General features: G+C 35.8%; 7 protein-coding genes, 1 long non-coding RNA gene and 2 pseudogenes across 26 annotated transcripts; 3 read left to right on the top strand and 7 right to left on the bottom strand.

The window, feature by feature from the left end:
- Positions 1–78008: 78008 nt before the first annotated feature.
- Positions 78009–132666, bottom strand: IDO2 (indoleamine 2,3-dioxygenase 2). Of its 2 annotated transcripts, XM_082715854.1 has the most exons (10): positions 132445–132665; positions 118375–118470; positions 108941–109060; positions 106283–106401; positions 104077–104091; positions 102742–102841; positions 101260–101377; positions 87108–87159; positions 80372–80520; positions 78009–79178 (listed from the first exon to the last, which is right to left on the bottom strand). In XM_082715854.1, the coding sequence occupies exons 1-10, from the start codon at positions 132541–132543 to the stop codon at positions 78823–78825; spliced, it is 1224 nt and encodes a 407-aa protein (XP_082571980.1). In that variant the 5' UTR covers positions 132544–132665; the 3' UTR covers positions 78009–78822. The 2 variants fall into 2 exon arrangements, with proteins under 2 accessions (XP_082571980.1, XP_082571981.1); XM_082715855.1 differs by lacking the exon at positions 108941–109060 and having other exon boundaries at positions 132445–132666.
- An 18772-nt stretch (positions 132667–151438) lies between these two features.
- IDO1 (indoleamine 2,3-dioxygenase 1) lies at positions 151439–166541 on the bottom strand. Its single transcript, XM_082715344.1, has 10 exons — positions 166328–166541; positions 161978–162073; positions 161726–161845; positions 158707–158825; positions 157522–157536; positions 155687–155786; positions 154759–154876; positions 153635–153686; positions 153029–153177; positions 151439–152027 (listed from the first exon to the last, which is right to left on the bottom strand). Exons 1-10 carry the CDS (start codon positions 166424–166426, stop codon positions 151714–151716), a joined length of 1182 nt encoding a protein of 393 aa, XP_082571470.1. The 5' UTR covers positions 166427–166541; the 3' UTR covers positions 151439–151713.
- A 40774-nt stretch (positions 166542–207315) lies between these two features.
- Positions 207316–335969, top strand: LOC309855244 (A disintegrin and metallopeptidase domain 3-like). The gene is made up of 21 exons (XM_082715343.1): positions 207316–207460; positions 207987–208069; positions 214857–214912; positions 220754–220832; positions 236714–236790; positions 237291–237468; positions 247638–247700; positions 250359–250430; positions 250666–250832; positions 251558–251639; positions 255793–255932; positions 275606–275792; positions 287032–287133; positions 287590–287785; positions 294645–294735; positions 295015–295204; positions 301555–301641; positions 304720–304834; positions 330334–330496; positions 332564–332614; positions 335799–335969. The coding sequence occupies exons 1-20, from the start codon at positions 207403–207405 to the stop codon at positions 332604–332606; spliced, it is 2229 nt and encodes a 742-aa protein (XP_082571469.1). The 5' UTR covers positions 207316–207402; the 3' UTR covers positions 332607–332614; positions 335799–335969.
- LOC309855298 (programmed cell death protein 6 pseudogene) lies at positions 320756–321150 on the bottom strand (annotated as a pseudogene). Its single transcript has one exon. The product of its transcript is annotated as a programmed cell death protein 6 pseudogene (transcript).
- Positions 335970–337764: 1795 nt separating the features above from the next.
- Positions 337765–540711, top strand: ADAM18 (ADAM metallopeptidase domain 18). 5 transcript variants are annotated; one of them, XM_082715332.1, is made up of 20 exons: positions 337765–337855; positions 338429–338505; positions 346630–346685; positions 355625–355703; positions 356102–356178; positions 357349–357526; positions 365306–365371; positions 381323–381394; positions 381591–381757; positions 382701–382782; positions 399450–399586; positions 402701–402884; positions 409386–409481; positions 421775–421973; positions 429028–429133; positions 447454–447640; positions 464983–465063; positions 491128–491242; positions 513160–513319; positions 540541–540711. In XM_082715332.1, exons 1-20 carry the CDS (start codon positions 337801–337803, stop codon positions 540581–540583), a joined length of 2217 nt encoding a protein of 738 aa, XP_082571458.1. In that variant the 5' UTR covers positions 337765–337800; the 3' UTR covers positions 540584–540711. The 5 variants fall into 5 exon arrangements, with proteins under 5 accessions (XP_082571458.1, XP_082571459.1, XP_082571461.1 ...); XM_082715333.1 differs by lacking the exon at positions 365306–365371; XM_082715335.1 differs by lacking the exons at positions 399450–399586; positions 402701–402884.
- On the top strand, positions 362493–363422 carry LOC309855246 (glyceraldehyde-3-phosphate dehydrogenase pseudogene; annotated as a pseudogene). The gene has a single exon. The product of its transcript is annotated as a glyceraldehyde-3-phosphate dehydrogenase pseudogene (transcript).
- Positions 540712–550890: 10179 nt separating the features above from the next.
- On the bottom strand, positions 550891–693067 carry ADAM2 (ADAM metallopeptidase domain 2). 5 transcript variants are annotated; one of them, XM_082715328.1, is made up of 21 exons: positions 692874–693065; positions 692294–692370; positions 688203–688258; positions 673837–673915; positions 663239–663315; positions 662804–662825; positions 657746–657802; positions 634377–634448; positions 633741–633907; positions 632623–632704; positions 613067–613203; positions 600169–600349; positions 596197–596295; positions 595889–596084; positions 589120–589225; positions 581910–582093; positions 560379–560456; positions 560014–560149; positions 553110–553262; positions 551637–551698; positions 550891–551230 (listed from the first exon to the last, which is right to left on the bottom strand). In XM_082715328.1, exons 1-21 carry the CDS (start codon positions 692923–692925, stop codon positions 551111–551113), a joined length of 2193 nt encoding a protein of 730 aa, XP_082571454.1. In that variant the 5' UTR covers positions 692926–693065; the 3' UTR covers positions 550891–551110. The 5 variants fall into 5 exon arrangements, 3 of the variants coding, with proteins under 3 accessions (XP_082571454.1, XP_082571452.1, XP_082571453.1); XM_082715326.1 differs by having other exon boundaries at positions 662657–662825; XM_082715327.1 differs by having other exon boundaries at positions 551144–551230; positions 553103–553262; positions 662657–662825; positions 692874–693063.
- Positions 693068–708340: 15273 nt separating this feature from the next.
- Positions 708341–818570, bottom strand: LOC309855241 (A disintegrin and metallopeptidase domain 3-like). 3 transcript variants are annotated; one of them, XM_082715329.1, is made up of 21 exons: positions 818364–818570; positions 817978–818060; positions 812744–812799; positions 807965–808043; positions 782519–782595; positions 781864–782041; positions 771563–771628; positions 764490–764561; positions 764093–764259; positions 762923–763004; positions 760972–761108; positions 744415–744604; positions 731251–731349; positions 729419–729614; positions 728874–728964; positions 728199–728388; positions 722030–722116; positions 720257–720371; positions 715124–715286; positions 711672–711722; positions 708341–708508 (listed from the first exon to the last, which is right to left on the bottom strand). In XM_082715329.1, the coding sequence occupies exons 1-20, from the start codon at positions 818419–818421 to the stop codon at positions 711674–711676; spliced, it is 2235 nt and encodes a 744-aa protein (XP_082571455.1). In that variant the 5' UTR covers positions 818422–818570; the 3' UTR covers positions 708341–708508; positions 711672–711673. The 3 variants fall into 3 exon arrangements, with proteins under 3 accessions (XP_082571455.1, XP_082571456.1, XP_082571457.1); XM_082715330.1 differs by lacking the exon at positions 715124–715286; XM_082715331.1 differs by lacking the exons at positions 807965–808043; positions 817978–818060; positions 818364–818570 and having other exon boundaries at positions 812744–812797.
- Positions 818571–846958: 28388 nt separating this feature from the next.
- LOC309855249 (disintegrin and metalloproteinase domain-containing protein 5-like) lies at positions 846959–1001458 on the bottom strand. 6 transcript variants are annotated; one of them, XM_082715360.1, is made up of 22 exons: positions 1001324–1001458; positions 1000423–1000502; positions 989742–989797; positions 972444–972522; positions 972097–972173; positions 970795–970966; positions 969824–969889; positions 947133–947204; positions 946787–946950; positions 945938–946019; positions 938974–939110; positions 923041–923230; positions 918211–918306; positions 910532–910727; positions 875092–875182; positions 874374–874593; positions 864841–864924; positions 864047–864158; positions 857606–857713; positions 853442–853601; positions 851724–851774; positions 846959–847114 (listed from the first exon to the last, which is right to left on the bottom strand). In XM_082715360.1, the coding sequence occupies exons 1-22, from the start codon at positions 1001376–1001378 to the stop codon at positions 847102–847104; spliced, it is 2361 nt and encodes a 786-aa protein (XP_082571486.1). In that variant the 5' UTR covers positions 1001379–1001458; the 3' UTR covers positions 846959–847101. The 6 variants fall into 6 exon arrangements, with proteins under 6 accessions (XP_082571486.1, XP_082571488.1, XP_082571487.1 ...); XM_082715362.1 differs by lacking the exons at positions 1000423–1000502; positions 1001324–1001458 and adding exons at positions 1000115–1000236; positions 1000326–1000406; XM_082715361.1 differs by lacking the exon at positions 857606–857713.
- Positions 866967–868848, bottom strand: LOC309855257. The gene is made up of 2 exons (XR_014306699.1): positions 867691–868848; positions 866967–867594 (listed from the first exon to the last, which is right to left on the bottom strand). It is a non-coding gene; the product is annotated as an uncharacterized lncRNA (long non-coding RNA).
- Positions 1001459–1012456: the final 10998 nt, after the last annotated feature.

The raw sequence follows: 1012456 nt of genomic DNA on the forward strand, positions 1-1012456 counted from the left end.
CTATCAGTTTTACCCAGCTTCTGAAAGACAGCCTGAGTTCAAAGTTGCTGCCTCTTAGCCTTAGTTTTGGATGATAGCAGACCCCTCCCATTACTGAAAAGAATGTTGCAGATTTCCTGTTTAACAAATGATGGTGAGGATGGGCAGAGGAGGAGGCGTCAGTGATCCTACCTATGAAGATATGGTACATGCTTTGCTAAAAAAGGATAAAGAAGAAAGGTCTCTAAGTGGCCATGTATCCATCCATTGTTTAGTGCAGACAGCGCTGACTCACTGTCCTTATGGTGAGGGGAAATCCTGTATTTCCCTCTCTGGGGCTTTTGGTTTAATCTTGCTTAAGAGAAGCAGGCACTTTATTGTTCTACTGGAGCCTTGGTGTCACTATTCCAGACACAGTTGTGCCAAGTTTCAGGTGGCTTCTATAAATCACGTCATTGGAGCTGGGGGCATACTTTTTTTCTCCTCTCTTGTTTGAACACTGGTAGCATTGTTTTTGCTTGCATATCTGCCTCTTCCTACTCACTATAACAACTGGGCTAGGTCTTCATGGGAACATCCTTCCAGGTTCACCTGTCATTCTCAAGAAGAATTATTCTCAACTTTTTTTTTTTTTTTTTTTGCGATAGAGAGGCAAACACAGAGAGTGGAAGGAAGAGCAGAGGGAGAGGAACAGGTAGAATTCAGGCTGAGTCCAGAGCCCCAATGCAGGGCTCGATCCCAGGGCTGAGATCATGACCTGAGCCAAAGGCAGATGCCCAACTAACTGAGCCATCTAGGTGCTCCTTTTCAGCTTTTTTTTTTTTTTTTTTAATCATATTGGGAAAACTCCACACTGTGAAAATTCCAACTATTTATTTCATTGTATTAAGAAAATACTATATAAATTGTCTGTCATATACAATATCATGTACTCAACACTATTCTCATCAGAGTACAGAAAGGAATCCAAAAAAATTTAAGACATGGTGTCTGTCTTAAATGGATAAAATGAGTAAGTCAATCCACTTGAGAACAATATGGTCTAGAACTCACAAAATTCCTTAGTCATTAATCAGCAGCTAAAAACCATAAAGTATTTAATGAGAAGCCAAATGGACCATAGCCAGGGAAGAATTCTCCAAGAAGGTAAGTGGGCTTGAGGGGTTAAAATTTATTTAGGTTCTAAATTAAGAGGGAGGGGCACCTGGGTGTCTCAGTGGGTTAAAGCCTCTGCCTTCGGCTCAGGTCATGATCTCAGGGTCCTGTGATCAAGCCTCGCATCAGGCTCTCTGTTCCGCAAGCAAGGAGCCTGCTTCTCCATCTCTTTCTGCCTACTAATCTCTCGCTATCAAATAAATAAATAAATAATCTTTAAAAATAAAAAAAAAAAAAAAATTAAGAGGGGGAAAAAAAAAGGCAATTCCAGCAAGAATCAGGGAATGCAAAAGTTGAGGATCAAAACTGACTACATGTTGGCAGGGAACAGCAAATTAAAACCCTGTCTAAAAAAAAAGAGGTTTTGCAAAGAGCTAGCAGCATTTTAAATTGTTCAGAAGAGGCTACCTTGTGGAAAGTGTTCCAGCTTGATCTGTTAGGAAACAGAGAACCTTTATAGATGCTCTGGGACAAAATGAAACAGTGTTTAAGGAGAAATTTGGCAAGGGTTCATTAACTATTAATACAATGCTTACAAAGCAAATGAAAAATAAAATTAAAATTTAATATAGGGATGTTTAAAATTACTTAAAAGGATAAGCAGTTTACTTACATTAAAGGATCTATTTGTAGACAATTAAGAGGCTGTGTCCATATTACAGAATGATGAAATTGGTGGGACAAAAAAAGAATTTACTTCTTTCAACCTTCTAACATTTCTGATGAAGAATTTCCTCTCAGCTAGTCAGTACAGTATGCTGCCGAACATCAACAAAACAGAATAGAACAGAACAGAACTCCCACTGGAACACACAGCCTGATGCAAGGCACACAATCTAATTAAAACACACACACACACATACATTTTGTAATTTACACTTAAGCTAGATCCTTCCACCAGTTGCTCTAAATTAGTGAGTCACAGTAACCAAATTCTGGTTTTATGCTCTGAGCTGTAGTTGGTTGGCAAAGCTGCATAAATAAGGCCATTAAAAAGGCTGTGGTAAAAACTGAGCTTGCTGCCCAGGACCATCCCGTCATTTGTTTTCCAATTCAGCTGCTTCACACAACAATTGTGTGAAGTAATTGACAATTACTTTTGTCCAAAGTCCAGTTATTTGATAACTTTGAATTCATTTCACTTGTTACTGTTTTTCCTCCCACTACCTTTCCCATCAAGTTGATTTTTGTGCAGTGTGTTTCATGCTTATTTCTTCCAATTCAACGATCTCTCCTTTAACTCTTATAAAATCTGATGGACTTAATCTTTCTTATTTGGTATCTTCTATTCCCCATGGTGCTACCTTTGAAGAGCACCAGCTCTCTGGCTCTCATGGTTCATTTTGAGAGCAACCCAACATTACCAAACTCTTTCAGTGTTCATCTGTTGGAGATCATGGGTGTTACTCAGGGCATCTGTCAAAACTTCTGGCCTGCAAAGGAATGGCCAGTAGGTTTGACTACAGTAATTTCCAATAATTTCATCCCTTACTACATGAAATACTTTTATTCAAGGACTTTAAATGTAAAACACAGTCATCTGAGTAAGAGCCGAGTCAGTTTTCTGAATATATAACTTCTCTCAACCTGACAAAAGGTGATTTCATTCTCAATTTAGAGAGTGTTTTAGTGGTATATAACCTTTTAGTTTCCAAATTTTCAATTTGCATGTTCTCTTTATCACTTACATATAATTTATATATTGCAGAGTCTTGCTCTCACATCAAAGTAACTTTTGAAATTAAAAGGTTTTATTGTCAGGGCACCTGGGTGGCTCAGTGTGTTGAAGCCTCTGCCTTTGGCTCAGGTCATGATCTCAGGGTCCTGGGATTGAGCCCCACATTGGGCTCTCTGCTCAGCGATGAGACTGCTTCCTCCCCCCGCCCCCCCCACCTCTCTCTGCCTGGCTCTCTGCCTACTTGTGGTCTCTGTCAAATAAATAAAAATAAAATCTTAAAAAAAAATTTAAAAAAGGTTTTATTGTCATTAAGTCTCTCTCCCTGATAGATTTGAATTGCCAATGGTAAGACAGGGTGGGTCTCAGCTGAGGGAGAAGGATCTGGGAAAGATAGACAAGAATGAGCTAGTAATTGCCGGTGGGAATATGTAGCTTCTCCTAGTTCAAACTTCTCAGTGTGTTTGCTTTTTTTTTTATCTGCTTGAATTAGAGGAGCAATTTCTCTGTTGTACCATGGATTCTGATTCATTCAACCATCAGGAAATGCCATCAAGCATCAACAGTTAGAGCTTTTATTGGGTTTCATTACGTCAGAAAATTGGTTGAATCATTAGCCTTCTTTACGCTGTAGTTGGGAGGTTGGACTGACCCCACATGGCTGGAAGTCCCAACCCACTAATCACACAATTGACTTTTCCAGCATGGCCAGCCAGCCCTACACTGAAGCTATCTAGGGCCTCCCCAAGAGTCACCCAAATAGCATAAATTCATGTGTGGTCCCAGAGGTTTACTATGAGTAACAAAGACATTCCTATAACTTGGAAAATTCCAAGGATTTAGAGCCTTCCTCCCAGGAACCAAGGTCAAAGACCAGTCAAATCCTTTCTTCTAAAATAGGATTCAATGGGTTTACCTACATTTATTAATGTCATTGTACCATTGAGTATCATAATAACTAGGAGAGGGCAGGGAAAGTTTTTTATATAAATTTTTATGCTGTGATTTTTAGAGGTGAGAAAAGAAGGCAGATTGAGGGTCTGTTCAGTTCAAGATAAAACTTTTGAGACTCTTTGGGAAACCAAATACTTTAAGCCAGTAAAGAAGAATGCTAAGCACTTCACATTTTCACTTTTCACATTTGTGAACCAAAGAGTAAAAGGACTAATATCATAATAACTTTGTATCATGACAAATGTTAACTACACTTAACCATGGTGAGCATTTCATAATGTATATAATTACTGAATCACCATGTTGTACATCTGAAATTAATACTGTATTTCAACCATACTTCAATGAAAAAAGAATAAATAAAATAATATAAACTTTTAAGAAAGACTAAAATAAGACTAACAGTAACATATTTCTATAAATTAAGTCAAAATTTAAAAAAATGTGTACTTGAATTTCATGCTAATTATGTATAACAACTGTTAAAAAATCACTTCTGTGGGAAAGCTGATTAATTCATTTTTGGAAGAGAAAATAGAGATGGAAGGTAATCTAGACCTTCCAAAATTCAAGGTACAGATGTTTGGCATATGCTGTTTACAACCATTATCACTGGTGGCTACCAAGGAAAATGAACCCTTGTCAAAATGCTGTGGATTTTGCTGTATCACTATAGGTTTGATTTACCCCGTATTTTTCCCAGAGAAGCAATAACAGACTTATAAAGATTACATTAGCATTTTTATACCTTTGTAATGGTGGGTTTGATGATGGCTTTGCATCCTATTAAACAAAAATAAGGATATTTGAAAAGTATTCTGCTACGATTTTAAGATGTTCAGGAGTCTCATTGTCCACTTCTTTACCCAGATGGGTCCTGACTCAGCAGATGAGTGACACAAGAAACCAGATTTGCCTCACCAAAGAAGGTTGCAAAGTGGAGGGTTTTCAAGGGGAACCTGAACAGAGTATCTCTTCAGGCTTCTTTCCTTCAGACAGACAATTTTATAACGTTTTATATTTCAAACACCTGAGGACCCAAATTAGCTAATTTGATCAGAGTTATATGATATAATAGATCTTGTTTAAATAACAATGATATAAAAACAATTTAAGCCTGAAAGCCCGTGAGTTTGAAATATTTCTCAGCAATCCATCCACTTTATGTGAAAGTGTGTGATAGAAACTATTGGAACCTGTTTATTAGAAAACCACAGCTTCTCTAAAAAGAAAGAGTTTTTTCAGACATTCCAAGTTGCCTCTTTTGTAACAAGTAAATACTTCACTTGTTAGGTTGCTTGTATCAAATTAACATGATTTATTTGGATGCTTACCTTAAAGTTTTGAAAGAAACTGGTCCTTCTGTAGTGTTGGAAACTCTTTGTTAATATAATGTGTCAGAATCATAAACCACCAAAGGGGACTGTTTGGTTACTACGCAACTCCAAGGCAAATTATTTTCTTCTGTTGTTTCCTGGAGAAAAGACTAGAGAAAAACTGGACCTGGGGACAGAGGCAGATGCAAACCAGGACAAAAACACCAGATCATACCACTTCTGGGTAATGGGAAAGATGAGGTGAGGTCAAATTATAAGCAGTGTAATTTGTTGGCTTCATGGTATAAATAGAGTGTCTCTAAAAAGCCACTTTTGAGGTAAAATCTAGTTTCAGCAGAATTTTACCCTAAGGTTGACTGGTTATTTTATCCACAATAGTTGGGGAGATCTCTTTGTGACTCAGGTCCTTGTCTATAAGACCTCAGATTTTAAAATGGAGCATATAACTTGGAGCAATGATTCATAAGCAACTGTTATATAAAACAGGTGAATACCCAACAGATAAATAGGTAAATGGTATGTAACTGGCAACTTAAAAAAGGATAAATGTAAATAGACATTAAATGCTTTGAAAATGTGTTCAACCTTATTAGGAAACAAATTATCAAAATTATTAGTAATGATTATCAAAATCATTAGTGATTTTTATCTACCAAATTGGCAAGTATGCAAAAGTAATGAATGTTCAAATCTGTCTTAACTTTACTACAGTAATTGGAAAGCAAGATGATAATAAGGATGAGTCATCTTTGAAAGTTTTATATTTTGAAACAGAAAGTCCACAGTTAAGAGATTATATTATATGAGACATACAAAGATACTGTTTAAAATGAGCATTTGTTGCAGTGAGATTTGAAAACGATGTTACTTTCTAATATAGAGAAATTCTTAAATTATAGGACATTTTATGATGAAATATTTTTATATAGTTATTAACATCACATTCTCAAAGAATAATTAGTATGTGGGAATATGTTCATATATTAAGTGTAAAAGACAAATGTCAAAAGAGAAGTATGATTCTTATTTTGCTATAAAAGATGATATGTGTAGAAAAATACTGGAACATAAGCTGAAATTTTAACACCAAGTTCTCTAGGTCTGAAAATATGTTTTAATTTTTATATTTGTATTAATCCTTTATTTTTTAAAAATGAAATGTGGATTGCTTTTAGAGTCATAGAAGGCAAAGAATGTATTTTTCCAAAAGAAGCTGGAATGGGGCTCCTGGGTGGCTCAGTCAGTTAAATATCTCTCTTCAGCTCAGGTCAGGATTCCAGGGTCCTAGGATCTGCTCTTATATGGGGCTCCCTGCTCAGCAAGGTGTCTGCTTCTTCCTCTTCCTCTACCTCTCTCCCCTGCTTGTGCTTTCTCTTGCAAATAAATTAATAAAATCACAAAGAAAAAAAAAAAAAGAAGAAGAAGAAGCTGGAATGGAATAGAATGATCTCTAATAGTTCTCATTAACAAAACTTCATGTTTCTTTCTTTAGACTGAAAGAGCATGTTAACACATTTGTCACCCATCAATCAGTTGAAAGGGGTTTGTTTTGCATGTGAGCTAGTCCTACATGGCATGCCTGTAAAACAAATTAGAAGTGAGGAACTATACATCTTGAAATGGGAGAAAATGGAGTTCAAAATTTTAGGAAGCATTGCAGCTTTACTGGAGGCTCTGCAGTACAGGCTAAGGGCTGGTCTGGAGCTGGGTCTGTAGTGACAGATGTTATTTTCCTGTTGTTCTTTTCAAATTGTGAGTGCAAAGTTTTGACAGTTATAGTCTGGTGAAGCACTCCTCCAATTTTTAAAATAACATACATGGTAATAAATAAGTTTTACAAAGCAACTCAGTGTGCACGCGTGCACACACACACACACACACACACACGGAACAAAAGTTTCAGTCACACAAAAAACTTACCATTCTTATCACATACTGATACTGCTAGTCTATTTCATCATAGCAAAAGAGCTGGGTATCATAGCATTGAACTTTGCATTGTCAAGGGAGCTCAAAACATTATGAAGACACAAAAAAGCCCAGAATGGGCACTAAAGATAGGGAGAAGATACAGATTCTTCAAAGTGAAGCAAACTCATTGAGTGAAAAGAAAAGTTTGTGTTTTTATTCATATTTATTTATTATTTTGTTTTCTATTTGTGTATCTTATTTATAATGTATATATTAGTACTGAACACACATATAATTCATAATTAGACATATAAATTAGCATGGTCTGGAGAACTGTGCTCAGATTATTTTTTCTTTGATAGGGCTTTGATATGATCAAAACATTTGGAAAACGGGGTATGGTGTATACCCACAAAAAGAGTTGAGAGAAGAGATTTCTGGGAGTATGTAGTTAGGAAAGTTTCCCAGAAAAGAATATTATTTGATTTGAACCTTGAGAGATGAATTATATTTGGCCAGATGTGTTTGTAAAATATGTCATGTAGAAGTTTAGTGTTCAGAGGATTAAATTGCACGACAATGGACAGAGGGATCTTGGAGAATACCAAAAGAGATAGGAATCAAATCTTCAGAAAAACCGCACAGGAAAGTAAGGGCAGAGGGGAGATCAGAAAGTCCCCTTCCGTTTAAGGATACTAGGGCTTGAGCAGTATGGGTAGTTTCTGAAGCTTTTCTGCAAATGGCGCCTCAGCAGTTGTGCTGCATGCCTTCATTTACTCCTCCAGATTTGTTCTCCACCCATCTCTACCTGCATCATGACCTGCGAAGCCCACTTGGGGTATGTGGTCTATTTCTTGGGACCCAGATTTATAGAGGTGCAGAACAGGTGGGGGTGGATTTCTAGAAGGCAGAATGTGGAAGAACAGTAGTCTGAGCACTTGTAGGGTGGGTAGCACAAGAAGAGAGATGCAGGTTAGTCTGGGATGCAAATAACAGAGTAACTCACAACTTAAAAAAAAAGTAATCCCGTGCAGAAGGAAAGTGAGTGCACTCAGCGTAAGGTATCACTCTCCCTGCCTCCAGCCCAGGAAAAGAGCAATGAAGGAGAAGGACACTTGGAGCACTTCTAAGGTTCTGGCAGTGTTCAATTTCTTGGTCTGGTGGTTGATTCATAGGCATTCATTTTATTGTTTACTCTGTAACTTACATATAAATTTTATACAATCACCTGCATGTTGATATGTTTCCCAATTAAGTAAATGGAGGAAGAGCAAATAAGGGTCTGCTGAACAAAATCGCCCATGACTTCTGTCAACATCGTATTTTATATGCTTTACATACTATTTTCTGGTATTTAAACTTCCTGCTAGGCTTGGGAGGTAGAAATATTCATCTTTTATTTCAGATATTGTCAGGGGTGTGGGAGAATGGTATATATTAGCTGGCAGTATTCTATGAAATGATTTAACCAGAAAGAAAAATCGTGAAAGAATGCCCAGATTGTGATGTCTTGCTTTGCAAACCATCCTTACTCTCTATCTCAAATCGATTTGTGAGCCCAGAGTGTTTTTAATACGTAATTATTATCTTTTTAAAAGAGTCTTTAATCATTAACGGGAAATTGTAGAGTTCAATGAATGCAAACTCAAAACTATTGCCAACTTGTGAGACAACCTTAAAATATTTACCATATTTTTATCACTCTGGCTTTCAAAAGCAAAGAAAATTTCCAGTTTTTCTCAGTTATCAGGACAAAGTAGAATGCTTATAAAAAGCTAAGCAGGATGAAGTTTGGCATTATATTTGGTTTTTAAACAGAAAGTTCCCGGTACATATGTGCATAAAGTCCCCTTGAGAGTGACCTAGCAACAGTGAACAGTTTCAAGGATAAAAACAGAGAAGTGTTTATTATACTCATTCCCTACCAAGAATATAAATGAGTACAGACATTATTATTAAACCCTTTCAATTGGAGTTTTTCTCCAACAACTCGCATTTACTACTGTTAGTTTCATTTTAAAGTCAATGTGAATTCAGATGTGAGGAAGGAAATGTTTTATACATATGGAATTTCTGCAGTGATTTATACACAAGTGCTTCAGGCAAAAAGTGAGATGAAAGCATTTTATTCCCCGTTTAGAATTCTTTTCCAGTTCATAAGTAAAATTCCTTTTCACTGTGGTTATTGAGTTTAGACCCACTTAAGGACCTGAAAAAAAAAAAAATCATGGAAGAGGTACCCTTTACTTGGGCTCAGTCCCACCCTTCTACAGAAGTTGCTGAGACAGAAGGTTCCGGGAAGGGGATATAGGAAACTCACCAACGTGTCTAGACTATAATATGTAGTAACCTCACTTGATTTCCTTGATGAGACAAGGGGTTGGAGCCTTTCAAGAGCCTTGAAAACTTTACTGAAAATTTAGCATTTTCCATTCATTAATAGTAAATCATCAATATATTCTTGAGAAGTAGAATCGTCCAATACATGGAGTATTTTAAGAGATATAGTCCGATAGTATACCAGTTGAATCATGCACACAGAGCACAAATTTAGAGCAGTCTACAACTACAAAGATAAAATCCTGTGTAATTATGAGAGGGGATGGACAGGGTAATAAGTTTGAAAGGTAATTCAAAATTTCTAAGAAAGGAGAAGACTTGAATGGAAATATGGACAAATAAGGGGAGTAAGGGGAGGGAAGAATAGACCATAATTGCAAACTTCTGACCTTCCAGATTGGAAAAATAGTGGAGTGAGCAAGACTATTGAAAATATGTCTGTCATCTGCTCTAGGTTTGGGTGAGTTTGCTTTAGGTCTGTGGAGCTTGTGTTGGTCATGGCACATCCAATGAGATGCATTCAGAAGGTAGCAAGTAGCATGGGAGTCAAGTATGGAAAAATACTGATAGTGTCTCTACACAAGAGAATCAGAATGAGAGAGAAGAGCAGAGGGGGACACGAAAGACCCTCAGTCAAAAAGAAAAATGTGCCATGGAAGTAGAGTTGAAAGGATAGCAAGAGAAGTAGGAAAAGAAAGCAAACAGGGCAATGTCCTGGTAACAGAGAGAGAACTGTTTTAGGAAGTAGGTGGATAAAGGAGTCATACCTTTTACCAATGTCAAAGGCATGAGATTTCAGACTAAGTCACGTAGGACTGGGCACTTGGATTCAATGGAGTGGTTACAGTGAAAGCTAGAGGTAGAGCAGAAGACAGCTAAAGGAAGGTGTCAGATGTAGATCTCAGTAAGAAATGAGCAGGGGCAAGAAGAAACTAGAAGGTATGAAGTAGATTATAGCTACAGAAACAGCAGGGTCAACTGGAAGGGTTTATTTTAGGACTTGAGACCCTTGGGGCATGGGAATAGTTTTGAACCTGGGGTCAAGCAGTCACATATTTTGAATTACAGTACCGTAAAGTACAACAGTGAGCCTGATCATGGCTCCAGTACTATAACCTGATTGCTGGTTTTTGGTTTGTGACTTCAGTGGGTGAGTTTCAGAGATCAACTCACAAAACAAGAGGGAGAAAGAAGAAATGCTAAAATACCCTTTGCACTCAATATCACTGTAAAAGACAGCCTTAACATCTCCTTTCTAACTGGTTAGAAACCAGCATCTTCAGAGCCTACTTACTTCCTGCTCAAACTGTGAGGACAGACTCAAAGCAGATGTGTTGTGACCTTATCAAAACCTACTCACAGGCGGGAGGCCATAACATATTGTTTAAATACAGCCCACGTGTCCCTAATACAGGCCCCCATTTTCCATGATCTACGGCAGGCCTGAGCCCCAGCCAGCTGCAAGGGCCCCAGGCTAGAAGTTTTCAAAGAACACGTTCCCCTGAGAGGAAAGCCTGGGTCACAGACAGAGGAGGCATGGAGTGGCAGCTCGTCCACATTGAGATGTTTTACCTTAAAGCTTAAATGTGACATAGTTTTTTGACGCTTTTCAATTTTCTCATAATGAAAAGAAGAAACGAAGATGGGTCCCTGAAAGGTGAACTTTCAAAAACTAGAAAAGACAAACAAAATAGTGCTTCATTTTTTTGGTTGTTTTGTTGTTTTGTTTTCTTTTGTTTCGTTTTTTGGTGACCTGACTCAACGAACTCCTGCCACTTCCCTTGTGGTTCAGTTCTACCATCCCGTGTATCTCGCACTGGGACTTTTCTTTCTTTTCATTTCAGCGTTGACATTTTTCTTACTTTGTTTCCATTGCTTCTTTTAGACCACCCTGAAGATGCCTTTCTTTTATTTCTGTCTCGTCTCTCTCTCTCTCTCTCACACACACACACACACACACGTGCATGTGTACACACACCACAATTTCCCCCTCTCTCTCTGAGTTTAAAGGATTTCAGTAATGTTTCATTTCTCACCTTCAAGTTCCAATTCAATAAACATGTACTGACTGCCAACTGCATACTAATCAGCCATTTATCCTTCTTTTATCTTGAAAATGGCTGTCTTGCTTTTGCAGAAAAGAGTAAAGGGTCAATATTGAAAAATATAAAGAAGAAAAATATAAGAAAACCTTCCAGATCCCACTATTCAAATACAACCGAATTAACCACAGATTAGCTATTTCTTCAGGCATATTTATAATATTATATACATATACATTTACAATTTTGTAAAATGGAATCATATATATTTCCTATAAGGAGCTTCTTTTACTCAATATGCTGTGATTATCTTTCCTAGTCAAAATGATGATGCTGATCACTACATTATCGTTTTAATAGTTACACCATATTGCATGATACTCATTCCCTGGAGTTGCCTTTTCTTTTCCTTTTTAAGTTTTCTTTATTTATTAGCAAGACAGCAAAAGCAAGAGCAAGAGAGAGCAAGAGAGAGAGCACAAGCAAGGAGGAAGGATACAGAGGGAGAAGCAGGCTCCTTGCTGAACAAAGAACCTGATGCAGGACACAATCCCAGGACCCCGGGATCATGACCTGAGGCAAAGGCAAATGTTTAACAGACTGAGCTGCCCAGGTGTCTGTCCCTCACTGAAATTTTCTTAACTAAACTTCCAGTGTTGATCATTTAAGTACTTATAACTTTTTCCTATTTGAATTTCCAGAGGGAAACTTATACATACATAGTTTTTCCTTTTTTTTTTTTTTTTCTTCTAAGTGGTTAGTGTTTGTCAGTGAGTCAGCAAATCTTTTCCCTTGATGCTTCCTCTTCCTACCCCAGATTGCCTTATGAGGGCATGAGAGTGATTTTCAAGATGGAGGTCTTTGACGGAAGTCACACTTCATGTGCTGCTCTGAGCAGATGATATCACAAGATGGATGTGGCATGCAGACAGATTATAATTCCATACTCAGAAGTATGTCTAGAAGTAACTTGATTAAATGAATGAGATAGTATAGATTTAAAAGTATGCTGAAAGTTGATAGCCCAATAATTATTTGAACAAATGCCATTATTATGGTCCATTCTTAGGTCCTTGCTATGTTCGTACTAAAGCTGGATAAATGACTTTCAACAATTACAAGACATGTTCTTAGGGGGAAGTTTGAACAAGCTGACTTCCTATAGATCATTCCATGTTTCCCATCCAAGTACTAACCAGGCCCGACCCTGCTTAGCTTCCGAGATCAGACGAGATCAGGCGCGTTCAGGGTGGTATGGCCGTAGACTCATTCCATGTTTCTAAGATTCCTAGGTGGAGCTAATATTGAATTGATCTTTAACCTCACCACCATCTCCTTAAATCTCCTAAGGTATTTATGCTTTAATAAAGGATTTGGGAATATTTTAATTTTGCCAGACTCTTCATAGGTAGGTAGAGAGAGATCTGGAGTCAAAGAAGACTTATGGAATGTCTCTTTAAATCACATCTTTTTTGTTTTTGTTCCCAACTCAAATTTCCAGGGTCTCACATGGGACAAACTATCTTTCCAAGAAAAACATCCCTGCCCAGCACCTAAGAACCAGGACCAGCCAGCATGCACACATGGACTCTCAGCCACAATGTCTTAACCTTGCTCATGCAAATAAATTAATGGAAAGTAGGTTTACCCCATCAAACAAGAAAGTCCTCATTATTGCAGAATGAAGATTTGTACATGGAAATTTAATATTTCCCAAAGTAGAAACATTTTCAAATAAACTCTTGACTTTTTAATAAAAGTAATAGTGTCCTCAAGTAAGGAGGAAAGTGTACACATTTTCCCAGTGGTCAACTCTTCGTGACCTCGGAGTCATTTTATTTTTCTTTTTTCTCTCTTTCTTTCTTTCTTTCTTTCTTTTCTTATTTCTTTCCTATTTGTTTATAGTGTGGTCATAGGGTGTTTTTTTTTGTTGTTGTTGTTTAATTAATTTAAATTCCAGTGTAGTTAACATACAGTATTATATTAATTCAGGTGTACAATTTAGTGATTTAGCAAGTCCTTGCATTACTCAGCGCTCATCAAGATAAATGTGCTCTTAGTTCCCTTCACCTTGTCCCCCATCCCTCCCCACCAAAAGAATATGTTGAAATCAAAATTAAATCATGTATGTACTATTGCTTTGAAGATGTAAAGACTGCAGCTTATGAATGACAGTGACGGTCTTCATCTTCTCTGTCCTGTGAAGTCTTCACTGTGAGAGTAGAGTTTAGGAAAAGGACAGATCTCCTAGAACAGAAGGAGTTTGTATTTGCTTGTAGCTCTAGTTTCCTTTTAAAATGATGCCATGCCCTGAAATAGTGTGTGGTGCTCTTCTTTTCAAAATATTTGCAATGATATAGAGTAAGGCTGGTGCTTTTTAGCTAGAGTAGCTTACCTCTGGGGTTATTTGGCTGTAAGTACAGCTCTAAGATAAACCATTTGCCTACAGCTTAGATTTCCTGGATTTTTGATAAAAGAAAGTCATGATTGTTACAATCAAATTAAAATATTATGGAAGCGTAGAATACAACATTGATACACATTATTAGATTTTATTTTTAAAATTGTCTGTATAAATTATCATAAAACTTCAAAACTTTTCCCTTTGCAGTCAAATGAGCATTCATATATTCTTACCAGCCTTGGAGATACTTCTGTGGAAAATTTGGAGAGGTATTAACTTATGAGCAGAGCACAGACTCCCAGCCTGGTATTCAAAATCTTTCATAATGTGGTCTCAATATTCCTCTTTGAATTTTTTCCACTACCCTTCTATCTCAAATCTGAACTCCAGTTGGCAAGTCCACCCCCTCACTACCCTTCAGGCACGCCAAGCTCTACACTGCCTCAACCAGTTTCCCTTCTAGGATGTTCTTCATCTCTACTTCTCCCTCACTTCCAGTTTTCAAAGTTCAGCTCTTGTTAACTCTTTGGCAGCCCCCAATCCCTTAGTGGCCATCCTCTCCTCTACCCCACATCTGTACCCATTTTTTTCATGTTCTTTGCCAGTAGTGACATAATACATTGCTTGACCAAAACACAAACAACTTCTTGTTTTAAGTGTATTTATTGCCTTCCCAACTGAAACTGAATATTCCCAGAAGGGAGGACTTTGAATAGTCTATGTAAATCTGGACACAGTGTGAAGTACAGAGTAGATAGATTACAATACGTGGACAGAATTTTAGAAATCACTGAATATGAATTTCTCATATTATAGGTAAGAAGAAACAGACCAAAGTTAGGAAAGTGACCACTAACTGGATGAATGAGAGAAGAAAAATGAGGAAACCTGTGGGATAAGATACAAGAGTGAGGTTCATTGAGTCTCCCCTTTTAGTTTGATTAGAGGCTAGCTGTACATAAGGCCCTCTAGTAACTGAGAGAGAGAGAGAGAGAGAGAGAGAGAGAGACTGTTGCTTAGCTTACGGCAGGCAGATTAGGTCAGAAATATGGAATTTTGTCTGATAGAAAGGATTGTTCCATTTGTTTCATTCTGGTCTCTGGGGATCTTTCCTGCTGATCTGAGAGAGGTCTGGTATTTCCTGACAGGAGGAGGCACTGCATTCTTGTGATTTCCCTCATTTAGACTCAGCTCTGGTTTGGCCTTCATTTTTAGCATGGCTTTATTTTTGGAGTCCTACCCATTCACATGCAAAAACATAAATCCCACACCAATCCTCTGAAGGTTTCTTTACAGTCTTTGCATATCTTACATCACCACGACATTTGTTTGTTCAGGTGTGGCCAGCCTCCTTTGTTGAATATGATGTCATTTAAGAGGCTGGTGGAGGGTGAAAGTTGAAAGACAGGCAGATATTAAGGGGGAGGTCGGGCTTATGGCTACCAGTGTACAACCTGAGAGGGAAGGCAGTTATGAAGACTTCTTTATTCACTCTTCTTTCTCTCTGGAAGAATAGTAGCATTGGTCTATGCAACCTGTCTTTATTAACTCACTTAATTCTCACAACAATCCTGGGAGATAGGTACCACTATAATCAGAAACTGGGGCCCAAACGGTTGTAACTCACTCAAGGGAGCCAGCTTAACAGGCATCAGCACCAGTATTTGTATGCAGGGAGTCCATATCCAGAGCTAAGCTTCCATCTGTAATGGACCTCATCTCACACTGAGGACTTTTTATCCATTTTGAGTTTATCTTTGTGTATGGTGTAAGAGAATGGTTGAGTTTCATTCTTCTACATATAGCTGCCCAGTTTTCCCAGCACCATTTATTGAAGAGACTGTCTTTTTTCCACTGCATATTTTTTCCTGTTTTGTCAAAGATTATTTGACCACAGAGTTGAGGGTCCGTATCTGGGCTCTCTACTCTGTTCCACTGATCTATGTGTCCGTTTTTATGCCAGTACCATGCTGTCTTGGTGATCACAGCTTTGTAGTAAAGCTTGAAATCAGGTAATGTGAAGCCCCCTGTTTTATTTTTGTTTTTCAACATTTCCTTAGCGATTCGGGGTCTCTTCTGATTCCATACAAACTTTAGGATTATTTGCTCCAGCTCTTTGAAGAATACCGGTGGAATTTTGATCGGAATAGCATTAAAAGTATAGATTGCACTAGGCAGTATAGACATTTTAACAATGTTTATTCTTCCGATCCAAGAGCATGGAATGGTCTTCCATCTTTTTGTGTCTTCTTCAATTTCTTTCATGAGTGTTCTGTAGTTCCTCGAGTACAGATCCTTTACCTCTTTGGTTAGGTTTATTCCCAGGTATCTTATGGTTCTTGGTGCTATAGTAAATGGAATCGATTCTCTAATTTCCCTTTCTTTATTTTCATTATTAGTGTATAAGAAAGCCACTGATTTCTGTACTTTGACTTTGTATCCTGCCACGTTGCTGAATTGTTGTATGAGTTCTATTAGTTTGGGGGTGGAGTCTTTTGGGTTTTCCATATAAAGAATCATGTCATCTGCAAAGAGAGAGAGTTTGACTTCTTCATTGCCAATTTGGATAACTTTTATTTCTCTTTATTGTCTGATTGCTGTTGCTAGGACTTCTAATTCTATGTTGAACAAGAGTGGTGAGAGTGGGTATCCTTGTCGTGTTCCTGATCTCAACAGGAAGGCTGCGAGCTTTTTCCCTTTGAGGATGATATTTGCTGTGGGTCTTTCATAGATAGATTTTATGAAGTCCAGGAATGTTCCCTCTATCCCTATACTTTGAAGCATTTCAATCAGGAACGGATGCTGGGTAGACCTGGTCTACCCAAAGCCATTACGTTCAAGAGCAGAAGACGAAGCTGACCATCCTTGTACATAAAAACGAACACAAGGAGTTATATAAAATGAGGAGACAAAGGAAGTGTGGCTTTTTTTTTGCATAACCTGGCCCGTGCTGACCTCTCCTGGACAAGCCTGGCTTGTGGGCACTCTGTAGTGATTGTCCCACCTCATGGGCTTCTAATGTTCTGGGGATCTCAGCTCAGCTGTAATGCTGAAAGGGAGACTCACACAACACTGTCTTCTCTTAGTCATACCCTTTTAGAACCCCATGTTATTTGTCCATCATAGTCGTTACTGAATGTGGCTATTCGATTGGCATCTTGCAACTGCACAAGGCCGGAAGGTCCACGAGGGGCAGACATCCATCTTCTCTCCTGACATTCTGCAGCCAGTGTCTAGAACTGTGCTGAGCATGAACAGCCTTGGAATCAGTAGATATGGAATGGGTACATATATTTCTTTTTGACTTGCCTTTTCAACACACCAAGTTTATTTTTAGGTTTATTGGTTTTTAACAGCAAGCCAAATGATTTGGTGGAAAGATCACAGGCTGTGGAATTAAACACAACTGAATTTAAATTGAGCTGTTACATTTTAGTTGTCCGGATTCAGATGAAAGAGATATCAGTTGCTAACATTCAGTTCTCATTTTCTTTGATCTTTCCATCATACACTCACTTTTACTTAAAAGTGTTCCCTTTGCTTTGTGGTGCCACTCTTACAATTCTCTTACTAAATCTCTGAGAATGTCCTCACTTATCTTCCCTTTGGCCTCAAAGTTTTATTCTGCATTCTCTCCTCATTTTATATCATATATGCAGTACTCTTATTTTCTTTAGTAGTTTCAACAGTCCAAACCTGAATTTTTCTGCTACTTCATCAATATCGCCATGAAAATACAGTAAGGAGGTACTGTAGCTAACCCCGGAACCATGCTGTGTGATGTCCATCCATCATTTGTAATCTCTGTATAGATTAAAGTTTAAGGTAATATTTTAGTGAATTACTTATGATATGTGTCTAATTGCTGTGGGAAATGTATTGGCACAGTCCTAGCTCAGTTTCACTTCCTTTGTCATAAGGACAATTCCTGCTCTTGCACAATCTAAAATAGACATCTAGTGCGAGAAGGAACATCTCATGTTTCGCTGAGTGATCTCAGAGATCAGAAATCCCTTCTGGTCCATCCATAGAACTTCTTGAGTTTGAATACTCAGATACTTAGCTTCTCAGGCAATAAAATCCATATGAGGGAGAATACATACTCTAAAAATAATTTCCAAAAATGTTCAAATATCAGGATAAGAAATATGTCATCCAGATAAGTATCTGTGTAAAAGGAGGCATCCCCAAGCCTACTGTAACAATCTGAAATGGACTGGCCTTCTTTAAGAGGAAGGATAAAGGATAAAGATTTGACCGATAACTATCCAGCAAAAATTAAACCTGCTATTCATCAAAGAGAAATAGCTTCTCTTTGTGTTTAAATAGCCTTCGCTAAGTTAAGACATTTTCCTTAATTAAAAAAATGTGTTACATTTTTAGCTTCACATTATGAGCCTTTGAGTGATGCACAGGTTATAGATAAATATGGTTTTAAGTCACTCTGCAGCCTTACAGAGCAAGAAAGACAAAAACTAATGAGGTCACAGTTGTGGGAGGAGGACTTGGACAGACATTAGGCATTGAGCCTTGCTCTCCAAGCTCCTTTTGCTCATCAACTTTCTCATGCTCTCTCTGAAATCAGTGGCTGCTTGGAGACATCTGGAGACTAGGTAAATAAGATGATACAAGTTTCACTGTGGCTTTTCTAGACACCTACCCACCTAAAATCATAATAGAAAGGGGAGGAAAAGGAAAAAATAATACTGAAAACGTTTCCCACATTATTTCAAATCAGTAAACAGTTGTCCGACATGTTTATGGGCCCAGAACATGGGAGCAAAGCCTGTAAATAACTGTCTGTGGTGAGATGTAGTCACTTGACTTGTAGACATACTTTTCATTTATTCAAGCTCATTTATGGTTATTTTGTGCTATTTTAAATAAATGTTCATATTTGATAACAAAACCAATGGCAGCTTACAGTATAGACATTAGAATATAGAAATAGGCAGACCTTACTTTCAGCAATGATATAAATCACTAAAACTTACTCGATAGACAAAAGAAAGAAAAACTTAACTGATCAGACATGTCTCAAAGAACCCAGAACATGTGACATTGGGGGCACATAGGGAATCCTGCAGCGCACCATACATCCTGATTAAACAGCACATTATAAAACTAAAAACCCTTACTGATCCTAAGATACCAGGAAACATGAAATTTAGAATCTTCTGTGAAAGAGAGTGCAAAGTTTTATTTTTATTTAAAATAGATAAAATTGGAGTTTTGATGTTTAAAGAAATCTTTAGCTGTTTCTCAGTTTTACTGTGCTAATTATTTATTATTTTCCCTCATTTCCAAACCCATCCTTAGGATGGGCTGGACTGTCCCTGGTCTTCTTGCTGTGGGTCTCATTGACTCATTAACTCACAGTTAATGGAGACTGAAGGAAATGGAGGAAAGAAGTCAGAAGGCGCTCCTTCGTGTTTTCCTGTGCCCATTCTCTCTCCTCAAGCAGCAAAAAATAATTGGTTCCAGCTGTCAGCACCCCAGCACGTGCCTTAGCTGAGAACTTCCTCAATAATCCATCCACAAATTAGTAAGCACAATTACATGATTATTTTATACAACAAAGTTCTGAGATAATTTCTTTTACAAAAAGGGAAACCAGAACACTGGACTTTTTAAATGTGTCCCCATAGTAGGTGATCAGATAATCTTTACTGACTAAAAGGAAAGATGCAAAGAAAGTAGGTGGGACAAGGTGGTGGTGGGATGCCAACAGTATACTCGATTTACTCCCTAAGTTTGCATCAAATAGAATGAAGAAGCCACCCACAAACAGTTCAGAAAACACATCTCATGACAAAAGTAGTTGTTTTCCCTCTTGTTTTAGTGAAGAGAGGAAATCTGTTTTAACCTTATAATCGAAGAAGATTGCTTGTTGAATATTGACCAAAACAGTAATTTCCACATTTCCCATCCTATCACTTCAAATTCCCTTTTATTCTCATTGATTCATGAGACTAGACTAGATGTCCATGCTGTTTTAGGAATTCTAGAAATTGGGGTGAACAAAGTGTTTATACTATCTCATAATCCCAGCTTTGGTAGACTTCTGAAGAGATTATTAAGGAAGTTTTTATTCTTAATAGATTAGCATGGACCTTCCAGATGAAGTTCAGATTTTAAGTGTTTACAAGAGCATCACAGTAGCAGCAGGCACATCTAGCACCCAAATCTCGGTTTCTGATATAATTCTCCAACAGAAAGATGTGGGGCTCCTTGAGGCCGATTCTTTGATTGGGACAGGATATTATACAAGGTGAGTCCGGACAATACTTTAGTTCCAGAAAATAAGAAAATGCTCAACAAATAAGAAAGCCCACACTGGTGGGGGTGTGAAGGGTCATAGGTATCAACTAAAACAGCTCCCAATAGTCAAACCTAGAATAATTTGAGCAACAAAATAAATAATTATTGGATTATAATCCAAGGTCTAAAATAAATATCCATCAGTCCATAGTTAATACAAATAAATGGTTGTATAAACAAATGGAAAGAATTAGATACATTTCCTATGTGGAAGAATTCAAATAGTTAATGTAGGTATTCTACTTCTAGGGAGGTATATATTAACTCCTCCCTCCTTACATGTGAACTACTCAGAGTGACTTCTTTCCACTCTGAGTAGGGGGCGAGTTTAGAGTGGTGAAACTGACAATCACTACCTCAAGCCAGGTGATCAAGATTAACATCAACAGTCATAAGTCATATGATAGTATGTACTCTTGATATAATGTGATGAGAAGGGCATTTTACCTCTGTGGTCTTTTTTCCAAAACACATTACCCAAGTCTAATCACGAGAAAAACAGACAAATTTCAGTTGAGGGACATTCTACAAAATACTTGACCAGTACTCCTCAAAACTGTCAAGGTCATCAAAAACAAGGAAAGTTATAGAGACTTTCAAAACCAAATGCAGTCTAAGGAAAACATGACAACTTGATAGAATGTGTATCCTGGATGGAGTCCTGGAACATTAAAAGGACATTAGAGAAAAACTGAGGCTATCTAAATCAAATATTTAATTAGTAATAATGTATCAGTATTGTTTTATTAGTTATGACAAATGTAACATACTAATACAAATATAATAGTAACAAAAGAAACTGGGTTGGAGTGTATGGGATCTCTGTGTACTACCTTCACAATAATTAAATTTATTTAATTTATAAGTATTAAATAATATTTTAAAATGTTGACAAAACTCAACCAAGTAGCTTCACTATGTGCACAGCTGACAGCTATATATTTCAATGGCTAGGTTTACAAGTATAAGTCAAATCTATACATGTGGCAACACATAAAAGGCAGCATTAAAATCCTGCCAACTTTGGTGATTAATAGTCAGAATGCTGCCATAACAAAGCTGCTCCAAGTATTTAGAAAAAGCAGCTTAGTCATCTGCCCACTCTCTCCTTCATTAAGTTTAATTTATGGGCTGTGGATTTCTGTGTAGTGAAATCTTGAAAACAACAGCAAATTGTTCTCAGAAATGGAATACTATGGGGGCTGAGGCCTACAGACCTCAGAAACAAAGGGGAGATACAATTATTGGAAATGAATAATGGGGTCACATTGTTGAGGTGGTCCTAGGACAGAACTTTGTGAAACAATTAAAAATATGATTTTTAAAAAAATTTAAAACAGGGGGTGCCTGGGTGGCTCAGGGGGTTAATGCCTCTGCCTTCGGCTCAGGTCATGGTCCCAGGGTCCTGGGATCGAGCCCCACATTGGGCTCTCTGCTCAGTGGGGAGCCTGCTTTCCCTTCTTTCTCTCTCTGCCTGCCTCTCTGTCTACTTGTAATCTCTGTCAAATAAATAAATAAAATCTTCAAAAAAAAAAGTAAAACAGAATCATATCCCAACCTTATTTATTTATGTATTTGCAAGAGTTTAAATTATTTCTCAATTATAATACTTAAAACAAACTAAAAAAATATGGTACTGATGGGAGAAGTCTATGAACCTCTTCCAGAAGTGACTTTGAAGACATCGTCCATATCACTTGGGCAGTATAGTATGTCTGTCTTAGAGGACAGAAAAAATAAACCAAGACCTCATAACCACAGAGAGGTTAAAGCCATGATTTTAAATGGAGGAGGTGTTTTCATCATGGAGTCGTATGGTCTTCTATTGGCTCCAGGTCAACTTGCCTTAAAAGCAGGGTCCTAAAAATGAATCCAATTGATTCTACCTCTTACAACAGCTTTGCTTTGCACTTGCTTCTACTCCAGCCCATTGGTTTTTTTGATTTTTTTTTATGAAAATAGGTGGGTTTTCCTGTAAAAACTGGCACCGTAGGTATCATTTCTGATAAGCTCTTGGGCTAAAAGAGGTACAGAATTGAAATCCACAAAAATAAAGAAGAGACTAAAAAGCGTAGAAGGAAAGGCTACCATTTACCTACAGACTGGCAAGAATAGGAACGAGAGTAGAAGCAAGTGCTGGATAGGAGCTGAATAAAATCACAACTTTGAAAAATCTTCAATAATTTGGCAATTAGGGCTCTTCAAAAAAAATGGATCTGTTGGCAAGATGGCTTTTTGGAAATTGACTTACTTTTTTTTTTTTTGGCACTTCCTTTATCATAAAACTAAATTGGAATGTTCTGGGCTTTACCAGAATACATTAGAAATTATTTGGGAAATAAACTTTTAGTCATACCCATCACCCTCTTTCTGATTTTCTTCACCCGTTCACTGTGTGCCTGAAGTAAGAGCCCAGAACTGTCTGAGTTTCAACATGTCTATTTTAGAGAGGAGAGATGGGGGAGGAAGGAGAGAAAAACTTCTCCCTTTTTCTAACTTTTGTATAAAATCACTTTATGTATAACTAGGGGCTGCTATCTTGTTTGAAGTAAACCTATTCTGATCCCAGAAACCTCTTTAAAAGAATTCTGTGCTTTTCCTGTTTTGAAATCATTCAGGAACTGATAAAGACAGTGGAGGGTATGCCAGGGATTTGGGGCAGCACCAACCCTAATTTCTCTAAGTTAAATTCCCACAGCCTCAGAATAATATAAAGTTCCTACTAGTATTATTGTGTTCTACCCAGCAAACTTTTGGAATTAAGAAGGGACTGGAAGGAATAATGGAGAAGGAAAAGAAGTTGAGAAAGGACATTGATGTTAAACCCTGTTGATGAGGCCAACGTGGAACCCAGGGTTATGAAGATTACAAGAGAAATGTCCTTTTTCACGCTAGAAACAACCTCACCTCTGTTCTCCAAACACACTGCACATACCCTGACCTCCTCAGTCTTTACTTTTCCTTTTTGACTCTCCGAATCCCACCTATCTCTCACGATCCAGTTCAATGACCCCTTTCCTGCGCCTTTCTGAGCCACCCTGATCTACCTCTTCTTATCTACCTCTTCCCTAAATTTACAGTAGAGTTAGGGAAAAAACACATCTGAGTTTTGACTCCTTTTACTTTTTATAACTTGCTTAGAATGTAATGAGCAACAAATGAGTAGGATATTATTATTCCCTATGTGTATTGTATAATAAAAGTATGAGCAGGCCAACTAAAATTCACGGTCTTGCAGTTCTTTTTCCTTTCAATGTTTAAAGACTGCTTGGAGAACATATGGATTAACAAACAAATTGAAAAAATGAAAGGATGCTCTGACCTAACAGTTGCAGACATAAATGGAAGCAACATGAGGAAGGGACAAGGGACAAGCAATAGAGCAAAGAATCAGGTCAGAATAACATCATTGGCTCAGCCCTTCCTCTTTTCCACAGAGCTCATAGCTTTCTTCAGGGACTGAAACTCAGTTGTTTTGAAATGGTCATGGCAAAGAGAGTGAGGGGACTTCAAAAGAGAAATGAATGATTTCTTAAACATGGATCTCTATAGTAACAGCCCTTTATGGACAATAAAAAGTCATAGGAGGCAAACCTAAAATAAGTTTCCTTTCCCAGAGCCCAAGAGAAAAATAATCATTGAACATCTTTCTTTAATCAAGTCTACATTTCCAGTAATGGAGAAGCTCAAACAACTCTATTTCCTGTTTATGTAAAACTTTTTGCCACTGAATTCAGGGAAAAATATTCATGTTGTTGGCCTTCCCAAAAAGGTATCACCCACTCACCAATGCCCTGTTCTTTTAGAGTGTAATTTATTAACGTCAGTACTGGTACTCCAAAGACCATATTGAGGCAAAGACATATTTCTTTGTGTCTTGCCATTTCATAAGGGAAGAGATTCCACTTGTCCAATATTTCATTTGTTCCATGCCCAGAGGTTTTGGAAAACATACTTTAAAGTCCAACATGGGGTCTGTCTGAGCAATTTGGGCTGGTACAGTTTTCTATAGCAAGCCTGCCTGCGCTGGTGCCTTTCAGAGATTTTTTGTTGTTAATTGAATGTGGGTTAATACCTATTTGCATGGCATTTGCATGCCTTAAGAAAACAAATGCCAAAACTACACATTCGCTTAAACTACAGTCTTGTTGTGCCAACACATTGGAGAGATAACATCACCTAAAGCTGGTCATTGTTACTGCTGATTCCATCATTCAAAGGAAGGGGACAGCATGTAATTCTGCCTCTGGAAATCTTGTGGCAGAGATTTTATAGCCTGCATAATTTGGCTTACTGTGCCCTAATGTTGCATGATAGTTTACTAAAAATGCATATTTTAAGGAATTTCTATTAACTTTTGGAAATAATTTAATGCTTACGCCATGTTTGTTTTATCATTTGCTCTCTCCCTCTCTTTCTCTGTCAATGTATGTGTAATTATTTTCTCTGAATGATTTGCCCATAAATTGCAAAGATAATGCCCTTTACCTCAGTGTGTATTCCCTGAAAACAAGGGTATTCTCTTACAAATCCAGACAAATTTTCCAAAACAGGAAATTTACATTAGTGCCACTTTTCTATATAATCTACAGACTTTAGTCAAGTTTTATCATTTCTCTCACTAATTTCTTTGTAGCCTAGGATTCCGACCCACCCCCCCCGCCCCTGGTCTAGAATTCAATTCTTGAATTAGTGCTGCATCTGGTTTTCTTGTGTCTTTATTCTCCATTAATTCAAAACATTTCTTTGACTTTTGTGACCCTGTTATTTTTAAAGACTAATGTCTATTTATTTTCTAGACTAACCCTCTACTGGGAATTTTCTTTATAATTAGATTTGCAAAATACATTTTTGTCAGGAACACCCCAGAAACAATATTGTCCTATTCTCAGTGCATCCCATCAGGAGACACATGGTACCTGTCTGTCTCATTAATGGTGATGCTAATTTTGTTCACTTTGTCAAGGTTTCTTATCAAGGTTTCCTTTTACTCACTGGTTTTGGTAAGTACTATGAATTCTCTTTAATTAATTATTAGTATGGTGATTATCAAATGACAATTTTCTGAATACAACATGCTATCTATAATCCTTTGCCATTTTACTGTAAAGAACTTATCCCTTGTGTTTGTTTGTTTATTTGTTTGTTTACTACAGGCTTACAAATACTCCCCATCTATATTCAGCATGGATTTGTGGATTTTCACTTTATGGGTTAAAAGACAATTATTATTTATTTTGATATTCAACTTCCTTCAATTTGGACCAGTGGAGTTTGTTCAAGCTGGCTCCCATATCCCTTTAATGTAATCCATCATCCTTTGGACATTTCCTTACTTTTTGGTGTAAAAATATATTCCAGAATAACCTCATACTTTTTTTAGCCTCAACTTTATAATTGGTCTTTTCTATAAGGGTCCTTAATTCTTTTTACTGGAAAATAGTACTTAAAGTCCAAGATCTGAGGCTAGGTATACTAATTATTATTGACAATGTCATTGTTCCAAGAAATCCTCAATAGAATTGAGAAATTTATACCTGTGTATATAAATATATGAATATGTAAATTTATAATTATAATACTTAAAATCTATCTATATAAAAAACTCTTCTTTCAATTCCAATCCAAGATACTAGTTCCCTGAATGAAACTCTTACAGAACCTCAAGAAAGATAAAAACAAATGCCTTTTTAAAATCCCATTCAATTTGCATTTAGAAATCTATCAGCACATCACGTAGAAAGAGAAAGTCCAAAATGGGATTGATAGAATACCTGAAAAAAAATGGAAATCCAATGGGTCTAAAAAACCATGAAGCTATTGAAAACAAACTTCAGGTTTGTAAGTCTATACACAGAAAAAATATTAAATAGTTTAAGTTAATAATATGAATAAATCCTTGGCAACTGTGATCAAGAGAGAGAGACATAAATCATGAATAAAGGGAGATTTCTGTTTTTTTTTTAAAGGTTTTATTATTATTTTTTTTAATTTGTCAGTGAGAGAAAGAGAGAGAGAGAGAGAGAGAAAATGTACAAGCAGGAGGAGTGGTGGGCAAAGGGAGAAGCGGGCTCCCCACTAAGTGAGCAGACTGATGTGGGACTCGATCCCAGGAGGACTCCATCCCAGGACCCTAGAATCATGACCTGAGCCCAAGGTAGCCAGCTTAAACAACTGAACCACCCCGACTTCTTTGAGAAACTTGATAAGCCATTTCTAACATTCAAGTGAAAAAGAAATCTGTAAGAATAACCAGGGTAGTTATGTAAATGATTAAAAAAAGAGAGAGAGAGAGGAAGAGGGAGAATTCTTGCCCTAACAAATACCAAAACATATTACAAGTTTTAAATATCAACCAGCGTACTAGTAGCAAGAAATAAACACTATTAAGACAACAGACAGACCAGAGAGTCTGGAAATAGAACTTAGGTATACAAGGGAATTTCTTATATGGCTAAGTATTGTCTTTATATTGAAGAGAAATTCTAACACATTCTATGGCATTGGAAAAACTAATTACACATTTGGGAAAATATTAAATGAACCCATAGTTTTCAACATTCACAGAAAAATAATGTTATACAGATTTGAGATCTACATGTAAAAAAGTATACAAATGTAAGAAGAAATATGAGATAATATATTTATCAACATAGGGCATGGTTGTCCTTAAATTGAACACAGAAAGCAATTGATATAATGGAAAATATTGAGTTCAATAAACGATCAAATTTTGTAAGGTGAAACACACAAAAAAATAAAACTGTGATTCATACATTATAATATATATTGGTTGTAATGCTATAATAATAATTTGTTACAGATCAATAAAAAATAATGTGCAACAGATTAAAAAATGGGAAATAAATATTAAGAAGAAATTCAAGAGGAAAAAATGATCATAAAGGCCATTAAACATAATATAAAAGATAAAAAATGCTTAGCTTCTCTAATGATCAAAAAAATGCAAATAAAAATAAAAATAAACCAGTGTATTTTCACTCAACAGACTGACTATAAACTTAGAAGTTTGATAATGGAAATTATTGGCAGATATGTAAGAAATGCTTGCCATAGAAGGGAGTATAAATTGGTATGCTCATTTTTGTTTAAAATTTAACAGTATCTATTAAAAGGAAAAATGTCTCATGTCTCAGCAATTTTACTCTCAATATCTACTCTGGAGAACTATTTGCAATATTCAAGATAATGTATGAAGTGAGATTTATTGTTGTGAGAAAATATTGAAAAAATTCTAAGTGTCCATCTAAGTGTCCATCTCCCAGTATGAGAATGACTCATACTCATGAGAATGACTTAAATATTACTGAAAAGGCTAACATCTATCTCTAAGGTTTATCAGTTAGTGGGGGAAAAAACCAAATTTTAAAGCGAGATATATAATGCATTGTATATCATGAAAAATCCCCACAAATTCAAATTCTATGGTACAAACAGATATATGCAAAAACAAAGAGCATGTTTAGACCACATCTCATACAGTATTAAAACGTCCAAATGGATTAAGGTATCCCAGGGTGAAGGTTCATTTATGAATGTAGCACCCAGTGAATTGTTTCTACTGGCCAAAAAAAGCTCAGGTAAGAAGACGACTAAATTATGTGACTCTACCATTAAATCCAATGTAGGTTCAACTGAGAAAGAGAGAGACAGGAGATAAGAAATCAAAGGAAAAACTCAAAAGAATGTTTACAAAGTAATTGTGGCTACTGTTGCAGAAAAGAGTGTAGACTTTAGAATTTTTGAAATCCAGTCTTTGTCATTACTAAAGATCTATGTTCAAAAAAACAGGGACAAACTACAGAGCTAAGTGATGCTCCAACCTTAGTACTAGGGCATCAGTGATATAGGCTTTTTAAAAAAATGTATAAGTGCAACCCAAGATTCTTCTCAATACGACCAACTTTCAAGAAATTGTTTTGGAATCCATATGGCTTTTAAAATGTAAAAGCAACAAATAATGTGTATTTCCATATTTTCCTTATCTAGTTGTTTATCTGATCTTCAATCCAATTGTAAACTCCATATTGAAGATGGGGACTTCTTCGTTCTCACAAATCTATTCTCAAAGCCAAGAACAGAGTCATGTACCTTCCTACATAAAATTTTGACCCCTACTTAGGGATTTCAAGATTTTTTCCCAAATTATCAGTGATAGTCCATTTCTGAGGGATAGAAACATTTCCTTTATATCATTTTTCAGATGCTTTACCTTTTCAAAAGGACATGGAGATGCCAGTTCTCTCAAGAAATCAATGATAAATCTATGCCGTGGAAAAGAATTTTTTGCCAACTGTGTTTTAGCCTCTTTCCCTGCCCCTTGGTAGTGGGATGTCTATAGGGGATCAGGTAGAGCCCTACTGGGGTTATTGGTGATACAACAAAAATAGATAATATGGGGCGCTTGGGTGGCTCAGTCAATTGTGTCTGCCTTCTGCTCAGGTCATGATCCCAGGATCCTGGGATCAGAGTCCGAAGTTGGGCTCCCCACTCAGCAGGGAATCTGCTTCTTCCTCTCTCTCTGTCCCTCCCCTCTGTTTGTGCTGTCTTTCAAAATAAATGAATAAAATCTTTTAAAAATTATTTAAAAAGACTAGATAAATGTATTTGAAACCAATCTAAGTATACATTTTGAAAATGAGGAGTGGCAATAAATAAAACCAAATAAATACAATTTGAAAACATAGTGAATCAGGTGAATCAGGTAAAACACATACATGCAGAGAGACTTAGACATTTGAAAAAACATAGTTCCAATATAATATTCATTCAGAAAGACATGTAAGAATATGAAATTTAGATACAGGCATCATGACTTTGTTCAAGGATAAAACATTGCATGTTTTTATTAGTATCTTGTCTATTGATGGCCATCAGTTCCATATGCCAATAGCTTCATTTCAACAAAAGCAGACCCTCTATATTTAACAGAGCATTGTGTCAAATATTCTAAAAGTTAAAGAATTAACAAAAGTCTAAAATGGTTCTTTTCTGGAATTTTCTTGTCACAAGACTCACCGACCTAGATTAAAGAAGACTGTCTGTTCAAGTTTAAAATTAACTCTTGTGCCTCCCAACTGTTCCCGGGTCAGTAATAGAACTTTAAAAAGCCTCCTGGTCCCTATTCCCCAGTGCTCTTTCCATATGTTGTCAGAGAGGATAATGAAAAAAGAGCTTCTGGAAGGCTCTAGAGAACAGTGGACAAAGGAGTACAATCCGCTCCCTGGGAGTGACTGAGGACTTAATCAAGGAACATTACACACTCCCAAGATAGGAAGCCCTTTAAATATCTTCCCATGAAATTTAGGAATTTTTACAGACCTTTGTCAACTGTGTGTCTTCCATTCTTTCCCTGTCAAAAAAAGGCTTATTGGGATTTCCTATTCCTTTTCTACCCCTGCTTATTGACTGTGTATGTTGTAAGGGTTCAGTTAAGCTTGCTTCCTATGTCATAAAACCATGCATCAAAAACAAAAACCAAAGCAAAACAAAAAAAACATGTATCAAGAGATCCCGTATTTGGACCAGTAGTAGAGACTACCACACATTTTTCTTGGTGATAAGACTGCTCACCATCATTCAGAGATCCTGGCCCTTGGGCTTGTCATAACTGGATTTTTGGCCTGTTTCCTGATTGGGAGGGAAGTGGGCATTTTACATGTGAAAAGAGAATGGGCAAAATGTTTAGTGCTCAACAGAGTAAACCGTGATTGGTCATTAAGGCTAATCATAAATATTCAATTTATTCTTCTTCCTGGCACAGAGGAGAAGTGAATTCTATACTTTATTCCCACTCTTATAGTTAAGTGTGGCCAAATGTCCTGTATTGACCAACAAAATGTAAAACAGGAGTCAGTGCCTTGCCATGTGCAAGCTCTCAGGGTTGGCAGACTTATTGCTGTATGCTTTTCCTCTCTGCCATCGCACGGCCGATGCTCCAGACTGTGGCTGTTCCGTCAGCCTGAGACCTGGAGTGAGGAATGAGGTAAAACAGAATCCAAGATGGCTTTTACGGCCCATATTAGGAGGATGAAATAAACTTTGTTTTGCTAAGCCACTGAGATTTTAATAATGTTTGTTAACGCAGCATATCCTAACTTGTGCTAACTAGTTCAGTGATTCTATAATTTTAAATAAAAATACAATGAAATAGGGCGCCTGGGTGGCTCAGTTGGTTAAGCAACTGCCTTCAGCTCAGGTCACGGTCCCGGAGTCCCGGGATCGAGTCCCGCATCAGGCTCCCAGCTCCATGGGGAGTCTGCTTCTCCCTCTGACCTTCTCGCTTCTCATGCTCTCTCTCACTGTCTCTCTCTCAAATAAATAAATAAAAATCTTTAAAAACAAAATACAATGAAATAGTACCTAGATAGGGTTAAAAAGAAAATCATAGGCCCAAAATGACATGACTTCAGCCAGGTCAAGTCACCAAACTAGGGCTTAATACCTAACCTAGTTAATGTTTCAACTTATCCCACAAATGTAAGTCTTAACCTGTTATTCAGGAATTTTCGGATAAGCTTCAATGAGGTAATCTGCACATGGGTCCTCACCATTCCTCAAAGGAAGATAAAGAGAGGGGGTGTCACCTAATAAGACCCCCTGTCTTTCCACCTAAGGGAAGGTGACTTTTCTTTTTACTTTTTTTCTTCTTTTCTTTTCTTTTGCTTATAATGTCTTGACCCATCCTTCTTCCTATAAAAGCTTTCCCTGTTGTACAATTTCTCAGAGCTCTCCTCTGCTTGCTAGAAGGAATGCTGCCTGATTTATAAATCACTTGATAAAGCCAATTAGATCTTCAAACTTACTTGTGATTTTTTTCTTCAGCAATAGTAACATTTTTTTTTTATAAAAGTAAGAAAAGATCAGAGAGGTGTCCAAGATAAACATATTAAAAGAAGAAAATGCAGATGGTTACTTTCTGTGAGAGACTATTCTAGGAGGGAGCTGACAGTATGGCATTTAGCTCAAGTTGCTTTGTGAAATTTTCACGGTCATCCAAAAATAACCACTTTAGTCCTCAGTACAGCAGGTCACATGCAAAGGGAACTTACTATAACTCACTGAGCTGGGAAGATGGGAAAGCAAAGCAAAACACCGGTTAAGCCTCAAAATAACAAGGTTTAACTTCTTGGACTTTTTCTGACTTAGTTGCTGTTCGTGGTTAAAAATGAGAACAAAGAAAAATGGATATTCTCTCTTTTCTCACTATCAGTCAGCAAAAACTTCTGGGAGACAGGCATGCATGTCCATAAATAATTATTACATGAAAAAATAAATATGAAAGAATGGGTAATTGAATGAAATCTACATCAGTGGTTTGGGGAAAAGACACATGATTTGGGATATGTACAACTCATTCTTCAGTAGCCAAGTGAAGAGTATAATAAAATACCTCTTTTTACACAGGCGTACACAGGTATATTTAGTTCTTTCAAAAGGCTATTGATTCCATCATTTATATATCCCATATCTGCCTCCATTCTCCAATTTCAGTGGCTTAATTTGGAACCTCATTATCTCTTGCTCAGGCGATGGCCATAGGCTGCTAATTGGACTGAAAATCTTCTCCATCTTCACCCTGCAATTCCTCTCCACACAGCCGTCTGAATGTAAAGCAGATTATGCTACTTTCCTACTAAAAGAAAATTTTACGCTTAAGTTAGCACGGAATCAAATTCAACTCCTTAGCAAGTTAAAGGAACCCTCATCTTGGTCCACTGATATTCTCCAGTGAAGTGTTAACTCATTCTTGGCCAACAACGAAATTTCCTGAACTACTTACCTTTTTGCCTTTTCCTCAAAATGTTGTCTATGTGGCTGAACTCTTTCACTGGGCATGCTCTTCCTTTAGCAAAGACCTGTCCGTCGCCCAGAGATTTTTTTATACATAACACAACAAAACATCAGCTGACTACTACTATTTCTTAAGCAACTGCTATGTGCTGGGCACTGGGCTATCTCATTTACTGTACAGCAAGTATCATTGGGCAATTCAATGGTGAAAAAAACCTGAAGCCTCGAGATAAAAGAATCAACTGATGTTCACACAGCTAATAAACTTGGGAGCTGGACTAGACTGACTCCAAAGCCCAATCACTACTGTCACACCAAACTCAAATGTTACCTCCTGCCTCTATGTTGTTATTCCTGGCAACTTAAGGCAAATTACCCATATTTTTGTCCAAAATTCTCCCATAGTACATAATATATAGTAGTTACTTGTTACACTTCTCTCTCTCTTCAAGTAGGCTATAAGCTCTTGAAAGTCAAGTAATGTATCTTCTTGAACTTTGAATTTTCTTTCTGGACATCACTGCTGAGCAGAGTGTTTAGGCAAGAGAACCCAACAAATATTTGGGAAAAGAAAAGTAGGGAAAGTATGAGAACAAAAGTCTGTTCACAGTGTTGAGAGAGAGACAGAGACACAGAGACACAGGGACACAGAGAGAGAGAGATGGGGCAAAGAGGAAGGAATATGTACAATTTCAAAACAAAAATGGTACAGACTCTGTAATGCTGTATGGAAAAGATAATATTTTATGGAGATATTCCCTCCTCCCAAAGGAAGAAGACATACAGAGATTAGAAATGACAAGAAGACAGGGAGTCATAGAGTTGATGAAAACTGAAATAATTGGCTCTTTTTAAAAAAATTGATTTATTTTTATAAACACATTTCTGCATGTATCACAGCCTCCTTTGTGGCTGCCCCTGCAAAGGGATAGTGGCAGTCAAGGTGGCAAGTAGGCTCAAAATGGGAATAAGTGGAGGAGAGGGCCAATGCAATGAGCCAAAAAGAATATAAAATTAAAATTAAGAATTAAGAGTGCCAACGACTTGAGAGGGGAAAGTAATAATATACTGATTTTGAGCAAAGATTATTTGAATCAAAGCATTCATCAAGAGACCAATTCGAAGAACTTTAGGATGACATTAGGAGCCTCTCTGATACTTCAGGAACATTGACCAAAGAATATGTTTATTACCGAGAAGACTTTTAAACATCTAGGAGTTAGGCTGAAGAGAACATTAATTGAAATTAATGGGCTAGATAACAGTACAATTAAATCCCAAGGCAAACCTGACTTTGAACACTGGGGCAGACGTGCCCTTACACAATTTGCAGCAAAACAACCTCAAGGCCAGCACCGAAGTCTGCATCATCTGCATATCCACACAACCTGGCTCGAGGAATTAGCCAAATGTGACAGACACTGTTCAAATTGGGAGGCATCTAAAATCCAAATGTTTTCAACGCAGTTCCGTTTCACATAATCATAACTATAAAAGTAAATGAAGAGAAGCAGGAGAATACTCCTTTGTTTTGTGCACTCTGGCTTCAGGGGACTCTAGAATGCTCTGAAGGAGACCAAGGAAAACACAGGGAGGATGAGAAAACCGATGAGAACAATTTCAGAAGCAGTAGGTCTGCTTGAAATGGAAATTGAGCTTTGCAGAATTCTAACCAGGGGGAAAGGGCATCAGAGGTTAGCCAAAGCTGGCTGAGGAGAGATATCAGCAGAGTGTGTGAGTAGACACCCAAGTGCTCACACAGTAAACAAACATCCCAGACATTGGGAGGAAGCTTTTTTTTTTAAGCCCAACGTGCACTTTCTCATCTGTTTTGCTACCGAAAGGAGTGAATCAAGGCCAAAAGCTTTCTTTTCCTAATGCAATGCCCAAGGCTTTGATTTAATACCGAAGGAACACCTGTCAGGCATCTTCTGAATTAATATGGTTTAATTCGGTTTATTATGCTTTAATATCAGATTGCAAATGCTCCATCAAAAAGTATTTACTGAGGAAGTGCAATGCACAAAGCAGAAGATGCTCTCGGTAATAACCAGAGTTTGGACTGATTGTGGGTAATTTTAGAGAATGGACTGCCGTGGGTAATTTTATCACCTTAGGGGGCGCATCAGTGTTTATTTGGAAGAAGAAATATGAAAAAGTAAAATTCGTAAAGGTCTTTATCGTTTGCAACCTCCTGCAGGCTCATTAAAAAATACACAAGCTTATTTCTTAAAAGGAGTCTATACTCCCTGGCTTCCCTTCCTCATCTCCAACTTATCCTTTTACAGAATGTACTTCGCACCTAGTTTGTAAAATGCAGCCATTTAGGAAATGTTAAATACGTAGAAAAATAAACAGTCATATGCTTATGCACGAATCAGATTTAACAAGTACCCCCGTTTTCCATAGCTGTCATAGATTATTGTTTAAGAAAAGAAAATATCACAAAACACTTAAAAACCTCCCTTCTCCCTCCCAATCTCACTCTTCCCTCTTCCCATTTACTATATCCATTATTTTCAGCTGGTTAAATGAAATCATATGCCGGTGTTTATAAGTTTAATAAATAAATGTGTTGAATTTTTTTTTTCCTGACCTACTATACTATATCCTACAATTCCTTCTTAAAGTTTTAAGGTTTGTTTTTACTTTTAAGACCTTGTGATTGAGGGGCTCCTGGGTGGCTCAGTTGGTTAAAGCCTTTGCCTTCTGCTCAGATCATGATCCCAGGGTCCTGGGATGGAGCCCCGCACTGGGCTCTCCGCTCGGCAGTGAGCCTGCTTCCCTTCCTCTCTCTCTGCCTGCCTCTCTGCCTACTTGTGATCTCTGTCTGTCCAATAAATAATAAATAAAATATTAAAAAAAAAATAAAGACCTCGTGATTGCAACAGTGTGTGGTAGTTAAGAAGTGGGACTCCCCGCATCCCAGAAAGAAAGCACCGCTCTGCGTCAGCCACTAACTTGCTGTGTGACTCCCAGCAGATTCTGCCTCTTTTGGAGACTGGATTCGGTCATCTGTCAAATGCCGCCCCCCCCCCCCCGACATGTAAAAAGGATTAAATGAGCTAGCACATATACGGCATTTATTAGACCAGTGCTGAGCATGGGTATGTGAAGAGCACTCAACACAGCTTAATGATTACTGCTACTGTTGTTGCCGCTGTTATTATTACCATGTGAAGTAGAAATTTAATTGATAACGAATGGGTACCTACTTCAACCATATTTATCATGCAGTCAACGATTTTTTCACCGTTGATTTCTAAGCCACCTCATTGGTCCCTGTCTCTTTGCTGTGCTGTTCTTCTTAGGGTCCATCCCCGCATCTCTACCCTACTGCCCTAATTAGGAGCCTTGTAATGAATTTTGCATCTGGGATCGCTAGTCCATCCTCCTCTTCTCCCTCTTTCGTGTAGTTTTGGCACTTGGGGCCCTTTATTCTTGCATGTTAGTTTTAGTATCCATTAATTTCTTTAAAAACAACAAAGAACTAAAAACAACGTGCAAGTGGGGGGTTACAATTACAGACATTTAGTGTTTCCGTTCATGAACGTGACTTCTAACCAACTATTTTGATCTTTTTAGAATATCTCTCAGTAAAGTTTTATAATTTTTCCATAAAGTATATTCTCTAATTTTCTGAAATGTATTCCTATGTACTCTTGCTGTCGTCATGGATAAGATTTGTTCATATATATTTTCTTAAGTTTTATTGTCAGTATAAATACATTACTGTCGTATTCAGTAATGCTGATGCACTTCTGTTCATTCTAATTGTGCATTTTCTTTCTTTTCTGTGTAGATAACCATGCCACCTTTGAATGATGCTCATTTTGTTTCTTTCAAATTGCACATTTTGGGCATTTTCTTATCTTATTGGCCTGACTGAGGCAGAGGGTATAATTCCGAAGGAAACTGCTGAGAGCAAGCATCGTTATCTTATTCTTTACTTTAGAGGGAATGCTTTAAGGTTTAACTTTAAATACAATATTCAATTTTAGATGTTGATTGACAAGCCTCTTTTAGAAAGTTAATGCCACTTTTTATGCCTAGTTTGTTAAGAGATTTTTAAAAATCATGAATATTGAATTTTAATATATGTTATTTGCTTTTAAGATCATCACATCATATCTCCTTTAATTATTAATTTGTTTAAGTAGTGTATCATAGTAATTCATGTTTCGACGAATTATTGGGATGGATCTTACTTGCTCACTGAAAAAGCGGCTGAATTCAGTAGAGTCTACTAATATTTTATTTAGAATTACTGCATCTATACTCCTCTGTAAAATTGCCTTACAGTTTTTCCTTTTGATACTTTCTTGGTTTAATTTTAGAACTGGGATTATATTAATTTTGAATATATTATTACATGTTAAGAATGCTTTTATTTACTTTCTAGATAGGCTTTTTTTTTTTTTTTTAGGAGGGGAAGTAAAGAGAAAGAGGGATTGATTTTTATCATTAATTGAATAACTTTAGTGGCATAATTACTAACTAGATATCCATCTCTCTCTCTGTCTCTGTCTCTCTGTTTCTGTCTCTATCTCTCTATCTCTATTAAAGATTTGCCCATAATATTAATCTTTTCAAAGTAACGGCTTTGATTTTTGTTAATCCTCTTTAGCTTTTTTTGCTTTCATCTTTCTCCTCTTTATTAGTTATTTCTCCTTCTTTTCTTTATGTCCACTCTACTAGTCTTTCCACGATTCATAAATTGAACACATAGCTCACTAATTTTTTTTTTTAAATCTGTTTATTCTTAACTTGTGCATTTAAGGCTCCAGTCTTCTGTATCACTTTAATTGCAACTCAGGAGTTGTGATATGTGGATTTTCAGTTCTCTAGAGATTCTAAAATCATTCTGAATTGTCCTTTGACTTATGAAATACTCAAATATTAACATTTTAAAATTTTCAAACAAGTCATTTGGGTATTTGTGGAGATATTTTTGACATTTGTTTTTAATGTGGCCTATACCATATCAAATTTTGGCACATCTTAAGACATGGTAGATTTTTACCAGTATTTTACTTGTTATTAAAAAAAATATTATCTTAATTGTTAGATACAAGGTTTAACATAACAATTTAAGTGAATATGTTATGGTAATTTTTTATTTTTTTTTAACTTTTTACCATTTTTCCTAATTGGTTTCTCACAGGTGACAAGGAAGATCTTCTGCTATAATTTTATTTTACTGGTTTTCCTTGTTATTCTATTTTTTTGCTTTATATATTTGAGATTATACTGTTCAAGTAGATGGACTTAGTATTACTTTATTTTCCTGGGGAATTGTTTCTTTTGTAATCTTTATCATTATCTTTATCACCAATATTCCTTCATACCTTTAGATTTAATTGGTTGGCATTAATACTGGTATACAAATTAAAATATTTATTTAGGTTAAGATTTGTTTAGGTTTACATTTGCTTTATCTATCTTTTCTGGCTTTTTTTTAGTGTCTTTTCTGTATAATGCCTATAAATTGTATATAACTTAACTTCTAATTTCACCCAATTAGAGGGCCTTTGGTTTACCCCAATTAGAGGATCTAGAGTTGATGAGCATGCTTTATATTTGTTGGTATTGTGGATATGTTTGGAGTTATTTGCATAATCTTTTTGTGTGTTTTCCTGCCATTTCTTGATTCTTTTTTTTCTCCTTTTCTTAATCATCCTTCTTTAGATGATTCAGAACATTTTTCTGCTTTTCTGCTTTCTACCCAATTAAAAGACATTTAATATATTTTGTCTAATGGAATGATATAATGTTAAAATGCAGACCTGAATTAACAGGTTTTTCTCATGAGCAATAAAGAACAATCAAATGGCTGTATCTTCCAGATTGTGTTTGTGTGGCATTTTAACAACTTCCTGTGTTATCCCTCCTCCCTAATTAGGCATTATTTTAATTATAATTATTAACTATGACAGTTTTTATTGAGGTTTATTCCCATTGTTCTGATTTATTTCTTAACCATTCAATTTTGCTTCCTATTTCTTCCTTAGTTTCAGTTCCTATCTTTATGGGATACACTTTGTAACAGTTCTTTCAGCAAGTTATCTGGGGGGTTAAGTAAGTATCTGCGAATATATTTCTGTTTTACAGTTGGTCTTGAAGGAGAAATTTAACTGGGCATGGAAGTGTAAATTCACATTATATTCCTCAGCAACTTCAAGATATTATTCAATTATATCTACTCTTTCTATTTTTGTTGACCAAGCATCTATTTGACAATCTAATTGTTCATGTTTTGCAGGTAAAATATCTTTTCTATCTGGTTGCTTTGAAGTTATTATCTTTCTCCATTTGTTTGCAGTTCCACTATGATACATCCCACTGAATGTTTGTTTCTACTTATCCAGCTCAGAAATTCATATGCATCTTTATAATGAAAACCCAGTTTCTTATCAGGTCTGAAACTTCTTAGCTATTTATCATGTAGCACATCTTTTGACCAATTTTTCCCTTATTCTCTTCTTCTGGAGCTCTTCCTAGACAGATGTCAGTCATCTTCATTCCATTTGCCATGACACTCACTCTACAGGATCCATTCCTTTATTGCACTGGGTTATTGTTTCCTGTAGTTTTTACCACACTCTGATCTTTCAGCTCACTCATTCTTTATTCAGTTGTATTCAATGTGACGTCTAGCTAAATTTTTGAGTATTTAACTTCAGTGAATATATTTTTGTTTTTAAAAAATTTGTTTTCTTTCAAAAACATTTCTAAAATGTTACCTTTTATTGTAATTTTATTATATCTTTTAATTCTTCAGCCATTTTAAGCACATTTTATGATTTTTCTATCTTCTAGTCCTTGAGACCTTTTACTTCATGTTTATTATTAACCAGATTCTCTCCCTCAAGATAGATTATTTTCTTGTATGGTTTGTAATTTGTGTGTATGCCTTTTTATTTTGCTGAGATATGTTTGTGTGTATGTGTATGTATGTGCCTGAATGTGCATAAACACCGGGGGAAAAAAAAATCCAGGAAATGTTGTCTTTCTTTTTCCTTAAATCAGGTTCCCAGCATATTTTCACTTTGGGACCAATATTTATGCCAAGGTTTTTCTCCCCATTTGACTAAGTTTATAAAATGGGGGCTTCTGCTTCCCAATAAATATTTTTTTTCAACTTATAAATTTCCAGGAAGAAATAAAAATCTTTGTCTCTTCCTTGAGTTAATGGATGGATATATTTTAATTTTCCTTTTACTCAGTGAGCCACCATCATCAATTGTGGACTTTATGCAGAAGTCTTAATTAGATATGACTTTTCTAATGTGTCTGACATCATGAACCCCACTTCTTCTCAGGCACCATTGTCCTAGCCTTGGAAATTCAATGCTTGCCTGGGCTACCCTGACATCACTCAGGAACTTTCCTCTCACTTTACGATCTTCTTCATTTCTGGCATCTAGGAATTTTACCTTCTTTCTTTGTAGACCAAATATATATTAAAATATTTTTGTTTACAGATTACCAAACACTTCTATGTACCTGTGGCAAAAAAACATAGGCAAATATCTCAATATGTCACGTTGTAAGAGCTGAAAGTCCAATTACTCTCCAAAAAACAGTTATTGCAAAATAAATTTATGTGCTGAAAAATCCTGTGTGTGTGTGACTTTTATTAGCAGCACCTAAAGCCTGTGGGTCTCTCTCCCCCTGATGACACTTTTCTCCTTCATTCACAAGAATTACAAACTGACTTTTGTGATAAGCATTTTCTTGCTTTTCATTATAGTTTTATACTTACATTAATTATGAAACAAAAGATTTTCCTTTGTTTGATTTTGAACTTTGTAGGACTGGAATGATTCTCTATTCATTCTTAGGTCCTGCTTCTTTTGCTCAAGAGTACATTTTTAACACGCATCTATGTCAGGGGTTGACAAACTTTTCCTGTAAGGGGCCAAAGAGTAAATATTTTAGCCTTTCCAGGCTAGATACATTCTCCGACACATATTCCTTTTTGTTTGTCTGTTTTTAAGTCATAGAAATGTAAAACAACAACAACAGCATGCTTAGTTTGTGGGTCATGCAAAGGTATGTCAGAGTGGATTTGCTTGGCCCATGGGCTATAGTTTGTGGATCTTTGACCCATGTTTCTGCACACAATGATAGTTACTTGTTTATATCACTATACAGCAGGCTACATTTGTTCATTCTAATGTTGATGTGCATTTGAGGTTTTTTTTAAGTTTTTTGTCTGTATTATTATTATCCTGTCAGGAACATACCTGTACCTATTTCCTGTTGTGTGTGTGTGGATAGATACACATATATTCACATGAGTTTTTCTCAAGCATGGAATTTCTTAGTGTGCATATATTCAACTTTTGAAAATATTGTCAAACATTATCTAGTGATTATGCCAATTTATATTCCCACCAAATAATATCATATTTTCTACATTCTATATCTTTGCCAACATTAGTAGTAATGGGATGTTCAATTTTAGCCAGTTTGTTTGATAGACAGTAGTTTCTCATTATGGTTCTAATCAATGTTTTCTTGGTCATTAATGAGGTTGAATGCATTTGCAAATATTTATTGAGTATTTAGATTTCTATTGTTGTAAGCTACCTGTTCACTCTTTGTTTTCCTTGTCATTTTCCAGATTGGGATATCTGATTTTTTCTTCCAGTTCTTTTTTTTTTTTTTTCTTCTTGTAGTAATTCTTTACTTATTTTGGATTAAGTTTTTGAGCAGTTATGGGTTATAGGTGTTTTCTTATACTTTTTGTCTTACATTTTCTGTCTATGAATGCTCTCTTTTGTTTAGCAAAAGTCCTTAATTTCCAAGTGGTTTAATTTATCAATCATTTTTTGGAGTCTCATTTAATAAATATTTCCTCACTTCTAGATCATAAATATGTTCTTTTGTATATATAAAATGCTTATATTTTGTCTTTTATATTTAGTTTGTTAAACCACATGGAGCTGATTTCTTGTTTATCATAGGTGGTAGAGTTCAAATTCATTTTGTCCACATGGAAACCTAATTATTCTAAAACCACACTTCAAAAAAGTGATAATTCTTTCATAAATCAAATACTCACATTTTCATGGCCCAGCACAAATGTCCTTTATTCTGTCTCACTGCACTACCCCAGTGCAAATAGAAAGCTTTTTAACTATTATAGTTTTATAATAAGACTTGAAATCTCACAGAGCAAATTCTTCTGAAGGGTTTCTTCTTTTTTAAGAGTACTTTCTCTGTGCTTGAAAATTGCATTTCCATGTTACTTTTACAATAAACTCATTATATTCTAAAAGAGAACAACAATAACAACTACTGAGTTATTGATTGTGATTGCATTGAGTCCTTCAATCTTGGGTCTTCCAATACATCAGTAGGATCTATTCCTTCTCCTGTTTATAGTTTTCTTCTTTAATGTCTCTCAAAAACACTGAATGCCTCATAATTTCTTCATAGGAGTCTGTCACACATTTCATTAGATTTTTTCTTAAGTACTTCCTATTATTTGATGTTCTATAAATAATAAAATGTAAATTTTATAACTTCCACTTACTAAATGTTCACTTTTTGCTATCCTATAGGAATAAAATTGGTTGTGTTATGTTTGTTCAATATTCAGCTACTATTGAAAAACACTCATATCAGTTTTAATGATTTATCTATAGTTTTTAGTATGTATATGAAATCACATTATCTCTGTATAATGGCCATTTATTTTCTTTCATTATAACCCTTGTGCTTAATTTATCCTGTCTTCTTCTCCCAGGATAGTGTTGACTGGAGGCAGTGATAGCACACATGCAGTTTGCAAAAGGAAAGCTCTTATCATTTCACTATGAAGTAGGAGGGTGGTACAAGTTTTATGAAGGTTTCACAAAGGTTAATGAGATTTTCTTCTGCTCCTAGGATGAGAGTTATATCATAAATGAATATTGGATTTTATCAAAATTTTTGATAAGTGTCTTAAGAAAATCTTAGAATTTTCTCTTTTAATCTGCATGTATTGTGAATCAGGTAAAAATTTGAGGATAAAAATTTAGAAGTCATTGGTAGAGAACTAATTCTGGAAGCTAAAGGACTTATAAGGTAATACATGGGAAAGTATAGAGATGCAGGAAAAAAAGTCAAGGACGAAGCCTTGGGTAAATTCAGGTCTTGTAAAGTATAAGCAATTGAAAAATAATATCAAGAAGGAATATTTAGTGAAGTAGAAGAAATACCAGAGAGTTGAACACAGCCCAATAAAATATCTATTGATTAACAACAGGGAGATCTTGAAATAACTTTTGCCATAAACATCTTCACAGAATGGAGAAGAGTTGCAGAGTAGACATAGGAAGTCAGACTGGAAAGAATCCAAATTAGACTCTGGAAGAAAAAAAAAAAGTTTATGAGATCAGTGTTATCAGTAAAGCAGCTTCAAATCTAGACTACAATATTTTCAAAATCTCTTTAAAAGCACTAAACATCTCACCAGATAGTACAAACTTCCTGGAAAAGTTCTGCAGGAAATCTGGAATCCATAGATTTAAGCAGAATATGAGGTTGACCAAACCAATTTTCTCTGAGAGCATTTTGAGTATCATAATTAAGGGCAAAAATGCTGTCTGAGAATTATCCATTGGCTCAGTACTGTCTTCAGACCCAGAAAGTAAGATTCCAACCCTGAACTCCATGCTGCTGACCCTCCCTCATGCCACAAATCCAACAACAGCAAAGTTAAAATTATGAAGTTGGCTTGGGCACCTCTGTCATTTGGGAATCCCACACTCAGTGTTGGCCCAGCCCTACTCGTAACTGGTGACATCTGCTCTTTGACTAATCAGATTCAAGGAAGTATCTTCCACATCTCTTGTCTTATATATTTGAAATAAAAACCATTTTTCCTCACATTCTCCAAAGGTTTGGGAATTGTTCCACTGCTGACATAGAGGAGGCAGCTTTGAATTTCGTGGTAGGTTTGAGAGAAAGAAACACTTAGATACATTATTTCTTCTGTCAAGTCCTACCTCTTAGATAATATGAAAGCCATAGACCTTTATATTTTCCAGAAGTGTGTTGCACCCAATTTTGGTTTCCTTTTGGTTCCAATTTGGTTTGAGAGATATTTACAAACAAACATGGAATATGGTACTAATAAAAACTGTACATAGTGTCTGAGGAACAGTTGTTGTACTAAACAATTTGTATTGCTCTTAAATTTGTGTATATGTCATAGTAGATGTAAAATGCATGAAATGCAATGCCCGTTATTTACCCTTGCAGTGAAATCGATACTAAATGTTAAAAGTTCAAATAGCTTTACTTTTGCAAAGCTATATATGGCTGATTTATATTTGAAAGGAAACATTAAATTTTTACCTTTATTCAAGTTACATGCATTTCCTTGTAAAACTTAATATTTGGATATATGGTCTATGGCCTCCCTTTATACTTTTTGCCTGGGCCTTACAAACATTAGAGATAGGATTTCATGTGGGCTAAATCAATATGGCCTCATAGGTCATAGTTGGATAGGTTGGTTTTATTCTTTAAGTAATCAAAAACTTTAAGAGCATTTTAAAGCAGGATGATGTTAGCTAACTTAGAGTTTAAAAGGAATAGTTTTCATGTTATATGGAAAATTTACTGTGCGGGATAAGAGTAAATGCAAGACTAAACTAGGAGATTGTTATGGTCATCTAAGTGGTGTATAACAACAGTTGAGACCATAGTCTCTGGCAACCCTCAGGTTGCTGGAGGGGAGGGGAGTGGGAAGGTTGGGTGACTGGGTGATGGGCATTGGGAAGGGTATGTGCTTTGGTGACTGCTGTGAATTGTAGAAGACTAATGATTCACACACCTGTACCCCTGAAACAAGTAATACATTATATGTTAATAAATGTCAGTATTTACACTACGGGGGAAAAAAAAAGACCATGGTCTCTGGAGACAAACTTTTCACATTTGAAATTGTTCTTGGGTACAAGCTATCTCCATGACATTGTGAAATGATAACACCTGTCTTTCTACTTCCATGTAAGTAAAATGAAGGTAAAAATAAGTTAGTTCGGTCATTTTTTGTAAAGATTAAGTAAGGGATGCAAAGCACTTGTCACTGTACCTAGAACTCAGTAAATGCTATGTTTATTATTATTTTTACTGAATGGAGTAAGAGGGAAAAAAAAAAGAGTAAAATTGAAGGCAATTTTAATCCTTTGAGTTCAACCAAAAGATGAATGGTGGCAGCATGTACTGAGCTAAGAAGCACTGGGATATGGGCTAGTTTTGGTAAACAGAATGGAATCCAGTATTCAGCTTTATTCTTACCGACAGGATTTGCAATGTCTGCTCAACATTAAGTGGAGACTGGATGTTGAATAGGCAGTTGGATAAATCAGTCTTGTGAGAAGACACTTTATATAAACAGTGAGAATACTTTAAGAAGTGAGTGTATATTTAAAAGACAAGAGGTTCCAGGAAAGAGCCTTAGGACACTACAACATTGAAGATTTGGGAAGAGGAGAGGATCCAGCCAGCGAATCAGAGCAGTGTGGTAGAAAGGGAACCAGAGCAGTCAGATGACAGGGAAGCCACATATAAAAAGGATCTTAAGAATGAGTAAGTAGTGGGGCGCCTGAGTGGCTCAGTGGGTTAAAGCCTTTGCCTTCGGCTCGGGTCATGATACCAGGGTCCCGGGATCAAGCCCTGCATCAGGCTCTCTGCTCAGCGGGGAGCCTGCTTTCTCCTTTCTCTCTGCCTGCCTCTCTGCCTACTTGTGATCTCTGTCTGTCAAATAAATAAATAAAATGTTAAAAAAAAAAAAAAAGAATGAGTAAGTAGATATTTGTGCAACAATGTCCTGAGAGGTCAGGTAGGAATGCGAATGTGAACTGACCATCAGATTTGCTATTGTGGAGGAACTGTTGACCTAATGACAATGGTTTCAAAGGAGTGATGAAGAGGTAAATGTATTGAATAAATGTAAGAAAGAAAGGAAGAGAGAAACTTCAGACTGAATATAAACATATTTTTGAGGTGGTATCTGCTGTGATTTTCCACCATAGTTATACTCTTTTCCTGTTTAAAGTAAATAAGTAAGTTGTGGATAGTTTCTTTGATACTATGTAAATACTGCATTTCAAATCAAGCATTCAATTTATTCATTTATTTGTATCAGAATAAGACTCATGGTTTCCAATTTTTTAATTAGTTATAATCTGTGACTATAATTATTTATTTTGGTGCTAGAATTGTTTCCTATTTGGCCAGTGGGACCTGTTTAAGCCTCCATGCCCTCTTCATCCTGTTTGGTTTTGTCATCTCATGCCAGGCTCCCTCTTGCAGGGATCCCCTCCTTACTCTTTTTAGGATATGACACTTGTGTTTTTGCACACCTGAGACCATTGCCACAGATTCCCCACTTCCCCTGCCTGGGCTCTGACACACTGCTCTGAACCACGATGGCTCATAGTCTGAGCCCAGATACCTACCTTATCTGGCCCAGATACCTACCTTACTTGACTCTACCTAATGACTGGTGCACACAATTGTTCCAGAAGGGAAGGAAGTGGAAAGGAAATACTTTTATATAAAGTAAAAGAAAGGGAGTTGAGGAGGAAGAAACTGAAGGGAAAGAAAGAGGTAGGGAAGCAAGGGAAAGAAAAAGCAGGGAAGGAAGGCAAGGAAACAGGAAGGCATTGAGGAAAGGGCAGAGGAGGCACAAGAAGATCAGGAGTGAAAATAATTTCTTAGTTGGTCTTTCCATGTTCACTTATGGCCCCTTCCAATCCATTATCCATAGAGCAACTGTCATTTGCAAACTACATAAGATCATGTCAGTATGTAACATGATCGAAAAGGCCTTGAATCCTTGTCTTCTGTGGACTTCTCCATCTCCATGTCTTCTACTGTCCCCCTAATTTGCTGCAGTGCTATTATGCTTAAGTCGCTCAGAACTTCTTCCATGTTCTTACTCTGTTAAACCTTTTCCTTCTTTGAGGTCCTCAGCCTGTGCCTTCCTTTGCTCAGCAAATTTCCAGCTGTCCCTCTGATCTCAGCTTTACTGGAACTACACGAGCGATTCCATCTCCCACCTGCCAAACTATAAAACACCCCTCCCTGATGTTTTCTCTCACACTGCGTCCCACTCATTTTACTTAACACCCCACTCATTTTACTTAACACACTTAAATTATGTGTATTTATTCCTTAAATGTCACTCTCATTCATTAGGGATGAGGTCTACTTCGTCCATCTTCATATTTACAGTGCCCAATATATATTAGGTACTTTAGAAATACATGCGGCCAGATAAATGTCAAGATGAATGCGTGAATAAAGATAGTTGACTTCCAAACCAGACTGAGCCATTAAGCTACTGAGTATCTACCACTGCTTTCCTAGAAACCATGCTTTCTGTCTTGGCATGCTTACTTTTGAATATGCCACTTTGATCTTTAATGATGATCTGGGGTCTGCTCATCAGAAATAATTCCATGTGTTCTCTCACTGTATGTTATCCTAGAGACAGCCCCCAGTGGGGCCTTTTGGATTATTTCCTAATTCTGAGACTCTGCTGCTGACAAAGTGTACATCACATCACAAAATGGGAAAGATTTCCTTAGAGCAAGATCGCAATGAACTAAACTTTAGATCAGCAAACCCAGTAGGATGTACCGTCATTACTACTACTGCTACTACCACTACAGATGATGATGATGATATTTTCATGTATTTAGCACTTCCTATATGTCAATCATTATACATACGATTTCATTCATTTACTTCAGCTATAAGTTAAACACTAGGGTGGATGGTATTGTTTTCAATTGTCCATATCTGAAAAATGAGTAAAATAATGTGACCTTATTTACTTCCAGATGAAAAAAGCTGAACATCAGAGGAATGAGTTCCATGCTGAGATTCAAACCCAGAGTAATGACTCAAAACATCCTAACTCTTGACCTTAAGGCACATCCCAACATTTTGCTCCAGCTGCCTACATATTCACATATAATAAACATCCAAAAAATGCTAAAATAGGAAAAATAATAAGCCCTCTTTCATGATTTGCCACATCTGTTGCTAATAGAAGTCCCATCTAGAATTACTGGGTGGGACGGGGAGGGGGGGAGAAAAATAGTTTCTAAATGTTAACACTTTTTATTCTTCACCACCTTTCCCCTTCTCAGAGTCTGCAACTCTATTACCTTTCTACAGCAGCACCTCTTAAGACATTACCATTCTGTGCTCAATAAAAGGGAATCTTAACAGAAGGGGTCTTTGCCTATTTGAGACTCCTGAAACCCAACCTTGTTTTCCCTTTCTAAGTGCCTTCACTGATATCTGGGAATAAAAAGCACAAGTCCTCTCCAAACTCATGTCACAGTGTTAGGTGGCCCTTCCTGAAGTGAAAGGCACTCCATTATGAAGAGTCACCAGGCTGAGTCACCTGCTGATTAACACTTTCTAAAAGGAAGTGCCTGTAGACAGTGCCTTTATATGCAGAATCCGTTGGTGTTTGTTTTGGAGACGGCTTGCTCCAGAAACTTTGCAGAAAATATATCTTGGACAAAGAACTCCATAATGACCTGTTTCAGTTCCTGGTAGACTGAGTGCTGGACTTGGGGGCTGCGGTTTTTATTTTTATTTTTATTTTTTTTAATGTTGAAATCTGAGTGATGAAGTGACCAAATGATTCTGTCTTGGAGTTATTTCTCAGAAGTAGTACAATTTGATCCTTACCTTAGACACCGAGATTTGATAACTTTACAAAAATTTCATCATCCACACATTTGGGTTGTATTGTAATTTTTGGTTTCATCAAACACTGACAGAAGCTGGAAAATACTTTTTAAAGCCTGGACGTATTTTTTTTTTTTTTCAAGTACCATGGTATTGGTTTTGCAGGATGTCCACCTCCAATTAACATATTTCATATTCTGACATCCAAGTACTAAGGTAAGTACTAGTGTTTTATTCTACCTCATTCCATGAAAGACTTGAGTCAGCTTGCAGAATTGCAAGGGAACATTTCAATTGGAATAGAAGACGGAGTTTATGGGGAGAACTAGAAAATGGTCTCCTGGGTCATGGGGATGAGGAGTGTGTCTTGCCCCTCCCCCCCCCCCCGAAAAAGCCTGAGTAGAAATAAGGCAGCAGACCTGAGGAAAACCACTCCCCAGGCTCTACTGGCTTGTGACAGGACAATGGGAATGTTTTACCTTTGTAACTCTTCCTCTCCATCCTGGTTTTGTGTCAGAAGCTACAGAGTTGACTTTGGTAGTCCATGTGGAAAGGCATCCCGTGTTTCCTGAGCCTCCCAGACCTGGGGCTGTAACAGGGGTTGGGGGGGTGTTGGGAGACCCCATCCCAGTAGTGCTTTCTCTGTCAACTGGTTCAGGCCTGACATCCCAGCAACTTCACTCATCCTTGCTGATTCACACACTTGTAAATTCAAAGTAGCTTAGTAAGTGCCTACAAGACTAATAATCACTATTTTCTAAACATCACTTTGTATGTGCTGAGTTCCTAAACTATGTTGGTTATATAGTACATGACATGATTACTCTTTGAGTATTACCATATGTAAGATTAGTTATCTTCTCCTCCTTATAGAGAAGAGTAAATTGGTATAGGGGTGCATGGTTGACTCAGTTGGTAAAACATGCAACTCTTGATTTTGGGGTTGTGAGTTCAAGCCCCACACTGGGTGTGGAGGTTACTTAAAAAACAAATAAACTGGTATTAAACAGGTAAAATGATTTCTTTCACTTTATACCACTATTAAGTGGTATAAGGAACCCAGTTTTAATGCTTAGGTCTATACTCCATTACTCTACACTGCCTGCTTGGATTACAATAGTGACACAGAAACAAAAACAAAAACAAAAACAAAACAAAAAAAAAGAAAACAAAAAACAAAACAAACAAACAAACAAAAATAAAACAAACAAAAAAAAAAACCAATAGTGACAGAGGCTTTGATGAATGTCCCCAAAAGTAGAAGTGAATCTACTGTCATATTCTCCATAGTCGTTAATAAAGAAGGAAAGATATGCATATGTAAAACTGCCCCAAAATGACAAATGGCAATAGATAAAATGTTTCAGAATTGAAAGCAGGTACTGGAAGAGATATTTGTACACTTATCTTCATAGTAGCATTATTCTCGGTAGCTAAGTGTCCATGAACGGATGACTGGGTAAGGAAAATGTAGTATATACTTACAATGGAATATTATCCAGCCCTGAAAAGGAAGGGCATTTGGAGGCCCCTGGGTGGCTCATTAGATTAGGCATCGGACTCTTGGCCTCAAGTCTGGATCTCAGTGAGTTTGAGCCCACATTGGGCTTCATGCTGGGAGTGGAGCCTACTTAAAATAAATAAATAAATAAAAAGAAGGTCACTTTGACACGTTACAACATGGGTAAACCTTGACATGGTGCTATAAGTCACAGAAAAACAAACACTGTATGATTCTGCTTACATGACATATTTAGAGTAATTCACTTCCTAGAAACAGAAAGTAGAATGGTGATTGCCAGTTCTGGGGTTTGGGGGGCAGATAGGGCATTATTGTTTAATGGGTACAGAGTTTCAGTTTTATAAGTTCTGTGGAGGGATGGTGATTGTGGCAACAAAAGAATGTGAATGTACTTAATGTCACTGACCTGTGTAAAGATGATTACAATAATAAATTTAATGTTGAGTGTATTTTATCACAATTAAAAAAAAAGTATTTGAGATCATGCAGCAAAGACAAAGATCTTGGTTGGTGAATGGTCTGTGGGAGCTGCGGGGAAGGAAGCACAGGTCAAAAGAAACACTTTGAAGGGTGGGTTCTGTCTGTGCTTCTTCCCTGCCAGTAATGGTCTTGGTGCAAAACCATAGGACTAGAATAGCCAAATTCAGTCATTCTTTCCTTTTGTAGCAACCAGGGTGATTTTCCTGTAGTACAAACATGATCACCTCTCTTGTCTTTCTAAAACTATCATTGACTCCCTATTGGCTTCTACATAGAGTCTAAACTCCCTAATATAGTTCCAAGGCTTTTCGTGATCTGAACCCTGGGGACCTCTGGGTCCTCACGACTGTCTTTTCCAGTCCTCACTCCCTGAGCTCCAGGCCTCACTGAGCTGCTTTCAGACCCTTGGATGTACTACATTCTTTTAGAGCTCTGTACCTCCACATGCTTCAAGTTCTTTCTCTCCCAACACTTCCATAAGTTCTTGTTGAAACATTCTTCTCTCCTGTTTCCCCTCGCTATCTCTTTGTCAGTCTTCTGGACTGGTGTAGACATTACTCTCTCCAGGAAGCTCTTCCTGAGCATCCTTCTCAACCCAAGCCTGAATAATGTGCTCCAGCTGGCATTCCTATAGTACCTTGTACCTTCTCATCTTAGCACAGACTACACTTCATTGAAACTTCCCTGGTTTTGGTCTACATACCTCCAAAGACTATAGGCTCAGTGAAAGCAAGGACATTATTGATCTTACTTACTGTCACATCTTTAATGCTTAGTGTAGTGTCTGCCATGTAATAGGCAGTTATTGAATAATACTGGTTGAGTAAATAAATTCACTGTATAATAATGTGTAGTTTTATGCAAATATCTACACAAGCACTTTCTCTTTTTGTCCTCTTAAAATTTTGTCATCAAGATTGAGTAGATCCTATTGCTTTCAATTACACAGATGTGAAAATTGAGATCTAGAAATGTCAAGGCGACAAAGTAGCACCGCACAAATAGAAAGTGAAGTGATCTCTTATTAAATCCTGTTTACACCACAATTCCTCATGTCTTGGTTTCTTACTTCATATAAAGAAGATTCCTCCTTTCTGTGTATCTCTTCATTTGTTTCTCACCAGATGCAAATTTTCTAAAGATATATTCATTTATTTGAGGGGGTGGGCGGAGCGAGAGAGGAAGAATCTCCAGCAGCCTCCCCATTGAGTAAGGAATCTAACCTGGGGCTCTATCCCATGGACCTGAGATCATGACCTGAGCTGAAATCAAGGGTTGGACATTTAACCCACTGAGCCACCTGGGCACTATAGATGACAATTTTGAGTGTGTCTGCTGACTATAGCAAACACCATTGATGTGCTCTCTCTGTATTCAGTCTACCTCTGAGTAGATTATGGTGGTAGTACACAGTTTCCAGAATGTTGAGAACTTTTTACCTCAAGAGCCCACTTTTCTTTCCCTCTGCCTGAGAGTTTTCTTCAATACCACTCGGGCTTGCTCTCTGTATACCAGTGAAGCCTGGAAAGGTGTGCAGAGGCTTAATGCCCTTGGGAGGAATCCCCAGTGAATTCAGTTGGGGGTCTCTGGATCAATTTGCGGTCTCCACACTCTCTGGTGGAACAGCTCTGAGGGATGCTCTCTCCTTGTGGAATTTTACAGGGACTCTCTCGGGGTCAAGCTCCAGTTGCCTACAGAGCTTAGCTCACACTCCCTCTAATGGTAATTTTCTCCCATCATGACTTGCTGTCATCACTTTCTCAAATAAAGGTCACTTCACAAATAAACTAATGGCACCCAAGTCTTTGTCTAGGGGACTTGGGAAAAAAAAAAATCCAAGATATTGATAAATACATAACAAATAAGAAGGCCAGGGGTAAAACACAGCATTAGCTGCACTGTTCAGTGTCCTTGAAACGCATTCCCTTGCCTTATTCCTTACTTGCCTCCTCACCAAGTAACCTTTCAGTGGCTTTTTCATCTCTGAGAGGTCATTCATTCTACTCTAGGGTGTACTTGTTTATCAAATGTCGGATTTGGACATGGCTGTTCTTCCAATGTGGTGTTCCTATAGCTGCACAGGTGCCCTAAGGGCACTGACCTATGGCAGGCAGACAGTTGGCACAGAGCAAGCAATTTTCAACCACCGTGCCAGTTCACTCTGTCCTCTGTTTATCAGAACTGGCTGGAATTACTGACTCGAATCCCTAAGGGGAGGACAGAAGTTGCAAACAACCATGGCTATCTGCACTCCATTAGCTGAGGCAGACAGAGCCAGCAGCACAACAGAGCATTAACTCCCAGACATACACATTTAGTTTTAGACAGTCCGAGAAGAAGGGTGGAGATGATACAGAAGAAAACATACCCACGTAGCAAAATGCAAAGGAGCAGCTCACCAAATGCCCTTGGTCAACTATTGCACAACAGGTTTCTGAAACCAGTTTTCCCAGAGTTGCTGAAATGTTTGTTTGTGCAAGGGACATTTCTCTAAATTCCAAAGGTCAATTTAGCTGACTCATGTCAGCGCCACCTCAGTCACAAAATGTGCACTTCTGACTCGCGTCCTCTCTTCACCTCTCCTTGGGGAGAATGGTGGCTACCTGCTTAGCATGGCCTGGGTACCAACTTACTGTTTTCTTCACCCCAATTACCTTAACCTGATGAGTGTGCCACCACACACTCTACCCTAACAGGAAGAAATCACAGGTGCAAGGAGGCAATTGTGTCTCGTAGGCAGTGGTTGACACTTGATCAAACTTTAGGCACCTAAGTAACTTTTGTCTTATTTATCTTCATATGCCATTCCTAAGTAGTGTCTGGCACTTAGCAGATGCTCATTAAATAATTGTTGAATCCTTCAATACACGCATGAAGGGATTAATGAATATATGCATAATTCTTTCAATATGAAGGAGTGTGGTTTATGTTATGAATATATTTCCTGAATAATTAGCTCCATGCATAGTGGGTGCTCAATAAAAGCCAATTAATGGGTCCATAATGTGCCTGAAAGGGCTTTGCAGAGAATAAATCACTACGGAGGCCTGTGGATGTGCCCCCACCTGACTGTTGGTGGGTTTCAGGAAGTACTCACTGAGTGATTATAGTCTCACATAAGTGATTGTTTTGATAGCTTCACTGCTTAAACTGATAAGACATCATTTTAGTTGGGCTATTTTGGCATATGCCCTTTTCCCATATCCCATTTCGTATTAGTCTTTTGAGGCATCTAGGCAGGTTTAGATAGTGGGGAAAGACCAGGGTTATAATTAGGTTCTAAACAAATCCCTTAATTGGTAAGAGTTTGTAGCATTAAGTATAGACAATTAGTCCCCAAGAGGAAGTACTAGCTATGTTATCTATAGTACACTCTGGGCATGTAATGCATTTTATAAAGCCAAACAGAGTAATAGGTATAATCATTCATGGTTATCTTTATCCATTTAAATTTGTTTCAGAGTGCTCTATCAAATACAGCTTCCTTTTTTCATTTTATAATGCTATTGTAGAATTGAGATATGTTATTTTTCTATTCCTATATAGCACTAAATATTTTCAGAAAGTTGTATAAATAGTACACCTTGAGCCAACATTTCTTACATTTAATAATAATAATAATAGTGATAACAATTGCTGTTTTGGAGCATTTACTATGTCTTAGACTCTGTACTAAATGCTTTATCTGTTATCATCTGATTTATTCCATGAACTTTTAAATATATTTGATTTGGATAATTTTGAAGCATTTATTTTTTCTTTAGTTTATATATGAGGAAATGGATATTCCAAGAAGAAATTTGACCAGATATCATATCGCTGGTAAATAATAGTCTATTTGATTCAAAATTCTTTGCTCTTAACTATTTTACTAGCATGAATGCAGGACCACTTTACAGAAAGCCAAAATTAGGACCATCATTTTAAAAAATGGGACTTAGAATAGTAGCAACTATCATCAGATGCTGTGCTAAGCATATTATATAAGTTGTCTCATTTAATACTTAGGCCGTACACCTAATAAATCAAGTGTTACAACTGCTTTATATAGATGAGAAAATTTAAGTTGCTAAAAGTTATGTGATTTTCTATAGGCATCCAACAACTGGGTAGTACAACTGTGACCTAAACCACCTCTGTCTGACCTTGAAATCTTATTAGCGTCTCCATAACACTACTGCGTCTAATAAGGTAAATATTACCAAAATATCTGTAATGAACACTTGTCATTTTTTGTCTGCACAACATTCATTTCCCCTTCTTACTGACATCTTGATTTTGCATCTTTTGTTGTTGGGGAAGGGGGCAAAAACCTCTTCTTATTTATATAGAGTTATTAGGATAATGAATCCTTGTTTATACCTTTCACTAAAGAAGATGAAGGGACCATGTTTTAAATTTTAACTTCTATCAATTCACATGGGTGAGATGCAGACAGGTGACTTGAATTAGGTTCTTTTTAGCAATCTTCTTGAAAATTTCAAACAATGTTTCCATTATATCTCATCAACTAGAATTTAGTTACATGGCTATACTTAGGTACAAAGAGGCTAGGAAGTATACTTTTTTCTTTTAAGTGAGATAGTTTGATACTCTAAATAAAATCAACTTTTTTTTTTAAAGATTTTATTTATTTATCAGAAAGAGAGAGGAAGAGAGAGCGAGCACAGGCAGACAGAATGGCAGGCAGAGGCAGAGGGAGAAGCAGGCTCCCCGCCGAGCAAGGAGCCCGATGTGGGACTTGATCCCAAGACTCTGGGATCATGACCTGAGCTAAAGGCAGCTGCTTAACCAACTGAGCCACCCATGCGTCCCTAAAATCAACTTTTTATTTCATATAAATTATCACCCACAGTCTGTCACTGTAAAAGAGGATCTGAATAATCAGCTACAGACTTGCATTATACTAAGATCCTTTCCTGTCACCCCAGATTTGGTCAATATATTCACCAAAAAATGAGCCATTTTGGCAGGCACGGAAAATATTCATTGGAGCACCTACATCCCCTCATCAAGGCTGATGTGTAACTCACCACTGCTGAATATATCCAGGGGCCCTATAATTCTGAGCCTCCAGTTTAGCACAATTTGCTGATAAGAGCATCTTACATGATGATGCTAGATTGTTCATTTTAGGCCATCAAGAAGGAGGCAAGGATTTGATTTTACTGGCACAACCTTGTTCCCCCGGCCCACATTTAAATTTTCTTTCCATGCCTGTCTTGGCTTTGCCAGCACTATAATCCATGAGCTTGTAGAAATATTCATACACCATTATGGTATCTCATACTTTCCTGATATCAAAGCTATTGCCTCATTGTGAAAGTAGTAGGACAATAATTCGATGGTAATGGTATTCATTGATCCTATTCTGTATCTCATCACCCTGAAGAAACTGTTGTACCATGGCTAAGAGACAGAAGCTTGCCACGTTGTAATGCTGTGCTGGAGGAAGTAATTAGTATTATGAGGTAATACCTGATATATGATGGTGTTTTACCCACAGCCAGAATATATGGTTCTTAGTACTGAAAGATAGAAATGGATTTGGTGTTTCACAAGGCTACATATCTACTTGCTATCTACAACCACACTGCTTCCTTTTCTCAGGACTTGGAATTATGAGACTTTTTAAAAAAAATTATTTAAATTCAATTTAGTTAACATAGAGTATTTCATGGATGGTATTCAGAGATTCATTGGTTATGTATAACATCTAGTAATCATTATATCAAGTAGCCTCCTTAATGCTCATAACCCAATTATGCCACCCCTCCACCTCCTGTCCAGGAACCCTCAGTGTGCTCTCTATATAGTAAAGTTTCCTATGGTTTGCCTCTCTCTCTGTTTTTTTTTTTTTTTTTTTTTTAATCTCTCTGTATTTTTAAATTTTTCTTGTTTTATTTTTCCTTCCCTTCTATGTTCATTTGTTTTGTTTCTTAAATTCCACATATGAGTGAAATCATATGGTATTTGTCTGAATGACTTATTTCCCTTAGCATAATACCCTCTATTTCCATTCACATTGTTGCAAATGGTAAGTTCTCATTCTTTTTGATGGCTGAGTAATACTGTGGACATTGTTGCTATAAACATTGGGGTGCATGTACCCCTTTGAATCACTATTTTTGAATTCTTTGGGTAAATACCTAGTAGTGCAATTGCTGGGTGGTAAGGTAGTTCTATTTTTAACCTTTTGAGGATATCCATACTGTTTTCTACAGTGGCTGCACCAGTTTGCATTCTTACCAACAGTGTAAGAACTTTCATCTTTCTCTGCATCCTTGCCAACATCTGTTGCTTTCCTGAGTTGTTTATTTTAGCTATTCTGAGTGGTGCAAGGTGGTTTTCTCATTGTGGTTTTGATTTGTGTTTCCCTGATACTGAGCATTTTTTGTTGTGTCTATTGTCCATTTGTATGCCTTCTTTGGAGAAATGTTTATTCATGTCTTCTGCCCATTTTTTGACTAGAATATTTCTTTGTTGGGTGTTGAGTTTGAAAAGTTCTTTATAGATTTTGGATACTAGCCCTTTATCTGATAAAACATTTGCAGATATCTTCTTCTGTTTTGTAGGTTGATTTTAGTTTTGTTTACTGTTTTCTTTGCTGCACAAAAGCTTTTTATCTTGATGATGTCCCAATCGTTTATTTTTGGTTTGTTTCCCTTGCCTTTGAAGATCTGTCCAGTGTGTCTTCTTGTGGTTGACTTCAAGTTTTATAGCACTGTGGTCTGAAAACATTCATGGTATGTTGTACCAGTTGAGAACTAATTTGTTACCCAATATGTGATCTATTCTGGAAAATGTTAAATACGCACTCAAGAAGAATGTGTATTCTACTTTTTAGGATGAAATGCTCTAATATATCTGGTAAGTCCATCTGGTTCAGTGTCATTCAAAGCCTTGTTTCCTTGTTGATATTTTTGCTTGGGTGATCTGTCCATTGCTGTGAGGTGTTAAAATCTCCTGTTATTTTTGTATTATCAATATGTTTCTTTAATTTTGTTTTTAATTGGTTCATATATTTGGCTGCTTTCAAGTTAGGGGCATAAATATTTACAGTTGTTAGATCTTGTTGGATAGACCCTTTTATTACAATATAGTGTCCTTCTTCATCTCTTATTACAGTCTTTGGTCTAAAATCTAGTTGGTCTGATGTAAGGATGGCTACTCCAGCCTTCTTTTGATGTCCATTAGCATGATAAATTGTTCTCCTCACTTTCAATCAGGAAGTGTCTTTGAGTCCAAAATGAGTCTATTGTAAAGAATATATTGATGCATCTTGTTTAGTTTAGTTTTTTATTAGTAATTTTAATATTGATTGCATGAGGAAAACAAATTTTGAATCCATTAGATAAGTAAGTATATCATAAATATCAATTCAATCTGTTTATTTTTTTCTTTTTCAAAGTGGCCACTCAGAAATTAGAATTACATTTGATGCTATCATTATATTTCTATCACCTTGTCTAGAGATGTTTTCTGATTTCCTTTTATTTAATTCATTACAATGTGACCCTCATAGAAAATTAATAATATATTTCTTTAATTTAAAATTAGAAAAACTTCTTCACATATATTATATTTATTTTCATAGTCATTGTATAAGAATAATTATACATATTTTTTATATTACAAAAATAAACTTTGGTAAGGGGACTAAGTATTTGGATTTTTTTCATGGTCTTACAATTAGTACATAAAGAATAAGATGATCTAATTATTTATAATATGCTGCTTTAATACTTGAATAATCTTAAGAACAAGATTAGCCTTTCTCTTAAATGTTTGGTGGGTAGGTGTCTATATAAAGTGTCTATCTTCTCTTTTTTTTTTCCCTTTTTATTTTTTATTTATTTATTTATTTTTTCAATTTATTTATTTTCAGAAAAACAGTATTCATTATTTTTTCACCACACCCAGTGCTCCATGCAATCCGTGCCCTCTATAATACCCACCACCTGGTACCCCAACCTCCCACCCCCACCCCATCACTTCAAACCCCTCAGATTGTTACTGGAAGAGATTATGCTGAGTGAAATAAGTCAAGCAGAGAGAGTCAATTATCATATGGTTTCACTTATTTGTGGAGCATAACAAATATCATGGAGGACAAGGGGTGTTAGAGAGGAGAAGGGAGTTGGGGTAAAGTGGAAGGGGAGGTGAATCACGAGAGACTAGTTTTTTTTTTTTTTAATCAATTTTGATACCCTATGTCTTTTGATTGGAGCATTTATTCCATTTACATTCAGAGTAATTATTGAAAGGCATGTATTTAATATCATTTCATTACCTGTAAAATTACTATTTCTGTAGATTGTCTTTGCTCCATTCTGGTCTTTTTTTTTTTTTTTTTAAGGTTTTATTTATTAATTTGACAGACAGAGATCACAAGTAGGTAGAGAAGCAGGCAAAGAGAGGAGGAAGGAGGCTCTCTGCTGAGCAGAGAATTTGATGTGTGGTTTGATCCCAGGACCCTGGGATCATGACCTGAGCAGAAGGCAAAAGCTTTAACTCACTGAGCCACCCAGGTGCCCTTCCATTCGTTTTTTTGTTTTTTTGTTTTACTTTGGAGCTCTCTCTCTGCTCAAAGGATCCTCTTAATTAATATTGCTTGCAGGGCTCGTTTAATGTTCACAAATACCTTTAGTTTTGTCTTTATCTCTCCTTCTATATGACTGCCTTTCTTGGCTGCACATTTTTCCCATTTAGCACATTGAATCTATCATACCAGTATTTTCTGGTGTGCCAGGTTCCTTAAGCCAGATTTATTGCCAACCATATGTGTCTACCCTTGTAGGTTAAGGATCCCTTTTCCTGAGCTGCTTTCAGGATTTTCTCTTTATCTTTGAAATTTGCAATCTTCACTATATATGTCAAGGTATTGACCTATGTTTCATGATTTTGAGGGGGGTTTCTCTATGTCTCCTGGACTTTTTGGATAGGTTTTTTATAGAATAGGAAATCTAGAAGCCTAATTCAGCACTGAAAGCTGGAAAGGCCAAAGTGATCCTCCTGTTCACTTCTGTTATCATCAGGAATCACATAGTCTAAACTTGGCCAAAGCATATTTTTTCTCTCTATTTTGAATTTTAATAGTTAGAGATTATTTATCCTAATACTGTCAAATTGACCAGCTTGACAGAGATCTTACCTGGAGTTTTGTTCCTTAGTTCCCTGGTGAGATATTTGTTGTTTTGTGTGTTTTTTTTTCCCCAAAATCTGATTATAGGAATTTTAATCGTAGAAAAGTTAAAATGCATAATTTCACTCTTCCCACAGACCCAGCTAAATAGAACAAAAATCCCCTGATACAGTACGTAAAAGAACATAGGACACTGAAAGGCAGAGTTAAGAAAGCATGCAGACTAGGGACCTCAGGACCCATGTAATACCATGGTGATAAATTGACTAGGTTTTCTTTTTGTTTCCTATGTTCATGACTGGATATGAGAGGAGCCAGCAGCCCAGAAATGCTAATGGGTGCCAACATTAAAAAGCCAACAAAAGCCTGCTATCTTTACTGAGAGGATCAGCATAGGGGCAGCCTGCTGGACAGAAAACTTTTAGAAACTGGCACTCTACTCCAGTCAAATGCTAGAGAAAAACCATTGTCCCACCTCCACACCTACCAACAAAGACCAATGGAGAGTATATGCTGTAATGAAGCTCTCTAACCCCTTCACAAGTATATTGTCAGAAAAGGTACAGTACAGACCCAAGACATTCATCCTCACTAGGGAGTAATTAGCCTTCCTACCTACATGATGTCAGTGGAGACCATTTGGGGGCCTAGATTACCACCACCACCTGACAGTAATGAGGTGCCCTCCCTTTCTTCTCTTGCAGTGGTATCAGAGAACACTAATGGGGAATCCCCATCCAGTGACTTCACTGGGGAGCAAGGTCTCATTGGGAGGCAATGATAAGGCATCCACTACACCTCTCAACCAAGATAATATCAGCAGAGGTCTACTGCAGATACTGAATTCTCCTAGTCACAATGAATAACACCACCATTCCATAAGTGTTGATGGACACATAGGAGGAACTCAGACTTCCACACTATCCAGCAGTGATGAGAAGGTATCTCTCCTCTGTGATGAAATGATATCAGAGAAGCCTCACTGCACCAGAAAATGTAAGATCCAGAGTATCTTAATATAATACATAAAGTATCCAAGTTTACTCACAAATCATCTCTTATACAAGGACCTGGAAAACCTCAATTTGAATGAAGAAAGATAATCAATAGACACAAGGAGATGACAGATATACTGACAAAGATTGTAGAGCTGGCATCATAAAAGAATGCTTCAACGAACAATTACAAATACAGCTGAAACATATAGAGTATCAAGAAAGAAAGATAATACATAAAGAAGAACCAAATGGAAATTTTAGAAGTGAGAAAAAGAATAATCATATTTAAAAAACTTAATGAATTAGCTCAACGGTTGAATGAAGAGGAAAGAAGAATAAGGCAACTTAAAGTTAGAACATTAGAAATTATTCAAGCTAAAAAACACATAAAAATACATACATAAATACATACATACATACTTACATACATACATGCATACATAAATAAAATTTTGGCTGTCTATGGAACAATAAAAAAAAATTCAATGTTTGTCCTTTAAGAGTCCTAGAAGGGGAGGGAAGAAAGAGGCTGACACTGGAAAAGTACTTTAGAAAAAACTTGCCAAATTTATCAAAAGATACAGACTTATAGATTTAAGAACTCGAGCCAACACCAATAAGGATAGACCCACCAAAGTCAAACTTCTGAAAACTAAAGACAAAGAAAATTCATAAAAGCAGTAAAAACTAACACTTATTTATAGAAGAAAAACAACTTGAGAATCTTTAATATGAGGAAGGCCAGGGGAAAATAGCACACCATTTTCAAGTGTTCAGAAAAGAAAATATCAAGTCAGAATTCTATATCCAGTGAAAATGCTCTTCAGGAATAAAAGGGAAATGAAGACATTCTGAAATGAAAGAAAACTAAGAAGATTTACCAGCAAACTACACTAAGAGAATCGTTGAAGGAACTTCCTTAAGAAGAAGGGAGAGGATGCATATATTAAAAAATAAAAATCCTGGAACATCAGAAAGAAAAAGCAATAAATAGAGTAAAAATATATGTAAATGTAATAGGGTATTTTGAGTTGCATTTTAGAATTTTCTGTTATATTTTATATTTTTAACAAAAATCATAACAATGATGTGGATCTGAAAGTATGTGAAGAAATACTAAAAAAGTCACATTGTACATGGAAAATGGAAAAGATCTATAAAATATAGTGAGGTTTCTACACTTCACTTGAACTGATATAGTATTCATACCAGTAGACCTTATAGATTTATGCATTTATAATGTGGTATGTGTATATATAATATAAAGAAGCAAACACCAAAACTGCTATACAAGAAAAAAAAAACCCTGCTATAAAAAGAAATATAGTTAAAATACAGTAAACGAATAAAACTAAACTGTAAAAATGTTCTAATAACCTCCATAAAGATAAGAAAACAAACAACAACAAAATGACAGACATAAGCCCTACCATATCAATAATTACATTAAATGTAAATGTTCTAAATACACTAAAACCCAGAAATTAACACAGTGGATTAAAAAACAAAATAAGGGGCACCTGAGTGGCTCAGTCATTAAGCGTCTGCCTTCTGCTTAGGTCATGATCCCAGGGTCCTGGGATCAAACCCTACATTGTGCTCTCTGCTCAACAAAGAAGCCTACTTCTTCCTTTTCCACTACCCCTGCTTGTGTTCCCTCTCTCGCTGTGTCTCTCTCTGTCAAATAAATAAATAAAATCTTTAAAAAATTATAATAAAGATGAATTAAAAAAAAACAAAATAAAATCTATCACCTAACCATATGCTCTCTATAATAAATTCACTGCAAAATGACAGTATAGATAGGCTCAAAATGAAAGAATGAAAAAGTATATAACATAGAAATACTAATTAATAAAAGCAGGAGTGGCTATATAAAATTAGATAAAGTAAACTTCAGGCAAAAATATTATTGAAGACAGTTAGGGACATTATATGATAAAAGGATCAATCCATTTAGAAGATATAGCAATTCTAGGTGTACACCAACAAAAGAGCTGCAAAATATGTGATGAAAATGTTGATAGAACTGATATGAAATATAAATATTAATTCACAATTAGAGTTGCAGACTTCAATACCCCTCTCTCAACAATTGATAGAACAACTAGACAGAAAATCAGCAAGCATATAGAAGAATTTGACAACACAACTGATGTGATTTAATTGATATTTATAGAACACTTCATCCAGCAATGGTAGAATAAACATTTTTTTCAAAACTCACAGGATATAGATCAAATATATCTTAGGAAACAAGCCTCAGAAAACTAGCAAAAAAAAAAAAAAAAACAGAATCAAACTAGAGGAGAATCTCTAAAGACCTGGAAACAGATTTTCAAATAATCCATGAGTCAAAGAGGAATTTTTAAGGGGAAAAATATATGCATATATTGAACTTATTAAAAATGAAAATACAACATATTAAAATGTGTGGGACAGAGTGAACGCAGTGATTACAGGGATAATTCTTTGACTTAATACTTATATTAGTAAAGAAGAAAAGTCTGTGGGGCACCTGGATGGCTGTGGGTTAAAGCCTCTGCCTTCAGCTTGGGTCATGATCCCAGGGTCCTGGGATTGAGCCCTGCATCGGGCTCTCTACTCTGCAGGGAGCCTGCTTCCTCCTCTTTTCTCTGCTTGCCTCTCTGCCTCCTTGTGATATCTTTCTGTCAAATAAATAAATAAAATCTGAAAAAAAAAAAAGAAAAGAGGAAAAGTCTAAATCAATAATCTAAGCTCCTGATATAAAGAGAGAAGATCAATATTTCTCAAAACAAACATAAGGAAGGAAATAATGAAGACCAGAATTCAATGAAATTGAAAGCAGAAAATAATAGAGAAATCTAATGAAATAAAAAGCTGATTCTTTGGAAAGATCAATAAAATTAAAAGAAATCTCTTGAAAGACTGGCAAATGGAAAAAGAGAGTAGACATAAGTTGTCAACGATAGAAATAAAGGCTACCACGACAGACCTTACTTGAAAATATCAATTGAGAATACTACAAAAACTCCACTATAGATCAGTATTTTTTTATGAATATAGATGTAAAAATCCTTAACCAAATAATAGCAGATTATTTGAGTTCATAATTCAGCCATAGGGAAAAGGGAGGCACCATAACTAAGTTGGTTTTATTCCAGGGATGCAAGACATTTCCGTATTTGAGACTGAGGCACTGCCTACTGTGCTAAGGAGGCACCTTGTTTCAGTATTTGAAAATCAAATGATGTAACCCACTGTTTTAACAGGTAAGGGGAAAAAAATGATTATAAAAATTGTTCCAAAAAAAAGATTTAACAAAATTCAATATTTATTCATGGTTAAAACTCTCAGGAAGCTAGGAATAAAGCACTTACTAAATTTTATAAAGAACATCTGCAAAAAGACCTATGGCCAACATACTTAATGGTGAAAGACTTAATGCTTTTCTCCCAAAATAAGAAAAAATTAAAGATGTCCTCTACCATTCAATGTCATACCAGAAGTTCTAGCCAGTATAGTAAGATAGGAAAGAGAAATAAATACAACAAGGATTGAAAAGGAAGAACAAAAACTGTCTCTATCTGCAGATGACATGACTGTCTTTGTAGAAATCTCAGAGTCTACAAAGGAACACTTAGAACAAGGAAGTGAGTTTAGCAATTTCGGGATATGAGATCAACATAGGGAGATTAATTTTATTTGACTACATTAGCAATAAGATCATTGAAACTGAAATAAAAATACAATAACATTTATAATCACCTGATAATATGCAATATTTAGGTATAAATCTAACAAAACATGTACAAGATCTGTATACTAAAAACTGTAAACCATGGTTGAAAGAAATCAAAGAAAAGCTAAGTAAATGGAATGATAGACTGTTTTCATTGGTTCAAGGACCCAACTTAGTAAAGATGTCAGTTGTCCTAAATTGATATATAGGTTTAAAGCAATTCCTATTAATATTCCCACAAGACTATTTTGCAGATATTGACAAGATTATTCTAAAATTTACATGGAAATGGAAAAGAACTAGAATTGCTTAAAAATTGAGGGGGGATGGAAGTATAAAGTGGGAAGAATAACTACCTCTTTTTCAGAGTTATATATTATACAGCAATAGCAACCTAGAATGTGTAGTATCTGAGGAGCGATAAGCACATATGTCAACAGAAAATAACAGAGAATCCAGAAGTAACCACCACAGTGGAGCCAACTAACTTTTTTATCAAAATATAAAAGCAATTCAATGGAGGAGGGATAGTCCTTTTAATAAATGATGCTGGAATAATTATATATAAATAGACAAAAATAAAAAAAAATAAAAACTTTGACCTAAACTTCATACCTCACACAAAAATTAACTCAAAATGGATCATAAATTTAAATATAAAATGCAGGACACCTGCGTGTCTTAGTGGGTTAAGCCTCTGCCTTTGGCTCAGGTCATGATCTCAGGGTCCTGGGATTGAGCCCTGCATCAGGCTCTCTGCTCTGCAGGGAGCCTGCTTCCCCCTCTCCCTCTGCCTGCCTCTCTGACTACTTGTGATCTCTCTTTCTGTCAAAAAATAAATAAAATCTATAGAAAATATATATATAAAATGCAGAAACACAGATCTGTTTGAAGAAACCATAAGAGAAAATCTCTGCAACCTAAAGCTTGTTACTGAGTTTAGGAATGTGTAACACCAAAATCATAATCTGTAAAAGAAAAAAAAAGGACATAAATTGGACCTTATCAAAATTAAAATCTTTTATTCGATGAAATACATGGTAATGGTACAAAGAGACAAACCACAGACAGGGAGAAAATATTTTCAAACCACATGTCTGACAAAAGACTCATATCTAGAATATATAAAGGACTCTTATGACTCAATAATAAAAAAATAAACAATTCAACTGGAAAATGGGCACAGACACAAAGAGATATTTCACTCAAAAGGATATAAGGCAGGTGTATAAGCAAACTAAAAGCTGTTCAACATTGCTAGCCCTTAAGGAAACACAAATTAAGACCACAATGAGATGTCACTACAACTTTTCAGAATGGCTAAAATTAAAAATAATGACAATACCAAATCCTGGCAAGAATGCAGAGAAGCAGGATCTCTCATACATTGTTGGTGGAAATGTAAAATGATACAATCACTTTGGAAAATAGTTGGTAACTTCTCAAAAACAATAACAACAACAACAACAACATACATTTAACCTTAAGATTTAGCAATCACAGTCCTGGTCATTTTTTCTGGAGAATTGAAAATTGATGTTCACACAAAGACCAGTACAATGATTGTTTCTAGTAGGCTTATCTGTAATAGCCAAGAACAGGGAACAGGTCACATTCCCACAATAGGTAGAGGATTTAAAAAACTGTGCTCCCACAATATTATGGAAGACCACTCAGCAATCAAAAGAAATAAGCTATTGATACATCAAGAACTTCAATGCATGCCAAGGGCATTGTGTTGAATGAAAAAAAAAAAAAAGTCAGTCTGAAGAAGTGGCAAGCTGTGAAATTACATATATATAGCAGTTTGGGAAGGACAAAATTATAGATGTGAAGGACAGATACGTGGTTACTGGGGTTAGGAATGTGGGGGAGGAGACAATGATTTTATATCACCATAAAAAGGAATAAAAGGGGTTCCTTTGTGGAAATACTTCTGTACCATAATTACAAGTTGTAGTTACATGAATCTACACAGTTGTAACAATAACACAGAAACACACACGCACACCCCAATATCCAAACGTCAATTTTCTGTTTCAATACATAACACTATTAATTACCTAAGAGGTAACCATTGAAGAAAACTGGATGAAGATTACACAGAACCATTCTACATTATCTATGCAACTTTTTGTCAATCTGTAACTATATTAAATAAAGTTTTGAAAATAATTTGTTATATAGCCTTTCTTGAGTTCCATGAATTCCTAATATCTTTTTAATAAACCCCTCTCTTGCTTAATGTGGTATGCCTTGCTTTCAACCAAATTACACTAACTGATATGTAACATTTACATAAATAATTTATCTCATCCTCGGAACGTGAGTAAGAAAAAGACTTCTAGAAGATATGTAATGGAAAAAGGGATCAGAGATTAGAATTGTCCTTTTCTTCTCTTATGTCAAAATGAGATTATGTTAAAATTGACTTGTGTTGTCCTTTCTGCTGAACACAATCATGCATTTCACACACAAAACCTGACCCCCAAGTCCCTGCCCCAAGCATTCTGCCTTGGCTTAATCTATCAGGATGAGCAGAGCCATCCTTATATTTGGTAAAGGAGACACTATAATTCTATTAGATTTATTGGACTTAAATAATTTGTTGCAAGGGCAGGAAGTCACCTAGCTAAGTAACCACCAGGATCTCAAAAGGGGAACATTAATTTCTTTCATGTATAATGGTATGGGAAATCTTTTTTTTAAGTCAATATTTGTAGTTACTCATGGACCTTCTTTGAAGTCTTACAGTGTTTCTCCTTCAGTGTGAGTCAAATATTCGAAATGTAGTTGTTTCTCTCTGTCAATCTGCTGCTTGACGTGAATTCCAAGAGGACAGGGTTAACACAGTAGAAAACATGGCTGGCTAGGTAGCAGGGACTATAGATGGAGCAGATTTCCTTATAAGGGAGAAGGAGCAGAGCAGGAAACACCACACATCTTACGTGTGGCCCTGCTTGAAGAATGCTGGGAAAGCTCCTGACCTGTCCAGCTGCTTGAAATCAAACGTGTATTCCTTTTCACTTACAATGTCTCTGTTTTCAAAATGCGGAAGTAAGAGCTGCAGTCCTAGTGCGGACATATTCCCACACTTGGTGTATTTTCTTTTCAAGCACTACTTGATATTCTGAATAGGTGTCCAATATCAGCTGTGCAGGTTGGTAAGGTTGGTGTGTACTTTCAGGCCAAGGGGGAAGAGAAAACCAAGGGTAGGATGAAAAAGACGGGTGGGGTGTGGCATGCTTAAATGGGCTGATGTAGCTGGAAGTTCAGAGCCCAGACTAAAAGTTACCTAAAGCAAAAACAGAGGCAGAGGCACGGCCAGTATGAGAAACCCACTTAGCACTAGGGAGAATATAAAACCTCATCCAGGAATCTGTGAGCATGAAATTCTGCTGATAACTCTGAGGTCACATCTGGAGGAGTTAAACAAGGAAGCCAGGTGCAGATTCCAGGACAGGTACACAGTGAGGACAAAGAATTACAGACAGTAGCTCATTGTGTCCAAGCTTTTTTTTTTTTTTCTTTTTTAAATATAATGTATTGACTTAGGAAACTGGAAAGTCCAAGGACAGTGCCAGTCACGTTCAGTTACAGTGGCTTGGGACACGTCTTTAAACTCTCTCCTGTCTCTCTCTCTCTTTCTCCCTGCCCCCATCCCCCACCTTCCTCACTCCCATCCCTGTTTTGACTCTACTTCCTGTTTCTGTTGGTTTTATGCTCAGACAGGGTTTTACCTACATTTTCATGAACTTCTCTCAGCACCCAGATGTCCGAAGTCAGAGAAGAGTCTGACTGACCCTGTTTGAGTCACAAACCAACCCCACTGGCCTGGGTACTTGAGTACCCCATTCACATGTGATCAAGTCACCCACCCACATCTGTGGGCAGGAGAACTGGAATTGGCCCCACTGGTAATAGATGAAATGGAAAGCAGCCAACCTCACCTTGATCCTAAAGTACTCACAGGAGTGGGAAGTTGCTTTTGCAGGTAAAGTAGATCCAGGCCTGTGGGAAATTAGAACTTGGGTATAAATACACTAGAACATTTGAGAAGATTACATAAAAGGAAACAGAAGGGAAGGAGACCAAAAAAAAAAAAAAAAAAAAAATTACTTCAGCAAAGAGAAGTAAAGGTGTGTATAGAAAGAGGCCACACATGGAGCACTTTTGACATAGAGATATGACATTAAGATAGTCACACAGAAGGTCAAGGCAGGAAAAATAAGATATCTGAATGTCCCTGTGACTGCACCAGGCTATCTCTGAACACGGCGGTTAATCTCAGTGTGTGCTTACACGGAGTAAGAAGCCTTCTGCCTCAGAAAGAAATGAAAAACAGCGTGTGATCATCACGCCTATGTTATCTATCTTCCTCAGCTCAGTAATGAAGGAAACTGAAATCCTGCACTCTGGAATAGTCTGCAGCTGCCCTTCAAACCATGAGTGAAACATCATGGGGGTAGGTAGACCAGGAACAGAGCTCATAGAGCAAGTCCTATTAAAATACGTAATACTCATGGAGTGATAGATGTTTTGGAGCTTTTTGCCTGGTATAAACACTGAATGTTAATGCACCATTTTCTGCCCAAAGATTTAAGTATGAGCCAAGGAGCAGAGTCATTCTGGTGTTTTACAAAGTACTGCATAACACTGGTAGTGTGAACCTTACCCTTCATCTGAGTTTTTGGATAGACTAGCAACTTTTTGAGGACATGTCTTAAGATCATTCTATATGTATATTATTTATATATTTCTCTTGCCTGGCATGTATAATGTAAAGTGTGTTTCAAAAATTATCATTTATTTGATGGTCTAGAAATAAGTGCCCTGAAGATCAGGCCTTTAAAGTGTATCCTTGTTTTGAAAGCATACAATCCATTCCCTAATATTTTCATCCCTTTCTAAGATCACTAAGTTGTTTTAGCTTTGTTATTTTATTGTGCTGTACATAAATGCTTATATGCTGACCATGATTTGGCCCCTTAACCATAAGAAGTGCCCCCATTAGTGGCCCCATCAGAAAGTTCTTTGACAGTATTATTAAGAATTTGAGTCTAGGATCTTTTTTCTTATGCCTGGGGTAGCAAATCAAGCCTTTCTTTCCTCTTTGGACAGAGTAATCCCCGTCTGTAGCTTTATGGCTTCATTTGGGTTTCAGAGATGAGCACTGACGAAGCACCAAAACAAAGTTGTTCCGCTCTCTCCATCCAGGGAAGCCCCGTGGAACGCTGGAGAGGATATTTCAAGTCACACCTGTGGAGCTCCTCCCTCACTGCTGTCATACACGGCGATCCCTGTGTCTGGATTAATCCCACAACTCGGAGGCCAGACTGCAAATGCACTTTGGATTGTTCCCTCTTTCACCATTGAGGCACCCAGGAGGTGACCACGCAGAGCGGGGAGGGAGGGGGAGATGCCGTATTAGTGGGTATTTCTGCTGAGAAGGAAAAGGGACATCTGCTTTCATTTTCCACTCTCTTCTCTCTGGGAGAGGACTTCTTGCTATCGCTGCTCCCGTGGCCCTTAGCTCTTAAATTAAAGACGTCTGAAGTAAATGGAACTGTTTATGAAGTATGAATTTAAAATTAGAGTTAAATGGCCTGGCTCACTGGTGATTGAAGGGTGATTCACCGTAGGGGAAATCTCTGCCCAAAGCCATTAAATGTAGACTCGCCAATTAGGGCCATCACATTAGGATCCTGGATCTCTGGGGGTACTGCTGCCAGAGTGACAGAAGCTCGGAGCTGCAACCCTGGGACAGGACTCCAAGTGACTGATGCTGAGGCAAGAAAACCAAGTCCTCTGTGGAGAAACAGGAGAGGGACAAAGACGGGCTGACTGACATTCTCTTCCCACTGCCCCCCAGGACGACATGCACCCCACGGTTTAAAATCGCTTCTCCTTTGACAACCGTGTCATGAAAGAGCAGTACAAAGCCACTGCATCTGGAGCTAAACAATCTGGGTTGGGTTCTAGTTCCACCACTTACCGTGCTCTTGAGCTTGGGGAGACACCTAACTCCTTCGAGCTGTATTTTCTTTACTAGCTGAAGCAGGGCCACGATAGATAGTAACCCCCCTGACCCGGCCATGGTAAAAACCAAATGGAATAATATCTGTGAAAGCACTTCAGAAATTATACACATATTTTTATTATTACTGTTATTACTATGATTGTATGCCTTGAATGCTTCTATCCGAGCGACGCCTGATGCTTATGCTCTAAATCTGTCAGCACTTAAAATTTCGGTCCATGTAAATTTTAAGATTTTTCTAGTATAAAAGTTGGTGAAGGAAGGACCTGCGAGGTAATTTGCCCCAGGCTGCAGAATCTACAGGGATAAGTAGACTCCTGTTTCCTGCTAAGGCAGTTTTTTCCCCTTTTACCAGAAGTTCTGTGTTTGCATTGTTGGCTCTACCACAAATAGGTTCTCAGCAAACACTCTCTGAGCTTACTCATTCCTTCACTCTTGAGAGGTTATCTACTAAATACTCCTACGCTGGCATAAGACAAACAGCAGTGATTTCATGGAATTTATAGCTGCATGGAGGAAGCAGTTATAGAACAGGTGATTAGGACCACCCTATTAAACAAATCTGGAATGAGACGCAAGTTCAGGTTTCGGTCGCTGACAGGCTGCAGGCAGTGGGGGAGGGGTGGTTGTTCTGGGAAGGGGCCCTGGAGCTGATACCTGAACCGAATCTTCAGGGGTACCTGGGAGTTGATCATGAAGAGACAGAAGGGGAAGGTGCTGAGCAACTCCGGGCTCGCCCTGTGTGGAACTGAATGATTTAGTTAGCGATCATAAATGCTGAGGAGTTACGATAACATGCTATTTCATTTATTTCAAATAGCAATAGTCACTCAGATGTGTCGTGATACTGTTTGGGAGGAGCAGACGGCCACGCTGTAGGGAGGGCTTGTTCAGTGGAGCTGGTGGTGGTAGGGAGAAGACGGGTTTCTCTGGTGAATGTCGTTGTTCAACTATGATTAATCCGTCTATTATTTACCGCTCTATTTGTCATAAATGTTGCTTATATTTAATGCAAACAAGCAGAGTCCGGCCTAAGTGCCAATGAACCAACTAGGGCTTAGAATAATTCCCAATTAAGATCATAGACTGAACTAATTCCTCAGAGACCATGCCTTGCAGCCAGCTTGCTTCATAATCCGAGAGACCGAGAGATTCAGTGAGACAAGGCCCTGTTCCTAAGATCGCAGCCGACAGAGGAAATCCAATCATTTAGCTACACAAGGGTGTTCATTTGCATAAGAATACTGATCTGTATTAAACACTTCCAGCTCTGAGGTAGGGTTAACCTTTCAGATGTAAACTGCTGTAAACTTATGGAATGCAACTCATTGAAACCATTTACTCCTGACCTTGAGAACAGGTAGAATTTCTTCCAACCTGAGAGCAACTGTTTACACAGGCAGGAATTCTTCTGTATTGGTGTAGATACCTGCAAGTTGAAGATCATGTCAGGATTTTTAGTGTCAGGTGCCTGGCCTCAGGTGAGGTGGGGTTGTCTATGTGCAGGGAGTTCATACTCTTTCCTGCCAACATCGCCTCTACCCCCTTTATTCTCCTTCTCCCTCCCTTGAAAATTTACTAGCTAAATTTACTAGCTATGTTTAATAACCTTACTTGAGGGTTTCATCCTATGGTATTTCAAATTCCTTGGGCAAGGTTAATACTTTTGCCTTCTTTATCCATCTCTTCTGCAAGAGTGAATTTGAGATTCTCTTCTGAAGAAAAGTTTTGAGAAACATGAAGGCCCTGAGAAAATCTGACTAAGGAAGAAAGAATACAAATGGGTTTGGTTGCCCCCCTCAACATGCTTTCATTCCCTTCTTCCTTTTTTAACAGAACACTCTTTTTTTGCTAAGGTATGTGGTTGTTCTGCTTAAGGACTATGTTTGCCAGTCTCTACTGTAGTAGGAAGGCTGTGAGACTAAGACTTTCTTTTTCAATAGAAAAAGAAAAAAAAACCATAGAATTATCCTTTTTTTCCTTTCTTTTTATGACCTATAGGGAAGATAGAAAGGATAGAGCTCCAGCAGCCATCATGAACCAAGAGGTGGAAGAAACGTCCTGAAGACATCAAGACACAGAGAGAGCAACTTGAATCATTTAGGACCCTATGGAGCCACCATTCTATCCCTAGATATTTTAAAACATGAGAGAACAACAAACTTATCCTTGAGGTATTTTTGATTACATAAAATACAATATTGTCCTGAGAGGGGAGATGTCACCAAGATGTAGGCAGCACAGAGAGGCGAAGTTATAAGTGTGGAGGATAAACTTCCCATATTTTACAACTTAGCCAATCTCATCAGGTAGTAGGATACAGCATTCCTTCTCCCAGAAAATTAACTCCTTCTTGCCAATATGCTTAGGAGTCTTTAGCTCTGATCTTAGTTCTAGTTGTTTGTTTTTTAAACTTTCCCCATCTCCCCTTCTCCCACAACACTGACATGATTTTAGCTTGATTTTAAACTAAATATCTTATATTATTTAGAATTTAGAAGGAGTGTTGGAGAAGTTTTTGTATGATGAACATGACAGCCATCAAACAGTCTCAGAAAAATATTTCCCTTAAAAAAGATGAGAAAGCAATTTAATAGAAATTTCTCAATTTTTCCAAAGGCTTTCCTCTGGGGTTCTTAGATCATAAATTTCTCCTTTCAGGTGAAGCCTGAGAGGACAGAAATAAATGGAACTCTTCTAGGACTCTGTCTTGGGTTTATGAAAGCAGGCTTTCTGCCACACAGTTCAACAGTGTGTCTAATAGTCTCTGGCAGTTAATAATAATAATGGTAATAGAAGCAAGTAGTTAGATCATGTTCACTCTACACAGACGCTGGTGTAAGTGCATGTAATAACTTTACATGTAATAACTCATGTAATTATCGTACCCTGTAAGTGTGGTTATTACCCCAAAATGAACACATGAAGATGTTACAATTATATTCAATGGAGGAACTAAGATTTGTACCCAGGCAGGTGCCATAGAAAAAAAGACTGTTATGGGTAGATTTGTGTGGGCTTCTTACTCTGCATGGAGATCCCTAAACTCAAATTTATGTTTATTATGTGGCTACAGGGGATTGAGTGGTACATAGAGTAGATTTGTTGTTTTCATTAGTTTCATATGAGAATTTCAAGTTCTCTGCTCACTGGTGTTATTGGTCATTGGAAGTTAATGGACTAGGAAGATGATAAATAAGAGCATTCTGAGTTTGTTTTCTTTTATGCCTCTTGTTTTTTGAAAGCGGATTGGGCTTGGTAACTGGGAGCAGATCAGCTAGAGGCCACATTGCCTGTGCTCTCTGGTGCCTCAGGCCATCTGCATTTCCCTCTCCAGAGTTTGCATATCACTCCTGTGCCTGCCCTAATAGGACATCTTTAAGTGAACCGCCCACTTGCAGGTGCAGATTCTGTCAGGGAGCTATTATGATAGGAGGTGCTCCCCCCCAGTCACACATGGCTAAATGCCACGGAGTTGGGATGGGTGTGAGGGGGCCATGAGGAGAGAAATATTTCATGAATTACCATAGTTTTCTTTTCTTATAGACAAAACCCCGACTAACCTTTTTCTAAGCCTAAGGCAGTTATTTGGCTTTTCCTGTTTGCTGTGTCTATGTGATCTTTCTCTTCAGTGTTCAGTCCTATTTCTAATCTTCTCTTCACAATTTGGCAGCATTTAAGCTGCCCTGACAGTAAAGGTTCTCAGGTAACACTAGTCACCGAGGTAAGACAAAGAATTCCTCTCCAGCTTTAAAAGAAAGAAAGGAAAAAAAGATTTAATGTTTTTCTTTTTAATAAAGAAAAATATAAAAAATATAAAAAGAAATGCAATCCACAGTTCTAGCACCCAGAATATCCCTATGAAAATTTATAAAGGAATAGAATATCATTTGATTTTGGACCCAGACATCTATCTGGATTGATTTAGCGTAGTTCTGTCTGGAGGCAGGGTTCTGGGTGATAACCTCTCCAGATTCCTGGACCGAGTCCTGATATGGAGAAAGAGATATTTAAAAAAAACAAAAACAAAAAAAGGACAAACCTTTGGCTTATATCAGCTGAGAATCCATACCTTGCTTGGAGCTTTGGGTCTGAGCATTGCAGGTCAAGATTGCCCTCTGGTGGTCTCAGGCCAGACATACAAGCAAAGTTTAAAAATTTCACAAGCTTCATCCTGCACCAGGCAATCCTCATCCCTAATGCTTGCTAGGGGCAAACGGACATCCACGTACCATTTCTGCTCTACACATATGTAAAAGTCATAAATCAGGCCAGAAAAGAAATAAAAGGTGTTGGGGAGGGTATGTGCTTTGGTGAGTGCTGTGAAGTGTGTAAACCTGGCGATTCACAGACCTGTATCCCTGGGGATAAAAATACATGTCTATAAAAAAATAAAAAATAAAAAAAAAATTAAAAAAAGAAATAAAAGGTGTTCTATTATTCTACCTAGGAAAATAATCTTTTTAAATTTATTTTTTATATTTTCAAATTTTTGTTTAAATTCTAGTTACTTAACATATAGTCTATAATATTGGTTTCAGGGGTAAAATTTAGTGATATCATACCTGGTGGTCAACACAGCAAGTATCCTCCTAAATACCCACCACCCATTTAGCCCATCCTCCTGTGCACCTCCCTCCAACAGCCCTTAGTTTATTGTCTCTTATGAAGAGTCTCTTAGGGTTTGTTTCCCTTTTTCTTTTTTCTCCCTTCCCCTATGTTCATCTGTTTCATTTCTTAAATTCCACATATGAGTGAAATCATATGGTATTTGACTTTCTCTTGACCGAGTTCTCTTGGCACAACACAGCAGACTGTGTTATGTTGTTGAATGTATGTATGCGTATGTATGTCCATCCATGTTGTTGCATATGGCAAGATTTCATATTTTTGATGGCCAAGTAGTATTCCATTGTACATATGCACCCGCATCTTCTTTATCCATTCATCGCAGGGATGGGCATTTGAGCTCTTTCCATAATTTGGTTATTGTTGATAATGCTGCTATAAATGTCCTGGTACATGCTCTCCTTTGAATCAGTATTTTTGTATCTTTCGTGTAAATACCTAGTAGTGCAATTGCTGGGTCATAGGATAGTTATATCTTTAACTGAAAAACATGCTTGCAAAATAACCTGGAAGCCCATTCTGGTAAAAGTCTCTCAGTCCTTAGAATTTTTTATCAAACATGGAGACATGAGGACAGTCTCAGATCTAGCCTCACTCCAGACTGGCTCTACTGTAATTTCTAGGGACCACTCCATCATGCCTGTAGACACCCCAGCCTCCCGCCTGAGCCCCACCAACACACCTGCAAAGAGCCCTGACTTCCCTGTGAGGTACATGATTACCAATGGCACGGTGAGGAGCAAACCCAGAAGACAAGACTGTGCAGGTTCCAGAAGAATTCTTGAGGCCATTTGTGCATTCTGGAGCTCCAGGCCCCCAAAGCATGATCTGGAAAATGGTGGTTATGGAGGTGGCGTGGACTCTTAGAGGGCAGGCTTGGTGACCACACTGGGTTACCTGAATCTGACTTGCTTTTAGCACTGGAAGTCCCATGTCCTGTGAAGCCCTTCACTGGGATGTTAAAAGCCTCACTTTTCAATCTTGTGTCGGAAGATTAAGAGTGAAAAATCCGTATGATGGCAACCCTGTTTCAGTGTGAAATAAATATGGTGCAAATCATCTGTCTTCCATTGTCCTTGTACGTGGGCTGTCTCCTGATCATTTCTGTTGGCAAAGACAGTTTGTGGTCCACAAAGATGGATGGCCCCTGATGCTCCCTCTAAATGATGTGACCAAAGTCCGCATCCGAAGGAGGTCCTCATTCTGAGTAGGAACAGGAGGCAGCAGCTCTGCCTGTGGATTAACTCTTGTGTTTTGTATTGAGATAGTATGAGTGTGATTTTTCACATTGTGAGTATTATCATGTTTCCAGAACTCTTTTGAAAAGTTTAGATAATGAAAATGAAAGCAATTACAAAGTATCTGTTTAGTCTTACTAATTACTATTTACTGCCACTGTTAACTAGCCATTTTTGTTTAAATAATAGCATTTATGCAAAAGAGAAGTAAATAATGACGAACGTGGTAATATAATTTCAAATGGATGCTTACTTTTCATCTTTTAGTGACACATTAATAACACTTATGTCCATTTTTATATTTTATTATTAACTATTGTCATTATCATTATTTTGTCTACCATGGCTGTGCCCTTGACTGGTTCTTTAAGAAGCTGATCATCCTTAAGGCAAGTTCTACTTGCCCCAGGACTCCTTGTCTTGTGAAGAAAGATATGACCTATGACAGGTCAGAGTGGGGTGTAAGCCCCACTACAAATGGCTCCTAATGTACAGGGATGCCAAACTGATTGATACTTTAAAAAAAAAACAACACTATTTGTGGATAATTAAAGGTAAATACCATAATTGAGTATGGTTTGAATTCTATACAGCTGCCATAGAACCATGTGGACGAATAGATTTGTGAGTTTACGAAGGAAATTACTTTGCAAAAAAAAAAAAAATCATTTATTTTTGATGATGCTTACATTCAAGAACTCGTTTTTTAATGTTACTGGGAAGCAGATGCTAAACTGCAAAATTAACTAGCGATTGCATTTCAGAAAGCAATGATATCCGACTTCTTTATTAACTTTACCGCTACGTGAAGAAAGAGAAGAGCCTTTCTTCCATTAGCAAAGCAAATAGTACATCTGTGCATAAGAAAATGCGAGACAGAATTTGGTGGGCGAAAATCGTTGTTGTGGAAGGAATAATTGGCCTGTAGGTACTGCAAGTTTTATATCCCAGATCTTAAGTCAGATAGGATCTCACAGGTTTCAAGCATTTCTTACCCTTGGTGTTTAGTTTTATTTTGATTCTAAGCCTATATAGATTGCATTAGGACAACAAAAAGCAAGTTTCAGACTAACAATGAGGGAGGAGAAACTCAGTCTCTGAGCCTCAAGTTTTGTCTTGACGCTCTGTAAGCTGAGAGTTTAGGGGATCCCTTCCACCTGCATGCAACCTAGGAATGAGGAAAGTGTAGGGCCCGTGTGCCCCACAGAATGAACGTTGAATATTACCCATGCCATCTGACATTCCTTTATGGTTTTTGTTTGTTTCCTTTTGAAATCATCCCTGAGTCTTTACTAAAGTCTTCTAAAAATTACTAAACTAATCCTAGCTGTACGTGAGCACAGTATGAAGTCCCAAGCATGACTAGATCAAGGGGCAGCATAGGTGAAGGTGACCCTTATATACGAGGTTTAATACTTTAAGGCCTGTTCCCTTTCCGAGGTGAACATTAGCCCTATAGTATCAACCTCGAAACAGCAGGTTATTATTTTTATTAACAGAGACAATGGTTTCATTCTACATGGATCACCCAGCAGGGGAGCTTTAGTTGGCAACATGGTCAGATTCTTCTGGGCAGTATTCCGTGCTTTTCTCTTGGGGTTTCACTCCAATGCACTGTTATATCCCTTCCCAGCATCTCTTAGGGCAGAGCTAAACTCCACACCATTTTTTTACCTCCTCTCCATCATTACAAAGGATGATTCTTCTCTAACAGAGATATGGGGAGCATGTGTGTCAGATACCATAACTGTATCCTAATTCAGGTTCTTCTCAAGAAGACTTGTAATGACGGATTCTATGTCACCTTGGCTGGGCCATGGTGCCCAGATAGTTGGTCAAACATGATTCCGGATGTTTTTATGAGGGTGTTTTGTTTGGATGAGATGAACATGTAAATGAAAAGGCAGTTAGCCTTTCAACTTGGTGCTTCCCAGGTCTCTAGTCTGCTGGTCTACCCTGTAGATTTTGGAATTTCTGGCCTCTATAATCACATAAGCCAATTTCTTAAAATTGGTATCTATCATCTATCTATCTATCTATCTATCTATCTATCATCTATCATATATATAGTATACTATAGCATATGTATAGAAAATATTATATATGTATAGTCAGGGTGGGGATTAAGGGCCTAGGGGATGTGGAAAGTAGTCAGATGTTTTTCCAACTGGCATGACAGGACTTTGAGGGCTGAGTAATCTGAAAGGCCTCGTGGAAAGGATGAGACAACCTACAAGCTCCATTTGACCAGCATCCATCCTGGGGGGATGGGGGTCTGCTCAGCAGGTGCTAACTTGGGCAGAGGCTGCCCCCAGTCATCAGAGATCACTCCTTGAGGCCATGATACTAGATTGGCCCTCTGGAATGTAAATACTATCCCAGACACATGTATGTATGCAGGAGGATACACCCTCCTACATACACATGTATCCTCCTACACATAGTAGGAGACAAGACTAAGTTACTGAAGTTTACCCTAAATTGGCAAGACTTAAGTGTTCTAGCTTTCTACTGTTGGATGAAATGAGATCTTGAGACAGAAAATGAATCAATAAAAAGTTACATCTGTTTGTACACTAAACATGTGGATTTAATATTTATTCCCATTTTGATCACGGACTTCTAACGGGTCAATTTATTCATTTTACAAACACAGACTTTCAGTGTAAGAAGAAAGAATCATTCTCCTAAAAATAAAGAAGGAAACGAGAATAGAATTTGCAGATTGATGAACCACATGGAAGAGCCTCATCTGTTCCCACATCATTAACTAGTCATTGTTATACCGCGGACTTCCAAGATGCATGTGAGCCTGCTCTTTCCTCCACGTCACCACTGGAGCCTGTCCAACCTCCTGCCACAAACTCAGCACACACACGGAGAAGAAGGCTGGATTGGGGCCACCAAAAAATCTCTGCTCTAATCCTTAAACCAGTGCTCAGCAGGAACATAATACGTTGTTAACTGAATGAATGAATGCATGAATATTTAACTTGCTTTCTAAAGAAATCGATAAGGGGATCTGTCTACAGGCAGATTTTATTTGGTTTTTGAAATTTAGACTGATTTTTCTATCACTTTGCAAACAGGACAGGGGTACGCATGCTCCTCCGTGGAGTTCTGAATGAGAAAGTGTCCAGAGCTTTTCACTATGAACCGGTAATCAGGTAGGGAAAGGAAATTTTCTGGCCATGAAAATTCTTCTCTGTGAAGACTAACAGCTCTCAACAAAGGAGGAGATGGTGTTCTGTAGGGCAGGAGCATAACTAAGGCTGAGGTCCCCTTCAGATTATTCCAGACATTCTTATTTGCCGGGCTCACATGCCCTCCATTGGGGTAGAGGGTAAAGGAAAACCCGTGTTTGCTGGGTTTGCCTTTTTGGGCAGAGGGCAGTTTCTTAGTCACTCTGGTGGAGAACTGCCTCTAAGGTCTTGTCCCTGACACTCTTCAGGAAGCTCAGGACTATAGTCCCACCTGTGCCCCTCTCTTCTAAGGCTTGAGATGGCCCAGGGAGACGGTTTGGCCTCCTGCCCTTTGCTTTGGTGGCTGCTGTGATGAGGTATTTGGTCACCACAGCTATGTGGTAGCTGCGCAGGTCTGCCAGGGCTTCCACACACTGGTTATAGGCTGTCCGAAGCTGGACATTTGCAGAGGACAAGATGTGGTCTCTCAGTGACGGGCTTGAGTGGATTTCTTCTATAAAGGCTTTATGGGAAGGAGGCATGTACTCCCTCATCCTATGCAGAAAGTCAGCTGAAAGAAACAAACCAGAACAATATCACAGTTCCACATGGAAAGATAAGAGAGCTTGTCAGCTCTTCCAGTCATCAATGCAGCAAAAACTTGCTTTCGTCCTAACTGTCCAATCTGCATTGCTAGATCTTTTGCTCACAGACGTCAAATGCTATATTCTTGACCACTGATAGGAGATGGAGAAGGAAAAAAGAAATAAATACACCCCTGATCACTGCGTTGGAACTAGATCTATCATCCCATGTATAAATATTTATCCCATACACAAGATGGGGCAAAGTATCTTGCTAATCATCACGAGAAATATCTACAAATATAAGACATAAAACCCTTAAACTTATTTACTAAACACTCTGCCAAATTTTGCTTCCTACGTGCTTTTGTTTGGAGGGAGTGCTAAGGAGGAGGAAAGTAACAGAGTTTATAGGGGCAAGAAAATGAATGACTAACCGTTTTTTGCAATCACCTCTTGAAGTCAAGGTGTTTAAAAATAGAATAGATATTTATAGGAAATGTGGAAAGAGATCATTTATAGGATATCCATTAGGATATAGGATATCCATTAATACTGCCATGGTTCTTGTCAACTGACTTTTGTGGACGAGACTGGATCCTATGACACAAAGTTCTAGTCATTTCTTTTCCTGATCTAACTTGAAAACTCTGTAGTCTGCAGTGCCCTTTTGCAACTATTAAACAGTGGCTTGCTGCTGGCAGGTAAGGAAAAGAACAATTTCAAGCTTCTAAACTGGGAGACCCCCTCTTCTAGTCTAAATAGACTTGGCCTGTGGTTACAGCATTTTTTTCAGAGAAAGGCCTTGGTGGAGGAGCTCAGACCCATCCCTAGCTGTATCCAGACTTAGTAACTTAATGCCACAGCCTTCAAACTCCAGATCTCAATCCCGTTTTAGAGAAAAGAGGCTACTACCTAAGGATCCAGACAAAACTATAGAGAACAGCCATACACACAGCAGTGTTATAAGATTCGGACATGAAACCCAATCTCCTGCTGAGATTGAATATTCATTGACTTGACACAGTAACATCTGGCAGGCACACAGCCTCCTGGTTAACTTGGAGGAGTACAGACTTCATGGCATTTTAACTTACACTTGGTCTTATCAATTGTTAAAAACATCTCTGTCCTTCCTCCCTGTTAAGGAGCAGAAAGAGAAAGGAAGCGTCTCACTTACCACTTTCCTTGCTATGGCGAACGCCTAAGAACTCATCAAAGGCATGAAGCACTGAGCTCTGAGCTGCACTCCCCCCGGAGTACTGCAGGGGCGCTGTGGAGACTCCTTCATAGATCAGCCCCACCGGCATTGCTGGGTTATCCTTCCATCTAAGCCAGAGGAAGAGTCAAAGAGAAGGCGTGTTTTCTGATATGGAAACAGCAAGTAAGAAAGCAAAAACAATTCCAGTGGTAATTTTAGAGCACAAGGCTGGATATTTTTGTAGGATATGTAATTAAGCATACTTTGATTTCATAACAAGCCACGGAATACAGCTGTTCCTTTCCTCAGTTGAAGGATCATTGCAGAGAAGTGGAGGATATTTAGAGAGGAATCCTTAGCATGGGTCCTATGACATATTTATTAGAAAAATTCATTTATAAAGATGCTATCAGTGCTGATGAATAGGAGCAACTTAGAGGTTCTAGAAAAATCTTTACCTAATCTCAACCTGGATGGCCTGATACCTTTAACTCTGCAAATAGTGCTTTGAGAGCAAACACACACACTCACACACACACCCCTTTGCCCTTCCCTGAAATAGCTTTAACAGCTGTCATCCTGAACTATCAGTTTTAAATACTACCTTTGTGGGAACACCTTTGTCAAATATGTTCTTGATAGCAGGTATTGATAACAAGGGCAGCAATAAAGAGAACACAGTACAACCCTGCAGGTTACCAGAGGGACGTGGAGATGGACTGGAATTGAGGCTCTGAGTCTTGCTCTCACAAAATGGGTTTTCTTCCCTTCCTCTCTTCTGTCTCCCTGATTCCATTTCTTCCAAGGTGTTAGCCTATAAAGCCCCTGCACATTCCTGTTCTCATTTGACCTCTTTTGAGTAGATATAGGCAGGTTTTTTAAACCTCCTTTACAGATAAGCAAACAAAGACTCAAAGCTGTTAACGCTCCAGGGCCACATTGTTAGAAAATGGGGAAACCAGAACGGAAATCCCAAACTTGTAATATCTATTTTTTTTTAAAGATTTTCTCTATTTGACAGAAAGAAAGTGAGAAAGAGAGAGAGAGAGAAGAGTGCAGAAGCAGGAAAAGCTTCAGTGGAAGATGGAGAAGCAGGCTCCCTGCTTAACAGGGAGCCCGACTCAGGGCTTAATTCCAGAACCCTGGGATCATGTCCAGCCAAAGGCAGATGCTTAACAGACTGAGCCACCCAGGCACCCCAAATTTATAATTTTTCTATTTTCATTTTCTTGAGACCCCTGCATGAGGATTTGCACTTTTACTAAGAAATAGTCTTTTTTCCCTCTGATTGCCAGGAATGACCCACAGTCCCTGTGGTGAACAGTTTAAATAACAGGCTTAAACTGATGTCTCAGCTTCTTCCTGTAATTCTAAAAGTCATTTTGTTCAAAAGAAGGGAACCACATCACACACATAGAAAAGCCATAGCCAGCCTGTTCAGCTTGCTGTTCATGACTTTTTCCAATACTTCCTTGAGATAGGAAATGCTACAAGGAGTTTGGCTGTTTTCTTTGGAGGCTGGTTTGGTCAGCTGTAGTATGGTTTGCCACTGCATGAATGTCAGAGTGGTCTTTGCAGTGGGGACGCTATCACTCTGGAAACAGATGAGGCACAGAAAGCAGAGCCGGAGGACAGTAAAGGAAGGTTTTTGATCATAAGATTAGAGCACATTGTAGCTGTTGGGGGAAAGGGCTCTTTTTCAGGCAGATAGACAATGTAATCTCAGCTTTGATATTTATTAACTGTGACCCTTGGCTTAGTTAAACATCTCTGAGCCCCAGGTTCCCTAACCAAGTGATAGGATCTACCTTACTGGATTGTTGTGGGAGCTAATTAAAATACTACCCGCTCAGGGCCTGGAACATACTAAGCATTTGCTAAATATTAGCCATTTTATAGTATTCAGAGCAAGTTGGAATCCCTGCTCTCTTCGTTCATTATGTTGTTAACTTTGCACGCACCTTTATGAATCTTGGTCCTAATTTGCACCTACTTCCTAAAGCTGCTGCATTATTAAATAGGTTCTAGAGAAGTTTTATGACTTGTCATAGTTCAGGACACTGCTTCAATAAAATTTCTACATTTTATGGGGAAGGACTATGAAAAACATAAAAGGAGCAATGACAGCGGCCACGCGGGTTCAGAGTTGTCTTTGCCATCCTGTGGATGACCTTAGATGGTCATTTTGGTCTCTTTCAATAGTCCCTCCTCATCATAACCACTTCTGTGTGTTGGACTTTCTCAGGGCTCAGTCCTTGGACTTCTGCTACTTTCACTTCCCAAGCAGTCTTATTTAACTCCACTGATTTAGAAAGCAACTGTATTAGGACTACTGAAAAGCAAAGACGTATACCTGGGCTTCTCCCTTATGGTCCAGACTCATGTATTCAACTGCCTACTTATAGATATCTCTACCAGAAATAAACATGTCCCAAACTGAGCTCCCAATTTCCCTTCCTTTTGTCAAATTTGTTCCTCTGACAGCCTTCCACCTCAGAGAAAATGGCAGCTCCATTTTTTCAGGGGATCAGTCCAATACCTTAGAGTTGTCTTCAACTGATCCTATTCTCCTTCCGTAAGCAATCTGTAGATGTCCCGTCAAGTATACCGTCAGTCATGCCCCAAATGAACATTTCTCAGCACCTCTGCTGCTTCCACGTTAGTCCAATCACCATGCTCGATGGTGGGATAGGTTCTTAAATGCTTCCCTGTTCTATTCTTGTTCTCTAATCGTCTATTTTCCATTTAGAAGATAGAGCAATGATTTGAAACTTAAGACAGATCCTGTCATATGTCTCCAGACTTGCTACTGTGGCTCTTCTCTTGTAGAAAGGAGCCAATGAGCCCCAACACGATCATCACTTGTATCTTTCTCGTTCTTCCCCATGCATATTCCATTCCAGTGACACTGTCACTGAAATGATTCCTCCATGACAAACATGCTCCAACCTCAGAGTCCTTGCAATTTTTGTTTTTTGTTTTTTGTTTTTTTTTTTTTTTTTTGCTTGAAATAGGTGTCTAGATGGTTTAGGTCTCACTTCTTTCAGGTATCTCTACAATTGTCACCTAGAAGTGTGGCTTTCCCAGATAATAATAAATAAATAAGAAACTTCAGCCACCACCCCTACCTCTCCCTTGATGCCCTGTGTCTTACTTTACATTTCCCAATATTATTTACTGTTGTAACATGTATTTTATGATACGTTCTTTAATTATATTTGTTTATGCATATCTGTCTCCCATGATTAAAATGTAAGCTCCAGGATGCCTGGGTGGCTCAGTTAGTTAAGCATCTGCTTTAAGCTCAGGTCATGATCCCAGGGGTGTCCTCTGGCTCCTTGTTCAGTGCGGAGCCTGATTCTCCCTGTCCCTGCCGCTCTCCCTGCTTACGCTCACTCTTTTTCTTTCTCTGTCAAATAAATAAATAAAATATAAAAATAAAAAAATAAATTAATTAATTTATAAATAGATAAAATGTAGGCTCCATGGGAATGAAGTTGCTGTTTTGTTTTATTGCACCATTCCCAGAACCAGGAACTGTGCCTGGCGTATGGTAATCACTCACTAAATTGTGAATGAATGAATGAATGAATGAATGAAAAAATATCATTCTATAATTCCATATCTAGAATATGTGGATCCAAATATTTGTCTGGAAAGGACCTAACCAGCTTTAAAGAGCTATCAGATACTCAAATGGCCAAGAGACATTGATCAATCTCTTTTTGATGCCCCAACATGAAGAGGATGTATTAAAGCCACATTGAAAGCGATAGAGAAAATATCAGCATGTAAGGCAAAAAAGGTAAAACAAGGGGATCTACTTTCAAAACCCATGTTCTCTCCCCTGTGATGAGATTAGTCTCAGGAAAGGAAATGGTGTTTCTCTGACTAGTTCAAGGATTGCTCCCACGCACTCTCAGGCCCAAACTGCTGTCTGTAAAGCAAATGAATTAGTTTCCTTTCAAATCTCTGTAGACAATGTTATGTTTAGTCGTTCTGATAGCATATTTCTAGGAAACCCAAGAGGAAGTGTAAACAGAAAGAAAGAAAAATAAAAAAAGAAAGAAATGAGATGACATTTTTCCACAGTGGCTGATGACTTCCCTGTGAAATTTAATGTGATTGGGAAATAGAAAGAATATGTTTAAATCTACAGATGATGAAACTTTCCTAAATAAAAATATTTTTAAGAGGTAAATAAAAACAGTAAATCAAACATAGGACAAACCAAAAATATAGGAGTAGATTTCAATTTTTCAAGACAACTCTCTTGAGAATTCTTAACAATCCAGATGATTTCAGCCATCAACACATGTCAATACATTTAAGATTTGGTGCTGGCCACTTGGTTGTGCTATATGAAAAATATCTTTGAGGATCAGACAGAGGGGAAGAGGTAGATCACAGATAAGATGCATCACTGACCCTGAATTTATTTTAATGAAAACAGTATCACCCTGCAGTGACCATATCATCATGATGGGTAGAATTTTAAAAATATTGCCCCAAGATTTCCATCCTAATTCTTAGAACTCTTCATATTATGAGCTATAATACCTGTCAATATGATATATTATACAACAAGACCAAAGAGACTTCACAAATGTTATTAAGGTTACTAATCAGTTGACCTTAAGATAGGGAGTTTTCTGCATTGTTTCTGTGAGCTCAATCTAATCACATAAGACCTTCAAAGCAAAGATTTTCTCTGGCTAGTGGCAGGAGGAGAAATCAGAGGGATTTAAGTCTAGAAAAATTGGAAGCACCATGACTGTGTTGCAGGATACCATGTGACAAGAAAAGCAGGGGGGAGGCCTCTCTAAACAGAGAGCAGATCCTATCTAACAGCCAGCAAGGAAACAGACCTCAGTTCCAAAACCACAAAGAACTGAATTCTACCACAAACCTGAAGGAGTCTGGAAGCAAATGATTCCCCAGATTCTCCTGATAATAGCTCAGCCCAGCAGATAGCTTGACCTCAGTGCTTGGAGACCCTAACAGAAAACCAAGCTGAGTTTGCCTGGCCTTCTGACCTACAGAAATGTGAGTCAATGAATGTGTGTTGTTCTAAACTGCTGTTTTAATTTGTGGTGCTCTGGTATGCAATAGTGGAAGACTAATACCAACTTAGACCCCAAAGTGAAGCACAAAGAGATTTCCCAGATTTAAGTGCTTCCTAAATCCCTATTTAGGAATTTAGGAATGTTTATTTAAAATGTTTTTAGAAAATGACCTTTTATTCTCTAATTCTACCAAAACCTATCTGTAAGTTTTGGTTAATATTTGTTGCTAGGATAACTACTGTACAATCAGATCTTTTTTTTTTTTTTTTTTTTTTTAGATTTTATTTATTTATTTGTCAGAGAGAGCGAGCGAGAGCGAGCACAGGCAGACAGAGTGGAAGGCAGAGTCAGAGGGAGAAGCAGGCTCCCTGTGGAGCAAGGAGCCCGATGTGGGACTCGATCCCAGGACGCTGGGATCATGACCTGAGCCGAAGGCAGCTGCTTAACCAACTGAGCCACCCAGGCGTCCCTACAATCAGATCTTTGTCTGAACCCTGAACACGTGCAAAATGCACAGAGAACAAGAAGAGTTCTAACGACAGATAATCTCTTTAGGGGAGAATTTGGGGACTGAATGCGTACACAGCAAAAGTCTGAATTCTGAGAAACACTTCCAATTTCATTCTGTATCTCCTCCCCCTCTGTTTTTTCTTGTTTCCTCATCAATCAGGTACCTGTTTCTTTCAAGTTATTCTCTAGAAACCTTCCTGCTTCCACTCTCTGAGCCCTGCAGTGAGGAATGCCTACCCAGGCTGGTCTCTCCTTAGGCTGTCTCACACTCCGTCTGGAGGAAATACTGAGTTCACGCTGTCACCCCCTTCTTGCACCAATGTAATATACCACTCCATCTACTGACAAATCAATAAATCTGTTGATTTGGATGTTGGACTTGTCTCTTACTACTTCTAGGCACAGCTTCAGAGTCTTTCTGTCGTAGCATTCTTGCATCTCCTAGTTATCAAGACGGAACACTAGATGAGTTCTATTTCACATTTTTCACCTCATCCATTCACTACCTCTACTTTCCACTTCTCACCATTAAAATACAAACAAACAAACAAACAAACAAACAAACTTAATTGTCTTAGTTAACATGGGTAGGAAAGCAATTTGATTAAAACATGTCAAGGTATAACTAGTGTATTTAAAGGAAGAAATGTATCTAAGGGTAGAGTTCTCTATCTGGAGCAATTAACAGGCCATGTGACAAAAGGGACCTGCAAATATAGACAAATGACTTGGGGCAGCTCTTCCAGGATCTTTAGAAGAAAGCTTTAAGGCCACTTTCTATGCTCCCATCTGCCTTAGTAACGAGGGGGAGAGAATGGATATAAATGGTAGAGCTTTGTGGTTGCATACTGGGCTTTTTTTTTCTGCCATTGAGATGGGATTCTAAGTGAATACAAATGAATCTAACATGGTTAGATTCTAAGGAAAACTATTCTAAGCTTAAAAGTTCAACTCCAGTGTCATTTGTCATGTAGATGGTACCCATCTATACCTCTTTTACCCAGAGTGGATTCAAATGATCACTTTGCCAGCAAGGGTTTCTTGGTGCGTTTCTTGCTCTAGGACGCTTCTGTCTCCTCTCATAAATTTGGAATATGTTACAGAGGACTCGTGCAGGAAAATGGTTGAACTGTACTTACCCAGAGAGAAAGATCCGGATGACTGCATAAAATATGTCTGGATCAACATAATCTGGAGAAGCAATCAAAATGTGAACTTTACTACAGGCAAAAAAAGCAATTGGTTACATGTGCCTGGGTTCTGCTGCTCTCCTGGGGTCACCCCCTCTATCTGATCTTCATGGAAACCTGGAAGGAAGACAGCAGCAGGAGGGGGATGGAATGTTCTCTTCTGTGGCCCCTGCCTGGCACTTACAGAACTTTTAAACTCTTCCAAATGCTGCCCCTTTCTATTTGTGGCACTTCCCTTTTCTGAACTTCATAACAACAAAAGGAGAGGTCAAGACCATCTTTAAAAAATTAACATGTTTATAAAAAATAAAAAGTTAAAAAAAAAAATTAACATTTTGAAACAGACATGATATTTGAGAGAACGTAGGAAGTAGAAAGAAGAAAAGCAGAAAAAAAGAGTCATCTCTCCCAAGGCTTTCACAATAGAGGAAAACTAAAGTCATCGGTGCTCAAGCAAAGTTCTGCACAGGCAGGCAACCAAGGACAGAGCGGAGAGTGTCTTGCTGAGGGGCTGCTACCCCAGGTCCGGTATAGGTTCCTGGAGCTGCATTCCTTGGTCTGTGCAGCTAGTTTGCCTCTAAGCCAATGTGTGGGGTTAACTGATTCCACTAGTTTACTAACTTGGGTTTAAAGAAACACATCCTCGCATTTTTACCACATTTCTTTTCATTAACTTTTGAAGACTGTTCCTTCCTCTCCACATAGTAGGGCCCCTTTGTGACCTGGCATGTTTCTCTCACCTGGATTCCTATGTTCCCTCATTTCTCTTGAGGGGAAAAAAAAGAAAGAAAAACAAAACAAAACAAAAACAAACAAAACAAAACCCCCCCAAACCGAAACAGGGGTGCCTGGGTGGCTCAAGTGGCTGCCTTTGCCTCAGGTCATTATCCCGGGGTCCTGGGATCAAGCCCCACTTTGGGCTCCCTGCTCAGCGGGGAGTCTGCTTCTCCCTCTGCCACTACTCCTGCTTGTTCCATCTTGCTCTGTAAAATAAATAAAAAAATTTTTAATAAAACAAAACAAAACACCCTAAAAAACATCTTTTTTTTTTTGAGACCCAAGTAATGTCATCTCTATACATCAATTCCCTTTTCTACCGTCATACCTATTCTCTGTTCCTCCATCTCTATGTTCTCTGAAACCCCATAGGCCGAGGTCACTCATATCTTTTTTTAGCCTCAGCACTTCCTGGTGCTCCCGAGTGATGTCACAATCTCTCTGCTCTTCTGTGACAATGTCCCATGTGCTGGACTTTTATGTGGGCCCTGTTTCTATGTCTTCCCCATCTGGTGCTCTATTCCCACAAAAATGTTAACTATTACATACAAATTTCTGCTGAAGCAACAATGACCACCAACAATGACCATTATAGTCATAAAAGTAAAATGATTAGTCAATAGATATAAAATAATTTTAATGTAAAAAAATTGTCAAAAGATAGAAAAAAATCCATTTATGATCATAACAAATAGAAAAATTAGCCAATGAAGAATAGGGGGACCATTACTGAACTGATAAAAGAAATACATAGCCTATTGTACATTTTGTACTCGATATTGAAAGATTTAAAGTAAGTGTTTTAAAATGTGGAACAAAACAAGCATCATCACTTCCATTCAACACAGTGTTAGGAATCCTAGCCAGAAGAGTATGAAAAAATATATTTAAAGAAATCAAAGCTATGGGGTGCCTGGTTGGCTAAGTGGGTTAAAGCCTCTGCCTTCAGCTCAGGTCATGATCCTGGGGTCCTGGGATCAAGCCCCGCATTGGGCTCTCTGCTCAGCAGGGAGCCTGCTTCCTCCTCTCTCTCTCTGCCTGCCTCTCTGCCTACTTGTGATCTGTCCAATAAATAAATAAAATCTTTTAAAAAAAAGAAATAAAAGTTATAAGTATTATAAATGAAGGTACAAAACACGACTCTCAAATAACATCATTTTAACATTGGAAACCCAAGTAATCTGCAAATAATTATTAGAATTAGTAAGAGTTTTTATCAAGGTAGTAGGTTCAAGGTTAATAGTCAAATATCAATTTGATTCGTTCAATAGTTTCAATAGTTAGTTCAATAGTTTCATTAGTTAGGAGTTAGTTAAGTCAAAAGACACCATATTCGGGGCATCTGGGTGGCTCAGTGGGTTAAGCCTCTGCCTTTGGCCCAGGTCATAATCTCAGGGTCCTGAGATGGAGTCCCACATCAGGCTCTCTGCACAGGTGGTACCTGCATCCCACTCTCTCTCTGCCTGCCTCTCTGCCTACTTGTGTTCCCTCTCTCTGTCTAATAAATAAATAAAATCTTTTAAAATTCAAGAATTTAAGAAGAAATCTATGTTAATAGAGAAGAAAACTCAGTATCAATATCAAGGAGAAGAAATATATCTAAAAAAGAGTTCTCTATCTGGATAAATTTTAGCCAGTAGCCAACAATATGAAGGCAAGATTTGGAATGGCTTGTCCAACAACCCTAGTTGGTGTTTCTGTGGTATTCTCTGACTCTCCACTTTCTTGATCATAAGACAGAAAGACTGGACATAATATCAGAATCATGTCATTTTTCTCCAAATTAATGTATGGATTTAATGCAATGTGAGCAAAATTTTTAACAGATTTTTTTTCCCAATCAGTTTGAAAAGCTGATTCTAGCATTTTACATGAAAGGCAAAGGGTCAAAAATAGCACAGTTACCTCTGGAAAAGAAGGGCAAGATGAAAATGAGAAATGCTATAAAGCTATAGTTCTTAAAACAAATGATATTCCTGCTGGGAAAGACAGACAATGAAAAAAAGAGAGAGAGAGAGAAAAAAAAAAAAAAAGGGAACCTGGAAACAGAGCAAGTCATTTCAGAAAATCTGATATAAGACAGTGCCAATATTGCAGAGTAGGGATTATTAAAAAAATAAAAGGAAATTGAATTCATTTCTATGTCATGTTACGTAAAGATAATAATTACGTGAATTAAGGACAAAATGTGAAAGACAACAGTTTGAAAATGCAGGAAAATATACTTGTGATCTACGATCATGAAACAATATCTTAGGCAAGACCTTCTAAGAGACAGACTTCTGCAAAAGAAACGACAGATACTTTGATTATATCTAAATTAGAAAGTTCTGTTTTCAAAAGTCATGAGACAAACCACAGTATTTGCAACACATATAACTCATAAAGAGCAGACCACTAGGATGTATAAAAAAACTTACAAAGGGATCAAAGATTAAAGGCCGTTAAAAATCTAAGGAAACACATGCGTTTACAAAAGAGGCTTGAGGTGGTGGGACCCACCAGCACGCGCACGCGCACGCACACGCGCGTTAAATGGGAGACTGCTGCACTGACGTCATCATCATGGCAGAGTAGGAGTTTCCACTGTCTGCCCCGCAAAGAACACTGTTCAGACTATCACGCGTGGACCAGAGAGGCTTTGTGAGGGTCCGGGAAGTCATGCACACCGTCCGGCACGCCCCTGAACGGAACTGGCCGTCATGAGGAGTGTAAGATCGCTGCGCTTGGATCCCATCACCGTGTCCACAAGGCAGCACGGCTCGGTGCTAACAGACCCTTCCAGGGCTGGGATTCTTCCCGCGAGGGAAAGTGGGAGCCTGGGAGTGAGTGCTCGGGTCCCCCAGCTGAGTGGAATCCTGGCAAGCAGACCCACGTCCTTCTCACCGCAGCCAGAGCGCGAGGCGTGCTGCGCCGATGCGGACACGGCGTGGCGAGGAGCGAGGAGCATGCCACACAGGGCCCTGGGGGCATTCAAGGGACGCGGGTCACACTGGTCACCTCACACGTTCCATTCAGAATGGCCCCCATGAGATGCTACGAAAGCTTCACCGGCAGATCGCCCCAACACCCTCAGTGCTCAGGGGCCTCACCCAGCCCGTGGCCGGCTCCTTGCGTGCGCTCCCGAGGGCAGAGAGAGCGAGCCTGTGCGGAGATTCGTGAGCTCCTGCAGCGAGCTGGCTGACTGTGGACTGGGAGAAAGCACACGGACTCCTGCCTTGGACACTGCCCGAGGGAAGGCAAATGGAAGGCAGGCAGCTCCAGGATCAAAGGCACACACAGTTAAAGATTTTGCCACGAGGGGGAGCAAGAAGTATGGAGCGGGGATCGCCATAGAGGGTCTGAGAAAGCCTTGGAATCCCTCCCAGGGCCGCAGGAAGGTGTTTCTCTCCTGAAACCAGTGGGTAGATCCTGGAGGAAGTGAGTACTTCTTCAAATATGTCTTGAAGCAATGCAGAGCTTCGTGGAACGTTAAAAAAAAAAAAAAAAAAAAAGCAAGGAAACATGATACCACCAAAGGAACAAAATACCTTTCCAGCAACTGACCCAAAAGAAACGCAAACCTATGATTTGCCTGATAAAATTAATTCAAAGTATCGGTTTTAAGGAAGCTAGGTGAACTATAAGAAAACTGAGGGTTGCTAGAGGAGAGGGGGATGGAGGAATGGGGTAACTCGGTGATGGACTTTGGGGAGGGTCTGTGTTGGAATGAGTACTGGGTATTACATAACACAGACCCATACCTCAGAAACCAATAATACTTGATGTTAAGTAACTGAATTTAAATTTTAAAAAAGAAAACAGAAAGGCAATTCAGTGAAATCAAGAGAACCACACACGAACAAAATAACTTCAACAGAGAGTAAAAATCATAAAGAACAGACAACTAGGAAATATATTTTGGTGGCACACTCTGAACACTGCTCAGAAAATATCAAGTAGAAAACTTCCTGCTTTATTAACATGTAAGGTGGGAGAACCACATAAGCACTTTGGCTTCTGGGTCTGAGGTGTGCTAGGATGGTTCTTAAAAGCCAGTGTCACAGAGGATCTAAGAACACACCTGAGTTACACCTCCTCCTTTTCCTTCCACGTGGCTTGCCAGTAAAGTGGGAAAAAGGCACCAACGACTACACCTTCTGCCCAGATGGCTAATTGCAGGTCCATTTAGTGCCTGGCCAGACATCTTCCAGTGTTTCCTTGGTTGTGTTCAGCCAAATACAAAACTTGTGCATCAAGCATCCTTCTCTTTTAAATCCAAGTGAATCTCTAGAGAAATATAATGTCTGCTTTTGATTCATTTACACCGATAATTTTGTGTCATAAGCATTATTTCTGATTTGTTCGGAAAACCTAAGGAGACTTGCTGTTAAAGTTTTCAGGGGTAGAGATTTAGATTTTATACTGAGAAGTAGTCTTTACACAAAGCAAAGCTAGAAAACCTTTGCTTTGGATCAGTGCTGGAAAACCACACACATGGAATTACTAGTGTTTTCACATTACTTTAGTAACATTCATCTGGTCCCACTCAGGGAAGTAACACAGCAGGTACTCTGCCCCCTACGATAAAGCATTTTAGATGCATAACAGAACCATACATCTGATGCTCACGACCACCAAACTAAGTTTTTCATGTAATTCCCACTGTCAAAGCCGCATATTTCTGCTGGATGTCTTTTTTTTTTTTTTTTTTTTTGACAGAGAGTGCGATCACAAGTAGGCAGAGAGGCAGGCAGAGAGAGAAGAGGAAGCAGGCTCCCTGCTGGGCAGAGAGCTTGATGCAGGGCTCCATCCCAGGACCCTGGGATCATGACCTGAGCTGAAGGCAGAGGCTTAACCCACTGAGTCACCCACGCGCCCCTCTGCTGGATGTCTTGTCATCACCTTAAGCATGACCTATCTCAAAGCAAGTTCATCATCCTTCCTCTGTGTCCCTAGTTACTTTGAAAACCAGTCAACCCATCAAGCAGAACTTGATTCAATCTTCGAAGTGACAAGTCTTTGCCAGAGGCATTGTGATTATTTTTTTTAACAGTTTTGAAATCATATTTACTTCCTGGATTCCTCTTTCTGTCTCTGATCATACCTACACTCTGCCAGTCCTTCGTGCTTTTCCTTGATGTCTCTTCTGTGGCTGTGACTGCTCTAGCCCATTCCCCTTTGCCCAGACTTGGTAGCATTGTTGGCAGAGGGTAAGTGGCTGCATATGCCTAGATGACTCCAGGGCTTAACCCTGATGTTTATGGGAGCAGCAGTGAACCAGGCAGAGGGCAAATAGGAAAGAATGTACGAAGCAGAAGGAATACTGTGTAAACTAGCCTTGAAGTTGAAGAAAGTTGTGGAGAGCAAAATGGAGTCTCCCGCGTCAAGCAGGGGCCTGTGTCAAGCAATGATGGGAGCAGTTCAGGTACTGCAGCTAGGAGATAGCGCGGGCACCCACGTCAACTGATCCCCAGAACTGATCACCAAGAACCAGAGGAGGTCTGCAGAGACCCCAAACTGATTTACCCTTTCAAAAGGTAAGGAATTTCACCGCAAACCTTCAGACTCCTCAGATGTGACCCCATTCTGTCCAACCACTTCAGAAGTAACTGCCCCCAAGGCTCTGGCCCATTGATCTCAGCGATCTTGGAACAGAACCAAGATCCTTATCCCCTAGAGATGCCCTGTTCCTACGAATACTGCTGGAACCTGAGGAGCAGTTAAAAGCAGAGTGTGGACCCAGAGGAGACCAAGGCTTTATCTCAACCACACGCCCACAGACTGACTTTGGGTTTGGTACCTTCACTGCCTGCGCCCTTCTGTTATCTTGTTGGTTGTGTGACTTGTCTTCTCTCCTGCCCCGGGTGCTGAGTAAGAAGTCAGGTTTAATCACTTGGTGAATTGTCACTGAGTTTGGAATCCTGAACCTGATTTACAACCATGATTAACTTTGCTTTAGGACTGGATAAAGCTGACACTGTGGAAAGACACAATTCATCCATGTGTCTTCATAGCATGCTCTTGAGAAAAGTGCTTTTCAAGGGGTGCCTGGGTGGCTCATTCGTTAAGTGTCTGCCTTCAGCTCAGGTCATGATCCCAGTGTTGTGGAATCAAGCCCTGCATTGGACTCTCTGCTCATAGGGAAGCCAGCTTTCCATCTCCTATTCTCCCTGCTTGTGTTCCCTCTCTCACTGTGCCTCTCTCTGTGAAATTAATAAATAAATAAAACCTTTTTTTTTTTTTTAAAGTACTTTCCAGGAACTAAAAGCTAGTGTCAGAACAAGTGAAAGGAAACATGGTGTCAAATAAAGATAAATCGAAATTAAAATTCTGGGGTTAGATCATTCTGAGTCATGAAGAACAGATTAAGGATTTTGGGCTTATTCTTACAATAATGGATAAAGTAGTGCTGGCAATAGGAATGTAATGTGATAGGCATATGTAATTTAAAATTTTCTAGTATTCATATTTCAAAAGTTGGTAAAATTAATACAAATACTATATTTTATACTATATTTTAGTTAACCCACAATACCCCAAATATTTTAATTTCAAAAGATAATCAATATAAAAATTATTAATGTGTTTTTTGTAATAAGTTTTTAAAATTTTCTGTATATGCTTACAGACTTAAAATTTGTTTTACACATAGGGAGGCTGGACCCCACATGTAAGCCTGACTCTTGATTTCACCTCAGGTCATGATCTCGGGCTCCCTGCTCAGTGCAGAGTCTGCTTGTCCCATCTCCCTTTGCCTCCCCCCTTGCTCTCTCTCTCTCTCAAATAGTTAAATTAATAAAATCTTTTAAAAAAGTATTTTAAACTTATACTGCATTTCAACTTGGATGCTTAATTTTCAACAATTAAGTGAAATATGACCATTCAGTAATAAAGCTGTGTAACAAAAAACTATTTTACATTGATTCCGTTTTTAAATGTCAACTTCAATTGTTTAAAATAAATAAAATACAATTAAAATTCAGTTCCCCAGTCACACTGGTCACATTCCAAATGTTCAGTAGCCACAGATGGCTGGAGGCTACCTTCCTGCACCGTTCCAGGAGAGAAACTGAAGAGTTTTAGCAGTAAGAGTGGTGGAACCTGCACTTCCAGCTTGTGTGTAGAAAATGAATTAAACTAGGAAAAGGGCAGATGAGAGAAGAGTTCTGGAAGGTCGCTGCAGAGTCCTGGCAAGTGGTGAGGAGACCCAGGTCCAAAGCAAGTAATGGAAACAGCGAGAAAGGAAGGGACACAAGCGATTCTCCAGAAAGAGACTTCCATTTGGGGTAATGGAGTGCTGTGTCACTCAGACTGCTCCTTCCACTAAAAACAATCCAAAAAGAGGGATAAGAGATGCAAACGTCTTAAAGGCATCAAGGAGCTGAAGAAATAGCAAGGAACACACAAGCAAAAAACTAAGGGAAAGTGGGAACCCCCAGAAAGGGAGGCAGAAAACTACAGTGGCAAAACCACTTTTCCCTGAAAGCATTTGCCAATCCAGGTACACCGGGGCTTGGCTTTGGTAGCTTTGAGCGGTATGTGCCATAAGTAAGACCCTGATCCCAGCCATGATGAGACATTTTACAGGATACCCTGCTCATATTAAACTTGGGGTCCCAACTGCGTATATCTCAACATCAGTGTGTGTGAGAGCTCCCACCCTGCCACTGCTTGCCCTAGGAGATAAAATCAGAGCTACCTTGGCATTGAGCAAAACAGGAAGGCAACAAACAAACAAAACTTGTCCCTGCAAAGCTGTGACTTTTTTTTTTTTTTTTTGCACATTTTCAGCCTAAATTTAATTGCCTGATTGGTACTTGGGCCCTTGCTTGCTGAACTTGATTCAAGATAGTCCAGAATGTTAATGTCCCCAAGAACCAGGAAGAACTGGATTTCTTTACCCCAGTTCCAAAAGACTGCCTACAAACAAGGTTTCGAGGATGATGAGCAATATTTGGGAGAGCGGGGTAGGGGAAAGAAAAGCAAAAAAAGCAAGTACAGACATAAGAAAACATGACAGCCAGCAATGAGAACCAGTAGGAAAGAAGAAATAAGGAAGAAACAAGAATCAAGTTTCCAATATTAGAATCATCACATATAAATCTAAATCAGCCACACATACATAGTATGCTGAAGAGAACCAAAAGCAAGCTTGAAAATGTCTACAAAGAACAGAACACTGTAAAATAAGAATGGGTTAGAAAATAATAAAATACAACTTTGGGAACTGAGACAATAACCTATCGGATGTGTGTATTCAGCAACAGGTTGAAGATACAGTTGAAGTTGGAAGCAGCTGAGAATTAATTAGATCAGAAGAATTAATCCAGAATGCAGCACAGAGAAATGAAGAGATGGGACAAAACAGCAAGGCTTTAAGGCATGGAGGACGATGGAGCGGGATCCAACCTCCTGAGTCACAGCTGTGGTAGGAAGACAGAGGACAGCGAGGCACAACCACAAGGAGCTAGTTGAAGAGGACTTTCCAGGTTTTATTTCATTTTATTTTTTAAAATTTTATTTATTTACTTATTTGAGAGAGAGAGAGAGAAATCATAAGTAGGCAGAGAGGCAGGCAGAGCAGAGGGGAGGAAGCAGGCTCCCTGCTGAACAGAGAGCCCGATGCGGGACTCGATCCCATGACCCTGAGATCATGACCTGACCCGGAGGCAGAGGCTTTACCCACTGAGCCACCCAGGCACCCCAAAGAGGACTTTCCAGAATGACAAGTCGTATCAGTTAAAGAAGCACAGTGAAGCCCACGCATAGTAAATGGGACAATGGGAAAAAACAGACCCATAAAGAGAAACTCACAAGCAGTGGGGGTAAAGATAGGTTGCCCTAAACAAGTAACAGACTGACATCTAACTTCTCAATAGTGACCATGGAAACCAAAATTATAGTGATCTGCTCAACATCTGAAAGAATACAGCTGCTAGCAAAAATACTCTTCAGGAATGGGAGGGAATCCGGCAGCTGGTAGACGAGAGAGTTTGCCAGTAGCAGGCCCTCGCTAGAGGAAATCCTAGTGGCAAAAGAAATGAGTGTGATGGAGTGTAAAGTTGTTGTTGTTGTTGTTTTTTTTAAGAATCATTTATTTATTTGAGAGAGAGAAGACAAGCGCAAGCCAGGTAAGAGAGAGTCAGAGGGAGAAGCAAAAAAAAAAAAAAAAAAAAGTTATAAATATATAAGCAAATCTGAGTGAATCTTAACCATATGCAACAATAATCATCATTGTATATTTCTGGATATTTTTGACGTGTGACATACAATATATATTCTTCCTTTTAACTTCTGTGAAGACTTATGGTACTCTTCAGTATTTGGAGAACTGTTTTTGTGTCAGCATGCTTCTAGATTTGATGCAGTGACATACTAAATTGGATTTAAGATAAAATACAGTGGCTCAGGTGACCAGGGTATACCCAGATTACCGTGTGTAAATAATCCACGAGAGAAGCCAACTTTAGAAATATGCAAGTGGTTTTATTATCCCGTGGTATTTACTAGAGGAAGAATTATGGGTTAATTTATTTTCTGATTGGTTATTTATTATCTTTTTAAAAATTTTTTTGAATAAGCTGTTCTATTTATTTATTTATTTATTTATTTATTTGACAGATAGAGATCACAAATAGGCAGAGAGGCAGTCAGAGAGAGGGAAGGGGGAAGCAGGTTCCCTGCTGAGCAGAGAGCCCGATGCAGGGCTCGATCCCAGGACCCTGGGATCATGACCTGAGCTGAAGGCAGAGGCTTTAACCCACTAACCCACTCAGCCCCTCGAATAAGCAGTTCTTAGGCTGGACAGCTTTTATTGCCAGCAGAGGCTTGTCTCACCAGTACGTGGTTCTGACTGTAAAACCTTCTGCAGACAGCACAGGGAGCTCTGGCTCCAGAAGTCAGTTAATACCAGTAGGTTGTGAAGGGAAGGGGAGTAACTTTCATCAAGAAAGTCCTAAGACCTAAACATAAATCTAAGATACTGAATTTAGTGATTACAGATTACAGACCCAAAGCACAGAGCTGCCCCAACATCCAGACAGTCTTTCATACTGACTATAAATGCATGAAAACAGATCAGTTACAACAAAACAAATCAAAACAAAACTTAGTTGTTATGCGGCTCTCTGGTGAGCACCTGGATATGCAGCTTTATCATAAATTGTTTTATACAAATATCAAAAATGCTTTCAACAAATCTAATGTCCTAATTACACGCCACTTTTAAACTTCAATTTAAAATAAAACTGGAAACAAGAATTTTGTTTCCAATTGGTTTTAGACAAAGTGGGTTTTCAAATTAGGGGGGATAAAAAGCCCTCAGACAAAATTAAATGGACCAATCATATGGGGACAGTCGCTGAAGTTGCCACTACCATTTTGCACAAATTCACTGATTTAGGAACTGGATTTAAACGCATACCAAACTGTTAGAAGGAAACGTTTGACTCCTTGCTGTAGTATTAAAGAAAAAATTCTTAACAGCTACCAATCGGTCAGGGAGGCTAGAAATTGTGTTGATGCAGAAGGAAATATAAGGTAAAAATTTCCGTGGCTTTTTGGAACGCAATTTATCCCTCAGCTGTTCCAAGAAGGAAATTAATTCTTAAAAACAAGAGTTACTGAGAAACATGCCAAAAGACACGCCAGTGTAATCAGATATGCTTGGAAATCTGAACATATTTTAGCCTTCCAACAGAGCACAACACTGAGACCGGCTGAGATTTCTGCAAATCACCAATTAAAGCGGCACTAGGCCCAGATCCCCCAGGCGCCCAGTGTCGACTGGCAGCACAAACAACGCAGTGGGATGGGCACAGGCGATTAGTGTGGTGCCGGTACAGACTTCTGCCTTTAAAAGAGTCAGGCTGTGAAAACAGACTGAGGATTCCATAAGGCTGTGAGGTAGAAGTCACGTGTGGGGTGGGCTGGACAAAGGGTTCTCAGCAAAGAAAATTGCGGTCTTTTTTTTTTTCTTTTCTTTTTAAAATTAATTTATTTATTTTCAGCATAACAGTATCATTATTTTTTCACCACACCCAGTGCTCCATGCAAAGCCATGCCCTCTATAATACCCACCACCTGGTACCCCAACCTCCCCCCCACCCCCGCCACTTCAAACCCCTCAGATTGTTTTTCAGAGTCTATAGTCTCTCATGATTCACCTCCCCTTCCTCTCTAACTCCCCATGTCCTCCATGCTATTTGTTATGCTCCACAAATAAGTGAAACCATATGATAATTGACTCTCTCTGCTTGGCTTAAAGAGTACCTTCTCCTCTGCTTTGGGCGTGTTTTCAGGCTGTCCTGCCTGGCAGTGAGGTACGTATAGAGGAAGGGAATAGAGCCCACCGCTCTTGCCAAAGTTGAGCTCAGAAAGAAAGAAGTTTTGGGAGAGCTCCATTGGTGGGAAGGAAACAGAGGGAAGAAGGGCAGCTGAGCTCTGCTGATCGTGCAGGAAGACGTCATTAACCATAAACCAGACACAGTGACTAACACATCTGTGTGAGTCTGTCGATCCTGCAGTTTCTAGTATTTGTTATTTTTATAATTTCATTTCTCTGTTATTATGGCTGCATAAGAAACCACTCTGAAGCCAGTGGCATTAAACAGCCAGTATATGATGCTCATGGATTCTGTGGGTTGGAAATTTGGACAGGACACAGGGAATGACTTTCCTCTGCTTCACGGTGTTTGGGTCCTCGGGTGGAAGACTTGAAGACTGAGGATGATCTGAAGGTGGGAACCTAGAAAGATGCCAAGGCTCACTCGCTCCCCGGCCAGGGGCCAAGGGAATTATCGACATGTGGCCTCCCTGTGTGCTCCTACACCCTCATTCACAGCACCGTGGGCCCTGAGTGAGTGGCATTTTGGCGTGTTGGCTACCACATGGCAGTCACAGCCCCTCCTCTAGCTTGTTCTCAGCTCACATGGGGTCACTTCCGCTGCATGCTGTTGATGACAGGCATGTCCCGAGCTGGCCCACATCACATGCGAGGACACAGACCACAGGCATGTCAGAATCGCGTTGGAAAAATGCAGACTCATGCATTCATCTATTTCACCGCAGTGACCCCAGGTAAAACCTTTAAAAGAAATTGTCTGTGTGGGAAAAGTTGCCTTTTCGGGGAAACAAGGGAAGTGGCTCTGGTACTTCTAAGGGCCATCAAACCTCCTACAGATGATAGTTAAGAGAGCAGTGGGGCTGGCCCGGGCTGGAAAAGTAAGTGCCTCTGATAAGGGGCCCCAGGAAAGCCCGTGATGGACAGGGCTGTGCCATCTCACCACGGGCACTGTGATGGGGTGGAGGGCCTCACTTTGACTCATTCATACGATCTGAGTACACCTGCAAAATGCCTGCCCTGGTCTTGGTGTCCTGAGTAATAAACTCAGGGTCCCTTGGCAAGGCTTAAAGCCATGTCATTCAGGGTGGAGAGCTTGTTTGGCAGGAGACCTCCTGATGTGATCAGGAGGGCTTTGAAATTAAAATTCAGGGAAATGGAGGAAATGTGAATCTAAAATATAAAACAAGAAGTTGAAATTAATGTATCGTTTACATAATACGTCATGCGGTGATTTCAGATGAATTTCCACTTGTGCCGTGAACCTGAGATGGCAAATAAATTTACTCCTTTAATAGAAGGTAATAAAGCTGGGCACCACCCTATGTCCTCCCTCCCTCCTGCCTGTCCTGTTTCCCATAAACCTCTTCTTTCCTGGATTCCCTCCATCTGTCAGTGAAGAGTGATTGGGGAAAATGATACTTAGATCCTCACTCCTTGTTAAACAGATCACACCCCTCTCCCACACCTTCCTCAACACACACTAGTTACATTTTCTCAATTCTTCTTTCAGAGGCAGTTGAAGAGCTGCTGACATCAGAATAAGATATAATCAATCACAGGAAGGGTGGACCACTTAATTGTCCACACCCAGGATAACTCAACGCTAAGCTAGCCACAGAGGAGGAGCACTGCAAGGGCCCTCAGATAAGACCCAAAGCCAAGGTCAGTCATCTCAGATCCCACATCAGAACAAAGAATCAAAGAGGCTTTAGAGACTAGGCCCCAACTCCCTTGGACCAACCTAAGGTTGTTGAGTAGAGGCGTGTATAATCAATGCTTTGTGCTCAACCCCTCCCTCCCCAGTTTCATACAAGACCTTGACATGGAAAGAAATATGTGGTCAATTAGAAGAAGAAACCACAGAGATTGTTTCCCAGGAGCACGAACAATTGGTTGCCTTAAAACAAAGCTAATGCACCAACACTGTCTTGTGGACGTTGCCAAATCTCCAGGCCCTTTTGACCCAAGCAGAGCCCTCTCTCTTCAGGAGCCTCATACCATGCATTTGTCCTAAGGTTCTGCTGATATCCTGAATGGAGAGTCTCAGTTGCTGCAGAGCTTGGAGCAGGGAGTTCTGGCTGCGCTGCAAGATGGCATTCACTCCCTGAATGAGTGCCTAAAGAGGAGATTCATTCTCTTAATTCATTATCATTCCATCCATTGAGGGGGAGTGAGCTGCAGAGCTATGGGAATCCAAAGGAAGGGCACCCCTCCGATGGCTGGGTTCTTTGGCAGGGCTCCCTGGGGGCCATTCCTGATCTAAATGTGCTGTGAGGTCTTCCTGAGAGCCAGAATCTTTCTGGGCACCTCCCAGATAGATCCCTAGTTAAATCCTTCTGGACCTTTCCCATTGGCTGCTACTTCTTGTAACTCTCAAGGACATAACCCCATCAATTTTGTTCCTTCTTCTGGATTTATCTCACATTATGATCATTTCTACTTCTGCTTGCTTCTTCTGTGATCTTGGACTGAGGCACCTTCACTCTTGACCTCTTTTGTACGTAAAATCAGATTCTATAGATCCCTCAGCTTCGGAGTCCCCTCCATCAGGAAGCCTTCCTTGTCTCCAGCAGTCTCCACCTAATGTAAGCCACATCTAGAAGACCAATACTTCACTCCGCGTCTTTTAGTGAACAAAACACAGGAATGAGAAATAGAGTAACCATACAGTTTCACTTCTGAGAGGGCAAGAGAGGTGTCAAAATAACTGTACCACAATCTGCTCACTCCACTGAGGACACAGCAAGCACTCAGAGCATGCTCACCAGGGAAGGCAGCAAGCAAGGGAGAGGAAGGACACAAATCTCACTTAGGTGTCTTTAGGTAAGGCACAAAACATCTGCTGATCACCAGCCATTTCACCTTCTTTTGTTTTACACCTGACCTTTCCAGTATCTGCCTGACCCCTGAAGGAGTTCAAGTTTGCAAACCCCTGGGGCGAGGAGATCTCAGTGGTGATTCATTGACCTCTGAGGCTTTGCATAACCATTCTCTGGACCAGGAGGAACCCCCTATTCCCACCTCCTGCTTAATTCTGTATAGCACTTGAGTTTTAACTCCAGCTCTCATTTCCCTGTGCCTGACCCTACAAGTCTGGGTTAGGTTTTAGATGTCTTTTCATGAAACACTGACTTTTTTTCTTGTTACCCTGTGCATCGGTCCATCTTCCTCCCCTGGATGGTGAGCTTCTGTGGGCACCAGAACAGTGTCTCTCTGATTCCACGAGACATTCATTGCTTAGAACTAGACTTGTGTGCTGAATGGACAAATGACCATTCCAAGTTTTACCTTTGTTGATGAATGGCTTTGTTTCTTCGTGGGCTAGAACTCAGACCTCTTTTCTCAGACATAAACCAACTAGGACAAAGTCTGTGCTCATCTGTATTGATTGGTTCACCACAGGGAAAGGGATTTGGTAGGAAGTAAAGCTTGCACTAATTTCTCATTTAGAAGAAAAAAAAAGTTATGTGGAGAAAATACCTTAATCCCAGGTACTGCTGCTTTCTCCACCAAAACAGTCACCAGTATAAAGCCACGCAGACTCTCTCCCCCAGGAAATGAGACAATGATGTCCAAGTTCCTTGGGAAGGAAATAACCACGTGGTTAGCAAGGCTTGGAGACAGCGAGGTGCAGAGCCCCCAGGCCTCCTCAGAGTCAGACAACCGTGAGAGCAAATGGACTCTGAGAGAAATCCTCAGGGCTCCACAGGACAGCCCTGGAGAGGAGCATCCACCTCCAACTGCTGATTATCCACCGGGCCAACCTGGGGCTCATCACATCATTCCCATCAGAAGCAGAGAGTCCCAGAGCTGTAGTGACCACAGGACAGAGCTAATTCCCTGTGCCTGTTTTAGACCTGAAACTAAGGCCCAGAGAAGCATGATGGTTTCCCCAGAGTCATGTCGCTAATGAGTCACTGGACCAGGGCAGGAAGATCTCCTAATTCAGACTAGAGCTCTTTCTCATCAGTGATTCTTGCCCGCCCACCACCCCCCTCCGCAAGTGCTATATTATAGTGAAATGACAGAAAGACTGTTATACAGGGATCAATTTTAAATGAGCAGTCATCATATAGATTCAAATATCCCAGAGGTCAATCCAGTCTCTAAAACTGAAAACTTCATCCATTAATCATGTCTCCCTCTAACCTCTTATGCATGACAAGAGATGAAAAACAAACACTGAAGAAAAATAAGTCAGGAACTCCACCGTGCGGTCAGGGTCACTAGCATGGGAAGTGGCGTCTTTGCACTTCCAGCCTCCTTCTTCTGAGCTACAGCTTTTATACTGAACCCCCTCATGAGCTGAGGTTTGGCTCATTTAGAGGCTGATTTTGCTCTTTGGGTAAAGAGGAGACTGAGGATGTCTGGCCCACGAGCACCAGTCCGTGCAAAACAAGACATTTCAAAGGCATTCTTCTGAACGGCCTGCCATTTGGCCATTCACAGACTTTATGGCGAGACCAGAGATCTTTTTCAGATCCTCAAACTTCAAAGAATCACAGGAAATTAGAAAACTGGTAAGGTTTTTTTTTAATTGTTGTTGTTGTTGTTTTTTGCATTGCACTTTACTTGTTTCATTATACACAGATTAGAAAACATAGCAAAGAAAATTAATCCCCTAATCCTTACAAAGCTGAGGCACCACCATTAACTATGAACTGTTAATTTTTGGTACATGTCCTCCCAGTCTTTTTTCAGGCATTTTTAGATTACATACCCTACCTAAAAACTGGTATGCTTTCTTTTATGTTTATTTGTAAGCTATGAGTTTGTATGGATTCAAAAGTGAGTGAAGGACTTCTGAGAACTTACCCAATTTCCATGGGTCTTCAATATTGGCAACCACAAAGAGAAAAAGAAAATAAAAAGACAAATCAGTTTATAAGCTGTTTATACAGTTATACGCTGCTTATCAGTTTATACACAGGCATGCATGTCTGTGTGCAAATGCACTTACAGCATACACACACCCATGCACACTTTGGATGTCACAGGGAGTGACTACACTGTGAGCAGAACATGCCACCCCAAAATGCCCCCTTGGGCACATTATTTATTTGAACTAGCATTACTTCAGAAAGGGCTGGTCCAAGTACGACACTCTGACCTCCTTTGTTCCCCTGAGAGCAGGAAATAAATCTGTTACACGAAAGGTACCTTCCTGTACCAGGAGACTAGAAACTGTCCTTATCTCCTGCAGTAGGGAATTCAGGGCTGAGAAGTCTGAAGAAATACATCTTGTTACTCCTTCACTAATTTGCTGCCCTAAGTCCAAACCCCTTCATCTTTTCAAGTCTTCCCAACTGTATTGCTTTCTTGTCTAAAAGATATAGAAGCTGCTTGTTTGGGTTACTTGTTTGAGTCTCATATTTTTAGAGGCTTCCGTATGTACAAAACTAAATTCATTTTTCTCTTATTAACCTCTCTTATGTCAATTTAATGATCAGATCAGCCAAAGAACCTAAAAGGGAAGAAGGGAGAAGTTTTCCTCTCCCTCAAGTCACTGTGGGACAAAGAAGGAGCCAAATCTCAGCTCCTACAGGAGCCCCAGAACGTTTAGCCAGTGGCCAGCATTGTAAATTATCTCCTTCCTTTTATATGTTTGTTTTACCACAAACCCACATTTCTGTTATAACTCTTCTACTCTTACTCACCTTTAGCACGTACCTTAGATGAATTTCACCCCCTCACCAAGGTGCTTCCTGATTTTTTTTTTTAATAAGTCCAAACTTAGTTTTTATTAATGGGGTAATTCACTTGTGTGTGTGTGTGTGTGTGTGTTTTAATGAGGTTTTTCTTTTAATTTTAAAGATTTTGTTTATGTATTTGTCAGAGAGAGAAAGAGAGCTCACAAGTGAAGGGAGAGGCAGAAGCGGGTTCCTCACTGAGCAGGGAGCTTGGTGCAGGACTTGATCCCAAGACCCTGGGATCACGACATGAGCCAAAGGCAGACACTTAACCAACTAAGCCACCCAGGCGCCCTGGCCAGAATCATTTCTATATGTATATTTATTATTTTTTTTTCTGTCAAAACCCTGAGCCAGATTCAGCAGCTTTAATGAGAATATTGGTCATCAGTTTCATTATGAAAGCAGAATTGGTCAAAGATCATTATTAATACTTATGGAAAATGTATCCTCTCAGGGCTCTGAGCTACTTAGAGAGATGAGATGGCCTCGTGTCTTCCAAGGGGGACACAGATTAGTCAAGAAAGTTACATTGTTTGTTAAGTGTTTAATCCTCTAGAACAGATTCCCATCATCTCCTCTGAAATCCTGTTACCCAAAAACCTTATGCTGAGGAAGTACCTCCCTGCATTTGACCTAAATGTCCCTTTAGCTATTTTATTAAGTCACAAAGCACTATCTCTTGCATCTACAGCCTGAAATAAATTTGGCTGTGATAATAAAGTTCAAAGGGATATTAATACTTTCTCTCTTCCACCCACTCTAATGATTGCTAAAAACCCGTGCTACTTCTTCTTTAGACAGATGCCTACCTACTTCGCAGCCCAACTTTCAGAGGACTGATGCTGGATAGGTAGAAGAGGTAGTATTAGCCATCAAATTCTCAATCCAGTTTATCTGTTTCACCCTTATTCACCTATAATCATTCATTTATGATAACTACATCATGATCACTTACTGAAGGCACTGGTCCTAATTTGACAGGACTAGAGGGCATCTTAGAAAACAGGAGATAATTCAGTGAGAAAGTATGAGTGAAGCAGGAGCTTGAAGGTCAAGTTGAGAAATTCAGATGAGATATGGAAGCAAACAAGAAAAATGTAGCCTGTACCCATGTATTCAGAGTGAAACTGCTGGGACGTGTGATTTTTGAACTTGAGTTCAGGTTCATCCTTCTTTACAGCCATAAAGCAGACAATAAATATGAACATCTCTAATTGCAAGGGGCTGAAAAAGCCAGGGACTTGACTTCAGGGAGAGTCAAAGTCACAGGTCTGCCCTTTACTCAGTTTCAGTCTGTTTACATCCAAAGCACTCTCTCTGCATCTTACCTTTCTGGATTCCTAGGGGTCCAGTTTGTCAGTACCAGGTCTGAGTGGACCAGGATCGGAGGGAGCCCCAAGTTTCTGGAGACTTCGACAAGGGGAAGGGCAAGGTTTCTTGGCAGAACCTTTTAGATACGAATCCAGATAGATAAGATTACGTTATGATAGATGGAATATATGGCTGATAGATAAATCCAGATACATATGACTATGATATGATATGACAAAATATACAGTTAGTATATTCTAGGAAAAATGCAGCAGAGTAGTCATGGTTACCCTCTATTCCAGCAATCCTGTGGTGGAGAAAGGACCTGGTCAATAAAACTGGTATTATCTGAGTGATCTGTAAACGCACACTTTGCTCTCATATTTTTTCTGTTTACTCTAGTGGATCTATTGTTTATAAATACAAGCTGAAATTTATATGAATATTACAAAACTGAAGCACATACATACAGTTACAGTATAAAATAATCTCTGAAAGTTGACTGCAAAAAAGGGCATTACTAAATGTTTTGAGCATGAACTGGGGACTGAGTTGATAAGTAGCAGGACAAAAACCTCTGTATCTATCTACTTATCTATAGACATAGACGACTACATAAATATGTTGATGTTGATGTTGTAAACATATATGTTTATATGCTGTAGCATATACATATATGGTTATGTGTATAAGACGTCAAACACATATACACATGCGTGTATGCACACACACACGCACATGTGTGTGTTTTTGTGTCAATCGGGAAGAGTTATGGGGAGGATAGAACATTTCATCCTGTGTGGCAGCCAACTCTGTCCATCATTTCGTAAGTCAGACCCAATAATAACTTCAAGTAAGTAAGTCACCTCAAGACAGTTCCCTTTCAACCCCTAAGTTGTCTGAGGACTGCTCCAAGGAGACTTATCTGTCCACAAGTCCAGAATCTATGGGGGATCTGTGGGGGTTTTTTAACTGCAGACAAGGCTAAATTAGTTTAGATTCAAAAGAACATTCTCATGCTCCCTATCTCCCACTTCCATTTTTATTTCCTCCTAAGATAAAAGTTTCAATTAAAGGAGTCCCTCTTCTGCCTTTGCTTTTCCTTAAATTTTTATATTAGACTTGGGACAGAACTGTTTTTTAGGTAGAAAACAAAAAAGAACTTTATTTATTTATTTATTTCAAAAAAGAGCTTTAAAGAGTCCCTTGGGAATCAGGGAATGAGGAAGGCAGTGCAGAAGGGAGGTGTCTATTTCAGTGAAAAGTTAAAAGATGAGATGCAGAGAAAGAGATGATCTGAGACTGTGGACAGGGGCTCCCTGTTCATCTGGAACTACAAGAACAGACCTTGAAGTTAGAGACTCCTTCTTCTCCCAGAGCTCCGATCTACTTAGAGAGATGAGATGGCCCCGTTTCTTCCAATTCTTTAATATAATTATGGTTTGGAGAACACAAGAGGGGAGGGGAGCCTAGTGGAATGGTTGGTAGTGTGCCTAGATTTCAAACTTTCTTATATCAGACACACAATAAAAAAAAAAAATTAAGATGTCTTGACATTTAAAAACTCTGAAGCAGGGGCGCCTGGGTGGCTCAGTGGGTTAAAGCCTCTGCCTTCGGCTCAGGTCATGATCCCAGGGTCCTGGGATTGAGTCCCACATCGGGCTTTCTGCTCAGCCGGGAGCCTGCTTCCTCTCTCTGCCTGCCTCTCTGCCTACTTGTGACCTCTGTCAAATGAATAAATAAAATCTTTAAAGAAAAAAAACAAAACTCTGAAGCAGCTCTTCTCTCCTTTCTCAGCCTCCCTTCCTTTTCTCATGGGCAGTTTCTCATGTTTACTTGTAAGAAAGAGGCAAGATGGATCAAGCAAACCAAATAGGCCAGGGCTGCTCAGTGAACATGAAGTCCTAGAACAGGGCTAACTCTGATTCCTGGGAAAGGGACACTTCTGCAAAATGAAAGGGAGTCGTCTTTTCTACTGCTTCGTGGAACTCAGAGACGTCGCGTTACAATCTTCAGGTTGAAACCATAAAATGTGAAGTCAAGATTCAGAAGAGAATTAAATAAATTATTAAGAGACCAGTAATCAGTAGAAAGAAAGAAGAATTAAAAATTCAAATTAATCTTGTTCATGTCAATGAGTGCCTCTAGGAAAAGAAGGTTACACTGGTGAATCAGAAGTTCTGAACGTGGACTTGGATTTTACCCTCAATTACTCTCTGACCCTGGACAGGGACTTTACCTTCTGTAGTCCTCAGCTATCTATAAAATGGGCACAGTAGAATTTCACGTACCTTATGGGATTGTGAAAATCAAGAGATAATGTAGTGCAGAGGCAGACAAAATACCCTAAGAGGTAAGCTATCGTTAAGTACTTTGAGACCTCAGTTGTTGCCTTCAATGCATTGGGAAGCATTATTGCCAGAAAGAAAACAGATGTGAAAGCTAATGAAGGGGAGAAATGGCTACAAGTTCTAAAAAAGGAAAAAACACTTAGTTTCTTAAGGAAATAAATTCTTTCTTTGAAGTGGGCCACTTGTCCTTCTTCCAACGGATAGCCAGATAAAAGAACAAGAAGGGAACTGTCTTCGGAAAAACAGTGTGAGACCAAATGGGGAGTGTATTCCAGGAGCAGCAGAACAGGCAGAAGACAAGGTGGGCATCTGGTTGTCCTTTACCTCTTGGGGCTGTGTCTCTCCTCTTTGCCAGACGTAGCCCATGGTCATTAAGCTCAGAACCAAGTGGGCCAGGCGTTGTTCCCGGTAACTCTGGAGGAACTGGCAGTTCAAGAGGGGCATCTGTTAAAGGCAATACCCACACATTATCAGCTGCAGGGCTGGGGCTGGGCACAGGGGATCTCTGACTTAAAGGGTTCTTCGCATATAGGGAACAGCTTATATTTTTGTGGAGGGAGAAGGAGCCTCCGTGCACTCCCATTCTCCCCCTGATCTGAGGACGCCGCAGTATGGAGGGATTCCAGGCAACATTGTTTGGGAAGTACTGAACCACTCCATCCACACTCCCAAATGGCCCCCATGGTAGTGCCAGCCCCTGGTCACATCCACCAAGGAGCTCACAGATTGGTCAGGTGTTCTTGCATAACGAATTCCCCAGACCAGGATTGTTTCCTTCCTGGAGTGTAACTGTGGCAGCTCCCTTGGCATCATAAAAGACAGACGACAGACCTGCCCTGCAGGCCTTACTCTTTCAGCTTCATTCCCTCCTAAAAGGAGGCTCAGTGGACTTGGGAATTTGACCAAATCTCTAGAGGGCATTAGCTGAGCTGGGCCACAGGATTGGGCAGCCCTTGTTGGAACGCTTCCAGTGACCCTGGAGGAGTGTTTTCTCTTCTTCATGCCCTTTACCTGGTGGAAATGTGTCCCTTGGAAGTTTACAGATGGCGTCCTCATGAAAGTCACACCCTGCCCACAAGTTACCCTGCCTACACAAGGACCAGTTTCTCACTTTTGCTTGGAATAGCCTTGCCTGTCCTCGTTGGCACCGACCAACAAGGAGCTGCAGGTTCCTGGCACGCCCCCTCCCCACCTCTGCTCGCCTCTGCTCTCCCCACCTCTGCTCTTCCTCCCATGGCTGCCCCAGCTCTAGAAACCAAGCTCCAGCTCTTCCTGTCTCTGGGGTCCTTAACTGCCACAAAAGGTGGTGGCGAATGTCTTGTGTATCTTTTTTTAATTTTTTTTTTATTTTTTCAGTGTTCCAAGATTCATTGTTTATGCACCACACCCAGGGCTCCATGCAGTACATGCTGTCCTTAATACCCCCCACCAGGCTGACCCATCCCTCACGCCCCTCCCTTCCAAAACCCTCAGTTGGTTTCTCAGAGTCCACAGTCTCTCATGCTTCATCTTCCCCTGTAATTTCCCACAATTCGCTTTTCCTTTCCTTTTCCTAACGTTCTCCATGTTATTCCTTCTGCTTCACAAGTAAGTGAAACCATATTATTGACGTTCTCTGCTTGACTTATTTCACTCAGCAAAATCTCCTCCAGTCCTGTCCGTGTTGACACAAAAGTTGGGGATTCATCCTTTCTGATGGAGGCATAGTGTTCCATTGTGTATATGGACCATATCTTCTTTATCCATTCATCTGCTGAAGGGCATCTTGTAACCTTTTAAGCTCCAGGCATGGCAGAGCAGCCTCTGACCCGCTGCTCCTCCCGCCCGGGCTCCCTACCAGCAGCTCATGGAATCCTTCCTCTGCTCTCTGCTAGAGGGCAGCCCTTCCGTGTCTGTACTCCCCACTCAGCAGCATGTTTATTCTTTCTAAAAATTGGCTCTGAAAGAGTCCCAAAAGCAATGTGCTCTAGGTTCACGTGCTTGCCTGTGTGTATGGGGTTGGGGGTGGCTGCTGAGATGTTGCATTTCAATGGGAAGCAGCCAGAAAATACTAACAATAGTTATTTATTGAGTACTTGTTATAAGCCTCTTAACTAAAGTATTCCAGAGGCAGGATGCTAGAAACTTCCCAGGCCAGGTCAAGTTCCGCTTTCCCCCAAACGCACAGGCCAAAACTGAGTCAGAGAGGATAAGCACAGGGTCACAGAGTCGAGGGACTGAGCCAGGGTACTACTGTAGTTCCGTCCACTGTCCCGCTTTCTCAAGTTAGCCCTGCCTGGTAGAAATGAGAGCCACATGTGTAATTTCAAATTTTCTGCCAGGGACATTAAAAAAAATACTAAAAAGAAACATGAAATTTATTTTAATAATATATTTTTCTACATCAGTATATCCATAATATTATTAACACATGGTCAGTATAAAATATTGAAATACTTTGCTCTTTTTATAGTAAATCTTCAAAATCCAGTGAATACCTTACACATCAGTTTGTCTTAACCACATTTCAGATGTTCAATAGCCATAAGCCCCGTTGGTTACCTATAGTGCCATCTTAGGGTAAAGGAACAAAGTCTGATTTGAGAATGTGGCTCTTGGTTAGAGACGTTTTGGAAATTTCTTGCACATTCCAGAGTCCCTGGGCTCTCCTTTCCAATCAAACACAAATAATTTAAAAAAATGATTTAGAAAAAAATAAGCAGCGACAACAAATACTCTTTGCAACAGAAGTTTTTTTCTACAAAAAACAATGAAATGGTTAGGGAGAGAATGAGTCATAAACTTAATGTTTTTCTGAATTTAAAGTAATGAACTTGATTTCATATTTGTGTTTTATTATAAGATGGAATGTAAATACAGAAATTGTAAAATGCAATCTCATTACAGTTCGAATTTTCATTTTCCTGATTGTTAATAAATGTTGGCATCTTTCATATGTTACTTGGTCATTCATGTTTGCTATTTTGTAAAATGTTCATGTTTACAGCAGTTTTTTAACTTGGTTGTTTGTATTTCTATTTTATCTCCAAGACTTTGTATATCCAGGATACAATCTTTTTCTTGGCTATACATGTGATAACATCATCTTCCAGTTTATGGCTTGGCTTCTCATTTTCTTTATGGTCTATTTTGATGAATGGAGGGTCTATTTTTTTTTTTTTTAAATTTTGCAATTTATTTCACACACAGAGAGAGATCACAAGTAGGCAGAGAGGCAGTCAGAGAGAGAGGGGGAAGCAGACTTCCTGCTGAGCAGAGAGCCTATCATAAAAATATCCCAAAGTCATTAGGAAATCTTCCTTACTCCAAGTACATATTCTTTTAAATTTTCTTCTATAACATTTAAATTTTTGTCTTTTACATATAAATTCTTAATCTATCTGGAATGAACTTATTTTTATGATAAAATAGCCAATCCAGTGGTCCTCTCTTTTTATTGCTGCCCTCCCATATCATCTGATCTTAATTTTTGTAGTTTTATATTATGTCATGATAATTGATGAGGCAAATCTTCTCAACTTGCTGTTGTTAAATATACATATATTTGTTCATTTATTATGTTACATGCATGATGAACTAAGCAATATTTTACTTTCACAACTTCCACATTTTTTAACATCTTGTTTAAAATAAATATATAATTTCAACTCCATCATCATATTAATGCACTTTGGCCCAAAGACTATGTCCATACACACACACATGCATGCACAAACTATTTTAGAAATTCTTTCTTATTTCACAGACACATTAGCAGTGACTACTAAGAAGTAACTATTACCCGCCCCCAAGAAAATTGACCATATATTTCATTAATTTCATTATTTGGCAGTCTTTCTTAAATACTCTTTTTTTTTTTTTTTCTTTCCTGAGTCCTTTATTCTGATTTGGAGTCGTGATGCTAGAGTAATTTCTGAACATTTGAGACAAAGTGTTTGGATAGTGTATTTTCTTATTTCTTGATTTGATTGATACTTTTTTTAGTGCTCATGGATGATTAATAAAATCTGGATTCTAAACACCTTTTTCTAAAATCTTATTAATATTCATACAGTATCTTTTAAAAATACCAGTATAGACAGATACATATTTATTTTATACTTTGGATCATAACCCAATGCTACTTTGTTTACTTGCTTGTGATGCTGTTCCATATTGGCCACTGGGGGTTCTTTCAGGTTGGCTTTTGTGTCCCATTTGACATGCCCCAACTATTCCCTTTGTTAGCATTGCTTTACTTCCTGGCAGTGTAACATTGTTCACCTTGTGTTTGCCCTGTTCCAACTTTATAATCAGTCCTTTCTCCAAGGAGCCCTTGTTCCTTTTTTGGAGAACAGTGTCCCCACACGGGGCTTGCCCATTCCTCCTGGGTTCCACTGCTCCTAGGTCCCCACAGGACAAAGCTAAGACATGTGTGGGTGTGCATGGGTGTGCACACATATTATATTTATCCATATCCATATAATATTGATTTATCCACATACGTTTATCTGTTTACCCACATACGTAAGCTAAACGTGACTTTACACTCCTGTCTCCAACTCTAATCCAGTGCTGCAGGTTAATTCAAATTCCCCTTTGGCCAATTTGTAACTTTCATCTCTGACAGCAAAGCATTATCCATTTATTTATCTGCTCAATCTAGTATACATATAAAGCAGTTTCAGAATTGTGAAACCATACCCCCACAGGAAAACCAGTTTCCCAGCTGGAGTATAGTGATACTGTGCAGTTCCTCTTCCGTTTGGCCATACAGAGTCTAGCCACAGCATCATTTCCCACCATGGCTTAGGTCAGCTCCTTTCTCCCCAACTCCTCCCCATGAAATGATGTCACGCATCTGGAACACATGCTCATTTGTTGTAGTCTACATTCCACCCCAAGATTCCCCCCAGTTCTGGTTAATTGGTTTTTTAAATTTGCATACAATTCACTCTTCGTGATTTACAATTCTATGGGTTTCGCCAACCCGAATACCCCACAGAACAAAAACTCTTCCTGTAGTAGCCAACCACCCACTTCTTCCGCCTCAGTCCTTGGTAATCACTGATCTGTTTTCTGTCCTTACAGTTTCATCTTTTCCAGAATGTCATATGGACGGGATCTTACAATATACAGTCTTTTGGGTCTGACATATTTCATTTAGCAAGATACATTTGACACCTAGTAGCATACCGTCGTATGGCTCTAACTCAGTATCTCATCCAGTCAGGACAGCTATAACAAAAGTAGCACAGACTAGGTGGCTTATAACCATTGGACATTTAATTCTTACAATTTTTGAGGCTAGAAGCCCAAGATCAGGCTGGGGGCCCAGTGTGACTGGGTTCTGGGGAGGGTCCTCTTCTGGGTTGTGCACTGCTGTCTTTCTGGTGTATCTTCACATTGTAGCTGAAGAGGGCCAGAGAGCACTCAGGAACCACTTTAGCTACATTCTGTTGCTGGTCAGTTTAATGTGCTGACTTGACCAGGCTAAGGGATGCCCAGGTAACTGGTAAGACATTATTTCTGGGTGTGTCTTCGAGGGGGTGCTTTTGGAGGAGAGTAGCATTTAAACTGTAGGCTGAGTAAAGAACATCGTGCTCAGCAGTTCGGGTGGGTTTCATTCATTCCATCAGAGCTCAGATAAAATAAAAAAGTAGACGAAGGATGGATTTTCTGTCTGCTTACGCTGAGACAGCCATCTTCTCCTGGCTTGGAACATCAGTGCTCTCCGTGCTCGGACTTTCAGACTCAGGCTGGGACTTAACACTCTTGGCTTCCTTGGCCTTCAGCATTCCTAGGTCCCTGATTTGCAGGTTGCAGTCTCCATAGCCATGTGAGCCTGTCCCTGCTAATAAATCTTCTTCTCTATGTCTGTATCCTCTTGCTTCTGCTTCTCTGGAGAACCCTGACTAATTCATCTCCTCAAAGCCCCACCCTCTAATACCATCATATTGGGAACTAGGAGTTCAAAATCTACAATCAGTCCATGTACTCTGAGAATTTGACTATTCTCCTGTTCAGAAACAGGCTGATTATTTCCAGTTTGGGGGATTATGAATCAAGCTGCTATAAACAGTCACATGCAAGCTTTTCCACGCACATTAATTTTCACATGACTTGGGTAGATACTTAGGAATGTGACTGTTGGGTCATATGGAAAGTCTATATTCAACTTCCTGAGAATCTGCCAAACCATCTTCCAAAGTAGCTGTACTATTTTTTTGTATTCCCATCAGCAGAATGAAAGAGTGTCTCTTTTGGTGTATATCCTCATCAGCACTTGATAATGCTGAATTTTCTTTTTTAATTTTAGTTATTCAAAGGCATGTTAAATTGCCTCTTAATACTTATTATTATAAATAATCCTGTTACTCCATAAGTAAACCAGTTTTGTTTTTTATTGTTTCCTGATTAGAACTTGAAAATTTTTCTTCTTATTCTAAAAAATTTGAAATTTCACAGGGATATCTATATGTATCCCCCCAACCCCAATATCTTTCTGATAAAATACTCAAATCTTTCCTAAGATCTGAAAACGTTTTCTTATGTGCTTGAAGCTTTGCTTTTCCTCCACCTATGTCACTATGCTTTGGGGAACTCTACTTTGTAGAATTTGGGTCATCTATTTCTCCTTTTCCATACTTTATTTTTTTGAGAGTTGATGTTTCTTTAATTTTTGCTTTATACTTTATGAAAAGTGTGTCCTTTTTCTATAACCAATGCTTCTCTGATTTATTTGAGATTATATTGAGTTTTTTGCTTGTTTATTTCTTTGCTCCCCAATAGCTCCTTTTATGTACAACTTCACTTATTTTTACAAAGTAAATAAACTGGAGAGATTAATTAGAATTTCAAAAACATTGATCTCATCAGATTTATTAGTTGTGAATGTCCAATCCCTCCTACTGTGTTTTGACTTATTCCTTCTTTTCATAGGACATGGTAATTTGTTATTATCGATTCATGTTCAGGGACTGTGGTCAGTTCTATCATAACTAGTAGCTATTAAAGCGTTCCTTAATCATGTTTCCAGAATGCTGCTGAGTCTCCTCTTGTGTAGCTTCTGGGAGCAAGTCAGTTGTCTATAGTGTTTTGTGACAGTGGAGTGGAGAAAGGGGACTCTTTCTGGAATAAGAAGGATGTATGTAAACAAATAAACAAATTTTGTTTGTTTGTTGGTTGGTTGGTTTTTTACCAAAATACGGATAGGGGGGCACCTGGGTGGCTCAGTGGGTTAAGCCTCTGCTTTCGGCTCAGGTCATGATCCCAGGGTCCTGGGATCGAGCCCCGCATCAGGCTCTCTGCTTAGCAGGGAGCCTGCTTACCCTCTCTCTCTGTTTGCCTCTCTGCCTACTTGTGATCTCTGTCTGTCAAGTAAATAAATAAAATATTAAAAAAATACTGGGGCTTTCTAAGAGCAAGGTGGCTGGTCTGGAGGTACTTTAAGATAAAAAAATGTAAATCCAGTTATTGTGTTATCTGTGCCAAGTAAAGGGCTCAGGAGAACAATTTTTTAGTCTGAAGCTCAATGTATGGTCCTGGAAGCCATAATATTTGCTTTTTATGACTGATTTCCAATTGATTCAGTCTCAGCCTGTGCTGGTGACGTCTTTTTTTTTTTTAAGGTTATTTTTTTTTTTTTAATTTTTAAATAATTGCTACACCTAACGTGGGGCCTGAACCTATATCAAGATGAAGAGTTGCATGCTCTACTGAATGAGCCTGCCAGGGGACCCAGTGAAGTCTTAAAAGCGGATTCATGTAATTAGATGTTTTATACATAATTAGAAATGTAGAGACTGGCCACAAGTGTTGTAGTAGTTTCCTAGGGCCACCTCAACAATCAAACACCAACTCAGAAGCTTAAAACAGTAGAACTGTATTTTCTCACAATTCTGGGCAATAGATGTCTGAAATTAAGGTATTTATAAGATTCGTTCCTTCTGGAGTTTCTGAAGGACAGACAATCTGTTCCCTCTTCCCTTCCCAGTGTCTTTTGATTACCAGCAACTCTTGGCACACTTTGGCTTGTAGATGATGCATCTCTTCTCTCTCTCTGCCTCTATGTTCACATGGTCTTCTTCCCTGTGTATCTGTGGGTCTGTGTCCACATTTCCTTCTTCTTATAAGGACTCCAGTCACACTGGATTAGAGTACACCCTAATACAGTATGACCTCAGTTACCTTGATTCCATCTGCAAAGACCTTCTTTCCAAATAAGGTCACAGTCCTGAGTTCCAGGTGGACAATTTCTGGAGAAACACTATTCAACCCAGTAGAAGTGTCAGGGGATTATTTTCACAGCTGTACTAAACTCTTTTGCCAACTTCCATGTTTTCAGTAGCCAGAAGTCAGCTGTACTCCTGGCCTTTTCTCACTGATATTTCACATATGAGGAGCACCAATTCAATGAATCCTTCACTTCACTCTTGATAGTGTAATCAAATAAAGCCTAAGGAAAGCCTGGTGCAGAGAACTGTGTAGTTCACAAATAGAACCTTAATCTGTCCTTCTACAAATTGTTCTTGGATCCACCTTGCTTTTGTCTTGCTACTCTGAACTGGGAGAAGGAGGCTACAGAGGTTCAGTTTGCTTTGGTGGTATGCTTTGTGTGGGTACAATACACTCTGATAAAATTTGCTTAATATGAAACAAACATTCTTAAAGTTTCATCCATCTTTGGTACTTTCTCTTGTTCCCTGCACTTAAAGATATTTTCTTATTTTTCTTCTTCTTCTTTTTTTTATTTCTTTGGTCTTATTATTGACACTTCATGCAGCAGGAAAATAAATTCTTAGGTTTAGTTTGCTATCTTCATAAACACTCAAGTCAGTCTCTTATGTCTTTTACAGGATTTCCAACCTTGTGCCTGCACTTAACAGGCATCTAGTAAGTACTTTTAAATCCGTTAGTATTTATAGATATTAAATATGTTTAAGTCAGTGATGGAGAATTTGGGAGCATGGGAAAGCTTTCTTGTATCTCTGAAATCTCACAGCACTCCAAACTAGAGAAGAGACCAGAGGGAAGTATAAATATATACTCAATGCTGCTGAATGGCAGGGACAGAAGAAGTGATTTAGTCCCTATAACAATTCCATGAGACCAGAACTTCTCCCCTTCTGTAAAAAAGGAGGTAGAACTACAGGGATGAAATAATTTGTTTTCAAGTTGGATAGCTACTATATAATAAAGCCAAGATTCAAACTCAGGTCTTCCTGAATCAAAGTCATGTTTTCTTGTTACATCATCTTATTTATTACTGTGGGATACTGTCAGTGCTCCAGGGACCAAGAAGTTTCACTGTTTCTTACTCACTCTTGGGAAATAATGCTCTTCTTATCAACTGTTTCTGCAGAACCCAAGGGAGAGGAGTGCCAACCATGTGACATACAAGGAGGACACTGAGAATCTCAATGCTTACCCTTCTCCAGCTAGATCTTATCCATCAGCTTACCTATAATCCCAACCAGATGGCCTTCCTTCTGTAAACAAACATTTTTAAGTGATTAATGTGTTTCAGAAATTATTTTGTGCAGGTTGTAGAAATTTTAAGGAAATGCATGTGTAATATGAGGAACAAGTCATTCCACTCTTCAGAAAAGGTAAGGTAGCTTTCTTGGTAATCTCAATGGCAATTGTTGGCGTCCCTGGGTCCACTGACCCACTTTCATAATTCTGAGAAAGAAATGTAGTGTGGGGATGAAAATACGATGATGAGAAGAACTTAAACAGAAAAAAAGAACTTAAAGAGAAGAATGAAAAAGATATACCTTATTTACTCGAGCTTGAAGCTGCTGAGTCTCAATCAAATGAGGCAGTTCGTTGGCGATTTCCATCCAAGGCCTAAAATGATCTGGAAGTTCTTTCTGCATTCAAAATGGAAACATTGCAGTATTTTATTTTATTATTTTATTTTATTTTTTTAAAGATTTTATTCATTTATTTGACAGACAGAGATCACAAGTAGGCAGAGAGGCAGGCAGAGAGAGAGGAGGAGGAAGCAGGCTCCCTGCCGAGCAGAGAGCCCGATGCGGGGCTCAATCCCAGGGTCCTAGGATTTTGACCTGAATCAAAGGCAGAGGCTTTAATCTATGGATCCACCCAGGAGCCCCCATCTCAGTATTTTAGACCTTTCTGGGAAGCAGCTTGGGGGAGTAACTGCTTTCATATTTCAGTTTTAAATTAGAATTCAGGTCAGTTTAGTTCAACAAGTATTGAAAATTCACTCTGTGCTGGGCCCTGTGCTAAGCATTACAAACACACAGATGATTGAAATACAGTCCTTGGGTTTAAGAAGCATGTAATCTAGTAAGTCAGAAAAAAAAATGTAGTCAGATATATCCCAATGCAGTGTAATATTTTCAGTTACTGACTTGTGGGCAAGCTTAAGCACTTGCAAAGAAGAGGAAATTGTTAATTCTGTCAACAGTTGTGGGAAATAAAAGGGAAGTATTTGTAGAAATATGACAATGGGGGTCAGTGTTAGAGTCTGAAAGTGACTTTGCTGGGGGAAATTTGAAAATGGGAAGGAAGTAAAACAGAAGTGTTAGTGGATATAGGAGAAAGCTGTGCTTCCTGGGACTACAGGTGACTCCGTGTTACTGCAATATAAAGCTCAAGAGAAAAGGTGGTTGATGATGAGACCAGAAAATCAGATCAAATGTGCTTTTTATAAAGTGCATAAGAATTTTCTTTTCATGTAGTTGGTGACATGGTTTGATCTGAATTTTAGAACGATAATTTTCTTGATAAGACTTGAAGATATAAAATCAGATTAAGAAAGCTTTGAAGTACTACTTGAGGACTAAATTTGGACAATGACAATGAATTTAGAAAGGAGATATTCAAGAAATATTTGGAAAGGGGACCGAGGTGGCTCATTCGGTTGAGGGTCCAACTCTTGATTTAAGCTCAGGGTGATCTTAGGGTCATGATCTCAGGCTAGGGGAAGGATGCTTGTGTTTCTCTCGCTCTACCCCTCTCCCAGCTTGCACTCTCTTCTTCAAATTAATTAATTAATTAATTAATTAAAAATATATATTTGGAAAGTAAAATTAAAATGATGAGTGATTAAATTTAGAGAAAGGGACTGAAGGCAAGATGACTCCTAGTCTAATAGCATTGACTGTGCTGGACCCAGGGTTTAGCCAAGTAGAACATAGACTGAGTTTCAGCAATCCTAGCTCCATCCCAGGAATTTTTTTTTTTACCTTTTTTACCAAAAATTTACCTTTTGCTGTAAATAAACTTATATTGCAATACAGTTACACTCATATGTTTACATATTGTTTACGACTGCTGTCACATTACAGCAGCAGAGTCAGGGAGTTGCAACAAGAAAGCTATATGGTATGCAAAACTTCAGGTATTTACTATTTGACCCTTTATAGGAAAAATTTGTCAACTCCTGATCTATCCCTACGGTCTGGACCTTCTTTTTTCAGAGTATAAACTGCAACTGAATGTTGTGTCTGTGGGTTAAGAAGGAGAGGCCATGTAAGGATGATTTCCATGTTTAGGAAATAGATTACTGAATGTATCGATGGGAACACAGATTGAGACAGAAATGCAGGGGAGTCAAGGAGAAGGCATAAAAATAATGACTTTATTGTTCAGTATTTATAGCCTAGAATGTCAGGATATGGCCACATACTGGACAAGTGCATTTGCAGTTTGAGGTTCAGGAAAAAAATTAGTATTAGAAATGCACAGTTGGGAGGCATAACTGTGGTAAAAACTTCACATGAAGTTAAAACCACAAAATTGTATAAAGTCATTAAGGAGAAGTCTCCCAGTGAAAGGAGAAGGCTCAGATCAGCACACACTGGGGAACAGTGACAAAGCAGGCAGAGGAAGTGAATCCAGCAGCACAGATCAAAAAGAGGTTCAGTAGGCCAGAAGAGAATCCCCCTACAGAAGTCTAGACATTAGAAGACGTCAAAGAAGGGACTTATCAGAAGGTCAAGTGTTTCTGTGGAAAGTTAAAGGAAGACTGTCCACTTTGGAAAAAAAAATTAAGAAGGTACCCATGTATATATCAGTCTTTCTATCTATATCTATATCTATAGATACACACACACACACATATAAATTTATAAGTTTAGGTCAGGGTCATGGAAGCAGGGTTCAAATTTTAGTGTGTTGAGGAAGTGAGCCGATAGGGACCGAAAGAGTAAATTACTATGTTTAGGAGAGTCTTGGGCCTTAGCAAGAAGTCATGTGGGTTTGAGAGCTATCTCAATTTTAAAATGAGAACATTGAGCAGTTTAGTCTTGAAAGAGGAAGATTTTGAAGATAAAGGACAGACAAGAGTAATCACAGGCAAAATGTCAGGGAAGAAGGGGAAGAGGGGAGTAAAAGGCCAAATGAAGCACCTGGCTTTGAAGTGATAGAAGGTGAAAGTCTGGAGTTTGAGGGAATTTGCTCTTTATGCACTCAGTTTCTCATCAAAGGGGACTGAAGCCCAGGTTCTATGACTTGAAGAAAGGGGTTGGTGTTAAATTAATTATAGATGGGAGAAGGAATGGGAAATTAAACATAAAAATACGAACAGTACACTGTTTTATATTATATACATTATACTGTATTATAATACTAGATAAGACCCAGCACAGTTTGAAGACGTATGGAACTATAAGCTACCCATAAATTACTTGTTAGAGGCGGTCTTCTGTCTCTCAGAATGTAAGACAAATTGGGGTTCAAACTCCTAATTAATTCATAACGTGGGTGAATCTAATGTCCAATCCACAATCTCTGAAAATTTAGACTTTATTTAATCCTGTCTTTGCTATCTTTAAAACGGAATCAGTTCAAGACAAACTAAGAATCCCCTACTAGTTTTCACAACAAATTAGATTATACCGTCATCATCATGATGCTGTTTTTATTTAAAGATTTTATTTATTTATTTATTTGGCACAGAGAGAGAGAGAGGGGTGGGGGGACGGACGCAAACAGGCAGGGTGGGAGAGGGAGAGGCAGGCTTCCTACTGAGCTGGGAGCCTGATGCAGGGCTCGATCCAGGGACCCTGAGATCATGACCGGAGCTGAAGGCAGAGGCTTCACAATTGAGCCACCCAGGCACCCCAGCATCATATTAGTTTTATTTTTACTGTAGATTCAGATGTCATGGAAAGAAAATTCCATCACATTCTCCTCCGCAGGTGTTCTCTTTTTCTTTTTTTCCTTTAAAATTTTATTTATTTTTATTTTATTTATTGTTTTTTATTAATTTTTTATTTTTTATAAACATTTGGACGCCTCGGTGGCTCAGTGGGTTAATCCTCTGCCTTCGGCTCAGGTCATGATCTCAGGGTCCTGGGATCGAGTCCCGCGTCGGGCTCTCTGCTCGGTGGGGAGCCTGCTTCTTCCTCGCTCTCTGCCTGCCTCTCTGCCTACCTGTGATTTCTCTCTCTGTGTGTCAAATAAATAAAAATCTTTAAAAAAATTTTATTAATTTATTCGTCAGAAAGAGAGGGACAGAGAGGGAGAGAGCACAGTCAGAGGGAGTGCAAGGCAGAGTGAGAAGCAGGCTCCCTGCTGGAGCCAGATCTGAGACTTGATCCCACAACTCTGGGATCATGAGCTGAGCTATAGGCAGACGCTTAACCAACTGAGCCACCCAGGAACCCCATCCTTGCACATTCTTCACACAATACCCATGCTTCTGGGAAGGAATCTGTCTTGCTCTGTGCTCTTCTCCCTGGGAGAAAAAGTTTATAAGGATGGTAGTATAATCTTCCCCAGCATTGCTCAGCGATGGGTGCAGAGCCGAAGAGGGCTGATAATTACAGTGACGCAAGTTTGGGGGTTTACAGAGCGGACGCAGAGTTGACTATTAGCAGGAATCAAGGCAGAGACATTTGTGGTAAACGGACTCTGAACTGGCAACTTGTTTGTCATCTCATTTGTATAATACGTATGTTTTATGAACAAAAAGTGAATGCAATTTTACAGACAATGGAATATAATCTGCATAAAAGAAACAGATGCAGAGTTACAGCATTCAAGGGGCACTTGGATTGCTCAGTTGGTTGACTGTCTTGATTCTTGATTTCTGGCTCAGGTCTTGATCTCAGGGTCAAGGGATTGAGGCCCATGTGGGGCTCCGTGCTCTGCACAGAGTCTACTGGTCCCTCTCCCTCTGTTCCTGCCTCCCCCCTGCCACACACTCACTCTCTCTCAAATAAATAAATAAAATCTTTAAAATAAAATAAACTAGGTTTTAACAAGGAAAATTGTAACCAAATCATCACCTTCGGCCTTCCTTCTTTGATGCCTAGGCTAGTGATCCTATTCTGAAAATTAAATGGAGGCATCTGGATTTCTGCTTTTCTCACCTGCATGGAAATCCATACATACTACCTCCTGCCTTCAGCTAGGCTGTGGTGGAGTATTTACGTTTTCTTTTCCCTTAGATTCCTAGAGGAATCTCTGCCTTCCTCCTGATTTTTCCTCTCCCCTCTTTAGAGAGAGGGAAATGACGTACCATAAGAGATTTTTAAAAACACAGAAGAAGCCAAGGGGTGATGGAGGGAGGTGGGTCGGGGAGAGAGAGGCTAGGCAGTGATGAACATCGAGGAGAGCACTGGGTGTGATGAGCACTGAGTGTCGTACGCAAGTGATGAATCTTTGAATTCTGTTCCTGAAACCAGCAGTGCACGGTGTGTTCACTAAATAGAATTTCAATAAAAATTCGAAAAAAAGAAAAAATTAAAAGTTCTGATGTTTGTGATTCACACATCACACAAACACAAGAAAGCCATGCTTTCATGATGATCTGGGCTTTCAAATTGTGCTTCCCTAGTCCAACAGCATGGGAACTTGTTAGAAATGCATGTTCTCAGGCTTCACCCCAGACCTACTGAATCAGAGACTCTGGGATGGGACCCAGGGTTTCCTAAAACACACCCTGCAGGTGAAGCTGATGTGCTCCAATGTTTGAAAACCACTGCTGTGGGACCCTGAAAATGATCAAGAAGGGAAGAAAGGATTTTGAAGGTATTTCATCATCTGTTAAGAATGTAGCGTCTCTTTCTAGCTTTTCCTCTAAAGACAGAAGAAAGTATTGAATTGTTAATTATTTTTTGATTGCCAGATATTTTTTTTTTAATTACAAGGTAGGAGACAGGATTAGCTGATGGGTTTTTCATAAGCTAGCACTTTTTTTTCTGTCAGTTCACACATACCTAACACATCGGTTTAAAAAACCTGTATGGTATTCCAGTATTCTATTAACGAATACTACCAATTGTTTTTAATTTTTCACTATTAACAAATCTGAAACAGTAATCCTTATACATATATTTCTGGATATTTTCTTATTATTAGGACAAATCTCTGAAAGTGGATTTGCTAGATTAAAGATTCTTTACATGGAAAGGCTGAAAACCAGTTCTTGATTTTTTAACAGAAAAATTACATAAATTTATAATTGTCGTTGTAGTATGTGATATATAATGGGAGTGCTGCTTAGCGATGTTTCTCGATGTTTCTAGACAGGGGCATTACCAAACGTTTTTTCATTTTGTTATGTTTTGAAGATAGGATATGTATTGTATTATTGCATTAAAGTTCTATAGAGGTTTTAATGTTTAATAAACTTATTAAAATAACTTCACAAGAAATCTATAACTTTTGGAAATGATAATTAATGCAATCAATGTTTATAGCAAAACATTTCAAAAGCACAAAACTTACAAGATGAAAAGTAAAAGTACCCTGATTCTCATCCTCCTATCTAGTTATAACAACACTTTGCAAATTTCTTGAGTAGCTTTCCAGAAATTGTACATGCTATCATATTATCAGATACATTTGTAATTCAGTGGTTATTAACAAGACTGAAGATCTTTTCATATGCTTTGATCATTACATTTTGTATAGTGTGTGAAACCGCCGTTCACAACGGGATAGTCAAGTGAACTGATATTTTCATTTATGCCATTGGGTTTTTACATTATGCTTTAGAAACTTCTTCCCATCCCAACACTATTTCTTTTAGGCTATTTCTAGTTTAATTATTGATGCTTATGTCTGTAATCCATCTGCATTTGTGTTGAACATGTCATGGGTTAGAACGTATTATCTCAGGATGCCTGGGTGGCTTTGTCAAAGTGTCTGCCTCGGCTCAGGTCTTGATCCCAGGGTTCTGGGATGGAGCCCCACATAGGGTTCCCTGCTCCTCGGGGAGCCTGCTTTTCCCTCCCCTCATCACTTGTGCTCTCTATTGTCTTTCTCTCTCTCAAATAAATAAAATAATAACAAAAGAACATATTACCTCATTTTCATCTTGAAATAGAGCCCAGGGATGTTGGATGACTTTCTGCTTTCTTGAGATTACCCAACCTACTCTGACTCAGAGTTCAGTGCACTAACACCAACCACCCTGGAGTAAACACAGAGAGAATGGAGGACATAGGGGGAGGATGGGTGTAACTGGGTAGGAGACTGAAACTTGTGTGTTTTTCTTACTCTCATTCCAATAACTGGAAGATCCAGGCATGGGATGGGCAGAGATAATAAAATTTTTGGCTTTCTTTCCTTTATAAAAACCGATTTCCTATTACACCTCTGTCAAAGTATAATTTTCAAAAAGTTAAAGAAAATTGCTGACACAAATAGGGAATGTATGTCCAAAATACATTTGGTTCCTTAATGAGGAAATCAGCAAGATGAAAAGTTGGTTCAAAAGCACTTGTTAAACTGGGTATTTATAGAGTTTTTAAAAAAAGAATGTTGAAATCAAATTAGTAGGCTTAATGATAATGAGTCAGTGGCGCCTGGGTGACTCAGTTGTTAGGTGTCTGCCTTCGGCTCGGGTCATGATCCCCGGGACCTAGGATCCAGCCCTGTATTTGGCTCTCGGCTTGGCCGTGAACCTGCTTTGTTGTCTTACCGTCCCATGCGTGCATGGTGGAGATCTTAGGACAATCGTATTTCTGGTTGCTCAGGTCCCTCTCTCCCTGGAATGCTTTTATCTTTTCACCTCACTCCCAGGGTGGAGTGAATGTATGCCTCCACGAAGGAAGGAAGGTCGGAAGGAAAGAAGAGAGGGAGGAAGGAGAGAAAGAGAGAGAAAAGAGAGAGTAAGTAAGAGAGAAAGAGAGAGAAAGTTAGACCCACGTGGAAACTGCGAAAGTGACCTTATCTGGGAAAAGGTGTAGTTGAGTTAATGATTGCAAGATGAGATCATCTTGGATTAAGGTGGCTCCAAGGACAAGTGTCCTCAGAAGAGTGACAGTGAGGAGGAAGAAGATAGAGACACAAAGAAGGCCACACGGAGGTCGACACCGAGAATGGAGCTCTTCTGCCATGAAAGTGGAAAACCTGGAGCTACGGGAAGACAGAGGAGGCCAGTAGGGATTCTGCAGAGCTTCCGGAGGGAAACTAGTCTGGCCAACACCCTGACCTCAGACTTGCTCTCCAGCATTCTGTGAGCATACATTTCTGTTGCTTTAAGCCACCAGACTGTGATAACTTGGTCGCAGCAGTCCAGGGAAACAAATAAATGCCCTGAGCCTCCTTTTGAGTGAAAAGAGCATATTTGTATTTTCCTATGGCCAATTTTTTCATTCTTTCTTAGCATCTGTCAGCTTGTCTCCCCTTATCGTCACATGTTTCTCTGCAGCTGAGATTTCCTGCACCAGAAAACTTAAAGTGGCATCAGTGTTTAAAATTCCAGTGTTCAGAGGACTGTCTTAGCTACCCCTGCTTCTACTTGCTTATCTCTGTCTGCCAATTTCCCCTTTGGCTTGACTTACCTTTCTTGGTTCCTTTATTTTTTTTATTTTTTGATATTTTATTTATTTATTTGAAAGAGAAAGAGAAAGCATGAGAGTGGAGTGAGGGGCAGAGAGAGAAGCAGACTCCCTGCTGAGCAGGGAGTCTGATGTGGGGCTCAATCCCAGGATTCTGGGATTGTAACCTGAGCCGAAGGCAGCTGATTAACTGACTGAGCCACCCAGCCACCCCCCTGCCCCGACCTTTCTTGGTTCCTTAATTTTGGTACAGAATTGCACCCTCCAATCTTCCTTCTCCCAAACACATTTTTTCATATTGATCTACATTACCTATTATGAAATGTGATCTCTTGGTCTCTGCCTGTACTTTATTGCCATCAAACCTCAAATCCCCCTTCAACATGATCAGGCATGCCCCAGAAACTAGGGGAGGTGGCAATAATTTCTCAAGAAAATATTTGAATATTTCCTACCTACAACTTCTATCTGAAAACTATAGCCTCCAATGCTACAAAATAGTACTGAAGCAATTATTTTTCTATACCTCCTTCTAAGCATCTGGGGTTCCATCAAGGATTGTGAATTTCTACAGGGCAGTATATATGTGTCTCTTTTTCCCAAATAGTTATTTGATCCCCATAAAAGAATAAAGTTCATTGAACTACTGGGACTTCACAGTGAAGGAAACAACAAAACAAAAGGCAGTTTTTGAAATGAGAAGCACCCAGATGTTTATAGCAGTATTATCAACAAGAGACTAACTATGGAGAGAGCCCAAATGTCCATCAACTAATGAATGGATAAAGAAGATGTGGTATCTAAATACAATGGGATAGTACTGTTCCATCAAAAAATGAAATCTTATCATTTGCAATGACAAGGAGGGAGCTAGGATTTATTAAGCTAAATGAAATAGGTCGGTCAGAGAAAGACAAATATATGATTTCACTCATATCTGGAATTTAAGAAAGAAAGCAGATGAACACAGGTAAGGGGGGAAAGAGAAAAAGGAGAGAGGGAAACAAGCCATAAGAGGCTCTTAATGACAGAGAACAAACTGAGGGGAGCTGGAGGGAGGTGGGCAGGGGAATGGGCTAGACAGGTGATGGGTATTAAGGAGGGCACTTGTTATGATGAGCACTGGGTGTCCTTTGTAAGTGATGAATCACTGAATTCTATTCCAGAAACCAATATTGCACTGTATGTTAACTACCTAAATTTTAAATTAAAAAATGAAAAAAAAAAAGTCCAAAAAAAGAATAAAGTTCCCGACATCCCTAAGACTATTGGCACCAGTCCTTTTCTCCTGCTCCATGGCACACTTAAAATTCCCCTTTTCCTTTTTTTTTTTTAATTTTAAATTTAAATTCAATTTAGTTAACATATAGTGTATTATTAGTTTCAGGGGTAGAATTTAGTGATTCATCAGTTGCATGTAACAGCCAGTACTTATCACACCAAGTGACCTCCTCAATGCCCATCAACCAGTGACCCCATCTCCCCACCCATGTCCCCTCCGACAATCCTCAGTTTGTTTCCTGTGTGTGTGTGTGTGTGTGTGTGTACGCTAAAGGATCAGTTATGGGTTTATTGCCAAACAGTGAGAACTTCTGAGCCCTGGACAAAGATCATCTTTGAGAACGCTGAGCCATCAGAAGCACCGCCAGCCTCATCAGAATTTTTGTCCAGAATAGTTCACAGGCAGTGAGGAATGTGCACTTCTCTTAGGAGATGCATTGTGTCTGGTCCTGAGCCGCCATTGACAATTCTTTCCTCCGTCCATTATGTCACTGGTTTTAATAAGATGGTGATATTCCTTTTTTCCCCCCACATAAAATATGTTTAATAAATATTTTGATCAAAATTAAACTAAGAAAAAAACCCCAAATAAGTGGTTAGTAATGCTACCGAAGCAATCCGTAAGAAAATAAAATATGACAAACCAATAGAAAGAACATTAAAACTATGTCTAGGTAAGATGATGGGGACAGAGTCCCCTCTGTCTATCCAAACCGATCACTTAACCTTGCAAACTTGCTCCAAGTTCTGTCTTCTCCAGGAAGCTTTCCCCATCACTTCTGGTATGCACCAGGATCACCTCGAAACTCTTTAAAGCTTCTCTTCTCCAGAACAGCTTTAATCCTTTCTATCATTGCCCATATGTCATCCTGTAGACCCTTTAGCATTATAGTCCTCCTCCTTCAGCTAAATTCCCATTCAGCGCTAGAATCTTTTTGACAGAAAGCACCCTCCCACCCATTCCAGATGGAAGACCTCATGCTCCTGCCTCCTTTCCTTTGCTGCTGGTGCCTTTACCTCCAGGCTGTCACTGCTTCTCTAGTAGCTGCCACCGGCCAACTCCAGATGTGCCTCCCCCCCAACACCCCTGCTGCTGCCCTTCAGAACCTTCTTAATAAGGGCTGGTCAGATCACATCTTTTTCCTCCTCTGATACCTACAGCACAGCCCGCATTCCAAAGAGCATTAGAATGCAGGGACAACATCTGATTCACAAATGAATTTCTTGTCTTCTTCCCACTCTTAACCACCGCCCCGCTCCCAGTGCCCAGGGCTGCCTTTCTCCTTCAGGCTGGGCTCAGTAAAAAAATTTTTTTTTCATTTTATTTCTTTTCAGTGCTCCAGAATTCATTGTTTATGCACCACACCATGCCCTCCCTAATACCCACCACCAGGCTCACCCAACCCCCCATCCCCCTCCTCTCCAAAACCCTCAGTTTGTTTCTCAGAGCCCACAGTCTCTCATGGTTTGTCTCCCCATCCAATTTCCCCTAACTCACTCCTCAGCAAAGCTTTTCTCAGGAGGCTCCCCTAATGGCAGTCCTCCTGCATAGTCTGTGACTCCACTGACCATCCTGTCCTCCCCATTAGAGAAACACCCCCAGCAGACCAGAACTGCAGGAGCAGGACTGGACTTCTCTCACACCCACCAGCACCCACCACGGTACTCAAATGTTACTTGGAGCAGGAGTGTGTAGTGAAGAACGGGGCTGTCTGTGGCCTTTTGTGTGTGTGTGTGTGTGTGTGTGTGTGTGTGTGTGTGTGTGTGACAGCTATGCCTACATTTGATTTGGTACATTTGGAGAGATAGTGATATTCTAACTCCATCATTTCTTCTCCACTTGTGAGTTACTTTTGGATGAAGCCTGGGAACTAACGCTTTAGCTTGGAACTGTTTAAAAAAAAGAAAGGAAGGAAAGAATCAAGTGTTTTTCCTGCCCTTGTAAGAATAGTAAATCAAAGATAATAGTTGACAAGAAGCTTATGTTCACAGAAGCATCCTTTGGTTTTGTACTGAAATTACTTCTGAGCTCTACTCAGTGTTTCTTGTAGCCATGACAACTTTATTTCTATAGCCTTCATCTCCAGCCTGGACCTGCATTGTCCTCGACGCATTTTGTAGCTTTCAAGCACAAGCCATTTAGCCTGGAGATTCTGAATTAACTGTTGGGGTGGGGCTCTGGCGTCAGTATGTTTTAAAGCCCTCCAAATGATTTTGGTGTGCAGTCCAGGAACTGCTGCTCTAATTCACCCTGCACTTAACATCCTGCTGGGAAAATATTCAAACACCAGCTGGGTTATCTCAGTTGCCAGATGCGTGAAATACAGATTCCTGAGCCTAACATTGGAGATCTCTGCTCCGTACTCCTCTAATCTATGGCTGTAATCTACTGTAGGTCCCTCCTTTTCTGCCAGACTGGTTTCCTTGTATTCTTTATGTCTAAAGAAAAATGACTTCCCACCTCCCTCCACCCAAACACACATACAGAGGCACAGGACACATGATCTGGCAAATGATTTTTGCAACATAGTTATGGACAGGAACCTGACAGATGTACATTTCCCACACTGAAACATTAGCCCCAGGAAATATTTGAGAGTGGACAGAAACAGTGGGGTCGAGTATTCAACACTCTCGGAGCCAGCCCCCTTCCCTAAAGCCACAATATTTGCTTATTCGTTAGCTTGACTGTTTTCTTCAGAGTCTTGAAGTAAATATTCATAGTAAGCATCCAAGCTTGCCGAAAGAGTATCTTTGGGTTAGTTGACATGACAGAAAAGCTCTCCCATCACTTGCCTTTACACTAAAGGGAAGCAAGACCTGTTTGTGCCCTTAGAAAAGTCAGTGTTAGACATTTCCTAATTTGTGATCAATTTCAACACCTCTCTTGACACCAGCTGCCTCGTACCACTGATGACAAAAATCCCTTCTGATGGACGGAGCAACCTGGGGCAGATTCTGATTAGAACTTCTTCCTCAAACCTCTTCCCAGAAACAGAGATGTTTAAAATTTTCACACAAATCAAAGGAAACTAAAACTGAAACACAGAATCACATTTTCAGAAATCTGACATATGACTACCCTAAAGAAGGCCCAGTTTGCCAGGGAATTTTTTTTTTTTTTCTTATATAAACTCAGAAATGGAAATTTTTTTCTAAGGGGTTATCCATTAACCAAGTCACAAGATAAACACGATCTGGCTCCGGATATCACAAACACTGGATACCAGTTATTGTTTCTTATCTAGTTTTCTTATTTGTCAAGAAGGAAACACCGAGTGGAACTCAATCATTGTGGTGTTATGAAGTTACATACGTTATAAGATTATTTTTCCTCAGCTTAGTGTATACATTCAATCCCAATAAGAGTGTGTTAGCCTGTTGGCCTTTTCTTCCTTGTGAACCGGGGTTGGTGAGAATATTCCCGAATCAAGTTTTACACATAGAATGGAGTTCGTAATGAGCATTGGACTGAAGGGCAGGAGAACTGCTTCTAGATCGGATTTATTTAAAATGTTTCATTCCACAGCAGTCCAGTGGGAGGGGCACTAGATCTCCATCCACTCCATGTGAAAACAGGGTCAGGCAGTTCTTGTGATAAACACAGGATTGCAAGAGTTAGTAAATTCAAGTCAGGGCAACTGACCCCTTCTGGTTTGCCCGGGATTTTCCTGCTTTAGCCCTGAAAGACCCACATCTCGGAACTCCATTAAGTCCCTGGCAAAAGCAAATTCTTGGTCACCCCAGTGGCAGTCAGAGAATACAATCTGTACTCTGGGCTACAGCCCTACTCTCCACAGCATGCTGAAGTCATTACTTCTGATGTTCAAGTTACTTGTAGCTCTAAGACCTGTTCTCTCAACTAACAGCTCTACAGACAGCTTTCGAAACCAATGAATAGATATCTTCATCGGTATTCCTCAAATAACGGTTGAAAGTAAATGAGCATTAGAGTAGGTAGTCAATAAAAGCTCATTGAATTCTAGACCATTCTTTAATCGTAGTTAAATGACAAATTAGGCTTGTGGGGAGGAATTGGATCTATTAAGTTATTGCAATAGCTGCAATATTGGACCCCTTGTTCTCAACCAAGTAGTTTGGATCTTATCTATGATGTAGTAGGAAAAAAAGGTGTTAAGAGACTTGAGTACTAGTTCTGCTTTTGACACTACATGACTTTGGCAAGTCACTTCCTCTGAACTTTAGGTAACCCAAATGTAAAAGCAGGAAGTTAGGACAGGATGGTTTCTAGGCAGTCTTACAGCTTAGCATTCGAGAGAGTAAGCGGTGCTGTTAAAAGTTAAGTAATGAAAGAATTACATTACATTGTAACTTTAGTACAATTAAGAAATAAATATTGTTAGTTCTCAAGGATTACTTCCTCTTCTCATCAATGTCTGTGAATATCTGATTCCTCCCACCAATGCCCAAAGTACCCCGACCTGCAGAGTTCTTTTTGCACTCCCACTAGCAAGCCAAGAAAAACTGATTTGTTCTTTTAATTGATCTATAAGTTCTGACTTTTCCTTAGTAACTACAGATTTTCTCATAAGTTTATTGGACTGACTGACAATCTATTCAAAGCAGCTGGCCTTAAAACATTCTGTTTGAGCTGTGCTGCGCTGAGCCGGGACTGTCACTTTTCTTTTGTTTATAATTATATGTTAAGTCGTTGTGTCTTGTCCAGGGATTTAGATCACCTGTCTCCCAATGACCACATAAATTTAGCAAACAAAAGAAGGAACAAATAGACATCTTGAGAAACCTATTCTGCCCTGGTCCAGACTCTATACTTACCAGAGGATTAGGAAGAAGGAAGCCATATTCTTCAGAAATGTGAAATCTTCCTAAAGATAATAATGGTGTTGTCTTCACATTCTGACTTGGAGGCTCCATAATTTTGTTTGAAGTATCTACATTACAGCCTAAGTTCCTGAGCGCACTCTCCCCAACACATATCAAAGGTCTGGGGTAAGGGACCTTCAGAATAGCATCCTCCCTCTGAGGTTAATTGTGCAAATGCCTCAGCTACGGAGAAGGACCTTGGTCTGAGGTTGAATTCCAGACTGCCATGAACTTTCTCTGACACAAGGCTGAGTAAACAATTAGAGATGGTTGATTAAAACAAACAGGCAAACAAAGCCACAACAGAAAAAAGTATATATATTTTTTTTCCTCAAAGGTGTAGTATATGAGAATATTGGTTTTGAATTCAGACATAAGTATGTTTTCCTTTGGAAAAGGATAACTAAACTAGAACTTTGGTCATGACTGATCCCATATACCCTGACAGTAACCTTATCTGTATAGACTTTTGACACACTAGGTCTTTATCTCCAAGGAGTAAACTGTTAAAACTGGATGTTAGTTCCATTTAGACAGATAATTCAGTGGCTGGTGATGACTGGCATGGAGAGGAAGACTCTAAATGCATGTCAGAACCAAAGAGGGTTTCAAACAACAACATACTCTAACACACTGAACAACATACTCTAACATACAATTGCTTTGATTTTCTTTGAGAAATAATGTTTAATCATTTTTCAAAATCATTAAGCACAATAAGGAAGGCATATATATATATATTTTTGCATTTTATTTTATTTTTAAAAATTTTTTATTTTTTATAAACATATATTTTTATCCCCAGGGGTACAGGTCTGTGAATCACCAGGTTTACACACTTCACAGCACTCACCAAAGCACATACCCCTCCCCAATGTCCATAACCCCACCCCCCTTCTCCCAACCCCCCTCCCCCCGAGCAATCCTCAGCTTGTTTTGTGAGATTAAGAGTCACTTATGGTTTATCTCCCTCCCAATCCCATCTTGTTTCATTTATCCTTCTCCTACCCACTTAAGCCCCCATGTTGCATCACCACTTCCTCATATCAGGGAGATCATATGATAGTTATCTTTCTCCGTTTGAATTATTTCGCTAAGCATGATATGCTCTAGTTCCATCCATGTTGTCGCAAATGGCAAGATTTCATTTCTTTTGATGGCTGCATAGTATTCCATTGTGTATATATACCACTTCTTCTATATCCATTCATCTGTTGATGGACATCTAGGTTCTTTCCATAGTTTGGCTATTGTGGACATTGCTGCTATAAACATTCGGGTGCACGTGCCCCTTCGGATCACTACGTTTGTATCTTTAGGGTAAATACCAATTTACCCTAAATTGCTAGGTGCAATTGCTGGGTCAAAGGGCAGTTCTATTTTAAACATTTGGAGGAACTTCCATGTTTTCCAGAGTGGTTGCACAAGCTTGCATTCCCACCAACAGTGTAGGAGGGTTCCCCTTTCTCCGCATCCTCGCCAGCATCTGTCATTTCCTGACTTGTTGATTTTAGCCATTCTGACTGGTGTGAGGTGATATCTCATTGTGGTTTTGATTTGTATTTCCCTGATGCCGAGTGATATGGAGCACTTTTTCATGTGTCTGTTGGCCATCTGGATGTCTTCTTGGCAGAATGTCTGTTCATGTCCTCTACCCATTTCTTGATTGGATTATTTATTCTTTGGGTGTTGAGTTTGCTAACTTCTTTATAGATTTTGGACACTAGCCCTTTATCTGATATGCCGTTTGCAAATATCTTCTCCCATTCTGTCAGTTTTCTTTTGATTTTGTTAACTGTTTCCTTTGCTGTGCAAAAGCTTTTGATCTTGATGAAATCCCAATAGTTCATTTTTTCCCTTGCTTCCCTTGCCTTTGGCGATGTTCCTAGGAAGATGTTGCTGTGGCTGAGGTCAAAGAGGTTGCTGCCTGTGTTCTCCTCAAGGATTTTGATGGATTCCTTTCACACATTGAGGTCCTTCATCCATTTTGAGTCTATTTTTGTGTGTGGTGTAAGGAAATGGTCCAATTTCATTTTTCTGCATGTGGCTGTCCAATTTTCCCAACACCATTTATTGAAGAGGCTGTCTTTTTTCCATTGGACATTCTTTCCTGCTTTGTCAAAGATTAGTTGACCATAGATTTGAGGGTCTATTTCTGGGCTCTCTATTCTGTTCCATTGATCTATGTGTCTGCTTTTGTGCCAGTACCACGCTGTCTTGATGATGACAGCTTTGTAATTGAGCTTGAAGTCCAGAATTGTGATGCCACCAACTTTGGCTTTCTTTTTCAATATCCCTTTGGCTATTCGAGTTCTTTTTTGGTTCCATATAAATTTTAGGGTTATTTGTTCCATTTCTTTGAAAAAGATGGATGGTACTTTAATAGGAATTGCATTAAATGTGTAGATTGCTTTAGGTAGCATAGACATTTTCACAATATTTATTCTTCCAATCCAGGAGCATGGAACATTTTTCCATTTCTTTGTGTCTTCCTCAATTTCTTTCATGAGTACTTCATAGTTTTCCGAGTATAAATTCTTAGCCTCTTTGGTTAGGTTTATTCCTAGGTATCTTATGTTTTTGGGTGCAATTGTAAATGGGATTGACTCGTTAATTTCTCTTTCTTCTGTCTTGTTGTTGGTGTAGAGAAATGCCACTGATTTCTGTGCATTGATTTTATATCCTGACACTTTACTGAATTCCTGTACAAGTTCTAGAAGTTTTAGAGTGGAGTCTTTTGGGTTTTCCACATATAGTATCATATCATCTGCAAAGAGTGATAGTTTGACTTCTTCTTTGGAGATTTGGATGCTTTTAATTTCCTTTTGTTGTCTGATTGCTGAGGCTAGGACCTCTAGTACTATGTTGAATAGCAGTGGTGATAATGGACATCCCTGCTGTGTTCCTGACCTTAGCGGAAAAGCTTTCAGTTTTTCTCCATTGAGAATGATATTTGTGGTGGGTTTTTCATAAATGGCTTTGATAATATTGAGGTATGTGCCCTCTATCCCTACACTTTGAAGAGTTTTGATCAGGAAGGGATGCTGTACTTTGTCAAATGCTTTTTCAGCATCTATTGAGAGTATCATTTGGTTCTTGTGCTTCCTTTTATTGATGTGTTGTATCATATTGACTGATTTGCGGATGTTGAACCAACCTTGCAGCCCTGGAATAAATCCCACTTGGTCGCGGTGAATATCCTTTTAATGCACTGTTGAATCCTATTGGCTAGTATTTTGGTGAGAATTTTCACATCTGTGTTCATCAAGGATATTGGTCTATAGCTCTCTTTTTTGATGGGATCCTTGTCTGGTTTTGGGTTCAAGGTGATGCTGGCCTCATAAAATGGGTTTGGAAGTTTTCCTTCCATTTCTATTTTTTTGAACAGTTTCAGGAGAATAGGAATTAGTTCTTCTTTAAATGTTTGGTAGAATTCTCCTGGGAAGGCGTCTGGCCCTAGGCTTTAGTTTGTTTGGAGATTTTTAATGACTGTTTCAATCTCCTTACTGGTTATTTGTCTGTTAAGGCCTTCTATTTCTTCCTGGTTCAGTTGTAGTAGTTTATATGTTTCTAGAAATGCATCCATTTCTTCCAGATTGTCAAATTTGTTGGCGTAGCATTGCTCATAGTATGTTATTATAATAGTTTGTATTTCTTTGGTTTTAGTTGTGATCTCTCCTCTTTCATTCATGATTTTTTTATTTGGGTCCTTTCTCTTTTCTTTTTGATAAGTCTGGACAGGGGTTTATCAATTTTATTAATTCTTTCAAAGAACCAACTCTTAGTTTCATTGATTTGTTCTATTGTTTTTTTGGTTTATATTTCATTGATTTCTGCTCTGATCTTTATGGTTTCTCTTCTCCTGCTGGGCTTAGGGTATCTTTCTTGTTCTTTCTCCAGCTCCTTTAAGTGTAGGGTTAGGTTGTGTACCTGAGATCTTTCTTGTTTCTTGAGAAAGGCTTGTACTGCTATATATTTTCCTCTCAGGACTGCCTTTGTTGTGTCCCACAGATTTTGAACTGTTGTATTTTCATTATCATTTGTTTCCATGATTTTTTTCAATTCTTCTTTTATTTCCTGGTTGACCCATTCATTCTTTAGAAGGATGATGTTTAGTCTCCATGTATTTGGGTTCTTTCCAAACTTCCTCTTGTCGTTGAGTTCTAGTTTTAGAGCATTGTGGTCTGAAAATATGCAGGGAATGATCCCAATCTTTTGATACCGGTTGAGTCCTGATTTAGGACCGAGGATGTGATCTATTCTGGAGAATGTTCCATGTGCACTAGAGAATAATGTGTATTCTGTTGCTTTGGGATGAAATGTTCTGAATATATCTGTGATGTCCATCTGATCCAGTGTGTCGTTTAAGGCCTTTATCTCCTTGTTGATCTTTTACTTGGATGATCTGTCCATTTCAGTGAGAGGAGAGTTAAAGTCCCCTACTATTATTGTATTATTGTTGATGTGTTTTTTTGATTTTGTTATTAATTGGTTTGTATAGTTGACTGCTTCCACGTTGGGGGCATAGATATTTAAAATTGTTAGATCTTCTTGTTGGACAGACCCTTTGAGTATGATATAGTATCCTTCCTCATCTCTTATTTAGTCATTGACTTAAAATCTAATTGATCTGATATAAGGATTGCCACTCCTGCTTTCTTCTGATGTCCATTAGCATGGTAAATTCTTTTCCACCCCCTCACTTTAAATCTGGAGGTGTCTTCGGGCTTAAAATGAGTTTTTTGTAGGCAAAATATAGATGTGTTTTGTTTTTTTATCCATTCTTATACCCTGTGTCTTTTGATTGCTGCATTTAGCCCATTAACATTCAGGGTAACTATTGAGAGATATGAATTTAGTGCCATTGTATTGCCTGTGAGGTGACTGTTACTGTATATAGTCTCTGTTCCTTTCTGATCTACCACTTGTAGGCTCTCTCTTTGCTTAGAGGACCCCTTTCAAGATTTCCTGTAGAGCTGGTTTGGTGTTTGCAAATTCTTTCAGTTTTTGTTTGTCCTGGAAGCTTTTAATCTCTCCTTCTATTTTCAGTGATAGCCTAGCTGGATATAGTATTCTTGGCTGCATGGTTTTCTCATTTAGTGCTCTGAAAATATCATGCCAGCTTTTTCTGGCCTGCCAGGTCTCTGTGGATAAGTCATCTTCCAATCTAATATTTTTATCATTGTATGTTACAGACTTCTTTTCCCGGGCTGCTTTCAGGATTTTCTCTTTGTCACTGAGACTTGTAAATTTTACTATTAGGTGACGGGGTGTGGGCCTATTCTTATTGATTTTGAGGGGCATTCTCTGAACCTCCTGATTTTTGATGCTCATTCCCTTTGCCATATTGGGGAAATTCTCCCCAATAATTCTCTCCAGTATACCTTCTGCTCCCCTCTCTCTTTCTTCTTCTTCTGGAATCCCAATTATTCTAACATTGTTTTGTCTTATGGTGTCACTTATCTCTCAAATTCTCCCCTCGTGGTCCAGTAGCTGTTTGTCCCTCTTTTGCTCAGCTTCTTTATTCTCTGATATTTGGTCTTCTATATCACTAATTCTTTCTTCTGCCTCATTTATCCTAGCAGTGAGAGCCTCCATTTTTGATTGCACCTCATTAATAGCTTTTTTGATTTCAACTTGGTTAGATTTTAGTTCTTTTATTTCTCCAGAAAGGGCTTTTATATCTCCTGAGAGGGCTTCTCTAATATCTTCCATGCCTCCTTCGAGCCCGGCTAGAAACTTGAGAATTGTCTTCTGAACTCTAGATCTGACATATTACCAATGTCTGTATTGATTAGGTCCCTAGCCTTCGGTACTGCCTCTTGTTCTTTTTTTTGTGGTGAATTTTTCTGCCTTGTCATTTTGTCCAGATAAGAGTATATGAAGGAGCAAGTAAACTACCAAAATGGTGGCAACAGCCCCTGGAAAATATGCTTACCCAAATCACAGGAGATCCCAAATCGTGAGGGGGGAGAAAAAGGATAAAAAGAGGTGCAAAAAGAAAGGAAAAAAAAAAAGAAAAGAAAGAATTCAAAAAAGAAAACGAAGTAAGAAAAGTATAAAAAAAGAAATATATATATATATTAAACTAGTTAAAAAACGTTAAGAAAGAAAAGGGTAAAAGTTAAAGAAAAATTTAGCAGAAGAGAAAAAAAATGAAAAAGAAAAAAATTAAATTAACTGCAAGATTAAAAAATCCCAGGGAGAAAGCCACGAGTTCTGTGCTTTGCTTTCTCTTCCTCTGGAATTCTGCTGCTCTCCTTGGTATTGAAAACGCACTCTTTGGTAGGTGAACTTGGTCTTGGCTGGATTTCTTGTTGATCTTCTGGGGGAGGTGCCTGATGTAGTGATTCTCAAGTGTCTTTGCCCCAGGCGGAATTGCACGGCCCTTACCATGAGTAATCCCCCGGGTTTGCTTTCAGGAGCTTTTGTTCCCTGAGCGCTTTCCGTAGAGTTCCCGAGGACGGTGATACAAATGGCAGCCTCCTGGTCTCAGGCCTGAAGAAGCCAAGAGCCCGGGGCCCCACTCCTCAGTGCGCCCTCAGAGAACAGCACTCAGTCACTCCCGTCTGCCTGACCTCTGGCCGCGCTCCGAGCTCACCGAGCCTGCGACTGGTTCAAGGTAAGTCAGACTGTGAGCTCACTGTCGGCTCTGTCTCTGTAGCCAGCTTTCCCGTTCCAATACCCGCAAGCTCTGTGACACTCAGACACTCCTGATCCTTCTGTGACCCTGCAGGACCTGAGGCCATGCTGACCCTGCGTGGGCTTCGCCCCGGTTTAGCCTCTGGAGCGATGTCCCTCAGCGGAACAGACTTTTAAAAGTCCAGATTTTGTGCTCCGTTGCTCCGCTGCTTGCTGAGAGCCAGCCCCTCTCCCCGGGGTCTATCTTCCCGTTGCTTTGGATTCACTTCTCCGCCAGTCCTACCTTTCAGAAAGTGGTTGTTTTTCTGTTTCCAGAATTGCTCTTCTTCTCTTCTATCTGCCAATGGATTTGCAGGTGTTTGCAATCTTTAGATAAGCTATCTAGCTGATCTCCTGCTAGCTGAAGTAGTCTTAGCCTGCTACTTCTCTGCCCTCTTGACTCCTCCCCTCAAGTTCAAGTTTTCTTGATCTGGCATTCAATAATGTTCATTGTCTAACACCTTATAATCTTTCTAGCTGTGCAAAATTCAATAATCACTTTGGAATTCTTTCATATCCCATTCAAGTTCTTGAAGTTCTGGTTTGACAGTTACCAGCATATTTATCTCATCTTTTCTGTTTAGGACTGCAAGCTGCTTGAAGAATTCATACTAACTTTGCATCTTCCTTTAGCAGCATATGTCCAGTGTTTGGTGCTCAAGAAGTCTTTGTTGGGCACCTGGGTGGCTCAGTTGGTTAAGCGGCTGCCTTCGGCTCAGGTCGTGATCCCAGCATCCTGAGATCTAGTCCCGCATCGGACTCCTTGCTCCGCAGGGAGCCTACTTCTCCCTTTGCCTCTGCCTGACACTCTGTCTCTGTGTGCTTACTCTCTCTGACAAATAAATAAATAAAAATAAAATCTTAAAAAAAGAAGTCTTTGTTAAGTGAGTCGTCTCTCAGAGTCTCATGGTGGACCTCATATTTTTAGAACCGGTGTCTTGATGCCAGGTAGAAGTTTGTACTGGCCCTGCCCTGGAGACTTACTCTTCCCTAAGGGACACAGTGGCCACACAGTCCACGAAGCTCTGCCTGGCATCTTTCATATTTACTAAGGGGATGTTGGTGAAATATAATTGAGAACAAGAACTTCCTCTCCTAAGAGAAATGTTTGGAATTTTAGAGTCTTGGGTTCAATAATCAGCTTTCCCTCAGATTACAATAGAATCCGTGTGCAACAGGGTTCTTTTGTTCTACTGGGTATTAGGGCCTTTTGGAAATGGAATGAGGGATTTTCAGAGAAGGAAAATATTCAGAATTGAATTTTTTAAGACATCATTTATAAGTTTATTTTATTTTTTGATATTTTATTTATTTATTTGAGTGAGAGAGAGAAACCACAAGCAGAGGGAGGATCAGAGGAGAGGGACAAAGATACTGTGCTGAGCATGAGCTTGATGTGGGACTCAATCTCATGACTCTGAGATCATGACCTCAGCTGAAATGAAGAGTAGGTTTAACTGACTGAGCCACTCAGGCACCCCAAGGTATCATTTATATGTTTAATTGTGGAAATTTCAGATATACTTAGTCTCAGTTTCAAACTGATTAAGTTCATCTGACTTGTCGCCAACAATCAACCCAAATAGCGCTGGTACACTGTGGCTATTCCTGTATAGCTCATTAATCCCTTCTTTGTTTGTAATTTCAGTGGGACTTTTCATTCCTCTTTGATGAACCATGTGGGAATCTGGCATTTTGCCTTTTCTTCTTCTCTTTCCCCTCTATCCTTTTTTCTTTTTTTCTTTTTAACTCTCCTCTTCTTGACATTTTCTAGGACATCTATTATTTCTGGTTTGATTTTACTTAAAAATAATAAGGAAAAAAATAGTAATTAATACTCAGTGATTTATCTCCTATGACAAGTCTTCTTCAATGAATTATCTCATTTAATCCTCACACAGCCCTGAGACTTAGGTCCTATTATTCCCATAATTTAGTTGAAGAAACTGAAGCTTGTAAAACTTAAGTAAAAGTCTAAGGTCATACGTTTTATAAGTGGTGTCAGGACTGGGACATAAACAATCTGACTTTAAAGTCACCACTCCTGGGGTGCCTGGGTGGCTCAGTGGTTTAAAGCCTTTGCCTTCAGCTCAGGTCATGGTCCCAGGGTCCTGGGATGGAGCCCTACATCAGGCTCTCTGCTCAGCAGGGAGCCTGCTTCCTCCTCTCTCTCTCTGCCTGCCTCTCTGCCTACTTGTGATCTCTGTCTGCCAAATAAATAAATAAAATCTTAATAAAAAAAAAAAAGTCACCACTCCTAGGGGAGGTGGAGGGAAGAAAAAATTAAAAATAAATAAAAATAAAATAAAATAAACTCACCACTACTAACCACTAGGGGCAGGACTTCCCTGCTTTGGTTATTCTCTCCTGTTAATTCTAGTTACAGTTTACTGTTGGTGATCTCCAGAGTTCAGATCCCAACCTCCCTCTCCTTACTTTGCTCCCTCTTTGGTGACTTCATCCATTCAAAGACTTTGGCTGTCATCCCTAGACTGATGATTCTCAACATTTTGTTTCTAGTTGGATCTCTTCTGCCATCTATTAGAGGTCTTCGCTTGACTGTTCCATGGAAGCTCCATATGAAAATCTGAATGCATAGAACATATCCTAAGTTAACTTTCATGAAGGCAGGGGCAAATGCTCTCTCTGTTTGTATTTGCATAGCTTCCATCCCATTGTTTTGAATTATTTTATTGGTCCCTTTCCCCACTAGTGAGCTCCTTAAAGTAAGGTAAGTGTTCTTAATCTTTCTATCTCTACTATCTAGCTTAGGGACTAGCACACCATGTTTGCACACTAAATAGTTACTGAATAGATGAGTAATTAGGGTAGAAGTTCTGATGTGTATAGGGTAAGATTTAACACCATTAATGAAATTATGCTTGAGTCGATACACATTTGTGTATTTCTTCTCTTAGCAGCCAAAATTTTAAATGCATTGCTAAATGCTATGATGTAAGAATGAGAAAGCCATGGAGCTTATCTATAGAAAACTGGTAAATTAGCAGTTGAGATCACACACACACACACACACACGCACACCCCACAGAGAGTGCCATAATCACAATATAAGAGCAAAACTGGCATGTTCAAAAATAGAATTTTAAAACTCTATGGGAAGAAAGTTGAGAGAAACTTCCCTACAAGTTGAGTTTTCAGCTCAGTTTGGGTTTGGGCAATGGCCTAAAATAGTGGTTCTCAAATAGAAATGAATATGTGGGAGGTGGTGGTATCAGCATGATCACTGGAGCTCTTCTCAGGGTTCACAAGGCTTTACTCATCCTCAGAATTTTGGAGGGCCTGGTTTGCATATTCTTCAAAAGACACTCTCTTCCGAAGATAGGTTATTCTGGTACTGCTCTTTCCTCATTCATCCTGCCACCAACATTTTTGAAAACTGGCAAAAAATAGAGGTGTTTGGGTACCTCTGTTGGGAATCTTCCTTTGGCTCAGGTCATGGTCCCAGGGACCTGGAATCAAGTCTCATATCAGGCTCCCTGCTCAGTGGGGAGATTGTGTCTCCCTCTCCTTCTGCCTGCTGCTCCCCCTGCTTTCGTTCTCTCTCTCTCCAATAAATACATTTTTAAAAATTAACAAAAAGAAAATTAGCAAAAAATGAAAAGAATTTCCATAAAATCAGCAGCATGGTTTCCCATCAAGAACCCTGCCCGTAAATCACTACGGGCAGGGTTCTTGATGGGAAACCATGCTGTTGACTTTATAAGTTTGTAAAATATACAAATACATAAAAATATTTGTTACATCAAAATCATTATTTTTGTAATCTAGAAGAAATATCAGTGCTGTTCTAATATTGAACACATGTTGACTTTAGGTTGTTTAAAATTTCCATTAGATTGACCCAGACTGTCATTTGATTTTTTTTCATGGATGAATTTGCAGGTCACATATACAATTGAATCATAGTTGGAAATCACCTTAAGATGGTCTATTTATTTCTGATCTTTTCTGTACAAACAGACCAGTGAAGGTAAGTGAATTATTAAGCTCACATTGTTGTTTTCTTTTTAGTAACCTTATTTTTTAGATTAGTTTTAAATTCATAGCAAAATGGAGAAGAAAGTACAGAGAATTCCCATTAATCTGCCCCCACAAGCACAACTTTCCATACCAGAGAGGTACACTTGTTAAAAATCAGTGAACCTACATTGACACATCACTGTTATCCAAAGTCCATAATTTACATTAGGGTTCACTCCCAGAGTTGTTTGTTCTATGAGTTTTAGCAAATGTATAATGATATATATCCACCATTGTAGTGTCACACAGAATAATTGCACTGAACTAAAAATCCTGTTTTGCTTATTCACCTATCCCTCTTCCCTAACCCCTGAAAATCCTGATTCTTTTATTGTCTCTATGCTTTTGTCTTTTCTAGAATGTCATATAGTTGGAATCATGCAGTATGTAGCCTTTTCAGATTGACTTTTTAAACTTACTAATATGCATGGTGGTTTCCTCCACTTTTTTCTTTCTTTCTTTCTTTCTTTCTTTTTTTTTTTTTTTTTTTTTGCTTGATCACTCATTTTTTTAAAGTGCTGAATAAGGGGCACCTGGGTGGCTTAGTAGGTTAAGCATCCTACTTGTGATTTTGGCTCTGGTCATGATCTCAGGGTGGTGGGATTGAGCCCACACTCAGTGGGGAGTCTGCTTGGGATGCTATCTCTCCCTCTCCCTCTGCTCCTCCCCCAACTTGTGCTCTCTCTCTCTCTCCAAAGTGAATAAATAAATCTTTTTAAAAAATAAGGTGCTGAATAATATTACATTGCTATGGTGTAACTCAGTTTTTTTTTGCATTTCCCTGTTGCAGGATATCTTGCTCATTTCTAAGTTGTGCCAATTATGAATAAATAAATAAATATAAAACAATTTTTAAACATCCATATGCACATTTTTGTGTAGACATAAATTTTATTTTCCTTTCCTCAAATTATGGGTCCCAATGTGAAGCAAATGCAATGACTTTTGATGACATGGACCATATATATCTTTCACGTCCTCTTTCAAGCTATTAATTTTAAGCATCTGCTATGAAGGTGTAAGATTTCCCAGTTGTATCAACCACCTGACTTCAATATTCTCTTTGGGGTATTTTTGGCCCATCATAAAACCAAACCTCAAAGCCAACACAGGATACTTTTCCATCAAAGTGCATTTACACTACCTTGCATAGTAGGTGATTTTTAGAGTCTTAGATCTTTTAGAGTCTCAGATCTTTTAAGATCTGGTATGAACCTGGGTGTATATTCCTATTTCCTGCAATACTTCTGGTAATTTGTCAAGTCTGTACCTATGATGTTGTCTGCAGGTAAGCACGTTCTATGAACAAAAGAAAACCTTTTACATCATTTGGGTAGTAAATAATAATCACATTTCAAAGAGCAGATATATGAAGGTTTACAATGTACATTTCTGATAACACAACTGTGGCTCCACACCTCAGGTTTCGCTTTCTTCAGGAAAAAAAAATGTTAACATTTTATAATCTGCCAATACTACTTTATTTAATGAATTTTTTACTATGTCAGTGTGAAAGCTGTCCTCCAAATAAGTAATGTCTAAAGCTTACAGCCCATGGACCAAGTGTTCTCCAAGTCCATGTGCAATTTGAATTGCAATTTCTTGGGTAAATGAGTATCAAATAAAATATAGTGCTTTTTTATAATGTCATTTTCAATTAAGTTGCTAGTCTAAAATGGGCCATTTAATCTTCACATTTTACATAGAGGAGAGTTCCTAGGGTAGTATGTAATGAAAATGAGGATACAATATTATTGTGACCATCTGGTGCATAGCTTTGCTTTTTAAAAGGTTTTCATTCAGGTTTTTTTACATATTTCTTTTTTTTTATTATAATACATTTCATTTTTCATTTAAATTCAATTAGTTGACATATAATGTATTATTAGTTTCAGAGGTGGAGTTTAGTGATTCGTCAGTTGCATATAACACCCAGTGCTCATTACATCAAGTGCCCTTCCTAATACCCATCACCCAGTCATCCCATCCTCCAGCCCTTCCTTTCTAGCAACCTTCTGTTTGTTTCCTAGAGTTAAAAGTCTCTTATGGTTTGTATCCCTTTCTGATTTCATCTTATTTTATTTTTCCCTTCCCTTCTGCTATGATCCTCTGTGTTGTTTCTTAAATTCCACATATGAATGAAAGCATTTGGTAATTATCTTTCTCTGATTGACTTATTTTGTTTAGGATAATGCCTTCTAGTTCCATCCACATCATTGCAAATGGTAAGATTTCATTTTTTAATGACTGAGTAATATTCCATTGGGAAAAAAATATATATATATATACACTTCACCTTCTTTATTCATTCAACTGTCAATGGACATCTTGGCTCTTTCCATAGTTTGACTATTGTGACATTGGATAAATACCCAGTAGTGCAATTTCTGGGTCATAGGGTAGCTCTATTTTCAACTTTTTGAGGAAACTCCATACTGTTTTCCAGAGTGGCTATACCACCTTGCATTCCCATCAGCAGTGTAAGAGGATTCCCCTTTCTCCACAACTTCACCAACACCACAACACAACACCTGTTGTTTCCTGACTGGTTAATTTTAACCACTGGTATGAGGTGACATTTCATTGTGGTTTTGATTTGTATTTCCCCAAGGCAGAGTGATGTTGAGCATTTTTTCATGTATCTGTTGGCCATTTGTATGTCTTCTGCCCATTTCTTGACTGGATTATTTGTTTTTTGGGTGTTGAGTTTAATGAGTTCTTTATAGATTTGGGGTACCAACTCGTTATCTGATAAGACATTTGCAATTATCTTCTCCCATTCCATAGGTGGTCTTTTGGTTTTGTCAGCTGTTTCCTTTGCTGTGCTTTTTATCTTGAAGTCCAACAATTAATTTTTGCTTTTGTTTCCCTTGCCTTTGAAGATGTGTCTAGCAAGAAGCTGCTTCAACTGAGATCAACAGCTTGTTCCCTGTGTTCTCCTCTAGGATTCTGATGAATTTCTGTCTCACGTTTAGGTCTTTCAACCATTTTGAGTTTATCTTTGTGTATGGTGTAAGAAAATAGTCCAGTTTCATTCTTCTTCATGTGGCTGTCCAATGTTCTCAGCACCATTTGTTGAAGAGATTGTCTTTTTTCCATTGGATGTTCTTTCCTGTTTTGTTGAAGATTAGTTGACCATAAAGTTGAGGGTCCCTTTCTGGGTTCTTGCTTCTGTTCCATTGATCTATGTGTCTGTTTTTGTGCCAGCATACTGTCTTGATGATGACAGCTTTGTAATATAGCTTTAAAGTCTAGAATTGTGATGCCAGTAGCTTTGGTTTTTTTTTTTTTCAACATTCCTCTGGCTATTTGGAGCCTTTTCTTTTCCATACAAATTTTGGGATTATTTGTTCCAACTCTGTGAAAAATGTTGATGGTGTTTTTATAGGGATTGGATTGAATGTGTAGATTGCTCTGAGTAGCATAGACATTTTAATAATATATTTTCTTCCAATTCATGAGCATGGAATGTTTTTCCATTTCTTTGTGTCTTTCTCAGTTTCTTTCATAAGTATCCTATAATTTTCAGAGTAGAAATACTTTACCTCTTTGGTTAGGTTTATTCCTAGATATCTTATAGTTTTTGATGCAATAGTAAATGGGATCTATTCCTTAATTTCTCTTTCTTTTGTCTCATTGTTAGTGAATTGAAATGCAACTGATTTCTGGGCATTGGTTTTATATCCTGTCACTTTGATGAATTCCTGTATGAGTTCTAGCAATTTTGAGGTGCAGTCTTTTGAAGAGTGAAAGTTTGACCTCTTTGGGAATTTGGATACCTTTTGTTTCTTTTTGTTTAAATGCTGAGGCTAGGACTTTCAGTGTTATGGTGAACATCAGTGTTGAGAGTGGACATCCCTGTCATGTTCCTGACCTTAGGAGAAAAGTCCTCATTTTTTTCTCCTTGAAGATGATATTCGCGGTGACTTTTTCATATATGGCTTTTACAGCATTGAGTTATACTAAGTACACATACATTCTATCTTCAAAATAGTTATAAAGATCTAGAGTAGAAGGCTGATCCAATTTTCAGTGCCTTTCTACCTCCTTTTAGACTATTTTTTACCCACTCTTCTTTTCTTATCTGTTATTTTGACTGCAACCTCAAGGTCGGTATGAATGAATTCAGCTCTGTAGATAAGCAAATGATCCTTTACCAAGCAGATTTCCAGCTTTCAAATTTCCTACCTTTTCTCCCATAGAGGTCACATATTTCCAGACAGTGGCTTTGCTCCTATTAAGCTCAGTTCCCATTAGGCTATCCATGGCTACAGTTCTAATGGAAAAAACACAGCCACAAAAAGGTTTCCAAGACATCTTCCAAGTTAGGATTATGCCTCTGAACTTCCATTTTGGAAAACTAAGGCTGGCTGACAAAATAGAAGTCATGGGAACAATACTATCATCTGACCTCCATTACTCTCATTACTACAACATAATAAAAAATTCATGCATGCATTGGAAATTTGGGGGAATGCCCATGCAATCAAGTACCCAATACTTCTATTCAACGGTCAAAAGAAGTAGAGCTTCTGTGTACAGACAGCTTTTCTTTTAGTGGAGTTTTTACTCTGTAATAGTTTGACAATTCTGGAGTCACTTTGCCTGGGTTTAACCTTTCACTTTGCCATATACTAGCTATGTAGCTTTTAAAAGCCACTGAACTTGGGGCACCTGGGTGGCTCAGTAGGTTAAAGCCTCTGCCTTTGGCTCAGGTCATGATCCCAGGGTCCTGGGATCGAGCCCCGCGTCAGGCGTCAGGCTCTCTGCTCGGCGGGGAGCCTGCTTCCTCCTCTCTCTCTCTCTGCCTGCCTCTCTGCCTACTTGTGATTTCTGTCTGTCAAATAAATAAATAAAATCTTAAAAAAAAAAGCCACTGAACTTCATCAAGTCTCAATTTCCTTAAAAGTAGCTAGTATTTATCTCATTGGCCCATTGAAATAATTAAGTGATTTGACATACATAAGCTCCAAATAGTTTTCTATATTGTCAGAGGCATTGGAGAGGGATTCATGTGTTGTATTGGCCATCATATCTCATAGTTGGCAAGAACCTTAGAGACCACTAAGTGCATGTTTATATGCCAAATTTTTTAGCCTGTCTGAAATAATTTTTCAATTTTTTTTCAAGAATTTATTTATTTATTTATTGTCTGAGAGAGAGAGAGAGAAAACACAAGCAGGGGGAGCAGCAGGAAGAGAGAGAAGCAGGTTTGCTGCTGAGCAAGGAGCCCAATGTGGGATTCAATCCCAGGAGCCTGGGATCATAACCTTAGCTGAAGGTGGATGTTTAACTAAGCCACCCAGGCATTCCTGTTGTTTATTGTTATATAAAACAATTCTGTGAAAAATGAATAAATTCCTATCTTTAGTTCATGGCTCACCATAAGAACTGTATATCTCTGTGAGAGATAATTAATGGAACTCAAACAAGGGCACATTTTGCCAAGACAAAGATGTGTGTGTGTGTGTGTTTGACTGCTCATTTTATCGGACCCATGAATTGATAATACACTACTCTTTAATAGTACTTATAAAAAATTGCGAAATATTTTTCCAGTGTCTGTGCCTTCCTTGTATGAATGTAATAAAAATAAATTATTTTAGATGTATTATAATCTATATTATGTAATTAGAATATAATGATGAAATTCAATAAAAATTGATATAATAAAATGTCTTAAAATTGCTTTAGTAATAACAATAACATAACAATAATTATTACTAATAATTAAATATTAATTCCACTCTTGTGGAATGTATGAGGAATCCAGAGTATATGAATTGAGTAATATTCCCTCTCTATGATGTAATATTATATTTAATATATTAGAGTGAGAAAAATATGATATGAATTTTATGAAAGGAAATTCAATCATTTATTGTGCAGAAGATATTATAGAAGGAAGGGTGAAAGGGCTACTTACTTTTCTTAATATTTGATATGAAAAAGATACATATTATTAGGTAAGTTTTCCTTGAGGAATATGCCACTATACACTTTTAATTTTCCTAAGACATAGAGTGGGATGGAATTATTTTTAATTCTATTCAAATAGAACCCATGTTACTAAGAATCGACTGAATCTAGCTAAAAACCTTCTCTTATGGTAGTAGACTATCTTCTTCTTCCAGTGACTCAATGACCCCTCTTCCAGGAGCACTCACTGTGATGAGCAGAGCCCACGTGACATGGATGCAAGAATACCAGTCCTTCTTTAGAAACACATCTAGTATTTCATTGTATTCTAGTCTAGAGTTGAATGAGTGAGAAGTAAAGCAAGAATCATGATTTCTATTATTTGGACAGATAGAAGAGAGTAGCCTTTGAGGAATAAGCATGGAGGAGAACTTGTGGAGAACTTGAAGCCCAGTTTCAGTCTGTCTACTAATCTAACAACAGTGCTGTGTTGGGGACAATGCCCCCTGCTTCTCCCTCCCTCTCCCTACTTTTCAGCCCTCCAGCTCAGATATAAATGATGTTCTTAAAGGGAAGATGTGGGTGCAGGGTCTGGCTGAAGGAATCAAAGATGTTTTGCATGTCAAGGTGATTTATTACTAATTAGGTGAAACCAGCTCTGGAGGAGAAATTCCTAATGTGTAAGCTTTAGGTGTGTAGTTGTAAAGCCAGAGTGATTGGTGTAGAAGACAGGACAGGAAAAATTCTTAACTTGGAGCCAACAAATTTAGCAATTTATTTACTTATAATCTAGTAGTACTTTGTATTTTTCTAATATTTCAGCACTATATTTCAGTAGTAACCTTGTCAATGAGGCAGGACAGGAATCATGCTGCTCATTGTACAGAAATACAAAGTGACTTGCCTGAGGTCTCAAAGGTGATAGATATGAAAAATGGAACCCACATCTTGGTCTCCTGAGTCTCAGTTTAGTGCTTTCTGAACTACATCAAATCGTAAGACATGATGATCTTTCTGGCCAACACTTAAAAATTACAGACATATGTGTATTTAGTCTACATGCATATGTTCAGGCATGCGTGCATACTTTTTGTTTGAGAGAGAGAAAGAGAGAGGGAGATGATGTGTGCAGGGAGGGGGAAGGGGCAGTAGGAGAGTGGGAAAGAGTCTTAAGTGGAAAACACGCACATCATGGAGCCCAATGTGGGGCTTGATCTCATGACCTGGAAATAATGACCTGAGCTGAAATCATGAGTCTGATGCTTAACTGACTGAGCTACACAGGCAGCCCCATATTTTTAAATTATAATCTTATATATGCTCATTGCAGAAATAATGACAAGAGAATGAAGGAGAAAATGTGTCCCATGCACCTAAAAACTATTACCATTGACATTTAGTATATTTTCTCCAGAATCAAGAACATTGCTATGAGCAGGAAGATTTCATTAATTTTACTGGGTTAGGGTGTATTTGAAAAATAATGTTAAAATAGTTTTTAGATGTTTGACCTTAGAAATATGTGACTACATTTCCTTCCTTGAATCTGCTTGTGTACACCCAACCCATCTTTTCAACCCGGGCTTGAAAGTTCTTGCTAATTCTGCATCCAGGCAACTGTTGTGCTTTTTTTCTCTTTTCTTCTTTACTAGCACACCCAATCTCCAGCTAATCATATCCTACTACTTCATGAGATTCTGTCAAGTCATATCATTCCCTCCCTTTCTCCTTCCCAAGTTCCCTTCCTCTTGAACCTGGTCTACGTCAAGTCCCGTGAAAAAGATTAGAGCTGTCAAAAACTTAAGTTTTCCTCCCATTTATAAGTAACCGTGTGACCCTAAGTCAGCAACTTCACTCCTCTGAGCCTCAATTTTGTCACCTTTAAAATGAGTCTGGTTTATATAATTTTTAAGCTTTTCTCTAGCATTCCATTATTAAGTAAATTCATGCCAGACTGTGAGTGTCAAATAACCCTGACATCCCAGGAGAAATTATATTTCAAAAGTGCCCTCTTCTTGTTAGCCCAGATTAATTTACTCATGAGGTCACTCGATCTTTTATATATTTATTCAACAGATATTTGTGAAGTATTTTCTAAGGTCGGAGGATGCATGGGTCAGTATAGCTGATATCATAAAGCTTACTTAACATGTAATAAGAAAATAGAAAAGTACACAGGTATTTATAAATAAGTGTGATATTACTGTAGGAGAAGTATAGGAATTGATTAGGCATGCTTAAAAGATAACAGTGTAGATGAGGTCTTATCTGGAGGAGTATTTAATTATAGTTATGACTAAAGCAATTTTTAGACGTTTTATTATATCAATTTTTATTGAATTTCATCATTATGTTCTAATCCCATAATAGAGATTATAATCTAATCTAATTTATTTTTATTTCATTCATACAAGGATGGCACAGATACTGAAAAATCATTTTGAAAATTTTTACAAGTACTATTAAAGAGTTGTGTATTATCAATTCATGGGCCTGATATAATGAGAAATCACATACACACACACACACACACACACATCTTTGTCTTGGGAAAATGTGCCCTTGTTTGAGTTTCATTAATTATTTCTCAAGCTGGAAGCTCTTAGTAGTATCTCTCACACTCTTCAGGAAAGTCATGAGGTCAGTGCCTCCAGTTCCTTTATTGTCTTGCTGGCATGAAGGACGCACAATGTACTTAGATACTATTTCTAGGTGATAGTTTCTCAGGGAAACCATAGCTTTCACACACTCATTGTAATCTGCCTGCAGCTCAGTATCACCTTTTGAAAGAACAAATTCACGGACTGAGGGGCCTGACTCTAATGAGAGAAGAAATTCCCGGTGAGCTGGTGGCATATATTTTCGCATTTCCTGGAGGAATCTGGCAGCAGATTCTGAAAGAACAAGAGAGAGATTAGGTAGAAGAGAAGCCAAAGTGCTCCCCCAATCCATGTGAGAAGAGTGGGTAGGAGATCACACATGACCATTGCAGCTTGAGTTTACAACTATCCTATTAATGCTATTGGTCTTGCTATTAGTAATGATAATTATTGTAATATATACTTAATGCTGAAAACCACATGAGCTGAACTCATTCGTTCATAATAAAGTTTTTTGTGTGGCCTTTCTCACTTCCCTATTGTATTTGATCCTTCTAAAAAGCTGATGATATAGATAGGGTATATTTAATCTATACCTGACACAGATCATGGCACTGACTTCAAGAGAGTTTAAGGGACAATTTTTACATAAATGAATTAACTAAGAAAAAAAAAAGCATATTTTCACCTATGTCAATATCTTTCCCTTTGACAATTACATAGAAGTTTAGGAAAAGAGAGAAAAGTACAAAAGTTCTTACTGGAGCTTCTTCTGCCTGCTCTAAGCCCCTAGAAGGAATATAATGAATGTGGTTCATCTTTCACCTTTGGTTCATCTTTAAAATTTGAGCGAATGGGACAGTAAGCCGGCCAAGAGCACTGCCAAGCCTCCCCTTACCACTGAGGTCTCCACCTCCCCAACTTCAGTCCCATGGCATTTGCAGGTGACTTTCTTTTCCTGAAACTGATCTCATACATTTCCAGAACACGTGCTATGGGCTTCACCATTCGGACCTTATGTACATGCCCAAATCTCAAGATTGAGAGGGTGATGAACTTGGGTTTTGGTTCTGGCTTCACTACTTTCTAGCTGGTTAATAAGGAGCCTATCAGTTATCCTCTAAAGAAACTTAGAAGTTCCTGCTTGGCTGTCTGTGGAATGGGATGATGACAATATAGTCTTGCCTTACTAATTCTTCTACAAGTATCAGATAAGGTCAGATGAGATGCTGATTTTTTAGACATCAGAGCACTATTGTATATGAGATGATTATTATTTGTCATTGTCCACTCACCTTCACCAGATTTTTGCTGGATGCCCAGCAGAACATCAAAGCACTGAAAGATGCTGCTTTGGGCAGCACTGCCCCCTGCATACTCCCTTGGAGTGTCCGAGAAGCCTTCATACTTCAGACCCTTTGGCAGTTTGGAGCTGTTTTTCCACCTAGGCCAGGAAGGAAAAAAATAATCACTATTTGGATAATTGCCAAATTTTCTGGTATAAAATCTTATACTAGAGGATGAATGGAAAGTGACATAAGATCAACTTCATTATTCTTCTTCCACGTTCCCCTTCCAGTCATGTTCATGTTTGAGAAAGACAAATAACACGGTCTGAGCAAATTTGGCAAAAGTATTCTAAAAATGGAATTTTACCTTTGCACTAGCAAAGATCATTCTTTTTTTGGTTGTTTGTTTCTAAATGATTACCTTTCCTGTTCATACTCCAGTGCATGCTTGGCCAAGGAATAACAGAGAGACAGTCTATTCTTTCTTTATAACATGTATTTTATGATAGGAATTATGTCCTAAACCCAATGGATAATGGGGACTATCAGTGGGAATTTGATGTGTACTTTATGTGAATTGTTTAAAACAAATTCAAGCATAAGATTACCTACCCAGACAAGTATATGCGAAGAACATTGTAAAATGTGTTTGGGTCCACATATTCTGTAAAAAAGATGAGGTGTGTTTAGTTAAGCAGTTATCAGAATTTTCAGAGGAGATCAAGATATTGTAAACAACTGATAATGGGTTTTGGTTTAGGCTGCAGGAAAGGCATTATGTCAGCCTGTGCAGAACAAGTCCCTGAGAACAAGCTCTCATTCACCTGATTTTTTCGAGGGCAGCCCACATCTACTCAAAGGGTCTACCATCAGCTGACACACAGCTTGGGTCAAAGAACATAGGCCCACCCAAGACTCGTCTTCAGGAGAGCAATTAAACTGTCAACGTTTCCTTAAAGCTATTTCATCTGCTTACTGATATAACAGATAAACTACTTACATAAGGAAACAAAACTACACAAAATGAAAAGCAGAAACAAGAGCCTCAGGGGCTCTATGGACACCATCCCTGAGTCTCCCTCCCCAAACATTACTAACTTTTCTGATTTAAAGGTCAATCTTTCTGCCAAGGACGAATCAGTAGTAACTCAAAGCCCAGTGGTACACAATCACATATTGTTAAGGCTGTCCAGCAGGGCACAATTTGTGTGTGTGTGTGTGTGTGTGTGTGTATGTGTGTGTGTGTGTAAATCCTTGTTTACATACTTTTTAAATTATTGCTGTTTTTTGGTTCTTAATTTTGTAATAAATTTTGAGCTCAGTGGCTTTTCTATGTTGTTTCTTACTTAAATTGTGAAAAAGCAGAATTTTGGGGGAGTTCCTATAAAGTAGAAGCTAAGTACTTCAGAACTTAGAACAGCCTGAACCTTCCACAGGTTTCTCCATGATTTCAGTGAGAGGCAATGACATTATTTACAGTTAAGCAGACCTGGCTTCACAATTTATTACCTGTGTAACCTTGGGCCACTTATCTTATCTCTCCATTAGATTACCTTATCCATAAAATGCACATAATAAAACCTTCCACAGGAAAATATAGTCATTTAGGGAGATAAAGTGAAAACACACTCACTAAGTGAGAGTGTTTTTCTTCTGTTTTCTCAACAACTCTAGTCTCAGAAAATCAGAAGCACGTGACTGTGAGCTTTGCATGTTTTCGGGTATACAGTACTTACTATGCATTTTTTCAAACTCTTTACGGGCTTGCTTCAGAGAAGAAGCTATATAACGCAGTGCTTTTTGCAAAGCATTCTGGTCCTCTTTTTTAATTGCCTTGAATAAATCGGGAATTACCTTTAAAAAAAAAAAGATGAACATACAAGGTTTACTAGCATTAAATATTGGCATAGAATAAAATTCTCCTAATTCTTAATCCCTAAATTAAATGTAGGATTTCCACTTCATTTTTGGGCTGAGTATCCTTTTATTGTTTGACTAATCTCCTTATATTTAATTAAGTTTGGTTTTATTTTTATTTATTTATCACTTAGAGATAAATCTATATAGTTTTATATAGTTTCATTTCTATTTCTAATCATCAAAACTATTAGATTTATGTCACTATGTGATCTGGTTTCAGTGCCAACCTGCCTTAAAAATGCATCTCCCCTATGAAGGTTTTAAACTTAATTCTAAATATATGGGTCTTGGGGTGCCTGGGTGGCTTAGTGGGTTAAGCATCCAAATCTGGATTTCAGCTCAAGTCATGATCTCAGGGTCATGAGATCCAGCCCATCAGGCTCCATGCTAGGCACGGAGCCTGCTTAAGATTCTTTCTCTCCCTCTGCCCCTTCACGCTCGTGCTCTCTCTTTCTCTAAAATAAATAAATAAATAAATAAATAAATAAATAAATAGGTCTTACATTTTTTATTTAGGTGATACACAAAAATAAAATATTTCTACCAGATGTTCATTTACCAGCCAATTAAATAATCAAATGCAGTATTTATTTATTTATGTTATGATTTATATATTTATAAATCATAATACTTATGATATTAAATATATCAAGATATATTTCATGCATAATATAGTTCAGTTACTAAGTCATTGCTCTGCTTATGCAAATAGAGATAAAAATTTGCTTGTAGGGATGGACTCACTTTGATTGCAGAAGCAGCTGCTATCTCCACCAAGAGTGAAACCAGGAAAAATCCTTTACAGCAGTCTCCACCAGGAAACCAAAACAGAACATCCATGTTCCTAAGAAAATAAGTCAAGGAAGTCAAGAATTTAGCAGTAACACTGGTGTATTTGAGTGCTTTGTAGTTTTCAAGTATTTTTATTCCATTCTAGTTTCAAAAAAATCTTGTGAGGTTAAGTAGAAGTTTTACTATCTATGTTACATTGTTGGGAATATGAGTGTTAGGTCCATTGTCTAAGATCTAACAGTAGGGTAAGTTGGGACTTGAAATTCCATTTTAGAATTTAGGGCTAGAAATACCAAGACCATTTCTGTTTTTATTCTCTCATTAATTTCTCACATGCATATATATTACTGTATTTGTATGTTTATACATACTCAATGCTTATGGAGACAATTGTAAGGTATAATTTTAAGTAGTCTTTTGGCTTTAAATAAATATATCTATGTCCATATTTTTGTCTGTGAACCTGATTCAATTTTTCAGTGGTTTACCTGCTTTACATGAATTTGGGAAATGCAAATAACTGATTAGACCCTCATTTCTTTCTTTTTTTTTTTTTAAAGACTTATTTATTTGAAAGACAGATAAATAGAAAGAGACAGCTCGATCAGTGGTAGGAGCAGAGGGAAAGAGAAAATCTCAAGCAGGCTCTGCCCTGTGTGTGGAGCCCTATGTGGGGCTAGATCCCAGAACCCATAAGATCAAGACTTTAGCTAAAACCAGGAGTCAGACACGTAACCATCTGAGCCACCCAGGTGCCCCCTCGCCATTTTCTCTTTTATTGTAGTTTTGCACTAGAGCAAACAAGGTCTCAATATCTGTAGATCTATACATTCATGGTGGTTAAATTCACGGACTCTGAAGCCAGTCCATTTCTGCAACTTAACTTGCTGCGTGACACGTTTCTGCCTCCTTGTTCTCATCTTTAAAATGAGACTGATGATATCACCCTCTCATTTAAAAACCTTCCATAGATTACCATTGATTTTAAGATACTATTTAAACCCCTCATCATAGCCAAAAGTCCTATATAATCTTTCTGCTACATTTACTTCTCCCTTTTCTACTACGTCCATCAGTCACTACTTATCAGTGACATTAGCCTTCCTTCACTTCTGATAATGCAACACAATTTTCATGGCTTTGAGGCCCTCACTCTTGCTGTCTCTTCCACTATGAACACTCATCTTTTCCTTCTAGCTAATTCCTTCCTACTTACTCTTCCGAAATCAGCTTGAATAACTCGCTACAGGGATTCCTTATTCATCCCTTTCATTTAGTTGGAGTTCCCAGCACTTTATCCTCTTACTCTCCTCTTAATCATAAAGAAATTTACATAACTTTCCTATATCTGTTTTCTTCGCCAGGGCAGGATTATTCCTAGGTTATTTACCTTTGTATCCCTAACTTCTAGCCTCTGCCCGATACATAAACTCAAAATGGTAAGGATTGGGTCCAAAAGAACAGGTTTATGTATCTGGGCACTATGGTCATTAAGTCAAAGACACACAGATGTATATGCATTTTGCATTTATGCATATTAATTGCATTTTTATATATGCAAGTGCTATTTTTGTATCTATCTATAGCTATAATATCAAGCAGACACAGTCCTATCACAGTCATAGAGCTAGTTAAGGATTGGGATTATTTGCTCTTTAAACAATTACTCGAGTTATTTTTTGCCTGAATTCAATTGGTCTTTTAAAAAGTACATTTAGAGGATATTGATAAACCTATACTCACTTTGAATAACAATTCTTATAATAAAGTAAGAAGCAAATACTTACTCATAAGTCATGGGCCTTTTGAAAACATCCATGAAGCAATGGATCAATTAGAAGAGAAAGAGAAAATCAATTTAAAAATCAAATAGCTTTGAGTTATTCTTATACAATTTAATACTACTGAATTATCAAAGATATAAATAAAAGAGAAAAATATATACATGTGTGGTTTTTAAAAATATCAACTATGCATTGCAAACACTTAGGACTTTGTAAGTAAAAAAAATAAATATTCAAGGAACACACATGGTCAGTCAAAACTAGTTGCTACTAATAAACTTTTTTTAAAATTTAAATCCAATTAGCCAACATATAGTACATCATTAGTTTCAGATGTAGAATTCAGTAGTTCATCAGTTGCATATAACACCCAGTGCTCCTTATATCATGTGCCCTCCGTAATGTCCATTACCCCATCCCCTCATACTCCTCCCCTCCAGCAACTGTCAGTTTGTTTCCTATAGTTAAGAGTCTCTCCTGGTTTGTCTCCTTCTCTGATACCTTTCTATTCTTTTCTAGATCAAATCCTTTCGGTTTACACTTTGCTCTCTACAGTACTCCTCTGCAGATACGCACCCAGAGTCCTGGGACACCAGAAGTCTCAGGTCCCTTTATGGTAACAGATCGCATTGCTTAAAGGAGAGGAGGGGCCTAGAACCTCAGCAGATGGCACTGAAGGCCCAGGCATTGCCATCTCTACTGCTGAAAATGTGTCAACTCTTAACTTAACTGAATAGTTAAAAAACAAATTTGTAGGATCTCCAAAACATGTTAATTAAGGAAAGCCAGACACAAAAAGAGTACATACTCTATAATCTCATTAGTATGAAATCCAATAGCAGAAAAAATTAATTTTTAATATGACAAATCAGAATAGGTTTACTTGGATGTAGAGGAGAAAACTGAATGGAAAGAGCCACAGAGGTGATATTCTGTATCTTGCTTAGAGCTAACCTGTATATAGAACAGGCAAAGTCAACAAACTGAGCAGTTAGGATAGTGCAATTCACTGTATATTAATTACACAACTTTCTCTTATATATTTTTAGTTATATGCCAGCAAAAGAAATCATACCTCCAAAACAGAGAAGAAAGCTGTGCTGCCGAAAATTAAATCAATGGCTAGTGCCCTATTGATGAAAATAGCATGCGCTTCTTTAGTTCCTATTATAATCACAATTCACATACCCACTGGGATCCTTTTTCTTCCAGTTTGCCAAGACACAGTCTGCATAAACCAGAATAGGAGGCAGACCGAGCTTCTCAGAGAGTTCACAGTAAGGAACAGCAATATTCTTTGGCAGGACCTAATGAAAACACAAAATTTAGTATTAACCTTCGAGGTGTCTTACATTTTCTTCTGCTTCCTGCTACCATTCCAACTACTCTATTAGTGCCAAAACATGAGCTGTTCATCACGGCACTCTGAAGCCAAACAATCGTAATTTTCTCTTCCTCGTTTCATAACTTAGTCCTAGTAATCATTATATGTTTATGTTTTAGATGTGCGTTGTGTACATAATCTAGTCAGAGCAAAAGGACGTAGAGGGTACAAGGAACAAGGATGCATCCTTGACTTTCTAATGGCCTGGAGTTACTTGTAGTCATTTATTTACTCATGTATCCATCCCATAAATATTTGTTAGACGGTTTCTCTATGTGAGGAGCTCTTTATCAATAGGCAATATAAGAATAAAGTCAATTGTCTTCAAGAAACTCAAAATCACTTGTAATTAAGACTTTGGGATATTATACATAGTAAAAGGGCAAGTGGTTGGCTGCCCTTGAGCACAGCGCTAACAGAAACTCTCTCCTGGATGATTTTTTAGAGTGACGTTGGGGCTCATCCTTGAAGACTCGCTTGTGTCAGCCGAAGGAATCTCCTTTAGCCTTCTTTTCTGTTTCCATGCGGAGTACACCAACTGGACTGACACTGGGCTCTTTCACTCACCCTTCCTCAGAGGAGGTATAGAGGCTTATCTGACCATTGGCTGTGGGAGTGGGACTGCTGATCAGCAGACTTTGTTTTCAACACTTTTTCCCTGACCCTATTACTCTGGATCTGCTCTGTGCCTGGCCACACTCTAAAAGGCTCCTATCCCCATTGGCAATCCTGATGGCTATATGCTTTTCTAGCAGGCCCATTTTCACCACACATGCAAGCCATATTTTCTAACTGCTCTATTAATCATAATGCTGACCTTTTATTCTTTATCTCCCTGACTTCCTCATCTAACTATCATTTGGTTTATAACTAGATGGTCCCATATAATAATTAAGGTCACACTTGTCATCAGCAGCTGATGGTTGGAATGTGTGTATCCAACCAGGCAAAGGACAGGGATGTGTAGCTCATCTGGAGTTGTGGGCAGTGGGATTGCAATGGTAGAGGCGGTATGATGATGAGGTCCTCTCCACAGTTCTGCAAAACTTATGGGAGCTATAACCTAAGTGGCTTTATATTAACTTAATAGACCTTGAGATGATGGTTTAACAAAGAACAAAATGTTAGAAGGAAAAACATTGGCTATCAAAGTGACACCTGGATGTGTGCTTCCCGGTACAGAGCTTTGCCTCTGGGAATTGAAATATTTTGGTTTGCAACTGATTTACTTGTTTCAAAAGGAAATTTTTTGCTCTTTCTGAATTAAAGAAAAGATCAAAGGGAAACAAAAGGAAAGTTGCTTAATTAAAAAGTTAATTTGGAATGACTTAGGAAAAAGAAATGCTCAAACACATCTTAATCTATTAGAGACATGTAGTTACTAAGAAACTCAGACGCTAGTTTCTAGCCCATTGTAAAGAAAATTGTGCCTTATATTGATGTATCTTATTTTTTATCCATTTACTTTACTTTTCTACAATTTCCTCACTTAAATATATTTGTTGCTGGCTTCTAAAATCCTTTTTGGAATAATGTAGTATATAAAAACTAGATAAATTGAAAATATATTTTTATGTTTTATTTTAGAATTCTGACTTCACTCTCATAAATTTATTGTCTTTTGATTAATCCACATACATTCTGGTCTCCATATTTTTTGCTGGTCCTTTCTTTCTCTTTTCTGCTCCTCTCCTCTTTGGGTAAGCTCTACCAATCTTTCAAGAAGTAGTTCAGGTCCCGCTTCTTCCTTCCCACTTTATTATACCAACTACTCTTTAGCTATTCTGGGCTCTCATGCTTCTGCATCTAGCACAGGCTACCTTTGTTATTGATGATTTTTCTATACAATGCTTACACATTTAGCAAGACTCAGATTTTAGCAAGTCTAGTGAGGTTGGGTCCTTAAGTTGTCAGGCTATCTAATACCTTTGTATCATCAAAAATATAGACATGATAGTTTAATGATTATAAAGAAATATAAGATGATCCCATGATTATGCAGAGCAGCTTTTTCCTTTTGTTTAGATATCAGGGGATGACATATCACATAGGTGGACAATATGTGTTGTTGTATATTTAAACAGCATGTGGAAAGACAAACAAGATAACATTCCAATTACTTTTGTCAAGGAGGGAAAAAAATATTCTTTAAATGGCAGAAGGTGCTTCTGGAATCTATTTTATCTCTTTGTGGTTTAAAGAGTCAGTATTACAATCTGCACTGGTTTCATGAAATTAGAATTGTCAGATAAAATACAAGATGATATTTTAAATCTAAAGTTATCTACTATTCATGGGAGTAGAGTGAAACCCATATATTCTTCCATGTTGATGGATGTAAGATAGCACTTTAATATTAAGAAAAGCCATAATATGTTTACATCTCCCAAAACTCATTAATAGAAAAAACATTTCATATTCAAATATACTGATTATGGTGTCATTTACAATGGTAAAATGTTAAAAATAAGTACAGAATAAATGAAGTTCAGGAACTCATTAAAAAACTATAAAGTGATTTCAAATGACGATTAGAAGGACTGTGTACTAACTAAGAAATGCTTACAGTATATTTTCAGAGAAAGATAGAGAACATACACCTATATACACAGGATAGAGCAAGTGTGTTACATAAGTAAGAGATGAAAAATCCAATAATGATAGCAGTTGGATATTAAATCAGTGAATGATTGTTTTCCTTTTTATTTTTTTCCTGTTATCCAAGCATCACAAAATCTAGTTATAATAGTTTCAGAATGTTTTTATATTAAATTGGATGTCAATTGTCATGTACCATAAGAAATATCAAAAAAATCTCCAAACCTCTCGAACATCTTTATCACCTTGATTCCACACATATGCCATGGTGATATACCCCAGGGTCAGATGTGCAAGGCGCTGCGACTTGTGATCTTTGAGGCCATCAATACTGTGAATTTGTAACTGAAAATAAAAGAGAGGTTGATTCAAATCGATATGGGGGATAGCACAGCTTCAAAGCCAGGTTAAAAATGTTAAGAAGCTAACATAGGAGTAACGTCATGTAATGTAATGTAATGTAATGCTTTTCCAGACCTGGTCAACTCTTTCCCGTAGTTTATTTTTTTCAATCAGTTCCGGTAGATTCTTAGCGATGGAAATCCATTCATCATAAGGTGGAGGTAGCTCCTCCTTGAAAAAAAAGAAAGGGGACTTTTATGGAGTAGCAAAAGTTTTTATAAAATAGTTTTGCTTCTGACTGATAGTCTCTCTCGCCTCTAGATCTGTTCTGTGCAATGCTGTCCTGTCACACACTTCCCCGTCCAGTAACTCCAGTCCCTGCATTGCCACCCAGGGCTCACAACCTTCTTTTTCTCTTCTCAAGCACTTTCACCTGCCTGTCTCTCACAGTTCATCTCAAAAAGTCCACTGAAATCATCCTGATTATTCCAGTCTACCCTTATGTTATGCCTTTACACTATTAAGTAATTTATTGTTATCTGCTATTTATTTTTTCTTCCTGGCTAAATTAAAAATTTTTTTGAATGGGAGAAAAATGAGATTTTTTTTTAAAGATTTTATTTATTTATTTGACAGACAGAGATCACAAGTAGGCAGAGAGGCAGGCAGAGAGAGAGGTAGGGAAGCAGGCTCCCTGCTGAGCCGAGAGCCCGATGCGGGCCTCGATCCCAGGACCCTGGGATAATGACCTGAGCCGAAGGCAGAGGCTTTAACCCACCAAGCCACCCAGGCGCCCCAAATGAGATTTTTTTTTAGATGTCACCAATAGACTAGACATTTTGCTCAATAAATATTTAAATGTTATAATGACCAAAAATGTTTATTGTTATCTCCATTTCATAAATGAGGAAAACAAAGCTCAGTTTATGAAGTTGTTTCGAATATGTAGTTTATTGTCATTGAATATATAAGTGTTTCCTGCTTTGAAAAATCAATGCTCTTTTAAAATCCCACTATCTGAGGGCAAGGATTTTATCATTTTTTAATTTTCTATTTCTCGCAGAACCTGGGACAATACTGGACATGTAGGAAATGCTGTATATTTCCATATTGATTGTCTGCTTTGGTACTATAGGCTTATATTTCAACCAGTAAGTGCAAATAAAAGCGCAACAAAAGTTTCTCCTTGGTTCTTATTACATTTGTACTTTCATCTCAAAGGAAAACATGTAGCAAAGACCTAGACAACACCCTGAAATGAGATTCAGATCTCTGCACAACTTCCCATATGCTCTTTCCTATTCCTCCTTCATGTCCTTGAGGTCATCAATTCTGAACTATGGAGACATAGCAACATTAGATTAACTCAAACCAATGTAGATGAAGTTTTGAGCTACAAAACAAAGTTAATATTATAAGTAAGCTATAAAACAAAAAGGCAAATATAACATAAAATTCAAACATTTTCACGGGCTGCAGGTAACAGAACAGTCTTTGTCTCTGTTGGGGCAGATTTTTAACAATGAAAGATCCAAGCACTAGATAGTCACCTTTCTTGTTTCTCTGAACTTTTCTCCTTATCCACAAAAAATGCTATCGTCTAGTGTTTTTAGTAATACACATATCTTTTGTTTTGTTTTGTTTTGCCTTCTACCATGTAACATAACTTAATTTTTGGTTGTTACTATTTTCCCCAAAGAATAGATTTTTTTTTTTTTTGGTTATATATCATGATTAGCCTCCTGTTGGACAGAACTATCAACAGATGTAAAATTCAATCAATAATAACTTCTGGTTCAGGGATGCCTGGGTGGTTCATAAGTTAAACACCTGCAGTTCAGGTCATGATCCTAGGGTTCTGAGACTGAGTCCCACATTGGGCTCCTTGCTCAGTGAGGAACCTGCTTTTCTCTCTGCCTACTGCTCCCTCTGTTTGTGCTCTCTCTCTCCCTCTCTCTCTCAAATAAATAAATAAATAATATCTTTATATATATATATAAAGATATATAAGAAGTGTATACACACACACACACTTCTGGTTCGGAGGGTGCTTAAATGGTATAATATAAATCAGTGAAAAATAACGCAGCGGGTCATTCAACTACTGCTAGATTATATAATGTATTTTGTATTTATGTAGAATTAGAATACATATTATTTTCTTTTGGAATAGAAAGCTAATAGATTATATGAGGTGAAATGGACATTTTTTAGTTTATAATTTCAAGGAAATATCTTCAGTGAAGAAATAAAAATAGCTCCTAATTTATTTCTCTTGTTTCGGGACATGATCTAACTTCCTAAGCATCTTAAGTAGCAACATTATTTTTTTTTAAAGATTTTATTTATTTATTTGACAGACAGAGATCACAAGTAGGCAGAGAGAGAGGAAGGGAAAGAGGTTCCCCGCTGAGCAGAGAGCCCAAAGCAGGGCTTGATCCCAGGACTCTGCGATCATGACCTGAGCCAAAGGCAGAGGCCACCCAGGTGCCCCACAACATTATTTTTTAAACAGTTCAGGAAGGTTTTATTTTGCTTTGGTTTGGGGGTTTTGCTTTGCCCCTGGAAATCTGTTCTAGAGGTCTCCATAACTGTCATAATTGTCTTTTTTTTTTAAAAGATTTTATTTATTTATTTGACAGAGATCACAAGTAGACAGAGAAGCAGGCAAAGAGAGAGGGGGAAGCAGGCTCCCCGCTGAGCAGAGAGCCCAATGCAGGGCTTGATCCCAGGACCCTGGGATCATGACCTGAGCCAAAGGCAGAGGCTTTAACCCACTGAGCCACCCAGGCACCCCAATTGTCTTAATTTTAAGAGAACTTACTGTGGGGGAAAAGTGATATGAGGTTTCACAGTTCCTGAGAAAGATTTTTGTTCTTGTACCACTGTACATGTTCAAAATCATCTTATTCTCTCACTTTGGTGTTCTTGAATGAAACAGTAGCAAGTCTGAGTATTAACTGATTTGCAAATATAAGGCAAACTAGGTGCTTTTATCAATAACATTAAATTAAATTAATAATTTGAAGAGAAGAATAAGATTGGGAGGAAGAATTTGCTTTAGATTTGCCTTTATTTATACAAGATATTTATAGGATGTTATTTCTAAGTACAGTCAAATTGGATCTGCATTTAAAGATGCCCTATAGGGGAACTTGGATGTCACAGTCAGTTGACCGTCCGACCCTTGGTTTTAGCTCAGGTCATGATCTCAGCTTAGTGAGATTGAACCCTGTATCAGGCTCTGCACTCAGCAGGGAGTCTGCTTGAGATTCTCTCTCCCTCTGCCCATCCCTCACTCATTCTCTCTCTCTCTCTAAGATAAAAGATGTCTAGAATACAGAGTCTGAGCCACAATAAATAGATACATACTTGTACATAGAATTAACACAACATGAAGCTGGTTCTTAGAAATCGTTTGGAATCTCATGAACCTTATTAAACTCAGGAGTGGGGTAGGGAGAAAGTAATGCTTTATGATATCTTCTTCTCTTTTTTTTTTTTTTTTTTTACAACATACATAGCACTTTATTTTTTTATTTTTTTATTTTTTATAAACATATATTTTTATCCGCAAGGGTACAGGTCTGTGAATCACCAGGTTTGTAAACCTGGTGATATCTTCTTCTCTTAAGAGAAGCAGCATATTATAATAATTTTAATATCATTAACTCTGGAGCCAGATGAGTCAAGTTCACATTCCATCTCTGCCATTGTTAGCTGTATGAGTTTGGGTAATTACCTAAATTCTTCATGACTTAAATTTCTCATCAGGAAAATTTAAGATACCTTTTAGCATGTTTGTAAAGACGAAGTAAAAATATTTATAAATTGCTTAAAGATTCTATATGAATATTTGATAATTGAAATAGATAATAAGATGGTTTTCACAGCATTCTATGGAATATGACTTAGAAAAATGTAGTTTTAAAGTCAAACGTTTACATGTCTTACTACTTTTACTATTTTTAAGCAAAGCTTAAATTACCTCTTTTTAAAGGTAGTTTAGACTCACTTGAATCTTACACTTAGTGACAACAAGCATTATTAATACAACACAAAGTTGCTTGATAGATCAACTCAAAAACCTAATCAAAGCAGGCAGACATACTTCATTCAGTTTATTATATATCACCCAAGAAAGAGGGTTCCTTTGACTCATGGATCATTTATTACTTTGGCTTTTTCAAAATGCCCCCCCAAAATGCAGTTGTATTAAAACAAAAAACTTTGATAGTTTCCTTATCACATCACTTTCTTTATTTGTGTAAGGTAACTAAAAACTGCATTTAATACTAAATTTCTAAGCAGAAAATTTTAAGTTAAGTATGAACAGTTTATTAAAATCTGCCTCTAACTTTGGCACTGCTTTATCAATTGTTTAGTAAAAATTACTGAACCACATTTGTTCAATAGAAGTAGACTTGTCCAGGTTAGCAATGAAAATAAAACATTTTTGCCCATATCTCAGTAGCCCCATCTTACCAGTGGTTTTGGCAGAGCGAAGCCCAGCTCTTTATCTATATGGTATTTTTCAAAAATTTCCTGAGAATTTCCCATAAAATCTGTTGCATTATGTGCCATCCTTGCAGTCTTCTCCTGTGGCCCTTCTCAGTTTGATGGGGTTTCAGAGCATCTATTTATTATAAAGGTGGCCATAGCCAATGACCACAAACTTAACACGTAGGCAGTAAAAAATTACTTCCACTTTTGGAATAGTTTCATTTTCTTTCTTTGTAATTTGATAAACAATAAAACCACAAAAGCATCTCTATTCATCACATGAAGAAACTGAAAGCTTCTTTTCTTATGAAGTGTTTATTAATGAGAACATCATCTGTTTACTGCCATCAGGGAAGTCAGAAGGAAACTGAAATAATCAAAACCATGAAAATAGGTAAGCAGAAAAAAAAAAAAACATTTTTTATGGGACTATTTAAATCTTTGAATTAAGATAACAAATTTGACCTAGGCCAAAGTCCTAAACCATCACTTAGTCAGCACTGTCATTGGTTTTTCCTTAAAGTCTCCAGGGTTCTTTGAACGTTTTAGTGCCTTATTTTGCAGCCCTAAAAGGCAACCTGTGGTACACTGAACCAATTGATGACTCCAAACCAGAAAAAAATAGAAACACATGAGGAATTAAGATAGTATCTCCTACACCTCCATTTTCTTACCCAGTCTTTTATCTGTGCTCACAATGATACAGTTCTTTCTTCTTCCTATTCCTTATAAGTCCTTTTTAGGAAGATTTTTATGCATCTCCTCTATATTTAACTGCTCAGGACTGATGATGAGGCAATAGTCTTTCACATTTAGAGAGCTTGTAATGTGTTAGAAGTTTAAATAAAGGATGAAATGCTCTGAAAATGTCTCTTTCAAACTGTAAATTAAAACTGCATTTGGTAAAGGTTTTTGAGGCTGCAGGAAGTTCTGTGGTCCCTTACAGGTATTGTTCGATCTTATTAATGAAGCTGAAGCAAGAGCAGAAGCCATATCATTCTTTTCGATGATCAAAAGCAGAAATTAGTGTTCAGTACATTATAAAAATGCAGTTTTGTAATACAGCTTATCAGTACTTGAAGTAACTTTTGATGGTGCATGACTTTGCATTCTAGAATATCTCTCAGACTGTTCTTTCCTCTTGCATCATGGGTTTCCTCTACATCATAGTTTTTTAAGAATATGTTCTCCTGATAATAAAAGTAAGAGAAATTGAAACCAAAATTATACAGCAAAGAGAACACTTGGCTAAGCTTCTTGAAAATGAATGATTCATAAGGCTGATGTTCCTGAAACCAGGCCCAAGGCAAAAGAAACAAAAAATGTGTCATGTTGGGCTATCATATCTATATGAAAGCCAAAAATTCCAAAAAACTTTTAAGAATTAGAGAATGTGTTAGTCCTATGGTTTTTCACTTTTTCTACCTGAATTTGTTTTCATGGGTGAATCAAAAAAAGATACAAGGAATGGAGTTTCAGATAATTTTGTCTTTTTTTTTTTTTTTTTTTGGTCTTGAAAAAGTTTGAATTTTTTTAAGAAGCATAGCTTGATAAAAACTTTTCTTGACTCTGATTATCCAACTACTTCATTAAATTTGTCCTACTTTTTGAGGGGGGTGGTTGGGTTGCTCAGTAGGTTAAGCATCCAGCTCTTGACTTGACTTAGGTCATGATCTCATGGTCAAGAGATTGAGACCCACTTCAAGCCCTGTGCTGAATCTTCTTCCTGTACCCCTTCCCCTTCTCATGTATGCTTGTACACCCTCTCTCTAAAATAATTAAATAATAAATAATAAATCTATCTTTTAAAAAAATCCATCCTACCTTTGACTGAAGAAACAATAATACTTTAGTATCCTGCTTCATTCTTTACCTATTTATCTCTATTTACACACTTTTACCCTTTTCATATTTCAGAAACTACATTCTCAATTGATCCTCAGTCCTCATTTGTCTTACCTTTTCTTCAGCAATAATCACATCTCATTGAAAATATCTTTTCAGGAGCACCTGAGTGGCTCAGTGGGTTAAAGTCTCTGCCTTCAGCTCAGGTCATGATCTCAGGTCCTGGGATCGAGGCCCGCATCGGGGCTCTCTACTCAGCAGGGAGCCTGTTTCCTCCTCTCTTCCTCTCTGCCCGCCTCTCTGCCTACTTGTGATCTCTGTCAAATAAATAAATAAAATCTTAAAAAAAAAAGAAAAAGAAAAAAAGAAAATCCCTTTTCACGTGGTGTCCAAAAAACATTATTTATTTATTTATTTATTTATTTATTTTTTGACTTACAACCTTGCGGTCAAGACCTGAGTGGAGATCAAGAGTCAGATGCCTGACCCAGGCAACCCTTTGGAAAAACATCTTGATCTTAATAATATGTATAGATTCTTTATCTTTTTCTTTCACTTTTTACCTGTGGCCAACTCATTGTGAGAGAAGGCTCCTGAAAGTTGAAACTCAGCATTTTGCTCTACAGCCTCCCAACTCTGACAGATATGAATCTATCTTGTATATATCACCCGTTCTGATGACTAGGACTCTTCTCTATAATAATTGTACTGCCTGACTTATCTCCACAGCTATAAACTACATTCCAGTTGCCTGGTAAACATCTCCATCTGGAAATTCTGTTATCTTGTTTCATAGGGCACAATATCAGAACTATTGTGAGGAGACCTATAAATGGACTTTTATCCAGGACCATGATAAACACAAATATTTTCCCTGATAACATGGGATCACATATGATAATTCAAGTTTCTCTTTGCCATTAAGTTATGCTAGTTTATGTAGAGAGTAGCTTTGTTTTAAATAAAGGATTTTTCAGTTAAAAAATAAAGTGATCTAAAGCATACACGAAGAATGAAGAAAATCACTGAAATACTGATATCCACTGACATTCACCATTAATGTTTAGTGATTATGTTTTCTACTGTTTTTTGTTTACATTAATAATATTAAAAATTTTCTGAACCCTTATTTGTGTCAGGAATTTAAAAATTTTTTAATGCATTTATTATCTTATGAGGAAATCCTCATGATAATCCTAAGAAGAAATTAAGGTAGCTCAGGATATCCTGTGCCACTAGTTGCATGAACAAAATAAAATTAAATACTCCCTTGAAAGAAGTACCCCTAAGTATTTCTGTCACTTTTATAGATATCTGGCAGTTATTAGATAAATAATCAGGCACAACTTGTAGCATCATGGAAACAACAAATTATAGAAGAGACCCATAGGGAATTAGATAAAAGAAAAGGGAAACAGACTTTAAAAGTAATTTGTTTAATATATGCAAAAAATAAAAGACAAGATTGGGAAATTTTTCAGAAAATGTGAAAACCAAATGACTATTCTGGAATTGACATCACTGATAAGAGAATTAATGAATTTGTAGCTATAGCAGAAGAAAATATGGATTAAAGCCTGAAGAGGAAAAAAAAAGATGGGAAAGAGAGAGAGAAATAGAATGAAGAACACAGAGAGAGGGTAAAGTGAGGAAATCTTGCAGAGATGCAATCTCAGTCTCAAAGGAAGAAAAGATAGAAGGTAGAGAGAAGCAATAAGTCTGAGAAAATTTTAAACATGATAAAAGACTCTAAGTCACAAATAGACAAACACTATTTAAAAGGGCTAAATGAAAAGAAACCTATAGACATAATAGTAAAAGAGCAAAAAAAAAAAAAGTCTTTAAATTTTATTTTATTTTTCATTAAGATTGTATTTATTTATTTATTTGAGAGGGAGAGCATGATCCAGAAGGAGGGGCAAAGGGAGAGGGAGAAGATGACTTTCTAGTGAGCAAGGAGCCAGATGCTGGGCTGCATCCCAGGACTCCGAGATCATGACCTGACCTGAAGATGGATGCTCAACCAACTGAGCCACCCAGGCAGCCCCAAAATCTTTGAATTCTAAAATTAGAAAAAATATAACAAGTTATCTTCAAAGAAGCTAAAAGCCTGGAAGTTAAATTCTCAAAGAACAATTGGGACCTGAAGACAATGGAATAATATCTTAAAAGCATGCTGAGAAAAAAATCAAATCATAATTATATATTTACAAAAAATAATACTGAAGAACATAAATAAAATAAAAATATTTTCAGTTAAACAAACAAAAGATTAGAATGTATTACCAGCTAACCCACAATCAAGGAAAAATTAACGTTTTCTGTTTGTGTGTTTATTTTTACGAAGGAAAACTAATTTCAGGCATAACAAAAATGATAAATTATTATTCAGATAGATGGATTGAATTAAAAATATATATCAACAACAGTATAAATATGAGGAGGGATAGAAACATAATTAAATTCCTTGCATTTCCTGATAAGAACTAATTTATAAAGGTTTTGAAAACTTGCATACATTTGTATTAATCCCTAGGGCTACAACAGATAAATAATGTAATAATAAAAACCAACAAGCCAATAGATGGGAAAAATGATTAATAAGTAAATCTTAATCAATAAACATCAACATTAAAAAAAAAATAAAGATGCTGGGGTTCCTGGGTGGCTCAGGCAGTTAAGCATCTGACGCTTGATTTCTGCTCAGATCATGACCTCAGCATTATGAGATCAAGCCCAACATTGAACTCCATGCTTAATGAAGAGTCTGCTTTATATTCTTTCCCTCATTCTTTCCCTCCTTCTGAGCATCCCCCTGCTCACTCACTCACTCTCTCTCTCAAAACAAACAAATAAATGAATGAATGAATGGCTAAATAAATAAATAAATAAAATTTAAAAAAGAAAGCAAATAATTTAACATTGGATTTAAAATCATATATATCATTAATTATATTTTATATAAATGAGCCAAACCTTCTCATCTAAAATTACAAAGATTATCAGACTGCTCTTTTGAAAGCATAGTTATATGCTGTTTGAAATATAAAAATTGGAAATATAAGACTACAAAAAGTCCAATAAATAAAATAATAAAAATATATATTATATATTAGCAAACACTAATAAAAATATCTGTCATACCTATATAAATACTAAGTAGCATAGACTAAACAGTACTAGAGATTGTATCTGTTAGAGTTCTCCAGAGAAACAGGCCCAATAAGGAGATATTTTAGATGGACAGAGATGGAGGATAGATAGATGATTATAATGATGATAGATGATGATAGGAAGATAGACAGATAGGTAGTAATGTAGATTTATAGATAGATAAACAGATATCAAGAAATGGACTTACATGATTGTGGGGGCTAGGAAGTGTGAAACCTGGAAATCTGGAGGGAAATCCAGCAAACTGGAAACTCTTACAGGATCTAATGTTGCAGTTCATAGGCAGAATTTCTTTTTTTTTAGTGAAATTTAGGTTTTTGCTCTTAAGTCCTTTCAACAATTAGAGGAGGCCCACCAAAGTTATCACACCTGATCTCTATTACTTAAAGCCAACTAATTATAGATATTAGCTACCTCTACAAAATACCTTCAGAACAGTTTAACTTAGTGTTCACTTGAATATTGGGTGCTATAGCAAAGCCAAGTTGACATAAAACAAAGTATCACAGAGCTAAAAGGGGAGTACTTTATAATACAGTGTTTAATTTACAAAGATGATATAAATAACAATACTAAATTTTCTATACATTTAACAACATAATCTCAAGCCATGTAAAGCAAAAACTGATGGAGATGGAACACAAAAGACAGAGATATACCCATAATTAGACTTCAAATTTTTGTTTTTATTTAAATTCTCACTGGCAGCTAGTCAAAAATCATTAAATATGTAAGCAATTTTAAAAAACAGGATTAATGAGCTTGATCTAATTAAGATGTATAGATATCAAATTCATCAATTTCAGAATATGTATTATTTTCAAGTACAATGGAATATTTACAGAAAATGACTGTATTTGTACATGCAGGTGCATAGTCAAATTTCAAAAATTCCAGAAGATTAAATCCTACAAAATATATTTTTTAAGAAAGGTGAAATAAATAACAAAAAGTTAACATGAAAATCTGTTTGAAAATGAAGACATACATTTATATAATTCATAGGTCAAAAGACCCACCAAAACGGAAACTAGAAACTATTTTTATTTGAATAATGGTTAAAAAAAATTTCTGGGATGCAGCTAAAGTCATATTGAAAGGAAAATGCATAATCTATGATGCATAAATTATTTAAAAAGGACTCTGCATCTATTCTCATGATTTTGGGAAAATAATGTATTAATCTAAAAAATGTAAATAATGATGTGAAAGGAGGTAGATAAGTGAAGACATTAAAAAATAGAAAAATATAGGGGGAGGAGTCAAGATGGTGGAGAAGTAGCAGGATGAGACTACTTCAGCTAGCAGGAGATCAGCTAGATAGCTTATCTAAAGATTGCAAACACCTACAAATCCATCGGCATATCGAAGAGAAGAAGAACAGCAATTCTAGAAACAGAAAAACAACCACTTTCTGAAAGGTAGGACTGGTGGAGAAGTGAATCCAAAGCGATGGGAAGATAGACCGCCGGGGGAGGGGCCAGCTCCCGGCAAGCGGTGGAGCAACAACCACAAAATCAGGACTTTTAAAAGTCTGTTCCGCTGAGGGACATTGTTTTAGAGGCTAAACCGGGGTGAAGCCCACGCGGGGCCAGCGTGGCCTCAGATCCCGCAGGGTCACAGAAGAATCGGGGGTGTCTGAGTGTGGCAGAGCTTAAAGGTATTAGAATAGGGAAGCCGGCTACAGAGACAGAGCCGACAGTGAGCTCACAGCTCGGGGGTACCCTGAACCTGTCACAGGCTCAGTGAGCTCGAAGCACAGCCAGAGGTCAGGCAGACGGGAGTTACTGGGTGCTGTTCTCTGAGGGCACACTGAGGAGTGGGGCCCTGGGCTCTCAGCTCCTCCGGGCTGGAGACCAGAAGGCTGCCATTTGTATTCCTGTCATCCAGAACTCTATGGAAAGCGCTCAGGGAACAAAAGCTCCTGAAAGCAAACCCGAGCAGATTACTCAGCCCGGCCCCTGGTAAGGGTGGTGCAATTTTGCCTAGGGCAAAGACACTTGAGAATCACTGCAACAGGCCCCTCCCCCAGAAGATCAACAAGAAATCCAGCCAAGACCAAGTTCACCTACCAAGGAGTGTGGTTTCAATACCAAGGAGAGCAGCATAATTCCAGAGAAGGAGAAAGCAAAGCACCGAACTCATTGCATTCTCCCTATGATTCTTTAGTCTAGCAGTTAATTTAATTTTTTTTTTCTTTTTCAATTTTTTTTCTATTCTTCTGCTAAATATTTTTTTAACTTTAACCCTTTTCTTTATTAATGTTTTTTAACTAGTATATCTAATATAGATATTTTTTCTCTTTTTTATATTTTTCTTTATTCATTTTCTTTTTTAATTCTTTTCTTTTTTTTCTTTCTTTTTTTCTTTCTTTCTTTCTTTCTGAATCTCTTTTTAACCCCTTTCTCCCCCCTCACGATTTGGGATCTCTTCTGATTTGGTTAAAGCATATTTTCCTGGGGTTGTTGCCACCCTTTTAGTATTTTACTTGCTCCTTCATATACTCTTATCTGGATAAAATGACAAGGCAGAAAAATTCACCACAAAAAAAGAACATGAGGCAGTACCAAAGGCTAGGGACCTAATCAATACAGACATTGGTAATATGTCAGATCTAGAGTTCAGAATGACAATTCTCAAGGATCTAGCTGGGCTTGAAAAAGGCATGGAAGATATTAGAGAAACCCTCTCGGGAGATATAAAAGCCCTTTTTGGAGAAATAAAAGAACTAAAATCTAACCAAGTTGAAATAAAAAAAGCTATTAATGAGGTGCAATAAAAAATGGAGGCTATCACTGCTGGAATAATGAGGCAGAGGAAAGAATTAGTGAAATAGAAGACCACATGAAAGAGAATAAAGAAGCTGAGCAAAAGAGGGACAAACAGCTACTGGACCACGAGGGGAGAATTCGAGAGATAAGTGACACCATAAGACGAAACAACATTAGAATAATTGGGATTCCAGAAGAAGAAGAAAGAGAGAGGGGAGCAGAAGGTATGCTGGAGAGAATTATTGGAGAGAATTTCCCCAATATGACAAAGGGAACGAGGACCAAAATTCAGGAGGTGCAGAGAATGCCCCTCAAAATCAGTAAGAATAGGCCCACACACCGTCACCTAATAGTAAAATTTACAAGTCTTAGTGACAAAGAGAAAATCCTGAAAGCAGCCCAGGAAAAGAAGTCTGTAACATACAATGGTAAAAATATTAGATTGGCAGATGGCTTATCCACAGAGACCTGGCAGGCCAGAAAGCATTAAACAAGAAAAACATGCAGTGAAGAATACTATATCCAGCTAGGCTTTCATTGACAATAGAAGGAGAGATTAAAAGCTTCCAGGACAAACAAAAACTGAGAGAATTTGCAAACACCAAACAAGTTCTACAGGAAATATTGAAAGTGGGCCTCCAAGCAAAGAGAGAGCCTACAAGCGGTAGATCAGAAAGGAACAGAGACTATATACAGTAACAGTCACCTTACAAGCATTACAATGGCACTAAATTCATATCTCTCAATAGTTACCCTGAATGTTAATGGGCTAAATGCTCCAATCAAAAGACACAGGGTATCAGAATGGATAAAAAAACAAAACCCATCTATATGTTGCCTCCAAGAAACTCATTTTAAGCCCGAAGACACCTTCAGATTTAAAGTGAGGGGGTGGAAAAGAATTTACCATGCTAATGGACATCAGAAGAAAGCAGGAGTGGCAATCCTTATATCAGATCAATTAGATTTTAAGCCAAAGACGATAATAAGAGATGAGGAAGGACTCTATATCATACTCAAAGGGTCTGTCCAACAAGAAGATTTAACAATTTTAAATATCTATGCCCCCAACGTGGAAGCAGCCAACTATATAAACCAATTAATAACAAAATCAAAGAAACACATCAACAATAATACAATAATAGTAGGGGACTTTAACACTCCCATGACTGAAATGGACAGATCATCCAAGCAAAAGATAAACAAGGAAGTAACGGCCTTAAATGACACACTGGACAGATGGACATTACAGATATATTCAGAACATTTCATCCCAAAGCAACAGAATACACATTATTCTCTAGTGCACATGGAACATTCTCCAGAATAGATCACATTCTCGGTCCTAACAGGGCTCTACCGGTATCAAAAGATTGGGATCATACCCTGCATATTTTCAGACCAAATGCTCTGAAGCTAGAACTCAACTACAAGAGGAAGTTAGAAAAGAACCCAAATACATCGAGACTAAACAGCATCCTTCTAAAGAATGAATGGGTCAACCAGGAAATTAAAGAAGAATTGAAAAAAATCATGGAAACAAATGATAATGAAAACAAATTGGTTCAAAATTTGTGGGACACAACAAAGGCAGTCCTGAGAGAAAAATACATAGTGGTACAGCCTTTCTCAAGAAACAAGAAAGGTCTCAGGTACATAACCTAACCCTACACCTAAAACAGCTGGAGAAAGAAAAAGAAAGAAAACCTAAGCCCAGCAGGAGAAGAGAAATCATAAAGATCAGAGCAGAAATCAATGAAATAGAAACCAAAAAAATGATAGAACAAATCAACAAAACTAGGAGCTGGTTCTTTGAAAGAATTAATAATATTGATAAACCCCTGGCCAGGCTTATCAAAAAGAAAAGAGAAAGGACCCAAATAAATAAAATCATGAATGTAAGAGGAGAGATCACAACTAAAACCAACAAATTACAAACTATTATAAGAACATACTATGAGCAACTCTACACCAACAAATTTGACAATTTGGAAGAAATGGATGCATTTCTAGAAACATATAAACTACCACAACTGAACCAGGAAGAAATAGAAAGCCTTAACAGACCAATAACCAGTAAGGAGATTGAAACAGTCATTAAAAATCTCCAAACAAAGTAAAGCCTAGGTTCAGACGGCTTCCTGGGGGAATTCTACCAAACATTTAAAGAAGAACTAACTCCTATTCTCCTGAAACTGTTCCAAAAAATAGAAATGGAAGGAAAACTTCCAAACTCATTTTATGAGGCCAGCATCACCTTGAACCCAAAACCAGACAAGGATCCCATCAAAAAAGAGAGCTATAGACCAATATCCTTGATGAACACAGATGTGAAAATTCTCACCAAAATACTAGCCAATAGGATTCAACAGTACATTAAAAGGATAATCACCACGACCAAGTGGGATTTATTCCAGGGCTGCAAGGTTGGTTCAACATCTACAAATCAGTCAATGTGATACAACACATCAATAAAAGAAAGCACAAGAACAATATGATACTCTCAATAGATGCTGAAAAAGCATTTGACAAAGTACAGCATCCCTTCCTGATCAAAACTCTTCAAAGTGTAGGGATAGAGGGCACATACCTCAATATTATCAAAGCCATTTATGAAAATCCCACCACAAATATCGTTCTCAATGGAGAAAAACTGAAAGCTTTTCCGCTAAGGTCAGGAACACGGCAGGGATGTCCATTATCACCACTGCTATTCAACATAGTACTAGAAGTCCTAGCCTCAGCAATCAGACAACAAAAGGAAATTAAAGGCATCCAGATCGGCAAAGAAGAAGTCAAACTATCACTCTTCACAGATGATATGATACTATATGTGGAAAACCCAAAAGATTCCACTCCAGAACTTCTAGAACATTTACAGGAATTCAGTAAAGTGTCAGGATATAAAATCAATGCACAGTAATCAGTGGCATTTCTCTACACCAACAGCAAGACAGAAGAAAGAGAAATTAACGAGTCAATCCCATTTACAATTGCACCCAAAACCATAAGATACCTAGGAATAAACCTAACCAAAGAGGCTAAGAATCTATACTCGGAAAACTATAAAGTACTCATGAAAGAAATTGAGGAAGACACAAAGAAGTGGAAAAATGTTCCATGCTCCTGGATTGGAAGAAAAAATATTGTGAAAATGACTATGCTACCTAAAGCAATCTATGCATTTAATGCAATTTCTATCAAAGTACCATCCATCTTTTTCAAAGAAATGGAACAATCCTAAAATTTATATGGAACCAGAAAAGACCTCAAATAGCCAAAGGAATATTGAAAAAGAAAGCCAAAGTTGGTGGCATCACAATTCCAGACTCAAGCTCTATTACAAAGCTGTCATCATCAAGACAGCATGGTACTGGCACAAAAACAGACACCTAGATCAATGGAGCAGAGTAGAAAACCCAGAAATAGATCCTCAACCCTATGGTTAACTAATCTTTGACAAAGCAGGAAAGAATGTTCAATGGATAAAGGACAGCCTCTTCAATAATTGGTGTTGGGAAATTTGTACAGCCACTTGCAGAAAAATGAAATTGGACCATTTCCTTACACCCCACACGAAAATAGACTCAAAATGGATGAAGGACCTCAATGTGAGAAAGGAATCCATCAAAATCCTTGAGGAGAACACAGGCAGCAACGTCTTCGACCTCAGCCACAGCAACATCTTCCTAGGAACATCGCCAAAGGCAAGGGAAGCAAGGGCAAAAATGAACTATTGGGATTTCATCAAGATCAAAAGCTTTTGCACAGCAATGGAAACAGTTAACTAAACCAAAAGACAACTGACAGAATGGGAGAAGATATTTGCAAACGACATATCAGATAAAGGATTAGTGTCCTAAATCTATAAAGAATTTAGCAAACTCAACACCCAAAGAAGAAATAATCCAATCAAGAAATGGGTAGAGGACGTGAACAGACATTTCTGCAAAGAAGACATCCAGATGGCCAACAGACACATGAAAAAGTGCTCCATATCACTCGGCATCAGGGAAATACAAATCAAAACCACAATGAGATATCACCTCACACCAGTCAGAATGGCTAAAATCAACAAGTCAGAAAATGACAGATGCTGGCGAGGATGCGGAGAAAGGAGAACCCTCCTACACTGTTGGTGGGAATGCAAGCTGGTACAACCACTCTGGAAAACAGCATGAAGGTTCCTCAAAATGTTGAAAATAGAACTGCCCTATGACCCAGCAACTGCACTACTGGGTATTTACCCTAAAGATACAAACGTAGTGATCCGAAGGGGCACGTGCACCCGAATGTTTATAGCGGCAATGTCCACAATAGCCAAACTATGGAAAGAACCTAGATGTCCATCAACAGATGAATGGATAAAGAAGATGTGGTATATGTACACAATGGAATACGATGCAGCCATCAAAAGAAATGAAATCTTGCCATTTACCACAATGTGGTTGGAACTAGAGCATATCATGCTTAGCAAAATAAGTCAATGGAGAAAGACAACTATCATATGATCTCCCTGATATGAGGAAGTGGTGATGCAACATGGGGGCTTAAGTGGGTAGGAGAAGAATAAATGAAACAAGATGGGATTGGGCAGGAGCCAAACCATAAGTGACTCTTAATCTCACAAAACAAACTGAGGGTTGCTGAGGGGAGGGGCCTTGGGAAAAGGGGGTGTGGTTATGGACATTGGGGAGGGTATGTGCTTTGGTGAGTGCTGTGAAGTGTGAAAACCTGGCAATTCACAGACCTGTACCCCTGGGGATAAAAATATATGTTTATAAAAAATAAAAAATTAATTTAAAAAATTATAAAAAAAAAGAAAAGTAAAAGAAAAAAATATATATATATATTTGAAAAAAATGTGACCCCCGATAAGAATAATAAAGAAAAAAATAAAGGACCAAATATCTTAATGTCGGGAATGAAAAAAGAAACATCACTAGAATGCTGCAGTCAATTAAAACATTAATATTCAAGTGAGACTATGTGCCACTTTTTTTGTTGTTGCAAATTTTAACTAAAATGAAGTCCAAATTATATGGAATAAATATGAATTTTTTCTTATGAATTTTTGTAAGAATGCCCTGTAAATCAAATCGTCATCAATATTTTAATTATGAAATCCTTAAATAAGTTTTTTTCTGAACAATTTATAAATTCTAACTCATATCATCCTTGCAATTACCATAACAGGTATGTATGCTATTATTCTCATTTTCCTGGTGAGAAATATAAGAAATGCAGGATTTTTATTTTTTTATTTTATTTTATTTTATTTTATTTTATTTTATTTTATTTTATGACAGACAGAGATCACAAGTAGGCAGAAAGGGACGCAGGGAGAGAAAGAGGAAGAAGCAGGCTCCCCACTGAGCAGAGAGCCCGATTCGGGGCTCCATCCCAGGACTCTGGGATCATGACCTGAGCTGAAGGCAGAGGCTTTAACCCACTGAGCCACCCAGGCACCCCAGAAATGCAGGATTTAAGTAACTCTCCAAGTTCACAAAATAAGTGTGAAGAAACAAGATTAGAGTTTAAGCAGTCTGGTTCCAGAGTCCATGATTTTAAAACTGTTATGCTATGGAGCCTCCGGTAAGGGACTACAAAGCACTGGTTTTGTTTGATTGTTTTCTTTCACTTCTGGGTTTAACAAGTTACACAAGTTTCCAGGAGAGGCTTTCTACAAACTAATTACATGTTGTGATAATTCTGTGAAATTTATGCTAGTATACCTCTATTTGTTTATAGCTCAAACACCCCACAGTCAAGAGAGCACTTTTACATGGAAAAAACATATTTTTAGTCAGAGATCCCAACCTAACTGTACTTAGAAATCTCCATATATTAAATAATAAAAGGAAAAGTGAGAAGCAATTTTCAATGAGAATAAAACAGGGAAAGGGGAAAAGGAACCAAGGACAGAAGTTTAGTATAGAAAAAGTAGTTGTTAACATTCATAATAAATAGCAGAACTTATACAGCTATATAGAAAATTAGTGAATTAGAATTGTTATGAGTTTAGTTGAACATTATTCTCTGATTTGAGCTTCAACCAAAATTCTGAGACAATAGGAAATTATCATTTAATCTCCCTTTAAAGAAATTCATAAAAACATATGTGGAAGTATCTTTTTCAATTCATTACTTCATCCTAATGCCAAAGGGAATGCCAGGTTGCCAACCCAAACTTCTAAATATTCTACCAAATAGATCTTGTAATATTTTGCTTAGGGTCCAGTTATATAAAGTATTGTGAGGGGCAAATAGACAAAGACAGGTTTCAGGAACGTGTTCTTGAGGAAATTTCTTTTTATTTATCACTGTATCTTTCACCTAATATTTGGGTTTTTTTGTTTGTTTGTTTTCTTTTTTTACATTTTGAATATTTTTATCGTGAAATGTTGGTAAAGACCAGTGAACATATGAAGACTACATTTAAGTTATAAAGGATAATACTAAAACAAGCCTATAGAAATAGAATATCACCAAATACCCAAACTGGATGCTCCTTCTCAATCACATCCCCCAGACCCCCTTCCTATTTCAGGGAAACAGTATCCTGAATGCATGTGTGGGGATTTTTTTATTAAGTTTTTTTAGTGTAGTTGACACGCATGGTACATTAGTTTCAGATGACAACATAATGATTCAACAAGTTCATACATTTTGTTATGCTCACCACAAGTGTAGCTACCATCTGTCTGTTACACTGACTGTATTCCTTATGATGTGCCTTTTATTTCCATAACTTATTCCTTGCCTACCTGGAAGACTTTCACCCATTTTGCCCATTCCCCCACCATGCTCTCTTCTAGCAACCATCAGTTTGGTCTCTGTGTTTTCATGTTTAATTCTGCTTTTTGTTTGTTTTTCCATTTTTTAAAATTTCAAACATGTGAAATCATAGTATTTGTCTTTCTCAAGTCTGACTTATTTCACTTTAGCATAATAGCCTCTAGATCCATCCATGTTGTCATAAATGCCATGATCATGTCCTTTTTTATGGTTGTATGATATTCCTGTGAGAGAGAGTGTGTGTGTGTGTTTACCACCTCTTCCTTATCACAATTCAGATTTTTTTTTTTAAAACCATCAATTTTTATTTTATTTTTTTTTAACTTTTTATTTTTTATAAACATATATTTTTATCCCCAGGGGTACAGGTCTGTGAATCACCAGGTTTACACACTTCACAGCACTCACCAAAGCACATACCCTCCCCAATGTCCATAATCCCACCCCCTTCTCCAGATTTTAAGATAACCACGAAGCTATAGTAATCAAAATAGTATGGCACTGGCACAAAAATAGACACCTTTATTGAAGGAACAGAGAAGAGAGTGCAGAAATAAACCCACAATTATTATGGTCAATTAATCCATGGCAGAGGAAGAAAGAATATAAAATGGGGAAAAGACAGTCTCTTCAATAAAGGATTCTTTAAAAACGAGACAGCTACATGTAAAAGAATGAAACCATACCACTTTCTAATACCAAATGCAAAAATAAACTCAAAATGGATTAATAGATAAATGTGAGACCTGAAACCATAGAAATCCTAGGAGACAGCACAGGCAGTAATTTCTCTGACATTGGCCCTAGTAACATTTTTCTAGGTATGTCTTCTAAGGCAAGGAAAACAAAAGAAAAAATAAACTATTGAGACCACATTAATGTAAAAAACTCTGCACAGTGAGGGAAACCATAAACAAAACAAAAAGGCAACCTTCTGAATGGGAGATGATATTTGCAAATGATATATTTGAGAAGGTCTAAATATCCAAAATATATAAAAAACTTACACAACTGAACACCGAAAAAGGAAACAGTATGATTAATAAAATGGGCAGGGGACCTAAATAAATATGAATGCATTTTTTAAACATTATTTTTGCTTTTTTTTAGTTTTACAAGTTTTGCATGTAATCTTAAACTATATGTTGACTATTACTTGCTTTTAAAAATTTTGAAAATGATACTCCATTGGTTATGTCTTACAATTTCCTTTTTCAATGATCATTATCTTTGTAACAGTCATCCATATTGATACATTTAATTGTCATTAAATTTCACCACTTTATTGCATTCAATTTATAAATATGTTACATTTATCGATTTTCATGTTTCTGTACATAAATCTATTTCTGGGTTGTTTCTCTTTTATTATTTGTTTTCTTGTTTTTGCTATAAAGAACAGTGTTATAAAAATCTTCTGGTGAATCTATAAAAGAGTTTATTTAAAGCAAAATTTTTCAACCTTTGTCTCATTCACATTTGGGCCATGTCTCTTGATTAGGTGTGGGGCTGACATATGCACTTGAGGATGTCTAACAGCATCGCTAACCTCCACACACTTGATACCAGTAGTGCCTCTTTGTCCAATTCTAACAGCCAAAAATGTCTTCTAACTTGCCTAATGTCCCCTGAGGGCAGAAGTTGCATGTGATTGAGAGTGACTAAAGTAATACATGTAGAAAAGGAGAACTATTGAATAGAGAGGCAAAGATGTGCCACTTTTTACAAGGTACTTCTACCAAAACATTTTCCAACCAAGTGTGTAAGAATGTCTCATCATATATTTGTTGAGACATTCTTCAACCTCATCAAATATTTGTTAGTGTTTGTAATTTTAACTTTTGCTCATATGGCTAATGTAAAAATGCCATTTCTTTGTGTGCTTGTACTTTTTGAACTTATGTTTAATTTTTTTAGAACAGAGTTAGTTTAACAAACAATTGATTAAAAAAATGCAGAGTTCCCCTCTCACCAGTTCTACTCTGATTCCATACTGTTTATCTATTATTTATATCTTGTACTGGTCACTGCTTTTGTAACAGTTGATCAGGTTTTATTCTTTATGTTGTTCATTCCATAGGTTTCAATAAATATATAATCAAAGTGTCCATCATTACGGTATTGTATAGAGCACCTTCACTTCCTAGAAATTGCCATGCCTCATCAACTCAACCCTTCCAAACTTCTGTTAACCACTAATCTTCTATTGTCTTCATACTTTTGCCTTTTCCAGAATGCCACATACTTAGAATCATATAGTATGTAGACTTTTCAGAGTTTTTTTTTTCCTTTTTTTTTTAAACTTTGCATTTTATGATTACTGGTGAGATTAACCATCTATTCAGATGTTTAAGGCAAACTGTATTTTCTACTCTGTGAAATAATTGTGTCTTTTGGCTAATTTTGATTGGAGAGGTTTATAGTTATGTATTGATCTGTAATTTTTAATATTTTAATGTGCTAATTCTTATACAATTATGTGTTGTAGATAAGTACTTCTCAAATTATTTATGGTTAAGAACGAGATATTCTTTTTATTTTCAATCCTATTAAACTATTGCTTTTAAAAAATGCAATACAGAAAATGTCTCGGGGGAGGAGTCAAGATGGCGGAGAAGTAGCAAGCTGAGACTGCTTCAGCTAGCCGGAGATCAGCTAGATAGCTTATCTAAAGATTGCAAACACCTGAAAATCCATCGGCAGACCGAAGAGAAGAAGAACAGCAATTCTGGAAACAGAAAAACAACCACTTTCTGAAAGGTAGGACCTGCGGAGAAGTGAATCCAAAGCGACGGGAAGATAGACCCCGGGGGGAGGGGCCGGCTCCCGGCAAGCGGCGGAGCAACCGCGCACAAAATCAGGACTTTTAAAAGTCTGTTCCGCTGAGGGACATCAGTCCAGAGGCTAAACCGGGGCGAAGCCCACGCGGGGTCAGCGTGGCCTCAGGTCCCGCAGGGTCACAGAAGGATCGGGGGTGTCTGAGTGTCGCAGAGCTTGCGGGTATTGGAACGGGAAAGCCGGCTACAGAAACAGAGCCGACAGTAAGCTCACAGCTCGGTGTTACCTTGAACCGATCGCAGGCTCGGTGAGCTCGGAGCGCGGCCGGAGGTCAGGCAGACGGGAGTAACTGGGCGCTGTTCTCTGAGGGCGCACTGAGGAGTGGGGCCCTGGGCTCTCGGCTCCTCCGGGCCGGAGACCAGGAGGCCGCCATTTGTGTTCCCGTCCTCCGGAACTCTACGGAAAGCGCTCAGGGAACAAAAGCTCCTGAAAGCAAACCCGAGCGGATTACTCACCCCGGCCCCGGGTAAAAGCGGTGCAATTCCGCCTAGGGCAAAGACACTTGAGAATCACTACAACAGGCCCCTCCCCCAGAAGATCAACAGGAAATCCAGCCGAGATCAAGTTCACCTACCAAGGAGTGCGGTTTCAATACAAAGGAGAGCAGCAGAATTCCGGAGGAGGAGAAAGCCAAGCACGGAACTCATGGCTTTTTTCCTGTGATTTTTTTTTTTTGTCTTGCAGTTAATTTAATTTTTTCTTTTTCATTTTTTTTTCTTTTTTTCTTATTCTTCTCGCCTTCGGGTAAAATTTTTTTTTTAACTGTTACCTTTTTCTTTTTTAACGATTTTTTACTAGTTTATCTAATATATATATTTTTTCTTTTTTACATTTTTCTCAGGTGTTTTCTTTTTTAAAAAATTTTTTTTTCTTTTCTTTTTTTTCTTTCTTCCTTTTTGAACCTCTTTTTATCCCCTTTCTCCCCACTCACGATTTTGGATCTCTTCTAATTTAGTTAAAGCATATTTTCCTGGGGTTGTTGCCACCCTTTTAGTATTTTACTTGCCCCTTCATTTACTCTTATCTGGCCAAAATGACAAGACGTAAAAATTCAACGCAAAAAAAAGAACAAGAGGCAGTACCAAAGGCTAGGGACCTAATCAATACAGACATCGGTAATATGTCAGATCTAGAGTTCAGAATGACAATTCTCAAGGTTCTAGCCGGGCTCGAAAAAGGCATGGAAGATATTAGAGAAACCCTCTCGAGAGATATAAAAGCCCTTTCTGGAGAAATAAAAGAACTAAAATCTAACCAAGTTGAAATCAAAAAAGCTATTAATGAGGTGCAATAAAAAATGGAGGCTCTCACTGCTAGGATAAATGAGGCAGAAGAAAGAATTAGTGATATAGAAGACCAAATGACAGAGAATAAAGAAGCTGAGCAAAAGAGGGACAAACAGCTACTGGACCACGAGGGGAGAATTCGAGAATTAAGTGACACCATAAGACAAAACAACATTAGAATAATTGGGATTCCAGAAGAAGAAGAAAGAGAGAGGGGAGCAGAAGGTATACTGGAGAGAATTATTGGGGAGAATTTCCCCAATATGGCAAAGGGAACGAGCATCAAAATTCAGGAGGTTCAGAGAACGCCCCTCAAAATCAATAAGAATAGGCCCACACCCCGTCACCTAATAGTAAAATTTACAAGTCTCAGTGACAAAGAGAAAATCCTGAAAGCAGCCCGGGAAAAGAAGTCTGTAACATACAATGGTAAAAATATTAGATTGGCAGCTGACTTATCCACAGAGACCTGGCAGGCCAGAAAGAGCTGGCATGATATTTTTAGAGCACTAAACGAGAAAAACATGCAGCCCAGAATACTATATCCAGCTAGGCTATCATTGAAAATAGAAGGAGAGATTAAAAGCTTCCAGGACAAACAACAACTGAAAGAATTTGCAAACACCAAACCAGCTCTACAGGAAATCTTGAAAGGGGTCCTCTAAGCAAAGAGAGAGCCTACAAGTGGTAGATCAGAAAGGAACAGAGACCATATACAATAACAGTCACCTTACAGGCAATACAATGGCACTAAATTCATATCTCTCAATAGTTACCCTGAATGTGAATGGGCTAAATGCCCCTGTCAAAAGACACAGGGTATCAGAATGGATACAAAAACAAAACCCATCTATATGTTGCCTCCAAGAAACTCATTTTAAGCCCGAAGACACCTCCAGATTTAAAGTGAGGGGGTGGAAAAGAATTTACCATGCTAATGGACATCAGAAGAAAGCAGGAGTGGCAATCCTTATATCAGATCAATTAGATTTTAAGCCAAAGACTATAATAAGAGATGAGGAAGGACACTATATCATACTCAAAGGGTCTGTCCAACAAGAAGATTTAACAATTTTAAATATCTATGCCCCCAACGTGGGAGCAGCCAACTATATAAACCAATTAATAACAAAATCAAAGAAACACATCAACAACAATACAATAATAGTAGGGGACTTTAACACTCCCCTCACTGAAATGGACAGGTCATCCAAGCAAAAGATGAGCAAGGAAATAAAGGCCTTAAACGACACACTGGACCAGATGGACATCACAGATATATTCAGAACATTTCATCCCAAAGCAACAGAATACACATTCTTCTCTAGTGCACATGGAACATTCTCCAGAATAGATCACATCCTTGGTCCTAAATCAGGACTCAACCGGTATCAAAAGATTGGGATCATTCCCTGCATATTTTCAGACCACAATGCTCTAAAGCTAGAACTCAACCACAAAAGGAAGTTTGGAAAGAACCCAAATACATGGAGACTAAACAGTATCCTTCTAAAAAATGAATGGGTCAACCGGGAAATTAAAGAAGAATTGAAAAAAATCATGGAAACAAATGATAATGAAAATACAACGGTTCAAAATCTGTGGGACACAATAAAGGCAGTCCTGAGAGGAAAATATATAGCGGTACAAGCCTTTCTCAAGAAACAAGAAAGGTCTCAGGTACACAACCTAACCCTACACCTAAAGGAGCTGGAGAAAGAACAAGAAAGAAACCCTAAGCCCAGCAGGAGAAGAGAAATCATAAAGATCAGAGCAGAAATCAATGAAATAGAAACCAAAAAAACAATAGAAAAAATCAACGAAAGTAGGAGCTGGTTCTTTGAAAGAATTAATAAAATTGATAAACCCCTGGCCCGACTTATCAAAAAGAAAAGAGAAAGGACCCAAATAAATAAAATCATGAATGAAAGAGGAGAGATCACAACTAACACCAAAGAAATACAAACTATTATAAGAACATACTATGAGCAACTCTACGGCAATAAATTTGACAATCTGGAAGAAATGGATGCATTCCTAGAAACATATAAACTACCACAACTGAACCAGGAAGAAATAGAAAGCCTGAACAGACCCATAACCAGTAAGGAGATTGAAACAGTCATTAAAAATCTCCAAACAAACAAAAGCCCAGGGCCAGATGGCTTCCCGGGGGAATTCTACCAAACATTTAAAGAAGAACTAATTCCTATTCTCCTGAAACTGTTCCAAAAAATAGAAATGGAAGGAAAACTTCCAAACTCATTTTATGAGGCCAGCATCACCTTGATCCCAAAACCAGACAAGGATCCCACCAAAAAAGAGAGCTATAGACCGATATCCTTGATGAACACAGATGCAAAAATACTCAACAAAATACTAGCCAATAGGATTCAACAGTACATTAAAAAGATTATTCACCACGACCAAGTGGGATTTATTCCAGGGCTGCAAGGTTGGTTCAACATCCGCAAATCAGTCAATGTGATACAACACATCAATAAAAGAAAGAACAAGAACCATATGATACTTTCAATAGATGCTGAAAAAGCATTTGACAAAGTACAGCATCCCTTCCTGATCAAAACTCTTCAAAGTGTAGGGATAGAGGGCACATACCTCAATATCATCAAAGCCATCTATGAAAAACCCACCGCAAATATCATTCTCAATGGAGAAAAACTGAAAGCTTTTCCACTAAGGTCAGGAACACGGCAGGGATGTCCATTATCACCACTGCTATTCAACATAGTACTAGAGGTCCTAGCCTCAGCAATCAGACAACAAAAGGAAATTAAAAGCATCCAAATCGGCAAAGAAGAAGTCAAATTATCACTCTTCGCAGATGATATGATACTATATGCGGAAAACCCAAAAGACTCCACTCCAAAACTGCTAGAACTTATACAGGAATTCAGTAAAGTGTCAGGATATAAAATCAATGCACAGAAATCAGTTGCATTTCTCTACACCAACAGCAAGACAGAAGAAAGAGATATTAAGGAGTCAATCCCATTTACAATTGCATCCAAAACCATAAGATACCTAGGAATAAACCTAACCAAAGAGACACAGAATCTATACTCAGAAAACTATAAAGTACTCATGAAAGAAATTGAGGAAGACACAAAGAAATGGAAAAATGTTCCATGCTCCTGGATTGGAAGAATAAATATTGTGAAAATGTCTATGCTACCTAAAGCAATCTACACATTTAATGCAATTCCTATCAAAGTACCATCCATCTTTTTCAAAGAAATGGAACAAATAATGCTAAAATTTATATGGAACCAGAAAAGACCTCGAATAGTGAAAGGGATATTGAAAAAGAAAGCCAACGTTGGTGGCATCACAATTCCGGACTTCAAGCTCTATTACAAAGCTGTCATCATCAAGACAGCATGGTACTGGCACAAAAACAGACACATAGATCAATGGAACAGAATAGAGAGCCCAGAAATAGACCCTCAAATCTATGGTCAACTCATCTTCGACAAAGCAGGAAAGAATGTCCAATGGAAAAAAGACAGCCTCTTCAATAAATGGTGCTGGGAAAATTGGACAGCCACATGCAGAAAAACGAAATTGGACCATTTCCTTACACCACACACAAAAATAGACTCAAAATGGATGAAGGACCTCAATGTGCGAAAGGAATCCATCAAAATCCTTGAGGAGAACACAGGCAGCAACCTCTTCGACCTCTGCCGCAGCAACATCTTCCTAGGAACAACGCAAAAGGCAAGGGAAGCAAGGGAAAAAATGAACTATTGGGATTTCATCAAGATCAAAAGCTTTTGCACAGCAAAGGAAACAGTTAACAAAATCAAAAGACAACTGACAGAATGGGAGAAGATATTTGCAAACGACATATCAGATAAAGGACTAGTGTCCAGAATCTATAAAGAACTTAGCAAACTCAACACCCAAAGAACAAATAATCCAATCAAGAAATGGGCAGAGGACATGAACAGACATTTCTGCAAAGAAGACATCCAGATGGCCAACAGACACATGAAAAAGTGCTCCATATCACTCGGCATCAGGGAAATACAAATCAAAACCACAATGAGATATCACCTCACACCAGTCAGAATGGCTAAAATCAACAAGTCAGGAAATGACAGATGCTGGCGAGGATGTGGAGAAAGGGGAACCCTCCTACACTGTTGGTGGGAATGCAAGCTGGTGCAGCCACTCTGGAAAACAGCATGGAGGTTCCTCAGAATGTTGAAAATAGAACTGCCCTATGACCCAGCAATTGCACTATTGGGTATTTACCCTAAAGATACAAATGTAGTGATCCAAAGGGGCACATGCACCCGAATGTTTATAGCAGCAATGTCCACAATAACCAAACTATGGAAAGAACCTAGATGTCCATCAACAGATGAATGGATCAAGAAGATGTGGTATATATACACAATGGAATACTATGCAGCCATCAAAAGAAATGAAATCTTGCCATTTGCGACAACATGGATGGAACTAGAGCGTATCATGCTTAGCGAAATAAGTCAAGCAGAGAAAGACAACTATCATATGATCTCCCTGATATGAGGAAGTGGTGATGCAACATGGAGGCTTAAGTGGGTAGGAGAAGAATCAATGAAACAAGATGGGATTGGGAGGGAGACAAACCATAAGTGACTCTTAATCTCACAAAACAAACTGAGGGTTGCTGGAGGGAGGGGGTTTGGGAGAAGGGGGTGGGATTATGGACATTGGGGAGGGTATGTGCTTTGGTGAGTGCTGTGAAGTGTGTAAACCTGGTGATTCACAGACCTGTACCCCTGGGGATAAAAATATATGTTTATAAAAAAAAAAAAAAAAAAAAAAAAAAGAAAGGACAAATACCCAACTTTTGTAGCAACATGGACGGGACTGGAAGAGATTATTATGCTGAGTGAAATAAGTCAAGCAGAGAGAGTCAATTATCATATGGTTTCACTTATTTGTGGAGCATAACAAATAGCATGGAGGACATGGGGAGTTAGAGAGGAGAAGGGAGTTGGGGGAAATTGGAAGGGGAGGTGAACCATGAGAGACTATGGACTCTGAAAAACAATCTGAGGGTTTTGAAGGGGTGGGGGGTGGGAGGTTGGGGTACTAGGTGGTGGGTATTATAAAGGGCACGAATTGCATGGAGCACTGGGTGTGGTGAAAAATAATGAATACTGTTATGCTGAAAATAAAAAATAAATTTAAAAAAAAATGCAATACAAATTATTTACTAGAAAAATAAAATAAAAAGGGTAAAATATAAAATACCACGGTTTTATTACTAGAGTCAACAGATGCACATTTAATTTCCAATGCATTTATTTATTTTTAAGTACACAATATTTATAAAAAATTATAAAAATTATACACATTGTGTATGGGTGTGAATAAGTGATTAATGTATACAGAGAATCTCCATTATACTTACAACTTTTTGTTATTACATAATTTTTAATAAAGTTAGGAATGAAATAGCAGTTATTCACATTAAAAGTCTGTAAGAGCACTTGAACGCTATTTTTCCAGTATTTAATTTCATATGGAAACAGGACTTAATAGGTATATAATTCATATACAGGAAAGTACCTAAATTTTCAGTTAGGGATTTGTGTTGTAAATGGAAGAGTAACTCCCCCTTGTGGATTCTTTAAGGATCATTTCAGTGCGGTTGTGAAATTACACTCTGAAATGAGGATAAAATTAAAGGATTTATTACACTCACAGTTTCTAAAAAAGGAGGCAAAATAGACCCCGATGGCCACACAGTCTCCAAAAGCCCAAAGTTTGATCATAGTAGGCAAGTAGGCATATTGTCATGAGTGAGGTAGTTTGAAGTATCCTGGAAGCCTTCACATTGGATATTTGAATATGGAAAAGAGGAAAGGGATAAAATAGGGAGATCTTCATGAGACTTATTGCTTCAACACACATTGAGGATAGATACCCAGACATGGGAAATAGCTGGATAAAGTCAAAACATCCAGGGCAGGTGCTGGCACTCAAGGAGCCATTGACAGAATAAATAATAGTGTTACATTATAAGATTAATAAGATTTGCCATCACCTAGATTAGGATAGAGAAAATTTACATCATTTAGAATGTTCCCTTTGCCTCTTTTCAATCCCTTCTCACCCAGAGTCAACCACTATTTTGATTTTTATCACCAGAGATTAATTGTGTCTGGTCTTAAAGTTAATACAAATGTAATCATACAATACGTACACTTAGGATCTGGCTTCTTTCACCCAGCATAGTGTTTTGAGGATTCATTATTGAATTATTAATAACTTGTTATTCTTATTGCTCAGTCATTTTTCATTATATAAATATACTGATTTTGTTGTTTAACCATTCTCCTTATAAGTATTTAATTTGTTCCCAGCTTTTGACAGTTAAGAGTAAAGCTTCTGTGAACATTGGTCCATGTCTTTGTGTGTGTGAATTCATTTTTCTGAAGTGTTTGGCTAAGAGTGGAGTTATTATGTAATAACTTATTAGAAACGGCTACATAGTTTTCCAAGGTCGTTTTCCATTTTATATTCTCACTGTCATTATAAAATTTGTAGTTGCTTCACATTCTCACCAACATTTTCCTTGCTATTTTAGTAGATGTAAGTGGTATCACACTGTGGATTCCCTTTGGTAGTAATTGCTATTCAGATATCTTTTCTAATGTGCTGATTCATGACTTCCTAAAATTTTTAAAAATGTGATTTAATTTTTATTATTGACTTGTAAGAGTTGTTGATTCATTATGGATACAAATACTGTTCCAGGTACATGTCGTATTCTCCAGACTCTGGCCTTTTTACTTTCTTAATGGTGTACTTGGTGAAGGATTTTTAATTAAAGATCAATATATCAGCAGTGCCTGGGTGGCTCAGTCTGTTACGTGCCTTCAGCTCAGGTCATGATCCCAGAGTCCTGGGATAGAGGTCTACATTTCCCTCTGCCTGCTGCTCCCCTTGCCCGTACTCTCTCTCTGTAAAACAAATAAATAAAATCTTAAAAATAATCACTATATCAGTTTTTTTCATGTTTGGGACATTTCAGTATCGTATCTAAGAAAACGTCTACACCAAGTTCATAAAGACTAGTTTGTGTTCTGCTAGTAAATTTTATAGTTTTTTATTCACATTCAATTGATTTTTATATTGTTGAATAAAAATATTTTCTTTCTTTTTAATTATTCCTGTATATGAATATTCAGTTGTTCCAACACTACTCATTGAAATAATAATCTTTTAATGGATTTTTTGGCTATTCCAGATCCTCTGCATTTTATTTTTTGAAAGTAGTATAAAAAAACCTCTTTGGCTATTGATTGTCATTGCATTGAATCTTCATATCAATTTGAAGAGAATTTATATCTTATTTTGAGTCTTCTAATTTATGAATATAAATACAACTCCATCAATTTAGTTATCTGCTCAAGCTGTGTAAAAAAATGTGATTAACATTTACTGTGGAAGTCTTGAAAATTGTTTCTAGGTATGTTTTTATAGACAGTAATCTCCTATAAATTCATTTTCTAATAGTTTTTTTTTATTTCTGGTATATAAGTATAACTGATTTTTGCATATTGTCCCTTGACCTTTTCAGATTTTCTTAATTGTTCTAATAAGTGGTTTGATACTCTTTTAGATTCTCTGCATATACAATTATCATATGCAAATATCGACTATTTGATTTCCTGCTTTGATCTATTTATCTAACTTAGTGCATTTATTAGTTCCTCGATGACAACAATATATAGAATATATGGGGCCCATGTTCTTGCCTTATTTTAGACCTAGAGAAAAGCATTCAGTATTTGAATATCAGAATATATATATATATATATATATATATATATATATATATATAGTGTGAATGCTATTTACTTATTGAAGTTTTTTTTCTTTCATGAGAGGAATGAATATTTTTAATTGGTTTTGAACCTTATTGAACACATTTCGAAATCCATGAAGATTATGTAGTTTTTCTACTTATTACCTTTAATTATGACTGTTATAGCTATCTGTCATCCCCAGGTTAAATCTCTCTTGGTCATAATACATATTTTTTAAAATTTTCCCCTTTCTTTCTCTCATTTTTAAATTTTAATTTCATTGTAGTAAATGTACAGTGTAATATTCGCCTCATGTGTACAATATAGTGTTTAACAATTCCATATATCACTCATGCTCTTCAAGATAAGTGTACTCTCATAATATGTTATTCTTGTTATATATTGCTAGATTTCCTCTGCTAATATTTTGTTAATTATTAAAATTTTATGTTCTGGAGTTTCTTTCTATTTTTTTTGTTTGTTTTCTTTCTTTCTTTTTTTATTCTCATGTCCTTGCCAGATTTTGATATCAAGATTACACAGGTTTTAAAAAATAAGCATAGAAGTATTTATTTATTTTATAGTCTCTGAATGGATTTGGGTGAGATTGATACTATTTTGCTTTAACTTTTTCATAGAGTATAATAATGAAACAATGTGGGCCTAAGGGTTTATTTTATGGAGAAATTTCAAATTACGATTTTAATTTATTTAAAAAACATATGCTTATTCCAATTTTCCATATGTTGTTAGGTCAGTTTTGGAAGTTCTATTTTTCTCAAAGTTACTATATTTGAATCAGCAAGAGACAGAAAATGAAACCCTGGACCCTCCTTGCTCTCACAAACCTGCTGATTCAACAACATGGACCAATTCCTTTTGTTAGAAATCCACAAACCTGTTGAAAGGCTCTGAGATGGAGAGGGAGGCTGTGGAAAGCCAAAATGAAGACAATAAAAAAATTCATGGCATTTTGAAAACCAAAGTTGGTGGCATCAGAGAAGCAAAAAAAAAAAAAAAAAAAAAAAAGAAAACAACAATGAAAAAGTGAAGAAACCTTAAGAGACTTAAAGAGACTTCATGAAATAGATCAATATATGCATAGTAGGAGTCCCAAAAGGAAAGGAGAGAAAGGAGAAAAAAGCTTACTGAGAAAAATATTGTCTTTTGTCTTAAGATGATTATTATATGTTGTTTTCTTTCATTTGTTAATGTGTTGTATCACATCAGTTAATATGCAAACCTTGAAACATCTATGATTCTAAGGAATAAATACCATTTGGATGTGGTTTATAGTCCTTTTAATGTACTAATGAATTGAATTTGCCATCATTTTAATAAGAATTTTTGCATCTGTATTCATCAAGGATATTTGCTTATAGTGTTCTTTTCTTATGTTGTCTTTCTCTGGCTTTGGTATTAGGGTGATACTTGCCTTATAAAATGAGATTGAAATTGTTTTCATCTGTTTTGGTCATAGTGAGAAGAGTTGGTATTATTGCTTTTTTAAATGTTTGGTAGAATGCACCGATGAAACCCTCTGTTCCTGGGCTTTTCATTGTTAGGAGACTTTTGATTATTGATCCAAGCTCCTTATTTGTTATTAGTCTGTTCAGGTTTTCTATTTCTTTTTGGTCCAGTTTAACTTTTGACAAGTTCAACATCTATTCATGATAAGAACTTGCAACAAACTAGGTACAGAAAGAGCTTCCTTAACACATTGAAGGCCATATATGAAAAATCCCACAGATAATATAATCAGTGGGGTAAAATCTAAAAGCTTCACTTATAAGATACAGTTTAAGGCAAGAGTGCCCACTATCAGTACTATTCAATATAGTATAGGAACACCTAGCAAGAACAATTAGATTAAAAGAAAGAAGGAAAGAAAGAGAGAAAGAAAAAAGAAAGAAAGGAAAGCCATTCAAATTGAATAAAATTAACTCTGCAGATGATGAGATGATCACCTATGTGGAAAACCTTAGAAAGTCAAGAGAAAACTGTTAGAACTAATAAGTAAACTTGGCAAATTTGTAGCATACGGAAACTAGTTACATTTCTATATACAATGAACTATCTGAAAAGGAAAAGAAGAAAAAACAATGCCATTTACAACACTGACAAAAATATTTAAAGTTACATATTTAAAAATATTTTTATAAATACTTTTTATATTTTTATATTTATATTTTTATATTTATAAATATTTTATAAATATTTTAAGATATTTTAAAATAAAAAAATATTTAAAGTTAAGAACAAACTACCAAGAAGGTAAAAACAACAAAACACAAAAAATTGTACACTGAAAAATTACAAAACATTGATGAAGGAAATTACAAAAGCTACAAATAGAAATGCACCCCATGTTTTTGGATTGCAAGAATTAATATTGTTAAAATGTTCATACTATTCCAAGTAAACTACACAACCTACAAATTCATTGTAATCCCTATTAAATGATATTCTTCACAAAAATAGAAAAGACAATCATAAGATTCTTATGGAGGCACAAAAGACTCAAATAGCTAAAGTAATATTGAGAAAGAAAAACACAGCTGGAGGCATAATATTTCCTGATTTAAAATTATATTACAAAGCTACAGTATTCAAAACAGTGTGGTACTGGCACAAAAGGGCACATTACCTAATGGGATAGAATAGAATGCTTAAAAATAAATGCCTGGTCAGCTGATCTTCATAAAGGGTGCTAAGAACACAATATAGGGAAAAGATCATTTCTTCAACAAGTGGTTGGAGAAACTGAATATCCACAGAGAATGAAATTGGATCCTTAGTACCCATTATATAAAAAAATCAACTCAAATTAGATTAAACATTTAAACATCAGCCTGAAACTATAAACAGCTAGAAGAAAACACAAGCAAAATCTTCTTGACATTGGTCCTAGTAATGAGTTTTTGGATATGAAACCCAAAGCACAGGCCACAGACACAAAATTACACAAATGTGATTATATCAAACTAAAAGCTTCTGCACAGCAAAGAAAACAACGAACAGAATGAAGAGGTAACCTACTGAATGGGAGAGTGTACTTTTAAACCATATAGCTGATAAGGGGGGCTAATGTCAAAACCAAACAAGGAACTCAAACAGATAGATAAAAAACAAAAAAAATAAATGAGATAAGAGCCTGAACAGACATTTCTCTAAAAATGATACACAAATGGACAAAGATAGACGTCATTAATCATCAGGGAAAGGCAAATGACAACCACAGTGAAATATCACCTCATACCTCTTAAAATAGCAATTTAATAAAGCTATAAGATAACAAATGTTGGAAACAATGCAGAAAGGGTAAAATTTGCTCACTGTTGCTGGGAATGCAATTTGACACAACTATTATAGAAAACAGCATGAAGATTCCTCAAAAACTTAAAAATAGAAATACTAAATGATGATCCAGAGTTGTAATTCTTGGTATATATATATATCCAAAGAAAATTAAGTCAGTATCTTGAAGAAATATAATACTATTATGTTCATTGAAGCATTATTTATGATATGATTAAGATATGGAACTAATCGTAAATGTCAATTGGTGGATGAATGGATAGAAAAAATGTGAAAATATAATTCAGCCATAAAAAAGATGGAAATCCTGCCATTTGTGGTGACACTGTTAAGCTTTAAGGAAATTCGATTAAGTAAAATAAGCCAGGCATAGAAAGAGAAATGCTGCCTGGTATCACTTATATGTGGACGCTAATTAAATAAAATCCATAAAAACAGAGAGCAGAATGGAGTTTCCAGGGCTAGGGGTGTAGAAAATGGATAGATGTTAGTCAAAGAGTACAAATGTTCACTTATGTAGAATAAATAAATTTTGGAGAACTAACCTACAGAATGGTGACTATAGTTAATAATGCTCTCCTGTGTATGTGAATTTTATAAAGATAATTGATCTTGTGCTCCAACCACACACACACAAAGTTGTTATTATGTGAGGTGATGAACATGTTAATTAGTTAAATTGGTATAATCATTTCACAAGGTATATGATTATGAAAACATCATATTGCACCCCTTAAATATGTAACTCTTACTTGTCAAATATACTTCAGAGAACCTGGAGAAATATTTTTTTAAGTAAAGAAATATATAACAGGCAAAATTTTTCCAAATTTGGGGAACGAACATGTGGTCCAAGAAGCCCAAAAGTCTTAAAATTGGATAAATCAAAAGTGTCTCACAACAAAACACATTATAATCAAATTGTCAAAACGTAAAAACAAACGAATCATTTTGAAAGCAGAAAAAGTGATTTTTAACATAAATAAAACCCTTATAAAACAAACAAATAAACAAAGAAAAACAAAAAAGACTTGCCAGTGAAAAAGTGAAACTAAAGTGGCATGATATATGCAAAGTGCTGAAAGAAAAAAAAAACCTGCCAATAAAGAATAGTATATTGGACAAAAAAATGTCCTTCATATTTGAAAGAGATACGGACCTTCCCACATAAAAGCTGGTAAAGTCCATCACTACTAGGCCTGTCTTACAAAAATGTCAAAGGGAATCCTTCAAGTTGACATAACAGTGCTAAAAAGAACCCTAAAGCATATGAAAGTATAAAGCTCTGTGTTAAAGGCAAGTATACAGACAAATACAGGATATTGTACTATAGAAACAGCCATGCAAAAATCACTTTCAATTCTAACATATAAGATAAGGAGGTTAAAAATAATCTGACAATAAAAATATGTTAATGGATATACAATGTAAAAAGATGTTATGTGTCATCAATAACAAAGTTTGTGGTGGGGAGAAATAAAAGTGCAGAATTTTTGTATGTGATTGAAGTAAAGATGTTATAATCCCTAACTACATCATTTTGCTTTTGTTTTACCACAAGAGATAAATACATTATATTGTGATAAAATTGTCAATTCACTTGGAAGATATAATGATTATAAATATATATATAAAGAGCCAACATCAATACACCTAAGTATATGAAACAAATATTAACAAAACTAGAGAAAAAGCAATAAGAAATAAAACTTCCCAACAGCAGATTAATAAATAAATCAAGAAGGTGAACATTATAGGCCAAATGAACCTAACAGAAATATACAGAACATTCCCTCTGAAAGCAACAAAATACTCATTCAACTTAAGCATACATGGACCATTTTCCAGGATATATCACATGTCAGTTTACCATTCTTCACAAATTTAAGATTGAAATCACTTTAAGTACATTTTCTACCATAATAAAATGAAATTAGAAATTAATAACAGAAAATAAACTGGAAAATTAGCAAATGTGTGAAAATTAAATAACACATTCTTGACAATAAATGGGTCAAAAAGTAATTAAAAGAGAAATTAGAAAATATCTTGACACAAGAAAAAATAAAAACAAAAACATCAAAATATGGTATACAGCAAAAGGAGTCCCCAAAGGAAATTACAGCACTAATTACTTACATTAAAAAAATGAAAGGTAACTAAACAGTAGAATTTTATACCTCAAGAAATTAGAAAAAGAAGAATAATCCCAAATTAGCAGAAGAAAGGAAACAATAAAGATTTGAGCAGAAATACACAATACAGGAAATAGAATAGTCATTGACAAAAGTAAGAGTTGGTTTTTTGAAGACTGACAGACCTTTAGACTAAAATAAAAATATTCACAATTAAAAAGGCAGCATTACAACTGATACTACAGAAATACAAAGGATTATGAGACTACTATGAATGATTATTTGCCAACAAACTGGATACTCTAGAAGAAATGGATAAATTCCTAGAAACATAAACCCCCTACCTAGGTTGATTAATGAAGAAACAGAAAATCCGAACAGAACTAAAAGGGAACAGAACTAGTAGGGAGATTGAATTAGTGATCAAAAACCTCCCAATAAGAAAATCCCAGAACCAGGCAGCTTCACTGGTTAATTCTATTATACATTTAAAGCACAATTAACAATAATTCTTCTAATAATAATAATTCTCTCCCTAAAAACTGGATAGAAGGAAGCACTTCAAAACTCAATTTATAAGGCTAACATTAGACTTACCAAGGCAAAGAAACTACAGGAAAAGAGAACTACAGACTAATATCCCTGTTGAATCAGATTCAACAGCACATTAAAAATGTCATAAACTGTGATGAAGTGGGATTTATTCCTGGGATGCAAGGATGGTTCAATATATGAAGTAAATCAATATGACACATCACATTAAGGGAATGAAGGACAAAAATCAACCGATGCAGAAAAAGCATTTAACTAAATGCAACACATTTTCATTATGAAAAGACTCAACAAATTAGAAATAGAAGAGAATTACCTCAGTATAACAAAAGCTATACATGAAAAGACCACAGGAGACATATCAGTAAGTGGTATAAAACTGAAAGCTTTTCTTCTATGATCAAGAACAAGACAAAGATGCTCACTCTTGCCACTTCTATTCAACAATGTACTAGAAGACTGAACCAGAGTAATTAGTTAAGAAAAAGATAAAAGGCATTCAAATAGGATATGAAGTAAAATTATTTTTGTTCATATATGATGTGATCTTAAATGTAGAAAACCTAGAGATTCCACAAAAATTTGTTAAAAATAAAAAACACATTCACCAAAGTTACAGGATACAAAATCAACACACAAAAATCAGTTGCATTTTTATGCACTTGTGGAAAACAATCTAAAAATGGAAATTAAGAAAACAATTTTATTTATAATATACTGAAGGGAATAAAATACATAGAAATAAATTTAACCAAGGAGTTTAAAGTCTTGTACATTTGAAAATGTAAACATCGCTGAAAATAATTTTTAAAAGACACAATTAAATGAAAAGCTACTCCATGTTCATGGATTAGAAAATTTAGTACTGCTAAGTACTGCTAAGTTGTTCATACTATCCAAAAGTAATCTACAGATTCAATGCAATTCCCTTAAAAATTTCAATAGCACTTTTTAGAGAAATAGAAAAAAATAACTAACATTCATATAAAACCACAAAGGTCCTCAAATAGCCAAAACAATGTTGAGAAAGCAGAATAATGCTGGAGGTTTGACACTTCTTGATTCCAGAACATATCACAAATCTACAGTAATCAAACAGCATGGTCCTGGAATAAAGACAGACATGTAGGCAGAAGGAAATTAAGAGCATAGAAAAAAACACAAAAAAATGGCCGACTCATGGATCACGAATACACAATCAGGAAAGGAAAGCCTCTTCAGCAAGTGGTATTTTAATATTTTATTTATTCATTTTGAGAGAGAGAGAGAAAGAGATCACAAGCTAGGGGAAGGATAGAGGGAGATGACCAGGGAGTCAGATGCAGGAGTCCATCCCAGGACTCTGGGATCATAACCTGAGTTGAAGGCAGACACTTTACTGATTAAGCCATCCAGGCTCCCAACAAGCGGTATTTTTAAAAGCTGGACATCCACAGGCAAAATAATGAAATCGGATGCTTAGCTTACCTTTTTTTTTTTTTTTTTTTTTAATCTATTCATCCATCAGCAAATATTTAGGTTGTTTTCACCTCTTGCTATTGTGACTAATGCTGCAAAGAAAATGGGTGTGGGATAGCTTTTTTTTTTTTTTTTTTTTTTTAAGATTCTATTTATTTATTTGACAGAGGTTACAAGTGGGCAGGAGAGGCAGTCAGGAAGAGAGAGGAAGAAGCAGGCTCTCCAGGGAGCAGAAAGCCTGATGTGGGGCTCAATCCCAGGACCCCAAGATCATGACCTGGGCCGAAAGCAGAGGCTTTAACCCACTGAGCCACCCAGGTGCCCAGAAGTGGAATAGCTTTTTGAGGACTTGATTTCAATTTTTGTGGATAAATATCTGAAATTGGTCTTGTTGGATCATATGCTGGTTCTATTCTTATTTTGTGCAACCTTCATACTGTTTTCCGAAGTAACGATACCATTTTATATTCCCACCAATAGTTTACAAGCTTTCTAAGTTCTTTCCATCCTTGCCAACAGGTTATTTCCTTTTTTAATCTATCTTCTATCTATCTATCTATCATCTATCTATCACCTATCTAGCTATATATCATTGATTATCTATCTTTCTTATTAATTTTACTAATAGATTTGAGGTGATATTTCATTATTGTTTTGATTCAAATTTCCCTGATTATTAGTGATTGAAGATCTTTTTATATATCTGTTGGCTGTGTGTTTGTTTTCTTTGCAGAAACGTCTGTTCAAGACCTTTCCCCATTTAAAAATCAGACTCTCTGGTTTTGTTTTTTGTTTTACTAGTTGTAAGAGCTTTTTTTAATATGTTTTGGACATTAACTCATTATCAGATGTACAGTAGGCAAACATATTCTCCCAACCCATAGGTTGCCTTTCACTTTTTTTTTTTCTTTGCTGTGGAGGAACTTTTGGGTTTGATATATTCTCACTTACCTGTTCGTGCTTTTGTTGGTGTGTTTTTTTTGTCATTTCCAAGAAATCATTGCAAAATCCAATGTTGTGAAGCCTTTCATGTATGTTTTCTTTTAAGAACATTATACTTTTAGCTCTTACATTTAGGTTGCTGTTCTATTTTGAGTTAACTTTTATGTATGGTATAAAAATCCAGTTCATTCCTTTGCATGTGAATATCCACTTTTTCCAGAACCATTTGTTGAAAAGACTGTCTTTTCTTCATTGAATGGCCTTGGTACTTATGCCAAAAATCATTTGGTCATATAGATAAGGGTTTCTTTCTGAGCTCTCTATTGCAGTATTCTATATTATCTTTATGTCAGAATTATACTATTTTGATTTCTTCAGTTTTGTATTAAGAATAAATGAAACAAGATGGGATTGGGAGGGAGACAAGCCATAAGTGACTCTTAATCTCACAAAACAAACTGAGGGTTGCTGGGGGGAGGGGGTTTGGGAGAAGGGGGTGGGATTATGGACATTGGGGAGGGTATGTGCTTTGGTGAGTGCTGTGAAGTGTGTAAACCTGGTGATTCACAGACCTGTACCCCTGGGGATAAAAATATATGTTTATAAAAAAAAAATTTGAAATCAGAACTCATGAGTTTCCAAGTTTGCTCCCTCTAGATAGTTTTCTCTATTCAGGATCTCTTAAAATTCCATATGTGTTTTAGAATGCTTCTTCTTGGGGTGCCTGGGTGGCAGTCGATTAAACATCTGACTCTTGGTATCAGCTCAGGTTGTGATCTCAAGGTCTAGATCAAGACTGGCATTGGGAGTCTGCTTGACTTTTTCTTTCCCTCTTCCTCTGCCCCTCCTGCTTGTGCTTTCTTTTTCTCTCTCAAATAAATAATTAAATCTTATAAAAATTTGTTTTCTATTTTTTCCAAAAAATACCCCTTGGTTTTTAATAGGGATTACATTGAATTGACATCTTAATATTTAAAATCCAAATCTGTGAACACCAGTGTCTTTCCACTTGTTCATGTCTTTTAAAATCTCTTCAGCAATGTTCTGCAGTTTTCAGCATACAAGTCTTTTGCTTCCTTGGTTAATTTTATTTCTAATTATTTCATTATTTTTGATGCTATTGTTAAATAAATTGTCTTATTGATTTTCCTTTCATATTATTCAGTGTTATTGTACAGACATGCAATTGATTTTTTTTAAATTTTTTATTTTTTATAAACATATATTTTTATCCCCAGGGGTACAGGTCTGTGAATCACCAGGTTTACACACTTCACAGCACTCACCAAAGCACATACCCTCCCCAATGTCCATAATCCCACCCCCTTCTCCCAAACCCCCTCCCCCCAGCAACCCTCAGTTTGTTTTGTGAGATTAAGAGTCACTTATGGTTTGTCTCCCTCCCAATCCCATCTTGTTTCATTGATTCTTCTCCTACCCACTTAAGCCCCCATGTTGCATCACCAAAGACAACTATCATATGGCCTCAAATATTTAAATACCTTTGTATCTTTAACAATGTTTTCATTTATCATCCATTGAAGGTCACTGGTAAATTGCTATAGCATATGTCATGGCAGTATTCCACACTCTACTCTCTTATTATATATCTCAAATTTTGTTTTTCCTCCTTGCATGTAACATAGTTTAATGGACTGTCTAGCTGATTCATTAGGTTGTTCAACAAATATTTTTCCAGCATGTGGTTATGGTTATAGACATTGTTCTAGGCACAGTGAGAAAAATAAAAATTTAAAAAAAATAATGAAGATATCCTTGCCCTATGCAGCTTACATTCTAATTAGGAAAGCATTACATCATTACTATATTCTGTGTCCCACAGTAGACAATGCCTCTTAACATTTGAATTGCTACTTTTATCACCCTCTAAGTCTTATGTCTTTTGCATACATGTCTCTCCCTTCTTTATTTTTCCAAAAATAACAATATGTTATTAACTTAATGTTTTAATCACATCTCTTTCAAAGTGTGATTTCATTTTCTTTTCATTTGCATATTTTCTTTTCTTTCTTTTTTTTTTTTTAAACAGTTTATTATTTATTTGAAAGAGAGAGAGAGAGTGAGAGAGGGAGCACTGCAGGGGAGGTGGGAGAAGAGAAGTAGCCTCCCTGCCAAGCAGAGAGCCTGATGTGAGGCTTGATCCCAAGACTCTGGGATCATGACCTGAGCTGAAGGCAGACTCTTAAGGACTGAGCCACCCAGGCACCCCCATGTTTTGTTTTCTAATGATCCCTTCTTATCCACCTTCACCCTTGCTTCCTTCCTAGCCAGACTTCTCTGGAAAGTATAAGTTACCCCTTCTAACATCTGCAGCATCTCCTCTCCTTTTCCTTCCCAGCTTTCTGCATGATGGCTTCTGTCCCTGCTGTTCTGCCATCTTTTCACAAGGTCTTTTTGGCTAACAGAAAAATGCACCACTCAGATTCCCCTTGAAGAAAGGATTTGCTATCTGAGGAAGAGTGTGCCTACCCAACAGCCTCAAACCCTTAGTTCCTTTAAGGTCTGTTTCAGCTTTTGAGCAAAGGACATGACCTTTTGGGGGCGTATCAGTCCAATTGCTGAGTGAGTCACCTATATGAAGGCCTAAACTTGATGAGTAATCATCAGGTAATCCAAGTAGGAGTACTGTTTGCCCGGGAGCTTCCTGGCTCTGGAGCAACCCTTCTGGATTGGCAGAAATTCTGTCAGGTCTTTATTACGGTCCTATGCTCCCTTTCCCAATCTTGTTTCCTCTTTCACAACTGTTACTCCCTGAAAAACCTTTTGCTCTATAACTCTTCCTCAGCATCTGCTTCCTGGAGAACACAAATGGGAACGTTCATCACTGACTCATTACCACCAAAACAATAATCACCTTCTCGGTTCTCATTCTGCTTGACCTCTGAGTAGCATTTGAAATTTCTAATATTCGACTTCGAAATTCTATTTTATTTTATTTGTAGTCACCCTAATACCTTCTAATTCTTACTCACCTTAACATTTGTTAGTGTGACTTCAAATCTGGATTCTTTTCTTCTAATCCCCAAATCCTCTGTGTTGACCACAAGTCTATTTTGGACCTCCTCTTTCTTTCCTCTGATTTCTCTCAGATGATCTTAGTCACTCTTTCTCCTTCAAGTTCCTTTTTTTTTTTTTTTTTTAATGCGTTCGTAGGTTGATGTATTTCAGTTCAAGCTCTGGGAGATCAGGCACCATTTCCAACTGATCACCCAATGTCAATACCTGCTATTTCACAAGTATCTCCAAGTCAACTTCTTTAGCTGAATGTGTTATTTCTCTGTTTGAATCTGCAGCTTTCAGAACTGGTACCCCCCTCATCCAGTGGATTAGTCATCTTCACAATTTCATCAACCTCCATAAAAAAATATTCAATAAACTGACTTTCCTTCCAAAGTCTCTCTCTGATATTTCTACTACTTTTATTTTTCTACACACTCGAATCCTGAGGATGTAGACATTTTTGGCCTAAACTACTGAAAATACTCGTTAGCTACCCTTTGGTTTCTAGTCCTCATCTTTTCAATCCCAACATACCCAAACTATTACAAGTTATTCCAATACAAAAATCCACATTTATTTGCCCCCAAATTTTTGGATTGTTTAAATTATTTAATTACTTAATAATAAAGTCCTAAAATGCACTAATGTCCTTAAGAATCATTCACTCGCCTGAGTATTACTTACATCTCAAATGTCACAGCCACCTCTAAACTCACTTGATATCTGTAGAGGAAACAAAATTATCTTAGCTATATTCTGAGAGACTTTTGAACATCCCGGTAACAGAATTTTTCTTTCTAGTTGTGTCATAGTTTTCATGTTCAGTTTTCTGTTAGTTTCTGAGGTACTTGGAGACATGGATGTTGTCACATATATTTTGGTACCTATCTAGGTGGCCCAGGCTTGTAATAAGCATGTGAAAAACAACTGTATTACATGTAAATAATTTGAATGTCTATAAATTACACTCACTAAAAATGAGCAGTCAATACCAACAATGGAAATACAGTAATGAATTTAAATAACAAATATATATTTCTCCTTTTAAAACGATTTTTAATCAAGCCATGAACATTTTAATACTTATCATGCCTTATGTGATATATATATTAAACTTCAAAAATTTGGTCAGGTTATAGACAACCAGAAAGAAATTTTACTTTAAGAGCAACATAATTAATCCTGATATGCTAATTATATTGTTTCATATATTTTGGCAAAAAGATAAAAATAATAATATTAAGGTAGATAGAAATAATCAAATGAGTATTATACAATGTGCTTTCCAACAAGAATAAATGATTAGGCTATAAACACTTTAGTGAAATATGCAGAATTGCTATTTTGAAGTTGAATTTCTTCTGTTGTCATTGTTACTTGTAAAAATATTTTCTTGATAGACACCAAAGTTAGATTTTGGAAAAGCATGAAGAAGGAATATATATTTAAAGTTTTAAAAAGATTTTATTTACTTATTTCAGAGAGAGAGAGAGAGAGAGCCAGAGAGAAGAAGAGAGATCACAAGTGATGGAACAGAGGGAGAGGCAGAAGCAGACTCCCTGCTGAGCAAGGACAACCCCCAACCTCAGTGTCGGACTGGATGCCAGGATGCTGAGAGCATGACCTGAACCAAAGGCAGACATTTAACTGACTGAGCCACTCGAGCACCCCAAGAATATATATTTTTAAAAGGCTAGCTTTCTCCATTTAATTTTTTTTTCTTTTACAGACAGAAAAAACAATCATTTGGTTTTGTGGATAAATCTTATATGTAAGGAATGCAAGCTAAAGCATTCCATAGAGGGACAGCTCAAGAATTGTCTGGCAGGGACCCTTGGTGACTCAGCCAGTTGAACATCAGACTCTTGGCTTCCCTGATCTCAGGCTCCAGGAATGGAGTCCTACTCAAGCTCCACACTCAACCTGGAGTCTTCTTTCCGTCTCTGTCCCCCAGTGCTCCTCCCTAGGCTTGCTCTCTCTGAAATAAATAGATAAAGTCTCTAAAGAAAAAAAAAAATTGTCTGGGGAGAAAAGTCTTTGTAAAATGGAAATTACGCAAGTCATCAACTTACATAGTAAGCCAAAAAATGAATGTTCTTTCCAAATTATTCCCTTTGCAAGTGTGAATGTCATATTGATGGAAAAAAAGTTTACATTTAACCTTTCACCCCCCACAGATTTTCCTAGGAAGCCAAGTTATATACAATGGAATAAATAAATAATGGGAAAATAAAGTTGTTCTTACAGGATCATTTTACAATTGTGATTTGTGTTTTGGATTTTTTTATTTTTTTTTTAATTTTCGGCCTGGTATTTAAATTGCAATTTCATTAAAACACATACATACATCCATTACATATTCAGCTTTATATTTAGTTTTCTTAACAAAAGAATTTTTTTTTTAAAGATTTCATTTATTTATTTGACAGACAGAGATCACAAGCAGGCAGAGAGGCAGGCGGAGAGAGAGGAGAAAGGAGGAAGCAGTCTCCCTGCTGAGCAGAGAGCCCGATGCTGCGGGGCTCGATCCCAGGACTCTGGGATCATGACCTGAGCCAAAGGTAGAGGCTTTAATCCACTGAGCCACCCAGGCGCCCCCCAAAGAATTTTCTAAGAAACAAAGTTATTTACCACAGAACTGGTTCAGTACTATATGGTGAATTGCCATTTTCAGTTTTCCTTCCCCACAGTAATTTGGCTATTGCGCCAGACAACCATGACGTGGACTATTAACATTGCCAAGCACTTCACCAGCAAATGGCACATCTGCAGAAGAGAAAATGCACTTTAGGATCCTTACATCATCCCTTAATGCGTTTCCAGTGTCTGCGTTTTGGAAAATAAAAGCCCAAGCCCGTGAAGGCAGTGGCACCGAGTGGCGAGAGCCTCTCCGCGCGCCTCCCTCTCCAGCGCAACTGCGGCTGCGAGGGCTAGTCAGCCCAAGAGGGCGGGTGGGCACAGCGGCTGCTCCGCGGGAAACCGTGCGGACCCCAGCCCCACCCGCCGCGAGCGCAGGGCCCCGCGAGAGCGGCCGCCGTTAAGCAGCCAACAGCCACCACCGCGCCAAGACCAGCAGGCCCCGCAATGCTGTCTCTCCTGCTGATCCTCTCAGGCCTGGGCAGGCTGACCTCCCCGGGCCCTCGTGAGTGAAGGACCCTGCCCCATCGAGGGCCACCTGTCGCAGAGCCTCTCTCTGGGCGTGGCGGGCCCCAAAACCTTGCTCCAGAACCCCGGGTCCGGCTGAGGAGAGCCCGGTGTCTTGTCACAGCCCACTTAGAGTCAGCCTCCTCCTGGCCTGCTGCTTGGAGGGCTTGGAGCAGAACAGGGACAGTCGCCCCTCACTTGCCTGACCCTGAACTTGGAGGAGGGGGCTCCCATCTTCTGGGAGGTGGGGCCTTAAGAGCAGCACTTCTTCACCTGCTGGGGCTGAGGTCAAGTCCCAAAGTCTCTGGATGGTGGCAGGGTCCTGCCCCAAAGTGTATGGGTGGTGGAGGTAGCCTCTTCGTGTCATGTACAAGGTCTGATTTTGTGGCGGGTGAGTGCGTGCGTGCGTGCGTGTGTGTGTGTGTGTGCTTGGAAGTTCAAGGAGTGACGGGATGTGACGGGACACGGGAAGAAGGATGCTGCCAGGCACTAAGCAACGCTCACACGTGTTTTTCTTACTGTAGATCTTGAAACATCGCTTCTGCAAATTACAGTGCCACGGAAGATTGAGACAAATACCAGTGATGGTGAAGTTTCGGAAACGCGTGTAATTAAGAAGTCACTTTTTTTTTATATAAATGTTTTACTTTTACCGGACTAAACTGTATTTATTACTTATAAAACTTATTTTTACTGACCCAAATCAATTCATACATATATCTCTTAAAAATTTTGTGCTCTAATTACTGTGTTAGAGTCCTTTCGTCTGAATGAAAGTGATGGCTTTTTCATTCATTAAGTAATATATGAGCATTATGAAATTACTTTAAAACACAGACTCAGGGAAAAAAAAATGCCCCAAATTCCTATCACACAAAATGATATATGTAGTCACTGGACTATTTGTTTGGAAAATAGGGACATTTAAATATTCTTTGTAAGTGAGGTCACAATAAAATGCATCTTGTAACATGATTTTAAAATGATAATATATAAACTCTTTCATGCCCATATTTGAGTATATATATATATATATACATAATATAAAGATTTGTTAAAAGGAAAGCACTGATATTTTTAATCTGATTAAATAAAACATACATTGTCAAATCTAGATAGCACAGAATGTTTTTTAATGGTGAAGCTCTTTTCATATCAGAGTGATTTTTATGAAAGATTCATTAAATATAATTTCTGTGATATTTCTATGATGCATATAATTTGTGCCCATTAATTATATTTATTTATACTTTACATTTTTATTTAAATTCCAGTTAACATACAGCACAATATTAGTTTCAGGTGTTCAATGTAGCGTGTCAACCCTTCCATGCAGCACCTGGTGCTCTTTACAAAAGTGCCCTCCTTAATCCCCATCACCTATTTAACCCTACTGGTAACCATCAGTGCTCTACAACTGAGAGTCTGTTTCTTCCTTTGCCTCTCTGTTTTAAATCCCTTTGCTTTTTTTGTTTCTTAAATTCCACATATGAGTGAAATCATGTGGTATTTCTGTTTCTCCTATTGACTTATTTGCTTAGCTTAATAATCTCTAGCTCCATCCATGTCCTTGAAAATGCGAAGATGTCATTCTTTTTTACAGCTTTTACATTTTTTACATTCTTTTAACATTCTGTGTGTGTGTGTGTGTATACACACATATAATGGAATATTACTCAGTCATGTATTTTTTAAATTTATTCTTTAATTTCCTGGTTGGCCCATTCATTGCTTAGTAGCATGTTCTTTAATCTCCAGGTATTTGTGTTGTTTCCAGAATTTTTTCTGGTGATTGACTTATAATTTCATAGTGTTGTGCTTAGAAAAGGTGCATGATGTGATTTCAGTCTTTTTGTATTTGTTGTGACCTGACTTGTGACCTAGTGTGTGATCTATTCTGGAGAATGTTCCGGGGCACTTGAAAAAAATGTGTATTCTGTTGTTTTAGGATGGAATGTTCTGAATTTATCTGTTCAGTCCATCTTGTCCAGTGTGTCTTTGAAAGCCGTTGTTTCCTTGTTGATTTTCTTTTAGTTGATCTGTCCATTGGTGTGAGTGTGATGTTAAAGTTTTCCACTATTATTGCATTATTATTAGTTCCTTTATGTTTGTTATTTTATATATTTTTGTGTTCCCATCTTAAGTACAGAAATATCTGCGATTGTTAGATCTCCTGTCAGACTGTATCCTTTATGAGGATATGGTGCCCTTCTTTGTCTCTTGTTACAGTCTTTGTTTTAAAGTCTAGTTATCTGATATATGTGTAGCTACCCTGGTTTTTTTTTTGACATCTATTTGAGTGACAAAAATTTCTTCATCCCCTTTTCTTTTGCAGGTGTCTTAAAGGCTAAAAATGAGTCTCTTGAAGGTTCTGTATAGATGGTCTTGTTTTATTATCTATTCTGATATCAATTTAACATAATATTTGGTCTGTTTACATTCAAAGTAATTATTGATAGATGTGTATTTATCACCACTTCATTATTTTGTGTTGTTTCTGGTGATTTCTCTGATCCTTTCTTGTCTTTGTCACTTTTGGTCTCTCCTTTGCACTCAAAGAGTTCCTTTTACTATTTCTTGCAGGCCTGGTTTAGTGATCACAAATTCTGGGATAGTCTTTATCTCTGCTTCTATTCTGAATGTAACCTTACTGGATAGAGTATTCTTGGCTACAGACTATTCTCATTTAGAACTTTGAATAAATCATGCCACTTTCTTCTGGCTTGGCAAGTTTCTGTTAAGAAATTTCCTAGCTAGACTTATGGGCCTTCCCTTTTAAGTTAAGGACTTTTTTTTTGTCTTACTGTTTTTAATACTTTTTCTTTATCACTATATTTTGCAGATTTAATTACAATATATCTTGGTGTTGGCCTGCTTTTGTTGACTTTAATGGAAGTTCTCTGTGCCTCCTGGATCGGGATGTCTGTTTCCTTCCCCAGATTCGGGATGTCTTAAGTTATTATTTCTTCAAATAAATATTTTGCTTCCTTTTCTCTGTCTTCTTCTGATACTTATAAATAGCACAGAGAATTGTTAAGAACATGAATGCGCATCTCAGTTTCTAAAGATAGTAAATTTGAACAGTTATTTTTTAGATACATGCACACTCCTATTTTTAAGTTTTGCGATTATTTGTAGGTTTGATATAAGTCTGTAATCTTGACATATATATTTTTATCCAAATACATTTCTTTCGACTCAGGTAGAAATACAGTATCTGCTTATAGATTACACTGAAGTGATTTAAATTAGTAATTAAATAAATTGCCATAAAATCCTATTAGTCAAAGTTTTTATTATTTATTTAAGTTTATTTTTAATTTACTTTTATATATTTTAAAATAGAGAAGGAAAGAGGGGGAGGGAAAAAGACAGCAAGCACAGGGAGCGGCAGAGAGAGGAGGTAATTTAAGCAGGCTCCACACTCAGCCTGGAGCCTGACATGGAGGTCGATCCCAGAACCCAGAGATCATGACCTGAGCCAAAATAAAGAGTTCAACTCTTAACTGACTAAGCCACCCAGGTGACCTGGTTTTAAATTTTTAGACAAAATTCAAGAAAGGATGATGTGTCCTTTTCATAGACTGGAACACAGAATAGAGCATAAGTTAACTAAGCCTTCCGATCATTTAGTAATTTTTAAAAATATTAATGTACCTTTGACATGGAACAAATAAGGTATGAGAAAAGGAAATTATAGGTCCTTTCACTTAATTAAATATTTAAAAAGTGAAAGTAGCAAGTAATTGTAGAACATTATGACCAAGTAGATTTTCTCTTGTGTTGAAGGGTGTCTTAGTAGAAGAAAAATAAGCTGGTGGGGCGCCTGGGTGGCTCAGTGGGTTAAGCCTCTCCCTTTGGCTCAGGTCATGATCCCAGGGTCCTGGGATCGAGCCCCACATCAGGGTCTCTGCTCAGCAGGGAGCCTGCTTCCCCTTCCTCTCTCTCTGCCTGCCTCTCTGCCTACTTGTGATCTCTGTCTGTCAAATAAATAAATAAAATCTTTAAAAAAAGAGAGAGAGAAAGAAAAATAAGCTGGTGCAACTATAATAATATCAGATAAAGTTAAAGAAGCACTTCAAGAGAAGAAAGGTACCTTAATGACAATGCGATCAATCTATCCTGAAGATACCATACTAAATCTGTTTGTTTGTACCTGAAAACAGAGCTCTAAAATATGTAAGGCCAAAAGTTACAGATTAAAAAATTTAAAATTAAAAAATTATCACAATAATTTGGGGAGATATCAACTACCTTTTTAATATCTATAAGCTTACAGAAGACTGAACATGAGAAAGTTTAAAATGACTTTGGCAGAAAACGGTATCCGATGACAAAATTCACATTCTTTGCAAATGTGGAAAATTTACCTACATTGACCATGTGCTATGCCATGAAGAATGTCTTTGTTTTATGTCTTTGGGATGTCTTTTATGTCTTTGGGATGCAGGCTTTGAGAAGATTCCTATGAAGCCTTTTTTTTAGGTTATGGTCTTGTGATGAACCCCTGTGGAAGGGGAGGGGAAGAAGAGGGAAGGGTGACGGAGACTCAACCGAGTCTCAACTAAATGGGAAGCCAGCATGGCCCTTCAATATCGGGAGTTGGGATGCGGGGGTTCTCGTTAAATGTGGGCCGTCTCAGAACGTTGTGACTCGGTGTGAGGTGGCCCTCTGTAGCTGAGGCGATTCCTGAAGAAGACTGGGAGATGAAAAGTGTCCTTATACTTAGGGATACTTTCTTTAATCTGAAAGGGGGGCCTGCACTGCATTCTTTCCCTCTTCTTCTTTTTTTTTTTTTAATTAAGATTTTATTTATTTGACAGATCACAAGGAGAAGGAGGGGCGGGCAGAGAGAAAGGAGGAAGCAGGCTCCCCTCTGAGCAGAGAGCCCGATAGTGGGCTCAATCCCAGGACCCTGAGATCATGACCTGAGCTGAAGGCAGAGGCTTAACGCCCTGAGCCACCCAGGCGCCCCTTCTTTCCCTCTTCTTTTCAGCTTCATTATTCTCCATAATTTTATCTTCTGTACCACTTAATCATTCCTCTGCTTCTTCCATCCTGGTAGTCATCACATCCACTCAGTTTCAAATCTTGGTTTATTACATTTTTCATTTTGGCCTGACTAGCTTTTAGGTCTTTTATTTCTGTGGTAAAGGCCCCCCGGGTGTCTTCTATGCTTTTCTCAAGCCCAGCTAGTGCCCTTATGATTGTTGCTTTAAATTTTGGATCAGGTCGATTATTTATATCTGCTTTGATTAGATCCCTGGCTGTGACCTTTTCTAATTTTCTTCTTTGGGGATGAATTCTTCCTTCTTGGCATTTTCTCTAGGTCTCTGTCTTCTTCTGTGTGTTAGGAAAACCTGTCAGGTCTCCTGCATCCTAAAAGTAATGGTTTTATGAAGAAGAGGTCATACACTGTCCAGGGCCTGGTGCTTCAGGAAGTGTCTCTGGGGTTTGCTGTGTGCACTCTGCTGCTATTGTTGGGCTGCTCTTTCCCTCAGGTCAGTCTTCTTCTGCAGAGTTTCTCCTTGCCTGAGGTGGCTGTTCGGACCTTGGCCAGAGTGCGGCAAGTTTTAACCAGGTGTGCTCTTGTTTGCTTGTTAAACGAGATCTGAGAGCTAAAGTTTTACAGAACTCTATGGTCAGTAGACGTGGTGTGTGCAGGGGTTTGTGCTGGTCTTTTTGGGGAGGGACCTGTTGCTCTGGTTCTCAGGTACACTTGCCTGAGAAAAGCCGTACCTGCAGAGGGCAGGGGTATGGGGCTTGGTGTAAGAATTTTAGGTAGTCAGTGTTGATGGTATGCTGCTTGTGAAGCTAGTTTATGCAGGAGAGAGAAATAACACCAGCGAGCTCCCTTGTCCCCAGAGAGGGGAGTTCACACTTGCTGTTCCCTGGGAAGTCTTCCCAGAAGAGCAAACAGTCTCCCTTCCTGTGCCCCAGGCATCCCTCAGATTGTTGCCTTCATCCTGTCTGTGTTGGCCTCCTGTCCGACTGACAGCAGAGTGCAACTTGGGCTCTGTCCCAGGCAGGCTGCCTGAATTTTAAAACTCCAAACTTTAGGGACCTGGGCTGGTGTGGACCCATGCTGGTCCTCTGGGGGCAGGGTCTCACTGTCCTGGGACCGGTGCAGGTTCATCCCAGAAGGGCAGTCACAACAAAGCACAGGGGCATAGAATTTGGAGTAAAGTGCAGCAAAGGGCCGGTGTCCAGGATGGGTGCCTTCAGAGGGTGACTCTGCATAGATGAGGGGCAGGGGAAGGTAATAGTGCCCATTGGCAAGGGGTAATGCCGCCTCTGCCCAGTACACCCCCAAGAAGTGGGAATGGTCTCTTTCAGTGCAGCCCAGGGATCCTCAGATCATGCTGTGTTTTTCTGATCTATTTGGCCTCCTTCTTCACAGGAGCACTGCAGCACCCTCAGGGCTCCATACCTACCACACCGGTAACTCTAAAACTCTAGTCTTTGAGCCTCACTGGTTGTAAAACCTGAAAATCAACCATTCTCATTTTCCCATTCAGTGGCTTTGGGGAAATGTTTTCCTTGTGCTATCCCCCCTCTCTCTCTCCTCTCCTGTCTTGGCTCTCCTTGTGGCCAGGGCTCCCTCCCCTCCCTATTTCTCCCCTAAACCATGGCTTCCCACCTTGTACCTTCCACAATGTGGCCCCTTCTCTCTAGTGCAGTCCTTGGATTGATTTCGTGGGTATTCAAAATGATTTGATAGTTATTCCTCTGTGTTCAGGGGTCCTCCTACTCTGCCATCTTAGCTCCCCACGACCTGTGCTGTATTCTTTAATTTTCAATTTATTTGGGCTAGAAATTGGAAAGTACAAAAAAGATAATTCAAGTTTCTTCAAAGATTACTGAGTATATCAAAATGTAATCATTTTAAATTAAAATTTCACTATGGGGGTGCCTGGGTGGCTCAGTAGGTTAAGCCTCTGCCTTTGGCTCTGGTCATGATCTCAGGATCCTGGGATTGAGCCCGGCATCTGGCATCGGGCTATCTGCTCAGGAGGGAGCCTGCTTCCCCTTCTCTCTCTCTCTCTGCCTCTCTGCCTACTTGTGATCTCTCTCTATCTCTGTGTCAAATAAATAAATAAAATCTTTAAAGAAAAATAAAATAAAATTTCACTATGATAGTAAAGTCTAATGACTGATGCTTTTAGTTTAGAAATAGATTTAAACTCCTTGATTTTATTTACATTGAATTATGATTAATTCTGTCATATATTCCAAGATTGAAGAAAGATAGTAACATACATGTACATATAATTTTGAGATGTGTGATACCATCTGTTTACATGATTGAGTACTTAAATTTAAGAAATTATGGCTTTTGAATTAAGAACTTTAGATTTCTATTAATTATTTTCTCTCTGAATACTTTGCTGTAGGTCACTTATGTCATCCAAATTGACAGGAAAACATATACTTTCCATCTTAAAAAGCAGTAAGTGGCCAGTTTTCTTTTCATACACTTCTTTTTTGTTTGTTTGATTTTTACAATTACTACCCTACGTTGAGCCTAAACAAGAGCTTGGCTATTGTATTTATTTAACATGTATATCTTTGTGATTTATGACAGATTAAAATTAAAATTTTAAGTCTTTATCTTGAGATTTCAAGTCTAATATTGGAGCCAAATTCTAATTTAATGATATGGCTGTTAATGTATATTAGATAAATTAAAATTATTCTATGTAACTCCTTGAAATATAACCATAATAACATTAATTAAGGGAATAAATTTATTTGTACATGTACAATAAATTTATTTGTTCATTTTCATGTTATTTTACATACATATGTGACTTTAAGCATTTTACTTGATATTGGACCATTTTTTTCTCATCTTGGTATAAAATATAATTTAATCTCTTAAATTTTCTGCTCTTTACTTTTGCTCTTTGTGGAAACCAGCAATAATCTTGTATGTATATTTCCACCATTTTCTAAATTTCATCTTTCCCTTAGATCAAACATATAGAAATTGATCAAAAATGTTTGTTTTTACACAATTGGAAATACTGTTTTGCCACTGACAGGTCTTATTTAATAATTTTAGTCTTTATTTAATTTCTTGCCCTGTGTATATATTTTATATCATTTTTAATAGAAAATTAGTAGATTTAATAGATAACAATAATTTAATAGATAACACATAGTATGTAATTATTTTAAGATATGAGTTTAGTTCCAAGAATTATTACTATAGAGTCCCGCAATAAACATCTTGTTTGTATGTTCTTATGTAATAGAGATTTTGTTCTTTGGGCTCAATATCAAGAAATGGGTTTCTGAATTAAGAATTATGAGTAACAATAATAATAGTAATAGTAATAACAACAATAAAAAGAAAAACAAAAGTAACTGATATTTATATACCAATTGCCAGGCATATTTCTTTCTTTCTTTTTTTTTCTCTCTTTAGAGAGAGTGTGTACAAATGAGTAGTGGGGGCAGGGAGGGACAGAGGGAGAGGGAGAGAGAAAATCTTAAGTAGGCTCCATGCCTAGCTTGAAGCCCAACATGGGGCTTGACCTCATAACCCTGAGATCGAGACAAAATCAAGAATTGGTCACTTAACCAACTGAGTCACCCAGGCACTCCTTGTCAGGCATATTTCTAAACAATTTGCATGTAGTAACTGATTTTATTTCACAGCAACATTCTTAGAGCCTCTTCTGTTATCAACATGCCCACAAGAACAATACATTTGTTATAATTGATGACCCTTCATTAACACATCATTATCACCCAAAGTGCATAATTTATATTAGTCTCAAATTTTTATATTAACTTTTTTCCTTTTTATTAAAAATAAAAAAGGAACATTCTGAGAATCACATAAACTATTAGGTTTTCACCATGAGTGACACACATGTAAGCATTTTGTTTATATATTTTTCATTTTGATAGTGAAATCTATTATTCCCCTGCCCAGACATATTCAGTTCTTTCACTCCCCAGTGCTAATCACAATTATGATACTGACACATACTCTTCTGTCATATTTTCCCTTCATTCATCTGTATGCCTAGAGAGTGATAAGAATATGTTTTCAGTATTGCCCTAAATAGACTTAAATGGCATAATACTCCTCTATATAATTTATTTATCTTAGTATGGTGGACTACTAAAGTGACCCAATTCTTTATTTCTCCCTGTATCTTCACTCTTTGCCATATAATTTGAGTTCCTGTCATCAAGAGGTGGAAAATTTACATCTTCCCCAGCCTCCCCACTCCCTAGCTCTTGGATCTGAGTTTATCTATACAAGGCCAATTTCATGGGTACATGGATTCCTCAGAGTCCCATGGTTAGAAATGCCCTGTATGTTGCTGCCATGAGAGTCTTAGTACTTCTGGGAAAAACAAACACGCAAACAAGCAAACAAACCCCCCAAACCTCATATTTTCATTTCATCACAGGGCCTGCAAATCATGTAGCCCATTATTCTATGGGTATGTCACTTACTTTGGCCAAAAAAATGTTAGCTGACTTGATTCAAACACAGGTTTGAAAAAGCTCTCCTTTCTTGGTCTCCATCTTGTTTCTCTGCCATCCCCCTGAGTATATGCTTGGGCCATCTTCCTGGAAGATAGAGACAGGTGAAGCACAGCCAAGGTACCCTAATTATCCCTAGATCAGCCAAACATTCAGCTGAATGAATAAATCCAGAATCCAGATGAATGAATGAATCACTCAACATTCAACTGAATGAGTGAATGAATCCCAGACCATTGAGCAAGATGGGCCACCATTAGCAGAACAATTATTACTACTCACTCATGACCCAGAAAGGTGAGCAGTAGATATTCATTATGTTACTGTATGTGGTTCTGGCTTTGGGGTTGTGCTTTTTGTACAACACTTTGTATGTTTTGGATATTTTGTATATTTTGAAATTCATTCATATTGATGTGTACAAAATAAGTTCATATATTTTAAATACATATGTAACTATCAAGTATCTCTCATTTATTATTTATTCGCCCATATTTATGCCAGGAAAATGTGTATTGTGGGTATCCTGAGCATCAATGAAATTGATGGGTTATAAATGATGCAATTCTCAGGATGCTATATTCTACTCATTTTTACTTGAGGGTTTATACCAGTTTTCATTCACACCAGTCATTCAAAAACATTGCTTTTCTCTAGATTCTCAATAAAACTAATATCTTCAGTTATTTATTTTCACTAACAGATTAGAAATGGTATTGTATTGTGTTTTTTAAAAAATTTTTAAATTAACATATAATATATTATTTATTTCAGGGGTACAGATCTGTGATTCATCAGTCTACACACCACACTCACCATAGCACATACCCTCCCCAATATCCATCACCCAACTACCCCATCCTACCCATTCCCCTCCCATCCAGCAACCCTCAGTTTGTTTCCTGAGATTGAGTCTCTTATGGTTTGTCTCCCTCTCTGGTTTCATTTTCCCCTCCCTACTGTGTTTTAATATGTGCTAATGCTTTATTCCTGTTTATTTTTAATATCTTATTTATTTAAATGATTAATTAATTTATTTGAGGGGGGCAGACAGGGAGAGCGCACAAGCAGGGGACATAGCAAAGGGAGAAGGAGAAGCAGGCTCCCTGCTCAGCAGAGAGCTGATGTGGGTCTCAATCCCAGGACCCTGGGATCATGACCTGAGCAGAAGGTAGCCACTTAACCAGCTGACCCACCCATGTACCCCTTTATTCTGTGTTAAATAATGTTTTCAATATGTTTTAATTGTTTAAGAGTAATCTTTTCAAATGTTCACTGACTATTCTAACTGAATTTCTTCCCCTCCGTTTTGTGTTTTTTTTTTTCCCTTTGGGTTTTTAGTTTTAATTATTTCTTTTGAGTAATTTCAATCCACGGCTTATCTTTCTAAATTTTTTCTCCATGATAAGATTGTGGGAATTTTTATTTATCTTCTCTAAATATTGCACATATGCTCCCCAGCCTATTGGTTTCCTCCTCCCCGTGTTTGTGGGATTCATTGCTATAAAAATGAAATTTTTATGTATCATTATATTCATTATTTTTATAGGTTTTCAGATTTTTCTCTTGTATCTCTCATATTCTGAACATATGTCATAATACTCCTATAGTATTAAAAATTTATTTTATATTTAAGATATAAATCTGAGTTCAGTATTTTATAACTGTATGTGTTCTGTATTGTGTTTTCTAACTTTTATCACTATTTCTTTATTTGCAATTTTATGCTGACTCAGACATTGTTTATTTAATATACTTTCACATTGTTTTCTTCAGTTAGAATATGCAGATGGCATGTTTTCTGGATCTGTACCTATTTGCAAATGTCCCTTTTGTTCTCATAATTGAATAACATCTTGGCAGTAGATAGAATCTGTGAGTCCTATTCCTTTGCTATTAATTTTTATAACATGATATAGTTAATCTTACATCAGTTTTCCAGTATGTATGTGTGGTGTTACATTAATCCTCCCTGACATATGATAAATCCCTGAATTTTTCATTTTAGTTTTAAATCTCTACACATTTTTAAAAAAATTTTATGGAAATCTATGGTTTCGTTGGGTCTTATGAATCTGCCCTCTATAGCATAGTTTTCCTTAGCTATTTTCAAATCTTTATTTTGGCTGTGTTTTTTTACTAGCAAAATAGTAAATGTGTAGCAAAATGTGTTCCCTTTATTGACTAGGACTCTATTTCTATTCTTAGCAAACAAATTCTCTTTGACACATTTATTGAATTATTTCTTTTCATCTGTCATCATTTTAGTTTCAGGGTGTCTTTTTTATTTTTTCTTTCTTGAAATGATCTGCTCTGAAAGATTATTAACTTTTTAAACTTCTCTTGAAATAATGATTATTTTCTTTAACCAATTTCTTCATTCAACTTCATTAGGAACTTGCTTTTATGTTTTGCCTTCTGCCCTTTTGTTGGTCATTTTCCTTACATTGGATGCTGTTTTTTCCACTGAGTGGTCATATGTATTTCTACTAATTCACTGATTAAGGCAGACTTTTTTGTTGTTTTGTGTAGAAGCAGAAGTATACGTTTGAGGACCCAGGGTGAATGAACTTACAAACTAGAGTTTTATGCTTTTAAATATGCTTGTCAGAAATCTGTTGAATTTCCTTTTCCTGATAGATGCTTCTGGATTCCCATTTCCACCACCTCCGTTGTCTTGCTTAGTTACTAAAATGTGGTTCTGCCCTTGGGCCAGAATCCATGTTCCAGGTACTTGTACCTAAAGCAACATGGGCTGTTTGGCATTGCCCTTGAATATATGTGGAATATGAGCTGATAAATATCAGGGTTTTGTTGTTGTTGTCGTTTATTTGTTTGTTTGTTTGTTTGTCTGGGAACCTCTCTAGTTTTCTTATTTGAATTGAGAAAAGGAAGAGCTGTCAGGAATGAGAGAAGAGGAAGCAGGTCTGGGAAGAGAAGGTGAATGGGCGCACCCCATGAGTGCTCTATTCTCCCTTTGATTCTGTCTTTGAACTGCCCCTTGGTGTTGGGAATCCTTGAGAAAATGTAGTCTCCTGGCAATAAATACTATGGTCAGATTGTTCCATAACAATCACTATCTTCTCTGTGGGAAGATTACACTTTGGTAACCATTTAGATGAGGCTTGTCTATAGAATTCATGCAGTTTATGAAATCTGAGCAAAACACTAGCCTTCTGATTCTAAACAAAGGCTTTAAGAACTACTGTATGGTTCTACAATTTCTTTTCTCCTTCTGCTACAAGAAAGATAGGTTCCATGGGGAGGAGGTATGTCTTTTCCCAGGTTCCAGAATGAAGTCGGTGCAGAGCTGAGCCTGCAATAAACTTGTGAAGAACATTCATTGTTGTTTCAAAGCATTGAGAATTTGGGGGTTGTTTTCACCACAGTATAATTTCATTAAAAATAACGGGAAAGGCATATTTTTTTTGTTTATCAATTCATGGCTACTTGTTAGCAAATAGTAACAAATTAGTAAATATTTATGCTATGAGATTTATTGATTATTGAATCTAAAAGAAAATTTTGCCATGGGAATCCGGAAATCCTGGCTTCTAGTATACATAAATCTATGTCATTATGGTGTCCCTACTGCTCTCTGATTATACTGCTTATTATTTTTTCTTATACAAAATGTGTTATCAGAAAGCATGTAAGATAATGGAAAGATGAGTCCATTTAACTTTTGGATTGTGGAGTTTGCAAAATTGAGAGTAAATTATTTAATATCAGATTTAATTTTTGTTAATATTACAATGAACTATCATTACTTTGGTTGAATTAGGTCATTTTTAGACCCTCATTTCCTGGTGTATGCATACAACAAATCAGGAACATTGTATCCAGATTCTTCATTTATAAAGGTACGTTTTCCTTTATGCTTTGTAGATTTACATTTTTTATATCATCAAAGTGCCATTGGCAGGAAGAAAAAGAATGCTTTCTACCCCCACAGAATTATTGGGCAGTCAGAAGCCCAAATGTAATGTGGTAACTACTTTTCATATTTGGAACTCAGGAACCTCTTATCCAAAAAGGTCTTTTAATCCATCAGAAATATTGAGAGAGGTTTGAGAGAGAAAGAAAGTGGGTTACAGAGCTAAGAATAAGAAGCCCCTAAATACAGAGCCATTTTAATTGAGATGTCGTAGGACCTAAGCAGTGGAGGAAGTGGTGGAAATCACTTTGTGGAAAAACATTATAGAACGAACGAAGTGCCTTATAGAAAGGAAAGTGAGGATGCAAAAGCATAGTGGGTACAGAATCTGAATAGGTTCACTTGTGAAACATAGGAGTTTGCATTGTATCCCAAAATGCAGCTAGGGATCAAGAAACGGTTTTATAAAAATCTATTTATTTATCTATTTATTTATTTATTTATTTATTTATTTGAGAAAGAGAGATCATGAGCCGAGGGGAAGGGTAGAGGGAGAAGCAGACTCCCTGCTGAGCAGGGATTCCACTGAGGGATTCGATCCCAGGACCCTGGGATCATGACCTGAGCTGAAGGCTCAGCTAACTTAACTGATGGTGCCATCCAGGTGCCCAGGACTCAAAAAATAATTTTAAGTGTGTGAGAAAGTTAATTTTGATTTGTTTGGTATTTATTTGGTATTTTGTGAGAAGAGATTGGAAAGAAGTAAATGCAAGTGAAGGGTCAGAATCTATTGCTATATTGCAATTAAGAGATAATGAAATAAAAAATAAAGTAACTAGTACAACATTGTCAGCATCTGCAAGTAGAAAGCAGAACAAAATGCATGAGACACATGTTTGGAGACATTTGACAATAGTCAGGAAATTTTTTCCTGAAAGAAAAAAAAGCCCAGAAGGTGAGTCACATTCAACGTGGCCCTTCTGACTGAGGATAAAGTCTTAACCATAGCATAAGGAGTTGGAACCAAACAGAATGTGAAGAATTTGCAGTTCAGAGCTGCTGAAGCAGCTGGGACTGGCATGACATAGGGCCAGGGAAGAGGGGCCATCAGATGTATGATACTTTTTGCAGGGAGGGGAGTTGTCCTCTTTCCCTTGACTAAAGATTAGGCTGCCTGTGTGCTGACTAAGACTCTATGAAGAGCAGAGAGTAAAATGAAGGTAATACTAACTGTCAAACAGGGCTGGGCGATGTTGGATTTTCAGCCTGGGCAGAGTGGAGTGACATTGTTAAAACCCCAGACATTCAGCTGAGACCAGAAAGGCTAGGAAGAAGGCTCAAGCTCTAGGGTTAAGAGATCCTCTTACCACCTCTGTTCCCTACCCCAAAGCCTAAAACAGCAACAAGAGAATGAAGGAAGGTTGCTATTAAATTAATTGCCTTCCAATACAAAATGCAATATTCTGTAAAGGGTTAAAGCATAGTAGAGGAAGGAGCTAATGCAGATAAGGGTAGAAATCAATGAGATAGAAAAAAAAGATTTAAAAACTTAAAGTCCAGAATTTAGTTCTTTAAAAGAACTAATAACATTAATAATCCCTAGTAAAACTAATCTAGGACAAAAACTATTTACATCAATATTAGGGATGAAGGGAGATATGATTAGTCATACAGAATATAAAATGATATTTTGAAATATTATGAAACTTTATGTCAACAGATTTGGTAATTTAGGTGAAATGGACAATTTCCCTGAAGAGGGCAACTCAGCAAAATTGAGGGGAGTAATAATAGAAAATCTTCATCACTTGAAATCTGTTTAAGAAATTGAATTTCTAAACAACTTCATTCCCATGCCAGGTTTAGATATTTTCACACTTTACCTATTGAGAGATATTACGGTTGTTTCCGATTTAGCTATTAAAAATAAATAATGTTTCTATGAACATTCATATGCAGTTGTTATGTGGATATAATTTTTACTTTCTCTGGAATGCATGTCCAGGAATATGATTGCCAGGTCCTATGGTAAGTATGAGTTTATTTATTTATTATTTTTTTAATGTTATTGGCATTCAATTTAGTTAACATATACTGTATTACTAGTTACAGGAGTAGAGTTTAGTGATTCATCGGTTGCATGTAACACCCAGTGCTCATCACATCACGTGTCCTCCTTAGTGCCCATCCCCCCACCCACCTCCCCTCCAGCAGCCCTCAGTTTGTTTAATTACAAAACTGTTTTGGGGAGTAGCCTACCATTTTACTGTCATGTATGAGAAATAAAGAGGGCATTTTTGACACCACTTGGTGTTATCACAATTTCTTTTTTAAATTTTAGCCATTGTGATAGAAAGGGAATGATTTTCTTATGTAACTTTGATTTGCATTTTCCTCATGACCAGTGATGTTGAACATATTTTCTTGTGCTTGTCATCTTCTGTGAAAATTTTTTTAATATCTTTTACCCGTTTTCTAATTGGATTGATTGTGTTTCTATTGTTGCTTTTTTAGCAATCATATATTCTAAATACAAGTCCTTTGCTAGATATGTGATTTGCCAGTATTTATTTTGTCTATAATTTTTTTTATCCTCTTCTTAAGGTATGTCATTGATCAGAAGCTTTTAAATTTGATGAGGATTAATTTATCAACTTTCCCTTTTATGAATGTTGGTTTAATTATCAAATCTAAGAATTCTGTATATTTTTACTTCTTAAAGATTGTTTTTTTCCTAAAATTTATATCATTTTATTTATACTTGATTTTATGTTCACTTTGATATAACTTTGTATAGGGTTTGAGATTTGAATTCATTTTCATTGTTTTGACTGAGGATGTGTGTTTTTTTTCAACATCACTGATAGAAAAGGCTGTTCTACATTAAATTGCTCTTGCATCTTGGTTAGAAAGTCAGTGGGACATATTTTTGTGGTTTTATTTCTGGGTTCTTCATTCTGTTCAGTTCTTTTATGTGTCTATAATTCTGCCACTATCATGCTGTCTTCTCTAGTTTACTTGCATATTAAGCATTTATGTAAACAATAATGATTCCTCTAACTTTATTCTTATCTTCCAAGATTTTTAGATTATTGAAGATATTTTGTTTTCCATATAAATTTTATTCATTCATTTATTTATTTATTTATTGAAAATTTTATTTATTTATTTGACAGGGAGAGAGAGAGAGATCACAAGTAGGCAGAGAGGCAGGCAGAGGGAGAGGGGGAAGCAGGCTCCCTGCTGAGCAGAGATTCCCCCCCCAACATGGGGCTCAATCTGAGGGCCAAGAAATCATGACCTGAGCCGAAGGCAGAGGCTTTACCCACTGAGCCACCCAGGCACCCCTTCATATACATTTTAGACTAAACTGCTCTATGTCACACAAACAAACTTGCTAGGATTGTGGTAGACCTTATGTCAAACCTATGCATTGGTTTGGGGACAACTGACATCTTCACTATGTTGAGTCTTCCAATCCATGAATTCAGTGAGTCTCTCCATTTGTTTGGTCTTTCTTTATGTGTCTTTATTAACATTTTGTAATTTTAACATTTGGATTCTGTACATCTTTTTTAGGCTTATACCAATGTATTTCATTTTCTTTGACGCATTTGTAGATAGTATTGTATTTTAAGTTTTATATGCTTGTTATTATCTAGAAATGCATTTTGTTTTAATCTCATGTCCTACAAACTTGCTGAAGTTACATATTAATTCTATGATAACTTTTTTTTTTGTGTGTGTGTGTGTGTGTGTGTGTGTTTGGTAGAGTCTTTGAGATTTTCTACATAGACTTGTCATTTACAAATATGGATTTTTTTTTTTTTAATTTTCAATCTGTGTGCTTCTATTCTTTGCTTTGCCTTTCTATGCTTGCTACAACTTACAGTACTGTGTTGAATCACAATAGTGAGGACGGACACCCTCATTTCTTCCCAATTTTAAGGATAAATTATTTACTCTTTTACCATTTAGGACAATGTTAGTTGTAGGGTTGTTTTTAAACATACTTTTTATAAAGTTGAGGACAATCTCCATTTCTAGTTTGCTACTTTTTTAAAATATCAAAATGTGTGTGTTTAAGTATATCAAATGCTTTTTCTGTCTCAGTTGATAAGATCACATAAATCTTTTTCAGACTATTGATATGATGTATTGCACCTATTGATGTTCATATATTTAAAACAGTATTGCATATCTAATAAAGTTACAGCTTGGTCCTCATATATAATTCTTTTTATTCCTGACTGAGTTTATTTGCTAACAATTTTTTGGTTTTGTGGTTGTCATCAAATTTTGTGAGAAATTCTGTGAGTTTGTAGCTTTCTTTTTTTGTACTGACTTTGTCTAAGTTTTGTATAGGGCTAATAAATTAAGCTGAGAAGTATTACCTTCTCTTCTATTTTCTGGAAGAAGTTGTGTCAAGTACATGGTAATTCTTAAGATATTTGGTAAAATTCTTCCTTGAAGTCACTGGGGATTTATGTGTGTGGGGGAGGAGATTTTTAATTACCAGTTAAGTTTATTTCATAGTTATACGACTATCTTATTTATCTGTTTTATTGTTTTGGTGGTTTGTGGTTTTTAAGGAATTGGTCCATTCCATCTCAGGTGCGGAGTTTAGGGGTGTAATTTTATCATGGTCTATATTATCTTTCTAATGACTACGGGAGTATTCTTTTTCTGACATCAATGTTTGTTGTCTTCTCTCTTCTTAATCTTGTCAATCCAGATAGAGATTTTTTCAATGTATTGAATTTATAAAAAAACCAGCTTTTTCCATTCTGTTGTCTTATTTTTAATGTCATAGCATTGGCCCTTAGGTTTATTATTTTTTTCACTTATGCCTTACTTGGGGTTTATTTTTCCATTCTTTTCTAACTGTTGAGGGAAACACTTATATCATCAAGCTGTAGCCTTTCCTCTTTCCTGTTGTTAGTAAGCATTTTAGTGCTAAAATTTCCTGTTCAACACAGGTTGAGCTCAATCTGAAACAATATATTTTCATTTTAATACAGTTATGTATATTTTTAAATTTTCCTTCAAAGCTTCTTGTTTGACTTATGAATTTTAAAAAGTGTGTTGTTCAATTTCCAAGTGTTTGGAGATTTTTCTTGTTGTCTGCTGATTTCTAATTTGATTTCATTATGGTTAGCAAATATACTCTATATGATTTTAGCTCTTATAAATTGGTGAAGGTTTGCTTTATGATCCAGTATATTATATGTGTTAATGAATGCTCTTGGATAGTTGAAAAATATGTGTATTCTGCTGTTGGGTTGGAGTCCTCCATAAATGTCATGTAGATTATGTTGATTGATGCTGTTGTCCAATTCTGTATTTTTACTGATTTTCTGTCTAGTATATCAATAACTGAATGCAGTGTATCGAATCCATCATTTATTATTGTGTTTTTCTGTCTTTCTCTTTTAGCTCTATCAGTATTTGCTTCACATATTTTGAAGTTCTATTTTTTGATGCCCATGCATTTAGGATTGTTATGTCTTCTTGATGGATTTATGCTTTCATGAATATATAGTGAGTCTCTTTGTCCCTAGTAGATTTCTTTGCTAATAAGTCCACTTTATCTCTTTATTTTTTATAAATATTTTGATGGTATATATCTTCCATCCTTTTAATTTCAATCTACCTACCTTATTATGTTTGAAGTTAAGTTTCCTATAAAGAATAGTTGGGCCATGGTGATTTCTTTTCTCCTATCTATCCTAGCACTTAGTATTTTATTTGGTATTTTTAGACTTTTACATTTAATTATTTATATGTTAGGAATTTTGCTTGCCATAACACACATGTATTTCTCTCTTTTTTACCTGTGTTTCTCATTCTGTTGTTCCTCTCTTATTGCCTTCTTCTTTGTTACTTGAATATTTTTAGAATTGCATCACTTATTTATAGTGTTTTAATGTATTTTCCTTATAGTCTTCTTAACATTTGCTTTAGATATTATAGTATACATATATAACTTATAATAGCTGTACTGTTGTGGACTTTTTACTAGATCAACTGAAATACTAAAAATTATTTCTATGTGTTTCTTTATCCTCTGCATTTTTAAAATATAATTGCCAAAATATTCCTTTTCATATCTCAAACATCACATGATATTGTATGATTTTTCTTTCAACTACTAAATATGATTTTTAAAAATTCATGATGGAAAAGATAGTCCATTATATTTACCACTATTTTTACCTATTCTGTTTTCCCAAATCCTTGATGTTCCATATCTTCTTGTAATAGTCATTCTCATTTTTGGAATTTCTTTCTGATATTCTTTAGGGATATGTGTGCTGGTGATAAAATCTCCTGGTTTTCTTTTGTCTGAAAAAGTCTCTCTTTTTCCTCCATTCTTATTGGATAAATTTCCCAGATAATAGAGTTTATGTTTGTACATTTCGTTCAGTACTTGGAAATTGCTGTGGCATTTCTTTCTAGCCTTTCTAGCCTTAATTACTTTTGATGTGAAATCTGCTATCATTCAAATTGGTGTTCCTCTATAGGTTATGTAACACTGTTCTTAGGTTACTTTGAAGATATTTTTATTGCTTATTCTAATTCCTAATTAGCATTTTTGTTGTTGTGGGTTACTTTGGGTCCATTACCTTTTCAGTTCACACAGCTCATGGAATCCAAATGTTTATGTCATTCATTGATTTGTGAAATATTCAGCCATATTTCTTTTTCTTAATTTTTACTTATATTTTATTTTATGTGATAAAATACTTAGCATGAGTTCTACTCTCTTAACCAATCTTACATATACATAACATTATTACTGACTATAAGTATGATGTTTCATAGAAGATGCTAGAACTTATCTTTCTTGAATGGAACTTTGTACTCATTGGTTAGTAACTATCCATTTCCCCCTTTCCCCAACCCCTGGAAAAAACCATTCCAGTCTTTGGACGTATGAATTTGAACATTTTAAATATTTATATTTCCTATAAAAGGAATCATGCAATATTTGTCTCCTGTAACTGGCTTGTTTTGCTTAGCATAATGTCCTCAAGGTTCATACATGTCACATATTGCAGAGTTTACTTCTTTTTTAAGGCTGAATAGTATTCCATTGAATGTATATACCACATTTCTTTATCTACCTATCTATTGGTGGACCATTAGGTGGTATCCACATCTTGTCTATTTAAAATAGTGCTGCTGTCAACAAAAGAATACCAGTATCTCCTTGTGATCCTGATTTCAGTTCTTTTGAGTAACTGCACAGAAGTGACATCACTAGATCATATGGTAATTTATTTTTTTAGTTTTTAGAGGAACTTTCACTCAGTTTTCTGTAGTAATTACACCATATTTTACTCCCATTAACAGTGTACAACAGTTCCAATTTCTCTACATCATTGGCAATTCTCAGGTCTTTTTAAATATGATAATAATCATCCTAACAGGTGTGAGGTGATACCTCATTGTGCCATTGACTTGTATTTCCCTAATGACTAGTGATGTTGGGTATATTTCATATACCTGTTGGCCATTTGTGTATCTTCTTCGGGAAAATGCCTATTCAACAGTTTTAACAATGTTATGTCTTCCAATCCATGGACACAGAATGTCTTTCCCTTTGTGTCTTATTTAATTTCTTTCATCAGCACTTTTAGTTTTCAGAGTACAAGTCTTTAACTGCCGTGGTTAAATTTACTCCTAGATATTTTATTGGTTTTGTGTATGTGTTGGTGTGTGTGTGCATATGTGTGCACCATTGCAGATGGAGTTGTTTTCTTAATTTCCCTTATAGATAGTTGTTAGTAAAGAAATACAACTAATTGCATTTTTGTGTATTGATTTTGTATTCTGCAACTTTATTGAATTCTTGTGTGTGTGTGTGTGTGTGTGACATCACTAGATCATATGGTAATTTATGGGTAATTTTAGGGTTTTTTATATATGAGATCATGTCTTCTGCCAACAAAGACAATTTTACTTCTTCCTTTCTGATTTAGATGCCTTTTATTTCTTTTTCTTTTCTAATTGCTGTAACTTCCAGTCCTAGGTTGAATAGAACTGGTGAGATGGGCATCCTTGCTTTGTTTCTGATCTTAGAGGAAAAGCTTTCAGTTTTTCATTGTTGAATATAACATTAGTTTTATAATTAGCCTTTCATAAATAGGCTTTTTATTATATTGAGGTAATTTTCTTCTATTCCTAGTTTTTTGAGAGTTATTATGAAAGTATGTTGAATTTTGCTATTTTTTCTCTGTATTCAGATGATTGTGTGATTTTTATACTACGTACTATTAATATGGTTTATCATATTAATTGATTTTTGTGCATTAAACCATCCTTGCACTACAGGGATAATCTAGCTTGGTCTTGGTGTATAATCATTTTACATTTTTGGATGACATCATATTTGATTTACTTGTATTTTGTTGAGAATTTGTGTTTATATTCATGAAGGTTATTATAGTTTTCTTGTGGACTATGTGGGGTTTATACCAGGGTAATGGTGTTCTCATAAAATAGTTTTGAAGTTTTCCTTCCTGTTTAATGTTTTGGAAAAGTATGGGAAATGTTGTGATTTTTACTTAAATGTTTGGAAGAGTTCATTAGTTCATTTGGCTTGAGGCTTTTCTTTGTTATGAGATTTCTACTACTGATTTATCAAGACTCCATGCTTGTTTTAGGTTTGTTCAAATTTTCTATTCATGGGGGTGCCTGGGTGGCTCAGTGAGTTAAAGCCTCTGCCTTCGGCTCAGGTCATGATCCCAGCGTTCTGGGATGGAGCTCCGCATTGGGCTCTTTGCTCAGCAGAAAGCCTGCTTCCCTTCCTCTCTCTCTGCCTACCTGTAATCTCTGTCAAATAAATAAATAAAATCTTAAAAAAAATTCTATTCATGATTCAGTCTTGGTAGGTAACATGTTTCTAAGAACATGTCCATTTTCTATAATAATCAGTTGTTGGTGTATAATTATTAATAGTACTCTTTTTTGATCCTTTTTATTTTTATGACCTCAGTTTTAATTTCTTTGCTTCCATTTCTCCTTTTGTCTATTTGTGTTTTCTCTTTTTTTCTTGTTTTGGCTGGTGATTTGTCAGTTGTTGTTGTTGTTTTATTTTTTTTTTTAAGATTTTATTTATTTATTTGACAGAGAAAGACAGTGAGAGACAGAACACAAGCAGGGGGAGTGGGAGAGGGAGGAGCAGGCTTCCCACAGAGCCGGGAGCTCAATGTGGGGCTCAATCCCAGGATCCTGGGATCATGAACTGAGCAGAAGGCAGATGCTTAATGACTGAGCCACCCAGGTGCCCATTGTCAGTTTCATTTATTAAGTTCATAAAAGCGACTAAGTTTCATGATTTTTTTTCTGTTACTTTCTTCTTTCTTCTTCTTCCTCTTTGTCCACTCCCCCTCCTTTTTCCCCTTCTTCTTCTTTCCTCTTCTTCTTCTTGAGTGGTAATACAAAGCTCCCAAAGAAAGAGGGGACCTGAGAAGGTTGCCCTTTTTATTTACTTATTTCTGCTCTAATATTTGTTATTTCTTTATTTTTGCTACTTTGGCTTTAGTTTATTCTTTTGGTTTTAGCTTTTGTTTATTTCTAAGTAGGCTCCATGCCCAATTTGTGTGTGTGTGTGTGTGTGTGTATTTTTTCCTATTCAGCCACTGTATGTCTTTTGTTTATGGAGTTTACATTTAAACTATTGATGGTGAAGTTATTTAGTATTAAAATTTTATTAATTGTTTTGTGTTTGTTTTGTAGTTATTTTGTCTGTCTTTTCCTATCTTCCTGTCTTCTATTGTGTTTTATTGATTTTTTTTTTATCTTTTTATTTCCTAGTCTTTTCCTTTTGTGTAATTTCTATTGGTATTTTCATTTTGGTTACCATATGGCTTACATGAAATACTGTATAGCTATGACAGTGTATTTTAAACAAATAACTTCAATTACATAAAAAATTAGAAATTTATAACTCCCCCTCACACATATGTTATTAATGTCACAATTTATATTATTTTATATTTATGTATTTTTTAACATATTTTAGTTATAGTTTTAATATTTTGCCTTTTAACATTCGTATTAGAATTAAAAGTGATTTACCCACCAGTATCTCAGAAATAGAGTATTCAGAATTTTCTGTATATTTACCCTTACCAATGAGTTTCATTCATTTTTATGCCCTTATATCATTGTTTAGCACCCTTTCATTTCTACTTGAGAAACTCTAATTTGTATGTCTTGTCATGTAGGTATAGTGGTGAGAGCTACCCTGACTTGGGAAACATCCTTTACCATGTCTGATTCTGATGCTTACTCTTTCTCCTCAAATTGTTTTTTTGACTTTTTGTATGCCTTGTAACCTTTTTCTTGTTAGTTGGGTACAAGAAACTGCTACAAATATATTTAGTGTTGGTGAGATGTGGGGAGAGAGGAGGTATCCTAAAATCTTATGATTAAGTCTCAATTTTGTAGTGAACTTATGCCTTTGCATTCACAGGTGTTTCTCAGTTTTATTTCCCCTGAATGCAGGCCCTCTTATGAACAGAGTATCTGATGTATTTCAGAATGGTTTCTTTTCCCCTCCCATTGCTGATAATATGAGGGCTTTTTTTTTTCTGATATTTACTGTGGCACCTTTGTCAAGCTCCTGTAGGTAAATCTTGCAAAATTGTGGGGGCTTCCTCGTAAGTTCTCTGAAATTTTTTTTCCAGATTTGTCCATACTGATCTAACATTTCATCAGTTATAATCAGGATGACAGGGGCCAATGGGTGGCTCAGAGGGTTAAGTCCTTGCCTTCAGCTCAGGTCATGGTCCCAGGGTCCTGGGATCAAGCCCCACATTAAGCTCTCTGCTCAGCAGGGGGCCTGCTTTTCTCTCTCTCTCTGCCTGCCTCTCTGCCTACTTGTGATCTCTCTCTCTAGCAAATAATCTTAAAAATCTTAAAAAATAATAGTAATCTTAAATCTTAAAAATCTTAAAAAATAATAATAATCTTAAAAATAATCTTAAAAAAAAAAATAATCGGGATTACATGCCCTGGTACTGGTTCCAGCAGCACTTTTCACTACTGATTCTCTACTTTAGTAATCTGCAACTCTCTGTGTTCTCTCCAACCCTGGAGTATGTCATTTTTGCCTTGGGTCCTTGTCTCTCTTGCAAATCCAAGAAGACTTGTTGATTTTTCAGTCTGTTCAGGTTTTTGCATTCTGTTATGGTAGAGTGTTGACTTCCAAGCTCCTCACATGCAGAACCAGGAAACAGAAGTCTCTTATTCATTTCTTCAGATTTGTAGTGTATATTTTTGGTTGACTTTTTTTCTTCTCAGTACTTTGAATATATCATCTCACAGACTTTTGGCTTGCAAGGTTTCTGCTGAAAAATCTACTGAAAGTCTTAATGTTCTTCCATTATATATGATAAATCCCTTTTCTCTTGCTGCCTTCAAAATTTTCTCTTTATATTTCACTTTTGACAATTTAATTATAATATATCTCAATGTGAATTTCTTTAGGAACATTTTATTTGCTGTCTTTTGAACTTTTATATCTGGATATTAATTTTCTTCTATACATTTGGAGGGTTTCAAGCCATTATTTATTTGAATAAGCTTTCTGTTTTTTTCTTTGGAAAAAGAATATTTTTTAATTAATTTATGGGAGAAGGGGCAGAGTAGGAAGGAGAGAGAGAGTTAGAGAATTTTAAGCAGACTCCCTGCTGAGCCCAAAATTCCATGTGGGGCTTAATCTCAGGGCCATGAGATCATGATCTGAGCCAAAATCAAGAGTTGGATGCTTAACCAATTGAGCCACCCAGGTGCTCCAGGTAGTATAGACACATGCTGATCTGTTAGGGGTCTTGCCACACTCTGGTCAGTGCCAGTTTGTCCCCGAAACCAGTCATATGACCACACAGCAGTTCAGAGTTTATGGTAAAGTTAAGGTTTACTGCCCTCAGCTGGTGTCTCTGTCTCTGTGCTAGTGAACAAGGCAGCACAGTGTCGGGCAGGAGTCGGACACTACTAATTATTTCGTCCTTAGAAAGGCAATTCCAACACTCCCAAATGCACTCAAAGAAGGGGAACTGTTTTTCCCCATTCAACCCATGGGATTCTCAGACCGTGCTGCCTGTTCCTGGACTTTTGCCCACCTTCCCCACTTGCTAAGCCCACCAGGCACCACCCCAGTGATGTGTGGACTTCTAAAACTTCATCCTTTGAGCTCTGCTGCTTACAAAAACTTATAGTAATCAGCCTCTCTCCTTTTCTCAGTCAGTGGTTTTGGGACAGTTTTTCTTGTGCAATCCCTTGTGCACACTTTCACTCTTTTTCTCTCCCTCTCTTTCTCTCTCACTCCTCTCTCCGTAATCAGGGTTCCCTCCCCTTCACAGCACCCACAGTTCTCTTCTCCCCCAAATCAAATCTGTGCAGTTCCTACCTTCCACAATGTGGCTGTTTCTCTCTACCTGTAGATGTGCAGTTTGTTCTCTGTCCTCAGATTGATTTATTGGGTGTTCAGAATAATTTGATATTTACCTAGCAATGTTCAAGGGATAAGGCAAGTTCAGGGTCCCCTTCCCCTCCTCCATCTTAATTCTATCATCTGTTTCATACTTTAAGAAAATATTTTCTATCCTTTTTTGAAATTCCCACTTTGTTCAAGCATTGCTCCCTTGACCTCTTTGAGCATTTTTAATTCTCTGTGAAGTAAACTATTTAAATTAACTTCATTAGAATTGGTTTCCAGAGATATCTTCTTTTGTTTGAAACTTCTTTTCCTGATCCTTCATTTTACTTGACTCTGCTTTGGTTTCTGCTCTTTAGGCAAAACTAATTGCTTTGAACTAGCAATTGTCTTTACTGATGGGCCCTGCACATAAGAGGATCCTAACAAGTCATCCTGGCCAATGATTATGGGGGCCTCTACCAAATCTTTATCTCTCCAAAAGGAAACATGCATCTGTCTTTTTCTGGTCTGTGTCGGGCAGGAGAGAGAATCAGTAGCATCTGCCCTCACAAGCTTCTGCCTCTATTCTCACCCTGGCAATTCTACCATTCTTGGTCCATCTATACTGCAGGATTGGTGAGACAGATGCCAATTCTTTGGGAACTTTTGGTGAAGTAAGAAAACTGCATGCATGGATCAACTTTTTCTTCCCCAGGGAGAAGCAAAGCTGGCATCTTTTTGTCCATTTACTCTGTGTTTAGTGGGGAAACAGGGGGAGAAATCAATAGTGTCTACTAGCCTAAGTCACCATCTCCATTTTTGCCTGGATTTTGGCTAGATTTTGCTGAATCTATTAGAGCTCCAAGACAGATGAAACGGGTTCTAGTTCTTTGGATAACCCCTCCAGAAAAATTGGGGCACTAGACATGGACAAACCCTTCTCATGCTCCGGGTCAAGCTGGGAGCCAGAGTGTCTTTTTGTGATCATATTGCAGTGGACTGGGGCAGTGTCCTTGTTGAAAGGGTATGTCAAATCTTCAAATTGGCTGGGTGAGTCTGATTTTGCATTCTTCCAGAGTTTGCAGGGGCCTTTTATTAGTTTCTGTTTCATTATAAAGGAAATATGTCTGTGAATTGCTGCTGAATTAGTTTTTTGTTTTTTGTTTTTGTTTTTGTTTTGTTTTGCTTTGTTTTTGTTTTTGCTTTTGTTTTTTTTTAGGGATGGAGGGTTCAGGGCTTCCTGTTCCACCATCTTTCTGGTCAGAGTTTTAACCTTTATTTTGTTAAATACTTTTTAGCCCCAAATTCTTTCTGTTCTTCTTGTCAGATTCTGATATGTATTTTAGATCTTTTGTTATTGTTCCAAGTTCCTTGAGGCTCTATTCACTTTCTTAGTTCATTTTTCTCTGTTTTACATATTGATCAACTTCTATTATATACAGATCAACTTCTGTTGATCTGTTCTCAAATTCACTGATTCTGTCCTTGCCATCTCCACTCTACTTATGAGCCTATCAAATATTTTTTTGTAGGTTTGTTTATTATATTGTTTAGTTAAAATATTTTTCTTTCTTATGGCTTCTATTTATTTTCTGCTCTTTAATTTTTTCAACATTATTTGTAATTGGTTACAGAAGCAATATCTTTTTTTTTTTTTAAAGATTTTATTCATTTATTTGACAGACAGAGATCACAAATAGGCAGAGAGGCAAGAAGAAAGAGAGAGAGGAGGAAGCAGGCTCTCCATGGAGGAGAGAACCCGATGTGGGGCTCGATCCCAGGACCCTGGGATCATGACCTGAGCCAAAGGCAGAGGCTTTAACCCACTGAGCCACCCAGGCTCCCCACAGAAGCAATATCTTCACAGCTACTTTAAAATCTGTTAGTTCCAACATGTGACTCATCTCAATATTGTTATCAGTTTTGTTTTGTTTTGTTCCTTCATTCTTGTGATTTTCTTTGTTCTTGGTTTGGCATATGATTTTTGGTTGTATTCTTAGCATTCAAATCTAGTTTTTAGACAGTAACCCAGGTTAAGTTTAGATTTATTGTGGTTTGTTGTACTAATAAAAATTTCACTTTTGGGGGGGGTTAATACTATTGTGATTCATTCTTCTGGCTCTTCTCAAATGCCCGTTTGATCTTTGCTGCTGCAGCCTCTAGTGGTAAAATCTACTTTCCTGGGTCTTGGTATTGCTAGGTGGGGTTGGTTGATGAAGGTCCCATGGGATAGAGAACATTTATTCTGTCTCTTCTCTAACCTTGTCAGTTCACGTCTCACTCTCTCTGTTAGTGCCCCATGGGTGAGGAAAGTTCTTATCTGGGTCATTTTTTGTGCTTTGTGTTGGGAGTGTTGAGAATTATCTTATGAGGCTCATTTTCTCCCCTGGCACAAGGCCAGAAGCTACAGACTGAACTACTCTCTGCTGCTGGGTAGAAGGTTGGGACATGGTTTGCCTTATACCTTTTTGTGAAGGAATTGTAGCATAGTCTGCTGGAACTAGTGCAGGAAGAGGTAGTTGCTGCTGCTCCTTGGTCTGGGTCAGAGGATGCTCTGCCACTATTACTGGGTGGTGGATGGGAGGTAAGCCTAGTTTTAAGAAAAAATGAATGGTTCCTGATGGAGAGGTATGTCTGGGAGGAATAACATATAAACTAACTCATAGGCGAGAATGTGATAACACTGAAGTTTTTATAGCACAGCATTAAAGGAATAGGTTGGACTCTAGATATCAGCAAATTTTTAAGGCAGGAAAAGGGAATATTCACTGAATGAGAATATTAGGGGCAGGCCTGGATAAACTCATGCTGTGAAAGTTCATGGTACAGAGAGCTTGAACTAATGATGGTGAAATATTAAATAGATTGAATAATATGGTGAGATATTAAAGACAAATAAAAATGAGGAAATATCAGGATACTTTTGGGTAACTTAGAAAAAAAGTGAAATGTTAACATTGGAAGTCAAATTAATATTATTTATATTGAGTTAGGAGTTATAGATTATATATTCAAGAATGTCAACTATACTCAAATAAAAAAATTAACCTGATAGAAGAAAAAAATCTGAGTCATTAAACATAATACTGTAAAATAAACTAAGATCATAGAACAGAGTAAAGCAGAAAAAATGTTTACAAGTTAGAAAAAAAACAAGAAAATTGTGGCTGAGAAAGAAAAGATAAGAAAGTTATTCTTCAAAAACTTAGAATTATAGCAAGAATTATTTTGCAGAAGAAAAGCAAGAGTCATTACTTGTAGGTAAAAGTGGTTTAAGAGAAATAGGCTATGGGTAGGTAATAAGGAAGTGGGATATCTGGTGAATAATATATGGTAATGATTAAATCTGAATGTTTGATGATGACTAGGAAGTAACGGTAAACCAAAAACTTTATTTAAAATCATTCATAAATGTATCTTCATATACTCCCATTTAGGGCCATTGCTTTTATCAAGGATATGCCACAGAAGTTCCAAAATCAGCTGTGACGCTTAGCATCTGTTCTGGACTCAGGTAATGGCATATTCCAGAGGCGTACATGATTGAAAATTTTGCATGACTCTTTAATTTTTAGAAACATCTTGAAGGATAGAGTGAAAGCAAAGAAAATAGACTTTGGTTATTTCTTCTCATATACTTATCTCTTCCTCCTCTTATCATTTTTCTTATCTCTTTGTCTCCATCCCAGGCTTGCAGTCATAGAATTTATGCAGGAAAACTCCCCCTAGTATGAGGAATATTCACATTCCTCAGTCATACTAAAACCACAGTAATCCTAAATGACATAATAGACAGAAATTGGTAAAATTAAGTTTGAAAGTTTATCCATGTAAGAAGGGATGATTCTTAGACTTTAGACTACAAAGACCACTATTAAATTTCTATGAAATGTTCTTATTTAGTGGTGATTTATATTCTCAGTGGAAAATAATTATATTTAATATAATTAATATAGATAATTAATATAGATTAATTATCTTTTTATTTCTTTTTTTATGTGTTTAATTATCTAGGGGATCTTTGCAATTGGAGAATGTCAGTTATGGCATTGAGCCATTGGAATCTACAGCTGTATATGAGCACATGCTTTATCAAATAAATAATGATAAAAATGATTTTTCTCCCTCAAAAGAAAATTTTCTTATGCCACATTTGGTACGAAAGTCCTACAAGATCCTTGTGAAATCAAAAGTAAGTAACTCCTTTTATGAAATCTTTGTGTTACTTCTAATAAATGTATTCACATTGAGATGTGTTATATTTGGGAAAAAGATTTAACTGATATTGACTATACTATACTAAAACCTTCTGTTGTAAGATGCTTATTTTAAATATGTTTTTGTTTACTCATAGTATTTAGAAACTGTAATAGATAAAATCCCATATAATTTAAAAATCAAAGTACTCACATTTCCCTAATTGGAGGTGTTTTTATGCATATGAACACAGTTTCATTGTTACCAAATTTGCATAATACTAATATAATGATATCCAAATTTGCTTACTATTAGTTTGTCTATGTTTTCCTTGACAATACATGTTTTCTTTATTATTTGATAAAAAATTAAAAATAGAAAAGAGGGAAGAAATTATTCCAAAGATCATCATCTAGAAATAGTGCTTAGAATTTTGGATTATTTGTTCCAATTCTTTTTCTATATCTAGTTACAAATGTAGATTTACAAATATATTTTTTCAAACAAAAAATGAAACAACCACATATGCCTCTTTGAAATTTCCATTTTGCTATTAAGAGGATAATACACATCATGTTACACTTACTATTATTTACAATTAAATGATATGCATGTTAGCATCTATTAAAATATTAAACGTATGCATTTTTCAAGGAAAAAAGCATAGACCATAATGTTATTTTCTAAAGGTAAATGCACATTGCTGTGGCATCCACTGTGATCATTTTTTTTTAAAGATTTTATTTATTTATTTCAGAGAGAGAGATCACAAGTAGGCAGAGAGGCAGGCAGAGAGAGAGTAGGAAGCAGGCTCCCCGCTGAGCAGAAAGCCCCATGCGGGGCTCTATCCCAGGACCCTGGGACCATGACCTGAGCAGAAGGCAGAGGCTTTAACCCACTGAGCCACCCAGGCGCCCCTCCACTGTGATCATTTTGATGTATACTGCTCTATAGTTTTTCATATATATATATGCATAAACTTAAAATGTACATATTTTATACAATTATGTCATATTTGCATATTTATATTTTCACATTAAGTAACCAGTTTGCATGAATGTACCACAGTTTTGAAAAATTACACTTTGACTATAAATGCTTACATACAAAGGTAAGCATATTTCTCAAGGTTTTTTTGAGATATATATATGTATATACCTATATCTATATGTATCCTAACTTCCTCTTCATTTCTACAACTTTATATTTTATCATCGGTGGTTAAATAAATGAGTATCTGTCCACACACTGTCATCACAATTAGATATCACATTGAAGAGAAGTAAAACAAAATAATTATGAATGAAACCTGAATAGAATTTTTGATGAACTCCGTCTCCTTATTGCTTTAATTTGCTTTTATTTATTTTGATAATAAGTGGTATGAAAACAGATTAATAAAAATACACTTTCTGAAACTCAAAAAAATGATAAAGTGTAATTATATAGAGAGATGAAAATTTCATTTTTAATAAAACTCAAATGTGACCCCAAACTTTATGCCAACTCTGGAAATCACCTGCATATTGAGATACAATATGAGATACAATTGAAACAATTTTCACTTGTGAAATAGAGCACTATCACATAAGTAAATTGAAAAACTTTAAAAGAGGCATGAATACTCCTCTGTGGCAGAGGAAGAACCTGAAGGGATGGACATAACTTTGGAAAAGACAAATAACACAGCACTTGAAGTCATCCCCCTCCAGAATCAGCAAGATGTTAGAGATTAGACAACATACAGATAACATGCTGTCCCAATTGCCTTGGTTTGAATTCCAAGTCTGTCTGTTTTACCCACAAGAACCTGGGCAAATAACATAACCTTTCTCTGTTTAAATGTTCTTATCTATAAAATAATAATAATAAAAAAATAATAATAATGATATTACCTACCTAATTCATACAGTTATTTCAAAGATTTAAAAAGTTTATAAGTGTAAGAATAGCTAAGGCAATTCTGAAAAGGAATTATAGAGCTACGTCTTGCCAACAGCATGGCTAGAAAATAAAATAAAGTTGTATTAATCGAAAAAAAAAAAAAGTTTATAAGTAGAAATTACTTAGTATGTGAACAAATTAAAAAACTGATCAATAAAAATTACTACTATTAATAGTTGCTCACTATAGTTTCTAATGTAGTGGAGCAAGGTAATGATGGAAAATCTGAGTACAAAACAAAATGTAATAATGAAGTAAAATAGAGACAAAAATTTCAGAACGTAAGAAGAAACCAGAATTATCACTGCAGGAATGGAGATAAATAAGTATTGATATGTGTTTGTGAATTTTATTTTTCATGAAGTAACTCGATAATTGTTTTTCATCCTGAATTTAGTAGACTTATCTTTAAGTTTGGTTAGGCATTCTTTCATATATGACCAGTGCTTTTACAAGCACAGATATATAGAATTAATATCTTTACTATATCAGATTTTTAAAAGAAACAGAAAAAATAAAAGCTTAAACTTTAGATATATTGGTATAGTTTTTAAAGTAAACAGAAAGAGCTTATAAACGAGGTAAACAACTTCATCATAACCAGAGTTGAAAAGTAGGTAGAAACCAAACAAAATACAGTAAAGGGCTTATCTGTTGAAAGCATCTTGGTCACATGCATTTACTCATCCCTTCCTTAAACCCCCCTAAAATGAAAATGGATTTTTAAAATGGCAAAAACATACAGAAACAAACAAACAAACAAACAAACAACAACAGCAACAACAAAAAAAACAGAAAAGGAGTAGTAACAATGGACAACGAATAGCAGATAGCTGGTTTAAGAACCTGAATTCTAAACTAGTAATTGGGATAGACTATAGGAAACTTGAAATACTGCAGTACTATTCAGATGTTTCTGGAATTGCACGTCCAGTTTCCCTAGGGTTTTTAAAGGTGGACCTAAGAAGATAACTGGTTGAAAGTAAGTTGTGTAAGTAAGTAAGAAACCTTCATTTCCTTTCTTAACTAACTGTCTCTGATGTAGACTGACAGATTGTTGAAAGCTGTTTTCCTTGGGGAGTCAATGAAATGGGGACACCAGGCACGGATGTTCTATTGTATTTCCCAATAGAGGAGGAAAGCCATACTAAACTAGTGTGATTAAGTTAAACCTGGCACATTGAATATTGGGAACCAGTGTTACACATTCTAAGAAGTATATTGGAAGACCTCCTCTTCAGGAGGGAATGAAACCAGCCAAAATAAAAAACAAACAATAAGAACAAAAACTAACCACATTAACAGTAGGGTTTTCCCAACCAACAACCCAGACAAAATTACTCTGTGTAAAGACAAAAGTTCATAAACTCCATTTGTAGTCATAGAGATGTTGAAATAAGCTATTAAATGCTCAACTGCTAATATGAAGAGGCACTAAACATATGATGAAATAAGTTAGTATGAAAGGTAGAGGCATGAATAAATCAAAATTTTCAAGTTTGAAGTACCAAAGAATACAGAGGGTGAGGCAGACACATGGTAGAAAAAATATTTTATCCACAAAATAAGAATGAAGTGATATTTTAAAAATAACTTTGAGTAGATAAGTAACAGTTGTTGGAAATGAAAAGTAGGATAATAAAAATGTAAAAATTCAATAGAAATTTCAAAGGATAAAATTCCAGAAATTACACAAAAAGAAAGAACAAAGATAGATGACAGAAATTTGAGAGATAAGGAATGGAATTAAAATAATAACATGGCTGGCCCCCTGGGAGACTCAGTTGGTTAAGCATCTGGGTTTCCACTCAGGTGGTGATCTCAGGATCTTGGGATAGAACTCTACATAGGGGTCCCTGCTTAGCAGGAAGTTTGCTTCTCCCTTTTTCTCTGGCCCTCCCTCATACTCATTCTCTCTCAAGTAAATAAAACATTTTAAAAAATAAAGTAACAATATGGATGATAGAAGTCTCAGTATGAATAAATAGAGAAAATTAGACTGAATAACTCATAAAACAATTTAAGAAAAATTCTCAGAATTATTTAAGACTGGGACACCTGGGTGGCTCAGTTGGTTAAGACTCTGCCTTCAGCTCAGGTCATGATCTCAGGGTCTTGGGATTGAGCCCCACATTGTGCTCCCTGCTCAGTGGGGAGTCTGCTCCTTCTTCTCCCTCTTCCCCTGCTTGTGTGCTTTCTCGCTCTCTCTCTCCAATAAATAAATAAATAAATTAATTAATTAAAAAATCTTTTCAAAAAGAATTACTTAAGATGATTTCTAGATTGATATTTTAAAAATTGGTTTCTTATATATGACCAGAATGCAGAATGGCATGAAATTTTCCCACAGCAAAACTGGAAGTTGAAGGGCAATGGGGCAATTAGTGAAACAAAATAATTTCCAATCTGTAATTCTATACCAATCTAGAACTTCAGAATTGAGGGTTTTTTGTTTTTTGTTTTTACTAAAAACCATTTCTTCCTAATGTGAAATATTCTTCCCAATATATAAAACAAGCAAACCACAAAAGGAAGAAAGAGACTCTAATCTCATCCTAATTGAAGATAGTAGCCAGACACAATTACAACCAAGTCCAAAAACAATAGTTGTCAAATATTGTGAATTTTCAACCAAATGAAAAGATAGAAGAAGTGTGTAAACAGGCGTCCTCAATCTGTATTTTTCATGAGAATCACTATTACGTCAAATGCCACCAGATGTTGAAGTAAACAATTCTGTCAGTGGTTTAACCGGTTTATGTCTTGCTCATGAAAATACCAAAGTGGATGAAACTCTAATAGTTGATTCCCTTCCTAGCTCTGAATGGGGGCTCGTAAGGGCCCCATACTAATTTATTTGATTTTAGAGTAAGGGGGAAAGGGTATGCACATCCCCTTCCATGCAGTTGAGCCTGAGCAGGTGTCTCATTGACATCTTCTCTTAGAGAAGGATGCAAACATTTTTAGATAATTGGCCCTTCCTTCTTTCCCTCCTCCCTCCCTCCTGCCCTCTCTTTCTTTTTTCTTTCTTTACCTTCTTTCCTTCCTTTTTTCCTCCCTCCCTCCCTTCCTTCCCTCTCTCTCTCTCTTTCAAGATTTTATTTGTCAGAGAAAGAGAGAGCACACAAGCTGAGGAGCAGCAGGCAGAGGGAGAAGCAGACTCCCCACTGAGCAGGAAGCCTGACTTGGGACTTGCTCAGCAAGTAGCCCAATGCGGGACTTGATTCCAGGGCCCTGGAATTGTGACCTGAGCTGAAGCAGACACTTAACCAACTGAGCCATCCAGGCAACCCATTATTGGCAATTTCTTATAATAAAGCAAAAGTGTAATAAAAGTCATTAATCCCCACCCACTGTCCAAGAATCGTTTGGCTTGAAAGAACTATATATATTCTAAAATAATAATAATTTGAAAGGCATAAACATGGAGGATATGAAATATAGACATAAAATATAGGATAGAAAAACACAAAATCCAAATTGAATGAAAAGACTGTATATACTGCCTATAGGTGCCACATATTGTTCTAAGAGCTTTATATGTGTGTGTGTGTGTGTATAAATATATATGTACATATATATAAAAATTATACATATAGCCAATCTTTCCAGTTCTTTAAACCATTTTAATGTTACCATTATCTCCCTTTATATATCAGGAAATAGAGATTTAGAGTATTTAAATTATTATCTTGGGAAATTCTCTGGTAAATGTAGCATTAAAACTCAAACCCAGAGAATATGACCCCAGAGATATGTTCAGTAGTAGTTTAATGGTCTAGCTTCATACAGTCTGTTTAAAAATTCCTTGAAAGTGCTCAGGAAATAAATGTATGTGAAAAATAAAATGAAAGACATCGATAAAAGAACTACTGAATAATGGTAGACATTGTGGTAAAACCCCAACTTACAATTTATGTCAACTTGACAGGGCCACATGGCCCAGATAGTTATTTTTTCTGGGAATTCCTGTGAAGTCGTTTTGTTTGTTTGTGTGTTTGTTTGTTTTTAAAGATTTGACAGAGAGAGATCACAAGTAGGCAGAGCAGCAGGCAGAGAGAGAGGGGGAAGCCAGCTCCCCATAGAGCAGAAAGCCTGATGCAGGGCTCGATCCCAGGACTCTGGGATCATGACCTGAGCTGAAGGCAGAGGCTCTAAACCCCTGAGTCACCCATGTGCCCCTGTGAGGTCGTTTCTGAATAAGATTAATCTAAAACAGTGAACTTTGAATAAAGCAGAACGTCCTCCATAATGTGGATGGGCCTCGTGCAATCAGGTGAAGTCCTGAATTGAGCAAAAGGACTGACCACACCCTTAGTAAGAAAGTATTCTCCAGATGATTACCTTTGTACTGAAACTGTAGCGTCAGCTCACCCTGGATCTCTAAATTGATGATTTCTAGACCTAAAGTATAATGTCAGTTCTTACTAGGTTTCCAGCCTACTGGCCTTTTCTTTCTAGCTTTTGAACTTGCTAACCCTCCATAACATGTGATTCAATTCCTTACAATAAATCTAATTATAAGAAATAATCATATACATCTTACTGGTCCTGTTTTTCTGGGGAACCCTGAATAACTGAGTATGAAATGCTGATAATGGCAATTCAAGATAGTAAAAATATCATTAATGAATAAAGTAGCACCCAAGATATTTCTATTAAAGAATAAAATTTTTAAAAATACTCCTGAATTAAAAAAAAAATTCTTAAGAAACCTGTCAACTTGGGATACAATATGATTAATATATTAGACTTTATAAATAAATAATGAACAATCTCATAGGCATCTTGGCCTCAAAATCACCCATAAAAGTAGAGAAATAGACTGGCTTTAGCCTTTGACAAATGAAGTGCTTATAAGATAGTGTGTAATGTATATCTAGGGTATATAGAGTGGCTTCTCTGGAAGGCATAAAAATCCCAACAATTTTTTATCTAGTCAAGTTGCCATTATAGTTTAAAAACATTCATACTTTTTCAAGAATTTTGAGACTATAGTATCTATGGGACTTTGAGGCACTATTATTTAAATGAGTACAGCAGAACAGGAATGAAACAATTTAACAGATTTATGTAGAAAGACACATGACCATATTAATAGTTCCAGAAATGTCATTTGGTCAAATTCAACACCCATTCATGATAAAAACTAGAATGTAGAAAACATCCATTATCTGTCCGTGCCCCTCACGTGAGCGTATAAGAGGAAGATAGCCGTTTGCTGTCTTCACACCGCACCTGCTGGTGCCTTTATCTTGAACTTCCCAGCCTCCAGAACTGTGAGAAGTAAGGGTACATTGTTTAAGCCACCTAGTTTATGGCATATTTATAAGAGCCTGAACTGACTAAAATAGCCTGTAAGATTAGGAATAATGCAAGGCTGTCTGCCCTCACTGTTTCCAGCCAACTTTTTCCTAGAGTTTCAGTAGGAGAAAAAATAAAGGGTATACAGTGTTGAAAGAAAAATAATGTCTTTTTTTTTAAGTGACCTAACTCAGTACATAGAAAATATTATACAATTTCCACCAAAGTTATCAGAACTAAAAAGAGAGTCTAGCAGGGTCACAAGAAAGAAAGAAATTGATGTTACAATGTTTAGTTAACCCAAATGGATCTGTAGAGTCAGTGTAATCCCAGTCGAAATTCCAGAAAACATTTGTTGTGGAAATTGGTTCTCAATTTTATAAGGAGAGATGCAAAGATCATAGATTACTCACATGGTTTTAAAAAACAAGAACAAAATGAAGGACTTACATTGTTTTTTTCTTAACGGGTGACAGTGTAAATATTTAAGATTTGTGGGGCAGGTGGTCTGTTGCAGCTACTTCACCTAGCCTTTGTGGCATGAAAACAGCATAGAAGATGTATGTTTATAGCAGCAATGTCCACAATAGCCAAACTATGGAAAGAACCTAGATGTCCATCAACAGATGAATGGATCAAGAAGATGTGGTATATATACACAATGGAATACTATGCAGCCATCAAAAGAAATGAAATCTTGCCATTTGCGACAACATGGATGGAACTAGAGCATATCATGCTTAGCGAAATAAGTGAAGCAGAGAAAGACAACTATCATATGATCTCCCTGATATGAGGAAGTGGTGATGCAACATGGGGGCTTAAGTGGGTAGGAGAAGAATCAATGAAACAAGATGGGATTGGGAGGGAGACAAACCATAAGTGACTCTTAATCTCACAAAACAAACTGAGGGTTGCTGGGGGGAGGGGGTTTGGGAGAAGGGGGTGGGATTATGGACATTGGGGAGGGTATGTGCTTTGGTGAGTGCTGTGAAGTATGTAAACCTGGTGATTCACAGACCTGTACCCCTGGGGATAAAAATATATGTTTATAAAAAATAAAAAATTATATTAAAAAAAATGGGGGTGACTCTTTTCCAATAAAATTTTTTTATAAGGCAGGTGGCTATATCTCGGGGCATAGTTTGTGGACCTCTGCTATAGATATGCATATTGTTATTATTGTTATTTAGATTTTATTTATTTATCAGAGAGAGAGAGGGAGAGAGCGCAAGTGCAGGCAGACAGAATGGCAGGCAGAGGCAGAGGGAGAAGCAGGCTCTCTGCCGAGCAAAGAGCCCGATGTGGGACTCGATCCCAGGACGCTGGGACCATGACCTGAGCCGAAGGCAGCTGCTTAACCAACTGAGCCACCCAGGTGTCCCTAGATATGCATATTATTATTGATATAAATGTTGACATATAGATCAGTAGTAGATCAGAAATAGACCCACATGCTATTGGCTGATTGATTTTCCACAAAGGTACTAATAAGGACTTTGGAAGACTAGAAATGATCTATTGAATGAGTGGTGCTAAAAGACTGGATATTCACAGAAATAAAATCAATTCTGGCCCTTATTCAGGAAAATTGAATTAAAGCATTGACTTAAATGTTAAGGTTAAACATAAAATTTATAGGAAACTTAAGAGAAACCAAATTAATGAGACACAAGCCTGTAAAAGATGTTCATTGGGAAAGATGTTCAATATCATTCATTAATCATCAGGGAACTGCAAATTAAAATGTCAATGAGATAACTCTACAGACCAATAGGATTGGGTACAATGAGAAATACTGATAATACCAAATGCAGGAAAAAATGTAGAGTAATTGGCACTCTTTTTAGTTCTTGGTAAAAATGCAGAGTGATCAAACTGTTTTAGAAGGCAATCTGGCATTTTTGTCCTACTTTATACACAATTACTGTATGACTTAGGTATTCCATTTTTGAGGATATTCCAAGAAAAACTAAAGAACATAATTGCGAAAAGACTGCTACATGGATATGCATAGTCTTATTTATAATAGCTACAATTTCTTAATAATCCAAGTTATGATCAACAGGTAAATGTATAAACAAATTGGGATATATTTCTAAAATGGCACACTAAACAATAAACATTAGTGAATTATTAAAATCACAATGTAACAGATGAATGCTGAGTGAAAAAAGCCAGATATGAGTATGTAGCATATGATTCCAGTTTTAGAATAGATTATTCTAACCTATGGTGAGAGAAAGCAGATCATTGATTGCCTTGAGTCATGTGGGCTCTTGACTTGGAAGAGTGTGATGGAAACATTCTTAATTACAGAAATTATCTTAATTACAGAAACAGTTACTTGGGTGTACACATTAGTATCAATTAATATAACTGTTTTAGAGTTAAATAGTTAAAAGTATAAAAATAATGAGAAATTAAAAGCAATGTTTGGGGGAAAGATGATGGGAGTTAATTTAGCTTGAAGGCTGGAGGAAGGTCTAAGACAAAGGTTTTGAGAAAAAGTAAACATGGGTTCTCCCTCATTTCACCAACTTTTTTGAGGATTCTAACTATAAAGCATATAAGGTAAAAGCTTTGATTTATTCCCAAAATTTTAATTTGGAATCTCACCTACTAATTCTTTCAGGGGCCTCCATCCTCTTATTTTCCTATTACCTATATCTGTACCTTTATGTATCTGTAGCAAACTATCACATATATCTATCATCTACCTATTTGTCTATCATCATCTGTCTGTCTATCTCTTTCTCTGTGTGTGTGTGTGTGTGTGTGTGTATACACACACATATATATGTATATATATATATATATATACATATATAATGTGTGAGAGAAGCAATATAAGATTTTTTTCTTATAAAATGTTTTATTTTTAATTTTATTTAATTCATGTCCTCTGTTTTGCAGAAAGATTCAGATGAACTTTTGAAAAAAATTCTGAAAATACAAATCATTATGGATAAAGCTTTGGTATGCATTATTGATATTGATAATATCTTTGTTTTGTGTTTAAATTCAAAGGGAGTATGAAAATAAATATTCTACTTGTCTGAAATACAGATATATTTTACTCCATTCAAAATATGTGTCTGAGTGTAGTAGGGCATAAAGAAATGTCAATTACCTTTGCATTGGGGGGACTAGTATGTATAATATTGATTTCAAAATAAATATAGAATTCTAGCAAAAATGTATAATTTGTGGTATGGAAGTGTTCTACTACATTATAATCCAGTCAGTTATAATGAGCTGCATATATTTCTAGATCCACTCCAAATATTGAAGATTCAATATTCAATTGGAGATTCCTGTTGTTAAAATATTTTCTTTAGGATTATTTTATGCTTTATAATTTCTTGGATTCTCTTGGATTCTTTGATAGAAATTTTATATTTTAAAAATGGGAAGAAGTAGTCCTAGGGATATTCATTTAGTTATAGAACTTTTTTTTTTTTTAAAGAATTTATTTATTTATTTGAGAGAGAGAGCATGAGTGGGGTGAGGAGCAAAGGGAGAAGCCGATTCAAAGCCCAAAGTGAGTCTCCATCCTGGGACTTCGAGATTATGACCTGAGCCAAGGGCAGATGCTTAACCAATTGAACCACCCAGGAACCCCAGTTAGGGACGTTTCTGTTTATATAATCAGTTTTAGCAAAGTCATTATGGGTAGCAATGAACAAATCCTTTTCATTATCACTGGTATTTTTGTATAAGGTCTGTCAATATGTGCCATAATTTAATCAGACACTAAGCAAATGATAAAATTAAATGGAAACATTTCTTTAGCATGTGGGAAAACATAAAATAACTTGCAAAATAGCATATATATAAAACAAAAGTATAAGAATATATATATATATATATATATTTAAAAAACAGGAAATGTGTGCATAAAATTTATCTCCTGATAATAAAATTAAATTTTTTTCTTTATTATTTTGCCTATTTTTTTCTGTAGTTTTTATAAAAAATTATTTAAAGATGTAAATATTTCCTTTTATCCTTTGCCTCATGTTTACCATTTTCAAAGCTCTTCTTTCCTTCTTATAAGTCTGTGTTTCTGAAAATTCTGTTTAGCCTGATGAATTTGGTTCAGCTTTTGCTCATCTGAAATCATTTTTATTTTATCTTCACTTTATAAATATTTTATTTGGAAATATTTTCAAGCTTACAAAAAAGTTACAAGAATAAGAGTAAGACAAAAATACTTACACTCTCTTTACTCAGATTTATTAATACTCTATCCCATTATCACTTGTGCTCTATTTAAAAGTTGTAAATTGCATCATGGAGCTTTTTTCCCAGTATGAATTTACCTAGAATAAGATCATTATCTTATATAGCCACTATAGAGTTACCCATGTAAGGAGAAATAACATTGTTAAAATATTTTTTATCAGGTCTACCATAGCATGTATGCATTATAGTTGGACAATGTGATCTAAGTGACACTCAATGTTTTATATTCAAATAACTTTTCAAGATGGGTCAATTTATATAAAACTTCCATATATATTTGAAAATGTACATATATTTTAATACGTATATAGATATATATACAGATAATAAGGCTTCATTTATGCCACACATGCTGCATGGTGTAAATATACAATATGACTCCTCATATCAGGGAGATCATATGATAGTTGAGGAAGTGGTGATGCAACATGGGGGCTTAAGTGGGTAGGAGAAGAATCAATGAAACAAGATGGGATTGGGAGGGAGACAAACCATAAGTGACTCTTAATCTCACAAAACAAACTGAGGGTTGCTGGGGGGAGGGGGGTTGGGAGAAGGGGGTGGGATTATGGACATTGGGGAGGGTATGTGCTTTGGTGAGTGCCGTGAAGTGTGTAAACCTGGTGATTCACAGACCTGTACCCCTGGGGATAAAAATATATGTTTATAAAAAATAAAAAAATTTAAAAAAATATATACAATATGACTTATTGGGAAAGATTACATACAGAGAAATAGCAAAGTACAAATAGTTTCTAGAGACCCAGGAGTATAAAATCTCTTTTGTCTATATCAGACAACTCTATCCATTAAATTTTATTTTCTGTTAGTAATTCTCAGCAGACCTGCTGCAGGTTGTTGAAGATCTCATGTTGCCACTTTTTATGTTTTCAGCAAAAACTTAGAAATATGTGTACACATATAATTAAAGTATTTAAGAGAGAATATGTGATTTTTGTCTCCTTGAATGAGGACAATTGCTTGAATTTTCTTAATTATTATGGCACATTGTTTATCAAGGATATGTAGTCAAATTATCTTATTGCAATGAAGATAAATGGTGGCAGATAAAACAGATAAAAATGACTTAATACATTAGAGATTTGAGTCCCGATTCTTATATTTAGTAGTTTATAATCTTGGAAACTTACCTTTCAACCCTTCATTTTCATATGGGTGAAGAGGAAAATAATCACAACCTTCTCATTTTAATATTATTGATTAATACGTAAGCTCCACAGGTTGAAGCCTAAAACTTCCTAAGCAATTGATAACTCTTAATTCTGTTTTTTTCCTTTCACTGAGTACTACCTTATTCTAACATTTTATATCCATTTAAAATGTGGTAGTTTAGTAATTTTCAATAGTGAAATGAAATTTGTCTTTCAGTTTGATTATATGGGCTCTGAAGTGGCAGTTGCAGCTGAGAAAGTTGTCCATATCTTTGGTCTTATCAACATTGTAAGTATTTATGTTTAAATATTAAACATTCCTACTAATGCAATAACATTTATATTTATATTTATAAATAGCATTTGCAATTTTATTAAAAAGTTTACTCCTACCAACTAGTTTCAACCACCAATGGCTTCCATCTACAAAAATGAATAAATTGAATATATTAGCGTTATGTATAGAGAAGTAATATAATACTTATGAAGACCTAACCTGTATGCGGTGTATCTTCTATTTTTAGATGTTTTCCCAGCTTAAAGTGACTGTCAAGCTAACTTCTTTGGAGCTCTGGTCTGATCAAAATAAGATTTCAACTAAGGGGAATGCTGAGGAAGTACTACAAAGATTTGTGTCATGGAAAGAACGATTTTTGTTTCAAAGATCTCATGATATGGCATACTTATTAATGTAAGTGCATTTTTACATTGATATAGGGCTTATCAAATGATATGTGTTAGCTCTCAAAATTGTATATAAAATGTGTTATATATGATGACAAGAAACCTCAAAAATTGTATGTGTACTGTTAGCAAAATGCAAAGTATAAAAATCTGATAACAATGTAAGACACTAAATCATGACAGACCATTATTCTCAGAGTAAACTGTTTACCCATGGAAATGTAGTAAACTTGAAAATTTGGAAAGCCTGGGGAGAAATATGGGGCCTCAAGGATTTTAAAGATTTTCTCAGAGGTAAATAATTGAAAACATTGTTTTAACACTAAATAAAATATAAATTAGTTAACAGAATGCAGTAATTGCATATAAAGATAGTTAAAATGCAAAACATTTAAATAGTAATATGGTTACCTTCTGGTATTTATATACCGACCCAGTGTGTAGCTATATAACTATATGTATTGTAACTTTCAAAAGTTTTCTTTTTGCTTGACTAATTTGATTAAATGGAAAGAATAAAAACATAATTCTGAAGGTCTTAAGCAATATGGGATATATTTATACATCTATTAGAGTTTCCTGTGGTATTTAAGGTCAGGAGCAATATTAACAGGACTGAAATGCAAGTTTCAAAAAACACCTTTCTTTACTGAGGGATCCAATTTTTAAAAGGTCATTAAGTTATTAATAATTTAAAAAGTATTTATTTACAAGAAAAATTTTGTTGTTTAGTTATAGAGATCATCCTAATTATGTAGGAGCAACATATCATGGAATGGCATGCAATCCAAAGTTTGCTGCAGGAATTGCTCTGGTATGCATTTTATTCTCATCTATTCAGTAATTATATCACATTTTGCAAGTTAATATCCACTTCAAGGAGCCAAAGTACATATAGTATATTTACCATGCTGTTGTGACATATTTCTATAAAAAAAACTTTTATTTGGATTTTTAAACTAAAATATTATAATTTTTGAAAGTTTGTGTGTATGTGTGTGTGTGTGTGGTAAAATACACAGAACATGAAATTTACCATCTTATAGTAGTGTTAAGTATGTGCCATTGTTGTGTGTAATAGATCTCCAGAACCTTTCATCTTGCATATCTGTAGCTTTGTACCTTTTCACCAACATGGCCCCATTTTCCAAACCCTGGCATCCACCATTCTACTGTCTGTTTCTGTGAGTTTGACATTTTTGAATTCCACATACAATGATGATCATACAGTATTTGACTTCATATGCCTGGCTTATTTCTCTTGTATAGTACCATCTAAGTTCATCTGTGTCATTACAAATAGCAGGATTTCATTCTTTTTATGGCTTAATAATATTCCATTCTGTGTGTGTGTCAGTGACATTTTATTTTTCCATTCTTCTGTCAATAAACACTTAAGTGTTTTCAATGTCTTGGCTATCATAAATAATGCTGCAATGACCGTGGAGGTGCAGATATCTCTTTATGATACTGATTTCAGTTAATTTGGATAAAAATACAAAAGTGGGTTTGTTAGATCATATGGTAATCCTATCTTTAATATTTTGAACTATCATACTGATTTTGAGAGGGGTTGTGGAATTGTATAATTTCACCAGCAGTTCACATTATAGTCATCACATTCTCACCAACACCTATTATTTTCTGTGGTTGCTTTTTTTTTTTTTTTAAATGGTAGCCATTCTTTTGGGCATGTGGTGATATCTTAATGTGGTTTTGATTTGCATTTTTATGATTATCTTTTCATATACTTTTTAGACTTTTGTATATCCTCTCTGGAGAAATGTCTTTTCAAGTCTTTAGTCCATTTTTAAATTGGTTTATATGAATTTGATGTTTTTTATTCTTGGATTATAGGAGCTCTTTATATTTTGGATTTTAATATGTTATCAGGTATTTGATGTGCAAATTTTTTCCCTCATTTTTTAAGTTGCCTTTATGCTCTGTTAATCATGTTCTTTGAAGCACATAAGTTTTATGATTGATGTAGTCCCATTTGTCCATTTTTGCTCTCATTGCCTGTGCTTTTGGCATAATATCTAAGAAATCATTGTCAAACCTGATGTCATGAGGATTCCCCCCATGTTTCTCTTAGGAGTTTTATAGTTTGGGGTCTAACATTTAGATTTTTAAGCTATTTTGAATTAATTTTTGCATATGGTGATGGAGGTCTAATTTTATTCTTCTGTATGTGCATATCCAGTGTTCCCATCACCGTTTATTGAAAAAGCTATATTTTCTCCATTGAGTATACTTGTTGAAGAGACTGTCCTTTCTGCATTATGTTATCTTGGCACCCTTTTATAGATCACTTAACCATATATGCAAGGGTTTATTTCTAGGCTGTCTATTTCAGTGATATATATGTCTGTCTTTATGCCAGTACCATACTGTTTTGGTTACTTTGCTTTATAATATGTTTAAAATCAGGAAATGTGTATCCTTAAACTCTATTCTTCTTTTTTGAAATTAGCATGGTTATTTAGGGTCCCTTAAGATTCCATATTAATTTGGGGATTATTTTTTCTCAATTTCTATTAATAGCTTAACTTTGATTACATACAAAAGCACTAGTCACAATTCTACTCCACACTTTATGTTACACCATAGATTATAGGATTTATTTTGTTTTGGTATTTGTCCTTCCAATTCTATACAATATTTAAAAGTGAATTTATCCACCAAAATTACAATAATGCATGTTATTACATTTTTCCATGTATTTACCTATATTAGAGAACTTTATAATTTCTTTTTTGGCTTTAAGTTGCTGTCTAGCATTCTCTCTTCAACATGACAGTCTCCATTTAATATTTCTTATAGATCAGATTGAGTGGTAATTAACTTTTGTTCATTATCTCAGCTTTTATATTTTTGAAAAAGTGTTCATATCTGCATTATATTTTGAAATGCAGTTTTACCTGATACAATAATTTTCATTGACAGTTCCTTTCAGCACTTGAAAGTATTCATTCCAAACCCTTCTGTCCTATAGCGTTTCTCCTGAGAAATCTACTGATAATCTTATGAGAACTCCCTTATATGTGACAAGTCACTTCTGTCTTTCTGCTTTCAGGATTGTCTCCTTGTCTTTGGCTAATGGGAATCTTTGTGAGTCTCTCTGGATTTATCCTGGTTGGAATTTGTTGAGCTTCTTTTGTATGTTAACTCAGATTTCTGAAGTTTGTGGTCATTATTTCTCCAAATGAACTTCCTGTCTGTCCATTTCTTTCTCTCTTCTTTCTCTGAAACTCGTTATAGGAATAATGCATACATTGGTCTGCTTTTTGATGTAAATAGGTTCTTTTTACATCCTTCATTTTTTTTCTTTTATTTATCTCACTGGATGATTTCAAATGATCAGTCTTCAGGTCTGATTCCTTCTTCTGCCTGATCAAATTTGATTTTAAATAACTTCCTTAAATTTTTGAGTTCATTTATTGTCCTTTTCATCTCTAGAAATTTTTATAATAGTTTAAATCTCCTTGTTTATATATATATATCCAGAATTTATTCAGATACATAAGGCTAGTTCATCATTTGAAAATCTAGTAAATGTAACCAAGTCTATCAATAAGCTGTAATAGAAAAATTTCTTTGATCATATCAATAGATGCAGAAAAAGAATTTGACAAATCCAACACCATTTGTGATGAAATTTTGGAAAGGAGGTCTAGAAGGGAACTTCCTTAAAATATGAAAGAACATCTAGAAAAAAACCTACAGTTAACACCTCAATGGTGAGAAAATAAATGCTTTCCCAGTGAGATAAGAAACAAGGCAATAATGTAACTTACCAGTCCTTCTCGGCTTTGTGCTGGAAGTGCAAAACACTGGTAACACAAAATGTTGTGAGGATGTAGAGCAACAGAAACGCTCATTCACGAAGAATGAAGAAGACCATTTGGCAGTTTCCCCCACTTGTCCTCTTAACAGTCACTCAAATGAGTTGAAAACATATCCACACAAAATCATGTACATGAATATTTATAGCAACTTTATTCATAATTACCAAAAATCGGAAGGAAATAAGATGTCTTTTAATAAGTGAATGGATAAACACACTGGAATAAATACATATAAAGAAATATTATTCAGTGATTTAAGAAGTGTCTCATTAACCCACTAGAAGATATAGAGGAATCTAATATTTGTTAGTGAAAGAAGCCACTTGAAGAAAAGATTAAATACTGTTTATCCTTTATTATACTGTATATTTTACTGTATTATTATTCTGTGACATTCCATAAAAGGCATTATTTATGGAAATAATGCAAAGATCATTGATTACCAGAGGTTTCTATGTTTCTAATATCATTAATTCTCAAGTTTTAGTTTTTAAGATGAAAGAAATGCTACTTGCCAGATATTAATATTCTGCCTTTAGAAAAAAGTTAATTTGATTTTCTTCCCAAAAACTATTTCTGAAGTGAAAACTAATTGGTGAGTCAGCCCTTAAGAATCTCTGTGTTTTTTCTGAGGGTTCATTTGGAAAGTAATATAGTTACTGAAGCAATGCTTATTTTCTCAATTTAAAAAGAAATTAGGGGGACCTGGGTAGCTCAGTCAATTAAGTGTCCAACTCTTGATTTTGGCTCAGGTCATGATTTCAGAGTCATGAGATCAAGCCCCACATTGGTTGTCTCTTAAATAAATAAGTGAACAAACAAATAAATAATAAAAATAAATTAAAACCAAATTTAAAAAATAAAAAACAAGATTTATATCAATAAAGTCATAAAATCATGAGATTACATTAATCTTAATTATTATTTCTCAATGCTATTTGGACAAAAATGCTATTACTCAAAGATAATAACAAAATTTACCTATTTGTCCATATTTTTAAGCAAATAATTAATTTCGGTATACTGGTTCTTTTTTTAATTTGTATTTGCATTTACTTGACAAGATAAAATAGGTAATGAAACAATTTAGATAACAATTCTGATTTTTTTTCTTTTTAGTATCCACAGACAATAACTTTAGAAGCATTTTCAGTTGTTATGACACAGTTGCTTGGAGTTAGTCTGGGATTAACATATAATAATGACATCTTCACTTGTTACTGCCCAGGAACTACATGCATAATGAACAGCAAAGCAATGTAAGGTTTTATTTTTGTCAAATCTATATCTTCATATGGGAAATATTTACAGTATTTTTAATGTAAAATATCTTTCAGTATAACCTGATTAAGAATATATTTATTAAATAAACATGCACTTATTTAATGCTTAGTGAAGGAAGTGAGTATTTTATATTGTAGAAAATGTGCTCAATCATTCTGTATTCTGTGTAATAATGCATTTTTAATGAGTATCTACTATGTCCTGATTATTGTGTTTGATTTACAAGTGATTAACAAGGTAGATAAGTCCTATATATATTTGTCCATCAGGGACAGAAAATTAAAAAGTGGACATAAGAACATAAGAACATATAAACATAAGACATAAGAACAAACAAAATCTAAACAGTTAATGATAGCTGCTAAGAGGAAAATGAATAGGGAAAATATGGGGAGGAAAAAAATTCTGATAAAGTGGTCTAGGAATAATTATGGAAATAATTATGTTGGGATCTGAAAGGGAATGAATGAATCTGGTTATTAAAGAGCTCATTGAAAACTTTTCAGTCAAACGAAGTGAAGTAATATTTGGATAACAAGCTCAAAAACCTTGGCAGACTGAAATAAGAAGGTTGCAGGGAGAATAAAATTGAAAAAAATTACTAGTTAGGACTATAAACAAGAATGTTTTTAGACATAAGAAAAAGAAGTAATACAGAGTGAGGCTAAAGAATCAGTCAGAGGAAGAAGTCCAGGATATGATATAGGAATGTAGGAAAGAGCCTGCTCATGCATTCATGATGTGGGAATTGGGGTTTTATAATAACTGTAATTAAATATATTCTTAATTGGTTCCTTCAGTATGGATAATAAAAATTATAAAATTTTTAAAAAATAAATAAAATAAATATAAATATACAGAGAGTGTAGTGATGTTTGGGAAATGAAAAATTTTACAATAATCAATAGCAATTTCTTATGACTGAGCAAAAAGGAGATGTCAAGAATTATTTATTGTAGAGGTTCTGGATCAAGAAGGCAACATAGGAAGAATCTGAACTCATGTCCTCCCACAGACACAACAAATCCACAGCTATGTAGGGAACATTTTCCTCTAAAAAATATAAAAATTAGCTGAGGGCTCCTACATATTGGGCAAATGAGAAAAAGCCCATATTTGAGTGGGAAGGAGAGGCTAAGACACAATCTTACATCTTTCTGTAATTGCCACCCCTCCAATGCCAACCCATAACTGGGAGGGACCTGAAATCAGGAGTTTCTCCCTGAGGAATAAAGGGTTGAACTCTCATCGGACACCCCAACCTTTAAGATAGTAGGTGCTCATTTGGTTCTCTCCATCTGTTGTACTCTAGAATGTCAATCTCTTCCAAAGAGGAGCTTTAAAAGTTGTCTGAGATACCCCTTTTTAATGGCTGCTACCCAAAAGGCAACCCTTGATCACCTAGCTCTGTGTCCAGAAAGATGTGTAACAAATGGAGAGACAGTTCATGGCCAGCTACTGTGTTCTTGGTACTGCACAGATAAGTGATGAAAACACAACCCCAGACTTTCTGTGAAATGGCCCATTTGATCATGCTGGAGCATCTACATGAGAGTCAAGCTTCTGGTTTGGGACACCTGTTGAGTCTAACTAGGGTGGACTCTGGAAATGAAATCTTTTTTTTTTTAAATTTTTTTATTTTTTATAAACATATATTTTTATCCCCAGGGGTACAGGTCTGTGAATCACCAGGTTTACACACTTCACAGCACTCACCAAAGCACATACCCTCCCCAATGTCCATAATCCCAGCCCCTTCTCCCAAACCAGCTCCCCCCAACAACCCTCAGTTTGTTTTGTGAGATTAAGAGTCACTTATGGTTTGTCTCCCTCCCAATCCCATCTTGTTTCATTGATTCTTCTCCTACCCACTTAAGCCCCCATGTTGCATCACCACTTCCTCATATCAGGGAGATCATATGATAGTTGTCTTTCTCTGCTTGACTTATTTCGCTAAGCATGATACGCTCTAGTTCCATCCATGTTGTCGCAAATGGCAAGATTTCATTTCTTTTGATGGCTGCATAGTATTCCATTGTGTACATATACCACATCTTCTTGATCCATTCATCTGTTGATGGAGATCTAGGTTCTTTCCATAGTTTGGCTATTGTGCACATTGCTGCTATAAACATTCGGGTGCACGTGCCCCTTTGGATCACTACGTTTGTATCTTTAGGGTAAATACCCAATAGTGCAAATCCTGGGTCGTAGGGCAGTTCTATTTTCAGCATTTTGAGGAACCTCCATGCTGTTTTCCAGAGTGGCTGCACCAGCTTGCATTCCCACCAACAGTGTAGGAGGGTTCCCCTTTCTCCGCATCCTCGCCAGCATCTGTCATTTCCTGACTTGTTGATTTTAGCCATTCTGACTGGTGTGAGGTGAAATCTCATTGTGGTTTTGATTTGTATTTCCCTGATACCGAGTGATATGGAGCACTTTTCTCATGTGTCTGTTGGCCATCTGGATGTCTTCTTTGCAGAAATGTCTGTTCATGTCCTCTGCCCATTTCTTGATTGGATTATTTGTTCTTTGGGTGTTGAGTTTGCTAAGTTCTTTATAGATTCTGGACACTAGACCTTTATCTGATATGTCGTTTGCAAATATCTTCTCTCATTCTGTCAGTTGTCTTTTGATTTTGTTAACTGTTTCCTTTGCTGTGCAAAAGCTTTTGATCTTGATGAAATCCCAATAGTTCATTTTTGCCCTTGATTCCCTTGCCTTTGGCGTTGTTCCTAGGAAGATGTTGCTGTGGCTGAGGTCGAAGAAGTTGCTGCCTGTGTTCTCCTCAAGGATTTTGATGGATTCCTTTCACACACTGAGGTCCTTCATCCATTTTGAGTCTATTTTTGTTTGTGGTGTAAGTAAATGGTCCAATTTCATTTTTCTGCATGTGGCTGTCCAATTTTCCCAGCACCATTTATTGAAGAGGCTGTCTTTTTCCATTGGACATTCTTTCCTGCTTTGTCGAAGATTAGTTGACCATAGAGTTGAGGGTCTATTTCTGGGCTCTCTTTTCTGTTCCATTGATCTATGTGTCTGTTTTTGTGCCAGTACCATGCTGTCTTGATGATGACAGCTTTGTAATAGAGCTTGAAGTCCGGAATTGTGATGCCACCAACGTTGGCTTTCTTTTTCAATATCCCTTTCACTATTCGAGGTCTTTTCTGGTTCCATATAAATTTTAGAATTATTTGTTTCATTTCTTTGAAAAAGATGGATGGTACTTTGATAGGAATTGCATTAAATGTGTAGATTGCTTTAGGTAGCATAGACATTTTCACAATATTTATTCTTCCAATCCAGGAGCATGGAACATTTTTCCATTTTTTTGTGATTTCCTCAATTTCTTTCATGAGTACTTTATAGTTTTCTGAGTATAGATTCTGTGCCTCTTTAGTTAGGTTTATTCCTAGGTATCTTATGGTTTTGGGTGCAATTGTAAATGGGATTGACTCCTTAATTTCTCTTTCTTCTATCTTGCTGTTGGTGTAGAGAAATGCAACTGATTTCTGTGCATTGATTTTATATCCTGACACTTTACTGAATTCCTGTATAAGTTCTAGCAGTTTTGGAGTGGAGTCTTTTGGGTTTTCCACATATAGTATCATATCATCTGCGAAGAGTGATAATTTGATTTCTTCTTTGCCGATTTGGATGCCTTTAATTTCCTTTTGTTGTCTGATTGCTGAGGCTAGGACGTCTAGTACTATGTTGAATAGCAGTGGTAATAATGGACATCCCTGCCATGTTCCTGACCTAAGCGGAAAAGCTTTCAGTTTTTCTCCATTGAGAATGACATTTGCGGTGGGTTTCTCATAGATGGCTTTGATGATATTGAGGTATGTGCCCTCTATCCCTACACTTTGAAGAGTTTTGATCAGGAAGGGATGCTGTACTTTGTCAAATGCTTTTTCAGCATCTATTGAGAGTATCATATGCTTCTTGTGCTTTCTTTTATTGATGTGTTGTATCACATTGACTGATTTGTGGATGTTGAACCAAACTTGCAGCCCTGGAATAAATCCCACTTGGTCATGGTGAATAATCCTTTTAATGTACTGTTGAATCCTATTGGCTAGTATTTTGTTGAGTATTTTTGCATCTGTGTTCATCAAGGATATTGGTCTATAGCTCTCTTTTTTGGTGGGATCCTTGTCTGGTTTTGGGATCAAGGTGATGCTGGCCTCATAAAATGAGTTTGGAAGTTTTCCTTCCATTTCTATTTTTTGGAACAGTTTCAGGAGAATAGGAATTAGTTCTTTTTTAAATGTTTGGTAGAATTCCCCCAGGAAGCCGTCGCGTCCTGGGCATTTGTTTGTTTGGAGATTTTTAATGACTGTTTCAATCTCCTTACTGGTTATGGGTCTGTTCAGGCTTTTTACTTCTTCCTGGTTTAGTTGTGGTAGTTTATATGTTTCTAGGAATGCATCCATTTCTTCCAAATTGTCAAATTTGTTGGCGTAGAGTTGCTCATAGTATGTCCTTATAATAGTTTGTATTTCTTTGGTGTTAGTTGTGATCTCTCCTCTTTCATTCATGATTTTATTTATTTGGGTCCTTTCTCTTTTCTTTTTGATAAGTCTGGACAGGGGTTTATCAATTTTATTAATTTTTTCAAAGAACCAGCTCCTAGTTTCGTTGATTTGCTCTATTGTCTTTTTGGTTTCTATTTCATTGATTTCTGCTCTGATCTTTATGATTTCTCTTCTCCTGCTGGGCTTAGGGTTTCTTTCTTGTTCTTTCTCCAGCTCCTTTAGGTGTAGGGTTAGGTGGTGTACCTGAGACCTTTCTTGTTTCTTTAGAAAGGCTTGAACTGCTATATATTTTCCTCTCAGGACTGCCTTTGTTGTGTCCCACAGATTTTGAACCATTGTATTTTCATTGTCATTTGTTTCCATGATTTTTTTCAATCTTCTTTAATTTCCCAGTTGACCCATTCATTCTTTAGAAGGATACTGTTTAGTCTCCATGTTTGGGTTCTTTTCAAACTTCCTTTTGTGGTTGAGTTCTAGCTTTAGAGCATTGAGGTCTGAAAATATGCAGGAAATTATCCCAATCTTTTGATACTGGTTGAGTCCTGATTTAGGACTGAAGATGTGATCTATTCTGGAGAATGTTCCATGTGCACTAGAGAAGAATGTGTATTCTGTTGCTTTGGGATGAAATGTTCTGAATATATCTGTGATGTCCATCTGGTCCAGTGTGTCGTTTAAGGCCTTTATTTCCTTGCTGATCTTTTGCTTGGATGATCTGTCCATTTCAGTGAGAGGAGAGTTAAAGTCCCCTACTATTATTGTATTATTGTTGATGTGTTTCTTTGATTTTGTTATTAATTGGTTTATATAGTTGGCTGCTCCCACGTTGGGGGCATAGATATTTAAAATTGTTAGATCTTCTTGTTGGACAGACCCTTTGAGTATGATATAGTGTCCTTCCTCATCTCTTATTATAGTCTTTGGCTTAAAATCTAATTGATCTGATATAAGGATGGCCACTCCTGCTTTCTTCTGATGTCCATTAGCATGGTAAATTCTTTTCCACCCCCTCACTTTAAATCTGGAGGTGTCTTCGGTCTTAAAATGAGTTTCTTGGAGGCAACATATAGATGGGTTTTGTTTTTTTATCCATTCTGATACCCTGTGTCTTTTGACAGGGGCATTTAGCCCATTCACATTCAGGCTAACTATTGAGAGACATGAATTTAGTGCCATTGTATTGCCTGTAAGGTGACTGTTACTGTATATGGTCTCTGTTCCTTTCTGATCTACCACTTGTAGGCTCTCTCTTTGCTTAGAGGACCCCTTTCAATATTTCCTGTAGAGCTGGTTTGGTGTTTGCAAATTCTTTCAGTTTTTGTTTGTCCTGGAAGCTTTTTTTTTTTTTTTTAACTTTTTATTTTTTATAAACATATATTTTTATCCCCAGGGGTACAGGTCTGTGAATCACCAGGTTTACACACTTCACAGCACTCACCAAAGCACATAACCTCCCCAATGTCCATAATCCCACCCCCTTCTCCCAAACCCCCTCCCCCCAGCAACCCTCAGTTTGTTTTGTGAGATTAAGAGTCACTTATGGTTTGTCTCCCTCCCAATCCCATCTTGTTTCATTTATTCTTCTCCTACCCACTTAAGCCTCCATGATGCATCACCACTTCCTCATATCAGGGAGATCATATGATAGTTGTCTTTCTCTGCGTGACTTATTTCGCTAAGCATGATACGCTCTAGTTCCATCCATGTTGTCGCAAATGGCAAGATTTCATTTCTTTTGATGGCTGCATAGTATTCCATTGTGTATATATACCACATCTTCTTGATCCATTCATCTGTTGATGGAGATCTAGGTTCTTTCCATAGTTTGGCTATTGTGGACATTGCTGCTATAAACATTCGGGTGCATGTGCCCCTTTGGATCACTACATTTGTATCTTTAGGGTAAATACCCAATAGTGCAATTGCTGGGTCATAGGGCAGTTCTATTTTCAACATTCTGAGGAACCTCCATGCTGTTTTCCAGAGTGGCTGCACCAGCTTGCATTCCCACCAACAGTGTAGGAGGGTTCCCCTTTCTCCACATCCTCGCCAGCATCTGTCATTTCCTGACTTGTTGATTTTAGCCATTCTGACTGGTGTGAGGTGATATCTCATTGTGGTTTTGATTTGTATTTCCCTGATGCCGAGTGATATAGAGCACTTTTTCATGTGTCTGTTGGCCATCTGGATGTCTTCTTTGCAGAAATGTCTGTTCATGTCCTCTGCCCATTTCTTGATTGGATTATTTGTTCTTTGGGTGTTGAGTTTGCTAAGTTCTTTATAGATTCTGGACACTAGTCCTTTATCTGATATGTCGTTTGCAAATATCTTCTCCCATTCTGTCAGTTGTCTTTTGATTTTGTTAACTGTTTCCTTTGCTGTGCAAAAGCTTTTGATCTTGATGAAATCCCAATAGTTCATTTTTTCCCTTGCTTCCCTTGCCTTTTGCGTTGTTCCTAGGAAGATGTTGCTGCGGCAGAGGTCGAAGAGGTTGCTGCCTATGTTCTCCTCAAGGATTTTGATGGTTTCTTTTCGCACATTGAGGTCCTTCATCCATTTTGAGTCTATTTTTGTGTGTGGTGTAAGGAAATGGTCCAATTTCATTTTTCTGCATGTGGCTGTCCAGTTTTCCCAGCACCATTTATTGAAGAGGCTGTCTTTTTTCCATTGGACATTCTTTCCTGCTTTGTCGAAGATGAGCTGACCATAGAGTTGAGGGTCTATTTCTGGGCTCTCTATTCTGTTCCATTGATCTATGTGTCTGTTTTTGTGCCAGTACCATGCTGTCTTGATGATGACAGCTTTGTAATAGAGCTTGAAGTCCGGAATTGTGATGCCACCAACGTTGGCATTCTTTTTCAATATCCCTTTGGCTATTCGAGGTCTTTTCTGGTTCCATATAAATTTTAGCATTATTTGTTCCATTTCTTTGAAAAAGATGGATGGTACTATGATAGGAATTGCATTAAATGTGTAGATTGCTTTAGGTAGCATAGACATTTTCACAATATTTATTCTTCCAATCCAGGAGCATGGAACATTTTTCCATTTCTTTGTGTCTTCCTCAATTTCTTTCATGAGTACTTTATAGTTTTCTGAGTATAGATTCTGTGTCTCTTTGGTTAGGTTTATTCCTAGGTATCTTATGGATTTGGATGCAATTGTAAATGGGATTGACTCCTTAATATCTCTTTCTTCTGTCTTGCTGTTGGTGTAGAGAAATGCAACTGATTTCTGTGCATTGATTTTATATCCTGACACTTTACTGAATTCCTGTATAAGTTCTAGCAGTTTTGGAGTGGAGTCTTTTGGGTTTTCCACATATACTATCATATCATCTGCGAAGAGTTATAATTTGATTTCTTCTTTGCCGATTTGGATGCCTTTAATTTCCTTTTGTTGTCTGATTGCTGAGGCTAGGACCTCTAGTACTATGTTGAATAGCAGTGGTGATAATGGACATCCCTGCCGTGTTCCTGACCTTAGTGGAAAAGCTTTCAGTTTTTCTCCATTGAGAATGATATTTGCGATGGGTTTTTCATAGATGGTTTTGATGATATTGAGGTATGTGCCCTCTATCCCTACACTTTGAAGAGTTTTGATCAGGAAGGGATGCTGTACTTTGTCAAATGCTTTTTCAGCATCTATTGAAAGTATCATATGGTTCTTGTTCTTTCTTTTATTGATGTGTTGTATCACATTGACTGATTTGCGGATGTTGAACCAACCTTGCAGCCCTGGAATAAATCCCACTTGGTCGTGGTGAATAATCTTTTTAATGTACTGTTGAATCCTATTGGCTAGTATTTTGTTGAGTATTTTCGCATCTGTGTTCATCAAGGATATCGGTCTATAGCTCTCTTTTTTGGTGGGATCCTTGTCTGGTTTTGGGATCAAGGTGATGCTGGCCTCATAAAATGAGTTTGGAAGTTTTCCTTCCATTTCTATTTTTTGGAACAGTTTCAGGAGAATAGGAATTAGTTCTTCTTTAAATGTTTGGTAGAATTCCCCCGGGAAGCCATCTGGCCCTGGGCTTTTGTTTGTTTGGAGATTTTTAATGACTGTTTCAATCTCCTTACTGGTTATGGGTCTGTTCAGGCATTCTATTTCTTCCTGGTTCAGTTGTGGTAGTTTATATGTTTCTAGGAATGCATCCATTTCTTCCAGATTGTCAAATTTATTGCCGTAGAGTTGCTCATAGTATGTTCTTATAATAGTTTGTATTTCTTTGGTGTTAGTTGTGATCTCTCCTCTTTCATTCATGATTTTATTTATTTGGGTCCTTTCTCTTTTCTTTTTGATAAGTCGGGCCAGGGGTTTATCAATTTTATTAATTCTTTCAAAGAACCAGCTCCTACTTTCGTTGATTTTTTCTATTGTTTTTTTGGTTTCTATTTCATTGATTTCTGCTCTGATCTTTATGATTTCTCTTCTCCTGCTGGGCTTAGGGTTTCTTTCTTGTTCTTTCTCCAGCTCCTTTAGGTGTAGGGTTAGGTTGTGTACCTGAGACCTTTCTTGTTTCTTGAGAAAGGCTTGTACCGCTATATATTTTCCTCTCAGGACTGCCTTTATTGTGTCCCACAGATTTTGAACCGTTGTATTTTCATTATCATTTGTTTCCATGATTTTTTTCAATTCTTCTTTAATTTCCCGGTTGACCCATTCATTCTTTAGAAGGATACTGTTTAGTCTCCATGTATTTGGGTTCTTTCCAAACTTCCTTTTGTGGTTGAGTTCTAGCTTTAGAGCATTGTGGTCTGAAAATATGCAGGGAATGATCCCAATCTTTTGATACCGGTTGAGTCCTGATTTAGGACCGAGGATGTGATCTATTCTGGAGAATGTTCCATGTGCACTAGAGAAGAATGTGTATTCTGTTGCTTTGGGATGAAATGTTCTGATTATATCTGTGATGTCCATCTGGTCCAGTGTGTCGCTTAAGGCCTTTATTTCCTTGCTGATCTTTTGCTTGGATGACCTGTCCATTTCAGTGAGGGGAGTGTTAAAGTCCCCTACTATTATTGTATTGTTGTTGATGTGTTTCTTTGATTTTGTTATTAATTGGTTTATATAGTTGGCTGCTCCCACGTTGGGGGCATAGATATTTAAAATTGTTAAATCTTCTTGTTGGACAGACCCTTTGAGTAAGATATAGTGTCCTTCCTCATCTCTTATTATAGTCTTTGGCTTAAAATCTAATTGATCTGATATAAGGATTGCCACTCCTGCTTTCTTCTGATGTCCATTAGCATGGTAAATTCTTTTCCACCCCCTCACTTTAAATCTGGAGGTGTCTTCGGGCTTAAAATGAGTTTCTTGGAGGCAACATATAGATGGGTTTTGTTTTTTTATCCATTCTGATACTCAAAAGACACAGGGTATCAGAATGGATGTCCTGGAAGCTTTTAATCTCTCCTTCTATTTTCAATGATAGCCTAGCTGGATATAGTATTCTTGGCTGCATGGTTTTCTCGTTTAGTGCTGAAAATATCATGCCAGCTCTTTCTGGCCTGCCAGGTCTCTGTGGATAAGTCAGCTGCCAATCTAATATTTTTACCATTGTATGTTACAGACTTCTTTTCCCGGGCTGCTTTCAAGATTTCTTCTTTGTCACTGAGACTTGTAAATTTTACTATTAGGTGACGGTGTGTGGGCCTATTCTTACTGATTTTGAGGGGCATTCTTGAACCTCCTGAATTTTGATGCTTGTTCCCTTTGCCACATTGGGGAAATTCTCCCCAATAATTCTCTCCAGTATACCTTCTGCTCCCCTCTCTCTTTCTTCTTCTTCTGGAATCCCAATTATTCTAATGTTGTTTCATCTTATGTTGTCACTTATCTCTCAAATTCTCCCCTCGTGGTCCAGTAGCTGTTTGTCCCTGTCAACTTGGTTAGATTTTAATTCTTTTATTTCTCCAGAAAGGGCTTTTATATCTTTCGAGAGGGTTTCTCTCATATCTTCCATGCCTTTTTCGAGCCCGGCTAGAACCTTGAGAATTGTCATTCTGAACTCTAGATCTGACATATTACCAATGTCTGTATTGATTAGGTCCCTAGCCTTTGGTACTGTCTCTTGTTCTTTTTTTTTGTGTTGAATTTTTCCATCTTGTCATTTTGTCCAGATAGGAGTATATGAAGTAGCAAAGAAAATACTAAAAGGGTAGCAACAACCCCAGGAAAATATGCTTTAACCAAATTAGAAGAGATCCCAAATCGTGACGGGGGAGAAAGGGGATAAAAAGAGGTTCAAAAAGGAAGAAAGAAAAAAAAAAAGAAAAAATAATTAAAAAAAAGAAAACAAATAAGAAAAATATAAAAAAGAAAAATATACATATTGGATAAACTAGTTAAAATCATTAAAAAAGAAAAAGGTAAAAGTTAAAAAAAACAAAAAAACATTTACCAGAAGGCGAGAGAAAAAACAAAAAATGAAAAAGAAAAAATTAACTGCAAGACTAAAAAATATCACAGGGAAAAGCCATGAGTTCCGTGCTTTGCTTTCATCCTCCTCTGGAATTCTGCTGCTCTCCTTGGGTATTGAAACCGCACTCCTTGGTAGCTGAACTCGGTATTGGCTGGATTTCTTGTTGATCTTCTGGGGGAGGGGCCTGTTATAGTGTTTCTCAAGTGTCTTTGCCGCAGGTGGAATTGCACCGCTCTTAGCAGGGGCCGGGGTGAGTAATCCGCTTGGGTTTGCTTTTAGGAGCTTTTGTTCCCTGAGCGCTTTCCGTAGAGTTCTGGAGGACGGGAATACAAATGGAGGCCTCCTGGTCTCCGGCCCGGAGGAGCCGAGAGCCCAGGGCCCCACTCCTCAGTGCGCCCTCAGAGAACAGCGCCCAGTTACTCCCGTCTGCCTGACCTCCGGCCGCGCTCTGAGCTCACCGAGCCTGCGACCGGTTCAAGGTAACCCCGAGCTGCGAGCTTACTGTCGGCTCTCTGTAGCCGGCTTTCCCGTTCCAATACCCGCAAGCTCTGCGACACTCAGACACCCCTGATCCTTCTGTGACCCTGCGGGACCTGAGGCCACGCTGACCCTGCGTGGGCTTCGCCCTGGTTTAGCCTCTGGAGTGATGTCCCTCAGCGGAACAGACTTTTAAAAGTCCTGATTTTGTGCGCCGTTGCTCTGCCGCTTGCTGGGAGCCGGCCCCTCCCCCCGGGGTCTATCTTCCCGTCGCTTTGGATTCACTTCTCTGCCGGTCCTACCTTTTAGAAAGTGGTTGTTTTTCTGTTTCCAGAATTGCTGTTCTTCTTCTCTTCGATCTGCTGATGGATTTTCAGGTGTTTGCAATCTTTAGATAAGCTATCTAGCTGATCTACGGCTAGCTGAAGTAATCTCAGCCTGCTACTTCTTCACCATCTTGACTCCCTGGAAATGAAATCTTATGCCATTTTGTGCCCTCAGTATGCCTCACAACAGATCTCTGGGATGTCAGGGAAAGGAACTTTTATAATCACCTGGTGCCCCAACTTTTGAAAATGATGCCCAATGGACACCTCTATATCTCCTGGCTATGTTGGTCATTGGGATGTATGTTTGTGGTCCCTATCACTTGTATACATTTTCATACTTTAAAAATCTGTTGCTTGAGGGTCTGTCTTCCAATAACCCTGAACTTATGTGCTGATTGAGGTCCTCCTTTTGATTCAACGAAAGGCCTTGGTACATCCTTCAACTGTTGGAGCTAAAAACTAAAATATGCTGCTTGGACAATCATAAGAGTTTGAGACAACCAAGATTTAGGACAAGGTTGAAGTGCAAGATTCAAAGCAAGGGCACCCCTTCAAAACTGGAAGAGATGGCTGTTTAATCTAATACCTAGCAATGAACAGAGAATAAAACAGAATGAAAAGACAAAGGAATATGTTCTAAGCAAAAGAAGGTGGGAAAACCTCAGGGAAAGACTTCAGTGATACAGAGGCTAAGTAATCTACCTAATGAATGGGAAGTCATGGTGATAAAGATGCTCACCAAGTTTAAGAGGAGAAGAAAAGATCAAGGTGAGAATATCAACAAAGAGTTACAAAATATAAGAAAGCACCCAAAGAAGTCATGGAACCAAAGAAGACAATGACCATACTGAAAATTTATTAGAGGGATTCAACAGTAGACTAGATGAAGAACAAGAAAAGATCAGTGAACTCGAGAACAGGATAGTGGAACTCACAAGCAGAGCATCAAAAAGAAGAAGAGAATAATAAAAATGAAGATAAGTAAGGAGCTTACTGGACAAATTAAGCAAACCAATATTCACGTTATAGGGCTCCCAGAAGGAGAGGAAAGAGTCAAAGGGACGGAAAACTAGTTGACATTTGTCACCATAAAGAATAACATATGTGATTTTTTTTCTTGTGATAAGAACTTTTAAGATCTAATCTCTTAGCAGCTTGCAGATGTACAATACAGTGTTCCTCTGTCCTGCCACTCTTGCTACGCACACTTGGGCAATACAAGAGCCCCATCTAAGCAACCTACCCCCAGTCCTGCCATATCAAGTGGGTACCATCAGCTAGCACTAGAGCCCCTCCCAAAGGCCCCACATAATGGCCTGTAGGAGTCATGGCCAGGACTCTCAGGTGGGCCAAGGGCCTTCCCTGTTCGCTGGTGTGCCTGGAGCAGTTGTGGCTGCACCTCACAGGTGCCTTGAGAGACAGCCCCATTCAACAGAAAGTCTGTATCAGTCATAGCATCACCAGAACAGGAGATTGCACACAGCCCATACAGGGGGCAGGCCTGGAGCATGTGGCTTTGGTGTCTAGGTGGGTTTACATTACTGGGCTCTACAGGACCACCTTCTGCTTAAAGCCACTCTTGCAAGACATAACTACCCAGTACATAGAAACAAACAGAAGGAAGCAAAATAGGCACCAGATGTTGCAAATGAAAGAACAAGATAAAATCTGACAAAAAGAATGAAATGGAGGTAAAGTTCAAAGTAATGGTCATAAAGTTGGTCACCAAACCATAAGAAGACCAATCACAGTGCGAACTTCAACAAAGACATAGAAAATATAAAAAAAGAACCCATCAAGCTGAAGAATACGATAATGAAATTAAAAAAAAAAAACACACTAGAGGTAATCAACAGCAGATTAGATGATGCAGAAGCCTGGATAAGCAGTCTGGAAGACTCGATAATGAAAAGCACCCAGAGAAGCAAAAAGAAAAAAATAATTAAAAAAAGTCAAGGATATTTTAAGGGACTTCTAGGGTAACATCAGGCATACTGGCATTCATATCAGAGGTTCACCAGAAGGAGAAGAGAAAGAGGAAAGATCAGATAACCCATCTAAAGAAATAATGTCTGATACCTTACCTAATCTGGTGAAGGAGATCCAAGTTCTTAGGAAGCAGTGTCTGAAATAAGATGGGCCCAAAGAGAGCAAAGACACATTATAATCAAAGTGTCAACGTTTAAACATCAACAGAGAATCTTAAAAACAGCAAGAAAAAAAACAATTAGTTAGGTATAAGCGAATTTCCATAGGATTATCAGCTGTTTTTCAGCAAAAACTTTATAGGCCAGAATGTAGTAGCATGATATATTCAAATTAATGAAAGGAATACTTACATTTAAAAAAAAAAATGGTACCCATCAAGATTGTCCCTCAGATTTTAAGAAGAGTTGAGGAGTTTCTCAGACAAGCAAAGCTCAAGGAGTTCATCAAAACCAAACAGGTCACACAAGAAATGTTAAGGGAGTTCTATCAATGGAATAGAAGAGACCATAATTAGAAATAAGAAAATTATGAATGAAATTAATCTCACGGGTAAAGGTAAACATATAGTAAAGGCAGCAGGTCAATCACCTATGTAACTAGTGGACGGCTGAAAGACAAAAGTAGACAATCATCTATCTATAATAGTCAAGGTATACACAAAATAAGATGTCAAATATGATATTAAAAACAAAACATAGGGGAAGTATAAATGTAGCACTTTTGGAACACACTTAAGCAACCATCAACTTGAAATAGACTGCAATATTCATAGAATTTACATATGAAATTACATATTACATGGTAAACACAAAACAAATACGAATAGTTACACAAAAAATTAAGGAACTTAAACATAACACTAAGGGAGGTCGCCAAATACCAACAGATTACACCAAGAGAAGAAGGAAACAGAACCACAAAAACAATAAGAAAACAATCAAAAGACGGCAGTAGGTACATATCTTATCAATAATTTAAATATACAAATTGACTGAATTCCCCAGCCAAAAGACATACGGTGTTTAAGTGGACAGAAACAAGAGTATATGTGCTACCTACAATAGAATCAAATATAAAGACACACAGAATGAAAGTGAAGGGATGGACAAAAGATATCCCATGCAGATGGAAATGAAAAGAAAGTTGAGGTAGCAATACTTCTATCAGGCAAAACAGACTTTAAAACAGAGGCTGAAATAAGAGACCAAAAAAGGCCATTGCATGATGATAAAGGAATCACTCCAACAAGATTATGTAACACTTGTAAATATCTATACACTTAACATAGGGGCACCTAGGGGCACTGGGTGGCTCAGTGGGTTAAAGCCTCTGCCTTCAGCTCAGGTCATGATCCCAAGGTCCTGGGATTGAACCCCGCATCGACCTCTCTGCTTGGCAGGGAGCCTGCTTCCCCCTCTCTCTCTTGCCTGCCTCTCTGCCTACTTGGGATCTCTGTCTGTCAAATAAATAATAAATAAAATCTTAAAAAAATAGGGGCACATAAATACATGAAGTGTGTCTTAGCAGACACAAAGGGAGATATTGACAGTAATAAAATAATAAGAAGAAACTTCAATGCCCCACCTATATCAATGGATAGATCATCCAGACAGAAAATCAATAAAGAAACATTGACCTTAAATGACACATTATCCAGATTAATTTAATAGATATATACAGAGCTTTCCATCTAAAATTGGCAGAGTGCACATTCTTTTCAAGTACACATGGAATATTCTCCAGGATAGATCACATTAAGTCACAAAACAAGAATAAATACATTTAAGAAGATTTAAATTCTATCAAGCATCTTTTCCAACCACAAGAGTATGAAACTAGAAGTCAATTGCAAATCAATTTAAATTTAGTAGAAGAAAGTAAATAATAAAGATAAGTGGAAATAAATGAAATACACACTTAAAATTAGAAAAGAGGAACTTAAAGCAGATGTCTTGAAATGATAAAATCAATAATCCTGTAGCTATACTTTCAAGAAGAGAAACCTTGATGAAAGAAATTGAAAACAACACACAAAAAAAGGAAAGATATTCCATGCTCATTGATTGAGAGAATTAAAATTGTTAAAACGTCCATACAACTGCATTTACAGATTCAGTGCAATCCCTATCAAAATATCCATGACATTTTTCACAGAGCTAGAACAAATAATCCTAAATATATATAGAACCACAAAAGACCCTAAACAGTCAAAGAAATCTTGAGAATAAAACTGTATCATACTCCCTGATTTCAAACTCTATCACAAAGCCATAGTGATCAAAACAATGCAATGTTGGTAATTAGGACACCTGGTGCATTTTCTTTAGCATTATTTTTTATTGAGTTTCAATTTACATTAAAATAAGTGTTCATATTCTACCTGAGCATTTTGATGCATTTTGACAACATATACATCTTCACAAATACCATCCCAATCAGGATAAGAATACCTCCCAATACCTCTGAAATTCTTGGTGTATTTTTCAAGTCAACCCTCCCCCCAAAGCAAATGCTTCACCAATTTCTGTCACATTAGATTAGTCTCATATGTTCCAGGAATTTGTATACACAATAGGCAATGTTCACATCTGACTTCCTTTGCTCAACAGAATGTTATTGTATGCATCAGAAATTCATTCCTTTTTATTGCTGGCGAGTATTTTTTTTTTTTTAAGATTATTTATTTATTTATTTGACAGATATCACAAGTAGGCAGAGAGGCAGGCAGAGAGAGAGGAGGAAGCAGGCTCCCCGCTGAGCAGAGAGCCTGATGGGGCTGGATCCCTGAACACCAGGATCATGACATAAGCTGAAGGCAGAAGCTTTAATCCCTACTGAGCCACCCAGGTGCCCCACTGGCTAGTATTCCATTGTGTGGGAAAAAAAAAAAAAACCCACAATTTGTATAATTACTGTTTAGTGGATGGACATTGGAGTTGTTTCCAGTATTAAACCTTTATGAATAAATCTTGATGAAAATCCTTGCGCCTCAAACCAAACCAAACCAAACCAAAACAAGAGTTAGCACAAAAATGAACACAGAGATCAGTGGAATAGAGTTCAGAAATAAACTCACACTTAAATGGTCAATTAGCCTTCAACAAAGTAGGCAAAAAATTCGGTGAAGAAAGAGAGTCTCTTCAATAGATGATATTGGGAAGACTGGACAACTACATGCAAAACAATGAAACTTGAATTTCTTATTTCATCTACAAAAATAAAGTCAGTGTATTTAAAGACTTAATTGTAAGAATGGAAGTTATAAAACTCTCAGAGGAAAACGTAGGAGTAAACTTTGAACATTGGTCTGAGCAATATTTTTTGGATATGTCTGGTCATTAAAGGACAATAAAAGCAAAAATAAAGAAATGGGACTACATCAAACTAAAAAAAGCTTTTGCGCAGTGAAGGAAAACAATAAAACGAAAAGGTAACCTACTGAATGAAAGAAGGTATTTGCAAGTGATATACCTAATAAGGGGTTAATATCCAGAATATATAAAGAATTTACACAAAACTAAGAACACAAATAATTCCATTAAAAATTGACAGAGAACCCAAATAGACATTTCTCCAAAGAAGACTTACAAATGGCCAGCTGACTCATGAAATAGGCTCAACTTCATTAATCACCAGAGTAATGTAAATAAAAACCACAATAAAATATCACCTCATACTTGTCAGAATGGCTGTTATCAAAAATAAGAAGTAGCAAGTGATGGTGAGGATATGGAGTAAAGGGAACTCCATGTAGTGTTTGTGGGAATGAAAAATGGGGTAGCCATTATGGAATATAGTATGGGAGTTCCTCAAAAATTAAAAATGGAACTACCATACAATTCTGCAATTCCACTTCTGGGTATTTAATCTGAAGAAAATAAAAACACTAATTTGAAAAGATATATGCACCCCTACCTTCAATCGCAGTATTATTTACAATAGCCAAGATAAGGAAGCAAGCTAAATGTCCCCTGATAAATGTATAGGTTAGAAAATATTTTTTATATATATCATGTATATATATCATATATCAGCCATAAAAAACTATGAGATCTTGCCATTTGTGCAACATAGATGGACCTAGAAGGTAGTATGCTAAGTGAATAAATCAGAGAAAGACACAATACCCATGATTTCACTAATATGTGGAATCTAAAAAAAAAGTTAAAAAAAAAAAAAACCAAACCCAAACAGAAACATACTGTAAATACAGAAAGCAAACTGGTGTACTGGTGTTTGCCAGAGAGGATGGGAGAATGAAATTTTTAGAGGGGATGGGAGAAAGAAATTAAATGGTACAAACTGCCAGTTATCAAATAAATAAGACATGGGGATATAATGTACAGCATAGGAAATATAGTTAATAATGTGTAACAACTTTTTGTATGACAGATGGTTAGGGTCATTTCCTTGCAATGTATACAAATGTTGAGTCACACTATGTTACACAGGTGAAACTAATATAATATTATTGTCAACTACACTTCAATAAAAAGAAATTTAAAAAATACTATTCTTCACTAAAAGGAGCTGGGCTACCTTGGATAAATGATTGATTCTAGGCTAAGGCAGAAAAATCACATGAGTATGGAACATCTCATGTCAGAATATAAGGAGGCGTTCAAAGAACCATGGAGATTTGTCAAAGGGACACAAAACCAGTTTGAAATGGCTCCCAAAAGCCAAATCAAGGACAATTTGAATGCCATAAATAACAATGGTAGTAATTGGATTATAACCCAGTTAGTATAATTTGAAAACATGATTCAAAATTAAAATTGGAGTCATTAGTATGCAATGAAAACAGACTCAGTAATGATTCTGTAACAAAGTTGCGAAGATGGATAACCTCAGTGTAGTTATGAAAGAACAATTTATAACCTTAAATCCTAAATTGAGGAGAAGGTTTGTTTTAGCAAATAATCAGCCTATAATCATAAAACTTTTCAAGATCATGAAATGTAAGAACAAATGTAGATGATTAAACTAAGCAACAAACTTAGATATTGAGAACTAAATGATTGATTGTGAACTGGATCCTATTGCTATAAAGTGCCAATATTTTGATGAAAGGGAAATTTGAATAGAATTTGAGGATTAGATATTAGTAATGTATCACTATTTCCTGATTTTGAAGGGCCTGCCTGAGGAGAATTCATTTCTATGTAAGAATTATACATTAAAATACTTAAGAGTTATTAAGATTATTTTTGGCAATTATTCTTAACTGTTTCAGGAAACAAAATTTATTCTTTAAACCATGTTGTATCATTTCTCTGAGATTTATATTACTATAAAATTAAAGAAAACATTAAGCAGTACACTTAGAAATGTACAAATATAAGATAAGGATTTGTACTTACAGATTTTATATACTCTATGTTGATATATTTAAATTGATAGATTTTGATACCAAAGACTAAATAACTCTGATTTTTCATTAACACATTAGTCATCTTTTATTCCTTCAGTTTACATAAATTTCCTGATGTTTCATTTTAACTATTACTTATTATAATGCTAATAATTACATTGACAATAAAAATGAAAATAAGATGTATTTAAAGAGAGCTTTTTGTGTGTGAAGCACTGTTAAGATTGGTAATATATTCTGACTCATGTCATTTTAACTTCCTCTATGTACTAGATGTCTATTATATGAATTTACCACTTTTATTTTTGACTGGCATTAGGAAAAAAGCACATGATACTAATAATACTCTATATTAACTAACTGGTATTTAAAAAAAAAAAAACTTAAGGGGGGAAAAAGCATTCTCCCCACCTTCTTGTGCACCTGAAGTGCACAGAATTCATAGTATTCTATTGAAGGGGGGTTTCTTTGAAACTGATTTTATTCCATTTATCTGAAGAATGTAATTTATTTTTAGACGTTCCCATGGTGTAAAGTTTTTTAGCAGTTGCAGCATGGATGAATTTAAACGTATGATTTCACAGCCTGAATTTGAATGTCTTCAGAATCAAATAGCTTCAGAAGTAGTTTACCAAGGAAGACACTCACTTTGTGGCAATGGAATTTTGGAACCACCAGAACAATGTGATTGTGGTGGTACAGAGGTTAGTGATAAACATAATAGTTTATCTAAAGATTTTTCTTTGTGTTTCTTGTGTAGCCTTATAGATGTGATATAAAACGGAAATACCTCCCCCCCAAGTGATGCACCACTTATCAAATATCTAAGGGAGATATTGGGACATGCGATAGTGGGCTTGTCATGAATTTAAAGCATTTGAAGAGTAAATAAGAAGTAAATGTAGCATGGATTAAAGAGGTAGATTTTCTTCACTGTGTAACCGTTAATAGCAATATCCACTTTTCTGTATTATAAACATGGTTAAGGTCAATACTATTACCATCACCTCAGTCATCTCCTGAACTCCTCCAAAGCAACTGCATTGGTTCACTAAGTTAATACATGTTTATTGTTTACCTCCTCATCTCCTAATTTCCATTCTTGCAACTGTGGGATCTTTATTTATTTTACTTGACTTCAAAGAATTTGATTAATAATAAATCTTGATGTATTGTTTTTATATTTAGCTTTTTGCTATTACTTTTTTTTTATTTGTGCTCGGTAAGATGGCTAATCATTGAATTTTGTTATAACTGCTTTCTTATAATTTTTAAGTTAGTGACCCAAATATTTTGTATTTTTATTAGTTTCACTTGCTCGAGCTCTCAGTACTTAAGAAATAATACTGATACCTCCAACTATACAGTTGTACTTGCCTAATTCTCATTATAATTTACTCATTTCGTGCTTTGTATATTTGAAGATTTTTATAGAGTAAACATATTTACAATTTTTATATTTTCCTAGAAATTTAACGTTTACCTTTAAATGCTGAATCCGTTTTTCTCTCATGTTTATTTCTGTTTTAAATTCTATCTGGTCTGGCATACATCTGTATCTGTGCACTTGCTTTCTTTAATTTGTATTTCCCTGATATTTTTAGTTTTTCTGTACTATTAAGTTCAATATTTTCATTGGTTTTTTTTTATTTTTTATTAATTTTTTATTTTTTATAAACATATATTTTTATCCCCAGGGGTACAGGTCTGTGAATCACCAGGTTTACACACTTCACAGCACTCACCCAAGCACATACCCTCCCCAATGTCCATAATCCCACCCCCTTCTCCCAAACCCCCTCCCCCCAGCAACCCTCAGTTTGTTTTGTGAGATTAAGAGTCACTTATGGTTTGTCATTGGGTTTTAATTTATTATTCACTCTGTCTTTGATTTATAGGATTGTCCCTGTAAACATTATTATGATTTTTTTGCCTATTGTTTTAATTAACTAGAGTCCATAATTTATTTAGATTTCGTTTGTTTTTACCTAATGGCATCTTTCTGTCACCGGATCATCTCCAGGATACCTCATTATATTTACCTGTTATGTTATATTTACCTCATTATATTTACCTGTTATAATATAATGGTATATTTACCATTATATTTACCTGTTACTTTATTTATTTATTTATTTATTTGAGAATGTGGGAAAGAGTCAAGGGAGAGGAAGATAGAGAATCTTAAGCAGACTCCATGCCTATCTAACAGAGCCCATAACAGAGCTGATCTCACAACTGTGAGATCATGACCCCTGCTGAAACTGAGTTGGACACTTAAGTGACTAAGCCACCCAGGCACCCCTGACTATTATGATTTCTTATCGTTCTCTAGACTACATATTCTTCACAAGTTTAGTTGTCTCAAAATATGTATATTTTGTATGTTCACTTTGCCACATTTGTTTTTCTCTGTATGTTTTGTTTTTCTTCCACTATTTCTTTCAATGATTCAGTAGGTATGTACTTTCAGTCTCCCTTTAGTGATTATCCTTACATTTTTTTTTTTTTTACTATGCATACCTAAGGTTTAACCATATTTGGGCCACATTTCCCCCAAACTAACAGGATTTAAACCCAATTAACTTACATGACATTTTTATAAAATATTTAATTTCTGTTATTTGTATTCTTTGCATTAAAAAGTACTCCAGATATTTTATTCAGGAGATAGTTGTTTTATTTTGCCTACCATTCCTTTTGTTTATTAAAGGTTTTGTTTTTTTGCATGTATTTCATTTCATTATTCTGAAATAATGTCCTTTTGAATTATATTCTATTCCTTAAAATATACTTAAATATATACTTTATATATTCTCTTTATATATATTCTTTTTTTCAATTTTTTATTTTTTATAAACATATAATATATTTTTATCCCCAGGGGTACAGGTCTGTGAATCACCAGGTTTACACACTTCACAGCACTCACCATAGCACATACCCTCCCCAATGTCCATAACCCCACCCCCCTTCTCCCAACACCCCTCTCCCCAGCAACCCTCAGTTTGTTTTGTGAGATTAAGAGTCACTTATGGTTTGTCTCCCCCCCAATCCCATCTTGTATTTGCGACAACATGGATGGAACTAGAGGGTATCATGCTTAGCGAAATAAGTCAAGCGGAGAAAGACAACTATCATATGATCTCCCTGATATGAGAATAAATAAATATATATGTTCTTCTGATAGGGCAGTTCACTGCCCACTTTTGTTTATCAAAAAAAATTATCATACTCATCATTTCATTGTGATATATAATACACATGAAATATGAATGATGAATATAACAAATAGATACTTAGCAAGCACCTGAATAATTTACACTGAGGTCCAAACAAACCTGATATCTGCCAAAGGAGTTCCTTTTATGTCTCATCCCAATCACATGCTCCTTCCTTCCAACCATCATTCACAATTTAATGATGATCATTTCAGTGCTTTACTCTTCAACATAGTTTTACCTCTATTTTTTGGATCCTTATGCAATATCATTTGGTTGACTATTTTCTACCTTTATATTGCAATCATGATTTATATCATTTGGTAACTTGGCCTTTCACTCAATATTATGCTTGCAAAGTTCATCTATTTTTTAATGTAGTTATAGTCCAAATGTTTTCATTCCTTTTAGTGTTAATTTTATGAATAGTATAATCTATTTATTGATCTATGTCAGTGAAAACATAAGCTTTATTATTAAGACTCATGTGATTATGGCTTTTTTTTGCACATATTTCTTGCTGAACATGTGCCTGCATTGTTCTAAGCTGTACCCCAATAGGTGAATGTGCTATGTCCTGAGGTATGTGTATATATTTCTTTGAATTGAGGATATTTTACCTACTTTGGGTTTTTTTATTCTTGAATAGTCTGTACATGTCTTTAATACACTCTTTGGCTTATTTCATCAGCATTTACTTCTGTAAATTTTCAGCAATTTATCAGTAGTATGGTAGAAGGCTCAGAGATATGCTTTTTCTCCAGTAAAACAAGTTTTCTTGGCACGAGACCAGTCTTGTAGGGAGGATCCCAATGAGCTAGTAGTTCAGGTGAAGCAGTAGGTGGGCTGGTGATACCTGTTTCTTGTGGGTGAACAGCCTTCTGTTTGCAGAATTTACCAGTGCTGAAGGCCAGTCTGTTTATGATGGAACTTTTAGGGATTTTCCCACCCAATTAGATTGGATTGTTTCATAAAGAACTTCTAATGAGAATATCAGAATCATAACTTTACCTCACATAACTATGGAATAAAGTTCTTGGTTCCAATGAACCGGTGAATATCAAAGGAAATTCAGGGCCAGAGGATGAAATCAGCTGTGTGTGGCCACAGATACATGAAGTTTCATGAGATCATAATCAGATGTAGGGCCAACAGTATCTCTTTCTTCCCCCATTATCCTGGACTGCTTTCAGTGGTCTTGTGGCTGAACTCTGCCTACCCCCAATGAAACTTAGCTGCTTTTTTTGGTGACTCATATACTAGCATATCAAGAATATTATTTGGATTGTAAAGTCTGTCTTTAGTCGTTTGTATTTAAATTAAATAGCATTCAGCATAAAGCAATAAAGTTTTTCAGTGAAGGCTATTATAAAAATGTTATGATGGTGACAGAATATCTACACACTCAATAGTGTGTCACATTTTACAAGAATTAGTATAATCCAGAGAAGACACATCACTGTGGGGGTTAAGAACAGTAAAGCTATGCTCTAATTATTGCCTAATGAATTTAAAATGAATTTGGTCAACTTCCCATATGGTATACAAAATAGTAGCTATACACTTTGCTATATACCAAAGGTCATTAGTGGGAAAAAAATTATTTATTTTTAAAAAGATTATTTATTTATTTATTTGTCAGAGAAAGAGAGAGAGAGAGAGCATGTGTGCACACAAACAAGGGGGAACAGCAGGCAGAGGGAGTAGCAGGCTCCCTTCTGAGCTGGGAGCCTGTTGTAGGACTCTATCCTCAGACCCTGGGATCATGATGAGCCAAAGCAGACCCTTAACCAACTGAGCTATCCAGGCGTCCCGGAAAAAACAATATTTTAATTATTGATAATTTGCTATTCATTCTGGGAACGATCGTTTCTAATTCTTTTTTATATTTCAGATCCCTAGGTAACCCAGTGGAACCATCAGTTCCACAAAACACACAGAGTCAGCAATGCATGACCTGAGAGTGTGTACCTTCTTAAAATTTGTTATACTAGGTTGTTTACCTACTTTACCCAAGTCCCACCATTGGTAACCAATATCCATCATTGCCCCAGTGATCCTTTTCTGTGGATAATCCTGCCACACTGAGTAGAGCCCTCCTCAATGATCATTAGGATCTGTGGAAATGATGGTGTGCTACTGTTGTGGATAAGCCAAAACAAAGAGTTGTGATCTCTGCATTTTATAGCATATAGAGCAACACACAAATATTCACATGTATTCCTCAAAATATATTTGGAATTTTTTCTACAGTTTAGGTTTAGATATGCAATCCATCTTTAATTTTGCCTTACGTGGCAAAAGGGACTTTGAATATATGATCAAGCTAAGGACTTCAAGAGTGTTAATTATCCTCTATTATCTAAGCAGATCCAATGTAATAATGACAAGGGGCAGGTCAGAGTCAGAGGACATGAGAAAATGATATTTGGAGATATTGTACTACTGATTTTGAAAGTGAAGATTCCATGAGCCAAGGAATGCAGGTGGCCTCTAGAAGATTGAAAAGGTAGGGAAACAGATTTTCTCTAGAGCTTCCAGAGAATGAACAGCTTTCATTCTTAATTTTAGTCCAATAAGACCCCTTTTGGACTTTTATCTCCAGAGTTATAAAGTAATGCATGTACATAGCTTTAGGCCACTGAGTATGGTAATTTTTTCTTACAGCACAAATAGGAAATGAATACAAGACTGTCAACTCTGTGTTTCTTTTGATAGGCAAATTCCTTGAATGCATTTTAACTATTTCCTGCCAAACAGCCTGCAGTTTCTTGAAGAGAACAGTGATTTGGCTATCATAGAAAGCCTAGATCCAATACATTGGCCTATTTTGGGAGAAATCATTTTTAGTAGGTAATCTATATTCTATACCCCCTTATCCACCAACTGAGCCAGCTAGATGCCCTAGAAATTACCATATTTAAAGACTATACTGCCTGTCTTAAGTGTGTATTCCACTGGAGTTAACTCTTGGTTGTCTACTTACCTTTTTTAAAATTTATTTTTAAGAATACATTTCAGGACACCTGGGTGACTCAGTTGATTAAGTGTCTGACTCTTGATTCCAGCTCGAGTCATGATCTCAGGGTTGTGGGATGGAGCCACGTGTCAAGATCCATGCTCAGTGGGGGGCCTACTAGAGATTCTCTCTCTCTCTCTCAAATAAATAAATAAATATTTTTTAAAAAAGCATACATTTCATCTTTCTGAAGATGATCTTCTATTGCCCAGTAGTGAGAAAGAATTTCTCCCAATAACAGACCATCATATTCCTCATTAGATTTTCTCTGGCATAATATCTGAATCTTCATGGCCTAATGACTCAACTATTGGTTGGCTTCTTTTTCTGGCTCTTGGCTTGCAGGGAATTTTGTCTACCTTTTGCAAAAGTGTTTATTCAGAGTATTTCATTGCCCAGTTCCTGAATGGTTTTTCAGAGATTGTTCCTGGGACACAAGAGGAGATTCAGTTGTTCTGGTAGCCTGGTTGCACTGTTTGTGTGAACTGATTGATTTGACTTGCATGGCCTATTTCATCACCTGGACACTCTTAGTCTTCATTAAAAACCTAGGATGGAGTCACAGTGAACCAAAGGAAATGGTTGCTTCCCCACTGGATTTCAAGGGCATCTATTGGAAAACAGGAATTTATCTTGAGTAGACCATTGTTTTATTATAGCTGTAAAGACTGTTAAAAACAAGATAACAAGCCCACAAAGGAGTTAGTTGGCGTAAGCCCCATGTTGACCAAACCAAGACTTACTTGGTTTTAACTCTCCCAGAATAGAGTCTTAAACCAGCCAATCAGGAATCACCTGATCAGTACTAGGTATTCCCTGATAGATCCCTGATATCCCCTAAAGGAATATAACTTTGCAATAACAAACATGCCTTTTTGCCAGTATAACTTCCTGGTTCCCGCTCCCTTCTGCCTGTAAAAGTCTTTTATTTTGTATAGCTTCTCAGATCCTTCTTTGGCTAGACGGGATGCTGGCCAATTTGAATTGACTTTTGCTCAGTTAGTCTTTTAACAAGACCTACTGAAATAAGCTGCGATAAGTCTTTAAATTCTCTTCCTTAAATGTCTGTATCATTAACCAGAGTGGTCACTGACCAATGATGCTTAGAGCATGAGGTTGCTTCTTAAGTGACCAAGTGACTTCCTATCTTCAAATCTAGAAAAACATGCACTGATCCCTCGTATGTTAGTCAGACAAGCCTACGTTTTAGGATTTCATTAGGCTCTTGCCTAAATACATCTCTAATTTCTTCCCTTTCTCATATATTAAGAACATATCTCAGTAAATGTTACAGTGACTAACTGCTCTTGACCACCAGGGATTTTTCTATCTATAGTTACGGCTACTGGCAGAAGGAAAGTAGTTTTACTTTTTTGATGGAGTAGGTGAGTAAAATACCACCACAATAAGCTTTCCTTAATATTAGAAAACCACCAAGCCCACTGATGGAATTCATCAGGAATCTCATTATCACTGAAAACTTCAGCAAACAAGTTAGCTCCACAACTGGCCAGAAGATCCATAGAATCCATTTGTCTTTATAGGCATTGTGACTTTGCCTTTCTTTTGTTTCAGACAAAGGTTTAGGATATGTCTAGGTAGTCTTCATTATATTTATTTATATTTTCCTTCTGGCTTACTGAGTTTTGTTTTTTAATTTGACTTATGTTATACTTAATTAGATGTAAATAAAAGAAGTATTAGAATATTTACATTACCACAGACAGTTCTCCCATAACTCCATTGACAAGGAAGAGTCAATCCCATCAGCATCTGAAATTTCTAATCCAGTCACAACACATTATTTTTGCCCACTACTGAACTTCACATGAATGAATCATAGATTTTAGATCCTTTCTGATTCTAGATTTTTTTGCCTATATTTTTGATATTCGGTTTGCATGTTTGAACATATCTATAGTTCATTGATATTTATTGTGGAGTAGTATTTCTTTGTATGAATATAACATTGTTTGTTCATGCTATTATTAATGAACATTTAGGTTGTTTTTGGTTTCAAGTCTTATGAAATTGCTTCTAAAGAACATGCCTTTTTTTCCCTATCTTTAGGAATAGAATTGCTGGGTCATATGTTAATTGTACTATTAAATTTGTAACAAAGTATCACTCTGCATTTTTAAATTCTTATAATATTTTACATTGCAACCACCTATGTATGAGAGGGACAGTTTTTCCTTATTCTTAACAACTTTTGTTACTGCTAGTCTCTTACATTTTGGTAATTTCAATGTATGCTTGTATTTCACTGCAGTTTTAATTCATATTTTTCTGATAACTGATCATTCTAGACAGTGTTTCGTGTGATTGTGTGATATTCATGGGTCTTTGTCTCCTTTTTGAATGTTCATGTATTTTGCATAGTTTGATGGATTTTTTTTATTATATAGTTATAGTAATTCTTAACATAAGCTATATGCAAGTCCTTTGTCAGATTTTCTCCCAGTATGTGGCATGTTTTGTAAAGTTTTCTTCTAGAAGTTTACTGATTTTATCTTTGATGTGTATGCCTATGATACATTTTGAGTAGCTTTTGTTTTTAAGTATTAGGGCATATTTTTTCTCTATATGTATATCTTTAAAATCTCTAGCCCTATTTGTTGGAAAACTACCCTTTTCCCATTGAATTACCATGCTATCTTTATTGAAAAAACAGTTCACATACTTTGTGTTTTATATCTAGCCTTACATTAATACCAGCCCTTCTTACTCTGATTCACAAAATTAGGTAAATTGTGTCTTCATATTTTGTACTTTATTCTGAAGATAGATTTGGTGATTTTAGGTCTTTGTATTTCTGTGTAAAATTTGGAATCAACTTTTCCATTTCTACTCATAGCCCCCCAAAAATAAAAAAAAAAAACTTTGTGAAATTTTAATTGGAACTCTTTTGGATCTATATATGAATTTGTGGGGAATTAATGTATTCTTAATGTGATTTTCAAACTATGAACATAGTATATTGTTCTATTTATTTAGATGTCTCTAATTAAATTAAAACCTAAATATTTCATATTTCTGAATGTTATTATAAATTGTGTATCTTTTTAAAAAATCTATTTCCAGTGTCCTTTGCACGTATATAGAAACAGAATTAAATCATGAAAGTTGATTCCTCTGATCGCCAGTTTAAGATTTCTTTGAATGATTCATATTTTGGAAAATACCCACAAAATGGCTAAATTAAAATGATCAAATAATCCCAGTGAATATATGAAAAAAGAATATACTTTTGGAGTTTATTCCAGAAGTAGGAAAACATTTCAGTACTTTTCAACATATATCAAAATTAAAAGAGAGACAAAAATTATGATATTAAATATTGAAGAGATATTTTATAAAAGTTTGGACATCTAGAACTAAAAATTATATCCTTTTGATTTCTCTAATTTCTCAATGGCATACCACAGTTAACTATTTTTTTAAAGATTTTTATTTATTTATTTGAAAAATAGAGAGCTAGAGAGCACAAGCATGGGAGAAGGAAAAGCAGGCTTCCTGCAGAGCAGGGTGCCTGATGTGGAGCTCAGTCCCAGGGCTCTGGGATTATTACCTGAGCTGAAGGTGGCAGTTTAACTAATTGAGACACCCAGACTCCCCAACAGTTAACCTATTTTTTTTTATTTTAAATCTTTTTTTAAAATTTTTTATTTTTTTATTTTTATTTTTTTAACTTTTTATTTTTTATAAACATATATTTTTATCCCCAGGGGTACAGGTCTGTGAATCACCAGGTTTACACACTTCACAGCACTCACCAAATCACATACCCTCCCCAATGGATATTGAACAGTTAACCTATTTTAAAAAGTTCTCACATTTGGTCCCATTGTGGGATTCCATTTTTAAACCCCGATTCACTGAACATTAATTTCTAAGCTCAATGTTTATTGTAGGTTTCCATTATACACTGAGTATTGTCAAAAAATGCTCCTCACTATAGGCTCTCTCTTTGATTCTAGCCTTAGGAGGCTTTCCCTTTCATGTCATTGATTTTTGTCCACCCCCCCCAATATTAATATTTAGTGTGTGTTCAATCTTCTGTCTTTACTAAATACTTTTGATAAGTTTTATTAAAATCTTTATGTTATGGAGCATAATACATTCTTTCTCATAATGAAACAAAAATATCTGACTCTTATAAATATTAAAACTTATACAATAATAACTTTTTAAAATTTTATTTATTTTTGTATTTGACATAGAGAGATAGAGAGCTCGAACAGGGAGAGTGATAGGCAGAAGCAGAAGGAAAAGCAGGGTCCCCACTAAGCAGGATATCCCAATGCAGGGACTCTATCCCAGGACCCTGGGATCCGAGGACCTGAGCCAAAAGCAGACTTTAACTGACCAAGCCATCCAGGCACCCAATAATAACATTTTAAAATATACTTTAGTATATGCAGTTAATGCAATTGAAGACATTGACATTGTATCTAATTTTATATAGGATATTTATTATAACAATCCAGGTATTACAAAAGTTCAGAAATAAATTATTATTCTATAAAAGCAACTGATAAACTTCTGTTTGGGGAAAGAGATACATCATTATAGTTTCTTTCACACACTACTCAAACCATTCAACACAAAAATAAATAAATACATACATAGTATGTATAACACATTTTACACACATACGAAGACTCACATATTTCCTGGGGTTAGGGTGGAAGAAACTTCTATTCGTAAACTCAAGAACAAACCCCAAAAAGATGATAGCTCTCAGAGTTCTGAGATAGGTCTACTATTTCACACTCTCACAATACCAAAAATTTACCCAAACAAACAAACAAAAAAACCCAAAATGCACCAAAACAAAAGTCAGTTGTCAATGACAAATTATAAAATATAGCAAACATATATTGGTGGCCAAGGGTTAATATAATTACTACAAAAGTGCTTACAAATAAAGGAAATAAACAGAATGATTTGACAGAAATATATGCACAGAAATATAAAATAAACCAGAAATTTAAAAAATTTATAGCACATTAATAATGAAAATTATAAAATTGAAACAGATGTAAGCACTTAGTTATTTTTACCTAGAACACCTATTGCTTTACTAATTTTTAAATATTACTATCAGTCCTGTGAAACATCACTCTTGCACTTAATAAATATATAGAAAGAAGGAAATAAGCGTATTTTGTAGTCTTTAATAGTTTTATACTCTATGATCTACTTACTGCTAAAATCAATCTTTAATATAAAAACTTGGAGATAAAAATAATAAAAATAAAATTTTCATTGAAACATCCTTTGAATAAAAAAGTTATAATTTAGAAACTTCTATTTTATCACATTCATAAATTTTTATATAATCTCAATATGTTATCTTGAGGAGAATTGATGAGATGAAAAAGTACTTATAGTAAATGGAAAAAATACTTTTAAACTTATAGTGCGTCTATTTATGAACACAAAAAAGGTTGAAAAATTACATTAAATTTTTAATGGTTCAGTTTATTAAGCATAGAATCATAAATAATTTCATTACTATCTTTTTTCCCATACTGGAACTATATTTTAAATGAAATGTTGTTAAAAATAAACAGAAGTAAAATTCATATAGTGATTGTAATTAACTAAGAGACATACTAAAGTACATTTTGACAATAAATAAAATGATTTATTTGATTGAAAATTCCTATTATTGAACTTAATTATATGTACTTTTAGCATTGCAGAGGATTTAAAAAATGCTGTAATCCTGCAGATTGTACTCTGACTGAATTTGCAGATTGTGGCACTGGACCATGCTGTGATAGAGAAACTTGCCTGGTAAGCTTTCAAATTACTATAGTATTTTCTTTCATGATTTTTTTTCTGCTATTGTGCATTCACTTTTTTTTTTTTACTTCTTTTTTCATATTCTTCAAATATATAACTTTAAATACTTGATTCATACACGGTTGACTTCAGAATTCAGAAGATGTTCTTAGATTTTTTTCAATTTCTTTCTTATCTTTGCCTTCACTGTATTGTTTCAATCTCCACTCAAGATCCATCCAGTTATCCAATACCAATTCCAGATTATTTGGGCATATGAATTCTTCTTGGTCAGACCTGAGGCAATACCTGAATGTAGTTCTTCATGACCTAACAACTTATAACAAAATTACAAATAAGCCAAATATAATATTAATGGAAATGACAGAAATACTTTGCTCTTGTGTAAGTTGTTTTATAGTTTTGGTTTACTACCTTACAAAACTAAAGTTTTTCTTTGTCCCACAGATATCTATAAGAGGAACTGTATGTCGGGAAAGCAAAGATCCCTGTGATTTTCCAGAATTTTGTGATGGAAAAAGTGAATATTGTGTACCTGATACAAAATCTGCTGATTTAGAGCCATGCAATAATAAGACTGCCTATTGCTATAACGGAATATGCCAAGATACAGATAAACAGTGTGCAGACTTATTTGGAAAATGTAATCGTTGTACTTTTTTTTTTCTGGGGTTCATTTTCATTATTTTGTCTTATATTTTTTTCCCAGTAAAGTTAGTATACAGAATTATATTAGCTTCAGGTGTAAACTTCAGCAATATAACAATTCTATACATTACTCAGTGCTCATCATGATATGTGTACTGTTTAATCCCCTTCACCTATTTCATCCATCCCTCACCTATCTGGTGACCATTATCTGGTAACCATTGGTTTGTTCTCTAGAGTTAAGAGTCTGTTTCTTGGTTTGCATCTCTCTTTTTTCCCCTCTGTTTGTTTTGTGCCTTCAATTCTACATGTGAGTGAAATCATGTGATATTTGTCTTTCTAAGATTGACTTATTTTGCTTAGCATTGTTCCTGACTTCTTGTATCACTTCTAAAAATTTTTTTCTAGTGTCTTTTGGGTTCTCTAGATAGAGTATCATGTCTGGAGGTGTCTTTGGGTCTAAAATGAGTCTCTTGCAAATGACATATTAATGGATCTTGCTTTTTTATCCAGTCTGATACTCTGTGTCTTTTGATTGGAGCATTTAGCCCATTTAGATTCAGGGTAACTATTGAAAGATAGGAAATTAGGGCATTATCTGTATATTAGGGTATTATCTGTAAAATGACTTTCTGTATATTGTCTCTCTTCCTTTCTGGTCTTTTTAACTTTTGGGATCTATCTCTCCTTAATGGATTCCCTTTAATATTTCTTGTAGGGCTGTTTTAGTGATCACAAATTTCATTTTTCTGTTTGTCCTGGAATCTTTTTTATTTCTCCTTCTTCCCTAAATGACAGTCATATTGGATAAAGTATTCTTGGCTGCATATTTTTTCTCATTTAGCACCCTGAATATATCATGCCAGTCCTTTCTGGCCTGCAAGGTCTCTGTGGACAGGTCTTCTGCCAGTCTAATGTTTCTACCCTTATAGGTTACAAACCTCTTTTCCTGAGCTGCTTTCAGGATTTTCTCTTTGTCTCCGAAATTAGCAAGTTTCACTTTTATATATGGAGATACTGACCTATTTTTATTGATTTTGAGGGAGTGTCTCTGTGTCCCCTGGAATTGAATGCCTGTTTCTTTCCTCAGATTAGTGAAATTCTCCACTATAATTTGCTCCTATATACAGCTTCTCTTTCCTCTTCTTCTGGGATCCCAATTATTCTAATATTGTTTCACTTTATGGTATGACTTATCTCTCAAATCCTCACCTCACAATCCAGTAGTTGTCTTATTTCTCTTTTTCTCAGCTTCTTTAGTCTTAATCATTTTGTCTTCTATGTCACTAATTCTCTCTTCTGGCTCATTTATCCCAGCAGTTAGAGCCTCCATTTTTTTAAATTGCATCTCATTTAGCCTTTTTAGTTTCAACTCGATCAGATTTCATTTCTTTTATTTCTCCAGAAAGGGATTCTCTGGTGTCTTCTCTGTTTTTATCAAGCCCAGCTAGCATCTTTATTATAATTGTTATTCTGAACTCTTATTCTGAAATATTACTTATATCCACACTGATTAGGTCCATGTCAGTCACTACTCCCTCTTGTTCTCTTTTTGATGTGAATTTTTCCTTCTTGTCATTCTGCCCAGAGAGAGATGATGCAAGAATAGATGCATGTGAGAACAAAATACTAAAATGGCAACAATGACCCAGAGAAATGTACACTAAGCAAATAAGAAGAGACCTGAAACTGAAAAATAAAATTAAAAGGAAAAGAGAATATAATCAGACAGGGGAGCAGAACAGAACAAATTCCTGGATCCTGTGTGTATTTTGGTCTTTTTAATAGAAAAGTAGATCCCAAAACTAAATAAAAACATAACAGTAAAAAAATAAATTATTCAATATAAGGATAGAGTATAATTATAAAAATAAAATTAAAAGACAAAAAAACAAAAAGAAAGAATAGAAACAGGTGAACAGAACAAAACAGTACACTGTGTCCTGGGGATATTTTAGTATGTTTGTTAGAAGAAACTATATCCCAAAATGGCAAAGAAAGAAAAACTTTTTTATACACAAAAATAAAATTAAATACAGTGAAAGGATAGAATGTAATTGTGTTAATTGTGAAGGCAAAAATTAAAGACTTTTAAATGAGTTGATAAAATAAGAAATTGGTTGAGAAGGGAAGAGAGAAAAATTAAAATTGGAAGATTCAAGAATCATGGGAGAAAAACCATGAATTCTATATACAATTTTCCCTTAGCACTGGAGTTTTGCAGTTATTTGTGATCAGCAAACTTAGTCTTTTTTTTTTTTTCTTTTCTTTTTTTTTTTTTTTTTTTTTTGGTGCAAAATGATGGTTTATTAAAGCACGGGGACAGGACCCGTGGGCAGGAAGAGCTGCTCAGCAAACTTGGTCTTAACAAGATGTTCTTGCTGATCTTCTGGTGGAAGGGGCCTGTTCAACTTATTCTCACATGTCTTTGCACCTGGTAGAACTGCACCACCCTTGCCAGGGGTTTAGGCTAATCAAGTGACTCTGGGTTGCTCTAGGGCTTTTGTTCCCTGAAGGCTTTGAGTGCCTCTCTAGAGGATGAGAATGAAACTGGTGACCTCCCAATCTCCAGTCTCAGAGCTAAAAGCTTGCATCCCCAACTACTCAGTGCCCCCTCATGGATAAGCAATCAATCACTCCTGTCTCCTTGGTCTCTGTCCACCCTTCATGCTCACCCAGTCTGTGATCAAGCATTTCTGTCTCAGGCATGTGATCCTACTTCAAGTCTCCAAACGCTACAGACTCCTGCAACAGATACATGTGGTGTTCCTGGTTGGGGAGATGACTTGGCTTGGTTTTTCTCCTTGCTGGGACCCAGCTGAGAGAGTGGTAGCCTGATAATGTTGTGGTTTGGGCATTATGGCAACCCTGAGCCTAGTGTTCACTTCTGGACTTGCTGATTGCACCTGGCTTTCCAGCTCACATGCCTGGGGAACTCTGCCATGATCAAGCATCCTTGTTCTTTCTTAAGAAAGATTCTGAGACCATGCTGTCTCACCTAGGATTCTACCCTGCTTTGCCATCTTAGTGCCTTTCAGGCAGGGACATGTGGAGAAGACTTTTAAAAGTTCTTATTTTTTGCTCCATTGCCACATCACTTTCTGATAGCTGACTGATGGAGGCTCTCTTCCCCCATGATTTATCTTCCCATGTATTGCCTTGGATTCACTTCACACCTCCTACCTTGCAGAAAGTGGTGGCTTTTCTATTGTAGAGTTGTTGTTGTCCTTTCTTAGGTCTCCATTTGAGTTCAGACTAATTTGATAGCTTTCTAGCTGAATTCCTGGGACCAGATGAAACTAAGTTTTCCAAGTCCTCCACAGCAGCTTGGACTACTTCCTTACTTATTTGGATAATATGTATTTCTTTTTGTTGTCTGATTGCTGGGGATAGGACTTCTTTCTATTATAAATCTACTTTTGTGAGGGTTTTTATTATGAATGGATATTATACTTTGTCCAGTGCTTTTTCTGCATCTATTAAAATACTCATATGGTTCTTGCCTTTTTTCTTATTGATGTGATACTGATTTACTGATTTGTGAGTATTGAACTACCCTTACATCCCAGGAATAAATTCCATGTGTTCATGGTGAATGATTTGGATTGTTAGTATTTTGTTGAGGATTTTCGCCGCATGTTCATCAGATATATTGTCCCATAATTTTCTTTTTTTTTTTTCTTTTTTTTTTTTGGTGCCCTCATATGGTTTTGATATCAGGGCAATTATGGTCTCATAGAATGAAGTAGTATTTTTCTATTTTTTGAATAGTTTGAGAAGAATAGATATTAACTCCTCTTTACATGTTTTGTATCTTTTGCCTGTAAAGCCATTTGGTCCTGGACTCTTGTTTGTTGGGAATTTTTTTGATTAGTGATTCAATTTCATTTTGCTAGTAATAGATATTTTCAAATTTGGTTTTGGTAGTTTATATATTTCTAGGAATTTATCCATTCATTCTAGGTTGTCCAATTTGTTGGCATACAATTTTTCATAATCTCATAATTCTTTATGTTTCTGTGGTATTGTTTGTTTCTAATTGTTTTTGTTTTGTTTTTTTGTTTTTGTTTGTTTCTAATTGTTTTTTTTTGCGGAGGGAGGTCCTCTCTCTTTTCTTTTTCTCTTTCTCTCTCTCTCTCTTTTTTTGCTCTGGCTAGAGGTGTATTAATTTTGTTGATATTTTCAGAGAACCACCTCTTGGTTTTATTGATCTTTTTTTTTTAAAGATTTTATTTATTTATTTGACAGAGAGAGAGAGAGATCACAAGTAGGCAGAGAGAGGGGGAAGCAGGCTCACTGCTGAACAGAGAGCCCGATGCAGGGCTCGATCCCAGGACTCTGAGATCATGACCTGAGCTGAAGGCACAGGCTTAACCCACTGAGCCACCCAGGCGCCCCTTATTGAACTGTTTTATTGTTCCTTTAGTGTCTATATAACTTATTTCTGCTCTAATATTTGTTATTTCCTTCCTTATGCTGGTTTTGTTTGTTGTTCTTTGTGTAGTTCCTTCAGGTACCAGGTTAGGCTGTTTATATGATATTTTTCTTGCTTCTTGAGGTAGGCCTGCATTGCTCTAAACTTCCCTCTTAGAACTGCTTTTTTTTTCTGCATCCCAGAGGTTTTGGACTATAGTGTTTTTGCTTTTATTTGTTTCCATGTTCTTTCTGATGTCATCTTTGATTTCTTGATTAACCCTTTATTGTTTAGTAGCACATTCGTTAGCTTCCATGCATTTATGCTCTCTCCAGATTTTTTTCTTGTGGTTGATTTCCAGTTTTATAGCACTGTGGTCAAAAGAGATGCATGGTATGACTTTGATCTTCTTGATTTTGTTGAGGCTTGTTTTGTGGGCTGATTCTGGAGAATGTCCCATGTGCCTTTGAAAAGAATGTGTATTTTGCTCTTTTAGAATAGAATGTTCTGAATATATCTATTAAGTCCATCTGGTACACTGTGCCATTCAAAACCACTATCTCCTTGTTGTGTTTCTGTTTGGATGATCTGTCCATTGACATAAGTGGGTTGTTAAATTCCCCTATTGCTATTGTATTACTATCAATTATTTTCAGTTATTATTTCTTCAAAAAAATTTTCTGCTCCCTTTTCTTTCTCTTCTTCTAGGATCCCTTAATGCAAATATTTTAAGCTTGATGCAGCCACTAAGTTCTCTAAAACTATTCAAAATTTGCATAATTATTGTTATTCTTATTTGCTCAGCTTGATTACTTTCCAGGCCTCTGACTTCCAGGTTACTAGTTCTTTTCCTCTGCTTCATGTAGTCTACTATTTATTCTATTGGGTGTATTTTTAATTTCATTTATTGTGTTCTTCAGTTCTGGCTCTTTTTTATCTTTAAGAGTCCCATTGATGTCCTCCACTCTTTTTTCCAGTCCAGGGAGTATCTTATGATTACTACTTTAAATTCTCTATCAGGCATATTACCTGTATCAGTTTTGGTTAGGTCTCTTACTGTAGTTTGGTCTCATTCCTTCATTTGGGGCACGTTCCTCTGTCTCCTCATTTTGTCTAAATGTGTTTTTTTCTTTGTGTTAGGAAATTCAGCTATTTCTCTTGCTATTGAAAATAATGGCATTATGAAGAAGTGCTCCTTTAGTACCCTGCAGTACAGTGTCCCCTGTTCCCCAGGACCTGATACTTTCAGTGAGTGAGTGTGTTCCCTGAGCTCTCTTTTTCCTTCAGTAAGGTTGTCTGCAGAGACTATTCTTTGCTTGCTGTGCACAGTGTTTGGTTCATGGCTGGGTGCAGCACATTTTAACAAGGTGTGTGTTGGTCTTCTTGTGAAATGAGACCTGCTGCCATCATCATGCAGGACCTGAGGTCCCATAAAACATGAGAGTCTATTGACTGGGTATTGGTGGGTTTTGCACTGATTTTCTGGGGTGGGAGGCCCATGCATTGGAATTAGGGCAAGCATGACTGTGTAGGGCTGATCCACTAAAGCATGGGGAGTGGGGTTTGGTATAAACAAGTTAGGTAGCAACTGTTTGTGCCATGCTCTTTCCTGCAGGTGACTCTGTGTTTATACTGAGCAGTGGGGAGAAAAATGGCACCTGACAGCTTGTTTTTGGAGTCATTTCTCTATGATTCTGGCTTTTCTGAATGATGGTCTGAGATGAGTAAATCCCTTTCCTGCCTGTCTGCCCCTGGTATTTTTCAGACTGCTGTTTCCATGTTATATCTCTGCTGGCTGTTTGTTTTGCTACCTAAGAATGAGAACTCAGTTTCCTAATGACTTCTGGGCTCAACCATAGCCTACCTGCTGATTTTTAAAATTTCAAGCTTTAAATACCATTGGTTGTAAGAATTCATAAAATTTGTCTCTTCCTGCTTTCAAAACCAAATATGCAGGTTTATCTTTCCTGTGTGGGCTCCTGAGGGGTTCATTTTAAAACTACATTTTCCTAAAGTTAGTAATCTACCCTGTAGCCATGATAAAAGGTATTGTTTGTGTAAATCCAAACTTGAAAATAAGTTGCGAATCAAAACAACTTTGAATTACATCAAGAGATAGATCTAATAATTTTATAAGACAAAAAACAAGATATTAGTCAAATTTCAGGTAAGTAGTGGAAAAAAGTAGAATATTAGAATTGCAGGCAAGAGAGTAAGTGATTGATTTCTCAATAATTTCTGCACTACGATGGCAATTTTCTTATTCTCAAGTAGATAATTTTTAGTGTTTCTTCTTGTATAGCCAGTAGATAATACCAAAAAGTTACTGTAGCTGACACTGATTGGGCATTGCTGTCACCTAGATGTCTCTATGTTAATTTACCATACTTTAAGTTTTTAATCTTTTTAAAGATGAGTAATTGGAACTTTATATCTTCAGTTGCAAAGGGTTCTACTCTTCTGTGTACACAAGAAGTAAATATGCAGGAAGATGACTTTGGAAACTGTAAAAGAACCTTCTGTAATTTTAGGTATGTATTTAGAAAATTATACCTTTTCCAGTTGTGTTTGTGTGTTTATACTGAAAAGAGTCATTTAGTACAAAAGAGAAATGAATACATTATATACAGATAAATATTAATGTTGCACTTCCTTAGATTGTTTTGTTTTGAATAGCTTTGGTGCTATGATCTATAACATATTCAATAATCTTCATATTTTGAACTATTATTTCCCTTATATTTTTGTCCTTAAGTGAGATTTAGATAATTTTTTCTGCCTTTAGATAATTTTTTCTGCCTTATTGCCAGGGATATCCTTTGTGGAAAGATAGTTTGTCACTGGACACGTTTAGAAATAATACCATTTAAAAAATTTGATGTTCAGTATACTTACATGGAAGGCCATCTGTGTGTCTCTGCATATTTAAGAGTACCAACAAAATATGTAACAGAAGATTTTACCTATACTTCAGATGGCACTATGTGTGGTCCAAATAAGGTAAATAAAAATTTGACATGGTTAAGTATGTGGTGTGCGGGTGTCTGTGTGTGTGCACATGCACACATATGAGAGAGAAACAGAGAAGACCTTAACATCTGTTAATAAAGATTATAAATTTTGGTTACTGCATCATCATCTTAAGATTTAAATTTCAAAATTTCTGTTGGTCAAAAAACACTTGCTTCACTATCATTTGTTTATTATGAATTTTTCTATAGATATTTAAACTTGTTTTCTCAGACGTAAGAATATTAACCTCTTCATTAGGCCAGGATCTGGTCTGCAAAAATTTATAGAAAAAACAAAAAAGAATCAAGTAATACAGCAAAACTAAGTGAAAACTACCTGAATAATAAGAATGGCAATGAAAACAAAACAGCCAAATATTTAATCCTGCAATAATTGACAAAGAAGAATTAATTTGATTTTTGAAAATAAAACAGCTATTTGCTCATTAGTCAACTCCTCTAATTGTTCTTCCAAAAGCATACTATATAGTTGTTAAAAATTTGGCCATGACATGAGACACAATAATAAAATGGAGTTTAAGCTTTATTTATTTTTCTTTTCTGTAAATAGTTTAAGAAACAAAATAAAGGATCTTTAAGCTTACTACCATTGAAAAATTAGTTGGCTAATTTAAAACACTACTAAAGTATCTCATGTTTATTTTTAGATAATTTATATCAAGATAAAATATTTTAAGAAATGTAAAATAGAAGAAAATGGAAATGAGTAGTAAATTTATCTCGAAATGGGAAAATGTATCTCTGCATAAAAATACTGGAATAATCACAAAGGAACACATAGTGCTGACTACCTTATAAAAGTAATATGTCATCCCTTTAAAAATTTATTTCAGACAAATTGAAAAAATGTTTACTACAAATGTGAAAGATTAAATTCATAAATTTAATCAGCTAATTTATTCATTATTAGAAAAACAAAAGCACTCAAATGGTGCAAAAACAATTTGATCTTTGTCCTTGATTTTTGGCACAGAGCCCCTAAATGCCTTGGAATTTCCTGAGTAATAGGAATTTTGTTATTGTTGTTGTTATTCATAAAGAGCCTCTTCTAATCAAACTGAATTTATGCTAATGAAGTAACAGGATGAAGACTTTAGGTAACTTTATGATGGAGCTGATCACTAGTAAGACCAATTAAAGAGTTATTACTTTCAGCCTTCAAGAAGGGAAGTAGTATGGTTAGAGATTGAACAAGTTTTAAACAATGAGATATAGTATGCTTCTAGGTTGGTGAAATAAATACAGACTACATGAATATTCAGTTACTGTTTTTGTCTAATCAAATAGGAGTTGAACATAATAATTGATGATGAGAAGCATAGCTTATTATCATCCTAAAACAAATATAAATTAACACATAATTTCTGGGATGTGATTTAGAAATGTCTATGGAGTCAAATATATTGTTACATGTTTTTATTGATTTTTTAAAATTATTATTCGTTGCCAATTTTGATTGACATATAATTGAAATATAACATTACCTTAGTTTCAGGTGTACAACATAGTGACTCAATATTTGTATATATTGTGAAATAACAACTGTAAGAAATCTAGTTAACATCCATTACTATACATAGTTACAAAATTTTTTTATTATTTTAAAAATGTTGAAGTTTTACTCTTTTAGCAAGTTTCAAATAGGCAATGGTGTTATTAACTGTAGTCACCATACTGTACAATAATTCCCATTAGTTATTTATTTTATAACTGCAAGTTTGTAATTTTTTACCCCATTCGCCCATTTTATCTACTCCCCTAAAGCCCCACCATTGGCAACTACCAATCTGTTCTCTGCATCTAGGAACTTGGATTTTGTTGTTTAAAGTATACATACAACTAAGATAACACAGTATTTGTATTTCTCTGTCTGACTTATTTCAGTCAACTACCATTCTCAAGGTTCATTCATGTTGTGACAAATGGCAAGATTTAATTCTTTTTTATGGATGAGTAATATTCCATTGTGTATATTTGCTCCATTTGCTTTATTCATTCATTCCTCAGTGGACATATAGGTTGCTTATGTATCTTGTCTACTGTAAATAATGCTGCAGTGAATATGAAAGTGCATATTTATTTTTAAGTTACAAGTTTTTATTCATTTTGTATAAATACCCAGAAGTGAAATTGCTCTATCATATGATGTTTCTATCTTTAATTTTTTGTAAGAACCTCCATACTCTTCTATTTCTATCTATCTACTATTTCTACACTAATTTCTGATTTACATTTCTACGAATAGTGCACAAGGGTTCCATTTTCTCTACATTGTCACAAACATTTATTATTGCTTTGTGTTATTATAGAAGTCATTCTAAGATCCTAGAAGAATAGGAGAAAGAATTGAAGGATGGAAAAGTATTTCAGGGAATAATACTTGGAATGTTTCCACATTTGGCAAAAGGCACAAATACCCAGATGCAAAAAGCAAAGAACATCATATAAGATGAAGGCAGTGAAATCCACAGCAGAATACAGCATAATGAATTTCTGAAAATTAAAGACAAAGAAAAATAATCTTATCTTAAAAGTAGTGAGCGTGAAATAACATGTACAAGAAAAATACAATTTTAATAGTGACAATTAAAACATACATATGCCACAAACGATTTCCATGCTGGTCAGTCCCACTACTGCATATGACCACTAAAAACTCTAGAGATCACTCGTCTCTTCATCAGTGATTCTATGCCTGGGAAAGTCTGATCATTAGCCTCTGTCCACCTGGCCAACATCCCCATGGAGGGGAAATCAAAGAAAGAAGTGAGGGAGGAAGGAAACTGAAGGGAGGGGATGGGAAAGGAAAATGGAAGGAAGGAAAGAAAGAAGGAAGGGCAAGCCGGAAGAAGGCAAGCCAACTTTTCCTACTTGGTTCTGTAGAGGCTTTCAGCTGGGCTGACTTTATACTACCATACCATTTTAAAAAAATCTGAGAAACCAATGGCTGGCCCCTTGAAAAGAAACAAAATTGTTAAACCATTAGCCAGACTCATGTGTTGAATATAGCATAATGTATAGAGAAGTTGTACATCTGAAACTAAGGTAACACTTGTATCAACTATACTCAAAAGTTTTTTAAAAGTTAGTTCTTTAATAAAGGGTTGTAATTAAGATAAATAAAAATAATAATTTATAAATAAATAAACAAATAAAACAACTGGAGTAGAATTTAGTGATTCATCAGTTACCTATAACACCCAGTGCTCTACTCCAGAAACCAATATCGCATTGTATGTTAACTACTTAAAATTAAAAACAAAAATCCCCCAACTAACTGACAGGCTTCTACATGTAATAGGGACTTGTCACATGATAGTATGCATTAGGGAACTGGCCTGTAGGGCAAGGTACTTCCAGTAGTTTAATGGACTAACAACTCTTCTAGAGTACAGACCTCTTGAAAAACCCAAATGTTATAATCACCATTAATTCAATTGCTTTAGGAAACAAAATACCTTTCTAAATGTTCTCCCTTGGGATAAAAGTGTTGTGCTGGCTGAATTTTGTAATTGAGAGAACAGAGAGGTGAGTAGTGAATATGAGAGCTAACTGCTTCTGTGATTTTGTGGACACTTCCATGGATAATTGCGCATTTTGCCCCCCTGGCCAAACTGCACGTTTGGCTCTATCCTTTGCTTTTCCTTATTACTCTGAGGCTGCAGATCCTCCAAGCATCCCAAGCTGGTCAACCAGGCTCCCTCCTTGACCATTGTATATGATGTGGTTGCTTCCTCACTTCATTTTACCCATCGGTGGCTTCGTTTTATTTTGAAACGCAGAAAGTTCTTAAATCTCTCGTCTTCTAATTGCCTTGTTCTGATTCTCCTTTACTCAGTTTAATTGGGAAAGGGGAGCAATTGTGAGTGCCATGTCTGTGAATTTGAACTGGTATTATTCTGTAGTTATTTTAAAAATTCATCAGATATACTTTATTTTCATTGTTATTCTACATTGTTCAATTGATCTCAGAGTGGTTGGAAAGAAAAGATGTCTTTATCTTACTCTCATTAACTATGGCTCCTATGTAAAAGTTATCTTGGTAAGAGAAAGAGGGAGAGAGGGGAGACTATATGTCTTATTTATTAACATGAAGAAAAGTATGTCTCTTATGAATCATAACAAAATTTTAAACAAAACACATATATTAAATACTGAGAAAAAGTATACTACATAGAGATAAGCTTTATTTTAACAATGCAAGTTTGCTTAATATTGGATGCGATAGAAAGATTTTATGATTTTTTTTTAAATTTATAAGACTTAGAACAGGAGACTAGGTTATCATTTGATTTCTAGTTTGCTTAGGTAGGGTAGGGAAGATAATCACATCTCAACACATTCATTTCAAACTTGAAAAAGGTACATTTTTTTCACCACATCTGTATTTTTGGAGTAAATATCCAGTAGTACCATTGTAGAGTCATAGTGTAGCTCCATTTTTAATTTCTTTAAGGAATCTTCACACTGTTTTCCAAAGTGGCTGCACCAACTTGCATGAAGCAATGGGTGTGGTGCATAAACAGTGAATCTTGGAACACTGAAAAAAAAAAATAAAATCTAATTTAAAAAATAAAGAAAAAGAAAAAAAAAGAAAAAAAGTGCATTTTACTGTCCAAAATTAGGTAAGCTAATCAATGAATAAATAAATATAATTAACTGTCTTTTTCTTACTCATACCTGGGACTATAAGGAAATATGCTTAAATAATTTAGACATTTCTCCTTAGGAAATAGGTATTTACTTACATTGCTTCTTATTGTTTCTTTTTTTTTCTTTTTTTTTTCTTTGAACCATGATGTCCTGCATCTGGGACACTATTTGTGTCTCTTATTCTAAGAAGGAGGTCTTGTAGAGTAGTTTGTAGTGTAGTTTATATTCAGAACATCATATCAATCATTGCCCAAGGCTAAGTACTTTTATAGTGTCTCTAACTTTTTCTGTCATTACAAAAGAGCCAAATTGATCTGTTTACTTGAAAGTAACTGTATCAGGGGTGCCTGGGTGGCTCAGTGGGTTAAAGCCTCTGCTTTCAGCTCAGGTCATGATCCCAGGGTCTTGGGATCAAGCCCTACATTGGGCTCTCTGCTCAGCAGGGAGCCTGCTTCCTCCTCTCTCTCTACCTGCTTCTCTGCCTACTTGTGATCTTTATCTGTCAAATAAATAAATAAGATTAAAAAAAAATAACTATATCAGAAGTATAGGTTTTAACTTTCCTGGATTATTTTTCCCCTAAAGACAATGCAGTGAAGTATGACTAGTTTATTATTGCTTCAGTGATAATGTTTAAGGAGAACTAGAAAGAAGATGGTTCTTTGGACAGGTAATGCTGATTTGCCCAACATTTCATTATTCTTGCTAGTTTCATCAGAGCACTTACAGTAATGAACAAGTTGATATTCTTTCCTTTATGGTGACTGATTAATGGTGATAGAAAATAATGATTTTTAAGACTATTTATCATATATTGAATAGTCTATCAGATAACTTGAGAAAAGCCAACATAATTTTACAGACTCCCCTAAAGATATTCACATTAAATTAAAATTAGCATAAAGTTTACATACAAATCAGGTCATCAATAAATAATAATTAAAATGATATCTTGTATTTAGTAAAGATTTACTATGTGCCAGGCACTGCTTTTGTTCCTTTATGTCTAACAAATTATTTCATCTTCATAACCTACACTTTTAAAAAATTTGGGTATAATTGTTATTCCAAATTCAAAGGTGGATAAATGGAGGTATGGAAAGATTAAATAACTTGCTTTAGTGCAAATATGAAAGGTAAGAGACACTGTCATTAAAGCTGGAAAAATGTAAAATATAAAAATGACAAGAACACTAATTTAGCATTGATAAATATGTGGTTCTGTGACTAAGGGAGTTCTTCTACTGAATATTGGTCATTGATAACTTGTGCATGAATTTAAAAGAGTAGATTTATTATCATCAAATATAAAATGAGGATAAAAATATTTCCTTTGAGTATAATGAGCATGTCTCATAAAAATACATAGAAAGTGCAAAGACAGATCCAATCTCATTACAAATCACCAGTACAACTTGGCCATTTTTGTTCTTATATCAATTGGTATCAATATATCAAAATTCACAGCTGTGCTCCCTCATGGGAAAGAAATAGTATCTCATTTCAAAATTTTATATTTGGTAAAGCAATAACATGTCATTTTATATATTTTATATAAAATGTAAATATACAGTGTATTGTGCATTTAATTTTTGTACCAAGTACAATTGCTCAACTTTTGACTTTACATTTACAGTTTTTGTTGTTTGTTTTTTAACATTTTAGTATTGTGATCGGGGGCGTTGTGTTCCTAGGAGTTTGTACGCAAAGAGAACAAATTGTGATGCAAATATAAACTGCAGTGGACATGGGGTATGTAATGGTTATTTCATTTCAGTATAGCTATTTTAATTCATGTCAACAACATTGTCCAAGATAATGAGGTTTATAATTATTTGATATAGAAATTATTTTGAAAATTTTCAGTTAAAATAAGGAAAGTAGATTCCATCCATTATTTATACATATACATATGATTTGTGTGTTCAGTCACATTGTTATAGGCTTCATGAGCTTGGAAGTTTGTAAAAAAATACAATATGAAATAAATTCATTTCTAAATTGAATTTTTTAAGGATTACTCATACACATTTAACATACATGTAAATCTTGCTTGTGGTTGAGTGTATGTGTACCGATAAATATTTGAAAGCATACTCAATATATTTATATTACACATATTATAATCTAATATTTTTGTGAGAGCAGAGTTTCTTGTCTATTAAGATCTAATTCATCCTTCAGTGGTTTCAATTTATTTCCCTGTATGTCTCCTCAATGCTATATTTTAAGAATCATTCACTGATGGACTTTTGGAAAATGTTAACTCTTACTTAACTATTGTAAGTAGTGGGACAATGGACATTATGGTACAGTTACCTTTGCACATTTGCCTGACTTCTTTAATTATTAATGAAATACATGATTGGCTACATTTATGCAACATTTAAATTTTTATAAATATTATATTGTGTTTAAAGAATATTATACCAGTTTTTACTCCTACCTACCGGGCATAAAAATATGCATTTCCTTAAATTCTGACCAGACTAGCATCCCAGCTTTTTAAAATCACTTTCAACATGCTAAATCCATTGCTAATTTATATTTCCTTAATGATAGAGTTTTTAGGCACAATATATGTATGGTCATACTTGCCAATTGCATTTTTATTTGTCTATAAATTGTGAAATTATCTACTAAGGAATAGAAACTGTGTAAACTTTGTTTTCCTGAACATACATTTAGGCTTTAACTTTGTGGCTGGTGTCTCTTGCTATATTAATGCTTCATATTTTATAAAATAATCTGGGAATAAAGTGACCTACCTGCATGTCTTGTATTCAGATTTTCTCCCTAATCACTTACATGCCCTATTAAAAATTTCTTTATTTCTTTCTTATTTTAATTTAATTTAATTTCTTATTCAATTTTTGCATGACCTAGTTCTAGATTCCCTATTCTGCTTCCAATCCTTCTTTCAGTTCATCCACCAGATGACATTTGGAGATAATTTCTAACCCTCCTATCTAGCAAAATATGTTTTGGTATTTGGTATGTCATTAAACAAACTTCTGTTTGTTTTTCTCTCCCATTTTTGGTAAAAGATTTTATAACAGCTATTTTTTAACTTAACACAATTCAAGAATAACTTTAACTCCTACTATTTTATATTTTTTTTTATTGAAACATAGTTGGCACACAGTGTTACATTAGTTTCAGGTATAAAAGAGTAATTCAGCAACTCTGTACATTATGCTATGCTCACCACAAGTGTAGCTACCATCTGCTATTACAATATTATTGACTATGTTCCCTATGCTATATTTATTAGCCCCATGACTTACTTATTCCATAACCGATGCCTGCAACTCCCACTCCCTTTCACTAGTTTAGTCCTTCTCACCATTACTTCACTTTCTGGTAACCACAGTTTGTTCACTGTATTTATGGGTCTAATTCTGCTTTTTTGTTTGTTTATACATTTTATTTTTTATATTTCATATGAGTGAAATCATAATGACCATTTGTCTTTCTCTGTCTGACTTACTTCATTTAGCACAATACCTTCTAGGTCCATCCATATTGTCAAAAATGTCAAGATCTCTCTCTCTTTATGACTGAGTAACATTCCATTGTATATATATACATACCACGTCTTCATTCATCTACTGATAACCACTTAGGTTGCTTCCATATCTTTGCTAGTGTAAATAGTGCTGCAAGAAACATATGCCTTTCTAATTAGTGTTTTTATTTTCATTGGGTAAAAAGTAGTTTTAGAATTACTGGATTGTATATATTTTTATGTTTTGGAGGAACCTCCATAATGCTATTGACAGTGGCTGTACCAATTTACATTCCCACCAACAGTGTTCAATTGTTCCCTTTTCTCTAAATCCTGTTTTTCTTGTTTTGGTACCAGCCATTCTGAACGGTGTGAAGTGATACCTCATTGAGGTTTTTATTTACATTCTCCTGATAATTAGTATAATTTTTGGTTCATAATTTTATGCTTTTCTGGAATAAGACATTTCAGTTGTGTCAAGAAGGTTATCTACTTTTACTTAAAAAATACATGAGAAACAATCTCCCTATGACTCTGCAACTGCACTACTGGGTATTTACCCCAAAGATACAGATGTAGTGAAAAGAAGGGCCATCTGTACCCCAATGTTCATAGCAGCAATGGCCACGGTCGCCAAACTGTGGAAAGAACCAAGATGCCCTTCAACAGACGAATGGATAAGGAAGATGTGGTCCATACACTATTGGAGTATTATGCCTCCATCAGAAAGGATGAATATCCAACTTTTGTAGCAACATGGACGGGACTGGAAGAGATTATGCTGAGTGAAATAAGTCAAGCAGAGAGTCAATTATCATATGGTTTCACTTGTTTGTGGAGCATAAGAAATAACATGGAGGACATGGGGAGATGGAGAGGAGAAGGGAGTTGAGGGAAATTGGAGGGGGAGATGAACCATGAGAGACTATGGACTCTGAAAAACAATCTGAGAGTTTTGAAGGGGAGGGGGTGGGATGTTCGGTGAACCTGGTGATGGGTATTATGGAGGGCACGTATTGCATGGAACACTGGGTGTGATGCATAAACAATGAATTCTGTTACACTGAAAAGAAATTTAAAAATAATAATAATAAAAAAGAAAATCTCTATGATATTGGAAAGGTATAATTGTAATAAATTTCATGGGAATTTATTATATTACATTTTATTTTTTAAAATATTATTTTCCACATTAAGTAAAAACCATCGATAATACATAAATTACAATACTTCAATAATTTACATTGACTAACAATCAGCGTAATGCATTTAATTTTTATGTTGTATATAAAATGTTATTTTTTTATTGGCTTTGATTTCAGGTTTGCAATAATTTTCTTCATTGTCACTGTGATGTTGGATATTCTCCTCCACTTTGTATACCGTCACGAACATCAAAAGGAGGAAGTATTGATGACGGGTTTTGGAGTAAAGCATGTTAGTATCTAGATGAGTGTGCTTCAAGGAGCTTTCTGCCCGTACAGTAAGGGTCTACATCTCCAATGAATATGTGGCTACAGAGCACCCAACATATGGATAGTGCAACTAGAAAATGAAGATTTCCATTTTATTTTACTTTATTTAAATTTAAGTAGCCACCTGTGACTTAGTGGCAACTATATTAAACAGTACAGCTCTGTACCATATTGCCAATCAAAATTTTATATATACTTTTAATTCCAATTAAGACGTGAACATTTTAATAGACCTCTTTAATTTTAACCATGGTTATGAAAAACATTTCTACATATACAACAGAATTCTCTAGATAGGTGATAGGTATAGTTAAAATATACAATAGGTGATAGTTTTAATATATATTCTGCATATTCCCAGGAAGTTAACTATCATGATGTGCTAGTTCACAACCAAGTTGCTTTTTTTTTTACCAACATAAAATTTTTTTAACATATAATTATTTGCTTCAGGGGTCTGTGAATCATCAGTCTTACACAATTCACAGCAGCCACCATAGCACATACCCTCCCTATTTCCCATCACCCAGCCACCCGATCCCTCCCTCCCTCCCCAGCCCCCCAAACCCTCAGTTTGATTCCTGAGATTAACAGTCTCTTATGGTTTGTCTTCCTCCCTGATCCCATCATTTAAAATTTTTCCCTCCTCTCCCCCCATGACTCCCCATCCTTCCTCCCAAATTCCTCATATCAGAGAGATCATATGATAATTGTCTTTCTCCAACTAACTTATTGTTCTTAGCATAATACCCACTAGTTTCATCCATGTTGTTGCAAATGGCAAGATTTCGTTTTTTTCTGATGAATGCATAATATATATCACATCTTCTTTATACATTCATCTGTTGATGGATATCTAGGCTCTTCCCATAGCTTGGCTATTGTGGACATTGCTGATGTAACATTCAGGTGCATGTGCTCTTTTGGATCACGACATTTATATCTTTAGGGTAAATACCCAGTAGTGGGATTGCTAAGTCATAGAGTAGCTCTGCATTCAACTTTCTGAGGAACCTCCAAACTATTTTCCAGAGTGACTGCACCAGCTTGCATTCCCCTTTCTCCACATCCTCGCCAACATCTGTTCCTGACATGTTAATTTTAACCATTCTGAGTAATGTGAGGTGGTATTTCACTGTGATTTTGATATGTATTTCCCTGATGCCAAGGGACATTGAGCACTTTTTCATGTGTTTGTTGGCCATTTGGATGTCTTCTTTGCAAAAATGTCTGTTCTCATCTTCTGCCCATTTCTTGATTGGATTGTCTGTTACTATTTGGGTGTTGAGTTTGATAAGTTCTTTATAGATTTTGGAAAATAACCCTTTATCTGATATGTCATTTGAAAATATCTTCTCCCAGTTAATTGGTTGTCTTTTGGTTTTGTTGACTGTTTCATTTGCTGTGCAAAAGCTTTTTATCTAGATGATGTCCCAGTGTTAATTTTTGCCCTTTCTTCCCTTGCCTCTGGCAATGTTTCTAGGAAGAAGTTGCTGTGGCTGAGGTCGAAAAGGTTGCTCCCTGTGTTCTCTTCAAGGACTTTGATGGATTCATGTCTCACACTGAGGTCTTCCACCCATTTCGAGTCTATTTTTGAGTGTGGTTAAGGAAATTGTCCAGTTTCATTCTTTTGCATGTGGCTGTTCAATTTTCCCAACAGCATTTGTTGAAGAGACTGTCTTGCTTCCATTGGACATTCTTTCCTCCTTTGTCAAAGATTAGTTGAACACAGGGTTGAGGGTCCATTTCTGGGCACTCTAGTCTGTTCCATTGATCTACGTGTCTGTTTTTGTGCCAGTACCATACTGTCTTGAGAATTATAATTTTGTAATAGATCTTGAAGTCTGGAATTGTGATGCCAGAAACTTTGATTTTCTTTTTCAAAATTCCTCTGGCTATTTGGGGTCTTTTCTAGTTCCATATAAATTTTAGGATAATTTGTTCCATTTCTTTGAAAAAAAATCGATGATATTTTGATAGGGATTGCATTAAATGTGTATATTGCTTTAGGTAGCATAGACATTTTCACAATATTTGTTCTTCTAATCCATGAGTGTGGAACATTTTTCCATTTCTTTGTATCTTCCTCAGTTTCTTTCATGAGTACCTTATACTTTTTTGAGTACAGATTCTTTGCCTCTTTGGTTAGGTTTATGCCTAACCTTGTTATCTTATAAGGTATAAGATATACCTTGTTATCTTATGGTTTTGGGTGCAATTATAAATGGGATCAAGTCCTTACTTTCTCTTTCTTCTGTCTTGCTGTTGGTGTATAGAACTGCAACTGATTTCTGTGCATTGATTTTATATCCTGACACTTTACTGAATTCCTGTGTGAGTTCTAGCAGTTATGGAGTGGAATCTTTTGGGTTTTCCACAGAAAGTATCATATAATCTTCAAATCAAATCAAATAGTGAAAGTTTGACTTCTTCTTTGCCGATTTGGATGCCTTTAATTACTTTTTGCTGTCTGATTGCTGAGGCTGGGACCTCTAGTATTATCTTGAATAGCAGTGGTAATAATGGACAGCCCTGCCATGTTCCTGAACTTAGAGAAAAAAATCTCAGTATTTCCCCATTCAGAATGATATTCACTGTGGGTTTCTCATGGATGGCTTTGATGATATTCAGGTATGTACCCTGTATACTTACGCTATAAAGAGTTTTGATCAAGAAAGTATGTTGTAATTTGTCAAATGCTTTTTAAGCATCTACTGAAAATATCATATGGTTCTTGTTATTTCTTTTATTAATATATAGTATCATATTGATTGATTTGTGGGTGTTGAGCCAACTTTGAGCCCAGGAATAAATCCCACTTTGTCATGGTGAATAATCCTTTTAATGTTCTGTTGCAACCTATTGACTAAAATTCTGAGAAGTTTTGCATCTGTGTTCATCAAGGATATTGGTCTGTAATTCTCCTTTTTGATGGGGTTTTGAGATCAAGGTTTTAGGATCAAGGTAATGCTGGCCTCATAAAATAAATTTGGAAATTTTCCTTACATTTCTATTTTTTGGAACAGTTTCAAGAGAAAAGGTATTAATTCTTCTTTAAATATTTGGTAGAATTCCCCTAGGAAGCCGTCTGGCCCTGGGCTCTTGTTTCTTGGGAAATTTTTCATGACTGCTTCAATCTCTTTACTGGTTATGGGTCTTATTCAAGTTTTGTTTCTTCTTGGTTCAGTTTTTATAGTTTATATGTCTCTAAGATGCATCTATTTCTTCCAGATTGTCAAATTTGCTGGCGTACAGTTGCTCATAATATGTTCTTATAATAGTTTGTATTTATTTGGTGTTGGTTGTGATCCCCCCTCTTTCATCCATGATTTTATTAATTTGGGTCCTTTCTCTTTTCTTTCTGATTATTCTGTTCAGGGATTTATCAATCTTATTAATTCTTTCAAAGAACCAGCTCCTAGTTTCATTGATTTGTTCTATTGTTCTTTTGGTTTCTATTTAATTAGTTTCTGCTCTGATCTTTATTATTTCTCTTCTCCTGCTGGGTTTAGGCTTTCTTTGCTCTTCTTTCTCCAGCTCCTTTAGGTGTAGGGTTAGGTTGTGTACTTGAGACCTTTCTTTTTTCTTGAGAAAGGCTTGTATTGCCATATATTTTCTTCTCAGGAGCACCTTTACTGTGTCTCAAAGATTTTGAGTTGTGTTTTCATTTTTATTTATTTCATGAATTTTTTTTAAGTTCTTTAATTTACTGGTTGACCCATTTATTCTTTTGTAGAATGCTCTTTAGCTTCCATGTATCTGAGTTCTTTCCAACTTTCCTCTTGTGGTTGAGTTCTGGTTTCAAAGCACTGTGGTTGGAAAATATGCAGGGAATGAGCCCAATCTTTTGGTAGCAATTGAGACCTGATTTGTGATCCAGGATGTGGTCTATTCTGGAGAATGTTCCATATGCACCAGATAAGAATTTGTATTCTGTTGCTTTGGGATGGATGTTCTGGATGTATCTATGATGTCCATCTGGACCAGTGTGTCTTTTAAAGCCTTTATTTCCTTGTTGATCTTTTCCTTAGATGATCCATCCATTTTGGATGGACCAATTCTTAGAGGACCCTTTCAATATTTCCAAAAGGCCGCTTTGGTGTTTGCAGGAGGGTGTTAAAGTCCCCTGCTATAATTGTATTATTGTCAATGTGTTTATTTGATTTTGTTATTAATTGGTTTATATAATTGGCTCCTCATGTCAGGGGCATAGATATTTAAAATTGTTAGATCTTCTTGAATGACAGACCCTTTAAGTATGATATAGTATCCTTTTCCATCTCTTATTATCATCTTTGGATTGCCACCCCAGCTTTCTTCTGATGTCCATTAGCATGGTAAATTGTTTTTGACCTCCTCACTTTAAATCTGGAGGTGTCTTTGGGTCTTAAATCAGTCTCTTGCAAAAAGCATATTGATTTTTTTTTAATCCATTCTGATACCCTGTGTCTTTTGATTGGAGCATTTAGCCCATTTAGATTCAGGGTAACTATTGAAAGATACGAATTTAGTGCCATTATATTGTCCGTAAGGTGACTGTTACTGTATATTGTCTCTGTTCCTTTCTGGTCTACTACTTTTAGGCTCTCTCTTTGCTTAGAGGACCCTTTCAATATTTCCAAAAGGCTGCTTTGGTGTTTGCAAATTCTTTTAATTTTTGTTTGCCCTGGAAGCTTTTTATCTCTCCTATTTTCAAAGACAGCCTAGCTGGATATATTATTCTTGGATGCATATTTTTCTTTTTTATTGCTCTGGTTATATCATGAAAGTCCTTTCTAGCCTACCATGTCTTGGTGGATAGGTCTGCTGCCAATCTAATATTTCTACTATTGTGTTACATACCTCTTGCCCCAAGCTTCTTTCAGGATTATCTTTTTGTCACTTAGACCTGTAATGTTTACTATTAGATGACAGGGTGTTGACTTATTTTTATTGATTTTGAGGGAGTTCTCTGGGCCTTCTGGATTTTGATGCTTGTTTCATTCACCAAATTAGGGAAATTCTCTGCTATTATTTGCTCCAATATACCTTTTGCCCTCCTCTCTCTCTCTTCTTCATCTTCTGGGATCCCAATTATTCTAATACTGTTTCATCTTATGGTAACACTTATCCCTCAAAATCTCTGTTTGTGGTCCAGTAGTTGCTTATCTCTCTTTTTCTCAGCTTCATTATTCTCCATCATTTGATCTTCTATATCAATAATTCTCTCTTCTGCCTCATTTATCCTAGCAGAAGAGTATCCGTTTTTGCTTGTACTTCATTAATAGCTTTTTCAAATTTCAACTTTGTTAGATTTTAGTTCTTTTTTGTCTCCAGAAAGGAATTTTATTTCTCCAGAAAGGGATTTTTCTTGCTCTTTTTGAGCAGAGCTAGCACCTTGATAATTGTCATTCTGAACTGTAGTTCTGACATCTTAGTAATGTCTGTATTGATTTGGTCCCTAGCCTTCAATACTGCCTCCTTTTTTTTTTTTTAAGGTGAGTTTTTCCCCCTTGTCATTTTATCCAGATAAGAATAAATGAATAATAAAACAACATACTAAACAGGTAGCAAGAACCCCAAGAAAATATACATTAACTAAATTGGACGAGACCCAAAAACTGGAGCAGGGGAGAAGAAAGGAGAAAAAAGAAATATACATATATGCATATTATAATTTATATGATGTGTGTGTGTGTGTGTGTGTGTGTGTGTGTGTGTATGTGTGTGTGTATAGAGACTGGTGAATAGAGAAGCACACACTTCATTTGGGGTGTATTTTGGTCTTTTAGAAGAAACTGCCTCACAAAATTTTAAATTTTAAAGAAAGAAAAACATATTTACATAAAAATAAGGATAAACATGATGAAGGGATGGAATGTGACTGTAAAGATGAAAATTTAAAAAGATTCTGACAAAGGAATTGATAAGAAGTTTAAAAAAGAAAGAAAAAAAAAAGAAAGAAGGAGACTAGAACAAAGCCATGCACTAGATTTAGGGTATATTTTGATCTGTTAGGAGAAACTGTATCCCAAAATTTTAAGGAAAGAAAAACCTACCTGTGTATAAAAAAAATTAAAGCTAAATACCAACAAAGTGATAGAATATGACTATAAATGAAAATTTAAAAAGATTTTTAAAAAATTATTGATAGGGCACCTGGGTGGCTCAGTGGGTTAAAGCCTCTGCCTTCGGCTCAGGTCATGATCCCAGGGTCCTGGGATCAAGTCCCACATCAGGCTCTCTGCTCAGCAGGGAGCCTGCTTCCTCCTCTCTCTCTGCCTGCCTCTCTGCCTACCTGTGATCTCTGTCAAATAAATAAAAATCTTTAAAAAAATTATTGATAAAATTGTTTAAAAAGATTAAAATAAGAAAGAGGAAAATTTTTTTAAAAAATGGAATAAGAAAAAAATAAAATTAAAAAATTTTAACTTTGAAAGACTAAAGAATCATGGGGAAAAAGCCATAAATTCTATATGTTGCATTCCTTTAGCTCTGGAATTCTGTAGTTCTCATTGATTGGTGAACTTGGTCTTAGCTAGATGTGCTTGCTAATCTTCTGGAGGAGGGGTCTGTTGAAGTGATTCTCAAATGTCTCTGACCAAGGTGGAATAGCTCCATCCTTGCCAAGGGCCAGACTAGGTCATCTGCTTGGGTTTGCTCCTGGTCACTTTTGTTCTTTAAACACTTTCCATACAGCTTTGGAGAACAGAAATAAAAATGGTGGCCTCTCAATCTCCGGCCCTGTAGAAGCTGAGAGCACAAGGGCCCCCTCCTCAGTGCACTCTCAGAGAAAAGCAGTCAATCGCTGCTGTCTCCCTGGTCTCTGGCCACACTGCATGCTCACTTGGCCTGTGACCAAGCATTTCTATCTCTGGTGCACGGCCCCAGTTGGAGTCTCCAAACCTAGCAGATTCCTGTAGCATGGTCCCATGCCACTTTTCCTGGAGGAGGAAGGAGCAGGTCTTCTCCCTGGGTCTGCCACTTATGGGGTCCCTGCTTGAAGAGTAGTGGCCTCACTGTGCCTCGGATCATAGCTTTTGGTAAGCCCAAGCTGAGAGACCCCTCCTCAGCTCTGGTCTCTGCAGTCAGCTTCCCTGCACTGATACTTGACAACTCTGTCACATTCAGATACCCTTGCTCTTTTTGTGACCCCATGGTTGCTGAGATCACACTGTCCCCACAAGGGCTCCATTTCCCACTTAACCTATGGAGCAATGTCCCTCAGTGGAGAAGACTTCTAAAAGTTCTGATTTTGGCTCCATTGCTCTACCACTAGTCAGGAGCCAGCCCCTCCCCCCGTGGTCTATCTTCCTGTATATCTCCTTGAATTCCCTTCTCTGCATATCCTGCCCTCCAGAAACTGGTTGCTTTTCTATTCCTAGAATTGGTGCTCTTCTTTTTTGATTTCCTGTTGAGTTCGTAGGTGTTCAGAATGGTTTGATAACCATCTAGCTGAACTGAACTCCTGAGACCTGAGGATATTTAGGTCTTCTACTCCTCCACCATCTTGCTCCACCCCCCTCCAAGTTGCATCTTTTAAGTTTCCCTTTTCAAAAGGGAAAAGTAATCAGATCTTCCATATCCATTGCATATGGATAGTAGATGGTACAATTTTAAAATTTTATTTGATAAACATTCATGAACAAATATAACATACTTGTTTTTTTCTAAACTTCACAATTTATAAATCTTAATGGTATAATTTCATTAATGTCTTTACATCATTTGTATTTTTACTTTATATTATATTTTTATTGTTGTAAATCTGATAGTACATTATTAGATTTGCCTTAAATAGGCAATGGAATTTTAAAGTTTTTTAATATAAATATTTACACTTACCCATTTACTGTTTCCAAGGACTTTTCAATTCTTCAAGCATATTCAAATTCCATGTGGGCATTTTCTTTCTATCTGAAAAACTTCCTTTTGTACTTCTTTTTGTTTTACCTTGTGATGAGCAGTTGTCTCAGCTTTTGTTTTTAAAATGTTTTTTATAAAAATGTATTAATTTGTGAAGAATATTTTCACTGGAATTAGAACGCTATATTAAGAAATTTTTCTTTCAGCCATTCAAGGATATAATCTAGGTGTATCTAAGCTTTCATTTTCTGATGAGAATATAATGTCATTCTTATTATTCTATTCATCCCAATAATATAATGTTTCCTTTATTCTTTGAATTTCATAAATTTTATATGTTTTTATTTTATATGTTTATATTTCATATGTTTATATGATTTTCTGCAGTTTGGCTGACATTTATCAGGACACATTTCTTTTTTAATTTATCCTGCTTGCATTGACTGTGATTCTTGAGTCTATAGCTTACTGTGTTTGGGGAAATTTTAAGAAACCTTTTAGCTGTTGTCTCCTTTTAAATATTTTTTTATTGAATGTGTTTGCATTTAAAAAAATGATACACAGTGACATTCACTCTGTGGTATAGAACTCAATGAGTATTGAAAAAATACTTGTTCCCACTGCCAGTCATGATACACAATAGATCTATCACCTCAAAATTTCCCTCTGGCTGCCCCCTTCATATTCATCCCCCACTGCCAATTCCTGGCAACCAATTACCTGTTCTTGTTCCTATATATTTGTCTTTTCCAGAATGTCATATATAATACATAAGAATTTGAGACCCACTCCTGTTGCCATGTTTTAATAGGTCATGTGTTCTACCTACTAAGCCAGCTAGGTGCTGCTAAATAATTCATTCTTTTATTGTTAAGTAGGCTTTTTAAAAAAGTGTTTTATTTAAATTTTAGTAAGTTAACATACAGTGCAATATTGGTTTCAGGAGTAGAATTCAGTAATTTGGGGTACCTGGGTGGCACAGTCAGTTGAGTGCCTGACTCTTGGTTTCTGCTGCGTTTGTGATCTCAAGGTTGTGAGATAGAGTCCTGTGTCCAGGCTCCATGCTCTATGCAAAGACTGCTTAAGTCTCTTTCTCCCTATGCCCCTCTCTCATACCCTCTCTTTCTCAAATAAATAAATCTTTAAAAAAAAAAATCCAGTAATTCATCACTAACATGCAATACCCCGTGCTTATTACAAGTGCTCTCTTTAATGACGATCACCCACCTGGTCCATCCCCCACCATCTCTCTCCATCAACACTTTGTTTTCTATCCTTAGGAGTTGCTTATGGTTTATTTCCCTTTTTCCTTTTTTCCTATCTTCCCATATATGTATCTATTTTGTTTCTTAAGCTCCGTGCACGAGTAAAATCATATGTTATTTGTCTTTCTCTGGTTGACTTACTTCACTTAGCATAATGCATTCTAGCTCCTTCCACATTGCTGTAAATGGCAAGATTTCATTCTTTTTAATAACTAATATTCCACTATATCGATATATAGATATGTATAAATATTTATTTATTTATTTATTTATTTATATATCACATCTTTATCCATTCACCAGTTAATGAAACATATGCATATAGGCTTTTTTGTATATGTAAGTTCTCTCTTTTGGTTGATAAATACCTAGGGATACAATATAATTTTATAAGAAATAGCCAAACTATTGCTAAGGTGACTATGCTAGTACTCCTTCCCATTCATCTACAAGAGTCCCAGTTTCTCTGCACAGATGCTCCATACTTCACAAGCGTACTGTCATTTTTGTTCTGTTTTATTTGATTTTTTTTTTTTGCCAGTTGAAGATGTCTAATGATATCTCCTTGTGATTTTTATTTAACTTTTTATCTTGAAGTAAATGTAGATCACAAAGAGTTGCAAAGAAATGCAGATGGAAGACCTGTATATCCCTTACTCAGATTCTGTCAGTGTTAAAATAAAATATTAAAGTGTTAAAATAAAATAAATAAAATGTTAACATGTTTTATTACTATAGCACAGTAGTAAAACCAGGAAATAGGCATTATTAAAATGCATGGACCATATTCAGATTTCAACAGTATACATGCACTAATTTGTGTATATGTGTATAAGCACATATGTGTGTGTGTTTGTATTTAGTTTCATGCAGTTTTACATGTTCAAATTTATGTAACCACCACCACAATCAAGATACCGTAGTGTATTATCACTATATGGCTCCTAATATCACCCTTTTATATAGCCTTACTGATCCCCTTATCTGCCATTTCTAACTCTTGGCAATCACTACTATTTGCCTCTAATTATGTTATTTCATGAGTGTTATATATATGGAATCATACAGTTTGTATCTCTTGGAGATTCACTTTTTTCTTTTCCATAATTTCTACCAACTGTATTGAAATTCCTTGCATGGATAAGTACTTCATTTCTTTTTATTGATGACTAGTATTCCTTTGTGTGGATGTATCAAAACTATTGATGGACATTTGGGTGTTTTGCCAATTTTTAGGTATTGTGGAGAGTTCTGCAGTGAACAATTGTGTAGAAAACTCTGCATGAATGTAAAATTTTAATTCCCCAAGAAACATCCCCAAGAGTGCAATTGGGGGGTCAATGGGAACCCATTTATATTTTAAAAGTAACTACCAAACTATTTTTCAGAGTGACTGTAACATTTGGCATTCCCACCAATACTATATGAATGACCCAGTGTTTTGGCATTCTTTTTTTTTTTTTTTTAATTTTTATTTATTTGTCAGAGAGAGAGAGAGTGAGTGAGAGTGAGCACAGGCAGACAGAGTGGAAGGAAGAGTCAGAGGGAGAAGCAGGCTCCCTGCGGAGCAAGGAGCCCGATGTGGGACTCGATCCCAGGACGCTGGGATCATGACCTGAGCCGAAGGCAGCTGCTTAACCAACTGAGCCACCCAGGCGTCCCAGTGTTTTGGCATTCTTACTAACATTTGATGATAATGCTTTTTTCCCAGTCATTCTATTAGGTGTGTATTAATATTTAATTGTGGATTTAATTTATATTTCCCTAATGGATAATGATGTTGAATATCTTAAACATGTTTATTTGGCATCTGTATATTCTCTTCACTGTAAAATCTGTTCACATCTTTGTCCATTTTCTTATTTTTCTTATACCTGCTTTTTATATTTATTTATTTACTTTTTTTTATTTTGTTATGTTAGTCACCATACAGTACATCATTAGTTTTTTATATGTCCCATGATTCATTGTTTGTGTATAATACTTAGTGTTCCATACAATATGTGCCATCCTTAATACCCAGTCACTGGGTTAACCCATCCCCTGATGCCCCTGCATTCTAAAACCCTCAGTTAGTTTCCTGGAGTCCATAGTCACTCACAGTTTGTTTCCCACTCTGCTCCCCTCTTCATTTTCCCCTTCTTTCTCCATGCTATCCCTTATGTTCCACAAATAAGTGAAACTATATGATAATTGACTTTCTCTGCTTGACTTATTTCACTTAACAAAATCTCCTCCAGTTCCATCCATATTGATGCAAATCCTTTATGATGGCTGAGTAATATTCCATTGTATGTATGGACCACATCTTCTTTATCCATTCATCTGTTGAAAATCTTTGCCCACTTTCTAATTAGAATTTTTAAGTGTTGAATTGTCAGAGTTTTTCTTTTGTTTGTTTCCTAGATATATATGTTTTTGGATATGTGATTTAAACACATTTTTTTCCATTTATATAAATGGTTTTATCTCAGAACCCAACTTCCTTTAAATTCTTTTTCTGATAAAGTTTACTCCTTTTCCTTTTTGGATCATGCTTTCTGTATCAAGTGTATGAACTCTGTCAACCTTAAGTTTTGAAGATTTTCTATCATGATATCTCTAAAAGGTGTGGTTTTGTGTTTTACACATAAATACATAATCCATTTTGTGTCACTTTTTGTAAAGGGTGGGAGATTAAATTTTTGACTAATGTCACTTCAAATGTTCCACCATAATACTTTGAAAAAGATATCTCTCATTCTTTGAAATGTTTCTGCCCCTTTGTCAATAAGTAATTGGACATTTCTGTATTGGTGTATTTCTCACTTCTCTATTCTGTTCCATTGATCTGTGTGTCATTCTCTCCACCATTTCTATGCTGTTTTGATTACTGTAACTGTATGGTAATCATTGACATTAGGAAGATTGATTCATCCCAATTTATTCTTCTTTTTCAAAATTGTTTTTGCTATCCTAGCATATCCTTCCGCATGCACTTTAGAATAAGTTTATTTTTGTTTAAAAAATTTTGCTATTATCTTTATATAAACTATGCTAAAACCGTGGAATAATTTAGGAAGATTTCACACCTCTACTGTATATTATTGAACCTTCTAATCTATGAATATGGTATGTCACTTAATTTATTTAGAATTTGTATGATTTCCTGCATCAGAATTTTGTACTTTTCACCAGATATTGTACATGGGCTTTTAAGTGTTTATTTATTTATTTATTTTATTTAAATGAAATTAATTAACATTTAACATATTACTTGTTTCAGAGGTACAGTTCAGTGATCCATCATTTGTATATTACACCCAGGACTCATTACAACAGGTGCCCTCATTAATATCCATCACCAAGTTACCCCACTGCCCCTTCTAGTGACATTTGTTTCCTAGAGTTAAGAGTCTTCTGGTTTGCCTCCTCTCTGATTTTGTATTTTATTTTTCCCTCCCTTCCAGATGTGATCATCTGTTTTGTTTCTTAATCCCACATGTGAGTGAAATCATACGACAATTTGTCTTTCTCTGATTGACTTATTTCACTTAGCACAATACTCTCTAGCTCTAGCCATGTTGTTGTGAATGGTAAGATTTCATTTTTTGATGGCAGAGTAATATTCCATTGTGTATGTATACCACATCTTCTTTATCCATTCATCTGTCTATAGACATTAGGACCCTTTCCATGTTCTGGCTATTGTGGACATTGTTGCTATAAAGATTGGAATGCAGGCACCCCTTCAAATAACTATGTTTGTATTCTTTGGATAAAGACCCAGTACTGCAATTCCTGGGTCATAAGGTAGCTCTATTTTTCATTTTTTTCAGGAACGTCTATACTGTTTTTTTATGGAGTTTCTGCAGCAGCTTTTTTTCATTGGATATTTTTCCCTGCTTTGTCAAAGATTAGTTGACCATAGAGTTGAAAGGGTCCATTTATGGGTTCTCTATTCTGTTCCATTGGTCTATGTGTCTGTTTTTGTGCCAGTAATATACTGTCTTGATGGTAACAGTTTTGTAATAGAACTTGAAGTCCAGAATTGTGATTCCACCAGCTCTGTATTTCTTTTTCAACGTTCCTTTGGCTATTTTGGGTTTTTACTGTTTCCATACAAATGTTAAGATGATTTGTTCCAGCTCTGTGAAAAATGTTGATCATATTTGGATAAGGATTGCTTTAAAAATATAGATTGCTTTAGGTAGCACAGACATTTAACAATATCTTTTTCTTCCAATCCTTGAGCTCAGAATGCTTTTCCATTTCTTGTGTCTTCCTCAATTTCTTTCATGAGTGTTCTACAGTTTTTAGAGTACAGATCCTTTACCTCTTTGGTTAGGTTTATTCCTAAGTATCTTAAGGATTTTGCTGCAGTTGTAAATGGGATCAACTCCTTAATTTCTCTATTTTTCTGTCTCATTGTTAGTGTGCAGAAATGCAACTGATTTCTGTGCATTGATTTTTATATTCTGTCATGTTGCTGAATTCCTATATCATTTCTAGCAATTTTTTGCTGAGTCTTCTGGATTTTCTATGTAGAGTATCACATCATCTGTAAAGAGGAAAAGTTTGACTTCTTCTTTCTTGCTTGGGTTGCCTTTTACTTCTTTTTGTTGACTGGTTGTCAACACTAGGACTTCCAGTACTGTGTTATACAGCAGTGGTGAGAGTGGGCATCCCTGTCCTATTCCTGACCTTAGGGGAAAAGCTGTCCGATTTTCCCCATTCAGATTCATCTTTGGTGTTGGGTTTTTTGTATATGTCATTTATGTTATGGAGGTATGTTCCCTTTATCCCTACACTGTGGAGAGTATTTTTTTAATCAAGAAAAAGATGTATATTTTGTCAAATGCTTTTTCTGCATTTATTGAGAGGATTATATGGTTTCTGTCCTTTCTTACTAATGTGATGCCTCACATTGTTGGTTTGTGGATGTTGAACCATCCTTCCATCCCAGGAATAAATCCCATCTGGTTATGCTGAATAATGCTTCTAAATGTACTGTTGGATCCTATTGACTAGTATCTTGTTGAGATTTTTTCACCCCTTTTCATCAGGATATCGGTCTGCAATTTTCTTTTCTCATGGGGCCTTTGTCTGGTTTTGAGATCAAGATAATGGACCTGTACCCCTGGGGAAAAAATATATGTTTATAAAAAATAAAAAATTAATAAAAAAAAAGATAATGCTGGCCTCATAGAATGAGTTTGGAAGTTCTTTTTTTACATTTCTATTTTTTGAAAGAGTTTCAGAAGAATAGGTATTAATTTTTCTTTATTTTTTAAAATATGTTTTATAGAATTCTACTGGGAGATTACCTGGTCCTGGACTCTTGTTTTTTTGGGAGGTTTTTGATTACTAATTCAATTTCTTTGTTGATTATGGGTCTGTTCAGGTTTGTTTGTTTGTTTGTTTGTTTTCCCTGCTTCAGTTTTGGTAGATTATATGTTTCTAGGAATGCATCCATTTCTTCCACATTGTCTAACTTATTAGTTTTAATTTCTCATAATATTCTCATAAGTTGTTGTATTTCTTCAGTGTTTGTTGTGCTCTGTCCTCTTTCATTCATAATTTTATTTATTTGGGACATTTCTCCTTTCTTTTTGATAATCTGTCTGGTTTTTATTAATCTTATTAATTTTTTCAATGAACCAGCTCCTCATTTTGTTGATCTGTTCTACTATTTTTCTGATTTCTATATTATGGATTTCTGCTCTAATCCTTGTTATTTCTCTTCTCCTGCTGGATTTAGATTTTATTTGCTGTTCTTTTCCCATCTTACTGAGCAATAGGGTTAGGTTGTGTATTTGAGACTTTTCTTATTTCCTGAGATAGGCCTGTATAGCCATATACTCTCTCCAAGGACTGCCTTTGCTACATTCCAAATGTTCTAAACTGTCTGGTTTTCATTTTCATTTTCTCCATTTTTTTTTAATTCTCTAATTTCCTGGTTGACCTATTCATTCTTCAATGGGATGATTTTTAACCTCCACATATTTGTTTTGCTTCCAAATTTTCTATTGTGATTAGGTTCAAGTTATAAAGCAACATTGTTTGAAAATATGCAGGGAATAGTCCCAGTCTTTTGGTGTTAGTTGATACCTGATTTGTGACCTAGTATGTGATATTCTGGAGAATGTTCCATTTGCATTTGAGAAGAATGTGTCCTATTGCTTTAATAGTTCATCCTAATGTATATCTGTAAGTCCATCTGGTCCACTATGTCATTCAAAGCCCTTATTTCCTTGTTAATCTTCTGCTTAGATGGTCTATACATTGCTATGAGTGGAGTGTTATATTCTCCTACACTTTTTGGGGAAGGGTTAGGGACCCATTTGCTTTATTGCTTATGTTGCATATTCAAACAAATAAATAAACTCCACTTTAAAAATGTAAGGAACATAAAAGCCTCTGTGCAAGTTCTGTATTATTTTTAAACTTCTACTGGCTAATAAAAGTATTTCCACTATGGAATTGGAGCTATCTAGAAATGCACATGATGAATTTTTGTCATGCAGGATACCTGAAACATTATTATATCTTAACTCATGATACAATTGAACAGTTTCAAATCAAATGTCTCTATGTGAATAATGATTATAACTATTGTTACAGTTGCAAAAATCTAGTTTAGGAACATAGTAATAGGTCCCCAAATGTTAATTATATAAAATCTTAAGGAAGAAAAACAGTATCTAGTTGCAGCTGTGTCCCATTTCTTTAAAGGGATATTTGGCATTTTTCGTCTTCCTTCTTTAAGTCATGTTGATTTGCAAAGGTCAGTGTTATATGACACTGAAGACCGTGGACAGATACTGTTCATAGGACGCCTGAATCCAGATGTTCTGATCCATATCATAGCACCTGAATGTAATGGTCAACCTCTGCAAGATGACACAGCCCTGGATGAAATTGTCAAATGTGATCTACCCCCGTCATTGTTGTTCAAACTTGCAAATGAAGATGTTGTGAAACTGGTCAGAGAGCTGGTACCCAAAACCAGCTTTGTCTGAGCTAGTTCTTGAGCTTGTTTGAGTTAGTTCTTGTTGGTCATCCCAGAGTTATCCATGTCATAAGTACAGAATACATTCTGCCAGTCTGTGATGTACTTCCACATGCCAGTGAACTCATTGACCATGCCAGCCTTGTTCTCTTGGTCAAACTTAGATACAATTGACATGATAGTTACTGGATTAAATGGAGTCCATATGCTTCCAGAAAACATTCCACAAGAAGCTTTGGTCCAGCAGTGCCTTGCCTTCAGCCAAGACGGTGGGAGCTGGTTGGGGCTAGCAGGTAGGAGTAGGCAGCCATAGGCCTAGGGGACCACTGGATTGCAGAGGCCCAGGGCAGCTCCACTTCCACCAAATTCTCCTATATTTTATTATTGTATTATTTTCAATGTGTTTCTTTAATTTTGTTATCAATTGCTTTGTGTAATTGGCTTCTCCAATGTTAGGGACAAAAATATTTACAGTTTTTAGATCCTCTTTTTGAATAGGCCATTTTGTTATGATACAGTGTCCTTCCTCATTTCTTATTACAGTCTTTGGTCTAAAATCTACTTTGTGTGATATAAAGACAGCTACCTCTACTTTCTACTTAGCATGATAAATAGTTCTCCACTCTCTCACTTTCAATCTGGAGGTGTCTTTGGGTCTAAAATGAATTTCTTATAGACAGATATATAGGATGGGATCTTTGTCTAATCTGATGCCTGTGTCTTTTAATCGGAGCATTTAGTCCATTTATATTCAGAGTAACTATTGAAAGAAATGAATTTAATGTCATTGCATTATTTATAAAGGTCACTGTTTCTGTAAATCTAAAGGTCACTGTCCCTGTTTCTTTCTGGTCTATGTTAGTTTTGGGCTTCCTCTTTGCTCAAAAGATCCCCTTTAATATTTCTTGGAGGGTTGCTTTAGTGATCACAAGTTCTTTTAGTTTCTGTTTGTCCTGGATGCTCCTTTCCTTCTCTTCAAGATGACACCTTGCCAGATTCTTGGCTCCATATTTTCTTCATTTAGCACCTTGAATAAATGCTGGTTCTTTCTGGCCTGCCGGTCTCTGTGGATAGGGCTGCTGCCAGTCTTATGTTTTGACCTCTGTAGGTTAAGGACCTCTTGTCCTGATCTGCTTTTAAGATTTCTCTTTATCTCTGAAATTTGCAAGCTTCACTATAATAATATAATATAATATAAGTCAAGCCATTAACTTATTTTTTATTGATTTTGAGAGGTATTCTCTGTGTTTTCTGGACTTGAATACTTCCTTCTTTCCCCATATTAGAGTTCTCAGCTATAATTTGCTGCAATATACCTTCTACCACTCTACCCCTTTCCTCTTCCTCTGTGACTCCAATTATTCTAATACTGTTTTGTTTTATGGGATTGCTGATCTCTTGAATCCTCCCTTTCTGATTAGGTAGTTGTTTGTCTCTTTTTCTCAGTTTCCTCATTCTCCATCATTTTGTCTTCTATATTACTGACTCCTCTGCCTCATATAGCAGTTAGAGCCTTCAGTTTTTATCACCTCTCAGAACTCTTTTTTTATTTTGGCCTTTTTAGATATTAGAGGTTTCTTTTGTTGTTTATTTTATTTTATTTTATTTTTTTGGTTTCTCAATAAGGGATTCTCCAGTGTCTTCTCTGCTTTTTTCAAGTCCAGATAGTATCTATAGTCATTGTTTTGAATTCTCAGTATGTCATTCTTCTTATATCCATATTGATTGAATCCCTGCCAGTGAGTACTCCCTCCTGTTCTTTATTTTGGGGTGAGTTTTTCTGTCTTGCCATTATGTCCAGAAAAGATTAGATGAATGAGAGAGAAAATTCAAAATAGAAAAATAGCAAAACAAACTAAAATACACACTAAACACACTAAAATACACACTAAACATATGAGAAGAAAATAGGGGAAAAAAATGATAAAAAAATCAATCAAGAAGTAGAATAGAACACAAAAATAAACTAGATCCTAGATATATTTTTGTCTGTTTGTTAGAAGAAATTGATCCCACAGAAAGAAAGAAGTTATATATATACAAAAATATAATTGAATACAATGAAAGGAAACCAAAAAGTTAAAAACATACATATAACATAAATGTAACAATAAAAATTTTAAGATTTTTTTTCATTTTAAAAAAATGATATTTATTAACATATAATGTATTATTTGCCTCAAGAGTACAGGTCTGTGAATCATCAGGCTTACACATTTCACAGCATTCACCATATCACATACCTTCCCCAACGTCCCTAACCCAACCACCCTCTCCCTACCTCTCCTCCCCCAGCAACCCTCTGTTTTGTGAGATTAAGAATCTCTTATGGTTTATCTCCCTCTCAATCCCATCTTGTTTCATTAAAAAGATTTTTTAAAAGGATTGATAAAATAAGAAAAGAGCTGAAAGAGAAAAAGTAAATAAAACTGAAGGACTAAAGAATAGTAAGGAAAAAACATTAGTGCTATATACTGTTTTCTCCAGGAGCTGACATTTTGCATTTCTCTATGATCAGTAAACTTGGTATTAGCTGGATGTTACTGTTGGTCCTCTGGGAGAGGGACCTGTTGCACTGATTCTCAGGTACCTTTGCCTGGGGGAATTGCACCACCCCTTGCCAGGGGGTGGGCTCAGTGTAAGTGGTTCTGGATTGCACCACATGGCACTGGTTTGCTCCCTGAAGGATTCTAGTACCAATGGGGGCGGGGGGGGGGGGCTAAAGATGGTGATGTCCTGAGCTGAACGTTTGCTTCCCCCACTCTTCAGTGAACCTTCACAAAACAAAACAAAACAAAACAAAACAAAACAAAACAGTCAATCACTCTTGTCTCCCTAGTTTTCACCAGAACTCTGTTCAGAGTTGCCTGTGACCAAACATTTTTATTTCCGGCATCCTACCCTGCTTAAGTCCCCAAATTTTATAGACTTCTGTGGTGTGGATCCATGCCATTCTTCCCAGGGAAGGGTGGGGAGGGGACTCACTGTACTTCTGCGCTTTGCTGGACCCCTGCTCAGAGAGCAATTTCCCTACCATACAGTGGTTCATGGCTTATGGCAACACTGAGCAGCAACACTGCCTAGTTTTGCTGTTTGCAGTTAGCTTCCCTCCTTTGATGCTTGAAAACTTTGCCACATTTAGTTGCCCTGTTCTTTTTGTGGCCGTGGGTATCCTGAGACCATGCTGTCCAACCTGGGATTCTTGTTGGCTTTGCCACCTGAGCCTTTCAGGCAGTGAAGTCTCCTACAACAACTGACTTCTAAATGTGTTCTACTTCTTATAATACTTCTCAGTAGTCTGCTTCAGTCAGATCCCTCCTTTTCTACCCCCTACAGTTTATCTTTTGTTATATCTCCCTGGTTCATGTCTCCACACCTCCTACCTTGCAAAAAGTCATAGCTTTTCTATTTATGGAATGGCAGACTCTTTTCTCAGATAGTTCATTGGTTTTTCAAGTGTTCAGAATGATTTGATGACTATCTAGGTGAATATCAGGGACCAGATGATAATAGGGTTCCCTATTCCTCTGCCAACTTAACTCTATCCAGATACTGTACATGTTTTATTTCATATTTTGTTATTTAATTTTCTTTAGAGCAATTGCAAATTTGTGTTGTATGCATAGAACATATTTTTGTATTTATAAACATCAATCAAAATGTTAATCTTAATATTTATTGCTTCTACAACATCTAACTCTTTTCAGTCAACTTTGTATGGATATTTTTCCACTTGTGAACCATAGCAAATAAATGTTCATGTCCAAATGTTGTAAAAAGATGAAAGGATATTGTCCCAGATCTTCTTTACAATGCAGAATGTTCCGGATATTTGTGACAGAATATTGCCTGACAAAGTATGACTAACTGGATGAGCATATTTTATTTCTTTCTTATCATTAGAAATACTCTGTTTGGTCATTGATTCTTGAGTAGGAGAAAAATTATGAAAGCATCTGAACACTCATACTATGAGATTTCATTTTTATAATCCGTTTCAGTTTCACCATGATAGTCCAGATTTCTATTCTTTTTTATTTTCCATTTGTCTGATTAAAAATTATAAAATGTCTTCCTCCATTAAACTTCTTTGCTTTATCATTAAGGGTAGTAAAAGAAAATTTCTGAATTCTCAGTCATGGTCAATAGAAGCTAAAATAAAAAGACCCGAGGTTGACTCCAGGCCTCTTCTGTAACTTCTTGAAAGTTGACACATTACTTTGGGTAATATGTGGTTACATAGGAAAACCGAGATTTTTCAGTGAAATAAAATAGGGATCCAAGAAACAAACCAATAAGGTTGCCATGATCATTCAGTGAGAGAAAGAATTTTCTTTTCAACTAATGGTACTGGGATAATAGGTTATCAACATGCAAAAGCATGAAGTTAGACCCTTACATCATATACAAAATTTAACTTCCAAGAACTAAAGCTATAAAATTCTTAGAAGAAAACATGGGAAGTCTTTATTACATTGAATGTGGCAACGATTTCTTGGATATGAAGCCAAAGTACAGACAACAGAAGAAAAAATTGATAAATTGGAATTCATCATTAATTAATAAATGCTGTTCATCAAAAGACACTATCAACAAAAATATAACCCAATGTTTATAAATATTATATCTGAAGAAGGATTAATATCCAGAATTTATAAAGAATTGTTACAACTCAATAACAAAGAAATGGCTTAGTTAAAAAAAAATGAACAAAGGACTCTAATAGACATTTCTCCAATGAAGATACAATAATGGCCAATGAACACATGAAATAATTTAATTATTAATAATTATTTAATTATAATTAAATAATTTATAATATTTAATGATTATTTAATTATTAATTAATAATGAAAGGCTCATTAACCAACCTGAACCTAATCATTATTGGATTAATTTGGCAATAATTAAGTTAAATTATTATTAAATAATAATAATTAATTCTTAATAACTAAATAATTATTAAGAAATAATTAAATATGGTGATTCCATATTTAATTCCATGACGCACCACCATACTATTTTCCACAAAGGTGGCAGCATTTTATATTCCCACTACTACTCATTCAGTAGTTTGTCTTCTTGGTTGAGCATTCACAGTGCAGAAGTTCTTAATTTCAATGAAGTTCAATCAGTCTATTGTTACTTTACCCACTTATGCTTTGGTGTTTCCTAAAACATAGCCTATGCCAAGTCCCCCAAAATTTAGTTATGTGTGCTGTGTTTTTTAAGTTCAACTCTTACATATAGATCTATGATCCATTTTCTGCTAATTTTTATGAATGTTGTGATGTAGCAATCTAACTGCTTTCTTTTGCATGTGGTTATCTACTTCTCCAGTTTGTTGAAAAGACCATTCTTTCCTCCCATTAAATTGTCTTGGTATCTTTGTCAAAGATCTATGGCTACAAGCATGAGGTTTTATTTCCGGACTCTTTATTCTATTCCATTGAACTAATGTCTATCCTTATCCTTAAGACAGTACTACACCATATTGATTATTTTACCTTTGTATTATGTTTTGGAATTAAGAAGCATGTTCTTAAAAGAAGTTTTGAGGCTTCTTTTTATTTATTTTATTTTTTCAATGTTCCAAGATTGCTTATGCACCACACCCAGTGCTCCATGCAATGCATGCCCTTAATACCCATGACCCAGGTCACCTGTCTCCACACCACTCTCCCCTCCAAAACCCTCAGTTTGTTTCTCAGAGTCCACAGTCTCTCATGTTTCGTCTCCCCCTCCAATTTCCCCCAATTCATTTTTTCCTTTCATTCTCCTAATGTCCTCCATGTTCTTCCTTATGCTCCACAAATAAGTGAAGCCATATGATAATTGATTTTCTCTGCTTGACTTATTTCATTCAGAATAATCTCCTCTAGCCCCATCCATGTTGATACAAAAGTTGGATATTCATCCTTTCTGATGGAGGCAGAATTTTCCATTGTATATATGGACAATATCTTCTTTATCCATTTGTCTGTTGAAGGACATCTTAGCTCTTTCCCCAGTTTAGAGATTATGACCATTGCTGTGATGAACACTGGAGTACAGATGGCCCTTCTTTTCATTACATCTGTATCTTTGGGGTAAATACCCAGTAGTGCATTGAAGGGTCATAGAGTAACTCTATTTTTGATTTCTTAAGGAATCTCCACACTGTTTTCCAAAGTGGATGCACCAACTTGCATTCCCCCCAACAGTGTAAGAGGGTTCCCCTTCTCCACATCCTCTGCAACACTTGTTTACTGTCTTGTTAATTTTGGCCATTCTAACTGATGTAAGGTGTATCTCAATGTGTTTTTAATTCGAATGTCCCTGATGGCTAATGATGATGAACATTTTTTCATGTGTCTGATAGCCATTTGTATGTCTTCTTTGGAGAAGTGTCTGTTCATGTCTTCTGCCCATATTTTGACATGTGTTTTGAGTTTGAGGAGTTCTTTATAGATCTTGGATATCAGCCCATTGTCCATAGTGTCATTTGCAAATATCTTCTCCCATTCTGTGGGTTGAAAACTAATTTCAAGGTTGTTTTTAAAATTCCATGTATCTTGAATTTCTGTATGACTTTTATGGTCAGCTTGTCAATTTTTGCAGAAAAAAAAATACTGCTTGGGTTGGTTAAGAATTGTGTTGAATTTGTAGATTGATTTGGGAAGTATTTCTGTATTAACAATATTGAAACTTCTACTACATGAACATAACATGTCTACATTTTATGCAGATCTTTCTGTCAATATTGTATTTTTAGTTTTCATGGTTTATCTTCACAAAATTAATTTAAAATATTATGCTCCTTTTGGCAATATCATAAAGGGATTTTTCCCTAATTTATTGTGCTAAAATACATAATAGATAAAGTTTATAATTTTAAACATTTTTAAGTGTGCATCAGTACCGCCATCAGACACCAGAACTTTTTTACCCCCCAGATGGAACTTCTTAAATATTAATTTACCATTTCCAGTCCTCACCCAACCTCTGATAATTACCCTTCTATTTTTTTCTATAAATTTGACTATTCTAGGTACCTCATAAAAGCAGAATTATCCAATATTTTTTCTATTGTGACTGCCTTATTTTAATTAGTATAAGGTCTTTACATTCCATCCATGTTTAGCATGTGTCACAATTTCATTCCTTTTTAAAGCTGAATAATAGTGCATTATATGTGTATACTACATTATGTTTCTCCATTTATCTGTCCATGGACAATTGAATGTTGGTACTTTTTAGTTATTGTAAATAATGCTCTTAAAAGCATGGGTCTACAAATACCTGTTTAAATCCATGCTTCCAATACTATTAAGTATATAATTAGATGTGGAATTGCAGGATATGGTGATTCCATATTTAATTCCATGAGGCACCACCATACTATTTTCCACAGAGGTTGGAGCATTTTATATTCCCACAAGCAATGCACAAGGATTATAATTTCTCCACATCCTTATCAGCACTTGACATTTTTGAATTTTTTCACAATAGCCGTCCTAATAGGTGTGAATTGGAGTCTCATAGTTCTGACTTGCAATTTCTTAACAATTACTGATGCTGAGCACCTTTAAAAGTAAATATTATTTAAAAGTAAATATTTGTGAATCATATATCTCATATGGGACTTGTATCTAGAATATGTAAGCAATACAAGTTCATAATTTTAAAAAAGACTACTCAATTAAAAATGGGAAGATATTTAAATATATATAACTCCATAAAAATATACAAATGGCCAATAAGCCTATCTTTAAGATAATTGTAATAAAAATACAGGCAACGCATGTTAGTGAGAATGTGGGTAAATTGGGATCCCCTTGCTGCCCTTTGCTCAGCACCGCTCCAAATCTGGTGTCTCCTTTCCACTCTCTACCCAGTAAGAGCTGCTGTTGAATTAGCTTTAGGTTATCTCATAGTGTGTGTGTGTTTATATATCTTTCCCTTTCCCTTCAATGCTTCACCATGCAGATTCTAGCCATTAAAACTGTTGTGAATACTTTCTTCTGACTCCTTAACTCTGGGAATTCAGCACTTTCCCTAGGACTTCCAATTCTCTGTGCTGAGATCAGTAAATTGTCCATGGGTAAAATTGGATTTTTATAAAATCAATATAATGTTTCCTTCCTTCAGATATTATAGCTTTGCATTTTTTAATGCTTTCTAGAAACCATTTATTTCATGTATTTTGTCCTATTATATATTTTGTTATGAGGATTAGTTAATCACCATTTAATGAAAAAATAGTCATCATAGCCAAAGTAGAAGCTCTTTCTTCCTTAGAATAATGGATATTGCCAAATTAATCCAATAAAGATTAGGTTCAGGTTGGTTAATGAGCCTTTGGAGTAATTAAGCACATGAGAAGGAAGCTCCACTTCCAGTATGGTATAATTTTTAGTTATGGTGAATTGATGGAGAGTTGACCTTTTCTGGCAGATGAGGCAGGAAAGGATAGCTTAAAAGTATTGAGTTCTACCACATCCTAAGCCCTCTAAATATGTGCTTAATTTTAATATTTTGCATATATTTGTCCATTTATTTCCTTTAATACATGTAACATCCTGAGTCACTTTCTTTTAGGTAAATCACTTCTTATCAACATATAATTGGATTTTATGGATTTTATGTTTTAAAGTTACAGAATTTTTATCTTTTTTGGAGAGACACTAAATTCATTTGCATTTAGTATCATAATTATTTTGGTGGTGATTCTGATTGCTTAATTTAGTCTTTTATGTATTTACTTGTATAGTTTATTTTGTTTAATTGGAACAATGTTTCATAGGTTTTTCTAATTTTCTGTAACGTCTTTATAATGTCTAGAGAAATATTTATTTTTCTAAGTAATATAGTCAAAATTAGAATTATATTACCTTATATAGATAATATGTAAATTTAACTTAGTTTACAGTCATTTATGTTTTTTAAAAGTAGTCATCAATTACATCAGTACTTTTTTATTAAATTAGTTTTTTTATATTAAATTAGTTTTAAAATACGTTTTTGCTTTACTTCTTTAATGGAAGAAATATTAGGTAAGTATCAATTTAATGTATACTACCTAGCTCATAGAAGGGAATGTAATAGAATAAAATATGTATGATAAAGCACATAACTAAATATACTTATAAAGATTAAAAATAAATGTACATCAGTGATATAGATAGCTAGATATACATATACATATATACATATAATTATAAGGGACTTTAGGGAATAGTCACACAACACAGGAAAATGCTTTTAAATTTATTTCTTCTCTTACTGTGTTATTTGAATCCCTAACTTTTATATTTCAAATCACTAATATACTTTTAATATAATTCTTGAAAAAGTTAAAAGATACTCTCACATTTTCAGCTCAAGAGAAGTACCTGCCAATAAAACGACGCCCTCCTTCTCGAAAAAATAACTTCTTGTTTGGTTTCTACATTTTTCTGCCTCTCCTTGTTTTAACCGCCATCATTGCTTTTAAATACAATAAAATAAGGTTTGGGGACCGAGAGGGAACAGCAACAGAAGGGTAGGTAAACTTTTTATTATTTATATTTAACATTAAAATGCATTGCAAGAAGAATTCAAATGTAATTAAGAATGTTGCAAGTAGGGTTTCTTGGATGGAGTGTGTTAATTTTTTGAAATATTGAGCCTTAGTATATACCAACTTGTTTCTAAATTTCAGTCAGTCAGATATCCTTTATGTTCTTATAGGTCAGAAACAACTGAAGATACTTAGTAAGTTCATAGGACCTTTCAAGTAGAAAACCATGTTAACTATAATTTCTTCAGGAGTAATTTCTACTTCCCAAGCAACCCCACTTTCCTTGTCTTGACATTCAGTTGTGCCAAGGAGATTAGTAAAGATAGAGAAGGAAATTTTGTGACTAGAATATGTAGAAGGTGAGAAAAATATAAAAAGAATATAAGACATGAAGGAAAGAACACAGATCACAAAGTCACAAACCATTTACACTTAATATTGTTCATGTGTTTCTAAATTTAGCATTAAGGTACTTGCACAGCTATTTTTATATTTTTGTTAGAGCAGAGCTTGATTAGGTCTTTTATTTTAAATAAATATAATTTACATATGATATTATATTAGTTTCTGCTGTACAAAATAATGATTCAATATTTTTTATATATTACAAAACAAGCACCACAATGTCTCATTTAATGTCCATCACCATACATAGTTAACAAGTATTTTTCCCCTCTGATGCTGACTTTTAAGATCTACTCCCTTAGTAAGTTTCAAAGATGCAATACTGTATTGTTAGCTATAGTCACTATGCTGTATATTATATACCCACGATTTATTTATTTTTTTATCTGGAAGTTTGTATCTTTTGGCTCCCTGCACCCATTTTGTCCACTCTGTACACTCATCTCTGGCAACCACCAATCTGTTTTCTGTATCTAGGAGTTTGTTTGTTTATTTAGTTGTGGATTATACATATAAGTGAGAATATATCATAGTTGTCTTACTCTGAATTATTTCCTAAAACACAGCTTTTTTCTTTACCATTACACCAATACAAACCATAATTTTGCTTAGTGGATGTTTAGGAAATGAGAATGCAGAAGTAAAGATAAATAAGTGGATCTTGTTGTTCCATGCTAAAGGAAAATACCTTTTTTTCTTACTTGTGTAGATAGAGATAAAATAATATAAAATTTCCATTGACATCTCCATTTCTGAAGTTAGTTCATTTTATTTCTCAACAAGTTAGTAAGCAACCAGTTAAAGTCACCATAATTTGTACAGATATTTCCATAATAATTAAATTGTTATAATTTATTTGAATGAATGATGTCTGGCATAAGCCTTCCACTGCTCTTACTTAAGACATCCTGGAAAATCTGAATAGTTGCTAGAAACAAATGATACTAAGGGATCATTGGTCATAACTAACAAACTCTGGTTATAACAGCCCAAGTTTTAGATCAACAGTAAGTGGTTTTAGGGCCACAAATGTAAGTCATTATGTAGAGCTGAAGTCCAAAGGAATAGTAATGAATTAGATATTCAGGAAATAGATTATTCTTTCCATCACCCAAGGACTTTATGAATAAAAACATCTCTTCTTGTCTATCAATTCTCTCCAAAATGACTTCTCTGCTTGCACATAGTCCAGAATACCTATCTCAATCCTTTCTAGATTCATTTTCAAAGAAAATACAAATAGCTGTCCAGAGCCAATGCTTCTTAGTTCACATTTTCAAGAGATAAAGAAAATAGCTCTGCAAATGTATCTAAATTCAGCTAATGTTTTGTCTGGATTTATAGTTCTGAGTTAGATGTTCAAAACTGATCTCATCATCTGTGGCCAAGGAATTGTTGCCATGTAATATGAACCCGAACACAATAACACTCCTCTTCAACAGGAATTGAGTATGTATAGGAGCCAAAGGAAAATAAAAATGGAGGCTATATAAATTCCACAACATGTAATGTTGTAGCTGAGAGATATAGAGGACTCATTTAGGACCTCAAAAAAAGTGAATAGTTATTTACATAGTTAATTGATAGAACAATAAAATTGGAAATATGATAACCCTAAAAGTAACGCTATTTTTTTTAACACAGGTTTATATCAGAAGACAGCGATAGTAACAGCACCATGTCATAGAGTTAAAGGTGAATTGAAAGAGTCAAATTATTTAAAATGATGTCATTCATGAAAAGGTTTTTTAAAAGAAACTTAATAATGCTTCACTATAAGGAAGCTATTATTCCACATTTTATCATATTGATTCTTATTTATCAATATCATATACTAAAACAAAGACCAAAAGCATTTGATAATTTTGTTTTACATTAATTTAGAAATGTTAATATTAACTAATATTAGCTAGAGATTAGCTAGAGATTTATTAAACAACATATTTATAATGAAAAATTACATTAAAGAGAATTTAAATATATTCTTAAAATATTTATGAGCAATTATGCATCCTTCTCTGACATTTGAGATTCCTATTAGTAGATATACACAGATTAACTCCTGCTGTTTATATTTATTCTTCACTAAGATTCCATGGTTATTGTTATTCTCATACCAAAATGAGGAAACAGACATAAAGAATTTAAGTAATTCTCAGGTGTCTGGGTGGCTCAGTGGGTTAAAGCCTCTGTCTTCAGCTCAGGTCATGATCTCAGACTCCTGGGATCGAGCCCCACATCGGGCTCTCTGCAGAGCGGGGAGCCTGCTTCCTCCTCTCTCTCTGCCTGCCTCTCTGCCTACTTGTGATCTCTCTCTGTCAAATAAATAAATAAAAATCTTTTAAAAAAAAAGAATTTAAGTAATTCCCTGTAAATTTTAGCAAGTTTCAGTGAGTTTTGAACTGGAGTTTCAATTCAGACAACCAGACTCCAGGGTTAAACTCTTAAGAACTCTACAATTTTGACACATAGCCTGCTACATCTGGTGAAGGGGAATGGAATTTACATTTATTGAGGATCTATTAGATGCCAGGCAAAATGATAAATTAACTGTCCCTCAAGGGTAGAAAGATAATTCTTTGCTAAAAGAAGGAATAAGGTTGGCATCTGTATATATTCAATATACATACCTATATATTCTCTCTGTCTTTCTCTCTCTCTCTCTATCTATATATATTTATATGAATATGTCTGTATGTATTCAAATTTATGAAACATATACATAAATAATAATATTTGACATATTAGACATATCACTAGGAGTAAATGTAAAAACTCAACCATGAGTGAAAATAAGAGTTCATCCAATTACTAATGTGCCATTCCTCCATATTTTACTTTAATGGAAAGTTAAGTCAATGGATCTCTGTTTACCATCTGCCACCAGAGAAGACATTTACAAATACTACCCTACACATAAAATGGTCTTATTTCTGAGTAAGGATAAATGGGAGAATTGGTGGTGAGGAAGGACCTGGGTAGAGGTTTTGAATATGATTGAAAGAGTGAGCCCTATTCAGCAAGGGATTTGTAAGCAAAGAGTTGGAGGAGGTGCAACTATTTACCCAGTTCAGATGTCTGAAAGTAGGTACTTGACCTCCCAGGGTCAACTCACAGGAGGCTTTTATTGAAATGTAAAGGATACAGTGCAGCTAAGAGAAGGCAAGCAAGCACGAGACTCCCCAGAGACACCTCATGCACAAGGCCTCAGGTTTCCTTATTCTGAGCTGTAAACAGCCCATTACAAATCCCACTGCCATTGTCTTGGCAAAAAGTGACACCAGGCATCCAGGCTTTCCCAGAGAGAAAGAGTTTTTCCATTCCAGCTGTAAATCAAGTCTTTCTGACACAGGTGTAGAGCTGGCAGAGGTATGCATGCATACATCTGGGCAGGAGCTTTTCAAGCACGTGAATGATCCAATGAAAAAATAAGTCAGGAATATTTGATGAATAAAAGTGATGTTTAGTTGGAGTAGAGTTAGCAGGCGGCTGTGGTAGTAAGTCAGACAGTAAACACCTGTAGACTCTGGGAAGTCTTGGGGGCCACCTGTGTCTTATTCTCAGTGAAAGGGGGAAATCACTGGAGAATTAAAGTTTCAAGCCTATGACTTCCACCTTAAAAGGCTGGTTTGTTAAAAAATGAATAAAATGAAAGTCTGGTTTGTTGAAAATAGTCTGTATAATGACAAGAGTAGAAGTAGAGAAACCAGTTAGTGGTGAAACTACTGCTATGATCCAGGAGGGAAGGGGTGGTACCTCTGACCAGGGTTAGCAAAGATGGTCTTAGGAATAAATTTTGAAGGTGACCAACAGAATGAATTGACAGTTTGAATATAAAGTAAAAGGAAGAGTGCTTAAATAATGTTTATTGATAAAGCAACAAGATCATCGAAGTTAAATGCAAATGCAGACTTATTTTAAAATGTGTGCTCTTAATACATTAAAAAATTTACATTAAAATTTATGAACATTGTGAGAGAAAAATCTGGATGGGTAATGGTGAGCCAAGACAAGTGCCTGGTATGCTCTGGCAAGTAGTTTGTTTTCTCATCTGTGAGAAAGTATTTTTCCTATAAAGTATTTTTGAAGTGGTAAGGGAATGATTGAGCATGGCATGGTTTTCTTTTTACAAACTTTACTGGGATAAAGTAGGGAAAAAGTCAGTCAGACACAGTAAGAACCAGAGGCTAGTGAAACAGCTATGAGACTAACAAATACACAGAAATGCAGGAGGAGGCAGAATCAGGTAAGAGGAAAGGAACAGGAAAGTTTGGGGAGTTATAACAGAGGTAGACTCAATTGAAGGGGTGACTGGATGGGTATACTTTGAGAGAACTACAAAGACTTAAACATTTCTGACACAATGGATGACAACACCTTTTAGTCATGACATATTGTGTAGCTAGGTCAGCACCAGTTTGTGTTGGTATTGACGTGAAGGGGTGAACAATGAGTTTGGTTTTGAACATGTGTATGTATGTGAGATACCTGTTGGACATGCACAGAGGACTTCTGGAAGTATTCTTCCTCTGAAGATAAAAATACACTAATAGTTATTATTTCTTCACATATTTTCCTTTTCCTCTGTTTCCTTGTTGATGATTTTCTTTTGTCTGCATGAATTGTTAAAACTGTGTAAATGAAATGCATGTGACTACCACTTTATAGTATTTCCCTTTACTGGGGCTGTTGCAGATAATTCAGGACAAAGAAAGCTGGGTTTAAGAATTTCATGGAGCATAGGCATAGACTGTGGCACTAAAAGCAGTGCTCTATAGGTTAATTACTTGCCACACCTGTAGTTGCATCATAAAATTAGATATCTTTTATTAACAACTAAATTTTAATATTTCTTTTTTCTATACTTGTTTCACAATAGTGACTAAATGATGTCAAAAAGCCAAAGGTTGGAGAAAGAATATTAATTATCAAGACGCTCACTGTTAACAGCTTTGCTTTTGAGTGTGGAAAAAAAAAAAAAAAAGAATCTGCTATTCTCTCCTTTTGTTATGGCTTACAGTTTTGAATTTCACAAAAATAAATCCTGGGAGTGAAAATATATAGGCTTGTGTCTATTGATTCTCCTACCTGCTGTGATCCTCTAGGAAAAAATAAACATTGCCTCTTTTGAACCAGGGAAGCTTATACATCCCAAGCTGTAAGCATTCCATTGTTCACTGCTGCTGCCCACCCTCCGATGCCCAGGGCCATGCTCACTGCATGAAGACACCCACAGTCCACACCTTTCCAATAACTCATGGTTCCCTGCTTTATCCATTCCAGGCTTTGGGATGTTGAGAGGAACCCTTGGATAGTCATGGGTAAGATTTTCTTGCTTCAGTGCCTTCCACCCTATCTCCCTCTTACTGAGATAAGTGCATTTCTGCATACCTCAAAGCATTGTACATGGATAAGGGAACCCTCACCCTCGCTGGAGTCTAATGAGAACCTTCATAAAGAGTCTCCATCATAAAGAAGATGTTCCTGTTTCAGGGGTGGAAGTGCCTCACCACAGAGACCAAGAGATTGCTTTTCCAAAAATCCATCAACTAATAAATGGATAAACGTCGTATGAATAGTGATCTATGCACAATGAATATTATTCAGCCATAAGGAGGAAGGAAACCCTGACACAAATTGCATGAACATTTGAAACCATTATTCTAAGTGGATAAAGCCAGTCACAAACCCTGTATGTTATTCATTGGTATGAAATACCCAGAATGGAGATATCTAGAGAGACAAAGTTTAGTGATTGTGTAGGGCTGGGGTTGTTTAGGAGGATACTAAAGAGCTGGGGGTGAGGGGTGGTGATAGCACACATCTGTGACTATATGAAAAATCCTAAAATTATTCAATTATACACTTTACTGGGTGAATTGTGTGAAAAAAAAAGTACACATCAGGATCATTCAAACATAACTTTCCTTCATCTTCATTGCCATTAACCTATTTTAGGTCATTATGATCAGTAGGCTGCCTTATTTTGAAAAGAATTTTTGAGGATCCCAGATATACTACCAGCAGGTCCAAGTTTTAATCTTGACTGGAGTTTGACGTTGCAACTGTTCACACAATTCACCTGTGCAAAAGGCTGTACTGGGATAAAAGAAGGTATAGATGAGAGGTGGGCAGAAGTTGATTTAGGTTTTGGGTATGTGTGGTTTAAGATTTCTCTTAGAACATAGACATTCTCTTGTCCACTGGAGACATATTTCCTATTTGCCTTGTTGCCCTTCCCACCTCTATAGCTTCCCTGCTAGTGCTTAGAGTAACTGTTAACAAGACACTTAGGTTTCCTTTCCCTCTCTTCAGCTAATTACAATTTAATGCTATAAGCATAGGCACAGAGTTGAAGAAAAGTGTTTTGATTGCCTTGTCCAAGATCAAGTTCAATATTCTTGATTTTTCCTTATTTGCAAAGAGAAGTCAGCAGGAGCACCATTTAGAAAATTTCTCCCAAGAGTGGTTAACATTCCTATTTCCCTTTTTCTCCTCCATCACAGCAAATAAAAAACATATCAGAAAACCATGAAATGGAGAATTAAAAATTACCAAGACCTTCACCAGAAAAGCAAATCCCGCTCATTTGCCCCTTTGTCTCTATTGGAGGGTTTAATCAACGTAAACTTAGCCAGAACAAATCAGTTGTGTGCAAAGACATAAGCTTGTGTCCGGTGTATCCCGTCCTTAGAGCTCTGGAAGCCGCGGATCTACTCTGGAGCCCTTAGCGTGAGCCAGCGCGAGCTTAAAGCAAGCACAACGCTCACCCGCCCGAATGGGCCAGCCGTGCTGGACTTTCCGGAGTACTCCTGACCACGAGCCTCAGAGCTGCCCAACGGCCTTCAGCCTCGGAGGTGCTGGTAGCGCTCTGGACAGCCATGTTCCTTCTGTTTGCACTTCTCTCTATGTTTGGAGGGCTGCGTGCCCACCTGGGTAAGACTACTGGAGCCTCGACTTCCTTTTCCTTTTGCCTCCAAGCAGGGCCAGACTTCTGGGGGAGCAATTTCTTTTTCTCTGGGACCCCTACTGCCCCCACTCACGGATCCCCTTCTGGTGCCCCCCCATCTCCCCCTCCCGCAGGTTAGAATAGGTGACTGAGGATGTTATCCAAAGCATCCACACTCCGCATCAAAGGTGGAAGGTCCTAGTGGCTGAAATGCAGCCAGTCTTCCTGGGTCAACCCGTCTGTGGCCAGAGGTTCTGGAGGTGTGAGCACTGTCCTCAGTTTATTCCTCAGAGTCTCAAGGAAACGGGTCCTGATGTGGTTCTGGAAACAAACAAGATGGTCCTATAGAACTGTAATGTCTAATTTTTATTTATTTTTTGGATCTTAGCCATTTTAAGTGTGCCATTGAAAATCTAGTGAAAGCTGTACATCAAGGAAAGCGGGCACATCTACATAAATTCACTTACATTTTGAGACCCCACCATGTACTGAGGATTAAGAACCCAGGCTTGATTGAGAGAACTGTTCCAGAAGAAAAAAAAATTTTTTTTCTATTGCAGATTCTGAAGGAATATTACTGCATATCACAGTTCCATGGAAGATAAGGTCGAATGAGAGTGAAAATTCAGAGAAACAGGTAAATGACAAAAACGTATGTTTTATAATTTAATTTTTAAGTCTCTTTTTATTTACCTTTGTATTAAGTCAGATCCTACTGCTCTATAGTCACTTGCAAAGTACAGTATTTTCCCTGTGCTATTTTGTACATTCTGATCCTCCCTTCCTATACTTCTGCTAACTCTTGTGCCTTTCTCACTTCTCCATCTCTTCCAACATACTTGTACACAACTTCCAATAGATATTAAACTCGTTTCAGAAATCATACTGGTAGGAAAAATCAGTATGAAATATGTATAACAATGGACCAGCCTGTAATTTATATAAATTTGTAAATGGCCACCAAGTGACAGAAAAAATAGTCATGAGGAAAATTTGACCCAGGAACAAAAGGGTTCATGGAAGTAATGGCCAAAGAAAGAAAGAAGAAGAAGAAAAGAAAAAAAAAAATTCACATATACTTGCCTATAATGATATTATAATAAATAAATAATTTATTATTTATTTGAAAGAATGTTGAAAGTAGTTGAAAGAATGCTCACTTGTCATATAAAAAAAGTGATTAAATTGAAGGCATCCACTTTATTTTCTTGGTTAAAGTACTTCAAATTAGTATAGTTATAATGTTTTGCATTATAAACTGGAGGTTAAAGTGCTGTAGTCAATATATGGTAACTGAGAAAATTTTTCAGGTTGAAGGAAAAATTTTTGAAAAAAGGGTAAGTTAAAAAATTAAGAATTCATTAACTCATTTTGACACACAAAATTGGAACTTATCATGATTAAGTTCTACTATTGAACAATTACAATAAAAATAAAAATGTGAAAATGTACTTGAAAATCACAATAATTTCCTTTAGAATAGTTTCATATACTAATCTCATTTAGTTCTCAAATTAACCTTCTGAGGTAGGATATATATATTCATATATATATATATATATATATATATATATATGAATTTTTTAAAAAAAGAAGATTAAAAATGTTAACAGCATCAAACCTATGTTTCAGGACATGAAATATAATCTTTATGACTGCAATTCCATTACAAGTAAACTGTTTTCTGTTGAAAACTTTTACATGAAAAAAATTTCTTCTGTCCTACTTTAGTTTGTACATTGCCATTGTATGACAACTTAATTTTTAAAAAAGATTTTAAAGAATTTATTTATTTTAGAGAGAGAGAGAGTATGAACAGGGGGAGGGGCAGAAGTAGAGAGAGGGAATCCCAAGCAGACTCCACACGGAGTGAGGAGCCAGACAGGGGCTGGATCCCATGATCCTGAGATGATGACCTGAGCTGAAATTAAGAGTTAGATGGTTAACCAACTGAGTTACCAAGGTGCCCCTGAATGATCACTTTAAAATTCAAACTGTTGGGACGCCTGGGTGGCTCAGTTGGTTGAGCAGCTGCCTTTGGCGCAGGTCATGATCCCAGCGTTCTGGGATCGAGTCCCACATCGGGCTCCTTGCTCGGCGGGGAGTCTGCTTCTCCCTCTGCGTCTGCCTGTGTTCACTCTCTCTCCCTCTCTCTGACAAATAAATAAAATCTTAAAAAAAAAAAAAATTCAAACTGTTGGGGTGCCTGGGTGGCTCAGTCAGTTCAGCAGCTCCCTTTGGCTCAGGTCATGATCCAAGGGTCCTGGGATTGAACTCTGCGTCAGGCTCCCTGCTCAGTGGAGAGCCTGCTTTTCCCTTTCCCTCTGCCTGTCACTCTGCTTACTTGTGATCTCTATCTCTCTGTCAGAAAAACAAAATCTTTACAAAGAAACAAACCAAAAACTTCAAACTATTTACTTCAAATGCCCCTCACAAAGCATAAGGTGATATTGCAGGAAGTAGTTTTACATGATGTGTTCAGTACCTGTCTACATTTTTTGTATTCTATATATGGAATTCCATAAACTGTTTTTCCCTCTGGTAGAGTATGCTAATATGCTTTGGTTTCTGATAGTAGACCTCCTTTATCTCTCTTGTTTTCTTGTTTTCTTCCTTTAATACCTTATCATCATTTTAAAACATTTTTATTAGACATATAAAAGATTCTTTTTTTCCATAGATTTTTGTGATGTCATAACAACCATACATTCCACTAAAGCAGTGGCTTAGATTTGGGGCTATTAGAGGCTTTATGCAGCAGGTGTCCAACCTTCAAAAGTTTATCTAAGTATGTTTGTGAGTAACACTGAGAAGAATGTCCTCAGTTGAGGAAAGTAGATAGAGTGGGTTTATTTCCTTCTGTCAAGGTCTTCCTGCAAAAGACCATTGTGAACACACCTATAGACAAACAAGTTAGGTTTATTAGTCATTGTAGTAGAGAGTACACAGACCATAAGTACCGATGGGGCATCTCAGCAAGGTGTTAGAAAGGCATTATAAGATTTAGGCTTAACAGATTTGGGAGAGGTTTTAGGAAACAGGCCTTTGCTCTGGTTTGGATGGAGCCCAGGAAATAAACGTAAGTCTATGATTATGCATTTTAATAAATCTTATCTAGGACAAGGAAAGGGTAGAATAATCCTAAAGCTATGATTGTTAAGAAACAATAGCTCCTCAATAGCTCAATAAAGGCATACTTTGTCATTTTTTTCTGGCTTGGAAGATGTTTATATTTGATTCATATTTAGACACAATTGTGAAATTGCCTTGTATTTGTCTTGACCCATTATTGTCTCACTGTGACTATATGTGATGTTGATGTTTTATGAATATGTTTATGTTCAACAATAGAACACCAAGGCTAGCTGATAGGACCAAATCAACTATTCAGTACCAGGGATTGCTTTTTCCTTTTTTTCTCTTTTGTAATTAATATAAGTTAGATTATGTTAGACTTTAATCAAGGCTATACATTGAAGCAGGAATTGTAATCATAAATGGCAGAAGACAAGTGGCTTATAGATGCATATATTAAGTTTAAGCTGTCCTGGTAGGGAGCAATAGCTACAAAGAGGACTGGTTTTACTGAACCCATCCCCCTGACAGGGGGTGGGGCAATTCCATAAAGGTGGCATTACCTGAGAAACAGCACCACAGGCCCCTCCCCCAGAAGACAAGCTAGAAGAACAGGTGGATGACAATCCTTATGGATCCCATGAGAGTATAAAATCCCAATGCCAGGGGAAAATTGTATATTGAGTTTCAAATGTGGCCTCACAACCTGTTTATTTTCAGATAGAATTCTCCTTTTTTTTTTTCCTTATACTTTATACTTTATCTCTGTTTTTGTTTTTTAACCTTCTCACTTCAACTAGATGTTTATTATATCAACTTAACTTGTATTGTTTCACACCTATATTTTTACAGATATATGCTTTATTTTAGTCCTTTTTTTTTTAACTCTATTCAATTTTACCTATCTATGTACAAGTTTTACCAAAAATGCTGTTAATGAGATGCTGTCTAAACTGGATAAGAAAAATAGAGATAAGTTAGTAGTAACACATGAAAAAAGAATTGGAGAGATTAATAATGCCATGAAATGTTCCAATATCAGAATTATTGGTATCCCTTAGAGGGTGGAGGGTGGTGTCTAGAAGGTAGATTTGAGCAAACCATAGCTGAGAACTTCCCTAATGTGGGGAAAGAAACAAGCATTTTAGTCCAACAGGCAGAGAGGACTCCTTTCAAAATCAATAAAAATCGATCAACACCCCGACATAAAATAGTGAAGCTTGCAAATTTTACAGCCAAAGAAACTATCCTGAGAATAGCCAGGAAGAGGAGGTTCCTTACATATGGAGGGAGGAATATCAGAATAACATCAGAACTGTCACAGAAAACTGGCAAGCCAGAAAGGACTGGCAAGACATATTCAGGGTACTAAATGAAAAGAAGAGATTTGGGAGAGAATGAAATGAAATGAAAATGAAAATAACATGCAGCCAAAAATACTTTACCCAGGAAGGCTGTCATTCAGAATGGTTGGAAAGATAAAGAGCTTTCAGGACAGGCAGAAACTAAAAGAATAGTGACACTAAGCCAGCCATGGTAGAAATATTAATGGGGATTCAGAGTAGTATAATCCAGAAAGTAACAGAGACAATCTATAGAAACAGACTTTACAGACAATACAATAGCACTAAATTCACACCTTTCAATAATTACTCTGAATATAAATGGGCTGAATGTTCCCATGAAAAGGCACCGGGTTTCAGACTGGGTAAGAAAGCAGGACCCAGAGTGGGAGGAGCAAGATGGTGAACCAGTAGGAGACCTAAATTTCATCAGGTCCCAGGAATTCAGCTAGATAGTTATCAAACCTTTCTGAATGCCTACAAACTCAACAGGAGATCGAAGAGAATAGCAGCAATTCTATGAACAGAAAGGCAATAACTTTCTGGAAGATAGGATATGTGGAGAAGTGAATCTGAGGTGATATATTGGAAGACAGGCTGCTGGGGGAGGGGTTGGCTCCCGGCAAGTGATAGAGAAGCAGAGCACAAAATCAGAACTTTCAGAAGTCTGTTCTATGGAGGTACATCACTTCAGAGGCTAAGCAGGGAAGACGGAATCCTCACTGGGGCAGGGTGGTCTCAGGACCCTCAGGGGTCACAGAAAGACTAGGACAGAGTTCCCAGGTATTGGAGCAAGGAAGCTGGCTGCAGAGACAGAGCTAAGGAGAGGGTTCTCAGCTCAGGGTTGCCAAAAACCAGGATCTGAGGCACAGTCAGGTCATTAGTCTTCAGGCAAGGACCCCTCAAGTGGCAGATGTGGGGACACCTCCCCTCCTACCTTCATCCACCAGGAGGATCAGTGCTGTGGGCATCTGCTGGGTTTGGAGACTCCAAACGGGGCCATGTGCCAGAGATAGAAATTGATTTATTTTATACCATTGTGTGTGGAGGAGATGCTTGATATGGTTTCAATATTGATTTTTGAGTCTTGTTTTTTGGTATAACATGTGATCTGTCCTAGAGAGTGTTTTATGTGTATCTCAGAAGAATGCACATTCTTTTGTTTTGGTATAGAATATTCTGTGTAGAACTTTTAAATCCATCTGGTTTAATATTTTTTAAGACCAGTATTTCCTCATTGATTTTCTATCTGGTTGATCTACTGGGGTTTAATCTCCTACTATTTTATATAACCTTTTATTTTGGTGGTTGGGGGGGAGAGTGAGAGACAGCATGGTCCTGGGGAGAGGGGGAGAGGGGGAGAGAGAGCGAGAATCCCAAACCGGCTCAAGCAGGCATGGAGACTAACACAGGGCTCAAACTCAAGACCCTGAGATCAAGACCTGAACTGAAATCAAGAGTTCAATGTTAAACTGACTGACTGAGCCATCCAGGCCCCCCCATATAACTTCTAATTTCTCTATTTAGATACATCAATATTTGCTTTATGTATCTTGGTGCTCCTATTTTGGGTGCATATGTACTGATAAATGTTATATCTTCATATTAAATTGACCCTTTTATCATTATATAATATCTTTAACTATTATTACAGTCTTTATTTTAAAGTCTATTTTTTTGGTTATGAATATAATTATGCCAGCTTTTTTGTTTCCATCCCATGAACTATCTTTTTCCATCCCTTCAGTTTCAGGTTGTGTGTGTCCTTTCTTCTGAAATTCATTTCATGTGGGTAGAACATGGATAGGTCTTGGTTTTTTTAATCCATTCAGCCACGTTATGCCTTTTGATTGTAGAGTTCATTTACATTTAAAGTAATTATTGATAGGCATGTAGTTATTGCCATTTTGCTATTTGTTTTTTGGCTGTTTTTGTAGTTCTTCTCTGTTCTTTTCTTTCTCTCTTCCCTTGTGGTTTGATGTTTTTTGTTAGTGCTATCTTTAGATGTCTTTCACATTTTACTTTTGTGTAGTTAATTTTTTTATGTATTTGTGATTATTGTGAGGTTTACATATAACTTCCTATTTTATGTTTTGAGTTGACAGCAACTTAAATTGGAACACATTCCAAAACTTTACATTTTTCTCCTCCTCTCATGTGTTATATTCTTGTCACATGTTGCATCTTTTTATTACCCTCCAACTAATTCTTGTAGTTTTAGCTAATTGTATTATTCCTGTCTTTTAACCTTCATACTTGCTTTATAAGTCATTGACACACTACCTTCACTATGTGTTTACCTTTTCTAGTGATCCTTTTTAATTTTATAAGTCTTCCTATTATCAATTGATGTTATTTCTTTTCATTTTAGGGAAGGCTTTTTAACATTTCTTTTAAGGCCAGTTTAGTGGCGATAACTCCTTTAGGTTTTGCCTAACTTGAAATCTTAATCTCTTATTCGATTTGGAATAATAGCCTTTCCAGGAAGAGAATTATTGGTTGGAAGTTTTTTCCATTCAGACACTTGAATATGTCATATCACTCTCTTCTGGCTTGCATAGTTTCTACTGAAAGACTTATGAGCTCTCCTCCCATGTGGTAAGTTGTGCTTCTTTTACTGTTTTAAAAAAATCTCCCTGTCTTTAACTTTGACCATTTTAATTGTAATATATCTTGATGTGGATCTGTTTGAGTTTATTTTATTTAGGACTGTCAAGGCTTCCTGGACCTGTGTATCTGTTTCCTTCCTCACTTTAGGGAATATTTCAGTCACTAATTCTTCAAATAATTTTTCTGGCCCTTTCTCTGTCTCTCTGCTCCTTCTGGAATCACTATAATCTAAGTATTATTCAACTTGATGTTATAGCAATGGTTTCTTATTTATCTTCATTTTTTAATTCTTCTTTTTTTTCCCCTGGGTGAGTTCTCTTGCTTTTGTTTTCCAGCTCAATGATCCAATCTTCGGCTTCATTCAGTGATGTTGAACCCCACTAGTATATTTTTCATTTCAGTTACGGTATTCTTTAGCTCTTTAACTTCTATTTGGAGCTTTCTTATATTTACTGTCTCTTTGTTGAGGATATCACAGTGCTTATCACTATTCTTCCAAGTTTGGTGAACATCTATGGGACTGTTACTTTTAACTCTTTATCAGGTTGATTGTGCATCTGCATTTCATTAATGACTTTCTGATGTTTTGTCTTTTATTTGGAATATATTCTCCTATCTCTTCACTTTCCTGATTTTCTGTATTTGTTTTTACGTATTAGGCAAACCAACTACCTCTCCCAGTCTTGAAGGATCACCCTTTTGTAGTTGTCACAAGAAGCCTAAAAACACAGTCTCCTCTGACCGCTAGAGTTACATCCTCCAGGGGTGTCACTATAGAAGCTGTGAACACTCATCTGCCACACAGGGGTTGGCAGAGCTAACACACATGCCAGCCAGATACATCATAGAGCTGCACTGAGGCCCAGGGTGAGTGCGGGGTGGTGTCTGGCCTGGCTGTAAAGAATGGATACGCTGCCATAGTGTGGACAGGGTCCTTAGTTGGGTGTGCCCAAAAGCCCTCGCAAGTTAGAGAGATAGTTCCAAGATGACGCCCACCAACACTGACATTAGCAAAGTAGGATGATATTGCTGCTAGGGGACCCAATAGCTTCTCTGTCACCAGAGAGAGTTCCAGTGGTTTCCTACTTTTCTGGCAGGTGCTTTAAGTTGAGTAAATGGGTCACCTTTACATATGCTCTAGATGATTTTCAAATTCGTGTTTTTGCTCTCGGTCCCAGGGTCGGCAATCCTGCATGTGCTCTGTTTAACAGTGGGTTCTCCATGCTCTACAGTTCTGAGGTTTTCCTGGAGGTAATCTCTATTGGTTTTCAAAGCCTGGTATTTTGGGAACTCAGTCTCTTATCTAGGGTGTAACGTTTGAGGTGTCTACTGTATAGCACAAGCCTCTGACTCCTATGGGAAGTCTTTGTCTTCCCTCCCAATTATGTACCAGCCTTCTGGAGTGCTTTTTGTTTGTTTCGTTTTTGTTTTTGTTTTTGTTTTGTTTTGGGCAAGATTGTATCTCTGCCTCTCCTGACCATTGCAATGCTGTCCTTTTTGTTTTCTCCTGTAGAGTCCCTATTCATCCAGTTTTCCAGTTTTCTTCAGAGTAAATTACTTCATATGTAGCTATATATTGGTTGTATCCATGGGGAGGTGTGAATTCAGGATTTTCTTGTGTTGATATCTTGAACCCAGACCCCCCCAAGTGAGTCTTTTTTGTTAACATGAGAGAGAAGTATCAGTTCATATATTTCTGATTTAGTAAATCATCTTTATTTGCTTTATTTTAGGTGACTTATATCATTAAAATTGATGAAAAACCATACACTCTGCATCTCAGAAAACAGTAAGATATAATTTTTCATTAAAACTCGTATTTTAGTTTTTAAATATTTTGGTATACAATTTAAATTAAATAATGCAAAATAACGTAGAATGCTTGATCAATTTGTTTTTCAATTAGGATTAACTAAGTCTTGAATAATGGAAGAGTAGAATGTTGAATAATAGAATGCTGCATTTTAATTTTCTAGCTTGCTATTGTCACATTAAGAAATAAATTACTTATTTGTAAATCTTTAATTGAGTATAAAGTCATTAAACCCAAGAACTGCAAGTTATATGTTTAGTGTGCCTGATGTTGGGGGGGAGGCAAGATGGTGGAGAAGTGGGAGGTGCTGTTTCAACCAGTCCCCTAAAGTGAGCTGATTATCTACCAAAGAACTTTGATCCCCCATGACATCAGTCTGAGATTAAAATTATATCCTTCTGGATCTCTATGGGGGCAGAAGATGCCAGTGGACAGGTAAAGCAGAGTGGGAACATCAGACTGATATCGGAAGATAAACAAAAGGGGGAGGGAGCTACCAGAAGCGACATATTGGAAGGTAATAGCCCAATATGAGAGTGCCCTGTGATTGGGGACCAGCATTAACCTGGAATCAGGTTGAAAGCACTCAAAAAGAGCAAAAGATCTGAAGGGGAAATTGGTGGAATCAGGCGGTTAGGGACAAGGGCTTAAGCCCACGGACCCAGGACAGCCACTGCTGGCGCTGAGTCAGAGAGAGTGCAGCAAAGAAGTTAGGCATTGGTTCCTGAACTTCCAGTGTTCATAAGAGAGTCTGGTGTGGACACCATCCAGCGCTCTCTAGAACCACAGCCTTTTGCACTCTGCACTTGCACTGCACTACTGGGGTCTGAGTCATGCTCCACAGCCCCCCCTGAGAGAGTTCCATGCTAGCTGGTGCTCTCTAGGACCTGGAGAGTCTGAACACACCCAGTCCGGTCCCGCACAAAAATCTCAGTGTGCTATCTCTGGTCCCAACCTGCCCAGACAGTCACGGCAGAAGCAGCCGCTGGAAGCCAGCTCTCTGGACAAGTACTTCTCATAGTTTTGGTAACACTGGAGTACAAGAAGGAGCTCCTGCGACCCTGAGACTGTGACTGGGGTTGTGCTCTGCTGACAGCAGAGGGGGAGTTTATGTGCTCTGGAGCATCCAGAGGGGAACAGAGCTTCTCTCTGAGATGGAGGTCTGGGTTCAGTTTGCTTTCCTCTAAATCACCAAAGAACCGCCAAAAGATGCCAAGGGGAGAAAAACAAACAAAGAAACAAAAAACAAAACCTCCAGAAAACAAATGCCTAAAAAACCAGTTTCCTCAGAGCCCACCCCTTGATAGGGGACAGGAGGAATCAACTCTGAGAAACCAGAGGCAGGCCCCTCCTCCAGAAAGCCAACCAAAACAAAATAAAAGAAAACAAAAACAAGAGGACAACCACCACTACTTCATAGATACGACTTTTATTTTTAATTTGTTCCCACTATTCTCATTTTTTCAATTTTTTAAATAATTTTTTGACCTATTTACCATCACAGTGAGATGTTCAGCACAACAAATTCCATAATAACTTTTTAACTTTTTTGATACGTATACCTGTGTTTTTCTTTTGCTTTTCTACTTTTTTTTTTTTAATATTCTTATAGAGATAAGCTTTAAGGTAATCCTCTTCCCCAGTCAATACTACCCCTATATATAAACCAGTTTTAATCCCCCTTTATCTCAGGAAAGTTGAGTCCTTTAACAAAGACACCAAGATACAGCCAGGAAGAATCAAAATAACATTCCTTGGCCACACTGAGAATTTATAACCACCCTCCCATCTTTTTCTTATGTCAGTATTTCTGTGTATTTGTTTTTGTTCTGGTAGTATATAAATCTTATACTTCTGGTTCATTTTTGCTGGGTTCCTCTTTTTTTTGGGGGGGGGTCAGTTTTTGTTTATATGCTTTATAAATCTTACCTTTGTGGCCCATTCAGGCTGGGTTTTGTTTTGTTTTGTTTTGTTTTGTTCCCTCTCCTTCTCTCTCTCTTTTTCTTTTTGCTTTCTTTTTGGCGGTGAATCCCGATTGCTCAGAAAAATTCCAGGGTGCACCCTGCCTGCACCACAGTTGATACATTCAACTATACATGTCCTCAGCCATCTTTCACCAAAATGACTAGGAGGAAGAATGCCCAAAAGAGGAAAAATTCAGAGACTTTGCCCTCTCCATCAGAGCTGTTGGATATGGACATAAACTGTATATCTGAAAGGGAATTCAGGCTAACAATTATCTAGGCAATGGCTAGGTTGGAGAAAGCCTTTAATGACAAAATGGAATTGATTAGGGCAGAAATGAAAGCCACCAGGGAAGATGTTAATGATGCTCTCAATGAGATCCAATCAGGATTCTCTAACAGCTAGGGTAACTGAGGCAGAAGACAGAATTAGTGATCTAGAGGACAAACTGATAGAGAAAAAGGATCAGGAGGAGGGTGGGAACAAACAACTTAGAAGCCATGAAAACAATTAGGGAAATAAATGACGCTATGAAATGTTGCAAGGTCAGAATTATTGGAATCCCTGAGAGTGAGGAGAAAGAAAGAAGACTAAAGAATATAGTTGAATAAATTCTCCATGAAAATTTTGCCAATCTGGTGAATGGAACCAACGTTCGTGTCCTAGAGGCAGAAAGCTTCCCCCCAAGATCACGGAATATAGAAAGAACTCGAGACACCTGATTGCAAAAATGATAAATCATAATGTTAGACAGGAGCTCTTGAAAGCAGCTAGGGGAAGAGATTCCTTACATACAGAGCAGGATCCATCAGAATAAGGTCAGACATGTCCACAGAAAACCTGACAAGCCAGAAAGGGTTAGCAAGATGTATTCAGGGCACTAAATGAAAAGAGCATGCAACCAAGAATACTGACATTCAAAATGGATGGAGAGATAAAGAGCTTCCAAGACCAGCAAGGTTTAAAAGAGTATGTGGAGGGAGGAGTCAAGATGGCGGAGAAGTAGCAGGCTGAGACTACTTCAGCTAGCCGGGGATCAGCTAGATAGCTTATCTAAAGATTGCAAACACCTGAAAATCCATCAGCAGATCAAAGAGAAGAACAGCAATTCTGGAAACAGAAAAACAACCTCTTTCTGAAAGGTAGGACCGGCGAGAACTGAATCCAAAGCAAGGGGAAGATAGTCCCCGGGGGGAGGGGCCGGCTCCCGGCAAGCGGTGGAGCAACGGCGCACAAAATCTGGACTTTTAAAAGTCTGTTCTGCTGAGGGACATCGCTCCAGAGGCTAAACCGGGGCGAAGCCCACGCGGGGTCAGCGTGGCCTCAGGTCCCGCAGGGTCACAGAAGGATCAGGGGTGTCTGAGTGTCGCAGAGCTTGCGGGTATTGGAACGGGAAAGCCGGCTACAGAGACAGAGCCGACAGTAAGCTCACAGCTCGGTGTTACCTTGAACTGGTCGCAGGCTCGGTGAGCTCGGAGCGCGGCCGGAGGTCAGGCACACGGAAGTAACAGGGCGCTATTCTCTGAGGGCGCACTGAGGAGTGGGGCCCTGGGCTCTCGGCTCCTCCAGGCTGGAGACCAGGAGGCTGCCATATGTATTCCCGTCCTCCGGAACTCTACGGAAAGCATTCAGGGAACAAAAGCTCCTGAAAGCAAACCGGAGCAGATTACTCACCCCGGCCCCAGATAAGGGCGGTGCAATTCCGCCTGGAGCAAAGACACTTGAGAATCACTACACCAGGCCACTCCCCCAGAAGATCAACAAGAAATCCAGCCGAGACCAAGTTCACCTACCAAGGAGTGCGGTTTCAATACCAAGGAGAGCAGCAGAATTCCAGAGGAGGAGAAAGCAAAGCACAGAACTCATGGCTTTCTCCCTGTGATTTTTTTTAGTCTTGCAGTTAATTTAATTTTTTTCTTTTTCATTTTTTTTTTTCTCGCCTTCTGGTTAAATTTTTTTTTAACTTTTACCTTTTTCTTTTTTAACATGTTTTAATTAGTTTATCTAATATATATATATTTTCTTTTTTATATTTTTCTCATTTGTTTTCTTTTTTTTTAATTCTTTTCTTTTCTTTTTTTTTTCTTTCTTCCTTTTTGAACCTCTTTTTATCCCCTTTCTCCCCCCTCACGATTTGGGATCTCTTCTAATTTGGTTAAAGCATATTTTCCTGGGGTTGTTGCCACCCTTTTAGTATTTTACTTGCTCTTTCATATACTCTTATCTGGACAAAATGAAAAGGCAGAAAAATTCAACACAAAAAAAGAACATGAGGCAATACCGAAGGCTAGGGACCTAATCAATACAGACATTGGTAATATGTCAGATCTAGAGTTCAGAATGACAATTCTCAAGGTTCTAGCCAGGCTCGAAAAAGGCATGGAAGATATTAGAGAAACCCTCTCGAGAGATATAAAAGCCCTTTCTGGAGAAATAAAAGAACTAAAATCTAACCAAGTTGAAATCAAAAAAGCTATTAATGAGGTGCAATCAAAAATGGAGGCTCTCACTGCTAGGATAAATGAGGCAGAAGAAAGAATTAGTGATATAGAAGACCAAATGATAGAGAATAAAGAAGCTGAGCAAAAGAGGGACAAACAGCTACTGGACCACAAGGGGAGAATTTGAGAGATAAGTGACACCATAAGACGAAACAACATTAGAATAATTGGGATTCCAGAAGAAGAAGAAAGAGAGAGGGGAGCAGAGGTATACTGGAGAGAATTATTGGGGAGAATTTCCCCAATATGGCAAAGGGAATGAGCATCAAAATTCAGGAGGTTCAGAGAATGCCCCTCAAAATCATAAGAATAGGCCCACACCCCGTCACCTAATAGTAAAATTTACAAGTCTCAGTGACAAAGAGAAAATCCTGAAAGCACCCCGGGAAAAGAAGTCTGTAACATACAATGGTAAAAATATTAGATTGGCAGCTGACTTATCCACAGAGACCTGACAGGCGAGAAAGAGCTGGCATGATATTTTCAGAGCACGAAACGAGAAAAACATGCAGCCAAGAATACTATATCCAGCTAGGCTATTATTGAAAATAGAAGGAGAGATTAAAAGCTTCCAGGACAAACAAAAACTGAAAGAATTTGCAAACACCAAACCAGCTCTACAGGAAATATTGAAAGGTGTCCTCTCAGCAAAGAGAGAGCCTACAAGTGGTAGATCAGAAAGGAACAGAGACCATATACATTAACAGTCACCTTACAGGCAATACAATGGCACTAAATTCATATCTCTCAATAGTTACCCTGAATGTTAATGGGCCAGACGGCTTCCCTGGGGAATTCTACCAAACATTTAAAGAAGAACTAATTTTTACTAATTTTTAACTAATTTTTTTTGGACAGCTATGTGTGGAAGAATGAAACTCGACCATTCTCTTACACCATACACAAATATAAGCTTGAAATGGATAAAAGACCTCAATATGAGGCAGGAATCCATCAGAATCTTAGAGGAGAACATAGGCAGTAACCTTTCGACATCAGCCACAGCAACTTCTTTTAAGATGTCTCCAAAGGCAAGGGAAACAAAAGCAAAAATGAATTTTGGGGACTTCATCAAGATCAAAACTTTCTGCACAGCAAAGGAAACAGTCAACAAAACAAAGAGGCAACCCACGGAATGGGAGAGATATTCACAAATGACACTACAGACAAAGGGCTGATATCCAAGATCTATAAAGAACTCCTCAAACTCAACACACTCAAAACAGATAATCATGTCAAAAAAATGGGTAGAAGACATGAACAGACACTTCCCCACTGAAGACATACAAATGGCTAACAGACACATGAAAAAATGTTCATCGTCACTAGCCATCAGAGAGAGTCAAATCGAAACCAGATTGAGGTAACACCTTACATCTGTTAGAATGGCCAAAATTAACAAGACAGTAAACAACACGTGTTGGAGAGGATGTGGAGAAAGGGGAACCCTCTTACACTGTTGGGGGGAATGCAAGTTGGTGCAGACACTTTGGAAAACAGTGTGGATATTCTTTAAGAAATTATAAATAGAGTTACCCTATGACCCCCTAATTGCACTACTGGGTATTTACCCCAAAGATACAGATGTAGTGAAAAGAAGGGCCATCTGTACCCCAGTGTTCATAGCAGCAAGGGCCACAGTCCCCAAACTTTGGAAAGAACCAAGATGCCCTTCAATGGATGAATGAATAAGGAAGATGTGGTCCATATTTACAATGGAATATTATTCTCCATCAGAAAAGATGATATCCAACTTTTGTGTCAACATGGATGGGACTAGAAGAGATTATGCTGAGTGAAATAAGTCAAGCAGAATCGATTATCATATGGTTTCACTTATCTGCTGAGCATAAGGAATAACACAGAGCACATGGGGAGATGGAGAGTAGAAGGGAGTTGGGGGAAATCAGAGGGGGAGACGAAGCATGAGAGACTTTGGACTCTGAGAAAGAAACTGAGGGTTTTGGAGGGAGGGAATGGGACTGGGGTGAGCCTGGTGGTGGGTTTTATGGAGGGCACATATTGCATGGAGCACTGGGTGTGGGTGCATAAACAATGAATTCTGGAACACTGAAAATAAATTAAAAAAAAATAAAATATAAATAAAAAATTTAAATTTTAAAAAAGTTTTTAAAAGTGTGCCTGATGTAAAATCAATCTTAATTATGCATCAAGTGGTTATTGGTGGGAAATTCAACTAATGACATATTTTATGAATGTGTTAATTATATTTGCATTTATTTTTAACAACTTTATTGGGTACATTCATATATCATAAAACTCACTCAAGTGTATAATTCAATAATTTTTAATAACTATATACAGTATTGAAACCAGCTACCATAAATCAATTGTAGAACATTTCATATCCTATGTAAAATCCTCATGCCATTTCACATTTAATCCCTGTTTCCACCCACCACTCCAGGCAACACTCATGCAATCAACATACTTTCTGTCTCCTAATTTGCAGTTTCTCAAAATTTCATGCAAGTGGAGCCAAACAGCCTCTTCTTTGCCTGCATCTTTGAAAATATATATTTGTAACTACTGCAATTTGTCTGCTTTACATCTCCGTAGTTGAACAACATGGAAGAAAACTCCTCATTTATTACTATTCTCACCTAATTCATGATCATTAAACCTATGTTGGTCTTTAATGTCTGTAAAACTCGATTAAAATGCTTTCTGAGAAGAAAATCTTTTTTTTTTTTTAATAAGAAACTTCTTCATGTTTCTGAATGCCAGTTATTTTTTAGTCTTCATTTTTCTTGACCAAATGGCAGTATTTTGTCTAGCTGATCAGTATCTCCTCCAAAAATACTTTCTTTATTTGGCTTCCAGAACACTGCAGACTTCTGGTTTAATTCTTACCATTGTGTTTACTCTCTCAGTTTTCTTTGTTTCATCTTGTTTGTTTTTTAGATTCTTCCCCATCTCTCCAATCTTAGAATACTCCATGGTACTTTTCTTGGATCTTGTTTTCTCTCACTGCATTCAATCATCTGGTTATTTCATCCCCTCTTGCAGTTTTAAATACATTAATGTATTGATTACTCCCAAGTTATATCTCTACTTTCTTCCTCTCCAATGAACACCTACTTGTTTATCTGACTACTTATTTGACAATCTGGTGTTTGCTAGAATTCTCATACTTATCATATCCATACTGTACTTCTTTTTAAAAAAAAAAGATTTATTTATTTGACAGACAGAGATCACAAGTAGGCAGAGAGGCAGGCAGAGAGAGAGGGTGAAGCAGGCTTCCCGCTGAGCAGAGAGCCTAATGCCGGGCTTGATTCCAGGACCCTGAGATCATCACCCAAGCCAAAGGCAGAGGCTTTAACCCACTGAGCCATCCAGGTGCCTGCATAATGTACTTCTGATACTTTCCTAAGATTTATCCTTCCTACAGTCATCTCAGTAAATGGCAACTCTAGTTTCTCAAAACTAAACCTTGGAATCATCCTTGATATCAATTTTTTTCTTTTGTTTTCCCTCACAATGCATTATTTCCCACAATAGGTTATTAAATTCCATGTTCAATCTTCAAAATATACCTGCAATTGGGCCTCTACTATTGTTACTGTTTTAGTTCAAGTCACTATCATATCTTGCCTGGATAATAGCCTAATTGCTCTCTCTGCTTATTTACTCTACAGATAATTCTCAAGATAGCATTCAGTCTGATTCTATTAAAATGTTGGTCTGAGGGATGCCTGACTGGCTCAGTCAGAAGACTATGTGACTCTTGATATTAGGGTTGTGAGTCTGAGCCCCGGTAGGGTGTAAAGATGATGTAAATAAATAAAACTTTAAAAATAACATAAAATATTGGTCTGATCCTATCATATATCTGTATGAAATCTTCTAATGGCTTCTCATCTCTGTGACACTATCTCTTATTACTGTCTCTCATCTTCAATCAACATTTCATTCCAGTCACACCACCCCTTAGCTGTTCTTTATATACAGAAGGCATATTTTGGCCTCAGGGTCTTTTCATTTTATCCTGTGTCTCAAATAACATATCTGTACAAATCCATGTGGTTTGTTTTCAGGTTCAGTTTATTCAGTGAGGTTTTTCATGCCATCCTATCTACCTTTGTAACCAAATTCCCTCACCCAGGCCTTATTTATAACATATAACATCTAAAATGCTAGCAGTATTTTTCTCTCACTCTCATGAAGACCAGTGGTTTTGTCTTTTGTTTACTGCTGTATCCCAATGCCTAGAAGAGCATCTATCAGTAGTAGGCACCTAGTAAATGTTTGTTAGATAAAGACATACATAGGCTCATATGTTAATATCTGATACAGAGGAGTCAGTATGTTCTAATTAAAGCAAATTATTATACGAACTTTAGGTATTTCACATTTGTTTTTATTTTGATGTTTATATTAATATTAAATTCATGACTCAACCATTTTTATTTTTGTTTTTCTTAGCTCATTTTTATCCCAGGACTTTTTGATTTATACATATAATGAAACTGGATTTTTGCATTTAGAGTCTTCATATTTTAAGGTAAGCTCTAGATGTCACAGATATTTGTTTTCATATTTTTTTTTTATTGACGTGGCCTTATCACTACCATTGGGATATGTCTATCCCATGATGACAATTTAATACAAATATTTTATTTTGCATAATTATGACCTGTTATGTGGTTGATTGTTGTACATAAAAATAGTACATGATAGAGATAAAACCAGACCTGAAAGAATACTCATTGGCACCTTGGTGGTGCAAAATAAAGAGGATTATCAAATACCCTTTTTTCTTGAAAAGCTGCATTAACAAATCTATATGATATACAATCATTATTTTCAATTATTTTAACATTTTTAATCTACTGTAATGTTAGCAAATACATTTTTATTCATAAAGAATTTATTTATTTACTTTTCCATACTGTTTTTTAGATACATTGCCATTACCAAGGATATTTTGCAGATATTCCAAATTCCCTTGCAACACTCAGCATTTGTTCTGGACTCAGGTAATAGGATCTTACATGATACTTATACATGGAAAACTTTAAAATGAAACTTAGTGGCTAGCAGAAATAAATCTGGGAATGTTTAAGAATATAAATCTGAGAGGTTGCTTTATATCAATATTAGCAGCTGAACTCTAGTGTCCATTCAAATGAAATCACTCCAGGGATTCCTGACTGGAGTTATTTTTTTTTAAAGATACTGTGCCGAAGGGGATAGTTTCAGTAAAGGAAACTTTAGAACTAAATAATATTGTTGTTTTATCTTTCAACTATCTCAAATTGTTATGGAAAATGATATGAATTAATTATTTCAATACATACGTATCGTATGCTTTGAGTTTAGGTGCACTAAGTTTCAGACATAAATCAACTAATTAAGAAAGCCCCTGGGAGGTAAAAAGGCAGAAATAAGTTATTTTCATCAGTGGTGGTGGCAAGAGAAAGATACTAAGTTTATTAGAGGTAGACTGGTCCAGAGCAAAGGAAAAAAAAAAAAAAAAAAAGATTCTCCAGATTCTCCCTAACTTCCTTTTGGTTTTGGTTGCCTGACTTCTAGAATTTGCTCATGTCAACTCAGAAAAATTGGCATTCGTTTAATGTGGTTTTCATAGATATCCACTTCTTTAAATATACACTCAACATACCTGCTTTCCCTTATTCTAAACTCTGAGAACATGACCATGATTGGAATTCTCAATAAGTACTTGATTTTCAACAAATACCTGAACTTAACTAATATATCTTGAATAAATATGACTACTATACAGGTAATATAAATTAATTTGAAATATATTTTTTCTTTAATATATGAGCAAAAGTAAGGTAAATGTGATATCTCTGGTATACTAATGGTATACCAGAAAAATGGGAAAATAGAGTGTGTTCATAATGTGTTTCTTACTGTATTTCAAACTGGAGTTTCTATTGATTTCATCTTAATAATTTCCATGCCTTTGTTGATGTTCTTTATTTATTGAGACATCATTAAAATATTTTCCTTTAGTTGCTTATATATGGTTTCTTTCACCTCTTTGAAATTATTTAAATACCTAGTTTAAAGTTTTTAAATTTAATCCTTTAAATTTTTTAAGTTTTATTTTCACATTTCAGATTATAGCTTTGATGGGATCACTTGTAGGGTTTTTATATCATTGCTTTCTAAATATTCAGGGGATTCCTTCAGTTTGAAAACATCAGCTATGGAATTGAGCCATTGGAATCTTCAGCACAATTTCAGCATGTAATTTATCAAGTGAAAAATGAGAATCCAACTATACCACTGTTAGTAGAAAATTATAGCAATATTTGGCAGAAAGAACAACCCTATAAAGATAATTTAAGCTTACAGGTAACATGATGATTCTAATGTAATAACATACTGTGAAATTACTTATGTAGAATTTTTTTGATTGTGGAAAGGAACTATTTAGCTATGGAAATATCAAATTTGATATCTTCTTTCTGACTTTTAAATAAAATGCCCATATTCCATCTAAAATATATGAAAAATTACACAATAATGTATTTTAGGTTTATTATAATGTATTATGTAATATTTCTTGTTTTCTATCTTATTCCAGCAAAAATGGAGATTTTTGAGTAAAATTTAGAAATACAGGAAGAATGAAGTCACTATATAAATAAAGACAATAAAATAAGTCAAATTACCACTACCTTGCTTAAATTACTTTTAATATTTTTATTCAGTTTTGTGTACTGCTAGAACATATCTTTCTAAAATAGATAATCATTTATGTATTATTAAACTCTTAATTTATCTGTTAGTTGTATATAGAGTTCCTGTGTGACAAATGTTTTTCTTTCATCATTTGGAATATTTTAATTCACTGTTTTATGGCCTCCATGATCACTGATGAAAAATTAACTGTCATTAATCTTATTGAAGATTCCTTTTACATGATGAGTCCCTTCTCTGTTGCTTATTCCAAGTTTCTCTCTTTATCTTTGGCTTGCCTCTTTTTATAATGTATTTTTTGAGTGGTTCTTTTGAGTTTATCTAAGTTGGATTTGACTGAGCTTCTTTTTTGTGTACATTAATATTTTTCACCTGATTTGAGAAATCAGGGGCCACTAGTTCCTTGAATATTCTTTGTCCCTTCTACGTACCTTCTCACTTTCTGATACTCCCATTATGTGTATGTTAATATGCTTGATAGTGCCCCTTAGGTCTATTAGATATTGTTTATTTTGCTCCATTCTTGTTTCTTTCTCTTTTTTAGATGGTTTAATCTCAATAGATCAGTCTTCAAGTTCCTTGATTCTTTCTCCTGTCTGCCCATATCTGATGTGGAGCCACTTTAATGGATATTGTATTTCAATTGTGTTTTTCAATACCAGAAATTCTATTTATTTCTTTTTAACAATTTTATGCCTTTTTTGATAGTCCATATTTAGTGAGACTTATTATAATACCCTCCTTCAGTTATTTATACATAACTCCTTTTAGCTCTTTAAAATTATTCAAAATACCTGATTTAAAGTATTTTTCTAGTAAATCCAATATCTAATCATCCTCAAAGACAGTTTCTGTTGACATTTTTCCTGTATATGGGTCATACTTTATGTCTTTTTCATGTCTCATAATTTTTTGAAAACTGAAACTAGTCACTCCAAGTAATACATGTGGTAACTCTGGAAATCACATACCCCTCCATCAAATATTATTGCTATTCATTGCAGTTACTATTTGTTTTGCAAATTTTTGACTGTTTCCCTGAAGTGTGTATTCTGTGCTGTATGTAGCCACTGACGTTGTGTGTTAATGATCAGAGTTCTTTAAATGCTTGGAATCAATAAGTTTCCCAGTTCTTTTTTTTTTTTTAAGATTTTATTTATTTGACAGAGAGATCACAAGTAGGCAGAGAGGCAGGCAGAGAGAGAAAGGGAAGTAGACTCCCCATTGAGCAGAGAGCCTGATGTGGGGCTCAATCCCAGGACCCTGATATCATGATCTGAGCTGAAGGCAGAGGCTGAACCCACTGAGACACCCAGGTGCCCCAAATTTCCCAGTTCTTGCTGAGAGTCTCTCTCTACCTTTTAGAGCATGACTTTGTCACTCATTCAGGCAGTTAACAACTGCACCTTTCCTTCATTTCTGCTTGCACAGAGCCTCAAGATCAATCGGAGGTGAGAGTTTAGGTCTTTCCTGAGTATGTGTACAGACTTGGGGATGCACTTAGTCTGATACATGTGTGTGGTCTGCCAGATTCCCAGAAATTGATCATAGCTTTTCAAAGCTCTGTATGAATATCTTATTCCTCAGCTTTAAGTTTTTTTGTTGGTCTGCTGTTTGCCTCACAGTCATTCACTGCCCCAGACAACTCAAAATGCCTATAGTTTCTAAAAGCAAATGTCTTTAGAAAAACTATGTAAAATGTGACTTAGGTCAATATGGGCCTATTTCAGGAACAAAATAGGTCAGGTCACGACATTTCTTTGGAAATGAGATTTTGAAGATGTTCCAGCCACGTTTTTTCTTTTTCTGGAAGTTGTCAGTCTACTTGTATTCACTGAAAATTTGAGCTATTAGTTTTCAACTAATAGGAGAAAATACTGGAGTGAATTCAAGTTCCACAAAAATCATAATTTTTACCCAGATCAGTTATTTTTCTTGAATAAACACTCCCTCTAACACTGCAAGCCATTTGTTAATTTCTAGAGATCTGAAAAAAAGTTGATTCTAAATTTTGGCAGTTCTTTTGTTGGCCTTATGTAGGGGATAATTTTTGGTTCTTAATCTGATTTTAATTGATGTATTTTCATTTCTTGAGTTTTATATACCATGTATTTATAATCTTTTAATGTAACATTTAAAATTTTATCTTGCTATTCCTCCATTGACCCATGGGAATTTTAGAAGTATGCATACTTACACATTTTCTACATATCTTTCTTGGTACTTACATTTAATTGATTTTGATCATATTCAGGTAGTGCATTTGACTTTAGTATATGTGTTTGTCTATATATCTTGCAGTTTCGTGTAGTGTTTTATAGATGTTCATTAGGTCAATTTATTTGTATTCTTCAAAATTTATGTTTTCCACATTTTTTTTTCTTATAGGAATTCTATAGTTTGTGTCTGCTATCACAGCATCCTCCTGTGGGACATTTTGAGCTTTGTTCTGTACTTTTCATTTTCACATCATATTTCATTATTAATTCTTATTTAAAGTAATAGAAGATATGTTTGCCAAATAAAGATTACTAGGTAATCTTTATTTTTGCCTAAAAATTAGAAAATTTTAATATTTTTTTTTCTCTGAAAGACAAGCAGGCAACAATTTTCTCTTTTCCAGATCATTCTTAATTGCATTTACACACACAGGCTTATCAAGAAGACAATTCAAAGGTATTCAGTGTTAAAATAATGTGTGCATAGACACCTGTGGATAGGGGCAACCAACTACTTTCCATACATTGGATTTTCTTCTTGCCTGTCCTTATCCCTTCTCTCTCTCTCTCGTGAAAGCTGAACATGTTACATAACACAGTAGGCAGTCGATATTGAATTAAATATTAACTTTAGGTTTGGAGATGAACATATCTTGTTGCTGGGACTTTGGCTTAAAATTTTCTGTTAATATAGTCAGAATATACATCTGTTTATGTATGTTTTTGCTATTGCTACTCTTAGTGTACTTACAACAGCTTCACATTGTTTTTAGCAATTACTTTTTGTTAAATTTTGTTAATTTTTGAGAGGAATCCTGTTCTGTATAGCTTTGTATTTTTCCACTTGACTGTTTTGGGATTTTTAGATAAAATCTGTCCCCTCCAAATCTTCCTGCTGTCTTTCCTGTTTTGTTTTTGGTACATTTTAGCGCAGGTCATAGATTTGGCATGGAGCAGAGAACAGAGGGATTCTCTGATATTTGTTAGGAAGGCACTGTGAACCTGGATTTGGGAACGTAGTCTTCACAAATGTCACCAACATTCTTCTCCAGATGTAATACTGGGTCTAACAGGTATTCCTTACTGTTCTTCCAGAATTAGACCTTTTTATTCATTTTCCTCTCATGGCTGTAGTTTTTATCAGTGCCTTCAAGACATAAATCTCTTTCCACTTTTTCTGATAGATTAAGGCTTTTGTGTAATAAAGGAGATAGAGAAGTTTGTGTAGTTCCTTCAGTGTCTGATGTTCCTCTGCACCAGCCATATATTATTCAACATATGCTGTAATCTTTATTTTGAGTAACTGATGGAATTCCTGAAGAAAAAGCCTGTAAGAATCTGTGAAATCAAATATCTTTATGATTCCCAGAGACTTCATAGTTTAATGCTAGCCAAGCTTGGCCCTTAAAAAAGTTTAGCCAAAATTCCTAGTTGGATATTCTTATCAACTTACATGGCTTTTGGTGTCATCAGAACCAGCTAAGCAAATACTTGATTTCTCGCCCTCCCTGCAGGCACATTTCTCTCTCCAGATTTTGGTAAATGGCTTAATTTGCAGTCTTAGTTTTCTGATGAGTTAAGTAAAAATCATTAATATGTACTTTGTTCAGGTTACACTCTGTTGTGCAACACTCATTTCTGATCTCTGATCTTAAACCAGATCACTAATACTGCAAACAACTCTAACTACATACATTCGGCAATGTAAATAAAACGTGGCCATTATCTTAAAAACAATGCACTATCAAAACCCAACCAAGAGGGAATAGACAACCTAAACAGTCCTGTAACCATTAAAAACCACTGAATTTTCAGTGAAAAATCTCTCAAACACAAAATTTCTCTGGTGTAGATGGTTTTATGTATAATTTAGAATACCTGTTAAGAGAAGATAAAAGCCAATTCTGTACAATTTCTCCAACAAAAATGAGGAGGAGTGAGCACTTTACAACTAACTCTGTGAGGACAATATTGTCCTGATACTAAAACTCTATTCAGACAGTATAAAACAAACAAACCCATTAACCATATGAATATAGATGTAAAAATTCTGCATAAAATACTGGCAAAAGTAATTGAGTAATTTATTAGAAAGATTGCACACCATGATTAAGCATTGTTTATCTAGCAATGGAGGTCTGGTTCAATATCTGAAAATATACCAAAATAATCTACCATATTACTGGGTTAGAGAAGAAAAGGTACACAATCTTCTCAATACAGAAATATAGGACAAAATTCAATTCAAAATTCATTTATTATATAAGGTCTTGGTGATGTTGGCAACTTGTAATGATAAAAAACAATCCTATAAAAGCAGATATTGCTCTCTGGTTTACCCCATTCGACAAACAGCTGCATCTTCTGCTGTGCAGTGCCAGCCGTCATCAAGAGACATGATGGTGAAGGTCAGAGTGAATGGATTTGGCAATATCGGGTGCCTGGTCACCAGGGCTGCTTTTAACTCTGGAAAAGTGGATAGTGTGGCCATCAATGACCCCTTCATTGACCTCAGCTACCTGGTCTACATGTTCCAGTATGATTCCACCCATGGCAAATTCCACAACACAACCAAGGCAGAGAACAGGAAACTTGTCATCGATGCAAATTCCATCTCCCATCTTCCAGGAACAAGATCCTGCCAATGTCAAATGAGGTGATGCTGGTGCTGAGTATGTTGTGATCTTCACCACCATAGAAAAGGCTAGCACTCAATTGCAGGGTGGGGCCAAGAAGGTCATCATCTCTGCTTCTTCTGCTGATGCCATTTTCATGATGAATGTGAACCATGAGAAATATGACAACTTCCTCAAAATTCTCAGCAATGCTTCCTGGACCACCAGCTGTTTGGTTCCTCTGGCCAAGGTCATCTATGACAACATTGATATTGTGGAGAGACTCTGACCACCATCCATGCAATCACTGCCACCAAGAAGACCATGGATTGCCCCTCTGGGAAGCTGTGGAGTGACAGCCATGGAGCTGCCCAGAATATCATCCTTGCTTCCACTGACATTGCCAAGTCTGTAGGCAAGGTCATCTCTGAGCTGAATGGGAGGCTCACTGGCATGGCCTTCCATGTCCCCACCCACAACATGTCTCTCATGGATCTGACCTTGAAGGGCTCCTTCAAGGTTTTCCTGGGCTACAATGAGGGCCATATTGTCTCCTTCAACTTTAACAGTGACACTCACTCTTCCACCTTGGATGTTGGAGCTGACATTGCCCTCAAATACCATTTTGTTAAACTCATTTTCTGGTATGACAATGAATTTTGCTACTGCAACTGGCTGATGGACCTTATGGTCCACATGGCCTCCAAGGAGTAAGAGCCTGCTGGCCTATCAGCCCCAGTGACAGCAAGAAGAAAGAGAGGCCCTCAGTTGCCAGGGAGTCTCTGCCCCAACGTATCCCCCAAAACACTGAGACTCTCCCAACCTCCACAGTTTTCACCCCAGACTCTCAGAAGAAGTAGAGGGGACTGAGGAGCCCTTCTTGTCATGTATCATCAATAAATTATACTGTACTCAGCCAAAAAATTTAAAACACATATAGAAAATATAATACATAATGAAGAAAAACAGAGTACTTTTATGTTAAGATTTGGTATAAGGTAAGGATGTGCACTCTCTCCAACATTATTTAATGCTGTTGGATTTCTAGACAGAATAATAAAGCAATAAAAGGCATACAGATGAGAAAAGGAAACATAAGAATGCCTTTATGTGCAGATGACATAGTTATCTGCTTAGAAACTCATGAAAATACCTGCTGGAACTAAGTGAAATCAACAAAATTACAGAATACATTATCAAGATAAAAAATCAACCATTTCTACATATTAGCAATGAATATGTGGAAACTATAGGGAAAGTGTATGCCATTTTCAATCACTGAAAGAATAAAATGGTATCTTAGTTTAGGCTGTTACAACAAATTACTGTAGACTAGTGGCTTAAAAAACATATATTTATTTCTCACAGTTCTGGATACTGGAAGTCCAAAATCAGGATGTGAGTATGTTCAGATTTTTGGTGAACGTCCTCTTCCTGGTACCTAGAGGACTTCTTCTTGCTGTATGGTGGAGAGACAACTAGCTAGCTCTCAGTCCTTTCTTATAAGGGCACTAATCCCATTTGTGAGGGCTCTAGCCTCCTGACCTAAATACCTTCCAAAGCCACCACGTCCAAATGTAATTACATTGTGAGTGTAACATATGAATTTGTGGGATGGGAACACAGACACTGCAGATACATATATAGCAAAACATGTACAGGTTTTATATATTGAAAAGTATAAAATGCTGATGTAATAAATCAAAGAAGACATCAATAAATGAAGAGACATACTATAGATTGGAAGACTCAGCATAATAAATATTCCATTTTTCTCTAAATGAGTGTATAGGTTTAACATAATTCCTCCAAAATCTTAACAATAATTTTTATAGCTACATATAAACTTGGTCTAAAAGGTATATGGAAAGTCCAAGAAACTTGGATCAAGGAGGAAATACAGAAATTTTTTGAAATTTCTATAGGTAAAATGGAATTTCAGTATCTTAGAAATACAGCTCCTATAAAATTACCATTATAGTGTTGTGATGATATAATAAATTGATGATATATAGCTGACTGACTTGACACAATCAAGAATTATTACATCATACCAAATGGAACATACAGTCTATACTCTGAGAGTACAGAATTATTTCTGATATTGTGCATTTTGTTCTTTTTTGTGTACCCATGTATTTAATAGCACCAAGTATGCTATTTGCCCAAATTTCTGTGTAGACTGTGAATTCTCAAATATTTCTTATATTTTTCTGTGAATGAATTAAAGATTTCCAGTGCACCATGGTTGTTGTTGTTACCATAATCTTTAGGAGGACAGTGTGTGAAGTATTTTCCAATATGAACTGGTAATGTAGGTTTGTCATGAGATGAAGACGTCAGGATGGTGTCTTTATTTTCACTTTTTCATTCAGTATTAGTAGAGAGTACCTAAGCTCTTATATTACTCCAGCAAGCTCACTGGAACTCTTAAACCTGGAGTATGTTTTCAAATGAAATTTTCTGATTTGTAATAAATTTTTATATTTAATTTCTTATGAATTTTTTATGTGTTTCCTTTCTATATATGTTACTCTTGGTGCTTAACAAATTCAATACATACTAACATTTGATAAATCCTGTTTTTTTCCTTTCAGGAAATAACTCTTTCAAAACTATTACCCCAATACCTAGAAATGCACATTATAGTGGAAAAAGCTTTGGTAAGTCAAACTTTTCCTTCCTTTCTTCCCTCTCTCATTCCTTTTATCTCTCTTCTTTTTCTTTCCTTGAACTCAAATATTTTTTTCTTAACTTCAAAAACATAATGTAATTTTTAAACTATTTCCAAGTAAAGATATTTTATTTTAGTTGTTAGTTACGACTAAAAACCCAAACTAGCCTAGAATGCCTTACATTATCCTCCCAGCCCCCAAGCTCAACATAGCTCAAGTCTCTCTTTGACTTCACTTTCTAGCATCCCTGAGTTTCCCTTAATCTGCTCTAATCTCTCTGGTCACATCACTTTTTAAAGCATGCCAGATAATTACCATACCAATTTACTTAATGCTTTCTAACTTTATTGAGAAATAATTCACAAATATAATAGTGTAAATATAAAGTGTTAAATGTGATGATTTGATAACCATTGTGGATTGATTGCCAAGACAGATAATTAACACATCTGTTACTTACATAGTTAACTTTGGTTTTGCAAATAGGAATTGCAAATTTTTCTTATTTTTTATGACTAATATTCCATTTTGTGTGTGTGTCTTCCTGTGTGTGTGTACATACAATAATCATTTTTCTATCCATTCATCTATTGATGGACATTTAGGTAATTTCTATATTTAATCTGTTATGAATAATGCTACATTGAACATGAGAATGCAGATATCGCTGAGATACTGATTTTGTTTCCTCAGTATATATGTCCTGAAATGAAATTGCTGGATAAAATTGTAATTTTATTTATTTATCTTTATTTTTTATTTTTTGGTAGTTTTATTTTTAACTGTTAAGGAGCCATCATACCGCTTTCCATAATGGCTGTACCAATTTACATTCTCACCAACAGTGTAGAAGGATCTCCTATTCTTCACATCTTTGCCAACATTTGCAATCTCTTGACTTTTGGATAATAGATATTCCAACAGGTGTATGGTGCTATCTCATTGTGGTTTTGATTTGCATTACCTTGATAAATAGTGATGTTGAGCACCTTTTCATGTACCTGTTGATCATTTGTATGTTTTTAAAAAATATCTATTTGTTATACATAATTTCTTTTGAATATCTACCTAGGAGTGAAATCCTTTTGTCATAGTATTAGTATCTGTTATTTTAGGAGATATTGAGAGTTTTCAAAAAATACAATAATTTGTTATCAATGTATGAAAGATCCAAGTATTCCATATCCCCACAAAAAATGCTATTAATATTCTCTTTAAATTTTAACTATTCTGGTATATGTGTAATGAGATAATATTGTGGTTTTTATTAGTATTTACCTGATGATTAAAGAGTTGAAAAACATTTGATACTGTTCCTGACTATTTGGATACTCTCTTTAAGAGAATATACATGTGTTTTCCATTTTATTTATTTATTTATTTGAGAAAGAGAGGGCGTATATGAGCAGGGGAAGAAGCAGAGAGAGAGGCTCTTGAAATAGATTCCCTTTTGAATGTGGAGCCCAACATGGGTCTCTATCCCACAACCCATGACCTGAGCCAAAACCAATAGCTGGACACTTAACCAGCTGAGTGACCCAGGCACTCCTCATTTTAACATTTTTATTAATGTTTTGTGGGATTTTATATATTTTGAGTATGAATCTTTTGTCAGGTGGTATATCGGAGATATCTTCTTCCAGGTTGAGGCTTGTTTTTTTACTCTTGTAATGGTATCTTTTAATGGGCATATTTCTTAATTTTTATGAATTTAAGTTCAGTATATGATTTTTATCATTATCTTTTCCATTTAAGAAATATTTTCTTGGGGTGCCTGGGTGGCTCAGCGGGTTAAAGCCTCTGCTTTCTGCTCAGGTCATGATCCCAGAGTCCTGGGATCAAGCCCTTCATCAGGCTCTCTGCTCAGCAGGGAGTCTGCTTCCTCCTCTCTCTCTCTCTGCCTGCCTTTCTGCCTACTTGTGATCTGTCTGTCAAATAAATAAATGTTTAAAAATCTTTTAAAAAAAGAAATGTTTTCTTACTCCAAGGACATAAATATTTTTACCTTTTTTTGGAATTTATTTTTATTTACCTTTTCACATACAGCTTTATGGTCATCTCTAATTGACAAAATGTGTGGTGTGAAGTAGGGGTTAAAGTTTATCTTTTCCATATTCATTTGCCCCAACACTATTTCTAGAAAGACCTGTCTTATCTCATCCAATTGTGTTGGCAATTTTTAAAAAGTTAAGCAATGGTTACATGTGGCCTATTTCTCAAATCCCTGTCTTCTTTCCCCCCATTGGCTAATTTATATATTGTTGAATCAATACTTCACTGTATTGATTACTAGAGCTTTATTACCATTTAATCTATTTGTTTAAATCCTCTTATTATTCTTCACCATTGTTTTGACTATTCTGGGTCTTTTTCCTTTAAACATATTTTAGAATTATTCTAAATTTACACACACACACACACACATACAAACACAGAATACAACCAAGATTTTGATTTGGGAATTGCATTGAATGCTTATATCTCTTTGGAGAGAATTGTCATCTTAACAGTATTGAGTATTCCAATCTAATACACACAAATCTTTACATTTTTTTGTTATTGTTAATACCTTTCACCAGTATTCTCTCGTTGTCTGGAATACCCTTTTAATTTTTATTGTTATGCATTTGATGGTCTATAATAATTATTCTACATTAACATTTCAATTTTTCTTGCTAGCTTATGGAAATACCATTGATATGTATGTACTCACCTTATATTCTGTGATCATACTTAATTGTTAATTCTTTTGAATTTTTTTAGTTTCTTATATGAACAATAATACTTTTTTAAAAATTATTTTTATTAACATATATTATTTGTCCCAGGGGTACAAGTCTGTGAATCATCAGGCTTACACATTTCACAGCACTCACCATAGCCCACACCCTCCCCAATTTCCATAACTTAACCACCCTATTCATACCCCCCAACCCAGCAACCCTCAGTTTTGTTTTATGCGATTAAGAGTTATTTATGGTTTGTCTCCCTCCCAATCTCATTTTGTTTCATTTTTTCCTTCCCTACCCCTCACAACCCACTGCCCTGCCTCTCAAATTTCTCATATCAGAGAGATTGTATGATAATTGTCTTTCTCTGATTGAATTATTTTACTCAGCATAATATCTTCTAGTTCCATCCAGGTTGCAAATGGCAAGATTTCATTTTTTTTTTTAAGATTTTATTTATTTACTTGACAGAGACAGAGAGATCACAAGTAGGCAGAGAGGCAGGCAGAGAGAGAGGAGGAAGCAGGCTCCCTGCTGAGCAGAGAGCCCAATACGGGCTCAATCCCAGGACCCTGAGATCATGATCTGAGCCGAAGGCAGAGGCTTTAACCCACTGAGCCACGCAGTGCCCCAAGGTTTCATTTTTGATGGCTGCATAGTATTCCATTGTATATATATGTACCACTTCTTCTTTATCCATTCATCTGTTGATGGACATCAAGGTTCTTTCCATAGTTTAGCTAGTGGACATTGCTGCTATAAACATTTAGGTGTGTGTGCCCCTTATGATCACTACATTTGAACATTGATGCTTTTAATTTCTCTTTTCTGATCTTAGATTTCCTTTTCTAGTTTTTGGGTTTTATTTTTATTTATTTATTTATTTGCTTCTTTACTTGTACTTCCTTTTCTTGCTTTATTGTCTTAGCTTGGCTCTCTAATACATAATATATATGAATGTATTGTGTATATTCCTAACTCCTCCTCCACCTTATAGAGTAGCTATTTTATATACTCCTTAATCAGATTGTACTCATCTTTACAAATCATGGATTTTTTAAAACTTGATATTCTGTTTAGGATTTTAGGGTTCATGCTTAGGAAATAATAATATGTAATATCCTTCTTATAATGTTTTATTTCATTATATTAAGCTTATGCAAACCTCATAAAATGAGTTATAATATTTTATTCAGAATTTATACATTATAAGTTTGATCTCTTCCATATGTATTTGGAAATGTTCACATCTGAAGCCAAAGAGATCTTCAGCTTTCTTAAGGGAATATTTTTAAGTACTGATTTAATTGCTTTGGTGTGTATAAGGCAGTTTAGATTTCTTTATTTTGTTTCACTTTCTGTAAGTTAGGTTTTTAAAGAATTTTTTTTATCATTTAAGTTTTCTTTTTATCTTTAAAAAATTGGTAATGTAGTAGTGATATCACCATTTCTATTGCTCACCATTGCTATCAGTGATTTCTTATTGTTCTTAAGTTTTTTAATGAAATCATCAAATATAAAAACTAACATTCCTACAAAACTACTTACTAGTATATATAGATTTTGTTTGAATGTTGATAGTTACCCCATAAATGTTGTTTTTCTTGCCCATCCTCCAATCTAGGATCCTACACTCCATTGAGTTGTAATGTCTTTATTCTCTTCTGATATGTTACGGTATTATGGTCTTTCTGCGTGTTTCCTATACCTTGAAATCTTTCTTGTCTTTCCTGATACCTTTCTTGTATTGGAGAATACTATCCAGTTACCTTGCTGAACATACCTCAATATTTAAACAGAAAATCAAAAAGGAAACAATGGCTTTGAATGACCACACTGAACCAGGTGGACTTAGCAGATATCTTCAGAACAATTCATCCTCAAACAGCAGAGTACACATTCTTCTTCAGGGCACATGGAACATTCTCTAAAATAGACCATATACTGGGTCACAAATCAGGTTTCAAGTGGTACAAAACATCGAGATCATACAATGCATATTTTCAGACCATAGTGCTATAAAACTACTAGTCAACTACAAGAAAAAATTGGGGAAGACTACAAATAGACTACAAATAGATGGAGGTTAAAGAACATCCTACTGAAGAATGAGTGGGTTAACCAGGAAATTAAAGAAGAAATGAAGAAATACAATACAATACAATACAATACAATAAAGAAGAAATACATGGAAGCAAATGGAAATGAAAACACAACAGTCTGAAACTTTTAGGATACAGCAAAAGCAGTCAAAAGAGGGAGAAATGTAGCAATACAGGCTTTCCTTAAAAAAAGGAACAGTCTCAAATATATCATCGAACCTACACCTAAAGGAAAATGAAAAGAATAACAAATAAATCCAAAGTCAGCTGAAGGAGGGTAATAATAAAGATTAGAGCAGATATCAATGATATGTAAACAAACAAACAAACAAAAGTCCAGAATGGATCAGTAATCTAGGAGCTGGTTCTTGAAATAATTAATAAAATTGATAAACCTCTAATCAGATTTATAAAAAAGAAAATAGAAAGGAAGGACCCAAATAAATAAAATCATGAATAAAAGAGAAGAGATCACAACCCACAACAAAGAAATACAATCATAAGAGAATATTGTGAAAAATCTTCCAAAAATTGCATAATTGGAAAGAAATAGGTTAGTTATTATAAATATATAAATTACCAAAATTGAAAAAGGATGAAAAGAAAATTTGAACAGTTGCATAACCAGCAAAAAAATTGAAACAGTAATCAAAAATCTCCCAACAGGGGGCGCCTGGGTGGCTCAGTGGTTAAACTGCCTTCCACTCAGGTCATGATCTCAGGGTCCTGGGATCAAGGCCCGCATTGGGCTCTCGGCGGGGAGCCTGCTTCCCCTCTCTCTCTGCCCACTTGTGATCTCTCCGTCTCTCTCTGTCAAATAAATAAATAAAACTGTTTATAAAAAAAAAAATCTCCCAACAGGGTTCAGGGCCAGATGGCCTCCCAGCAGAATTCTGCCAAACATTTAAAGAAACAATAATACCTATTCTTCAGAAACTTTTTCAAAAGTGGATGGAAGGAAAACTTCCAAATTCACCCTATGATACCAGCATTTCCTTGATCCCCAAATCAGACAAAGACCTGCAACAAAAAGAATTACAGACCAATATCCCTGATGAACATAGATGCCAAAATTCTCCTCAAGATACTAGCTAATAAGCCAAAGTTGGTGGCATCACAATTCCGGACATCAAGCTCTATGACAAAGCTGTCATCATCAAGACAGCATGGTACTGGCACAAAAAAAGACACATAGATCAATGGAACAGAATAGAGAGCCCAGAAATAGCCCCTCAACTCTATGGTCAACTAATCTTCGACAAAGCAGGGAAGAATGTCCAATGGAAAAAAGACAGCCCCTTCAATAAATGGTGTTGGGAAAATTGGACAGCCACATGCAGAAAAATGAAATTGGACCATTTCCTTACACCACACACAAAAATAGACTCAAAATGGATGAAGGACCTCAATGTGCGAAAGGAATCCATTAAAATCCTTGAGGAGAACACAGACAGCAACCTCTTTGACCTCAGCCACAGCAAAATCTTCCTAGGAACATCGCCAAAGGCAAGGGAAGCAAGGGCAAAAATGAACTGTTGGGATTTCATCAAGATCAAAAGCTTTTGCACAGCAAAGGAAACAGTTAACAAAATCAAAAGACAACTGACAGAATGGGAGAAGATATTTGCAAACGACATATCAGATAAAGGACTAGTGTCCAGAATCTATAAAGAACTTAGCAAACTCAACACCCAAAGAACAAATAATCCAATCAAGAAATGGGCAGTGGACATGAACAGACATTTCTGCAAAGAAGACACCCAGATGGCCAACAGACACATGAAAAAGTGCTCCATATCACTCGGCATCAGGGAAATACAAATCAAAACCACAATGAGATATCACCTCACACCAGTCAGAATGGCTAAAATCAACAAGTCAGGAAATGACAGATGCTGGCGAGGATGCGGAGAAAGGGGAACCCTCCTACACTGTTGGTGGGAATGCAAGCTGGTGCAACCACTCTGGAAAACAGCATGGAGGTTCCTTAAAATGTTGAAAATATAACTGCCCTATGACCCAGCAATTGCACTATTGGGTATTTACCCTAAAGATACAAACGTAGTGATCCAAAGGGGCACATGCACCTGAATGTTTATAGCAGCAATGTCCACAATAGCCAAACTATGGAAAGAACCTAGATGTCCATCAACAGATGAATGGATCAAGAAGATGTGGTATATATACACAATGGAATACTATGCAGCCATCAAAAGAAATGAAATCTTGCCATTTGCGACAACATGGATGGAACTAGAGCGTATCATGCTTAGCGAAATAAGTCAAGCAGAGAAAGACAACTATCATATGATCTCCCTGATATGAGGAAGTGGTGATGCAACATGGGGGCTTAAGTGGGTAGGAGAAGAATAAATGAAACAAGATGGGATTGGGAGGGAGACACACCATAAGTGACTCTTAATCTCACAAAACAAACTGAGGGCTGCTGGGGGGAGGGGGGTTGGGAGAAGGGGGTGGGCTTATGGACATTAGGGAGGGTTTGTGCTTTGGTGAGTGCTGTGAAGTGTGTAAACCTGGCGATTCACAGACCAGTACCCCTGGGGATAAAAATATATGTTTATAAAAAATAAAAAATTAAAAAAAAAACTGCAAAAAAAAATCTATCCAAATCATCAAGGAAGAATTCACATTTCCACTCTTTGTAGATGACATGATACTCTGTAGACTCCACCAAAAGAATCTACCAAAAGAGAGGACTCCACCAAAAATTTGCTGGAACTGATACACAAATTCAGTAAAGTTACAGACTACAAAATTAACACAAGAAATATGTTGCATTTCTGTACACTAATAATGAAGCTACAGAAAGAGAAATCACGGAATCAATTCCATTTACAATAGCACCAAAAATCATAAAATAGCTTTGAATAAATGTAACTTTATTTACAGAGATAACTGTTCTAGAACAGTTATCTCTGTAAAAACAGAGAACTATTTATTTACAGAGAAAAGATCTGTGTTCTGAAAACTATAGAACACTTATGAAAGATAGTGAAGAGGAATGGGAAAACACTCCATGCTCATGGATTGGAAAAACAAATATTGTTAAAACTTCTATACTACCCAAAGCTATGTATACATTTATTACAATCAGCATCCCAACACCACCAGATCAAATAATCCTAAAATATGGGTGGAACCACAAAAGACCCTGAATAGACAAAGCAAACTTCAAAAAGAAAAGCAGAGCTGTAGGCATCACAATTCCTCATTTCAAAGTATAATAACAAAGCTCTAGTCATCAAGACAGTATGGTACTGCCACAGAAACAGACACATAGATGAATGGAACAGAATAGAAAACCCAGTAATGTATCCTCAATGCTATAGTGAACTAATCATAAACAAATCAGTAAAGAATATCCTATCAAAAAAAAGATGGTCTCTTCAACAAATCATGTTGGGCAAACTGGATAGCAAAACTCAAAAGAATGAGACTGGACCACTTTCTATACCATCCATAAAATTAAATTCAGAATTTGTGAAAGACCCAAATGTGAGACAGGAAACCATCAAAATCATAGAGGGGCACACAGGCAACAACCTATTTGACATTGGCTGTAGCAACTTTTTACTGGATACATCTCTGGAGGGAGGCAAGGGAAACAAAAGCAAAAATTAACCATTTGGACTTCACCAAGATAAAAAAAACCTTCTGTGTAGTAAAAGAAACATTAAAAAAACCTTAAAGGCAACCTATGGAATGGAAGATATTTTCAAGTAACATATCTGATAAAAAGTTAGTATCCAAAATATGTAAAAATATATCAAACTCAACAACCAAAAAACAAATAATCCTGTTAAGAAATGGTCAGGAGACATGAATAGACATCTTCCCAAAGAAGATCTGCAGATGGCTAACAAACAGATAAAAAGATGCTAAATATCACTCATCACCAGAGAAATAGAAATCAAAATCATGATATCACCTTACACCTGTCAGAATGCCTAAAATTAACAACACAGGAAGCAACAGGTATTGGTGAGGAAGTGGAGAAAAGACAAAACTCTCACACCATTGGTGGCAAACTGTAAGAGACTATTAACTTTAGAGAACAAACTCAATGTTGATGGGTGGGAGGATGGGCTATATTGGGGTTAGGTATTAAGAAGGAAACTTAACTGTGATGAGCACTGACTGCTATATATAATTGATGAATCACTAAATTCTACTCTTGAAACAAATATTACAGAGTATGTTAACCAACTAGAATTTAAACCAAAACTTGAAACTTACAGAGATAAAAAAAAATTTAAAAATATTGGCATACTGTCTTGCATGGAACACTGCGTGTTAAATGCAAACAATGAATCATGGAACACTACATCAAAAACTAATGACTAACATAACATAAAAATATATTGGCAAAAATGTTTTAATAGTCAATTATTAGCCTTTCATTATCTTGTAGGATATGTATTTTGGCCTCATTTATGCTTGATATTGGTAATTTATATCATCTCTCAATTTTCTTGATAGTACTTATAAGGGTATCAATTATACTCATCTTTTCAAAGAATCTTTATTTTTATTACTTTATTTTTATGTTTATTTCCTAATTTATTGCTTCCTTTTTTAAATTTTTTTTTTCAGTGATCCAAAATTCATTGTTTATGTGCCATACCTAGTGCTCCATGTAATATGTGCCCTCCATAATACCCACCACCAGGCTCACCCCACCTCCAACCCCTCCTTCCAAAACCCTTTTTGTTTCTCAGAGTCCACAGTCTCTCATGGCTGTCTCTCCCTCCGATTTCCCCCAACTCAATTCTCTCCATCTCCAAATGTCTTCTGTGTTATTCATTATGCTCCACAAGTAAGTGCAACCATTATGAGAATTGACTCTCTCTGCTTGACTTATTTCACTCAGCAAAATCTTTTCCAGTCCCATCCATGTTGATACAAAAGTTGGATATTCAACCTTTCTGCTGGAAGCATAATACTCCATTGTATACATGGACCATATCTTCTTTATTCATTTGTCTATTGAAGGGCATCTTGGCTCTTTCCACAGTTTGGTGACTGTGACCATTGCTACTATGAACATTAGGGTAGAGATGGCCCTTCTTTTAGCTATATCTGTATCTTTGGTGGTAAATACCCAGTAGTGCAATTTCAGGGTCATAGGGAAGCTCTATTTTTAATTTCTTTTTATTTTTTTTTAATATTTTATTTATTTATTTGAGAGAGAGACAGTGAGAGAGAGCATGAGCGAGGAGAAGGTCAGAGAGAGAAGCAGACTCCCCATGGAGCTGGGAGCCTGATGAGGGACTCGATCCCAGGAATCTAGGATCATGACCTGAGCCGAAGGCAGTTGTCCAACCAACTGAGCCACCCAGGCGTCCCTCTATTTTTAATTTCTTAAAGAATCTCCACACTGTTTTCCAAAGTGGCTGCACCAACTTGCACCCCCCCCCCACAACAGTGTAAGAGGATTCTCCTTCATCCACATCTTCTCCAACATGCTGTTTACTGTCTTGTTAATTTTGGCCATTCTAACTGATGTAAGGTGGTATCTCAATGTGGTTTTTATTTGAATCTCCCTGATGGCTAATGATGATGAACATATTTCCATGTGTTAGCCATTTGTATGTCTTCATTGGAGAAGTGTCTGTTCATGTCTTCTGCCCATTTTTTTGACATGATTATCTGTTCTGTGCTTTGAGTTTGAGGAATTCTTTATAGATCTTGGATATCAGCCCTTTGTCTGTAGTTTGACTTGTGAATATTTTCTCCCATTCTCTGGGTTGCCTCTTTGTTTTGTTGACTGTTTCCTTTGCTGTGCAGAAGCTTTTGATCTTGACAAAGTCCCAAAAGTTCATTTTTGCTTTTGTTTCCTTTGCCTTTGGAAACATATCTTGAAAGAAGTTACTGTAGCTAATGTCAAAGAAGTTACTGCCTATATTCTCTAGGACTCTGATGGATTCATGCCTCATGTTGAGGTCTTTTATCCATTTTGAGTTTATATTTGTGTAAGAGAATGGTTAAATTTTATTCTTCTATTCATAGCTATCCAATTTCCCCAGTACCATTTATTGAAGAGACTATCTTTTTTTCCCCAATGGATATGTTTTCCTGCTTTGTCAAACATTAGTTGACCATAGAGTTGTGGGTCCATATCTGGGCTCTCAACTCTATTCCACTGGTCTATGTGTCTGTTTTGTGCCAGTACCATGCTGTCTTGGTGATCACAGCTTTGTAGTGAAGCTTGAAATCCAGCAATGTGATGCTCCCAGCTTTTTCTTTTTCAACACTTCCTTAACAATTCAGGGTCTTTCCTGGTTCCATGCAAATTTTAGGATTGTTCCAGCACTTTGAAAAATGCTGGTGGAATTTTGATCAGGATGGCATTGAAAGTGTAGATTGCTTCTGGGCAGTATAGACATTTTAAGTGTTTATTCTTCTGACCCATGAGCATGGAATGCTTTTCTGTCTTTTTATGTCTTATTCAATTTCTTTAATGAATGTTCCATAGTTACTTGAGTACAGATCCTTTACCTTTTTGGTTAGGTTGTTCCCAGATGTTATGGTTCTTGGTGCTATAGTAAATGGAATCGATTCTCTCATTTACCTTTCTGTATTTTCAATCTTCATGTGTAAAAAAGCAACTGACTTCTGTACATTGATTTTGTACCCTGCCACATTACTGAATTACTGAATGAATTCTAGTAGTTTGGGGGTGGAGTCTTTTGGGCTTTCCATATTAAGTATCATGTCATCTGTAAAGAGAGAGAGTTTGACTTCTTCTTTGCCAATCTGAATACACTTTAGTTCTCTTTGTTGTCTAATTGCTGTTGCTAGGACTTCTAATACTATGTTGAACAACAGTGGTGAGAGTGGGCATCCTTGTGTTCCTGATCTCAGAAGGAAGGCTGTCAACTTTTTCCCATTGAGGATGATATTCAATGTCGTTTTTTCATAGATAGATTTTATGAAGTTGAGGAATGTTCCCTCTACCCCTATACTTTGAAGCATTTTAATCAGGAACAGATGCTGGATTTTGTCAGGTGCTTTTTCTGCATCAATTGAGAAGACCATCTGGTTCTTCTCTCTTCTCTTATTGATTTGTTCTATCACAAATTGTTCTATCACAAATTGATTGATTTGCAAATGTTGAACCACCCTTGCATCCTATAGATAAATCCCACCTGGTCAGGGTGTATAATCTTTTTAATGTACAGTTGGATCTTATTAACTAGGGTCTTGTTGAGAATCTTGGCATACATATTCATCAGGGATATTTGTCTAACATTCTCCTTTTTGGTGGGGTCTTTGCCTGGTTTGGGGATCAGGGTAATGCTGACTTCATAGAAAGAGTATGAAAGTTTTCCTTCTGTTTCAATGTTTTGAAATAGCTTCAGGAGAATAGGTATTATTTCTTCTTTTAATGTTTGGTAGATTTCCCCAGGGAATCCATCAGGTCCTGAGCTCTTGTATTTTGGGAGGTTTTTGATCACTGCTTCAATCTTGTTACTAGATATTGGTCTATTCAGGTTGTCAATTTCTTCCTGACTCAGTTTTGGAAGTTTGTAGGTTTTCAGGAATGCACCTCTTTTATCTAGGTTGCTTAACTTATTGGCATATAACTGTTGATAATAATTTCTGATGATTGTTTCTATTTCCTTGGTTCTGTGATCTCTCCCTTTTCATTCATAATTTTGTTAATTTGGGTCTTCTCTCCTTTTTTTGGATTAGTTTGGTCAGTGGTTTTTCAAACTTATTGATTCTTCAAAAAAAAAAAAAACAGCTTCTCATTTCGTTGATATGTTCTACTGTATCCCTAGTTTCTATCTCATTCATCTCTGCTCTAATCTTTATTAGATTCTTGTGTGGGGGTTGGCTTAGTTTGTTGTTTCTCCAGTTCTTTGAGGTCTATAGAGAGCTGCTGTATTCATAATTTTTCCATTTTTTTGAGAGAGGCTTGAATGGCTATATATTTCCCCCTTAGTACTGCCTTTGCTGTATCCCATAGGTTTGGGGCTGATGTGTTTTCATTCTCATTGGTTTTTATGAATTTTTTAAGTTCTTCCTTGATTTCCTGATTGACCCAAACATTCTTGAGTAGGACAGTCTTTAGCTTCCAAGTGTTTGTGTTCCGTCCAAACTTTGTCTTGTGATTGAGTTCCAGTTTCAAAGCATTGCAGTCTAAGAATAATCAGGGAATAATATCAATCTTTTGGTATCAGTTGAGTCCTTTTTGTGACCTAGTATGTGGCCTATTCTGGAGAAAGTTCCATGTGTGCTTGAGAAAAATGAGTATTCTGTTGTTTTAGGGTGGAATGTTCTGTATATATCTATGAGGCCCATCTGGTCCAATGTGTCATTCAGTGCTCTTGTTTCTTTATTGATTTCATGCTTGGATGATCTATTACTGAGAGTGGTGTGTTAAAATCCCCTAAAAGTAATGTATTCATATTGATATGACTCTTTTTCTTGGTTAACAGTTGTCTTATGTAGTTGGTTGCTCTTATATTGGGGGCATAAATATTTACAAACTGATAGAGGAAAAGGATCAGGAGGAGGCCTGGAACAAACAGCTTAGAAGCCATGAAAACAGAATCATGGAAATTAAATGATGACATGAAATGTTCCAATATCAGAATTACTTGGATCCCTGAAGGTGAGGAGAAAGAAAGAAGACTAGAGGATATAGTTGAACAAATTCTCCATGAAAGTTTTCCCAATCTGGGGAACAGAACAAGCATTCGTGTCCTAGAGGTAGAAAGAACACCCCCATGATGAATGAATCTAGAAAGACTTCAAGGCACTTGATTTAAGACTGTCAAATCATAATTTTAGACAAGAACTTTTGAGAGCAACTCTGAGGAAGAGATTCCTTACATACAGAGGAAGGTCCATCAGAATAATGTCAGACCTGCCCACAGAAACATGGAAAGCCAGAAAGGGCTGGCAAGACATGTTCAGGGCACTAAATGAGAAGAACATGCAGTCAAGAATACTTTATCCAGCAAGGCTGACATTCAAAATGGATACAGAGATAAAGAGCTTCCAAGAATGGCAAGGTTTAAAAGAGTATACAGCCACCAAGCCAGCACTACAAGAAATATTAAGGGGGGTTCTATAAGAAAGAGAAAAAAAAAGAGTATCATTGGACAGAAATTTACAGAGACCATCTATAGAAACAAAAACTTCACAGTCAACATGATGTCAATAAAAACGTATTTTTCAATAATCACTCTCAACGTGAATGGCCTAAATACTCCCATAAAATGGCACAGGGTTGCAGATTGGATAAAATGACAGGACCTGTCCATATGTTGTCTACAAGAGACCCATTTTGAACTTAAGGATACATCCAGACTGAAAGTGAAGGGATATAGGAGCATCTTTCATGCCAATAGGCCTCAAAAGAAAGCTGGAGTAGTGATTCTCATATCAGATAAATTAGATTTTAAACTAAAGACTGTAGTCAGACATAAAGTCTGTCCACTACCTCATTCCTAAAGGGTCTATCCACCAGGAAGATCTAACAATTTATTGCTTTCTCATCTTTTCTTTGTTATTTCATCCCTTTTAGTTTCTTTCATTTGAAGATCACTGATTTTATGCATTTTTAAAATTTTATAGTATATACACTGTTAAAATATATTTCTAGTCAATGAGTAACTGTCTAGTACAAGGGCTTTTGTTTGTTTTTAGCAACTCAAGCTTTGATAAGTCTGATTTGTATCATCATTTCAGTTTTTCTAAATCATTTTCTAATTTGTGTGTGTGTATGTCTGTGTCTGTGTCTGTGTATGTGACCCTTGGGTAATTTAGAATTGTACTGGTTAGATTAAAAATATTTGGGGATTTTCAAGTTATATTTTAGTTGCTCATATCTACGGTTTTTTTTTCCATATTGGTAAAAGAGCATAATCTGAATGATGTAAAATTTTGGAAATCTATTGTGACTTCCCTTGTGGCCCAGTATATGGTCAATTTTGTAAATGGTCCACATGCATTTGGAAAGGATTTATTACATTCTGCCCTTGTTAGATGCAGTACTCTTTGTATATTAATGAGTCAAATATTTTAACTGCATTGTTCAGATCTTCTATATTTATTACATTTCCTCTCATTGTATCAGTTGTTAAAAGAATTATCTTAATATCTGGAACTAGGATTGTGGGTTTCTTAAATTTTCCTTTTAATCATGTCCATTTTGTTTTCCATATTTTGGTGATGTGTATTTTTTCCTACTGTTTAAGCATTGTTATGTCTTACCTATATATTGAGAATTTTTAACTTGTGAAATAGAACATGTGTTAATTAAGTTCCCAAATAAGAATTTATGTCCTCTCACCTGGGTGGCTCAGTTGGTTAAGTATCTGCCTTTGGCTCAGGTCATGATTCCAGGATCATTGGGATCCATGATCCCAATGCAGGGCTCCTTGCTCAATGGGGAGCATGCTTCTCCTTCAGCCTGCAGCTCCCCTTGCTTGTATTCTCTCTCTTTCACTCTCTCTGACAAATAAATAAAATCTTAAGAAAAAAGATCTTAAGTCTTCTCAAGAATTTGCTAGTTTCAAAGGACTTTTTTTTCTCCTTGCTTTTACATAATTTCATCTTATTTATCAAAACTTTTAAATTCTTATGCCACATAATTTTTAATATTTTATAATTGGGATTTCTGGGTTTTGTTCTGTAGAAATATTTAAGCATTTTGACTTTTAAATATTTATTTATTTATTTGATTTTTTTTTTTAACCAACTATGTGACAAGAGGTTTTGTGATTCCCTCTGTGTCATAAAAAATGACTGCTATTTTCTCTGTTTCTGGCTGAAAAAAAAAATCCCATTATACTAAGGAGGAATCTATGAAGAAGTTATTTTAGGACTTTTTGATTTCAATTGTTTCTGCTTGAGAGTGTCTTTAAAGGATCAACAATTGAGAACCTATTTCAGAAACCTATGATTTTCATTGTTTCTTTTATTATAAATATTATTATCTTCATATTAATATGCTTTATATTGTCTGACAAATGCCGTGGTTTACCTACCTGGTGTAAGCAAGATATACGCACCATAAAAAATTGCTATCACTCACTCACATTTTTTTTAAATCACTTAAAATTATTTTTCAGTATGATTATATGGGATCAGAAGTGATGGCTGTAACACAGAAAATTATCCAAATTATTGGTCTTGTCAACACTGTAAGTCTTAAGTTTTTTACATTTATAGTTTTATGAAAAATCACTGAAACTTATTTCTATCATGACAAATTAATGACTTAAAAATCTTCAGTTATTAATATCCAGAATAATAAGCTGAACTTATTCTTTATTTTTATGTAATTTTGAACTAATGACTAATGTTATTTGAACAAGTATGCCATAAATCTTATTTTAGATGTTTACCCAGTTCAAACTGACTGTGATGCTGTCCTCCTTGGAATTGTGGTCAGATAAAAACAAAATTTCTACCAACGGGGATGCTGGTGATTTATTACAAAGACTTTTCATATGGAAACAGGACTATCTTATCCTACGGCCCCATGACATAACATTCTTACTTATGTAAGCACAATGTTCTACATTAAAAAAGAGATATCAAATAATTTCAATAATTTGATAATTTAATACATTTATTGTGTTCTTCAATTTCTGTAGGCCCCTCTGAAAATTTTAAATAAACATAGCTGTTGCCATGAGAGCAATAGTATAGTTGAGAATATGCTAAAAATAAAAACAACATAAAGAAATTATATAAAAATATATTTTAGAATATAATTTATGTAAGATTTGCCTTTCATAAACTTTCATGATGTTAACTATACTATAGAATACATATAAGCTTTAGCTTCTTAATAATGTCAAAATTGTCACTATTCAGTTACTATGACCTATATTATGTTAATAATTTTTTGTCTACTCTTTGACTAAAGAAGATATTTTTGGTAATAATTTAAGAAAATGCTTACATTTTAGATAGGCAAGACTTCTTATTACACAAGTTAAAAACTCCTTTGTTTAACTTTTAGTAACCAAAAGAATGCATGCAGTACAAAGAAAACTGAGGAAAATTCAAGATAGTAAAATTTTATCAAGTCTAGGAATTAGGTGAGGAGAGAAAATTGGATTTAAAATGAATTTTAGGAGTGCCTGGGTGGCTCAGTTGGTTACGTGTCCAACTTAGGATTCAGCTCTTGTCATGATCTCAGGGCTCTGATACGGAGGCCCCACAATGCACTCAGAGATGACTCTGCTTGAGATTCCCTTCTTCTCCCTCTCCCTCAGCTCCTCTCCACCCTCAAATAAATAAATAAATATTTAACTAAAAAAATAAATTATAGTTTTTAATGATTTGACCATTTTGTAAATATATTAGATAATATCCAGATCAAAAATTGGTTTGTTTGAAAAATCATTTTAAATATATAGGAGATTTAATTTAAAAGTAAGCTAGTAAATTGTTCTGAATAATTATGGCAATAAAAAAGGCTATACTATAATGATGTAGTTACAGGAAACATCCTGCATATTTGGGAACAACATTTCCTGGCACAATATGCAATAAAAGCTATGATGCAGATATTGCTATGGTATGTAATTTTTATCCTTCTTTACTATTTTTATTTATATTTTATATTTATATTTTTATAATATATATTTGTTATTTTATATTTAATTATTATATATATATTTATATTTTATATTATTATATATTATATAATTATAATTAGATATATTACATATATATTATATATATTATTTTCTATATTTTATTTTATATTCTTTTACATAGCTAAATAGTATAAAATAAAAGTAGTGAATATTAACCTGACATTTTCCTCTATATTATTTTGTTGGGACAGAATTATTTTAATCTCAGAAAGTTTATTTAATTATAAGTTATAACATAAAGCCAAAGTGTAACATACATTAATATACTTATTCACCAAGTAGGCAAAATGACTAACGTTTATATCAGATTTTCTAAGCCATAGAATAAAGAGCATGTCTACTTTAAAGAACAAAAATCATGAATTTGTGCTTCCATTTTATGTGTACTTTATGCAGTTGTTACAAATGTATGTATCCATTAACCATCATTGTTCTGCATTGTCCTTCTTATTTATGCATCATTTCAGTACTATTTTGAACAGCTTTTAAAAAGATGCATATATGTTGAATCATATAGCTCCACTTTTTCGTTTAAAATTTATATGTTACCAAGAAATACACATTCACTTATCATAAATATAAGTGGTTTTACAGGACTATTACTGAAAAACAAACAAACAAACAAACAAACTGAATCCCCCTTGCATAAACTACACTCCTTGAATTATTTTTTTTAATTTTTAAAATTGTTCTTCCTGGCTTATACTTTCACTTTTTTTTCCTTATAAATAAGTTTTACTGGAGTATATAATATATGAAGAACATGGAAAAGATCATAGATATATAGGAGAATAAATTTTGACTAAGTCAATATGTAGACATGAACCTCACAGAGACCAAGAAATAGAATATTTCAGCATTTCAGAAGACCACTGTGAATCATATATCTTGTTCCACTGACTATCCATACCAAAGAAAACCACTTTCCTGACACTTCACATCCTTGGTTAGTTTGGCCTCTTTTTGAACGTTATGTAACTTAAATAATGCAGTGTGTATTCTTATGTCTGCCATTTATTTGTTCAAAATTATGTCTGTGAAAATTATCCTGTTTATATGTGTAGGAATAGTTTATGCATTTTTTACTCCATATTTCTAAATAATATCCCCATGAAATTTCTTGCATTTTCAAATTTAGACATCTGTTGACTTCTTATCATTGAAATCAGAATTTAAGACCCTAATAGTTCATCATACTTACATGCCACTTCTTCCATTCTTCCTCTATAATCATATAACTTATTAGAATTTTGTTTTATTCTTTGATGGGCCAAATAATGAACTAAACTTAAATTGTCTTCATTGCATAACTTTTGTCTCTTCCCAAATTTGTAATTGTTATCATATTGCTTTTGCCCAATTTTTCTAATAAAATTAAAAATTTTCTCTACTTCTCTACATGTTTCAAAAAAATCCTCTTTTTAACCCTAGGGACGTATATTTATTCCCCAATCTCTATTAGACTTTTTGCATAGGTGTTTACAAATTTTCTATTGTGTCTTTTTTGGGACATGTGTATTCTTTTTTTCATGACTGGCTTACTCATTTTGGGAGTCTATATGCCTATATAATTTACTTAAAAAATAGATGTGTATTAAATTGTTTGAGAGTGACATGATTGAAAATATATTTAATTATTTCAAATATTGCTTGGTTAATTTTACTTTTAAAATAATTGTACTTTGGAATTTTAAAGGACTTTTCTTTTGTCTTTTATCATTTCTTTAGGAATTTAATGCTATTCTTATTCTCATTCATTTGTGTGTGTTTTATTTGTTTTCTCTATGGAAACATTTAAATCTTTTGATCCTTACATGGTGTTGTTTTTCACCATCCAGTATGGCAGTTGTACTGAAGACCTTTCAATCTGGATACTATTTATTTCTGATCTGAGAAATTTTACTATATTACATTTAATCATTTGCTTCCCTTTTCTCTCTGGAGCTTTGTTAATTAAAGCATGTTGACTCATCATCTAATTTATTTTATCTTATTTAATTTTTCTTTTATTTCTACATCTTCTAATATTTCTTTATATTTTCACTTTGGAGCAATCACCTAAATGTTCTCATATCCACTTCACACTAATCCTCTTCTCTGGTCTATCACACAAGGAACTATATACATTCCCTGGGCATCTTTGCTTTGATGCTTTTGAGTATATTCAGCAAATATGGATGATTGGATGGTGGCAGTGAAATATTTTAGTATCTCTACATACTGACCCTGCTTAGAACAATGTCTTAAAACTATTGCTTCCTGTTCCTGTGAAACTGCTCTCCCTTCTGTTATTTAGCTCTTGCTGAATAGCACAATCTAATAGTTTTTAATTCATTCATCCTGTTCTGGTGTTGTTAGCAACATTCTGCTTTTCTAATCTTAGAGTTGCCTCTCACTTCTCTGGTGTAAAGATCTTGTAATAATTTCATTTGAATTGGATGCCTTATGATGACACCTATTCACTTTAAGCTCTACCTTAAGGATTAGAAAACATTATAAAGAAAGAGGTAGTACATGTTTTAGGCTTTGTAGACCATGTGAACTACTATGTCACAGATACTCAATGGTACTAAAGTCTGCCATTGTAATGCAAAATCCAATATAGAAAAATATAAATTTATGAGCATGGTGATTTTACAATAAAAACTTATTCATGAATACTGAAATTTAAACCTCATATAATTTCATATGTCACAAAATATTATTTTTTTGTTTTTTTTCAACTATTAAAAAATACAGAACAATCCTTATTTGCAGACTATACAGGTCATACACCAGATTGGGTCTGTGGACCATAGATTACCCTGTCCTACTTTAATCCCAACAGCCCTTATCCTCACAGATTAATATTACAAATTGTAAGGGCTTTCTCAGAAAAGGATAATTTATAAACCAAAACAACTTATAAGATCTTGCTAATTTATGTTGACATTTTCCTGGAGAAACAAATAAAGGAATAGAAACTAAGGGTGCAGGACAAACAAGAACAGAAAAATCTTTATTTAGCAGTATATTTATTATCTAGGTAAATATATTTGAGTTTTTGAATTTAGTGTGCCAGCTCAAATATTTGAGAGTGTTTTTTTATTATTTTTTAAACAATTTTTTAAATTTTTAATAAAACATATAATGTATTTTTAGCCCAAGGAGTACAGGTCTGTGAATCACCAGGTTTACACATTTCACAGCACTCACCATAGCACATAACCTCCCCAGTGTCCATAACCCCATCACCCTCTCCCTCCCCACGTCCTACCCTCAGTTTGTTTTGTGAGATTAAGAGTCTCTTATGGTTTGTCTCCCTCCCGATCCCATTTTGTTTCATTTATTCTTCTCCTACCCCCAAAACCCCTCACGTTGCATCTCCACTTCCTCATATCAGGGAGATCATATGATAGTTGTCTTTTTCCAATTGACTTATTTCACTAAGAATAATACCCTCTAGTTCCATCCACGTCATCGCAAATGGCAAGATTTCATTTCTTTTGATGGCTGCATAGTATTCCCATTGTATATAAATATACCATCTCTTCTTTATCCATTCATCTGTTGATGGACATCTAGGTTCTTTCCATAGTTTGGCTATTGTGGACATTGCTGCTATAAACATTCGGGTGCATGTCACCCTTCAGTTCACTACATTTGTATCTTTAGGTTAAATACCCAGGAGTGCAATTGCTGGGTCATATGGTAGGTTTATTTTCAGCTTTTTGAGGAACCTCCATGCTGTTTTCGAGAGTGGTTGCACCAGCTTGCATTACCACCAACAGTGTAGGAGGGTTCTCCTTTCTCTGCATCCTTGCCAGCATCTGTCATTTCCTTACTTGTTAATTTTAGCCATTCTGACTGGTGTGAGGTGATATCTCATTGTGGTTTTGATTTGTATTTCCCTGTATTTGTAAAAGGTGGAGCACTTTTACATGTGTCCGTTGACTATCTGGATGTCTTCTTTGCAGAAATGTCTGTTCATGTCCTCTGCCCATTTCTTGATTGGATTATTTGTTCTTTGGGTGTTGAGTTTGCTAAGTTCTTTATAGATTTTGGACAATAGCCCTTTATCTGATATGTTGTTTGCAAATGTCTTCTCCAATTCTGTCAGTTGTCTTTTGGTTTTGTTAACTGTTTCTTTTGGTGTGCAAAAGCTTTTGATCTTGATGAAGTCCCAACAGTTCACTTTTGCCCTTGTGTCCCTTGCCTTTGGCGATGTTCCTAGGAAGAAGTTGCTGTGGCTGAGGTTGAAGAGGTTGCTGCCTGTGTTCTCCTCAAGGATTTTGATGGATTCGTTTCTCACACTGAGATTCTTCATCCATTTTGAGTCTATTTTCATGTGTGGTGTAAGGAAATGGCCCAGTTTCATTTTTCTGCATGCTTTCTGCATGTTTTCTGCACCATTTGTTGAAGACACTGTCTTTTTTTCATTGGACATTCTTTCCTGCTTTGTCGAAGATTAGTTGACTGTAGAGTTGAGGGTCTATTTCTGGGCTCTCTACTCTGTTCCATTGATCTATGTGTCTGTTTTTGTGCCAGTACCATACTGTCTTGATGAGGACAACTTTGCAATAGAACTTGAAGTCTGGAATTGCGATGCCACCAACTTTTGGCTTTCTTTCTCAATATTCCTCTGGCTATTCGAGGTCTTTTCTGGTTCCATATAAATTTTAGGATTATTTGTTCCATTTATTTGAAAAAAATGGATGGGATTTTGATAGGGATTGCATTAAATGTGTAGATGGCTTTAGGTAGCATAGACATTTTCACAATATTTTTTCTTCCAATTCATGAACATGGGACATTTTTCCATTTCTTTGTGTCTTCCTCAGTTTCTTTCATGAGTACTTTATAGCTTTCTGAGTATAGATTCTTTGCCTCTTTGGTTAGGTTTATTCCTAGGTATTTTATGGTTTTGTAAATGGGATTAACTCCTTAATTTCTCTATTTTTCTGTCTTGTTGTTGGTGTAAAGAAATGCAACTGATATCTGTGCATTGATTTATATCCTGACACTTTAATTAATTCCTATACAAGTTCTAGCAGATTTGGAGTGGAGTCTTTTGGGTTTTCCACATATAGTATCATATATGCGAAGAGTGAGAATTTGACTTCTTTGCTTATTTGGATGCCTTTAATTTATTTTTGTTGTCTGATTGCTAAGACGAGGACATCTAGTACTATGTTGAATAGCAGTGGTGATAATGGACATGCCTGTAAGAATGATATTCACAGTGGGTTTTTCATAGATGGCTTTGATGATATTGAGGTATGTACCCTCTATCCCTACACTTTGAAGAGTTCTTTTATTAATGTATTGTATCATATTGATTGATTTGCAGATGTTGAACCAACCTTGCAGCCCTGGAATACATCCCACTTGGTCGTTCTGAATAAACCTTTTAATGTACTGTTGGATCCTGTTGGCTAGATTTTTGGTGAGAATTTTTGCATCTGTGTTCATTAGAGATATTGGTCTATAATTCTCCTTTTTGATGGGATCCTTGTCTGGTTTTGGGATCAGGTGATGCTGGCCTCATAAAATGAGTGTGGAAGTTTTCCTTCCATTTCTATTTTTTGGAACAGTTTCAGGAGAATAGGAAATAGTTCTTCTTTAAATGTTTGGTAGAATTCCCCGGGGAAGCCGTCTGGCCCTGGGCTCTTGTTTGTTGGGAGATTTTTGATGACTGCTTCAATCTCCTTACTGGTTATGGGTCTGTTCAGGTTTTATATTTCTTCCTGGTTCAGTCGTGGTAGTTTATATGTCTTTAGGAATGCATCCATTTCTTCCAGATTGTCAAATTTGCTGGCGTATAGTTGCGTATAGTTATGTTCTTATAATTGTTTGTATTTTTTTGGTGTTGGTTGTGATCTCTCCTCTTTCATTCATGATTTTATTTATTTGGGTCCTTTCTCTTTTCTTTTTGAGAAGTCTGGCCAGGGGTTTATCAATCTTATTCTTTCAAAGAACCAGCTCCTATTTTCATTGATTTGTTTCTTTTCTTTTTTTTTTTAATTTTTTATTTTTCATAAACATATATTATTATCCCCAGGGGTACAGGTCTGTGAATCACCGGGTTTACACACTTCACAGCACTCACCAAAGCACATACCCTCCCTAATGTCCATAATCCCACCCCCTTCTCCCAAACCCCCTCCCCCCAGCAACCCTCAGTTTGTTTTGTGAGATTAAGAGTCACTTATGGTTTGTCTCCCTCCCAATCCCATCTTGTTTCATTGATTCTTCTCCTACCCACTTAAGCCCCCATGTTGCATCACCACTTCCTCATATCAGGGAGATCATATGATAGTTGTCTTTCTCTGCTTGACTTATTTCGCTAAGCATGATACGCTCTAGTTCCATCCATGTTGTCGCAAATGGCAAGATTTCATTTCTTTTGATGGCTGCATAGTATTCCATTGTGTATATATACCACATCTTCTTGATCCATTCATCTGTTGATGGACATCTAGGTTCTTTCCATATTTTGGCTATTGTGGACATTGCTGCTATAAACATTCGGGTGCACGTGCCCCTTTGGATCACTACGTTTGTATCTTTAGGGTAAATACCCAATAGTGCAATTGCTGGGTCATAGGGTAGTTCTATTTTCAAATTTTGAGGAACCTCCATGCTGTTTTCCAGAGTGGCTGCACCAGCTTGCATCTTCCTAGGAACAACGCAAAAGGCAAGGGAAGCAAGGGAAAAAATGAACTATTGGGATTTCATCAAGATCAAAAGCTTTTGCACAGCAAAAGAAACAGTTAACAAAATTAAAAGACAACTGACAGAATGGGAGAAGATATTTGCAAATGACGTATCAGATAAAGGACTAGTGTCCAAAATCTATAAAGAACTTAGCAAACTCAACACCCAGAGAACAAATAATCCAATCAAGAAATGGGCAGAGGACATGAACAGACATTTCTGCAAAGAAGACACCCAGATGGCCAACAGACACATGAAAAAGTGCTCCATATCACTCGGCATCAGGGAAATACAAATCAAAACCACAATGAGATATCACCTCACTCCAGTCAGAATGGCTAAAATCAACAAGTCAGGAAATGACAGATGCTGGCGAGGATGCGGAGAAAGGGGAACCTTCCTACACTGTTGGTGGTAATGCAAGCTGGTGCAGCCACTCTTTTCTTTTTCTTTTTCTTTTTGGTTTCTATTTCATTGATATCTGCTCCAATATTTATTATTTCTCTTCTCTTTCTGGGTTTAGGCTTTCTTTATTGTTCTTTCTCCAGCTCCTCTAGGTGTAGGGTTAGGTTGTGTCTTTGGGACCTTTCTTGTTTCTTTGGAAAGGCTTGTACCACTATATATTTTCCTCTCAAGACTGCCTTTTCTGTGTCCTACAGATTTTGAACCATTTTGCTTTCATTATCATTTGTTTCCTTGATTTTTATCAATTCTTCTATAATTTCCTGGTTGGCCCATTCATTCTTTAGAAGGATATTGTTTAGTCTCCATGTATTTGGGTTCTTTCCAAATTTCCTCTTGTAATTGAGTTCTAGCTTTAGAGCATTGTGTTCTGAAAAAAGCAGGGAATGATCCCAAGTTTTTGATACTGATTGAGACCTGATTTATGACCCAGGAGTGACCTATTCTAGAGAATGTTCCATGTGCACTCAAGAAGAATGTGTATTCTGTTGCTTTGGGATGGAATGTTCTGAATATATCTGTGATGACCATCAGGTCCAGTGTATCATTTAAGATCTTTATTTCCTTGTTGATCTTTTGCTTGGATGATCTGTCCATTTCAGTGAGGGGAGTGTTAAAGTCCGCTACTATTATTGTATTATTGTCAATAATTTCTTTGTTGAACATTTCATTGATTTTGTTATTAATTTGTTTATATAGTTGGCTGCTCCCATGTTAGGGGCTTAGATATTTAAAGTTGCTAGATCTTGTTGGACAGACCCTTTGAGTATGATATAGTGTCCTTCCTCATCTCTTATTATAGTCTTTGGCTTAAAATCTAATTGATCTGATATAAGAATTGCCATCCCAGCTTTCTTTTGATGTCTATTAGCATGGTAAATTGTTTTCCACTCCTTCACTTTAAATCTGGAGGTGTCTTTGGGTCCAAAATTATTTTTTGTAGACAGCATATTGATTTTTTGTTTGTTTGTTTTTTGTTTGTTTGTTTGTTTTTCCATTCTGATACCTTGTGTCTTTTGATTGGGCATTTAGCCCATTTACATTCAGGCTAACTATTGAGATATATGAATTTAGTGCCATTGTATTGCCTGTAAAGTGATTATTATTGTATATTGTTCCTTTCTGATCTACTACTTTTAGGCTCTATTTGCTTAGAGGACCTTTGCCATATTAGGGAAATTTTCTCCAATAATTCTCTCCAATATACCCTCTGATCCCCTCTCTCTTTCTTCTTCTGGAATCCCAATTATTCTAATATTGTTTCATCTTATAGTATCATTTATCTTTCAGATTCTACCCTCATGGTCCAGTAGTTGTTTGTCTCTCTTTTGCTCAGCTTCTTTATTCTCTGTCATTTGGCCTTCTATATCATTAATTCTCTCTTCTGCTTCATTTATCCTAGCAGTAAGAGCCTCCATTTTTTTTATTGCACCTCATTAATAGCTTTTAAAATTTCAACTGGGTTAGATTTTAGTTCATTTATTTCTCCATAAAGGACTTTTATTTCTCCAGATTTGTTTCTCTTATATCTTCCATGCCTTCTTTGAGCCTGAGAATCATCATTCTGAACTCTAGATCTGACATATTACCAATGTCCATATTGATTGGGTCCCTAGCCTTTGGTACTGCCTCTTGATTTTTTTTTTTTTTTTTTTTTGGTGGTGAGTTTTTCTACCTTGTCATTTTATCCAGATAAGAATATATGAAGGAGTGAATAAAATATTAAAAGAGTGGCATAGACCCCAGGAAAATGCTTTTACCAAATCAGAAGAGACCCCAAATTGAGGAAGGAAGAAAGAGGGTAAAAAGAAGTTCAGAAAAAAAATTTTAAAGAAAAAAATAAAGAAAAAACATAAAAAAGAAAATATACATATTAGACTGGTGAATAAAACAGGGTCATCCACTTAATTTGGGGAGTATTTTGGTCTCTTAGAAGAAAATACCTCCCAAAATCTTAAAGAATGAAAAACATATAAGGGTAAACACAATGAAGGCGTGGAATATGACATAAAGATGCAAAAAAATTTTTAATAAATTTCTAAGGAAGGAGTTGAAAGATAAGTTGGTTGGGAGAATAAAGAAAAAGAATGTGGAGAGAATTTGCTCAGGGTGGAGACTAAAACAAAGCCCTGTGCTAGATTTAAGGTATATTTTGATATTAGAAGAAGTTGTATCCCAAATTTTTTTAGAAGAAAAAACCCTATGTGTATACAAAAAATAATAAAGTTAGACACAATGAAGAAAAAAATATGACTATAATAATGAAGAGTCAAAAAAGATTTTTTTAATGAAAGGTGTTGTTAAGATATACTAGTTAAAAAACATTTAAAGAAGAAAAAAATAAAAGTTAAAAAGTTAGCAGAAGAAAAAAATGAAATTAAAAAAAATTTCTTAACTTTGCAAGACTAAAGAGTCATGGGGAGAAAGCATGAATTCCATGCTTTGCTTTCTCTTCCTCTGGAATTCCAGTGTTATTCTTGGTAAGTGAACTTGGTCTTGGCTGGATTTCTTGCTGATCTTCTTGGGGAGGGGCCAGTTGTTGTGATTCTCAAGTGTCTTTGCCTAAGTTGGAATTGCACCGCCCTTACCAGGGGCCAGGCTAAGCAATCCACTGGGGTTCGCTTTAGGGAGATTTTGCTCCCTGAATGCAGTCCATAGAGTTCCAGAGGACGGGAATGAAAATGGCTGCCTCCCAATCTCTGGCCTGGAGGATTCAAGAGCTTGAAGCCCCACTCATCAGTGCGCCCTTGGAGAAAAGCACCCAATCACTCCCATCTCCCTGGCCTCCAGTCATGCTCCAAGCTCACCCAGCCTGTGACCAAGCATCTCTGACTCTGCACACAGCCCTGCCTGGAGTCTTCAAATCCAGCAGATCCCTGCACTCTTCCAGGGGGTCTCCCCGGATCTTTTGGGGGTCTCTGCTCATAGAGTAGTGGTCTAACTGTGCCACGGATCACAGTTTAAGGTAACCCCAAGTTGAAAGTTCACTCCTCGGCTCCGTCTTTGTAGCTGGCTTCCCCACTCTAATTCCTGCAAGCTCTGCAACACTCAGACATCCCCGATCATTCTGTGACCCCATGGGACCTGAGACCATGCTGTCCCACATGGACTTCACCCTGGCTTAGCCTCTGGAGCAATGTCCTTCAGTGGAGCAGACTTTTAAAAGTTCTGATTTTGTGCTCCATTGTTCCCCCCCCCCCTTGCTGGGAGCTGGCCCCTCCCTCCATGGTCTATCTTCTTGCTGTAAGATTCACTTCTCCATAGGTCCTACCTTTCAGAAAGTGGTCAATTTTCTGTTTTAGAATTGCTACTCTTTTTTCTTTTATCTCCTTTTGGATTTGTAGGTGTTTGGAATGGTTTGATAAGCTATCTTATCTAGTTGATCTCCTGCTACCTGATGTTATCTCAGCCTCCTACTTCCCTGCCATCTTGACTCCTCCTCCCAAACTAGATTTTAAACCAAAGACTGTAATAAGACATGAAGAGGGACACTAAATTATAATAAAATGGTCTATCCAAAAAGAAGATCTAATAATCATAAATATTTATGTCCCTAACTTGGGAGCACCCATATATATAAATGAATTAATAACAAAATTAAATAAATACGTTAATAATAATACAAAACTAGTAGGGGACTTGAATAATCATGCAGTGGATAGATCATCTAAGCAGAAAATCAACAGGAAACAGGCTTTGAATGACATATTGGATCAGATGGAGTTCACAGGTATATTCAGAGCATTTCATCCTAAAGCAACAGAACACATACTTCTTAAGTGAATGTGGGACATTCTCCAGAAGAATAGGCCACAAACTGGCTCACAGATCAGGTCTCAATTTGTACTAAAAGATTGGGATTATTCCTTGCATATTTTCAGACCATAGTGCTTTAAAACTTGAACTCAATCACAAGAAAAAAAAATTAAGAACACAAATATATGGAAGTTAAAGAGCATTTTACCAAAGAATGAATGGGTCAACAAGGAAACTAAGGTATTTTAAAAATTCATGGATACAAATGAAAATTAAAATACAACTGGGGGATGCCTGGGTGGCTTAGTCAGTTAGGGGCTTGATCCCTCCCCGCTCAGTGGGGAGCCTGCTTCTCCCCCTCCTCCTCATTTCTGACCTCTTTCTATCTCTGTCAAATAAATAAAAACCTTTAATAAAAAAAATAAGGAAAATTAAAAGAAAAAGAAAATACAACTGTTCAGAACCTTTGGGATGCAGCTAAGGTGGTCTAGGAGGGAAGTATATAGCAATACAGGCCTTTCTCAAGAAACAATAAAAGCCTCAAATACACAAACTAAACTTACACCTAAATGATCTGGAAAAAGAACAGCAAATAAAACTTAAATCCAGCATGAGAAGGTACATAATAAAGATTAGAATGGAAATCAAGGATACAGATATTTTAAAAAAATAAAAGATCAATGATACTAGGAACTGATTCTTCAAAACAATTAATAAAATTGATAAGCTCCCAGCCAGATATTTAAAAAAAAAAGGAAAAAAAAGGAAAGAGAGAGAAAGATAAAGAGAGAAAGGGCCCAAATAAATAAAATAATGAATGAAAGAGGGAGATCACAACCAATACCAAGAAATGTCAACAATTATAAAATAATATTATGAGCAATATATCCCAACATATTAGGCAATCTGGAAGTAAGGGATGTGTTCCTAGAAACATAAACTACAAAAACTGAAACAGGAAGAATAGAGAACCTGAACACACTGATAACCAGCAAAGAAATTAAATCAGTATCAAAATCTCCCCCAAAATATGAGTCCAGAGCTGGATGGGTTCCCAGGGGAATTCTACCAAACATTTAAAGAAGGGTTACATTTGTAAAGTTCTTTATAGATTTTGTATTCTAGCCCTTGATCTGATGAGACATTTGCAAATATCTTCTCCCATTCTGTAGGTTATCTTTTGGTTTTGTTGAATATTTTCTTTGTTGTGCATTTTATCCTGATGAAGTCCCAATAGTTAATTTTTGCTTTTGTTTCCCTTGACATGGAGGCATGACTAGCTAGAATTTGCTGTGGCCTAGGTCAAAGATGTTGCTGCCTGTGTTCTACTCTAGGATTTTGATGGAGTCCTATCTTACTTACATTTCATCCATTTTGCGTTTATTTTTGTGTACGGTGTAAGAAAGTGGTCCAGTTTCATTCTGCATGTGGCTGTCCAATTTTCCCAACACCATTTGTTGAAGAAACTCTTTTTTCCATTGAATATTCTTTCCTGTTTTGTTCAAGACTACTCAACCATAGAGCTGAGGGTCCATTTCAGGGTTCTTTATCCTGTTACATTGATCTATGTGTCTATTTTTGTGCCAGTGCCATACAGTCTGGATGATTACATTTTTGTAATAGAGCTTGAGGTCCAGAATTGTGATACCACCAGACTTTCTTTGGAAAAGTCTTTTACTTTTTTATGTAGTGAGAGTGCAAACACAAATAGAGACATGCAAACACACACACAAATGTGTGTATAGAAAGTTTATCACTTCAAATAGAATGTAGAAATGTTAACACGATCTTTTAGGTCTCAAATCATATCATATAAACATAAAATGAGTAATTATGTAATTTACTTAAATATTACTTTTAAATACATTTAAAACTATATCACACAAATTAACATTTTATTTTCAACAACAAAACAATTTTTTTAAAAAAATCAGTGGAGAGAAAGTTTATTATATTTTTCCATTTTCTTCCTCTTCATTCATCCCTGATGTTACAATTTCTCCTTTATTATCAATTTCTTTTTAACTTCCAAAAATTCTTCAGTCATTTTTTTAAAAGCATAATATCTTAGTTTTCCATCATTCCAGATGTCTTCATTTCATCTTCATTGTTGAGGGATATATTTTCCAGATTAAAGTTGTGGATTGACATTTTTTTCTTTTAGCACTTGAAAAATATTGTGCTATATCCTCTGTGCATCATTATTTCTGATGAGAAATTCTCTGTTTATGAATCATTACTCTTCTATAAATAATGTGTTGGTTTTCATTGGCTGATTTCAAGATTTAAATATTTTCTCCAGCTATTTAATCATGATGTATCTGCCATGATTGTTTTAGTTTATCTTGTTAGAAATTGGGAACATTTTAGCCATTTTCCTTCAAATATTTTTCCGTTCTGCCCCCTTTCTCCTTTTCTGGGACACTAACAGCATTGATGTTTGATCTTTTGCCACTGTTCCACTGCTTCCTGTATCTCTAATTTTATAAAAAAAAAATTTCTCTATCTTGTTCAGATTAGATAATATATATGAATTAGTCCTTAAATTCACTCATTCTAACATCTCCATTTTGCAACTAAGTCCACCTACTCAGATTTTATTTATACCTGGCCTTAGGCTGAAAGTCACAAATACTGTCACTGTTTATAGGTATTTCCTTTGGGCATGGACTCCCAACTAGTAACTAGTAATGTTAGCTTCTGATGTTTGTTTGTTTGTTTGTTTGAAGTTTTTAGTAATATTCCGGTTAGTTACTATATGATGTAATACTAGTTTCAGGTGTATAATATAGTGAGTCAGCACTACCATAAAACACTCAATGCTATAACATTAAAAAAAGTCAAACTATGGAAACACAGAGTAGAAGTGTAGTTGTTAGCAGCTAGGGGAAGGGGGAAATGGGGAAATGTTGGCCAAAGCGTACAAACCTCCAGTTATAAGATGAATAAATTCTGAGGATCTAATATAACTATGGGAACTATAATTCATAATGTGAAAATTTGATATATTTATATTATGAAACAATTCCCATATCAAATTAATATATTCATCAACTCCCATAGTTACATTTTATGAGAATGCTTAAGACATGCTTTCTTAACAAATTTCAAGTATATAATACATAATGATGACTTATAGTTTAAAGTTATCATATGTATGTGATAGCAAATGTATTTGTCTTTCTCATTTTATTTAGAATAATGCACTCCTGGTCATCTATGTTGTTGCAAATGGAAGTATTATCTTCTTTTTTATGACTGAATAATACTTCATTGTATAGATACACTACATTTTCTTTATTCATTCATCTATTGATAGATACTGATGTTGCTTCCAAAACTTGGCTATTATGAATAATGTTGCTATTGACATTGGGTACAGATAGTGATTTCACTTATTTTGCTAATTTAGCCAGAAGTAGGATTGCTGGGTCATATGGTAATCCTATTTTGAATTTTTTGAGGAACCCCCACACTATTTTTCATAATGACCATACCAATTTACATTCCCATCAAGAGCTTTTCTCCACATCCTAACATTTGTTATCTCTTGTCCTTAAGATAATTAGCTATCTTACCTGCTCTGAGGTATTATCTCATGGTGGGTTTGATTTGCATTCCTCTGATGGCTAGTGATGTTTAGCATCTTTTCATAAACCTGACCATTTGTATGTATGATTTGGAAAAAATGTCTATTCAAGTCCTTTGCCTATTTTTCAGTTGAGTTATTTGGTGTTTTGCTATTGAGTTCTGAGTTCCTTATATATTTGTTATATAATTACTTATTGGATATATGGTTTGCAAATATTTTCTTCAATTCCATAGGTTGCTTTTTCATTGTGTTGATTTCTTTATCCTTTGCTATGAAGTAACATTTTAGTTTTATGTAGTCCCAATTTACATCTTTTTGTTTTTTGTTTGTGTTTACTTAAGTGTAATTAACATGCAGTGCTATGTTAGTTTCAGGTCTACACTATAATGATTCAACAATTTTGTACATTTCTCAGTGCTCATCAAGATATGTGTACTCTTAATCTTTTTTTTTAATCTGTTTTGTTCATCTTCCTCCATCCCACCAACCTGCCCTTATGTTGAGGTCTTTTATCCACTTTGAGTTTATCTTTGTGTATGGTGTAAGGGAATGGTCGAGTTTCATTCTTCTATACATAGCTGTCCAATTATCCTAGCACAATTTATTGAAGAGACTGTATTTTTCTCTACTGGGTATTTTTTTCTGCTTTCTCAAAGATTAGCTGACTATAGAGTTGAGGGTCCATATCTGGACCTCTACTCTATTCCATTAGTCTATGTGTCTGTTTTTGTGTCAGTACCAGCCTGTCTTGGTGATGAGAGCTTTGTAGTAAAGCTTGAAATCAGGCAACCTGATGCTCCCAGCTTTGTTTTTCTTTTTCAACATTTCCTTAGTGAATTGAGGTCTCTTCTGGTTCCATACAAATTTTAGGATTATTCCAGCACTTTGAAAAATACCAGTGGAATTTTGATCAGGATGACATTGAAAGTATAGATTGCTCTGGGCAGTATAGACATTTTAACAATGTTTATTCTTCTGATCCATGAGCATGGAACCCTTTTCCATTTTTTTGTGTCTTCTTCAATTTCTTTCATGAGTTTTCTGTAGTTCCTTGAACATAGATTCTTTACCTCTTTGGTTAGGTTTATTCCCAGGTATCTTATGGTTCTTGGAGCTATAGTGAATGGAATCAATTCTCTAATTTCCCTTTCTATATTTTCATTGTTCAAGTATAAGAAAGCAACTGATTTCTGTGCATTGATTTTGTATCCTTCCACATTACTGAATTGCTGTATGAGTTTTAAAAGTTTGGGGGTGGAGTCTTTTGGGTTTTCCATATAAAGTAACATGTCATCTGTGAAAAGAGAGTTTGATTTCTTCTTTGCCAATCTGAATACCTTTTATTTCTTTGTGTTTTCTGATTGTTGTTGCTTGGACTTCTAGTACTATGTTTAGCAACAGTGATGAGAGTTTATACTATAACATTTTAATGAGCTCCAATATAAGCATCTTACTCCTATTTATATTGCTGGGCCATTTCCTAAATGATACACCTCAGCTTAAATACTAATTCACAGATATTAAGTAGTTATACTCCTCAAAATTCTCTATTGGAGTACTTCATTTTCTTTAGAACACTTTTCATGATCTCTTTGTATTTGGGAAATTTGTTTCAAGTCACTAGTTTATTTTCTTTCTCCCCTTCTGTAATGGAAGTTACCAGTGTGAATAAAGTCCATTTTTTCATGCATGCCACTACATTTTCATTTTCTTTTAATGTGCTTGACACATGTGTATTCTGAATTAAGATTTGCTAATTGGGTAAATTTATTTAATGAGAATATTAAATAAATGTGTTTTGTTGATTGTATCAGAAATGCTATGGCTATACAATTTGAGTATGTTAAATATTAAACCAGAGAATACTTCTTGCTTGATCATTCTTTACACTGTTGCTTAGTTCTTAGTCAATTAGTCAGTATGGATAGTCTTATCAATGACCTATCAAAATAACATGTTGTAAAATACACTTAACATAAGCAGTGTTAAAATATAAAATTTTACAGAAACAAAATATTTTATTACTTTATTTGTTAACTACTTGTATGATGGTTTTCCTTTCAATCTTCTTTATTTTAGTATCCAGATGCAATAACTTTGGAGGGATTTTCCGTTATTATAGCTCAACTACTTGGGCTTAAAATGGGATTAACATATGATGATATTAATAACTGTTCTTGTCCAAGAGCTACATGCATAATGAATCCTAAAGCAGTGTAAGACTTTTTTCTTCTTAATTAATTTCACATATATGTTTGTGAAGTTGTTTACAAGATGTGTTTTTTTTTATTCTTTATATTCAACTCCATGTCAAAAATTGGAAAGTGTGTTGTGCCAAAAGAGATATCACACTAACAAATATGTCTAAGTGATATGACTCCAGGAAAGTGGTAAATGACATGATTAAGAAATGCTCACTTGAGAGAATTAGAGGGAAATTTTAAAGATTTATGAAGACTGTGAAATTTTAAATAAGCATGGTACTATTGTTTTGGTTGTTGTAGTATATTGCATTCAAAGCAAGCATATCTAAAATTACCCTTAGTAATATAGTATTGACAGTTTGGGTTAGAATTTTAAAGAGATAGTAGAAGGGGAAAAGGTTTGCAGAGGAAAAAAAATTGTCCCTATTTACAGATATTATGATGACTACCCACATATATCAACAGTATCAGTATACAATTAGAAAAAGAACATCGAAAATTTATTAGGATGGGAGAAACTACATATTATATATAGGCCAAAAGACATAAAAAGAGAAGGAAAAGACAATGATGTTGGATATAATGAAGACTTAAAAACAAAATCACTGAGTAAATTAGAGAGGATAGAATTTAGTGCATGAGTAGAGAGGCTGACTTTTATTGGAGCTGAGTATATTCAGTTATTGTGATAAGGTGTTAGCAGAGTAAAGAGATAAAGATTTAGGTAGTTTGGTTAATTGAATTATAAAGATGAGGACAATTTCTTCTAGTAAGGAATATATAAATTTGGATAAAATATGTGAAACACTTGTCTTGGAGAGAGACTGTGGACTCTGAGAAACAAACTGATGGTTTTGGAGGGGAGGGGGTTCAGGGAAGGGTGAGCCTGGTGGTGGGTATTAAGGAGTGCACATATTGCATGGAGCACTGGGTGTGGTGCATAAACAATGAATTTTGGGACACACACACAAAATAAAATAAAATTAATTTTTTTAAAAGTATGGTAGGATTGTAGGGCCTTTTGAAGATATACTTAATATTTGTAATTGCAAATGCAATGTGAATTCAAACAACATGTTATTTATTTTAGTCCATATAATTTCAGCCACCAAAGTGTATATATAAAGAAAGTAAATAGTTGAGGTTTTGTCAAGTTAATATCCATGGGATTCAAAGAGAGTTAGGATTGCAGGAAAAGCTATGTTCCCCTAAAATAATCATTTCAATTTTTCATAGACTGCTCTTGGAGTTTGGGATTAGAAATTAAAGGGAGTTGAGGGAAATTGGAAGGGTAGGTGAACCATGAGAGACTATGGACTCTGAAAAGCAACCTTGAAGGGGCCGGGGGTGGGAGGTTGGGGGAACAAGGTGATGGGTATTAGGGAGGGCATATTAGGAAGCACTGGGTGTGGTGCAAAAACAATGAATACTGTTACACTGAAAAGAAATTTAAAAAAAAGAAATTAAAATACTTTGAGGCTGCTGCCTTACCTTGACTTATTTTATAGTTGTCTTTAGACCTGGGCTTTAATCTTCTCCACAAAAAGCTAGTTAATTAATATTTACTTTGAAATGTCTTGGTCTATTAAAATTCTATATACTTAGGCTAATACATTAATTTCTTCCTTTTCATGGCCATCTTTTAAGCAAAGATTACAAAAATAAATTGCTTTGTACACAGTTATACAAATGTTCCAAATTCTAATTCATACTACCAATTTTTACTCAAAAACATGTGACCCAAGTAAAAGATAATGTTTCTATTTTTTATTTTTGAATTTTTATTTAAATTCTAGTTAATTAACATATAGTGCAATATTGGTTTCAGGATTAGAATTCAGTGATTCATCTAAGTCTCTACTTTTAAATTAATTTTGTATAAGAAATATCAGTGATCAAAATTTGTGACTTTTTGCCTGAGAATGGCCTTCAAAAGTGGAGTGACACTGATACCTATTGAAACAAAGTAGCTGTAAGTAATTGAAAATTGCTTAAATCATATTATTCCTTGTAGCATTCTTCCCATTTTCCCCCATTTATTCCATTACAAAAGGCTAAGTGAAAGCTAAAGCATTACTTTTTCCTCACTTTACTAACATCAGAATATTAGCAGCTGTACATTTGGAGGCTCAGCTATGGCTGTTTTGGAGTTATTGTTTCAGACATGATTGCTTAGACTGGCAATAGAAATAAAATGTGACCCACATATGTAATTTTAACTTTTTTAGTAGTTGCATTAAAAATTTTTAAAAATCATATGAAGTTAGCTGCAATAATGTATTTTAATATTTTATTTAACAATATATCAAAAATATTATCATTCCAACATTCAGTCAACATGAAAATTACTAACTGTATATGTTATGTTCATTTACATGCATGTGTATTAATAAAGGATGTATACAAGAGAAAAGAGTCCAGGGATTACACCAATGTTATCAGCTTGAGAAACAAGAAGAATAGAATTGCCTGGAACTGAGAATAGTGGATGGTACAGTCTTGGCTGAGAAGACCAGTAGTCAGTATTGTACATAGTATATTCAGAATGTCTAGTGAAGATCCATTAGAGATATTTTTTAGATATTCCACTAAAAACATAGCAGTGAACATGAAAATGAAGACCTTAATGGAACTTATATTATAGTGTTAAATTTAAGTTACATAAAAACAAATTTAAAAAATACAAATGAGCTTATTTTTACATGATGCAAAAGTACCATGTGGAATAATAAATATTGACAGTGGAAGTAGAATGGGGGGAGGGGACACAATTTTATATAATGTCAAGAAAGACTTTTTTGGATGATTACATTTGAGTAGACATCTAACTGAAATGAGGGAGGGAAGCTTTGGCTATATGAGAGAAGAACATATTAGGTAGACAGAAAGATAGATGATAGATAATAAATAGATGATAGATAGGTAGATATCTAACCATTTTACTTTATTGCTTTCCTGGAAAGATACATTTTTGATGGCATTTTAAATCATGCTTGTCTTCATCTCTGCTCAGGTAGAAGTTTTTCATTAGCCATCTTGCAATTTATGTCATTATATATAGGGGCATTGTTTAGGTGGAGTTCTATTAGCCTGAGGACTTACCTGAGGATTATTATTTCATTGTAGGGGTTCCAGTGGTATAAAGATTTTTAGCAACTGTAGCATGTATGACTATAGATATTTTGTTTCAAATTTTGAGGCTAAATGTCTTCAGAATTTTTCAAATTTGCAACCATTATATCAAAATCAATCAGTATGTGGTAATGGGATGTTGGAACCTAATGAAGAATGTGACTGTGGCAGCCAAGAGGTAAGCAATAAAAATTGGAATTTGAGCAAAATTTCTGTGTTTCTAATAAGTAGTTGTTATGGTATATAGGAGATAATATATGCAATTGTGTCTTTAATGTAAAACTTAGATATGAAAATGAGTGTAAGATAGGATGTATGAATTGCTTTTCCATCCCTTTTCAAATGAGAAAACAAATGACTCATGAAAACTTGGTTTGCATATACTGTTCCCAAGTATGCCAGCAGAGAGATTTTGCACATAAGGTTAATCCTCAATTTATTTCCTAACTCATGTGACCACCATCTGTTTTCTCTACAAACTTTTCCTGAATTTGGTTCAAATTTCCCCATTTCTTTTTGTTACAAGAATGGTGAAAAATGATGATAGATTTTTCTTAATCTTTAAGCATTCTTGCATTTCCATGTTTCAGGATGATCAAAACTTGTTCTGTTTCCTCACTTCTAAAAATAGATATCCATTCTACCACAGTCCTATTAACAAAACACTCTCTGTACACTATTCTTAACAGATAATACCACATATTTAATCTAATATCATTATTATATAACATTTTGCAATTCCTCTCTATTTAAATAAAATAAGATTTAGTGATTAGTCCCCCAGCCATTACATGAATTTCTTATCCACCTACAAAAAGAGCTGACCATTTGTTTATATAACATTAAATCTCTACAAGTTTTCTTAATCCCCACTATTCCCAAAAGTGTGTGTGTGTGTGTGTGTGTGTGTGTGTGTGTGTAGGTTTTCCATTTATCTCAGATCTTTCTTTCTTCTTTATTTTTATTTATTTTTTTAATTGCAAGAACTACCTTAATAGAGAAATATAGAAGGGGTCAAAAGCTCAGAATAGTGGTCATATTATAATTGAATATAAGAATACAAATCCAGCACCCAATTATTTGGATGGCTTACAGGATATTGCTTTCACTAAGGCAATGAAAAAATCCACTACTAAGGAGGTAATAATGTTGAAAATCTCAGTGGTAGCTTTCTTTTATAGACAACAGTTGGTGGCTGAAAGTGCCCTTATAGAACTGGGCACCCAGTGTCATTAGGAATCACTGAATACCAAATAGCAGAGGCCAAGAGACAGTGCTTAACAATAACAGCCAAAGTGGATGAAGTTAGCATAAAGGGAAGAAAAACATAGATGGCATCTACTGGTTTTGAACTGCATGGATTTATACTGATAGTTAAGAAGGATCTGGGTAGTTAATTACCATATTTCTTGGTGTAAAAGAAAAAGTGAACAGAGGATTGAGGCCAATTGCAACAAATCTCTTACTAATCTCTTGCTAGATTTTCAAACCCAAATCAGTCTTAGAGCTTGAGCTCATTGCTCAAGTAGAGGATGAAATCCTACAATGCTCCAGTAAGGACAGCAAGCAGCAATTTCCTCAGGCATTCCCCTCTCCCAACAGAGCGTCCTATAGTCTTTTACTGAAACAACTATCCACTGGGGAATGGAGAATACCCAGATCATTGTAGGATGATTCAATACAGAATCTTTGCTGTTATTCACATGAGAGGACCCAAAACATCATCATGAGTAGAGTGAGGGTATAGAGAATCCAGGTGATACCTGGAGTCCTTGAAAAAAATTTAAATAAATAAATAAATAAATAAACATAAAACAATCCAAAACCCAAAACAAACAAACAAACAAAGCCCAAACAAACAAAAAAAAGAAAATAAAAGAAAAAAGGAAAAGGCCATCTCACGGAAGGTTCAATGAACCCCAGGTTCTCACAGACTCTGCATCCAAGCATCCTGCAACCAAATGTAAGTTGTTTGAATAAATAGCTAGATAGCTAGAAATGCCCTTAATGACACTAATAAAAAAAAGCCAGCAATAACAGTAACTAAGACATTACTGTTAGGGATATCAATATAGATTTTATGTAATATGATTTTAAAATGGTAAGAAGATATTATGAACAACATTATATTAATAATTTAACAACCTAGATTAAATGGACAAATTCCTCGAAAAAATGCATTTGCAAAAACCAACATGATTAGATATCTAAAATGTGAATAGCATTATTAAGAAATAATGCTAAAGAAATGCTATATATATTTTCAAAACTTCTCATTAAGAAAAGCCCATACACATGGATGGAACTAGAGCGTATCATGCTTAGCGAAATAAGTCTAGCAGAGAAAGACAACTATCATATGATCTTCCTGATATGAGGAAGTGGTGATGCAACATGGGGGCTTAAGTGGGTAGAAGAAGAATCAATGAAACAAGATGGAATTGGGAGGGAGACAAACGGTAAGTAACTCTCAATCTCACAAAACAAACTGAGGATTGCTGGGGGGAGCTGGTTTGGGAGAAGGGGGTGGGATTATGGACATTGGGGAGGGTATGTGCTTTGGTGAGTGCTGTGAAGTGTGTAAACCTGGTGATTCACAGACCTGTACCCCTGGGGATAAAAATATATGTTTATAAAAAATAAAAAATTTAAAAAAAAAGAAAAGCCTATACCACATGGCTCTACTGGTGATTTTTTTTTTAATTAATAAAAGCACAGGATAGAGAATATAGTCAATGACACCATAATAGCATTGTATAGTGACAGATGGTAGCTACACTTGTGGTGAGCAGAGCATAATGTATAGAGAAACTGAGTCACTCTGCTGTGCATCTTAAACTAATGTAATGTTGTGTGTCAACTATATTCAATTTAAAAAAAGAAATTATGCTGATTTTATACAATATTTTCTAAATTATAGAAGAAAGACATTATGTTCTAACTTTTTCTTTCCATGTAGAAATAAAAATTAAGTCTATACATCCATTTTACTAATTTGGGACAATTACCATCCCTAGCAAATTAAATACAAATGTGCACACACAAACACAAACACATACTGTGATTAAAATGAGGTGGCATTGGCAAAAAAATAAAAAATAAAACCAGAAAATTTAAAATGAATATAGTCCATATCTTAATAATTGCTTGATTGCCAGTGCATAGACTAGCATCTGGTACTTACAAGGTACTCAACAAATACTTGTTAATTCAGTGAATGCGTGGATAGTGTAATTATCTTTATAATTATGTATCATTTCTAGAATACCCATTAGTCATAACAGTACTTGGAGAGTTTATTTGAAAGTTTTTCTTAACAAGAACTAAGAAAGAATGTAAGGAACTTTTTATAGAAAAAGTTGATTTGGAATAAATCTTGCCTTAAACATCAAACATACTTTGAGGCTGTTTAATTGCATTCATGTTGTATTGGACTATTGGCACAAGAAAAGAAAATTGATACCTATATATCTTTATCTATAATATCTACACTTATCCATCAGTGATTTAACTATCTATATATGTAAAAGTTATATAGATATATAACATTCATTTTCAGGATGGAAATATATAATGTCAGAATTGTTTATCTATAAATCCAGTGCATTCATTATGAGAAAGGGAGAAGCAGCCTCTGATGTGCAGGATCTGGGCCTTGGTGTTGCTAGGAGCTGGCCTGCCATAGATGGGTTGTGGGGTTCTCCTGTTAAATAATTTCAGAAAAACTCAACATCTGTGATCATAATAGATGAAGAGAAAAAGCAAGGCCACTCTCAATGTCTGAATACAAGTAAAACTTGGGAATTATTCAAGTCACAGAAATGACCAAATATCTTCCTATCCTGGCTAATGTGAGAAATTCCTGCTCCTTTATCAATTTCAGCTTTAGCATTAGTATAGTCCCTCCTCTTCTAGATAAGTATTATTAGAATACTTAGTCAGAGATATACCCCTTCTTTTCTGACAGCATCTAATCTGACAAAGCCCAGATTCCTTATATGCCTCAAATTACCCAACACAAGCCCAAATTCTGTAATTGTACCCTTTCACTGAGGAGTACCACAGTTTCTCAGAATGTGCATTCTCCTTGGCTGACACTAGTAATAAATCCAATTTGTTGAGCTACAGGTGTGTTCCAGGTGGTCTTTGGCAGAATGACATGGACATCTGTATCTTCATAAATATCCTTAATTTTACAAAATGAAGTTCTATTTTATAAACCCACCTATACATGTGGAGTATACATTTGTTCTTGTATAAACAAATATAATGACAAGTAATACATATTTGAACAAATATCCCACAAAATATAAACATACATTTCAGAAAAAATAAATCTGTAAGTTTTAAATAAAAACAAAGATACAATCAATTATTGATAATAGTCTTTGCATAATGGAGGTCTTGGTAAAGAGACATAAAACCCAATAATCATAAAGAAAGGACATTACAAATTTCACAATATGACAGGCACCATTAACAAGACAAACAATAGACTTCAAAGAAATGTCGTAAACATACAGAAGAGAGAAAGGATAACTGGATATTATATAAAAACTTTTCCCACTAGTTAGTGGGAAAAAGAAGGAAAAACAAAATACTCAAAGTGGTCAAAAGTAATGATCATTTAATTCATAATGTTGTACAAAATGAAAGTTCATGCTCACATTCACTAGTAATTAGAGAAATGATTTAAAAAATGAGACACAATTTTCCACTAACTCATTGTAAGTTAAACACATTTTGTCATAATTAGTATTGAAATATATAGTTGGGAGAGGATCTTCATTTACTGTCCGTGAAAGAGCACAGACACACACACACACACTAATAAGGATATTGAAGCTATGGATAATCTGGGAAGTATAGAAACAGCTTCAGCTTTTACTCTATATTTTCTGCATTATTTCTAGCATGTGAATATTTATAAATACATTCCTATTGACATTGATTTGATTGATTGACTGACTATTGATTTTTCATGTCTTTAGACATGAAAAAGCAGAAACAAATGGAATAGAAAGAATAGAAGAATCTTACCTTTATGTTAAAGGACCAGTTTTTTGAGTAAACAGAAAATGTTTGACTTTTTTAAAGTGTTAAGAATACAAAAATATTAAAAAATTATATAAATGCAATTTATTTACATGGAAACAATATTTAGTTTATTATTTAAATTATTACTCCTTTTGAATAACAATTGACTGTCATTTAATTTGTAAAAATACAGAGGGGCACCTGGATGGATTAGCCCCTTAAGTTCTGCTTTAAGCCCAGGTCATGATCCCAGAGTCCTGGGACCTAGCCCTGCAACACATTGGGCTACCCTGCTCAATAGGGAGCATGCTTCTCCCTCTCCCTCTGCCTCCTGCTTCCCCTGCTTGTGCTTTCTCTCTTGCTCACTATTTCTCTGTCAAATAAATCTTCAAAACAAGAAATATTAAATGCAAGTTGGTGCAGCCACTTTGGAGAATAGTGTGGAGATTCCTCAAGAAATTAAAAATAGAGCTTCCCTATGACCCTGCCATTGCACTACTGGGTATTTACCCCAAAGATACAGATGTAGTGAAAAGAAGGGCCATCTCTACCCCAATGTTTATAGCAGCAATGGCCACAGTCACCAAACTGTGGAAAGAACCAAGATGCCCTTCAACGGACGAATGGATAAGGAAGATGTGGTCCATATACACTATGGAGTATTATGCCTCCATCAGAAAGGGTGAATACCCAACTTTTGTAGCAATATGAACGTGACTGGAAGAGATTATGCTGAGTGAAATAAGTCAAACAGAGAGAGTCAATTGTCATATGGTTTCACTTATTTGCAGAGCATAACAAATAACATGGAGGACATGGGGAGATTGAGAGGAGAAGGGAGTTGAGGGAAATTGGAGGGGGAGATAAACCATGAGATACTATGGACTCTGGAAAACAACCTGAAGGTTTTGAAGGAGCAGGAGGTGGGAGGTTGGGGGAGCCAGGTGGTGGGCATTATGGAGGGTGTGCATTTCATGTAGCACTGGGTGTGGTGCAAAAACAATGAATTCTGTTACACTGAAAAGAAATTTTAAAAAAAGAATAAATTATAAGCATTTTTAAATAAAAAGCAAGAAATACTAAAAAATTAAAATTAAAATTTATTAACATATTATTATATGTTATATTATTATATAACTATAATTATATAACATGTAAATATATGTTAATATTTATTAACATATTAACATATTTATTAACATATATTTTTTGTTAATTTCATTATAGTAAAACATAACACATAATTATTAAATCAAATGTATTTTAGTTGTAACTATTGTCTAACTCTAACTTTATTTGCAAAATGAACCTGGAATAAACAAAACACGAAGACAATTGGGGAAGATTTTCTCTTGGAAACTCACATGTTCCTTCCTCGAAAATATATTTCCATTTTGGTAATTTATGAATTAGTCACCAATGATTATAAGTAATAAATGTCACCGATCAACTACTATTTTAGATGTTATTTAGTTCTTATATGTTCTTTTGGACATCCTAGAAGTAATAAAATAATAAAGCTTCATTGAATATATTGTATAATTGAAAAGTTGAACACAAAAATGTATAAATAGAAGCTAAGATTAATACATAAGAGCTGTTAAATTGTTGAACTACAATAATATTTCTTATGAAATTTTAGGAATGTCAGTTTAAGAAGTGCTGTGATTTTAATACATGTAAACTGAAAGGCTCAGCAATATGTGGTTCTGGACCATGCTGTACATCAAACTGTGAGGTAAGTTTCCAATGTTTACAAAAAGGAAATTAAATTGTGATCATAAAAGTCTATATTAATTAAATTATTGTGGAGTTGATAAAATGCATATAGAATAATGAAGAGTCCATAAACAACCACAAGTAAAAAGGAAAACTACCATGAATTAAAGAATGCATCACAGATAGGTACTGATTATTCTTTTGTGTTAAAACTACAGTTTACTGCCTTCTAAATTACCATATAAAGAAAGGGTAAACATAGGGGCACCTGGGTGGCTCAGTGGGTTAAAGCCTCTGCCTTCAGCTCAGGTCATGATCCCAGGGTCCTGGGATCGAGCCCCACATCGGGCTCTCTGCTCAGCAGGGAGTCTGTTTCCCCCTCTCTCTCTCTGCCTGCTTCTCTGCCTACTTGTGATCTCTGTCTGTCAAGTAAATAAATAAAATCATAAAAAAAATGAAAGGGTAAACATAGACATTACTATGTCAAGATATTATCAATTATACAGGAAATTGTGAAGTCAAATAAATGGTAAATGACCATGGAAAAATTGTAACACAAATAGACAAATTGTGTAGCAGAGAAAATGAATAGCATACAGAATATGTAAATAACTCTCATATTGATAAATAAAAGACAAATCACACACACAGGCAAAGGGGATGCTCAGGCAATTTATAACAATGAAAGTAAAATTGTTCAATATGTGTACTTCATGTGCAATAGTTAAGGTAAACACAAATAAAAATAATACAATATATAAAGTAGTCATCCAAATGGTAATCTTAAGAACAACAGTGTTAATATTAAACCAAAAAAAGGGATAAAGATCATTTTTTGAGAGTGTTTGTGGAAATTTGAATTGCTACAGTCCTTTTGGTGAGCAATATTTGAATATCTCTGAGCAGAGTATAGATTTCCAGTCAGTTTCTCTTATGTACATATGTTAGAAATATGCACATGTATGGAAAATTCAAAAAAGAATATTAATTGCAGAATTGTTCACAGTAGCAAATAAACAATATTTATTAGTATTTGAACAGTTACATAAATTATTGCATATTATAAAAGAATTAGTAACTGCAGGCTAAATATTGGTATACTAATATGCTATTATTATTATTATTTTTTTTAATTTTAATTTTAATTTATTTATTTATTTATTTTTTTTTATAAACATATATTTTTAACCCCAGGGGTACAGGTCTGTGAATCACCAGGTTTACACACTTCACAGCACTCACCAAAGCACATACCCTCCCCAATGTCCATAATCCCACCCCCTTCTCCCAAACCCCCTCCCCCCAGCAACCCTCAGTTTGTTTTGGGAGATTAAGAGTCACTTATGGTTGGTCTCCCTCCCAATCCCATCTTGTTTCATTTATTCTACTCCTACCCACTTAAGCCTCCATGTTGCATCACCACTTCCTCATATCAGGGAGATCATATGATAGTTGTCTTTCTCTGCTTGACTTATTTCGCTAAGCATGATGCGCTCTAGTTCCATCCATGTTGTCGCAAATGGCAAGATTTCATTTCTTTTGATGGCTGCATAGTATTCCATTGTGTATATATACCAACCTTCTTGATCCATTCATCTGTTGATGGACATCTAGGTTCTTTCCATAGTTTGGATATTGTGGACATTGTGCCCCTTTGGATCACTACGTATGTATCTTTAGGGTAAATACCCAATAGTGCAATTGCTGGGTCATAGGGCAGTTCTATTTTCAACATTCTGAGGAACCTCCATGCTGTTTTCCAGAGTGGCTGCACCAGCTTGCATTCCCACCAACAGTGTAGGAGGGTTCCCCTTTCTCCACATCCTCGCCAGCATCTGTCATTTCCTGACTTGTTGATTTTAGCCATTCTGACTGGTGTGAGGTGATATCTCATTGTGGTTTTGATTTGTATTTCCCTGATGCCGAGTGATATGGAGCACTTTTTCATGTGTCTGTTGGCCATCTGGATGTCTTCTTTGCAGAAATGTCTGTTCATGACTTCTGCCCATTTCTTGATTGGATTATTTGTTCTTTGGGTGTTGAGTTTGCTAAGTTCTTTATAGATTCTGGACACTAGTCCTTTATCTGATATGTCATTTGCAAATATCTTCTCCCATTCTGTCAGTTGTCTTTTGATTTTGTTAACTGTTTCCTTTGCTGTGCAAAAGCTTTTGATCTTGATGAAATCCCAATAATTCATTTTTTCCCTTGCTTCCCTTGCCTTTTGCATTGTTCTTAGGAAGATGTTGCTGCGGCAGAGGTCTAAGAGGTTCCTGCCTGTGTTCTCCTCAAGGATTTTGATGGATTCCTTTCGCACATTGAGGTCCTTCATCCATTTTGAGTCTATTTTTGTGTGTGGTGTAAGGAAATGGTCCAATTTCATTTTTCTGCATGTGGCTGTCCAATTTTCCCAGCACCATTTATTGAAGAGGCTGTCTTTTTTCCATTGGACATTCTTTCCTGCTTTGTCGAAGATGAGTTGACCATAGATTTGAGGGTCTATTTCTGGGCTCTCTATTCTGTTCCATTGATCTATGTGTCTGTTTTTGTGCCAGTACCATGCTGTCTTGATTATGACAGCTTTGTAATAGAGCTTGAAGTCCGGAATTGTGATGCCACCAACGTTGGCTTTCTTTTTCAATATCCCTTTGGCTATTCGAGGTCTTTTCTGGTTCCATATAAATTTTAGCATTATTTGTTCCATTTCTTTGAAAAAGATGGATGGTACTTTGATAGGAATTGCATTAAATGTGTAGATTGCTTTAGGTAGCATAGACATTTTCACAATATTTATTCTTCCAATCCAGGAGCATGGAACATTTTTCCATTTCTTTGTGTCTTCCTCAATTTCTTTCATGACTACTTTATAGTTTTCTGAGTATAGATTCTGTGTCTCTTTGGTTAGGTTTATTCCTAGGTATCTTATGGTTTTGGATGCAATTGTAAATGGGATTGACTCCTTAATTTCTCTTTCTTCTGTCTTGCTGTTGGTGTAGAGAAATGCAACTGATTTCTCTGCATTGATTTTATATCCTGACACTTTACTGAATTCCTGTATAAGTTCTAGCAGTTTTGGAGTGGAGTCTTTTGGGTTTTCCACATATAGTATCATATCATCTGCGAAGAGTGATAATTTGACTTCTTCTTTGCCGATTTGTATGCCTTTAATTTCCTTTTGTTGTCTGATTGCTGAGGCTAGTACTTCTAGTACTATGTTGAATAGCAGTGGTGATAATGGACATCCCTGCCGTGTTCCTGACCTTAGTGGAAAAGCTTTCAGTTTTTCTCCATTGAGAATGATATTTGCGGTGGGTTTTTCATAGATGGCTTTGATGATATTGAGGTATGTGCCCTCTATCCCTACACTTTGAAGAGTTTTGATCAGGAAGGGATGCTGTACTTTGTCAAATGCTTTTTCAGCATCTATTGAAAGTATCATATGGTTCTTGTACTTTCTTTTATTGATGTGTTGTATCACATTGACTGATTTGCGGATGTTGAACCAACCTTGCAGCCCTGGAATAAATCCCACTTGGTCGTGGTGAATAATCTTTTTAATGTACTGTTGAATCCTATTGACTAGTATTTTGTTGAGTATTTTCGCATCTGTGTTCATCAAGGATATCGGTCTATAGCTCTCTTTTTTGGTGGGATCCTTGTCTGGTTTTGGGATCAAGGTGATGCTGGCCTCATAAAATGAGTTTGGAAGTTTTCCTTCCATTTCTATTTTTTGGAACAGTTTCAGGAGAATAGGAATTAGTTCTTCTTTAAATGTTTGGTAGAATTCCCCCGGGAAGCCATCTGGCCCTGGGCTTTTGTTTGTTTGGAGATTTTTAATGACTGTTTCAATCTCCTTACTGGTTATGGGTCTGTTCAGGCTTTCTATTTCTTCCTGGTTCAGTTGTGGTAGTTTATATGTTTCTAGGAATGCATCCATTTCTTCCAGATTGTCAAATTTATTGCCGTAGAGTTGCTCATAGTATGTTCTTATAATAGTTTGTATTTCTTTGGTGTTAGTTGTGATCTCTCCTCTTTCATTCATGATTTTATTTATTTGGGTCCTTTCTCTTTTCTTTTTGATAAGTCGGGCCAGGGGTTTATCAATTTTATTAATTCTTTCAAAGAACCAGCTCCTAGTTTCGTTGATTTGTTCTATTGTTTTTTTGGTTTCTATTTCATTGATTTCTGCTCTGATCTTTATGATTTCTCTTCTCCTGCTGGGCTTAGGGTTTCTTTCTTGTTCTTTCTCCAGCTCCTTTAGGTGTAGGGTTAGGTTGTGTACCTGAGACCTTTCTTGTTTCTTGAGAAAGGCTTGTACCACTATATATTTTCCTCTCAGGACTGCCTTTGTTGTGTCCCACAGATTTTGAACTGTTGTATTTTCATTATCATTTGTTTCCATGATTTTTTTCAATTCTTCTTTAATTTCCCGGTTGACCCATTCATTCTTTAGAAGGATACTGTTTAGTCTCCATGTATTTGGGTTCTTTCCAAACTTCCTTTTGTGGTGGAGTTCTAGCTTTAGAGCATTGTGGTCTGAAAATATGCAGGGAATGATCCCAATCTTTTGATACCGGTTGAGTCCTGATTTAGGACCGAGGATGTGATCTATTCTGGAGAATGTTCCATGTGCACTAGAGAAGAATGTGTATTCTGTTGCTTTGGGATGAAATGTTCTGAATATATCTGTGATGTCCATCTGGTCCAGTGTGTTGTTTAAGGCCTTTATTTCCTTGCTGATCTTTTGCTTGGATGATCTGTCCATTTCAGTGAGGGGAGTGTTAAAGTCCCCTACTATTATTGTATTGTTGTTGATGTGTTTCTTTGATTTTGTTATTAATTGGTTTATATAGTTGGCTGCTCCCACGTTGGGGGCATAGATATTTAAAATTGTTAAATCTTCTTGTTGGACAGACCCTTTGAGTATGATATAGTGTCCTTCCTCATCTCTTATTATAGTCTTTGGCTTAAAATCTAATTGATCTGATATAAGGATTGCCACTCCTGCTTTCTTCTGATGTCCATTAGCATGGTAAATTCTTTTCCACCCCCTCACTTTAAATCTGGAGGTGTCTTCGGGCTTAAAATGAGTTTCTTGGAGGCAACATATAGATGGGTTTTGTTTTTTTATCCATTCTGATATCCTGTGTCTTTTGACAGGGGCATTTATCCCATTCACATTTAGGGTAACTATTGAGAGATATGAATTTAGTGCCATTGTATTGCCTGTAAGGTGACTGTTACTGTATATGGTCTCTGTTCCTTTCTGATCTACCACTTGTAGGCTCTCTCTTTGCTTAGAGGACCCCTTTCAATATTTCCTGTAGAGCTGGCTTGGTATTTGCAAATTCTTTCAGTTGTTGTTTGTCCTGGAAGCTTTTAATCTCTCCTTCTATTTTCAATGATAGCCTAGCTGGATATAGTATTCTGGGCTGCATGTTTTTCTCATTTAGTGCTCTAAAAATATCATGCCAGCTCTTTCTGGCCTGCCAGGTCTCTGTGGATAAGTCAGCTGCCAATCTAATATTTTTACCATTATATGTTACAGACTTCTTTTCCCGGGCTGCTTTCAGGATTTCCTCTTTGTCACTGAGACTTGTAAATTTTACTATTAGGTGACGGGGTGTGGGCCTATTCTTATTGATTTTGAGGGGCGTTCTCTGAACCTCCTGAATTTTGATGCTCGTTCCCTTTGCCATATTGGGGAAATTCTCCCCAATAATTCTCTCCAGTATACCTTCTGCTCCCCTCTCTCTTTCTTCTTCTTCTGGAATCCCAATTATTCTAATGTTGTTTTGTCTTATGGTGTCACTTATCTCTCGAATTCTCCCCTTATGGTCCAGTAGCTGTTTGTCCCTCTTTTGCTCAGCTTCTTTATTCTCTGTCATTTGGTCTTCTATATCACTAATTCTTTCTTCTGCCTCATTTATCCTAGCAGTGAGAGCCTCCATTTTTGATTGCACCTCATTAATAGCTTTTTTGATTTCAACTTGGTTAGATTTTAGTTCTTTTATTTCTCCAGAAAGGGCTTTTATATCTCTCGAGAGGGTTTCTCTAATATCTTCCATGCCTTTTTCGAGCCCGGCTAGAACCTTGAGAATTGTCATTCTGAACTCTAGATCTGACATATTACCGATGTCTGTATTGATTAGGTCCCTAGCCTTCGGTACTGCCTCTTGTTCTTTTTTTTGTGTTGAATTTTTACGTCTTGTCATTTTGTCCAGATAAGAGTAAATGAAGGGCAAGTAAAATACTAAAAAGGTGGCAACAACCCCAGGAAAATATGCTTTAACCAAATTAGAAGAGATCCAAAATCGTGAGTGGGGAGAAAGGGGATAAAAAGAGGTTCAAAAAGAAAGAAAGAAAAAAAAAGAAAAAAGAAAAGAGAAAAAGAAAAGAAAAGAAAAAAAATTTTTTTAAAAAAGAAAATACCTGAGAAAAATGTAAAAAAGAAAATATATATATATTAGATAAACTAGTAAAAAATCGTTAAAAAAGAAAAAGGTAACAGTAAAAAAAAAAATTTTACCCAAAGGCGAGAAGAAAAGAAAAAAAAAATTAATAGAAAAAATTAAATTAACTGCAAGACTAAAAAAAAAATCACAGGAAAAAAGCCATGAGTTCCGTGCTTGGCTTTCTCCTCCTCTGGAATTCTGCTGCTCTCCTTGGTATTGAAACCGCACTCCTTGGTAGGTGAACTTGGTCTCGGCTGGATTTCTTGTTGATCTTCTGGGGGAGGGGCCTGGTGTAGTGATTCTCAAGTGTCTTTGCCCCAGGCGGAATTGCACGGTCCTTACCCGGGGCCGGGGTGAGTAATCCGCTCGGGTTTGCTTTCAGGAGCTTTTGTTCCCTGAGCGCTTTCCGTAGAGTTCCGGAGGACGGGAATACAAATGGCGGCCTCCTGGTCTCCGGCCGGAGGAGCCGAGAGCCCAGGGCCGCACTCCTCAGTGCGCCCTCAGAAAACAGCGCCCAGTTACTCCCGTCTGCCTGACCTCCGGCCGCGCTCCGAGCTCACCGAGCCTGTGATCGGTTCAAGGTAACACCGAGCTGTGAGCTTACTGTCGGCTCCGTCTCTGCAGCCGGCTTTCCCGTTCCAATACCCGCAAGCTCTGCGACACTCAGACACCCCCGATCCTTCTGTGACCCTGCGGGACCTGAGGCCACGCTGACCCCGCGTGGGCTTCGCCCCGGTTTAGCCTCTGGAGCGATGTCCCTCAGCGGAACAGACTTTTAAAAGTCCTGATTTTGTGCGCGGTTGCTCCGCCGCTTGCCGGGAGCCGGCTCCTCCCCCGGGGTCTATCTTCCCGTCGCTTTGGATTCACTACTCCGCCGGTCCTACCTTTCAGAAAGTGGTTGTTTTTCTGTGTCCAGAATTGCTGTTCTTCTTCTCTTCGATCTGCCGATGGATTTTCAGGTGTTTGCAATCTTTAGATAAGCTATCTAGGTGATCTCCGGCCAGCTGAAGCAGTCTCAGCCTGCTACTTCTCCGCCATCTTGACTCCTCCCTATGATATTATTTTTAAGACATATGTTTGGGTGAGAACTCAAGTTCCGTAAAGCAAAATATTTTATAATTTTAATTTTGATATATTATATACACATAAATATTCCACATGTTCTTTTTGTTCAAATATTCCACAATATTCTTTTTGTTCAATTTTTCAATTAAGGTATAACTTACTAAACTATAACTTTATTATAGTAAAATTCTTTCAGTGAATAATTCTGAGCGTTTTAACAAACTTTCAGTCTTATAAATAGCACCACAATTAAGGGACAGTTGATTTTATCACCACTCCCAAAAAGTCACCATGTACCTCCTTGTATTCAACCCATTTCTACACCCACTGACCCTGGAAACTACAGATCTGTTTTCTGCATCTGCAATTTTCCTTTTGCTGAAATATAAATGGAGTCATATGTGTAAACATTGTAATTAGGCATGTTAGCATAATGCATTTGAAGTTCATTTATGTTGCAGTGCTTGTTAGTGGCTCATTCCCCTTTTTGTTTGTTTAGTTTGTTTTCAAAAAAAGTATTCATTATTTAAAAATTATACAAACTGCCTCTTTATTATTCACAAATTATGAAAATTTGTAAGCAATTTGTCTCAACCCTTCAAAAAAATGTACTCTCTCTTTACAGTCTTTAGTAGCAGTGCATTTTGATGGTGTGATAACTAACTCACAAACATTCCAAATAACTTGGTTGGAATGTACAAAGATATAGCAGAAGATAGAATTCCTACAATGATTTAAAAAATACAAGTTTAAATTGAAGTTATAGAGAAAGTGAGGATTACAGAATAGATGGTAAACAGACGCCTCTGTATAATTTTGCAAAGCAAAAATTATAAGTTTTGTATGTTTTCACTTTGTTTAAGCCTTTCCAAAACACTTTTAACCACAAAAGTTGAGGGCACTTTGATGGTTCAGTCAGTTAAGCATCTGCCTTGGGCTCAGATCATGATCCCAGGGTCCTGGGCTTGAGCCCTGCAATCAGGCTTCCTGCTCAGCAAGGAGTCTGCTTCTCCCTCTGCCCAGCTCCCCCAACTTGTTCTCACTCATTCTGCTCTCTCTCTATCTCAAATAAATAAATAAATAAATAGTCTTTTAAAAAAGTGCAAAAGCTTAAAATTTTCCAGTTACCTAAAACTTCAAAAATCTATTGTACTTTAGGAAAACTCTAAAAAGCAGCAGCATTCAAACAGTGGTTAACTCACAAATGTGTGTGCAACATCCACAACTAAACTCACTATTACTCAAGCATGTCAGAGTACAAGCCAAGTCAGAGCCAGTAGCAGCATCTCTGAGAGTAAAGAGGACTAGTGTGCGGCCCAGGGCATTAGGGTGCTTGCTTGTGGAAAAAAGGATAAAAACTAAAATGACTTTCTTTACAGAATCCGAGGTCCTAATTAAAAGCAGCTCCTTTAAACACCTAGGACAGTCTCATTTCTAGAAATGCAAAATATCTTGTTACTATTTTTGCTTTATATATATTTTTTTATCTTTTAGAGAAGTTAAATAAAGGAAAAATGAACTTAATAACTAAAAATAATTATTCCATCTTTTATTCTTAATTTCCTTTTGTATTTTAGATTTCTGTTTAGTATCATATTCTTTGTGCCTGACGACCTCCCTTAGGATTTCTGGTAATTTAGATCTGCTAAAAAAGAATTTTCTCAGTTATTACTTGCTTAAGAAAGTATTTCTCATTAATTTTTGAAATATAGATTTTGAAGGTATAGGATTTTAGGTTGAAATACTTTTTTTAAAAAAATTTCATCACTTTAAGACACCACTTCATTCATTTGTTACTCATCTTTGTCTCAGTCTATTATTAATTCAATTAAACAGAACTGTGGAGTGTGTGTGTTGGGGAAAGGAGATAAACCTCCCTATGAAAGGTAATAGATAAAGTACTTCACAGGCCCTATAAATTTGACAATAACTAAGCTATGCAAGGAGGCCATTCTACTTCCCGATAATAATCTATATAATGATGTTGATAACTATTATATACATTGTTTACTATGTGTTGTTCTAGCACTTTTTACTTTAACTCAGTTTTTTCTCAAATTTTTATTTAAATTCTAGTTAGTTAACATACAGTGCAATATTGATTTCAAGAGTAGTGTTGGTTCATCACTCACATACAATGCCCAGTGCTCATCATAGCAAATGCCTATTTAATTTATTTTTTTAATAACAAATGTCCTTCTTAATACCCATCACCCATCTAGCACATTCCCCACCCACATACCTCCATCAACCCTTAGTTTGTTCTCTATTATTAAAAGTATCTTATGGTTTATTCCCCCCCTCTTTTTTTCCCTTCTGATATGTTCATGTTTTATTTCTTAAATTCTACATATGAGTGAAATTATATAGCATTTTTCTTTCTCTGACTTATCTCCCTTAGTATAATACATTCTAGCTCCACCCATGTCATTGTAAATGACAAGTTTTCATTCTTTTTGATGGTTGAGTAATATTCTGTTGTATATAGGAACCACATCTTCTTTATCCATTCATCAGTTGATGGACATATAATTTGGCTATTGTTAATAATGCTGCTATAAATATTGAGAGGCTTGTACCCCTTCATATCTGTGAATCTTTTGGGTAAATATCTAGCAGTACAATTGTGGGATCATAGGGTAGTTCTATTTTTAACTTTTTGAGGAAACTCCATACTGTTTTCCAGAGTAGCTGCACCAGTTTGCATTCCTAACAGTACAAGAGATTTCCCCTATCCCCACATCCTCACCAAAACCTGTTGTTCCTGAATTGTTAATTTTAGCCATTCTGACAGCTGTGAGGTGATAGCTCATTCTGATTTTGATTTGTACTTCCCTGATGATGAGTGATGTTGAGCATCTTTTCATGTGTCTCTTACCCATCTGGATGTCTTTGAAAAAAAAAAAAAAAAGCCTATTCATGTCTTCTGCTCATTTCTTAACTAGATTATTTGGTGGAATATGCCTCAACAGCATAAAGGCCATGTACAAAAAACCTACAGCTAATATCATCCTCAATGGGGAAAAACTGAGAGCTTTTTCTCTATAGTAAGGAGTAAGACAGGAATGTCCATTGTCACCATTACTATTTAATACAGTACTGGAAATCTTAGCCTCAGCAATCAGACAACAAAAACAAATAAAAGCCATCTTAATAGACAAAGAAGAAGTACAGCTTTCAATATTTGCAGATGATATGATACTCTGTATAGAAAACCAAAAAGACTCCATCAAAAAATTGTTAAAACTAATACCTGAATTCAGCAGAGTCACAGGATATAAAATAAATGTACAGAAATTTGTTGCATTTCTATGCACCAATAATGAAGCAGCAGAAAGAAAAAACCAAGGGCTCAGTCCCATTTATAATTGCATTGAAAACCAAAAGATGTCTAGGAATAAACCTAACCAGATAGGTGGAAGATCCGCACCCTGAAATGTATAGAACACTGATGAAAGAAATTGAAGAGGACACAAAACAAATGGAAAGACATTCCATATGCATTGATTGGAAGAACAAACAATGTTAAAATGTCTATACTACCCAGAGCAGTCTATACATTTAACACTATCCCTATCAAAATACCAACAGTATTTTTTCACAGAGCCACATCAAGCAATCCTAAAATTTGTATGGATCCACAAAGACCCCAAATACCTAAAGCAACCCTGAGAAAGAAAAGCAAAACTGGAAGCATCTACAGTACAGAGCCATAGTCATCAAGACAGTTTGATACTGGTACAAACATATATTGATCAATGGAACAGAAAAGAAAAACCAGAAATGGACCCACAACTATATGGTCACTAATCTTTACAAAGCAGGAATTTACAAAAATTTACAAGAATATCCAATGGAAAAAAGTTTCTTCAACAAGTGATGTTGAGAAAACTGAAGAGTAACGTGTGATAGAATGAAACTGGACCACTTTCTTATACCATACACAAATATAAATTCAAAATGGATGAAAGACTTAAATGTGAGACAGGAAACCATCAAAATCCTAGACGAGAACACAGGCAGAAAGCTCTTCGACCTCAACCATAGTAAATTTTTACTAGACATGTTGCCAAAGGCAAGGGAAACAAAAGCAAAAATGAATTATTGGGACTTCATCAAAATAAAAAGCTTTGGTATAGCAAAGGAAACAGCAAAACTAAAAGGCAGCCTACTGAATGGGGAATATATTTGCAAATGACATAACTGATAAGGTGGTATCCAAAATTTATAACAAACATATTAAACTCCACACCCCAAAAAACAAATAATCCAGTTTAACTCAGTTTAATACTAACAAAAACTCTCTGAGAGTATGTTTATCATCCTGAGTTTACAAACTAGAAACAACTGCAAAAGAGAGATTATATATCTCACCACACAAATAAGCTAGTGAAAATCCAAACAAGATATTGAAACGAGGCAGTTTGGTTCTTGGTCACTTCAAGAACAAAAAAGTATGGGCATTTTTCCTTCAGTTTTGCGGAACAGGTATGTGTTACCTCTTTAGGCTCCCTCTAAATGTAGGTTGAGTTAGATGGCCTCCCAATGCGGAACACAGAAGAGTTGTAAACTCTCTGTCACAAAGAATTCTTTTATATCTGAGACACTTTCCTTCAGGCTTCATAATGAATAATGGATCTGACATTTCTTTCAGGGAACTCACAACCTTGGGAATTTTATGATTCCCCCAAATACCAATAATTAGGCATATTTTATTTGATAAATCTCTTCACTAAGTAAGGAAGAATAGTCATCCCCAAGAGCGTGATTTTCTTTTTCTGTTTCCTCCTAGATAGCAGTAGCAGGCGTTCCATGTAGAAAGAGCGTTGATCAAGAATGTGATTTTACAGAATATTGCAATGGAACATCCAGTAATTGCGTCCCTGACACTTATGCATCAGATGGCATGTTGTGCAGTTTGGGAACTGCATATTGTTATAAAGGACGATGCCAAACTACCGATAACCAATGTGCCCAGGTACTTGGAGAAGGTATTGTTCTTTCTTATGTATTTATATTACCTTAAATTTGGATTCCTCTATATGATGAAATACATATCACACCACTCTGAAGTAGAACTTGGATCTCAAGCTCAATAATGAACAAATTTGAATTAAGGAAGATTTTTTAGAGGACAGTAATATAGTATAGTATTGTATAGTATCTCCAGGATAGTATTGTACATCTCTCTTTTCATGGTTTGATTTTTGATTTTTATACTTAGCAACCTGTGCAAAAATCCATTTTTACCACTCATAATTACTTAGAGATTGGAACAGCAAGTTAGTAGATTCTAGAATTTTACTTAAATTTTTTTACTTCGTATCTTCACCATCTAACTTTAATGGCATAAAACAAGAAGTTCAGAGTGAATTTCATTCAAGGATAATCATATCTCTTGACTGAGGAACAGTTAGGAGAGCAGTATCCATAAGCCACTGACCCAAATTCATTTTTATATTTTCTTTTTAAATGATTTTTCCAAATAAGAGTTGTGCATCTATGCTTCCTTTTTAGGCAGTAAGTATTCATAATACCCCAATATGATTTTAGAAGGATTAAATGAAATTTGAATGGACAAAAATTACTCAATGAAATGTATTCAGATAAATCATTTACTAATTGAGTAAAAGTAGTGCAAGCACCACTTTTTAGTTATTTGCCCTGCAATAATAAGGTCTATAGTTTATACCAAAGGGCATGGAATGCAACTTATACTGTTTTCCTAATTATCTGAAACTTATCCTTAGTAACAAGTTTCAAATTAGGTGACTTAACCAACATTTAACCAGAGCTACAGAGCTATAATCTCCTAAATCAGAGCAGTGGTATTTTCTGTTGGCTGTATTTCAGGATTCCACTTTTTATTTGGTTATGTCTTTGCTGTTTTTCTTTTTCAGTGCTTATTTGCATTCAAAAAATATTATTTGTCATTGCCACAGTATCTTTATATCAAGATTTAATACATCATTTAAAAATAAAATTAAATAATGGGGCACCTGGGTGGCTCAGTGGGTTAAGCCGCTGCCTTTAGCTCAGGTCATGATCCCAGCATCCTGGGATCAAGCCCCCGCATCAGGCTTTCTGCTCAGCAGGGAGCCTGCTTCCCCTCTCTTTCTGCCTGCCTCTCTGCCTTCTTGTGATCTCTGTCAAATAAATAAATAAGTAAAATCTTTTAAAAAAATTAAATAATACTCCCTATAACATCCATTAAGAATTATCCAGGCCATGCTCTTCTTTTTTATTAAATAAATCTTTGATCCAGAATTGAACTACTTGTCATTTGACATCTTTTTGAGTTCTAATTAAAATGAGGATGTTTAAGTATGACTTAACCATTAGTATGTATTTCCTCTTTTAAGTTATGATCCGGTGTCCCACAAAAACTTACCCAACTGGGTCAAAATTTGATCTTTTGATGTAGTTCATACATTCATCCCCCCTTTCTTCATTTATTTGGCTCCTACCCGAAGGAGACACTTTTTTATTGTTCTTATGTTACCAAAAATTATAGGACAAAAGGCTGTACTTAAGGCAAGAGCACAGAGAACTGATAGTATTCAACAAGTTGAATATTGTCACATGGTTATTTTACTCATGGAGTTTATGATCAAGAGACAAAGATAGTAAAAACATAAATACAAAAGAAATATTAAAACTTTAATTGTGCTAAGTGCAGTTAAAGGAAAGAAAATAAAATGCTGGGAAAATTGTGTAGTGGACAAGGGAAATACCATCTGCTGTGATTATCAATTCTAGCTGTTAGCTCACTTCTCCAGAATTTGTCTTAACTACAGACACCTCACCCAAAAGTACATCTTTCCCAGGACAGCACAAATCCAATAATTAATTGAGGTGGGATATAAAGGCCTGAGCATTGTAGTCTAATCAGGCATAAATCAGGCACACTTTGTACTCTGGCAAACAGCGTAGGACTGGTCAAGTCTTTGTTGGGCTTGCATTTCTGTTTGACTTCTTATCTTTTCTATCCTGCTTTCTTCCTCTCACTTCCAGATGCTCTAATCACTGATAAATAGCTTTCACATTATACTTCATCTAGATGCTAGCTTCTGGAAGCTCTAAACATTAACAAACGATCCTTAGAGTGGTATGAAAAAATATTCTATAAGATCATTTTCTTTTCTTTTCCTTCTTCTAAAGATTTTATTTCATTTATTTGAAACAAATCACAAGTAGGCAGAGAGGCAGGTGGCGGGGGGCGGGGGAGGCAGGCTCCCTGCTGAGCAGAGAACCTAATGCTGAGCTCAATCCCAGGACCCTGGGATCATGACCTGAGCCGAAGGCAGAGGCTTTCACCCACTAAGCTACCCAGGCACCCCTATAAGATCATTTTCAAAACAAAGTTACTTACTTCCAAGCTGTGAATAAGCATACCATAACTGGTGAAAGTTGATAATACCCTCACTGAGTGAACTAAGAAGTCAAAGATAACCCATTAGCTGGTATAATTGAAATGTGTGGGGGAAATTGTAACTATAAGGATAGGGGTATTAGATGGTTATTACTAAACAACACTGAAATCTAAGAAAAGATAACAAAAAGGTGTTTGTTTGAAATCAAAGTGTATGTTGAATGAGCCCCCACTGTTAACTCATAGAAAGATTTTAATTTTTCAAAATAGAAGGTTAGAGCAAGTTAAAAACTTAATTATCAAGTTGAAGGAATTTCAGAGAAGTTTAAATTCTCAGTCAATTCTGCTTTACCATGATTAAGATTCTGGCTGGAAAAAGAAGAAGAACCACAATTGGGATGTGAACAGATGAAAACATGTTCCCTGCAATTTTAGCCTCTGAAACTACTCTATTTATAAAATGACACAACTCTGATCTCTTACACCACCACCTTTGTCCAATTAAGAATGGTAGAAGCATGTTCCCATTGTTTGAAGAAAATGTGGAAGCCTATCACTCATAACACAAATTTTATCTCCATTAGGATCTCTCTCCTACCTGTCCTGGACACTAAAGCTGAAAATTAAGTTAAGGCACAGCAAATAGAGACAGGATTTGCTGGAACTTATAAGGGAGTAAAGGAAATATACCTCAATGGATCTGTAGGTACTAGCCAGCATTTACTGCTAGAATCAAGAGACTTTACATGGAATTGGATTCTGAGAGTGTTTGATATAAGATTAGACAGAGGAACATAAGATCAGATACGAAAGTTCATTGTTTTTGGAGTACTCTCTTAGAATAATAGGGATTAACATCCTGGCTAGGATCCTAGAAGATGGTAAAAAAATTCTATTAGAAGTGTTTCCAGAGGCAGGGGAGAAAATGGGACGGCTCACTCTAAGTGAAATTTAAATGATGAAATTATCATGAAATAATGGAGGAAAGAAAGAAAAGTCTCGGGGAAATGAATATAATGTATATGCTATAAATACAAGGCCAAATAGTCCCAACAGGAAGACCCAATGTCACAGGGAATGTGGTGCTAACAGGTGTATCAAAATCACTTTAAGTCTTCATTGTGGCCTTCTTGTAGGCCAGTGGTGGCAGGAGGAGATGGTAATATAGAAGTAGGCTCACTAATAGCAATGGGCATGATTGATAAGGTCTTAAAAATATCAAGGCCAGAGAGCAGTACTTGGCTTCCAGAAACCAGATGGATAAAATTATTGTAATAAGCAGTAGCAGACAAGGACACCTATGCTACAGACAAAATTATTGTAATAAGCCATAGCAGATATGGACACCTAGACAACAGACAATCAGGAAGATAGATAATAGAATATTACTCAGTTTGTACCATCAAAGGAAATTTAAAAAATGGATGACTAGGGGACTCGGTAGAGTTCCATTAATAAATGCTATAATTTCATGTTCAAATTCTGAATGTAAGCCACTTTTCACAACCAAAACTCATTGACATAAGAGAGGGTTAGAGAGTTCCAGAAGGGAAACCACACAACACCTTGGCAAACATACATGTTAATAATTTCTCTAGCACATCCTTGAATGATTCTCAGTCACCTAATTAGGTTTCTATCTGTTCATGTGGGAAATGAAATAGCCAAGCACCTTGGAAACTAGTGTACAAAGAGTGTATGAATTAACATGAATTAACCAGAAACCCAGTGTCATCATTTTGTCTTTGTAAGAGTGGGGACTCATAGGGGCTAGGTAATAGAATCTTTGATAACTTTCAATGTACAATGGGTCCACTAGATCCACGAATCTATTTGCTAATTATTTTTCAGCCCTAGGGAATATCATCAGGTTTGACATGTTAATAGTTTTTGCAATCCTATCATTATATCCTTAGCCTAGTTGGCAAGGTCATGGAGAAAGCTTGTGTAAATGTCTCTTTCCAGAAATTAGTGCTATTTGTTTTAAAGCATCTTTGAGCTCATAAACCTGAGATCAAGATCTGACCTGAAACCACAGACAGATGCCCAACTGACTGAGATAACCAGGTGCCCCCAAATTAATGCCACTTTTTTTTAAAAGATCTAGAAAATGCAGAAATGGTTCTGTATATCTACATTTAATTACAGAAACCAGATGGCATCAGAAGATAATAAGAATCTATTGCAAATGCAGACAAGTAGTAGACTAAGTAATTATATCCACTATGCCAGATATGGTGTCTATGCTATAGCAGAATAACATGGCCTCAGATATGTGGTAGGAGTATAACCACTGATTTGGAAAATATATTCTTTTCTTTTCCTATTTGAAAAAAAAATAATTAGAAATGGTTTGCTTTCATGTGGAATGGATAATAGCATTAATGTTGAGTTTTGTTGCCGGGTTAGTTTTACTCTCCTGCCCTCAATCATAATGCAATTGTAGAGATATGTAATATCACATTGTCTACTCCATCAATGATTTTGTTCTAATCCAGCTAAATAAGCAAAGCCTCCTAGAATATTAGAACATTAAATAAAACACATGTAAATAAAAACACCAGAGACAGATTTTCAAAGTGTTTAGAAATTTGTCATCAGTAAAATTTTAGAGTTCAGTGATCAGAGGTATGACCTGACATCCCCTACAAAGTATAAGAAAACTTTATGTATCTTGCATCTTATTGAACTAAGAAGTACAATCGCTGGTAGTTCTTTTAGGGATCTAGAGGCAGTATATTCCACATGGGGAAGTACTGCTTAGTTTCATCTACTAGATGACATAAAATGTTGCTAATGTTGAGTGAGGCGAAAAGCAGAAAAGAGCTCTGCAGCATGTCCAAGCTGCAATGCAAGCAGCCATGCATTCTGAATTATAAAAACACAGTGGCCCCAATAATATCAGAAGTGTAGGTTGTGAGAGAGAAAAAAAAAAAATTCTGTGTGGGGTTTATACCAAGCTTCTTTGGGAGAATGACAGGGCAGTTCACTAGGCTTCTGGAGCAAGACTGTGCCATCTTAACTGGAGAACCATACCACTTTAACAAAACAATTCTGGTCACACTAGTGACCTCTGTAGAGATAAAGCATTTCGGACACCAAATAACCATGCATTCAGAACTGTACAGCCTAAACTCAGTTACGTCAGACATACTAAGTTAAATGGTCAGATAGATAGAATCATTCATTCACCTGGATTCAAGCACAGGCAAAAAGAGAGAGCAAAAGGAAAAAGTCCATAAGCAGGAAATCTAAAACAGTACACATTTTTCTTTACATCTCCTTCCACTCACATCTGTGGATACATGGGATTTCATCATGACCAAATTACGCAAGAAGAACAAACCAAGGCTTATTTTATACATATGATGGGTCAGTCACTGGTTATAAGTCAGCTGGGGGGAGCAGTAGCCATACTGCAAACTCACTATGGAGAATGCCTTGAAAGATACTGACCATTTAGTTATCCTTTTCATGTAGAAGGAGAAGCAGCCAGAGGCAGATTATAGATAAACTCATGAACAATGACAAAGGGCCTAGTTTCTTGGTGGGGAGCCTGAATATGAAAAGACTAGAAGATTAGAGGCAAGAGTTTTGGGATAGAAATATGTGCGTAGAACATGGAAATGAAAAATAATATGAAAACTTTCGTATTAATCTAACAGATTAACACCCATCAACAAGCACCACCACTGAAGAGACACAGAACAATCAAATAAGCATAATAATTTGGCTAGTTTACACCAGCCAGCAACCATCATTATCCATACCAATGCCAGTAGAATGGACACCTTTCTAGGCTTTATCAATTTTTTTTTATTACTGCCTCTGAAATAATTGATTCTATCCTGAGTTTAGTTTATCTTTTTCTTGAGTACTTTTGACTTCTGTTCAAATACAGCCAAAAGTAACAGACAGATTCTGTTTCCCTACTTCTTTGCCTAACACAACATGTTTATTAGGGCTATTATCACCCTTTCAATCATTGAGAAGAGAGTTTCTCCAAGTGTTTCACCCTCACATAGCATAAATTACTCTTCCTTATCCAATGATAATAATTTTCTTATCACCTACTATAAGGCTTCAATTGACAATGCCACATATTTTACAGGAAAATGCCACTTTTATGTACCAATTCATGTATTTAATGAAATGGAAACAATCCTAAAATATCTCAGATTTCCATATCCAATACAACTATTCTGCTACTCCATATTACTTTGACAATTATACCTAGACAGACAAATGAACCTTTACTTAAAAGATTGCTTATTTCCCATCAGAAAAAAAAAAAAAAAGGAGAATGTAACATTTTTGTTCTATTCACAAGTCCCACAATACTTTCTGCCCGTGAGATATTCAAATCTCTCATTTCATTGAAAAGGTCAAATCACAAGGTCAAGTCTAATATTCATTGGATGAGGCAGTGTGCATTCTCACAGAGGCAGCAAATTATTTTTAACAATAATTTAATTTTACTACAATAGATATAATTATTTTCTGTTTTTTGTTAGATAATTATTTCTTTCTACTTGCATTAACAGTATACACACAGGAAAAAAAGAATGACTTTTTTTCTTTATATTTTATTTATGAATTAAGTTTGTTTTTATGAACAAAAAATTTAATTTGGATTAAGAATAATAATTTGATAGACGTCTTTACATTTTTAGGTGCTCAAGGTGCTCCATTTGCCTGTTTCAAAGAAATTAATTCCCACATTGACAAATCTGGAAACTGTGGTTTTAAAAATTCACAACCATTACCTTGTGATCAGAAGTATGTATATAGAAATTAATTTTTATTGAGTCATAAAAATTATAGCTTTCTTGTCAATAGACACTAAGGAGTAATGGACAGTAAACTGTATATCAGGAGAAAATTTTTCAAGTAACATTATATATATTGTTCTTCAATATAATTCAGTTTTCTTTTTTGCTGTTTTTTTTTTCCCCAGATATAGTCTAATAATGAGACTAAACAAAAAAGGGGGGGGAGCTGATGCTTATCTTATTACCAGAGGTATGAAGTGGGCCAAAAACCAGAAACTTATACATTATCTTGAGATTTAAAACTGAGTTTTTTTTTAAATTTAGGTAATAATCCTAAGGCTTTGATTTTTAAAACATAAAATTATTGAGAGGAGTAAGTTTCCTTCTTTTGTTTTTGTTGTTTGTTTCCAAAATACTGATATGTAAAGTGTGGCAGTACCTATGAGGACTTAATTGGGAGTACTAGAATATTTTTAAGGGATTTATGAACTCCAATAAAGGACAGCTTAATCCATAACAAATACTTCCTGAATTTCATAAAAGTATTGAAAACAAAAGAATCAAAAAGAATAATAATAACAACAGAGAGGAAGTTGACCAAGATGGCAATATAGGAGGTTCTGGAATTTTACTCCTACCACAGAAACACTGCATGTTCATGTACACAGGGAACAATTACTTCTGAAAGAAATCCAGAAAATATCTGAGACTTCTACGCACTGAGCAATTGAGGAAATACACTGAAACGGGCAGATATATACTCTCTTCCTAAACCCCACAACTGGCCCAGCACCACGCAGTTGGAAGGGAACTCTCAACTGCAGCTTCTTCCTGAGGAGCAAAGGATTTGGACTCCGCAATATGTACAACACCTCCATGTCTTAAAAAGGAAAGAAAAAGAGTGAAGATTGCTTAAGGAACTCAAGGAACACCACTAAAGAGAGCATTATACCACTAAAGAGAGCATTATAACAGAATGGAAAGAGAGCAAGAAAAAGACAGAAAGGTTATTCAAAGCAATAATGGGTGGAAATTTCCCTAACCTGGGGGAAAGAAACGGATACTCTGATCCAGGAAACCCAGGGGAAGCAAAAAGAGGAATCAAAAATCCCCACAGCAAGATATGTTAAAATTAAACTGTCAAAGATTAAAAACAAAAGAATCTTAAAAGCATCAAGAGAAAAGTAACTTGATAGGTACAAGAGAACATGAAAAAATTATAAGTAGGTTTTCAGCAGAAATCTGCATGCCAGAAGAGAGTGAGATGTTAGAATTTTCCAGTCAAGCAAAAGCTGAAGTTCATCACAAGACCAGCCTTACAAAAAATGACAAAGGTGGTTCTTTAAGCCAAAATGAAAGGATACTAATTAGAAAGAGAAAACATATGAAAGAACAAAACCCACAAGAAATAGCAAATAAATAGTTTAAATCAGAATATCCTAATGTAATATAGTGGGGGGTAAATCACTCACACTCTAGTTTAAGGTTAAAGAACAAAAACATAAAAATAACTATAACTACCATAAATTGTTAATTCATAAATACTGTAAAAAAAAACACATTGTGAGCACAAAAATACAAATGTACAGGAGGAGTGTAAGAATGTAGAGCTTTTATATGTGTTCAGTTTTTATCAACTAAGATTGATTGTTACAAATATAAGCTGTTTTATGTAAACTTCTTGACAAACAGAAAGCAAAAACTTAAAGTAGATACACATAAAAAAGAATTGTATGGAATCAAAGCATAAAACTACAGAAAATAAAATCATAGAGGGAGACAATAAAAAAGGAGTAAAGGAACAAAGGAATTACAAAACAACCAAAAAACAATTTACAAAATTGAAATAGTAAGTCCCTATCTATCAGAAATATAAATCGACTATGTTCTCCAATCAAAATACATAAAGTGACTGAATGCATAATCAAACAAGAGCCAACAGGGGTGGCTGGTGGCTCAGTTGGTTAAGCACCTGCATTTAGCTCAGGTCATGATCCCAGGCTCCCTCCTCAACAAGGAATCCACTTCTCCCTCTGTGCCTCCTCCTGCTTTTGTTCTCTTTTTCTCTCAGATAAATAAATAAATAAAAATAAATAAAATAAATTTTAAAAAGACTTAGCAATATGTTGCTTTCAAGGAACTTCAGCTTTACAACACACAGAATGAAAGTGAAATTGGAAAAAGGTAATCCATGCAAAATGTGAATAAAAACAAAATAAATCAAACAAAAACAAACAAAACAACAACAATGAAAAGCCAAAAGAAAAAGCACAGATAGCTATACTTATATCAGACAAAATGACTTTAAGCCAAAGACTATATAATAAGAGACAAAAACGTCATTATATATAATGATAAAGGGATCAGTTCATCAAGGCAACGTACCAGTAAGTATTTTTGTACCAAACATAGGAGCACCAAAGTATATAAAGCAAATATCGATAGATTGAATGGAGAAACATAGAACAATACAATAATGGTTGGGACCTTCAATACTCCACTTTCAACAATGGATAGATAGATCATCCAGATGGAAAGTCAGTAAGGAAACATCAGCCTTAAACTACCTATTGGACCCAATGGACTTAACAGACATTTACAGAACATTCCATCCAGCAGCTAAGTACATTCTTCTTAAGTGCGCAGAGGCTTTCTTCAGGAGAGCATATGTTAGGCCAAAAAAAAAGTCAATAAATGTAAGAAGATGGAAACAATATCAAACATCTATTCCAACCGTAATAGTATGAAACTAGAAATTAATTCCCAGAAGAAAACTGGAAAATTCACAAGTTTGTGTGGAACAAACAACATGCTACTAAACAACCAATGAGTCATAAAAGAAATAAGAAGAGAAGTAAAAAAATAAAAAAATAAAAATAAATGGAAATGGATACACAACATACCAGATGTTTGATGTAGCAAAGCAGTTGTAAGAAGGAAGTTTATTGTGATAAATATCCACATTAAATAGAAGAAAGGTACAAAATACCTCAAATTCTAGAAAGAAGAATAACCTATGCATAACTTGAGTAGAAGAAAGAAAATAGCATAGAGTGGAAAGAAATGAGACAAAAAAGTCAATAGAAAAGATCAATGAGGTCTTTCATCCATTTAGAGTTTATCTTTGTGTATGGTGTAAGAGAATGCTCCAGTTTTATTCTTCTATATATAGCTGTCCAATTTCCCCAACACCATTTATTGAAGAGACTGTCTTTTTTTCCACTGGATATTTTTTCCTACTTTGTCAAAGATTAGTTGACCAGAGTTGAGGGTCCATATCTGGGCTCTCTATTCTGTTCCATTGGTCTATGTGTCTGTTTTTGTGCCAGTACCATGCTTTGTATGATCACAGCTTTGTAATACAGTATGAAATCAGGCAACGTGATGCACCCAGCTTTGTTTTTCTTTTTCAACATTTCCTTAGTGATTTGGGGTCTCTTCTGGTTTTGTACAAATTTTAAGATTGTTTGTTCCAGCATTTTGAACAATGGTATTGGTATTTTGATTGGGATGGTGTTGAAAGTATAGATACCTCTGGGCAACATATTCATTTTAATAACATTTATTCTTCCGATCCATGACCATCTAATGTTTTCCCATCTTCTTGCGTTTTCTTCAATTTCTCTTTTTTAAAAAAGATTTTATTTATTCATTTGACAGACAGAGATCACAAGTAGGCAGAGAGGCAGGCAGAGAGAGAGGAAGGGATGCAGGCTCCCTGCTGAGCAGAGAGCCCCGATGTGGGGCTCGATCCCAGGACACTGAGATCATGACCTGAGCCGAAGGCAGGGGCTTTAACCTACTGAGCCACCCAGGCACCTCTCTTCAATTTCTTTTATGAGTATTTTGTAGTTCCTAGTGTATAGATCCTTTACCTCTTTGGTTAGATTTATTCCTATATTTTGGATTTGGGTGCTATTGTAAATGGAATTGATTCTCTAATTTCTCTTTCTACAGTACAGGTTCATTGTTAGTGTATAAGAAAGCAACTGATTTTTGTATCCTGCCACATTACTGAATTGCTGTATGAGTTCTAGTAGTTTGGGGGTGGAGTTTTTGGGTTTTCCATATAAAATGTCATGTCATCTGCAAATAGAGTTTGAATTCTTTGCCAATTTGAATACCTTTTATTTCTTTTTGTTGTCTTATTTCTGTTGCTAGGACTTCTAGTACTATGTTGAACAACAGTAGTGAGACTGGACATCCTTGTCGTGTTCCTGATCTCAAAGGGAAGGCTGTCAGCTTTTCCCCATTGAGGATGATGTTTGCTGTGGGTTTTTCCAGATCGATTTTATGAAGTTGAGGAATGTTCCCTCTATCCCTATACTCTGAAGTGTTTTAATAAGGAACAGATGCTGTATCTTGTCAAATGCTTTTTCTGCATCAATTGAGAGGACCATATGGTTCTTCTCTCTTCTCTTAATGATTTGTTCTATCACATTGATTTGCAAATGTTGAACTACCCTTGCATCCCATGGATAAATCCCACCTGGTCATGGTGTATAATCTTTTTAATGTACTGTTAGATCTTGCTGAGAATCTTGCATCCATATTCATCAGGAATATTGGTCTGAAATCCTCCTTTTTGGTGGGGTCTTTGCCTGGTTTGGGGATCAAGGTAATGCTTGCCTCATAGAAGGAAGTTTTCCTTTTATTTCTATTTTATGAAACATCTTCAGGAAAATGGGTATTATTTCTTCTTTAGATTTTTGGTAGAATTCCCCAGGGAATCCATCAGCCCCTGGACTTTTGTTTTTTGGGGAGGTTTTTGATCACTGCTCCAATACCATTATTAGATGTTCATCTATCCAGGTTGCCAGTTTCTTCCTGATTCAGTTTTGGAAGCTTATAGGTTTCCAGGAATGCATCCATTTCTTTTAGGTTGCTTAACTTTTTGGCATATAGCTGTTGATAATAATTTCTGATGATTGTTTCTATTTCCTTACTCTTATTCATGGTCTCTCCCCTTTCATTCATAATTTTATTAGTTTGGACCTTTCTCTCTCTCTTTTTGTATAAGTCTCTCTCTTTCGGTCTCTTTTTGTATAAGTCTGGCCATTCTTTCAATGTACCAACTTCTTATTTTATTAATGCACTCTACTGTATTTCTGGTTTCTAATTCATTGATCTCTGCCCTAATCTTATTTCCCTTCTTATGCATGCATTAGGTTTGATTTGTTGTTGATTCTCACAGAATGGAAGAAGATATTTGCAAATGACTCTATAGACAAAGGGCCGATATCCAAGATGTATAAAGAACTTCTTCAGCTCAACACCTAAAAACAGATAATCATATCAAAAAATGGGCAGAAGACATGAGCAGACACTTCTCCAAAGAAGACATACAAATGACTCACAGACACATGAAATACTGTTTATCATCATTAGCCAGCAGGGAAATTCAAATCAAAACCACATTGAGATACCACCTTACACCAATTAGAATGGGAAAACTACACAAGGCAAGAAACAACACATGTTGGAGATGTTGTGGAGAGAGGGGAACCCTCTTACACTGTTGGTAGGGATGCAAATTGTTGCAACCACTTTGAAAAACAGTGTGGAGATTACTCCAAAAATTAAAAACAGAGCTATCCTATGACCCAGCAATTACACTACTGGGTATTTATCCCAAAGATATAGATGTAGTAAAAAGAATTGTCATATGCACCCTAACCTCCATAGCAGCAATGTCCACAATACAAAAAATGTGGAAAGAGCCAAGACACCCTTCAGCAGACAAATGATTAAAGAATATGTGGTCCATATACACAAAGTAATATTACTCAGCCATCAGAAAGGATGAATACCCAACTTTTGCATCAACATAGATGGGAATGGAGAAGATTATGCTAAGTGAAGTAAGTCAAACAGAGAAAGTCAATTTTCATATGGTTTAACTTATTTGTGGAACATAAGGAATAGCATGGAAAATTAGGAGAAGGAAAAAATGAGGGGGGAGAAATCAAAGTGAGAGATGAACCATGAGATAATATGGACTCTGGGAAACGAATGGAGGGTTTTAGAAGGGAAGGGGGTGACAGGATGGGTAAGCTTGGTGATAGGTATTAAGGAGGGCACAGGGTCCATGGAGTACTGGGTGTTATATGCAAACAATGAATCATGGAACACTACATCAAAAATTAATGATACACTATATGGTGCTAACAACACAATAAAAAATGACCATGATTGAAGTATTAAAAACAGGGGAAAAAAGAAAAGATCAATTATACTGAAAGTTGATAAAAACATCAATAAAATTGATCAACCACTAACTAGATCTACTGAGAAAAAAGAAATATGACTCAAATAGCTAAAATTGGAAATGAAAGAGAAGACATTATAAATGATATCACAGAAACAAAAAGGATCATAAGAAATAACTATGAATGGTTATCTATTCCAAAATTAGTCAAGGTAGAAGAAATGGATAATTAACCTAGACAAACACAATATACCAAGGGAATCATGAATGAATAAAAAATCTTAACTGACCAAATGAGAGTGAATAATTAGTCAAAAACCTCCTCAAAAACAAAATTCCAGATTCAGATGTCCCATTGGTGAGTTCTTTCTTTTTTTTTTTAAAGATTTTATTTATTTATTTGACATAGAGAGATCACAAGTAGGCAAAGAGGCAGGCAGAGAGAGAGGAAGGGAAGCAGGCCCCCTGCTGAGCAGAGAGCTCGATGTGGGACTCGATCCCAGGACCCTGAAATCATGACCTGAGCCAAAGGCAGTGGCTTAACCCACTGCGCCACCCAGGTGCCCCCCCATTGGTGAGTTCTGATAAGCATTTAAATGATCAATAGCAATCCTTGTCAAAATCTTGTAAAAACCTGAAGAGGAAAAAACACTTCTGAAGTCATTTTACAAAGCTAGTATTATTACTCTAATAACAAAGCTGGGCAAGCATATTACAAGAAGAGAAATAATAGGCCAATACAACACAGATGCAAAAATCCTCAACAAAATATTAGAAAATTAATTAAGGAGTACATTAAAAGGGGGATGCCTGGGTAGCTCAGTTGGTTGAGCACCCAACTCTTGATTTCAGCTCAGGTCATGATCTCAGGATTGTGAGATTGAATTGGGACTCAATCAGCATAGAGCCCTCTTAAGATTCTCTCTCTGCCCCTCCCCTCTTGCTCTCTCTTTCTCTCTCAAAAAGAAAAAGTACATTAAAACGATCACACATCATGATCAAGTGACATTTATTCCAGTGATGAAGGGATGGAGCACCCTCCACAAATCAATCACTATGTTATACCACATTAACAAAATGAAGTATAAAAATCACATGATTATCTCGACAGGTATGGAAAAAGCATTTGACAAAATTAAACATTTTATTATAAAAACATATTTGTATAGCAGGATTGTACCTCAACATGATAAAAGTCATATATGACAATTCTACAGATAACATTATATTAAAGGTGGCAGCTCAAAATTTTTCCTCCAAGACCAAGAAAAAGACAAGGATTCATTCTCTTGTTACTTCTATTTGAAATAATGCTACAAATACCAGTCATAACAATTAGGCAAGAAGAATAAGAGGCATCCAAATAAGAAAGAAAGAAGCCTGGTGGTGGGTAATAAAGAGAGCACATGTTGCACAGAGCACTGGGTATGGTGCATAAACAATAAATCTTGAAACACTGAGAAAATAAAATTAAATTTAAAATAAAGAAAGAAGTAAAATTGTCTGTTGTAGTCGATACAATCTTACATGTGGGAAACACATGTGGGAAACCACAAAAATGTTAGAGCTAGTATAAAAATTCAGTAAAGTTGCAGGACACAATTTCAATATACAAAAATTATTTGCATTTCTATAACACTAATAATGTAAAGAGAACTATTGGAAAAGGAAATTAATAATCCCACTTATAATAAAGAATAAAATACTTGGATATGAATTTGTCCAAGGAAGTGAAAGATATATGTATTGAAAACTATAAGAAATTGAAAAAAAAATTGAAGAACACACAATAAATATGAAGACATTCTATGCTGATGGATTGGAAGAATTAATATTGTTAAAATATCTCTGCTACCCAAGGTATGTACAGTCAATGCAATCCCTATCAAAATACCAGTGTCATTTTTTACAGAAATAGACAAAAGAATTTAAATTATATGAAACCACAAAAGACCCCAAAGATCCAGAGTGATATTGAGAAAGAAAAACAAAATGTCACACTTCTTGATTTGAAACTGTACCAAAAAACTATAGTTATTTAAAAAAAAAACTATAGTATTTAAAAGAGTATGATATTGGCACAAAAACTGGCATATATTAGTGGAATAGAATAGACAGTCTAAAAATAAATACATGCATATACAATTGATTAATTTTCAACAAAGACACCAAGATTATACAATGATAGTCTGTTTAATAAATCACGTTGAGAAATTGGGATATCAATCTCACAAATACACAAATATTAACTAAAGTGGAAAAAAGACTTGAATTTAATATATGAATATGTACAACTCCTAAAGGAAAATACACATGATAATTTCCATGACAGTGGTCTTGGCAATAATGTTTTATTGTCACTGAAAGCAAAAGCAAAAAAATAATTACACAAGTCGGAGTACAACAAACTAAAAATCTTTAACTTAGCAAATGAAATCATCCAGAAAATGAAAATTCAAACTATGGAATGGAAGAAAACCTTTGCAAACCAAATATCTTAAAAGGAGTGATATTTAAAATAGGCAAGATATCTTCCAACTCAACAATAAGAAAAAAAAATATTTTAATGGGCAAAGGACCAGAACAAACATTTTTCCAAGGATATGTGTATGGTCAACAAGTACATGAGAAAGTATTCAGCATCACTAATCATCAAGGAAATGCATGTCAAAACTACAAAAAGATATCAAATCACATCTGTTAGGATAGCTATTATAAAAATAGATAACAAAGGCTGGCAAAGTTGTATGAAAAAGGTAGCCTTCATATAGTGTTTATGGGAATGTAAACCATATAAACACTATGAAAAATAATTTGGAGTTTCCTCAAAAAATTAAAATAGAACCACCATGTGATCTATCAGTGTTACTTCTAACTGTAATGAAAAGAAATGAAATCAATATTTTTTAAAATTTTTTATTTTTTATAAACATATATTTTTATCCCCAGGGGTACAGGTCTGTGAATCACCAGGTTTACACACTTCTCAGCACTTGCCAAAGCACATACCCTCCCCAGTGTCCATAATCCCACCCCCTTCAACCAAACCCCCTCCCCCCAGCAACCCTCAGTTTGTTTTGTGAGATTAAGGGTCACTTATGGTTTGTCTCCCTCCCGATCCCATCTTGTTTCATTTATTCTTCTCCTACCCACTTAAGCCCCCATGTTGGATCACTACTTCCTCATATCAGGGAGATCATATGATAGTTGTCTTTCTCTGCTTGACTTATTTCGCTAAGCATGATACGCTCTAGTTCCATCCATGTTGTCGCAAATGGCAAGATTTCATTTCTTTTGATGGCTGCATAGTATTCCATTGTGTATATATACCAACCTTCTTGATACATTCATCTGTTGATGGACATCTAGGTTCTTTCCATAGTTTGGCTATTGTGGACATTGCTGCAATAAACATTCAGGTGCACGTGCCCCTAGGATCACTACGTTGGTATCTTTAGGGTAAATACTCAATAGTGCAATTGCTGGCTCATACGCAGCTCTATTTTCAACATTTTGAGGAACCTCCATGCTGTTTTCCAGAGTGGTTGCACCAGCTTGCATTCCCACTAACAGTGTAGGAGGGTTCCCCTTTCTCTGCATCCTCGCCAGCATTTGTCATTTCCTGACTTGTTGATTTTAGCCATTCTGACTGGTGTGAGGTGATATCGCATTGTGGTTTTGATTTGTATTTCCCTGATGCTGAGTGATATGCAGCACTTTTTCATGTGTCTGTTGGCCATCTGGATGTCTTCTTTGCAGAAATGTCTGTTCATGACTTCTGCCCATTTCTTGATTGGATTATTTGTTCTCTGGGTGTTGAGTTTGCAAAGTTCTTTATAGATTCTGGACACTAGTCCTTTATCTGATATGTCGTTTGCAAGTATCTTCTCCCATTCTGTCAGTTGTCTTTTGATTTTGTTAACTGTTTCCTTTGCTGTACAAAAGCTTTTGATCTTGATGAAATCCCAATAGTTCATTTTTGCCCTTGCTACCCTTGCTTTTGGCATTGTTCCTAGGAAGATGTTGCTGCGGCTGAGGTCGAAGAGGTTGCTGCCTGTGTTCTCCTCAAGGATATTGATGGATTCCTTTCTCACATTGAGGTCCTTTATCCATTTTGAATCTATTTTTGTGTGTGATGTAAGGAAATGGTCCAATTTCATTTTTCTGCATGTGGCTGTCCAATTTTCCCATCACCATTTATTGAAGAGGCTTTCGTTTTCCATTGGACATTCTTTCCTGCTTTGTCGAAGATTAGTTGACCATAGAGTTGAGGGTATATTTCTGGGCTCTCTATTCTGTTCCATTGATCTATGTGTCTGTTTTTGTGCCAGTACCATGCTGTCTTGATGATGACAGCTTTGTAATAGAGCTTGAAGTCCGGAATTGTGATGCCACCAACGTTGGCTTTCTTTTTCAATATCCCTTTGGCTATTCGAGGTCTTTTCTGGTTCCATATAAATTTTAGCATTATTTGTTCCATTTCTTTGAAAAAGATGGATGGTACTTTGATAGGAATTACATTAAATGTGTAGATTGCATTAGGTAGCAGAGACATTTTCACAATATTTATTCTTCCAATCCAGGAGCATGGAACATTTTTCCATTTCTTTGTGTCTTCCTCAATTTCTTTCATGAGTACTTTATAGTTTTCTGAGTATAGATTCTGTGCCTCTTTGGTTAGGTTTATTCCTAGGTATCTTATGGTTTTGGGTGCAATTGTAAATGGGATTGACTCCTTAATTTCTCTTTCTTCTGTCTTGCTGTTGGTGTAGAGAAATGCAACTGATTTCTGTGCATTGATTTTATATCCTGACACTTTACTGAATTCCTGTATAAGTTCTAGCAGTTTTGGAGTGGAGTCTTTTGGGTTTTCCACATATAGTATCATATCATCTGCGAAGAGTGATAATTTGACTTCTTTGCCGATTTGGATGCCTTTAATTTCCTTTTGTTGTCTGATTGCTGAGTCTAGGACCTCTAGTACTATGTTGAATAGCAGTGGTGATAATGGACATCCCTGCCGTGTTCCTGACCTTAGTGGAAAAGCTTTCAGTTTTTCTCCATTGAGAATCATATTTGCGGTGGGTTTTTCATAGATGGCTTTGATGATATTGAGGTATGTGCCCTCTATCCCTACACTTTGAAGAGTTTTGATCAGGAAGGGATGCTGTACTTTGTCAAATGCTTTTTCAGCATCTATTGAGAGTATCATATGGTTCTTGTTCTTTCTTTTATTGATGTGTTGTATCACATTGACTGATTTGCGGATGTTGAATCAGCCTTGCAGCCCTGGAATAAATCCCACTTGGTCGTGGTGAATAATCCTTTTAATGTACTGTTGAATCCTATTGGCTAGTATTTTGTTGAGTATTTTCGCATCTGTGTTCATCAAGGATATTGGTCTATATCTCACTTTTTTGATGGGATCCTTGTCTGGTTTTGGGATCAAGGTGATGCTGGCCTCATAAAATGAGTTTGGAAGTTTTCCTTCCATTTCTATCTTTTGGAACAGTTTCAGGAGAATAGGAATTAGTTCTTCTTTAAATGTTTGGTAGAATTCCCCCGGGAAGCCGTCTGGCCCTGGGCTTTTGTTTGTTTGGAGATTTTTAATGACTGTTTCAATCTCCTTACTGGTTATGGGTCTGTTCAGGCTTTCTATTTCTTCCTAGTTCAGTTGTGGTAGTTTATATGTTTCTAGGAGTGCATCCATTTCTTCCAGATTGTCAAATTTATTGGCGTAGAGTTGCTCATAGTATGTTCTTATAATAGTTTGTATTTCTTTGGTGTTAGTTGTGATCTCTCCTCTTTCATTCATGATTTTATTTATTTGGGTCCTTTCTCTTTTCTTTTTGATAAGTCGGGCCAGGGGTTTATCAATTTTATTAATTCTTTCAAAGAACCAGATCCTAGTTTCGTTGATTTGTTCTATTGTTTTTTTGGTTTCTATTTCATTGATTTCTGCTCTGATCTTTATGATTTCTCTTCTCCTGCTGGGCTTAGGGTTTCTTTCTTGTTCTTTCTCCAGCTCCTTTAGGTGTAGGGTTAGGTTGTGTACCTGAGACCTTTCTTGTTTCTTGAGAAAGGCTTGTACCGCTATATATTTTCCTCTCAGGACTGCCTTTGTTGTGTCCCACAGATTTTGAACCGTTGTATTTTCATTATCATTTGTTTCCATGATTTTTTTCAATTCTTCTTTAATTTCCCAATTAACCCATTTATTCTTTAGAAGGATGCTGTTTAGTCTCCATGTAGTTGGGTTCTTTCCAAACTTCCTTTTGTGGTTGAGTTCTAGCTTTAGAGCATTGTGGTCTGAAAATATGCAGGGAATGATCCCAATCTTTTGATACCTGTTGAGTCCTGATTTAGGCCCGAGGATGTGATCTATTCTGGAGAATGTTCCATGTGCACTAGAGAAGAATGTGTATTCAGTTGCTTTGGGATGAAAAGTTCTGAATATATCTGTGATGTCCATCTGGTCCAGTGTGTCGTTTAAGGCCTTTATTTCCTTGCTGATCTTTTGCTTGGATGATCTGTCCATTTCAGTGAGAGGAGAGTTAAAGTCCCCTACTATTATTGTATTATTGTTGATGTGTTTCTTTGATTTTGTTATTAATTGGTTTATATACTTGGCTGCTCCCACGTTGGGCGCATAGATATTTAAAATTGTTAGATCTTCTTGTTGGACAGTCCCTTTGAGTATGATATAGTGTCCTTCCTCATCTCTTATTATAGTCTTTGGCTTAAAATCTAATTGCTCTGATATAAGGATTGCCACTCCTGCTTTCTTCTGATGTCCATTAGCATGGTAAATTCTTTTCCACCCCCTCACTTTAAATCTGGAGGTGTCTTCGGGCTTAAAATGAGTTTCTTGGAGGCAACATATAGATGGGTTTTGTTTTTTTATCCATTTTGATAGCCTGTGTCTTTTGACAGGGGCATTTAGCCCATTAATATTCAGGGTAACTATTGAGAGATATGAATTAGGGCCATTGTATTGCCTGTAAGGTGACTGTTACTGTATATGGTCTCTGTTCCTTTCTGATCTACCACTTGTAGGCTCTCTCTTTGCTTAGAGGACACCTTTCAATATTTCCTGTAGAGTGGTTTGGTGTTTGCAAATTCTTTCAGTTTTTGTTTGTCCTGGAAGCTTTTAATCTCTCCTTCTATTTTCAATGATAGCCTGGCTGGATATAGTATTCTGGGCTGCATGTTTTTCTCGTTTAGTGCTCTGAAAATATCATGCCAGCTCTTTCTGGCCTGCCAGGTCTCTGTGGATAAGTCAGCTGCCAATCTAATATTTTTACCATTGTATGTTACAGACTTCTTTTCCCGGGCTGCTTTCAGGATTTCCTCTTTGTCACTGAGACTTTTAAATTTTACTATTAGGTGACGGGGTGTGGGCCTATTCTTATTGATTTTGAGGGGCGTTCTCTGAACCTCCTGAATTTTGATGCTCGTCCCCTTTGCCATATTGGGGAAATTCTCCCCAATAATTCTCTCCAGTATACCTTCTGCTCCCTTCTCTCTTTCTTCTTCTTCTGGAATCCCAATTAATTCTAATGTTGTTTCGTCTTATGGTGTCACTTATCTCTCGAATTCTCCCCTCGTGGTCCAGTAGCCGTTTGTCCCTCTTTTGCTCAGCTTCTTTATTCTCTGTCATTTGGTCTTCTATATCACTAATTCTTTCTTCTGCCTCATTTATCCTAGCAGTGAGAGCCTCCATTTTTGATTGCACCTCATTAATAGCTTTTTTGATTTCAACTTTTTTAGATTTTAGTTCTTTTATTTCTCCCGAAAGGGCTTTTATATCTCTCGAGAGGGTTTTTCTAATATCTTCCATGCCTTTTTCAAGCCCGGCTAGAACCTTGAGAATTGTCATTCTGAACTCTAGACCTGACATATTACCAATGTCTGTATTGATTAGGTCCCTAGCCTTCGGTACTGTCTCTTGTTCTTTTATTTGTGGTGAATTTTTCTGTCTTGTCATTTTGTCCAGATAAGAGTAAATGAAGGGGCAAGTAAAATACTAAAAGGGTGGCAACAACCCCAGGAAAATATGCTTTAATCAAATTAGAAGAGATCCCAAATCATGAGGGGGGAGAAAGGGGATAAAAAGAGGTTCAAAAAGGAATAAAGAAAAAAAGAAAAAAGAAAAAAAATGAAAAGAATTTAAAAAAAAAGAAAACAGATAAGAAAAATATAAAAAAGAATATATATATATATATTAGATAAACTGGTTAAAAAAACGTTAAAAAAGAAAAAGGTAAAAGTTAAAAAAAAATTTTTACCAGAAGGCGAGAAAAAAAAAAAACAAAAAATGAAAAAGAAAAAAATTAAATTAACTGCAAGACTAAAAAAAATCACAGGGAAAAAGCCATGAGTTCCGTGCTTTGCTTTCTCCTCCTCTGGAATTCTGCTGCTCTCCTTGGTTTTGAAACCACACTCCTTGGTAGGTGAACTCGGTATTGGCTAGATTTCTTGTTGATTTTCTGGGGGAGGGGCCTGTTATAGTTTTTCTCAAGTGTCTTTGCTGCAGGCGGAATTGCACCGCCCTTAGCAGGGGCCGGGGTGAGTAATCCGCTTGGGTTTGCTTTTAGGAGCTTTTGTTCCCTGAGCGCTTTCCGTAGAGTTCTGGAGGACGGGAATACAAATGGCGTCCTCCTGGTCTCTGGCCCGGAGGAGATTAGAGCCCGGGGCCCCACTCCTCAGTGCGCCCTCAGAGAACAGCGCCCAGTTACTCCCGTCTGCCTGACCTCCAGCCGACTCCGAGCTCACCGAGCCTGTGACCGGTTCAAGGTCACCCCGAGCTGCGAGCTTACTGTCGGCTCTTTCTCTGTAGCTGGCTTTCCCGTTCCAATACCCGCAAGCTCTGCGACACTCAGACACCCCCGATCCTTCTGTGACCCTGCGGGACCTGAGGCCACGCTGACCCCGCGTGGGCTTTGCCCTGGTTTAGCCTCTGAAGCGATGTCCCTCAGCGGAACAGACTTTTAAAAGTCCTGATTTTGTGCGCGGTTGCTCCGCCGCTTGCCGGGAGCCGGCCCCTCCCCCCGGGGTCTATCTTTCAGTCGCTTTGGATTCACTTCTCCACCGGTCCTACCTTTCAGAAAGTGGTGGTTTTTCTGTCTCCAGAATTTCTGTTCTTCTTCTCTTCGATCGGCCGATGGATTTTCAGGTGTTTGCAATCTTTAGATAAGCTATCTAGCTGATCTCCGGCTAGCTGAAGTAGTCTCAGCCTGCTACTTCTCTGCCATCTTGACTCCTCCCCAGGGCTGAAATCAATATTTTGAGTCAATTTAAGTACAGCATGATTCATAATAGCCAAGATATGGAAACAATCTACATGTCCCGCAACAGGCAAATGGATCAGAAAAGTGTTATGTATAAAGTGAAATATTGCTCCGCTTTAAATAGAAGAAAATCTTGTCATTTGTGACAACATGGATGTACCTAGACATCTGAATGCTAAGTGAAATGACCCAGACAATGACAAATAACTCCACATGTGGAATTAAAAAGAAAGTTAAACTCCTATAAACAGAGAGTAGAAAAATAGTTGTCAGTGAGAAATAGAGGTAAGTTAATAAAAGGGCACCAATTTTCAGTTTTAAGATGACTAACCTGCAAGGATCTAATGTATAATATATGGTGACTATAGTTGATAACACTGTGTTATATAATTGACATTTTCTAAGAGAGTAGAACTTAAATGTTCTCACACAAAAAAAGATAAATAAATGAAGTGATAAATGTGTTACATCAATGGGGAGAATCCTTTCATAATATATACCTATATCAAATCATCACTTTGTTCATTTTAAATATCTTACATGTTTGTTAATTGTACCCCAATAAAGCTGGAAGAGCACAGTAACATAAACATGTCCTGGAGATCTACTATACAACATAGTTACTACAATTAAAAAGATGGCATTGTATACTTAAAATTTGCTAAGTGGTAGTTGTTATATTAAGTGATCATGCCACAAAATATTTTAAAATAATATAATAAATAAAACTATTTATTTTTATTATTATTATTATTATTATTACACAAAGGCAGGAGGAAATTTTGGGAAGTGAAGGATATGTGTATGTCCATGACAATACTGATAGATTCATGAGTGTGTGTTTATCCCCAAATTCATCACATTGTTTACATTAAATCTATATAGATTGTAGATCTTAATTATAACTTAAAGTGGCTTAAAAAATAGGTATAGATCCAAATTCAAGAAATAAGGGAATGGAGAGAGAATATAAAAATATTCAGGGTCAAGTGATCCAGGGAGAAGCAGGATTTTCCTTAACTTCCAAAGACATGATCAGGAAAAATTTGTAAAATCCTTTGGTAATCACAACATTCAGCATGCTTATAAAACAAAACAAAACAAAACAAAATACCTTGCTTCCTTCATGAAGATTACAAATAGCCAAAGAAAACGTCTAGTTGGGTGGGACTAAGATTGTATCCACCACTTTGCATCCACATGAATTTACTATGACATATAGAGGATTCAGAATTTCCCATATGCCGCAATGTACAACTATTAGATTGAAAGAGAATCTCTGGAATCACAAAATAGTGATGAGGAGAGATCTGATAAGGAGATCCATTTAAGCTCCAAAAGACAAGATTTAGTCAGTCACACCTTGTTAGACACTAATACAGAATACCAGTGATCAGGCGGACTCAGTTATACCACAGTGGATGACAACAAAAATAGGAGGTAGAGATAAGCCAGTTATGCTTAATCTCTCTCTCTCTGAAGGCCAGAAGGCATGTCAACTACCCTTGGCCTAAGATTATTTGTGGAAGTATGGACAGAAAAGGTGGAAGAAACTGTGAAACTCTAGCAAGCACAACTTACCCAGATTTTATGGTGCATACATTTTCCTGAAATAAAATCACCAGCACAATTCATCTGCTCTAATCAGACTGATTCCTTTCCAGAAAAGAAAAGCCTGTTATTTTCAAGAATTCAACCATATATGCATATTCTGAGAGAAACGATTTTGGAGGAAGAATTTGTAATAAATAAGCAGACTAGAAAGAGACCTACTATGAAAAGCTGGTTTAAGACATATGCTATAGAAAGTGGAGCTGCAACCAAAAGAAGTATCTAGATCCAAGATAGAAAATGTTTGCCGGGAAGAAGAAAAGCTTGAAAAGAGATTTGAACTTTGGCTCCCAGTTTCACTTGAGTCTTTTACCTCATTGTGCCATTAACCTAATCTCTGTGATGTTAAAAGAAACTAAAATGGTCTTTTAGGAAAAATGGATAAAATTTTCTAAGGGAAGACTTTTGAAGAAATCATAAGGACATGCTTGACAAGCACATATCGATAGTTAAGAATAGTTGTTTCTATTGAAAATGAGAATTGATATATTTGAGTGACTCCATGAGCAAGAAATGACATAGATTACTTTCCAGAGCATGGTCTAGGAATATTGTATGCCTTTAGAGAAGGCAGTATTCTGTCCTATGAATGGCTAAATAAACTGTTCATGGGATAATGTTTGGTATGCTTGTGGCATAAAGAAGATCTCAAGTTTCTTAATTCTCAAGTGAGGTGCAGAACCAGTGCAAGTATCAGCATGTTGGAAAAATCTTGGGATCAATGTGAAGAGTGTGTATACTAAGAGATGTACTGATTAAAGTTCATGGTAGGGACAATGGACATTAACAGAAGGGGCTCAAAATATATAGAGAGTTAATAAATGCAACCAGCTACTCTCAGGAAATGTTGGGTAACAAATGACCAGACTGGCCTAGCGGTATCAAAGTAGAGGCAGGTGATGAATTTTCCCAAAGAATGTGGTGAAATATGATGAATGGCCTAGGTCAACTGGAGGCTAGACAAAACCTTGAGTTCTGAAATAGGAAATGAGGTTACGACTGCAAATTTGAGTTTAGTGTACAGTATTCCATTCAGTTCCAGTGCTGATGACTGGATTGTATTCAGTTGTTGTGCACCATAGGATAATATTATCTTGGCTTTTTTTTCTGCCAAAAGTTTTATACCACATATTAAACAATATTAATGTTATATAATACTTATTTGGAAGTTGGTATCATTAAAAGACAAAATGATAGGAATTTTTTTTTTCATTTCAGGGATGTTCTCTGTGGAAAATTAGCTTGTGTTTGGCCACTTAAGAATTATAAAAATGATGTTCAATCTGCAGTTTATTCATATATTCAAGGACATGAATGCATATCTGTAGCTACTGGGTCATCAGTGAGATCAGATGGAAGAGATTATGCCTATGTAGCTGATGGAACTGTTTGTGGTACACAAATGGTAACAAAACATGTTCATTTATATTTAGCTGTGTTATATTATGTAATTATCAAATACTATATTCCATAATGACTGTCACAGTTATACTGAATGGATTTGAACCTGGTGCTGTAAATTATTTTCCATACAATATTGAAAATATAATTAAACTAGGCCTCAGCTATCCAATAACTTTGCTTTTTGGTTGTTATAACCTGTCATAACCTTGTTAACATGTTATGTCAACATGACATAACAGGTCATGTTATAACCTGTCAACTTCTCATCTTTCATGAGAAGATATGCATGTGTTTTAAGCACAGCATTCCACTAAAATGAGAGATGCTTTTTTAAATTAGATCTTTGAATTATAACAAATTTAAGAATTCTGAGCTTTCAGCTTTTCCTGCTCCACAAAGAAACATAACTGAGTATAAGTGTGAGACGTTTGGAAGAACCAAATAAGAAGTCTATACCAGGAAAGCATGGTTATAGTGATGTACAAGCTTACATCCATATGCATATATACATACATGTAAGCATTTGCACTTTTATATGCATACAATAAAGGGAGAAAAAAGATGATTTCATTCAGAGGTTCTACTCAATTTGGAAGTACAAGTGCACACATTCCAGAAACTATAAGGCATCTGAGATTTAAAGTAGCAACTGTAAATCAGTGTGCTACATATAAATGACATTCTAACTTACTTGTTGAATTAAAAATAAAACAAAACCTTGAAATGACAAATCGTTTAGCCAATTCTTTTTTATTTTATAATGTATGTTCATTAAATTTTTATTCAGGTATGTTTGACATAAAAATTATATTAGTTTCAGGTGTATAACACAATTTAACGTCATATACATTGTGATATGATCACCACAATAAGTCTATAGTCCATCATCGTCAATACATTATTGACTCTATTCCTCATGCTGTGCATTATATCCCCATGACTTATTTTATACCTCTATGCTTGTACTTTTTAATCCCCTTCACCTCTTTTGCTCTACACAAACACTTTCCCTCTGACAACCACTGATCTGTTCTCTGTGACTATAAGTCTGGGTTTTATTTTGATTGCTTTGCTCTTTAGAATTATAAAGGTGAAGCTATATGGTATTTGTTTTTCTCTCTCTTATTTCATTAGCTTAATAACCTTAAGTTTCATCCACATTGTCACAAATACCAAGATTTTATTATTTTTTGTGGTTAAGTAGTAACGCATTGAATATATATATATACATATATATATACCACATCTTTATCCATTCATTTATGGATGGACATTTGGGTTGCTTACATATCTTGGCTAATGTTGCAATCAACATAGTGGTACACATACCTTTTTGAATTAGTGTTTTTATTTTCTTCAGATGGATATCCAGGAGTAGAATTACTAGATCATATGGTAATTCTATCTTTAATACTTTTTAATTTTATTTTATTTTTTCACTGTATCTTTAATACTTCGAGGAAACTCCATACTATTTTTCATAGGGATTGCACCAATTTACACTCCTACCAATAACACACAAGATAGTCCTTTTCTCCATATCCTCACCAACACTTGTTATTTCTTATCTTTTTGCTTCTAGCCATTGTGACAACTGTAAAGTGATACTTCACCGTAGTCTTGATTTGTATTATCCTGATGAGTAGTGATGTTGACCATCTTTTCATGTGCCTGTTGGCCATCTCTATATATTTTTTGGAAAAATGTATTCAGATCTTTTTTCCTTTTTTTAATCAGAATTTTTTGGTTATTGAGCTGCATGTGCTCTTTATATATTTTGGATCTGAGACCCTTATTGTACATATGATTTGGAAATATCTTTTATCAGTAGGTTTTTGATTTTTTATTTTGTATCTTTTTATTTTGCAATTGTTTCCTTCACTGTGCAAAAGCTTTTTAGTTTTGATGGAGTTCCATTTGTTTCTTTTTACTTTTGTTTCTCTTGCCTTTGATGTCAGATTCCAAAAATATTTTTAAGACTGTGTCAAGGAGCTTATCACCTATGTTTCCTTCTAGGAATTTTATGATTTCAGATATTACATTCAAGTCTTTACTATATTTTGAGTTAATTTTTGTACATGTTAAGATGATGGTCCAGTTTTATTCTTTTGCATGTAGCTGTTAGTTTTCCCAACATTATATTTTGAAGACATTATACTTTCCTAATGTATATATTCATTGTGAATTAATTGACATACATGCATAGGCTTCTTTTTCTGTTCAGTTGGTTTATATGCCTATCTTGATTTCTGTACCACACTGTTTTATTTGCTATAGTTCTGTAGCCTAGTTTGAAAATAGAAAATGTGGTGTCTCCAGCCTTGTTTTTCTTTCGGAGGATGGATTTGTCAGTTCACTGTCATCTGTGATTCCATACAAATTTTAAACTAATTCTTGTTTCCATTTTGGTGATGAATGTCTTTGGAGATTTGATAGGCATTGAATTTAATCTGCAGATTGCTTTGGATAGTAGTGATATTTTAACAATATTTATTCTTCCACTGCATGAGCACAGAATATCTTTCCATTTATTTGTGTCATCTTCAATTTCATTCATCAATGTCCTATTGTATTTTTAGCATACAGGTCTTTCACCTCCTTGGTTAAATTTTATCTCTAGGTATTTTATTCTTTTTGATGAGTTATCAGTGGAATTTTTTTAACTTCTCTTTCTGATAGTTTATTAGCATGTAGAAAACACAACAGGTGTTTTTATATTGATTTTTTTTTTATCCTACAACTTTACTAAATTTAGCTCTAACAGTTTTGTGGTAGAGTCTTTAGGGTTTCCCCTTTTTTAAAGATTTATTTATTTTATAAAGAAAGGAAGAGTGTGTGCAAGTGGGGGTAGGAGTAGAGGGAGAGGAACAAGCAGACTCTGCACTGAACATGGAGCCCAACATGGAGCTTCATCCCAGGACCCCGCAGTCATGACCTGAGCAGAAATTAAGAGTTGTATGCTTAACTGACTGAGCCACCCAGGTGCCCCAAGGATTTCTATATATAATATCATATCATCTGATAATAGTTAGTTTTACTTCTTCCTGTCCACTTTCTATGTCTTTTATTTGTTTTTTGTTATCTAATTGTTGTGGCTAGAACTTCCAATACTATGTTAACTAAAAATTGTCTTGTTCTTAGTCTTAGAGGTAAAATTTTCAGCTTTCCATCATAGAGTATGATATTAGCTGTAGATTTGTCATATATAGAGTTTATTATGTTAGGGTATGTACCATCTATAGACACGTTGTTGAGAGTTTTTATTATAAATGGATGATGAATTTTGTCAAATTTTCTTCTGTATCCATTAAGATGATCATATTTTTTTCTTTTATTTTATTAATTTGGTATATTCCCTTAATTGATTTGCTGTTCCTGCATCACTGGAATAAATTCCACTTGATTATGGTATATAATTCTTTTAATGTATTGTTGAATGCAACTTGCCAGCATTTTATTGAGAATTTTTATATCTATATTCGTCAGGGATATTTGCAATACATTTATTTTCTTATCATGTTCTTGTCTGGTTTTAGTATCAGGGTAATGCTGGCTTTGTAAAATGAGATTGAAAATATCTTTTCCTCTCCAATTTTTTGGAAGAGTTTGAAAAGGATATGTAGTAAATCTTCTTTGAGCATTTGGTAGAATTTACCATTAAAGATATCTGGTCCCAAATTTTTGTTTACTGAGAGTTTTATTTTTAATCACTGAATCAAATTTCTTATTAGTAATTGATCTATCCAGATTTTCTATTTTATTTATTTATTCATTTATTTGAGGGAGAGAGTGAGAAAGGAAAGAGAGAAGAGAACACACAAGCAGGAGAGGGCCCAGGGGAGGAGAAAGAATCTCAAGCAGACTCCATGCTCAGCACAGAACTGAATGTGGGGCTTGATCTTGTGACACAAAGAACAAGAGTTAAGAGTCTGAACATAAACCAAGAGTCAAGAGTCAGATACTTAACCAATTAAGTCACCCAGACACTCATAGATTTCTTAATGAGTTAGTACTGACAGATTATAAGTTTCTAAGAATTTATCCATTTCTTGTAAGTTGCCCAATTTACTACTGTAAAATTGGTCATTGTAGTCTCTTATGATTCTTTGTATTTCTATGATAGGACTTGTAATTTCTCTTTCATATCTAATTTTATTTACTTGAGCACTCTTTTTCTTGGTGAGTCTAACTAAACATTTGTCAGTTTTGTTTATCTCTTCAAAGAATTAGCTCTTAGTTTTATTAATATTTTCTTTTTTTAATTTTTTATAAGCATACAATGTATTTTTATCCCCAGGGGTACAGGTCTGTGAATTGCGAGGTTTACACATTTCACAGCACTCACCATAGCACATACCCTCCCCAGTGTCCATAACCTCACCCCCCTTCACCCAGCCTCCCTCCCCCCAGCAACCCTCAGTTTGTTTTGTGAGATTGAGAGTCACTTATGGTTTGTCTCCCTCCCAATCCCATCTTGTTTCATTTATTCTTCTCCTATTCCCTTAACCCCCCATGTTAATATTTTCTATTGCCATTTTAGTCTTTGGTTCATTTATTTTAGCTCTGATCTCTATTATTTCCTTCCTTCTACTAACTTTGGCCTTACTCTGTTCTTTTTCTAATTCCTTTATGTGTAAGGCTAAATTATTTACTTGAGATTTCTCTTGTTTCTTGTGATAGACCTGTATTGCTATTAACTTCCTCTTATAATTGTTTTTTTTGCACCATCCCATACATTTTGGTAAGCTGTATTTCTGTTTTTATTTGTCTCAGGATTTTAAAAATTTCTTTTCTGATTTCTTTTATGATCCAGTAGTTGTTAAGCAACATTTATTTAATCTCCATATATTTCTGTTTTTTCTAGTTTTCTTGGGATTGATTTCTGGTTTCACACCATTGTGGTGAGAGCAGATCTAATATGATTTCCATTTTCTTGAGTTTATTGAGTCTTGTTTCATGGCATAACATGTGATCTATCTTGAAGAATATTTCATATACACTTGACAAAAATGTTTATTTTGCTCCTTTTGGTGGAATATTCTCTCTACATCTTTTAAGTCCATCTGCTCTATGTGATGTTTAATGCTGATTCCCTTTTTAAATTTTCTGTCTAGATGATGTATTCATTGATTTTAGTGGGATGTTAGAGTGTCCTACACTTACTGTATTTCTGTCAGTTTCTCCTTTTAGTTCTATTAATATTGTTATGTATTTTGGTGTTTCTATATTAGTTGCATATATATTTATAGATACTACATCTTTCTTGATTTGCCCCTTTATCATTCTATAGTGTCTTTGTCTTTTATTATAGCCTTTGTTTAATGTCTGTCTGTTAAGACTATACTTATCTTAATGACCACTGAGTAACATAAGATATACTTATCTTAATGAGTATTGAGTAACAACATACTGTTGAATCACTCTGTTGTACAGCTGAAAATAATATAATACTGTAAGTTAATTACAGTGGAATTAAAATTTAAAAATAAAAAAGACTATTTGTCTGATATGAATCTAGCTATGCAAGCTTTCTTTGCTATCTTTCTCTATTCCTACATTTTCAATATGTGAGTGTCCTTACTTCTGAAAGAAATCCCTTGTAGGCAATGTATAGATGTGTTTTGTTATTTTATCCATTCAGTCACTCTCTGACTTTTGATTAAAGGATTTAGGCCATTTACATATAATGTAACTACTGACACATATGTACTCATTCCTATTTCATTCATTGTTTTCTGGCTGTTATTGTAGTTTGTCTCCTTTTCTGTCTATTCTCCCTTGGTGTTTTGATAATTTTCTTAAGTATATGTTTACATTTCTTCCTCATTTTCTTTTGTGTGTTTAGTTTAAATTTTTGCCTTCTGGTTACCATAATGTTTACATATATCTTCCTCTGTATAGCAACTTAAATTTGAATATGTTCTAAAACTTTGAATTTTTGATCCCCACATTTTATATTATTAATGTCACATTTTACTTCCTTTTTATTCTACATATCCCTTATCTAATTATTACAGCTTTAGTTAATTTTGCTACTTTAATCGTTTGACATTCATAAAGTAGCTTTATAACTATTAATTGACTGCCTTGATTTATTTTTTTGCATGAGATTTTTACTTTTGTATGTTTTTTCTGTTATTAATTACTGTTATTTCTTTTCAGCTTTAATAAGTCCCTTTAACATTTCTTGTAAGGCTTGTTTGGTAATCACAAACTCCTTTAGCTTTTGCTTGTCTTAAAGACACTTTACCATTTCTTCAATTCTGGTTGTTAATCTTGCTGGTAAGAGTATTCTTGGATGGAATGAATGTCATGCCACTTCCTCATGGCCTGAAAAAGAATCTTTGCTGAGAAATCATGGATAGCCTAGTGAGGTTTTCTATGTACATAACAATTTGTTTCTCTCTTGCTTTCAAGATTCTCTTCTTTAAATTTTAACATTTTATTTTTGTTTTTGTTTTTAGTTTTCTTTTAAGTCATTCAAATTCCAGTTAGTTAACAAATTATTAATATTATTATTATATATTATACATTTATTTTATATATTATATAATTATATTATATTATTATTATATATTATTTTCAGTTGTATAATTTAATGATTCAACACTTAATTTCAATACCCAGGGCTCATCACAACTAGTGCACTCCTTAATCCCTATCACCAATTTAACCAATCCTCCAACTGACCTCTCTGAAAACCATTAGTGTGTTCTCTATAGTTTAGAACCTTTCTGTTGGTATGCCTCTTTTTTTCCCCTATAGTCATTTGTTTTGTTTCTTAAATTCCACATGTGAGTGAAATCATATGGTATTTCTCTTTCTTTGACTGACTTATTTCACTAAACACAATACTCTCTAACTACATCCATGTTGTTTCAGGTTACAAGATTTCATTATTTTATGGCTGAATAATATTTCATGCTATATATATACTACATCTTCTTTATCCATTCATCAGTTGATGGACATGGGCTGTTTCAATAGTTTGGCTATTGTAGATAATGCTGCTATAAACATTGGACTACATTTATCACTCTGAATTGGATTTTTGTATTCTTTAGGTAAACACCTAATAGTACAATTGCTGGATCGTTTTAATTATAATGTGTCTTGGTGTGGATTGCTTTAGGTTCATCTTATTTGGAGCTCTCTGAGCTTCTTGGACCTTGATGTCTGTTTCCTTCCCTTGGTTATGAAAAATTTCACTTGTTATATTCTCAAACAAGTTTTCTGTCCCTTGATCTCTCTGTTCTCCTTCTGGAACAACAATAATGCAAATGTTATTCTGCTTCATGTTGTCTTAAAGGTCTCATGTTTTCTTCATTTCTTAAAGTTTTTTTTTTTTTTTTTTCCTTTTTGCTGGTCGGTCTGGATGAGTTACATTGCTTTGTCTTCCAGCTTGCTAATCCATTCTTCTATTTCACCCAATCTATTGTTAAAACCTCTTGTGAATTTTTTTTTTAGTTATTTTATGCTTCACTCTGTGACTTTTACTTAGTATTCTTACATTTTCTTTTTTGTTGTTATTGTTGACTTTCTCACTATGTTAATTCATCTGCCAAGTTAAGTGAGCATTTTATGACCATTATTTTGAAACCCTTATCTGGTAGGTTACTTATCTTCGTATAACTTAGGAGTCTTTTCCTGTGTTGTTGTTTTCTTTTTTCTTGTTCCTTGTTTTGGGTTACAGTTCTCTGTTTCCTAATTTTGCTTGACTCTATGTTAATTTCTATGTATTATTTTTTAAAGATTTTATTTATTTTTGTGACACAGAGAGACACAGTGAGAGAGGGAACACAAGCAAGAGGAGTGGGAGAGGGAGATGAAGTCTTCCTGCTGAGTAGGGACCCCGATGTGGGCTCAATCCCAGGACCCTGGGATTATGACCTGAGCCAAAGGCAGATGCTTAATGACTGAGCCACCCAGGCATTCATATTTCTAGCTACTTCTCTCAATCTGGAAGGAGTGACTTTGTGTACGTGATCACCTTTCTTTTTTAATTTTACCCTAACTATTGACTATCTCTCAAATCTTTGTGATTGTCTAACCACCCGATTTATTCTTGATTAATTCCTATTTCTGAGTGTGTACCAAGACCTCTCAGTATTCAATGGGAGGAATCTCATTTAGTGCCTACTTTCAGGTTAATTGGAAACCAGACCCTTAGGCAAATATGTAAATATGTAAAATGTGAACATATGTGTACCGTCCTATGGGAATGCAGTTATAATCCCTGCTGGTGTCTAGAAGATCTGGAAGTATCCTTAGGGTGATAGTTGCAAAAATTGAGGTTGTAGATAAGTGCATACGCTCCTTTCTGGAGCAGTAGCGAGGCCCAGAAGGATGTGCTTATATTGCCGGGAGTGATTCCTTAGCCTCATTGTATGGAGGAGATTTGAAAACTGTCCCTCAGGCTGAAGTTCCATATTTGACAAACAGACTTTTTCCACAGGAAGACTGGGGTTGTGTTTCAGTCTATTGTCTGTGTATTAACCTAGGTGTGGTGACCAACCAAGAACTGTGTTTCCAATTATCATATTCCCATTGATATTAGGGTGCCAGCCTCCTTGATCACCAGAATCAGGTAGATCAAAGGGAATTTCTCTTTGTGAATTATCCACACGTACTGGATTTAGATATACAGCTGGAGAATGTAGAGATTGGAGCATTATTTGCTGGCTTAAGAAAGGCAGTGATGATGTATCTTAACTGCACATTTCCATAGGTTAGAATGCAGCTGAGAATCCTTGTCTGTTTGTGTATGCTGGCTTCAGTTTTAGAGTAGGAGAATGCCACAACCCCTTGCTCCCACCACCCCCAGCCAGATAACAAAGGAGTGTCATAATTGTTCATGTTTGCTGACTTTATCTAGTGAGCATGAGAATGTCATAACTGTTCATGTTCACTTGCTCAAACCAGCTAGAGGGAGAGTGCTGCAACTGCCTGCACAACCAGACTTCTGTAAGGCAGTAGAACAGTACTTGAATGCTGGCCTTTTCTGTCTTGGCAATGTGGAGGGAATGGGCTGTGTCTGAACTTCCTCCTGTGCTAACAGGATAGGTGCAGATTGCAAAAATGGTATCTGCCAGTGCCTCTGACTTCAGGGAACACTCCTCCACAAGAGATTTTTGAATTAGCAAATGAATCTCCTTCACATATATTCATAACGCTTTCCAATCTGTTAGGGGATTTGTTTGTTTGTTTTTGTTTGGTTGGTTTTGCTGGATTTTGGTTGAGTGAGACCATATGTAAGCTGTTTAAAACGTGAATCTCAAGTTTGTAATAGCAGTTTGGGTCCCTTGAGCATCAGTCTATTTGGTTTTCTAAGCCATACATTTTGGGAGTTTGTGTTTCCAGTGCAGATCTCAAGGATTGAGATGACTAATATGGGGGCACCAACCCCTTGCTTCTCCAGGGGAAACACTAGATGGGTGAGATCCATCCCTATTCTAGGATGCCATGGCAGCACAGTTTTTGGTGAGATGATATCCCTGCCTTCCTACCCATTTTTATATGGTCTGACTAAAATTGTAATGACTAAAATTACAAGTCAGGAAATGACAGGTGTTGGCAAGGATGTGGAGAAAGGGGAACCCTCCCACATTGCTGGTGGGAATGCAAGCTGGTACAGCCACTCTGGAAAACAGTATGGAGGTTGTTCAGAAAGTTGAAAATAGAGCTACCCTATGACCCAGAAATTGCACTACTGGGTATTTATCCTAAAGAAATAAATGTAACGATCCAAAGGGGCATGTGCACCCAAATGTCTATAGCAACAATATCCATAATAGCCAAACTATGTAAAGAACCTAGATGTCTATCAACAGATGAATGGATAAAGAATACATTGGGCGCCTGGGTGGTTCAGTGGGTTAAGCCGCTGCCTTCAGCTCAGGTCATGATCTCAGGGTCCTGGGATCGAGTCCCGCATCGGGCTTTCTGCTCAGCAGGGAGCCTGCTTCCCTCTCTCTCTCTCTCTGCCTGCCTCTCCATCTACTTGTGATTTCTCTCTGTCAAATAAATAAATAAAACCTTTAAAAAAAAAAAAGAATACATGGTATATATATATACAATGGAATACTATGTAGCTATCAAAAGCTTGAATTCTTGTCATTTGCAATAACATGGATGGAACTAGAAGGTATTATACTAAGTGAAATAAGTCAATCAAAGACAAATATCATATGATCTCTGATATAAAGAATTTGAGAGGCAGGGTAGGGGGGATATGGGGAGTATGGAGGGAAAAAAATGAAACAAGATGGGATCAGAAGGGAGACAAACCATGGATACTATTAATCTCATTAAACAAACTGAGGGTTGCTGGGGGGTGGTGGGGTAGGGATAGGGTGGCTGGGTTATGGACATTGGGGAGGGTATGTGCTATGGTGAATGCTGTGAAATGTGTAAAGCCTGATGATTCACACACCTGTACTCCAGGGGTAAAGTATGTGTTAATAAAAAAAAAAAAGTGTGATTTATGGTTCACATGAGAAGTGCATGTTTGATTCTGTAAGAACCTGATAGAATCTTTGCCAGAGTAGTAATGCCATTTACTTTTCCACCAACAATATGTAAGTGATCAAGTTTCTCCACATTTGGACCAGTATTTTTTGTTATTACTATTTTTTATTTTTGCTATTTTGATACATGTATATGGACATTTGTGCTTTTAATTTCCACTTCTGTAATGGTTAATTATATTCAACACATTTGCTTATATACCATCAATACATTCTTCTCATTAAAATGTTTACTCGTGTCTAATCAGATCACCTTTTTTATAAAAGATGTTGGTCTTTGTTTTTTTATAAATAGTACACTCAAGTTTACAAATGTTTTCTTCTATTCTGTAGCTTTTTTTCAAGCTTTTAATTTTCAGGATGTCCAGTTTATCAATTTTTCCTCTTATAGACTATGTTTTTGGTGTCAAGTCTAATAATTTTACCAAGCTCTAGATCATGAAGATATTTTTGCATGTTCTAATATTTTTTTCTAAAAATGTATAATGAGTTTTACAGTAAATTTTTACTTATTGCTAACTTTTTTATAAGGTGTGAGGTTTAGGTTGAGGTTCTTTTTTCTGTACCATTATAAAAATTAAATTGGGATATTTTTGTGGTTCTATATTGGGGTTGTCTACTCTGTTACATTGATCTTTCTATCCACCCACTAATATGTTTTCTTGATTAGTTCAGTAATGTAGTAAGCCTTAATAATAGGTAGAGTGAATCTTCCCATTTTACTTCCCTTTTTCAAAATTATTTTAGCTATTCTAGGTCCTGTATTTTTCCATATAAGTTTTCAAATAAACTTATAAAGAACAATAAAATATTTTCTGGAATTTTAATAAGAATTGTGTTAAAACTACAGTTCATTTTGGGAAGTACTGATATTTTTACTGTACTGTATCTACCATACCATGAATATGGTAAGCCTTTTAAATTATTTATCTAGTCATTGACTTTTTCAAAAATAATTTTCAAGGTGGAGATCCTATACATCTTTTGTTAGACTTATATCTAAATATTTTATTCATTTGGGAGAAGTACTGTGTTTTCATCTCACCTTTTATTGTTGTTAGTATACAGAAATACTATTTTTATGTATCTAACTTGTACCCAAAATACTTGCTGAACTCATTTATTAGTTTTAGAACTTTATGTAAATTCCTCAAGATTTTGTGTGTAGACAATGATGCCATCTGTGAAAAGGGATAGCTTTTTCTTTTTTTTCCTTTGGTAGTCTCTCTCTCTCATCTATTTGTCTTCTGCTATCTATCATCTATCAGTCTGTCTGTCTATCATCTATTTATCTATCATCTCTTTTAAATATATATTCCTTGCTTATTGAACTGGGTAGAACTTCATGTACTATGTTGAATAGAATCATAAGGCTGTATACCCTTGCCTTCTTCCTGATCTTAAGGGAAAGCATCCAGTCTTTTACTATCTAGTACATATCATGTTAGTTGTAGGTTTTTGAAGAGGACCTTTAGCCAATTGTGGAAGTCCCCTCTATTTCTTGTTTGTTGAGATTTTTTTTTCTATCATGAATAGGTATTGAATTTTGTCGATATATATGATTATGCAATTTTTCTTCTTTGGAATTATAGTTTTATTTTATTGAAATCTAAAAAAAAGCAATATATGGGAGTTCACTGATGGTATTTGAGTAGTCTAGATTCATAAGGAAAAACCATGGATATGTGAAGATATCAAACTTCCTCTTATGTTAGTTAATGTAGAGATTAGGCAACACACGTGATTAAATTTATATTGAGAATTTTGGGAAATTGTTCAGAATTGCCAGACTTTGATCATAACTATCTAGGAGACTCAGGATGCTAAGCACCACTGTTATTCTGAGCTTCTAGTGAAGAGTACCTCTCATTCTTAATTAAGCAGGATAAAAAATGTTATAGCAGTAGTAATGTGTGTTGTGTTATTCTAGGAAAATTGTATTTGGATGTATGTATAACACTAATATTTTGATAAAGTTTTTTTTATTTAAAAATAACTATAGCTTATTTTCTTTGATGTTAAATAACTACAATTCCCTCCACACAAATAATAACTGATTATTTTAAAAAACGTTTTCAGACACAGATTTTTTAATTTATTTTTTCTTTTTAAAAATTCATAGAAATCAGAACTCTACAAATAGAAATTTACTGTAAAACTACTAGTTATAGTACATCATTTGTGGCACATTATTTGACTAAAAGGATACTTCCAAAACTTTGCCTGACACATATTTATAGTTACAGCAGTGTGTTGAATGGAAGCAAAGTGTGCTCTCATCACAGGATATGGAAAATATTGGTATTTTTTGAAATGCAAGATTCTTATTTTTTTTTTATTTTTTTTCTTTTAGATTTTATTTATTTGATAGGCAGAGATCACAAGTAGGCAGAGAGGCAAGCAGAGAGAGAGGAGGAAGCAGGCTTCCTGCTGAGCAGAGAGCCCGATGTGGGGCTCGATCCCAGGACCCTGGGATCATGACCTGAGTTGAAGGCAGAGGCTTTAACCCACTGAGCCACCCAGGCGCCCCGTGCAAGATTCTTATTTTTGATAGACATATATGTTATAACTAGACTTTTAGAGTGGATTTCAGAAATCCAGGATATTAAATCTGGCATGTTCAACTATAATATTAATATACATGGTCCTATAAAGATAAATTATTGCTAATAAGACTACATTGTCTTTTGTATTTGTATATAAAAGATATTTGTGCTACTCAAAATATGAAAATAAGATAATATCACAAGTATTGAAAACATCTCTTAAAATAGTCTTGTGAAGGGGGCGCCTGGGTGGCTCAGTGGGTTAGGCCGCTGCCTTCAGCTCAGGTCATGATCTCAGGGTCCTGGGATCGAGTTCCGCATCGAGCTCTCTGCTCAGCAGGGAGCCTGCTTCCTCCTCTCTCTCTCTCTGCCTGCCTCTCTGCCTACTTGTGATCTCTGTCTGTCAAATAAATAAATAAAATCTTTAAAAAAAAATAGTCTTGTGAAGTTGGCAGTGCCATTGAAGTGCCATATATGGTATGTTTTTTCTGTTTCCAAAATTATCTATTGATAGCATTGTCCTCATTTTCTTAATGAAATTATTTCTTGATTAATAATCTATAACTTGCAATCATGTGTGTGTATATATATATGTATGTATGTGTGCGTATGTATATATATGTGTGAGTGTGTGTGTGTGTGTGTGTGTATAGTTAGTTAGAGTGGTGAATACAATAGAGCCACACACTTGATTTGGGGTGTGTTTTGGTCTGTTAAAAGAGACTGCCTCCCAAAATTTTAAAGAAAGAAAAACATATATATACAAAAATAAGGGTAAGCACGATGAAGGAATGGAATATGGCTGTAAAGGTGAAAATTAAAGATTCTAAAAATGGAATTGATAAGAAGTTGGTTGAAAAAAGATAGAAAAAAAGAGGAGAAAATGTGATCAGGCTGGAGACTATAACAAAGCCAAGCACTAGATTTAGGGTATATTTTTGTATGTTAGAAGAAACCGTATCCCAAAATTTTAAAGAAAGAAAAACCTATATGTATACAAAAAATAAGGCTAAATACAATGAAGGAATAGAATAGGACTATGACAATGAAAATTTTAAATTTTTTAAAAGGTATTGATAAGATAAAATAGTTTTAAAAGGTTAAAATCAGAAAGAGGAAAAATTTTAAAAATAGAATAAGAAAAAAATAAAATTAAAAAAAATTTAACTTTGAAAGACTAAAGAATCAAGGGGGAAACATCATGCATCCTATGTGTTGCATTCCCCTAGCTCTGGAGTTCCACAGTTCTCATTGATCAGTAAACTTGGTCTTGGCTGGATGCTCTCAGGAACTTTTGTTGCCTGAACACTTTCTGTACAGCTTTGAAGGGTGGAAATGAAAATGGGGACCTCCCAATCTTCAGCCCCATAGGAGCCAAGAGCACAGGTCCCCACTCCTCAGTGCAGTCTCAGCAGAGAAAAGCAATCAATCATTCCTGTCTCGCTGGTCTCTGGCAACGCTCTTTGCTCACCTGGCCTGTGACCAAGTGTTTCTATCTCTAGTGCATGGCCCTGTTTGGAGTCTCCAAACCCAGCAGATTCCTGCAGTGTGCACCCATGCCACTCCTCCCAGAGGAGGAAGGGGGTGGTTCTTCCTAGATCTGCCACTTGTGGGGTCTCTGCTTGAAGATTAGTGGGCCAACTGTGCCTTGGATCATGGTTTAAGGTAACCCCGAGCTGTGAGCCCACTCCTTGGCTCCATCTTTGCAGTCAGCTTCCCTGCTCTGACACCTGGCAGCTCTGCCACACTCAGGCACCCCTGGTCTTTCTATAACCCTGAGAGTCCTCTAAGACCTCACTGTCCCCATGAGTGTTCCACGCCCCCACCCCACCCCTGCTTAACCTCTGGAGCTATGTCCCTCATGGAGCAGACTTCCAAAAGTTCTGATTTTGTGCTCTGCCACTCTACTGCTTGCCAGAAGCTGTTCCCTCCCCCCATGGTCTCTCATCCTGTATATTGCCTCAGATTCATTTTTCTGTACATCCTTCCTTCCAGAAAGCTGTTGCTTTTCTGTTCCTAGAATTGCTGCTCCTCTTTGATCTCCTGTTGAGTTTGTAAGTGTTCAGAATGGTTTGATAACTATCTAGCTCAACTCCTGGGATGTGGGGATATTTAGGTCTGCTACTCCTCCACCATTTTGCTCCTCCCCCTGTTTTGCTTTGTTTTTAAGAAATGGTCATTCTGATTTCACAGTGGCTGCACAATTCTACATTCCCACTGGTAATTCACAAGGGTTCCAATTTGACTACTTCTTTACTAACACTTACTTTCTGTTTTGTTTTGTTTTGTTTGGATAATAACCATCTTAACAGATAGGAAGTGATATTTTATTGAGTTTTTAATTTTCATTTTCCTAACAATTAGTAATGTAGAACTTTTTTTCACAAACTTGTTGGCTATCCCTATATCTTCTTTGGAGAAATGTCTATTTAAGTCTTTTGTCCATTTTTAATTTAGTATTGGTTTTTGTAATTGTTGAGTTTAAAGAATCCTACATATATGTTGGAAAATCCCTTACCAGATCATGATTTGCTAATATTCTCTCCCATTCTATGGAGTTCCTTCTCAGTCTCTTGATAGTGTCCTATGGCACATGAAAGTCCTTTTAATTTTTTTGAAGTCCAATGTACCTGTTCTTTCTTTTGTTCCTTATCACTGGGTGTCATATTGAAAAAATCATTTCCAAATTAATGTTCTGAAGCTTTCCCCTATGTTTTCTAAGAGTTTTATTATTTGGCTCTTTAGGTCTTGAATTTTTTTTTAGTTAATTTTTGCATATGGTGTAAGATCTAATTTCATTCTTTTCATATGGATATCCAATTTTCCAGGATCATTTGTTGAAAAGATTATGTTTTGTCATTGAATGGTCTTGGCAGCAAAATTATTTGACCATATATGCAAGGATTTATTTCTTGGCTAATATATTCCATTCATCTATATTTCTGAATTTATGCCAAGACTACTGTTTTCATTGATGTAGCTTTTTAGAAGGTTGTGATAGCAAGAAGTGTAATTTCTCCCACTTTGTTTTGTTTTTAGGCTGTTTTGGCTATTTGATGTCCCTTGAAATTCCATCTTAGATGGGTTTTCTATTTCTGAAAAAAATGTCTTTAGAATTAGCATCTTAACAATGTCTTTCAGTCCATGTACACAGGGTATCTTTCTATATATTTATACCTTCACATCACTTGCCTGCTTGGTTTAGTCAGTTAATAATAGTTAATACTGTTTCAAATTGAATTGTTTTCTTAATTTTTCACAATGTTTATTGCTAGTGTAAAGAAATGAGTTTATTTTTTGTATGTTAATATGTTATCCTGAAACTTTACTGAATTTGCCAATTAGTTTTGAAAAGCTTATTTGTGTGTTGAGAGTCTTTAGGATTTTCTCTATATAAGATTATGTCATCTGCAAACAGATAATTTTACTTCTTTCTATACAGTTTGTATGCCTCTTATTTATTTTTATCACCAAATTTCTTTGGCTAGAATTTCCAAAATTATGTTGAAAAGAGGAGGTAAATGTAGGCTGGAATATGCAACATCTTTTACGTATTGGGTGTATGTTAATTTTCAGGAACTAATTTCAAAAATCCAATTTTTATTCTTATTATCTTCATATTTTCAATGTATTATTTATAATTTATGTGACTTTTTAAAATAAAACAAAATAAACGTAAGCCAGGAGGACAGTTAAAAAAATTTTGAAAGGTAAATGAGGCAAAAGTTATATATACAGGTGGCCAATTACCACTAGATTACCCATTTTGACATAACAAGGGCTTTACAATGGATACAAATATAGTTAAAATATTTTTGTTGACAAATTATTCTTATCAATATTTAACAAATATTCATGATAATCCAAAATACTAACATATCTGAAACTCAAACAAAATTAATAAATTTTGTTCTAAATTTTGAGGGGACAAATCATTAATATTAATCTAGCTAATTATTTATAATAGAACATTAACATAATGTAGAAAATTTTCCTGATGGAGATTTTCAATTCAATTCCAAATTCTAAGTATCAAAACCCAAATTATATTACATTATTTTAAAAATTACATCAAGGCAAACACCTTCAGTAATTTTTCTTTTTTCTATTGTTTAGATTTTTTATTGAAATGCTAGAATCTTTGTATCAGAATCAGAGTAATATGGAATAAAATGTCTCAATTTGAGCATCACTTATGTGTATATAACAAATAATCCTTTTCTCATATTGCTTCAAATGTGTGACTATGAAATATCTTTGTTTTATTTTAGTACTGTATAAATAAAACCTGCAAAGAAGTTCATTTGGCAGGAAACAAATGTAATGCTGTTACAAAATGCAGAGGAAATGGAGTAAGTTTTCTTTTTGTAGTTCTAAATTAAATATTATTTTTGTGGGTAATTCAAATTAAAGTTTATCTTACTGGGGGGAACTGAGAGTCTAGTTACTTTTAAACTGAACTTACCAAGGAATAGCTAACCAATATAAAGGAAATAATTGGGATGATAAATGTCTGCCATTTGCCTCAACATGGATGGAACTGGAGGGGATTATGCTAAGTGAAATAAATCCAGCAGAGAAAGACAATTATCATATGGTTTCACTCATATGTGGAACATAAGGAATAGACCAGAGGACCATAGGGGAAGGGATGGAAAACTGAATGGGAAGAAATCAGAGAGGGAGACAAACCATGAAAGACTCTGTACTGTAGTAAACAAACTGAGGGTTACAGAAGGGAGGAGGGTGGATGAATGGGGTAACTAGGTGATGGATATTAAGGAAGACAGGTGCTGTGATGAGCACTGGGTGTTATACAAAACTTATGAATCATTGAACACTACATCAAAAACTAATGATATACTCTATGTTAGCTAATTTAACATAATCATAAAAATAAATAAAAAAATAAAATCAGTGGAGCTAATTAAAACACTGTTAAACTGTACTACATCTGTTGATTTTATTCTCAAAATCCACAACTTATGAATTAATAACATGTTTGAATGAAAAATACTTATTCTTTTCTTATGCCAATAAATGTATAATTTACTTGTAATTATGAATATATTTTGTTCTTCCTCATTTTCTTAATAATTAAAATTTATAGCTGTATAATGTTTTATAGAGAGTACACTTAAAAAAACCTGTTGAAATGATAGCGAATTGTCAGCTGTTCCTATGAAGAGGATTCCAGTCAGATATGTATCCTCATGCAAAATTTCTTTGTTTCTTCCTAATGGCTTATCTATCTTAACTGCTAATACAAATCTGCTGTTACTTTTGTATTTAAGTTTTATATCTTAAAATTTATAGTATTGGTCCTTTTAAAATTATTTTTCCTGAAAGAAAATCAGTGTAAGATACAGTCAACATTATAGGAATTATTCCAGATTTATAATATTTATCAGTATTCAATTTATAATTTTTAATTTGATTGGATTTAGAATGTATAAAATACCTATTCCATTGTCTTTAGCTTTCTAGAGGCTGTTAACAAAGAAGATAAGTACATTTTCATGTTTTGTTTTTTACTCTCTATAGTTATAGTTATTGACCTTATCTTTTGCTTTCCATTGTTTAATTATCTGTTTTAAGTCTCAGCACAAATTATTTTTATTAAGTCTCAAAACAAAGTTATAGATTATAAATTATTGATACTGTTCCACTGGATACAAATTTGTTTTCTTTGCCTACTACCATTTAGTTTCCATTTTTATTTTACTTAGTTTTTGGATTTTTAAATAAAATTTTTCTTTTTTTATTAATATATCCCTCTGTCCAGCATATACTTTATGTTATTTTAATAACATTTAATTTTTAATTATTTAATTTTTATTTATTTATTTGACAGTGAGAGAAATAACAAGAGAGGGAACACAAGCAGGGGGAGTGAGAGAGGGAGAAGCAGGTTTCCCACCCAGCAGGGAACCCAATGCAGAGCTTTATCCCAGGACCCTGGAATCATGACCTGAGCTGAAGACAGATGCTTAATGACTGAGTTACCCAGGAGCCATATTTTTTTATTTTATTTTTCCAGTGTGCCAAGATTCATTGTTTATGCGCCACACCCAGTGCTTCATGCAGTACGTGCCCTTCTTAATACATACCACCAGGCTCACCCATCCCCTGACCCCCCCTTGCATCCAAAACCCTCAGTTTGTTTCTCTGAGTCCACAGTCTCTCATGCTTCCTCTCCACCTCTGATTTCCGCCACTTCACTTTTCCTCTTCTTCTCCTAATGTCCTACAAGTTATTCCTTATGTTCCACAAGTAAGTGAAGCCATAGGATAATTGGCTCTCTCTGCTTGACTTATGTTACTCAGCATAGTCTACTCCAGTCCCATCCATGTTTCAACATGGACCCAACAAAGTTGGGTATTCATCCTTTCTGATGGCTGTGTAATACTCCACTGTATATATGGACCATATCTTCTTTATCCATTCATCTGTTGAAGGGCATCTTGGTTCTTTCCACTGTTTGGCGACTGTGGCCATTGCTGTTATGAACATTTGGGGTACAGATGTCACTTCTTTTCACTACATCTGTATCTTTGGGGTAAATACCCAGTAGTGCAATTGCCTGATGGGTCATAGGGTAGCTCTATTTTTAATTTCTTAAGGAATCTCCACACTGTTTTCCAAAGTGGCTGCACCAACTTGCATTCCCCTCAACAGGGTAAGAGGGTTCCCCTTTCTCCACATCCTCTCCAACACTTATTGTTTCCTGTCCTGTTATTTTTTTTTTTTTTTCCGTTCTAACTGGTGTAAGATGGTATCTCAATGTGGTTTTGATTTGAATCTCCCCTGATGGCTAATGATGATGAACATATTTTCATGTGTCTGTTAGCCATTTGTATATGTCTTCTTTGGAGAAGTGTCTATTCATGTCTTCTGCCCATTTTTTGATGTGATTATCTGTTTTGTGTGCACTGAGTTGAGTTCTTTATAGATCTTGGATATCAGCTCTTTATCTGTAGTGTCATTTGTGAATATCTTCTCCCATTCCGTGGATTGCCTTTTTGTTTTGTTGACTGTTTCCTTTGCTGTGCAGAAATTTTAATCTTGATAAAGTCCCCAAACTTGATTTTTACTTTTGTTTCCTTTTCCTTTGGAGACGTATCTTAAAAGAAGCTGCTGTGGCTGATGTTGAAGATGTTACTGCCTGTTCTCTAGGATTTTGATAGATTCTTGCTTCATGTTGAGGTCTTTTATCTGTTTCAAGTTTATCTTTGTATATGGCGTAAGAGAATGGTCGAATTTCATTCTTCTATACATAACTGTCTAATTTTCCCAGCACCATTTATTGAAGAGACTGGTTTTTTTTTCTACTGGATATTTTTTCCTGCTTTGTCAAATATTAGTTGACCATAGAGTTGTGGATCCATATCTGGATTCTCTACTCTGTTCCACTGGTCTATGTGTCTGTTTTGTGCCAGTACCATGCTGTCTTGGTGATAACAGCTTTGTAGTAAAGCTTGAAATCAGGCAACATGATGATCCCAGCTTTGTTTTTCTTTTTCAACATTTCCTTAGCAATTCAGGGTCTTTTCTGGTTCCACATTAATTTTAGGATTGTTTGTTCCAGCACTTTGAAAAATGCTTTTGGAATTTGATCAGGATGACATTGAAAGTATAGATTGCTCTGGGCAGTATAGACATTTTAACAAAGTTTATTCTTTTGATCCATTAGTCTGGAATGCTTTTCCATATTTTTGTGTCTTCTTCAATTTCTTTCATGAGGGTTCTCTAGTTCCTTGAGTACAGATCCTTGCTGTGAGTTCTAGTAGTTTGGGGGTAGAGTCATTTGGATTCTCCATATAAAGTATCATGTCATCTGTGAAGAGAGTATTTGACTTCTTCTTTGCCAATTTGAATACCTTTTATTATTGTTGTTGTTGCTGTTGTCTGATTGCTATTGCTGAGACTTCTAGTACTATGTTGAACAACAGTGGGAAAATGGATATCCTTGTCATGTTTCTGATCTCAAAAGGAAGGCTGTCAGCTTTTCCTCATTGAGAATGTTATTTTTAGCTGTGGGTTTTTCATACATAGGTATTATGAAGATGAGGAATGTTCCCTCAATCCCTATACTTTGAGGAGTTTTCATGAGGAATGGATGTTGGATTTTGTCAAATGCTTTTTCTGGAACAATTTAGAATACAATTTGTTTTTTTTTTTCTCTTCCCTTATTGATTTGTTCGATTACTTCTATCACATTGATTTGTGAATGTTGAACCATCTTTACATCCCAGGGAAAAATCCCACCTGCTCATGGTGGATAATCTTTTTAATGTACAGCTGGATCCTATTAGCTAGGATCTTGTTGAGAATCAATTGTATTAATATTCATCAGATATATTGGTCTGAAATTCTCCTTTTTAATGGGGACTTTGCATGGTTTGGAGATCAGGGTAATGCTGGCCTCATAAAAAGAGTCTGAAATTTTTCCTTCTGTTCCTGTTTTTTGAAACAGCTTCAGGAGAATAAGTATTAATTCTTCTTTGACTGTTTGGTAGATTTCCCCAGGGAATACATCAGGTCTTGGGCTCTTGTTTTTTGGCAAGTTTTTGATCACTCCTTTGATCTCATTATGAGGTATTGGTCTGTTCAGGTTCTCTATTTCTTCCTGTTTCATTCTTGGAAGTTTAGAGGTTTAACTTATTGGCATGTAGCTGTTGATAATAATTTCTGATCATTTTCTCTATTTCCTTGGTGTTAGTCGTGATCTCTCTCCTTTCATTCATAATTTTATTAATTTGGGTCCTCTCTTTTCTTTTGAATTAGTTTGGACAGTGGTTTATTGATCTTATTGATTCTTTGCAAGAACCAGCTTCTAGTTTTGTTGATGTGTTCTACAGTATCTCTAGTTTCTAATTCATTGATCTCTGCTCTAATCTTGATTATTTCCCTTCTTGTGCCTGGTGCTGGCTTAATTTGTTATTGATTTTCCAGTTCTTTGAGCTGTAAAGAGAGCTGGTGTATTCAGTATTTTTCAATTTTTTTGAGTGAGGCTTGGATGGCTATGTATTACCCCCTTAGAACCCTCTATGTGATATCCCATAGGTTTGGACTGATGTGTCTTCATTCTCATTGGTTTCCATGAATTGTTTAAATTCTTCTTTGATCTCCTGGTTGATTCAAGCCTTCTTAAGCAAGGTGGTCTTTAGACTTCCTGTTTCAATTCCTTCCAAACTTTTTCTTGTGGTTTCAAAGCATTGTGATCTGAGAATATGCAGGGAATAATCTCAGTCTTTTGGTATTGGTTGAGTCCTGATTTGTGACCCAGTATGTGGTCTATTCTGGAGAAGGTTCCATGTGCACTTGAGAAGAATGAGTATTCTGTTGTTTTAGGGTGGAATGTTCTGTATATATCTATGAGGTCCATCTGGTCCAATGTGACATTCGAAGCTTTTGTTTCTTTATTTTCTGCTTGGATGATCTGTGTATTACTGAGAGTGGTATGTTAAGATCCCCTACAATTAATGTGTTAATATCAATGTGACTCTTTATTTTGGTTAGCAGTTGACTGATGTAGTTGGCTGCTCCCATATTGGGGGCATAAATATTTATAATTGTTAAATCTTCTGGTTGGATATACCCTTTAAGAATAATGTAGTGTTACAAAAGTTGGGTATCACATTGATTGATTTGCGAATGTTGAACCATCCTTGTAGCCCAGGGATGAATCCCACCTGGTCATGGTGGATAATCTTTTAAATGTGCTGTTGGATCCTGTTTGCTAGGATCTTGTTGAGAATCTTAGCCACATGGATGGGACTGGAAGAGATTATGCTGAGTGAAATAAGTCAAGTAGAGAGAGTCAATTATCATGTGGTTTCACTTATTTGTGGAGCATAACAAATAGCATGGAGGACATGGGGAGTTAGAGAGGAAAAGGGAGTTGGAGGAAATTGGAAGGGGAGGTGAACCATGAGAGACTATGGACTCTCAAAAACAACCTGAGGATTTTGAAGGGGCGGGGGGTGGGAGGTCGGGGTACCAGGTGGTGGGTATTATAGAGGGCACGGATTGCATGGAGCACTGGGTGTGGTGCAAAAATAATGAATAGTGTTATGCTGAAAATAAAAAATAAATTAAAAAAAAAAGAATGATGTAGTGTTGGGGCACCTGGGTGGCTCAGTGGGTTAAGCCTCTGCCTTCAGCTCAGGTCGTGGTCTCAGGGTCCTGGGATCGAGCCCGATGTTGGGATCTCTGCTCAGTGGAGAGCCTGCTTCCCCCCTCTCTCTCTGCCTGCCTCTCTGCCTGCTTGTGATCTCTCTCTCTGTCAAATAAATAAAATCTTTTAAAAAATATGATGTAGTGTCTTTCTGTATCTCTGACTATGGTCTTCAGCTTAAAATCTAATTTATCTGATATGATAATTGCTTCTTCAGCTTTGTTTTGAGGCCCACTGACATGAAAGATTCTTCTCCATACCTTCATTTTCATACTGGATGTATCTTTAAGTTCCAAATATGTCTGTTGTACACAGCATATGGACTGGTCCTGTGATTTTATCCAATCTGCAAGCCCTGTGTGGTTTTATGGGAGCCTTTAGGCCATTCTTGTTGAAAGTGCTTATTGAAGGAATAGTTTTTATTGACATCATGTTGCCTGTGAAGTCTTTGTTTCTATACATTATCTCCGTAAACTTCTGTTCTGAGAATCTTGAGTTCTTTCTTCTTTTATAGAACCCCCCCCCCCTTAATATTTCTTATAGTGCTGGGTTGGTGGTCACATCTTTTAAACCTTGCTGGTCTTGGAAGCTCTTTATCTCTCCCTCCCATTTTAAATGCCAACCTTGCTGGATAAAATATTCTTGACTGCATGATTTTTTCATATAGTGCCTTGAATATGTCTTGCCAGCCCTTTCTGGCTTGCCAGGTTTCCATGGACAGGTCATTATTCTGATTGAACTTCTCTCTGAACTTAAGGAATATCTTCCCCCTAACTGCCCTTAGGACTTCTTGTTAAAATTATGATACCTGAATTTCACAATCAAGTGTCTGGAGTCCTTCTAGACTTGTTGATCTTGGGTGGGGGGTGTCCTTTCTCCCTCTAGAACACAAACATTTGTTCCATTCCCCAGACTGGGGAAATTTTCATTCAGAATTTGTTCAACTATATCTTCTAGTCTTCTTTCTTTCTCCACCCCCTCAGGGATTCCAATAATTTTGACACTGGAACGTTTCATGGCATCATTTATTTCCCTAATTCTGTTTTTGTGGTTTCTAAGCTGTTTTTTCCAGGCATCCTCCTGATCCTTCTTATCCATTGGTCTTCTAGATCACTAATTCTATCTTCTGCCTCAGTTACCCTAGCTGTTAGAGTACTTAGATTAGACTGTATCTCATTGATAACGTTTTTTAACTTATGCCAGATCAGCTTTCACTTCTGCCGTTAGAGATTCTATGTTGTCACTAATGGTTTTCTCCAACCTAGCCATTGCCTGGATGATTGTTATCCTGAATTCCCTTTCCAACATACTGTTTATGTCCATATCCTATAGTTCTCTGGCAGAGGGCACAGTCTGTGATTTTTTCCTCTGTTGGTTGTTCCTCCTCCTAGTCATTTTGGTGAGAGGTAGTTGAGGGGATGTATAGCTGAATATATCAACCACGATCCGGGCAAGGTGCACCATGGAAAGTTTCAGAGCATTCAGAAGTCACCACCAAAAAGAAAGAAAAAAGAAAAAACAGAGAGAAAGGGAGGAAAAAAGAGAGAAAATCCAACCAAAATGAGTCCCAAAAGTAAGGTTTACATGGTACATAAACAAGAATGAACAAACAAAAAGACCGACAAAAGTAAATGACAAAAAAAATTTAAAAACCCAGCCAAAATGCATCCCAAGTATAAGATTTATATAATAACCAGAATGAAAACAAATACAGAGAAATACTAACAGAAGAATAAGATGGGAGGGTGGTTATAAATCCTTGATGTGGAGAAGGAAATTTATTTTGGTTCTTCCTGGGTATATATTGTTATTTTTGTTAAAGAATAAGAAACCCTGGTATATGTATGAAAAAATTTCAAGTTAAAAAGTTATTATAAAGTATGTTTTATTATGATGTATGTAGCTGTAATAGTAAGTAGGTTAAAAAAATTAAAAGAACAAGAATCATTGAGAACTAATTAAAAAAAAAGAAAGAGAAAGGGAGAAAAAGAAAGGAAGGAAGGAAAGAAAAGAAAGAAAAAGGTTGTATCTATGAAATATACAGGTTTTGGAGCAAGCAATATCAGGAGCTTAATATATTGTTTTCTCCTGCTGTTGGGGTTCTACAGTTTTATGGGGACCCTGTGATGGATGTCCTCTTGTTCTTTTGACTTCTCAAGGAGAGGCCTGTTCTGTTGTTTTCCAGTCAATCTTGCTTCAGTTGAGTAGCCCTGCCCCCTCTTAAGGGGCTTGGGCTCCATGCAAACTGGTTTTTCAGGCTTTTGTTCTCTAGAGGTTTTTTGTTGTTGTTCTTTGATGGCTTTTTGTGGCTTTTCAGAGGGTCAGAACAAAGAATCTGTCTGCACCCAGACCTCTACCTCAGAGAGAAACCTCAGTCTGCACCCCTCTGGATGGTCCAGAACACACAGACTCCCCCTCTGCAAGCTCCACTGAACCTCCCACAGGAGGCGTGCTCCCCCAGCCATGTCCCAGTTGTCACACGAGGCCCTGCTTGTCTCTGCACCCCCATGCCACAAATACTGCAAGAGATAGTGATCCAGGGAGCCCACTTCTGGTGGTTGCCTTTGCTGGGACTACTCTCTGGAGTCCAGGCCCACACCAGGTGCACTCAGATCCCACAGCTGCACAGGTCATGGAAGGCTATGGGCCAAGGGATATGGACTGGAGTTTGCACTGGGTTCTCTCAGGCACAGGTGGGATTGTGCCCAGTCCTGAGAGGTGGTGCAAGTAGTGGAAATCAGCAGACTCAGGGACCACGGACTGGGGGCCCCACTCGCTCTGCCACAGGTGGTCACTGTTAGTGACCATGCTGGGACCATGGACTTAGACCCCTGCCTGTGAACGCTGTATTCCACCAGTTGCCCTGTAAGATCTTTTGCTCTTTTTGAGTGCTTTTAACCAACTCCAAGTTAATCCTGGTCCCCAATCACAGGGCACTTTCGTATTGGGGTATTACATTCTGTTTATTCTCCAATATCAATCAGAGCATTCCCACTCTGCTCTTCCTGTCCACTGGTGTCTTCTACCCCCATAGAGATCCACAAGTATATAATCTTACATCTCAGGCTGATTTCATGAGTGTTCAGAGTATACTGGTAGATATTTAGCTCATGTTAGGGGACCGGTTGAAACAGGGTCTCCTACTTCTCCACCATCTTGCCCCTCCCTCTCAGCATATAAATAAAATTTTTCACTATGAAATGACATACATAAAATAAGTAAATAAGATTAAACTTCTACATTTATTTTAAGATATCTCTGTGCTTATTAATTTCAAAATTAAAATGTTAAGTAAAATCTAACTGCCTCTAGAAGCTCTGTTTACTTTCCAGTGACATCTCACCAGATAGACAGCTCTATTATTTACAATCAAAAGGGTTGACTTATAACTATAATTTACAGTTTTAATTCAATTTTTGAGCATGTAGCTGTTTAGAAATCTTATTATAAAATATTGGCAGGCATTGTATTGTTCTTTTTTAATTTCTGATACACACTTTTTTTTTTTATCAACAAGACTATTTTTTAGACCAGTTTTAGGTTCACAGAAAACTTGAGGGAAAAATACAGAATTTTCCCAAATATCTCTTTTCCTGACACATGTATCGCCTCCCCCAATGTCAACATCCTGCACCAAAAGTGTACATTTGTTATTATTTATGAACATACATTGACACACCTAAACTATTGGTAGTTTACATTAGGGTTCATTCTTTTTGTTGTACATTTTACGGTTTTGGATGATTATAAAATATACCCTTTATTATAATACCATAAGAGAATTTCACTGGCCTAAAAATCTTCTGTGCTCTCCCTCTTTAAGCCTTCCCCCAACCTATAATCTGTTATGTTTTTACTGTCTCCATAGTTGTGCCTTTTCCAGAATGTTTTACAATTGAGATCATACAGTATATAGCCTTTTCAGAGTAGCTTCTTTCTTTCTTTCTTTCTTTCTTTCTTCCTTTCTTTCTTTCTTTCTTTCTTTCTTTTTTCATAGTAGTTTCTTTCACTTAGTAACATATACTTAAGGTTCCTTCATGTCTGATGTCTGGATTTTCCACAGTTTCCCCTTAATACCCATTTATTTATTCACCACTGAAAGACATATTGGTTGCTTCCAAATTTTTGCAGTTATAAATATAACTACTTAAATATCCATCTGCAGATTTTTGTGAAAAGATAAGTCTCCAACTCTTTTGGGTATATACTTTACTTTAAATTAGGCTCCCTAGCAATTTATCATTTTATTAATGATCTAAGTATATCAAGAATTTAAAAACAATAGATTATATTGAAAATTTTATTTATTGACTATAAATGGTGGACATTCCTGAATCTGGTCCCCATTGTTAAAAACAAAGGTTTCAATATTCAATTCCATGTCTTTCTTTCATACAACATGCTATTTTAAATTTTATTTTTTGTGTCCCAAGATCCACTGTTTATGCACCACACCCAGTGCTTTATGCAATACGTGTCCTCCTTAATACCAACCACCAGGCTCACCCATTCCCCCCACCCTTCCAAAACCCTCAGTTTGTTTCTCAGCATCCACAATCTCTCCTGGCTCATCTCCCCCTCCAGTTTCCCCCAACTCATATCTCCTTTCCTCCACCCAATGTCCTGCATGTTATTCCTATACTACACAAGTAAGTGAAACCATATGACAATTGACTTTCTCTGCTTGACTTATTTCACTCAGCATAATCTACTCCAGTCCCGTCCATGTTGATACAAAAGTTGGGTATTCATCCTTTTTGATGCAGGTATAATAGTCCATTGTGTATATGGAACATATCTTCTTTTTCCACAGTTTGGCGATTGTAGCCATTGCTGTTATGAGCATTGGGGTACAGAAGTCCCTTCTTTTCACTACATCCTTATCTTTGGGTATATACCCAATAGTTCAATTGCAGGGTCATAAGGTAGCTCTATTTTTAATTTCTTAAGGAATCTCCACACTGTTTTCCAAAGTAGCTGTACCAATTTGCATTCCCATCAACAGTGTAAGATGTTGTATATAAAAAGTTATCTCCAAACCCAAGATCACCAAGATTTTCTCCAGTGTTATCTTCTACAAGTTTGATAGTTTTGTATTTTACATTTAGTTCTATGATCCATTTTGAGCTAATTTTTATGAAAGGCATAAGTACTAATTTTTTGCATGTAAATTTCCATCACCATTTTTTAAAGTATGATTCTCCATTAAACACTCTGCCTTTGCTCCATTATCAAAGACCAGTTGACTATACTTATGTGGATTTAATTCTGGTTTCTCTATTTCATGCTATCAGTATGTTTATTCCTTTGCCAACACCACACTGTATGGATTATTTTAGCTTTAAAATAAGTATACACATCACGTAGTTAAAGAGAGCATTCTTTGTTCTTTAGTATTATGTTGGCTATTCTGTGTCTTTTGTCTTTCTATAATAAACTTAAGTTTGCCAAATAAGTTTGTCAGATCCACAAAATAACCAAATTGAATTTTGGCTGAGATCATATTGAATAGATCAAGTAGGGGAAGAACTAACATCTTGACAGTATTGAATCTTCATATCCTTATACATGGACTCTCTTTCCATTTATATAGATCTTTGAGTTTGTTACATTAGACTTTTGCAGTTTTCCTAATATAGGTCTTTTAAATTTATAAACAATTATTATTTTTTGGTGTTAATGTAAATGCTATTGTTTTTAATTTCAAATTCAATTGTTTATTGTTATATATATAAATAAGCAATTAACTTATATATTAACTTTTCATTAGGCTACTTTACATAATCACTTACTGGTTCTTATAACTTTTTTGTTGATCATTTGGGATTATTTTACACAATCATGTCATCTGAGTACAAAATATTTTATTTCTTTCTTTCTGAATCTTATATCTTTTATTTCCTGTTCTTATTGCATTAGCTAGAACTTCTGGTATAATATTAAAAGGAGAAAAAATATTAAGAATAAACATCATGGCCTTGCTCCTGATCTTAGCAGGAAAGCTTCTCATGATTTTTCTTATATTCTTTCAATGTAGTAGACCATATTAATTTGTGAAATTCTAAATAAGGTAGAGCAATTTTTTATCTGTATATTTAAAAATAGTTTCAAACTTTACAAAAAGTCAGATTCAAATAAACATGTCTAAATTAAAAAAAAATAATAAAAACATTTACTTCCTGAAAACAACAAAAGGGATGTATTCATCAACCCAGGGCACACATCTTACATTCCTCCATTCTCTCATCTGTGACCTTCCATGACCAACACCCAAGTGAAAGCTCACAAAATAAGTTACCTTTGTCTCCAAACCCCATGGCTTACTCTCTCCTTTCCAATTTTTTCTTTTCTCCCTCAACTTGTCTATTTTTTTACTCTTTCATTTACTTTCTATTTTTTTCCCTAAGTTTCTCCAGATTCTCTTATATATTCTTAGCTTCAATTGTCCTATACCTTTTTCTCTTTTTATTGAAGTATAATTGACAAATATACATTTTTTCAAGATGTACAATATAATGATTTAATATTTCTATGCATTGCAAAGTGATCACCACAACAATTCTAGTTAACATCCATCATTAACTGTTTTTTCTTGTGCTGAGGAACTTTAAGATCTACTGTTCTCTTGGCAACTTTCAAATATCCAATAACATATCATTAATTATATTCACCATACTTATATTACATCCTTATTATTTATTTATTTTATAACCGGAAGCTTTTATCTTTGAAGACCTTTACCGGTTTCACCCATCATTCCTTCCCCACCCTTCACCCTTAGTAGTGGCACCTACTAATCTGTTCTCTGTACTTATACACTTTCTTAAAAAAAATTCTATCTATAGAAGGGATCAGATGATATTCAACTTTCTCTGTCTTACTTATTTTACCTAGCATAATGCTCTCAAGATCCATCCATGTTGCCACAAGTGACAAGATTTCATTGTTTCTAATGGCTGAATAATATTCCATTGTGTCTGTGTGTGTGTGTATACATACAATATCTTTTTTTATCCATTTATTCATAGATGAACACTTACATTGTTTCTGTATCTTGACCATTACAAAAAATGTTACAGTAAATATCTTTCTAAGTTAGTAATTTGTCTTTTTGGATGGATACCCAGAATTGGAAGTACTGGATTATATGGTATTCTATTTTTATGTTTTTTTTTTTTTTTTTTTTTAGGAAAAGACATGCTGTTTTCCACAGTGGCTGCATCAGTTTACATCCCCACCACCAGTGCACAATGGTTCCCCTTTCTTCTCATCCTGACCAACACTTGTTATTTCATATCTTTTTTAAAAGATTATTTATTTATTTATTTGACAGACAGATCACAAGCAGGCAGAGGGGCAAGCAGAGAGAGACAGAGGAGGAAGCAGGCTCTCTGTTGAGCCTCTATTTTTTGAGAGAGGTTGTAAAGAATTGACATAATCCCTTTCTTAAATGCTTGATCAAATTCACCAGAGAACATATCTGAGTTATGTGCTGTTTTGGAAGATTATTAGATATAGATTTAATTTATTTAACAGATACAGACCTATTCAAACTACTTCTTCCTGTGTGACCTCCATAAATTGTGTCTTTCAATGAATTGGTTCATTTCACCTATGTTATCAACTTATACACATAGAATTTTTAGGATATTACTTTACTATCATTTTGTATTTTTATTTAAAATCAATTTAATTAACATATACTGTATTATTAGTTTGAGGCAGAATTTAGTGATTCATCAGTTGCATATAACACCAAGTGTTCATGACATCAAGTACCTCCTAATGAAAATCACCCTGTTACACCATACTCTCACCTACCTCCCCTCCAGTAACCCTCAGTTTGATTTCAATAGTTAAGAGTCTCGTATGGTTTGTCTCACTCTTTAATTTCATCTTATTTTATTTTTCCTTCCCTTCCCGTATGTTCATCTGTTTTTTTAAATTCCACACATGAGTGAAACCATATGGTATTTGACTTTCTCTGACTGACTTGTTTTCCCCAGCATAAAACACTAGTTCCATCCACATCATTGGCAAATGGTAAGTTTTCTTTTCTTTTCTTTTTTTTTTTTTTTTGATGGCTGAGTAATATTCAAACACACACACACACACACACACACACACACATACACACACACATCTTCTTAATCCATCTGGCCTCTTTCCTTATTTTGGCTATTGTGGACATTGTTGCTACAAACATTGGGATGTAAATGCCCCTTCAGATCAATACATTTGTACCTTTGGGATAAATATCTAGTAATGCAATTATTTCTGGGTTGCAGGGTAGCTCTATTTTTAACTTTTGAGGAGCCTCCATACTATCTTCTAGAATGGTTATACCAGTTTGCATTCCCACTGTAGTGTAGAGAACTTCCCTTTCTCTGTATCCTTGCCATAATCTGTCATTTTGTGACTTGTTAAGTTTAGCTATTCTGACTGGTGTGAGGTGGTATGCCTTTGTTGTTTTGATTTGTATTTCCCTGATGCTGAGTGCTGCTGAGGATTTTTCATGTGTCTCTTGGCCATTTGGATGTCTTCTTTGGAGAAATATCTGTTCATATCTTCTGCCCATTTCTTGATCGGATTATTTTGTTCTTTGGGTGCTGAGTTTGAGAAGTTCTTTATAGATTTTTGGATATTAGCCTTTTATCTGATAATACATTTACAAATATCTTCTCCCATTCTTTAGATTGTCTTCTAGTTTTGTCAACTGTTTCCTTTGATGTGCAAAAGCCTTTTATGTCTTAATGAGGTAAAAAATAGTTCATTTTTGCTTTTGTTTCTCTTCCTTTGAGACATGTCTAACATCAATTTGCTGTGGCCAAGCTCAAAGAGGTTGCTGTTTGTGTTCTTCTCTAGGATTTTGATGGATTCCTGTCTCACATTTAGAGCTTTCATCCATTTTGAATTTATTTTTGTGTATAGTGTAAGGAAATGGTCCAGTTTCATTCTTCTACATGTGGCTGTCCAATTTTCCCAACTCCATTTGTTGAAGGGACAGTCCTGTTTTCTATTAGCTATTCTTTACTGCTTTGTCAAAGATTAGCTGTTCATAGAGATGAGGGTCCATTTCTGAGTTCTCTATTCTCTTTCATTGCTCTATGTGTTGGTTTTACACCAGCTGTCTTGTTGATTACAGCTTCATAATATAGTTTGAAGTCCAAAATTTTCATCTCACCAGCTTTGTTTTCTTTTCTTTTTTTTTCCCCAACATGTTTCTGGTTATTCAGGGTCTTTTCTGATTCCATACAAATTTTAGAATTGTTTGTTCCAGCTCTGTGAAAACATGCTGATCGTATTTTTATAGGGATTGCATTGAATGTATAGATAGCATTGACAGTAGCATTGACATTTGAACAATATTTAGTCTTCCAATTCACTAGCATAGAATGTTTTTCAATTTCTTTGTGTTTTCCTCAATTTCTTTCATAAAAGTTCTATAGTTTTTAGGGTATAGGACCTTTACCTCTTTGGTTAGGCTTATTTCTAGATATCTTACGGTTTGGGGTACAATTGTAAATGGGATTAACTCCTTAATTTCTTGTCTTCCATCTCATTGTTAGTGCAACTGACTTCTGTGCCATTGATTTATTTCCTGCCACTTTGCTGAATTCTTGTATGAGTTCTAAAAATTTTGGGGTAGGGCTTTTGGGTTTCCTATATAGATTATAATGTTGTCTGCAAAGAGTGAAATTTTGACATGACTTTGTCAATTTGGATGCCTTCTATTTCTTTTTGTTCTCTGATTGTTGAAGCTAGAACTTTCAGCACTATGTTGAAGAACAGTGCTGAGATTGAAGATCCCAGTTATGTTTCTGATCTTAGGGAAAAAGCTCCGTTTTTCTCTGTTGAAGATAATATTCACTGTGGGTTTTTCATATATGGCTTTTATGTTACTGAGGTATGTTCCTTCTATCCCTACATGGCAGAGAGTTCTTATCAAGAAAGGATTCTGTATCTCATCAAATGCTTTTTCTGCAACAATTGAGAGGATCATAAAGTTCTTGTTCTTTCTTTTATTAATGTGGTGTATCACATTGATTGATTTGTGGATGTTGAGCCACTCTTGCAGCCCTGGAAGAAATCCCACTTGGTTATGGTGAACAATCCTTTTAATGTATTGTGGAATCCTATTAGCTGGAATCTTGGTGAGAATTTTTGTATCCATACTCATCAGGGATATTTGTCTGCAATTTTCCTTTTTGGTGGGGTCTTTGGTTTTAAGATCAAGAAAACGTTGGTGTCATAGAATGAGTTTGGAAGTTTTCCTTCCTTTTTTTTTTTTTTTTTTCTTGAAACAGCTTCAGAAGAATAAGTATTGTGGGATTATAGACATTGGGGAGGGTATGTGCTTTGGTGAGTGCTGTGAAGTGTGTAAACCTGGTGATTCACAGACCTGTACCCCTGGGGATAAAAATATATGTTTATAAAAAATTAAAAATTAAAAAAAAAGAAGAATAAGTATTAAATCTTTAAATATTTGGTAGTATTCTACTGGGGGCCATTTGGTCCTGGATGTGGTTTGTTGGAAGCTTTTTGTTTCAACTTTCTATGCTGGTCATGCGTCTGTTCAGGTTTATTATTTCTTCCTGTTTTAGTTTAGGTGGTATATTATAGGTTTTTAGGGATGTATCCATTCTTTCCAGATATAATTGTCATAATATTCTAATTGTTTTTATTTCTTTGGTGTTGCTTGTGATCTCTCTTTCACTTATGATTTTATTTATTTGAGTCCTTTCTCTTTTCTTTTTGATAATTCTGACCAGAAGTTTATGTAGCTTATTAATTCTTTTAAAGTCCTAGCTCCTAGTTTCATCAATCTGTTCTATTGGTTTTTTGGTTTCTATTTTATTGATTTCTGCTCAATATTTATTAATTCTCTTTTCCTGCTGGGTTTAGGCTTTATTTTCAGTACTTTCTTTAGCTCCTTTAAGTGTAGGGTTATGTTGTGTATTTGAGACCTTTCTTGTTTCTTGAGAAAGGCTTATATTGCTTCCCTCTTAGATACTTCCCTTATATACTTCCCTCTTAGTATCGTCTTCACTGCATCCCAGTGGTTTTGAACATTTATATTTTCTTTTCATTTGTTTCCATGTGCTTTTAAAAAAATTCTTCTTTAATTTAGTGGTTGACCCATTCATTCTTTAATAGGATGCTCTGTAACGTACATGCATTTGTGTTCCTTCCAAATTTTCTCTTTGACTGAGTTCAAATTTTAAAACAATGTGGCCCTAAAATATGCATGGAATAATCTCTATCTTTTGATACCAATTCAGGACTGATTTGTGACCCAGTATGTGATCCATTCTGGAGAATGTTCCCTGTGCATTCTGTTGCTTTAGGATGAAATGCTCAAAAATATCTGTTACTTTTATCTGACCCAGTGTGTCATTCAGAGTCTTGTTGATCTTCTGCTTAGATGATCTGTCCATGGCTGTGAGTCAGGCGTTCAAGTCCTCAATTATTTTTTTAAGATTTTTATTTATTTATTTATTAATAAATTGATGTTTATTAATATATTAATAAATAAATTGATGTTTATTTATTAATATATTAATAAATATATTATTTATTTATTAATAAATAATTGTTTATTATTTATAAATTGTTAGGGCCCAGGCTACTTGTAATGGCTCCAGATCATACTATGTGGCACTGTTTTGCTCTCTGAAGGCTTTCAGTATCAATGTGGAGTTGAAAATGGTGGCACTCCAATCTCTGGCCCTGGAGATGAAAGTTCATGTTCCCCACTTTTTAGTGAGCCCTCACAGAAAAGGAGTCAATCAGTTTTATATCCCTGGTTTCCACCAGAACTCTGTGTTCACTTGGCCTGTGACTAAGCATTTTTATGTCAGGCATGCTACCATATTTCAAGTCTCCAAATTTCACAGGCTTCTGTGGTGTGAACTCGTGTTGTTCCTCCTGGGGGAGGGAGGGGGGTCTTGTCAGACTTCTGCTTTCTGCTGGTCCCCTGCCAAGAGAGTGGTCATGGGAACTTGCAGCAGAGGAGGTTTATAGCAATACCAAATAGAAGGCCAGTGCCTAGACTCACTGTTTTCAGCCAGCTTCCCTTCTCTGATGTTTGGGAACTCTGCCACACTCATACACCCTCACTCTTTTTGTGACCCCAGGGATCCTGAGACTACACTGTCCCACCTGGGATTCTGTTCCACTTCACCACCTGAGCACCTTCAAGCCAGGGCCATCCCCAACTCTAGTAGACTTCTAAAGGCAGCACTCTGCTGCCTCTTTATGCAAGTTCCCTCCCCTCTGAGCTTTATCTTCCAATATATTGCCCCAGATTCACATCTCCACAATCCCTACCTTCCCCAAAATGATCAATTTTCTACCTGTAGAATTGCAGCAATTATTTTCTCATATCTTGATTTTGCTGATGTTCAGAATGATTTGATAACTATCTGCATTCCAGAGATCAGGCAAAATTAAGGTCCCCTACTTCTCCACCACCTTAACTCCTCCTCCTACATTATCTTTTCAATGTTCATGGATCAGTAATGGTGGTACTTTATGATATCAATAATTTGGATTTTTTTCTCTTTTTTCTTGAATTTACCTGGTTAGAGACTAAACAATTTATTTATTTTATTAATAAGTGAGCTTTGATTTTAATTTCCTCTATTAATTTTTAGTTTACAATCATTTTTATAATAATCTTTATTAAATTTAGTTTTCTCTCCTTTTTTCTTGTTTCCAAAGCACAGAATAGATTATTGATTTTAGATCTTTTCTAATGCATGCACTAAATGCTATAAATTTCCCACTAAGCTGTGGTTTCACTGTGTCCCACTAGATATTCCTAAGTTGTATTTACATTTTGATTTAGCTTTTTTAAATTTCTTTTGAAACTTTTTTGACTAATATATTATTTAGAAGGTGTTGCTTAGTCACAACATATTTTGGGGTTTCCAGTAATATTTCTCTTATTGATTTCTAGTTTAATTCCACCATTCCTTCTTGGCATGAAGCATACTTTGTATGATAGCTATTCTTTTAAAAATTTTAAGGTGGGTTTTATAGCCAAGCATTCAGTTTATCTTGGTGAATAATCTCTGTGAGCTCAAGAATAATGTATATTTTCTTGTTTGGGTAGACTATTCTCTAAATGTCAGTTACATACTGGTCCAGTCAACTATATACTTACTGATTTTCTGCCTGCAGGATATCAATTATAGATAGAGATGTATTAAAGTCTCCAACTAAAATAATGAATTTATCTTTTATTCCTTACAGTTCTATCAGGTTTTACCTCATAAGCTTGACACCTTATTCTTAGTTGCATACACATTAAGATTGTTGTATCTTTCTTTTTTTCCATTTTGTAATGCCCATTTTAGCTCTGAAATTTTTCTTTCTTTTGATTAGTGTTACTGTGGTTAATCTTTCTGCATTCTCTTTTAGTCTAGCTATGACTTTACATTAAAAGTGGGTTTTTGGTAGACAACATTCTTGTTTACCCACTCTGGACAATCTCTTTTAATAATGGTGTATTTAGACTATTGGTTTTCAAAGTAATTATTGAGGTAATTAGATTAATATGTACTTCTATGTTACAGTTTTCTATTTGTTGCCCTGGTTTTTCTTTTGTCTTCCACTCTTTTTCTGTCTTTTCTGTTTTGAATTCAGCATATTAGAGAATTCAATTTTTACTTTTCTCTCAGTAAATCAAATATATTTAGAAATTTTTATCAGAAAGGTTGAATACCCAACACTTTTTTTAGTTAACTTTCTTTTTTTTAATTTACTTTTTATTTTCAGCATAACAGTATTATTTTTGCACCACACCCAGTGCTCCATGCAATACATGCCCTCCCTAATACTCACCACCTGTTCCCCCAACCTCCCATCCCCTGCCCCTTCAAAACCCTCAGGTTGTTTTTCAGAGTCCATAGTCTCTCATGGTTCACCTCCCCTTCCAATTTCCCCCAACTCCCTTCTCCTCTCTAACTCCCCATGTCCTCCATGCTATTTGTTATGCTCCACAAATAAGTGAAACCATATGATAATTGCCTCTCTCTGCTTGACTTATTTCACTCAGCATAATCTCTTCCAGTCACGTCCATATTGCTACGAAAGTTGGGTATTCGTCCTTTCTGATGGAGGCAAAAATACTCCATAGTGTATATGGACCACATCTTCCTTATCCATTTGTCCGTTGAAGGGCATCTTGGTTCTTTCCACAGTTTGGCGACCGTGGCCATTGCTGCTATAAACATTGGGGTAGAGATGGCCCTTCTTTTCATGACATCTATATCTTTGGGGTAAATACCCAGGAGTGCAATGGCAGGGTCATAGGGAAGTTCTATTTTTAATTTCTTGAGGAATCTCCACACTGTTCTCCAAAGAGGCTGCACCAACTTGCATTCCCACCAACAGTGTAAGAGGGTTCCCCTTTCTCCACATCCTCTCCAACACATGTTGTTTCCTGTCTTGCTAATTTTGGCCATTCTAACTGGTATAAGGTGATATCTCAATGTAGTTTTAATTTGAATCTCCCTGATGGCTAGTGATGATGAACATTTTTTCATGTGTCTGATAACCATTTGTATGTCTTTATTAGAGAAGTGTCTGTCCATATCTTCTGCCCATTTTTTGATATGATTGTCTGTTTTGTGTGTGTGTTGAGTTTGAGGAGTTCATTATAGATCCTGGATATCAACCTTTTGTCTGTACTGTCATTTGTAAATATCTTCTCCCATTCCGTGGGTTGCCTCTTTGTTTTCTTGACTGTTTCCTTGGCTGTGCAGAAGCTTTTGATTTTGATGAAGTCCCAAAAGTTCATCTTCGCTTTTGTTTCCTTTGCCTTTGGAGACATATCTTGAAAGAAGTTGCTGTGGCTGATATCGAAGAGATTACTGCCTATGTTCTCCTCTAGAATTCTGATGGATTCCTGTCTCACATTGAGGTCTTTTATCCATTTTGAGTTTATCTTTGTGTACGTTGTAAGAGAATGGTCGACAGTCTCTTCAATAAATGGTGCTGGGAAAACTGGGCAGCTATATGTAGAAGAATACCCAACTTTTGTATCAACATGGACAGGACTGGAGTAGATTATGCTGAGTGAAACAAGTCAAGCAGAGATAGTCAATTATCATATGGTTTCATTTACTTGTAGAGCATAAGGAATAACAGGGAGGACATTAGGAGAAGGAAAGGAAAAGTGAGTTGGGGGAAATCAGAGGGAGAGACAAATCATGAAAGACCATGGACTATGAGAAACAAACTGAAGGTTTTGGAAGGGAGGGGCATGGAGGGTTAGGAGAGCCTGGTGGTGGGTATTAAGGAGGACATGTATTGCATGGAGCACTAGATGTGGTGCAAAAATGATGAATCTTGGAACACTGAAAATAAAATTAAATTTAAAAAAAATAAAGCCGGGGCACCTGGGTGGCTCAGTGGGTTAAGCCGCTGCCTTCGGCTCAGGTCATGATCTCAGGGTCCTGAGATCAAGTCCCACATTGGGCTCTCTGCTGAGCAGGGAGCCTGCTTCCTTCTCTCACTCTCTGCCTGCCTCTCTGCCTACTTGTGATCTCTGTCAAATAAATAAAATCTTTAAAAAAAAAAAATAAAGCCAACAATGGAAAAAAAAAAGAAATTTTTATGAGTAGTTTATGTACTTGTAAAAAGTATTCCCAGTACCTCCCTCTTATACCTTATGTTTCTATAATTAATTTCTTTTACCTATAAACTGTAATCACCAAATGCAATGTTGCCATTATTTTGATCAAATTGTTATTTCTTAAATCAATTAAGAATAAGAAAATGAAAAGATATTATTTTACTTTCCTTTATTCCTTCTCTTTTACTTTTTTTTTTTATTTTTGTATGTCTGAGTTTCTAATCTATATCAGTCCTTTCTGTAGCTTTTCTTGGAAAACAGGTATACTCATGAAAATTTTCTGAAAGTTTGCTTGAGAAAGTTTTTATTTTTTTTCTTCTCTTTTGGAAATAATTTTAGTGGATACACATTTAAGATGGGGATTTATTTTTTTCACTATTTTAAATATCTCACTCCGTTTTCTTCTTGCTTTCATGATTTCTGAAAAGAAGTCCAATGTAATTCCCTTCCTTACTCTTCTATAGATGAGGTTTTTTTTTCCTACCTTTTTTCAAGTTTTCCCTCTTCATTTTTTTTTTATTCTTTGCAGTTTGAATATGTTGTTTCTACATGTAGTTTTGAAATATTTACCATGCTTGGTATTCTCTGAAGTTCCTGAATATAAGGTTTTGTGTCTATCATTAAATTTGGGAAATTCTGCTTCATATATTTTTCTGTTCCTTTCTTTTTTCTCTTTCTGGTATTCCCATGATGTGCATGTTGTATCTTTTTTAATTATCCCACACTTCTTAGATATTCTGTGATGTCTTTTTTACTATTTTTTGCTCTTTACATTTCAGTTTTGGAATTTTCTATCTCTCTGCTTGTATTACCTATCTCTTCTTTTATATTGTCTACTTTCCCCTAGTACATTAGCCATGGTTGTTTAGACCTCTAGTCTAATAACTCCAACATATCTGCCCTATCAATCTGACCTTCACCTTGTTCTATTTCTTCAAATTGTGCTTTTTCTCTTTTAGTATGGCTTGTAACCCTACAGAAATGATCCATTTATTTCTTTCAAGGGACAGCATTCCTTGCTTACTAGAATATTATACAGCGTTATGGTCCTTGCAACTTAACATCAGATATTGCTCTCTTAAGTTACATAAAAACAAAATGTGAAGTTAAAAGATTACAATAATATTAGCTTTTAGAGTAATAATTGTTTTTTAATCCATTAGTTTCTTGTCATGTAGAAAATAAAAAGTAGAGTTACAGTTGTTACAATAATTTTAGTTTTTGAAAATCCACATGAATTTGCCTTCATTGAGATCTTTTTTTTTTTTTAAATTTTTTATTTTTTATAAACATATATTTTTATCCCCAGGGGTACAGGTCTGTAAATCACCAGGTTTACACACTTCACAGCACTCACCAAAGCACATACCCTCCCCAATGTCCATAATCCCACCCCCTTCTCCCAAACCCCCTCCCCCCAGCAACCCTCAGTTTGTTTTGTGAGATTAAGAGTCACTTATCTTTATTTTTAAATATAAACTTAAGTTATAATATACTGTCCTTTCAAATCACCCTGCCAGACTCCTTTGACCATTTCTTGCAGGGCTGCTATAGTAAGAGTTAATTCTCTTAATTGTTTGTTTGGGAATTAATTTCTCCTTTACATTTGAAGAACTCTTTTGCCAAATATAGGATTCTTAGTTGACAGGCATTTTTGGTTTTGTACTTGTCTGTCTGTCTTTCTCTCTCTCTTTCTTTCTTTTTTTCTATTAGCACTTTGAATATAACTTTGAATATAACAGCCATCTGCCTGCTCGTTTCCCAAGTTTCTCACAAGAAAGCTGTTGATAATCTTACTTAGGATCTCTTGTATGTGACAAGTTACTTCTCTTGCTGATTCTAAATTCTCTCTCTGCTTTTGGCTTTTAAAATTTCATTATAATATGTACCGATGTGAGCCATTTTAAGTTCATCTTACTTGAAGTTTATGAGTTTCCAGATGTTTGTTTTCATGTTATTTATTGAATTTGGGAAGTTTTCAGTTATTATTTCTTCATATATTCTCTCTTCTGAAATGGACAAGGGAATTCTTCAAGTTTAAAAATGAAAACGTGTAAAAGCATTAAAACTCACTGTAAAAAATAAATTCAAATTCAGAATATTCTGATATTGTAATGTTAGCATATAAACTCTGATGTAAAAGTTAAGAAACACAAGTTTAAAATTAGGGCAGCTGGGTGGCTCCATTTAGTGTCTGCCTTTGGCTCAGGTCATGATCTCAGGGTCCTGGGATCAGCAGGTAGTTTGATTTCCCTGTCTCTCTGCCCCTTCTCCCTGCTTATGCTCTCACTCTCTCAAAAAAAAAAAAAATCTTTAAAAGAAATGTATTAAAATTAACTAGATACAAAAATATGTTAATGAATACACCATATAAAATGATGGAAATTTTAGCATCGATTACACAAAATGTGGGAGAAGCTGAAATTAAAGTGTAGAATATTTGTATAAATCAAAGTTAGGTTGTTATCAGCTTAAAGTAGACTGTCTATCCATAAAATATTTTATGTAAGCTTCATGATAACCTCAAATAAGAAAACCTGTAGTAAACACCCTAAAGAGAAAGAGAAAGTAATCAAAGCATTAACATATATTTTTAAAAATTAAATCATAAAGGAAGACAGCAAGAGAAGAAAAACAGAACAAAGAAACCACCAGAATATAATGAACACAAAGGCAATAGTAAATCCTTTCTTTTTTTTTTTTAAAGAATGTACCCCTGGGGATAAAAATATATGTTTATAAAAAATAAAAAATTATATTAAAAAAAAATGAAAAAAAAAAAAAGATTTTATTTATTTATTTGACAGACAGAGATCACAAGTAGGCACAGAGGCAGACAGAGAGGAAGGGGGAAAGCAGGCTCCCCGCTGAGCAGAGAGCCTGATGCGGGGCTTGATCCCAGGACCCTGGGACCATGACCTGAGCCAAAGGCAGAGGCTTTAACCCACTGAGCCACCCAGGTGCCCCAAATCCTTTCTAATCCATAATTACTTTAAATATAAATTAATTGAATTTTTATTTAAAAACAACAGGAATTTATAGGGCGCCTGGGTGTCTCAGTGGGTTAAAGCCTCTGCTTTCATCTCAGGGCATGATCTCAGGGTCCTGTAATCAAGCCCCGCATCAGGCTCTCTGCTCACCAGGGTGCCTGCTTCCCTTCCTCTCTCTCTCTGCCTGCCTCTCTGCCTACTTGTGATCTCTGTCTGTCAAATAAATAAGTAAAATCTTTAAAAAAAAAAAAAACGGGAAATTATATACTGCCTATAGTGATTTTCTTTACTTTTAAGAATACACATAGGCTTGGGGTGCCTGGGTGGCTCAGTGGATTAAAGCCTCTGCTTCTGCTCAGGTCACAATCCCAAAGTCACAGGATGGAGCCCCACATCGGGCTCTCTGCTCAGCAGGGAGCCTGCTTCCTCCTCTCTCTCTCTGCCTTCCTCTCTGCCTACTTGTGATCACTCTCTGTCAAATAAATAAATACAATTTAAAAAAAAAAGAATACACATAGGCTGAATGTGGAGGAATGGAAAAGAGATTTTTCATGCAAATGGTAACCAAAAGAGAGTAATGTGGCTATATTTATATCAGAGAAAATACACTTTAAGCAAAAATTGTCAAAAAAGACAAGAAGGTCACTATATGAAGAGTCAATTCATCAAGAGGATATAAAAATTGTAATAGATACATGCCTGAATTTCAAACATCTGAATATATAAAAGAAATGTTAACAAAACTGAAGAGGGAAATAGACAGTGATACAGCAATAGGAAGGAAACAAGGAAAATTTTTAGTGGTGGAGAGTAGAACTTAGTGAGAACTCCTAGCTTTATGTATTTTAATTGTTTGAATCTTACAAAATTTTATTTACTTGTTTTACTTTAAAATGAAAATTAAAACTAAACTGTTAAATGTAAAAGCACAGTAACATGTAAACTCCATAGATGTTAACCTCTAGAATTGCAAATTTATTATAAATTTTTATTTCATTGCTCATTTTAAATAGTTTTTGCATCTATTTTATTTTATTTTGAAAAATGTGTTTAGTTAAAAATGAAATACAAATATTGGTCACTAAAGTAAAATTTGGAAAAGGGGATTAAGATAAAAAATTGAAGTGGCCAAGTCAATCGAGGATAATTTTATTATAATATTTTGTATAGAAATTAAAGTGTAGGTGTAGAAGAAGTGGTGATAGCAAATGTTTAGCAAAATAACTAAATGAGATATTTTTGAGAAATTCAAACTTCACAAAATGTACCTTTCTCTGAATAAAATGGCCATAATTTATTGTATCCTATTTATTAAAAATGATTAGGGCAAGGCAAGGTACATATCAAAAACAGTCAATATATAGAGGTCGTCATAAATATAGTATCATGCAGGATCATGTAGGTATTAATTTTGTCATTGACTATTATGTTGTCAAAATTTTCACTACTTTTTCTCATACAGTATTTCTCATACAGTATTAAACATTTCTCATACAGTATTAAACAGAAAAATAGTGATTTTATTCTTTTGAATATATACATAAGACATAAAAACTAATATAATTTATAGTAATTATGTGACTTTTTTGTTTGTTTGTTTCAGATATGTAATAATTTGGGTAATTGTCATTGCTTTCCTGGCTATAGGCCTCCACATTGTGAATTCCAGATTGGCTCACCAGGGGGAAGTATTGATGATGGAAATGTCCAGAAATCTGGTGAGTAGAAATTAAACTTTTAAAACAAAATATATGCTCTTTTATTAAATACTTAAAGAACTATAACACTAAGTCAAATCTCTCATGATCACCTGAGTAACATTTTTTATTAACATATAATGTATTATCTGTTTTGGAGTACAGGTCTGTGATTCATCAGTTTTACACAATTCACAGCATTCACCATAGCCCATACCCTCCCCAATGTACATCACCCAGCCACTCCATCTCTCCCACCTTCTTCCCCCTCGGTTTGTTTCCTGAGATTAAGAGTTCTTATGGTTTGTCTGCCTCTCTGGTTTCATCTTGTTTCATTTTTCCCTTCCCTCCCCTATGATCCTCTGTCTTGTTTCTCAAATTCCTTATATCAAGAAGATCATATGATAATTGTCCTTCTCTGATGTATTTTGCTCAACATAACATTCTCTAGTTTCATCCATATTGTTGCAAATGGCAAGATTTCCTTTTTAATGGTTGAATAGTATTCCACACATTCCGTGTGTGTGTGTGTGTGTGTGTGTGTATATAATATCCTTATCCATTTATCAGTTGATGGACATCTAGGTTCTTTCCATAGTTTGGCTATTGTGGACACAGCTGCTATAAACATTGGGGTGTACATGCCCCTTCAGATCACTGAATTTATATCTTTAGGGTAAATACCCAGCAGTATGATTGCTATGTCATAGGGTAGCTTTATTTCCAACTTTTTGAGGAACTCCTGTACTGTTTTCCAGAGTGGCTACACCAGTTTGCATTCCCAAAAAAAGTGTAGGAGGGTTTCCCCTTCTCCACATACTCACCCACACCTGTCATTTCCTGACTGGTAAATTTTAACCATTCTGACTGGTGTGAGGTGGTATCTTTCTGTGGTTTGGATTTGTATTTCCCTGATGCCAAGTGACATTGAATGCATTTTCTTGTGTCTGTTGTCCATTTGGATATCTTTTGCCAAAATGTCTATTCCTGTCTTCTGTGCATTTCTTCATTAGATTATTTGTTCTTTTGGTGTTGAGTTTGATAAGTTCTTTATAAATTTTGGATACTAACTCTTTTATCTAATATGGCATTTGCAAATATCTCCTCCCATTCTTTTGGTTGTCTTTTGGCTTTTTTGATTGTTTCCTTTGCTGTTCAAAAGCTTTTGATCTTCAAGAAGTCCCAATAGTTCATTCTTGCCTTTGGAGATGTTTATAAGGAGAAGCTGCTGTGGCTGAAGTCAAAGGGGTAGCTGCATGTGTTCTCCTCAAGGATTTTAATGGATTCCTGTCTCACATCGAGGTCTTTCATCCATTTTGAGTCTATTTTTTGTGTGTGTGGTTTAAGGAAATGGTCCAGTTTCATTCTTCTGTATGTGGCTGTCCAATTTTCCCAACATTGTTTGTTGAAGAGACTGTCTTTTTTCCATTGGACATTCTTTCCTGTTTTGTCAAAGATTAGTTAACCATAGAGTTGAAGGTCCATTTCTGGGCTCTCTGGTCTGTTCCATTGATCTATGGGTTTGTTTTTGTGCCAGTACCATACTGTCTAGATGATTATAGCTTTGTAACAGAGCTTGAAGTCTGGAATTGTGATGCCACCAACTTTGGTTTTCTTTTTCAACATTCCTCTAGCTATTTGGGGTCTTTTCTGGTTCCTTATAAATTTTAGGATAATTTGTTCAATTTCTTTGAAAAACATTTATGGTATTTTGATAGGGATTCTATTAGAACATATATATTCCACATATATTCTAGAACATATAGATTGTTCTAGGTAGCATAGACACTTTCACAATATTTGTTCTTCCAATCCATGAGCATGGAACATTTTTCCATTTCTTTGTGTCTTCCTCAATTTCTTTCATGAGTACTTTATAGTTTTCTGAGTACAGATTCTTTTTTTTAAAGATTTTATTTATTTATTTGACAGACAGAGATCACAAGTAGGCAGAGAGGCAGGCAGAGAAAGAGAGAGAGAGAGAGAGAGGGAAGCAGGCTCCCTGCTGAGCAGAGAGCCCGATGCGAGGCTCGATTCCAGGACCCTGAGATCATGACCTGAGCCGAAGGCAGTGGCTTAACCCACTGAGACACCCAGGCGTCCACTGAGTACAGATTGTTTGCCTTTCTTTTGGGTGCATTGTAAATAGAATCAACTCCTTAATTTCTCTTTCTTCTATCTTGCTGTTGGTGTATAGAAATGCAACTGGTTTCTGTGCATTGATTTTATATCCTGAGACTTTACTGAATTCCTTTATGAGTTCTAGCAGTTTTGGGGTGGAGCCTTTTGGGTTTTCCACATAAAGTATCATATCACCTGCAAGGAGTGAGAGTTTGACTTCTTCTTTGCTGATTTGGATGCCTTTTATTTCTTTTTGTTGTCTGATTACTGATGCTAGGACCTCTGGTATTATGTTAAATAGCAGTGGTGATAATGGACATCCCTGCTGTGTTCCTGATTTTAGGGGGAAAGCTGTCAATTTTTCCCCCTTGAGAACAATATTTGCTGTGGGTTTTTCTTAGACAGCTTTTATGATATTGAGGAATGTACCCCCTACCCTTACACTGTGAAGAATTTTGATCAAGAAAGGTTGCTGTGCTTTGTCGAATGGTATTTCAGTATCTATTTAGAGTATCATATGGTTCTTGCTTTGTCTTTTATTAATATATTGTACCACATTGATTGATTTGCGGATGTTGAACCAACTTTGAAGCATTGAAATAAATCCCATCTGGTTGTGGTGAATAATCCTTTTAGTGCACTGTTGGATCCTATTGGCTATTATTTTGGTGAGAATTTTTGCATCCTGTTCATCAGGGATATTGGTCTGTAACTCTCCTTTTTTTTTTAATTCCATTTTTTAAAATTTATTTTCAGCATAGAAGTATTCATTATTTTTGCACCACACCCAGTGCTCCATGCAATCCGTGCCCTCTATAATACCCACCACCTGGTACCCCGACCTCCCACCCTCCGCCCCTTCAAAACCCTCAGGTTGTTTTTCAGAGTCCATACTCTCTCATGGTTCACCTCCCCTTCCAATTTCCCCCAACTCCCTTGTCCTCTCTAACTCCCCATGTCCTCCATGCTATTTGTTATATGATAATTGCCTCTCTCTGCTTGACTTATTTCACTCAGCATAATCTCTTCCAGTCCCATCCATGTTGCTACAAAAGTTGGGTATTCGTCCTTTCTGATGTAACTCTCCTTTTTGATGGGGTCTTTGTGTGGTTTGGGGATCAAGGTAATGCTGGCTTCATAAAATGAGTTTGTAAGTTTTCCTTCCATTTTTATTTTTTGGAACAGGAAAATAGGTATTAATTCTTCTTTAAAAGTTTGGTAGAATGCCCCTGGGAAGCCATCTGAACCTGGGTCTTGTTTTTTGGGATATTTTTGACTACTGCTTCAATCTCTTTACTGGTTATGGGTCTGTTCAGTTTTTCTATTTCTTTCTAGTTCAGTTTGGTAGATTATACATCTCTAGGAATGCATACATTTCTTCTAGATTGTCAAATTTGCTGGCGTATAGTTTCTCATAATATGTTTTTATAATTGTATTTCTTTGGAGTAGGTTGTGATCTCTCCTCTTTCATTCATGATTTTGTTAATTTTGGTCCTTTCTCTTTTCTTTTGGTTAAGTCTGGACAGGGGGTTATCAATCTTATTAATTCTTTCAAAGAACCAACTCCTAGTTTCATTGATCTGTCATGATCACCTGAGAAATTAAAAGAGTTATCTTGAATAGTGGCTTTAATTAAATTAGTGTTACACAATATTTGTGATGAGATTTTCTCAGATACTTAGTTTTCCTCAACTTAGTTAAATAAGTTAGAAGACAGTCCTCAAGTGTTATAAGTCTCAAAGCAAGAAATAAGATAATGAACTTAATTAATAAATATTATATATACCTTGATTTCTCCACCAATAAACTATTCCTCTTCTCCCTCTTCATGGGCCTCCATATCCTTGATACACAACAATATTTAAGTTAGGCCAGTTAAAAACCCTACAAAGGCCTCTAAGTGCACAGGGAAAGGAAAAGTCTCATGTCTCTGACTTTAAATCAAAAGCTCTAAATGATTAAGCTTAGTAAAGAAAGAATACTGAAAGCCAAGATAGGTCAAAAGCTAAGCCTCTTGCACCAGTTAGGCAAGTTGAGGGTGCAAAGTTTTTGAGGAAAGTTAAAAATGTTAATCCATTAACATACAAATAATTTAAAAAACAAAATAACCTTACTGCTAATATGGAGAAAGTTTTAGTGGTCTGGATAGAAGATCAAACAACCATTTCTTTAAGCCAAAGCCCAATCCAGAGCAAGACCCTAATTCTTTTCTGTTATTCTAATACCAAGAGATGTGAGGAAGCTGAAGAAGAAAAGTTTGAAAGTAGCAGAGGTTGGTTCATGATATTTAAGGAAAGAAACCATCTCCATCATATAAAAGTGCAAAGTGAAGCAGCAAGTGCTGATGAATAAACTGCAGCAAGTTAGCTAAAAGATCTAGCTAAGACAACTAATGAATGTGACTACACTAAACAACATATTTTCTTTCTTTTTTTTTTTTAAATTTTTTATTTTTTATAAACTTATATTTTTATCCCCAGGGGTACAGGTCTGTGAATCACCAGGTTTACACACTTCACAGCACTCACCAAAGCACATACCCTCCCCAATGTCCATAATCCCACCCCCTTCTCCCAAAACCCCTCCCCCCAGCAACCCTCAGTTTGTTTTGTGAGATTAAGAGTCACTTATGGTTTGTCTCCCTCCCAATCCCATCTTGTTTCATTTATTCTTCTCCTACCCACTTAAGCCTCCATGTTGCATCACCACTTCCTCATATCAGGGAGATCATATGATAGTTGTCTTTCTCTGCTTGACTTATTTCGCTAAGCATGATACGCTCTAGTTCCATCCATGTTGTCGCAAATGGCAAGATTTCATTTCTTTTGATGGCTGCATAGTATTCCATTGTGTATATATATACCACATCTTCTTGATCCATTCATCTGTTGATGGACATCTAGGTTCTTTCAATAGTTTGGCTATTGTGGACATTGCTGCTATAAACATTCGGGTGCATGTGCCCCTTTGGATCACTACATTTGTATCTTTAGGGTAAATACCCAATAGTGCAATTGCTGGGTCATAGGGCAGTTCTATTTTCAACATTCTGAGGAACCTCCATGCTGTTTTCCAGAGTGGCTGCACCAGCTTGCATTCCCACCAACAATGTAGGAGGGTTCCCCTTTCTCCACATCCTTGCCAGCATCTGTCATTTCCTGACTTGTTGATTTTAGCCATTCTGACTGGTGTGAGGTGATATCTCATTGTGGTTTTGATTTGTATTTCCCTGATGCCGAGTGATATGGAGCACTTTTTCATGTGTCTGTTGGCCATCTGGATGTCGTCTTTGCAGAAATGTCTGTTCATGTCCTCTGCCCATTTCTTGATTGGATTATTTGTTCTTTGGGTGTTGAGTTTGCTAAGTTCTTTATAGATTCTGGACACTAGTCCTTTATCTGATATGTCGTTTGCAAATATCTTCTCCCATTCTGTCAGTTGTCTTTTGGTTTTGTTACCTGTTTCTTTTGCTGTGCAAAAGCTTTTGATCTTGATGAAATCCCAATAGTTCATTTTTTCCCTTGCTTCCCTTGCCTTTTGCGTTGTTCCTAGGAAGATGTTGCTGCGGCTGAGGTCGAAGAGGTTGCTGCCTGTGTTCTCCTCAAGGATTTTGATGGATTCCTTTCGCACATTGAGGTCCTTCATCCATTTTGAGTCTATTTTTGTGTGTGGTGTAAGGAAATGGTCCAATTTCATTTTTCTGCATGTGGCGGTCCAATTTTCCCAGCACCATTTATTGAAGAGGCTGTCTTTTTTCCATTGGACATTCTTTCCTGCTTTGTCGAAGATGAGTTGACCATAGAGTTGAGGGTCTATTTCTGGGCTCTCTATTCTGTTCCATTGATCTATGTGTCTGTTTTTGTGCCAGTACCATGCTGTCTTGATGATGACAGCTTTGTAATAGAGCTTGAAGTCCGGAATTGTGATGCCACCAACGTTGGCTTTCTTTTTCAATATCCCTTTGGCTATTCGAGGTCTTTTCTGGTTCCATATAAATTTTAGCATTATTTGTTCCATTTCTTTGAAAAAGATGGATGGTACTTTGATAGGAATTGCATTAAATGTGTAGATTGCTTTAGGTAGCATAGACATTTTCACAATATTTATTCTTCCAATCCAGGAGTATGGAACATTTTTCCATTTCTTTGTGTCTTCCTCAATTTCTTTCATGAGTACTTTATAGTTTTCTGAGTATAGATTCTGTGTCTCTTTGGTTAGGTTTATTCCTAGATATTTTATGGTTTTGGATGCAATTGTAAATGGGATTGACTCCTTAATTTCTCTTTCTTCTGTCTTGCTGTTGGTGTAGAGAAATGCAACTGATTTCTGTGCATTGATTTTATATCCTGACACTTTACTGAATTCCTGTATAAGTTCTAGCAGTTTTGGAGTGGAGTCTTTTGGGTTTTCCACATATAGTATCATATCATCTGTGAGGAGTGATAATTTGACTTCTTCTTTGCCGATTTGGATGCCTTTAATTTCCTTTTGTTGTCTGATTGCTGAGGCTAGGACCTCTAGTACTATGTTGAATAGCAGTGCTGATAATGGACATCCCTGCCGTGTTCCTGACCTTAGTGGAAAAGCTTTCAGTTTTTCTCCATTGAGAATGATATTTGCAGTGGGTTTTTCATAGATGGCTTTGATGATATTGAGGTATGTGCCCTCTATCCCTACGCTTTGAAGAGTTTTGATCAGGAAGGGATGCTGTACTTTGTCAAATGCTTTTTCAGCATCTATTGAAAGTATCATATGGTTCTTGTTCTTTCTTTTATTGATGTGTTCTATCACATTGACTGATTTGCGGATGTTGAACCAACCTTGCAGCCCTGGAATAAATCCCACTTGGTCGTGGTGAATAATCTTTTTAATGTACTGTTGAATCCTATTGGCTAGTATTTTTTTGAGTATTTTCGCATCTGTGTTCATCAAGGATATCGGTCTATAGCTCTCTTTTTTGGTGGGATCCTTGTCTGGTTTTGGGATCAAGGTGATGCTGGCCTCATAAAATGAGTTTGGAAGTTTTCCTTCCATTTCTATTTTTTGGAACAGTTTCAGGAGAATAGGAATTAGTTCTTCTTTAAATGTTTGGTAGAATTCCCCGGGGAAGCCATCTAGCCCTGGGCTTTTGTTTGTTTGGAGATTTTTAATGACTGTTACAATCTCCTTACTGGTTATGGGTCTGTTCAGGCTTTCTATTTCTTCCTGGTTCAGTTGTGGTAGTTTATATGTTTCTAGGAGTGCATCCATTTCTTCCAGATTGTCAAATTTATTGCCGTAGAGTTGCTCATACTATGTTCTTATAATAGTTTGTATTTCTTTGGTGTTAGTTGTGATCTCTCCTCTTTCATTCATGATTTTATTTATTTGGGTCCTTTCTCTTTTCTTTTTGATAAGTCGGGCCAGGGGTTTATCAATTTTATTAATTCTTTTAAAGAACCAGATCCTAGTTTCGTTGATTTGTTCTATTGTTTTTTTGGTTTCTATTTCATTGATTTCTGCTCTGATCTTTATGATTTCTCTTCTCCTGCTGGGCTTAGGGTTTCTTTCTTGTTCTTTCTCCAGCTCCTTTAGGTGTAGGGTTAGGTTGTGTACCTGAGACCTTTCTTGCTTCTTGAGAAAGGCTTGTACCGCTATATATTTTCCTCTCAGGACTGCCTTTGTTGTGTCCCACAGATTTTGAACCGTTGTATTTTCATTATCATTTGTTTCCATGATTTTTTTCAATTCTTCTTTAATTTCCCGGTTGACCCATTCATTCTTTAGAAGGATGCTGTTTAGTCTCCATGTATTTGGGTTCTTTCCAAACTTCCTTTTGTGATTGAGTTCTAGCTTTAGAGCATTGTGGTCTGAAAATATGCAGGGAATGATCCCAATCTTTTGATACCGGTTGAGTCCTGATTTAGGACCGAGGATGTGATCTATTCTGGAGAATGTTCCATGTGCACTAGAGAAGAATGTGTATTCTGTTGCTTTGGGATGAAATGTTCTGAATATATCTGTGATGTCCATCTGGTCCAGTGTGTCGTTTAAGGCCTTTATTTCCTTGCTGATCTTTTGCTTGGATGACCTGTCCATTTCAGTGAGGGGAGTGTTAAAGTCCCCTACTATTATTGTATTGTTGTTGATGTGTTTCTTTGATTTTGTTATTAATTGGTTTATATAGTTGGCTGCTCCCACGTTGGGGGCATAGATATTTAAAATTGTTAAATCTTCTTGTTGGACAGACCCTTTGAGTATGATATAGTGTCCTTCCTCATCTCTTATTATAGTCTTTGGCTTAAAATCTAATTGATCTGATATAAGGATTGCCACTCCTGCTTTCTTCTGATGTCCATTAGCATGGTAAATTCTTTTCCACCCCCTCACTTTAAATCTGGAGGTGTCTTCGGGCTTAAAATGAGTTTCTTGGAGGCAACATAGAGATGGGTTTTGTTTTTTTATCCATTCTGATACCCTGTGTCTTTTGACAGGGGCATTTAGCCCATTCACATTCAGGGTAACTATTGAGAGATATGAATTTATTGCCATTGTATTGCCTGTAAGGTGACTGTTATTGTATATGGTCTCTGTTCCTTTCTGATCTACCACTTGCAGTCTCTCTCTTTGCTTAGAGGACCCCTTTCAATATTTCCTGTAGAGCTGGTTTGGTATTTGCAAATTCTTTCAGTTTTTGTTTGTTCTGGAAGCTTTTAATCTCTCCTTCTATTTTCAATGATAGCCTAGCTGGATATAGTATTCTGGGCTGCATGTTTTTCTCGTTTAGTGCTCTAAAAATATCATGCCTGCTCTTTCTGGCCTGCCAGGTCTCTGTGGATAAGTCAGCTGCCAATCTAATATTTTTACCATTGTATGTTACAGACTTCTTTTCCCGGGCTGCTTTCAGGATTTTCTCTTTGTCACTGAGACTTGTAAATTTTACTATTAGGTGACGGGGTGTGGGCCTATTCTTATTGATTTTGAGGGGCCTTCTCTGAACCTCCTGAATTTTGATGCTCGTCCCCTTTGCCATATTGGGGAAATTCTCCCCAATAATTCTCTCCAGTATACCTTCTGCTCCCCTCTCTCTTTCTTCTTCTTCTGGAATCCCAATTATTCTAATGTTGTTTCGTCTTATGGTGTCACTTAATTCTCGAATTCTCCCCTCGTGGTCCAGTAGCTGTTTGTCCCTCTTTTGCTCAGCTTCTTTATTCTCTGTCATTTGGTCTTCTATATCACTAATTCTTTCTTCTGCCTCATTTATCCTAGCAGTGAGAGCCTCCATTTTTGATTGCACCTCATTAATAGCTTTTTTGATTTCAACTTGGTTAGATTTTAGTTCTTTTATTTCTCCAGAAAGGGCTTTTATATCTCTCGAGAGGGTTTCTCTAATATCTTCCATGCCTTTTTCGAGCCCGGCTAGAACCTTGAGAATTGTCATTCTGAACTCTAGATCTGACATATTACCGATGTCTGTATTGATTAGGTCCCTAGCCTTCGGTACTGCCTCTTGTTCTTTTTTTTGTGTTGAATTTTTACGTCTTGTCATTTTGGCCAGATAAGAGTAAATGAAGGGGCAAGTAAAATACTAAAAGGGTGGCAACAACCCCAGGAAAATATGCTTTAACCAAATTAGAAGAGATCCAAAATCGTGAGTGGGGAGAAAGGGGATAAAAAGAGGTTCAAAACAAAGAAAGAAAAAAAAAAGAAAAAAGAAAAGAAAAAAAAAAAGAAAAGAAAAAAAATTTTTTAAAAAAAGAAAACACCTGAGAAAAATGTAAAAAAGAAAAAATATATATATTAGATAAACTAGTAAAAAATCGTTCAAAAAGAAAAAGGTAACAGTTAAAAAAAGAAAAATTTTACCCGAAGGCGAGAAGAAAAAAAAAAAAAAATGAAAAAGAAAAAATTAAATTAACTGCAAGACTAAAAAAAAATCACAGGAAAAAAGCCATGAGTTCCGTGCTTGGCTTTCTCCTCCTCTGGAATTCTGCTGCTCTCCTTGGTATTGAAACCGCACTCCTTGGTAGGTGAACTTGGTCTCGGCTGGATTTCTTGTTGATCTTCTGGGGGAGGGGCCTGTTGTAGTGATTCTCAAGTGTCTTTGCCGCAGGCGGAATTACACCGCCCTTACCCGGGGGCCGGGGTGAGTAATCCGCTCGGGTTTGCTTTCAGGAGCTTTTGTTCCCTGAGCACTTTCCGTAGAGTTCCGGAGGATGGGAATACAAATGGCGGCTTCCTGGTCTCTGGCCCGGAGGAGCCGAGAGCCCAGGGCCCCACTCCTCAGTGCGCCCTCAGAGAACCGCGCCCAGTTACTCCCGTCTGCCTGACCTCTGGCCGCGCTCCGAGCTCACCGAGCCTGCGACCGGTTCAAGGTAACCCCGAGCTGTGAGCTTACTGTCGGCTCTGTCTCTGCAGCCGGCTTTCCCGTTCCAATACCCGCAAGCTCTGCGACACTCAGACACCCCCGATCCTTCTGTGACCCTGCAGGACCTGAGGCCACGCTGACCCCGCGTGGGCTTCGCCCCCGTTTAGCCTCTGGAGCGATGTCCCTCAGCGGAACAGACTTTTAAAAGTCCTGATTTTGTGCGCGGTTGCTCCGCTGCTTGCCGGGAGCCGGCCCCTCCCCCCGGGGTCTATCTTCCCGTCGCTTTGGATTCACTTCTCCTCCGATCCTACCTTTCAGAAAGTGGTTGTTTTTCTGTTTCCAGAATTGCTGTTCTTCTTCTCTTCGATCTGCCGATGGATTTTCAGGTGTTTGCAATCTTTAGATAAGCTATCTAGCTGATCTCCGGCTAGCTGAAGCGTTCTCAGCTGCTACTTCTCCGCCATCTTGACTCCTCCCCCCCACAACATATTTTCAATGTAAACAAAACATTGGAAGAAAATGCTGTTTATGAATTTCATAGCTGGAGAGGAAAAGTCAATGCCTGGCTTCAAAACTTCAAAGGGAAGGGTGAATCTTCCTGTTAGGGACTTATGCAGCTGGTGGCTTAGTTGAAGTCATTGCTCATTTACCATTCTGAAAATCCAAAAGCCTTAAGATTTAAGCTAAATCTACTATTTAAATGGAACAGAAAAGCCTGGGTGACAGCACATATGTTTATAACATACTTTACTGAATATTTTATACCCAATGTTGATGACTGCTACTAATAAAAATAGAAGTTTTTCAAAATATCATTGTTCATTGACAATGCACCTAGTCCTGTAAGAACTCTGATGGAGATTTACAACGAGATTAATGTTGTTTTCATGACTGCTAACAAAGCATTCATCCTAAAGCCCATAGATGAAAGAGTAATTTTAATTTTCAAGTCCTATTACTCAGGAAATATGTTTCATAAGTCTATGGCAGCCATAGGTAGTGATTCCTCTGATAGATCTGGGCAATGGAAATTTAATACCTTCTGGAAAAGATTCACCATTTTAAATGCAACTAAGAGCACTTGTGATTCATAAGAAGAGGTCAAAATATCAACATTAACAAGAGTTTGAAACAAGTTGATTCCAACACTTACTGATGACTTTGAGTTATTCAAGACTGGTGGAGGAAGTAACTGCAGACATGGTTAAATTGCAAGAAAATTAGATTAGAAGTGATACCTGAAAATATGACTGAATCACTGCAATCTCATGATAAAACTAACATTAGGATTTGCTTCTTAGGATGAGCAGAGAAAATGGTTTCTTGAGAAAGAATCTACTCCTGTGAAGGTACTGTGAAGATTGTTGAAATGACAGCAAAAGATTTAGAATATTACATAAACTTGGTTTTTAGCAGGGATTCAATTTTAAAAGAGGGTACTTTTTTATATTACTATAGCTAAAAAATGCTACAAACAGCATCACATGCTACAAAGAAATCATTCATGAAAGGAAAAGTCAATCAATATAACAAATTTCATTGCTGTCATATTTTAACAAAATGCCACAGCCATCCCAGTCTTCAACAGCCACCCCCCTGAACAATGCACAATCATCAACACTGAGACAAAATTCTCCTTTGCAAAAATATTATGGGGTACCTGGGTGGCTCAGTCAGTTGGGTAGCTACCTTTGGCTTGGGTAGTGATCCCTGCATCCTGGAATTGGGTCCCCCGTTAGGCTCCTTGTCTGACAGGGAGCCTGCTTCTCCCTCTGCCTCTGCCTGCCACTCTGCCTGCCTGTGCGCTCTCTCTCTCTCTCTCTCTCTCTCTCTGACAGATAAATAAATAAAATCTTTAAAAATACATTATGACTCACTAAAAGTTCAAATGATACTTAACATCTTTTAGCAGCAGTGTGTTTTTACATTAAGGTATTTACAGTGTTTTTGTAATGATATTGTACACTTAATAGACTACAATATACTGAAAACATAACTTTTATATACATAAAAGAAATAAGTCTGCAAGAATAGGCAATCATGACTTTTATATACTGAAAACATAACTTTTATATACATAAAAGAAATAAGTCTGCAAGAATAGGCAATCATGACATTTTCCTAATCCCTGGCTGGGGCTAAGAAGTGTGATCATGATCAGCATTCTCCTATTTCCAGACTAAACCCAACACATACACAAATGAGGCACTCTCCTGCTGCATTGCTGAAGCCCATGGGCTTGTGTAATCAAAACATTTTCTTGATGCTTTTCTGAAGCTGGTAAGAATGTTCCACCTCATACACTCTCCAGCTGTGTTGCTAAAGTGAGAGGGTACACATAATTCACACAGGAATCACCACTTGATTTCCTAGCCTAGTGGCCAAAAGTGCTGGCATTCCAGAACTTCATGGGGCTATAACAATCAGAGTTTTTGACAGACCACCATCATAGTGGATAAACAGTGCATAACAGTGCATAAACAGCAGACTGAAACACAACCCCCGTCTTCCTAAATAGAGGAAAAAGAACATTAGGTAAATAGAATAGTTAAATGTATATATTTAAATCCAATAATGATACTTTAACTAAATATCTATGAAGTAAACATTCAATTTAAAAGCAATTGCTCAGGCTTTCCAGGATAGTGATATATGAATACTCAGAACTTAACTCACCTTCCCCCAAGGACACATCAAGTCTACAGATAGATCATTTCCTCTGAAAAAGATCTGAAAACTCAAGAACTCTCCACAACAAAGAATAAAAGGCCACACTGAGGACTAAACATGGTCTTGCAAACACACACATAAATGCACACACACACACACACACACACACACACTCAAATACACCCTTGTGCAGAGTTACACAAGACAGGCACTTCTCCTAGAGGAAGGAAGTGTTAATGCCCCATGTAGCCCCTGGGATCTACACACAGAGATGAGTTCCCAAAAGACTTGGCTTAGGAAAAAACAGTGGGAGTGATATCTGGGAATCCCAAAGTGCTATAGGAAACTGCGATTCTGCTTTTGGGGAGCTCATGAGTGGTCTCACTGCAAGACCTGATAAAAAAACAAACAAAAAAAAGCTCAGTTTGCAAGGCACTTAGCTTATTTAAGAATTTTCCATTTTTGTGGTATCTGCTATAATGTCTCCTCTTTAATTTGATTTCTCTCTCTTTTCTTGAGTTAGTATAATTAAAGATTTATCTTTTTCTTTTCTATTTTTCAAGATTTTATTTATGTATTTGACAGACAGAGATCACTAGTAGGCAAAGAGGCAGGTAGAGAGAGGGGGGGAAGCAGACTGCCTGCTGAGCAGAGAACCTGATGTGGGGCTCGATCCCAGGACTCTGAGATCATGACCTGAGCTGAGGCAGAGGCTTAACCCACTGAGCTACCCAGGCACCCCAAAGGTTTATCTTTTTCAATATTTTTAAAAAGTCAAGTCTTAGCTTCATTGACTTTTTCTGTTGTTTTTCTAGTCTCTATTTCATTTACTTCTGCTATGATGTTGGTTATTTCCTTCCTTCTACTAACTTTGAGTTTAGTTGTTTGTTTTTTTTCTCCTAGTTCCATGAGGTATAAAATTAGGTAGTTATTTCCATATTTCATTCCTTTAACTTCTAGTTTTATACTACTGTGATTGGAAAAGATTCTTGGTATGATTAAGGAACTTTTGTACACTGTGGGTAGAAATTTAAAATGGTACAGCCAGTGTGGGAAATATTATGGGAGTTCCTCAAAATTTCAAAAATAGGAGTACAAATGGATCCAATAATTCCACTATTGGATATTTACCCAAATAAAATGAAAATGATAATTTAAAAAAATTTTGAATTTTTTCATCAAACATGCATCCCTATGTTTATTTCAGCATTATTTACAATAGCCAAGATAATGGAAGACACTTAAATGTGCATCTATAGACACATGTGGTATACATATACAATGGAATATTACTCAGCCATAAAAACAAATGAAATCTTGCCATTTGCAATGTCATGGGTAAATCTCCAGAATGTTATGCTAAGTAAAATGTCTGTCAGAGAAACACAAATACCATGTGATTTCACTTATATGTGAAATTTAAGAAACAAAACCAATGAGGGCGCCTTGGTGGCTCAGTGGGTTAAGCCTCTGCCTTCAGCTCAGATAATGACCTCAGGGTCCTGGGATCGAATCTCGCATTGGGCTCTCTGCTCAGCAGGGAGCCTGCTCCCCCCCCCCCACCGTCTGCCTGTTTCTATACCTACTTGTCACCTCTCTCTGTCAAATAAATGAATAAAATTTTTAAAAAGAAAAGAAACAAAACCAGTGAGTAGAGGATTTAGGGGAAGAGAGGAGAAAGCAAACCAAGAAACAGTCTCTTAACTATCAAGAAAAAAACTGATGTTCACTAGAGGGAAGGGGAAAGAGTAAAATAGTTGATGGGGATTAAGGAGTGAGTGTACTTGCTAAGAAGAGCATTGGATATTGTATGGAAGTGCTAAATCACTATATTGTACAAATGAAGCTAATATTACACTGTATGTTAACTAACGAATTTAAATAAAAACTTTATAAAAAAACAAATGAATAGGATGATTTTATTCTTCTTAAACTTGTTAAAACATATTTTGTGACCTATCATGTGGTCTATCCTAGAGGATATGTGCATAAAATATGTATTCTGCTGCTTTTGGATGGTAGAAATTTCTGTATGTGCTGTTAGTTCCATTTAGTCTACAGTATGATTCAGGTCAGTTTCCTTGTTGATTATCTGAATATCTAATTATGCAGAAAGAAGATTATTGTGGTCCTCTACTATTATTACATTGTTTTCTTTTTCTTCCTTCACACCTGTTACTATTTGCTTAATATATATTCAGGTGTTCTGATTTTGGGTGGATGCATAAATATAATTGCCATATCTTATTGATTAATTATATAATAATCTTCTATGTTTCTTGCTACTATTTTGGCTTAAAGTCTACTTTTCTGATTTCAGTATAGCTACTTCTGCTCTTCTTGTATGGAATATCTTTTGCTGTCTCCTTACTTTGAATCTATGCATGTCATTGAAGCTGAAGTGAGTCTATTATAGGAAGCGTATAATTGAGTCTTATTTTTTATTCATTAACTCTATGCCTTTTATTTATTTATAATTTTTAAAACATTTATTTATTTGAGAGAGAGAGAGAATGTATGTGAGCAGGGGAAGGGGCAAAAGAAAAGGGAGAGAATCTCAGTCAAATTCCCCACTGAATGCAGAGTCTGACATGGATTTGATCTCATGACCCTGAGATCATGACCTGAATGGAAATCAAGAGTCAGATACTTAACTGTCTAAACCACCCAGGTACCACACTCTTTGTGTTTAAATTGGTCTATCCATTAACATTAAGAGTAATTATTGATAAATACAGACTTATTGATGTCATCTTGTTTTCTGGCTGTTTTACAGTTCTATTTTTCTTTTATTCTTTTTTTGATGCCTTCCTTTATATATTGATGGTTTTCTTCTCCATTTTTTTTGTTTCTATTGAGGAATTTTTCTTTGCGGTTCTCATGAGGTTTACATTATAAAACATAAAACATAAAGTAAAAACATCATAAAACAAATTATATATACATATATATACATAATATGCATATATGTGTATATATGCTTATATATATAATTCCGATAACAGTGTAACCTTGATCATATACAAGACTAATATTCTTTTATTCCCCCTTCTATGTTTTGCATTTCAAAATTTATATCTTTTTTGTATCCACTAAAAACTGGTAAAACTATAACTATTTTTAATATTTCCTGTCCTTTAACCTTTATTCTAGGCTTAAGTAGTTAGCAAATTAGTGGGGCATTTTGAATCTGACTACACACTTAACTTTGTCAATGTGCTGTGTATTTTCATATGTTTATATGTTACTAATTAGCATTCTTTTGTTTCAGCCTGAATAAAACTTTTCAGCATTTCTTATAGGGCAGGTTTAGTGGTGATAAATTCCCTCAGCTTTTGTTTATTAGGGGAAAATCTTTATCATATCTTCAATTCACAAGGACAACTTTACTACTTGAAGTATTCTTAGTTGGCAGTTTCTTACTTTTAGGATTTTCAATATGTCATCCCATTTCTCCTGCCCTGTGAGGTATCTGCTGAGAAACCCACTGATAGCCTTATGGGGATTTTCTTGTCTGAGAGATATTTTTTCTCTCACTTTTAAAATCCTCTCTCTTTAGTTTTAGACAGTTTTGTTATTGTCTTGGAGAATAATATTTTGGTTGAAATTTTGCTTTATTGAAATATTTGCTTTATGAACTTTGATGTCCAAATCTCTCTCCAGTCTTGAGAATTTCTCCATTATTCTCTTAAAACTTATTTAAAAGTTTCCCATTCCTTTCTCCCCCTATTCTTCTTCCAGGAATCCAGTGTGTACATTATATCTTTTCATGGTGTTCCATAATTTCCACAGGCTTTCTTGATTCTTCTTCCTTATTTATTTATTTATTCATTTTTGTTTTGCGCTTCTGATTAAATAATTTCAACTGATCTTTCTTCTAGATCACTCTCTCTTCAGCTTATTCAGGTTTGCTGTTGAAGCTCTCAGCTATGAGAGTTCTAGTTTTTTTTTTTCTTTTTTTTTTCTTCTCTTTGTTGAGCTTCTCATTTTTATTCCTGGTATGATTAAGTTATCTGTATTCTTTTGTAGCTTTCTGAGTGTCTGTAGAGCAGTTACTTTGAATTCTTTGTTGAGCAATTATTCGATCACCATTTCTTTGGGACAGTTATTGGAGATTTCCTATATTCTTTTGGTGGAGATATTTCCTGATTCTTCAGGATCTCAGTAGACTTGCATGGATGTCTATACATTTGAAGATGTGGTCACCTCTTCCGGACTTTATGGACCAGTTTTGAAAAAGGGAAGCTTTCACCTGTGAATGGAGCACACTTTATCAAGCTGTGATTCTGGGTCTAGTGATGCAGAGTACTAAGTCTTGTTGCACCCAGTGACACAGGGTCCAGGGAGCTGTAATGTCTTTTTGGCTTAGGTTACTGGGGTCTACCTTATCAATGCTTGTATCATCCTTGGGTAACACCTTATGGGGTCTATAGTTGCTACAAGTGTTGTTTGGGTCCTAAGTGGCATTTCCAGGACCAACAGCAGCAAGTTTAAGCAGTGTTGGTGGCTAGACCAAATGATGTGCACACGTTTAACTGTAGAGCCCAGCTTCAAGTGCCTATGCAATGGCAGAGATCAGTTGGAGACACAGGTGTGATCAGGGCCAGGGTAAGAAGGAAGGGCCAGTGCCAGCTATGGGTCACGGGAAGCTGCAGTGGCTCTGGGTTTCTTTGCTTTCATGATTTCACAATCTATCTCCAGGTGTGCATACTCGAGTGGAGGCAGTGATGGGTCTTTGGCTAAGAGGCATAGAGATGCACAGCTTGAGGGGTTATTTTCAGGTGCACTGTTGAAGTATTTGTATTTAGAATATACAAAAAGGATACATAAAGAACCTTGAAACAATAAAAAGCAAACAACCCTACAAAAAATGGACAACATATCTGAATTGAAATTTCATCAAAGAAGAGATGACAAATAAGCACATGTAAAAATGTCCAACTTAATTTTTCATTGGGAAAATACAAATTATATTCAAAATTAATACCATTACATCTCTATAAAAATTGGTTAAATTTTAAAAACTAACCATGGTGTAAGATAGTGTCCCGTATACTGTCATTGTAATGTAAAATTGCAATTTCACAGTTTCTTAAGAAGGTAAGCATTCACTTACCATATAACCCACTCATTTCATGATTTACCCAAGAAATAGAATGCTTATGCAAGTACAAATCTTTGTATATAAATGTTTATAACAGTTTTATTTGTAGTAGATAAAATTTGGAAATAACCTCAATATAAATCAACAGTGAATTAATAAACAAAGTACTATATATTTAAATAATAGATTACTACTGAACAACAAAAAAAGAATGAGCTATATAGTTACATGAACCAATGTGTATGAATTTCAACATTACCCAATGTGAAAAGGAAAGATTAAAAAGAATACTGTCTAACTTTATATTAAATTGTAAAAACATGTAAACTAATGTATAGTGAGAGAATGCAGATAAATAAGTGGCTGCCTATGGGGGGGAGTGGTAGCATGGTGAGATTATAAAGGAGCAAGAGGAAAGTTTTGTGGATGATGGATATAGTTATTATTTTGATTGAGGTGATGATTTTATGGATGTATACATATAACAAAACCTATCAATCACAAATTTTAAATATATGTATTTATTATATATCAGAAAACCTTAAAGTAAAATTTAAATAAATGAGGATATTCACACTATTTTGTTGTCCAATCTCAGACACTAGCTAAAACTAGCTAAAGTAACAAAATTTAAATAAATGAGGATATTCACACTATTTTGTTGTCCAATCTCAGACACTATCTAAAACCATTTTATTATTTACCAAATAAAAAATTTAAAGAATTTTACACTAAATGGAGGAAAGCCCCAAATGTCAAACAAAACAATCTTTAAATGTTTGCCTAATCGGGGTATATATTTATCAAATCTTATCCACATGTACAGTTGAAATATTTGCATTTTATTGTATATAAAGAATAACTATGATAAAAAAATAAATATCATATATATGAAATAACCAAGACTCCCATCCACTGCTAATGGAAATACAATTGTTCATTTAGGAAAATCACTGGAAAATTTACTAATGTTTAAAATAGGCATATGCTGTGAATAAGCATTGCTACTCAAAGGGCATATATCTAATAAGAAGTATGTGTAGTGTACATATGTTGACTAAAAGACATGTAGTAGAATACTCATAAACCACTATTCATTACACTCATAAATGCAAGTTACACAAATATTCATGAGGAACAGAATGCATTAATGGTTGGTATTTCTATGCAAAGATATAGCATACAGTGGTGTGAATGAACATTTTGCAACTATAAACAACAACGTGAGTGAATTCTCAAGTTAGGTAATAATGAGCAAAAAAAAAAAGGAAAAAAGTATATACAATATAATTCTATTTACATAAGGCTTAAAATCTGTAAAAAAATTTATTCATGCTCTTAGAGACTAAAATAGTAATTATCTTTAGGAAGAATAGTGATTGGAAGGAGTCAGGTTGGGAGTTCTGAGATACTGTAATATTATGCTTCCTGGATTTGGTGTTTACATCCATTTCTGTTTACATGATATAATTCAGCAAAAATTCACTAAATGAATAATAATAATAGAGGAAATCAAGATATTTATAAACTTTGGAAAGAAATAATGATTAAAAACGTCCTGAGGATTCTCTTGGATTCTGGCAGGATCTGTTTTGAGATCTAAATAATTTTTGCTAATTCATTGCTAATATATTTATATATTGTGTAAATTTCTGAATCATTTAACACTTTAATTTTTAAGTATAAGAAATGACAGATGTTTGTCTTTCTCTGACTGTTTGTCTCATTTAGCATTGTTCTAGTTCCATCCATGTCATTGGAAATGGCAAGATTCCATTTTCTTAATGGCTGAATAATACTCCATTGCAAATATATATATATATATACACACACAAATATACATCTTTTTTTTAATTTATCATGTTTTTTATTTGAGTTCCAGTTAGTTAACATGCAGTGTAATATTAGGTTCAGGTACACATCATTTTATATATATATATTTTTTTTTTAATTTAATTTTATTTTTTTACAGTGTTCCAAAATTCACTGTTTATGAACCAAACCCAGTGCTCCATGCAATACATGCCCTCCTTAATACTCACCACCAGGTTCACCTAATCCCCTACCCCCTCTACTCCAAAACTTGGTTTGTTTCTCAGAGCCCACAGTCTCTCATGCTTCATTTCCCCCTCCAATTTCCCCCAACTCATTTCTCTTCTCCATCTCCCAATGTCTCCCGTGTTATTCCTTATGCTCCACAAGTAGGTGAAACCATATGATAACTGGCTTTCTCTGCTTGACTTATTTCACTCAGTATAATCTCTTCCAGTCCCACCCATATTGATACAAAAGTTAGCTATTCATCCTTTATGATGGAGACATAATACATTGTAAATATGGACCGTATCTTCTTTATCATTCATCTGTTGAAGGGAATCTTGTTTTTTTCCACATTTTGGTGACTGTGACCATTGCTGCTATGAACATTGAGGTACAGGCAGCCCTTCTTTTCACTACATCCGTATCTTTGGGGTAAATACCCAGTAGTGCAATTGCCTGATGGGTCATAGGGTAACTCTATTTTTAATTCCTTAAGGAATCTCCACACTGTTTTCCAAAGTGGCTGCACCAACTTGCATTCTCCCCAACAGTGTTAGAGGGTTCCCCTTTCTCCACATCCTCTCCAACATGTGTTGTTTCCTGTCCTGTTAATTTTTTCCATTCTAACTGGTATAAGGTGGTATCTCAATGTGGTTTTGATTTGAATCTCCCTGATAGCTAAAGATGATGAGCATATTTTCAGGTGTCTGTTAGCCATTTGTATATGTCTTCTTTGGAGAAGTGTCTGTTCATGACGTCTGCCCATATTTTGATGTGATTATCTGTTTTGTGTGTGTTGAGTTTGAAGAGTTCTTTATACATCTTGCATATCAGCCCTTTGTCTGTAGTGTCATTTGTGAGTATCTTCTCCCATTCCGTGGGTTGCCTTTTTGTTTTGTTGACTGTTTCCTTTGCTGTGCAGAAGCTTTTGATCTTGATGAAGTCCCCAAAGTTCATTTTCCCTTTTGCTTCCTTTGCCTTTGGAGACATATCTTGAAAGAAGTTGCTGTAGCTGATGTCGAAGAGGTTACTGCCTATGTTCTCTATCATTTTGACAGATTCCTGCCTTGAGTTGAAGTCTTTTATCCATTTCAAGTTTATCTTTGTGTATGGTGTAAGAGAATGGTCGAGTTTCATTCTTCTACACATAGCTATCCAATTTTCCCAAGGTGTATATCTTCTTTATCCATTTATCTACACTGTACATTATTAACAGATTTTATCTAGTGCATAAAACATGAATCCTTTAAAGATGATTTTCTCCAAGAAGAGAAATTGACTAGGCAAGGGTGAGGGAAAAGGGTTTTCATAGAATATTCCTTTCTAAATTTTTTAACTTAAATCCTATTAATGTGTTACTTTTTAAAAACATTGATGCCATAAATATGCTGAATATAGTAAACAGTACTCAAAACATTTATACAGTTACCATAATAATTAAACTAATATCCATGAAAAACAAATATGAAATGTGATAAATGTATCATTGTTGTTAGGAGTTATGAGTTTAAATGTCCTTTCATTTTCCTCTGTAAGAGTTGGCAATGTATTAAAATTTTAATTATTTATACAAATATTTATATAAAATATTAAAGTAAAAAATATGTTTATGTAAATATTTGGTGAAGTGAATATCCACTATGTTTTATTTCTAGATATAATTTATATTAAAGAAGACTCCAGTGCACAGCAGAACAACTGGCTTATTCTGAGTTTCTACATTGTTCTGCCCTTTATCATAATATTCGCCATTATGATCATGAAACGAAATGAAATGAGAAAATCATGCAACAGGGAGAATGCAGAATATGAAGGGTAAATATGACATGTGAATAATTTATTATCTTAAATTTTACTGCTCATCGACCAGTGAAATACATTCATAGTTCTATAATGCTTAGTGATATTCATTCTTAAGTATGCTTTTATATTTTTATTTTCCAATAGATTGTTGCTTGCATATTGCAGCAAGTCAGAATTGTGGCTATTCTAGAATTGTTTTCCTCATAAGTATTTACAGTGTTTAGATGTTGCTATTCTTACATTTGCCATTCTTCTCTTCTGGTAACCAAACTGTTGACTCATTGAAAGTAAGAAACCCTCATTTAAATCCTTAAATGTAACATCACAAATGAAAATTTCAGCTTCAAAGTAGTAATGGGTCTTTTTTGAAGGCTAATTTACTGGTCTATTTTATGAAGATATTTTTTCTATACACACCTTGCTTGTAATATTGTTCAGGGAAGTGATGGATCATACACACTGAAAGAGAAAGTGACTTAATTGACCTATCATAATTCTCTGCAGAGAAAAAAAGAAAGAAATCAATGAAAGGCCTCACAGGTAATGATATTTATGGGATCTGAGTAATTTGCATGTTCAACACATCTCCACAACCCAAAAATTTCTCAATAAATATCCCAGACTCAGACTCAATAAATATCCCTTTATAAACAGTTTTTAGAAGTCCTGGGATATATATCTTTTGGCCTTTCATCTTGTGTATTCTATAAGTAATATACACTTGGAACCATTGAAAACATTATTTTAACCAGCTAGTAATAAAATTATTTCATCTTATAATAAATATTCATTTCTGTTATGTATTACCTTCTTAATTAATTTTATAAAGGACCTTGAATTTCAACTAAGTTTGGAATATCTAGCGTAGAACCATCTATCCTGGAATCATCAGGTATTCCCTTAGAATGGCATCCCAAGCTTGATCCTTATAGAGTCTTATTTTCAGAGTTGCCTTAATCAACTTATTGATATCTTATGCTATAGGTAAGAAAATCTTGACTCTGGAATATAACCACCTCAACCTTGAGTAAACTATGTAAGAGAGTTTGATTACCTGGTTTTTCTTTCTTATTTCTTCATTAGTTTTCCAAAGAAACTTTTTATCCATCTTTTTGTTATATTTTGGATGGCCTCTGCAAGAATGCCCTTTCAGTCCTTGCTCTCCATGACACACTCAGTCTTTGATTTGAGTGAACTTATGCAAAATTAATAGGTAAAATATTGGATCTTCTAATAAAATATGGTAATCTGGATCACTTGTCTTCATAAAAATAGTCATTGAAATTAATAAAATAACATACTACTAAAATGTTCTATTAAATTAAACCCTGGAAAAAAACTAGAAGACAGCATAGTAGTTATCAAAACATGAAGAAAGCTTCAGCAAGACTGGCAAAGTTAAGGAAGAATATTTGGAATAGCCATAGTATTTCTGGGGGCTTAAACAACTGGGAATAAGGGATGGCATGCAAACTGTGCTGGGAAGCCAATTCAAAGCCAAATCTAAGACCAAGATTTCACAACAAGAGAGATTCAATTTTACTCTATATGAGATAAGAATGATGATAGTGTTTCTTCTATACATATTTTAATTACTAGTGAGACTGCCAATTTTTATTTTCTTCTGGGCCATACTGTTTTTCTGTACACAGAAATTACTTTTCATATCATTTGACCTCTTGCCCCATTTGTTTATATTTTATCTTTACAGAAGTTGTATACACACATATACGCACATATAGTTTACTCATGCTTTTTTAAAGATTTTATTTATTTATTTATTTGAGAGAGAGAGAGACAGAGCACAAGTGGGGTGAGGGGCAGAGAGAGAAGCAGGCTCCATCCTGGGACTCTGGGATCATGACCTGAACAGACGCTTAACTGACTGAGCCACCCAGGTGCCCCTACCAATGCTTTTTTATTCATACATGAATAGTCCCCTGGATTCTTATATTTATAAAGTATTTAGAGAAACTGACTTTAAGTATTGTTTATGTTTATCCTGGAGCATGTAAAATAGGAATAAGTTCAAAAATATCAAATGATGGGGGGACAAGATGGCGGGGGAGTAGGAGGAGGCACCTTTTCAGCTGGTACCCCAAAGTGAGCTGATTACCTACCAAAGAACTCCATTCACCCATGAAATCAGCCTGATATCAGAATTATACACGTCTGGATCTCTATAGGGGCAGAAGACGCCAGTGGGCAGGTAAAGTGGAGTGGGAACAGTGGACTGATATCAAAAGATAAACAAAAGGGGGAGGGAGCCACCAGAGGCAACCAGTTGGAAACTAATACCCCAATATGAGCGAGAGTGCCCTGCGTCTGGGGACCAGCATTAACTTGGAGACTGGTTGAAAACACTTCAAAAGAGCAAAGGATCACGGGGGAGGGGGGGAGAATTGTGGGAATCGGGGCAGCTAGGGACAGGGGCTTAAGTCCCAGGTCCCAGGACCGCCTCCCCGGCGCTGAGGCAGAGAGAGTGCGGCGGAGAAAGCGGCGGAGAAACCAGCTCTTGGTCCCTAAGCCACCAGCGCGCCCCAGAATGCCTGGGTTCTGGCTCCTGTGAGGGGATGGGAACCACGCTGGTGGACAGAATGCGTGAGCCCAGCTACAAAGCCCGAGATATGCGCGCACATCCCTCATGCTCCCCTGAGAGAGTCACAAAGGCCGGCCGGTGGTCTTTGACCCGCGCCATTGTTTCAAAGCCTAAGCCACTCACCCCAAACTCTCCCCTGACAGAGGTGCGCAAAAGCCCAGCCTGGGGCTTTCGGACCTGTGCCCCGTTCTCAGTGCCCAAGACACGCACACGACCCATAGCCGCCTCTGAAAGAGGTGTGCGCAAGCCGGGCACTCTTTGACCCAGCAAGACCAGGCACTCCCAGCCCGGGCCAGCGGCAAAATCTCAGTGTGCGATCGCTGCTTGGAACCTCTCTGGAGGTCTGGAGCTCCCAGACAGCTGCCACTGCCTTGGCTTTGGGTACAAGCAAAGGATCCTGTGCCCCCAGGGTCTGCAACATGGAACCTGCTCTGCCAGTGGCCAAAGGGGAACTTATTTAGGCTCTGCACCCAGACTGAGGCTTCTCTCTGAGAGGGAGATCAGGGTGTACTTTGTTTTCCTCTAAAACTACAAAAACCATCAAAAGTGGTCAAGGTGAGAGAAAAAAAAAGTGAACAAACATAAAAACTGCCAGAGAACAAAAGCCTGAAAAAAAACAGTTTCCTCAGAGCCCACCCCCTTGAGGGGGGCGGGAGGACTTAACTCAGGAAACATCATTGACTGACAACCCACCCACGTGGCAGGCCCCTCCCCCAGAAAACAAACCAAGAAAGAAAAAAAAAAAGAGAGAGAGAAAAAAAAAAAAGGACCACAAGAGAACAACCACTATTTCATAGGAAAACTTGTATTGTTCACTTGTTCCCACTATTCCGGTTCATTTTTTTTTTTTTTTTTACACATAGGTAATTTTTTTGACCTATTTACCATCACAGCAAGCAGTACAGTACATCAAATTCTGTAATACCTTTCTAACCTGAGCTTTTTGATACATACACCTATGTTTTTCTTTTGCATTTTTATTTTTTGAATTCCTTTTTTTTAATTTTAGTTTAGTTTAGTCTAGTTTATTCCTTTTTATCTTTATCCTCTAATATTCATATAGAGTTAAACTTCAAAGTAATCCCCTTTCCCCAATCAATACTACCCCTATAGGTAAACCAATTTTTAATCCCCTTTATCTTAGGAAAGTTGAGTCCTTTAACAAAGATATCAAGATACATCCAGAAAGAATCAAAACAACCTTCCTCACACACACTGAGAATTTATAAGAACTCTCCCATCTTCTTCCACCAGTGTTTCTGTGTTTTTGTGTTTGTCCTGATAGCATATAAATTTTACACTTGGGGTTCTTTTTGACAAGGTTCTTTCTTTATTTACATATATTTTTTTTTCTCTTGTCATATACTTGTATCAGTCTTTTTATCTCTTTTTGTTTGTCTACTTCATAAATCTTACCTTGGGGCCCATATGGGCTTAAACTTCTCTTTCATCTTCCCTTTCTTTCCTGTCTCTCTCTCTCTTTTGTTTTTTCTTCTTTTCTTTTCTTTTTTCTTTTTTCTTTTTCTTTTCTTTTGTCTCTCATTTCGGTGGGGAATCCTGATTGCTCAGAAGTGTTCCAGGGTGCACCTTGACTGCACCACAGTTGATACATCCAGCTACATCTGTTCAGTCATCTCCCACCAAAATGACTAGGAGGAGGAATGCCCAACAGAAGAAAAATACAGAGGATGGACCTTCTGCAACAGAGCTAACAGCTACCAACATAGACAATATGTCAGAAAGAGAATTCAGGCTAACAACTGAGAAAGGTTGGAGAAAGCCGTGGATAACCAAACAGAATTGATTAGGGCCAAACTGAAAGCGACCAGACAGGATGTTCACAATGTTAGCGCAGAGCTTAAAGCTACCAGGGAGGAGGTTCACAATGCTCTCAATGAGTTCCAATCTATTCTAAACTCTCTCAAAGCTAGGGTAACTGAGAAGATAGAATTAGTGATCTGGAAGACAAACAGAGAGAAAGGATCAGGAGGAAGCCTGGAACAAACAGCTTAGAAACCACAAAAACAGAATCAGGGAAATAAAGGATGCCATGAAGCGTTCCAATGTCAGAATTATTGGAATCGCTGAAGGGGAGGAGAAAGAAAGAAGTCTAGAAGATATAGTGGAACAAGTCCTTCATGAAAATTTTCCCAATCTCGCGAATGGAACCAGCTCATATACTAGAGGCTGAATGGTCTCCACCCAAGATTCTACATTCCAAAAAAAATCACCACACCTGATAGTCAAATTGAGGAATTATAATTGTAGGTATAATCTCTTGAAAGCCGCCAGGGCAAAGAGGCTCCTTACTTAGAGAGGGAAGCCCATCAGAAGAACGTCAGACCTGTCCACAGAGACCTGGCAAGCCAGAAGAGGCTGGCAAGATATATTCAGGGCACTAAATGAGAAGAACATGAAGCCAAGAATACTTTATCCAGCAAGACTGACATTCAAAATGGATGGAGAGATAAAGAGTTTCCAACCGGCAAGGCTTAAAAGACTATGCAACCACGAAGCCGACACTGCAGGAAATATTAAGGGGGGTTCTATAAAAGAGGAAAAAATCCCAAGAATAGCATTGAACAGAAATATAGAAACAGTCTACAGAAAGAAAGACTTCAAAGGTAACTTGATGTCAATAAAAACATATCTATCAATAATCACTCTCAATGTGAATGGCCTAAATGCGCCCATAAAATGGCACAGGGTTGCAGATTGGATAAAACGACAGGACCCATCCATATGTTGTCTACAAGAGACCCATTTTGAACCTAAAGATACACCCAGACTGAAAGTGAAGGGATGGAGAAGCATCTTTCATGCCAATGGGCCTCAAAAGAAGGCTGGGGTAGTGATTCCCATATCAGATAAATTAGACTTCAAACTAAAGACTGTAGTCAGAGATACAGAAGCACACTACATGATCCTTAAAGGGACTCTCCACCAAGGTGATCTAACAATTGTAAATATCTATGCTTCCAATATGGGAGCAGCCAATTACTTAAGAAAACTGTTAATCAAGATAAAGAGTCATATTGATATGAATACACTAATCGTAGGAGATCTTAACACGCCTCTCTCAGAAATAGACAGAACATCGAAGCAGAAAATCAATAAAGAAACATGAGCATTGAATGACACATTGGACCAGATGGACTTCATAGATATATACAGAACATTCCACCCTAAAATAACAGAATACTCATTCTTCTCAAGTGCACACGGAACCTTCTCCAGAATAGACCACGTACTGGGTCACAAATCAGGACTCAACCGATACCAAAAGACTGAGATTATTCGCTGCGTATTCTCAGATTACAATGCTTTGAAACTGGAGCTCAATCACAAGGAAAAGTTCGGAAGGAACTCAAACACCTGGAAGCTAAAGACCACCTTCCTTAAGAATGCTTAGATCAACCAGGAGATCAAAGAAGAACTGAAACAATTCATGGAAACCAATGAGAATGAAGACACTTCTGTCCAAAACCTATGGGATACAGCAAAGGCGGTCCTAAGGGGTAAATGCTTAGCCATCCAAGCCTCCCTCAAAAAAATTAAAAAATCCAGAAAATCCAGAATGAACCAGCTGTCTCTACACCTTAAAGAACTGGAGAATCAACAACAAATCAAACCAACTCCACACATAAGAAGGGAAATCATCAAGATTAGAGCTGAGATCAATGAGGTAGAAACCAGAGATACAGTAGAATGTATCAATGAAACTAGAAGCTGGTTTTTTGAAAGAATCAATAAGATCGATAAACCATTGGCCACACTAATCCAAAAGAAAAGAGAGAAAGCCCAAATTCATAAAATTATGAATGAAAAGGGAGAGATCACAACGAACACCAAGGAAGTAGAAACAATCACCAGAAGTTATTATCAACAGTTATATGCCAATAAGCTTAGCAACCGAGATGAAATGGATGCATTCCTGGAAAAATACAAACTACCAAAATTGAACCAGGAAGAAATCGACAACCTGAATAGACCGATATCTAATAATGAGATTGAAGCAGTGATCAAAAACCTCCCCCCAAAAAAGTGCCCAGGACCTGATGGATTCCCCGGGGAATTCTACCAAACCTTCAAAGAAGAAATAACACCTATTCTCCTGAAGCTGTTAATCTCACAAAACAAACTGAGGGTTGCTGGGGGGAGGGGGTTTGGGAGAAGGGGGTGGGATTATGGACATTGGGGAGGGTATGTGCTTTGGTGAGTGCTGTGAAGTGTGTAAACCTGGTGATTCACAGACCTGTACCCCTGGGGATAAAAATATATGTTTATAAAAAATAAAAAGTTAAAAAAAAAATTGAAGCAGAAGGAAAACTTCCAGACTCTTTCTATGAAGCCAGCATTACCCTGATCCCCAAACCAGGCAAAAACCCTACCAAAAAGGAGAATTTTAGACCAATATCACTGATGAATATGGATTCTAAGATTCTCAACAAGATCCTAGCCAACAGGATCCAACAGCACATTAAAAAGATTATCCACCATGATCAGGTGGGATTCATCCCTGGGCCACAAGGATGGTTCAACATTCGCAAATCAATGTGATACAACAAATTAATATGAGAAGAGGGAAGAACCACATGGTCCTCTCAATCAATGCAGAAAAAGCATTTGACAAAATCTAGCATCCATTCCTGATTAAAACGCTTCAAAGTATAGGGATAGAGGGAACATTCCTGAACCTCATCAAATCTATCTATGAAAGACCCACAGCAAATATCATCCTCAATGGGAAAAAGCTTGCAGCCTTCCCATTGAGATCAGGAACAAGACAAGGATGCCCATTCTTGTTCAACCACTCTTGTTCAACACAGTATTAGAAGTCCTAGCAACAGCAATCAGACAACAAAAAGAAATAAAAGGTATCCAAATTGGTAATAAAGAAGTCAAACTCTCTCTCTTCGCAGGTGACATGATTCTTTATGTGGAAAACCCAAAAGACTCCACCCCCAAAGTACTAGAACTCATACAGCAATTCAGCAACGTGGCAGGATACAAAGTCAATGTGCAGAAATCAGTGGCTTTCTTATACACTAACTATGAAAATACAGAAAGGGAAATTAGAGAATCGATTCCATTTACTATAGCACCAAGAACCATAAGATACCTGGAAATAAACCTAACCAAAGAGGTAAAGGATCTGTACTCGAGGAACTACAGAACACTCATGAAAGAAATTGAAGAAGACACAAAAAGATGGAAGACCATTCCATGCTCTTGGGTCAGAAGAATAAACATTGTTACAATGTCTATACTGCCTAGAGCAATCTATACTTTTAATGCCATTCCGATCAAAATTCGACTGGTATTCTTCAAAGAGCTGGAGCAAAGAATTCTAAAATTTGTATGGAATCAGAAGAGACCCCAAATCACTAAGGAAATGTTGAAAAACAAAAATAAAGGTGGGGGCGTCACATTACCTGATTTCAAGCTTTATTACAAAGCTGTGATCCCCAAGACAGCATGGTACTGGCATAAAAACAGACACATAGACCAGTGGAACAGAGTAGAGAGCCCAGATATGGACCCTCAACTCTATGGTCAATTAATCTTCAACAAAACAGGAAAAAATGTACAGTGGAAAAAAGACAGTCTCTTCAAAAATGCTGCTGGGAAAACTGGATAGCTATATGTAGAAGATTGAAACTCAACCATTCTCTTACACCGTACACAAAGATAAACTCAAAATGGATAAAAGACCTCAACGTGAGACAGGAATCCATCAGAATCCTAGAGGAGAACATAGGCAGTAATCTCTTCAATATCAGCCACAGCAACTTCTTCCAAGATACGTCTCCAAAGGCAAAGGAAACAAAAGCGAAACAACAGGCAAACATATCAAAAATGGGCAGAAGATATGAACAGACACTTCTCCAATCAAGACATACAAATGGCTATCAGACACATGAAAAAATGTTCATCATCATTAGCCCTCAGGGAGATTCAAATTAAAACTACATTGAGATATCACCTTACACCAGTTAGAATGGCCAAAATTAACAAAACAGGAAACAACATGTGTTGGAGAGGATGTGGAGAAAGGGGAACCCTCTTACACTGTTGGTGGAAATGCAAATTGGTGCAGCCTCTTTGGAGAACAGTGTGGAGATTCCTCAAGAAATTAAAAATAGAACTTCCCTATGACCCTGCCATTGCACTCCTGGGTATTTACCCCAAAGATACAGATGTCGTGAAAAGAAGGGCCATCTGTACCCCAATGTTTATAGAAGCAATGGCCATGGTTGCCAAACTATGGAAAGAACCAAGATGCCCTTCAACGGACGAATGGATAAGGAAGATGTGGTCCATATGCACTATGGAGTATTATGCCTCCATCAGAAAGGATGAATACCCAACTTTGTGGCATCATGGATGGGACTGCAAGAGATTATGCTGAGTGAAATAAGTCAAGCAGAGAGAGTCAATTATCATATGGTTTCACTTATTTGTGGAGCATAACAAATATCATGGAGGAAAAGGGGTGTTAGAGAGAAGGGAGTTGGGGTAAATTGGAAGGGGAGGTAAATCACGAGAGACTATGTACTCTGGAAAACAATCTGAGGGGTTTGAAGTGGCGGGGGTTTGGGAGGTTGGGCTACCACCAGGTGGTGGATATTAGAGAGGGCATGGATTGCATGGAGCACTGGGTGTGGTGAAAAAATAAGGAATACTGTTTAATAAAAATAAATAAATTTAATAAAATAAATTTAATAAAAAAATATCAAATGATTTTTCATCACATAAAGGCATAATTGTTGATTTGCACTGATACATTGCATATGTGTGTGAGCTGTTGAAAACCTACAAGAAGCACACAACACAGTATGTGCAATTTTAAAAACATCAATGTGGACACTCATATCTCCTCCAACAATTTCAAATGTAAGATATCACCAGTAACAATATCAAGTTCTGAGGTCTCTTTATAGGAAGAGTTTTAATATTATTTTTATGCCTTTATTTGTTGTAATCTATTCATATTTCATGTTCTTTCTTGAGTCAACTTTAGAAATTTGTGTCTTCTAGGAATATTATTTCATCAAAATACAATATTTTGCTACATACAGTTGTTCATAGTATATTTTCTTGAAATTATTTTAATTTCTGTAGGACAGTAGTAAATTCTTATATCTCATATTTGATTTTGTGTCTAACCTCCTTTTTTCTTCTTAAATCTAGTTAAAGCTTTCTTAATTTTTACACTCACCACTGCCTCTGCACTGTTTTTGATGGAATTACCAAAACTCTTAGTTGTCAAAACTGACCAGCATTTTTTTTAAAGATTTTTATTTATTTATTTATTTGACAGACAGAGACCACAAGTAAGCAGAGGCAGGCAGAGAGAGAGGAGGAAGCAGGCTCCCTGCTGAGCAGAGAGCCCGATGTGGGGCTCGATCCCAGGACGCTGGGATCATAACCTGAGCCGAAGGCAGAGGCTTTAACCCACTGAGCCACCCAGGCGACCCCTGACCAGCATTTTTAAAAAAGATTTACTTATTTGACCCAGAAAGAGAGATCACAAGTACGCAGAGAGGGAGGTGGGGGTGGGAGGAAGCAGGCTTCCTGCTGAGCAGAGAACCTGAATCTCAGCTCAATCCCAGGACCCTGAGATCATGATCTGAGCCGAAGGCAGAGGCTTAACCCTCTGAGCTACCCAGGCGTTCTCTGACCAGCATTTTCTTTAATATTTTGCTTGTTTTGTCAGAATATTTCACTCTGTTGACCATTCTCTGCTTTCCTGAAATTCTTAATTGCAAAGCAGGTCTACTAGCAACAGGTTCCCTCATCAGTTGTTAATTTTCAGTTTGTTCTGTCTTTTACTTGTAGTTATTTGGGATGATTAAGGGATAGATTTATTACATGCCAAAATAAAAACTGAAAGTTTGTATATACTGTTTTTTATAGTCACCTACAAAGCTGTCCTTAACTCATGCTCTTTGCCTCGTTATATGGATTAGAATTACTATCCTGTGTAATTTGCTTCAGTCTGAAGAATGGCTTTTGTTATTTCTTGTAAGGGATGTCTACTAGTAACAAATTTTCCTAAAAAGAGAAAATATCTTTGCTAGAATTTTGTAAATTTAGGAATAGCTTTATGTGACTATTATTATGGAAACGCAGTCTTGCTAGATATAGGATTCTTAGTTGACAGATTCATTTCATTCAGTAATTTCATATACCATCAAATTGTCTTCCTGCTCCCACTGTTTCTGATGAGAAGATGCCATACTTAATAAAATCTCTTTGTAGGTGATAAGTTGTTTATTCTTAATACTTTAGAGATTATTTTTATGTCCATGTCTTTCAAATTTTAACTATCATGTGTCTAAGTATGAATCCCCATGTTTATCCTACTTGAAATTTATTGAACTTCTGCGGTATTTAATGTATTTCATCATATTGGGGAAATACCAGCCACTTATCTTCGGATATGTACTTTTTTCTCCCATGTCTCTCTATTCTTTTCAGAATCCATTAGTTATATGCCAGTGCACTTCATGATGTCTACATATATGTGAAGCTTTTCTGACTTTTTAAAAAAATTTCCTCTTTTAAATATTTATCAGTATGGATCTGTATTCAAGTTAGCTAAATCATCTACAAACTCACATCTACTGCTGAGTCTTTCTTTTGACTTTTTTATTTTAGTTATTGTATTTTCAATTTCATAATTTCCATTTGTATGTTTTTTATAATTTCAATTTTATGTTATCCTTTTTTAAATTGAGGTATGATTGATGATATACAGCATTATATTAGTTTTAGATGTACAACAAAATGATTTTATATCTATAAGCATTGCAAAATTATTGCCACACTAAGTCAAGTTAAGATGCCTCATACAGACATATAGGACCAATTTTTTTCTTGTGACAAGAACTTATAAGACCTGGATTTTTTGGAGCTTTAAAATATGCCATACAGTATTATTAACTATAGTCACTATGTTGTACATTACATCCCTATGATGTATTTATATATTACTGGAAGTTTGAACCTTTTCACTACCTTCTCCTATGTTACCCAGTCCCTAACCTCAACACCTGGCAATGGCCAAGTTTTCTTTGTTTCTATGAGCTGGTTTCTTTTTGTTGTTGTCATTTATTTTACTTAGACACCACATATAAGCAAGTGAGAGCATACAGTATTTGTATTTCTCTGCCTGACTTATTTTACTTACTATAGTGAATTCAATGCCCCTATGTGCTTCACTCCTTTTTATGATTGAATTCATTCATATATATATATATAATTTATTTTAATTCATATATATATATATATATATATATAATTTTCTTGATAGGTCCATCCATTGATAAACACTTAGGTTGTTTCTATATATTGGCTAGTATAAAAATGCTGCAATGAACACATGGTGCATATATCTTTCTCAGTTACTGTTTTTTAGTTTCTTTCAGATAAATACTCAGAAGTGAGATTGTTGGATCATATGGTAGTTCAATTTTTTAATTTTTTGAAGAAAAGACATGCTGTTTTCCATAAAGGTAGCACCAATTTACCTTCCCACTAATAATGTGTAATGATTTCTTTTGTTCCACATCCTTGCCAACACTCATTTTTTGTTGTCCCTTTGAAAATATCAATCCCAAAGTTTCACTGTAGTTTTGATTTGCACACTCCTGATGATTAATGATGTTGAGTATATTTTCAGATATCTGTCAGCCATTTATAAAACTTATTTGGAAAAAATTCTATTCAGATTTTGTACATGTTTTTCAATTAAATTGTTTTTTTTCACTCAAGTCATATTAGTTATTTTTATATTCAGAATCTTAACCCCTTATCTGATTTATGAATTGCAAATATTTTATCCCATTTAGTAGGTTGCCTTTTCAAGTTGTTGATGGTTTTCTAGCTGTTTAGAAGTTTTTAGTTGGATAAAATGCCAGTTTGTTTTTATTGCTTTTCTTTTTGGGGTCAGATTAAAAAAATCAACAAAATCAATGTCAAGAAATTTAACTGCCTCTGTTTTCTTCTGGAGTTTTACAATTTCTGGTTTCCATTAAAGTCTTTAATCCATTTTGAGTTAATTTTAGTGTATTGTATAAGATGGTGGTCCAGTTTCATTCTTTTGCATATAGCTGACCAATTTTCCAACACCATTTATCAGAAAAGATTTTCTTTTCTCCATTGAATATTCTTATCTCTTTTGTCATAAATTAATTGACTGTATATGCACGGGCTTATTTGGGGGGCTTCTATTCTTTTTCATTGATTAATATGTTTGTTTTTATGCCACAACTATAATGTTTTAATTACTACACTTCTGTAATACATTTTGAAGTCAGAGACCATAATACTTTCAGTTTTCTTCTTCTTTCTCCTGATTGTTTTGGCTATATGGGGTCTTCTGTTGTTCTATACCCTATTGTAGAATACTTTGATGTATTTCTATGAAAAATGCCATTGAAATTTTGATAGGGATTACATTAGATCTGTGGATCATTTGGGGTTATATAAAAATATTAATAATAAATTTTCCAATCCATGATAATAGATTATCTTTATATTTTTTCTTTAATTTCTATCATCAGTGTTTTATAGTTTCCATGTACAAGTCTTTTACTTCCACAGCTGAATTTATTTTCTAGATATTTTATTTTTGATGTATTTAAAGGCATTTTTTCTTTCTGATAGGTAATTATTAATGTAAAAAATGCAGAAGATTTTGTACATTGATTTTTCATCCTGCAACTTATTTAATTTGTTTATTCTAACAACTTTTTGGTGGAGTCTTTAGGGTTTACCATATATAATATGCCATTTGCAAAGTGACAGCTTTGCTTCATCCTTTCTAATTAGACACATTTGTATCTTTTCTTGAATAATTGCTCTGACAAGGATTTTAATCCTATGTTGAATAACAGTGATGAGAGTGGGCATCCTTTTCTTATTTCTGATCTTAGAGGACAGCTCAGCTTTTTCACTGTTCAGCATGGTGTTAGCTGTGTGTTTATCATATTTGGACTTCAATATGTTGAGGTATATTCCCTTTATACAGTTTTGTTGAGAGGTTTTTTCATAAATTGGTATTAACTTTTGTCATGTTTTTGCATCTAGAAAGATGATGATATAATTTTTCGCATTCATTTTGTTAATGGAATGTGTCATGTTGGTTGGTTTGCAATTGTTGAAACATCTTTGCATCCCAGAAATAAATACTATTTTGATTATGTATATGATCCTTTTAATGTATTGTTGAATTCAGTATGCTAATGTTCTGTTGAGAATTTTTTGCATCTATGTTCATCAGGGATATTGACCTACAATATCCTTATATTGTGGCATACTTGTCTGGTTTGAGTATCAGGGAAATGCTGGCCTCATAAAATGAGTTTGGATGTTTTCTTCTGTTTCTTTGGTTTGGTTTGGTTTGGTTTGGTTTGGTTGGGTTTGGTAAGGACTGGTTTTAAATCTTTGAATGTTTTGAAGAAATCACGAGTGAAGCCAATTGGTCCTAGAATTCCATTTGTTGAGTGTTTTTTAGTTATTCTTTCAATTTCCTTACTAGCAATTTTTCTAGTCAGATTTTCTATTTCTTTTTTCTTCTTTTTTTTTTAATTTTTTATTTTTTATAAACATATATCTTTATCCCCAGGAGTACAGGTCTGTGAATCACCAGGTTTACACACTTCACAGCACTCACCAAAGCACATACCCTCCCCAATGTCCATAATCCCACCCCCTTCTCCCAAACCCCCTCCCCCCAGCAACCCTCAGTTTGTTTTGTGAGATTAAGAGTCACTTATGGTTTGTCTCCCTCCCAATTCCATCTTGTTTCATTTATTCTATTTCTTAAGAATCAATCTTGGTAGCTTGTTTCTTAGATTTTATTCATTTCTTCTAGGTTGTAAAATTGTTGTCATATAATTATGGTACTTTTATGATTCTTTGTGTTTCTTTTTTTGAATGTATCTATCTTAAAAAGAGAGAGAGAGAAGGGGAAGGGGTAGAGGAAGAGGGAGAGAAAGAATCTCAAGCAGATTCCCTGCCGAGTGTGCAGCCTGATGAGGGGCTTGATCCAACAAACCTGAGTTCATGACCTGAGCTGAAATCAAGAGTTAGCCACTTAACCAACCAAGCCACCCAGGCGTGCCAATTTTTTGCATTTCTGACATCAGTTATACCTTATATTTCATTTCCAATTTTTTTAAACTCCTCTCTTTTTTCTTCAGTGATTGTATCAAACTTTGTTAGTTGTGTTTCTTTTTAGAGAACCAGCTTTAAGTTTTATTGATTTTTTCTATTGTCTTTTTAATCTCCATTTATTTTATTGCTATCTTTATCTTATTGTTTCTACTAACTTTGGATTTGTTCATTCTTTTTTAGTTCCTTGAGGTGTAAAGCTATGCTGTTTACTTGGGATTTTTCTTGTTTCTTGATGTAGGCATATATTGTTATGAAATTCCCACTTAGAAGTGCTTTTGTTGCATCCCATAAAATTGGTAAGTCATATTTCCATTTTTATATGCTCAGGTATTATTTTAATTCTCTTTTGATATTTTGACCCATTGGTTGTTCAGTAGTATATTATTTACTCTCCACATATTTGTGAACTTCCCAGTTTTCTTTTTGTAATTGTTTTCTAGTTTTATGCCATTGTGATAAGAAAAGATGCTTGACATTATTTCATTCTTCAAATGTATTAAGACCTTTTTGTAGCTTAATATATCATCTCTCCTAGAGATGTAGAACTAGATCTATCTTTTCCAGGTATCTATAGCTTAATTTATGCTGTAACCTAGGTCTACACTAAGGTTCCATATATGCTTGAGAAAAATATGTATTCAGTTTCTCTTGGATGGAATGTTTTGTATGTATCTGTTAAGTCCATCTGGTCTAATGTATCATTTAAGGCAAATGTTTCCTTAATGGTTTTTCTGTCTTGGCGATCTTTCCTTTGATTTAAGTGGGGTATTAAAGTCTCCTACTACTATTGTATTGCTCTATCTCCTGGTAGGTCTGTTAATATTTGCTTTATATATTTAGGTGCATTACAATTGTTATATTCTCCTTGAACTGACCCTTTTATCCTTATGCCTTCTTTGTCTCTACTACAGTCTTTGTTTTAAGGTCTCTTTTGTATATCCCAGCTTTCTTTTGTTGTATTGCTATTCTATATTAGATAAGACATTATTACAATACTTTCTTTTCCTTTTTTATGGTTTCCTTTAATTCATGGAACAGCTGCTTTATTTATGACAGCTGCTTTAAAGTTTTTTCTTCTAAATCTGACAACTATGATTTTTCAGATAATTTGTTTCCTCTTCTTTCCCTGGGTGTAGGTCACAATTTCCTCTTTCCTTGCAGTTTATAACATCTTTATTAGAATCTGGAAATCTTAGATAATACATTAATATGGTAGCAATTCTAGATACTTATGCCCACCCACTACACACTCACACAAGGCTCCTTGTTCTTGTTTGATTTTTTGTTTAATGACTTAACTAGAATATTTTATCAAAATGAATTTTCCCTATAATATGATGCCTCCATATTGCTCCTCAGATATCACAAATTGCCCTACTGTCTGATCCAATATATCCAATTGCCTTTGCAAGAGTAGCCTTTGAGGATTGTCTCTCTCTGACCCCAAAAGACTTTTCTTAGCTGTCTCTTTTTTTTCTGGTTCTCTCTGTTAAAATTTTAGATGGTCTTTAGTTTAGCTTTTTCTCATGAACTACAAGCCTTGTGTACCCAACATAATCTTCATAGTGTATGACAGTGTCCTTAGGTTTGAACTGCTCCTGTTCCCAATAAATCATTTTCCTTCAGAGAGCTACAGATCTAACAATTTCACTCTTGGACATTTATCTTTGAGAAATGAAAATCATGCTTTCACAGAAACTTGAGAACATATGTTCACAATACCTTAATACACCATATCTTAATCTGTAAATCAAGGTCATTCAATGCATAAACCATTACACAACTTATGGTAAATCCATATTACCACATACTACACAATAATAAAAGAAAACAAAGTATTGATAGAAACAATTTTGAGGACACAAAGGGAACTATGCTAAGTGAAACAAAACCCTTTTCAAAAGTTTATATACACTATGCTTCCAGTTATATAAAGTTCTTGCTGCATTAAAAATTACAGGTTTGGAGAATACAGCAGTAGTTGCCAAGAGTTAGGGATAATGAGAAGAGTGGGTGAGTATGTCTACAAAAGAGTAGCAACAAGAACTTTTTTTGATGGTATAGTTCTGTATCTTGATGTGATTATAGTTACATGAAGCTACACATGTGATCAGGTTGCATAAAACTAAACACACACAAATACATGTGTAAATGGTACACTCTGAGCATATTCTGTGGATTGTATTAATGTCAGTTATCTTGCTTTCATATTATAGTAAGGCAACATGTTAATATGGGAGAACTGGATAAAAAGTACATGAAACCTTTCTGTACATGCCTTTGCAATTTCCTATGAATATACATTTACTTAAAAATAAAAGTTTAAAAAAATTGGATCATGGGTACAAATTTAATAAGTTGAATTATGCAATTTCTGAAGAAAACACAAAAAAAATTCTGTGGATCTAGGACTATACCAAGAGTTATTTTACATGAGAACAAATCATGAGGGTCACCTGAGTTTCTCAGTGGGTTAAGCATCTGCCTTTTGCTTGGATCTTGATCCCATTGGCTCCATGCTCAGCTGGGAGTCTGCTTCTCCTTTTTCCTATCCCCCTACCCTCTCTGCTGATGCTCTCTCTCTCTCTTACTCATTCTATCTCTCTCAAGTTAATAAATCTTAAAAAGTAGAAGAAGAAGGAGGAGAAGGAGGAGGGAAACAAATGATGATCCACAAGGAAAATTTGTATGTGATCAAAATTAGAGATATCTGATCTAAAAAATAGCTTGTTAAGAAGGTAAAAAGACAAGCTTCAGTCTGGTGGAATATATTTATATAATATATATTACCATATATCCAAATGTAAAGACCATATATCCAACAAAATTTTTTTATCTGTAAAATATTTTAAAGTTCAGAATCGACAATTAAAAAGAAATTTGGTTAGCGAAGGGAAAAGACATGAACTGAGATTTGACCAAAGAATGTATAAAGATGCACGCAAGCACATTAAGTAATGCCTGACATAATTAGTCATTAGAGTAATGCTAATTAAAACCACAATGAGATATCACACTTTTCCCAACAGATTGACTAAGATTAAAATAATAATAATAATAGTAAGTACTAATGAAGATAAAGAAAATTAGATCACTCATATATTGCTGGAGGAAATACAAAACATATAGCTACTATGACATATAACTTAGCCTTATTATAAAACCTGACAATTTTACTCTTGGGTATTTATCCTAGAGAGAACTTTTACAATTATGCAAAAAACCTGTAAATGAACATCCATAGCAATGTTATTTTTAATAGATAAAAACTAAAAATTATCCAAATAATCCTTTGATGGATGACTCATTTAACAAACTATGGAACACTTATACCATGGGTACTGCTCAGGAATAGCAAGAAATTATTAATACATGGCACAATTTTGCTGGATATCAAGGTATTTACATGAGAAAAAAACCCCAAAGCTCAAGAGCTACTATATGAAGTTATTTATATAAAGTACTTGCATTACAATTATAGAAATAAAGACCAATTAGTAGTTACCAGTGATTAGGAAATGGGAGTAAGGCAGATAGGTGTACTATGTAGGGTTTGTATGCTTTTTGTTGTTGTTATTGTTTGTTTGTTTGTTTGTTTGTTTGTTTTTTGGTGTGGAACAATTCTGTATTTTGATTTTGTGTTGAACACACTAATCTATATGTGTAATAAGATAGGATACACTTATATACATATAAACATGTCAGTTCATGTAAACAATCATGAAATCCAAATTAACTCTGCAGATTATACCAATGTTGATTTTCTGCTTTTGACAATGTAATTAATCATGCAAGTGTTTACCATGAACAAAAACTAAGTGAAGGGTATACACATGAACACTCCCAGTAAAATTTTTTAAACTTTCTATAGATGTATAATTATTCCAAAAAATTAAGTAAAACTAACTTTGGCTCCCCAAAAGCTTATTAAATGATTTCCAAGAATCTAGAAAAGAGGATAAAGAAAATGACAATAATAATATATACCAAGGTATTAAATTGAAACACAACCTTATCAAGTCAATAAACTTAAATAGTCTATTTCAATTTTTTTAAAAAAGCAGAAAATGTAAAATTGGATAAAATCAAGAGAAACATATACTATCAACAAGATATCCACTTTCAATCTAAAGAAACAAATGGGTTAAAAGTAAAAGATGTACCATGCTAACACCAACCCAAAGAAAGCTAAAGTGACTGTATCTCTATCAAAGTAGTCTGAAGAAGAAATATTATTTTATGCCAAAAGCATAATTTGATCATTATAATTATAATAAAAGGATCAAGTCTTTAAGAGCACATAAAATCTTTCAGTTCTGACAGCCTTTGCTCTATGTATTTGAAGCTCTGTTATTAGCTGCATAAGAGAAAAAGCCACAAATATCATTAGAAGTTTCAACATCTCTCTCTCAATACAAATAGATTTAAAAACAGTAAGAATAAAATAGAAATGAAAAATATTAATTAGCCACATGATCTTTCAGAAGACCTCACTACAACAGCAGAAATCACATTTGTTTCAAATACACCTGAAACATTTCACAAGTTAGGTCAAATGTGTGCCATGAAAAAGTAACAGTAAATTCAAACAAATTCATATCATGAAAAATATGTAGTCTAAACAAAGACTACAAGAGAATTACACTTGTCAATAACAGTAAAAAAATCTTAAAACAGTTTGGAAAGCACACATTTTTTTAAAGTAATTCACTAATCAAAGAAAAAATCACCAAGGAAATTGAACATATTTGAACACTAATTGAAAAAAATATGATAAAATTTGTCAGATATATATAAAGCAGTACTTTAAGGGAAAACTTACACTCTTAATAATTTATATCAGAAAGTAAGAAATTTTAAATCAATTACATAAGCTTCCAAACAAACAAACTAGAGAAGGAAGAGCAAATTCAACCCCATGTAAAAAAGAAATGAAATTATTTTTTTTATTTATTTTTTATTTATTTATTTATTTATTTTTTTAATTTGACAGACAGAGATCACAAGCAGGCAGAGAGGCAGGCAGAGCGAGAGAGAGGAGGAAGCAGGCTCTCCGCAGAGCAGACAGCCTGATGTGGGGCTCGATCCCAGGACCCTGGGATCATGACCTGAGCTGAAGGCAGAGGCTTTAACCCACTGAGCCACCCAGGTGCCCCAAGAAATGAAATTATTAAGTTTAGGAAATAGCAATAACAAAATGGAAAACAGGAAAAAAATATGAAATCAGTGAAACAAAAATTGTTTTCTGGGTAACATTAAAAAAGTACTGGGGCATCTGGTTGGCTCAGTGGGTTAATCCTCTGCCTTCGGCTCAGGTCATGATCTCGGGGTCCTGGGATCGAGTCCCACATCAGGCTCTCTGCACAGCAGGGAGTCTGCTTCCCCCTCTCTCTCTGCCTGCCTCTCTGCTGACTTGTGATCTCTCTGTTACATGAAGAAATAAAAAATCTTTAAAAAAAAAAAAAAGTACTAACTGTGTAGCCACATTGGTAGGAATGAGAGAGAATAGATAACAATTACAAATATCTAGAATGAGAGAAGATCCCTCATTACAGATCTTATAGAGAATGAAAAAATACTGAGGAACTTTTTTCACTTTCATATATATTTTTTATTAGTAATGACGAGATTTCCCCCATTGCTTTATTTTTTATTTTTTATTTTTTCAGTGTTCCAAGATTCATTCATTGCTTATACACCACACCCAGTGCTTCATGCAGTATGTACCCTCCTTTATACCCACCACCAGGGTCATCTAACCCCCTACTCCCCTCCCCTCCAAAACCTTGTTTGTTTCTCAGAGTCCACAGTCTCTCATGGTTTATCTCCCCTCCAATTTCCCCCAATTCACTTTTCCTTTCCTTTTTCTAATGTCCTCAATGTTATTCCTTATGCTCCAGAAATAAGTACCACATTTACTCTCTCTGCTTGACTTATTTCACTCAGCATAGTCTACTCCAGTCCAATCCATGTATTGACATGGACCCAAAAAAGTTGGCTAGTCATCCTTTCTGATAGTTGTGTAATACTCCATTATATATATGGACCATATCTTCTTTATCCATTCGTCTATTGAAGGGCATCTTGGCTCTTTCCACAGTTTGGCAATTGTGGCCATTGCTTCTATGAACACTGGGGTACATATGGCCCTTCTTTTCACTACATCTGTATCTTTGGGGTAAATACCCAGTAGTGCAATTGCCTGATGGATCATAGGATAACTCTATTTTTAATTTCTTAAGGAATCTCCACACTGTTTTCCAAAGTGGCTGCACCAACTTGCATTCTCCCCAATAGTGTAAGAGGGTTCCCCTTTCTCCACATCCTCCCCCACACGTGTTGTTTCCTGTCCTGTTAATTTTTTCCATTCCAACTGGTATAAGGTGGTATCTCAATGTGGTTTTGATTTGAATCTCCCTGATGGCTAATGATGATGAACAGATTTTCATGTGTCTGTTATCCATTTGTATGTCTTCTTTGGAGAGGTGTCTATTCATATCTCCTTCCCATTTTTTGATGTGATTATCTGTTTTGTGTGTGTTGAGTTTGAAGAGTTCTTTATAGATCTTGGATATCAGCCCTTTGTCTGCAGTGTCATTTGTGAATATCTTCTCCCATTCCGTGGGTTACCTCTTTGTTTTCTTGACTGTTTCCTTTGCTGTGCAGAAGCTTTTGATTTTGATGAAGTCCCAAAAGTTTATTTTCTCTTTTGTTTCCTTTGTCTTTGGAGACATGTCTTGAAAGAAGTTGCTGTGGTTAATGTCGAAGAGGTTACTGCCTATGTTCTCCTCTAGGATTCTGATTACTACCTCATGTTGAGGTCTTTTATCCATTTCAAGTTTATCTTTGTGTATGGTGTAAGAGAATGGTTGAGTTTCATTCTTCTATACATAGCTGTTCAATTTTCCCAGCACCATTTATTGAAGAGACTGTCTTTTTTTCCACTGGGTATTTTTTCCTGCTTTGTCAAAGATTAGTTGACCATAGAGTTGTGGGTCCATATCTGGACTCTCTACTCTGTTCCACTGGTCTATGTGTCTATTTTGTACCAGTACCATGCTGTCTTGGTGATCACAGATTTGTAGTAAATCTTGAAATCTGGCAACATAATGCTCCCAGCTTTGTTTTTCTTTTTCAACATTTCCTTAGCAATTCAGCGTCTTTTCTGGTTCCATGCAAATTTTAAAATTGTTCCAGCACTTTGAAAAATGCTGGTGGAATTTTGATCAGGATGACATTGAAAGTATATATTGCTCTGGGCAATATAGACATTTTAACAATGTTTATTCTTCTGATCCAAGAGCATGGAATTCTTTTCTATCTTCTTGTGTCTTCTTCAATTTCTTTCGTGAGTGCTCTGTGGTCCTTGAGTACAGATCCTTTACTTCTTTGGTTAGGTTTATTCACAGGTATCTTATTGTTCTTGGTGCTATAGTAAATGGAATCAGTTATCTAATTTCCCTTTCTATATTTTCATTTTTAGTGTAAAAGAAAGAAACTGATTTCTGTGCATTGATTTTTGTAATCTGCCACATTTCTGAATTGCTTTATGAGTTCTAGTAGTTTTAGGTGGAGTCTTTTGGGTTTTCCATATAAAGTATCATGTCATCTGCAAAGAGAGCGAGTTTGACTTTTCCTTTACCAATTTGAATACTGAGGAAATATTATAAAAAGTGTTAATACTAATAAATCTGACAACTTAAATGAAATGGACAAATTCCTAAAAGACAAAAACTATCAAAGCTTATTCAAGAAGAAATGGGGAGGAGCTAAGATGTTGGAGTACTAATAGAACACTTGGTAGATAGATATCAACTCATTCTGAATATCCAAGAAATCAATATGAGGATGAACAGAACAAACTACACAACTAGGAGAGAAGGAGCCATAATATGGAAGGAAGGGGGTGTGAAGATGTGATTTAGGGGAGAAATAGGTAGCAGATGCTGCCAAGGGGAGGAAACCCTGGTCATGAAGAGAGAGAAAGAGAAGGACACAGGGGATCTTACAAGGAAAACACTTCCCAAAAAGCCATTGACTGGATATTTCATGAGTTTTTTTTTTTTTTTTTTAAATCAGCAAGGCTCACAGACTGGAGTTTTAGAGGTCCATGGTGAAGCTGGTATGGAGCCCTGAGGGTGTTGGCACTGCTCATGTGGAGAAGAAAGGAAGATAGCCCAGGAACAAATAGTGGCATCTGAGCATCCCTTGGGATATATAGGGAGAAAAGGTTTTCCCTTGTTGGAGTGCATCTGGGAGAGGTGCATTTCCTCTCCAGGAACCAAAGACCTGGTGAGATCCATTACCTTCCCCTTCCACTCAGCATGGGTGCAGACACACCTTTATTCCAAACTCCACTCTACTGCAGTTTGGTGCAACTGCTCTTGTAGGGCAAACCTATGTTAGTAGCAAAGCAGTGAGATTTTCCCCCAGAAGGCCAACATAGGCTTGTGCCACACCAGGCCCCTAAAGTTGAGAGTTTTAAAACTCAGCCTGCCTGCCTGCGATAGAACACAGGTGCACTGCACTACCAGGAGAGAAGACACACACACAGGGTGTGGGCAGGACACACAAAGGGTGAAGGCAGAGATCTGAGGGATGCCTGGGACATATGAGGGGAGATTGTTTACTCTTCTGGAAAGGCTTCCCAGATAGGGGTGGGCATGAACTCCCCTCTCTAAGAATGAGGGAGGCAAATAAATAACAATGTAAGAAAGATATTATTAATTTGTATCCCTCATGAAAGTGGATGGAAATTTTAACAAACTGAATCCAACGTTATATAAAAAGGGATAATATATCATGACCAAATGTAATTTATCCAGAGAATACAAAGTTGGTTTACCTTAATAGTCAACCAATATTAGATTGGATTTTTAAAAGATCAACTCAACAGGTGCAAGAAAATCATTTGAAAAAAATCACAATATTAACATTCTAATTACTAACCTACCTCAATTTTTAATCTCTTTGTTTGATTTTCTCTCTTGACTGCTGTTCCCTTAATCACTGAAATTATCTGTATGATCCATAAACTCCTTTTGGACATCTACTTTTCATTCTATGTATTTTTTCTTAAGTTATCTAATTCACTGTCTTTCCTTCAAATCACTTTAAGTGTTTAATTCAAATTGTAAGGATCAAAATTTGTCTCCAACAACCTATTGCTGGTTCACAAGGGCCTCAAATTCAACAAGTCTTCAACCCAATTGATTATCTCCCCACTCTTGCACAAATTTGTCTCTCCTAAAATTGGTAGTATTATCATCTGAGTTGAAATTAGTCAACACACCTATTTTGTTCCTTGTATTTCTTAAGTGTAAATACAAACCTATGAAATAAAATATTAATTTTCTTAGGCAACACACTTGAAAGAAAGTAACACACACACACACACAAACTTCCTTTTCTTAACTTATTTCCTTAGATAACTGTAACTATTAATCCATTCTCTGTCTCTTTGAGATGTATGTAATTCTTCTTGAAAACTAAATAAAAGTTGTCAATTTCACATTCTAGGAATATTTTCCTTAAGGACTTTGTAGGCAGGTATCTCTTTCAAATATAAATATTAAGGAAGATAGCTTCCTGTGTCTCTGGCTCCTTGGGAATTTAACCTTGTTGTCTGGTTCCAAGCTGTAACTTCTTGGTTATCCTAAAGAAATTAGAATTTTTCTTTATACTTTGGATAAAGAAAGTTAACATGTATGAAATGGACTGTATCTGTCCTGTTAAATAAAAGGGTAAGATTTCTTCCTCTCCTTGCAATCTCCTTAATACACCTGTTCAGTTTAGCACTTATTCAATAATAAAACTGCTTTGTTCCTTTCTACCTTTGTGAAGAGGATTTCGGGTGGGTTGATAGAGATACTATTTTTAATTACTTTTCCAAAATGCCTCTCATATTTCTATCCCCCCCACACACTCATGGTTTAGCCATGAGGATATTGACTTTTCTGGCCTAAACTATGCAAAATTCTCCTAATTAGTTTTACTATTTTCAGTCCTCATTATTCCTAGCTTACCATCCCTAGGACAATGATAAGGTTTGCTTGTTTATTTGTTTGTTTGTTTGTTTTATTTTTTGAGATGAAATACCATTCATTCACACTTACAGATTTTGGGTGATTTAATATTACTCTTAGGAGAAAATTACTGACTTTATACAAGTCATTTATTGATCCAATTATGGTTCAAAACTCAGATGTTACATCCTTTCTTTTTTTTTTAAGATTTATTTATTTATTTGACAGACAGAAATCACAAGGAGGCAGAGAGGCAGGCAGAGAGAGAGGAGGAAGCAGGCTCCCCGCCGAGCAGAGAGCCCAATGCAGGACTTGATTCCAGGACCCTGGGATCATGACCTGAGCTGAAGGCAGAGGCTTTAACCCACTGAGCCACCCAGGCATCCCTGTTACATCCTTTCTGTAACTACATTTGATATATGTAGAGAAAACAAATTAACTAATTTCCAAAGAATTTTGTATATCATGCTAATAATGAATTTATAACATCTCTTATGCATCTCTTTATGACATCTCTTATGCAAATCTGCTTTCCTTCAGTCTCTGACCTGTTTGGTATATAGATAATTTTTCTTTTTTTTTTTTTTTTTTTGAGAGAGAGAGAGTACTAGTGGCAAGGAGAGGCAGAGAGAGGAAAGAGAGAATCTTAAGCAGGCTCCAGCCTCCGCATGGAACTGACATGGCTCCATCTCATTACTCTGAGATCATGAATTGAATTGACATCAAGCGTCAGATGCTTAACTGAGTGACACAGGTGACCAAGAAGTAAATACTTAAGCAAAATAAGCAGACATAGATATCTTAGGATTAAATATTATATTATTTGCTACTGAAACAAATATTTAGGAAGAAGTATGAAAATTAAATTTTCTTTAAAAACCCGTTTTTGTGTTTCTATTTACAAACAGGAGGAGCAATCAATATTTGAATCTCTCTATAGGTATTTATTTTAAGATATATAAGCACAACTTTTCATGGGAGGATAATTTAAGAATAACTTGAAAAATAGTCCTTATGAAATTGAAATTAGGTAATTCTGTTTTAAATAAGTGAAAATTTTTTCCGAATCTATATGCAGTTCACACATTGAAAGGCAATAAAGTTAACTTGGAAAGAACTATCATTTCATGGTTTAGTATACAGGTTGGTTACTTGCCTAACTTCAGATTTTTTTTCAAATTAACTTTTTATTGTAGTAAACTACATCTAACATAAAAAGTTACCATCTTAACCATGTTAATGTGTATAGTTCATTGCTATAGAGTGTCTTCACATTGTGTGCAAACATCCCCACCAAGCATCACCTGAATTCTTCATTTTGCAAAACTAGAATTCTATATCCATTAAGTCCCCATTTCTCCCTCTTCCAAATCCTGGCAACAACAATTCTGCTCTCTGTCTCTAGGAATTTGGCTACTCCAGGTACCTCATGTAAGTGGAGTCATACAGTATTTGTCTTTTATCACTGGCCTATTTTATTTAGCATAATGTCTTCAAGGTTCACCCATGTTGTAGCATATTGCAGAATTTCCTTCCTTTAAAAAAAAAACTGAACTTTTCCATTGTATGTACATACCACATTTTGCTTATCTGTTCATCTGTCATTGACACTTGGGTTGCTTCCATTTGTTAGTCACTGTAGTAATACCGCAATGAACATTAGTATATTAATCTCTCTTCTGGACCCTGATTTCAGTTATTTTGGATATATACCCAGAATAACAACAAGTAAAAAGCAACCCCCCAAAATGGGAAAAAATATTTGGAAAGCATATATCTGATAAGGGATAAATATCTAGATTATAGGTGCACCTAGGTGGCTCAGTGGGTTAAAACCTTTGACTTCAGCTCAGGTCATGATCCCAGAGTTCTGGGATTGAGGCCCGCATCGGGTTCTTTGATCAACAGGGAGCCTGCTTTCCCCTCTCTCTCTGCCTGCTTCTCTGCCTACTTATGATCTCTGTCAAATTAATAAGATCTTTAAAAAAAAATCTAGACTATATAGAGAACTCCTCAGATTCAACAACAAAAACAAGCACCTGATTAAAAAATGGCCAAAGGACCACTTAGTCTCCTAAACATAGATTTTTTTCTAAGAAATATGTGTACAGAATTGAATGAACATAATTTGTTTTTCAGTCATTTCATAGCCAAAATTACTTTGCCTCATGCTTAAATTATAAATCAATACTAGAATAATATACACATCTTTTAATTTGTTTCGTGTTTTATTTGGACTCTAGTTTTGTAAGAATCAAATTTATCTATAATAGAATTGATTTTTGAATTTTTAGTGTTCTTTTTACGTGTGTTTTCACCTGAGATTTAAAATTATAAATTCAGTAGTAGATATGGTTAAAACAGGCAACTGTTTGCTGCCAAACATATTGTGAATTTCCATTTTCTGTTTTCCTTCACCACAGTAATTCAGTCATTGTGCCAGAAAACTACAATGTGGACTATTAAAATTGCCAAACATTTCACCAGCAAATGGCCCATTACTAAAGGAGAAAACGCATTTTATGACCCTTATGCCATCCCTGAACACATTTCCGATGTCCGCAGTTTGAAAAATAAAGCCCAAGCCCACGAGGGCAGAGGACAAGCTGGCATATGGCTTCCTGTGTGCAAGGGGCGGTGGGTGGGCTCCCCGGACTGCAACTGTGCAAGCAACTCGACAGAGGGGCGGGATGGGCGGAGCAGCTGTGCCCCCTCCCCACCGCCCCCCCCTCCCCCGCTCCTCCACCTCCCCACAAACCGTGCACTCCTCTGCCCCACCCACTGGAGTTTGCAGGGTCCCACGGGAGCCGCCTCCCTTAAGCAGCCAACAGCCGCCACCGTGCTAAGACCAGCAGGCTGCGCAATGCTGTCTCTCCTGCTGAGCCTCTATCCTCTCATGCCTGGGCAGGCTGACCTTCGTGGGCCATCTTAAGGGAAAGGACACTTCTCCATAGAGGGCCACATCCACAGAGCCTCTGGGCATGGCGGGCCCCAGAACATTGCTCCAGAACCCCGGGTCCAGCTGGGGAGAGCCCGGTGTCTTGTCACAGCCAGCTTAGAGTCAGCATCCTCCTGGGCTTTCTTCTTGGAAGGCTTGGAGCAGGACTGGGACAGTTGCTCCTCACTTGCCTGACCCTGAACTTGGGAGGAGAGGGTGTGCATCTTCTGGGAAGTGGGGCCTTAAAAGCAGCACTTTTTCACCTGCTGTGGCTGAGGTCAAGTCCCAAAGTCTCTGGATGGTGGCAGGGTCCTGCCCCAAAGTGTATGGGTGGTAGAGGTAGCCTCTTCCTGTCATGTACAAGGTCTGATTTTGTGGCGGGTTAGTGAGTGCCTGTGTGTGTGTGTGTGTGTGTGTGTGTGTGTGTGTGTGAGAGAGAGAGAGAGAGAGAGAGATGGGGCTTGAAAGTTCAAAAAGTGATGGGATATGACAGGACACTCGAGGAATAAGGATGCTTCCAAGCATCTGGGGAATGCTCACTGTTAGGTCCGTAATCAAAGGAGCGAGACTGATACAAAGCGAAGGTCAAGCAAATCTTTATTTCGTGCCAAGCACTGAGAATCAAACTGACAGGCTGGGGCTGTCTCTTAGAAAGCGGCAACCCCTCCCAGCTTCACAGACTAACTTTTACAGAGCAAAGGCCATGTGGTTGAGCCTGGCCACACACAGGTGGCCAATGAGATTGCAACACATAGAGAAAACTGCACAGTCATGCTAGGTCACACACGGGTGGCCAATTGAATTTCAATTTACCCTAGTAGATATATGCGTGCCCTACTGATTGGATGTCTCCACCCTTGTATCTGGGCTTTGCTACCTGGGACTGGTTTTCCAGACTTGTTTTTAAGTAAGTTCCTCTGGGAGGGGCAGGGTCAATCTAAGTTTACTGCATAAACAACAAAATGGCTTCCTCTGTCTAAGTAGACCCTTACACTCACACATGTTTTCCTTACTGTACATCCTGAAACACAACTTCTACAAATTACAGTGCCACAGAAGATTGAGACAAACAGCAATGATGGCAAAGTTTCTTAAATGCATGCAATAATGGGGTACCTGGGTGGCTCAGTGGGTTAAAGCCACTGCCTTCAGCTCAGATCATGATCTCAGGGTCCTGAAATAGAACCCTGCATCTGGCTCTCTGCTCAACGGGGAGCCTGCTTCCCTCTCTCTCTCTGCCTGCCTCTCTGCCTACTTGTGATCTCTCTCTCTGTCAAATAAATAAAGTCTTTTAAAAAAAATGTATGCCATAAGAAATCATTATTTATATTTTCTGTACTTTTTCTGCTTACTTGTGCTCTCTCTGTCAAATAAATAAAATCTTTTTAAAAAATGCATGCAATAAGAAATCATTATTTGTATTTTCTGTACTTTTTATTCTTTGGACTATATGGGACAAATCAATTCATACATAATCATTCGTAAAATTGTATTCATATTTACCTTGTTAAAGAGCTTTGATATTTGAATGAGAGCATTTATATTTTGATATTTAACTTTTAAAAACTATTCCTCAAGTAATATATAAGTATAATTCTATCTCACAAAAGGGCTATACAACTTACCAGTCTTTTATCTATTAAATTATGAATTTAAATATTTTTTAAAGATTTTTATTTATTTATTTGACCGACAGGGATCACAAGTAGGCAGAGAGGCAGGCAGAGAGGAAGGGAAGCAGGCTCCCTGCTAAGCAGAGAGCCCAATTCGGGGCTCTATCCCAGGACCCTGAGATCATGACCTGAGCCGAAGGCAGAGGATTTAAACCACTGAGCCACCCAGGCGCCCCTGATTTTAAATATTCTTATACAAGTGCGATCATACTAATACATTTGATGATTGTGGTAGCTATGTTTCATAAACACCCACCACACTGAATTAGCTCCTGCTGAATCAATCATTGCTGAATCATAGGTATATATCTCATGTATATAATCATATATATAATCTGAAATTCTAAAAGCAACCCATCCTTTGGAGATTTTATTTTCTCTAATTTACAAAGAAGCAAAGGAGGTTCAGAAGTGCAAAGTGATTTGCATGGGGCCACCCAACTAATAGATGCTAGAGTTGAGATTCAAACACTCTCCAATGGCCCCTCGATGTGATCTTGCAATACAGTGCATTGCTCCATACTTTTTTTATACTCTCTGTATAAGAACTGAAATAACAAGGCAGAGTATCATTTGTTCAACCTCAGCAGAGAATGTGAACCTTAGAGTCACTGAATTTTTTTTCATTTTGGGCATTAATTCAAATGATCAAGTGAGATCTATGAATATTGATTTGGGGGTAAAAAATCCTAGCAAGTAGGCAAATTTGAAAATACAGAATACTTGAGTAATTACTGACTATTCTGTAACATTGTTTGAAATAAATTTGAAGTAGATAAGTTTTAAAAGGTAAAATATAGGGGCACCTGATTGGCTCAGTCAGAAGAGCATGCAACTCTCATGAGGTTGCAAGTTTGAGCCCCACCTTGGGTGTAGTAATTACTTAAAAATATATTTTTTTAATCTTTTAAAAAATCAATCAATGGAAGGCAAAATATAAACCAGATTTTTTTTTTTTGCAGGTTATATGTTTAGTTGAAAGCTTGAGAGATTTTACATATAAGTTTTTAATATTAATTAGAAAGGTTAGCAAAAGATATCTGGGCACTGAGATATGTGTATATAATACTGGTGAAAAAGCTGAAATGAGTTAAAGGAACTGATGCTTCCAGATATCCATCACTTACTAGCTATGTGTCAAAAAAAACTTAACATCTTTAGTTCCCTTAATCGTAAAATGGATAAAATAGAACCTAGCATATAAGTACTGTGAGACTTTAAAAAGTATTTTATGGATTACTTAGCTATAAGGCAAAGAATTTATTTTTTTATATTTCTGTTATAACCAATAAGGTGCAGATATATTTTTTTGTTGAAACAGATTGGGGCTTTGAGTAATGGTACATGAAGAAAATATTACATGATTTCCAGGATGTGGAAGGCAAATTATACATTTTTATTCTCAAGCAATAGAGGAAGGATAACGAAAGTATCTCATTGGTTTGTTTTATATACAGTTTGTAGCAAATATAGTTATAAAATTCAGTAATATAAAATAGTTTGTATTTTTTTTTATTAATCAGAAACAAAATAAATGCAGCACACCACACTAATAAAATAAAAAAAAAAGAACCACATGTTCACATCAATGATGTGGAAAAAGCATTTGACTAAAAGCACACCCATTCATGACAAAAACAACAAGGTAAGAACAGAATGATACTACCTCAAAATAATAAAGGATGTATATAAAAACCTATAGATAACATTATGCTCAATGGTAAGAGATTGAAAACATTTCCCCTAAAATCAGGAAAAAGACAAGGATGCCCATTTTTGCCACTTCTTTTCAACAAAATTCTAGAAATTCTAGCCAAAGCAATTAGGCAAGAAAATTAAACTAGAGATCCAAATTGCAAAGAAAAATTATCTCTATTCACAGATGATACCATCTTATACATACAAAATCCTAAAGATGTCCCCCCAAATTGCTAGACCTAATAAATTCAGCAAAACATCAGGATACAAAATCAATACCAAAATATCAATTACATTTCCACACACTTAACAATGACAAGTCCAAAAAAGAAAACAATTCCATTTACAATAACATCAAAAAGAATGAAATACTCATGAATAAACAACAAAGATGAAAGAACTATAATTAAAACAAGAAAACTTTGTTTAAAGAAGTTTAAAGAAAATATAGACTCCCATGTTCGTGGATTAGTCAACTTAATAGATGCAAATATTACCCACAGAAGTCTACAGATTTATGCAACTTCTATCAAAATCAGCAGTTTTTGAGAAGTGGGAAAATATATCCTAAAATTCAAATAGCCAAAACAACCTTTATAAAGATGAGAAAAATTGGAAGACCCACTCTTCTTGATTTCAAAACTAACTAAAAATCTACAGAAGAAAATGGTATTGACAGACATGTATACCAATGGATGGATATAGAGCCCAGATATAAACCCTCACATATAAACCCTCACATATAAGGTCAAATTATTATTGAGAAAGGTGGAAAGACTATTCAATGGAGAAAAGACAAATGGTGCTGGGAAAACAATATCCATATACAAATGAATGGAATTAGACCCTTGTGTGGCTGGTTTAGTGTTCAGGAACCCCTCTAATTTTTGTTTGTGTGGGAAACTCTATCTCTTTTTCTATTCTGAATGATAACCATGCTAAATAGAGTATCCATGGATGCACATTTTTCCCATTCAGCACTTTCAATATATCATCTTACATGATAACTGGGCTTGAACCAACTTTCTGTTGAGAAATCCACAGTTAGCCTTATGAGTTTTCCCTTGTAAGTTAAGGATTTCTTTTGCACTTTCATTTTTTTCTTTATAATTGTATTTTGCAAATGCAATTACAGTATGTCTTGATATTGGCCTGCTTTTGTTGATTTTGATAGTTCTTTGTGCCTCTTGGGTCTGGATGTCTATTTCCTTCCCCGGATTAGGGAATTTTTTTTTTTTTTAGCTCTTATTTCTTCAAATTTTCTGCCTCCTTTTCTCTCCTCTTCTTCTGGGACTTTTATAATGTGAGTATTATTATGTTTGATGGAGTCACAGAGTTCCCCTAAGTCTAGTCTTGTGTTCTACATTTCTTCTTTCTTCCTTTCGTTCAGCTTCCTTATTTTCCATTATTTTCTCTTCTATATCACTAACTAATTCATTCCTCTGCTTTTTCCAGACAATTGTTCATTGCATCAAGCCTGTTTTAAATCTCAATTATTGCATTCTTCATTTCTGACTTTTTTTAAATTATGTGGTAAGATTCTCTCTGGTGTCTTCCATTCTTTTCTCAAGCCCAGTGAATATCTTTATGATTGTTGCTCTTATCTGTTGTTTTATCTTTATGATTGTTACTCTTATCTGTTGTGTCTAGATATCTGGCCATAAACATATCTTATTCTTTCATTTTGAAAGAATTCCTCTGTCTTGGCATTTTGTCTAGTCTCGTCCTTCTTTTCTATGTTAGGCCAGTTATGTATTCTTCTCCTGAGAGTAATGGCTTTAGTTTAGTTTAGTTTAGTTTAGTTTAGTTTAGTTTAGAGATACACAGGAGTGACACTAAAAAAAAGTTTTAAGATGACTGGGTAGCTTAGTCAGTTAAGCATCTGCCTTTGGCTAAGTTCATGATTCCAGGGTCCTGAGATCAAGTCCCACGTAGGTCTCCCTGCTCAGTGAGGAGTCTGCTTTTCCCTCTGCTCCTATCCCCCATTCATGCTCACTCTCTCTCACAAAAATAAATAAAAGTCTTTAAAAAAATAGAAGAAAATGTTTTAATGTTTGTGAGTCAATAAGCTTTACTCAATAATGTTTGTAAGTTTTAATTTAAATTCCAGTTGGCTGACATACACTGTTAGTATTAGTTTCAGGTGTAGAATTTAGTGATTCTTCACTTAACATGGAACACCCAGTTGCCCTCACAAGTATACCCCTTAATACCCATCACCCATTTAATTCATTCCCCCACCCACCTCTCCTCTATTTACCATCAGTTTGTTCTCTATAGTTAAGAGTCTGTATTGGCCTTTCTTAAAGATATTTATTTATTTATTTGCAATTAGAAAGACCACTCAAGTGAGAGGAGAGGGACAGAGGGAGGAGGAGAGAATCTTAAGCAGGCACTATGCTCAGCATTAAGTCTGACATGAGGCTCAACTTCACCACCCAGAGATCATGACCTGAGCTGAAATCAAAATTTGGATGCTTAATTGACTGAGCCACTGAAGTGTCCCCTCTCTTTCTTGTTTCCTCTGTGCTCATATGTTTTCTTTCTTAAACTGTACATATAAGGGAAATTATATGATGTTTTTCTCTGACTTTTTTGCTTAACATGATACTACCTCCATCCACATCATTGCAAATAGAAAGATTGCATTGTTTTATGGCTGAAGAATATTCCATCATTTTATATATACAACACTTTATTCATTTATCACTTGATGGACATTTGGGCTCTTTCCATATATTGGTTATTGTTGATAATGCCACTGTAAACATTGGGATGTATATATCCCTTTGAATCAGTATTTTTGTATCCTTTTAGTAAATACCTAGTAATGCAATTGTTGGATTATAGGGTAGCTCTATTTTTAACTTTTTGAGGAAACTCCATACTGTTTTCCAGAGTGGCATTCCCACCAACAATTGTAACAACAACAATTGTAAGAAGGTCCCCCTTTCTCTGCAACCTCATGAACATCTCTGTCCATTCTTGTGTCATTAATGTTAGTCAGTCTGACAAGTGTAAGTTGATTTTCCATTGTAATTTTGATTTGTATTTCCCTGATGATCAGTGATGTTGAACATCTCTTCATGTGTCTGTTGGACATCTGTATATCTTCTTGGGAAAAATATTCATGTCTTTGCCCATTTTTTCATTGTATTATTCATTTTGGGTGTTGAGTTTGATAAGTTCATTGTATTTTTTAGATGTAACCCTTTATAAGATAAATCATTTACAAATATTTTCTTCAGTTATGTAGGTTAACTTAAAGTGTTGTTGATCATTTCCTTCACTGTATAGCAGCTTTTTATTTTGGTGAAGTTTCAATAGTTTATTTTTCTTCTGTTTCCCTTGTTTCAGGACATACATAGAAGTTGTTACAGTGTATGTTAAAGAACTTGTTGCCTGTGTTCTCCTCTAAGATTTAATGGTTTCATGTATCACAGGTTGTTCACCCATTTTGAATTTACTTTTGTGAATGGTGTAAGAAAGTGGTCCAGTTTCATTCTTTTGCATGTCACTTTCCAATTTTCCTAACACAATTTGTTGAAGAGACTTTGTCTCACTGGATATTCCTTCCTTCATTGTGAAATATATAGTATATAGTTGTGGGTTCATTTCTGGATTTTCTCTTCTGTTCCATTGATTTATACGTTCATTTTTATGCCAGCACCATATAGTTTGGATCACTATAACTTTGTAATATTACTTGAAATCTGGAATTGTGATGGCTCCAGCATTGCTTTTATTTTCAATGTTGCTTTGGCTATTCAGCATCTTTTGTAATTACACACAAATTTTAAGATTGTCTGACCTAGGTGTGCCTGGTGGTTCAACTGGTTAAGCAGCTTCCTTCGACTCAGGTCATGATCTCAGGGTCTTGGGATTGAGCCCTGTATCAGGCTCCCCTACTAAGTGGGTAGTCTACCTCTCTTTCTCCCACTGCCTACTGTTCTGTTCACTTGTGTTCTCTGCTCTCTTATGTTCTCTCTCTCAAATACAGAAATATAATATTTTTTTAAAAAGATTGTCTGATCTAGCTCTGTGAAAAATGCTGTTGGTATTTTTATACAGATGGCATTAAATGCATAGATTACTTAGGGTAATATACACATTTTAACAATATTTGTTTTTTCAATCCATGAGCAGAGAATAGTTTTTAATTTCTTAGTGTCATCTTCAATTTCTTTCATCAATGTTTTATAGTTTTCACAGTACAGATCTTACATACTAGGTCACAAATCAGTCCTCAATAAATATAAAAGGATTGAGATAATGCCATACATATTTTCCAACACACTATACAACTTCAAGTCAACCACAAGAAAAATTTAGAAATACCCCAAATACATGGAGGTTAAAGAACATTCTACTAAAGAATAAATTTTAAAAAATGGAGGTAAATGATAATGAAAGCATGATGATCCACAACCTCTGGGATACAGCAAAAGCAGTCATCATAGGGCAGTATATAGCAATACAGGCCGACATCAAGATGCAAGAAAAATTTCAAGTAAGCAACAAAACTTTACACCTAGATGACCTAGAACAACAACAAATAGGCCTACAGCCAGTAAAAGAAAAGAATAAGGATCAGAGCAGGCATAAATGACATAGAAACAAAACAAAACACCCAGTAGAAGAGATCAGTGAAACTGGGAGCTGGTTCTTTGAAAAAATTAATAAAACTAACAAACCCCTAGCCAGACTTAACAAAAGAGAGAGAGAGAGAAAGAGAGGACCTAAATAAATAAAGTCACAAAGGAGAAAAGTAACCAATACCACAGAAATGTAAACAATTCTAAGAATATTATGAGAAATTTTATGCCAAAAAATTGGATGATTTGGAAGAAATGGATAAATTCCTAGAAACATACAAACTATCAAAACTCAAACAAGAAAAAAGACAACCTGAACAGATGGATAACCAGCAATGAAATTGAATTAATATTCAAAATCTCCCAACAAACAAAATTCCAAGGCCAGGCAGCTCCTCAGAGGATTCCTACCAAATATTTAAGGAAGAATCAATATCAATTCTTCTCAAACAATTCCAAAAAATAGAAATGGAAGTAAAACCAATGGAAATAGGCATTACCACCTGTTGAGGACCTGAATAGGGAAAAAAAAGAAAAAAGAAAGAGAGAGAGAGAGAGAGAAAGAAAGAAAAAAAAAGTTGGAATAAAGGTGAAGCTGCTCTCTGCTTGAGATAAGACATCCACCTTCTTCTGCCCTTGGACACCCATTGGCACTCCTGGTTCTCAGGTTTTGAACTCAGACCTTAACTTACACCATTGGTTTTCCATGTCTCAGAGTTTTAGAGCCATAGTAAGTTATACAACCAGCTTTCCTGTTTCTCTAGCATCCATATGGCAGATCATGGGACTTCTTGGCCCCCATAAACATATGAACCAATTTCTATAACAAATCTTCTCATTTATCTATTTATCTAACTGTTATCATCTATCATCTACCTATCAATCATCATCTATCTATCATCTATCACCTATATCACCTCTATCATCTCTCAAGCACTGATATCCTATTGGTTCTCCTTCTCTGGAGTACTCTGACCAATGCATTTGTACTATTGTAATTTCCTTTTAAGAATAACCCTTTGTAGGTATCTAGGTTGTTCAGTCAGTTAAGCATCTACCTTTGGCTTGGGTCATGATCCCATGGTCCTGGAACTGAGTCCCATGTCAGGTTCCATGCTTAGTAGGGAGTCTGCTTCTCCCTCTTCTTCTGCCCTCCCCTCCATGCTCTCTCTCTATATCTCTCTCTTTCAAATAAAGAAAAAATCTTTTAAAAAAGAATAACCTTTTGTGTTATTTTTTTTTAATTTTTTATTTTTTATAAACATATATTTTTATCCCCAGGGGTACAGGTCTGTGAATCACCAGGTTTACACACTTCACAGCACTCACCAAAACACATACCCTCCCCAATGTCCATAATCCCACCCCCTTCTCCCAAACCCCCTCCCCCCAGCAACCCTCAGTTTGTTTTGTGAGATTAAGAGTCACTTATGGTTTGTCTCCCTCCCAATCCCATCTTGTTTCATTTATTCTTCTCCTACCCACTTAAGCCTCCATGTTGCATCACCACTTCCTCATATCAGGGAGATCATATGATAGTTGTCTTTCTCTGCTTGACTTATTTCGCTAAGCATGATACGCTCTAGTTCCATCCATGTTGTTGCAAATGGCAAGATTTTTATCTCTATCTTTTTTATTTCAGTGTTAAAGTCTATCAAGCTTTCTTTTGTGTAAAGTTTTGTGGTATATATCTTCCCATACTTTAACTTGAACCTTTATATAACTGAGTTGTGTCTTTTTCAGGCAGCATAAAATTGAGACTTTTTTTCCAATTCTTAGGGTCATTGTTTTTTGATTGGTAGCAGACCCGACTATAACATAACTACATAGCACTGCAATTTAAAATATAACAGTGAGCTTTAGTCATGGTATTAGATTTATTATATTATCAACTGTATCACATTCCTACTAATAACAGAGTTATTAGTGCCTATGCCTATGTTGAATAGGCATAGATTAGTATGAGATAGCTTTAAAAATAAGAAATATGTAATATAAAAACTCATAAGTATGCATTTCTTACAAATAATTCATCTGAGGAATTTTATATATAAACATAAATGTATATTATATTTATATTAAAAATCATCTATATGTTCTTATCTATCATAACTATTAATATGCAGGTTTTTGAATCCCAGATAATCAGGCCTTGCATGTAGTTTTGTTTTTGTTTTTCCATTTTTCCTGTCCATTGAAGATAATTACTCTGGAAGAATAAATAAAAGGGGAAAAGTTACCTATTTAATCAATCAAGTTAAAAATGACAATTCAACAAAAAGCATGAGGATACCCTAATTATAAGAAAGAGTTCTATCATGTGATTTATTCATAACCAACTTCTGAACACACAAATGCTAAAGGATTAGATATTATTAGAAAAAATTTAAAAGATTACAGTGCAAAGAAGTTTTAAAATGGCAAATTAAAAAGTCATTTATAGTTTACTGTGCCTGTGATCTAGTTTTCAATATTGAAAAATATTTTCCAATTCAATTTTATTATATGTAGCTATATAACTACCATCATTAATATATATTTATATTATTTACATTTATCTGATACATTAAATTTTCTCTATTTCTGTCTCAACCCCTAAACTATTTTATACTCACTGTGATATGATGGATTCGGTTTTCCTGGTTACTCTTTAGTTTCACTCTCACTTTCAAGTTGCCTATATGTTTCAAAATAAATATAATCATTTAAATTATATTTTTTTTGTTCTACAAAACTCTGTATACACCATCAATATTGAAACAGCTTTGAAATCCTATTTAGGATCTGATACTCTGAGACCAGCTACTACTTGAGAATATCTTGCCACTGAGAACACCTCTCAACTAATAATCCTAACATGAGAAAAAACAGTAATACAAGTTTACCTAAAAATGATTTCATAATTTCAATATTTGTAAAAAGTAGCTAAATAGACTTAAGCTTTCTCGTGATTCACCTTCTGCCATATTTATTACTACTACTTTTACTAGCTTTTCCCCTCAAGATATGTTATCAGTTTTTCCATAATACAGTCATCCAACATATGAATATTCCTTTAATGTTGAATTATGTTAACTATTTCACACACATTATTTCAGCAATTTTACATAAATTTATCAAAACATTTCTATGAAATGTATTCCCTTTTGGTATTATCTTATCAATTTTAATATTTTAATAAAATTTACTTATATTAAATAAAATGAATAGCACAGATATAAAATTCAAAGACAAAAATTATTTTGTAGCAATTTCTCTGAAGTAAGCTGATTTTAATATTATTTTTATTTTGAAGCAAATTTTCAGATATTTCTAAGGTCTTTTAATGAAAAGTAATGAAAAACTATTTGTTCTATTTTTCATTAGGTTAGCTTTGACTACAAACTAGATTTTTCAGTCTATTATTTATTGATTTTTAAATTTTTCTATCTCTAGTTGCCTCTCAATCTATTTAACTGCCTGAAAGACTATTTTTTAAGATTTCTGCTTTCTTTTAATAAGATATTCATAAGAGGGGTGCCTGGGTGTCTCAGTGGATTAAAGCCTCTGCCTTTGGCTCAGGTCATGGTCTCAGGGTCCTGGGATCAAGCCCTGCATTGGGGCTCTCTGCTCAGCAGGGAGCCTGCTTCCTCCTCTCTTTCTGCCTGCCTCTCTCCTACTTGTTATCTCTCTCTCTGTCAAATAAATAAATACAAATTTTAAAAAAAATCATAAAATACTTTGAAATATAAAAATATTAAAGAATAAAGTAATAATGCTTATATATATTTAATAGTTAAGATCAAAAGTAAATGGAGGTAAACATTAACTAAAAATCATTTCCACTTAATTTTAACCAAACAGAATTAGTTATAAGATTAAAATTAAAATTGCTGACTTTTGGAAAAATTCTGTTTTTCATCCATTGTACTAATTATTAATATATTATTATTATATTTTAATATAAATTTAAATATTCTCCCTAATTTTGAGTTATTAGTTATATCATGATGCTTTTATTAATAAGTCATATATATGCCAACAAATTATAAAAGTAATAAATCTTAAATATTAAATCATATGAAATATGAAATCAATATACTCATCACTTGTATACTCCTCAGTTTTCCATTTTTTCCTTTGGAAATAAACTTTTACCAGGGTGATAATCAGTACACAGAGAATAATGAAAAAGGGAATAAGTAAGAAAAATGGCCATCTGGTAGGTTTAGAATGGTAAATATCCTCAATGTAGCTTCTTTCTAGGAGAGAAAACATCAGTGATTTAAAAGCAATTACTAAGAATATAATAAAGATATTTCTTTATTTTAATATGACTATTAACATACGAAATTTTAACTCTTTTATAATTGTATAATTAACAAGATTTTAAATAAAGTAGATAAGTTGACAGCATAAGTGCCCTCCAAAATATTTCCTACTTCCAGAATATTCCTTTGCTTCATTATTAACTTTTTATTTCACAGTTTCTTTTCAGAACAGTTTGATAATATAGAGGAGAAGAAAGTGTGACCTCTGTAAAGAACACTTTTTCTCAATACCCTATTTTTAGTAAATACTGTACATGTTATAACGTTTTCATGAGGTCCAAATTGCCTTTCATGTCTTGTATTGATATGTATTTTCATGTCTTATCTAAGAAATTATTGCTTATTTTAAGGTCATATGGACATTTCTCTGCTTCTTTCAAGAAGATATATAGTTTTCATTTATATGTTCAGATTTATGATTACTTCTTATAAACTGTTAAGTTGAAATTTTAAGTGTCATTTGATCTTATTTGGATATTTAATTCTTACAGTACAATGTTTTGAACTGATTTCCTCCTTCATTGAACTACCTATATTTTCCTTGAAAAATTGATTAACCATAAAGCAATAGATACAATTACCAATGCCACACTAAATATAATCTATAATATACAATCTATCTATCTATCTATCTATATATATATATATAATCTCTATATGTACATACTATATAATAAAGTAAATGCAATATAAGTCAAATGGACAAAGATGTCCCTCTGTTCTTTTTCTGGGATTTTTTTTTCTGTTCTGACACTTTTTGCAAATATTTTAGAATCAAGTTGTTAATATATAAAAGTTGCATGGTTTTATGATTGGGTATTTTAATCTATAAATTTTATTAGAATTGACATCTTAGCAATAGTAAATCTTCCAATAGGTAAACATGACATATTTCTCCACTTATTTTGTTTCATTTAACATGTTTGCATTTCTGTTTTAGTTTCAGTGTAAAGGTATTAGACATCCTTTGTTAAATTTATCCTTAAAATTTTATTTTAATAATATTGTAAATGGGGGGCGCCTGGGTGGCTCAGTGGGTTAAGCCGCTGCCTTCGGCTCAGGTCATGATCTCAGGGTCCTGGGATCGAGTCCCGCATCGGGCTCTCTGCTCAGCAGGAAGCCTGCTTCCTCCTCTCTCTCTCTCTGCCTGCCTCTCTGCCTACTTGTGATCTCTCTCTGTCAAATAAATAAATAAATAAATAAATCTTTAAAAAAAATAATAATAATATTGTAAATGGTATTAATTTTAAATTGATTTCCACTTACTACTGCTATTATATAGCAATACTACTGACTTGTTTTTCAAGTTTTTATTTAAAGTCTTGTTAGTTGGGGTGCCTAGGTGGCTCAGTGGGTTAAGCCTCTGCCTTAAGCTCAGGTCATGACCTCAGGGTCCTGGGATGGAGCCCCATATCAGGCTCTCAGCTCAGTAGGGAGCCTGCTTCCCCCTCTCCCTCTGCCTCCCTCTGTTTGCTTGTGGAATCTCTCTCTCTCTCTCTCTTTCTCTTGTCAAATAAATAAATAAATAAAATATTTTTAAAAAATTCTTTAAAAAATAAAGTCTAATTAGTTAACATATAGCATAATAGTGGCTTCAGTAGAAGAATTTAGCGATTTGTCAATTATATATAATACCCAGTGCTCAACACAAGTGCAATCCTTAGTACCCATAACCCATTTAAACCATCCTCTGCCCACCTTCCCTCTAGTAACCTTCATTTTTTTTTAATTTTTTATTTTTTATAAACATATATTTTTATCCCCAGGGGTACAGGTCTGTGAATCACCAGGTTTACACACTTCACAGCACTCACCAAAGCACATAGTGACTCTTAATCTCACAAAACAAACTAAGGGTTGCTGGGGGGAGGGGGTTTGGGAGAAGGGGGTGGGATTATGAACCTTCAGTTTTATTCTCTATAATTAAGAATCTCTTTTAAAAAGTCTCTTAGGGTTTTCCTTTTATTTCCCCCCTTTCCCCTGTATTCATCTGTTTTGTTTCTTAAATTCCACATATGAGTAAAATTATATGGTATTTGTCTTTCTCTAATTTATTTCACATAGCATTTCACACTCTAGTTCCATCCTCCATCCACATCATTGCAAATGGCATAATTCGTTCTTTTTTAAGGCTGAGTAATATTTCATTATTTATCTATCTATATCATCTATCTATCATCTATCTAGCTAGCTAGCTATCATCTATCTATCTACCTAATCTCACATCTTCTATCTATATCTATCTTCTTTCTATCATCTATCATCTATCTTATCTATCTAACATGTATCTATCTAATCTCACATCTTCTTTATTCATTTATCAATTGATGGACACTAGGGTTCTTTCCATAATTTTTGTAGATAATTATAAATATTTTTGTAGATAATACTGCTATAAATCTCAGGGTCCATGTGTCTCTTCAAATCAGTGTTTGTGACCTTTGGGTAAATACCTAGTAGTGCAATTCTGGGTCATAGGGTAGTTCTAACTTGCAATTTTTGAGTAAACTCCATACTGTTTTCCAGCGTGGCTGCACCAATTTGCAACCACCAACAGTGTAAAAGGGTTTCCCTTTCTCCACATTCTCAGCATCTGTTGTTTCCTGTGTTGCCACTTTTAGCCATTCTGACAGGTGTGATGTGATATCTCATTGTAATTTGATTTGTATTTCCCTGATGATAAGTGATATGGAGCATATTTTCATATCTCTGTTGGCCAACTGTATGTCTTCTTTGGAAAAAATGTCTATTTGTGTCTTCTACCTATTTCTTAACTGGATTATTTGGCATTTGTGTGTTGAGTCTGATAATTTCTTTATATATCTTGGATATTACTGACTGAAAATTTCCTTTGACCTTTCAAAAGATATTATTTCTAAAAGTGTTTTGCAGATTCCTTAGGATTTTCTATATACTTTAAAACATCTTAGTCTCATTTCATCCTTTCAAATAATCTTTATGCTCCTGATTTCTCCTTTTTTGTTATTGCACTGGCTAGGATTTATGGGAAAATGTTGAATAGGCATAGTGAGAACATAATTAGTTTCCTCATCTTCAATATTTTTTTGAAAAAAGAGTGTATTTCATCACAATCTATATTAGCTATGTTTCCTTTTATTTTTTAATATTTTATTTATTTATTTGACAGACAGAGATCACAAGTAGGCAGAGAGTCAGGCAGAGAGAGGAAGGAAGCAGGCACCCTGCCAAGCAGAGAGCCTGATGTGGGGCTTGATCCCAGGACCCTGAGACCATGACCTGAGCCAAAGGCAGAGGCTTGACCCACTGAGCCACCCAGGCACCCCACTATGTTTCCTTTTAATTTTTTATCAGAGTAATCAAGTTTACTTCTGTTTGCTGCTTTAAAAAATTCATAAACAGGTGTTGAATTTTTTTTGTTAAATGATTTTTATGTATCAAGTGAGAAAGTCATATACTTTTTAAAAATAATTTTGTTGACTTGGTTGCACTGATTGACTTTCTAGTGATTAAGGAGACTTGCATTTCTAAGATAAAGTCCAACTAATTTGGATTACTATCCTTTTAATATAGATAGGTATAGAAGATGAGCTAATATTTTGTTAGGAATGTTTACATCTATGTTTATGAAAGATATTGTTCTGTAATTTCTCTGTGTTAACTTCCTTGTATGGATTTGATACTGGGTTATATTTTCCTCATACAATTAGGTGAAGAAGCCCCCTTAACTTGTTTTTTATTTTTTTTTTATTTTTTAAAGATTTTAATTACTTAAGAGAGAGAGAATAAATAGGTGGGAGGTGAGCAGAGGGAGAGAGAGAAGCAGACTTTCCACTGAGCAGGGAGCCCTATGCAGGTGGTCCTAGGACTCTTGAGATCACAACCTGAGTCAAAGGCAGAAGCTTAACCAACTAAGGAACCCAGCTGACCCCCTACCAGTTTTGCGGGAACCAGGTGGTGGGTATTGGAGAGGGCACGGATTGCATAGAGCACTGGGTGTGGTGCAAAAACAATGAATACTATTACACTGAAAATAAATTTAAAAAATAAATTTAAAATAAAATAAAAATAAGTTTAAAAAAATAAAAATAAATGATAAATGATATTTCTTCCTTGCAAACATTTGTTGGATTTGACCTGTGAAACCATCTATATCAATGTGTGGAGGGAGGGGGGGTGTTTAATTCTGTTGGTAGTTACATTTAAAAATTATAAACCCACAGATCAAAAAAGTTTTAATTATGGTGTCTTGGTTATATCCTTTGATTTATAATTCCTTTTCCAAAAGGAATAGCCATTTTTAAACAACTGAATAGCTTTATCAGCCTTGTTTCTTGCCCATACCTAATAAGATATAAGCCTTTTGAGATAAGCCTTTTTCTGCATAGAATCTTGGTGAGACTGCTATGGGATAACTGACTTAAGATTCTTCATAGTCTTATTCTTTGACAGTTTTTAGAAGCATTCTACTACATCACTTGGAAGACCCTTGCATAGATTAAGATGTATAAAATGCATCACTACCTTCCTGAGGTTTAAAAAAAAGTTGGGAGGGGTAGATGTCTTAAAGGGACACCTGGGTCTCTCAGTCAGTCAAGTATCTGCCTTCAATTCAGTTCATGATCCCAGGGTACTGGGATTTAGTCCCACATCAGGCTCTTTGCTCAGCAGGAAGCCTGCTTATCTCTCTGCCTGCTGCTCCCCCTGATTGTGTTTTCTTTCTCTCCCCCTGACAAATAAATAAAATTTTTAAAAATATATAAATATTAATAAATATAAAAAATAAATAATTTTTAAAAGGGTCTTACAGTCACGTGCTTGATTTAATTTTTTAGGTCAAATTTTATTTTTCAATATCTCAAATTTAGTTTTTAGCCATTTCTTACAATAAGAATGTTTTGTTGGAAGAGAGTCCAGGGATAAGAATGTTTCATTTTCAAACTAAATCCAAATGAAACCCAAAAAACCCCAAATCCTGTCTTTGTGTTTGATCTACATTGTACTTGAAAATTGAAGTATTTTTCATCAATTATTACTGTCTTCTCATGTTTTACCATAGGTTACTTAAATCACATTCTGGAAATCTTTACAATCTACCTGGAAATCTTGTTGACCAGAACCAGTGAATTCTACTTTCCACATTACCACAGGCAGCTGTGATGACAAACAATTTACCACTTCATAATAAATGTCCCTATTTCTCCAACATCTAATAACATGTTTTTAAGCTGTCTTTCGATTGATCACTCACAGTCTTCTCAAGACAATTTCAACAATATACTAAAAGTCTTCAACAGTTTCCTAGAGGTCTACCTTCTGGGCAACATTCAGTTCCAAAGCTAATGCCTTAATATCTTAGATTCATTTTATGTAAATAAAAAAAACCCATCTGATTATCAAATTGTTTTCTATTACACACACACAAAGATGTTTTCATATATATAAAATATACAGAGAAAGATGTAAAACATGCAGGAAAATTCTTAGTAATGTAGTAATTTATATTTTTAAGATTTTATTTATTTATTTGTCAGAGAGCGAGCACATGCAAGGGGAGTGGCAAGCAGAGGGAGAAGCAGGCAGAGGGAGAAGAGGGCTCCCACTGAGCAGGGAAACCTATGGGGGACTTGATCATGACCTGAGTCAAAGGCAGACACTTAACAAACTGAAACACCCAGGCATCCACAAATATAGTACTTTAAAATAATCATTTACTTTTGTCCATTTTGTTCATTTTGTGTGTCATGAATTTGGGGAATTTGCATTTTGTGTCTCAGTGTAATCAAATTTCAAATTGGGAAGATGATTTTCAACAGATGAGTGTTCCAATAATGAGAGTTACAAGAATTAGTATTTTAAAGGACCCAGTCAGAATCTCACTTCTGTACTTTTTGTGGATAAATAACATCACTAAGGTCAAACTGAAATGATATGTGTGTGCTCAAAATATGCCTTAATTATCCTAAATTTAAGTTTTCATATGTAGTCTGGCCCTAAGTATTGTGGGATATGCTGGGTTACTCTAAAACCCAATTCTTTTTGGACCTAAAAAAAAAAAAAATGTAGGAAACTACTTCAGACTTTAGTTATATTCAGCCAACAGGAATAGCTGGGTAACATTTGGAAAGTCAGAATAATGAAATATTCATGATATTTATCCCCCTGCCTCTGCAGCATCTCCCATGGTGGCTGCATATACTCTATACCTCTACCTCATGCTGGACAGTACCTCTCCCTATGATTTAGATCCTAGTATGTATGTATCCCTGACCATAGTTACATGTCATGAAAGTGCCTCAGATTCTGGTTCTAATAATACCAAGTCTTCCCATTTTTTTTTTTTTATAGGCCTAAGAAGTAGTAGTAGATTCCTGTGTTGCCTCAAGATTCTCTGATGGGCTTTCAACTCTGCTATTATGTGTTAGCTAACTAAGCCTTATATTGAATTCTTTCTGTGTGAAGGACTAAAGTCATTTCTATTTTACTGGATGGGCCTTTACTGATATATCTTATTTATAATGTATGTTACATATGTTATATTACTCTCTACAGTAAAACTTAAGTTAGCTAAAATGTCTTATTATTTGATGTCTATACATAATTTAAATATAGATTGACAGACAAATAAATAAAATGTTATTTTATTAAATTTAATAAATTAAAATAGTTTTAGTTATATTTTCAGTTTGCTATTAATACTTACCAGAAGAGAGACCACCAAGTACACCTTGAAAATTACCACTGTCAATACTCCCACCAATCCATTTTTCAGAAATAGTTAGGCAATTAGGAGGTAAATATTTGGGGTTACAATGACAGTTCTTTTTATTATTGCATATCTGAAACCAGGAGAAATATCACCTTATGAGATAGGTTGCTATAATTATTTGTGTTCCAGTAGAATTTTAAAAATAATACTTAGGTAAAGTAAGGCCAATCTTGTTATGTGGTTTATGAGTATATAAATCTGTGTGTGTGTGTGCGCGTGTGCGCACACGATATTGTGTGTTTACATTCTAGCATTATTCTCAATGATTTATATTCTCACATCATATTACTGGTACTTACTCCTTGTTCATTGCATTTTTTTGGAGTACAATCATAATTCAAGTATGCAGCATCTACACATTCTTTATTCCTACAAACCTAAAATAAAAATAAGCCAAAATAGATTAACATATGAAATAATATCTGTATTTGTCATTTCACTAAAAGAATTTTATATTATTCTGACATAAGAGACATCCATTTAGCAATAAGTGTTAACACTAAGTGATTATTTTATAGTGCTACTGTGTTTCCAGCACTAGATGAGACTCTGATTATCTGATAGTAAAGAAAACAACAAAAGTATCTTCCCCTCTTATACTGGAATAAAATGTATGGACATGAAATAAATAAAAGTGAAGAGCTAACAGGAGATCAGCTAGATAGCTTATCTAAAGATTGCAAACACCTGCAAATCCATCGGCAGATAGAAGAGAAGAAGAACAGCAATTCTGGAAACATAAAAACAACCACTTTCTGAAAGGTATGACTGGTGGAGAAGTGCATCCAAAGTGACGGGTAGACAGACCCCGGGGGGGAGAGCCGGCTCCCGGCAAGTGGCGTAGCAATGGAGCGCAAAATCAGGACTTATAAAAGTCTGTTCCGCTGAGGGACATCGCTCCAGAGGCTAAACTGGGGCGAAGTCCACGTGGGGTCAGTGTGGCCTCAGGTCCTGCAGGGCAGAATGATCGGGGGTGTCTGAGTGTCGCAGAGCTTGCGGGTATTGGAACGGGAAAACGGGCTACAGAGACAGAGCCAACAGTAAGATCACAGCTCGGGGGTACTTTGAACCGGTCACAGGCTTGGTGAGCTCGGAGCGCGGCAGGAGGTAGGGCAGACAGGAGTAACTGGGCGCTGTTCTCTGAGGGCGCACTGAGGAGTGGGGCCCCGGGCTCTAATCTCCTCCGGGCCGGAGACCAGGAGGCCGCCATTTGTATTCCCGTCCTTCGGAACTCTACGGAAAGCATTCAGGGAACAAAAGCTCCTGAAAGCAAACACCAGCGGATTACTCAGCCCCTGGTAAGGGCGGTGCAATTCCACCTGGGGCAAAACACTTCAGAATCACTACACCAGGCCCCTCGCCCAGATGATCAACAAGAAATCCAGCCAAGACCAAGTTCACCTACCAAGGAGTGCGGTTTCAATACCAAGGAGAGAAGAAGAATTCCAGAGGAGGAGAAAGCAGAGCACGTAACTCATGGCTTTCTCCCTGTGATTTTTTTTAGTCTTGCAGTTAATTTAATTTTTTCTTTTTCATTTTATTTCTCTATTTCTGCTAAAAGTTTTTTAACTTTTAACCTTTTCTTTTTTAATGTTTTTTAACTAGTTTATCTAATATATATATTTTTTCTTTTTTATATTTTTCTTTATTCGTTTTCTGTTTTTAAATTCTTTTCTTTTCTTTTCTTTTTTCTTTCTTTTCTTTCTTTTCTTTTCTTTCTTTTTTTTGAAACTCTTTTTATCCCCTTTTTCCCCACTCATGATTTGGGATCTCTTCTGATTTGGTTAAAGCATATTTTCCTAGGGTTATTGCCACCCTTTCAGAATTTTAATTGCTCCTTCATATACTCTTATCTGGAAAAAATGACAAGGTGAAAAAATTCACCACAAAAAAAGAAAAAGAGGCAGTACCGAAGGCTAGGGACCTAATCAATACAGACATTGCTAATATGTCAGATCTAGAGTTCAGAATGACAATTCTCAAAGTTCTAGCCAGGCTCAAAAAAGGCATGGAAGATATTAGAGAAAACGTCTCGGGAGATATAAAAGCCCTTTCTGGAGAAATAAAAGAACTAAAATCTAACCAAGTTGAAATCAAAAAAGCTATTAATGAGGTGCAATCAAAAATGGAGGCTCTAACTACTAGGATAAATGAGGCAGAAGAAAGAATTAGTGATATAGAAGACCAAATGACAGAGAATAAAGAAGCTGAGCAAAAGAGGGACAAACAGCAAATGGACCACGAGGGGAGAATTCGAGAGATAAATGACACCATAAGACGAAACAACATTAGAATAATTGGGATTCCAGAAGAAGAAGAAAGAGAGAGGGGAGCAGAAGGTATACTGGAGAGAATTATTGGGGAGAATTTCCCCAATATAGCAAAGGGAACGAGCATCAAAATTCAGGAGGTTCAGAGAATGCCCCTCAAAATCAATAAGAATAGGCCCACACCCCGTCACCTAATAGTAAAATTTACAAGTCTCAGTGACAAAGAGAAAATCTTGAAAGCAGCCCGGGAAAAGAAGTCTGTAACATACAATGGTAAAAATATTAGATTGGCAGCTGACTTATCCACAGAGACTTGGCAGGCCAGAAAGAGATGGCATGATATTTTCAGAGCACTAAATGAGAAAAACATGCAGCCAAGAATACTATATCCATCTAGGCTATCATTGAAAATAGAAGGAGAGATTAAAAGCTTCCAGGACAAACAAAAACTGAAAGAATTTGCAAACACCAAACCAGCTCTACAGGAAATATTGAAAGGGGTCCTCTAAGCAAAGAGAGAGCCAACAAGTGGTAGATCAGAAAGGAACAGAGACCATATACATTAACAGTCACCTTACAGGCAATACAATGGCACTAAATTCATATCTCTCAATAGTTAGCCTGAATGTGAATGGGCTAAATGCCCCTGTCAAAAGACACAGGGTATCAGAATGGATAAAAAAACAAAACCCATCTATATGTTGCCTCCAAGAAACTCATTTTAAGCCCGAAGACACCTCCAGATTTAAAGTGAGGGGTGGAAAAGAATTTACCATGCTAATGGACATCAGAAGAAAGCAGGAGTGGCAATCCTTATATCAGATCAATTAGATTTTAATCCAAAGACTGTAATAAGAGATGAGGAAGGACACTATATCATACTCAAAGGGTCTGTCCAACCAGAAGATCTAACAATGTTAAATATCTATGCCCCCAACGTGGGAGCAGCCAACTATATAAACCAATTAATAACAAAATCAAAGAAACACATGAACAATAATACAATAATAGTAGGGGACTTTAACACTCCCCTCAGTGAAATGGACAGATCATCCAAGCAAAAGATCAACAAGGAAATAAAGGCCTTAAATGACACATTGGACCAGATGGACATCACAGATAATTTCAGAACATTTCATCCCAAAGCGACAGAATACACATTCTTCTGTAGTGCACATGGAACATTCTCCAGAATAGATCACATCATGTGTCATAAATCAGATCTCAGCTGGTATCAAAAGATTGGGATCATCCCTGCATATTTTCAGGCCACAATGCTCTGAAGCTAGAACTCAAACACAAGAGGAAGTTTGGAAGGAACCCAAATACATGGAGACTAAACAGCATCCTTCTAAAGAATGAATGGGTCAACTGGGAAATTAAAGAATTGAAAGAAATCGTGGAAACAAATGATAATGAAAATACAATGGTTCAAAATCTGTGGGACACAACAAAGGCAGTCCTGAGAGGAAAATATATAGCATTAGAAGCCTTTCTCGGGAAACAAGAAAGGTCCCAGGTACACAACATAACCCTACACCTAAAGGAGCTGGAGAAAGAATAAGAAAGAAACCCTAAGCCCAGCAGGAGAAGAGAAATCATAAAAGTCAGAGCAGAAATCAATGAAATAGAAACCAAAAAAACAATAGAGCAAATCAATAAAACTAGGAGCTGGTTCTTTGAAAGAATTAATAAAATTGATAAACCACTGGCCATACTTATCAAAAAGAAAAGAGAAAGGACCCAAATAAATAAAATCATGAATGAAAGAGGAGAGATCACAACTAACACCAAGGAAATACAAACAATTTTAAGAACATATTATGAGCAACTCTACGCCAACAAGTTTAAAAATCTGGAAGAAATGGATGCATTCTTAGAAACATATAAACTACCACAACTGAACCAGGAAGAAATAGAAAGCCTGAACAGACCCATAACCAGTAAGGAGATTGAAACAGTCATTAAAAATCTTCAAAAAACAAAAGCCAGACGGCTTCCCGGGGGAATTCTACCAAACATTTAAAGAAGAACTAATTCCTATTCTCCTGAAACTGTTCCAAAAAATAGAAATGGAAGGAAAACTTCCAAACTCATTTTATGAGGCCAGCATCACCTTGATCCCAAAACCAGACAAGGGTCCCATCAAAAAAGAGAGCTATAGACTAATATCCTTGATGAACACAGATGCGAAAATACTCAACAAAATACTAGCCAATAGGATACAACAGTACATTAAAAGGATTATTCACCATGACCAAGTGGGATTTATTCCAGGGCTGCAAGGTTGGTTCAACATCTGCAAATCAGTCAATGTGATACAACACATCAATAAAAGAAAGAACAAGAACCATATGATACTCTCATTGATGCTGAAAAAGCATTTGACAAAGTACAGCATCCCTTCCTGATCAAAACTCTTCAAAGTGTAGGGATAGAGGGCACATACCTCAATATCATCAAAGCCATCTATGAAAAACCCACCGCAAATATCATTCTCAATGGAGAAAAACTGAAAGCTTTTCCGCTAAGGTCAGGAACATGGCAGGGATGTCCATTATCACCACTGCTATTCAACATAGTACTAGAGTTCCTAGCCTCAGCAATCAGACAACAAAAGGAAATTAAAGGCATCCAAATCGGCAAAGAAGAAGTCAAATTATCACTCTTCGCAGATGATATGATACTATATGTGGAAAACCCAAAAGACTCCACTCCAAAACTGCTAGAACTTATACAGGAATTCAGTAAAGTGTCAGGATATAAAATCAATGCACAGAAATCAGTTGCATTTCTCTACACCAACAGCAAGATAGAAGAAAGTAAAATTAAGGAGTCAATCCCATTTACAATTGCACCCAAAACCATAAGATACCTAGGAATAAACCTAGAGGCACAGAATCTATACTCAGAAAACTATAAAGTACTCATGAAAGAAATTGAGGAAGACACAAAGAAATGGAAAAATGTTCCATGCTCCTGGATTGGAAGAATAAATATTGTGAAAATGTCTATGCTACCTAAAGCAATCTACACATTTAATGCAATTCCTATCAAAGTACCATCCATCTTTTTCAAAGAAATGGAACAAATAATTCTAAAATTTATATGGAACCAGAAAAGACCTCAAATAGCCAAAGGGATATTGAAAAAGAAAGCCAACGTTGGTGTTATCACAATTCCGGACTTCAAGCTCTATTACAAAGCTGTCATCATCAAGACAGCATGGTACTGGCACAAAAACAGACACATAGATCAATGGAACAGAATAGAGAGCCCAGAAATAGACCCTCAACTCTATGGTCAACTAATCTTCGACAAAGCAGGAAAGACTGTCCAATGGAAAAAAGACAGCCTCTTCAATAAATGGTGCTGGGAAAATTGGACAGCCACATGCAGAAAAATGAAATTGGACCATTTCCTTACACCACGCACAAAAATAGACTCAAAATGGATGAAGAACCTCAATGTGAGAAAGGAATCCATCAAAATCCTTGAGGAGAACACAGGCAGCAACATCTTCGACCTCAGCCGTAGCAACATCTTCCTAGGAACAATGCCAAAGGCAAGGGAAGCAGGGCAAAAATAAACTATTGGGATTTCATCAAGATCAAAAGCCTTTGCACAGCAAGGGAAATAGTTAACAAAATCAAAAGACAACTCACAGATTGGGAGAAGATATTTTCAAATGACATATCAGATAAAGGACTAGTGTCCAAAATCTATAAAGAACTTAGCAAACTCACCATCCAAAGAACAAATAATCCAATCAAGAAATAGGCAGAGGACATGAGCAGACATTTCTGCAAAGAAGACTTCCAGATGGCCAACAGACACGTGAAAAAGTGCTCCATGTCACTCGGCATCAGGGAAATACAAATCAAAACCACAATGAGATATCACCTCACACCAGTCAGAATGGCTAAAATCAACAAGTCAGGAAATGACAGATGATGGCGAGGATGCGGAGAAAGGGGAACCCTCCTACACTGTTGGTGGGAATGCAAACTGGTGTAACCACTCTGGAAAACAGCATGGAGGTTCCTCAAAATGTTGAAAATAGAACTGCCCTATGACCCAGCAATTGCACTACTGGGTATTTACCCTAAAGATACAAACGTAGTGATCCGAAGGGGCAGGGGCACATGCACCTGAATGTTTATAGCAGCAATGTCCACAATAGCCAAACTATTGAAAGAACCTAGATGTCCATCAACAGATGAATGGATCAAGAAGATGTGGTATATATACACAATGGAATACTATGCAGCCATCAAAAGAAATGGAATCTTGCCATTTGCGACAATGTGGATGGAACTAGAGCATATCATGCTTAGCGAAATAAGTCAAGCAGAGAAAGACAACTATCATATGACCTCCCTGATATGAAGAAGTGGTGATGCAACCTGGGGGCTTAAGTGGGTAGGAGAAGAATAAATGAAACAAGATGGGATTGGGAGGGGAACAAACCATAAGTGACTCTTAATCTCACAAAACAAACTGAGGGTTGCTGGGGGGAGGGGCGATGAGAGAAGGTGGGGTGGGGTTATAGACACTGGGGAGGGTATGTGCTTTGGTGAGTGCTGTGAAGTGTATAAACCTGGTGATTCACAGACCTGTACCCCTGGGGATAAAAATATATGTTTATAAAAAATAAAAAATTAAAAAATTTTTTAAAATTTAAAAAAAATAAAATAAAATTTTTAAAAAAGATGAAAAACTGAAACTGAGAGCTAACATTTAGAAAAACTAATAAAATGAACCAAGTTTTAAGAACACCCCATCTACCAACCTGAATCACAAAAAAGTAAAATGTCTGACTAGATCTATAAATCATAAAGAGATTAAATCAGTAATCACAATCCTTGAAACAAAGAAAATTCCTCAACCAGATACTTTCACTGGTGAATTTTACCAAATATTTACAGAAGAGATAAGTCAATCTTTCTCAAACTCTTCCAGTAAATATAACAAGGGGCCCCACACCAAGATGCATTCTCTGAGGCCAGAATTACCCTAAAACATGAACTAAGGACCCCATAATAATGGAAAGTTATAAACAAATATTGATTATGAATATTAATATATGTCCTCAACAAAACACAAGTAAACAGAATTCAACAGATATTTTTTAAAATTGTGTATCATGACTACCTGGGAATAATTCATGAAATATGAAAATGATTCAACATATAAAAATCAATGTATTACATTGATTACACCACATTAAAGGAATAATAGGGAAAAATCACACAACCATCTCCACTGAAACTGAAAACTTGACAAAATTGAATAACTTTTCATTATTAATAAAATATATAACAAATTAGGAGTAGAAGAAAACTCCTTCAATATAGTAAGGACTACCTGTAAAAAATGCATAGCTATACTTCCAGGGAAAATGGCATTGTAGCAGAATTCTAAGTCTACCACATCTCATGGATACAACTAGATAACACTCACATCTGTGTAAATAATGCCCCAAATGGCCCAAAGACTAGCAGAACAGATTCTTCACATCTAACTGTAGAGAAGAGACCATCTTAGAGAGGATATGATAGACAGAGATTAGATCCAGAGAAATAGAGCTATCAGACCACAGAAGAGAGAGACATTTCAGGTGTGGAGAGAGGAGAGAAACAGACTCACATCAGAAAGCTCACACGGGAAAGAGAAATCCCCACAATATTTGGCTTTGAAAAACAGGGCATAATTTCACAAAGGTTTATAATCAGTGGGGCTTAACACTTGGAAGTTTAAATATCACTGGAGTTGGCTCTGGGAGAACCAAGAAGGTGAGAGGAAATTTGAGTCCCTGCCCTTAAAGAGATAGCACAACAAACAGCCTTATGAAGATGGAGCATAGAAAGCAGTTTTTAAAATACCTGAGGTATACAAGAGGGAGATTTATATACTAATCTCAGAGCCTGAGCTAGAGGGGAATCTTTTAGAGACTTCTCCAGGAACAACGGAACTGTCAGGCACCATTTCCTGCCTCTGCTCCACAGCCTATACAAACAGACACCTGTGGGAAACAGTGCAGCGTCAACACTAGTTTGCTAGTTTGCTAATGGGTCACCCTTCCCTTTCATTCTCCTGCAGACATGCTCTTTCCAGCCAGGCCTTTTCTCATGTTTCCTTTCATAACAGCCCCACACAAAGCTTGCTCACACCATCCCCTAAAGTCCCCCGCAAACTTGCCCCCTCCAGTATGCCCTCGACCAGTGCCTATTCAAAGTAGTACCACAAACCTGGTAGTCTGCAAGTTATCCCAACAGGGGCCAGTGCCTCACCAAAGTGACTCTTACTCTGGGGAGAGAGGAAGATAACCACATATACCGGTCCCATTGCAGCCCCAGCAGTGTGCTGGGGATAGTCATCTGGTCTGACTGCAGGCCCTGACCACAAAACTTCTCAGGGAAGAGCACAGGGAAAAGCGTCCTGTAGTTTGGTATTAACACATCTCTAAGAAGCTCCTGATCTGACCCAGCTCAAGCCCCTGGATTTGCCCCCTAACTGCACAGGGACCAAGCCCTGCCTGTAATAGGTAAAAGCAGATCAGCTATAATAGTAGGGTGTATACAATGAACATAGGAGATACCCTTGATACACCAGTTTCTGATAAATGGGAACATTGCACCTGCAGGGCACTATAGGACCTCTTCTTCATAAGGCCTCTGCTTTCTAAAGCAGGACACATAACTTCCTTTCCTAACATAAAAACAGACACAAAGGTGGACAAAATGCAGAGGCAGAAGAATATGTCCCAAATGAAAGGAAAGGACAAAATCACAGCAAGACACATAAATGAAATTGAGAGAAGTAATATGTTTGAATGAGATTTTAAGTTAATGGTCATAAGGATACTTATCAGACTTGAAAAGAGTGGAGGACATCAGTGAGACCCTTGACAAAGAGACAGAAAACAGAACCAATCAGAGATGAAGAACTCAATAACTGAAATTAAAAATGGGCTAGAGAGGTCACCTGGGTGGCTCAGTTGGTTAAGTGTCTGCCTTCAGCTCAGGTCATGCCCCCAAAGTCCTGGGATCAAGTCCCACATCCAGCTCACTGCTTAGTGGAAAGCCTGTTTCTCTCTCTCCCTCTGCCTCTCCCCGCTCTCAACTCTTCTGCTCTCTTTCTCTCTCTGTTCTCAAATAAATAAATAAATAATTTTTATTATTTGTATATATCAAATAATATGTATCAGAAACCTCGAGAAAAGAGTAATGTAAGTGATCAAGTGAATAAGAGAAAAAATAATAATAAATTAAAATGGACTTAAGGAACCCAGCCACACCTAAAAGTGAAATCACATTTGCATTATGGGATCCCAGAAAGAGAAAACTTGGCAGAAAATGTATTTGAAGAAATAATGGTAGAAAACTTCTTGAATCTAGGGAAGAAAACAAAAATCCATACTCAAGAGGTACAAGAAGTCCCCAACAAAATCAATCTGAGAAGGTCTATACCAAGAGACATGGTAATTAAAATGAGGAGAAAATAAGTAATGAAGAGAATTTTAAAAGAAACCTCTTTAAAAGAATACAATTATATACAAGAGAAACCCCATAAAGCTCTCAGTTGATTATTCAGCAGAAACTTTGCAGGCCAGAAGAGAGTGGCATCATATATTCAAAATAGTGAAAGGAAAAAAAAAAAAAAGCTGTGACAACACTCTCATTGACAACAAGCCTCTCATTCAGAATAGAAAGAGATAAAGAGTTTCCCAGATAAATAAAAGTTAAAGGAAATCATGACCATTAAACCAGTTCTACAAGAAATGTTAAAGGGGACTCTTTGAGTGGAAAGGAAAAACCACAAGTAGGAATAAGAAAAGTTTAAAGCACAGAAGCAGTAAAAATAAGTATATCTATAAAAATGAGTCAAAATAGGAAGGCAAATGATGTAATAAGCATTGGCTATTATATAAGATTAATGAATTACCTCTACCTCTGAAACTAATAATGCATTATGTATTAATTAATTGAATTTAAATTTAAAAATAAAATTTTAAAAATGAGTCAAGGGATTCACAAAATAAAAGGATGTAAAGGATGGTACTACATACCTAAAATTTAAAAAGAGTTAAATAATGGGTTCAATCTTAAGCAATCATCAACTTAATATAGACTGGTATATACAGGTTATGCTATATATAAATGTGATAACCATGAATCAAAAACCAGTAATAAAGGTGTATAAAATAAAATATATCACTAAAGAAAGCCAACAAATCATGAAAGAAGAGACCAAAAAGGAACAGAGAATGACAAAAACAACCATTAAAGGAGTAACAAAATGGTAGTAAGTACATAACTATGAATAATTATTTTGAATGTAAATGGACTAAATGTTCCAATCAAAAGATACAGGGATGAGTGGCTCAGTAAGTTGAATATCCAACTCAATTTTGCTTCAGGTCATGGTCTTGGGTTTGGGATAGGACCCCATGTCAGGCTCTTTTCTGAGCAAGGAGTTTGCTTGAGCATTCTCTTCCTCTCCTCCTCCCTCATTAACATTCTGTCTTGCTCTCTCAAGTAAACAAATAATTTTTTTAAAAGATAGAGTGAAAGGATGGAAAAGAAAGCAAGACCTTTCTATATGCTACCTATAAGAGACTCATTTCAGACCAAAAACACATGAGATTGAAAGTGAAAAGACAGAAAAGCAATAATTATGACAATGGAAGTGAAAAGAAATAACAATAACAATACTTATATAACGAAAATAAAATTTTAAAACAAAGGGTGTAATAAGACACAAAGAAGGACTCAATATAATCATAAAGGGAATAATCCAACAAGAATATATAACAATTTTAAATATGTATGTAACCAACATGGAAGAATTCAATTTCATAAATCAGCTAAAAACAAACACAAATAATAATCAAAAGTAATCTACTAATAGTAGGAGACTATAACACTTCACTTAAATCAATGGATAGATCATCCAAACAGCAAATCAAAAAATAAACAGTGTCTTTCAATGGCACATTGGACCAGATGGATCTAACAAATACATTCAGAACATTCCATCCTGAAACAGCAGAACACACATTCTTTTCAAGTACAATTAGAACATTGTCCAGGATATATTATGTATTAAAACAAAGAAAATCTCAACAAATTCAAAAAGACCAAAGTCATGTCATTCTTCTTTCATCTCTCTGACTATAATGTTAGGAAACCAGGAAAGAAAAATCTGGAAAGAACACAAATAAATGGATATTAAATAACATGCTACTTAACAATGAATGGGTCAACTAAGAAACCAAAAAGGAAATTAAAAAACACATAGAGACAAATGAAAACACAATGGTCCAAAAATTTGGGGATGCAGCATAAGCTCTTCTAAAAGGAAAGTCTGTAACAATACAGGCCTACCTCAAGAAACAAGAAAAATATCAAATGAACAACCTAACCTTACACCTAAGAGAGCTAAAGAAAGAAAGAGGAAAAAAAAAAAAAAAAAAAAACTCCAAACCAGTAGAAGGAATAAAACAAAGATTAGAGCAGAAGAAGAAAAAACAAAATGAAATGGGAACTAAAACAACAATAGAACAGATCAGTGAAACCAGGAGCTGATTCTTTGGAAATATCAACAAAATTGATAAAATTTTATCCAGACTCAGAAAAAAAAAATGAGGACTCAAATAAAGGAAATCAGAAATTAAAGAAGAGAAATAACAACTGACATCATGGAAAGACAACTATTTATGAGAATAGTGTGAAAAATTATTGCCAAAAAATTGGATGACATAAAAGAAATAGGTAAATTCCCATAAACATATAATTTCCCAAAACTCAATCAGGAAGAAATAGAAAACTTGAACAGATGGATAACCAATGAAATTGAATCAGTAATTAAAAAAACAAACAAACAAAAAAACCCTTCCAACAAACAAAAGTTCAGGACCAGGGACACCTGGGTTACTCCTTTGGGTAAGTGCCTGCCTTTGGCTCAGGTCATGATCTTAGGGTCCTGGGATTGAGTCCTACTTCGGGTTCCCTGCTCAGCAGAGAGTCTGCATCTTCCTTTCCATCTGCCCCTATCCCACTTGTTGTTGTTTTTTTTTTTTTCTCTCTCTCTCAAATAAATAAATAAAACTTTTTAAAAATGTTCAGGACTGGGGTGTCTGGGTGGCTCAGTGGGTTAAAGCCTCTGCCTTCAGCTCAGGTCATGATCCCAGGGTCCTGGGATTGAGCCCCGCTTTGGGCTCTCTGCTCAGTGGGGAGCCTACTTCCCCCCCCCCTCTCTCTGCCTGCCTCTCTGCCTACTTGTGATCTCTGTCTGTCAAATAAATAAAATAAAATCTTAAAAAAAAATGTTCAGGACTAGATGACTTCACAGAGGAAGTCATCTACCAAACATTTAAAGAAAAGTTAATACTTATTCTCCTCAAACTATTTCAAAGAAAAAAAAATAGAAGAGGAAGGAAAACTTTCAAATTCATTCTGTGAGGTCAGCATTACCCTGATAACCAAACCAGATAAAGACACTACAAAAGAAAGAGAGAGAAGAAAAAACTAAAACTACAGGTCAATATCTCTGATGAACATAGCTGCAAAAATCTTCAATAAACAAACAAATAAACAAAATTCCTCAACAAAATGTTAGCAAACTGAATCTGACAATATATTTTAAAAGACCATTCACCACAATCAAGTGGGATTTATTCCCAGAAAGTAAGAATTGTTCAATATTCACAACTCAGTCAATGTGAAAATGTAATGTAAGTCAATGTAAAAGACAGTATAAAAATCGTATGATTACTTCAATAGATGTAGAAAAGCATTTGACATAGTACAAAATCCATTCATAATAAAAACCCCAGCAAAGTAGGTTTAGAGAAACATGCCTCAACATAACAAAGTCTATATATGAAAAACACACAGCTAATATCATCCTTAATAGGGAAAAACTAGCAGCTTTTCCCCCCCAAGACTCAAGCAAAAACAAAAATACCCAATCTCACTACTTTTATTCAACATAGTACTGGAAGTCCTAGCCACAGAAATCAGACAACAAAAAAAATGAAAATTAATTAGGAAGAGGTAAAACTTTTATTATCTTCATATTTCATAATACTATATATAGAAAACTATAAAGAATTCACCAAAGGGACCCCTGGGTGGCTCAGTTGGTTGGACGACTGCCTTCGGCTCAGGTCATGATCCCGAAGTCCTGGGATCGAGTCCCACATCAGGCTTCCAGCTCCACGGGGAGTCTGCTTCTCCCTCTGACTTTCTCCTTGCTCCTGCTCTCTCTCACTGTCTCTCTCTCAAATAAATAAATAAAATCTTTTAAAAAAAAAAGAATTCACCAAAAAAACTATCATAACTGATAAATGAATTCAGTAAGGTCACAGGATACAAAATTAATATACAGAAATCCATTGTATTCCTATACACAAATAATGAAGTGACAGAAAGGGAAATTAAGAAACTAATACATTTACAATTACATCAGAAATAATAGAATACCTTGGAATAAAGTTAACCAAGAAGATTAAAGATTTGTATTCTGAAAACTATAAGACATTAATGAAAGAAATTGAAGATTACACAAATAGATATTCTAGCTCATGAACTGGAAAAACAAATATAGTTAAAATGTTCATACTATCTGAAGCAGTCTACAGATTAATGCAATCCCTATCAAAATACCAACAAAATGTGGGTTGCCTGTGTGACTCAGCTGGCTAAGCAACCAACTCTTGATTTTGGCTCAGATCTCTGATCATGAGATTTAGCCCCGAGGTCAGGCTCTACACTGAGTGTGGAGCCTGCTTAAGAGTTCTCTTTCCTTCTTCCTTTATTCCTCCCTGCTCATTCTCTCTCTCTCTCTCTCTAAAGAGAAATACCAACGGCATTTTTCACAGAACTAGAATAATACTAAAATTTGTATGGAACCATAAATGACCCCAAATATCCAAAGAAACCTTGAAAAGCAAAATTATAACCTCTGGAGATTTTGATTCCTTAGGTCTGAGATGGTGCCTGGGAATCTGTTTTTGTGAGTGGAGCTTCAGGTGATTCTTAAGGATCAAACAAGTTTGGGAATATTGGTGTGGTAGTTAACAGCAGGGCTTTGGAAGCAGATGGACCTTGGTTCTAGTCACATTTCATTTAATTGCCAGCTGTGTGTTTTGGAGCACATAAATAGCCTCCTTAAGTTTGATCTTCCTCTAATATCAGTATTTACCTCTTAGAATTGTTGATAGTTAAAAAAAAAAAAAGAATTGTTGATAGTTAAAGGAAATAGCCTATTTATACAGTGGGGCCCATAATAAATATGCAACAAACACTATCTATTATAATTATGTTCTATTTAACAATAATTAGAATATTTTTGAGCATTTATGGCTAATGATGAAGACTTATTCTTTGCCCTCTAGGTGGAGAAGAGATTTTATACTAAAGTCAGTAAGTTATATCAAGGGGCACTGGCTGGCTCTGTGGGTAAATCGTATGAATCTTGACCTTGGGGGTCCTGAGTTCAAGCGCACATTGGGTATAGAGTTTAAAAAAGCTATATCATCAAGTAAGTTAAGAGCCTTTTTTTTTTTTTTAAGAAAATAAATCACATAGGTGGAATATGCTAGAATTGAGTTATAGGGTGAGTGAGTGGGATGGAGTCATGTACTTTAATCATCTTAAAAGGTTACTTCAAGTTGACCTGGCAATTGTGTGAATGCAAGAATTAATTCTGGGGAAAAATTAGAAGTTTGCTTCAATAGTACTGGTGATTTAATAGTAATTCAGGTTTAATAAAAATGGGAATCCATATCTCAAAACAAAATGTAGATGCTTAAAATACATCTGAGAGGTACCTGGTATCTCAGTTGGTTAAGTATCTGCCTTCTGCTCAGGTCACAATCCCAGGATCCTGGGATTGAGTCCTGCATTGGGCTCCCTTTTCAGAGGGAGTCTGCTTCTCCCTCTACCTCTCCATCCTGCTCCTGGTCTTTCTTTCTTTCTCTCTCTCTCTCTCTCTCTCTCTCTCTCTCATGCAATCAAATAAATAAATAAAATCTTTAAAAAAATACATCTGAAAGATGTTCTGTTTAACTCCTACAGTCTAGGTAAATAAAGAAAAAATGTTCATATTAAATATTTTCTGTACAGTCCACTAAAAAGAAGTAAAACAAGAATAAAACTGGAGCTCTCACAATCCCAGATTTCAAAATATATCACAAAGCTGTAGTGATCAAAAGAGAATGATACTGGCACAAAAATAGACACAGAGATCAATGGAGCAGAGAGCCCAGAAATAAACCCATGATTATATGGTCAATTAATCTTCAACAAAGGATGCAGGAATATGCAATGGGAAAAAAAGTATATTCAACAACTGCTGTTAGAACTGAACAGTTGCATGCAAAAAGACAAAAATGGCATCCACAAAAGATTAGTACAGAAATAGATAAAGAACTTATATAATTCAATACCACGAAAACAAATAATCCTATTAGAGAATTTGCAGAAGACATGAACATTTATTCAAAGAAGACATCCAGGTGGTCAAGAGAAACACTAAAAGATTTTCAACATCACCCATCATCAGAGAAATGCAAATCAAAACCACAATGAGATATCACCTCAGAATTGTCAGAATGGCTAAAATCAAAAACACAAGAAACAGGGGCGCCTGAGTGACTCAGTGGGTTAAACCTCTGACTTTGGCTCAGGTCATGATCTCAGGGTCGTGGACTTGAGCACCACATCAGGCTTTCTGCTCAGCAGGGAGACTGATTCCCCCTCTCTCTCTACTTGTCTCCCTACCTACTTGTGATCTCTCTCTCTCTCTCTCTCTGTCAAATAATAAATAAAATCATTTTTAAAATCTCAAGAAACAAGTATCTATGAGGATGTGAAGAAAAAGGAATGCTTGTGCACTGGTGGCAGGAATGCAAACTAACAGAGCCACCATGGAAAATAGTATGGAGTTTCCTCAAAAAATTAAAACTAGAACTACCATATTATTCAGCAATTTCACTACTGGATATTTACTCAAAGAATACAAAAGCACTAATTCAAAAAGATGTATGTCCCCTATGTTTATTGCAGCATTATTTACAATAGCCAAATATTAGAGCCCAAATGTCCATCAATGGATGAATGGATAATGAATATGTGGTATATTTATATACTAGAATATTAGTCATAAAAAGAACAAAATCATGTCTTTTGCAAAAACATGGATTAGAGAGTATGATGCTGAGTATATAAGTCAGTCAGAGAAAGACAATACCATACGGTTTCACCATAAGTGGAATTTAAGAAACAACAACAACAACAAAAGGCAAACTGAAAAAATCGACTCAACTATAGAGAACAGACTGATGGTTACCAGAGGTGGATGGATGAAATTGGTGAATAAAACACACACACACACACACACACACACACACACACAGTGAGAGACAGACAGAGAGAGAGAGAGAGAGAGCTAACATAACACTCAATGATGAGTTAAAATTTTTTCTTTAAGATCTGGAACAAAACAAAGATGACTGTTTTCATGACTTCTGTTCAACTTGGGATTGGAAATTCTATCTAGAACAATAAAAAGAAATAAAAGTATCCCAGTTGGGAAGAAAAGAGCATAATCATCTTTTTCCAACTAACATTATCATATTTGTAGAAAACCATAAATACTACACACAGAGAGACACACAATATTAGAACTAATAAAGAAGTTCAGCAAAGTTGCAGGATACAAAATCAAGACATAAAAATTGGATGCATTTCTACACACAAAGGGTAAACTTTCTGAAAAGGAAATGAAATTATCAGTTCCATTTATAATATCAACAAGCATAAAATACTTAGGAATAAACTTAATCAAGGATATAAAAGACATACACTGAAAACTACAAAACTCTGATGAAAAATATTAAAGACACAAGTGGAAATGTATTCCATATTCAATAATTGGAAGACTTGTATGGTTAGGGTGTCAGTACTACTTACTTAAAGTGAAATGCAGATTCAAAGCAATCCTTATAAAATCCCTTGGGTTTTTGTTTATCTGTGTTTCAGAAATAGGAAAACTCATTCAAAAAATTATTATAGCATCAAAGGACCACAAATAGCTAAAAAGGTCATTCAAATTTAATAAAAAGTTGTGTAATCAATAAAATGTAGTACTGACAAAGACAGCCATATAGACCAATAGAAAGGAATGAAGAGTCCAGACATAAAGTCTTGGCTATATGGTCAAATGACTTTCAGTAAGGCTGCCACAGAAATTCAATGGGGCAAAAAATAGTCTATTTAATAAGTGATGCTGGAAAAACTGGATATCCACATAAAAAATAAATGAACGAGGACCTTTACCCTACACCATAAATAAAACTAACTATAAATGTATTCTAGGCCCAAACATCAGTACTAAAACTATAAAACTCCTCAAAAAATACTGGGGAAAAGTTTCACGATATTGGGTTTAGCAATGATATCTTGAATATGGCACAAAAAGCACAGGCAAAAAGAAAAAAAATAGATAAATTGGATTTCATCTAAATTAAAAACTTTTGTGTATTAAAGCACACTATCAACTGTTAAAAGAATCCCATGGATTGGGAGAAAATATTTTCAAATCATATATCTGATTAAGATTAATATTTAGAAAATAAAAAGAATTACTAAAACTCTCAAAATTCAATTTTTTTAAATGAGGAAAGATTGGGTATAAACATTTCTCTAAGAAGATATGCAAATATCCAATATATAGAGAGATGCTCAACATCACTAACCATTAAAGAATAAAAATGATAATGAAGTACTACTTCATACTTATTAAAATGGCTATTATAAAAAAATGAAAAGAACAAATGTTGGTGAGAATGTAAAGTCACTGCAACCCTTGTGCATTGGTGGCAGAAATGTAAAGTAGCAGAAAATGGTTTGGGAGTTCCTCAAAAATTAAACAGAATTGTCATACGATCCAGAAATTCCTTTAGGTCTATAATCAAAACAAAACAATATAAACAAAACAATCAAAATCTGAACAGAGATTTGTACACCAAAAGAGGTAGAAACCTTTTTTACAACAGTCAGAAATAAAACAAACCAAATATCCATTTATATATAAAAGGATAAGCAACATATGCTCTAAACATGCAATGGAATATTATTCAGACTTAAAAAGGAATGAAATTTTGATAAAGCAACAAAATGGATGATTTTGAAAACATTATGTCAGGTAAAATAAATCAGACTCAAAAGGATAAATAGTGTATGATTCTACTTGGATTAGGTAACTAGAATATGCAAATTTATAAAGACAGAAAGTAGAATAGTGGTTATCAGGGCTGTGGGGAAGGCTCATTGGAGAGTTATAGTTTAACGTTTACAGAGTTTCAGTTTATAATGATAAAAATTTTCTGGAGATGAATAGTAATGGTAGTTGCACAACAATGTGAATGGACTTGTGCTCCTGAACTGCACACTTGAAAATGATTAAAGGGGTAAATTTTAAGCTATGCATGTTTTACCACAAAAAGTGGTATGTATTTTATATTTGGTGTTTTAAAAACTAAGATAGGAAATACAGTCTCTAAACTCATATTGTGAGAACAGTATATACTGGTATTTATAGCAAACAAGGGCATCCTAAAAGACAATATACGATTTGTTAATATATGGGGAATATACAGTCTAAACAAATTGAATTATTCTCCATGGTTGAAAGGGTGGTGGGAAAGCAGAATATTTATTTAATACACACTATAATGTGATTAAATGTAAATAAAATGCAAGATAAGTCTAATTAATGTAGACAGAAAAAAATTGAAATTCATTTATTATAATAAAAAAAGCAGTTTGGGGAGGAGGGGCAAGATGGTGGAAAAGTAGGAGACCCTATTTCAACTGGTCCCCTAAAGTGAGCTGAATATCTCCCAGAACTCTCTGAACACCCATGAAATCAGCCTGATGTAAGATTATACACTTCCGGATCTCTATGGAGACAAAAGACGTCAGTGGAGAGGTAAATTGGAGTGGGAACACTCCGACTGATATTGGAGGATAAACTGAAGGGGGAGGGAGCCACCAGAAGTGACCCATTGGAAAGTAATACACCAATACAAAAGTGCCCTGTGATTGGGGACCAGAATTAACTTTTATTAATTAGCCAGTGTATGGCTAAAAGCACTCAAAAAGAACAAAAGATCTTAAGGGGCAACTGGTGGAATCAGGTGGTCACAGGCAGGGGCCTAAGATCACATTCCCAGGACGGTCACTGCCAGTGATCACCCATGCCAGAGAGAAACACCCATGCAGAGCCTCAAGTCCGTGGTCCCTGAGCCAGGGGTTTCCCGCTGCTTGCACTACTGCTCAGGCTGGGCGGACTCCTGCCCCCACCTTAGACAGCATGGTGTGGACGCCAGACTGCGATCTCTAGGATCACAGCCGCAGGGTCTGAACACTCCCAGCCTATGCCAGAGAGAACCCTGAATGATCTCTGGTTGGGATCCTACTGTGACAGCCTTCTGTGACATGTATGATCCCTGGACTGGGAGTACCTGGCGTGGCCTGGATTCCAGACAGCAGTCCCTGCAAAGGCAGCCACCAGAAGCAGGCTCCCCAGACCCACTGGACGGTGGCTGGGGTGTGCACCACCTGTGGGAGGTTGCGTTGTTCAGAGGAGTTTGCAGAGGGGGAGTCTGTGTGTTCTGGATCACCAAGTGAGGAACAGTCTGAAGCTTCTCTTCGAGGTGGAGATCTGGGTGCAAATTCTTTCTTTGCTCTGACCCTCTGAAAAGCCACAAAAAGCCACCAAAAAAAAAAAACAAAAAAAACCCCACAACAAAAGCCTGAAAAATCAGTTTCCACAGAGCCCAGTCCCTTGATAACCTGCAGGAGGACTCAACCCAAGCAAGATTGTTGGGAGAACAATGCAGCAGGCCCCTCCCACAGAAGACAAGCCAAAAGAATGAGAGGAGAGCCACCACAGGGTCCCCATAAAACTATAAAACCCCAATATCATTGAAAAACAACATATTAAGCTCCCAGTATTGTATATTTCATAAATACAACTTTTTTTAAATTCGTTCTCACAATTCTTATTCTCTTAATTTTTTTAGCCTACTTGCAATTACAACTAGAGGTTTAATACAACATATTCCATAATAAATCCAATATAAATCTTACTTTGGGAGTTCATTTTGACTGGGTTTTCTCTCTTTTCTTTTTCTCTTTCTCTTTTTTCATTTTTCTTTCTTTTTGGTGGTGACTTCTAATTGCTCTGAAAATTTCCAGGGTGCACCTTGCCTGGATTGTGGTTGATATATACAGCGATACATCCCCTCGACCACCTCTCACCAAAATGACTAGGAGAAGGAATATCCAACAGAGGAAAAATTCAGAGACTGTGCCCTCTGCCACAGAACTACTGGATAGGGACATAAACAATAAGTCAGAAAGGGAATTCAAGGTAACAGTTATCCAGGCAATGGCTAGATTGGAAAAAAACATTAGTGACAACATAGAATCTCTAAGGGCAGAAGTGAGGGCTGACCTGGAAGAAGTTAAAAATGCTATCAATGAGATCCAATCTAATCTAAATACTCTAACAGCTAGGGTAACCAAGGCAGAAGATAGAATTAGTGATCTAGAAGACCAATGGATAGATAAGAAGGATCAGGAGGAGGCCTGGAACAAACAGTTTAGAAGCCACAAGAGCAGAATTAGGGAAATAAATGATGCCATGAAACATTCCAGTGTCAAAATTATTGGGATCCCTGAGCGAGTGGAGAAAGAAAGAAGACTAGAAGATATAGTTGAACAAATTCTAGATGAAACTTTCCCCAGTCTGGGGAATGGAACAAGTGTTTGTGTCCTACAGGCAAAAGGAACCCCCCAAGATCAATGACTCTAGAAAGACCTCCAGACACTTGATTGTGAAATTCATGAATAATTTTAGACAAGAAGTCCTAAGGGCAGCCAGGCGGAAGAGATTCCTTACATACAGAGGAAGGTCCATCAGAATAATGTCAGAACTGTCCATAGTACCTGGCAAGCCAGAAAGGGCTGGCAAGACATATTCAGGACACTAAATGAGAAGAATATGCAGTCAAGAATACTTTATCCAGCAAGGTTAACATTCAAAATGGATATAGACATAAAGATCTTCCAAGACTGGCTAAGTTTAAAAGAGTTTGTGACCACCACTCCGGCACTACAAGAAATACTAAGGGGGAGCTCTATAAAAGAAGACAGAACCCAAGAGTAACATAGAATATAGAACAGAAATTTATAGAGACAATCTATAGAAAAAGGATTTCACAGGCAATATATTCAACAAATATACATAATTTCCATGAAAAATATATGAAATAGCCAATAAAATATTTATAGAAAAATAATCTGTGTGCGAATGAAGATTTAAATTTTTTTCTTTTTAAAGTTTCTTTTTTTATTTTTGAAATCAAATGTGCAATTAAATTATGAGAAAAATTTTAAACATATATTTGAAAATAGACTTTAAAATGTTAGGAATAAAATAAAGTAAATATTAGGAATTCATTTGGGAACAAAGGCCACATACCTTATTAACACCACAAATAGTTCCTTCTTTTACCCACATCATTTCACCATTACTAACACCATCTGGAAAATCCAAAGCAACACAGAGGAATCCATTTATATTGGCATAAATAGTAGTGGCATTTGGAATTTTTACTATTTCTTCATTTTTATGTAGACATATTAATTTTCCACACAGCAAATCCCTAAAATTTATGAATAATTGAAATCATTAGACTTTAACAAAAAGATATTGTACTATAATTTATAAAGCAAAAATATTTAAGTAAAGCATTTAAGGCGTGCAAAAAGATGCATGCAATTAATTATAAAATAACAGAAACAAAAGTATAAATACCTTGACTGCATTGTTAAAAATAACAGTATTTTAATAATTTTTAACTACTTCACAGTTCACCTGATCACTTTCTTGGTAACAATTCCATCACTCTTTTTATTTTTTTCAATTTTTAAGGATAAGCAATTCCAAACTTACTCCATTTTTAAAAATTGATAAAGTTAATCTAATTACCAGCCTCATTGAATTTTCTTTTCCCTGTTCAAACATAGCACCTACTCTCAGAATTATGGGTTCCAAATAGACAAGAATGTGAGATTCACATTCAAAAACCATTATATAATAAATACTAAAATAAAACCATGAAAGATATCACAGGAAAAGTGATATTATAATGAGAATATAAAAAAGTATTAAAAGCAAAAGAGCAATAATAAAATTTAAGATAGACTTTCCAAGAAAAATAATGACCAAAAGATTACTGAATGGGAGTCATAAAAGAAACAAATTGTCTTCCCACTCTATATGCAGAGAAAATATCTTTCAAAATGAAACATGGCATTTTCAGACAATAATTAAGAAAATTATCACCAGCAGTCCTGAACTAAAGAAAATATAAACCAAGTTCTTCACACTGAAAGAAACTTAATCTAAGTGGAAGTTTTGCAGAAGTACAAAATGTATATAATTTTATCAGATTGAGGAAGTCTCTTTTTAGTCCTAGTTAGACGACAGTATTTATCATAGCTCAGTGCTAGATTTTGTGATAAGTTAGACACAAAACCAAAAACATTGTGCTGATAAATGTAAATGAGAAGGCTATAAGAGAAAGGGAGAAGATATATTTAAATCATCTACCCCAAAAACAAATATAAAACTGGTCAAATTTGTCAAAACAACCACTTCAAGGCTATAAAATCTGATCAAAACAAAAAAAAAAAAGTGGAAATCATTTATGAAAAGCTGCCATAAAATCAAGAATAGTGGGAGGTATGATCTTTTTTGCTGAGTCTGCTCCTATGTCCTCTCCCAGTTGATGCTGCTATTTACCAGGGCATGGGTGGCCATGAAAACCTTTAAATTAAATGTCAGAGGAGTGGTTCTAGATTTGGTGAAGAGAACAAAAAAACAACAACAACAACAACAAAACACCTATCAACGCTTTGAATGAAAGTAGCCAATAAGGTCAGAAAAGAATGTAAAACCAGTAGCACCATGAGCCCAAGATTGAGGTCCCAATTAGGGTTAATGACAGATCAGACCGAATTTAAAGGCATGATCCTGGAAACAATAGTTCCATAAAGGGTGGTGATAAACTCTCCTCATATCACATCCCTAGCTGACAGGGAGGCTGCATTTCATGTGCCAGAGGGACCTGAGAAGTGATGAGAAGTAACACCAGTGGGAACTTTAAATTTGCCTAAAGTGTAAATGTGCTCCCCAATTACAAAGTAAAGCCCAAAGCCACATGATTCTAGTGATAAATTCTATGAAATGAACAAAGAAAACATAATTCTGCACAAATATTAACAGAAAGTGAAAAATCAATGTAAAACACCACATTAATAAAAGAAAGGAAAAGAACCATATGCCCATTTCAATAGATGCAGAAAAAAAATTTCAACAAACTACAACATCCATTCATGATAAAAACCCACAACAAAATAGGGATAGAGGGAACACACCAATATAATCAATATAATCAAGGTCATTTATGAAAAACCCACAGTTAATAAAATCCTCAATGGGGAAAAACTAAGACCTTTTCTTTTCTACAGTCAGGAACAAAACAGGCATGTCCACTCTCAACACAGTTATTTGATGTAGTACTGGAAGCCTAGCCACAGCAATCAGAGCATAGAAGAAGGAGAAGAGGAAAAGAAATGAAAGAGCGAGCGCGAGAGAGAAACAAAGAAAAGGCATCTAAATCAGCAAGGAAGAAATAAAACTTTAACTATTTGCGGATGACATGATGATGTATAGAAAAGACCTGAGACTCCAAAAAACTGATAGTTCCAATACACAAATTCAGTAAAATCACATGATACAAAATCAAGGTACAGAAATCTGTCACATTTCTATTTTTTATTTTTTAGATTTTATTTATTTATTCTACAGAGAGAGATCACAAGTAGATGGAGAGGCAGGCAGAGAGAGAGAGGGAAGCAAGCTCCCTGCTGAGCAGAGAGCCCGACGTGGGACTCGATCCCAGGACCCTGAGATCATGACCTGAGCTGAAGGCAGCAGCTTAACCCACTGAGCCACGCAGGCACCCCCACATTTCTATACAAAAATAATGAAGCAGCAGAAAAAGAAATTAAGAAATTAAGGAATCAATCCCATATAAATTGCACCAAAAACAATAACAGGAATAAACCTAATAATAATAAACCTAGGAATAATCCTAAACAAAGAGGTAAAAGGTCTGTACTCTAAAACTATAATATAAACACTGATGAAAAAAATTAAAGATGACACAAAGAAAGTTATTCCATGCTCATGGATTGGAAGAACAAATATTGTTAAAATGTCCATATTACCCAAAGCAATCTACACATTCAATGCAAACTCTATCAAAATACCATCAGCATTTTTCACAGAACTAGAACAAACAATCCTAAAATCTGTATGGAATCACAAAAGACCCCAAATAGCCTAAGCAAACTTGAAAGAGAAAAGCAGGATGCATCACAATCCTGGACTTCAAATTATATTATGAAGCTGTAGTAATCAAAACAGTACGGTACTGGCACAAAAATACATACATAAGTCAATAAAACAGAATAGAAACCCAGAAATGAACCCACAACTACATGGTCAATTAGTCTTCAACAAAGCAGGAAGGAATATCCAATGGGAAAAAGACAGTTTTGTTAAGGAATAGTGTTGGGGAAAACTGGACAGCAACATGCAGATAAATGAAAGTGGACCATTTTCTTACATGATATACAAAAATACAAAGTGGTTGAAAAACCTAAATGTGAGACAGGAATATAAAAATCCTGAGAAGAAAATAGGTGGTAACCTCTTTGACACTGACTATAGCAACTTCTAACTACATATGTCTCCTGAGCAAGGGGAACAAAATCAAAACAATACAAAACAAAAACAAAAACAAAAACAAAACTATGGAGGCTTCTGCCTAGTGAAGGAAACCATCAACAAAACTAAAAGGCAACCTGCAGAATGGGAAAAAATATTTGCATATATCCATAAAGGGTTAGTATCCAAAATATATAAAGGACTGATATAACTCAACACTCAAAAAACAAATAAACCAGTTAAGAAATGGACAGAAGACACGAATAAACATTTTTCCAAAGAGGACATATAGATGGCTAACAAACATGTGAAAAGATGTTCCACATCACTGATCATCAAGGAAATACAGTGAGATGTCACCTCATATCTGTCAGAATGGCTAAAGTCAATTACACAAGAAATAATGGGCTATGGTGAGAATATGTAGAAAGGGGAACCTCTTGCACTGTTGGTGGGAATGCAGACTGGTACAAGCCTCTGGAAAACAGTGTAGAAGTTCCTCAAAAAGTTAAGTTATGATCCAGCAACTGCACTATTTCGTATTTACCCTAAGGATACAAAAAATACTGATTTGAAGGCATGCTTGCACCCCTATGTTGTCAACAGCATTACCTACAGTAGCCAAACCATGGAAATGGTACAAGATCCACTGACTAATGAATGGGTAAAGAATAAGTGATATCTGTATATAATGGAAAATATTACTAAGCCATAAGAAAGAATGAAATCTTGTCATTTGCAATGATGTGGATCAAGCTAGAGTATTGGGCTAGGTGAAAGAAGTCAATAAGCAAAAGACAAAGACCATATGATTTAACGTGTATATGCAAATTAAGAAGCAAAGCATTTGAGTATAGGGGAAAGGAGAGAGAGGGAGAGAGAGAGAAACCAAGAAACAGACTCTTAATTATAGAACAAAGTGATGGTTACCAGAGGAGAGGCAAAGTGATGGTTACCAGAGGAGAGGTAGGTGGAGGGAGATGGGTTAAATAGGTGATGGGGATTAAGGAGTGCTCTTGTGATGAGCATCAGGTGTTGTATATATGGTTGAATCACTAAACTGTATACCGAAAACTAATATACTGTATGTTTACTAGAATTTAAATAAAAACTTAAAAAATTAAGATTTTAAGAGCTTAAGTTAGATTAACAAAAGTATATGAATTATATCTTGTAGAGTTATCACTATGTTTTTTAAGGTATATGCAGTATTTTAATGAAATGGATATCCTGAAAATTATGTCTGGTAGATAATGTGAACATCTATTTATAGTAGATGTTATACCATAAAATTTTTATTTGGCTTATGAATAGTTTTGGAGGTCTCAAATGCCACACACCCACTGATATATCAGAGGATTCAACAAATTGTCCTGCACCAAAAGTGGGAAGGGAGACAAAGACCAAAAAAATATATACAACATGTTCTAAAAATAACATCCTAATCAGCAAAATCTTAGCAATGATGAAAATAGAGATATCTTAGAGCAATTTCCTATGGCCTGAACTTTTCTGCTTTGGGGCAAAAAAGGAAAATGGAAAAGAGAAAACAGCTTTTGACATTCAGGTGTAAGTATTAACAGCAAGACATGAGAGCTGTTAGAGACTGACTTGCACTTATAGCTAGATCATCATGAGTAACTGTTGAATATAAGCAATTTTGGGAATATTAACTTTAAGCCACGTCACTCTGTGACCATAAAGGATCAAGAAAAAGAAAAATCTGTTCCATAAGTTCTGTCTTGAATATGGAGAGACAAGCTATAAATGTTGCCCAAACAACAAAACTACCAAACATCCCTCTTAGCTAACTAATATGAGTGACTGTTACTCATTATCAGTTACAACTTTAACTTCTCTCCAGTCTTGCTTATTCATATATAAGATTATAAGTACTTTGTGGTGTTTAATCAAAAATAAAATTATTTCTTTGAGTTCATGTTTTAAATACAGAGATACATGAACATATAAGTAATTGTGTGATACATGTATGTGCATATATTACATGTATGTTCTAGCTCTGTTGACTAAGAAGGCTTAGAGGTAATGAAAGACAGAGGAAATAAGCACACTGGTGTCCAAATATTTATTTTTTAAATATTTATTTTTAAAATATTCTTCTCTACTCAAGCTACTTGGATAAATAGCTGAATCCAGAATAGGGGTAAAACAGGAGCTTAGAACACTTTGTGCTAGAAAAATGTGGAAGTTCTTGAAGAATCATATACATTTTTGAAAATGAGAACACTGTGGCCAAATAAGAGACTCTCAGTAGCCAAATTGATACATTTGAAAAAGAATTGACATAAGTAATAATAGTAATGTATTCTATGCTATTGAATAAAATAACAATTGCTGAGTCTGAACTGACATAAATAAATACATAAACAAACAAATAAATAAATATAGTGAAGGGAATACTTCCTACAGTACATTTCTAATTTAAAGGCAGAGTCAATAATGGAGTTAGAAATCAGCAATGGATTTTAAACCTAGTGAGTCTAAGTTTGAAAGGGAACAGAGTATGTCCATGGTCTCAATATAATTTAACCTAAAATATCTAAGATTGAGAAAAAATGTCATGTACCCTTTAAAAATTGCACCAACACATACATCACTTCAGTAGTAAGAATGCCAAAATGCTTAATTTGAGTTTAATTATGAAAAATATCCATCAAAACCAAATTGAGGGAAATCTTTAAAAAAATTAGTCCATAGCATTAAAAAAAAAAAAAAAAAAAAGAACCACGGCAAAGAAAAAAATTAAAACAACAAAAAAAATTCTAGATTAAAGCTTAAAAATACATTATGACTAAATGCAAATATATGACTGGATTAGTTCCTGAAAAAGGCAAAATAAGTCTAAATATTTCACTGAGACAATTAAAGAAGTTTTAATACAAACCATGTTTTATCGCTACAACATAGTTATGTAAGAAAATATTTTTATTCTCAGGAAAGACACATGATTTATTTAGAGGTAAAGGAGGATAGTTTTCAATATTCTTTCAAATGGTTTAGGAAAATCATTTTGATGACATAAGAGGAAAGTTGGAAAAAACAAAAGGATAAATAAAACAAATGAAGAAAATGTAAACAATTGGTAAACCTGGATAAAAATATATGGGGAATCTGTACTATTCATGCAAACTGGAAGTGTTTTACAGAACTTTTACTATCAAACCAATTTTGAAATCATATCAAAATAAAATATTATAAAAACAGTAACATTCTAGATCTAAACATATATATATATTAATTATAAGATTTAATAATTAACTCTCCTACAGTGCATACTGTGTGTCAGTCCCACTCTAAATATTTTCAATAGAGTATCTAAATTCCATACTGGCATTAGCCAAATGGTGTTAGTGGAATTAATATTCATATTTTACATATGAGAAAAATAATGCACATTATCACACAAGAAGGTAAGTAGTGGGATTAGTATTTGAAACAAAGATGTATGGCTATAGAGCACATGTTTTAAACATAGTGCTTTACTTACTGGATAGTAAAAATTCATGCATTTCCATTTAATCACTGTAAGAATGCTCATCTTTTGTAAAATTAAAGTGACAGTATGCAAAATAAGAATTTTAAGTTTTAATTGGTTAAGTCCACTTAACCAATGTTTTCAATGCACCAATATAAATTAAACACTAAGTGGGAAGGTATAAGGGATAAGTGAATATATGAGAAAGAGCAGTATAAATATTCTATATTAAAGCCATTTATAATTTATGGTCTCACTTTTTTTTTTTTATGTCTCACTTTTTGATCAAGTAATATTCTGACTACTCATATGCTTAATTATCTTGTGCTATTTTCTAAAAAACAATAAATTTAAAGCAATAAATAGAATTTCTCAGTTAAATTTCTTAAAGCTTACTGAGTTTTACACTGTATGTATCCTGAAGGAGTTGAACCACAGTTCCCAGATATATCAGCCTTAGAATTAAGATGAGTATAACACTCTTCAGGAGCAAATTCTGACTCTGAAAAAAAAAGAGTGTGGTTAGCCATATTAAGCTTATATTAATTAAAAAAAAATAAAATAAAATAATTTATTAGTATATTTGAAATTCTGAAATTGTTCACAATTTATTATAGAAAATATGACCTTAAAATGTTGAAAACAAAATTAGATTTAAGATTACACAAAATCATTTCAATTAAATATTTAAAAATTGAAAGCAAGTTGCCTCGTTAGTACAGTAGGTAACTCATCAGTCTCATAAATTGAAAGCACTCTTGTCTACTATCCAAAAAGATATCTTAAATTTAACCATGGTGTGCAGTTTATTTTGCTCATTTTTAGTAAGTCTAGATATCTATAAATGTATAAGAAACTAAAAATTGATCTAAAAATTGATTTATTGATCAAGAACCTATTTTGCATAAATGCCTTTTCAAGTCAAACTATGAAATTAATATCTTATTTTTTCATCATATTTTCCTCAGACCAAAAAATCTTGGGGAGTCATAATTTTTATATTCACTATCCAATCCATGTACATGATTTGTTCAATTCTCAGAAGAACTAACCTACTTAAAGAGCAGTTTATTTCTTATAACTTCCATTAGTTCTATTGTAGTTGAAAGATTATCCCAAAAATCTCTGATAGAAAGATTTAACCACTGCATTGTGGTGCTGAAGAAAAACAGCACACCTAAGAGGATCACAATGGATACATCAGGATCTCAGCTGAAACTCCTACAGTCTCTTGAACTGAAAATAAGGCTTCATTTTATCCCGGAGGTCATTTGGAAACCTAGTTATGGGTGAGAAGTCATAATTATATGTTTAGCTAATGAACCAGGCCCTTGATGGTAGACATAAAAATAAGCCAAAGTTGAAAGATCTTTATAGCTATAGTAATAAAATTGAAGATCCAAGGAGTCTCAACATATAGTTTATTATCCCCTCAAAGTTTTTTCCTGCTTCTAAACATGTGAAGAACAGGAGATTAAGCCATAGAGATTCTTAACTATAGGAAACAGAGGCTTCCTGGAGGGGAGATCAATGGGGGAATGGGGTAAGTGGGTGATGGGGACTAAGGAGGGCACTTGATAAAATGAGCACTGGGTGTTACATGCAACTGATGAATCACTAAACTCTACCTCTGAGACTGCTAATACACTATATGTTAATTAATTGATTTTAAATAAAAATGTTAAAAAAAATAACAAAATAAAATATAAGGAGATGACTTCCATAAAGCAGTGTGGATTTTTCTGCCATTTCTGAGTTGTGGTTATGTATCTGCTAAGGGAAAGAGTCTCAGGAAATGTAACAACTCTCAGTTGAAAACCCGGAAGAGTTATGCCATAGAAACAACAGTGAACTAGACAGACTGAACTTTATTTAAACTCTAACAAAATCATAATACATATAAGTTTCTGATATAATTAAAGTGATTACACTCTCATTTCATACACTTAACAGAAGAAAAAGATGGATAATAATAGTATCCATGCAAAAAGCATTTTAGAATGAAAGCAGGCATTCAAAAAGGCAAAAATTGAAAAAAAATGAAAAAAGTTAACTAGAAATGTGTCTTTATCATTCAAGAAAAAAATAAGATAAAGATATCTACCTACATTAAAATAGTGGAGAAAGAGAACAATGATACATATATATGAAAATTAATTACAAAGATATAAATATGCAAGACAAGTATCAAAAATAAATATATTGAATTAATTTCATGGAGAGATAATTAAATACAAATTAAAAGTTTAAGAAAATCTATATAATAATATAGTATTTACACCAGAGTTCCAAGAAACTCACAAAACATTAAGAAGAATTAAGCACACACATCCAAACATAGTATGAAGATTGGTTAAAAAAAAAAAAAACCTACAGAGAAAATCCTGATGGTTCAGGAAAAAGAGACACAATTTGACAGATTTTCTTTAGAAAATTTGGAAACCATATGACAACAGAGGAACATCTTTAAAATGCTAATGGAGATAAGGTTTCTAATTCAAGATGGCAACGTAGGAAGATTCTGAACTCAACCTCTTCCATGGGCACACCAGATCTTCAGCTCCACATGGAAAAATTTCATCTCAAAAACACTAAAAACTAACTGAGCAACTCATACACACTGGGCAAAGGAGAAAAAACCCTCTTAGAATTTGGTAGAAGAGGCTGAGGCACAGATGTCACCCCTGACATAGTGATCCACAATCACTAAGAAATATAAAACCCAGAGCAATAACACGAAGAAAGCTGGAGTGCCTATACCAACATCACAAAAATGCACTAAACAAAAAAAAAAAATTACTAAAGACAACCAAAAAATTTTTACAATGATAAGAGAATCAATCTGTGAAGAAAATATTACAGTTTAAACATTTCCCCTAAGAAAAAAGCTCCAAAATCTACAAAATAAAAACTGGCAGAAGGAATAAACAAAAATAAACCCAGATTTCTGTCAACTTTCAGTAATGGACAGAACAAATAGATCAGTAAGGAAATAAAAAATTAGAACACTAAAAATGAACTAGACCTAAATCTGTAAAACATTCTATCCAACAATAGCAAGATACATATTCTTCTCCATGCATATGTGAGACCAAGGCAGTTAAAGAAATTGAAAAGGACTGAAATCATATGAATTATGTTCTCTGAATATCATGGAATTCAGTTAAAAATCAATAATAAAAGTGCATTAGGGAATGTACAAACATGACTATTTAAAAACACACTCCTAAATAACCATAGCACCAAAGAAACAAATCTCATGGGAAATTAGAAAATATTTCAAAATGAATAGGAATAAAAACATGACATACAAAAATTTATGAGAAACATTGAAAGCAGCATTTAGAAATTGATATCGGTAGATGTTGAAAATAGGAAAGAATATTTCAAATTTATAAGCTAGAATTCCATCTTAAGATACTAAACAAAGAATTCTAAACAGAAGGAAAGAAATAATAGGAATTATAGCAGAAAACAATAACATAAAAAACAAATGACAGAAAATCAATGAAACCAAAATTTTGTTCTTTGAGAAAATCAACAAAGCTGATGAATTTGAATTATTAATCAGGAAATCTCCTGCAATGAAAAGGCTGAGTGCAGATGACTTCATTGGTAAATACTGCAAAATTTTCAGACAACTGATACATTACAGATTCTTTCCCAAAATATGAATAATGAATTGCATCATTCACTATGACTTATTAAAACAAGCCATTTCAAAAAAGAAAAAAATTAAAACAGTATCTCTCACAAATATAGACATAAAAACTTCAAAAAATCTATGGAATTTAAGAAACAAAACAAGTGAACATGGTGGGCGTGGGGGAAGAGAGGAAAGCAAAGAAGCCGACTCTTAACTATAGAAAACAAACTGATGGCTACCAGAGGGGATGTGGGGAGGTGGACAGGTTAAATAGGCGATGGGGATTAGGGAGCACATTTGTGATGACCACTGGTTACTGCATGGAAATGTTGAGTCACTATATTGTGCACCTGAAACTAATATATTATACTGTGTGTTAACTGAAATTTAAATAAAAATGTTTTTTTAAAAACCCAAAGATTAATGCCCTTTATGGAGAGTGACTTAAAAACCTCAACAAAATGCTAGTAAACTGGATTTTAAAGCATATTAAAAGCCTTATACTTCAGGGTGCCTGGGTGGCTCAGTCAGTTAAGGATCTGTCTTTGACTCAGGTCATGATACTAGTGTCCTGGGACCGAGCCCTATGTCAGAGAGCCTGCTTCTCCCTCACCCTCTGCCAACTCCCCCTGTTTGTGCTCTCTCTATAATAAATAAAATCTTTTAATTTTTTTTTAGAAAATAAAAAACAAAAGCATTATACTTCATTTACCAAGTGAGATATTTTCCTGTAATACAAGGATGATTCAATATACCAAAAAAAGTCAATGTTATACACCAAAATAGCAGGATAAGTGGGCTGGGGGGCGGGAAACACATGATCATGCCAATTGATGCAAAAAAAATTAAAAATTCAATACATTTTAATGATAAAAAACACTTCAACTAGAAGTAGAAAGAAATATAATATTCAATATAATAAAGACCATCTATGAAAAACACAACACAACACTCAATGGTGAAAAATTGAAACCCTTTCCTCCAACAAGGAGCAACACAAGGATGTAAGATTTTGTTACTTATTTAATATAGTAGAAGTCCTAGTCTAGAGCAAGAGCAAATAAAAGAAATAACAAACACATAAATTGGAACAGAAAAAGTAAAATTATCTCTCTTCACAGTTCTCATGATTTCATATAGATAGAAAACCCTAAGGATTTTACACATATACACATAGACACACACAACTAATAAATTCAGCAATTTCAGGATAAAAAATTAACACATGAAAATCATTTGTATTTTTATACATCAGCAATGGAAAGTCTCAAAAGGAAATTAAGTAAAATATTTGATTTATCAATGTATCAAAAGAAAAAATACTTACAAATAAAATTAACTAGAAAAGAATTGTAAAATGAAACCCACAAGATGTTGCCAAAGAAAATTAAAGGAAACACACCAACAAGTGGAAGGTTATCCCATGTTTATGGCTTGGAAGATAAACTATTTAAGATGGCAATATCACCCAAACTGACCTACTGTTCCAAAGCAAACCTTATCAAAATACCAACATGTCTCTGCAGAAATAGAAAAGTCCATCTTAAAATCTGTATGGAATCTCAAGTGCCTCAAATACAAAAAACAATCTTGAAAATGGATAACAAACTTAGAGGTTTTATACTTCCTGATTTCAAACCTTACCACAAAAGCTACAGTATTCAAAACAATGTGTATTTGCATATTAACACAAAGACAGATATTTATACACTAATAGAGACCCCAGAAGTAAATCCTTCCATATATGCTAATAATTTTTGAGATAGGCACCCAAACCATTCAATTGGAAAAGACAGTCTTTTTCAACAATTGGTGTTAAGAAAGCTGTATATACACATGCAAAAGAATGAAGTGAAATGCTTACCTACATGATATTCTAAAATTAACAAAAATGGATTAGATACAAATGTAAGAGCTACAATTATTCTTTAAAAATGATGGAGATTAAGGAGATTAGATAAGCACTGGGTGTTATATGTAAGTGTCGAATCACTAAATTGTACACCTGAAACTAATATTTCACTGTATGTTAAGTAACTGGAATTTAAATAAACACTTTAAAATATTTTTTGTATGTATAGTTGACACACAATGTTAAATTACTTGCAGTTATACAACATAATTATTCAACTTCTCTAGGCATAATACTAAAAACTATACAATACTTAGAAGAAAATATAGAGGAAATGTTTTTTGACATTGGATTTGGCGATTATTTCTTGGATATGATGCCAAAAGCCCAGGCAACAAAACAAAATATAGATCAAAATTTTAAAAAGATTTTTACATGAAAATCGACAGTGAAGCCAACTTTAATAAATATAGAGTTTCAGTTTGGAAAATTGAAAAATTTCTGGGGATGGATGATGGTAATGTTTGTAAAGTAACATGAATACGTTAATGACACTGAACCGTACACTTAAAAATAGTAAAAGTGCTTTTATGTTATTCAGTTTTTTCACAATGAGAAAAACATTCAAGTATATATCTTTCTTCAAAATTTTCTTTGTGGTTCAAATCACCCAGTTCCTTGGGAGAGCACTTCACCATTATATGTTTCTTTTCTTGTATCTGTGTGTTACCTTTCTCCAAATCAATATTCATTCTATGTGTATTTTGGGAGTGGATAAACACTTTGCAACTCCTTTTTACCCAGAAATTAGAGTAGGCATTTACCTGTTACCATTAAGAAAAGTTTTACCCACCCAGCTATTTTTATGAGTATCCTGAATATTTCCTCTGTCAATTGCTCTTGCTTCTCCTGATAGAGACATAACATGCTGCTGTCATTTCTGCTGTCTCCATCTACTTCAGCAAATGATTCTGTGTATATTTTGTACCATGGCTTTCCTTTTTGCTTTCAATCTTTCAATGATTTCATTGTTACTGGATCTTCATGACCCCTTTTAGGGATTTTCATAAGCTTTTCTTGCAGTTCCCAGGTTCAAATGCGTGTATCTGGTTGTGTGTATCTGCATGTATGATTTAAATTGCACTCATATGCCAACTTACATTTATGGCCTTTAATGTCCATACCCATATGTGTTTATTTTATGTTTACTAAGAAAACTGTTTATATGGCACAAGTGAGGAAAACGTAATTTATGTCCAGTCTGCTTTCTTCCTTCTCAAATGAAGATCCCATGGATTTTGAATGTTTCCCTTTATTATTCTGTGGAAACAATTCATAGCTCTAACTCAAGACAACTTGTCTGGGGCGCCCTGGGTGGCTCAGTGGGTTAAAGCCTCTGCCTTTGGCTCAGGTCATGATCCCAGGGTCCTGCTTCGCTCTCTCTCTCTCTCTCTGCCTACTCTGTTAAATAAATAAACAAAATCTTTTTAAAAAAAAAAAGACAACTTGTCTAATTTTTTTCTTACAGTATTTCTTCTTTCTGTAATCCTTTAAAATATTTATACTAAAAAATCACATTATTTTTTAAAATCACAATTATGTATCAATTTCTATTTTTTTGGTGTCCAGAAAAACACATATATGGGAAATCAAATTATGATAAATACCTTCACCAAATACAGCTGTACATTGTTTTATCCCACTTATACAAGTTCCATTCAGACAGAGCCATTGGTTATCGCCACATGGATGCCCATTCTGAGCATAAAAGTTTTCTTGGCACATCGCAGATGATCCATTGCAGAATTCAGGGAGATCGCATTCATCAGTGGGAGGCCTACATATTTTTCCTATTGCCGAATACTGATGGGGTGAAGTAAATGACATTGAATAAAGCAGAATGTGAACATATAAATATTATTAAGAAGATGACTTTGTTCACATAGGCAGTTAGAAAATTTAAAAAGACTCTTACTTGGCAATTTGAACAGCATTTACCAGTGTCACAGACTGAGCCAGCTTTCAGTGTACATGTGGCAGGATTACAGCATGTGTTTCCCTGAGTTTCACAATCCTGAAAGGCAAACCAAAGGCTCTGAACTATCTTCCAATTTTTAATGGTAACAGTGTATTATATAATATACAGATAGATGCCTAAATCCCATGTTGGCAAACATGAAAAATAAAGCCACTTATTGATTTACATAACAGATATTTATTAGTTACTACTCAGTGCTATCTTGTGTATCCCTAGAGTAGGTTTGACTATATTGGTAGTAGGACTTTCTGAAACTTTATGAAGCAAAACATCAAGCTCTCTGGTGCTTGTAGACAAAGAGACAATTAAATACAAGACATAAAACAAACAGAAGCTATGATATATCAATTTCATTATAGTGACTAGTTCCTAATCAACTCTTATGAATCTACTGTATTTTAATAATTCTGTAACTTTTATGGGATGTCCAAAGTTTACTTTACTTTTAATACTCTAAAGACAAAAAGCTAGAAATGATATTTCTAAACGTGATTGAAATTATCACCATTATATCACTTATCTATATCTTATTATGCCTTGGTTAATGCTATGATTCATCCATGACTAGTGATTTTGTTTTTAAAGATTCAATTATTATGCTTAATAAAAACAACAGATAAGAAAAGATGCTAGAGAAACAATTTTTACACACACACACACACACACACACACACACACTTTTTGAATTCCCCAGGATTTGGAATAAGTTAATTGGACAAAAGTATCAATAAGAAAATAACAAATAATAAAAATTAATCATATTATAGCATAATACTTACTAGGGTAAACTAAATTTGCAGTATTTTCCAGAACTTATTTTGTTCTTTCCAGAACAATGTCATTGTTATTGCTATTTATATGGGATTCCAGAGAATCAAGTTATATCACAGGGACTAGCTCAATTATATGACAGTTAATAGAGCTAAGATACACAACTGTGAATTTTTACTAGAAATTTTCAATTTCCATTCAGACCCAAACAAGAAAAGACAAGTAGGTATTGGGAAATAATTTCCAAAAAACACATCATCCAACTAGGACTCTAAAAGCTCACTTTCATATTGGGGAATGTACACATGTGTGACTAGCTACTGTTATAGGGAACAGTAAACTTCTTTCATGTCTTGATTTTTTCACATCCATATGCTCATCTTGAGTCTCAGGATCTCTCTCCCTTACAGCATTCCTTTTAACTCCCACTTCCCTCCAATTCAGCAACTTTATCTAAGACTTTTGTGGGTTAGAAAACATGCCTTTATTGGTTATGTATGTCCAAATATTTCTTACTTAAATATTGACCTGTATTAAAATATTCAAAGCCACAAGTGTGCCTCATTTTCTTGTTGATTTGTGAAAACTGTATCTATTTTCCTGAATGCCAGCAGATCTTAGGTTTGGAAGAAATATGAGCATACCTTAGTTTATTGGGCTTCACTTCACTGCACTTTGCAGAGATTACATTTTGTACAAACTGAAGGTGGTAACTCTACATGAGGCAAGTCTATCAGCATCATTTTTCCAACAGTATCTGTGTCACATTTTGATAATTCTTGAAGTATTTCAAACTTTTTATTTATTATTATATTTGTTATGGTGATCTGCTTTGAGTGGTTTTTGATGTTACTATTGCAATTTTGGGGAGTGTCATGAACCACGCCCATTTAAGACAATAAACTTAATTGTGTATGCTCTGTTCCACTGGTGAGCTGTTTCTCTTTCTCCCTCTTCTCAGGCCTCCCTATTCCCTGAGACATAACAACATTGAAATATGGCCAATTAATAACCCTGCAATGACCCCTAAGTGTTCAAGTTAAAGGAAGAGTCTCGTGTTTCTCACTTTAAGTGAAAAGCTAGAAATTATTAAGCTTTGTGTGGAAGGCATGTTGAAGGCTGAGATAGGCCAAAAGACAGGAGTCTTACACTAAAATGTAAGCCAAGTTTTGAATGCAAAGGAGAAGTTCTTGAAGGATATTAAAAATACTTGCTTCACAAGGAATCAAAATGGACTTAATTGCTGATGTGGAGAAAGTTTTAGTGATCTGAATAGAAGATCAAACCAACCATACATTTCCTTAAACCAAAGCCTCATCCATAGAAAAGAACCAATTCTTTGCAATTCTATGGAGGCTGAGAGAGGTGAGGAGGCCGCAGAAGACCCTGAAGCTGGCAGAGGTTGGTTCATGAGGTTTAAGGAAAGAAGCTATATCCATCACATAAGAGTGTAAATTTAAGTAACAAAGTAGAAACTGTAACAAGTTATCTCAAAGATTGACTAAGAGAAGTAATATAAGTGGCTACACTAAACAACAGGTTTTCCATGTAGATAAAATAGCCTTCCATTGAAAGATGTCACCTAGGACTTTCATAAGCAGGGTGGAGAAGGTAATGCCTGGTTTCAAAGCTCAAAGAACAGGCTGAGTCTGTTGTTGGGGATTAATGCACCTGATGATTGCTAGTTGAAGTTAATACTAATTTACCATTTCAAAATTTCCAGGGCCCTTAAAAATTATCATAGATCTACTCTGACTGTGCCTTATAAATGCAAAGTCTGGATGACAGCACGTCTGTTTACACCAAGGTTTAGTGAATATTTTAAGACACTGTTGAGACACACTGCTCAGAATAAAAGAATCTTTTCAAAATATTACTGCTTATTTACAATGCACCTGGTCACCCAAGAGTTCTGGTGGAGATGATGTACAAGGAGATTAATGTTGTTTTTATGATTGCTAACACAACATCCATTCTACAGTCCATCAATCAAGGGTAACTTCAACTTATATTTCAAAAGGTTATAATTGCAATACAGAGGATTTCTCTAATGGACCTGAGCAAAGTTGAAAACTTTGTGGAAAGGACTTACCATACTAGGAACCATGAAAAGTATTCAGAAAGCATTAACAGAAGTTTGGAACAAGTTGATTCCAACCCTCATGAATAACTTTGAGGGGGTCAAGTCTTCAGTGCAAGAAGTAATTATAGAAGTGGAAATATCAAGAAAACAAGTAAAGCCTGAAGATGTGACTGAATCACTAAAATCTCATGATAAAACTTCAACAGACAAGGAGTTGCTTCCAACAGATTAGCAAAGAAAGTGGTTTCTTGAGATGAAAACTACTCCCACTGAAGATGATGTGAAGACTAATGAAATGACAACAAAAGATTTAGAATATTACATATATTTGTTGATTAAATAGCAACAGGGTTTGAGAGGATTAACTCCAATTTGAAAGTTCTATTTTGAGTAAAACATCATCAAGGCTTACAAACTGTTTATGAAAGAATCAATCAATGCAAGGAGCTTCATTGTTGTCTTATTTTAGAAACTGCCACAGTCACCCAATCTTCAATAACCACAAGCCTGATCAGTCAGCAGACATCTGCATTAAGGCACGACTGTAACTTGCTGAAACCTCAGATGATGGTTAGCACGTTTTTAAGAAAAAAAAAAAAAGTACCAGCAAATGTATTTAGAAAAAAAAAAAAAGTATTTTTAATTAAGATATGGACCTTTTTTTTTAGCCGTAATTCTATTTCACACTTAATTGAATATAGGATAGTATAAACACAGAACTTTTATATGTACCAGGAGAACAAAATTTATTGTGATATTCACTTTATCATCATGGCCTGGAATCAAAGCCACTATATCTCTGAGGTATGCCTATATTCAGGAAGAACACACTCAAGAAGGAAAGTAAAACCTAGGTCAACTCAGAGAATTAATGACCTTGAAAATCACCTGTATGGATAATCTACAAACCACTGAATCCATATACTGATATATAAGTGCACTTATCAGCTTATTACAATATAAAAGTGAGTTTGACATATGAGGGAAAATGACCACATAAAAATTTATAATTTTTCAAGTAATTCTGCTATATATTCTTCCAAATGCGTACTCACCTCTGCACTTCCACAGTCACATTGTTCCCCTTGTTCTACTTCTCCATTGCCACAAACTGCCGCTTTGTATGACGGATCTAAGTGTGGCTGATTTTGAAGACAATGGGACTTCGGGTTTGAAATAAAATGCGCAAAATCCTCCATGCTGCAGTTACTAAAGCTCTTCACACCCCTGGAATGACTAAACATACATCAAACATCAAATTTTTATTAAGTATTGCTTCATACATTGTGCCTAGACTTGGAATAAAGCTATTTTATCACATTCCACAAGAGTCAGAATTCTTAATTTTGTTAGTGTCAAACTTTTATTTTCTGTACAAAGAAAGTCAATTGTGCAAGAACTTATATTAAATATCTTTAGTTACAATGAAATAATAAAATTTTATTCTTATATTACACTCACTCATGAAATTATTTCCTCTTATAGCTCCTACCTGAGAAAGTACTCCATTTCATTTGTTTCTTTTTCTTTTCATGACTCAAAAATGTTATAATAGCCTGTGTTAACGAAAGATTGGATTTTTTGTTTCTTTTGTCTATATTTATTTATAGATGATCTTATTCAGCACTGCATTTTGAATAACACCTATACCTGACTGCTCAGATAATTGTTTCTCTGACTTAAATTGCCTAAACTTGAGCCCAGTGTCTAATTCTTTATTCAGTAACATTTAATAATAATGATATTAATATTTCAGTGCAATAGTTCATCTCCATCTATTCACCAGTGATGTCCACTTAATGTTCAACTGGCTAAATAGTACAACTAACATACACAGGCTGTTTCAGTACATTATAGGATGTATGATGGTTCTAAAATTATATCTCAAATAATAAATTCCCTTGGACAAGAAAAAAAAAAAACAAGATAACATTTCTAAGCACACATCTAAAATACTACTCTTTTAAGTTTGCTACTCTTTATTATTTATTTTATTATTTGTTTTAAATTACTACCCTTTGTTCTTTTAGTGACATTTATTTTTCTTTAAAATCTATATTAACAATGAAAATATTATTCATTTGCTCATTATCTTCTCTAAGTTTTTTAGCTCCAGGAGAAAAGGCATTCCAATCCCTTTGTTCTCTAGCACAGAATACAGATTTTAATGTCTTTTTAAAAAATAAATGAATCTATGGTGGAAGCCATCTGTTGTAAATAGTACATTCTTTGTTTGCTGTTACATTATGACTTTTATTATTCTGAATAGTATTAACACACGAAAAGATTATATTCAGAAAGGTTTATAATTTGATGACAGATATAGCCAATGTGAAGTTACTGGATTTTTAGGGCACTAGACTCAAATCATAGTCCTTTGGGTTAGGACAGGGAAATGTTATATACATGAGGCTCATGAACAAATCAGGAATTTTTAATGGTTACCAATTATTTTTTAGAGGTCACATCCAGGTTGAACATACTGTTCAGTTATAATAAGCACAAATAATGGATTTATTGTTACATTGCAAATAATTCGGATGATTTCTATCTAAATACCAAAAAGCAAAAGCAAAAAAAAAAAAAAAGTGATACAGCATTATATTACTTAAAACAAGGCAATATAATATATGTTTATTATGTGTAACTGGTTTATAGGGAATACACTTCCTAGTAGTAAAATCAATGTCACTGAAGGAAAATATTAATCAAAATTATATCCAACTAGAGAATTTATTTGCAGCTTGAATCTTTGCAAACATTTGTTAGGCATTCCAATTCTCCATTCTCTGTTTTCCTTGATAATAGATCTTCTGATTTTCGGTTGAATATAGGACTTCCTTGTACAATCCTTACATTTCTTAGCCTTTCATAAAGTTAGGAGTATACGTCTATAAATGTGAGATAATCAGCGTATGTTTAAACACCATATGTTTAAATTCTAGAAAGTAATGTTGACAACCATGCTTTCATTCTATTGATGACTACAATTTTTGTTAACGGTTATAGTTAAAGCTTCCATCATGAACTATGAGATGATCTTGGATAAGAAAGCCACTGTGTATAAATTAATGTGAAATTAATAGTGAAATGTGCAATTAATATAATGCTAATTCCCAAAAATAAAATTAACTTTTTTTTATTTAAGCCATTATTACTTTGGGATTTATGTAACTTATACTCAAATCTAAATACAAATTCCATCCCCGAAAATACAGATCTCAATCAGGGCATTGTTGTTTTAATTACATTTCAAACACTCATTTTCTCATCACTCACCACAAAATTGCAAAGTATTGACAGCAAGGTGCAGGATTCTAATTACAGTGAGGTAGAGAATGCTAGAATAGATCATCTTTTGCTTAATCCATAAGCAAAACATGTGTCTAATATCTGCATTTTTTTTAGAACAAGCAATACTCATTAGAAATAAAATGAATAAAACCCTGTATTCAAATATAACTCTGGAGAAGTTATTAGAACATTTTGATTACTAATTGAAAAAGAAATACACTTCAACACATACTCTCTGTAAAGTTTGTAAAGCATGGAGATAATCAAGCAAAAATGGGAAACAGTAGGCTAAAAATAATTACTATTATTAAATAAGTCACAATGAATTTCAAAATATGTACATCTAAAATAATAAATATTCAATAAGAAATTAATAACAAAAAGGCATCTAGATGATCCACAAATATTTGAAAATCAATGGACATATTTCTATTTTTTTTAAAGATTTTATTTATTTATTTGATAGAGAGAGAGACAGCAAGAGAGGGAACACAAGCAATGGGAATGGGAGAGGGAGAAGGAGAAGCAAGTCTCTGTGGAGCACACAGAGCCCTATATGGGGCTCAATGCAGGGCTCGATGCGGGGTTTGATCCCAGGATCAGGGGATTGAGATCTGAGCTGAAGACTGAAGCTTAACCACTGAGCAACCCAGGTGTCCCCAGTTGACATACTTCTAAACCAACCTACTAGACAAAAAAAAAAAAAAAAAAAAAAGCAAGCATCACGAAGAAAATGAAAATATTTTAACCAAATAAAAAAGAAATATAAGATATCAAAATGTATGGTACTCAACTGATACTGCAGTTAGAGGGAAACATATAGCTTTAAAGGGCTTACACAAAAAGAAAGAAGGTTTAAAATTAAATATTTGCATTTTCACATTAAAAATCTAGGAGGAAAAACTAGTTTACCCCAAACTATGCATAGAATTATAAAAATAAACTGGACAAGTGACAAAAATTAATAAAATTAAAATAAAGATTTGTTTTAAAAAAATCAATTGATTTGATAAAACCCAAGTTGGATTGATTAAGAAAAAAAAAAAAGAAAAGAAAACACAAATTGTACAGAGATAAAGGAAGTAATACCAGTAGAGATTCCAGTGACTTTTAAAGAAAAATAAATGGAATTCAGGCTTGGGAAGATGCAGAGTAGGAGGACCCTAAGCTTACTTCATCCCATTTTACAACTAGACATCACTCTCGTTCCATTAATTAATCAGAGAGTGATCCAAAGACTGGCCAAATAAATTCCATGACTAAATGTAGAGAAGAAGCTATATCAGAGAGGTTAAAAAGAGCAGAAATGGTGGTCAGGAGTTGTCCATAAGAAAAGGGGAGCTTCAGGATCTCAAAAGGGAAAGTACCAGGGGGCCACATGGAGGGTAGTGGCCCCCAGAAGTTTGGCTAACCCAAACTTCTGAAGGCTCCAAGTTTTGGAGCCTGGAACTTCAGAAGTTTGGGTTAGCCAAAGAGTGAGTAATAAATGGATCCTCACCCTTAAAGAAACAGCAGCTCTCAGAGAGACAACATAGAAGTGACAATTTGCACAACAAAGAAGCAAATGAGAGGGAAATTAGTTTATACTAATTTCAGAATGTGATGAGGGACTTTTCCAGCAACAAAAGACCTGGCAGGCACCATTCTCTTCTCTTGCAATCTAGCATAAACATAGAGCCACTATGGGAGATGATACTGCACTGACACTTGCTACTTAACTTGTTAGCAGCGTTCCCTGTCTGTGAGTTCTCCGGAGGAAAAACACAGTCCAAGGCTGCCAGCCTCAGCCCTGGACTCAGTGCAAATTTTGTTAACTCCACACATGTCCTCTCCAGGTGCCCCAAGAATAGTAGCCACAAAACATATGCCATACTGGGTGTCCACTACACTGTGAGGGATCTGGCCTATGACTAGCAGCTCAGTGCAAATTTTGCTAAAATCACTGTCCCACCCTTGAGTACTCTTGCAGTCACATCCCCTCAGAGCCAGCCTGCCTGGGTCTCAATACCACCACAGAGAGCAAGCACAGCCCACAACAGGTAGAGAGCCAGTGGAGACATCTGGACTGAAAGATAAAGCAACTCAAACACAACAGCATGATGCAGGCAACACACAGAGAAGACTCCATTGAAGTGTGAGATTCTGGTGAACAGGAAACACTGCACTGCAGGACATTACAGGACCTCTTCTTCATACAGGCACTACTTTCAAGAGCAGAAGATGTAACTGTCTTTCCTAACACAGAGAAATAGACACAGAGAAGTACACAAAATGAGACAGAGAGATATGTCCCAAATGAAAAACACAACAAAATCATAGCAGGAGATCTAAGTGAAACAGATATAAGTTATATGTCTGATAGAGAATTTAAAATAATGATCATATAAGGTTATGAGCAGAAGATGTAACTGTCTTTCCTAACACAGAGAAATAGACACAGAGAAGTACACAAAATGAGACAGAGAGATATGTCCCAAATGAAAAACACAACAAAATCATAGCAGGAGATCTAAGTGAAACAGATATAAGTTATATGTCTGATAGAGAATTTAAAATAATGATCATATAAGGTTACTCATTGGACTTCAGAAAAAGTGGAGGATACCAGTGAGAACCTTGACCAACAGATACAAAATAATATATCAGAGATGAAGAACTTAATAAGTTAAAAACAAAATAGATGGAATAAATAGTAGACTACAGGAAGTAGAGGAATATATCAGCAACCTGGAAGATAGAGTAATGGAAAGCAAGCAAGCTGAACAGGTGGGAGACAAATACTGCATAATGAGAATAGACTCAGAGAACTCAATGACTCCATCAAGCATAATAACGTTATACTATAGGCATCCCAGAAGGAGAAGGGTAAAAAATAAAATGTATTTGAAGAAGTAATAGTTGAAAGCTTCACAAATCTGGGGTAGGAATCAGATCCAGATTCAGAAAGCAAAGTTTCCCTCAACAAATTCAACCAAAAGAGGTCCACACCAAGACACCTATTAATTAAAATGGTTTAAGAAAAAAGAAAAAAATAGGGATAAATAATTGTAAAGGTTGCAAGAGAAAAGAGGATGGGTACATACAAAGGACACTTCATAAGGCTAACAGCTTATTTTTCAGCAGAAACTTTGCAGGTGGGAAGAGAATGGCACAATATATTCAACGTGCTGAGAGGGAAAAATCAGCGTCCAAGAATACCCTATCCAGGGGGTCCCTGGGTGGTTCAGTGGGTTAAGCCTCTGCCTTCACTCAGGTCATGATCTCAGGGTCCTGGGATCAAGCCCCACGTCAGGCTCTCTGATCAGCAGGGAGCCTGCTTCCCCCTTCTCTCTATGCCTGTCTCTCTGCCTATCTATGATCTCTGTCTGTCAAATAAATAAATAACATATTAAAAAAAAAAAAAGAATACCCTATCCAGCAAGACTATCCTTCAGAATAGGAGAGATAAAGTGATTCCCAGACAAAGAAAAGTTAAAAGAATTGATGACCACTAAACCAGCCCTACAAGAAATCGTACAGGAGACTCTGTGAGTGGAAAACAAAAACATAAGTAAAAGTAATAAAATAGGAAGAACAAAAGCCAAAAAAAAAAATGAATTATACCTGTAAAAATCAGTCAAGAGAAGCAAAAAATAAAAAGATGTAAAATATGATACCAAATATGTAAACATGGAGGCAAGAGGAGTAAGAATGAGATCAAAATTAAGTGACTATTAGCTTAATATAGACTGCTATATGGAGAGGATGTTCTGTAAAAATTGAATAGTAGAATAGAATAGTAGAATAGAAAGAATAGTAGTCTTTCTCCAGAAATTAAAAAAAAAACAGTAATAGATTTTTAAAAATTGTTTTCTTCACTTGTATTCATCACTAAAGAAAACCAGCAAAACATGACCAAGAGAAAGAGAAGAAAGAATCAGACAAAAACAATGAGAAAACAACTAACAAAGTGGCAATAAATATATACATACCAATAATTATTTTGAATGTAAATGAACTAAATGCTGCTCCAATCAAAAGACATAAAGTGAGGGAGTATTAAAAAAAAAAATACCCTTCTATATGCTACTTACAAGAGACTCATTTCAGAACCAAAGACACCTGTAATTTAAAAGTCAGGAGCTGTTTAAATAACAGCTGTTGGCCAAGATGTGGACAAGGGGGAACCCTCCTGCACTGTTGGTGGGAAGGCAAGTAGGTACAGTCACTCTGGAAAACAGGATCCTCAAAAATTTAAAAATATACCACATCTTCTTGATCCATTCATCTGTTGATGGACATCTAGGTTCTTTCCATAGTTTGGCTATTGTGGACATTGCTGCTATAAACATTCGGGTGCACGTGCCCCTTTGGATCACTATGTTTGTATCTTTAGGCTAAATGCCCAATAGTGCAAGAACTACCCTATCATCCAGCAACATGCAAGTTAAATAACATAATATTAAACACTGAATGAGTCAATCAAGAAATCAAAGAAGAAATCAAAACTACATGGGAAAGAATGAAGGTGAAAACACAATGATCCAAAGCCTTAGACTACAGCAAAAGCAGTTGTAAGGGGGAAGTATACAGCAATGCAGGCCTACCTCAAGAAATAAGAAAAATCTCAAATAAACAACCTAACCTTAAACTTAATGAAACTGGAAAAAGGAGAACAAGTAAAACTAGCAGAAGAAAGGAAATAATTAAGATTAGAACAGGAATAAGTGATACAGAAACTTAAAAAATGAAGGAGATAGAGTAGGAGGAGAAGGAGATCAATGAAACAGGAGCTGGTTCTTTGGAAAGATCCACAAAATTTATAAACCTCTAGCCAGACTTATGAAAAAAAAAAAAAAAAAGATTCATATAGACAAAATCACAAATAATGGGAGAAATAACAACCAACACCAGAGAAATACAATTGTAGGACAATATTATGAAAAACAATACAACTGGGTTTTTTTCAAGATTTTATTCATTTATTTGACAGAGAGAGCAAGAGAGCACAAGCAGGGAGACCAGCAGAGGGAGAGGGATAAGAAGCAGGCTCTCCACTGATCATCTGGGACAAGATCCTAGGACCCTGGGATCATGACCTGAGCTGAAGACAGATGCTTAACCATCTGAGCCACCCAGGCACCCCTGAAAAGCAATACAATCATAAGAGAATATTATAAAAAACTATGTATACCGAAACATTAAACAACCCGGAAGCATGGATAAATTCCTAGAAAAGTATAAACTACCAAAGCTGAAATCGAAAGAAGCAGAAAACTTGAACAGAGCAATAACCAGGAAGATCAAATTAGTAATCAAAATACCTCCAACAAACAAAAGCCTGAGCTGTATGGCCTCACAGGCAAATTCTACCCAACACTGGAAGAAGAGTTAATATTCTTCTCAAACTATTCCTGAAAAATAGAAAATGAAAGAAAACTTCCAAATTCATTCTATGAGGCCAGCATTACCCTGATACCAAAATCAGATAAAGACTCCACTAAAAAAAGAGAAATGCATGCCAGCATCACAGAAGAAAATGGATGGGAGAAAATCTCAATAATATACTAGCAAATTAAATTTAACAGTAGATTTAAAAAGTCATTCACTACAATCAACTGGGATTTTTCCTGGTTTGCAAGGGTAATCCAATATTGACAAATCAATCAACATGATATCTCACATCAGTAAGGGAAAGGATAAAAACCTTTTAATCATTTCAGTAGACACACAAAAAAACATTTGATAAAGTACAACTTCCATTTATGATTAAAAAAAATCCCTCAGCAAAGTAGGGATAGAGGGAATATACCTCAATATGATAAAGGTCATATAAGAAAAACCCACAGTGAATATTATACTCAATTGGGGAAAACGGAGATCTTTCCCTTTAAAGTGAAGGACAAGACAAGGATGTCCATTCTTACCACCTTTATTCAACATAGTACTGGGAGTCCTACCTTCAGCAATCAACAGTAAAAAGAAATAAAAGGCATCCAAATTGGAAAAGAAGAAAACTCACTTTTTGCAGATGGCATAATACTACATATAGAAAACCTGAATGACTCCACCAAAAACTACTAAAACTGAAAAAGAATTCAGTAATGTCATAGGATAAAATCAATGTACAGAAATCTGTTGCATTTTTAGAATAAGAAAGCAGCAGAAAGAGAAATTAAGGAACTGATCCCATTTATAACCGCACCTTAAATAATTAGATACTTAGTAATAAACATAACCAGAGGTGAAAGACCTGTACTATAAAAACTATAGAACACTGATGAAAGAAAGTGAAGATGACACAAAAAAAGACATTTCCATGCTCATAGATTTGAAGAATAAATATTGTTAAAATGTACTCTCTAAGTCAATCTGTACATTTAATGCAGTTCCTATAAAAATACCAGTAACAGTTTTTTTTTTCACAGACCTAGAACAAAAAATCCTAAAAATTTTTATGGAACAACAAAAGACCCTGATTAGCCAAACAATTTTGAAGAAGAAAAGGAAAGCTGAAGGCATCACCATTCTAGACTTCAAGTTATACAAAACAATATGGTACTCGCAAAAAAATAGATACATAGAGCAATAGAACAAAATAGAAATTCAGAAATAAACCCTCAACTCTATGGTCAATTAATCAACAAAACAGGAAAGAATATCCAATGGGACAAATTCTCTTCAACAAATGGTGTTGGGAAAACTGGACAGCAATATGCAAAAGAACAAACCTGAGTCATGTTTTTCACACCATATACAAAATAAACTCAAAATGAATTAAGGATTTAAAGTTGAGACCTGAGATCATAAAAATCCCTAAAGAGAACAAAGGCTGAAATGTCTCTGATATCAGCCATAGCAACATTTTTCTAGATATGTCTGAAACAAACTAAATAAAAGCAAAAATAAACTACTGGGACTATTTCAAAATAAAATACTTCTGCAAAGCAAAGGAAATAATCAACAAAACTATAAGGCAACCTACAGAAGATAGGGATAAAAGATTTTAAATTACAGATTTGATAAAGGGTTAATATCCAAAATATATAAAGAACTTCTAAAACTCAACACCCAAAAAAGAAATAATCCAATTTAAAAATGGGCAGAAGACATGTACAGACATTTCTCTGAAAAAAACATCCAGATGGCCAACAGATATATGAAAAGATATTATACATTGCTCATTATCAAGGATATATAAATCAAAACCACAGGGAGATATCACCTCACATCTGTCGGAATGGCTAAAATAAAAAACACAAGAAACAAGTTTTGGTGGGAATGTGGAGAAAAGGAATCCTTGTGCACCATTGGTGGGAATGCAAACTGCTGCAGCCACTGAGGACAACAATATAAAGCTCCCTCAAAAAGTTTAAAATAAAGCTAACCTATGATCCATTAATCGCACTACTGGGTATTTACCCAAAAAATACAAAAACACTAACTCAAATGGATACATGCATCCCTATGTGTATAGCAGGATTATTTATAATATAAAAGTCATGGAAGCAGGCCAAGTGTCTTATCAATTGATAGATAAAGATGATGTAGTATATATACAATAAATATTATTTAGCCTTAAAAAGAACAAAATCTTGCCATTTACAATAACATGGATGGAACTAGAGTATTGTGCTAAGCAAAATAAGTCAGTCAGAAAAAGTCAATTGCCATATGATTCACTTATATGTGAATTTAAGAAACAAAACAAATGAGCAAAGGTTAAAAAAAGAAAGAGAGAGACAGAGACAAACTAAGAAATAAACTCTTAACTACAGAGAACAAACTGATGGTTACCAGAGAGGAGGTGGATTGGAGGGATGGGTGAAACAGGTGGTGGGGATTGAGAGTGCATTTGTTGTGATGGGCACTGAGTAATACATGGAATTGTTGAATCACTGTATTGTACATATGAAACAATATAATGCTGTATGTTAGCTATACTGCATTCAAAATTAAGTTAAATTTAAAAATAAATGAAGATTATAGAAACTTTATGACAAGTTAATTTCAAAGAAATACTTTTTAAATCCCAAATAAATATCCTCATATCTTAAAATTAACTATTAAACACCTTTCCAGAAAGAGAAGTCTAAGTCCATATGGCTTCACTGATTAATTACTATCAAATAATTTGTGAAGAACTAATATCAATTTTCCAGATCACTTTTAGGAAATTTTAGGATGCCTGATAATAAAACCAGTCAAAATTATTAAAAAGAGTAAACAACTAAAGACCAATGTCCTTCATAAATATACAGAGAGGCAAATATTAGAGAAGAAAAATCCAGCAACAAGTAGGGCAATACACAAAAAAGATTATTCATCATGTCCAAATGTGGTTTACCCCAGGAAAACAAGTTATTTAACAATTTCAACATATCAACTGAAAAAAGTAAAAACAACAATAACAACACACTAACTTTTTTATATGCAATGAAATCTATTCATGATGGAAATTTGGACAAAGAATAAGAAAAGTACTTCCTCAATCTGAGTGAAAGCCTCTATGAAAATCTTTCAGCTCATATATTTAATGGTGAAGGATTAAAGATTTTGCTCTTAAATTAAAAGAAAGAAAAACAGCCACACATCCCATATCATCTAACATTGCATTAAAGGTCCTAACCACCATAGTAAGGCAAAAATAAGACTTGAAAAAATATGAAGATTGAAAAAAATGTAAAACTGTATATATAATATGTGATCATATATGTATAAAGTTCTAATAAATATAAATTAAAATTCCAGAACTAAGTTTAGCAAAACTGTAGGAAACAAGTTCCATGAAATTTTATATATACTTGCTACTTGCTATGAACAGTTGGAAATTTTATAGTCTTATATATAAAGAGGTGCAATTAGAAAGAATAGTATATGCTAATCTATTTATACCTAATTTAATAATTTCCCCAAAGAAAAAAAATTGTGGAAACACAGCACTTTGAAAATTTCTAACCATGATGATAATAATTTAAGCATCTCAACAAAATAAACTCTTTCAAAATTGAGCAAAGAATACTTTGACAATATTGAGGAGAAGGTGGAGGGTCCATGGAGCTATTAATATTCAGATCTTCTAGTCCTTCTGTCATTTCCTTACCATCATAACCCTTATAATCATTGTAATCAGTATTAAAGGTAACATACCATTATTGCAAAAAACTATAGTTCAGTCAAAGATAAATCAATATTTAATAGGCAGTGTTAAACATTATTAATATGAGGTACATATACCATCATCCATCTTTACTTAGATTAAAAACAAAAGCAAAAGTAATGAACTTGATTGTAGGACATACATTTGGGACATGATACTAGGAAATAGGATTAAAGAAGGAATAGAGAAAGAGAGAATGAGGAAAAGTCAACATCTTTTATTGAGATGACAATTGTCACTCCATTCCGCTGGGACCACAGAGAAGTACAGAATATTTAATGGATTGTAGGGTAGCTTTGTTGCACTATTGGGTATTTATTGCAAATGGCAAAATTTCATTCTTTTTTTTTTTTGATAACTGAGTAATATTCTTTGTGTGTGTGTGTGTGTGTGCGTGTGTATATATATATATATATATATATATATATATATATATATATACAATATATATATATACACATAAATGCACACACGCATGCATACAATCCTCTTCTTTATCAATTCTTCATTGATGGACATTTGGGTTCTTTCCATAATTTGGCTATTGTTGATAATGCTGTTCTATAGCCCCTTCTGAGATAACTATTTCCATATAAGTCGCTGCCAAATCAAAGCCTGAGATAAAGGTTTGAGTGCAAGTATTCTTTTTTTTTTAAAGATTTTATTTATTTGATAGACAGAGATTGCAAGCAGGCAGAGAGGCAGGCAGAGAGAGGGGAGAAAGCAGGCTCCCCGCTGAGCAGAGAGCCTGATGTGAGGCCTGATCCCAGGACCCTGGAATCATGACCTGAGCTGAAAGGAGAGGCTTTAACCCACTGAGCCACCCAGGTGCCCCGAGTGCAAGTATTCTTAAGAAACAATTCCAGAAGCAGAAGTGAAGGAGTGGAGAGAATGTGATGTTATCAACTTTGTTGCTGTAGGAAATGGGTCTTGATTTTCTAAGACATATGAGAAGCAGAAAGTGGCTGTGAGAAATGTCCTTCAGAAGCACAAGAGGCTGGCTCTAATCACTTACAGGATGGTGGTTTCCCTAAATCTTCTATTTGATCCTAATTCTATGAAATCTCACCATTGTATACTCCACCAGATTCACTAGGTCTTTGAGGCAGGGTGAGGATATTGCAAAAAGGCCTTCTCTAGTAACAGAAAAAGCTGAAAAACAGCACCTCCCAATTCAGACAATGCCAAGACTTCAGGTTGAGAGGGCAAAATGGAAGAGATTCATGCAGACAAAAATCATTCTTGTAGAGTGATCACAAGCCTGTATTAGGCTTATGAAATCATGCATTAGATTATAACATCTGGCAAGTGATTTAGTGATAACTATAGAGTTAGGTCACATATGACAAAGCAAGTCCGGTATCAGATTACAAGTGACAGGGATATAGACATGAAGCATTGGGCATTGTTGGGACACAGCCTGTATTGTTTTAGCACCCTAGACTTTTTAAAACTAAATACACCAAAGTTATTTTTACATAAACTATGTATATAAAGAATATAAAAGTAAAGCATCTTACATTGCTTCTGGATTCATTACGCAGACAGTTCCTGAGCACTGGCATTTGCTAATATCATCATAAGCTATTCCCATACTAAGGCTTAGTAATTGAGCTATAACAACTGCAAGCGATTCCAGACTTATGGTTCTGGGGTGCTGGAAAAAAAAACACACACACACATACAAAAACAAAACAAACAAACAAAAAAAACCCACACTCAAATTTTAGAAGATACTTCATTTACCTGGAAAGTAATGTAATTATTAAAAATAGTCACTCAATAAAATTGAATAGAGGCTCTAATATGTTAACCACAGGTGTGCCAACCATATTTATCTAACATGTTACAGGTACCATTACCAATATAAGAAAAATATAAAAAGGGACATCTGAAATTTTACCAAGATGTAAATGCATGGTTCACTGGGTGGCATCAGGGCAAGAAAAATATTGTCCCAATAACTTGTTAATTATATATGAGAATTATTATAGTCATACTTGCATTCACAAAAGAAAATCTTTAGATACAAACATATACACAAACTATATGTGTGTCAAATTAACAGGTTATGATCATTTATAATTTAATTATTTGGGGGTAATATTTTATGTAAATTTTCCATACATTTAAAAAATCATAAATTAACCCATTAAATTAAGCTAAATAATGACTGAAATTAAAAATGCTGATTTTCCATAGTTGTTTAAACTTTATTTTTAAAACTAAAGTAACTTTATAATTTTGCTTTTTGCAAATATAGGATACTTATTATAGCACATTTTAACCATACTAAAACATAGGCAGTTTAAGAAAAATACAAAAATTACATTATCTGTTCATATAGATCTAATAGTATTTTATTAAATATACTTCAAGATTGGTTTCTAGGAATACATTTTGGTATCTTCTGTTTACCTCTCAAACCTGCACCATTTTCCACCATTTTCCACCTATTTAGCCCAGAAAGTGAAACCAATAGATTATGTTAAAGCGTTGCTTTAACCTAGATTTAATCTAAAGAGATTAACAAGCTAAGAAAAGAGTAGGACGTTTAATACCATCACTGCCAGGGTGCCTATAACTGTCTGAATCCTTGAGTGGAAGCCTCTACCTTCTGTCTGTGACTGTAGGAAAATGACATTGTCCTTTCTTTCAAGTCTGAGTGACAATTAAATTTTTTTATTGCTAGCCCTAAAGTACGGCAAAGTTCCTATATCTTGCATACACATTGATAAATGGTCCCTTTATCAAATTACCACAGTTTAATTTTCAGAGAGAGAAAGGGAGAGGGAGGAAGAGTGGAAAAGAAATAGAAGAATTCTGAAGATTCTAAATTTCAAGAATTTAAATAATTGGATGTTACAAATAATAATAGTATATTACATTTTTTCTGCAGTTACAAATTTTCCTTTTGCGGGATAAGTAGAAAAGGTCTAGCATTTTTCAATGTATCTTTACATTTGTTTCTTATTCTGTATCTGTCCCATTCCCTGTTATCTTTTACAGCTTAGTAAGATGAAAAATCCAATATTCAAAAATTCCATTTTAGTTATTTGTGTGAAAGTATTCTCCTCCCCACCCCATGCAACTGCTTCTTTATTTTCTATCTTCTTACTACCACATGTATTTTGACTTTTCCTTTCATTGTATGATAGGATCAGATACATGGTTTAGTTTTTGAGATGAAATTTCTTTATACTCTATACTTCTACTATTCAGCTCAGAATGACATTACAAAATACTACAGATTGGGATGATTTAAACAACAAAATTATTTTCTCATAGTTCAAAAGTCCAAGATCAAAGTACCAGCATCATTCGTTTCTGGTGGGGTCCTTCTACCACGGCTGCCTTCTTTTCTCACTTGGTTTTTCCACTGCGTATGTACAGATAGGTATCTCTGCTGTCTTTCTCTTTCTTTATGAAAGCCAGTTCTATTGAATTAGGGATCCACTTTTATGATCTCTTAAGTATCTCCATAAAGTGGAGTGACAAAGGGGGTTTGGGGTTCAATATATGGATTTTAGGAGGACATGACTTAGTCCATAACAGACCAGTATGAAAAATTTGAAAACGGTATGGACTAGAATATGAGAATTTCCTATAGGATATTCTTATGATTACTTCTGTTTTGAACACAAAATAATGGGAAAAAATAAGTTAAATATAACTTATAATCTAATGTTAAATATTAGTTTTTAAAAAAATATTTGAGGAAAAATGTTACAACTAAGTAGATGTTTCTTTTTGTAAATAATACCTACTTAGAACAATAGTTGTAAAATATTAACAGTAACTGACATTTATTAAGGCTTCTTAAGCACCAATCACCAGACAAAAAAGTTGGTAGACAAGGAAGTATTGATTGAGACTTCCTTACTCTGCAACATGTGATTATTCTACAAATGTGCCTGACATGCTCATAAAAACTTCTGATCTCCAATTTTAGAAATCAAGATTCTATATATGTCTTTCAGATAAAGCTTGCTAATATTGTTCAAATCTTCTAAATTTTAGTCTGAAAAATTAATTAACCAAGTATGATTTATTTGCGCTAGTAGTTTTCAGTGTTTGCTTTGTGTATTTTGAAGGTATTTAGTTGGATACATATGATTTCAGGTTTAATATATAAGGCAGATAAAATTTTGTTTCATCCTAAATAATGAATCACTTAAAATTCATATCCTTTTACCTGAAGAACATTTTGCTGTTTTATACTAATACTGATATATTAGTTTTCCTTTGGCACCATATTCTGTATTTTTATACTCATTAGGGTTAAAATTTCTGGCATTAGATAGGTAGATTGATTTGAAACATAAAAGAGAAAAAATCTGATTTTTTAATTTTTTATAGTTGAAATTAAAATATTTTAACCACTTTTGGGTATTGCCTTTTCAAAATTATTGATAACATTTTATTTTGTGTGATGTTTTCATGCTGAGTGTATAAATCTTACATACCATGATGCAGTTTTAGGTAAATATACACATACATATATATAGAATATTTATTTACACATATATATGTATTCATATATAATTTATACATATCATATGTGTATACACATATACATACATATTTATGATGTGTATGCATCACAAACCTGCTTAAGTACTACACTGTAGAAGATACAGAATGTTTTTACTACTGAGCAAGCTTTCTCCAGCAAGTTTCCGGACATTACCTCTCCACTAAATATAACTTCTTTTTTTTTTTTAAGATTTTATTTATTTATTTGATAGACAGAGATCACAAGTAGGCAGAGAGGCAGGCAGAGAAAGAGGAGGAAGCAGGGTCCCTGCTGAGCAGAGAGCCCGATGGAGGGCTGGAACCCAGGACCCTGGGATCATGACCCAGGCGCCCCATCCACTAAATGTAACTTCTAATTCTGACTTTTAACAATATAGCTTATCTTTAGCAACACTTTAGCTTTATTTTTTTAAATGGCATCATGCTCTTTTGCTCAGCCTACGGTTTTTGAGATCAATCAATTATTCAGTGTACCAATAGTTCTTTTTTTTTTTTTTTTGCTTGTATCATATGACTATACCACACATGTTTATCCAGTTCATGGATAAGAGGACTCAATATTGTTAAAATGTCAATCTTCCTCAAAGTGACCTAAGGATTCAATTAAAAAAATAATCAAAATCCAAAGTTTTTTGTTGAAATTGACAAACTGATTCTAAAACAGAAATGCAGAAAACTTAAGATACCCAAATTAGGGGTGCCTGGGTGGCTCAGTGGGTTAAGCCTCTGCTTTCAGCTCAGGTCATGATCTCAGGGTCCTGCGATTGAGCCCCACATCGGGCTCTCTGCTCAGCAGGGATCCTGCTTCCCCCCCCCTCTGCCTGCCTCTCTGCCTACTTGTGATCTCTCTCTGTCAAATAAATAAATAAAATATTTAAAAAGATACCCAAATTAGTCTGAAGAATTAGTAGGAAGGTTTATACTACCATTGTTGATAATAAATATAAAACTATAATTATTAAGATAATGGTGTTGGTGGAAGGACAGAAAGACCAATGATCATAAAAGAATCAAGAGAGAGACCAGGAATATGATGATCAGATTTATATATAACAAAGGCACCACTTTAATTCTGTGAAAGAAAAATGGCCTGTTTACTAAGTGTCATTTAGTGACTACTTACCTAATGTGAATAAATAATCCTGACCCCTAACTCACACCAAATGAGTTATTTTAATGTGGTTTATATAGACCTATAATTGAAAGGTAAAAACAAGTTTGTATTAGAAAATATAAGTGAGGGGCACCGGATGGCTCAGTGGGTTAAAGCTTCTGCCTTCAGCTCAGATCATGATCCCAGGGTCCTGGGATTGAGCCCCACATTGGGCTCTCTGCTCAGCAGGGAGCCTGCTTCCTCCTCTCTCTCTACCTGCTTCTCTGCCTACTTGTGATCTCTGTCTGTCAAATAAATAAATAAATAAAATCTTAAAAAAAAAAAAAAAGAAAACATAAGTGATTAACTTTAAGACCTTTGAGTGGACAAAAATTTCTTAAAGGTGTTAATTTTTATAACTAGTTTGTTGACAGTTTTATCTCTATTTTTGTCATAAACAGGTTCTAACTTTACCAAATGTTTTTTTCTGCACCTATTATTTCTTTTGGTATGGTAGATTATGATTGATTTTCAAATACAAAATTGACTTTGCATTCCTGGAATAATTCCTACTTGGGTTATGTTGTGTTACTCTTCTGATAAATTGCAGAATTCTTTTGCTAACATATAGTTGGCATAAATCTCAATTCATAACATAAGCAAAGAAACAGCCCCTCCTTTTATATTCTCTAGAAGAATTTGTTTTACACTGGTACTAAAACTTTTGGGACTTCTTCAAGGAGGCCCTCTGAACCTACTGTTTCTATGTGTTCATTTTGAAGTCTTAAGACTCAGTTACTCAATAGGTCAATGTTCATTCAGGTTTTCTTTCCTATTCATTTGATAGATTTTATTATTTGTGAAATTTGTTAACTTTATCCAAATCTCTTGCCATACATTAGTTGAGAATCTGCCTTGTTTTATTTTTAATATGTGTAGGATCTGTGGTGATTGTGTACTTTTATTCTCAATGAGGTATTTTTTGTTTTGTTTTTGTTTTTTTTTTTTTCAGCATAACAGTATTCATTATTCTTGCACCACACCAAGTGCTCCATGCAATCTGTGCCCTCTATAATACCCACCACCTGGTACCCCGACCTCCCACCCCACCCCTTCAAAACCCTCAGATTGTTTTTCAGAGTCCATAGTCTCTCATGGTTCACCGCCCCTTCCAATTTCCCCCAACTCCCTTCTCCTCTCTATCTCCCCATGTCCTCCATGCTATTTTTATGCTCCACAAATAAGTGAAACCATATGATAATTGCCTCTCTCTGCTTGACTTATTTCACTCAGCAAAATCTTTTCCAGTCCCATCCATGTTGCTACAAAAGTTGGGTATCCGTTTTTTTTTTTTTTTCTCAATGAGGTTTTGATAATTTATTTGCTCTTTTAGAAATAGGACACTAGTTTTGCTTGAGGTTTATCAATTTCATTTATCTTTTCAAACAAATTACTTTTGGATTTGATGATTTTCTCCATGACATACATATTTTATATTTTTCACTGATAGTATTATTTTTTATTACTTTCTCCTTTCTATAGTCTTTCAGTTTAACTTGTAACTGTTAACTTGTTTTTTTAAATTGGATTTACATCATCTGTATTCAAGCCATCTTTATTTTAATTTGTTTAATTAAAGGACACATATTTCATGGAGCACTGGGTTTTATACACAAACAATAAATCATGTAATACCACATCAAAAACTAATAATGTACTGTATGGTAACTAACATAACATAATAAAGAAATTATTTTTAAAAAGCTACAATGTTCTCAGTTCTGTTTTTTTCTGATAGCCCAGGAGTTTTTTAGGATATTTTTAGTGTCATTTAGTTCAAAATGAGTTCTAATTTCTCATGTTTTATTTGAAACCCTTTAGAGGTTTTAAGTGATCTTTCTATTATTTAGTTCTAATTTTAATCCATTGTGGTCAGAAAATATTCTCTGTAAGATTTCTATCATCTTATATTGATATTGTTTTATTTATCACTATTTTATTTATTTCATTAATTTTTTTAAAAAAGCAGAGGAACAGAAGAAATCTTTTGTAGGTGATGGATGTATTTATTCCTTTGTTTGAAGTGATGGTATTACAGATTCATGCATATGATAAAACCATCAAAGTGTATACATTAAATATGTATAAATTTTTATATTAAATATACTTTAATGAAGTTTAAATAATATCCTGCTGCTCTTTGGAATAGGGCTTTTAAATATTTTTCAACAAAATGGAAAATAGGGCATTGCTGAGTTAAATTTCTCCTCATTCTCAAATTATCATTGTGTATATCTTTTTTCTTTTATTCTTTCACGTTTGCTATATATATTTTGATGCAATATAATTACTTATATACAACATTATGATTGCTATGTCTTTCTTTTCAATTCCTTTGATTATCATTTGATAGTCCTCTTTATTGCTTTTGTTTTGCTTTGTTTTATTTTGTTTTTAATTTAAATTTTATTTTTCCAGTGTTCCAAGATTCTTTGTTTATGCACCACACCCAATGCTCCACTCAATCTGTGCCCTCCTTAACACCCACCGCCAAGCTTGCCCAACTTCCCAATCCCCTCCCCTTCAAAACCCTGTTTGTTAATTTCTCATAACACATCTTTCCTTAAAGTCTACTGCTATAGATCGAATTGTGTCCTTTGCAACATCCTATGCTGAAACCTTAGCCCCAAGTGTGACCAATGTGACTGTGTTTGGAGATGGGTATTTAGGAATAATTAAGGTTAAATAGGGGCATCTGATAAAACTGTGGCCTTAAAAAAAAAAAAAAGAATCTCTCTTTCTCTTTCTCTCTTTCCCAACTTCTCCCCACTATTTGAGAACACAAGAGAAGGCAGATACCTGCAAGCAAGCAAGACAGAGCTCTCACCAGAACCTGACCTTGCTGTCACCCTCATCGAAAACTTCCAGCCTCTAGAATTGGAAGAAAATAAATTTGTGTGGTTTGATCTACCCACTCTATGTTATTTGGTTATGGAAACCCAACCTAATTAAAGCAAGTATTTTGTATTTTGTTTTAATATACCCAAAACAAATTGCTTTTGTTTAGTATTTACATTGTATAAATTTTCATTGTTTAAATTTCAGTGTATAGACTCCATTTCCAGAAAGATGGAACAAACAAATGTCAGTCTATCTCTCCCACTGAACTCAGCTATAATACCAAGACAGAATAGATACACAACTATTTGATTTTACAAGCCTGAAAGTATCAGCATTCAAAAGGGGAAGAACACCCAAATTCAAAGTACCAGTGAATTGGTCTCTCCCAGCCTAAAAGCCTTATAGTCTGAATTTGCAAGCAAGCACTATAGTGCACACAGAGAACCAGGAGAAGTTCTGAAGTTCTGAATTGAAGAGTGGAAAAGGAAACTCTTAAATCTCAGGGAAAGTGGGTATATCCTATTTATTTCTTTTTTCTTTTTCCTTCTGTTCTTTCATGCTCCATCCATCAGATGATTCTTCAGCAGCTTTAGCACCACCAAAGCTGCCAAAAGGGGGTAATTACAGAACCAAAGTTCCAAAGGAGGAGCATTATTCCTTTCCTTTCATAGAGTTTTATGTTAATGAGTTTGGGATCAAATAAGGTAGTTCTGTTATATTCTCTTCTCCAGTACTTGGTCTCCAGAGGTGATACAATCACAGAAATGGGAAGATTCTGGACAAAATACTAAAAAAAAAAAGCAGCCATAAAGAACTGAAATGTACCAGGGAGATAGCTGTGAATTAAGGAAATCAGTCCCACAAAGCTATATTCTATCTATCATCTATCTCTCATCTATCTACATCTATCATGATCATCTCTATCATGGATCTATCTTTTAATATTTAAGTATATATTTTTTATATTTAAGTATTAGCCATTGTATTAATCTGGGCTCTCCAGAGAACCAATAGCATAGGGAGAGAGAAACAGAGAGGAAAAGATATAAGGAATTGGCTCACATGGTTATGGAAGCTGGCAAGTACAAAACCTGCAGATTGAGACCGTAGCCTAGAGACCCAGCAGAACCAGTGATTACATTCCAGTTTGAAGACCAGAAGGCTGAGAACCCTCAAAGATGATGATGGTGCACATGAAATCTGAAGGCAGTTCTGCTGAAGATTTCTCTCCTGTTTGGGGAGGATGATCATTTTGTTCTTTTTTTTTTTTTTTAGATTTTATTTATTTATTTGACAGAGAGGGATCACAAGTAGGCAGAGAGGCAGGCAGAGAGAGAGAGAGGAGGAAGCAGGCTCCCTGCTGAGCAGAGAGCCCGATGCGGGACTCGATCCCAGGACTCTGAGATCATGACCTGAGCCGAAGGCAGTGGCTTAACCCACTGAGCCACCCAGGCACCCTGATCATTTTGTTCTATTCAAGCTCTCAACTGATTGGATGAGGCCACCCACATTATGGAGGGCAATATATTTTACTCAAATTTCACCAATTTTTTAAAAGATTTTAATTATTTGTTTGACAGAGAGTTCACAAGGAGACAGAGAGGCAGGCCAAGAGAGAGGGGGAATCAGGCTCCCTGCTGAGTAGGGAGCCCAATTTGGGGCCCAATCCCAGGACCCTGAGATCATGACCCAAGCCAAAGGCAGAGCCACCTAAGCACCCAGATTTCACCAATTTAAATATTAATCTCGTCAAAAACTCTCCAAGTCAACATACAAATTAATCATCACAAGCATCACTCTACCCTTTCAAGTTTAGGTTCCAAATTAAACTCCTCTTCTACCCTTCTCTTTCCCTTATACCTCCTGGCCTGTGTCCGTCTGCTTAGGACCTATTCTTATTGATTTTGAGCGGGGTTCTCTGCACCTCCTGGATTTTGATGCTTGTTCCCTTTGCCATATTGGGGAAATTCTCTCCACTATACCTTCTGCTCCCCTCTCTCTTTCTTCTTCTTCTGGAATCCCAATTATTCTAATGTTGTTTCATCTTATGGTGTCACTTATCTCTTGAATTCTCCCCTCGTGGTCCAGTAGCTGTTTGTCCCTCTTTTGCTCAGCTTCTTTATTCTCTGTCATTTGGTCTTCTATATCACTAATTCTCTATTCTGCCTCATTTATCCTAGCAGTGAGAGCCTCCATATTTGATTGCACCTAATTAATACCTTTTTTTAATTTCAACTTGGTTAGATTTTAGTTCTTTTATTTCTCCAGAAAGGGCTTTTATATCTCCCAAGAGGGTTTCCCTAATATCTTCCATGCCTTTTTCGAGCCCGGCTAGAACCTTTGAGAATCGTCATTCTGAACTCCAGATCTGACATACTACCAATGTCTGTATTGATTAGGTCCCTAGCCTTCGGTACTGCCTCTTGTTCTTTTTTTTTGTGATGAATTTTACTGCCTTGTCATTTTGTCCAGATAAGAGTATATGAAGGAGCAAGTAAAATACTAAAAGGGTGGCAACAACCCCAGGAAAATATGCTTTAACCAAATCAGAAGAGATCCCAAATCATGAGGGGGAAGAAAGTGGATAAAAAGAGGTTCAGAAAGAAAATAAAGAAAGAAAGAAAGAAAGAAAGAAAGAAAGAAAGAAAGAAAGAAAAGAAACAATTAAAAAAAATGAATAAAGAAAAAATATAAAAAAGAAAAAGTATATATATTAGATAAACTAGTTTAAAAATGTTAAAAAAGAAAAGGGTAAAAGTTAAAAAAAATTTAGAAGAAGAGAAAAAAATTGAAAAAGAAAAAAAAAATTAAATTAACTGCAAGACTAATGAATCATGGAAAGAAAGCCATGAGTTCTGTGCTTTGATTTCTCCTCCTCTGGAATTCCGCTGCTCTCCCTGGTATTGAAACCGCACTCCTTGGTAGGTGAACTTGGGTCCTGGCTGGATTTCTTGTTGATCTTCTGGGGGAGGGGCCTGGTGTAGTGATTCTCAAGTGTCTTTGCCCCAGGCGGAATTGCACCACCCTTACCAGGGGCCAGGCTGAGTAATCCTCTTGGGTTTGCTTTCGGGAGCTTTTGTTCCCTGAATGCTTTTCATAGAGTTCTGGAGGATGGGAATGAAAATGGTGGCCTCCAGGTCTCTGGCCTGGAGGAGCCAAAACCCCAGGGCCCCACTCCTCAGTGCACCCTCAGAGAACAGCACCCAGTAACTCCCCTCTCCATGGCCTCCAGCCACGCTCAAAGCTCACCAAACCCACGACTGGTTCAAGGTAACCCTGAGCCGGGAGCTCACTCCTCGGCTCTGTCTCTGTAGCTGGCTTCCCCGTTCTAATACCCGCAAGCTCTGCGACACTCAGACACCCCCGATCCTTCTGTGACCTTGCGGGATCTGAGGCCACGCTGACCCCGCGTGGGCTTCAGCCCGGTTTAACCTCTGGAGCAATGTCCCTCAGCAGAACAGACTTTTAAAAGTCCTGATTTTGTGCTCCGTTGCTCCGCCGCTTGCCAGGAGCTGCCCCTCCCCCTGGGGTCTATCTTCCCGTCGCTTTGGATTCACTTCTCCGCCAGTCCTACCATTCAGAAAGTGGTTGTTTTTCTATTTCTAGAATTACTGTTCTTCTTCTCTTTGATCTGCCATTGGATTTGTAGGTGTTTGCAATCTTTAGATAAGCTATCTAGCTGATCTCCTGCTAGCTGAAGTAGTCTCAGCCTGCTACTTCTCCGCCATCTTAACTCCTCCCTAGAAGTTTTTATCTTCTACTTTTCCTTCAATTTCTAAACTTGCTTTATCTATTTTCTTTTTAATATTTGTATATGAAATTTTTTATCAGCTTGTCAGTATTTACCAAAAAAAACAAAAAAAAAAAAAAAGGAAAAACCCTGCTGATATTTTGGTTAGGACTGCATCATTATTTCTATAAAATTGGAAAGATAATTTAATTTTATATGATAAGGATATTTCAACAAAATTTTTATAAGAAACAAAGGTACGATTAAAAAAATAAAATACATTTTTAAAAGCTTAAAAAATTCGAAATAAAAATGAGCATCTTTATTATTTTACAAAGTATCTGTAATAATCTAGAGCAAACATAATACCTAACAGTGAAATATTGAGTTTTTCCCTTAAAATCAAGAATGATACAAGAATGAATACAATTGATTCAATTAAACATTGTTCAATTTGGGGTTCCTGGGTGGCTCAGTTGTTAAACATCTGCCTTCAGCACAAGTCAATGTCCCATGGTTCTGGGGTCAAGCCCTACATCGGGCTCCCTGCTAAATGGGAAGCCTGCTTCTCCCTCTCCCTCCCACTTCCCTCCTTCCCCTGCTTTTGTTACCTCTACCGCTGTCTGTCAAGTAAATAAATCAAATCTTAAATAAATAAATTAACACTGTTCAATTCAACTATTTCAATTGAATATTATTCTTGAGATCCTAGCCAATTCAATAGGAGGAAATACCTTAAAAGATGTATGTATTAGAAAGGAAAAAAGAATGTAATTTTCCTTATTCACATAAGACAATATTGGACACAGAAAATTTAAATTTAAAACTACAAACATAGAAATATACAAATCAGTGTATAATATTTTTCAACATAACAGAAACACATATTATATTTAAAATATAATATTCACCAATATTGCCAAGAAGGTCAAATACCTATATATATGGTACTTAATATATTGCAAAATATCTACATGGAAACCTACCATGAAATTTATGCCTATTTGTTTTCTATGTTTTCTATAAATTCTGTCTTCTCATATTTACTTGCTTTTTATTTAACTTCAATATATTTTATCTTTTTATATTCACCTTCACTTAGTCCTAGTATATCTCTTACAAAGAAATATTTGACCTTTAATTAATATTTAAATCCATCAAAGATTTTATCACTTAGTTGGTGAGTTTAACCTAATTTATATTCATACAATTGCTGTTATATTAAAATATATTAAACCATTTTATTTTATATTTTCTATTCTATTCTATTTTGCATTATTGTTCTTATGCTTCTTCTTCCTTAGCTGTATTTTCATTTCTTTCATTAGGTTATTAAATAGTATAGCTTTGTTCTTACTATCTGTTCTTAAGACCAATATTCATCTCATATGCCCTTACTTCTTTCTAAAATTTATCATTATCTATACCTTTCTCTTAAGAAAACAAGTCCTATAACACGCTTTCATGTCAATTCTATTACTTTCTTAACCACACCATCATAGAATGTGCTCTGGTTTAATATTAATATAATACCTGTCATTTCGCACAAAACTCAGTTCCAGCTCTTTTAATTTTAAGACAATAATAAAATTTAGCAATATTTATTCACTTTTAGTTTCCTGATCCTTGTAGTTTTTCATATTACAAGTAATTTCTACAAATGTATTCTGAATGTTAGTCATTCATTTGGCAAATCTTTTGAGAACTTATATACCTGAGACGGTTTTTATTGTGTCTTATGTTGAACGATTTTTTAAAGATATTAATTGTGCTTTTAAAGTACTTTTATGTTATTATTTTAAGAATACTATCTTTTTTTGTATTCAATGTGATCTTTCCCATTATAGAACTTTTTTATTATGATTTTCTTTTTTCAAGAGATAAAGAAATTTCTCTTTGTATTTGATATTTTCATTTCATTGTCAGTGTGCATTTTTTTAATTCTATTTTGACATTTTATGTGCCTTTTTCATCTGACAACTCAGTTTTCTCCCCTCCTACCAGATGACTCAGGATAAGGGATTATTTGGAGACTCCAAAAAGGATTTTCTGGCATAAGGGTATTGTTGATCAGATAATGGCTATAATTTGGTGAAATTTATTTTCATTTCTCCTTCAAAAGTTTTCTTATGGTTTTTTTTAATTATCATCTCCATTACTCTTTTTTAAAAAGATTTTATATACTTATTTGAGGGAGACAGAGAAAAAAAGAGAGCATACTCAAGTGGGAGGAGGGGCAGAGGAAGAGAACCTCAAGAAAACTCCATGCTGAGCACAGAGCCCCACAGTGGCTCAATCTCACACCCCTGAGGTCATGACATGAGCTGAAATCAGGAGTCAAAATCTTAATAACTGAACCACCCAGGCGCTCCAATCTCTTTTACTTTTAATATCTAGATATTAGCATTTCTACTTCAGTAATCCATTTCTCTCTTTTTTTTTTTAAAGATTTATTTATTTATTTATTTGACAGAGAGAGAGATCACAAGTAGGCAGAGAGGCAGGCAGAGAGAGAGGAGGAAGCAGGCTCCCCGCTGAGCAGAGAGCCCGATGTGGGACTCGATCGCAGGACTCCGAGATCATGACCTGAGCCGAAGGCAGCGGCTTAACCCACTGAGCCACCCAGGCACCCCAGTAATCCATTTCTCTTAATCTTGTTGTTTGTTTGTTTTGATTTTGGGGTTTTTTGTTTTGTTTTGTTTTGTTTTGTTTTTACTGTTCCTATAACTTTTCTGATGTCTTCTAGGAGAGGTTCTGATTCTAATTTAATCTAACACCCATGCAATTTATTATATTTTTTGTGCCTAATACTTCCAACTAGTTCTTTTCTATAATTCCTTACACTTTATTTTATTTGAAGTTTCTATAACTACTGATAGTTCTGCTTTAGGTAGTATGTAATGTGTACTGTGTTTTCTTCTGAGGACATTTAGTATTCAGGATCTATACACTCCATGAACTGAGGGCAAGAAATAATGTGTCCAGTAATATGTAATGGCATAAAAATATTGAGACCAAGAACTAGCTTGTGTCAGTCCTCATGAAAGAGTAAATTAGTGACTAACAAGGAGTAGATGAGTCCCAGGAAAAAGAGTTGCAAGACATCAAATATCTTCTGCTAATTATTCCTACATGTTTCCACTCATCCAAAATCACCTGATACTTTTATTAAGTATCAATGAAGGGATATAGATTTTAGATTTTATTCCACAGATCTGGGAGATTAGGGAGGACTATGGGTGTTTAAGAGTACAAAGAGGACCTAAAATGGAGTAGGAGGACCCTAGGCTTGCCTTTTCCTTCAAACACAGACAGATAACAATGAAGTCATTCAGGATATCCAAGAAATTGATCTGAGGACCAACACAACAAATTGTGTAACTAGAGAGAGAAATAAGAGGCCACATTATGGGAGGTAGGAGGTATGGAGAGGTAATGTGGGGAAGAAAAGGATCCCAGTGAGGGAACCTAGGTCAGGGAGAGAGATAAAAGGGAGGGAGGGAGAGAGAGAGAGAGAGAGAGATAGATAGATAGATAGAGAGAGAGAGAGAGGACCCCAAAAGAGATCAAACAAGAAAAACACTTCCCGAAAGACACTGAATGGTAAAATGAGAAAAGCTGATTTTCATGAACTTTAAAAACCAATGGGACTCAAAGATTGGAGTTTTAGGTATCTACATTGTGATCAGTGTGGATCCTGGTGGGTGCTATACTGTTCCTGTGGAGGAGAGCAAACAGCCAAGTAAGCAGACCAAGAAATCTGAGGATCTCTTGATGTGCACTGGGAGATAGTTTCCCTTCATAAAGAGCATCTGGGAGAGATGGCATTGTTTCTCCAAGGATAGAAGAGCTGGTAGGCGCCATTCTCTTCCCCACCCTTCAACATAGGTACACAGATAACTGCTGAGGGCTGCTCACCTGGACACTGGCTCTTTGCTGCACTTTATTCCAAAATCAACCCCCTTGTGCTTGGTGTGTCTGTCCTTCTGGGCAAACCCACATCAACACCAGCATGGCAAGATCCTCCACCAGAGAACCAATGGGTTCATGCCATGCCAGGCCCATAAAGTTTGGAGTTTAAAAACTTAGCCTCCCTGGGATAGAATGCAGGTGGCATAGTGCTTCCAGGGTGCAGTTAGTCAGTGTGAAGGCAAAGATCTGAGCCCTGCCTGGAACACATGATGGGAGATTGTTCCTTCTTCTGGGAGAGCTTCCCAGACAATGGCAAGCAAAAACTCTTTTCTTCATGATGATGGAAGGGGCTTGCATCATTTTTCTCCTCTTCCCTTAAGCATAAACTAACTTCAGTAAGCACAGCACCAACAGTGGGAGCCTAAACTGCTTACACGAAGCCCTACCCTCTCACACTCTGCATATGCTGCTTTTCTAGAGCACTTGTGCTAGAGAACAAAATCATTGGAGCCCTATACCAGATAAGTAGCACAAACTCTGCATGTACCATACCTACTGACCATAAAGTTCTATAAAGCTTCAGTGCTAGTAGAAATAGTATCAGGTCTCTTTTAACAAGCAGACCAGACCACACCTAATTAAAACTCACCATACTCTGGACAAGATCCAAACACTCCCCACTGCAGGCAAGGAGAAACTCTACAGAGGACTGACTGAAAGAAAACAGCAGCCAAAATAAAATAGCAGAGTATACACAACATACACCAGGGACACATCCTAACATGCCAGGACCTGCACAGTATACAACTTCTTCTTAATAATGCCACTACTTACATAAGCAGGAAATATAACAGGCTTTTCTAATGCAGAGAAGAAGACAGGGACCTAGCCAAAATGCCAAGATGGAGGAATCCATATCAAAGAAAGAATAAGAAAATGTCATGGCCAGGGATCGAATCAAAACAGATATAGGATCTAATTGAAACAGACATACAGATACGCCTGATCAAGGATTAAACAACAATCATTAAGGATACTAGGTGGGCTTGAAAGAAGCATAGGAGACATCAGGAGTCCCTGAAACACAGATATGAAAGACCTAAAAACTAGTCAGGTCGAAATAAAAAATGCTATAACTAAGATGTGAAAGCAAGGGAAAATAATGGCCACAGGATGAAAGAAGCAGAAGAATGAATAAGTAATATAGAAGAAAAAATTATGGAAAATATGAAGAGAAAAAAATACTGGATCACAAATGCAGATTTAAGGAAATCAGCAACTCCAGAAAGCATAATAATATTCATATCATAGAAGTCCCAGAAGAATAATAGAAGGGGAAAAAGTGGGCAGAAGATTTATTTGAGAAAATTACAGCTGAAAACTTCTTTAATCAGGAAAAGGAAATAGATACTGAACTCCCATCAAAATCAGGAATAGCTGCCCAAAATGTATTTTAGTCAAATTCACAAAACACAGACAAGGAAAGAGTCCAGAAAGCAGGAAAAGAGTCATTAACCTATAAGAGAAGGCAAATCAGATTTGCAGAAGATCTCTCCACAGAAATTTATCAGGTCAGAAGAGAGTAGTATATATATTCAGTGTGCTTAATGGAGAAAATATGGAGCCAACAATACTTTATCCAGCAAGGCTTCCCTTCATAAAAGGAGAGACATAGAGTTTCCCAGACACACAAAAACCAAAGGAGTTCATGACCACTAAACCATCCCTGCGACACTGAATGGGGGGAAAAAAGACCAAAAGCAACGAAGACTAGAAAGGAACAGAAAAAACATCACCAAGAACACCAACTCTACAGGTAACACAATGACACTAAATTTATATCTATCAGTAATCACTCTGAATGTAAATGGACTAAATGTTTCAATCAAAAGACATAGGATATCAAAATGGATAATACAAAACAAAACAAAACAAAACAAAAAATGACCATCTATATGCTACCTGCAAGAGAGTCACTCTAGATCAAAAGTCACCTACAGATTTAAATTGAGGAGATGGAGAACCATCTATCACACTAACAAGTCAAAAGAAATCCTAAGTAACCATACTTATATCAGTCTGATATAAGTATGGTTATATCAAAGATATATAATAGATGAAGAAGGGCACTATGTCATAATAAAAGGGTCTATCTAACAAGAAATTCTAACAATTGTAAATATTTATGCATCCAACTTGGGAGCAACTAAATATATAAATCAATTAATAACAAAAGTAAAATGATTGGTAATAGTACAATAATAGTAGGGGACTTCAACATCCCACTTGCAACATCTAAACAGAAAATCCTCTCGGAAACAATGGCTTTGAATTACACACTGGACCAGATGGACTTAACAGATATATACAAAACATTTCATTCTAAAGCAGCAGAATACACGTTCTTTTTGACTGCACACAGAACATTCTACAGAATAGATCATATACTGGGTTACAAATCAGACGTCAACAAGTACACAAAGGTTGAGATCATACTATGCATATTTTCAGACCACAAAGCTATGAAACTTGAAGTCGACGACAAGAAAAATTTGGATAGATCACAAATATATAGAGGTTAAAGAATGAATGGGTTAAACAATACTTTTTTTTAAGATTTTATTTTGAGTTAAACAATACTTTAAAGAAAAAATAAAAATATATATGGAAACAAATGAAAATGAAAATATGACAGTCCAGTATCTTTGGGATGCAGCAAAGGCAGCACTAAGAGGGAAATACATAGTAATACAGGCCACCTTAAGAAACAAGAAATGTCTCAAATCCAGAACCTAACCTTCCACCTAAAGGAGCTAGAAAAGTAAAACCTAATAAACCCTAAAGCCAGGAGAAGAGAAATAATAATGACTACAGCAGAAATAAATGATATAGGAACAAACAACAAAAGAACAGTAGACTAGATCAATGAAACTAGATGTGGTTCTTTGTCAGAATTAATAACATTAATACCCCTAGCCAGACTTATCAAAAAGAAGAGAGAAAGGACCCAAGTAAATAAAATAACGAAAAAAGGAGAGATCACAACCAACACCACATAAATATAAGCAATTATAAGGGAATACAATAAAAAAGTATATGCCAACAAACTGGTCAATCTGAAAGAAATGGGTAAATTCCTAGAAACATATAATCTACCAAAACTGAAACAGGAAGGAATAGAAAATTTGAACATCCCCATAACCAGCAAAGAAATTAAGTCAGTATGCAAAAATCTCCCCCTCAAAAAAAAAAAAGAACAAAAATATTTAAAAAAAAAAAAAAAAAAAACAGTCCAGGGCCAATGGCTTCACAGGCAAAGAGTTAACTCCTATTCTTCTTAAATTATTACAAAATTTCGAAAAGGAACAAAAATATCCAAATTCATTCTAAGAATTTAATATTTCACATTTAATACTCTACAGTACATTAAAATTACCCCAGAGAAATCAAGAAATCAATCCTATTTGCCCTTGCACCAAAAATAATATCCTTAGGTATAAACCTAAAGATGGAAAAGACCTGTACTATGAAAACTATAGAAGAACACTGATGAGAGAAATTGAAGAGGACACAAAGAAAGGAAAAACATTCCATGCTCATGGATTGGAAGAAAAAATATTGTTAAAATATCTCTAGTATCCAAAGCAACCTACACATTTAATGCAGTCCCTATCAAAATACCACCAGCATTTTTCAGAGTTAGAACAAACAATCCTAAAATTTGTATGGAACCACAAAAGACCCCAACAAGCCAAAGCAATCTGAAAATGAAAAGCAAACCTGGAGGCATCACAATTCCAGACTTCAAGTTATATTACAAAGCTGTAGCCATCAAGACAATATGATACTGACACAAAAGAGGCACAGAGATCAATGGAACAGAATAGAAAATCCAGAAATGGACCCACAACTATATGATCAACTAATCTTTGACAAAGCAGGAAAGAATATCCAATGGAAAAGAGACAGTCTCTTCAACAAATGCTCTTGGGAAAACTGGAAAGCAACATGCAAAAGAACGAAATTGGACCACTTTCTTACCCCATACACAAAAATAAACTCAAAATGGATGAAAGACCTAAATGCAAAACAGAAAACCATCAAAATCCTTGAGGAGAACACAGGAAGTAACCTCTTTGACCTCAGCTATAGCAACTTCTCCAGAGGCAAGGACGATAAGAGAGGCAAGGGAAGCAAAAGCAAAAATGAACTATTAGGGCTTCATCAAGATAAGAACTTCTGCTCAGTAAAACAGCCAACAAAACTATAAGGCAACTTTCATAATGGGAGAAGATATGTGCCAATGACTTATCTGATAAATGGTTAGTATCCAAAATCTATAAAGAACTTATTAAACTCAACAACAAAAACCAAATTATCCAATTAAGAAATTGGCAGAAAGAAAACATGAACAGACATTTTTCCAAATAAGACACATAAATGGCCAACAGACAGATCATCAGGGAAATAGGAATCAAAACCACAATGATATATCACCCCATACCTGTAAGAATGGCTAAGGTTAACAACATAGGAAATAATATGTGTTGGCAAGGATATAGAGAAAGGGGGAAATTTTTGCACTGTTTATGAGAATGCTAAATGGTGAAACCACTCCAGAAAACAGTACAGAAGTTCTTCAAAAAGTTAAAAATAGGACTATCCTATGATCCAGCATTACTAATTATTTACCCAAAGGATACAAATTTTATATTTATGAAGTTCAATAAGATCTTTTTAAAGTCCCAACATTTCCAATCTGCAGCAAGGACAAAGATCCTCAGAATCATTTTGCAAAATTTAATGTACATAAAATAATAAAATAAAGAAATGCTTTACTATATATTAATCTAAATAGCATTCTACTTAGACATCTTAGCCAAATAAATTAAACCATATCATACCAGAGCAACAGCTCCTCCATAATGGCTATCACACATCTTCCCTTGAAAGGTTGCACCAACATAATTTGATTTTTCTCTGTAACTTAAGTTTAAAAAAGGATCATAGTCATATAACTTTGTAAAATTAAGCACAATTACTATTAAATTTTCCTAATAACATTTTTATTTGCATATTTATATAATAAATTCATAAATATTTCCACTTAACATTAGGGTAATGAAGCTTGGAAGTGACTAAATATGTCTGCTTGTCTTGAAAACAATGAAATACTTTTAAAAAACAAATAATAGAAATTTTATATTCATACTGAATTTTTAGAAAACAACATTCTTTATTATGTAATACTTTTTAAAATTAGGTAATTCCTAAAATATCAAAATAATAAAAATAAATAAAACTTCTTAAAGTTAGAAAGCTAAAGAAATACAATTGATAAATAAAATGGGCAGAGTCACCTTATGGGTTGAAGTTTCTTATATAATTGGATAGAATTAGACAACCAGGATCATGAGAATATATGGCATACTTGTGGAACAGAAAATAATTTAAAATATTATAATTTTATAAATATATTTTATATAATATAGTAATATATTATATATAGATCCTAAATATTAATAAGAGAAAAACAAAGAGCTTATTAAATAGAAAGGAAGCCTTATATTTTTTAAAATGCAGCACAATGTAAATATGGTATGTTAGAGATATTTAAATTTACAGTAGTGTTGCCATATCCTTGGGGTTTTTTTTTTTGCTATCTCATAAAAATAAAGCATAAAAAGAAGTCCTAATTACTACATTCATCATGTGCATTTCTTCAGACAGATACTACTATTATTTTAAGTATTGTTAGGGACATTTAATGATATGGTACACATTCAAAGGTAATGGAGCATATAGTAACAATATTGAAAGGGCGAGTTTTAACTACAAACAAGTAAATAGAATGATTGACATCAATAACTGTTATAAAAACTGTTTTGAACAATAATATTCACATGATATTGTATGTAGAAAAAAATGCATATGTTCCCTAACAGCCTGTCAACTATCAGAAATGAGGCCAAATAAGGATGCTTCCTTTGTATAAGACATAGTAAAACCAAAATATGCTTACACAAGTAAAAATGCTATATCATGTGGACGCAAAACAAGATAAGATCTTTTCCATTTTAAAAATCTGTATAATAATTCATTTGCATCTCCAGTTACTGAGATTTTATTTTCATCTATCCAAAGTTCCAATGAAGAGAGAATTATTGTAACATTAAATGATGTAAAAATCTAAAATAGAAAACATGAAGAAAATAGGTTCAGATATCAAGGTTTAAATAGATCTGGAGATCTATCTATAAAAATAAACACAACACTGATGACAAATATTAAACAACAGAATTGCTAAGTCTGGATTGGATCTTAGAAAGTATATTAAGTAATAAGTATGACTTATAAAACAAGTAATAATTAAGTTTGAAATGCTTGTACTTCAGCAAGCCCTATGTGAAGTGCTTTATTAATTTTATAATTAGGTATAGATTATTATAGTATATATAATCATGATATACAGACTTAGGAATATATAATAATTATTATTCCTATTATTATTCCTATTCAGAAAACTGAAACTTAAAACAGTTACATAATTTGGCCTATTTTATACATCATGTGCCTTCAGACAGTGCCATAAATAAAGTATGGGAATTCTTTAGGTAACACAAGCAAATGCAAAAAGAATTTAAAAGCAAATACTTACAGCATTGGTCAGTCCAATCAACTGGAAGATCTTTTGAGTGACAACAATTGTATCAGAACCCATATGATTATACTGAAAAAGGTAAGAAATTGTTTAATTTACCAATTTATTAGTTTTTAAACATTATTATTATAAGAGGAGGGAAGATTTCCAAACTCATTTTATGATGCCATTACCCTAATAACGAAATCAAACACTGCAAAAGTAAAATACAAACCAGTATTCCTAATGAACACAGAGGCAAAAATTCCTCAACAAAGTATAGGCAAATTAAATTCAACAGCATATTAAAAGGATAATATGCTATGATCAGTAGGGATTTTTTTCTAGTAATTTAAGAATGGTTCAACATCTGCAAATCAGTCAATATGCTACACTACATCAACAAATTACATGATCAGATGATAAAGAATCATCAGAAGATGCAGAAAAAAACATTTTAATGAACTTTAACATCTTTTCAAAATGAAAACTCTCACCGAAGTGGGTATGGAGAGAAGGTACATTAACATAATAAAAGCCATATATAACAAGCCTATAACTAATATTATACTCAACTGAGAAAACCTGAAAGCTTTTAGTTTAAGATCGGGAATGAGACAAAGATGCTCACTCTCACCACTTTTATTTTATATAGTATCAAAAATTCTACCCAGAACAACTAGGTAAGAAATTATACAAATTGGAAAGGAAGAAGTAAATTATCATTATTTGCAGATCACATGATATTATACATAGAAAACCCTACAGATACTTACACACATACACACACACACTTAGAATAAATTTTTAAAATTCACTAAAGTTGCAGGATAAAAAATCAATATGCAAAAATCTGTTGCATTTCTGTATACTAATAACAAACAATTAGAAAGAAAAACTAAAACAATTCCATTTGTATTTGCATCAAAAAGAATAAAACACTTAGAAATAAGTTTAAATAAGGAGATTAAAGATATGTACAGTGAAAACTACAAGACAATGATAAAAGAAATTAAAAACACACAAATATTGAAATATATTCTATATCCAAGGATCAGAAGAATTAGCATTGTTAAAATGTCCATACTACCTAAAGTAATATATGGATTCAAGGTAATGCTTATTAAATTTTCAGGGACATTTTTCACAGAAATCAAACAAAGAGCCTTGAAATTTGAGTGGAACCACAAAAGACCCTGAATAGCCAAAAATCTTGAAAAAGAACAAATCTAGAGACATCATGCTCTCTGCTTTCAAAATATATTACAAAATTATAGTAATCAAAACAGTATGATATTGCCATAAAAACAAACACAAGAACAATGGACTAGAACAGAAAGCTCAGATATAAATCCATGCATACCTTATAGTCAATTAAGTTGTAACAAAGGAGCCAACAATACACAACAGGGGGAAATAGTCTCTTCAAGAAATGGTATTAAGAAAATTGAACAACACATACAAAAGAATGAAACCATACCACTATCTTATACTATATATAAAACATAACTCCTAATGAATTAAAAACTTGAATGTAAGATCAGAAACCATAAAACTCCTAAAGGACAACATACAGGAAACTTTTTCACATCAGGTGGCAATGACTTTTTTTGACTTGACACCTAAAGCAAAGGCAACAAAAGTAAAATTAAGCAAGTGGGACTATATCACTCTAAAAACCTTATGCACCGCAAAAGATGACAGGAATAAAATGAAAAGGCAATCTACCAAACAGGAGAAGATATTTGTAAATCATACATCCAATAATGTGTTAATATCAAAATATGTAAAGAACTCATATGACTCAATAGCAAGGGAAAAAAAAGCAAACAATCCAATTAAAAAATGGGCAGAGGATCTGAATAGACAATTTTTCTGAGAAAATATACTGATGACCAAGAGGTACATGAAAAGGCACTCAAAATTACTAATCATCACGGAACTACTAATCAAAACTACAATGAGATCATCTCACACCTGTTAGAATAGCTGTTATAAATTTAAAAAAAGGAATAGCAAGTATTGGCGATGATATGTAGAAAAGGGAACCCTCATGCACTGTTGGTGGGAATGTAACCTGGTGCAGCCACTCTGGAAAAGAGTATGGAGGTTCCTCAGAAAATTAAAAATAGAGCTGCCATATGATCCATCAATTCCACTTCTGGGTATTTGTCCAGAGGATATAAAAACATTAACTCAAAAAGACTTGTGCCAAAAAAAGAAGAAAGTCTTGCCATTTGTGACAACATGGATGCAGCTTAAAAGCATTATTCCCAAGGAAATGAGTCAGAAGAAGATAAATACTGAATTATCTCATTTATATCTGGAATCTAAAAACAAAACAAAAAACCAAGCTCCTAGATACAAAGAAAAGATTGGTGGTTTCCAGAGGTGAGATGTAGGGAATAGAAGAAATGGGTGAGGTGATCCAGTTATAAAATAATTAATTCCTGGGAATTAATATACAGCATCATAACTATAGTTAATAATACTGCATTGTATATTTGAAAGTTGCTAAAAGAGAAGATCATAAAAATTTTCATTATAAAAAATTATAGATATGTGTGATCATTTTTCAGTACATATTTTGCAAATACTGAATCCTTATGTTGTACCCCTGAAACTAATATAATGTCACATGGAAATTTTATCTCAATTTGAAATCAGACACTACAAATAAATTATAGTTTTACTATCAAATAATAATTGTTGAAAGAAAATGTTACTTTAAACTATAGGATTTAAATGTGAATGAAGATTATGTATTGAATATATGCTTTCAAAACCATGCCTTAGTGAAATATTTAAAAAGTTAAAAATATTAAATTATTAAACATTGCTAATAGAAAAATAAAGTTTCAATAGCACAAATAAAAGTAAAAGCAAACACAAAATTTGAAAACTGAAGAACAGAAAAGTGATAAAAGATAAAGCAGATTTAAGATATTTAAATGATAGACCAGTACAGCAATATAATTCACCTCAGAAACCCTAAAATATTCAGATTGGCTCTATCAGCTTTTCTTCAAGTACGAGAAATTGGCACTAAGAGCAGGCAGATTGACTTTAAAATTTGTTTAAGGAGCAGTTAAGGCGGGCGCCTGGGTGGCTCAGTGGGTTAAGCCGCTGCCTTCAGCTCAGGTCATGATCTCAGAGTCCTGAGATCGAGTCCCCCATCGGGCTCTCTGCTCAGCAGGGAGCCTGCTTCCCTCTCTCTCTTCTGCCTGCCTCTCCATCTACTTGTGATTTCTCTCTGTCAAATAAATAAATAAAATCTTAAAAAAAAAAAAAAAAGGAGCAGTTAAGGCTGGGAGAACATCCAGAATGGCTGTGTGAGAAAAGGCAATCCAAGGATATTATATATTGAATGATTCCATTTAGATAACATTTTGGAAATTTAAAAGTATAGACATGGAGAACAGATTAGTTGTCTTCAGAGATCAGGGAAAGGGTAATGAAGGAGAACTGGGTGTGGCTGTGAAAAGGCCACACAACAGATCCTCATTTGAAGTTATTCTGCACTTTGACTATGTTTGTTAATATCCTAGATGTAATACTGTATTATGATATTTTAAGTTGTTACAAATTGGAAAAAATGGATACACAGTATCTCTATATATCCTTTTTATTTTGATATATTTTATTCATGTTTTATTCAGTAAAAATGAAAATTGACACTACTAACAATGTGTACACACAAACCACACAAATTCACAAACACATAGATATAAATTAAGGTGATTAGTCAATAATGTAAGCACTCTATGCCAACGTTTGAGATAACAAAGCTATGTTAAATGTTTCAAACCAAATTTATAACTCACCCATCTTTAAGTAATAAAGAAGACCAAGAACATAATTTTTGGAAGGCAGATAGGGCAGAAAGTTCATCAAAGTAATTGAGTCTTTATTTAAAAGTGCATTAAACCTCAGATAGGGTAAATATCATAGATTTTTCAGGACTAAATGAAAGAACAAGGGAGTTTGAGATACTCAAGAGTAAAAACTTCAGAATAAAAGTTTTTGTTTGGGGCCAATGGATTTATCACACAAAATAATCTTTAAATATTCTTATAAATGCATGTGAGTAAATGACTATTTCTAATAAAAAGATGATTTTAAAAAACTAGAAAGCATGTGCTTATGACAAAAGGAGATAGTAAGGGAAGAACAAATAGCTATAAAATAGAGAAAAAATCAAGATGGCAGATATACATATAGACATATAAATAATGACATTAAAAATGGATGAAAAAATCACTTAAACTATTTTTTATAAAGATTTTATTTATTTATTTTACAGAGTGAAAGATCACAAGTAGGCAGAGAGGCAGGCAGAGAAAGAGGGGAAGCAGGCTCCCTGCTGAGCAGAGAGCCTGATGCGAGGCTTGATCCCAGGATCCTGAGATCATGACCTGAGCCAAAGGCAGCAGCTTAACCCACTGAGCCACCCAGGTGCCCCTCACTTAAACTATTAAGAAATTAAAACTACAATGAGATAGTACCACACACCTGTTAGAATGCTTGCAATCAAAACAAGAAGATATAATAAATACTGGTTGGGACATGGTAAAAATTTAAGGGTTCATCAATGGATGAATGAAGAGCTTGTGAGATGTGTATGCGTGTGCATGTACACACACACACACACACACACCACAATGGAGTATTATTTGGCCATAAAAAATGAAAATTTTCCATTTGTGTTATGGATGGACCTTGCTATGAACATTGGGGTGCATGAGGGCATTATGCTAAGGGAATTAATAAGTGAATTAAGTCAAACAGAAAAAGACAAATACCTCTGATCTCATTTACATGTAGAGTTAAAAAAAAAAAAAAAAGCACACAGATACAAAAAAAAAAAAAAATTGGAAATTGCCAGGAGGAGGAAATGGGCAAAATGAGTTAAGAGAACTAAAAGGTACAAACTTCCAGTTATAAAATAAACAAGGTATGGGGATGTAATATATAGCATGGCAACTACCTAACAACACTGTACTGCATATCTGAAAGTTGCTAATAAAGTAAATCTTAAAAGTTCTCATCACAGGAAATAAAATTCTGTGACTATGTGTGCTGTGGATATTAACTAGACTTATGGTAGTGATCATTATGCAATATATACAAATACTGAATCATTATGTTGTACACCTGTAACTAATATAATATGTCAATCATATCTCAATGAGTAAAAAGAAGAAAAAACTATTCAAAAGTCTTAAGCAGGGGATAGATACAATTTGATTTATGTTTTTAAAAGGTAAAAGGTCCTAGCCTCATGAGATTTGGGATATTAAAGATTTTGTCTATATAAAATGAATTAGGAGCCTTTTTAAATTATGTTAGTCACCATACAGCACATCATTAGTTTTTGATATAATGTTCCATGATTGATTGTTTGCATAGAACACCCAGTGCTCCATTCAATATGTGCCCTCCTTAATACCCATCATTGGACTAACCTATCCCGCCAACATCGTTCCCCTCTAAAATCCTTAGATTGTTTCTTGGAATCCATAGTCTCTCATAGTCCCCAAAGCTATTACTTATGTTCCACAAATAAGTGAAACCATATAATAGTTGCCTTTCTCTTCTTGATTTATTTTACTTAGCACTTAGTAATCTCCTCCAGTTTCATCCATGTTGATGCAAATGTTGGGTATTCATCCTTTCTGATGGCGGAGTAATATTCCATTGTATAAATGGACCATATCTTCTTTATCCATTCGTCTGGTGAAGGGCTTCTTGGCTCCTTCCACAGTTTGGCTATTGTGGACATTGCTGCTATGAACACTGGGGTGCATGTGGCCCTTCTTTTCATGACATCTGTATCTTTGTGGTAAATACCCAGTAGTTCAAAAGCTGTGTCATAGGGTAACTCTGTTTTAACTTTTTGAGGAACCTCCACACTGTTTTCCAAAATGGCTGCACCAGCTTGCATTCCCACCAACAGTATGAGAGGGTTACCTTTTTCCACAACCTCTCCAACATTTGTTGTTTCTTGCCTTGTCAATTTTTTGCCAATCAAATGGGTGTAAGGTGGTATCTCAATGTGGCTTTGATTTGAACATCCTTGAGAGTTAATGGTGCTAAACATTTTTTCTTGTGTCTGTTAGCCATTTGTATGTCTTCTTTGGAGAGCTGTCTGTTCATATCTTCTGCCCGTTTTTTAACTTGATTGTTTTTTGGATGTTGAGTTTGAGAAGATCTTTATATATCTTGGATACCAGCCCTATATCTGTAGTGTCACTTGCAAATATCTTCTCCCATTCTGGGGTTGCCTCTTTTATTGACTATTTCCTTTGTTGTTCAGAAGCTTTTTATCTTGATGAAGTCCCAAAAGTTCATTTTCACTTTTCTTCCCCTTGCCTTTGGAGATGGGTCATGGAAGAAGTTGCTGTGGCTGATGTCAAAGAGGTTACTGCTTATGTTCTCCTCTAGGATTCTGATGGATTCCTGTCTCACATTGAGGTCTTTCATGCATTTAGAATTTATCTTTGCGTATGGTATAAAAGAATGAGTTTCATTCTTTTGCATGTGGCTGTCCAATTTTCCCAGCATCATTTATTGAAGAGACTATCTGTATTCCATGTGATATTCTTCCCTGCTTTGTCAAAGATTAGTTGACCATAGAGTTGAGGGTCCATTTCTGGGGACTCTATTCTGTTCAATTGATCTATGTGTCTGTTTTTGTGCTAGAACCATGCTGTCTTGGTGATCACAGACTTGTAATATTTTAAATAATAATTTAATATTTGAATTACTTGAATTTGAATATTTGAATTCAAATAATAATTTGAAATCAGCCAATATGATGTCCCCAGGTTTGTTTTTCTTTTTCTACATTTACTTGGTGATTCAGGGTCTTTTCTGGTTCCTTACAAATTTTAGGATTGTTTGTTCTAGAACTTTGAAAAATACCACTGATATTTTTATTGGGATGGTGTTGAAAGTGTAGATTGCTGTAGGCAGCATATACATTTTAATAATGTTTATTCTTCTGATCCATGAGCATGGAATGTTTTTCCATCTTTTTGTGTCTTCTTCAATTTCTTACAGAAGTGTTCTGTAGTTTCTAGAGTATAGATCTTTTACTTCTTTGGTTAGGTTTATTCCAGGTATCTTATGGTTTTTGGTGCTATTGTAAATGGAATCAATTCAAATTAATGCTAAACCATGCACAAAAAGAGAAATAATTAAGATTAGAGCAGAGATCAATGAATTAGAAACCAGAAATACAGTAGAGCAGATCAATGAAACTGGAAGCTGTTTTTTTTTTGAAAGAATAGTATCAATAAAACCACTAACCAGACATATCCTTAAGAAAAGAGAAATGACCCAAATTAACAAAATTATTAATGAAAGGGGAGAGACTATAACTAACACCAAGGAAATAGAAACAATTATTAAAGACTATAATCAACAACTATATGCCAATAAAGTAAGCAACCTGGAAGAAATGTATGCCTTCCTGGAAATCTATAAACTACAATGACTGAAACAAGAAGAAACTGATAACATGAATAGACAAATAGCCAGTAATGAGATTGAAGCAGTGATCAAAAACCTCCCCCAAAATTAGTCCAGGGCCTGATGGATTCCCTGCAGAATTCTACCAAACATTCAAAGAAGAAATAATACCTGTTCTCCTGAAGCTGTTTCATAAAATAAAAACACGAGGAAAACTACCAAACTCATTCTATGAGGCCAACATTACCTTGATCCCAAAACCAGGCAAAGACCCCATCAAAAAGGAGAATTTTTTCAGACAATATTACGGATGATTATGGTGACCAAAACTCTTAACAAGCTCTTAGCTAATAGGATCCAACAGTACATTAAAAGGATTATCCAGGGGCACATGCACCCGAATGTTTATAGCAGCAATGTCCACAATAGCCAAACTATGGAAAGAACCTAGATGTCCATCCACAGATGAATGGATCAAGAAGATGTGGTATATATACACAATGGAATACTATGCAGCCATCAAAAGAAATGAAATCTTGCCATTTGCGACAACATGGATGGAACTAGAGCGTATCATGCTTAGCGAAATAAGTCAAGCGGAGAAAGACAACTATCATATGATCTCCCTGATATGAGGAAGTGGTGATGCAACATGGAGGCTTAAGTGGGTAGGAGAAGAATAAATGAAACAAGATGGGATTGGGAGGGAGACAAACCATAAGTGACTCTTAATCTCACAAAACAAACTGAGGGTTGCTGGGGGGAGGGGGTTTGGGAGAAGGGGGTGGGATTATGGACATTGGGGAGGGTATGTGCTTTGGTGAGTGCTGTGAAGTGTGTAAACCTGGTGATTCACAGACCTGTACCCCTGGGGATAAAAATATATGTTTATAAAAAATAAAAAGTTAAAAAAAAAAAAAAACGGAAAAGTTATGTAACACCAATTGTTATACTATCTTTGTTTCCATCTTGCATTGTAATAACACCCATCTTAACTCTATTTAAGACAAATCATTGCCAGATGGATTTCTGGCATTGATTGCAGGATATGAAATCTAGTATAACTAAAAGTTTTTGGTTTTAGTAGCATATAAATCAATTTAGAAAAATATATGTATTTGAATATAAGATAAAGTTTTAAATTATTTGGCAATAGTAAACTAAACTTTCTTTTGTAAATTTTTATTTTCTAAAATTTCATTGAGCTCTTTTGCAATAAGAAACAAGTTACAAAAAATTAAGGTTTATTTACCCCAATTCAAAATTATTAGGAATATAATCATAGAGGTTGAAGTATTTAAAATATTGAACCCAAAATGTTTTATTAGGTAAATTCATGAATGCTGAGCATTCACTGTTAAAATATACTAATAACATTGATAGACTGGTAGAAGCCTAAAATCAAATATTTATTAAATATTTATATCCATATCTTTTCATAGCTTGGTAATTCATTTCTCTAGCATTAAATAATATTCCATTGTTTGCATGTACTACACTTTCTTTGACCTTTCACCTATGGAAGGATATCTTGGTTGCTTCCAAGCTTTTGTCAGTTATGAATAAAACTACTATAGACAAAAAAAAAAAAAAAAAAAAAGGATTATCCATCATGACCAGGTAGGATTTATCCCTGGGATACAAAAAGTGGTTCAACACTCATGAATCAATCAGTGTGATAAAACACATTGCTAAGAGAAGTAACAAGAACCATACGGTCCTCTCAATTGGTGCAGAAAAAGCATTTGACAAAATACAGCACCCTTTTCTGATTAAAACTCTTCAGAGCATAGGGAAAGAGGGAACATTCCTCAATTTCATAAAATCCAGTTATGAAAAGCTCACAGTGAATATCATTCTCACTGCGGAAAAGCTGAGGGCCTACCCCTTACGATCAGAAACACAACAAGGATGTCCATTCTCACCACTATTGTTAAACATAATACTAGAAGTCCTAGCAACAGCAATCAGAAAACACAAAAAAAAAATGAAAGGTATTCAGATTGGCAAAGAAGAAGCCAAACTCTCTCTCTTCATGGAGGACATGACACTTTATGTCGAAAACCCAAAAGACTCCATCCCCAAACTACTAGAACTCATACAGCAATTCAGTAATGTGGTAGTATACAAAATCAATGCACAGGAATCAGTTGCTTTCCTATATACTAAAAATGTAACATAGAAAGAAACTAGGGAACTATGAGCTTTTAAAACAGTTTATAAAGTAACTCTCAGATTTTGGCAGGTCAGAATCACCTGAAAAATGAGTAAAGAATACAGAGACCTAGATTTATTGAAGTACAACAGGATCTGGGTGTGTGATTTTATCACCAAGTTTCCTTAGTGATTCTTATTTATACCAAAGTTTGAAAATGACTAGACTATAATGTGATTATCAATTATTTAAAGCTTAGATAAAATGCAGATATGAGATCATAAGTTCCTGAATTTTTAATCAACTTTCAGGTTTCTTCTGTGGTAATTGATCTATTTAATAAAACTATAAAATATAAAACATCTGTACCCATTAATATGAATGCAGATTTTATAAATGTTAGTAGATTACAGCAATGTATCATAAGAATAATATGTGAAGATGAGGTAGCTGATTTCCCGTAAACTCATGCTCAACATCAATAAAATATGTATTATTGCATTACATCAACAAACTAACAAATAAAACCTGCATGGTTGATATAATAAATTCTGAGAAAGAATTCAATAAAATTCACCAGAAATTCCTAATAACAAGTCAAAACATTGGAATAAAGTGAAACCACTCAGGTGTTATAAAGACTAAACACAGCAACAATGGCAAAAATCAACAACAAAAAACTAATAATAAATATCATTCTAAGTGGAAAAACGATTTCAACTAAAATGAGGAGCTTATCTAGTATTCTCTTCATTATTTAACATGGTCAGGGAAATTTTTGTGAACACAAAAGCACAGGAAAATAAAATAACTAAGGAACACATTTGGATAGAAGAAATAAAACTCCATCTTTGAGTTTATGATACATTTTATATTAGAAAACACACGAGATTCCAGTAAAATTACTACAATTATAAGAATATGGTTAAGATTGCTAGATATAGGAGATATCTATAAAGTTAATGATTTTTTAAATTTTATATAAAAAATTCACTTGCAATACTAAAAAACTAAATTACTTTATTTAAGAATAAATTTTAAAAAGGCAATATCTATATGAAGAAAACTACAGTAATCTTATTAAAAGGCATAAAATCAGTCTAATGACAAGAGTACACATTATTTTGGGATAAGGAGACTTTCTATCCTAAGTTTGTTAATCACTCTAAGTTAGTATTAAGTTTTAATGCCATCCCAACTAGAGTTCTCCATTTTGGGAGTGAGGATTACGAAAATGATCTTAAGGTTTATACATAAGGAAAAGAACCAAGAGAGAAAATATGTTAAAGTATGAAAAAAACAGGATGAGATTTGCCTTGCTAGATATTATGATACCATAAAGCCACTGCAATTGTCACTATGATGTTAGCTTATGAGTGGAAAAATATTAATGGGACGCAAAATAGAGAAATCAAAATATATCCCAATCACATGTGAGACTTTCATATTTAAGAAATAATGCTTGCAGAACCAACTATTCATCTGAAAGAAAACAAAAGTAGACCCCCATCTCGGGTTGTGGTTTATCCTATACCATATATAAAAATAGATCCCAAGTGAATTAAAGAGTTAAATGCAGACAAATCTAGAAAACTACATAAAAAATATAGGCATTATTGATACCTCCTAAATAAAATTGCAAAGCTGAAAGTTGTGTAGGAATAGGAAGACATATTTGAATACATGAAAATCAAAGTTTTGTGATACAAAAAATCCACAAATGAAGTTAATTACCAAAGTCAGCATTTTGATAATATTTTATCTCAGACAATAAAAATGTGAATATTTTTAAATATTCAAAGATTTCTTCTAACAAGGCAAACAAATAAAACATGAGAAAAGGCATAAATTATCAACTCAGAGAAAAGCTAATATCAGTGACCACTAAATATTAAATGATGTTTAAATTAATTCTCAAGGAAATAGAAATTAAAATCACATTTAGATAAAATTTGATGTGCACTGACTAACAAAAATTAAAGATAAATATAAAATCAATGATTACTAGGTATGAAAGGAACATTGTATTTTCAGTTTTAACTTGGATATGTGAAAAAAGTTACAATCTTTATGAAGCAATGGATGATATCCATTAAAACTAAACAACATAAATCCTTTAAGCCATCATCCCTATTCCTGGTGAACTTTCTGATAGGAGTTAAATGCCCAAGATGGAAGTGCTCATGAATAAGGATGATTCATAAGCATTATTTATGGCATAAAGCAAAACAAAGAAAGAGAAAAGAAAAGGAAAAGAAAAAAAAAAAAAAGAAAGAAAACTGGAAATAGAGTGAATACTCACCAAAAAGGGAATAAGTGAATCCATTACAGCACATGCATACCATGAAGTACTATTAAGACCTCAAAAATGAGTTAAATACTCAGTTGACTTGAATAACCTCCCGTACACAAAAAAATATATTTAAAAATTAAAGTAATCCAACATCATTGCATGGCTCAGTCAGTCTAGGAGCTGCCTTAAGCTCAGTTCATTATCCCAGAGTGCTGGGATTGAATCCCACATTGGGCTCCTTGCTCAGCAGAGAGCCTGCTTCTCCTTCTGCCTGCCCCTCTCTCTGCTTGTGCTCTCTCTTGCTCTTTCTCTCTCTGACAAATAAATAAAATCTTTTAAAAAATTAAATAATCCAAGAAGATATCAGAGGCTGCCAGATTTGATAAAGGGAAAAGAAGAACTAAATATATATTGTTTACAGAAGACATACTACATTTTATTTTCAAAGATACAAATAACTTGAAAATAAAAGTACTGAAAGAGAATAATATGAAAACAACAAGAAGAGAACTGACATGTCCATGAAGAAGATATAAAATTATAAATACATACACATCTGAAAACAGAGTCTGGGGAAGGAGTTAAGATGTTAGAGGAGTAGGGGTCCCTAATTCCTTCTGGTCCCTGGAGTGCAACTAGCTCTCTAGTGGGGATCTGAGAGAAGATCTGAGAAAATGGGATATCTGAGAAAATAATTGCTGCAGTTCTACAAATAGGAAAGTGATGCACTTTTTGCAAGGTAGGAGGTGTAGAGGAGATGTGAATATGGGGCCAAGGAGGGGAGGAAGCACTTAAGCAGGCTACCAGAAAGTATTAAAAGCATATAAGCATCAGATTGCAAAATGGGATCATTAAGAAATCTGCCAACTTGGGAACATCCCTGGCTCAAAGGTGCTCAGGTTGTGAAGTGGGGCCAGGTGGACAGCATGGTATCAAGATCCTCATGGTCACAAAAAGAATGGTGGTACCTGAGTGTGGCAGAGTTCCCAAGCATCAGAGAAAGGAAGCGAGCTGAAAGCAGCAAGTCTAGGTGTGCCACCTTTCTGCTCAGTGTTGCCATAAACCAAGTACCACTTTATGATGGGGTGACCCTTCTTTGGGCAGGCGCCCAGAAAAAGACAGAAAATCAATGAGAACACCCCCTTCCCCAGGAGAAATTGCTCCAGTCCACACTGGAGGAGCCCATAAGTTTGGAGACTGGAAACTGGGTCATGTGCTTAAAATAAATAAATAAATAAATATATTAGATTGATATATATATTTATTAATATATAAATATATAAAATAGAAAGGAAAACATCTGTATATAAATTATATATTATATTATATATATATTATATAATTTATATAATATAATATATAAATATTATTAAATATTAATATTAATAAAATTTATTGATTGTATTATATTATTAATTAACAATAAAATTAATTAATAAAATTAATATTAAATATTATAAATGATTCATATATCATATAATGTATATATGAGTAATTATATAAATTATATATAATTAATATTATATATTAATTATATGTGTTTCATATTTATATTAACCTATATAAATATAAAACATATATAAATATATTAATATATAATATTAATTAATTAATATAAATAGAATTTATATTATATATGTTATATAATATAAATATATATGTTATATGTAATATAAATATATGTTATATGTAATATAAATTATATTTATATTAATTATAATATACAATATAAATATAAATTTATAAATATATATTTATATTTTATATATAAATATATATAAATGATAATTAACATAATATAAATGTATTTCTATTAATATTATAATATATAATATTAATATTTATATTAATTAATTAATATTGTACAGTAATATTATATATATTATATGTGACATAATAATATTATATAATATTAATATATATTAGTAATATAATATTAATATATTAGTATATAATATTAATTATAATTAATATAATATATATGTATTTATATTAATTATAATTAATATTAGATACCTATTACTATATGATATTAATTAATAGTAACTTATTTATTAATAATATGTTAATGTTATTAATAATTTATATTCATATGAATTAATATATTGATATGATTATAACATATAATAATAAATATACTATATAATATTATATATCTATATAATTGATATTAATATAATTAATAGTTATATATTAATATATATTAATACATTTATATATAAATGTTTTCCTTTCTATTTTATATATTTATATATTATATGATCATATATATAATTATAATATATATATTAAAAACATTTTTATAGGGGCACCTGGGTGGCTCAGTGGGTTAAAGCCTCAGCCTTCAGCTCAGGTCATGATCCCAGGGTCCTGGGATCAAGCCCTGCATCAGGCTCTCTGCTCAGCAGAGATCCTGCTTCCTTCTCTTTTTGCCTGCCTCTCTGCCTACTTGTAATCTCTGTCAAATAAATAAAATCTTAAAAAAAAACATTATATATATATATATATATATATATATATATATATATATATATGTTTTCCTTTCTATTTTAAGATCTAGTTTCCTTTGACAAATAGACCAAAATACACCCAGGATCTAGTTTATTGTTTTGTCCTGTTTTACTTATTGTTTGATTTTTTTCTTCCTTTGTTTTGTTTTTGTTTTCTTCCAGTTTGGTTTGTTTGTATTTTTCTGGTGTTGTTGCTATTTTTGTCTTTTTTCTCTCTTTCACTTATTCTTTCTAGACACAATGATGAAACCGAGAAACTCACCCCAAAAGAAAGAATAGGAGACTGCCCTCACTACCAGCATAATTATGTCAGAATTAGAATTCAAAACAATGAGTATAAAGATACTAGCTGGGCTTGGGGGGGGGGAAATGAAACACAGATGACAGTAAAAAATCCACTACTATAGAAATAGAAGAATTAAAATCTAATCAGGTCAAATTCAAAATGGTATTACTGAGATGCAATAAAAAATGGAGGCTCTACCTGCTAAGATAAAGAAAGCAGAAGAGGTAGTCAATGATATAGAAAATAAAATGATGGAGAATAAGAAAACTGAGAAAAAAAAGAGAAAACTACTGGATCATGAAGGTAGATTTTGAGAAATCAGTGAACATAACGCAAAATAATATTTGAATAATAGGGGTCCCAGAAGAGGAGGAGAAAGATAGAGGGCAGAGGTTTATTTGAACAAATTAGAGCTGAGAACATTGTTAATCTGTGGAAATAAACAAGCACTCAAGTCCAGGAAGCATAGAGAATGCCTTCAAAGTCAATAAAAATGGGTCAGTATCTCAACATATCATAGTGGAGCTTGCAAATTTCAGAGACAAAGAGAAAATCCTGAAAGCAGCTTGGTACAAAATGCCATAACCTACAAGACAGAAACAAGGCCGGCATCCAGAAAGGACTGGTATGACATATTCAATGTGCTAAATGGGAAAAATATGCAGCCAAGAATACTTTATCCAGCAAGGCTGTCATTCAGAATGGAAGGAGAGATAAAGAGTTTCCAGGACACACAGAAACTAAAAGAATTTGTGATCCCTAATCCAGCCCTCCAAGAAATATTCAAATGCACCCTTTGAGCAAAGTAACAAAGACCAGAAGAGAAAAGACAATCTACAGAAACAGTGACTTTACAGGTAATACAAAAGCACTAAACTCATTTCTTTAAATATAATTTATATTATATATGTTATATAATATAAATATATATGTTATATGTAATATAAATATATGTTATATGTAATATAAATTATATTTATATTAATTATAATATACAATATAAATATAAATTTATAAATATATATTTATATTTTATATATAAATATATATAAATGATAATTAACATAATACTCAAAAGAGAGTATCATATTGGACTAAAAAACAAGATCCAGTGATATGCTGTCTACAAGAGACTCATTTTGGACCCAAAGACACCTCCAGATTGAAAGTGAGGGGGTGGAGAACCATTTATCATGTTAAAAGACATCAAAAGAAAGCTGGGATAGCAATCCTTAAATCATACAAACTAGATTTTTAAATCAAAGACTGTAATAAGTGATAAGAAGGACACCATATTATAATAAAGAGGTCTACCAACAGGAAGATCTAACAGTTGCAAATATTTATGTGCCTAACTGGGAAGCAGTCAATTATATAAAGCAATTAATAACAAAAACTTAAATAAATTCATTTGTAACACTACAATAATACCAGGGAATTTTAACATCCCGGGAACTCCCAGCAATGGACAGATCATCTAAGCAGAAGAGCAAGAAGGAAACAAAGGCTTTGAATAACACACTGGACCAAATGGACTTCACAGATATATTCAGAAGATTTCACCCTAAAGCAACAGAATATACATTCTTCTAGACGATACATGGAACAGTCTCCAGAATGCACCACATACTGGGCCACAAATCAGGGTTCAACTGGTACCAAAAGCTTGAGATTACTCCATGAATATTTTCAGACCACAATGCTTTAAACTCAGGGGCACCTGGATCGCTAAGTCATTCAGTGTCTGCCTTCAGATCAGGTCATGATCCCAGGGTACTCTATCAAGCCCCACACTGGGGTCCCTGCTCAGCAGAAAGTCTGTTTCTCCCTTTCCCACTCCTACTGCTTGTGTTCCCTCTCTTGCTGTCTCTCTCTCTGTCAAGTAAATGAATAAAATTTTTTTAAAAGCTTAAATTTAATTACAAAAGAAAATTTGGAAGGAAAACAAATACATGGAGGTTAAAGAGCATCCTATTAAAGAATGAGTGGATTAGCCAGATAACTGAAGAATTTTAAAAATACACAGAAACAAATGAAAATGAAACCACAAAATTTCAGAATATTTATGATGCAGCAAAGGCAGTCCTAATAAAAAAGTATATAGCAATAGAGGCTACTCTCAAGAAACAAGAAAAGTCTCAAATACACAATCTAATCTTACACCTAAAGGGGCTGGAAAAAAAGAAGAGCAAATAAAACTTATATCCAGCAGGAGAAGAGAAATAATAAAGATTAGAGCAGAAATCAATGATATAGAAATTAAAAAAAAAATAAACCAGTAGAATAGATCAACAAAACAAGGAGCTTGTTCATTAAAAGAATAAGCTAGATAAACCCCATCTCAATAGATGCAGAAAGAACATTTGACAAAATAGAGCATCATTTTTTATAAAAACTCTCTGCAGTGTAGGGATAGAGGGAACATATCTATAATAAAAGCCATATATAAAAACCCACAGCAAATATCACCCTCAATGGGGAAAAAGCTGAGAGTTTTTCCCCTAAACTCAGGAACATAACAGGGATATTTACTCTCTCCACTCTTGTTCATCATAGTACTAGAAGTTCTAGCTAGCTTCAGTGATCAAAGAACAAAAGAAATAAAATCATCCAAATCAGCAAAGAAGTCAAACTTTCACCCTTTGCACGATACTCTATGTTGACAACTTGTAAGACTCCATCCCAAAATTGCTAGAACTCACATAGGAATTCAGCAAAGTGGCAAGATATAAAATCAATGCACAGAAATCGGTTGCATTTCTATACACTAAGAATGAGGCAGAAGAAAGAGAAATCAAAGAATGGGTCCCATTCACAATTGCACCTAAACCATAAGATACCTAGGAATAAAGCTAAACCAAAGAGGTAAAAGTACTTTGAAAACTCTACAACACTTATGAAAGTAATTGAAGAAGACAAAAAGAAATGGATAAACATCCCATGCTCGTGGATTGGAAAGACAAATATTGTTAAAATGTCTTTATTACCTAAAACAATACACACTTTCAAAGCCAGAGCAGTAATGTTTATATGAGACAAACTAGACTTTAAAACAAAGACTGCAACAAGAGATAAAGGATGCTATATAATTATAGAGGGGACAATCCAACAATATTTATTCCTCCAACATGGGAGCACTAAGTACATAAGAATTAAAAACAAACATAAAGGAACTCAATGATAATAAAATAATATGGGACTTTAACACATCACTTATATCTATAGACAGATCATCTAAACAGAAAATAAAGAAAAAATGGCTTTGAATGGCACATTGGAACAGACAGACTTAACAGATACATTCAGAACATTTAATTCTAAAACAGAATATAAATCCTTTTCAAGTTCACATGGAACAATCTCAAGAATAGATCATATATTAGATCTCAAATCAGGCCTCAAAAAGTACAAAAAGACTGAAATCATACCATACTACATTTTCTGCCCAAAATGCTATGAAATTTGGAGTTGATCAAAATATAAAATTTGGAAAGATCATAAGCACATGAAGGTTAAACACCATGCTACTTAAACAATGAATAAATCAATCAAATAAGAAATTTTTAAAAATACATGAAAACAAAACAGTCCAAACCTTTGGGATGCAGCAAAAACATTTCTAAGAGGGAAGTATATAGAAATATAGGCCTATTCCAAGAAACAAGAAAAACCTCAAATAAGCAACCTAACTTATTACACCCAAAGGAGCTAGAGAGTATAACAAATGAAGACTAATCCACCAGAAGGAAGAAAATAGTAAAGGTTAGAACAGAAATAAAAAATATAAAAACAAACAAACAAACAAACAAAACCAAAAACCTCAAAACCAAACCAAACCAAAATAAAACAAAAACATAATAGAATAGATCAATGAGACCAGTAATTGGTTCTTTGAAAAAAATTGATAAACCTCTAGCCAGGTTTATTAAAAGAGAGGAAGAGAGAGAAATTAAATAAATTAATTCACAAATGAGAAGAAAAACAACAGTCACTACAGAAATACAATTATAAGAGCTATTATTCAAAAGTATATGCCAAAAAAAGTATATGCCAAAGAACTGGACAACCTGAAAGAAATGAATAAACTCTTAGAAACATACAGATTATGAAAACAGAAACAGGAGAAATAGAAAACTTGGAAAGACCAATAACCAGTAAAGAAATTGAATCAGTAATCCAAAAAATCCCCCTCCACCTGCCAAAAACCCAAAAGTCTAGGACCAGATAGCTTCACAGGTGAATTCCACCAAACATTTAAAGAAGAGTTAAGGGGCACCTGGGTGGCTCAGTCGATTAAGCCTCTGCCTACTTGTGATCTCTCTCTCTCTCTCTCTCTCTCTCTGTAAAATAAATAAATAAAATATTTTAAAAATAAAAAATTAAGAAGAATTAATACCTATTTTTCTCATAATACTCCAAAAAATATAAGAAGGCGGCACACTCTCAAAGTCATTCTGAGGCATTACCCCAATACAAAAGCCAGATAAAGGCTCCACTAAAAACAGAGAACTACAGGCCAATATCACTGAAGAACATGGATCCAAAAATTCTTAATAAAATTGTGGCTAACTGAGTCCAACAATACATTAAAAAAAAATCACTCACCATTCAAGTGATATTTATTCCTGGGTTGCAAGGGTGCTCCAATATGGACAAATCAATGTGATATACCACATTCATAAAAGAAAGGATAAAAACCATACAATTGTTTCAATAGATGCAGAAAAAGTATCTGAAAAGTACATCAATTCATGATAAAAACCCTCGACATAGTAGGTTTAGAGGAACATACCTCATCATAATCAAGAGAATTTATGAAAAACTCTCAGCTAACATCATCTTCAGAAAAACTGAGAGCTTTTCCTTTATGGACAGGAACAAAACAAGGATGTCCACTGTTATTTAAGATAGTACTAGAAGTCCTAAATAGAGCAATCATACAACAAAAAGAAATAAAATCCATCTATATTGGCAAGGAAGAAGTCAAACTTCCACTATTTGCATATGACATGACACTCTATATGGAAAAACCTAGAAGATTTCACCAAAAAAAAAATGGCTAAAAACTGATCCATGAATTTAGTAAAGTCACAGGATACAAAATTAACATAAAGAAATTTGTTGCATTCCTATACACCAATAATGACACAGAAAAAGGAGAAATTAAGGAATCAATGCCACTTACAATTGCACCAACAATCATAAGATACCTAAGAATAAACCTAACCAAAAAGTTGAAAGAGCTGTACTCTTAAAGTTATAAAATAGCTAATAAAAGAAACTGAATAGAAATGGAAATGTGTTCCATGCTCATGGATTGAAAGAAAAAATATTGTTAAAATGTCCATAGTACCCAAAGTAATTTACACATGTAATGTAATCTCTGTCAAAATACCAATAACATTTTTCACAGAAATAGAACAAACAATCCTAAAATTTGTATGGAACCACAATACATCTTTCATAGCTAAAACAATTGTGAAAAAAGAGATCAAAGCTAAAGACATCAAAATCATAACTTCAAGTTGTGTTACAAAGCTGTAGTGATCAAAACAGTATAGTACTGGCACAAAAATAGACATACAGAGCAGTAGAACAGAATAGGAAACTCAGAAATGAACTCACAACTACATGGTCAATTAATCTTTGATAAAGCAGGAAAGAATATCCAATGGGAAAAAGATTTTCTCTTCAACAGATTGTATTGGGAAAATAGGATAGAAACATGCAAATAATAAAACTGGATCACTTTCTCACACTATATACAAAGATAAATTCAAAGTGGATGAAAGATCTTAATGTGAGACCTGAAGACATAAAAAGACTTTGGGCAGTAACCTCTCTATTGGCCACATCAACTTTTTTCTAGATATAATATGCTGAGCCAAGAAAAATAAACTATTGAGACTTCATCAAGATAAAAAGCTTCTGCACAGCAAAGGAAAAATTAGAAAAACTAAAAGGCAGCTTACAGAATAGGAAAAGATATTAGCAAATGACATATCTGAAAAGATTAGTACACAAAAAGAATGTATAAAACTGAACACCAAAAAAAATGAATAATCTAATTTTAAAAAGGGGGAAAGACATAAACATTTTCCCAAGAAGATGCACAGATGGTCAACACACATGGTTGCTCAACATCATTCATGATCAGGGGAATACAAATCAAAACTGCAATGAGATATAACCTCACACCTATCAAAATGGCTAAAATCAACAACACTAAAACGATGGCTATTGGTGAGGATTTGGACACAAGAGAACCTTCTTGCACTGTTGGTGGAAATGCAAAGTAGTTCATCATTCTGGAAAACAGCATGGCGTTTCCTCAAAAAGTTAAAAATGAAAATATGCTACAATCAGCAGCTGCACCAGTAGATATTTACCCAAAGTACACTAAAATACTAATTCTAAGGGATGCATAAACTCCAATGTTCATAGCAGCATTATCTACATAGCTGAAATATGGAAACAGCTATATCCATTGACTAATGAATGGATAAAGAAGAAATGGTATATATACAAAATGGAATATTACTTAGCCATAAAAAAGAATGAAATCTTGCCCTTTGCAGTGACACGGATGGAGCTAAGAGCATTATGCTAATACCATATGATGCCACTCATGTGTGGAATTTAAAAAATAAATTATTTAAGGTGGGAGGAAGATTAAAAAACAGAGAAGTTCTTAACTATAGACTATAGAACAAACTACAAACTGATGGTACCAGAGGAGAGGTAGATGGAAAGATAGGTGAAATAGGTGATGAGGATTAAGAAAGGTACTTGTGATGAGGACCAGGTGTTGTATGGACGTGCTGAATCACTATATTTTACACCTGAAACTAATATACTGTTTGTTAACTAACTGAAATTTAATCAAAAGCTTCATAAAAAGATAACATAAAATATGTTAACAGCTAAAAGGAAGAACTAAGGAAAAGGAATATGATACATGAACAAAATGAGAATAATAACAGACATAGAAATTATAAAAAGAAATGAAACAAATTCTGGAGTGGAATTATACAATAAGTGAATTGAAAATTCATTAGAAGTGTTCAACAGCAGATTTGAAGAGACATAGGAAAGAAACAGCAGGTAGGATAATTGAAATTACTGAGTATGAACCATGAAAACTATAGACCCCAAGAAACAATCTGGGGGCTTCAGAGGGGAGGAGGGAGGTGGTTAGGGGGTAATAGGGTGATGGATATTGGGGAGAGCATGTGCTGTGATAAGCGCTGGTTGTTATACTTAACTAATGAATCCCCAGACACTGCATCAACGACTAATTATGTACTATGCAGTGGCTAGCTAAACATAAATAAGTAAATAAATAAATACCTAACTAATGAATGCATAAATAAATAAAATTAAAATTAAGTAATAAAAAAATTACTGAGTCTAATGACCAGAGATAGAGAGAGAAAAAAAGAATTATGAGACACTATTGTGTGTAAAAATATATTAATATGGAAGTCCCTGATAAAGAGAGAATTTTTAAGAAACAATGGCCAAACCTTCCCAAATTTGATGAAACACATGAACCTATAAATCCTGGAAGCTTAACAACACTAAGAAGCATAAATCCAAAGAGAACCATACCAAGACACATTATAATCAAAGGCATTATAATCAAACTATCAAAGCTAAATACAAATATAGAATATTGAAAGCAGAAGAGAGAAGTAATGATAAGATTATCAGTCAGTTTTTCACCAGAAACCTCAGAGTTCAGGGACACCTGGCTCAGTAAATTAAACATCTGACTCTTGATTTCTGCTCAGGTCATGGTCTCAGGATTGTGAGATGGAGTCCCACATCAGACTCTCTGTTGAATGTGGAGTCGGCTTCAGATTATTTGCCCTTCCCCCTTTCTTTCTTTCAAAAAAAAAGAAAAAGAGAAACCTCTGAGGCCAGAAAACAATAGGATGATATATTTAAAGAAGTGCTAAATGCAGAATGATGCAGTCACTTTAGAAGAAATTCTAGAAGTTTCTTATGAAATGAAAAGAACTCTTACATTATGATCTAGCAATAATACTCCTTGATATCTCCCCAAAGGCATCAGAATTTAAATCCACACAAAAACCTGCATATGGATGTTTATTCAGTTTGGTTCACAATTTTCCAAACTTGGAAGCAACCAAGATATGCTTCAGTAGTTAAGTGTATAAATAAATTGTAGTATATCCAGATAATAGAATTTCACTCAGTGCTGAAAATAAATGAGCTATTAAGCCATGAAAAGGCATGGAATAAAGTTAAAAACATATTACTAAGGTAAATAAAACTGTTTGTAATAGCTACATACTGTATATTTCAATTACGTGACATTCTGAAAAAGACATAACTATGGAGACAGTAAAAAGTTCAAGTATTCCTGAGCATTAGGAGGATGGGAAGGATAAAATTTACTAAATAAATAAATAAAATTACATTCTAAATGTAGCAGTTGTTTTAATCTACATTATTTATATAAGGCTAAGAATAAATTTATAGAGATTTGATTTCCAATTTACTACTAATTTAAATTTAAATTTAAAATACATTAAAGCAAAAATGGTCATTTATTGTCATTTGTTAAAAATTTATTCCAACTTTTTATAACCCTTCATTGTTAATTTAAATGGACATAAAATAAACAAATGAAAATATACTTACCAAATTTTTTTCTACTACAATATGCATTTCTATATACTGAGAGAACTCTGAAAGTGGCTGAAAAAAATCCACAAATTTTATATCAAAATTGAAGTATTACTTGTTTTAATATATATCACTGTTTCATGAATTCAATGTTGCAAAATACAATTTTAGATATAAAAAAGAATTAGATAACTTAACCAAAACTTGCCATCACTGAATCATTTTCAGAAATTTTGCATTTGTCACTTCTTTTGTGCTTGATCAAATATTTAATTTATTCAAAAAAACCTTTCTTTTACTTCCATTGTCCATATTCTCACTGGTATTGGGCTATTTGTATTATTTTCTCTAAGGAAACTTTTCCATTGACTTTCCATTACAAGATGATGTTTAATTAGCTTAAAAATTATATTAAACTGTAGTATGTGGTCCTAATAGTTTTTTCTATACCCCAAAATAGTGAAGACACAGCTCTGAGTCTAGAAGAGTGGGATTTCATTTGAAAGATAAAGTTAGTGTTTGTATAATTTGCCCAGAAAAATGTCTGCAAATTAAATTAAAAAAAACAAACAAACAAACACTATCCAACAGAGATTCAAAATGACAAACTTTGTTAAATCATATCATAGGTATCTCAAGATGTACATTCTGGATTTCGTGTGATCCACCTTATCATGGTGGTTAAATTAGGCACAAATGTGAAGTCTAATGGTATTTGAAATCTGGCTTATCATTTATGTGACTTAGACTGTTTCCCAAAAATTAGGATAAAGTAATAATTGTTATTTACTATTAATAAAATTACTTATATTCATCATTATTTTTTGGTGAAGAAGGAAGGCACTGGAGAAAACATATAAGACAGTCTTTGTAAGCACTTAATATATGTATGGAAAACTTCAAATATTTTGTTACTAAAATAGCATACATTTACATTACTGGAAAATATTTGGAAGCAAAGAAGGATCATCAAATTTCAGAAACTGAGTTTATCAAGTTTATTTTAGTGTCTACATGTTTTCTTCTTTAAACTGATATTTAATCCCTTGAAAGTTCAAAACCATTCCATTTTAGGTAAACTATTTTCCTTAACACATAAAAAAGGACAATTAAAGAGGGAAAAACAAATCTGGGGTTTAGTGGAGAAGAATAATAATGATTTTAGTAACTTAAAGGAAAAAGAAAAGTTGAGAAAGATCAGAAAAACAAATTTAGGGATCACTAATTACTCATTTTCCCCCCTTACTTTAAAATTCTCTTTCTTGGCCCAAGTGTTGGAGATTTGAGGATTTTATTTTTAAAATGCTGATGCGAGGCCTGGGTGGCTCAGTGGGTTAAAGCCTCTGCCTTAGGCTCAGGTCATGATCCCAGGGTCCTGGGATTGGGCCCTATATCGGGCTCTCTGCTCAGCAGAGACCCCGCTTCCTCCTCTCTCTCTGCCTGCTTCTCTGCCTATTTGTGATCTCTGTCTGTCAAATAAATAAATAAAATCTTTAAAAAAATAAAAAAATAAAAATGCTGATGAAATCCCCGTATGGTCTAATTGGTTTCTTATCATTTCTTCCAAAGTTAAGTGCCAAACGTTGCAAAATAGTCTTGTCTATAGGACTCTATCCTTTAATTAAAGTCCCTAAACAAGTAAGTGACACTACCTTACTGGCCAATAAAACATTTAAATTAATTGAGAGAAATAATATATTAGTGAACTGAGGGATTCAAATTTCTTTGTTTTAATGAATGTAAGTGTTGTGGAACATTCCCTGAAGTAATTCTTGACCTTCAAGATGAGGATTGGTTAATATTTAGTTAATAACAATTTATTTATTCATTTAATGAACAGTATGCTTCTATGCAGAAAAAAATACACAGTCCATTCTAGCCAAATAAAAGCTTAAGACAAAGGTGCATAAAATAATTTGAGAAATTGTGTGTGTTGGAAAAGTGAGAAGATATTTGATTTCAAAAGATCTCTAAAACTATTTTATTTAGTAAGAGAAAGTAACCATATACAGAGACAAGTTATTTATACATCTGTTATGTAAAGATGACTCCAATTGCAGGCAAATTTGCTTTAGTCAAGTAAATACTAAAGAATTGAATCCAAGCAAGAAGATCATATAATGCTATCAGATGATCCAATTGCAACATATATAGATTAAAGATTTAAGTTCAAAAAATGTAGAAGTCATGGGTAGGAATATTTAGGGAGTGAGAAGGGACATAAAGATAATTGATAAGTAGACATGATAGAAGATAGATAGATGATAGATAGAGGATACAGATATATATAGATCATAGATAGATGATGATAGATAGATGATATCTATCTATTATATAGGAGATACTCAGATATACAGATGATACACACAAAGATACATAAACAAATAGATGATAAATATATATAGGTAGATAGATAATATGTATTTGCGTATTTTAACATGAGATAACTCAGGAAAAATTTTAGAAAGAGTGGGAGATCTGTAAATCACAGTAGATAAATCCATGAAAAAATATATGACAAACAAATGAAAACCTGAGACATAACATAAGAAATATCAGTATCTAGAATGTGATTGTGTAAGAAAAAGTCAGAAAAAGTAGGATGGAATGAAAAACAGGAGAGTTTTATCAGAGAGTAAAGTGAGTCAAAAATTCCAGAGAGTTTTTATTTTATTTCACCAATAACATACTTAATGACAGTAGACTTAATCCTTTCCACCTAAGATTGGAAAAAGACAAAGATATCTCTTCTTACCTATTCAACATCGTACTTGAGGTGCTAACCAGGCAATTCAGCAATGAAAAATAAGTGAAAGTTATCTTAATTGCAAAAGAAAAAATAAACTACCTTTATTGAAGATGACATTATCTTATACATAGAAAACTACAAAAAGTTCAATAAGAAAACTAATAAATAATTTAAACAAGTTTGCAAGATAGAAAACCAGTACAATGAATTCTGGAACTAAAAAGAAATTTAAAAAAAAATAAAAATTTAAAAAACAAAAGCATTATAAATAAATAAATGCTGTGTAAGTACATCTAAAAAAAAGAAAGAAAATCTGTACATATAAACCAATAATTTTTGAACTTTAAAATAAAAATTAAATGTACCTTAATATTTTTTTAAAGATTTTATTTATTTATTTATTTATTTGACAGACAGAGATCACAAGTAGGCAGAGAGGCAGGCGGGGTAGGGGGAAACAGGCTCCATGATGAGCAGAGAGCCTGATGCGGGGCTCAATCCCAGGACCCTGAGAACATGACCTGAGCCAAAGGCAGAGGCTTTAACCCACTGAGCACCCAGGCGCCCCAAATGTACCTTAATTTTTAAATAAAAAATATAGAAATAAATTTAACAAAAGAAGTTTTGACAACAATTTGAAGACTGAACAATATAAGACATTACAAAATGAAATTAAAGTAAACCTAAAAGTAAAAGGCTTTTCGATGCTCATGGATAGAAAGAGTTAATATTGTTAAATGTTAAATTTCCCAGAGCAATCTACAAAATCCTATCTAGCTTTTTAAGGGAACTTAAATAAATAAAATTTAAAATTTGTTTAGAAATGAGTACTACCCCAAATATCCGAACAGTCTCATAATAGGACATCTCTGAAGAGTTTACACTTGCTAATCCAAAACATACTTCAAAGGTATAGTAGTTAAGAAAAAAAAAGTGAGGTTCTGGCATAAAAATAGACACACGGATCAATGAAACATAATTGCAAGTACAGAAATAATCTCAAACATTTATGGTCAACGGATCTTTGGGTAAAAAAAAGCTATGAAAATTCAGTGGAACAAAGTATAGTTTTTTCAATAAAAAGGTGTTGGGAAAACCAGTTTTCAAATAAAAAATAATGAATTTAGAAGTCTACCTCACTCTTTACAAGAATTGACTTAAATTGGATCATATATTAAAATGAAAGAGATTAAACAATAAAAGTTTTAGAAGAAATACAGTAATGAATTTTCTAATTCTGTGTGATAGTTAATTTTACCTGTCAACTTGCTTGGACCACAATGCTCTGAATTGTAATTAAACATTATTCTGGATGTTTCTGTGAAGGTGATTTTAGATCAGATAAACATTTATATTGGAGGACTTTGATTAAAGAAGATTATCCTTCAAAATAGTTGAAGCTCATCCAATCATACATACACATATATAGGCATCTTGGTTATGTTTCTCTGGAAAATTTCTGCCCTGAAAGATACCCTTAACTACTGTATTTGTAGAGCTGAGATTGTTGAAAACCAAGTTCAGAATCTCATTTGTATGAATGGACGAATTATAACACAAACTGAACTTCCAATGTTACATGTGTCTACTGTTAAATTATGGACATTGATTAGGAGGAAATGAGATCCTGAAAACCGGAATAAGGACATATGGAAAGATTCTGATGAAGCTGAGATTCACTGAACCCCTGAATTCTGATGAATCTTCTTTGCCAGTAGAAGTAACCTCTCCATCCCTGAATGTTAAGATCAACCCTTTCTTTAAGATAATGTAATGACCTGTCTTGAGGCAGTTGCTTTAAAAGATGCTGGTGATTCTCCTCAGGACTCTAGATATGTATCTTCAAAATTTATGTGAATTGAAATTGTGTTAATTATTTGACATTATAAATATGGAGAAAGGAGTGTATCTCCAGACAATAAAGATCTAGATATCACAAGTAAAAAATGCAACTAACAGTAGAAAATGCCAACTTGGAGTTCTAAAAAATTGAATGACTAGTTGTAAGGCTTACAATGGAAGTCATGATGTTTCTGGTGCATCTATCTATCATCCATCCATCTATCTATCTATCAATCATCTATAATCTATATTAATGTAAATAACTTGTACATTAGAAACATACATTGTTTATATTGCTGCATATCAATAATCATATATTTTACTCAATCACCTACCTCTATGCTTTGTATTTTATAGGGCATTTCTCTTGACTCAATATCCTTCTCAGCATATAAAGAAACATCTTTATTCTTATGTTCTACTTGATAAATCACATGTTCAAAACCAATTGAAGGTTCCAAGGGCTCAATACCATAACTTACATTTTCAAATTGTAGTAAGCCCCTACAAATTTCAAAAAGATAAGTAAATAAGTAAGATAATGCATTTTTAAAGTCAACACAATAAATACAAAAATGACACTGAATGAGTTTTAATAGTATGTAGATTATTTTGAGTCTTAGTCTTAGATGGTAATATAGGAAAAGATTACTGAATATCCAAATACTTATTGAGTAGCACAGATTAGTAACATTATTGGTATTCGCTTAGCAATTAATATTTTATGGTCTACAAATATATCAAAAGTCTTAATTCAAGATTGGGTAGGAGACATTATACGAATTTGCATATTCTGCTTTTCCCCTTAGAGTTTCCCACAATAAGTCATGCCTCACTTTAGAACCCCTGAATATAATTTTAAAAATTTAAAAATTTCTAAAACACTATTCTACTTCATAATCATAAAATGATATAACCTGAGTCCAGTACATGTGCTAACAATCACCATAGAATTTGGATAACCTTCAATATACCCTTGGTAGTAGCAAAAGTTCTGAAAAAGATAAAATACAAAAAGATAAAGATAAAATACATGCACCACTATTACAATAATTCATTAAAATAATTCATGTTAAAGGAACTACTTTCAAATATTTAACACATATATTTTATTTGTGTGTATGTGTCAAATACTCATTGTTTCCAAAATAGATTTCTAAGATTATTAAATGAAGATTTGGTTCAATTTTCCAAAAAAATTTCCCTGCAGGGTCAAAAAGAATTAAGTTTGTACTGATTTTGAAAACTTCAAAATTGCTCCCAACTACACTATTTTCAAAGGGTAATCATAAAATATTACCTCTCGGTATTCAGAGAATTAAAACCTTTAAGTATTAAAAAGGAAAAAAGAGAATTAAGTACTTTTCATATTTTTTCCTGTTAAAAATTTAACATGACATTTGCAGTCATTAGGATCAAAATAAAAATCATTAAAAACTTTTTCTCCACTCTCTTCACTTAATTTTGCAAGATTGAGGTTTTGGGACTTCATTGAGATAAAAAGCTTCTGCACAGCAAAAGAAACAGTCAACAAAACAAAGAGGTAACCCATGGAATGGGAGAAGATATTCACAAATGACACGCGAAACAAAGGGCTGATATCGAAAATCTATAAAGAACTCCTCAAACTCAACACTCAAAAAACAGATAATCACATCAAAAAATGGGCAGAAGACATAAACAGACATTTCTCCAAAGAAGATATACAAATGACTAACAGACACATGAAAAAATGTTCATCATTATTAGCCATCAGGGAGATTCAAATCAAAACCACACTGAGATACCACCTTATACCAGTTAGAATGGCCAAAATCAACAAGACAAGAAACAATAAGTGTTGGAGAGGATGTGGAGAAAGAGGAACCCTCTTACACTGCTGGGGGGGAATGCAAGTTGGTGCAGCCACTTCAGAAAACAGTGCAGAGTTTCCTTAAGAAGTTAAAAATAGAGCTACCCTTTGACCCTGCAATTGCACTACTGGGTATTTACCCCCAAAGATACAGATGTAGTGAAAAGAAGGGCCATCTGTACCCCAGTGTTCATAGCCCCAATGTCCACAATAGCCAAACTGTGCAAAGAGCCAAGATGCCCTTCAACAGATGAATGGATAAAGATATGGTCCATATATGCAATGGGATATTATGCCTCCATCAGAAAGGATGAATACTCAACTTTTGTATCAACATGGACTGGACTGGAGGAGATTATGCTGAGTGAAATAAGTCAAGCAGAGAGTCAATTATCCTATGGTTTCACTTAATTGTGGAGCATAAGGAAAAACATGGAGGACATTAGGAGAAGGAAAGGAAAAGTGAATTGGGGGAAATTGGAGGGGGAGGCAAACCATGAGAGACTGTGGATACTGAGAAACAAACTGAGGGTTTGGGAAGGGAGGGGGGCAGAGTATAGCTGAGCCTGTTGGTGGATATTAAGGAAGGCATGTATTGCATGGAGCACTGGGTGTGGTGCATAAACAATGAACCTTAGAACACTGAAAAAATAAAATTAACTTTTAAAAAAAAAAAGATTGAAGTTTAAAAAAATGATTCCAAAGGAGAATTTTTTTTCTTTTCAGAATTACTTGAGTGTAATGCCAGAGTAGCATGCATCAATTCTCTCACTGATAACAAATATAAATTCTGGAAAAATAATCTTTAAACGATCACTACAAAGGATGAAAAGTAAAGTAGGGGTCAGGGAATCCAAACTAGGAAGAAGAAAGCTGCATTTTCTTAATTTGCATTTGTAATGACTTTCAACTGAGGGCACTCCACAAGGCAGGGCAGCATAAAGCAGCTAATGTTCAAACAACAACCAAAACAACAACAAAAATTACCAAGTGTCTAGAAACTGAGATGCAATATTCAGGAAAGGAGGCGGCATAAAGTTAGGGCTTAAAAACGGGTGCTATTAACATAGGTGTAGGTTCTTTTCTTACCTCTAAACTGAGACTATATGAAAGAAATCTCAAGTAGCTTAGCAGATACTAAGACCAGAAAAACTGGAGGAACTAAGGAGAGATTTTTGGCTATCACCAAACACAAGACAGTAGAATTTAGAAACTGGTTCCAATCAAGTTAATTGTCTGCAATAGTGGGAATAAAAACAGTCACATGGTCCAATGTGTCATCGAATATGGTCAGTATATGATTTTAAAATATTGCATATATGAATAAAAGAAAAATGTGGTCCACAGTCAAGAGAAAAATCCAAAATAGAACTGACAAGGAAATAACTCAGGAGTTTGGAATTAGTAAAGAAGAAAAAAAAGGCATGAAAATAGATATTAAAAATGTGATCAAGAATATAATGGATAATTTGAGCACAATAAGGAAATTCAGCAGAGAAATAAAGGTTATAAAAAATGTCAACTCTAGGGGTGTCTGGGTGGCTCAGTCAGTTAAGCATCTGCCATCAGCTCAGGTCATGATCCCCAGGTCCTGGGATCAAGTACCACATTGGGCTCCTTGCTCAGCAGGGAGCCTGCTCTGCCTGCCACTCCCCCTGCTTGTGCTCTATCTCTCTCTGACAAATAAATAAATAAAATCTTTTTAAGAAGTCAACTCTAAGTTTTAGAACAAAAAATGTATTTAAAATGAAATATAGTGTGACATCTAGGTGGCTCAGTCAGATAAGTGTCAGCCTTCAGCTCAGGTCATGATCCCAGGGTCCTGAGATCAAGTCCTCCCTTGGGTTTCTTGCTCAGCAGGGAGCCCACTTCTCCCTCTGCCTGCTGTTCCTTCTGCTTGTGCGCTCGCTCTGTCTCTCTCTTTCTCCTACATACATAAATAAATAAGATATTTAAAAAAAATTAAGATAAAATAAAATGAAATATACTGGGTAGGTCTTACCTGCACAGTGGAGAAGGTAAGAGAAAAGTTTAAAAAAAAATACCTAGAGTATGAGCTTATGGATATTATAATGTCTGAAAGAAAGTTAAGGAAAAAAAGAGGCTTTAAAAATTAAATGTAGTTGGGGGAGGAGTCAAGATGGCAGAGAAGTAGCAGGCTGAGACTACTTCAGCTAGCCGGAGATCAGCTAGATAGCTTATCTAAAGATTGCAAACACCTGAAAATCCATCGGCAGATCGAAGAGAAGAAGAACAGCAATTCTGAAAACAGAAAAACAACCACTTTCTGAAAGGTAGGACCGGCGGAGAAGTGAATCCAAAGCGACGAGAGATAGACCCCGGGAGGAGGGGCCGGCTCCGGGCAAGCAGCGGAGCAACCGCGCACAAAATCAGGACTTTTAAAAGTCTGTTCCGCTGAGGGACATCACTCCAGAGGCTAAACCGGGGCGAAGCCCACGCGGGGTCAGCGTGGCCTCAGGTCCCGCAGGGTCACAGAAGGATCGGGGGTGTCTGAGTGTCGCAGAGCTTGCGGTTATTGGAACGGGAAAGCCGGCTACAGAGACAGAGCCGACTGTAAGCTCGCAGCTCGGGGTTACCATGAACCGGTCGCAGGCTCGGTGAGCTCAGAGCGCGGCCGGAGGTCAGGCAGACGGGAGTAGCTGGGCGCTGTTCTCTGAGGGCGCACTGAGGAGTGCGGCCCTGGGCTCTCGGCTCCTCCGGGCCAGAGACCAGGAGGCCGCCATTTGTATTCCCGACCTCCGGAACTCTACGGAAAGCGCTCAGGGAACAAAAGCTCCTGAAAGCAAACCCGAGCGAATTACTCACCCCGGCCCTGGGTAAGGGCAGTGTAACTCCGCCTGGGGCAAAGACACTTGAGAATCACTACAACAGGCCCCTCCCCCAGAAGATCAACAAGAAATCCAGCCGAGACCAAGTTCACCTACCAAGGAGTGCGGTTTCAATACCAAGGAGAGCAGCAGAATTCCAGAAGAGGAGAAAGCCAAGCACGGAACTCATGGCTTTTTCCCTGTGATTTTTTTTAGTCTTGCAGTTAATTTAATTTTTTTCTTTTTCATTTTTTGTGGTTATTTTTCTCGCCTTCGGGTAAAATTTTCTTTTTTAACTGTTACCTTTTTCTTTTTTAACGATTTTTAATAGTTTATCTAATATATATATATTTTTCTTTTTTACATTTTTCTTAGGTGTTTTTTTTAAATTCTTTTCTTTTTTTTTTTCTTTTTTCTTTTTTTTTTTTCTTTCTTCCTTTTTGAACCTCTTTTTATCCCCTTTCTCCCCCCTCATGATTTTGGATCTCTTCTAATTTGGTTAAAGCATATTTTCCTGGGGTTGTTGCCACCCTTTTAGTATTTTACTTGCCCCTTCATATACTCTTATCTGGACAAAATGACAAGACGGAAAAATTCAACACAAAAAAAAGAACAAGAGGCAGTACCGAAGGCTAGGGACCTAATCAATACAGACATTGGTAATATGTCAGATCTAGAATTCAGATGACAATTCTCAAGGTTCTAGCCAGGCTCGAAAAAGGCATGGAAGATATTAGAGAAACCCTCTCGAGAGATATAAAAGCCCTTTCTGGAGAAATAAAAGAACTAAAATCTAACCAAGTTGAAATCAAAAAAGCTATTAATGAGGTGCAATCAAAAATGGAGGCTCTCACTGCTAGGATAAATGAGGCAGAATAGAGAATTAGTGATATAGAAGACCAAATGACAGAGAATAAAGAAGCTGAGCAAAAGAGGGACAAACAGCTACTGGACCACGAGGGGAGAATTCGAGAGATAAGTGACACCATAAGACGAAACAACATTAGAATAATTGGGATTCCAGAAGAAGAAGAAAGAGAGAGGGGAGCAGAAGGTATACTGGAGAGAATTATTGGGGAGAATTTCCCTAATATGGCAAAGGGAACGAGCATCAAAATTCAGGAGGTTCAGAAAACGCCCCTCAAAATCAATAAGAATAGGCCCACACCCCGTCACCTAATAGTAAAATTTACAAGTCTCGGTGACAAAGAGAAAATCCTGAAAGCAGCCCGGGAAAAGAAGTCTGTAAAATACAATGGTAAAAATATTAGATTGGCAGCTGACTTATCCACAGAGACCTGGCAGGCCAGAAAGAGCTGGCATGATATTTTCAGAATACTAAACGAAAAAAACATGCAGCCAAGAATACTATATCCAGCTAGGCTATCACTGAAAATAGAAGGTGCTGGGAAAGGGATATTGAAAAAGAAAGCCAACGTTGGTGGCATCACAATTCCGGACTTCAAGCTCTATTACAAAGCTGTCATTATCAAGACAGCATGGTACTAGCACAAAAACAGACACATAGATCAATGGAACAGAATAGAGAGCCCAGAAATAGACCTTCAACTCTATGGTCAACTAATCTTTGGCAAAGCAGGAAAGAATGTCCAATGGAAAAAAGACAGCCTCTTCAATAAATGGTGCTGGGAAAATTGGACAGCCACATGCAGAAAAATGAAATTGGACCATTTCCTTATACCACACACGAAAAAAGACTCAAAATGGATGAAGGACCTCACTGTGAGAAAGGAATCCATCAAAATCCTTGAGGAGAACACAGGCAGCAACCTCTTCGACCTCTGCCGCAGCAACATCTTCCTAGGAACAATGCAAAAGGCAAGGGAAGCAAGGGAAAAAAATGAACTATTGGGATTTCATCAAGATCAAAAGCTTTTGCACAGCAAAGGAAACAGTTAACAAAATCCAAATACAACTGACAGAATGGGAGAAGATATTTGCAAACGACATATCAGATAAAGGACTTGTGTCCAGAATCTGTAAAGAACTTAGCAAACTCAACACCCAAAGAACAAATAATCCAATCAAGAAATGGGCAGAGGACATGAACAGACATTTCTGCAAAGTAGCCATCCAGATGGCCAACAGACACATGAAAAAGTGCTCCATATCACTCGGCATCAGGGAAATACAAATCAAAACCACAATGCGATATCACCTCACACCATTCAGAATGGCTAAAATCAACAAGTCAGGAAATGACAGATGCTGGCGAGGATGCGGAAAAAGGGGAACCCTCCTACACTGTTGGTGGGAATGCAAGCTGGTGCAGCCACTCTGGAAAACAGCATGGAGGATCCTCAAAATGTTGAAAATAGAACTGCCCTATGACCCAGCAATTGCACTATTGGGTATTTACCCTAAAGATACAAACGTAGTGATCCAAAGGGGCACGTGCACCTGAATGTTTATATCAGCAATGTCCACAATAGCCAAACTATGGAAAGAACCTAGATGTCCATCAACAGATGAATGGACCAAAAAGAAGTGGTATATATACACAATGGAATACTATGCAGCCATCAAAGGAAATGAAATCTTGCCATTTGCGACAACATGGATGGAACTAGAGCGTATCATGCTTAGCGAAATAAGTCAAGCGGAGAAAGACAACTATCATATGATCTCCCTGATATGAGGAAGTGGTGATGCAACATGGGTGCTTAAGTAGGTAGGAGAGGAATAAATGAAACAAGATGGGATTGGGAGGGAGACAAACCATAAGTGACTCTTAATCTTACAAAACAAACTGAGGGTTGCTGGGGGGAGGGGGTTGGGGAGAAGGGGGTGGGATTATGGACATTGGGGAGGGTATGTGCTTTGGTGAGTGCTGTGAAGTGTGTAAACCTGGTGATTCACAGACCTGTACCCCTGGGGATAAAAATATATGTTTATAAAAAATAAAAAATTAATGAAGGCAAAAAAAATAATAATAACTTTGCCTCCACTTTTCCAAATAAAAAAAACAATTAAATGTAGTTGCAGCAATCAGTGAGACAATATTATCTAATATAGGTTTAATTGGAGTTTCAGATAAATGGAAAGAAAAAAATGGGTAGAAAAATAGTTGAAAAGATAATGGCCAAAGTTGCCCTAAATTTAGTGAAAAACTACAATTATAGATTGAAAGACTGAATATACAAATGGACAAAGGCCAGACCAAATATAAAAAGAGAAGTGTGTCACACAACCTTCAGTAACCTATCCAGGAAACCAATCCTGTTTGTGAACATAAATATCCTAAAAAGCCAGCCCCACTACATGTCAGATTCTATAGGAAGTCATATCGCTATCTTCAGTAACAATCCAGAAAACTAAACAGTAACTTATATAACAGTCACTCTCAAATAACCAAGACTTGATTAAAACCTGTCAGCTTTCCTAAATTTTGTCTCTCCTTCCAACTTAGAAACAAGCAGAGAAAATCATATATGTAGTCCTAAACATAAATTACTTCACCACTTCTAGTTAGCCTACCTACAGATTTCTCATGCAAATGATTTCTCATCAGGGCATTCCTGAGGCTTTCCCTTTTTTCTACAATATCAACATTTCCCACTCTTTTCCTGCTTTTAAGTGCCTGCAAAATTCAATTGATGGTGGCTGACTCTCTTACCATGGCAAGCTCTGAGTAAGTAGTCCTTGCTTATTCACATTTGTTTGGTTTGTTTATTTCCCAATATCATTAGTGTGAAGAAAGCAAGCATTAGAAACTGCTTGTGAAAGTGACCAGATATTGGATTTAACAGAAAAAAACTTCAAGCAGACATTATAATTATATTCAAAGAATTACTGAAGTAAACCATGATGTAAAAAATAGATGTATGTTAACAATATATCAAATAGAGTCTATCAGTATAAGGTAGACATTGTCAGAAGAGGTAAAACACAAGACACAACTATAGTCTATCGATGGGTACCATGCTTTAAATTCAAAGATGCAAATAGGTGGGGAATAAAAAGAATGAGAAAAGATGTATCATGCAAATAGCAACCATAAGCAAATCAGAGTGACTATTTCCAGTATCAGACAAAATAGACTTTAAAACAAAAAAATTGTTACTAGAAAAAAAGAGCAACATTTTATAATAATAGAAGTTTCAACCCACAAGGAAGATACAACATTTGTAAATATATATGCACCAAATAACAGAACACCAAATTGCACAAAACAAAACAAAAAATAAAAATATAAGGAGAAATAGACAATTCAACAATTATGGTTGGAGATTTCTTTTTCTATCTTACCTTAGTTTCAGTAAGGGATAGAACAACTAAGCAGAAGATCAACAAGAAAGTATAAAGCTTGAAAGCACCATAAACCAATGAAACCTTACAGACATCTATAAAACATTCAACTGAACAACAATAGAATATACCATGAACACATGGAATATTTTCCAGGACAGACCATATGCTAGGCCATAAAAGAAGCCTCAATTAATTTAAAAGTATACAAATAATAAACGTATGTTTTCTGATAACAATCACATGAACTTAGAATCATTTACATAAAAATCTGGAAAAACTAAAAAATAAAGATCACATCCTAAATAACCTATATGGTCAAAGGAGAAATAACCATGAAACCAAAAAATAGTTTAAAATAAACTAAAATGAAGACACACCATACTAAAAAGTATGGTAGGTATCTAAATTAGAGATAAATTTATATGTAAGAAAATCTTAAATTAATAATCTAACCATCCATCTAGGACACAGGAAAAAAAAAGATAGTAAATCAATATCAAGCAGAAGAAAAGAAAAAAGATTAGAATGAAATAAAATAAGGATAAAAAATAAATCAATAAAACCAAAATGTGACTCTTTAAAAAGATAAACAAAAATGACAAATCTTTATAACAGTCTGTGTTTGATACAGAAACTTATTTCTCAGAAAATAAAGTACATCAGTGGGTTTATGTGCTTGAAATTAGCATATGCTTTACCATATAACTCTATCAGTTGAAAGCAGCTAACCTAGTTGGAAGATATACTAGGTTATTAAATAGTCATTTACCATGCCAGTCAGTACTCTGAAAGACTGGGGTTATGGCTGATCAGTATATGATAGTTTCCTGATAGCCAGAATACATAGGTTCAGGAATTAGTGTTGAAGTGGGAATGTCTCCTGTCACCATTATACCTAACATGCTAACCTTTTTCTTTTTTCTTCTTCCTACAAGCTGTTGGAAGTTAACTTCACAATTTGGTCTCTAGTTAACATAGTATTAATTAATGGACATGATGGCTCTTGTGATTGTGTGTCTCCTCAGTTGAGGGGAAGGGTGGGAATTTCTTCACTTGTAAAAAGGGTAGCTGAATCTTGTTAAATAGAAATATGGGATAATTATGCTGTTTTACCAGAGCTCAAATGTGTGCAAATGAAAGCTGAATTTTCATTTAGCTAACTTTATTTAAGCTGACTTCATTTCAAAGCTGAAGTCAAAGTTGTAGACTTTATCAATTTTTGATGTCTTGGCACTCAGCTTCTAACAGATCTTTTACCTGCTTTGTGAAAATGAATCTGGGCCCCTAAATGATTTTCTCCTTTGCCAAGTGGCTCTGAAGTTTTGCCAGTAAAGGGTGTAGGAGAGCACGTCTCCTGGTTCCAGTGTGCCAGTTTGGAAATCTCCTGTAAGTGTCCTGCTCATTGAACCGCCAGGATCCCTCAGTGCTTGGTGATGCTCCAGTACACAGACCCTTCAGTGTATCATGTTCACTAGCACCCATCAGCCTCTAGGTTCCCCCCATAATTCAAGTTTCTCTCCTTTCACAGCAGAGTAACTTTGTGAAATACTTCTTTGTGAACAGCTTTCCTGACTACCCTAAAAATATTTCTGGGAAGTTCCAAAGAGAAATTCTATGGCAATACTTACTGGTACAGCACCATTGTGACTTCCTACTATTCAGAGATCCACAGCTGTGTCCCTTCTAACAAGGTTTGGATCTCAACGCTGGGATAACAACATTGTCTTCTTCATTACAGTCCTAGGGCTGCTGGCTGTTTCTTGTATCTGGTATTCCTATGTTTTTTAGATTTCTCTTTACCTCTTATTTTTTATTCTAGTCTCTGTTACAGTTAATAACTTTTTATAGTACACCTTCCCTGTTCAAGTTACTATATAATTTCTTTACATTAATTAAACATAAACTAAAACAGTATCTTATATTTTTTAATATTTCATTAGCATACCATCATAATGGATTTCTTTGTATTTTTTTTTATTTTGGACCCATGCAGCATTTCAGTTGTATGAATCATACTTTTTAAGATCAAGATAAAATACCTTGACCTTCCCACCAGGTTAGTCTACTTCCTTCTAAATGTGGTTTCTATTGCTCAGATTGATAACATTTCTAATTCTTTGGAATAATCAGTTATATCAGCATTATAAATAATTAAAAAGCATTAACAGGCATAAAATGTGTGTATAGGTGTGTTTTCTAAGGACACATGCACAACTTTATGCCTACCTTTATGCGATGACAAAGCTCTCCTTTCTGAATCTTCATCCTAAGCACTAAATAAAAAGAACCTGCCCCTTCTTTCTTAGGCTTTGGAGCTATGCCCTATGATCTTATTTGTTGTAAAAATTTTCCTTTATATGACAACCACCTGGTGTAGTCTCCATCTGTAATTCTTCAAGGAGCTAACTCATGCTAGTTCAGTTACAGCATCATCAAAAGTAAATGGTTATCCTCCTTTTAAAACAAAACATAACTCCAACCCTTAGTGTTCTAACAGGCCAACCCTAATTAAGGCAAACAAAGAAACACATAATAAAAATAAAATAGACAGTAAAAGTCATACCTGAAGCTGTTGTTCAAGAGGCTTCATACTTCCTGTGCCATTATAACCATAAACTCTAAAATTATTAGGTAAAAAGGCTCTGTAAAATAAAGATAAAATGTATTTAATGGGGAATTTGTTTTCTAAGCTCCTATCTTGAAAATGTGTTTATTTTATCCTACTTATTATAGATAGGTAGAAAGACAGGGTAAGGGAGAAATAGAAAGTCCTGAAAACATGGACTTCATTCTAATTTTACTCAAAAATCCTGATGTCTAGACCTCTCCTCGTTCACTTTAGCATCACACTGTCCTCTAGGCTGTTTTTTAAAATATAATCACCAAGGGGTGCCTGGGTGGCTCAGTTGGTCAATCATCTGCCTTTGGCTCAGGTCATGATCCCAAGGTCCTGGTGATGAGGGAGCAGGAGGCTGGCTGAAGACAAAGCAAAAGCTGGCACCTTGCATGCCCTCTCCACTTGCTTCCCTCAGTAATGTGTGTGACATTCCTCAGGCACCCCTGACAGCCATAAATGAGAAACAAATAGTTAACTTGCAGAGATCACAATCCTGAAAGACAGAGTCTCCCTTGGTTTACAAATGTCCTAGAGATCTACAAACAAATAGTACAATTTCCAGAGGCAAATAACTCAGTTCCTCAAGCCCTAAATAAAGTTAAATTTCTTCTAAACCAAATCTCACTAACAAAGGTGCTTGATAGCAGAAATGTGAATGGCTTGCCAAAAGACAACATTGATCAAGCTGCAAGGCCTCCATATTCCAACACCTTCTAGGCCCTCTTTAGCATATGAAAGTTCCCTGAAACCTCCCTTCCCCTCACCTTCCCCTAAACCACAAGGTACATAAAACCTGCCATCTCTCACAACCAGAAGCAGCAGCTTTTCCTGCCCCTGGGTCCTGTCCCCTTGCTTTAATAAACCACCATTTTATATCCTGACACTCAACTGAATTCCTGTATAAGTTCTAGCAGTTTTGGAGTGGAGTCTTTTGGGTTTTCCACATATAGTATCATATCATCTGCAAAGAGTGATAGTTTGACTTCTTCTTTGCCGATTTGGATGCCTTTAATTTCCTTTTGTTGTCTGATTGCTAAGGCTAGGACCTCTAGTACTATGTTGAATAGCAGTGGTGATAATGGACATCCCTGCTGTGTTCCTGACCTTAGCAGAAAAGCTTTCAGTTTTTCTCCATTGAGAATATTTGCAGTGGGTTTTTCACAGATGGCTTTGATGATATTGAGGTATGTGCCCTCTATCCCCACACTTTGAAGAGTTTTGATCAGGATGCTTTTTCAGCATCTATTGAGAGTATCATATCGTTCTTGTTCTTTCTTTTATTGATGTGTTGTATCACATTGACTGATTTGCGGATGTTGAACCAACCTTGCAGCCCTGGAATAAATCCCACTTGGTCGTGGTGAATAATCCTTTTAATGTACTGTTGAATCCTATTGGCTAGTATTTTGTTGAGTATTTTCGCATCTGTGTTCATCAAGGATATTGGTCTATAGCTCTCTTTTTTGTTGGGATCCTTGTCTGGTTTTGGGATCAAGGTGATGCTGGCCTCATAAAATGAGTTTAGGAGTTTTCCTTTCATTTCTATTTTTTGAAACAGTTTCAGGAGAATAGGAATTAGTTCTTCTTTAAATGTTTGGTAGAATTCCCCCAGAAAGCCGTCTGGTCCTGGGCTTTTGTTTGTTTGGAGATCTTTAATGACTGTTACAATCTCCTTACTGGTTATGGGTCTCTCCAGGCTCTCTATTTCTTCCTGCTTCAGTTGTGGTAGTTTATATGTTTCTAGGAATGCATCCATTTCTTCCAGATTGTCAAATTTGTTGGCGTAGAGTTGCTCATAGTATGTTCTTATAATAGTTTGTATTTTTTGGTGTTAGTTGTGATCTCTCCTCTTTCATTCATGATTTTATTTATTTGGGTCCTTTCTCTTTTCTTTTTGATAAGTCTGGCCAGGGGTTTATCAATTTTATTAATTCTTTCAAAGAACCAGCTCCTAGTTTCGTTGATTTGCTCTATTGTTTTTTTGGTTTCTATTTCATTGATTTCTTCTCTGATCTTTACGATTTCTCTTCTCCTGCTGGGTTTAGAGTTTCTTCCTTGTTCTTTCTCTAGCTCCTTTAGGTGTAGCGATAGGTTGTGTATTTGAGACCTTTCTTGTCTCTTGAGAAAGGCTTGTAAAATCAATGCACAGAAATCAGTTGCATTTCTCTACACCAACAACAAGACAGAAGAAAGAGAAATTAAGGAGTCAATCCCATTTACAATTGCACCCCAAACCATAAGATACCTAGGAATAAACCTAACCAAAGAGGCACAGAATCTATAGTCAGAAAACTATAAAGTACTCATGAAAGAAATTGAGGAAGACACAAAGAAATGGAAAAATGTTCCATGATCCTGGACTGGAAGAACAAATATTGTGAAAATGTCTATGCTACCTAAAGCAATCTACACATTTAATGCAATTCTTATCAAAGTACCATCCATCTTTTTCAAAGAAATGGAACAAATAATTCTAAAATTTATATGGAACCAGAAAAGACCTCAAATAGCCAAAGGGATATTGAAAAAGAAAGCCAACGTTGGTGGCATCACAATTCCGGACTTCAAGCTCTATTACAAAGCTGTCATCATCAAGACAGCATGGTACTGGCACAAAAACAGACACATAGATCAATGGAACAGAATAGAGAGCCCAGAAATAGACCCTCAACTCTACGGTCAACTAATCTTCGACAAAGCAGGAAAGAATGTCCCATGGAAAAAAGACAGCCTCTTCAATAAATGGTGCTGGGAAAATTGGACAGCCACATGCAGAAAAATGAAATTGGACCATTTCCTTACACCACACACAAAAATAGACTCAAAATGGATGAAGGACCTCAATGTGAGAAAGGAATCCATCAAAATCATGAGGAGAACACAGACAGCAACCTCTTCGACCTCAGCCGCAGCAACATCTTCCTAGGAACAACGCAAAAGGCAAGGGAAGCAAGGGCAAAAATGAACTATTGGGATTTCATCAAGATCAAAAGCTTTTGCACAGCAAAGGAAACAGTTAACAAAATCCAAATACAACTGACAGAACGGGAGAAGATATTTGCAAACGACATATCAGATAAAGGACTAGTGTCCAAAATCTATAAAGAACTTAGCAAACTCAACACCCAAAGAACAAATAATCCAATCAAGAAATGGGCAGAGGACATGAACAGACATTTATGCAAAGAAGACATCCAGATGGCCAACAGACACATGAAAAAGTGCTCCATATCACTCGGCATCAGGGAAATACAAATCAAAACCACAATGAGATATCACCTCACACCATTCAGAATGGCTAAAATCAACAAGTCAGGAAATGACAGATGCTGGCGAGGATGCGGAAAAAGGGGAACCCTCCTACACTGTTGGTGGGAATGCAAGCTGGTGCAGCCACTCTGGAAAACAGCATGGAGGTTCCTCAAAATGTTGAAAATAGAACTTCCCTATGACCCAGCAATTGCACTACTGGGTATTTACCCTAAAGATACAAACGTAGTGATCCAAAGGGGCACGTGCACCCGAATGTTTATAGCAGCAATGTCCACAATAGCCAAACTATGGAAAGAACCTAGATGTCCATCAACAGATGAATGGATCAAGAAGATGTGGTATATATACACAATGGAATACTATGCAGCCATCAAAAGAAATGAAATCTTGCCATTTGCGACAACATGGATGGAACTAGAGCGTATCATGCTTAGCGAAATAAGTCAAGCGGAGAAAGACAACTATCATATGATCTCCCTGATATGAGGAAGTGGTGATGCAACATGGGGGCTTAAGTGGGTAGGAGAAGAATAAATGAAACAAGATGGGATTGGGAGGGAGACAAACCATAAGTGACTCTTAATCTCACAAAACAAACTGAGGGTTGCTCGGAGGAGGGGGGTTGCGAGAAGGGGGTGGGATTATGGACATTGGGGAGGGTGTGTGCTTTGGTGAGTGCTGTGAAGTGTGTAAACCTGGTGATTCACAGACCTGTACCCCTGGGGATAAAAATATATGTTTATAAAAAATAAAAATGGAAAATCTATAAATAAATAAATAAATAAATAAAATAAGCCACCATTTTGCACCAGAGATGTCTCAAGAATTCTTTCTTGGGCATCGGCTCCGGACCTCAGCCTGCCAAACCTCACCTGAATTGGGCTCCCTGTTTAGCAAACAGTCTGCTTCTCCCTCTGTCTCTCCCTGTGGTTGTGATTTTCTACACTCTCTCCCTCAAATAAATAAAATCTTAAAAAAAAAAAAATAGACAAGTTTGTCTCAGAGTATTTGTACCAGTTGCTGCGCCTTTCTGGAATGTTCTTCAGCATAGTTCATTGTCTCATTTACTTCAAGTCTATATATCATCTTCTCAGTGAGACTGATCTGGGTAAGTTTATTTTTAAAATGCAACTTTCCTGATTATCAAAACATAGGATTTTCAAACAATACTTCTAACTTTGCTCTCTATTTTTGCTTAAACATTTATTACCTTCTAAAATTCTTCCTAATCCACTCATTTATAGTATTTGTGTAGGAAAGAGATTAGGGTTCAAAGCTGACATCCAGAGAAGAAAGAATTCTTGAGACATTTTGGTGCAAAAAAGTGGTTTTATTAAAGCACAAGGAGAGGACCTGTGGACAGAGAGAGCTGAACTGGGATCATGAGGAGTCACCAATTATATATTTTCAAGTTTGGAGGGGATTAGGAATAGTGTAAATCCCTAAGAATTTTTAGAAGCAAGGTGTCTAGGACCTTGAGGGGTTAGCTGTTGTTAGGAAAAGTTCACTTATGACTGCCTAATAAAACCTTAGCCATGTGACCCCCTCAGATGTATATCAGTGGGTCATATGCTTGTGGGAAGACACCAACATACATCTTTGGGGATAGAGATAAAGGAAGTTTCCGAAGGAATTTTTATATGTTAAAGTAGACTTACACAATCCTGGGGGTTGGACTAAGATTGCCTTTCAACCCTAACAAAGTCTTAACATCAAGGCAGCAGAGTTTCTAGAGAAATGTCACTCTATTTCAAGGACTTGTCATTAGGCTATCAGCAGGTAAGGAAATTTAATTTTTCCTTTGTTATTAATATCATTATTAGTTTCATTTGATAATATAAACAGAGATTCTTGTCCATTTTGTTTACTAGTGCATCTCAAGTACTTAGAAGAATACTGGTAAAATAGCAAATGGTCAGTAAATATTGAACTAATGTGACAAGAATTCAACAGATTAGATGGAGAATTCACATGATAGTATATTATTTGTAAATATGGGATGGATATGCTGAAATGGCTTTATAAAAAGAAAGGGTAAATGTAGATATCCCATTTCATTTCTCTAGTAAGTGTAACATAAAAATTTGTGACTACCATGGCAGTCTGGATTTGTTGGAAGCAAAAGGTCAAAGAGTCAAACATTGATAAACAGAGCAAGATTTTTTTTTTTTGCATTTTTGTCATACCAAAAAAATAATATGACCCACAGTGGGGGAGGGGCTCCAGGAAACAGATTCTCAGTAGAAAGTCCTATAAAGAGGTTTAGCTGGTCATATGCAGGCACCGGTTTTTTGGAAAAGAAAGAAAAAGCCAAATGTCTGTGTTTGGGCAAGAAAACTGCTGGGCAAGAAAACTACAGGACATCAGGCTGAATCACTGGTGTCCTGTACCCCTAGAGAGAAAGTAATAAATGTTTGAGGTATATCAAATACATAACTTCTCTCCCTGTAAAATCTTTTGCCTGTGTTGGAAAATGTGCAGAGTGGCCAAAGAGCTAAACTTAAATTCTCTGAAAACAAGAGCAAAAAAAATTTTTTTTAAACTGAGGGGTACCTGGGTGGCTCAGTGGGAATCAAGCCCCATATCAGGCTTTCTGCTCAGCGGGGAGCCTACTTCCCTTCCTCTCTCTCTGCCTGCCTCTCTGACTACTTGTGATCTCTGTCTGTCAAATAAATAAATAAAATCTTTTAAAAAATGATAATACAGAATTAAGAAGCTCTATGTGATTCAACCATGATAAAAGCAAAGAAAAATTACATGTGTTTTGTTTAAAAGACTAATAAAACCAAAATAAAATATTCAAATTATTAAGAGGAAAAACAAAGATGTTACCTTCAAAGAATCAGCAATAAGACTGACAACTACTTTGTCCGTAAAAATGAAGAAAGTCAGAAGACAATAGAATGACAAGTTTAAAAGGCTAAAATCATTTTTTAAAATGTCATCCTAGAATTTACTTCAGCAAAAAAATGTTTCAGAGGAAGGTTAGGTAAAAATTTAACAATGAATACAAACCAATATAATTTTTAAAAAGCAGACTCACAACAGAAATATAGATAATTCCAGAGAGATATATAAATTAACTGCATATAGAAACAGACATGGGGAAGGAGATGTAAAGCACCAGAATAAGTAAATTTATGGTTAAATTTAAAGAATGTTGGCTGTACAAAAATAATCTAATTGGGGTTTAAAAGTATCAGGATTATAATGGGTGAAAAAATAATAAACACATAAAAGAAGGCAAATGGAATTAAAATATTTAATAATTTGACAATACAGGATAACTGATAAAAGTAATAATGCATATTAGTGTCAATAACTCAGAGATTAACATGTTAATCGAAATAAACTATTAAAAGAATAGTAAAAGAACATATAATAAAGAATTTGATTGGAAATGATACAATATAAAATGACAGATTCATTAAAATGAAGATAATAAAAAAGAATATAAAATAAAAGCCACAAAAGAAAAATAATAAAATGACTTCAAAAATTATATGGAAAATCAGAGGGTCAAGAAAAGCAAGGACATCTTAAAACTCTTGAACAAGTCTGGGCATCAAGAACTGTAATAAATTCACTGTAATTAGTTTAGTATGGTATTTTATAGATCAATAGGATGCAAGAATAAATATATAAACTAGCAGAAGAGAAAAAAGGGTCCAGAGTCATTCAATTTATGACATCAATTACATTACAATGCAGTGAAGGAAGGTTGTGTTTTCTTCTAAATGGCCTTTGCTAAATCCATACAATGCTAATATGAAAAAATAATTAAATCTTCACTCTTATGCTCACAAAACACATAAATATCAATTCTGGATAAATTTTAGAGCTAACTGTGAAAGTGAAAACAATAAGAATATTAAAAGAAAATAGTAGCTTTGATGGGTATCTGTATGTAGACCATCACTTCTTTAAAAATTATAAAAAGAATAATAACTACAAAGTAAAAAATGATCATTTGTACTGCATTTAAAGAAAGAATATCACACTCAATAAAAAAAAATCCAGACTGGATAAAAATTGAAAGACAATGGTAGGAAAAATGTAGTTTACAAATACTAAACAAAAGAAAGTTTGTGTAACTATACAAACATCAAATAAAATGTAAAATAATTACTAACCACTTCATAATGTTAACATTTTATTCATCAAAAAGGTAAATATTTAAAATTTTTACTTAATTATTTACAATCTCAAAATAGGGAATTCAAAAATTAATCAATTTGAAAATCACTGTGGAAGATTTTAATACATATATTATTAAATAGAAAACTCATTTTTGAATATGGAAGAATTCTATGATATGATTTTAAAAGAACATTATAGTAAGTAATTATAGGATACTTGCTATTTTCGAGTACATATAGAATATTTACAAAAACTGAATATATATCACATCACAAAGTTAGCCTCAACTTTTAAAGGATTGAAATCAGAGCATATTCTGTGATTAAAAATTACTAGAAATAATTCTTAGAAAAGTGCCACATGTATTGATGTTTAGAGATACAGTGAAATAATTCATGGGCCAAAGAGGAAATATAATATAAAGTTTAAAATGTTTGTTAATGGCAAACTAGAGAAAATTCTATACACCAAAGATGTAAGGAACAACTAAGCAGTATTTGGAGAAAAAAGTTAGCCTTAAATCTTTAAACTGGAAAATAAAAATGGTGATGAGTAATCAACTTAGAATTATTTTAAGGAAGTTATAAACAAAGTTCAAAATAAACACAAAGATATTAAAAGCAAAACAATAATACAAAATTCATATAATGTAGAGGACACCTGGAGTAAGGAGGCATTTTTTATACTAGATAAAACAAAAATTTTTCACAAAAGAAAAATTCTCTTTACTAAAATACCATAAGTATGAAAACAGAAGGCATAAAACAGAAGTTATTTGAAAAACACATTATGAATTAGGCTTTTAAGGCAAAACGTTAAAAGAAATCCTTAAAATAGGAAAGAAAAGGTCAAATTAGACATGTCTTTTTTAGGAAGTATAAATGTCTTAGGAATACAATGGTGGAGGAGTAAGAGATTTAAATATTCTCAGGTCCTGGGAGTTCAGCTAGATAGCTATCAAACCATGCAGAACACCAACACACTCAACAGGAGATCAAAGAGAAGAGGAGAAACAATTCTAGGAACAGGAAAGCAACCACTTTCTGGAAGGTAGGATGTGTAGAGAAGTGAATTTGAGGTGAAATACAAGAAGATAGACCTGGGCGGGGGGAGGGGCCAGTTCCTGGCAAGCCGTAGAGCAGTGGAGCATAAAATCAGAACTTTAAGAAGTCTGCTCCATTGTGAGATGTCTCTGGAGAGGCTAGGCAGGGGGTGAAGCCCTCATGGGAACAGTGTGGTCTCAGGACCCACAGCGTCACAGGAAGACTGGGGGTACATGACTGTGGCAGAGCTCCTAGGTGTCGGAGGACTGAAGCCAGATGCAAAAATGGAGCCAAGCAGTGGACTCCCAACTTGGGATTACCTTAAACCATGATCTGAAGCACAGTCAGGCCGCCACTCTTCGAGCAGGGACCCCTCAAGTGGTAGGTCTGGGAAGACCCACCTCCTTCCTTCATGGGAGGAGTGGCATAGGAACACATTGTAGGAATCTGCTGGGTTTGGAGACTCCAAACTGAGCCATTGCCAGAGATAGAAATGCTCAGTCACAGGCTGGGCAAGCATGGAGTATGGCCAGAGACCAGGGAGACGGGAGGGGTTGACTTCTTTTCTCTGAAGGCACACTGAGGAGTGGGGCCCTGAGCTCTCAGCAACTACAGGGCCAGGGATTGGAAGGCTGCCATTTTCATTCTCATCCTCCAAAGCTGTACAGAAAGCACTCAGGGAACAAAAGCTCCCAAAAGCAAAACCAAGCAGATTACTTAGCCTGGTCCCTGGCAAGGGTGGTACAATTCTTCCTCAGGCAAAGACATTTGAGAATCACTGCAACAGGCCCCTCCCCAAGATCAGCAAGAACATCCAGCCAAGATCAAGTTCACTAGTCAATGAGAACTTTGGAATTCCAGAGTTAGGGGAACACAGAACATGGAATTCATGGCTTTTTCCCCCATGATTCTTTAGTCTTTCAAAGTTAAATTTTTAAATTTTATTGTTTTCTTATTCTTTTAATGTTTTCTCTTTCCCATTTTAAACATTTTAACTATTTTATCTTATCAATACCTTTCTAAATTCTTTTTTTACTTTTTCATTGTTATAGTCATATTCTATTCCTTCATTGTATTTAACCTTATTTTTTGTATACATATAGGTTTTTCTTTCTTTGAAATTCTGGAATACAGTTTCTTCTAACAGATCAAAATATACTCTAAATCAGCACATAGCTTTCTTCTAGTCTCCAGCCTCATCACATTCTTCTCCTCATTTCTTTTCTTTTTTCAACCAACTTCTTATCAATTCCTTTTTTAGAATCTTCTTTAATTTCCATCTTTACAGCCACATTCCATCCCTTCATCATGTTTACCCTTATTTTTGTATATATATAAGTTTTTCTTTCTTTAAATTTTTTGGAGGTAGTTTCTTCTAACAGACCAAAATACACCCAAATCAAGTGTGTGGCTCTGTTCTATTCAGTTTAATCATATATATATATATATATATATATTTTATTTTTTTCTTTTTCTTTCTCATTTTTTCTCTGCTGGTTTCAGGTCTCTTCTGATTTGGTTAGTGTATATTTTTCTGGGGGCATTGATACTCTTAATATTTTGTTTTCTCATTCATCTATTCTTATCTGGATAAAATGACAAGGTGGAAAAACTCACCTCAAAAAAACAAAGAACAAGGGGCAGTACCAACAGCTGGGGACCCAATCAATACAAACATTAGTAAGATGTCAGAAGTAGAGTTCAGAATGACGATTATCAAGGTGCTAGCTGGGCTTGAAAAGAACATGGAACATACTAGAGAATCCCTTTATGGAGAAATAAAAGAACTAAAATCTAACCAAGTTGTAATCAGTGAAATGCAATTTAAAAAAATGGATGTTCTAACTGCTAGGATAAATGAGGCAGAAGATAGAATTAGTGATATAGGAGGCCAAATGATAGAGAATAAAGCAGCTGAGAAAGAGAGAGATAAACAACTACTGGATCACAAAGGGAGAATTCAAGAGATAGTGATACCATAAGATGAAACAATATTAGAATAATTGGAATCCCAGAAGAAGAGGAAAAAGAGAGAGGGGCAGAAGGTATTTTGGAGCAAATTATAACAGAGAATTTCCCTAATTTGGTGAAGGGAACATGTCAAAATTACTTTTAACAACATTGATAAATCTCACAGACATTATTTTGAGTGACTGTAACAAGTTGTAGGAGAATAAGCTATGATTCATTTAGAATTCAAAGCAAACAAATAGAAATATGTTACTTAGGATAATTAAATAAAGTCAAGGAAATGGTTAACACAATGATCAAGAAGGTAGTTACAAATAGGGATGGAAAATGATATCTGTATGGCTTTTGGAGGGCAGTCAATGTCAGGGGGTACAGGAATGTTTATTTCGTAGTTATTCATTTAACTGCATAAACATATTTCAGATATTTTAACTTGTACTTAATATATTGTACAATAAGCAATATTAAAACAACAATTAAATATAGGTGGATTGGTAGTGATTTTTCTGAAAGAGAGAAGATCCAATCTCCTATTTCCATCTCCACTCTCATCATTCAGAAATGACCAATTAACCATTAACCATTTTTAAATATGGTACTACATTTTAGACAATAAAATATGTTTACAAAGTATGGCCTATAGGCCAAACCCAACCCACCACTTTTTTTTATATAAAGTGATATTAGAATATAGCTATATCCGTCTATCTGCATATTCCCTATGACAGCTTTCACAATAGCAGAACTGAGTGGTTGCAAGAGAGACCATATGGAGCCCATTCTAAAATGTTTGTCCTGTGCCAAAGGAGTACTGATTCTTGCTTTAAACAGAATGATCAAATGGGGCACCTGTGTGGCTCAGTGGGTTAAAGCCTCTGCTTTCAGCTCAGGTCATGATCCCAGGGTTCTGGGATTCATGATCCCAGGGTTCTGGGATCGAGCCCCACATCCAGCTCTCTGCTCAGCAGGGAGCCTGCTCCCCCTCCCCCACCACCTGCTTCTCTGCCTACTTGTGATCTCTGTCTGTCAAATAAATAAACAAAATCTTTTTAAAAATTATTAAACAGAATGATCAAAGAAATAAAAGTAAAGACTAGTGCTGCAGCTGAAAGAGTGAGCAGGTGACATTGCAAACAAGGACAGAATCTGGACCAGAACTGTGGCCTTATGGATGGAGGGTTAAATGGCCTCTGGTCTCTAGCATGAGAACACACTGTGGACTTTCCAGTAAAGGGCATAAAGCTAGAAATATCCTCACAATTTTTAAACAGAAAGAGAAAAAAATCAATACCTGCTGTCTATAGACAATGGAGAAAATGAAGCTACCCAATCCTGACAATGGCAAAAGGAGCATCACATGCAAAAATGAAAACCCTAAACTACATCTCATGCAGATGTGGAATGGATTACAAATAGCCCCATCACTGCTGAAATTCTTAGGTGATGAATTATATAAACATTGGAGCCAGCTAAATGGATTCACTAAATGGAATGAAGCCACTGCTTGACATAGGGTTGCCACAAAAACCCTTAATATGAAAAACATATAGTATGTGAACAATAAGATGAGGTTTGCCTGTAGTATTACCTTCAATATTTTAATCTAGAACCATTCCTGAGTTTGGCAGGAACACCTTTGAGCAATGTGATAAAACTGGTGTTCTAATTTTGTGTGTTTGAAGGCTGTAGGAGACTGTGGAGTTTCTGTAACAAGGCACAGATTGTTGCTAGCTCTGCACACAGCCAAAGTTTCATAGGCTGTTCAGAGTGCAAGTGACATCACTGTTTGTATATAAACTGTTGACTAAGCCTGAAGCCAACTACATGGCAAGATACCCTGAGTCCCTGGGACAGTGGTCACTGAAGGCTTTGTGACTCTACCAGCAGGGATTCCCTGGACACACATTATTCTGTCTCCTCTTCACCACAGTCTTACTCACTATATTCTCAACTGTTGCTTTAAAATGAAAAAAAAAAAAAAAGGAGAAGAAAGTTTTTATGTTTTACTTTGTATAGTTTTGGTCAGATCTAAAAACCTGAGTTCTATTTGTGAATACTTTTTTGACTTTTTGCAACAATATTTTGAAAATTTTTAAGCCAAGACTTACTAGGTAACTCTTACTTAATTTCCAAAAAGCTGGTTCCTCTTTGATTAAACATTTGTAATTATGTTCTAATTTTATCATGCTAGTCATTGAGAATATGGTTACTCTTAAAAGACTTTGTGATGGTTTTTCCTTAAGTGTATTTTGCTTGTATGCATGAAGAAAGCCTTAATTGTAGGGTATGTAATACTCAATTCATCAATTATATCATCATCAGCTGTATTGTATATTCTATACAATATAAAAAAAGACAGAGCTTAAGAAATATACTGCTATTCAGAAGCCAACTTTTTTAATATTAGGAAAAAATATAGAATATTCAACTAATGATGACACAGATGACTAACAGACACATGAAATAGCTGACACATGAAATGATCAACATAACTCATCATTGGGGAAATACAAATCAAAACTACAATGAGATATTACCTCACACCTGTCAGAATGGCTAAAATAACAACACAGGAAACAAAGAAGTTGGCAATAATGCAGAGAAAAGGGAACCCTGTCACAGTGTTGATGGGAATGCAAATTGATGCAGCTGCTCTGGAAAGCAGTATGGAAGTTCCTCAAAAAGGTAAAAATAGAACTACCCTACAATCCAGCAATAACACTACTAGCTATTTACCCAAAGGATACAAAAAATTCAAAGGGATACATTCACCCCAGTATTTATAGTAATGTAATTTAGCTACTGTAGCTAAATTACAGAAATAACCCAAATGTCCATCAATTGATAAATGGATAAAGAAGAGGTTGTATATCTATATAATGGAATATCACTCATCCATAAAAAAGAATGAAATCTTGCCATTTGCAATGACGTGGATGGAGCTAACATGTATTAAGTTCAGCGAGATCAGTCAGTCAGAGAAAAACAAATAAATACTATATAATTTCCCTCATATGTGGAATTCAAGAAACAAACAGATTAACATAGGGGGAAAAAAGAGAGAAAGGCAAACCCATAAAAGAGACTTAGCTATAGAGAGGCACCTGGGTGGCTCAGTGGGTTAAAGCCTCTGCCTTTGGCTCAGGTCATGATCCCAGGGTCTTGGGATCAAGCCCCTGATCAAGCCCCGCATCTGCTCTCTGCTCAGCAGGAGGTCTGCTTCTTCCTCTCTGCCTGCTTCTCTGCCTACTTGTCATCTCTGTCAAATAAATAAAGAAAATCTTAAAAGAGAGAGAGAGAGAGAGATTTATCTATAGAAAACAAACTGATGGTTACCAGAGGTGAGTGAGGGATGTGCAAAATAGGTGATAGGGATTAAGGAGGGCACGTGTGATAACCACTAGTTGTTATATGTTAAGTGTTGAATCACTAAATTCTACTCCTGAAACTAATATTACATTATATATTAACTAACCGGATTTTAAATAAAAATTTGGAGAGAAAAAAGAAAAACAATTTCACACAGTTTTAAAAACAAATTAGAGTTCTGAAATTCCTATTTTTACCATTTAAGAAGTACCATTACAATTCTGAATTTTATTTATTCCTTAGTATGATGTGCTTATTTTTCCTAATTCATCAGCTGGCATGGGATTGAGTTTGGCTAATTACACTTATATTCTAAGTCCTAAATACATTCTGATATGATGTGTTAAGTAATTTTCTTTTAGTTACCACTATTCTTTCCACCCTAAAATTCAAGATGTTTTCAAATGAATAGTTAGTAACTAGGAACATCTAGAAATACAAAATAATTAGACTCTGGATTAATTATAAACAATAATTAGAACAAATAGAGATGACAAAATAATATAGAACACCTACTTTTGCATTAGGTTCACCGTGTATGTTTTTCCTTCAATCATAATGTTGTAGGACACCTAGAAGAAGAGTATATTAAAAAGGCAAAGAAAAGTGAGAAGAATGTTAGAAAGGAACACTATCATTTTATATCAATGCTAACTACATTCCTCTTTTTACTGTAGTAAAAAGAGGAAAATTTATAATTTAATGTTGATTTATTTCAGTGAAACTTGATATTTAAATATTGGCTTTCATAATAAATATAATGGAAGAATATGATTTGTTATTTCTTATTTGTTAATTTTCAAATGTAGCTAATAAAACATTTGAATCTGAAAAATTGGTTTTTATCCAATAATTACATTAGTTTAATGAAGTCACTGCAAAACTTATGCTTAAAATGGAAGAGTAGAAATTATTCAACACAAAATTTATATGGTAGAACAAAGATTTAACAGCACATATTTGCAGATTTTATAAAATTCATTCCAAGTTTGGATCAAAACTCATTGACTTATTTTATTAATAGTAAGATTAAGAAATGATGTCTCACAAATGGGCAATTCAGTCTTTGTAGATCAATTTGGGTAGCTTTGACATCTTTACATTATTTAGCCTTCCAATCCAATAACATGGGATATACTCTATTTAAGCTTTTAATTCTTCTCATCGTTTTAGTGTCTTCAGAGAGGAGGCTTTGCTTATTTTTGTTAGATTTCGATTTTGATTTTTATGTAGTGTAAAATTTTCTTTTTAAAAGTTTCATTTTAGGTGTGCCTGGGTGGCTCAGTGGATTAAAGCCTCTGCCTTCCGCTCAGGTCATGATCTCAGGGTCCGGGGATCAAGCCCCGCATCAGGCTCTCTGTTTGGCAGGGAGCCTGCTTCCTCCTCTCTCTCTGCCTGCCTCTCTACCTACTTGTGATCTGTCTCTGCCAAAGAAATAAAATCTTTAAAAAAAAATTGTTAAAAAAAAGTTTCATTTTATATTTTTGTTCTGCAGAATAGAAATGCAATTGATTTTTGTTTTGATCTTCTTTCTTTTTGTCTTGTTGTGTTCTGATCTTGTTTCTAAAGATTTTACTAAATTATTATGCTATTTCTAATTTTCTCTAGATTATTTTGGATTTTATTTTGTAGAGAATTATTTAATCTGTAAATAATGATAGCATTATATTTTCTAATTATTATGCTTATTTTTAATTTTTGTTATTTTCTTTCCTTACTGCAGTGGTTAATATTTCCAGGCAAGGATAAATAGAAAAGGTAATAGTGGACATCCTTATCCTTTTCTTGATCTTAGGAGAAAAACCTTTCAATATTTCAACTTTATGCATGATTTTTTTCAAAGGCATTTGATATCCTCTATAAGCCACGATTATTATTTTTAATTATTATATATTTTGGACATATAAACATGACAGAAAATCATATAAAATGCCTGTCACTAATGTCTATGTTAAAAATTAAGAGCATTGCAAGTATTTGAAAGCAATTTTAAGTACTCTCTTATCCCATGATCAATTCCCTTTCTTATACTCCAGCTAACCAACATCCTGAATTTCATGTTTATCATTCCCATTCATATTTTTATATTTGTCCTAATTATGGATGTTTAATTTTTTGCATAAATTTTTGTTCTTCATAGATGTAATCCTACAAATTACGTATTTCATTGCTGGATTACATCTCTGCTTGAAACACTATCTCATACAATAAGCACAATGCAAACATTGCTATTGTCATCATCACCAATACATATACCTTTCTAATTTATTTTTTTGATGGTATAGTATGCCATTGATGGTATAGCATGCCATATGAATATAGCACAGTTTATTCATCTATGCTGTCAATGGATGTTTAGTTTTCTTTCATCACTATTTTAAGCAATGGCCCAATAAATAATCTTAGACATATATCTTTGTGCATTTTTGTTAAATATGTTAAACTAAACCTATGAGTGAACTTCTTTTATTGAAAAGTACTTTTACAACTTCAAGCTTAAAATTAATCTGCAAATTTGTTCTACCAACGTAGACACTCACAAAAAGTGAGTAATATTATCCTTCTATCCATCTCCTTTAATTGCATTTTGTTTTGTTAAGAGTTAACTTTTGCCATTGCTGATGTGAAATAGTAACTTATTGTGTTTACTTGGCAATTCCTTAAAAATATCCTGATTTGTATATATGTTTGATAATTATTACCCTCTCAAGTTCAACCCTTGTCATTTATAACTTTGTACGTTTCTATTTTTTGTTGTTGTTTTTTATCTTATTGACTCGTATGAATTCTTTTTTTTTTAAGATTTTATTTATTTATTTGACAGACAGATATCACAAGTAGGCAGAGAAACAGGCAGAGAGAGAGAGGGGGAAGCAGTGCTCCCTGCTGAGCAGAGAACCCAGTGTGGGGCTCGATCCCAGGACCCTGGGATCATGATCTGAGCTGAAAGGAAAAGCTTTAACCCACTGAGCCACCCAGGCGCCCCATGACTTGTATGAATTCTTGATATATTCTGGATACCTTTCCTGTGTTATATGGATTTCAAATATCTTCTGTGAGTCTGGAATATTTTTCACTTTATTTATTGTATCTATTTATTTTTATCTTTGAATCTAGATGTTCCTTAATCCTTCATTTAAGTATTTGTATTCCATTTTCTTTCTGGTATAATTCTTCCCTATTATAAGGTCCTAGAAATAATCTTTTATCTTTTCTTCCAAATTTTTAGTGTTTTACTCTCAGATGTATGCATTTACATGATCTTGAAGCAATTTTGGTGTGTAATGTAGCATTAATATATACTTTATCATTATTCCATATTATTAATCAACTGTACCTTCACCATTTATTAACTAGTACGTTTTTTAACCAATGATTTCATTGCCACCACTGAACTGAGTAAACTTGTATGTGTGTGGGTCTTTAGGAGGCACTCTTTCTGTTAATTTATTTTTCCCTTAGAATTACCATATTACTTAAACTTTAAAATATGTTTTGAGCTTTGCGCAAACATAACATGCACTATGTTATGTTTATAACAATTGTTAAATTCATATATAAATTCAATATAGCCTCACTAATTCAAAAAATACTATGTATTCAGCACTATTCTAGACATGGGGGATAGAGACATTAACAAAATAGTCAAACTTTTTTCCTCGTAAATTTGAAAGTTGAGGACAGGTAATTTTTTTAGTACTTCTCTTATGAGAATTACTATCATAGAAGGTAGTGATACCTGGTTGAAGATATTTCCTTCTAAGCAGATTTTGTATATATTTTCTAATAAGAGCAAGCAATTCCATATTATTTTTGCATTGAAAAATGAAACTCTCTCAAAATAGTGTTAAATGCCTCACTTTTTTTTCTATTTAAATGGTTAAATCTAAGTTTTCATAAATATACATTCCTTTTAAAATGATATATTGAAAATTTTAAGCTTGTAAGTTAAGGTGACAAGTGGGTAATTGGTAAGGAAATATTTGCACTCAAATTACCAGAACATCTACTACCCAACCAAAAAGAAAATTAAGGTATGATATTTGAAAAAACACATTTCACATCTTGGATTGATTCCAGAAATTAGTAAAAAGGAAAAAAAAAAAGATATTTTCTAATTCAAAGAAAACAAAACCTAATACCCTGAACCAAGATGAACTAAGATGGCATGAAAAAAGTCTTAATAATTAACATATTTGCAATCAAGATGGAAAAACTGGTCATATAAACTTCATTAAATGAAATGAATTATACAGTATAAGGAAGCCATGGGCTTACTTAACAAAGAAAAAAACCCTCAAAGATAGCCTAGTTAGAAGAGACTGTCTAGATGGATCAGGTCAATGATTATTCAAAGACACTCAAGAGGAAAACAGATTTAAATGATGGGACTTGGGGCTTTGATAATAACCATCACTATACCACATTTCTATGAAGCATGGTTTATCTTGGTTCATTTCCAAAAGGGCTTTTCCACTTACGGAAAACCAGTATAAATATAAAATTCACCAAGTTTGCATGGATGAAAATGCCCAGTTTACTTCTTACAAAAAAAAAAAAAAAATCCGCATCATTTTAGAATGTGAAAAATGCTAGTGCTTAATTACATGTGATTCAACTCCTCCACTTAATATTGACAGTGTTTTCTCTGGTATTGTAATTTGCACACGTAGTCTTTCAGAATCTGCAAGGTACAAATGTTTTATTAGAGTAACACCATCACTCCATAGCTTCCTCCATTATTTCCTCATCTAAATCTGTAATCTTTCACCTGCTACCTTTTTTTAAACTATCGTTTCAAATACAGTCGATTCCCACTTCTTCCTAGAATTACAAGACTTTAAAGAGAAATTCAGTACAAATAAAGTCAGGTCTTTGGGACTTTTCCAACTACAGAGTCTACAGGTCAAGAATGCAGAGCAATAAATGAAATGCTAACCTTGATACATTCACTTAAACCATGGCACATCTCATCTTTTACATGGTACCAAGACGAGTGGGAAAGTCCCCTCACATCCAATGTGGATTTTGGTTGGGGGAGGTGACGCGGTGGTGGGGTCTGGCTTACAGAGTCAGAGCCCCTACAAGAAAGCAGTTTCCCAGGGATACCTGGCATCTCAGAAAAAAAAAATGGAGAGGAGAACTGACATTCCCAAAATGTCAGAAGAAAGGATTTTTTTTACTTACTATTGTCTGTCTGGACCCCAATGAGCCCGATAAGAAGTAGTAAACACAACATGGCTTCATGTACGGATGCCAGCCCGAATAATGGCAGTTGGCTTTCCTAGAGGGCAGTTGGGAGCGCGAGGAGAGCCTTCCTGGTCACGCACCCAGCAAGAGCCAGTCGGCTGTGAGAGCAGAGGTGGGTCGAGAGAGTGGGTGCTGTGCACTGTTGAACATAGGCTGTCTTGGCCCCTATGTCTGTGCAGAAGACTTCGAATCAGTTTGTCGCCGCTTTTGGGACTCACGGAAGAGCAGAATCACTCCCATACCACAGGGCTGAAGAAACAGTTAATGAGCATGAAGATTCATACACACTTCTTACAGAACTTTTCACGGAAGATATCTATATATCTATATAGATATATTCTACAAACCATAGGCTAACTATTCGATTAATATTCAAGTGAACAAACCAGTGTAATTAACACCTAGATTCAGATCAAGAAATAAAACCTAGAACCACCAAAACCCACAGAGTGCCCCATGACGATCATTATCACTACCATCATAGTTTTGTTTGTTTTTGAACATTACATAAATGGAACCAATCACCATATAGTCTTTTACATCCATCCTGTGAAGAGTGATAACTTTCGTTTTTCCTCATAGGTATTTATCGCCCATTAAATGAATATAACGCCAACCGTTTTTACATTTTATTGATGATTAATGCTTGTTTATTTATGGTGGTGGCTATTAAAAATCATATTTGGCTATTTTATTTCTTTGGTGAATGTATGTAGTGATTTCCTTCACGTATATTTTTAGAGTGAAGTTACTGAATCACAGGGTATGTTTTATAGATACCTCCAAGTTTTCCAAGATTGTTGTACTAATTTATGTTTTCACCAGAAGTGTATGAGAATTCCAGTTCATATCAATACCTATACTTGGGGGGGGGGTTGTTTGTTTTTTATTCCATTATATTTATTAATTTGCATTTTCACAGTTATTAATAAACTTTAGCACAATTGTATATATGTATTGGTCTTTATTTGATAAATAGTGCTTATTTAAGATGTTGGTCTATTTTTCAATTGTGTGGCCTTGTCCCTTTCTTATTATATGTTGAGCCTATTAACACATTCCAGATATAATTTTTGTTGTTGTTGGATATCATGGTTTACACGTATCTTCTATACTAGGGCTTACATTCAGTGGATTTTTGTACATACACATTCCTATTCAGAAATTTGCTCCCCCAAGTTTGCTGGGATTTTCATATGTGTCTTACTGCACATGTGAATTTTATCTAAAGTTTTTGTTATAGGGGCACCTGGGTGGTTCAGTCAGTTGAGTGTCCAACTCTCACTTTCACCTTGGGTCATGATCCCAGGGTCATGATATTAAGCCTCATGATGGAGTGTGGGGCCTACTTATGATTCTCTCTCTCTTTCCTTCTACTCTTCCCCCCATGCCCCCTCTCCTACCCCGCCCCCCGCTATCTCCAACTCTTTCTATTTTTCAAAAAAGCTCTTGTTATGTTAATTGAGGTTATCATATAGCTTTCTTCATTTTCTGTTAATTTAGTGAATTAAAATTATTGACATTCTAGTGTTGAAACAAATTGTATGCTGGGGTACATATTATTTGATGTACTATCTTTTTACATTTTGCTGGATTGATTGGCCAGCATTTTGTTCCACATTTTTGTATCCATAGTCATTAGAAATATATGTCTGTAATTCTCTTTCATTGTAAGAAGCTTGTCAGTTTTTGTACCAGAAAAGAAACTGAGAACTGTGATTCCTTCCTCTAGTCTTTGAAAGAGTTAGTGTAATGCTGTTAACATTTCTTCTTCTCGTGTTTCTTGGAATTTAGAAATGGAGTGATTTAGACTTAGAATTTTGTGAGAAACTTTCTTTTCAAATTATGAAATCAGATTTTTAAAAAATATATATATTCAGATATTCTCATTCTCTTTGTGTTAGAAAAGTTGTTTCTGATGAATTTTATCTATTTCTTCTGAGTTGTTAGATATTTTGGCCAAAGTTGTTCACAATACATCTCCCTTATCCTCCTTTGAACTGTATAGAATCTCTACAAAACCCTTTTTTTCATTCTCAGTATTGATAATTTTGTGATTTTTCTACATTCTTTATTCATTCTTTGAGTCTATTATTTTATTAACTTTTAAAATAACCAAGTTTGGGGGTTTTTTTCCTATTATTTGTTTGTTTCCTGTCTTACAGTGTTCCTTTTTCTTCTTTGGGTGTAATTTGTTCTTTTTCTAGCTTTTAAGAATGGAAGTTTGTCTTATTCATATTAAACCATTCTTCTTTGTAAAATATACATTTAGGGGCACCCAAGTGGCTCAGTAGGCTAAGCCTCTGCCTTCGACTCAGGTCATGATCCCAGGGTCCTAGGATCAAGCCCAGTATCAGGTTCTCTGCTCAGCAGTAAGCCTGTCTCCCCGATCTGTCTCTGCCTGCCTCTCTGCTTACTTATGATCTCTGTCTGCCAAATAAGTAAATAAAAATCTAAAAAAAAAAATTAAAATTAAAAATATATATTTTAAACTATAAATGTTCATCTACTGTCACTTTAAATTTATCACCAAATTTATATGCATTATATTCAATATATGATGATAGGCTTTATTTCCATTAATAGTCATTTCAAAATATTTTCTTTTTTTTAATTTTTAATTTTATTTTTTAAAGATTTTATTTATTTATTTGACAGACAGAGATCACAAGTAGGCAGAGAGGCAGTCAGAGAGAGAGGAAGGGAAGCAGGCTCCCCACTGAGCACAGAGCCTGATGTGGGGCTCAATCCCAGGACCCTGAAATCATGATCAGTCAGTTAAATGTCTGCCTTCAGTCCAGGTCATGATTCCAGGGTACTGGGGTCGAGCCCCACACATTGGTCTCTCTGCTCAGTGGGGAACCTGATTCCTTCTCTCTCTCTCTGCCTGTCTTCTGCCTACTTGTGATCTCTATCTGTCAAAGAAATAAATAAAATCTTTAAAGAAAAAAACGTTATAAGGGAAAGAGGGGATGAAGGGGAAACCTGCAATTTAGAGTGGAGTCTTTTGGGTTTTCCACATATAGTATCATATCATCTGCGAAGAGTGATAGTTTGACTTCTTCTTTGCCGATTTGGATGCCTTTAATTTCCTTTTGTTGTCTGATTGCTGAGGCTAGGACTTCTAGTACTATGTTGAATAGCAGTGGTGATAATGGACATCCCTGCCGTGTTCCTGACCTTAGCGGAAAAGCTTTCAGTTTTTCTCCATTGAGAATGATATTTGCGGTGGGTTTTTCATAGATGGCTTTGATGATATTGAGGTATGTGCCCTCTATCCCTAAACTTTGAAGAGTTTTGATCAGGAAGGGATGCTGTACTTTGTCAAATGCTTTTTCAGCATCTATTGAGAGTATCATATGGTTCTTGTTCTTTCTTTTATTGATGTGTTGTATCACATTGACTGATTTGTGGATGTTGAACCAACCTTGCAGCCCTGGAATAAATCCCACTTGGTCGTGGTGAATAATCCTTTTAATGTACTGTTGAATCCTATTGGCTAGTATTTTGTTGAGTATTTTCGCATCTGTGTTCATCAAGGATATTGGTCTATAGCTCTCTTTTTTGATGGAATCCTTGTCTGGTTTTAGGATCAAGGTGATGCTGGCCTCATAAAATGAGTTTGGGAGTTTTCCTTCCATTTCTATTTTTTGGAACAGTTTCAGGAGAATAGGAATTAGTTCTTCTTTAAGTGTTTGGTAGAATTCCCCTGGGAAGCTATCTGGTCCTGGGCTTTTGTTTGTTTGGAGATTTTTAATGACTGTTTCAATCTCCTTACTGGTTATGGGTGAAAACCTGCAATTTAAAAGAAACTTAGTGTATTATGAACTGTAGAAAACACAAGGGACAAGATTAAATCACAATGCCCAGGGATGCTTTGGGGTGACAGAACAATAAAGACATATAGATATAATTGTTATGAAATCTGCTGGATGTCACTTTGGTCGGGGAGGTGGGTGTGACTGAGGGGAGCACAGAGAGGAGCTGCTGGGTGACTGGGATAGTTCTGTTTTTCATCTGGATTACAGGGATGGCATCTCATAAAATGCATTCATGTGTAGGTTTTCTGCATCTATGTTTTACTTTACATTAAAGGTAATAAAAGTGTATCTTTATTTTTAAAGTATATATGTGTCAGGGCACCTGGGTGGCTCAGTGGGTTAAAGCCTCTGTCTTGAGCTCAGGTCATGTTCCCAGGGTCCTGGAATCAAGCCCTGCATCGGGTTCTCTGCTCAGCGGGGAGCCTGTTTCCCCCTCTCTTTCTGCCTGCCTCTATGCCTACTTGTGATCTCTTTCTCTGTCAAATAAATAAATAAATAATTTTAAAAAATAAAGTATATATGTGTATTTGTAAGCAGCATATAGCTTTCTTTTAACTCTAGATTGACAATATTTAGCTTTAATGGAAGCAATATGTCTATATCATTTACTGTTCATATAGATATGTTAAGTTTACTTCTCTCATCTTGCTAGAATTTTTCTATTTTTTTTCTGTTTTTTGTCTTTCTGTTCTTTTTTTAAAGATTTATTTATTTGTTGTAGGAGGGGCAGAGAAAGAGGGAGAGAAATCAAGCAGACTCCCTGCTGAGTGCAGAGCCTGATGTGGGGCTCGGTCCCATGACCCTGCAAGCATGAAATCAAGAGTCAGATGCTTAACTGACTGAGGCACCCAGATGTCCCTTGTCTTTAAATTGTTTACCTTTTTGAAAAGTTGTTGTGATGAGCACTAGTTGTTGTATGGAAGTGTTTAACCATTATATTGTATACCTGAAACAAATATTACACTGCAGGTCAACTAACTGGAAATAAAATCACTGTCACCTCCCCTCTGGTAACCATCAGTTTCCTCTCTATAGTTTAGAGTCTGTTTCTTGGTTAATTTCTCTCTTTCTTTCCCCCTGCCTTTGCTCCTTTTGTTTTGTTTCTTCAATTCCATATATGAGTGAAATATAAAGTATTTGTGCTTCTCTGACTGACTTATTTCTCTTAGCATAACACATTCTAGCTCCACCCACATCATTGTAAATGGCAAGATTTCATTATTCTTTATGGCTCAGCAATATTCTACATGTATATGTACAATCTCTTATTTACCCATTTATCAATGGACATTTGGGCTACTTCCATGATTTGCCTATTGCAGATTATGCAGCTATAAATACCAAGGGGGTGTGTGTCCCTCTGAATTAGTATTTTCATATTTTTGGAGTAAATAAGAGTAAAATCTGAGTCATCAGGTAGTTTCTATTTTTAATTTTTTGAGGAAATTCCATGCTATTATCCAGAGTGTCTGTTCCAGTTTGCATTCCCACCAACAGGGCACCAGGTTCCCCTTTTGCCATATCCGAGCTGACACCTATTATTTCTTATGTTGTTGATTTTAGCCATTCTCACAAGTGTGAGCTTGTATCCCATAACACTTTCGATTTGTATTTTCCTGAATACAATGAGGGATATTGAGGATATTTTCATGTCTATTATCCATCTGTATGTCTTCTTTGGAAGAATACTATTCATGCCTTCTGCCCATTTTTTAAATGGATTCTTCATTTTTGGGGTGTTGAGTTTTATGAGCTTTTTATAGATTTTGGATATTAAGCCTTTGTCAGATATGCTATTTGAAAATATCTTCTCCCATTCCATAGGTTGCCTTCTACTTCTGTTAATTGTTTCCTTTGCTGTTCAGAAGAGTTGTGTTCTGACAAAGTCCCAATAGTTTATTTTTGCTCTTGTTTACCTTGCCTCAAGAGACATAACTACAAAGAATCTGCTATGGCCAATTTCAGAGGTTATTGTCTGTTACTGTTCTCCTCTAGGATTTTTATGGTTTCAGGTCTTTCATCAATTTTTAATTTATTTTTGTATATGATGTAAGAAAGTGGTTCAGTTTCATTTTTTTGCATGTTGGCTGTCCAGTTTTCCTGGCACTATTTGGTGAAGAGAGTGTCTTTTTCACATTAGATATTTTATTCTGCTTTGTCAAATATTAGTTGACCATATAGTTGTGGGTTCATTTCTGGGTTTTCTATTCTGTTCCATTGTTCAATGTGTCATTTTTGTAACAGTACCATAATGTTCTGATTACTACAGCTTTGTAATACAACTTGAATTCCAGAATTGAGATGCCAACAGCTTTGCTTTTCTTTTTCAAGATTGCTTTGGCTGCTTGGGGTCTTTTGTGTTTCCATACAAATTTTTAGATTGTTTGTTCTATGTCTGTGAAAAATGCTGTTGATGTTTTGATAGGCATTGCACTGAATATGTAGATTGCTTTGAGTAGTATAGACATTTTAACAATATTTGTTTTTCCAATTCAGAAACATAGAATATCTTTTCATTTCTTTGTGTCATCTTCAGTTTCTTTCATCAGTGTCTTGCAGTTTTCAGAGTACAAGTCTTTCACATTTTTGGTTAGGTATATTCCTAGGTATCTTATAGTTTTGGTACAATTAATTGTAAATGGGATTGATTCCTTAATTTCTATTTCTTCTGCTTCATTATTGGTGCATAGGAATGTAGTAATTTTTGTACATTGATATTGTATTCCATGACTTTACTGAATTTGTTTATTGTTCTAGCAGTTTTTTGGTGGAGTCTTTTGGGTTTTCTATATAGACTATCATATCATCTGCAAATATTGAAGTTTCACTCCCTCCTTGCCATTTTGGATGCCTCTCATTTCTTTTTGTTCTATGACTGCTGAGGCCAGGACTTGCAGTACTATGTAAATAACAATGGTGAGAATGGATATCCTTGTCTTATTCCTGATTATAGAGGAAAAGTTCTCAGTTTTTCCCCATTGAGGATGATATTAGCTGTGGGTTTTTCACAAATGGCCTGATTATGCTGAGGTATATTCCCTCTAAACCTACTCTGTTGACAGTTCTTATTACGAATTTTAGTTGTACTTTGTCAGGTGCTTTCTTTGCATCTACTGAAATCAACAAATGACTCTTATCCTTTCTTTTATTAATGTGGTATATCATGTTGATTGATTTGCAAATACTGAACCACGCTTGTAACCTAGCAATAAATCCCACTTGATCATGGTGAATTTTTTTTAATGTATTGTTGGATTCAACTTGCTAGTATTTTATGGAGAATTTTTGCATCCATATTCTTTCAGCAATTTTGGCATGTAGTTCTCCTTTTTAGTTGTATCTTTATCTGGTTTTGGTATCATGGTAGTTCTGGTTTCATAGAATGAATTTGGAATTTTTCTTTCATTTTCTATTTTTCTAGGATAGTTTGAGAATAATATGTATTAACTCTTCCTTCAGTGTTTGGCAGTGTTTGCTTGTGAAGCAAATTGGTAGTCCTGGGCTTTTGTTTGTTGAGCTTTTTGAATACTAATTCAATTTCTTTGCTGGTTGTTGCTATGTTTAAGTTTTCTAATTGCTGTTTCAATTTGGTAGTTAATATTTTTCTAGGAATTTATCCATTTCTTTCAAGTTGTCCAATTTGTTGGTGTATAGTTTTTCATAATATTCCCTTATAATTGTTTCTATTTCTATATGGCTTTGTTATTTTTCCTCTCTCATTTGTAAATGCATTTATTTGATTGCTTTCTCTTTTCTTTTTGATAAACCTAGCTAGCTGTTTATCAATTTCATTATTTTTTTCAGAGAACCAGCTCCTGCTTTCATTGATCTGTTCTACTGATTTCATAGTTACTGTATCATTCATTTCTACTTTAATCTTTACTATTATCTTCCTTTTGCTGGATTTAGGCTTCATTTGTTGTTCTCTTTCTAGCTCCTTTATGTATAAGAATAAGTTGTTTACTTGAAATTGTTCTTGCTTCTTAGGGCAGGCTGATATCGTGATCTACTTCCCATTTAGAACTGCTTTTGCTGCATCCTATAGATTTTGGACTATTGCATTTTCATTTGTTTATGTGTATTTTTAAAATTTTCTTCTTTGAATTCCTAGTTGACACATTCATTGTTTACTAGCATGTTGTTTAACTTCCATTTACTTGTGGTTATTTCCAATTTTTTTCTTGTGGTTGACTTCTAGCTTCATGATGTTGTGGTCAGAAAAGGTGTGGTCTGATTTCAATCTTGTTTATATTTGTTGAGGCCTATTTGTGACCTAATATATGACCTGTCTTAGAGATTCTTCCATATATATTTGTAAAGAATGTGTATTCTACTGTTTTAAAATGGAATGTTCTGATTATATCTGTTAAATCTATCTGTTCCAATGTGTCATTTAAAGTCATTGGTTTTGTTTGTTTGTTTTGTTTAGATTATCTGTCCATTGATATAAGTATGGTATTAAAGTCCCCTACTATTTTGTATTATTATCAATGAGATATGTTTGTTAGTAATTGCTGGGTGCATAAATATTTACAATTATTATATCTTCTTGTTGGATTGTTCTCTTTATTATGATATAGTATCCTTTTTCTTTTGTTACAGTTTTTGTTCTAAAGTCTAATTTTTCTGATATAAGTAATGATATTCAGGCTTTCTTTTGATATCTATGTGGGTGTTTAATGTTTCTCCATTTCTCACTTTCAATCTGCATATTTCTTTAGGTTTGAAGTGAATCTCTTGTAAGCAGCACATAGAAGTGTCCTGTTTTTTACCCATTCTGACACCCTATATCTTGTGATTGCAGCATATAGTCTATTTACATTCAAGTTAATTATCAGTAGATATGTATTTACTGCAATTTTATTACTTGTTTTCTCTGAACTTTCTTGTTTTTGTCACTTTTGGTTTCTTTTTTCCACTCAAAGAGTCCCCTTTAATATTTTTTTCAGGGCTGGTTGAATGGTTACAAACTCCTTTAGTTTTTCTGGGAAACTCATTATTTCCCCTTTTATTCTGAATGATAGCTTTGCTGGATAGAGTGTTTTTGGTTGCATGTTTTCCCATTTAGCACTTCTATCAAAAGATTTTATTTATTTATTTATTTATTCATTCATTCATTCATTTGAGAGAGAGAGAGCATAAGCTTGGAGAGAGACAAAGGGAGAGGGAGAATCAGACTCCCTGCTGAATACGGAACTTGACATGGGGCTCTATCCCAGGACCCTGAGATCTTGACCTGGGCCAAAGGCTGACTGAGCCACCCAGGCACCCCCCATTTAGCCCTTTGAATATATCATGTCGATTTCTTCTAGCTTGCCAAATTTCTGTAGAGAAATATTTAGGTAGCCTAATAAGTTTTCCCTAGTAAGTTAAAAACTTCTTTTGTCTTGCTGCGCTTAAGAGTTTTTTCTTTATTACTATAATTTGCTAATTTAAGTATATTATGTCTTGATGGTGGTCTGCTTTTGTTGATATTGATGGGAGTTTTCTGTGCCTCCTGGATCTGGATGTCTGTTTCTTTCCACCAGATTAAAGAAGTTTTCTTCTATTATTTCTTCAAATAAAATTTCTACTCTATTTTCTCTCTCTTCCTCTGGGGTTCACATAGTATGAAAGTTATTGTGTTTGATGGAGTCACTGTATTCCCTAAGTCCGTTCTCATGTTTCATATTTCTTCTTTTTTATTCATTTTCATTATTTCCCACTACTTTGTTTTCCAGGTCACTAATCATTTGTGTGCTCCCTCCAGCCCATGGTTTGTTGCATTTTGGGTGCTTCCAATCTCATTTATTTCACTCTTCATCTCTGATTTATTTTTTAAATTATTTTTTTCTCAGTGATAAGCATCTCACTAATGTCTTCTATTCTTTTCTCAATCCCAGTAAGTATCCTTATGATTGTTGTTTTAAATTCTCTATCATTCATATTATTTATATCTGTTTTGTTTAGGTCTTTGGCCATGACCTTATCTTGTTGTTGTTTGCTTGTTTTTTCATTTAGGATAAATTCCTCCATCTTTGCATTTTGTGTAAGTCTCTGCCTTCTCTGTGTTAGAAAAGTCAGTTATGTCTCCTGCTCCTGCTCATTGTTTAAAAAAAGGTCATGTAGAGCCTACAACCTGGCACTTCAGGGAGTGATTCAGGTGTGTGCTGCATTAACTCTGCTGTTGTATTTTGGCTGCTCTATCCTTTAGACCAGTCATCTACAGAGGCTTCCCTTGCCTGCTGTGGTATTTGGTCCCTGGTCTGAATGTAATAAGTTTTAACTAGATATGCCTTCGTCTGCTTGTGAAATGAGACATGACACCACCTCTACCAAAACTGAAGCTCTGCAGAACTCCTTGGTTGGGAGACATGGGAGAAGCATTGGTTTGTGCAGGTCTTTGGGGGTTGGGGGTCGGGGGTGTCCTGCCACAGTGGGACTGAGGCAAGTTTGACTGAGAAAGGCAATCCTACCAGAGTGCAGGTTATGGGACTTGGTGTTAGCAAGTTAAGCAGCCAGTGTTGGCACAGTGCTGTTTCCCAGAGATGTGTTTATGCTGAGGGGTGGAGGAGTAGAGATATGTTACCAACAAGTTCCTCTGTCCCCAGAGAGGCATCTCTATAAATGTTGTCTCTCAGGGAAGCACTCCAAGAAGAGTGAGTTTTCTTCCCCACTGTGTGTCCCAGGCATTCTTCAAGACCCTGTTTCCATGTTTTCTTCCCCCAGGCTGTTTTCCTGCCTTTTCTCCAAGAGCAGGAAAGCCCACTCTGGGCTCCATCCCAGCCACACTCACTGATCTTTAAAACTCCAGGTTCTAATCACGGCTGCTATAAGAACTCACAAAATTAAGCCCCTCTCATATTCCAAGCCAATGGCTTTGGGGAAACATTTTCCTTGTCTGCTCTCCCTTGTGCTCCTCTCTCTTTCTCTCTCACCTTTCTCTGCAACCATAGCCTCCCCCATTCCATAGCATTCATGATCCATTTCTCCCCTAAACTATGTCTCTGTACTTCCTACCCTCTTCAATGTGGCCTCTTCTCTTCCTTTGGTTGTGGAATTTGTTCTGTTAATCTTCAGGTCAATTTCTGGGATATTTAGGAAGATTTAATAACTATGTAAGATTTAATAATTATGTGTTCCTGGAAGAGAACCTATGGTCCTCCTACTCTGCTGCCATCACCCTCCTCTAGACCACAGTTTTTAAACATAAAACTGGCTGAGATCTCACTAGAAGGACACTCATGAGAGAATTTAGAATATTGGGATCTGATACTTCATGACCAAGACTTCAGAAAGCAGTTAATTGATTACCAAAAGGACAATACTTTCAGAAAAACAAATCCTGAATAACACTAGGAAGCTTAAGCAAAAAGAGAGATCTCAAATCCAAGATGATACTTTCCAAACTGAAAGGAAGAAGACTACTCATGGAAATGGAGATCACAAATGGGCTCAAATGTGTACATTAGCTCCTCCAAGCTTCAGCTTATTTGCATCCCACTTCTGACACCCTGAAATGTCTTTTGAAAAAAGAAAGTTAACTAATTCAGCTGCAGCCCATTGAAGTTGTGGTGGCTTCTCATTGGCTGAAGGCAAAGGCAGCCTGCTTTTGTCAGACAAAGAGGAAATATTCTTTCTTTCTGCAGGGTAGTGCAAGCTGTGATGAATGGTACATGCATGAGAATCCTGCCTCCAGGCTTTCTTCACATCAATTTACTTAGGTTTCCTTAACACAGCATCACAAAACTTATCTAGAAATCCAGAGCCATTCCCAATAAAAATCCCATCAAGCTTGTATGAGTGTGCATATGTGTTAGAATATATGGTTATCATGACAAAATGGAAGTTCATGAAAAAAGAAACTTATATGTCTAAAAAAACCAAAATGGGATAGTAAGGGATTAAAGGAACAAAGAAAGATAAAGTCAGTCAACTCTAAGAAATAAAAGAAGAACATTAACATACTCTATCACAGAATAAAATGGCTTCAGGAACTCCAGGTATAAAATATAAAAAATGTAGACAGGTTCTGAACACTTCATATGAAACTGTTTCACGTCATGTACAGTTGCCGTATACTTTTTGACAAGCAATTTGATGTAAAGAATTTGAAGTTTAAAGTGATCATTCAATGGCAATGTACAAACAGAAGTAAATCAGAAAAAATAAAGAAAAAGAAAATAAACTTTTATGCAAAGAATTTTTTCCACCAGAGGTAGCTTAATTGTAATTGAATTACATTCATTACTGGTTTTTAATTTGTGTTTACCATTAGGTTTCTATATAGCATCTTCTACATATGTTAAGTTGATTGTCATTTAAACTTAAACCAATTCTTTCCTCCTCTCCCCCCACATTTTAGGTATATGTTGTCACAATTTACATCTTCTTATTTTGTGTGTTCTTGACTGATTTTCACAGATATACATATTTTCACTGTTTTTATGCTTTCCACTTTCTTTACATATATATATATATATATATATATATATATATGTGTGTGTGTGTGTGTGTGTGTGTGTGTGTGTGTGTGTGTGTATGTATACATGTCTGAGAAACTCTTTTTTTTAATAAAGATTTTATTTATTTATTTGACAGACAGAGATCACAAGTAGGTAGAGAGGCAGGGAGGAAGAGAAGCAGGCTCCCTGCTGAGCAGAGAACCTGATGCAGGTCTCAATCCCAGGACCTTGAGATCATGACCTGAGCTGAAGGCAGAGGCTTTAACCCACTGAGCCACCCAGGCACCCCAGGTCTGAGAAACTCTTTATCTCTCCATCTATTTGGATAATAGTCTTGCTAGATAAAATATTCCTGGCTGCAGAACTTTTTTTCCTTTCAGCACTTTGAGTGTATCATGCCACTTTTTTTTTAGCCTGCAAAGTTTCTGCTGAAAAAAATCAGTTAATAACCTTATGGGGTGGGGTGGTGGGCTTCCCCTTGTATGTAACTGTCTTCTTTTCTATTGCTGCTTTAAAAATTCTCTCTTTATCTCTACTTCTTAATTTATTTTTATTTATTTATTTTACAAAGAGAGAAAGAGCATGTGTATGCATGAGTTGGGGGAAGGGCATAGGAAGAGGGAGAAAGAGAGAATCCAGGGTTCCTGGATGGCTCAGCCAGTTAAGCACCTGACCTCAGCTCAGGTCATGATCTCAGGGTCCTGGGATTGGAACCTGCATCAGGTTTGCCATTCAGCAGGTAGTGTGCTTGTCCCTCTGTCCCTCCTGCACATACATGCTCTTTCTCTTTCTCTCTCAAATAAATGTAATATTTTTTTTAAAAGAGAGGAAGAGAATCCACAAGCAGACTCCCAGCTGAGCATGGAGCTTAACACAGGGCTTGATACCAGGACTCTGAGATCATGACCTAAGCTGAAATCAAGAGTTGATGCTTAATTTATTGAGCCACCCAGGCATCCGTTCACTACTTTTATATTACTATGTTTCGGGTTGATTTTGTTCAGTTATCTCCAGGACTTTTCGATCTGAATTTCTGTTTCCTTCCCCAGATTCAGCCAGTTTTGTTATTATTTCTTCAAATATATATTTTGTCTCCTTTTCTCTTTCTTCTTCTTCTGGGATCCCTATAATGTGAATGTTATTATGCTTGATGGGGTTGCTGAGTCCTTTTTGCATAATTTTTTCTCTCATCTTATCAGTTGATTGCTTCCCATTCCTCTGTCCTCCATGTTGCTGATCGTTTTCCTGCATCATCTAGTTTGCTATTTATGTTGTATATTTTTAATCACATCTATTGTGTTTTTTATCTCTGATTGGTTCTTCTTTTTAATCTCTTTTTTAAGGGTCTGACTATTGTCTTCCACTCTTTTCTCAAGTCCAGTGAGTAGCTTTATGATCATCACTTTAAATTCTCTTTCAGACATATTAATTATTTCTATTTTTCTTAGGGCTCTTGCTATGATTTTGTCCTTTTTTTTTTTTTTTTTTTTCCATTTTGGACATAATCCTGTCTCCTTATTTTTTCTCTCTGTGTCTGCTTCTCTGTATCAGGAGTCTATTACATTTTCTGCTCTTAAATGCAATGGTCTTATAAAATGCAACATGGGTGGTTAAGGGGGTAGGAGAAGAAGAAATGAAACAAGACTGGATTGGGAGGGAGACAAACCATAAGTGACTCTCAATCTCACAAAACAAACTGAGGGTTGCTGGGGGGAGGGGGTTTGGGAGAAGGGGGTGGGATTATGGACATTGGGGAGGGTATGTGCTTTGGTGAGAGCTGTGAAGTGTGTAAACCTGGTGATTCACAGACCTGTACCCCTGGGGATAAAAATATATGTTTATAAAAAATAAAAAATTTAAAAAAAAAAGAATCATCCTGATGTGTACTTTTTTCCCACACAATTCACCCACTGTGTACAATTGAATAATTTTAGGATTTTTTTTAAACATTTTATTTATTTGACAGAGAGAAATCACAAGTAGATGGAGAGGCAGGCAGAGAGAGAGAGAGAGGGAAGCAGGCTCCCTGCTGAGCAGAGAGCCCGATGCGGGACTCGATCCCAGGACCCTGAGATCATGATCTGAGCCGAAGGCAGCGGCCTAACCCACTGAGCCACCTAGGCGCCCAATTTTAGGATTTTTCATATAGTCACAGATGTGTGCTATCACCAACCCTCACCCCAAGTCTTTAACTCTCTCCTAAACAACCCCAGCCCTACACAATCACTAAACTTTGTTTCAATAGATGTCCCAATTCTGGGTATTTCATAGCAACGAATAACATAAGGGTTTTGTGACTGGCTTTATTCACTTAGCATAATGATTTCAAAGGTCCACCCAATTTATAGAGGTGTCAGGGTTTCATTCCTTTTTATGACTGAGTAGTATTCATTGTATGCATAGATCACTATTCATACAATGTTTATCCATTTATCAGTTAATGGACATTTGGAAAAGGAATCTCTTGGTCTCTGTGGTAAGGTACCCTTACCCCTGAATCAGGAGAAAAGAATCTTTGTTTATTAATGGAAACTCTGTAGGTTCTCATTAGACTACAGCTAGTGTGATGGTTCCCTTATCCATCAATGTCTTAAGGTATGCAGAAGTACACTCATCTTGTAAGAGGAAGATGGGGCAGAGGGTACTGAAGCATGAAAATCTTACCCAGAAAAGCTCAGCTTAGTGAAAAATGAGTAATAAGTCTGGGCTCCCGCAAAGGACAAAGATATATCCTAGATCTCAATTTATCTGAGGCCAAGGAAGTATATCACCTGGAGACACAATAGTTATCTGTGACCAGGAACTCAGTTCAAATAATTCCCTGAAGATATAATGATATTAGTGACTATCCGAGGGTTCTGGGGCTGGCCTTACCTAGCATCATTTCCTCTCAATATCCCAAAGCCTGGAATGGATACGGCAGGGAACCATGAGTTATTGGAAAGGTGTGGACTGTGGGTGTCTTCTGAGAAGGGAGCAGCAAGCATGGCCCTGGGCATCGGAGGGTGGGCAGCAGCAGTGAACAATGGAATGCTTATAGCTTGGGATGTATAAGCTTCCCTGGTTCAAGAGAGGCAATGTTGCTTATTTTTTCCTAGAAGATCACAGCAGGTAGAAGAATCAACAGACACAAGCCTACTTATTTTCACTCTCAGGATTTATTTTTGTTTGTGAAATTGAAAGTTTTAAACCATAACAAAAGGAGAGAATAGCAGATATTTTTTCACACTCAGAGCAAAGCTGTTAACAGTGAACGTCTTGATAACATTCTTTCTCCAACCTTTGGCTTTTTGACATCATTTAGTCACTGTTGTGAAATAAGTATAGAAAAAAAGAAATACTAAATTTTAGTTGTTAATAAAAGCTATCTAATTTTCTGATGCAACTATAGGTGTAGCAAGTAATTAACATATAGAGCACCGCTTTTAGTGCCACAGTCTATGCTTGTGCTCCATGAAATTCTTAAACTCAGCTTTCTTTTTCCTGAATTATCTGTGATAGCCCCAGTAAAGGGAAATACAATAAAGCAGTAGTCACATGCATTTCATTTACACAGTTTCAATAATTCACATGGATAAAAGGATAACATGAGCAAAGAAACAGAGGAAAAGAAGAATAAAAATATGTGAAGAAATAAATAATAACTATTAGTCTATTTTTATCTTCAGAGGAATAGTACTTCCAGAAGTCCTCTGTGCATTTCCAATAGGTGTCTCACATACATACACATGTTCAAAACCAACCCATTGTTCACCCCCTCCACATTATCACTCCAACACAAACTGGTGCTGACCTAGCTACACAATATGTCATGACTAAAAGATATCATCTGTTGTGTCAGAAATGTTTAAGTCTTTGCAGTTCTCTTGTATTTTTACCAAAATATATCCATCCAGTCACCCCTTCAATTGAGTCTACCTCTGTTATATCTCCCCCAACTTTCCTGTTCCTTTCCTCTTACCTGATCCTGCATCCTCCTGCATTTCTGTGTATTCGTTAGTCTTATAGCTGTTTCACTAGCCTCTGGTTCTTACTGAGTCTGACTGACTTTTTCCCTACTTTATCCCAGCAATGTTTGTAAAAAGCAAACCATGTTGTGCTGAATCATTCCCTACCACTTCAAAAATACTTTATAGGAAAAATACTTTCTCAGAGATGAGAAAACAAACTACTTGTTAGGGCATACCAGATACTTCTCTTGGCTCACCATTACCTTTGCAGAGTTTCTCTCATAATGTTCATGAATTTTAATGTAAATTTTTAAATGTATTAAGAGCACACATTTTAAAACAAGTCTGCATTTGCATTTAACTTCGATGATCTTGTTGCTTTATCAATAAACATTATTTAAGCACTCTTCCTTTTACTTTATATTCAAACTGTCAATTCATTCTATTGGTCACCTTCAAAATTTATTCCTAAGACCATCTTTGCTAACCCTGGTCAGAGGTACCACCCCTTCCCTCCTGGATCATGGCAGTAGTTTCACCACTAACTGGTTTCTCTACTTCTACTCTTGTCATTATACAGACTATTTTCAAAAAAAACACACTTTTATTTTATTCATTTTTTAACAAACCAGCCTTTTAAGGTGGAAGTCATAGGCTTGAAACTTTAATTCTCCAGTGATTTCCCTCTTTCACTGAGAATAAGACACAGGTGGCCCCCAAGACTTCCCAGAGTCTACAGGTGTTTACTGTCTGACTTACTACCACAAGCCGCCTGCTAACTCTACTCCAACTAAACATCACTTTTATTCATCAAATATTCCTGACTTATTTTTTCATTGGATCATTCACGTGCTTGAAAAGCTCCTGCCCAGATGTATGCATGTATACCTCTGCCAGCTCTACACCTGTGTCAGAAAGACTTGATTTACAGCTGGAATGGAAAAACTCTTTCTCTCTGGGAAAACCTGGATGCCTGGTGTCACTTTTTGCCAAGACAATGGCATGTGGGATTTGTAATGGGCTGTTTACAGCTCAAAATAAGGAAACCTGAGGCCTTGTGCATGAGGTGTCTCTGGGGAGTCTCGTGCTTGCTTGCCTTCTCTTAGCTGCACTGTATCCTTTACATTTCAATAAAAGCCTCCTGTGAGTTGACCCTGGGAAGTCAAGTACCTACTTTCAGACATCTGAACTGGGTAAATAGTTGCACCTCCTCCAACTCTTTGCTTACAAATCCCTTGCTGAATAGGGCTCACTCTTTCAATCATATTCAAAACCTCTACCCAGGTCCTTCCTCACCACCAATTCTCCCATTTACCCTTACTGAGAAATAAGACCATTTTACGAGTAGGGTAGTATTTGTAAATGTCTTCTCTGATAGCAGATGAGAAACAGAGATCCACTGACCTAACTCTCTATCAAAGTAAAATATGGAGGAATGGCAAATAGGTTGAACTCTTGATTTCACTAATGGCTGAATTTTTAATTTTTCCATTTACTCCCAGTGATAGGTCTAATATGTCAAAACTAGCATTTATTTGTGTATATGGCTTATAAATTTGAATATATAGGTACACAAACGTATATATGTACATATACCAACAATTTATGAATATGTATGTTGAATATATACAAATGCCAACTTTATCCCATTTTACAATAAAGAATTGTCTTTCTAACCTGGAGGACAAGGCATTTATCATTTTGCCTTGCACCTAATAGATCTTCAATAGATGCCAATTCCATTTTCCATCACCAGACATATATTGGGTTATATGTGTCAAATTGTGAATTCTTAAGAGTTAAACCCTGGAGTCTGGTTGTCTTAAATGAAATTCCAGCTCCAAAATTTACTAAAATTCTATACACATAATTATTTAAGTTTTTTTATGTCTGTTTTCTCATTTCTGAAATAAGGATAACAATAACCATGGAGCTTTAGTGAGGAAGAAATATAAATGTTGTAGTCAATTTGTCTAATTCTACCAAATTAGAAACCTACCTGTGGAAGCAGGATGCATGATGGTTCATTAATATTTTAGGAGCACATTTAGAATCTCTTTAAAGTCATTTATTATCATAAAAATGTTGGTTAATAAATCATTGGCTAGGGGTGCCTGGGTGGCTCAGTGGGTTAAGCCTCTGTCTCAGGTCATAATCTCAGGGTCCTGGGATCAAGCCCCACATCGGGCTCTCTGTTCCGCTGTGAGCCTGCTTCCCCCTCTCTCTACCTGTCTTTCTGACTACTTGTGATCTCTCTCTCTCTGTCAAATAAATAAATAAAATCTTTAAAATACAACAAACCTCTGGCTAATATTAACTAACATTAACTATTTGTAAATTAATGTAAAACAAAATTATCAAATGCTTTGTTTTAGTCTTTGCCTTAGTATGTGATATTGATAAGTAGAAATCAAGATGCTGGAACATGGAATAATAGCTTTTTTACACCAAGGTATTGTTAAAATTTTTAAAGTAGTTTATGAATTTTATCAATTTCACTAATTTGATCCCTCAAATTACCTTTAACTTGATGACGGGTTGCTATTGCTACTGCTGTCTCCTGATACAGATCTGTAAAAAAAGAAATGACATTACTTTAGGCTTAGAAAACCTTGTAATTTTTTTTTTTCTGTCATTTTGGACTATAGTTGACACAAAATGTGACATTAGTTTCAGGTGTACTGCTTAGTGATTTGACAAGTTTATGCATTATGCTATATTCACCACAAGTGTAGCTACCATCTGTCCAATTATAGCATTACACTGTATTCTCTATGCTGTGCCATAAAAGGCACAGCTGTGCCTAGAGGCTCTATGCTGTGCCTCGTCTTATTAATTCCATTACTAGAAGCCCACATCTTCCTCTTCCTTTCACCCATTTTAGCCAACCCTCCACCTCACTCCCCTCTGACAACCAACAATTTGTTCTCTGTATTTACAGATCTGATTCTGCTTTCTGTTTAGTCAATATTTTTTTCCATTTATGTGGAATCATGTGGTATTTGTCTTTCTCAGTCCGACTTATTTCACTTTGCTTAATAAGTCTCCAGGTATTTTTTTTTAATTTTTTGAGAAACCTCCATACTGTTTTCCACAATAGCTGCACCAATTTACATTCCCAACAACAGTGCACAAGATTTTTGTTTTGTTTTCCTCTACATCCTTGCCAATACTTATCATTTCTTGTTTGGTTTTTTTTGGGGGGGGGGATTCTACCATTATGACAGGTGTAAGATCATATCTCATTGTGGTTTTGAGGTCCATTTCCCTTCTGATTATTGATGCTAAACATCTTTCATGTGTCTGTTTGCTATTTGTATGTCTTCTTTGGAAAAATGTCTATTCAGGTTGTTTGCCCAGATTATTGGTGGAGGCTTTTTTTATTGAATTGTATGAATTCTTTATATACTTTAGTTATTAACCCCTTATCTAATATATCATTTACAAATCCCTTCTCACACTCAGTAGGTTTCCTTTCTGTTTTCTTGATGGTTTATTTCACTGTGCATAAGCTTATTTTGGTAGTCATAAAATTTTATTTTTGCTTTTATCTCTTTTGTCTGGGGAGACATGCCTAGAAAAACGTTTCTACTACCAATGTCAAAGAAATTACTGCCTGTGTTCTTAGCAGGATTTTTACAGTTTCAGGTCTCACATTTACGTCTTTCATCCATTTTGAGTTTATTTTTGTGTATGGTGTAAAGAAGTGGTTTTATTCTTTTCTTTGTGTGTAGGTGTCCAGTTTCCCCAGCACCATTTGTTGAAAAGACTATTTTCTCATTGCATATTCTTGCCTCCTTTGTCACAGATTAATTGGCCGTATAGTTTTGGGTCCATTTCTGGGTCTAATCCATTGACTGATGTGTCCATTTTTGTGCCAGGGTCATACAGTTTTGATTATATGGCTTTGCAGTTGTATCTTGAAATCTGGGATCATACCTCTAGCTTTGTTCTTCCTTTTCAGGATTGCTTTGACTCTTTGGGGTCTTTTGTGGTTCTATAAAAACTAGGGTTATTTGTTCTAGTTCTGTGAAAATGCCACTTGTAGTTTGAGGGAGATTGTGTTTAATCTGTAGACAGCTTTGGGTAATATGGATATTTTAACAATAGTAATTCTTCCAATCCATGGGCATGAAGTATCTTTCCATTTGTGTCATCTTCAGTTTCTTTCATCAGTGTCATATAGTTTTCAGAGTAAAGGTCTTTCACTTCCCTGGTTAAGTTTATTCCTAGATATTTTATTCTTTTAGTTCCAATTGTATATGGAATTATTTTCTCAATTTTTTTCTGATACTTCATTATTAGTGTATAGAACCACAACTGATTTCTGTGTGTTAATATTGTATATGTCAACATTGCTAAATTCATTTATTAGTTCAAACACTTGTTTTAGTTGCATCTTTAGGTTTTTCTACGTAGAGTATCCTGTCATCTGCAAATAGTGACAGCTTTACTTCTTCCTTACCAACCTGGATACTTTTTATTTCTTTCTGTTATCTAATTGCTGTGCCTAGGACTTCCAGTACTATGTTGAAAAGAGTGGCAAGAACAGATGTCCTTGTCTTGTTCCTGATCTTAGAGGAAAAGTTTTCAAAGTTTCATCATTAAATATGTTAGCTGTGGGTTTTTCATATATGGTCTTTTTTATGCTAAGGTATGTTCCTTGTAAGTCCATTTTCTTGCGAGTTTATTTTGATGGAAGTTTTGTATCATTATGTTATCTTTATTTGTACGAGTGAGAAAAGGAACATTTTCCTGTAGGATATAAAAGCACTTATTTATCCTTACTTCCACATTCTTTTTTCCAGGGTCAATAATATCCACTGACTGAGCAAAAATGGGACTTGTATGGTGTTATGGTTAAAAAAAAAAAAAAAAAAGCTGTATGTAAGTGAAGTTGGATGAAGAAAGACGACTAGCATATCATCTCACTTATGTATGGGATCTAAATTTTTTTAAAGATTATATTTATTCATTTGACAGAGAGGGAGAGTACAAGCAGGGGGAGCAGCAGGCAGAGGGAGAAGCAGGGATCCTGCCAAGCAGGGGGCCCAATGTGGGGCTCAATCCCAAGACCCTGGGATCATGACCAGAGCCAAAGGCAGACCCTCAACTGACTGAACCACCCAAGCATCCCTCTAAATTTTTTTAAAACAAAAAATAAGCTCATAAATACAGAGAATAGGTTGATGGTTACCAAAGGTCGGGGTATGGGGTGAGTGAAATGAATGAAGGAGGTCAAAAGTACAAACTTCTGGTTATAAAACAATTAAGTAATGCGTATATAATGTATAGCATGGTGATTATAATTAACAATAAACTATGGCATGTTTGAAACTTGCTAAGACAATAGATCTTAAAAGTCCTCATCACAAGAAAATAAAATTTTGTAACTAGGTATGAAGACAGATGTTAACTAGACTTTTTGTTGTCCCCATTTCAAGTAGCTTTAGAAACATATGAAACATATGAGCAATATTAAGTATAAATTGGGCATTGTCCTATCTGTATCCACCCTTTGCTATCATATATATATATATATATATATATATATATATATATTTACATTTTTCTCACTTTCTACGTATCTATTCACAAAAGTTACTTCCTTATCTCTATTAATCTCCTTGATACAACTGAATGTCAATGCAAAAAAAAAAAATGAGGTTGCTTAGGTGGTAGACAGAGTCTACTAAAGCAACAGTAGTCAATATGGCTTTTAGTTTGAAAGGCACTGTGAATTTACTGAGTAACTTCAGTTATTTCTGAACCTATAAGAAAAAGAAAAATAACTTCCCCATGAAATCTGAAAAAAGATCTGGTATATGCCAAGGCTCAATATTTCTAAACATTAATCCAATTCATCTAAGATCCAAACTCAGCACTTTAAAATCCTACTTGCAATATTCTAAATATTAATTCTTCCTCAATTGGATTTTAATATTAATTTTAAAAATAATAAATTTACTTACTCTTCACTTACTGTTCCCTCTCTGTTCCAAAATCTTATTTTATTCCATTTAAAAGCGATGATGGCAGTTAAAATAAGGATGGGTAGAAAAATGTAGAAACTGATCAAGAGGCCATTTTTTTGAGGAGCAGCATATTGTTTTCTAAGTAAGCTTTTACTTTCCTCTGAAAACATGAAAGTACATTTTAACTTATCAAAAATTATATGCAAAGCTTAGTAGTAAGTTGAAATATAAAAACTTGTGATTCAAATAATATGGTGATAAAATAAATTTATGTTTTAAGATATTTTCAAAAAATAAAATTTTTTAAAAATGTAAAAAAATTAAAAATGTTTTCCAATATTCTGTGACTATGCCCCCAAAGAGCATTATATATTTGTCAATTCAATATATAATTAATGTAAATTTATATTTAATCATTATATGTACATTTAATCTTTAAGTGTTATATCCTATTTTTTATTATATTCCCTTTTATAAACTTCTACTTAAAATATATTAATCTGATATTATTCTTTAATAAATTTTTCATTTAAAAAATAGAGTAGGTATAAAAGAGGGACCTAGAGTGGGAGGAAGATGACAGAGGAGTAGAGGACCCTAGTTTCATCTGGTTCCTGGAATCCAGCTACTTAGCTTTCAAATCACTCTGAACACCTGTGAAATCAACTGGAGATTCTAAGAAAAGAATTGTTGCAATTCTACAAATAGAAAAAGGGACCACTTTCTGCAATGTAGGAGGTCCAGAGAAGCGAACCCCAGGCAATATATTGGAAGATAAACTGTGGGGGGTGGGGGTAAGCCTCCATCAGCTGGCTGTTGGAAAGTGATATAGCAGCAGAGTGCAAAATCGGAACTTTTAGAAGTCTGAACCAGTGAGGGACATCCTGCCTGAAAGGGGCTCAGGTAGCAAAGCAGGGCACAATCTTAGGTGGGACAGTATGGTCTCAGGGTCTCTGGGTTCACAGAGAGAATGAGGGTGTCTGAATGCAGCAGAGTTCCCTGCATCAAAGCTGGAAGCTGGCTGCAATCAGCAAGCCCATGAGTGGGCTTTCACCTCAGTGTTGCCATTAACCTTGAACTGCAGAACGATAAGGCAACTGCTCTCCAAGCAGGGACCCAGCAAGTAGCAGAACCATGGAGAGACCCTTTCTGTGCCACAGGAATCTGGAGACTCAGGTGGCATAGATCCTTTAAGCAAAGAGATACCAAAAGTAATATAGAACAGAAAGAAAGAGAGACAATATACAGAAACGGAAACTTTACATGTAATACAATGGCACCAAATTCATATCTTTCAACTTTACTCTGAATGTAAATGGGCTAAATGCTCCAATCAAAAGACACAGGGAATCAGATTGGATAAAAATAGCAAGACCCATCAATATACTGTCTATTAGAGATTCATTTTAGACCCAAAGACACCTCCAGATTGAAAGTGAGAGTTGGAGAATCATTTATCACACTAATGGACATCAAAAGAAAGCTTATATCCTTATATCAGGCAAATTAGACTTTAAAACAAAGATTGAAACAAGAGATGAAGAGGGACACTATATCATACATAAAGAGTTTATCCAACAGGAAGATCTAACAATTGTAAATATTTATACTCTTAAATTGGGAGCAGCCAATTATTTAAACCAATTAATAATAAAATTAAAGAAACACATTGATAATAATACAATAATAGTAGAGGACTTTAACACACCAGTCTCAGCAAAGCACAGACCATCTAAGCAGAGATTAACAAATGCAGGGACACTTGAATTACATAATGGACTAGATGGACTTCACATATATATATATTCAGTACATTCCATCCTAAAGCTACAGAATATGCATTCTTCTCAAGTGCACATGGAACTTTTTCAAGAATAGGTCACAAACTGTGTCACAAATCAGGTCTCGAGTGGCACCAAAGATTAGGATTATTCCCTGAAATTTTTCAATTTTTTGAAACTTGAACTCAATCACAAGAGGAGATTTGGAAAGAGCTCAACTAGGTGGGGACTTAAAGAGCATCTTACTAAAGAATCAATGGATCAACCAGGAAATTAAAGAATTAAAAATCACATCAAAACAAATGAAAATGAAAACAACATAGTCCAGCAACTTTGGGATGCAACAAAGGTAGTCCCAAGAGGGAAGTATATAGCAATACAGGTCTACCTCAGGAAGTAAGAAAAGTCTCAGATATACAACCTATCCTTACACCTAAATGAGCCAGGTAAGAACAACAAATGAAACCTAAAGTCAGAAGTAAAAAGAAAATAATGAATATTGGAACAAAAATAAATTATAGAGAAACAAACAAAAAAAAGTAGAACAGATTGATGAAAATTAAGAGTTGCTTCTTTGAAATAATTAATAAAATTGATAAACCTCTCACCAGACACATCAAAAAGAAAAGAGAAAGGACTCAAATAAATAAATCACAAACGAGAGAAGAGAGATCATAATGACCACCACAGAAATGTAAAAAATTATAAGAGAATATTATAAATAGTTATATGCCAAGAAATGGCAATTTGGAAAAAATAATGGAAAAATTTCTAAAAACATACAAACTGCTAAAACTAAAACTAGAAAAAACAGAAAATTTGAACACACCCTTAGCAAGCAAAAAAATGGAATCTGCAATCAAAAATCTTCCAACAAACAAAAGTTCAAGGCCAAATGGCTTCCAGGGGAAGCCAGATATTTAAATTAGAATTAATACCTATACTTCTCAAACTGTTCCAGAAAATAGAAAGGGAAGAAAAGTTTTCAAATTTACTCTATAAGGCCAATACTACCTTGATTTCAAAACCAAAGACTCCACTAAAAGGGAACATTACAGGCCAATATCCCTGATGTACATAGAGGCAAAAATTCTCAAGAAGGTACCAGCAAATCGAATTCAACAAGACATTAAATGAATTTTTCACCACAATAAAGTGGGATTTATTTCTGAGCTACAGGGGTGGTTCATTATTTGCAAATCAATGAACATGAGATACCACATTAATAATAGAAAGGATAAGAACCATATGATCCTCTCAATAGATTCAGAAAAGCATTTGGCATAGTACAGCATACATTCTTGATAAAAACACTCAACAAAATGGACAAAGATGGAATATATCTCAACATCATAAAGGCCAAAGACTACAGATATACAGCTAATATTATTCTCAATGGAACAAGACAATTATATCCACTCTTAGCATTTTTATTTACTATAGTACAAGAAGTCTTAGACTCTAAAATCACAGAACAAAAGGAAATAAAAGGCATCCAAATCACCCAGGAATAAGTAATACTTTCACTATTTACAGACAACATGATACTCTATGAAGAAAACCCAAAGATTCCACCCTAAAGTTCCTGGAACTGATACAGGAATTCAGCAAAATTGCAGTATATAAAATCAACATACAGAAATCTATTGCATTCATATAAAAATAATGAAGAATCAGATAGAGATCAAGGAACTGACCCATTTACAATTACATCAAAAACAATAAGATACCTAGCAATAAACCTAAACAAAAATGTGAAAGACCTGTATACTCTGAAAACTATAGAACATTAATGAAAGAAATTGAAAAGGATACAAACGGAAAACCATTCCAGGCTCATGAATTAGAATAACAAGTATTGCTAAAATCTCTATACTACCCAAAGCAATCTACACATTCAATGCAATCCCTATCAAAATACCAACAGGATTTTTCACAGAGCTAGAACAACCAACCATAAAATTTGTATGGAGCCATAAAAGCCCCCAAACAACCAAAGCAATCTTAGAAAAGAAAAGCAACCCTGGAGGTATCACGATTCCAGACTTCAGGCTACATTACAAAGCTGTACAAAGAAAGTATGGTACTGGCACAAAAACAGACACATATATACATCAGTGGAAAAGAATAGAGAACCCAGAAATGAACCCACAACTCTATGGTCAACTAATCTTCAACAATGCAGGAAAGGCTATCCAATGGAAAAAAGACAGTCTCTTCAACAAATGGTGTTGGGAGTACTGGACAGCAACATGCAGAGGAATGATAATGGACCACTTTCAGATAACATACACAAAAACAAATTCAAAATAGATAAAGAGCTAAAATGAGACTAAGGATACAATTGAATTATACCTTTGAACTGCTGAAAGTAAAATTCTCAATGCAGAATTCTACTTCCAGTTAAAATACACTTCACAATTTGAGACATTTTTATAAAACATTTTAAAGACAAAAGCTGAGAATAATTGGTCACCACAAGGTAGGTAGGTAAGTAGATACAGATATAGATATATGTAAAGGAAGTTTGTCAGTGAGAAAGAAAATGACACACATGGAAATTTGAATGTGCTGGAAGAACTGAAAAGCCCTTGAAAACAGTAAATTGATAGGTAAATGGAAATATTTATATTAAAAAATCTTTAACTTTCCATTGGCTGTTTAAAGCAAATATAATGGTGTATTATCAGGTTTATATAAATATGTATGCATAACTACGGAAACAAAAATGATGGAAAGACATTAATGGAATTATATTCTTATGAGATTTTTACATTATAATATTTAGAAAAAATGAATACACTATGAAGAAAATGAGCAATATTCGTGAATGTTCACCAAACAGTGTTTCATACCATCTACTATCCACATGCTATGAGTGTAGATTTTGTTACTTTTACCTTTAAATAGTATGGTCATTTGAAAGATGTGACTAGCATGTTAAAATTGTTAACATCCTTGAATATACAGAGTATATAATAAAATGTTCCCCTATTCTGTAATTTAATCATACTTATCTAAAAAACTCTGCTGTATAAACAGAAATGTTTGGGGAACCATGGTTAAAATTAAAGGGAGGCCTATTAGCATATTCACTTCTTGATTGGAACTAAAAGCATATGCAAAGTTTTGATTGACAGTATGATCTGGACCTGTACTGTTTAATATAGTTGTCACTGGCCACAAATAGCTACTTGAACTTAAAGTAAACAGAGTAAAATAAAAAGGAAATTTTAACCCTTTATGTTGCACTATCGACCTGTCAGGTGCTCGATAGCCACATAGTCAGTGGAGACCATTTCTATAAGTACAGAAAGCTCTACTGAAGCACACTGATCTCGATACTAACTATTGGCAAGCCAAAACCCATCATCATAACTTCCTCCTGGTGATGTTGGTGCTGGTTCACAATGTGGAGGAGAATACCCAACATCACAGTGACAATGGAGCTTATCATTGCAAACCTAAAAAACAAACAAACAAAAAATTAGAACATTTTAGGTAATGCAAAAATTAAATGCCTTATTTGTGACTGTTAGTCAATATATGTTATTAAAATATGATTGCTTCATACATTAGTTTTTTATTTTAATGTGGAAAATAATTTTTACAATAAAATGTAATATAATAAATGTCTTTGCAGTATCTTTTCAATGTCATAGATACTTCTTATTTGTCTTTTGTCTTTTTAAATAACAATAGATAACACACTGATACAATGAAAATACCTTATTCTAAAAAGGCACAGAAATTATGAAGCTCAAAATTTTGAAACTAAGAGAGTTGACTTATATTATGAATCGTGCTAGATTTTTTCTTAAAATGTCTGTGATAAGAGCCAACTTTTACAAAAAATGGGGGGGAAATTGTAAAGGAAAAAGTTTGCTTATCCAGACATAGATACCAAAATGTATTTTGCTAGAAATAGGAAGGCTAGAAAACACCTATAAATCTGATCTGGTGGATGAATCAAAAGGGTCAGAAGCAGAAAAGAGGATCTAGAAGTAGATTCATGCAGAAATTAAACAAGAAAGGAAAGAAACAGAAAAGAAACTGCTAATGATAGGACATGTTAGCGATTTGGGAGAGAATTTTGATACAAAAACATGCAGGAAGGTCAGTTTTTTCCTGGATTATTATATAAAATCTGAAACATCAATATGGCCGCAGACACTAGCCACAAAGTTAAGGCCAAATGCACTCTTGGAAAAATTTACAAAATTTCTATACCCTAGCAGCTAATTTCTCAATGGATGGACAAATAGAAATGTAAATGACAATAAATTAAATAACTTCATTAATTAATTAGTTAATTAACTAACTAAATGCAAATTAACAATATATTTAGCTGTGAGAAGAGATTTTAAAAACTAAGAAGCTAGTCTGGCTAGAATTTGAGAAAATGCACATTTTCGTTCATGATAGGTGAGAGCAAATCTGGTATATTTCTAAAAAAACACAATATGTATGAAAATTTAAACGCTGCATAAATTTGACCCATCAGATTTCATTGCTAACAATTTAAGAAATCAGGTAATTATCCAAAGGTGAATGTAGAACAATGTCCATTATACCATTATTTACATTAGCTAAGTAAAAATTTGACATAATCTATAAGTCCATTGGCAAATGAGTTTTCAAATATAGTATAGAAGAGACATACACAGAAATAAATTGAAGATATTAAAGGACAAAAGAGATCTGAATGAACAAGAAATTCTGCTCTCATAAAAACATTAGATTATAAGTCATATGTGTAATATAAGTATATTAAGTGCATGTGTTTAAACATATCAGTACACATACATTCAATTAGAAGCAAAATTTATATAAGCATTCATAAACATTGTTTATACCCATTTCCAAAATTTCATACTGGAATATGTTTCATACTGCACTTTTGTACAAAGTTCAAAGTTTATCAGTTCATGAGACCAATAATAATCTAAACACATAAATCTTATGTATATATATACATAATAGAATCACTTTCCTTATTTAACAGTAATTTTCTAAAAGAAATTTCCACATCAAATAATTCTGAACCTTATTATTGTCCTGGAAAAAGTTACTGACATGTATTTTAAATACTATATGTAAAAATAGAGGAAATAATACATACTCCATGTCCACTGCAATTTACTTCTGACCGACAATTTGGTCTATTTGGGTAGTTACTGGCTTCTTGGCAGGTTCCACGAAAGCAATACTAAAATGTTACAACAACCAACAACAAAAATTTTACATGTAAACTCAAGAGTTGAGCAATTGTACTTGGTATAAAAGTAGATTTTATACCAGTAGATTGCACAAGATAGATACACATACACACCCCCACATACACACACACACCCACACACACACACACCAGATGAGTCAATTTCATGACATTTATTCCTTTTAATAAAAACAAGTTGGAGTCTAAATGGCATGTTATTACACTACTACATATAAAATTCTGAGAATGAGATACTATTTTTTCCTTATGAGAGCACAGCTGTGAGTTCATTGATACTAACTGGCATAAGAACAAATATAGATAACTTACACTGATCATTTGTAATGGGCTAGGATGTGTCTTTCTATTTTCTATGCAATTTTATAATATATACTCAGATTGACTTTGTGAGGAAGATGTTTTTATTCTCATTTTGTATTTGCTAAAAATAAATGTACTCTTTTAAGGTCATGCATGAGTTACTGACAGACCCAACATTCAGTGCAAGAACTACTTTAGTCACAGAGCCACATATTTATTGACCAATGCTAAGTATCTGTCATTTTTATGTTTATTTCCAACATTAATGACAATATCTTTTATCTTTCACATTAGCAAAGTGACCTTAGTACAAATTATTTAATATCTTCATGCTTCAGTTTGTCCATCTTTGAATTTGGAATAGCAATTGATATCCAAAATTTTTTAAACTATAGGTTATTAAAAAATGTAGGTATAAGGATGAAGCAATTTGTTAGACATAAAGGAATAAAAGTAATGTTTGGCACATAGTAAATGCTCACTAATACAAGATACTGTTTTATTGTTCATTTACCTCGTTTTCATGTAGATTTTAAGTGCTTATTCCTATATCCAAATTTTATTTTATTTTTTTTTAAGATTTTATTTATTTATTTGACAGAGAGAGATCACAAGTAGGTGGAGAGGCAGGCAGAGAGAGAGGAGGAAGCAGGATCCCCGCTGAGCAGAGAGCCCGATGCGGGACTCCATCCCAGGACCCTGAGATCATGACCTGAGCCGAAGGCAGCGGCTTAACCCACTGAGCCACCCAGGCGCCCCCAAATTTTATTTTAATCTGGATATCTTTGGGGTATTTTCTAAGATTATCTGCTGACTTTTCTCAGGTTATCTGATAGAATATACACTATATGATGAATAGTCTTAAAAATCATTATTTCCTATCATCATAACCAATTATCATCATAAAGGAAAGAATATCAGCTTGTTCATTAACTGAAAGTGCTCTGATGAAGCCAGTAAGAATAACAAAATGTTGGACAAACCAACATCACCTATCCACTAAACCATCTTCATTCTAGTTCTCTTTAAAACGTTGTCATGAGGCAAAAATAGATGAGTCATATTTCACTGGGTTGTCTTTAGCGGAAAAATAATCCAGGAAAAGTTAAGACCTATGCTTTGGATACAATTTTCAAGTAAACAGATCAGTGTGTAGCTGGCTCCTTTTGTAATGACAGCAAAAGCAAGAGACATTATAAAAGTACTTAGCCCTGGGCAATGGTTGGGATGATTTTTTTTTAATATAAACTAATCTACAAGACTTCCGTCTTTGAATAAGAGACACAGATAATGTTTCAGAGGCAGTTACATCATGTATCAAAGGAAAAAAAAATATATATATGTAAACGCATATTTCTTGAAAGAGAAATGCCTGGATTCTGTAAGCATATTTTCTTACAGTCCCAGGTGTGAGTAAGAAAAAGGCAGTTAATTTTACTTATCTATTCAATGATTAACTTATCTAATTTTGGACAATTAAATATGTCCTAAACATATCCATCTTCAGGTTAAAAATGAATGTGCTGAGAGGTGTTATCTTCTCTACCCTACCTGAGCTAGAAATTACTTCAATAAACTCTTCTGTGCTAAGTCTTATAAATAAAAAAGAAATCAAAAGAGCTTTCTGTCACATCCAGTATTAAGCAAACTTGCATTATTGGAATAATGCCTATATCCATGCAGTATAAATATATGTGTTTCATTTAAAATTTTATTACGATTCACAAGAGACATACTTTTCCTCGTGTTATAAATAAGATATAAGGTCTCCCCTCCTTCCTCCTTTCTGTTCTTTTCTGTTAAGATAATTTTTGTAAAGGACCACATTAATAATAATAAGGTAAAGAAGTCTTTCCTTTCCAACCACTCTGAAATCAACTGAACAACGTGAAATAACAAATGAAAATGAAGTATATCTTTGATGAATTTTTTTAAATAACCACAGAATAATTTCAATTCAAATTCACAGACATGGCACTCACAATTACTCCCCTTTTCCTAATTACTGTGAGTAAAGGAGAATCAGAACAAGGCAATTAGAAGATGAGAGATTTAAGAACTTCCTGGGATTTCAAAATAAAATGAAGGCCACCAATGGGTAAAATGAAGTGAGGAAGCAACCACATCACATACAATGGTCAAGGAGAGAGCTTTGGTTGACCAGCCTATAATGCTTGTAGTATCTGCAGCCTCAGAGTAATAAAGAAAAGCAAAGGAAAAAGAGTCAAAAATGCAGTTTGGACAGGAGGGCCAAAATGTGGAATTATCCACAGAAGTGTCCACAAAACCACAGAAGCAGTTAGCTCTCATATTCACTACTCACCTCTCCGTTCTCTCAATTACAAAATGCATTCCACAAAACAATTTTATCCCAAAGGAGAAAATTAAGGAAGGTATTTTGTTTCCTAAAGCAATTGAATTAATGATGACTATAGATTTTGGACTTTGCAAGTGGTCTGTCCTTTAGAAGAATTGCTATCCATTTAAAGTTTTGGAAGTACCACGAACTAAATGGCTGGTTCCCAAATGAGACTGTCATTTGACAAATCCTTGTCACATGGAAAAGGCTGCCAGTTTTGCATTATTTTTTTTTTAATTAAAAATAATGTGGGAGTAAAACATCATGCCAACTTATAGCTCCCACTGAACCAAGCAGGAAAAACCAGTCTCCCTCCCTCCATCTCAGTTCCTGCCTTCCCTTCTCTTTCTTTCCCTGCCCTTTTCCTCCCCTTCTCTTCCCTTCCCTTCCCCTCTCACTCCTGTCTTATTTCACTCAGCATAATCTCTTCCAGTCCCGTCCATGTTGATACAAAAGTTGGGTATTCATCCTTTCTGATGGAGGCATAATACTCCAAAGTGTATATGGACCATAACTTTTTTTTTTAAGGATTTTATTTATTTATTTGGCAGAGATCACAAGTAGGCAGAGAGGTAGGCAGAGAGTCAGGCAGCGAGAGGGAGCAGGAAGCAGGCTCCCTGCAGAGCAGAGAGCCTGATGCGGGGCTCAATCCCAGGACTCTGAGATCATGACCTGAGCTGAAGGCAGAGGCTTAACCCACTGAGCCACCCAGGTGTCCCTGGACCATATATTCATCCACCAAAGGGCATTTTGGTTCTTTCCACGGTTTGGTGACTGTGGCCATTGCTGCTATGAACATTGGGGTACAGATGGCCCCTATTTTCACTACATCTGTATCTTTGGGGCAAATACCCAGTAGTGCAATTGCAGGGTCATAGGGTAGCTCTATTTTTCATTTCTTAAGGAATCTTTACACTGATCTCCAAAGTGGTTGCACCAACTTGCAATTCCACCAACAGTGTAAGAGGGTTCCCCTTTCTCCACGTCCTCTCCAACACTTGTTGTTTACTGTCTTGTTAATTTTGGCCATTCTAACTGGTGTAAGGTAGTATCTCAATGGTTTTGATTTGAATCTCCCGGATGGCTAAAGATAATGAACATTTTTTCATGTGTCTGTTAGAAGTTTGTATGTCTTCTCTCCTTTGCATTTTTATATAAACCTTTAAGTCAGTTTTTCAATCCCCACCAGCAGGACATCCCACCCCTACCAAAAAAAAAAAAAAAAAGAAAGAAATAAAATGAAAACCTGCTGAGAGTTTGATTCTTTTTTTTTTTTTAATAGTTGTTTCTGCTTTTAAAGCGATTCTTTTTTTTTTTTTAAGATTTTATTTATTTATTTGACAGAGAGAGATCACAGTAGGCAGAGAGGCAGGCAGAGAGAGGGGGAAGCAGGCTCCCTGCTAAGCAGAGAGCCGGACGTGGGACTCGATCCCAGGACCCTGAGATCGTGACCTGAGCCGAAGGCAGTGGCTTAACCCACTGAGCCACCCAGGCGCCCCCTGAGAGTTTGATTCTTGATGGTATCAGATTCATCATTGAGATATAATATTTTAAGAAATGAAAATTAAGAGGAAAATGGAAGTGACTAGTAAACTTGAGATAATTTTATTCTGACATAAAAACAATGATGTAGTTGCAAAGGAACATACTAGTACTGACTACATTATAAACTAATATGTCACCCTTTAAAAAATAATTTAAACTGAAAAATATTTACTGTAAATATGATGGAGTAAATACATAAATTTACTAACTTATTTAATCACTCATTAACATAAACAAAATAGTGTTTGAGAGAGAGAGAGAGAGAGTGTGTGTGTGTGTGTGTGGTATAACACATAAAAATACCTTGGTCTTTGTCCTTGGTTTCTGGCACAGAGCATCTAAATCCCCTTGGAACTTCCCATGTGATAAGAATGTTTTCTGTTATTAGTCTGCTTCCAACCAAACCTGAGTTTATGTTTATGGGGTGACTTAGGGTGGAGCTTTTAGCCCCTGTCACAGACCTCTAAGTAGGAAAAGTGGTGTGGCTAGAAATCGAACTTGATAAAAAGTTCTGAACATTGAGATTCAAAGACTTTCATCTTGTGGCAATGCTGAGATGTGAAGAGGTGTCCTGGACACTATGACATCCTCCTTGCCCCCCAACCCCCAATATACCCTTCTCAATGCATTTCTTCCATTTAGCTGTTGCTGAGTTGTATCCTTTATAATAAACTGGTAAACATAAATAAAATGTTTTATTGACCCAAATGAGCAAATTATCATACCCAAGGAGGGGCCCATGGTAACCTCCAATATTTATAGCCAGATGGTCAGAAATATGGGTGGTCTGGGATTTGCACCTTGTCTCTAAAATGGGGAAAATCTTATGGCACTGAATTTTTAAATTGTGGGATGTGATTTTATCTCCAAATAGTGTCAGCATTGAATTACTTGGAATTGTTGGACACCCAGCTGGTGTCAAAGAAAACACTACATAATATATATGTATATCATAATATGTATATATATCTCAGTATATGTGTATACTATGTATATCTTAAAATATTACATCTCAATGTAAAATATTTTAATTAAAATGTGAGATAATTGTGCAGTGCTATTCCTTTGGTCAACTAATTTTTTAATTGTACCAGTTTAAAAATATTTTGTTCTATTTCTCAAAATTTTTAAGAAAAAAATAAACAAAGCTTAAACTTTGTTTTATATTATGTCTTATAGAAAGGCTAAATTTTTAACATATATATGTTATGATTTTGGAGGAAGAATTAGGCAAGTTGGTCTATGAGCAAAAAAATGTTTTAGTTTCACTACAATGAAATTAATTCTCCTTGTCAATTATAGAAAGATTAAATTCTTGTCTTTTTTTGCTTTTTTTTTGTTGTTGTTATTGGGTTGTTCTGACCTATTTTTTTGGTGTATTATCTGTTCTTTTTTGTTCTTTGTTACACAAATTTTTTGAAGTTTAGATCCTAGCCTAATAAAGAGGTTTATATTCTCAAGTGTGAGAAAACAAGTTTACATATCTATAGCAAAATTTATAATAAAACAATGATAGTCCACTAGCAAGTGTTCCTTTGACTAATAGAAATTCCGAGATTTGAATCTTAAGATCATGATACAGTAACCAAAATTTATAACATTAATTATAAATAAAAACATCTTTAAGTCTCTCTCTCTCTCTTTTGCTCTCCAGGAGATATATCTATATCTCAGTAGTATTTAGATTCAGTATATCCAGGGAGGAAGTGAGTTCAGGGTTTTTCCAGACTGACATCTTGAACCTTATCCTCCCCTTCTTTTTTTTCTCTCTCTCTCATGAACAAATATTTACATACACAGATACTCAGATGCACACATACATGGAAATCGAGTAAAATTTTTATTTACCTTATCTACTCCACACATAGTACCACTGTTCATTATGGTAGTATCATGACCTGCAGTATGTGTTTCATTTCTTAAATATGCCGACAAACAGATATGGCCTCCAAGGTAAGTATATTGAACATCATAAGTTTTTGTTGGTACTATTTCTGAATGTGTCCAGTGACAAACTATCTTTCCACAAAGGATACTCCTGTCAATAGAAGGCAGAAAAAAACTCATATGTCACTGTATTAAGTAATTAACAGTTCAAAACATGAAAATAATTCAAAATGTGTCTCAGATCATAACATAAAAGTTATTCAGAACATATATCATGAAGTATAACAAATAAATTTATCTGTATATACTAGGTCCATCTCTCATTGGCATTAACTTATTTTTTTTTTAAGATTTTATTTATTTATTTGACAGAGAGAGATCACAAGTAGGCAGAGAGGCAGGCAGAGAGAGGAGGAAGCAGGCTCCCCGCTGAGCAGAGAGCCCGATGCGGGACTTGATCCCAGGACCCTGAAATCATGACCTGAGCCAAAGGCAGCGGCTAACCCACTGTTTGAACTGTTAATTATTAAGGCGCCCGGCATTAACTTATTTTTGCGCATGCATGCACACACACACACAGACACACACACACACACACACATACATTTGAAAAATTATAGTTATCTGAATACACACCCAAAATTACAACTTGATTTTCCACAATTTCCAAAATTATCTGCTTGAAAATTCACTTCTTGTGTACATAGATAAGTAGAAACTTTAGCGACTGAAAATATAAAGTTATAATTACTCTTTAAAAAATTAATATAGAGATATCTAGACAATAGCAATGCCCTTCAGTGTCATCTACTATAAATATTTAGTGTCCTCTCCTGGAAACAAAAGGAGAAACACTAAAAATTACCCACTTGAGAACAGGAAAATTTTGATAGGCAGAAATGACTAAGAAACCAGTCATTTGCTCTCTTATCTACAATCCTAATACTCTACACTTCTTTGCACCAATCATCTGAAACTTAATTAATAGCTTTTTGTTTTGTTTTTGTTCTATACTTATTAGGTCTATTTTGCCTCTTTACATAGTTCAAAGTCACACTGATTCACAATTTTATTTTCAAATTTGAGTTTATACAAACAGTATGAAGGCAATTGGATAGATTACTGTCTTTAGAAAAACACAGCTTGAAAATGAACCCCAGAAAAAAAGATACATCTATTACATTTGCCAAATAATTTTTCACATTGCATATCTGGATCTTGGCAGACTCCTTTAAAGCAATAAGCAGTCTTATTATTGCATGGTTCTAAATCAGCAGATTTCACATCAGGTACACAAAATATAGATGATCCATTGCAATATTCTGGAAAATCACATGGATCTGTCATTTTCCTACATAAACGTCCTCTTTCGGCTATCTGTGAGACAAAGAAAAATCAGCCTTTTTTTTAAAAGTAGTAAACCAAAAATGTAAAAAACAAACAAACAAACAAAAACCTTTAACAAGAGCTGTGTATTTCTGTCACTTCCATTATTATTACATTTTTCAGTACTTAAGGTCAAATTATGAACTATCAATTTACTCTTAAGTAAAATAGATTGGCAAAAACCCAAATGTCCATCAGTGGGTGAGTATATTAACATATCGTGGTATATTCATACAGTGGAATATTTTCAATCATATAAAGGAGCACTGATATATATATGCTACAAGGTGGATGAACCTTCAACACTATCTTAAGTGAAGAAAGCCACCACAAAAGGTCACACATTCTATGCTTCTACTTAAATGAAATGTCCAGAATAGGTTCCTCCAGACAGAACACAAATTGGTGGAGGCTAGGGACTGAGGGGGAGAGAGAAAGGAGAACAAGGGCTTCAAGGTCTCTGAGTCTCTTGATGAGTAAGGAACATGTTTTGGAACTAGATAGAAGTGGCAGTTGCACAATACTGTGAATGTAGTAAATGCCACTAAATTGTTCGCCTGTCAATGGCAAATGTTATGGAACATCCTTTTCACCTTAATGTTTTTAAAGGCTCTACCAAATGTAGCAATCAGCTCCATGTGCAAAAGAAAAGGCAAGGGGCTGTGTAGAAAAGCCTTATTGCTCAATCCTGCTGATTTGGAGACAAAGGCCAAGATGAGCACTCTGGTGATGGGAAGAGTGACAAAGTTTATTGCTAAGTGGTAGAAACTCGAGGCTTGCCTCTATATTTATACTCCTTGAAGATAAGTGACCATTGGCTTTAATTACAGAGTGAAAGGAGCACATAGTATGAAAATAAACACACATAGAACAAAGTAGGTTGATGTTAGAAAAGTTTTCATTGACAGAGAACCTGGCTAATCTGAAATCTGGCAATCAAGATCTCTAATTAATCAGCTTCTATAATTGTCATTGACTCCTGAAATTGGCACAGAAAAGACAAGACACTACAATGAAGTGCTCCCCCAAAACGAATCTTACTCAGTCTCCTTTCATGTGTGGCTACAAAGGAAAATTGAATGGACAACTTCCCAATGGAACTCAAAAATTCAATCTACTTCTGGGACCAGGAGTCCTTGCAAAGTTAAACCTCAGTATTAGATATTAGACATGCTACATGTTGCTAACTATTCTACATGGACTTCTTTTCTGCTATTCTCAAAATGAGATTACTATTATTGCTCGTTTATTCAAACATTGTATGTCAACCGTGTTTCGGGTGGCTTATTTGTAATTTTGTCATAAAGTTGTGTGATCATGAAGAGGTTAATTCAGGTATGACCAAGTGGAGTTCATACTGTCCAAATAATCTGGAATTAATATTAAATAATAACTGGATGGGGCCTGGATAGATTAAAAACAGTGCAGTGAGAGGCACAGATAAGGAGTTTGAAAAAAGCCAAAAGACATCCTCAGAATGTGGAAATCAACAGTGTATGAATCAGGTATATAAAGTTACATGTTTGAAAGTTGTGTAAAATAAACAGTTTAAAAAATACTATAAAAATAAATGCACAAGAACACAAAAAATTATGGAAGGAAATCATGTAGTATTTTGAAAGCTTACCTGACATGTTTTTCTATCACAGCATGGTCCATTGCCACATTCTGCATATCCAATCAGAGTACAATCTAAAGGATTACAACATTTTTTATGACTGCATTCCTACAAACGAATATAAGAGTTAAATAATAGGAATTTTCAATTAAATAAATAATTGTATTTATTGTCAAAATATACAAAATATTTCACCAAGTTAATTATTTGAGGAATACTTTTCTATTTTACCAAACCTCCTCAAGATACCATCTTGGGAATATATAACAATTTATGGATGTGACAGAATAGAGATGCTAAATTATAACATTTTATTATACTAAATAATGTTTTAAAGAAAAAAGTTTGTCAATATCTTTTTAACTCTAAACCCCCATATTAAACATTAATTCCATAAATTATTAGATAGTAGGGCACAAAAATAGTAATGACTCTTCATAATATACTTTCTTCTTTCTACATAGTAAGAGAGATGTTTCACAAGACTGACAGTAATATTTAAAAATTATTAAAGTGGATAGGCACAAATAACTGTTTATATTTACTTCAATATTATTATTTGTATTACCCATGTGCTAAAAATTGTATGTATCTGCACATTATGGTTTATATTTTTGTGTCTATATTTCTTTTTTTTTTTTTTTTTTTTTTTTTTGAAATTCTAAAACAATCCTAAAGACAATGTTTATTTTCTTGTTTCCCTGTTTTGCAATAGTAAGATTATTTTTTTTTTATACTTTTAAATTTTTATTTTTTATAAACATATATTTTCTGTTGATGAATTTCTGTTTATTTCTTTTATTTATTTACAGTCTTTTCTTTTTTAAAAAATTTATTTTATTTTTTCAGTGTTCCAAGATTCATTGTTTATGCACCACACTCAGTGCTCTGAGACACAAACTGAGGGTCTGGGAGGGGAAAAGCATGGGGAGTTAGGTGAGACTGGTGGTGGATATTAAGTAAGACACATATTTCCTTTATTTATAAGCATTATATTAATAACATTAACTCTTAGCCACTGTATCACTACATTTTAAAATTTGTCATGACAATTTACTTTTTTTTTTTCCTGGTAACTTCTTGATATTGTGATATCATGAAATTGCAAACTCATAAAATCTTAGAACCATAATCTTTTTTATGGTTTGTTCTTTAAGTTTATGGATAAAGCTTTACTCCACCCTAATCCCCACTAAATGTGTGAATTTATAGTATGTGTGAAAAATGTTAGTGTTACATATATGTATTCATTTATTTTCATTTTACAGTGAATTGTTTTACTTGCATATAGTTCACAGAATGTTACACTAATTTCAGGTTTACAATTTTGTGCTTTGACAAGTTTATACATTATGCTAGGTAAATAAGTATAGCTACCATCAGTCCTCACACATTATTCTAAAAAAATCATTGATTATATTCCTTATGCTATACCTTTTATTCCTGTAGCTTATTCATTCCATAACTGGAAATCTGTATCTTTCTCTCCCCTTCACCCATTTTGTCCAATCACTCACCATCCACCCCTCTGGGAACCATCAGTTTGTTCTCTGTATTTATAGATCTGATTTGCTTTTTGTTTGTTTATACATTTGACATTTTTTTATTCCACTTATAAGTATAATCATATGGCATTTGTCTTTCTCAATCTGACTGATTTCACTTAGAAAAACACCCTCTAATATATTAGACAATATATCCATGTTGTCTCAAATGGAAGAATCTCAATCTTTTCTACAGCTGCATAATATCCCACTGTGTGTGTGTGTGTGTGTGTGTGTGTACACTTTTCTTTTCCTTATCCATTCATGCATTGATGGACACTTAAATAGCTTCCATATATTGGCTATTGTAAATAATGTTGCAATAAATGTAGGGGAGCATGTATCTTTTTGAATTAGTCCTTTTGTTTAGATAAATAACAGTAGTGGAATTATTGGATCATATGAATTTTTATTTTCAATTTTTTGAGGAAACTCCACAGTGTACTTCACAATGGCTGCACCAATTTAAATTCCCACCAACAGTGTACAAGTGTACCTTTTTCTCCACATCCTCACTAGTACTTGTTATTTCTTGTCCTTTTGATTGTTACCCGTTCTTTCTGGCATAATGTGTCATTGTGACTTTGATTTGCATTTCCCTAATGATTAATGATGTTGAGCATCTTTTTATTTGTCCATTTGCCATCTGGATGTCTTCTTTGGAAAAATGTCTATTCAACTTTAAATCAGATTTTGTTTTTGGTGTTTATATAAATTCTATATATATTTTGGATATTAACCCATTTTCAGATATACCATTTGCAAATACCTTGTCCCATTGAATATGTTGCCTTCTAATCTTCTTTTTCTCTTTATTTTATTTTAATTCCAGTGTAGTTAGCATACAGTGTTTTATTTCAGATTCCATACATCACACAGTACACACCATGACAGGTGCACTCCTTAATGCCCATCACCTATTTAACTCATGCCCTACCTACCCCCCCTTTGGTAAACATGTGTTTTTTCTATATAGTTAAGAGTCTATTTCTTGGTTTACAAGGATGTGGAGAAAGGCAAAATGCAAACTGGTGCAGCCACTCTGGAAAACAGTATGGAGGTTCTTCAAAAAGTTAAAAATAGAACTAGCCTATAACCTAGCAATTATATTATGAGGTATTTACCCAAACAATACAAAAATACTAATTCCAAGGGATTCATGCACCCAATGTTCATAGCAGTGTTATCTACAATAGCCAAATTATGGAAGCAGCCCAAGTGTCCATTGATGTATGACTAGATAAAGATGTGTGGCATATATTTATGATGGAATATTGCTAAGTCATAAAAAAGTATTAATCTTGCCAATTTCAATGATATGGACAGATCTAGAGTATTATGCTAAGAGAAACAAGTCAGTCAGAGAAAGAAAAATAAAAGATTTTGCTTATTTGTGGAATTTAAGAAACAAAACAAATGAGCAAAGGGGGGAAAAAAAGAGAGAGGCAAACCAAGAAAAAGGCTTTTAACTACAGAGAATAAACTGACAGTTACCAGAAGGAAGGTGGGTAAGGTAATATGTTAAGTATGTGGTGGAGTTAAGGACTATGTTTATTTTGATGAGCACTGGCTGATGTATAGAATTGTTGAATCATTGTTTTGTACAACTGAAAATAATATTACACTATGTATTGACCGGAATTTAAATTTTTTTTTAAAGTCATTTTGTCTGATGCAGGTGTTCTACTCTGGGTTTCTTCTGCATTCCATTTGCATAGTTAGTGTTTCTCTATCCCCTCACTTTCAATTTACAAATATCTTTAGGTCTGAAATTAGTCCCTTGTAAGCAGCATGTGGATGAGTCTTTTTTAATCCACTGTGACACCCTCTGTTTCTTGGAGTGTTTAGTCCACTTATATTCAAAATAATTATTGATAGGTACATATTTATTGCCATTTTGTTAGTTGATATATGGTTGTTTTTGCAGCTTTTCTCTGATCTTTTCTTCTCTTTATTTCTTCCATGGCTTGTTGGTTTTCTTTAGTGATATACTTGAATACCTTGTTCTATTTTTTGCATATCTGTTCCTGTTTTTTTTTTATTTGCAGTTACTATTAGATTTATATATAACATCTTCTGCATATAGCAGTCTATATTAAACTGCTGGTCACTTCATTTTGAACTCATTTTTTACTCCTCTCCCCTTTACATTTTAGATATTTGGTATATTTTATATCCTCTTATTTTATGAGTGCCTTGACTTTTACAGAAACACTTATTTTTACTGCTTTTGTGTTTTCTATTTTTCATATTCTCACTTACGGTCTTTCCTTTCCATTCAAAGGAACCCCTTTAAAATTTCTTAAAGAGCTAGTTCAGTGGTTATTAAATCTTTTAGTTTTCTGATTGTTTGAGACACTACCTCTCCTTCTATTCTGAATAATAGCCTTACTGGATAGAGTATTCTTGGATACAGATTTTTCCCTCAACAGTTTGGATACTTCATGCCATTCCTTTCTGGAAAATAACCTTATAGCCTTATAGGGTTTCCTTTGTATGTATCTGTCTTTAATTTATAACCTTTAAAATTCTTTATCATGATTTTTTGCCATTTTAATTTCTATGTGTCTTGGTGTAGACCCCTTTAGGTTGAATTTGTCAAGGGCTCTCTGTGCCTCCTGAAAATGTATGTCTGTCTCCCGCCCCAGATTTGTTAATTTCCCAGCTATTATTTCTTCAAGTATATTTTCAGCCCCCTTTTTCCTCTCTTCCCCTTCTGGGATCCCTAAAATGTGAATATGATTATGATTGAGTCACTGAGTTCTCTAAGTGTATTTTTATTATTAAACATTTGTTCGTCTCTCCCTTGTTCAGCCTGTTTTCCATTCTATCTCTAGGTCACTGATATATTCCTCTGCTCCATGTAATCTACTATTTAACCCACCCATTGTATTTTAATTTCATTTATTGAGTTCTTCATCTTTGATATATTTTATTTTTTCATCTAGGGTCTCACTGATGTCTTCCACTTTCTTCCAAAGTCCAGGGAGTATCTTTATAATCATTAAATTCTCTATCAGGCATATTACTTATTCCTGTTTCACTTGGATCTCCTGCTATGATTTTGCCATGTTCTTTCATTTGCAACAAATTTCTCTACCTCATTTTGTCTACCTCTTGTTTCTGTGTGTTAGGAAAGTCATCTACATCCTTTGTTTTTAAAAGTTGTGGCTTTATGAAGAAGAGGTCCTATAGTGCCCTGCAGTGCACTATACTATCTGTTCACCAAAACCTGGGCTCTTCAGAGGGGTCTCCTGTGTGTTGATTCCGTTCTGCTATTATTTCTGAGTACCTTTTCCTTTCAGTCTAGACTTCTGTGCTAAACCTCTATCTGTTGTAGGCTATTGTGTGCTCTTTGTGGTATTAATGAAACCCAGGTAGGACAGCTTTCAGGGGACAAAACCTCAGGAGGGCTCACAGTAGGTGGTGATCTTAGCAAAATTTGCAGTGAGCTGCTAGTAGCCTGGATCTCCCAAAGTGCAGCAGTGGCCAGGGGCATGGCACATGTTAGTGGCAGCAGCCACAATGCAGTGTGTGTTGCTGCCAAGGTGATCAGGATCAAGCAGTGGCTGGCCACAGTGTGAGGCATCTGTGAGCACAGGGGCTTGGCATGGGGCAAGGTGGTGGCTGGATAAAGCACTCACAGCACTGGAGAAATTTTTGCTGAATCAGTAGTCTTAGTTTGGGTCCCCCAAAGCAGGGTAGTAGTCAGAGGCACAGTGCATGTTAGCAGCAGCAGATAGGGGGATCCAGTGTGTTATGTCTCTCAATCAGATGGAGACCTCCAAAGAGTGGGGCAATGATTGGGTGAAAGCCAATGATCAGGCAGTGAAAGGATTCACCCAACAAAGGAGTCAGAAGTTTATTGAATACACTGCAAAGGAATGAGGAAGGGGGGAACACACAGCAAAGGAGAGGCTGTCTGCAATAAGGCAGTGGTTAGGGGCCATATTTAAAGTGAAAAGGTGAGGTAGTATTTTGGTAACTGCGCCTAGTTTTAAGTAGCCCATTGGTTAGTTAGGGGCTATGGATATTTTGAGGTGGGTCGCCTGATGGGACTATGTTTTCAGCCAGGTGGTCACTGTGGGCCCTTTCTACATTCCATTGCTCAAGACTACCTAAAGTAACTTCTACAGGTGGCATGCTGCAGTGGTGACAACCTGGGACATGTGATGTCTGTGTCCCTGGTAGCTGGGTGTGAATTGTGGAAGAAGTTGAGGCTCTGTGGTAGGTGGGTGGGGCACACAAAGCAGTTAGCAAAATTTGAGCTGAGCCATTAGTCCTAAACTGGGTCCCCTAAGTGATGCAGTGCCTGGAGGCAGCTGTTAGGCAGGGTGTGCAGCATTAAAATAATTCACGCAAAGTCCATTTCTGAGGTTAGAAATCTTTGACTGGGCCAGTCATCAGTGGGTGGGGCACGGTGTTAGCAGATCAGGTAGCAAGCATATACATAGCACCACCTTCGCAAGTGGCTCTGCTCTGTGTTTATGCTAGGGGTTGAGGAGGAAAATGGCAGATGCCAGCTCCTTTGTTCCTAGAAAAGACCCCAACATGCTCTAAAATCCTTATACAGGGATATCTCTCCCATTTGTCCCAGGTGTTGTACAAACTGTCCATTCTATATTGCCTCTCTGCAAGCTGTTGTCATTTTAAGGGTGGGGACTCAGCTTCACTTGCCCTCCAGGCTGACTTTCAAAGCTCTAGGCTCCAAGTCCTCCTGGTTATGCAAACAGAGAGTTCAATCCCTCTGGTTTTCAAGGCCGGACATTACAGGGACTCTTTTTCCCCATGATGCTTACTGGTGCTTTCCACTTTCCATGCCTGCAACTCCCTCCTGCAGGCAGGTCCCAACCACTGTTCTTGCCTTTTCTAACCTCCCAGATTTGGCTTCTCCCCTACATTTATTTGTGGAGCTTTTTCTGCCAGTCTTAAGATCACTCTCTGGTGTATTGACTCATATTCAGGGTCTTCTGTGATTCCATATAAATTTTAGTGTCATTTGTGTTAGTTCTGTGAAAAATGCTGTTGGTATTTTGATAGGAATTGAGCTGAAAGTCTGTGGATTGCTTTGGATAATATGAAAACTTTCACAACATGAATTTTTCCAATCCATAATCATGGAATATCTTCCCATTTGTTTGTGTAATCTTCAATTTCTTTCATCAGTGTCATTTCATTTTTCAGAATATAGATCTTCCAGTACATCTAATATCATACTCAATGTGGAAAAACTGAGAGATTTTCTTCTGAGACCAAACACAAGACAAGGATGTCCACTATTACCAGTTATATTCAATATAGTGCTAGAAGTTCTAGCCACAGCAATCAGACAATAAGAGGCATCCATATTGGTAAATAAGTAGAGCAGATAACATAATATTTGCATCCCAACTGTCTCTATTTGCAGATAACATAATACCACCAAATCCTAAAAATTCCACCAAATAACTACTAGAAGTAATAAATGAATTCAATAAAGTTGCAGGATACAAAACTAATACCGAGAAATCAGTAGTGTTTCTATATGCTAATAACAAACTAGCAGAAAGAAAAATTTAAAAACACCATTTATAACTGCACCAAAAAAAAAAAGGAAAAAGAAAAACAAAACCTAAGAATAAATCTGTACTCTGAAAACTATAATACATGGAATTGTTTTGAGTGGTATGTTGTAAGAGAAGCTATAATGAGAGATCTTTCATCCAAAATAGTAGATAAATTTATCAGGTACCTTTATAAAACAACAATTTATTCCTGATCTTTTGTAATACCTGGTTTATCATGTAATATTTTATATAAAATTAGATACTGTGTCATTAATACATTAATACAAAGTTAGTGTATTATTAAAGTACAGCATATCTTTATTACTATATAACATGTTTTAAATTTATAGGAGGCAGATGATTTTTTTATTTTTATATTTCAATATTAACAAAAGTATGTTATGCTTCACAATATAAATGTTTTAATGAAAAATTATCAGGAGTATTTAGGGAAGATAGGGGATCAAATACACACTAAATATTAATGTGGGGGGAGCAAAAATCAATGACATCACAGGGAATTCCAAGGCTAGTATCAAAGAAGAGCCTATAGTAGAGAGTAAGTTTTCACAATACTCAATGAATAGTATAAATCTAGACTAAATGCCTGGCTTAGAAGTTGACTTGTAAGGACACTTGTGCTTTAGGAATAAAATTCCATCATGGGACTGGAAGCCAAAACTTTATAAACTAGGTAGCCAAGGATCATCATTGAGAAATCTGAGAATGAAAAGGACATTTTCTTTTCTCCTGGTTGTCTAAGCCATTATCTAATTCTCTTCAATATGTAGTATTTTATAATTTTTCTCTCTTTATAAATTTAATAGTATATGTTGAAAAATACTGAAATGTTCCTCTATTTTTGGAATAAACTCCAGAAGCATTTTGTTTTTCATATACTCATTTCTGTTGATAATTCTGATTCAGCTATTTTGTAACTATTTTTCAAAATATAAATCAGTCATTCAAAATAACATTAATAGGAGGAGTGAACAAATTTCATGATTTAATTTTATTTCTATATGCCTGCAAAGGATACTGGGAATTAAAATTTTTACAAGTACCCACTTTACGGTAACATTCAAAAATATGAAATATTTAGGGTTAACTTTAAGAGTTAAAGATACCTAAATAAATGGAACAATACGTCATGTTTATAGTTTGAAAATCATAAAATTATGAATATGTCCATTCTCCACAAATTCCATAGATTTTTTGAAAATCCCAATCAAACTTTCAGGAGGATTATTTTTTTCTTTAGGGGGTGTGAGTAGAAATAGACAAATTGATTCTAAATTTTACATAGAAATGCAAAAACCTAAAATCACAAAACCTGTATTGATAAAGAAATACAAAATATGAAGATGCATTTTACCTGATTTTATGAATTAGAGTAAGGAAATCTAGTGTTGGTATAAAGATAGATATACAGAATAATGGAACACAGAGTATGTGATATAATGCTTTTCAATATAGATACCAAGAAAAAGATGATTTTTCAACAAATGGGTCTAGAACAGTTGGAAATATATACAGAAAAAAAAAATGCCCTGATACTTAACTTACAAATATTACTTAAAATGGATCATAGATATACACATAAAAGCTAAAATCAATAAACTTCTTGAAGAATACTTATGAGAAATCTTTAAAATCTTGGGATACATAAGGCACAAATAGCATAATGCAAAAAACAAAAAAAAATGATAAACTGAACTTCACCCAATTAAAAACTTTGACTTTTTAAAAGATATCATCAAGAAAATACAAAGCCCACCCACATACTGGGAAAAAATTTCACAAAAGACTTGTATATAGTTTATATTAAGAATTTCTATAACTGGGCACCTGGGTGGCTCAGTGGGTTAAAGCCACTGCCTTCGGCTCAGGTCATGACTCCCAGTGGGATCGAGCCCCATATCAGGCTCTTTGCTCAGCAGAGCCTACTTCCCTCTGTCTCTCTGCCTACTTGTGATTTCTCTCTGTCAAATAAATAAATAAAATCTTTAAAAAAAAAAAGAATTTCTATAACTACATTTTAGAAAAACAAACAACCCTATAAATATGTGCAAAATGTTTGAACAGACACTTTAAAAAGGAGAAATATGAATGTCCCATAATCATATGGAACACTGTCCAATATAATTAGTCATCAAGGAAATACAAATTAAAACCTCAATACACACATGCAAATGACTAAAATGAAAAAGACTGGCAATAATAAATGTTGATGAGGATAAGAAATAGCTACCACTCATACACAAGATGTTTGGAATGTCAAATAATATAATATTTAGGAAAGCAGTATGACATTTTATTATAGATTTAATAGTAAATTAACATTATGACTCATCAATCTCACTCCTGGATATTTACCCAACAGAAATGAAAACACAAGTCAACAAAGATTTGAACATGAATATTCTTTGCAGATATTTTTCATAATAGCTACAAATGAAAATAACCTAAATGTTCATTAATAACTTTATGAATAAACACTTCATTATATAAATATAATGAAGACCACCTAGATAATCACAAGTCTTTTTTGTTGAAAACCAAAGATAAGGTCATAATGCCTTTGTCAATACAACACAGATTTCTACCAATCATTTGGCTAAGTATGGCATGCAGAAGCAGAATTGGGCACTGATGTCTTCAGTGACAATGGGACAAATAGTTAAAAAAAAGAACTACCCTATGATCCAGCAGTAACATACTGGGTAATAACCCAAGGATACAAAAATACTAATTTGATGTGATACATTGCACCCCAAGGTTTATAGCAGCATTATTAACAGTAGCTAAATTATGGAGAGAGCCCAAGGATCCACTGACTGATGAATGGGTAAAGATGTAAAAAGATAAATCTTGTCATTTGCAATGATGTGGATGGATCTAGATAGTATTAAGCTATGAGAAGTCAGTCAGAGAAAGACAATACCATATGATTTCCCTCACATGTAGAATTTAAAAAATAAAACAGTGAACTCAGGGGAAAAACAGAGAGACCAACCATAAAAGAGACTCTTTAACTATAGAAAACAAACAGGGTTTATGGAGGTGAGGTGGGAAGAGGATGGTTTAAATGGGTGATGGGTATTAAGGAGGGCACTTGTGATGAGCACTGGGTGTTATATGTAAGTGATGAATCACTAAATTCTACTACTGAAACTAATATTATAATGCCTGTTAACTAACTGAAGTTTATATGACAATTTGGAGAGAAAAAAATAAAAACAATTTCACACAGTTTTAACAAAATATTAATGTAGATTTTGGAATTTCAGAACTATTTTAATTTTCTAAGAATAGAAAATAAAAACACACATATGACCAGATGAACTAATAGATCAACATTCCTTTCAAAAGCAGCAAAAATACATATTTTTCAAGTGCACATGAAACATTTTCCATTTTAGATCATGTGTTGTCCACAAAAAAAGACTCAGTAGTTTTAAGAAGTCTAAAATCTTGTCAAATATCTTTTCTGACAAAGGTATGAAAGAAGAAATCAATTGCAAGAAGAAATCTGAAAAAATTACAAATATGTGGTGGTAAAACAATATGTTAGTGAATAACCAATGGATCAATGAAGAAATTAAAAAATCAAAATATACCTTAAAAGAAATGAAAATTTAAATGCAACACAGGAAAATGTCTGTGATATAGCAAAAGCTATTCCAAGTGGGACATACATAGCACTATAGCTTATCTCAAGAAACAAAAAATATCTCAAACCAATCTGACTTTATAGTTATAAAGGAGGTAGAAAAAGAAGACCAGAGTTAGTAGAGGAAAATTTAAAAATCAAATGGAAATAAATTAAATGGAGACTTAAAACCCAATAGAAAAGATCAATGAAAATTAAGCCAATTCTTTAAAAAGATTAAAAATATAACCAACTTTCAGGTAGACTCACCAAGAAAATGAGAGTTTTCATAAATAAAATCAGAAATGGAAAAGGAGAGGTTACAACTGATACCAAGAAAACAAGTGTTCATAAGAGATTACTATAAACAATTATATGATGATCAATTGAAAAACTTAGTAGAAATGGATAAATTCCTAGAAACACATATACCAAAACTGAATCATGAAGAAATAAAAATATGAATAGATTGCCAGCAATCAAAACCCTACCAAGAATCATAAGACCAAGACTAGATGACTTCACTGGTGAATTCTTCCAAACATTTACAAAAGTTTTAATACTTACTTTCCTAAACTCTTCCTAAAAACTGAAGAGGAGGGATCGTATTCAAACTTACTTGATGAGGCTTGAGTGCAAATTATCCGGGTGCTTGTTAAGTATCTATCCACACAGACTTAATTTGTCTTTCATGCATATACTTCCTGTGTATTTTATATCACAATGAAATGATAAGTATGACATAAATATTTATTGTTAAAGTGGGCAGAGAACTTCCTTTCAAGATAACTAAAATATACTAAAGTATATTTTAAGAAAGAGAATATAATTTAAATGTAATTCTTTCAGAATGGTACTGTGTCATGCAAAGAAATACTAATGACCAAAAGGAACAATAGGTAAAATAAAGGAAGTATTTTCAGAATGAAATCTTTAGGGTATTTTCTAATGTAAAGCACAGAGGTGACAGAAATGCAATATTTACAACAATTTTATGTAAGTTAAATCCCATTATTTTAGAGGTGGCCTAGATACGGTTATAACTTAAATATGCATGCTAAGAATGTAAGAATAATCACTAGAGGAAAATAAAAAGTACATATCCAATAATTGTTGCAATAAATGGTGGAAGAAAGAAAAAGCATGCAGATTCAAAAAGAAGTGAACAAAAATCCAATTAAAAAACAAATGTGGCAAAATGAACATAGAAAATAAGAAAAATGTGAAACAACTAAACTTAAAAACATATGTAATGTAGAGGACTATAAGGAGTCATAACTGTTAAATGTTATGAGGTATCCTAGAGAAGATCCTAATACAGAAAGAGGCTGTTGGTGAAAAGAAAATAAATCTGAATAAATTATGGACTTTGGTTAAAAAAATATGCAAAAATATTACTCACAATAATGCTTAAGAGTATAATCTGATAAATCAAAGATAGATTGGGTAGTAAATGTAGATCGTGAAGTTACTAGTACAGAAAAACTAAATGAGAAGGAAGAAATAGCAGGGAAATACTGATGAAGAGAAGGTAGTATGTGCATAGATATACAGATATCTCAAACCAAATAGACCTTATTTTTTTTTTCCAAATAGACTTTAAAACAGAAAACAACATTAGAGGTAGAGACCCAGTATTTGAAAATAAAAGTTAAATTTCTAGTAAGATATAACAATCATATTATAAGTCTCCACTGTATAAAAGAGCTTCAAAAAACAAAGCAAAAAACTGAATAATGTATAGTGAGAATTAGGCAAATCCAAAAGCATAGCTGTGGGTATCAATATTACCTTTCAGGTACTAAGAGTTCAGGCAAATAAAATTCATAAAAATACAGACGATTTTAGGCATTTACTGAAAAATTATCATGTAATCAAGTTGTATAAGCTTTTGTTTCTAACAAGAGTTTGCATTTTCTCAAGTGAACATGGAACATTCCAAATATCATGCTTAAGTGTGTGAAAACAGGCACAACAAAAATGCGGTTATTAGCCATCTTACCAAGCACAACTAAAAAAGGAGTAACAGCAAAAAGCTAAATATAACAATACAAACCAAGAATTATTACTATTATAATTTTGGGAAGTCAAGTTAAAATAAATGACATTCCCTCAGATGCAAGGATGGAAATTAGGAGATGAGGAGGTATACAACATACATGTAATAACATAGTGAACCAGGGCAGGCGCTTCAAGGAATTCACATGCTTGAGGTGATATTTACAGGATTAATGTTACCAATGTAACATTTTCAAATGCTTCAAATTCAGGATGAGACAGTTATCACATGCCCCATATCCCTGTATCTTAGATGTTTAATTAAATGGTAGCCGCATTTCAACAACAGTCCTCCTGTATTACATCTCTATTGAGAAGACTACATGAGAAACAAAAATAAATCTTTAGATGAGTTAAAATGTTTGTCACTAACCTCTGCAAGGCCACAATCACATTGTTCAGGAGGTTCCAAAATTCCATTGCCACAAGCTGCCACAACTCTTCCTTGGTAAACCATTTCTGAAACTGTTTTATTCTGAAGACACTCAAATTCAGGCTGTGAAGCCATACGTTTAAATTCATCCATGTTGCAACTGCTAAAAAACTTGACACCATGGGAATGTCTAAAAATAAATTATATTCCTCAGATAAATGGAATAAAATCACTATAAAGCAACACTCTGAAGTACTGACAAGTATCAAAAATTCTGTAATACTGCACTTACAGAGGAGCCAAGAAGGAAGGGAGAGGATTTTTATCTTTAATACAAGTTGTAAATAAAAACAATAGTTTTATTTCTATTGCGATTCAATACTAGACATCTAGTAAGTAGAGGGAGTTAAGATGACATGAGTTAAAATATATTAAAACACATATAATGATTGCCACACCAAAAAATACCTCTCTTTAAATATGTCCTATTATTATTTTCATTATGATTGCCAACATCACAATTATAAGCACTATTAAAAGCATTAATTATAAGAAAATGAAACACACTAGAAAATTTATGTGGAAAACTGAAGAAATAACAATGGTTGATAGTGTCACAAGAAAAACCAGAATTTTTTGTATTTTGATAACAAAATTAATTAAAATATCTCAATATTGATTATATAAAACATATAAATCTAGGATTCCTTTTATTTTGTTACCTTTTGAAATATTTCTGTACTTCTACATGTACTATTTAATGAATTTTTATTTAATTTTGTAACAATATAAAACTTAGAGAAATGGCATGAAAATAGACCAAAGAAAAAATCTTCCCAAAAAAATGAAGAATAAGTTGCCAAACATGATTCTAACAACTCTAAATATTTTAACATATAATTACTGCATAGACATTAATTCAAAAAAAGACCCTTCAAAATTGGGAGACATTTGTACAGTACAAATACCTAATCTTCAGATTTATCCAGATTTCACCAACATCACAATATTGGCACTTTACAGCAAACAGATCCAATTGAGAGTCAACCATTGCATTTTTTTTTTCAATTTTTTCTACAAATTTTTATTTAAATTTCAGGAGGTTAACATGAAGTGTAACATTGCTTTCTGGCACAGAATTTAATGATTCATCTCTTACATGAAACACCCAGTGGTCATCACAACAATGCCCTCCTTGATATTCAACACCCATTTAACCCATCACCCCCCCAACCTCCCCTCCAGCAAACCTCAGTTTATTTTCTACAGTTAAGAGTCTCTTTTATGGTTGCCTGTTTCCCCCCCAAGTTCACTGTTTTATTTCTTAAATTCTACATGCAAAGGAAATCATATGGCATTTGTCTTTTTCTGACCGACTTATTTGGTATAGAATAATACTCTCTAGATCCATCAACATCATTGCAAATGGCAAGATTTCATTCTTTTAATGGCTGAGTAATATCCCATTGTGTATATATACCACATCTTCTTTAGCCATTCACAGTCAGTGGCCATTGGGCTCTCCCCACAACTTGGCCACTGTGGATAATGCTGCTATTTAAACCTCGGAGGGCATGTATCCCATCAAATCAGTATTTTTGTATCCTTTGGGTAAATACCCATTATGCAGCTTCTGGATCAAAGGATAGTTTTATTTTTAACTTTTTGAGGAAATTCCATACTTTTCTCCAGATTGGCTGCAGCAGTTTGCATTCCCATCAACAGTATAAGGGGTTCCCCATACTCTGCATCCTTGCCAACATCTGTTTTCTTGTGTTGTCAATTTCAGCTATTCTGACAGGTGTTAGGTAATATCTAATTGTTGTTTTGATTTATATTTCCCTGGTGATGTTGAGTATATTTTCATGTGTCCATTAAACATCTGGATGTCATCTTTGGAAAAGTGTCTGTTCATGTCTTCTGTCCATTCTTTAACTAGATTATTTGTTTTTTGTGTGTTGAGTTCACTGATAGGTACTTTATATTTTTGAATACTAACCTTTCATCAGATATGCCTTTTGCAAACATCTTTGCCTATTCTGAAGAATGACTTTAGTTTTGTTGATTGTTTCCTTCACTGTGCAGAAGGATTTATCTTGATGAAATCCGAGTTCATTTTTGCTTTTATTTCCCTTGCCTCCGGCAAAGTGTCTAGTAAGAAGCTGCTACGGCTGAGGTCAAAGAAGTTTCTGCCTGTGTTCTCTAGTAATTTGATGGTCTCAGGTCTCACATTTAGGTCTTTCATTCATTTTGAATTTACTTTTGTGTATGGTATAAGAAAGTGGTCCAGTGTCAAACTTCTGCATATTACTGTCGAGTTTTCCCAGCACCATTTGTTGAAGAAATTCTTTCCATTCGATATTCTTTCCTGCTTTGTCAAAGATTAGTTGACCATATAGTTGTGGGTCCATTTATGGGTTTTCTATTCTGTTCCATTGATCTCTGTATCTGTTTTTGTGCCAGTACCATACTATCCTGATGATTACAGCTTTGTAATATAGTTTAAAGTCTGGAATTGAGATACCTCCAGGTTTACTTTTCTTTTTCAGGATTGCTTTGGTTATTCAGGGTCTTTTGTGGTTCCAAACAAATTTCAGGACTGTTCTATTTTTGTGAGAAAGGCTATTGGTGTTTCATAAGGATTGCATTAAGTATGTAGATTTCTTTGGAGAGTATAGACATTTGAACAATTGTCAATTGTTACAGACATTTTAGCATTTTGTTACTCCAGTCCATGAGCACTGGACTCCAGTCCAGTGTCAAACTTCTGCATATTACTGTCGAGTTTTCCCAGCACCATTTGTTGAAGAAATTCTTTCCATTCGATATTCTTTCCTGCTTTGTCAAAGATTAGTTGAGCATGGACTGTTCTTCCACTTCTTTGTCATCTTCAATTTCTTTCATCAGTGTTTTAGAGTTTTTAGAATACAGATAGTTTCCCTCTTTGGTTAGGTTTATTCCTAGGTATCTTATGGTTTCTGGTGCAACTATAAATAAAGTTGGTTCCTTGATTTCTCTTTCTGATGCTTCATTATTGGTGTAAAGAAATGCAACAGATTTCCATATATTAATTTGTATCCTGCCACTATATTAAATATATGTATCAGTTCTGCCAATTTTTTGGTGGGGTCTTAGTTTTTCTTTTTTTTTTTTTTTTTTTGAGATTTTATTTATTTACTTGACAGAGACAGAGAGATCACAAGTAGTCAGAGATGCATTCGCCCTGCTGGGCAGAGAGCCCAATGCGGGGCTCAATCCCAGGATCCTGAGACCATGATCTGAGCCGAAGGCAGAGGCCTTAACCCACTGAGCCACCCAGATGCCCCGTCTAGGTTTTTCTTATAAAGGTATAATGCTGTTTGCAAATAGTGGAAGTTAAGACTTCTTCCTTCATTATTTGGATGCTTTTTATTTCTTTTTGTTGTCTGATTGCTGAGGTTAGGACTTCCAGTACTATGTTAAGTAACTGTTGAGAGAGGACATTCCTGTCTTGTTCTTGACCATAAAAGAAAAGCTCTTAATTTTTCCCCATTGAGGGTAAAATTAGTGGTGGGTTTTTTGTATATGGCCATTATGATTTTGACATATGTTCTCTCTATCAAGAACAGATGTTGGCAAGATGGCGGAGAAGTAAGTAGCAGGCAGAGGCTACATCAGGCAGCAGAAGATCAGCTAGATAGACTATCTAAACATTGCAAACACCTACAAACCCAACGGGAGATCAAAGAGAAGAAAAACAGCAATTCTAGAAACAGAAAATCAACCACTTTCTCATTCACGGAGAAGTGAATCCAAAGCGACAGGGAGGGGCTGGCTCCCGGCAAGAGGCAGAGCAACGGAGCACAAAATTGGGACTTTTAAAAGTCTGTTCCGCTGAAGGACATCGCTCCAGAGGCTAAACCAGGTTGAAGCCCACACAGGGTCAGCATGGCCCCAGGTTCCATAGGGTCACAGAAGAATCGGGGGTGTCTCAGTGTCGCAAGAGCTTGCAGGTATTAGAATGGGGAAGCCAGCTACAGAGAGCCGAGGAATGAGCTCTCAGCTCAGGGCTACCTGAGTGAGCTTGGAGCGCGGCCGGAGGCCAGGGAGACAGGAGTTATTGGGCGCTATTCTCTGAGGGCACACTGAGGAGTGGGGCCCTGAGCTCTCGGCTCCTCTGGGCCGGAGACTAGGAGGCCGCAATTTTCCTTCCCATCCTCCGGAACTCTACGGAAAGCACTCAGGGAACAAAAGCTCCCAAAAGTGAACCGGAGCGAATTACTCAGCCCTGCCCCTGGTAAGGGCGGTGCAATTCTGCCTGGGGCAAAGATACTTGAGAATCACTACAACAGGCCCCTCCCCCAGAAGATCAACAAGAAATCCAGCCAGAACCAAGTTCACCTACCAAGAGTGCAGTTTCAAGACCAAGGAGAGAAGCAGAATTCCAGAGAAGGAGTACGCAAAGCACTGAACTCCTGGCTTCTCCCCATGATTCATTAGTATTGCAGTTAATTTAATTTGTGGGTTTTTTTTTTCAATTTTTTTTTCTGCTAAATTTTTTTTTAACTTTTACCCTTTTCTTTTTTAACGTTTTGTAACTAGTTTATCTATATATATATATATATATTTTCTATTTTATATTTTTCTTTATTTGTTTTCTTTTTTTAATTGTTTCTCTTTTTTTTTTCTGAGCCTCTTTTTATTCCCTTTCTCCCCTCTCACGATTTGGGGTCTCATATGATTTGGTTAAAGTGTATTTTCCTGGGGTCTTTGCCACCCTTTTAGTATTTTACTTGCTCCTTCATATACTTTTATATGGACAAAATGACAAGGCGGAAAAATTCACCACAAAAAAATAAATAAATAAATAAACAAGAGGCAGTATCGAAGGCTAGGGACCTAATCAATGCAAACATTGGTAATATGTCAGATATAGAGTTCAGAATGACGATTCTCAAGGTTCTAGCCGGGCTCGAAAAAGGCATGGAAGACATTAGAGATATAAAAGCCCTTTCTGGAGAAATAAAAGAACTAAAATCTACCCAAGTTGAAATCAAAAAAGCTATTAATGAGGTGCAATCAAAAATGGAGGCTCTCACTGCTAGGATAAATGAGGCAGAATAAAGAATTAGCGATATAGAAGACCAAATGACAGAGAATAAAGAAGCTGAGCCAAAGAGAAAAAAACAGCTACTGGACCATGAGGGGAGAATTCAAGAGATAAGTGACACCATAAGACGAAACAACATTAGAATAATTGGGATTCCAGAAGAAGAAAGAGAGAGGGGAGAAGAAGGTATATTGGAGAGAATCTCTTAATATGGTAAAGGGAAAAAGCATCAAAATCCAGGAGGTGCAGAGACTCCCCTCAAAATCAATAAGAATAGGTCCACACCCCGTCCCCTAATAGTAAAATTTACAAGTCTTAGTAACAAAGAGAAAATCCTGAAAGAAGACCAGGAAAAGAAGTCTATAATATACAATGGTAAAAATATTAGACTTATCCACAGAGACCTGGCAGGCCAGAAATAACTGGCATGATATATTCAGAGCACTAAGCGAGAAAAACATGCAGCCAAGAATATGATATCCAGCTAGGCTATCATTGAAAATAGGAGGAAAGATAAAAAGCTTCCAGGACAAACAAAAACTGAATGAATTTGCAAACACCAAACCAGCTCTACAGGAAATATTGAAAGGGGTCCTCTAAGCAAAGATAGAGCCTAAAAGTAGGAGATCAGAAAGGAACAGAGACAATATACACTAACAGTCACCTGACAGGCAATACAATGGCACTAAATTTATATCTCTCAATAGTTACCCTGAATGTTAATGGGCTAAATGCCCCAATCAAAAGACACAGGGTATCAGAACGGATAAAAAAACAAAACTTATCTATATGTTGCTTACAAGAAACTCATTTCAGACCCGAAGACACCTCCAGATTTAAAGTGAGGGGATGGAAAACAATTTACCATGCTAATGGACATCAGAAGAAAGCTGGGATGGCAATCCTTATATCAGATCAATTCGATTTTAAGCCAAAGACTATTTTAAGAGATGAGGAAGGACATTATATCATACTCAAAGGGTCTGTCCAACGAGAAGATTTAACAATTTTAAATATCTATGCCCCTAACATGGTAGCAGCCAATTATATAAACCAATTAATAACAAAATCAAAGAAACACATTGACAATAATACAATAATAGTAGGGGAATTTAACACTCCCCTCACTGAAATGGACAGATCATCCAAGCAAAAGATCAGCAAGGAAATAAAGGCCTTAAAAGACACACTGGATCAGATGGACATCACATATATATTCAGAACATTTCATCCCAAAGCAACAGAATACACATTCTTTTCTAGTGCACATGGAACATTCTCCAGAATAGATCACTTCCTGGGTCCTAAATCAGGTCTCAACCGGTAATAAAAGACTGGGATCATTCCCTGCATATTTTCAGACCACAATGCTCTGAAGCTAGAACTCAATCAAAAGAGGAAATTTGGAAAGAACCCAAATACATGGAGACTATACAGCATCCTTCTAAAGAATGATTGGGTCAACCAGGAAACTAAAGAAGAATTGAAAAAAATCATGGAAACAAATGATAATGAAAATACAATGGTTCAAAATCTGTGGGACACAGCAAAGGCAGTCCAGAGAGGAAAATATATAGCAGTACGAGCCTTTCTAAAGAAACAAGAAAGGTCTCAAGTACTCAACCTAACACTACACCTAAAGGAGCTGGAGAAAGAACAAGAAAGAAACCCTAAGCCCAGCAGGAGAAGAGAAATCATAAAGATCAGAGCAGAAATCAATGAAATAGAAACCAAAAAAAAACCAATAGAACAAATCAATGAAACTAGGAGCTGGTTCTTTGAAAGAATTAATAAAATTGATAAACCCCTGGCCAGACTTATCAAAAAAAAAAAAGAGAGAGAGAGAGAGAAAGGACCCAAATAAATAAAATCATGAATGAAAGAGGAGAGATCACAACTAACACCAAGGAAATACAAACAATTATAAGAACATATTATGAGCAACACTACGCCAACAAATTTGACAATCTGGAAGAAATGGATGTGTTTCTAAAGACATATAAACTATCACAAGGCAACCAGGAAAAAATAGAAAACTTGAACAAATCCATAACCAGTAAGGAGATTGAAATAGTCATCAAAAATCTCCAAACAAAAGCCCAGGGCCAGACAGCTTCCGAGGGGAATTCTACCATCATTTAAAGAACTAATTCCTATACTCCTGAAACTGTTCCAAAAAATAGAAATGGAAGGAAAACATCCAAACTCATTTTATGAGGCCAGGATCATCTTGATCCGAAAACCAGACAAGGATCCCAACAAAAAAGAGAACTTCACACCAATATCCATAATGAACACACATGCAAAAATTCTCACCAAAAACTAGCCAATAGGATTCAACAGTACATTAAAAGGATTATTCACCACGACGAAGTGGGACTTATTCCAGGGCTGCAAGGTTGGTTCAACATCCGCAAATCAATCAATGTGATATAATACATGAATAAAAGAAAGAACAAGAACGATATGATACTCTCAATAGATGCTGAAAAAGCATTTGACAAAGTACAGCATCCCTTCCTGATCAAAACTCTTCAAAGTGTAGGGATAAAGGGCACATACCTCAATATTATCAAAGCCATCTATGAAAAACCCACCACAAATATCATTCTCAATGGAGAAAAACTGAAAGCTTTTCTGCTAAGGTCAGGAACACGGCAGGGATGTCCATTATCACCACTGCTATTCAACATAGTACTAGAAGTCCTAGCCTCAGCAATCAGACAACAAAAGGAAATTAAAGGCATCCAAATCGGCAAAGAAGAAGTCAAACTATCACTCTTCACAGATGATATGATACTATATGTGGAAAACCCAAAAGACTCCACTCCAAAGCTGCTAGAACTTGTACAGGAATTCAGTAAAGTGTCAGGATATAAAATCAATGCACAGAAATCAGTTGCATTTCTCTACACCAACAACAAGACAGAAGAAAGAGAAATTAAGGAGTCAATCCCATTTACAATTGCACCCAAAACTGTAAGATACCTAGGAATAAACCTAACCAAAGAGGCACAGAATCTATACTCAGAAAACTATAAAGTACTCATGAAAGAAATTGAGGAAGACACAAAGAAATGGAAAAATGTTCCATGATCCTGGACTGGAAGAACAAATATTGTGAAAATGTCTATGCTACCTAAAGCAATCTACACATTTAATGCAATTCCTATCAAAATACCATCCATTTTTATTCAAAGAAATGGAACAAATAACCCTAAAATTTATATGGAACCAGAAAAGACCTCGAATAGCCAAAGGAATATTGAGAAAGAAAGCCAAAGTTGGTGGCATCACAATTCCAGACTTCAAGCTCTATTACAAAGCTGTCATCCTCAAGACAGCATGGTACTGGCACAAAAACAGACACACATAGATCAATGGAACAGAATAGAGAGCCCAGAAATAGACCCTCAACTCTATGGTCAACTAATCTTCGACAAAGCAGGAAAGAATGTTCAATGGAAAAAAGACAGCCTCTTCAATAAATAGTGTTGGGAAAATTGGACAGCCACATGCAGAAAAGTGACATTGGACCATTACCTTATACCACACACAAAAATAGTCTCAAAATGGATAAAGAACCTCACTGTGAGAAAGGAATCCATCAAAATCCTTGAGGAGAACATAGGCAGCAACATTTTCAACCTCAACTGCAGCAATGTCTTCCCAGGTACATTGCCAAAGGCAAGGGAAGCAAGGACAAAAATAAGATCAAAAGCTTTTGCACAGCAAAGGAAACAGTCAACAAAACCAAAAGACAACTGGCAGAATGGGAGAAGGTATTTGCAAATGACATATCAGATAAAGGGCGAGTGTCCAAAATCTATAAAGAACTTAGCAAACTCAACACCAAAGAAAAAATAATCCAATCAAGAAATGGGAAGAAGACATGAACAGACATTTCTGCCAAGAAGACATCCAGATGGCCAACAGACACATGAAAACATGCCTCACATCACTCGGCATCAGGGAAATACAAATCAAAACCACAATGAGATATCACCTCACACCAGTCAGAATGGCTAAAATTAACAAGTCAGGAAATGACAGATGCTGGCGAGGATGTGGAGAAAGGGGAACCCTCCTACACTGTTGGTGGGAATGCAAGCTGGTGCAACCACTCTGGAAAACAACATGGAGGTTCCTCAAAATGTTGAAAATAGAACTACCCTACAAGCCAGCAATTGCACTATTGGTTATTTACCCTAAAGATACAAACGTAGTGATCCGAAGGGGCACGTGCACCCAAATGTTTATAGCAGTAATGTCTACAATAGCCAAACTATGGAAAGAACCTAGATGTCCATCATAGATGAATGGATAAAGAAGAAGTGGTATATATACACAATGGAATACTATGCAGCCATAAAAGAAATGAAATCTTGCCATTTGCGACAACGTGGATGGAACTAGAGCGTATCATGCTTAGTCAAATAAGTCAGTCAGAGAAAGACAACTATCATATGATCTCCCTGATATGAGGAAGTGGAGATGCAACATGGGGGGTTAAGGGGGTAGGAGAAGAATGAATGAAACAAGATGGGATTGGGAGGGAGACAAACCATATGTGACTCTTAATCTCAAGAAACAAACTGAGGGTTGCTTGTGGGAGGGGGTTGGAGACAGGGGGGTGGGGTTATGGACATTGGGGAGGGTATGTGCTATGGTGAATGCTGTGAAATGTGTAAACCTGGTGATTCACAGACCTGTAACCCTGGGGATAAAAATACATTGTATGTTTATAAAAAAATAATAATAATTAAAAAATTTAAAAAAAAAAAGAAAGGATGTTGTACTTTGTTAAATGATTTTTCTGCATCTACTAAGAGGTTCATATTGTTCTCCTTATCAGAGTCGTGTGTCACATTGATTGCTTTGTCTATGTCAAACTACCCTGCCAGCCCAGGTCCCACTTGGAGGTGGTGAATAATTCTTTTAATGCACTGTTAAATCTGATTAGCTAGTATCCTGTTGAGAATTTTGGCATCCATGTTCATCGGGGATATTGGCCTATACTTCTCTTTTTTAGTGTAATCTTTGTCTGGTTTTGGAATCAGGGTATGCTGGCCTCATATAATAAATGTGAATGTTTTTGTTTCATTTCTATTTTTTGGTATAGTTTAAAAAGAATAGGTTTTAAGTCTTCCTTAAATGTTTGGTAGAATTCACCTTTGAAGCCAACTGGCCCTAGACTTTTGTTTGTTGGGAGATTTTTGATTACTGGTTCAATTTCTTTGCTTGCTTTTAGTTGTTTTAGTTTTCTATTTCTTCATGTTTCAGTTTGGGTAGTTTGTATGTTTCTAGGAATTTATCCATTTTTTTTCAGATTGTTCAATTCATTGGCATATACTTTTTCATAATATTCTCTTATAATAGTTTGGATAGTTGTGGTATTGGTTATTTCTTCTCTTTCATTTGTGATTTTTTTAAAAAAATTTGTGTCCTTTCTCTTTTTTTCTTGATCAGTCTTGCTAGGGGGTTATCAATTTCATTAATTTTTTCAAGGAACTATCTCTTAGTTCATTTATTTTTTAAATTTCTATATTATTTTTTCCTGCTCTGATTTTTAATATTCTCCCTTCTTCCATCAGCTTTAAGCTTCATCTGATGTTCTTTTTCCAGCTCCTCTATGTGTAAGATTAAGTTGCTTGCTTAAGATTTTTCTTGCTTCTTGAGGTAGGCCTATATTGCTATATATTTTCCTCTTATGACCACTTTGCTGCATCCCAAAGGTTCTGGACCATCGTGCTTTCATTTTCATGCGTTTTCTTATTTCTTCTTTAATTTCCCGGTTAACTTATTCATTCTTTAGCAGCATGTTGTTTAACCTCCATGTATTTGTGGTCTTTTCCAAGTTTTTCTTGTGGTAGACTTCAAATTTCATAGAGTTGTGGTCAGAACATATGCATGGTATGAGCTCAATCTTTTTGTGCTTGCTGAAGGCTGACCCAGTATGTGATCTATCCTGGAGACTGTCTCATGTGCACTCAAAAAGAATGTATATTCTGCTGCTTTAGGATGAAGTGTTTTGCGGTCCATCTGATCCAGTGTGTCATTCAAAGCCATTGTTTCCTTGATTTTCTGTTTAAATCTATTCATTGGTGTAAGTGGAGGTGTTGGAGTCCCCTATTATTATTGTATTATTATTAATGAGTTTCTTTCATGTTTGTTATTGTTTTACTTATTCATGTGCCCCCATGTTGGAGAAATATAGATCTACCTTTGTTACATCTCCTGTTGGATAGTCCCCTTTCTTAAGATACACTGCCCTTCTTCATCTCTTCTATAGATTCAGTTTAAAATCTATTTTTTCTGATAGAAGTCTTACTACTCTGGCTTTCTTTTAACATCTGTTGGCATGTTAAATGGTTTGCCATCCCCTCACAATCTGCATATGTTTTTAGGTTAAAAATGAGTCTCTTGTATGTAGCATATAGATGTGCCTTGTCATTCTAACACCCTGCCTTGTGATTGCAGTGTTCAATCCATTTAGAAAGTATTGTTGATAGATATGTATTTAGTGCCATTTTATTATTTGTTTTTGCCATTGCTTTTGGAGATTTTCTCTGTTCCTTTATAGTCTTTGTCACCTTTGGTCTTTCCTTCCCACTCAAAATGTCCCCTTTAATATTACTTGCAGGGCTAGTTAGTGGTCAAGAACTTCAGTTTTTGTTTCTCTGGAAAACTCTCTCTTCTTCTATTCTGAATTACAGCCTTGTTGAACAGAATATTTGTGGCTGCAAATTTTTTCCACTCAGCTTGTTGAATATATTGTGGCACTTCCTTCTAGCTTGCCACAGTCCTGTGGAGACATCTGCAGCTCACCCTATGGGTCTACCCTTGTAAGTTAGGGAGTTCTTTTGTCTTGCTGCTTCAGGATTTTTTATCACCATATTTTGCAAATTTAACTACAGTATGTCTTAGTATTGCCTTGCTTTTGTTGATTTTAATAGGAGTTCTCTCTGCCTCCTGAATTTGGATTCCAGATTAGGGAAGTTTTCAGCTATTATTTCCTCAAATAAACTTTCTGGCCCCTTTTCTGTCTATTCTTCCTCTGGGACTCCTCTGATATGAATGTTACTACACTTGACGGAGTCATTGATTTCCCTAGGTCTATCTCATAACGCATAATTATTCTTTCTTTTGGTCAGCTTCATTTTTCCCCATTTTTCTCTCTTCCTTATCACTTATTCATTCCTATCCTTCTTCCATCATTCTGGTCATTATATCCAGTTTGTTCTGAGTCTTGGTTATGGCATTTTTCATTTCTGATTTTTTTTAATGCTTTTATCTCTGTGGTGAGGACCACCCTGAAGTCTTCCATTCTTTTCTCAAGCCAGCAAGTATTCTTACATTTGTTCTTTAAATTATCCATCAGGCATTTTACTTACATCTGTTTCACTTAGATATCTGATTGTGACCTTTTCTTATTCTTTCTTTTGAGAAGAATTCCTCTGTCTTGGCATTTTGTCTAAGTCTCTTTTCTTCTTCTGTGCATTATGGAAGTCTGTCATGTTTCCTGCTCCTGAGAGTAATGGCCTTATGAAGAAGAGGTCATATAGTGTCCAGAACCTGGTGCTTCAAAGAGTGTCTCTGGTGTGGGCTGTATGTACTCTGCTTCTGTGTTTTGGCTGCTCTATCCTCTAGGAATTCATTTGCAGAGGCTGTCCTTGGTGGGAGTGGGAAGTGTGTGCACCTTGTCCAGAGTGTGGTGGGTTTTAACAAGGTGTGCTTGGTCCGCTTGTTAAATAAGACCTGATGCTACTTCCAGGAGGACCAAACCCTGAAGAACTCTGTTCAGGGGACTTGGTGCGTGCAGGGGTTTCTGCTGGTTTTCTGGGGAAGGGCCCACTGGGCTGGGACAAAGGCACACTTGCCTGAGAAAAGCAGAGCACAGGTGGATGGGGCTTGGTGTAAGCAGCTTAGGCAGTCAATGTCAGTGCTGTGCTATTTACTGAAGCTGGTTTATGCTGTAGGGCAGGGAAGGGAAATGGCACCAGCCAGCTCCTTTGTCCCCAAAGAGGGGTCTCCATGCTTGTTCTTAGGCAAACAGTCCTAGAAGAGCAAATAATCTCCCCTTTCAAATGCCAGGTGTTTTTCAGATATGCTATTTTCACACTGTCTCTGGGTTGTTTGCCTGCCTGGAGCACCACAGTGCCCTTTGGGTTCTGTCCCAGTAAAGCCTACTGACTTTTAAAACTCCAAACTTTTGGAATATGCTATGGTGGGGGCTTGTGCTTATCTTTTTGGGGAGGGTCTGACCCTGCTGGGATGGATGCAGTTTTGACTGAGAAGGGCAGTCACACCAGAGTGCAGGGAAATGGGATTTGGAACAAGCAGGCTAAATAGTCAGAGTCCATCCAGGTTAGCCTCCCTCAGCAGGTGTCTCTGTGCCTATGCAGGGGTCAGGAGATGAAAGCATGGGGAGGTAGAGTTGGGGTTGGTGTAGGAAATGGTGCCTCCCAGCTCTTTTGTCCCCAGAGGGTCATCTCTGTGACTACCACCTCTTACAGAAGAGCTCTGGGAAGAGTGAACAGTTTCCCATGTGCACCTTTAGATGATCCTCCTGATCATTTGCTATCTGCCGCCAGAGTGCTGGCTTGCCTTTTCCCCACAAGTAGGGTAGGCCCTCAGGGCTTTATCCCAGCTACACTGGCCATCCTTTTAAATTGCAGTCTTTGAGGCCCGCTGGTTGCAAAAGCTTACAAAAATCAGCCCCTCTGGTTTTTTCAGCCAGTGGATTTGGGGAAGTGTTCTTTCTGCTTGTTTCCCTGCACATTCCTCACCCCTATTTTATCTGCTACCATGACTCCCTCTCTGCAGCACCTGGAATCCATTTCTTCCCCAATCCATGTCTCTCCTACCATCTTCCATGTGGCCTCTTCTCTCCCTGTAGTTGTGCGGTTTGTTCTGTCAGTTGTCAGGTTGACTTCTTGGGTGTTGACAGTGGTTTGATAGTTACTTAGTTGTGTTCAGCTACTTGACAAGCCTAGGGTCTTCCTGGTATGCTGCCATTTTAGCTCCTCCTCAAACATTGCATTTAATTTTCACGTCTCCTAAGTTTAGTTACCTACAATTTTGTTGTTGTTGTTGTTGTTGGGTTACATAGTCATGGAAAGTTTTGTGATTATAGACTGATTATTTGGTAGAATGTCTCTCAGTTTAGGACTATAAAATGTTTCCTCATAATTAAACTGAGGTTTGTATACTGGCAACATTATCACAGCAGTGTTGCTGAGTCTGATTCATTGCATTCAAACAAATAGCACAGGATTTTAATTTGTTATATTACTGATGATAGCCATTTATATGAGTATGGAATCATGTTTTCCTATCATGCTAAATGGATTATAATCCATTACTATCACTATTATTTATAAGATTCAGATTCCCACATATTTGACTATTGGGACCTGGCTTTTGTGTCCCTTCGCTAAGTCTCCATAATTCTTTAAATACTTCCTAATTTTCTCATACAACATGTTCCAAGCTCATTTTTATTTTCTTCAGTTTAGAACTGGAATCAATCATTCCTCCAAAGTGCCCCAGATCTTTTCGGTGAGTATTTTTAAAACATGATCTGGGTGATATATGTGCTATTGTTACTAGATATTTTTTTAAGAGCTGAGATCAAGGCAATGCTAGCATCTTAATTAATGTTCACAGCTCCTTTGCTCTTACCTACAGTTTGCTATATCCTCCCCAGTTCTGGCTCCTGCAGCTTACTGATACTTCAGTCTCAGTAGGGACATCTTCTCAGGGTATGGCTTAGCCAATTATTTCTAAGGTCAGTAAGATTTTAAAGTCCTTAGTGTCCTCCTATTTTGGTTCCTGCTACACAGCTACTTACTTCATGCTACTTAGTTTTTTGTTAGTGAATTGGTCCCATCTACTGGTATTTTTGGTGCATTTCAGTTTGGGAAACTTGAGAAATATGTTTTTGCCTTTTTGTTTACTTTCCTAGTTTCATTCTGTATTTTGTGGGAGAATTAGGGGAAGCTAAAATACAATACTGATACTTTTACCATTTGATTTCCACCCTCTGTCTTATTCTTAAAACATATACCTCCCTAGGTAAGACTCCATCCTATCTCGGTCCATGTTTCTAATATTTCCTTCCTTCTGTTTCTTCTCACGGTATGTCACTGGTTTCTCCTCAATTATTCAGCCCATAAATATGAGAAGTACCCTTATCACTCTCAACTTCTTTTTAAATGACCTGTTCATGGTTTTAACTTCCACCAATAAAAACTCACACATTTTAAATTCCTTGTCCTCAGGTCAGGACCTATATAAATGTGCACTTAATTCCAATGCATGACTCAGAATCCCCAAATTAATATAAACTTTACCTTATGTACAAAACATTCCTCCTTATAGTCCCAGATATTTTTTCTTTCTTTTTTTTTTTTTTCATTTTTATCCCTCTCTCGATATTCTTAGTCTAGTCTGTTGACTTTTTCAAACTTCTTGTTATTTAAGCACCACTTCGTTTGCTGGCTTGACAAGTTTTCAACAAGCCCTTTACATGAGCAAATTCACATCTCTCATAACTATTTCCTCAGAAAACTTTCCTTTATCAGAAAGTTTCTTCTTGGGACACCTAGGTGGCTTTGTTGGTCAAGCAGCTGCCCTTAACTCAGGTCACGGTGCCAGAGTCCTGGGACTGACCCCTGCATCAGGCTCTCTGCTTAGCGGGAAGCCTGCTTCTCCCTCTCCTTTGCTTGCTGCCGTGCTTACCTGTGCTCTCTTTCTCTCTGTCAAATAAGTAAATAAAATCTTAAAAAAAAAAATTTCTTCTCCCCGTGTATTCCCTATTTATTTCCTTCCTCGCACCTATCATACACTGTTTATACTTTGTTCTTAGGTCTACTTTTAAATTTTCAGACCCTGATAGGTTAAGATATTTATGACATATCTATCTTGCTAGCCATTTATAAGACTAACACAATCCTGCAAAGTAGATGCTTATTACGTATTTTTAGAATGAATTAAATTCACCTCAAGAATTTAGGTGAACCCCCAGAAAGTCATCATCAACACTCATTTTCTCTGTAACACTGAATGTAGAAATATTAAGCACATTTTCTGCGATATCAAATACTCCTCTTTATATAAGACAAAAACAGAGAGGGAAGCAAACCACAGACTCTTCAGTCTAGGAAACAAACTGAGGGTTGCTGGAGAGGAGCTGGGTTGGGGGATGAGGCACTAAGGGGGGGTACCTGATGTAATGAGGATGGGTGTTATATGCAATTGATGAATCACTAAATTCTACCCTGAAACTAATAATACAGTATATGTTAGCTAAATTGAATTTAAATAAAAATTAAAATAAATAAACAAGTACATTATGTATTTAATAAAAATATTCCAACTCAAGTTGTATTGCAAGATATTATACAAGTGACTGCTACATACATTTCCCAGAAAAAGACACAGATTTGATAAAAATAAAATCTTACATTGCTTCAGAATTCATTATGCATGTAGTTCCTGGACAGTAACAATTGTAGATATCATCGTATGTTAATCCCAGATTAATTGCAAGCAACTGTACCATAACAACTGAAAATGCATCTAAAGTTATCATCTTTGGATACTAAATGCAAAAAAACAAAACAAAAAAAAACAGAATTGTTGCCTAAATTATTTCATCTCTTTGATCTTTTCTTTTTGGCCATATTACCTAAGTGCAAACACAAATTTAAGAAACTCCTATGCTCATTATTTTCTTAGGGATATGGAAAATAAGGGAAAAATAGGTAAATTTTGTTTTTATTTTTGAGTTATTGCATTTTTAATCCAAATGGAACTGACATAAACCAAAATAAGATTGTTATCAAATGCTTTTATTACATATTAAATTCCAATAAGCTTTAAAAGTTTTTTGAGAAGAATATGCACTGTTTCAGTAATTATATTATTTTTTAAGAAACACTTAGAAAAAAATATAAAGATTCTAAAGGGTTGAATTTGCAATCAGTTTTGACTTCAGAAATAGTTTAGGGAGAAAGACAAATTAATTTTTTTAAAAAAGCAGAATACTATAACACTTTGCAAGTAGCATTTTTGTATTTAAAAAAATGGGAAGTAATAAGGGCAGCAAGACACAAATCCCTGGTGAAGTATAATCTTTTTACTATCCCCACAGTTTTCCTTTTTTCAGCTCATATAGTTGCACTCATACAGTATGTAGCCTTTTCAGATTGGCTTTTCTCACTAATCACTATGTACGTAAGTTTTCTCCATGTGTTTTCACAGCTTGATGCCTCACTTTTAAAAAAAAAAATCATTGGATAGTATTCCTTTATATCAATTTACTCCAGTTTGTTTATCCATTCATCTGCTAAAGAACATTTGGTTGCTCCCAATCTTTGTAAATTATGAATAGCTCCTATACACATTCATGCAAGTTTTTGTGTGGATCTAAGTATTCAACTCATTTGGGAAATGCTGAAGAGGACAGCTATCTGATTATATACTTAAAGAAAAAAAAAAGACTAAGAACTTGAATGGATACTTTTTCCAGAGATAATACACAAAAAGCAAAAAGTGTATGAAAAGATGTTCAGTAGCACTAGTAATTATAGAAGTGCACACTGAAACCATGATGAAATATCACCTCATACGACTTAGGATAGTTGGTATTAAAAAACAACAATAACAGAAAATAACATGTTAGGAAAGATGATGAATATAAAATGTAAACTGCTAGTAGGATTATAAAATGGAGCAAACACCCTGAAAATAAGTATAATGGTTCCTCATGATATTAAAAATAGAACTGACAGATAAATGGATTTAAAAAGTCATATATGTGTGTGTATACATATATACATATGAATATTCACATATATATTAAATTCACATATACATGAACATTATTCAGCCATAAAAAGAATAAAACCCTGCCGTTTGCAACAACATGGATGAATGTGGATGAAATTATGTTAAGTGAAAGAAGCTGGACATAAAAAGATAAATGTTATATGATTTCTCTTATATGCAGAATTTTAAAATGTCATACTCACAGAAACAGAGTAGAATGGTGGATTCCAGAGGCTAGATTGTGTGGAAAATGGGGCAAATTGGTTAAAAAAAAAAATACAAATATTCATTTATGTGAGATAAAATGTTCCGAAGATCTGTTTCACAACAATGTGAACATATTTGGCACTATTGAATTATACACTTAAAGCTAGTAAAAATGGTAAATTTTATGTTATTTGCATTTTACCACAATAGCAAAAAACTTTTAAAATTATAACATTTTAGTTTCAAAATCTAAAAAAAAGGATACTCAGAAAAATTTGTCAAAACATCATGACAAATATACTATACATATTTTGTTCCTTGAAGTGGATGTTTCAAAATATATAGAATTTACTGAATAGATGGAAATAAAATGCATACCAGAGCAATTCCTGCAGCAAAATTTGGATTGCATGCCATTCCATGATATGTTGCTCCCACATAATCAACATGGTCCCTATAACTAAATAATAAAATTTTTATTCTTAATAAATTCATCTTAAATTATTACTAACTTAATGACATTTTACAAATTGGATTTCTCAGTTAAGCTATTTTTTTTAAAATACAAAATATTACATGTCACATCTTGTGCTTTCAATCATTTTGTATTTGGGTAATCTACCACAGTTCCTACAAAGTTCTAAAGTCTACTTTAACATTTTATGATACACAGCCCAAAACCCAGTGGTTCCTAATCCTCCCAAAGTATTAACCACTACTGTTGCTGGCACTGGATAGATATAATTTGAAAATGTACAAGTCAGGTTAGCTTACTGCCATGATTTGCACATAGTGAACCCCTAAAGCATGTAAAATATGTTGGAGTGGAGGAAAGGGAGACGAGGAGACAGAATACCAGTAGACTCATCAAGAAAAGAAGATCTACAGTATATCAAATGTCCTCATACATTTCAATCCTTAGTTATTGTAGCTCCTGAGCCTCCAAACCTGACCCTAAATTCCACAGGAAACACCAATAGATTTATAAATCTATTGCATGTTATTCAAATCTTCAGAATTTTTATTATTTCCATCTCAACAATTAAAGTGTTAACAGAAACCTATATAAAAAAACTCTTGAAAAAAATAGTGCAAGTTAGTTAAATAGAGACACCTTGGGTCAGTATAGCTATATAAGATGGTAACCATATTATTAATCTGACATATTTTAACTAGCATTATATACAATTATTGCATTCTGTTAACTAATTTATATTATACTTAAAGTTCAAATGATAGTTTCAATTATTTATCTCTGAGAAAATCTTTAAATCATTGAGTCCCCCTGTTTATCTCGATGCGTTCCTCGAGATAATTTTCAAGTTTCTTACATTTCCATAGATAAAAAAGCCTAGTGGAGAATAATGACTTACTATGACTTAGTGTCTTACATTGTTTTCAGAATTTTGTATTTTGCATTTTGTCAACATAAAGTGCATATAATCCTTTTTTGAAGTGTCTTGTCATTACATATAACTCATATATATAATCTTGATAGCTAATAAAATAATTCGACAAACTTTATGTCAATACAAATAAGGCACTTACATTAATAAGTATGCCATATCATGGGATCTTTGAAATAAAAATTGTTCTTTCCATGACACAAATCTTTGTAGTACTTCATTAGCATCCCCACTAAGTGAAATCTTATTTTGATCTGACCAGAGTTCCAAAGAAGTTAGTATAATAGTTATGTTGAGCTGGGAAAACATCTGAAAACAGAAGTTACATAATATATAGTTTTTAGGTAATCATAAATATAACATTCTAAACATAATGCTAATATATTCAATTTACTCTTTTTTAGAGATGAAATCTATTCATTGATGTATGAAACCAGTTGGTAGGATTGCAGTTTTTACAAACTGGATATGCTATTAATACAAACAATATTACTGCATTAATAGGAATGTTTCTTTCTTAAATAAAAAATAATACTTACAGTGTTGATTACACCAAAGATATGGACAACTTTCTCAGCTGCAACTGCCACTTCAGAACCCATATAATTGTACTGAAAGACAAATTTTGTTTCTTAATCACTGGTGAAAATTACTGAATTATCACATTTTAAATGGATATAAAATGTTAAAATAATGCAGTGCTCAAGTGAAAGAAAAATAAATTAAGATTTACCAAGTACTTAGTAAGTTTTAGGTATAAACCTAGAGACTCTATATATTAATCAATAATCTTAAAATAAGAAGGTTGTCATTTACTTCCTCTTCACACATACAGAAAGTAAGAGCCAAAATTTAAGTTTACAAGATCACAGAACTACTGAAAATTAGAACCTCAGTGGGGCGCCTGGGTGGCTCAGTGGGTTAAAGCCTCTGCCTTTGCCTCAGGTCATGATCCCAGGGTCCTGGGATGGAGCCCTGCATCAGGCTCTCTGCTCAACAGGAAGCCTGCTCCCTCTCTCTCTCTGCCTACTTGTGATCTCTGTCAAATAAATAAATAAAATCGTTAAAAAACAAAACAAAACAAAAACAGACCTCAAGTTCCCAACTAACTAAACTACTAAGTTGTGGGGTGCCTGGGTGGCTCAGTGGGTTAAGCCTCTGCCTTCAGCTCAGGTCACGATCTCAGAGTCCTGGGATTGAGCCCCACAGCAGACTCTCTGCTCAGCAAGGAGTCTGCTTCCCCCTCTCTCTCTGCCTGCTTCTCTGCCTACTTGTGATCTCTCTCTCTCTATCAAATAAATAAACTCTTTTTTTAATAAAAAGTCTTTTTTTTTTGATTGCCATCATGTGTCTTCATCCCACTAAAAAATGACTATATATCCTGGATAAATAGTGCACTTTCTAAACAAAGAGCTCTGAGGACCATTATAGCCAGTAATGTCAAGAATATGTCTTAATTCAAAGGAATAGAAATCATAATATTTTCTCTAAATATTTCTAATTATGTGTATGTACACATTTCTAAGTGTTAGCAGAAAACATAAAAAGCAGCAACTTTGTATCATCAGTAATCTTCAAAAAGTCTGCTGAAAACTACTAACAGAAAATAAAATGTAATGGATACTATTCTCTGATTTGGACAAAAGCAGATGTTATCCTCCTAGGTCCTTAGAGACTATTTATACTTTGCTATTTTTCTGTATGTAACCTTTCCTAGCACAATGCAGCATGTGTGAGATGAATGAAGGTGATCCTTTGCAAAACTGAACACATGAAAAGCAAGACAAAAGAATATAAAAACATGACCATGGAAATAAATCCTTGTATGTCAATAATCACAAATTATCAACAGAAAAAATATTAGTTAAATGACAGAAACTTTTTTAAAAATCCACTATATGCAATTAAAATAAAAACCTCTAAATTATGAGTACATAGAGTTATTGAGTCAAAACATTAAAATATATATCAGGAAAATAACAGACAATATATATACTACATTATAATTACATTAATGTGAAAAAAAAGCTTAAAAGCAAAAATAATATCACAGTGCATTAAAAAATATTCAATTATTAAGAAAGATGGAAGCATTCTAAACTTCACTATAACTAACAGCTTAGCAACAAAATGTCTTAAACAAAATTTAACAAAATTATAAGTAGAAATTAACTTTTATAGTGAGGGATTTTTACATAGTTCTCTCAATCATTAATCGATCAAGCAAATTAATAATAAATATAAGTGTTCAGGTTAAAACAAAATTTAGATATAATATGTATATGTAAAGCGTACATAAAACAATGAGATTTTTTTTTCAAATATACACGGACGTTTTACATAAATTGACTTATATTAGGCCATAAAACAATTGACTATAAAACATATATAGATCACACTGTCCAACCACGATACAATTCAAGTACAGTAATACTTAGTGTTATTTGATAAAAAATACTTATAGTAATACTTGACAAAAAGTATTTTAATGATGTTATTTTTTCTTGCATGGGTAACTATAAAAGTTCCATGATGCAATTTACAACTTACTGTCAAATACAGAGAGCACAAGTAATACTGGGATATAATGTTAAACAATAAATGCAAGTAAAGAGAATATAGGTGTTCTTCCATTATTGTCATTCTTACAACTTTTATGAAAGCTTAAAATATTTCTAAGTAAGCTGTTGAAAAAAATGAAGATAAGGAACACGTGGGTTGCTCAGTCAGTTAAGCATCTACCTTTAGCTCAAGTCATGATCTCAGGGTCCTGGGATCAAGCATTGGGCTTCCCTGCTCAGCAGGGGAGTCGGTTTCTCCCTCTCCCTTTAAGCCTCCCCCTGCTTGTGCACTCTCTCTCTCAAATAAATATTTTTTTTAAATGAATATAAAATAAAGATAATTTCATATAAACAAAAACTGAAGAAATTTCATCAACAGGCTAATAAAAATATCAGAAACAAAGACATACAAGATGGAATGAAAATTTTTATCTTGGAAATGTTAAAACATAGGGAAAAATGAAATGCTTTTTCCTTTCCTTAATTTCTTTAAACACTTGAATAATTTTAAAAAATTCATCGTATGGGGGTGACTGGGTGGCTCAGTGGGTTAAGCCACTGCCTTCAGCTCAGGTCATGATCTCAGGGTCCTGGGATCAAGCCCCGCATTGGGCTCTCTGTGCAGCAGGGAGCCTGCTTCCCGCTCCCTCTCTGCCTGCCTCTCTGCCTACTTGTGATCTCTCTCTGTGTTGAATAAATTAAAAAAATCTTAAAAAAAATTCATCTTATGGTTTATAACATATGAAAAAGTAATAATGTATTACACTACCATCACAAAGAGGTTCTATGGAACTTTACTGTTTAAGGTTCTTACATTGTATGTGAAGTGCTATAACATTAATTCTAGATTGTAAAAAGTTAGGAATACTCACTGGAACCACCAGAGAAACCACTAGGGTAAGAGGTGGGGAATAAAGAGGTATAGCAGAAAAAAAAAAAAAAGTATAAAAACAAATGCTGAAAATAACCCACTAATCTAAGGGTAACAAAGGAGGAACAGAGGAGGAAATCATTGATGGGATAAATAGAACACTAACAAGAAAGCAGCACTTAACCTACATCCATTGTTATCAGTAATTTTGGTATACATAATTCAACTGAATGTTCTAATGAAAAGGAGAGATTATGTGATTAGAGAGGAAAAAAGACCTATCAGTATTCTGTTTACAGGCCCATACTTTAAAATTGAAGACAGATAAACTAAACATAAAAGAAATACTAATCATAGCATATTTTAAGGAACTCCTGAAGTTTTTAGTCATTGTTTTGCATTTCTTGAAAGTATCCAGTTAAGTTGAGAGAGGAAAATAGGCTATCTAGATTTAATGTTAGGAACCTCACGGGAGTGGCTATGGCAAAGCATAATTCCACTACTTTTGATCATAGTTTTAGGCCAAATAGTATTATTCCCCATGTAACAATAAATATCAAAATCTAAATGCCCATGGGGTCAGTTAAGATGGCAGAGTAATAGGAGGACCCTTTGTTTGCCTCATTCTTGGAACACAGGATGTTCCAGGGTGGTGGGGGAGAACACTGGCGGGGGGCGGGGGAGAACAGGTCACATCATGGAGGGTCAGAGGTGTGGGGACATGATTTTTGGGGAGAAAAGAATCATGGGAAAAGGGAAAGGAGTCCGGACCATGAGGAAGGGGAGGGAAGAAACAGAGAGATAGAGATATAGAAAGAGAAGGAGAGCACTGCGCAGAGGATCCCAGACAGAAAACTCTTCCCCAAAGTCACTGACTGGGAAAACGAGAGAGGCTGATTATCTCAAGTGTTTACAACCAGTGAATCTCAAAGACTGGAGTTTCATAGTTCTGTGTTGTGGGTGGTAGGGAGCCCAGTGGGTGCTGCTACCTTCCCTCTTCTAGAGAGGAAAGGTAGATGCCAGGGGCTGATGGTGTGATCTGAAGATGTGAAGATCACCAGGGATGCACTGGGAGAAATGTTCCCCGTTTTTGGAGTGTATCTGGGAGAGGTGGCTTTGCCTGTCAGAGACAAAAGAGCTGGTTGGCGCCATTGTGTTCCCCTCTGCCCCTTAAGTATAGGAGCACAGACACCTGCCAAGGGTAGCTAACCTGGACTCGGGATTTTTGCTGTATGTTACTCTAAACTTCCAGCTCCTGTGCATTGGTGTGACTCCCCCTTTGGGACAAACCAACACAAGCTCCAGGCCAGCAAGACCCAATCCCAGAGGACCAGCAGAGGTATACACCACAAAAGGTTCCTAAAGTTTGGAATTCTGAAATTCATCCAGTGTGTCTGAGATAAAACACATATGCACCAAGTCTGCTGACCATAGTGCTGTACAGATTCAGCTCTAGTGGAAGTATCAGGTCTCTTTTAACAGAAAGACCAGAGTACACCTAGTTAAAACTGGCCACACTCTGGAGAAGGTCCAAACATTCCCCACTGTAGGCAAGAAGAAACTGCAGAGGACTAATCTGAGGGAAAGAGCAGTCAAAACAGAGAAGCAGAGTGCACATAGCATATACCAGAGACACTTCCTAAAGCACCAGGCCAGGAACAGTATATGACCTCTTCTTAATAAAGCCACCACTCCCAGGAGCAGGAAGCATAACAGGCTTTTCTAACACAGAGAAAATGACAGAAACCTAGATAAAATACCAAGATGAAGGATTTCATCTCAAAAGAAAAAAAAAAAAAGGAAAGGTCATGGGATCTAATCAAAACAGATATAAGAAATATGCTTGGCCCAGAATTTAAAGCAACAATCATAAGGACACTAGCTGGGCTTGAGGAAAGCATAGAAGACATCAGGGAGTTCCTTTCCACAGAGAAAAAAGATCTTAAAACTAGTCAGGCCAAAATAAAAAATGCTATAACCTAAATGCAAACCCAACTGGACATAATGACCACAAGGATGGAAGAATCAGAAGAATGAATAAGTTATATAGAGGATAGAATAATGGAAAATTATGAAGTTGAAGAGAAGAGGGAAAGAAAAATATTGGATCATGAATGTAGATGTAGGGAACTCAGTGACTTCATAAAGTGTAATAACATTCACATCATATAAGTACCAGAAGAAGAGAGGGGAAAAGGCAGAAAGTTTATTTGAAGAAATAATAACTAAACATCCCTAATCTAGGGAAAGAAACAGATATCCAAATCCAAGAGGCACAAAGAACTCCTATCAAAATCAACAAAAGCAGGCCAACACCAAGAAATACTATAGTATGGAGATAGGAGAAAATATATACAGATAGGGGGAAAAATCCTAAAAACACTAAGGAAAAATAAATTCCTAACTTGCAGGAGAAGACCAGTAAGGATAGATCTATCTATTACAGAAATGTGGCAAGCCAGAGGACAGTGGCAGGATATATTCAGTGTGACAAATGGGAAAAATATGCAGGGAAGAAAACTTTCATCCAAAGTAGAAGAAGAAATAGAGTTTCCCAGACAACCAAAAACTAAAAGACCATGAAGCCACCATACAAAAAACATTAAGGCTGGCTCTAAGAGTGGAAGGAAAAGACCAAAAGTGACAAAGACTAGAAAGGAACAGAGAAAAACCTCCAAAAACAATGACTTAACAGATAATACAATGGCATTAAATTCATATCTATTAATAATCACTCTGAATGTAAATGGAATAAATGCTCCAATCAAAAGACACAGAGTAGCAGAATGGATAAAAAATAATACCCATTTCTAGGTTGCCTAGAGGAGACTTATTTTAAACCTAAAGAAACCTGAAGTTTGAAAGTGAAGGGATGGAGAAAGAATCCTGAAAGAAGCAAAGAGGAGGGGGAAAAAAGTCCTTTAATCTACAAGGGAAGACAGCTCAGGTTCACAGCAGATTTGTCCACAGAAATTTGGCAGGCCAGATATGAATGGCAGGATATATTCAATGTGCTGAATGGGAAGAATATGTAGTCAAGTATACTTTATCCAGCAAGACTATCATTCAGAAAAGGAAAGATAGTTTCCCAGGCACATAAAAACTAAAGGAGTTTGTGACCACTAAACTAGCCCTGCACGAGATACTAAGGGGGACTCTTTCAGGGGGGAGAGGGAGACCAAGAGCAACAAAGACTAGAAAGGAACACAGATAGCTAGTAAATTAGTTAGTAAATTAAATTATATTAAATATATTAATTGGACACTATGTGAACTGCAAAATTAAATTGAAATAATGTATTCCATTAATATGTGGGAAAACATTATAAGATAACTTACAAAATAGCATATATAAAACAAAGGTATATTAATATATACATGTATACGTTAAAAACAGGACATGTCTGCATAAAATCTATCCCCTGACTATAAAAACTATGTGCGTTTTTTCTTTACTATTTTTGTCTGTCTATTCTTTATTGTTACTGATTTTTTTTAGTTATTTAAAGATCTAAATATTTCCTTTTTTTAATATTTCCTTTTATGAACAAAATCATGACATTATGGCACTCATTGAGACACTTTATATAAAAATATCAGTGATAATAGACAAATCTGATTTTTTAACTTGTTGCTCATGACTGCTCACTGACTATATAAACAAGAATTTCCATAACTAAATGGATATTCCCATGAATAAATCTCAGTTTTGAAATATAGAACTTCCACTAGAGAACTCAAGCAATTATACAACATAAGATAATCTCATAAAAGATAATATTTAACAACAAGGATCTCAAATTGACTAGTAAACAAAATAGCTTGTTTTAAAGTTGAAATCAATTTAAGGAAAAGGGTTCACCATGATATGGAGTGAATCAGAAATACCTATAGCTAAATGTAATCCAATAGATTATAGTGTAGTAGATCCTTGCATACATACAGAGTTATACATTATAACACTCTATTCTATACTGATTTAGAAATCAATACCTTAAATATTGGCCCCTGCACATCAATGTAAAAGCAACCAACATTTTTCTTCTGTCTTGCTATCCTGAGATACATATTATGAACAGTGTGAAATATCTACATTGCAAGCAAGACAAGTTTCTTTTTCATATTCCCTTTGAACTTAAACACAAGAGAAATAAATTATGACATATATCAAAAATACATACCAAGGCTTTATCCATAACAATTTGTATTTTCAGAACTCTTTTCAATAGTGCAGCATCTGACTTTTTCTGTGAAAGAGAAAGCATGAGTTAAATAAAACATTTTTTAAATTCTTACATGTTTGTAATAATCAAGATTATATACATATACATGTATACATACATATATACATACATACCCAAAGAAAAGTATAGATACATAGAAAAACAGACACAAATTCATCAAGATATAGATAATAATAAGAGAATAAATGCACATTGAATAAATAAGCAGATTCCAAATGCAAGTTTTAGGGAAAATATCAGATTTTACTTATATTCCTGATAATTAGAATCCTCAAAAGTTACTAGAAGGAGAATCTATGTTTCTTTCCTCTCAAAATCCTCTTCCAAGACCCTTCCCCAACCTAAATTAACTCTCGTCAACTGTCCTCCAAATGTTGGCTCTTTTTTCTCATTATTTTAAGTCTGTATTAACTTGAGGCTTACACCAAATGGAATGCATCCATTTAAAAAATAAAGTTATATGTTACAAAGCTGTGATCACCAAGACAGCATGGTACTGGCACAAAAACAGATCCATAGACCAATGGATATGGAGAGTCCAGATATGGATTCTCAACTCTATGGTCAACTAATCTTCAACAAAGCAGGAAAAAAATATCTAATGGAAGAAAGATAGTCTTTTTATATTACATATATTCAATAACTGGTGCTGCGAAAGTTGGACAGCTATACACAGAAGAATGAAACCTAACAATTCTTTTACACCATACACAAGGATAAACTCTAAATGGATGAAAGACCTCAATGTGAGACCAGAGCCCATCAAAATCTTAGAGGAGAACATAGGCAGTAACCTCTTTGACATCAGCCACAGCAAATTCTTTCAAGACATGTGCCCAAAGGCAAGGGAAACAAAAGTGAAAATGAACTTTTGGGACTTGATCAAGATAAAAAAAACTTCTGCATAGCAAAGGAAACAGTCAACAAAACAAAAAGGCAACAAAACAGTCAACATTCTCCACAGAATGGGAGAAGATATTTACAAATGACACTACAAAGGGCTGATATCTAAAATCTATAAAGAACTTCTCAAACTCAACACCCAAAACACAGATAATTGAGTCAAAAAATGGGCAGAAGACATGAGCAGACACTTATCCAAAGAAGACATACAAATAACTAACAGACACATGAAAAAATGTTCATCATCATTAACGATCAGGGAAATTCAAATCAAAAACCACACTGAGATACAACCTTACACCAGTTTGAATGGCAAAAATTGACAAGGCAAGAAACAACAAATGTTTGAGAGGTTGGGGAGAAAGGGGAACCCTCTTACACTGTTGGTGGGAATGTAAGTTGGTAGAGGCACTACGGAAAACAGTGTGAAGTTTCCTCAAAAAGTTAAAAATAGATCTAATCTATGATCTTGCAATTGGACTACTGGGTATTTACCCCAAAGATAAAGACGTAGTGAAAAGAAGGGCCATATGTACCCCAATGTTCATAGCAGCAATTTTCACAATAGCCAAACTGTGGAAAGAGCCAAAATGCCCTTCAACAGATGAGTGGATAAAAAAAGATGTGTTCCGTATGCACAATAGAATATTACTCAGACATCAGAAAGGATAAATACCCAACTTCTGCATCAACATGGATGGGATTGGAGGAGATTATGTTAAGTGAAATAAGTTAAATAGAGAAAGTCAATTATCATATGGTTTCACTTATTTGTGGAACATAAAGAATAGAATGGAGGACATTAGGAGAAGGTAAAAATGAAGGAAAGAAATCGGAGTGGGAAATGAACCATGAGAGACTATGGACTCTTGGAAACAAATGGGAGGGTTTTAGAAGAGAGGGTGGTGGGGGGATGGGTGAGCCTGTCATTTGCAAATGTCATAAGGAGGGCATGGATTGCATGGAGCACTGGGTGTTATATGCCAACAATGGATCATGGAACACTATATCAAAAACTAATGATGTACTGTATGGTGATAATATAACACAATTTAAAAATGCAGTTATATGAATTGGTACTAATATGAATACCCATGTGACAATTTCCTAAAGTAAGAGAGAGATAATTTCTGTCCTGCTCTTCCAAGTCCATTGCCTACATGGCTGAAAGCAACCCAGGATCTGCTTTCTCTCACCATAGCTGAGAATAATCTATTCCAGAGTTTTATATAACTGGAATCATATAGGGTGTACTCTTTTATACCTGACATTTTGTACTTGGCATTCCCCCATGTTTATTTTATTATTATTTTATTTTATTATTAGTAATTTATTAGTTTTTACTGCTAAGTAGCATGCCATTTTAGAAATATACCAAATTGTGTTTATGCATTTAGCTGTCAATAATGTGAAAGGTGGAATAAAATGGGGTCACTTTTGTCAAAGGGTTTTAAAATGGATCTGGGAGGCCATTAAGGAGTTAGGCCATATGCACATCATCACTGGGTAGAATCATGAACTTGTGAATAGGTCCCAACTTTAATATTCCTAGGACTCTGCGCAAACTTATCTGTGACTTGCTATAGTAACAAATTTTTGTTTTAATGACAGCCTTACGGATCAATTATGTTTAGCCTAGTTTACTTTTCTGCCAACAACTATCAAAATCTTTGTAAAAAAAAAAAAAAATTCAAGCATCCCCTTTTGTCTTTAAAAGAAAACCCTCACTTTTGTTCCCTAGTGGGATATAGTTGGGTTGCTACAGAAATCTGTGCTCACTGAATTGTAATTCTGAGATCCCAATAAATGCTTTTGTTTTATTTCAGCCTTTTTTCTGTTGACAATGATATTTTGGATTATTTAGACATCTTAGCTATCATAAACAAAGTTGCTATGAGTATCCATGTACAGATCTTTGTGGAGTTAAGATTCATTGTTCTTGGGAAATATTTAGAATACCTGAATCATATAATTGTGGGTGTGTAAAGTAATACAAAAGTACCAGATTGCTTTCCAAAATAGTTTGATTGTTCTGCATTGTTGCCAAGAATTAATAAGAGTGCCAACTGCTCTGCATTTTTGCCTATATTTGGTATTGTCTTTTCCATTGTTTCCATTCTTGTTGATCTGTGCTGGTATCTTACTGAGGTTTTAATTTGCAATTCCCTGATGATTAATGTGGAACAGCTTTTACATGTTCATTATTTTGGTTTCTCCTGACTTCCCTACCAGAAATTTTATGTTTAGCTTTGACATTTAAGTCTACACTCTAATATAGTTTTGTGAATCAGGGTCAAGATTCATTTTATTCCCTACAGATGTCCAGTCCTCCAGCAACATTTACTGAAGAGATCATCCTTTAACCTTTTAAAGTCCCTAGCACCTTTATGGAAAACCAATCAACTGATAGCATGTGGGTCTACTTCTGATCTATTCTGTTCCAATGATCTATATGTCTATACTTAGACCAATATATGATCTGTATGTCTATACTTAGACCAATAACACAGTATATATATCTAGAGCAGAGGTCAGCAAACAATGACCCATGATATGGCCACCTGTTTTGTAAATAATATCTTACTGGAATAAAACCACACCCATTTGTTTATATATTGTTGATGCTGCTTTCATGCTACAAAGCTAGAGTGAAGTAGCTGTAACAGATCATTTACCTCTCAAGCCTGAAATACATACTATCTAACCTTTAAAAAAAAAAGTAATGTAAGTTCTCCATTTTCTTCTTTTTAAAACTGTTTGACTATTCTAAGATCTTTACATTTCCTTATGAATTTGAGAACCAGAATCTATGAACATGTTTCCTGGAATTATCAAAGTTGGGATTACACTGAATCTACAGATTAACTGGGAGAAATGAACATCTTAGCAATGTCAATATCTTTGTTTCCTGTGACTTTTCTAGACACTCTTAAAGCCCTGATAGCTTTGGAAGATCTTCCTTATGATCTACACACAGATTGGGGTTATTAAAAACATAAAGTTATATCTTTCCTTTAAAAAATGTATGCCAGGAGTGCCTGCGTGGCTTAGTGGTTTAAAGCCTCTGCCATCGGCTCAGGTCATGATCCCAGGGTCCTGAGATTGAGCCCCGCATCAGGCTCTCTGCTCAGCGGGGAGCCTGCTTCCTCCTCTCTCTTTGCCTGCCTCTCTGCCTACTTGTGATCTCTGTCTGTCAAATAAATATATAAAATATTTTTTTTAAAAAAAAGCAAAACTTTAAAAAAAATGTATGCCATTTATTATTATTCTTTTTCCTACTGTATTATCCATAGACTCTAGTAAAACATTGACTGGAAATAGTGAGGGCAGAGAGCCTTGAATCATTCCTAATTTAGGGTCTGTTTTAGTCAGTTCAGGCTATAACAAATATACCAGAGACTAAGTGGTTTAAATAACAAACACTTATTTCTCATAGTTCTGGAGGCTGGGAAGTTCAAGATGAAGGCATCAGCAGATGTGGTGTCTGGTGAGAGCACTCTTCCTAGATTGCAAATGGCTATCTTCCTTTGGTATACTCACACAACAAAGCAGAGAGAGAGAGATCTGTGTCTTTTCCTTTTTTTAGCAAAAGCATTAATTCCATTATGAGGGCCCTATGTTCACAAATGACCTAATTTAACCCTAATTATTTTTTCAAAGACCTCCCTATGCTATTCTACTGGAGGTTAGAGTTTTAACATATGAATTAGGGGAACACAGCATTCAGTCCATAACAAGGGCAAAACATTCAGTCATTTATATGCATTATGTTAGCTGCAGATATTCATAGATGTTCTTAATTAGATCAAAGAAGTTTCTTATTCCTAGTTTTTATCACAAATGGGTATTGAATTTTGTCAAATGAAATTTCTGGTACTACTGATTAGGTCTTATGGTTTTCTACATAAACATGTTGAGCTATTTTATTTAATTCCTCTTTTCTTGTACTGATTTAAGTAATAATGTCTCGAAATCTCATAGTCAGAATTCTTAAAAAGGAAAGAATGTTTTTATACCATAATGGCAACTGGACTAGGTTAAAAAAAAAAGAAAAAAAAAGGTAACAATATTATATACCCCCTAAAGAAGCAATTTTCTACATCTTCTAGACAGACATTCTTGACTATCTTATAAGCACTTCATTTTGGCAAAGACTAAAGCCAGTCTGAGTTTTTCCACTTTTGAGGCTGACTTTACTTGATGCCAAGATTCCTATAGAATTATTCATTAGTTATGAAATCCAGCATATTAACCACATTATATCTTGGTATTGCCAGTTTTTACCTGGGTTTCTTGAGAAAATTTTCAAATTCAGGACACTTTTCTTCAAAAGTTTTATTCTTTAATAACCTGGAATATTTTGGGTGCTATTTTGTTCATGAATGGCAATTTTAATTATCTTAAATTTCTCTCAGCAATCTTTTCATACTCCATTAGTCAGAATTCCCCAGAAAAATAGAACATTTATTATAATTTGTTATAGATTTATTATAAGGAATTGGCTCACATAATTATAGAGGCTGACAAGTCCAAAACCTGCAGAGTGGGCCAGTAGGCTGGAAACCCAGAGAGAGCTTATGCTGCACTTCCAGTCTAAAGGCTGTTGGCTGGACAACTCTGTGGGAAGGTCCATCCTTTCATCCTATTTAGGACATCAACTAATTGGATAACATTTCTGTTTTATTCAAAGTCCATTGATTTAGATGTTAATCTTGTTCAAAGACAGCCTCACAGAAACTCCCACAAAATTTGATCATCTGAGCAATATGTCCCAGCCAAGCTGACACATAAAATTCACCATCACACATTCTTGGGTTTTTCTCTACCACTGTTTTCTTATATAATTGCTCTCTATTCTCAAATCTGACTATAGTATCACATATTGGGGTTTACCAAAGTGTCTATTCTATTATTCATTAGGCGTCTTATCAATGGCTTTTATTTTTAAAATGATTTCATTTTTCCCCTACATTTATTTCCTGAGCTCTTCTCTTCCAAGGATCTTTTATCAGACCACATAAAGGCAGACCATTGGACTGCTACAGAACATATCTCCTGGGATCATATTATCTGGGCTTGAGTTTGTTGTTGGTGTTGTTGTTTTTAAGATTTTATCTACTTATTTGACAGAGAGAAATCACAAGTAGGAAGAGAGAGGGGACACAGGCTCCCTGCTGAGCTGAGAGCCCAACAGGGGGCTCTATCCCAAGGCCCTGAGATAATGACCTGAGCTGAAGGCAGAGGCTTAACCCACTGAACCACCCAGGTGCCCCTTGGACATGAGTTTTAATGTTATACCTTAACAGAGAATTTCCCAAGATATTTATTTCTTTGTTTTAAAGATTTTATCCATTCATTTAACACAGAGAGAGAGAGAGAGAGAGAGAGAGAAGAGAAGCAGCACAGCAGGAAGACCAGCAGGCAGAGGGAGAGGAAGAAGCAGACTCCCCAATGAGCAGGTAGCCCAATGTGGGGCTCAATCCCTGGACCTTGGGATCATGACCTAAGCTGAAGGCAGACACCTTATCAACTGAGCCACCCAGGCACCCCTGGATAATAATTTAAATTTCCTAAATCTGTTTCCTAATCTGAAAAGGAGGACAAATATACTTTTAGAATTGTTTAAAAAAAAAAAAACTGGAAAGACAGGATATATGTAAAGCTCTATTTATAATATAAGGCAACTATGAGGTAGTATGTGAATATATACAAGTTTTTCATTCACTTTGGATTTTGTAATCTTCTTACATTTTACATTTGTATTTCATATATTCCATATTTATTCTTTCCTAATTACTATTATTTTAGAATATATATAGTTCAAGTCAAATCATTCTTGAACAATGAAGGGGGATTAGTGACTTTTATTACACTTCTGTTTTATTGTAAGAAATGGTCAATTATCTGAGAATGTTTTTTCCCTTCTCCAAGACAAGAGATGTCAGTGAGACACCTATCCAGGCTCAACTGTATCGAGAAGGGGATGCACACACTTTTTCCTCTTATTCTAACTAAATTCAAATAATCTAGTAGGGGACTCTTACAGTCCCCAAGTCAGATCCAGGAAGGGAATCAACCAGGAGAGTTTCATCCACTTTGGTATTTTCATGAGCAAGACATAAAGCTGTTAAGTCACAGACAGTTGAAATTGTTTGCTTCAACATATGATGGGATTTGACCTAATAGAGATTCTCATAAAAAATACAGATTGAGGACAGCTGCTTATACAGTTCTTCCATCTTTTCATTTGGTTGAAAGTTCACCAGATTTTGTTGGTCAAGCAACTATTGTTTGGGAATCTGGTTGTGATTGCATCTGGATACTATCTTCAATCAGGATGAAAGTAAAGTATCTTTTTTTCCTGTTCAATTATTTTTTTTTTATTTGGGGGCAAGAACATTTTACATTAGGAAGAAAAGAGATTATAAAAACTTAAAAATCTCAGTTATGTAGTTCTGGCTTTGTATAGAATTATAGACTGGAAATTACTTTGCCTTACTTTAAGTAATTGTGGTATTGCCTTTCAAATTCCAGTATTGCTGCTGGGAAATTCCATGCTATTCTACATCTTGACCATAAATAAGAAACCAGATTTTTAAAATATCCATTCAGAAACTCACCTTAAATAATCCTGAGAATTTTTCTTGTATTATTTTGTGATTTATTCAATTCAATTTCCTGTTTACTCATACTGAGAACCCCTATTGTATTACCTAAACTCTTATTTAAATTCCTTATCTCTTAAACTTCCATCATTTGTCATTGTATTTTACTTTTTGTGTGATTTCTGGAATTTTACCTTCTGAACTTCCTTTTTTTTTTTTTTTCATTTTTATTATCATACTTTTAAATTTCTAGAACTATTACTTATCTGTTGAGTGTTATTTTTTAAATAGCACCTTATTGTTAAATTTGTGGATGAAATATTTTCTCTAACTCCTCAGAGGATATTGCCATTTTGTTTTCTTCACCCTCTGTATTCTTTGGCACCTCAAACTTTAAAAACTTGATTTTTTTCATGTCTCTATCTTCCATATTAAATTGTTTCATCATATGTCTAGTGCCCCTTCATATTAGCAACTGAATATTTAACAGCTTATTTCAACATCTCTATGACCACATATGGATTTGCAGGCTATTATCTTCAGAGAAAACAATGTGTCTGGGTTGTTGATTGGGAAAAGGCTGTCAACATGAACAGTTTTTATTCTTTCAGCTGGTTTAATTCATTCCTGAAGAGGGGTCTTTCAATACACTTCTTAGAATGTGTAAGGCTGGTTCCCAGGATCCAACATGCCAAGTTTAAATTAAACACACTAGTTTCAATATGGTATTCCCCTTCTATTGTGAAATACAATAGCACATCTGTTACTGGTGGCCCCATTTCACAGACTCCCCAAAGAAAACAGCCTTCAATGACCCTCAGTCTACAACAGAAACAATTCATTAGCACAGGAAAAGAGGATTGCTAAATACACAACTTATTTCAACCAATTATCTTAAGTCCACCTTTAAAACCCCATCCTATTGCAATTTAGAAACACTTGAATAGTACTGCAGTACATGTCAAGTTTCCCATAGCCCATTCCAATTACTATTTCATGATTTCTTTTCCTTTGGTGCCTGGGATTCTTGGTCACACCACTTCAAAGAATGAAGAGGTAGACCAAAGAGTGGTGGGGAGCAAAGCAAAGTTTACTGAGCGATAGTACAAAGCTTCCAAAGAAGAGGGGACCCAAAAGGGTTGCCATTTTGGCATTCAAATCAAGGGATTCTTATAAGCTCTCTTGCAGAAAGAACTACTTTAAGTAAACAGAGTATACGCCCTTATGCAGCCAAAACTCCATAAATTTTGGCTGCTAAGTCATGCCAATCAGGGTTTCTATCATGCACCTCTCTACCTATCAGATTAATGTTTACATGCTGATGGTCTTTTGGGGCTGACATCTGGAGACTTATGTCTTCACTGCCTCAGCTTGTGATAGTGACAAATGTTTTATGGTCAATTTTTGCATCTCAGGATATCTTGCAAAAGTCACTTTTACAGAAGTGTAAAAAGGGATACTATTGCAGACTTGTCTAAACTATAAAACAGGTTGGTAGTCCAGTTTTGCTTTAGCTGTCCTGGCTCCCTGTTTTCTTGTTGGGGACCCTGGCTCTGACTACCTAATTGTCCAACTAACTCCTAACATTATCAGTTTAGGATTCTGCTTTTGGGGGGGCTAAATCAGCTATCTGATATTTAATGTCCACTGTTTTTCTCCTCTCTTGTTCTGTTTGTATGTTTATGTTATTTTAAAAATCCCCTTTCATTTAGTGGGTTTTTAAAAGGACAAGAGGGATAAATGCATGTGTTTAATATGCTTTCAGTAGATAAGACCTTTATTGTATTTTGTTTGGTTTCTGTTCTCCTTTTCAACTCTGAATATAATGTTCACTTTGTTTATAAGTTTCTTTGTATTTAATTTCATGAATGTAAAAATATGCCTAAAATATAAGTCTTTGTTATTTTTTTCTGTTCTTTTTAAAAATCTGATATATTGAAGATTAGCATTCCCTTTATTCATGTCCGTGAGAAGTATGTGTTTACACGCTTAACTAAACCTATAGATCTAAGCTTATCAAATTCAGGATTTTCAAGAAATTCAGCAATTTTCAAGTTACTTCATGAAAGATATAAAATTGACAAATACTGACTTATCTCCATTCCTGCAATGACATCCCTGTGTTCCTCTCCGGCTCTGAAGTTTTTGTCTCTATTTACTTCATTATTACATTTTGTTTTGTACCCAAACTTTCCATAATGACTTCCAATTACTTTGTTCCACTACATTAGAAGATATGGTAAGCAAATGATAACTGTTTTTTACTGATCACTTTTTTATTTGTCTACATACTATGCTAAGTAATTTCCATTTATAAATGTAGTTAATCTTTGAAATAACTGTATATTAGGTATTATTTTTTTTAGAAATAAGAAAATCACATACAGAAAAGTTACATTACTAGCCCAAGTTTTAGCCACAAGAACTTGTGTAACGTTATAATAGTAGAATGTTAATTCAAAAACAGTGTAAATATGTCTATGAGCATCAACATACTTGCAATTAGGAAAATGTGAGAATTTTTATTTTTTAATTATGTATTTATATCTATTATATTTTCTGTATACCATATTACTAAACATAAAAATATATTTAAAATAAATATATTGCAACAGAAGTTTTTAATATAATCAATATCATTTAAATTTGTTTTCCAAATGTAACAATTCCAATGTGAATATATTTATTGAAGATAATACAAGTGAAGATAACAAAGAAGTGGTTACTTACTTCCGATTTCACAAGAATCCTGTAGGACTGATCTACCTGTTCAGTCATGGGATAATTTTCTTGTACAGGGGAAAAATTAATTTCATTATTCTTTATTTGATAAAGCATATGCTCATATGCGGCTGCAGATTCCAATGGCTCAATGCCATAACTGACATTCTGCAACAGCAATAATCCCCTAGGTATATAAACACATAAAAAAGAAATTAAAAGGTAATTAATATAGACTACCTGCTGAGAAATGTAAATCAACATTAAATAAAAAAACATTTTACAGGAATTTAACAGTGGTCTTTGTGGCCTAATATCTAAGAATCATTTCTTCTTACTTGGGTAAACTTTGAAACATAATTTTATAGCTTCTTCTCTCTATTATGGGACTTAGAAGTCATTGTGGTGCTAGTGTGGCTAAGACATGTGAATATTCTTCATACTAGTGGAAGATTTTCCTGCATAAGTTTTATGACTGCCAGCCTAGGATGGAGACAAAGAGAATAAGAAAAATGATAAAGTGAGGAAGAGAAAAGGAAAGTATATGAGAAGAAACACAAAGTCTCTATTTTCTTTGTCTTTGCTCTATCCTTCAAGATGTTTCTAAAAATTAAAGAGTCACACAAGATTTTCGATCATGTATATCTCTAGAACATACTATTACCTGAGTCCAGAACAGGTGCTAAGTGTCACAACTGATTTTGGAACCTCTTCAGCATATCCTTGATAAAGACAATGGCCCTAAACAGGAGTATACAAAGATACACTCATGAGTTATTTGGTTTTTTTTTTTTTAAGTTTTTATTTAAATTCCTGTTAGTTAAGCACACAGTATAATATTAGCTTCAGGTGCACAACACAGTCATTCAACACTTCCATTCAACACCTGGTGCTCATCACAAAAAGTGCATGAATGATTTGTAAATAAACTATTTGATTTATCCTTATTTCTTATATATCATCAAGCATTTAGATTTAACCATTACCATTACCATAATTATCTACCAGATATTCTGTTACCTATAATCTCTTCCTCTTAAACATATTTGCCTAAGAATAGTCATAACTCCTATCCTTCCCCCTGCTTTAATTTTAAATATTTGACAAACAACTTCCTTATCTGTATCTTTTCTCTCTCAGCCACATTTCTTAAATGTGCAGTTTGTAACTACTAAATTGATTTAATTCACAGCATTAATTTGACTTCAAATGTTAACATTTCACTTGTTTTTTTTTTCAAGTTACCCAAAAGTATCTTAACTGAAATTTCTTCATTTTTTTTTCTCTTTAGTATCTCACCAAGTTGATCAACCTTAGTTCAAGCTCTCTTCCCCATGGACTTTTTTTTCACAGCATTAATATTCTCAGGTTCTCCCCTAATAATCTTTTTCAGTAAATATTCCTTTCTCTTAGAAGTCTAGTGATATCTACAGTCAGCCCTGTTCCTTTACTAATGCTGCCCTATGAAAACTTTAGCTTCATCACATTCTTTCCTATGAATTTGTTTCTATGTTAATATTATACAATACTAGCTGTGATACATATTATTTCCATCAGCTCCAGATAGTAAATTTCCTTACTGAAAGGGAACTAGCAAAAATAGAGTGAAAGGCGCACTGACATCCAGTGGCTAGAGTACAGCCAGAAGAAATGTTGTCCATCTCACTGATCCTTCATCATCTGACTCCACCTAGCAGGACAAGGTGGCCCAAATATCTCTTACCACCACAGGCTGCAACAGCAGAAGTCCAGTAGAGCCAGAAGAGCAAAGCTAAACAGAGTAACATTTAAAGTTATAAAGAGGGGTGAGCCTGGGTGGCTCAGTGGCTTAGGCCTCTGCCTTCGGTTCAGGTCATGATCTCAGGCTCATGGGATCAAGCCCCGCATCGGGCTCTCTGCTCAGCAGGGAGCCTGCTTCCCTTCCTCTCTCTCTTCCTGCCTCTCTGCCTACTTGTGACCTGTAAAATAAATAAATGAAATCTTAAAAAAAGAAAGTTATAAGAAAGCTACATTGTCATTGGAACAACAAGCCACACTAAACTTAAACTGGGTGGCTGCTTCAAAAACAGAAGATTTAAACACCAAGAGTACAAGTAAATATCACCAACTATACCAAGAACCAAAAAAAATCATAATAAAAATGAGAAAAGACAACCAACTGATGCCAATATTGAGATAAGCCACATGCTGGAACTATCAGAGAAAGATTTTAAAGCAGCCATGGAAAACTGCTTCAATGAACAATTATAATCTTGAAACAAATGACAGAATGGAAATAAAAGCCATAAAAAACAAAGTATTAGAACTAGAAAACATATATATACATAAAACAAACCTCTGGATGGGCTCAAAAGTAGACTGGAGATGACAAGCGATAGAATCAGTGAACTTGAGGTCAGATAAGTAGAATTTACTCAATATATAAAACAGAGAAAAATGAGCTAATAAAAGACATAGAACCTCAATAAACTATGGAACAATACCAGATATAAAATATGTATCAGAATCCAAGAAAGATAACAAAGAATGTGGATTTGAAAAGTACTTAAGGAAACAAAGGCTGAGGGTTGCCTGGGTGGCTCATTCAGTCAGTTCAGGTCATGATCTCGGGGTCCTGGGATCAGGCTAGCAGTACGGGAAGTCTGCTTCACCCTCTCCCACTGCCACTTCCCCACCCAGCTCATGTGCTCTCTCTCTCCCTTTCTCAAATAAATAAAAATCTTTTAAAAGAAAAATAAAAAGGAGAAAGAAAGAAAGACTGAATTTCTGGTCAGGAAGAATGGAGTAAGAAGCCTGGGCCCTCCATCATGGAACTAATTTACCAACTCAGCAATAATTCATGAACAAATTCCTTTCATGATTAATCATAAATTACTTGAAAAGCACACCCTAGGAGAATGCAAAATCAAGCTCACCAAAGCCAGTAAGAAGATTTGGTGTACTTTTCATCAGGGACACTGCCCAGAGAACTGCCATATAATCACAAATAGACTCCCAGACTCCCAGTTTGCCAGCTTGACCAGAGAATGAAAGGTGTTTGTTGATATGTCAATTGCCCCAACTGTTCTGAGAGGGCTACCCAAAAACTAGTATCTGTATCACCAGTCTATCACCTGAGTCCTGATAAGTTCAGCACAGTCTTAGCCACCCAAGTAAAATAGAGGTATTGATTTGGTCTAGTACAAATCACTGATTTGCAACCCCCACAACTCGGCATGGAGTAAGTGAATGAAAAACCCTAACTTTCTGCTTGTCACTGGAAAAGGAAAAAGTTGATCCATGCATGTAGTGCCTCAAAAACTGCCCATAGAATTAGCATTTGTCTCGTGAATCCTGGAGCACTGATAGATCTGGCAGAATCTAATTGCCTGAAAGAGACCAGAGGCAGCAGCTTGGAATGGTAGATATTTTTGATCCTCCCTCCTATCTACCACAGAGAAAGCAGGAAAAAGAACATAGGTATCTGCTTCTCCCTGAAAAGATAAAAAGTTAGTAGAAGCCCCCAAAATCAATGGCAAGGATGATCTGGGGAATCCATTTCTGCACAAAGCCAGTTGGTGAAGACTGGGAGAACTGACTGCTTTGACTATGAGCCAACAACAAAACAGTGAGTCAAGTAAAATGAAGAATCAAGAAAAGATGTTTTAAACAAAGAAACAAGATAAATCTCCAGAAAGTGAACTTATTGAAATAAACTTAAATGATTTACTGTCTGGAGAATTAAAAATAGCTCTCACAAACTTCTAACTATTAAATAATAATAAGTAATGGGATGTAATATACAACACAGCAACTACAGTTAATAATACTGCATTGCATATTTGAAAGTTGCTAAGAGAATATATCTTAAAATTCAGTAACTGTATGATGAGGGATGCTAACTAGACTGTGATCATTTCACAATATATACAAATATTGAATCATATTGAACATATGAAATGAATATAAAGTTAATGTCAATTATACCTCAATAAAAAAAGAACTTTCATAAAGATACTCACTGAGGTCAAGAAAACAATGCACAAACTAAGTGAGAATTTCAAAAAGAGAAAAATACTATAAATAGTATATTTATAGTACTTTTATAGTACTATATAATACTAAAAAGCTTCAACAGCAGACAAGATCAAGCATAAGAAAAAATAACTGAACTCGACAAGTCTGAGTAGCAAAAAGAGAAGAGACTGAAAAAGTGAAAAAAAGCTTAAAAGACTTGGAACACTACCAGGAAAACTATCCACATTATGGAAGTCTCAGAAGGAAAGGAAGGAGAAAGAAAGGAATAAATAACTCTATGACATAATAGAGGTGTTAGCTAATACTAAAGTGGTAATCATATTGCAACATATGAATGCATCAAATCAACACACTGTACACCTTAAAGTTATACAATATTACCTGTTAATATATCTCAATTTAAAAAGCAGCATGTTGAAATAAATAATGGCTAAAGCTCCCCAAACCTATATGAGGAAATGGATATCCATTTCTTTCTTTCTTTTTTTATTTTATTTATTTATCAGAAAGAGAGAGGGGGAGAGAGCAAGCACAGGCAGACAGAATGGCAGGCAGAGGCAGAGGGAGAAGCAGGCTCCCTGCTGAGCAAGGAGCCCGATGTGGGACTCGATCCCAGGATACTGGGATCATGACCTGAGCCAAAGGCAGCTGCTTAACCAACTGAGCCATCCAGGCATCCCTGGATATCCATTTCTAAGAGCTCAAAACACCAAATAAAATGGATCTAAAGAAATCCACATTCAGATATAACATAATCAAATTGTTAAGTCAAATGTAAATAAAGAATTTTGAGAGCATCAGGAGGAATTGATTTGTCACATATGATGGAACAGCCTTAAGAATTTCCATGGATTTTTCAGCAGAGACCTGGCAAGCCTGAAGGAAGTGAGATAATATAGTCAAAGTGCTGACAGAGAGAAAAAAAAGTCAACAAAAAATATTATGTCCTGCAAAACTAAGACATGAAGAGACTGGTTTATAGTTACATATACAAGGAACTTGGAAGCTACCACTCCATGCTACCTATAGGTAAAAAGCTTAACAGACTGAAAAATCAACAACATTTCTTAGCTCTGGAATGGCGTGAGGACACAGAGCAAACCACAAACCCCAACACTGGGGAGGTGGGCAGGAGAACACAGGGAGTTACAGTTTACTGAAGCAGAAGTAGTAAGAAATGCTGCTGGAAATTGTGCTAGGGTATTTAATCCTCACAGTTATTGAAGAAATACTAGGCAATCAGTGTGGACAACCCTGAGAAATAAAAATTTCAGAGAACCCCTAACAAGGTCCCCAGAGTTTTGTAACATTTACATCCAGAAGTTTGACCAACATGCCCTAGTAAGTATCAGAGAAAAATCCCTCATGCTTTCAGTAAGGGGATGAAAAAAGGGACCATTTTGAAATACATCAAAGCATTCTGTCCTTAACAAGGCCTGATTTCAGTGGTATCATTTAAATAAAGACTAACTTGCTGGAAAATTATCAAAGCCTAACCAACATGGGGAAGGGAAATACCCGAATCCAGCCCACTCAGGCCATTCTGTCCCACCCAGAGAGGAAGGAAAAAAAAAAAACTTAGAAAGTCTTGTGTTGTGCGTAGTCCAGAGGCACTGGCCAAGTAAAAATTTGAGGCTCAATCATAGGATTGCAGAACATATCCTCTCTCACCATACCTCACCACTACATTATGGAAAGCATATTTATAGCAGTTCCTTTTACCTGGTACATCATGTCCAGCTGTCCAAAAAATCCCAAAGGAAAAAAGCACAATTTGGAAAGATAGAGCTAGCATCAAAATGAGACATGGCAAGAATGTTGGAATTATCAGATTGAGAATTTAAAACAACAATTACTGTTATGCTAAAGGCTCTAATGGATACATTAGACGCCATGCAAGAACAGATGTGCAATGTAATCATAGAGATAGAAATGCTGAGAAAGAACCCAAAACAAATGCTAGAGATTAAATTTAAAAAAAAAAAACCATAACAGAAATGAAGAGTGCCTTTGATGGTCTGGTAGATAGAAGTGGCTGGGGAAAAAATATCTGAACTTGAGGGTATATCAACAGAAATTTAAGATCTAAAAAGCAAGAAAACATGGACAGAACAAAACAGAAGAATATATATGGAACATTACAAAAGATGTAGCATACACATGACTGGAATATCAGAAAGAGGAGAAAAAGAGAAAGGAATGAAATATCTGTTACAGTAATCCTGACAATTTCCCCAAATTAATGTCAGACACCAAATCACACACAGAAAGCTCATAGAACACAAAACAGAATAAAAAAAAAAAAAAAACTATATCTTGGCATATCATTTTCAAATTATAGAAAATCAAAGACAAAAAAAAAAAAAAATCCTAAAAGAATCCAGAGGTGGGGAAACCTTGCCTAAAGAGGAACAATAGTTAAGAATCATAAGATTTCTCTTCATAAATCATGTGTACAAGAAGGGACCAGAGGGAAATATTTAAAGCACTGAGAGGGGAGGAAAAAAAAATATCAACCTAGAATTCTATACCCTGCAAAATTATCCTTCAAAAGGGAAGTAAATATTTTATGAGACAAAAATTGAGGGAATTTTTTGATAATAGATTTGTTTGCAAGAAAATTTTTTTTTAAATTCTGTATAGAAAAGGAAAATGATATAGGTGAGAAACTTGAATCTCCATAAGGAATATGACAGTAACATAAAACTTTTATTTTTCTTATGTTTAGCTGATATAATATTGTTCAAATAATAGCAACAATGTATTTAACTACATATGCTTATGCAGATACCATATGTAAAAGATACTCATTTTATATTACATATTTCACATATAAATGTGAAATTGTATTACATATTTATATGTATTTATATATTTATATATATTTATATATGCTTATATGTACTCATATATTTATATATATGAAGTTATATATCATAGTTCACATATATATATTTGCTTATATATAAGAAGCAATGATAGAAGGGATGGAAGGGAAAAACTAGGATTACTTTTTATTGCAAAGGGCTCACACTACCTATGATATGCTGTAAAGTTACTTTAAAGTGGACACAGTTGAACTCAGCAACATCATCAATCAACTGGATATAACTGACAGCTACAGACTACCTCATCCACCAATAGCAGAATACACATTTTTCTCAAGTCCATATGGAACATTCGCCAAGACAGACATTCTGAGTCATAAAAAAACCCTTAACAAACTTCAAAGAATAGAAATCATACAATGTCTGCCCTCAGACCACTGTGGAATTAAACTATAAATCAATAACAAGAAGATACCTGGAAAATCTCAAACACATGAGATAAAAGACATGCTTCTAAAGGAAACATAGATCAAAAAAGAAATCTCAAAAGAAATTTTAAAATATTTTTAACTAATGGAAATAAAATACAGCTTTTCAAAATTTGTGAGATGCAGCAAAAATAGTGCTTAGGGGGAGGTTTATAGCATTTAATTCATATATTAAAAAAGAAGAAATACCTAAAATCAACAATCTAAGTCTCCACCTTACATAACTAAAAAAAGAAGAGTAAATTAAATACAAAGCAAACTGAAGAAAAAGAATTCTAAGAATTAGAGAAGAGTCAAGATGGCGGAGAAGTAGCAGGCTGAGACTACTTCAGCTAGCAGGAGATCAGCTAGATAGCTTATCTAAATATTGCAAAACCTGCAAATCCATCGGCAGATAGAAGAGAAGAACAGAAATTCTGGAAACAGGGCGCCTGGGTGGTTCAGTGGGTTAAGCCTCTGCCTTCGGCTCAGGTCATGATCTCAGGGTCCTGGGATCGAGTCCCATATCGGGCTCTCTGCTCAGCAGGGGGCCTGCTTCCCTTCCTCTCTCTCTGTGATCTCTTCCCTTCCTGTCTCCTACTGTGATCTCTCTCTGTCAAATAAATAAATAAAATATTAAAAAAAAAAAAGAAATTCTGGAAACAGAAAAACAACCACTTTCTGAAAGGTAGGACTGGCGGAGAAGTGAATCCAAAGCGACGGGAAGATAGACCCAGGGAGAGGGGCCTGGCTCCCAGAAAGCGGCGGAGAAACGGAGCACAAAATCGGGACTTTTAAAAGTCTGTTCCGCTGAGGGACATCACTCCAGAGGCTAAACTGGGGCGAAGCCCACGCGGGGTCAGCGTGGCCTCAGGTCTTGCAGGGTGACAGAAGGATCAGGAGTGTCTGAGTGTCGCAGAGCTTGCGGGTATTGGAACGGGAAAGCCAGTTACAGAGACAGAGCCGACAGTAAGCTAACAGCTCGGGCTTACCTTGAACCAGTCGCAGGCTCGGTGAGCTCGGAGCGCGGCCGGAGGTCAGGCAGACGGGAGATACTGGGCGCTGTTCTCTGAGGGCGCACTGAGGAGTGGGGCCCCAGGCTCTCGGCTCCTCCGGGCCGGGCCGGAGACCAGGAGGCCGCCATTTGCATTCCCGTCTTCCAGAACTCTACGGAAAGCGCTCAGGGAACAAAAGCTCCTGAAAGAAAATCTGAGCGGATTACACAGCCCGGCCCCTGGTAAGGGCGGTGCAATTCTGCCTGGGGCAAAGACACTTGAGAATCACAACACCAGGCCGCTCCCCCAGAAGATCAACAAGAAATCCAGCCAAGACCAAGTTCACCTACCAAGGAGTGCGGTTTCAATACCAAGGAGAGCAGCAGAATTCCAGAGGAGGAGAAAGCAAAGCATGGAACTCACAGCTTTCTCCCAGTGATTTATTTAGTGTTGCAGTTAATTTAATTATTTTCTTTTTAATTTTTTTCTCTTCTTCTGCTAAAATTTTTTTTAACTTTTAACCTTTTTTAACGTTTTTAAAATAGTTTATCTAATACATATATTTTCTCTTTTTTATATTTTTATCTTTGTTTTCTTTTTTTAATTCTTTTTTTTCTTTCTTTCTTTTTGAACCTCTTTTTATCCCCTTTGTCCCCCCTCACAATTTGGGATCTCTTCTGATTTGGTTACAGCATATTTTCCTGGGGATGTTGCCACCCTTTTAGTATTTTACTTGCTCCTTCATATACTCTTATCTGGACAAATGACAAGGCGGAAAAATACACCACAAAAAAAAGAACAAGAGGCAGTATCAAAGGCTAGGGAACTAATCAATACAGACATTGGTAATATGTCAGATCTAGAGTTCAGAATGACAATGCTCAAGGCTCTAGCTGGGCTCGAAAAAGGCATGGAAGATATTAGAGAACTCCTCTCGGGAGATATAAAAGCCCTTTCTAGACAAATAAAAGAACTGAAATCTAACCAAGTTGAAATCAAAAAAGCTATTAATGAGGTGCAATCAAAAATGGAGGCTCTCAATGCTAGGGTAAATGAGGAAGAAGAAAGAATTAGTGATATAGAAGACCAAATGACAGAGAATAAAGAAGCTGAGCAAAAGAGGGACAAACAGCTACTGGACCACAAGGGGAGAATTCGAGAGATAAGTGACACCATAAGACGAAACAACATTAGAATAATTGGGATTCCAGAAAAAGAAGAAAGAGAGAGGGGAGCAGAAGGTATACTGGAGAGAATTATTGGGGAGAATTTCCCTAATATGGCAAAGGGAACGAGCATAAAAATTCAGGAGGTTCAGAGAACGCCCCTCAAAATCAATAAGAATAGGCCCACACCCTGTCACCTAATAGTAAAATTTACAAGTCTCAGTGACAAAGAGAAAATCCTGAAAGCAGCCCGGGAAAAGAAGTCTGTAACATACAATAGTAAAAATATTAGATTGGCAGCTGATTTATCCACAGAGACCTGGCAGGCCAGAAAGAGCTGGCATGATATTTTCAGAGCACTAAACGAGAAAAACATGCAGCCAAGAATACTATATCCAGCTAGGTTATCATTGAAAATAGAAGGAGAGATTAAAAGCTTCCAGGACAAACAAAAACTGAATGAATTTGCAAACACCAAACCAGCTCTACAGGAAATATTTAAAGGGGTCCTCTAAGCAAAGAGAGAGCCTACAAGTGGTACATCAGTAAGGAACAGAGACAATATACACTAACAGTCACCTTACAAGCAATACAATGGCACTAAATTAATATCTCTCAACAGTTACCCTGAATGGTAATGGGCTAAATGCCCCAATCAAAAGACACAGAGTATCAGAATGGATAAAAAAAAACAAAACCAATCTATATGTTGCCTCCAAGAAATTCATTTTAAGCCCGAATCAGCTCCAGATTTAAAGTGAGGGGGTGGAAAAGAATTTATCATGCTAATGGACATCAGAAGAAAGCAGGAGTGGCAATCCTTATATCAAATCAATTAGATTTTAAGCCAAAGACTGTAATAAGAGATGAGGAAGGACACTATATCATACTCAAAGGGTCTGTCCAAAAGAAGATTTAACAATTTTAAATATCTATGCCCCCAACGTGGGAGCAGCCAACTATATAAACCAATTAATAAAAAAATCAAAGAAACACATCAACAATAATACAATAATAGTAGGGACTTTAACACTCCCCTCACTGAAATGGACAGATCATCCAAGCAAAAGATCGGCAAGGAAATAAAGGCCTTAAACGACACACTGGACCAGATGGACATCACAAATATATTCAGAACATTTCATCCCAAAGCAACAGAATACACATTCTTCTCTAGTGCACATGGAACATTCTCCAGAATAGATCACATCCTCGGTCCTAAATCAGGACTCAACCGGTATCAAAAGATTGGGATCATTCCCTGCATGTTTTCAGAACACAATGCTCTGAAGCTAGAACTCAACCACAAGAGGAAGTTTGGAAAAGACCCAAATATATGGAGACTAAACACCATCCTTCTAAAGAATGAATGGGTCAACCGGGAAATTAAAGAAGAATTGAAAAAAATCATGGAAGCAAATGATAATGAAAATACAACGTTTCAAAATCTGTGGGACACAACAAAGGCAGTCCTGAGAGGAAAATATATAGCAGTACAAGCCTTTCTCAAGAAACAAGAGAGGTCTCAGCTACACAACCTAACCCTACACCTAAAGGAGCTGAAGAAATAACAAGAAAGAAACCCTAAGCCCAGCAGGAGAAGATAAATCATAAAGATCAGAGCAGAAATCAATTAAATAGAAACCAAAAAAACAATAGAACAAGTCAACGAAACTAGAAGCTGATTCTTTGAAAGAATTAATAAAATTGATAAGCCCCTGGCCAGACGTGTCAAAAAGAAAAGAGAAAGGACCCAAATAAATAAAATCATGAATGAAAGAGGAGAGATCACAACTAACACCAAAGAAATACAAACTATTATAAGAACATAGTATAAGCAACTCTACGCCAACAAATTTGACAATCTGGAGAAATGGATGCATTCCTACAGACATATAAACTACCACAACTGAACCAGAAAGAAATAGAAAGTCTGAACAGACCCATAACCAGTAAGGAGTTTGATACAGTCATTAAAAATCTGCAAACAAACAAAAAAGCCCAGGGCCAGACGGCTTCCTGGGGGAATTCTACCAAACATTTAAAGAAGAACTAATTCCTATTCTCCTGAAACTGTTCCAAAAAATAGAAATGGAAGGAAAACTTCCAAACTCAATTTATGAGGCCAGCATCACCTTGATCCCCAAACTAGACAAGGATCCCATCAAAAAAGAGAGCTACAGACCAATATCCCTGATGAACACAGATGCGAAATTTATCACCAAAATACTAGCCAATAGGATTCAACAGTACATTAAAAGGATTATTCACCACGACCAAGTGGGATTTATTCCAGGGCTGCAAGGTTGGTTCAATATCCGCAAATCAGTCAATGTGATACAACACATCAATAAAAGAAAGAACAAGAACCATATGTTAATCTCAATAGATGCTGAAAAAGCATTTGACAAAGTACAGCATCCCTTCCTGATCAAAACTCTTCAAAGTGTAGGGATAGAGGGCACATACCTCAATATCATCAAAGCCATCTATGAAAAACCGACTGCAAATATCATTCTCAATGGAGAAAAACTGAAAGCTTTTCTGCTAAGGTCAGGAACACGGCCGGGATGTCCATTATCACCACTGCTATTCAACATAGTACTAGAAGTCCTAGCCTCAGCAATCAGACAACAAAAGGAAATTAAAGGCATCCAAATCGGCAAAGAAGAAGTCAAACTATCACTCTTCACAGATGATATGATACTATATGTGGAAAACCCAAAAGACTCCACTCCAAAACTGCTAGAACTTGTACAGGAATTCAGTAAAGTGTCAGGATATAAAATCAATGCACAGAAATCAGTTGCATTTCTCTACACCAACAACAAGACAGAAGAAAGAGAAATTAAGGAATCAATCCCATTTACAATTGCAACTCAAACCATAAGATACCTAGGAATAAACCTAACCAAAGAGGCACAGAATCTATACTCAGAAAACTATAAAGTACTCATGAAAGAAATTGAGGAAGACACAAAGAAATGGAAAAATGTTCCATGCTCCTGGATTGGAAGAAAAAATAATGTGAATATGTCTATGCTACCTAAACAATCTACACATTTAATGCAATTCCTATCAAAGTACCATCCATCTTTTTCAAAGAAATGGAACAAATAATTCTAAAATTTATATGGAACCAGAAAAGACCTCGAATAGCCAAAGGGATATTGAAAAAGAAAGCCAAAGTTGGTGGTATCACAATTCCAGACTTTAAGCTCTATTACAAAGCTGTCATCATCAAGACAACATGGTACTGGCACAAAAACAGACACATAGATCAATGGAACAGAAAAGAGAGCCCAGAAATAGACCCTCAACTCTATGGTCAACTAATCTTCGACAAAGCAGGAAAGAATGTCCAATGGAAAAAAGACAGCCTCTTCAATAAATGGTGTTGGGAAAATAGGACAGCCACATGCAGAAAAATGAAATTGGATTATTTCCTTACACCACACATGAAAATAGACTCAAAATGGATGAAGGACCTCAATGTGAGAAAAGAATCCATCAAAATCCTTGAGGAGAACACAGGCAGCAACCTCTTCGACCTCTGCCGCAGCAACATCTTTCTAGGAACATAGCCAAAGGCAAGGGAAGCAAGGGCAAAAATGAACTATTGGGATTTCATTAAGATAAAAAGCTTTGTACAGCAAAGGAAACAGTTAACAAAACCAAAAGACAACTGACAGAATGGGAGAAGATATTTGCAAACGACATATCAGATAAAGGACTAGTGTCCAGAATCTCTAAAGAACTTAGCAAACTCAACACCAAAGAAAAAATAATCCAATCAAGAAATGGGCAGAGGACATGAACAGACATTTCTGCAAAGAAGACATCCAGATGGCCAACAGACACATGAAAAAGTACTCCATATCACTCGGCATCAGGGAAATACAAATCAAAACCACAATGAGATATCACCTCACACCAGTCAGAATGGCTAAAATCAACAAGTCAGGAAATGACAGATGCTGGCGAGGATGTGGAGAAAGGGGAACCCTCCTACACTGTTGGTGGGAATGCAAGCTGGTGCAACCACTCTGGAAAACAGCATGGAGGTTCCTCAAAATGTTGAAAATAGAACTGCCCTATGACCCAGCAATTGCACTACTGGGTATTTACCCTAAAGATACAAACGTGGTGATCCAAAGGGGCACATGCACCCGAATGTTTATAGCAGCAATGTCCACAAAATCCAAACTATGGAAAGAACCTAGATGTCCATCAACAGATGAATGGATCAAGAAGAAGTGGTATATATACACAATGGAATACTATGCAGCCATCAAAAGAAATGAAATCTTGCCATTTTCGACCATGGATGGAACTAGAGCGTATCATGCTTAGCGAAATAAGTCAAGCGGAGAAAGACAACTATCATATGATCTCCCTGATATGAGGAAGTGGTGATGCAACATGGGGGCTTAAGTGGGTAGGAGAAGAATCAGTGAAACAAGATGGGATTGGGAGGGAGACAAGCCATAAGTGACTCTTAATCTCACAAAACAAACTGAGGGTTGCTGAGGGGAGGGGGGTTGGGAGAAGGGGGGTGGGGTTATGGACATTGGGGAGGGTATGTGCTTTGGTGAGTGCTGTGAAGTGTGTAAACCTGGCAATTCACAGACCTGTACCCCTGGGGATAAAAATATATGTTTATAAAAAATTTAAAAAAAAAAGAATTCTAAGAATTAGTATAGAAACCAATGACACTGAAAATAGGAAAATGAATGAACCAAAAGCTGGTTCTTTAAAAATATCAATAAAATCAACATGTCTTTAGCCAGGAAACTAAGTAAAAATAAGAACACTAATTACTAATATCAGAATTAAAAAGTTGGCATAACTACAGTTCCCATAAATATTAAAAAGACAATAAAAGAATATGATGAACAACTCCACACCCACAGATTTGAAAATGTAGATGAAATGGACCAATTTGGGATGCCTGGATGGCTCAATGGGTTAAAGCCTCTGCCTTTGGCTCAGGTCAGTATCCCAGGGTCTTGGGATTCAGCCCCACATCAGGCTCTCTGCTCCACAGGGAGCCTGCTTCCTCCTCTCTCTCTGCCTACTTGTGATCTCTGTCAGTCAAATAAATAGATAAAATCTTTAAAAAAAAAAAAAAGAAATGGTCCAATTTGTCATCCTTCATACAAGATGAAATACACAATGTGGGGTGACTGGGTGGGTCAGTCAGTTAAGCTTCCACCTTTGGCTCAGGTCATGATTTCAGGGTCCTTGGATCAAGTCCTACATCAAGCTCTCTGCTCATCAGGGAGTCTGCTTCTCCTTCTCACTTTCCCTATGTGTCCTCCTTCCCTCTCTCTCTTTCTCTCTGTCAAATAAATAAATAAAATCTTTTTTAAAAAGAAATATACAATCTGAATGGGTCTATATTTATTAGATAAATCAAAAAAAAATTAATAATCTTCCAAAATAGAAAGCACAATGATTAGATGGGTTCATTGTTGAATTCTTCCCAACATTTATTTTTTTTTAAAGATTTTATTTATTTATTTGACTGAGAGAAATCACAAGTAGACGGAGAGACAGGCAGAGACAGAGAGAGAGGGAAGCAGGCTCCCTGCCGAGCAGAGAGCCCGATGCGGGACTCGATCCCAGGACCCTGAGATCATGACTCGAGCCGAAGGCAGCAGCCCAACCCACTGAGCCACCCAGGCGCCCCTCTTCCCAACATTTAAGGGAGAAATTATACCAATTCTTTACACACTCCTTCAGAGTATAGACCCAGAGGAAATATGTCCTAACCTATTCTCTGGGGACAGAATTATCTGAATACCAAAATGAGACCAAAATATTAGAAGAAAAGTTCAGAGCAATATCTCTCATGAATATAGATGCACAAATCTTTGACAAAATTAGCACATCAAATCCAACAATGAATAAAAAGAATTATAAATCACAACTAACTTGGATTTATCTCAAAGCTGGTCCAACATTCAAAAATGAAGTAATATAAGCAATCACAGCAACAGGTTAAAAAAGAAAAATCAGTAAAATCTGTAATGTTTTAGGAAACAAAATAAACATATAAAGATCACTTGTGATTCTATACAGTAAGTATCTGAGAAATTAGAAAAGAAATCCCATTTAACAGCAGCCAAAAGAATAAAAGAATAAATTTAACAAGAGAGGTGAAAAGACATATAAACGTTATAATACAATGATGAAAGAAATTGATGAAGACACAATAGTAAGACATCCTGCATTCACAGACTGGAAAAATTAATATTATTAAGTGTCCATGTTATCTAAAACAATCTACAAATCCAGTGAAACCCCTAATTCACTGGCATTTTTCACAGAATGAGAAAAAAAATCTGATAATATACGGAGGAATCTTAAATGCAAACTATCATGTGAAAGAAGCCAATCTGAAAGGCTTTTTATGGTATGATTCTAACTACATGAGATTCTGGAAAAGGCAAAACTATGGAAACAGTAAACAGATAAGTAGTTCTCAAGGTGAGGGGAGGACAGAAGGTTGGATAGGTGGAGCACAGAGGATGTTGATGGCAGTGAAATTACTCTGTATGATGTTACAATGGTGACACATGTCATATATTTGCACAAACCCATGAAATGTACAAAACCAAAGTTAAACCATAATTTAAACTGTGGACTCCTGGTAATTGTGACATGATCATTCAGCTAATTGTAATAAATATACCACTGTGGCTGGGGATGTCACTAACAGCAGAGGCTATGAACATGTGGGTTCAGGGGATATTTAAAAAATGTCTGTACCTTCCTCTTAATTTTGCTGTCAACCCAAAACTGTTCATAAAAAAGAAAAATTAGGCCTTTTATTTTTCTTAATTTTTATTTTTTTTATTTCTTTTCAGTGTTCCAGAATTCATTGTTTACGTACTACACCCCTTGCTCCATGCAATATGTGCCCTCCTTAATACCCACTACCAGGCTCACCCAACCTCCCACACCTCCTCGTCTCTGAAACCCTCAATTTGTTTCTCAGAGTCCACAGTCTCTCATAGTTTGACTCCCCCTCCAACTTACTTCTTTCCATCTCCCCATGTCCTCCATGTAATTCCTTATGCTCCACAAATAAGTGAAATCATATGATAATTGACTCTCTCTGCTTGATTTATTTCACTCAGCATAATCTGTTCCAGTCCCATCCATGTTGATACAAAAGTTTCTGATGGAGGCATAATACTCCATAGTATATATGGACCATATCTTCTTTATCCATTCATCCATTGAAGAAAATCTTGTTTCTTGTCACAGTTTGTCAACTGTGGCCATTGCTGCTATGAACATTGGGGTACAGACAGACCTTCTTGTCACTCCATTTGTATCTTTGGGACAAATACCCACCAGTGCAATTGCAGGGCCATAGGGAAGCTCTATCTTTAATTTCTTTTTTTTTTAGATTTTTATTTATTTATTTGATAGAGAGAGATCACAAGTAGGCAGAGAGGCAGGCAGAGAGAGAGGGGGAAGCAGGCTCCCTGCCTAGCAGAGAGCCCGATGTGGGGCTCGATCCCAGGACCCTGAGATCATGACCTGAGCTGAAGGCAGAGGCTTAAACCACTGAGCCACCCAGGCACCCCTATCTTTAATTTCTTAAGGAATCTCCAAACTGTTTCCCAAAGTTGCTGCACCAAGTTGCATTCCCACCAACAATGTAAGAGGGTTCCCCTTTCTTCACAACCTCTCCAATACTGTTGTTTACTGTCTTGTTGATTTTGGTCATTCTAACTGGTTTAAGGTGGTATCTCAATGTGGTTTTGATTTGAATCTCCCTGATGGCTGATGATGATGAACATTTTTTCATGTGTCTGTTAGCCATTTGTATATCTTCTTTGGAGAAGTGTCTGTTTATATCCTCTGCCCATTTTTTGACCTGTTTATCTGTTTTGTGTGTGTTGAGTTTGAGGAGTTTTTTATAGATCTTGGATATCAGCCCTTTGTCTGTAGTGTCATTTGGGAGTATCTTCTCCCATTCTGTGGGCTGCCTCTTTGTTTTGTTGACTGTTTCCTTTGCTGTGCAGAAGCTTTTGATCTTGATGAAGTCCCCAAAATTCATTTTATCTTTTGTTTCCTTTGCCTTTGGAGACATATCTTGAAAGAATTTGCTGTGGCTGATGTTGAAGAGGTTACTGCCTATGTTCTCCTCTATGATTCTGATGGATTCCTGCCTCACATTGAGGTCTTTTACCCATTTCGAGTTTATCTTTGTGTATAGTATAAGAGAATGGTCGAGTTTCATTCTTCTACACATAGCTGTCCAATTTTCCCTGCACCAATTACTGAAGAGACTGTCTTTTTTCCACTGGGTATTTTTTCTTGCTTTGTCGAAGATTATTTGACCATAGAGTTGAGGGTCCATATCTGGGCTCTCTACTCTGTTCCACTGGTCTATGTGTCTGTTTTGTGCCAGTACCATGCTGTCTTGGTGATCACAGCTTTGTAGTAAAGCTAGAAACCAGGCAACATGATACCCTCAGATTTGTTTTTCTTTTTCAATATTTCCTTAGAAATTTGGAGTCTCTTCTGATTCCATACAAATTTTAAGATTGTTTGCTCCACCTCTTTTAAAAATGCCCATGGAATTTTGATTGGAATGGCATTGAAAGTATAGATTGCTCTAGGCAGTATAGACATTGTAACAATGTTTATTCTTCTGATCCAAGAGCATGAAATGGTATTCCATCTTTTTGTGTCTTCTTCAATTTCTTTCATGGGGGTTCTATAGTTCCCTGAGTACAGATCCTTTACCTTTTTGGTTAGGTTTATTCCCAGATATCTTATGGTTCTTGGTGCTATAGTAAATGGAATCAATTCTCACATTACCCTCTCTATATTTTCATTGTTAGTGTATAAGAAAGCAACTGATTTCTGTGCATTGATTTTGTATCCTACCACATTACTGAATTCCTGAATGAGTTTTAGTAGTTTGGGGGTGGAGTCTTTTTGGTTTTCCACATAAATTATCATGTCATCTGCAAAGACAGAGAGTCTGACTTCTTCATTGTCAATCTGAATACATTTTATTTCTCTTTGTTGTCTGATTGCTGTTGCTAGGACTTCAAATACTATGTTGAACAAGAGTGGTGAGAGTGGGCATCCTTGTTGTGTTCCTGATCTCAGAGGGAAGGGTATGAGCTTTTCCCCACTGAGGATGATATTTGCTGTGGGTTTTTCATAGAGAAGTTTTATGAAGTTGAGGAATGTTCCCTCTATCCCTATACTTTGAAACATTTTAATCAAGAACAGATGCCATATCTTGTCAAATGCTTTTTCTGCATCAACTGCAAGGATCATGTGGTTCTTCTCTATTCTCTTCTTGATCTGTTCTATCACATTGATTTGCAAATGTTGAACCACCCTTGTATCCCATGGATAAATCCCACCTGGTCATGGTGGATAATCTTTTTAAAGTACTGTTGGATCCTATTAGGAAGGATCTTGTTGAGCATCTTAGCATCCATATTCATCAGGGATATTAGCCTGAAATTCTCCTCTTTAGTGGGATTTTTGCCTGGTTTAGGGATCAGGGTAATGCTGGCTTCATAATAAGAGTCTGGAAATTTTCCTTCTCCTTCAATTTTCTGAAACAGCTTCAGGAGAATAGGTATTATTTCTCTTTGAAAGTTTGGTAGAATTCCCCAGGGAGTCCATCAGGTCCTGGGCTCTTTGTTTTTTGGGAGGTAAAAATTAGGTCTTTTAAAAAATGGAGGGATGAAGACTTTCCTAGCCAAAACTGAGGTAATCTCACTACTATATCTGCATTACAAGAAAATGAATAGGAGTTCTTCAAGTTGAAAGAAAAGGGTGCTGAGCAGCAACATAAGCATATAAGAATCAAAACCACTGGTAAAGGTAAATATATAGAAAATGCTGAATACTAAATTATTATGATGATAGTGTGTAAATCACTTTAATTCAGGTGTAAAAGTTAAGACAAAAATATTAAAAATAAGCATAACTAAAATGTTAAAAGATACATAATATGAAGTGATGTAAGTTGTGACATCAAAAACACAAAATGAATGTGAGGGAGAGTAATAAAATTGCAGATTTTTGTATGTGGTTGAAGTTTTTGTCAGCTTGTAATACACTATTATAGCCATACAATATTTCACATAAGCACCATGGTAACCAAAATGAAAATACCAATATAATTTACACAAAAGAAAAAGGCCAAAATATCAAAACATACTTAAAAAAATTCAATGAAACACAATAGAAGAGAGCAAAGAAGAAAAGACAGACAAAACAACTACAAAACAAATACCAGACAATTAACAAGTGACAATAGTAAATAACTTCATTATCAAAAATAACTTTAAATGAAAATGGATTAAACAATATAATCAAAAGACATAGTAAGAGTGTTGAATGGGAAAAAAGGCAGTATCCAACTATAAGCCATCTGAAAGAAACTCACTTCAGATTTAAGGGCACATATAGGCTGAAAGGAAAGGCATTAAAAAAAGATTTTCCAAGCAAATGACAACCAAGAGAGCAGAAGTGGTTATACTGGTATCAGATAAAACAGGCATTATGTCAAAACTGTCACAAGAATCAAATAAGGACATTTTATAATGTTCAAAGTGTCAATTCACAGTAAAATCACCTCTCACCACTTAGGATGGCTATTATCATACAAATAAGTATAAGTGTCAGTGAGGATGCGGAGAAAGTGGAATTACTGCACACTGTTAGTGGAAATACAACATGGTGCAGTTGCTAATGAAAATAGTAGGGAGACTCCTCTAAAAACCAAAAATAAAACTCCCTTATGATCTTGAGATGTCACTTCTGGGTAGTTATCAAAAGGATGGGAATGAGGACCTCAAGGAGATACTGGATCTCCTATGTTCACTGCCCCACTCACTAACCATAATACCCAAAATGTGGAAACAACTTAACCAGATATCAGCAGATGAGTGAATTAAAAAAAAAAAAAATGCAGCACACATTCAATGGAATACTCTTCAGTCTTAAAAAGAAGCAAATTCTGTAACATGTGATAACGTGGATGAACCCTGAGGATGTCATGCTAAGAGATTTTAGTCACAGAAGTCAGTCACAGAAAGACAAATACTGTATGATTTCATTTATAAGAGACATCTAAAATAGATTCATACCATCAAAGAGTGGAATGGTAGTTGCCATCAGTTGGAGAGAGGGAGAAATGAGGAGTACTAACTAATGGATATAACATTTCAGTCAAGCAAGATGTGTAAGCTCTAGGATCTTCTATAAAACACCATACTATAATTAACAAAAATATATACTTAAAATATTTTGATGGTAGAGCTCACATTTAAGTATTTTTACCACAGGAAAATGAAATACAAATTAAAAATAAGAAAAAAGAAATAATGTTGAAAACTTCACAACGATGATGGATGACATATAAACATTTAGATTCCAGAAGATAAGCAAACTGCAACGAGAATGGGCCCAAAGTAACCCACAATAAATCAGTTATCATAACTAAAATAAAAGCAATAAAAATATCTGCTGAGTAACCAGAAAGCAATGTCACCTAACCTATAGGGGAACACCAACTTGAATGACAACGAATCTCACATCCGAAGGAATGAAGACTAAGAAGATACACCACAGCAATTTTCAACTTCTGAAAGTACAAACATGAACTCTATATCTGGCAAATTCACCTTTTAAGAATGGAGAAAAAGAAAAGAGACTTTCTCAAAAAAAGGAAAACTAGATTTTATCACTAGCACACATACCACTAAAGAATGTCAAAAAGAAACTCCAAAAATCAAAGGTAGTAATATCACAAGAAGGCCTGGAGCATCATAAGGAATTGGGAAAAACAGAATGGATTAAAGTAGTGGTAAATATAAAAGGCAATCTTTTATTTCATGAGTTCCCTAAATCACATTTGGTGGTTGACACAAAAATCATAAAATATCATATGATACTTAATATATGTAAAGGAATTTTTAATCAATTGTATTTTTTTTTATTTTTTTTACTTATTTTTTTAAAGATTTATTTATTTATTTATTTGCCAGAGAGAGAGAGAGAGAGAGAGAGAGTGAGCATAGGCAGGCAGAGTGGCAGCAGAGGCAGAGGGAGAAGCAGGCTCTCCACTGAGCAAGGAACCCGATGTGGGACTCGATCCCAGGACACTGGGATCATGACCTGAGCTGCAGACAGCCACTTAACCAACTGAGCCACCCAGGCGTCCCTAATCAATTGCATTTTAAAAGTGCAGAGGATAAAGGAACCCAAACAGAAGTTATGGTTTCAATATTTTACTTAAGTAGTAAAAAATACCACACAATAGTAAGCTTTATTATAAGTTTTATATGTATATTGTAACACCTACAGCAAACACTAAGGAAACTATAATAAGGAAAATACTTTAAAACACCATAAATAAATCATGATGCAATCCTAAAAAATGTCCGAATACCCAGAAGGCGGCAAGAAGAAAGGAACAAAGGAATGAGAAATATAGAAAAAAAGAAACAAGCCATTAGGATTCTGGCAAACAAAAATCCTAATATATCAATAATTACTTTAAATACTGTGAGTCAGGGTAAATGGGAGAAAAAGAAACATACTATGGCTCAACTAAATACTCTTTTAAGAAACTCATCTCAAACATAACATACCATCAGACTGAAATTAAAAGATTGGACAAATATATATCATGTGAGCATTCATAAAAATAAAGCAAAGCAGCTTTATTAATTTCACACAAAGTGAACTTACTGGTTAAAAAAAAAAATCTACTTGGGACAAAGAGAATCATTACTTTATCATAAAAGCATCAATCTATCCAGAAGACACTGCAATCCTAAATGTATTAGGCATCAAAAAACAGAGCTTCAAAATACATGAAGCAAACATTGATAAAACTGAAAGACAAGGGGCGCCTGAGTGGCTCAGTGGGTTAAGCCGCTGCCTTCGGCTCAGGTCATGATCTCAGGGTCCTGGGATCGAGTCCTGCATCGGGCTCTCTGCTCAGCAGGGAGCCTGCTTCCCTCTCTCTCTCTCTCTCTGCCTGCCTCTCCATCTACTTGTGATTTCTCTCTGTCAAATAAATAAATAAAATTTAAAAAAAAAACTGAAAGACAAAAAAAAAAAACACTCCATAATAATAAATGATGAATTCAATCAATAATATTGGGCAGAAAATCAGTAAAAATACAGAATTGAACAATAACATCAATTAATATGATCTATATGACATTTATGGACGATTCCAAACCAAGAGCAGATCACACATATTTTTCAACTATCCAAGAGCATTTATTGACACATATAATGTGCTGGATCATAAAGCAAACCTTCACAAATTTAAAAGAACTGAAATCATATAGGATATATTTTCTAACCATAAAGGAATCAAATAAGAAATCACCAGAGAAGGACAACAGGAAATATCTCCAAACATCTGGAAACTGAACAACACACTTCTTAAAACTCCATGGGTCAAACAAGAAGTCTCAAAGGAAACTTTTAAAATATATGTAACTGTATCAAAATGAAAATAAAACATACTGGGCGCCTGGGTGGCTCAGTGGGTTAAGCCGCTGCCTTCAGCTCGGGTCATGATCTCAGGGTGTTGGGATCGAGTCCCGCATCGGGCTCTCTGCTCAGCAGGGAGTCTGCTTTCTCCTCTCTCTCTCTCTCTGCCTGCCTCTCTGCCTACTTGTGATCTCTCTCTGTCAAATAAATAAATAAAATCTTTAAAAATAAATAAATAAATAAAACATACTGTTATAGGCTGCAGTTGAGCGGTGCTGAACAGGAAATTTTTATACTAAAATGCTTACAACAGAAAAGAAGAAAGGTCACAAAGTGATAATACATTTTTCCCTCAACAAACTAGAAAAAAGAAACTCAAAGAAAGGTATAAGGGACACAAATAAATGTAAGAGCTAAATTTTATGACATTGAAAATAAGACAACAATATGGAAAAAGCAAGAAAAAGCTAGTTCTTCAATAAATTCAGTAAGCTGGAAAATCTCCAGCAGGACTGACAAAGAAGAGAGAAGACAGCCATCATTGATGTCAGAAATAAAACAGTCCTGTAATCATTAAAAGGATACTAAGGGCAATGACACAATTACACCCCTAAATTCCACACCTGAGATAGAATGGACCAATTCCTTAAAAAAATACAAACCACCAAAATAATACTTGTGAAACAGATAAACAAGATATTCCTATAACAATTAAATAAACTGAGTCAGTAATTAAAAATCTCTCGCGACTGCGCGCGCGCGCGCACGCACGCACACACGCACGCACACACACACACACACACACACACACCAGGCCTAGTAAAGAATTTTACCAAACATTTTAAAAATTAGCATGTTCTTTATACAACATCTTCCAGAAAATAAACAGGAAATAACACCTACAGATTTATTTTATGAGGCCATTATTACTCTACTAGCAAAATTAGACAGTAAGTACAAAAAACGAAAACCAGACCAATATTTCTCATGAACTTTGACAAAAAAAATCCTCAAGAAATTTTTAGCAAATCAAACCCAGTCTGGATAAAAAGAATTATCCGCAGGACCAAGTTGTAGCTTTTCTAGATATGCAGCACTATTTTAATATCTTAAAATCAATCAACGTAATCTGTCCTATCAAGAAGCTAAAAAAGAAAAGTCATATGATCATATCAACTGATACAGAAAAGTTACATGATACAATTGAACACATACCCCTTGATGGGGAGTTTTCTATCTAGAAATAGAGAATTTCCTCCAATTTGTAAGTAATATATTTAGAAAAACCAAACCTACAAGCTAACATTATCCTCAATGAAGGAAGAATAAATATTTTATCTTTATGTTTGTATCTATGAAGTCATCTAGTCTGAAATTTATATGAACAAGCAAAATACCTATGATAGTCTAAAATCTTGAGAAAGTAGGAGGAATCGCTGCAGTCCATATAAATGCTTAATTTACAAGTAAAGTATGGAAGACAGCATGATAGTTGCAGAAGCACAGACACATAGAACTGAACAGAATATGAACCCAGAAATATATTCACAAAAATATGCCTCACTGACTTTTTGACAAAGATGCAAGAACAATTCAATGAAGAACAGTCTTTTCTATCAATAATGTTGAAACAAATAAATGCATATCCTCAGTCAAAAATATAAACCCTGATCCAAATCTTACACCTTACACAAAATTATCTCAAAGTGGACATAAAATTAAATGTAAATAAAACTTTTAGGTGTAGAATTTTCAGGAACTAGGGATAAATGGAGTTCTTAAGTTTGATACCAAACCTCCATTCATAAAAGAAAAAGTTGATAAATTAACTCTCATCAAAATTAAAAATTTATAATCAATGAGAGACCTTATGAACAAGATGAAAAGATAAGTTACAGACTAGGAATAAATATTGACAAAACACATATCTGGCAAAGGACCTGTATTTGGAATATATAAACTGCTTAAAAATCACAATAAAAAAACAACCAATCAGGGGCACCTGGTGGCTCAGTTGGTTAAGCATCTGCTTTGGCTCTGGTCATGATCACAGGGTCTTGGGTTCAAGTCCCACATCGGGCTCCCTGCTTAGCCGGAAGCCTGCATCTCCTTGTCTCACTCCCCCTGCTTGTGTTCCCTCTCTCACTGTCTCTCTCTAATAAATTAATAAAATCTTAAAAAAAAAGCAATCAAACTAGAAAATAAGTAAAGGACATTAACAGATGTTTCATTTCATGAAAATATATTCAACATCACTGGGCACTATGGAAATGCAAATTAAAAATTACATAAGATATTACTACACATCTATCAAAATGCTAAAATTTTAAATGATTTTGAATACTGATCAAATAGTGGCAAACATTCAGACCCTCTATCTTTTCTACATTGTCAGTGGAAATGTAAAATGGTACAGACACACTGGAAAATAGTTGAAAATTTCTTTTAAAAAAATAAATATATACTTGCCATATGACCTAGCAATCATATTCCTGGGCATGTACCCCATAAAATTAAAAAATTATGTCCACAACACAAATTGCAAATGAATGTTCATAGAGGCATTACCTTAAATAGTTAAAGACTGGAAAAGGTAAAGTATGAGAACATGTAGACCTGATGTTTTTTTGTTGGGAATGTGACTGTTTAGAAATTTAATTTCTTTTATTTAAATGCATATTTTCTATTTAAATTTATTTAATTTTTTCCCAGTTTTCTCTCCCTTCTCCTATTGTTCTCTGCACTATTTCTTATGCTCTACCTGTGAGTGAAACCATATGATAATTGTAATTTCCACCACTTCCTCCACTGCTGAAGTCTTATGACATCTCAATTAAAATGACTCTGTATTTAGGGTGTTATTCTTAGCTCCTTAACCCACTTTCTTTTCCTCTCAGACCCCTGCTAATACTTTAAACAACATTTTTGGATAAGAGATTCTGGAGTTCCAAATTTGAAAAGTAGTCGTTCTATTCAATCTGCCTTCATAGTAATTGCTGCATTACATTTGGGCTTCTGATCTGTTTGCCCAATAATTCCTTGGGGCGGAAGGCACTCTTTTTCCTCCTGCCAATTGCACCTTAATGATATAAAAAACATAAATCTACAGAGCATAAAAGAAAACTTACCTTTATAAATGAAGAATGTGGATACAATGTTCCTGATTTGTTGTATGCATACACCAGGAAATGAGGGTCTAAAAATGACCTAATTCAACCAAAGTAATAACACTTCATTGTAATAGTAACATGAACAAAAACAGATCATGAAATTAAAATTCACTTTCAATATTACACGTTCAAATATCCAAAAATTAAATGGACTCCTCTTTCCATTATTTCATTGCCTTCTGATAGCATATTTTATATAAGAAAAAATACTAAGCAATATAATCTATAGCAGTAGGGACACCAGAATGACATAGATTTATTATACTAGAAACCAGGACTTCCAGATTCCCATGGCAAAGACTTTTTTTAGATTCAACAATCAATAAATCTCATAGCATAAATATTTGCTAATTTGTTAATATTTTCTAAGAAGTAGCCACAGACTGATAAGAAACAAAAAATATATACGCTTTTTCCATTAGTTTTCATGAAATTATACTGTGGTAAAAACAACCCCCCAAATTCTCAATGCCTCGAAACAACAATGATTGTTCTTCACAAGTTTATTGCAGGTTCAGCTCCACAAAAACTTCATTCTGGAACCTGGAAAAAGACATACCTCCTACCCCATGGAACCTATCTTTCTTGTAGCAAAAGGAGAAAAGAAATTGTAGAACCATACAGTAGTTCTTAAAGCCTTTGTTTAGAAACAGAAGACTAGTGTTTTGCTCAGATTTCATAAGCTGCATGAATTCTACAGACAAGCCTCATCTAAGTGGTACCAAAGTGTAATCTTCCCACAGAGAAGATAGTGATTGTTATGGAACAATCTGACCACAGTTTTTACTGCTCGGAGACCACAGTAGTTATTGCCAGGAGACTATGGTTTCCCAAGGACTCCAACACCAAAGGGCAGTTCAAGACCAGAATAAAAGAGGGACCAGAGCATTCATGGAGTGTGTCCATTCACCTCTACTTCTCTTTTTCCAATCCTGCTTCATCTTCTCTCATTCCTGACAGCTCTTCCTTTCCTCAATTCAAATAAGGAAACTAGAGAGCTTCCCAGACAAAACAAAACATATTTATCAGCTCATATTCCACATGTATTCAAGGGCAATGCCAAACAGCCTGTGTTGCTTTAGGTGCAAGTACCTGGAACACGGATTCTGGCCCAAGGGCAGAGCCAAATTTTAGTAACTAAGCAAGACAAAGAGGTGGTGGAAATGGGAATCCAGAAGCATCTGCCAGGAAAATTCAACAGGTTTTTGATGAGCATAATTTAAAGGATAAAACTTTACTTTGCAAGTTCATTCACCCTGGGTCCCTTTTTCTTTTACACAAAACAACAAAAAGTCTGCCTTAATCAGTGAATTAATAGAGATACACAGGTCCACTCAATGGAAAAAAAAAAAAAAAAAAACAACCAATGTAAGGAAAATGAACAAAAGCGTAGAAGGCAAAACGTAAAAGCAAGTTCCTAATGAAACTGAACCAAGAATTTGGTTAAAGAAAATAATTATTATTTCAAGGGAAGTTAGTAAGTTAAAAAGCTGATAAACTTTAATAAGAGAAGATTGTTTCAAGGAAAAAGATACCCTGAAACCAAATGATGAATCTGAAACTAAAATAAATAATTCAATAAATGTGTCAAAGAGAATTTGTTTGCAAAGAACAGAATTGGAGTCCTAACCAAAAAAAGAACACATTTTGCTAGTAAAAAACATGGTCAAAATAAAGATTTGAAAATAGTTGGAGGAAAATCTATACTATAGAGGGAAGATCCATAAGACTCAGGATGAAACCATAGATTTCTGTAAAACTTTTAAAAATGTGAGTGATTTAAAACCAAAATGAAAAATTAAGGGATTTATTCAATTGTGAGAAGAAAAGGGACGTTTTCAGATATGCACAGATTCAGAAAACATGCCATCTGGAGAAAATGATCTGAAAATAATCTAAACAATACCTACGTCAGCATAAAATTGCAATAAAGGGAAAAAATACAAAGGAAGCAATAAAAAAAACTTGGAAAATACAATACAGTTGTTAAATAAGTAAAGTGAAAGCATTGGATTTACATCTTAAATGTAAAAAGAATTTTAAAAATACTATAGGAATATTAAAATACAAATTCGGAATGTGATAGACACAGTGAGGAATCAAGTATTAGTATAATGATTATATGAATATTTCATTTTTATAGCAATAAATCCTATAAGCAAAGGAAGAAGGCAATCAATAGGTTAGATAGCATGTTTGCAACATATAAAAGAGATAAAGAATTAATATCTACAAGGAACAAAAATTCCCACAAATTGGTCATGGGGAAAAAAAGAAAAGCAGAAAGGTAAGCCATAGATTGAAAATAAATGACGCAAAACAAATGAATAAAAAGGAAAACCAGAAGCTTCGGAGAAGCAATTCAATTAGAATAGTCAGTAAACATTTGGAAAGATAATATATATTATTAATAATCAGGGAAGTACATATTAAAATAACAATAAAATAACATTTCTTATGCATTAATAAAAATAAGGGAGTACAGATACTCTTTTCATTGAGAATGGAGAGAACAGAAATGTTTTTGAATTATTGGTCTTAGTGAAAACTGGGATAAACCCTCTGAAGTAAAAATTAGTAGCATATTGCACTCTTGAGAATTCTATCATTGATAATCCATCAATTTCACTGGTGCCCAGAACATCATGCCCAAAGACATCTATAATATGGCTTTTCTTACTATAAATATATAGGAGGATAAATAGTAAATGAGATACAAACTATAAGAGACTCTTAATCTCACAAAACAAAAGGAGGGTTACAGAGGGAGGTGGGTAGGGAGAGGGTCGTTGTGTTACGGACATTGGGGAGGGTATGTGCTATGGTGAGTGCTGGGATGTGTGTAAGTCTGACGATTCACAGACCTGTGCCGCTGGACCTAATAATACATTATATGTTAATTTAAATAAATAAATGAATAAATAAATAAAATCCTTTAAAAAATAATAAATGAGATATATATTGGATAGCTACATATGTATTTACAATTAATGAACTCATTCTGCAGAAACTGGTATGAACGACTCCCAGATAAAAATGTTACATGGGGTGCCTGGGTGGCTCCATTGGTTAAGCATCCAACTCTTGGTTTTTGCCTCAGGTCATGATCTCAGGGTCCTGAGCTTGAGTCCCCCTAGGGCTCAGCATTGGGCATGGAGCCTACTTAAGATTCTTTCTCTCCCTTTCCCTCTGCTTCTCACCCCCACCAACTTCCCACAGTTTCCCTCTCTCACGCTCTCTCTTTCTCTCTTGCTCTGGCTTGGAAAAAAAAAAGTTATACAAACTGCAAACTGTTGCACAACAAGCACAACCATAAAACCAGAATCACATAATAAGTACTATCATGAGTAAGTAGCCATAGTAATTCTGCTAATGGTAGCCAGGATTACCCAGGGGTTTGAGATTCAGCTGAATGTTGGCTGATCTATGGAATGATTAGGCCAATATAAAAAATATTAGACTAATACAAACTATGGCTTTTGTGTAATAAAAGGATCATCAGTTATAACAAATATATCACTCTGGTGGGGTACATTGATAATGGGAGAGACTACACATGTGGAGGCAGGGGCCATACAGAAACTTCCTGCACCTTCCACTCAATTTTGCTGTGAACCTAAAACTGATCTAAAAAATAAATATTAATTTGGAAGCGGGAAACAGGAAAAGGCAAATAGCCAATAATTGTTTGGGGAAGTTTTTTAGGGAAATATAAATTGACACAAAGATGTGGTATAATATTTTAGCACATCTTGAATGCTTTTGAAAATCTAAACTGCTACTGTCTCTTCAGAAACTGGCAATATCTCTCAAAAATCCTAATACAAAATGTGACTAAAAAGGAAGGTTGTGAAAATTAAATCAGTTACTACATACAGATTGCTTGGAAATATGCCTGGCAATTGGTATGTGCTCTATGAATGTCTGTTACTTTTGTTGTTTGGGTTGTTATTATTATTATTATCTCTATTATTACTATTATTCATACTTTTTGATTCAGAAACTCATTGCTTGGTATTAAGCCTACAAAACAAAGTATCTATTACATAAGAATATACATATAAGGATGTTTATTGCAGGACTCTATAGTGACAATCCTTGGAAATAACTTTATTACCTTATTATTACTTGCCATACTACAGACTGTTACCTGTTAAAGAATGAGTTAAGATATATACATAGAGGAAGAAAATGAATACCATTATTAAACAAGACCTCCCAACTGCAAAACAGTTTTTCCATTTCTCTAAAAACAAACCTTTTTGGTAGGTTTCTACAAATTTAAAGGAAAGGTGAAATTGGTAAAATGGTGGAAAGATAGATACAAAGCTATTAATAATAGTTTCCTCACAGAGTGAAAATTTAAGGTATTAAAAAAAGTTATATAATAGCAAGTAAAATGTTTAAAATATAAATGTATAAAATGACATGAAGAACAAAATTAAACATGGACAAATAAAATTATTGTCTTGATCATTACAGTTGTGGCTATATTTTAAAGAGTTACAGAGACTAATTTTCACTTATCTGGCATACATTAATTTTACATCATGAAATTAAAATTTGGCTCGATATAAAAATCTCAAGATGAAGACTTAGAATTCTAGATTGACTTGAATCACAAAGATGTAACATATTAAATATAATAGTCATGCTCTTATTTAGGCTCAACTTAGGGTAGTAACTAAAAATTTCAGAAACTAAAACAACTGTATGAAAAGAAGAATGTCCACTCACTGTTTTTCAAGATGGAGAGTGTACATTTTCTGATCAATTTTGATGGCGTAAGTGACCTACAGCAAATTATTCAAGAAGAATGTAATTATTAGAAATTCTGAATTCTTAAAAATCAAAATCCATAACTTCTTAAAATGTATTTACTCATTCGCTGAGACACAGATCATATCACACATCTCAGAATTATATATATATATATAATATTGACATAATTGTAATCTTCCTTCAGTCTTGGAATGTATGACAGAATTGATCATAATTACATTTAAATAAAAATCAAAGTATCTCAATTTATTTCAAAACTAAGAACGTTAGCCATAAAATTTCAATCTAAAATGGTTACATTTAAAAATGTTGAGTAATCTTTGAAGGAACTTGAATTTTATTATCTTTTTTCTACTTTGCAATTTCTACCCCAAGTAAATTTAAAAATTAAAGATACAACACAGGTTCCCTTTTAAGATTAAAGAAAGTATCCCTAACTGTAAGAACACTCTTCATCTCACAGTCCTCTTTAGGAATCGCCTCAGCTACAAAGGGTCACCTCACACCAAGTCACAACTTTCTGAGACGGCCCACATTTAACAAGAACCCCTTCATCCCAACTCCAGATATTGAAGGGCCATGCTAGCTTCACATTTTGTTCAGAGTTGGTTGAGTCTCCATCTCCCCCTTCCCCTTTCCTCCCCTTCCACAGAGGTTCATCACAAGAGCATAACCTAATAAACAGTCTTCACAGGAATCTTCTCAAAGACTGCATCCTAAAGAACCCAATCTGTGGGGGCGCCTGGGTGGCTCAGTGGGTTAAGCCGCTGCCTTCGGCTCAGGTCATGATCTCAGGGTCCTGGGATTGAGTCCCGCATCGGGCTCTCTGCTCAGCAGGGAGCCTGCTTCCCTCTCTCTCTCTCTGCCTGCCTCTCCAACTACTTGTGATTTCTCTCCGTCAAATAAATAAATAAAATCTTTAAAAAAAAAAAAAAAAGAAGAACCCAATCTGTGACATCATCATAAAACATACACATTCTTCATGGCATAGCACATGGTCAATGTGGGTAAATTTTCCACATTTGCAAAGAATGTAGATTTTGTCATTGGGTACTGTTTTCTGCAGAAGCCATTTTAAATGTCTCATGTTCAGTCTTCTGTAAGCTTACAGCTATTGAAAAAAGTGTATTGGGCCATATGAGTGGCATAGTTAGTTAAGAGTCTGTGTCTTCATATTGGCTCAGGTCATGATCTAAGGGTCATGATCTCAGAGTTGTGAAATGGAGCCTCACATCTGGCTCCCTGCTCAGTGCAGTCTGCTTAACTCTCTCTCCCTCTGTCCCTCCCCCTTCTATAAAATAAATAAATAAATCTTTTTAAAAAATATGTCAACTTCTTCCCAAATTATTGTGATATTATTTCTTTCTCCTCAATCTACAATTTTCTCCATTACATATTTTGAATCTTGGTTGTTGGGTGCAAACAAGAGTAAAATTAGCAAAATTGCAAACAATTATAAAGTATGCCTCAATATCATCTTCAGAATATGACTCAACTTTGGGGTTGTAATTTCTTCAATTTTATCCATTATCACTTAATATACATTATGACAGGATTTCTTCTTCAACCTATGAATAATGTAGAAGTGTATTTTTATATTCCCATACACATTTTTAAAACTTGTTAAGATTTAAATTAATTGAGAGGTGCCTGGGTGGCTCAGTGGGTTAAGCCTCTGCCTTTGGCTCAGGTGATGATCCCAGGGTCCTGGGAAGGAGCCCCACATCGGACTCTCTGCTCAGCAGGGAGCCTGCTTCCTCCTCTTTCTCTGCCTGCCACTCTCTGCCTATTTGTGATCTATCAAATAAATAAATAAAATCTTTTTAAAAAGATTTAAATTAATTGAATTGTTATAGATACTGTATTGTCAATATTTGATTTTTAATGTTTTTCCTTTTGTCAGTTTTGTTGAATAATCTGCTTATTCCTGAGAAGAATGTGTATTATAACTATAGAAATAAAGGCAAATTATAGCTGGATTAGAAAAACACTATCTTTACTTCGGGGTTGTCTAGAAGTTTAGATGTTTCTGACTCCCAGCTAAGACAAAGGCAATGAGATTTGTAAGGTACTTTTTAGGGTTCGAAAACTCTCTTGGCCAACGATAGCTTCTTTAATGTTTCCCTACCTAGTTTGATGAGGCTGGCTTGGCTACTGAGAGAGTCACTGAAAGCTTTTTAAGGAGTTCTCCAAAAGCCAAAATCCACCCCTCCCCAACTAAGTCTTGTTATTTCAAGCAGAGACTTGGCTTGTTCCAGAAGCAGAGTTTGGGTTCATACGGATGTTTCTTGAATTCCTGATATTTGCCTGAATTCTCTATCTCTGGCTGCATCATATGCTTTGTCATTACAAAAAAGCCTCACAGTTATACCCTGTAGAGCCTAATGAGTCCTAGTGAACAGCAGAGAGGAGAAAACAATATATTCACTGTGATGGGTTCACTTCTGTATTAATCCATCAAATAAAATATCTTATTGCTCAAGTTGTCTTTATCTTTCTGAATCCTTTTATGATTTGTAAACCAACATTTGAGAAAGATATATGAAAGTGATTTGAAAATTTGTCCCTCTAGTGCAATCAATTCTTATATATGCTGAAAGCATTTCTTTATATTCACTGCTCATTTATACCAATCGATAAAAGATATGAGAACCAGGAAATCCAAGGATATTGCTAGTCTGACTGGTGCAAAATGTATTTTTATCCATTTCCTCAAGAACATTTTTAAATATATCCAAATTTAGAATTTTTATATGTTCTTAGTGAACTGAATATTTATTAAGTAATGATGTTTATCCCTCATAATGGTGTATGGATGTGTGTTCTAAATGTTGATTTTTTTCTACTTTTCTCATAGATACTTGTGTTTGCTTTTGGTTAGCATTTTCCCAGTATATGTCATACTCCTTTAAACAGTTTAAACTCTCTGGATATTTATTTTTGGTATAATGGCTTTTATGAATACATAATCGCTGGATTTTTTTGGTGCCATGAAGGCAAACAGACCACCCAGTCTATAAAACCTGCCCCCGTGTCTAACAACGCTCCTCTGAAATCCGGCCACTGAGGTTCCAATCCTTGGATTCCTATCAGATCCCTGAGTGTCTTTACATCAGCTCGCTCTTTCTTTTTTTCTTTCTTTCTTTCTTTCTTTCTTTCTTTCTTTCTTTCTTTCTTTCTTTCTTTCGTTCTCTCTTTCTCTCTCTCTCTTTCTTTCTTTCTTTTTTTTTTTTTTTCCTGATAGACAGAGGTCACAAGTGTGCAAAGAGGCAGACAGAGAGCGAGGAGGAAGCAGGGTCCCTGCTGAGCAGAGAGCCCAATGCAGGGCTCAATCCCAGGACCCTGGGATCATTACCCAAGCCGAAGGCAGAGGCTTTAACCCACTGAGCCACCCAAGCGCCCCCACACTTCTTTCTTGAAAACAAAGTGTCCTACCCAAAACTTCTAATTCCTATCTTTTAAAAAGGGGCAAAATCAGTAGGAAATTAACAAGAAAGAAAAGATTCAAATAGGCAATATGTATAAAGGCATGTTATCTTAAGACTTAGTAAAAAAAAAAAAAAAACATGCCAGTTAAAAGTCAAATATTCATTTTCAGGCTAACATTAACAGAAATGAGAAGCCTGAATGAAGCTTGGCAAGCCCTCTAGAAAATAAGTGTCATAATTCTTTCCTTTGTTAGTGGGCGTCAACTTACACAACTTTCATGAAAGACATTTTGTGATATTTATCATTTTTCTTTAATGACCTGCACATTGATCCTATGAAGATGACCATTCAAGAGGACTTATAAAACTACATGTTTGGGTGCCTGGGTGGCTCAGTGGATTAAGTGTCTGCCTTCTGCTCAGTTCAGGTCATCATTCCAAGGTCCTGGGATCCAGCCCTGGATCATCAATCTCTTTGCTCATCAGGGAGTCTGCTAATCCCCCTCCCTCTGCCCCTTCCTTTACCCCTCCCTCTGCTGTTACTCTCTCTCTCTCTCTCTCAAATAAATACAATCTTTAAAAACTACATTTTTAAATTTCACAAAGAATGATGGTATAGCCATAAAATAATTGTGCACTTATAAAAAATATAAAAGTTGATAAAATATAAAATAACAAAGTTGTATTTATGATCATAAAAGTAAATTCTAACTTTAAAAATAAATTAAAAGCCAATTAGAACATTCATATGTTATTATTAAAAATATATGTGTAGGGGAGTGCATGTCTCTAAAATTTCATTCAGTCCAAATTCAGTTCAAATAGAAACTGAGGCAGACATTCACTTTCTTAACTCTTTGTGCTCTCTAGATTTAATTTTACAATGTAAAATTACTATACTTTTTAACCAGATTAAAAATACTACATTAACAGGGTTATATATGCCTATATATGCAAATATAGGCTTGAAGAAGTTATATACAGTCGTTTTAAAAATCATGTTACAAGGTCAATATTAGTGTGACCTCATAAACACAGAATAAATATTTAAACGTACATACTTTCTAGGAAAAAAGTCCAATAGATCTATATATTATTTTGTGTGATAGGAATTTGGGGTATTTTTTTCTCAGTCAGTTTTTTAAATGTTTCATAATATTCATTGGAAAATGAAAAAGAAAATCAAAACTTAGTTTCATTGAGACAAAATGACTCTTTAACACAGTAACTGGAACAAAAAATTTCAAAGGGATCTGCATGAATTGATGTGGGTCATGTAGTCCAATAAAAATAAAGCACTCATTTTATTTTTTTTTAAAGATTTTATTTATTTATTTGACAGAGAGAAATCACAAGTAGGCAGAGAGGCAGGCAGAGAGAGAGAGGAAGGGAAACAGGCTCCCTGCTGAGCAGAGAGCCCGATGCGGGACTCAATCCCAGGACCCTGAGATCATGACCTAAGCCGAAGGCAGCGGCCCAACCCACTGAGCCACCCAGGCGCCCCTAAAGCACTCATTTTAAAAAAGTGATTTCCACAGGATGTCTGGGTAGCTCAGTTGGTTAAGCCCCTGACTCGATTTCAGCTCAGTCATACTTTCCCTTCAAGAGTTGGCGCCCGCATCAACTTCTTCCCTCAGTGGGAAGCCTGCTGACGATCCCCTCTTTTCCTCTGCCTCTGCCTCTAACCCCACTCGTGCTCTTCTCTCTCTCTCTGTCTGTCTCAAAAATAAATAAATAGAAATTTAAAAAGTAATTTCTTACCCGCGTTTCTGAAACTTCACCATCACTGGTATTTGTCTCAATCTTCCGTGGCACTGTAATTTGCAGAAGCGATGGTTCAAGATCTACAGTAAGGAAAACACGTGTGAGCGTCGCCTAGAGCCTGGCAGCATCCTTCTTCCCGCGTCCCGTCACATCCCGTCACTCTTTGAACTTCCAAGCCCACGCCCGAACACGCACACAGGCACGCAAAACCAGACTTTGTACATCAATAGCAGGCCAGGAGGAGGCTGACTCTAAACGGGCTCTGACCAGACACCGGGCGCTCCCCAGCCGGACCCGGGGTTCTGGAGCAAAGTTCTGGGGCCAGCCAACGCCCAGAGGCTCTGCGACAGGTGGCCCTCGATGGGGCAGGGTCCTTCACTCACGATGGCCCTCGGAGGTCAGCCGGCCCAGGCCTGAGAGGATCAGCAGGAGAGACAGCATTGTGGGGCCTGCCGGCCTTGCCACGGTGATGGCTGTTGGCTGCGAAACGGCGGCGGCTCCTGCTGGGCCCGGCGTTCGCAGCGGGTGGGGCGAGGGCCCCGCAAGGTCTGAGGCGAGGCGTGGGGGAGGGCGGGGCGAGTCTGCTTCGCGCACCCCGCCCTCTCTGCGGACTAGCCCGCGCAGCCGCAGTCGCAGTCCTGGCCGCCCACCCACGGCACGCTGCGCGGAGAGACCGTCCAGGGGATGCACCAGTCAGAATATCCTGCTTCCCTCGTGGGCTTGAGTTTTATTTTTCAAAACGCGGGCTTTGGAAACGCATTCAGGGATGACGAGAGGGTCGTAAGTGCATCTTCTGCAGATGGGCTGTTTGCTGGTGAAGTCCTTGGCAATGTTAACAGTCCACGTCGTAGTTTTCTGGCACAATGACTGAACTACTGTGGGGAAGGAAAACAGAAAATGGTAATTCACCATATGTTTGGTAGCAGACAGTTGCCTGTTTTAACCGTATCTACCTCGGAATTTATAATTTGAGCCTCAGGTCAAAATAAACATACGTGCACGCACGAAGAGGAAAAAGAAAGGTATCTAAATTCTTCAATCATAGATAACTTTCTTTCTTAGAAAACTCTTTGGTTTAGGAAACTAAATGAAAAGGTAAATATGGAATGGGTGTGTCTGTGTGTTCTACTGCCTCAGTATGGTTTTGTAAGTGTTAGGCCAAAAAAAGAAAAAAAAAGAAAGAAAGAAATCACAGATATGAAATGATCCTGAAACAACAACTTTATTTTCCCATTATTTATTTATTCCACTGTGTATAACTTAGCTTAGGATGATCTGGCTAGTAAAAGATGAAATGTAAACCTTTTTTTCCCATCAGTATGGCATTCACACATGGGAAGGGAATAACTTGGTAAGAGCATTAATTTTCTGGATAAATATGCATGTTGTGACTTGCATAATTTCAGTTTGCAAGGACTTTTTTGCCAGACAATTCTTAAGTACCCCTTCTATAGAACACTTACGCTTACATTCCTTACATACATTCCTTACATATTTATGCACAAAATCAAATGATTGTTTTCTCAGTTTATAAAAGGAAAAAATAAAAAGAAATGGAGAAGGCTAGCCATATATATATATATATATTATATATATATATATATATATATATAATATATATATATATATATATTCCTATGTAATGATTTTCCTGAATCTAATTTTAGTGTCTATTTATCAAGAAAATATTGGTATAGGTAACAAATGATAACAGAAGGAATTTAACTTAAAAATAGCCAATTCTTCTGGGTGCCTGAGTGGTTTTGTGGGTTAAAGCCTCTGCCCTCGGCTCAGGTCATGATCCCAGGGTTCTGGGATGGAGCCCTGCATCGGGCTCTCTGCTCAGCAGGGAGCCTGCTTCCCTTTCTCTGCCTGCCTCTGCCTGCTTGTGATCTCTATCAGATAAATAAATAAAATATTTTTTAAAAAATAGCCAATTCTGCATATTTCACTGAAGTATTTATAGGCTAATCATTTAGTTGCAATCTATGTTGTATAGTGTATTTATTTAATTTGTTTGAATCTTTCTATGTATATTAAAGTTAGTATTTTTCTTTTTTGCCAAATTATATGGAAATTGATGGGATTCACATATGAAAATTATGTTGCTCTTAAAGTTTCTTCGTGATTGTCTATAACCTGATCAAACTTTTGAAGTCTAGTATATATGTTATTGAAGGGATGGTAAGTATTAGAAGATTGTTCATGGTTCAACTAAAAATCTCTGTCGTTCAGGAAAAATATATATTTATTATCTAAATTCATTATTGTGTTTGCACTGTTGTTATTGACTGCTCATTTTTTTGCTGGGAATAATTTACAGGCACTCACATCATCCAAATTTAATTCAGTAATTATTTTTTACATGCTTAGTATAAGGCTGAAACCAGACAGAGACCAAAATATGTGTGACAACCTCCCTGTCTCCCAGTACCTCAGAAAGTAACAGAAAACTGAACATGTACAAGAGATGCCACAGCTAGAAATTTAAAAATTTGTATTAGAGGGATATTCAAAATTCTCTGGGAATACAGCTAATATAATTTTGTTTTCTTTATAGATATCAAAGTGAACCTGTGAGCCATATGGATTTATATGGATGTTAGTGAATTTTAGGACTTTATTCTTAAATAACTTAAATTCGTCCAAGAGCTTTAGTGCAAATAAATGATGGATTTTTGTGTTAGAATGGTAACATAATAGTTTGGGGGTGGTGGGATTGAAATAATGAGGACTAGAAACACTAGGTTCGTTGAAGGGAATTTTACATAGGTTAGGCCAAAAATGTCTACAAACTCAGGATTAGAGTGGGAAGAGAAACGAAAGTAGTAAAAATACCTGAGAGATATTTAGGAGAAAAATCAGCTTATTGAATACTTTAATGTGGAGGTTGATGAAATGTTTGAGAAGACTAAGCCACTGAACTTAGAGGGGCACCAATTTTATTTTTTTTTTATGGCCTTACCTATAATTTTCAGAAAATTATCTTCAGTTATCATTTTTTGTTTATATTTAAATTTAACTTTTATTTAAACTAAGTCCCAGTTAGTTAACATACACTGTAACATTAGTTTCAGATGTATAATATAGCGATTCAACACTTTCACACAATACCCAGTCCTTACCACAAGTGCTTTCCCTAATCTGCATCACCTATTTCACCTATCACCTCCATTCCCCACATTCTGGTAACCATCACCTATAGTTAAGAGTCTCTTTCTTGCTTTGCCTCTCTCTTTTCTCCCCTCTGCTCATTTGTTTTGTTTCTTAAATTCTACATACAAGTAAAAGCATATGGTATTTCTTGTCCACAGATTGACTTATTTCACTTTGCATTATGCTTTTTAGTACCATCCATGTCATTGCAAATGACAAGATTTCATTCTTTTTAATGGCTGAGTAATATTCCAAGACCACTCTCCTTTATCTATTCATCAGTCAATGGCAAGCTGTTTCTATAGCTTGGCTATTATAAATAATTCTGCTTTAACATTAGGGTACCATTAATTCCTTTGAATTCGTATTTTTGTATTCTTTGGGTAAATACTTAGTATGTAATTTCTAGATCATAAAGTACTTCTATGCTTACTTTTTTGAGGACCCTCCATAGTGTTTCCCAGAGTGGCTGCACCAGTTTGCATTCCCACCAGCACTGTAAGAGGGTTTCCTTTCTCCACATCCTTGCACAAGAAATACCTATTGTTTCTTGTGCTATTGATTTTTGCCATTCTAACTGGTGTGAGGTGATATCTAACTATAGTTTCAATTTGCATTTCCCTAATGATCTTTGGGGATACTGAGCATCTTTTCATGTATCTGTTGGCCATCTATCTGTATGTCTTCTTTGTCTATTGATGTCTTCTGCCCATTTTTTAATTGGATTCTTCATTCTTAGGGTGTTGAGTTGTATAATTTATACATTTTAGATACTAATCCTTTATGCTAATTACATATTAGCAAATATCTTCTCCCATTCCATAGGTTGCCTTTTAGTTTTGTTGACTGTTTCTTTCACTGTGCAGAAGCTTTTTATATTGATGTAGTCCCTTTAGTTTCTTTTTGCTTTTGTTTCCCTTGACTAAGGAAACATACCTAGAAAGATGTTATTAAGGCCTATGTTCTCTAGGATTTTAATGGTTTCCTGTCTCAAATTCAAGTCCTTAGTCCATTTTGAATTTATTTTTCTGTGTGGTATAAGAAAGTACTCCAGTTTCATTCTTTTGCATGTTGCTGTCTTGTTTTCCCAACACTATTTGTTGAAGAGACTGTCTTTTCCCCCATTGGATGTTTTTTGCTGCTTGGTTGAAGATTAATTGACCATATAGTTGTGATTTAATTTCTTGGTTTTCTGTTGTGTTCATTGGTCTATGTGCCTATTTTTCTGCAAGTACCATACCCTCTTGATGACTACAGATTTGTGATATAACTTGAAGTCCAGAATTGTGATACTTCAGTTTTGTTTTTCTTTTTCCAGATTGCTTTGGCTATTCAGGGTCTTTTGTAGTTCCATACAAATTTCAGGATAGTTTGTTCTAGCTCTGTGAAAAATGCTGTTGGTATTTTGATAGGGATTGCATTAAATGTATAGTTTGCTTTGGGTAATGTAGACATTTTAACAATATTTGTTATTTCAATCCATGAGCAAGGAATGTCTTTCCATTCCTTTGTGACATCTTCAATTACTTTAATCAGTTTTATAATTTTAAGAGTACGGGTCTTTCACCTCTTTGATTAGGTTTATTCCTAGGTGTCTGATGGTTTTTTTGTTGTTGTTGTTAGGTTTTCTTGTTTTTAATTTTTTAATTTTTTATTTTTTATATTTTTATCCCCAGGGTACAGGTCTGGGAATCGCCCGGTTTACACACTTCACAACACTCATCAAAGCACATACCCTCCCCAATGTCCATAATCCCATGCCCCTTCTCCCAACCCCCCTCCCCCAAGCAGCCCTCAGTTTGTTTTGTGAGACTAAGAGTCACTTATGGTTTGTCTCCCTCCTAGTCCCATCTTGTTTCATTGATTCTTCTCCTACCCTCCTAAGCCCCCATTTTGCATCACGACTTCCTCATATCAGGGAGATCATATGATAGTTGTCTTTCTCCGCTTGGCTTATTTCGCTAAGCATGATACTCTCTAGTTCCATCCACGTTGTCGCAAATGGCAAGATTTCATTTCTTTTGATGGCTGCATAGTATTGCATTGTGTATATATATCACTTCTTCTTTTTCCATTCATCTGGTGATGGACATCTAGGTTCTTTCCATAGTTTGGCTATTGTGGACATTGCTGCTATAAAAATTCGGGTGCACGTGCCCCTTCAAATCACTACGTTTGTATCTTTAGGGTAAATACCCAGTAGTGCTATTGCTGGGTCATAGGGTAGTTCTATTTTCAACATTTTGAGAAACCTCTATGTTGTTTTCCAGAGAGGTTGCACCAGCTTGAATTCCCACCAACAGTGTAGGAGGGTTCCCCTTTCTCCGCATCCTCACCAGCATCTGTCATTTCCTGACTTGTTGATTTTAGCCATTCTGACTGGTGTGAGGTGATATCTCATTGTGGTTTTGATTTGTATTTCCCTGATACCAAGTGATATGGAGCACTTTTTCATGTGTCTGTTGGCCATCTGGATGTCTTCTTTGCAGAAATGTCTGTTCATGTCCTCTGCCCATTTCTTGATTGGATTCTTTGTTCTTTGGGTGTTGAGTTTGCTAAGTTCTTTATAGATTCTGGACACTAGTCCTTTATCTGATAATGTCATTTGCAGATATCTTCTTCGATTCTGCCAGTTGTCTTTTGATTTTGTTAACTGTTTCCTTTGCTGTGCAAAAGCTTTTGATCTTGATGAAATCCCAATAGTTCATTTTTGCCCTTGCTTCCCTTGCCTTTGGCGATGTTCCTAGGAAGATGTTGCTGCGGCTGAGGTCGAAGAGGTTGCTGCCTGTGTTCTCCTCAAGGATTTTGATGTATTTACTTCTCACATTGAGATCCTTCAACCATTTTGAGTCTATTTTCATATGTGGTGTAAGGAAATGGTCCAATTTCATTTTTCTGCATGTGGCTGTGCAATTTTCCCAGCACCATTCATTGAAGAGGCTGTCTTTTTTCCATTGGATATTTTTTCCTGCTTTGTCGAAGAATAGTTGACCATAGAGTTGAGGGTCTATTTCTGGGCTTTCTATTCTGTTCCATTGATCTATGTGTCTGTTTTTGTGCCAGTACCATGCTGTCTTGATGATGACAGCTTTGTAATAGAGCTTGAAATCCGGAATTGTGATGCCACCAACTTTGGCTTTCTTTCTCAATATTCCTTTGGCTATTTGAGGTCTTTTCTGGTTCCATATAAATTTTAGGATTATTTGTTCCATTTCTTTGAAAAAGATGGATGGTACTTTGATAGAAATTGCATTAAATGTGTAGATTGCTTTAGGTAACATAGACATTTTCACAATATTTATTCTTCCAATCCAGGAGAATGGAACATTTTTCCATTTCTTTGTGTCTTCCTCAATTTCTTTCATGAGTACTTTATAGTTTTCTGAGTATAGATTCTGTGCCTCTATGGTTAGGTTTATTCCTAGGTATCTTATGGTTTTGGGAGCAATCGTAAATGGGATGGACTCCTTAATTTCTCTTTCTTCTGTCTTGTTGTTGGTGTAGAGAAATGCAACTGATTTCTTTTTTTTTAAGATTTCATTTATTTATTTGAGAAAGAGACAGTGAGAGAGAGCATGAGCGAGAAGGTCAGAGAGTGAAGCAGACTCCCCATGGAGCTGGGAGCCTGATGCGGGACTCGATCCCGGGACTCCAGGATCATGACCGGAGCCGAAGGCAGTCATCCAACCAACTGAGCCACCCAGGCGTCCCAAGAAAAGCAACTGATTTCTGTGCATTGATTTTATATCCTGACACTTTACTGAGTTCCTGTACAAGTTTTAGCAGTTTTGGAGTGGACTCTTTTGGGTTTTCCACATACAGTATCGTATCATCTGCAAAGAGTGATAGTTTGACTTCTTCTTTGCCGATTTGGATGCCTTTAATTTCCTTTTGTTGTCTGATTGCTGAGCCTAGGACTTCTAGTACTATGTTGAATAGCAGTGGTGATAATGGACATCCCTGCCGTGTTCCTGACCTTAGCGGAAAAGCTTTCAGTTTTTCTCCATTGAGAATGATATTTGCGGTGGGTTTTTCATAAATGGCTTTGATAATATTGGGGTATGTGCCCTCTATCCGTACACTTTGAAGAGTTTTGATCAGGAAGGGATGCGGTACTTTGTCAAATGCTTTTTCAGCATCTATTGAGAGTATCATATGGTTCTTGTTCTTTCTTTTATTGATGTGTTGTATCACATTGACTGATTTGCGAATATTGAACCAACCTTGCAGCCCTGGAATAAATCCCACATGGTCGTGGTGAATAATCCTTTTAATGTACTGTTGAATCCTATTGGCTAGTATTTTGGTGATAATTTTCGCATCTGTGTTCATCAAGGATATTGGTCTATAGTTCTCTTTTTTGAGGGATCCTTTTCTGGTTTGGGGATCAAGGTGATGCTGGCCTCATAAATTGAGTTTGGAAGTTTTCCTTCCATTTCTATTTTTTGGAACAGTTTCAGGAGAATAGGAATTAGTTCTTCTTTAAATGTTTGGTAGAATTCCCCTGGGACGCCATCTGGCCTTGTGCTTTTGTTTGTTTGGAGATTTTTAATGACTGTTTCAATCTCCTTACTGGTTATGGGTCTGTTTGGCTTTCTCTTTCTTCCTGGTTCAGTCGTGGTAGTTTATATGTTTCTAAGAATGCATCCATTTCTTCCAGATTGTCAAATTTGTTGGCGTAGAGTTGCTCATAGTATGTTCTTATAATAGTTTGTATTTCTTTGGTGTTAGTTGTGATCTCTCCTCTTTCATTCATGATTTTATTTAATTGAGTCCTTTATCTTTTCTTCTTGTAAGTCTGGTCAGGGGTTTATCAGTTTTATTAATTCTTTCAAAGAACCAGCTCCTAGTTTCGTTGATTTGTTCTATTGTTTTTTTGGTTTCTATTTCATTGATTTCTGCTCTGATCTTTATGATTTCTCTTCACTTGCTGGGTTTAGGGTTTCTTTCTTGTTCTTTCTCCAGCTCCTTTAGATGTAGGGTTAGGTTGTGTACCTGAGACCTTTCTTCTTTCTTGAGAAAAGCTTGTACTGCTATATATTTTCCTCTCAGGACTGCTTTTGTTGTGTCCCACAGATTTTGAACCGTTGTGTTTTCATTATCATTTGTTTCCATGATTTTTTTCAATTCTTCTTTAATTTCCTGGTTGACGCATTCATTCTTTAGAAGAATGCTGTTTAGTCTCCATGTAGTTGGGTTCTTTCCAAACTTCCTCTTGTGGTTGAGTTCTAGCTTCAGAGCATTGTGGTCTGAAAATATGCAGGGAATGATCCCAATCTTTTGATACCGGTTGAGTCCTGATTTAGGACCGAGGATGTAATCTATTCTGGAGAATATTCCATGTGCACTAGAAAAGAATGTGTATTCTGTTGCTTTGGGATGAAATGTTCTGAATATATCTGTGATGTCCATCTGGTCCAGTGTGTCATTTAAGGCCTTTATTTCCTTGTTTATCTTTTGCTTGGATGATCTGTCCATTTCAGTGAGGGGAGTATTAAAGTCCCCTACTATTATTGTATTATTGTTGATGTGTTTCTTTGATTTTGTTATTAATTGGTTTATATAGTTGGCTGCTTCCACGTTGGAGGCATAGACATTTAAAATTGTTAGATCTTCATGTTGGACAGACCCTTTGAGTATGATATAGTGTCCTTCCTCATTCCTTTTATAGTCTTTGGCTTAAAATCTAATTGAGCTGATATAAGGATTGCCACTCCTGCTTTCTTCTGATGTCCATTAGCATGGTAAATTCTTTTCCACCCCCTCACTTTAAATCTGGAGGTGTCTTTGGGCTTAAAATGTGTTTTCTTGTAGGGTTTTGTTTTGTTTTGTTTTGTTTTAAAGATTTTACTTATTTATTTGACAGACAGAGATCACAAGTAGGCAGAGAGGCAGGTAGAGAGAGAGGAGGGGAAGCAGGCTCCCCGCTGAACAGAGAGCCCGACGCGGGGCTCCTTCCCAGGACCCTGGGATCATGACCTTGGCTGAAGGCAGAGGCCCAACCCAATGAGCCACCCAGGTGCCCCAGGTTTTGTTTTTTTATCCATTCTGATACCCTGTGTCTTTTGACAGGGGCATTTAGCCCATTCACATTCTGGGTAACTATTGAGAGAATTGAATTTAGTGCCCTTGTATTGCCTGTAAGGTGATTGTTACTGTATATTGTCTCTGTTCCTTTCTGATCTACCACTTGTAGGCTCTCTCTTTGCTTAGAGGACCCCTTTCAATATTTCCTGTAGAGCTGGTTTGGTATTTGCAAATTCTTTCAGTTTTTGTTTGTCCTGAAAGCTTTTAATCTCTCCTTCTATTTTCAATGATAGCCTAGCTGGATATAGTATTCTTGGCTGCATGTTTTTCTCATTTAGTGCTCTGAAAATATCATGCCAGCTCTTTCTGGCCTGCCAGGTCTCTGTGGATAAGTCAGCTGCCAATCTAATATTTTTACCATTGTATGTTACAGACTTCTTTTCCTAGACTGCTTTCAGAATTTTCTCTTTGTCACTAAGGCTTGTAAATTTTACTATTAGGTGACAGGGTGTGGGCCTATTCTTATTGATTTTGAGGGGCGTTCTCTGAACCTCCTGAATTTTGATGCTTGTTCCCTTTGCCATATTGGGGAAATTCTCCCCAGTGATTCTCTCCAGTATACCTTCCAGTATACCCCTCTCTCTTTCTTCTTCTTCTGGAATCCCAATTATTCTAATGTTGTTTCCTCTTATGGTGTCCCTTATCTCTTGAATTCTCCCCTCGTGGTCCAGTAGCTGTTTTTCCCTCTTTGGCTCAGCTTCTTTATTCTCTGTCATTTGGTCTTCTATATGGCTAATTCTTTCTTCTGCCTCATTTATCCTAACAGTGAGAGCCTCCATTTTTGATTGCACCTCATTAATAGCTTTTTTGATTTCATCTTGGTTAGTTTCAGTTCTTTTATTTCTCCAGGAAGGGCTTTTATATCTCCCGAGAGGGTTTCTCTAATGTCTTCCATGCCTTTTTCGAGCCCGGCTAGAACCTTGAGAATTGTCATTCTGAACTCTAGATCTGACATATTACCAATGTCTGTATTGATTAGGTCCTTAGCCTTCGGTACTGCCTCTTATTCTTTTTTTTGTGTGTGTGGTGAATTTTTCTGCCTTGTCATTTTGTACAGACAAGAGAATATGAAGGAGCAAGTAAAATACTAAAAGGGTGGCAAAAACCCCAGGAAAATATGCTTTAACCAAATCAGAAGAGATCCCAAATTGTGAGGGGGGAGAAAGGGGATAAAAAGAGGTTTAGAAAGAAAGAAAGAAAAAGAAAAGGAAAGAAAGAAAAGAATTAAAAAAAGAAAACGAATAAAGAAAATTATAAAAATGAAAAGAAATATATATATTAGATAAACTAGTTAAAAAACGTTAAAAAAGAAAAGAGTAAAAGTTAATAAAATTTTAGCAGAAGAAGAGTAAAAAATGAAAAAAAAATTAAATTAACTGGAAGACTAAAGAATCATAGGGAGAAAGCCATGAGTTCCGTGATTTGCTTTTTCCTCCTCTGGAGTTCTGCTGCTCTCCTTGGTATTGAAACTCACTCCTTATTAGGTGAACTTGGTCTTGGCTGGATTTCTTGTTGATCTTCTTAGGGAGGGGCCTGGTTTAGTGATTCTCAAGTGTCTTTGCCCCAGGTGGAATTGCACCGCCCTTACCAGGGGCCGGGCTGAGTAATCCGCTGGGGTTTGTTTTCAGGACCTTTTTTTCCCTGAGCGCTTTCAGTAGAGTTCCAGAGGACAGGAATACAAATGCTGGCCTCCTCGTCTCCCGCTCAGAGGAGCCGAGAGCCCGGGACCCCTCTCCTCAGTGCACCCTCAGAGAACAGCACCCAGTATCTCCCGTCTGCCTGACCTCCGGCCGCGCTCCCAGCTAACGGAGCCTGTGACAGGTTCAAGGTACCCCCGAGCTGTGAGTTCACTGTCGGCTCTGTCTCTGTAGCTGTCTTCCCCGTTCTAATACCTGTAAGTTCTGCGACACTCACTCACCCCCAATCCTTCTGTGACCCTGTGGGACCTGAGGCCACGCTGACCCTGCATAGGCTTCAGTCTGGTTTAGCCTCTGGAGCGATGTCTGTCAGCGGAGCAGACTTACAAAAGTCCTGATTTTGTGCTCCGTTGCTCCGCCGCTTGCCCGGAGCCGGCCCCTCCCCCCGGGGTTTATCTTCCCCTCGCTTTGGATTCACTTCTCCGCCATTCCTACATTTCAGAAAGTGGTTGTTTTTCTGTTTCTAGAATTGCTGTTCTTCTTCTCTTCGATCTGCCGATGGGTTTGTAGGTATTTGCAATCTTTAGATAAGCTATCTAGCTGATCTCCTGCTAGCTGAAGTAGTCTCAGCCTGCTATTTCTCCACCATCTTGACTCCCCTAGGTGTCTGATGGTTTTTGATGCAGTTGTAAATGGGACTAATTATATTCTTTTTCTGCTTCTTCATTATTGATATATAGAAATGCAACAGATTTCTGTATGTTGATTTTGTATTTTTCAATTTTACTGAATTTATCAGTTCTAGCAATTTTTTGATGGACTCTTTAGGATTCTCTACATACAGTATCATGTCATCTGAAAATAGTGAAAGTTTTACTTCTTCCTTGCTGACTTGGATGCCTTTTATTTTTTTTGTTTTCTGATTGCTGAGGCTAGGACTTGCAGTACTATGTTAAATAACAGTTGTGAGAGAGGACATTCTTGTCTTATTCCTGACTATTGAGGAAAATTTCTGTTTTCCCCCATTAAGAATGATATTAGCAGTGGATCTTTCAGGGATGGCCTTTATTATGTTGAGTATGTTCCATCTAAACCTCCTTTGCTCAGGGTTTTTATCATGAATGGATATAGTACTTTGTCAGATATTTTTTCTGTATCTATTAAGAGGATCATATCGTTCTTAGCCTTTTATTAATATGGTATTTCACATTAATTGATTTGCAAATATTAAACTACCCTTGCAGCCCAGGAATAAATCCTACTTGATCACAGTGAATGATTTTTTTTAATGTATTGTTTTTGCATCCATTTTTATCAGGGGTATTGGCATGTAGTTCTCTTTTTTAGTGGAGTCTTTTTCTGGTTTAGGAATAAGGCATTATGCTGGCCTCATAACATGAAGTGGTAATTTTCCTTCCTCTTCTATTTTTGGGAATTGTTTGAGAAGAACAGACATTAACACTTCTTTAAATGTTTGATAGAATTCCTCTGTGAAGCTCTCTGGCCTTAGACTTTTATTTATTGGGAGGTTTTTGATTACTTGATTTAATTTCTTTGCTGGTTATTGGTCTGTTCAAGTTTCCTATCTCTTCTTGTTTCTGTTTTGGTAGCTTATAGGTTTCTCTGAATTTATCCATTTCCTACAGTTTGTCCAATTTGTTGGCATATTGTTATTATAACATTTTCTTATAATTGGGAACACCTGGGTGGCTCAGTCTTTTAAGTGACTGACTCTTGGTTTTAGCTCAGGTCATGATCTACAGGTAATGAAATTGAGTACCATGTCACATTCTGTGCTCAGGGTGGAATATACTTGAGATTCTCTCCCTCTCCCACAGCTCTACCCCTCCCCCAACTCATACACTGTCTTTCTCCAAAATAGATAATTAAATAATCTTTAAATCTTTAAAAAATGTCTTTAAAACATAATCTTTAAAAAAAATTCTCTTGTAATTGTATTTCTGTGGTGTTGGTTGTTACTTCTCTTCTCTCATTTGTGATTTTATATATTTGGGGCCTTTCTCTTTTCTTTCTTTTTTTTAAGATTTTATTTATTTATTGGAGAGATAGAGAGAACACAGGGTGAGAAGGGGTAAAGGAGAGGGAAAAGGTCCCAAGCAGACTCCAGGCTGAGCATGGAGCCCAGTGCAGGGCTTGATCTCATGCTCCTGAGATCATGACCTGAGCTGAAACCAAGAGCCAGATGTTTAACCACCTGAGCTGCCCTGGCACCCCTCTTTTCTTTTTGATAAGCCTGGTAAGAGGTTTATAAATTTTATTAATTTTTTCCAAAGACAAGCTCCAGGTTTCATTGAACTACTCTATTGTTTTCTTTAGTTTCTCTATCATTTATTCTGCTCTAATTATTATTTTTTCCTTCTGCTGGCTTTAGGCTATCTCCTTTAGATATAAGGCTAAGTTTTTTGTTTGAGATTTTTCTTGCATCTTGAGGTAGGCCTGTATCACTTTCCCTTAAGACCATTTTGCTGCATTTCAAAGGTTTTGGACTACAGTGTTTTCATTTTCATTTTTTCCATGTACTTTTTTTTATTTCATTGTTTAGTAGTATGTTGTTTAACCTCCATACATTTGTGGTCTTCCCAGATTTTTTCTTATGGTTGACTTATAGTTTCATAGCATTGTGCTCAGAAAAGAAGCATGATATGACCCCAATCTTTTTGCATTTGTTGAGCCCTGTTTCATGACCTAATGTGTGCTGTATTGTGGAAAATGTTCCATGTGCACATGAAAAGAATGTATATTCTTCTGATTTAGGATGGAATGTTCTGAATATATCTGTTAAGTCTATTTTTCCAGTGTGTCATTTAAAGCCATTGTTTCTTGGTTTATTTTCTACTTAGACAGATCTGTCCATTGATGTAAGCAGGGTATTAAATTCCCCTACTATTGTTGTATTATATTCAATGAGTTCCTTTATGTTTGTTCTTAGTTCTTGTATATATTTTGGTGTTCCCATGTTGGGGACATAAGTATTTACAATTGTTATATCTTCATGTTGGATTGTCTCTTTTATGTTTATAAAGGGCCCTTCTTTATCTCTTGTTACAGTCTTTGTTTTAAAGTCTAGTTTTTATGAGATGAGTATTGTTACTCGAGCTTACTTTTGACATCAATTTGCATGATAAATGTTTCTCCATCCTCTCATTTTCAATCTTTAGGGGTCTTTAGGTCTAAAATGAATCTCTTGTAGATAGCATATAGATGGGTCTTGTTTGTTTGTTTGTTTGTTTGTTTTTAATCCATTCTGACACCCTATATCTTCTGACTAGAGAATTTAGTCTCTACATTCAAAGTAACTTTTGATAGGTATGCATTTATTACCATTTCATTCTTGTTTTGTCATTATGTCTAGAGTTATCACTTTGACCTCTTCTTTCCACTGAGTTACCTATAATATTTCTTGCTGGGTTGGTTTAGAGACAGTAGTTGAAGCATACCAGTATAAGAAATCATCAAATTACCAGGGAAGAAAACAAGAGAGTAAAAAAGAAACAAAGAATATATCTTCTGTGTATTTCCATTTTTGTGTGTGTGTTCTCTTCAGTTTCTTTCAACGATGTCATATGGTTGCATCTCTACTAACAACAAATGTGTGAAAAAAATATTAAAATACATTTTAGTTTATAATTTCTAGGAAAACTAATATGTTCTTTGACATCTATATGCAGGAAATTTAAAAATGCTGATTAAAGAAATAAAATCTAAATAAATGGAAAGATGTGTTCATGACTTGGAACATTTAACATAGTAAAGAGGTAAATATCCATACTACCCAAAGTGAGCTACAGATTCAACACAATTCCTATCAAAATTATAATGCTGTTTTTTTTTGGGGGGGGGGGGTTCTACAAAAATAGAAAAAACAATTCTAAAATTCATACAGAACCAAAAATGAGCTTTAGGAGCCAAAGCAATCTTGAGAAATAGGAACAAAGCAGGAGGCCTCATGCTTCCTGATTTGAAAACATTAAAAAGCTACAATAATTGAACAATATGCTACTGGCATAAAGACAGACACATAAACCAACAATACAGAAGAGAGAGCGCAGAAGTCATCTCACACATACACAGTCAACTAATCTTTGGAAAAAGAACCAAGAATACCCATTGTTGTAAAGATAGTGTCATCAACAAATAGTGTTTGAAAAACTGGATATCTACAAATACTTAAATACTTAATTGCAAGAGCTGAAATTGTATGCTTCTAACTTCATAACAGCAGTCCTGGCTATGACACCAAAAGCACAGTCAACAAAAGCAAAAATAAACAAGTGAGACTATATTAAACTAACAAGCTTTGGAAGAAAGGAATGAAGGAAGGAAGGAGAAAGGAGGGAAGGAGGGATGAAGGGGAAAGAAAGAAAAGGTGAAGTACAAAGTGAGAGAAAATATTTGTGAACTCTATCTGATAAAGGATTAATATCTAAAATTTTCAAGAATCTCCTATAACTCAGTAGCAAAATAGTGATGCTTAGCATCAGAAATCATCATCAGAGAAGGTAAATAAAAACCACAATGTTACTTCACATGCATTTGGTGGCCATTACAAAAAAGGGGGGAAAAAAAGGACCTGGCAAATAATGAGTGGTGATGAGAATGTGGAGAAATTAGAACCCCATTACACACTTTTGGTGGGAATGTAAAGTGGTGCAGCTGCTATGGAAAACTGGGGAATTTCCTCAGATTAAAAATTGAACAACTATATGGCCCAGCCATCCTCTTTCCAGGTTATTTATTCAAAAAATTGAAATCAGGATCTCAAATAGATACTTGCATTCCATTTTCATTGCAGCAATATTCATAAGGGTAAAGTAATGGTACAATCTACATGTCTGTCAACAGATTAATGGATTAAGAAACTGTGATATATACATATAATGAAGTACTATTTAGCCATAAAATAGAAAGAAATTCTGTCACATGGTACAGCATGGATCAACCTTGAGCACATTATGCTAACTGAAATTAGCAAATCACAGAAGGACATATACTGCATGGTTACAGTTATGTATCAGGTTTCTACAGTAGTCAAACTCAGAAGGACAAAGTAGAATGGGGGTGGTTGTTGCCAGGGCTCAATGAGTTGCTGCTTATTGGATTTATAATTTCAGTCATGCAAAATAATCTCTGGAGATCTGTATATAACATTGGATTCTGTCCACTAAGAATTTTGAGAGGCCAGATTTTAAGTTATGTGTTTTTTACCACAATAAAAAAAAAAAATGTTGAAGTCCTAACCCTTGATATCCACTGTTCATTCTAAATCCCACTCCTATTCATCTATCTCCTGGAAAATCTCCATGGCTTCCTGATGATATAACCAAAACTTTATCCTGAAGTGCCATAACCCTTAATAATCAAATGTTTCTTATTACAGCACTGTTGGACATGTCCAATCACAGTTACAATAGGACACACTCAGGTCTATATCACATGGGCTCCACCCATATTCCCCCCTGCCTCCCCCTTGGGTAAAAACACTCCCAATTCTTACCACTAATCAGAATCTATTATCCCTGCCAGTATAATGACTCTTATTTTTTGGTTGTTTGTTTTTTGGTCACTGGCAACAAGTTAAAAGTGCCCTGTTAGCAGCTATCATTGTATTTTAATTAGAAAGTTAGAACTTCGCAATTTCTTCTGGAAAGAGCCTACCTCCTTTGGCCTCCTACCCCAAAATCCCAGAATGTGAGGCAGAAGCCAAAAAGCCCCCCATTTGGGCATTGGGAGAAAAGGTAGGTAGAGCCACTCCTACTTCCACCCCTATATTCACATTCTATAGTCTTTCCTATTAGTGACAAATTAGGAATTCTGGATTAATAAATATATTGCATCCAAAAGATTTTGTATTAGTCATGGGTCTTTTCAGAAACCAAACTAATAAGATATCTATATACCTACATAAAGATACATGGATTTTTTTAAAGATTTCATTTATTTACTTGACAGAGAGAAAAAGCACAAGCAGGGGAAGAATCAGGCAGAGAAGCAGAGGGAGAAGCAGACTTCCCACTGAGCAGGGAGCCCGATGCAGGGCTCAATCCCTGGACCCTGGGATCATGACCTGAGCTGAGGGCACATGCTTAACTGACTGAGCCACCCAGCTGCCCTGAGATACATATGAGATTTATTTTAGAATTGTCTCATGTAATTATGGGGGCTGAAAAGTCCCATGATCAGCCATCTGCAAACTGGAGAACCAGGAAAGCTGGTGGTATTATCAATGTCTCGTGACTCTGAAGACCTGAGAATCAGGTGCTAATGATGTAAGCCCTTTATCTGAGTCCTTAAGAACAAGGATTACTGATGTCCAATGGCAGGAAAAGATGAGTGTGTTCAGCTCAAGCACAAAGAAAATTCATCCTCTTCTAGCTTTTTGTTCTATTCAGATACCTAGGAATAATGTTTTACTACCTATGGGCATCTTACAGCCTCGTCAAGTTGACACATAAAATCAATCACCACAAAAATCAACGCATTATTTTAGAATGCTTCCTTCAATCTGGTGCTTCAACTTCACTTTTAGGAAGCCATTCAAGAGGTCTATGAGGCTAAGTTGTGCATTATGAGAAATAGTGGGTCTCATGGTCATGGGCTCCTTCCCCTACCTTCTTCACTGTGAAGTGGTTGCCTTGGTCAGATGCTAAGCAAAGTGGGAGTCTATGCCAATAGGTTCCATTATACTACTAGTTATATCATATACAGAAGCACCAATTAAGGCTCTACATGTCAGAAAGGTGAACAAATAATTGAAAAAAATCAATAGAACAGACCTCTGGCTTTTCCAGTATAGAAGTTCTAACATAATCAACTTTCCACTAAGTTGCTCCCCTCCCCACACACACAAAAGTGCTAAATTGGAAGTTAATATTGGTTTCTGCCTCTGACAAGTATGACATTTGGAGGCAGCAGTAACTGTATTTGTTTTAGTAAGTGGAAATATAAGTATTAGGCCTATACATAGCTAACATGGCCATGTCATTTATATGCCCATCATGACATTCCTGGGAAACTAGGTTTATAGTGCCTTTCTTGTAATAAATGTTTTCTAGTAGGTATTAATATGTGATACAAAAATATTAACATATTATACCTATTCCCATATGTGGGAGTACCTACATGCCTCTACACCAGACCTCCTTGTCTCCAATGTTTAGTAGTTTTCAGGCCCATAACCAGAAGTCCAGGTTATTTATTGCCTCTCAGATTTGAATTAACTAGTCAATATCTGTTCTGCAATAATGAATTGAATTCTAAATATGTTATCCATTACAAGTGAGGGTGATGCTAAATCTTGCCATTAGAGGACACCAAGAGGCACACTAAGGAAAGAAGTGATTCCTCAAGTGTATTGTGTTTTACTTTTGCTTATTCCTGCTTCATAGGAAATTAGTAGTATCAGGGAATGTGAACATGGATGTAAACTATTACCATTTTGAATGAAAAATAATATATTCCCCAAATCAGTGGGTACATACCATGTGCTTGAGATTTTATTAATCACTTCCAGAATGACACTACATCTACAGTTGACCCTTGAGCAACACAAGTTTGAACTTCTCAGGTCCAGAATTTTTTCAATAAATATATGTATAGTAGTGTTAATGTATCTTATCCTATGATTTACTTAAAATTTTTTCTCTAGCTTTATTGGAATAATACATATTAGTCAAGTGTTCATGTTATAAGTAAGGCTTCTGGTCAGCAGTAGGCTATGAGTAGTTAAGTTATGGGGGAGTCAAAAAAGTTCTACATTGATTTTTAACCATAAGGGAGGGAGGAGGTTTCAGCATCCCTAAACCCCGGGTTCTTCAAGGGTGAACTGTACTGTTAGGTATGGCAACAGTCTGATCATTTATCAGTTTCCATATGGTTTCTGCAGGGACCAGCCTGACAAATTAAACAAAAATATGATGGGTACTACCACCCCTGCATTTTAACACTGATACTGATTTCCACTACCTCCAGTCCTAAAGATATGTTTGGGTTTGAGTTTGGGTTTTTGAGTACAGTTGACACAGAATATTATATTAGTTTCAGGTGTACAACATGGTGATTCAGCAACTCTATGTATCATGCTATGCTCACAGGTGTAGCTACCATCTGTCACCATACAAGATATGTTATTTTTGATTTACTATCTTGGCCAGGGGGGATGGCATAGAAGGTTTACTTTTGGTTTTTCATACTAGAATAGCTGTTACTCCACAGGTCAGAGATTCAGTGTGGGATTACTCTAACTGTATATCAATTCCAGAATTGGGGAAGTGACCACTGGAGAGCTCTATAGACCCAGGAGGCAACTGTGAACCAAAGTTCAGCCAATAACCAATTTATTACCTGGCTCTCCTAGTTGTCACGGAGAACTAGGCTCAAATCCAACAGGGATGACAATGATACTTTGAGTATCAAAATCAACTCATAATTTCTGTCAATTGTCCTTAAAATACATTCCCAGACCCCTTCTGCTAGTGTACAAACACTTGAGTAATTGGTAGTATGTTCCTTTAGGGAAAGACAGGAGGAACAATAACGTTTATATTTCAATGGAGGTAAATTAATTTCAAGGAATCCAGCCATATTCTCAGTTGATGGGCTTCAGAACTAAAAACTGGTTCAGGTCTGGGAATTGAAACTCAGTGATTGTGACCTTTTTTTTTAATTGTGTTATGTTAGTCACCATACAACACATCGTTACTTTTTGATGTAGTGTTCTAAGATTCATTGTTTATGTATAACACCCAGTGGTCCAGGCAATACATGCCCTCCTTAATACCCACTACCAAGATCACCCATCCCACCACCCCCTCCCCTCTAAAACCCTCAATTTGTTTCTCAGGGTCCACAGTCTCTCTTGATTTGTCTCCCCTTCTGATTTCCCCCAATTCACTTTTCCTTTCCTTTCCAAATAAGTGAAACCATAAGATTATTGACTGTCTCTGCTTGACTTATTTTATTCAGTATAATCTCTGGCAGTCCCATCCATGTTGATGCAAAAGTTGGATATTCACCCTTTCTCATGGCTGAGTAATATTCCATTGTGTATAGGGACCATATCTTCTTTATCTATTCATCTGTTGAAGGGCATCTTGGCTCTTTCCACAGTTTGGTGACTGTGGCCATTGCTGCTATAAACTTTGGGGTACAGATGGCTCTTCTTTTCACATCTGTATCTTCAGGGCAAATACCCAGGAGGGCAATTGCAGGGTCATAGGAAGCTCTATTTTTAATTTCTTAAGGAATCTTCAAACTATTTCCCAAAGTGGCTACACCAACTTGTATTCCCACCAACAGTGTAAGAGGGTTCCCCTTTCTCCACATACTCTCTAACATTGGTTTTTTCCTGCCATGTTAATTTTTGCCATTCTAACTGGTATAAGGTGGTATCTCAATGTGGTTTAGATTTGAACGTCCCTGGTGGTTAACAATGAACATGTTTCCATGTATCTGTGAGCCATTTGTATGTCTTCTTTGGAGAAGTGTCTGTTTGTGTCCTCTGCCCATTTTTTCACTTGATTATCTTTTTTTTGGGGGGGGGTGTTGAGTTTGATAAGTTCTTTATAGATCTTGGATATCAGCCCTCTGTCTGTAGGGTCATTTGTGAATATCTTCTTCCATTCCATGGGTTGCCTATTTGTTTTATTGACTGTTTCCTTTGCTGTGCAGAAGGTTTTTATCTTGATGAAGTCCCAAAAGTTCATTTTTACTTTTGTTTCCCTTACTTTTGGAGACCTCTTGAAAGAAGTTGCTGTGGCTGATGTTCTCCTCTAGGATTTTGATGGATTCCTGTCTCACATTGAGGTCTTTCATCCATTTAGAGTTTATCTTTGTGTATAGTGTAAGGTAATGGTTGATTTTCATTCTTCTGCATGTGGCTGTCTAATTTTCCCAGCAACAATTACTGAAGAGACTGTCTTTTTTCCACTGTATGTTTTTTCCTGTTTTGTCGAAGATTATTTGACCATAGAGTTGAGGGTCCATATCTGGGCTCTCTACTGTGTTCTTTTGGTCTGTGTGTCTGCTTTTGTGCCAGTACCATGCTGTCTTGGTGATCACAGCTTTGTAGAAAAGCTTGAAATCAGGCAATATGATGCTCCCAGCTTTATATTTCTTTTTCAACATTTCTTTGGCGATTCAGGGTCTCTTCTGGTTCCATACCAATTTTAGGATTGTTTCTGTACTTTGAAAAATGCCAGTGGTGTTTTGATCAGGATGGTGTTGAAAGTATAGACTGCTCTGGGCAGCATAACATTTTAACAATGTTTATTCTTTCAATCCATGAACATGGAATGCTTTTCCATTTTTTTGTGTCTTCTTCAACTTCTTTGATGAGTGTTTTGATGAGTATTCTGTAGTTCCTTGAATATAGATCCTTTACCTCTTTGGTTAGGTTTATTCCAAGGTACCTTATAGTTTTTGGTGCTATTGAAAATGAAATCAATTCTCTTTCTATAGTTTCATTGTTAGTGTATAAGAAAGTGATTGATTTCTGTGCATTGATTTTGTATCCTGCCACATTACTGAGTTTGAGTTCCAGGAATTTGGGGGTAGAGGCTTTTGGGTTTTCCACATAAGGTATCATGTCTTCTGTAAAGAGAGAGAGTTTGACTTCTTTGCAAGTTTGAATACCTTTTATTTGTTTTGCTGTCTGATTGCTGAGGCTAAGCCTTCTATTACTATGTTGAACAATAGTAGCAAGAATGGACATCCTTGTCATGTCTCTGATATCAAAGGGAAAGGCTCTCAGCTTTTCCCCATTGAGAATGATTTTCATTGTGGGTTTTTCATAGATGGATTCTATGAAGTTGAGGAATGTTCCTTCTATCTCTATACTCTGACAAGTTTTAATCAGAAAAGGATGCTGTATTTTTTCAAATGCTTTTTCTGCATCAGTTGAGAGGACCATATGATTCTTCTCTCTTATTAATGTGTTCAGTCACACTGATTCATTTGTGAATGTTAAACCACCCTTGCATCCTGGAGATAAATCCCACCTGGTCATGGTAGATAATCTTTTTAATGTATTGTTGGATCCTATTAGCCAGGATCTTGTGGAAAGTCGTGGCATCAATATTCATCAGGGATATTGGTTTGAAATTCTCCTTTTTGGTGGGGTCTTTATGCAGGTGATGCTAGCCTCATAGAATGAGTCTGGAAGTTTTCCTTCTGGTTCTGTTTTTTGAAACAGCTTCAGGAGAATAGATATTATTTCTTCTTTGAATGTTTGGTAGAATTCCCCAAAGTATCCACAGGTCCTGGGGCTCTTGTTTTTTGGGAGGTTTTTGATCACTGTTTCAATCTTGTTACTAGGTATTGGTCTATTCAGGTTGTTAATTTCTTCCTGTTTCAGTCATGGAAGTTTATAGGTTTCCAGAGATGCATTCATTTCTTCTTAAGTTGCTTAACTTATTGGCATAAAGCTGTTGATAATTTCTGGTGACTTTTTCTATTTTCTTGGTGTTGGTTGTGATCTCTCCCCTTTAATTCATAATTTATTAATTTGGGTCTTTTGGACTATCCTGGCCAGTGGTTTCTCAATCATATTAATTATTTCAAAGAACTAGCTTCTAATTGTGTTGATATGCTCTGCTGTATCTCTGGTTTCTGATTCATTAATCTCCATTCAAATCTTAATTATTTCCCTTCTTGTGTGTGGGGTTGGCTTAATTTGTTATTGATCATTGAGTTCTTTAAAGTGTAAAGAAAGTTTGTGTATTCAAGATTTTCCTATTTTTTTTTATTGAGGCTTAGATGGCTATGTTTTCCCCCTTAGAATCACCTTTGCCATATCCCATAGGTTTTGGACCAAAGTGTTTTCATTCTCACTGGTTTCCATGATTTGTTTAAGTTCTTTGATTTCCTGGTTGATCCAAACATTCTTGAACAGGATGAACTTTAGCTTCCAAGTGTTTGAATTTCTTCCATACTTTTTCTTGTGATTGAGTTCCTGTTTCAAAATTCTGTGGTCTGAGACCATGCAGGGAATTATCTCAATCTTTTGATATCTGCTGAGACCTAATTTGTGACCCAGGATGTGGTCTATTCTGGAGAAGGTTCCATGTGCCTTCAAGAAGAATGAGTATTCTGTTTTTTTAGGGTAGAATGTTCTGTGTATATCTATGAGATCCATCTGGTCTAGTGTGTCATTCAAAGCTCTTGTTTCTTTATTGATTTTCTGCTTAGATGATCTGTCTTTTGCTGAGAGTGGCATATTACGATCCCCTACAATGAACGTATTCTTACCACTATGTCTTTTTACTTTGATTAACAGTTGGCTTATGTAGTTGGCTGCTCTCATTTTGGGGGCATAAATATTTACAATTGTTAGGTCCTTTGGTTGGATAGACCCTTTAAGAATGATATAGTGTCAGGGCACCTGGGTGGCTCAGTGGGTTAAAGCCTCTGCTTTCAGCTCGGGTCATGATCCCAGGGTCTTGGGATCGGGCCCCACATCGGGCTCTCTGCTTGGCAGGGAGCCTGCTTCCTCCTCTCTCTCTGCCTGCCTCTCTGCCTGCTTGTGGTCTCTATCTGTCAAATAAATAAATAAAATCTTTAAAAAAAAAAAAGAATGATATAGTGTCCTTCTGTATCTCTGACTACAATCTTTAGCTTAAAATCTAATTTGTCTGATATGAGAATCTCTACCTCATCTTTCTTTTGAGTCCCATTGCCATGAAACAGGGTTCTCTATTCCTTCACTTTCAGTCTGAATGTATCTTTAGGTTCAATATGTGTCTCTTGTAGACCACATATGGTTGGATCCTTTCTTTTTATCCAAACTGCAACCCTTTGACATTTTATGGGAGCATTTAGGCCATTCATGTTGGAAGTAATTATTGAAAGATATGATTTTATTGTCATCATGTTGACTGTGAAGTCCTTCTTTCTATAGAATGTCTCTGTAAATTTCTGTTCTATATCACTCTTGGGATCTTTCTTCTTTTATAAGACCCCCCTTAATATTTTCTGTAGTGCTGGCTTGGTAGTCACATAATCTTTTAGTCTTTGCTGCTCTTGGAAGCTCTTTATCCTTCCATCCATTCTGAATGTCAGCCTTGCTAGATAAAGTATTCTTGGCTGCATGTTCTTCTCATTTAGTGCCTTGAATATGTCTTGCCAGCCCTTTCTGGCTTGCCAGGTTTCTGTGGACAGATATGACCTTATGCTGATGTTCCTCCCTCTGTATGTAAGGCAGCTCTTTCCCCTAGCTGCCTTTAAGACATTTTCTCTGAATTTACGGATTCACAAATTTCACAATCACATGTCCGATGGTCTTTGTACTCTCATTGATCTTGAGGGGTGTCCTCTCTGCCTCTAGGACATGAACACTTGTTGCATTCCCCAGATTAGGGAAATTCTCATCTAGGATTTGTCCAACTGTATCTTCTAGTCCTCTCTCTCTCTCTCTCTCTCTCTCTCTCTCTCCACCCCCTCAGGGATCATTGGAATGTTTCATGGCATCATTTATTTCCCTAATTCTGTTTTCATGCATTCTAAGCATGTTTGCTGTTTGTTCAAGGCCTCCTCCTGATCCTTCTTTTCTATCAGTTTATCTTCTAGATCACTTATTCTATCTTCTGTCTCATTTACTCTATTATATTTAGATTAGATTGGATCTCATTGATAGCATTTTTAAGAGCTGCCAGATCTGCTCTCACTTCTGCCCTTAGAGATCCTATGTTGCCACTAATGCTTTTCTCCAACCTAGCCATTGTCTGGATAACTGTTATCCTAAATTCTATTTCTGACATCTTGCTTATGTCCATATCCAATAGTTTTGTCACAGTCTCTGAATTTTCTTCTGTTGGGGGTTCCTCCTCCTAGTCATTCTGGTGAGAGGTGGTTGAGGGAATGTACAGAGTCCAAACTACAGACCACCATCCAAGCAAGATGCACCTGTTTTATAGGGACTTTATAGTTCTTGGCCTCTTGTTCTTTCAGCCTATCTTCGGGGGGGGGAGGGGGCTGCCACGCTGTTACTCAGGCAACCCTGTTTGGGCAGAATTGCCTTGCCCCTGTGATGAGGGATACGCTCAGTATAAACCGGTTTTGGGGGGCTTTTGTTCTCTGACAGCTTTCCCTGGTGGGTTTCTGTGTACCTTCCAAGAGTCAGAGCAGAAGTAACTGCTTCTGTTCTGTTCTGTCTCAGAACAGAAAGCTCACAGATTATTCTCCAGAAGCCCCTCCAGGTGAAATTGACTTCATTTTTGTCTGTGCTGCTAAAAACTGCAGTGGCCTGGGTTGTGCACCCCACAGCAGCACTCCAGCCCTTGCTTTCAGATCCAGGCATGTCTCTGCCCTTTGTGCTTCTAAAACTGCTAGCCACTCGCAGTTCACATATGCGCCCCTGCATCTCCAGGTTTCAGCCTGGGAGGCTGCCCTAAAGTCCCTTCCCCGTGGCTACCAGTCTATGCCCGTGGCTACCAGTTTATGCCTGGGGCCCCAGCATGGGACACATTTGTGCTCCTCTGTTATTTCACCTTCCCAGTGACAGCACTTATGGTGTCTCCCTTCCCCTTCCATTTATTTTTTATATCTTCCAGCAGAATCGCAGCACCCCACTTTATACCTTGAAACTGGCTGTTGGTGATATTCCGTTGGTGTAGATCTTGATATATCTTCTTACATCTCGGGCTGATTTCATGGGTGTTCAGAGTAGTCTGGCAGATATATAGCTCAATTCAGTGGATCCGTTGAAATAGGGTCCCCTACTCCTCTGCCATCTTCAGGGATTGTGATTTTTTACTGCGGAGACAATCCTTGGTCTCCTGCTATTCTTTCTTTCTCTTCATTATTGATGTAAGCAACTCCCTAGTTGGCTGGCAATCTATTTTGCATCTAAAAAGCCTCAGTTCTCTATTTACTGTCTGCAAAACTACCTGTAGGTCAAGTCCCCTTGGCTGCTCCTCTACCCATACTGATCACAATGGTAGTTATGGCCTCTTGGATTCTGGCAGTTAAGCACTACCCCCTGGCCAGCACATCACCATCTGTGTTAAGATAGGATTTCATCCTAATTATTGGCCTGGGAGTCAGAAGAAGAGATGGGAAATGCCTACAGATAGGGGTAGGGGTAGGTATTGCCTTGTGGGGAGGAAATTGTAGCATCTTCAAGCACAGTGGCTTCCAATCACTGAGCGGAGGAGGTGGGTGTAAGAGAATTAGCATCTTCAGTGTCATATATCAAGAACTCCTCCTTCCTGTTTTCCTCCTTCCTTTCCCCAAAACCCAAGTGTTGGGTTTTTCCCACAGTGCCCTGACCTAAGCCTCACAGAGCTCCTTTTGCTAAATATTTAGTCTCTGGAACTTGCAAGTGTAACGAATAGATTCTCTATCTGCCCTTCACCTTTGTCTGACAGGCAACAGTGGCTGATAAAGGCCTCTTTATAAGTACCACTGAGACTCTATGGCACGCAGGCATAGGCAGTAACTGCTTGGCAACAGCCCTTGATCTCTTATCATCTTTCTACAGGGCATCAACAAAACTCAGCAGTAATCAGCTAACTCCACTGATTTTAACTGCTGCTTGATTGCATCTCTACCACCACATTCTCTTCTAGTGGGCAGGCTTTCCTTTTTCCTACAAAATGTTTAGAATTGTACTGCTACCTTGTGGTAGGGATTGTCTGCACCCCTTTTCCTGACAAGGATCCTGTTCTCCTTGCTTCCAAACCAAATCCACATCTTACAACCCATTTACTTATAACACTTTCAGTATTACTTGTTTTAATCTGGATCTTCTGAGAAGCAGATGCCAGGAGAGGACTAATGTGCATTGATTTTATTAGGAGGAAAGCCACTGTGAAAAATGGGGAGAAAGATGAAAAGGCTGAGAAAGCTGGCCGAGAGTGCAATCAGTCTAACCCCAAGGGAAGGGGAGAGGGAGAGAAAATTGAATAGCAGCAGCCTAGGACTCACACAGTTTAAGGAAGGTCTATTCAATGTAAGAAAGTTTCAGCAGGACTGTTGGGGAGGTCTCAAGGTAGAGGCAACTGTCAGAGGGGTCCTGAGTCATACAGGATTGCCTTTCTTCGTATCTCTATCAAGATTGCACCATTGGTTACAATCATGGGCAGGGTGGCCTCAATAAAAATGTGCAACAGCTCAGGACTTTTATCACTCATGATGCTTGTTATAGGAAGATTTCAAGGAATATTCTTGTGCTATCACTCATGACACTCAAATTATGCATGTATTTATGTGCACCCAGGGTGTCCAACTTTTAGAAATGGCTATAGGCCATGTCAATGCAGCAATGGCACTTTTCAAATGTCAGTGTACCTCAGAAATTTGTTTAGCATCCAACTCAGAAACTAGCAAACTGATTCTTTAAGGACCTGTAAGTGAGGGGAGCAGAGGAAAGGCTTAACCAAATCAATGACCACAGCCTTGTCACAGAGTGCTTTAGAAGGTCTTCCATTATGGGAACTATGGCAGGCTTATGTTGAGTCACAGATGTGACAACCTTAGTTTTTGTTTTGTTTTGCTTTTTCCATTTTATATGTGGTAGGGACAGTATCTCACCAAATATTACACAAGTTCTCCTGATGTTTCCCAGCCTCCTTTGAAGTTAGGATTGTATGACTCAATTGAGCAAATGTGCCATGAGGGTGAATTATTTGTTATTACTGCCAGTTAGTGGACAGGTATGTGTTTTCCATCTTTCCTTCAGTTTTGTTGGCAATTATGGAATCATGTGTTGGGAATACAGAGCTGCAAGATTGAAGAAGCCTGGAGGGCTAGTCATCAAATAGAAGACAGACTCTGCCGCCCAGAAAAAGTACTGTACCTGCACATGATGACATAAATTATCATAGAATTTAACACTGTAGAGGTAAGTGATTATTTTTCCAGAGTAATTACGGGAAAATGTCAGATATCGAAACCTGCCTGCAGTTGACTCTAAGACATGAGGAAATGGTGTTACATTTTGATTTCTGAGAATTTACACTATTACTAAATGAAGAGTTTATATGTCAGTGTATCAGCATAACAGCACATATTTTGATTGGTACAGAATTACTAAGGCTTGCATTTCCTAAATAGGAATAGATAGCCTCAAAGTATTACACAATTGCATGACTTCCAAATTTTCACTGGCCCTTCACAAAGTTTGTATGGAATTATGAGTAACAGAGAAGTTTTCTCCAGGAGACAAAACATTTTATTTCAGCAGCACCCTCCTAGCTGCACATCCATCTCCTTTTCAAATCCAAAAGAAAAATAATTTTCCTGCAAGACATTTCTACTCTATCTTTGCTGGAACATATGGTAGTTTTATGAGTTCTGATTTTTTGAGGAACTATCATAATTTTTCTATAACAGCTTCACCTTTTTACATTCCCAACAACAGTGTGCAACACTTCCAATTTCTCCACACCTTCACCAAAACTTGTCTATTTTTTTAATGAGAGCAAAATTTCTTGCCAGCTCATATGAACTGGCTCCAGCATACCACTGCCAAGGTGGCTGGTCAAGAAGAAGTACCCCTGGGGATAAAAATATATGTTTATAAAAAATAAAAAGTTATATCAGAAAAAAAAAAAAGAAGAAGAAGATCCAGGTTCTGTAGGTACCAAACTATATAAAACTTGATGAATGCTCTCTAAAAAAAAAGAATATAAAATTTAAGGTCCTGACTTTGAAAAGAACCCTCAAGTAAGTGGCCCTGATGCTTTTGCTTCCTTAGCTCCATGATAAATATACTCTTGGTAAACAGGTGTCTCAAGAGGCTAAAGTGGATATACGGTTTTTGAAGAAGAGAAGCAGTAACAAGAGGAGATTGAGTAAATACCACTGTGGCAAGTCACAGGCTAGCCAAAAGCTAGGAGCTCTGAAGAGAAGGAGGGAGGTTGGACCAAGGGAAGAAGATTCAGGTCAACCTAAGGAGCATAGGAAAAATGGGACAATCTATCTTTGGGTCATGAGACTGAACTAGCAGCCCCTCTTGGCATCACGAGATGAGGTCTTAAGCTGCTTTCACCTGATTCAGAGCCTCTTCTGAATTCAAATTGCAGTAGATAGGGTGGAAGATGAGACTGAAAATACAGAGAAAACATCAGACATAATTTAGGTGATTCAAATGCAGATGATTTATTTTTTTATATTTTGAACCCTCAGCAGTAACAACAGAGATGAGGGTGAAATTATCTTTCCCTTCATGGTTTAGGTCAGTTTCTGATGATTTATTTGGCAATGTCCTTCTTCCAGGCCAAAGTTGTTAGAGACTGTTGCTGTAAGAGAAAACAAAATAAAACACAATACAAAGTGCCAGTATTGGGTTTTTTTGTTGTTTGTTTTGTTTTTAGCACTAATATAGGTGATTTAAAGGGCATGGTTAACTGAAGAGAAAGGATCAGGAAAATAAAAAATCAATTCCAGAATAAACAATTATCTGTTACCTCAACAGCAAATATTCTTAGTTTTGTAATAGGAGTGGCTTCCTAAAATTCCTGTAATGGAGCCACACATCAGGCTCCCTGCTCAGTGGAGAGTCTGTTTCTCCGTCTTCCCCTGCCCCTCCCCTGGCTCATTCTTTCTCTCTCTCTCAAATAAATAAATTAAAACTTTAAATAAATAAAGATAAAAGTATCCCATTTAAAGAACTGTCCTGGGGCGCCTGGGTAGCTCAGTTGTTAAGCATCTACCTTCAGCTCAGGTCATGATCCCAGGATCCTAGGATCAAGCCCCACATCGGGCTCCCTGCTCAGCGGGAAGCCTGCTTCTCCCTCTCCCATTCCCCCTGATTTTGTTCCCTCTCTCTGTCAGATAAAGAAAATCTTTAAAAAAAAAAAAAGAAGAAGAAGAACTTCCCTTTACTTGAATGAAGACATGGGTTAAAAGTAATGTACTGGTGCCACTCTGGATAACAGTATGGAGGTTCCTCAAAAAGTAAAAATAAAAATAGAACTACCCTATGACCCAGATTTTGCACTACTTTTGTATCCCAAAGGATACAAAAATACAGATTTGAAGGGGTACATGCACCTTGATGTTCATAGCAGCATTAACCAAAAATAGCCAAACTATGGAAAGATCCTGTGTCTATCAACTGATGAAGGGATAAAGATGTAGTATGTGTGTGTGTATACATATACATATGTATATATGTATATATGTGTGCAATATTCCATATTGTGTGTGTGTATATATATATGGGATATATGTACATGGAATATGGAATATTGTGTGTACACACACGCACAATATGGAGTATTACTCAACCACAAAAAAAGAATGAAATATTGCCATTTGCAATGATGTGGATGGAGCTAGTGTATTATACTACGCAAAATAAGTCAGTCAGAAAAAGACAAATGCCATATAATTTCACTTACATGTGGAATTTAAGAAGCAAAACAGATGAATATTTGGGAAGGAGGGAAAAGGGAGAGAGGGAAACAAACTGTAAGAGCCTCGCTTTTGTTGTTTTAAATATTTTATTTATTTGAGAGAAAGAGCACAAGCAGGGGGTGGAGAGTGGCAGAGGGAGAGAGAGAAGCAGACTCCCCACTGAGCAGGGAGCCTGATGTGGAGCTTGATCCAGGAACCTGAGATCATGATCCTAGAGGAAGGCATACACTTAACCAACTGAGACAGAAAGTCACCCCCATAAGAGACTCTTAAAGATAGAGAAAAAAACTGAGCGTTGATGGAGGCAGGTGTACGGGGATGGGCTAAATGGGCAACGGGTATTAAGGAGAGCATTTGTTATAATACACAATGAGTGTTATATGTAAGGGATGAATCGTTAAATTATCTTCCTAAAACCAATGTGTCTGCCTGCCTGTCACTCACACACACACACACACACACACACACACACACCACACACACACACATACAAGTATATATAGTGATATTTTTCAATTATCATTTTCTAATTGTTTGTTGCATGTGTATGTATGAAGTTAAAACTGATTATATATTGGCCTTGTATCCAGGCACCTTACATTCATTTATTAATTCTAATTGGTTTGTAATTTCTTAGAATTTTCTATGTACACAGCCATATCATCTACAAACAATGACATCATTCATTCTTCATTTCCAATCTTTCTACTTTTTTTTTTTTTTACCTTATTCTCCTGGCTAGGATTATCCATACAATGCTGAAAAGGACTACAGTTATGAAATGAGTATGTTCCTGATCTCAGGAAGAAACATTCACAATTTCATCATTAACTGGAATGTTTACTATGTTTTCTTGCTTCAAATTTCCTTCATCACATTATAGTAACTTGTCACTAGCTAAGTGGGAACTTTTATAGTGAAAGGATATTTTTTCTTCATATATAGACATGATTGTATACTTTTCTCATTTTCTCTTAATATGGTGAATTATGTTATATCAACTTTCTAATTTTAAAGCAACATTTCATTCCTAGATCACCCTTCCCTTCCATGGCTATTTATTTATCTTTTACAATGCTAAAAAGATTCAGTTGGAAATGTTTTGTTTAAAATTGCTGCATTTTTAATCAAAAGTTGATCTATAATTTTTTTCTTTCTACTATTGCCTTTGTCAAGTTTTGGTATTAAAGTTAGATTCGATATACTCAACTAATGAGTCATTAAACATTGTATCAAAAACTAATAATATGTTGGCCAATTAAATTTAATTAAAAAAATAAAATTTAATTTAAAATTTTTAATTAAAAATTAAATTAAAATTTAATTTAAAAAGATAAAGGTAGACTAGCCACACAGAAAAACAGGAAATGCTTCTTCTTTTTATATTTTCCAGATGAGTATGTGTAAGATAGGTATTACATCCTTTTTTAAATGTTTGGAAGATGTAATGGTTTGAATTACTTTCCCAATTCTTCACTCTTTTCCTAGTATATGATTATTCATCCATATTTTTTGCTATGTGACTTTTTAGTATCTCCTAATTAGAGTGGGTAGAGTACATCATACACATCTATTCACTGATGTTGAATTTGATACTGTGACTTGTTTGTTCAATGCAATACAAGATGATGTGATTAAGCAAGTGTTGACTCAATTTGTTTGGGCTCTTTTGCTCCTGAAGCATGCCACAAAAACAATATGCCCTAGTATTAAGTTTGTGAGAAAGTTTGAAATGACAGTTTCCAGATCTTTAATAGAAGACTTATTCAGTATTTTCAATTTTTTTCTATTCTATTTTGGGAAAGGTGGAAAGATATGGTTTTGGAGGAATCCATACATTTCATCTAAAAATTTAAATTTATTTTAAGTTATCAACAGTGTTCTCTTTTCTTCTAATGTCCAAAAGATTAAAAATATGTAATTTTATTATCTGACATTGGTATTTTATAACCTTACTTTTTATTTTGAACTACTGGATAAATTTTTTTTCTGTTCCCATATGCTTCAACAGATAATGTTTATAAACACTTGTCTTAATGAAAGAAGATGTTAGGTTAAGGACACATTATACACATTCCAATGAATTAAGCATAAAGCTATTCTAATATCTTTCTAGACCTAAGTTTATATACATTTATAGCTTAATGAAAAAAGATGTTACTTGACAGGTTTATACACAGTACAGTTTTAATTACATACATTAATCTTTTTTCAAGAATCAGTCTCTCTTTGCTCACTTTTTCTGTTATTTTTCTGTTCATTTTCCTTTCCATTCATTTCTGCTCTTTCCTTAATTATTTCTTCCCATCCACTGTCTTCAAGTGCAATTATTTCTTCTTTTTGTGTCTTTTTGATAGAGATTATAATAAAAAAATGATTGTTCTCTGTCCTGTAATATGCATTTCATTGTGATTAGAGGGTTGAAATATCATCTTGCCTTGAGAGTAGCAATATGACTAATTTTTGTAGAACCTAAAATAGTCTGCCTTGACAATAAGATTAGGAAGGTGTGCTTTTATTTTTTTTAACTTTTTATTTAAATTCAGTTGTTAGTATATAGTATATTCTTAGTTTCAGGGGTCGAATTTAGTGATTCATTGGTTGCCTATAACACCCAGTGCTCATTATATCAAGTTCCCTCCTTAATGCCCATAACCCAATTACTCTATCCCATATCCACCTCCCTTCCATTAACCCTCACTTTGTTTCCTACAGTTAAGAGTCTCTTATTGCCTCCCTCTCTGTTTTTAATCATATTTTATTTATATTGCTTCTCTTAGAATTATAAATGTCCTCAGTTTAGACATTTATTTCAACATATTTTACATGAATATCATTGCATGCAACTTTGTACTGCAAGGAAGAAGACATAACTTGAAAAACAACCTGAGATGCTCTATATTACCTCTTCTTATATTCTATCCATCCTGTGGTAAGGGAAATTTTTATATACTGAAAATAAAGGGGAATTTATAATTTAATAAAATGTTCTGTTTGATGACTCCATAGTTTGATCTCTAAATTTAATTTTCCAGATAAGACAGTAAAATGAGTGAATATTCCAAGGCTTTAACCTTACTAGCAGTAATTTTTTCCTGAGGTAATAGTGTAACTATAAGCATAAAAGATATCCCTTATCAATCCTCTTTGTATTTGTCATTAAGATGTCATTATGATATAACTGTTCCTTACCAATGCTCAAAACAAAAATCCCACAAAGTATGTGCTTATTGATGCTTGTGTGTATACACAAAATCATTTCTTTAGTGTAGGTTGGGGAGGAGAGGTTGAGATATCATGAGAGCAAGTTTTATTGTTTATTATTATAACACTAAATAACAGTGAAAACCATAAGGAATATCATGAACAAATGTTTTGGTTTCAAATTAACAATTTTACAGTGCTCCTAAACAATTACCAAAACACACAATGCACCAAAGGAAAAAAAATTACAATGCACAATAACTAATCACATAGTTCTACACTCACCTTACACTGGGGGATAACGTGCTGCTACTGCTGCTTTCTTCTGACACAGATCTGTGAAATTGACAAAATTTATTTTAAGTGGAGAAATTTAAAAATCTTGAACTAAGTGACTATTTGAATAAAGATTATTTTTCAAAGAAAAATAATGATTCATTAAATATTGTGATTCATTAAATAAAATGTCTCCTTCCAACAAAATAAAACGGATACTGATCTTTTTTTCTTTTTCTTTCTTGAATCGATTAATATGCAGTGAGTGTTATATTAGTTTCAGGTGTACAATATAATGGTTCAACAATTTTATACATTACTCAGGGCTCATCAAGGTAAGTGTACTCTTAATCCCCTTCATCTCTTTCACCTATCCCCCTCCCACTGACCTCTCCTCTGGGAACCAGTTTGTTTTCTGTATTTAAGAGTCTGGTTTTTTGTCTTTTTTAAATTCTGTTTCTTAAATTCCACATATGAATGAAATCATATGGTATTTGTCTTTCTCTGATTGGTTTATTTAACTTAGTATTATACCCTCTAGCTTCATTCATGTTGTTGCAAATGGTAAGATGTCATTCTTTTATGGATGAGTAATATTCCATTGTGTATATATACCACATCTTTATACATTCATCTAAAGATGAATCTTAATATTAGGAGAAATGCCATCTACCTTGCTTTTTTTATGAACTCGTCTTCATTTTAGATTTATTCAATTATTTATGGGCCCACATTTGTATAGACATGCCCTCTGATTCTATGATAGCCCTAACTCTTCAGGTCAAATTAAGCCAAAACCTTAAAGTTGCAGTCAAAAATTTAAGCTAATTTTTCTATAGATTTTTATTTTTTTCCTTTCTCTTATAACATATATCTGTTTCTTCTCTTCCTGTCATTTACTGGAGGTTAAAACTAGAGATAAATACTTCTATGGGAAAATACAGTAAATTGTGAATAAGGGGCCTAATAACTATATATAAATATTTATGTAACTGATTATAGACAATGTGATTCACTTACTGATTTGGTATACCCAAAAATTTATGATACATTGGAAAGCTATAATTATCTCCCATTTTATAGAGTTAGAGAGAATAATTTTAAGAACACAAAGATTAAGTCACTTGCTCAAGGTATCATAGTTTCTGCATACAAGATTTAGGAGTTAAAACCAGGTTTTCTGAGGCCAAAAGTAATTTCTTCCCCATTTCATGTTGCTGCCTCCCATCTCCTAGCCTGTGTTTTGAACTGCACATGTAATTTCTGGTTAAGAAATGGCTTTACAAACTAGCAATGTCAATACTTAGGAAAATAATATTCTGGAATAATATATTGGAAGCAGGTTCATAAATAGCATTTTAGTTGAGCTGTTCTAATAGAGTTGTCTGAAAATATCTAAAAAATTTATCTTTTGAAAGTTCCTTTGAAATGCAGTGTTATATATTCTCAGAAGCCTTTGGACAATAGAATCTTAATAAGACTATTTCTACAGCTTTGGCTGACTAACAGGCTGAATAAACCTCAACTATCCTCAGCAATCATATCTCCTCTTAAAGAAATACTCATGAGTAAAATGAGGGAAAAAAATGGAGAACATCAAACTGGTTTGAAATGTATCCCTGGACCTCTCCTCATATTGTTCAACTTACAATCTTAGATTTTCCTGATGAAACAGGAGTACTTTTTTCTTGACTCATTGAATTTAATAAGAGTAAACATATACATACCTCTCACTTTCAGTTTCCTCTCTGTAGCACAGCTCCCTTATATTATTTTGTTTTATTAAAACAGTGGCAGTGATGATGAGCACAGGTAGAGAAATGTAGAAAATGAGTAGTAATCGGTGTTTTGAAGGAGTGGTATTTTGTTCCCTCAAGTAGCTTTTTCCTATAATAGAAAATAACCATTTTGAATTATGTTAGAGATTGTATTAACCAGGCAAAAATGTGGAGAGGATATCATTACCAACATTAGTCCCAAACAGTAAACATTTTAGTCACATATATTATAAATATAATAAATATAAAATAATAAATTAACATATAAAACAGACTGTTACTAGTAATTTATTGATGTCTATAAGTTCTCAACATTGCATCATATAGTGATTTATTTGAACGAAGATAATCTTTCATAAGCACATGTTTAATACCGCCAAACATTTCTTCAGTTTCTTTCTGATACAGCTTATCCAAAATTCAAACATGTATACCACAGAGAATGTTGGGACTGTGCCTATATATAAGAATTAAATTTGGGAAGTGTGATATTTAATCTCTCTCACATTATTAAATATTTTTCTAAAAATTAAAGATTAGTAGTCACTAAATAACAAATATTTAACTAAGTACTTCAGTCAAATATACAGCAACAGGAAATTGTTAAAATGGCTCTAGAATTATTTTGTAGAATGCATGGCTAAGTCTGGCTTTGACCCATTTCTATCCAATTAATGTTAATGTTACATTTTTCTCATCAGTTCTTTTTTTTTTTAAGATTTATTTATTTATTTATTTAAGACAGAGAGAGAGCGAGAGAGAGAGAGAGTGCAAGCGTGCGTGCACACACGTGTGCACAAGTGGCGGGGGGGAGGGGCAGGCAGAGAAAGAGAGAGAATCTCCAGCAGTCTCCCCACTGAATGCAGAGCTGACACAGGACATGATCTCAAGACCCTGAGATCACAACCTGAGTTGAAATCAAGAGTCTGATGCTTAACCGACAGAGCCACCCAGATGCCCCCATCATCTGTTCTTATTCATTCTCAGCTGACATCTGTATTTATTCCTGAGTATCTGATCTATGTGGCTCCATAACTTTCACCTCTTTGTACATACTAGCCACCTATCTGGGTTGGTAATGTGCCAAACTCTGTTTAAGCAACAATTTATTGGCACGTTTTTGTTTTTGTTGTTTTCCAGTTGAAGCAATGGGGAAGTTGACAGGTAGAGGAGCTACCCCCAGCTATAGTCATGCATGATCATGGCTCAATATGTTCCTCTTAGAACTGCCCCTGTGCTTCACAAGATAAAACATGTGAACCATGAAACTGGATCATTAGCTGAGATTTCTAAGCAAAATGTTTAAGGTATGGCCCAGGTTCTCCCAACTGCTCAGAGCAAATGTGAGAGCAGATCGATGAGTTGAAGAAATTTTAATCAAAGAGATACCAGAACTTAAGAGACTTGGAGAATGCTCAATGTGTGGCTGGAAAGTCATTTGATATTGAGATTATTGCATGGGAACTATTTTAGCAGCCATCTCAGCAGAAGATAGGGATAGGATTATGACGGCAGAAACCCTGCCAGGTGGAACCGAAGGGAACAGGATGGGACAATATAGTCATTTCACTGCTGTTATACTTCATTCGTCAAGAAGAGAGAAGAATGCCCCAAAGATAATTCAGAGATCAGGGTTTTCTTGCCCATCACAGCCCCAGGGACTTCCCTCCTTGGCTTCAGCTAGCCTGCCCCAGCCCGGTGCCTGAAAGGCTGCAAACTGATGTGTGGACAGGGCCAGAAGGGTAGGGGTGGATGTCACTGAGGGCTATGGGGTGATGCTGTCACTACAGGGGGCCTGGAGGACAGAATATTGAGCCAAAGAGAATATTCTTGAAACTTAAAACTCTAATGCAAGTTAGCTTGCTAGGTTTTGTATTTACTGGGATCTGTCATCCCTTCCTTCCAACTTCTTTCTTCAGAATGAGAATGTCTATTCTATGCTTGTCTCACTGCTGTTTTTCATGATAAAATATTGGAAGTTTCCCTAGGAGTAAAATAATGATCACCTCTTTTGTGATTATATCTTTTTATTCTAAACGGATTACCCAGGGCAATTATGAGATGGGGGTAGAGATTAACTAAAAAAGAGGAAAGAAAAATTATTAAAAAGATGTGGCAAAATTATTAATTGCAGTTACATAAATTAACTGCCCTAAAAACTAAAAGACTTGAAAATAGTCATAGTCCATTGATAAAATGTATACACAAAAATCTGTAAGCTTCCTACATGTAAAAAGTAACAAGTTAAAAATACAATGACAGGAAGACTTTCTGATAACAATTTTCAATAAAATGATATTTTTTAAAATGCAAAAGGTAATTTCTGATTCATATTTCATTCTATACTTATAAGGATATCTAAACCACAATGAATTATCAGCTTATACCTGTCAGGATGGCTACAATTTAGCAAACAGAAAATAATAAGTTTTGGGAAGGATGTGGAGAAACTGGAATCCTTGTGCCCTGTTGGTGGGAATGCAAAATAATGCATCCTCTGTGGAAAACAGTATGGAGATTCTTCAAAAAAGTTATGCATAGAATTATCATATAACCTAGCAATTCCACATCTAGGTATATACCTCAAATTATTGAAAGCATGGACTCAGATACTAATATACCCAAGTTCATAGCAACATTAGTCACAATCACTAAACCTTGGAAGTAACCCAATTATCCACTGACAAATGAATGGATAAGCAAAATGTAGTACATACCTATAATGGAATATTAACATACTTAAATAGAAAGGGAATTATGGCACCTGGGTGGCTCAGTCGGTTAAGTGTCTGCTTTCAGCTAGGGTCATGATCTCAGGGTCCTGGAATCAAGACCCTCAACAGGGAGTCTGCTTCTCCCTCTACTCCTCCCCACTGCTTGTGCTCTCTCTCTCTCAAATAAATTTTAAAAACATTATTTTAGAGATTATTTATGTATTTATTTGTCAGAGAGAGAAAGAGCACACAGGCAGGCAGAGTGGCAAGCAGAGGCAGAGGGTGAAGCAGGCTCCCCGTGGAGCAAGGAGCCCAATGAAGGACTCGATCCCAGGATGTTGGAACCATGACCCAAGCCAAAGGCAGCTGCTTAACCAACTGAGCCACTCAGGGGTACCCCCCAAAAAATTTTTTTTAAAAAATACATGTTCCAACATGAACTCTGAGGACATTGTACTAAGTAAAATAAGCCAGCTACAACATGACAAATACTGTATGATTCCATTTATACAGAGTCTCAGAAGTAGTGAAATTCATAGACACAAAAAGTAGAATGGTGGTTTCCTGGACCTGGGGAGAAGGGAATGGGGAGTTATCATTTAATGAATATATACTTTCAGTTCTGCAAGATTAAGAATTCTGGAGGTGGATGGTGGTTGCACAACAATGGACTTAATGCCACTGCACTGTAGTCTTAAAAATGGTTAAAAAGGTAAATTTTAAGTTATGTGTATTTTACAAGTAAACATACATATATAAATGTGTGTATGTTAGAAAGGGTCAAAAATATTAGTAAAATAGGTTGCTGAGTGTGATGAAAGAGCAATACACAGCAGAATTATAAATTTCCTATAATCATAGGTAAATGGGAAGCTTCATGAAAATTAAAGAGATGTAAATGAATTTCTTTTTACTACAAGCTTGTCATGAATTAAAAAGATTGATAATAACCCCTGAAAATCAAGAATAATGTATATTATTATTGATGGTAATTTCTGGAGTTAGGGTTACATAAAAAATTTTTGAAAGAACAATTATAATGTGAAATTAAAATACACTCTATGATTTTATATATTAAGTAGACAAGTAGACAAAAATATAGGAGAATTTAGATTCTAGAATGTGCAAACAGGCAACACACACATAAACACATATATATCCCATTATGTACATATGTATATCTTTGTTCTTATATCTATATATGTCATGCTGTAAAATGGTTATATATTCTTTGATAAGACCCATGAAATATTAACAAAAGTTGATAATGTACTGATTACAAATAAAGCCATCATGAATTCCATAATTTTAGTTTTTTGCAAGTCATATTTTGTTAAGTCAGTGATATACAAAATAAATAGAATAAAGGTGTTAAAGAAACTGGGCTTCTTAAGTTCACCTTGCCTCTCATCTGTATGCTCCAAAACGCATTTGACATCACAAGAGCTTCTCCCTTGTTGAGTCCAGGCCTCATCTTTGTCCGGGTACAGGGCCCCAGGAAGAACCACTGGGGACAGAAAATGCATGCAGCCAGATGGCATACCAGCCCGGGGCTTTCAGAGTACATCTACAAGCCCCAGAATACATGGATGAAGACAGACTCTATGGCAGCTGATTAAAATGGAACTAGCTGGATTGAAAGTTTTCCTCTGATCCCAGGCTCAAGAACCACTATTCTACTGACATCAGGACCCAGAGTGACCTTGGGAAACGAAGCATGAATATTTGCCTGGGATGATCCAAGTTGTCATATGCAAAGTCTCAAATACTGAATAATCCATACCTGAGATGGGAAATTTTCTGAGTTATGGCAACTGGTTTGGAGGGTTTCTGAAGCAAAAGAAGAAAATCCATATGGAAGCTTAAAAAAATAAGGAGTGAAAGCAACACTGTTTTGGTGTTAAATGAATAAAGCACAAATTACCTGTCTTCTGTACTTTCTGTTTTTAACTCTGACATCTGATCTCCACAATTTTAATTTGTGATTCATTCTGAGTGATGTGACTTAAGTGTGCAACCCAAGGGTATTGAAATAGTAGTTCATCTTTGACTTAGTCTTTGTATTGGCTGTTGTGCTTTGTGTCAAAAGAGTACTAATTTAATTTTTCATTTTGTAAATATTGTAATCATGTTTCCTAGGATAATGATAATCAGAATGATTACAATACTAACCATTACGACCCAGACATCACTGATCATGAAGACTAAATGACTATCTTTAATGACAGATGGAAGGACACATTGGATTTAAGAAATAAGTAACTAGGGGCACCTGGGTGGCTCAGTGGGTTAAAGCCTCTGCCTTTGGCTCAGGTCATGATCCCTGGCTCCTGGAATTGAGCCCCACATCGAGCTCTCTGCTCAGCAGGGAGCCTGCTTCCCTTCCTCTCTCTCTGCCTGCCTCGCTGCCTACTTGTGATCTCTGTCTGTCAAATAAATAAATAAAATCATCAAAAAAAAAAAAGAAATAAGTAAAGAGAGCATATTATACATTATGATGAAAATACTTTGGATGCAGAAATAAACCCACACATATGTGGTCAATTACAACAAAGGAGCCAAGAATATAAAATGGCAGAAAGGACAGTCCCTTATAAGTGGTATTGAAAAAACTGAATAGTCACATGCTAAAGAATGAAACTGGACTTTTTAATATGATAAACAAATATTAGCTTAAAATGTTTTAAAGACCTGAATGTACATGAAACCATAAAACTCCTAGAAGAAAACATAGGTAGCAAGCTCCTTGATATTGATTTTGGTGATGATTTTTTGAATCTGACACTTAATGTAAAGGCAACAAAAGCAAAAACAAACAAGTAGGACTACACCAAACTACAAACCTGCACAACAATGGAATCATCAACAAAATTAAAAAGTAACCCCATGAATGAGAGGAAATATTTGCCAACAATATATCTAATGAGGGGTTAATATCCAAAATATATTAAGAATTCATTTAACTCACTAGCAAAAAAAATAAAAATAAAAATAAATAATCCTGGGCACAAGAAATGAATAGAAATTTTCCCAAAGACATTCAAATGGCCAATGTGTACATGAAAAGGTACTCAATATCACTAATCATCAGGGAAATACAAATAAAAACCATAAAGAGATCTCACTTCACACATGTTAAAATGATTATTATCATGGGGTGCCTGGGTGGCTCAGATGGTTGGGCATCTGCCTTTGGCTCAGGTCATGATCTCCAGGTCCTGGGAGCAAGCCCTGCACAGGGCTCCCAGCTCAGCAGAGAGTCTACTTCTCCCTCTCTCTGCCTCTTGCCCTGCTTATGCTTTTTCTCTTTCTCTAATGAATAAATATTTTTAAAAAATAAAAAATAAAATGGCTATTCTCAAAAAGACAAGAAATAACAAGTGTTGGCAAGAATATGGAGAAAAAATAACCCTTGAACACCATTGGTAAAAATATAAAGTTGTACAGCTCCTATGGAAAACAGTATGGAGGGCAAGGTTAAAAAATTAAAAATAGAACTACCATATGAACCAGCAATTGGCAAAGAAAATGAACACACTACCTCAAAACTATATATGATCCTGGATATCAAACTTTTGTCTGTACTGTCATTTGCAAATATCTTCTCCCATTCACTTATTTGTGGAGCATAACAAATAGCATGGAGGACATGGGGAGATGGAGAGGAGAAGGGAGTTGGGGGAAATTGGAAGGGGAGGTGAACCATGAGAGACTATGGACTCTGAAAAACAATCTGAGGGTTTTGAAGGGTCAGGGGATGGGAGGTCGGGGTACCAGGTGGTGGGTATTATGGAGGGCACGGATTGTGTAGAGCACTGGGTGTGGTGCAAGAGTGGTGAATGCTGTATATATGATCCACCCATGTTCACTGCAGAATCATTTACAATAGCCAAGATATGGATATAACCTAAATGTCCACCAGTAAATGAATAGATAAAGAATAGATAAAGAAAATGTGGTCATATGTAGATAATGGAATATTATTCAGCCATAAAAAGGAATGAGATCTTGCCATTCATAATGACATGATGAGCCTTGAGAGTTAAGTGAAATAAGTCAGACACTAAGACAATATATTTATATGATCTCATTTATATGTGGAATCAAGCTTACAGATGTGGAGAACATACTAATGGTTGTCAGTGGTGTGGAGGATTGAGTGAAATGGATGAAAGGAGTCAAAGAATACAAACTTTCAGTTTTAAAATCAGTAATTCCTAGGAAGGCAATGTACAGCATGATAACTATAGTAAATAATACTGTATTACATATTTGAAAGTTGCTAAGAGAATAGACCTTGAAAGTTCTCATCATAAGAAAAAATAAAGGTAACTATGTATGGTGATGGATGCTAACTAGACTTACAGCAGCCATTTCACAATGTATACAAATATTGAATCATTATATGGTACACCTGAAACTAACATAATATGTCAATTATATATCTCAATTTAAAAAAGAATTTGGAATAGATATGGTGGAAAAGGTATTGTGAAAGCATATTTGGAGGTTGAATCACAAATTTTTTGGATGAAAAAAGCATGTAATTTTAAATCAACCGCATCTTTTTGTTTCCCAATTTAAAAAAATTCTTTTCTCTCCCTGAAGACACCAATGTCCTGACAAAAATACCTAGCAAATTAGGATTAGTTTTGGCATACCATAGAAACAAACATGCACTGCCCTATCACTCATTCCCTTCATTGTTTTACAAAACCAAGTGAAGTTACATTTCCGGATTCACAGATTGCATTACAAATGTCCTGTGGGAGAAAAATGTGAGAATTGTTATAATATCTGCTGACTCCTTAAGTGTAGCAATAACAGTCATATCTTAACAAATGAATAAATCAGCAAAATATTCCCCCAGTTCTTAATTTGATTTTAAAAATGAAGTTTAAAATAAGTTTAATTTCTATACAGATTTTAATTACAGAAAAAAAAAATTTTATCTTGCTCAAATCCAAACTAGACTTTGTTGATCTTCATGCATATTTAGCAGGCAGTCCAAATGTAAACTTCTGCAAATCCCTTTCAGTCAATAAGCTTCTTCTCAAAGAAAAGGAAAAGATCTTACCCACTAAACATCCTACACACCATGGACACAACACTGAATGGAGTGTGAGATGCTTACCTGTGATATATAGGCTTTCCTGATTAAAGCTTTTGGTCACTTTTAGTTTCCTCAAAAGGTATGGAAGCTGGTAATGGGATTTTTTTTTTAATTAATTTATTTCACAGAGAGAGAGTGTGTTTATAATAAAGCACAAGCAGGGGGAGGGGCAGAGAGAAAGGGAGAAGCAGACTCCACACTGAGAAGGAAGCTCAATCTGGGGCTCAGTCCCAGGATTCCAGGATCATGACCCCAGCTCAAAGCAGATGCCTAACCAACTGAGCTACCCAGGCACCCTGAGATTTTTCAAAACTTTATGAAGTGGGAAGGTGATGGCTTCCTCAGACATGGATGCATATAAGATGGTTCTTAGTGTTACAAGCTATATGAGATGTGTTAGAATACTGGCTGGGCATAAAATCTTGTTCTTGAAAGGCTGGACAATAAGAACGTACTTCTTTAATTTTTAAGTACATTGAAGAGGAAAATAGAAAGGTTGCAGTAAAAACAGAATTTATGTGCTGTTTCTCTGAAACAATTTGCTAATCTGTGAATCTTAGGGGGTAGAAAATGAACTGACTATACCTATGACTCATATTTTTGGAAACAGACTGCTTCAGAACTCAAAAAATTTATTTAGAAAAAGGCAAGCAGTGAAACAGGAGCTTCTCAGACTTTAATTAAAATTAAAATTTGTTTGTAATTCAACTTAGATTTCACAAATGCAAATTACCTCTATGCTTTCAACCATGTTCCCTAAAGAAAAAAATATACAACTTCTGACATCCAATGTGATTCAGAGTGCTTTGAAATTGGTAGCCTATATGGTGAATTAAACATGAAAAGAAACTGACTGCTAGGTACCTGATCTACTAGAAGACACCTACAGAAAAAAAGCTAATGAATGTTTTTGGAGATCTGAAAAATAATTTCTACAAGCCTAAAACCCTGCTGTATCTAGTTAAAAACAACAACAACAACAGGTATGTCATGTTCAAATGCTTTGTAGGAGATCTTCATGGATGCAATCACAATAGACTGACACCTGAATTCAGGAATGTGGCTTGATAAAGCAGAGCTTCAAGTCAAAAGGAATTGTACATTTGGCTCTATTCCACTTTGCTGCTGCTTAAAGGAAGGATATCTGAAAGGCTGCAAGCAATACAGAGAAGTATAATTGGAAAAGGAAACAGAAAGAGCCAAAAAGATATCTGACCATATCATAAAACAAAGAGAATCATGTTTTATTAAAAAAAGATTTTTTTAATTAAGTTGTTAGCCAACATATAGTACATCATTAGTTTTTGATGTAGTATTCAATGATTCATTAGTAAAAAGAAAGAAAAAGAAGGAAGGAAGAGAATACTGTCATTCTTATTTTTTATTAAATATAGGGCAAGCTTGGGGCGCCTGGGTGGCTCAGTGGGTTAAGCCACTGCCTTCAGCTCAGGTCAAGATCTCAGGGTCCTGGGATCGAGTCCCACATCGGGCTCTCTGCTCAGCAGGGAGCCTGCTTCCTCCTCTCTCTCTGCCTGCCTCTCTGCCTACTTGTGATCTCTGTCTGTCAAATAAATAAATAAAATCTTAAAAAAAAAAAGAGTAAATATAGGGCAAGCTTAATTTTTCTTATATTTATATTCCCCTTTTGAAAATTCTTATGTTTATGAATCTTAATAATATACAATAAGATAGCCTGCAAAATTTAAATATCTAGTAAAGACTTTTTAAAAAGAGGTAAATATAAATTGCTATTTCAAGGGAAATATTATAAAATACTGTCATTATAAAATATTGTTACATTTTTGCTCATATATATTATTTTCTTAATTGGTTGTACACACTGGTAACTAGTATTGTTGTTTCACTTAAATAATAGTATTTATGTAATAAAAATCACTAATACACAATATGTAATTTTAAATAAATATCTATTTTACACATTTATGTGAAAATAATATATGTTTAAAATTATGTGTTAAACTATCATTCCTTTTTTTTTTTTTTTTTGGTCTGATACACAGTCTAATGTGGCTGTGTGTTAACTCTGTAAAAAGTTGGTCATCCTAGCTACACCTTCCCCCTAGTATCCAAGCTTCAAGTAGATCTGCCAAGGAGTTTCAGTATTTATATGCCCCAAGAGGAAAGGGGGTGAGGGTAGAGAGCCTCTGCTCCCAGGTTATCCGAGGTGGGCTCCAATATCTTCTAAAACCAGGGAATATCCCCCAGGTATCCTCAGTCCTAGCCAGGACTTCTTAATCTCAAAATAGTACTCATGAACCCCACAGGAGATATTCTAGAGAGGATAGTTCAAAAGTCTGCGCTGGAATCCTTACAGTGCAGCAAAAAGGAATAAAAGATAGCCTGAAGGAATCTAGTGGCATTAATATAACAATGACTACTAACAAACATTATTTTAAACCAGAAATGTATGAGACAATCCAAAGTGAACAATCCAAATTAACTAGTCCAATTTTATGCACTGGAATTTCTACTTTTATATTGCCTAATCTGGGTACACTTTTTGTGTCAATGTTGATATAAATGTCAATGTTGATATATAAAAAGTACAGAAAAAACTTCTACTGTCTTGGATTTTTAAAAATTTTACAAATAAAACAAAAACATGTTTTTGGTATCAATTGCTTTGTAACCTAGCTTGGAACCTATACTTTAATTTTTTTCTCTTACATAATTGTCTTTGATTAATAAAATTTGAAAGACACAAACCAGATGGAGCCTTGTGCCCATCATCAATACTTCCAAATTCTCCCTTCTTCTGCAGGCATGTAGGAGGATCAAACCCCTTTTCACACTGGCAATGATTTAAATTGTTGCAAACCTGGAGTAATCAGAAAATACAACAATTATTTTTTAGAGACATTGGTTTTCATTAGAGACCAATAAATATTCTATACTTACTCAACAGAGAATTTATTTCAGAGAATGTATTCATTTAACTTAGATAGACAAATTAAATAAATTTTCACAAATTTTCTCTCAATATTGTCCATACTTTAGAAAGTATATTTAGCTTCTGCTGACAAAGTAATTAAAAAAAAAAATTCTTCAACTCTTTCCATAGCCAGACCCAAATTCTATCAATTACAAGTAACATGCCACTAATTATTATTTATTTGCCAGTTTCACAGAACAGCCCAGACTCTGAATTAACAAGCAAGACTAGAAAAAATTTCTAATGACCTTTGTTTATCAGTTTCTACCTTCTTTCTATGAAAATAAGATCATTTTTGTTATATAACAATACATGGTGCATATAGCAAATCTACCCCTTATATTTACCTAACACTTCATACACCCAGAATCATATTAAATGTTTCTACTTTATATTCTCTAATAGTTTAGCAACATTTCTTAAGAAAATAAGATTGAAGTTATAAATTATAGACTCTTAGATGACACCAAGCAGCATGAAAATTATCTTAATAATTTTTTTTAAATCTCAAAACTTTTTATAGCATTGTTCAAAGTATCTTGCTAAAATGAAAATTGAAATTACTTACTCCGTGGCTATTGCAATAAGTAGAGTTGCACTCCTCATCTGTTATCTGGTATTGAACTTTTACACACACAAATTTGACACAATACTAAAAGCAAAAGGAAGTGAAGAATAGTCACACAATCAGATTGTGTGTACAGATAATACATAAGAAAAATTCAAGAGAGTTTCAGAATTCATATTATCAAGAACTGGCATAAAAATACAAAAAGTAAAATAAAGTAATAATTTGAAACATTGAAATAAATGTGAAATAAGCTATAAGCCTTCAGATTTTAAAGATGTAACCATATGTGAGAAGTTAGTTTTATTTTCTTACCACCTAGCACTAGAAGTCCACTTAAAAAGGGAAATATCTGGAAAAATAATTTGACTAATTCCTGAGCTCCAGAACTATCCAAGCATTTAAAGATTTTATTTACTTGCTAGAGAGAGAGAGAGAGAGAGAGAGCTAGCACACAAGCAGGGGGAGCGTCAAGCAGAGGGAGAAGCAGGCTCTCTGCTGTGCAGGGAGCCTGATGGGGAACTCTATCCCAGAACCATGGGATCATGGGATCATGGGATCATGACCTAAGCTGAAGGCAGATGCTTAACCAACTAAGCCACCCAGGCATTCCCCCGAGAAGCATTTTAAAAATACCTATGACCAGGCTCCACCTGAGACATTTCTATCAAAATCTCTGGGTGCAGGGTCCACATGATCATCAGAGCAACTAAGGTTGAGAACTATGAGGTGGGAGATTGGGGTCTTAAAATCATGGGTGTGAGTAGCACAGGAAGACAGTTCACTATTCCATGAGAAAAAAATGATGAAAAGGAGAAGAGCAAGAATAACAGATAATTATATGCAGTAATAAGGCAATGAGAGACTCCCAACTATGATGGTTAAAAGGCCTCCAAAGAAAAAGAGTGTTTTATGTGTGAATTTACACTGTTCTAATTTATGGAATTAATTTTTGTGCCTTTTTCCTAATTATTGAAAAAATTCAGTAAATTCAGTACTTTGTCAAAGAGTTATTTTTTGAGTGAATTTTGTCTTTGGATCATAATAACAACCATGTATGCAAAAAGAGGAGGACCAGGACCCTGGAAAAAATGATTTGAGCCAATATCCTTCAGAATTCAAGGGGAGAGAGACCTCAGATCGTAATTGTATTCCATGTGCTTCCAGATGAGCAAGATGTGATAGAAACTTTGGGTTTTTTTCCATGGACTATTTTAAAAATGTATTATATAGAAATAAATTTGAATTTAGCAAGCACAGCCTGTGACTTTCCATCAAAAAGATATGTCAGAAAAAGGCAAATATCATATGCTTTCAGTCATTGAATTTAAGAAACAAAACAAAGGGGAAAAAAGACAACCAAAAACAGGCTCTTACAGAGAACAAACTCTTGATGCCAAAAGTGTAGAAGGGAAACGGGGGGAATGTACACCTGAAACTAATGTAACTCTATGTTAATTATACTTGAATTTAAAAATACAATAAAATAAAATGAAAAGTTTAAAAATATTTTAATTAACTTTCATATTGTAGCTCTTGGAGTTAATAGTTCATAGAATTAATTAGAATATTAAGCTGTTATCAGATATATTATTTTAATAAATGTCAGAACTTTCTAATAATCTAAAAATTATTTTATGCTATATTATGTATTAATTCTGTTTTCCTGTTTCTTTCTTTTGAAATTTTTATTTAAATTCTAGTTACTTAACATATAGTGCAATATTGGTTTCAGGGGTAGAATTAGCGATTCATCACCTACATACAACACCTAGTGCTCATCATAATAAATGCCCTCTTATGAGGCTGCGTGAGCAGCTCAGTCAGTTAAGTGTCCCACTCTTTATTTCAGCTCAAGCCATGATCACAGGGTTCTGGGATCAAGTCCTGCCTCAGGCTTTCTTTCCTCCCTCTGCTTTGCTCCCCCCACACTACCCCTACTCACATGCACAGTCTCTGTCTCTCTCTCTCTCTGAAATAAATAACTCTTAAAAAGAAAAATAAAAAACCAGTGCCCTCCTACTACCCATCACCCATCTAGCCAATCTCCACCCACTTCCATTCATCAATCCCAATTGTTCTCTATCTTTAAGAGTCTCTTATGGTTTGTTTCCTCTTTTATCCTCCCCCCCCCCCATATGTTCATCTGTTTTGCTTCTTTAAATTCCACATATGAGTGAAATCATATAAAATTGTCTTGTACTTTTCTTATTTCACTTAGCATAATACACTATACCTCCACTCATGTCATTGCAAATGGCAAGATTTCATTCTTTTTGATGGATGAATAATATTCCACATTATATATCTACCACATCTTTTTTATCCATTCATCATTCGATGGACATTTGGGCTCCTTCCATAGTTTGGCTATTGTTGATAATGCTGCTATGCTAGGGAGCATGTATCCCTTTGAATTCACATTTTTATGTTCTGGGGGTAAATACACAGTACTGTGATTATGAGATCATAAGTTAGGTCTGTTTTTAACTTCTTGAGAAAACTCTATATTGTTCTCCAGAGTGGCTGCATCAGTTTGCATTTCCACCAAAAGTACACGAGTGTTCATTTTCCTCCACATCCTCCCCAACACTTGTTTCTTGAATTTTTTTATTTTAGCCATTCTGACAGGTGTGAGGTTGTATCCCACTGTAGTTTTGATTTGCATTTCCCTGATGATCTCTGGTGTTAAGCATCTTCTTATGTGTCTGTTGGCCATCTGGATGTCTTCTTTGGAGAAATTTCTATTTATGCCTTCTGCCCATTTTTTTTTAAGATTTTATTTATTTATCAGAGAGAGAGGTGGGGAGAGAGCGAGCACAGGCAGACAGAATGGCAGGCAGAGGCAACCTTCTGCCCATTTTTAACTGGATTATTGGTTTTTAGGTGTTGAGTTGCATAAATACTTTATATATTTTGGATTCTAATCTTTTAACAAATATGTCATTTGCAAATACCTTCTCCCATTCTGTAGGTTGACTTTTAGTTTAGTTGGTTTCCTTCACTGTGCAGAAGCTTTTAATTTTGATTTAGTCCCAACAGTTTACTTTTGCTTTTGTTTCTTATGTCTCAGGAGACATATCTAGAAAGAAGTTGCTATGGCCAATGTCAGAGAAATTATTGCCTGTACTCCCCTCTAGGATTTTTATGGTTTCCTGTCTCACATTTAGGCCATTAATCCATTTTGAGTTTATTCTGTGCATGGTGTAAGAAAGTGGCCTAGTTTAATTCTTTTTCATATAGCTGTCCAATTTTACCAAGACTGTTGAAGAGACTTTTTCCCATTGGGTATTCTTTCTTCCTTTGTTGGAAGATCGCCATATAATTATGGGTTTATTTCTGGGCTTCTATACTATTCCATTGATCTAGGTGTCTATTTTTGTGCCAGTACCATGTTGTCTTGATCACTACAGCTTTGTAATAAAACTTGCAGTCTCGAATTATACCTCCAGATTTATTTTTCCTTTTCAAGATTGTTTTGGCTATTCAGGGTCTTTTGTGGTTCCATATAAATTTTAGGACTGTTCTTTTCTAGTTCTGTTTTTTAAAAAAGTGTTGTTTTGATAGGGATTGCATTAAATTTGTAGATTGCTTAGGATAGTATAGACATTTGAACAGTAATTTGTTCTTCCAACCATGAACATGGAATGTCTTTCCATTTCATTGTGTCATCAATTTCTTTCATCAGCATTTTATAGTTTTCAGAGTACAAATTTTCACCTCTTTGGTTAAGTTTATTCCTAGCTACTTTATTATTTTTGGTGCAACTGTAAATAGGATTGTTTTAATTTATTTTCTACTGTTTGATTATTAGTGTTTAGAAATGCAACAGGCTTCTATACATTGATTTTGTATACTGTGACCACACTGAATTCATTTATCAGTCCTGATAATTTTTTGGTGGAGTCTTCAGGGCTTTCTTTTTTTCTTTTTTTTCTTTTCTTTTCAGCATAACAGTATTCATTGTTTTTGCACCACACCCTGTGCTCCATACAATACGTGCCCTCCTTAATACCCACCACCTGGCTCCATCAACTCCCACCCCCGACCCCTTCAAAACCCTCAGGTTGTTTTTCAGAGTCCATAGTCTCTCATGGTTCAATGGTTCACCTCCCCTTCCAATTTCCCTCAACTCCCTTCTCCTCTCCAACTCCCCATGTCCTCCTTGTTATTTGTTATGCTCCACAAATAAGTGAAACCATATGATAGTTGATGCTCTCTGCTTGACTTATTTCATTCATCATAATCTCTTCCAGTATATAGAACATGTCATCTGCAAACAGTGAAAGTTTTACTTCTTCCCTATCAATTTGGATGCCTTTTTTTCCTTTCTCTTGCCTGATTGCTATGCTAGGACTTCCAGTACTATGTCAAATAAAAGGGAGAAAGGACATTCTTGTCTTTTTCCTAACCATATAGGAAAAGCTCTATTTTTCCCTGTTGAGGATTATATTACATTAGCTGCGTGTTTTTCAGATGTGGCCATTATTATGTTGAGTCATGTTCCCTCTAAACCCACTTTGTGAAGGGTTTTTATCATGAATGGATGTTGTACTTCATCAAATCCTTTTTCTGCATCTATTGAAATGACCGTATGGGTTTTATCTTTTATTTTATTAATGTTATATAGCATGTTGATTGATTTGCCAATGTTGAACAACCCTTGCAACCCAGGAATAAATCCCACGTGATCATGGTGAATACGTTGTTTGATTTGGTTTGCTAACATTTTGTTGAGGATGTTTGGTGAGTTGTTCATCAGGAATATTGGCCATAGTTCTTTTGTAGTGTCTTTATCTGGTTTTGGAATCAGGGTAATGCCAGCCTCATAGTATAAATTTGGAAACTTTCCTTCCATTTCTATTTTTTATAAAATTTTGAGAAGTATAGGTATTATACTTTCTTTTTTTAAAGATTTTTATTTATTTATTTGACAGACAAGTAGGCAGAGAGGCAGACAGAGACAGAGAGAGGAGGAAGCAGGCTCCCCGTCGAGCAGAGAGCCCGATGCAGGGCTCAATCCCAGGACCCGGGGATCATGACCAGAGCCGAAGGCAGAGGCTTTAACCCACTGAGCCACCCAGGTGCCCCTAGTTATTAAACTTTCTTTAAATGTTTGGTAGAATTCACCAGCAAAGCCATCTGGTCTTGGGCTCTTGTTTTTTGGGATTTTTTTTTTTTTTGACTACTGATTCAGTTTCATTGCTGGCAATCAGGTTGTTCAAATTTGCTATTTCTGGTGTCTATTTTTGTGCCAGTACCATGGCAGTGGGCTTTCTGGTTCAACTTTGGTAGTTTATGTTTCTAGGAATTCATCTTTTCCCTCTAGGTTGTCCAGTTTGTTGACATATAATTTTTCATAATATTCTTTTATAGTTCCTTGTATTTCTATGGTGTTAGGAAGTCATGCACACACACACACACAAAAAAAAATTAGGACCAAAAAATTATAAAGTAGAATTTATAGGAAATATTTTTAAATGGCACAATAATCAAATAACAATTCATTATGATTTTGAGTTGAGCCAAGATAACATAGACCTATTTCTTTAAGTGAAATAAGTCAAGCAGAGAAAGACAATTATCATATGGTTTCACTCATATGTAGATAGCACATAGGACCATAGAGAAAGGGAGGAAAAACTGAGGGGGAAGAAATCAGTGAGGGAGACAAACCTTGAGAGACTCTGGACCCTGAGAAATAAACTGAGGGTTCCAGTTAGGTGAAGGTGGGAAGATGGGATAGTGAGGTGATGGGTATTAAGGAGGGCACATGTTGTGATAAGCACTGGGCATTATATGCAACTAATAAATCGAATACTACATCAAAAAGTAATGATACACTACTATATGTTGGCTAACTGAACATAATAATAAAATAAAAATATAAAAACTCACACTAAAAAAAGAATGAATGTTAGGCAAACTACGGTGTATTCATGTAATGGAATATTTCAACACTAAATATGAACCATTGATACATGTGGCTTTCTAGATAGATCCCAAGGATATTATTCTGGCTGAAAAAAACTAATCTCTAGAGATTTTTAGATAACTCTACTAATATAACATTCTCCAAGTGACAGAATTATAGAGATAGAGAACTGATTAGAACAGAGCATTAGGTATACAAGGGAAAGGTATGACTACAAAATGAAACCATGACAGAGCTCCATTTTGGTGGATGGAACAGTTTTGTATTTTGACTGTGATAGTGGTTTCATGGTTATACATGTTATATAATTGCTCAGAACTACACACAAACAACACACACACACACACACACACACACACACACACACATTCTTGTAAAACAACGAAATCTAAATGAGGTTTCTATCAAAGTCAATTTTCTGTTTTTTATATTTTACAGGTTAAAGATATCAAGAAAATCAGGGTGTAGGATAGAGAGGACCTCTCTAACGTATTTTACTTTCCATTAAAGTATAGTTACTTCAAAATTAAAAAGTTTAATTAAAAAAAGACCACCAATAACTGTGACTAATTCTGTGTAAACAAATTTTGTGTAATGGTTTTCCTTCTTTATATTTTTCTCCATTTCAAAAATTATTCAAAGATATAGTATCTTTATAATTTATATTTCTATTAATTTCATAATATTAAGACAGTAAAAAAATGCTATAAGCACAAAAAATACTGGAAATACATGTTCTGAAATATAAAGAGAATTTATCTCTAGGTGATAATACTATGAATGATTTTTTCCTTTTCTGTATTTTCCAGTCATTTTTGATGTATGTGTATTATTTCAAAATGAAAAATTGTATTAATTTTAATAAATCAAATAAAATTCAGCCAGAAAATATAAAATAAGCACTTTAGAACTGAGTAATCACCACAAAATGTGTTAAGCAAAAAAAAAAGTTCAAAAGCATTTATAGTATGTAATATTATTTTTTGTTTAACAAAGGAGGTATAAGAAATGTACATATCTGCTCCATTGTGCAACATTGTGTAACAAATACAAGGTAAGATAGCTAAAACTAAAAAACTACAATAATAGAAACTAATAATGAAAACTAATTGTTTCTCTACTGGGAGTGGGGAGAAATGAGAATGGATAGAAGGTTTACAGGGTTTACACGGATGGGAATGGATAATTCTCTGAGTATAACCATATATAGTTTTGAATCTTTTAAAAAAAATTTTTAAAGATTTTATTTATTTGGGAGAAAGAGGGCACATGTGAATAGTAGTGTGTGTGGGGGGGGGTAGGAACAGAGGGAAACACACAAGCAGACTCATACTGAGCACAGATCGAGTCTCTAGGCTCAATCTCACAACCCTGAGATTACAACCTCAGCTAAAATCAAGGGTTGGGCACTTCACTGACAGAGTCACCCAGTTGCCCTTATAGTTTTAAATCTTAAAAATCATTTTATATTTCACATATCAGAAACTAAGCTAAAATAAAATGAACAGGACAGGGAGAAATCAAAAAAACTTATAAGGCACATAACTAGAGGTGCCTCCACAGGGTGCGGCCCAGATTAAAGATGGCGCCGGCTTGCCGTCTCTTCCGGCCAACAAGGCGCCAATTTCACAGTTTCGGTTCCTGAAACCTATGGCACTTCCTCCTCTCGCCCGACACGCCTTACCCAGCAACTGCTACTTGGCATAATCTTATTGGATCTTCCCCCTCTGTCCTCACTTCCCTTCTGCTGCTCTATATAAGGTGTGCCCCCGCACAATAAAGTGAGATCCTGCTTGGACAGATCCCCCGAGCCCGGTGTCTTCTGTGAGTGCATTCCGGGTTCGTGACACTAGCCATCCCGCTCAGCCCCAAGGAGAGGCCTCCGGCTGGCCCGGGCGCCTCCTCCCCTCGGCGGGGAGCCCAACAAAAACTTACTGTTTTTCAAATGAACAATCTAACCACATTAAGAAGAAAAATGAATAAACCCCCCCAAAAATATTAAATAAAATATTTTTACATACACTTCAGGCTAAGGGCAAGAAAAATTTCAGAGTGGAATGAACTAGCAATTCTGAGATAGTTTAATGTGGACATCCAAGGATGGAATTTATATAGATAACTGTCAAAGAAAGTGTCAAAGTATATCACTATCATAGAAAACAGTCAAAAATATGAAAAGATATGAGGCTAGAATGAAACCTATATTGTGGATTCAATTTGAAAGTATAATTTTGACCTCATGCTTTGTAATGTAGATATGCATATATAGAAATATATATACAGCATACGAGTGTGAGTATATATACATGTATACATATATACATATATTCATGTATATGTATCATGTTTTCATATGCTTGAATCCTATGTAGATATAGATATACATTTCCTAGCTCTGTCTATTGATGGGGCCAAAAGTGACACTCCCAACAGCAGAAAGGAAAATTAATACCTAGATCTTGGTTTCTAAATACTATTTCCCATTTCAATGAACCAGGGTTCCTTGGAGAATGGCTGATTTTAGGAACTGGGGCAGGAAACATTCAGTATTAATGAAGAACATCTTGTGATTCTATAAATTAAGGAAGCACTCAAAAAGAAAAAAGGAAAAAAAAAAAAAAACTCTCACAGTGTTAAGAGTTTGCCAAAGAGACACCAGTTTACTGAAAGAACTCCCAATGGCCAAAGCTAGAAAAACTTGAACAATGAAATCAATAAAGTAGTACTGGATTATAACCCAGACCATAATAACATAAATATCCAAGAGTCTACAATGTTACAAATAAATGACTGAATAAATAAGTGGAGAACAGACAAACCTTTGGTGCAGAGGAATTAAAAATAATTTATGTAACTACTGAGCCCCCAAGAAAGTGAAATAATACTTCCTACTCCTTAAGTATGGGCTATGCAAAGTAACTTCTTTCAGGGAAGTATAATATGGAAAGGGAAGTAAAGAGTAACTTAACAGTGAGAAATTTGACAAATATTACCTCAGCCAGGTGATCAAGGTTAACATCAATACTTGATAATGATATGATGAAAGATACTTTACCTCTGAGGTCTTCCTCCCAAAAATATATAAACCCAGTCTAATCATAAGAGAAATGGCAGACAATCTTAATATGAGGGACATACTACAGAATACCTGACCAGTTCTCGAACCGTCAAGGCTATCAAAAACAAAGAAATTAAGAGAAACCGTTACTGTCAAGAGAAGTCTATGAATACAAAATTGATAAATGTAATATGGTATTTTGGGTGGAATCCTGGAAAAGACATTACGTGAAAGAAATCTGAATGAAGTGTGGAATTTATTTAATATATAAACATTGCTAGTTCATTAACTATAACAAATGTACCATATTACTATTAAATGTTAATAACTGGGAAAATTGGATATGTTGCTTATGGGCAAGAGTTATAGTATGTTCTAAAACTGGATGTGGTGATACATTAATCAAAAGCAATGAATTGTATATATCATGAATGACTATTACAGTAAACAATATTTCAACAAAGCTGTTTAACAATGAATTGTTTGGTGTATTATAAAAAATAATTGTTAAAACACTTGAAATTTTGTAGTTCTAATTACCATCTCAGGACCACACACAGTGCCATCTTGTACAAATGTATCATCTCTATCTTCAGGATTTTCATATGTTGTCCATGAATTTTTAGGTAAGTTTTCATTGGGTCGAAATGTAGATACACATATTTCATCTTGGACATGTGTATAAATCACTGACAAATTTGCACGTGATATTAATGTTTTATGTGGCCAGGCACAAACTAATTTTCCACATAGAAGATTACTAGAATCATAGGGGGGAGAAAAAATTCTCTTATTATTTACTGAAATAACATATATTCCTGATATACCTATGTTTAAAAAAAAAAAAGTCTTACAAATTTAACTCCAGGTGTCAACAGTATTCTCTCAGAAAACTTTCTGAGAACACTGATTTATATATCATGTGGCCATTTTTGTTCTGTGAGTCTATGTGCTAAGGGAAAAATTAATGATACCTGCAACCTGACAGCCCTGGTCTGTCTTATATTAGCTTCTTAAATTTGAGCAAATCACCAGTCTTCAATTCTTTCATTAGTAAAATAAAATAAATAATTCTCACTACAAATATCATTGTCGTAACATTATAGGCACTGAATACCTATCATTCATAGGCAATGGATAATACTGTTCAGTTCAGATCATAAAACAAAGAAACCTGTGATAAACTGCCATATATTCTAGGATCTTAGCAATATATAACCTATATCCCAAACAAAATTATAAATTTCTAAATACGTACGGATTACTGCAAAAATCTTGACCACAGTTTCCATATCTATCTCCTCTTGTATTTACTTCATCATAACAAGCAAATGGACCACCTCTAGAAGCTAAAAGAAAAAAAAACATATAAATTACAGTACATAATTCCAATAATCATTGTGGAAATAAACTCACTTTGGAAATTAATAATGTGACGGCTAAGGAGGTTTATAATTATCTAGCATTAAAAGGTTGCTCAGGCAGCTTTGGGGGAGGCAAGATAACAGAAGAGTAGGGACCCCATTTCAATCAGTCCCCTGAATTTAGCTGGATATCTACCAAACCATTCTAAATATCCACAAAATCAGCCTGAGATGTAAGAATATATATCTAGACCTCTACAAGCAGAAAAGTGCTGCCTGTTGCAAGGTAGGAAGAGCAGAGTTATGAAGCTTCAGGGAGATATCGGAAGATAACCAAAAGGGTGAGGGAGCCTCCATAAACTGGCTCCTAGAGAGTGATATAACACCAGAGCACAAAAGTGTCCTGTGCCAGGGTCTGGACAGCAGTAATGGCTGGGAAAGGGCTTTAGTGCAGTGCCCAGACAGGATCCAGGAGCTGCAGGTGCATTCATAAGCCTGGGGCCCTGGGCAGTTTTAGAAACACAAAGGGCATGGACACTCCCAGGCCCCTGGGATGACCTCAGAGAATCACTGTGGGTGTGAATTGTGAGAGGCTACGGCTTTATGCAGTACACAGAGAAACAGAGAAGGTTTGCCCTGGAGGATACAGTGAAGACAACCAACTTTAATTTCTCTACTCTGGGCCAGAGGTTTGGGTGTGACCATTTTTGCTCTGACCCTCAAGGAGGCACGGAAAGCAGAGAGAACAAAATCTCAAAAAACCAGTCTCCACTGATCTCATCCTCCCAAAAGGAGGCAGGACAACTCTGCCCAAGCAGGTTGCCTGAGAAACAACAGCAGCCCCAGCCCCCAGAAGATCTACTGGAAGAACAAGAGGATGACAATTGTAGTGTCCCTATAAAACTGTAAAATCCCAACACTGGCAAAAATAGCATATTGAGCTCGAGTCGTTGCCTCATGGCTTGTTTATTTTTCAGATACAAGATTCTTTTTCTTTTTATTCTTTTTTTGTTTTTTTTGGAGATCAGCTTCTTTTTTTTCTTTGATATTTAATTTTTTATTTTTTATAAACATATATTTTTATCCCCAGGGGTACAGGTCTGTGAATCACCAGGTTTACACACTTCACAACACTCACCAAAGCACATACCCTCCCCAATGTCCATAATCCCACCCCCTTCTCCCAAACCCCCTCCCCCAGCAACCCTCAGTTTGTTTTGTGAGATTAAGAGTCACTTATGGTTTGTCTCCCTCCCAATCCCATCTTGTTTCATTTATTCTTCTCCTACCCACTTAAGCCTCCATGTTGCATCACCACTTCCTCATATCAGGGAGATCATATGATAGTTGTCTTTCTCTGCTTGACTTATTTCGCTAAGCGTGATACGCTCTAGTTCCATCCATGTTGTCGCAAATGGCAAGATTTCATTTCTTTTGATGGCTGCATAGTATTCCATTGTGTATATATACCACTTCTTCTTGATCCATTCATCTGTTGATGGACATCTAGGTTCTTTCCATAGTTTGGCTATTGTGGACATTGCTGCTATAAACATTCGGGTGCATGTGCCCCTTTGGATCACTACATTTGTATCTTTAGGGTAAATACCCAATAGTGCAATTGCTGGGTCATAGGGCAGTTCTATTTTCAACATTCTGAGGAACCTCCATGCTGTTTTCCAGAGTGGCTACACCAGCTTGCATTCCCACCAACAGTGTAGGAGGGTTCCCCTTTCTCCACATCCTCGCCAGCATCTGTCATTTCCTGACTTGTTGATTTTAGCCATTCTGACTGGTGTGAGGTGATATCTCATTGTGGTTTTGATTTGTATTTCCCTGATGCCGAGTGATATGGAGCACTTTTTCATGTGTCTGTTGGCCATCTGGATGTCTTCTTTGCAGAAATGTCTGTTCATGTCCTCTGCCCATTTCTTGATTGGATTATTTGTTCTTTGGGTGTTGAGTTTGCTAAGTTCTTTATAGATTCTGGACACTAGTCCTTTATCTGATATGTCGTTTGCAAATATCTTCTCCCATTCTGTCAGTTGTCTTTTGATTTTGTTAACTGTTTCCTTTGCTGTGCAAAAGCTTTTGATCTTGATGAAATCCCAATAGTTCATTTTTTCCCTTGCTTCCCTTGCCTTTGGCGTTGTTCCTAGGAAGATGTGGCTGCGGCAGAGATCGAAGAGGTTGCTGCCTGTGTTCTCCTGAAGGATTTTGATGGATTCCTTTCGCACATTGAGGTCCTTCATCCATTTTGAGTCTATTTTTGTGTGTGGTGTAAGGAAATGGTCCAATTTCATTTTTCTGCATGTGGCTGTCCAATTTTCCCAGCACCATTTATTGAAGAGGCTGTCTTTTTTCCATGGGACATTCTTTCCTGCTTTGTCGAAGATGAGTTGACCAGAGAGTTGAGGGTCTATTTCTGGGCTCTCTATTCTGTTCCATTGATCTATGTGTCTGTTTTTGTGCCAGTACCATGCTGTCTTGATGATGACAGCTTTGTAATAGAGCTTGAAGTCCGGAATTGTGATGCCACCAATGTTGGCTTTCTTTTTCAATATCCCTTTGGCTATTCGAGGTCTTTTCTGGTTCCATATAAATTTTAGGATTATTTGTTCCATTTCTTTGAAAAAGATGGATGGTACTTTGATAGGAATTGCATTAAATGTGTAGATTGCTTTAGGTAGCATAGACATTTTCACAATATTTATTCTTCCAATCCAGGAGCATGGAACATTTTTCCTTTTTTTTGTGTCTTCCTCAATTTCTTTCATGAGTATTTTATAGTTTTCTGAGTATAGATTCTTTGTCTCTTTGGTTAGGTTTATTCCTAGGTATCTTATGGTTTTGGATGCAATTGTAAATGGGATTGACTCCTTAATATCTCTTTCTTCTGTCTTGCTGTTGGTGTAGAGAAATGCAACTGATTTCTGTGCATTGATTTTATATCCTGACACTTTACTGAATTCCTGTATAAGTTCTAGCAGTTTTGGAGTGGAGTCTTTTGGGTTTTCCACATATATTATCATATCATCTGCGAAGAGTGATAATTTGACTTCTTCTTTGCCGATTTGGATGCCTTTAATTTCCTTTTGTTGTCTGATTGCTGAGGCTAGGACCTCTAGTACTATGTTGAATAGCAGTGGTGATAATGGACATCCCTGCCGTGTTCCTGACCTTAGTGGAAAAGCTTTCAGTTTTTCTCCATTGAGAATGATATTTGCGGTGGGTTTTTCATAGATGGCTTTGATGATATTGAGGTATGTGCCCTCTATCCCTACAATTTGAAGAGTTTTGATCAGGAAGGGATGCTGTACTTTGTCAAATGCTTTTTCAGCATCTATTGAAAGTATTATATGGTTCTTGTTCTTTCTTTTATTGATGTGTTGTATCACATTGACTGATTTGCGGATGTTGAGCCACCTTGCAGCCCTGGAATAAATCCCACTTGGTCATGGTGAATAATCTTTTTAATGTACTGTTGAATCCTATTGGCTAGTATTTTGTTGAGTATTTTCGCTTCTGTGTTCATCAAGGATATCGGTCTATAGCTCTCTTTTTTGGTGGGATCCTTGTCTGGTTTTGGGATCAAGGTGATGCTGGCCTCATAAAATGAGTTTGGAAGTTTTCCTTCCATTTCTAATTTTTGTAACAGTTTCAGGAGAATAGGAATTAGTTCTTCTTTAAATGTTTGGTAGAATTCCCCCGGGAAGCCATCTGGCCCTCGGCTTTTGTTTGTTTGGAGATTTTTAATGACTGTTTCAATCTCCCAGTAAGGAGTAAGTAAGTTATGGGTCTGTTCAGGCTTTCTATTTCTTCCTGGTTCAGTTGTGGTACTTTATATGTTTCTAGGAATGCATCCATTTCTTCCAGATTGTCAAATTTATTGCCATAGAGTTGCTCATAGTATGTTCTTATAATAGTTTGTATTTCTTTGGTGTTAGTTGTGATCTCTCCTCTTTCATTCATGATTTTATTTATTTGGGTCCTTTCTCTTTTCTTTTTGATAAGTCGGGCCAGGGGTTTATCAATTTTATTAATTCTTTCAAAGAACCAGCTCCTAGTTTCGTTGATTTGTTCTATTGTTTTTTTGGTTTCTATTTCATTGATTTCTGCTCTGATCTTATGATTTATCTTCTCCTGCTGGGCTTAGGGTTTCTTTCTTGCTCTTTCTCCAGCTCCTTTAGGTGTAGGGTTAGGTTGTGTACCTGAGACCTTTCTTGTTTCTTGAGGAAGGCTTGTACCACTATATATTTTCCTCTCAGGACTGCCTTTGTTGTGTCCCACAGATTTTGAACCGTTGTATTTTCATTATCATTTGTTTCCATGATTTTTTTCAATTCTTCTTTAATTTCCCGCTTGACCCATTCATTCTTTAGAAGGATACTGTTTAGTCTCCATGTATTTGGGTTCTTTCCAAACTTCCTTTTGTGGTTGAGTTCTAGCTTTAGAGCATTGTGGTCTGAAAATATGCAGGGAATGATCCCAATCTTTTGATACCGGTTGAGTCCTGATTTAGGACCGAGGATGTGATCTATTCTGGAGAATGTTCCATGTGCACTAGAGAAGAATGTGTATTCTGTTGCTTTGGGATGAAATATTCTGAATATATCTGTGATGTCCATCTGGTCCAGTGTGTCGTTTAAGGCCTTTATATCCTTGCTGATCTTTTGCTTGGATGACCTGTCCATTTCAGTGAGGGGAGTGTTAAAGTCCCCTACTATTATTGTATTGTTGTTGATGTGTTTCTTTGATTTTGTTATTAATTGGTTTATATAGTTGGCTGCTCCCACGTTGGGGGCATAGATATTTAAAATTGTTAAATCTTCTTATTGGACAGACCCTTTGAGTATGATATAGTGTCCTTCCTCATCTCTTATTATAGTCTTTGATTTAAAATCTAATTGATCTGATATAAGGATTGCCACTCCTGCTTTCTTCTGATGTCCATTAGCATGGTAAATTCTTTTCCACCCCCTCACTTTAAATCTGGAGGTGTCTTCGGGCTTAAAATGAGTTTCTTGGAGGCAACATATAGATGGGTTTTGTTTTTTTATCCATTCTGATACCCTGTGTCTTTTGACAGGGGCATTTAGCCCATTCACATTCAGGCTAACTATTGAGAGATATGAATTTAGTGCCATTGTATTGCCTGTAAGGTGACTGCTCCTGTATATGGTCTCTGTTCCTTTCTGATCTACCACTTGTTGGCTCTCTCTTTGCTTAGAGGACCCCTTTCAATATTTCCTGTAGAGCTGGTTTGGTATTTGCAAATTCTTTCAGTTGATGTTTGTCCTGGAAGCTTTTAATCTCTCCTTCTATTTTCAATGATAGCCTAGCTGGATATAGTATTCTGGGCTGCATGTTTTTCTCGTTTAGTGCTCTAAAAATATCATGCCTGCTCTTTCTGGCCTGCCAGGTCTCTGTGGATAAGTCAGCTGCCAATCTAATATTTTTACCATTGTATGTTACAGACTTCTTTTCCCGGGCTGCTTTCAGGATTTTCTCTTTGTCACTGAGACTTGTAAATTTTACTATTAGGTGACGGGGTGTGGGCCTATTCTTATTGATTTTGAGGGGCCTTCTCTGAACCTCCTGAATTTTGATGCTCGTTCCCTTTGCCATATTGGGGAAATTCTCCCCAATAATTCTCTCCAGTATACCTTCTGCTCCCCTCTCTCTTTCTTCTTCTTCTGGAATCCCAATTATTCTAATGTTGTTTCGTCTTATGGTGTCACTTACCTGTCGAATTCTCCCCTCGTGGTCCAGTAGCTGTTTGTCCCTCTTTTGCTCAGCTTCTTTATTCTCTGTCATTTGGTCTTCTATATCACTAATTCTTTCTTCTGTCTCATTTATCCTAGCAGTGAGAGCCTCCATTTTTGATTGCACCTCATTAATAGCTTTTTTGATTTCAACTTGGTTAGATTTTAGTTCTTTTATTTCTCCAGAAAGGGCTTTTATATCTCTCGAGAGGGTTTCTCTAATATCTTCCATGCCTTTTTCGAGCCCGGCTAGAACCTTGAGAATTGTCATTCTGAACTCTAGATCTGAAATATTACCGATGTCTGTATTGATTAGGTCCCTAGCCTTCGGTACTGCCTCTTGTTCTTTTTTTTGTGTTGAATTTTTACGTCTTGTCATTTTGGCCAGATAAGAGTAAATGAAGGGGCAAGTAAAATACTAAAAGGGTGGCAACAACCCCAGGAATATATGGTTTAACCAAATTAGAAGAGATCCAAAATCGTGAGTGGGGAGAAAGGGGATAAAAAGAGGTTCAAAAAGAAAGAAAGAAAAAAGAAAAGAAAAAAAAAGAAAAAAAATTTTTAAAAAAAAGAAAACACCTGAGAAAAATGTAAAAAAGAAAAAATATATATATTAGATAAACTAGTAAAAAATCGTTAAAAAAGAAAAAGGTAACAGTTAAAAAAAAAAATTTACCCGAAGGCGAGAAGAAAAAAAAAAAAAAAAGAAAAAGAAAAAATTAAATTAACTGCAAGACTAAAAAAAAATCACAGGAAAAAAGCCATGAGTTCCGTGCTTGGCTTTCTCCTCCTCTGGAATTCTGCTGCTCTCCTTGGTATTGAAACCGCACTCCTTGGTAGGTGAACTTGGTCTTGGCTGGATTTCTTGTTGATCTTCTGGGGGAGGGGCCTGTTGTAGTGATTCTCAAGTGTCTTTGCCCCAGGCGGAATTACACCGCCCTTACCCGGGGCCGGGGTGAGTAATCCGCTTGGGTTTGCTTTCAGGAGCTTTTGTTCCCTGAATGCTTTCCGTAGAGTTCCGGAGGACGGGAATACAAATGGCAGCCTCCTGGTCTCCGGCCGGAGGAGCCGAGAGCCCAGGGCCCCACTCCTCAGTGCGCCCTCAGAGAACAGAGCCCAGTTACTCCCGTCTGCCTGACCTAGGGCCGTGCTCCGAGATCACCGAGCCTGCGACCGGTTCAAGGTAACACCGAGCTTTGAGCTTACTGTCGGCTCTGTCTCTGCAGCCGGCTTTCCCGTTCCAATACCCGCAAGCTCTGCGACACTCAGACACCCCCGATCCTTCTGTGACCCTCGGGACCTGAGGCCACGCTGACCCCGCGTGGGCTTCGCCCCGGTTTAGCCTCTGGAGCGATGTCCCTCAGGGGAACAAACTTTTAAAAGTCCTGATTTTGTGCGCGGTTGCTCCACTGCTTGCCGGGAGCCAGCCCCTCCCCCCAGGGTCTATCTTCCCGTCGCTTTGGATTCACTTCTCCGCCGGTCCTACCTTTCAGAAAGTGGTTGTTTTTCTGTTTCCAGAATTGCTGTTCCTCTTCTCTTCGATCTGCCGATGGATTTTCAGGTGTTTGCAATCTTTAGATAAGCTATCTAGCTGATCTCCGGCTAGCTGAAGCAGTCTCAGCTTGCTACTTCTCTGCCATCTTGACTCCTCCTCCTCTTTTTCTTTTTATTCTTAGCAATATATAACCTACATCCCACCTTTTTCTTGTTTTTTTTTTTACCCTTTTCTCATTTCAACTGCATGTTCAATATATCAACTTATATTTCATAGTAGCTTTTTTTAACTTGTATTCCACATCTGTATTTTTTTTTTTTTAGATATATGCTTCAGGGTAGTCCTTTTCTCCCTATTCAATATTACCTTTGTATATATACAAGTTTTACTTTCCCTGTAATTTTGGGAAGTAGTATACTCTAACAAACAGAACAAAATACTCCCAGGAACAACTTAAACACCCTACTTTGTCCACACTGAGAGATTGCCCCCTTTATTCTTTTTTTTTTTAATTTTAAAATTTTACAAATTTTATTCTTGTGTTTTATTTTGGCTTTGCTTTTTCAGTGGTGACTTCTGACCACTCCAGATTTTCTTAAGATGCATCTTGCTTGGGTTGTGGTTGATATTTTGAACTCTGCACATTCTCTTAACCATCCCTCAACAAAATGACTAGGAGGAGGATCTCCCAACGAAGAAAAAAACCAGAAACAATGGCCTCTGCCACAGATCTAATGGATGTGGATATAACCAAAATGTCAGAGATAGATTTCAGGGTAGCAATTGTGAGGTCAATAGTTAGGCTTGAGAAAAGCATTAGTAACAATATAGAATCTTTAAGGGCACAAATGAAATCTAATCAGGCCAAACTAGAAAATGCTATGAATTAGATGCAGTCTAAACACGGTACTCTAACATCCAAGGTAAATGAGGCATAAGAACAAATTAGTGATCTAACAGATAAGCTGTTAGAAAAGAAGGAAGCTGAGGAAGAGAGGAATAGGTGGCTAAAGCCTGTGAGAACAGACTTAGAAAGATCAATGATACCATGAAATGATCCAATGTCAGAGTTATTGGGATCCCTGAGGGGGGAGAGAAAGAGAGATGATTAGAAGGTATGATAGAGGAACCAGAAAACACTTCAAATAGCCAAAGGACTATTGAAAAAGAAAGCCAAAGTTGGTGGCATCACAATTCCGGACTTCAAGCTCTATTACAAAGCTGTCATCAAGACAGTATGGTACTGGCACAAAAACAGACACATAGATCAATGGAACAGAATAGAGAGCCCAGAAATAGACCCTCAACTCTCTGGTCAACTAATCTTTGACAAAGCAGGAAGGAATGTCCAATAGAAAAAAGACAGCCTCTTCAACAAATGGTGCTGGGAAAATTGGACAGCCACATGCAGAAAAATAAAATTGGACTATTTCCTTACACCCCACATGAAAATAGATTCAAAATGGATGAAGGACCTCAATGAGGGAAAGGAATCCATCAAAATCCTTGAGGAGAACATAGGCAGCAACCTCTTTGACCTCAACCACAGCAACTTCTTCCTAGGAACATCGCCAAAGGCAACAGAAGCAAGGGCAAAATGAACTGTTGGGATTTCATCAAGATCAAAAGGTTTTGCACAGCAAAGGAAACAGTTAACAAAACCAAAAGACAACTGGCAGAATGGGAGAAGATATTTGCAAATGACATATCAGATGAAGGGCTAGTATCCAAAATCTATAAAGAGCTTAGCAAACTCAACACCCAAAGAACAAATAATCCAATCAAGAAGTAGGCAGAGGACATAAACAGACATTTCTTCAAAGAAGACATCCAGATAGCCAACAGACACATGAAAAAGTGTTCCATATCACTCGGCATCAGGGAAATACAAATCAAAACCACAATGAGGGGCGCCTGGGTGGCTCAGTGGTTAAGCCGCTGCCTTCGGCTCGGGTCATGATCTCGGGGTCCTGGGATCGAGTCCCGCATCGGGCTCTCTGCTCAGCAGGGAGCCTGCTTCCTCCTCTCTCTCTCTGCCTGCCTCTCTGCCTACTTGTGATTTCTCTCTGTTGAATAAATAAATAAAATCTTAAAAAAAAAAAAAAAACCACAATGAGATATCACCTCACACCAGTCAGAATGGCTAAAATTAACAAGTCAGGAAATGGCAGATGCGGGCAAGGATGCAGAGAAAGGGGGACCCTCCTACACTGTTGGTGGGAACGCAAGCTGGTGCAACCTCTCTGGAAAACAACATGGAGGTTCCTCAAAATGTTGAAAATAGAACTGCCCTATGACCCAGCAATAGCACTACTGGGTATTTACCCTAAAGATACAAACATAGTGATCCAAAGGTAATTTTTTTTTTTTTAGATTTTATTTATTTATCAGAGAGAGAGAGGGGAGAGAGCGAGCACAGGCAGACAGAATGGCAGGCAGAGGCAGAGGGAGAAGCAGGCTCCCCGCCGAGCAAGGAGCCTGATGTGGGACTTGATCCCACAACGCTGGGATCATGACCTGAGCCGAAGGCAGCGCTTAACCAACTGAGCCACCCAGGCGTCCCCAAAGGTAAATTTTTTTAATTTTATTTTTTTCTTATTCTATTTTCTTTAGCTGTTCCTTTTTCCTATTTTAATGTTTTTAAACTTTTTTATCTTAAAGATCTTTTTTATTGTTATAGTCATATTCTATTCCTTCATTGTGTTTAGCCTTATTTTTTGTATACATATAAGTTTCTTTTCTTTAAAATTTTAGGATACAATTTTTTTCTAATATATCAAAATATACCCCAAATCTAGTGCATGCCTCTATTCTAGTCTCTAGTCTGATGACATTCTCTTCTCTTTATTTTTTCTTTTTCCAACCAACTTATCAATTCCTTTTTTTAGAATCCTTTTTAACTTTCATCTTTACAGTCATATTCCATCCCTTCATTGTGTTTACCATTATATTCATATATATGTATATATAAGCTTTTATATAAAGAGATATATTTTATATATATTAATATATATTTTATATATTTATATTTATATATATATGTATATACATATATATATATATATGCTTTTCTTTCCTTAAAATGTTGGGAGGTAGTTTCTTCCAGGAGACCAGAATACACCCAAAATCATGTGGGTGGCTCTGTTCTATTCACCAGTCTAATATATATGGTTTTTTATTTTTAATTTTTTATTTTTCCCCCATTCTTCTCCCCCCATTTAAGATCTCTTCTGATTTGGTTGGCAGATATTTTTCTGGGGTTTTGCCACCCTTTTAGTATTTTATTCTATCATTCATCTATTCTTATCTGGATAAAATGACAAGGTGGAAAAACTCACCTCAAAAGAAGAACAAGAGGTAGTACTGACAGCTAGGGACCTAATCAATACTGACATTAGTAAGATGTCAGAACTAGAGTTTAGAATGACTACAATCAAGGAACTAGCTGGACTTGAGAAAAAGCATGGAAGATATTAGAGAATCCCTTCTGAAGAAATAAAATCCCTTTCTGGAGAAATAAAAAAACTAAAATCTAACCAAGTTGAAATCAAAAGAGCTATTAATGAGGTGCAATAAAAAATGGAGACTCTTACTGGTAGGATAAATGAGACAGAAGAGAGAATTAGTGATATAGAAGAACAAATGACAGAGAATAAAGAACCTGTGCAAATGAGATACAAACAACCTCTGGACAACAAGGGGAGAATTTGAGAGATAAGTGTTACCATAAGAAGAAATAATATTAGAGTAACTGGGATCCCAAAAGAAGAAGGAAGACAGGGGCAGAAGGTATAATGGAGCAGATTATAGCAGAGAACTTCCCTAATTTAAGGAAGGAAACAAGCATCAAAATCCAGGAGGCACAGAGAATCCCCCTCAAAATCAATAAAAATCAGTCAACACCCTATCGTCTAATTTTAAAACTTAAAAGTCTCAGAGACAAAGAGAAAATCCTGAAAGCATCTTGGGACAAAAGGTCTGTAACCTACAATGGCAGAAATATTAGATTGGCAGTAGACCTTTCCACAGAGACTGGCAGGCCAGAAAGGACTGACGTGATATATTCAGAGCACTAAAAGACGAAAACATGCAGCCAAGAATACTATATCCAGCTAGGCTATCATTGAAAACACAAGGAGAGATTTAAAAAAAAGCTTCCAGGATAAAAACTGAAAGAAATTGCAAACACCAAACCAGCTCTACAGGAAACATTGCAAGGGATCCTCTAAGCAAAGAGAGAACCTAAAAGTAGCATATACCAGAAAGGAACAGAGACAATATACAATATCAGTTACCTTACAGACAATACAATAGCACTAAATTCTGATCTTTCAATAGTTACCCTGAATGCAAATGGGCTAAATGCCCCAATACAAAGACACAAGGTATCAGAATGCATTTAAAAAAAAAAAAAAGACCCATTGATATGCTGTCTACAAGAAACTCATTTTAGACCCAAAGACACCTCCAGATTTAAACGGAGGGGGTGGAAAACCATTTACCATGCTAATGGACATCAAGAGAAAACTGGGGTAGCAATCCTTATATTGGATAAATTAGATTTTAAGACAAAGACTATACTAAAAGATGAGGAAGGACAATATATCACACTTAAAGGATCTGCCAACAAGAAGATCTAACAATTTTAAATATCTATGTCCCTAACATGAGAGAAGCCAATTAGATAAATCAGTTAATAACAAAATCAAAGAAACACATCAACAATAATACAATAATAGTAGGGGACTTTAACATTCCCCTGACTGAAATGGATAGATCATCTAAGCAAAAGATTAAAAAGGAAATAAAGGCTTTAAATTATACACTGGACCAATGGACATCACAGATATATTCAGAACATTCCATTCCAAAGAAAGAGAATACACATTTTTCTCTAGTGCACATGGAACATTCTCCAGAACAGATCACATCCTGCGTCACAAATCAGGACTCAACCGATACCAAAAGAATGGGAGCATTCCCTGCATATTTTCAGACCACAATGCTTTGAAACTCGAAATCAGCCACAAGAGGAAAGTTGGAAAGAACTCAAATATATGAAAGCTAAAGAGCAACCTACTAAAAAATGAATGGGTCAACCAGGAAATTAAAGAAGAATTTAAAAAATTCATGGAAACAAATGGAAATGAAATCAAAATCTTCAGGACACGGCAAAGGCAGTCCTGAGAGGAAACTATATAGCAATACAAGGCTTTCTCAAGAAACAAGAAAGGTCTCAGGTACACAACCTAACCTTACACCTGTAGGAGCTGGGTAGGAATAGCAAATAAAGCCTAAACCCAGCCTGAGAAGAAAAATAGTAAAAGATCAGAGCAGAAATCAATGAAATAGAAACCAGAAAAATAGTAGAACAGATCAACAAAACTGTAAGCTGCTTCTTTGAAAGAATAAATCAACAAAGTTCTGGCCAGACTTATCCAAAAGCAAAGGAAAGGACCCAAATCAATAAAATCATGAATGAAAGAGGAGAGATCACAACGAACACCAGAAACATACAAACAATTATAAGAACATATTATGTGAAATATATGCCAGCAAATATGACAATCTGAAAGAAATGAATGCAATCCTAGAGACATATAAACTACCAAAACTTGGAACCAGGAAGAAATAGAAAACTTGAACAGACCCATAACCAGTAAGGAGATAGAAGCAGTCAACAAAAATCTTCCAAAAAAACAACACCCCAGGGCCAGACAACTTCCCAGGGGAATTCTACCAAATATTTAAAGAAGAATTAATGCCTATTCTCCTGAAAGTGCTCCAAAAAATAGGAATGAAAGGAAAACTTCCAAACTCATTTTATGAAGCCAGGGTTACCTTGATCCCAAAACCAGACAAAGACCCCATCAAAGAGGAGAATTATAGGCCAATATCCTTGATGAACACAAATGCAAAAATTCTCACTAAAATACTAATAGGATCCAACAATATGTGAAAGGAGTATTCACCATGGCCAAGTGGGATTTATTCCTGGGCTGCAAGGTTGGTTCAACATCCACAAATCAATCAATGTCATACAATGCAATAATAAAAGAAAGAACAAGAACCCTATGATATTCTCAATAGACACTGAAATGGCATTTGACAAATTACAGCATCCTTTCTTGCTCAAAACTCTTCAAAGTATAGGGATATCACCATCATCATCAAAGCCATCTATGAAAAACTCACAACGAATATCATTCTCAATGGGGGAAAACTGAGACCTTTTCTCCTAAGGTTAAGAACACAACAGAGATGGCCACTATCACCACTGCTATTCAACACAGTACTAGAAATCTTAGCCTCAGCAACTGAAAAAAAAAGGCAACATCGAAATCGGCACTCTTCGCAGATGCTGAGATGCTTTATATGGAAAACCCAAAAGACACGACTCCAAAACTGCTAAAACTTAAGCAGGAATTCAGTAAAGTGCCAGGATATAAAATCAGTGTACAGCAATCAGTTCCATCTCTATACACCAACAACAAGACAGAAGACAGAGAAATTAGGGAGTCCATCCCATTTACAATTGCACCCAAAACCATAAGATACTGAGGAATAAACCTAACCAAAGAGGCAAAGAATCTGTAATCAGGGAAATATAAAGTACTTGTGAAGGAAATTGAAGAAGACACAAAGAAATGGAAAAATGTTCCATGCTCATGGACTGGAAGAACAAGTATTGTGAAAATGTCTATGCTATCTAAAGCAATCTACACATTTAATGCAATCCCTAACAAAATACCATCAATTTTTTCAAAGAAATGGAACAAATAATCCTAAAATCTATATGGAACCAGAAAAGACCCTGAATAGCCAGAGGAATGTTGAAAAAGAATGGCCAAGCTGGTGACATCACAATTCCAGACTTCAAGCTCTATTACAAATCTGTAATCATCAAGACAGTATAGTACTGGCACAAAAACAGACACATAGATCAATGGAACAGAATAAAGAGTCCAGAAATGGGCCCTCAACTCTATGGTCAACCAATCTTCGACAAAGCCGGAGAGAATGTCCAATGGAAAAAAGACATTCTCTTCAATAAATGGTGTTGGCACATGCAGAAGAATGAAATTGGACCATTTCCTTATACTACACACAAAAATAGACTAAATGGATGAAAGACTTTTTGAATCTATCAAAAACACACAAAAATAGACTAAATGGATGAAAGACTTTTTGAATCTATCAAAAACCTTGAGGAGAACATAGGCAGCAACTTCTTCAATCCTAGCCGCAGCTACTTCTTCCTTGACAGATTGCCAAAGGCAAGGGAAGCAAGCGCAAAAATGAACTATTGGGACTTCATCAAGATCAAAAGCGTTTGTACAGCCAAGGAAACTGTCCACAAAACCAAAAGACAACCGACAGAATGGGAGAAAATATTTGCAAATGACATATCAAATAAAGGGCTATATCCAAAATCTATAAAGAACTTATCAAACTCAACACCCAAAGAACAAATAATCCAATCAAAAATTGGGCAGAAGACATGAACAGACATTTCTGCCAACAGACACATAAAAAGGTGCTCCACATCACTCGACATCAGGAAAATACAAATCAAAACCACAATGAGATATCACCTCACACCAGTCAGAATGGCTATAATTAACAAATAAGGAAATGACAGATGTTGACAAGGATGTGGAGAAAGAGGAACCCTCCTATACTATTGTGGGAATGAAAGGCGGTGTAGCCACTCTGGAAAACAGTATGGAGGTTCCTCAAAAAGTTGAAAATAGACCTTCCCTATGACCCAGCAATTGCACTACTGGGTATTTACCCAAAGATACAAACGTAGTGATCTGAAGGGACACGTGCACATCAATGTTTATAGCAGCAATGTCCACAATAGCCAAACTATGGAAAGAATCTAGATGTCCATCAACAGATAAAATGGATAAAGAAGATGTGATACACACACACACACAATTGAATATTATGCAGCCATCAAAAGAAATGAAATCTTGCCATTTGCAACAACATGGATGGAACTAGAGGGTATTATGCTGAGCAAAATAAGTCAGTCAGAGAAAGACAATTATCATATGAGCTCTCTGATATGAGGAATTTGAGAGGCAGGGTGGGGGGCTGTGTTGGGTAGGAAAGGAAAAAATAAACAAGATAGGATCAGGAGGAAGACCGACCTAATCACAAAACAAAAGGGTTGCTGTTGGGTTGTGGGGTTGGGATGGTGGGTTATGGACATTGGGGAGGGTATGTGCTATGGTAAGGGCTGTGAAATGTGTAAGCCTGATGATTCACAGACCAATACCCCGGGACAAATAATAACATTTTATGTTAAAAATAAATACTGAAGCAAGAAGAAACAGAAAATCTGAACACACTTAAAATTGAATCAGTAATCAAAAAACTTCCAAAACATAAAAATCCAGGATCTATAAGGATTCATAGGTGAATTTCACCAAACATTTAAAGAAGAGTTAATACCTATTTTCCTCAAACTTCCAAAAAATAGAAGGAAGCTTAAAATACACTCTATTGCAACCATTACCAGCTTGATACCAAAACGACATAAACACACCACAAAAAGGAAAACTATAGGTCAATATCTCTGGGGGACATACATGCAAAATCCTCAACAAAATATCAGCAAATCACATTCAACAATATATGAAAAGGATCATTCATCATGATCAAGTGCATCTAGGGTTGGAGCGATGGTTCGCTATTTACAAATCAATCAATATGATACACCACATTAACAAAATGAGGAATAAAAATCATATGGTCATTTCATTAGATGAAGAAGAAACATTTGACAAAGTACATTAATGCATGATACAAACCTTCCATAAAGTGGGTTTAGAGGGGCTCTGTCCCAACACAATAAAAATCATATATGAAAAACCCACAGCTAACCTCATACTCAGTGAAACACTGAGCAACTTTTCCTCTAAGATCAGGAATAAGACAATATCCCACTCTCGGGTGTCTGGGTGGCTCAGTGGATTAAAGCCTCTGCCTTTGGCTCAGGTCATGAACCCAGAGTCCTGGGTTCAAGGCCCACATCGGGCTGTCTGCTCAGCATGGAGCCTGATTCCCTTCCTCTCTGTGTCTGCCTCTCTGCCTACTTGTGATCTCTGTCAAATAAATAAAAATAAAAATGAATCTTTAAAAAAAAAAATATCCCACTCTTACCACTGTTACTTAACATATTACTAGAAATTCTAGCCAGGGCAGTTAGCCAACAAAAGATATAAAATGTATTCAAATTAATAAGGAAGAAACAAATCACTATTTGTAGAGGACATGATACTGCATATAGAAAACCCTAAAGAGTCTAAAAAGAATTATTAAAAGTAATAAATAAATTCAACAAAGTTGTAGGATACAAAATTAATACACAAAATTTTGTTCCATTTATGTACATTAGTAATGAAGGAACAGAAAGAGAAATGAAGAAAAGAACTCCATTTACGTTTTCACCAGAAATAATAAAATACTTAGGAATAAACTTAACCAAGAAAGTGAAGACCTATATTCTGAAAACTATAAAACACTGATGAAAGAAGTTGAATATGGCACAAATTAATGAAAAGATATTCTATGCTCGTGGATTAGAAAAATCAATATTATTAAAATGTTCATACTTTCCTAAGCAATCTACAGATTTAATGAAATCCCTATCAAAATACCAATAGCAGGTAAGAAGGTTATGGGTATTGAGAAGGACACATGCTGTGATGAGCACTGGGTGTTACAGTTAACTAATGAATAGCTGAACACTGCATCAAGGACTAATTATATACTACACAGTGGCTAACTGAACATAATAAAAAAATAAATAAAGATCAGATTTTATCATTGGCAAAAAAAAAAAAAAATACCAACAGCATTTTTCACAGAACTACAGCAAATAATATTAATATTTTTATGGAACCACAAAAGATCTGAAATAACCAAAGCAATGCTGGAAAAAAAAAAAAAAAGCAAAGCTGGAGGTATCAGATTCCCAGATTTCAAGATTTCAGCAAAGCTGTAGTAATCAAAACAGCATGGTGTTGGAACAAAAATAGACACATTGCTCAATAGAACATAATAGAGAAACCAGCAATAAACCCATACATATGTTGTCAATTAATCTATGACAAAGGAGGCAAGAACATACACTGGGGAAAAGATAGTGTCTTCAATAAATAGTGCTGGAAAAACTGGACAACTACATGAAAAAGAATAAACACAGACCACCTTCTCACACCAACACAAAAATAAACTCTATAAGGCACAAATGCATAAAACTCGTCCAAGAAAACATAGGCAGTAATTTCTTTGCTATTCATCATAGCAACATTTTTCTAGATATGTCTCCTCCGGCAAAAGAAACAAAATAAAAAATAAATGATTGGGACTACACCAAAATAAAAAGCTTTTGCATAGCAAAGCAAACCATCACCAAAGCAAAAAGGCAACCTACTAATAGAAGGTATTTGCAACCATCACCAAAGCAAAAAGGCAGCCTACTAAGTAGGAGAAGATATTTGCTCCTAATAAGGAGTTAATATCCAAATTATGTAAAGAACTTATAAAACTCAACCAAAAAAAAAAAAACAAAACACCAACTCCAATCCAATTTTCCAAAGAAGACTTACAGATGGCTAATAGACACCTGAAAAGATACTCATCATTAATCATCAGGAAAATGCAAATAAAAACCAAAATGAGACATCACGGGGCGCCTCGGTGGCTCAGTGGGTTAAGCTGCTGCCTTCGGCTCAGGTCGTGATCTCAGGGTCCTGGGATCGAGTCCCATATCGGGCTCTCTGCTCCGCGGGGAGCCTGCTTCCCTCTCTCTCTCTGCCTGCCTGTCTACTTACCTGTGATCTCTCTCTGTCAAATAAATAAATAAAATATTTAAAAAAAATGAGACATCACCTTACACCTCTCAGAATGGCTATAATCGGGGCGCCTGGGTGGCTCAGTGGGTTAAGCCACTGCCTTCAGCTCAGGTCATGATCTCAGGGTCCTGGGATTGAGTCCCGCATCAGGCTCTCTGCTCCACAGGGAGCCTGCTTCCTCCTCTCTCTCTCTGCCTGCCTCTCTGCCTACTTGTGATCTCTCTCTGTCAAATAAAAAAATAAAATCTTTAAAAAAAAAAAAAGAATGGCTATAATCAAAAAGACAACAAAAAGTTAAGTGCTGGCAAGGATGTAGAGAATAAAGGAACACTTGTGTACTTTTGGTAGGAATATAAATTGGTGTAGCCCCTGTTGAAAACAGTATGGAGGTTCCTTAAAAAAGTAAAAATAGAAATATCATATGATCTAGTAATTCCACTACTGGATAATTAACACCATCCCCCCAAAAAGACAAAAATTTTGAGAAGGTATATGCACTACTATGTCTATTGCAGCATTATTTACCATAGCCAAAATATTGGAAGCAACCCAAGTGTCCATCAATAGATGAACATCTAAAGAAGAGAGAGAGAGAGAGAGAGAGAGAGCGTTTGTGTGTGTGATGGAATATTACTGAGCCATAAAAAGTAATGAAATCTTGGAGAGAGAGAGAGAGAGAGAGAGAGAGCGTTTGTGTGTGTGATGGAATATTACTGAGCCATAAAAAGTAATGAAATCTTGGCATTGGTGCCGACATTTATGGACTAAAGTGTATTATGCTAAGTGAAATAAGGCAGAGAAAGACACTATCATGTGATTTCACTTATATGGGGAATCTAAGAAACAAAACATTTTAACAAACAAACAAAAGCAGAAACAGACACACAAATACAGAGAACAAACTGATGGCTGCTGTGGGGGGTGGACAAAGAACTGAAGGGTAATGGGAGGTACAGACTGCCAGATATGGAATGAATAATCATGAGGATAAAAGCCACAGCATAAAGTCATAATATATCATTTAAGCAATGATATCATTTGGAAACCAACATTTTATGATATGCATTTATATATAAATGTGCATATTTGTTATATATGTGCCTATTTATATATGCATACACATATATTTTGCTTATATATAATAGTATCTCAAAATATTGATACCCATTACACTAGAAAGTTGATCAGTGGAGAAAGGAGATTTTCAATTTTAATGGTACTTACCTGAGGCTTTATTACTATTATCATGTCTACTATTACATTCTAAACTTCACCAGGGCATCTGCTTTTTAAAAATAGTGTTGAATCATGGTATTGTATACTGGAAACTAATATTATACTGTATGTTAGCTAACTGAAATTTAAATAAAACCTTGAAAAAAAAAAAGCCACAGCATAGGGAATACAGTTGATATGGTAATAACGTTGTATGGTGACAGATGATAGCTACACTTGTGGTGAGCATAGCAAAATGCAGAGTTGTTGAATCACTACATTACACACCTAAAACTAACATTGTGTGTCAACTATACTTCAATAACAAAAAAAGAGCTATTGAATTTTAAAATCAGTAAGGATATCAATGATCATCTACTTCACCCTTTTATATGTTTAGTTATGTCTAATTTTAAAATCGTAAAGAAATTCAAATGTAGTAATAGTTGCCCTATCACTATGACTTGGTGATTTAGGGATGCGTTGTGTTGATCATGTTAATCACATATAATGAAACCTGAGATCTTTTGTTGTCATTACTATTAACTGACAAAGGAGCGCCTGTCAGCAATTTCACAGATTTTCATAGTTGAAGACAAGATCAATAAACTTCATTCTCTCTCAACACAATCCATACATATAAGAGATACTACAAAACAAGTCAAAATAGATTTGTGAACAGAATGCACCACAATTAACATCTATTGAAAACTGTCTACTCTTGAACTCACTAAGTAATTAGTTTCCTTTTGCTTTGTCGCAATTTACTAATTTGAATTGATTTGATTAAATCTAATTTAAACTTCTTGATTCCCCCAAATTCTGTCCAAGGGCCAGAATTAGGATGGTGCAAAAACTGAAGGTGGTAGAGGGGCAAAAATTCAATAATCAAGTAATACCTTAACTCAATATTTTTAAAAATCAAAATTAATGGCCAGATAAATTCAATAAACAAAATACCACATTTTAGGAAGGTGGGGCAAGATGGCAGAGAAGTAGGAGACCCTGTTTCAACCAGCCCCCTAAAGTGAGCTAATTATCTACCATAACATTCTGAACACCCATGAAATCACCCTTAGATGTAGAATTATACACTTCTGGATATCTACTGGGTTAGGAGACTCCAGTGAAGAGATAAAGCATACTGAGAATGATCAAACTGATATTGGAACATAAATATCTTTTTTATATTTAAGAATATAGAAGGGGGGCACCTGGGTGGCTCAGTGAGTTAAAGCCTCTGCCTTCGGCTCAGGGCATGATCCCAGGGTCCTGGGATCAAGCCCCACATTGGGCTCTCCGCACAGCAGGGAGCCTGCTTCCCTCTCTCCCTCTGCCTACTTGTGATCTCTGTCTGTCAAATAAATAAATAAAACCTTTATATATATATATATATGGTGGAGCCACCAGAAGTGATCTATTGGAAAGTAATACCGCAATATGAGAGTGCCCTGTGATTGGGGACCAGCATTAACGTGGAGTCTGGTTAAAAGCACTCAAAAAGAGCAAAAGACCTTAAGGGGCAGTTGGTGGAATTGGGCAGGCATGGGCACGGGCCTAAGCCCACAGACCCAGGATGGCCACTGCCAGTGACCACCTGTGCCAGAGAGAGTACGACGAGGCCTCCAGACCATGGTCCCTGAGCCCTTGGCTTTCCACTACTAGCACCAGCACTGGGATAGGTGCACTCCCACCGGCATGTGTAAGGGAGTCTGGTGTGGATACCTGCTGGTGCTCTCTAGAGCCACAGCCTTTTGCACTCTGCACGGGCACTGTGTAACCAGGGTCTGAACCATGCTCTCCAACGTGCCTGAGAGAGTTCTGTGCGGGCGCTAGCTGCTAGTCTCTAGGACCGGCCAAGAGTCTGAACACTCCCAGCCCAGGCTTGAAAATCTCAGCTCGCTATCTCTGGTTGGTATCTCTTGGGGCAGTCTGGACCCCAGACAGCAGTCCCAGCAAAGGCAGCCACTGGAAGCGGGCTCCCTTGTCTAATATCACTTGTGGTTTTAGTGGCACGGAGATGCAGGGACAAGCAGATGCTTTGGGCAACCTCTAAGAAGGTGGCCAGGGACATGCATTGCCCATGGGAGGTTGCACAGATCAGTAGAGTTTGCAGAGGGGGAATCTGTGTGTTCTGGACCACCCAGAGGGGAGCAGACTCAGGCTTCTCTCTGAGATACAGTTTGGGTACAGTTTGCTTTCCACTAAACCTCTGAAGGGCCACAAAGAGCCACCAAAGAACAAAAACCTGCAGAGAACAAAAGCCTAAAAACTGGTTTCCACAGAGCCCAGCCCCTTGATAGGGAGCAGGACCCAACCCAAGGAAGACTGACTGAAAAACAATGTGGCAGCCCCCTCCCCCAGATAGCCAGCCAAAAGAATAAGAGGACAACCACCACAGGGTCTCCATAACATTTTAAAACCCCAATATCAGAGGAACACAAGATATTAAACTCCCAGTATCACCCTAAAACCTGCATATTTCATAGATACAACTCTTATTTTTAACTTTTTCTCATGATTCTTGTTCTTTTTAATTTTCTTAACCCATTTACCACTACAATGGGAGGTTCAATACAACATATTCCATAATAACCTCTTACCTTGAACTTTTTCATACACATATATGTATTTTTCTTTTGTTTTTCTATTTTTCTTAATATACATACAGATATAAGCTTCAAGGTAATCCTCTTTCCCTAATAAATACTACCCTTATATATATATACACCAGTTTTAATCTCCCTTTATCTCTGGAAAGTTGGGTCCTTTATCAAAGATACCAAGATACACCCAGGAAGAATCAAAATAACCTTCTTCACCCACATTGAGGATGTATAACCAACCTCCCATCTTTTTCTTCTGTCAGTGTTTCTGTGCATTTGTTTTTGTTCTGATATTTTATACATTTTATACTTGGGGTTCATTTTGGCTGGGTTCTTTTTTTCTTCTTCTTGTCTTTTACTTTCATCAGTATTTTTGTTTGTATACGTTATAAATCTTACCTTTGGGGCCAATTCTGGCTGGGTCTTCTCTCTCTCTCTCTCTCTCTCTTTTTTTTTTTTTTTTTTTTTTTTTTTTTGCTTTTTGTCCTTTCTTTTGGATGGTGACTTCTAATTACTCAGAAGCATTCCAAGGTACACCTTACCTGGATCATGGATGATATATTCAGCTACACATCCCCTCGACAACCACTCACCAAAATGACTAGGAGCAGGAATGCCCAATAGAGAAAAAATTCAGATACTGTGCCCTCTCCATCAGAGCTATTGAATATGAACATGAACAGTATGTCAGAAAGGGAATTCAGGGTAACAATTATCCAGGCAATGGCTAGGTTGGAGAAAACCATTAATGACAACATGGAATTGATTAGGGCAGAAGTGACAGCTTCCTGGGAAAAGGTTAAAAATGCTATCAATGAGATCCCATCTAATCTAAAGTCTCTAACAGCTAGGGTAACCAGGGCAGAAGATAGAATTAGTGATCTGGAGGACAAACTGATAGAGAAAAAGAATCAGGAGGAAGTCTGGAACAAACAGCTTCGAAGCCATGAAAACAGAATTAGGGAAATAAGTGATGCCATGAAAAGTTTCAATGTCAGAATTATTGGGATCCCTGAGGGGGAGGAGAAAAAAAGAAGACTAGAAGATATAGTTGAACAAATCCTCTATGAAAATTTTCCCAATCTGGGGAATGGAACCAGTGTTCCTATCATAGAGGCAGAAAAGACACCCCTCAAGATCATAGAATCTAAAAAGACCTCAAGACACTTGATTCTGAAACTGATGAATCATAATTTTAGACAAGAGCTCTTGAAAGCAGCTAGCGGAAAGAGATTCCTTACATAAAGAGGAAGGTCTATCAGAATAATGTCAGATCTGTTCGCAGAAACCTGGCAAGCCAGAAAGGGCTGGAGAGACATGTTCAGGGCACTAAATGAGAAGAACATGCAGCCAAGAATACTTTTTCAAGCAAGACTGACATTCAGAATGGATGGAGACATAAAGAGCTTCCAAGACCAGCAAGGTTTAAGAGTATGTGACCACCAACCCAGCACTACAAGAAATATTAAGGGTTTTTTTTTTAATAAAGAAGAAAGAAGGGGGTGGGATTATGGACATTGGGGAGGGTATGTGCTTTGGTGAGTGCTGTGAAGTGTGTAAACCTGGTGATTCACAGACCTGTACCCCTGGGGATAAAAATATATGTTTATAAAAAATAAAAAACTAAAAAAAAAAAAAACCCACACACACAAAAAAAAGAAGAAGAAGAAGAAAGAAACCATGAGTGCCACGGAACAGAAATTTACAGAGACAATCTAGAGAAACAAGGACTTCTTAGGCAACATGATGTCAATAAAATTGTATATTTCAATAATCACTCAACATGAATGGCCTAAACACTCCCATAAAAAGGCACAGGTTGCAGATTGGATAAAATGACAGGACCCATCCATATGTTGTCTACAAGAGACCCATTTTGAACCTAAGGTTACATCTAGACTGAAAGTGAAGGTATGGGGAAGCATCTTTTATGCCAATGGGCCTCAAAAGAAAGCTGGGCTAGCAATTCTCGTATCAAATAAATTAGATTTTAAACTAAAGACTGTAGTCAGAGATAAAGAAGGACACAAATCATTCTTAAAGAGTCTATCCACCAAGAAGATCTAACAATTGTAAATATTTATGCCCCCAATATGGGATCAGCCAACTACATAAGACAACTGTTAATCAAGATAAAGAGTCATATTGACATGAATACATTAATAGTAGAGGATTTTAATACAACACTTTCAGTAAAGGCAGATCATCCAAGCAGAAAATCAATAAAGAAACAACAGCATGGAAAGATACATTGGACCAAATGGACCTCATAGACATATAAAGAACATTTCACCCTAAAACAACAGACTAACTACTCATTCTTCTCAAGTGCACATGGAACTTTCTCCAGAATAGACCACATACTGGGTCACAAATCAGGGCTCAACCAATACCAAGTGACTGAGATTATTTCCTGCATATTCTCAGACCACAATGCTTTGAAACAGGAACTCAACCACAAGAAAAATCTTGGAAGGGATTCAAAAACTTGGAAGCCAAGACCACCCTGCTTGAGAATGTTTGGATCAACCAGGAAATCAATGAAGAACTTAAACAATTCATGGAAACCAATGAGAATGAAGATACTTTAGTCCAAAACCTATGGGATACAGCAAAGGCAGTCCTAAAGGGGAAATACATACCCATCCAAGCCTCCCTCAAAACAAAACAAAACAAAACAAAACAAAACAAAACTGAAGAATCAAGAATGCACCAGCTCTCTATACACCTTAAAGAACTATAGAATCAACAACAAATTAAGCCAACCCCAGGCACAAGAAGGGAAATAATGAAGTTTAGAGCAGAGATCAATGAGAAAGAAACTAGAAAGACAGTATAACACATAAATGAAACTAGAAGCTGTTTTTTTGACAGAAACAATAAGATTGATAAACCATTGGCCAAACTAATGCAAAAGAAAAGACAGTGGACCCAAATCAATAAAATTATGAATGAAAAGGGAGAGATCATGATTAACACCAAGGAAATAGAAACAATCATCAGAAATTATTATCAACAGCTATATGCCAATAAGTTAAGCAACATAGAAGAAATTGATGCATTCCTGGAAACCTAACTTCCAAAACTGAATGAGGAAGAAACTGACAACATGAATAGACCAATATCTAGTAAAGAGGTTGAAGCAGTGATCAAAAACCTCCCAAAAAACAAGAGCCCAGGCAGAAGACATGAAAAGGCACCTCCCCAAAGATGACATACAAATGGCTAACAGACACATGAAAAAATGTTCATCATCATTAGCCATCAGGGAGACTCAAATCAAAACCACATTGAGATACCACCTTACACCAGTTCGAATGGCCAAAATTAACAATACAGTAAACAACAAGTGTTCAGAATGTGGAGAAAGGGGAACCCTCTTACACTGTTGGGAGGAATACAACTTGGTGCAGCCACTTTGGAGAACAGTGTGGAGATTCCTTAAGAAATTAAAAATAGAACTTCCCTATGACCCTGAAATTAGACTATTGGGTATTTACCCCAAAGATACAGATGTAGTGAAGAGAAGGGCCATCTGTACCCCAACGTTCATAGCAGCAATGGCCACAGTTGCCAAAGTGTGTAAAGAACCAAGATGCCCTTCGACAGACAAATGAATAAAGAAGATATGGTCCATATATTATGCCTCCATCAGAAAGGATGAATACCCAACTTGTGTATCAACATGGACGGGACTGGAAGAGATTATGCTGAGTGAAATAAGTCAAGCAGAGAGAGTCAATTATCATATGGTTTCGCTTATTTGTGGACCATAAGGATTAACATGGAGACATGGGGAGATGGAAAGGAGAAGTAAATTGGGTGGAATTGGAAGAGGGATACAAACCATGAGACTGTGGACTCTGAAAAACAAACTGAGGGTTTTGGAGGGGAGAAGGGTAGGAGGTTGGGTGAGCCTGGTATTATGGAGGGCATGTATTGCATGGAGCACTGGGTGTGACACATAAACAATGAATTCTGGAACACTGAAAAGAAACAAAAGCCCAGGACCTGACAAATTCCCTGGGGAATTCTACCAAACATTCAAAGAAGAAATAATACCTACTCTCCTGAAGCTGATTCAAAAAATAGAAATAGAAGGAAAACTCCCAGACTCTTTCTATGAACCCAGCATTACCCTGATCTCCAAACCAGGAGAAGTCCCCATCAAAAAGGAAAATTTCGACCAATATCCCTGATGAATATGGATGCTAAGATTCTCAACAAGATCCTAACTAATAAGATCCAACTGTGCATTAAAGAGATTATCTATCGGGGTGCCTGGGTGGCTCAGGTCATGATCTTGGCGTCCTGGGATCAAGCCCCGCATTGGGCTCTCTGCTCAGTGGGAAGCCTGCTTCTTCCTCTCTCTCTGCCTGCCTCTCTGCCTACTTGTGATCTCTCTGTCAAATAAATAAATAAAATCTTAAAAAAAAAAGATTATCCATCATAACCAGATGGGATTTATCCATGGGATGCAAGTGTGGTTCATTTTGAAGAATATCGGTGGAATTTTGATCAGAATGGCATTAAAAGTATAGATTGCTCTAGGCAGTATAGCCATTTTAACAATGTTTATTCTTCCAATCCAAGAGCATGGAATGGTCTTCCATTTTTTTGTGTCTTCTTCAATTCCTTTTGTGAGTGTTCTGTAGTTCCTCGAATACAGATCCTTTACCTCTTTGGTTAGGTTTATTCCCAAGTATCTTATGGTTCTTGGTGCTATAGTAAATGGAATCGATTCTCTAATTTCCCTTTCTGTATTTTCATTATTAGTGTATAAGAAAGCAACTGATTTCTGTACATTGACTTTGTATCCTGCCACGTTGCTGAATTGCTATAGGAGTTCTAGTAGTTTGGGGATGGAGTCTTTTGGGTTTTCCATATAAAGAATCATGTCATCTGCAAAAAGAGAGTTTGACTTCTTCATTGCCAATTTGGATACATTTTATTTCTCTTTGTTGTCTGATTGCTGTTGCTAGGACTTCTAATACTATGTTGAACAAGAGTGGTGAGAGTGGGCATCCTTGTCTTGTTCCTGATCTCAACGGGAAGGTTGCAAGCTTTTTCCCATTGAGGATGATATTTGCTGTGAGTCTTTCATAGATAGATTTTATGAAGTTCAGGAATGTTCCCTCTGTCCCTATACTTTGAAGCATTTTAATCAGGAACGGATGCTGGATTTTGTCAAATGCTTTTTCTGCATCGATTGAGAGGACCATGTGGTTCTTCTCTCTTCTCATTTTAATTTGTCACAAATCAATCAATGTGATAGAACAAATCAATAAAAGAAGAGAGGAGAATCACATGGTCCTCAAAATTGATGCAGAAAAAGCATTTGACAAGATATAGCATCCATTCCTGATTAAAACACTTCAAAGTATAGGGATAGAGGGACATTCCTCAACTTCATAAAATCTCTCTATGAGAAACCCACAGTGAATATCATCCTCAATGGGGAAAAGCTGACAACCTTCCCTTTGAGATCAGGAACACGACAAGGATGCCCACTCTCTCCACTATTGTTCCACATAGTACTAGAAGTCCTAGCCTCAGTGAACAGACAACAACAAGAAATAAAATGTATTCAAATTGGCAAAGAAGAAGTCAAACTCTCTCTCTTCATGGATGACATGATACTTTATATGGAAAACCCAAAAGGCTCTACCCCTAAACCACTAGAACTCACACAGCAATTCAGTAATGTGACAGGATACAAAATCAATGCACAGAAATCAGCTGCTTTCTTATACACTAATAATGAAAATATAGAAATGAAGTGAGAGAATTGATTCCATTTACTATAGCACCAAGAGCTATAAGATACCTAGGAATAAACCTAACCAAAAAGGTAACGGATCTATACTCAAGGAACTACAGAACACCCATGAAAGGAATTGAAGAAGACACAAAAAGATGGAAAACCATTTCATGCTCATGGATCAGAAGAATAAACATTGTTAAAATGTCTATAGTGCCCAGAGAAATCTATACTTTCAATGCCATTCTGATCAAAATTCCACCAGCAATTTTCAAATAGGTGGAACAAACAATCCTAAAATTTGTATGGAACCAGAAAATACCCTGAAATACTAAGGAAATGTTGAAAAAGAAAAACAAACCTGGGGGCATCATGTTGCCTGATTTCAAGCTGTACTACAAAGCTGTGATCACCAAGATAGCATGGTACTGGCAAAGGCTCAATCCCAGAATCCTGAGATCATGACCTGAGTCAAAATCAAGAGAAAGGAACCCTTGTATACAGTTGGGAATGTAAATTGGTTCAGCCACTATTGAAAACAGTATGGAAGTTCCTCAAAATCTTAAAAATAGAACTATCATATGATCCAGCAATCCCACTTCTGGGTATTTACCCAAAGGATAGGAATCATGATCTCAAAAAGGTATGTCCATTCCTACATACATTGCAGCCTTATTCACAATTGCCAAAATATGTAAATAATCTAAGTGTCCATTAAGGACTAAATGTAAAAGAAAATGTGATATATCTTATTCAATGTTATAAAATGTGATAAAACATGATATTTATTATTCAACCATGAAAACCAGAAATTCCTGCCATCTGAGACAATCTGGATAAAACTTTAAGGCATTGTGCTAAATGAAATATATCAGATGGAGAAAAATAAATATTATATGATATGAATATATGTGGAATCTAAAAAGCCAAACAGAGAAACAGGGAGAAGTTTGGGGCTTTGTGTAGTAAAAATAGTGAAATGTTAGTCAAAGGTACAAACTTCCAGTTACAATAGTAATACATTCTGGAGATCTAATGTACAATATGTTGGTTATAGCTAATAAATACCATATTATATATTTGAGAGTTGCTGAGAAAATAAATCTTCATAATTCTCACCACAAAAAAGAAAGGGCAATTATATAGCGGGTGGAGGTTTAACTAATGCCATGTGATAATCATTTTGCAATATATGAATGTATCAAATCAACATGTTGCATGCCTTAAACTTACACAGGATATTATGTCAATTATATCCTAATAATGTTGGAGGGAAAAGATGTATCAGAGAGGAAAACACACAAGCAACATGGCAGTGTAGGAAGCCCTGGACTCCCCTTCACACTCACAAATTAATTCACTGATTCAGCTTCAATTCATGGATTAGTTTTGTGATGAACTCTAAATTAAATGAAAGAATTCCTTACTCTGGGAGAATGCAAAACCAGACTCACCAAAGCCAGTAGGCAGATTCAAGACAGTCTTTCATCAGGAAACTTACCACAGTGCGGTCTTACAAGCAGGAAGAGACTGTCTAGCTTTCTGCTTCACCCAGGAAAGGATATGCTTGGAGGTCCAATATGGGTACATTTTCAAGGGGGCCACCCAAAGACCTGGAATCTATATTGCCAGTTCTGGTAGCTCTGATGATGTCTGGATGTCCAGGCACTATAGGGATGGCAGCTTGAGCTAGTACTCATCAGTGGTACTCCTTCTGCTCACCACCAAGTGAGTGGATAAATAATCCGAGCTCTCAGCTTCCCCCTTGGGATGCAAAGACTTGATCCATTCATTCAGAGCCCCAAGTACCAAACAGAAATCATGAAACTGACAACACACCAACAAATGAAATATGCACTAGAGAGGTTCAATAACTGACTGGACAAAGCAAAGAAATGATCAGTGAACTCAAAAAGAGGTTATTGGAAAATATTAGCAGCAAACAAAATAAGAGAATGAGAGTGACTTAAGGGACTTATGGGGCACCATCAATGGCACTAATATATGCATTATGAGAGTTCCAGGAGAGGAGGAGAGAAGGAAAGGATCAGGAAGCACTTTCAAAGAAATAATGGTTAAAGAACTTCCCAGTTGGAAGAAGGAAATGGATATCCAGATGGAGAAAGACCAAAGAACCTCATGGGCCCAAAGAAATCCATAACAAGACACATTATAATAAAATTGTAGAAATTCAAAGACAAGGAGAGAATTTGACAGTAGGGAAAAGAGTGAGTTCTTACATACAATGGAACCCCCATAAGGCTGTGAGGGAATTTTCAGCAGAAATCTTATAGCCCAGAAAGCAGCAGGATGATATTCAAAGCACTGAAAGAAAAAGCTGCCAACAAAGAATACTCTATCAGGCAAAACTGCCCTTCAGAAATTAAAGGGTTCCAGACTAAAGTTAAACGAGTTCATGACCACTAGACCTCCCTTCCACAAAATGATAAAGACAGTATTTCCAACACTATGGTGGCATAAGGAATCCCTCCTTTTTGTGCCTCCCTTCCTCCCTTCTAATAAAAAATCCATATATATATATATATAATTTACTAGGTCAATTTTAGACACTCAAGGAAGAACAGAAGATGGAAAAAAAAATGGTTCCCAATCTTTAAGATATTAAAGATTTAGATGTAAATACATAAAACATGATGTTAAAAGAGCTAATGGGCTTCAGAGTAAGGAAATACTGCAATGAAGCCTTAAAAAACTTTTAGCTGTGTTGCCTAGATGGCTCAGTAGGCTCAGTAGGCTGTGTCTGACTTCGGCTCAAGTCATGATCTGGGATCGAGCTCCATGTAGGGTTCCGGGATCGAGCTCCATGTAGGGTTCCCTGCTCAGCAGCGAGTCTACTTGTCCCTCTCATCTGCCCTTCCCTTGGCTCATGCTTTCTCTCACTCTCTCCCTCAAATAAAAATAAAATCTTTTTTAAAAAAGGCTTTTTGATCCATTCATCTGTTGATGGACATCTAGGTTCTTTCCATAGTTTGGCTATTGTGGACATTGCTGCTATAAACATTCAGGTGCATGTGCCCCTTTGGATCACTACATTTGTATCTTTAGGGTAAATACCCAATAGTGCAATTGCTGGGTCATAGGGCAGTTCTATTTTCAACATTTTGAGGAACCTCCATGCTGTTTTCCAGAGTGGCTGCACCAGCTTGCATTCCCACCAACAGTGTAGGAGGGTTCCCCTTTCTCCGCATCCTCGCCAGCATCTGTCATTTCCTGACTTGTTGATTTTAGCCATTCTGACTGGTGTGAGGTGATATCTCATTGTGGTTTTGATTTGTGTTTTCCTGATGCCGAGTGATATGGAGCACTTTTTCATGTGTCTGTTGGCCATCTGGATGTCTTCTTTACAGAAATGTCTGTTCATGTCCTCTGCCCATTTCTTGATTGGATTATTTGTTCTTTGGGTGTTGAGTTTGCTAAGTTCTTTATAGATTCTGGACACTAGTCCTTTATCTGATATGTCGTTTGCAAATATCTTCTCCCATTCTGTCAGTTGTCTTTTGATTTTGTTAACTGTTTCCTTTGCTGTGCAAAAGCTTTTGATCTTGATGAAATCCCAATAGTTCATTTTTTCCCTTGCTTCCCTTGCCTTTTGCGTTGTTCCTAGGAAGATGTTGCTGCGGCAGAGGTCGAAGAGGTTGCTGCGCGTGTTCTCCTCAAGGATTTTGATGGATTCCTTTCGCACATTGAGGTCCTTCATCCATTTTGAGTCTATTTTTGTGTGTGGTGTAAGGAAATGGTCCAATTTCATTTTTCTGCATGTGGCTGTCCAATTTTCCCAGCACCATTTATTGAAGAGGCTGTCTTTTTTCCATTGGACATTCTTTCCTGCTTTGTCGAAGATGAGTTGACCATAGATTTGAGGGTCTATTTCTGGGCTCTCTATTCTGTTCCATTGATCTATGTGTCTGTTTTTGTGCCAGTACCATGCTGTCTTGATGATGACAGCTTTGTAATAGAGCTTGAAGTCCGGAATTGTGATGCCACCAACGTTGGCTTTCTTTTTCAATATCCCTTTGGCTATTCGAGGTCTTTTCTGGTTCCATATAGATGTGGTATATGTACACAATGGAATACTATGCAGCCATCAAAAGAAATGAAATCTTGCCATTTGCGACAACATGGATGGAACTAGAGCGTATCATGCTTAGCGAAATAAGTCAAGCAGAGAAAGACAACTATCATATGATCTCCCTGATATGAGGAAGTGGTGATGCAACATGGAGGCTTAAGTGGGTAGAAGGAGAATAAATGAAACAAGATGGGATTGGGAGGGAGACAAACCATAAGTGACTCTTAATCTCACAAAACAAACTGAGGGTTGCTGGGGGGAGGGGGTTTGGGAGAAGGGGGTGGGATTATGGACATTGGGGAGGGTATGTGATTTGGTGAGTGCTGTGAAGTGTGTAAACCTGGTGATTCACAGACCTGTACCCCTGGTGATAAAAATATATGTTTATAAAAAATAAAAAATTAAAAAAAAAATAATAAAATAAATAAATAAATAAATGAAAACCTTAAAAAAAATAAATAAAAAATAAAAAAGGCTTTTTAGCTGAGTTGTTTTAAATAATACTAAAAATAGATAAGATAATGTCTGCATATAAAATGAATTTTTCTTTCTTTCCACAAATTTTATTGTGTTAAAATACACACAAAATAAAGTTTACCATATTAACCATTTTTAAGTGTACAGTTTAATGGTATTAAATACATTCATGTTGTGTAGCCATCACTACCATCCATTCATAACTTTTCATCTCGTAAAACTGAACTGCTATACTTATTAAACAATAACTCTCCATTCCTTCTCCTCCCAAATACCATTATATTTTTTATATCTATGATTTTGACTATCGGATAGATCAATAGACTCGTAGAGCATTTGTGTTTTTGTGACTGGCTATTTCACTTAGCAAAATTGTCCTCGAGATTCATCCATGTTGTAAAATATTGCAAAATTTCTATCATTTTTAATGCAGAATAAAATGCCATTGTTTGTATATACCACATTCTTCTTTTTCCATACATCTATTGGTGGACACTTGGGTTACTTCCAAATTTTAGCTATTCTCAATAATGCTGCTATGAACATGGGTATACAAATATCTCTTCCAGACAGTGCTTCAAATCTTTAGGTTATAGTCTCATAAATGGGAATGCTGGGTCATATACTAATTCTATTTCTAAGTTTAGAGGAACAACCATCTATTTTTCACAGCAGCTTATATCATTTTCCACCCCCACCAACAGTGCACAAGGGCTCCAATTCCTCTACATACTCACCCATCTTTTGGGTGGAGTTTTGTGTGGGTTTTTTTGGTAGCCATCCTAATGAGTGTGAAACTGTGATTTTGATTTACACTTCCCTACTGATTAGTAATGTTAAGAGATAGATATAGAGAGACACACCTATTCAAATTCTTTGCCCATTTTTGAATTGAACTATTTGTTTTTTGTTGTTGAGTTTTAGGAGTTTCTATATATTCTGGATATTAATTTCTTATCAGATACATGGTTCATAAATATTTTCTTCCCATGAAACTACAAAACATCCAGAAAGCAATTAAAAAGATGGCCCCTTGTGGGGAGCCAGATAACTCTGTTTTAGGAACTGTTCTGTGTATTGTAGAATTGACTTTTGACTTTTACTTTCTAGTATTTCTAGTATTGACTTTTACTTTCTAGAAGCCAGTAACAATTCTGCCCCAGCTGTAAAAACCAAAAACGCCTGTAGGCATTGTGTCTAGTAAGCAATGGTCATGAATTCTGCTAAATGTACTACAAGGGACAGAACAATTTTCCTTATTCCCCCCTCTCACAACAAAGAATTATCTGGCCTAAAATATCAATACTGTTGCCATTGAGAAACTCTGATGTGACTGTTGGGTTTGTACCCACATTCCTCTAGGTGTACCCAACTTAATTTGGTGACAAATACCCCTAATAATGTATGTGACTTTACAACTAATGAGACCTCCTACCTTTTAAAGGATAAACATCACCACAAATTAACGATGCTAAAACTTAAATATCTTTTTATATTGTACCTAAATGCTAAGTTTCTGCATGTGTAGAAATAACACTGAAGAGACTACCACAGGAGCTACATTCCTACAAAAACAAAATTTGCTAAGGAACTTAAAAAAGGACACATTTTACCCTCTAAGCATATTTTGGCCAGAAACTAATAATTTAATGGCACATAATGATATGTGTTAGGTCTGTGAATAAGATTTTATTGGCTGTTACCTATAAATCATGTATCATTCTTATCTTGGAAAGCTAATGACTTCTTCAGAATTCTATTAAGCCCTACTCAAGAACATTCTGGTTAACCAGTGTCCATGGCAGATCACAGATGACCTAGTCAAAGAATTTTAGTTCATTTGGATTGAAATAGTTATGGTTGAGGAAAACTGTTCAACTCCAAAACTTTCAATTTCCTTTTGCCCCCAAGCTCTGTAGGAGGCTCACAAAATCTAACTGTTTTTCCAAAATAAATACAAAACTAACTGATAGTCGGGCCCAGACTTACCATTTCCTAAATGCATTAACACAAGTAGTCACTAGGACAGGAGAGACATTTCTTCAAAATCAAGATGCTTTAGATGTTATACTTATCTCCAACAAATTTTTAATACTTTGGGAGAAGAGGATTGTACTTAAACACGTATAGTTCTCAGAGAGCTTTAAATCACTCAAAATCACTGCTCATACTAAGGAAACAGTAAACAAGATAAATAACTTAGGGTATACCTAGTTGGCATCCCACTATATGGATCTACATTTATCTGACTAGCACTGCAATTTAGTTTCCCTCTTTTACTTAGGGAAAACACTAAATCATGGATCTGAAGTAATATTCTGTTTCTCCTAATTTTACTGGCCATTTGCTTGTATCTTAATTATGTTTTAAATATTAATGTCACCATTGTCTTGCTAAACAACATAACTATGATTCTGATAGAAAAGCAGAACAAAATTAGAATATCACCAAAACCTCTACCTCATCTCCTCCTTAAATTCCTGTCATTCATATAGATTTCGTAATACTTAGGAAGGTACACAATATCTATGACCTGGCAAAGGAAGGCCTTAAGGGAGGACTGAGAATAAAACATTTTACTCTCTCAAAGAACATGAACTGTATGTTCAGAAAATTGTATATTTCAGTGAAGCTAATGATCTACACATTTATAGGAAGGTATCAAACTGAACAAGACCGGCGTTAAGCTGAAATACACTTTGACGAGCAAGCCCCTTGGAACAGACCCACACTTGATATCCACACAATCAGTTATTAGTCCTGCTTTGTTCTAGTAAAAACTTTGTTTCATCTAAGCCTAAACTAAACACCATCACCACCAATTCTATATAATCTGGGAAGTTGCATTTCCACTTGAGGTTTCTTCCTTTACAAACAAGAATTCCATATAAACTACGGTTTTTTTCAGAATTAAGAAAATTTTATTTCCTTTAACACTAAGGGACAAGACTTTACTCATTAACAAATTATATTTACATTTTGTCCTATAGAATTGAATAAGGAAGCACAGTATAATCGGAATTTAGGAACTAAGAAGAAAGTTTTGGTCCTTACCTCCTCCAATCAAATCTTTACACTGTTTGTTATGTATCCGACATCGTCCTCCAAAACAGTAGGCATCACCTGAATCACAACTTTGTCCATCACGTGCGTAAGTGTCAGGCACACAGTGTGAGGAAACCCCATTGCAATACTCAGGGAAATCGCATTCGTCCAAAGATTTCCTACACTGTATACCAATTGGTTTCAGCTAGAAGGGAAAAAGGAATATAAGAAAAGATTATTCACCAATGATATTCAAATTGTCTTTCCCTTCAGGCTTTAATTTTTCATTTTTTTTAAGTTGCTAAAGGCAAGGAGAAAATTAAATCTTAATAACTACTTAACCATTGCATAGACATTTAAATAATTAAATTTAATTTAAATAATTAAATTTACTGTGGATAAAAGAATGGGTAGTGCTTGTAAGAGAATTGAGAAATTCAAAGTAGATTACCATAATCATTGAGAAAAAAAAGAAAGATGAAAACTAAACCTAAGCAATTAATATAGAAATTACTTTAAAAAATTACTTGCAACCCATCATGGCTATGCTCATGTGGACAGCCTCTGGTTTCTCCTATGCTGTCTCTTTAAGCATAAACCAGCAACCATTACAAAATAATAAGTATACATCATAACATTCAGAAAAAATTTTGTAAGGTAATTTAAGGACACACAGGAAAAGGTTTATTTCACATATCATGTTGCAAACAACTATTAAAAAAATAGCTTTCCCCAAATACATCTCTGATCTCTTCAGCACTTAGTCTAGCCAAGTCCTTCCAGGATTTGCTTTCTGTATACCTATCTTTGCCAATAAACTTCCAAATAGCATTACTGCAGGCCCTTTTCCTCAACCTAAGCCCCAATTCCTCCTGGCTATCAACACTATCCTACGCAAACTAAGTTAAATTTGTTCTAGCTTTCAAAGGTCCCAGAAGCCCAGCTTCTGTGACATTCACCACCCTCTGAAAATGGGTTTTCTCTTCACACTTTTCCATGTTGTCAACAAGTATTTTCTATATATAGCAATTCTAACACAAATTCTTCAAGTGATGGGTGGGAAGACAAAATACAATACTTGAGTCACCCAAGTTTATGTAGTTAACATTCAAATCAAAACCAATGATCAAAATTATTTCTAAAGGAAAATACATATAAGTATAATGAAAAGGTATTAATATCAGTTTCTTGAAAATATGCTTCCTTTTATAAATATGTATAAATGGCAATATTACATTCATTCTAATTTCTTCTATTGTTTTGTCTATTTTTTATAGCAGTTTAATGGTTACAGAAAATATGAAGGGTAAGTACAGAGATTTCCCATAAAATCCTTGCACCGCACATACAAAACCTCCTCTTATCAATATCCCCACCTGGAGTGGTACATTTGTTACAACTGATTAACTTACATGACACATCATAAACAGTCAAAGTCCATCATTTACAAGAAAGTTTTTTCTCATTGTTATGCGTTTTATGGGCTTAAACACATGTTTAATGACATCTGTCTATTGTAATGGTATCATGCTGAGTATTTTCACTGCCCTAAAAATCCTCATGCTCTGCTTATTCATCTCCCCTTTCACTCCTGGCAACCACTGACCTTTTTACAGTCCTTTTTCAGAATGTCGTATATTTGCAATCATAGAGTATGTATAATCTTTTCAGATTGGATTCTTTCACCCAACTTCTTTTTCAATATTTATAAATACCTTGTTCCTCAAATGTTCTTTGAACCAAGTTATATCATCCTACTTGCTCCTTTATTAAGAGGTGTTCATGTTTCTCTACTTGGTTCCCTAATTCCAAAATGGCCCTAAAACTGATTGCTTTCTCCTAAAATCTTTTTGGGTATTTTTTATTTTATTTGTGATTCATTTTTATTCTTCCCAAGACTGTCAGTGTCTACATTTAAGGTGCAATTCATTGTCAGGACCATGTCCCTTTACACAACTAAATGAGGAATGGGTAGGTTAAGTTAATGCCTCTGACCACCACACCAGCCTTGACTGCATAGTAAAGAGAGTACTATGTATATCAGACAGCTCACAGTTTGGGCCAATTCCATTTTGATAACCAGGGCCAAGGACTAGTGAGAATCATTACTACTACTCCATTTGCAATAGCAGTTGTTCACATATCTCTGTTGATACATGAATCTTGTTTAAATTATTCCTTTTTGGTGCAGCAATGATGGGCAATTCGGTAGTCTGTTATACTGCTTGTGTTTGATACATTGTTTAATTTTTTTTAAGTTACACTTCATACAAATAACTATGACTAAATTGTGCCTAGTAATGGAAAAGGAGAGTGACACCAGCAAATGTCAGAATCAGAGATTCCTAGGTGCATAACCACATAAAAATGCCTATTTTAACAACTACCATGAATGAGATAATCTGGCTAAAAGGTTCTAGTCCCCAGGTGAAGTAAAAAATATGAGAGTAGATGCATTGGAAGATGGTAAAAACAACAGTTTCACTTTACCCTCATTATTCCCTCCCCCAGCTCAACGCCAAGAGAGACTGTCTTAGCTAGTGATTTCTCTGACAGAGAAAATAAAAGGGATGAGAACACAGTTTCCCAAGCCTTGCAAAACACTGTGCAAGAGACTACTTTTATCTCACTCCATTCAGAACACTGAGAGACTTGGCATACTTACATAGTCTGGAGACACCTAGGAATAGGGAAAAGAGATGGGGGTTGACAGAAGCCAGTGTGTGGATCACAATAATGAGCCACGTGTCCAATTAACTGCCTTACAGACTTCAGCAAGAGCCTCACCCATAAAACAATAGTATTTCTCACCTGAGAATACCCCATTCCCCATACTCACACTCGGTAGCCAAAACCCCAAATTCCCCAGCAGATGGCACACATGAGCCTCCCACAAATGGGCACAATCCTGTAGACAACACGGATACCAACGCCTGGCTTGATTCTGCTGAATTGCACAACTTTGAACATTTTAGGGCATTGCATCAGGGAAAATTTATGAGAGGCTCTCCATAGCCAGACTGGCTTTCTGGGATGAAGAGTAGGTGTTCAATCCTAATCTCTGCCACACACTGCCCCTCAGGAGGTGTGGAACAACCCCAGAAGAGGGGTGGAACAACCACACCCATTAAAAAAAGTCTGAGAGACCCCTCAAACTCCAGCTGGGCTGACCGGTCTCTGGCGTCTTTCTCTCCCAAGGCCAGTTAGTAAACATTGGAAGAGATGGCTGCTTCTTCAAATGTGAGGGCAGCAATGCAAGTCTTCAAGAAACATAAAGAATCAAGGAAACATGATGCCAACAAAGGAGTAAAACAGAGCTCTTGTGGAAGACAGATGAAAGAAATGGAAATGTACAAAATGCCTGATAAATAAACTTAAAATAATCACCTTGAGCTCAGATAAGAGAGCATAAATAGACAAATAAACAAAATCAGAAAAACAATACATAAACAAAATGAGTTTCACAAAGAAATTATTTTTTTTTAATTTTTTATTTTTTATAAACATATATTTTTATCCCCAGGGGTACAGGTCTGTGAATCACCAGGTTTACACACTTCATAGCACTCACCAAAGCACATACCCTCCCCAATGTTTTTAAAGTAAGAGAGAACCAAACAGAAATTCTAGATATGAAGAAAACAATAACTGAACTGAAAAATTCCACTATAAAACTTCAAGGGCACAGTTGATCAAGCAGAAGAAATAGTGAACTCAAGGGCAATCATTTAAAATAATCCAGTTAAGAGGAAAAAAAAAAGATTAAAGAAAGCTGGTCGTACTTAGAGGACACATCAAAAGAAATACCATATGTGCTGTGGGAGTCCCAGAAAAAGTGAAAGAGAAATGGGTAGAAAGTTTATTTATTTTTTTTTTATTTTATTTATTTATTTATTTATTTTTTATTTATTTATTATTTATTTGCCAAATCTAGAGAGGAAAATGTACATAAGGCCAAAAGAACTCTTCAATAGAAGAATCATATTATTTTTAAGCACCCAACTCTTGATTTCAGTTCAGGTCATGATCTCAAGGGTCATGAGATGGAGCCCTGTATCAGGCTCTGAGCTCAGCAGGGAATCTGCTTGAGATTCTCTCTCTCCCCCTTTCCTTTTGCCCCTTCCCCATCAAATAGGCACACACACATGGGCACACTCTCTCTCTAAAATAATGAAATAAATCTTTAAAAGAATACTATAACCAATAGGGGCACCTGGGTGGCTCAGTGGGTTAAGCCGCTGCCTTCGGCTCAGGTCATGATCTCAGGGTCCTGGGATTGAGCCCCACATTGGACTCTGCCCAGCAGGGAGCCTGCTTCCCCTTCTCTCTCTGCCTGCCTCTCTGCCTACTTGTGATCTCTCTCTCTGTCAAAATAAATAAATAAAATTCCTAGAAATGACCTATCAAGATTGAATCATGAAAAAAAAATAGAATAACCTGAACAAACCAATAATGAGTAAAGAGTTCAAATCAGTTATCAGTTAAAAACCTCCCAACATAGAAAATCCAGGATCAGATGGCTTCACAGATGAATTCTACCAAACACTTAAGGAGTACTTAATGCTAATTCTTTTCTATCTCTTCCAAAAAACTGAATAGGAAGAAAAACTTCCAAACCCATTTTATGAGGCCAGAATTATCCTAATACCAAAGTCAGACCAAGATACCAAAAGAAAAGAAAACTATATGCTAATGTAATTTTGACCTGAAGAACAGGCCTGATGAACATAAATATAGTAATTCTCAATAAAATACTAGCAAACCAATTTTAATGGCACATTAAAAGGATCATACATCATGATCAATTAAGATTTATCACTAAGAATCAAGGATGTTTGACATATGTAATTTAATAAATGTGATGCATCACATTAACAAAGTGAAGGATTAAAAATACTATGACATCCCTGAATTTCAAAAGCAATTCAATAATACTAGAGGACTTCAATGCCCTACTAATACTAATAACATTGGACAGATCAATCAGAAAGAAAATTAGGGAGAAAATAGCAGGTCTATAAAACAACAGACCAAATGGACCTTAAAGACATATATGGAATTTTATGTCCAACAGGAACAAAATACACACTCTTCTCAAGCACACATGGAACATTCTCCAGAATAAAACATATCTTGGCTCACAAAGCAAGTCTTATGAAATTTAAGGGAATTGAAATAATATCTAATACCTTTTCCATACACAATGGTATAAAACCTCAGGGGAAAAAAATGAAAAATTCACAAAATATGCAACTTAACACCATACTCCTTAAAAAACCAATGGACCAATGAAGAAAAAAATAAAAAGGAAATCAGAGATGTATCTTAAAATAAACAATAATAAAAACAAAAATATATATATACCAAAACATAGGGACACATGAAAAGCAGTTCTATAGAGGTAAGTTTACAGCAATAAATGTCTATATTTTAAAAATCTCAAATAACCTAACTTTATCCCAAAGGAATTAAAAAAGGAAAACAAACAAAGCCCCGAGTTAGTAGAAAGAAAGAAATAGCAAAAGTCAGAACAGAAATAAACAAAACAGAGACCAAAGAGACAAAAGGGGGAAAAAATCAATTAAACCAAGAGTTGGGTTTGAAAAAATAAATAAAATGGCAAATCATTAGCTAGACTAACCAAGAAAGAGAGAGCGGATGCAATAAAATAAAATTATGGAAAAAAGAGGAGACACTAAAATTGGCACCATAGAAATACAAAGTATCATAAGAGGCTACTATAACAATTATCTACCTGCAAACTGCATAATACTTTAGAAGAAATGGATAAATTCTTAGAAAAAGACAACCTATCAAGACTGAATCACAAAGAAAGAGAAAACTTGAACAAATCAAACACAAGAGACTGAATTTGTTATCAAGCCTCCTAACAAAGAAAAGGACCTGAAATAGATGGTTCACAGGTGAATTCTATGAAATTTTTTAAGGATTAATGTTAATCTTTCTCAATTCTTCCAAAAATTAAAAAGGAGGGAGCACTCCTAAACTCATTTTATAATGCCAGTTTTACCCTGATACCAAAGACAAATAAGGAAAGAAACAAGAAAAGAAAATTACAGGCCAATATCTCTGATGAATATAGATGCAAACATTCTCAACAAAATACACAACAAAGGGGCACCTGGGTGGGTCAGTGCGTTAAAGCCTCTGCCTTTGGCTCAGGTCATGATCTCAGGGACCTGGGCTCAAGCATCAGGCTCTCTGCTCAGCAGGGAGACTGTTTCTCCCCTCTCTCTCTGCCTGCCTTTCTGTCTACTTGTGATCTCTGTCAAATAAATAAATACAATCTTAAAAAAAAAAAACCACACACAACAAATTCAACATCACTTTAAAAGTATCATGTACCATAATCAAGTGAGAGTTATTCCTGGGATGCAAGGATGATTCGACACACGGGAATCAATAAAATTAATATACCCCATTAATATAAATAGGGGTAAAATTCATATAATCCTCTAAAGTGACAAAATCCAACAAACTTTCATAAGAAAATCTCTCAACAGTTTGGGCATAGACCAAACATATATCAATATAATAAAAGCTACATATGACAAGCCTAAACTAACAATTTTCAATAGGGAAAAGCTGAAATCTTTACCTATCAGATCAAAAACAAGACAAAGTTGTCCATTCTTACCACTCCTATTTAACATTAGAAGTCCTAGCCAGAGCAATTAGGCAAGAAAAAAGAATTAAAAGGCATCCAAACCAGAAAGAAAGAAAGAAAACTGTGAGAGAAATGAAAAAATGTTGGTCGAGGGTATGAATTTTCAGCTATAAAATATATCAGTCTGGGGATCTAATGTATAATATGATGACTGAAGTTAATAATGTATTGGTTTCTTGAAACTTTCTTATTAAATGTTGCTATGTAAAGCGTGCTAACCTTATTGTAATCATTTCACAATTATATGAAATCATTACATTGTACACCTTAAACTTATACAATGTTATATGTCAATTATATCTCAACAAAGTTTGGGGAAAATTTTGAAAGATAAAAACATATTCTTACTCCAGTCTTGTGAATATCTGCCATTTACTTTGTTCAGGAGTTTCTTTTTTCATTAAGATTCCAGTTAATTGTCTGGGTACAGGGCAATTACTCAGGAATTCTTTAAATACTTTCAATAAAGAGAGATTGGTTGATTGTAACAATAACTGAATTGCAAAGGAACAGCAGACTTTACCAGAAGATAGTGAAGAGAATTTAGCTAACAACAACAACAACAGAAACTAATCTAATTTCTTGACCTCATGTGAGGTATAGTGTCAGAAAACAAGACCTGGGTGTTATATGCAATTGATGAATGACTGGACTCTACATCTGAAACTAATAATGTACTATATGTTGGCTAATTAAATTTAAATTTAAAAAAAGAAAAGAAGACCTTAAGAGGGTTGCTTCAAATGTATGTTGATTGCAGAAATATCTCAGTGAGTACAAGTCAGGAGAGAAGAATCATCAGGCATTAAATACATGAGAGTCCTGGAAATGACAGATTACTGAATGCACTGCAGTGCTTGGATATAATATACTGATAAGATATAATGTGCTTGGATAAAATATAATATACTGATAAGATATTGACATATTTTGCATCTCTTTGAAACAAGTATTTCAAGAAATTTAATGCTGAGCTACTATAAAATAGATTGCCTCTTACCTTGCAATCTAGTGTACAGCATTCCCCAGAACCACATTGTTTACCCTTTTTCATTAGACATATTCTAGCATCACAGCAGTCTTTATGTGTACAATTCTGTAAACAAAGAGACAAATTCAAATGATATCTTCTCTCACATACGTAATGATAATTTGTCTTTTAAGAAACTTACCAATTTCATCTAAATTGCCAAATTCATTTACATAAAGTTGTTTTTAATATTCTTTAAACATACATAGGATGTATAGTAAATAATGTATCCTCTTTCATTCCCAATACTGGGAATTTCTTTTTTCTTTCATTTCTCCATCAGCCCAGCAAGAAGTTTATCAAGTATATGATTCTTTCCAAAGCCCTGGCTTTCATTTTCATTGATTTTCATTCTCTGATCTCTATCTCATTGATTTCTACCTATATCTTTATCATTATTTCCTTATATTTACTTTAGATTTAACTTAGGCTAATATTTTAGTTACCTTAAGTAGCATCCTAAATAATTGATTAGACCTATCTTCTTCTCTAATATAAGCATTTATAGATTTAAATTTTCCTTATAACACTGTTTTAACTGAATCTCATAGATTTTGATGTTATGTTTAAATTTGCATACTGTGAAAAATATATCCTAAAATTGTTTTTGTAATTTTTCTTTGAGCTAAGGGCCATTTAGAAGTAGTAGTTTAATTTCCAAATATTTGGGGGCTTTTCAAGTTATTTTATTATTCTTGGTTTCTGATTGAATTTTCAACACAAAATAAATGCATTGAGATTTATTTCATGCCTCAAATATTCTATTCTGATTAACATTCCAAGTTCTCTTGAAAGGAATTTTTATATTTAGGCTGTTAAACATGGCAGCGTATAAATATCATTATATTAAGGTGATTGGTGGTATTGTTCAGGTCTTCCATATCCTTAATGATTTATGGTCTAGTTGTTCTATCAGTTACTGAGAGATGTGAAATAAATCTCAAATATGATAGATTTGCCAGTTTCTCCCTTTAGTTCTGCCAGTGATTGCCTAATAAATTTTAAAGACTTAATATGTGTGTATATATGTAAATATATTTGTATAAATGTTCATATATTTATTATTGTTATATCCTCCTATGTATTTATCCTTTTTTATTTTGAAGTATTATATCTTTATTTTATATATTAGTATAGTCACTATAGCTCCCTTGTATTTACTATTTGCCTGTTATATCCTTTTCCATTTCATTATTTTTGTATGATACAAATTAAAATGTGTTAAAATGTTAAAATGTGATTTTAGAATGTGATTTAGCATGTGATTATTTCTCAGTTTTTATTTAGTCTGACAACCTTGGCCTTTTGATTAGATTGTCTGGCCTCTTTATATTTAATGTAATTAACATGTATTTCAATTTGTTATTTTGCTGTTTGTTTCTATTTATCTCATCTTGTTTTTGCTCCTCAATTCTTCCCTTCTTGTCTTATTTTTGTTGATGAAATACATTTAGTATTTAGCAAATAAATCCTCTATTGCCTTTTGTAGTTATATCTCTGCATACTTTTTCAATATTTGCTCTAGGATTTATAATAAGTATTTTTAAGACTATAATCTACTAAAAAAAAAGACTATAATCCACTTAAAGTTAATACTGATTTTCTTCAGGTAAATTATAGAAATGTTGCAACAACTTATTTTAATGTACCCTTCCATATTTCATGCTGTTGTTGTTATAGTATAGATGTAGATATACACATTTATATACACACAGAAGTGTGTATATATGCATATGTATGTATATTTGTATTTATATGCATATGTATATGCACCAATAAACACATACATACCCATACATATATGTGTGTACATAATATACACACATGTAAATATACATGTATATGTTCATATATGTATTATGTACATATGAATGCATAGTGGATAAGTATATGTATTTACATATCTGTGCATGTATACAATGTTGTTTGTAAAATTAAGAGCAGAAAAGAAAAAGCATACATATAATTATTTATATCCCTTCACATATTTACCAATTCCTGTGTTCATCCTCTTATAGATCAGACTGATCACCTACTGCACTGGTCCTTCAGTCTAAAACATTTTAAATTCTCAAGATTTTCTGTAGTGCAAGCTTACTATGACATATTTTCTCTGCTTTTGCTTAACTGAGAATAACTTTATGTATTTCCATTTTAAAGAAGAATATCTTTGAATATAGATAGCTTGGTTCTTGACTTTTTTTTTTTTTTTGAAAGAGAGAGGGGTATTTTTGTTTTTGTTTTTTAGGATTTTATTTATTTGACAGAGAGAGAGACAGCCAGAGAGGGAACACAAGCAAGGGGAATGGGGGATGGTGAAGCAGGCCCCCCGCTGAGCATGGAGCCCAGTATGGGGCTCAATCCCAGGACTGCTGGACCACGCATGACCTGAGCCCCAGCCAAAGGCAGGTGCTCAATGACTCAGCCACCCAGGAGTCCTGGTTCTTGACTTTCTTTCCTTCGGCACTTTTAGTTTGTCATTTCAAAGTCTACTGACCTCCATTATTGGTTATAAGAAATCAGCTATATTTTGTATCATTGTCATGTACCTAATGTGTCTTTCTTTAGGCTGAAATTAAGTTTTCTTTTTATCTTGGGACTTTGAGAGGTTTTATTGATCTGTGTATAGAAGTGCGTTTTTTGTGTGTGTCTATCTGCTTATGATTATAATGCTGAGCATCTTGGGTCTGTAAGTAAATGTTTTCCTTCAAATCTGGAAAATAATCGGCATTATTTTTGCAGATTTTTTTTCTTCCACCTACTCTCTCTTTTCTTTATCTTTAAATCCAATTACACCTACATTTGGTACTTAATATTTCTTCTCAGGTATCTAAGGTTTTGTTATTTTTTTCAACTCTTTTTCTCTCTGTTCCATAGAGTATATGTTCTTATTGTCTCACTGATCAAGTTCATTGATTCTTCTGCTTCTGTTTTGTTTCATTTATTACTTTTCACTTGTAGACTTTAAATTTATATTTTTTATGCTTAACATATATCTGTTGATATTCTCTAGCTGCTCACTCAATAGGATAATTTTTCCTTAAATTATTTGAGCATAATTTCCTTTAATGCTCCTAATATATTAAAAATAACTACTGTGAAGTCTTTGTCTGCTAAATACAATATCTTGGATTTTTCAGAATCAGTCCCTTAACTGCTTATTTTCCTAAATATGGTTCACATTTTCTGTAATAATTCTCTGTCTAGTAAATTTTTGTTTAGTAAGTTAAACATTATAGATACAATGATATAATGCCTGAATTCAGCTATCTTTCTGGATGCTTTTTTTCCCCCCTATAGGGAATTAAGTAACCTGGATATAAACTGTAAGCTTTATCTCCCCTATAGTGTGCCATAGTTATTTCTACTCAACTTATATGTCTTCAAACCTCTGAGTTTTTAGCCTGATTCCCTGGTGTAATCTGACATTCAGCCAAGGATTTAGGTAGAGATAGCACTTAGATTTCAGAGTACAAACTATGTGTAATTTCTTTGTTTCTTAAGATTCCTCTTTAATTTCCAGTTGCAGTCCCAGTCTCAAACTCAGAGGGCTCACCTGGTACACCTGTGTCTTTCAAGTGTCTCACCCTACATTTTTTGCCCTATAGGGTATGTCTAGGCCGTGCATATTTTAGCAGTCAGCCAAATGTATTTAAAATTTATCATCAGATTTTAGGTTTTACCACTTTCACAATTCTCTCTTTCAGGGTTTTCCCCTTAAATTTCCAGTGGTTCTCATCTCTGAAATCTGTTCTCTTTCACATTGAATCAGGAGAGCTGCAGTTTTCCACAGCTATTTAATTCTGCCACAGCTGTGGAGTTAGAAGGGCACTCTTATGCTAGAAAGATATAAACTCACAATCCTGATTAATTGCAGCTGCAATTTTTCAAGAGTAAACTCTCCTCTGGCTTCTTCTTTTAAATATTCTCCATTATATATAGATATAACATATATTTTTATGTTATAAAATATATTTATAACATATAAATTATATTATATATATTATATATAATATATAAATTTTTATATATTATTTATATTATATATTATATGTAATATATTGTATATAACATAAATTATTATATACATATCTATATATAAATATGTTTATATGTATAACATTTATAATATAATAATAATATATAGTCTGTTACATATCTTTGTATATTATTTATTTTAATAATATATATTAATTTTTAATAATGTTTCATATTTTACAATAGCTATCTCTTGAGAGTTTCCATGTGACTACTTTACTTTATTGTCAATAGCTCCTCTATCATCTTTCATCTTTCTTTTGGTTTGATCTTAGTTCTACATTTTTGTATTTTCTACAGGTGATAGATTTTTAAAAAACACTTTTAATTGGCATCACCTGTCAACAGAAAACATTTCACTTTATATAGCAAGCAATGCATTTTGCTGTTTCACTGTTAATAGTCTGTTGCCTTTAGATTTTTCTGTTTTTGTTACTGCTTGTTGTTAAAGGTATATTTCTTTAGCTCCTTAGAACACCTTTGTGGTAAATAATTACGAGTTTGGAGTTGACACTCCAAATAGATACACTAAAGAATGTCAGAAGGCAATCTCTGAAGTTAAACGTTATCTAAAAGGCTTTTGCTGTCCACTTCAAAAAATAGCAAAATTAGGAAACTTAAAGGCTTCCATCTTCCTCAAAGATCTTTTTCAAATTTATTATTCTGAAAGACAAAGTCTCACCTTCTTTAGCTATTATACAGATATATACACATACTTTTTATCTATAAACATACATAAAAGCTGAAAAAATTTCTACTAACCTCTATAATGCCACAATCACACTCTTCACCATGTTCCAATTTTCCATTGCCACATACTTTCCTTTGTGCTTCTTTATAAACTGGCATTTCAGGAAGGATTTTCTGAAGACATTCAAAGTCAGCTTGTGAAGCTAAGTATTTAAAGTCATCCAAACTACAGGTGCTAAACTCCTTTACACCCCCAGACTGCCTAAAATATTTTAAAAATGGATACGACAAAAATTATTGCTGTATATCTCTGCATTTCTGCTAATGTATGGGTTTTGAAAAGAGATTTAAAAAGAATTATGGAAAAAATAAGCACATTTAAAAAAATATTCATTGCATTGCAAAACATACTAATGATTTACCATACTTTTTAAATTTTACCAAGAAAATTCTTGTTATAAAAATATCTAAAATCTTTTTAGAGCATTCTATCCTGTTTTAAACAAGACCTATTATTTATCTATCTTATGAACTTCATTAAATCTTTAGACATAAGAACTGTGTTTATTTTATTTACTTTCCCAATGCCATACCATTGAATATTAAGTTTTTTAAGCCTCAATATTTAACATACTTTGTATTTTTATATAATAAAATTCTTTTAATGACAATATAAACATGTTTATATTAATTTTAATAATACATTTTAGGGCTTTTGTTCATAATTATGTTCATAATTGAACATTTGAAATAAAAACCTAATAAATAAAAATGCTAAAATAAATAAATAAATATTATAATGTATTATATATTTATATATTATTAATATATATTAATATATTATATATTATATGTATTTATATAAATAAATAAAAACACTAAAGAAATACAAAGAATTAAGAGAATATTATGAGCAATTATATGCCAAGAAATTAGGCAGTATGGAAGAAATGGATTCATTCTTAGAAATATATAAACTACCAAAACTAAAACAGAAAGAAATAGACAACCTAAACAGATCCACAACCAGCAAAGAAATAGAATCAGTAATCAAAGGCTAAAATGAAATAATGAGAAAATATACTAGCTGATCTGGTCACTGTTTACAACATAATTACTGAGCATTCTCCTAGGCAAAATATATGTAGTAAAAAGTAGACCAAGTGCCTGGTAGGGACAAAAAGCACAAACATCAGGCAAAAAAATATATGAAACACTGGAATGGTGAAATGATGGGGAAAAACCAACATAATATACAAGGGAATAAAAGATACTACTTTGGAAGAAAAGACACTTATTAAAGAAAGAAATTAAAATTCACATCATACTTTTCATGAAAAACTGAACATTTTCCCCTTAAGACTGGGAACAAGACAAAGATATCCACTCTCATATCAATAAAGTTATTGAAATTATTCCAAATTCAATTACATACAAATAGATGAAATGGAAAAATAAAAGTGTTCTTCATGGATGACAAAATTTTGTTTAGAGAAATTCTTAAGGAATCAACAAATAGAATTGGAAAATTCTAATGAGTTTAGCAAGTTTTTACCACACAAAATCAATATACAAAAATGAATTATACTTTCATGAACTATGAATTATGCTTTCATGTATTTTTTAACCAATCCATTTTTTAATTTTTAAATTCTTTTCTTTTCTAAGAGAGAGAAAGCAGGGGAGGGGCAGAGGGAGAAGGAGAGAGAGAATTGTGTTTTTAATATAATTTTTAAAATTTAAATTCAAGTAATTTACCATGTAGTGTGTTGTTTCAGGGATAGAATTTAGTTATTCATTAATTGCATATAACACCCAGTTCTCATTCCATCAAGTTCCCTCCTTAATGCCCATCACCAGTTGCCCCATCCTTCTACTCACTGCCCCTCAAGCAATCCTCAGTTTTTTCTCTATAGATAAGAGTCTCTTATGGTTTGCCTCTTTTTTATCTTATTTTCATTTTTTTTCTTTCCTTCCCCTATGTTCATCTGTTTTGCTTCTTAAATTCCATATATGAGTGAAATCATATATTTGTCTTTCTCTGACTGATGTATTTCACTTAGCCTAATACCCTCTAGTTCCCTTCATGTACTTGAAAATGGCAAGATTTCATTCTTTTGATGACTAATATTCCACTATATATAACCATATCCTCTTTATCCATTCATCTATTGATAGACATCTGGGCTCTTTCCATATTCTGGCTATTTGGACATTGCTGCTATAAACATTGGAGTGCATGCCTCCCTTCAAATCACTATTTTTATATCCTTTTGATAAATACCTTATAGTGCAGTTGCTGAGTAGTAGGGTAATTCTATTTTTAATTTTTTTGAGAAACTTCCGTACTGCCTTCCAGAGTGCCTGCACCGTTTGCATTCCCACTAACACTGTAAGAAGGTTCCCCTTTCCCTGCATCCTCAATGACATCCTGACATGTTAATTTTAGCCATTCTGACAGGTTTGAGTTGGTATCTTGTGGTTTTGATTTATATTTCCCTGATTCTAAGTGAGGTGCAGAATTTTTTAATGTCCATTTGTCATTTGTATGTTTTCTTTGGAAAAACGCCTGTTCATATCTTCTGCCCATTTCTTGACTGGATATTTTGTTTTTGGGGTGTTGTTTAATAAATTCCTTATAGATTTTGGATCTTATAAGACATTTGCAAATATCTTCTTCCATTTGGTAGTTTGTCTTGGTTTTGTCAACAGTTTCCTTTGATGTGCAAAAGCTTTTTATCTCAATGAAGTCCCCATTCTTCAATTTTGCTTTTGCTTCCCTTGCCTTTGAAGACATGTCTGTTAAGAAGTTGCTGCAGCCAAGGTCAAAGAAATTGCTGCATGTGTTCTCCTCTAGGATCTTAATGGATTCCTGTCTCACATTTAGGTCTTTCATCCATTTTGAGTCAATTTTTGTGTATAGTGTAAGAAAATGGTCCAGTTTCACTCTTCTGCATGTGGCTGTCCAATTTTGCCAACACAATTTTTTGAAGAGACTGTCTTCTTTCCATTGGATCTTTTTCCTGCTTTGTTTTTCCTGCTTTTTTGTTTCCTGTTGGAGTAGTTGACCATAGAGTTGAGGGTCTATACTGGGTTCTCTCTTCTCTTCCATTGATCTATGTCTGTCTTGTGCCAGGGTCATACTGTCTTGATGATTACAGCTTTGTAATACAGCTTGAAGTCTGGAATTGTGATGCCTCCAGCTGTGTTTTTCTTTTTCAACATAACTGCGGCTATTCAGGGTCTTTTCTGGTTGTACACAAATTTTAGGATTGTTTGTTCTAGCTCTGTGAAAATGCTGGTTTTGTTTTGATAGAGACTGCATTGAGCATGTAGATTGCTTTAGGTAGTATAGAATTTTAACAGTATTTGTTTTTACAATCCATGAGCATGGGATGTTTTTCCATTTTTTTGTGTCTTCCTCAATTTCTTTCATAAGTGTTTTACAGTTTTCAGAGTACAGATCCTTTATCTCTTTGGTTAGGTCCATTCCTAGGTGTCTTATGGTTTTTTATATAATTATAAATGAGATCAATTCTTTGATTTCTTGTTCCTCATTCTTAGTATATTGAAATTCAAGTAATTTCTGTGCATTGATTTTATATCTTGCCACTTTGTTGAATTCCTGCATGAGTTCTAGTAATTTTTGATGGAGTCTTTCAGGTTTTATAAGCTTAACTATGGTAAGTCATGGTATTGACCTGGTTTTGCTAACTTTGAGAGGAGTTCTCTGTGCCTTCTAGACTTGAATGCCTGTTTCCCTCAAAATATTAGGGATTTGTTCAAATAAACCTTCTGTCCTTTGTCCCCCCCCCCCCCCCCGCTCTTTTGGTACTCCTATGATATGATATCATCATTTATGGAATTTTGAGTTTCCTAAGTCTAACTCCATGATCTAATAGTTTTCTCTACGCCCTCTTTTCAGCTTCATTATTTTCTATAATTTTATCTGCTATGTCACTGACTCACTCTTCTGCATCCTTGTGTTTATGGCCCCACTTGGGACTAGATCTTGGTTAGCATTTTTAATTTTGGTCTGTCTAGATTTTACCTCTTTTACCTCTATAGTAAGGAATTCTTTAGTGTCTTCTATGTTGTTTACAACAGCTAGTATCCATATAAATGTTGTTTTAAATTATAGTTCAGATATCTTATATCTGTATTGATTAAATCTCTGACGAGTTCTACCTCATGCTCTTTCTTTTGGGTGAATTCCACTATCTCATCATTTTGTCCAGAAGAGAAAAAAAAAGAGGAAAAAGAACAAAAAATAATAACAGCGAAATCAAACAAAAAAGGGGGGGAAGAAAAACAAAAACAAAAAAAGAAAAAATACTGAGTGTGTCTTTTGGTCTGCTTGTTAAACTATGTCCCAAAATTAAAAAATAAATTAAATTAAATTAAACAAAAAAGTATGCATATGTAAATATAAATATTAATAAATAATAAAAGATTTTAAAAGGAGTTGGAAAATATAATAAATGAAAATAACAATAAAGGAATAAAAGGAAAAAGAAAGCTACATCCTATTTTCCATAGAGCTAAAGCTTGCAGCACTCTGTGTTTAATAACTTTGGGGCATGCTAATTGGTGGTGCTGGTCTTCTGGGGGAGAGGCCTGCTATGCTGATTCTCAAGGTGACTTGTTTCTGTGGGAATGTGTCCCCAGGGCACAAGGGGGCTGCAGGACTAGGTGTATGTGGTCATAGCCTTCAATAGATGGTGCTGTGTTGTTTTTTTCCCTGAAGGCTTTCAGCACTGATGGTCAGGATAAAAATTGCTGTGCCCTGCTCTCTAGCCTCTGAGCTGAAAGTTTGCACCCCTACTCTTCAGTGAACCCCCATAGAAGAGCAATAGGTCATCCTACTTGTGTCCTCTGTTTCCATCTGAAACTTATGCTCGTGTTTCCCATGTCCAAGCCATTTTATCTCAGGCCTGTGACTAAGTTTCAAAACTCCAAATTTCAGGATGTTGCAAAGATGGCAGAGGAGTAGGGAACTCTACTTCAATCAGTCTCCTGAACTGAGCTGGATATCTACCAGACTACTCTGAACATCCACATCACCCAAATCAAACTGAGATGCAAGAAGATATATCTGGATCTCTACAAACAGAGTATCTCCAGCAGTTGACTTGCGGTATGAAGCAGGGAGCCATGATTCTGCAGGCAGATATCAAAAGATAAATGGAAGGGGGAGGGAGCCTCCAGGTTCCTGTGCTGCAGGAGCACAATCCCTCCCATGCTGGGGACCAGGTACAGACTCCTGAACCAGTAGTGACAGGGCCTCTCAGATTGAAACCTGGAGCTGCAGGGGCATGCGTGTAAACTGGCGGCGGCTGGCAGTTTTAAAAGCACAAAGTACAGAGATGTGCCTTGACCTGGGAGCAACAGCTGGGAGTGCTGCTATGGGGCATACAACCCAGGATGCTGCAGTTTTTAGCAGCACAGACAGTAACAGAGACAGTGTAGCCAGGAAAGTTCACTGAAGAACAGACTGTGATCTCTCTGTTCTGAGGCAAAGGTCTGGATATGGTCACTTCTGCTTTGACTCTTGGAAGAGACAGGGAAATCTGCCAGAGAACAAAAGCCTCCAAAACTGCTTTTCACTGAGCCCATCCCTCACCACAGGGACAGGGCAATTCTGCCCAAATAGGGTTGCCTGAGTAATAATGTGGCAGGCCCTTCCCCTAAAAGACAGGCTGGAAGAACAAGAGGCCAACAACCTTAAGGTCCCTACAAAACTCATCTTGCATTTTGCTTGGGGTATGGTCAACAACTTGGATTCTGTGCATTCCCTCAACCACCCCTCAACAGAACAACCAAGAGGAGGAACCCCCAAAATAGGAAAGACTCAGAGACTGTGACCTCTGACACAGAACTAATGGATATGGACATAACCAAGATGTTGGAAATAGAATTCAGGGTAACAGTTATGCATACAATTGCTAGGATGGAGAAAACTATTAATGGCAACTTATATTCTCTAAGGGACAGAACTTGAAAATGCTATCAGTGAGATCCAATCTAATCTAGATACTCTGACTGCTAGGGTAAATGAGACAGTAGAAGGAATAGGTGATCTAGAAGAAAAACTGATTGAAAAGAAGGAGGCCTGGCACAAACAGCTTAGAACCCATGAAAACAGAATTAGAGAAATAAATGACACCATGAAACATTCCAATGTCAGAATTATTGGGATCCCTGAGGGGATGGAGAGAGAGATGACTAGAAGATATTTTTTACCGAATTGTAGCTGAGAATCTCTCTAATCAGGGGAATGAAACAAACATTTGTGTCCAGAAAGGACCCCTGCCCAAGAGCAAGGGGAACAGACCAATGCCCTGGCATGTAATAGTAAAACTTGTAAATCTTAGAACCAAGGAAACCATCTTAACGGCATTTAGGGAGAGGAGACTCCTTACGTACAGAGGGAGGAATACCAGAATAATGTCAGACCTATCCACAGAGACCCGGGCAAGCCAAAAAAGGGCTAGCAAAACATACTCAGTGTACTAAATGAGAAGAACATACAGCAAAGAATACTTTATCTAGCAAGGCTGTCATTCAGAATGGATGGAGAGATACAGAACTTATAGGATGGGCAAAAACTGAAATATGTGACCACTAAGCTGGCCCTGCAAGAAATATTAAGGGGGGATTCTATAAAAGGAGAAAGACCCCAAGAGTGATATAGAACTGAAATTTACAGATGCAATCTATAGAAACAAGGACTTCCCAGGCAACATGATGACAATAAATCATATCTTTCAATAATCACTCTCAACGTGAATGGTCTAAATGCTCCCATAAAGTGGCACGGGGTTGCAGATTAGATAAAAAGACAGGACCCATCCATATGCTGAATTCAAGAGACTCATTCTGAACCTAAATATACATCCAGACTGAAAATGAAGGAATGGAGAACCATCCTTCATGGAAACGAACCTCAAAAGAAAGCTGGGTAGCAATCCTCATATCAGACAAATTAGATTTTAAGCTAAGACTGAAGTTAGACATAAAGAAAGACAATATATCATTCTTTTTTTATTTTTTATTTTTTTTATCAACATATAATGTATTATTTGCCCCAGGAGTACAGGTCTGAATCGCCAGGTTTACATACTTCATAGGACTCACCATAGCACATGCCTTCCCCAATGTCCATAACCCAATGACCCTCTCCCTAGTCCCGCCCCCTGCAACCCTCAGTTTGTTTTGTGAGATTAAGAGTCTCTTATGGTTTGCTCCCTCCCGATCCTATCTTGTTGCATTTATTCTTTTCCTATTCCTCAAACCCCCAGATTGCCTCTCAACTTCCTCATATCAGGGAGATCATATGATAACTGTCTGTCTCTGACTTATTTCACTAAGCATAATACCCTCTAGTTCCATCCACATCATCGCAAATGGCAAGATTTCATTTCTTTTGATGGCTGCATAGTATTCTAGTGTGTGTGTGTGTGTGTGTGTGTCTGTGTCTGTGTGTGTACAACACATCTTCTTTATCCATTCACCTGCTGATGGACATTTAGGTTCTTTCCATAGTTTGGCTATTGTGGACATTGCTGCCAAAAACATTCAGGCGCACGTGCCCCTTTGGATCACTACATTTGTATCTTTATGGTAAATACCCAGTGGTGCAATTGCTGGGTCATACGGTAGCTCTATTTTCAACTTTTTGAGGAACTTCCATGCTCTTTTCCAGAGTGGTTGCACCAGTATGCATTCCCACCAATGGTGTAGGAGGGTTCCCCTTGCTCCACATCCTCACCAGCATCTGTCATTTCCTGATTTGTTAATTTTAGCCATTCTGACTGGTGTGAGGTGGTATCTCATTGTGGTTTAGATCTGTAGTTCCCTGATGCCGAGTGATGTGCAGCACTTTTTCATGTGTCTGTTGGCCATCTGGATGTCTTCTTTGCAGAAATGTCTGTTCATGTCTTCTGCCCATTTCTTGATTGGATTATTTGTTCTTTGGGTGTTGAGTTTGATAAGTTCTTTATAGATTTTGGATACTAGCCCTTTATCTGATATGTCGTTTGCAAATATCTTCTCCCATTCTGTCAGTTGTCTTAAAGGGTCTATCCAACAAGATCTAACAACTGTAAATATCTATGCCCACAACATGAGAACAGCCAACTACATAAGGCAACTGTTAAACAGAATAATAAAAAAAATGTTGACAAGAATACATTAATTGTAAGGGATCTTAACACACCATTCTCAGCAATAGACAGATCATCCAAGCAGAAAATCAACAAAGAAACAAGAGTTCTGAATGACACACTAGACCAGATGGACTTCATAGATATATCCAGAACATTTGACCCTAAAACAACAGAATACTCATTCTTCTCCAGTGCACATGGAACATTCTCAAGAATAGTGGATCTCACATACTGGGTCACAAATAAGGTCGCAACTGATACAAAAAGATAGAGATTATTCCCTGCATATTCTCGGACCACAATTCTCTAAAACTGGAACTCAATCACAAGAAAAAGTTTGGAAGAAATTCAAACACTTGGAAGCTAAAGGCCATTCTGCTCAACAATGTTTGAGTCAACCAGGAAATTAAAGAATTAAAGAAATTTGGGGCGCGTGGGTGGCTCAGTGGGTTAAGCCGCTGCCTTCGGCTCAGGTCATGATCTCAGGGTCCTGGGATCGAGTCCCGCATTGGGCTCTCTGCTCAGCAGGGAGCCTGCTTCCTTCTCTCTCTCTCTGCCTGCCTCTCAGTGTACTTGTAATTTCTATCTGTCAAATAAATAAATAAAATCTTTTAAAAAAAAAGAATTAAAGAAATTAAACAATTCATGGAAACCAATGAGAATGAAAACACTTTCCAAAACCTATGCGATACAGTAAAGGCAGCCCTAAGCGGGAAATACATAGCCATCCTAGCCTCACTCAAAAAAATACAAAAATCCTGAGTACACAAACTATCTTTACACCTGAAAGAACTGGAAAATCAACAACAAATTAAGCCTAGCCCATGTACGAGAAGGAAAATAATTAAAATTAGAGCAAAGATCTGTGAACTAGAAACCAGAAATACAGTAGTACACATCAACAAAACTAGAAGCTGGTTCTTTGAAAGAATTAATGAGATTGATAAACCAATGGCTGAACTTATCCAAAAGAAGAGAAAGAATCCAAATTAACAAAATTATGAATGAAAGGGGAGATACCATGATGAACACCAAGGAAATAGAAACAATCGTTAGAAATTTTTAATAACTATATGCTAATAAATTAAGCAACCTGGAAGAAATGGGTGCATTCCTGGAAACCTATAAACTGCCAAGACTGAAACAGGAAGAAATTGATAACCTGAACAGACCAATAGCCAGTAACGAGATTGAAGCAGTGATCAAAAACATCCCAAAAAACAAGAATCCCAGAACTGAAGGATTCTATGGAAGAATTCTACCAAACATTCAAAGAAGAAATAATACCTATTCTCCTCCTGAAGCTGTCTCAAGAAAGAGAAACAGAAGGAAAACTTCCAGACTCATCCTATGAGGCAAACATTACCTTGATCCCAAAATCAAGGCAAAGAACCCATTAAAAAGGAAAAATTCAGACCAATATACCTAAGGAATATGGATGCCAAAACTCTCAACAAGATCCTAGCTAATAGGATCCAGCAGTACATTACAAGGATTACCTACCATGACCAAGAGCGATTTATCCCTGGGATGAAGAGCTGTTCAACACTCACAAATCAATCAGTTTGATAGAACACATTAATAAGAGAAGAGAGAGAAATAATATGGTCCTCTCAATTGATGCAGAAAAAGCATTTGATAAAATACAGCATCCTTGGGACGCCTGGGTGGCTCAGTTGGTTAAGCCGCTGCCTTCAGCTCAGGTCATGATCCCAGCGTCCTGGGATCGAGTCCCACATTGGGCTTCTTGCTCCGCAGGGAGCCTGCTTCTCCCTCTGACTCTGCCTTCCACTCTGTCTGCCTGTGCTCGCTCTCGCTCGCTCTCTCTCTGACAAATAAATAAATAAAATCTTAAAAAAAAAAAATACAGCATCCTTTCCTGATTAAAACTCTTCAGAGAATAGGGATACATTCCTCAATTTCATAAAACCCATCTATGAAAAACCCACAGCGAATATCATTTTCAGTGGGGAAAAGCTGAGAGCCTTTCTCTCAAGATCAGAAACATGAGAAGGATGCCCACTCTCACCACTATTGTTCAACATAGTACTAGAAGTCGTAGCCTCAGCGACCAGACAACAAAAAGAAATAAAAGGTATTCAAATTGGCAAAGAAGAAGTCAAACTCTCTCTCTTCACAAATGACATGATACTTTATGTGTAAAAATTCAATTCATACAATTCATACGGCAATTCAGTAATGTGGCAGGATACAAAATCAATGCACAGAAATGAGTTGCTTTCCCATACGCCAACTGTAGAAAGAGAAATTAAGTAATTAATTCCATTAACAATAGCACCAAAAACCATAAGATACCTTGGAATAAACCTAGCCAAAGAGGTAAAAATCTAAACTTGAGGAACTACAGAACACTCATGAAAGAAACTGAAGAAGACACAAAAAGATGGAAAGACATTCCATGCTCATGGATCAGAAGAATAAACACTGTTAAAATGTCTATGCTGCTCAGAGAAATCTGTACTTTCAATACTATTCCAATCAAGATACTATAGGCATTTTTCAAAGTGCTGGAACAAACAATCCTAAAATTTGTATGGAACCAGAAAAGACCCTGAATCACCAAGGAAATTTTGAAAAAAGAAAAACAAACCTAGGGGCATCACATTACCTGATTTCAAGATATATTATAAATCTGTGATCACCAAGACAGCATGGTACTAGCACAAAAACAGACACACAGACCAAAAGAACACAGTAGAGAGCCCAGATATGGACCCTCAACTCTATGGTCAAATAATCTTTGACAAAGCAGGAAAAAAATATCCAGTGAAAAAAAGACAGTCTCTTCAATAAATGGTGCTGGGAAAATTGGACAGCCGTGTGCAGAAGAATGAAACCCAACCATTCCCTTACACCATACATAAAGATAAACTCTAAATGGATGAAAGACCTCAATGTGAGGCAGGAATCCATCAAAATCCTAGAGGAGAACAGAGGCAGTAACCTCTTCGACATTGGCCACAGCAGCTTCTTTCAAGACACGTCTCCAAAGACAAAGGAAACAAAAGTAAAAATGAACTTTTGGGACTTCATCAAGATAAAAAGCTTCTGCACAGCAAAGGAAACAGTCAATAAAACAAATGGGCAACCCACAGAATGGGAGATGTTTGCAAATGACACTACAGACAGATGGCTGATAATCAAGAACTTCTCAAACTCAACACCCCCAAAACAAATAATCAAGTCAAAAATTGGGCAGAGGACATGAACAAACATTTTTCCAAAGATGACATACAAATGGCTAACAGATACGTGAAAAAAATGATCATCATCATTAGCCATCACAGAAATTCAAATCAAATCCACACTGAGACACCATTTTACACCAGTTAGAATGGAAAAAATTGACAAGGCAAGAGATAACAAAGGTTGCAGAGGTTGTGGAGAAAGAGGAATCCTCTTACACTGTTGGTGGGAATGTAATTTGGTACAGCTACTTTGGAAAACAGCATGGAGGTTCCTCAAAAAATTAAAAAATAGAGCTACCCTATGACCTAGCAATTGCACCATTTACCCCAAAGTTACAGATGTAGTGAAAAGAAGGGCCACATGCTCCCCAATGTTCATAGTAACAATGTCCACAATGAGCAAACTGGAAAGAGCTGAGATGCCCTTCAATAGATGGAAGGATAAAGAAGATGTGCTCCATGTATACAATGGGATATTACTCAGCCATCAGAAAGGATGAATATTCAACTTTTGAATCAGCATGAATGGGGCTGGAGGAGACTATGCTAAGTGAAATAAGTCAATTATCATATGGTTTCACTTATTTGTGGGGTATAAGAAATAGCATGGAGGACATTAGGAGAAGGAAGGGAAAAATGAAGGTGGGGGAGGGGAATGGGAGGGGGAGAAGAACCACGAGAGACTATGCACTCTGAGAAACAAACCGAGGGTTTTAGAGAGGATGGGGGTGAAGTGATGGGTTAGCCAGGTGATGGGTATTAAGGAGGGCACATATTGCATGGAGCCCTGGGTTTTATATGAAAACAATGAATCATGGAACACTACATCAAAAACTACTGATGTACTGTATGATGACTAACATAATATAAAAAAAGGGAAAAAAAAAAAAAACCTCCAAATTTCAGGGACTCCTGTGGTGTGGACCTGCACTGTTCTGCTTGTGGAGGGTCTCACCATGCTTGCTGGCCAATCCCAGGAAAGTGGTCATGTGACCATAAGGCAGTTCAGATTATAGCAGAAAGCCAACACAAAGACCAGCTGCTCTCCTCTGGCTTCCTGGCTCCCATGTCTGGAAATAGCACATCATCTTGGCACCCCCCACTCTTCCTGTCACCCAGAGGATCCTCAGACCACGCTGTCACTCCTGGGATTCCACCCATCTTCACAACCTGCGCACATTTAAGCCAGGTACATTCTAGTTAGTAATAAACTTCCAAAGGTTCAGATTTTATGCTCTGCAGTTTCCAATATTTTGCAAAAGCACCCATAAGCAGGATCCTTCTCCACTGGTGAATCCACAGCTATATCTACCCCAAGAACTTATACACCTCCTATCTTCCAAAAAGTGGTCACATTTCTACTTACAGGCTTGCAGATTTTTTTTCTCTCAGAACTCCAATTAATTTCTTGGGTATTCAGAATGATTTGGTAATTATCTAGGTATGTTTGAGGGATTAGACTATCTGAGGGTCCCCCTACTTCTCTGCCATCTTAACCCCTGCCCCAGAGAAAGAGAATCTTATGAGGCTCCACACCCAATGTGTAATAGAACCAGAGTCAATCTCACAATCCTGAGATCATGACCCAAGCCAAAATCCAGAGTCAGATACTTAACTAACTGAGCCACACAAGTCCCTTAATTTCTAAGTTCTTGACATTACAGAACTAAACTGAAATTTATTAAAGATCCACTTTTAGGGACGCCTGGGTGGCTCAGTTGGTTAAGCCGCTGCCTTCAGCTCAGGTCATGATCCCAGCGTCCTGGGATCGAGTCCCACATCAGGCTCCTTGCTCTGCAGGGAGCCTGCTTCTCCCTCTGACTCTGCCTTCCACTCTGTCTGCCTGTGCTTGCTCTCGCTTGCTCTCTCTCTGACAAATAAATAAATAAAATCTTTAAAAAAAAAAAAAAAGATCCACTTTTACATTTCTTATCAACAAACAAATAAAATTTATGAGCCAAAAACTCAAAACAAAACTAAAACAAGGAAAAGCTTATAAAACTAAATATGGATCCCAGTATCAACTGCTGAACAGAGAATGTGACTTTTTTTTAAATTCTTGGCAGATGGTAAAGTTGTGTAGAAACTAAACACAAATTCTTTAAAGCCTGGAACCCCTGGCCAGAAATTACACGTTTGGATGATGGGAAAACTGCAGAAAGGGATTGTAAATTAACTTACACTGTTCTGGCTTCACCTCACGTCCTTCTCAGAGTTAACCCCAGAATTGATTAGGTATTGGGGCAGACTAATACTGACAGAGGAACACAGTAGTGTAAATTGCCTACCAGAAAAGACTTCCACTGAATTGGCAGTACAGAAAATGAGCTAGCAATGAAAAATGCTATTCATAATAGTAAAAAAAAAAAAAAAAAAAAAAGTAAAAAAAAAACTAAAAAAAAAATCTAAGGATATATTTAACAAAACAAGAAATGTAAACTGTAAAAAAAAATACATTGTTGAGAAAAATTAAAGAAGACCCAAATCAATAAAGCTATATATCATATTCAAGTATCAAAATACTTGACATTGTTTAGATGGCTATTCTCCCATTATTGACCTATGCAATTAAACAATGGAATACTTAGAAAAATCTTAGCAGAAATTTTCATAAAAATTAGAAAGTCAGGGGCGCCTGGGTGGCTCAGTGGGTTAAGCCGCTGCCTTCAGCTCAGGTCATGATCTCAGGGTCCTGGGATCGAGTCCCACATCAGGCTCTCTGCTCAGTGGGGAGCCTGCTTTCTCCTCTCTCTGCCTGCCTCTCTGCCTACTTGTGATCTCTCTCTGTCAAATAAATAAATAAAATCTTTAAAAAAAAAAAGATGGAAAAATTAGAAAGTCAATAATAAAATGCATATGAAAATTCAAAAGACCTAGAATAACCAAAACAATTATTGGAAAAATGAAAAATGTGAGAACTTAACAGCACTTCATTTCAAAACGCAGTATGAAGATACTTTAATAAAAACTGTATGCTTTCCCATAAGGGTATACATACAGATTAATGATATAAAATAGCAATTACAATAAAAAATCCATACATTTCTGGTCAATTGATTTTTACAAAGTTACCAAGACAATTAAGTAGGGGAAAGAATGCTCTTTTCAAAAACTTGCAAGGGATAACTGGAAATCCACATAGCAAAAATAAAAATGAACTTAAACATATATACAAAAATTAACCCACAGTGTATCATAAAACTGAATATAAGAGCTATTAAGCCATGATGCATAAGACCTGTACCCCTGGGGATAAAAATATATGTTTATAAAAAATTAAAAAATTAAAAAAATTGATAAAATATACTTCATCAAAATTAAAACTTTTTCTCAATGAAGGCACTATAAGGAAGAAATATTTGAAAATCATGTATCTGATAAAGAACTCATAGCCAGAAAATATAAACAATTCTTACAACACAGTGAAAGTGTGAAAATCTCTACTTTCATTTTTTTAAATGGACAAAATTTTTGAATAGGATGTTCTTCAAAGAAGATATACAAAGCCATTAAGCATGAAAATATGTTCAACACCATTCAATATCATTAGTTTAGAGGGAAGTGCAGATTAAAACCAATATAAGGCTACACCACATAGCAATTAAAATTATTCAAATTGAACATACTGAGCACACCAAATCTTGGTGTGGATAACCAGGACTGGCCACATAATTTGTGGGAACCCAAGCAAAGTGGAAACATAGGGCCCCCTATTTATAAAGTAGGTAAAATATATTACTATGGCACTAAAATAAAAAGGTTTTGCCTTTCTTTAGCAGCCTCTCTCTCAATGGGTCATGGTATTATTTACAATTTAATGTCTTTCTGAATAAAAATTTTATTATTAATATGAATTATACTGTCCATCCTTATATTGTACAAGGCCAGTTTTTTTTAAGTTTTTAAATTTACATTACTTTTTAAAAAATTTTTTCAATTTATTTATTTTCAGAAAAACAGTATTCATTATTTTTTCACCACACCCAGTGCTCTATGCAATCCGTGCCCTCTATAATACCCACCACCTGGTACCCCAGCCTCCCACCCCCCACCACTTCAAACCCCTCAGATTATTTTTCAGAGTCCATAGTCTCTCATGATTCACCTCCCTTCCAATTTACCCCAACTCCCTTCTCCTCTCTAACACCCCTTGTCCTCCATGATATTTGTTATGCTCCACAAATAAGTGAAACCATATGATAATTGACTCTCTCTGCTTGACTTATTTCACAAGGCCAGTTTTAAATGCAAATATCAAAACATTTAGCTTTATGCAAAGTCACTGAAATTACACATTTCATATGGCTTTTCCCCTTCAGGTTGCTTTCAATCTGGCCAGGGAAGACAGATAGAAGCCAGACTACAGAATGTAGGAAGAGGGAAGAGAATTTCACCAGCAATGGAGGGGACTGGGAGAGTGTTGGACCTATTTTGGCACATATTCCATTTTACTTGAAAAGAATGTCTTCTGTAGTTGTTGGGTACAGAGCTCGGTAATTGCTTAATTACTTCAGTTCATTTAATAGAAGTATAAAAGCTCCTAACCCAAAAACAAAACAAAAATCTTTTTAAAGGAATAGGTACAATAAAGAATAAAGGAATAGGTACAATAAAGAAAATTATCTTACACTGCTTTAGGTGACATTGTGCAAACATCTCCTGAACAATAGCAAGTGTCAGGATCATCATAACTCAATCCCAGATTAAAGCCAAGCAACTGCACGATGCTGGTAGTGTATGACTCCAAGGATAAACCCTCTGGATACTAAATATAAGGAAGAAGAAAAGAGTTAGCTAGGAAGCCCAAACTATACTATAATAAATTTACTATAATAAAAAATTCGTACATAAAACTCATTTTTTAAAATCAATGCATCCAAGAAGCTTATGTAGATGCATGTGGATCATAGACTTATTAAACATGGATGAGTGAACACAATAATTTAATTTCAAAATACTAAATCTTAATGACAATACCAGCTACTTTAACTAATCTAATAGTCTCAAACACCATACTATATTGCTTCTTTGAGTTATTTTAAACAAAATGACTTGAATCTTTTAATAGTCAATTTTATATTCTCTTTGTGGTAGGCAGCCTCTAGCATGGGTCACAAGGAATCTGCCCCCTGGCATTCATGTTCTTGGTATTCCTATTCTGTTCTGTACAGTATGAACTTACTGACTTGCTTCTAATTAACTAAATGTAGCAAAACAGATGGCCATCATTTCTAAGATGGATTATAAAAAACTGGCTTCTCAATTTCCTGTGGGATGTAGTAGAAGAAAAAAACTAAAAGAAAAAATAAAAGACTGACTTCTTGGACTCTATGTCTCACTCAAGCTCTCTAGGTGAAACCAGTTATGACAGCATGAAGCAGGCCTGTAAAGAGACACGCAGGCACAAGTTTGGAAACAGATTTTAGGAGATTTGCCACAGCCAAATGACGAAGTCTAAAAGCAAATTCTCTCCATATTGAACCCTGAGATAACTACAGCCTTACTTGACACCTTAACTTCACCCACTTAGAGTCACTACCCACAGAACTGAATTGTTTTCATATGCTAAGTTTTGGTATAATTGGTTACATAGCAATAGAAAATTAATAACCCTCAGTAGGTATTACTGTTCTCCTTTGGATCATTTCCAATTTCTACACAAACACGTTTATAGAAGCTTCATTCATAATTTCCAAAACTCGCAAGAAACCAGGATATCCTTCAGTAGGTAAACAGATAAATAAACTGTGGCACATTTCAGACAATGGAATATTATTCAGCACTTAAAAAAATGAGCTATCAAAAGAAATGGAGAAAGCTTGAGTGCATATTACTAAGTGAAAAGGGCGAGGCTACATACTGTATGATTCTAAATACAAGAGATTCTAGAAAAAAACAAAATTGTGAAGACAATAAAAATATCCATGGTTGCAGGCAGGAAGGGGAGAAATTAATAGGCAGAACACAGAGCATTTTTAGGGCAGTGAAAATACTTCATAAAATAATACCATGATGATTGATACCTATCATCTTTTGCCTAAACTCATGTATAACACCAAGACTGAACCCTACGGTAAACTATGGATTTTGAGTGATCTTGATGGGTCAATGTAGGTTCATCCTTGTAAAACATATATCCTTCTGGTGAAGGATGTGGATAATGGGGGAGGCTGTTCATGTGTGGGGGCAGGTAGTATATGGGTAATCTGTGTACCTTCGCTTCAGTTTTGTGGTGAACCTAAAAGTGTTCTTAAAAAATAAGTCTTTAAAAAAGTGATAGAGTCCTGATGACCCAGGCTCAGCACTGTAAGCAGGTGGAAAGTAAAGAACAGTTCAGAGAAGGCATCCATGATCCGTGATATGTCCTGCCTCCATGTATATAGTCACTATATATGAGGTACTTTAATTTAGTTATGTACTCTCCTATAAGGATACCTTATACTTCTAATTTCTTTCTTTTACTCTCATAATAAAATGTTTTCTATGCTGTTTGGCACAACTTATGCCCCACTCTGTAAAAGTCTCCTCTTTTATCACTGCTAAAATTTGGTAATATGAATCAAATTGTATTAATTATGCCTTTGATCTTCTATATTGTGATGCTTTGATATCTAGGGTCTTTCCAACGCTAGTCTGTCCCTCCCAGAGTTACCCAATTAAGATCATAAAAAACTTACCACCAAGTGTGCCTTTTATATGCAAACTAATCAACCTAGAGCCCATATGCCATACCATCCCTTTATCAGGCTCACATACTCTAGGCCACTCTCCACTTGCCAAAAATCACATCAGAGACAGGTACCAGAAAACTAGGTGCAGCCTCTGTGCAAGAAAGCTTGCTGAAATTATTAAAACTAGCCAATCTTAAGACAGCTTACTTTGCCTTACCAATCCCTCCCTAAAGAAATAACAGAGGCTCTTGTCCATGTTTCCACCATGTTCCCTATGCTGCCTAAATAACCCTCAGATGGCCCCTCAGATGGCCCCTGCAGATATGCCTTTGTTTCTAGGGAAAGGTATGTTAAACTTCTTCCTGCATGACAATCAATACCATGTCTGTATGTCTTCCGATACCTGATGAAAATAAACTAGGTTAGTTCTACTTTAATTCAGTTAGATTAGTCTAGTTAATTCAAACTAGACTACAACTAAATTAGTTGTAAATGTATACTATAAACTCTAGGACAACTGATTAAGGAGTTTTTTAAAAATATAATTGATATGCTAAGAAAGGAAAGAAAATGGAATACTATGAGATAATACAATTAAAATCACAGAAGGCAAAAAAAAAAAAGAGAGGAGAAGATTTTAAAAAGAACTAAGAAACTATGGACAACGAATAGAAAATAGACAAAATTCAACATCCATTTATGATTAAAATCTCTCAACAAAGTGGGTATAGAGGGAACATACCTTAACATTATAAAGGCCATATTTGACAAACACACAGTTTACATACTCAAAGGTGAAAAACTGAGAGCTTTTCTTCTAAGATCAAAAACAACACATGGGTCCCATTCCTACTACTTTCATTTAACACGGTATTGAAAATAAGCAAATAATGAAAGTAGAGTCCTATTCTCATACCACTTAACAAAAATGAACTCAAAATGAACTAAATACTTAAATGTAATAAGTAAAATCATAAATCTTAGAAAACATAATGAAAAAAAATCTCTTTTGACACTAGTATTGGTAATGATTTTATGGATATGACACCAAAACAAAAAACAACTAAAGCTTCATTAAAATAAAAGGTTTTGTACAGGGGCCCTGGGTGGCTTAGCTGGTTGGGCAACTGCCTTCAGCTCAGGTCATGATTCTGGATCATGATGCAGATAAAGTCCTGCATCGGGCTCCCTGCTCAGCAGAAAGTCTGCTTCTCCCTCTGGCCCTCCCCTTCTCATGCTCACTTGCTCTCTCTTCTCTCTCTGTCTAAATAAATAAAATCTTTAAAAAAAAAAAAAAAAAGGTTTTGTACAGCAAAAGAACCAATCAACAAAATGAAAAGGCAAGCTAGAGATTAGGAAAAAAATATTTTAAACTATAGTTCTGATAAGGGGTTAATATACCAAATATATTAGAAACTCATATAATTCACTACCAAACACCAACTAATAATTCTTAATATATTAGGAATTCACAACTGATTAAGAAATGGTCAAAGGGGAGGGCCTGGGTAGCTCGGTTGGTTGGGCATCCAACTCTTGATTTCAGCTCAGGTCATGATCTCAGGGTTGTGAGATCAATCCCCATCTTGGCTCTGTGCTCATCATGGAGTCTGCTTGGCCCTCTCCCTCTGCTTCTCCTTCTCCCCAGCCCTCTCTCTCTCAAATAAATGAAACCTTTAAAAAAAGAGAAAGAGAAATGTTCAAAGGACCTGAATAGAGATGCCTCCAAAGAGGATATCCAAATGGACAACAGATATATGGGAGATACATGCTCAACCTCACTAATCATTGCACAAGAGATATCACCTCACACCTATTAGAATGACTATTATCAAAGAGACAAGCGATAATACATGCTGGTGGACAAAATGGAACCCTTGTACACTGCTGATAAGAATGTAAATTGGTACCACCACTATGGAAAACATTATGGAGATTCCTGAAAAAATAAAAAATAGAGCTATCATATGAATCATCAATTCCACTTCTGGGTATATATATCTGGAAAAAAATAAAGCCTCTCTCAAGGCTATATTTGTACCCCATGTTCATTGCAGCCCTATTCACAATTGCCAAGATATATGATACAGTAAAAACCTAAGTGTCCACTGACAAATGAATGGATAAAGAATTGTGATATTCAGTCACAAAAAAGAAGGAAATCCTGCCATTTATGACAACATGGGTGAATCTTTTTTTTTTTTTTTTTTTTTTTTTTTTTTTTAACATGGGTGAATCTTGAGGGCATTACACAAGTCAAATTAGTCTGGCAGAGAAGGACAAGTACTATATGATCTCACTTATATGTGGAGTCTAGCACAACCAAACTCCAAGAAACAGAGAACAGATTGTTGGTTGCTAGGGGTGGGAATGAGTGAAAATGGTTACAGAGTACAATCTGTTAGTTTCTGAGGATACAATGTACAGCATAATGACTGTAGTTAACAATATTGTATTGTCTATTTGAAAGTTGCTGAGAGAGTAGAACTTAAAGGTTCTTATCACACACACATACACACACATACACACACACACACACAAATGGCACCTGTGTGAGATGATGGACGTGTTCACTAACTTAACAGTGAAAATATTTCACAACATACACATATATCAATCATTATGCCGTACTTTTAAAAATGTTATATGTCGATTATATCTCATTAAATCTGGAAAAAATAATAGATCTCATATATAAACTCATCAAGGTTATATATACAAAAATATACAAAAATAGACCACATATGTATACATTGGCAGTGAAAAACTGGAGGATGAATTTTAACAATCAATACCAGTCACAACAACATCAAGATATGTAAAATAGCTATGAATAAATTTAACAGGAGATGTGAAAGCTCTACAAAGAACTTTTTAAAGACATCAGTAAATGGAGAAATAAACCATGTTAGTAGACACTGGAAGATCCAATGTTGTTATAACAGTTTTCCCCTAATTCATTCATAAATTAAAATTAAAAATCAAAATTTAAGTAGACCTCTGTGTCTGTATGCTTATATGTCTGTGTATAAACAGAAAAGCTGATTTTAAAATCTATACGAGAATGCAAAGTTATATACAGACAATATAGTATTCACAAAGAACAAAGCTGGAGGACTTCATCTATCTTGACTTCAAGATATTTAATATTACTAAAGCCACCATATTCAAGGAAGTAATTCTTTTTTTTTTCAATTCTTCACTTAAAAAAAGCACTTAGAATATTATTTTTTACTCTTTTTTTAATTTATTTTCAACATAACAGTATTCATTGTTTTTGTACCACACCCAGTGCTCCATGCAATCCATGCCCTCTATAATACCCACCTGGTACCCCGACCTTCCACCCCCCATGCCTTCAAAACCCTCAGATTGTTTTTCAGAGTCCATAGTCTCTCATGGTTATGATTGGTAGCTATCTTTCTGAAATCTAATCTTCAAACTGTTGCTGGTATAAACAAAAATAATTTATTTTTACATTTGTATTTTAATTTTATACTGATATTTTTACAGTATTCTTGCTTAGCTCATATATTTATCTTTTATAATTATATATTTCTATTATAAAAATTCAGGCTTAAGGATGTCACCAGGAAAACACACATACTAACCACTTATATTCAATAATTCTTACAATCTGCTTTATATTTTTATACACAAACACATACACACACATGGCATGATCAAAAACTTAGTCCTCAACAATGAATCATTATTTTCAAGAATTAACAGTGATGAAGACCTGGACAATTTCTGATGGCCTTTCCTCAACTTTGGCTGAGGGAAAACCAAAAGCAGGGACTGATAATAAAAACAAATCCCTATGAAATGTCTGATGTTCTCTAGCCATGGTAACAATCCCCAGAACTGGTTTTGGATTTATCTAATCAATCAATTTGTAGTTTATAGGAATAATAACAAGCACATACTAGAACTGATTTTAAATATTGAATCTGTCAATAACAATTTGCTTCATTGTACATGCTACTAAAACACAACCAATTATATTCCTGGCTCAGAATAAAAGTGCAGACATTTTTTTCTGCGAGCACCCTCAATTAGTTCCTTTCCCTACTATTTATACAAATTGCTGCAAAAGGAATATAAATCTGTAGTAGACACTCATTCTCAGTTTTTCTGGCAAAACTGAGAATTATGAATATTTGGCAAATCTGGCAAACAGTATCTGGCATATCTGGCAAAACATATCTGGCAAAACAGTAATTATGAATATTTAATGGCTGTTTCTTCCTCCAATGGTCTGCTCATCACAAACATATAATACAGTATTGAATGCAATAATAAAATAATTATCTTAAAATAGAAAAAATAATAGACACATAATTTAAAAGCACATGAATTTATACCAATTATTAATGTTGGGAGAAAAGCTGATATGTCTAATAATTAACATTAAAATTACACTGATTATGTAATATACATGGATGCAAGCATGTCACTGTTTAAAACACTTAATTTTTACTTGGGTCAAATAAGGTTTTTTAAAGCAATATGGCATTATAATCAATTCAATTTATAATTTTTTTTCTTTTTTAAGATTTATTTATTTATTTTAGAGAGAGAGAGAGAGGAAGAGAGGGGCAGAGGGAAATGGAGAGAGAATCCCAAGGAGACTCCCCTCAGAGCCTGGAGCCCAACATGGGGCTTCATTTCACAACTCTGAGATCATGACCTGTGCCAAAATCAAGAGTTAGACCTTAATGGACTGAGTCATCCAGGAGCCCCTAAATGTTCTATTTTTAAAAGCAATTTCATACAGTTTAGTATTTATGCTCCAAATTAGTAATATAAAAAACTATTAAAGGGTAAGTAGAATAAGTAATATATTTACTCATGCTCTACAATATTTAGGAAATTTTGAAACATTAAAATAATGAGGAACTAGAAAATAATTACATACCAGAGCAACTCCTACTGCAAAATTTTTATTACATATTTTTCCAGGAAATGTGGCTCCTAAAAAACTAGGATGTTTCTTGAAGCTAAAAAATAATAATTTTCCTCAGAACTGCATATGAGTGATATAATTAATAACAATCATTTTCATAGCAACAAACATTATTAAACAATTAATGTGTCCTAAGCCTTATGCTACTCTGAATTAAACTAAATACATTTTTCTCAAACTATCAATGTTAAAAGTATTTCAATATTTTGTAAATTTTAAATTTAATAAACATTTGGAAGTATAGTAAGAATAAAGTCTAATAATTTATGCAAAAGTCTATTGGACTAATGCTTATCATTTTTATTCTGGTTCTCTATCCATTTACAGCCCTAAAAATTAAATTTTCTGTGATTTCCTTATTCATTTATTCATTAAAGATGAATAGATTTTTCTGTGCATTAGATTCTACAGCATGAAACAATTCCATATATTCATATTATTAAAAAATCAGATGAGAGACAAGAATGTAGAGATAGCAAGTAGTATAACTTTATAAGCAAAGGAAATCAAAGAAATTATATCACACAAAATTAATCTCCCTTAGTTTTTTCAGTACTTTTATGCAGTTTTACTGATATCAGGTAATTTTATGTCAGTTGACAAAAGTTTTTAACTATCGACCAACATTAGCTCTTTGAAGACAAGGACTTTTGACTTATGTGTTTTTCCCATCCTGTGGTGTCTATCAAATTTATAGAACATTAGTATTTATTCATTAAATGTTTATTTTTCATAACTAACATATGAAATCATTCTGTGTTATTCCTTTAATGCTACACAAATATGGAATACTGTACTCACGCAAATAAGTATGCAACCTGATGAGGTCGGAAGATATGTTTGTATTTCCATTCTAAAAATCTAGATAATATATTGTTAGGATTCCCTGTAGTAGAAATTTTGTTTTTATTTGACCATATTTCTATGGAAGATATTACAACAGTCAGTTTTAACTGGGAAAACATCTAAAAAAAATAATAAATTTTAAATAAATTTGAACACTCTATTAAATGTCCATAAAAATGCATATATTTAATTCAGTATTTGATTATGAGAATTTAACAGCACAGCAAAATGCTATACACATCAATTCATATTACCTATACTTTTACAAAATATATAAACAAAATTGCTTTTAAAAACTTACGGTGTTAACAAAACCAATTATCTGGATAACCTTCCGTGTTACAGCCTTTACATCAGAGCCCATGTAATCAAACTGAAAAAGAATAATTATTTTTAGAAACTAGTGGTTGCCATCAAGAATATACTACATACCCTTACATGTACAATGTGGTATATTCTAAAATAGCCATAGGGCTACATTCCAGTTGAAAGTTAGGAAATCAATAATGATGTATAAATAATGACATAAAAATTAATAAACTCAATTTGTAACTTAATGTATATAAGAAGTAAATAAAAATATTTAATAACATGATTTTAATGTTTAATGCACTCAATTTGTGGCATTACTTATTGTTTATGAAAACTTAGTTTTGGTACTATCCTCTGTGGTAGGCATTCTCCCTACTTAGCAATATCTAGGTCTATTCTAGTTCAGGAGCCCTTCCTTTCTAAATATAGGCATGGCCAGTTTATTCACTTTGGACAATGAAATAAGACAGAGATAAATGTCACTTCTGAGAAGAAGTGTTTCTCTGCTGTCGCTCATGCCTGTCTGGTCTGCTTTTCTCTAGGCTTAGAATTTGGGGGAGAAAACCTATCAATATAGAAATACCAAAAATCCTAAGCATTTGGAATGCTGAGCCAACACATGGAAGACAGCCGCCTAGAGAGTCACCCAGATCCATGGCCAACATCACATGAATAAAAAATAAACAGTATTTAGGCATTAAGATTTTGTTTTTTTTTTCTTTTGGATGTCTGAATATTATTCCATGGTATTCATATACCACATCTTCTTTCAGATGTCCATTTATCAGTTGATAGACATTTGGGCTTGTTCCACAGTTTGGCTATTGTTGATAATGCTGCTGTAAATATTGGGGTGCAGGTTCCCCTTCAAATCTGTATTTTAAAGCTAGAGTGTATTTATGCTAAATCAGTCAGAGAAGGATGTTATCTTAGTCATATGTGGAATTTAAGAAAGAAAACAGATGAACATATGGGAAGGGGAAAAGAAAAAAATTAAAGAGGGAAACAATTGATAACTGACTCTTAATGATAGAGAACAAGGGGTGCCTTGGTGGTTCAGTTGGTTAAATGTCTGCCTTTAGCTCAGGGTTCTGGGATTGATCCCGCAGCAGGCTCCCTGCTCAGCCTACTTCTCCTTCTCCCTTTGCCCAGCCCCTCTGCCCCCTGCTAAAAAAAAAAAAAAAGAAGAAACAAATGACAGAGAACAAACTGAGGATTGATGGAGGGCGGTGGTGGAGGATGTGCTAGATGGATGATGGGTATTAAAGAAGGCACGTGTGATGAGCACCGGGTGTTACATGCAAATGATGAATTATTGAATTCTGCTCTAGAAACCAATATTGCACTGTGTGATAACTAACAAAATTTAAATAATTTTTAAAAATGCAGAGAAAAATAAAAGGACCACATTAATTACCAAAATCAGGAATGAAAAAGGAGACATTATAGTGATCCAGTAGTATGCTATAGCAGGCTTGTACTCATTCACTACAGCTGATTTTTAAATTTTCAATCCAATTTTTAAACAACTATTATTAAATTAAGTTATATATGCTTTTAACTAATTAAGTTAAATTAAAAAGATAATAAATACTTTTTTTAAAAGATCGTTTTTTATCATAGTGCAACCTAGCCTGCTGTGATTAATATTTATGCTTCAAGTTTTTAAATTATTGTATAGAATTCATTAATATCTAAATAGCTTATAATTATAGGATTGTGTTTCTACTTTGTAAAATTTACTCATGGTAGTATTTAAAACTTTTTATTCTATTTTTCCTTATCTCTTTCTATTCCTTATTGTATTAGTATATTATGGTAGGGTTTTGGCATACTGGTTTTTACTTTTACAAAATTACTGCTGTCTTCTTTGTGACCTGGAAACCACTCCCCATGTATGTATTTCCTATAGACATCCTCAGATACTTGAATATATGTGGCGCCCTTTCAGAAGATACAAAGGTAAATAAAGGTTAGTAAAGTGGGTAATAAATAATTTGATCTTTATATGTTAACATTTTCTGCCGTATGTTAAAGGCTAAGAAAAATGCCTTAATGTGCTCCACTATAATTCTGAGTTTTGTTACTTTATTCTGAACATATCCAGAGGTTTTGTTTTTATAGTTTCTTCATAACTCACTTGTTAACTAAGTGTTCATTATTAGAAATGCAACTTCAACATGAATTGTGTCTCTCTACATAAATAAGCCCATTCTTCTACTTTAGGCTTTGTATCCTGAATTTTACTTTATCTGTTAGTAATACCATCTTCGTCATCTTTTTGATTAACAATCCTGGCATATTTTTAATGGTTTTATTTTAATGTTTTATACTGAAAACTGCCATTTTGTTTAAGCTCTCTCACAAATATCACAGAATCTGAGAATCTTTGCACTTTAGAAGAGATATATAACCTAATCATATTACTGTAATCAATGAAGCTGATCTATAGTTTTTTTTTTATTTTCTTATTCATGTCCTCATGGTATTTCCTTTTGACTTTTTTGTTGTTATTATGAGAATACTTGGGGACTGACTTCAAAGTGACATATTTGAGACTGTATATTCAGATATTTTTAAATATTGTAAAACAAGTTTCTCCATTTTTATCCAAAAGACCCACCTCCACAAGACCTGTTATGAGGTAAAAATAAAAGATTTCCAGACTAGGACTTATCAGGATTCAACTGTTTTTGTTTTGTTTTGTTTTTTTCCAAAGTGCTTAATTACTCTTACTAAGAATTTGATGATTATGACTATGAAAATGAGGCAATACCACACTCTGCCAAGATTCAGCAGTGTCTTTCTCTTTCTTTTTCACTTAGTGATAAAGTCTGTGTAAATGATTTTTTGAAATAACTATTTGTTGTAACTATACTCCAAAAATTTCAGATGAACTTTATTGAGGTATAACTTACATATGATTACATTAAGAAGTCACTAATTTTAGTAAATACCACTTACTTTTTATGATGAAAAAACCCAACCTACAGAAAAATTAAAATTCAAAGGCTACCTCTAAATCATTCAGTTAGATTAATCTACTATTAATGTTAGACACATTTCTTTATATATAACTTTATCTGTCTATGGAGGTAGATCTGGGCATACAATGTTCATTTTTCTGGACTTTTTGAGACTAAGTTGCAAACACTTTAGCATGTCATTCCTAAGAATAAGGATTTTCACCTGTTTTCCCACTACACCATTATCATGTGCAAGAAACAACATTAGTTCAATAATACCAAATACATGATTTATATATTAAAATCTAATGTTGAATACATAATATTCCCAGAGAGTGAAGCTAATCTGTAGTCCCACCCATCACTGAATACAGCTTCCATCCAACCCTGCTAACAAAGAAATCTTAACTGGAGTTCCCAGAAATCTTGGTAGCCCACCCTGCAGGCCCAATTAACGACACTTGAACAGAGACCTCAGCAAGTGCCTCTGCATCTAAAGAGCCTGCAGAGTGTGCAGCCAAAACGGGGCATGAAACTAATTTACCACCCTCCCCAAATGTGAATATAGTCTCCATCCTATCTGAGAATAAAACATAATTGGAGCTCCAGGAATCCATGTATCCCATCTTGCCATTCCAATGAGAACAACTCTTGAGCAGAAAGCCCACCTTGTGATCCTACCCATCTGCATAACTAGGATGGTGGCCCATCAAGCCAGGGAATTTAGTGCATAATTCTGTCTGATTTGATTCTCAAACAAGAGGCAGAACACAATTGTGTTCTGTATTAGGACACTACCACACCTGGAAACTAATTCATATCCCAGCTCACTGCTGAATACAGCCTTCATCCCACCCAACCAAAAATCTACCAGAGCAAACAAGATGCTACATAACCCATCCTACATACCTGCTTACAATAGCACTTAAATAGAGAACATAACATGGCTTTTGGCCTTCCATATCTGTAGAGCAAAACAAGTAGCCCAATCTGCCCAGGACACAGTGCTGCCTGACTTGGGTCCACAAACATGAGCTGTAAAAGCCATGAGACTCATTCTGCTGCCACACCAGGACAAGAACCTAATTCATAACCTTGCCTAATACTGAGAATATATCTGTCCTGAAATCTAGGAAGTCTGATTAGAGAATCCAGGAAACTGCAGAGCCTATCCTACAGCTTCACCTGGGCAAGTAACTAAGCCAGTGTTCCTACACAACTGTTCTCAGCCAGCAGCACCTACCCTCAAAGCTCAGTTAGTAGCCTCACCCAAAACTAGACACTGATAGTGAACACCAGCTGCCCAGGGATGCTACCAGCTGATACATCCAGAGCTCAATTTAAGCCAAATGGTGAGTGAATATCTATGCCAAAGCAAACCTGTAATGCCTGAAAAAAAAGACTGTTTACTCAAATGGGCAGATGTTGACATAAAGAACTGAGGATCATAAGGATTTGGGAAAACATGATAGCACCAAAAGAAACTCATAGAGCTCCAATAACTAACCACAATGATATGGAGTTCTATAAATTGTAAGAGAATCTAGAATAGTCACCTTAAAGAAGCTTAGTGAACCACAAGAATATACAATTAAATAAAATTAGGAAAACAAAGCATTAACAAAATGAGGAGTTCTACAAAAAGAAACCATGAAAAAAAAAAAAAAATAGACATCTTCGACCTGAAAAATACAACTGAAGAATTCAATAGAGAATGCCAAGAGCAGACTTGACCGTGAAGGAGAAAAAAACAAAAACAAAACAAAAAAAAAAAAACAATGATCTACAATATAGGGCATATTAAATTATCCAGAGGAGCAAAAAAACAAAGAATGAAAAAAATGAAGAGAGTCTTATAGGAAACCAGAAGAAGATTAAAGAAAATGGGACAGAAAATATATTTAAATTAATAATGGCTGAGACATCTCAAATCTGGGAAAATTGATATCCAGATCTATGAGGCCCAAAAGATGCAAAAATGGTTGAATCCAGATAGAGTTACCTCCAGAAACATTATAATTAAATTGTCTAAAGTCATATCCACAATAGCCAAACTGTGGAAGGAGCCGAGATGCCCTTCAACAGATTAATGGATAAAGATGTGGTTCATATATATGATGGAATATTACTCAACCATCAGAAAAGATGAATACCCAGCATTGGCACTGACATGGATGGAACTGGAGGGGATTATGCTAAGTAAAATAACTCATGCAGAAAAAGACAGTTATCATAAAGTTTCACTCATATATGAAACATAAGGAATAGCACAGAGGACATTAGGGGAAGGAAGGGAAAACTGAAGGGGGGGAATTCAGAGGGGGACACAAACCATGAGAGACTATGGACTCTGGGAAACAATCTGAGGGTTTCAGAGGGGAGGAGGGAAAGGGGATGTGATAACCTGGTGATGGGTATTAAGGAGGGCATATGCTGTAATGAGCAATGGGTGTTATATTGAAATAATGAATCACTGAATACTAAAAAAATAAAATAAAAAAGTCCCAAAGAAATAATTTTGAAAGCAGCAGTATAAAAGCAACAAATCACCTACAAAAGAAGCTCTGTAAGACTATAGCAGATAATTCAATAGAAACTTTGCAGGCCAGCAGAGAATGAAATAATACAATCAAACTATTGAAAGAAAAACACTATCCACCAATAATATGACTGGACAAGCTGTCCTTCAGAAATGAAGGAGCAATAAAGACTTTCCTAAACAAACAAAAACCGAGGGACTTCTTCACAACTAAACCTGACATACAAGAAATGGTTAGAGTTCTTTGAGTGCAATTGAAAGAACACTAATTAGCATCATTAAAACATATAAAGGCAATATAAAACTATCTGATAATGATAAACATATCCTTAAAGTCAGATTCCATAACATGTTAATGGTGAGTGTAATCACTAACAACTTTAGTTTAAAAATTAAAAACAAAATATATGAAATATGAAATATAGCCATAACTAAAATACTCTATCACAGGATATACTTCATTTAAAATGTGTGAAGTGTGGAGGGCCTGGAGGGCTCAGTTGGTTATGTATCTGACACTTGGTTTTGGCTCAGATCATGATCTCATGGGTTGTGGGATTGACCCCGATGTCAGTCTCCACACTCAGCCAGAGTCTGCCCCTCCCTTGCTCAGGCTTACTCACTATCAAGTAAATAAATAAATCTTTTTAAAAAATGTGTAAAGTGTAACATCAACAACCTAAACTTTGAAGGGGAAAATCCACAAGGAAACAAAGGTTTTGAATGACACAAGGGACCAAGTGGACTTAACATATACATTCAGAACATTTTATCCTAAAGCAAGAGAATATACATTCTTTTCCAGCGCACTTGGAACAGTCTCCAGAATAGATCACGTGCTAGGACATAAACTCAGCCCTCAGCAAGTCCAAGAAAAAGATGGAGATCATCCCATGCATAAAATCAGACTACAGTGCTATGAAACTTAAAGTCAACCATAAGAAAATTTTTGGAAAGACAATAAATACATGAAGGTTAAAGAACATCCTACTAAACAATGAATGGATTAACCAGGAAATTAAAGAAGAAATTTTTTAAAAAAACACACACATGGAAACAAATGAAAATGGGAACACAATAGTCCAAAACCCTTGGGATGCAGAAAACATGGTCCAAGCCTACCACAAAAATTGAGAAAAATCTCAAATACACCATCTAATCTTACACTTAAAGGAGCTAGAAAAAGAACAAAAATTAAAGGCTAAAGCCAGCAGAAGAAGGGAACTATTAAAGATTAAAGCAAAAATAAGTGATATAAAAAACAACAACAAAAAAGTAGAACAGATCACTGAAACCAGAAGCTAGTTCTGTGAAAAAATTAATGAAATTGATAAACTCCTATCCATCCTTATCAAAAAGAATAAAGAATGTAAATAAATAAAATCATGAATGAAAGAGGAGAAATCACAACCAATACCACAGAAATACAATTATAAGAGAATATTGTGAAAAATTATATGACAAAAAATTAAGCAATTAGGAAGAAATAGATCAATTCCTAAAAAACATATAAGCTACCAAACCTGAAACAAGAATTAGAAAATTTGAACAGACTGATAACCAGCAAAGAAATCAAATCAGTAACCAAAAATCTCCTAATAAACAAAAATTACAGAGGCAGATGGCTTCACAGGGGAATTCTCCCAATCATATAAACAAGGGTTAATACCTATTTTCCCCAAACTATTCCAAATAATAAATGCAGAAGGAAAACTTCCAACTTCAATCCCTGACAAAGATTACATAGTCAGGGCAAACCAGACAAAGATTACATTGAAAAAGAGAACTGCAGAACAATATCCCTGAACAATACAGATGCAAAAATTCTCAGCAAAATACTAGCAAATTGAATCCAACAGTACATTAAAAAAAAAAAAATCATTCACCACAGTCAATTGGGATTTATTCCTGGGTTGCAGGAGTGGTTCAATATTCACAAATCAATGTGATACTCCACATCAGTAACAGAAAGGATAAGAACCATATGATCCTCTAAATAGATGCAGAAAAAACTTTTGACGAGTACAACATCCGTTCTTGATGGAAACCACTAACAACATAGGGATATAAAGAACATACTTCAAGATCATAAAGAACATACTTCAAGATCATAAAGGCCATACGCAAAAAACCACAGCTAATATCATCTTCAATGGTGAAAAACTGAGAACTCTTCCTCTGCAGTCAGGAATAAGATAGGGATGTCCACTTTCACCGCTGTTATTTATTTATTTATTTATTTATTTATTTATTTATTTGTTTTAAAGATTTTATTTATTTATTTGACAGAGATTACAAGTAGGCAGAGAGGCAGAGAGAGAGGAGGAAGCAGGCTCCCCGCTAAGCAGAGAGTCCGATGTGGGGCTCAATCCCAGGACACTGGGATCATGACCCAAGCCAAAGGCAGAGGCTTTAACTGACCAAGCCAGCCAGGCACCCCACACCGCTGTTATTTAAATAATACTGGAAGTCCTAGCCTCTGCAACCAGACAACAAAAGAAATAAAAGGCATCCAAATCAGCAAGGAAGAAGTAAAACTTTCACTGTTTGCAGGTGACAAGATACTCTATGTAGAAAACCCAATAGACTCCACCAAGAAATTACTAGAACTGATATGCAAATTCAGTTTAAGTCCTAGGATACAAAATCAATGTACAGAAATCTGTTGCATCTCTATAAATCAATAATGAAGCGGCAGAAAGAGAAATCAAGGAATCAATCCCATTTACAATTGCAACAAAAACTGTAAGATACTTAGGAATAAACCTAACCAAAGAAGGAAAATATCTATACTCTGAAAATGATTAAAAACTTATGAAAGAAATTGAAGATGTCATAAAGAAGTGGAAAAACATTCCATGCTCATAGGCTAGAAGAATAAATATTGTTAAAATGTCTATAGTACCCAAAGCAATCTATATATTTAATGCTATCCCTATCAAAATACCACCAGCATTTTTCACAGTGCTGGAACAAATAATCCCAAAATTTGTATGGAACCACAGAAGACTCTAAATACCCAAAGCAATCTTGAAAAATAAAATCAAAGCTGGAAGCACCATAATTCCAGACTTTAAGTTATATTACAAAGCTGTGGTCATCAAGACAACATGATACTGGCACAAAAATAGACACAGAGATCAATAGAACAAAATACAAAACCCAGAAATGGACCTATAACTATATGACCAACTAATCTTCAACAAAGAAGGAAAGATTATCTAATGGGAAAAAGACAACTTCAACAGTGGTGCTGGGAAGAGGACAGCAACACTCAAAAGAATGAAACTGTACCACTTCCTTACACCATACCAAAAAAAAAAAAATTCAAAATGAAAATCTAAATGTGAGACAGAAAACCATCAAAATCCTAGAAGAAAACACAGGCAGCAACCTCTCTGACATCAGCTGCAGCAACTTCTTACTATATACGTCTCCAGAAGTGAGGAAAATAAAATCAAAAATGGACTATTCATACTTTATCAAAATAAAAAGCTTCTGCACAATGAAGGAAATAATCAAAAAAACTAAAAGGCAACTTCCAGAATAGAATATATTTGCAAATGACATATCTGATAAAGCATAAGTATCCAAAATCTATAAAGAACTTACCAAATTCAACACCCCAAAAATGAATAACCCAGTTTAAAAAAAGGGAAGACATTAATAGACATTGTTCCAAAGAGGATATTCAGATGGCTAGCAGACTCATGAAAAGATGTTCAACATCTCTTATCAACAGGGAAATGCAAATCAAAACCACAATGAGATGCCACCTCACACCAATCAGAATAGGTAAAATAAACAACTCAGGAAACAACAGATGTCAAGATGCAGAGAAAGATGCCCTCTCACACTGTTGGTGGGAATGCAAACTGGTGCAGCTACTCTGGAAAACAATATGGAGGTTCCTTAAAAAGTTAAAATAGAAATACCCTACACTCCAGCTATTGCACTACTAGGTATTTATACAATTATATACAAAAATACTGATTTGAAGGGATACTGCATCCTGATGTTTATAGCAGCTTTATTGACAATAGCCAAATTATAGAAAAAGCCCAAATGTCCATCAACTAATACGTGGATAAAGAAGACTATTGAACTATTACTCAGCCATCAAAAAGAATGAAATCTTGCCATTTGCAATGATGTGGATGGAGCTAGAGAGTACTTTGGTAAATGAAATAGAGTAAGACAAATACCGTATGGTTTCACTCATATGTGCAATTTAACAAGAAAAACAAATGAACATGGTGGGGGAAATAGAGGCAAACGATAAAACAAACTCTTAAATATAGACAACAAACTGAGGGATGCTGGAGGGGAGGTGGGAGATATGGGTTAAACTGGTAATGGGTATTAAGGAGGGCACCGGTTGTGATGAGCATTGAGTGTTGTATGTAAGTGATGAGTCACTAAATTCTCTACCTGAAACTAACATTACACTATATGTTAATTAATTGGAATTTAAATTAAAACCTGAAAAAAAAAACTACCTAAGAATAAATTTAATGAAGGAAAAGAAAAACATGCATACTCTGAAAACTATAATAGACTGATGAAAAAAATTGAAGACAAAGGAAATAAATGGAAACTTAACCATGCTCTTGGGTTGGAAGAATTAATATTGTTAAAATGTCCATACTACCTAAAGCAATCTACAAATTCAATGCAATCCCTATCAAAATACCAATAGTATCTTTTACAAAAATAGAACAAATTATCTTAATATTTGTACAGAGCCATGAAAGACTCCAAATAGGCAAAGCCATCTTGAGAAAAAAGGATAAAGCTGGAAGTATCACAATCCCAGATTTCAAGCTGTACCACAAAGCTACAGTAATCAAAACACTGTGGTTGTGGTAAACACACACACACACACACACACACACACACACAAGACACATAAGGCAAGAAAAAAAAAAAAAACAAAAAGAACAGAAAACCCAAAACCTACAATTATATGGTCAATTAATCTGGAACAAAAAATATGCAATGAAGGAAAAAAGTCTCTCCAATCAATAATGTTGGGAAAACTGGACAGCTATGTGCAAAAGAATTAAACTAGACCACCTTCTTATACCACACACATAAATGAAAATAAATGGAAATAAACTCAAAAATATTAAAAACTTAAATGTAAGGTGTACAATTACGATACTCCTAGAAAAAGAAACATAGGGAACATAGGGGGCACCTGGGTGGCTCAGTGGGTTAAAGCCTCTGCCTTTGGCTCAGGTCATGATCCCAGGGTCCTGGGATCGAGCCCCATATTGGGCTCTCTGCTCAGCAGGGACTCTGCTTCCCCCTCTTTCTCTCTCTGCCTGCCTCTCTGCCCACTTGTGACCTCTGTCTGTCAAATAAATAAATAAAATCTTAAAAAAAAAAATAAAACAAAAAAGAAAGCAACATAGGGAGTAATCTCCAGGATATCAACCTTAGCAATCTTTTTCTCAATCTGTCTCCCCAGGCAAGTGAAACAAAAGCAAAAATAAATTTTTGGACCACATCAAAATAAGGTTTTGCATAACAAAGGAAACAACCTAAAAGGCAAACTATCAAATGGAAAAGATATTTCCAATGATGTATCCAATGTCGTGGCTGGTGCGAGAAACTGACCAGGAATGTGAGGGTAAGAGGATGGTGAAAAGAAATTAAGAGACAAAGAGATGGGGGAAGGAGGAGCACCAAGGAGAATGTCCCATAGTGCCAAAGTTTATTTTGCAGAGTTCTGATTTATACCACACAGTAAGGGAATCACCTCCTGTATATCTGGTGCTAGTTTCTATTTTGGCCTGAGAGTAGCTGGCCATGCAGAGATATCAGACAGCCTTGACCTTCGTGGTTTGGACACTTAGGCCATAACTCAATATTCACAAAACATAGGAGCCTTATTAACTTAGTCTTGAGACCACAGCTGCAATGGCAACAAGCCAAACCTTACAATGTTCTCATAACAATCACCAGGGGAAAACGGTGGCACTCTAGCTTGCCACCCATGGAAGTCCTCGGTTGAAGAGGTTCCCAAGAACTGTTGCTCTATTGGGTTAACCCCTTCTAGGCATGAGGCTCCCAACAATCCAATAAGGGGTAAATATGCAAAATGTATAAAGAAATCATGTTCCTCAACACCAAAAAAACAGATAATCTGATTTAAAAATGGATAGAGGACCTGAATAGACTTTTCTCCACAGAAGACATACTGATGGCCAAGAAATAAATGAGCAGATTCTCAACATCAGTAATCATCAGGGAAATGCAAATCAAAACCACCATGACACATCACCTCACACCTGTCAGAATGGCTAATATCAAAAAGATAAGAAATAGCAAGTGTTAGCTTGCTATGGGATGTGGAGGGAGCCCTCATGCTCTGTTGGTAGGAATGTAAGCAACAGGTTACATTGAGGTTGTATCCTTAAAAACTTATCAACAGCAATACCATATAATAGTTCCACTGCTGGATATTTACCCAGAGGAAATGAAAACACTAATTTGAAAACATAAATCCACTCATGTTCACTGAAGCATTATTTAAAATAGATAAGCTGTGAAAGTAACCCAAGTGTCCACTGAAGGATAAATGGATAAGAAGATGTGATATATAAACAATGGAATATTAGTCATAAAAATCAATGAAATCTTGCCATTCGTGACAACATGGGCAGATCTACAGGGTATTATTCCAAGTGAAATAAGTCAGACATAAAAAGACAAATCTACAAGATTTCATTCATATGAGGAATCAAAAAAAAAAAAAATAGAAACAGACTCATAAATACAGAGAACAAAACTGGTAGTTGCCAAAAAGGAGGAGGGTCAAGAACATGGGAAAAATATGTGAAGGGCATTAAGAGGTATAATATTCATTATAAAATAAATAATCCATGGGGATGAAAAGCACAGCCTAGAGAATTTAGCCAATAATACCGTAGTAGCTTTGTATGGTAACAGATGGTCACTATACTTACCATGGTGAGCACTGTATAACATACAGAATTGTCCAATCTCTCTGTTGTACACCTGAAATTAATATAGCATTGTATGTCAACTATACTTCAATTAAAAAAATACAACCCAGGGGGCAGAGTCAAGATGGCGGAGAAGTAGCAGGCTGAGACTACTTCAGCTAGCCAGAGATCAGCTAGATAGCTTATCTAAAGATTGCAAACACCTGAAAATCCATCAGCAGATCGAAGAGAAGAAGAACAGCAATTCTGGAAACAGAAAAACAACCACTTTCTGAAAGGTAGGACCGGCGGAGAAGTGAATCCAAAGCAACGGGAAGATAGACCCCGGGGGGAGGGGCCGGCTCCCAGCAAGCAGCAGAGCAACGGCGCACAAAATCAGGACTTTTAAAAGTCTGTTCTGCTGAGGGACATCGCTCCAGAGGCTAAACCGGGGTGAAGCCCACGTGGGGTAAGCGTGGCCTCAGGTCCCGCAGGGTCACAGAAGGATCGGGGGTGTCTGAGTGTCGCAGAGCTTGCGGGTATTGGAACGGGAAAGCCGGCTACAGAGACAGAGTCGACAGTAAGCTCACAGCTCGGTGTTACCTTGAACCAGTCACAGGCTCGGTGAGCTCAGAGCGCGACCGGAGGTCAGGCAGACGGGAGTAACTGGGCGCTGTTCTCTGAGGGCGCACTGAGGAGTGGGGCCCTGGGCTCTCGGCTCCTCCGGGCGGGAGACCAGGAGGCCGCCATTTGTATTCCCGTCCTCCAGAACTCTACGGAAAGCACTCAGGGAACAAAAGCTCCTGAAAGCAAACCCGAGCGGATTACTCACCCCGGCCCCTGTTAAGGGCGGTGCAATTCCAGCTGGGGCAAAGACACTTGAAAATCACTACAACAGGCCCCTCCCCCAGAAGATCAACAAGAAATCCAGCCGAGACCAAGTTCACCTACCAAGGAGTGTGGTTTTAATACCAAGGAGAGCAGCAGAATTCCAGAGAAGGAGAAAGCCAAGCACGGAACTCATGGCTTTTTCCCTGTGATTTTTTTTTAGTCTTGCAGTTAATTTGATTTTTTTCTTTTTTCATTTTTTTTTTTTCTCGCCTTCTGGTAATTTTTTTTTTAACTTTTACCTTTTTCTTTTTTAACGCTTTTTAACTACTTTCTCCAATATATATATTTTTTCTTTTTTATATTTTTCTTATTTGTTTTCTTTTTTTTAATTCTTTTCTTTTTTTTCCTTTTTTCTTTTTTTTTCTTTCTTCCTTTTTGAACCTCTTTTTATCCCCTTTCTACCCCCTCACGATTTGGGATCTCTTCTAATTTGGTTAAAGCATATTTTCCTAGGGTTGTTGCCACCCTTTTAGTATTTTACTTGCTCCTTCATATACTCTTATCTGGACAAAATGACAAGACGGAAAAATTCAACAGAAAAAAAAAGAACAAGAGGCAGTACCGAAGGCTAGGGACCTAATCAATACAGACATTGGTAATATGTCAGATCTAGAGTTCAGAATGACAATTCTCAAGGTTCTAGCCGGGCTCGAAAAAGGCATGGAAGATATTAGAGAAACCCTCTCGAGAGATATAAAAGCCCCTTCTGGAGAAATAAAAGAACTAAAATCTAACCAAGTTGAAATCAAAAAAGCTATTAATGAGGTGCAATCAAAAATGGAGGCTCTCACTGCTAGGATAAATGAGGCAGAAGAAAGAATTAGTGATATAGAAGACCAAATGACAGAGAATAAAGAAGCTGAGCAAAAGAAGGACAAACAGCTACTGGACCACGAGGGGAGAATTCGAGAGATAAGTAACACCATAAGACGAAAAAACATTAGAATAATTGGGATTCCAGAAGAAGAAGAAAGAGAGAGGGGAGCAGAAGGTATACTGGAGAGAATTATTGGGGAGAATTTCCCCAATATGGCAAAGGGAACGAGCATCAAAATTCAGGAGGTTCAGAGAAGGCCCCTCAAAATCAATAAGAAAAGGCCCACACCCCGTCACCTAATAGTAAAATTTACAAGTCTCAGTGACAAAGAGAAAATCTGAAAGCAGCCCGGGAAAAGAAGTCTGTAACATACAATGGTAAAAATATTAGATTGGCAGCTGACTTATCCACAGAGACCTGGCAGGCCAGAAAGAGCTGGCATGATATTTTCAGAGCACTAAATGAGAAAAACATGCAGCCAAGAATACTATATCCAGCTACGCTATCATTGAAAATAGAAGGAGAGATTAAAAGCTTCCAGGACAAACAAAAACTGAAAGAATTTGCAAACACCAAACCAGCTCTACAGGAAATATTAAAAGGGGTCCTCTAAGCAAAGAGAGAGCCTACAAGTGGTAGATCAGAAAGGAACAGAGACCATATACAGTAACAGTCACCTTAAGGGCAATACAATGGCACTAAATTAATATCTCGCAATAGTTACCCTGAATGTGAATGGGCTAAATGCCCCTGTCAAAAGACACAGGGTATCAGAATGGATAAAAAGACAAAACCCATCTATATGTTGCTCCAAGAAACTCATTTTAAGCCCGAAGACACCTCCAGATTTAAAGTGAGGGGGTGGAAAAGAATTTACCATGCTAATGGACATCAGAAGAAAGCAGGAGTGGCAATCCTTATATCAGATCAATTAGATTTCAAGCAAAGACTATAATAAGAGATGAGGAAGGACACTATATCATACTCAAAGGGTCTGTCCAACAAGAAGATCTAACAATTTTAAATATCTATGCCCCCAACGTGGGAGCAGCCAACTATATAAACCAATTAATAACAAAGTCAAAGAAACACATCAACAATAATACAATAATAGTAGGGGACATTAACACTCCCCTCACTGAAATAGACAGATCATCCAAGCAAAAGATCAGCAAGGAAATAAAGGCCTTAAATGACACACTGGACCAGATGGACATGACAGATATATTCAGAACATTTCATCCGAAACCAACAGAATACACATTCTTCTCTAGTGCACATGGAACATTCTCCAGAATAGATCACATCCTTGGTCCCAAATCAGGACTCAACCGGTATCAAAAGATTGGGATCATTCCCTGCATATTTTTAGACCACAATGCTCTAAAGCTAGAACTCAACCACAAAGGGAAGTTTGAAAAGAACCCAAATACATGGAGACTAAACAGCATCCTTAAAGAATGAATGGGTCAACTGGGAAATTAAAGAATAATTGAAAAAAAACATGGAAACAAATGATAATGAAATTACAACGGTTCAAAATCTGTGGGACACAACAAAGGCAGTCCCGAGAGGAAAATATATAGCGGTACAAGCCTTTTTCAAGAAACAAGAAAGGTCTCCGCTACACAACCTAACCGTACACCTAAAGGAGCTGGAGAAAGAACAAGAAAGAAACCCTAAGCCAAGGAGGAGAAGAGAAATCATAAAGATCAGAGCAGAAATCAATGAAATAGAAACCAAAAAGACAACAGAGCAAATCAACGAAACTAGGAGCTGGTTCTTTGAAAGAATTAATAAAATTGATAAACTCCTGGCCCGACTTATCAAAAAGAAAAGAGAAAGGACCCAAATAAATAAAATCATGAATGAAAGAGGAGAGATCACAACTAACACCAAAGAAATACAAACTATTATAAGAACATACTATGAGCAACTCTACGCCAACAAATTTGACAATCTGGAAGAAATGGATGCATTCCTAGAAACATATAAACTACCACAACTGAACCAGGAAGAAATAGAAAGCCTGAACAGACCCATAACCAGTAAGGAGATTGAAGCAGTCATTAAAAATCTGCAAACAAACAAAAGCCCAGGGCCAGACGGCTTCCCGGGGGAATTCTACCAAACGTTTAAAGAAGAACTAAATCCTATTCTCCTGTAACAGTTCCAAAAAATAGAAATGGAAGGAAAACTTCCAAACTCATTTTATGAGGCCAGCATCACCTTGATCCCAAAACCAGACAAGGATCCCATCAAAAAAGAGAGCTATAGACCAATATCCTTGATGAACACAGATGCGAAAATACTCAACAAAATACTAGCCAATAGGATTCAACAGTACATTAAAAGGATTATTCACCACGACCAAGTGGGATTTATTCCAGGGCTGCAAGGTTGGTTCAACATCTGCAAATCAGTCAATGTGATACAACACATCAATAAAAGAAAGAACAAGAACCATATGATACTCTCAATAGATGCTGAAAAAGCATTTGACAAAGTACAGCATCCCTTCCTGATCAAAACTCTTCAAAGTGTAGGGATAGAGGGCACATACCTCAATATCATCAAAGCCATCTATGAAAAACCCACCGCAAATATCATTCTCAATGGAGAAAAACTGAAAGCTTTTCTGCTAAGCTCAGGAACACGGCAGGGATGTCCAATATCACCACTGCTATTCAACATAGTACTAGAGGTCCTAGCCTCAGCAATCAGACAACAAAAGGATATTAAAGGCATGCATATCGGCAGAGAAGAAGTCAAATTATCACTCTTCGCAGATGATATGATACTATATGTGGAAAACCCAAAAGACTCCACTCCAAAACTGCTAGAACTTATACAGGAATTCAGTAAAGTGTCGGGATATAAAATCAATGCACAGAAATCAGTTGCATTTCTCTACACCAACAGCAAGACAGAAGAAAGAGAAATTAAGGAGTCAATCCCATTTACAATTGCACCCCAAACCATAAGATACCTAGGAATAAACCTAACCAAAGATACACAGAATCTATACTCAGAAAACTATAAAGTACTCATGTAAGAAATTGAGGAAGACACAAAAAAAAGGAAAAATGTTCCATGCTCCTGGATTGGAAGAATAAATATTGTGAAAATGTCTATGCTACCTAAAGCAATCTACACATTTAATGCAATTCCTATCAAAGTACCATCCATCTTTTTCAAAGAAATGGAACAAATAATTCTAAAATTTATATGGAACCAGAAAAGACCTTGAATAGCCAAAGGGATATTGAAAAAGAAAGCCAACATTGGTGGCATCACAATTCCGGACTTCAAGCTCTATTACAAAGCTGTCATCATCAAGACAGCATGGTACTGGCACAAAAACAGACACATAGATCAATGGAACAGAATAGAGAGCCCAGAAATAGACCCTCAACTCTATGGTCAACTAATCTTCGACAAAGCAGGAAAGACTGTCCAATGGAAAAAAGACAGCCTCTTCAATAAATGGTGCTGGGAAAACTGGACAGCCACGTGCAGAAAAATGAAATTGGACCATTTCCTTACACCACACACGAAAATAGACTCAAAATGGATGAAGGACCTCAATGTGCGAAAGGAATCCATCAAAGTCCTTGAGGAGAGCACAGGCAGCAACCTCTTTGACCTCTGCCGCAGCAACATCTTCCTAGAAATAATGCCAAAGGCAAGGGAAGCAAGGGCAAAAATGAACTATTGGGATTTCATCAAGATCAAAAGCTTTTGCACAGCAAAGGAAACAGTTAACAAAACCAAAAGACAACTGACAGAATGGGAGAAGATATTTGCAAATGACATATCAGATAAAGGACTAGTGTCCAGAATCTATAAAGAACTTAGCAAACTCAACACCCAAAGAACAAAAAATCCAATCAAGAAATGGGCAGAGGACATGAACAGACATTTCTGCAAAGATGACATCCAGATAGCCAACAGACACATGAAAAAGTGCTCCATATCACTCGGCATCAGGGAAATACAAATCAAAACCACAATGAGATATCACCTCACACCAGTCAGAATGGCTAAAATCAACAAGTCAGGAAATGACAGATGCTGGCGAGGATGCGGAGAAAGGGGAACCCTCCTACACTGTTGGTAGGAATGCAAGCTGCTGCAGCCACTCTGGAAAACAGCATGGAGGTTCCTCAAAATGTTGAAAATAGAACTGCCCTATGACCTAGCAATTGCACTACTGGGTATTTACCCTAAAGATACAAACGTAGTGATCCAAAGGGGTACGTGCACCCGAATGTTTATAGCAGCAATGTCCACAATAGCCAAACTGGAAAGAACCTAGATGTCCATCAACAGATGAATGGATCAAGAAGAAGTGGTATATATACACAATGCAATACTATGCAGCCATCAAAAGAAATGAAATCTTGCCATTTGCGACAACATGGATGGAACTAGAGCGTAGCATGCTTAGCGAAGTAAGTCAAGCAGAGAAAGACAACTATCATATGATCTCCCTGATATGAGGAAGTGGTGATGCAACATGGGGGCTTAAGTGGGTAGGAGAAGAATCAATGAAACAAGATGGGATTGGGAGGGAGACAAACCATAAGTGACTCTTAATCTCACAAAACAAACTGAGGGTTGCTGGGGGGAGGGGGTTTGGGAGAAGGGGGTGGGACCATGGACATTGGGGAGGGTATGTGCTTTGGTGAGTGCTGTGAAGTGTGTAAACCTGGTGATTCACAGACCTGTACCCCTGGGGATAAAAATATATGTTTATAAAAAATAAATAAATAAATAAAAATTAAAGTTAAAAATAAGAAAAAAACTAAATCACAAAGAAATTTTTTAAATGTGACCAGACAAATAAAGAGGAAGGATATCAGATCAGTAATCAAAAACATCTCAATACAGAAAAGCTCAGGACCATATGAAATCACTAGAGAATTCAACCAAACATTTAAAGAAAAATTAACACTAATCTCCCTCAAGCTCTTACTAAGAATTGTATAGGAGAAACATTTCCAAACTCATTCTATGATGTCAGCATTATCCTGATACCAAAACCAGATAAAGAAACTACAAGAAAAATAGAAGTCAATTATCATTGGTGATTACTAATGCAAAAATCATTTATAAAATAAGAGCAAAATGAATTCAAAAGTTCATTAAGGGAATCATACATTATGACCAAGTGGGATTTATACATGGAACATAAGAATGGTTTAACATATTAAAAAATCAATCAATGTAGTTCCATGCATTAATAAATGAATGACAACAAAACCCCACATGATCATTTCAATTGATGCCAAAAAAAAGTGAAAAAATTCAGCACTATTATATCATAAAAACACCCAACAAACTAATAGAAGTACCTCAACATAATAAAAGCCATATATGATCACAGACAATATCACACTCAACAATGAAAGACTGTCTTCTTTTTTACTAAGCACAAGAAAAAAGATAACCATGTCCACCTTCACCACACAATTCAGCATTGTATTATAGGTCCTAACTACAGGATTTAGAGAACAAAAAGAAAAAAGGTATTAAAATGAGAAATAAGTAAAATTATGTCTAACCAATGATTTCATAAGCAGAAAACCCTACAGATTCCACAAAAAAAAAAAAAAAACTGTTTGAGCTAGGAAACAATTTCAGTAGTTATAATATAAAATCAACACACAAAAATCAGTTGTTTCTGGACCCGAACATTTCTGTACACAAACATGATCAATCACAAAAGGGAATTAAGAAAATGCTCCCTTTTACTATAGTATCAAAAAGGATAAAATACTTAAGAATGGACTTAACCAATGAGGTAAAAGTCTTGCCCACTGAAAGCTGAAGGCACTGGCAAAAGAAATCAAAGAATACACAGACAAATGGAAAGATATCTCATGCTCATTAACTGGAAGACTTTGTAGTGTTAAAATAATGTTAAAATGCCCAAACTACCAGATGAAGCTATCTAAAGATTCACTGCAATCTTTATTAGAATCCCAATGGCATATTTTTCAGAAATAGAAAAAAATAGCCTAAAAGAAAAATGTTACAGTGTCTCATTTCCCAATTTTGAAACAGACTACAAAGCAACAGTAATGAAAACTATATGGCATTAGCATAAAGACAGATATATGGAACAATGGAATAGAATAGAGCATTCAGAAATAAAGCCCTGAGTATATATGGCCAAATGTTTTTCAACACTGGTGCCAGCATACACAGTGGAAAATAATCAGTGTCTTCAACAAATGGCGCTGGAAAATCTATATCTACCTACATGTCAAAGAATAAAGTTGGACTTTTACTTTAAATCATATACAAAAGTTAACTCAAAATTGGCATAAATGTAAGACCTAAAATTATGAAACTCCTGGAAAAAAGCATAGGAAGAAACCTTCAGTACATTGGATTCGGCAATCACTTGTTGGATATGATACCAAAAACAGAGGGAACAAAAGTACAAATAAACAAATGGGATTACATTAAACTTAACTTTTGTGCATCAAAGAAAGCAATCAACAGAGTGAAAAGGCAGCTTACAGAATGGGAGAAAGCATTTACAAACCACATATCTGATAAGATGTCAATATGTAGAATATACAAAAGAAATCCTATAGCTTAACAACAACAAAAAACTTTAAAATTCTTTATTAATGGAAATATTAATATTAATAACGGAAAACAGTACAACAGCTCCTCAAAAAATTAAGCATAGAATTAACATATGTTCTAACAATCCAGCTTCTGGGTATACATTCAAAAAAATCAAAGCAAGATCGCAAAGAGATATTTACACATTCATGTTCCTTGTAGCATTATTCGCAATAGCCTGAAGGTAGAAGAAACCCAAAGGCCCATTAATAGAAGACTGGGTAAAGAAAATGCAATGGCTATATGCACATGCAGTGAGATAGTCACAGCCTTAAGAAGGAAGATAATCCAGTCGTGTGCTACAATATGGATGAAACCTGAGGACATTATGCGAAGCAAAATAAGCCCGTCACAAAAGTTCAAATTCTGTATAATTCCACTCATATGTATTATCTAAAGTAGTCAGAATCATAGAAACAGAAAGTCGAAAGGTATTTGCCAAGGGTGGGGCAGGGGTTGCAGGGGGGAGGGGAAATTAGTGTTCAATGGGCATAGAATGTTGGTTTTCAGGATGAAAAGATTCTAGAGATCTGTTGAACAAAAATGTGAATATACTTAACACTACTGAACTATACATTTAAAAATGGTTAGTATGGAAAATTTAATACTAAATGCTTTTTACTACAATAAAAAAAAAGAATGAGGGGAAATTGGGATTCAATGCTAGATCTCTCTGACTTCAAATTATGTACAAATAAATATTTATTAAATATTTAGCAGTTATTAACTGCTAAGTTTAGGTTACTATGAAACAAAAATTTAATGTATAATGTTTTCCTTTCCCTTCATTGACTTATTTTTGTTGATTATGCTTAAAATTCTGTTTTCCTATTTCTAATTGCTTTGTAAATTTACAGGAATATGATTTTAGAATATGTATTGACATTGTCCTAAGTCAGTGTAACCAGGTGTAAAAAAAAAAAAAAAAAACCTTTCCACTCTTTAATGAGTCAATGGACTTCAATTTTTGTAACCTCTGATAATATTTAGCTCAGCTTCCCTGCCTCATACCCACCTCTTCTGGAGTCAACAGACACCCTATGGAATGAAATATTTTTATAACATATCTTAAAATTTTAATATCTAAAAGTTTCCTATATCTAAATATTTATTTATTTATTTATTTATTTATTTTGCTAACCCTTGTTTATGGTAGCTAATTTTCTTTTGAATTTGAGCTCATATATGGCTGGAAATAATCTGTGGGAATACCTGTGGGAATACCTGCTTGAAGTGCATTCCTATAGAGAGAAACATTCTTTGCCTCCAACAGGTGCCCCTGGCTCTTACCAAGCAGGAATAAATGTAGCCTCATAGTTCAGAATCTCCTAACTACCCATGTTGTACAAATTAAAAACCTAAACCCATACAAGATCATAAATATAATCATGAATCCTCAATATAAAAATTTTATTCATTTTTCTGTTATTTCATTTATCTAGAACTGAGAACAAAACAAATGACTTGTTTTATCCCTTCACTTAAAAGTAGCATATTTGTTTTGTAGACTATTCTTTCAATGAGGCTGAAGCAGTTAAACATTATTATATGTGGGGCCTGAGGGTTTCACTGAGGATGTAGTTCTTTTGACAAAAAGAAAAATAGACTGACAAGCTTTAAAAATATAAAAAATGTTTTTTTTTTTAAAATATATATATATATAAAATGTTTTACTTTACAAAAACATGTAGAAACTCATATTTAAAATAAATGAATTCAACACTTGGCTTATGAACAATTAAGAAGTTATTAACTGCAAAACAAAATAAATATTTATCAAAAACGTTTTAAAATTTTTATTACATCATTGAAATCAAGTTAAATACAAAGGTTAAATCACTTTAAAATAGCAATACATAAAAAAGGACCTACCAGAATTTTATCCACAACAATATATATTTCAAGATATTGAGGATATAACTTGAGAAATTCAGTTCTCTGGAAAACACACAACATGAGTCCTGAGGAATTTCCAAAAATTTACCTTCTACTGAAATTATATTCAGAAACTGAGAGACATGATGCTACTGACTACATAATAAAGCGGCATCCAAATACAAAATTTAGGTACTATTCAGAAAATTCCAGTCCAAAAAGTTCCTGTGGTTAATAAAGGTGTTCAATGAGATCCCAAGCTATACAAGAATCCAGGTATCTCTTGATTTTAGCAATAGTTGAAATTAGAAATTTTAAGATTACAACATAAATCTTTTCCTTCTTCCCTTGTGATAGTTTTCATAGTAGTCTTCCATGTGGACAGATTTTCTGCTACCAATGATTAGGAAACTACTTCCGGCAAACAACAAAGTTAAGAAAAATATTACTGAAGTTTACAACCAATGGCAGTTCACTGGAGCCAGGAATGCTATTTATGACATTAAAGCAGTTTACTAGCCTTTGTGGGAGAAGAATTCATCACATTGCCTTACCTGTACCTTATATAGGCCACTAATAGTATTTCTGAACTCTCTTAAAACAAAGATTTAATTTATAAATGCAGATTATGTGATATTTTCACCTAATTTATCAGCCTAATTGAGGAAAAGGAGTAATTTACATTAGCTATTCAAATGTCCACATGCGAAAATTAATTTTTTGGTTTCTTGAATCCTATATTCACATGTGTCCAAGATTGATTACCTAAGTCTTTACTAAACTTTAATCTAATGACAAGCTTAATGGGGAACTTAATTTTATTCTTTACCCATTTTAAAAGTCAAGCAAGGTCCTCATGAAAAAGTAAAACAATCTTAAATCTGCAGACCATCAAATTTTGCTCTGAAAATAGTTTTCATTTTATGAAATTATAAGGAATAAGTTAAATTTAAAAAGTCAACACTTACTTCTGAACTTTTCCTGATATGATAATACATGTTATTATAGCTGTAAGTCTTAGTTTCTCCTAAAAGAGGTACAACAATGTCATATTTTTCTTCATAAATCATGTGCACAAATCCTGATACAGCCTCCATTGGTTCAATTCCGTATGAGATGTTTTTAAGCTGTAATGTTCCCCTGAGTATTAAAAAAATCAAAACAAGTCTGAAATTATTCTACCAAAACTATAATATTCTAAGGAGTAATTTTGGCAAAAAAAAAAAAATTTTTTTCTTACATTTAAAGTCACCTTGGTTTCTCTAGTTTATTCATTGAGGTATTAAACTCAAGACTGGACCAGTTAATACCACAGGATGCATACTGCCTTATATTACAATATTCTAAGAGAAATATTTTTATTATCTTAAGGAAAGCATGTAAGTGTCATGGATCCATGTGATTAAACAGGTTAGGAACCCTTCCTAGAGTACAGATTTTCTAAGCCAGCTTGTCAGATCTTTAGGCACTCTCTTCCTTAGTGTTAGGTCCTTTCTTCTTTTTGAGATACCTACTCTTCCCTGAGACTTAATGTCACACATCATTTTTTGTGTGGACTTAAATGAAGGTATTACCTGCCTAAAAATGACTGGAAGCAGAGCTAAAATACCTATCAGATCTAGGCATTCTACAATTTTCAACCATGCTAGGAAATTAAGAAATCAATAAAAATATTAAAAATCTAGAAAAAGTAAAGTACGAAGAGACCAACAAACACCCCCTACAGTCAAGGCCACTCAAAGCCTCAAGCAACAGATCCTGTTAGCATCAACAAGTACATAAACAATGAATCGTGAAACACTGCATCAAAAACTCATGATGTGGGGCACCTGAGTGGCTTCAGCTCAGGTCATGAACTCAGAGTCCTAGGATCGAGCCCCACATTGGGCTCTCTGTTTGGCAAGGTGCCTACTTCCCACTCTCTTTTTTCCTGCCTCTCTGCCTACTTGTGATCTCTCTCTCTTTCTGTCAAATAAATAAAATCTAAAAAAAAAAAAAAACAACAAAAAAAACCTCATCATGTATATATTATAGTGACTAACATAACACAATAAAAATTAAAAAAAAAAAAAAGAATCAACAAGTAGTCTTCCAACAGGGACAAATGCTGCCAAGGTGACCAATATTTTATTTTACCAGTAATTCTGAGTTACTCCTTAGGGAACTGAGATAACAAAGTTGAATATAGAACTAGAAAAGATAAACAGAGGACCAACTCAGGTTAACAGGATCAATACTGGCAAATGGAATATCTTTAAATAGGTTACAACCTGAGTCCTGAACAAGTATGGAGTGACACAAGAGAATGTGGAAAACCTGCAACATATCCATGATAACTGCAATCCACCTGAAAAAAAAAATACACAAGAATAAATGGATAATTTATTTTTAAAATGGACATCCCACCTGTGTCACTTGTATTTATTACTTTATCTACCCTAGTGCTTTAACATGCATAGGCAATTAGCCAACAAACTTTTGCCAGGTAGGAATAAGAATTAGTCCAAGTTATTCAATTTCAGTGAATGTGTAAAATAATATTCTAGAAATTTCAGAATATTTACATTTTTAAAGATAATCCAGAGTAAGAAGTTTGTAAGAAAAAGCTCAGTCTTACCTGTGCTAACAAAGGCTGAGAATGTTGGATGTCATCATTGTCATAAAAGTAAACAACAGAAACTGAATATAAAAATAATCTAGACAAAAAAAATCACAAAACATGCTCAAGTTGTGAAACAGAAAACATAGAAAAAATTATTCTTCATAATACAAATTGTTCTTTCACTGAGGAATTGTAGTGTCAATTACCTTTACATAGTCAATCGTCCAAATACTTTTATCATTTACAATAAACCAGGTGCTGAAGAAAGTATTGTAACATACAATGCTAAAATACATGTCAATGAACAACCAAAACAGCTAGAAATAGTAAATAGTAAAATAACATAGGTCCCAAGTTCCAGCATAGAATTTAAAAATTTTTGTGTTTATTTATTTTGTGTTTAAAAATGTTGTGTTAAAACTGATTCCAGATTTTAAACCTAAATCTTAAAGGGTTAGAACAAAATTTTAAAATATTTTCTTGAGGAGTAGGGGCAAGATGGCAGAGAAGTAAGAGACCCTGTTTCAACCGGTCCCCTAAAGTGAGCTAAATATCTACCAGAACACTCTGAACACCCATGAAATTGGCCTGAGATGTAAGATTACACACTTCTGGATCTCTACAGAGGCAGATGACAGCAGTGAAGAGGTAAAGCAGAGGGGGAATGCTTGGACTGATACTGGAAGATAAACAGAAGAGGAGGGAGCCACCAGAAGGGACACATTAGAAAGTAATACCCCAATATGAAAGTGTCCTGTGGCTGGGGACAAACATTAACTTGGAGTCTGGTTAAAAGCACTCAAAAAGAGCAAAAGATCTTAAGAGGCAACTGGTGGAATCTGGTGGTCAAGGGCATGGGCCCAGGATGGTCACCTCTGGTGACCACTCATGTCAGAGAGAGTCTGGTGGGGCCACCAATCTGTGGTCCTTGAGCCCATGGCTTTCTGCTGCTTGCACTACTACTCAGGTTGGGCACACTCCCACCTAAGACAGCCTAGTGTGGGCACCAGTGGGTGGTCTCTGGGCCTACAGCCTTCCTCGACCTGCGTGACTGCGGGGTCTGAGCACACCCAGCCGGCACCTAAGAGAACTCAGCACCAACTCCGGTTGGGGTCTCTCAGCCTGCAGCCTTTGGCAACCTGCACCTTCCCTGGCATGGACCGTAGATAGCATTCCCAGCAACAGCAGTAACTGGAATCGGGCTCATCCAGACCTATATTGCTCACAGTTTTAGTGGCACCAGCATGCAGAGACAAGCAGGGGCCTCGGGCAACCACTGGGAGAGTGGCTAGGGGTGCGCACCACCAGCGGGAGGTTGTGGTGTCTGGCAGAGTTTGCAGAGGGGGAGTCTATGTTTTCTGGACCATCCAGCGGGGAGCAAACTGAGGCCTCTCTCTGAGGCAGAGGTCTGGGGGTGGACAGTTTGCTTTCCACTAAACCTCTGAAAAGCCAAAAAGCCACAAAAAGCCACCAAAGAACAAAACCCTCCAGAGAACATAAGCCTGAAAAGCAGTTTCCACAGAGTCCAGTCCCTTGATAGCAGGCAGGGTAACTCAACCCAAGCAGTACTGACTGGAAAACAATGTGGCAAGCCCCTCCCCAAGAAAACTAGCCAAAGGAACAAGAAGACAATAACCACAGGGTCCCCATTAAACTGTTAACACCCAAACATCAGGGAAAAACAATAAATTAAGCTCCCAGTATTGCCCCAATGCCTGTATAATTCATAGATACAACTTTTCTTCTTCTTTTTTTTTTATTAGTTCTCACACTTCTTCTTTTTTTTAACCTACTCACCATTACAACCAGAGTTTTAACACACTGCATAATAACTTTTAAACTTGAACTTTTTTCATGCATATATTGTGTTTTTCTTCCTTTTTTTAAATACATATAGGCATAAGCTTCAAGGTAATCATTTTTCCCTATTCAATACTACCTCTATATATAAACCAGTTTTAATTTCCCTGTATCTATGGAAAGTTGAGTCCTTTAACAAAGATAACAATATTCATTCAGGAAGATCTGAAATAACCTTCCTCGCTCACATCAAGGGTTTATAACCACCTTCCCATCTTATTCTTCTGTGGGTGTTTCTGTGTATTTGTATCTGTTTTTGTACTATATAAATATTATCCTTAGGGTTCCTTTTGGCTGGGTTTTTCTTCTTTTTCTCTTGTCTTTTACTTTTGTCAGTCTTTTTAATTGTTCAGTTTTGTTTATGGACCTTATAAATCTTACTTTTGGGGCTCATTTTGGCTGGGTTTCTTTTTTTTTTTTTTTTCTATTTTTCTCTCTCTTTTTGGTGATGACTTCTGGTTACTCTGAAACTTTTCAGGGTGCACCTTGCCTAGATTGTGGTTGATAAATTCAGCTAAACAACCCCTCAAACACCTCTCACCAAAATGACTTGAAGTAAGAACACCCAACATAGTAAATATTCAGAGACTGTGCCCTCTGCCACAAAACCACTGAATATGAACATAAACATATGTCACAAAGTGAATTCAGGGTAACAATTATCCAAGCAATGGCTAGGATGGAGAAGACCATTAGTGGCAACATAGAAACTCTAAGGGCAGAAATGAGATCCAATCGAATCTAAATACTCTAACAGTCAGCATAACTGAAGCAGAAGATCGACTTAGTGATCTAGAAGACAAACTGAGAGAAGATGGATCAGGAGGACACCTGGAATAAACAGCTTAGAAGCCATGAAAATAGAATTAAGGAAATAAATGACACCATGAAACATTCCAACATCAGAATTATTGGCATACCTGAGCAGATGGAGAAAGAGGGAAGATTAGAAGATATAGGTGAACAAATTCTGGATGAAAATTTCCCCAATTTGGGGAACAGAACAAGTGTTCATGTTCTAGAGGCAGAAAGGACACCCCCCAAGACCAATGAGTCTAGAAAGACATCCAGATACTTAACTGTTAAATTCATGAATCATAATTTTAGGCAAGAGGTCTTAAGGGCAGCTAGGGGGAAGAGATTCCTTATATGCAGAGAAAGTCCCATTAGAATAACATCAGACCTGCCCACAGAAACCTGGCAAGCCAGAACGGGCTGGCAAGACATATTCAAGGCACTAAATGAGAAGAACATGCAGCAAAGAATACTTTATCCAGCAAGGCTGACATTCAGAATAGGTGGAGACAGAGAGAACTTTCAAAACAGGCAAGGTTTAAAAAAGTCTGTGACCACCAAGTTGGCACTACAGAAATATTAAAGGGATTTTTTATAAAAAAAGAAAGAACCCAACAATGACATAGAACAGAAGTTTACAGAGACAATCTATAGAAACAAGGACTTCTCAGGCAACGTGATCTCACTAAAAACTTATGTTTCAATAATCACTCTCAACGTGAACAGCCTAAATGCTCCCATAAAACGGCACAGGGTTAAAGACTGGATAAAATGATAGGACCTGTCCATATGCTTTCCACAAGAGACACATTTGGAACCTAAAGATACATGCAGACTGAAAGTGAAGGGATGGAGAAGCATCTTTCATGCAAATGGGCCTCAAAAGAAAGCTGGAGTAGTTATTCTCATATCAGATAAATTAGATTTTAAGCTAAAGACTGTAGTAAGAGATACCGAAGGACACTACCTTATTGTTAAAGGGTCTATCCACCAAGAAGATATAACAATTGTAAATATTTATGCCCCCAACATGAGAGCAGCCAACTACTAAGCCAACTGTTAATTAGTCATATTGATAGGAATACATTAATTGTAGGAGATCTTAATACACCACTCTCAGTAATAGATCATCTAAGCAGAAAATCAATAAATAAACAAAAGCTTTGAATGACACATTGGACCAGAAGGAACTCATAGATATATACAGAACATTCCACCCTAAAGCAACAGAATATTCATTCTTCTCAAGTGCTCATGGAGCTTTCTCCAGAATAGACCACATACATTGTAACAAATCAGGGCTCAGTTGATACCAAAAGACTGAGATTATTTCCTGCATATTCTCAGACCATGATGCTTTGAAACTGGAACTCAATCACAAGAAAAAAGTCTGGAAGGAATACAAACACTTGGAAACTAAAGACCGTCCTGCTCAAGAATGCTTGGTTCAACCAGGAAATCAAAAAAGAACTTAAACAATTCATGTAAACCAATGAGAATGAAGACACATCAGTCCAAAACCTATGTGATATAGCAAAAGCAGTCTTAAGGGGGAAATACAAAGCCATCTAAGCCTCACTCAAAAAAACTGAAAAATCCAGAATACACCAGCTCTCTTTTCACCTGAAAGAACTGGAAAATCAACAACAAATTAAGCCAACCCCACACATAAGAAGATAAATAATTAAGATTAGAGCAGAGATCAATGAGTTAGAGACTAGAGATATAGTACAACACATCAACAAAGCTAGAAGCTGGTTCTTTGAAAGAATCAATAAGATAGATAAACCACTGACCATACTAATTCAAAAGAAAAGAGAGAGGACCCAAATTAATAAAATTATGAATGAAAGGGGAGAGATCATGACCAACACCAAGAAAATAGAAAGAATGATCAGAAATTATTATCAACAGTTATATGCCAATAAGTTAAACAACCTAAAAGAAATGAATGCATTCCTGGAAAACTTTAAATTTCCAAGACTGAAACAGGAAGAAGCTGGCAGCCTGAATAGACCAATATCTAGTAACGAGATTGAAGCAGCAATCAAAAACCTCCCAAAAAACAAGAGCCCAGGACCTGACGGATTCCCTGGGGAATTCAATCAAACACTCAAAGAAGAAATAATACCTATTCTCCTAAAGCTCTTTCAAAAAAAGAAACAAAAGGAAAACTTCCAGACTCTTTCTATGATGTTAGCATTACCTGATCACCAAACCAAAGATCCCATCAAAAAGGAGAATTTCTGACCAATATCCCTGACAAATATGGATACCGAGATTCTCAAGAAGATCCTAGCTAATAGGATCTAACAGTACATTAAAAAGATTATCCACCATGCACCCTGGGATGCAAGGGTGGTTCAACATTTGCAAATCAATCAATGTGAATCAATAAGAGAAGAGAGGATAACCACATGGTCCTCTCAACCGATGCGGAAAAAGCATTTGACAAAATGCAGCACCCGTTCCTGGTTAAAACCCTTTGAAGTATAGGGATCGAGGGAACATTCCTCAACTTTGTAAAATCTATCTATGGAAAAACCCATAGTGAATATCATTTTCAGTGAGGAAAAGCTAACAGCCTTTCCCTTTTGAGATTAGGAACACGACAAGGATGACTATTGTTGCCACTGTTGCTTAACATAGGATTATAAGTCCTAGGAACAGCAATCAGACAACAAAAAGAAATAAAACTTATGAAAATTGGCAAAGAAGTCAAACTCTCTCTCTTCACAGATGACATGATACTTTATATGGAAAACCCAAAAGACTCCACCCCCAAACTACTAAAATTCATACAGCAATTCAGTAATGTAGCAGGATACAAAATCAAGGCACAGAAACCAGTTTCTTTTTATACACTAACAAAGAAAATGTAGAAATGGAAATGAGAGAATTTATTCTATTTATGATAGCACCAAGAACCATAAGACCTGAGAATAAACCTAACCAAAGAGGTAAAGGATCTGAACTCAAGGAACTACAAAACACCCATGAAAGAAATTGAAGAAGACACAAAAAGATAGAAAAGTGGAGGAGTCAAGATGGCACTGAAGTAGGCTGAGATGACATCAGGTAGCAGGAGATCAGCTAGATAGCTTATCAAACCATTGCGAACACCTACAAATCCAACAGGAGATTGCAGAGAAGAAGAGCAACAATTCTAGAAACAGAAAATTGACCACTTTCTGAAAGGACCAGCAGAGAAGTGAATCCAAAGCAACTGGAAGATAGACCACAAGGGGAGGGGCCAGCTCCCAGCAAGTGACTGAACAATGGATCACAAAATCAGGACTTTTAAAAGTCTGCTCCACTGAGGGACATCGCTCCAGAGGCTAAACTGGGGTGAAGTCCACGCGGGGTCAGCATGGCTCCAGGTCTCATGGGGTCATAGAAGGATCAGGGGTATCTGAGTGCCACAGAGCTTGCAGGTATTAGAGCATGGAAGCCAGCTACAGAGACAGAGCTGAGGAGTGAGCTCTCACCTTGGGTTTACCTTGAGCTTTAATCTGGAGTAGTGAGTGGGGTCCCAACAAGACCCGGGGAGACACCCCCTAGAAGAGCTCAGGGGTTTGTGGAGCTCAGAGACCCCAGGTGGAGCTGTGTGCCAGAGACAGAGACACTTGGTCACAGGCTGGGTGAGCTCAGAGTGCAGCTGGAGGCTAAGGAGACGGGAGTGATTGAGCACTTTTTCCTGAGGGTGCACAGAGGAATGGGGCCCGAGGTCTTGGCTCCTCTGGACCAGAGATTGGGAGGCTGCCATTTTCATTCCTGTCTCCTGGAACTCTACAGAAAGCGTTCAGGGAACAAAAGCTCCCAAAAGCAAACCCAAGTGGATTACTTAGCCTGACCCCTGGTAAGGGTGGTCCAATTCTGCCTCCAGCAAAGACGCTTGAGAATCACTAGAACAGGCCCCTCCCGCAGAAGATCAACAAGAAATCCAGCTAAGATCAAGGTCACTTACTAAGGAGAACAGCTGAATTCCAGAGGAGGAGAAAGCAAAGCATGGAATTCATGGCATGGAAATTCAAAGCATGGAATTCCCAATATTCTTTAGTCTTGCAGTTAATTTTTTTTTATTTTCTTTTTTTTCTGCTTAATTTTTTTTAACTTTTACTCTTTCCTCTTTTAATGCTTTTTAACTAGTTTATCTTTACAATACCTTTCATAAAAAAATAATAATCTTTTTTGAACCTTCATTCTTATAGTCATATTTTATCTTTCATTGTATCTAACTTTGTATTTTGTATACAAATAGGGTTTTTTCTCCTAAAAAATTTGGGGTAAAACTTCTTCTAATAGATCAAAATATACCCTAAATCTTGCTCCAAGCTTGTTCTATTCTGCAGCCCAAGTAAATTCTCTCCACTTTCTTTTTCTTTATTCTCCCAACCAACTTAATCAACTCCTTTTTTAAAAATTAAAAAAATTTTTTTTCATCTTTATAGGAATATTCTATCCCTTCATTCTATTTATCCTTATATACGTTTTTCATTCTTTAAAATTTTGGGAAGTAGTTTCTTCTAAGAGACCAAAATTCTCCCAAAATTAAGTGGGTGACCTTGTTCTAGTAACCAGTCTAATATATATATATATATTTTTTTTCTATTTTGTATTTTCCTTTTATTTGTTTCCTTTTTTTTTTAATTCTTTATTTTTTATAAACATGTGTTTTTATCCCCAGGGGTACAGGTCTGTTAATCACCAGGTTTACACACTTCACAGCACTCACCAAAGCACATACCCTCCCCAATGTCCATAATCCCACCCCCTTCTCCCAAACCCCCTCCCCCCAGCAACCCTCAGTTTGTTTTGTGAGATTAAGAGTCACTTATGGTTTGTCTCCCTCCCAATCCCATCTTGTTTCATTTATTCTTCTCCTACCCACTTAAGCCCCCATGTTGCATCACCACTTCCTCATATCAGGGAAATCATATGATAGTTGTCTTTCTCCGCTTGACTTACTTCGCTAAGCATGATACGCTCTAGTTCCATCCATGTTGTCGCAAATGGCAAGATTTCATTTGTTTTGATGGCTGCATAGTATTGCATTGTGTATATATACCACTTCTTCTTGATCCATTCATCTGTTGATGGACATCTAGGTTCTTTCCATAGTTTGGCTATTGTGGACATTGCTGCTATCAACATTCGGGTGCACGTGCCCCTTTGGATCACTACGTTTGTATCTTTAGGGTAAATACCCAGTAGTGCAATTGCTGGGTCATAGGGCAGTTCTATTTTCAACATTTTGAGGAACCTCCATGCTGTTTTCCAGAGTGGCTGCACCAGCTTGCATTCCCACCAACAGTGTAGGAGGGTTCCCCTTTCTCCGCATCCTCGCCAGCATCTGTCATTTCCTGACTTGTTGATTTTAGCCATTCTGACTGGTATGAGGTGATATCGCATTGTGGTTTTGATTTGTATTTCCCTGATGCCAAGTGATATGGAGCACTTTTTCATGTGTCTGTTGGCCATCTGGATGTCATCTTTGCAGAAATGTCTGTTCATGTCCTCTGCCCATTTCTTGATTGGATTATTTGTTCTTTGGGTGTTGAGCTTGCTAAGTTCTTTATAGATTCTGGACACTAGTCCTTTATCTGATATGTCGTTTGCAAATATCTTCTCCCATTCTGTCAGTTGTCTTTTGATTTTTTTAACTGTTTCCTTTGCTGTGCAAAAGCTTTTGATCTTGATGAAATCCCAATAGTTCATTTTTGCCCTTGCTTCCCTTGCCTTTGGCGTTCTTCCTAGGAAGATGTTTCTGCAGCTGAGGTCAAAGAGGTTGCTGCCTGTGGTCTCCTCAAGGACTTTGATGGATTCCTTTCGCACATTGAGGTCCTTCATCCATTTTGAGTCTATTTTTGTGTGTGGTGTAAGGAAGTGGTCCAATTTCAGTTTTCTGCATGTGGCTGTCCAATTTGTTTTCTTTTTTTAATTGTTTTTTTTTCCTCTGAACTTTTTATCCCCTTTCTCCCCCCATGATTTTCAGTCTCTTCTAATTTGGTTAAAGCACATTTTCCTGGGATCTTTGCCACCCTTTTAGTACTTTATTTGTTCCTTCATATATTCTTATCTGGATAAAATGACAAGGCAGAAAAACTCATCACACAAAAAAAGAACAAGAGACAGTACCAAAGGCTAGGGACCTAATCAATACAGACATTGGTAATATGTCAGATCTAGAGTTCAGAATGATGATTCTCAAGGTGCTAGCCAGGCTCGAAAAAGGCATGGAAGATATAAGAGAAACCCTCTTCAGAGAGATAAAAGCCCTTTCTGGAGAAATAAAAGATATAAAATCTAACCAAGTTGAAATCAAAAAGCTAGCAGTAAAAAAAATGGAGGCTCCTACTGCTCAGGATAAATGAGGCAAAAGAAAGAGTAAGTGATACAGAAGACCAAATGACAGAGAATAAAGAAGCTGAGCAAAAGAGAGACAAATAAATACTAGACCACGAGGGGAGAATTCGAGAAATAAGTGACACCTTAAGACGAAACATTAGAATAATTGGGATTCCAAGAGAAGAAAGAGAGAGGGGAGCAGAAGGTATATTGGAGAGAGTTGTTGTAGAGAATTTTCCTAATATGGCAAAAGGAACAGGCATCAAAATCCAGGAGCTACAGAGAACCCCCCTCAAAATCCATAAGAAAAGGTCCACACCCCATCACCTAATAGTAAAATTTACAAGTCTTGGCGACAAAGAGAAAATCCTGAAAACAGTCTGGGAAAGAAGTCTGTAACATACAATGGTAAAAATATTAGATTGGCAGAGGACTTATCCACAGAGACCTGGCAGGCCAGAAAGAACTGGCATGATATGTTAAGAGCACTAAACAAGAAAACATGCAGCCAAGAATACAATATCCAGCTAGGCTATCTTTGAAAACACAAGGAGAGATAAAAGGCTTCCAGGACAAACAAATGGAATTGAAAGAATTTGCAACACCAAACCAGCTCTATAGGAAACATTGCAAGGGATCCTCTAAGCAAAGAGAGACCCTAAAAGTAGCAGATCAGAAAGGAACAGAGACAATATACAGTAACAGTCACCTTACAGGCAATACAATGGCACTAAATTCATATCTCTTAAAAGCTACCCTGAATGTAAATGGGATAAATGCCCCAATCAAAAGACACAGGGTATCAGAATGGAGAAAAAAAAAATCCATCAATATGCTGCCTACAAGAAATTCATTTTAGATACAAAGACACCTCCAGATTTAAAGTGAGGGGTGGAAAACAATTTACCATGCTAATGTACATCAGAAGAAAGCTGGGGTGGCAATCCTTATATCAGATCAATTAAATTTTAAGCCAAAGACTATAATAAGAAATGAGGAAGGACACCATATCATACTCAAAGGGTCTGTCCAACAAGAATATCTAACAATTTTAAATATCTATGCTCCTAACATGGGAGCAGCCAAATATATAAATCTATTAATAACAAAATCAAAGAAACACATCGACAATAATAGTAGGGAACTTTAACACTCCCCTCACTGAAATGGACAGATCATACAAGCAAAAGATCAACATGGGAATAAAGGCCTTAAATGACACACTGGACCAGATGGACATCACAGATATATTCAGGACATTCCATCCCAAAGCAACAGAATACACATTCTTCTCTAGTGCACATGGAACATTCTCCAGAATAGATCACATCCTGAGTCATAAATCAGGTCTCAACCAGTATCAAAAGACTGGGATCACTCCCTACATATTTTCAGACCACAATGCTCTGAAGCTAGAACTCAGTCACAAGAGGAAATTTGGAAAGAACCCAAATACATGGAGACTAAACAGCATCCTTCTAAAGAATGAATGGGTCAACCAGGAAATTGAAAAAATTTATGGAAACAAATGATAATGAAAACAATGGTTGAAAATCTGTGGGACCCAGCAAAGGCAGTCCTGAGAGGAAAATATATAGCAATACAAGAGTTTCTCAAGAAACAAGAAAGGTCTCAAATACACAACCTAACTCTACACCAAAAGGAGGTGAAGAAAGAACAAAGAAAGCCCAAACCCAGTAGTAGAAGAGAAATAATAAAGATCAGAGAAGAAATCGATGAAATAGGAACAAAAAAAAAACAATAGAACAAATCAATGAAACTAGGAGCTGGTTCTTTGAAAGAATTAATAAAATTGATAAACCCCTGGCCAGACTTATCAAAAAGAAAAGAGAAAGGACACAAATAAATAAAATCATGAATAAAAGAGGAGAAATCACAACCAACACCAAATAAGTACAAACAATTATAAAAACATACTATGAGCAACTCTACACCAACAAATTTGACAATCTGGAAGAAATGGATGCATTCCTAGAGACATATAAACTACCACAACGGAACCAGGAAGAAATAGAAAACCTGAACCAGTAAAGAGACTGAAACAGTCATCAAAAATCTCCAAACAAACAAAAGCCCAGGGCCTGATGGCCTCCCGGGGGAATTCTACCAAACATTTAAAGAAGAATTAATTCCTATTCTCCTGAAACTGTTCAAAAAAATAGAAATGAAAGGAAAACTTCCAAACTCATTATATGAGGCTAGGATCACCTTGATCCCAAAACCAGACAAGGATCCCATCAAAAAAGAGAATTACAGACCAATATCCTTGATGAACACAGATGCGAAAATTCTCACCAAAATACTAACCAATAGGATCCAACAGTACATTAAAAGGATTATTCATCACAGCCAAGTGGGATTTATTTCAAGGCTGCAAGTTTTGTTCAACATCTGCAAATCATTAATGTGATACAATACATTAATAAAAGAAAGAACAAGAACCATATGATACTCTCAATAGATGCTGAAAAGCATTTGACAAAGTACAGCATCCCTTCCTGATCAAAACTCTTCAAAGTTTATGATAGAGGGCACATACCTCAATATCATCAAAGCCATCTATGAAAAACCCACCGCAAATATCATTCTCAATGGAGAAAAACTGAAAGCTTTTCTGCTAAGATCAGGAACACGGCAGGGATGTTCATTATCACCAGTACTATTCAACATAGTACTAGAAGTCCTAGCCTCGGCAATCAGACAACAAAAAGAAATTAAAAGGCATCCAAATCGGCAAACAAGAAGTCAAACTATCACTCTTTGCAGATGATATGATACTATATGTGGAAAACCCAAAGACTCCACTCCAAAACTGCTAGAACTTGTACAGGAATTCAGTAAAGTGTCAGGATATAAAATCAATGCACAGAAATCAGTTGCATTTCTCTACACCAACAACAAGACAGAAGAAAGAGAAATTAGGAAGTCCATCCCATTTACAAATGCACCCAAAACCATAAGACACCTAGGAATAAACCTAACCAAAGAGGCAAAGAATCTATACTCAAAACACTATAAAGTACTCACGAAAAAAATTGAGGAAGACACAAAGAAATGGAAAAATGTTCCATGTTCCTGGGCTGGAAGAATAAATACTGTGAAAATGGCTTTGCTACCTAAAGCAATCTACACATTTAATGCAATTCCTATCAAAATACCACCCATTTTTTTTCAAAGAAATGGAACAAATAATCCTAAAATTTATATGGAACCAGAAAAGACCTTGAATAGCCAAAGGAATATTGAAAAAGAAAGCCAAAGTTGGTGGCATCACAATTCCAGACTTCAAGCTCTATTACAAAGCTATCATCATCAAGACAGTATAGTACTGGCACAAAAACAGACACATAGATCAATGGAACAGAATAGAGAGCAAGCCCAGAAATAGACCCTCAGCTCTATGGTCAACTAATCTTCAATAAAGCAGGAAGGAATGTCCAATGGAAAAAAGACAGCCTCTTCAACAAATGGTGCTGGGAAAACTGGACAGCCACATGTAGAAAAGTGAAATTGGACTACTTTCTTTACACCACACATGAAAATAGACTCAAAATGGATGAAGGACCTCAATGTGAGAAAAGAATCTATCAAAATCCTTGAGGAGAACATAGGCAGCAACCTCTTCGACCTCAGCCACAGCAACTTCTTCCTAGGAACAGTGCCACAGGCAAGGGAAGCAAGGGCAAAAATGAACTATTGGGATTTCTTCAAGATCAAAAGCTTTTGCACAGCCAAGGAAACAGTTAACAAAACCAAAAGACACAGAATGGGAGAAGATATTTGCAAACGACATATCAGATAAAGGGCTAGTATTCAAAATCTATAAAGAGCTTAGCAATCTCAACACCCAAAGAACAAATAATCCAATCAAGAAATGGGCAGAGGACATGAACAGACATTTCTGCAAAGAAGACATCCAGATGGCCAACAGACACATGAAAAAATGCTCCACATCACTCGGCATCAGGGAACTACAGATCAAAATCACAATGAGATACCACCTCATACCAGTCAGAACGGCTAAAATAAACAAGTCAGGAAATGACAGATGCTGGCAAGGATGTGGAGAAAGGGGAACCCTCCTACACTGTTGGTGGGAATGCAAGCTGGTGCAGCCACTCTGGAAAACAGCATGGAGGTTCCTCAAAATGTTGAAAATAGAACTGCCCTATGACCCAGCAATTGCACTACTGGGTATTTACCCTAAAGATACAAACGTAGTGATCCAAAGGGGCAGGGGCACATGCACCCGAATATTTATAGCAGCAATGTCCACAATAGCCAAACTATGGAAAGAACCTAGATGTCCATCAACAGATGAATGAAGAAAGAAGATGTGATATATATACACAATCAATACTATGCAGCCATCAAAAGAAATGAAATCTTGCCATTTGTGACGACATTGTTGGAACTAGAGGGTATTATGCTTAGCGAAAGTCAATGAGAGAAAGACAATTATCATATGATCTCCCTGATATGAGGAAGTTGAGAGTCAACATGGGAGGTTTGGGAGGTAGGAAAAGAATAAATGAAACAAGATGGGATAGGGAGGGAGACAAACCATAAGAGAATCTTAATCTCACAAAACAAACTGTTGCTGAGGGGAGGGGGGTCGGGAGAGGGTGGTGGGGTTATGTACACTGGGGAGGGTATATGCTATGTTGAGTGTTGTGAAGTGTGTAAACCTGGCGATTCACAGACCTGTACCCCTGGGGCTAATAATACATTATATGTTTATAAAAAATAGAAAAAAAATTTTAAAAGGAAAAAAAAAAAGATGGAAAAGTATTCCATGCTCATGAATTGGAAGAATAAATATTGTTAAAATGTCTATACTGCCCAGAGCAATCTATACTTTCAATGCCATCCTGATCAAAATTCCACTGACATTTTTCAAAGTGCTGGAACAAACAACCCTAAAATTTGTATGGAACCATAAAAGACCCTGAATTGATAAGGAAATGTGAAAAAGAAAAACAAAGCTGAGCCATCACATTTCAAGATTTACAAAAAGCTGTATCACCAAGACAGCATTGTACTGGCACAGAAACAGACACATAGACCAAAAATATAGAGTAGAGCCCAGATATGTACCCTCAGTGCTAAGGTCAAATAATCAACAAAGCAGGAAAAAATATCCAGTGGAAAAATGACAGTCTCTTCAATAAATGGTGCTGGGGAAATTGGACAGCTATGCATAGAAGAAAGAAACTCAACCACTCTCTTACACCATATACAAAGACAAACTTGAAATGGATAAAATACCTCAATATGAGGCAGGAATCTATCAAAATCCTAGAGAGAACATAGACAATAACCTCTTCAACATCGGCCACAGCAACTTTTTCAAGACATGTCTCCAAAGGCAAAGGAAACAAAAGCAAAAATGAAACTTTTGGACTTCAATGAAGATAAAAGATCCTGCACAGCAAAGGAAACAGCCAACAAAACAAAGAGGCCACCCTCAGAATGGGAGAAGAGATTAGCAAATGACACTACAGACAAAGGGCTGATATCCAAAATCTATAAAGAACTCCTAAAACACAACACAAACAAAACAGATGATCACATTTAAAAATGGCAGAAGACATGAACAGGAACTTCTCCAAAAAGGACATACAAATGGCTAAAAGGCACATGAAAAAATGTTCATCATCTTTAACCATCAGGGAGATTCAAATCAAAACCACACTGAGATACCACCTTATACCAGTCAGAATGGCCAAAATTAACAAGACAAGAGACAACAAGTGTTGAAGAGAATGTGGAGAAAGGGGAACCCTCTTACTGTTGGGGGTAATGAAACTTGGCACAGCCACTTTGGAAAACAATCTGGAGATTCCTTAAGAAATGAAAAATAGAGCTACCCAAAGCCCTGCAACCGCACTACTGGGAATTTACCCCAAGGATATAGATTTGGTGAAAAGAAGGGCCATAATGTACTTCAATGTTCATAGCAGCAATGGCCACAATCGCCAAACTGGGGGAAGAGCCAAGATGCCCTTCAAATGTTGAATGGGTAAAGAGGATATGGTTCATATATACAATGAAGTATTATGCCTCCATCAGAAAGGATGAATACCCAACTTTTGTATCAACATGGATGGGACAGGAAGAGATTATGCTGAGTAAAATTAAGCTGAAAGAGTCAATTACCATATAGTTTCACTTACTTGTGGAGCATAAGGAATAACATGGAGGACATTAGGAGAAGGAAAGGAAAAGTGAATTTGAGAAATCAGGAGGGGAAGAGGAACCATGAGAGACTGGACTCTGAAACAAACTGAGGGCTTTGGAGGGGAGGAAGGTGAGGGTTATGGGTGAGCCCGTATTAAGGAGAGCAGGTACTGCTTGCAGCACTGGGTGTGGTGCATAATCACTGAATCTTGGAACACTGAAAAAATAAAATTAAATTTAAAAAAAAGAAAAAAAATGCTCCAACATAAAAAAATAAAATAAAATAAAATAAAATAAAATAAAATAATAAAAAGGTTTTCTTGGCATTACTACATACTCATATTCGCTAAGCTTAACTAAGTACCAAGGTCCCAATAACCATTGTCAGATTTTCCTTCATTCTCCTCAGTAACAATTCAGAATCTTGACACTTCTGTCAATCATCCCATGTAACCTACAAGTCACTTTGGTTTCAGATCACCTGTACCCATCCTCCTTCCTTCTCTTTATTTCCAGAAAATAACTACTTCTGTTGTTGAAAGCACACCCTTACACTTGTGCTACCAATCCCATCTGTGCCATATATTGAAAATATATACTTTTTCAATACTGTTATTTCAAACTATTCCTCTATATTGTTTTTTTTACTTTAATCCTATTAAAAAGTTTATTATGAAATCATTACCTTCATAAATAATTCTCCCTTGACCTTGTTTCCTACTCTTGCTATTCTTTATATTTTTTCAATTCTCAATGGATTCCACCAAAAGAGTAGTCTACACATAGTTTCTCCACTTTATCAATTCTTATTCACCCGGAAACTACTCTGGAAAAGATTGAAAGCCACCACAATGTCAGATTCAAAAGGCAATTTTAAAATCATTGCCTTGGACTTCAGCCATTATTTTGAAAGCTCTGACAAGTTAGTCTAATCACTTAATTTAGATCACACATAACTCTTCTGCTTCTCTTCTTACCTCCCTAACCCTTCCAGCTTGATCTTCCATGTTGGCCACTCTTTTTTATTATCCTTATCTCAGAAACATTGATGTTTTCTAGGGCTACCTCATTTCTAGGATTCAGTCTTCAGTCACCGGTCTATTTATAAGCACTCTATAAACTCTTTTTCTATATTACAACCAAACTATTGATTACTTCTAAATCTATATACTTTTGTCATTCTCTCCTTGGAGATTCAAATTCCTGTATTCATATAGTTAATGGAGAAAATCCACTTGGATATCTTATAAGGTACTGCAAACCAAACTCTCCCCTCCCTCACACATATATTTCACTTGTTTCTCATTTAATTAATTATAAACTACCCACTTTCTTAAGCAACAACTAAATTATCCACACTTTTTCTCAATCACTCTAACAAATCCACCTTTGAAGTCTACTGAATTTTTCTTTCCTGTGCTATGACCAATGCCATTGTTCAAGCCACCATCATCACTCATGTTTATAATCAGATACCTTACCTCAACTTCTTCTTCCTTAAAAACCACCTAAACTCTCAATGAGACTGTAAAGTACATGCTTCAAAACATTTTTGGCTTCCAATATCCTTATCATGGCATTACAGATCTTCTACAACCTGGCTCCTGCCTATTTTCCAAAATCTCTTACTTCTATCCTCCACAGAAATATACTCTTTAGTAATTCATGTGGACTTCTTGCACATCACAGAATTCACTCTCATACTCCCATGTTTTGCAGATGATTTCCTCTAAACAGAAGAAATCTCTAAACTACCTCATTTCTTTACAGAGCTCACAAGTTATCTTCTGTCAAGCTACAAATTATCTTTTACCTCTTTCCAAAAAATCTTTCTTGATTTCCAAAGAATATTACTTACACATTTTTTACAATACTATATTACAATAAAATTCCCCCTTTCTCCATTAGTTTGTCTGAATATGCAAATTCACTGTGGACCATGGTTTACCTTTGTATACCTATGCTTTTACCCAAAAATCAGTATACAATTAGTAACACATATATACAGCTATCAGTACACATTTGAATTGAAATGATTCTATTCATACCTATTTTCAAAAATCAAGAAACCAAACAATTAAAATTTGAAAGGATAAAATAGTTACTTACTGTTTTGTGAGATGGACAAAATATGGCTTTCCTTTTATTGTAATGATATAAGCAATCTGTAACATGAGTATCCAAAAAATCAGAATAATACTTGCAAATAATTTACCCTAAATAATGTATTTTCTGAGTTATGCTTTAAAAAATACTGATAAAATTAATAATTATTGTATAACCATTATATATGCTTCCCTTCCTGTGTGTTAGCAAAGCTTCAGAATTCTAAATTGAGGGGCGCCTGGGTGGCTCAGTGGGTTAAGCCGCTGCCTTCGGCTCAGGTCATGATCTCAGGGTCCTGGGATCGAGTCCCGCATCGGGCTCTCTGCTCGGCGGGGAGCCTGCTTCCCTCTCTCTCTCTCTGCCTGCCTCTCCGTCTACTTGTGATTTCTCTCTGTCAAATAAATAAATAAAATCTTAAAAAAAAAAAAAAGAATTCTAAATTGAGAACTACATACTAGTCCCCACAGGCCTATTATTCACCCTAATATTTCTGAGGGAAAAGTTTGCCTGATGATTGTTATCCTTTGGATTAGACATATATCACCCTTCACTATGCCCAAAGCAAATACCAAAGATACTACCTCACTTGAAAGAACATATTACTTGTTTACTCCCAGACCTACCAAAAAGTAAATTGGAAGAAATACTGCTCCATGGAAGAAATACTCCTAAAAGATAGCACTATAAGAAATGCACTATACCTCTAGCAATATAGCATAGTAAGTACCATAGCACTTTGCTTATCCACATAAGCAATGGCATGCCTCTGGAATAGAATGTTGGAGACAAGAGAGGAGGAGCAGAGACACATCTAGAGAACCCACCAGAATACAACAGAAAATAAAACATTCACAAAATTATTTATTTTGCTAATTTTTAAAAATTATTTTAACAAGAGAAATAGCCATTGAAAAGTTTTCAGGTCCTCAACTTTGTATTATAACACCACGAGATTCTTTGCAACAGATAAATGTTCTGAAGAGTCATTTGAATGACACTGTAGATATCTGGTGAGGATCCTGAGAATTGTCCCCTCTAAAAATACCATTATTTAACAAATATGATGAAAAATAAGAGGGAATATGATAGCATCAATAAAATTTTAAATCCACATAGCTTACAAAACAACCTAGAATGTAAATAAGAAATGTATGAAATTGTCAGGAAGAGAAAAGAAACTTCAAAGACATCATCTAGAGCTTCTATAATGTTTCAAACACAGCATCCAAATGGGTTGCATTGAATGCTGCATTGAATGCAAATGTTGCATTGAATGGGTTGGGTTGAATTGTCTCCCTCCTTCCAAATTTATTTGTGAATTTCTAACCAAGGACCTTGGAATATGATTTTATTCAAAGATAGCATCCTTATAGAAGTAGTTAAGTTAGGTTACTAGGTTGGGTCTTAATCCAATATGACCGGTGTCCTTATAAAGAGGGGAAATTTAAACACAGAGATACACAAAGGGGAATGCCATGTCAAGATTTGCAAGGAGAAGACTCTATAAGCCAAGGAGAGATGCCTGAGGCAAATTCCTCCTCCCAGTCTTCAGAAAGAACCAACCCTGCCAACATTCTGATCTTTGACTTCTAGCCTCTTTTGTTGAACTGTGAGACAATAACATTTCTGTTGATTAAGCCAAGTGTTACTTTTTAAGCATTTCTTTGAAAGCAATACACCTATTTTCAATAAAAAAATTTAAGAAATATGCAATAACAGGATCAAATTACCAAAAACCAAATAAAAAATAGGGAGTAATAACAAAGCTACAGGTAATATATATATTAACCATGACTTGCAAGAAAAATATGGAGAATTTCAGAAAGGTAGAATATCTAATAAACAAACTGAAATTCTAGAGCAGAAAAATTGTAATACCTGCTACTAAAAATTCAACAGAAAGGGTTTTACAGAAGATCAGAAGGAGTAGAAGACAGAATTAGTAAACACGAATACCAATAAGTAGAAAATATTTAGATTGAAGTACAAAGAAAAAAATACCAAGAAGAAAATAAGAGAAGTGTAACCCATTAAAAACATCTAACATTCATGTAATTATAGCCCAAGAAAAACAAGAGAAGATAGAGACCAGGAAAGAAAGAAATTTGAGGAATTAATCCTGAGATTTTCCAAAGCTTATTATGAAAGGTATCAACCCACACTCTCCTACTCTTATTAATCCCAAACAGAATGAATACAAAGAAAACAAACCTAGGTATATCATACTCAAACAACTAAAACAAAAAGACAGAAGCACATATTTAAACAGCAACAAGAGAGAAAGGGAACGTTATTTCTAAAAGACTTTTAAATAAGTATGCCTAAGTCTCCCACAGAAATGATGAACACTATCAGGCAAAGGAATGACATCTTTAAAGTCCTGAAAGAAAAGGATAGTTAACCAAGAGCTTATATCCAGCAAAAATACCCAGCAGATATGCAAGCAAAATAAACATATTTCTTCAAAAAGAAAATGAGAGAATTCATTGCCAGCACACCTGCACTGAAAGAAATACTAAAAATACTGTGTTCTTTTTATAAATAGGAAATTGCTTCAAGATAGAATCATGAAAAATGTAAGAGAATGAAAACCATAGGAGAAAATAAGTTGTTGGTAAATTTAAGTGAATATCCTTTGTTTTAAATAGTGATAATAAGTGCTTTTGGCATTAAAAAAAATACATAGTTGTAAAGTAGATAATAATGGCACAAATAACAAAAAGAACATAAATAAGGAGTAAAGTTTTAAGGTCCATGAGTTATTCAGGGAATAGTAAAAATATAAATTTAGTAATCACAAGGGTAGTCATTAAAAGAATAATAAAAGAATGCATCAGTAATAGCCTAAAGAGATAAATTAGAATAATAATTACATCATGGATTACAAACAACAGAGGAAAGGAAAAATTAAGAAAAACAAAGTGGGTTTAAAAATAATAATTATATGGGGCACTCCTGTGTTTTAGTCAGTTAAGCAGGTGACTCAATTTCAGCTGGGGTCATGATATCAGGCTCATGGAATCCAGTCCTGCACTGGGCTCCACACTCAGCACAGAATTTGCTTGAGATCTTTCTATTCCAATTTGCTCTTTCTTTCTCTCTCCAATAATAAATAAAACAAACCTTTAAAAAATTGTTATTATTATACACTTCATAAATAGAAGTATTTTAAACATAAAAGACTAAAAATAAAAGAATTAAAAATTCTACTATGCAAACAATACCCAAAAGAAAGATAGTGTGGCTATATTAATAGCAAGCAATATAATAATAAAATTGAAAATGAATTATAAGAAACAAAGGTGGACATTTTATAATGACAAAATCATTAATTAAAAGTTAAAATTCTATAATCTTAAACATTTCACACAATTAATATTATATCCCCAAAATTATATATAAAACAAAAATTGATGAAACTAAGAAAAACTATATTCAATTCAAAAGTATATGTGATTTTATAATTACATCAGTTACGTTAAGGACCAAGAGAAATATCAGTAGGGCTACAAAGATTCGGACAGCACTGTCAATTAAACTTCTCTGACATATATGCAACACTACACATAATCACTGAAAAAGAAATACTCGAATGCACATATAACATTTATCAAAATATCTCACATGAAGGATAATAAAACAATTCTCATCAACTTTTGATAATCCAGCTTGTATTCATAGGTAAGTAGCAATGAGAAAATTAATGAAACACCACCATTTGTCACAGCATTAAAATATGTCCCCCAAAAATGAGAATAAATATAACAAAAGGTTTTCAAGACATCTACACCAAAAACTACTAAGACTTATTGAAAGAAAAGCTAAAATATATGGAAAGATATACAGGTACATGAATTAGAAGACTCAAAATTGTTCCATTTCCCCTAAGTTGATCCATAGATTCAATGAAAACTCAGTAAAATCATTGTAGGTCACTTGTGGATATGAACAAGTTAACTGAGCTTAGAATAGTCAAGACAAGAATGTATTAAAAAAGAGGTATCTATACCAACCTATATGGACTTACAAAGCTACAGTAATTAGGGCAGTGGAATCTGGGCCAAAGTTTTAAACAACAGTCCAATGGCACAGAATAAAAAATTCTGAAAGTGCCACAAATATGTATTTATGTGATCTTCAGTAAAGTCATCACCGTAATCTGAGGAGGATAACACTCTTCCATACATGCTGCTCAGTATGGAAAAAACAATGAACAGAAAAAACAATGAACTTTGATTTCTCTATCTCACGACAGGAAAAAAAAAAAAAATCCAGATAGATCACAGTCTAAATGTTACAAGGAATATAAAGCTCCCACAAGGGGTGCCTGGGTGGCTCAGTGGGTTGAAGCCTCTACCTTCAGCCCTGGTCGTGATCCCAGGGTCCTGGGATGGAGCCCCGCATCATCAGGCTCTATGCTCAGCGGGGAGCCTGATTACCCCTCTCTCTCTGGCTGCCTCTCTGCCTACTTGTGATCTCTGTCTGTCAAATAAAAATAAATAAATAAAGCTCCACCAAAAAAAAAAAAAAAGTAACAAATGCAATGACCACCCTATCAGATCTACAGGTCTCACTGATCCTCAAGAGGAGGGAATTATACAGGGTGCACATCAAGAAGTAGGTCTCTTGAAGGACATCTCAGAATTCTGTCTACTGCAATATAATACAAATTTATATACAAGTATAAAGAAATATATCAAATACATGGGTATGGTTATCATCAGATGGAAAAAGGAAATGGGAAGGGGGACCAGGAATAAGGGAAAAATTACAATAATAAGGGGCTTGATGGGACCATTAATCATAGTGTGCTATGAAACTGAAGGAGTGTAGTACACATCTATGCTTGAGGTCTAAAACATTCTCTCTGCAGTATTTCAAAAACACTAAATTTCAATCAAATTAATCACAGAAACTGAAATATAAATCCCTCTTATGAACATATTACATCATTGCCAGAAAGAATTGGCAGACATTCTGCAGCACACTGATAACTGTTCCTAACTAAGCAGAAATTAATGAATTTCCCATCTTCACTCTTTTATATGGGGGCAGGGTCGTTGGGTGGATGCAAGGATCTCAAAAACATTGTAGGTCATATTTTGTACATGGATATGTTTTCTTTAGTTTGCTCTATTATCAAAACTTATAGTTGCAGGAATGATGAAAAAGATTTTTCATATTATTCATTTTGGTTGTTCTTGTGGAAGGAATTATGTGTATCACCATCATTCACAAAATTCATCTAAAAGAGAACAAGGAGTCTGGTGGTTATGGTGGAAAAAAGTATCCAAACATTATTATTTAAGTAAAACTCAGCAACATGTAAACACTACACCACCCCTATAAGATACCAGGACATGAACACCAAAGAATATTAATAGAAATCAAGTTCCAAGGGGTTGTAAAGAGCAGCTTCAGTTGGTGTACATTTGATATGTTGGAGAATACCCTGCGACTCTACCTTACTATTCCAATGTTCTCTTAAATAGCCTTGGCTCAGTCAATTTGGGCTTTAAAAGGAATCATCATTTTACCAACATTTGTTATTAATATAAGTTTCTAGGGCAAAATGTTTTACCCTCGTACTTTTCAGCCCAGAAACCAAGGAAGAAAAAACAAAAGGAAAAGCACTTAGTATTACTTCTTTCTTTGCCCACTAAACTAAGTGGGCCCCCTTTTTGTGTGTGTAACAGATGGTGATGAGTGTTCTATTTGATCAAATCATGTGAGGATTTGGAACAACAAGCCTTGGCTGCCATTAATTCCTTTACCTAACTCAAAGAAATTATTTAGGAAACTCAGAAGCGTGCAAGTAAATTATTTCTTTTTCATTCTTAAATAGAACTTGGTGTGCGTTTAGAGTTGCAAAGCATCCTGTCATATGGATATGTCCTTAATTTAACCATTTTTATCCTATGCTCTGTACTGACCTTGTCAGAGCATCTGAAATATTCTATATTCATTTTTTTTTTCAATAAATTATACAACTTTCATAATCTGAGATCTTTTCCACTACAATATCTGGTGTTTAAATTATTTAAATGGCAATACAAGGCAAAAATCATCCCTTCAGAAATAAAGACCTGTGTGATCTCTCAACTCTCCATGTAGACTTGTCTGAGGGAAATCTAAAAGGAGAGACTCAGAATTAAAAATATTTGTTTCTCATATTCAAGAAAGAGAAAGGCTTTCTTTGGCCAAAGTCCCAAGTCGTGAACAAGTAAACACTGTTAGAACTGGGCAGAGCACACAATCAGAAAACCAGCCAGTCACCAACAGCCACACACAAATAACTAGTTTCTGGAAGTCAGCAAATCAGTAAGAGCCCTAGACCCTAGGGAAGCATCCAGTAAATGCCTCACTCCCCTGGAGATGTGATCAACAACAGCCTTACTCCACCAAGTACATTAACACAGTTGAGAGCATGTCCATACCTAAAAATTCTCCCTTCTGAAAGCCCACTAATCCCAGAAAATGAGCCTTTCCAAATCTTCTGTGAGATTAGCCCTGGGTTTGCTCAGGAAGGCTATGTTTACAACTGGCCCTTACAGGTAAACTGGAAGCTCAGTATTTTTTTGAATCATATCAAGTTCAGTGTATTGTCTGTTTTACAAGTTTGCAACCCTTTCAATGGTTCAACTTGTTTATGATTAGCTATGAATTTGGACTTGTGACAGATTCACTGGCACAGCTGTGAGATCATCAAATTCAATATTTTCATTTCTTTTTTTAAATATCTTAGACTATTATCTATTTTTCGTGTATATTTTAAATCCCAAATGCCAAAATTCTATACAACTTTATCAACTGGGGAAAGAGTCCTTTTGAAAAAGTTCTTCGTATGTGTGTTTAACATCAAAAATGGTGGAAAGTCAAATATAAACCCACACATACCAATGGCTAAGCAAAAGAGATGAGTGATTTCATCATGTAGTATGAAAGAAGGTGATACAACACCTTCTCTGAGGGTTAAGAATTGGAAAGATACAAGAATTGCAACATACACTATAATGGTTTTGCACACAGTGTATGATTGGTCTTTCTACTTAGAATGTACTTTGAATGTATAATTACCAGAAGTATTTTCTGACTCCAAAATTGCAAGCAAAATTTCAGGTGCCCAGTTGAAATCCACGTGATAATTAAAGAATTATAATGGCTTCCCACGCAATTATGTAAGTCATTAGAGATCTACACATGTTAATTGTTAGGGCACAGCCTCAGGTGCAAGTAACTACAATGCAGAAAAAATGTTTCCTTTGCTTGTGCAGCCTTTTTCAAAGGATAACAGGGCCTGTTTATAAGGCTATTTGAAAGTAAAATCCCTTCCAAAGAAGACCTCAAAGACAATAGCAAACTTGTTGCTGAGACTCCCTTACTGAGTTAATGAGAAAAACTGTACTGCTTTTGTGGAGGTAATAAAAGTAAAAAAACAAAAACAAACAAACAAACAAACAAACAAACAAACAAAAACCCTTTGTGGGTATTTGTATAAATATGCAGAAAATGTTTAATTGAAACTGAAGCTGGGCACCTAGGTGGCTCAGTTGGTTAAGCATCTACCTTCAGTTCAGGTCATGACCCAGGGCCATGACCCATGGTCCTGGGATTAAGTCCTTCATCAGGCTCCCTGCTTAACGGGGAGTCTTCTTCTCCCTCTGCTCCTCCCCTTCACTCATGCTCTCTCTCATTCTCTCTCTTTCTCTCTCTCTCTTGCAAAAATAAATTAAAAAAAAAAAAGAGAGGAAAACATGAATGATTCTAAGTGTCATCTGTCCTTGCCATATCAAAGAGCACCTGATGCCCTTTCCCTTGACAGTGAGATTGTCAAGATATTGCTCTCTCGCTTCATCATCTATGCTGTCTGAAATGAGTGAAAGGTTTGTATGATATGATTTTGCTGATGTTCAATATTCTTCAATTCTCTTGCATTAACCAAATCTGCTGGCTCTCTTGAACAAGTGCAGTTGGGAGAATCCTCGATTTATTTGAAGCACTGAAATCATGCTTTAATTCTAAAACAAGGCCCAAAATATTCTTGTTGACTTTTAAAATAATCTCTAATTGAGTGAGGCCTACTCCCTTCTTGTTCATAGTTCTCTCTTTAGCAATAGGATTTCGCAAACTGAAAGAAGAGCAAATAGTGATACTGGAGTGTTCCCCTGTATAAAATTGTGCTGAAGAAAGAATTGAGCCCTGTCCTCAAAATGCATCCCTCTGGTGTCAAGTCTGTTCTCAAAAGGGAAAATATTCTTTATGAATAGGAAGAGAAACTCCAACTTGAAGTAGATAATTAGTACGGCACTTGCTCTATCTTTGGAAATGTTCTAATCCCTTGAAGGACTCAATTTTTTATCTGGATATTATTAAATAGCTTTCCAGCATGGGAAGAAGTAGAATCATCCTGTGTAATGTTGAAGAAGAAGGCAATAAAATTGGATGACAATATTCTGGTTTTGTCAATAGGCAAAATTTTAAAAGCTTGTCTTAAAATTAAAAGATACAACATAATGGTGAAGAATGCAAAAGCAAGCTAAGAAGAAGAATGATGAGAGTTGTTACCTTCACAGTGCTAATGCCCAGTGGGTTTTGTTGTTGTTTTTTTTTTTAACCACTAAATGTTCATTGAGAAAAAGAATGAAATAAATTGTATGTGACCACTGTAGAAACTGTGTTACAATTTAAATGGAATAATTCCTAGGAGTTTTATAAGCAAATTCTGTAAAACAAGGAACTGATAAGGCAAGTCAAATCATCAGGGAAATACAGTTCAAGAAAGAAGTATATATTTATATACTCTGAAAGGTGAAACCAAATGGAGTCACTTATGTCAAGGGGTTTTAAAATGGATCCAGGAAGACATTAAGGAAATGGAATTTATGCATATCTTCACAGGGTGGAACCAGGAATAGTTCAACTAGGCCACAGCTGTGAACAGGGCCAAACTGCTGATATTCCAGTAACTCAGATCAAACACTTGCTGTAGGAAGAGGCTTTGCTTAGTGATGGTCTTAGCAACCAATTATATTCAGCCAACATTAGTTTTCTGTCATTAACACTAATGAAAATTCTTTGTCAACAACATACAGGATCACCCCTTTTTGTCTTAAAAACCCTTTTTTTTGTTCCCTGGGGGGACACAATTTGGGTTGCTACTGAATCTGTGCTTCTTGAAATGCAATTCTGAGACCCCAAATAAATGCTTTTCTTATGTTTCAATTCCACCTCTTTTCTTAATCAACAATACTTATAATTTGTTTCAGATGAACAACAAATAACTTTTAGTATTTAAAATTATTTTGTATGCTCCATGCAATGCTTCTTTTTTTATCTTTTTGCACATATGCACAGGTAATTAGAAATAATTCAGAATTAATTGGGTACCCATGTTCTTATTTCTTAAATCTGGGAGGTCTCTATGTGCCTTCCAGGCATTCTTACTTTTGCAGGTCTTCCCTCATGTTTTATTGAATATATTAAAATACAATCACATTCCACATTAAGAATAGTTTTCTGTTGCAAAAATATTAAAAGCAAGCTTTTAAAATTGTTAAAGTTAAAAGAAACACATTGAACTTGCATATTATTAAATGACTTTTTAAAAATGCTAGAGATTGGACAAGTGGTGAACTCAAAGATCATCTGTGCTCAGTGATAAATAAAAGAGAGAGAAGGTTAGGATTATTAATATCAGGAAGAAGAAAACTAAACAAGGAGTCCAACGGAGGTCCTTCTTTCCAATCAGAAAAACAAAAACAAAACAAAAAAAACACAAAACTTTGGAGCGGCACTCATATACTTTGCATGACTTGGTGGATAGTAGGTGGGGCAGGGAAGGGTGGGTGGTAATTAAAACCCCCTACTACAGAAAGAAAATGTAGAGAAATAAAATATGGGGAGGAGAGTTTTACCTTCAGAGAACCAGAGATAATAGGGGAGGGAGAACCCTGATACAGTGTATCCTTATGTAAAACACAGAAGGAAGGTTTTAAAAACCACAAAAAAGAAAAAAATTAATTTGGAGACCCGCAATTATGACTAGCATTAGATTATCCTATGGAAGAAGGAACCATGTGAGAAGCAGATTTTCCTGGGGAAATAGAGAAGAATAATATCCAGGCTCCTCTATGAGCTAATTAACAGATCATCTTTCAGGCCCCTCACAGACTCTGAAAGCTGAGGTAAGTAGTTGAAGGAAATCATGAGGGCTAGGAGTAGAGGACTGCAAAACTCAATTTAAAAAAAAAGAATACTATTTCAATACAATATTTTAGACAATCAAAATTAGAGGAAAGAAATCCATGATGAACTAGTTATCAAGTTTTAAAGAAAGAAAGACGGTATCTGACCCTGACTTACCCCACTGGCTATACCTTAATCCTGGTCCTGGGGAAATTCATTTTTTACCATTCCCTTAAATTTTCTAAGTCAAGTGCTTTGTCTGCTTCTCCCTCATTCTGGCACTGATGGATCCTATCCTTAAAATCCTTCACATCTGCAGAAACACACACATACAAAGTCACACATATTCATACACTTCAAATTGCTCCTTGTTGTAAACCAAGTTCCCGCTGCCAGCTCTACCTCCAAGAATTCTGTTCCTGCCTCCATTCAGCAACTTTGGTCTCGATAGTAAAGGCAACTTAACACAATTTAAGATATAAAACCATTTCCCAATTACATTATTTTCTGGATTTCCTTTTGTATCAAATGATGAGAACTTCTCTGGAACTGTGGTCTGCAGAAATGTTTTAGGAGGACCTAAAATAAAAATAGGCAGTTATTTTCAACCTACTCCTACATTATCCATTTCTAAATCCAATCTCACATTTCTTTTTCTACATTACCAAAATTTTTTGGTATAGTCTATGTATCTACCCTTCTTTTCCACTGTGTTTCTGATCTGGTTGTTCTTACCCACAAATTTCTTGGCCCTTGTCAAGATGTCAAGTTTTTATTTTCTCTCTCTCTCAATCTCTACACACAGATAGGTTCACACACATAGAGAGAGAAAGAGAGAGAGAGGGAGAGACCCCCAGTTAGGCAGTTTGACAGTTTGGCTAGGTAACACCGAATAACAAATTATGATATTGTAAAAGAGGTGTGGAAAAGAGAAACACCGGTTCATCAAGAAAATGGGATGGTTTGCAGGGTAAAGATACAGGACACCAAATGGAATAGTCATCTGTTCAGTGGAGCGGGTGGAGGACAGCAGTCACCAAATCAGGGAATCACTGACAAATAGGTTTTTTATGGTGATTCAATTATTTCCAGAATAGCAAAGTTCTGTCTGTGTTAATGACCCCATTATTTCATTTTTGTCCATTTTACAGACAAGAATACCATCCCAGAGACATGAAAATATTTTCTGCCTGGAGGCTACCTCTGCTTTTTTGGCCATAGATGCCGAAGAGGGCATAGAAGAAAGTGGGTAGGGATAGCGGGGCCGGGGCAAGGTCTGGGCCTGTGGCCTGGACTAAAGCATAGTCTCTAAGAGAACGCAGTCCGCCCCGCCCCGCCCCGCCCCCGCCCCCAGCCTCCGCAAGCCTGGCTAGCGAGAGGTAACAAGCATCTGGATTTACCGAGATCTGCGTGCAGCTCTCCAAGTCGGGTGAGAAGGACCAGAAGAAGGAACATGGCTTCGCTGTCTTGGAGTTGGGCTGGCGTTGTAACAACAGTTGAAGCGTTGCGGAGCTGGAGGCGCAGCTCGCGCAGGACGGCGGAGCGCGGCTGACAGTGCGCTCCTGGAGAGGGAAGCGCCTGGGGCGCCTCTGGAAAGCCCAGGGCTCTCCGCTCGCTCTGCTGCCCCTGGAGGTGGTTTAGCTCAGTCACCTGCGCAGGCTGGCCGACCAGGGAGAGCTCAAGGACCCACTGTCAACGCCCACACTCACTCGGCTTACTGTTAAGGAAGAAAAGACTGAAAATTTCGATTCTCAGATTAGAGTCTGCCTGGTTGAGGCTTTCGTTTATATGTTATAGTTAGACCAAGGACTTCTGAAGTAATTTCTAGCTTCAGCTAAGAGAAAGAACAAAGATAAAAATGCTCAAGATTTTGATAGCAAGTTAGTCTCTTCCTATTACATATACATATCATCCAAACAAGTGAAATGTTTATATTTGGAGAGGAAAAAAAAAAAAAAAAGCACTGTTGCCTTTTAATAAACTCAGGTTGGTTTGATAAGCCATTATGGGACAGCTGTTGAATACAGAAGACCCCAGTAGAATCTCTTGTCAAATACAGACTCTTCCAAACAATCACCTTTATCTCAAGTTATTATTAACACACTAGTTTTCCTGAAGCCCCTAGTTTTTACCACTTCGATTAGACCTTACTGCATCCTGCCTTTATGAACAGTTTGATTTTTGGAGTCTATAGGCATTCTTTCCTTCATAGATTCTAACCCACATGATAGTAAAAACATTACAGCCACACCCCACACGAAGTACAATTTTGCTCTAATATATGTCAAAAACATGTCTGTAAATTCACTTTAAAATTGTTTCCCTATCCCCAAAACTAAGGGAAGCTATTTGCAGAATACAACAGTAACAAATGATCTTTAAAAAGAACCATGTGAACAAGAAATGTCACAATAAATAGGAAAATAGCAGAATCGATATATACTACTTAATGAATAAGCAACTTGTAATAGCAGATTGACAAACTCTCCGTGGAAAGAATAAAAAAATAGAAAGTGAAATAATAAAATTGAGGTTGAAGAGTAGAACTGTCATTATCTAGATATTAGCATTTCCAGAAGGAGAGAAAAATTAAAATAGAAGAAAATACTTAAAAGTATAATAGGGAAGTTTCTCTTTTTAAAAAATAAGAAACTGACCTTAGAAAGGACCCATATGTTAAAAGGGGGCATTAAAGGAAAAGCAAATCTGAAATTGAAAATGACAGTGAGCAGAAAATTCTGAAATCTGCAAGAGATCACCTATCAAGGAAAAAGCGCCCAACTCACAGCAAGAGCCATACTGGATGTGTGAAATCAGTGGGTTATTCAAAGTGTTGACTGAAAAGAACTTAGAAATATTATTCAAATGCCAGGACATGATTAAACTTTTTTCTTTTCTAAATTTTTTATTTAAATTCAATTTAATTAACATGTATTAGTTTCAGGGGTAGAATTTAGCAATTCATCAGTTGTATGTAATACACAATGCTCATTCCATCAAGTGTTCCCCTAAATGTCCATCACCCAGCTACCCCATCCCCTCACCCACCTCCTCTCCAGCAACCGTTTATTTCCTATACTTAAGAGACTCTCATGGTTTGTCTCCCTCTCTGTTTTTGTCTTTTATTTTCTCTTCTTTTCCCCTATATTCATCTGTTTTATTTCTTAAAGTCCATATCTGAATGAAATCGTATGGTATTTGCCTTTCTCATACTGACTTATTTTGCTTTGCCTAAGACCCTCTAGTTCCACCCACATTGTTGCAAATGGCAATATTTCATTCTTTTTTATGGCTGAGTAATATTCCACTATGTATCTATTTTTCACATTTTCTTTATCCATTCATCTGTTGATGGACATCTGGACTCTTTCCATATTTTTGCTGTTTTAGACATTGCTGCTAGAAACATTGGGGTGCCCCTTCAAATCACAGTGTTTGTATCCTTTGGATAAATACCTATTAGTACAATTGCTGGGTTATAGGGTAGTTCTATTTTCCACTTTTTGAGGAAACTCCATACTGTCTTCCAGAGTGGCTGTACCAGTTTGCATTCCCACCAACAGTGTAGGAGGGTTCCCCTATCTCCACATCCTTGCAAACATCTGTTGCTTCCTGAGATGTTAATTTTAGCCATTCTGATAGGTGTGAGGTGGTATTTTATTGTGGTTTTGATTTGTATTTCCCTAATGCCAAGTGATGTTGAGCATTGTTTCATGTGTCTGTTAGCCATTTGTATGTGTTCTATGGAGAATGTTCATGTCTTCTGCCCATTTCTTAGTTGGATTTTTTTGCTTTTTGGGTGTTGAGTTTAATGAATTCTTTATAGATTTTGAATACTAGCCCTTTATCTAATAAGACATTTGCAAATATCTTCTCCCATTCTGTAGGTTGCCTTTTATTTTGTCAACTGTTTCCTTGGCTGTGCAGAAGCTTTTCTTCTTGATGAAGTCCCAGTAGTTCATTTTTGCTTTTGTTTCCCATGCCTTTGAAGATGTGTCAAGCAAGAAGTTGCCATGGCTGAGGTCAAAGAGGTTGCTGCCTGCACTCTCCTCTAGGATTTTGATGGATTTCTGTCTCCATTTAGGTCTTTCATCCATTTGAGTTTATTTTTTTTTATGGTGTAAGAAAGAGGTCTTGTTTCAATCTTCTGCATGTGGCTGTCCATTAAATTTTTTATTAAGTATATAAGTTCAAAGAAGGTTTGACATAAAATATCCATATTAGAAAGGTATTTCACAGAAGCAACCAAAGAATAAGGGAAATAGGAGATACTGGTAAATGACATTGGAAGTAATCATAATCAAGTATCTTGGGAAAGATTTTTTAAATGTAAGAAAAATTGACTAAATGAAACAATGATAGTGTGTATTTATAATAAACCAGAATTAAATTTTAACTTAACAGTATTTGGCAATATTAATATTATGGAAGTCCTGAAGAGGGAAGATGTCGAAATAACAATTTCCTCAGTTTCATTCTAAATACATACTTATATAACCAAGTATACTAAAAATATATCAACAAAAATTGTAGGAATATAGGGGAAAATTGACATAAGCACCACCACATAAGTTGGAAATTTGAACACACTTTTTATAATTATTGATGGGTCAAAATTCAGACAAAATATAATAAAAATATAAGATAACTGAATGACTCCAATAAGTTTGACCCATTAAACATCCATACAATTCTAAATTGACCATAGAGAACTTAACATTCTTCCCAACCATTCATGAAACATTAACAAAATTATCATGTCCTAGGCCTTAAAATACTCCAACTAATTCCAAAGAATAAGTATATAGTTTGGTCTATATTTATTTGCAATTATATTAATAATCTCTGTATTTTAAGGGGGCCATTTAGTCAACTTGAAATTACTATTATAGCTAGGTTGTCACATATCATCTTCCTATTGACTTTCTGCTTGCCTAGTCCCTTTTATGCCAGTTTTTCTCCTTTGGATTGATCATTCTTTCTTATTCAATTTTCTTTTATTGTCATGACAACTATGTACTTTTTACATTTTTCTTTTACTGGTTATTTTAGAATTAAAAAATGTGCCCAGGATAATTTCTCAATCTTAATATACCCTGATTAGCAACCTTAGTTTCATCTGCAAAGTCGCTTTGCAGGAATACCTAGATTAATGTTTAATTGAATAATTAGGGGACAGGAATTTTGGAGGAACATCTTTAGAATTCTTCCTACAGAGGGAGGAGCAACATGGCAAAGGACCCTGAATATCATCATGTCCCAGGAGTTCAGCTAGATAGTTATTAAACCATTCTGAAACCTGCAAACTCAATAGGAGATAGATGAGAAGAGCAGCAATTCTAGGAAAAGAAAATCAATGACTTTCTGGAAGGTACGACGTGCAGAGAAGTGAATCTGAGGTGATGTATGGGAATAGAGACCGCAGTGGGAGGGGCCAGCTCCCAGCAAGTGAGAGAGCAGAGGAGCACAAAATCAGAACTTTTAGAAGTCTGCTCCACTGAGGGACATTGCTCCAGAGGCTAAGTGGGGGGTGAAGCCCTTATAGATAGACAGAGCTATCTTAGTGTGGCAGAGCTCCCAGTTATTGGAGCAGGAAAGTCAGCTGCAAAGATGGAGACAAGGAGTGGACTCTCATCTCAAGGTTACCTTAAACCATGATCCAAGGCACTGCTCTCCAAGCAGGGACCCCAAATGTGGCAGATCTGGGGAGATCCCGACCTGCCTCCCCCATGGGGAGTGGTATGGGAGCACATTGCAGGAATCTGCTGGATTTGGAGACTCCAAACAGGGCCATGCACCAGAGAGAGAAATGTTCTGTCACAGGCTGGGTGACCATGGAGCACAGCCAGAGATGAAGGAAATGGGAGGATTGACTGCTTTTATCTGAGGGTGCACTGAGGAGTGGAGGTTTGAGCTCTCAGCTCCTATAGGGCTAGAATTGGGCCACACCATTTTCATTCCCATCCTCCAAAGTGCTATAGTAAGCATTGAGGAAACAAAAACTCCAAAAGTGACCCTGAGTAGATTACTTAGCCTCGTCCCTGGCAAGGGAGGTGCAATTTGCCTCGGGCAAAGACATTTCAGAATCACTGCTATGGACCCCTCCCCCCAGAAGATCAGCAAGAACATCCAGCCAAGACCAAATTCACTAATCAATGAGAACCATAAGAACTCCAGAGCTAGGGCAATGCAACACATAGAATTTATGGCTTCTTTCACATGATTCTTGAATACTAGCCCTTTATCTAATAAGACATTTGCAAATATCTTCTCCCATTCTGTAGGTTGCCTTTTAGTTTTGTCAATTGTTTCCTTGGCTGTGCAGAAGCTTTTCTTCTTGATGAAGTCCCAGTAGTTCATTTTTGCTTTTGTTTTTTTTATTTTCTTTCAAAGTTAAATTCTTTTTCATTATATTTTTTCTTGTGCTATTTTTTTAAATTTTTCCTTTCTGATTTTAACATTTTTAAGTATTTTATCTTATCAATGTCTTTTTAAAATATCTTTTCAAATTTTCATTGTTATACTCACATTCTATCCCTTCATTATATTTAACCTTTTGTTTTTTTGCATTTTTTTTCTTTAAAATTTTGGGATTTAGTTTCTTCTAACAGATCAAATTATACCCTAAATGTAGTGCATGGCTTTGTTCTGCTCTCCAGACTAATCACATTCTTTCTTCCTTTTTTTGTTTTTTGTTTTTGTTTTCCAACTAACTTATCTTATCAACTCCTTTCTTAGAATCTTTTTTAATTTTCATTTTTACAACTATATTCCATCCTTCATCGTGTTTACCCTTATTTTTGTATGTATATATAAGTTTTTCTTAAAATTTTGGGAAGCAGTTTCTTCTAACACACAAAAGTACACCCAAACTCAAGTGATCAAGTGCATGGTTCTGTTCTCTTCACCAATCTAAAATATATTTTTTCTTTTTTTTTTTTTCTCCTTTCTTCTCTCCCTAATTTCAGGTCTCTTCTAATTTGGTTCGTGTATATTTTTCAGGGATTGTTGCTACCCTTTTAGTATTTTGTTCTCTCATTCATCTACTCTTATCTGGATAAAATGACAAGGTGGAAAATCTTACCTCAAAAAAAAAAAAAAAAAAAGAACAAGAGGCAGTACTGATGGCTAGGGACCTAATCAATACTGACATTAGTAAGATGTCAGAACTAGAGGTCAGAATAATGATTATCAAAGTGCTATCTGGGCTCAAAAAAGGCTTGGAAGATATTAGAGAAACCTTGTCTGGATAAATAAAAGTCCTTTCTGGAGAAATAAAAGAACTAAAACCTAACCAAGTTGAAATTAAAAAACCTATTAATGAGGTACAATCAAAAATGGAGACTCTTACTGCTAGGATAAATGAGACAGAAGAAAGAACGAGTAGTATAGAAGACCAAATGATGGAGAATAAAGAAGCTGAGAAAAAGACAGAGAAACAACTACTGGATCATGAGGGGAGAATTCGAGAGATAAGTGATACCATAAGATGAAACAATGTTAGAATGATTTGGATTCCAGAAGAAGAAGAAAGAGAAAAGGGGACAAAAGGTATACTAGAGAAAATTATAGTAGAAAATTTCCCTAATTTGGTGAAGGGAACAAGCATCAAAATCCAGGAGGTGCAGAGAACCCCCTTCAAAATCAATAAGAATAGGTCCACCTGCCATCATGTACTAATAAAACTTACAAGTCTCAGTAACAAAGCAAAAATCCTGAAAGCAGCTTGGGACAAGATGTCTATAACATGCAATGGTAGAAATATTAGATTGGCAGCAGACCTATCCACAGAGACCTGGCAGGCCGGAAAGGACTAGGATGATATAGTCAGAGCAATAAAAGAGAAAAATATGCAGCCAAGAATATTATATCCAGCTAGGCTGTCACTGAAAATAGAAGGAGAGATAAAAAGTTTCCAGGACAAATAAAAATTAAAAGAATTTGCAAACACCAAACCAGCCCAACAGGAAATATTGAAAGGGGTCCTCCAAGCAAAGAGAAAGCCTAAAAGTAACACACTGGAAAGGAACAGAAACAATATAGAGCAACATTCACCTTACAAACAAGACACTGGCACTAAATTCGTATCTTTCAATAATTACCCTGAATGCAGAAGGGCTAAATGCCCCAATACAGAGACACAGTGTATCAGAATTGATAAAAAAAAAAAAAAGACCCATCAATATTCCGTCTGCAAGACACTCATTTTAGACCCAAAGACACTTCCAGATTTAAAGTGTAGGGCACGTAAAACCATTTACCATGCTAATGGACATCAAAAGAAAGCTGGGGTGGCAATCCCTAAATCAGATCAATTAGATTTTAAGCCAAAGACTATACTAAGAGATGAGGAAGGACACCGTATCATACTTAAAGAGTTTGTCCAACAAGTAGATCTAACAATTTTAAATATCTATTCCCCTAACATGGGAGCAGCCAAATATATAAACCTATTAATAACGAAATCAAAGAAACACATCAACAATAATACAGTAATAGTAGGGGACTTTAACACTCCCCTCACTGAAATGGAAAGATCATCCAAGCAAAAGATCAACAAGGAAATAAAGGCCTTAAATGACATACTGGACCAGATGGACATCACAGATATATTCAGAACATTCCATCCCAAAGCAACAGAATACATACTTTTCTCTACTGCACATGGAACATTCTCCAGAATAGATCACATCCTCAGTCCTAAATCAGGTCTCAACAGGTACCAAAAGACTGGGATCATTCCCTGCATATTTTCAGACCACAATATTTTGAACCTAGAACTCAACCACTAGAGGAAGGTTGGAAAGAACTCAAATACATGGACGCTAAAGAGCATCCTACAAAAGAATGAATGCATCAACCAGGAAATTAAAGAATTAAAAAGATTCATGGAAACACATGAAATGAAAACACAGCTGTTCAAAATTTTGGGACATGACAAAGGCGGTCCTGAGAGGAAAGTATATAGTAATACAAGCCTTTCTCAAGAAGCAAGAACGATCTCAAGTATACAACTTAACCATACACCTATAGGAGCTGGAGAAAGAACAACAAAGAAAGCCTAAACCCAGCAAAAGAGAGAAATAATAAAGATCAGAGCAGAAACCAATTAAATAGAAACCAAAAGAACAGAACAAATCAATGAAGGTAGGAGCTGGTTCTTTGAAAGAATTAGTAAGATTGATAAATCCCTGAGCAGACTTATCAAAAAGAAAAGAGAAAGGACCCAAATAAATAAAATCATGAACGAAAGAGGAGAGATCACAACTAACACCAAAGAAATACAAACTATTATAAGAACATACTATGAGCAACTCTACGGCAATAAATTTGACAATCTGGAAGAAATGGATGCATTCCGAGTCACATATAAACTACCACAACTGAACCAGGAAGAAATAGAAAACCTGAGCAAAATATTTTTATCTTGATGAAGGTGCCTGTTTCCCTTGCCTTTGGAGATGTATCTAACAACGTGTTGCTGCGGCCAAGGCCAAGAAGGTTGCTGCCTGTGCTCTCTAGGATTCTGGGGGATGCCTGTCTCACACTGAAGACCCATAACCAGTAAGGAGATTGAAGAAGAAGGAGATTGAAGAAGTCATCAAAAATCTCCAAAAAACAAGAGCCCAGGGCCAGACAGATTCCAAGGGGAATTCTACCAAACATTTAAAGAAGAATTAACTCCTACTCTCCTGAAACTGTTTCAAAAAATAGAAATGGAAGGAAAACTTCCAAACTCATTTTATAAGGCCAGCATTACCTTGATCCCAAAACCAGAAAAAGACTTCTTCAAAAAGGAGAATTTCAGGCCAATACCCTTGATGAACAAAGATGCAAAAATTCTCAGCAAAATACTAGCCAATAAGACCTAACAGTACATTAAAAGGATTATTCACCACAACCAAGTGGAATTTACTCCTGGGCTGCAAGGTTGGTTCAACAACTACAAATCAATGAATGTGATACATTAATAAAAGAAAGAACAAGAACAGTATGATATTCTCAGTAATACAAAAAAGCATTTGACAAATACAGCATTCTTTCTTGATCAAAACTCTCCACAGTGTAGGGTTAGAGGGTACATAGCTCAATGTCATCAAAGCCATCTATGAAAAACCCGCAGCAAATATCATTCTGAATGATATTTTTCCCCCAAAGGTCAGGAACACAGCAGGGCTGTCCACTATCACCACTGCTATTCAACATAGTACCAGGAATCCTAGCCTTAGCAATCATACAACAAGAGGAAATAAAAGCATCCAAACTGCAAAGAAGTCAAACTCTCACTCTTTGCAGATGATATGATACTTTATGTGGAAAACCCAAAAGACTCCATTCTGAAACTGCTAGAACTCCTACAGGAATTCAGTAAAGTGTCAGGATATAAAATCAATGTACAGAAATCAGCTGCATTTCTATATACCAACAGCAAGACAGAAGAAAGAGAAATGAAAGAGTCAATCCCTTTTACAATTGTACCCAAAACCATAAGATACGAAGGAATAAACCTAACCATAGAGCAAATAATCTGTTTTCAGAAAATTATAAAGTACTCATGAAAGAAATTGAGGAAGACACAAAGAAATGGAAAAACGTTCCATGCTCATGGAATGGAAGAACAAATATTATGAAAATGTCTATGCTACCTAAAGCAATCTATACACTTAACACAATTCCTATCAAAATACCATCAATTTTTTCCAAAGAAATGGAACAAATAATATTAAAATTTATATGGAACCAGAAAAGACCCAGAAAGCCAGAGGAATTTTGAAAAAAAAAAAAAATTCCAGACTTCAAACTCTATTACAAAGCTATAATCATCAAGACAGTAGGGCACTGGCACAAAAATAGACACAGAGATGAATGGAACAGAAGAGAGAGCCCAGAAATGGACCCTCAACTCTATGGTCAACTAATCTTCAACAAAGCAGGAAAGCATACACAATGGAAAAAAGACAGTCTCTTCAACAAATGGTGTTGGGAAAACTGGAAGATGAAAGAAAATGAAAATTGGCAGAAGAATGGAACTGGACCATTTCCTTCTACCATCCACAAAATCAAACTCAAATTGGATAAAAGACTTCAGTGTGAGACAGGCATCCCCCAGAATCCTAGAAAGCACAGGCAGCAACCTCCTTGGCCTTGGCCGCAGCAACATGTTGTTAGATACATCTCCAAAGGCAAGGGAAACAGGCACCTTCATCAAGATAAAAATATTTTGCTCAGCAAAGGAAACAGTCAATAAAACCAAAAACAACCTATAGAATGAGATAAGATATTTACAAATGTCTTATCAGATAAAGAACTAGTATCCAAAATCTATATAGAATTTATCAAATCCAACACTCAAAGAGCAAATAATCCAATTGAGGAATGGGCAAAATACATGGACAGACACTTCTCCAGTGAAGACATACAAATGGCTAACAGACACACAAAATAATGTTCAACATCACTCGGCATCAGGGAAGTGTAAATCAAAGCCACAATGAGATACCACCTTACATCTGTCAGAATGGCTAAATTTAACAAGTCATAAAATGACAGATGTTGTCGAAGATGCAGAGAAAGGGGAACCCTCTTTGTTGGTAGGAATGCAACACTGGGTCCAGCCACTCTGGAAGAGTGTTGGGGGTTCCTCAAAAAGTTGAAAATAGAGCTACCCTATGACACAGCAATTGCACTACTATTAGGTATTTACCCCAAATATAAAGATGTGGTGATCTGAAGGGGCACCTGCACTCCAATGTTTATAGCAGCAATGTACACGATAGCCAAACTATGCAAAGAGCCCAGATGACCACCAATGGATGAATGGATAAAGAAAATGTGGTATACATGTACAATGGAATATTAGTCATCATAAAGATGAAATCTTACCATTATAATGATGGGGATGGAACTAGAGGGTATTATGCTAAGTGAAATAAGTCAATCAGAGAAAGATAATCACATTCACTTATATGTGGAATTTAAGAAATAAAACAGAGGAGCATAGGTGAAGGGAGGGAAAAATAAAGCAAGATGAAATCAAAGACAGAGACAACCATAAGAGACTCTTAACCATAGAAAAAAACTGAGGATTGCTGGAGGGGAGAGGAATGGTGGAATGAGGTAACATATTTATGCACATGTTTAACCTTTTAGGTACTAGGTATAAGAGTTGTGCTTTCGTATGAGAACACTTCTCATGCTTGAATAACTTACTTTAGTATTCCTTACAGAAGAACAGAGTAAGTATCCATTAACCTAAAAGAAAGAGGTGGAGGGAAAGAATGAAGAAATATGGAAAAAATAGAAAACACATAACAAAATGTCAGACTTAAAATCAACAGTATCAGAAATTATATTAAATGTAAGTGCTTTTAACGCTTCAATTTAAAAACATTCACCTGGATTAAAAAAAATGCAAGACTCAAATGTTATGTTGTTTACATCAGATACATCTTAAATTTAAAAAAAGATACACTGAAAGTTAAAGGATGAAAAAAGATATCCTTTGCAAAGAATAACTGTAAAAATGCTGGCAT

This window comes from Mustela nivalis (genome assembly GCF_964662115.1).
Source record: "Mustela nivalis genome assembly, chromosome: 20".
NCBI classification, from domain to species: Eukaryota; Metazoa; Chordata; class Mammalia; order Carnivora; family Mustelidae; genus Mustela; species Mustela nivalis.

Coding starts and splice junctions, on each gene's coding strand:
- IDO2 (XM_082715854.1), bottom strand. CDS start 132,543: ATGGAGCCTCCAAGTCAGAATGTGAAGACAACACCATTATTATCTTTA. Junction 109,061..118,374: donor TTCAAGCTCGAGTAAATAAG/GTATATCTTTTT, acceptor TGCCTTTAACAG/ATGCCCCTCTTGAACTGCCA. Junction 79,179..80,371: donor TCGCCATAGCAAGGAAAGTG/GTAAGTGAGACG, acceptor TGTTTCTTTCAG/CTGACTTTCTGCATAGGATG.
- IDO1 (XM_082715344.1), bottom strand. CDS start 166,426: ATGGCACATAATGCAACAGATTTTATGGGAAATTCTCAGGAAATTTTT. Junction 158,826..161,725: donor GTGATAAAGATGTTCGAGAG/GTTTGGAGATTT, acceptor TGTTTTCATTAG/GTCCTGCCAAAGAATATTGC. Junction 154,877..155,686: donor CAGCTGCTTCTGCAATCAAA/GTGAGTCCATCC, acceptor TTTTTTTTAAAG/GTAATTCCCGATTTATTCAA.
- LOC309855244 (XM_082715343.1), top strand. CDS start 207,403: ATGCTGTCTCTCCTGCTGATCCTCTCAGGCCTGGGCAGGCTGACCTCC. Junction 207,461..207,986: donor GCTGACCTCCCCGGGCCCTC/GTGAGTGAAGGA, acceptor TTCTTACTGTAG/ATCTTGAAACATCGCTTCTG. Junction 294,736..295,014: donor AGAACCTTCTGTAATTTTAG/GTATGTATTTAG, acceptor CCTTATTGCCAG/GGATATCCTTTGTGGAAAGA.
- ADAM18 (XM_082715332.1), top strand. CDS start 337,801: ATGTTCCTTCTGTTTGCACTTCTCTCTATGTTTGGAGGGCTGCGTGCC. Junction 365,372..381,322: donor TTATAGTGGAAAAAGCTTTG/GTAAGTCAAACT, acceptor ATTATTTTTCAG/TATGATTATATGGGATCAGA. Junction 429,134..447,453: donor CCATTACCTTGTGATCAGAA/GTATGTATATAG, acceptor TTTTCATTTCAG/GGATGTTCTCTGTGGAAAAT.
- ADAM2 (XM_082715326.1), bottom strand. CDS start 692,925: ATGTTGTGTTTACTACTTCTTATCGGGCTCATTGGGGTCCAGACAGAC. Junction 600,350..613,066: donor GTAATGAATCCAGAAGCAAT/GTAAGATGCTTT, acceptor ATGTATGTTTAG/TCATTCCAGGGGTGTGAAGA. Junction 589,226..595,888: donor TACAGCTGTATTTGGTGAAG/GTATTTATCATA, acceptor TTTTTTTTTCAG/AGTCAGAATTTGCTCCTGAA.
- LOC309855241 (XM_082715329.1), bottom strand. CDS start 818,421: ATGCTGTCTCTCCTGCTGATCCTCTCAGGCCTGGGCCGGCTGACCTCC. Junction 808,044..812,743: donor ACTCTCCATCTTGAAAAACA/GTGAGTGGACAT, acceptor TGGTTGAATTAG/GTCATTTTTAGACCCTCATT. Junction 763,005..764,092: donor GATATGGCATACTTATTAAT/GTAAGTGCCTTA, acceptor TTTATTATTTAG/TTATAGGGACCATGTTGATT.
- LOC309855249 (XM_082715360.1), bottom strand. CDS start 1,001,378: ATGTTCCTTCTTCTGGTCCTTCTCACCCGACTTGGAGAGCTGCACGCA. Junction 947,205..969,823: donor TTGTTGTGGATAAAATTCTG/GTAGGTCCTTTT, acceptor ATTCTTTTTCAG/TTTGATTACATGGGCTCTGA. Junction 851,775..853,441: donor GAGGAAACTGAAAGTGAGAG/GTATGTATATGT, acceptor TCAATTTCACAG/ATCTGTGTCAGAAGAAAGCA.